The 1,103,779-nt window shown below is 40.6% G+C and overlaps 10 protein-coding genes, 3 long non-coding RNA genes, 1 pseudogene and 1 gene segment (V, D, J or C); 6 read left to right on the top strand and 9 right to left on the bottom strand.

Annotated features, from left to right (window-relative positions):
- Positions 1 to 6,942: 6,942 nt before the first annotated feature.
- LOC114669265 (zinc finger protein 721-like) lies at positions 6,943 to 242,824 on the bottom strand. Its single transcript, XM_051932216.1, is given in 9 exon segments — positions 6,943 to 7,267; positions 137,305 to 137,607; positions 137,610 to 139,301; positions 150,030 to 150,433; positions 150,663 to 150,676; positions 185,043 to 186,058; positions 196,021 to 196,447; positions 240,214 to 241,067; positions 242,230 to 242,824. Coding segments are annotated over 8 exon segments (5,136 nt in total). The 5' UTR covers positions 242,657 to 242,824; the 3' UTR covers positions 6,943 to 7,267; position 137,305.
- On the bottom strand, positions 7,266 to 38,373 carry LOC114668771 (gastrula zinc finger protein XlCGF26.1-like). Of its 2 annotated transcripts, none has more exons than XM_028824706.2 (3): positions 38,241 to 38,373; positions 22,827 to 23,284; positions 7,266 to 8,606 (listed from the first exon to the last, which is right to left on the bottom strand). In XM_028824706.2, exons 2-3 carry the CDS (start codon positions 23,245 to 23,247, stop codon positions 7,489 to 7,491), a joined length of 1,539 nt encoding a protein of 512 aa, XP_028680539.2. In that variant the 5' UTR covers positions 23,248 to 23,284; positions 38,241 to 38,373; the 3' UTR covers positions 7,266 to 7,488. The 2 variants fall into 2 exon arrangements, with proteins under 2 accessions (XP_028680539.2, XP_051782086.1); XM_051926126.1 differs by lacking the exon at positions 38,241 to 38,373 and adding an exon at positions 36,848 to 36,961.
- On the top strand, positions 57,929 to 307,150 carry LOC114668567 (zinc finger protein 883-like). Its single transcript, XM_051925295.1, is given in 6 exon segments — positions 57,929 to 58,158; positions 67,244 to 67,758; positions 91,057 to 91,135; positions 101,308 to 101,765; positions 304,471 to 305,574; positions 305,577 to 307,150. Coding segments are annotated over 5 exon segments (2,196 nt in total). The 5' UTR covers positions 57,929 to 58,158; positions 67,244 to 67,277; the 3' UTR covers positions 305,651 to 307,150.
- On the bottom strand, positions 248,004 to 266,160 carry LOC114642345 (uncharacterized). Its single transcript, XR_003714498.2, has 3 exons — positions 265,959 to 266,160; positions 249,926 to 250,034; positions 248,004 to 248,426 (listed from the first exon to the last, which is right to left on the bottom strand). It is a non-coding gene; the product is annotated as an uncharacterized LOC114642345 (long non-coding RNA).
- On the top strand, positions 277,391 to 279,859 carry LOC114669356 (uncharacterized). Its single transcript, XR_007935085.1, has 3 exons — positions 277,391 to 277,918; positions 278,590 to 278,678; positions 279,380 to 279,859. It is a non-coding gene; the product is annotated as an uncharacterized LOC114669356 (long non-coding RNA).
- Positions 307,151 to 322,624: 15,474 nt separating the features above from the next.
- LOC114669261 (gastrula zinc finger protein XlCGF26.1-like) lies at positions 322,625 to 338,799 on the top strand. The gene is made up of 3 exons (XM_051926398.1): positions 322,625 to 322,750; positions 328,247 to 328,605; positions 337,676 to 338,799. Exons 2-3 carry the CDS (start codon positions 328,284 to 328,286, stop codon positions 338,707 to 338,709), a joined length of 1,356 nt encoding a protein of 451 aa, XP_051782358.1. The 5' UTR covers positions 322,625 to 322,750; positions 328,247 to 328,283; the 3' UTR covers positions 338,710 to 338,799.
- A 20,479-nt stretch (positions 338,800 to 359,278) lies between these two features.
- On the top strand, positions 359,279 to 368,151 carry LOC114669048 (E3 ubiquitin/ISG15 ligase TRIM25-like). Its single transcript, XM_028825161.2, has 5 exons — positions 359,279 to 360,121; positions 365,203 to 365,298; positions 366,127 to 366,360; positions 366,456 to 366,615; positions 367,927 to 368,151. The coding sequence occupies exons 1-5, from the start codon at positions 359,531 to 359,533 to the stop codon at positions 368,037 to 368,039; spliced, it is 1,194 nt and encodes a 397-aa protein (XP_028680994.1). The 5' UTR covers positions 359,279 to 359,530; the 3' UTR covers positions 368,040 to 368,151.
- A 305-nt stretch (positions 368,152 to 368,456) lies between these two features.
- Positions 368,457 to 383,254, top strand: LOC114669116 (immunoglobulin epsilon heavy chain-like). The segment is given in 3 exon segments: positions 368,457 to 373,634; positions 373,864 to 374,214; positions 375,437 to 383,254. Coding segments are annotated over 3 exon segments (1,011 nt in total).
- Positions 383,255 to 398,979: 15,725 nt separating this feature from the next.
- On the bottom strand, positions 398,980 to 954,424 carry LOC114668277 (uncharacterized). The gene is made up of 23 exons (XM_051935131.1): positions 954,092 to 954,424; positions 937,935 to 938,094; positions 920,759 to 920,925; positions 604,115 to 604,289; positions 595,123 to 595,188; positions 593,309 to 595,034; positions 570,170 to 570,343; positions 559,154 to 559,327; positions 540,690 to 540,863; positions 473,233 to 473,406; positions 468,136 to 468,309; positions 463,039 to 463,215; positions 446,734 to 446,759; positions 434,496 to 434,600; positions 425,845 to 426,011; positions 425,446 to 425,620; positions 423,257 to 423,322; positions 421,440 to 423,168; positions 416,620 to 416,796; positions 411,211 to 411,387; positions 405,509 to 405,682; positions 399,707 to 399,880; positions 398,980 to 399,205 (listed from the first exon to the last, which is right to left on the bottom strand). Exons 2-23 carry the CDS (start codon positions 938,017 to 938,019, stop codon positions 399,076 to 399,078), a joined length of 6,366 nt encoding a protein of 2,121 aa, XP_051791091.1. The 5' UTR covers positions 938,020 to 938,094; positions 954,092 to 954,424; the 3' UTR covers positions 398,980 to 399,075.
- LOC127527914 (uncharacterized) lies at positions 446,524 to 450,150 on the bottom strand. The gene is made up of 2 exons (XR_007935091.1): positions 449,981 to 450,150; positions 446,524 to 446,759 (listed from the first exon to the last, which is right to left on the bottom strand). It is a non-coding gene; the product is annotated as an uncharacterized LOC127527914 (long non-coding RNA).
- Positions 524,666 to 524,799, bottom strand: LOC114669457 (uncharacterized; annotated as a pseudogene).
- LOC114668715 (tripartite motif-containing protein 16-like) lies at positions 686,122 to 797,649 on the bottom strand. 6 transcript variants are annotated; one of them, XM_051925771.1, is made up of 7 exons: positions 797,389 to 797,649; positions 705,206 to 705,733; positions 695,512 to 695,607; positions 694,955 to 695,185; positions 694,704 to 694,863; positions 694,547 to 694,606; positions 686,122 to 688,810 (listed from the first exon to the last, which is right to left on the bottom strand). In XM_051925771.1, exons 1-7 carry the CDS (start codon positions 797,449 to 797,451, stop codon positions 688,269 to 688,271), a joined length of 1,680 nt encoding a protein of 559 aa, XP_051781731.1. In that variant the 5' UTR covers positions 797,452 to 797,649; the 3' UTR covers positions 686,122 to 688,268. The 6 variants fall into 6 exon arrangements, with proteins under 6 accessions (XP_051781731.1, XP_051781729.1, XP_028680441.2 ...); XM_051925769.1 differs by having other exon boundaries at positions 705,206 to 705,531; positions 797,187 to 797,644; XM_051925797.1 differs by lacking the exons at positions 686,122 to 688,810; positions 694,547 to 694,606; positions 694,704 to 694,863; ... (1 more) ...; positions 695,512 to 695,607; positions 705,206 to 705,733 and adding exons at positions 771,309 to 772,883; positions 785,387 to 785,446; positions 785,554 to 785,716; ... (1 more) ...; positions 790,056 to 790,151; positions 796,861 to 797,173 and having other exon boundaries at positions 797,204 to 797,532.
- LOC114668779 (gastrula zinc finger protein XlCGF57.1-like) lies at positions 729,920 to 760,538 on the bottom strand. Its single transcript, XM_028824718.2, has 3 exons — positions 760,448 to 760,538; positions 754,840 to 755,298; positions 729,920 to 733,455 (listed from the first exon to the last, which is right to left on the bottom strand). Exons 2-3 carry the CDS (start codon positions 755,261 to 755,263, stop codon positions 732,341 to 732,343), a joined length of 1,539 nt encoding a protein of 512 aa, XP_028680551.2. The 5' UTR covers positions 755,264 to 755,298; positions 760,448 to 760,538; the 3' UTR covers positions 729,920 to 732,340.
- LOC114668509 (gastrula zinc finger protein XlCGF26.1-like) lies at positions 824,459 to 850,624 on the bottom strand. Its single transcript, XM_028824298.2, has 3 exons — positions 850,227 to 850,624; positions 840,638 to 841,090; positions 824,459 to 828,339 (listed from the first exon to the last, which is right to left on the bottom strand). Exons 1-3 carry the CDS (start codon positions 850,297 to 850,299, stop codon positions 826,895 to 826,897), a joined length of 1,971 nt encoding a protein of 656 aa, XP_028680131.2. The 5' UTR covers positions 850,300 to 850,624; the 3' UTR covers positions 824,459 to 826,894.
- A 48,236-nt stretch (positions 954,425 to 1,002,660) lies between the features above and the next one.
- Positions 1,002,661 to 1,091,279, top strand: LOC114641320 (NACHT, LRR and PYD domains-containing protein 3-like). 4 transcript variants are annotated; one of them, XM_051924976.1, is made up of 13 exons: positions 1,002,661 to 1,002,733; positions 1,024,995 to 1,025,175; positions 1,026,736 to 1,026,902; positions 1,028,291 to 1,028,465; positions 1,033,637 to 1,033,702; positions 1,033,791 to 1,035,552; positions 1,052,230 to 1,052,406; positions 1,062,277 to 1,062,450; positions 1,072,169 to 1,072,342; positions 1,082,151 to 1,082,324; positions 1,086,443 to 1,086,616; positions 1,089,708 to 1,089,881; positions 1,091,051 to 1,091,279. In XM_051924976.1, the coding sequence occupies exons 2-13, from the start codon at positions 1,025,085 to 1,025,087 to the stop codon at positions 1,091,148 to 1,091,150; spliced, it is 3,408 nt and encodes a 1,135-aa protein (XP_051780936.1). In that variant the 5' UTR covers positions 1,002,661 to 1,002,733; positions 1,024,995 to 1,025,084; the 3' UTR covers positions 1,091,151 to 1,091,279. The 4 variants fall into 4 exon arrangements, with proteins under 4 accessions (XP_051780936.1, XP_051780938.1, XP_051780941.1 ...); XM_051924978.1 differs by lacking the exon at positions 1,082,151 to 1,082,324; XM_051924981.1 differs by lacking the exon at positions 1,086,443 to 1,086,616.
- The last annotated feature ends 12,500 nt before the right edge of the window (positions 1,091,280 to 1,103,779 follow it).

The following is a 1,103,779-nucleotide window of genomic DNA, read 5'->3' as shown; positions in this document are numbered from 1 at the left end:
ACCTTTACTCTGTTCACATTTTTCTTCATTAAGTTTCATCGATTTACATTTTTCATTCCATCTTAGGTATCAATGCAACTTTCTCTCCTGTTATTTTTCTCCTGACGTGATGTGCGGCTGTCAGTGAGTCTTCCCATCATACCTGTCGGTAGATGTCATTTATTGAACGACAAGAAAGCCTGGTGATAATCAATGATGGGGCTTAGCTGGCTACAAACAGACAGGTAATGTTCACACTCCCCAAATATACCGAGGATGAACTTGCAGCTTGGCAGGCCCTTAGTGGCTTTGATGGCCCTCTGCTTCTGCGGAGTCTGCATAGAGCAAGAAACAGCTCTGTATATTGTGCACATTTTTTATGATTTACATCATTTGTAATGGTTGCAAATTATACATTTGCATGAGGGCAGCTGTTTGATTAAATAATTCAATTGCAATTAATCGCACAGTTCAAGTTTGTAATCAAAGGTCACTTTGTATTAATGGCAATTTATCATATTTTCTTCAAGGAAATTAATATTGTTTTGTATAAAGCAGAAATAACTCAGCGATTACTTTCTAATACAAAACAGTTTTAATAATCAGTTGCTTTAATGTTAAATTATTTCAGTTAGTTTATTGAACATTTTTGTGTAACAGAAAAAAAATGAACAAACGGTGAAGTACAAGTAAGTCAATGTCTCAAAGTAAGAGATTTTATTTATGTATGTATGTATGTATGTGTTTATTTATTTTTGTAGCTTTTAGTTATGAATTTCCCCAAAAGCAATTCTTTCTGTGTACTTAGTATCATACCAGTTGTATTTTGTAGTACGGATGCTAATTAATGTTACACCCCACAAACTGCATGAACCCCCAGACGCTTTGTACATGCTGTAGGGGTAAGTCGTATTTTTAGCTCTCCCTAAGCCCCAATTTCTACGCTTATTCTATTTATTTGACATGTATATTATTTGGTAATACTCAAGTGTTAAATACCTTATGTGAACCCCGCCCCCCCTCGCAATGACTTGTTATATACAGTTTTGTATGTTTTAGTAACAAAAAAAAAAACAAAAAAAAAAAAAAAAAAAGGGAAAAAATAGCATTTCTTCTTTTAGTGTATTACCACAGCATTCTAACATAATTCAGCATGACATACAACATGGCAATGTGTACATTTTAGATTTTAATTTTTTATTTTACATTTGATTATATTTTGTATTAATAGTTTGTGTTTATAATTATTAAATAATAAATCACTAATAAACATTGGCGAGAAGCTATTTGTATGACATCCTGTTCCACTCTGTCATTTATTTATTTTTTTGGGAAAGGTATGTTATTTAATTTTATGTTAATTAAAATAAAATATATATTACTAGCAAAATACCCGCGCTTTGCAGCGGCGAAGTACTGTTTTAAAATTTTAAATATTAAACTGAGGGAAAATGCACCAATAATTATTTGTTAAGGATCTCTTTGTATACCACGTTGTCAGTTCGCCCCTCCGGTTGTAATATGACCAAGCTGTGCGCTGAGCTTACACTTGAGCATGCAACATATAGTTGGCCATGTGAAAAGCAATCTTGCCTCAAATCAATGCCAACCTTTTGTAGGGTCTGTCCCTGAGACTTATTAATTGTCATTGTGAAGCAGAGCCTTACTGGAAATTGGAGGTGTTTGAATTGAAATGGGAGATCAGAGGGTATAACGGGGATGAAAGGAATAAATTAGGTTCTTTTGCAGGCATGTGACCTGAAGTCTCGTGCCATTACAAAGTTTCAGTGGCTGTAAGTTTCTCAGTGACATTATTGGTGCCCCAACCTTCAAAATTAGATTATGCTCAGGAGTGCCTGGAGGATTCAGAGTGTGGACCGAGCTGCAGGCTATGGACGTATATATGTACGTAAGTAGGATTCAGTTAGCGCAGAGGAGCCGCCTACCAAATTTCGTGAAGATGGGGCCATAAATAAGAAAGTTTAACATGGCGGACGTTGTCAAACGTTATGACCGTTATGTGTAGAATATCGAAATGCAACCTGCTTAACACTTGCAAGTATGCTGTAAGGAATGAGCCTGCCAAATTTCAGCCTTCTACCTACACGGGAAGTTGGAGAGTTAGTGATGAGTGAGTCAGTGAGGGCTTTGCCTTTTATTAGTATAGATGTATATGTATATGTGTATGTATACTGTATACGTATGTGTGTGTGTACATATATATATATAGATATACAGTATATGTGTGTATGTATATAAAGATATATGGAAGAGAAGGTCTGTGATACGGTTTGTATATTTGCAGCTGGAGATCCACAAAGGGAGAAAAAAATGAATCACGTATCATAAAGTAGTTTTTATTCCTGAGCTTTCAACCCCTACCAGGGGTCTTCATCAGAGGATAATGCTTAGACTTACTAGAATCAAAGGCAAAATATAGCAACACATTTAGTGTGTGTGTGTGTGGGGGGGGGGGGGTGGAGGAGGTGGGGGAGGTGACTAAGTCAGTATGATCGGGGGGGGGGGGGGGGGGTTTGTATAGTTTATTTATTATGTACATGTTCTTCTTAAGTTAGCATATGCTGGATTTATGTCCAAGTGTCTGTTGATGGCGTTTTCATTTGATAGCCAAGACTCGGCCAACTCTCTGCCATTTTTAGTACTGGCCTAAAAGTAAAATTGCAGAATAGATAGATAGATAGATAGATAGATACTTTATTAATCCCAAATGTTAGACTGAATAATATTGTTAAGTTCGTAGACGTCTTTGTTTGTGTCCGCAAGAATAGCTCGTTCACTCAGCCAATCGTGATTCTTATAATTGGTTTCAATATTGGGAAATACTTCTTCAACCAATTCTTCTTTTGACGTCACTAAATTGCAGAAGTTATGAGGCAATGAAATTCGTCCTGAGGTCAGATCAACCAGCACCTTTCCATTCCCAATTTCCAGATTTCTCTAACCCCGTTATTGACAGTTTGCATTATTTGATCGTAAATGCCTTTTTGCTGAAGTGTTAGCTTAGGAATATTTGATTGCACATACCACAAAAGATCACCCGTGTTGTAATTTTGTTCACGACGCAATTCTACATCGAACGAAGCAGCAGCAGATCGATTCAGTGATGGCATTCCCAATTGATTCAGAACATTGTTCGCGATTTCTAAGCACAAATCTTCAATCATTATCAACGCTCAGTTGTAGAAGTCTGCTGTGAAATCCATGTTTATATTTGAATTTTACTTGCGTATTCAATGGAAAATATCTTCAGCCATGTGCGATTTATATTTCTCCTATAACTGTGTTGGAGATGAAGGAGAGCAGGAAGTCGATATGATTGCAAACAATGCACAAATTTGATTTGGATGTGACGTGTTGCATGCGTCATTAATGTATATATCCCAGAGTCTGTCATTCTCCAATAAATTCAGAGCTTGACATGTACTTCGGAAAGTGACATGTGTAATACCGTTGACAATTCTCAACTGCTGGAAAGACGTTGGACCGGACACATTTACCAACAGCATGTGAACAAAGAAGCATTCATCTTGATTGGGATGCACGGTGTACAGTCTGCCCATTGTAGTTTCTTTGAATATGCTAGGTTGTCCGTTGACTCGCTCTCCTCGTTTGCGTTGTTCAAATGATTTTCTACTCGCATTCCATGTGTGACACGTAGGCACTTCCGAATACAGCAGTGTTTTCACAAACACGTCATTTTGACATAACGTAAAGAAAGCACTTAACGTTGTAGCCGGTGGATTCAGGGCTATTTGTTGCACATTTGCAGCTGTGAAATAAATGCGTTGTCCATTTTCTAGATGTACTGCTAAGTGAACAACCTCTGGACTTCGTTCATGTATGGGAAATGAAAGAATTCGCCATACAGCTTCATTGCTGCTTATGTATCTTCCAGCCTAATACTGTGCGATTTCATCGATATGTATGACCACATTCCTATCACTTCTTTCTGGTTGCACGCCAAAAACTGCCATGTCGCTGCCTTTATTCACGTACAGTAATCCCTCCTCCATCGCAGGGGATGCGTTCCAGAGCCACCCGCGAAATAAGAAAATCCGCGAAGTAGAAACCATATGTTTATATGGTTATTTTTATATTGTCATGCTTGGGTCACAGATTTGCGCAGAAGCACAGGAGGTTGTAGAGAGGCAGGAACGTTATTCAAACACTGCAAACAAACATTTGTCTCTTTTTCAAAAGTTTAAACTGTGCTCCATGACAAGACAGAGATGACAGTTCTGTCTCACAATTAAAAGAATGCAAACATATCTTCCTCTTCAAAGGAGTGCGTGTCAGGAGCACAGAATGTCACATAGATAGAGAAAACAATCTCTAGCAAACATATCAATAAGGCTGTTTGGCTTTTAAGTATGCGAAGCACCGCGGCACAAAGCTGTTGAAGGCGGCAGCTCACACTCCCTCCGTCAGGAGCAGGGAGGGAGGGAGAGAGAGAGAGAGAGAGAGACAGAGTTTGTTTTTCAGTCAAAAATCAATATGTGCCCTTCGAGCTTTTAAGTATGCGAAGCACCGTGCAGCATGTCCCTTAAGGAAGCAGCTTGCACAGAAGGTAGCAACGTGAAGATAATCTTTCAGCATTTTTAGACGAGCGTCCGTATTGTCTAGGTGTGCGAACAGCCCCCCTGCTCAATCCCCATACGTCAGGATCAGAGAAAGTCAGCGCAAGAGAGAGAGAAGAGTAAGCAATCTAGCTTCTCAGCCATCTGCCAATAGCGTCCCTTGTATGAAATCAACTGGGCAAACCAACTGAGGAAGCATGTGCCAGAAATTAAAAGACCCATTGTCCGCAGAAATCCGCGAACCAGCAAAAAATCCGCGATATATATTTAAACATGCTTACATATAAAATCCGCGATGGAGTGAAGCCGCGAAAGGCGAAGCGCGATATAGCGAGGGATCACTGTACTTACAAATGTATTTGATCGAAACATTGAAACAGAATCGTAAAATATTTAGTATAGCGTGTGTTGCTTTTACGTTCAACAGATGACGCTGTGTTTTAAAAAAAAGCATGTTTTTACCTGTCACATGTGTGACATCTATATAATATCTATATAAAAACACGAGCGTATTCGAATACAACGTTGTGTCAAAATTTCAAAGCAATCGGTGAAGAACTTTCGGAGATTTAAGGTTTAGAACAAACGAACATTTACATTTTTATTTATACAGATGTATATATATGATTTTGGCAGCCAAGCGCCATTTTTCCAACCTAGAAGACGTCTCTTGAGATCCGTTTAATCGCCTCGTTGATTGCACGTCTTCCAAGGTAGTTTCAATACCCATTTCCTGCACCGAGTCATCTCCCCTTTTATGAGTGACTGTGTTAGTGGCCGTACTTCGTACAGGTCTTTGAACGCACTGAATACTTGTAACTGGTGTCGCCCGTCGGCTACTTTCGACAGGGAATGGAAGCAATTGTCGAGTAACAAAAATTATTTGTAAGTGATTTCGCATTGAAGAAATAGTAAAAACTTGATCACTTGGGTCAATACCTAAAGAAATACACACAGCAAATGCAATTGAGAATACACCAGAATCTGTATGATTTAATTGTTGCTGTGCGTCTTCATAAACTATGGGAGGTTGGTAAGGAAACAAAGCATGAAGGAAACGAAGCTGCTCTTCGGTGAGGTTGAATTTTTTATCAGCGTTTAAACTGTCATAGACATGAATTACTGCACCATCATAATAGGTACACATCCAGTGAGTCACTCGTTCAGTAGCTGCAGAAGGTAATATTTGAATATGTTTTGCATTTTGTGGAATGGGCATTATAGGTATGTCAGGAGTCCACATTAGGAAAACCTCGAGGTTGGAAAATTGTATGCGCAGCTAAAATTTCGTTGAATTTGCTCATGTGATCTGTTGATAAATAATCATTATTTACCAAATCATTCACTGCAAAATCTGACAGTGGTAAGATCACTCCTTCCATAACACTAAACACAAACACTAAGTAGACACTAACACTAAAAAACAGCAACACCGCTGGGAAGAACACTAAATGAGATAAAGTAAAAGTCTACTAAACTTCTTTATTATAAATGGTTTATTATAGCAGGTGAGGGGACGCTGGCGCATGCTTGTTGTTGCCGCTCCTCCCTGTTAACAACACTTTTCGCAAAATTCGCCTCAATTCTGCACTTTCTTACGCTTGTTTTATTTCGTTTATTGTACGTATAGTTCGTGGATACAGCTGACTCGAATTGCATGGATTTGGCTGAATATTTACAGATTTTATGGACTCCACTTTACTGGGAACAGCCGAGTCTGTGGATCACGGGATGATTTTTCTTTGTACCTGGTGATCTAGCACCTCGGGATGATCTGTCTCCGTGATAATATTCGCTATGCTTATCTGCTCCCGTTTCATCTTACAGTACCCTATGACCGGGAACTGATCTGATGTTCATACTAACCTGGTTTATGGCTTATGGCTCCGGGGCGATCACGCCTGAAATTACCAAGCGTTACTGTTTATGGCTGTGTATTGGAACATCCAAATCCTGCTTCCTCCTCCTGCTGTGCTTAGTGCTGCTTGCTATCGCCGCTCACCTACGCTACCACACCTGCCTGTCCTACTGACTCCGTTGTGCTGTGCTGCTTCTACACTGCTATCAGCTAAGTATCACTCACTATTTTAGCGCTTTGAGAACTGAGAAAAGCGCTATATAAATGTAATAAATTATTATTATTTATTATTAAACACTAAAGTACAAAAACGAAGTAGAAAGTAACCGCATCAGCTGCGGAGCTCAGCTCGGAGCGAAATGAAGTGAATGAAATCAGGTGAATGGGAGGGGAGATGATCACGTGACTCCCCCACCTGCCTTAACTCTCCGTCCCTCCACAAACACAGTCACACAGATCCCAACTCTCCTTTATATATATATATATATATATATATATATATATATATATATATAAAGCTGAACTATTATTTATTGTGTGAGGCTGTGTATATTGTAGAGTTTTTTTTTTTCTGATGAAATATGTATAATATATTGTAATAGTTCTATATGTAATATGTTTGTTATGAAAACAGAGCTAGACGCATGGTGGAGGCTGTAAAGCCTTTGGTGAGAAGCGGTTTGCATGATGCTCTGTTCTTTATTTTGTTTCTGGAAAGGGAAAACGGATATAAACTTCTTATTCTCCTCTGTGTTGATTTGTTTTTGACACAACACCAATTAGGATGGATTCCAGTCAGTTAAATGTGCTTACTATCCAGAAAGGAGAGAACCTCACTCTTTAGTCAGGACATTTCAGTTGAGCTTCCCTCTGGTGTGAATTCCGGTGCTTCTCTGAAGAGAACTCCTCTGACATTGCCGTTTGGAATTTGGCAAACAATTCTATGGCTTCTCTCTGAGATTAATTTCTCAACAATAGTTTAGTTTGCTTACTTTCAGGAGAGGACTGAACCTCACTCTTGATTCCTGAAGGGTTCTAGTTTTTCTGCACTGATTATTGAACTACTACTGTTTTTATTCTGCTGTGAACTCTAGTGTGTCTATTAAGGTGGCCTATATGTGAAAACAGTTTACCACATTCATTGCAGCAATATGGCTTCTCTCCAGTGTGAACTCTAGTGTGGTACTTCAGATTGCTCATTTGTGAAAACTGTTTACCACATTCATTACAGCAATACGGCCTCTCTCCAGTGTGAATTCTAGTGTGTCTCTGAAGACTGCCTGTATGTGAAAACTGTTTACCACATTCATTACAGCAATATGGCTTTTCTCCTGTGTGAATTCTAGTGTGGCTGTGAAGACTGCCTATATGTGAAAACTGTTTACCACATTCATTACAGCAATGAGGCTTTTCTCCTGTGTGAATTCTAGTGTGGCTCTGAAGAGTGCCTATATGTGAAAACTGTTTACCACATTCATTACAGCAATATGGCTTCTCTCCTGTGTGAATTCTAGTGTGGCTCTGAAGGTTGCCCATCTCTGAAAACTGTTTACCACATTCATTACAGCAATATGGCTTCTCTCCTGTGTGAATTCTAGTGTGTTTCTGAAGATTGCTCATTTGTGAAAATTGTTTACCACATTCATTACAGCAATATGGCTTCTCTCCAGTGTGAATTCTTGTGTGGTTCTGAAGATCGTCCATTTGTGAAAACTGTTTACCACATTCATTACAGCAATATGGCTTCTCTCCAGTGTGAATTCTAGTGTGCTTCTGAAGGTTGCTCATTTGTGTAAACTGTTTACCACATTTATTGCAGCAATATGGCTTCTCTCCTGTGTGAATTCTAGTGTGTTCCTTAAGGTTGCTCATTTGTGTAAACTGTTTACCACATTTATTGCAGCAATATGGCTTCTCTCCTGTGTGAATTTCTGTGTGGTTCTGAAGGTTGCTCTTTTGTGTAAACTGTTTACCACATTCATTGCAGCAATATGGCTTCTCTCCTGTGTGAATTCTTGTGTGGTTCTGAAGATGGCCCATTTGTGAAAACTTTTTACCACATTCATTACAGCAATACGGCTTCTCTCCAATGTGAACTCTAGTGTGCTTCTGAAGAGCACTCCTGCCAGAGAATTCTCTGCCACATTCCACATTGCAGTGATCTTTGTTTCCTGTATAAAGTTTAAAAGGAAAAAGAAAAAAGCGCTTATTTTCAATCCACTGCCTTACTTCAACATTAACTCACATATAAATACATGATGGCTGAAATTAGGAAAAACCTTTGATCAGCATAAGCAATTATAAAACTTTAGTTGTACATGGAAAGACACCTAATTTTTTAATGTTACATTCTCTATTACAACTACTCACCAGGTGCACATGTATAAAATTTACTTATCCTCGGAAGCCATGCGTGTAAGCCATTTCTTATGCGCAAGTCAGGATTTATAAAACCAGAACTTGCCGTGAAAATTGGCTTAAAGTTATTGCAAGATTTGAGCATTCATAAGTCCTGTGCAGACATGTTTGGTATTGGCATTTTAGCAACTCCAGGTGGCAAAACGAAGAACTGAATACAAAAATCTCATTTCTTTGCACATTTCACATTCTGATGTTTGACAGGTTACACAAGGAGTGATTTGTGATATATCACAATGACATTTTGGCTCATGATGATGACTGAATTCCAAGCTGATTTAGACTCCCTACTGTCATCCTCTTTGAATTGTGTGCTGAACTGGAGACTTCATTACAGAGACCATCACGCAGAAGTCACACAATCCCAGTTCTCTTACTGGTCTTAACAGCTGTGGGTTATTCGGTGATGGCGGCTTTTCAGTGTGAACTGCCTAACCAGTGAGGAATCTCTCAGTCACCTTGAAGTACGTCATGCCATCTGTATGGGGTACTCTATATAATATGGTAGAGATACATACAATATCGTTACCATTGGGGTATGTAAGCTGTGATCAAAATGCAACCTGCAATCTGCAGCAACTTCTGCAGGCATTAGCAGTGGTGGTCTTCTTTGGCCTACCAGTCCCTTTAGAATTACTAAACTCACCAGTGCGTTCTTTTTTCTTAATGATATTCCACACAGTTGATTTGGATCATCCAAAGGTTTTACTTATGTCTTGAATGGTCTTATTACTGTTTTTCAGTCTCTCAACATTAATTTGACATTCATTTGCACAACTCTCGCCCGCATGTTGAATAATGGCAACTACAGAGTCCAAAGGTAGTAAGCCAGCTGAGGTGTCTTATTGCTACTTGACTACGGCAATGAAACACACCTGAGGAATCACAAACACCTCTGACACCAATTGTCCCAAATGTTATGGTGCCCTGAAATGAGGGGAAGCAATACAGAAAAAAAGTGCCGTCATTTCTGCAAGGTGTAACTGAAATGTTTGCAAATCCCCTTAAATGAAAATCAGTAATGTGTAATTTAATCACATCCAAATTATTTAATTTGTAATTTTAAATTGTGGGGAAAAGGGGTAAATGAAAGAAAAATGTTTTTGTCTTAGCCATAATGGAGGTTCCTGTATAAAAACAAAATGCCATGCCAAGCATGAAAAAATGCACTTTCAATAATCAGAATGTGTCCGGACATTCGTCCTCAATTAAACTAAAACCACTTGACACAAAAACAAACCTCAAGATGGCTTCTTTAAATCACCAAAGCAAAAGAGAGCAATGGATGAGGGATGCCTCAGTGCGAGGGCCTACAGATGCTGCTGTGACCTTGGAGAAAAATTAGATGAGAAAACCGAGGAAGAGCGCAGCTGTTGGTGTTTTAGCTCTAAAGGGGAGTGGCAGGTGACACAAGGACTGGTCACCTTTGTGACATGCTGGTGACATTTAATAATGATTATGGGTATCTACTTTCAGAGCTTATTTATGTTGAGTAAACTAAAATTTTCCAGGTTTTGTTGTCTATTTGATCCAATGTGTGTGCTCATGTATGGAATTATTATCTCTGTTATGGCTACAAACAACAGTCCAAGCCTGCACTCAGTGAAGAGCACTATATAGAAGAAATACAACTAACCTAAACAGTAGTGTTACACAAATTAATCAGTCTTGAATTAAAATTGTTCAGTTTTTGCTGTTTATTGTGAAATCGGCTTGCATTTGGTTGACTGGTCTACAGAATTTATGACATGGAATATGTTAAGCGGATGGCACGCGCAACACTGACAAAAATAAAATGAGTATTTCTCATAAAATAATTGCAATTTATCATTTTAGATAGCCAGCCATTTTCTAAAGTAGAAAAATAAGGATTCAATCATTTAATTCATAATTTGGATGCATGATATACTCTGCTAAGTAGACAATTCTTTCCAGACGTAGCATTACTTGAGGTGTACACTTTCATGACATCTCATTTAAAGGGGCATGTAAAAGTTTAGGGATCCCCCGATCAAAATAACTTACTGTGAATAGTTTAGTCAATAGAAGATAAATTGATCTACAAAAACAATAGATTTAAAGATGAAACACTCCTTTCAGCAGATTTGTGTATTATCTTTGTTTTGTAGAGTGAAAAAAGGAAGGAGTAACCCGCCAATGTTTGGGAACCCCAAGTGATTAGAGGTCTCAGATAACCTTTCCTAAGATCTCAGACATTAATTACTTCTTTAGGGCTTTGGCTTGCTCACAATCATCATTTGGAATGGCCAGGTGTTGCAAATTGCAAAGCTGAATGTATTCTCAGACTCCTCAAACCTTGTTCCAAAATGTAGCAGTCATGGACTCCTCTAAGCAGCTTCCAAGCACTCTGAGAAATCAAAATAAATGACACAGGAAAAGGCTACAAGAAGATAGCAAAGAGTTTTCAAGTAGCCATTCCCTCAGTTTGCAATAGAACTAAGAAATGGCAGTTAGCAGCAACAGTGGACACCAAGTTAAAGACTGGAAAACCAAGAAAATTTTCTGAGAGAACTCCTCATAGGATTGTTAGAAATGCAATTCAAAGCCCCTCTTTGCTAAAACTTCCAGGAGGTCTTTTGTAGTCAGACTCTGGAGTGCTGGAGTGGTGATGCACCATTCTACTATGCAGCGACGACACCACCACAAATATGACCTTCAAGAAAGAGCCGCCAGAAGAAAAATTAAATTATTTAAAAGTAAGGTCTGCTGGCCAGGGAGGATATAAAAAAAAAAAAAAAAAAAAAAAAAAAAAAACTAAATCAGCAGGAGTTCCAAGTCCACAAGACCACCCAGCCCCAACTGGGCATTCTACCCAACATAAATGATCTCAATCACTCATTATTGTTTTCAGGCTTTAAGAGTAGCTAGAGACCCCCTCTTCATACACAGAAAGTAAAAGGTAAAAAAGTGAGAGGTTTATGCAATGATTTTCTTTTCATTAAATAGAAACTGGAAATATTGCAAAAAAAAAAAAAAAAAAAAAAAAAATTGATGAGAAAAGGACATTCAGCCAAATCTTGCCAATCTGATCCACCTAATTTCTCCAAAGCTACATCAGTTTAAGTTTTGAAGGTCCCTAAAGTGCTACATTCCACCACACTACCTGGTAATTTATTCCATGTGTCTGTGGTTCTCTGTGTGAAGTAAACTTCTCTAATGTTTATGCAGAATTTCCCTTTAACAAGTTTCCAGCTGTGTCCTCGTGTTCTTGTTGAACTCTTTTTAAGGTAACAGCCAAGTAGAGCTCTGCTGCTACAATTCCCTTGACGATTTTAAATATTTCAGTCATGCCTCCTCTTAATCTCCATTAGCTTAAAATGAAAAAGTTGAACTCTTTTCTGATAATTCATACCTCTCCCTAGAATTAGCCTAGTCGCTCTTTACTAGACTTTTTCCTAGCACTGCTTTGTGTTTTTCATAGCTTGGAGACAAAAGCTGCACACAGTAGTTCAAGTGAGACCTTACCAGTGCTTTATAAAGCTCCAGCATAAACTCCTGTAACTTGTACTCTACACATCAGGGCGCTATATAACCTGACATTCTGTTTGCCTTCTTAATGGCTTCTCATCAAGTGTACTTTTCATTTTCAGACCAAACATGTATTCGAACAGTGCAGTTTTACCTCCAACATGTAAATAAATGTAAAGTATTACATTAAGTTTAATCTTCCACAAATTTGCCCAAGTATGTATGCTGTCTAAGTCCCTCTGTAATGATTCAACAGATTCTAGATTATCTGCCAATCCACCTATCTTGGTATTAGGGGTGGGCGGTATGAGCAAAATTCTATATCACGTTATTTTTCTAAATTATCCCGGTTTCACGGTATTCGACGGTATTTTTTTCCCCATGCATGAGTGTATGTTAATCACATTTTCCACTGCAATTACTGTAGTAGACTGGCTAACAACCTATTCCACTGTCATAAGCATTGCACATCGTACAAAAAAAACATTGTAAATGTGCACACAAGTATTAATACAGGTTTGCATGGCCCCATAAAGTGAGTTTTCAAGGGGGTGGCACTAATGAAGAGAAGGAATCACATTAAACGACAGTTGCAGTCAAAATATAGAACCATTTATTGAACAAATTTTGCAAACAACTTAAACTATAATTTTGACAACATATTTTCAACCATCTAAAGAGGCAATAAGACTTAGTAAAATATCCAGAGGTGCTTGTCAAAAGTTCTACTGCACTGAACATGTCTTAGAAAATGAATAAATAGTAAATTTTTTTTGTAAACCAACTACACTTTCTGTTAATGTTAACCATCTGTGTAAACTGACATGTTAAAGTGACTTTTAAACAGCTTTACCATCATTAAACTGCATAATATTTAAACTAATGAATAATAACAGTAAAATAAACAATAGTATTATTACTGATAGTTGCACTATTACTTCAAGACTTCAAGCCCAGGTGCATTACACAGTATTCACCAAATTAAAATAAAATAAAACAAGTGCAACTTGGTGATGACATCTTTACCAACTGAACCATTATTTAGGCAAACTGCATTAATATGGACCTCACTTCAAGCTAAGCTACAGTGGGGCAAAAAAGTATTTAGTCAGCCACCAATTGTGCAAGTTCTCCCACTTAAAAAGATGAGAGACACCTGTAACTTTCATCATAGGTATACCTCAACTATGAGAGGCAAAATGAGAAAAAAAATCCAGAAAATCACATTGTCAGATTTTTAAATAATTTATTTGCTAATTGTGGTGGAAAATAAGTATTTGGTCACCTACAAACAAGCAAGATTTCTGGCTCTCACAGACCTGTAACTTCTTCTGTAAGAGGCTCCTCTGTCCTCCACGTTACCTGTATTAATGGCACCTGTTTGAACTCGATATCAATATAAAAGACACCTGTCCACAACCTCAAACAGTCACACTCCAAACTCCACTATGGCCAAGACCAAAGAGCTGTCAAAGGACACCAGAAACAAAATTGTAGACCTGCACCAGGCAGGGAAGACTGAATCTGCAATAGGTAAGCAGCTTGGTGTGAAGAAATCAACTGTGGGAGCAATTATTAGAAAATGGAAGACATACAAGACCACTGATAATCTCCCTCGATCTGGGGCTCCATGCAAGATCTCACCCCGTGGGGTGAAAATGATCACAAGAATGGTGAGCAAAAATCCAAGAACCACACGGGGGGACCTAGTGAATGACCTGCAGAGAGCTGGGACCAAAGTAACAAAGGCTGCCATCAGTAACACACTACGCCGCCAGGGACTCAAATCCTGTTTAAACCAGTACATGTGCAGGCCCATCTGAAGTTTGCTAGAGAGCATTTGGATGATCCAGAAGAGGACTGGGAGAATGTCATATGGTCAGATGAAACCAAAATAGAACTTTTTGGTAAAAACTCTACTCATCGTGTTTGGAGAAAGAATGCTGAGTTGCATCCAAAGAACACCATACCTACTGTAAAGCATGGGGGTGGAAACATCATACTTTGGGGCTGTTTTTCTGCAAAGGGACCAGGACGACTGATCCGTGTAAAGGAAAGAATGAATGGGGCCATGTATCGTCAGATTTTGAGTGAAAACCTCCTTCCATCAGCAAGGGCATTGAAGATGAAACGTGGCTGGGTCTTTCAGCATGACAATGATCCCAAACACACCGCCCGGGTAACGAAGGAGTGGCTTCGTAAGAAGCATTTCAAGGTCCTGAAGTGGCCTAGCCAGTCTCCAGATCTCAACCCCATAGAAAATCTTTGGAGGGAGTTGAAAGTCCGTGTTGCCCAGCGACAGCCCCAAAACATCACTGCTCTAGAGGAGATCTGCATGGAGGAATGGGCCAAAATACAAGCAACAGTGTGTGAAAACCTTGTGAAGACTTACAGAAAATGTTTGACCTCTGTCATTGCCAACAAAGAGTATATAACAAAGTATTGAGATGAACTTTTGTTTTTGACCAAATACTTATTTTCCACCATAATTTGCAAATAAATTCTTCAAAAATCAGACAATGTGATTTTCTGGATTTTTGTTTCTCATTTTGTCTCTCATAGTTGAGGTATACCTATGATGAAAATTACAGGTCTCTCTCATCTTTTTAAGTGGGAGAACTTGCACAATTGGTGGCTGACTAAATACTTTTTTGCCCCACTGTATACACATAAATAATAAAACTGCAACTTGCATTTATGATGCTATTTGTGGTATAGCCCTACGGAATCGTATTAGGGCCGCGGTGAGGAAGAAAAAATACGGACAAAGGGAAGAAAAAAAAAAAAAAAAACCTATTTTGAGAATAAAGTCGACATGTTGACTTTATTCTCAACATTTCCACTTTAATTTTGACCCTTATTTTGAGATTAAAGTCGACATTTCCACTTTATTCTCATAGTTTATTTTATAATTAAAGTAGAATGTCGTAAACTAAACTTCATCCTAAAATCAATGTTTAATTTACTACATTTTCTCAAACCCGTCATAAGTTAATGCAGCACATTAAATGCTTTTGAGTGGTGTTCCCCGACCCAGTAGTTCATCACTACGCTTCTTTAACTGACGTCCTCCGCACTAAGAGGAGGCGCCGGCAGCGATCACTGCACAGAATCCATTCACTTCATGATATTCCTGCTCTCTGAAAATTTAGAATGCTAAGATAAATACTCGATAGCATTTTCATGATGAAATGCATTAACACTAGAATTACCAGAGCCTACGAAAAAACTCGTAGATCCGGCCCACCTTAAATCGCTTCTTAAAACCCTTCTCACCTCTCCACCAGCGTCTTTTGTCATCTAAATGTACTGATAAAGACAAGCTGCCAGCAGCCGGCTATTCCATCCCCGCAACGACTTAGAACGTAAACAAGCTTTTCCCAGCTCATACCTTGATTGATTATCTGGGAGTGAAGTGGAGTTTTAGAGTAGAAATAATAGATTGTTATTTGCAACACAAGTATTTCATATGTGTTGCATTTCTACAGTAATCTGTGTAAACACATTGTTAAAACAGAAACGGTTTACAATATTCTAGTAGCAAATGACAAAATGTAGGCATAAACTATATAATGTATGAAGCCTGAAGTCCAAATATCAAAGAAACACTTTCGCAAAAGGTACAAAAAAAAAAAGCCACCGCCAAAAAAAGCCACCTTAGTGTGCGACTTTGACACGCGTTAGCTGTCACTGCTTCCGTGGCGCAACAGTATCAGTTGCAGACTGGGAATCCAAAGGTTGTGAGTTCGATCCTGCACAACTCCATTTTGAGAAGTGTTCTTATTTTCACTATTTTAGAATAAAAAGATACATTTGATTTCAGTCTGTAACAGCCAGTGTAATTTATGATATTTGTAAAAGTTAGCTTTATTTTTTTTTTAAATTCACTTTTCATTGTCTCAGTCGCGTTCAGGATACTTCCCTACCGCCCCCCACCTGACAATGCTGTTTTCACATAAAGACGCTCTATAGTTCTGCAGTGTATCACGATACATACGACCACGTGTTTTTTTCCCCCAATATTGCCAGTCCCCACGTGCTGCTGTATGCTGTTTCTTTTGTACTCCCGGACATGCAGAGGAAAGCCTAGTAAAGAGCAGTAACTTCAGCGCTATATGCAATCCTCAGACACTCCCCATGTGATACTGCTGTTTTCACATAAAGACGCGCTAAAGCTCTGCAGTGTACTGAAGTGTCTGCATGCACTTTTCGTGGCATTATACGTGTATTTTTTGAGCATGCCCATGTAGCTCAAACACAGGAACATATGTTGATGTAAAAGTATAACAAAACAGGTGCACTTTTATTCAAGACTATAACCGAAGAAAAAAGAAAGCAAGTTACAGTAGGCGGTTGATATGACAGCTTGTGTGGTGCAATGCTAAGAACTGCTGATTTCCATTCTGTGCTATATAACTGTTAACATTTGAATCTGATGATTGCATATAGCACGGTCTTATTCAGTGTGCGCAAGAACATGCAGGTGGCCAGTTGCTGCGTGCTACAACGCACATTTTAAATAAAGAAAAGAGACAAATATATGTGACGTTTTGAAGAAATCATTTTATGACGCGAATAGTACCAATCAGAAAACATCGTCGAAGTAATGCAATATTATTTGAAAACGAACAGCGTCAGATCGGGTGTGAAGTTATACTGGCGCTGTTTGAGTCAGATCAGAAGCTGAATAAGCAGAAAAAGCTCCTGTTCTGACTCTAAGTTAAAAAGCATGAATTAATCAACAGAAATAACCGCGACTGACATTTTAAAGATAACGATTTACAGTGCATACCAATTTATAAATTCAATGTCCGTTTGAGGGAAAAAAAAAACAAAACACTTTCTTCAAAGCTGGGAATCGAACTCACGTCTCTGTAGCACGACAGGGCTGTTGTGCCCCAAGTCAGCAAACCGTAGCGTCAAGCCACGGAAGCTGTTGCAGCATCCTTGAACTTTTTGTGAAAATGTTTATTTGATGTTTGGACTTCAAGCTTCACAGATTCTAAAGTTTATGCCTACATTTTGTAACATTTATTACTAAAATATGAAAAAGTTTCTGTTTTAACAATGTGTTTACACAGATTACTGTAGAAACGGAACACGCATGAAATGCATTTATTCCAAATAGCGATCTATTATTTTCATTCTAAAATTCCAGCAGTTCAGTCACTCCCAGATAATCAAACAAGCCATGAGCTGGGAAAACTTAGTGAACGTTCTGCGATGGTGGGGGATGGAATAGCCGGCTGCTCGCTGCTCCTCTTAATTGGCACATTTAGAAGACAAAAGAGAGGTGAGAACGGTTTTAAGGAGGGCCGGATCTACGAGTTTTTTCGTAGACTCTGGTAATTCTAGTGTTAAAGCAGGTATTAAACATGCACGGTAGTGAGGCGGTAGTGCTGCTCCCTTGCAGTAAGAGGTCCCCAGGTGTATGTTCAGTGTAAAGAACTTTATGGTAGGTGTGACGAGGCTCGAAAAAACTGGATGTATGAATGGGTATCGCAAAGGTTTAACTTAAATATTGTTTAAATGTTGGGTTTGTGATCTGGTGGTCGGAGACACGAACACTGAATTCAATGGATGTTCTTCTGAGCGGGCTTTCTTTATTGCACGCGTGCTGTCTGTCTGATGTACCAAAACCCCAGTTCCTATCCTTCCTTTTTCTTTCTCCACATAACCAAAAACCACACGATAAACGTCTTTGTGAAATTAAAACTAGTTATAAACTTAGCCCACGCAGTGTTCAGAACTTTAAAAATATCTTGGTTATACATGTTTAATTATGCCATCCATTCAGGGTTGCGCCCATCCCAGTAAGCATTGTGTGTGAGGCAGGAGCAAATCCTGAAAGAGTCACCAGCACATTGCAGGGTGAATACGAGCAAAACATACACTAGCAGGGTATCCTACATGACTTTGAAAGGAAACTGAAGCACACCGAGTAAACCCACCAGAAAAACATGCAAATTCAAGGCAGGGTAAACCCAAGACACCTTTGCTGCAAGGCAGCAGTGCTCCCACATGATTAATACATGCTTTAATGCATTTCATCATGAAAATGATATCAAGTATTTATCTTAGCATTCTAAATGTTCAGAGAGCAGGAATATCATGAAGTGAATGTATTCTGTGTGGCGATCGCTGCGGCGCCTCCTCAGTACAAGAGGAAGTCAGTTTAAGAAGCACGTACCAATTTAACATGGCTCGGGGAACACTTAATACAAAGCATTTAATGTGCTATATAACTTATGATGGGGTTTGAGAAAATCTAGTAAAATAAATTTTCATTTTACAATGAAGTTTAGTTTACGATGTTCTACTTTAATGACAAATTACGAGAATAAAGTCAACATGTCGACTTTAAGCTTGACATAAACGGTGAGAATAAAGCAGAAATGTCGAGAATAAAGTCAACATGTCGACTTTATTCTCGTCATAAACGTTGATATTAAAGTCAACATGTCGTCACACTATTACACAGTACCCAGGTACATTACACTGTATTGAAAACAAATAAAACAAGTATAACTTGGCTTGCAGTATTATCCAGTAGTATAGAAACAGTATTTACACATTTGAAAATAATGGTCCACATCCGACCTTTTAAAACCAAAGTATCTCCAGGTAACAGACTTGACTCCTTTTCTTTGGCAAAAGCTCTTCTGTATCATCATGTTCAACTTTATTGTCAGCTACAGCTTCAGTATCGGAATGTTCTCTGTCCATTTTCACAGCACAATACCTATACTACCTATTTAACGGTGTAGCAGTGAAAAGAGCGCCCGCGCAACACATCTGTGATTAGCGGTATAGCAGTGAAAAAGGTCCCCACTTAAACAGTTTCCCACTGTGCCACGTTCCGAATGTTGTTTAGGCAATTTAAACCGGTGTTGCGGTAAAAGAAAAATCTATATCATAACAAAAATAAAAAACTGATTTCGGTATGAACCGGTATACCGCCCAGCACTACTTGGTATCATCTGAAAACTTAACCAGCTTGTTATTCATATTCCTATCATTTATATGTATTAAAAATAGCAGCTGCCCCAGCAGTGATCCCTGCGGGACACCACTCTTAACATCAGCTAATTCTGATGAGGCTCCTTGCACCATCACCCTCTCCTTCCTGTGTCTGAGCCAATTCTGTATCCATCTAAAAACATCACCCTGAACTCCCACTTCTTTTAATTTGATGCCCAACCTCTCATGTGGCACCTTATCAAATGATTTCAGAAAGTGAATAATATAATCTGCTCCACTTTGATCGTATCCTGTTGTTACATCCTCACAGAATTTCAGCACGTTAGTAAAACATGTCAGCATGGACTCAAACGCGGGAGTTCTGTTAAGGAAAACTGTTCTCGCCTTGCTCAATCTTTTCCTTAACAGTTCCTTCCATTGATTTATCTGTGATGCATGTTACGCAGACTGGCCTATAATTGATTGGATCAAACCAGTCACCTTTTTTATATAATGGGATAATATTTTTCATTTTCCAGTCAATATAAATTTACACAGTGTGTGATGACTTCCTGAAAATATGTGTCAAAGGTTTATATATGTATTCACTAACACCCTTAAGCACTTGAGGATAAATATTATCTGGTCCTAGTGATTTGTCTGATTTCAGCCTATTTAATCTCAGCAGCACTTCTCTCTCTACAATTTCCAAATCTCTCAGTACCTCCTTAGTAGTCCCAGTGACCACTGGGAGGTTATCCACTTCCTCACATTTGAAAACTTCAGAAGAAAAAAAAAAAAGCAAGTTTAGAGCATTTCATATTTCACTGTATGTGTATTATAATCCCCCTTTACTGTTCCTGATCTGCTTCACCTTCTTGGCTGTTGTTTTACTAAAATACTGAAAAAACCTCTTGATCTATCTTTTGCTTTATCTGCAATATTAGTCTGTAACTTCCTTTTAGCTTCCCAGATACCTCTCTTAATGGTTGCCCTCTTGCCCTAAATGCCCTACTGTTAGCATTGGGATACTTAGACTTGTATGACTTATTCAGCTGTATTATTTGCTTTGCAGTTTCTATTTTATCTCCTTATTTACCCCCCCCCCCACACAGTTCTCATTCATTTCTTTGAATCCATCCTATATCATATGTAAAATGTTTCACTTCTTCCTAGTAAGGAATCCCAGTTACTCTGGACCGTTTGCTGCTATGCCACCAGTTAATTACTGACTTGCCCACTACTGCAAAAGCTTTCTCTTCAAACTGCCCTGCAGACATAAAAGGTTTGAACACAAGTACCTTTTCTAAATATTCAAATAGCTCTTGTGTAGAATAGAGAAAATATAAACACCACCTCTGCTTCTTAACAGTAACCAAAACAAAGTTATTTAATTCACTCTCACACAGAAGTACCACATACACAGAGTCTCTCACTTTACAAAGCAAGAATGATGTTAGTGTGTCACTTCAAGGTGTTGCTCCAATTGAATGCTTGAATATTTCATCAAGATACTTTTTAAAACTTGCCACTGGGACCCTAGAAGAACTGAAGAGCTGTGTAAAGCTGGGAAATAAAAAAACAAAACATTTTGTAAGGCCTGGGTGTCCATCAATCCATAGGAAACCAAACTGTCTACAAAAATAGAGGAAATTCAGAACTGGAGTGGGCATCCTGCAAAGATCACAGTGTGAAAGCAGAGGGGAAGAGCAAATGGCCTGCAAAAATCTCGGGGATATGATTAAGTCTTTGTGCATGTGTCCATGAGAGAAAAAAAAACAAAACATGAATGGTGTTTATGGAATGACAACACCAAGGAAATCGGTGCTATCTAACAAAAGCATCACTGTACATCTCAAAACTTGTAAAAGATCTCCTTGATGTTCCAGAACAGACAATGATCTGTAGACAAATGAGGAAAAAGTTGAACTCTTTTGTCAAAACAGGTGACACCATGTTTGGAAGTAAGAGAGAACTGAATATCGATACTAAAACCTCAAGGTGAAGGGAGCATCATGGTTTGGGCCTGGAGAGCATGATAAAAATATTATAATATAATAATTAATAAAACAATACACAATGGGTGGTCAGAAAATCGAGAGTTCACCTTATGAGAAGGATAGAGGAGTCATAGTGGACTCTAAGGTATCGACTTCCCAACAGTGTTCAGAAGCCATTAAGAAGGCTAACAGAATGTTAGGTTATATAGCGCCTTGATGTGTGGAGTACAAGTCACAGGAGGTTCTACTCAAGCTTTATAACACACTGGTGAGGCCTCATCTGGAGTTCCGTGTGCAGTTTTGATCTCCAGGCTACAAAAAGGACATAGCAGCACTAGAAAAAGTCCAGAGAAGAGCGACTAGGCTGATTCCAGGGCTACAGGGGATGAATTATGAGGAAAGATTCAAAGAGCTGAGCCTTTACAGTTTAAGCAAAAGAAGATTCAGAGGTGACATGATTGAAGTGTTTAAAATTATGAAGGGATTTAGTCCAGTGGATCGAGACTGTTATTTTAAAATGAGTTCATCAAGAACACGGGGACACAGTTGGAAACTTATTAAGGGTAAATTTCGCACAAACATTAGAAACTTTTTCTTTACACAAAGAACGATAGACAAGTGAAATAAACTACCAAGTAGTGTGGTAGACAGTAAGACTTTAGGGACTTTCAAAACTTGACTTGATGTTTTCTGGAAGAAATAAATGTATAGGACTGGCGAGCATTGTCGGGCTGAATGGCCTGTTGTCATCTAGAGTGTTCTAATGTTCTAATATTATCATTCAAAATAATGTAAGAAATCTGACAGAAAAATATCAGGATAGCAGACGCTTAACAAAAGCAAAGGGATGACACAGGACAATGAGCCCAAACACAGGAAGACATTAAAAAAATGAAAGGCTTATACATATGGAAATGGGTGTTCTGGAATGGCCGATAAGAGAACTGATCAAAAAAGATCTCTCAGGAATGAAGGAACTGAAAAGGTTTGTAAAGTAGGAATGGGCTAAAATTGAAGGCTAATTTACAGATACACAAAAGGTTTGTTGGAGGCCATTACTGCTAAAGAAGGGTCAACCAGTACGTAAAGAAAGGAGGGCCACGGAATGGACTGTGAATATTTAATGATGTGTTCAGGACTGACAAGAAGTTGTCCAATTGTCTGTCTGTTATTACTTTAGGACGACTGTGGTTGCCTGTAATTGCAGTATAGCTAAATATTGGACCGCATTGTTCAGAGTAATTCATGCAGATACGTATTCATGGAATTCCAAAGGGTTCACAACTTTTCTTGCAGCTGTACATTTGTATATCACTTTACCAAGGACCTGTTTAGGACTTCAGCGTAAAATCACTACAATGGAAGAATAGCAAATTGCTAAACCTTACATTAACACAGATGAAATCTGAAACTACATTTAAACACATAATAAAACACAGTATTTCTCATAAAAACCACAAGACCCAACATTTCAGGCCCATAAACCCCAATCCTAAAACTTGCACATTTTTATTTTACACTTACTTTTTACAGACTTCCTTGTAGGTGGTGGCTGATTTTCCAGAGTTCTAACAGATGTTGTTTCCGCAGCCCTCTTTGTATCAGACTCTAATGATTCAGACTTCACATTGACAGAAGGATCTGGAGATGAACATTGTCTGCTTTGAGAAGAGTCTAACCCTGTCACGACTCCATCTTGAAACCCATGATGAAGGTCATCTTCTTTTACACTCTTCAAATTTGTATGGTCATGCGTCTCAATACTGACAGACTTCTCTTCAGGTTCTTCTTTAATGCCCACTGACTGCAGTTCACTGTCTTCCTCCTTAATGCTCAGACTTTCCTGTTTAGTGTAGATGGACTTCCATTCACAGTCCTCCTCCTTAATATTTAACGCTACCTCCATATTTGTGTCAACATCACAGGTCTCCTGTTTCACATCCATCAAGATGTTATAGCGGACAGCAGCTTTTTCTTTTTCTCTGTAAAAAGAACAGGAATCAACTTCATTAAAAGCTCATCACTTATGTATAAAGACACTTGAATATCATTTTAGAACATGCTGTATGTTATGGTTTATGTAAAGTTAGACAGTTCATAGCAAGCTGACAGTAACTCATTGCTCTTTATTTCAAATTATCAGATGTGAAACAATCTTGCGAGTGGAGTGAAGGTCTAACAGGGTGAAACAAGAAGCTCTATCTACTGTGGGTAACCCTAAGAACAAACAAGTAACAACCAATTACTAACTTTCATGTATATTCTGTTCAAAGGGAATCTTGATAAGAGGAGAGGTCAGGTGGTATGTAGGGATGACCGTTATTTACTGATTTGGTACCAGTACTGCGGTCTGAAAGCTGGTATCGATACCAAAGTCAAAAACTTAGTACCGATCTAACAGCACCTCGTAAAGCAAAGTTAGATTTGTCAGTGCATCTTTAGCATATGGGGGAAGAAAAAAAGAAAACAGCAGCAGGACACACTTGAAAACTGCACATGTGAAGTACACACTACTGGAGCTGTGCGGCAGTAACACGGACTTCATATTGTTAATAACTTCTTTAATACTCATTAACAGGCCTTACCATTTGTACTTTATGATATTGCAGCATGAGTGGATAGTAGTAAGGAGAGGAAAAAAAAATCAATGTAATCTTCCTCCCAGTCAATGTATGAAAATGTATGCTGTTTAAATTGGATTAAGCAGTTTGCAGAAACAGTAGGATGTCATCCAAAAGTATTCAGAGCCTTTCTGCACAATTTACTGTGTTGCAGGTTTCATTTTAAATGGATACATTTGAGATTTTTGCCCATCAATGTACACAGAATGACAATATGAAATTAAATTTTCAGAAAAGTTTACAAATTATTTAAAAACTGAAATCCCTCATTTGTACAGTGTTAAGTATTCAAATATCTTGCTGTGGCACTTCAGATTGTGTTCAGGTGCATCCTGTTTGCTTTCATTCTTCCTGAGATGTTTTTAGAACTTGACTGGAGTCCAACTTTGGCAATTTGACTCAGTTGGACATTGTTTAGAAAGGCCCATATGTATCTGTGTAACTTCAAACTAAGCCAAGACATCCAAGAAACTCTGTAGACCTCTGCAGCCAAATTGTGGTTAGGCATAGATAAGGGGATAAAAATACAGTTCTAAAGCTGTGGGCATTTCCATGAAGACATTGGCCGTGATAATTGTGAAATGGAAGAAGTTTGGCACCACCAGTATTTCACCTAAAATGTGGAGTCCAGCCAAACAGAATAACTAGCGTTGGTCATGAAGGAGACCAAAGACCTAATCTTTGCTGTAACAGAGCTTTAGAAGTTATGAGAACTGGTTAGAAGAACAACCATCTTGGCAACACTCCATCAATCTGGAATTTATGATAGAGTAGCTAGATGGACGTCACTCTCGAGTAAATGGCATGTAACAGACCACTTAAAGTTTACCAACTGACATGTAAAGGACTGCGAGAGCCTAAGGAAAAAGATTATCTTGTCAAATGAGACAAAATTTGAACTCTTGGCAAAAATCAGGCACTGTTCTTCAGCTGCCTAATATCTCTTCAGTCAAGCATGGTGGTGGCAGCATCATGCTGTGGTGTGCCCCTCAGCAGCAGGGACAGAGAAAGTGGTCAAAACTGGGGAGAGGATGAATACAATCAAATACAGAGAGGACCTTGAGGAAAACCTGCTCCAAAGTACACACAGCCTCAAACTAGGCTGATGGCTTTCCTTTCAGTATTATAATGACTCAAAGTAAACCACCACGACAATGATGTGCTGGCTTTGTGGCAAACTTCTAAGAGTCCAAGAGTTGTCCAACCAAAGACCATACTTAAACCCCATAGAACAGCAGTTGAGAGACCTGAAAGATTTACAGATACTTCCTATACAATCCAATAGAGCTTAAGGTCAGGTTGTGGAGCATGCACTGCTACGGTGATGAAAGAGCTTAAGATCTAGTCTAAAATCAAACAGATATTATTATCTTTATGGAAACCTGACTGAAATTTGTCAATAAGCTCATTTATCCTTCATTTCAGTCTTTTAGCGATTATGGAGTATAGTATCTTGTAATCATTGTTAAAGAATGTTACAGGATGCCAATTATCCAAAAATAGAACATCTTAATTAGGCTAAGGAATTAAGGTGATGACGCCTTGTCTAAATGAATTAGGTCATTCAGTCATTTCAATACTTTCGAAAGTTACATTTAAAAAACATGAAATGGGTCTATAAACTTTTATAAAATTCTGATGTTACGCCATCATTCCCAGGGGATTTATTATCCTTTAATTTTGATGGCCTCTTTTATTTCATTCATGCTTACATTCTGGGACACAAATAATACATTTTATTTATATAGTGCCTTTCCCATGCTCAAGGCACTTATCCAGATTAGTATCTGAAGTATAAAGTTCTTTGTAAAAATTGGTTGTAAATTTTTCAGTTAATTTAGGATTCTCACAAAGGACACCATCAATTATGATCTTTTGAAGCATGTTGTTTTCAGCCCTTTTTTTTCCAAGACAGAAAAAAACATTTGCTATTCTTTTCTCCTTTTTCCAACCACTGTCTTCTTGATCTCACAAAAGCCCCCCTTTGCCTGATAAATTTTATCTAACTTGTTTTGCAGGACATTTAATTTAGTTTTGTCTTCAATGATGTTACTTTCATTGTTAGTTAATTTTGAAATACCTTGTGTTAGTTGAAGTACTAGAGATTTTGTTCTAAACTCTTTACCTTGCCAAAAGTGACAATTGGGCAACGGCTATTATATTTTAGACGCTCACAATATTTTGCCAATTCTCATCATTATTAGCCAATTTCCAGCACTTTATGGTATGCTTATAAATCATGTTCTTTAGATCTTCATGGTGTAACAGGCTGTTATTTAGCTTCCAATAACCGGTCACACACAAGCAATTAGGGGGCAGCTAAAGGACCCAACAAGCTTAGAGAAACCGCAAGACAGGGAACTAAGGCAGTGCATTAACGCTTCTGTCTTCATTTTGCTAGTAAAGACGAGGAACAAAAAGCTACAGCAACTTGAGTTCATTCCGAAATCACCATCCTGTCAACCGAGGTATTTTTGCATTACTCCCGACTCACCCGGATTACTTCACCTCCGGTCGCTCATGGATGATGTCACCTCTGTCAAAAAATCATCCACGTCACCCTTCCTTCTTCCTTCAGTTTTACTTCCGTTCCTAATCCCATAAATTGCTCCGTGTATGCACCATTCAATGTCAATCGTTTATTGGAAACCTGACCATTGTAGTGAACAACAAAGTTTTTCTCTTAAACCCACAGTATACGGGGACGGATTCCCCAACCTTTAATCTGTGCTTTCTGTGTTTTTTTCACACCACACATTCTTTTATTTTTTCCTTTGGTATCTAAGTTTAATTTAATAGTAATCATTTTGTGGTCTCTGGACATAGCTGGTAACAGAGGATGTGTGGCCAGTAGAGGTGGGCTGCAGGCGCTTGTAGCCAGTTCCACTACAAGGCTGCTGAAGGAAGTGGGCATCAGAGGAAGGCAATTAAGGAACTCAACATTGTTGCTGAAAGAAGCATTGACCGGGTGAGTCTGAAGTGAAATGAGATAATATGGGCTGCCAAACGACCACTTAGTAACCATTCAACACACACCCAGGTCTGATCAGCCTGTGGTGGGCCTGCTTTGGCTGAGGGTGTCTTGTGGTATAAGGCTGAAAGACCCTAGGAGGCCGGGGTGCACAATTGATATGTCGTATTGGTGGAAACATCACTCAGTGGTCATTATTAATGTCATGCCAACAAAGATGACATCACCAACCCTATTCAAGGGAAGTGCTGTGCTGAATTATTAGGAACTATAATGTCTAGTCCTTTTAAACAAACTGAAACAAGAATTGCATTTGGTAAGAAGTCAACTACAAAAATATGGGATTTCTGGTCGACTAGGTTGTACTTTTATTTTATACATCAGACTAAGGTGAAAGGCCAGGAGAATTTGGGAAAGCTTGGTTTTCTCTGAATTGTCCAACCTGCAGCTCCAAGTGCATAGGGTCTTTATGTTGAATGTACAAGTCAGAAAGGCATATTTATCATCTGTTAGATTACACACAGCAGCAGACTTTAGGAAGCAATGTTCCATATTTTTAACCCAAAAAACCTTTGAACAAATACAAAAAAATGACTTAGTGAGTGAGTTATGTTCAGCAATTGAGAAACTTCACTGACAATTTGGCAAAAATCATTTTCAAGTCCAAACATTTCCCATTTTATTTGCCACAACACAGACCTGAGAAGAATTTTTGATGACCCCTCATTTAAAATGTGATACCTTACACGACTTCATTACCAGAAAGTGAAATTAATGGCAGTACTCTCATACTTTGTACACCATTACTGTCGGCTCTGATCACCTACGTTATCTAGCAAATATTTTTCACACAGCTTAATGCCCCCAACAAGACCCCACTCACGGTGCCGCTATGCCCAATGTTAGTATGGAAGCAAAGTAAAGGTGACAAATTCGGCCACCATAAATGAATTGTTCAGTAGACAACCTCTCCCTGACATATCCGGATAAAAAAAAGACACATATGTCAGGATGCTATTCATAGACTTTAGCTCCGCCTTCAAAACAATCATCCTTCAAAAGCTGGTTGTAACACTGAGCAGGTTGGGCCTGAACACCACCTTCTGCAATTGGATCCTGGACTTCTTGACAGAGAGGCCCCAGTCAGTTTGGATGGGCTGCAACACTTCCAGCATCATCACACTGAGTACTGGAGCACTGAAGGGCTGCGTGCTTAGTCCACTGCACTTCAACCCGCTGACTGCACAGCCACGCACAACTCCAATCACATCATCAAGTTTGCAGATGATACGACAGTGCCGGGACTGATAAGCAGGGATGAAGAAACAGCATATAGAGATGAGGTGAAACGGCTGTCCACATAGTGTGAAGACAACAATCTAACTCTCAATGTCCACAAGACAAAACAGATCCTTTTGGACTTTAGAAAATCACATCCTGCCCACATCCCACTCCGCATCAACGGTTTAGATGTGGAGACTGCTAGGAGTACCAAGTTCCTCGGTGTGCACATAAACTGAGGAACTTACGTGGATGCATAACACCTCATCAATAATCAAGAAAGCCCAGCAGAGACTACACTTCCTGAGGCGGCTGAAGCGAGCAAGTCTTCCCCCTTCCATTCTCACTATGCTCTACAGAGGCACCATTGAGTGATCTGATCAGCTGCATCACTGTCTGGTATGGCAACTGTAAGAGCCATTTTCCTAGTTATATAAGATCCATAAATAGTTTACTAGATGAAAAAGCATAATATATGGGAGGTTCCTATAATCCCCATAAATTGAGTGAAATTGGTATATTCTAGCTATTTCTATCTGCTCTGACTAAATAATATTCTCAGTTAGTGATGAGCCTTGCCATGTGTAAGGTGTAGAAGGCATATGGTTTTAAACCGTGCCTGTGCACTTGTCTACGGGCCTTTTGAGTGTGTAAAGCAACTCGTAAAACAGAACTTAAGTGTTGAGCCGTACGTCTAAAGCGTACAGAAGAAGAAACTAAGAATCTAAGTAAAGAAGAAATAAAGAACTTTAAAGTACAGAAATAGCTTTTCTTGAGAAATTTTAGCCAAGTCTAGAGAAGATACATTTTTCCCTTTTTTTGCCTTTAATTCTATGTGTGTAACTACTTTTTTTCTTTATTCTTGTGTGAGTTATTTGCTTTTAACTTTCACTAAATATTTTTAAAATGAACTTTTGGACTAAGATTTCTTTAGGCACGCGTTTTACCCGTGCTTGATCTCGCCTTATACTTCAGCGACTACAGCAACTGCAATATATCCGACCACAAGCGCCTGTAAAGGATAGTGAAGACAGCAGAGAACATTATTGGTGTGCATCTCCCTTCACTACAGAACATTTTTTTTTACAAACGCAGTCTCCGCAAGGCCTGCGGCATCGTGCAGGATCCCTTACACACCTCACATGGACTTTTCACACTTCTGCAATCCAAGAGAAGATACTGCAGCATCAGAGCCAGATCTGCCAGGCTGCAGGATAGTTTTTACCCCCAAGCTGTCAGACTCCTTAACACCATGCTGCCCCCTGGGATCTTCCACAAGGCCTCAACCACCTCTAAAAACAGAACTTTTATACATGCAAGCCACTGTCCTGTAAAGACGGGTGTGCATGTAGAAAAGAACTGAAAATCTCATACTGACCTTTAAGGATTTTGTACACTGCACTTTGATATTCTTTGATATCCTTCTGCTGTGAAACGTTCTGCCTGTCATTGTTTACACGTCTTAAACTGCTATTATCATACACTGATAATTTCTGTATTATCTATATCTTTTATTATATTACATATTTATTGACTATATTTATGTATCTAGATTGCATAATACCATACATTGCATCAATCTTGTCTTTGTACAATATCTTGTCTTGTTTGTGTTTTAATTTAAATTTTAAAATTTAATTTTAATTACACTTTTAATTTAAATTTTTTATTTGCACTTCATGTTGTTACACTGTGGACCCCGAGCTTCGCAATTTCATCTATCTGTATACTTGTATATGGTTGAGATGACAAAGTTCTGGGGGCAGGGGGGGAGATGCAAAACTGGACTACACTGTTTTGAGAAGGTTGATCAAGCACATGGAAAAAGAAACAGAAAGAAACAAAGAGAAACAGAAAAACAGAAAAATAAACAGAAAAGGAAAAACAGAAAAGGAAACAAAAAAAAAGCAGAAACAAAAAGAAACAAACAGAAAAAACAGAAACAGCCTGCTTATCAGGACAAAACCCAAGCCTTGATCAAACTGTGGTCAGGCCTAGACCAGAGCAAGAAGGTCAAACCATTTCTAAAGCTTTGAGTGCTCCCAGGAACACAGTGCGCCTCTGATATTGTGAAATGGATAGTTTGGAACCACCAGGAGTTTAAGAGTTGGCCATGTGGCAAAATTGAGCAAGTGGGCAAGAAGGTCCTTGGTCAGGGAGGTGACCAAGAATCCAGTGGTTACTCTACTAGATCACTTCTGAAATGGGAGAACTTGTCAGAAGGTTGGCCACCTCATCAGAAGGTGTTTATGGCAGAGTAGCTAGATGGAAGTTGTTTTGAATAAAAGTCTTTTGAAGGACTTGGAGGGCATAAGGAGAAAGACTATTTGGTCTGCTGAAATAAAAGAAGGGTTTGGATGGAACTTCAAGCACTATATCTGGTTGAGACCGGGCACTGCTGATCACTTGCCTGATCTCATTGCTAGGCTGAATCCTAGTGGTAGTGGCAGCAGCACACTATAGGGACAGGGCGACTGGTTAGAATTGAGGGAAAGAGGAATGCATTCAAATACAGATAAATCCTTGAAAGAAAACCTGTTCCAGAATGCATGCCACCTGAGACTGGTGTGACGGTTCAATGACCTGAAGCATACAGCAAGACCATAAGTCTCTGATCATCCTTGAGTGCGGCAGCCAAAGCCCAGACTTAGACATGCATTGAGATGGCAACCTACAGAGACCAACCTAATGGAGCTTGAGAGGATCTGCCAGGAAGAATGGGATCAACTTCCCAAATCCAAGTGTGCAAAGCTTGTAGAATTGAATTAAGGGTATGAAAACTTCTATGAAGGAAAGATTTCAGGTTTTTTGGACTTTTAGTAACTCTGTAAACCTGTCTAAACAAACTTGTTTTCAACTTTGTCATTATGAATGTGGACTGATGGGTAAAAAATGACAAAAAATTACATCTGCAGGACACAGTTGTGCAGATAGCGTAGTGGTCTCCATACATTCAGAATGCACTGTATAGTAGAATAGCAAAATTATATAAAAGTTAAAGAGAGGCCACAGTCATTGCCGTGAACTGGTTTTAATGGTTTGTCTGTCCATCCATTAAACATCCTTGTAGAGTCTTTGGAAATCGAGTGATGGTCACTTAGTCCATGCGCCTGCTGCAAGAGCCAAACCTTTTACATGAATGTTAATGGTAAATCTCAATATATTTTTACTAAATTTGAACAGAAAGTGGAAGAGAACATAATGAAAGATTGTTTTATTCATGTAAGCTAAAACGTTAATGAAATGTCCATAATGCTCTGTTATATTCCTGTATTTACACAACAGAGGACTGCAGTCAGACAGTTAGACAGACACACCAATTGTTAGAGAGGCACAGAACATTTTGACCGTTATGTTATTACGTTAGAAGTGTACAGTGTGTGCAATCACATATTGAAACTTTAAGAAATGTAACCAAAAATCAAAAATGAAATATTGTAGACAAAACGATTTGTGTGTGTGTGTGTGTATCTGTGTGTGTTAAAAACTTTATTTTTTTGTGTCAACTGTTTGCTTGGAGTTTCACTAAAGCCTTTAAAAAGAAGACACTCGGACCATTGAGTAATTTTATATTTGAGTCATACTAACTGCTAGAGCCTTTCTCGTACCTACATTTTGAATTATTTGGAAACTCTCAAACACATACAGCTATGCCCATGGTTGCTTAGAATAAAGAAAGTTTCTGAAGTGTGTGTGAAATCCACCATTGACAAGTCTCCAGCAGTCTCTCCAGTAGTCTGGATGAAGAATTTCCTGTACAATAATGGCTGGCATCTGCTGTTCTCATTCCAAAGCAGGAAACATGCGCCCACTGCCAGATGGAGTGACCCCCAGATGATGATGCTTCTGTCCATCCTTTAGTCGAGGTTTAGGCCGCCGAGGTCGCTCCACTCCTGGCAGCCTGCGTGACCCTGATGCGAAAGGGTGAGTATGGGGGCATGTCCTTTGCTATCTGCACAACTGCAAGTAGTGAAGTGACTGCATGGTAAGAACTAAGCGATGCTAACATTTTCTGAAGAAGGATTTTTTTTCTGAAACACTTTTTACAAGTTATACTGCAGTCTTTTGCCAAAAATCAACATAAAACCTTTTAACACTAGAATTACCACAGCCTACGAAAAAACTTGTAGATCCGTCCCACCTTAAATCGCTTCACACTTCTCCATCAACGTCTTTTGTCCTGTAAATGTGTCGATAAGCAGCAAACAGCAATCAGCCTGCTATCACATCCCCCACTGGTGCACAGTTTTCTCAGCTCAACTCTGTTTACCTGCTTGTCAGTAGCTTGAGTTGTATAGAGTGAGAAGTCAAGCAAAATGACTCCTTTTATAAATACTATATCGTTATTTGGAACACATGCATTTCATGTGTGTTTCGTGTCTACAAAGATCTATGTAAACACATAGTTAAAACAGAAGCGTTTTTCATGTTTTAGTAATAATTGACAAAATGTAGACATGAAGTATATAATTTGTGAAGCCTGAATTCCAAATATCAAAGAAACACTTTTACAACAGGTACAAATATAACAGAATAAATGAGCTTTTATTCAAAAATATAACTGCAAAAAAAAAAACAACCCGCGTTTACCTGCGACATTGACAAACGATTTGAACGACAGATTCGGTGGCGTAACAGTATCGGCTGCTGACTTGTAATCAAAACTTCCCGGGTTCGATCCTGGGCAAGTCCATTTTGAGAACTGAGCTGCTCGTGTTCTTACTATTTTAGAATAAAAACATACATTTGATTCCAGTCTGTAACAGCCGGTGTGATTTATGATACTTGTAAAGGTTAGCTTTGTTTTTTTCTATTCTGTTATTCTCTCAGCCGAGTTCACGTTCCCAACTCACCCACCCCCCGCATTTGACGCTGCTGTTTTCACATAGACGCGCTATAACAGAGGTATACACAACTCATGCCGACGATTCTACATCGGATCAAGAATGCACTTTTGTCATCGCTGCACTATGTATATGTACATGGGAAGCTCTGCACTCGTGACTTTACGCTGTAGATCTGGCTCTTACATACAAAGGACGGTGCATGTGCCCAAAACATTAACATTTATATGTTACTTACATAAAAGCCAGATCCGATGTAGAACCGTCATCATGTATGTAAATAACTCAAGGTAAATAACATTCGATTTATCTATTTACAATTATTTATTTACTTACTTCCTACAGCATAAAGTCTCGAGTGCAGAGCTTCCCAAGTACATATACAAAGTACAGCGATGGCAAAAGTACATTCTTGATCCGATGTAGAACCCTCGTCATGTAAGTACATAACTCAAGGTAAATAACATTAGCTCTGGCTTTTATGGAAGTAACATATAAATGTTAATGTTTTGGGCACATGCACCGTCCTTTGTATGTAAGAGCCAGATCTACAGCATAAAGTCACAAGTGAACTGCAAAGCTTCCTCTGTTTGATCGTCAAAGGCACGCTCACAAATTACACTTGTAATGTCACGAAAAATACCTGCTGACACTTTAGTACGTGAGCAATGGTACGAGAATGCAGTTAGACTTTTTTTGGGCACTTACACCACGCTAGTGTTTAGATCTGGAAGGTGTAGCGTTGGTGAAATAAATAACATGCGAGCTATAGCACGTCTTTATGTGATCCAAATAAATAACACTTGAGCTATAGCGAGCTATAGCGCGTCTTTATGTGATCCAAATAAAAACATTTGAGCTATTGCGAGCTGTAGCGCGACTTTATGTGATCCAAATAAAAACATTTGAGCTATAGTGAGCTGTAGCGTGACTTTATGTGATCCAAATAAAAACATATGAGCTATAGCGCGTCTTTATGTGATCCAAATAAAAATACTTGAGCTATAGCGAGCTACAGCGCGTCTTTATGTGATCCAAATAAATAGCAATTGAGCTATAGCGTGTCTTTACTGTATGTGATCCAAATAAATAACATTTGAGCTATAGTGAGCTATAGCGTGACTTTATGTGATCCAAATAAAAACATTTGAGCTATAGCGAGCTATAGGGCGTCTTTATGTGATCCAAATAAAAACACTTGAGCTATAGTGCGTCTTTATGTGATCCAAATAAATAACATGTAAGCTATAGCGAGCTATAGCACGTCTTTATGTGAAAACAGCAGTGTCAGATGGGGAGGGGGGGTAGGGTAGAATCGTGAATGCGACAGAGAATGAAACTGAATAAAAAAAAACAAAAAAAAAACAAAGCTAACCTTTACAAGTATCACACATTTACAGCGGCTGTTAGACTGACTGAGTGCATTTGTTCTCTTATATTTGTACCTGTTGTGAAAGTATTTCTTTGATATTTGGACTTTATGCTTCACACATTATAAACTTCATGTCTACATTTTGTCAATTATTACTAAAACATGAAAAACGTTTCTGTTTTAACGATGTGTTTACATAGATCATTGTAGACACGGAACACACACGAAATGCATGTGTTCCAAATAACGATATAATATTTATAAAAGGTGTCATTTTGCTTGACTTCTCACTCTATACAACTCCAAGTGACTGACACGCAGGTAAACAGATTTGAGCTGAGAACTGTGCGGCAGTGGGGGATGTGATAGTAGACTACTTGCTGCTTATCAAACATTTACAGTACAAAAGAGGCTGATGGAGAAGTGTAAAGCGATTTAAGGTGGGACGGATCTACGAGTTTTTTCGTAGGCTCTGCTAATTCTAGTGTTAAAGGCCGCAACGCACACAGTTAATTCCGAGTGCGTCCGCCTAACGTAGTTGAAGAGTTTGTAAAAAACAATGCCACCTGAATGACTGAGTGTGACATGACGCTGGCTTTCACCTCAGCCAATAATTTAAAATAATAAAAAAAAAAATCGGGAGTGGTCGCCCCTCGACTTTCTCGTATACTCAAATATGGGGATGGATATTTGAGGAGTAAACCACAAGACAATGATTATATTTTTCTATTATGTACATTAAAGAACCATCAACAACAAATCAACTTAATAATATATTGAACAATTATTATAAAAGTAAAGTTGATCAAATTGGACTCTGCAGCTGCATTAATAAAAGGTAAAGTTACCACTTCCAGTTAACAGAACTAGCCTAAAAGTTGAAAGAAATCCAACATTTTGTACCCAATACTTGAATGCATAATTTCGTTGACCTAAGTGAAAGTACACAAGTTATCGTGTTTACATACACGCACACACACAGACAGACACACGGACATAATTCCAAAAATGGTATTTTCGGACTCAGGGAGGTCTGAAACGTCGAGATTAATGAAAATCTTGAAATAGAATTTTTTTGGACGATTCCAATACATTACCTGTACTTCATATATGAGAAAGTGAGAAGGCTAGAAATGCAGTTACATTACTAAAAATGTCCGAAATTGCACACACAGGATTTAGCATTAGCAAAGAGGAAACTAATGTTAGCTTGTCCAGATCTGAGGGGGAGGAGGCTAACGTTGTGGTAATAAGGAGAAAAAAAACACAGAGGCAAGAGGCTAACGTTACCAATGATGATGATGATGGAGCCCTACCCTATCTGATGATTGGCAGCAGAAACCTTACAGTATTTCTGTAGACTCTGAATTATGGGTACACTCTTAAAAACCCTGGTTCTTTAATAGCAGTTTATGGTTCTTGCTAAATGTATTGTGTGTATTTCTCTCTCTTTTTTTGGCTAAGGCTTCAAGAAAATTCTTCAAAAGCCAACGGTGACCATTTGAAATGAAGTAAAGAATTTTTCCTGTGGTTTGCCTCTCTTTCTAAATATTATGTACGTTGGAAACAACAACAAAACTGTGGTTCACAAATCATTAACAATTAACACTTGATTGCACAGATTCCAATAGCAACTCACTTTTATGGACCTTCATTTGGAATTTGGAAGAATACATACGGGTCACAGGTGTCTGCGACTCCTTGTTACAGTATATTTCATTTGATTTGTCTCCGTGTGTGTGTGTGTGTGTGTGTGTTTGTGTAAGAGATGCTGATGCCCAGGGCCACCGGAGAATCTTAAATTGTCTGACTTGGAGCAGCAGTCATGATGTTTCAATGGCACAATCTGCAGGTCAGTAGGTGACAACAAATAAAAAAAAATTAAAGTGATTCCGGTCTTCTGGACTGGAGGGTTGTGGGGCTTTGGGCGGTTATTTTGACAGAGGTGGTATCAACATCCTAAAATTCAGTTCCGCTACAGTTGAGTAATATTGCCTAACGCAAATTGCAGTAGCACACACACTATAAACAAGTGTGATCATACAGTATGATCGGTGTAGGCTCTCCTAAAAGGACAGAATCAGTATCTCTTGTATGTTTACCTTAAAGATAAAACAATACGTTTATTGTATTTTGTGTTTGGCTGGATGACGCACGTAGCAGGAGGTCTTGGTCTGGGGGGCGATGATGGTGTGAATTCATAAAAACACCCGGCCCTGTGTGTCGGAGCTTTGAAATACAACCGAGTCTCGATAACGTGAAGTGAACCTGAGGAAAAGATACCAATGAACAACAACGACACTCCGGCCACAGGGAGACTCGCGCGAGCAAAGCACGCTGGTGGTCTGAATGACGTGAACGCGCAGTCCACCTCCGATTCAGGTCGCGCGCAGTAACCGAGTGGAGCGAACGAAATTTAACGTCTTCACAAAATGTAGCCCCCGAACCGCAAGTACATACCCTTTCTCTCTGTCGCTCGGTGATGCGATTCTAAACTCGTTCGACTCCTGCTTGAGATGGTTCTAGCTGCAGACGACACTCTTGTCCAGCTTCGTACCACTTCTTTCTTCCTAGAAACAGTTTAACATCTGTGGCAGAGCGAAGGGCGCTCAGCAGGCTCCTATCAATTATGGATAATCCACTGCATCCACTTAATAGTATCATCTCCAGACAGAAGAGCAGCTTCAGCGACAGACTGCTGTCACTGTCCTGCTCCACTGACAGATTGAGGAGATCGTTCCTCCCCCAAACTATGCGACTCTTTAATTCCATCTGGGGGGGGGTAAACGTTAACATTTAACATTATACATAGTTATTGTCTGTTTTTCACCTGCATTATTATCATTCTTTAATTTAATATTATTTATTGTATCAGTATGCTGCTGCTTAAGACTGTGAATTTCCCATTGGGATTAATAAAGTATCTATCTATCTATCTATCACGGTATTGCGGATGACCGGAGATTTCTAGCCGTCGCTTTTTATGACGTCACGAAACACGTCACCATAAGACTTTCTCGTAACAGTTGAATAGGAGATTAATAAAAGGTAAAGTACAACCTCCAGTTAACGAAAATAGCACAAAAGTTAATAGAAAACAACGTTTTGTACCTAATATATGTACGCAAAATTTCGTTGACCTAACTGAAAGTGTGCCCAAGTTATCGTGTTTACATACACGCACACACAGACAGATACACAGACATAATTCTACAAATGGCGTTTTCGGACTGGGGAGGTCTAAAACGTGGAGATCCAATAAAATAACGAAATGGACTTTTTGTAGGATTCCCATACTTTCCCCATACGTCGTATACGAGAAATTCATCAAAATCACAACATCGAATCTTCGGACGATTACAATACTGTCCCTATACATCGTATACGAGAAATTAATAAAAATAACTCGGTTAACGAGAAATTCTATTGTTTTGCTCGAACTGTATTTGGAGTGACGCGATCCCCTTTGAACGTGTTTAGGTTGCACTTATATGCATAGTAAATGTATTGTGTTAGCCACTTATGGATGCATCAGGACACAATTGGCCGAGTAGATTACAGTATGCAGAATTTCGAGGCAGCTCTTCGAGTATGTTCAATTTCTTTTCGTGGGTATTAAATAGAAAACCAACAGTCAATTCGTTGGGGGGCATACTCAGCGGTACAACATCAGAAAGAAACCCCGTGCTCCGGTTCACTTTCTATTTAAGAAACCGCCACCAAGCCGCGGATGTGCAGCCATCAGCCTGACACTTACGTTGAAGGAATGAGCAGCGTGCGGACTTTCAAACAAAAGCTGGAATGTCGTCTTCACAAGTTACCGAACTCGTATATGGCGCAACTACGTACCTTGCTCGTCCCGTGTCTTCCACCTGAATGACCAGTCAATAGTGACAGTCCGCTCGATACTGAGATGTCGACACTATGTCGAGTTTTCGAAGCGCCGCTTCAAGGCATGTTGAAAATACGCCCGTCGCGTGATTTTGAGGCGCACACGCGTAATGACGTCATTGATACCCACGCATCAACGAACTTCTTTGGCTCTTGTCGAGAAGGGTATTTCTGCAGACCGGAGACATTATGGGCAGATCTGAAGGCGGGATAACTGTAAATGGAAGTGGATAGTATTGGCTAATTCAGAATTTCAACGAATGAGATTGTTGTTAAAGTGTGACAATCAAAAACTCACTCAACGTTTGAAGTTGTCTATCAAGTGTAACTTCCACCAATCTTTTCACAGTTAGTGATCCCTACCGCTTTGAGGTTCCGCCTCATAGAGTTTCTTTTGAAATAGCAGCAGCGAAGAAACTCTATTAGACCAAAGAAGAAGCGACGAAACGAATTGTTTGTTATTTCTGACAATGGAAGTAAGTTTGCTTCTAAATTAAAACGTATGAAATTTGCAATTGCTAAGTTTTCTTCGTGTTTTTCAAATAACTTTTTGTTTCTTTGTTGTGATTGTACGTTTGTATAAATATCAATATATGTTGTATTCACGTTTGTATTAATAATCATTTTCGCTGTAGTAATTGATGCATATTCAGTGCTTGAAGTGGTCCGGCACTCAGCGGTGCTGGCAAATCTTCAAACGCCGCAAAGCAAGTTTCACGGGGAACATCCACCCACACCCACCCCCTCTCTGGTGCTCAGTGGAATGCTAGTAGATCACCGCCAGTAGTTTGGTTCCCAATTAACTCTGTGCTTGGATACTCATATAGGATTATGTCCAGCTCAAATATCTGTCATCTCTATCTTGTTACCAGTCGTGATGCTGATGCCCATCAGTGCCTGCTGTACAGTTGGACTCCTGACCTCCTCCAGTCTCAGAGACCCTAAAGACAGGCTGATGTGTTCAGCACACCACTAGGACCTGATGGAGTCAAATGGAGGCTCAATGAGATATGAACAAACATCTGTCATGTTTTAATCTCTAAATGTAACTTTAGCATAAGTAATATGTATTATAATAAACACATATTTGACGATCTTAAAGAGGTATTTAAAATCCCAAAAGTAATAAAGGTCCAATTAAGTCAAATAATTGAATACCCTGATTAACAGGTGCACAGTCACAAAAACTGCAAAATTATTAGTCTTTTGAAGGCATAATATTTGCTCTTCACAGATCGTTTAACATAGTAAACTTCATTGTAAAAATAATAATTGAAAGGTGACTATTAGCACTATGACAACTGTGTTTCTTACATTTAACATTGATAACATAGAGACAGCCAATGGATTCTTTAAAGTCACAATTTTATTGCCAGCTTTCTTAACGTTTTATATTCCCTGATACCTGAACGTGAGAGTGTCAAGTATGTGATTTGTAATAATCTGTAATCATAATACAGCTAAAAAATAAACTTAAATACGTGATTCATAGGCAAGAAACTCACTGGAGCTGCTGGTATATTGAGAACAGACATGAAGACCGAAGAATATTTGACTGACATCAGCAAACAAAGAACAGATTGTGATCTGCAGGCAAGAAGGGGCTACAATGGAATATTAGAAACTCTGACAGTTTATTCAACGTTTAAAATTGTAATACGTTCATAGCCTTTAAGGTCTTTAAGGTGACCCGTTAAATGTAGGCGGCTATTTCATTTGGACATTCGAGTAAACACCAACAGTCAAACATTTGTTTTAATCTGACTGACTTAATCAAGTAGAGCCCACACTTAAATCCACGTCAATCCATTAAAATTATGCGGACACAAATTTGTATTGTTATGTTCATTTAAATTTTCTTCAGACGTTGTTCAGTAACGATAAATATCTCATATGCAAACTTTTATTATTATTTTTTCAGAACCGCTACTTCATAAATGACTGTGGTAAAAATACACTGCAGTCTTAATAATGCACTCGACAAAGTGCTATAGTGTAAGATATTGACACTAGTAGACTATCGTCGGAGAGGTATTTTATGAATACAGTAATCCCTCCTCCATCGCGGGGGTTGCGTTCCAGAGCCACCCGCGAAATAAGAAAATCCGCGAAGTAGAAACCATATGTTTATATGGTTATTTTTATATTGTCATGCTTGGGTCACAGATTTGCGCAGAAACACAGGAGGTTGTAGAGAGACAGGAACGTTATTCAAACACTGCAAACAAACATTTGTCTCTTTTTCAAAAGTTTAAACTGTGCTTCATGACAAGACAGAGATGACAGTTCTGTCTCACAATTAAAAGAATGCAAACATATCTTCCTTTTCAAAGGAGTGCAAAGCAAGCAGTCAAAAAAAAAATCAATAGGGCTTTTTGGCTTTTAAGTATGCGAAGCACCGCCGGTACAAAGCTGTTGAAGGCGGCAGCTCACACCCCCTCTATCAGGAGCAGGAAGAGAGAGAGAGAGACACAGAAAAACAAATAAAGTCAAAAATCAATACGTGCCCTTTGAGCTTTTAATTATGCGAAGCACTGTGCAGCATGTCGTTTCACGAAGCAGCTGCACACAGCCCCCCTGCTCACACCCCCCTACGTCAGCGCAAGAGAGAGAGAGAGAGAGAGAGAAAGTAAGTTGGGTAGCTTCTCAGCCATCTGCCAATAGCGTCCCTTGTATGAAATCAACTGGGCAAACCAACTGAGGAAGCATGTACCAGAAATTAAAAGACCTATTGTCCGCAGAAACCCACGAAGCAGCGAAAAATCCGCGATATATATTTAAATATGCTTACATATAAAATCCGCGATGGAGTGAAGCCGCGAAAGGCGAAGCGCGATATAGCGAGGGATCACTGTATACACTCCGTCTCTTACAGTCACTTTATCTCGACCGTCCACCTTTAGAAATTATCTTACACGTCCACCTTTAGAAATTACACCCACCTTTCTTTTTACGTTTCCAAAAGGCAATTGGTTAAAGTGGCCGATGAATGACAAATAACACCGCTTAGCGATTTGTTGAATAAAACGGTAATTGACCGCGACGTTTAAATTTGCGATTGGCTGATCAGTGACTGACGTGCGCAAATTTAATATATGATTGGCTGAAGTCGAAAATGATATTAACGCCCATTTTACTCCGGTCTGCAGCAATATCTACTTGCTCTTGTCCGCTACCCGATCTGTGGTGTCTACCAGATATGTGCGCGCATACGCATAGCTTGCACGATCTGCTTTTTTTTGTTTACTTTGCGACACGAGTCCCCCATCCGATTTGTCTCGCGCACGCGCTCTCTGCTTGTCGCTACCCGATCTGCGTGTCGCTACCCGATATGCGCACGCATGCGCAGAGCTTAACTATTATGACCCTGCACGATCTGCTTTTTTTTTTTACTTTGCGACACGAGTCCCCATCCGATTTGTCTCGAGCACGCGCTCTCTGCTTAATTAAAATTCATTTCACGACGCTGCCCGATTTGTTCTGCGCATGTCGAATGTTTTACGACACACGAGAAAAAAAGTTACCGAGGGATTTTAATTTCTCGGTCTACATTAGATTAGATAGATAGATAGATAGATAGATAGATAGATAGATAGATAGATAGATAGATAGATAGATAGATAGATAGATAGATAGATAGATAGATAGATAGATAGATAGATAGATAGATAGATAGATAGATAGATAGATAGATCCATATTACTAACCGAGAATGCTAAACCGGATGATGGACGCAGGCACATCCGGCAATGGGCCGTAGCTGCAAAAAGACGTACTGCGCAGGCGCAAAAAGAGTCCGCGAGGGTCGGCTGAGGAGCCGAGAAAGGCGGATAGAAGAGGGCGAGAGAGGCGGACAAGACCACAGAAAAAAGGAGTGAGCACAGGAAAAATTGAGAAATGAGGCGCAAAGAGCACCGAAAAAAGGAAACGGCACATAAAAAAGTATTCAAACGCAAGCAAAGAACGAAACACATTGCACACGAAACTAGACCCAAAAAAACAAAAAAAAAAAAAAAAGAGGCTCGCGCACAACAGCAAGGCACCCCCCCCCCTACAGGCACCGGACGGGACACACACCAAGAGGGGGATTCAACAAGCCCATGGAACACAAAAAAAAGAACACAAAACCCCCCCCACAGACCCTACAAGCAAGGGACGGGACACACACAAAGAGGGGGATTCAACAAGACACAGGAACACAAAAAGAAAGAAGACGCTCGCGCGACAACAATCCTCAACCCCCCCCCCCCCCCCACACACACACACACACATCCATAAGAAGTGACACCCAAAGCCACATATTCTAAAGTGAACATCAACACCTTCACACTAGACAGCATAGGTATCAGCATTGGTGGATCTCCTTACAATAAAGCACTATTAACCATTCAACTGCAGAAAAGGAAACATATTAACAGTGACTGCGATCCTTCTTATTACTTATCCATATTTCGCATGCTGAGAAAGAAACAAGTCATGAATACACGGTCACGGGTACAAAACGAAAAGGAAAGGATAACAGGAACAAACACACGAAAACGAAAGAAACAACAAAATAGACGGCTATGCAGCATAGGTGGATCTCATTACAATAAGGCACTATTAACCGTTCAACCGCAGAAAGGCTCCATATTAACAGTGAGTGCAATACTCCTTATTACTTATCCATATTTCTAAAAGAAAAAATGTCTCGACTCCAAAAACGCAAAGCTCAACTAAAGCTTCTAACTAACGATGTACCTAAAAGTAAAAACTTTATGAACTGCATTAGATCCTACAATAGTTCATTTGCTTTTGCATATACCGGAGTAAATATCAGGCCACCAAAAGGCAATGGCCCATACTGCTTTCGCATATGTGCACAAATACTGCATCACATTGGAACAGTGCACCCTGAAACAAATCAACAACGCAAATATGCACAAATCTACATCCTAGATCCACATGACGCAAACTATCAATCAAAGTGCTGCATCGCAACAGGCACGGATTCAAAACGAAACACCTCCCGTCTCAGACATACGTTAATGGCAGCGAAGGCTACAACGGGCTTCTCACACAGCACAGGCAAATCGATTACAGCTCCAAAACAACACGTCCCAAATACTACACATGCAACAACGCGCCTCTCAAACGGCACAAGAAAAACATACACCAGTAAAATTCATTCGGATTAATGAATGTCATTTGCAATCATTGTCATTCAGTTCACTTCCCTGAAGAAACAACTGGAAATACAAGTTATACATTTACACGTTGTTGTCAAAAGGGTCAAATTAGACTGCCTTCTTTACATTCATATACTGAATATCTACAGAGGCTTATAACTGACGATGTACCTGAAAGTGAAATCTTTATCAACTACATTAGATCCTACAAATCGGTATCCACTATGAACATTAACGGTGGCACTGCACGTGACATCCGTCTTGAAAAAATGTTGTTTATTGATGAATGTTCAATGGCATGAAGTCACTTACTCAACACCATTCATAAACTTCTACAAACGTTTATGAATAATAATATTCGCTTTGGAGGAAAGGTACTTTTATGAGGAGGAGATTTTAGACAGTGATTAGCTATTCTTCCAGATGCCATGCGCTCAGCTATTGTTCAGTGCACCTTAAAATACGCAGACAATTGGCATTGCTTTCAAAAGATACAGTTAGTAAAAAAGATACGATGTCCAGAACCAGATCATAACAATTGCTTATTACAACTGAGAGATGGTACACTCACCAATACAGCTGGACTTCAGGCACATATTATTACAATTCCTCAAGCCTTAATCTGCGACGACTTAGTTACAGAGACATTTCGAACAGCAATCTCATTAGACCAAATGCCCCTTTTAACACAACGCACTATATTATGTCCAAAAAATATTAATATGGAAAACATAAATACCCAAGTCATTCCATTACTTCCTGGAGAGACACAACTCTTTCTAAGCTCTGACAAACTTGACTCTGATCACAACAATAACCATCTTAAATGACCTTACAAGTTCTGAGCTGGAATTACCTTTTACACTTAAACGGCGTGTACAAAGAAATTTTCAAATAAACCTTTACACTGTGCCACACACTTTATTGTTTGCTTTCTATTTGCATCATCTACACCGTCACACTATTCTATATCTCATTCATACATCACGCTCTTTGTCATTCCCAACACCAGGGGTTGGCGAGCGAAGCGAGCAGGGGGCGGAGCCCCCTAGTAGATAGATAGATAGATAGATACTTTATTAATCCCAAGGGGAAATTCACATACTCCAGCTGCAAAAAAATATTAAATTAAAGAGTAATAAAAATGCAGGTAAAAAAAAAAACAGACAATAACTTGAATAATGTTCAACGTTTACCCCCACTGGTGGAATTGAAGAGTCGCATAGTTTGGGGGAGGAATGATCTTCTCAGTCTGTCAGTGGAGCAGGACAGTGACAGCAGTCTGTCGCTGAAGCTGCTCCTCTGTCTGGAGATGACACTGTTTAATGGATGTAGTGGATTCTCCATAATTGATAGGAGCCTGCTGAGTGCCCGTTGCTCTGCTACGGATGTCAAACCGTCCAGCTCTATGCCAACAATAGAGCCTGCCTTCCTCACCAGTTTGTCCAGGCGTGAGGCATCCTTCTTCTTAATGCTGCCTCCCCAGCACACCACTGCGTAGAAGAGGGCACTCACCACAACCATCTGATAGAACATCTGCAGCATCTTATTGCAGATGTTAAAGGATGCCGGTCTTCTAAGGAAGTATAGTCGGCTCTGTCCTTTCTTGCACAGAGCATCAGTATTTGCAGTCCAGTCCAATTTATTGTCCAGCTGCACTCCCAGGTATTTATAGGTCTGTACCCTCTGCACACAGTCACCTCTGATGATCACGGGGTCCATGAGGGGCCTGGGTCTCCTAAAATCCACCACCAGTTCCTTGGTTTTGCTGGTGTTCAGTTGTAGGTGGTTTAAGTCGCACCATTTAACAAAGTCCTTGATGAGGTTTCTATACTCCTCCTCCTGCCCACTCCTGATGCAGCCCACGATAGCAGTGTAGTCAGCAAACTTTTGCACGTGGCAGGACTCCGAGTTGTATTGGAAGTCCGATGTATATAGGCTGAACAGGACCGGAGAAAGTACAGTCCTCTGCAGCACTCCTGTGTTGCTGACCACAATGTCAGATCCGCAATTCCCGAGACGCACATACTGAGGTCTGTTTGTAAGACAGTCCACGATCCATGCCACCAGGTATGAATCTACTCCCATCTCTGTCAGCTTGTCCCTAAGGAGCAGAGGTTGGATGGTGTTGAAGGCGCTAGAGAAGTCTAGAAACATAACTCTTACAGTGCCACTGCCTCTGTCCAAGTGAGAGAGGGATCGGTGTAGCATGTAGATGATGGCATCCTCTGCTCCCACCTTCTCCTGGTATGCGAACTGCAGAGGGTCGAGGGCGTGTTGAACCTGTGGCCTCAGGTGGTGAAGCAGCAGCCGCTCCATGGTCTTCATCACATGTGATGTTAGAGCGACAGGCCGGAAGTCACTCAGCTCACCAGGACGTGATACCTCTGGGACTGGGGTGATGCAAGATGTTTTCCAAAACCTCGGGACTCTCCCCTGTTCCAGGCTCAGGTTGAAGATGCGCTGTAGAGGACCCCCCAGCTCTGATGCACAGACCTTCAGCAGGCATGGCGATACTCCATCTGGAGCTGCTGCTTTGCTGGAACGAAGTTTCCTCAGCTCTCTGCTCACTTGCGCTGCTGTAATTGTGGGTGGGGATGTCTCTCCTATGCTGGTATCAGCAGTACTCCGAGGTGAGAGTGAGAGTGGGTTAGGGTGGTCAAACCTGTTAAAGAAGTTGTTCATTTGGTTTGCTCTCTTCACGTCTCTCTCGATGGTGGCACCCCACTTCGAGCTGCAACCAGTGATGATCTTCATCCCATCCCACACTTCCTTCATGTTGTTGTTCTGCAACTTCTGCTCCAGCTTTCTCCTGTACTGCTCCTTCGCCGCCCTGAGCTGGACTCGGAGTTTCTTCTGCACACGCTTAAGCTCATGCTGATCACCGTCTTTAAAAGCCCTTTTCTTCTGGTTCAAAAGGCCCTTGATGTCACTTGTAATCCATGGGTTGTTGTTAGCATAGCAGCGTACTGTTCTTACTGGAACTACAGTGTCCATACAGAAGTTGATGTAGTCAGTAGTGCAGTCAACAACCTCCTCAATGTTCTCACTATGTGATCCCTGCAGGATATCCCAGTCTGTAGTTCCAAAACATTGTCTCAGAGCATTCTCAGCCTCTGGGGTCCACTTCCTGAATGATCGTGTGGTTGCAGGTAGGACCCTCACTTTTGGTTTGTAGTGAGGCTGAAGCAGAACCAGGTTATGATCTGCTTTCCCAAGCACTGGCAGCAGGGTGGCGCTGTATGCGTCTTTAACTTTTGCATACAGTAAATCAATAGTCTTATTTCCCCGGGTGTTACAGTCCACATACTGAGAGAAGGCAGGTAATGTTTTGTCCAGCGTCACATGGTTAAAGTCTCCAGCGATTAGCACAAGCGCCTCAGGGTGCTGCGTTTGTAACTTAGCAACAGCAGAATGGATGATGTCACTTGCTATCTCCACGTCCACCCGAGGAGGAATGTATACAATAACAACAATGACGTGTCCAAACTCTCTGGGCAAGTAATAGGGACGCAGACTTACGGCCAACAGTTCGATGTCCCTGCAGCAAGTGGAGATTTTGACGTTAACATGTCCAGAGTTACACCACCGTGTATTAACATAGAGAGCGAGTCCTCCTCCTTTGTGCTTCACACAAGTACTTGCATCTCTGTCTGCTCAAACTGTGCTAAACCCAGGTAGCTCCACATTAGTATCTGGGATGGTGTTAGTTAGCCATGTTTCGCAAAAACACAAACTGCATTCTCTGTAGGTTCTGACATTTTTCACCAGCACAGCCAGTTCGTCGATCTTATTTGAGATTGACTTCACATTCCCCAGAATAACAGAAGGCACCGAAGGCTACTTTAACTTTTTTTACTTTTACATTAACAAATACAACTTCCGCCATTCGAGTGAGAAGGAGAAAGAAGAATGCCATAAAGAATAGGAGCATATTGAATTTTTCTCCGGGAAGAAGAATATTTTTCACTTCTTGAAAAAATGAAGACTTTTCAATTTTACAACGACTTGAAAGAATATCTTTTGCGGGAAGAATTTAGCAACAATTTAACGGTCAGAGAGCGACGTGAAATACGACGTGTGTCCGTGAATTTTATGATTAAAGGTACTGTATGTAATGTTTATTGAATGCTTTTAATTTTTTGAGAATACAGTATATACTGTAATATAATCTAGATATATTTAGGATTATCTGACGTTTTGTTTAATAATTGGAATATTACAAAATTTACCGTTTTAAATAGGCTGGTGATTTCAATGAACGCGCATGAATATTTTGAAATATGCAAAACTTTTAATAAATTGTGTTATTAAAAAAACTGCTCAGGTGGACTTTCCTGTTATTTACTGATTTATACTTGATTAATGGATTATTAGGTTTTCTCTTTTTGGGAATCTGAAAATCTGAACTGCCTAGATGTATCTCAGATCAGGTGTTTAAATTTTACAGTTCTTTTAAACGGAGAAGTAAATTGGTATCCACTAACAAATGTTAAAATGTGTTTTTTCTTATGCAACTATGCAATTTTTTTTTCTCCCCAACATTAGACCACAATATTTTAGTCTGTGTGTGAATCCTCGCAATCCCAGTAACTGTTGTTTTTCTCGTTGTATGAGTTTCAATAGAAACAAAACCAGGCTGTTTCATTTGCAAAATAAAGCACACATTCTAAAGGGTATTATGCTTTGTTACTGGGTAATTGGTGTATGCCTTCACTTATAATGTGATGTGGTCATATTTCAGTTACATGCAAGCAACTTTTGTATTCTGTTCTTTCTTAATTTTGGATAGTCCATCATCCATGCCCTGGCTGCTCTGCAGGGTGTATCAGGACAGGAGGCAGAAGACTTATTTCTTGGTGGCCCAGAATACAGTATCAGGTAAAAGTCAAGTCTATGAATGTTTGAAGTAAGCGTTTAAATATTTCTTGTTTATTATTTTTATATTTTACTTGCCTTAGTGAAATGGAAGAATTTAACCGAAAGATAGGGCAGCAATTAAAGAAGGAGGGAATGCTGTGATATCTGTTGGAATAGAAGATGGTGCTACTGCCCAGTGCTTCCAGAATCCTTCATTTGAGTCTTGGGTCTGAATCTATTGCGTCATTGCCAAGTATTCTGGGGTAATGGATCTTGTTTTGTTTACATTTTGTTTTTCTTCATATTCCAAGCTCATTTGCTTGACCTTAGCTTTAATAATCTGGATGGCTGTCTCCTTCACAATTGATTTAACGTACTATACTATTCATTACATAAAAAACTCTGAAGAATTTAGTCCCATCCTGTATTTGGTACTGTCTCTCCCCCATCACTCCTCAGTGTAATCTTTAATCCACAACCACTAATTTGCTTATGAAAGAACTGGTGAAGCAGCTTGCACATGTATACCAAAGATATAGAATGCCGGCTATAAATGAAAAACCTTTCAAAATACTTTTAAATCTTAATTCCCACTTCTATCAGTTTATGGTTTACTTCTGGTTTATGAATGGAACTGCATACACTTTGAAAGATTTACACCAGATAATAACCATTGTTTTTTTTTTTTTTACTGTTTTTTTTTTTTTTGTCCAGTGATGCCCTTTGCCCTGCACCCTGGTCAAGTCTTGTGCAACTGACTGTGGTGCTGAAGAGAGAAGATTTCTGAAGACCCTCTTGAAGTGGAGCTGCAATTGCATTAACACCACAACAGTGTGGTTGCTGAGAATGTCCACAGGGGCCTGGGGGGGCTGTGACCTTGTGACCCTGAGACGTTGTTTTGTCAATCATCCTGACCAACTTGACCTTTTTGTGTTCTTCAACAGGGCCATCTGACCATCAGATATATTTAAGGAGTAGGACCTTTCAGTTTTCCTCTTGTGTACTTTTTAATTGTATATATATTTTTTCGTTTTCTTAAAGTTATATATATTTGTTAAGCAGTTTAGCAGTTTGGGCTTTATTAGTATTAAAATATGTTAAAGAAGTTATTTGTGGAATAATTTTAATGATCAAAATAGCAAAACAATGTAACTTTAAATTTTCTATGCTCTGGGTAAAATATGTTAAAGCTATGTGGTGATTTTTTACATTTTTTTTTTTTTTTGTACATTTGACATGGTTTTTTTAGGTGCATTGTTCTCACATTGTTCACTTTTGTTGTTCTCATAACATTTATTCAATAAAATTTGCATGAAAAGTGTATTTCCTTTTTCATTATTCAGTTATTAACTCACATTTAAGACACTATATGGGTGAATAAAAGCCATTTAAATTTGAGTACAAGACGAGCAATAGTATCACAGAAGATGGTGCTGGGGTTGTGCTTTATGTGGGTTAGACATGAAATGAATGATTTCTTTTTCTTGAAAAAGACTGTTTATGCAATCCACTAGTATCACCGTAACAAAATTTTGTAAACCATGATGCCCTATGACGTGTGTATTTCATTAATAATAATATGTAAAGTTATTTTTAAAGAGTTTTTCCAGGGATGAAAAGTGCATCAACAGTTCATTTTTACATATATACACACTTATTTTGACTAACTGCATGAAAGCCTGGTACAACAGCTGCACCAAACCTGCCAAAAAAAGCCCTGCAGTGGATCATAAAAACATCACAAGACGTTCAATGGAACTGAACTGCCATCACTTGATCATCGATACAAGATTCCCTGTGTAAGAAGGGCTAAAAACATCATCAAGGAGAACACTCATCTTGGACCGAACTTGTTTGAGCTTCTCCCATCTGGCAGGCATTTCAGATATATAAATGCAAAGAATTATTATTATTATCAATCTGTATGCTACAAATAGGCAAAAAAAACAAACTTTTTTCCAACTGCTATAAACTTATTGAACTCGTATATCTCCTCAATCTGAAATCGTTTTCATTGATCATGTACAATTAATGTAGGTAATGTGTAATCTATACTGCTGTGCATTTATGCAATAATAATCCATCCTGGTTACTTTAACATTATATATGGCATCTTGCCAATATTTTGAACATATTTTGTATGATTACTCAGTTTTTAGTTCATACTTTATTTATTTATTGTATTGTTATATATCTGAACTATTTCACATTGGAATTTAAATGCAATGTGAAGTTGACACGAGTAATTTCGTTGCGTCATTTCACGACGCTGCCCGATTTGTTCTGAGCATGTCTAATGTTTTACAACACACGTCATTCATCAGGTTTGAATTGTATTTGCGAATCATTTTTGTGTTGACGTTTTATCTTCGTCTGTAAGTGGACTTCTTACTGGAAAAGATGATAACTTTTGAATTTTTTAACGTCTTGGAAGAATGTGTCGCTTGAAAATTTTAACTCCATTCGAATGAAGAGGAAGTGAAATGAAATGCGACGTATGTCTGTGAACTTTATAATAAATACGTATAGCTTTTTGTAAGTACATCGTATTGCTGAAAAAGGCAATAAGGATTTTTCTTTTTAGTTGCAATATGACATTTGTAATCTCGTGGTTTAAATGTGAAAGTCGCAGCACTTTCTGTATTTAGGTTAATGGATGCATTTCATTTATTTCGTAACACCCTTTTAGCATTTGGTGGTGTGTTTCTTTTAACATTTGTTCACATTTTTCATCTTAAAGAGTGAACGGCATGCAAATAATTAAGCAAAACAATGTAATCGAGGTGTCGATTTAGGAATAGAATTAGGAGAGCACAACTGACACTCGACCGGTGTAAAGTGTGCCCTCCAAAGCCATCAGTATTTTTTATTATGCTGATATCAGATTACATCAATACAAGAGTATATCCATAATAAAGTTAACAAAATATAATGATGAAGGCAAAATTACATACAAGAGTAGCTACAGCTAAGTTATTACAAGAAAGCGAGATGCAGATAATAGCATTACACATTGTTAATGAAGCAGAACAGAATCTTACACGTTTTAATTATTTTAGTGTGTTTTCCGTTTTTAAAAGCTATTTCTAGCTTATTAATGTCCATACAGAAAGATGTAACAGAGGGTCTAACGTTCTGAAATTTACACTTATGAATATGAAATTTATGAAGCAAGGAAACCACAGTTACTGCATTTTCTAACATTTAGTCTTCAAAATTGTATACAGTATAAGAACAACAATACATAAACAGTGAGATATTGGTTTGTCATTCAAGAATGTAACAGAAATAAATCTTTATAAAACATTTTGGAATAGGAGCAGAAGTAAAAGAAATGTGAGAGGGGATTTGTCTTCATTTTTACATAAACTACATTCTGGCGATATATTAATGTCATACTTATGAATTAATTTGTTAATTGGATACTATTTATTCATAATTTTGAAATGGATTTCTTTATCCTTGTTTGGTAGAAAAATATTCTATGGCAAAAAACAGACAATTTCAAAATTTATGATGTCCAAAGCCATCAGAGAAGTGTGGTGTGCGTCTGATGTGGCACAATGACAGGCTGGGTACCTGCTGTTGCCACGTGTCATTGGCTTATCATTTAAGCTGTTGGTTTAGGAGGAGTACACACACAAACATTTAACTGAATATAATGGAGAAGGCTTGGTCCTTAGAAGTAACTTCTTTCTTATTGCTGCAGTTAGAAGTAGATAGATAGATAGATAGTAGATAGATAGATAGATAGATAGATAGATAGATAGATAGATAGATAGATAGATAGATAGATAGATAGATAGATAGATAGATAGATAGATAGATAGATACTTTATTAATCCCAATGGGAAATTCACATAGAATGCCCCTTCATTGTATTTTTTTTCTTGACCCTACAGGATGCCCAGTGGTAACCAGCCTTCCATGTGGCTGAACAGATGCCAGTGTATCCGAATTCTGAGACACAACTGGATGTCCTTTTCTTCTGCTTTTAAGATTCCCAATTTGAGATGATGTGTAGTTCATGTTGGATTTGCTATTTCTACAGGTAAGACTACTGAGGCTTTCAGTTTCAAAAGCAATTCCTGCAAAGCTTCCCCATATTTATTACTTGATCGGTAATATTTTGCTGCCTTGAATACTGTACTGTATGTCTGCTCACTGTGTCCAGTAACTAACACGGCTTTTTAATTTTAGACAGGAGAGCCTCAAGAGTGTGAATCCTCACAAACACAGAGACTGAAGAGCATCAGTCCCAGCAGTCACTATACAGTGATGTTGTTCTGTTTTGCAAAATAACATTTATTTACTTAAGTTACTGTGCTTTTGTTGTTGGATTTTAAAAGAACTGAAACTTAATTTTAACTTAAAACAAAACTAAGGTAGGAGAAAAAAACAAAGATGTTTTCATGTAAGTACCGACACCTGAGCACATCACATTAGAAGTTCAGATATACAGAGATTGTAACACAATATCTACTGTATCCGTAATGTAAAAGGAAAAAAATGATGCTAAATATAATGACAATTAAGTTGGGGTTCTTTCAACATCCAACAAAAAACCACAGTAATTTAAAAAAAATATTATTAGTCAGACTTTACTCTAAGCAGAACTTTATCTATTGTGATGGTTTACTTTGGTAATAATTGATCTACAGGAGTACCAAGGAAGGAGGCAGAACAAGAAGTAAGGGTACACTTTGTTAATGTTTGAACTCCGTGAGTGAATGTCTACTGTGTTTATGTTTTTAACAGTTACAGTGAAGTAGAAGAGTCTGGCCGTGTTATGGGGCAGCAGTTAAAGAAGGAATGAGAGATGTGTGCCATGTTGAAGTAGCAGCTGGCCCTCCTGCCCGGCACTTCTAGAATCCTCCATCTCAATCTCTGCTCTGATTTGCTGTGTCTTTGCCAAGTGATCACGAGGTATTGGCCTTTTTAGTTTTTTTTTTCTTCTGAAAACTGTCTCGGTCTCATTACACTGGCTGCCTGTCTCACGTAGAATTGATTTGAAGGTTCTATTAAATAATTAGAAGGCTTTGAGTATTTTAGACCCTGCCTGTATTTTGGAGTGTCTGCTACCAACATTTCTTTTCTCAAATGTTAGTTTGCTTTTTGTTCCAAGATCAATCATAAAAACTGACAGCTGTCTGTACTCTGGAATGCTTTGCCAATAGAGAAGTGCCAGGCTACAAATGTCGAGCATTTTGAAAAACTTCAAAAAGTCCACTTTTCTAATTTGGCTTTTTCTTAATTCCTTGCATCGGTTGTAGTAGATTAGAAATGGTACTGTGTACACTTTGTAAGCTCTGCACTGGGCACTAACCTCTGCTGATTTTCTCTGTTGTTTTTTTTTTCCAGTTTATTGCAATGGTGCCCCCCTGCATCTCCGTCGTGTGTTAAATCAACTCCAACTGCCTGTGACAGAAGAAAAGTTCACAAGACGTCCTGAAGTGGAATTGTGATTAAAGTGAGACGGCCACAATTATGTATGCTGGGATGTGCAGAGGGGGCTGTATGAGCTTTGGCTTGGGACCCCCAGAGGTTTATTATCTCTGGCAACCTTGAAAGCTGCAAGTTTGTCTTTGTCCCCGGCCATTTGACCATTTATTACAATTGTATTTATTACAATGGACAAGGACCCCTCCATTTGCTTCTTATTTACTTTTATAATACCTTCAATTTTCTTTGCAACTGTATATTTTTGTAGAGCAATTTGAACAACACTTGTAAGCAAAGGTGATATAAAAATATTATTAGTGAACAAATGTTAAGGGACAGGTCAGGAAAAATGTCTACATTTTTAGTTTAAATAGGACAATGTTTTATGAAATATTGCTGGATAACAACTCTTTGATTCTGAGTAGCATCTTGTTCATAAAGCTAAAATAGCATTTTTCCTTTTTAGACAAATTTAATGATTAACTTTTATTGTGTTCAAAACCTTGACTAACATTTTTTTTAAATACTAAGGTAAACATCTGTAAATATATTTGTGTTCTCCTTCCCTAATAGTTTTTAACACCTCCCCTTGTTGTAGTTGTGTTCTAGTTAAATGCATTTACCATTTATACATCTTTATGATTAATGAATTTTCTACTCATAATATACATACAGTATATATACATATAAATATGGGTGTGTGTATTTTTTTTTGAGAAACATTGTTCACAGATCTTTCACTTTTGTTTTTAAATATACCATTTATTTCTTCAATAAAGAAATGTATGAATAAGTGTATTGTATTTCGTTTTTTTAAGTTATAAAAATGAACTGGCTCTGTATCAATATGGGTGAATAAAACCATTGACATGAGATGAGGAGTCTGCACACAAACAGCGGTGTGTGTTATGTTGATTAAACTTGTAAGAAGATCACTGCCCTCTGTCCACCTGGTGTTCTTCATAAACTGAACTATTTCATGCTGTTTAAATTCTGCTCAGTTAGTGGAGAATATTTTATTTTACAGCTGTTAAATTCAGTTCAGTTTTATTATATTAATAGGTAAGTTGGTTTCTCAGCGGGTTTTACAGAGACACCTTGAAATAACATTAAAAACATATCACTAAGAACAAATGTATTGCAAATATAACCTATAGCTGCAAGCACTTACTGTAAAAAATAGATCAAATAGATTGATTCAAGTGATAATAGCTCACTTCCTTAATTTAAGTCTGTGGATATAAAGTTAAACTTCTTTGTAAGATTAATAGCCATTGGAATAAATGAGGATTTGAACCAGTGGCTTTATACTCTCGATTTCTTCAGCATCTGACCTGATTGCACAACTGAGAACGAATTAAAGAATTTTAACAAGTGGACAGTCACAGTTAACACTAAGGGGGACAGTCAGCACAATGCAATACAACACAGTGTTAATTCTTTTCTTTTTTTGAAAAAGGACCATATATTTCTATAAAACTGGTTGGATACATTAGGTTTTGTAAACCTGATGCCTTAAGACAAATAGCAATTTTATTAATAATAATTGATGTCTAAAGATATTTTTAAACAAACAATTTGCTCATAAGAGGGAAATTGCAACAATAGATCGAAACGGAAAGGAAACGTTATATGATTTATTACGTAAGTGGGAAAATAAAAACACTACATACTTTATATAACATATGTATATATATATATATATATAGTACCTGCCAAATAATGCAAAGAGTACACACCGTGTGTTTCGCCCTAATTGGGGCTTATCAGGTGTGCACACCTAAGCTTCCTCTTACGGCGATTGAACATTGGACATCAACGTTACGCCACAAAGGCTGCTTCGTTTATTTTGCAGGATGAATATTTTCATTATGGTCAACTAATGTGGAACTAAAATTAATAAACCGTAATGTCAAGTTGTACTGCATGCACAGTTCCGATCGGGCCGTGCCGTAAAGTGATTTTTTTTGTTTTTAATGTTTTTTTCATTAAGCGCATGCGATGTATCGGGTGTGCTTATTGATAATGTTCTTGACATAGTAAATTTGTCATTAGATACGGGGGTCTTCCCAGACTGTCTTAAGACTGCGGTAATTAAACCCCTACTTAAGAAAAATAATCTCGACCCCTCTGCTCTTGAAAATTATAGACCCATCTCTAACCTGCCTTTCTTAAGTAAAATTCTAGAGAAGGCAGTCATTATGCAGTTAAATGAGCACCTTAATAAACATGCTATTCTTGATAAATTTCAGTCAGGTTTTAGAACAAATCACAGCACAGAAACTGCACTCGTTAAAGTAGTAAATGACTTGCGGGTAAATGCAGACAGAGGCCATTTATCTGTTCTCATCCTCTTAGATTTGAGTGCCGCATTTGACACTATTGATCATAATATTCTTAAGAATCGCCTTAGTCAATGGGTGGGCCTCTCTGGCAGTGTCTTAAACTGGTTTGAATCCTACCTGGCAGGGAGAAAATTCTTTGTTAGTTGTGGTAATTATAACTCAAAGACACATGATATTCTATATGGTGTTCCACAAGGCTCTATCCTGGGTCCGCTGCTCTTCTCAATCTACATGCTTCCATTAGGTCAGATTATCTCGGGACATAACGTGAGCTACCACAGCTATGCTGATGACACACAGCTGTATTTATCAATAGCACCTGATGACCCCAAATCTCTTGATTCGCTAACACAATGTCTAACCTGTATCTCAGAATGGATGAATAGTAACTTTCTCAAATTAAATAAAGAAAAAACCGAAATCTTAGTGATTGGCAATAATGGATACAATGAGGCTATTAGAAATAAACTGGATGCATTAGGATTAAAAGTCAAATCGGAGGTAAAAAGCTTAGGGGTAACCGTTGATTGTAATCTGAATTTTAAATCGCATATTAATAAAATCACTAGGACAGCATTTTTTCACCTAAGGAACATAGCAAAAGTTAGACCTCTTATATCATCGAAAGATGCAGAGAAATTAGTTCATGCGTTTGTCTTTAGTCGGCTAGATTACTGTAATGCACTCCTCTCAGGACTACCCAAAAAAGACATCAATCGTTTGCAGTTAGTGCAGAATGCAGCTGCTAGAATCCTTACCAGGAAAAGAAAATCCGAACACATTTCTCCAGTTTTGATGTCACTACACTGGTTACCTGTGTCATTCAGAATTGACTTTAAAATTCTGCTTATGGTTTATAAAGCTTTAAATAATCTCGCCCCGTCTTATATATCGGAATGTCTGACACCTTATATTCCAAATCGCAACCTCAGATCCTCAACTGAGTGTCTCCTTAGAATTCCAAGATCAAAACTTAAAAGAAGTGGTGAGGCGGCCTTCTGCTGTTATGCACCTAAAATCTGGAATAGCCTGCCAGTAGGAATTCGCCAGGCTAATACAGTGGAGCACTTTAAAAAACTACTGAAAACACATTACTTTAACATGGCCTTCTCATAACTTCACTGTAATTTAATCCTGACACTCTGTATATCCAATTCATTATAATAACTATTCATTCAAAATTTGTACTAACCCCTACTCTCTCTTCTGTTTCCTTTTCCGGTGTCCTATTGGTGGTGGCTTGTGCCACCACCATCTACCCAAAGCACCATGATGTTCCAACAATGATGGATGGATTAAAAGCCAGAAGTCTGTATAACCATCAGCATAAAGTGACTCCGTGAGAACCCTAACTACAAAGAGGACTATTTCATTTATGTTAGGTAGAATGCCCAAAGGGGACTGGGCGGTCTCGTGGCCTGGAACCCCTACAGATTTTATTTTTTTCTCCAGCCTTCTGGAGTTTTTTTTTGTTTTTTCTGTCCACCCTGGCCATCGGACCTTACTCCTTTTTATGTTAACTAAGGTTGTCTTATTTTAATTTCTTATTTGTCTTTTATTCTTCTTTTCTTCATTATGTAAAGCACTTTGAGCTACTTTTTGTATGAAAATGTGCTATATAAATAAATGTTGTTGTTGTTGTTGTTGATGTGTGCTACGTGGATCCCGTTGCCAGCCCGATCTGCGTGCGCGTGCTTATTGAAAGGCTACGTCATCACACACTTTACGGTGCTACCCAATCTGTTTAACGCATGCGTGAACACTTTACGGCATGTTAAGATTTCAATACGACAGACAGGCACGCAGATCGGGTAATGACACGCAGACAGGCAAGCAGATCGGGTAATGACAGAGCCTAATCGACTGCTGACTGCGCCGATATCAATGACGTCATTATGCTAGCGTGCCTCAAAATCACGTGACGGGCGCATTTGAAACAAGCCTCGAAGCGGCGCTTTGAGCTCCAGTGTTTCGAAAGCTCGACACAGTGTCGAAACCTCAGAATTGAGCGGACCATCACTATTGACTGGTCATTCAGGTGGAAGACACGGGACGAGAAAGGTACGTAGTTGCGACATATACGAGTTCGGTAACTTGAGAAGACGATGTTCCTGCTTTTGTTTGAAAGTCCGCACACTGCTCATTTCTTCTCCTTAAGTGTCCGACTGATGGCTGCACAACGGCGGCTTGGTTGCGGTTTTGTTAAATAGAAAGTGCACCGGAGCTCGGGGTTTCTTTCTGTTGTTGTACCGCTGAGTACGCCTCTCAGCCAACTGACTGTTGGTTTTCTATTCAATACCCACGAAAAGAAATTGAAGATGCTCGAAGAGCTGCCTCTAAATTCTGCATACTGTAATCTACTCGGCCAATTGTGTCCTGATGCATCCATAAGTGGCTAACACAATACATTTACTATGCATAGAAGTGCAACCTAAATACGTTCAAAGGGGATCGCGTCACTCCAAATACAGTTCGAGCAAAACAATAGAATTTCTCGTTAACCGAGTTATTTTTTTTTATTTCTCGTATACGATGTATAGGGACAGTATTGTAATCGTCCGAAGATTCGATGTCGAGATTTTGATTAATCTCGACGTTTTAGATCTCCCTGACTTTCTCGTATACGAAGTATGGGCAAAGTATGGGAATCCTCCAAACAGTCCATTTCGATATTTTATTGGATCTCCACGCTGTAGACCTCCCCAGTCCGAAAACACCATTTGTGGAATTGTGTCTGTGTATGTAAACGCGATAACATGAGTACGCTTTCAGTTAGGACAATGAAATTTTGCGTACATGTATTAGGTACAAAACGTAGTTTTGTATTAACTTTTGTGCTATTTTCGTTAACTCGAAGTGGTACTTTACCTTTTATTAATCTCCTATTCATCTATTACTAGGAAGTCTTATGGTGACTGTTTCGTGACGTCATAAAAAGCGACGGCTAGAGATCTCCGGTCAGCCGCAATACAGTTCTAGGAAGAAATAAGTGGTACGAAGCTGGACAAGAGTGTCGTCTACAGCTAGACCCATCTCGAGCAGGAGTCGAACGAGTTTAGAATCGCATCACCGAGCGACAGAGAGAAAGGGTATGTGCTTGGGGGTTCGGGGGCTACATTTTGTGAACACGTTAGATTTCGTTCGCTCCACTCGGTTACTTGCACTCGACCTGAATCGGAGGTGGACTGCGCGTTCATGTCATTCAGACCACCAGCGTGCTTTGCTCTAGTGAGTCTCCCTGTGGCCGGTGTGTCGTCGTTGTTCATTGGTGTCTTTTTCCTCGGGTTCACTTCACGTTATCGAGACTCAATTGTATTTCAAAGCACCGACACACAGGGCCGGGTGTTTTTATGAATTCACACCATCCTCGCCCCCCAGACCAAGACCTCCTGCTACGTGCGTCATCCAGCCAAACAACAAATACAATAAACGTATTGTTTTCTTTGTTAAGGTAAACATACAAGAGATACTGATTCTGTCCTTTTAGGAGAGCCTACACCGATCATAAGATCACACTTGTTTATAGTGTGCGTGCTACTGCAATTTGCGTTATGCAATATTACTCAACTGTAGCGGAACTGAATTTTAGGATGTTGATACCACCTCTGTCAAAATAACCGCCCAAAGCCCCACAACCCTCCAGTCTAGAAGATCAGCATCACTTTTTTTTTATTTGTTGTCACCTACTGACCTGCAGATTGTGCCATTGAAACATCATGACTGCTGCTCCAAGTCAGACAATTTAAGATTCTCTGGTGGCCTCGAGCATCAGCATCTCTTACACAAACACACACACACACACACAGGCAAATCAAATGAAGTATACTGTAACAAGGAGTCGCAGACACCTGTGACCCGTATGCATTCTTCTAAATTCCAAATGAAGGTCCATAAAAGTGAGTTGCTATTGGAATCTGTGCAATCAAGCGTCAATTGTTAATGATTTGTGAACCACAGTTTTGTTGTTGTTTCCAACGTACATAATATCCATATTACTAACCGAGAATGCTAAACCGGATGATGGACGCAGGCACATCCGGCAATGGGCCGTAGCTGCAAAAAGACGTACTGCGCAGACGCAAAAAGAGTCCGCGAGAGTCGGCTGAGGAGCCGAGAAAGGCGGACAAAAGAGGGCGAGAGAGGCGGATGAGGGGTCGCGAGAGGCGGACAAGACCACAGAAAAAAGGAGTGAGCACAGGAAAAATGGAGAAATGAGGCGCAAAGAGCACCGAAAAAAGGAAAAGGCACATAAAGTATTCAAACGCAAGCAAAGCACGAAACACATTGCACACGAAACTAGACCCCAAAAAAAAAAAAAAAAATAGAGGCTCGCGCACAACAGCAAGGCACCCCCCCCCCCCCCCTACAGGCACCGGACGGGACACACACCAAGAGGGGGATTCAACAAGCCCATGGAACACAAAAAAAAGAACAAAAAACCACCCCACAGACCCTACAAGCGAGGGACGGGAGACACACAAAGAGGGGGATTCAACAAGACACAGGAACACAAAAAGAAAGAAGACGCTCGCGCGACAACAATCCTCAACCCCCCCCCCCCCCCCCACACCCACACACACACACACATCCATAAAAAGTGACACCCAAAGCCACATATTCTAAAGTGAACGTCAACACCTTCACACTAGACAGCATAGGTGTCAGCATAGGTGGATCTCCTTACAATAAAGCACTATTAACCGTTCAACTGCAGAAAAGGAAACATATTAACAGTGACTGCGATCCTCCTTATTACTTATCCGTATTTCGCATGCTGAGAAAGAAACAAGTCATGAATACATGGTCACGGGTACAAAACGAAAAGGAAATGATAACAGGAACAAACACACGAACACGAAAGAAACAACAAAATAGACGGCTATGCAGCATAGGTGGATCTCATTACAATAAGGCACTATTAACTGTTCAACCGCAGAAAAGGCTCCATATTAACAGTGAGTGCAATACTCCTTATTACTTATCCATATTTCTAAAAGAAAAAATGTCTCGACTCCAAAAACGCAAAGCTCAACTAAAGCTTCTAACTAACGATGTACCTAAAAGTAAAAACTTTATGAACTGCATTAGATCCTACAATAGTTCATTTGCTTTTGCATATACCGGAGTAAATATCAGGCCACCAAAAGGCAATGGCCCATACTGCTTTCGCATATGTGCACAAATACTGCATCGCATTGGAACAGTGCACCCTGAAACAAATCAACAACGCAAATATGCACAAATCTACATCCTAGATCCACATGACGCAATCTATCAATCAAAGTGCTGCATCGCAACAGGCACGGATTCAAAACGAAACACCTCCCGTCTCAGACATACGTTAATGGCAGCGAAGGCTACAACGGGCTTCTCACACAGCACAGGCAAATCGATTACAGCTCCAAAACAACACGTCCCAAATACTACACATGCAACAACGCGCCTCTCAAACGGCACAAGGAAAACATACACCAGGAAAATTCATTCGGATTAATGAATGTCATTTGCAATCATTGTCATTCAGTTCACTTCCCTGAAGAAACAACTGGCAATACAAGTTATACATTTACACGTTGTTGTCAAAAGGGTCAAATTAGACTGCTTCCTTTACATTCATATACTGAATATCTACAGAAGCTTATAACTGACGATGTACCTGAAAGTGAAATCTTTATCAACTACATTAGATCCTACAAATCGGTATCCACTATGAACATTAACGGTGGCACTGCACGTGACATCCGTCTTGAAATAATGTTGTTTATTGATGAATGTTCAATGGCATGAAGTCACTTACTCAACACCATTCAGAAACTTCTACAAACGTTTATGAATAATAATATTCGATTTGGAGGAAAGGTACTTTTATGAGGAGGAGACTTTAGACAGTGATTAGCTATTCTTCCAGATGCCATGCACTCAGCTATTGTTCAGTGCACCTTAAAATACGCAGACAATTGGCTTTACTTTCAAAAGATACAGTTAGTAAAAAAGATACGATGTCCAGAACCAGATCATAACAATTGCTTATTACAACTGAGAGATGGTACACTCACCAATACAGATGGACTTCAGCCACATATTATTACAATTCCTCAAGCCTTTATCTGCGACAACTTAGTTACAGAGACATTTGGAACAGCAATCTCATTAGACCAAATGCCCCTTTTAACACAACGCACTATATTATGTCCAAAAAATATTAATGTGGAAAACATAAATACCCAAGTCATTCCATTACTTCCTGGAGAGACACAACTCTTTCTAAGCTCTGACAAACTTGACTCTGATCACAACAATAACCATCTTAAATGACCTTACATGTTCTGAGCTGGAATTACCTTTTACACTTAAACGGCGTGTACAAAGAAATTTTCAAATAAACCTTTACACTGTGCCACACACTTTATTGTTTGCTTTCTATTTGCATCATCTACACCGTCACACTATTCTATATCTCATTCATACATCACGCTCTTTCTCATTCCCAACACCAGGGGTTGGCGAGCGAAGCGAGCAGGGGGCGGAGCCCCCTAGTTTAGAAAGAGGGGCAAACCACAGGAAAAATTCTTTACTTCATTTCAAATTGTCACCGTTGGCTTTTGAAGAATTTTCTTGAAGCCTTAGCCAAAAAAAGAGAGAGAAATACACACAATACATTTAGCAAGAACCATAAACTGCTATTAAAGAACCAGGGTTTTTAAGAGTGTACCCATATATCAAAGTCTACAGAAATACTGTAAGGTTTCTGCCGCCAATCATCAGATAGGGTAGGGCTCCATCATCATCATCATTGGTAATGTTAGCCTCTTGCCTCTGTGTTTTTGTTTTCCTCCTGCTCCTTATTACCACAACGTTAGCCCTACCAAGACCTGGAAATGGTAACATTAGTTTCCTCTTTGCTAATGCTAAATCCTGTGTGAGCAATTCCAGACATTTTTAGTAATGTAACTGCATTTCTACCCTTTTTATGAAGTATGTGAATTTCCCATTGGGATTAATAAAGTATCTATCTATAAGAAATGTATTAGAATCGTCCAAAAAATTCCATTTCGAGATTTTGATTAATCTCGACGTTTCAGGCCTCCCTGAGTCTGACAGTACCATTTTTGGAATTATGTCCGTGTGTCTGTCTCTGTGTGTGCGTGTATGTAAACACAATAACTTGAGTACGCTTTCACTTGGGTCAACGAAATTATGCATTCAAGTATTGGGTACAAAACGTTGATTTCTTTCAACTTTTGGGCTATTTCTGTTACCTGGAAGTGGTACTTTACCTTTTATTTATGCAGCTGCAGAGTCCTAATTAATCAACTTTACTTTTACAATAATTGTTCAATATATTAAGTTGATTTGTTGTTGATGGTTTTTTAATGTACATAATAGAAAAATATAATCATTGTCTTGCGGTTTACTCCTCAAATATCCATCCACATATCTGAGTATATGAGAAAGTCGAGGGGCGACCACTCCCGATTTTTTTTTTTTTGTTTTTTTTTTTATTTTTTATCATTGGCTGAGGTGAAAAGCCAGCATCATGTCACACTCGGTCATTCGGGTGGCATTGTTTTATGTAAACTCTTCAACTACGTTAGGCGTTCACGTGAACCTTCCTAAAAAGGAAAACTCCATATTTTCCGTCTGTCCCAATGACAAATGAACGCGGACGCACTCGTAATTAACTATGCGCGCAGCCTCACCTTCACTTTATGTACTTGCCCGAGTCTGGCAATGTGTACGCGCACCCCCCTCGCTCTGCTCGTGCATTCGGTCTTCACTCTGAGTTTATCGTTGTGGCCTTTAAAAGGTTTTATGTTGATTTTTGGTAAAAGACTGCAGTATAACTTGTAAAAAGTGTTTCAGAAAAAAATTCCTTCTTCAGAAAAGGTTAGCATTACTTAGTTTTTAGCATGCAGTCACTTCACTACTACAGATAACAAAGGACATGCCCCTGTAGTCACCCTTCCGCAAGAGGGTCGCGCAGGCTGGCAAGAGTGGAGTGACCTCGACGGGCTAAACCTCGACTGAAGGATGGACAGAAGCATCATCATCTGGGGGTCATCATGAGGGTCACTTCATCTGGCAGTGGGCGCACGTTTCCTGCTTTGGAATGAGAACAGCGGATGCCAGCCATTATTGTACAGGAAATTCTTCATCAAAACATCTTCATCAAAACCCCTGGGGCAACTGCTGGAGACTTGTCAAGGGTGGATTTCACACACACTTCAGAAACTTTTTCTTTTTACCAAGCAACCACGGGCATAGCTGTATAGGGTTTCCAAATAATTGAAAATGTAGCTACCAGAAAGGCTCTAGCAGTTGGTATGACTCAAATATAAAATTACTCAATGGTCCAAGTGTCTTCTTTTTAAAGGCTTTAATGAAACTCCAAGCAAACCGTACACAAAAAAATAAAGTAAGAAAGTTTAACACACACACACATCGTTTTGTCTATAATATATCATTTTTGATTTCTTGTTACATGTCTTAAAGTTTTAATATGTTATTGCACACACTATACACTTGTAACGTAACAGTCAAAATTTTCTGTGCCTCTCTAACAATTGGTGTTTCTTTCTAACTGTCTGACTGCAGTCCTCTGTTGTGTAAATACAGGAATATAGCAAAGCATTATGGACATTCCATTAACGTTTTAGCTTACATGAATAAAACGGAATCTTTCATTATGTTCTCTTCCACATTCTGTTCAGATTTAGCAAAAACAAATTGAGATTTACCATTAACATTCACGCAAAAGGTTTGACTCTTACAGCAGGCACATGGACTAAGTGACCATCACTCGATTTCCAAAGACTCTACAAGGATGTTTAATAGACGGACATACAAACCATTAAAACCAGTTGATGGCAGTGACTGTGGCCTCTCTTTAACTTTACATAATTTTGCTATTCTACTATACGGTGCATTCTGAATGTATGGAGACCACTACACTATCTGCACAACTTTGTCTTGCAGATGTAATGTTTTGTCATTTTCTACCCATCAGTCCACATTCATAATGACAAAGTTGAAAACAAGTTTGTTTAAATAAGTTTACAGAGTTACTAAAAGTCCAAAAAACCTGACATCTTTCCTTCATAGAAGTTTTCATACCCTTAATTCAATACTTTGTAGAAGCCCCTTACAGCTCCTTGCTGTCGTAGTCTCTACAAGCTTTGCACACTTGGATTTGGGCAGTTGATCCCATTCTTCCTGGCAGATCCTCTCAAGCTCCATTAGGTTGGCCTCTGTACCATCTCAATGCATGTCTAAGTCTGTGCTTTGGTTGCCTCACTCAAGGATGATCAGAGACTTGTGGTCTTGCTGTATGCTTCAGGTCATTGAACCGTCACCCCAGTCTGAGGTGGCATGTATTCTGGAACAGGTTTTCTTTCAAGGATGTATCTGTATTTGAATGCGTTCCTCTTTCCCTCAATTCTAACCAGTCACCCTGTCCCCATAGTGTGCTGCTGCCACTACCACTAGGGTTCAGCCTAGCAATGATATCAGGCAAGTGATCAGCAGTGCCCGGTCTTCACCAGATATAGTACTTGAAGTTCCATCCAAACCCTTCAATTTTTATTTCAGCACCAATTTCAGACCAAATTATGTTTCTCCTTATGCCCACTGAGTCCATCAAAAGCCTTTTATTCAAAAACAACTTCCATCTAGCTACTGTGCCATAAACACCTGCTGGTGAGATGGCCAACCTTCTGACAAGTTCTCCCATTTCAGAAGAGATCTATTAGAGTAACCATTGGATACTTGGTCACCTCCCTGACCAAGGACCTGCTTGCCCACTTGCTCAATTTTGACACATGGCCAACTCTTAGAGTCCTGGTGGTTCCAAACTATCCATTTCACAATTCCAGAGGCCCGCTGTGTTCCTGGGAACACTCAAAGCTTTAGAAATGGTTTGACCTTCTTGCTCTTATCTAAGCCTGACCACAGTTTGATCAAGGTTTGGGTTTTGTCCTGATAAGCAGGCCGTTTGGTTTTTTCTGTTAGTTTTCTTTTTCTTTTTTTTTTTTTTTTTTTTTTTTTTTCTTTTTCCGTTTCATTTTCTGTTTCTTGTTTCTTCTTTAAGTTTTTCATTTTTTTTTCTTTTTCTGTTTTTTCTTTTCCATTTTTTCTGTTTCCTACTTTCTTTTTTCTGTTTCTCTTTGTTTTTTTCCATGTGCTTGATCAACCTTCTCCAAACAGTTTAGTCCAGTTTTGCACACCCCCCGACAGTCAAGCCCTTCCTTTAGCTGAGCCCACCCTTCTCCTGGTAGCCCTCGCTCACTTCTAGTCGAGTCAAGTCAGTTTTATTTAAGGAGCACATCTAAATCGGCAGATGTTGACCAAAGTGCTGTACAGTTTCTTTAAATATAAATCAATGCATATATAGATGACAATGGCAATTCTATGCATGTTTGGTCTCTTAGCAAAACAGCCAAAATGCAGCTGTGAGAAAAATAAATTTAAAAAGTTGAGTTTTTACGAGTTCTTTCAAATGATCCTCCGTGTCAGTTTGCTAATTAAAGTAGTCAGTGACTTGTGGGTTAAGACAGAAGTAGGCCACCGATCTGTTCTTGTTCCACCAGACCAGAGTGCATCATTTAACAGCATGGACCACTGTATCTTTAAATTGCCTTAGTCGGTGGGTGCCCCTCTTGGGCTGTGTCTTAAGTTCGTTTCAGTCTTATTTAACCGGTAGAAAACTTGTTGTTAGTTGTGAAGACTGTAGTTTGGAGCTCCATGATATTGTACAGTATATGGTGTACCATAAGCAGCTCTTCTGGGCCCAGTTATTTTCAATCCCCATGCTCCTCTTTGGTCAGATTATCTCAAAACACAAGGTGAACTACCACAGTCGTGCAGATGTTCATATATTCTGAATTTTATGTTCATCCTTCTCCTCTCTCACACAATCACACACACTGACTAGCCTCTCAGAATGACTTTCTTGCTGTCCTCGTCCTCCTTTCCTTGTGAGTCCACATAGACCTGGGTGGGGGACACAGTGAGAATTGTCCTGCTGAAACAGCCATTTAAAAGGGGTCTCGCTGTAATGAGCTGCAAGGGGTGTGTGAAGGAGTCTCCTCCAAAGTGTTCAGTGTGTTTTTGGTGCTCTTTTTATTTCTACTCTCCTCTCTATCTACAGATAACAAGGAGGCCACAGTCACTAGTTTTCCAGTATGGAGAAGATGAGTCCAACTGTCCAGGGACCTCGACATGAGACACACAAATATGAAGAGGGGGTCTCAGAAGTTCAGAGGGACAAGGAGGAGACAAATCCCACACTACCCTGGGGCCTTCTTTTGATGAATGGAATTGAAGTTAATGCAGAGCACTGTATATGGAGGTCTGGACATCTAGAACAGAAGTGTGTCTGCATAAAAGTGGAGGAGGAGGAGGAGGACTATGATAGTGGACCTTTAGACTTTACAGTAGACTCTGAGCTGATGTCTTATATTGCTAAGCTGAAAAAAGAAACTGTTGACAGTTTGAAGGAAGAAGACCTCAAGCAGGGGTCTGACAGGAAGTGTGTTAATCCAGATGAAGAGGGTCCTGGTTTAGGATGCACACTGCGTGGACACTGCTCCATACCGCATCATTCTGTCAATGCGACACCAGAATCTGACATGAATCTGACAGGCTCAAGTCCTTCTGGAGAAGGTAGGTGCACAAATATAAGAATTAACCTGAGACTGTTGGCTGATGGGATTGACCCAACATGCTTGGCCTTTTCTTTATCACTCCGAAAATGTAGACTTGTTTTGGCTTGTGTTTTTTTTTTTGTTCTAACAAGTTAAGCCAGTCATTTCACCTTGTCAAATGTCAAATCAAACTTTATTGTCATCTCAACCATATACAGTACAGTAATCCCTCCTCCATTGCGGGGGTTGCGTTCCAGAGCCATCCGCGAAGTAGAAACCATATGTTTATATGGTTATTTTTATATTGTCATGCTTGGGTCACAGATTTGCGCAGAAACACAGGAGGTTGTAGAGAGACAGGAACGTTATTCAAACACTGCAAACAAACATTTGTCTCTTTTTCAAAAGTTTAAACTGTGCTCCATGACAAGACAGAGATGACAGTTCTGTCTCACAATTAAAAGAATGCAAACATATCTTCCTCTTCAAAGGAGTGCGTGTCAGGAGCACAGAATGTCACATAGATAGAGAAAACAATCTCTAGCAAACAAATCAATAGGGCTGTTTGGCTTTTAAGTATGCGAAGCACCGCGGCACAAAGCTGTTGAAGGCGGCAGCTCACACCCCCTCCGTCAGGAGCAGGGAGAGAGAGAGAGAGAAAGAGACAGAGAAAAACAAACATGCAAAAATCAATACGTGCCCTTCGAGCTTTTAAGTATGCGAAGCACCGTGCAGCATGTCACTTCACTAAGCAGCTGCACACAGAAGGTAGCAACGTGAAGATAATCTTTCAGCATTTTTAGATGAGCGTCCGTAGCGTCTAGGTGTGCGAACAGCCCCCCTGCTCACACCCCCTACGTCAGGATCAGAGAAAGTTAGCGGAAGAGAGAGAGAAGTAAGTTGGGTAGCTTCTCAGCCATCTGCCAATAGCGTCCCTTGTATGAAATCAACTGGGCAAACCAACTGAGGAAGCATGTACCAGAAATTAAAAGACCCATTGTCCTCAGAAATCCGCGAACCAGCAAAAAATCTGCGATATATATTTAAATATTCTTACATATAAAATCCGCGATAGAGTGAAGCCGCGAAAGGCGAAGCGCGATATAGCGAGGGATCACTGTATACATACAGATAGACAAAATTGTGAAGCTCTGGGTCCACCGTATAACAACATGAAATGCAAGTAAAAAATTACAATTAAATTAAAAATATAATTAAAATTTAAATTAAAACACAAACATGATGCAGTGTATGGTATTATGCACTCTAGATACATAGTCAATAAATATGTAATATAATAATTTCTGTATTATCTATATCTATCAGTTTATGATAATAATTGTTTAAGACATGTGTAAACAATGACAGGTCAGAATGTTTCACAACAGAAGGATTTCAAGAGTGTCAAAATACTTAAAGGTCAGTATGAGATTTTCAGTTCTTTTCTGCATGCACACTCATCTTTACAGGACAGTGGCTTGCATGCATAAAAGTTTTGTTTTTAGAGGTGGTTGAGGCAGTTTGGAAGATCCCTAGGGGGGGCAGCATGGTGTTAAGGAGTCGACAGCTTGGGGGTAAAAACTATCCTGCAGCCTGGCAGATCTGGCTCTGATGCTGCAGTATCTTCTCTTGGATTGCAGAAGTGTGAGAAGTCCATGTGAGGTGTGTAAGGGGTCCTGCACGATGCTGCAGGCCTTGCGGACACTGCGTTTGTAAAAAATGCCCTGTAGTGAAGGGAAATGCACGCCAATAATGTTCTCTGCTGTCTTCACTATCTTTTGCAGGCGCTTGCGGTCGGATATATTGCAGTTGCTGTAGCCGCCGAAGTATAAGGCGAGATCAAGCACGGGTAAAATGCGTGCCGAAAGAAATCTCTCAGTCCAAAAGTTCGTTTTAAATATATTTAGTGAAAGTTAAAAGCAAATAATCCACACAAGAATAAAGAAAAAAGTAGTTACACACGTAGAATAAAAGGCAAAAAAAAAAAAGGGATACTTAGTTTTTCTTGAGAAATTTGTTATTTCTGTACTTAAAAGTTCTTTACTTATTCTTCTGTACTTAAAGATTCTTAGTTTCTTCATCTGTACACTTTAGATATACAGCTCAACACTTAAATATGTGCTGTTTTATGAGTTACTTTACACACTCGTAAGGCCTGTGGGCACGTACATAGGCACGGTTTAAAACCATAAGTAGAACATCATAAACATCATCTTAAAATCGTTTATTTTACTAGTTTCTCAAGTAGCACGTTAAATGCTTTGTTCTGTGTTTGATCTTCTATGTGCTCTGTGTGTGAATCACTACGTGCTTCCGTTCTTTCTCTTTCTCCGACAGGACACAGAATGCATTACATTCGAGATATTACAGCTCTCTGAATAATTAAAATACTGAGATGTATACGTGATATTATTTTCATGATGATAGGAATGAAAGCATGTTATTAAACATGGGAACACGGTGGTGCAGTGATTGTTCATATCTCACGCAAGAGGCTTGCTGCGCCATGTGCGACCTTCGATTAAATAATTAATTACAGAAGTACTGTCTCTGTCAAACGTACTAACCCCCAATTCCTGTCCATACTTTTCTTTCTCCAATTGCCACACAATCAGCTCTGTAATAGACGTTAAGCCATTTGTAAGCTTAGAACGCCGATTCTTCAAAACTTTTAAGGAACATTGAAATATCTTCGTAGTACATGTTTAATTATTCTATTCGTCTATCCTTCCAGTGTCGCGTCAGCACCAGCAAGAATACAGCGCAAGGCAGGAGCTATCCTTGAACTAGCTATACGCTGCGGCACCGTGTCCTCACATGTTTAATTATTAACAATACAGATTATTTAAATGAAGTTAGTTTTATCTGTATACTATAAGCAACATATTTTGCTGCATTTCATCTTAAAAATGATATCATCATCATACGCGCTTTATAAAGTAGCGCAGGTTGTGCAATATTATAACTGTAGTGTAAGTTTACAATGAGGTGATTGTACTAATAAGTACAAACAGTTCTACAAGGAGCACTTGATGGACTGATTGAGTGCATTTATAGTTCTTGGGATGAAACTGTTTCTGAAACGCGAGGTCCGTAAAGGAAAGGCTTTGACGCTTTTTGCCGTGGTTGAGGTAGTGTGTACTTGAAACTGTATAACGATAATTCTCTTTCCGATCGTCTGCTGCTGTGATTCACACTCAGATACAGTGATATAAATACTCCGAGTGGTGCAGTGAGAGTAATATGGAAAAAGAAGATCCGCAGTGGCAACCCTTAACGGGAACAGCAAAAAGAAGAACAAGATGCAGTGAGCGTAACAACGCTAAAGCAGTTATGGTATTTGGAATACTATGGCTATTCCCTGGCCCATTATATTGCTACAGGTTAATTACAATCAGATGCATTACACTAATAAACAATATGCAGTTAATTTCAGTGTATTTATAAAGCCGCGTCAGGAATGTGGAGCTAAGAAAGAAAGGATGAGCACACAGGAACAGTAGTTTGACCATTCTGTGGACCATTATATTGTTACAGGTTAATTACAATCAGATGCATTAAATTTATGAACGATATGAGGTTAATTTCAGTGTATTTGATAAAGCCGCCGCCGTGGATGTGGATCTAAGAAAGAAAGGGTGATCACACAGGAACAGTAGCACTGCTTTGACGCTGGGTGCCGCCAGTCTGCAAAACCGAGCGGAGAAATTGCGTACACCAAGGTATGAGTTACCGTGGAAATGTGCGTGGCTTTACGCCAAGTTTAGGTTTTATACATCGCGATTTGAGCGTGGAAAGGTTCGTACGCAACATTTCTGTGCGTACGCACCGTTTATACATGAGGCCCCTGGTCTTGGTCTGCACACAAACTCTTGTTTGCCCCTTTTGCATCTGGCATTGTCTTGATGACTTGACCCTTTACCCAGGAATTACAGGGTGTAGCATCTTATAATTATGCCCACAATGTCCAATTTCTTTATGAACTTGTTACATAATGAAAATAGCAATATGTGAATTCTTCTGAATAATTGCAGGGTGTTTTGCCTCTTCTGGTATTGCAGATATGCTGAGTCTTCCTCTGACTCTCAATATTCCTTCTTGCAGAACTGGGTCCTGTTTGATGATTTTACTGCCTTTCTTTACAAACTGATTTTTATGTAAGGCTTTAACCTCCTCTGGATAAGCTTGTAGTTGACTAAGGTGAATAAGTTCGTCTTCTGCTTTAGACAAGTCATGTAGAGACAGTGGCTTTAGTCTCATTGTCGATTTTGTATTCCTTCATATGTTCTGTGCTTAGTGTTTTTTGTCTTTCTGAGCTGTGTCCTGATTTACTGGCTGTATATTGAATTGCCTTTCTTTCTTCTTTCAGACGCAGAAGCACTTCTTTAAACCTAAGGAACCAAGCTATTGCTTTCTTTAAATAGTACCATTTTGAGTAGTACTCAAGTCCTCTTAACTGGTTCGATTTTTTTTTTTCTTCCATGCTTGCAAAATTCACTACACACCTATTGATTTCCAGATCGTCGCTAGTAGACCGGTCCACTTCATCCGGTCTCTTAGGCCATTCATGCTCTGGCTGTAGCAGGAAGTTTGGGCTTTGTATCCAAGTCTTACTTTTGATGAAGCTTTCTATTGTCTATCCTCTTTATGCCTGATCCACAGGATTTTGTGTAAATGCGACTTAACTCCATTGTGAAGGTTGTGAGTGCTCTCTTATTTCTGCGATTCTGTTGGCAACAAAATTTTTGTAGCGTGCACTTTCATTTGCAATGTACCTTAGTACTGTGGTGCTGTCTGTCCAAAAGATTGACTCTTGGAGGCGTATCTGTAGTTCTTGTTTTAACATTTTGACTGCTACCACTGCTGCTGTAGTATGTTCTAACCTTGGTATAGTGACAGGTTTTAGTGGTGCCACTCTTGATTTCCCCATTTATAAATGAACAATGTCTCTTATTTTCTTTATTAGTCAGGAGGAGGTAGGAAACCGTGCTATACCTGTTTTCTGAAGCATCTCCAAAATGATGCATTTGTGCAGAAATTATTTGACCAAATCCCAGGCGGTTTTATGCACCTGTTTACACTGTAATCCATAAGTAGCATTTTTTCCATTGCCGGACATACTTAACCTCCACTTCTTGATCCCATGCATATTTCTCTTTACACAGTTCTCTTAAAATAAGCTTAACAGGCAGTGTGACTGGTGCTAAGAATCCAAGTGGATCATATATTGAACTGACCACTGACAGAATACCACATCTTGTAACAGGCTTATCTTTCAGCTTTACCTGGAACTTGAAACTGTCAGTCTGTGTGCACCATTGAACACCTAAGGCTCTTTCAACTGGTAACAAATCATGGCTTAAGTCCAAGTCCTTTTGATCTATTGCCCTGTCTTTTTCAGGAATGGACAACAAGACTGCTCTGCTATTACTTATTCATTTTGTAAGATAAAATCCTTCCTGTAAACACAGGGATTGAAGATCTTTGGCCAATTTTATGGCTTGTTCTTCTGTAGCAACTGGCTTTAAGCAGTCATCAAGACAGACGTTGTGCAGCACAGTGTTAACTGCTTCCTCTGGAGCTGTGCCTCTTGCATCCTCTGCTGTTCTTCTTAAGGCATAAGAGGCACAACTTGGTGATGAAGTAGCACCAAAAAGATGCACTGTCATTTTGTATTCCTCAAGTCCATTGTTTAGATTACCTTCAGGCCACCAATAGAAACAAAGAAGATCTGTGTCTTCTTCTGGAACTTTCACTTAATAAAACATTGATTTAATGTCTGCCATGAGAGCAATTGGCTCTTCTCTGAATCTTGTAAGAACTCCAATGAGTCTATTAGTTAAATTGGGACCTTTCAGCAACTGTTCATTTAGGGAAAAGCCTTGGCAAGTGGCTGTACAGTCAAAAACCACTCTGATCTTATTTTTGTTTGGGTGATATACTCCATGGTGAAGTATGTACCACATACTCTCTTTTTCAAGGGTCATCTGTTCTGTGGGTACCTTGATGGCATATCCTTTATCTAAAACGTCTTTCATGAAAATTTTGTAATCCTCATGGAATGTTGGAAACTTTGTAAGTTTCCTTTTAAGTCCAATAGCACGTTGTTCTGCAACACATCTATTGTTTGGCACTTTGTGTCTCATCTTTAAAAGGCAGATTAATACAATTGTGTCCATCCACTAGCCTTGCAGTATCCGAAGCTGTGCGCATGACATTAATGTCCTCCTGTTACATTTCATCCTTCTCGTCACAACTGCGCTCTGGAAAGTCTATATTATATTCCTGGAGTAACATTTGTTCTGCCTCCATTATTGTCACATGATTGACTGAACATCTTTGCAGTCTTTCTTTGTCTGAGTCCTTTATCAATCCATTAACAATCCACCCACGGAATGTTTTCACAGCATGAAGTCTTTCATCTTCATTATGTATGATTTGCCATGGCTCCATGACTTTACGGCATTTGTACCTAATAACAATAATATTAATAATAGAAGTGTAATTACAATATTATTGCTTTGGTCAGCATTTATCTGGGGTAGATGCACGTCTTTTAGATAAGACAATTTCTTGAAATCTTCTTGTGTAGGGATGCTCTCCCTTTTCACTGGTACAGAGTTCAGTGTGAACACTTCTGGTAAATCAAAAAATGTATTTTCCTCTATCCCACAGACTTGTAACTCTGTTAAGACTGTACACTTCACTAATTTCTGTCTTATCTACTTTGACTCTTTCTACAGTGCTGATGTAGATGTGAGACTTTCTTCCAGAAAGATTTAAATGCTCTTGCAAACTTTTTGTGCAAAATGTAGCTGAGCTGCCAGTCTTTTAGAGCATATATTTCTCCAGTTTTCACTCATTTCAGTCTTAACTTCGACTGGAGTCACAGCTAAGATGCACTGTTTACCGGCCCCGGTATCAGTACAAGTCTTTTGTGGTTCCACAGAAATATGGGCTGAAGAAATGTTCTTCTCTTCCGACTTGGCATTCTCCTCTTTAGGAGGTGTGGCTTTATCGTTGGTTGCTTTTTCCTTATTCATTTTCATTGCAAAAAAGACAGAGCTTACTACTTGTACGTCAAGCCGTCTCTGCCTTTTTTACTGAGGTGTCTGTATCCCTTTTTTCATCAGCTGCAGAAAAATTTGTAGCAAAACTGCTTTCTCTCCGGACGCCTTTCAATGGATACTCCTCTTGATCAGTCTTGTCCTTTTCTTTCTTGAAAGTATGGGTTTGTAGAGATGAACTGTACACAGGATTCAAAGCTGATGTTGTTTGTTCATCCAGAAAGTTCACTGGATCAGCGAGAAGGGCTCGCCTGCTCTCCTTACTTTCAATACTCCGAACCTTGTATTGCCACGGTGCTAGTAGGTCTTGAAGAAGTTTGGAGACTTTAGTACGAATATTATCATTACTTTCAAATTTTTGTCCACTTTGTAAGTTGGGCATAATGTTTGTACATCCGCCAAGAAGGTTCACATAATCGCTCAGACCTTCTCCATCGTTCAACTTTATTTGCGGCCATCCTTTAGCTTTTCTCATATATGCATCTGCTTTCCGTAGCTGGTTTCCATAAAGACTTTTGAGCTTCATTCTGGCTTTTTGGTAGTCTTCTAACGGTGACAAATATTTACAATTTTTAATAAAATCCTGAGGTGAACCTTTAGTAAACTGTGCCAATAAGTCCAATTTATCTCGTGGATTCCCTATTGCCTCATCTGTAGCTTGGTCAAATGCTCCAATAAAATCCACATATTTCAAGGGATTGCCAGCAAATAAATGGGGTCTTTCTGTATGGCACATAAGGCACTTGAGTCTTATAATGCTGTTCTTTCTGTTGATCGTAACGCTGATCATAAAGCGGTTGTTGAAGAGATTTTGGTGCTTTATTTTGCTGATTATAAAGCGATTTGCTGAGGATTGTTTTTACTTTCATTGTTACGTGGAAAGTCACAAATACTTGCTTCTTGTGGTTTTGCTCTTCTCACATCTGGTTTCCGAGAACATTATTAGAATTTGGTTTATCTGAACTTCGATTGCGTCCTTTAAAAGCTCTCAGTTTTGCATCAGATTCTGCGATAGCTGCTTCCAATGCCAATTGATCTCTTTTAGCCTTTAACTGTATTTCTTCAGCTTCCCGCTGTGCTTTTTTTGTAACTAGAGCCTGTTGCCTTCTTTGGTTCTCTGCTTTAGGCAACAGCACAGCATGTGCTGCCTCTTAGGATCTGATGGCACTAATTGAAGTAGCCGCTGAACTTGTGCGACTTTTAGCTTTTGCAGAGACTGCAGGGGAAATGTCATCTCTCGTTCTGTAATCCTTGAATTGTTTACCTGAAAAGTCAAGTTGCTGGTTGTGGCTTTTATTTTTGCATTCTTCCAAAACCCATTGTACATCCCGATAATGTATTATGGTTTCCATTTGTAACATTTTCTGTGTATCTTCGTTGCTCTAGATGGATAAAAGTTTGTCGCTTAACCTTTTATATATTCCATTCTCGGATTGAGGAACTGATTTTTGATAATTAGGTCTACATTTTCGCAGTTAAATTCATTTTGTTATAAATCCTTTGTTAGTCATTGTTATTCATTGTATCGGATAATTGTTTGTATTTGTAATCCATTTCTGACTGAAGTTTAGTTGTCAATGAATTGAACGGCTTCTGTCATCTTGGAGATGGTCCTTTGTTGATGTCATAATCGTCGCGATTTCTGCTAAAACCATGCAGATGTTCATTTGCCGTTTAATATTTCCTTTGGCTTCCATGTTCAGACGCCATGATGATCCCACAAGGTACAGTACTTAAGCTACTTTATAATTTATACAGTCTCGCGAGGAGCGCTAGCAATTCTCAAATGTCCTCCTGCGATCAAAGACAAAGATTAAAAGTACCTGTCAGGTCTTTTCAAGTTGTCTTTGCTTTCTTTCGTCGAAGTCCGGTTTCAGGCTTAGAACACACAGGTTACTTTCTTTTTAATCAAAGGCAATTTTCAAGTTTTCAGTCTTCGGTGGCTGCACTAAAGTTTAAAACCTGCCTAAGTATAAGTCCATATGCCTTCTACACCTTACACATGGCAAGGCTGGTCACTAACTGAGAATATTATTTAGTCAGAGCAGATAGAAATAGCTAGAATATATCAATTTCACTCAACTTATGGGGGTTATAGGAACGTCCCATAGATTACGCATTGTCATCTAGTAAAATATTTATGGATCTTATATAACTAGAAAAATGGCTCTTACAGTTGCCATACCAGACAGTGATGCAGCTGGTCAGAACACTGTCAACGGTGCCTCTGTAGAACATAGTGAGGATGGAAGGGGGAAGACTTGCTCGTTTCAGCCGCTTCAGGAAGTGTAGTCTCTGCTGGGCTTTCTTGATTAGTGATGAGGTGTTATGCATCCACGTCAGTTCCTCAGTTTATGTGCACACCGAGGAACTTGGTACTCCTAACAGTCCCCACATCTAATCCGTTGATGCTGAGTAGGATGTGGGCAGGATGTGATTTTCTGACGTCCACAATTATCTGTTTTGTCTTGTGGACATTGAGAGATTGTTGTCTTTACACCATGCGGACAGCCGTTTCACCTCATTTGTGTATGCTGTTTCATCATCCCAGCTTATCAGTCCCGGCACTGTCGTATCATCCGCAGACTTGATGATGTGGTTGGTGTTGTGCGTGGCTGTGCAGTCGTGAGTTAGCAGGATGAAGAGCAGTGGACTAAGCACGCAGCCCTGCGGCTCTCCAGTGCTCAGTGTGATGATGCTGGAAGTGTTGCAGCCCATCCAAACTGACTGGGGCCTCTCTGTCAAGAAGTCCAGGATCCAATTGCAGAGGGTGGTGTTCCAGCCCAACCTGCTCAGTTTTACAACCAGCTTTTGAAGGATTATTGTGTTGAAGGCGGAGCTAAAGTCTATGAATAGCATCCTGACATATGTGTCTTTTTTTTATCCAGATATGTCAGGGAGAGGTTGTCTACTGAACAATTCATTTATGGTGGCCTAATTTGTCACCTTTACTCTGCTTCCATACATAACACCTCATCACTAATATTGGGCATAGCGGCATCGTGAGTGGGGTCTTGTGGGGGGCATTAAGCTGTGTGAAAAATATTTGCTAGTTAACGTAGGTGATCAGAGCCGACAGTAATGGTGTACAAAGTATGAGAGTACTGCCATTAATTTCACTTTCTGGTAATGAAGTCGTGTAAGGTATCACATTTTAAATGAGGGGTCATCAAAAATTCATATCAGGTCTGTGTTGTGGCAAACAAAATGGGAAATGTTTGGACTTGAAAATGATTTTTGCCAAATTGACAGTGAAGTTTCTCAATTGCTGAACATGTAACTCACTCACTAAATCACTTTTTTTTTGTATTTGTTCAAAAGTTTTTTGGGTTAAAAATGTGGAACATTTCTTCCTAAAGTCTCCTGCTGTGTTTAATCTAACAGATGATAAATATGCCTTTCTGACTTGTACATTCAACATAAAGACCCTATGCACTTGGAGCTGCAGGTTGGACAATTCAGAGAAAACCAAGCTTTCCCAAATTCTCCTGGCCTTTCATCTTAGTCAGATGTATAAAATAAAAATACGACCTAGTTGGCCAGAAATGTCTTTTTTTTCTTTGTAGTTGACTTCTTACCAAATGCAGTTCTTGTTTCAGTTTGTTTAAAAGGATTTGACATTACAGTTCCTAATAATTCAGCACAGCACTTGCCTTGAATAGGGTTGGCGATGTCGTCTTTGTTGGCATGACATTAATAATGACCACTGAGTGATGTTTCCACCAATACAACATATCAATTGTGCACCCCGGCCTCCTAGGGTCTTTCAGCCTTCTACCACAAGACACCCTCAGCACAGAGGGAATGTCAACTTCCATCCATCCATCCATTATCCAACCCACTATATCCTAACTACAGGCTCGCGGGGGGGTCTTGTAGAGCCAATCCCAGCCAACACAGGGAGCAAGGCAGGAAACAAACCCCGGGCAGGGCGCCAGCCCACCACAGGGCACACTCACACACCAAGCACACACTAGGGACAATTTAGGATCGCCAATGCACCTAACCTGCATGTCTTTGGACTGTGGGACGAAACCGGAGTACCCGGAGGAAACCCATGCAGACACGGGGAGAATATGCAATCTCCACATAAGGAGGACCCGGGAAGCAAACCCTGGCCTCCTAACTGCGAGGCAGCAGCGCTACCCACTGCGCCACCGTGCCACCTGAAATGTCAACTTTAATCTCTAAATTTCCACTTTAATCAGTTTTATTTTGTCATTAAAGTAGAACATCATAAATTTAATCTTAAAATCGTTTAATTTAGTAGTTTCTCAGTCCCATTGTAACTAAAGTAGCACGTTAAATGCTTTGTTTTGTATTTGATCTTCTATGTGCTCTGTGTGTGAATCATTACGTTCTTCCAGGCTTTCTCTTCCTCTGACAGGACACAGAATCCGTTAAATATGTGATATTACAGCTCTCTGAATAATTAAAATACTGAGATGTATACAGTCCGTGATACCATTTTCATGATGATAGGAGTTTATGCATGTTATTAAACATGGGAACACGGTGGCGCAGTGATTATTCATGTCTCACGTAAGATGCTTGCTGCGCCGTGTGCTACCTTCGATGAAATACTTTATTGTAACAGTACTGTCTCTTTCAAATGTACTAATCCTCCAATTCCTGTCCTTCCTTTTCTTTCTCCAAATACCCAATCGTCACACAATCAGCTCTGTAATAGACGTTAAGCCATCTGTAAGCTTAGAATGCAGATTCTTCAAAACTTTTAAGGAACATCGAAATATCTTTGTAGTACATGTTTAATTATTCTATCCATCTATCCTTCCAGTGTCGCATCAGCACCAGCAAGAATACAGCGCAAGGCAGGAACAATCTGTGAACGGAGCGCCAGCGGCTCATTAGCGCTGCGGCACTGTGTAGTTAAAGTTAAGTCTGTATAATAAACATATTTTGCTGCATTTCATCTCAAAAATGATATCGTCATCATATGTAAATACGTGCTTTATAAAGTGGCTCAGGTTGTGCAATATTGTAACTGTAGTGCAAGTTTACAGTGAGGTGATTGTACTAATAAGTACAAACAATTCTACAAGGAGTACTTGATGGACTGATTGAGTGTGTTTATAGTTCTTGGGATGAAACTGTTTCTGAACCGTGAGGTCAATACAGGAAAGGCTCTGAAGCGTTTGTCATATGAGAGCAGTTCAATAGACAGCATGGCCGAGGCAGCATGTGCTTGATGTTGTACCGATAATTCTCTTTCCGATCACCTGCTGTACAGCTGTGATTCACACTCAGATACAGTGATGTAAATAACAACGCTAAAGCAGTTAAGGTATTTGGAATAGTTTGACCATTCTGTGGACCGTTATATTGTTACAGGTTAATTATAATCAGATGCATTAAACTAATAAACAATATGTGGTTAATTTCAGTGTACAGTAATCCCTCCTCCATCACGGGGGTTGCGTTCCAGAACCCCCTGCGAAAGGTGAAAATCCGCGAAGTAGAAACCATATGTTCGTATGGTTCTTTTTATATATTTTAAGCCCTTATAAACTCTCCCACACTATTATAAACATTTCCCGCACAATTATACAGCATAAACCCTTTGTATTCTCTTAGATATTAGGTAAGATTCGTTGAAATTATGTATGTAAACACAGTTTATATACAGTAAAAACTAAATATTATTTTAAACATATCGAGCGTCTCCGATATCACATATGTTCCAGCCATTACGACAGACAGGCCACCAGCAATAAATACGTACAATGCAAGAATAATTGTATACAGTAAAATGTGTGTACAGTGACACTAAACTATGTACATGTAATAAGTACTGTACGTAGATAATTATGGTTACTCGCCAACAATGATACGACGACTTGTCCGATAACGATGAGTTTAATTTTACTGCACAACAAAGGATAGCGTTACAGCTCTTATAAAGGAGCCTCTTCAGGCAACTGTGTAGCACCGCCATTGTTCTTCTTCCAGCACTCTTCAATCCAAATCCCTAAAGCAGATTCCATCCAGACTACTGCCTTATCACGTCCACTTGCAACTTGTTTTGCAGGAGCACGTTAATGCTGAATAAGTGAGATGAGACTTCCTGGTTAATGCAGCACTCTGTCGCTGAGCCAATCAGCACACAGGAACTTAACTGTGTGCTCTGATTAGGTAGCTTCTCAGTCATCCGCCAATAGCGTCCCTTGTATGAAATCAACTGGGCAAACCAACTGAGGAAGCATGTACCAGAAGTAAAAAGACCAATTGTCCGCAGAAACCCGCGAAGCAGTGAAAAATCCGCGTTATATATTTAGATATGCTTACATATAAAATCCTCGATAGAGTGAAGCCGCGAAAGTCGAAGCGCAATATAGCAAGGGATTAATGTATTTATAAAGCCGCGTCAGGGATGTGGATCTGAAAAAGAAAGGATAACCACACAGGAACAGTAGCACTGCTTTGACGCTGGATGCCGCCAGTCTGCAAAACCGAGCAGAGAACTTGCATATGACAGGGTATGAGCTACCGTGGAAATGTGCGTGGCTTTACTCCAAGTTTAGATTTTATACATCACGATTTGAATGTGGAAATATTCTTAAGCAAAATTTTTGTGTGTACGCACCGTTTATACATGAGGCCCCAGGAGTGTAAAGCTGAACACTGCCACTTAGCGCTCATAATGTTCCTGAATTCTGGTTATAAATTAATTCCATATGCTAATTATTGTTAAACATTTCCTAAACCATTCATTGAAAATGCGAAGAATTAGTATTATACATTTATAAGATGTTATTTGTCAGTAACAAGATTTTTTTTTAATTATATGTAATACTGCATTATAGCTATGCTGTCTTTTAAAATTGGTGAGAGTTAGTAAAATATGAAATGTAAATTATTACCTCATTTGTCCCTTTTGGTCTTTGTCAGTGAGAGGCAAAAAGAAAGGATACAATATTAAAAAGAATGTTTAAGTGATGTGTTCCTTGAAGTTAAAATCTTTCTAGAGGGGTCTTGATGTGATGATCAGGTAGTCCTGCTTGGTGGGGCAGTCTTGGGTAAATAGCATGTGCTGACTGTGATGACACTCTTTAGACATCTTCACTTTCTCCTGCCTGCACCTTTGTAGAAAATGGGTGGTCACCTGAGATGCGTGAAGGACTCCTCAGCATGACGTCCTGTTGTGCCGCAGGTGATGTTTCCATTTCTTTGTGTATAGGTGAGTTAGGCTGAGAGGTGTCAGTGTCAAGAGTTACATACTCTGCCGTCCTTCCCTTAGCTTGAGATGAGCTTCGGCTGCTGCGGATCTTATGATTTAGTAGATCTGTCGCAGCTGCTAATATTTCAGCTTCAGCTACTGCGGCAGCAGCTTCTTTTTTGGACTGAAGAGCCTCTAGTGCTGCCTCCAGTGCAAGTCTCTCTGCCTCCATTCTTCCTTGTTCTTTTTTAATGGGAAGCTCTTTCATTGCAAAGGATGCACGTTAAGCTTCAGCCAACGACCGAGCTTTGGTTACGGAACTTTTTGCTGAGGCGTCGGAATAGCGCATGTTTCTTGAATTGGCCACAGAAGCAGCATCGGTTTTGTATGCCCTCTCCATGTCTGCAACAGTGGAGTTTGGGCTGTATAAGTTGAACCGAGTGCTTGTGTAGCTCGCTACACCAAAAGACTGCAGATTTCAGGCGATTCAGGAGAGGCAAAGTGAATAAAGCTGAAATGCTTAAGACAATCGGATCCCAATTCGGTCCTGTGTGAACTGATTTTCTCGTTGTTTACGGCCACAAGAAATGCCAGTCTATATTGGAAAGCAGAGCAAGAATGGCCCTTACTGTGCTTCAACCTGTCAGTAGACGGAGTTGATTTAAAAGATGCCATGGAGATGCTGCACTCGGATTTGCGCTGTGAATACTGTCTTTCAGCCAAGTCGCCCCAAGATCCTCCCTTTGATCCCTGGCATGAACGTCCCTTTACTTAGCAGATGTGGAGCAATGTGCTGCGGTCCGTCCCACGCCGTGGAATTGCCCTTTTACTAAGTTGCTGTAGGATCCTTCTTTGATCCGTGTGGCCAGAATGTTCCTTAACTTAGCTGTCTTAACGATTCTCTTGCAGTCCGTCCTGCAACGTGGATATTGGTTTCATGCGCATCTTATACTGGTTTCACGTGGGTAACATATCGGTTTTGCGCTTGAACTCTATTGGTTGTATGTGTGTACCATGTCGTTTTCTCGTACGAAACATACTGGTTATGCGTTCGCACCCTTTCGCAACTTTGTGTATGAAATATAGCGGTTCTGCGCTATATAGACATATATAGATAAACTCTGCATTCACTGTGTTGCCCAGTCGACATGATACGTCAGCACATCCGCCATATTGTAAGTGGCCAAAGTGCCACTTAAACTAATACAGGTAGACGTGGAAACCGTTTTTTCTAATGAAAATACCAACAACATTTAAAACAGTATCGTTTACATATAACAGATTTTGCCAAACCATTTAAATGCAATTGTTTATATCCATTTATACACTAATAATGGCAATTATTAAATAATAATAATAATTATTATTATGAAATCCTCCCATATAAGTAACATTTCTCGGACTGCCGCCTTCCATCTCTGAAACATTTCTAGACTTTGTCCTGTTCTTACGCAGCACAGTACTGAAGTATTGGTTAATGCCCTAGTCACCTCATGTATAGATTACTGTAATGCTATTCTATGTGGCATCCCATAAAAACATATCCATCGCTTACAACTTCTTCAGAATTCTGCTGCCAGGATAATAACCTTCTGTTCTAAATCCACTGACCATATTACACCTATTCTCTCTCAACTTCACTGGCTCCTTGTTCACTACTGAATACAAAACTAAATACTGCTCTTAACATTTACTCATCAGTCTTGCTCCCCCCTACCTTACTGATCTCCTCCAGACTTACACTCCCTCTTGCTTGCCCAGATCCTGTAATTTGAGAGTATTCAGTCTGGCAATATGGTGCAGCCTTAGTTTGTGGAAGACAGACACAACTAAAGACATGAGCATAAAATGATGGTTGTCAATTTCAAACTGTTTCCTCAATGTGCTCCTTGAGAAAAAAAACACATTATCTAAACCAATCTCAGCCCGAACAAATTAATTGATCAAAGATCCACTGACAACTTGCTCTAATGTCGACTGTCAGATAACACACTCAGCTACTTTGGCCACATTGACTGTACCCTCAGAAGGAATCATCAAACCTCCTTTGTTTTTTAATGTGAGCAAGTGGTAGCTTTGAACATATGATGCTGGTACAGCATCTGTTACCAAACTAGCACGGCACACATCATAGGACAGCTTTCTCAAAATCCTGTCCTAAGGCCTAACTTCCAATGCTTCCTGAGGTGGATTTCTTTGGGGAAACCTTCAGAGTTTGAGAAATGTTAACAGCTAACAACAATCTACATAGTTAGTGACTAAATACTTTTAGCCAAAACGTTTTTTGGAGGCTCACTTGAGCACATAAATGCATAGCTTTGCAATCTTAGCCTGGCGTAGCTAAAGTTAAAATTATAAAAAGGGATTTTCTAATGGCCAAATATAACCAAAACAATTGTTCAGCCTTACCTATGAAATGTAATCCCCAAGCAGGGGTGGCCTTAGGCATGTGTAAACTCTGCACCTGCACAGGGCTATCAAATCTCAGGGGCCGCCACGCCAACATATATTGAATATAAAACAAAGAGAAAATAACGACACAGCTGATGGCAATGTGGCCGGAAAACATTGTGTTTCTTGTTAATTAGTACACTGTATTTACTAATGTCGCTAGAGTCGGAGCAGTAAGCTATATGTAGTATTATAACTTTCTGCCATAATGAGAATATCATGGGCCGCCACTTGGTTTTGAAGTTACGGACACGCGCATATAGAAGCGTGTCATGAGCATGAGGCGGCTATGCAGTGTCCGCAACAGACGTGGCCATCTGCTGTGCATAAGATACCATATTGACATTGGCGGGCGAAGGGGCCACCAATTCTTTCTCTGCCCAGGATCTGGTTTGGAGCGTACAGAGGTTTGTACAATCCCAAGCAGCACATGCATGAGGCATCTTTATCCATTACTTCACTTCACAGCAGTTCCACTTGCAATATACAATACAATACAATACAGTTTATTTTTGTATAGCCCAAAATCACACAGGAAGTGCCGCAATGGGCTTTAACAGGCCCTGCCTCTTGACAGCCCCCCAGCCTTGACTCTCTAAGAAGACAAGGAAAAACTCCCAAAAAAAACCTAGTAGGGAAAAATGGAAGAAACCTCAGGAAAGGCAGTTCAAAGAGAGACCCCTTTCCAGGTAGGTTGGGCGTGCAGTGGGTGTCAAAAGAAGGGGGTCAATACAATACAGTACAGTACAGTACACAGAACAGAACAATTTCTCAATATAGTAAGAAATAAAAAAAAAAATATATATAAATTTTAGAAGTACAGAGCAGAATTTAACAGTAGATGATATATCCCATAATAAGATTTGGATTTGTATAGAGTCCTGGAGACCTCATCCTTCAAGCTGCCTCCCCCATTTGGCCATTCCACGGCTGAAACAGTGCTGGGCCAGCCAATCCGATGAAAGGACCCCTCTTTCCCCCGATTCCCGCGATCCTCCATCTGGGATGACTTTTCCTTAGGCAGGCAAAACAACTTGGCAGGTGGGCCATGGCACCAAGTGCCACATTTGAGTACCGAGAAGAAAAACAGAATAAGTGAGGGTTAGTATACAATGACTAACAACAGAGATGCAGTCTGTACAGTTAATCAGCAGCTCTAGTCAGGATATGCTAAACTGAAGTAGTGAGTCTTCAGCCGGGATTTAAAAGCTGAGACCGAGGGGGCATCTCTTATAGTAGCAGGCAGACCATTCCACAGTTTAGGGGCCCTGTAACTAAAAGCTCGACCTCCCACTGTTATTTTATTAATCCTTGGAATCATAAGCAGACCGGCATCTTGAGATCTTAATGTGCGCTCTGGTTTGTAAGTCATGATAAGTTCAGACAAGTAAGCCGGACCTCGACCATTTAATGCTTTATATGTTAAAAGGAGGATTTTGAAATCTGCCCTAAACTTAACCGGGAGCCAGTGTAAGGATTTAAGAACTGGAGTTATGTGTTCGTATTTTCTTGTTCTTGTAATAATTCTCGCAGCCGCATTTTGGATTAACTAGAGGCTGTATAAAGAACAGTTAGAACATCCAGTGAACACCGCATTGCAGTAGTCAATCCTACTAGAGATAAATGCATGAATTAGTTTCTCAGAATCCTGTTTATTTAAAAAACGCCTTAATTTCCTAACATTTTTAAGATGGAAGAAACATGTTTTGGACAACTTTGTAATATGTGCTTTAAATGACATGCTAGAGTCAAAGATAACTCCTAGATTGCGGGCTGATTCAGTAAAATTGACTGGGATTCCCACTGAGTTAAATGATGACAAAATATTGTTGTGATCAGCATCATTCCCTCCAACAATTAACATCTGTTTTATCTGTATTTAAAGACAAGTAGTTCTTATTCATCCACTCCTTTAATTCACTAACACAACTAATTAAAGACAACATTGGAGAAACTTCATTTGATTTAAATGAAAGGTATAACTGGGTGTCATCTGCATACGAGTGAAAATTAACATTATGTTTCCTAATGATAGATCCCAGTGGAAGCATGTAAAGTGAAAACAGTAAAGGTCCCAGTACTGAGCCCTGCGGGACACCATATTGAACTTCTGTGTATAATGATGGAGTACTGTCAGCACATTTCTGTACATATTGGAATCGATTTGATAAGTAAGAACTAAACCAAGCGAGCACAGTGCCTGTAAGCCCAACATCATTTTCTAACCTGTGCAGTAAAATAGAATGGTCGATGGTGTCAAATGCTGCACTTAAGTCCAACAACATAATTACAGTGGAGTTTCCTTCATCAGAGGATATCAGAATGTCATTTACAACCCGTGTTAGTGCCGTTTCTGTACTATGACCAGTGCGAAAACCAGACTGGAATTTCTCAAATAAACTGTAATGCATAAGGTGTGTCTGAAGCTGACTGGCAACTACTTTTTCTAGTATTTTAGAGAGAAACGGTAAATTTGAAATAGGCCTATAATTATTTAGTATATGTGGGTCAAGGTCTGACTTTTTAAGTAATGGTTTAATGACTGACACTTTTAGTGCATCAGGTACTGTGCCATGCAATAATACAATACAATACAATACAGTTTATTTTTGTATAGCCCAAAATCACACAGGAAGTGCCGCAATGGGCTTTAACAAGCCCTGCCTCTTGACAGCCCCCCAGCCTTGACTCTCTAAGAAGACAGGAAAAACTCCCAAAAAAACCTAGTAGGGAAAAATGGAAGAAACCTTGGGAAAGGCCGTTCAAAGAGAGACCCCTTTCCAGGTAGATTGGGCGTGCAGTGGGTGTCAAAAGAAGGGGGTCAATACAATACAATACAGTACAGTACACAGAACAATTTCTCAATATAGTAAGAAATAAAAAATATAAATTTTAGAAGTACAGAGCAGAATTGAACAGTAGATGATATATCCCATAATAAGATTTGTATTTGTATAGAGTCCTGGAGACCTCATCCTTCAAGCTGCCTCCTGAACTATTGATAATGTTTAGGATATGTGCTGCAAGAACATCCATTGCACTTTTTACTAGTTTTGTTGGCACTGGATCTAGGGAAGAAGTAGTGGGCTTCATTTTAGAAATTAAAGTTAAGACTTCCTGCTCAGTTACAGGATTAAAATTACTAAAGTGCTGAGTGCAATGTGAGACAGGGTCTGCTAAGCTAGTATTTGGTTTGTACTGTGATGCAGAGATCTGGGATCTTATATTTTTAATTTTCTCATTGAAGAAGTTAATAAAGTCTGTACTGCTAATGTCTGTTGGTATTTTGCACTGTTGATCTGAATTTCCATTTGTTAATTTAGCCACTGTTCTAAACAGTGCCCGAGAATTTTTATTATTGCTGTCTATTAATGTAGAATAATATTCTGACCGAGCTTTAAAGAGGGCTTTTTTATATTTATTAACACTCTCTGTCCATGCAATTTGAAAGACATGTAGCTTTGTTGTTCTCCATCTGCGCTCCAGTTTTCGACACTCTAATTTAAGAGCTCAAGTGTTTTCATTAAACCAGGGAGAGTTTCTATGTGCTTTGATCACTTTTGTTTTAAGGGGAGCCACTGTGTCCAGAGCATCTCTCAAGGTCACATTATAATGTGATGTTAGCTCATCTAAATTGTTTTCCGTGTTTACATTTGATATTAACTGATCTAAATGGTTTTCCACAATTACACTCGACTTACTCAAAGTATCTATAAATTTTGAAGCAGAATTACAATCTAGATGTCGCACTGTCTTTGTTTTAATCTGGGAGTGTGTTGGCAAGGGCAGGACTAAATCAAATGTAATTAAGTAGTGATCGGAAATAACTTCATTTAATGGAGTAATAATTAAATTTTGAATTTCAACTTTGTAAGTTATAATTAAATCTAATGTGTGGTTATGATTATGAGTTGGACCTTTGACATTCTGACAAAATCCTACTGAATTTAACAAATAAGTAAAACATTTGCTAAAAGTGTCAGTTTCCACATCAATGTGTACATTAAAATCTCCCATCAGTACTACGTGATCATAATTTATAGCCAAGTCAGATAAAAGGTTGTTAAATTCAGACATGAACAATGAATACGGCCCTGGTGGTCTATAGATTAGCACTATAATTGTGTTGGAATCTGTTTTAATATTTAAAATGAATGCTTCAAAGGATGTAAAGTCACCTAAATTTTTAGAAGTGATTTGCATTTTGTTACAATGAATTATTCCAAGGCCCCCTCCTCGACCTGAATCTCTAGACTTATGAAGGAACGAGTAGCCATCTGGTGATGCCTCAGCTAGGGGGACAGTGTCACATTTACTAAGCCAGGTTTCGGTGAGAAGACACAGATCAGATTTTGTACTTAATATAATATCATTTACCAAAACAGCTTTAGTGCCAAGAGAGCGAATGTTCAATAAGCAGCATTTAAAACTGTATGCTTCTTTCTGAATTGGTGATATACTTTTTGTTTTAACTTGTAATAAATTTCTATTATTTTATCCCTTGGTCTAATTATACACCTTATTTTTTGGTTATCAATTAATTTAAGGTTTGTATCAAGACTAAATTTACTGGATGCCCCAAGACAAGGATTATGGGTAACAGCTTCAGGAAAGTAACAGGTGGGATAAACAACAGCCTGTGATTTAAGATCACATGACTGCGGCCTGGATGGTGCTCTAATCAGTCAACCAGGCAGTTTTGCTGCCATATTTTGGGATAATACATAAGATCCCCTCCAGTTAGGATGAAGACCATCTCTTCTGAAAAATCCAGGCCTTTCCCAAAAATCATCCCAATTGTTCACAAACACTATGCTTTTGTTTGCACACCAGGTGGTGACATTAACATACGATGCTGCTGGTCATGCCCTGTCTAGTAATTCTATGTCTGTGGTTCTGCGTGTGAACTATATTGGTTGTTCATGTGATTTTCAGCGGAAATGGGAGGGGCAAGAAACAGGAACTCAGGGGCTTGTACAGTCATGGAGCGTGAAGAGAAGCTGACAGGAGACGGATCTGGGTTTAAACAGAGTAGTATTTTTTTCCACACAATAGGTTTGCGAAAGGACTTGCTGGTAATTATTACTATTTTACAGAATCTGCCATTGAGTCTGTGATGAACGCAAGGCTGAAGTTAAGTACGTATTTGGTCGTTAATTTATTCGCTTCCAACTACATGCTTGCTTGCAACCCGCGACAAAAGGCAAAATATTCTACATTTACGACTGACGCCTTTATCCAGCACAACAATTAGTTACTACTGGTTACATTACTTATGTCCAGCAATCCCAAAACCAAGCCGCACAGACAGGTGAAGTGACATGCTCATAGTCACACAGTGTCACTATCAGGACTTGAATCGACAAATGCAGGGTTTAGAGGACAAAGCCCTAACCACAAATGTCTCAATGCTTGCACATCTACAAGAAGTATATTATGTGACATAATATAAACTTGTCCAGGACAGATTCGTTTGTTAAAGTTGAGTTTAATATTTTCAACCCGTTCAAGTCCTAAATCTGGAATGTTGATTATTTGAAATAATGTATCAGTTTGCCGATTAATGTACACGTTGTAGACATTCTTTTCAAATGTTTATTATGGGACCTACATGCTTTATGTGAGTTTCATAGACTTTTATAGCACCACTGTGAGTGTGGAACGTGACTGACTGGTGTGTTATTAAATGACAAGATGAAGGGGGAGCCCAGCTCAACAAATAACAGAATGTGGGGCAGAACAATCAACGCTACTTGTTTTGCAACGAAACCAAGGAGACAGAAGACAGACGCTGAATGCTGGGGGCATGAAAGGCAGAGTGTTCAACCTGCTGACGGATAAATTGGGAGAAAACTAGAGAATTGAGGAACATTATGACCGCTAGGTGGCAGAGTTTAGCTTTACACTCCAGAGGTCCCACATTTGATGGAACTCCTGCAATTCTTTAGGGTGGAAACTTTTTATCAAACCGAAAGTTTCTTTCAGAAGAAAATCACGTCTTTCATTTATTGCAGTCTCTTTGGCAAACGGATTTATGAAGTTTCCTTACTTCTTCGTCGTCTTCTTTTTTTATTTTATTGTTGCCATTTGGATATCCCATGGCGTCTCCTGCAGCCTGTTGAATATTCGGCCACTCGAGGTAAAAGACTTTTTTCTTTGTCGACGTTGTGGGGTGCGGACCCGTTATGAAAGGCCTTAAAGTGGATTCTTACTGATGGGCCGGAGAGTCCGTGTATTGCTTCGGTCCGTTTATTGTTCTACATTTCCATTTCGTTACTTGTCTGACACCTTTATTAGATTAGATATGGGTTATTTCTCCAATGGGGGAATTCAAAGGCAGCTTATAACATTTGAGATATAATATGTTACGCTTCGTGGTTTTTTTTTTTTTTTTTAATAAACCCCTTTTGGAGCATAGGCAGGTTAAGCGATTCGCCCAAGGTCCCCCATTGTCAGTAGATACATTTGTACCCACAGCCTCAGGGTTTTTAGTCCCAAGCCATTGCACCTCTGCCACGCTACCTGTCTGCTCCTCTGTTTGGGGCTCCACAGTTGTGCCCTGTGAAGTGTTACTCTGTGCTGTACATGTCGACATAGCCGTTGTCCCTTCTTTTTTTTTCAGGTGAGACTCGTCAAACTTGGCACACTGACAGGTACTCCACCCTGCACTGGACCAACTGTGGTGGTCACGTGAACCAGAGGTGAGTAAATCCTACCATGTCACCTTTTATGTATATGAAGTGCATGTCTATTAAAGTAAAAAATTAGCATTACTTAAGCAAAAGGTATTTTTACAGATGAAAACAAGACAGATGTTTCTTTGTAGTTCATCGGAGTCCATCATGTCCTAATTTGCCTCATATATAATGCCAGAAATCAAGTCAGTTTCTGGGCACTGGTGTTAACAGCCTGGATATCCTTGATATTTCATGGTTTCTTCACACATTGACAGAAAGCCTATTACTTTAAAAGAAAATAAACAAAAAGCCCAATAAAAAGACCAATTAAGAGCCCATTGACATTACAGTGTAACTGACCATCATGCGAACTGCAAAGGGTCGAGGGCGTAGCATACCTGTGGCCTCAGGTGGTGAAGCAGCAGCCACTCCATGGTCTTCATCACATGTGACGTCAGAGCGACAGGCCGGAAGTCGTTCAGCTCACTAGGACGTGATACCTTTGGGACTGGGGTGATACAAGATGTTTTCCAAAGCCTCGGGATTCTCCCCTGTTCCAGGCTCAGGTTGAAGATGCGCTGTAGAGGACTACCCAGCTTCAGCGCACAGACCTTCAGCAGTCGTGGCAATACTCCATCTGGACCCGCTGCTTTGCTGGCACGAAGTCTCATCAGCTCTCTGCTCACCTGGGCTGCTGTAATTGTGGGTTGGGGGAAACTCTCTCCTATGCTGGTATCAACAGAAGGATGGGTGGAGGGTGCAGTATTCAGAGGTGAGTGGGTTAGGATGGTCAAACCTGTTAAAGAAGTTGTTCATTTGGTTTGCTCTCTTCATGTCTCTCTCGATGGTGGACCCTGTTTCGAGCTGTAGCCAGTGATGATCTTCATCCCATCCCACACTTCCTTCATGCTTATATTCTGCAACTTCTGTTCCAGCTTTCTTCTGTACTGCTCCTACGCCGGCCTGAGCTGGACTCTGAGTTCCTTCTGCACGCGCTTGAGCTCATGCTGATCACTGCCTTTAAAAGCCTTTTTCTTCTGGTTCAAAAGGTCCTTGATGTCACATGTAATCCATGGCTTGTTGTTAGCATAGCAGCGTACTGTTCTTACTGGAACTTCAATGTCCATACAGAAATTGATGTAGTCAGTAGTGCAGTCAACAACCTCCTCAATGTTCTCACTATGTGATCCCTGCAGGATATCCCAGTCCGTAGTTCCAAAGCAGTCTCTCAGAGCCTGCTCTGCCTCAAGGGACCACTTCCTGAATGAGTGTGTGGTTGTAGGGAGCTCCCTCACTCTTGGTTTGTAGTGAGGTATTTGTTGTCAGCTATCAAGAAGTACCTGATTCGAAACCAATGTCCCCAGAACTGTTTTCAAAGGAAGCAGGCAGTTCTGTATCACCACATTTTTTGTGGATGAGATACTAATCAAAACAGTATGATTAATCAAAGAAGGTGACTCTTTTGTAAATATTTATGTCCTGTAGATAGTCATCAACAACAACTTAGCAGAATTTTCCAGGAATTTTGCCTTTATTTTAAAACACTGGTTTAGAGCCCATTACACTAAGCAACACACAGAAATGTCATTTTCTGTAAAACACTGAATTATAGCCCATTATAGATACGTAGACATTACGTCTCTCGTCTCCCAAGATTTTTTCTATTATAATAGAGACTTTTTTTTCCTGCGACAAGACGTGACTTTTTCAGAGATACACTTCCACGTTCTGCAAGACGAGACATTGTGCCAAGAAATTTAACCACGCCCGGGGCCGGAAATAGAAGACAAAGAGTAGATGACAAAGTAGAACCTCATAAAGAATTCAAAAATGTTGGCATGATACACATGCAGAGCAGGTTAGAGATAAATAATGGAAGTACCAAAATTCAAAAGTCTCAAAAAAAATATATATATGATAGTAAAGATTGCATTAGCGCAAACAAATGGAAATTATTACTCAGTGAAATAATGGAACAGCGAAAAGAGAGAGAATATATTTTTTGGAGATCGTATAATTTGTGTTTGTTTCTTGCCAATGAAGAGGCATATCCCCAAGAATTAAAAGATTGGTGGTTTGGTGAAAGTGAAATCCTGCGAGAGAAAATTTCAAGCCCCACTAAGAAATTTGCCCCTATGCAAAGAGATTTGAAAAAGTCCTGCCCACATCTAAAACATTTACAACGAATCACATGGTTCAATCATTTCTGATTTCTGTGAATGCTATTGTCACACAGTTCGTATAGAGAGGAAAAAAACGATATTCACTCACGGGCAGTTATATGTTGCGTTGTCACGATGTAATTCCAAACACGGAATCAAAATTCAATGCAATATTGACTTAAAGGAAATAGTGAAAAGAGATGGAAAATATGGAAATAGGTGACATGACAGATGTAGATATTGTGCGGCTTTTGAACTTTAAGTCAGAGATTTGTAGGTTGTCTAATTCGTGTTAGCATCAGGGAAATGTAATGTTTCTTCCCAATGAAGAGGCCTATGCATGAGAATTAAAAGTTTTGTTTGTGAGCAGCAGAGATGTGAATTAGTTGGCTTAGCACAGGCAGGGGGGTTGGCGAGTGAAGCAAGCAGGGGGCAATGCCCCCTAGTATACACAAAAAAAAAAAAAAATCACATTAATAAGAGATCACAGAATTGATCAATGATCAAAATCCTTTTGAGTGGGCACCGCTATCAAAATAAATGATAGTTTCATCTTCCTTTTGCAAAATGAACAATAAATGAGACGCATCATTACAGAATTTACTTAGTCATCCGTTACAAGTATAATAAGAGTAAAGGATTTTGACCTGAATTTCCTTGACTTTATTGGGGAGAAGATTCCTCATACTACTCAAGTTTGATTTTGGGGTATAAACGTTCCATTTAAGAATTTGAGATGCTATGATCCAAATTTTTTTTTTTTTTCCCCCTGATAAAGTAATTATTACATTTCTTGTCCACAATATTAACATCACTGATTTAAAGTCATGGAGTTTAATAAGACAAAGTGCCATAACTCAAGTGGGCTTTGAACAGCTCTCTGTCTGGCAGGAATGCTTCTGGTCACCTTTTATGTAATCTTTTAAAGAAACATTTGACCCTATTAAAACTACAAAATCATCAAAAATGTAAAGATTTTCCTGCTCATTTAGAAGATAAGAAACATAGACTGTTCTGGTCAGCCCACTCTTTTATAAATTAAGATTTGTTGCCTGCAATTATGTTCTCATTATTCCAGATTATGCCAGTGTGGGGAGAGAAAAATATGTGTACATGCAATTTTCCAAGAATCAGTTGCTTGTTTGTGAAAGTTGGAAAGTTTGATTGGGAGTTGGCTACATTTGAAATTACAAGACAGCAAAAATTTTAAGCCACCACAATGTTCAAATAGCAAAAGTGTGGGATCCAATACCAAAGAACATCTCCCAGACAGGAACTTTTTAATCCAGTTTAATTTGAAAACCTGATTGTTTGAAATTCCAAGGTATTAAGGCTCCCATCACTATAACGTTTTAACAATGTATTCCTCTTAATATATTCAGTCTTGTTCTTCCAATTTAACAAACAATAAGGAGTCAATGGAATTGCACTTTCTCTTATCAACATACAGTGACAGTGCAGGGGACACAAAATGTGATATGTGGGCCCTCAGCCTTTGTCAATAAGACCTTTCAATAAATTGTAAGATCTCTGTGGCTGAGAATTAAATGTGTTTTTCATTTGGTCTAATTTTGGATCAAAGTTTGTAGACATTCAGAGTTATTTTTGCACTTATCAACACCAAGATACCAAACACATTGTTTCAAAGCAATTCCATTAGTAGTCCTCTTATCTGAATGATGGACATACGTGATTTTACCTATCCCTGCATTCACAGATAAGCCAGATGCCCTTGAAAAGAGACTGAGACCATTTAATATAACTGAGCCCTGTGACTCCTCCATCAGAAAAAGACAAGTCCCAACTGCTAACTGACTGATTTTTAGGGTTTTGTCACCAATTCTAATGCCCTCAATTCTGGAACAATGAGTAACATACAGATGAAGGAGTTCTGTTGCCACAAGGAAAAGAAACGGGGAGATAGGACAGTCCTGATGGATGCCCCTTCCAATAACAAATGAGAAGTACCAGAAGACAGAGACACACAACTACCGTGTTTCCCTGAAAATAAGACCGTGTCTTATATTAATTTTAGGTCCAAAAAATGCACTAGGGCTTATTTTCGGGTAGGTCTTATTTTTATTGAAGTTCAAAATGTAAAAAGTATTATTCCTGTTCAACAATTATACGGTGCAAACTTCTGGTACGTTAACGCCTGTTCAACAATCAAATCAACATGTATGGTATTCATGTTCTACAAACTACTTTACGAGGGGGTACCCAAAAGAATCCGCAATAGCGCCTCGCTGGACGGAGCCCCCAGAGCACACACCTCCCCCGCCACGGCAGGCAAGCACAGAACTTACTCAGAGGTAGTGCCCTAAGATTCAACCCCATCTCCTGCCGTTCTCGACCCCTGCGGCCAGGGCGCAGCTGCAAACCCCTGAAAAACGCTGCACCTCACCCCTTCCCAAACGAGAAAAGATTTTTTTCGCCTAAAAAAAAGGTGAAATGCCACACTCCTCCCCAGCAGGAAACAAAAGCCCACAGCTGCACGCCGACCACAAAGAATGAGAGAAGCAAAAAACGAGGTTGAAAGCTGTTCCACACTCACCCAGGAAAAACGTACACCCCAAAAGCCCCGGCCAGCGCAGCGCTACTGGTATCACGGACTCCCTTGGGCACCCCCTCCTATGTTAACTCTGGTTTAACAATCAACATGTTTTCATGTTAGACAAACTACCATATGTTAACTGCTTCTACATTTATTCAAATACAATCATGTCATCTTCTTCTAGAATATCATCATAACTCTCCATATCTGAACCTGCAATTCCTTCCTGGATTTCTTTTGACTCTAATTCCTTTAGAGTTTATGGCCCCAATCTCTCATGTGCAGCAATGCTGCTCTCCTTAAATGAACACTTCTTGTCCAGGTAACCCGCTCGTAGTGCATTGGCAACACAGCTTTCAGTGATTTTTATCCCATGAGTTCTTCACCCAAGTCACCAACTCTTGCAACTTAGGTTTCACAAAGTTCCCCCGCTGATTTCTATCCATTTTGTTTTCATTTCTGTTTCCATTCGCAAATATTCCTTGAATGGCTTGTTTATTGCAGTGTCTAGAGATAGGCTGTCATTCCTGCAGGAATCATTATCTGATCTATTCTTCTCTCTTTAAGGAAGTTCTTCATGTTTTTAGCGCGGTGAGTGCTAGCAGAATCCCAGACTAGCAGACCTCTTTGGGCACCTCGCAAAACACATGGAAACATTAAAGCTACCCACTTTCTTGTAACGGCTTGAGTGCACCATGCCTTCTCGGTTTCAAGAACATAAATACCTGAAACATAGTCAGTCTTCTCTTTCTTGCCCTTAGTGATAAGAGGTGGGACCTTCTTTCCATCCAGATGAATTGCCAAAATACAGGACACCCATGCACTTTCGTAACCAGTGGAGGGAATGTAGATTGATGAGGCGCCCCTCAGATCAGTTGTCATTTGAGATCCTTGACCCATATACACTGCAGTTTCATCCATAGCAATCATGTTGGAGAGTTGGTATTTAGTAAAGTCTATGTTGTCAACAAAAGACTTAAATGCTAATGCACGTTTAATAATTTCAGTGTCATCCAGCTTGAACAGTGTTGTTGATCTTCTTAGAAACAGATCATATCGGCGAAGGAAGCCTTCCAACCAGTGTTGTGATGCTTTGAAACTGGCTGGGCCTAATTCTACCGGTATGTGAGGTGCCATTGCAAGAGCAAATGCTTGAATATCAGCCCTACGCACAACCAAAGCCTTTGCTCTCCTGTCAGTAATCCATTCACAGATGATGTCTTCCAGCTCAGTAAATAATGGTTGCCGACCTGATCCACACTTGCGCTTCTTAGCATGCCTCTCATCCATCTTGTGACTGAGGTTGTCATACTCTGCACGCCATTTTCGTACCATGCGGAGATCCAGCTTATGCTCCTTGCAAAAAGCTGTTAGATTCTTTCCCTGGGAGTTTTCCACGATCCCTTTTTTGTACTCAACGGAGTAGCTTTTACTTTTTGCACTCATCTTGTGTGGGGGTAAAAATATTTATCCGATGTTATGCTGGACAAAACACAACGTTTACTCTTTTAACTACTTGTAAAAGCGCCTTACCTTATAACCAGGGCAGCTTCTAGGCTAAATACTGCAGCTCTCGGGACAGATGCAAAAATGGCGGATTAGTGGTAGGTCTTCGTTTCGGGGGGAGGGCTTATATTAGTGTTACGTCAGAAATTACTGCTAGGTCTTATTTCAGGGTATGTCTTACTTTCAGGTAGACACAGTACTTATACCATTTTTATATATATATATAACATAATATAAAAGCCAGACTGGGTATTAGAAATAAATTCTTCCAAACAAGGTTTAAGTCCATTTGAATACAGAGAAGCTAGTAACTTGTAATCTGAAATTTAAAAGTGTAATGGGATGCCAATTACCCAAATGGCAGTGGTCTTTATTTGGTTTGGGTATTAGTGATATACACTAATACCCATATATTTTGGGAAGGTAAAGGGTTTAGAACAAAATCTCTGGTACTTCAACTAACACAAAGTATTTCAAAATTAACTAACAATGAAAGTAACATCATTGAAGACAAAACTAAATTAAATGTCCTGCAAAACAAGTTAGATAAAATTTATGAGGCAAAGGAGGGCTTTTGTGAGATCAAGAAGACAGTGGTTGGAAAAAGGAGAAAAGAATAGCAAATGTTTTTTTTTTCTGTCTCAAAAAAGTGGGGTAAAAAACAACATGCTTCAAAAGATCATAATTGATGGTGTCCTTTGTGAGAATCCTAAATTAACTGAAGAATTTACAAGCAATTTTTACAAAAAACTTTAGCTACTAATCTTAATGAGGCCATTGACATATTTGTGTCCCAGAATATAAGCATGAATGAAATAAGAGGCCATCAAAATTAAAGGATAATAAATCCCCTTGGAATGATGGCGTAACATCAGAATTTTATAAAAGTTTATAGACCCATTTCATGTTTTTTAAATGTAACTTTCGAAGGTATTGAAATGACTGAATGACCTAATTCATTTAGACAAGGCGTCATCACCTTAATTCCTTAGCCTAATTAAGATGTTCTATTTTTGGATAATTGGTGCCCTGTAACGCTCTTGAACAATGATTACAAGATACTATCCTCCATAATCACCAGAAGACTGAAATGAGGGATAAATGAGCTTATTGACAAATTTCAGTCCGGTTTCCATAAAGACAATAATATCTGGTTGGTTCATTTTAGACTAGACTAAATATAATGAATTTCTTTCTGGATACCCAGTGATTCTATTTCTGTATTTTCAAAAGGCATTTGACCGTATAACAGCAACAATAACATTTATTTATATAGCACATTTTCATACAAAAAGTAGCTCAAAGTGCTTTACATAATGAAGAAAAGAAAAACAATAGACAAAATACAAAATTAAAATAAGATAAAATTAGTTATCATGTATAAGACATGAATTTATCTGGGAAACCTTAAAAAAATTAAAAATTTATACTTTTTGTGTAAGTACGGTTATGACACATTATAAGTGATGTAATAGCCTAATTAAACTTTCTTATGTAACAATGTACACTTAATAACCTGTAATGACAAAGTGAAACACATTTTCAGAAAAGTTTGCAAATTTAATGCAAATCAAAAAACTAAAAGCTCTCATTTATGTAAGTATTCAGGCTGTTACTTCTGTGCTTTTCAGAAGCCCCCTTGGCAGCAGTTCCAGCTTTGAGTCATCCGAAGTAAGTCTCCATAAGCAGGGCACACGTGGATTTGGGCAGTTTATCAAATTCTTCTTGGCAGATCATCTCAGAGCCGAGTGAAATTATTTTAAGGTGGCTGGAATGCCAATCCTGCCACCAACCCCCAACTTTTCCCTGCAAATTAGAGGATGACTTGCAGGGCTGGATGCAGTTTAACATCATACCCAAGAATGAACCTAAGGATCCCAAGCTGTTTCATCACTGTAGAAGTGCATTTTCCACAACCTGACCTGACCTGAGATCTTCTCAACCTCTGTTGGATTGTATAGGAAGCATCTAGATAGATAGATAGATAGATAGATACTTTATTAATCCCAAGGGGAAATTCACAATGTAAATCTATCAGGTCTCTCAACTGCTGTTCTATGGGGTTTAAGTAAGGTCTTTGGCTGGACTACTCTTGGACTCTTAGAAATTTGCCACAAAGCTAGCACATCATTGTTGTTGTGGTGGTTTATTTTGAGTCATTATAATACTGAAAGGAAAGCCAACAGCCCAGTTTGAGGCTGTGTGTACTCTGGAGCAGGTTTTCCTCAAGGTCCTCTCTGTATTTGACTGTATTCATCCTCTCCTCAATTTTGACCACTTTCTGTGTCCCCGCTGCTGAGGAGCACCCCACAGCATGATGCTGCCACCACCATGCTTCACTGAAGAGATATTAGGCAGATGAAGAACAGTGCCAGATTTTTGGCAAGAGTTCACATTTTGTTTCATTTGACCAGAGAATCTTTTTCCTTAGGCTCTCACAGTCCTTTAAATGTCAATTGGTAAACTTTAAGTGGTCTGTTATATGCCATTTACTCAAGAGTGACATCCATCTAGCTACTCTATCATAAATTCCTGATTGATGGAGTGTTGCCAAGATGGTTGTTGTTCTTCTAAGCAGTTCTCCTAACTTCTGAAGCTCTGTTACAGCAACCATTACGTCTTTGGTCTCCTTCATGACCAGCACTAGTTACTCTGTTTGGCTGGACTCCACATTTTAGGTGAAATCCTGGTGGTGCCAAACTTCTTCCATTTCACAATTATTGAGGCCAATGTCTTCATGGAAATGCCCACAGCTTTAGAACTGTATTTTTATCCCCTTATCTATGCCTAACCACAATTTGACTGCAGAGGTCTACAGAGAGTTTCTTTGATGTCTTGGCGTAGTTTTCATCCTGACATGCAGTTTGAATCATAGGGCCTTACATACAGGTACAGATACACATGGGCCTTTCTAAACAATGTCCAATTCAGTCAAATTGCCAAAGGTGGACTCCAATCAAGTTCTAAAAACTTCTCGGGAAGAATGAAAGCAAACAGGATGCACCTGAACACAATCTGAAGTGCCACAGCGAGATATCTGAATACTTACATTGTACAAATGAGAGATTTCAGTTTTTATATAATTTTTTTTAACTTTACTGAAAATGTAATTTCATCTTGTTATTCAGTGTACATTGATGGGCAAAAATCTCAAATGTATCCATTTAAAATGAAACCTGCAACACAGTAAAGTGTGCAGAAAGGCTCTGAATACTTTATGATGCCATCGTGGTGTTTATACAAACTGCTTAATCCAATTTAAACAGCATACATTTTCATACATTGACTGGGAGGAAGATTACATGGATTTTTTTTTCTCTCCCTACTACTATCCACTCATGCTGCAATATCATAAAGTACAAATGGTAAGGCCTGTTAATGAGTATTAAAGAAGTTATTAACAATATGAAGTCCGTGTTACTGCCGCACAGCTCCAGTAGTGTGTACTTCACATGTGCAGTTTTCATGTTTGTCCTGCTACTGTTTTGTTTTTTGTTTTTTTAATCCCCCATATGCTAAAGATGCACTGACAAATCTAACTTTGCTTTACGAGGTGCTGTTAGATCGGTACTAAGTTTTTGACTTTGGTATCAATACCAGCTTTCAGACAGCAGTACTGGTACCAAATCAGTAAATAATGGTCATCCCTAAATACCACCTGACCTCTCTCCTCTTATCAAGATTCCCTTTGATTAGAATATACATGAAAGTTAGTAATTGGTTGTTACTTGTCTGGTTTTAGAGTTACCCACAGCAGATTGAGCTTCTTGTTTCAGCCTGTTAGACCTTCACTCCACTCCAGAATTATTTCACATCTGATAATTTGAAATAAAGAGTAATGAGTTACTGTCATCTTGCTATGAACTGTCTAATGTTACATAATCCATAACAGAGCATGTTCTAAAATGATACTCAAGTGTCTTTAGACACAAGTGATGAAGTTTTAATGAAGTTGATTCCTCTTCTTTTTACAGAGAAAAAGAAAAAGCTGCTGTACGCTATAACATCTCGATGGATGTGAAACAGGAGACCTGTGATGTTGACACAAATATCATGGAGGTAGCTTTAAATATTAAGGAGGAGGACTGTGAATGGGAGTCCATCTACACTAAACGGGAAAGTCTGAGCATCAAGGATGAGGACAGTGAACTGCAGTCAGTGGGCATTAAAGAAGAACCTGAAGAGAAGTCTGTCAGTATTGAGATGCATAACCATGAAAATATGAGTGTTGAGGAAGACCTTCTTCATGATGAGTTTCAAGATGGAGTGGTGACAGGGTCAGACTCTTCTCAAAGCAGACAATGTTCATCTCCAGAGCCTTCTGTCAATGTGAAGTCTGAATCATTAGAGTCTGATGCAAAGAGGGCTGAGGAATCTACATCTGTTAGAACTCGGGAAAATCAGCCACCACCTACAAGGAAGTCTGGAAAAAGTAAGTGTAAAATAAAAATGTGCAAGTTTTAGGATTGGTGTTTATGGGCCTGAAAGGTTGGGTCTTGTGGTTTTTATGATAAATACTGTTTTATTATGTAAGGTTTAGCAATTTGCTATTCTTTCCTTTGTAGTGATTTTACTCTGAAGTCCTAAATAGGTCCTTGGTAAAGAGTGATATACAAATGTACAACTGCAAGAAAAGTTGTGAACCCCTTGGAATTCCATGAATATGTATCTGCATGAATTACTCTGAACAATGCGGTCCAATATTTAGCTATGCTGCAATTACGGGCAACCACAGTCGTCCTAAAGTAATAACACACAAACAATTGGACAACTTCTTGTCAGTCCTGAACACATCATTAAATATTCAGTCCATTCCGTGGCCCTCCTTTCTTTATGTCCTGGTTGACCCTTCTTTAGCAGTAATGGCCTCCAACAAAACATCAAGTCAAGTTTTGAAAGCCTGTAAAGTCTTACTGTCTACCACACTACTTGATCACTTATTCCAAGTGTCTATCGTTCTTTGTGTAAAGAAAAACTTCCTAATGTGTTTGTGAAATTTACCCTTAACAAGTTTCCAACTGGGTCCCCATGTTCTTGATGAACTCATTTTAAAATAACAGTCTCAATCCACTGGACTAATTCCCTTCATAATTTTAAACACTTCAATCATGTCACCTCTGAATCTTCTTTTGCTTAAACTGTAAAGGCTCAGCTCTTTTAATCTTTCCTCATAATTCATCCCCTGTAGCCCTGGAATCAGCCTAGTTGCTCTTCTCTGGACCTTTTCTAGTGCTTCTGTCCTTTCTGTAGCCTGGAGATCAAAACTGCACACAGAACTCCAGATGAGGCCTCACCAGTGTGTTATAAAGGTTGAGCAGAACCTCCTGTGACTTGTACTCCACACATCAAGGCGCTATATAACTTGACATTTTGTTAGCCTTCTTAATGGCTTCTGAACACTCTGGGGAAGTTGATAGCTTAGAGTCCAAAATGACTCCTCTATCCTTCTCATAAGGTGGACTCTCAATTTTTCCGACCGCCCATTGTGTATTGTTTTATTAATTATTATAATATTTTGATCGTGCTTAAGCTCTCCAGGCCTAAACCATGATGCTCCCTTCACCTTGAGGTTTTAATATCAATATTCAGTTCTCTCTTACTTCCAAACATGGTGTCACCTGTTTTGACAAAAGAGTTTCACTTTTCCCTCATTTGTCTGCAGATCATTGTCTGTTCTGGAACATCAAGGAGATCTTTTACAAGTTTTGAGATGTACAGTGATGCTTTTGTTAGATTGCACTGATTTCCTTGGTGTTGTCATTCCATAAACACCATTCATGGTTTTTTTTTTTTTTTTTTCTCGCATGGACAGATGCACAAAGACTTAATTTCTGCAGGCTCTTTGCTCTTCCCCTCTGCTTTCACACTGAGATCTTTGAAGGTTGCCCACTCCAGTTCTGAATTTCCTCCATTTTTGTAGACTGTTTGGTTTCCTATGGATTGATGGACACCCAGGCCTTACAAAATGTTTTTTTTTTTTTTTTTTTTTTTAAATTTTCCAGCTTTATACACCTCTTCAGTTCTTCTGGGGTCCCTGTGACAAGTTTTAAATACTATCTTGATAAAATATTGAAGCATTGAATTGGAGTAACACCTTGAAGTGACACGCTTACATCATTCTTGCTTTGTAAAGTGAGAAAGGCTGTGTGTATGTGTTACTTCTGTGTGAGAGTGAATTGAATAACTTTATTTTGGTTACTGTTAAGAAGCAGAGGTGGTGTTTACCTTTTCTCTATTTACAAGGGTGTTTTGCTATTTTTTGTCATCTACACAAGAACTAGTTGAATATTTAGAAAAAGTACTTGTGTGCAAATCTTTGTGTGCAGGGCAGTGTGACGAGAAAGCTTTTGCAGTAGTGGGCAAGTCAGTAATTAACTGGTGGTATAGCAGCAAACAGTCCAGAGTAACTGGGATTCCTTACTAGGAAGAAGTTAAACATTTTACATATGATATAGGATGGATTCAAAGAAATGAATGAGAACTGTGTGGGGGGGGGGGGGTAAATAAGGAGATAAAATAGAAACTGCAAAGCAAATAATACAGCTGAATAAGTCATACAAGTCTAAGTATCCCAATGCTAACAGTAGGGCATTTAGGGCAAGAGGGCAATCATTAAGAAAGATATCTGGGAAGATAAAAGGAAGTTACAGAGGAATATTGCAGATAAAGCAAAAGATAGATCAAGATGTTTTTTTCAGTATTCTAGTAGTAAAACAGCCTCGAAGGTGAAGCAGATCAGGAACACTAAAGGGAAATTATAATACATAGACAATGAAATATGAAATGCTCTAACCTTGTTTTTTTTTTTTCTTTTCACCGAAGTTTTCAAATGTGAGGAAGTGGATAATCTCCCAGTGGTAACAGGGACTACTAAGGAGGTACTGAGAGATGTGGAAATTGTAGAGAGAGAAGTGCTGCTGAGATTAAATAGGCTGAAATCAGACAAATCACTAGGGCCAGATAATATTTATCCTCAAGTGCTTAAGGGTGTTAGTGAGTACATATATAAACCTTTGACACATATTTTCAGGAAGTCCTCACACACTGTGGAAATTTCTATTGACTGGAAAATGGAAAATATTATCCCGTTATATAAAAAAGGTGACTGGGATGATCCAATCAATTATAGGTCAGTCTGCTTAACATGCAGCACAGATAAATCAATGGAAGGAATTGTTAAGTAAAAGATTGAGTAAGGCGAGAACAGTTTTTCTTAACAGAACTCCCTCGTTTGAACCCATGCTGACGTGTTTTTCTAACATGCTGAAATTCTATGAGGATGTAAAAACAGGATACGATCAAAGTGGAGCAGATGATATTATTTATCTTCATTTTCTGAAATCATTTGATAAGGTGCCACATCAGAGGTTGGGCATCAAATTAAAAGAAGTAGGAGTTTGGGGTTATATTTTTAGATACAGAATTGGCTCAGACACAGGAAGGAGAGGGTGATGGTGCAAGGAGCCTCATCAGAATTAGCTGATGTTAAGAGTGGTGTCCCACAGGGGTCAGTGCTGCTATTTTTAATATATGTAAATGATTTAGATAGAAATATGAATAACAAGCTGGTTAAGTTTTCAGATGATACCAAGATAGGTGGATTGGCAGATAATCTAGAATCTGATTCCTTACAGAGAGACAGCATACATACTTGGGCAGATTTATGGAAGATGAAATTTAATGTAAGTAAATGAACAGTATTACATGTCGGAGGTAAAAGTGCATGATTTGAATACGTTTGGTCTGATAATTGAAAGTTCACTTAATGAGAAGCCATTAAGAAGGCAAACAGATTGTCCGGTTATATAGCACCCTGATGTGTAGAGTACAAGTCACAGGAGGTTATGCTGAAGCTTTATAAAGCACTGGCAAGGTCTCACTTGAACTACTGTGTGCAAGTTTTGTCTCCAAGCTATGAAAAACACAAAGCAGTGCTAGAAAACGTCCAGTGGAGAGTGAATAGGCTAATTCTAGGCATGAGATATGAATTTTCAGAAAAGAGTTCAACTTTTTCAGTTTAAGCAAATGGAGATTAATAGGAGGCATGACTGAAATATTTAAAATCATCAAGGGAATTACTTGGCTGTTACCTTAAAAAGAGAACATGAGGACACAGCTGGAAACTTGTTAAAGGGAAATTTTGCATAAACATTAGAGAAGTTTACTTCACACAGAGAACCACAGACAAACATGGAATAAATTACCAGGTAGTGTGGTGGAATGTAGGGACCTTCAAAACTTGAACTGATGTTGTTTTAGAGAAATTAAGTGGATCGGATTGGCGAGATTTATTGGGCTGAATGTCCTGTTCTCAATGTTTTTGTAATATTTCCAGTTTCTATTTAATCAAAGGAAAATCATTTTATAAAACTCACTTTGTTTACTTTTACTTTCTCTGTATGAAGAGGGGGTCTCTGGCTACTCCTTGAAGCCTGAAAACAACGACTGATTGAGATCATTTATGTTAGGTAGAATGCCCAGTTGGGGCTGGGTGGTCTCGTGGCCTTGGAACTCCTGCAGATTTTTTTTTTTTTTCCTGTCATCTGGAGTTTTTGTTTGTCTTCCTTGGCCAGCAGACCTTACTTTTATTCTATGTTAATTAGTATTGCCTAACTTCATTCTTATCATTTATTTTATTTATTTATTTTTATTTTTTCTTTCTTTCTTGTAAAGCAGTTTGAGCTACATTATTTGTATGGAAACATGCTATTGAAATAAATGTTGTTGTTTTTACAGACTGATATCAGTGTAACTCATCCACACTCAATTTAAAAAACCGAATAATACCCCTGGACTGCTGGCTTCAACATAAGCCTGAGACATGATTGATCTTCTCCCATGCTTAACAGTCAGTCAGATGTTTTCTTGTCATGGAATTCTGTGCCCTTTCTTCTCCAAACACACCTTTGCATATTGTGGACAAAAAGTTCTGCTTTGACTTCATCAATCCACAGGACATGTTTCCAAAATACATCAGGCTTCTTTAGATGTTCATCTGCAAACTTCTGATGCTGAATTTTGTGGTGAGGACACAGGAGTTTTTTTTCTTCTGGCGGCTCTTTCTTGAAGGTCATATTTGTGGTGTCGTCGCTGCACAGTAGAATGGTGCATCACCACTCCAGAGTCTGACTACAAAAGACCTCCAGGAAGCTTTAGCAAAGAGGGGCTTTGACTTGCATTTCTAACAATCCTATGAGGAGTTCTCTTAGAAAATTTTCTTGGTTTTCCAGACTTTAACTTGGTCTCCACTGTTGCTGCTAACTGCCATTTCTTAGTTCTATTGCAAACTGAGGGAATGGCTACTTGAAAACTCTTTGCTATCTTCTTGACACCCACAACGCAGGAAAAGGCTACATTTATTTTGATTTCTCAGAGTGATTAGAAGCTGCTTAGAGGAGTCCATGACTCCTACATTTTAGAACAAGGTTTGAGGAGTCTGAGAATACATTCAGCTTTGCAATTTGCATCAACTGGCCATTCCAGATGATGATTGTCAGCAAGCCAAAGCCCTAAAGAAGTAATTAATGTCTGAGATCTTAGGAAAAGTTATCTGAGACCTCTAATCAGTTGGGGTGCCCAAACATTTGCGGGTTACTCCTTCCTTTTTTAACTCTACAAAACAAAGATAATACACAAATCTGCTGAAAGGAATGCTTCATCTTTAAATCTATTGTTTTTGGAGATCAATTTATCTTCTATTGACTTCACTATTCACAGTAAGTTATTTTGATCGGGGGGTCATCAAACTTTTACATGCCCCTTTAAATGAGATGTCATGAAAGTGTACACCTCAAGTAATGCTACGTCTGGAAAGAATTATCTACTTAGCAGAGTATATCATGCATCCAATTTATGAATTAAATGATTGAATCCTTATCTTTCTCCTTTAGAAAATGGTTGGCTATCTAAAATGATAAATTGCAATTATTTTATAAGAATTACTCAGATTTTATTTTTGTCAGTGTTGCGCGTGCCATCAGCTTAACATATTCCTTGTCATGAATTCGGTAGACCAGTCAACCAAATACAAGCCGATTTCACAATAAATAGGAAAAACTGAACAATTTTAATTCAGGACTGATTAATTTGTGTAACACTACTGTTTCGTTCAGTTGTATTTCTTCTATATAGTGCTCTTCACTGAGTGCAGGCTTAGACTGCTTGATGTTTGCAGCCAGAACAGAGATAATAATTCCATACATGAGCACACACATTGGATCAAATAGACAACAAAACCTGGAAAATTTTAGTTTACTCAACATAAATAAGCTCTGAAAGTAGATACCCGTAAACACTATAATGGTGAGTATAAATGTCACAAAGCTCACCAGTTCTGGTGTCACCTGCCACTCTCCTATAGAGCTGAAACACCAACAGCTGCGCTCTTCCTCAGTTTTCTCATCTTCTAATTTTTCTCCGAGGTCACTGCAGCTTCTGTTGGCCTCTGCACTGAGGCGTCACTCATCCATTGCTCTCTTTTGCTTTGGTGATTTAAAGAAGCCATCTTGAGGTTTGTTTTTGTGTCAAGTGGTTTTAGTTTAATTGAGGACAAATGTCAGAACACATTCTGATTATTGAAAGTGCATTTTTCATGTTTGGCATGGCATTGTTTTATACAGGACCCTCCATTATGGCTAAGACAAAGAAACATTTTTCTTTCATTTACACCTTTGCCCCACAGTTTAAAATTACAAATTAAATAATTCGGATGTGATTAAAGTACACATTACTGATTTTCATTTAAGGGTATTTGCAAACATTTCAGTTACACCTTGTAGAAATGACGGCACTTTTTCTGTATTGCTTCCCCTCATTTCAGGGCACCATAACGTTTGGGACAATTGGTGTCAGAGGTGTTTGTGATTCCTCAGGTGTGTTTCATTGCCGTAGTCAAGTAGCAATAAGACACCTTAGCTGGCTTACTACCTTTGGACTCTGTAGTTGCCATTATTCAACATGCGGGCGAGAGTTGTGCAAATGAATGTCAAATTAATATTATGTGACTGAAAAACAATAAGACCATTCAAGACATCAGTAAAACCTTTGGATGATCCAAATCAACTGTGTGGAATATCATTAAGAAAAAAGAACGCACTGGTGAGCTTAGTAATTCTAAAGGGACTGGTAGGCCAAAGAAGACCACCACTGCTAATGACAGAAGAAGTTGCTGCAGATTGCAGGTTGCATTTTGATCACAGCTTACATACCCCAATGGTAACGATATTGTATGTATCTCTACCATCTTATATATACTATCCCATACAGATGGCATGACGTACTTCAAGGTGACTGAGAGATTCCTCACTGGTCAGGCAGTTCACACTGAAAAGCCGCCATCACCGAATAACCCACAGCTGTTAAGACCAGTAAAAGAACTGGGATTGTGTGACTTCTGCGTGAAGGTCTCTGTAATGAATGCTCCAGTTCAGCACACAATTCAAAGAGAATGACAGTAGGGAGTCTAAATCAGCTTAGAATTCAGTCATCATCATGAGCCAAAATGTCATTGTGATACATCAAAACTCACTCCTTGTGTAACCTGTCAAACATCAGAATGTGAAATGTGCAAAGAAATGAGATTTTCTATTCAGTTCTTCATTTTGCCACCTGGAGTTGCTAAAATGCCAACACCAAAGATGTCTGCACAGGACTTCTGAATGCTTAAACCTTGCAATAGGTTGTTCCTAATTTCAGCCATCATGTATTTTATATGTGAGTTAATGTTGAATTAAGGCAGTGGATTGAAAATAAGTGCTTTTTTCTTTTCTTTTAAACTTTATACAGGAAACAAAGATCACTGCAATGTGGAATGTGGCAGAGAATTTTCTGGCAGGAGTGCTCTTCAGAACCACACTAGAGTTCACATTGGACAGAAGCCATATTGCTGCAATGAATGTGGTAAACAGTTTTCACATATGGGCCATCTTCAGAACCACACAAGAATTCACACAGGAGAGAAGCCGTATTGCTGCAATGAATGTGGTAAACAGTTTTCACGAATAGACCATCTTCAGACACACACAAGAATTCACACCGGAGAGAAGCCGTATTGCTGCAATGAATGTGGTAAACGGTTTTCAAATATAAGCAGTCTGAAGAAGCACACTAGAGTTCACACTGGAGAGAAGCCGTATTGCTGTAATGAATGTGGTAAACAGTTTTCAGAGATGGGCCATCTTCAGAACCACACAAGAATTCACACAGGAGAGAAGCCATATTGCTGCAGTGAATGTGGGAAAAAGTTTTCAGAAATGGGCAACCTTCAGAGACACACTAGAGTTCACACCGGAGAGAAGCCATATTGCTGCAATGAATGTGGTAGACAGTTTTCACATATGGGCAGTCTTCAGAGCCACACTAGAGTTCACACCGGAGAGAAGCCGTATTACTGTAGTGAATGTGGTAAACAGTTTACACAAATAAGCCATCTTCATAGACACACTAGAGTCCACACTGAAGAGAAGCCATATTGCTGTAATGAATGTGGTAAACAGTTTTCAGAAATGAGCGACCTTCAGAAACACGCTAGAATTCACACTGGAGAGAAGCCGTATTTCTGTAATGAATGTGGTAAACAGTTTTCACAAATAAGCAACCTTCTGACACACACGAGAGTTCACAACAGCATAACAACCGTAGTAGTTCAATAATCAGTCCAGCAAATCTAGAACCCTTTGGGAATCAAGAGTGAGGTTCACTCCTGCCTGGACAATAAGCACATGTAACTGACTGAATCCATCCTAATTGGTGTTGTGTCAAAAACAAATCAACACAGAGGAGAATCAGAAGTTTATATCCTTTTTTCCTTTCCAGAAACAAAATAAAGAACAGGGTGTCATACAAACCACTTCTCACCAAAGGCTCTACAGCCTCCACCATGCGTCTAGCTCTGTTTTCATAACATACGTATTACATATAGAACTATTACAATATATTCATCAGAAAAAAATAAAAAAAATAAACTCTATACACAGCCTCACACAATAAATAGTTCAGTTTTATAATATTACATATTTTATTTTTATATAACAAAAAATAAAATAACATACCTTTCCCAAGATTACATCTCGCCTGAAGAAGGGGCCTGAGTTGTCTCGAAAGCTTGCATATTGTAATCTTTTTAGTTAGCCAATAAAAGGTGTCATTTTGCTTGGCTTTTCTATACCTTTCCCATAAAAGTAAATGAATAACAGGGTGGAACAGTGTGTCATACAAATAGCTTCTTCACAATGTTTATTAAATAATAAATCAAATCAATTACTAATAATCATTAACACCAACTATTAATACAAAATACTAGCTGACGCCCGCAGTAGCATACGGCGGTGTAAGAATAGGAATGGAAAACGGTGAGAAAGGAATTTAGAAATCAAGAAGAAATAAATACTTCTTGAAAGACGCAGTGTGCATATAGAATTTCCTGCCAAGCAGGATTACATGTGAAAGTAATAAATAAATCAGGCTTTCCGAATTTACATACTATGGCCATGGCATCCTGATAGTTTTGTTGCATGTATCTTGGACTTCCTGGAAATGTGGACGGTAATCTGATCATTTTGCCTACACGTACGTTATTTTCAGCATTTGCTTGAGGTGTGTCTGATAGTTTGATGCACAGATCTTGTTGATGTAATCTGAGATAGTTGAGATGCGCGCCCTCTGTTTTAACATGCGCATCTACGACGTACTGTTGCAATAGTTTGCCACTGGAGTGCAAAATACTAAATGTATTCCTCATTGCTAATCTGTACGCGTAAAATTGGCATTGAGTAAGCCTTATTCACTTGGCGTTTCTTTTATCGGGAACATGTCGTAAATCTTGTGCCAGCCAATGTCTCCGTAAGGGAATTAAAGTGGGTAAACCATAGGATTGCAATTCATATTGAGCGTGGAAATCTGTTTACAGGAGTTACCTATGGGATAGATGCAAATGTCCTTTTCGGCAGGCGGTTCGCCATCTTCTCCGACGAAAATCGCTGCAACATCGGTGTAACATGTCGGGGCATTGTATCATCGTAAATCCTGCCCAGGGTTTTCCTTGAAAACCATTCGTACAGATGCTGTTGGATTGGACTGAGCGATTTCATGCATGTTTGTATGATTTAGTGAAGGGTTTGATGGTTCTGAGCATGGAATCGAGCTGGAGAAGTACATTTTTGCTGCATGCAGAGTTTGCTTTATTTTGTAAGCGTACTTCAGTAGCTTGCGCTGTCAAAAAAAAAATACAACTGTCCATATCTTGGAGAGGTAGAAGTGTTAGCATATAGTGAGGAGATTTGGTGATAAATTTGCCCGTGTATTTTAAAACAGTATGGTCCGTGGCCAGGAGGTTGAGTTATCTGTGCACCCATGAAAAGCAAACGCTAGAGAAGAGTTGTATTCTCGAATGTGTTCACGATAATTTTTATCTTCTGATGTTTGCTGTGTAAAAAGCTGTTGTAAAGACACAGGTGGCTCCCGCAAAGGTGGTAAAGCCACTTTACCGTTGTGGCAGCATCTCGATTACTTGTTGGATGTATTACGTTCAGCAGGCCAGTATAGTGCATGACATGGAAGACGACGAATAGGAATTGAGAAATGCCGTGTGGGCGGGACCGGTTTTGAAGTGGAAGCAGGACGAACCAGAAGAGAAATATATGAGATGATCAAATGTAAAATAAAAAATTAAAATCTAAAATGTACACACATCAGTTATTTAACATTTGAATTACTAAATAATATACATGTCAAATAAATAGAATAAGAGTAGAAATTGGGGCTTGGGGAGAGCTGAAAATACGACTTACCCCTACAGCAGCGGTGGGCAAAGTCATTCCTGGAGGGCCGCAGTGGCTGCAGGTTTTTGTTCCAACCCAATTGCTTAATAAGAAACACTTATTTGCTCTAGAAACACTTCTGCTTCATTTTAGTTATCTCCCTCATTAAGATTTTGAACCCTTATTGCTTATTAAGTCTTAAACAGCTGTATTCTCAGTTTTTAATTGCTCCTTATTAGCAATAAGATGCAAATAACAAAAGAAACCAGCAGTTATCCATTTTGCTTTGTACCCTTTACACGTGTATTTATCGTGCACTATTTGGTTTAATTAAATACTTCAAAGGAAAAAGAAGAGAAAAAAGTGAAGGACTGAGAATTACCCATCTGTTTTTACACTTCAAAGTATTTGGATGATATCCTTAGAATGGAAAAAAAAATCCAGGATATGAGAATGACTTGACATAGCAGAGTTAAAGCGCTAACAAGCCATGAAATGTAATTATTGGCAAGGATTGTTTTCTAATTAAGCAACTGGGTTGGAACAAAAACCCACAGCCACTGTGGCCCTCCAGGAATGACTTTGCCCACCCCTGCCCTACAGCATTCACCTAGTGTCTGGGGGTTCATGCAGTTTGTGGGGTGTAACATTAATTAGCATCCATACTACAAAATACAACTGGTATGATACTAACTACAACAGGGAGAATTGCTTTTGGGGAAATTCATAACTAAAAGCTACAAAAATAAATAAACACACATACATACATAAATAAAACATCTTACTTGGAGACATTGACTGATTTATTCTTCACCATTTGTTCAATTGTTTCTGTTACACAAAAATGTTCAATAAACTAAAATTATTTCACATTCAAGCAACTAATTATTAAAACTGTTCTGTATTAGAAAGTAATCACTGAGTTATTTCTGCTTTATATCAAAAAAATATTAATTTCCTTGAAGGAAATATGATAAATTCCCATTAATACAAAGTGACCTTCGATTACAAACTTGAACTGTGCGATTAATTGCAATTGAATTTTTTAATCAAACAGCCGCCCTCATGCAAATACATAATTTGTAGCCATTACAAATGATGTAAATCATGAAAAATGTGTACAATATACAGAGCCGTTTCTTGCTCTATGCAGACTCCGCAGAAGCAGAGGGCCATCAAAGCCACTAAGGGCCTGCCAAGCTGCAAGTTCATCCTCGGTATATTTGGGGAGTATGAATATTACCTGTCTGTTTGTAGCCAGCTAAGCCCCATCATTGATTATCACCAGGCTTTCTTGTCGTGCAATAAATGACATCTACCGACAGTATGATGGGAAGACTCACTGACAGCCGCACATCACGTCAGGAGAAAAATAACAGGAGAGAAAGTTGCATTGATACCTAAGATGGAATGAAAAACGTAAATCGATGAAACTTCATGAAGAAAAATGTGAACAGAGTAAAGGTAAAGCATTTGTTAACAATGTTGCAATGGATCAGTGGAGGGAAGAAATGAAGTAAAACAAATGTTATTGTTCTTAAGTAAAATTTTCATGTAGCCGACCTGTATATTTACTCGAATTTGTATTTGTCTGAGACTTTCTTTCACTTACTGCATTTCAAAGGAAAAAAATCGGTGCTCCCTACAATTAAGAAGTAAGTAAAATATCCATAACTTACTATGTTGCTGACAAGTTTTTGCATCCGAAAAATAGGGCAGTATACAGTAGGTCATATAATTTTACTGAATTATTCACATGTATATACGAAGTTGAGGGACCAGCCTGTTATTTATTTGCACATTTTATCTCTTTGATTTCTGTGTATACAAAACATTAAGTACATGGGTGAGAAGCTCAGGCAACAACTGTGATGATTTAAACAGCGAAGATATCGTCAAACCAACGGATGGCTTATTAATGATATCGAAGATACAAGGAGGTCAGAAAATACAAGTGTCTGGCACAAAATCGAGCCTTGGTGAATGAGTCGCCTTTTGTCCCAGCTATAAAAACGAGGTGATGGCATACAAAATTCACTCTCCGATCTTAAAAACACGCAGAGGTAAGCGCGCTCACACGAACTGCTGTTTGACTTGTCATTTGGATATATTGATTATTAAAACGATAACTAAAAATTGATTGAAATAAACTATGAATAAGCTACTGTTCATCAAAATATGGTAAGCTCATAAATGTGCAAAACAGACTTTTATTTACATTGAGAAACTTCTCAAAAAAATGAAAGGAACACTTTTTAATCCGAGTATAGCATCAAGTCAATGATCTCTTCAGTTAAGTAGCAGAGTGGGTTGTTAATCAGTTTCAGCTGCTTTGGTGCACTAGAGGGGCAACAATGAGACGACCCCCAAAACAGGAATGAATGGTTCAACAGATGGAGGCCACTGACATTTTTTCCTCCTCATCTGTTTTTTCACTCATTTTGCATTTGGCTACGGTCAGTGTCACTACTGGTAGCATGAGGCCATACCTGGACCCTACACAGCAGGCACAGGTAGTCCAACTTCTCCAAGATGGCACATCAATACGTGCCTCACATTGCCAGAAGGTTTGCTGTGTCTCCCAGCACAGTCTCAAGGGCATGAAGGAGATTGCAGGAGACAGGCAGTTACTGTAGGAGAGCTGGACAAGGCCCCTCGTAGAAGGTCCTTAACCCATCAACAGGACTGACTGGTATCTGCTCCTTTGGGCAAAGAGGAACAGGATGAGCACTGCCATAGCCTACAAAATGACCTCCAGCAGGCAGGCCACTGGTGTGAATGTGTCTGACCAAACAATCAGAAACCGACTTCATGAGGGTGGCCTGAGGACCCACTGTCCTTTGCTGGGCCTTGTGCTCACTGCCTGGCACCATGAAGCTCGATTGCCATTTGCCACAGAATATCAGAATTGGCGTGTCTACCACTGGCGCCCTGTGCTTTTCACAGATGAGAGCAGGTTCACTATGAGCACATGTGAAAGACATGAAAGGGACTGGAGAAGCCATGGAGAACGTTATGCTGCCTGTAACATCGTTCAGCATGACTGGTTTGGTGCTGGGACAATGATGGTCTGGGGAGGTATATCCATGGAGGGACGCACAGACCCCTACAGGCTAGACAATGGCACCTTGACTGCTATTTGGTATCGAGATGAAATCCTTGGACCCATTGTTGGATCCTATGCAGTGCTTCCTGGGTTCCTCCTGGTGCATGACAATGCCTGGCCTCATGTGTTTATGAACGTATGCAGGTAGCTCCTGGATGATGAAGGACTTGATACCATTGACTGGTAGGGCTGCAATGATTAGTCAACGTCATTGACGATGTTGACTACAAAATATCGTTGATGCAGATTTTTTATTGTCGGTGCGTCATAAAGAGAACCTTCAATAGAGGCTCCAGTCACAAAGAACCACATTAGTTTTTGTAACTGCAATGCACTGCATGAACGTCTGGGTGTCAAGACTGCACATGGTCCTACCAACGCAAGCATCCTGGAGCTGTGATGCCGCCGCCGTCTCTTGAGAGGTAAGTTTTATCGAGTAAAGTTAATGTCGCGTGTTAACGTTGATGTTTGTACTATATTGTGTATATGAAGGTTTCGACAATGATAGTTAACCCTTAAATTGACACATACTTGGAGTTTAATGCACCCCTGGACTCCAAATACTTTTTAGGTGCACATTTTAAGTAAACATCACAATTCACAAAGAAAATGTGAAATTTTAATGGAACGTATTTTTTTTTTCATGCAAAGGGCATCACAATTACTGCAACACTGATCATTTTACACACTGCAAATGAACTGTAAAAACTATTAAAAAAAAAAAACCTACTGCAACAATCTATTATTAAATGTGCAAGGTGCAACTGACACCGTTGAAAATTCAGTAAATCACCGAACCAGCTGCTCTTGAAGTGTCTGCTTGCAAACACACAGAGGTAAACGCTGATGATTGCAGGTTCATTTAGTGCAGCGGATGAATCCCAGAGACAGTGGTACTGTCCTGTGGTGGGTTGGCACCCTGCCCAGGATTGGTTCCTGCCTTGTGCCCTGTGTTGGCTGGGATTGGCTCCAGCAGACCCCCGTGACCCTGTAGTTAGGAATATAGCGGGTTGGAAAATGGATGGATGGACAGTGGTACTGCAGTTCTGCCGGGGCTGGCACTGGTCATGAGCTGGCTGCTCAACTAACATACGGCACTGACTGATCAGCCGGCATGCTGGCAAATTGCTCTGTGAAGCAAATATAGCATGTTACGGGGTTCAATGAATGTACTTTTCCGAATATATTTGCCTCCGGCGTTCTGGCAGTAATTAGCTAGTTACATATTTTAGTCCATTATTTTTTTATTTTGGCATAATATAGTACATGATGTGATAAACTACAACACTTTTCCTTCAGAGTGTGATGATTAAAACATCTTTCTATGTCTGCAAAATCATTCTTGTGTATTCCTTCTTCCTCTACTCCCTCTGAGCGTCTCTTCTCAGCAGCTGGGAACATTCTCAAAGAAGAGAGCCAGCCTCACACCAGAGCATGTTGAACTGCTCACGTTCCTGCACTGCAATCTGGAATATATGAACTGAATCTTTTATAAACTGTACATTATTGTTTGATTTTATTTGAATTAAAGCTTTATTTAAACACTTGGACTTTAAGACACACCAGTGGCCATTTTTGGTTAAGTTTTAATGCACTTTTTTGTTTAAAGACTATGTGCACTTGAGTTTGTATTGTTTAATGTATTTTTTTTTTATTGTGATGGTCACACTAATATAAAACTTCTGATTATTTTCAAATTCATGTGTTTCACTGGTTTTTATTTTCATTTGATTATTATTTATTTTAATCGTGTTAATGCAGAGACATCAGGGTGACATTCACAGGAGGACAGACGTGAGCAGATGAGGTAAGACATGCACTGGAGCCCAGAACAAGATGTGCAACCACAGGTCGCAGGCATGAAATAATCATGACTAATCGGGGGGGAAAAAATTGAATGATTAGTCGACTACCAAAATATCATTAGTTGCAGCCCTATTGACTGGCCCCCATGCTCACTCGCCTCAATCCAATAGAACACCTCTGGGTGGGACATTATGTTTCGGTCCATCTGTCACCGCCAGGTTGTACCTCAGACTGCCCAGCAGCTCAGTGATGCCCTGGTCCAGATCTGGGAGGAGATCCCCAGGACACCATCTGTCGTCTCATTAGGAGCATGCCCCCCCACGATGTTGTCAGGCATACAAGCACATGGGGGCCATACAAACAACTGTGTATGATTTCGAGTTGCTGTGATGAAATTTTATCAAAATGGACTCGCCTGCCTGCCAGATCATTTCTTCCCTTTGATTTTCAGGGTGTCTTTGAATTCTGCCCTCTGTAGGTTGATAATTTTCATTTCCATCAAACGATGTGGTATCCTTTAGTTCCTAACACAGTACAATGTCAGTCCATAGCAGTAGAGATCTGATGTGTTTTCAAAGTGTTCCTTTAATTTTTGAGCAGTTAACAAATATGTTGTTTTTATCAGTAATATACAGTGGTGTGAAAAACTATTTGCCCCCTTCCTGATTTCTTATTCTTTTGCATGTTTGTCACACAAAATGTTTCTGATCATCAAACACATTTAACCATTAGTCAAATATAACACAAGTAAACACAAAATGCAGTTTGTAAATGGTGGTTTTTATTATTTAGGGAGAAAAAAAAATCCAAACCTACATGGCCCTGTGTGAAAAAGTAATTGCCCCCTGAACCTAATAACTGGTTGGGCCACCCTTAGCAGCAATAACTGCAATCAAGCGTTTGCGATAACTTGCAATGAGTCTTTTACAGCGCTCTGGAGGAATTTTGGCCCACTCATCTTTGCAAAATTGTTGTAATTCAGCTTTATTTGAGGGGTTTCTAGCATGAACCGCCTTTTTAAGGTCATGCCATAGCATCTCAATTGGATTCAGGTCAGGACTTTGACTAGGCCACTCCAAAGTCTTCATTTTGTTTTTCTTCAGCCATTCAGAGGTGGATTTGCTGGTGTGTTTTGGGTCATTGTCCTGTTGCAGCACCCAAGATCGCTTCAGCTTGAGTTGACGAACAGATGGCCGGACATTCTCCTTCAGGATTTTTTGGTAGACAGTAGAATTCATGGTTCCATCTATCACAGCAAGCCTTCCAGGTCCTGAAGCAGCAAAACAACCCCAGACCATCACACTACCACCACCATATTTTACTGTTGGTATGATGTTCTTTTTCTGAAATGCTGTGTTCCTTTTACGCCAGATGTAACGGGACATTTGCCTTCCAAAAAGTTCAACTTTTGACTCATCAGTCCACAAGGTATTTTCCCAAAAGTCTTGGCAATCATTGAGATGTTTCTTAGCAAAATTGAGACGAGCCCTAATGTTCTTTTTGCTTAACAGTGGTTTGCGTCTTGGAAATCTGCCATGCAGGCCGTTTTTGCCCAGTCTCTTTCTTATGGTGGAGTCGTGAACACTGACCTTAATTGAGGCAAGTGAGGCCTGCAGTTCTTTAGACGTTGTCCTGGGGTCTTTTGTGACCTCTCGGATGAGTCGTCTCTGCGCTCTTGGGGTAATTTTGGTCGGCCGGCCACTCCTGGGAAGGTTCACCACTGTTCCATGTTTTTGCCATTTGTGGATAATGGCTCTCACTGTGGTTCGCTGGAGTCCCAAAGCTTTAGAAATGGCTTTATAACCTTTACCAGACTGATAGATCTCAATTACTTCTGTTCTCATTTGTTCCTGAATTTCTTTGGATCTTGGCATGATGTCTAGCTTTTGAGGTGCTTTTGGTCTACTTCTCTGTGTCAGGCAGCTCCTATTTACGTGATTTCTTGATCGAAACAGGTGTGGCAGTAATCAGGCCTGGGGGTGGCTACGGAAATTGAACTCAGGTGTGATACACCACAGTTAGGTTATTTTTTAACAAGGGGGCAATTACTTTTTCACACAGGGCCATGTAGGTTTGGATTTTTTTTCTCCCTAAATAATAAACACCATCATTTAAAAACTGCATTTTGTGTTTACTTGTGTTATATTTGACTAATGGTTAAATGTGTTTGATGATCAGAAACATTTTGTGTGACAAACATGCAAAAGAATAAGAAATCAGGAAGGGGGCAAATAGTTTTTCACACCACTGTATATAGATATATATAGATAGATAGATATCTATATATATCTATCTATATAGATACAGTATATATATAGATAGCTTTGCTGTGGCTCAATCTGGTTAAATGGAAAAGAAAGAAAAGAGAAAACGCACGTTTCTAATATGTTTAATTTCACAGTGCTTGTAGGTATACAATATTTTTTGTTGTTCCATTGTCTGTGCAGAATGTTAGACTGAATAATATTGTTAAGTTCGTAGATGTCTTTGTTTTTGGCCGCAAGAATAGCTCGTTCACTCAGCCAATCGTGATTCTTATAATTGGTTTGAATATTGGGAAATACTTTTTCAACCAATTCTTCTTTTGATGTCACTAAATTGCAGAAGTTATGAGGCAATAATATTCGTCCTGAGGTCAGATCAACCGGCACCTTTCCGTTCCCAATTTCTAGATTTCTCCAACCCCGTTATTGACAGTTTGCATTATTTGATCGTAAATGCCTTTTTGCTGAAGCGTTAGCTTAGGAATATTTGATTGTACATACGACAAAAGATCACCCGTGTTGTAATTTTGTTCACAACGCAATTCTACATCGAACGAAGCAGCAGCAGATCGATTCAGTGATGGCATTCCCAATTGATTGAGAACTTTGTTCGCGATTTCTAAGCACAAATCTTCAATCATTATCAACGCTTATTTGTAGATTTCTGCTGTGAAATCCATGTTTATATTTGAATTTTACTTGCGTATTCGACGGAAAATATCTTCAGCCATGTGCAATTTATATTTCTCCCATAACTGTGTTGGAGATGAAGGAGAGCAGGCAGTCAATATGATTGCAAACAATACACGAATTTGATTTGGATGTGACGTGTTCCACGTGTCATTAATGTATACATCCCAGTGTCGGTCGTTCTCCAATAAATTCAGAGCTTGACATTTACTTCAGAAAGTGGCATGTGTAACGCCGTTGACAATTCTCAATTGCTGGAAAGACGTTGGACCGGGCACGTTTACCAACAGCATGTGAACAAAGAAGCATTCATCTTGATTGGGATGCACGGTGTACAGTCTGCCTATCGTAGTTTCTTTGAATATGCCAGGTTGTCCGTTGACTCGCTCTCCTCGCTTGCGATGTTCAAATGATTTTCTACTCGCATTCCATGTGTAATACGTAGGCACTTCCGAATACAGCAGTGTTTTCGCAAACGCGTCATTTTGACATAACGTAAAGAAAGCAGTTAACGTTGTAGCCGGTGGATTCAGGGCTATTTGTTGCACATTTGCAGCTGTGAAATAAACGCGTTGTCCATTTTCTAGATGTACTGCTAAGTGAACAACATCTGGACTTCGTTCATGTATGGGAAATGAAAGACTTCGCCATACAGCTTCATTGCTGCTTATGTATCTTCCAGCCTAATACTGTGCGATTTCATCGATATGTATGACCGCATTCCTATCACTTCTTTCTGGTTGCACGCCAAAAACTGCCATGTCGCTGCCTTTATTCACGTACTTACAAATGTATTTGATCGAAACATTGAAATAGAATCGTAAAATATTTAGTATAGCGTGTGTTGCTTTTACGTCCAACAGATGGTGCTGTGCTTTCAAAAAAAGCATGTTTTTACCTGTCACAGGTGTGACATCTATATAATATGTATATAAAAACACGCGCGTATTCGAATGCAACGTTGTGTCAAAATTTCAAAGTAATCGGTGAAGAACTTTCGGAGATTTAAGGTTTTGAACAAAAGAACATTTACATTTTTTATATATATCACTTGGGTCAATACCTAAAGAAATACACACAGCAAATGCAATTGAGAATACACCAGAATCTGTAGGATTTAATTGTTGCTGTGCGTCTTCATAAACTATGGGAGGTTTGTAAGGAAACAAAGCATGAAGGAAACGAAGCTGCTCTTCGGTGAGGTTAAATTTTCTATCAGCGTTTAAACTGTCATAGACATGAATTACAGCACCATCATAATAGGTACACACCCAGTGAGTCACTCGTTCAGTAGCTGCAGAAGGTAATATTTGAATATGTTTTGCATTTTGTGGAATGGGCATTATAGGTATGTCAGGGGTCCACATTAGCAAAACCTTTTGAGGTTGGAAATTGTATGCGCAGCTAAAATTTCGTTGAATTTGCTCATGTGATCTGTTGATAAATAATCATTATTTACCAACTCATTCATTGCAAAATCTGACAGTGGTAAGATCACTCCTTCCATAACACTAAACACAAATACTAAGTAGACACTAACACTAAAAACGGCAACACCACTGGGAAGAACACTAAATGAGATAAAGTAAAAGTCTACTAAACTTCTTTATTATAACTGCTTATTGTAGCAGGTGAGGGGACGCTGGCACACGCTTGTTGTCGCCGCTCCTCCCTGTTAACAACACGTTTCGCAAAATTCGTCTTAATTCTACACTTTCTTATGCTTGTTTTATTTTGTTTATTGTACGTATAGTTCGTGGATACAGCTGACTCGAATTGCTTGGATTTGGCTTAATATTTACAGATTTTATGGACTCCACTTTACTGGGAACAGCCGAGTCTGTGGATCACGGGACGAGAACTACGAACATTTCTTTGTACCAGGGGCCTCATGTATAACGCCGTGCGTAGAACTCACACTATAACATGGCGTAAGCACAAAAGCGGGATTGTGCGTACGCACAAAAATCCAGATGCAGGAATCTGTGCGCACGCATACTTTCACGTTCTTCTACTACATAAATCCAGATCAGCGTGAAAAGTAACGCACGTGCACGCGCCTTCTGTCCCGCCCCAACTCCTCCCAGAATTACGCCTCTTTGAATATGCAAATCAATATAAATAGCCTTCTGTGAAAAGACAATGGGAAAAGCACGGGGGGAAATATAAGAATTTCAGCGAATACCAAGTGGAGGCAAAGGAAAAACGTACTACTTGTTGGTTTAAACAGTGGTATAATCAACAAAAGGAAGTTGATTGAGTGACAGAGTGTCGGAGAAACTCGAAGGCTCAAGTTCACAAAGTCGCACAGTGCCCGAAATAAAAAAGAAATCACATATCAAAGTCGGTGTGAAAAGGCGAGTCGTAGCCCACCGTCTGAGTGTCATATGAAAGCTTATTAGGGTACAGACAAAAAAAAGGCACACAGCGGGGAAAAAAGCACGAAATGTCAACTTTAATCTCGAAATTTCCACTTTAATCACGTAGTTTATTTTGCCATTAAAGTAGAACATCATAAACTTCATTTTAAAATCGTTTTAATTTACTAGTTTCTCAAATCCCATTCTAACTAAAGTGGCATGTTAAGTGCTTTGTTCTGTATTTGATCTTCTATGTGCTCTGTGTATGAATCACTACCTGCTTTTTAAACGGGCTTTCTCTTTCTCCGACAGGACACATAATCCATTACATTCTTGATATTACAGCTCTCTGAATAATTAAAATACTGAGATGTATACGTGATATCTTTTTCATGATGATAGGAATGAAAGCATGTTATTAAACATGGGAACACGGTGGCACAGTGCTTGTTCATGTCTCACGCAAGAGGCTTGCTGCGCCATGCGCGACCTTCAGTTAAATAATTTATCACAGCAGTACTGTCTCTTTCAAACGTACTAACCTCCAATTCCTGTCCTTACTTTTCTTTCTCCAAAAACTCAATCGCCACACAATAAGCTATGTAATAGACGTGAAGCCATCTGTAAGCTTAGAACTTCGATTCTTCAAAACTTTTAAGGAACATTGAAATATCTTAGTAGTACGTGTTTAATTATTATATCCGTCTATCTTTCCAGTGTCGCGTCAGCACCAGCAAGAATACAGCGCAAGGCAGGAACAATTACTGAACTAGCTAGCTCTGCGGCACCGTGTCCTCACATGTTTAATTATTAACAATACAGATTATTTAAATGAAGTTAAAGTTTTATCTGTATAATATAATCAACATGTTTTGCTGCATTTCGTCTTAGAAATGAATACCGTCATCACATGTAAATACGCGCTTTATAAAGTGGCGCAGGTTGTGCAATATTATAACTGTAGTGCAAGTTTACAGTGAGGTGATTGTACTTATAAGTCCAAATATTTCTACAAGGAGCACTTGATGGACTGATTGAGTGCGTTTAGAGTTCTTGGGATGAAACTGTTTCTAAACCGCGAAGTCCATACAGGGACTAAAGCGTTTGCTGTGGCTCAGGCAGCATCTGCTTCATGCTTTATACCGATATTTCTCTTTCCAATCAGCTGCTGGTGTGATTCCCCACTCAGATACAGTGATATAAATACTCCGAGTGGTGCAGTGAGAGTAATATGGAAAAAGATGATCTGCTGTGGCAACCCTTAACAGGAGCAGCTGAAAGAAGAAGAAAATGCAGTGAGAGTTACAACGCTAAAGCAGTTATGGTATTTGGAATACTATGGCTATTCCCTGGACCATTATATTGCTACAGGTTAATTACAATCAGATGCATTACACTAATAAACAATATGCAGTTAATTTCAGTGTATTTATAAAGCCGCGCCAGGAATGTGGATTTAAGAAAGAAAGGATGACCACACAGGAACAGTAGCACTGCTTTGATGCTGGGTGCCGCCAGTCTGCAAAACCGGGCGGATAAATTGCGTACGCCAAGGAATGAGTTACCGTGGAAATGTGCGTGGCTTTACGCCAAGTTTAGGTTTTATACATCGCGATTTGAGCGTGGAAAGGTTCGTACGCAACATTTCTGTGCGTACGCACCGTTTATACATGAGGCCCCTGGTGATCTAGCACCTCGGGATGATCTGTCTCCGTGATTATATTCGCTATGCTGATCTGCTCCCGTTTCATCTTACAGTACTCTACGACCGGGAACTGAACTGATGTTCATACTAACCTGGTTTATGGCTTCGGGGCGATCACGCCTGAAATTACCAAGCGTTGCTGTTTATGCCTGTGTATTGGAACATCCAAATCCTGCTTCCTCCTGCTGCTGCTTGCTATCGCCGCTCACCTACGCTACCACACGCGCCTGTCCTACCGGCTGCGTTGTGCTGTGCTGCTTCTACACTGCTATCAGCTAAGTATCACTCACTATTTTAGCACTTTGAGTACTGAGAAAAGCGCTATGTAAATGAAATGAATTATTATTTACTGTATTATTAAACACTAAAGTACAAAAGCGAAGTAGAAAGTAACACTAAACCGCAACACCGCCGGGAACACCGGCACACCGCGTCTACTAAACACTAAGAAACACTAAAGGAACAAATACTAATCAGTAAGTACCGCGTCTACTAAACAGTAAATCAGTAAAGGAGAAAGGACTAACCGCGTCAATTGCGGAGCTCAGCTCGGAGCGAAATGAGGTGAATGGGAGGGGAGATGATCACGTGACTCCAACACCCGCCTTAACTCTCCGTCCCTCCACAAACACACAAACACAGATCCCAACTCTCCTTTATATGTATAGATAAAATATAAAATGGTAAAGTATGCTGCAGCATACAAGGGCAATAGGGGTGGGCAAAAGCAGGCTTACAATTGTTCATATGGAAAAAAGACACACAGGTTATGATTATACTAATAGGGCATTGTGCCATTCTTTTGAGTTAATAAAGCTATGGTGTCAATAAAGCTAAGATACAATCTCATAAGTGCTTAAAAATTGTCAGCCTTCATTGTTAACACATTCTTGTAGTCTACTTGCTACATTCAAGCACACTTTGGCACAGAGTTCTTTATTGTCATCAGTTTCTTGACATTCTTCTCTTATGTAGTCAATCATATCATCCACAGTATGTGGTTGTGATGAGACATTATCTTTGACAACATCCCAGAAGAAGTCCATTGGAGTGAGGTTTGGTGATTGTGTTGGCCATTCCACTGGCCCTCGTCCATCTATCCACCGGTTGGGTAATTGTTCATTAAGAAAATCATACACTTTAACGGCATAGCGTGGAGGAGCACCATCTTGTTCATTACCAATCTGTATCTGTAATTGTGTTAGAAAGTGTCCCTCAGCCTGTTAAGATACAGGTCATGTGTAAGAGTTGTATGGAAAACAACAGGACCAAGTACCTCTTTACATGAAAGACCCACCCAAACTGTAACCCCCGGCTGATTCAACTGTTCTTCTATCGTTACATGGGGATTTTCTGTGCAATAGTAGACATGGTTATGTCAATTTACAGCACCTTGAAAGTTTTTAAATTGTACTTCGTCAGACCATGTAATTTTATCAATGATGCCACTGACTTGTCTATCTTCATTCATAACTACTTTGCAGAATTGTAAATGGCGATCCGGATCATCCTATAATAACCCATGAATCAATCTTGGCCGATACATTTTCAAATATAAACGTTGCATTAGACAAACCAAAGATCTATGGGGAATGCCCTGCTCCAAAGAAGCTCTCTTTTTGATTTTCTGGGGCACATAGGAAATATCTGAATCACTAACAGGTCATTTTCCTGGTTGTTAACACTCACCCGTTGACAGATTTTTTGAGCATTTCATATCGACCCAGTTTTCTGGGATTTAATTGTTTTTCTACTTGGTGTAGGTGGATCAAATTGTTCAGCCCATTTCTGTCAAACCTTTTTAGCATTCTCTCTCTTCCAGTATCATTTAAGTATCCATTTCTGTTGGTCGTTGGTTAAATTACCAGCCATCATCACCTAAAAGAAAAACCATAAGTAAATATATGAAATAATAACAAGAAGAAGGAGAAGAAATATTCACCTCATAGAACCAGGCATGAGGAAGCTTGTCATCTCTTTTTATTTCTGTTTGCAATAAGAGAGATCCCTGCAGCTACCGGATTAGCAGAAGGCAAACTCACTGCAGAAAAAGTTTGCAGCCCTTATTTATACACTTGGCTGTCGTAACTGATTTGCATTCAAGGCACCGTGCTTACGCAGTACAAGTCTTCACTGATTGGTTAAACCACAAATGATGACAAGCTTCCTCATGCCTGGTTCTTTGAGGTGAGCATTTCTTCTTCTTCTTCTTGTTATTTTGTATCCTTACTTATGATTGTTTTTCACATTTATGTTTGATATATCTTTACTAGGGATGAGTACCCCCTGACCACCTATGGCGACCCAATACACCTTCCATTGTGCTGAGGGTCTATCTAACATCTGACACTTAACCCTGTAGCTGTAATTTGCATTTACATTACACACTTCAGTTAATGTAGTTCAGTGACAAAATGAGATGACAGTTCAGGTAGTTGCTGACAATTCATTATTGTTATTGTGGCCTGCTGTGATTTCCATTGTCTGATACCGACTAGCGTGGTTGCTTTTCAAGTTCTGCATGTAGTGCAAACCCGAGTTCAATCTGAATTAAAGAGTCATCAAAATTAATAAAAAAAAAAATGATCAGGTGTGAAATGTTTATAACCAATCTGAACTAAATAATTTTGGGAGATACTGTGGAAGGATCGCATAAGAGATCTGTTCGGGAATCATACCCACTTAGAATCGCCATCAAAATGCGATGACTAATTGCGTAAGGCAGCTCACGTATTTACATTAATTCATCTTCTATTCATCGCCATTTGACGTCCATGAACCCCTCCATTGAATAAGGTGATAACAAACCCACTGTGGTAGATCAGGTTGAATTTGCTCTGCTGCACCAAACATTCAAAGGTGTCAATCCGGAGCACATCAGAGAGGCTGAGAGACACGGCGCAGATCAGTCACCGCAGATCAGTCAGATCACCTCCCTCGTGAACACTGACACACAGACACACACGGGACACTCCGAGGTGAGCAGTGCATGCATTACGTGACCGACACTCTGTAGCTGAAATCTACTGTACTGTATATTTAAAGAGTAATGTGAATATAATATGTGCCGCACAATTACAATTGTCTTTCAAACAGAAACAGCAGCCACTTTAGATGCCTTTGTTGTAAAATGAGAACCCGACAAATTTTACGTGGGTCAGTATTAAAAATCCTCGAGTGCTGAGGCAACACATCTGGACCTGCTGTTGAAAAAAGCATCTGCCTTTACCAGCAGCCTCCCTCCCTCCCTCATGAGCACATCGTTCAAGGTCCGGACAGGCGATCAGTAAAAAGCTGTCTTAGTCACAGCACAGTGGAATAATAAAACATTTCCTTAAACACATATGATGGTTGTCCAGTCTGTATCATTCCTAACCAATCTTCCAGTTACAGAGGCGCAATCCCAGTCACCAACACATTTACCGTATAGCCCCCCAACACTCAAAGTAAGAACACATTCCACCTTATTAATTTAATATTAAAAAATTTAAATCCCTAAACCCACAATCAACAACCATAATAACAGTTGAAATCATCACTCAAATGATTTGTTTTGTTATACACATGAAACCAGATGTACATTTACGTTTGATATATCGTTACTGGGGGTGTGTGCCCCATGGCCATCTATGACGATCCAACCCCACTTAGATAGCGAGCTATTGGTCCACGGTGGAATTTTCTGTTAAATGAAAAAGAAAAACAGACTCTTTGGGGTAACAATTCACACTGGGTGGACGTGGGACCCGAACCCACACATGCCTTGTTATAAGGTGGCAATGCTACCGCTGCACCACTACTTTTTTTTAGGTGAGTTGATTTACATAATATACTGTATGTTTTTAATGTATGTATGTTAAATTGGTGGTACTGGCATGAGAGTGTCATTGTATTCTCCTAACGAAGACAAAAAAAAAAATTATATATAGATGTATACTATATGGGCGGCACAGTGGTGCAGTGGTAGCGCCGCTGCCTCGCAGTTAGGAGACCCGGGATCGTTTCCCGGGTCCTCCCTGCGTGGAGTTTGCATGTTCTCCCTGTGTCTGCATGGATTTCCTCCGGGCGCTCCGGTTTCCTCCCACAGTCCAAAGACATGCAGGTTAGATGGATTGGCGATTCTAAATTGGCCCTAGTGTGTGCTTGGTGTGTTTGTGTGTGTCCTGTGGTGGGTTGGCACCCTGCCCGGAATTGGTTCCTGCCTTGTGCCCTGTGTTGGCTGGGATTGGCTCCAGCAGACCCCCGTGACCCTGTGTTCGGATTCAGCGGGTTGGAAAATGGATGGATGGATGGATGTATACTATATGACATATGTTGAGCATTGCATGAAAATGTTGCATGATTGTGGAACGAGCCCCAGACACAGACAGGCAGACACATTCAAAGTCACCACCACATGTTTATTAACACTAATATATACAATGTTCAGTGCACCACAAACCCCAATCTTCCCCAAAGTCGAGGCCAACCACACTATGCCTTCTTCAGACCGCCTCCTTCTCTCTCTTCACTGACCTTGTCTGTCTTCCACCCGACTCCAGCCTCTCTGTGAGGGGAGGCGGCCCCTTTTATAAGCACCCAGGTGTGTTCCGGCAATCTCCCGCCTACACGCCCCAGTGTGGCGGAAGTGCCGGCTGTGTACCCGGAAGCACTCTGGGTGTCCCCACTCATCTTCCCCCCAGCACTTCCGGGTGTGGCAGAAGCGCTGGGGTCCAGGGTTCACCAGGCATGGAGGCACCCCCTGGCGGTGACCACAGGCCCCCACAGGGTTGAGCTTCCCAGCTCTGTACCTGTGGCCCCCAAAGGAACAAGGGCGGTCGCCCTCTTGTGGTCTGAAGGAGGCATAAGCCCTCCTCCTGTCTTTCTGGGCATCCCGGCTGGGTGCCACCCCCAGCCGCGTGCCACAGGATATTTATGAGAAGAGTGTATTATGATGAGAGCGGAGTCGTCCCCCATATTACTAAAGCTCTTCTTTGCAGTATTACACATTCTACCAGTCAGAATTTGTACAATGTATAATTTATAGTATTGTTTCTTGTCACTAAGTACTATAGGGCACAATCATTTAAAATGTATTGATCATCCAGCAGCAGACATGTGCACTATTAATGAAACGTGTAACACGGTTCAAAGCACTGAGCAGGCATGCGCACTGGTTAATGAAGTTTGGAACATGGTTAGAAATGCTGAGGAGGTATGCACACTGGTTAATGAACCATCTGGCACAGTTCAAAATGCCGAGCATACATGTACAGTGATTAATTAACAATCTAGCGCGGTTCAATATACTGAGTAGACATGAGCACTGGTAAATGAAGCGTGGAACGTGGCTTGAAGCACTGAGCAGACATGCGCACTGTTAGTGAACTGTTGTGTGTGGTTCGAAATACCAAGCAGACATGCACACTGGGATTGAATTGTGAAGCAAACACCCCAGAGATATTACTATCATTAGATGCAGAATAAGCATTTGATATGATTGAATGGAACTACCTTTTCACTGCATTGGAGAAATTTGGGTTTGGCCCGAATATTTGTGCATGGATCAAACTACTGTATACCAGTCCAGAAGCTTCAGTTTGTATTAATAAAATTTGCTCAGACTACTTTAAACTAGAACGTGGCACCAGACAAGGATGTCCCTTGTCGCCACTGCTGTTTGCAATCGCTATTGAACCACTGGCGGTTCACTGCCGAAATTCCTATCAGATAAAGGGGATTGTCAGAGAAGGACTGGAAAAGAAAATTTCTTTATATGCAGATGATATGGTCTTATATATATTGGACCCAGAAAACACTGTCCCTGCTGTTCTAACAGCACTAACAGAATTTCAAAAGATATCTGGTCATAGAATTAATCTGAATAAAAGTATACTCTTTCCAGTGAATTCACAAGCATATAATATTAGATTGGACACCCTACCTTTTACCATAGCAGATCAGTTTAAATACCTAGGGGTAAATATCACAAGTAAACATAAAGCTCTTTATCAACAAAATTTTGGCGTCTGTATGGAAAAAATTAAGCAAGACTTGCATAAATGGTCAACCCTTCATCTCACTCTAGCCGGAAGAATTAACATTGTTAAGATGAATATCCTTCCTAAACTTCTCTTTTTATTTCAAAACATTCCAATATATATCAATAAATCGTTTTTTAAACAGTTAGATTCAACAATAACCTCATTCATTTGGAACTCAAAACACCCACGTATCCGAAGAGCGACCCTACAAAGACCTCAGGCAGAAGGTGGCATGGCTTTACCTAATTTTCAGTTTTATTACTGGGCAGCAAACATACAAGCCATAAAAACTTGGACACAAATAAATGAACATACACAGGCTTGGTCCGCAATAGAAGTAAAATCCTGTAGTACTTCTTTATATTCCCTGCTCTGCTCTCCAATAAATGAAAGTTATCGCAAATATACTAATAACCCAATTGTGCTTTACTCACTCAGAATATGGAACCAAATTAGAAAACATTTTAAGATGGAAAATCTTTTATCGGTGGCACCTCTGCAAGAGAACCACCTCTTTCAACCTTCGCAAACATATCCAGTTTTTAATACCTGGAAAAGTTTTGGGATTAAAATGCTCAGAGATCTTTATATAGACAACATATTTACATCTTTTGAACAATTACCTTCAAAATTCAACCTCCCAGCTACACATTTCTTTCACTATCTTCAAATTAGAAATTTTGTTAAACAGAAATTGCCCGATTTCCACCACCTCGCACCCTCCACAATGCTGGAAAAAATACTGCTCAATTTCGAGGAATTAAACACCATTTCCGCATTATATAAAATCTTATTAGAGTCCCTACCTTTCAAAGATCCAAGAGGACATTGGGAAGAAGATCTCTTAATCAATATACCAGAAAAGGAGTGGAAGGTAGCAAAGCAGAGAATTCACTCGAGTTCTATATGCGCAAAGCATAGAATTATTCAACTACAAATTATATATTGAGCTCATCTGTCTCGCTTAAAACTGTCCAAAATGTTTCCAGGGCAAGATCCAACCTGCGAGCGCTGCAACCAAGCTCCTGTCTCACTGGGTCACATGTTCTGGGCCTGCACTAAACTAACATCACTTTGGACAAAAATTTTTAAGTGCCTTTCAGACAGCCTTGGTGTCACAATTCCTCCTATCCCATTAACAGCTGTGTTCGGTGTTCTTCCAGATGGACTTGAATTGGAGAAGGACAAGCAAACGGTGATTGCATTCACTACACTTTTGGCACGCAGACTTATTCTGTTAAATTGGAAGAATCCTAATTCTCCTCTGATAAGTCAGTGGGAAACTGATGTTTTATATTACTTGAAATTGGAAAAAATCAAATTCTCAGTTAGAGGATCTGTACAAAATTTTTTCAAAACCTGGCAGGATCTAATCAATATTATTTTAGAATAAGAGAAATAACTATTACCGCATTTAATCCCCTTCTCCATCTCTTATTTACCTCTATATTTATTTCTCCCTTTCTTTTGTTTATTGTTGCCTTATTAAAAAGCCCTAAGCAATTCTCCTTTGGCTTAGCACTCCTTCTCAGGGGTGGGGTTTGATTTGTCTTCAATTTTGTTTGGTTATAAATTGATCTATTTGTATTGAATGATTACAATAAAAATTAATAAATAAAAAAATAAATAAAATAAAAATGAATTGTGAAGCATGGTTTGAGCAGACATGCACATTGGTTAATGAACCATGAAGGCTGTTGAAACGTTGAGCAGACATGAGCAGTTAAAGGAGGCGTTGTGAAGCCTCGACACACTCGAAGGCATTAACCTCTATATTTTTGAGAGTCTATCTGACACTTAACTCTATAATTGTATTTTGTAATTTGTATTGACACTACACACACACACACACTTCAGTTGATATAGTTCAGTGACGGACTGAAAACAGAATTCAGGTAGTTGCTGACAATTCATTATTGTTATTGTGGATTGCTGTCACTTCCTTAGTCTGATACGTAGTGTCCAAGACATATTGTCATATCAACTTTATATATATAAAAATATTAGCTAAATAGTGTGACCTCTTTATGCAACGCTCAATTTTCTTCAAAACCATATGTCATATAGTATACATCTGTTGTGATGTGGAATTTTGCATACAAGTTGATAAATATTTTGTAGGTCTTTATTTGTAACTTAGGCAAAGCAATGTAATTAATATTAGTGTTACATTAGTGAGAAGCATTCATGTTTGACCCTGCCTTATAGGAATGGGTCTCTTTGAATATTACGACAGAGTGGGGGGGGGAGTGCCTTAAACAAGTTTGGCTGATGTTTCTATGAAGGCTCTCAGTCAACCCCCATAGGAAAGTCAGGCTGCCTAATTGTCCAACTTTAGCTCAACAAATGGTTTTGGGGGGTGGCAGGTGTGAAGATGTTCTATCGCCCCATTGGTCTGAAGTATGGCTGTATGGAACTGGCTTGTATCAGAAGCCTTTAAGTACCACGACATCCTATTGGCTCTAGGGGTTGGACAGATAATGTATAAATCTGCTCACTCCCGCACACTCGCTCTCTTACCAAACTGATTCATGAACTGAAAAGGGCAACACAATGAAGAACACAGCTCAGCAGCCATATTGAGACAGGCATGCGGCCTGTTCTGAAGAAAGATGACCACAAAATGATGCCTTGAGACATTTTAAGTAACTAACAAGTCTGTGTGCCACCTGAAACTACACATCAACATTTATCAGGTTGTATGGTTGTCAATATTCAAATGTTCTTTGCATAGTTATTATTTATGAATATTACCAATAATACTTTGTTTAAATTGTAACTTAACTCCTGCTTGTCTTTTACTACACCTAATTTCCTGAGGTTATAGATGTAGGAGGGAAGGTGGGGAGAAGTTATATACTATAAAACCTTATAAACAGTGGTAAGTCTGTGAGATTTGAGGCATTCTGACAAAGGCTACATATTAATAATACAATAGGGGAGAGTACAGCAATATATTACTCTACCAAGACAAAACAACATCTATGTAAACTGCTCAAAAAATTAAAGGAACACATCAGATCTCAATTGGAACTAAAATCCTGCTGGCTCTCTCTACTGATATGGACCGACATTGTACTATGTTAGGAACTAAAGGATACCACATCGTTTGACGGAAATGAAAATTATCAACCTACAGAGGGCAGAATTCAAAGACACCCTGAAAATCAAAGGGAAGAAATGATCCGGCAGGCAGGCGAGTCCATTTTGATAAAATTTCATCACAGCAACTCCAAATCATACTCAGTAGTTTGTATGGCCCCCATGTGCTTGTATGCATGCCTGACAACATCGCAGTGGGCATGCTCCCAATGAGATGACGGATGGTGTCCAGCAGATCTCCTCCCAAATCTGGACCAGGGCATCACTGAGATTCTCGGCAGTTTGAGGTGCAACCTGGCGGTATCAGATGGACAGAAACATAATGTCCCACCCAGAGGTGTTCTATTAGATTGAGGCGAGTAAGCCTGGGGTATACAGTAATCCCTCCTCCATCGCGGGGGTTGCGTTCCAGAGCCACCCGCGAAATAAGAAAATCCGCGAAGTAGAAACCATATGTTTATATGGTTATTTTTATATTGTCATGCTTGGGTCACAGATTTGCGCAGAAACACAGGAGGTTGTAGAGAGACAGGAACGTTATTCAAACACTGCAAACAAACATTTGTCTCTTTTTCAAAAGTTTAAACTGTGCTCCATGACAAGACAGAGATGACAGTTCCGTCTCACCATTAAAAGAATGCAAACATATCTTCGTCTTCAAAGGAGTGTGTCAGGAGCAGATCATGTCACAGAGACAGAGAAAAGCAAACAAATCAATGTTTGGCTTTTAAGTATGTGAAGCACCGCGGCACAAAGCTGTTGAAGGCGGCAGCTCACACCCCCTCCGTCAGGAGCAGACAAAGAGAGAGAGAGAGAGACAGAGAGAGAGAGATATAGAGAGACACAGAGTTTGTTTTTCAGTCAAAAATCAATACGTGCCCTTCGAGCTTTTAAGTATGCGAAGCACCGTGCAGTTTCAGGAAGCAGCTGCACAAAAGATAGCAACGTGAAGATAATCTTTCAGCATTTTTAGACGAGCGTCCGTATCGTCTAGGTGTGCGAACAGCCCCCCTGCTCACACCCCCTACGTCAGAATCAGAGAAAGCGCAAGAGACAGAGAAAAGTAAGCTGGGTAGCTTCTCAGCCATCTGCCAATAGCGTCCCTTGTATGAAATCAACTGGGCAAACCAACCGAGGAAGCATGTACCAGAAATTAAAAGACCCATTGTCTGCAGAAACCCACGAAGCAGCGAAAAATCCGCGATATATATTTAAATATGCTTACATATAAAATCCACGATGGAGTGAAGCCGCACAAGGCGAAGCACGATATAGCGAGGGATTACTGTAGTCAATGGTATCAATTCCTTCATCATCCAGGAGCTGCCTGCATACTCTCATAAACACACGAGGCCAGGTACTGTCGTGCACCAGGAGGAACCCAGGAAGCACTGCACTAGCATAGGGTCTGACAATGGGTCCAAGGATTTCATCTCGATACCTAATGGCAGTCAAGGTGCTGTTGTCTAGCCTGTAGAGGTCTTTGCGTCCCTCCATGGATATACATCCCCAGACCATCACTGTCCCACTACCAAACCTGTCATGGTGAACGATGTTACAGGCAGAATAACATTCTCCATGGCTTCTCCAGACCCTTTCACGTCTGTCACATGTGCTCAGGGTGAACCTGCTCTCATCTGTGAAAAGCACAGGGTACCAGTGGTAGACATGCCGATTCTGGTATTCTGTGGCAAATGCCAATCGAACTTTATGGTGCCAGGCAGTGAGCACAGGGCCCACCAGAAGACGTTGGGCCCTCAGGCCACCCTCATGAACTCTGTTTCTGATTGTTTGGTCAGACACATTCACACCAGTGCCCAGTCTGCTGGAGGTCATTTTGAAGACTCTGGCAATGCTCATCCTGTTCCTCTTTGCCCAAAAGAGCAGATACCAGTCAGTCCTGTTAATGGGTTAAGGACCTTCTACGAGGGTCCCTGTCCAGCTATCCTACAGTAACTGTCTGTCTCCTGCAATCTCCTCCATGTCCTTGAGACTGTGCTGGGAGACACAGCAAACCTTCTGGCAATGGGAGGCACGTATTGAGGTGCCATCCTGGAGCAGTTGGACTACCTGTGCCTGTTCTGTAGGGTCCAGGTATGGCCTCATGCTACCAGTAGTGACACTGACCGTAGCCAAATGCAGAACTAGTGACAAAACAGATGAGGAGGAAAAAATGTCAGTGGCCTCCTCCTGTTAAACCATTCATTCCTGTTTTGGGGGTCGTCTCATTGTTGCCCCTCTAGTGCACCAAAGCAGCTGAAACTGATGAACAACCCACTCTGCTACTTAACTCACCAGATCATTGACTTGATGCTATACTCGGATTAAAAAGTGTTCCCTTAATTTTTTTGAGAAGTTTCTCAATGTAAATAAAAATCTGTTTTGCACATTGACAAGCTTACCATATTTTGATAAACAGTAGCTTATTCATAGTTTATTTCAATCAATTTTTAGTTATCGTTTTAATAATCAATATATCCAAATGACAAGTCAAACAGCAGTTCGTGTGAGCGCGCTTACCTCTGCGTGTTTTTAAGATCGGAGAGTGAATTTTGAACGCCATCACCTCGTTTTTTTACGGCTGGGACAAAAGGCGACTCATTCACCAAGGCTCGATTTTGTGCCAGACACTTGCAAGGGGCGTATTTTCTCAACTACTTTTATCTTCGATATCATTAATAAGCCCTCCGTTGCTTCATATTGGTTTGACGATCCCTTTGCTGTTTAAATCATCACAGTTGTTGCCTGTGCTGTTCCTTTAGCTTCTCACCTGTGTACTTAATGTTTTGTATACACAGAAATCAAAGAGATAAAATGTGCAAATAAATAACAGGCTGGTCCCTCAACTTCGTATATACATGTGAATAATTCAGTAAAATTATATGACCTATATTGCCTATTTTTCGGATGCAGAAACTTATCGGCAAAATAGTAAGTTACGGATATTTTATTTTTTAAATGAAGGGAGCACAGATTTTTTTCCTTTGAAATGTAGTGGGTTAAAGTAAGTCTCAGACAAATAAAATTTCGAGTAAATATACAGGTAGACTACATGAAAATTCTATTTAAGAACAATAACATATTTGTTTTACTTCATTTCTTCCCACTACTGATCCATTGCAACATTGTTAACAAATGCTTTACCCTTATTCTGTGCACATTTTTCATGCCATCTTAGGTATCAATGTAACTTTCTCCCGTTATTTTCCTTCTGACGTGATGTGCGGCTATCAGTGAGACTTCCCATCATACCTGTTGGTAGAGGGCATTTATTGCACGACAAGAAAGCCTGGTGATAATCAATGATGGGGTTTAGCTGGCTACAAACAAACAGACAGGTAATGTTCACACTCCCCAAATATACCGAGGATGAACTTCTAGCTCGGGAGGCCCTTAGTGGCTTCGATGGCCCTCTGCTTCTGCCGAGTCACATTGTTTATGATTTACATCATTTGTAATAGTTACAAATTATGCATTTGGATGAGGGCAGCTGATTAAAAAATTCAATTGCAATTAATCACACAGTTCAAGTTTGTAATCGAAGGTCACTTTGTATTAATTGCACTTTATCATATTTCCATATTTTCAAGGAAATTTATATTTTTGATATAAAGCAGAAATAACTCAGGGATTACTTTCTAATACAAAATAGTTTTAATAATCAGTTGCTTGAATGTTAAATTATTTCAGTTACTTTATTGAACATTTTTGTGTAACAATTGAACAAACGGTGAAGCACAAATCAGTCAATGTCTCAACGTGCCAAGCAAGAAGCGGTTTGTATGATGCCCTGTTCTTTACTTTGTTTCTGGAAAGGGAAAAATTATTTAATTTTTTAATTTTTTAATAATTAAAAATTAGAAAGGGAAAAAGGATATAAACTTCTCATCCTCCTCTGTGTTGATTTGCTCTTGCCACACCACCACTTAGGATGGATTCAGTCAGTTACATGTGCTTACTGTCCAGGCAGGACAGAACCTCACTCTTTAGACAGGACACTTCAGTTGTGCTTCCCTCCGGCGTGAATTCTGGTGCGTCTCTGAAGAGAACTCCTCTGACAGAATTGTTTGCCACATTCCAAACAGCAATATGGCTTCTCTCAGAGAGAAGTTTCGAAAACAATAGTTTAGTTTGCTTACTTTTCAGGACAGGACTGAACCTCACTCTAGATTCCTGAAGGGTTCTAGTTTTTCTGGACTGATTATTGAACTGCTACTGTTTTTATTCTGTTGTGAACTCGTGTGGTCCTTCAGATTGCCTATTTGTGAAAACAGTTTACCACATTCATTACAGAAACACGGCTTCTCTCCTGTGTGAATTCTAGCGTGTTTCTGAAGGTGGATTATTTGTGAAAACTGTTTACCACATTCATTACAGCAATACAGCTTCTCTCCTGTGTGAATTCTAGCGTGTTTCTGAAGACTGATCAATTGTGAAAACTGTTTACCACATTCATTACAGAATACGGCTTCTCTCCAGTGTGAACTCTAGTGTGGCTCTGAAGACTGATCATTTGTGAAAACTGTTTACCACATTCACTACAGTAATACGGCTTCTCTCCTGTGTGAATTCTAGCGTGTTTCTGAAGGTGGATTATTTGTGAAAACTGTTTACCACATTCATTACAGCAATACGGCTTCTCTCCAGTGTGAACTCTAGTGTGTCTCTGAAGACTGCCTATATGTGAAAACTGTTTACCACATTCATTGCAGCAATACGGCTTCTCTCCAGTGTGAACTCTAGTGTGGTCCTTCAGATTGCCTATATTTGAAAACCGTTTACCACATTCATTACAACAATACGGCTTCTCTCCTGTATGAATTCTAGCATGTGTTTGAAGGTTGCCTATTTGTGAAAACTGTTTACCACATTCATTACAGCAATACAGCTTCTCTCCAGTGTGAACTCTAGTGTGTCTCTGAAGATTGCCTATATGTGAAAACTGTTTACCACATTCACTACAGTAATACGGCTTCTCTCCTGTGTGAATGCTAGCGTGTTTCTGAAGACTGCCTATTTGTGAAAACTGTTTACCACATTCATTACAGCAATATGGCTTCTCTCCAGTGTGAACTCTAGTGTGTCTCTGAAGACTGCCTATATGTGAAAACTGTTTACCACATTCATTGCAGCAATACGGCTTCTCTCCAGTGTGAACTCTAGTGTGGTCCTTCAGATTGCTTATATTTGAAAACCGTTTACCACATTCATTACAGCAATATGGCTTCTCTCCAGTGTGAACTCTAGTGTGGTCCTTCAGATTGCTTACATTTGAAAACTGTTTACCACATTCACTACAGTAATACGGCTTCTCTCCTGTGTGAATTCTAGCGTGTTTCTGAAGGTAGCTTATTTGTGAAAACTGTTTACCACATTCATTACAGCAATACGGCTTCTCTCCAGTGTGAACTCTAGTGTGTCTCTGAAGACTGCCTATATGTGAAAACTGTTTACCACATTCATTGCAGCAATATGGCTTCTCTCCAGTGTGAACTCTAGTGTGGTCCTTCAGATTGCTTATATTTGAAAACTGTTTACCACATTCATTACAGCAATATGGCTTCTCTCCAGTGTGAACTCTAGTGTGGTCCTTCAGATTGCTTATATTTGAAAACTGTTTACCACATTCACTACAGTAATACGGCTTCTCTCCTGTGTGAATTCTAGCGTGTTTCTGAAGGTAGCTTATTTGTGAAAACTGTTTACCACATTCATTACAGCAATACGGCTTCTCTCCAGTGTGAACTCTAGTGTGTCTCTGAAGACTGCCTATATGTGAAAACTGTTTATCACATTCATTACAGCAATACGGCTTCTCTCCAGTGTGAACTCTAGTGTGGTCCTTCAGATTGCTTTTATTTGAAAACTGTTTACCACATTCATTACAGCAATGCGGCTTCTCTCCAGTGTGAACTCTAGTGTGGTCCTTCAGATTGCTTTTATTTGAAAACTGTTTACCACATTCATTACAGCAATGCGGCTTCTCTCCAGTGTGAACTCTAGTGTGGTCCTTCAGATTGCTTATATTTGAAAACTGTTTACCACATTCATTACAGCAATACAGCTTCTGTCCAATGTGAACTCTAGTTTGGTTCTGAAGAGCACTCCTGCCAGAGAATTCTCTGCCACATTCCACATTGCAGTGATCTTTGTTTCCTGTATAAAGTTTAAAAGAAAAAAGCACTTATTTTCAATCCACTGCCTTACTTCAACATTAACTCACATATAAATACATGATGGCTGAAATTAGGAACAACCTTTGATTAGCATAAGCAATTATAAAACTTTAGTTGTATATGGAAAGACACTTCATTTTTTAATGTAACATTCTCTATTAGAACTGCTCACCAGGTGCACATGTATAAAAATTTACTTATCCTTGGAAGCCATGCGTGTAAGCCATTTCTTATGCAAAAGTCAAGATATATAAAACCAGAACTTGCCATGAAAATTGGCTTAAAGTTATTGCAAGGTTTAAGCATTCATAAGTCCTGTGTGTACAGGTTTGGTGTTGGCATTTTAGCAACTCCAGGTGGCAAAACAAAGAACTGAATAGAAAATCTCATTTCATTGCACATTTCACATTCTGATGTTTGACAGGTTACACAAGGAGTGAGTTTTGATGTGTTACAATGACATTTTGGCTCATGATGGTGACTGAATTCTAAGCTGATTTAGACTCCCTACAGTCATTCTCTTTGAATTGTGTGCTGAAATGGAGCATTCATTACAGAGGCCATCATGCAGAAATCACACAATCCCAGTTCTCTTACAAGTCTTAACAGCTGTGGGTTATTCGGTGATGGCGGCTTTTCAGTGTGAACTGCCTGACTGGTGAGGAATCTCTCAGTGACCCTGAGGCACATCATGCCATCTGTATGGGATAGTATATATAAGATGGTAGAGAGATACATGCAATATCGTTACCATTGGGCTATGTAAGCTGTGATTAAAATGCAGCCTGCAACCTGCAGCAACTTCTGTCATTAGCAGTGGTGGTCTTCCTTGGCCTACGAGTCCCTTTGGAAATACTAAGCTCACCAGTGCGTTCTTTTTTCTTAATGATATTCCACACAGTTGATTTGGGTCATCCAAAGGTTTTACTGATGTCTTGAATGGTCTTATTGTTTTTCAGTCTCATAACATTAATTTGACATTCATTTGCACAACTCTTGCCCTCATGTTGAACAATGGCAACTACAGAGTCCAATGGTACTAAGCCAGCTAAGGTGTCTTATTGCTACTTGACTATGGCAATGAAACACACCTGAGGAATCACAAACACCTCTGACACCAATTGTCCCAAACGTTATGGTTTCCTGAAATGGGCGGCAGCAATACAGAAAAAGTTCTGTCATTTGTACAAGATGTAACTGAAATGTTTGCAAATCCCCTTAAATGAAAATCAGTAATGTGTACTTTAATCACATCTGAATTATTAAATTTGTAATTTAAAACTCTGGAGCAAAAGTGAAAAGAAAAATGTTTCTTTGTCTTGGCCATAATGGAGGGTCCTGTATAAAACAGAATGACATGCCAAGCATGAAAAATGCACTTTCAATACTCAGAATGTGTCCTGACATTTGTTCTCAATTAACCTAAAACCACTTGACACAAAAACAAATATCAAAATGGCTTCTTTAAATCACCAAAGCAAAAGAGAGCAATGGATGAGTGACGCCTCAGTGCAGAGGCCAACAGAAGCTGCAGTGACCTCGGAGAAAAATTAGAAGATGAGAAAACTGAGGAAGAGCGCAGCTGTTGGTGTTTCAGCTCTATAGGAGAGTGGCAGGTGACACCAGAACTGGTGAGCTTTGTGACATTTATATTCACCATTATAATATGTTTACGGGTATCTACTTTCAGGACTTATTTATGTTGAGTAAACAAAAATTTGCCAGGTTTTGCTGTCTATTTGATCCAATGTGTGTGCTCATGTATGGAATTCTCTGTTATGGCTGCAAACATCAAGCAGTCCAAGCCTGCACTGTGAAGAGCACTATATAGAAGAAATACAACTGAACTAAACAGTAGTGTTAACACAAATTAATCAGTCCTGAATTAAAATTGTTCGGTTTTTGCTTGTTATTGTGAAATTGGCTTGTAGCTAGTTGACTGGTCTACCGATTTCATGACATGGAATATGTTAAGCTGATAATTCTATGCATTTATATAGCGCTTTTCACACTACTCAAATCGCTCAGTAATTGCAGGTTAAGGGCCTTACTCAACAGGGCCCAAAAGAGCAGAGTCCCTATTGGCATTTACAGGATTCGAACCGGCAACCTTCCGATTGCCAGCGCAGATCCCTAGCCTCAGAGCCACCACTGATGGTACGTGCAGCACTGACAGAAATAAACTGAGTATTTCTCATAAAATTGCAATTTATCATTTTAGATAGCCAACCATTTTCTATAGTAGAAAGATAAGGATTTAGTCATTTAATTCATAATTTGGATGCACAATATACTCTGCCAAGTAGATAATTCTTTCCAGATGTAGCATTACCTGAGGTGTATACTTTCATGACATCTCATTTACAGGGGCATGTAAACGTTTTGGGACCCCCTGATCAAAATAAGTGCTACTGTAAATTAGGGCTGCACGATTAATCTTTTTTTTCTCATAACGATATTTATGACCCACGATCAGTTAATAAATATCGTCGCGATTTTACAGTATAAAGACCAAACTGTTTTTTATGGGCTGAGTTTACAGATTAGACTGCATCACTATGACGTTACTGCGTCTAGATTGCAAGCGCTTTCTGAAGCAGTAGAAAGCGCTTAGCAGCAATAACAGTCAGTCAGAATAAACATATGATGGCGGAGCAATGTGAGGAAGGTGCACAAGTGCTATCGTTAGTTCCTAAAAAGGGGTCATACTCAGTTGTCTGGAACTATTTCGATTTCGAGGAATGTGATGTTGATCAGGTACGAGTCTTGTGCAAACTTTGCTCCTGTTCCGTCCAAACGTCCCAAGGTAACACAACAAACCTCATCAACCACCTTAAAAGCCACCACAATGTACACTATCAAGAATTTCAACGACTGAAGGAACAAACAGCAACAACAAAAAATTACCAGCCATCCATAACACAGACAACAATATCAGGGACATTGTTCAACGCAATACCATATCTGCCTAGCTCGCAAAGACACCGGGAAATAACAGAGGCGATCACGTACCATATAGCCAAGGATATGTGTCCAATAACCACCGTAAGCAGTGAGGGGTTTAACAAAATGATCGCAACACTTGATAAAAGATATAGCATTCCCTCACGCAACCATTTTTCCAATGTTGCGCTGCCCTCGCTGTATGCGAAATGCTGAAAAGAAATAGAAAGAGAAATTCTCAGGCTCAGCCTTGAATATTTTGCTACCACGACCGACTTATGGTCAAGCAGAACTGCGGAACTGTATTTGAGCTTGACAGTTCATTTTATTGACAGCGAGTTTGAGATGAAAAGCAAGCTTTTGCAAACTTCGTTTTTCCCACAAGACCATACAGCAGAGTTTATTGCAGTGGGCCTCAAAGAAGCGATGTCCGCTTGGGGCTTGGTGGAAGAAAGACTTGTGTGCATCACAACGGACAACGCAGCTAATATGATTAGGGCAGCATCTGTGAATAACTGGCCGAGGCTACACTGCGTTGGTCACAGACTTCATTTACCAAAGGAATAATAGTCATTATTAATCGTGATAAAAATTTTGAGCAAAATAATCGTGATAATCATTTTTTCTGTTATCGTGCAGCCCTAATGTAAACAGTTAAATCAATAGAAGATAAATTAATCTCCAAAAACAGATTCAAAAATGAAACGTTCCTTTCAGCAGATTTGTGTATTCTCTTTGTTTTGTAGAGTGAAAAAAGGAAGGAGTAACCCGCAAATGTTTGGGCACCCCAAGTGATTAGAGGTCTCAGATAACCTTTCCTAAGATCTCCAACATTAATTACTTCCTTAGGGCTTTGGCTTGCTGACAATCATCATTTATAATGGCCAGTTGATGCAAATTGCAAAGCTGAATGTATTCTCAGACTCCTCAAACCTTGTTCCAAAATGTAGCAGTCATGGACTCCTAAGCAGCTTCCTAGCACTCTGAGAAATCAAAATAAATGTCACAGGAAAAGGCTACAAGAAGATAGCAAAGAGTTTCAAGTAGCCATTCCCTCAGTTTGCAATAGAACTAAGAAATGGCAGTTAGCAGCAACAGTGGAGACCAAGTTAAAGTCTGGAAAACCAAGAAAATTTTCTAAGAGAACTCCTCATAGGATTGTTAGAAATGCAATTCAAAGCCCCTCTTTGCTAAAACTTCCTGGAGGTCTTTTGTAGTCAGACTCTGGAGTGGTGATGCACCATTCTACTGTGCAGCGATACCACCAAAAATATGACCTTCAAGAAAGAGCCGCCAGAAGAAAAATTTCCTGTGTCCTCACCACAAAATTCAGCATCAGAAGTTTGCAGATGAACATCTAAAGAAGCCTGATGCATTTTGGAAACACGTCCTGTGGACTGATGAAGAATGTGCAAATGTGTGTATGGAGAAGAAAGGGCACAGAATTCCATGACAAGAAAACATCCGACTGTTAAGCATGGGAGAAAATCAATCAAGTCTCAGGCTTACGCTGAAGCCAGCAGTCCAGGGGTATTATTCGGTTTCTTAAATTGAGTGTGGATGAGTTACACTGATATCAGTCTATAACAACAACATTTATTTCAATAGCACGTTTCCGTAAAAATAATGTAGCTCAAAACTGCTTTACAAGAATAAAGTTAGGCAATACTAATTAACAAAGAATAAAAGCAAGGTCTGCTGGCCAGGGAGGACATAAAAAACAAACTTCAGACGGCTGGAAAAAAATAAATAAATTAAAAAATCTGCAGGCGTTCCAAGGCCACGAGACCACCCAGCCCCAACTGGGCATTCTACCTAACATAAATGATCTCAATCAGTCATTGTTTTCAGGCTTCAAGAGTAGCCAGAGACCCCCTCTTCATACAGAGAAAGTAAAGGTAAACAAAGGGAGTTTATAAAATGATTTTCCTTTGATTAAATAGGAACTGGAAATATTACAAAAACATTGATGAGAACAGGACATTCAGCCCAACAAATCTCGCCAATCTGATCCACCTAATTTCTCTAAAACAACATCAGTTTAAGTTTTAAAGGTCCCTAAAGTGCTACAGTCCACCACACTACCTGGTAATTTATTCCATGAAATAAACCTCTCTAATGTTTATGCAAATTTCCCTTTAAGTTTCCAGCTGTGTACTCATTTTCTTGAACTTTTTTTAAGGCAACATCCAAGTAGAGCTCCACTGCTGTAAGTCCCTTGACGATTTTAAATATTTCAGTCATGCCTCCTCTTAATCTCCATTTGCTTAAACTGAAAAAGTTGAACTTTTCTGATAATTCATACCTCTCATCCCTAGAATTAGCCTAGTTGCTCTTCACTAGACTTTTTCTAGCACTGCTTTGTGTTTTTCATAGCTTGGAAACAAAAGCTGCACACAGTAGTTCAAGTGAGACCTTACCAGTGCTTTGTAAAGCTTCAGCATAACCTCCTGTAACTTGTACTCTACACATCAGGGTGCTATATAACCGGACAATCTGTTTGCTTTCTTAATGGCTTCTCATTAAGTGAACTTTTAATTATCAGACCAAACATGTATTCAAATCATGCACTTTTACCTCCGACATGTAATACTTTACATTTACTTACATTAAATTTCATCTTCCACAAATCTGCCCAAGTCTGTATGCTGTCTAAGTCTCTCTGTAATTATTCAACAGATTCTAGATTATCTGCCAATCCACCTATCTTGGTATCATCAGAAAACTTAACCAGCTTTCTATTCATATTCCTTTCTAAATCATTTATATATATTTAAAGATAGCAGCGGCCCCAGCACTGACCCCTGTGGGACACCACTCTTAACATCAGCTAATTCTGATGAGGCTCCTTGCACCATCACCCTCTGCTTCCTGTTTCTGAGACAATTCTGTATCTAACATCATCACCCTGAACTCCCACTTCTTTTAATTTGATGCCCAACCTCTCATGTGACACCTTATCAAATAATTTCAGAAAGTGAAGATAAATAATAATATCTGCTCCACTTTGATCGTATCCTGTTACATCCTCATACAATTTCAGCATGTTAGTATAACACGCCAGCATGGGTTCAAACAAGGGAGTCCTGTTAAGTAAAACTGTTCTCACCTTAATCTTTTCTTTAACAATTCCTTCCATTGATTTATCTGTGATGCATGTTAAGCATACTGGCCTATAATTGATTTTTTATATAATGGGATAATATTTTCCATTTTCCAGTCAATACAAATTTCCACAGTGTGTGAGGACTTCCTAAAAATGTGTATCAAAGGTTTACATATGTATTCACTAACCCCCTTAAGCACTGGAGGATAAATATTATTTGGTCCTAGTGCTTTGTCTGATTTCAGCCTATTTAATCTCAGCAACACTTCTCTACAATTTCCAAATCTCTCAGTACCTCCTTAGTAGTCCCCGTTACCACTGGGAGGTTATCCAATTGCTCACTTGTGAAAAAATCAGTGAAAAAAAAAGCAAGTTTAGAGCATTTCATATTTCATTGTCTATGTATTATAATTCCCCTTTACTGTACCTGATCTGCTTCACCTTCGAGGCTGTTCTACTACTAAAATACTGAAAAAAACCTCTTGATCTACTGTACCTTTTGCTTTATCTGCAATATTCCTCTAACTTCCTTTTAGCTTCCCAGATATCTTTCTTAATGGTTGCCCTACTGTTAGCATTGGGATACTTCGTCTTCTATGACTTATTTGCCTGTATTATTTGCTTTGTAGTTTCCATTTTATCTCCTTATTTACCCCCAACACAGTTCTCATTCATTTCTTTGAATCCATCCTATATAATACAGTGGGGCAAAAAGTATTTAGTCAGCCACCAATTGTGCAAGTTCTCCCACTTAAAAATATGAGAGAGGCCTGTAATTTTCATCATAGGTATACCTCAACTATGAGAGACAAAATGAGAAAAAAAAATCCAGAAAAATCACATTGTCTGATTTTAAAGAATTTGCAAATTATGGTGGAAAGTATTTGGTCACCTACAAACGCAGACCTGTAACTTCTTCTGTAAGAGGCTCCTCTGTCCTCCACTCGTTACCTGTATTAATGGCACCTGTTTGAACTCGTTATCAATATAAAAGACACCTGTCCACAACCTCAAACAGTCACACTCCAAACTCCACTATGGCCAAGACCAAAGAGCTGTCAAAAGACACCAGAAACAAAATTGTAGACCTGCACCAGGATGGGAAGGCTGAATCTGCAATAGGTAAGCAGCTTGGTGTGAAGAAATCAACTGTGGAAGCAATTATTAGAAAATGGAAGACATATAAGACCACTGATAATCTCCCTCGATCTGGGGCTCCACGCAAGATCTCACCCCGTGGGTTCAAAATGATCACAAGAACGGTGAGCAAAAATCCCAGAACCACACGGGGGGACCTAGTGAATAACCTGCAGAGAGCTGGGACCAAAGTAACAAAGGCTACAATCAGTAACACACTATGCCGCCAGGGACTCAAATCCTGCAGTGCCAGATGTGTCCCCCTGCTTAAGCCAGTACATATGCAGGCCCATCTGAAGTTTGCTAGAGAGCATTTGGATGATCCAGAAGAGGATTGGGAGAATGTCATATGGTCAGATGAAAAAAAAACTCTACTCGTCGTGTTTGGAGGAGAAAGAATGCTGAGTTGCATCCAAAGAACCTTACCCATACCTACTGTAAAGCCTGGGGGTGGAAACATCATGGTTTGGGGCTGTTTTTCTGCAAAGGGACCAGGACAACTGATCCGTGTAAAGGACAGAATGAATGGGGCCATGTATCTTCAGATTTTGAGTGAAAACCTCCTTCCATCAGCAAGGGCATTGAAGATGAAACGTGGCTGGGTCTTTCAGCATGACAATGATCCCAAACACACCACCCGGGTAACGTAGGAGTGGCTTCATAAGAAGCATTTCAAGGTCCTGGAGTGGCCTAGCCAGTCTCCAGATCTCAACCCCATAGAAAATCTTTGGAGGGAGTTGAAAGAACGTGTTGCCCAGCGACAGCCCCAAAACATCACTGCTCTAGAGGAGATCTGCATGGAGGAATGGGCCAAAATACCAGCAACAGTGTGTGAAAACCTTGTGAAGACTTACAGAAAACGTTTGTTATATACTCTGTTGCCAATGGCAGAGGTCAAAGTATTGAGATGAACTTTTGTTATTGACCAAATACTTTTTTTCCACCATAATTTGCAAATAAATTCTTCAAAAATCTGACAATGTGATTTTCTGGATTTTTTTTTTTCTCATTTTGTCTCTCATAGTTGAGGTATACCTATGATGAAAATTACAGGCCTCATCTTTTTAAGTGGGAGAACTTGCACAATTGGTGGCTGACTAAATACTTTTGCCCCACTGTACGTAAAATGTTTCACTTCTTCCTAGTAAGGAATCCCAGTTACTCTGGACTGTTTGCTGCTATGTCAATAGTTAATTACTGACTTGCCTGCTACTGCAAAAGCTTTCTCTTCACACTGCCCTGCAGATATAAAGATATGAACACAATTCCCTTTTCTAAATATTAACTAGCTCTTGTGTAGATGATAAAGAATAGCAAGAGAAAAGGTATTTAAACGCCACCTCTGCTTCTTAACAGTAACCAAAACAAAAGTTATATTTAATTCACTCTCACACAGAACACATACACACAGCCTTTTTCACTTTATAAAGCAAGAATGATGTCAGCGTGTCACTTCAAGGAGTTACTCCAATTCAATGCTTCAATATTTTTATCAAGATACTTTGTAAAGCTTGCCACAGGGACCCTAGAAGAACTGAAGAGCTATATAAAGCTGGAAAATTATAAAAAACACATTTTGTAAGGCCTGGGTGTCCATCAATCCATAGGAAACCAAACTGTCTACAAAAATGGAGGAAATTCACAACTGGAGCGGGCATCCTGCAAAGATCACAGTGTGAAAGCAGAGGGGAAGAGCAAAGGGCCTGCAGAAATCTCTGGGATATGATTAAGTCTTTGTGCATGTGCCCATCCATCCATCCATCCATTTTCCAACCCGCTGAATCCGAACACAGGGTCACGGGGGTCTGCTGGAGCCAATCCCAGCCAACACAGGGCACAAGGCAGGGAACCAATCCTGGGCAGGGCGCCAACCCACTGCAGGAAACACACAAACACACCCACACACCAAGCACACACTAGGGCCAATTTAGAATCGCCAATCCACCTAATCTGCATGTCTTTGGACTGTGGGAGGAAACCGGAGCGCCCGGAGGAAACCCACGCAGACACGGGGAGAACATGCAAACTCCACGCAGGGCAGACCCGGGAAGCGAACCCGGGTCCCCAGATCTCCCAACTGCGAGGCAGCAGCGCTACCCACTGCACCACCGTGCCGCCCCGCATGTGTCCATGTGAGAAAAAAAAAAAACCCATGAATGGTGTTTATGGAATGACAACACCAAGGAAATCAGTGCAATCTAACAAAAGCATCACTGTACATCTCAAAACTTGTAAAAGATCTCCTTGATGTTCCAGAACAGACAATGATCTGCAGACAAATGAGGAAAAAGTTAAACTCTTGTCAAAACAGGTGACACCATGTTTGGAAGTAAGAGAGAACTGAATATTGAAACTAAAACCTCAAGGTGAAGGGAGCTTCACTGTTTGGGCATGGAGAGCTTAACACGATCAAAATAATATAATTAGTAAAACAATACACAATGGGCGGTCAGAAAACTGACAGTCCACCTTATGAGAAGGATATAGGAGTCATAGTGGACTCTAAGCTATCGAAGAACACGGGGACACAGTTGGGAACTTGTTAAGAGTAAATGTCGCACAAATATTTGGAAGTTTTTGTTTACACAAAGAACGATAGACACTTGGAATAAACTACCAAGTAGTGTGGTAGACAGTAAGACATTAGGGACTTTCAAAACTTGATGTTTTTTTGAAGAAATAAATGTATAGGACTGGCGTGCTGTGTCGGGCTGAATGGCCTGTTGTCATCTAGAGTGTTCTAATGCTCTAATAATATCATTCAAAATAAAAGAAAAATATCAGATATTTTGATATCAGGATAGCAGAAGCTTAACAAAAGCTGAGGGATGACACAGGACAATAAGCCCAACACAGGAAGACATTAAAAAATGAAAGGCTTATACATACGGAAATGGGTGTCCTGGAATGGCCAATAAGAGACACGAGATGCTGTGGCCTGACTTAAAGAGAACTGATCAGAAAAGATCTTTCAGGGATGAAGGAACTGAAAAGTAAGAATGGGCTAAAATTCAAGGCTAATTTGCAGCTACACAAGGTTTGTAGGAGGCCATTACTGCTAAAGAAAGGTCAACCAGTACGTAAACAAAGGAGGGCCACAGAATGGACTGTGAATATTTAATGATGTGTTCAGGACTGACAAGAAGTTGTCCAATTGTCTGTCTGTTATTACTTTAGGACGACTGTGGTTGCCTGTAATTGCAACATAGCTAAATATCACACCACATTGTTCAGTGTAATTCATGCAGATACGTACCCAGGGAACTCCAAAGGGTTAACAACTTTTCTTGCAATTGTACATTTGTATATCACTCTTTACCAAGGACCTGTTTAGGACTTCAGTGTAAAATCACTACAATGGAAGAATGGCAAATTGCTAAACCTTACATTAACACAGATGAAATCTGAAACTACATTTAAACACATAATAAAACAGTATTTCTCATAAAAACCACAAGACTCAACCTTTCAGGCCCATAAACCCCAATCCTAAAAACTTACACATTTTCATTTTACACTTACTTTCTCCAGACTTCCTTGTAGGTGGTTGTTGATTTTCCTGAGTTCTAACAGATGTAGTTTCCTCATCCCTCTTTGGTTCAGACTCTAATGATTCAGACTTCACAATGACAGAAATCTCTGGAGATGAACAGTGACGGCTTTGAGAAGAGTCTAACCCTGTCACCACTCCATCTTGATACCCATCATGAAGGTCATCTTCTTTTACACTCTTCAAATTTGGATGGTTATGCGTCTCAATACTGACAGACTTCTCTTCAGGTTGTTCTTTAATGCCCACTGACTCCCATTCTCTGTCCTCCTCCTTAATATGTAAAGCTATCTCCATGATATCTGTGTCAACATCACAGGTCTCCTGTTTCACATCCATCGAGATGTTATAGCGTATAGCAGCTTTTTCTTTTTCTCTGTAAAAAGAACAGGAATCAACTTCATTAAAACTTCATCACTTATGTCTAAAGACACTTGAATATCATTTTAGAACATGCTCTATGTTATGGATTATGTAAAGTTAGACAGTTCATAGCAAGCGGACATTAACTCACTGCTCTTTATTTCAAATTATCAGATGTGAAATAATCTTGGAGTGGAATGAAGGCCTAACAGGCTGAAATACCAAAGTCAAAAACTTAGTACCGATCTAGCAGCACCTCGCAAAAAAAAAAAAAAAAAAGTTAGATTTGTCAGTGCATCCTAAGAATATGGGGGGGCTGGGGGGCGGGGGGGTTGGGTTAGAACAAAACAGTACACAAAACTGGAGCTGTGCGGCAGTAACACGGACTTCATATTGTTAATAACTTCTTTAATACTCATTGACAGGCCTTACCATTTGTACTTTATGAAATTGCAGCATGAGCGGATAGTAGTAGGGAGAGGAAATAAAAAATCCATGTAATCTTCCACCCAGTCAATGTATGAAAATGTATGTGGTTTAAATTGGATTAAGCAGCTTGTAGAAACACCACAATGACATCATAATGTATTCAGAGCCTTTCTGCACACTTTACTGTGTTGCAGGTTTCATTTTAAATGGATACATTTGAGATTTTTGCCCATCAATGTACACTGAATGACAAGCTGAAATTACATTTTTGGAAAAGTTTAAAAATTATTTAAAAACTGAAATCTCTCATTTGTACAGTATAAGTATTCATATCTTGCTGTGGCACTTCAGATTGTGTTCAGGTGCATCCTGTTTGCTTTCATTCATCCCGAGATGTTTTTAGAATTGATTGGAATCCACCTTTGGCAATTTGACCGAATTGGACATTGTTTAGAAATGCCTGTGTGTATCTGTGTATGTAAGGCACTACGATTCACAATGCATGTCAGGATGAAAACTATGCCAAGACATCAAAGACACTCTCTATAGACATCTGCAATCAAATTTTTGTTAGGCATAGATAAGGAGATAAAAATACATTTCTAAAGCTGTGGGCATTTCCATGAAGACATTGGCCTTAATTGTGAAATGGAAATTTAGCACCACCAGGATTTAACCTAAAATGTGGATTACAGCCAAACAGAGTAACTAGCGTTGGTCATGAAGGTGACCAAAGACCTAATGGTTGCTGTAACAGAGCTTCAGAAGTTATGAGAACTGGTTAGAAGAACAACAATCTTAGCAACACTCCATCAATCAGGAATTTATGATAGAGTAGCTAGATGGACGTTACTCTTGAGTAAAAGGCATATAACAGACCACTTAAAATTTACCAACTGACATTTAAAGGACTGTGAGCCTGACGAAAAAGATTCTCTGGTCAAATGAGACAAAATTTGAACTCTTGGCAACAATCTGGCACTGTTCTTCATCTGTCTAATATCTCTTCAGTGAAGCATGGTGGTGGCAGCATCATGCTGTGGCTTGCTATTCAGCAGTGGGGACAAAGAAAGAGGTTAAAATTGAGGAGAGGATGAATACAGTCAAATACAGAGAGGACCTTGAGGAAAACCTGCTCCAGACTACACACAGCCTCAGACTGGGCTGATGGCTTTCCTTTCAGTATTATAATGATGCAAAATAAACCACCACAACAATGATGTGCTGGCTTTGTGGCAAATTTCTAACAGTCCAAGAGTGGTCCAGCCAAAGACCTTACTTAAACCCCATAGAACAGCAGTCGAGAGACCTGAAAGATTTACAGATGATTCCTATACAATCCAACAGAGCTTGAGAAGATCTCAGGTCAGGTCAGGTCAGGTTGTGGAACATGCACTGCTATGGTGATGAAACAGCTTGGGATCCCTGTTGTTCATTCTTGGGTATGATGTTAAACTGCATCCAGCCCTGCAAGTGGTCCTCTAACTTGCAGGGAAAACTTGGGGGTTGGTGGCAGGATTGGCACTTCAGCCATCTTAAAATAACTTCACTCGGCTTTGAAATGGCAGACAGGACTGAGATGATCTGCCAAGAAGAATTTGATAAACTGCCCAAATCCACATGTGCTCTGCTTATGGGGACTTACTGAGGATGACTCAAAGCTGGAACTGCTGCCAAGGGGGCTTCTGAAAAGCACAGAAGTAACAGCCTGAATGCTTACATAAATGAGAGCTTTTAGTTTTTTGATTTGCATTAAATTTGCAAACATTTCTGAAAACTTGTTTCACTTTGTCATTACAAGTTATTGAGTGTACATTGTTACACAAGAAAGTTTAGTTGAGTTATTATATTATTATTATTATCAACTGTACTTACACAAAAAGTATACAATTTTAAGTTTTTTAGGGTTTCCCAGATAAATTCATGTCTTATACGGTCAAATGCCTTTTGAAAATCCAGAAATAGAATCACTGGGTATCCAGAAAGGATTTCATTATATTCAGTCTAGTCTAAAATGAACCAACCAGATGATATTGTCTTTATGGAAACCTGACTGAAATTTGTCAATAAGCTCATTTATCCCTCATTTCAGTCTTTTAGCGATTATGGAGGATAGTATCTTGTAATCATTGTTCAAGACCGTTACAGGGCACCAATTATCCAAAAACAGAACATAACATCTTGTCTAAATGAATTAGGTCATTTGCCCATTTCAATACCTTCGACATTTAAAAACATGAATTCTGATGTTACGCTATCATTCCCAGGGGATTTATAATCCTTTAATTTTGATGGCCTCTTTCATTCATGCTTATATTCTGGGACCCAAATATCTCAATGGCCGCATCAAGATTAGTATCTAATGTGTAAAGTTCTTTGTAAAAATTGGTTGCAAATTCTTCAGTTAATTTAAGATTCTCACAAAGGACACCATCAATTATGATCTTTTGAAGCATGTTGTTTTCACCCCACTTTTTGAGACGAGAAAAGAATAGCAATTTTTTTTTTCTCTTTTTCCAACCACTGTCTTCTTGTTCTCACAAAAGCCCCCTTTGCCTCAAATTTTATCTAAGTGGTTTTGCAGGACATTTAATTTAGTTTTGTCTTCAATGATTTTACTTTCATTGTTAGTTAATTTTGAAATTCCCTGTGTTAGTTGAAGTACTGGAGATTTTTGTTCTAAAGCATTTACCTTCCCAAAAGTGACAATTGAGCAATGGCTATTATATTTGAGACGCTCACAATTTTTTGCAAATTCTCCTCATTAAGGTAAGAAGGCGGTATCGTTGCAGCAGAGCCGGCACTAAGCTAAAAATGAAGCGGCTTGCGAGAAAGTGGCGTTTCAAGCCTTCAGTGCCTTCTGTGATTCTGGGGAATGTAAACTCAATCTCAAATAAGATCGACGAACTGGCTGCGCTGGTGAAAAATGTAAGGACCTACAGAGAATGCAGTTTGTTGTGTTCCTGCGAAACGTGGCTAAATAACACCATCCCAGATGCCAACGTGGAGCTACCCGGGTTTAGCACCGTTAGAGCGGACAGAGATGCAAGTACCTGTGGTAAGCACAAAGGAGGAGGACTCGCTCTCTATGTTAATACACGGTGGTGTCACTCTGGACATGTTAACGTCAAAATCTCCACTTGCTGCAGGAATATCGAACTGTTTGCCGTAAGTTTACGTCCCTACTATTTGCCCAGAGAGTTTGGACATGTCATTGTTGTTATTGTATACATTCCTCCTCGGGCAGACGTGGAGTCAGCGAGTGACATCATCCATTCCGCTGTTGCTAAGTTACAAACGCAGCACCCTGAGGCGCTTGTGCTAATCGCTGGAGACTTTAACCATGTGACGCTGGACAAAACATTGCCTGCATTCTCCCAGTATGTGGACTGTAACACCCGGGGAAATAAGACTATTGATTTACTGTATGCAAACGTTAAAGACGCATACAGCGCCACCCGCTGCCTGCGCTTGGGAAAGGAGATCATAACCTGGTTCAGCTTCAGCCTCACTATAAACCAAAAGTTAGAGTCCTACCTGTAACCACACGATCATTCAGGAAGTGGACCCCGGAGGCTGAGAATACTCTGAGAGAACTTTTTGGAACTACAGACTGGGATATCCTGCAGGGATCTCATAATGAGAACATTGAGGAAGTTGTTGACTGCACTACTGACTACATCAACTTCTGTATGGACATTGTAGTTCCAGTAAGAACAGTACGCTGCTATGCTAACAACAAGCCATGGATTACAAGTGACATCAAGGGCCTTTTGAATCAGAAGAAAAGGGCCTTTAAAGACGGTGATCAGCATGAGCTCAAGCGCGTGCAGAAGGAACTCCGAGTCCAACTCAGGGCGGCGAAGGAGCAGTACAGGAGAAAGCTGGAGCAGAAGTTGCAGAATAACAGCATGAAGGAAGTGTGGGATGGGATGAAGATCATCACTGGCTGCAGCTCGAAGTGGGGTACAACCATTGAGAGAGACGTGAAGAGAGCAAACCAAATGAACAACTTTTTTAACAGGTTTGACCACCCTAACCCACTCTCACTCTCACCTCGGAGTACTGCACCCTCCACACATCCTTCTGCTGATACCAGCATAGGAAAAACATCCCCACCCATAATAACAACAGCGCAAGTGAGCAGAGAGCTGAGGAGACTTCGTGCCAGCAAAGCAGCGGGTCCAGATGGAGTATCGCCACGACTGCTGAAGGTCTGTGCATCGGAGCTGGGGGGGTCCTCTACAGCGCATCTTCAACCTGAGCCTGGAACAGGGGAGAGTCCCGAGGCTTTGGAAAACATCTTGTATCACCCCAGTCCCAAAGGTATCACGTCCTAGTGAGCTGAATGACTTTCGGCCTGTTGCTCTGACATCACATGTGATGAAGACCATGGAGAGGCTGCTGCTTCACCACCTTAGGCCACAGGTTCAACATGCCCTTGACCCTCTGCAGTTTGCATATCAGGAGAAGGTGGGAGCGGAAGATGCCGTCATCTATATGCTACACCGATCCCTCTCTCACTTGGACAGAGGCAGTGGTGCTGTAAGAATTATGTTTCTAGACTTCTCTAGCGCCTTCAACACAATCCAACCTCTGCTCCTTAGGGACAAGCTGACAGAGATGGGATTAGATTCATACCTAGTGGCATGGATCGTGGACTATCTTAAAGACAGACCTCAGTATGTGCGTCTTGGGAACTGCACGTCTGACATTGTGGTCAGCAACACAGGAGCGCCACAAGGGACTGTACTTTCTCCGGTCCTGTTCAGCCTATATACATCGGACTTCCAATACAACTCGGAGTCCTGCCATGTGCAAAAGTTCGCTGATGACACTGCTATCGTGGGCTGTATCAGGAATGGGCTGGAGGAGGAGTATAGGGACCTAATCAATGACTTTGTTAAATGGTCCGACTCAAACCACCTACACCTGAACACCAGCAAAACCAAGGAGCTGGTGGTGGATTTTAGGAGGCCCAGACCCCTCATAGACCCAGTGATCATCAAAGGTGACTGTGTGCAGATGGTGCAGACCTATAAATATCTGGGAGTGCAGCTGGATGATAAATTAGACTGGACTGCCAATACTGATGCGCTGTGCAAGAAAGGACAAAGCCGGTTATACTTCCTTAGAAGGCTGGCTTCCTTCAACATCTGCAATAAGATGCTGCAGATGTTCTATCAAACAGTTGTGGCGAGCGCCCTCTTCTACGCAGTGGTGTGCTGGGGAGGCAGCATTAAGAGGAAAGACGCCTCACGCCTGGACAAACTGGTGAGGAAGGCAGGCTCTATTGTTGGCATGGAGCTGGACAGTTTAACATCTGTGGCAGAGCGAAGGGCGCTCAGCAGGCTCCTATCAATTATGGAGAATCCACTGCATCCACTTAATAGTATCATCTCCAGACAGAAGAGCAGCTTCAGCGACAGACTGCTGTCACTGTCCTGCTCCACAGACAGATTGAGGAGATCGTTCCTCCCCCAAACTATGCGACTCTTTAATTCCACCAGGGGGGGTAAACGTTAATATTTAACATTATACATAGTTATTGTCTGTTTTTTTCACCTGTATTATCATTCTTTAATTTAATATTATTTATTGTATCAGTATGCTGCTGCTGAAGAATGTGAATTTCCCATTGGGATTAATAAAGTATCTATCTATCTATCATTATTAGCCAATTTCCAACACTTTATGGTATGCTTATAAATCATGTCCTTTAGATCTTCATAGTGTAACAGGCTGTTATTTAGCTTCCAATAACCGCTGCCACACATGAGCGATTAGAGGGCAGCTGTAGGACCCAACGAGCCGTAAGAAACCGCCAGACGGAGAACTAAGGCAGCGCATTAACCCTTCTCTCTTTATTTTGCCAGGAAAGATGAGGAACAAAAAGCTACAGCAACTTGGAAGCTCATTCCGAAATCACCATGGTCGCTCATGGATGATGTCACCCTTCCTTCATTTTACTTCTGATCCTGATCCCATAAATTGCTCAGTGTATCCGCCATTCAATGTCAATCGTTTACTGAAAACCTTACCATTGTAGTGAAAAACAAAGTTTTTCCCTTAAGGTTGGATTCCCCAACCTTAAATCTTTTCAGCCTCCCTAGTAAGAGACATCAAGTCCTATGAGATTATCCAGTGGTCAATTCTTGAGTGAAAGGAGAAATTTTGTTTTCTACTCTTAGTTTCTGGGTTGCAATCTCTCCAAATGTCAGTTAGCTCAAGATTTTGACAATGAGTCTGAAGTCAGCAACTGATAACTTGATGTCTTGGTGGATAACTGCCTATAGTCAGCTGTCCAAGTGCAGAGAAGATGAATCTCCAACTGTTTTTGAAGGAGCTGAAAAAAATGATCGCAGTTTTCAGAGTAGCAAAGAGTGCTTAAAACGGCTTTTTCTACTACCAGAATGGCCGAGTGGTTAAGGTGTTGGACTTAAGTGTAGTATTGTTTTTTTAAGCGTGCCTGCTCACTGTGTGTCTGGGTACAGCTCTCACCTTTAGAAAGTTAAGCGAAATGATTCCGCAATGTGGATCCTTAGCTCAACTGAAAATACACACATAAATATACTTGACTATTTAAAATGGGGTGTATTTGATAGATTTTTTAAACATATTATATTAATTAATTATAATTACAAATTATAAAGCAAAGGATAGATTTTTTTATATGTGTTTTAAAAGGGAATTGCTGTATACTATTTACCTCTGTGTGATTTTTAAAAGGCTTATATCGAACTAGTTATCTCGTGCTTTAAACGTAATACCTAAAATCCTATACCTTCAAAGTTAAAAACCACAAAATGTGCACCTCATGGAAGGAGGTGCTGCACATGCTCGTCCGCTCCTGCACGCAGAGCCCGTCAGTTTTCCTTTCTGTGAGATGGGGAAAGGCTATTTCATTCGAACTGCAGCTTACAGAGGGCAATTAAGAGCAGTTTAGATAAAAAAGGTTTTCCTTTTTGTACAAATTATAAAGCAATGGTTAGATAGACATTGTAATCTTATGATAATATTAAAATAATAGATCGATGCAGGGGCATACTATCAGGGAGACCAGGCTGGCTGGGTATGGGCAGGAACGTGTTTGGACAGGCCGATCAGGCCTTGGGTTCATGGCAAGGTCGTTCTTTTTATGTAAAGGGCCTCGGGAGAAGGGGCAGGGAGGGGGAGTGGTGCCAGCCAACAAACAGGTGTTGGCAGACCGTGGGGGCAATGCAGAGGCAGCATCCATCAAACTGCTCTTGACAGAAACCCTGAACCAATCAGGTGGGTGGGGGTGAATTAAGGTGGGATCAAATCATAGACATATATAGGTAGACGCCGCATTCACTGTGTTGCCCAGTCGACATGACACGTCAGCGCGTCCGCTCTATTGCGAGCGGCAAAAGTGCCATTTAAACTGATACAGGTAGATGTGGAAACTGCGTTTTCTGATGAAAAAACGATAACGTTTAAAAGAGTATCGTTTACATACAACAGATTTTGGCGAATCGTTTACATGCAATTATTTAAATCCATTTATACACTAATAATGGCAATTATTAAATAATTCCTCCCATATAAGTAACATTTCTCAGACAGCCTTCTTCCATCTCTGAAACATTTCTAGACTTTGTCCTGTTCTTATGCAACACAGTACTGAAGTATCGGTTAATGCCCGAGTCACCTCACGTATAGATTACTGTAATGCTATTCCATCTGGCATCCCACAAAAACTTATCCATCGCTTACAAATTCTTCAAAATTCAGCTCCCAGGATAATAACCTGCTGTTCTAAATCCACTGCACATATTACACCTCTTCTCTCTCTCTCTCTCTCTCAACTTCACTGGCTCCCTGTTAACTACAGAATACTAAATACTGCTCTGAACATTTGAAGCTCTCCACAACCTACAGACTTACACTCCTCTCACTCACTCAGATCCTCATCTGCATCTCAACTTTCTGTACCACACATCAAACTGTTCTATGGGAGCTCGAGCATCTCTCATTGTGCTCCTCAACTCTGGAATTCTCTTCCCTCTCATATACGTCAGCTCGATTCAATAACACATTTTAAAACTACCCTCAAAACTTATCTTTTCAAACTGGCATACCAATTGTGAATTTTGCACTTTTACTGTCAGTTATCTTTGTTTGTTTGTTAGCTAATTATTGCTCTTTGATTTATCGTTCTCTTGTTTTAATTTTACTAATGTTGTTCAATTTTATTGTATGGTGACGTTGAGTGCTAAGAAAGGCACCTATTAAATAAAATATTATTACTAATTATTGAGACGAAAACTTGAAGTCTGAAAGTCAAAATAGTAAGACTGCAACTGGCAGTCTGGTCTTTCTTTTAACAGTGAAATGATACACTCAATGACAAAAATAAACAATTTTATTGTATACAAATTGATTTAATTTCTGAAAACATTTCACTCATTCCTCTCTCAATCTCTCTCTTGCACACAATGTGGTTACTTAAGTATATACAAGATAGTTCTGTTTCAAGGATTTTAGATCCTGTCTTACATAGCTTTTTCCGTGTGTTGCCACTCTGTAATTTGAGAGTATTCAGTCTGGCAATATGGTGCAGCCTTAGTTTGTGGAAGACAGACACAACTAAAGACTTGAGCATAAAATGATGGTTGTCAATTTCAAACTGTGTTTCCTCAATGTGCTCCTTGAGAAAAAACACATCTGAACCAATTTCAGCCTGAACAAACTGATCCAGGATACACTGACAGCTTGCTCTAATGTTGACTGTCTGATAACACGCTCAGCTACTTTGACCACCTTGACTGTACCCTCAGAAGGAATCATCAAACCTCCTTTGTTTTTTAATGTGAGCACGTGATAACTGTGATCATATGATGCCAGTACAGCATCTGTTACCAAACTAGCTCTGCACACATCACAGGACAGCTTTCTCAAAATCCCGTCTAAGGGCTACCTCCCACTGCTTCATGAGGTAAATTTCTTTGGGAAACTCTCAAAGTTTGAAAAATGTTAACAGCTGACAATCTACATAGTTAGTGACTAAATACTTTTAGCAAAACGTTGAGCACATAAATGCATAGCTTTACTATCTTATCCTGGCATAGCTAAAGTTAAGATTATAAAACGGACTTTCTAATGGCCAAATATAACCAAAACAATTGTTCAGCCTTACCTATGAAATGTAATCCCCCGGGATCTAGTTTGGAGCACACAGCGGTTTGAACAATCCCAAGCAGCACATGCATGAGGCATCTTTATCCATTACTTCATTCCACAGCAGTGCCACTTGCAATATGGCGGCAACAATGACATACGATGCTGCTGGTCATGTGGTGTCTAGTAATTCTATGTCTATGGGATCAATACCCATCAAAATGCTCTTAACACAAACCCTGAACAAATCAGGTGGGTGGGTTAGATTAAGGCAGGGTCTGGGCGGGACCTACACCCATCAAACTTTTTTTTACTAGATCACTGTGGCTACACCCTGTAGCACCCTGATCGTGTTCAGCTCTGACTGGAGAGCATCCCCCACATGGGGTGAAGAGCACGTGGTTGTGATTTCCCTGCCAATGAGCAGTTACCTTCTGAAACACATGTAACTGTGATCTCCCTCTCTCAAAAAATGCCAAACGTTACTCGTTAACAATCTCTAGATGATAATGTCTGCGGAACAAACAGGTCATTACACAGGTGAGGGGACGCTGGCGCATGCATGTTGTTGCCGCTCCTCCCTGTAAACACTTTTCGCAAAATTCGCCTAATTCTACACTTTCTTACGTTTGTTTTATTTCTTTTATTGTACGTATAGTTCGTGGATACAGCGGACTCGAATTGTATGGATTTGGCTTATATTTACAGATTTTATGGACTCTACTTTGACTGGGAACAGCTGAGTCTGTGGATCACGGGACGAGAACCTTCAAGCATTTCTTTGTGCCTGGCAATCTAGGACCTCGGGATGATCTGTCTCCGTGATTATATTAAATTCGCTTTGCTGATCTGCTCCCGTTTCATCTTACAGTACTCTACGACTGGGAACTGATCTGATGTTCATATTAACCTGGCTTGGCTCCGGGGCGATCACGCCTGAAATTACCAAGCGTTACTGTTTGTGGCTGTGTATTGGAACCTCCAACTCCTGCTACCTCCTCTTGCTATGCTTTCTGCTGATTGTTATGGCTGCTCACCTAAGCTACCACACCCGCCTGTCCTACCGGTTCCACTGTGCTGTGCTGCTTCTCCAGTGCTATTCAGATAAGTATTACTCCGCATCATGCTAAAATACTCTCATGACAAACTCCTTCTTATTAAACAGTTTGTCCAGAGCAAATGGTCTGACTGCAACATCCTAAAGGACGCCGGTATTTTGCAGCGCCCGAAATATATACATCGCGGGTCAGGTCGCCGCCACCGCCGGGCTGCGAATGAAAAGATCACTGGCAGAATTTGCTCAGGAATACGCCGTCCTTCTCATGACCCTGGAAATAGAAGTGTCAGTGTGCCAAATTTGCATTATGTGGAAATAAACCCTGATTGCGGCTCTGTGCAGAAAGAAGCCTCATTATGTAATGTTGCACTGTTAAACTCGAGGTTGCTTAATGGCAAAGCATTGATGTTGTCAGAACTCATCACTGACACCAAACTTGATATTCTGTGTCTAACGGAGACTTGGCAAAAACCAAACGAATTTGCGTGTCTCACAGAGGCGACTCCAATTGGTTTCACTTTCCACTCAGAGCCTCGCAGCTCAGGACAAGGCGGCGGGCTTGCAGTAATTATCAGAGAAGACTTAAACATTAAAAGAATCCCAATTGACTGCCCATTGTCTTTTGAGTGCCTGGCTCTTAAACTAATAACAGAATCAGGTCCTGTCTCACTCATTGTTCTTTATCATCCCCCAAAATACAATGCATCCTTCTTATCCGATCTGATTGAACTTTTGACCCACCTAAGCTCTTACTCTCAGAGAATTATCCTTCTTGGTGATTTCAACATCCATATTGACACCCCCACATCTAAACTGAGAAATGAATTCCTGTCCTTACTGGACTGTTTTGACTTGACACAACATGTTGATTTTCCCACCCACTCTGGTGGTCATATACTGGACCTGATCTGCACTTCTGGGCTATCTGTTGCCAACATTTACAGCACTGATTTGGGACACTCTGACAATAAAGCAGTATTTTTCACTGTCTCATTACCTCTCCCACCTCTTACCTGTAAATGACAAATTTCTTACAGAAACCTTAAAAATATCTGTCCCTCTATCCTTTCTGGATCCATTTCTGATCTTTTACTGTCTGCACCTATTCCACCAACACTAGATAGTCTTGTTCACCACTATAACTCAGCCCTTCACTCAGCATTAGATAAAACAGCTCCTTTAAAACATAAGGAGGTTTCCTTTAAACGCTCAGCTCCTTGGTATAACTCAGAACTGCGATCTATAAAAGCAGCTGGCCGACGCCTTGAGAGAATGTCACGTAAGACTGGCCTCACCGTGCACATCCAGGCTTTCTCTGACCACCAAAGAGCTTACAGAGAAGCACTAACTTCTGCCAAGAACACCCATTATGGCAGAATAATAGAAAGTGGCCATGATAACCCAAGGGTTTTGTTCTCTGTAGTTAATAAACTACTCGAACCCGCATCTGGTCCAACTACCTCTTCTACTCAAGTCTGTGAGGAATTCCTCCACTTTTTCCTTAACAAAATTAAAGATCTAAATAATTCAACTAACATAAATACATCATCTGTTTATATCTCTCCCTGTTTTCCCACTCCATCCAGCTCCTTCTCTAAGTTCTCACCAGTCACCTCTGCGTTTGTTAATAACCTGCTTTGTAAGATGAGGCCGACTACTTGTGTACTGGACCCCATCCCCACCACACTACTTAAATCCTGCCTTCATGCCATAATCCCGACTGTTACAACAATAATAAACTCATCCCTTGACACTGGCTCCATGCCGCTCACTTTTAAAATTGCTTCTGTAACCCCAATGTTAAAAAAGTCTGGCCTTGATGCTGACAATCTTAACAATTTCCGGCCTATTTCCCACTTACCTTTCCTGTCAAAAGTTCTTGAGCGTGTTGTAGCTTCCCAACTCACCAATTACCTAACCTCTAATAATTTGATGGAACCCTTTCAGTCTGGTTTCAGGGCGCGGCACAGCTGTGAAACTGCTCTGCTACGGGTAACCAATGATTTGCTTATGGCAGCAGACTCTGGACAAACTAGCATATTAATTCTGTTAGACCTCAGTGCAGCATTTGACACAGTCAGACAGGACATCCTGCTGTCCAGAATGGAGAACATGCTGGGTATCTCTGGCACTGCCCTCCAGTGGTTCAAGTCCTATCTGACTGATAGGCAAGAGTTTGTTAGTCTTGGCAACAGCAGATCCAGCTCAGCACCAGTCACACAAGGAGTCCCTGAAGGCTCTGTCCTCGGTCCTCTGCTTTTCTGTATTTATATGCTTCCCTTTGGCCATATTATCTGTAGCTATGGACTGGGTTATCATTTTTATGCAGATGATACTCAGCTCTACTTCAATGTTAAAAGTGGAACTTCATCAGAGCTTTCTCAGCTCACAACCTGCCTTAGTGAAATTAAAACCTGGATGGAGCAGAACTCTTTAAAATTAAATTGCAATAAAACTGAACTCCTGCAAATTGGGACTAAAATGCAACTTAATAAAATGAGCTCCTTCCCAGTCCATCTTGGCAGTGATCTCATCAGACCTGCCTCTACTGTAAAAAAATCTTGGTGTCATTTTTGATTCCTCCCTCACTTATTCCACCCACATAAATCACATTAAGAAACTTTCTTACTTTCACCTCCGTAACATATCCCGTGTTCGCTCCTTCCTCTCCTTCTCTAATGCTGAGAAACTTGTCCATGCTTTTATCACATCCTGCATCGATTATTGTAATTCCCTACTGGCAGGTGCCCCTTCTAATCTTATATCACAGCTCCAGCTTATTCAAAACTCAGCTGCAAGAGTCCTTACTCGAACCAGCAGCAGCGAGCACATCACACCCATCCTGCTCCATCTTCACTGGCTCCGTGTCCTACAGAATCAAATATAAAATCCTACTAATAACCTACAAAGCTTTAAATAACCTCGCACCAAACTACATCAGTGACCTTCTCCATCACTATGTGCCTGCCCGCCCACTAAGGTCCTCTGATTCTGGTAATCTTTTTGTGCCCCTCACTAATCTACACTCCATGGGTGACAGGGCCTTCAGCTGTATAGCACCCAGACTCTGGAATGACCTACCAAAATTAATCAGGTCAGCTGACTCCATGAATTCTTTTAAAAAACAACTCAAAACTCATCTGTTCAGTTTGTCTTTTAGCTCTACTTGACTTTATTACCCTTCTCTGTTTACCTCTCTGTCAAGTTGCCAATGTAACCTGTATGTGTGTGCTAGACCATCAATTATGTTGTCTGTTTTTTTCTCAGAATTTACTGTCTTAATCTTCTTTATTTATTTATCTGGTTTGTACAATGCTATATACTGTATATTCTGCCGTTCTTTATTTATTCTGTAAGTGCCTTGAGCATGGGAAAGGCGCTATATAAATAAAATGTATTATTATTATTATTGCTAGCTAAGCAGAGGCAAGTTACCCTCCAACACATGGCGACAGGTAGTCCCACTCGTTCAGAGGCTGGCGTGTGAGTGAGGATGGGGGCCTACTCTAACTGGCAGAAAGTATGACTGTTTCTCCTATTTTAGCTTCTTTACACTGGCTGCCTGTTTTTGATGTATTTTATTTTACACTCATATTATTTCTATTTATGTTTTATATTAATTGTTTTGTTTTTCTTTTATTCTATTATTGTAAAGCACTTCGGCCACAGCATTACTGTTTTTTTAAATGTGCTATATAAATAGACTCCCTACTTCTGTGGTCCCGCCTCTTCTCTCTAGGATTAGCGCCAATTATTCGCTGCCGCTAGCTAACTATAAAACGTTGCGCAATAAGAAGTCGCAAAATCAACCGGAATGTTCAAGCAAATTATTGAAAAAACGATCTAAATCCATTAAGTAGTTCTATCGTTCGCTAGCTTAGCGTAAGTAAGGAACGCCCCGAGCCTGGCTTGTGAGTGGGGATGGCCCTGCCCCCCTCCTCACGGGACGCTCCGTCTCTCTCGGATAAGCAAATAAATCGATACCACTAGCAAACTATGATACTTAGCGCGATGACGGATATCACAAAAACATCCGGAATTTTCAAGCAAATTATAGATAAAAAACCTGATCTAAACCTGTTACAGTAAGTATTAGTGAAAACAGTTGAGGAGTCCACCCAGAATCTCACCTGAATAAAAAAAAAAAAGAAGCACATGCCTATGTCGACATGTACGCACAGAATAAACACTTTACAGGGCACAACTATGGAGCCCGAAACAGAGGAGCAAACAGGAAGAATGGCGGAGGGGCGACTGCTTAGGAATAAAAACCCTAAGGCTGTGGGTTCAAACGCATCTACGGACACTGGGGGACCTTGAGCGGGTCGCTTCACCTAACTATGTTCCAAAAGGTGTTAATACAAACACGAAACGTAACCTATTATATCTCAAATGTTGTAAGCTACCTTTGAATTTCCCCATGGGAGAAATAACCCATATCTAAACTAAACTAACAAAGGTGTCAGACAAGTAACGAAATGAAGAACGATAAACAGACCGAAACAAAACACGGACACTCCGGCCCGTTGGTAAGAATCCCCACCCCACAACGTCGACAAAAAAAAAAAGTCTTTTTACCTCGAGTGGCATAATATTCAACAGGCTGCAGAGACACCGTAGGATCTCCAAATGACAAAAAATAACATAGAAAAAGTACGGAAACTTCATAAAACCGATAGCCAAAAAGACTACGACAAATGAAAGACACTTTCGATTTCATAGAAAGTTTCCTAGTGATAGGCCGCTCGATATTGAGGTTTCGACTGCTTCGAGGCTTGTTTCAAATGTGCCCGTCACGTGATTTTGAGGCACGCTAGCGTAATGACGCAATTGATATCTGCGCAGTCAGCAGTCGATTTGGCGCCTCCGAGCAAGTAGATATTGATGCAGACCGGAGTAAAATGGGCGTGAATATCATTTTCGACTTCAGCCAATCATCTATATATATATATATAATTCACTAAGCCGGAAGACAAGTAGCCACCCATGGAAAGCACGCCGGAAGGGGCGTGGATTCACTAAGCCGCCGACAAGTAAGACACCCAAGACCATTGGATACGACGACAACTCGGACGCGACAAGTCTGAAAAAACGACATCATTTATGTTCGGCAGGGCTACAGTACACTAGTGATGGGAAGTTCGGATCATTTTACCGACTCGGACCTTTGAGTATCGTTCAGCAAAATGAACGAATCTTTTTTCGATTCATTTCGTTCATTTTAGCAAAATATAATTAAAATGTTACCTGTTACCTCCCTAACACATCTACTGCTTACACAAATGTTGATCACACTACAAACAAGACAAAACTATAATGCTATAAGAAACAGAAAATATTAATTCATTGTTTACCTGGGTCTTTAGTCTATGATTCGCTACTACTGAGCCGGTAAGTGGTCACGTGAAAAAAGAACGAACGACTCGAAAGACTCGAGGAATGAACTAATCAATTCTCTTTCCGGCTCAGACTGCATAGGTTAAGCTTATGGGGCTGGCACGTGATGAACGAACGACTCAAACCCGAAGACTCGAGAGATGAACTAATCAGTTCTCTTTCCGGGTCAGACTGAGTTGGTTAAGCTTATGGGGCTGTCACGAGACGACTCGTTATTCTCGAGTCACATTAAAGATTCGTTCAAAATGAACGAATCATTCAAGAACGACCCATCACTACAGTACACATGCACCTCTAAGCCACGTTGAATTTTCGTTTACGAGGCACGACCGCGTGCACCATACCAAACTGTTTTACATGCTACATACAGCAATTCGCATCCGCGACAAACATGCGTCTTCTTAGATGGTCCTGCAGGAACACGGAAGACGTTTCCCCGCTCACCAACACTCCTTTTTTCCCGGCCCGCGTCTACCCTCGCTCTCTAGGCATTCACACTGCCTGCTCATGTGCCCGAACGCAAAAATTCACCGACCACCCAGTTAGTCTCTTTCGTCTGTGCTATGAGTCCACATACACCTCTGAGCTACGTTGACTTTTCATTATTATTTTCGGTTACGACACCCGACCGCGTCCCCCATCGATAACCTGCGTATCACTCAGGTTTTTTTGGAAAAATGTCATTGACGAAACTGTTGCTCTCAAACTTCGCAACATGGCTGTTGGCTTTGTTTGCCAGCATTGGAATAACTTCGGCGACGTGGTCACAAACTGCAACAACTCACCACACAAGAACGCCCTGTCTGTCAAGATTTCATATGCACAATCGGTAACACTGCAAAAATGTTGCTCTCTCCAGAGTTCCATCTTTTCATTCACTTTCTGTTGTATCCTCAACCCCCCACCCCCTTTTAAAACAAATGTGTCTTTCCAGAAGTGTTCAACCATCAATAAATAATTATGCGGCGTTTGTTATGCCGCGGGTTCAATATTGTGTTGTGTTTTGCTCTCTTCAGAGTTCCATCTTTTCATTCACTTACTGTTATATTCTCAGACCAACCCGTTTTAGACAACTGTGTCTTTCCGGAAGTGTTTAGCATTCAATAAATAATTATGCATGAGATTGAGCATTAACAGGTCTCTGATGTCCCGTACTGCACGCGCACTACACTGAATGGATCAACCGGGGCTTGCATTTGTTCCCCACGAACGAGGAATTCCCAGAAACTCCGGCTCATACGCTCGCACTGATTACGTCCCTCCCCACGCTACTACCGTTGTCGGCTAACTTGGTGGATTATATATAGAAAAGCGAGGTGCATGTAGACTCTGCCCCAGCGCCGTCCACCCCTATCCCTCGATCTGGGAGGAGAAGTTTCGATTTTCAAATGTTAATTTTCTCCCTGTGCTTAAAATTCATTAAAAAAAAGGCCTGATTATGCGGCGTATGGTACGCCGCGGGTTGGCTAGTATATTAAATTTGTGAACGTTAGGCACTGATCAGCCAATCGAAAATTTAAATATCGCAGTCAATTACCTTTTTATTTAACAAATCGCCAATCGGTGTTATTTGTCATTCATGCTCCACTTTAGCCAATTGCCTTATGGATACGTAAAAAGAAAGGTGGGAGTAATTTCTAAAGGTGGACGGTTAAGATAAAGTGACTGCAAGAGACGGAGTGTATATTCGTACAATACATCTGCGACGGTAGTCTACTAGTGCCAATATCTTACATTATAGCACTCTGTTAAGACTGCAGTGTATTTTTACCACCGTCATTTAGGATTAGCGGCTCTGAAAAATAATGATAATAAAAGTTTGGATATGAGATATTTGTCGTTACTAAACAACGTCTGAAGAAAATTTAAATGAACATAACAATACAAATTTGTGTCCGCCTAATTTTAATGGATTGAAGTGGATTTAACTGTGGGCTCTACTTGATTGAGTCAGTCAGATTAAAACAAATGTTTGACTGTTGTTGTTTACTCGAATGTCCAAATGAAATAGTCGCCTACATTTAAAAAGTCACCTTAAAGACGGGCTATAAACGTATTACAATTTTAAACGTTGAATAAACTGTAAGAGCTAAATCTTCCATCCATCCATCCATTTTCCAACCCGCTGAATCCGAAGACAGGGTCACGGGGGTCTGCTGGAGCCAATCCCAGCCAACACAGGGCACAAGGCAGGAACCAATCCCGAGCAGGGTGCCAACCCACCGCAGGACACACACAAACACACCCATACACCAAGCACACACTAGGGCCAATGTAGAATCACCAATCCACCTAACCTGCATGTCTTTGGACTGTGGGAGGAAACCGGAGCGCCCGGAGGAAACCCACACAGACACGGGGAGAACATGCAAACTCCACGCAGGGAGGACCCGGGAAGCGAACCCGGGTCTCCTAACTGCGAGGCAGCAGCGCTACCACTGTATTCCTAATATTCCATTGTCCCCCGTCTGCCCACAGATCAGCCTCTGTTCTTTGTTTGCTGATGTCTGTTAAATATTCTGCGGTCTTCATGTCTGTTCTCATCATACCAGCAGCTCTAGTGAGTTTCTTGCCTGTGGATCTCGTAGTCAAGTTTGTTTTTTTAACTGTTTTATGATCACAGAATATTACAAATCACATACTTGACACTCTCACGTTCAGGTATCAGGGAATAGACAACGTTAAGAAAGCTGGTAATAAAATTGTGACTTTAAAGAATCCATTGGCTGTCTCTACATGTTATCAATGTTAAATGTAAGAAACACAGTTATCATAGTGCTAATAGTAAACTTTCAATTATTATTTTTATAATGAAGTTTACTATGTTAAACGATCTGTGAAGAGCAAATACTATGCCTTTAAAAGAGTAATCATTTTGCAGTTTTTGTGACTCTGCACCTGTTAATCAAGGTATTCAATTATTTGACTTAATTGAATCTTTATTACTATTTGGATTTTAAATACCTCTTTAAGATCATCAAATATATGTTTATTATAATACATATTACTTATAGAAAAGGGAGGCACGGTGGCGCAGTGGGTAGCGCTGCTGCCACGCAGTTGGGAGACCTGGGGTCCTGGGTTTGCTTCCCGGGTCCTCCCTGCGTGGAGTTTGCATGTTCTCCCTGTGTCTGCGTGGGTTTCCTCCGGGCGCTCCAGTTTCCTCCCACAGTCCAAAGACATGCAGGTTAGGTGGATTGGCGATTCTAAATTGGCCCTAGTGTGTGCTTGGTGTGTGGGTGTGTTTGTGTGTGTCCTGCGGTGGGTTGACACTGTGCCCGGGATTGGTTCCTGCCTTGTGCCCTGTGTTGGCTGGGATTGTCTCCAGCAGACCCCCGTGGCCCTGTGTTTGGATTCATCGGGTTGGAAAATGGACGGATGGACTTATGCAAAAGTGACATTTAGAGATTAAAACTTGACAGATGTTTGTTTGTAGTTCATATCTCATTTATCCTCCATTTGACTCCATCAGGTCCTAGTGGTGTGCTGAACACGTCAGCCTGTATTTAGTGTCTCTGAGACTGGAGGAGGTCAGAAGTCCAACTGTACAGCAGGCACTGAGGTGCTTCAGCATCACGACTGGTAAAAAGATAGAGATGGCAGATAGTTCAGCTGGACATCATCCTATATGACTACCCAAGCAAACAGCATATTAAGAGCACACAGAGTCTGTTTACTCCAGTATGGCCCTGACATAACAACCTGTACAGCTGTAAACGACTCCATTTTACTGGTCATTTTAGCACACACTACACTGAGTCTGTCTAATCTTAACCATTAAATAATTAAATCTGAAAAGCTGGAAATTAATTTTAATAGTAATAATAATAATTCATTAAATTTTGGCAATGATATTTCTGGTAAGGCGTTTTTTTTTCTTGTTTGTCATAGGTTTATACTGAAAAACTGGTTTACATCAATGTAGTTTTATATATACAGTATATACTGCTCAAAAAAAGTAAAGGAGCCCTTTTTAATGAGAGTATAGTAGCAAGTCAATGAAACGTCTGGACTATTGATCTGGTCAGTTAAGTAGCAGAGGGGCTTGTGCATCACTTTCAGCTGCTTTGGTGCACTAGAGGGGCAACACTGAGATGACCCCCACAACAGAAATGAATGGTTTAACAGGTGGAGGGAAGCCACTGACATTTTTCAGTCCTCATCTGTTTTGTCACTCGTTTTGCATTTGGCTACGGTCAGTGTCAGTACTGGTGGCATGAGCTCATACCTGGACCCTACAGAGCTGGCACAGGTAGTCCAACTTTTCCAGGATGGCACATCAATACCATGTGCCATTGTCAGAAGTTTGCTGCGTCTCCCAGCACAGTCTCAAGGGCATGGAGGAGATTCCGCAGGTAGTTCATCTAGGAGAGCTGGACAGGGCCCCTCATAGAAGGTCCTTAACCCATCAGCAGGACCCACCAGTATCTGCTCATTTGGGCAAGGAGGACCAGGTTGAGCACTGCCAGAGCCTACAAAATGACCTCCAGCAGGTAGACCACTGGTGTGAATGTCTCTGACCAAATAATCAGATACAGACTTCATGAGGGTGGCCTGAGGGCCGAATGTCCTCTAATGTGCACCGTGCAGCTCGATTGGCATTTGCCATAGAGTACCAGAATTGGCAGGTCCACCACTGGCGCCCTGTACTTTTCACAGATGAGAAAAGGTTCACCCTGAGCACATGTGACAGACGTGAAAGGGTGGGGGGAATGGCAGCATACAAACTACTGAGTACAATTTGGAGTTGCTGCAATGAAATTTTGGCAAAATAGAGTCGCCTGCCTGCCTGCTGCATCATTTTTTGTCTTTGATTTTCAGGTTGTCTTTGAATTCAGCCCTCTCTCTGTCGGTTGATCATTTTCATTTCTATCCTTTCGTTCCTAACACATCACCATATCAGTTCAAAGCAGTAGACATAGCCAGCAGGATTTTTTTTCCCAATGAGATCTGATGTGTTTTCAAAGTGTTCCATTAATTTTTTTGAGCAGTTCATATATATATATATATATATATATATATATATATATATATATATATATATACAGACACATAAACACTGACACACACTTAATGTCAAGACGTTAGAATAACGAAGTTCTAGCTCTAGCAAAGGTTTTGACTCTCCGTTTATCAGGAGTATTCAATCCTTTTCCTTTAATTTTGTTCCTTTATATACAAGCTGCATTTTCAGTTAAAGACATTGCAAGTTTTATTGAAAAGTAGCAATATACCCGCGCTTCGCAGCGGTGAACTACTACTTTAAAATTTTAAATAATAAACTGAGGGAAAATATACCAATAATTATTTGTTAAGGATCTCTTTGTACACCACGTTGTCAGTTCGTCTCTCCGGTTGTAATATGACCAAGCTGTGCGCTGAGCTTACTCTTGAGCATGCAACGTATAGTTGGCCATGTGAAAAGCAATCTTGCCTCAAATCAATGCCAACCTTTTGTAGGGTCTGTCCCTGAGACTTATTAATTGTCATTGTGAAGCAGAGCCTTACTGGAAATTGGAGGCATTTGAATTGAAATGGGAGATCAGAGGGTATAACGGGGATGCGAGGAATAAAAACTCTCTCCCCTGAGCCACCGCCAGTAAAAATATTTGCCTCAATTAGGTTCTTTTGCAGGCATGTGACCTGAAGTCTAGTGCCATTACAAAGTTTCGGTGGCTGTAAGTTTCTCAGTAACATTATTGGTGCCCCAACCTTCAAAATTAAATTATGCTCAGGAGTGCCTGGAGGATTCAGAGTGTGGACCGAGCTGCAGGCTATGAACGTATATATGTACGTAAGTAGGATTCAGTTAGCGTTGGGAACCCGCGTACCAAATTTCTTAAAGATGGGCCCATTAAGTAACAAAGACCGTTGGAAAGTTCAATATGGCGGCTGACAGTGGTGTCATACCACCGAAATAAGTATGTACATCAGTTTCGGTTAGCGCAGGGAAGCCGTCTACCAAATTTCGTGAAGATGGGGCAATAAATAAGAAAGTTTAACATGGCGGACGTTATCGACCGTTATGACTGTTATGTGTAGTATTTCGAAATGAAACCTGCTTAACTTTTGCAAGTAAGCTGTAAGGAATGAGCCTGCCACATTTCACCCTTCACGGGAAGTTGGAGAGTTAGTGATGAGTGAGTCAGTGAGGGCTTTGCCTTTTATTAGTATAAACTAGCAAAATACCCGCGCTTCGCAGCGGAGAAGTAGTGTGTTAAAGAGGTTATGTAAACATATGTGTCTGGAGTGGTACCTGAGGGTGTTAGAGGTGGCTCCACACCTCTACTGCTACAATATCTATATCTTATATCTATATCTATATCTATATCTAAATCCCCGCGAAGTACTGCTTTTAAATTTTTATCAGGAAGAAAAGAAAACCTTTTTAAATGGAGGGAAAATATCCCAATAACAATTTGTTAAGGATCTGTTTTTTTGTGAAGCAGCCTTAACACAGCTTTTCCGCTGTTTTATAAAATCCACGGGTTTTTCGTTTTTTTTTTCTTTTTTTACGATTGTTATAGTTCTGTTTGTATACCACGTTGTCAGTTCAGCACTCCGGTTGTAATATGACCAAGCTGTGCAAGCTTACTGTTAAGAATACAACGTATAGTTGTACAGGAGAAAAGCAATCTTGCCTGAAATCAATGGCAGCCTTTTGTAGGTCTATGAACTTAATTTAAACTTTAGGTTTACACGGTGCTTTCTTTCCGAAGTACCTGCACTCATGAATATGTCTGTATGCGTCAGTCGCTCAAATCCCCGCGCTTCGCACCGGTGAAGTACTGCTTTTAAATTTTTATTAAGAAGACAAGAAAACCTTTTTAAATTGAGGGAAAATATACCAATAAAAATTTGTTAAGGATCTGTTTTTTTTGTGAAGCTGCCTTCACACGAGTGATCACTTCAAGCTGACTTGCTGGCCAACCATAAGCGTTACCTGGTAGGTAACCACCCATACAATCAGATTGTGATTCAGACTACGAACGCCGTGAATGTAATTACCCTGATCTACATGCTGTCAAATAAACGAACCACACGCCGTGGCGCAATTTTAGGGGCTTCGCCTCTAGCGCTGACGTCCGAGGTTCGATTCCTGTAAGGGAGTGTAGTGAGTGGGTGGTTACCTACCAGGTAACGCTTATGGTTGGCCAGTAAGTCAGCTAACATCAGCCACGGTGCCTTCAGTTGTGAGAAGCAGATCATAGAATGGTTGAAAATAGTTTACTGTCAAATAATGCAAAGAGTATGCGACACGTGTTTCCCCCTAATTCTTGGCTCATCAGGCGTATATATCTAAATCCCCGCGAAGTACTGCTTTTAAATTTTTATTAAGAAGAAAAGAAAACCTTTTTAAATTGAGGGAAAATATACCACTAACAATTTGTTAAGGATCTGTTTTTTTGTGAAGCAGCCTTAACACAGCTTTTCCGCTGTTTTATAAATTAACGCCATATAAGGTCTTCTTTTTTCCTTGCCTCGCCAAGGAAGGAGTGTTTTTATTTAATACACGAGTTCTTTGCTTTTTTTTTTTTGCTTTTTTTACGATTTTTATAGTTCTGTTTGTATACCACGTTGTCAGTTCAGCACTCCGGTTGTAATATGACCAAGCCGTGCAAGCTTACTGTTAAGAATGCAACGTATAGTTGTACAGGAGAAAAGCAATCTTGCCTCAAATCAATGGCAACTTTTTGTAGGTCTATGAACTTAATTTAAACTTTAGGTTTACATGGTGCTTTCTTTCCGAAGTCCCTGCACTCATGAATATGTCTGTATGCGTCAGTCGCTCAAATCCCCGCGATTCGCACCGGTGAAGTACTGCTTTTGAATTTTTATTAAGAAGAAAAGAAAACCTTTTTAAATTGAGGGAAAATATGGCAATAATAATTTGTTAAGGATCTGTTTTTTTGTGAAGCTGCTTTCACACAGCCTCTCCGCTGTTTAATAAACGAACGCCATATAAGGTCTTCCTTTTTCGTTGCTTCGCCAACGGAAGCAGCCTTTTTATTTAATCCACGGGTTGTCCGCTGTTTTTCTTGTTAGTTTATTACGATTGTTATAGTTATGTTTGTATACCACGTTGTCAGTTCAGCACTCCGGTTGTAATATGACCAAGCCATGCAAGCACACTCTTGAGAATGCAACGTATAGTTGTACAGGAGAAAAGCAATCTTGCCTCAAATCAATGGCAACCTTTTGTAGGTCTATGAACTTAATTTAAACTTTAGGTTTACACGGTGCGCTGCGTTCTATCTCATTAAACTTGATCTCGCGAATATGGTATTGCAAACGGCAGAGGTAGCGTTTCTATAAACTTACGTTTTACACCGTGCTTTGTTTCCGCAGTATCGAAGTGATCACTCGTACTGCATTCAGTCAGTTCACGTGAGCAGCTCTCTTGTGCCTTCTCAATTGTGTAATGAATGTTTTCTTCAGCGCTCATTGGGGCTCTTCCTTGTTTTCAGTTCATGTGATTACGTAGGAGGCGTGATGACGCGATACGCGACTCCGCCTCCTTCATTACAGTATATGGACAAAAAAGAGGTTCAAGTTATGACCATTACGTGTACAATTTCGAAATGAAACCTGCCTAACTTTTGTAAGTAAGCTGTAAGGAATGAGCCAGCCAAATTTCAGCCTTCCACCTACATGGGAAGTTTGAGAATTAGTGATGAGTGAGTGAGTGAGGGCTTTGCCTTTTATTAGTACAGATATATACATATATATATATATATATATATATATACACATATGCACATCCACATATATATAAATATATATATATATATATATATACACATATCAACATATATATAAACATACATATACACATGCATACATACATACACATACATATATATATATATATATATATATATATATATACACATATATATACATATCTATATATATAAAGGAGAGTTGGGATCCGAGTGGCTGTGTTTGTGTGTTTGTGGAGGGACGGAGAGTTAAGGTGGGTGTTGGAGTCACGTGATCATCTCCCCCTCCCATTCACCTCATTTCATTCACTTCATTTCGCTCCGAGCTGAGCTCCGCAGCTGATGCGGTCTCGCCGTCCTTTCTCCTTTACTGATTTACTGTTTAGTAAACGCGGTGCTTACCGAATAGTATTTTTTCCTTTAGTGTTTCTTAGTATTTAGTAGACGCGGTGTGCGAAAGGAGAGTTGGGATCTGAGAGACTGTTTGTGGAGGGATGGAGAGTTAAGGCAGGTGGGGGAGTCACATGATCATCTCCCCTCCTATTCACCTCATTTCATTCACTTCATTTCGCTCCGAGCTGAGCTCTGCAGCTGACGCTGTGTTGCCGTCCTTTCTCCTTTACTGATTTACTGTTTAGTAGACGCGGTGCTTACTGAATAGTATTTTTTCCTTTAGTGTTTCTACTTAGTGTTTCTTAGTGTTTAGTACACGCGGTGTGCTGGTGTTCCCGGCGGTGTTGCGGTTTAGTGTTATTTTCTACTTCGTTTTTGTACTTTAGTGTTTAATAATAAATAATAATAATTCATTACATTTATATAGTGCTTTTCTCAGTACTCAAAGCGCTAAAATAGTGAGTGATACTTAGCTGATAGCAGTGTACAAGCAGCACAGCACAACGGAGCTGGTAGGACAGGCGGGTGTGGTAGCGTAGGTTAGCGGCGATAGCAAGCAGCAGAAAGCACAGCAGGAGGAGGAAGCAGGATTTGGATGTTCCAATACACAGCCATAAACAGTAACGCTTGGTAATTTCAGGCGTGATTGCCCCGGAGCCATAAGCCAGGTTAGTATGAACATCAGATCAGTTCCCGGTCGTAGGGTACTGTAAGATGAAACGGGAGCAGATCAGCATAGCGAATATAATCACGGAGACAGATCATCCCGAGGTGCTAGATCGCCAGGTACAAAGAAATGTTCGCAGGTCTCGTCCTGTGATCCACAGACTCAGCTGTTCAGTAAAGTGGAGTATGACAGTTTAAACGCTGATAAAAAATTCAACCTCATCGAAGAGCAGCTTTGTTTCCTTCATGCTATGTTTCCTTACAAACCTCCCATAGTTTATGAAGACGCACAGCAACAATTAAATTATACAGATTCTGGTGTATTCTCAATTGCATTTGCTGTGTGTATTTCTTTAGGTATTGACCCAAGTGATCAAGTTTTTACTATTTCTTCAATGCGAAATTACTTACAAATAATTTTTGTTACTCGACAATTGCTTCCATTCCCTGTCGAAAGTAGCCGACGAGCGACACCAGTTACAAGTATTCAGTGGGTTCAAAGACCTGTACGAAATACGGCCACTAACACAGTCACTCATAAAAGGGGAGATGACTCGGTGCAGGAAATGGGCATTGAAACTACCTTGGAAGACATGCAATCAACGAGGCGATTAAACGGATCTCAAGGTTGGAAAAAAAAGCGCTTGGCTGCCAAAACCATATATACATCTATATAAATAAAAATGTAAATGTTCGTTTGTGGGTGGCACGGTGGCGCAGTGGGTAGCGCTGCTGCCTCGCAGTTGGGAGATCTGGGGACCTGGGTTCGCTTCCCGGGTCCTCCCTGCGTGGAGTTTGCATGTTCTCCCCGTGTCTGCGTGGGTTTCCTCCGGGCGCTCCGGTTTCCTCCCACAGTCCAAAGACATGCAGGTTAGGTGGATTGGCGATTCTAAATTGGCCCTAGTGTGTGCTTGGTGTGTGGGTGTGTTTGTGTGTGTGTCCTGCGGTGGGTTGGCACCCTGCCCAGGATTGTTTCCTGCCTTGTGCCCTGTGTTGGCTGGGATTGGCTCCAGCAGACCCCCGTGACCCTGTGTTCGGATTCAGCGGGTTGGAAAATGGATGGATGTTCGTTTGTTCAAAACCTTAAATCTCCGAAAGTTCTTCACCGATTGATTTGAAATTTTGACACAACGTTGCATTCGAATACGTGCGTGTTTTTATATATATAATTTATATAGATGTCACACCTGTGACCGGTAAAAACATGCTTTTTTTGAAAACACAGCACCATCTGTTGGATGTAAAAGCAACACACACTATACTAAATATTTTACGATTCTATTTCAATGTTTCGATCAAATACATTTGTAAGTACGTGAATAAAGGCAGCGACATGGCAGTTTTTGGCGTGCAACAAGAAAGAAGTGATAGGAAGGCGGTCATAGATATCGATGAAATCGCACAATATTAGGCTGGAAGATACATAAGCAGCAATGAAGCAGTATGGCGAAGTCTTTCATTTCCCATACATGAACGAAGTCCAGACGTTGTTCACTTAGCAGTACATCTAGAAAATGGACAACGCATTTACTGGTTCTATTCAATAAGGGCGCGCACAAAAAGGCGACCTTCAAAAGGGCGACCTCAATTGGGCGCGGAGTATAAAAGCGCACATAAATAAAAGCAATCTTCAAAGGGGCGACCTCAATTGAGCGCCGAATAAAGGCGAGCGCAAATAAAGGAGTTCTTCAAAAGGATATCCTTCGGAGCAAATTAAATTAATTGTCCTTGATTATGCTAATAGACCGCATCTCGAATATCTACGTGGCATTGCACATAATCTACAGCTTCAAGTGTAACTTGCTTTCACCTTTTTATACATTCAGTCATTGCCTTAATCTAATTTTCTGTAATTTTGAAAACAAGGAAATATAGAGAGCTTTAGAAATAGTTCGTTAGAAGTTCATGCATTAATTAACTGGATGTTTTAATATTCTTGCTTTCACCTTTTTATACGTTCAATCATTGCCTTTATCTAATAAATTTTCTGTCATTTTGTTGCATTTGCCTTTATTCGCTGCGCCCAATCGACGTCACCCTTTTGAAGCACTCCTTTATTTACGCGCGCCTTTATTCGGCGCTCAATTGAGGTCGCCCCTTTGAAGATCACTTTTATTTATGTGCGGTCTTACTCACCGCGCCCAATTGAGGTCGCCCTTTTGAAGGTCGCTTTTATGTGCGCGCCCTTATTGACGGATACCGCATTTATTTCACAGCTGCAAATAGCCCTGAATCCACCGACTACAACGTTAACTGCTTTCTTTACGTTATGTCAAAATGACGCGTTTGTGAAAACACTGCTGTATTCGGAAGTGCCTACGTATTACACATGGAATGCGAGTAAAAATCATTTGGACAACGCAAGCGAGGAGAGCGAGTCAACGGACAACCTGGCATATTCAAAGAAACTACGATAGGCAGACTGTACACCGTGCATCCCAATCAAGATGAATGCTTCTTTGTTCACATGCTGTTGGTAAGCGTGCCCGGTCCAACGTCTTTCCAGCAATTGAGAATTGTCAACGGCGTTACACATGTCACTTTCCGAAGTACATGTCAAGCTCTGAATTTATTGGAGAACGACCGACACTGGGATGTATACATTAATGACGCGTGAAACACGTCACATCCAGATCAAATTCGTGCATTGTTTGCAATCATATTGACCGCCTGCTCTCCTTCATCTCCAACACAGTTATGGGAGAAATATAAATCGCACATGGCTGAAGATATTTTCCGTCGAATACGCAAGTAAAATTTAAATATAAACATGGATTTCACAGCAGAAAACTACAAATAAGCGTTGATAATGATTGAAGATTTGTGCTTAGAAATCGTGAACAAAGTTGTCAATCAATTGGGAATGCCATCACCGAATCGATCTGCTGCTGCTTCGTTTGATGTAGAATTGCGTCGTGAACAAAATTACAACACGGGTGATCTTTGTCGTATGTGTAATCAAATATTCCTAAGGTAACGCTTCAGCAAAAAGGCATTTACGATCAAATAACGGGGTTGGAGAAATCTGGAAATTGGGAACGGAAAGGTGCCGGTTGATCTGACCTTCAGGACGAATTTCATTGCCTCATAACTTCTGCAATTTAGTGACATCAAAAGAAGAATTGGTTGAAAACGTATTTCCCAATATTCAAACCAATCATAAGAATCACGATTGGCTGAGTGAACGAGCTATTCTTGTGGCCAAAAACAAAGACGTCTACGAACTTAACGATATTATTCAGTCTAACATTCTGCACAGACAATGGAACAACAAAACATATTGTATACCCACAAGCATTGTGAAATTAAACATATTAGAAACATGCGCTCTCTCTTTTCTTTCTTTTCCATTTAACCAGACTGAGCCACAGCAAAGCTATCTACATGTATCTCTCTATATATATCTATCTCTCTCTCTCTCTCTCTCTCTCTCTCTCTCTCTCTCTATATATATATATATATATATATATATATATACACAGTGGGTACAGAAAGTATTCAGACCCCCTTCAATTTTTCATTCTTTGTCATATTGCAGCCATTTGCTAAATTCATTTAAATTAATTTTTTCCCTTATTAATGTACACACAGCACCCCATATTGACAGACAAAAAAAGAATTTTTGAAATTGTTGCAGATTTATTAAAAAAGAAAAACTGAAATATCACATGATCCTAAGTATTCAGACTCTTTGCTCAGTATTTAGTAGAAGCACCCTTTTGAGCTAATACAGCCATGAGTCTTCTTGGGAAAGATGCAACAAGTTTTTCACACCTGGATTTGGGGATCCTCTGCCATTCCTCCTTGCAGATCCTCTCCAGTTCTGTCAGGTTGGATGGTAAACATTGGTGGACAGCCATTTTTAGGTCTCTCCAGAGAAGCTCAATTGGGTTTAAGTCAGGGCTCTGGCTGGGCCATTCAAGAACAGTCACAGAGTTGTTGTGAAGCCACTCCTTCGTTATTTTAGCCGTGTGCTTAGGGTCATTGTCTTGTTGGAAGGTAAACCTTCGGCCCAGTCTGAGGTCCTTAGCACTCTGGAGAAGGTTTTTGTCCAGGATATCCCTGTACTTGGCCGCATTCATCTTTCCCTCGATTGCAACCAGTCGTCCTGTCCCTGCAGCTGAAAAACACCCCCACAGCATGATGCTGCCACCGCCATGCTTCACTGTGGGGACTGTATTGGAAAAGTGATGAGCAGTGCCTGGTTGTCTCCACACATACCTCAGTGCAAGACACATGACAGCCCGCATGGAGTTTGCTAAAAGACACCTGAAGGACTCTGAGATGGTGAGAAATAAGATTCTCTGGTCTGATGAGACCAAGATAGAACTTTTTGGCCTTAATTCTAAGCGGTATGTGTGGAGACAACCAGGCACTGCTCATCACTTGTCCAATACAGTCCCCACAGTGAAGCATGGCGGTGGCGGCATCATGCTGTGGGGGTGTTTTTCAGCTGCAGGGATAGGACAACTGGTTGCAATCGAGGGAAAGATGAATGCGGCCAAGTACAGAGATATCCTGGACAAAAACCTTCTCCAGAGTGCTAAGGACCTCAGACTGGGCCGAAGGTTTACCTTCCAACAAGACAATGACCCTAAGCACACGGCTAAAATAACGAAGGAGTGGCTTCACAACAACTCTGTGAGTGTTCTTGAATGCCCCAGCCAGAGCCCTGACTTAAACCCAATTGAGCATCTCTGGAGAGACCTAAATATGGCTGTCCACCAACGTTTACCATCCAACCTGACAGAACTGGAGAGGATCTGCAAGGAGGAATGGCAGAGGATCCCCAAATCCAGGTGTGAAAAACTTGTTGCATCTTTCCCAAGAAGACTCCTGGCTGTATTAGCTCAAAAGGGTGCTTCGACTAAATACTGAGCAAAGGGTCTGAATACTTAGGACCATGTGATATTTCAGTTTTTCTTTTTTAATAAATCTGCAACAATTTCAAAAATTATTTTTTTGTCTGTCAATATAGGGTGCTGTGTGTACATTAATGAGGGAAAAAAAAATAATTTAAATGATTTTAGCAAATGGCTGCAATATGACAAAGAGTGAAAAATTGAAGGGGGTCTGAATAATTTCCGTATTCAGATTAAAAACAAAACGGTATTGTTTAGATTGGCAGTATTTTGCCTTAGTTGGCCATATTCTACAATATTGAAATCAAAGTTCTTTTGTATTCACTCATGTCTTTACACCTGCTAACATAAAAATGATAGCCTACCAAATTACGCAGAATCAGAGCTAGGACTGGCTACACCAGCACCAAGATAGAAACGTCCACTAATTCATGTCACTGATGAGACATTCTCCCGTGTTGTTGATCATCTAAACAGCATTCAAGGAACCAACAAAAGAGTTTGGTGAGAAATCTATTAAGAAGAGTGTGAGTAAAACTTTCACTGCCCATTATCAAGAAACAGGCCCAGGGTCTTGGGTGGTTGAACAGAACTACTGGAGTGCCAAACCATACATTGGAAAGGCAGGCCATGGGGAGATTGGTTAGTTCAGATTTTTCATAAACGTATCTTGATACAGAGAGGTTAGGTGTTTAAGCAAAAGTGAGGTACAGCATCTGGACCAGGTGTCTTCCCATAAGCACTAGCTTGATATGAGTTTGGTTTCTAGTTCATAGGCTGCTACCTCACACCATTCAGTTCCTTTCATCTGCTGTTTTCTGCTCATGCCTGTAGTTTGTTTCTCCAAGTTACTTTGTTATTTTTGAGCATCTTCATGTATTTTCCTCCCAAGTTTTTGTGTCTTAGCTTATCATGTGGTGAGCTTACATTCACATCATCCCCAATTTACATTCTTTAGAACTTTTTCAGATCATCTTATACTAGTCTGTTCTGTATGTTTTCTTTGTGTTTATTTATATCCTAACTTTTGGCATTTGGCAGCATTTTGAGGGGTTGTTTGACATTGTAAGTGCTCATGCATTAATATCCAATTCTCTCATTTCCCACATTTCATACATGCTGTGATTAAGGCCACCAAACAACATAAAATCTTTGTTCTGTTCAACAATTCATTTGTTGAGGATTCCTTGCTTTTATTTTCTTCAGTGATGTAACTTTAGAAGAGATACATTTTACTGAACAACAGCAGACCCTATGTCAGGTTGTAAAGACCATCATACTGTATACGACTGGCTTTGCTTTCACTCAGTTACAACCTTTTCCAACTTACTTGTAGTATTCAGTCCAGCAAAGTTTATTGTTATTGTTGAGGACTTCTTTCTTTTTATCACTTTATAAATTTTTGTCCATTGATTGATTCTAATATCTCTTCACAAATATATTGGGTGACTTTGTCCTTTCATGAATGTGTCATGTCTGTTTTGATGTGTTCTCTCATGTTGGTTTACACTTTTTTCTATCTGAATGAGTCTCATTTTTTTTCTTGAAACACTGGGGTGATCCTTGTTTGTGATTCTCAGCAATTTCAGTTGAATGTAAACTTTGTTGTTACTTTCGATCTGTATTGCTGTAATGAAAATTGATCTGATTAGTCTTTGGCAAAATATTTTTCTATCTTCTTCCTACTATTTCTTCCTACCTATTTTTGCTACTTTAATTGTGTTAACATCTTGTTTAAACCTCAGATTAGTCAACTAAACAATCTTCCTATACAGTTTTCAAATAACAAGCATAAACACATGTACATGTAGGCATCATGAATACTCAATCTGGCACGCTCACATGCATATTTCACAAGTAGTAGCATTTTGTTTTGAGAAAATTTGTCTCCTTTGTACTTTATGTCCATTAAAAGCAACATTATCTCACAAAGCCTGGCCAGAACCCTGAGAAAAGATAATGTACACCAGGAGTAGGATATCAATCCTGGGGGGACTCAGGTTTTCATTCCAACCCAATTGCTTAATTAGAAACCAATCCATGCCAATCTCAAACCTTATATAATTTTATGGTCTGTTAGTCTGTAAAGTTAGGTTCTTATATCGTAGATTTTTTTTTTCCTTTCCAAGGATTTCACCTAAATGATTAGAAGCCTAAAACAGATCATTTTCAGTCTGTCACATTTTTCTGTTAAATGTTTTATTTAACCAAATAGTGCATTATGAATCCACACAGGTGTAAATGGAAACAAGTTTGACAGAGAACTGCTGGCTGCTTTGTCATTTACATCTGAAGGTACTGCATGTTTCTTCGTGATGTTTCTAGGTCTTTTGGCTGGTGGTGCAGTTTCCTCCACTGTGTCCATGCCTAAAATTCTATAAAACCCTTTTGAGTTGTTCCTGATTAATCCATTTTGTATCTTCTTTTTTGTTTTGGTTTGTACATTTTCAGCTTTTGAGCTTCTGCCAGAATTTTAAGATTATTACTTGCCATGCTGAAGTTCTAAACATCATACATAAATATAAAATACTACATTTTCAGTAGTTGTGTTTCAGTTAGGACTTTGTGATCTCACAGTTGTGAATTCTTGTGTGTCTTTTAAAATTGCTCACTTGCAAAAACTTGCAGAACAACAATACAGTTTCTCTACTATGTGAACTGTAGAATATTTCTTAATACTCCTCATATGAGAAAACTATTTGCTACATTCAGAAAACCAATATGAATTTTTAAATTAATTTCATTGATTCATTTACTGCTGTTAAGTTGCATTTCTGACAGAGTTTTGAGTGAATGGGCTTGGAAACACTATTGTGTCTTTCATTGTCTAATTCTTCATCCATCAGTACCTTGCACCCAGCAACCAGAAGAACGACAGTCTAGCTCTGTTTGGCTGAAACGACACTTATTGGTTAGGATTTTTTTTTCCTTTGATGCCCTGAACCACCTTGTGTGCAAGATGCAATTTTGTGCAGCCATGATCAGGCATTCATCTTTTGGCCATATTTCACCCCTTATGAGCCATGTATCAGTAGGCTCAGGGTCCACATGGGGCTGTTAGAGGAGGGCAGCACATTGACATTTTTTTCTGCTATTTTTTAATTCCTTCTCCTGCTTTTAAGTGTGTAGTACTGTGTCCATTATTGCAAAAGGTGGGAGAGTTGAATTCATTTCTTTGTCAGAATTTGCCCAACTAGTTTGATTACTGATGTTGTTCTTGGGGTATATTCATGGTTGAATATTCTTTGTACATTTGGAGGTCATCAGGTAAGCTTGTAGTCCAGTTATTGTAGTGTAGTCAGGGTCAATTGGAAATTTGGCCAATACCATCTTCCTACTTTGGGATAAAGACCATTGGAATAAGATGATTTTTGTCAATAATTTGGCACGCATGTGGGACACACTGGGATTTCCAGTCTATGAAAATCATTTTGTGGCCAAATGCTTATAGTGAAACTGTAGGATCATAAACTGATTAATAGCTTAGAATTTGTTATGTGATGGTGAGGGAGGTCTTGTTTTGCTGGTGTTGGTCTTAATAGTTCCTGGTTTATGTACGCTCCATTAATGTTCAGATATTTAGTTGTTAGGTTCAAGTTTATAAAAGCACATCGTCTTAAAACATTTTTACAAATTGCAACTGCTCCTCCATTAGTTGTGGGAGCTGAACTGTTTCAAGCAGTCAATAAACAGGAGGTGAGTTTCAAATCATCGATAAACAGAAGATGAGTGGCTATTTGAGGGTGTGATTCTTTGTGAAAGCTAATATTAAACCCATGGCAGAGGTCATTTAGAAGGGTGCTTAATGGGTTTAATGCAAGCAGAGTTGATATGAAGTCTCCCTGAAATAATCCTCATTTTTTATGATGTTCAGAATTGTGATCCGTCCTTTGTTATGATGAAGTTGAACGATTGTTTGCCAGTGAGGCATGATGATTGAGATGAAACGTATCAGAGCGGCTGTCTGTGACATCTTGTGTGGCGCTGAAGAATGCTACTTCGTGAAAATGTTTTGCCACAGTCAGAACAGATATATGGCCTCTCTCCTGTGTGAATTCTTTTGTGGATCATAAGATTACTCCTGTGGCAGAATTGTCTGCCACATTCAGAACAACAATATGGTTTCTCACCTGTGTGTATACGTTTATGGGACTGAAGCGTGCTGTTTCTTAGGAATTGTTTGCCACACTCAAAACAACAATACGGCTTCTCTCCATTGTGAATTCTTGTATGGCTCAAAAGATTACTCCGGCTAGAAAATTGCTTGCCACATTCCACACAGCAAAATGGCTTCTCTCCACTGTGAATTTTTGCATGCCTCAGGAGATCACTAATACTACGAAATTGTTTGCCACACTCAGAACAGCAATATGGCTTCTCTATTGTGTGAATGCGTTTGTGCCACCGAAGAGTGCCTATTCGTGAGAATAGTTTGCCACACTCCGAACAACAATATGGCTTCTCTCCACTGTGAATTAGTTTGTGGTACTGAAGAGAGTCAGCTCGTGAGAATTGTTTGCCACATTCTAAACAGCAATATGGTTTCTCTCCAGTGTGAATTAGTTTGTGGCACCGAAGATGGTTCTTTTCCGAGAATCTTCTGCCACACTCAGAACAGCAATATGGCTTCTCTCCAGTGTGAATTCTTTTATGGCACTGAAGATTGTTGTTGCTTGAGAATCGTCTGCCACATTGAGAACAGCAATATGGCTTCTCTCCAGTGTGAATTCTTTTGTGGCGTTGAAGATTGTTGTTGCATGAGAATTGTCTGCCACATTCGGAACAGCAATATGGCTTCTCTCCAGTGTGAATTCTTTTGTGGATCCGAAGATTGCTTCGGTGTGTAAATTTTTTGCCACATTCAGGACAGCAATATGGCTTCTCTCCGGTGTGAATTCTTTTGTGGATCTGAAGATTTCTTCTTTGTGAAAACTCTTTACCACACTCAGAACAGCAAAAAGGTTTGTTACCTGTATGAAGTATAAGAAAAAATAAAACCTCATTTTTCAAACTCAGACATATACAGATATATATATATATATATATATATATATATATATATATATATATATACAGATATATATCACACATACACACCAAAATACAAACATAATTTATACATACATGTACCAGAATAAAAGTAAAACAGTTTAAACAATACAAATAGAAAGATTAAAATGCTCAAGCTCGTGAGCTAAAAAAACAAGTGAATAAGTGTTTTTTTGGAAAAAACTATGAAGAGTGGGAACTGACCTTATTTCATGGGGCAAGCCACTCCACAGTTTAGGAGCAGCCACCACAAAGGTACAATTGCCCCTCAGCTTCAAACGTGCATGAGAGAGAGTAACCCATAGCTGATTTAAACAACACAGCTGCTTGGCTGATGATTATGGATCAATCAGTTAAGTAAGGTGGAGCTGACCCATGTACAGCTTTAAAAACAAAAATCTTAAAATTCATGATGTAACTAATAGGGAGCCAATGAAGAAAGGCCAGCACCGAAACAAGGTGATCCTTTTTTTTTTTTTTTTTAATATGCGGTTATTTTATTTGATTAATGGAGCTAAAATGTGATAATCTATAGCAAGGGTTCCCAAAGTGGTCGATATTGACCCCCTGGGGTCGATTTGAACTTTCTAGGGGTCGATAGTTTCAATGAAAAAATTTGGGGGTCAACGACAGCAAAAATAGACCCCCTTACTACTGCTATTTGTTTGTTACTTCAAAATATCTATGATTCCAATAGGTACCTAATTAAGAAGTAAAATCATTGAAAAAAAACACATTACATACCAAATTTGCGAACGAAAAGGTAAAATGTGTCATTAAGAGTCACACGTAAGAATGCATGAAAATACATGTAGCACAAACATGTCTGTTCATTGTCTTATCGAACAAATCAAAGCAAGTGCGGATATGAAAAACCATTGCATGTAATTAGGGGGTCGACGGTTTTAAAAGTTTTTGGTAAAGGGGTCTGCGGCTGAAAAAAGTTTGGGAACCCTTGATCTATAGTTACCAAAAACAACCAATGCCATTATCATCAACTTCAGCCCATTCAACAGCAGCAGTGGCATTTTCCACAATTTGTGAGAGCCATAGTACTTCTGTGTTAATGAGACACCAAAAGTTCACAGTCTTTTTCCACCACGAAGGGGAAAAAAATACCTTACTGATTCCCAAACAGGTTGACATAAAGATCCACTTGAGCCCTGGAAACAAGGGGTAACTGGATACACATATCTGAAGCCAAACCTTCAACAAAGCAACCGACTGTCCCAGTAACATCTGTTCTTCATAAATGCATCTTTTCAAATGTCGTGGGAAGGAAGGATCAGTAAGCAAGAGTCATCCTCATTGCAGCACAGTAGAATATTTCTCATTAATTATATTTATGCAAATTATATAAAAACGGCATGGTTCTTCCTTTCTGTACTATTCATAATCCACCTTGCAGTTACATCATCACAATCCCTGTCACTAACACATTTAGCGTTGCCCATGCCCCTTACAATTTATGGTGCCCAAAGCAAGCACCTGCTGTGACTTGTACCAAAAGTAACCACAGTAACTTCATTCAATACTTTACTGTCCCTGCCATCAAATATATTGAACAAGACAAACATTTTCTTTTCACCCGTGTGCATTAATTTTAATAATAAAGTGAATGCAGTGACTGACAATAAAAAAAGATGGAAATATTTATGAGAAGAGACTGTGCATCAAGCTGAGAGAGGTTTCTTGTCTCAAATTGACAGAGCTCTTGTTTGCCACCTTTAACTTTCCCCCACTGAAATCAGTAATGTGCTGTGTTAAGAGTTGCGTTTCAAAATGCCCCCAGTGCTTTGTAGTCAAATACTATGCTGTTTCGTTGTGTCAAAATGCAATTGATGGAGAGTTATGACAAGGCACATTTTTACAAGTGTAGTTCCTGGGTGGTGCCGAGGTGTCACCCGCTGCATTCAGGTCCGAATCCAGGTAGTTCGTCATGTGGTGGGTGCGGCAATGTGCTCTCAGCGCATGTTCCTAATAAACCTGCTATAAAAGGAAGCATTTCATTGTCAAAACTAAATCTACAAGCATAACATTTGTGAAAAACAATGATTTTTGTTGTTTTTGGGCAAAACACTCCGCACTGTTTTAAGGCCCAAATATCTACATGAGCAAGAAACATGGGTAATATATTTTAAAATAATATGAATTAAGATTAAAATAACATGAAAATGTAGCAGTGAAGAAACTGAGAAGCCCATGAGGTGCCACTTAGGATGTAATGCATTGTTAATGGCATACATTCTCTTTACAGTCCACCCAGATTTACAACCTCCTTGACTTTTGACCTGTTAGTTGATTTCCAGTAACAGGAAAATGAAGGAATTTTAATCAAAAGCCAAGTCTGCTACAGTCAGTCCAATAAAATTTCCGTATTAAACTTCTACACATACAGAGCATAAGACAAAACTTCAGTGATGCACCACACTAACTTTTAAAAGTGGTTGCCAGGCGTGACTTTCCAGTTTCCATTTTTAACAGTCTATTTTTAGAGTGTTTAAGATGCTATGCAATCATACAGTACTATTTCAGCTTGCTTTACGTGACTGAGACACTTGAAAGTTCAAGATCAGAAAGTTGCACAGTGCCGGAAATAAAAAGGAAGTGGTCAGATATCAAAGTCGAGGGAAAAGGCGAGTTGTAGCCCACCGTCTGATTGTCATACAGAAGTGTATTAGGGTACAGAGAAAAGAAAAAAAATATGGACACAGTGAAGAGAAAAAAAAAAAAAGGTCAAAATGTCAACTTTATTCTCATAATTTCCACTTTAATCATGTAGTATATTTTGTCATTAAAGAAAAAGTCATAAACTTAATCTTAAAATCATTTAATTTACTAGTTTCTCAAATCCCATTGTAACTAAAGTAGCACGTTAAATGCTTTGTATTCTATGTGTTCTTTTATGAGCTGTGTGTGCGTGTGTGTGTGTGAGAATCACTATGTGCTTCTTAAATGGGCTTTCTCTTACGCCGATAGGGCACAGAATACATTACAGTAATGATATTACAGTCCCCTGAACAATTTAAATACTAAGATGTAAACCTTAAATCATTGTCGTTATCAAATGAATTAAAGCATGTATTAAACACGGGGACACGGTGGTGCAGTGGTAGTGATGAGCTGGCGCCCCGTCCAGAGATTGTTCCTGCCTCCTGCAAGATCACTGCTGAGATGTTACGTGACCTTCGATGAAAGAATTTATTGCAGCAGTACTACCACTTCATAGGTACTAACCACCAATTTCTGTCCTTCCTTTTCTTTCTTCAAGCAACCAATCGCCACACAATAAGCTCTGTAAGAAATGTCAGGCCATCTGTAAGCTTTAGGACGCCGATTCTTCAAAACTTTAAAGGAACATTGAAATATCTTCGTAGTACATGTTTTAAGTATTCCATCCATCTATCCACCCAGGGTCGCGCAAGTACCTGGAAGCATACAGCGCAAAGCAGGAACAATCATAGCTCATTGCTACCGCTGCACAACTGTGGCCACACATTTTATTATTAACAGTATACATTATTTACATGAAATTAAAAATTTCTGTATAATATACATACTTTACTGCATTTCACCTTTAAAATGATATCAAGACCTCCAAGATGATAGTGCCAGGAAAACTAAATCTAGAAGCCAATCATCATCATCTATAAATATGCACTCTGATCTATTGAACTGAATTCCTTTATTATTATTGTATGGTACGATGAGATTCAATATGTAAATCCTCCATAAACATTTTCCTATAAAATGATAAAATAATAATAAGGTAAAAAAACAATGAAAGATATGCATTTGTACTTTCATATTGTATATGTACATATAGAGCAGATAGTGCAAATGGTTCATAAAGTGGCTCAAGTTGTGCAGCTTATAAGTACAAACAGTTCTACCAGGAGCACTTAATGGACTGATTGAGTGCGTTTACAGCTCTTGGGATAAAACTGTTTCTGAATCACGAGGTAACTACAGGAAAGGCTCTGAAGCATCTGCCGAACAGGAGCAGTACATGACTGAGGCAGCATGTGCTTGAAGCTGTATCCCGATAATCCTCTTTCTGAAAAGCTACTGTACAGCCTCCCATGGGCTCACCACCTACGGGAAGGGCCAAGGAGGTTGGGTGCAGTGTGAGTTGGGTGGTGGCCGAAGGTGGGGACCTTGGCGGTCCGATCCTCGGCTACAGAAGCTGGCTCTTGGGACGTGGAATGTCACCTCTCTGAAGGGGAAAGAGCCTGAGCTAGTGCACAAGGTCGAGAGGTTCCAGCTAGATATAGTCAGGCTCACCTCAACGCACAGCTTGGACTCTGGAACCAATCTCCTTGAGAGGGGCTGGACTCTCTACCACTCTGGAGCTGCCCCCAGTGAGAGGCGCCGAGCGGGTGTGGGCATACTTATTGCCCCCTGACTTGGAGCCTGTACATTGGGGTTTACCCCGGTGGACGAGAGGGTAGCCTCCCTCCGCCTTCGGGTGGGGGGACGGGTCCTAACTGTTGTTTGTGCTTATGCACCGAACAGCAATCCGGAGTACCCACCCTTTTTGGAGTCCCTGGAGGGGGTGCTGGAGGGCATACCTTCTGGGGACTCCCTCGTTCTGCTGGGAGACTTCAATGCTCACGTGGGCAATGACAGTGAGACCTGGAAGGGCGTGATTGAGAGGAATGGCCCCCCCAATCTGAACCCGAGTGGTGTTTTGTTATTGGACTTCTGTGCTCATCACGGATTGTCCATAACGAACACCATGTTCAAGCATAGGGGTGTTCATATGTGCACTTGGCACCAGGACACCCTAGGCCTCAGTTCAATGATCGAATTTGTGGTCGTGTCGTCGGACTTGCGGCCACATGTCTTAGACACTCGGGTGAAGAGAGGGGCGGAGCTATCAACTGATCACCACCTAGTGGTGAGTTGGCTCCGATGGTGGGGGAGGATGCCAGTCAGGCCTAATAGGCCCAAACGTGTTGTGAGGGTCTGCTGGGAACATCTGGCAGAGCCCCCTGTCAGAAGTAGCTTCAACTCCCACCTCCAGCAGAACTTCGACCATGTCCCGAGGGAGGTGGGGGACATTGAGTCTGAATGGGCCATGTTCCGTGCCTCTATTGTTGAGGCGGCTGACCGGAGCTGTGGCCGTAAGGTAGTCGGTGCCTGTCGTGGCGGCAATCCCCGTACCTGTTGGTGGACACCGGCGGTGAGGGATGCTGTCAAACTGAAGAAGGAGTCCTACCGGTCCCTTTTGTCCCGTGGGACTCTGGAGGCAGGTACCGGCAGGCCAAGCGGAATGCAGCTTCGGTGGTTGCTGAGGCAAAAACTCGGGCATGGGAGGAGTTTGGGGAGGCCATGGAGAACGACTTTCGGACAGCTTCGAGGAGATTCTGATCCACCGTCCGGCGTCTCAGGAGGGGGAAGCAGTGCAGTGTCAACACTGTGTATGGTGGGGATGGTGCGCTGCTGACCTCGACTCGGGACATTGTGGGTCGGTGGGGGGGAGTGCTTCGAAGACCTCCTCAATCCCACTAACATGCCTTCCAATGAGGAAGCAGAGCCTGGGGACTCAGATGTGGGCTCCCCCATCTCTGGGACTGAGGTCACCGAGGTGGTCAAAAAACTCCTTGGTGGCAGGGCCCCGGGGGTGGATGAGGTACGCCCGGAGTTCAAGGCTCTGGATGTTGTAGGACTGTCTTGGTTGACACGTCTCTGCAACATCGCATGGACATCAGGGACAGTGCCTCTGGATTGGCAGACCGGGGTTGTGGTCCCCCTCTTTAAGAAGGGGTACCGGAGGGTGTGTTCCAACTACAGAGGGATCACACACCTCAGCCTCCCTAGAAAAGTCTATTCGGGGTTCTGGAGAGGAGGGTCCGTCGGATAGTCGAACCTCGGATTCAGGAGGAACAGTGTGGTTTTCATCTTGGTTGCGGAACAGTGGACCAACTCTACACCCTTAGCAGGGTTCTGGAGGGTGCATGGGGGTTCGCCCAACCAGTCTACATGTGTTTTGTGGACTTGGAAAAGGAGTACGACCATGTCCCTCGGGGAATCCTGTGGGGGGTGCTCCGAGAGTATGGGGTACCAGACCCCCTGATAAGAGCTGTTCAGTCCCTGTACGATCGGTGTCAGAGCTTGGTCCGCATTGCCGGCAGTAAGTCGAATCCGTTTCCAGTGAGAGTTGGACTCCGCAAGGGCTGCCCTTTGTCACCGATTCTGTTCATAACTTTAATGGACAGAATTTCTAGGCGCAACCAGGGTGTTGAGGGGGTCCGGCTTGGTGGACTAAGGATTGGGTCACTGCTTTTTGCAGATGATGTTGTCCTGTTTGCTTCATCAGGCCGTGATCTTCAGCTCTCTCTGGATCGGTTCGCAGCTGAGTGTGAAGCGGCTGGGATGGGAATCAGCACCTCCAAATCCGAGACCATGGTCCTCAGCCGGAAAAGGGTGGAGTGCCCTCTCAGGGTTGGGAGCGAGATCCTGCCCCAAGTGGAGGAGTTTAAGTATCTCTGGGTCTTGTTCACGAGTGAGGGAAGAATGGAGCGTGAGATCAACAGGCGGATCGGTGCGGCATCCGCAGTGATGCGGGCTCTGCATTCGTCTGTCGTGGTGAAAAGGGAGCTGAGTCGTAAGGCAAAGCTCTCAATTTACCAGTCGATCTATGTTCCTACCCTCACCTATGGTCATGAGCTATGGGTTGTGACCGAAAGAACGAGATTGCGAATACAAGCGGCTGAAATGAGCTTTCTCCGCAGGGTGTCTGGGCTCTCCCTTAAAGATAGGGTGAGAAGCCAGTCATCTGGGAGGGGCTCAGAGTAGAGCCGCTGCTCCTCCGCATCGAGAGGAGTCAGATGAGGTGGCTCGGGCATCTGATCAGGATGCCTCCTGGACACCTCCCTGGTGAAGTGTTCCGGGCACGTCCAACCGGGAGGAGGCCCCGGGGAAGACCCAGAACACACTGGAGGGACTTTGTCTCCCAGCTGTCCTGGGAACGCCTCGGGATTCTCCCGGAAGAGCTAGAAGAAGTGGCCGGGGAGAGGGATGTCTGGGCATCTCTGCTCAAGCTGCTGCCCCCGCGACTCGACCTCAGATAAGCGGAAGAAGATGGATGGATGGATGCTGTAGAGCTGTGATTCCACACTCAGATACAGTGAGTTAAAATACTCTGAGTGGTGCACTGAGAGTAACAATGCTAAAGCAGCTATGGTATTTGGAATAGTTTAGCCATTTTGTGGACCATTATATTATTACAGATTAATTATAATCAGATGTTTTAAACTAATGAACAATATGCAGTTAATTTCAGTGTAGTTGATAAAGCCGCGTCAGAGATGTGAACCTAAAAGAGAAAGGGAAACCACACAAGCACAATAGCATTGCTTTGACGCTGGGTTTGCAAAACTGAGCAGAAAACTTGTGCATGCAATGGATTGAGCTGGCATGAAAGTGTGCATGGCTTTATGTGCCAAGTTTCGTTTTTATACATCGCAATGTTAGTGTGGAAACGGAAATACACAACATTTTTGTACGTACGCACTGTTTATTCATGAAGCCCCAGGTCTCCCCTTCCTCACTGAGATCACAGATGAGCTGGGTGACAACCCCAGTGTTTTATAGGCAGTCTGGTACTCCTGGATACATCCCCCCAAACCCAAGTATGGATGTATCAATGTAGTTGTTTCAAAACAGAAACTCTATTAGGCACCAGAACAAGATGTTAGAGGATCTTGCATTCTACACTAACAACTGAGATGGTACAAAACTGCTCAATGCTCTCAGTTCTCTTTCTCGAGGATCCATACACCCTCCACTGATTAGCCACTCTCCCTCTCCACCAGATCACTCTCAGATCTTCCGGAGATTTTAGAGGAGTTCTGGACATCTCTTGTAGAGCAGATATGGCACACCACTGGTTCCAGGAGCTAAGGCTGATCTAGCTTCCTTCACTACTTCCTGGACTTCTTTTAAACTAGGCTATCTTAGGTTGAAGTCCGTATTAGGGGGTGATGGATTAATGAGAGCCTTCTGGGGTTCAAGTGCCACATTTCTCAAAGGATTACTTAAGGTGTTTTTAAGGAAATTACTGACATCTTCCTATGAGCATAATAGGAGTCCACTGCTCTTTTCCCTACGAGTTGTTTTACAAAGCCTAAGAGACTGGATAGGAAGACAGCCTGTTTCTGAGCTTTCTCACTTCTCCATCTCCTGTGCTGCTCTATCCTATGTAGCGTTACCAATTTCTTCCATAGGACGTTCTAAAATTCTATGACGTTCTTTAATTCATAGTATGGCAAGCAAAAACCCCAGTCAGTCGAGCTAAAGGACAGAAGGATTAGAGTTTGTGACAAGTCAACCTTCAAACTTTGAACAAATATTTTCTTTCTAGTGAGCTTGTTAATTTTGAACTCCACGAAATAAAAACCATAAAAGAAATTAATAACTGCAATATTTCATTACCTGATATAAATATACCCTACATTAACAAACCCTTAAAATGATCCTTTATCAGATATGCACACCTCTTCTGTGGCAAAATGAAGGGCTTCATTTTCCCTGTAATGGATTTTAATCCATTCAGGAGAAAGTTTTTTTTTTTCCCCTGACAATTACAAGGCCGGCATTATATTATGCATACATAACTTGGGATGTGGGATTCAAAACTTATGAGAGAGTGAAGATGACCAAGACAACAGGAGGATTATTAAAAATATTAATTACAGGAGTTAATGGTTTAGGCCAGTAAGACTCACATGCATCGGAAGGAATTATTAAGACAAAGATTGAGAAACACATGACAAGAACATGAGATTTACTGAAGAGGGAGGTCCTGTTTTACTAACATGCTGGAATTCTACGAAGAAGCAACAAAAGGATATCAAAGTGGAGCATATGATATCATTTATCTTGACCCTGATGCACATGAGAGGTTGGGCATCAAAATAAAAGTGGGAGTTCAGGGTGTTGTGTGTAGATGGGTGCAGAATTGGCTCAGACACAGGAAGCAGAATAACCATTGGCTGATTTTATTGGCTGATTTTAAGAGTGGTGTTCTATACGGGTCAGTGCTGGGGTCAATGCCATCTTTAATACATATAAATGATTTGGATAGGAATATGAAAAAAATTTGGAGATGGTACCAAGCTCGGAAGGTTTAAAGGTAATATCTAATCCACTGAATTATTATAGAGGGACTTGGACAGCATATAGGCTTGGGCAGAATTGATGCAGATGAAATTTAATGCATCTAAAGTATTACATGGAGGAAAAAAAATGTTAGGTTTATATACACAGTGAGAGATCTGAAATTTGAGAGTACACCTGATGATAAGGATTTAGGAGCAATAGTGGACTTGAAAGTATCAACTTCCAGACAGTGTTCAGAAACCTTAAGAAGGCCAACAGAATGTCAGGTTATATAGCACCCTGACATGTTGAATACAAGTACAATGAGGTTCTGCTCAAACTTTATAACACACTGGTGAGGCTTCATCGGAGTACTGTGTGCAATTTTGGTCTCCAAGATACAAAAAGGATATAGCAGTGCTTGCAAAAAACCCAGAAAACTGACTAGGCTGATTCCAGGACTACAGGGGATGAATTATGCAGAAAGATTAAAAGAGCTGAGCCTTTTCAGTTTAAGCAAAAACAAGAATAAGAGGAGACATAAATTGTTTAAAATTAAGAAAGGAATTAGCACACTGGACTGAGACTGTTACTTTAAAATGAGTTCAAGAAGAACAAGGGGACAGAGTTGGAAGGTCTTTAAGGGTAAATTTTGAACAAACATTAGGAAGGTTTTCTTCACACTGACGGACACACACACATGGAATAAGTGAACAAGACATGTAGTAGACACATGACAGACAACCCTAAAAATTACAGAATTTTATTTTATACTTACTTTCTTCAGAATTATTTGTAGGTGCGGGTTGACGTTTTTGTGTTCTGACTGGTGAAATTTTCTCTGGCTTCTTTGATTTTGGCTGTAATGATTCAGACTTCACATCTACAGAAGACTCTGGGGATGAACAGCATCTGCTTTGAGAAGAGACCAACCCACTCACCACTCCACCTTGACACCCATAATTAAGGTCTTCTTCCTTGACTCTCTCTACACTTCCATGTTTGGGTGGCTCAATGCTGACAGACGTCTCTTCAGCCTCTTCTTTAATGCCCATTGACCCCAGTTCACTGTCCTCCTCTTTAAGGCCTGAACTCTCCTTTTTAGGGTGGATATGATGACATTCAAAGTCCTCATCCTTAACATTTATAGTCTTTTTCTCCATAATATTTCTGTTAGCCCCAGACACTTTCCCTTTCACATCCATCTAGACATTACAGGAAATGGCAGCTGTGGAAAGAAAGATTTAATTTAATCAAAATTGCACTGTCCAGATCTAAAGACATTTGAACTTCATGTTAGGATATTCTGTTTATGTCAAGTCAGACAATTCATGCATATTAACAGTAACTAATTAATCTTTATATCAAATTATTAGGAGTCAGATAAATTTGAAAATGGAGTGAAGGTCCAACAAGCTGGAAGAAGACCACCACCTCGCACAGTTGAAAGTTGGAAACATTCACTACTTGTGTTAAACTTACTGCATTTCTAGGACCTCAGTATCACTGTATCAGTTAAGAAAAGGAATGTTTACACAAGTAGGAAATCAGGGATATGTTGAGAAATGGATGTATGTCAGGAAGGGGATGATGAAAGGGGGAACTTAATACTGTTCAAATGTACAGATTGAAGCAGCAGAAGACAAAAAGCTGGTGAAACAATGGGCTTACTAGCTTAGGTCAAAATGCTTCATTTATGATGCTAACATTCAGTTTTTGGTGGTAGGTTTACGCAAAGACCTTGGCATGGTAAGTGGATAAAATCAATCTATAAAAATATCTACTGCCCTATGAGCCACTCATAATGTTGGATTGTAGCAAGCAATTAAAAAAAAAAAAGTCATACCATTAGAAGTTTCAAAATACTTTGTTTTATTTAACTGTCAACTCCTCATCTACAGAAGTAAATAGCTCACCACTATGAATTATTTCAGTGTTTAAAAGTAAAAACAGATCTGTTTATTGCATTAATACATTAATTTAATTTATAATATACTTTATACTTTTAATATACTTTATTATTACAAAATAAGCTGGTCAAAAAAACACCCCTTAACAAATTCTCATATCAAAGAAGCCACCCATTGGCTTAACATCCAGTAGAACAATCCACTGAGGATTTCTGCATAAAATAAATACTGTGTTTGTGTACAGTTCACAATTAAACGCAACAATACTCTAAGGTACTAGATAACAATTACACTTTCTTCTAAACCGGACTGAACATGTGCTGTAATTTAAATAGACAAGGAAGTGCTTAAAGCATGCAAATAAACAGCAAATCAAAATACAGTAATAGTGAAAAAGCAAAAAGATGCCACCCACAATCACAGGGCGCTCTTCATTTTTTCCCTTGACTGGAGGATGCTTAGACATGTTAGTGGGTTTTCAGTTTGGATAATAATTTGGGCTACAAATTGTCAAGTTGTAGACATGAATTTCTGGACAGAGAGAATAGGAATAGTGAATGACAGCTGTAGAAGTATGGCATATAAAGACCAGTTTGGGATGTGACAATCAAGCATGTTTTTTTTTTTTTTTTTGGATGGCCTCATTAACAGAAGGTGCCATTGTGAGGTGTTTCGCAGAAAAAGATGAAAAATTGAACAGATCAGTATAATACAATCAACACAGCAAATGGAAAAGATGTGATGATCACAAACATCAGGAAAATTAGGAGTTCCGTTTCACAGAATTAAACCACAAGCATCAGTGTTACAAATCAAATAAGCATAGGACTGTCTCCAGTAGTTGAAGCTTGATCCATGGGATTGTGTTCTTTATTGAAATGCAGGACATACTTTAACTCGTATACAGTGGCATGCAAAAGCTGGAGCCCCCTTCCTTAAAGTGTCTTGTTACTATGAACAGTTAAGTGAGCAGAAAATGAACTGATCACCAAAAGGCACAAAGTTAAAGATGTCGCATTTCTCTAATATTTTAAGCAAGATTACATTTGTATTTCCATCATCCACAGGTACAAAATACCAAAAAAGAATGAAAAGGGCCTGAACCAAAAGTTTGGGCACCCAATATGGTTAGTACTTAGCAAGACCCCCTCTGTCAAGTATCACAGCTTGTAAACGCTTTTTGTAGCCAGCTAAGAGTCTTTCAGTTCTAACTGGGGATATTTTTGCCCCTTCATCCTTGCAAAAGGCTTCTAATTCTTCAAGACTCTTGGGCCGTCTTGCATGCCCTGCTCTTTTGAGATTTCTCCATAGATTTTCAATGATATTTAGGGCCTGGGAGCTGTGAGGGCCGTAGCAAAACCATTAGCTTGCACCTCTTGAGGTATACCTTTGTAGATTTTAAGGTGTGTTTTGGATCATTATCTTATTGTTGGACTCATCCCCTTTATAACTTCAGCTTTTTTAGAGATGGCGTGATATCTGCATCCAGAATTTGCTGGTATTTATTTGACTCTTTTCTTCCCTCTACCAATAACATGTTCCCTGTTCCACTGGCTACAACACAAGCACAAAGCTTGATCGATCGACTGCTTAACTGCTCAATAGTTGGAGACCTGTTATTTTCCTGGAATTTGGCCCCCTTTTTTCTCCAAACATACCTTTGCACATTGTGGCCACAAAGTCCTATTTTGATTTCATCAGTCCACTGGACTCGTTTCCAAAATCCATCAGGTTTGTTTAGATGTTCATTTTCAAACTTCAGGCACAGAATTTTGGGGCTAGGATGCAGGAACCGTTTTCTTCTGCCGACTCTACAATAAAGGTCATATTTGTTCAGATGTCACTTCACAGTAGAACAGTGCATCACCACTCCAGAGTCTGCAGTGAAACGGCAATGAGCAGTCCTTTCAGAAACTTTTATTGGTCTTCCAGACCTCATCTTGACCTCCACTATTCCTATTAACTGCCATTTCTTAATAACATTAAGAACTGCGGAAACAGCTACCTGAAAATGCTTTGCTGTCTTCTTCTCACCTTCTCCTCCTTTGTCAGCATCAATTCTTCTATTTTTCAGAGTGTTAGGCAGCTGCTTAGAGGAACCCATCTCTGCAGATTGTTGGGACAAGGTTTGAGGGGTCAGAATTTATAAAGCTTTAAAACTTTGCATCACCTGGGGTTTCCTAACGATGACTGAACAAACCATAGTCCTAACAAGCTAATGAAGGTCTGAAACCACCTTGGGAAAAGTTCTGACACCTCAAATATCTTGGGTGCCCAAACTTTTGCATAGTGTTCCTTTCCTTTTTTCATTGTACAATTGTACAAAACAAAAACAATACACTAACCTTGTATAAAATGCTGAAAAGAAATGTGTGTCATCTTTAACTTTATGCCTGTTAGTTCATCTTCTGATTACTTAACTGGTCACAGTAACAGACATTTTAGGCAAGGGGGCCCAAACTTTTACATGACACTGTACATAACCAGAAACTACACTTTATGAGCTCAAAAGTTCTGCCATAACTTTTGGTATTCATAACAGGTTTGCACTGTTTCCATTGCTTTGTATGGTAACAGACTTCAATTACATTTCGATAGGATTCCCTTTATTGGAATACCATAGGTCCTTGGTGTACTTTCTAAATGTATTACTGTCATGACTAGTCTCATTATTGTATGACTTGTGCACTTGTTACTCACTTAAAACACCAGTATGTGTCTTCCTTCTGTTGTCTCTTCAGCTGTTCTTCAGGTTTTTGTTTTAGTTTCTTTGCCTTTGTTCTGCTCTGTGGGCAGGTCTGTAAAATGGAAGGTGACAAAGCAGTTTCGGTCCCTCTCATCTTCTTGGGTGTCAGTCTGGTGCCAACATTAAAACTCTGCTTCTGCAGCACCCACAGGAACAGCTTGGGTACTAGTAGGGAATCCATTCCCAGACGGGTTTATCTATTCCCGGGAATTCAGGAATCTCGCATGTCATTCCTAGGAATGACAGTGCACAGGCATCTCACATGGGAACAGTTTTAGAATGAGCGACACTTATCTATACTAATAAAAGGCAAAGCCCTCACTGACTGACTCACTGACTGACTGACTGACTGACTCACTCGTCACTAAATGTCCAACTTCCCGTGTAAGTAGAAGGCTGAAATTTGGCAGGCTCAATCCTTACAGCTTACTTGCAAAAGTTAGGCAGGTTTCATTTCGAAATTCTACGCGTAATGGTCATAACTGGAACCTGTTTTTTGTCCATATACTCTAATGGAGGAGGCGGAGTCACGTATCGCGTCATCACGCCTCCTACGTAAACACGTGAACTAAAAACAAGGAAGAGATTTACAGCACGAGTCAAACACGGGAACGAAGGTAAATGACGTTAATTTTTGAGTGTCTTTTAATACTGTGTAAGCATACATATTAACACATGTGCAATTAAACGTGTGCATTTACGGGGTGATTTCTCAGGCTTAAAAGCTCGCCTTTTATTAAAAAGGTAAATGCTAACTGTTTTCATTCTGAAGGGCACAAACTACGTTAGATTTCAGCTGTTAAACGCGCAAAAATGTCGGTACACCAGATAAATAAGGGCAACATATTATCAGTTGTATTGTATGCTTACAATACATATAGAAATGTGTTAATCGTTAACTAATAGTATGGGATGGTGTTTTTTCGACTCGCGCCTTGATTTAAACGATTCCATGTCTTTGTGGGTTTGCATAGCTTATTGTAAATATTTTTAGAGCTTTTTTTAAGACTTAATTTAAAAAGGTTTCCATTTCTTCTTAATAAAAATTTAAAAGCAGTACTTCGCCAGTGCGAAGCGCTCACTTACGGGAATCGAACCTCGGATGTCAGCGCTAGAGGCGAAGCCCCTAAAATTGCGCCACGGCGTGTGGTTCGTTTATTTGACAGCATGTAGATCGGGGTAATTACATTGACGGCATTCGTAGTCTGATTCACAATCTGATTGTATGGGTGGTTACCCACCAGGTAAAGCTTATGGTTAGCCAGCAAGTCAGCTCGAAGTGATCACTCGAGTAAAGGCAGCTTCACAAAAAAACAGATCCTTAACAAACTGTTATTAGTATATTTTCTCTCAATTTAAAAAGGTTTTATTTTCTTCTTAATAAAAATTTAAAAGCAGTACTTCGCTGGTGCGAAGCGCGGGGATTTGAGCGACTGATGCATACAGACATATTCATGAGTGCAGGTACTTCGGAAAGAAAGCACCGTGTAAACCTAAAGTTTAAATTAAGTTCATAGACCTACAAAAGGTTGCCATTGACTTCAGGCAAGATTGCTTTTCTTCTGTACAACTATACGTTGCATTCTCAAGAGTGTGCTTGCACAGCTTGGTCATATTACAACCGGAGTGCTGAACTGACAACGTGGTATACAAACAGAACTATAACAATCTTAAAAAAGAAAAAAAAAAAGCGAAGAACCCTTGCATTTAATAAAAAGGCTCCTTCCTTGGCGTTCGTTTATAAAACAGCGGAAAAGCTGTGTTAAAGCTGCTTCACAAAAAAACTGATCCTTAATATAGATAGATAGACATACATACATACATATATACATATACACATATATATATATATATATATATACATACATATACATATATATATATACATATATATATATATATATATATATATATACATATATATACATACATATATATATACATATACATACATATACATATACATATACATATACATATACATATACATATAAGCTTATAAGCACTGCCTTACTTCTCTTTAAGAAAGGAAGACGTAATGATACTTGATTTAAACGATTCCATGTCTTGATATTGTCAATATCTTTACACCTGTTTTTAAGATTTCTTGACTGAAATGGGCTTTCACGAAAAAAGTTAGGGCTTTGCTAAAGGATACACCCTCCACAAGTTAAGGAAGTAAAAATAAAGGTATATAATTCTGTTTAATTTAAACCTTTTAAGTTCGTATGCATAGCCCCATTTGGCTGTTTTATTTTTTTTTTTCTTTCTTCAGTAATATTTAATCTCCTTAAAGAAAAAGAACATATGCATTTTACTTTTTTTGTATCTCTTTAGTAATATTTTAGTGTAAAAGGATAACCAGTATTTAAACCTTTTATGTTACTTTATAAAGTTATTTTACTCAATGTTGAAAAATTAATAAGAAACCTACATATTTTGGCAGCTGCTGCTTTAATTTTCAATGAAATGAAAAAAGCTCTCCAAGAGAAAACCTCAATGAAGAAGAAACAGTTTGCACTATCTAAAAAGGAGAAACCCTCATTTATAAAGGTTTGATGCAGATGACTTAACTGAAAATAAATGAATAATATATAATACATATTTATCTATTTGACTTATGCCTTTATTCCAGCAACTTGCAACATCTGAGGTACAATTTGTTACATTACTTTTGTTTTTTGCAGCACAGGCAGGTGAAGTGACTCACTCACTCATCACTAATTGTCCAACTTCCCATGTAGGTGGAAGGCTGAAATTTGGCAGGTTCATTCCTTACAGCTTACTTACAAAAGTTAGGCAGGTTTCATTTCGAAATTCTATGCGTAACGGTCATAACTGGAACCTCTTTTTTGTCCATATACAGTAATGGACTGCAGCTCGCTAGCCGTGGGAGGCGGGGTTGCGTATCGCGTCATCACGCCTCCCACGTAATCACGTGAACTGACTGTGAAGGAGAAAGGGAGAGGCTGTGTGAAGTCAGCTTCACAAAAAAACAGATCCTTAACAATTTGTTATTGGTATATTTTCCCTCAATTTGAAAAGGTTTTCTTTTCTTCTTAATAAAAATTTAAAAGCAGTACTTCACTGGTGTGAAGCGCGGGGATTTGAGCGACTGACGCATACAGACATATTCATGAGTGCAGGTACTTCGGAAAGAAAGCACCGTGTAAACCTAAAGTTTAAATTAAGTTCATAGACCTACAAAAGGTTGCCATTGATTTCAGGCAAGATTGCTTTTCTCCTGTACAACTATACATTGCATTCTTAACAGTAAGCTTGCACTGCTTGGTCATATTACAACCGGAGTGCTGAACTGACAACGTGGTATACAAACAGAACTATAACAATCGTAAAAAAAGAAAAAAAGAAAAAAGCGAAAAACCTGTGGATTACAGTGATCCCTCGCTATATCGCGCTTCACCTTTCGCGGCTTCACTCTTTCGCGGATTTTATATGTAAGCATATTTAAATATATATCGCAGATTTTTTGCTGGTTCGCGGATTTCTGAGGACAATGGGTCTTTTAATTTCTGGTACATGCTTCCTCAGTTGGTTTGCCCAGTTGATTTCATACAAGGGACGCTATTGGCAGATGGTTGAGAAGCTACCCAACTTACTTTTCTCTCTCTCTTGCGCTGACTTTCTCTGATCCTGACGTAGGGGGTGTGAGCAGGGGGGCTGTTTGCACACCTAGACGATACGGACGCTCGTCTAAAAATGCTGAAAGATTATCTTCACGTTGCTATCTTCTGTGCAGCTGCTTCCTGAAGCGACATGCTACACGGTGCTTCGCATACTTAAAAGCTCAAAGGCCCGTATTGATTTTTGACTGTTTGTTTTTCTCTGGCTCTCTCTCTCTCTCTTTGTCTGCTCCTGATGGAGGGGGGTGTGAGCTGCCACCTTCAACAGCTTTGTACCGGAGGTGCTTTGCATACTTAAAAGCCAAACAGCCCTATTGATTTGTTTGCTTTCCTCTGTCTTTCTGACAGACTCTGCTCCTGATGTGCACTCCTTTGAAGAGGAAGATATGTTTGCATTCTTTTAATTGTGAGACAGTCATCTCTGTCTTGTCATTGAGCACAGTTTAAACTTTTGAAAAAGAGACAAATGTTTGTTTGCAGTGTTTGAATAACGCTCCTGTCTCTCTACAACCTCCTGTGTTTCTGCGCAAATCTGTGACCCAAGCATGACAATATAAAAATAACCATATAAACATATGGTTTCTACTTCGCGGATTTTACTGTAAATAAAAAGGCTCCTTCCTTGGCGAAGCAAGGAAAAAGGAAGACCTTATATGGCGTTCGTTTATAAAACAGCGGAAAAGCTGTGTTAAGGCTGCTTCACAAAAAAACAGATCCTTAACAAATTGTTATTGGTATATTTTCCCTCAATTTAAAAAGGTTTTCTTTTCTTCTTAATAAAAATTTAAAAGCAGTACTTCGCGGGGATTTAGATATATATATATATGTGTGTGTGTGTATATATAATATGTATATATGTGTATATGTAGATATGTATATATGTTTATGTATATATATGTTTACATAACCTCTTTATAACACACTACTTCTCCGCTGCGAAGTGCGGGTATTTTGCTAGTTTTTAATAAAACTACTGCAATATGTTGACACCAATAAAAGACTAACCTTAACTACAAGCAGTTCATGCTGTCATACAAGTACAGTGGAACCTCGGTTCACGACCATAATTCGTTCCAAAACTCTGGTCGTAAACCGAGTTGGTCGTGAACCGAAGCAATTTCTCCCATAGGATTGTATGTAAATACAATTAATCCGTTCCAGACCCGTACGAACTGTATGTGTATATATATATATATATATATATATATTAGTTTTTAAGCACAAATATAGTTAATTATACCACAGAATGCACAGCGTAATGGTAAACTAAATGTAAAAACATTGAATAACACTGAGAAAACCTTGAACAACAGAGAAAACTAACACTGTAATAGTTCGTGCTATAGTGCTAGGAACTGCTCACTAAAAACACTTTTTTAAATGAGTATTAAGCACAGGGGAAAAAAATAAACATTTGACAAATCCGTAATTTAATAAACCACCAAGAAAAGTAACATTGCAACAATGCAGGCTACGAACCGATCACTATAAATAGAACTGAAAACAAAAACAAGCCTTCTCTACCTTATGCGTCCTTTGCTCGCTCGCTCCCTCTCGCGCCTGTGTTTGTGTGCGTGCGTCTCTCTTTTGCGAGCCTGGAGCGCCTGTGTGTGTGTGTCTCTCTAGCGTGCTCCTGTGTGTGTGCACGCGCCTGTCTCTCCCACGCCTGTGTGTGTGTGCGTGAGTCTCTCTTTTGCGAGCCTGGAGCGCCTGTGTGTGTGTCTCTCTAGCGCGCTCCTGTGTGTGTGCCCGCCTGTCTCTCCCACGCCTGTGTGTGTGTGCGTGCGTGCGTCTCTCTTTTGCGAGCCTGGAGCGCCTGTGTGTGTGTGTCTCTCTAGAGCGCTCCTGTGTGTGTGTGCGCGGCTCTCTCTGTCTCTTGCGCTGCCTCTGTGTGTGTGTGTGTGTGTGTGTGTGTGTGTGAGTGTGTGTGTGCCGCACTCTCTCGCTCTCTCTCTTGCTCGCTGCACAGAAAATGCACAGGGAGAGACTGAACATGTACAAACTGAAAGGGAACCTGGCTTGTTCATATACCGAGTGTGTGGTCGTGAAACGAGGCAAAAGTTTGGCGAACTTTTTGGTCGTAAACCGAGTTGTACGTGAACCGAGGTTTCACTGTACATGTATCTAGTCAATTGCGGTATTAAGAGCATAGAAAGCACAACGTGTCGAGTGTGCGGTCTTCCAGGTGAGAGTGCACCTTCGTGCAGACTAGTACACCAGCCACTGAGAAAGCACGCTCTGCCTCCACTGAAGTAAGCGGCAGAGTCATCAGATACTGATACGCTTGTTCTAAACAATGCCAGATTCAGCGGGTTGGAAAATGGATGGATGGATGTTTACCTTTCCCAGTGTGCTTTATTGTCTCTGTTGTGAGTGTGTGTGGGTCGATTCAAGGCTGGGGACGTTCCTGGGATCTCTTTTATTAAAATAAATAAATCACCGTCATCTTTGATGGTGTGAATCTTAGCGGCCCCTGACCACTACAGTATGCATAGCCCCATTTGGCTGTTTTAGTTTTTTTTTTTTTTCCTTTCTTCAGTAATATTTAATCTCCTTAAAGAAAAACAACATATGCATTTTACTTTTTTGTATCTCTTTAGTAATATTTTAGTGTAAAAGGATAACCAGTATTTAAACCTTTTATGTTACTTTATAAAGTTATTTTACTCAATGTTGAAAAATTAATAAGAAACCTACATATTTTGGCAGCTGCTGCTTTAATTTTCAATGAAATGAAAAAAGCTCTCCAAGAGAAAACCTCAATGAAGAAGAAACAGTTTGCACTATCTAAAAAGGAGAAACCCTCATTTATAAAGGTTTGCTGCAGATGACTTAACTGAAAATAAATGAATAGTTCCTATGTGTATAATACATATTTATCTATTTGACTTATGCCTTTATTCCAGCAACTTGCAACATCTGAGGTACAATTTGTTACATTACTTTTGTTTTTTGCAGCACAGGCAGGTGAAGTGACTTCCTCTGGTGTCAGTACCAGGATTTGAACTGACAAGCTCCGGGTTTGCTGAAATATTACTGAAGAAAGAAAAAAAACGAAAACGGGCAAATAGGGCTATGCATACAAATGTCCATCCATCCATTATCCAACCCGCTACATCCTAAATACAGGAGCCAATCCCTGCCAACACAGGGCACAAGGCAGGAAACAAACCCCGGGCAAGGTGCCAGCCCACCGCAGGGTGCACACACCCACACACCACAGACAATTTAGAATCGCCAATGCACCTAACCTGCATGTCTTTGGACTGTGGGAGGAAACCAGAGTACCCTGAGGAAACCCAGACAGACACGGGGAGAACATTCAAACTCCACGCAGGGAAGCGAACCCGGGTCTCCTAACTGGCACCTTTCACTGCGCCACCATGCCGCCCGCATACAAACTTAAAAGGTTTAAATAAAACAGAAATATATACCTTTATTTTTACTTCCTTAACTTGTGGAGGGTGTATCCTGTAGCAAAGCCCTAAGTTTTTTCATGAAAGCCCCTTTCAGTCAATAAGCCTTAAAAACAGGTGTAAAGCTAAACTTGCAGCACCGCTATTCAATTACACTTGCCTAACGCCTCTCCTAAGGGGAGATACTGTGGGATCTGGGCATCCGTCAAAGCACCAATCACAGGCCCGATTAGAAAGCGGGAAGCTGTGATTTGTCGTCTCCCTCCCATGTAACAATCACAGCCCGTGTTACAACGCACTATGTATATATGAAGAGGATGGATGGATGTATATGTGTGTGTTTATGTATGTATGTATGTGTATATATATATATATATATATATATATATATATATATGTATGTATATGTAGATATGTGTATATATGTATATATGTATATGTATATATATGTTTACATAACCTCTTTAACACACTACTTCTCCGCTGTGAAGCGCGGGTATTTTGCTATATAGATATATATATATATATATATATATATATATATATATATATATATATATATATATATATATATATGTGTGTGCGTATATATATATATATATATATATATATGTACATATGTATATATATGTAGATGTGTAAATTTGTATTTGTATATATATGTATATGTGGATGTGTATATGTATGTACATATATGTATATGTAGATATGTACTGTATATGTATATATATGTTTACATAACCTCTTTAACACACTACTTCTCCACTGCGAAGCGCGGGTATTTTGCTAATCTATAATAATAAAAGGCAAAGTCCTCACTGACTGACTGACTGACTGACTGACTGACTGACTGACTAACTGACTGACTGACTCATCACTAATTCTCCAATTTCCCGTGTAGGTGGAAGGCTGAAATTTGGCAGGCTCATTCCTTACAGCTTACTTACAAAAGTTAGGCAGGTTTCATTTCGAAATTCAACGCGTAATGGTCATAACTGGAACCTCTTTTTTGACAATATACTGTAATGGACAGCAGCTCGATGGCCGTGGGAGGCGGAGTTGAGTGTCACGTCATCCACGTAATCACATGAAAAGACTGTGAACGCAGTAGGGAGAAATGAAGGAAGAGCCGCAAACAGCGAAGAACAAAAAATTCATTAAACAATTGAGAAGGGAGCGAAACAATAAGAAGCGTGCGACTGAAGCATACAAGCATCTTCATAAGGGAAACAAAGCACAGTGTAAAACGTAAGTTTAAATTAAGTTTATAGAAATGCTCCCGCTGCGGATTGCAATAACATATTCGCGAGATAAAAGTTTAATGAGAAGACACAAGGTATAAACGAACCACACGCCGCAGCGCAACGTTAGGGGCTTCACGTCTGGCGCTGACGTTCAAGATTCGATTCCCGAGAGGGGATGCAATGAGTGTGTACGCACGAAGAGCACAGAATTAGGGTGAAACACGTGTCGCGTACTCTTTGCATAATTTGAAAGTAAACAATTTCAACCATTCTATGATCTGCTTCTCGCAACTGAAAGACGGCACATGGCGGATGTTAGCCGACTTGCTGACCGCAACGTTAGGGGTTTCAACTCTGGCGCTGACGATAGAGATTCGATTCCCAAGAGGGGATGCAGTGAGTGTGTACGCCTGATGAGCCCAGAATTAGGGAGAAACACGTGTCGCGTACTCTTTGCATTATTTGAAAGTAAACTATTAAAACCATTCTATGATCTGCTTCTGGGAACAGAAAGAGGGCACGTGGCGGACGTAAGGCGACTTGCTGACCAACCACAAGCGTAACCTGGCAGGTAACCACCCATACAATCAGATTGTGATTCAGGAAACGAATGCCATGAATGTAATTACCACGATCTACATACTGTCAAATAAACGAAACACACGCCGTAGAGCGACAGCTGTGAAAAGGGAGGTTCACAAAAAATCAGATCCTTAACAAATTGTTATTGGTATATTTTCGATCCGTTTAAAAAGGTTTTCTTTTCTTCTTAATAAAAAATTAAAAGCAGTACTTCGACGCAACGAAGCGCGAGAATTTGGCTATATATATCTGCTTCTCGCAATTAAAAGAGGGCACATGGCGGATGTTAGACGACTTGATGACCAAGCATAAGCGTTACCTGCCAGGTAACCACCCATACAATCAGATTGTGATTCAGACTAGGAATGCAATGAATGTAATTACCCCGATCTACATACAAGGCGAAAGTCTTGCAACATTCAAAGATGATGGTTTGGGATAAGTACACCATGGAACATAAAAGAGCTTATGAAGCCTTGAACCGAAGAAAGCAAGATCTCGGAGATAGAAAAAAAAAAATAGGAGGTAATGTCGTTTTACTCGCTGTAGATTTTAGTCAAACATTACCAGTTATTCCACGAGGGAGACCAGCAGATGAACTCAACGCGTGTTTAAAATCCATGCTTCTCCCACGGTTGGTTATATGTCGCGTGTTCTCGGGTAGGTACACCAAAAAATGTATACATTTAAGCATGTAATGGGCTAACAAAAAATGAGGTATACCCGAAGGCACTGCAGTAGTACTCAATGTAACTTTACTTCTTAAATGTTAATGTTTTACTGTTTAATAATTTATACGCTTCTTATATGTTGTTCAAATTCTTTTATCAAAATACCAGTGACAGCGCAATGCACCATAACATGGAGTGAATACACCATACGCATCCGCCCATGGCCGCCCTGGTGTGCGCAGATAGGAGTTGATTCTACAATAAAATAAAATAAAGATAAAAAGAGTAATACAATCATCACCCATAAAGCGGATAGTAGACGTGACGTACTATATGTGTACCACATTTCAAGTTAATAGGTGAAACGGTTTGCGAGCTACAGGTGATTTAAAATCCTAGACAGACAAACGAATAGCCACGGTAGCAAATTATAGAAGAAGATTTTACTGTTTAATATTTATATGAAATGTGCTTCTTATATATTACTTCATATTCTCATATGATAATGATGTTAATGTTGTTTATATTGATTTCTATGTTATTGTAAGTGCATGTATGTGTGTATATGTATGTGTATATATATATATATATATATATATATATATATAAATATAATATAGGTGTATATGTATGTATATATATATATATATATATATATAAATATAATATAGGTGTATATGTATGTATATATATATATATATATATATATATATATATATATATATAATATGTGTGTATATGTATATATATATGACAGCAACACTCATAACAATGACAACACAATTACATTGACAATCATGTTACGTTATTTTTAAAATGTTTCCTTTACTTTTTCATAACCTCTTTAACACACTACTTCTCCGCTGCGAAGCGCGGGTATTTTGCTAGTCTATACTAATAAAAGGCAAAGCCCTCACTGACTCGCTCACTGACTGACTGACTCACTCATCACTAATTGTCCAACTTCCCGTGTAGGTTGAAGGGTGAAATGTGGCAGGCTCATTCCTTACAGCTTACTTACAAAAGTTAGGCAGGTTTCATTTCAAAATTCAAAGCGTAACGGTCATAAGTGGAACCTGTTTTTTGTCCATATACAGTAATGGACGGCACCTCGCTGGCCGTGGGAGGCGGGGTTGCGTATCGCGTCATCACGCCTCACACGTAATCACGTGAACTGACATTGAAGGAGAAAGGACGGCCTTATATGGCGTTCGTTTATAAAACAGCGGACAGGCTGTGTAAAGGCAGCTTCACAAAAAACAGATCCTTAACAAATTGTTATTGGTATATTTTCCCTCAGTTTAAAAAGGTTTTCTTTTCTTCTTAATAAAAATTTAAAAGCAGAACTTCGCCACTGCAAAGCGCGCCTGACTTTATTGAAAAGAAACTAAACTTGCAGCGCCGCCGCTATTCAATGACACTTGCCTAACGCCTGACTTTATTGAAAAGAAACTAAACTTGCAGCGCCTCTTCAATGACACTTGCCTAACGCCTGACTTTATTGAAAAGAAACTAAACTTGCAGCGCCTCTTCAATGACACTTGCCTAACGCCTGACGCCGTTATTCAATGACACTTGCCTAACATCTGACTTTATTGAAAAGAAACTAAACTTGCAGCGCCGTCGCTATTCTATGACACTTGCCTAACGCCTGACTTTATTGAAAAGAAACTAAACTTGCAGCGCCGCTCTTCAATAACGCACCGCTATTCAATGACACTTGCCTAACGCCTGACTTTATTGAAAAGAAACTAAACTTGCAGTATGCCGTGAATGTAAATACCCCGATCTACATGCTGTCAAAAAAAACGAACTGCACGCCGTGGCGCAATGTTAGGGGCTTTGCCTCTAGCGCTGACGTCCGAGGTTCGATTCCCGTAAGCGAGTGCAGTGAGTGTGTATGCCTGATGAGCCAAGAATTAGGCTGAAACACGTGTCGCGTACTCTTGGCATTATTTGACAGTAAACTATTTTCAACCATTCTATGATATGCTTCTCACAACTGAACGCACCGTGGCTTATGTTAGCTGACTTGATGGCCAACCATAAGCGTTACCTGGTAGGTAACCACCCATACAATCAGATTGTGATTCAGACTGCGAATGCCGTGAATGTAATTACCCCGATCTACATGCTAGAGAAAACCTCAATGAAGAAGAAACAGTGTGTAAGCATACATATTAACACATGTGCAATTAAACGTGTGCATTTACGGGGTGATTTCTCAGGCTTAAAAGCTCGCCTTTTATTAAAAAGGTAAATGCAAACCGTTTTCATTCTGAAGGGCACAAACCACGTTGGATTTCAGCCGTTAAACGCTCAAAAATGTCGGTACACCAGATAAATAAGGGCAACATATTATCAGTTGTATTGTATGCTTACAATACATATAGAAATGTGTTAGTCGTTAACTAATAGTATGGGATGGTGTTTTTCGACTCGCGCCTTGATTTAAAATGATTCCATGTCTTGGTGGGTTTGCGTAGCTTATTGTCAATATCTTTACACCTGTTTTTAAGACTTATTGACTGAAACGGGCTTTCACGAAAAAAGTTAGGGCTTTGCTACAGGATACACCCTCCACAAGTTAAGGAAGTAAAAATAAAGGTATATATTTCTGTTTTATTTAAACCTTTTAAGTTCGTATTGTAGCAGTGCTACTTTATAAAAGCTGCATCTCCCAGCAGTCCTTGCAGGGGCTGATGGGGTCAAAGGTGGTCAAAGGAGGTTTAAAAAGAGGGCAGTGAGCAAAAGGAAAAAAAGTTTGTTTTGTTTGGGTGCGGTGTGTGTTGCGTTTATCTGTTGTTGCTGCCTGCTTTATTGGAACTTTATTTAATCATTGTGTCCTGGACTGTATTCGTTCGTTGGGGTCTGGATCGTCTGTCTACCTGTGCACTGAGAACTGTGTTGGATTCATTGGTTTTTCGGAAGAGTGGATCGCTCTTGAATCAACCATCTGATTTCATCCGCATCATCAGTAACTACCAGTAGGACTGTATTTTTCCTTCACCCTTTCAACATACAGATCGCTGGACTTAACTTTGTCACTTTTCATCTTCATCCGGTTTGGTTTATATGGACTTTGTTGTGTGGTGTTTGTGTTTATATGTTAAATGTAATATCGCCGAAGGGGTCAGGGGTGGTATTACTGTTTTCATTAATTATTTTTGGGTCATTATATTTGTAATTGTTTACCTTTCGGCGGCATGGTGGCGCAGTGGGTGGCGCTGCTGCCTCGCAGTTGGGTGATCTGGGGACCTGGGTTCGCTTCCCAGGTCCTCCCTGCGTGGAGTTTGCATGTTCTCCCCGTGTCTGCGTGGGTTTCCTCCGGGCGCTCCGGTTTCCTCCCACAGTCCAAAGACATGCAGGTTAGGTGGATTGGTGATTCTAAATTGGCCTTAGTGTGTGCTTGGTGTGTGGGTGTGTTTGTGTGTGTCCTGCGGTGGGTTGGCACCCTGCCCAGGATTGGTTCCTGCCTTGTGCCCTGTGTTGGCTGGGATTGGCTCCAGCAGACCCCCGTAACCCTGTGTTCGGATTCAGCGGGTTGGAAAATGGATGGATGGATGTTTACCTTTCCCAGTGTGCTTTATTGTCTCTGTTGTGAGTGTGTGTGGGTCGATTCAAGGCTGAGGACGTTCCTGGGATCTCTTTTATTAAAATAAATAAATCACCGTCATCTTTGATGGTGTGAATCTTAGCGGCCCCTGACCACTACAGTATGCATAGCCCCATTTGGCTGTTTTAGTTTTTTTTTTTTTTCCTTTTTTCAGTAATATTTAATCTCCTTAAAGAAAAACAACATATGCATTTTACTTTTTTGTATCTCTTTAGTAATATTTTAGTGTAAAAGGATAACCAGTATTTAAACCTTTTATGTTACTTTATAAAGTTATTTTACACAATGTTGAAAAAATAATAACAAAGCTACATATTTTGGCAGCTGCTGCTTTAATTTTCAATGAAATGAAAAAAGCTCTCCAAGAGAAAACCTCAATGAAGAAGAAACAGTTTGCACTATCTAAAAAGGAGAAACCCTCATTTATAAAGGTTTGATGCAGATGACTTAACTGAAAATAAATGAATAATATATAATACATATTTATCTATTTGACTTATGCCTTTATTCCAGCAACTTGCAACATCTGAGGTACAATTTGTTACATTACTTTTGTTTTTTGCAGCACAGGCAGGTGAAGTGACTTCCTCAGGGTCACACAGTGGTCTCACTGACTGACTGACTGACTCACTCACTCATCACTAATTGTCCAACTTCCCATGTAGGTGGAAGGCTGAAATTTGGCAGGTTCATTCCTTACAGCTTACTTACAAAAGTTAGGCAGGTTTCATTTCGAAATTCTATGCGTAACGGTCATAACTGGAACCTCTTTTTTGTCCATATACAGTAATGGACTGCAGCTCGCTAGCCGTGGGAGGCGGGGTTGCGTATCGCGTCATCACGCCTCCCACGTAATCACGTGAACTGACTGTGAAGGAGAAAGGGAGAGGCTGTGTGAAGTCAGCTTCACAAAAAAACAGATCCTTAACAAATTGTTATTGGTATATTTTCCCTCAATTTGAAAAGGTTTTCTTTTCTTCTTAATAAAAATTTAAAAGCAGTACTTCACCGGTGTGAAGCGTGGGGATTTGAGCGACTGACGCATACAGACATATTCATGAGTGCAGGTACTTCGGAAAGAAAGCACCGTGTAAACCTAAAGTTTAAATTAAGTTCATAGACCTACAAAAGGTTGCCATTGATTTCAGGCAAGATTGCTTTTCTCCTGTACAACTATACATTGCATTCTTAACAGTAAGCTTGCACTGCTTGGTCATATTACAACCGGAGTGCTGAACTGACAACGTGGTATACAAACAGAACTATAACAATCGTAAAAAAAGAAAAAAAGAAAAAAGCGAAAAACCTGTGGATTACAGTGATCCCTCGCTATATCGCGCTTCACCTTTCGCGGCTTCACTCTTTCGCGGATTTTATATGTAAGCATATTTAAATATATATCGCAGATTTTTTGCTGGTTCGCGGATTTCTGAGGACAATGGGTCTTTTAATTTCTGGTACATGCTTCCTCAGTTGGTTTGCCCAGTTGATTTCATACAAGGGACGCTATTGGCAGATGGTTGAGAAGCTACCCAACTTACTTTTCTCTCTCTCTTGCGCTGACTTTCTCTGATCCTGACGTAGGGGGTGTGAGCAGGGGGGCTGTTTGCACACCTAGACGATACGGACGCTCGTCTAAAAATGCTGAAAGATTATCTTCACGTTGCTATCTTCTGTGCAGCTGCTTCCTGAAGCGACATGCTACACGGTGCTTCGCATACTTAAAAGCTCAAAGGCCCGTATTGATTTTTGACTGTTTGTTTTTCTCTGGCTCTCTCTCTCTCTCTTTGTCTGCTCCTGATGGAGGGGGTGTGAGCTGCCACCTTCAACAGCTTTGTACCGGAGGTGCTTTGCATACTTAAAAGCCAAACAGCCCTATTGATTTGTTTGCTTTCCTCTGTCTTTCTGACAGACTCTGCTCCTGATGTGCACTCCTTTGAAGAGGAAGATATGTTTGCATTCTTTTAATTGTGAGACAGTCATCTCTGTCTTGTCATGGAGCACAGTTTAAACTTTTGAAAAAGAGACAAATGTTTGTTTGCAGTGTTTGAATAACGCTCCTGTCTCTCTACAACCTCCTGTGTTTCTGCGCAAATCTGTGACCCAAGCATGACAATATAAAAATAACCATATAAACATATGGTTTCTACTTCGCGGATTTTACTGTAAATAAAAAGGCTCCTTCCTTGGCGAAGCAAGGAAAAAGGAAGACCTTATATGGCGTTCGTTTATAAAACAGCGGAAAAGCTGTGTTAAGGCTGCTTCACAAAAAAACAGATCCTTAACAAATTGTTATTGGTATATTTTCCCTCAATTTAAAAAGGTTTTCTTTTCTTCTTAATAAAAATTTAAAAGCAGTACTTCGCGGGGATTTAGATATATATATATATGTGTGTGTGTGTATATATAATATGTATATATGTGTATATGTAGATATGTATATATGTTTATGTATATATATGTTTACATAACCTCTTTATAACACACTACTTCTCCGCTGCGAAGTGCGGGTATTTTGCTAGTTTTTAATAAAACTACTGCAATATGTTGACACCAATAAAAGACTAACCTTAACTACAAGCAGTTCATGCTGTCATACAAGTACAGTGGAACCTCGGTTCACGACCATAATTCGTTCCAAAACTCTGGTCGTAAACCGAGTTGGTCGTGAACCGAAGCAATTTCTCCCATAGGATTGTATGTAAATACAATTAATCCGTTCCAGACCCGTACGAACTGTATGTGTATATATATATATATATATATATATATATATATATATATATATATATTAGTTTTTAAGCACAAATATAGTTAATTATACCACAGAATGCACAGCGTAATGGTAAACTAAATGTAAAAACATTGAATAACACTGAGAAAACCTTGAACAACAGAGAAAACTAACACTGCAATAGTTCGTGCTATAGTGCTAGGAACTGCTCACTAAAAACACTTTTTTAAATGAGTATTAAGCACAGGGGAAAAAAATAAACATTTGACAAATCCGTAATTTAATAAACCACCAAGAAAAGTAACATTGCAACAATGCAGGCTACGAACCGATCACTATAAATAGAACTGAAAACAAAAACAAGCCTTCTCTACCTTATGCGTCCTTTGCTCGCTCGCTCCCTCTCGCGCCTGTGTTTGTGTGCGTGCGTCTCTCTTTTGCGAGACTGGAGCGCCTGTGTGTGTGTGTCTCTCTAGCGTGCTCCTGTGTGTGTGCACGCGCCTGTCTCTCCCGCGCCTGTGTGTGTGTGCGTGAGTCTCTCTTTTGCGAGCCTGGAGCGCCTGTGTGTGTGTCTCTCTAGCGCGCTCCTGTGTGTGTGCCCGCCTCTCTCTCCCACGCTTGTGTGTGTGTGCGTGCGTGCATCTCTCTTTTGCGAGCCTGGAGCGCCTGTGTGTGTGTGTCTCTCTAGAGCGCTCCTGTGTGTGTGTGCGCGGCTCTCTCTGTCTCTTGCGCTGCCTCTGTGTGTGTGTGTGTGTGTGTGTGTGTGTGTGTGTGCCGCACTCTCTCGCTCTCTCTCTTGCTCGCTGCACAGAAAATGCACAGGGAGAGACTGAACATGTACAAACTGAAAGGGAACCTGGCTTGTTCATATACCGAGTGTGTGGTCGTGAACCGAGGCAAAAGTTTGGCGAACTTTTTGGTCGTAAACCGAGTTGTACGTGAACCGAGGTTTCACTGTACATGTATCTAGTCAATTGCGGTATTAAGAGCATAGAAAGCACAACGTGTCGAGTGTGCGGTCTTCCAGGTGAGAGTGCACCTTCGTGCAGACTAGTACACCAGCCGCTGAGAAAGCACGCTCTGCCTCCACTGAAGTAAGCGGCAGAGTCATCAGATACCGATACGCTTGTTCTAAACAATGCCCACGCTTGCTGTTGCTCTGAAACACCGCCGTTTCAGCTTTTACTGATGCATCCGGTTTCTTGTCATCATTCTGTGATTGCAAGTTTCTTAGCACAGATAATGCGGATGCAACAGACTGATGCATTGCAATTTCAAGTTGCTGTTCAAAGCTGTCAACAGCACAGACGTCAATGAACTCTGCCCCGTCCAGGCATTCATGAGCTGCAGAGTGCAGACTCCTCTCTGTCCACTGTGCTCAGTCAGCTGGGAGATTGACTTCTGCTGGTCTGTTGTTGACTGAATTAATCGGCAACATACTACACTGTGGGCCAAAAAAACTGTGCCACTTAATTATTTTCAACTGTTATTTCTTGATCGATTTTTACACTTTTACACGCTATATATGCGAGCTTGGCTGTTCCCGTTTTCCTGGGAATTACAGCAGTTTCATTCCCGGGAATGCGGGAATGAAAAATGTCCGGGAATCCCGGTAATCAGGAGCCCGGCAATGGATTCCCTAGCTACTAGTGCCATTCAGCTTTAATGCTTTCATTGTAACCGGTCTCTTGCATGCACTTCATTCTGTCTTCCACACTCACCTTTTCCTGCACCAACTTAAAACCCATAAAAGCCCAAAACAGAAGCAGTGTAGTTGCAAAGGGTCTTGGGGTTGGGGTGGGGTGGGGAGGACTCTTTTGCCTGTTTTCCTCTTGTCCCGTTTCATTCAAACCAAACCCGTCCACTTTTCTTCCAACTCAGTCAATCTTGCACTAGTTTTTTTCAAAACTTTCACACACAATCCACTTGGCTTTTTTTCATTTCCATGGTTTCTTCTTTTAATTCAACATTTTCTTTACTCACTTCCCACACTGCATTATCCAGTTCGTGCCCCGCAGTTAATATTAATATGTCAGCTGCTTTGTCTTCTATTTGATTTCTTTATCCACCATCAAATTTCAGTGCACCCGTTTCTGGCCTAGCAGTGGCGGTTCAGTGGCCGATGTGGCATGTTTCAGAAATAATGAACAGACACTCAGAATTGCAGCGTTGCCGTGGAGAAGAATGGAAGGAAATGCTGTTGGTTCTTATTCCTTGCTTTCATCCCTCTTCCTTTGCTCACACTCATTTTGCCATTGTTTTTATCCAAGCTCTCGTCAGCCTCAGGAAAGACACCCGACCATGTTTAAGGTTTTCAGCCAGATCTCATTGCTACTGCCCTTACTTTTACTGTGGGTGGCTTACAGTCCTTTCTTCCCCAGTTTTCTCTGCTTTCTGTTTAGCAGTGGTTGCTTTAAATTCTAGCACCTCACATATTTAACGCCAACTGTTACATCTGTTCAACACTAACTTTAAACACTCAAACAATACCTCATTTTCACTTTGACACACTTCCTTACTTTCTGCTTCATACTGTTCATCCTTATTTCTAATAATACAAAGCTGTAAACCTTTTACAGCAGCAGCTGTCCTCTTCACACCTGATCTATATTTTCCTACTTTTAATACTTTCAGGCATGCCACAAAATGCCAGATAACTGGATCAGCTTCTACTTCCTCAACCTGCACTACAGGTTTCCATTCCTGGGCTATAACCTGCTTGGCTCTGCCACTCCAGTGAAGATGGCTGCCTTAAATTTGACTTTAGACAATTGAGTGCACAATGTTAATATAATGTTGTTTGCCAGATGGCGGCACGGTGGCGCAGTGGGTAGCGCTGCTGCCTCGCAGTTGGGAGACCTGGGGACCCGGGTTCGCTTCCCGGGTCCTCCCTGTGTGGAGTTTGCATGTTCTCCCCGTGTCTGCGTGGGTTTCCTCCGGGCGCTCCGGTTTCCTCCCACAGTCCAAAGACATGCAGGTTAGGTAGATTGGCGTTTCTAAATTGGCCCTAGTGTGTGCTTGGTGTGTGGGTGTGTTTGTGTGTGTCCTGTGGTGGGTTGGCACCCTGCCCAGGATTGTTTCCTGCCTTGTGCCCTGTGTTGAATGGGATTGGCTCCAGCAGACCGCCGTGACCCTGTGTTCGGATTCAGCGGGTTGGAAAATGGATGGATGGATGTTTGCCAGATTCATTATTGGTTGGCCTACTTTTGCACCTGTAAACTAACTAACACACACACCATTCCTAGCCCCACAAGCACTAATTGTGAGTGATGCCTACACTCTCAGTCATTCATTAGTACTTCAAATAGGTCTCATTAAGATTCTATACATACAGGTACATATGTGTGATGTCTACCACAGTCCATCACCCCACAGTGCTCTACTTACACACATACACAGGGAAATGCTATTCAGACAAAGACTCAAGTGATGTTCACTTTCTAGTCGCCCCATAAAATTCCACATAGGATCCCCTTCTCTGAAGTACAAATAAGAGACTGATGCCAAATGCCACTCACTCTTAGTACTTCTACAGTACATAACATATGCACATGTACACAATCATCAAAACAGTATTTGCAAAAAATGGTGCAAACCCTATGCCAAGTGTTTTGTCGTGTAGGGTTCTATGGTGACCTTGTTTTTCCCTTTATATCATTTGATGTGTAGACTTAACCAATACATCTAAAATTTCAATATACTCGCCAGTCTGTGGTGAGATACACTGCTTCAGTTCAGCAGTCCCCACTGCCTCACTCTTGTTTATGATCATCTCAGACAGACACTTTGACTACACGCCCTACTTACAATTTCAGACAAGTTCACTGACATCTAACCTAGCAGTTGATGGAATGCTTTTGGCGAGAAGCAGAACATGCAGCTTGCCAGCAGCAGCTGCAGAAACCCAGCATATGATCCAAGCACTTCTTAGCGTGTATTCTGCCCCCCACCCCCCTTCAGAACGCACAGAGCGACAAGCAGAACAGGCATTTTGGTAGAAGCAGCACAAAGCCAGTGGCTGATCTGTCCACTTCTGCTTAGCGTGCGTTCAGCTCCCATCGGAGACATCGGCCTGATAACAAAGAAAGGGAAGCAAAAATCAAAGCGCTGTGTGACTGCGGAATCACCGCCTCTTGGAGTTGGGCTATTCGAGGAGGCCACGACTGAGAAAATACACGGGAAACAATGAACAGGAGGAGAGAGGAATATTGTGGGTGATATGAACTAGAAATGGGACTCAATAACGTGAAGTGAACCGCAGACTCGCGGATTCATTCGAGCAAAGTTCGGCGGTGGGCTGATAGCCACGAACGCGCTGCTCGCCTCTCACTCAAATCGAGTGGAGAGAATGAAAACTCACACATCCACAAGCCGGGATACTTACCCTTTCTCCAAGCGACTGGATTTTTTTAAAAAAAACTCGTTTCTCCTCCTGCCTCACTTACATTAACGGTACAGCAGCTTTTTCTCTCGTCGCTCTGGATGACGTCACGTGGCGCGCACCGCAATGACGACATAGTGGGGGCCGTACAAGAGGGCGGCTCGATTGACAGCAGGTATTTCTATAGCACATTTTCATACAAAAGAGCTCAAAGTGATTTACACGATGCCAAAGAGAAAGGTACAAGAAAACAAAAAACAAATAAGATTAGGTTAGAATATTAATGAATTAGTAACAAAGAAAAAACAAATACAACTATACAGTCTGATAAAAAATATATATTGTAGTGTTGGCACTGAGAGCCAGAAGGGTGTTATCAAAGCTTGATGTCGAATTTTATAAGCCTAATATCCAATTTCATTAAAGAAATGCATATATATTGAGAAGGGCATTGCCTTAGACCAGGGGTGTCGAACTCCAGTCCTGGAGGGCCGTAGTGGCTGCAGGTTTTCATTCTAACCATCATCTTCATTAGTGACCAGTTTTTGCTGCTAATTAACTTCTTTTGCCTTTGTTTTAATTAACTTGACTCAAACTCCTTAGTTCTTTCTTTTTCCTTAATGAGGAGCCAAACAATAATGAGACACAAAACAAGCTGCCATATCACCAGCTAACCACATTATCTGAACATAAAGAAAGGTGGAGGTCTCAGTAAGGCTTATCTCTGAGGTCACCAAAACATCTTGACGGTGTTCTTAGAAGAAAATGAAAATCAACAGTTTTGGAAATGTCTGCTGTGGCAAAATGAGAGCAGCAACAAGCCGTGGAATTAAGTAATTGGTTTAATTAACAGCAAGAACTGGCTTCTCATTAAGGAACTGGTTGGTATAAAATTGGTTGGAGTTTGAAGCCCCAGTTTAGCTGGTCATCTGTTGGCTCGTTTCACATCTCATTTCTGTTTGGCTGCCATTTAATGAAGAAGTGAATCAATTCAGAGGACTCAATCCTTAAAAACAGGGCTATTAAAATGAAGGGGAAACAAGTTAATTAGCAGTGAAAAATGGCCACTGATTAGGAAAAGGGTTAGAATGAAAACTTGCAGCCACTGCGGCCCTCCAGGCCCGGAGTTCGACACCCGTGCTTTAGACCGTGGATCTAGAGGCGGGATAACTGTCAATCAAATTCCAGTTCAGCGAATCATATTGTGCTAATTCAGAACTTCAATGAATGAGATTGTTCTCAATGTATGACAATCAAAAACTCACTTGTCCAATTATCAGCATTTGAAGTTGTCTATCAAGTGTAACTTCAACCAGTCTTTTCACAGTTCATGATTCCTACCGCGTTGAGGTTCCGCCTTATAGAGTTTCCTCTTAAATAACCTCCATTGTACCAAGTGACAAAACTCCATTACATGAAAGGAGACAAAAAGAAGCAGCAGCGACGAACCTCGTTGCTTGTTATTTTTGAAAATGGAAGTAAGTGTGCTTCAAAATGAAAACGTTTAAAATTTGCATTTGCAGTTTTCTTCGTATTTGTTTAATAACGTTATGTTGCATGATTATGTATGTACTATTAAGCTTTACATTTGTATTAATAATCATTGTTTGCTGTAACAATTGGTGCATATTCAGTGCTTGAAGTGGACCGGCACTCTGCAGTACTGGCAACTCTTCAAATTCCACAAGGCAAGTTTCACGAGAACTCCTTGACTGTGCATGAAAGACAAAAACAGAAACTTTTACAAGCATCTTGGAAACACTTTGTTTGTCATTCTGTCGTAAACCATGTAATGTGTCTAAATTGTAATATCAAGTAATCTGCCATGTTTTTGTACTGTCAGTTTTAACAAAATTTCATGGTAGTTTTGTGCAGATGATGCCTGCCATTTCTAAACTGTTAACATACTTTCCTGCAATGGGCAGTGCACCACTTAATTGTATGTGACTCAGACTGACAGTCGCGATGTGCAAAGAGCCTTTTCAATTTAATTACAAGTGACATTTATATTTTTTCCTTTCAGCCAACTTACTACAAGAATATCTTCTGGAAATTGGATGTTAATGAAAAATAAGGTAAATGGCAAACAACCATTTCTTAAACTCGTAATTCACTTGTAGTGTTTGACTTTCACGTATATTTTTTTTTCCTTCTTTTCCAAGGACATCCCTACTGGTTCAGTAGACTGTGGAATAGACATGTTGATGGTATGTGAATATGAATTATAGGCTTTATGTAACCTTACATTTCTGTTTAGATTGTATAGGATTTTAGTACTCTTATTCTCTTGCAGTATGCGCTTTATCTGACCAGGAGGAACCCTATGATTTTACTGCTGTCATCCTTTTAAAGATGTGGAAAATATTTTTTTTTTCTTCATGTATGGCATACTTTTAACTGTGGCATTCACTTACAGTGCCCTACACTATTATTGGCACCCCTTGTAAAAATTAGTAAGAAGAGTTACAAATAAAATACACTTTAAAAATCTTGATTTCTTTATGAGGGCTTTGTTTTTCTTAGAATGAACTTATTTTAATTAAAAATCAGATGCTTATAATTTTTTAAGTGCAAGATGATGGTTCTTCAGCAAACACAGATTTTTTTTTCTAATCCTTCTTACTAATTTTTTAAAAGGGGTGCCAATAATAATGGAGGGCACTATATTTATCCTTTTGATCTTAGGATGACATGCCAGCCATTAGAAAGTGGTGCTGCTTGCTTCTTCTGGAGAGCTGCTCGATTGGGTGGTAAACATTTACTATTTCCTTTTTTTATGTAAAAAGTTTTACCCATAATTTTAGGTGGCCAGCTCCTGTCGTCTGATTTAGTGGGTGCCAGATGACCAGTGCCTTTTCAGAATACCTTACAGTTGTTGGTACTTGTTTGGAGTGTACCACTGCTGACTACTGGTGCAGGTAACCTGCTTTTGGAGCTGCTCCTTTTGGAATGCTTGGACAATCTAAAGTGACACCTCACATCCAACTAGGGAAAACGGTCAGTTTAAATAAATTTGGAATTTTGAATACTCTAATGTTTAAATGAGATCAAATAGTGTAACTTTAAATACACCAGTGTGTGTTTTGGTATGTACAGGTAAACTTTTACTGGCACTCTTTATTTTGTGAAATGAATAACGTCAATATTTTAATGTCTAAAAGTCAAGACCAAGACGAACATGGCAGCAGTGAACTCGTTGAGGAATATACAGATACAGCCACACCAAGGTATCAGTGTAAAACTTAGTCTACCACCGTAGTTTCATACTCGGTTCAACTTGAGCAAAAACCTTAAAGTTGAACGTGACATGAAGGATTGTCATCAGCTCTGTCAAGGACCAGTTGTCACCTGGGGAGTGTTACTTTGGTTATTTTATGATTAGAATAAAAGTACGTACAAAGATTTTCTGTGATTTGCATATTACTTTAGCCAGTGTCCAGACTGGTGTATTTGTAATACTCTGAAATAATGGATGTATTCTAAAAAACTATTGAGATCACCTGCAACCGGAGTTTTTGTAGTGAACCACAGTGTAATTCTCACAGTTTGAACTGTGTTGCAATGTGTCCACTTTTCTGAGGAAACAGAAGTGTTCAGACCAAAACCAGATAGTCTGCACAAGACAAATATTACATATGACAGTTTTATGTATTATTTGTGTGTGTCCACAGTGTAGGAGAGCAGGCTGGCTGTGTGGCTGCAGTGGGGCAGCTGACTCAAGAACAATGGGCTCAGGTTTTTGTCACTGCAGAGATCAGCAGGGCCTCCAGGAGGACTCAACATGAAAAACTGTTGGGAGTTCATCATAAGGGACCACTTGCTGCTAACTTAGTTCAGATAACAAGTAAAACTTTGTTATTGTAATCTATCTAGTAGCAGAGAACTATGATGACTTTATAACACTAAACTTTTGTATTTGCTTGTCTAACACACTGTTGTATCTCAAAAGGTGTCATCCAAATGGTATAAATATGATGAAGATCCTAAAGATCACCGGGTAATGACCTCTATACAGTAGAAGATGAGGAGCTGACAGATGGCCTCTACAACTACCTGATGAACTGCTGTGAAGAGGCACAGCTGTGAAACTGCTCTGCTACGGGTAACCAATGATTTGCTTATGGCAGCAGACTCTGGACAAACCAGTATATTAATTCTGTTAGACCTCAGTGCAGCATTTGACACTGTCAGTCATGACATCCTACTGTCCAGAATGGAGAACATGCTGGGTATCTCTGGCACTGCCCTCCAGTGGTTCAAGTCCTATCTGACTGATAGGCAAGAGTTTGTTAGTCTTGGCAAGAGCAGATCCAGCTCAGCGCCAGTCACACAAGGAGTCCCTCAAGGCTCTGTCCTCGGTCCTCTGCTTTTCTGTATTTATATGCTTCCCCTTGGCCATATTATCCATAGCTATGGACTGGGTTATCATTTTTATTCAGATGATACTCAACTCTACTTCAATGTTAAAAGTGGAACTTCATCAGAGCTTTCTCAGCTCACAACCTGCCTTAGTGAAATTAAAGCCTGGATGGAGCAGAACTCTTTAAAATTAAATTGCAATAAAACTGAACTCCTGCAAATCGGGACTAAAATGCAACTTAATAAAATGAGCTCCTTCCCAGTCTATCTTGGCGGTGATCTCATCAGCTGCCTCTACTGCAAAGAATCTTGGTGTCATTTTATATTCCTCCCTTTCTTATTCCGCCCACATAAATCACATTAAGAAGCTTTCTTACTTTCACCTCCGTAACATATCCCGTGTTCGCTCCTTCGTCTCCTTTTCTAATGCTGAGAAGCTTGTCCATGCTTTTATCACATCCCACATCGATTATTGTAATTCCCTACTGGCAGGTGCCCCTTCTAATCTTATATCACAGCTCCAGCTTATTCAAAACTTGGCTGTAAGAGTCCTTACTCGAACCAGCAGCAGCGTGCACATCACACCCATCCTGCTCTGCCTTCACTGGCTCCCTGTGTCTTACAGAACTGAATATAAAATCCTAATAATAACCAACAAAGTCCTAAACGACCTTGCGCCAAACTACATCAGTGACCTTCTCCATCACTATGTGCCTGCCCGACCACTAAGGTCCTCTGATTCTGGCAATCTTGTTGTGCCCCACACTAATCTACACTCCATGGGTGACAGGGCCTTCAGCTGTATAGCGCCCAGGCTCTGGAATGACCTACCGAAATTAGATCAGCTGACTCTATGAATTCTTTTAAAAAACAACTCAAAACTCATCTGTTCAGGAAGGCTTTTAGCTCTACTTGACTTTATTACCCTTCTCTCAGTTTACCTTCATGACAAGATGTTCATGCAACCTGTGTGTGTGCTAGGCCATCAATTATGTTGTCTGTTAGGCTTTTCTCTGAATTTACTATCTTACTCTTCTTTATTTATTTATCTGGTTTAGTACAATGCTATATACTGTATACCCTGCCGTTCTTTCTTAAACTCTGTGAAGTGCGTTGAGCATGGGAAAGGTGCTATATAAACAAAATATATTATTATTATTATAATTATTAACATTTTGTTTTTGGTAGTGACAATACTGAGTGTTCTAATTTATGCTGTCCCAGTCAACTTGTGTATTAACACAACTAGAATTGATAGATTTGAGTAGAGCCTTCACTCGTATCAATATGATCTACATACAGCACACTGGACTTGCCGGTAATCCCACAGGATAAAACAGCTTGGAAACTGAGCATCCTGATCAAGACTTTGCTGTTCACTTACAAATATAGTCTACAACAATAAGGGTCTTACTTATCTTTATTTAGGAGTCACATTTTCAATAAAACTTGTGTTTTTTTAACAGAAAATGCAGCTTTTACATGTAGGAACAAAATTAAAGGAAAAGGATTGTATACTCCTGATAAATGGAGAGCCAAAGCTTTTGAAGCTCAGTATTCTAAAACGATGACTCACAGCTAGAACCTCGTTATTGTAAGGTGTTGACATTAAGTGTGTGTCAGTGTTTATACAGTATATACATACAGTGGTGTGAAAAACTATTTGCCCCCTTCCTGATTTCTTATTCTTTTGCATGTTTCTCACACAAAATGTTTCTGATCATCAAACACATTTAACCATTAGTCAAATATAACACAAGTAAACACAAAATGCAGTTTTTAAATGATGGTGTTTATTATTTAGGGAGAAAAAAAATCCAAACCTACATGGCCCTGTGTGAAAAAGTAATTGCCCCCTTGTTAAAAAATAACCTAACTGTGGTGTATCACACCTGAGTTCAATTTCCGTAGCCACCCCCAGGCCTGATTACTGCCACACCTGTTTCAATCAAGAAATCACTTAAATAGGAGCTGCCTGACACAGAGAAGTAGACCAAAAGCACCTCAAAAGCTAGACATCATGCCAAGATCCAAAGAAATTCAGGAACAAATGAGAACAGAAGTAATTGAGATCTATCAGTCTGGTAAAGGTTATAAAGCCATTTCTAAAGCTTTGGGACTCCAGCGAACCACAGTGAGAGCCATTATCCACAAATGGCAAAAACATGGAACAGTGGTGAACCTTCCCAGGAGTGGCCGGCCGACCAAAATTACCCCAAGAGCGCAGAGACGACTCATCCGAGAGGTCACAAAAGACCCCAGGACAACGTCTAAAGAACTGCAGGCCTCACTTGCCTCAATTAAGGTCAGTGTTCACGACTCCACCATAAGAAAGAGACTGGGCAAAAACGGCCTGCATGGCAGATTTCCAAGACGCAAACCACTGTTAAGCAAAAAGAACATTAGGGCTCGTCTCAATTTTGCTAAGAAACATCTCAATGATTGCCAAGACTTTTGGGAAAATACCTTGTGGACTGATGAGACAAAAGTTGAACTTTTTGGAAGGCAAATGTCCCGTTACATCTGGCGTAAAAGGAACACAGCATTTCAGAAAAAGAACATCATACCAACAGTAAAATATGGTGGTGGTAGTGTGATGGTCTGGGGTTGTTTTGCTGCTTCAGGACCTGGAAGGCTTGCTGTGATAGATGGAACCATGAATTCTACTGTCTACCAAAAAATCCTGAAGGAGAATGTCCGGCCATCTGTTCGTCAACTCAAGCTGAAGCGATCTTGGGTGCTGCAACAGGACAATGACCCAAAACACACCAGCAAATCCACCTCTGAATGGCTGAAGAAAAACAAAATGAACACTTTGGAGTGGCCTAGTCAAAGTCCTGACCTGAATCCAATTGAGATGCTATGGCGTGACCTTAAAAAGGCGTTTCATGCTAGAAAACCCTCAAATAAAGCTGAATTACAACAATTTTGCAAAGATGAGTGGGCCAAAATTCCTCCAGAGCGCTGTAAAAGACTCATTGCAAGTTATCACAAACGCTTGATTGCAGTTATTGCTGCTAAGGGTGGCCCAACCAGTTATTAGGTTCAGGGGGCAATTACTTTTTCACACAGGGCCATGTAGGTTTGGATTTTTTTTTCTCCCTAAATAATAAAAACCACCATTTACAAACTGCATTTTGTGTTTACTTGTGTTATATTTGACTAATGGTTAAATGTGTTTGATGATCAGAAACATTTTGTGTGACAAACATGCAAAAGAATAAGAAATCAGGAAGGGGGCAAATAGTTTTTCACACCACTGTATATATAGTAAAGAATGCACAAAAAACCATGTGTAAGAGTTGGGGAATCCGTCCTCGTATACTGAAGAACTGGTGGTTGCAAATACTGGTCAGACATGAAAGATCAAGTACAGACAATGGTATATTGATCGGCGGACATTTTATGCTGTGGGGATGGAAATGGAAGGGGAATTCTGGGAAAGGATTCGCTGAGGAAGATGGGATGTAGTGATGTCATCATTGGGACACCAGAGGGAAGAAAGGAACCCGGAAGTGGCTTGGCCTGCTGGCTAGAGTTTTCAGGTGTAATCACAGTGGTGATTGCTCATCTTCCCTGTCGAATCAAAGAGAGAGTGGTTAGTATATTGCTGTCATCCCCTGACATGCGATTTTACACTGTACATTGGGTCCTTAAGCTGCTCCCTAAACGCTTGTGTGTGACTATATATATATATAAACTGCTCAAAAAATTAAAGGAACACTTTAAAAAAATCCTGATGGCTATCTCTACTGATATGGTGATGTGTTAAGAATGAAAGGATGGCACATTGTTTGATTAAAATGAAAATGATCAACCTACAGAGGGCTAAATTCAAAGACATCCTGAAAATCAAAGTGAAAAAATGATACGGCAGGCAGGCGGGTACAATTTACCGAAATTTAATTGCAGCAACTCCAAATCATACTCCGTAGTTTGTATGGCCCCCACATGCTTGTATGCATGCCTGACAATGTCCTAATGAGACAACAGATGGTGTCCTGGGGGATCTCCCCCCAGATCTGGACCAGAGCATCACTGAACTCCTGGACAGTCTGAGGCATCGGATGGACCAAAACATAATGTCACAACCAAAGGTGTTCTATTAGATTAAGGTCAGGCAAGTGAGCGTGGGGGCCAGTCAATGGTATCAATTCCTTCATCCTCTTGCTACATAAGGCTGGGAATTGTCGTGCACCAGGAGGAACCCAGAAGCCACTGCACCAGCACAGGGTCTGACAATGGGTCCAAGGATTTCATCCTGATACCTAATGGCCATCAAGGTGTCATTGTCTAGCCTGTAGATGTCTGTGCATTCCTCCATTGACATGCCTCCCCAGGCCATCAGTGACCCACCACCAAACCGGTCATGCTGAACGATGTTACAGGCAGCATAACGTTCTCCACGGCGTCTCCAGACCCTTTTATGTCTGTCACATGTGCTGAGGGTGAAGCTGCTCTCATCTGTGAAAAGCACAGGGCGCCAGTGGTGGAGCTGCCAATTCTAGTATTCTATTGCAAATGCCAATCAAGCTCCACGGTGCCAGGCAGTGAGCGCAGGGCCCACCAGAGGACATTGGGTCCTCAGGTCACCGTCATGAAGTCTGTTTATGATTGTTTGGTTAGAGACCAGTGGCCTGCCTGCTGGAGGTCATTTTGTAGGCTCTGGCAGTGCTCATCCTGTTCCTCCTTGCCCAAAGTCCTGCTGATAGTTTAAGTACCTTCTACGAGGGGCCCTGTCCAGCTCTCCTGGAATCTCCTCCAGGCCCTTGAGACTGTGCTGGAAGACAAAGCAAACCTTCTGGCAATGGCATGTATTGATGTGCCATCCTGGAGAAGCTGGACTACCTGTGCCACCTCTGTAGGGTCCAGGTATCGCCTCATGCTATCAGTAGTGACACTGACCGTAGCCAAATGTAAAACTAGTGGAAAAACAGATGAGGAGGGAAAAATGTTAATGGCCTCAACCTGTTAAATCATTCCTGTTTTGGGGGTCTTCTCATTGGTGCCCTTCTAGTGCACCAAAGCAGCTGAAACTCATTATCAAGCCCCTCTGCTACTTAACTGACCAGATCAATAGCCCACATGTTTCATTGACTTAATGCTATACTCGGATTAATAAGTGGTGCTTTAATTTTTTTTTGAGCAGTGTATATATATATATATATATATATATATATATATATATATATATATATATATATATATATATATATGGTTGAAATAGTTTACTGTCAGATAAATGCAAAGAGTACACGACACGTGTTTCGCCCTCATTCGCCGTGAATGTAATTACCCCGATCTACATGCTGTCAAATAAACGAACCACACGCCGTGGCGCAACGTTAGGGGCATCGCCTCTGACACTGACGTCCGAGGTTCGATTCCCGAGAGGGAGTGCAGTGGAGTGTGTACACCTGATGAGCCCAGAATGAGGGCGAAACACGCGTCGTGTACTCTTTGCATTTATTTGACAGTAAACTATTTCAACCATTCTATGATCTGCTCCTCACAAACTGAGGACACCGTGGCGGATGTTAGCAGATTGCTGGCCAACTACAAGCGTTACCTGGTAGGTAACCACCCATACAATCAGATTGTGACACAGACTACGAATGCCGTGAATATATATATATATATAAGTATATATCCATCCATCCATTATCCAACCAGCTGAATCCGAACACAGGGTCACCTGGAGCCAATCCCAGCCAACACAGGGCACAAGGCAGAAACCAATCCCAGGCAGGGTGCCACCCACCACAGGACACACACAAACACACCCACACACCAAGCACACACTAGGGCCAATTTAGAATAGCCAATCCACCTAACCTGCATGTCTTTGGACTGTGGGAGGAAATCGGAGTGCCCGGAGGAAACCCACGCAGTCACGGGGAGAACATGCAAACTCCACGCAGGGAGGACCCGGGAAGTGAACCCAGGTCCCCAGGTCTCCCAACTGCGAGGCAGCAGTGCTACCCACTGCGCCACCGTGCTGCCCTATACACACATATATATATATATATATATATATATATATATATCCTATAGAAAACTATATTGATGTAAACCTGTGACAAATGAGAATAAAAAAAAAAGCCTTACCAGAAATATCATTGCCAAAATAAATTCCCAGCTGTTCAGATTGAATAATTTAATGGTTAACACTTGACAGACTCAGTATAGTGAGTGCTAAAATGACCAGTAAAGTGGAGTTGTTTACAGCTGTACAGGTTGTTATGTCAGGGCCATACTGGAGTATACAGACTCTGTGCTATTAATATTCTGTTTGCTTGTGTAGTCATAAAGGATGATGCCCAGCTGAACTATCTGCCATCTCTATCTTGTTACCAGTCGTGATGCTGATGCCCATCAGTGCCTGCTGTACAGTTGGACTCCTGACCTCCTCCAGTCTCAGAGACATTAAAGACAGGCTGATGTGTTTAGCACACCACTAGGACCTGATGGAGTCAAATGGAGGATAAATGAGATATGAACTACAAACAAACATCTGTCAAGTTTCAATCTCTAAATGTAACTGATGCATAAGTAATATGTATTATCTATATATATAAAGGAGAGTTGGGATCCGTGTGGCTGCGTTTGTGTGTTTGTGGAAGGATGGAGAGTTAAGGCGGGTGTTGGAGTCACGTGATCATCTCCCCCTCCCATTCACCTCATTTCATTCACTTCATTTCGCTCCGAGCTGACCTCCACAGTTGACGCGGTTAGTCCTTTCTCCTTTACTGATTTACTGTTTAGTAGATGCGGTACTTACTGAATAGTATTTTTTCCTTTAGTGTTTCTTAGTGTTTAGTAGACGCGGTGTGCCGGTGTTCCCGGCGGTGTTGCAGTTTAGTGTTACTTTCTACTTCGTTTTTGTACTTTAGTGTTTAATAATAAATAATGATAATTCATTACATTTATATAGCGCTTTTCTCAGTACTCAAAGTGCTAAAATAGTGAATGATACTTAGCTGATAGCAATGCAGAAGCAGCACAGCACAACGCAGCCGGTAGGACAGGCGGGTGTGGTAGCGTAGGTGAGCGGCGATAGCAATCAGCAGAAAGAGGAGGAAGCAGGATTTGGATGTTCCAATACACAACTATAAACAGCAACGCTTGGTAATTTCAGGCGTGATCGCCCCGGAGCCATAAGCCAGGTTAGTATGAACATCAGATCAGTTACGAATCGTAAAGTACTGTAAGATGAAATGGGAGCAGATCATCATGCTTTGTTTCCTTACAAACCTCCCATAGTTTATGAAAACACACAGCAACAATTAAATCATACAGATTCTGGTGTATTCTCAATTGCATTTGCTGTGTGTATTTCTTTAGGTATTGACCCAAGTGATCAAGTTTTTACTATTTCTTCAATGCAAAATCACTTACAAATAATTTTTGTTACTCGACAATTGCTTCCATTCCCTGTCGAAAGTAGCCGACGGGCGACACCAGTTACAAGTATTCAGTGCGTTCAAAGACCTGTAAGAAGTACGGCCACTAACACAGTCACTCATAAAAGGGGAGACGACTCGGTGCAGGAAATGGGTATTGAAACTACCTTGGAAGACGTGCAATCAACGAGGCGATTAAACGGATCTCAAGAGACATCTTCTAGGTTGGAAAAAAAGCGCTTGGCTGCCAAAACCATATATATATACATATATATTTATATACATCTATATACATCTATATATATATATATATATATATATATATATATATATACATCTAAACTGAGGGCACCGTGGCGGATGTTAGCAGATTGCTGGCCAACCACAAGCGTTACCTGGTAGGTAACCACCCATACAATCACATTGTGACACAGACTACGAATGCCGTGAATGTAATTACCCCGATCTACATGCTGTCAAATAAACGAACCACACGCCGTGGCGCAACGTTAGGGGCATCGCCTCTGACGCTGACGTCCGAAGTTCGATTCCCGAGAGGGAGTGCAGTGGAGTGTGTACACCTGATGAGCCCAGAATGAGGGCGAAACACGCGTCGTGTACTCTTTGCATTTATTTGACAGTAAACTATTTCAACCATTCTATGATCTGCTCCTCACAAACTGAGGGCACAGTGGCGGATGTTAGCAGATTGCTGGCCAACCACAAGCGTTACCTGGTAGGTAACCACCCATACAATCAGATTGTGACACAGACTACGAATGCCGTGAAAAATATAAATAAAAATGTAAATGTTCGTTTGTTCAAAACCTTTAATCTCCGAAAGTTCTTCACCGATTGCTTTGAAATTTTGACACAACGTTGCATTCGAATACGTGTTTTTATATACATATTATATAGATGTCACACCTGTGACAGGTAAAAACATGCTTTTTTTGAAAACATAGCGCCATCTATTGGATGTAAAAGCAACACACGCTATACTAAATATTTTACGATTCTATTTCAATGTTTCGATCAAAAAGAAGTGATAGGAATGCGGTCATACATATCGATGAAATCGCACAGTATTAGCCTGGAAGATACATAAGCAGCAGTGAAGCTGTATGGCGAAGTCTTTCATTTCCCATACATGAACGAAGTCCAGATGTTGTTCACTTAGCAGTACATCTAGAAAATGGACAACGCGTTTATTTCACAGCTGCAAATGTGCAACAGATAGCTCTGAATCCACCGACTACAACGTTAACTGCTTTCTTTACGTTATGTCAAAATGACGCTTTTGCGAAAACACTGCAGTATTCAGAAGTGCCTACGTATTACACATGGAATGAGAGTAGAAAATCATTTGAACAACGCAAACGAGGAGAGCGAGTCAACGGACAACCTGGCATATTCAAAGAAACTACGATAGGCAGACTGTACATCATGTATCCCAATCAAGATGAATGCTTCTTTGTTCACATGCTGTTCGTAAGCGTGCCCGGTCCAACGTCTTTCCAGCAATTGAGAATTGTCAACGGCGTTACACATGGCACTTTCCGAAGTACTTGTCAAGCTCTGAATTTATTGGAGAACGACTGACACTGGGACGTATACATTAATGACGCGTGCAACACGTCACATCCAAATCAAATTCGTGCATTGTTTGCAATCATATTGACCGCCTGCTCTCCATCCTCTCCAACACAGTTATGGGAGAAATATAAATCGCACATGGCTGAAGATATTTTCCGTCGAATACGCGAGTAAAATTCAAATATAAACATGGATTTCACAGCAGACATCTACAACTAAGCGTTGTTAATGATTGAAGATTTGTGCTTAGAAATCACGAACAAAGTTCTCAATCAATTGGGAATGCCATCACCGAATCGATCTGCTGCTGCTTCGTTCGATGTAGAATTGTGTCGTGAACAAAATTACAACACAGGTGATCTTTTGTCGTACGTGCATTCAAATATTCCTAAGCTAACGCTTCAGCAAAAAGGCATTTACGATCAAATAACGCAAACTGTCAATAACGGGGTTGGAGAAATCTGGAAATTGGGAACAGAAAGGTGCCGGTTGATCAGACCTCAGGACGAATTTCATTGCCTCATAACTTCTGCAATTTAGTGACATCAAAAGAAGAATTGGTTCATAAAGTATTTCCCAATATTCAAACCAATTATAAGAATCACAATTGGCTGAGTGAACAAGCTATTCTTGCGGACAAAAACAAAGACGTCTACGAACTTAACAATATTATTCAGTCTAACATTCTGCACAGACAATGGAACAACAAAAAATATTGTATACCCACAAGCATTGTGAAATTAAGTATATTAGAAACGTGCGCTTTCTCTTTTCTTTCTTTTCCATTTAACCAGACTGAGCCACACCAACGTGTGGCCGGGTACAGCTATAATATATTATACACATATATATATATATATATATATATATACATACACATATATATATATACATACATATATATATATATATATATTACACATATATATATATATATATATATATATATATATTACACATATATATATACATATGTATACAGTAATCCCTCACTTATCGCGGGAGATAGATTCCAAGGCCGACCGCGATAACTGAATTTCCGCGAAGTAGGGACACCATATTTATTTAATTAATTAACGTGTATTTGGACGTTTTTAAACAATCCCTGTATTGTTTACAACCCACCCTTTACTCTATTAATAACTGGGACAACTGCTAAGCAATATGAAATAGATAAGTTTACACTTACTGTATAGCGAAGTACACGTAGCTATATATGACGTGATGATGGTGATGAATATGCTGCGCAGTAAAAATGATGACGATTGAAGGTGATAATCCCCTGAATGCAGTAGCAAGAGCACGTTAATGTTGAATGAGTGAGATGAGACTTCCTGGTTAATGCAGCACTCCGTCGCTGAGCCAATCAGCAGCACACAGGAACTTAACTGCGTGCTCTGATTGGGTAGCTTCTCAGCCATCCGCCAATAGCATCTCTTGTATGAAATCAACTGGGCAAACCAACTGAGGAAGCAAATACCAGAAGTAAAAAGACGCATTGTCTGCAGAAACCCGGGAAGCAGCGAAAAATCCACGTTATATATTTAGATATGCTTACATATAAAATCCGCGAAGTCGTGAATCCGCGAAAAGTGAACCGCGAAGTAGCGAGGGATTACTGTATATATATATTACACATTATATACACACACACACACATACTGTATATACATCTATACTAATAAAAGGCAAAGCCCTCACTGACTCACTCATCACTAACTCTCCAACTTCCCGTGTAGGTAGAAGGCTGAAATTTGGCAGGCTCATTCCTTACAGCTTACTTACAAAAGTTAAGCAGGTTACATTTCGAAATTCTACACGTAACGGTCATAACGGTCAACAACATCCGCCATGTTAAACTTTCTTATTTATGGCCCCATCTTCACAAAATTTGGTAGGCGGCTTCACTGCGCTAACCGAAACTGATGTACGCATTTATTTCGGTGGTATGACACCACTGTCAGCCGCCATATTGAACTTTCCAATGGTCTTTGTTACTTAATGGGCCCATCTTCAAGAAATTTGGTACGCGGGTTCCCAACGCTAACTGAATCCTACTTACGTACATATATACGTCCATAGCCTGTAGCTCGGTCCACACTCTGAATCCTCCAGGCACTCCTGAGCATAATCTAATTTTGAAGGTTGTGGCACCAATAATGTTACTGAGAAACTTACAGCCACCAAAACTTTGTAATGGCACGAGACTTCAGGTCACATGCTTGCAAAAGAACCTAATTGAGGCAACTATTTTTATTGGCGGTGGCTCAGGAGAGAGAGTTTTTATTCCTTGCATCCCCGTTATACCCTCTGATCTCCCATTTCAATTCAAACGCCTCCAATTTCCAGTAAGGCTCTGCTTCGCAATGACAATTAATAAGTCTCAGGGACAGACCCTACAAAAGGTTGCCATTGATTTGAGGCAAGATTGCTTTTCACATGGCCAACTATACGTTGCATGCTCAAGAGTAAGCTCAGCGCACAGCTTGGTCATATTACAACCGGAGGGACAATACAAAAGAGATCCTTAACAAATAATTATTGGTACATTTTCCCTCAGTTTATTACTTAAAATTTTAAAGCAGTACTTCGCCGCTGTGAAGTGCGGGTATTTTGCTAGTATATATATATATACACACACACACATACACTTCCTCATAGTTCATGAAGCATGTAATATGATGTGAAGACAGGATTCATCACAAATGAATGAAAGGGTGAGGCAGGTTTTCAATTAAAAGCACACTCCCACTTGAACAGGCTTCACATTGATGAACTACTATGAATTTCTGGAAGTACCTACTTCACTATATTTTAGCAAAACATCCACATGATTGGACGTTAGGAGCATAAAACTGGATACCGGACAGTGACATGTGGAGTATTGTGAGATTTTTTCAGTTCATACTTCAATATTACTTATGGCTCTTCAGCATTGGCCCCTTGCTGCCACCCTTGAAGCACCTTGTCGTAATAAATCTCCATGAACACAACATTACTTGGTTTTCTTAGACAACACTAGAAAATGTACATGGAATAAGCAACAGATAAACTATAACGATAAATAACTATCATTTTTAAAGTGCAGTATATCTTTAAAACCAGATCATAACTCACCTTAGTTTTGTGTGCATTTATCATGAATTCTTGTTTAATATATAAAATAACCCAGTGTGCTCTTTTTTATGAAGGTTCTTTATTTAATAAGAAGTAGACTAAAGTATTGTCTAGGGGTATTTCTTGCCCATCGGCTTCACCCAGTTTTCCACAACTATGGCAGCAGCACAAATGTGCCCCCTTGTGTTCCAGCAGGACTTGGATTGGGCAGGAAAGCAACCCTTAACACATTGCTGACTGGTAATGTCAGTAAACACAAGGTTGTTTCAATAAGATAAGGTAGAAAAAAAAAAAAGTTTGTGATTAAACGGTATATGTTTATTTTGTAGAGAAATCAGACATATGGAACCCAAGGGGTTAAACAAATAAAATGAAACAACCTGTTTTTTTTTTGTTTTGTTTTTAAATTAATGTTCCATACAGCAATGTTTGCTTCAGGTGGTTTACCTTGAGAAGATACAGAACTTGCAGTCTTTTCGTGTGAAGTCTAGAACGCCATTACCAGTGGCAGGCCTAACAATGATGTCAAATTCAGTGCTTTCAAACATTATCTTTTATACAAGACCTCAGTGATGTCATTCTTTTGTAAGATTACTTGTAAACATCACGGCCCAGAGAGTGATGTCAGTTACTAAAAGCAAGTGTTGCATTAGCTAAAATCAGTAAACTTGTCAGTGCTCCTGTTACTTGTCAGTAAGACCACTCTGATCATTCATTAGAACAATCAAGATGAGAAGAGGTCATTCAGCCCAACACAGCTTTCCAGTTCTATCCACAGAATTCTTCTAAAATAAGTTAAGTTTTCGAGGTCCCTAAAGTCCTACTCTTACTCATATGTAGCTAAATGCAGTGACATGTTGGATAAAAGGCCCCAATCACTTCTATACATTCAGATTAAAAATAAATGATAAAAACAAAATTGTATTATATAGGTTGGCAGTATTTTGGCTCAGTTGGCCATATTCTACAATACTGAGATCAAAGTTCTTTTGTATTCACTCATGTCTTTTCACCTGCTAACCTAAAAATGATAGCCTACCAAACTACAAAGAAGCAGAGCTAGGACTGGCTACACCAGCACCACGCTAGAAATGTCCCACTAATTCATGTCACTGATGAGACATTCTCCCGTGTCATTGATCGTCTAAACAGCATTTAAGGAACAAACAAAAAAGTATGGTGAGAATTCTATTAAGAAGAGCAAGAGTAAAACTCTCACCGCCCATTATCAAGAAACAGGCCCATGGTCCTGGTTAGCTGAACAGAAATACTGGAGTGCCAAACCATACAATGGAGAGGCAGGGATGGGGGGATTGGATAGTTCAGATTTTTCATTGACATATCCTGATACAGAGATGTTAGACGCTTTAACCAAAAGTGAGGTAGTGTATCTAGACCAGGTGTCTTCCCATAAGCACCAGTTTGATATGAGTTTGGTTTCTAGTTCATAGGCTGCTACCTCACACCATTCAGTTCCTTTCATCTGCTGTTTTCTGCTCATGTCCGTAGTTCGTTTGTCCACGTTACTTTATTGTTTTTGAGCATCTTCATGTATTTTTCTCACAAATGTTTGTGCCTCAGTTTGTCATGTGGTGAGTTTACATTCAGGGAATCCCTACTTTACATTCTTTAGAAGTTTTCCAGATCGTCTTGTAGTAGTCTGTTCCAGGTTTTCTTTGTGTTTATTTATAAGCTAAATTTTGGCATCTGGCAGCATTATGAGGGGCTGTTTGACATGGTAAGTGCTCATGTATTAATATACCATTCACTCACTTCACACATGCTGTGATTAAGGCCACCAAATAACATAGAATCTTTATTCTGTTCTACAGTTCATTTGTTGAGGATTCCTTGCCTTTATTTTCTTCAGGGTTGTTACTTTAGAAGAGATGAATTTTACTGAACAACAGTGGACCCCATGGCAGGTTGCAAAGACCATCATATTTTATACAACTGGCTTGGCTTTCACTAATTTGCAACCTTTTCCAACTTACTTGTAGTATTCAGTCCAGCACAGTTTATTGTTATTGATAATCATTTCTCTCTTCTTATCAATTTCTGAATATTTTTCCATTGATTCATTCTGGGATCTCTTCGCAAATTTATTGGGTGACTTTGTCCTTTTATGAATGTGTCATTTCTGCTTTGATGTGTTCTCTCATGTTGGTTTACACTTTTTCCTATCTGAATGAGTCTCATTTTTTTCCTTCTTGAAACACTGGGGTGATCCTTCCTTGTGATTCTGGGCAATTTCTGTTGAATGTAAACTTTGTTGTTACTTTCAATCTGCTGTTCCTCTGTCCCTTCCTTTACTTCTCACTTTACTGTTAGCATTTCAATTATTGAGAATCGGTTGCTTTGAGGACATTTCACATCTGGCTAAAATTTCTCTGGTTGATCCTGTTCATACTTGAGTGTTTATTTCTGATTTTTCAAAATGTACGTTTCATCTTTTTATGTAATGTCACTGCTGATACTTTCACATTAGCATAAATGTTGGATTTCTTTCCTTTATTATTTCTTCTTTTGCTGTTTGATGCAACTATATAATTTCTCTTCATTAATTGGTTTTCTTTCCTGAAGTATTCCACTGAAACATAAATTTGCATCAGCTTTCTTATCTAATTTGGACATTTAAATTATATTTCGGTACTGCATTTGGCACAAGCCTTCCAGGATACTTCTCAGTTGAGAACCCGGGACCGGATGTGTAGAATTTGCAGTTCATGGTCTTTTCTTTATCTTCAGTTGATCACTTGACTCTGTTTAGTACACTTGTGTGGTTTTGTCTGTTCTTTTGTGGTGGGTCAATTGTGATTTCTATTATGGCTCTAAATATTGGACTTTTTTGAATATGGCTTCTCTCTGGGTTAATTTCTCCAAATTGCCTTGGTGTGCTTACTATCAAAACAGGAACGAACCCCACCCTTTAGTCAAGGTAGTCTAAGCTTTTTTTAATTTCCTTAATTTTGCAACAAGGACTCAGCATCACACCTGTATTGTTCTTAACAACATGTATTTTCTGCAACTCATATGGAGTTACGGTAAATGGTAGGGTGTCAAGATGGGACTGAAGGTTTCTGTTTATTAGCCCTATTGATCCCAGCAGAACAACTTCATTTTTGGCATATCTCAGATTGCATTTCCTGATACTTCATTATTATTTTTAGCCTCTTTGTTATCAGAGCTGAGTGATCATTAGGCACTGATACCTCTATGATCCACGCCTTATATGTCTGTTTCTCCTTAACAACCAATGTTGTTCTACGCTGCAGTCTGCTAAGGAAGCAGCTTGAGCTCAAAAGAAGCAGAATACCTGAAGAAACATATCAGGAAAGCCTGCTCCATAGTCCCAGTGTCTCTCTCTTCCTGTTAAATTGTATTTGTTTTACAGAGTTTCCAGTGAATTAGGCTGGCCGATTTGTTGTGTCTTGAAGCGTATAATTTTTCAGCCTTCAGTACCTCACCCCCAGCAACAAGATGCATGACTATTTTTAGCACTTATCAGTTATGCAATTTTTCTGTTGATGTCTTGAAACGCCTATTTCCTCAATCTGCTGTCTCTCTTGTGTGAATTCGTTGGTGCCGCCGAAGAGTGCTTTGATGCGAAAACTGCTTGCCGCATTCAGAACAGCAATAAGGCTTTTCTCCCGTGTGAACTCTTTCATGGCTCTGAAGATGGTTCTTTTTCGAAAACCACTTCCCACATTCAGAACAGCAATAAGGCTTTTCTCCCTTATGAATTCTTTGGTGGATCCGAAGATATCTCTTTCTTGAAAACTGCTTGCCACATTCAGAACAGCAAAAAGGCTTTTCTCCCGTGTGAATTCTTTGGTGGCTATGCAGATTCTTCTTTTCTGAAAACCACTTGCCACATTCAGAACAGCAATAAGGCTTCTCTCCTGTGTGAATTCTTTGGTGGTGCAGAAGATGGTTCTTTTTTAAAAACTGCTTGCCACATTCAAAACAGCAATAAGGCTTTTCTCCCGTGTGAATTCCTTGGTGGCTCTGAAGATAGAACTCTTGTGAAAACTGCTTGCCACATTCAAAACAGCAATAAGGTTTCTCTCCTGTGTGAATTGTTTGGTGTCTCTGAAGATTGCTCCTTTTTGAAAACTGCTTGCCACATTCAGGACAGCAATAAGGCTTTTCTCCTGTGTGAATTCTTTCGTGGCTCTGAAGATACCTCTTTTGCGAAAACCACTTACCACATTCAGGACAGCAATGAGGCTTCTCTTCCGTGTGAATGGTTCGGTGGCCCTGAAGCCTGCGCTTTTCTGAAAACCACTTACCACATTCAGGACAGCAATAAGGTTTCTCTCCCATGTGAATTCTTTTGTGCCTCGAAAGGTTACTCTTGCTTGATAATTGTTTGCCACATTCAGAACAGCAGTGAGGTTTGTCTCCTGTATGAAGTTTAAAAGAAGAAAAATAAATAAATGAAAACCAGATTCTTAATCCACTTCCATATTATCCGCATTAAGTCACACAACATTAAATAAATACTGGATGAAATTATGAACAACCTTTTTATAAGTATAAGCAACTTTAAAACTTAAGTTGCAACAGAAAAGCCATTTAACTTGATAATTTTCCCCTTCTGTAGTACGACTCAGCACACAAGCACAACCACTGGACACAAGAAGAAGAAATAAGTAAATACTCAGGATGCGGTTGATGGTAGACATCTTGGGTGTAAAACTAGACTGCTCCAGTCGCTGGTAGGTGACCAAGTGATCACAGATCCTATTGAGTACAACCCTAGCAAGGACCTTACCCGGCACCGAAAGTAGTTTTATCCCCCTGTAGTTGCCGCAATCCATGCAATCACCCTTCCCTTTCCAGATTGGGAAGACAAGTCCTGTTTCCAGTCAGCTGGGATAATGCCCGTCTCCCAAATGGAAACAAAGAGAATAGCCTTACCACCAGCCTGCAGAAGTTCACCCCATATACCACGGATCTCTGCAGCTGTCCCTCCCCTCAACTGGTTCAACACCTGTGCAATATCAGCGAGACTGGGTGGTTCACAGCTAATTGGAGGATCAGCCTCAAGAACCATGGATCCAGAGATATTGAACATCCTAGCCTGAGGATCAGCTCTGAACAGCTGCTCAAAGCAGCCAGCCCAGCAGGTCACAACTGGTGTGTCATCCGTGAGTCCCACAAACTACTTCCAAAGAATAGACAGCAGTTTGTGGGACTCAAATACTGTGTCTGTGATATGGATGTGAGATATGTCCTCTTTGTAGCCTGGAGACGAAAACTACACCCAGTACTCCAGATGAGGCCTCACCAGTGTCTAATAAAGCTCAAGCATAAATGCCATGCACTGCCGTCCTATTTTTGTACAGCACTCTTTATCAAGTTCAGGATTACAGTGAGTGCACAAATGTACAACTGCAATGCCAGAAAATTACTAAACTTTGCAACATAGAAGTACATTAAACATACTGTAAACCATATCAATTTCAATCCATTTCTAAGTTTCTCACAAAAAGCTCAAGACCACCCTTTTAGGCTCATAACTCTCGTCCCTGAAGCTTACACATGCTTTTACTTCTCACTTACTCTGCATAAATGTCTTTGTAGATGATGGCCCATCTTCCTGAATTATAACAGATGAAACTTCCTCAGTCCTCTTTGTGTCAGAATGTAACGTTTCAGAGCTCACATTGATAAGCAGCTCTGGTGATGAACAACGTCTGCTCTGAGAAGAGTCAAAGTCAGTCTTCACTCCATCTTGACACCCATAATGAAGTCTGTCTTCCTTGACACTCTCCATTCTTTTATTTTTGTGCATCTCTGTGCTGGCAGACTTCTCTTCACCCTGTTCTTTAATGCCCACTGACCCCAGTTCACTGTCCTCATCCTTAATGCCCAGACACTCCTGTTTAGGGTGGACACACTCCCATTCACAGTCCTCCTCCTTAATATGTGGAGTCCTTTTCTCCATGATATTGTAGTCAGCCTTACATTCCTTCTTTCTCACGTCCATCAAGGCGTTACAGTAAAAGGCAGCTTTTTCACTCTCTCTGTGGAAAGAAGAATTGATTCTAACAAAACTGCAGCCTTTAGATCTAAAGACATTTATATAAAATTTTACAACATCCTTTCAGATAAGGTTTATATAAACTAAGACAGTAGATAAAATGTTCACTGTAAGTCATTATTCTTTATATAAAATTAGCAGGTGTGAAACAAACTTAGTAGGGATGCACCGATACCACTTTTTTGGAAAACGAGTACGAGTACGAGTACTTGCATTTCAGTACTCGCCGATACCGAGTACTTGCCGATACCGAGTACTTAATAAAAACATGATTTAAATTTACAGGTAACAGCTTTAGTCATATAATTTAACAAAAAAAACAAGAAACTCTCGTCTATCCACTGGGAGGTTAGGCTAATTAGCGACACAGGGCTAACACTGCTTGTCCAAATATCCGTGGTGAAACTAAACGCAGAGGAGGCTTGCAGTAGGCTATGGATATGTTTTTTCACGGAGTCGTGTAGTTTAGGCAGCTCCGTGTCAGTCATGTAGCGGCGGCTTGGGATATCATATCTGGGCTCCAGAACATGGAGGAGACGCAGGAATCCCACATTTTCTACCTCCGAGAGTGGCTGGTCACTCAATGCAATGTACTCGATAACTGCCTGTGTTATTTTCACAGCACGTGGATTGTCTCTGGACATTTTCTCTCGTCTTGCAAGAGTTTGCTGCAGTGTGGGTTGTGTTGGTTTAGAAGCGTGGGTAAACTCTTTGTACTCGTTGTCGTGTTGGGATTTTAGGTGCTTGATTAAATTACTTGTGTTAAATGCGCTACCTTTTGAGCCTCCTCTGGACAATTTCGCTGAGCACAATTTGCAGTCCGCCTTTGTTTTGTCGTCTTCATTCACTTTGAAATAGTTCCACACGGCTGACATGTCTTGCCTCACCTTGCCTTCTCCCCGCTCTGAGCTGCAGCCGGGGCCTGGGGGCGGGCACTCGGTGCCTGTGATTAACCCCTTACACGCCGCTCAAACATAGACATTTCTCAGACCGTGGTATCGGTCCCTGGTATCGGGGGACTTTTAACGAGTACGAGTACTTTAGAAAATGTGGTATCGAGGCCGATACCAGATACCCGTTTCGGTATCGGTGCATCCCTAAAACTTAGGAGTGGACTGAAGGTTCAAACTGGAAGAAGACAACCATCTCCCACAGTTTGGGCTCAGCAGTTTTTATTACTTGGATCAGACAGGTTTGCTAGCTTTGGCTGATGTGTAATTTATGTTGCTTGCCTTAGATTTTCAGTTGTAAGTTAGACAAAAACCTTTGCCTACTAACTGTCTAACACAAATTACTAAAAAAAAAAAAAAAAAGTCAATATTTAATACGCTTTGTTTTGTTGAATGGTGGACTTCACCTTTGACAAGTAAACAGCCCTTTGACCCGACATCCCTGGATATCCATCAATCCTGGAAATGGCACTAATAGTATTTAAAGGAAAAGCACATAATGTACTTTAAGTTAAACTAATACACCGATTTTCAGTAGCAACTTACTGGAAGTAAAGCACAGCTATCCTTTGTTATGTCAATATAAGCTGTTAAAGAAAACATCTGATAGCAAACTTTCAGATAGAGGAAACTTCCATTATAGTATTTTCTATCCTATAACAATATAAGAAGGAGAAGAATGCATTCCCAGCACATCCAAACTCCCCCAAACTCAATAAAACTGTTTTAGTCACTTATAGAACAGTCCACCAGTGATTTCTTCCCAATTCGATTATTTAACACTCATTAACGTGTCTGCCTGTGTGCAGTACACAAGGAAATTGAACAATGCTATATGGTACTGGATAACAATTAATGTTTTCCTTCTACATGGGAAGAAAATGCACTTCAAATAAACAATTTACAAACTTCATGCATGCAAGTGACAATACCAATCAATACACAGCTTTATGCACTTTGTGGCATTTCATGTGCACACATGATAAAAAGAGGCAAAGTATACACTACAGTCAACTCAAGATCAAACATGAAGTAGGATTTTTTTTTCCTTTTAAAAGAGTTTCTTCCCAATATGGCGAAGGGATTTGTCGCAATTTTAAATGAACTTGAAATTAATCTCCCTTGAATCATCGTAATAACTTTACCAAATATTGATACTTGTGCTGAGCTGTAAGACAACAAAGCTATTGAGCTCAAAAACCCATGCCACACCACCATGATGATTTCAAATGATGATATGACCATTTAAGACATCGAACAGCCCTAATTTCTACCTTTTTCACATGTAAACAGTAAGCATCAAAGGACTTTAACAAATCAAATGGGTAGAGGACATTTTGAACAAATTAAAATGTGTACTTCTTTAAGCCAATAGGTTACTTGCACTGCTTCTCACATACAACTACATAAGGGTTTAACACCACTGATAGAGCCTGCCAGATGTATCCCATGAGTAATCAGGTATGTAGTTAATGAACTGAGCAGCAGGCATTTGACTGAGCTGTTCAACACAAACATTAAGGGTCTGGGGGATCCGGACTCACTGAACAGTCTTACTGCAGTCATTTATTTTTTTAAATGACTTCATAATAATAAAACAAATCTGTTTCTGAATATTTCCTCCATAAAACAGAAAAAACTAAAATATACACTCACCAGTCACTTTATGAGGTAAACCTGTTCAACTGCTTAACAACGTAAATATCTAATCAGCCAATCACCTGTCAGCAACTCAATGCATTCAGGTAGGTAGACATTGTGAAGACGACCTGCTGAAGTTCAAACCGGGCATCAGAATGCGGACAAAAGGGGATTTAAGTCAATTTGAATGTGGCATGTTTGCTGGTGCCAGACATGCTGGTCTGACTATTTCAGAAACTGCTGATCAACTGGGATTTTCATGCATAATCATCTCTAGTTTTTACAGAGAATGGAGAAAAAAAAAAAAAGGGAAAATATCCACTAAGGAGCAGTTCTCTAGGCGAAAATGCCTGGTTGATGCCAGAGGTCACAGAAGAATGGCCAGACTTGTTTGATCTGATAAAAAGGCAACAGTAAGTAAAATAAGCACTCGTTACAACCGAGAAATGCAGAAGAGCATCTCTGAATGTACAACACGTCAAACCTTGAAGCAGATGGGCAACAGCAGCAGGAGAGCACACTGGGTGCCACTCCTGTCACCTAAGAACATGCAACAGAGTCTACAGTTCACACAGGCTCACCAAAATTGGACAATAGAGGACTACAAAAAACAACGCTTGGTCTGAGGAGTCTCGATTACTGCTGCAACATTCTGATGACAGATTCAGAATTTGGCTTCAACAGCAACAGCATTTATTTATATAGCACATTTTCATACAAATAATGTAGCCCAAAGTGCTTTACATAATGAAGAAAAGAGAAAAATAAGTAAAAATTAAAATAAGACAACACTAATTAACATAGAATTAGAGTAAGGTCCGATGGCCAGGGAGGACTGAAAAAACAAAAAAACTGCAGACGGCTGGAGAGAAAAAATAAAATCTGCAGGGGTTCCAGACCATGAGACTCCCCAGCCCCATCTGGGCATTCTACCTAACATAAATGAACAGTCCTCTTTGTATTTAGGGTTCTCATGGAAGGACTTTATGATGATGGTCATGTAGACTTCTGGCTTTTAATCCATCAATGTAGGAACATCATGGTGCTATGATTAGGTGGTGGTGTAATGGATCCATCATTCCTTGTATTAACAGTTCAGGCTGGTGGTAGTGGTGGTGTAATGGTGTGGTGGATATTTTCTTGTCACACTTTGGCTTCCATAGTACCAATTGAGCATTGTTTAAATGCCACAGCCTACCCGAGTATTGTTGCTGACCATGTCCATCCCTTTATGACCGCAATGTACCCATCTTCTGATGGCTACTTCCAGCAGAATAACGCGTCATGTCACAAAGCTCACATCATCTCAAACTGGTTTCTTGAACATGACAATGTGTTCACTGTATTAAAATGGCTTACACAGTCACCAGATCTCAATCCAATAGAGCACCTTTGGGATGTGGTGGAACAGGAGACTCGCATCATGGATGCACAGCCAACAAATCTGCAGCAGTTGTGTGAAGCCATCATGTCAATATGGACCAAAATCCCTGAGGAATGCTTCCAGCACCGTGTTGAATCTATGCCACAAAGAATTATGGCAGTGCTGAAGGCAGAAAAGGGTCCAACCCAGTACTAGCAAGAAGAACCTAATAAAGTGACCAATGAGTGTACAATCTCAGTGAATGTGTGTAGCAAAGCACCCAGTAAACCAGTGTCATTGTGTACAAGAACTGTGAAATTAGCCAAAACATAAGGTTTAAATATCAAAATTAAAAATAGCTACACATTTGAACATATGTAAACCAGAGTTAATGACTCTCAATGTTACGCTTATGCTTGTATTTTTTTTTATGTTTTACTATTATTGTAACGGTCCCAGCAATACTCAGGCAAATTTTATTTAATTACTAGGGAGTTCGCCCCCTGCTCACTTCGCTTGCCAACTCCCCAGGCCTGTGCTATGCGCCAGCCACTTCGCATCTCTGCCACTTGTGTTGTAAAGAGGGGGGCTGAACGTACCCCAAGGAGATGCAGTCGTTCCTCCGAAACCCCCTCTTAAATGGTGATACAATGGGAAACAAATAGTTTTTTTTACCTCCTCTTTGCGGGATTAGCCGCTGCTGCAGCCTCCACATCTCGCAGGATGCGAGTTCTTGATATTTTAGTTGATAATTTAAAAACGGAATAAGAATCTGAAAATCTAAGAACATCACATTAAAGTTCAATAAATTCTGCAAAGAATGATACCAAACATATATATATGTAGGTTTTAAAATAAGCTCGATTTAAAGCATGACAAAAAAAGTGACATTAAAACGTCACACTTTTAGGCTTAGGATTTTATATATATGTAGAGTAGATAAGAGCTATCCAAATTCTGAGCAGATGCACCCTACAAAAGAGAAGTGTCAGCAACACACTCCTGTCTGATCATCAGGTGCACAAGTCCTTATTTCGACAGCAAGCCATACAATCAGCCACAGAAAAGGGTTCAACTCCTTACAAGCTACTCTACACTTATTATTTCTACTTATTTTAATCACAGCTCGTCTGCAGTGCATAAAGTGCTTATGACAATGTTGTTAGGAACCCGTTTATAGCACTTTGCCGGTATCCTGTGCTACAAATAGATTGTGACATGTCTTGCTGCTGCATGGACAGCTATGGCGGGATGGAAAGCAGAGAAAAGCTCTTTTTGTGAGGGCACCTTTACTAGAGAGTTGACTGACAGTGGATGAGGCATAATTAGCAGTGCTTTCATAGCAAAGAAGCAAAGTGTTTGAGCTCAGGAGGAAAGGGGTTAATTACTAAGACATTGACAGGGTGAGAATAGCGAGAGAAATAAAAGAGCAGGCAGGAGGGAAGCAGGTCGACAGCATATTTGTTTTATTATTAAGGAGGTGTCCAACAGGCAACATCACGGTACCATTTATACTGCAGCACTGAGAATACAAAAGTCAGTCGGCACCCATGGACTCACCCAGAAAACTGGCTCCTGTGCAGTTAAGTGGGATCATCAAAGTATCAAATCATGGCCTGTTTTGTCATGTAGGGTCCTCTGGTGACCCTGTTTTCCCCTTTATATTCTTTACTATGTAGACCTTCATAAGATGCCTAAAATCCCATACACTCACCACTCCATGGTCAGGTCGTATAGCACTCCTCCCCATTCCTTTCTACGTCTGTAAACTCAGGCAAATAAACAGAGTAAATGAACAGGTAGAAGTTACATCACATATTTAATTATGTATTAATGATAATACACTGGCAAGCAAAAGTTTGAGCCCCCCCTTGCTTAACACATCTGTTACTGTGAATACTTAAGTTAGTAGAAGATCTGAGACCTTGGGAAAAGTTATCTGAGCCCTCAGATATCTTGGGGTGCCCAAACTTTTGCATGATGCTCCGTTCTTTTCTTCACTGTACAATTGTAAAAAACAAAAACAATAATCGTGCATAAAATGCTAATGCAAAATGTGCAATCTTGAACTTTATTCCTTTTGGTGATCAATTCATCTTCTGCTTGCTTAACTATTCATAGTAAAAGCCATTTTAAGCAAGGCAGGCCAAACATTTTTATGCCACTGTACATAATTAAAATCCATACTTTATGGGCTCGAAAATTTGCCCTAACTTTTTGCATACCTAAGAGGTTTGCACAGTTTTCATCGGACTTCCAATACAACTCGGAGTCCTGCCATGTGCAAAAGTTCGCTGATGACACTGCTATCGTGGGCTGCATCAGGAATGGGCTGGAGGAGGAGTATAGGGACCTAATCAATGACTTTGTTAAATGGTGCGACTCAAACCACCTACAACTGAACACCAGCAAAACCAAGGAGCTGGTGGTGGATTTTAGGAGGCCCAGACCCCTCATGGACCCCATGATCATCAGAGGTGACTGTGTGCAGATGGTGCACACCTATAAATACCTGGGAGTGCAGCTGGATAATAAATTAGACTGGACTGCCAATACTGATGCTCTGTGCAAGAAAGGACAGAGGCGACTATACTTCCTTAGAAGGCTGGCGTCCTTCAACATCTGCAATAAGATGCTGCAGATGTTCTATCAGACAGTTGTGGCGAGCGCCCTCTTCTACACGGTGGTGTGCTGGGGAGGCAGCATTAAGAAGAAAGACGCCTCACGCCTGGACAAACTGGTGAGGAAGGCAGGCTCTATTGTTGGCATGGAGCTGGACAGTTTAACATCTGTGGCAGAGCGAAGGGCGCTCAGCAGGCTCCTATCAATTATGGAGAATCCACTGCATCCACTAAATAGTATCATCTCCAGACAGAAGAGCAGCTTCAGCGACAGACTGCTGTCACTGTCCTGCTCCACTGACAGATTGAGGAGATCGTTCCTCCCCCAAACTATGTGACTCTTCAATTCCACCCGGGGGGGTAAACGTTAACATTTAACATTATACAAAGTTATTGTCCGTTTTTCACCTGCATTATTATCAATCTTTAATTTAATATTATTTATTGTGTCAGTATGCTGCTGCTGGAGAATGTGAATTTCCCATTGGGATTAATAAAGTATCTATCTATCTATCTATCTATCTTAATATGTTAATTGACATCAATTTATTGGAATGCCCTAGGTCTAAAGTGTTCTTTCTAAATCTGTTACTATCATGACTAGTCTCATTATTGTATGACTAGTGGACTTGTTACTCACTTAAACAACAGTATGTGTCGTCTTCTTCTGTTGTCTCTTCAGTTCTTCTTCAGGACTTTTTGTCTTGATCCTTTGTTTTCATTGCCTTTGTTATGCTCTGTGGGCAGGTCTGCAAAAGTGGAAGGTGACAAAGCAGTTTCAGTACCTCTCCTTCTTCTTAGGTGTCAGCCTGGTGCCAACACTCAAACTTTGTTTCTGGGCATCCATAGGAACAGCTTGGCTACTAGTGCCACTTCATTCCAATGCTTTAGTTGTAACCAGTCTCGTGCATGTACTTCACTCTATCTTATGCACTCACTTCTTCCTGCACCAAATCAAAACCCATAAAAACCCAAAAAAGAAGTAGTGTAGTTGCAGAGGTACTTGGGGATGATGGGGGGGGGGGGGGGGGGGGGGGGGGTACTGTTAGGCGGGCTATGGGGGATTAGGTTTAAAAAGAAAAAACACCTTTTCTCCGCTTGTCCTGTTTAATTCAAACCAAACCAGTGCACTTTCCTTCCAATGTGATCATTCTTGCACTCATTTTTTCAAAACTTATACACCCAAGCCACTTGCATTTCTTTCTTTTCCCCAGTCTCATTTTAACTCCACATTTCCTTTACTCACTTCGCGTTATGCCCTGCAGCAAACACATTAGCTGCTTTGTCTTCTATTTGATTTCATTTTCATTTTAGAAATACTGAATAGACATCAGAATTGCACAGAGAATGTGGTGCAGTGGAGAAGAAAGGAAGGAAATGCCGTTGGCTCTTATTCTTTCCAGTCGTCCCTCTTCTTTTGTTCAAACTCACTCTGCCACTGTTTTAATCCGAGCTCTCATCAGCCTCAGGCATGTCTCCTGACCATGTTTATGGGTTCCAGTCAGATCTCACTACTGCTGCCCTAACTTTTGCTGTGGGTGGCTTACAGTCCTTTCTACCCCTGCTTTCTCTGCTTTCTGTTTAGCAGTGGTTGCTCTACATGCTAGCACCTATGAATGATGATATGGGAAACAATTTTATCACAATAATTTTCTTTCATATCAGTCAATATCGATATATATCACAATATAAAATACATCACTATTTCTATCAAGCGAATATGTTCCTTTTTACTCCTAACAGAGATGTGAAGATATCACAAGGTTAATGTTGGTTTAAATATTATTTTCTGTCAGAAGTTGAACATGCCAAATGTACTGTAGAACATTATACAACTGTATTTCAAATAAAATACTTGTATAATAAAATAAAACCTTAATTGTGGCCAATGAAAAGCGTCAAGTGTTACAGGAGAACAGAAACAAAATTCACAAATAAATTCTTTGGTCAATTCCAGATAAACAGAAAAGGTAAAACAAAATAAAAAGTTTCAATTCTGACCAGCCAAAAGCTTTCAAGGTTTACAGGACAGCACACTAAATTTGTTAGACAACTCCAAATAAATAAAATAAAATCATAAAACTAAAACCTTAAAGCTTTCAAGTTTTACAGGAGAACACAACGTAAATTCTTTAATCAGTTCCAAATAAATAAAGTAGGTATTAATGCAAAATAAAATCTCAGAAAAACTACCTCTATACTGTATCATTTCCTTTGCATAGATTCAAACTGTTTGAAATGTTTGGAAAACACTCCCCACAAATAGACAAAAAAAAAAACATTCTGTATACATCCTCAGTAGACATTCAAGCAGCTTTCAAGAAACCCCCATTAGTGCAGCACTTACTGGGGCCTGGGACTGTAAAGTCGTGCATTGTGTCTGCTCCAAAGGACAGCACTGTACAAATAATTAGTCGTAATAGCTGTCTTTGTGGGAACATGCTTTCGACACAATTTGCAGTGCATGCTTCTTGTCTGACTTTAAATAGTCAATATCTCTCCATACTTTACAGTTCCTCTGACCTTATTTCAACAATATCCTCATCTTTTGAGCCTTGGACGGTGTCCGTTGGGGCATCTTCTTCAGTAATGCAGATTTTTTTTTTTTTGAGATTTCATTCACTTTTTCTGTCATCATTTTCTCTTTTATCTAACTCATCACTCCTGACATATGCACGGTTTCTGCAGTCCAAGCATTAGCATGTGTCCAGTTGCCAGCTGCTACTCTACATGTTGTGTGCTTCAACCTAACCTGACATGGCTGTAACTCTATTCTAGCCACATGATTGGATTAACTCAGTGCTATTCTCATTATCATTGGCTTTTCATGTTGTTGTTCAAAACATGGACGGGGCTAGTACTATCACCTTCTATATATATATATATATATAAAGGAGAGTTTGGATCCGTGTGGCTGTGTTTGTGGAGGGACGGAGAGTTAAGGCGGGTGTTGGAGTCACGTGATCATCTCCCCTCCCATTCACCTCATTTCATTCACTTCATTTCGCTCCGAGATGAGCTCCGCAGCTGACGCCGTCTTGCCGTCCTTTCTACTTTACTGATTTACTGTTTAGTAGACGCGGTACTTACTGAATAGAATTTTTGCCTTTAGTGTTTCTACTTAGTGTTTCTTAGTGTTTAGTAGATGCGGTGTGCTGGTGTTCCCAGCGGTGTTGCGGTTTAGTGTTACTTTCTACTTTGTTTTTGTACTTTAGTGTTTAATAATAAATAATAATAATTCATTACATTTATATAGCGCTTTTCTCAGTACTCAAAGCGCTAAAATAGTGAGTGATACTTAGCTGACAGCAGTGTAGAAGCAGCACAGCACAACGGAGCCGGTAGGACAGGTGGGTGTGGTAGCATAGGTGAGCGACGATAGCAAGCAGCAGAAAGCACAGCAGGAGGAGGAAGCAGGATTTGGATGTTCCAATACACAGCCATAAACAATAACGCTTGGTAATTTCAGGCGTGATAGCCCCGAAGCCATAAGCCAGGTTAGAATGAACATCAGATCAGTTCCCGGTCGTAGGGTACTGTAAGATGAAACGGGAGCAGATCAGCATTGCGTATATAATCACGGAGACAGATCATCCCGAGGTGCTAGATCGCCAGGTACAAAGAAATGTTCGTAGGTCTCGTCCCATGATCCACAGACTCGGCTCTTCCCAGTAAAGTGGAGTCCATAAAATCTGTAAATATCAAGCCAAATCCAAGCAATTCGAGTCAGCTGTATCCACGAACTATACGTACAATAAACTAAATAAAACAAGCATAAGAAAGTGCAGAATTAAGGCGAATTTTGCGAAACGTGTTGTTAACAGGGAGGAGCGGAGACAACAAGCGTGCGCCAGCGTCCCCTCACCTGCTACAATAAAGCAGTTATAATAAAGAAGTTGAGTAGACTTTTACTTTATCTCATTTAGTGTTCTTCCCGGCGGTGTTGCCGTTTTTTTAGTGTTAGTGTCTACTTAGTGTTTGTGTTTAGTGTTATGGAAGGAGTGATCTTACCACTGTCAGATTTTGCAATGAATGAGTTGGTAAATAATGATTATTTATCAACAGATCACATGAGCAAATTCAACGAAATTTTAGCTGCGCATACAATTTCCAACCTCAAAAGGTTTTGCTAATGTGGACTCCTGACATACCTATAATGCCCATTCCACAAAATGCAAAACATATTCAAATATTACCTTCTGCAGCTACTGAACAAGTGACTCACTGGGTGTGTACCTATTATGATGGTGCTGTAATTCATGTCTATGACAGTTTAAACGCTGATAAAAAATTCAACCTCACCGAAGAGCAGCTTCGTTTCCTTCATGCTTTGTTTCCTTACAAACCTCCCATAGTTTATGAAGACACACAGCAACAATTAAATCATACAGATTCTGGTGTATTCTCCCTGGTGAAATTTTGACACAACGTTGCATTTGAATACGTGCGTGTTTTTATATACATATTATATAGATGTCACACCTGTGACAGGTAAAAACATGTTTTTTTTTGAAAGCACAGCACCATCTGTTGGATGTAAAAGCAACACACGCTATACTAAATATTTTACGATTCTATTTCAATGTTTCGATCAAATACATTTGTAAGTACGTGAATAAAGGCAGCGACATGGCAGTTTTTGGCGTGCAACCAGGAAGAAGTGATAGGAATGCAGTCATACATATCGATGAAATCGCACAGTATTAGGCTGGAAGATACATAAGCAGCAATGAAGCTGTATGGCAAATTCTTTCATTTCCCATACATGAACGAAGTCCAGATGTTGTTCACTTAGCAGTACATCTAGAAAATGGACAATGCCTTTATTTCACAGCTGCAAATGTGCAACAAATAGCCCTGAATCCACCGGCTACAACGTTAACTGCTTTCTTTACGTTATGTCAAAATGACGTGTTTTGCGAAAACACTGCTGTATTCAGAAGTGCCTACGTATTACATATGGAATGCGAGTAGAAAATCATTTGAACAACGCAAACGAGGAGAGCGAGTCAACGGACAACCTGGCATATTCAAAGAAACTACGATAGGCAGACTGTACACCGTGCATCCCAATCAAGATGAATGCTTCTTTGTTCACATGCTGTTGGTAAATGTGCCCGGTCCAACGTCTTTCCAGCAATTGAGAATTGTCAACGGCGTTACACATGCCACTTTCCGAAGTACATGTCAAGCTCTGAATTTATTGGAGAACGACCGACACTGGGATGTATACATTAATGACGCGTGCAACACGTCACATTCAAATCAAATTCGTGCATTGTTTGCAATCATATTGACCGTCTGCTCTCCTTCATCTCCAACACAGTTATGGGAGAAATATAAATTGCACATGGCTGAAGATATTTTCCGACGAATACGCAAGTAAAATTCAAATATAAACATGGATTTCACAGCAGAAATCTACAACCAAGCGGTGATAATGATTGAAGATTTGTGCTTAGAAATCGCGAACAAAGTTCTCAATCAATTGGGAATGCCATCACCGAATCAATCTGCTGCTGCTTTGTTCGATGTAGAATTGCATCGTGAACAAAATTACAACACGGGTGATCTTTTGTCGTATGTGCAATCAAATATTCCTAAGCTAACGCTTCAGCAAAAAGGCATTTACGATCAAATAATGCAAACTGTCAATAACGGGGTTGGAGAAATCTGGAAATTGGGAATGGAAAGGTGCTGGTTGATCTGACCTCAGGACGAATTTCATTGCCTCATAACTTCTGCAATTTAGTGACGTCAAAAGAAGAATTGGTTGAAAAAGTATTTCCCAATATTCAAACCAATTAAAAGAATAACGATTGGCTGAGTGAACGAGCTATTCTTGCGGCCAAAAACAAAGACGTTTATGAACTTAACAATATTATTCAGTCTAACATTCTGCGCAGACAATGGAACAACAAAAAATATTGTATACCCACAAGCATTGTGAAATTAAGCATATTAGAAACGTGCGCTTTCTCTTTTCTTTCTTTTCAATTTAACCAGACTGAGCCACAGCAACGTGTGGCCGGGTACAGCTATATATATATATATATATATAAATACATACACATATATGTACACACACACACATACAGTATACATACACACATACATCTATACTAATAAAAGGCAAAGCCCTCACTGACTCACTCATCACTAACTCTCCAACTTCCCGTGTAGGTAGAAGGCTGAAATTTGGCAGGCTCATTCCTTACAGCTTATTTACAAAAGTTAAGCAGGTTGCATTTCGAAATTCTACACGCAACAGTCATAATGGTTGACAACGTGCGCCATGTTAAACTTTCTTATTTATGGCCCCACCGTCACGAAATTTGGTAGGCAGCTTAACCTGCGCTAACCGAAACCGATGTACGTACTTATTTCGGTGGTATGACACCACTGTCGGCTGCCAAATTGAACTTTCCAACAGTCTTTGTTACTTAATGGGTCCATCTTCAAGACATTTGGTACGCGGGTTCCCAACGCTAACTGAATCCTACTTACAGTGGTGTGAAAAACTATTTGCCCCCTTCCTGATTTCTTATTCTTTTGCATGTTTGTCACACAAAATGTTTCTGATCATCAAACACATTTAACCATTAGTCAAATATAACACAAGTAAACACAAAATGCAGTTTTTAAATGATGGTTTTTATTATTTAGGGAGAAAAAAAATCAAAACCTACATGGCCCTGTGTGAAAAAGTAATTGCCCCCTTGTTAAAAAATAACCTAACTGTGGTGTATCACACCTGAGTTCAATTTCCGTAGCCACCCCCAGGCCTGATTACTGCCACACCTGTTTCAATCAAGAAACCACTTAAATAGGAGCTGCCTGACACAGAGAAGTAGACCAAAAGCACCTCAAAAGCTAGACATCATGCCAAGATCCAAAGAAATTCAGGAACAAATGAGAACAGAAGTAATTGAGATCCATCAGTCTGGTAAAGGTTATAAAGCCATTTCTAAAGCTTTGGGACTCCAGCGAACCACAGTGAGAGCCATTATCCACAAATGGCAAAAACATGGAACAGTGGTGAACCTTCTCAGGAGTGGCAGGCCGACCAAAATTACCCCAAGAGCACAGAGACGACTCATCCGAGAGGTCACAAAAGACCCCAGGACAACGTCTAAAGAACTGCAGGCCTCACTTGCCTCAATTAAGGTCAGTGTTCACGACTCCACCATAAGAAAGAGACTGGGCAAAAATGGCCTGCATGGCAGATGTCCAAGACGCAAACCACTGTTAAGCAAAAAGAACATTAGGGCTCGTCTCAATTTTGTTAAGAAACATCTCTATTATTGCCAAGACTTTTGGGAAAATACCTTGTGGACTGATGAGACAAAAGTTGAACTTTTTGGAAGGCAAATGTCCCGTTACATCTGGCGTAAAAGGAACACAGCATTTCAGAAAAAGAACATCATACCAACAGTAAAATATGGTGGTGGTAGTGTGATGGTCTGGGGTTGTTTTGCTGCTTCAGGACCTGGAAGGCTTGCTGTGATAGATGGAACCATGAATTCTACTGTCTACCAAAAAATCCTGAAGGAGAATGTCCGGCCATCTGTTCGTCAACTCAAGCTGAAGCGATCTTGGGTGCTGCAACAGGACAATGACCCAAAACACACCAGCAAATCCACCTCTGAATGGCTGAAGAAAAACAAAATGAAGACTTTGGAGTGGCCTAGTCAAAGTCCTGACCTGAATCCAATTGAGATGCTATGGCATGACCTTAAAAAGGCGGTTCATGCTAGAAAACCCTCAAATAAAGCTGAATTACAACAATTTTGCAAAGATGAGTGGGCCAAAATTCCTCCAGAGCGCTGTAAAAGACTCATTGCAAGTTATCGCAAACGCTTGATTGCAGTTATTGCTGCTAAGGGTGGCCCAACCAGTTATTAGGTTCAGGGGGCAATTACTTTTTCACACAGGGCCATGTAGGTTTGGATTTTTTTTTCTCCCTAAATAATAAAAAACACCATTTACAAACTGCATTTTGTGTTTACTTGTGTTATATTTGACTAATGGTTAAATGTGTTTGATGATCAGAAACATTTTGTGTGACAAACATGCAAAAGAATAAGAAATCAGGAAGGGGGCAAATAGTTTTTCACACCACTGTACGTACATATATACGTCCATAGCCTGCAGCTCGGTCCACACTCTGAATCCTCCAGGCACTCCTGAGCATAATTTAATTTTGAAGGTTGGGGCACCAATAATCTTACTGAGAAACTTACAGCCACCGAAACTTTGTAATGGCACGAGACTTCAGGTCACATGCCTGCAAAAGAACTTAATTGAGGCAACTATTTTTACTGGCGGTGGCTCAGGGAAGAGAGTTTTTATTCCTCGCATCCCTTCTGATTTCCCATTTCAATTCAAACGCTTCCAATTTCCAGTAAGGCTCTGCTTTGCAATAACAATTAATAAGTCTCAGGGACAGACCCTACAAAAGGTTGGCATTGATTTGAGACAAGATTGCTTTTCACATGGCCAACTATACGTTGCATGCTCAAGAGTAAGCTCAGCGCACAGCTTGGTCATATTACAACCGGAGGGGCGAACTGACAACGTGGTATACAAAGAGATCCTTAACAAATAATTATTGGTACATTTTCCCCCAGTTTATTATTTAAAATTTTAAAGCAGTACTTCACTGCTGCGAAGCGCGGGTATTTTGCAATAATAATTGTTATCGTTTTATTGCCAAGCCCTACTAGCACCTCATGTTTTTTCTTGCCAATTGTTACATCTCTTCAACACCAATTTTAAACATTCACACAGCACCTCATTTTCACTTTCTGCCACTTTCCTTTTTGCTGCCTCATACTTTATTACCAATAACACAAACCAGTAAACATCTAACAGCAGAGGTCTTCTTCACACCTAATCTTACTTTTAATACTTTCATTTACCTTCCACTTTATGGCACACCTGAATCAGCTTCTACTTCCTCTATCTGCACTACAGGTTTCCATTTATTAGCTTTAGCCTGCTTGCCTCTGCCATTCTAGTGGAAGATGGCTGCCTTAAATATGTATTTAAATATCTGAGTGCAGAATGCTAATATAATACTTTTTACGAAATTCACTATGGGTTGGCCTAATTCTTCACCTGAAAACTAAAACCCACAGAAACCGTTCCTATCTAAACAAGCACTAATTATGAGCGATGCCTACACTGTCAGTCATTCATTAGTACTTATACAATAGGACTCATTAAGATTCCACATATACAGGTACACATGTGTGATGCCTACCACGGTCCATCACCCCACAGCGCTGCACTTACACACATACATAGGGAGATCCTATTCAGATAAAGACTCAAGTGATGCCCAACTGCTAGTAATCCCACAATATTCCCCATAAGATCCCCTACTCTTAAGTACAAGTAAGAGTGATGCCGGTCACTCTTAGTACTTCTACTGCACATAACATATGCACATGTACACACACTCATCAAAACAGTATTTGAAAACAGACTCTTCTATAGGAGGACAGCAAAATAAGTTCAGAAAAAAACCAAACAACTCAACCGGAGATACAAGTTGCCTTTGTGCACAAACTTCCTGAACTGTACAGAAAATGCAAAGACGAAGATGAATCTGAAATAGCAAAACTACAATATTATTAAAACAACAGACCTGTGGTCAACAGGGGACAACCAATCTTTACATCCGCTTAACAGTGCACTACATAATTGACGAATTTGAAGTGAAAAGTCACTGCTTCCTAAAAATGTATTCTCCAGCAGATAACACAAGTGAAACCATTGCTCTCGACTCAAAAGAAGCCTTGGGTGTGTGCGGACTGCGTGAGTAGCATCTAGTCATCAGACCCACAGACAACAGATCGAACAGTCAGAGCACTGAAAGAGAATCGGTGGACCAGCCACGGACTTTACCATCCAATCAGAAAGTTTAGGCAAAATGTGATCTACCTTAGTAGTTAGAATGCAATATAAATTCTAATATTGTTTTTATTAAATAGCATCCAGAACATCTGTGAACATATACACTATTCTTGAAGAAGTTATGTCTGAGCGGTAGTAGTAGTAGTAGTTTATTTATATAGCGCCCTTCACAGACAAAAGGTTACAGTGTGCTGAACAGCAACACAATACAAATACAACAGTTAAAACAAAACATAAACAAAACCAATAAAAATAATAAATAAACAGGAACTACTCAGCACTGATTAAAGCCTGTTTAAAAAGAAAAGTTTTCAGTTATTTTTTAAAAGAATCGACAGACTTGGCTGCACGCAGACTATAAGGCAGGCTATTCCATAGTCTTGGTGCCACAGACTGAAAGGCACAATCTTCACGGGTTTTTAGCCAAGTGCGTGGGACAACGAGAAGGCCCTCTTGCCCCGATCTAAGAGCCAGACAAGCTGTATAGCGTTGGAGCAGTCTGGTTAAGTACTCAGGAGCCTGTCCATGCAAAGCTCTCAAAGTAAGTACCAAACTTTAAAATCCATATTACTAACCGAGAATGCTAAACCGGATGGACGCAGGGACATCCGGCCATGGGCCGTAGCCGCAAAAAGACGTACTGCGCAGGCGCAAAAAGAGTCCGCGAGAGGCGGATGAGGAGCCGCGAGAGGGGGACAAAAGAGGCCGCGAGAGGCGGATGAGGGGCCGCGAGAGGCGGACAAGACCACAGAAAAAAGGAGTGATCACAGAAAAAAGAGAAAAAAGGAGTCAAACAAATGAAGCGCAACGAGCACCGAAAAAAGGAAAAGGCACATAAAAAAGTAGTCAAACGCAGGCAAAGCACGAAACACATTGCACACGAAACTAGACCCAAAAAAAAAAAAAGAGGCTCGTGCACAACAGCAAGGCCACCCCCCCCCCCACCCCCCACCCCCCTACAGGGACCGGACAGGACACACACCAAGAGGGGGATTCAACAAGACACAGGAACACAAAAAGAAAGAAGACGCTCGCGCAACAACAATCCTCACCCCCCCCCCCCCCCACACACACACATCCATAAGAAGTGACACCCAAAGCCACATATTCTAAAGTGAACGTCAACACCTTCACACTAGACAGCATAGGTGTCAGCATAGGTGGATCTCCTTACAATAAAGCACTATTAACCGTTCAACTGCAGTAAAGGAAACATATTAACAGTGAGTGCGATCCTCCTTATTACTTATCCATATTTCGCATGCTGAGAAAGAAACAAGTCATGAATACATGGTCACGGGTACAAAACGAAAAGGAAAGGATAACAGGAACAAACACACGAACACGAAAGAAACAACAAAATAGACGGCTATGCAGCATAGGTGGATCTCATTACAATAAGGCACTATTAACCGTTCAACCGCAGAAAAGGCTCCATATTAACAGTGAGTGCAATACTCCTTATTACTTATCCATATTTCTAAAAGAAAAAATGTCTCGACTCCAAAAACGCAAAGCTCAACTAAAGCTTCTAACTAACAATGTACCTAAAAGTAAAAACTTTATGAACTGCATTAGATCCTACAATAGTTCATTTGCTTTTGCATCTACCGGAGTAAATATCAGGCCACCAAAAGGCAATGGCCCATACTGCTTTCCCATATGTGCACAAATACTGCATCGCATTGGAACAGTGCACCCTGAAACAAATCAACAACGCAAATATGCACAAATCTACATCCTAGATCCAGATGACGCAATCTATCAATCAAAGTGCTGCATCGCAACAGGCACGGATTCAAAACGAAACACCTCCCGTCTCAGACATACGTTAACGGCAAGGAAGGCTACAACGGGCTTCTCACACAGCACAGGCAAATCGATTACAGCTCCAAAACAACACGTCCCAAATACTACACATGCAACAACGCGCCTCTCAAACGGCACAAGCAAAACATAAAATCTTTATCAACTGCATTAGATCCTACAAATCGGTATCCACTATGAACATTAACGGTGGCACTACACGTGACATCCGTCTTGAAAAAATGTTAATTATTGATGAATGTACAATGGCATGAAGTCACTTACTCAACACCATTCATAAACTTCTACAAACGTTTATGAATAATAATATTCGCTTTGGAGGAAAGGTACTTTTATGAGGAGGAGATTTAAGACAGTGATTAGCTATTCTTCCAGATGCCATGCGCTCAGCTATTGTTCAGTGCACCTTAAAATACGCAGACAATTGGCATTGCTTTCAAAAGATACAGTTAGTAAAAAAGATACGATGTCCAGAACCAGATCATAACAATTGCTTATTACAACTGAGAGATTGTACACTCACCAATACAGATGGACTTCAGCCACATATTATTACAATTCCTCAAGCCTTTATCTGCGACGACTTAGTTACAGAGAGATTTGGAACAGCAATCTCATTACACCAAATGCCCCTTTTAACACAACGCACTATATTATGTCCAAAAAATATTAATGTGGAAAACATAAATACCCAAGTCATTCCATTACTTCCTGGAGAGACACAACTCTTTCTAAGCTCTGACAAACTTGACTCTGATCACAACAATAACCATCTTCATTGACCTTACAAGTTCTGACCTGGAATTACCTTTTACACTTAAACGGCGTGTACAAAGAAATTTTCAAATAAACCTTTACACTGTGCCACACACTTTATTGTTTGCTTTCTATTTGCATCATCTACACCGTCACACTCTTCTATATCTCATTCCTACATCACGCTCTTTGTCATTCCCAACACCAGGGGTTGGTGAGCGAAGCGAGCAGGGGGCGGAGCCCCCTAGTGAATTCTATAAAACACTGGGAGCCAGTGCAGTGTGTACAAAATGGGAGTGATATGATCATTCCAGATGGTGCGGGTTAGGAGCCTGGCAGACTGAAGACGTGAGAGAGAGAGAGAGAGAGAGGACTTGCTCAGACCCGTATAGAGAGCATTACAGTAATCAAGTCATGAGGAAATAAAAGAATGAACAAGCATCTCCAATTCTGACTTGGAAACGGCATTTCTTAGTTTAGAAAGATTACTTAAATGAAAGAAACATGAGTAGTTGACTGATATTATATATGCATCAAGCGTCAGGGACTGGTCAAAAATAACCCCAAGGTTACGTAGACTTGACCTAATAACAGGAGAGACAGAAGATAATTTGAAGCTAATTTCAGAATGAAGAACAGGAGGAGCAACAATTAGTACCTCAGTCTTTCTTGAATTTGTATCGAATGAGCCTCTGCTTTATACGCATACCAGTTGTGTGTATAGAATTCAACAATTTTTGATACTTAGACATTTTATGTAATTGAACAGATTGTTTCAAAATGCTACATATTTAAAGAAATTTTGTCAATTAAGGATTTTTTTTTTTTTTTTTACTGATTAGCCACCCCAGAGAAATAATTAAATTCTTCAAATGTACTTAAACAGTCATCTTCAGGATACAAATTTGTGAAAATCTACTGCTAAAACATGTAGTTTCAAAAGAGAATTTATCTATCTGTCTTTTATATAAGAGAGAATTGAGATATAATCCATTGAATGAATTTTTAATAGTGAGAATATGGAATATTAAAATAATGAACTGGGATATAAAATGTGACATTTTTTTTAAATAAATACAAAAATAGGACTGCTCCAGTAAAATAATCAATTTGAACGCACAGTCGTTAGTATTGATGCACACACAAACACCAATAAAATGAACATGTAAGTTTTATGTTCAGTGCTTGCTTGCAGTGTTAATGTAAATAACAAAACTCTGTGCCAATAATGCTTCACATTATCAAACAATGATGAAGCGATGCACCGCACAGATTTCTATTCCGTCACATTCTGTCAGAAAACACGTGCATCGGATATTGTGTTTTCCAAAGAAGCACACTTTTCATGCCTATAAAGAATACATTTACTTGAAATATGATCCACCAAAATTAATATGCAAGTTAAGTGACCCTTCGGCGTTTCATTTAATTGATTAAAGCAAAAAGTGACAACTGGGTGTTTATCATGTCCAAAACAAACTCTTCAAATACAGAAATCATAGAAGGCAACAAAATGTTTCCAAGTTAATCAAATATGTGACAATATGTAGCATGGTTTAAATCGTGAAATTCATCAGTTTTCTAATTTTAAGTAAGTCATCTTAGCATTTTATTGTTTAGCTTCCTCATTAAAAATTGAGTATGTGACCTACAGTAGAAAAATCAAACAGTGGCAGGCCCACAAGTACTTCTTTTAAGTGAAGTGCATCACATGGCCTATTAAATGGGGATACTTTGAATCGAGTAGAGTGGCAATCCTGAAAATCCTTTTAGCTGGAGCGCTGTAAAGCAGAATACTTAAATGCCCAACTATTTTATGCCTGACTGTCACATAAGCTGCAACACTTCACTGTGCAAAAAAACACGCCCTGCTACTATCAGCTGCTGTGTATAAGCAACAAAGGAAAAGCTTGGGACTCCAGTATCAACAATACCCTTTATCATATTTTTGGCATTGTTGTGGAGCACAACATCCACATAACACTTCCCGACATTCATCTGCTATTGCGTGACCTGTACGGCAGCCTCAAAACTGCTTTGCATGCAACATAACACACTAGAAAGTGAATTTCTCGGCTCTTGTTCAGAAAGCGGACGCCACTTGGTTCTTTCACAATAATTAAGATTAGGTATATAAGTAGGTTTCACATTTCTGTTATCATTTTAGCCCTAAAATAGTGACTTAACATCAGGGACCTATTTATTGACCTTAAGGTTAGTGTTTGGGCAAGGGGAAGGCCGTCTCAAGCGGCGTCCACTTTCTGAACAAGACTCGAATTTCTCATCTATCCACTCTGCAGTTAAGGTGATGATAGAAATTAGACAAACATCGGTGCTCCAAATGTTAGTGGTGAAGCGGACAGCTGTTATGTCATGCAATAACTTGCCGACATGTCTTTTTACAAACTTGTACATCCTTGGTAAGATGATCTCTGTGATGTGGGCTCGATTTGGGTTCTAATACATTCAGGAGGCACCGAAATCTCACGTTATCAACAATCAACAGTAGTTTATAATCAAGAACAATATAGTGAGCAAGCTCTTGTATTATTTTAACAACCTTCGGGTTATTGTTTAACGTTTCTTTTTTTCTCCTTGCTAGAGTCTGCTGTAACGTTGGCGGATACTGTGCACTGCCAGAGACAATTTCACTGTGCTCATTTTTACTTTCACAGTTTACAGTCTGCTAGGCTTTGGTTTTTGTGACTAATTGTTAAAAAAAAAAAAAAAAAACTTCCACATTGCAGATATTTTGTGTTCTCTCTTTTTTTTTTTTTTGCTCCATAAGGTTCACACAATCATGCATGCGTGTTAATGGAATCAGTTAAAGGCATCAGAGAATTTTTACAAGTACAAAGTACATGAGCACTGCACCAGACTAAAGTCAGAAACCTAATATCCCTAATTTTAATTAAATCAAAGAGCACTTTACCCAGAAGAGGAATGCTACCCAAGAGTCCCTAGTGGTACATGGGGGTGACCCATAGTGCCTGGTAGGGTTCATCTGCATCTGTACAGGGCAGGAACCAACTATGGAAAACTGCATTGACCATAAACAGGCCAAAGGTTCAAATTTAGTCTGATGGAGCTGTAAGGCAGTAACACTAACCACAGATCTCTATTCAAATCTATTATACTCCTTAACATTCATTACTGGTTTGGGCTTTAGCAACAAACATGTAATAGTCTTGAAGTTTCAAGTTTTGTGATTTTGTTCTATTTGATACTGTTTAAATTGAAAAAATTAGAAAGTTCATAACTTACTTACAAATAAACAATGAATGTAAATGTATTTGTGGTCTACTTTAGATTAAGCAGGTTTCAGAATATTAAGGCAAGTTCATAAATAAACATACCGATATCAGTGGCCAGACTTTGCCAGTTATTAGCATTCAATTTAGAGTACACTTCTACAGACACTAACTGAGAATTAACAGCACGGCAGCACTCCAATGTCTCCCAGTGTACATTATGTATTCGTTCTCAGCTCGTACCAAATCAGACTGTTCTCCATTGTCACGCACTCCTGTTTGTTCAGTTCACTTTTATTTTACTATCTAGATACGTAGAGAAAAGCCAAGCAAAATGACACCTTTTATTGGCTAACTAGAAAGATTACAATATGCAAGCTTTCGAGGCAACTCAGGCCCCTTCTTCAGGCAAGATGTAATGCAATATCTAGATACAATATCTAGATACGTAAAGCCCTGCGGTGGGTTGGCACCCTGCCCAGGATTGGTTCCCTGCCTTGTGCCCTGTGTTGGCTGGGATTGGCTCCAGCAGACCCCCGTGACCCTGTGTTCGGATTCAGCGGGTTGGAAAATGGATGGATGGATGGATACGTAAAGCCCGGCCTGATAAAAAAGAAAGGGAAGCAAAAAATCAAAGCGCTGTGTGACTGCGGAATTACCGTCTCTTTGAGATCGTCTATTCGAGAAGGAAACGACTGAAGGGAATAAACGGAAAGGAGTGAATACGAGCAAGCGGTGAATAGTCTGGGTGATATGAAGTAGAAATGGGACGCGATACGTGAAGTGGACCGCAGACACGGGCAAAAGTGAACAGAAAAGACCGGCGGATTCACTCAAGCAAAAGTCAGTGTGGAACTGATGGACACGAACGCGCTGCTCGCCTCTCAATCAAATTGAGTGGAAAGAATGAAAACTCACAATCCACAAGGCGTCGTCCTCAAAGCCAGGGCACGTGCACTCTCTCCAAGCGACTGGATTCTTTTTAAAGCCGTTTTTCCTCCTGTCTCACTTACAAACAACTGCATACTAGGCTCTTCTCTCGCACAGAGCCCAGCACATTGCAGTAGCGTGGCTTCAGATTCCGTCGCCCTGGATGACGTCACTCGGCGCGCACCACAACAATAACAGAGTGGGGCCGTAAAAGAGGGGAGCTCGATTGACAGCATGTGTTTTTATAGTACATTTTCATACAAACAAAGGCAGGTAGATATTGCTCCAGCAGTCCCCCGTGACCCTCTTTTAGGATATAGCGGGTTGGACAATGACTGACTGACCGGAGTAAAATGGGCGTGACAAATCATTTTCGACTTCTGCCAATCATATATTAAATTTGTGTACGTCAGGCATTTATCGGCCAATCGCAAATTTAAACGTCGCGGTCAATCACCTTTTTATTCAGCAAATCGCTAATCGGTGTTATTTGTCATTCAGGTTCCACTTTAGCCAGTTGAATTATGGATATGTAAAAAGAAAGGTGGGAGTAATTTCTAAAGGTGGACGGTCAAGATAAAGTGACTGTAGGAGACGGAGTGTATATTCGTAAAATACATCTGCGACGGTAGTCTACTAATGTCAATATCTTACAATATAGCACTCTGTCGGGTGCATTATTAAGACTGCAGTGTTTTTTTACTGTCATTTATGATTTTGAAAAATAATGACCATAAAAGTTTGGATATGAGATATTTATTGTTACTAAACAACAGTCAGTCATTTTCCAACCCATATATACTAACACAGGGTCATGGGGGTCTGCTGGAGCCAATCCAAGCCAGCACAGGGCACAAGGCAGGAACAAACCCCAGGCAGGGCACCAGCCCACTGCAGGGCACACACACACACACACACACACACACACACTCACTAGGAACAATTTAGGATCGCTAATGCACCTAACCTGCATGTCTTTGGACTGTGGGAGGAAAACCACACAGACACGGGGAGAACATGCAAACTCCACACAGGGAGGACCGGGAAGCAAACCCAGGTCTCCTAACTGCGAGGCAGCAGCGCTACCACTGCACCGCCTACTAAACAACATCTGAAGAAAATATCAATGAACATATGAATACAAATTTGTGTCCACCTAATTTTAATGGATTGACATAGACTTAAGTGTGGGCTCTACTTGATTAAGTTAGTTATTGTTTACTCGAATGATCAATTGAAATAGTCGCCTACATAAACAGCAACGCTTGGTAATTTCAGGCGTGATCGCCCCGGAGCCATAAGCCAGGTTAGTATGAACATCAGATCAGTTCCGGATCGTAGAGTACTGTAAGATGAAATGGGAGCAGATCAGCATGCTTTGTTTCCTTACAAACCTCCCATAGTTTATGAAGACACACAGCAACAATTAAATCATACAGATTCTGGTGTATTCTCAATTGCATTTGCTGTGTGTATTTCTTTAGGTATTGACCCAAGTGATCAAGTTTTTACTATTTCTTCAATGCGAAATCACTTACAAATAATTTTTGTTACTCGACAATTGCTTCCATTCCCTGTCGAAAATAGCCGACGGGCGACACCAGTTACAAGTATTCAGTGGGTTCAAAGACCTGTACGAAGTATGGCCACTAACACAGTCACTCATAAAAGGGGAGATGAATCGGTGCAGGAAATGGGTATTGAAACTACCTTGGGAGACATGCAATCAACGAGGCGATTAAACGGATCTCAAGAGACATCTTCTAGGTTGGAAAAAAAGCGCCTGGCTGCCAAAACCATATATATATACATATAAATATACATCTATATAAATAAAAATGTAAATGTTCATTTGTTCAAAACCTTAAATCTCCGAAAGTTCTTCACCGATTGCTTTGAAATTTTGACACAACGTTGCATTTGAATACGTGCGTGTTTTAATATACATATTATATAGATGTCACACCTGTGACAGGTAAAAACATGCTTTTTTTGAAAACACAGCGCCATCTGTTGGACGTAAAAGCAACACACACTATACCAGGGATGTGCAAAGTCATTCCTGGAGGGCCGCAGTGGCTGCAGGCTTTTGTTCCAACCCAATTGCTTAATAAGAAGCACTAATTGCTCTAGAAACACTTCTGCTTCATTTTAGTTATCTCCCTCGTTAAGATTTTGAACCCTTATTGCTTATTTAAGTCTTAAACAGCTGCATTCTTGGTTTTTAATTGCTCCTTATTAGCAATAAGATGCAAATGACAAAAGGAACCAGCAGTTATCCATTTTGCTTGTTACCCTTTACACCTGTGTGTATTTATCATGCACTATTTGGTTTAATTAAATACTTGGAAGGAAAGAGAAGACAAAAAAGTCAAGGATTGAGAATTACCCATCCGTTTTACACTTCAAAATATTTGGATATCTTTAGAATGGAAAAAAAAATCTAGGATTTGAGAATGACTTGACATAGCAGAGTTAAAGCACTAAAAAGCCATGAAATGTAATTATTGGCAAGGATTGTTTTCTAATTAAACAACTGGGTTGGAATAAAAACCCGCGGCCACTGCGGCCCTCCAGGAATGGCTTTGCACACCCCTGCACTATACCAAATATTTTACGATTCTATTTCAATGTTTCGATCAAATACATCTGTAAGTATGTGAATAAAGGCAGAGACATGGCAGTTTTTGGCGTGCAACCAGAAAGAAGTAATAGGAATGTGGTCATACATATCGATGAAATCGCACAGTATTAGGCTGGAAGATACATAAGCAGCAATGAAGTCCAGATGTTCACTTAGCATTTCATCTAGAAAATGGACAATGCCTTTATTTCACAGCTGCAAATGTGCACCAAATAGCCCTGAATCCACCGGCTACAACGTTAACTGCTTTCTTTACGTTATGTCAAAATGACGCGTTTGCGAAAACACTGCTGTATTTAGAAGTGCCTACGTATTACACATGGAATGCGAGTAGAAAATCATTTGAACAACGCAAACGAGGAGAGCGAGTCAACGGACAACCTGGCATATTCAAAGAAACTACGATAGGCAGACTGTACACCGTGCAATCCCAATCAAGATGAATGCTTCTTTGTTCACATGCTGTTGGTAAATGTGCCCAGTCCAACGTCTTTTCAGCAATTGAGAATTGTCAAAGGCATTACACATGCCACTTTCTGAAGTACATGTCAAGCTCTGAATTTATTGGAGAACGACCGACACTGGTATGTATACATTAATGATGCGTGGAACACGTCACATCCAAATCAAATTCGTCCATTGTTTGCAATCATATTGACCGCCTGCTCTCCTTCATCTCCAACACAGTTATGGGAGAAATATAAATCGCACATGGCTGAAGATATTTTCCGACGAATACGCAAGTAAAATTCAAATATAAACATGGATTTCACAGCAGAAATCTACAACCAAGTTGTGATAATGATTGAAGATTTGTGCTTAGAAATCGCGAACAAAGTTCTCAATCAATTGGGAATGCCATCACCGAATCGATCTGCTTGCTGCTGCTTCGTTCGATGTACAATTGCGTTGTGAACAAAATTACAACACAGGTGATCTTTTGTCGTATGTACAATCAAATATTCCTAAGCTAACGCTTCAGCAAAAAGGCATTTACGATCAAATAATGCAAACTGTCAATAACGGGGTTGGAGAAATCTGGAAATTGGGAACGGAGAGGTGCCGGTTGATCCGACCTCAGGACGAATTTCATTGCCTCATAACTTATGCAATTTAGTGACGTCAAAAGATTGGTTGAAAAAGTATTTCCCAATATTCAAACCAATTATAAGAATCATGATTGGCTGAGTGAACGAGCTATTCTTGCTGCCAAAAACAAAGACGTCTACGAACTTAACAATATTATTCAGTCTAACATTCTGCACAGACAATGGAACAACAAAAAATATTGTATACCCACAAGCATTGTGAAATTAAACATATTAGAAATGTGCGATTTCTCTTTTCTTTCTTTTCCATTTAACCAGACTGAGCCACAACAACGCGTGGCCGGGTACAGCTATATATAGCTGTATATATATATATACATACATACACACACACATATACAGTATACATACACATCTATACTAATTAAAGGCAAAGCCCTCACTGACTCACTCATCACTAACTCTCCAACTTCCCGTGTAGGTAGAAGGCTGAAATTTGGCAGGCTCATTCCTTACAGCTTACTTACAAAAGTTAAGCAGGTTGCATTTCGAAATTCTACACGTAACGGTCATAACAGTCGACAACGTCCACCATGTTAACCTTTCTAATTTATGGACCCATCTTCACGAAATTTGGTAGGCGGCTTCCCAACGCTAACTGAATCCTACTTACGTACATATATACGTCCATAGCCTGCAGCTCGGTCCACACTCTGAATCCTCCAGGCACTCCTGAGCATAATCTAATTTTGAAGGTTGGGGCACCAATAATGTTACTGAGAAACTTACAGCCACCGAAACTTTGTAATGGCACGAGACTTCAGGTCACATGTCTGCAAAAGAACCTAATTGAGGCGAGTATTTTTACTGGCGGTGGCTCAGAGGAGAGAGTTTTTATTCCTCGCATCCCCGTTATACCCTCTGATCTCACATTTCAATTCAAATGCCTCCAATTTCCAGTAAGGCTCTGCTTCGCAATGTCAATTGATAAGTCTCATGGACAGACCCTACAAAAGGTTGGCATTGATTTGAGGCAAGATTGCTTTTCACATGGCCAACTATACGTTGCATGCTCAAGAGTAAGCTCAGCGCACAGCTTGGTCATATTACAACCAGAGGGGCGAACTGACAATGTGGTATACAAAGAGATCCTTAACAAATAGTTATTGGTACATTTTCCCTCAGTTTATTATTTAAAATTTTAAAGCAGTACTTCGCCGCTGCGAAGTGCGGGTATTTTGCTACTTTTCAATAAAACCTGCAATGTCTTTAACTGAAAATGCAGCTTGTATATAAAGGAACACAATTAAAGGAAAAGGATTGAATACTCCTGATAAACGGAAAGTCAAAACCTTTGCTAGAGCCAGAACCTCGTTATTCTAAGGTCTTGACATTAAGTGTGTGTCAGTGTTTATGTGTATATATATATATATATATATATATATATATATATATTATATATATATATATATATATATATATATATATATATATGAACTGCTCAAAAGAATTAATGGAACATCAGATCTCATTAGGAAAAACATCCTGCTGGCTATCTCTACTGCTTTGAACTGATATGGTGATGTGTTAGGAACGAAAGGATAGAAATGAAAATGATCAACCAACAGAGAGAGGGCTGAATTCAAAGACAACCTGAAAATCAAAGACAAAGAATGATGCAGCAGGCAGGCAGGCGACTCCATTTTGCCAAAATTTCATTGCAGCAACTCCAAATTGTACTCAGTAGTTTGTATGTTGCCATCCCCCCCCCCCCCCCCCCCCCCCGCCCTTCCCCCCGCCTGGCAACATCCTAATGAGACAACGGATGGTGTCCTGGGGGATCTCCTCCAGACATGGACCAGGGCATCACTGAGCTCCTGGACGGGCATTGTCGTGCACCAGGAGGAACTAGCATAGGGTCTGACAATGGGTTCAAGGATTTTATCCCGATATGTAACAGTAGTCAAGGTTCCATTGTCTAGCCTGTAGAGGTCTGTGCGCCCCTCCGTGGATATGCTCCCCCAGATATACCATCACTGACCCACCACCAAACCAGTCATGCTGAACGATGTCACAGGCAGCATAACGTTCTCCAGACCCTTTCACGTCTGTCACATGTGCTCAGGGTGAACCTTTTCTCATCTGTGAAAAGCACAGGGTGCCAGTGGTGGACCTGCCAATTCTGGTACTCTATGGCAAATGCCAATCGAGCTGCACGGTGCACATTAGAGGACATTGGGCCCTCAGGCCACCCTCATGAAGTCTGTATCTGATTATTTGGTCAAAGACATTCACACTAGTGGTCTACCTGCTGGAGGTCATTTTGTAGTCTCTGGCAGTGCTCATCCTGGTCCTCCTTGCCCAGATGAGCAGATACTGGTGGGTCCTGCTGATGGGTTAAGGACCTTCTATGAGGGGCCCTGTCCAGCTCTCCTAAATGAACTGCCTGCGGAATCTCCTCCATGCCCTTGAGACTGTGCTGGGAGACGCAGCAAACCTTCTGACAATGGCACATGGTATTGATGTACCATCCTGGAGAAGTTGGACTACCTGTGCCAGCTCTGTAGGGTCCAGGTATGACCTCTTGCCACCAGTACTGACACTGACCATAGCCAAATGCAAAACGAGTGACAAAACAGATGAGGATTGAAAAATGTCAGTGGCTTCCCTCCACCTGTTAAACCATTCATTTCTGTTTTGGGGGTCATCTCAGTGTTGCCCCTCTAGTGCACCAAAGCAGCTGAAACTGATGCACAAGCCCCTCTGCTACTTAACTGACCAGATCAATAGTCCAGAAGTTTCATTGACTTGCTACTATACTCTCATTAAAAAGGGCTCCTTTACTTTTTTTGAGCAGTATATACTGTATATATAAAACTACATTGATGTAAACCAGTTTTTCAGTATAAACCTATGACAAAACAAGAAAAAAAAATGCCTTACCAGAAATATCATTGCCAAAATTTAATGAATTATTATTATTACTATTAAAATTAATTTCCAGCTTTTCAGATTTAATTATTTAATGGTTAAGATTAGACAGACTCAGTGTATTGTGTGCTAATATGACCAGTAAAATGGAGTCATTTACAGCTGTACAGGTTGTTATGTCAGGGCCATACTGGAGTAAACAGACTCTGTGTGCTCTTAATATGCTGTTTGCTTGGGTAGTCATATAGGATGATGTCCAGCTGAACTATCTGCCATCTCTATCTTGTTACCAGTCGTGATGCTGAAGCACATCAGTGCCTGCTGTACAGTTGGACTTCTGACCTCCTCCAGTCTCAGAGACACTAAATACAGGCTGATGTGTTCAGCACACCACTAGGACCTGATGGAGTCAAATGGAGGATAAATGAGATATGAACTACAAACAAACATCTGTCAAGTTTTAATCTCTAAATGTCACTTTTGCATAAGTCCATCCATCCATTTTCCAACCCGCTGAATCCAAACACAGGGTCACGGGGGTCTGCTGGAGACAATCCCAGCCAACACAGGGCACAAGGCAGGAACCAATCCCGGGCACAGTGTCAACCCACCGCAGGACACACACAAACACACCCACACACCAAGCACACACTAGGGCCAATTTAGAATCGCCAATCCACCTAACCTGCATGTCTTTGGACTGTGGGAGGAAACTGGAGCGCCCGGAGGAAACCCACGCAGACACGGGGAGAACATGCAAACTCCACGCAGGGAGGACCCGGGAAGTGAACCCAGGTCCCCAGGTCTCCCAACTGCGTGGCAGTAGCGCTACCCACTGCGCCACCGTGCCGCTCTTTTGCATAAGTAATATGTACTATAATAAACATATATTTGATCTTAAAGAGGTATTTAAAATCCAAATAGTAATAAAGATTCAATTAAGTCAAATAATTGAATACCCTGATTAACAGGTGCACAGTCACAAAAACTGCAAAATGATTACTCTTTTAAAGGCATAATATTTGCTCTTCACAGATCGTTTAACATAGTAAACTTCATTATAAAAATAATAATTGAAAGTTTACTATTAGCATTATGATAACTGTGTTTCTTACATTTAACATTGATAACATGTAGAGACAGCCAATGGATTCTTTAAAGTCACAATTTTATTACCAGCTTTCTTAACGTTGTCTATTCCCTGATACCTGAACGTGAGAGTGTCAAGTATGTGATTTGTAATATTCTGTAATCATAAAACAGTTAAAAAAACAAACTTGACTACGAGATCCACAAGCAAGAAACTCACTAGAGCTGCTGGTATGATGAGAACAGACCACAGAATATTTAACAGACATCAGCAAACAAAGAACAGAGGCTGATCTGCGGGCAGACGGGGGACAATGGAATATTAGGAATACAAAAATAAATAAACGTGGATAAATAGTAATGAAAGTAATAAAACACATTTTAGGGTTGTATATTATCAGGGCCGGATTAAGAGCTTTGGGGGCCCGTAGCACATTTCAAATTTGGGGGCCCTTTTGGTCTGCATCATCTGAAGTTTAGATTCTGAACAGTTCAAACCGGACTAAATAATTATTTTACTCTCGATTATAATAAGAATCTTATAATATTTATGTGAATTTTATGTGTTGGGCCCCTAAAGTTTTGTTGTGTAAGAAATTTACAGTTTAAAAACGTAAAGATAATATTTTTAAAGACCAGTTTTTCAATGCTACACTTTTTCATTAAATATTGGGTCCACCATTTGGGGGCCCCCGAAATTGCGGGGCCAGTAGCATATGCTACATGTGCCTATTGGTTAATCTGGCACTGTATATTATAGAAGTAAAGGTTTAGCTCTTACAGTTTATTCAACATTTAAAACTGTAATACGTTTATAGCCCATCTTTAAGCTGACTTGTTAAATGTAGGCGACTATTTCATTTGGACATTCGAGTAAACAACAACAGTCAAACATTTGTTTTAATCTGACTGATTCAATCAAGTAGAGCCCACAGTTAAATACACGTCAATCCATTAAAATTAGGCGGACACAAATCTGTATTATGTTCATGTTACAGAGATATCAATTATAAAGAGACACGGATTACATTTAAGGGTGCACCTCCCAGCATGCATGAGAGTGTCTATTATGGGATGTTAAAACAGTGAAGAAGGTGCATGAGTGTCACAATAGTCAATTCCGCATAAAGAAACATTTATTTGTTATAAGTAAGAATCAGCAGTGTACCGAGTTAAGATAAGAGTGCGTTGATGACCAGAGGTGGGTCCATTTGCCTTTTATGTTTTACATTTACATCATTTAGCAGACGCTCTTATCCAGAGCGACTTACAACAGTGTTTGTTAGTTTTTTTCGCATACCCCTTGGGGTCAGAGCGCAGGGTCAGCCATTGTACAGCGCCACCTGGAGCAATTACAGGTTAAGGGCCTTGCTCAAGGGCCCAGCAGAGTAGGATCTCTTTTGGCACTGACGGGGATTCGAACCGGCAACCTTCGGGATACCAGCGCAGATCCTTAGCCTCAGAGCCACCACTCCGCCCTTAAATACCTCTTTAAGATCATCAAATATATGCCGATGTAAAGTCGTTTAAATGTACTGATTACGTTAATGATTTGGATTCTATACTGCCGGTAAGCTAGTGCGTAATTTCAGTAATACTGCCATCTAGTGGACTTTGGGTACTTTATCAATAAGTTTTATGTACAGTAATCCCTCGCTATATCGCGCTTCGCCTTTCGCGGCTTCACTCCATCGCGGATTTTATATGTATATCGCGGATTTTTCGCTGCTTCACGGGTTTTTGCGGACAATGGGTCTTTTAATTTCTGGTACATGCTTCCTCAGTTGGTTTGCCCAGTTGATTTCATACAAGGGACGCTATTGGCAGATGGCTGAGAAGCTACCCAACTTACTTTCTCTCTCTCTCTCTCTCTCTTGCGCTGACGTAGGGGGGTATGAGCAGGGGGGCTGTTCGCACACCTAGACCAGGGGTAGGCAACGTCGGTCCTGGTGAGCCGCAGTATGTGCAGGTTTTTGTTCCAACCCAGTTCCTTAACGAGAACTCAATTATTGCTGATGAAGCACATATTGCTTAAGTGACATTTTAATGCTTCATTTTAGTGGTCTCGCTTGTTAAGGTTCTCCAACCTTAATTGCTTATTTCAATCTTAAACTGCTGCATTCAGTGTTTTAATTGCTCCTTATTAGCAATAAGATGTAAAAGACAAAGCAACCAGCAGTTCTCCAGCTAGCTTTTTTCCAATTACATCTTTGTGTGTTCGTCATGCACTGTTTGATTTAATAAAACACTGACAGACTGAAAATGATCTGTTTTAGGCTTTAAATCATTTGGATGATATCCTTGGAAAGGAAAAAAATCTACAATATAAGAGCCTTACATTGCACAGACTAACAAGCCATAAAATTAAATAAGGTCTGAGATTGGCAATGATTGGTTTCTAATTAAGCAATTGGGTTGGAATGAAAACCTGTAGCCACTGCGGCTCACCAGGACCGACGTTGCCTACCCCTGACCTAGACGATACGGACGCTCGTCTAAAAATGCTGAAAGATTATCTTCACGTTGCTATCTTTTGTGCAGCTGCAGCTGCTTCCTGAAACAACATGCTGCACGGTGCTTCGCATACTTAAAAGCTCGAAGGGCACGTATTGATTTTTGATTGAAAAACAAACTCTGTCTCTCTCTATCTCTCTCTCTCTCTCTCTGCTCCTGACGGAGGGGGTGTGAGCTGCCGCCTTCAACAGCTTTGTGCCGCGGTGCTTCGCATACTTAAAAGCCAAACAGCTCTATTGATTTGTTTGCTCCTTTGAAGAGGAAGATATGTTTGCATTCTTTTAATTGTGAGACTGAACTGTCATCTCTGTCTTGTCATGGAGCACAGTTTAAACTTTTGAAAAAGAGACAAATGTTTGTTTGCAGTGTTTGAATAACGTTCCTGTCTCTCTACAACCTCCTGTGTTTCTGCGCAAATCTGTGACCCAAGCATGACAATATAAAAATAACCATATAAACATATGGTTTCTACTTCGCGGATTTTCTTATTTCGCGGGTGGCTCTGGAACGCAACCCCCGCGATGGAGGAGGGATTACTGTATTCTCTTTTTATTGTAGACCACACATACAAATACACCTATACCTATTCGAATGCAGGTGTATATCTCCAAATAAATAAGTTCAATTTCAAACTAAGCTACTGTGTGGAATACTCTGCATCATTTGCCAGTGTACTGATCGACACTCCGGAGCGAACACTAGAAGTCCTGAACATACTAGAGATACAGTGGTCCTTTGCTACAGTTCATTTAAATTTTCTTCAGACGTTGTTTAGTAACGATAAATATCTCATATCCAAACTTTTATTATCATTATTTTTTCAGAGCCGCTAATCCTAAATGACGGTGGTAAAAATACACTGCAGTCTTAATAATGCACTCGACAGAGTGCTATAATGTAAGATATTGGCACTAGTAGACTACCGTCGCAGATGTATTTTACGAATATACACTCCGTCTCTTACAGTCACTTTATCTTAACTGTCCACCTTTTTTCTTTTTACGTATCCATAAGGCAATTGGCTAAAGTGGAGCATGAATGACAAATAACACCGATTGGCGATTTGTTAAATAAAAAGGTGATTGACTGCGATGTTTAGATTTTCGATTGGCTGATCAGTGCCTAACGTTCACAAATTTAATATATGATTGGCTGAAGTCGAAAATGATATTCACGCCCATTTTACTCCGGTCTGCAGCAATATCTACTTGCTCGGAGGAGCCTGTCGCTACCCGATCTGCGGTGCCTACCAGATTTGCGCGCGCATGCGCACGCATGCGCAGAGCTTAACTTTACGACCTTGCACGATCTGCGTTTTTTTTACTTTGCGACACGAGTCCCCATCCGATTTGTCTCGTGCACGCGCTCTCTGCTTAATTAAAATTCATTTCATGACACTGCCCGATTTGTTCTGCGCATGTCGAATGTTTTACGACACACGAGAAATAAGGTTACCATGGGATTTTAATTTGTCGGTCTGCATTAACAAATAGAACTTCCGCCATTCGAGTGAGAAGGACAAAGAAGAACGCTGTAAAGAATAGGAGCATATTGAATTTTTTTCCTGGCAGAAGAATATTTTTCACTTCTTGAAAAAATGAAGACTTTTCAATTTTACAACGACTTGAAAGAATATCTTTTACGGGAAGAATTTAGCAACAATTTAACGGTCAGAGAGCGAAGTGAAATACGACGTGTGTCCGTGAATTTTATGATTAAAGGTACTGTATGTAATGTTTATTGAATGCTTTTCAATTTTTGAGAATACAGTATATACTGTAATATAATCTAGATATATTTAGGATTATCTGACGTTTTGTTTAATAATTGGAATATTGCAAAATTTACCATTTTAAATAGGCTGTTGATTTCAATGAACGCACATGAATATTTTGAAATATGCAAAACTTTTAATAAATTGTGTTATTAAAAAAACTGCTCAGGTGGACTTTCCTGTTATTTACTGATTTATACTTGATTAATGGATTAGTAGGTTTTCTCTTTTTGGGAATATGAAAAACTGAACTGCCTAGATGTATCTCAGATCAGGTGTCTAAATTTTACAATTCTTTTAAAGAGAGAAGTAAATTGGTATCCACTAACGAATGTTAAAATATGTTTTTTCTTATGCAACTCCCAACATTAGACCACAATCTCTTAGTCTGTGTGTGAATCCTCGCAATCCCAGTAACTGTTGTGTTTTTCTCATTGTATGAGTTTCAATAGAAACAAAACCAGACTGATTCATTTGCAAAATAAAGCACACATTCTTAGGGGTATTATGCTTTGTTACTGGGTAATTAGTGTATGCCTTCACTTATAATGTGATGTGGTCATATTTCAGTTACATGCAAGCAACTTTTGTATTCTGTTCTTTCTTAATTTTGGATAGTCCATCATCCATGCCCTGGCTGCTCAACAGGGTGTATCTGGACAGGAGGCAGAAGACTTATTTCTTGGTGGCCCAGAATACAGTATCAGGTAAAAGTCAAGTCTATGAATGTTTGAAGTAAGCATTTAAATATTTCTTGTTTATTATTTTTATATTTTACTTGCCTTAGTGAAATGGAAGAATTTAACTGAAAGATAGGGCAGCAATTAAAGAAGGAGGGAATGCTGTGATATCTGTTGGAATAGAAGATGGTGCTACTGCCCAGTGCTTCCAGAATCCTTCATTTGAGTCTTGGGTCTGAATCTACTGCGTCATTGCCAAGTATTCTGGGGTAATGTATCTTGCTTTGTTTACATTTTGTTTTTCTCCATATTCCAAGCTCATTTACTTGATCTTAGCTTTAATAAACTGGATGGCTGTCTCCTTCATAATTGATTTTAAAGTACTATACTATTCATTACATAAAAAGCTCTGAACAATTTAGTCCCTTCCTGTATTTGGTACTGTCTCTCCTTAGTGTAATCTTTAATCCACAACCACTAATTTGCTTATGAAAGAACTGGTGAAGCAGCTTGCACATGTATACCAAAAATATAGAATGCCGGCTATAAATGAAAAACCTTTCAAAATACTTTTAAAACTCCATTTTTAAACTTCACCTCTGCTTAATTCCCACTTCTATCAGTTTACGATTTACTTCTGCTTTATGAATGGAACTGCATACACTTTGAAAGATTTACACCAGATAATAACCATTGTTTTTTTTTGCCGTTTTCTTTTTTTTGTCCAGTGATGCCCTTTGCCCTGCACCCTGGTCAAGTCTTGTGCAACTGACTGTGGTGCTGAAGAGAGAAGATTTCTGAAGACCCTCTTGAAATGGAGCTGCAATTGGATTAACACTACAACAGTGTGCTTGGTGAGAATGTCCACAGGGGCCTGGGGAGGCTGTGACCTTGTGACCCTGAGACGTTGTTTTGTCAAACATCCTGACCAACTTGACCTTTTTGTGTTCTTCAACAGGGCCATCTGACCATCAGATATATTTAAGGAGTAGGACCTTTCAATTTTTCTGTTGTGTACTTTTTAATTGTGTATATATATATTTTCGTTTTCACAAAGTTATATATATTTGTTAAGCAGTTTAGCAGTTTGGGCTTTATTAGTATTAAAATATGTTAGAGAAGTTATTTGTGGAATAATTTTAATGATCAAAATAGCAAAAAAATGTAACTTTAAATTTTCTGTGCTCTGGGTAAAATATGTTAAAGCTATGTGGTGATTTTTTTACATTTTTTTTTTTTTTGTACATTTGACATGTTTTTTTTAGGTGCATTGTTCTCACGTTGTTCACTTTTGTTGTTCTCATAACATTCAATAAAATTTGCATGAAAAGTGTATTTCCTTTTTCATTATTTAGTTATTAACTCACATTTAAGACACTATATGGGTGAATAAAAGCCATTTAAATTTGAGTACAAGACGAGCAATAGTATCACAGAAGATGGTGCTGGGGTTGTGCTTTATGTGGGTTAGACATGAAATGAAGATTTCTTTTTCTTGAAAAAGACTGTTTATGCAATCCACTAGTATCACCGTAACAAAGTTTTGTAAACCATGATGCCCTATGACATGTGTATTTCATTAATAATAATATGTAAAGTTATTTTTAAAGAGTTTTTCCAGGGATGAAAAGTGCATCAACAGTTCATTTTTACATATATGCACACTTATTTTGACTAACTGCATGAAAGCCTGGTACAACAGCTGCACCAAACCCACCAAAAAAACCCAGTAGTGGATTATAAAAACATCACAAGACGTTCAATGGAACTGAACTGCCATCACTTGATCATCGATACAAGATTCCCTGTGTAAGAAGGGCTAAAAACATCATCAAGGAGAACACTCATCTTGGACAGAACTTGTCTGAGCTTCTCCAATCTGGCAGGCATTTCAGATATATAAATGCAAAGAATTATTATTATCAATCTGTATGCTACAAATAGACAAAAAAAAACTTTTTTCCAACTGCAATAAACTTATTGAACTCGTATATCTCCTCAATCTGAAATCGTTTTCATTGATCATGTACAATTAATGTAGGTAATGTGTAATCTGTACTGCTGTGCATTTATGCAATAATAAACCATCCTGGTTACTTTTAACATTTTATATGGCATCTTGCCAATATTTTGAACATATTTTGTATGATTACTTAGTTTTTAGTTCATACTTTATTTATTGCATTGTTATATATCTGAACTATTTCACATTGGAATTTAAATGCAACGTGAAGTTGACACGAGTAATTTCGTTGCGTTACTCAATGACAATAAAGTACTTGAATACATCTATTTTTAAAACTGTAATTAATTTTTTATATGTAGACTATAATAACATATGCAATGGTTAAATACTTCTTTGTACAATGGGAACTGAAAAAAGAAATGCTATGTAAACTAAACGAAGCGATCTCAGTGATAAACAATTAACGTTTATAACGAGGAGTACGACACGCTTAATTCAGCCCTGAAAACAGAACGTACAATGAATATTTAATAATATTATCATTATGGTCAACTACTACGGCATTTCAACGAAAATACTGTACTGCCCGTTGTGTATCGACATGCGCAGTTGAGAGCGATCCGTGCCGAAAAGCGAAATGTTTAGTATATATTTTTTTTTATTATTAAGCGCATGCGGAGTGTGTTATTGCATACGTATTGAACGAAAACGTCATCGCTCACTTTACGGTGCTGCCCAATCTGTTTAACGCATGCGTGAACACTTTACGGCATGCTAGGCTTTCAATACGCCTGCGCGCGCAAATCTGGTAGGCACGCAGATCGGGTAGCGACAACGCCTGCGTGCGCAAATCTGGTAGGCACGCAGATCGGGTAGCGACAGAGCCAAATCGACTGCTGACTGCGCGGATATCAATTACGTCATTACGCTAGCGTGCCTCGAAATCACGTGACGGGCGCATTTGAAACAAGCCTCGAAGCAGTCGAAACCTCAATATCGAGCGGCCTATCAGTAGGAAACTTTCTGTGAAATCGAAAGTGTCTTTCAGAACAAAATCACGTCTTTCATTTGTCGTAGTCTCTTTGGCTATCGGTTTTTTAAAGTTTCCATACTTTTTCTATGTTATTTTAGTCATTTGGAGATCCTACAGTGTCTCTGCAGCCTGTTGAATATTCTGCCACTCGAGGTAAAAAGACTTTTTTCTTTGTCGACGTTATGGGGTGGGGATTCTTACCAACGGGCCGGAGAGTCCGTGTTTTGTTTCGGTCTGTTTATCGTTTTTCATTTCGTTACTTGTCTGACACCTTTGTTAGATTATTTTAGATATGGGTTATTTCTCCCATGGGGAAATTCGAAGGCAGCTTACAACATTTGAGATATAATAGGTTACGTTTTGTGTTTTTATTAACACCTTTTGGAACATAGTTAGGTGAAGCGACCCGCTCAAGGTCCCCCAGTGTCCGTAGATGCGTTTGAACCCACAGCCTTAGGGTTTTTATTCCTAATCCGTCGCCCCTCCGCCATTCTTCCTGTTTGCTCCTCTGTTTCGGCTCCATAGTTGTGCCCTGTGAAGTGTTTATTCTGTGCGTACATGTCGACATAGGCATGTGCTCCTTTTTTTTTATTCAGGTGTGATTCTGGGTGGACTCCTCAACTGTCTTCACTAATACTTACTGTAACAGATTTAGATCAGGTTTTTTATCTATAATTTGCTTGAAAATTCTGGATGTTTTTGTGACATCTGTCATTGCGCTAATTATCAGTTTGCTAGTGGTATCGATTTATTTGCTTATCCGAGAGAGACGGAGCGTCCCGTGAGGAGGTGGACAGGGCCATCCCCACTCACAAGGCAGACTCGGGGAGTTCCTTACTTAAGCTAAGCTAGCGAACGATAGAACTACTTAATGGATTTAGATCTTTTTTTTCAATAATTTGCTTGAACATTCCGGTTGATTTTGCAACTTCTTATTGCGCAACGTTTTATAGTTAGCTAGCGGCAGCGAATAATTGGCGCTAATCCTAGAGAGAAGAGGCGGGACCTCAGAAGTAGGGAGTCAATTTATTTATATAGCACATTTAAAAAAACAGTAATGCTGTGGCCAAAGTGCTTTACAATAATAGAATAAAAGAAAAACAAAAAATTAATATAAAACGTAAATAGAAATAAAATGAGTGTAAAATAAAATACATCAAAAATAGAAGTAATGTTATATAATCACAAAGAGGAATACCATCAGTATTACTGAAGGTCACGGAAAGCAAGTGAATAGAAATGAGTCTTGTTTTGAACAGTTCAATTGTAGACTACTCCTTTATATGATGAGGTAAAGAGTTCAACAGGCGAGGCGCAGCAGCTGCAAAAGCCCTGTCCCCCTTGGTTTTACACTTGGTATGAGGGACAACCAGAGACGGCTGCCCAGAAGATCTAAGCATTCTAGATGGCTGATGTAAAACATGCAGTTCAGATGAACAGGCAGGAGCAAGCCCATGTAAAGATTTAAAAACTAGCAGCAAGATTTTAAAATCGATTTGAAAACTGACAGGCAGCCAGTGTAAAGAAGCTATAATAGGAGAAACAGTCATACAAAAAAAAACAATTGTACTAAAATATAAAATGCTCTGGTGAAAATGATTCCCTTTGTGTTGGAAGGGTCAGTTTTGACCCAGTTCTAATTTAAGGTTATAAAACAATAGTTAGGGTCAAAACCAAAATCCTAAACCCACTTTGAGGATCTTCTCTCTTTGCCTGTGTGTCTCCTTACCTGAACAAACAAAACAAACAAACACAGACAGACCTGTTCAGACATGGAAGGCTTGCATAAGACAAATTTAGTTTAGCGTTGGTGACTTGCAGAGTACACATCTCCTGTTTGCAGCAGTCAAAAATGAGAAGAAGATTTACAGTAAGCCAAGCTCTGGATCATATCTTTAATGAAAATGAGGCAGAGGACACAGAACAGCATAGTGATACAGATGAGCAGGTTTCCGAGGAGGAAGACATTGTAGAGTATTGTAGACTGCCCAGAGGGGACTGGGCGGTCTTGTGGCCTGGAACCCCTACAGATTTTATTTTTTTCTCCAGCCTTCTGGAGTTTTTTTTTGTTTTTTCTGTCCACCCTGGCCATCGGACCTTACTCCTTTCTATGTTAACTAATGTTGTCTTATTTTAATTTCTTATTTGTCTTTTATTCTTCTTTTCTTCATTATGTAAAGCACTTTGAGCTACTTTTTGTATGAAAATGTGCTATATAAATAAATGTTGTTGTTGTTTTATAATCTTAACTTTAGCAATGACAGGAAAAGATAGCAAAGCTATGCATTTATGTGCTCAAGTGAGCCTCCAAACAACGTTTTGCTAAAAGTATTTAGTCACTAACTATGTAGATTGTTGTCAGCTGTTAACATTTCTCAAACTTTGAGAGTTTCCCAAAGAAATTCACCTCATAAAGCAGTGGGAGGTAGCCCTTAGACGGGATTTTGAGAAAGCTGTCCTGTGATGTGTGCAGAGCTAGTTTGGTAACAGATGCTGTACCGGCATCATATGATCAAAGCTACTACTTGCTCACATTAAAAAAACAAAGGAGGTTTGATGATTCCTTCTGAGGGTACAGTCAAGGTGGTCAAAGTAGCTGAGCGTGTTATCCGACAGTCGACATTAGAGCAAGCTGTCAGTGTATCCTGGATCAGTTTGTTCAGGCTGAAATTGGTTCTGATGTGTTTTTTCTCAAGGAGCACATTGAGGAAACACAGTTTGAAATTGACAACCATCATTTTATGCTCAAGTCCTTAGTTGTGTCTGTCTTCCACAAACTAAGGCTGCACCATATTGCCAGACTGAATACTTTCAAATTAGAGTGGCAACACACGGAAAAAGCTATGTAAGACAGTTCTGTTTCAAGGATTTTAGATCCTATCCTGTATATATTTAAATAACCACATTGTGTGCGACAGAGAGATTGAGAGAGGAATGAGTGAAACGTTTTCAGAAATTAAATCAATTTGTATACAATAAAATTGTTTATTTTTGTCATTGAGTGCATCATTTCACTGTTAAAAGAAAGACCAGACTGCCAGTTGCAGTCTTTGACTTTCAGACTTCAAGTCAAGTTTTCGTCTCAATAATTAATAATATTTAATATGTGCCTTTCTTAGCACTCAAGGTCACCATACAATAAAATTGAACAACATTAGTAAAATTAAAACGAGAATGATAAATCAAAGAGCAATAATTAGCTAACAAACAAGCAAAGATAACTGACAGTAAAAGTGCAAAATTCACAATTGGTATGCCAGTTTGAAAAGATAAGTTTTGAGGGCAGTTTTAAAATGTGTTATTGAATAGAGCTGACGTATATGAGAGGGAAGAGGATTCCAGAGTTGAGGAGAGACGCTTGAGCTCCCAGAGAACAGTTTGATGTGTGGTACAGAAAGTCGAGCTACAGATGAGGGTCTGAGTGAGCGAGAGGAGTGCAAGTCTGTTAAATGTTCAGAGCAGTATTTAGTTTTCTGTAGTTAACAGGGAGCCAGTGAAGTTGAGAGAGAGAGAAGAGGTGTAATATGTTCAGTGGATTTAGAACAGCAGGTTATTATCCTGGGAGCTGAATTTTGAAGAATTTGTAAGCGATGGATACGTTTTTGTGGGATGCCAGATAGAATAGCATTACAGTAATCTATACTTGAGGTGACTCGGGCATTAACCAATACTTCAGTACTGTGTTGCATAAGAACAGGACAAAGTCTAGAAATGTTTTGGAGATGGAAGAAGGCTGTCTGAGAAATGTTACTTATATGGGAGAAATTATTTAATAATTGCCATTATTAGTGTATAAATGGATATAAATAATTGCATGTAAATGATTCGCCAAAATCTGTTGTATGTAAACGATACTGTTTTAAACGTTATTGTTTTTTCATCAGAAAACCCGGTTTCCATGTCTACCTGTATTAGTTTAAATAGCACTTTTGCCGCTCACAATAGAGTGGACGCGCTGACGTGTCATGTCGACTGGGCAACACCGTGAATGCGGCGTCTACCTCTATATGTCTATGGTTGATCCCACCTTAATTCACCCCCACCCACCTGATTGGTTCAGGGTTTCTGTCGAGCAGTTTGATGGATGCTGCCTCTGCATTGCCCCCACGGTCTGCCAACACCTGTTTGTTGGCTGGCACCACTCCCCCACCCTGCCCCTTCTCCCGAGGCCCTTTATATAAAAAGAACGACCTTGCCATGAACCCAAGGCCTGATCGACCTGTCCAGACACGTTCCTGCCCATACCCAGCCAGCCTGGTCTCCCTGATAGTATGCCCCTGCATCGATCTATTATTTTAATATTATCACAAGATTAAAATGTCTGTCTAACCATTGCTTTATAATTTGTACAAAAAGGAAAACCCTTTTTTATCTAAACCGCTCTTAATTGCCCTCTGTAAGCTGCAGTTCGAATGAAATAGCCTTTCCCCATCTCACAGAAAGGAAAACTGACGGGCTCTGCGTGCAGGAGCGGACGAGCATGTGCAGCACCTCCTTCCATGAGGCGCACATTTTGTGGTTTTTAACTTTGAAGGTATAGGATTTTAGGTATTGCGTTTAAAGCACGAGATAACTAGTTCGATATAAGCCTTTTAAAAATCACACAGAGGTAAACCGTATACAGCAATTCCCTTTTAAAACACATATAAAAAATCTATCCTTTGCTTTATAATTTGTAATTATAATTATTTAATATAATTTTGTTTAAAAATCTATCAAATACACCCCATTTTAAATAGTCAAGTATATTTATGTGTGTATTTTCAGTTGAGCTAAGGATCCACATTACGGAATCATTTCGCTTAATTTTCTAAAGGTGAGAGCTGTACCCAGACACACAGTGAGCAGGCACACTTAAATAACAATAATACACTTAAGTCCAACACCTTAACCACTCGGCCATTCTGGTAGTAGAAAAAGCCGTTTTAAGCACTCTTTGCTACTCTGAAAACTGCGATGATTTTTTTCAGCTCCTTCAAAAACAGTTGGAGATTCATCTTCTCTGCACTTGGACAGCTGACTATAGGCAGTTATCCACGAAGACCTCAAGTTATCAGTTGCTGACTTCAGACTCATTGTCAAAATCTTGAGCTAACTGACATTTGGAGAGATTGCAACCCAGAAACTAAGAGTAGAAAACAAAATTTCTCCTTTCACTCAAGAATTGACCACTGGATAATCTCATGGGACTTGATGTCTCTTACTAGGGAGGCTGAAATGTTACCAGCTATGTTCACAGACCACAGAATTATTACTATTAAACCTAGATACCAAAGGAAAAAATAAAAGAATGTATGGTGTGAAGAAAACACAGATTAAAGGTCGGGGAATCCAACCTTAAGGGAAAAACTTTGTTGTTCACTACAATGGTCAGGTTTTCAATAAACGATTGACATTGCATGGCAGATACACTGAGCAATTTATGGGATCAGGATCAGAAGTAAAATGAAGGAAGGGTGACATCATCCATGAGCGACCATGGTGATTTCAGAATGAGCTTCCAAGTTGCCGTAGCTTTTTGTTCCTCATCTTTCCTGGCAAAATAAAGAGAGAAGGGTTAATGCGCTGCCTTAGTTCTCCGTCTGGCGGTTTCTCAAGGCTCGTTGGGTCCTACAGCTGCCCTCTAATCGCTCGTGTGTGGCAGCGGTTATTGGAAGCTAAATAACAGCCTGTTACACTATGAAGATCTAAAGGACATGATTTATAAGCATACCATAAAGTGCTGGAAATTGGCTAATAATGAGGAGAATTTGCAAAAAATTGTGAGCGTCTAAAATATAATAGCCATTGCTCAATTGTCACTTTTGGGAAGGTAAAGGCATTAGAACAAAAATCTCCAGTACTTCAGCTAACAAAGGGAATTTCAAAATTAACTAACAATGAAAGTAAAATCATTGAAGACAAAACTAAATTAAATGTTCTGCAAAAGCACTTAGATAAAATTTGAGGCAAAGGGGGCTTTTGTGAGAACAAGAAGACAGTGGTTGGAAAAAGGAGAAAAGAATAGCAATTTTATTTTTCTGTCTCAAAGTGGGGTGAAAACAACATGCTTCAAAAGATCATAATTGATGGTGTCCTTTGTGAGAATCTTAAATTAACTGAAGAATTTGCAACCAATTTTTACAAAGAACTTTACACATTAGATACTAATCTTGATGCGGCCATTGAGATATTTGGGTCCCAGAATATAAGCATGAATGAAAGAGGCCATCAGAATTAAAGGATTATAAATCCCCTGGGAATGATAGTGTAACATCAGAATTCATGTTTTTAAATGTCGAAGGTATTGAAATGGGCAAATGACCTAATTCATTTAGACAAGGCGTTCTCATGTTCTATTTTGGATAATTGGTGCCCTGTAACGGTCTTGAACAATGATTACAAGATACTATCCTCCATAATCGCTAAAAGACTGAAATGAGGGATAAATGAGCTTATTGACAAATTTCAGTCCGGTTTCCATAAAGACAATAATATCTGGTTGGTTCATTTTAGACTAGACTGAATATAATGAAATCCTTTCTGGATACCCAGTGATTCTATTTCTGGATTTTCAAAAGGCATTTGACCGTATAAGACATGAATTTATCTGGGAAACCCTAAAAAACTTAAAATTGTATACTTTTTGTGTAAGTGCAGTTGACACATTATAAGTGATGTAATAGCTCAACTAAACTTTCTTGTGTAACAATGTACACTCAATAACCTGTAATGACAAAGTGAAACAAGTTTTCAGAAATGTTTGCAAATTTAATGCAAATCAAAAGACTAAAAGCTCTCATTTATGTAAGTATTCAGGCTGTTACTTCTGTGCTTTTCAGAAGCTCCCTTGGCAGCAGTTCCAGCTTTGAGTCATCCTAAGTAAGTCTTCATAAGCAGAGCACATGTGGATTTGGGCAATTTATCAAATTCTTCTTGGCAGATCATCTCAGTCCTGTCTGCCATTTCAAAGCCGAGTGAAGTTATTTTAAGATGGCTGAAGTGCCAATCCTGCCACCAACCCCCAAGTTTTCCCTGATTCATTCTTTCATGACCAACGCTAGTTACTCTGTTTGGCAGTAATCCACATTTTAGGTTAAATCCTGGTGGTGCTAAATTTCCATTTCACAATTAAGGCCAATGTCTTCATGGAAATGCCCACAGCTTTAGAAATGTATTTTTATCTCCTTATCTATGCCTAACAAAAATTTGACTGCAGATGTCTACAGAGAGTTTCTTTGATGTCTTGGCATAGTTTTCATCCTGACATGCATTGTGAATCGTAGTACCTTACATACACAGGTACACACAGGCATTTCTAAACAATGCCCAATTCGGTCAAATTGCCAAAGATGGATTCCAATCAATTCTAAAAACATCTCGGGATGAATGAAAGCAAACAGGATGCACCTGAACACAATCTGAAGTGCCACAGCAAGATATGAATACTTACACTGTACAAATGAGAGATTTCAGTTTTTAAATAAGTTTTAAATTTTTCCGAAAATGTAATTTCAGCTTGTCATTCAGTGTACATTGATGGGCAAAAATCTCAAATGTGTCCATTTAAAATGAAACCTGCAACACAGTAAAGTGTGCAGAAAGGCTCTGAATACATTATGATGTCATTGTGGTGTTTATACAAACTGCTTAATCCAATTTAAACCACATTTTCATACATTGACTGGGTGGAAGATTACATGGATTTTTTTTTTTTTTTCCCCTCTCCCTACTACTATCCGCTCATGCTGCAATATCATAAAGTACAACTGATAAGGCCTGTCAATGAGTATTAAAGAAGTTATTAACAATATGAAGTCCGTGTTACTGCCGCACAGCTCCAGTTTTGTGTACTGTTTTGTTCTAACCCAACCCCCCCCCCCCCCCCTATTCTTAAGATGCACTGACAAATCTAACTTTTTTTTGCGAGGTGCTGTTAGATCGGTACTAAGTTTTTGACTTTGGTATTTCAGCCTGTTAGGCCTTCATTCCACTCCAAGATTATTTCACATCTGATAATTTGAAATAAAGAGCAATGAGTTAATGTCCGCTTGCTATGAACTGTCTAACTTTACATAATCCATAACATAGAGCATGTTCTAAAATGATATTCAAGTGTCTTTAGACATAAGTGATGAAGTTTTAATGAAGTTGATTCCTGTTCTTTTTACAGAGAAAAAGAAAAAGCTGCTATACGCTATAACATCTCGATGGATGTGAAACAGGAGACCTGTGATGTTGACACAGATATCATGGAGATAGCTTTACATATTAAGGATGAGGACAGAGAATGGGAGTCAGTGGGCATTAAAGAAGAACCTGAAGAGAAGTCTGTCAGTATTGAGACGCATAACCATCCAAATTTGAAGAGTGTAAAAGAAGATGACCTTCATGATGGGTATCAAGATGGAGTGGTGACAGGGTTAGACTCTTCTCAAAGCTGTCACTGTTCATCTCCAGAGATTTCTGTCATTGTGAAGTCTGAATCATTAGAGTCTGAACCAAAGAAGGATGAGGAAACTACATCTGTTAGAACTCCGGAAAATCAACCACCACCTACAAGGAAGTCTGGAGAAAGTAAGTGTAAAATGAAAATGTGTAAGTTTTTAGGATTGGGGTTTATGGGCCTGAAAGGTTGAGTCTTGTGGTTTTTATGAGAAATACTGTTTTATTATGTGTTTAAATGTAGTTTCAGATTTCATCTGTGTTAATGTAAGGTTTAGCAATTTGCCATTCTTCCATTGTAGTGATTTTACACTGAAGTCCTAAACAGGTCCTTGGTAAAGAGTGATATACAAATGTACAATTGCAAGAAAAGTTGTTAACCCTTTGGAGTTCTCTGGGTATGTATCTGCATGAATTACACTGAACAATGTGGTGTGATATTTAGCTATGCTGCAATTACAGGCAACCACAGTCATCCTAAAGTAATAACAGACAGACAATTGGACAACTTCTTGTCAGTCCTGAACACATCATTAAATATTCACAGTCCATTCTGTGGCCCTCCTTTGTTTATGTACTGGTTGAGCTTTCTTTAGCAGTTATGGCCTCCTACAAACCTTGTGTAGCTGCAAATTAGCCTTGAATTTTAGCCCATTCTTACTTTACTAACGTTTTCAGTTCCTTCATCCCTGAAAGATCTTTTCTGATCAGTTCTCTTTAGGTCAGGCCACAGCATCTCGTGTCTCTTATTGGCCATTCCAGGACACCCATTTCCTTATGTATAAGCCTTTCATTTTTTAATGTCTTCCTGTGTTGGGCTCATTGTCCTGTGTCATCCCTCCGCTTTTGTTAAGCTTCTGCTATCCTGATATCAAGAAATCTGATATTTTTCTTTTATTTTGAATGATATTATTAGAGCATTAGAACACTCTAGATGACAACAGGCCATTCAGCCCGACAAAGCACGCCAGTCCTATACATTTATTTCTTCCAAAAAACATCAAGGTTTGAAAGTCCCTAATGTCTTACTGTCTACCACACTACTTGGTAGTTTATTCCAAGTGTCTATCGTTCTTTGTGTAAACAAAAACTTCCAAATGTTTGTGCGAAATTTACTCTTAACAAGTTCCCAACTGTGTCCCCGTGTTCTTCGATAGCTTAGAGTCCACTATGACTCCTATATCCTTCTCATAAGGTGGACTGTCAGTTTTCTGACCGCCCATTGTGTATTGTTTTATTAATTATTATATTATAATATTTTGATCATGCTGTCCAGGCCCAAACCATGATGCTCCCTTCACCTTGAGGTTTTAGTTTCAATATTCAGTTCTCTCTTACTTCCAAACATGGTGTCACCTGTTTTGACAAGAGTTTAACTTTTTCCTCATTTGTCTGCTGATCATTGTCTGTTCTGGAACATCAAGGAGATCTTTTACAAGTTTTGAGATGTACAGTGATGCTTTTGTTAGATTGCACTGATTTCCTTGGTGTTGTCATTCCATAAACACCATTCATGTTTTTTTTTCACATGGACACATGCACAAAGACTTAATCATATCCCAGAGATTTCTGCAGGCTCTTTGCTCTTTCCCTCTGCTTTCACACTATGCTCTTTGCAGGATGCCCACTCCAGTTGTGAATTTCCTCCATTTTTGTAGACAGTTTGGTTTCCTATGGATTGATGGACACCCAGGCTTTACAAAATGTGTTTTTTATAATTTTCCAGCTTTATATAGCTCTTCAGTTCTTCTAGGGTCCCTGTGGCAAGCTTTACAAAGTATCTTGATAAAAATATTGAAGCATTGAATTAGAGGAACTCCTTGAAGTGACACGCTGACATCATTCTTGCTTTATAAAGTGAAAAGGGCTGTGTGTATGTGTTCTGTGTGAGAGTGAATTAAATATAACTTTTGTTCTGGTTACTGTTAAGAAGCAGAGGTGGCGTTTAAATACCTTTTCTCTTGCTATTCTTTGTCATCTACACAAGAGCTAGTTAATATTTAGAAAAGGGAATTGTGTTCATATCTTTATATCTGCAGGGCAGTGTGAAGAGAAAGCTTTTGCAGTAGCAGGCAAGTCAGTAATTAACTATTGACATAGCAGCAAACAGTCCAGAGTAACTGGGATTCCTTACTAGGAAGAAGTGAAACGTTTTACATACAGTGGGGCAAAAGTATTTAGTCAGCCACCAATTGTGCAAGTTCTCCCACTTAAAAAGATGAGAGGCCTGTAATTTTCATCATAGGTATACCTCGACTATGAGAGACAAAATGAGAAAAAAAAAATCCAGAAAATCATTGTCAGATTTTTGAATAATTTATTTGCAAATTATGGTGGGGGGAAAAAAGTATTTGGTCAATAATAAAAGTTCATCTCAATACTTTGACCTCTGTCATTGGCAACAAAGGGTATATAACAAACGTTTTCTGTAAGTCTTCACAAGGTTTTCACACACTGTTGCTGGTATTTTGGCCCATTCCTCCATGCAGATCTCCTCTAGAGCAGTGATGTCTTGGGGCTGTCACTGGGCAACACGGACTTTCAACTCCCTCCAAAGATTTTCTATGGGGTTGAGATCTGGAGACTGGCTAGGCCACTCCAGGACCTTGAAATGCTTCTTACAAAGCTACTCCTTCGTTACCCGGGCGGTGTGTTTGGGATCATTGTCATGCTGAAAGACCCAGCCACGTTTCATCTTCAATGCCCTTGCTGATGGAAGGAGGTTTTCACTCAAAATCTGAAGATATATGGCCCCATTCATTCTTTCCTTTACACGGATCAGTCGTCCTGGTCCCTTTGCAGAAAAACAGCCCCAAAGCATGATGATTCCACCCCCAGGCTTTACAGTAGGTATGGGTAAGGTTCTTTGGATGCAACTCAGCATTCTTTCTCCTCCAAACACGACGAGTAAAGTTTTTTTTTCATCTGACCATATGACATTCTCCCAATCCTCTTCTGGATCATCCAAATGCTCTCTAGCAAACTTCAGACAGGCCTGCACATGTACTGGCTTAAGCAGGGGGACACGTCTGGCACTGCAGGATTTGAGCCCCTGGCGGCGTAGTGTGTTACTGATGGTAGCCTTTGTTACTTTGGTCCCAGCTCTCTGCAGGTCATTCACTAGGTCCCCCCGTGTGGTTCTGGGATTTTTGCTCACCGTTCCTGTGATCATTTTGACCCCACGGGTTGAGATCTTGCATGGAGCACCAGATCGAGGGAGATTGTCAGTGGTCTTGTATGTCTTCCATTTTCTAATAATTGCTCCCACAGTTGATTTCTTCACACCAAGCTGCTTACCTATTGCAGATTCAGTCTTCCCAGCCTGGTGCAGGTCTACAATTTTGTTTCTGGTGTCCTTTTGACAGCTCTTTGGTCTTGGCCATAGTGGAGTTTGGAGTGTGACTGTTTGAGGTTGTGGACAGGTGTCTTTTATATTGATAATGAGTTCAAACAGGTGCCATTAATACAGGTAAGGAGTGGAGGACAGAGAAGCCACTTACACGAGAACTTACAGGTCTGCGAGTGCCATAAATCTTGCTTGTTTGTAGGTGACCAAATACTTATTTTCCACCATAATTTGCAAATAAATTCTTTAAAATCAGACAATGTGATTTTTCTGGATTTTTTTTTCTCATTTTGTCTCTCATAGTTGAGGTATACCTATGATGAAAATTACAGGCCTCTCATCTTTTTAAGTGGGAGAACTTGCACAATTGGTGGCTGACTAAATACTTTTTTGCCCCACTGTATTTTATAGGATGGATTCAAAGAAATGAATGAGAACTGTGTTGGGGGTAAATAAGGAGATAAAATAGAAACTACAAAAATCAAATAATACAGGCGAATTAGTCATAGAAGACGAAGTATCCCGATGCTAACAGTAGGGCAACCATTAAAGATATCTGGGAAGCTAAAAGGAAGTTACAGAGGAATATTGCAGATAAAGCAAAAGGTACAGTAGATCAAGAGTTTTTTTTTCAGTATTTTACTAGTAGAACAGCCTCGAAGGTGAAGCAGATCAGGAACAGTAAAGGGGAATTATAATACATAGACAATGAAATATGAAATGCTGTAAACTTGCTTTTTTTTCCCTGAGGTTTTCACAAGTGAGCAATTGGATAACCTCCCAGTGGTAACAGGGACTACTAAGGAGGTACTGAGAGATTTGGAAATTGTAGAGAAGTGCTGCTGAGATTAAATAGGCTGAAATCAGACAAATCACTAGGACCAAATAATATTTATCCTCCAGTGCTTAAGGGGGTTAGTGAATACATATATAAACCTTGGATACATATTTTCAGGAAGTCCTCACACACTGTGGAAATTGGTATTGACTGGAAAATATTATCCCATTATATAAAAAATCAATTATAGGCCAGTATGCCTATCATGCATCACAGATAAATCAATGGAAGGAACTGTTAAAGAAAAGATTGAGTAAGGCGAGAACAGTTTTACTTAACAGAACTCCCTTGTTTGAACCCATGCTGGCATGTTATACTAACATGCTGAAATTCTATGAGGATGTAACAGGATACGATCAAAGTGGAGCAGATATTATTATTTATCTTCACTTTCTGAAATCATTTGATAAGGTGTCACATGAGAGGTTGGGCATCAAATTAGAAGTGGGAGTTCAGGGTGATGTTGTTAGATACAGAATTGGCTCAGACACCGGAAGCAGAGGGTGATGGTGCAAGGAACCTCATCAGAATTATCTGATGTTAAGAGTGGTGTCCCGCAGGGGTCAGTGCTGGGGCCGCTGCTATTTTTAATATATATAAATGATTTAGAAAGGAATATGAATAACAAGCTGGTTAAGTTTTCACATGATACCAAGATAGGTGGATTGGCAGATAATCTAGAATCTGTTGAATAATTACAGAGAGACTTAGACAGCATAGAGACTTGGGCAGATTTGTGGAAGATGAAATTTTAATGTAAGTAAATGTAAAGTATTACATGTCGGAGGTAAAAGTGCATGATTTGAATACATGTTTGATCTGATAATTAAAAGTTCACTTAATGAGAAGCCATTAAGAAAGCAAACCGAATGTCAGGTTATATAGCACCCTGATGTGTAGAGTACAAGTCACAGGAGGTTATGCTGAAGCTTTATAAAGCACTGGTAAGGTCTCACTTGAACTACTGTGTGCAGCTTTTGTTTCCAAGCTATGAAAAACACAAAGCAGTGCTAGAAAAAGTCTAGTGAAGAGCAACTAGGCTAATTCTAGGGATGAGAGGTATGAATTATCAGAAAAGTTCAACTTTTTCAGTTTAAGCAAATGGAGATTAAGAGGAGGCATGACTTAAATATTTAAAATCGTCAAGGGATTTACAGCAGTGGAGCTGTACTTGGATGTTGCCTTAAAAAAAGTTCAAGAACATGAGTAAACAGCTGGAAACTTAAAGGGAAATTTGCATAAACATTAGAGAGGTTTATTTCATGGAATAAATTAGCAGGTAGTGTGGTGGAATGTAGCACTTTAGGGACCTTCAAAACTTAAACTGATGATGTTTTAGAGAAATTAGGTGGATCAGATTGGCAAGATTTGTTGGGCTGAATGTCCTGTTCTCATCAATGTTTTTGTAATATTTCCAGTTTCTATTTAATCAAAGGAAAATCATTTTATAAAACTCACTTTGTTTACCTTTACTTTCTCTGTATGAAGAGGGGGTCTCTGGCTACTCTTGAAGCCTGAAAACAATGACTGACTGAGATCATTTATGTTAGGTAGAATGCCCAGTTGGGGCTGGGTGGTCTCGTGGCCTTGGAACGCCTGCAGATTTTTTTATTTGTTTATTTTTTTCCAGCCGTCTGAAGTTTGTTTTTTATGTCCTCCCTGGCCAGCAGACCTTGCTTTTATTCTTTGTTAATTAGTATTGCCTAACTTTATTCTTGTAAAGCAGTTTTGAGCTACATTATTTGTATGGAAACGTGCTATTGAAATAAATGTTGTTGTTATAGACTAGTATCAGTGTAACTCATCCACACTCAATTTAAGAAACAGAATAATACCCCTGGACTGCTGGCTTCAACATAAGCCTGGGCCATGATTGATTTTCTCCCATGCTTAACAGTCAGATGTTTTCTTGTCATGGAATTCTGTGCCCTTTCTTCTCCATACACACATTTGCACATTCTTCATCAGTCCACAGGACGTGTTTCCAAAATGCATCAGGCTTCTTTAGATGTTCATCTGCAAACTTCTGATGCTGAATTTTGTGGTGAGGACACAGGAATTTTTTCTTCTGGCGGCTTTCTTGAAGGTCATATTTGTGGTCGTGTCGCTGCACAGTAGAATGGTGCATCACCACTCCAGAGTCTGACTACAAAAGACCTCCAGGAAGTTTTAGCAAAGAGGGGCTTTGAATTGCATTTCTAACAATCCTATGAGGAGTTCTCTTAGAAAATTTTCTTGGTTTTCCAGACTTTAACTTGGTCTCCACTGTTGCTGCTAACTGCCATTTCTTAGTTCTATTGCAAACTGAGGGAATGGCTACTTGAAACTCTTTGCTATCTTCTTGTAGCCTTTTCCTGTGTCATTTATTTTGATTTCTCAGAGTGCTAGGAAGCTGCTTAGGAGTCCATGACTGCTACATTTTGGAACAAGGTTTGAGGAGTCTGAGAATACATTCAGCATTGCAATTTGCATCAACTGGCCATTCCAAATCCCTCGCTATATCGCGCTTCGCCTTTCGCGGCTTCACTCCATCGTGGATTTTATATGTAAGCATATTTAAATATATATCGCGGATTTTTCGCTGCTTCGCAGGTTTCTGTGGGCAATGGGTCTTTTAATTTCTGGTACATGCTTCCTCAGTTGGTTTGCCCAGTTGATTTCATACAAGGGACGCTATTGGCAGATGGCTGAGAAGCTGCCCAGCTTACTTTTCTCTTTCTTTTGCGCTGATTTTCTCTGATCCTGACCTAGGGGGATTGAGCAGGGGGGCTGTTCGCACACCTAGATGATACGGATGCTCGTCTAAAAATGCTGAAAGATTATCTTCACGTTGTGATCTTTTGTGCAGCTGCTTCCTGAAACGACATGCTGCACGGAGCTTCGCATACTTAAAAGCTCGAAGGGCACGTATTGATTTTTGATTGAAAAACAAACTTTGTCTCACTTTGTCTGCTCCTGACGGAGGGGGTGTGAGCTGCCGCCTTCAACAGCTTTGTGCGGTGCTTCACATACTTAAAAGAAAAACAGCCCTATTGATTTGTTTGCTCTTTTCTCTATCTCTGTGACAGTCACTGCTCCTGACAAGCACTCCTTTGAAGAGGAAGATATGTTTGCATTCTTTTAATTGTGAGACGGAACTGTCATCTCTGTCTTGTCATGGAGCACAGTTTAAACTTTTGAAAAAGAGACAAATGTTTGTTTGCAGTGTTTGAATAAAGTTCATGTCTCTCTACAACCTTCTGTGTTTCTGCGCAAATCTGTGACCCAAGCATGACAATATAAAAATATATGGTTTCTACTTCGCAGATTTTCTTATTTCGCGGGTGGCTCTGGAACGCAACCCCCGCGATGGAGGAGGGATTACTGTAATTAATGTTGGAGATCTTAGGAAAAGTTATCTGAGACCTCTAATCACTTGGGCTGCCCAAACAGTTGCGGGTTACTCCTTTTTTCACTCTACAAAACAAAGAGAATACACAAATCTGCTGAAAGGAATGTTTCATCTTTGAATCTGTTTTTGGAGATCAATTTATCTTCTATTGATTTAACTATTCACAGTAGCACTTATTTTGATCAGGGGGTCCCAAAACGTTTACATGCCCCTGTAAATGAGATGTCATGAAAGTATACACCTCAGGTAATGCTACATCTGGAAAGAATTGTCTACTTGGCAGAGTATATATATTGTGCATCCAAATTATGAATTAAACTAGCAAAATACCCACGCTTCGCAGCGGAGAAGTAGTGTGTTAAAGAGGTTATGTAAACATATATACACATCTACATCTATATATATATATATATATATATATATATATATATATATATATATATATATATATATATATACACACACATCCACATATACAAATTTACATATATACACATAAATATATACATATCTACATATATATACAAATGCACACACACATATACAGTATGTATGTGTGTATATATATATATATAATATAATTTCACAGCATTCATAGTCTGAATCACAATCTGATTGTATGGGTGGTTACCTACCAGGTAACGCTTGTGGTTGGCCAGCAAGTCAGCTACGGTGCCCTCAGTTATGTGAAGCAGATCATAGAATGGTTGAAAATAGTTTACTGTCAAATAATGCAAAGAGTACGCGACACGTGTTTCGCCCTAATTCTGGGCTCATCAGGCGTACACACTCACTGCATCTAGCCAAATTCCCGCGCTTCGCAACAGTGAAGTATTGCTTTTAAATTTTAATTAAGAAGAAAAGAAAACCTTTTTAAATTGAGGGAAAATATACCAATAACAGTTTGTTAAGGATCTGTTTTTTTGTTAAGCTGCCTTTACACAGCCTGTCCGCTGTTTTTCAATTGTGTAATGAATGTTTTCTTCAGCGCTCTTTGGGGCTCTTCCTTGTTTTCTACGTACTGCGTTCATAGTCCATTCACGTGATTACGTGGGAGGCGTGATGACACGATACGCAACTCCGCCTCCCACGGCCAGCGAGCTGCAGTCCATTACAGTATATGGACAAAAAAGAGGTTCCAGTTATGACCGTTACGCTTTGAATTTCGAAATGAAACCGGCCTAACTTTTGTAAGTAAGCTGTAAGGAATGAGCCTGCCAAATTTCAGCCTTCCACCTACACGGGAAGTTGGAGAATTAGTGATCAGTCAATCAGTGAGTCAGTGAGGGCTTTGCCTTTTATTAGTATAGACGAGCAAAATACCCGCGCTTCGCAGCGGAGAAGTAGTGTGTTAAAGAGGTTATGAAAAAGAAAAGGAAACATTTTAAAAATAACGTAACATGATTGTCAATGTAATTGTGTTGTCATTGTTATGAGTGTTGCTGATATATAATATACACACACACACAAACATATGTATATATCTACTTATACACATCTACATATCTATAATAATAAAAGGCAAAGCCCTCACTGACTGACTCACTCACTCACTGACTGACTCATCACTAATTCTCCAACTTCCCGTGTAGGTGGAAGGCTGAAATTTGGCAGGCTCATTCCTTACAGCTTACTTACAAAAGTTAGGCAGGTTTCATTTCGAAATTCAAAGCGTAATGGTCATAACTGGAACATATTTTTTGTCCATACACTGTAATGGAGGAGGCGGAGTCACGTATCGCGTCATCACGCCTCCTACGTAATCACGTGAACTAAAAACAAGGAAGAGTTTTACAGCACGAGTCGCACGCGGGAACGAAGGTAAATGACGTTAATTTTTGACTGTCTTTTAATACTGTGTAAGCATACATATTAACACATGTGCAATTAAACGTGTGCATTTACGGGGTGATTTCTCAGGCTTAAAAGCTCACCTTTAATCAAACGCGGGAACAAAGGTAACTGACGTTGTTCACTGTCTTTTAATACTGTGTAACCATACATATTAACACATGTGCAATTAAACGTGTGCATTTACGGGGTGATTTCTCAGGCTTAAAAGCTCGCCTTTTACTAAAAAGGTAAATGCAAAACTATTTTCAATCAGTTTATTGAAACGCTCCCTGTTAAGGATTGCAATAACATATTTGCGAGATAAAAGAACGAAGTAGGGGGAAATGGAGGAACAGCCGCAAACAGCAAAGAGCAAAAAATTAATTAAACAATTGAGAACGGAGCGAGTTAAGCATACAAGCATGTTCATAAGGGAAACAAAGCACGGTGTAAAACGTAAGTTTAAATTAAGTTTATAGAAACGCTCCCGCTGCGGATTGCAATAACATTCGCGAGATAAAAGTTTAATGAGAAGACACGAGGTATAAACGAACCACACGCCGTGGCGCAACGTTAGGGGCAACAGTTTCAACCATTCTATGATCTGCTTCTCGCAACTGAAAGACGGCACATGGCGGATGTTAGCCGACTTGCTGACCGCAACGTTAGGGGCTTCAACTATGGTGCTGACGCCACATCTCAGTGCCAACACTTTGCAGACTCTACTTAAAAGACACGCCCTCCTCAGTGGACAGTTAAAAACACCAATCAAACTAACGATGACATCAAGTATTACCCAATCAAAAGTAGGAAAGGAGGCATCTTCATAAAATGCGTGTGGGATGATTTGCATGAGACGCTGCTTTAAAAAAAAAATGATAAAAAAAATACGGGATAAATCCCGTCCAGTATTGATTCAAAACGGGACGCGCAATTTCATTCTCAAACGCGGCACGATTCCGTATTTTAAAGGACGGCTGGCAACCCTACAGTGCCAGGTAACCACCCATACAATCAGATTGTGATTCAGACTAGGAATGCAATGAATGTAATTACCCCGATCTACATACAAGGCGAAAGTCTTGCAACATTCAAAGATGATGGTTTGGGATAAGTACACCATACAACATAAAAGAGCTTATGAAGCCTTGAACCGAAAAAAGCAAGATCTCAGAGATCGTAAAAAAAAAAAAAAGGAGGTAATGTCGTTTTACTCGCTGTAGATTTTAGTCAAGCATTACCAGTTATTCCACGAGGGAGACCAGCACATGAACTCAACGCGTGTTTAAAATCCATGCTTCTCCCACGCTCGGTTATATGTCGCGTGTTCTCAGGTAGGTGCACCAAAAAATGTATACATTTAAGCATGTAATGGGCAAACAAAAAATGAGGTATACCCGAAGGCACTGCAGTAGTACTTAATGTAACTTTACTTCTTAAATGTTAATGTTTTACTGTTTAATAATTTATACGCTTCTTATATGTTGTTCAAATTCTTTTATCAAAATACCACTGACAGCGCAATGCACGATAACATGGAGTGAATACACCATACGCATCCGCCCACGGCTGCCCTGCTGTGCGCAGATAGGAGTTGATTCTACAATAAAATAAAATAAACATAAAAAGAGTAAAACAATCATCACCCATAAACCGTGTGTGTGTGTATATATGTGTATATATATATGTTGATATGTGGATATATATATATTATATATATATAATATATAAATAATATATATATATATATATATATATATATATATATATATATATATATATATATATATATCAGTCACTTTACGTGAGCCGCTCTCTTGTGTGATGTTGCGATGTCCACGGGTTTATTTAATGTTAGCTAAGACCCGGCAGTTAAAAGTTTCTCGCTACAGCAATTTTATCTCTGTTACAAAGTGATCCAAACTGTCGTTTATACCTCGCGCTTCTCATTATACTTGTATCTCGCGAATATGGCATTGCAAACAGCAGCGGGTCAGTTTATGTGCTTACGTGGGAGGCGTGATGACGCAATATATTTTGATATATATCAAAATACCCGTGCTTCGCAGCGGCGAAGTACTGCTTTAAAATTTTTATTAAGAAGAAAAGTAAACCTTTTTAAACTGAGGGAAAATGAATCAATAATTATTTGTTAAGGATCTCTTTGTATACCACGTTGTCAGTTCGCCCCTCCGGTTGTAATATGACCAAGCTGTGTGCTGAGCTTACTCTTGAGCATGAAATCTAACGTGGTTTGTGCCCTTCAGAATGAAAACAGTTTGCATTTACCTTTTTAATAAAAGGCGAGCTTTTAAGCCTGAGAAATCACCCCGTAAATGCACGTGTTAATATGTATGCTTACACAGTATTAAAAGACAGTCAAAAATTAACGTCATTTACCTTCGTTCCCGCGTTTGACTCGTGCTGTAAATCTCTTCCTTGTTTTCAGTTCACGTGATTACGTAGGAGGTGTGATGACGCGATACGTGACTCCGCCTCCTCCATTAGAGTATATGGACAAAAAACAGGTTCCAGTTATGACCATTATGCGTATAACTTCGAAATGAAACCTGCCTAACTTTTGTAAGTAAGCTATAAGGAATTGTGCCTGCCAAATTTCAGCCTTCTACCTACACGGTGAGTGAGTGAGTGAGTGAGTGAGTGAGTGAGTGAGTGAGTCAGTCAGTCAGTCAGTCAGTCAGTCAGTCAGTCAGTCAGTGAGTCAGTCAGTCAGTCAGTCAGTCAGTCAGTGCTTTGCCTTTTATTAGTATAGATGTCTAAATCCTTATCTTTCTACTATAGAAAATGGTTGGCTATCTAAAATGATAAATTGCAATTTTATGAGAAATACTCAGATTTTATTTCTGTCAGTGCTGCGCGTACCATCAGTGGTGGCTCTGAGGCTAGGGATCTGCGCTGGCAATCGGAAGGTTGCCGGTTCGAATCCTGTAAATGCCAATAGGGACTCTGCTCTTTTGGGCCCTGTTGAGTAAGGCCCTTAACCTGCAATTACTGAGCGATTTGAGTTGTGTGAAAAGCGCTATATAAATGCAAAGAATTATCAGCTTAACATATTCCATGTCATGAAATCGGTAGACCAGTCAACCAGCTACAAGCCAATTTCACAATAACAAGCAAAAACCGAACAATTTTAATTCAGGACTGATTAATTTGTGTTAACACTACTGTTTAGTTCAGTTGTATTTCTTCTATATAGTGCTCTTCACTGAGTGCAGGCTTGGACTGCTTGATGTTTGCAGCCATAACAGAGAATTCCATACATGAGCACACACATTGGATCAAATAGACAGCAAAACCTGGCAAATTTTAGTTGACTCAACATAAATAAGTCCTGAAAGTAGATACCCGTAAACATTATAATGGTGAATATAAATGTCACAAAGCTCACCAGTTCTGGTGTCACCTGACACTCTCATATAGAGCTGAAACACCAACAGCTGCACTCTTCCTCAGTTTTCTCATCTTCTAATTTTTCTCCGAGGTCACTGAGGCGTCACTCATCCACTGCTCTCTTTTGCTTTGGTGATTTACAGAAGCCATTTCGATGTTTGTTTTTGTGTCAAGTGGTTTTAGGTTAATTGAGAACAAATGTCAGGACACATTCTGAGTATTGAAAGTGCATTTTTCATGCTTGGCATGGCATTCTGTTTTATACAGGACCCTCCATTATGGCCAAGACAAAGAAACGTTTTTCTTTTCACTTTTGTGATTAAAGTACACATTACTGATTTTCATTTAAGGGGATTTGCAAACATTTCAGTTACACCTTGTAGAAATGACAGCACTTTTTCTGTATTGCTGCCGCCCATTTCAGGAAACCATAACGTTTGGGACAATTGGTGTCAGAGGTGTTTGTGATTCCTTAGGTGTGTTTCATTGCCATAGTCAAGTAGCAATAAGACACCTTAGCTGGCTTACTACCTTTGGATTCTGTAGTCGCCATTGTTCAACATGAGGGCAAGAGTTGTGCAAATGAATGTCAAATTAATGTTATGAGACTTAAAAACAATAATAAGACCATTCAAGACATCAGTAAAACCTTTGGATGACCAAAATCAACTGTGTGGAATATCATTAAGAAAAAAGAACGCACTGGTGAGCTTAGTATTTCCAAAGGGACTCGTAGGCCAAGAAAGACCACCACTGCTAATGACAGAAGTTGCTGCAGGTTGCATTTTAATCACAGCTTACATAGCCCAATGGTAACGATACTGCATGTATCTCTCTACCATCTTATATATACTATCCCATACAGATTGCATGATGTGCCTCAGGGTCACTGAGAGATTCCTCACCAGTCAGGCAGTTCACACTGAAAAGCCGCCATCACCGAATAACCCACAGCTGTTAAGACCTGTAAGAGAACTGGGATTGTGTGATTTCAGCATGATGGCCTCTGTAATGAATGCTCCAGTTCAGCACACAATTCAGAGGATGACAATAGGGAGTCTAAATCAGCTTATAATTCAGTCACCGTCATGAGCCAAAATGTCATTGTGATACATCAAAACTCACTCCTTGTGTAGCCTGTAAAACATCAGAATGTACAAAGAAATGAGATTTTCTGTTCAGTTCTTTGTTTTGCCACCTGGAGTTGCTAAAATGCCAACACCAAACATGTCCACACAGGACTTATGAAAGCTTAAACCTTGTAATAACTTTAAGCCAATTTTCACGGCAACTTCTGGTTTTATATATCCTGACTTTTGCATAAGAAATGGCTTACACGCATGGCTTCCGAGGATAAGTAAATTTTATACATGTGCACCTGGTGAGCAGTTGTAATAGAGAATGTTACATTAAAAAATGAAGACTTCCTATGTACAACTAAAGTTTTATAATTGCTTATGCTAATCTAAGGTTGTTCCTAATTTCAGCCATCATGTATGTATATGTGAGTTAATGCTGAAGTAAGGCAGTGGATTGAAAATAAGTGCTTTTTTCTTTTTCTGTTAAACTTTATACAGGAAACAAAGATCACTGCAATGTGGAATGTGGCAGAGAATTCTCTGGCAGGAGTGCTCTTCAGAACCAAACTAGAGTTCACATTGGACAGAAGCCGTATTGCTGTAATGAATGTGGTAAACAGTTTTCACATATAGGCAGTCTTCAGAGACACACTAGAGTTCACACCGGAGATAAGCCGTATTGCTGTAATGAATGTGGTAAACAGTTTTCACAAATAAGCCACCTTCAGAAACACGCTAGAATTCACACAGGAGAGAAGCCATATTACTGTAGTGAATGTGGTAAACAGTTTTCAAATATAAGCAATCTGAAGGACCACACTAGAGTTCACACTGGAGAAAAACCGTTTTGCTGTAATGAATGTGGTAAGCAGTTTTCAAATATAAGCAATCTGAAGGACCACACTAGAGTTCACACTGGAGAGAAGCCGTATTGCTGTAATGAATGTGGTAAACAGTTTTCACATATAGGCAGTCTTCAGAGACACACTAGAGTTCACACTGGAGATAAGCCGTATTGCTGTAATGAATGTGGTAAACAGTTTTCACAAATAAGCCACCTTCAGAAACATGCTAGAATTCACACAGGAGAGAAGCCGTATTACTGTAGTGAATGTGGTAAACAGTTTTCACATATAGGCAGTCTTCAGAGACACACTAGAGTTCACACTGGAGAGAAGCTGTATTGCTGTAATGAATGTGGTAAACAGTTTTCACAAATAGGCAACCTTCAAACACATGCTAGAATTCATACAGGAGAGAAGCCGTATTGCTGTAATGAATGTGGTAAACAGTTTTCAAATATAGGCAATCTGAAGGACCACACTAGAGTTCACACTGGAGAGAAGCCGTATTGCTGTAATGAATGTGGTAAACAGTTTTCACATATAGGCAGTCTTCAGAGACACACTAGAGTTCACACTGGAGAGAAGCCATATTGCTGTAATGAATGTGATAAACAGTTTTCACAAATAAGCCACCTTCAGAAACACGCTAGAATTCACACAGGAGAGAAGCCGTATTACTGTAGTGAATGTGGTAAACAGTTTTCACAAATGATCAGTCTTCAGAGCCACACTAGAGTTCACACTGGAGAGAAGCCGTTTTCTGTAATGAATGTGGTAAACAGTTTTCACAAATAAGCCACCTTCAGAAACACGCTAGAATTCACACAGGATAGAAGCCGTATTTCTGTAATGAATGTGGTAAACTGTTTTCACAAATAGGCCACCTTCAGAGACACACAAGAGTTCACAACAGAATAAAAACCGTAGCAGTTCAATAATCAGTCCAGAAAAACTAGAACCCTTCAGGAATCCAGAGTGAGGTTCAGTCCTATCCTGAAAAGTAAGCAAACTATATTATTGTTTTCGAAACTTCTCTCTGAGAGAAGCCATATTGCTGTTTGGAATGTGGCAAACAATTCTGTCAGAGGAGTTCTCTTCAGAGATGCACCAGAATTCATGCCGGAAAAGCATAACTGAAGTGTCCTGACTAAAGAGTGAGATTCTCTCCTGCCTGGACAGTAAGCACATGTAACTGACTGAATCCATCCTAAGTGGTGGTGTGTCAAAAATAAATCAACACAGAGGAGAATCAGAAGTTTATATCCTTTTTCCTTTTCCAGAAACAAAGTAAAGAACAGGGTGTCATACAAACCGCTTCTCGCCAAAGGCTCTACAGCCTCCACCATGCGTCTAGCTCTGTTTTCATAACATACATACTACATATAGACCTATTACAATATATTATACATATTTCATCAGAAAAAAATCTTACAATGTACAAAGACTCGCACAATAATAGTTCAGCTTTATAATATAACCGACCACAGATGGACTACATTCAGATAAAATCAAAGTATGTTATCTTCCCTTACATCTCACTTTTATAACAGTTGTTCACAGCATAGTGTTAAAATGGTATTACAGCCTGGGAAAGGAAGACTGAGCCATGTCTCAGGCTGTTGATTACTTTATGGATTGACATCAGGGACAACAATTTGGTTTACAGCATGGGAAAGGATGACATGAGGCAATATCAAAGAACTTTATTATCTGGGAAGAGTGAGCAAAATTCATCCATCATATTGACAGCCAGCCAATCAGGTGCATGTGTTCTGAAACCACGGCGTGACATTTCATAATAAATATGCCTCATTTGAAAGCAATGTCAGAAGAAGAAAGTGAGGATGTAAGGAAGGAAGGAGGGAGGAAGAAGAACGGACGAAGATGTCACTGGTCGTCAGAAAAGCATCATGAACATCAATTGCTAAATCAAACGCCGCCCTGAGACATTCATCCTTGTCATCTCTACTTTTTTTCGTAAGCTTTTTCTAAAGACATATATATATATATATTCAGACTTTCCTATCAGTACCTATTTTCTATTATTCTTTGTTCCAGTGGTATTATTCTTGTAATAAATACCATGCTGCTTTTAACCCTCTATGCTTTGTCTTAATGTCTAGAGTGATTGAAGTAATAAGTTAGATTTCTTTGAGCACCTGGAGCAGCTGGACATTTGCCATTATTTCTGTGCTGCGGGGTTTTAAGGCTGAGAGTGAGAGCTCCACTCAATAGTAGGGACAGTACGAGAAGAAGGTATTCTTTGCTGATAAATGGCCTATATTCAAGAGTGCTGAGTCTTTGTATGTTTAAATGTATTCTTGTAGACCAGGGGTACCCAATACGTTGATCGCGATCGACCGGTAGATCGCGTTGCATTAAAAAAAAACATTTTTTAAATGTTCGTCTATATATCCTCCCTATGGCATTTGCCACTTGATTGACATACAGGGTGGCCAGCGTGAGATCTCTTTTCTTCTAACACACTGGTCATCCCGCACGCATGATCAAACGGGTGAGCTACTGCAAAACTCTGGCTGTGATCTAGTTAGCCTTCCAATTTATATCGACTAAAGAAGGGATTTAAAAAAAAAAAAAAAAATGTCAGGGGAGGGTATGGGCTGGATGTGGAATTGGAAGAGGATTTTTTTTCTCTCACAATGTCACAATTGAAGTGCTCTTGTCTGATCTGTCTATCTATCATTGCTATTCCAAAAATGTGGAAAGGCACTTTCTAACTGTTCATAAAAACTACGAAACTGACTTCCTTCCGAAAAGTGATCTGAGAAAGAGAAAGAGGGACCTAATATCGCAGTTAATTGGACAGCCATCATTTTTCACTCGGCTGAATTCAAAAGCAAAGGCAGACACACCGAAGCATCGTTCCGGGTGAGTCACTTGATCATTAAGCATAAGAAGTCCTTCCAAGATGGAGAGATGATAAGAGGCCTTCATTGAGACAGATGGCTAGGGAGAAATTCCTGCTGAGATTTCAAGACCCCTGGCCGGAGAAAAAGGAGTTTCTCCTTGTCATTAAACATGCAGAATGCAAGCAACTTAATAACGATCAATGGCCGCTAGTCTTGGCATTTTTTTTTTTTTTTTTTTTTTTTACGATCTGACCAACATGTTGAATGAGCTTTAATTTACAGCTGCAAGAAAAAGAGAACTCCATGGTCAATATGATTAGCTCAGTTAATGCTTTCAAACGAAAAATGCAACATCTGTCCTCAAAGCTGCAGCGCCTTGATTTGGAGAACATCCAAAACCTCGCGTCAGAGCTGGAGACGCAATGGAAGGCGTGTGCGCAACTTGACCGCATACGCTACACAGAGCAGATTGAAAATTGCCTGTTAGACTTTGACAGACGGTTTCAAGACTCCGCTTTACTTGAGCCAATCGCTACATTTAAGTGTTATCCATTTAGGAAAGATGTTGAGGGTGATTCAGCTGCATCAAAAATTGCAACACTGTTTCACCTAAAACTCCTCTACAGTGGAAGATGAGATTTTGACACTACAGGCTGACATTCAGCTGAAGTCTGGGGCTCTTGGACAGTTTTGGAACTTACTCACAGAGGAAAAGTACCCAAACATGAGGAAATGTGCTACCTCCTTGACTGCATTATTCAGCTCTTATTTATACAAGTCAGCCTTTTCCCACATGAAGATTATTAAATCCAAATACTGTAGTGACCATAAATGTATTGAATTGTTATTGTGCCATAAAGGTTATGCAATGTAGGATAACATACATTCTATGTATAAAGTATACACTCTCTCTCTCTCTCTCTCTCTCTGTATATAATATAGCATTTTTAATGTAGTAGATCATTTTGACTTGGTCATTTTAAAAGTAACTCACAAGCCGAAAAAGTGTGGGCACCACTGTTGTAGACCAAGAGTAATATTTAGGTCTGAGATATCATTAAAACATTGTATGTTGTTTGTGCCGATAATAAGTAAGTCTCTTGAAGTGCTGAGTGACAGGCTGTGTTATACCTAAAGCACTTGTGTGGTTTAAAGTGCTAAAGGTTCATCAGTGTGTGTGTGTGTGTGATTCATGGGGCACTGTTGTGGTTAGGGTCTGTGTGTATGCGTATAGCTGTGTATGTGTGTGTTCCTCTTAAAATGCAACAGTAGACCAACACGATAACGAACTTGACTAGAACACTTACCCATGAGGAAACATGTAGAGGGGAATACTACGATAATACACATACCTCTCCCAAAAAATAAATAACTAACAGGGTGGATCAGGGTGTCATACAAACAGCTTTTCACCAATGTTTATTAAATAATAAATCAATTACTAATAATCATAAACACAAACTATTAATGCAACATGTAATCAAGTGTAAAATAAAAACTTAATCTAAAATGTACACATTGCCATGTTGTACATCATGCTGAATTATGTTAGAATGCTGTGGCAATACACTATAAGAAGAAAGGCTTTTTTTTTTTTTTTTTTTTTTTTTTTTTTTTTTTTTTACTAAAACATAAAAAAACTGTATATAAGAACTCATTGGGGGGGCACATAAGCTATTTAACACTTGATAATTACCATATAATATACATGTCAAATAAATAGAATAAGAGTAGAAATTGGGGCTTGGGGAGAGCTGAAAATACGACTTACCCCTACAGCATCCACCAAGCGTCTGGGGGTTCATGCAGTTTGTGGGGTGTAACATTAATTAGCATCCGTACTACAAAATACGATTGGTATGATACTAAGTACACAGGAAGAATTGCTTTTGGGGAAATTCATAACTAAAAGCTACAAAAATAAATACATACATACAGTGCATAAATAAAACATCTTACGTTGAGACATTGACTGATTTGTGCTTCACCGTTTGTTTAATTGTTTGTTACACAAAATGTTCAATAAACTAACTGAAATAATTTAACATTCAAGCAACTGATTATTAAAACTGTTTTGTATTAGAAAGTAATCACTGAGTTATTTCTGCTTTATATCAAAAATATAAATTTCCTTGAAGGAAATATGATAAAGTGCAATTAATACAAAGTAACCTTCGATTACAAACCTGAACTGTGTGATTAATTGCAATTGAATTTTTTAATCAGACAGCTGCCCTCATGCAAATACATAATTTGTAACCATTGCAAATGATGTAAATCAGAAAAAATGTGACTCGGCAGAAGCAGAGGGCCATCGAAGCCACTAAGGGCCTCCCAAGCTTACAAGTTCAGTGACAGTATATTTGGGGAGTGTGAACATTACCTGTCTATTTGTAGCCAGCTAAGCCCCATTATTGATTATCACCAGGCTTTCTTGTCGTGCAGTAAATGACGTCTACCGACAGTATGATGGGAAGTCTCATTGACAGCCGCACATCACGTCAGGAGAAAGTTACATTGATACCTAAGATGGCATGAAAAATGTGCACAGAATAAAGGTAAAGCATTTATTAACAATGTTGCAATGGATCAGTGGTGGGAAGAAATGAAGTAAAACAAATGTTATTGTTCTTAAGTAAAATTTTCATGTAGCCTACCTGTATATTTACTCGAATTTGTATTTGTCTGAGACTTACTTTAACTCACTACATTTCAAAGGAAAAAAATTGGTGCTCCCTACAATTAAGAAGCAAATAAAATATCCATAACTTACTATGTTGCCGACAAGTTTCTGCATCCGAAAAATAGGCAATATATGTCATATAATTTTACTGAATTATTCACATGTATATACGAAGTTGAGGGACCAGCCTGTTATTTATTTGCACATTTTATCTCTTTGATTTCTGTGTATACAAAACATTAAGTACATGGGTGAGAAGCTAAAGGAACAGCACAGGCAACAACTGTGATTTAAACAGCAAAGGGATCGTCAAACCAATGTGAAGCAACGGATGGCTTATTAATGATATCGAAGATACAAGTAGGTGAGAAAATACGCCCCTTACAAGTGTCTGGCACAAAATCGAGCCTTGGTGAATGAGTCACCTTTTGTCCCAGCCATAAAAAAACGTTCAAAATTCACTCTCCGATCTTAAAAACACGCAGAGGTAAGCGCGCTCACACGAACTGTTGTTTGACTTGTCATTTGGATATATTGATTATTAAAACGATAACTAAAAATTGATTGAAATAAACTATGAATAAGCTACTGTTCATCAAAATATGGTAAGCTCGTAAATGTGCAAAACAGATTTTTATTTACATTGAGAAACTTCTCAAAAAAAATGAAAGGAACACTTTTTAATCCGAGTATAGCATCAAGTCAATGATCTGGTGAGTTAAGTAGCAGAGTGGGTTGTTAATCAGTTTCAGCTGCTTTGGTGCACTAGAGGGGCAACAATGAGACGACCCCCAAAACAGGAATGAATGGTTTAACAGGTGGAGGCCACTGACATTTTTTCCTCCTCATCTGTTTTGTCACTAGTTTTGCATTTGGCTACGGTCAGTGTCACTACTGGTAGCATGAGGCAATACCTGGACTCTACAGAGCGGGTACAGGTAGTCCAACTGCTCCAGGATGGCACCTCAATACGTATCTCCCATTGCCAGAAGGTTTGCTGTGTCTCCCAGCACAGTCTCAAGGGCAGGGAGGAGATTGCAGGAGACAGGCAGTTACTGTGGGAGAGCTAGACAGGGCCCTTCGTAGAAGGTCCTTAACCCATTAACAGGACTGACTCGTATCTGCTCTTTTGGCAATGCTCATCCTGTTCCTCTTTGCCCAGAGTCTTCAAAATGACCTCCAGCAGGCTGGCCACTGGTGTGAATGTGTCTGACCAAACAATCAAAAATGTCCTCTGGTGGGCCCTGTGCTCACTGCCTGGCACCATGAAGCTCGATTGGCATTTGCCACAGAATACCAGAATCGGCATGTCTACCACTGGTACCCTGTGCTTTTCACAGATAAGAGCAGGTTCACCCTCAGCACACGTGACAGACGTGAAAGGGTCTGGAGAAGCCATGGAGAACGTTATTCTGCCTTTAACATCGTTCACCATGACCAGTTTTGTGGTGGGACAATGATGGTCTGGGGAGGTATATCCATGGAAGGACACAAAGACCTCTACAGGCTAGACCAGGGGTAGGCAACGTCGGTCCTGGAGTGCCACAGTATGTGCAGGTTTTTGTTCCAACCCAGTTCCTTAACGAGAACTCAATTATTGCTGATGAAGCACATATTGCTTAAGTGACATTTTAATGCTTCATTTTAGTGGTCTCGCTTGTTAAGGTTCTCCAACCTTAATTGCTTATTTCAATCTTAAACTGCTGCATTCAGTGTTTTAATTGCTCCTTATTAGCAATAAGATGTAAAAGACAAAGCAGCCAGCAGTTCTCCAGCTAGCTTTTTTCCAATTACATCTGTGTGTGTTCATCATGCACGGTTTGATTTAATAAAACACTTAATAGAAAAATGTGACAGACTGAAAATGATCTGTTTTAGGCTTCAAATCATTTGGATGATATCCTTGGAAAGGAAAAAAATCTACGATATAAAAGCCTTACATTGCACAGACTAACAAGCCATAAAATTAAATAAGGTCTGAGATTGGCAATGATTGGTTTCTAATTAAGCAATTGGGTTGGAATGAAAACCTGTAGCCACTGCGGCTCACCAGGACCGACATTGCCTACCCCTGTTTTACATCTTATTGCTAATAAGGAGCAATTAAAACACTGAATGCAGCAGTTTAAGATTGAAATAAGCAATTAAGGTTGGAGAACCTTAACAAGCGAGACCACTAAAATGAAGCATTAAAATGTCACTTAAGCAATATGTGCTTCATCAGCAATAATTGAGTTCTCGTTAAGGAACTGGGTTGGAACAAAAACCTGCACATACTGTGGCACTCCAGGACCGACGTTGCCTACCCCTGGGCTAGACAACGGCACCCTGACTGCCATTAGGTATCGAGATGAAATCCTTGGACCCATTGTCAGTCCCTATGCTAGTGCAGTGCTTCCTCAGTTCCTCCTGTTGCACGACAATGCCTGGCCTCGTATGTTTATGAGAGTATGCAGGCAGCTCCTGGAGGATGAAGGAACTGATACCATTGACTATACCCCAGGCTTACTCGCCTCAATCCAATAGAACACCTCTAGGTGGGACATTATGTTTCGGTCCATCTGATACCGCCAGGTTGCACCTCAAACTGCCGAGGATCTCAGTGATGCCCTGGTCCAGATCTGGGAGAAGATCTGCTGGACATCATCTGTCGTCTCATTAGGAGCATGCCCACCGCGATGTTGTCAGGCATGCATACAAGCACATGGTGACCATACAAACTACTGTGTATGATTTGGAGTTGCTGTGATGAAATTTTATCAAAATGGACTCGCCTGCCTGCCAGATCATTTCTTCCCTTTGATTTTCAGGGTGTCTTTGAATTCTGCCCTCTGTAGGTTGATAATTTTCATTTCTGTCAAACGATGTGGTATCCTTTAGTTCCTAACACATTACAATGTCAGTCCATATCAGTAGAGAGAGCCAGCAGGATTTTATTTCCCATCGAGATCTGATGTGTTTTCAAAGTGTTCCTTTAATTTTTTTAGCAGTTTATATAGATGTTGTTTTGGCTTGGTAGAGTAATATATTGCTCTACTTTCCTCTTTTGTATTATTAATATGTAGCCTTTGTCAGAATGCCTCAAATCTCACAGACTTACCACTGTTTATAAGGTTTTATAGATAGATAGATATTTTATTAATCCCAAGGGGAAATTCATACTCCAGCAGCACCTTACTGATACAATAAACAATATGAAAGATTGATAATAATGCAGGTAAAAACAGACAATAACTTTATATAATGTTAATGTTTACCCCCCCCGGGCGGAATTGAAGAGTCGCATAGTTTGGGGGAGGAACAATCTTCTCAGTCTGTCAGTGGAGCAGGACAGTTACAGCAGTCTGTCACTGAAGCTGCTCTTCTGTCTTGAGATGACACTGTTTAGTGGATGCAGTGGATTCTCCATAATTGACAGGATCCTGCTGAGTGCCCTTCGCTCTGCCACAGATGTTAAACTGTCCAGCTCCGCGCCTACAATAGAGCCTGCCTTCCTCACCAGTTTGTCCAGGCGTGAGGCGTCTTTCTTCTTAATGCTGCCTCCCCAGCACACCACCGCGTAGAAGAGGGCACTCGCCACAACTGCCTGATAGAACATCTGCAGCATCTTACTGCAGATGTTGAAGGATGCCAGCCTTCTAAGGAAGTATAGCCGGCTCTGTCCTTTCTTACACAGAGCATCGGTATTGGCAGTCCAGTCTAATTTATCATCCAGCTGCACTCCCAGGTATTTATAGGTCTGCACCCTTTGCATACAGTCACCTCTGATGATCACGGGGTCCATGAGGGGCCTGGGTCTCCTAAAATCCACCACCAGCTCCTTGGTTTTGCTGGTGTTCAGGTGTAGGTGGTTTGAGTTGCACCATTTAACAAAGTCATTGATTAGGTCCCTATACTCCTCCTCCTGCCCACTCCTGATGCAGCCCACGATAGCAGTGTCATCAGCGAACTTTTGCACGTGGCAGGACTCCGAGTTGTATTGGAAGTCCGATGTATACAGGCTGAATAGGACCGGAGAAAGTACTGTCCCCTGCGGCGCTCCTGTGTTGCTGACCACAATGTCAGATCTGCAATTCCCGAGACGCACATACTGAGGTCTGTTTGTAAGATAGTCCACGATCCATGCCACCAGGTATGAATCTACTCCCATCTCTGTCAGCTTGTCCCTAAGGAGCAGAGGTTGGATGGTGTTGAAGGCGCTAGAGAAGTCTAGAAACATAATTCTTACAGCGCCACTGCCTCTGTCCAAGTGGGAGAGGGATCGATGTAGCATATAGATGATGGCATCTTCCGCTCCCACCTTCTCCTGGTATGCGAACTGCAGAGGGTCGAGGGCGTGTTGGACCTGTGGCCTCAGGTGGTGAAGCAGCAGCCGCTCCATGGTCTTCATCACATGTGTATGTGATTGGGGCCTTTTATCCAGCATGTCACTGCATTTAGCTGCATATGAGTAAGAGTAGGACTTTAGGAAACTTAACTTATTTTAGAAGAATTCTGTGGATAGGACTGGCAAGCTGTGTTGGGCTGAATGGCCTCTTCTCATCTTGATTGTTCTAATGAATGATCAGAATGTTCTCACTATCAAGTAACAGGAGCACTGACAAGTTTACTGATTTTAGCTAATGCAACACTTGCTTTTAGTAAGTGAAATAACTCTCTGGGCCATGATGTTTACCAGTAATCTTACAAAAGAATTACATCAATGTGGTCCTGTATAAAAGAAAATGTTTGAAAGCGCTGAACTTGACATCATTGTTAGGCCTGCCACTGGTAATGGCGTTCTAGCCTTCACACAAAAAGACTGCAAATTCTGTATCTTCTCAAGATTAATCACCTGATGCAAACATTGCTGTATGGAACATTAATTTAAAAAAAAAAAAAAAAAACAGGTTGTTTCATTTTATTTGTTTAACCCCGTTGGGTTCCATATGTCTGATTTCTCTACAAAATAAACATACACAGGTTAATTAAAAACTTTTTTTCTACCAAATTTAACTGAAACAACCTTGTGTTTACTGACATTACCAGTCAGCAAGGTGTTAAGGGTTGCTTTCCTGCCTAATCCAAATCCTGCTGGAACACAAGGGGGCACATTTGTGCAGCTTCCATAGTCGTTGAAAACTGGGTGAAGCCGATGGGCAAGAAATACCCCTAGACAATACCACTTATTAAAGAAAGAATATACTGGAATACTTTATATATTTAACAGGAATTCATGATAAATGCACACAAAACTAAAGTGAGTTTTGATCTTGTTTTAAAGATATACTGCACTTCAAAAATTTTAGTTTTTTGTTTTATCTTTGGCTTACTCCATGTACATTTTCTAGTGTTGTCTGAGAAAAACAAATAATGTTGTGTTCATGGAGAACAATGATGACAAGGTGCTTCAAGGGGGGCAGCAAGGGGCCAATGCTGAAGAGCCGTAAGCAATATTGAAGTATGAACTGAAACAGTCTCACAATGCTCCTGTCACATAATCCACATGTCCGGTATCCAGTTTTATGCTCCAATCATGTGGATGTTTTGCTAAAATATTGTGAAATAGGTACTTCCAGAAATTCAGAGTAGTTCATCAATGTGGAGCCTGTTCAAGTGGGACTGTACTTTTAATTGAAAGCCTGCCTCACCCTTTCATTCGTGAAAAATCCTGTCTTCACATCATATTACATGCTTCATGAACTATGGGGAAGTGTATGTGTGTATATATACTTGCTCTTCCAAGTCCTGTTAGGCTCATTGAGCTTTGCCAGAAACCTTAGGATTTATAGTGGGGGGACCAGAAGGAGTGGAGTCAAATGTCCTCACTGGACTTGTTCTCGGTACTAATGGAGGAAACAGAAGAGGCCATAGTGATGTGTTGGCACACATCTCAGATGAGCCCAGAGAATGATCCACTGACACACAAGTTCTGGATGCTATATACTCACTCTAAAGTGGGAAAGGAGCAGGCCAAGTGGAATTTTATAAAAATTTAACTAAGGTAGCTCCGTTATTATTAACAACATTCATTGAAGCTAGAGAAAATACAGTTGTACCCCAAACCTTCATCTAAGCATTCATTACACATTTATTTATTTATTTATTCTAGATGCTGCTGTTAATTTACTAAAATAAAAAATAAGCCCTTGTCTGAATAAGTGCAGGTCTTTAAGACTACATTTGTGCTGCAGCTATGACTGTGTTGTGATTTTTGCCTCTTCACTGGATTTTGATGCTGAGAATTCTTGTAGAGCCTCAGAAGTCAGACTAAGTGCCAGCTGGAGATCATCAGCCAGTTCATTTAGTCCCAGGATACAAAGGTATGGATTGGAGAGGAATGCTAAGTTTCGGGAGGCATGGTGAGAACATGCAAACTACGACGCAAATGTCGTCTCCTTACTTTGAGCCAGCAGCGCTTCCGCCGTGCCACCACCAAGATACCAACAGTTTTAAAAAATACAGAAACATTTAATAATTGTTGGTATTTCAAGTATTAAACACTCACTCAAGTGATATAATTGTAAAGCCATTTACCAAAATACACGTTTATTTGAATGTAATCTATACATATAAAGGAGAGTTGGGATCCGTGTGGCTGTTTGTGGAGAGACGGAGAGTTAAGGTGAGTGTTGGAGTCACGTGATCATCTCCCCTCCCATTCACCTCATTTCATTCAATTCATTTCGCTCCGAGCTGAGCTCCGCAGCTGACGCCGTCTTGCCGTCCTTTCTCCTTTACTGATTTACTGTTTAGTATTTTTTCCTTTAGTGTTTCTACTTAGTGTTTCTTAGTGTTTAGTAGACGCGGTGTGCGAAAGGAGAGTTGGGATCCGAGAGACTATGTTTGTGGAGGGATGGAGAGTTAAGGCAGGTGGGGGAGTCACGTGATCATCTCCCCTCCCATTCACCTCATTTCATTCACTTCATTTCGCTCCGAGCTGAGCTCCACAGTTGACGCGGTTAGTTCTTTCTCCTTTACTGATTTACTGTTTAGTAGACGCGGTATTTACTGATTAGTATTTGTTCCTTTAGTGTTTCTTAGTGTTTAGTAGACGCGGTGTGCCGGTGTTCCCGGCGGTGTTGCGGTTTAGTGTTACTTTCTACTTCGCTTTTGTACTTTAGTTTTTCATAATAAATAATAATAATTCATTTCATTTATATAGCGCTTTTCTCAGTACTCAAAGTGCTAAAACAGTGAGTGATACTTAGCTGATAGCAGTGTAGAAGCAGCACAGCAGAACGGAGCCGGTAGGACAGGCGGGTGTGGTAGCGTAGGTGAGCGGCGATAGCAAGCAGAGGAGGAGGAAGCAGGATTTGGATGTTCCAATACTCAGCCATAAACAGTAACGCTTGGTAATTTCAGGCGTGATCTCCCCGAAGCCATAAGACAGGTTAGTATGAACATCAGATCAGTTCCCGGTCGTAGGGTACTGTAAGATGAAACGGGAGCAGATCAGCATAGCGAATATAATCACGGAGACAGATCATCCCGAGGTGCTAGATCGCCAGGTACAAAGAAATGTTCAGAGGTCTCGTCCCATGATCCACAGACTCGGCTCTTCCCAGTAAAGTGGAGTCCATAAAATCTGTAAATATCAAGCCAAATCCAAGCAATTCGAGTCAGCTGTATCCACAAACTATACGTACAATAAACTAAATTAAACAAGCATAAGAAAGTGCAGAATTAAGGCGAATTTTGCGAAACGTGTTGTTAACAGGGAGGAGCGGCGACAACAAGCGTGCGCCAGCGTCCCCTCACCTGCTACAATAAAGCAGTTATAATAAAAAAGTTGAGTAGACTTTTACTTTATCTCATTTAGTGTTCTTCCCGGCGGTGTTGCCGTTTTTTAGTGTTAGTGTCTACTTAGTATTTGTGTTTAGTGTTATGGAAGGAGTGATCTTACCACTGTCAGATTTTGCAATGAATGAGTTGGTAAATAATGATTATTTATCAACAGATCACATGAGCAAATTCAACGAAATTTTAGCTGCGCATACAATTTCCAACCTCAAAAGGTTTTGCTAATGTGGACTCCTGACATACCTATAATGCCCTTCCACAAAATGCAAAACATATTCAAATATTACCTTCTGCAGCTACTGAACGAGTGACTCACTGGGTGTGTACCTATTATGATGGTGCTGTAATTCATGTCTATGACAGTTTAAACGCTGATAAAAAATTCAACCTCACCGAAGAGCAGCTTCGTTTCCTTCATGCTTTGTTTCCTTACAAACCTCCCATAGTTTATGAAGACGCACAGCAACAATTAAATCATACAGATTCTGGTGTATTCTCAATTGCATTTGCTGTGTGTATTTCTTTAGGTATTGATCCAAGTGATATATATAAAAAATGTAAATGTTCGTTTGTTCAAAACCTTAAATCTCCGAAAGTTCTTCACCGATTGCTTTGAAATTTTGACACAACATTGCATTCGAATACGCTCGTGTTTTTATATACATATTATATAGATGTCACACCTGTGACAGGTAAAAACATGCTTTTTTTTTTAAAACACAGCGCCATCTGTTGGACGTAAAAGCAACACACGCTATACTAAATATTTTACGATTCTGTTTCAATGTTTCGATCAAATACATTTGTAAGTACGTGAATAAAGGCAGCGACATGGCAGTTTTTGGCGTGCAACCAGAAAGAAGTGATAGGAATGCGGTCATACATATCGATGAAATCGCACAGTATTAGGCTGGAAGATACATAAGCAGCAATGAAGCTGTATGGCGAAGTCTTTCATTTCCCATACATGAACGAAGTTCAGATGCTGTTCACTTAGCAGTACATCTAGAAAATGGACAACGCGTTTATTTCACAGCTGCAAATGTGCAACAAATAGCCCTGAATCCACCGACTACAACGTTAACTGCTTTCTTTACGTTATGTCAAAATGACGTGTTTGCGAAAACACTGCTGTATTCGGAAGTGCCAACGTATTACACATGGAATGCGAGTAGAAAATCATTTGAACAACGCAAGCGAGGAGAGGGAGTCAACGGACAACCTGGCATATTCAAAGAAACTACGACAGGCAGACTGTACACCGTGCATTGTTTGCAATCATATTGACCGCCTGCTCTCCTTCATCTCCAACACAGTTATGGGAGAAATATAAATCGCACATGGCTGAAGATATTTTCCGTCGAATACGCAAGTAAAATTCAAATATAAACATGGATTTCACAGCAAATATCTACAAATAAGCGTTGATAATGATTGAAGATTTGTGCTTTGAAATCGCGAACAAAGTTCTCTGTCAATTGGGAATGAATCGATCTGCTGCTGCTTTGTTCGATGTAGAATTGCGTCGTGAACAAAATTACAACACGGATGATCTTTGTCGTATGTGCAATCAAATATTCCTAAGCTAACGCTTCAGCAAAAAGGCATTTACAATCAAATAATGCAAACTGTCAATAACGGGGTTGGAGAAATCTGGAAATTGGGAACGGAAAGGTGCCGGTTGATCTGACCTTAGGACGAATTTCATTGCCTCATAACTTCTGCAATTTAGTGACATCAAAAGAATTTTTGGTTGAAAAAGTATTTCCTAATATTCAAACTAATTATAAGAATCACGATTGGCTGAGTGAACGAGCTATTCTTGCGGCCAAAAACAAAGACGTCTACGAACTTAACAATATTATTCAGTCCAACATTCTGCACAGACAATGGAACAACAAAAAATATTGTATACCCACAAGCATTGTGAAATTAAACATATTAGAAATGTGCGATTTCTCTTTTCTTTCTTTTCCATTTAACCAGACTGAGCCACAGCAACGCGTGGCCGGGTACAGCTATATATATATATATATATATATATATATATATATATATATATATATATATATATATATATATATAGAAGGCTGACATTTGGCAGGCTCATTCCTTACAGCTTACTTACAAAAGTTAAGCAGGTTGCATTTCGAAATTCTACACGCAACGGTCATAACAGTCGACAACGTCCGCCATGTTAAACTTTCTTATTTATGGCCCCATCTTCACGTAATTTGGTAGGCGGCTTCCCTGAGCTAACCGAAACCGATGTACGTACTTATTTCGGTGGTATGACACCACTGTCGGCCGCCATATTGAACTTTCCAACGGTCTTTGTTACTTAATGGGACCATCTTCAAGAAATTTGGTACGCGGGTTCCCAACGATAACTGAATCCTACTTACGTACATATATACGTCCATAGCCTGCAGCTCGGTCCACACTCTGAATCCTCCAGGCACTCCTGAGCATAATCTAATTTTGAAGGTTGGGGCTGAGAAACTTACAGCCACCGAAACTTTGTAGTGGCACGAGACTTCAGGTCACATGCCTGCAAAAGAACCTAATTGAGGCAACTATTTTTACTAGCGGTGGCTCAGGGGAGAGAGTTTTTATTCCTCGCATCCCCGTTATACCCTCAGATCTCCCATTTCAATTCAAACGCCTCCAATTTCCAGTAAGGCTCTGCTTCACAATGACAATTAATAAGTCTCAGGGACAGACCCTACAAAAGGTTGGCATTGATTTGAGGCAAGATTGCTTTTCACATGGCCAACTATACGTTGCATGCTCAAGAGTAAGCTCAGCGCACAGCTTGGTTATATTACAACCGGAGGGGCGATACAAAAGAAATCCTTAACAAATAATTATTGGTACATTTTCCCTCAGTTTATTACTTAAAATTTTAAAGCAGTACTTCGCCGCTGCGAAGCGCGGGTTTTTTGCTAGTCATGAATATTCCCATCTTGTGCTTTTTCTCATTCTTGCCAGTTTACTATTATTATTGGACACGTATATAGAGGAAATGTGTGTTTTATTTTATGTCTATCAAAGGAAGGACGGTATAGCCTTGAATGACACTGAGTGTTGATGCTTTGGGTAACAAGACAGGTAAGAAGCAGGGAACGTTAAATGTGACAGTGACTGCGGGGGATTGTGGAACTGGAAGATTGTTTAAGAATACAAAAACGACAAAAGCTTAGTCTTTCAATAATTCTGTTTACATTAATGATTTATCTGTTGTATTGCAGTTCGGAAGATTACTTATTTACCATGCAACCCCCAGCACAGCCTTTGATAAGATGCATCCAGATGTGCTTATCCAGCTGCTCCTTCTTGTCAGTACTTGAGTGATCTTTATGTTCACCTCTGGATGAATTCGCGAAGTTTCTTTACAACTTTTTTGTCTCATTAACGCAGAAATCCCGAGGCTTTCCTAAAATTGCAGAAGACACTGTTGATGGCGCTGATTCTGTTTTAAAGACAGTTGTGATTAGTTATGCAGCACACACTTTTACTCACATTGCTTTATGGAAATCAAAAATACAAATCAGCTACAGATCTGGGAATCACTGAATAGTTAAAACGTTTAATGAGAGAGTCTTGATCATATACTGGTGTAATGACCACGTCGGCTTTAGTGAAGCGTTTCTTAGCCTCACTGATATGATCGACATGGGGTACAATAGATTCTGAAATGTTAGGCTATAATATGTGCTACCTTACGCAAAATATGCTCATTAATTTGTTACAGATTCTAGGTGGACACGATTCCACACCAAGGAAAAAGGTGCCCCATGTAAATCTTTCATAATGTCTCCAAAATATATTTGTTAACTTACAGACAAGTACTACTTAACTGTTTTTTACGAAATCCTTATTTCAACATATGCGAGCCCCAATTAGGATTTGAACTCGGGTTTGCTCACCTTATCGCTGTAGCAGAGACAACTGCTTTTACGCTTTGAGCCGCCTAGAGAGTGACCAAATCGACTGCTGACTGCGTGGATATTAATGACGTCATTACGCTAGCGTGCCTCAAAATCACGCGACGGGCGCATTTGAAGACTGCTTCGAAAGCTCGACACAGTGTCGAAACCGCAATATCGAGCGGCCCATCACTAGTAGGGATCATGAACTGTAAAGCGATTGGTTAAAGTTATACATGATAGACAACTTCAGACGTTCAGAATTGGACAGGTGAGTTTTTGATTGTCGTACAGTAATAACAATCTCATTCGTTGAAGTTCTGAATTAGCAAAATATGATTTGCTGAAGTTTCATTTGATTGACAGTTATCCTGCCTCTAGATCCACTCATAATGTCTCCAGTCTGCAGCAATACCCTTCTTAACGCAGGCGTGAACTCTTTACGGCATGGTAGGCTTTCGATACGCGTGCGCGCACGCAACTCGGGTAGCGACACATATAATAGGCTGCCTGCAAAACTTACTGTGACGTCATCAAGTGTAACGAAAAGTTCAAATGGCGCGCTATTTGTGACTCTCTAAACTTGAACGATAAACTGGAGGCAGTGAATGAACGGTGGACTTTTGCTATTGAGTGAGTCGGCCTTCGCACATCCCTTAGAGGCAGAAGGTAAGCGATCCTAATTCGGGTTCGACACTTTATGGATGAGATATTTTTTTATTTGATCAGTTTGAGTTGCGCGAAGTCTTAAGGACTCTAATCGAGTTCATTTCGTCGTCTGCGGCTTACTGCCTTTCACGTTGTCGATGCGCATTTCTCCTTCAAAGCTCCCAAACACAGCCCTGCCGATTCATATTCATTCAATGCCGTTTATCAACACTCCCGGCTCCAGACCAGTTTGGTAAAGGGGTGTTAGACAGAAATAGAGTAAAGCAGCAACAGTTAAACAGTTCAGTCACAGTGCAGCCAATGTGTTTTAAAATTAATCCACTAACAAAAAGAAGAAAAAACGCTCATCGGAGAGACATTTTTCCCAATTTAAAGTTTACACTTAATATTCCTATTGAGTCATATGAGGTGTATTTGGATTCTTTTTGTTAAGACATATGAATGTTTGTGCCAGCGATGTCGTGCAGGATACTTTTTTTTTAAATTGCTATACACCTTCAAAGAGCCAAATTAAGCCAAATATCCCCCAGGAAATATATTCTATCTATGAAAGTATAATTTAACGTTGATACAAAGTGCGTGAGTGCAATAAAATAAAACTTGGGGCACTAATAGTTTTTAAAATGCAGTTTTAAAGTAATAAGAGGTTGAAAAGCCCTGAACAAACCAATTGATTTTCATAACTGTTCACTTCAGTGGCATCACAACTTTGTTAATGTAGCTGAATTATTTAATCCATCAGTGTTTACAAACTATATAACTTGTGGTATCATTGTGGGAACGCCTCATTTTACATTTAATATTATAGAGTGCAGGGATTGCCAACTCCAATCCTGGAGAGCTGTAGTGGCTTCAGGTTTTCATTTGAACTATTTTCTTAATGAATGACTAGTTTTTGCTACTAATTAATAACTTCATTTAATTTCTTTGCCATTTAAGAATCGGACCCTTTAAATCAGGACTGAGCAGTGTTGGTCCTGGAGGGCTGCAGTGGCTTCTTGGCCCAATTGCTTCATGAGAAATCATTAATTGGTGATGAAGTCCTTATTACTCCAGTGATATTTTTCTGCTTCATTTTAGCTCTCTTGTTTTTGAGCCCTTAAATGCTTATTTTAGTTTTAAGCAGCTGTATTCGTTGTTTTAACTGCTCCTTATTAGCAATAAGATGCAAATGACGACGGAACCAGCAGTTCTACATCTAGCTTGTCTTCATTTCCACCTGTGTGTGTTCATCATTCACTGTTTAAGTACTCGGAAAGAAAATGAAGAGAAAGTGAAGAACTGAAAATCACTTGGATGATACATGTATCATTACAGAGTAAAAAGAAAATCTATGATTGAAGAATGAACTGACATGTTAGAGTTACAACACTAACATGCCATGAAATTTAATAAGATCTGTTATTGGTGAGGATTGGCTTGTAATTAAGCCACTGGGTTGGAACAAAAACCTGCAGCCACTGTGGCCCCCAGGATCAGAGTTGGCCACCCCTGGTATAGTGTGTACCTAAGGGAACTGATGCAGTATCAAAATGTACCAACTCTGAGGGTTTGTCCTACTAGTTTGTTCTGTCTTTCTTTTGCTCTGTCTTTAGATAGATAGATAGATACTGTATTAATCCCAAGCAGAAATTCACATTTCCCTTTAAAAATCTTTCCAAAAAGAACTCATAAGTACATTCTATTAAAATAGTCAACAGATCCCGCAGCACTTTTATGGAGCACACAAACATTGCTTACATTGAAAAACTTGCTTGTTTTATTAACTGGATTTTATTCGTGCAATGTTTCAACCAGCAATTCTCATTTTATTCTTGATTTAAAAAAAATAAAAATAACAAATTTATAAGAATAAGTTGCAGATTGAGTGGCAGTGTTTCCTTTGTTGAGTTGACAATTGACATATTGCTGGAGGATGAGTTTAATGAGGAAATAAGCACCTTATAACATTATTATACTTCATCTCGATTATGGTAGTACCTTTTTATAGATGATACACTATGTAATGAGAAAAAATATGATGATTTGAATGCCTTTTAATTGAAGAGAGATTTCCAAATTATGAATATAATTCATCAAAACTTGTCTGATTGAATCAGGAACTTGCTAAATGTGCAGGTTCAAAACAGGGGAAACTGTAACCCACCAACTTTACTAAAGTGAAATTAGGTATAGAATCCCATTGACTAGAAGGATTTTTAAGAAAAAAAATGGATCTAGCTAATTTTAATTGCTTGAAGGAGATGGACAAATCCAGGGCAATAATTCTTCTGTCTGAGATTCTGTCTTAAACACAACCCTTATAACCTTGAAGCATGTTGTTTATGAAATTAAAAAAAAGACTCTTGACCACATTTACATATCCTTTTAACCTCATCGAATGTTCTGCTGCTGCTGTTGACATTATTGAACATTCCTGCCATGGTGTGAATTGCTGTCTCTCTACTGCAGATGGCTATCTATACTAATAAAAGGCAAAGCCCTCACTGACTCACTCACTCACTGACTGACTCACTCATCACTAATTGTCCAACTTCCCGTGTAGGTGGAAGGCTGAAATTTGGCAGGCTCATTCCTTACAGCTTACTTACAAAAGTTAGGCAGGTTTCATTTCGAAATTCAAAGCGTAATGGTCATAACTGGAACATATTTTTTGTCCATACACTGTAATGGAGGAGGCGGAGTCACGTATCGCGTCATCACGCCTCCTACATAATCACGTGAACTAAAAACAAGGAAGAGATTTACAGCACGAGTCACACGCGGGAACGAAGGTAAATGACGTTAATTTTTGACTGTCTTTTAATACTGTGTAAGCATACATATTAACACATGTGCAATTAAACGTGTGCATTTACGGGGTGATTTCTCAGGCTTAAAAGCTCGCCTTTTACTAAAAAGGTAAATGCAAAACTATTTTCAATCAGTTTATTGAAACGCTCCCGTTAAGGATTGCAATAACATATTCGCGAGATAAAAGAACGAAGTAGGGGGAAATGGAGGAAGAGCCGCAAACAGCGAAGAGCAAAAAATTAATTAAACAATTGAGAACGGAGCAAGTTAAGCATACAAGCATGTTCATAAGGGAAACAAAGCACGGTGTAAAACGTAAGTTTAAATTAAGTTTATAGAAACGCTCCCGCTGCGGATTGCAATAACATATTCGCGAGATAAAAGTTTAATGAGAAGACACGAGGTATAAACGAACCACACGCCGTGGCGCAACGTTAGGGGCAACAGTTTCAACCATTCTATGATCTGCTTCTCGCAACTGAAAGACGGCACATGGCGGATGTTAGCCGACTTGCTGACCGCAACGTTAGGGGCTTCAACTATGGCGCTGACGCCACATCTCAGTGCCAACACTTTGCAGACTCTACTTAAAAGACACGCCCTCCTCACTGGACAGTTAAAAAGACCAATCAAACTAACGATGACATCAAGTATTACCCAATCAAAAGTAGGAAAGGAGGCATCTTCATAAAATGCGTGTGGGATGATTTGCATGAGACGCTGCTTTAAAAAAAAAATTATAAAAAAAATACGGGATAAATCCCGTCCAGTATTGATTCAAAACGGGACGCGCAATTTCATTCTCAAACGCGGTACGATTCCGTATTTTAAAGGACGGGTGGCAACCCTACAGTGCCAGGTAACCACCCATACAATCACATTGTGATTCAGACTAGGAATGCAATGAATGTAATTACCCCGATCTACATACAAGGCGAAAGTCTTGCAACATTCAAAGATGATGGTTTGGGATAAGTACACCATACAACATAAAAGAGCTTATGAAGCCTTGAACCGAAAAAAGCAAGATCTCAGAGATCGTAAAAAAAAAAAAAAATAGGAGGTAATGTCGTTTGTTTCCTTTTTTTTTCATAACCTGTTTAACACGCTACTTCTCCGCTGCGAAGCGCGGGTATTTTGCTAGTAAAGTAATAATTGTAAAAGTGTCCCACTTGTGATCATTTACAGTGTTTCACAGCACCTAATGAAGACACTAATAGACAATTCTGGAAAACTGCCAGTGCTCCCATTATTTCAAGTAGTTTAAAAAAAGAAAAAGTAATATCAACTCCATTGTAATGACATTATTGTTTTTTCACAGAATTTGGACAATCTGCTTAGCCACTGATAGACAAGGGGAGTACGTCCACAAAATGAAACTGCCGACTCTGCATTTCAATTTTTTATTCTGACAATTTCAATAGTTTCTAGGAGCCCAGGCTTTTTACAACACAGGCTTACACAGCTAATACATTATAAAATGACAACAAAAGATCAGAAGCAATGCCTCTATGACCAAACCGCAAACGTTGTGAGTTGCAATGTCAAAGGTCTTAATCACGAACTAAAGATGAAGAAAGTATTCTCTCACCTAACAGGTCTAAATGCCAATATAATATTTTTACAAGGGAATCGCTTAATCAACAAGGATCAGTTTCGGTTGCAAAGAGACTGGACTGACCAAATATTCCATTCCAGCTATACAAAGAAAACTAGAGGTGTGGGAATCTTAATTCACAGAACAATTTCATTTGTGGAATCAGATGTAGTACCTGATCCTGTAGGGCGATATGTGATGGTTATGGGTAATTTTATTTAATTGTAAACTGACCGGAAGTTACTGGGCATGCCAAAGTCGAGACTTTAACTCTGTGGGGACTGTGCCTTTGCAGTAGCCTGTAAATTTTCGATTAGTCTACCCTTTTATAAGTCGGCACCAGGATTGGTCACCTTTTAAAGCCAGTCTGAAAACCTGCTTTTTTGCCTTAGCTTTTTAAACTTGTTTGAGGGTACGGTTTGTTTTATTTATATATTTTGGTGTTTTTATTTACTGTATCTGTAAGTTTATTTTTGGAAACCATACAGCACTTTGGTCAAATTCTTTTGTTTTAATGGAGCTCTAAAATTAAAAGTGACTTGTTGTTTTTTGAAGTAGAATTCCAGCTCCTCTTCATGTTGGTCTTGTTGAGATGTCTACATAAGTGCTTTGATTTTATTGTACTGGTCAATTTGATTACACCCCATATTGTACAGTTTAATATAAATAAATCTGATAAAAGATGGCACCTGCTGTCATTGTTGCCATCTATTTGCATTCATCTTTTATATGCTATTACTTTGTTTCCACTAATATGTCCTAGACATTCATTAAACACTTAATTTAAAATAATGCATGAAGCAAGTCCATCAGCCAGCCATTCAGTATTTTACTTTTAAAGACCATATGTGTAAGCCAAGCAATGAATACTGGGTGGGTCAGAGCTATGTGAGGTGGTCCTCCTCAAGCCTTTTGAACCTTAAATTCACACTTGCTAATAAGAAATGAACAGTAAGGAGTCACAGTTAATATGCTGCAGTGTGAATGCTCTAATCTGTCTGACCAGACATAATTTTTAACAGAGAGATTTCCGTTCAGACAAACTGAGAGATTTTTGGATTTGATCTGTGAGTTTTTTATGGAATGAAGTCCTGTTCTTTCAACAGCAAGGAAGAAGTAGCTGCCGTTTACTGTAACGCCAAGATGGATGTGAAAGAGCAGATATATGAGGCTGACATAAAGACCATGGAGATACCAGCTGTAAATATTAAGGAAGAGAGCTGTGAATGGCAGTCTGTCCACCTCAAACAGGAGAGTCTCTGCATTAAGAGTGAGGATCATGAACTGGTAATGGTGGGTATTAAAGAAGAAGCAGAGGAGATGTCTGTCAACATTGAGACACACAGGCAAAAATGTATGGCGTTTGTTCACCATAAGGTGAGGTCTGACATAAAGAAGACGGAGGAAATGCCATCTGTTGGAACTCTGGAAAATCGGCCATCACCTATACTGCAGTCTGGAGAAAGTAAGTGTGAAATCAAAATGTGTGATTTATGTAAAACCTTGCAGTGATATGATACTTTATGGTGAAAACTGCAAAACTGCTACAGCAATGTAGCCCAAAATGTTTTACAAGATAATAAAAAAGTTACAAGAAGAGGAAAAAAATTAAAAATAACATCAAAGAATAAATAACACAACAAGTTAAGGTCAGAAGGACAGAAAAAACAAACTCCAGTTAGGTTGGAGGGAAAAAAAATCTGCAAGGGTTTCCTAGGCCGATAGGTAGAATGCCCAATGGGGGCTGGACAGACTAACATAATTATTCTTAAGTCAAACCTTATAGATTTCATGATTCACATGATGGGATTTTATAGAGTGGGCCTCGTGGATAGCTGAGATTCCTGCTTTCATTCTATCATCTTGGGGGGCGGCATGGTGCCTTGATCAGGTGGAAGTGGTGCAGATCACCACCACGGAAGAACCAGAGAATACAACAGAGAATAGCGAATAGTAGTACAGATTGCAGATCTCTGAAGAATATAATTCTATGCCCATATATTCTATTGGGTATGTAGCTATAAATGTAGCCATGAAAAAGCCATATTAAAATAATGAGTTTTTAGCAGTTTTTAAAAATGTTCCACAGAGTTAGCTTGGCAAATTTCTATAGGTAAAGCGTTCCAGATTTTAGGAGCATATTAGCAAAATGCCACTTCACCACTTTTAAGCTTGGCTCTTGGAATAATAAGCAGACCAGCATTTGTCGACCTGAGGTTATGACTTGGAGTGTAAGGTGACATGCATTCCAAAATATAGAATGGAGTGAGATTATTTAAGGCTTCATAAACCATTAGTAGTATTTTAAAGTCCAGTTCTGAACAACACAGGCAACCAATGCAGTAACTCTAAAACTGGTGAGATGTGCTCAGATTTTCTTTTTTAGTTAAGATTCTGGCTGCTGCATTCTACACTAATTGCAACTGATTGATAAAAGTAAGTTACTAATTAAGTAAATTACTGACATAGCAAGCACACCATGAAATGTTTCTGGGCAGTGTGAGAGTGTGTTTGTTAAATTAACATCAGGGATTTTGGGTGCCTTGGATTTAGTTGTGAAAGAATTCAAGTCTCCTATCAGACTGTCCGTGTATTTATGATATTGTAGGATGTCTGGGGGGGCTAAGCTAGGGGATGACTTTGTCTATTACTACTGACTGCATGCAACCCCAGAGTTTACAAATTTAAAAGAGGAAATTAGACTGGAGTTTTTGTTTTCCTCTACTTCAATGCCCACTAGCCATATTTTTTGTTTTACTAGTAAAAGGGATATTGTTCATGCTAACCATTCAGGTTAATTTTGAAAGAAAAAAAAAATTATCTATCTAAACTCCAGAGCATATGAAGAAGGTCTGGTGCCACACATACGTAGTCACATCTCACACTCCTACCTTCCTGGAGCACAAAAATCCTCAATAAAACACACTCTTCATCAATTTCTGAGAAACGTAGCCTATCTCAACTCCAAAGTGGACCTGGCACGTGGGTTTCTAAATGGAGAGTATCCAAAATGCAACAAGAACAATGAAGTCCACCAGTCGTTTTGCTGGGTGATATCATCAGCTTGGACTTTACTGGAGTAAAATCCTGACTTATTTTTGTACCTTAAATGATGGAGGCCCTGCTTATTTATCTGAACTTATTATTACTTAAAAATCAGAGCATGCATTGAGATCTGAAAATGATGGCCTACTTAAGATTCCAAGGAATAATAAAATGACAGTGGAATGTTATGTGGAGTGGTCTGCCTGCTATTATAAGAGATGCCCCTTCAATCTCTGCTTTTAAATCCGGCTGAAGTCTCCCAACTTCAGTATAGTATACCCTGACTAGAGCTGCTGATAGCTGTGCAAATTAAATCTCTGTTGTTAGTCATTAGCACTAAAATAAGTAATAAAATATTTATTAACTATTTACAATTCCAATCTCCTCTGTCAACTGGCCATAGTTGAACAATTAATGGACAGATATTGTTGTTTTCCATTTATGTTAATCAGTTTCTACTTTGTTTTCTGTGCCTTTTAACAAATCTGAATCTTTTTTTTGTTTTAATTCTCTGTATTTAGCAATTAGCATAATCTTTACTTACATTTTACCTGAGAATTTTTTCACAGCACTCTGCACTTACACTGAGCGAAGACACTATACCTGGGGACAAATAGCGTCTATCTATCATATAGTGCCTTTCCTATCCATCTATCCATCCATCCGCAGGTAGTAAATAGTAGTTGTAAATGTGTGTAAGCACTGTGGATCAAGGGATGCTCTGATCAGGTTGTTTTAGGGCTGATGGGGATCATTAGCTTCATTTTACTAGAATTGGCTTATTATTATTTTTTTTTTCTTCAATTTTCTTTTGGCTCTTTCATAACCGGACATCTAGAAGTCTTGTGTTCTCCATTAAAGTATTAACTTTGGTGTTTTACAACTAAACTGCAGACGACAGATGGCACCTGTTCATTTTTTATTAACAAAATAGCATTCTGTATGTTTATTGTTCAGTTACCATAAAAAATTTAAAATGTCCTTAAAATATGTACTTTAACTAATAAGACATGTACAGGAAATATTTATCCATAATACATATGGCATACATAAGAATATAATGCTATTCATAATTTCAAGCAACAGTTCTAAAGTTCAAGCCTATTGTTTACTAAGCAGTGAGGGCAAATTCTTCATGTATTCTTTCTGTAATTTAAAATGTGAGCTGCTGTACTAAACAAACTCACTCCCGTTCCACACTTGGACAAGGAGTGACTGTTTTAATTAAAGAACAAAATGAAAAGGTCTGAACTCATTGAGCTTCACTCTTAATTTCTGCCATAAGCTGCCTGTCTCTTCTTCCATACCAAGTTCAGCTACACAACATACACGTCTACATCTGCTGTTCCTCCCCATACACTAGTTGACTCCTCACATTCCCGTTTTTCCATTTATTCCCCCACTTTCTTTACCATAAAAGCCAATATTTTGATCATCTCTCTTCTAAAATCTGCCTGGCTGCTATCTGTTTACAGGAATTTTCGACAGCTGAACTACACATGCAATTCCTTAAATACTGTAATACTTTGTTTAAAGAAACAATACAAATTACTATAAAGCTTAGGAAAGCAAACGCTGAAAAAATTGGTGTTTGAAATCGGATGATTTATTGACAACTGTTCAAGTTATTTGGGATAAAAATCATCCGATTTAGATCAGTGGCATCACTAGTAAGCACTACGAGTCTGTACTCTGTGAAGAGTGTTTTGTAAAAATAACTTGGCATTTGTTCAGGCCAAAGTGGTGGCTTTGAGGTCTTTTTTTTTTCATTAGTCTCAGTTTGTTAGATTGTATTCTCTAAAGTGTAATTTATAAATTCAGCTACATTTTAAGAGAAATGCTTCTGACGAGTATGGGACTGAAAAAGGGAGTGTGAGGGTAAAAGGAGAGGCTGGACCCTGCCATTTTGTAAAAGTTTTATCTTGTCTAGGAGCCACATCCACTGTCTTGTGCCACAAGTAGTCAAGTACACTACCCCTGTTAACTGTTACACCGAAACTCCGAATGTTTCAAGATAGGAGTTAGTCATGGAGGATCAGGAGTGAAAAGGACAGAAGGCTGTATGAAGTTGAGGGGAGAGAGTAAATTTCAGGGCAGAAACGAAAAGCAGTAAACTCAGTCCTTGGCACACAGGCTTGTCGGGTTGCACAAAGGGCATAACTCCCAAAATGTACCTAATTAAGCATCACTTTCCACCCTATTTACTAGGACTGGGTATTGGCACTGATGTCCCGATTTGATTCCGATTCACAATGCTGAGGCAGTCTCAGCACTTTAGCAAAACCAGCTTTATTCAGCTTGAAACTGGAACAGCATGGTTATTTATTGTAGCGAGATCTACTGCTCTCCTATATAGAGACGCATCAATCAGGCTGGGTCGTGACCAGGTTAGTGGCATGTAATACTGTTCTCTGTATTTATAATGTTCCTTTCATCACCCATTGATGATGGCGATTATAGCACAACCACAATCTTTTAGGAATTTTTTTTTGTGGTGAGCTGCTACAGCGCTGGGAACCTGTGGTTGCCCCGGCGACCAAGAAGCTATCACTGTCTTCCACAGACGCAGCGATTGCGCTTTTGGACGCTGTTCGGCATGTACAATGTGCATAAGCATGGAATGATATTTAAGAAGAAATACTTGAATAGCAACAAACAGTTAACATCAGTATTTGGAAGATGTTGAATAAATATCATTGTTCTTTTTTTTTTTAAATTTTTATTAAAAGAACTTTTTCATTTCACTGCAATCATTTAAAATTCGCCATAATGTAGCAGCTGTATCGCCACATCAGAGTCCACACACATTATGGGATTCCTGTTTTAATACAATGGCATCTAATTTATAAAACGTCTATATCATCTTGTGAATAATATAAAATAATCAAATATTGTTTCTTAATTTTTCTTCAATAACATATTCATGTGGTACTAATCTCCATGTAGACATCCTTCAACTAAACTGTTAGCCAGATTTTTTCCCCTACTACTTTTTCCTACTAGTTGAAATTAAATGTAAAAAGCATTGCATTTTTTTTGGTTAGAAAAACATTTTTATTAAATCTTTCTACTGTAAAACATGCAAAACACTAAAAGTACAAAGTCAGAAGTGTAAAGGGCATAATGATATAAATAATAATGATAAAAATCTAAAATGAATAATGATGCTAATACCGTATACACTGTCAAAGTATGTCTTTTGTGTGGTTTATCTTTGAACAAGCTTAGGTGTACGGTCATTTACCCGACACTGTTCAGAGTAATACTTTGTCTCAACAACAGTTCTTTTTATCACATACTTATCAAGAGAACTTCAATTAAGTAAGTAGATCTTGGCTGTCAATGTTCACTTTTATTCTTGGCTGCCCCATCAAATTAAAGAGAGGTTGTGCTGGTTTATTTGAAGCAGGGTCAACAGAAATCCAAACGTGATGAAGCGTCACTTTCGGATTCATTAGAATCACTTTAGGTTTTATTGCTAGTTTCAATTTTACTGCCTGAAGACGGATCCACTTTGTTGTCACTGTCATGTATGTGCCACATTTGGGCTGCTATAAAAATGTTTCTTACGAGATGCCATTATGAACCTAGGAGAAGATGTGGCTACACTGTTACCTGGGTAACACTCCGGCCTAATGCTTAGGTAAGACACGCCTATAACATTGCCCAATTAACTCTGGGAACTGATGTTGTTAGACCCAAGGATTACTCTGGCTGTAAAATTGCTAACTCTTGCATATGATGTGTCTCTATAGTTGCCGAAGTGACACTCAAGTGATGCTTGGGTCTAACGCTAGGGAGGTTAAAGAGGAGCAATGTTTATTGGACTTGCCAACGCACAAACTTATGATTGATGCGGTCAAACAATGGAACAGTGCATTGGAAATGCTAGAAAGGTTTTTGGAACAATAGCCAGCCATCTCAGCAGCTTTGCATACAGTATATGCAGCAAAATTGCTCCTGGTGTGATTGGCATAGAGCATGCTTGTCTGCAGCACATCCACCAGAGGTGCCCAGTCGTTTTTAATTTAGTGAGATGTGACTGTTGCATCGGAATCTGCTGCCCTGGATGTTCAGCTGTCGCAAGTTAGGGGCTGCTGGAGCTCAGAGGTGCGTGCACATACACGGGTGGGGTAAGGATTTCAGACCCTTCCATGTAACATTATCTTCATTTGCATAGTTGTCTGCTCCTCACCCCATCCAGCAGCAATGGCTACTTGCAGTAAAGTACTTTTTCCGTAGAAATCCTTAACAGGCGCATTAGAGGCATCTACTGGATCAGATGTGAAAAATGAAGATAAGCAATCTCTATATCTAATCTTCATTTGGATCTTGATCTTTGTTTGTCCACGAATGAATTAGAAGATGAAGCACTAGATGGCAGTAGAGAGACAGCTAAAACATAGGCATTGCATTAAGAATCTCCTCCAGGCTTATACTACTGAAGACTGTAGTACTCCAGTCACACCTCAAAACACACATTCAAACTAAACAAATTGTTGTGCTTTAAATTAACTTATCTTTATATATAATCTTCATTTGGATCTTGATCTTTGTTTGTCCGTGAATTCCACGCATGCGTAGACCACCTTCCAGTTTAGTACGTTGTTGTTACTCACGGATGTCAACAATGTGCCGGAATAACGAAAGGGGTGGTGGACAGTGTTACACTGGTTAGCTCCTGAGGCCTGGTTAGAGAATGAGATTGCCGAAGATAAAAGGTACGTGCCTACGTAACATATGACTGAAAGAAAGACAGTGGGTAAAATGAATGACAACGTAACCACACGTTCCGGAAATTATTATTGTTACGTTGTAGCCGGCGAGTGCTGCGCGTCTCACAGTTGTACCGTGGCTTGCTCACATGTCGGTGAAGTGATCCCTATTTATGCTTTAAAGAGCCTGGATACCTATGTGTCCCCCTTTTATAACCATTGCTCCGTGTATATTGCCTTACTCTTTGGATTGCCACAAAGCAACCTGCGAGATTGGAGAAAGGTTGAGAAGAGATCGTGAAAGGAAACGACAGCATTGTGAAAATGAGACAGACTGTGAATGGAGAGAAGCAAAAATGCTCCTACACCACCACATAATTACTATTCGGACAGTGATTCAGAGTAGGCCGTTTCTATCAAATCAATGTCCAAGGGTTTTCTTTTGTAATTTTGTTTCCCTTATAAAAAAAATCATAATGCTGTGCGACGAAAGGCCCAGTTCACGACTGGGAGCCGCATTTAAACAGGGAGCCCTTCACAGACAACTTTAACACGTGCAACGTAGTTGGGCGCACATGGCTAGTAATATACATATAATAATTGAGCAGGATAGAGATTCACAAGGTGGATCTTGAGACTTTAAGGATCGATTATTGAATCATTTAAACGAAAAATGTTTAATCAGAAAATCGATATTTTTACCCAGGCATGTTAATAATACCAGAAAGCTAATACAGGCTGTTGGAGTCCAGCTGCAGACAGGCTCAGTGTGCCACTTTACCATTCCAGCTTCTGAGGTTAAAGATGATGTGGCTGAGATGTCTGTGGACTGACTTTGTGAAAAGAGTTCATTTCATTTTAGCATTCTGCTTTTTATCACCTTCAATGAGGCAGAAGCAGTCTCTTATTTACTTATTTATCTTTGTTCTTGTATTTTCCAAATTAAAAAAAAAAAAAATACCACACAACCTATGCTACAGTTTAACATGAACAGCAGATCACATTTTTTCCTAAGCATGGCCTGCTTATTTTAGAGAGCAGTGGGCTGTTTGTCTGTGGGCCTACAAAATTCCAGAGGAGGTAGGAGTGTCAGTGGATGCAGAATTGATTGAAAACTAGAAATGGGGGGCCGATACTGTGTTCTGAATTCATATAAAAGTTGACACCACGACTAGAAGTAAAAAAATTATTAATTGGAAAAATACCTCCATAGATATCAAACCTGTATGCGTCTTCTACTGGTCTCATTGCAATCTATAAGAAGACACGGAACAGAATCAATTCAGAGGTTTAGTTGGTAGGTGAATTATATAACTTCTGCAGTATGTAGAGTTCAAATTGACAGGACACATCTTGTGACCTGCTGTCTGGCAAAGACATTTGAGAAAGAGTTTTTAAAGAAGAGCAACTTGACCGATCTTTTAATAGCCATCACTGTTAAGGGGTAAGCTCAGGGATCTACAGATGGATGAGCCTATGATGTCCCAGATAGTCCATTATCTGTCAGGCAGACTGCAGTTTGTGAGGCTCAAGGATCAGTGTGATCAACAATGGAGTAAAACGAGGCCCAGTTCTGTCTACTTTACTCTTCACTCTGTACACCTCAGACTATATATAAATTAATATATAACACCAGGTCATACACTTGCAGAAATTCTCAGATGATTCTACACGTATGGGGTGTATTGATAAAAGAGATGAGACAAAGGACAGGAGTCAGCTGGAGAAGTTTGTTTCTTGGTGCAAAGAGAATTGTCTGTCTATTCACTATTCAGGGAGTTGACTACTACATGTACTTGGGGGTCCACATTAATAACTGGTCACAGGCCAAATCAATGACTGGTTTCATAACACAGTGGAGCAATAGAAGAAAGCACAGAACATTTTTTTTTCATTGGAGATGTGGGTAACTCTCTAATGGCCAGTGCAATTTTTTTTTATGCTGTGGTGTGCTGGGCTGGTAACATAACTTCAAGAGAGGCCCACTGAATCAGCAAGCTTATTAAAAGGGCAGGCTCAGTTATGGGACCTGAAATCCCTGAAGGTCACAGCAAAGGAGAGAATTTAAACAAAGTGGAGTTCCATTATGGACAATGCTGCATGTCCTCTCTCTGACACACTAACATTGAGGGCTTTCAACTAGCAAGTTATTCAGCAGAAGTGTGTCAAGAAATGCTTCGTAAGCTCCTGGCAGTATGTCAGCATAGTGTCTTACTGGGACTAGGGCTGTCAAATCAGTTTTCTTTCTTTTTAACATTTTCTTCCTTTTTAGTCATTCTGGTGTGTGTTTGTGTGTGTGTGTGTGTGTTCAGCCCATAATGTGTGTCTATATATATTTATTTGGCTCTAAAGCAAATGGTTCATGCAAAATTGAATTTCACTATATCTACTGTTTATTAGACAGATGAATAGATCTTTTTTTGTCCACTGGAGAAATTTTGCTTTTTACAAAAGCTCTTTAGATAAATATATACTGTACATACACTATAATCTTAAAATACACAAGAGTGACTAAAAAGCAAGAAAATTAAAAAGAAAGAACTTCTGACTTGGCAGTCTCAGTGAGGTGTTCTGCAGCTGTCTTGCTGTTAGTATAAAGGAGCCACCTGTCATGTTTCTTGACACACGTCGTCTGAATAATTTGTTAGCTGAAAGTCCTCAGTATTAGTGTATCATACAGAGGATCAGCAGCATTGTTCATTTATGTTGTGAATTAATGTAAATAATGGGACTGTAGATTGATTTTTTTTTTTTTAATTTTTAAACTTAATACAGGAGACAAACCTCACTGCTGTTCTCAGTGTGGCAAACAATTCAGCTACAGGAGTGCTCTTCAGAGACACATTAGAATTCACACGGGAGAGAAGCCATACTGCTGCTCAGAGTGTGGCAAACAATTTTGTGACATAAGTGCTCATAAGAAACACAGCAGAATTCACACTGGAGAGAAGCCATACTGCTGTAATGAATGTGGAAAACAATTCTCACAAAATGCCCATCTCCAGAGCCACAAAAGAATTCACACAGAAGAAAGGCCACATTGCTGTTCTGAATGTGGCAAACAATTTTGGGAAAGGAGGAGTCTTCAAAGGCACATTAGAACTCACACTGGACAAAAGCCGTATTGCTGTTCTGAATGTGGCAAGCAATTCTCTGACAGGAGCCTTTTTCGGAGCCATGTAAGAATTCACACAGGAGAAAAGCCACATTGCTGTTCTGAATGCGGCAAACAATTTTTTCTCAAAAGTCGTCTTCAGGATCACAAAAGAATTCACACCGGAGAAAAAACCTATTGCTGTAATGAATGTGGCAAACAATTCCATCAGAAGCTTAATTTTCAAAATCATTGCAGAATTCACACCAGAGAGAAGCCATATTGTTGTAATGAATGTGGCAAACAGTTCCGTGAGAAGGTTAGTCTTCAGAAACACAGCAGAATTCACACCGGAGAGAAGCCATATTGTTGTAATGAATGTGGCAAACAGTTCCATGAGAAGGCTAGTCTTCAGAAACACAGCAGAATTCACACCGGAGAGAAGCCATATTGTTGTAATGAATGTGGCAAACAGTTCCATGAGAAGGCTAGTCTTCAGAAACACAGCAGAATTCACACCGGAGAGAAGCCATATTGTTGTAATGAATGTGGCAAACAATTCCTTCAGAAGTGTAATCTTCAGAGGCATAGCAGGATTCACACCGGAGAAAAGCCATATTGCTGTAATGAATGTGGCAAACAATTCTGTGAGAAGAGTAATTTTCAGAGGCACACTAGAATTCATACAGGAGGAACCACACTCCAGACGGAATAACAGAAAATGAGGAGTTATTAGTCATTTGGGACACTTTAATAGCTGGATGGGGATGTTTGTGCAGATGCCTTAACCTTAGCATGGGGTAATAGTGGTTGCTAACATACATTTTTAATTTATGCTATTATTTCTTTTGGTAATGTAATTTTATTGTTGATATAAGTTGACAAATATGTACAATACCACATCACTTAGTTTACTTAGGTTTAATGCACTAAGTACCTATTATTTGGAAATGTGTTTTTTTTGGTATCTCTCTGTTGTTTTAAATAAAAATAAAAAAATAAACCTTCATACATACATTATAAAATACATACAGTCTCATTTTTTTTTTTCTGACACTACAATTTATTCACAGGTCTTCTCTCCTCTCTATCATTGACTAAAACAGGAAACAATTTTACCTCGATTTCACTTCTTTAAAACGTATTTTAAGAAATTTGAATAACAGTTAGTTGTGGAGGGTCTACATCAATTGATGTCATTTTAACATAATTTAAATTGGACTCTGCTGCTTATGAAAACTATCCGAGTCTGTCACAGTAGGACATGTCCTCAAGTCTTGGGGCGTACCTGGATACTCTTCTCTGCACAGCTTCAAGTGCTGCTATGTCTTTCTTTTAGCTTGAATCCTCCTAATTTATGCCCTACATGAGATTGAACATATCTTGAATTATGTTCATCTGTTTTACTGGTCTGCCAAAATGTTTCCTGCAGCTGGGACACAGAGAAATGGATTAACCCACAGAAACTGGCTATACTGGCAAATGTCATTCCTACCTGCAGCACACCAGTAGCCCATTTCCCTTGCTGTTGCTGACATTGAAGAAATTTTGGAATGTACAGCAAATGTGGAATAAAGATTAGACTTGGGGTAATATAGTTATTGCGCATTAAGTGTTTTGGTATGCCTTCCACATTAGAAAATAGCATATATCTTAGAAGTAGTATCGAAAGGGTTAATGTCAGAAACTTGTTCAAGCATATCAAGAAACCACATAAAGGTCAAGAAGATGGCTGACTATCATGTACCCATTAAGACAACAAATGTCAGAGGAACGCGAAGTACTGGAAAGTATTGTAAAGATCAAGAATGTAGTGAAATGAGACGTTTATTTTGGGAAATGTAAGATGGTTATGCTCTCTGCTGTGATCAGAGTAAATGTCAGGTGATATGTAAGCATTAATTTATATGTTTATAAATATGAGCCTGTAACTTTGCTTACTGAGCATTTGCAGAACACCTCTACCCAGGGCACTGTCCTTTAGTAGATTGCTGTAAGAAGATGCTCCCTGAAATTAAAGGCGCAATGGACAAGCTTCCTCCTGCCTGGTTCTTTGGTTTGGTTAACTATGTAAATACTCAATGATGTCCTAGTTTTTCTTTTAAAATATATTTCCAATTTAATTTCTTCCACAAAAACGAACTATAGGTGTGGTCTTTATCTTCCTGTGGCCTTCAGCTTATTACAGGTCAGTTCATCAGACATTGTTTCACCTGGACCTTGCCAGGTAAGCATGAACCTGAGGAACATGGTTGGCATATTTTAAAATTATTGCCTTAAACAAGGTGCACTACCTCATCCCCTGCTCATCCTTTATCTTCTTTATTGAGAAGATATGCTCAATACGCATACAATCGTACAATATATGTTGTCATACAGGATTCATAACACAATATTCTCAGGATAGAGTGTGTCTGTGGAACACCAGACAAAATAATACATACATACAAATATACAAGGGGGGACCCAAAAATAACCGGAATTTTGTTGTCGTTAGGTTGGTACTTGTAGTACGTGGTTGGGCCGCTAGGGCGATCTAGTTAAACTCCTCACAAGTCAGTCTGCTAAGTGCCATCAGTCTGGAAGGTTGTGCTTGTGTTCAGTGAATTTTTTTGTAAAAGTAGTTTTGTGCAAGCGTCATTTTTTTACGATGGGCGATTATCGTGAGCAACGCGCGGCAGTGAAATTTTGTTTTCTTCTTGAAAAAAGTGTTGCAGAAACTATTGTTATTGAAACGGTATGACAACCCTGAACCACCCACCCTACTCACCGGATTTAGCTCTGTGTGATTTCTTCTTGTTCCCTCAGATGAAAAAAGACTTGAAAGGAAGGCGTTTTGCTGACGTCGAAGAGGTAAAACAAGAAACAACCCGAGCATTGATGTGCATTACTTCAGACGAATTTAAAAAATGTTTCGGGAAAATGTACCAATAATCATTTGTTAAGGATCTCTTTTGTATCGCCCCTCCGGTTGTAATATAACCAAACTGTGCGCTGAGCTTACTCTTGAGCATGCAACGTATAGTTGGCCATGTGAAAAGCAATCTTGCCTCAAATCAATGCCAACCTTCTGAAGGGTCTGTCCCTGAGACTTATTAATTGTCATTGCAAAGCAGAGCCTTACTGGAAATTGGAGGCGTTTGAATTGAAATGTGAGATCAGAGGGTATAACGAGGATGCGAGGAATAAAAACTCTCTCCCCTGAGCCACCACCAGTAAAAATAGTTGCCTCAATTAGGTTCTTTTGCAGGCATGTGACCTGAAGTCTCGTGCCATTACAAAGTTTCGGTGGCTGTAAGTTTCTCCGCCCCAACTTTCAAAATTAGATTATGCTCAGGAGTGCCTGGAAGATTCGGAGTGTGGACCGAGCTGCAGGCTATGGACATATATATGTACGTAAGTAGGATTCAGTTATTGTTGGGAACCCGCGTACCAAATTTCTTGAAGATGGGCCCATTAAGTAACAAAGACCGTTGGAAAGTTCAATATGGTGGCCGACAGTGGTGTCATACCACCGAAATAAGTACGTACATCAGTTTCGGTTAGCGCAGGGAAGCCGCCTACCAAATTTCGTGAAGATGGGGCCATAAATAAGAAAGTTTAACATGGCGGATGTTGTCGACCGTTATGACCGTTACGTGTAGAATTTCGAAATGCAACCTGCTTAACTTTTGTAAGTAAGCTGTAAGGAATGAGCCTGCCAAATGTCAGCCTTCTACCTACACGGGAAGTTGGAGAGTTAGTGATGAGTGAGTCAGTGAGGGCTTTGCCTTTTATTAGTATAGATGTATATGTGTGTGTAATATATAGATATAGATATAGATATATTATATATAGATATATTAGATAGCTTTGCTGTGGCTCAATCTGGTTAAATGGAAAAGAAAGAAAAGAGAAAGCGCCCGTTTCTATTGTTTAATTTCACAATGCTTGTGGGTATACAATATTTTTTGTTGTTCCATTGTCTGTGCAGAATGTTATAGACTGAATAATATTGTTAATTTCGTAGACGTCTTTGTTTTTGTCCGCAAGAATAGCTCGTTCACTCAGCCAATCGTGATTCTTATAATTGGTTTGAATATTGGGAAATACTTTTTCAACCAATTCTTCTTTTGATGTCACTAAATTGCAAAAGTTATGAGGCAATGAAATTCGTCCTGAGGTCTGATCAACCGGCACCTTTCCGTTCCCAATTTCCAGATTTCTCCAACCCCGTTATTGACAGTTTGCATTATTTGATTGTAAATGCCTTTTTGCTGAAGCGTTAGCTTAGGGATATTTGATTGCACATACGATAAAAGATCACCCGTGTTGTAATTTTGTTCACGACGTAATTCTACATCGAACGAAGCAGCAGCAGATCGATTCGGTGATGGCATTCCCAATTGATTGAGAACTTTGTTCGCGATTTCTAAGCACAAATCTTCAATCATTGTCAACACTTATTTGTAGATTTCTGCTGTGAAATCCATGTTTATATTTGAATTTTACTTGCGTATTCGACGGAAAATATCTTCAGCCATGTGCGATTTATATTTCTCCCACAACTGTGTTGGAGATGAAGGAGAGCAGGCGGTCAATATGATTGCAAACAATGCACGGTGTACAGTCTGCCTATCGTAGTTTCTTTGAATATGCCAGGTTGTCCGTTGACTCGCTCTCCTCGCTTGCGTTGTTCAAATGATTTTCTGTTCGCATTCCATGTGTAATACGTAGGCACTTCCGAATACAGCAGTGTTTTCGCAAACACGTCATTTTGACATAATGTAAAGAAAGCAGTTAACGTTGTAGTCGGTGGATTCAGGGCTATTTGTTGCACATTTTCAGCTGTGAAATAAACGCGTTGTCCATTTTCTAGATGTAGATGCTGCTGCTGGAGTATGTGAATTTCCCCTTGGGATTAATAAAGTATCTATCTATCTATCTATCTATCTATCTATCTATCTATCTATCTATCTATCTATCTATCTATCTATCTATCTATCTATCTATCTATCTATCTATCTATCTATCTATCTATCTATCTATCTATCTATCGTAAAATACTAACATGACTATTAATTCAGAACAGTTTTCCCTCTAATGTTTAACACTTCTAAATATGTACATAAGACCTTACATTTGGTCAATAAACGCACAAAGTTAAATTTTAACGTTTCCAGTAGTTTCACGTGGCACGTCTCTCAAACTCGCCTGCTCACTGCACACTCTGTGGCTTTCATGTCATGACTGGGCTTCAGCTACAATACAAGTATATGGATGATATGACAATAAAGCCACTAATGTAAATGTGTCTTTTACTAAATTATTTGTAATTATTTCATTATTCTCCTGCTGTAAAGCTCCACACAATAAACAGTGTCATGATTTGCTTTCTTTATGAGTTAAAGTCAGACATGTCTTTTAATGTAAACATTGTTTTAGTGCTATTTTTTTCATTAACTTTAAGAATATTTTTGCATTTTAATTTTTTTTTATTCTTTTATTGCTGGTGTAACCATTTTGTTTGTTTGTCATGGCCATATTTTTTATGGTTGTTTGGGCCAATGCTACTGTGTGACCAGAAGTCATCCTGGATAAATGTTGGTTCTGCCTTTAGATCCAGGTTTAAAAAAACTTTCTTTCATTGCCCTTGGAAATTCTGTTCTAAATTCCTATCTTTTCCTCTTCTTTGCAAAAAGCATGCATATGAAATACTTGCATATACATAAAATGGCCCACTATAATACCACAGTTCAGTGATTTTTCCTAACAGCCTGATAAAACAGCAACCCACATAACCCGATTAGGCTCAGTGAGATGGAGCAATCCTGTGGGTTTTTCTTCTGCAAAACAAGGGGAGAGGGCTGAGTGGGATGCAAGTTTAGTGGTGTGCATAGGTGGGAAAGACCTAGAAGAGTAGACCCAGGCAATAGACTTTGGCTTTGGGAAACTAGAACATCACCTCTCGGAGGATGAGAGGGACACCTCAGTGCACCTATGAGTCACAAGAAAGAAAACTCTGACTGTTGTTTGGGTGTGTGCACCACACTGCTGTTCTAAGTATTTAGCCTACTTAGAGAAGGTAGGTGAGGTGCTGCCCACTGACTTGGTAGTTTTACTGAGTGACTTCAATGCTTATGTTAGGAATAATGGGGCTACGTGCAGGGGTAAAATAGGGAGGAACATCCTGTCAGATTTTAACCAGATTGTTGAGTTGCAATTGGATTTCTGTGCTAGTCATAGATTGTCCATACCAAGCACCAGGAGGCTCAGAAGTGCACCTGATACCAGAGCACCTTGAGACAAAAATTGATCATCGACTTTGCAGTTGTGTCATCTGACATGAGGTCATATTTTGTGGACACTCAGGTGAAGAGAGGGGCACATCTGTCAGCTGATCACCACTTGGTAGGGAGTTGGATTCACCGCCAGTGGAAAGAACAGGGAAACCCAGATGAACAATTGGATTTCCTGGAAAAATCTGGTTGAAGCTTTTATTTGTGATTAGTTTGTGATTCTACCTCCAACAGAACATCTCTCATATGCAGAGTGAGGTTGGAGAAATTGAGTCCAAATGGACCTTAGTTAAGACCTCAATTGTGTAAGCGGCTGCTAAAAAATGTTATTTTAAGGCAGTCAGGATCTCAAGTTGGCAACCCCAGGACCCAATGGTGGACACTAGAGGCAAGGGAATCTTCAGAGAAATGTTGGATCTCCTGACTTACTTGAGGGGACTATTGCAAATGTGATTGTGGAAACAAAAGCTTAAGCGTGGGAAGAGTTTGAATAGGCCATGGAGAACGACTATCAAATGACCTTATGGCTGTTCTGACAAATTGTTCAACAACTAAGAAGTGGAAGGCATGACCTTGACCAGACTGTGTTAAGCAGGGATGGAGAGGTGCTGACCTCTTCTAGGGAAATTGTTGAGGGGTGGAAGGAACACTTTAAAGGATTCCTCAACCCGATGCCATCCTACCAGGAAGCAGCATTGGACACATCTGGTGGTCAGCATCCCATCACTGTTTGAGAAGTCACTATTTTCACCCAAGCATTAATTTCAAACCAGTAACAGTGCACTGCACGTTATTGAGCATTCCTGGATTTCATACTCTTTCTCTGTACGTTTAGCATTCGTTTGCTGAAAGGTTCATGCGCTTGCTGCTTCCTGAGCAGCTCTTCTTTTCTCCATCCTAGTGGCATGCTTCTTCTCTTCTTTCGTCTACATCTTTTTGCGTTAAAACTGATTAAGTCAGTGTTTGTGTTGCAATTACTTAGTATGTTTTCTTTCATTTTTCACTTAAACTGGCACTTAAGTGTTCAATCTTCCTCAAAAATGTCTAAAGATATGAAGACGTAGAGGAAGTGACGGTGAAGGTGGTAGGGATGAGAATGGTGCCCGTACACATGTGCCTAACAGCCACCCTGCTGGCCGCTAGCAAGATTTGATTCTATAATAAAATAAAAAATAAAAAGAGTAATTATCTTGGAGGTCAATCATCATGCTGGAAGCGAATAGTAGATGTCACGTAGTATATGTGTACCAAATTTCAGGTCAATAGGTCAAACGATTTGCAAGCTTCAGGTGATTTAAAATCCTGGACAGACAAACAAACAGCCATGGTAGCATATTATATATAAAGACATGCCTGCCACTCCACTGGAGTTAGAAACTACTTAAATAAACATTTTTTCTGAGACCAAATAAAATCTAAATTGTTGTAAATCAAGATAAAATGGCAGATGGGTGGTGGGATAATGTAGTGGTCATCAGATTGCCTTGAAGGTGGGTGGGGGTGGATGCCTGATTGACAGCAACCTATTACACTGGCACACAGGATGTTGGATTCCCCACTATACAATTATAGAAGATTTTCTCTCCATTCAGCAAACCTGGAAAGGTTTAAGAATGTAGGTGGAGAATTTCAGAGGAGAGAATAAATAGCATCCCATGCAAAAGATATTGACTGGAATTTGATGGATCTCAGAGAGACCAAGATAGTAGGAAGGACAATCAGACATAATGGCCTTACTATATGATGGGGAAAGAGTGTAAGAGTAGTCATGTCAAGTGTGAGTTTTTTTTATTTTATGAGCCATTTCATAGTCCTCAGTGAGTGCTAAGGATCTGCTCTGGTGATGCTCTTCCAAGCCTGTATGATACCATCTTCAGCTCCTGCTTGTTTCGGGGGGCTTGTCCTCTTACGTTTTCTCTTCAGCATATGGAAGGCCTGCTCAATTGGATTTAATTCGGGTGATTAGCTTGACGAGTCAAGAATTTTCCATTGTTTTTAGCTTAAAAACGTCTCTGTTGCTTCAGCAGTATGTTTGGATCATTATCAAGCAACAGGATGAAGCACCATCCAATGAGTTTCAAGGCATTTACTCAAACGAGGAGATTTAATGTTTCTATACACTTCAGAATTCATTGTGAGACTACCATCAGCAGCTCCATCATCAATGAAGTTAAGTGTGCCAGGACCTGTGGCAGCCATAAACGCCTAAGACATAACACCCCCAGCACTGCCATGTTTAACAGATGAGGTAGCTGCATTCCAGTGTGTGTTCACAGTAAAAGGGAAAACAGCTTTTCAACATTAATTGCAATGACGGCAGGTAGACGATCAGTACAATAACTGACAATGTACTGATAGCAAAGTCAAAATTATATTCAGTAACAAAGTTATGAAAAGCTAAATTAAGAATACTAGGAATGCACATGCATGGATTCCTGAGGATAGAATCCTTACCTCTAAACTAAAATTGGTCAGAAATCAAAGTTCACCTAATGGGACAATTTGCTGCCAAGAAAGACAAACAGAGGAGGAAACAGGCTGACATTTCAAATGTCATTGTCATAGACCAGAAGTCCCAAAAGCACATTCGTCCCATAAATACTTTCAAAAATTGACATCTATTCCAAGTAGAAACAAAAGGAGCCTTCCAGAAGCTTTATAAAATAAAAGATTAATTTTTATCAAAAACACAAAACACTCTGTTGTACAAGAAGATCAACTGAGTTAAAAATAATTTTCCCGAGAAGGCAAGGCAATCCACAGCAAACACAGTTCCTATACCAAATCCTAAGGTGAAGTCAAAAACAGACCACCAGTTCAAAAATCCAGAAGATCACAATAAGTAAAAAGGCACAGCAAAACACAAGTAAACAGTTCACTCTCTAGTACATTTGAAATGAACCACCAAGAAGTATGGGAGACCCTCTGGATTTATAGGGTGGAAGGCAGTTCCTAGTGGAGTTAAGCCTCTTGAGAAACCATTCAAAAAACACATTGGATATAACTGAGGCATTTTCTAGTCACATATAAAAGCAAAGAAAAATGGAAAGTGAGAGGATGCCTGAGGAGTGGAGAAGAAGTGTACTGGTGCTGATATTTAAGAATAAGGGGGATGTGCAGAGCTGTAGTAACTACAGGGGGATAAAATTGATGAGCCACAGCATGAAGTTATGTAGTGGAAGCTTGGTTAAGAAGTGAGGTGATGACTAGTGCGCAGCAGTATGGTTTCATCCCAGGAAAGAGCACCATGGATGTGATGTTTGCTCTGAGGATGTTGATGGAGAAGTTTAGAGAAGGCCAGAAGGAGTTACATTGTGTCTTTGTGGACCTGGAGAAAGCATATGACAGGGTGCCTCGAGAGGAGTTGTGATATTGTATGAGGAAGTCGGGAGTGGCAGGGAAAGTATGTAAGAGTTGTACGGGATATGTATGAGGGAAGTGTGACCATGGTGAGGTTTGCATTTAGGGTGGAGGTGGGATTACATCAGGGATCGGCTCTGAGCCCTTTCTTGTTTGCAATGGTGATGGACAGGTTGACAGATGGGATTAGACAGGAGTCCCCATGGACTATGATGTTTGCTGATGACATTGTGATCTGTAGCGATAGTAGGGAGCAGGTTGAGGAGGCCCTGGAGAGGTGGAAATATGCTCTGGAGAGGAGAGGAATTAAGGTCAGTAGGAACAAGACAGAATACATGTGTGTGAATGAGAGGGAGGTCAGTGGAATGGTGAGGATCCAGGGAGTAGAGTTGGCGAAGGTGGATGAGTTTAAATACCTGGCATCAAAAGTACAGAGTAATGGGGATTGTGGAAGAGAGATGAAAAAGAGAGTGCAGGCAGGGTGGAATGGGTGGAGAAGAGTGTCAGGAGTAATTTGTGACAGACGGGTATCAGCAAGAGTGAAAGGGAAGGTCTACAGGACGGTAGTGAGACCAGCTATGTTATATGGGTTGGAGACGGTGGCACGGACCAGAAAGCAGGAGACAGAGCTGGGGGTAGCAGGGTTAAAGATGCTAAGATTTGCACTGAGTGTGATGAGGATGGACAGGGTCAGCTCAAGTTGGACGGTTGGGAAACAAAGTCAGAGAGGGGAGATTGTGTTGGTTTGGACATGTGCAGAGGAGAGATGCTGGGTATATAGGGAGAAGGATTTTAGGGATAGAGCTGCAAGGAAAAAGGAAAAAAGGAAGGCCTAAGAGAAGGTTTATGGATGTGGTGAGAGAGGACATGCAGGTGATGGGGGTGACAGAGCAAGATGGAGAGGACAGGAAGATATGGAAGAAGATGATCTGCTGTGGCAACCCCTAACGGGAGCCAGCAAAAGTAGAAGAAGAACACAAAAGCAAAGAAAAATCCACATAATAAACAAAGGAAATGTTAACATAAATAAATGGCATAAAAATGGAAAAGACAGAAAAGAAACAAGACTTTGAACCCCATTCCAGGGAAATATGCTGGCTGAAGCATGACAGTCATAAAACCCACAGATTTACACCTAGGAAAGCTCACCTCAGGTTTGCTTCATTTACATTTATATTTCTAGAAAGATTTTTTCAGAGGTACTATGACAGAAACAAACCTTACTGAAAATAACCCCAGTAGATTCGCCATAATGTTTGGTCTATTTCCGTTAACCGGAAGTGGTATTTTACCTTTTATTCATGCAGCTGCAGAGTCTGATTTATTCAACTTTACTTTTATAATAATTGTTCAGTATATTATTAATTTGATTTGATTTGTTGTTGATGGTTCTTTAGTGTACATAATACACAGTTTACTCTTCAAATATCCATTTCCATATTTGAGATTATGAAAAAGTCGAGGGGAGACATCTTCTGATTTCTGTTTTAAGCACCAGTCAGACTAAAAAAGTTTTGTATTTATTTTTGGTATTGACAAAAATATATATTTATGTTTATTTTACATTTTATATATGTAACATTTTAATCTTCTCTGATCTTTTTTTCTCTTTTTGCCTTTAACTTGGATATATTTTATGTTTGAATCATTATATTTAATTTATGCTCTGCGGTGGGTTGGCACCCTGCCCGGGATTGGTTCCTGCCTTGCACCCTGTGTTGGCTGGGATTGGCTCCAGCAGACCCCCGTGACCCTGTGTTCGGATTCAGCGGGTTGGAAAATGGATGGATGGATTAATTTATGCTTAAATGTGTTTATTTCTAAGAAAATCAGTTGTTCAATTTTGGAAATCTTTCTATCAGTGTCTTTTGTTTTTGTTTGTTTGGATGTAGCTTCTAATCAATGGACTTAACTTTGCATGATTTTGGTTTTAGGTATCCAATTGTTATTAAAGTATTGCTTATCATTTGATTCTCTTTGTACTGAAGACTGCCCAGGGTGGGGCCACATTCAGAATAAAGCACAGCATATGGTGTCCCCCTATACTAACGAAGAATTCTTACAGAATTTGGAAGACACAGGTTCAGCAGTGTGGATATGCAAACTGGGCAAACACAAGTAGGAATACCCAACTAAACTTTGGAACAAAACACAGTCGTGCCCTGTCCAAATATGTGCAAATTTTGGTGGACATACTGTAAGTTCAATGGAGTGGAATTGTGTACTGGTATAACACACACGTTCAGCTTTAGGTATCTAAGTGTTGTTGGCATCACATTTACTTTCCTGCTTATTTCTCCTTTTTGATTGTAAAAAACATTTCAAATGACACAGTTGCTCCAGGCACCATTCTTTATCCCCAACTCTCTCTGTAGCCAGGACATTATGTTAAGTTCTTGGTTATATAGGAGATCTTACGCCCAACCCTTGGATCTGTCTGGCTCTCTACATTGAACCTTGTCTTACACCGCAAGATATGTCTAATCAAATATTTTGTAAGGGTATAAAAATTCAAGCTAAACCCTGCATAGGCTGGCGTGGAGTCATAGAAATCACTGGGAGAAGTACATCTTGTGTAGAGTATGGCACAAGTGTCCAAGAAGAACTCCAGACAGAGAAAACACAAAATATCTGCATATCTTTCCTTTATATTGTTAAAGTCCATTCTACCCTTTGTTATGTTTTCTGTTCTGAGCAATTTTCTAATACTAGAATTTATTTCAAACTGGACCTTCAGAAGGTTCATTGACTACACCACTTTACTTCCAAGCAGAGGCATGATTGTACTGTCACCAATGCCCATCAATTCCTAACATTACTTCTCACATTTTTCTAAGAGCCTTAAAGTACCTTTGTAATGCATAACCAAAATCTGCTTAGTCTGCTCCAACTGAGTGTCAGCATTCAGCAGGTGGATGAGAAGAACATTGCAACTAACGACACAATCCAGCTGGCACACAACTGTTGTGCAGCCCACTGGTTGTCATATTGCATTTACTGGTTGTGTTATGATAGTTAAAATGTCCTACCAGTCCGAGGTAGCATCTGTATTTATATTGAACACTTTCTTCTGTGTCATTCTTGATCAGTATTTTACTGCATCGATGATTTTCTTTCCATATATTCTGCACACTTTTCCCATTTTCTTTTTTGTGGTGTTTAGTCAAAGTACTTGCATAGTACTTACCTACCCTGCTTAGTCTGCTTTTTGCACAGTTTTAAAGTTTGTATTTCCACCACATCAGCCCACTCTACAGTTTTCATATTCCATCATGAGAGTTCTGCATATCTGTACACACAAAGTGAGATTTTCTTCTGGTAGTAATCATATTCACTTTTAAATGTGAATCATTAGTGCCACCGAGAACCCTGCCTCATACTAATGAGGCTTTTACCATTACACAGTCATTTGTGCCTGCATGTCCCCATATGTGTTTCTTCACCATACATATAAATTGGTTTGTTTGCTTCTTGGTTTCATGTGAAGAAATGGCAACATTTCACTGTCTCATTTATTTTTCAATTGTGATTTGCATCCAGAGCTTCCATTAACACATTCAATATGGCATTAGTGGTTGCGTACAACGTCTCACAAAAATCTCTGCTTGTTTCCCCAATCTCTATATACAATCTTCATTTGGATCTTGATCTTTGTTTGTCCGTGAATGAATTAGAAGAAGAAGCACTAGATGGCAGTAGAGAGACATCTAAAACATAGGCATTGCATTAAGAATCTCCTCCAGGCTTATACTACTGAAGACTGTAGTACTCCAGTCACACCTCAAAACACAGACATTCAAACTAAACAAATTGCTGTGCTTTAAATTAACTAATCTCTATATATAATCTTCATTTGGATCTTGATCTTTGTTTGTCCGTGACTTCCATGCATGCGTAGACCACCTTCCAGTTTAGTACGTTGTTGTTACTCACGGATGTCAACAATGTGCCGGAATAACGAAAGGGGTGGTGGACAGTGTTACGCTGGTTAGCTCCTGAGGACTGGTTAGAGAATGAGATTGCCGAAGATAAAAGGTACGTGCCTACAGAACATATGAATGAAAGAAAGACAGTGGGTAAAATGAATGACAATGTAACAGCACGTTCCGGAAATTATTATTGTTACGTTGTAGCCGGCGAGTGCTGCGTATCTTACAGTTGTATCCTGGCTTGCTCACATGTCAGTGAAGTGATCCCTATTTATGCTTTAAAGAGCCTGGACACCTATGTGTCCCCCTTTTGTAAACATTGCTCCGTGTATATTGCCTTACTCTTTGGATTGCCACAAAGCAACTTGTGAGATTGGAGAAAGGTTGAGAAGAGATCGTGAGAGGAAACGACAGCGTCATAAAAACGAGACAGACTGTGAACGGAGAGAAGCAGAAATGCTCCTACACCACCACATAATTACTGTTCAGTGATTCAGAGTAGGCCGTTCCTATCGAATCAATGTCCAAGGGTTTTGTTTTGTAATTTTGTTTCCCTTATAAAAAATCATAATGCTGTGCGACGAAGGGCCCAGTTCACGACTGGGAGCCGCGTTTAAACAGGGAGCCCTTCACAGACAACTTTAACATGCGCAATGTAGTTGGGCTTACATGGCTAGTCAAGTAAAAAAAGAGTTCAACCTTTCTTCTTTGTTTGTTGTAATGTCCATGGTGAGGTCTGTGTAGAGGCTGAACTCCACTTTCCATCTCCTTCAACTCTTCACCAAATTCTTTGCTTCTAATCGTTCCTTTGATAGTGACTGTAAACTTAAAGCAGCAACCATTTTGATTATATTGGTGTTAGTTTTTTCAGCTTCAATTAAAACTAAACTTTTCCTCTGTAACTCTAAAATATACTCTGGAATGGTAATCCAACTTGGATGTACAATCTCTTGCCTGGGCCCCATTCCACTGCCACCATGTTTCACGCGCACCTCCTTTATCTCTCTATTATAAAAAAAAATATCTTGGGAAATCTTGGGAGGGAGACGAGATGTGATCTTTTCGGAAGACAATTTGACGTCCCGCGAGAGACACTTTAATGTTATGCAAGACAAGGCAGTGAGACAAAAGGACAGCTGCTGTACAGGCTTTTAAATGATTGACGCGCAAAGCCACAAGCAGAACACGCAGCTCGGTAGCAGCAGCACAAAGCCAGCAACTGATCCGTCCGCATCTCTTTAGCGAGTGTTCAGCTCCCCCCCTTCACAACGTGAGCGGGAGAGACACGAAGTAGCAGGAGCATAACGCGACTCCGGGGAGGGTGAGCGAAGCAATCGAGACGTGATCATCTTGGAGAGACACTTTGATGTCATGCGAGACTAGAAATTACAACCTTAGGAAGCAAAACCCGTGAGATGGTGATATTTGTACGTCATGCCCTACTTACAAACAATTTAAAACAAGTTCATGGACATCTAACATAGCAGCTGTTGGAATGCTTTTGGCAGACACACTTCATGTCCTCCCAGCTCTTAAAACATCGACAAGCAGAACATGCAGCTCACCAACAGCAGCAGCAGCAAGCCAGCGGATGAACTGACCGCTTCTCCTTAGCATGCATTGAGACCACCCCCCACCCCCAAACAACGCGAGCGGCAGAGACATGGAGTGGCAAAAGGACAGCTGCTGTACAGGCTTTGAAATGATCGACGCGCAGTGCGACAAGCAGTGCGACAAGCAGAGCACCCAGCTCGCCAGCAGCAAGACAGCAGCTGTTCCGACCGCATCTCCTTAGTGTGCGTTCAGCCCCCCCTTCACAACGCGAGCAGCATTATACGTCCCACGAGAAAGAGATTTAACTATGCCAGGGGCTGGATATAAAGGACACATATTGTTTTTACAAAGTTTTAAAGTAAAAGTGAAAATAATGCATATGTAACAATTCCCATGAAAATAACAATCTCTTTAAATTGTATATCTGGTAAACCAAACCCGGTGGGTGGGCGAGCACAGCGAGAAGGGTCAGAGCCCCCTAGTAACTCAAATGGAAAACACGGACTCTCATGTTATTGTTAACACTGACATCAATTTTAAATGACTGACTTCGGATCCTATTAGAAGAGGGTCTGTAGATTACAGTCCACCCCATTTCTCTGTTCACATAAACCTTAACTTCTGAGAAATTCAAATTAGAAGAGGGGATATGCAGGCCTTTATGCCTACTGTATGTGGAGAATGGGAGTATTTGGGTTATAATTGCTGGCACAGTAATATTAATCTTAAATGAATGGCACCAATTCCTGTCAGAGGAGGGTCTGTGGATTATATTCCACCTCATTTTTATTCAGCTACAAGCTTCTGAGATATTCAAATGAGAAGAGTGGCTATGTAGGGAACTGGCATGTTGTTGGCACAGTGACATCAAACTTAAATGTCTGACCCCAGTTCTTACTAGTGGGGGATTTGCAGATTACAGCCCACCCTAATATATTGTTAACACAGTCCTTAGGCCCTCTTCTCATGTGGATATCTTAAAAGCTATTTTAAGCCCCTATGCCTCTGCAGAATGGGCATGTTGGGGTTAGTGGTGCTGGCCCAGTAGGCTAAAATCTATTTGTCTGACAGCTGTTCTTTTTCCGTGGACTGTAAAAAAAAAAAAAAAATACTATATTACTAAATACGAATTTCATCTAATTGTCGAATACATTGCACACAAATTCTTACCACATCACACTATACAGATAAAGCCATAAAACGTGTATGTGTTTACTTATTGGGTGATTAAAAGATTACTTACTTATTGCGCTATTTAAATTTGAAACATTTTAAAAATGTTAGTCTTTACCGGTATTTAAGGAAAAATATAAAGTAAATTAAACTACTGGGGGTGGATTGTAAATGACTTAATTCAGTTCTTGGTTACTAGATTTGCAGGTGCTGGGTGTCACAGAGCAAGATGTAGAGGACAGGAAGGTATGAAACAAGATGATCCGCTGTGGTAACCCCTAACGGGAGCAGCTGAAAGAAGAACTGTATATTATAGTTTGTAGATGCACAAAACGTTGTCAATCGGAAAGATTACTATTTTTATTAAATTATTTAATATAATAAAACAATCCACGTATTGCATATTTAACAACTACAATTATTTTAAACTATTTCTACCAGGACTAATTTTAAAAAGTCAACCCTCCTAACATTTCAGGGTTTACATTTTGTTTGAAAACACGCAACACAATCGGATTTGAACAAAATGTAATATGCTTCAAACAACGAAGTAGATAATCGAAAATGAATGAATGGAGTTTATAAATTCATTGCTTTACTTGTTAAGTTTCGTATCCATAATACACCTGAAAATACCCACGGGGACTATTGATTTAAACGCGTTGTTTCCAATGACTGCGGTTGGGTAGGCACCTTGCCCGGGATTGGGTCCTGCCTTGTGCCCTGTGTTGGCTGGGATTGGCTCCAGCAGACCCCCGTGACCCTCTGTTCGGATTCAGCGGGTTGGAAAATGGAGCTGCCGCCTGGCTTGTCCCTGTCGCTACCCGATCTGCGTGCCTACCAGATTTGCGCGCGCAGGCGTATTGAAAGCCTAGCATGCCGTAAAGTGTTCACGCATGCGTTAAACAGATTGGGCAGCACCGTAAAGTGAGCGATGACGTTTTCGTTCAATACGTATGCAATAACACACTCCGCATGCGCTTAATAATAAAAAAAAAATATATACTAAACATTTCGCTTTTCGGCACGGATCGCTCTCAACTGCGCATGTCGATACACAACGGGCAGTACAGTATTTTCGTTGAAATGCCGTAGTAGTTGACCATAATGATAATATTATTAAATATTCATTGTACGTTCTGTTTTCACGGCTGAATTAAGCTTGTCATACTCCTCGTTATACACGTTGTTTATCACTGAGATCGCTTCGTTTAGTTTACATAGCACTTCTTTTTTCAGTTCCCATTGTACAAAGTATTTAACCATTGTATGTTATTATAGTCTACATATAAAAAATAAATGACAGTTTTAAAAACAGATGTATTCAAGTACTTTATTGACATTGAGTAACGCAACGAAATTACTCGTGTCAACTTCACGTTGCATTTAAATTCCACTGTCAAATAGTTACGATATATAATAATACAATAAATAAATAATGAACTAAAAACTGAGTAATCATACAAAATATGTTCAAAATATTGGCAAGATGCCATATATAATGTTAAAGTAACCAGGATGGATTATTATTGCATAAATGCACAGCAGTATAGATTACCAATACTACATTAATTGTACATGATCAATGAAAACGATTTCAGATTGAGGAGATATACGAGTTCAGTAAGTTTATTGCAGCTGGAAAAAAGTTTTTTTTTTTGTCCATTTGTAGCATACAGATTGATAATAATAATAATTCTTTGCATTTATATATCTGAAATGCCTGCCAGATGGGGGAAGCTTAAACAGGTTCTGTCCAAGATGAGTGTTCTCCTTGATGATGTGTTCAGCTCTTCTTACACAGGGAATCTTGTATCGATGATCAAGTGATGGCAGTTCAGTTCCATTGAACGTCTTGTGATGTTTTTATGATCCACTACAGGGCTTTTTTGGCAGGTTTGGTGCAGCTGTTGTACCAGGCTTTCATGCAGTTAGTCAAAATAAGTGTGTATATATGTAAAAATGAACTGTTGATGCACTTTTCATCCCTGGAAAAACTCTTTAAAAATAACTTTACATATTATTATTAATGAAATACACACGTCATAGGGCAGCATGGTTTACAAAACTTTGTTGCGGTGATACTAGTGGATTGCATAAACAGTCTTTTTAAAGAAAAAGAAATCTTCATTTCATGTCTAACCCACATAAAGCACAACCCCAGCACCATCTTCTGTGATACTATTGCTCGTCTTGTACTCAAATTTAAATGGCTTTTATTCACCCATATAGTGTCTTAAATGTGAGTTAATAACTGAATAATGAAAAAGGAAACACTTTTCATGCAAATTTTATTGAATAAATGTTATGAGAACAACAAAAGTGAACAATGTGAGAACAATGCACCTAAAAAAAAACATTTGTCAAATGTACAAAAAAAACCCAAAGAAGTAAAAAAAAATCACATAGCTTTAACATATTTTACCCAGAGCACAGAAAATTTAAAGTTACATTGTTTTGCTATTTTGATTATTAAAATTATTCCACAGATAACTTCTAACATATTTTAATACTAATAAAGCCCAAACTGCTAAACTGCTTAACAAATATATATAACTTTATCAAAACGAAAAAATATATATACAATTTAAAAGTACACAAGAGGAAAATTGAAAGGTCCTTCTCCTTAACTATATCTGGATGATCAGATGGCCCTGTTGAAGAACACATAAAGGTCCAGTTGGTCAGGATGATTGACAAAACAACGTCTCAGGTCACAAGGTCACAGCCTCCCCAGGCCCCTGTGGACATTCTCACCAAGCACACTGTTGTGGTGTTAATCCAATTGCAGCTCCATTTCAAGAGGGTCTTCAGAAATCTTCTCTCTTCAGCACCACAGTCAGTTGCACAAGACTTGACCAGGATGCATGGCAAAGGGCATCACTGGACAAAAAAAAGAAAAACAGCAAAAAAAAACAAAAAAACAATGGTTATTATCTGGTGTAAATCTTTCAGTGTATGCAGTTCCATTCATAAACCAGAAGTAAATCATAAACTGATAGAAATGGGAATTAAGCAGAGGTGAAGTTTAAAAATGGAGTTTTAAAAGTATTTGAAAGGTTTTTCATTTATAGCCGGCATTCTATATTTTTGGTGTACATGTGCAAGCTGCTTCACCAGTTCTTTCATAAGCAAATTAGTGGTTGTGGATTAAAGATTACACTGAGGAGTGTAGGGGGAGAGACAGTACCAAATACAGGAAGGGACTAAACTGTTCAGAGCTTTTTATGTAATGAATAGTATAGTACTTTAAAATCAATTGTGAAGGAGACAGCCATCCAGTTTATTAAAGCTAAGGTCAAGTAAATGAGCTTGGAATATGGAGAAAAAAAAATGTAAACAAAACAAGATACATTACCCCAGAATATTTGGTAATGACGCAGTAGATTCAGACCCAAGACTCAAATGAAGGATTCTGGAAGCACTGGGCAGTAGCATCATCTTCTATTCCAACAGATATCACAGCATTCTCTCCTTCTTTAATTGCTGCCCTATCTTTCAGTTAAATTCTTCCACTTCACTAAGGCAAGTAAAATATAAAAATAATAAACAAGAAATATTTAAACACTTACTTCAAACATTCATAGACTTGACTTTTACCTGATACTGTATTCTGGGCCACCAAGAAATAAGTCTTCTGCCTCCTGTCCTGATACACCCTGTTGAGCAGCCAGGGCATGGATGATGGACTATCCAAAATTAAGAAAGAACAGAATTCAAAAGTTGCTTGCATGTAACTGAAATCTGACCACATCACATTATAAGTGAAGGCATACACCAATTACCGAGTAACAAAGCATAATACCCCTAAGAATGTGTGCTTTATTTTGCAAATGAAACAGCCTGGTTTTGTTTCTATTGAAACTCATACAATGAGAAAAACACAACAGTTACTGGGATTGCGAGGATTCACACACACACACTAAAATATTGTGGTCTAATGTTGGGGAGTTGCATAAGAAAAAACACATTTTAACATTCGTTAGTGGATACCAATTTACTTCTTTCTTTAAAAGAATTGTAAAATTTAAACACCTGATCTGAGATACATCTAGGCAGTTCAGATTTTCATATTCCCAAAAAGAGAAAACCTACTAATCCATTAATCAAGTATAAATCAGTAAACAGGAAAGTCCACCTGAGCAGTTTTTTTAATAACACAATTTATTAAAAGTTTTGCATATTTCAAAACATTCATGCGCGTTCATTGAAATCACCAGCCTATTTAAAACGGTAAATTTTGTAATATTCCAATTATTAAACAAAACGTCAGATAATCCTAAATATATCTAGATTATATTACAGTATATACTGTATTCTCAAAAATTGAAAAGCATTCAATAAACATTACATACAGTACCTTTAATCATAAAATTCACGGACACACGTCGTATTTCAATTCGCTCTCTGACCGTTAAATTGTTGCTAAATTCTTCCCGTAAAAGATATTCTTTCAAGTCGTTGTAAAATTGAAAAGTCTTCATTTTTTCAAGAAGTGAAAATTATTCTTTTGCCAGGAGAAAAATTCAATATGCTCCTATTCTCTACAGCGTTCTTCTTTCTCCTTCTCACTCGAATGGCGAAAGTTCTATTTGTTAATGCAGACCGAGAAATTAAAATCCCGTGGTAACTTTTTTTCTCGTGTGTCGTAAAACATTGGACATGCGCAGAACAAATCGGACAGCGTCGTGAAATGAATTTTAATTAAGCAGAGAGCGCGTGCGCGAGACAAATCGGATGGGGACTCCTGTCGCAAAGTAAAAGAAACGCAGATCGTGCAGGGTCGTAATAGTTAAGCTATGCGCCTGCGCGCGCAAATCTGGTAGGCACGCAGATCGGGTAGCGACAGTCCCTCAAATGAGCTGCTAAACTGTCGCGCTATGCGAGACTTTTTAAGTCGATGAATTTCCGGCTGAACGGAAGTGGGCGTGTCGATTCACTACTACTTACTGCTGCCCGCTTCACAACTCCACTCATAGAGCTTCAGTATGTTTTGTTGGATAGACAGACAGTCTAAATTGGGTATCGACACCTTGTCTTTTATCATTACTTCCATTTTGCCTCTGGGCAGAACATTGTAAAACAACTTTTTGTTGTAACAGCAAAAAAAAATTCTTGAATTGTAATCAATTGCAAACGGATTAACAGCGCTTTTGTGCCTGAATTTCGTTAAGTGCAGTTACTTTTAACTTTTGTTCTGTGAAAGTCGTGGCCTGCGTGTCAGATTGCTTCGCCTCTCACGATGGCAGCAGCAGTTAAACCCTCTCTGTCCACTGATAAATACTCGTGCCCAGTATGTCTGGAGCTCCTGAAGGAGCCGGTCAGTCTTACGTGTGGGCACAACTATTGTCTTGACTGCATCAACGACTACTGGGACAAGGCAGACAAAGAGGAGATTTACAACTGTCCTCAGTGCCTAAGAACTTTTAACATGAGGCCAGAGATTAACAGAAATGTAATGTTAAAAGATATAATCGAGAAACTACAAGACATGGAAGTCGCGGTCTCTCCATCCCAGCATTACGCCGGACCTGACGATGTGCCCTGTGATGCGTGTACAGGGAAACAACTGAGAGCAGTAAAGACCTGCCTGACGTGCATGGCCTCCTACTGTGAGACACACCTGCGGCCTCACCGGGAATCAGAAGCCTTCAAAAGACACAAACTGGAGGAGCTGATTGGAAACATCGAAGAGAAACTCTGCACGAAACATCAGAAAGTTCTGGAAATATACTGTAGGACCGATGAGAGCTGCGTCTGTTTACTGTGTGCGGCGACTGAACATAAGAGCCATGACACGGTGACACCTGAAGAAGAGAGAGCTGAGAGACAAGTGAGTACAGGATTCAAGATAAGAAGGGTTAACTGGGAATAGTGAGGGAAAGAAGTCAAAGACAGCTAGCTCGCAGCTCTTAAAGGTTCAGGGCCGCTGCTGGCCAAATGGGTGCCCTAAGCAGAAATTTACTTTTGTGCCCCCTCCCCCAAATATTACGGAAGTAAAAATAAAATAATAAAAAAACACCTACTATAGGGGCCAAAATAGAACTTTATTCAAATAAAAGTAAATACATAAATAAATTGTATCATTTATAAATTACAATTGTAGCTCTACAGAAAAAAATACAAACTAAAATTACACTTTAAATAAAACATTTATAATAAAATAAACAATAATAAACTAAAATAAAATCAACACTGTCATCTGCTGGAGCTTTCCAAAGTTCAAAATTTACAAAGGCACACTTCTGCTTTTTCGTAAATGAGCTCTTCATATGATAAAGCCTTTGCTAATTCAGAGTTGATGCTGACAATTGCCAGACCACTCATGCGCTCTTGTGCCATAGATGAGCGCAAGTACGTTTTGATGAGCTTCATTTTAGAAAAACTTCGCTCAGCAGAGGCAACAGTTACAGGGAGCGTCACTGCGCTCTGTGTTTTAATATAATGCATTTTAAGTCATTTTGTTTATTTAGATCTGCTTGTATTCATATTAAGAAAGATCCGTTAGTCGTGAAATTATTACCGACATTAAAACACATTATTAACGTCGACAGAATAAAATAAAGTTTCACAGGATTATGAACGTACCTGAAAGTGATGCACGGGCTTCATCTTGGGCTTTTTTTTTCTTTCGTTTCTCGGCGCCGGACTGTTGATGTCTCTTTCCAGGACCAGGCATATTGTTCAATTATTATCATTTTTGGCCAAATAGGCAGCCGTAACAGAGGTGAGGGCGCGCGCGTCATCACGTGTGCTTAGCCTACTCTGCGTTCACCGTAAAATGCAATATATACGTTTATATTTTTGTTTATTTGTATATGTATATTATTAATATTAATTTATTATTATAATATATAAACGATTTTTTTGAGCAGCTGGGATGATGCCACTCTGGGAGTTGGTGCCCTACGCAGACTGCGTACTATAGGGAGCGGCGGTACTGTAAAGGTTTATGAGTAATTTAACTTGTACAATTTCCTATTTAGCTACATTATAATTAGTGATTTAGATGCTATTTTTTTATGAATTGAATAAAGCAAAATAAAGTAGGAGTCACGGTGGTGCTGTGGTTAGGGCTTATGTCTTCCAGCTGACAGAAAATCAGTGAGTTTTTCTTAACGAATAGATGGCTTCTTTCACACAGCACTATCACCATCATGACAGCAGTCATTCAGTCCAAGCTGATTAAACTCCCTGTTACTGAAATTAAAGTCATTTTTAACTGGCAGCGTTTTATGCAATGTGCATGTATGACGTCGGTAGTGAACATTAGCTGTCCGGCTCTCATGGTAAAGTCCATCTTAAATAACAGGTAGCATCTAAATGTCTAAGAATTGGGGTGGAAGCTTTTTTTTTTTTTTTTTTTTTTTAAAAAATCATTTCATGTGTTTTGTAAGTGTTTTTAATGGAGATATTTACAGAGGTTTTATGACAAAGTCAGAATAATTGGTGAATTCCTCAGATCTAAGTAAACCACAGGAACTCGCCTTAGCAGGCTTCTGAAACCGTTATTGATAAAGGACTGACATAGAGCAGAGGCATTTGTTATTCCAAAGTGCATAATCAAATATTTGTAGTCAATGTGTTATCATTAATAGATATGTTCTAAATATTATATTCAGATTTTAATCACTTTGTAAATATAGATAAGGTAGTGTTGTGGAGAAATCTAAGAAAAAACAAGCAGAGTCTTCAGAAAGGTAGTCAGAATTTAAGACTTTATTGCACAGCATAGAAAACAATTGCAGAGTACATAAAGCCTGTCTCGATTCATGAAGTGAGACACAAATATATTACAATTCTGATTTCAAAATGCCCCTCTTCCAGACTTCGTTTCCCAACATCTACAGTATAGGGTTTCCCATGATGTTGTACCCACTCAGCACCTCTGCCCATAACAATCACCTGATGTTCCAGACCTTCTCATAACAATATTCTTGCCCCTGAAGACATCCCCATAACAGTCTTCTTCTCATAACAATATTTTTGCTTGCAGGACATATTTGCCATCTGGAGATAAGCATCACCTGATTACCCCTTCCTTTCATTCTTACGGCCTAAGATCGATGGCCTTTCAGTTGTTAATCAATTCTTAAATATTCAATTCTTAACAATTAAGTTGGGATCAGAAGAACCCAAATATGAAAACTGGACTGCCCAATTAATAGTTCAATAAATGGCTCTGAGGTTAGGGATTTGCACTGGTAATCGGAAGGTTGCCGGTTCGAATCTCGTAAATGCCAAAAAGGGACTCGGCTCGTTTGGGCTATTAACCTGCAATTGGTCTGTCCTGGGTATGATGTTAATCTGCATCCAGCTCTGCATGTAGGCCCTCCAACCTGCAGGGAAAAACATGGGGGTTGGTGGCAGAATTGGCACTCCAGCATGCATAAAAAAACCTCACACTGTTCCACTCCATCTGACCTAGTGTGCTGCTGAGGTGTCACCTGTTGTATGGCTGCACTCGGGTCCTAATTTGGATCCTGAGTTGGTTTGTCATGTGGTGGGTGCAGCAATGCACTGTATCAGTGAGTGCTCCTGACCTCTATGCCAGTGAATGGCAGCTCACAGCTTCACTGTTAAGGGCCAAGCTGCAGATGGCCTTGACACAGTACAGCTTCAGGCTTGAAAGAAAGAAGGATAAAGACAAGCCTTTAACAATTGCTTCTTTAAGCTCTCATATGTGCTACTGTATCTTATTATCCCTAAGCTGTATAAAGAAACATTGCTATATAAACTTAAATGCTACTGTAAAACATATATGTGCATGTTAATATAAAAGCCCATGAACACAAACAGCCACGCTTTTAAGTCATGGCACACAGCTGCATGCTGGTCTGACAGAGGCCAGGCTACTGCTTACGTCACGGCACATGTCCATGAATAAGTCCCCTAGCTTTCAATAATCAACTCTTAAGCCCCTGTTGTGTTCAAACTAACTAATATCATAATACATTGTGTTTTAATTTTATTTCGTAAGGTATTGATGAGCTCTAATGCTTCTAAATGCCATTTAATCGCTTATGTTTTATATGCTAGCTTGAGAGCTTGCCCTTTACTCACACAGGTAAAGGTCTTGGATGCAGTTTGTTTATTCTTCTGTCAGTAAGGTGCTCCTCACCTTCATTTCTCAAAACAAAGTTTGCCTGGTTGCTTCCTCAGGAAGCATGATGACCTTGTCTCACAGCTTGCCTTGCAGAAACTCAAAAACAAGGCAAGTAAGAAGGCCTCTCTAACAAAATGAATGGTGTCCTTTTAAAGTTGTTTCAGGCCTAGACTTTTCATGGCTAAGAATACAAAAACTAATAATGCTGCTCCTTGATCAAAGTTCTCAACAGTAGGTAGGTAGAACAATCTTGATTTGTCCCCTGGGGGATATTTGGCTTTACAGCTAAGTCACACGTCTAATTTAATAAGGTTGAGAGCAGGTAAGACGCGAGCAGTTGTGTTTAAACTATTAGTGATCCCAAACAGGCATGTCCGTTTTCTACAAAAGAAAGAAAAATAAAGCTTGGTTTCTTTCTTTCTTACCAACCAACCAACTTCTTCTTGACAGGATTAAACCATTAGCCCAAGTCTGCTTATTGTAGATCTTCTATGGCTTTCAACTAAAAGCACCAATCTCCCTTGAGTAAAGGAATGGCCAGAAGCAGCTCTGTTACAGAGTCATAGGCCTCATATTCTTATGACAGACCTTGTGCTTAGGAAGTCATATTTGATCTTAAGTATAAAGTAATTCCATATTCATAGTTTCTTTTTTATATATTTGTAAAGGTCATAGATAAATTCTGTTCATTCAGAGAAATTATTTTTAGTATAAAATTCTTTTTTGTCTGCATTTATTGTTATTTATTATTTGCTAACTTCATTTATTTGAATAATGATTGCAAGAAATAGTTTTCAAAAAATTAATGTTTTCTAAAACAATATTAAAATAATTGCTCAGTTTCTGCTTTTGTAATTACATTTTTTTTATTTAAAATTGTCAAAACTGTTAAGCAATCGATTAAAATACACATATAAAATTAACCCACAAAAATGTAATTTTACTAAGGTGGACCCCACCCAGCCTATACGGCTAGAAACGATTTCCGAGGGAAACGCCACATACTCATAAATATCTTTTTTTTTTAGTATTTTATTTTCACACAGATCTTTTAATGTATTTTGTTAAGTTTGTTGATTGTGTATTGCATAGAAGTGGGTAACAATTTCTGTTCTCCTTATTGTGTGCCTCCTTGTGAACTGAAGCCACAGTTTTAACATTTTTGTCATTGTGTTCTTCTCTAATATGAAGAGATTGCTGAAATATCCATCCATCCATTTTCTAACCCACTGAATCCGAACACAGGGTCTCGGGGGTCTGCTGGAGCCAATCCCAGCCAACACAGGGCACAAGGCAGGAACCAATCTCGGGCAGGGTGCCAACCCACCGCAGGACACACACAAACACACCCACAAACCAAGCACACACTAGGGCCAATGTAGACTCTCTAATCCACCTAACCTGCATGTCTTTGGACTGTGGGAGGAAACCGGAGTACCCAGAAGAAATCCATGCAGACACGGGGAGAACATGCAAACTCCACACAGGGAGGACCCGGGAAGCGAACCCAGGTCTCCTAACTGCGAGGCAGCAGCGCTACCACTGCGCCACCGTGCCGCCCATTGCTGAAATATTTTTTTTACCAATCTTTTACAAAATAACACTTTTCATCTCCTTCAGTCATACTAGTGAAATCCTATCAGGATTAATAGTCTTTAATGTATTAAGGACCTAAAGCACATCTGACACCCAATTTTCAAATCTTCAGAAACAAATCTCATTTGTACTTCAACTAATGGCAGGACATTTGGAAGATTTCTTTTCTGCACACTTGACTGACATCTCCCTGCTATTTTCTTACCACTTAGGGCCATTTAGTGAACAGCATATCAACACTGAAAAAGAGAATTCAAGAGAAAGAGAAGGAACTGGAGGAAGTGAAGGAGGTCATAGTGAGGATTCAGGTGAGTCGTGTGTCCTATTTAGTCACCACAGTGAAGATGAATACGTAATAAGAACTGAATTAGTGTCATATAATTAATAACAAATAAAAACAGCTTTTTTTGTTTCAAATAACAGTCGAAAATAAATGTGTCACTTGTCCAGTGTAAAACAGATGCAGAATAACAAACTTGAGCACACGGTGAATATCTGAACTCCAAAAATTCACCACATAGCCATTAAAAACTGAAGAGTGCTTTGTGCCTTTTTCTTTTCTGAGCCTCTCAACTCTTTCCTTGTATTTGTTTACACCTCTCCTTCTCCCAAGCAATAATTTAATACAGCTCCCCACAACAGGGTATGAAGCAGAAGGAGCTTTAAGAAGAATGCATTGATAAAACAATGAAATCAGCCACATGATGTGGTCTTTATTTTTCCCCATTTTTCTGTTTGAAAATGGTATGGTATGTTTCAGCTGATGATTTAACAAAGCCTGCTTAATCCTGAGCAGGGACTCTGGGGGCTGGAGCCTATCCCAGCAAGCATAGGTCGCTAGGCAGGAACAATTCCTGGACAGTGCTCCAATCACACACTCTCTCACATACACACACACGCCATGGCCAAATTATTGTCACCAAATCACATACCCTACTTGAGGAAACCAAGCAAAGACATGGAGAGAACATGCAAACTCCACATAGGGATGGCCTAGGATTCCATTCCTGGTCTCCTTACTGCTGCACAGCAGTGCTATTACTGTAGCACAGTACCACCCCAGTTGGAAACAGTGCCTCCATTTTTTTTTCTTTCAAACATATTACTGAATTGAATTTCCATGTTCTTCTGTTTAGTGCTCCGTAGTGATAGAAATACTGGAACATGAAAAGACCTCAACATCTCTACTACAGTCCATAGAAAGGCTTGGGTCAGAGGTCACTGGAGTGATTAAAGATCAAGAGAAGATGGAAGTGACAAAGGCTCAAGAGTTTATTGTTCAACTGGAAAAGGAGATAAAGGACCTGAGGAGTAGAGATGCTGAGCTGGCCCAACTTTCACAGATTGATGACCACATCCACTTCCTAAAGGTGAGCAGGCCGATCTGAAGGACACCTTCAGGCTTGTTTGATACACAAGGCTCTTGCGTTCTCTTATGTTCTTTCTTTATGCTGTCCTCATGCAGAAGTTTTCGCTTTCCTCTTTCACCCCCGGAGATGGTGATTCACCCAACATCACTTTTAATGGAGATTTTCTTCCTGAGACCCTGAAAAAGGACCTGAGTGATCTGAAGGAGAGTTTGGAGAAACTCAGTAGTTTGGAACTTCTGAAAACCAGTGAAACTAGTGAGTTGTGCATCCTGATGTGACCTCCTTAGTGCAGTGCCTATAAAAATATTCACCCTTTTGAGTTTTCACATTTTATTGTAATAAAACATTGAATCACAGTGGATTTAATTTGACACTTGTAAAAAGAAAATGCTCAGTCAAAGTGAAAATAGACCTCTACAAAGTTGTCTAAATTAATTACAGAAAAAGCACAAAATAGTTTATTGCATAAGTATTTACCTAGTATTTGGTAGATGCCTCTTTGGCAGCCACGACAATCTTTTTCAAGTCCAGCCATAAGTTTCTCAGTTAGTTTGAGTCTTGGACCTCATGTATAAAACGTACTTACACTCTGAAACATTCATAAGCCACTTCTTGTACAAAAGTTGGAATTTATAAAACACAAAATCGGTGTGAAAATTGGTTTGAAGTTAGGGAACGTTTCCACCATCTGTAAATCCTATGAAGACTGTTTTTGTGTTGTCATTTTAGCAGCTTCAGGCGACAAGACAAAGAAGCATACAGAAAATTTCACTTCATTGCACATTTCAACGACATGTCAGTCACATTCCAACGTGTTGAACCCATTACGTCACAGTTAAATGTCCTCTTTGCTCAATGCATCCGTCTTCAACATTGGTACTAAGGCTTAATGTATGCACTTAGGCTTCACACTAAGGCAATGAATATTATCTATTTTGTCTATAAAAAGGGGGTGCTGTGTGTTGTACGACATAAATGGCATTGGCCGTGTTACCAAGAAGTTAACCATCACACATATTATGACCCCGGTGTCTGCTTCTTACGCTACTATTTGATAAAATAATCATGAGTTTCAGCCACACCACCTTGCAACAATATTAGTCAGATACATTTGAGCATCACATATTAGTTGTATATTAATTGAATGAAAGTGCTTTCTATTTGCAAAATAATATTCTTTTGTGATGGGGCACTTGTGTGTGCAGTCAATTGTACCGATTTACATTGCGAAAATCGGCAATCAGTGCAAACTACCTTTTAAACTCGGCCTGCTTGTATGGTTTTATTAAGCCAATTTTTTAATTATTTTTTTATATTTGTCATTAATTTATACCACCTTGCAGAGATCTGTTTTCACGTTGGTATTAAAGTGTCTTTTCTGTTGATCAATGTCCAGAAAATTCAAGTTTAATCCATTATGATTCAATGTAATATAATGATGAAATGGAGGTGAATACTTCTTATAGGTACTGAACATCCAGGGACAACATGTGGTGGAAAAAGAGACTGTTTTGCTTATCATGGGCACTCAAGGCAGACCTAATATGTTTCTTTTTCTCACCTTAGTGGTCAGTTCTCCAGACCATGCCATGAAGTATCTGAGAATTGGAGATCAAGCTTTCAAATGCAAGTCTGCTTCTGTTCGAAAGTTTTATAATGTACTTTCATATTTAAGATGAAAGGCTTTCACGAGTGCTTTCAGAAGTTTCTTTAATCTTTAATGCCTTAAACAAGAATTAGACCTGTAATAGCAAATGTATATTCTCTTTTCCTTTTAAAAGTTTGATTAGAGGTGACCACTTGGCACTGCTCCTTTATAACCCCAGCAGTGTGCCATTAATGTATTCAGACCCCTTTACTTTTTACACATTTTGTTGCCTGGCTGCACTTGGGTCCCGTTCTAAGTAGTTTATGTGGTGGGTACGGCCAACGTGCTGTATTAGTGCATGCGCCCAACTCCTCTTCTCCTTGTGCTAAAAAAAATTTAAATTCATACCCCAAACATAAGAAAATACTCCGTACTTCAGAATGACAAAGCAAAAACAGGATTTTAGGTTTTTTGCAAATTTAATAAAAACAAAAAGCTGAATTGTCAGAATGACACAAGTATTCAGTACTTTGTTGAATCCAGCCAGGATTCATTTTTGGTTAGACATGACATGTTTCAAACACCTGGATTTGGGGATTTTCTGCCATTGTATTCTGCAGATCCTCTCAAGCTCTGTAGGTGGAGAACATTGATAGACTGTTTTCAGGTCTTATCACAGATTTCTGGCCATTTGAGGCAGAAACGAACAGGTTCACTAATGGACCAATCTCAATGGCATTTAGGCCTTGTAGCTGTTCTCTGTTCAGATGTGTCTGACACCAGCAAGGGCACTCTTAATGTCAGTCTGGATTTGTTGCAGGACAACAAAAAATGTTGTGAGTTTGACTGGAGTTCAGCAGCTTCCCAGTTTGAGTCCTGCCTCTGTGTGTGTGTGTGTACCTGTTCATTTTCCGTCCTGCATCCTTATTAGTTCATGTCCGACTTGCTCCTGCACAGTTATTTAGCTGTTAGTTTAAAATAATCACTGTAGTTCATAATTACGCCATTAGTATTTTATAAATTTCTCTATTCCTGTGCAATCATGGTGAATGTATTATCCATTCTATAAGAAAAAAGGTGAGCAAGGAAGATTTGTCTTTGTGCAAAGATAAAGAGAAATCTCAATGAGTAGGTCTCCTTTTTAAATCTGTTTTTAATCCTACTTGTCTTCCCTGCCCTGAGATTCAGACTTTTTGCAGGCTGGTCAGCAGAGATACATAATCCTTTGAAATATGTCAAATAAAATATCTTTTAGCATTACTCGCGAGAAACGTGAAGCTTTGTTCAATTTAAGGCATGGCCTTACTGTTAGAATACAGCCAGGGGAGAAAGATAACAGTATTGTGGTTATGGACATGTCGTCACATTTAGAGAAAGGCTTTTAGACAAGTGATGTATTTTACTATAAGATGTTAAAAATGGATCCAATGCCTGATATTTTCGTGATCAGTTCTACAATAGATGCTGCTTGGTCTTCAGAATTATTTAATGCGGATTTAGCTTGACGGTAATGCGATCAACACTTCATTTTTCTCACAGGTTACAGGTACAGTAGGTACACCAGAAGAATTATTTTGGTAATCCTCCTGATCAGCCTTTCATCTTGGCCAGCAGTTCCATTTTACAACTATTGATCAAGCTGCTTCCCTTCCTGGCTCTCATGTTAGGTCTCCGCACATTTTGTGTGCCTTTTTAATGAAATTATTCATCTTGAAGATTACATTATGGCCAGTATAGATATAGGACCTGTATATTCCTACATTGCTTTAACAGCTGTTCATCTTGAAGATTAAAGTTCAGTGTTGTCATTGTATACTTATCAGTTAGATTTAAGTTCTCTTATTCATCAACATACACATGTGACTCTTAATTGGAATTTTTTATTTAACAATATATTTTTTTTTTTGATGATAAATAGGCGTTGCGATGATTGATGCCTTTAGTCCAAGCATCGCCAGTCTGTTTTTGTTTCTAATTTTGTGCAACATTATTTTATTTTCTTCCAGTAATCCGTTTATATTGAGATTTTTTTTTTTTATTCTTTTTATTTGACTTTGATGAAATTGAAGATGTTTCTCTGAACGGAACCCTCATATATCCTTTTACACTTTAAGTCATTTTTTTTTTTAGATATTGTCATTAGTGTTAATAAATTCTTTCAGTCCTTATTGTATAGAAAACTGACTGACTCAATTACTTTACTTGGTGCCACCAGCTTTCATTCCAGATCACACATCAACATTCCTGTTTCTCAGGTTTCTTGTATATGATGAAACTGTTGAGACCATCAGGATTTCATCTGCCAATAATTTGAAAATATTGTTTTTTTCTGAATGGGCTATTTAAAATATGTATTTAAATATGCAGTTTATATTGACAGCAACCATTTACTCGTGTATAACAACAGAAGCCATCATTGAATAAAGTATATAGTCTTGCATATTCAAACTGTGCTAATTGTATTTGCTGTATTTTAAAACATGAGCACATGTGTAGCTTACCATCTGTTTCCTCTACATCTCCCCTCTTTGCGGTCTCCATTAGATAGATAGATACTTTATTAATCCCAATGGGAAATTCACAAATTATCATTATTCATAATATTAAGGACTAGTCATTTAGCCCGTTACAATAACGGGCGCTAGAACAGTAGTGCATAAACATTAGTAGGAACAGTCTATATTAAATGGCAAGGGACTTTGACCTCATTCTTTTTGTTGGTCGTATTTTTCTTTCTTTCAGCCTTTCTTTTGTTGATGTTTACTTGCTGAGCTGACCGTTCTTCGTGGGCTGCCGCCGTGTATTGTGTGTCTTTAATTTTCTGTGACAGTAATACTGTCTTGTACGGCTCTATTCAATAAGGGCGTGTAGATAATTTAGTTCAAATGGCTCTGGAATATGTGAAGAGCAACAGGTGCAGATCTTTATTTACGCGCGCCTTTATTCGCTGCGCCCAATTGAGGTCGTCCTTTTGAGGCTCGCCTTTTTGTGCGCGCCCTTATTGAAGGATACCGTCTTGTACGTCCGCTGGCTTGTACGTCCGTAATATACGTCCGTACGTCTTTAATATACCTTTAATTTTCTCTGGCGGTAATACAGGCATGCGCGTCGGTAATATGCCTTTAATCTCCTCTGACAGTAATACTGGCTTGTATGTGGCTGTAATATGCGTCACTGTATTGTGTATCTTTAATTTCCTCTCGCAGTAATACTGGTTTGTATTTCCGTAAAACGCCTCTAACTTTCTCTGACAGTAATATCGCGCGCCACACCGTGCCCCGCGCATGCGCACTTCACCAGAAGACACCCACACATGGACACCTGGACGCACATAGGGATTTTATATATATATAGATTATGTAGTTAATCACCTCCTTACCTACTATAACTCACTCCACATTATTCTGCGGCATTCTCTTCTGTCTTCAAATTTCATTAGAAACAAGTTGCATGAGGTATTTCAGTTGTTAGTGTGTGGTTTACGTATAGCATGTTAGCATCACTGTATTGATTATATTACCTTGATGCTTCATATACAGCAGGGAAAGTAAGTATTGAACGTGCCAACGTTTTTCTCAGTAAATCTATTTCTAATGGGGCTATTGACATGAAATTTACACCAGATGTCGGAATCAACTCAAGTAATCTGCACATAGAAAGGAACCAAAGCAAATAAGTCCATAAATTATGCGTAATAAAGTGGAATGACACAGGGAATAAGTATTGAACACGCTTAATTAAATTTATTTAATACTTAGTAGAAAAGCCTTTATTGGTAATGAGAACTTCAAATCGCCTCCTGTATGGAGAAAATAGTTGCATGCATTGCTCAGGTGTGGTTTTGGCCCATTCTTCCACACAAACTGCCTTCAAATCTTGAAGGTTCCAGGGGCCTCTTCTATGAACTCTGATCTTCAGTTCTTGCCATAGATTTTCAGTTGGATTCCAGTCGGGTGATTGACTTGGCCGTTCTAGCAGCTTTATTTTCTTTCTCTGAAACCAATTGAGTGTTTCTTTGTCTGTGTGTTTTGAGATCCTTGTTTTGCTGAAATATCCACCCTCATTTTATCTTCATCCTGGGAGATGGCAGCAGATTCTTATTAAGAATGTCCCGGTACATTTCTCCATTCACCCTTCCTTCAATGCCAGTACCATATGCTGAAAAACAGCCCCACACCATGATGTTCCCACCTCCAAACTTCACTGTTGATATGGTGTTTATGGGGTCCAGTGCCATTTCTCCTCCAAACATGCTGTGTACAATGACATCCAAAGAGTTCCATTTTGCTCTCATCTGACCAGACTGTATTCTCCCAGTATTTCATTGGCTTGTCCAAATGTTGTGCAGAAAACTTAAACAAGCTTCAACGTGCTTTTTCTTCAGCAGTGGAGTCTTGCGCGGTGAGCGTGCATAGAGGCAATAGCGGTTGAGTGCGTTTCTTATTGTTTTCTTTGAAACAACTCTACTTGCTAATTCCTGGTCTTTCTGAAGCTCTCCATGAGTCATCCTTGGCTCTTGGGTAACTCTTCTGATTCTGATTCTTTTGACTCCTCTGTCAGAAATCTTGTGAGGAGCACCTGGTCGTGGCCGGTTTATGGTGAAATTCCGGATTATGGCCCCAACAGTGCCCACCTTTTAGAATCAGAAGTTTAGAATTTAGTCTGTAACCAATGCCATCAGCATGTTTTGCAACAATAAGGTTGTGAAAGTCTTGAGAGAGCTCTTTGTTTTTACCCATCATGAGATGCTTCTTATGTAACACCTTGGTAATGAGGAACCTTTTTTATAGGCCATCAGTTAGGACTAAACCAGCTGATATTCATTTGCACTGATAGGAGGCTATCGGGATTGCTTTCTAAATACTGACCGATGTCTGCGAGTTCTTGGCTTTCCATGCCCTTTTGACCTCCTTTTCTTCATGTGTTCAATATTTTTTTTCCCTCTTTCATTCCACTTTTTTACACATAATTTATGGATTTATTTGATTTCATTTCTTTGTGTGTGAGGATTACTTGGGTTGTTACCGACATCTGGCGTAAAATTCATGTCAATAGCCCCATTAGAAATAATGTTTACTGAGAAAAACGTTGACACGTTCAGTACTGATTTTCCCTGCTGTATGCCCTCTAAGAGCTGCAACCCCCACGTAATGGCTGTAGGCATTCATTTGAGTTGCTGTGACAAAGCAGAAGTGTTAATGCAGCGAGATACAGTGACCATTGAGCCACTCCAATCAATTTTTATCACATACTGGGGATCTTTTTTGAAATACAGTCCATACTTTATTAGCTCTGTCACTGAATAATTCTGTCTGTGTTTCAGTTATCAGTGAGTGCCCCCTGCTATCTGACATTGAAATGGTTGAGGGTTCAAAGGTGGGTGAGCCCTGCACTCTCAGGTGCACCATTTCCAGGTTTTTCCCAAGTGATCTCACAGTGACCTGGCTGAGGGTCAGAGCAGAGGAGGGACATCAACCTGTTACTGCAGGGATGGCTGAATGGAGAGCAATAATAAACACAACTAGGCCGGAGAGAAGAAATAACACCTATGAGGTGACCACTGAAGTCCAGTTCACTCCTAGCAGTCTAGGCGAAGTGGAGGAGATGACATACATCTGCAGGGTGGAGCATGTGGCCCTTGTGGGAGAGGCCATTGAGAAGAAGTCCGGCAAACTGGAGTTGGCTGGTGAGACTGGTTTACCTAATGGCTGATTATTTCTCTTCTAATGTGACTATCAGGCTGCATTGGGGGTCTTTTGTGTCAAATTTAACCTTTTTTAGCTATTTTAAAAATTCTAATTTTTTTATAGCGGAAACATGAATTTGTATATCTATAACCAAAAAAAAAAATTTTTTTTTCAGCAAAACCTTTATAATGCCATTCCTCACTAAGTTCTCATGTTGTTCTCTCTCAGCTGATGACAGACCTCCCCAGCTCTCTAATGTGCAGATTTACTTCACTGAATTTAATCAGCCCTGCACCCTGACCTGCATCATTTCAGACTTCTACCCCAAAGACATCAATGTCACCTGGATGAGGAGACACAAAGAAACACAGAGGACTGACATGGCTGAGTCAGAGAACTGGAAGGCCACGGTGTGTCATTATGGACCAACCTTAAAAAATAATGAATACTCGCTGGTGTCTAAGTCTGAATTCACCCCACAGACCCTGAATGACCTGGAGGAGATGGAGTTCATCTGCAGAGTGGAACACAAGACCCTGAATGATATGCCCATTGAGAAGAGCTCCTCAGTGATTCCTGGTAAGATATTTGTAATGAGAGCCGACATCATGGAGCCCATTAATGCACATAGACGCATGACCACTGCCTTCGCCCTTTTTGTTTTACTTATTCCAGATCTATGTACTACAAAAGATAATTTATTACAGAGCAATGTATTATAGTAAAACAGAACTACAGACTTTAAAAAAGTAATGCAGTTGATTCCATATGTCAGAAAACAAATAAGATTTGTATAATAGTGTGATAAGCTACACTATAATCCCCAATGTCACAGAGAAAAGAGCCAATAATTAATTGGTAATTTAAAAAGAGACCCATTTTCTTACACAACCTCTTATTATTTAAACCATTGGAGTTTACCAGGTACATAGGCAGGAGCCCAGCAGGCTTATTTCAGAATAATTTAAATGAAATTGAGAGATTCTTAACAAGCTCTGCACAATTCCACACAAGGGTGGAAGTTTGATTTTTTTTTTTTTTTTTTCCCCACTTTCAAATGAATGTAAGATGATATTTTACTTTGCGTTAATTTCTTCTGACAGCAGAATTATTCTGCACGTTAACAATATAGTTTAGGAAATAATGGTCATTTTCTCACCAAGTAGTCTAAGCTCATCTGAAGTAACTCCAAAAATTAGTTGAAGAGGAGTGTCAATGATTGTGAATTTTTCAGATTTTTTTCTTACGTAAGTGATTTTAATTTTGGATGATCCCAGAACAGATTCCCAAGCGAGGCCAAAGCTACTTGGCATTGTTCACAGTTACAGGTTAATCCATGGTATATTTTAGAGAACCATGTCTGGTATATGAATTTATAAATGGATTACAGCATGTTTTGCACAAGTTTAGAAGTGAATGAATTATTGACTTCCTCTTCTTGCATGCGATATTGATGAAGACATCACTTTCCCAGCAGTGCTGAAGTTGTCTAGCACTGAGCAGTGTCACAATATTTGATAAAGTCTAGAACTGCTGCTAAAACTCTCTTCATTACTGTTTTTAATATTTTCCAATAGGAGTGCTGCCAGTTGATTAGGTTCCTAACTAATGAAATATAAAAATGTGTTGAAGGAATTCCATATTTACAGCAGAACTGATCAGAAGGTGCAAACATTTTATCAAAATAAAGATAGCTGAAGGCTGAGATACCTGATGTCAGGATTTCACACCTGTATAGCTGAGGGAGAGCTTGACTGCCAAGTTATCCTGCCTTAACCATTTGTGTTTGTCTGCTCCCCAGGTTTGCAGAAGCGGCCCATTGTGTCAGCTATACAGGTGACTGATTGTGGTGTGTTTAACCAGCAATACAACCTGAGCTGCTCCATCCAGGATTTCTTCCCCAAAGACATCAAAGTTACCTGGCGTTCAGAAACAACAGGTTATGGCTTTGGTGGCAACATCAGTGCTTTACCTTATGCTCCTCAGAGAGGAAGAAGAAGCTATCGTGTGGTTTCTAATGCCACCGTCTTCCCCCAGCATATGAATTCCATAGAAAATGTGATCTGTACAGTGGAGCATGAGAGTCTGAATGGGAAATCTATTGAGCTACGGATTGGGAAGTTGCCCAGGTGAATGCATCTGTCTGCAAGTCATGAAGTACAGGAAAACATCTTCTAATTTCCCAGTCTGAATGGCAGTTGTGGGTCCTGAATCCACAGACTAGCTGTTGTATACTGTAGTGTTTTTTCATTGATTTTAATTAGAAGTAGATAACATTCCATACAATCAACAAAGAAAACCAAAATTCAACCCCCACCCAAGAAAAAGAGAGGAGAACCAGCAAATGAAGCTACTGTATAAAAATAAGAAAGGAAGGGAATCATCTTCCCTTGAAATGGAAGGTTATTTTAAAATGTTATTTATTACATCCTGCCATATTTTTAACATGTTTTGAACAGATCCTCTAAGAGAGAATTAGATTTTTTCCCATTCCAAATAGTATTAAACATCAGTAACCCACTGACTTAAGAGTGGTGGGGTGGGATTCGAGCAAATTAGGTTTACGTGCCAATAGTGTAGTAAAAGCAACTTTACTTTAAGACTATCTGGGAGTCCACCAAATACAGCTGTTAGTGGATTAGGAGGGATTTCAACACCAAGGCTGTCTGAAAGGCATGTGAAAATTTTCGTCTAAAATGATGGTAATTTGCTGCACACCCAAAACATATGGCCCAATGTGTCTGGAACTCGATTTTAATGTTCACAGATTGAATCTAGTCCTGGAAACATTTTGGACAATTTTAAATGAGATAGACGCGCTCGATTAAAAGATTTTCAGTTGAATAATTGAGTGCTTTGCACATAGGAAGCTAGAGTGTATGCTGTGCATGGCTGCCTTCCACTCCTTTTCTGAAATATTAAGTGACAGATCCTTTCCCCAATGTACTCTGGAGTCTTTGAAAGGAAGGGATTTAAAATATTTTTTATAAAATGTAGAGATGCTATCTGTGTCTTCAAGACTGATCAGTATTTCTTCTGGAATACAAGAAGGTGGGAGGTGAGGAAAGTCAGGCAGGTTCTGTTTAGCAAACTTTCTAGCTTGAAAGCAGTGGAAGAATTGTGACATGATGAGAAATTGAATTTGAAGCATAATTGTTCATAGGACGTGAAGATATTATCTATGTTCATGTCTCTTAAGTGTTTTAATCCCAAAAATTAATTAGTGTATATGTTGGACAGGGTGAAAAAGGTGGTTGTCATGTAGAGGTGCAACAGATAAAAGCTGCTCCATCTTAAAGTGTTTTCTACATTGATTCTATATTCTAAAAGAATAAAGAGCAATTGGATTATTAGTATATTGACGGTAATTTGTATTAACTGAGGTTCATAGCAGGGAATATAAAGAAGTACAGATTTTATTTCTGTTGCAGACCAGCCTTATGTATATTCATCGATTTGTGTTGATGTCCGGGGGCCTCATGCATAACGGCGTGCGTAGTATTCACCCTTAATTATGGCGTACGGACAAAGCAGAAATGTGCGTATGCACAAAAAAATCCAGATGCATAAATCTGTGCGTACGCCAACTTCCACGTTCTTCCGCTACATAAATCCCGGTCAGCGTGAAAAGTAACGCACATGCACGTGTTTGCTGTCCTGCTCCGTCTCCTCTCAGAATTACGCCTCTTTGAATATGCAAGTCAATATAAATATCCCTTAAGCTCGGTGTTCTATGAGAAGAAAATGGAAGAATTTCAGCGAATACCAAGTGGAGGCAAGGAAAAACGTACTATTTGTTGGTTTAAACAGTGATATAAACAACAAAAGGAAGTTGTTTGAGTGACAGAGTGTTGAAGAAACTCAAAAGTTTAAATTCACAAAGTCGCGCTGTGCCTGAAATAAAAAAAAGTTGTCGCATATCAAAGTCACTGTGAAAAGGTGAGTCGTAGCCCACCGTCTGAGTGTCATATGGAAGCTTATTAGGGTACAGAGAAAAAAAAAAAAATAATAATTCATTACATTTATATAGCGCTTTTCTCAGTACTCAAAGCGCTGTCCACACAGGGAGGAACCAAATAGGCACACAGTGTCAAAAAAAGCTCAAAATGTCAACTTTAATCTCAAAATTTCCACTTTAATCATGTAGCTCATTTTTTCATTAAAGTAGAACGTCATAAACTTCATCTTAAAATTGTTTAAATTACTAGTTTCTCAAATCCCATCATAACTAAAGTAGCACGTTAAATGCTTTGTTTTGTATGTGTTCTTCTATGTGCTCTGTGTGTGAATCGCTACTTGCTTCTTAAACGGGCTTTCTCTTCCTCCGACAGGACACAGAATCCATTACATTCGTGATATTACAGCTCTCTGAATAATTTTAAATACTGAGATGTATACATGAAATCATTTTCATGATGGTAGGAATTAAAGCACATTATTAAACATGAGAACACGGTGGTGCAGGGGTAGTGATGAGCTGGCGCCTTGTCCAGTGATTGTTCCTGCCTCCCACAAGATACTTGCTGTGCTGTGCGTGACCTTCAATTAGATAGATAGATAGATAGATAGATACTTTATTAATCCCAATGGGAAATTCACATTAAATAAGTTATTGCAGCAGTACTGTCTCTCTCAAACATACTAACCTCCAATTCATGTCCTTCCTTTTCTTTCTCCAAGTACCCATTCACCACACAATCAGCTCTGTAATAGATGTTAAGCCATCTGTAAGCTTAGAGCACCAATTCTTCAAAACTTTTAAGGAACATTGAAATAACTTCGTAGTACATGTTTAATTACTCTATCCATCTGTCCATCCAGTATCTTGCCAGTCCCAGCAAGAATACAGCGCGAGGCAGGAACAATCCCTGAACGGGGGCGCCAGCTTATCGCTACCACTGTGTCCTCACATATTAAATTATTAACAATATAGATTATTTAAATGTTAAAATTTTATCTGTACAATGTAATAAACATTTTGCTGCATTTCATCTTTAAAATGATATCGTCATCATATGTAAATACACACTTTATAAAGTGGCTCAGGTTGTGCAATATTATAACTGTATCGCAAGTTTACAGTGAGGTAATTGTACTTGTAAGTACAAACACTTCTACCAGGAACACTTGATGGACTGATTGAGTGTGTTTATAGTTCTTGGGATGAAACTGTTTCTGAACCGCGATGTCCCTACAGGAAAGGCCCTGAAGCGTTTGTCGTATGAGAGCAGTTCAATAGACAGCATGGCTGAGGCAGCGTGTGCTTGATGCTGTATACTGATAATTCTCTTTCCGATCAGCTGCTGTAGAGCTGTGATTCCAAACTCAGATACAGTGGGATAAATACTTGAGAGTAACAATGCTGAAACAGCTATGGTATTTGGAATATTTTGGTCATTCCGTGGACCATTATATTGTTGCAGGTTAATTACAATCAGATGCCTTAAACTAATAAACAATATGCGGTTAATTTCAGTGTATATGATAAAGCTGCCTCAGGGATGTGGATCTAAAACAGAAAGGGAAACCACACTGGAACAAAAACACTGCTTTGACGCTGGGTGCCGCCAGTTTGCAAAACTGAGCGGAAAACTTGCGTATGCCAAGGACTGAGTTGGCATGAAAATGTGCGTGGCTTTACGCCAAATTTAGTTTTTATGCATTGCAATGTGAGCGTGCAAACAGGCGTATGCAACATTTTTGTGTGTACTCACCATTTATACATGAGGCCCCAGGTCTGTGTAGCTTGTATATTTTCCACCCATTAATAAAATTGAAAGTGAGGTAGTGCCATGCCCCCCTTCTGCTTTAGGTCGTTGCAAAGTCGCTCTTTGGATGCATGAATGTTTCAGGTTGCAATAAATGAAGTTATAAGAGTCTGTTTTCTGATTTTATTTTTTAATATATGGGGATGCTTTGAAATAGGAAGAGAAGCTTGGAAAGAAGGAAAGAATGGCCATCTTAACAATGTTGATTCTCCCTGCTAATATAAGATGGAGGGTAGCTATTCATGTCTTTTTTTTTTTTTTTTTTTTTAATATAAATTTTGCTGTAAAAGAGCTTTATATTTACTTGAGATATTTTACCCCCTAAATATTTAAAGTGATCTGCTAAGGTAAATAGGATGGTGTCCAGTCCAATATTGTGCTACAGAGTTCACTGGAAAAAATACTTTTATTCAAATTAATTTTAAGTTCAGATATCTTAAAAGCATTTGCAAATTTTCAAAAGACTGCTGGCACAGAATTTTGTGGGTTAGATATATACAGTATCGTGTCATCTGAATTTAGTGCTATATTTTCATCAAGTCCTCCTCTGAGTATCCGCTTTATCTCTGATGTCTATGGCCACAACAGTATGATGTCCCCGATTTTGGAAGCTCAACACACTTGGGTTTGGGCAGTACTGGATGGAATACTGTAGTGTTGTACACATATGGTGGCGAAGAGTGGAAGGACCTTTACTCCTTAACCACTGGCTGCCTGGGCCCTTCAACAACAGTGGCTCCCTCACTAGCAAGTAGTCACTTCATCATGACTTGGTCATTGTGGTCACTGTCAGCTTAACCAACCATAGTATGATTGCTTGACAGCCTCAATGGTGTAGGTATGCTGATTTGTCCTGTTACTCCTGTTCACTTACAGCTCATAAATATGACTGTTGGATCAGCTAGACTGAAAGTGACAGCAGTCCAGGCAGTGGCACCAATAAAATATGGCCAATTTACATGCAATTTGAGCTTTCTCTTACCTACTCTCACTTGTCATGTGATAACAAACCTTAAATCTGACTTCTTGAATTTATCATATGTCACCTCCAGTCCAAGAACCCTGTTGATTCTGGAGTCAGGACTTTTCAGTGTCCTTGTCTTCAGACCTCATGAAGTATGTCCACACTGTTAATAGTGGCTCCTTTTTGTCACTATTATTTAGTAGAGGCCTATATATTAAAGTAATATTTCACACTACTTTTCCACTTCTAGTCTTTGAGACACTATCACTGTTTTAGTTGACACAGCATCAGATATGGCAGTGTTAACTTTTGAAAGTCAAAGAGAGTGTATAGAACAAGGAGATTAAAAAAAGAAATGAATGAATGTGTGTACTGTGAGTGAGCCTTGACAGTGAGACGTAACTGGTGGAGGATTAATGGGATAAAATGTGACAGTCTGCTGGTATCCATTGAAGTGCCATAAGGACGATTTACTTTGTCTCTTTCAGTGTCAGGACTCCACTTGTGTCTGTTAGTTTTCTGTAGCTCACGTTGGACTTGGCTACAGTCATCTGTCTGCTGCACTGTGTCACAATGGCCACTGGATAGCCATAGCAGTTTAGAGAGCATCTTTTTTTTGATGCTTTTTTTTAGGCTAGCACATTATATAGAACTAGCCAACCCGCAGCGTAGCATACGCTGCATTGTGTTAAAACAAATGCTTTAGGTTGCCTCACATTTTTATGCAATCGTTTTGTTCACCCCACTGAATTAAAGCTGAAAGTCTGCACTTCAACTGCATCTGAGTTGTTTCATTTAAAATTCATTGTGGTAATGTACAGAACCAAAAAGTTGTCTCTGTCCAAATATTTATGGACCTAACTGTATGTCTGAGTGATGGGCTATACAATAGTACAAGATTAGTTGTATTCAAAATTGGTTGAACAATTCTGATGTAAAATTTTAACAGGGGATAAGAAAGGTAATGTAGTACATCTTCCGCATATAACATTAGACACCAAAGGAGATCTTGATATTCCATTCGTATTAAAACGTTTACAGTTTTCCGTTCAATTAACAAATCACAGGGACAAACATTTGAAAACGTCGGCTTATTTTTTTTAGAGAAAAACGAAATTCACTCATGGCCAGTTATACGTTGCATTGTCACGATGTAAGTCCAAACACAGAATCAAAATTCAATGCGATGTTGACAAAATTAATTCCAAATATTGTTTTTACTGAAGTTTTACTGTGAAAGTGTACATTTAAAAAGTATTTGCGTGTTAATTTCAAAGTCAAACAGAATGAAAATGTATAACAACAAATACCTCTAACACAACATGAAACATAATTTTCTTTCAATTTATTGCGTTTTACTATTTTTTACTATGGTTAATTACTCGCTGTAATGTAAAATAGCTCTATTATGCATATGTAAGAATTCCCATGAAAATAAAAATTTGTTTAAATTGTACATTTGCTTCCCCATATGCGAGCAACAGAGCTGCAAAGTGGCTAGTGCGTAGCACCCGCCTGGGGGTTGGCGAGCAGGGGGCCGAGCCCTGTAGTTTTCCATAAATTTAAAACTGTGTACGTTTGAGAGGGTGGAAAAAGGTAGTTCTCGTGCAGAGGTGCCACAGATAAAAACTTCTCTATCATGAAGTACTTCCTACATTGGTTCCATATTCTGAGTGAGTGAAGCACAATTGAGTTGTTAGTATATTGTCGATAATTTGCACTTGTACATAACTTGTACATCTGGACTGGATTTCAAGAAAATTTTATGTTGTGCGCTTCTGCAGGACCTGCACTGTCTGAACTATGCACAGTACAATCTGTGTGCGGTGTGTTGCATACCCTAGTGCAGGCAGCGTTCCAGGCATTTCTTGTGATAGGCGGCCTTCTTGCTACCTGTGCACATGACCATGAGGCAAAGCCACTTCAATTTCAACAGTTAGCTGCTGCCAGGACCAGGCCTCATGACTCACGACGGGCATACAGCTGAGTCCCAGTCCCCTCCTCCTCCTCTTCAAGCGTGGTGCCGCAGAGAGAGTGATAGCCTACCTGGGTACAGTAAGCGACTCAGTTAGTGACTCAGTGAGCGACTGAGCCCAGGCAGCCTCCTCCTCTCCTTGCTACCATCCACATGACTTTTTCCTCAGGTCAGCACAAGTTCAGGTGAGCTAGTGAGCCTGAGGAGAGGAGGTCTTGGAGGCAGGAGCAAAGGCACTGCAGCAGGGACACTATACCAACAGGGAATTTTAACCAATACATACATTCCAGGGCGACATTAGGCAGAGACACATTTAGCACTACAGTACACAAGTACATCGCCAGTTGTCACTCCCCACAAAACGGCCCTGGTGGTGACGCTACAATGACCAGTCACATCTTGATGGGAAAACACTTGACACAAGAAATAGGAAGTTTTTCTGGATTTTCCTAAAGTTGACATGGCCACACTGGAACTGTTATCTTCTTGCAAGAAACTCGTTTAAATGAAATGCATCCAAATATATGGATAGCCCTCGGAATTGCAACCACTACTCTTCACTTCTGCAAAGAGCTTTTTCAAAACTGAAGCTCATAGAAAATGACTTGAAGTCTACAAAGTCACAAGGCCTTGCAATGATAAGCACAAACAGATGTGTCTACGAAGATATCGTTGGACGATATTATCAAAGATTTTGCTACAAGAAAGTCAAGTCAGTCCCAATTTTAAAAAGACTGTTATTTGAAATGTTAAAGCCCTCCATTTACCAGCAACGTGTTTCTATTATTATTCATTTGTTGTTGTTCTTTTTCCTATAAAGTTTGTAGAGTCTGTTAAATAAGTTGGTTACGTAGAAAGTGGTTCTGTTTTGTTATATAGAACAATAAAATAAGTTTTGGAAGTTTTGGTACAAACACAATTTGCTTGTAAAAGAGTATTATTATTATTTCATTCTATTTAAATGTATTTATTTTTAATTAAATAAGTGATACATCTGTGTTAATAGCATATTGTGTATGTGTCTTCTGTGTATGGAGTTGTGAAGATTTTGGTGATGCGCAGATTTTCTTATCTGGGGTATCAATGAGGTCAGAAACGGCCCTGATTAATAATATAATATATACATTACCTGTTAAAATATAAACACATAAATTAAAATTACTAACCTAGACCATTTGTTGTCAATCTAGCCAGATGGTGGTGGTGTAGGGACAAAGTCTTTATCATGTTCTTTTGTAACAGAAATAACTTTGAATTCCAAATATTGCCTCTAACCTGCTCTTTTTATTTTCTGCTTATAAAATACAGTGGTTGATTATATTTCACAGATTATTTTTAAACTAATACATCACATTTTACATTACAATATAATTTTTTTTGTATAGCCCAAAATCACACAAGAAGTGCCGCAATGAACTTTAACAGGCCCTGCCTCTTGACAGCCCCCCAGCCTTGACTCTCTAGGAAGACAAGGAAAAACTCCCCAAAAAACCCTTGTAGGGAATAAAATGGAAGAAACCTTGGGAAAGGCAGTTCAAAAAGAGACCCCTTTCCAGGTAGGTTGGGCGTGCAGTGGGTGTCAAAAAGAAGGGGGTCAATACAAATTTTAAATTCATTTTAGTTAGCATGGACTTATTATAATTACAATACCCTCTTTCTTTCTTTATGTGATGTAGTGAGTCATTCTGCACCACGGTTTACTTATTCATCAGCTGCTCTTCTGTGAATCGGCTCCGCAGCTGAACATCTTTGAAGTGAGGCTCGAGTTTCACGGACAAACACGGCCGCTTCACAATCTGCAGCCGAATTCTGTCCTTCCTGTCTCTGCACCAAGTTCTGGGCCAAAGCCCGCTAACATCTCAACTCTGTCTTGACGTGAGAACTGCAGAAGGAATGCTAAACAGTAAAGACACACGCACACATGTATCTAAGCATCATCTGTGTAGGAAAGATGCATGATAGACATGTCAAAATTACCGTTTCTATTAAATTAACTAAACAACCAACAAAGCTGACAACTTATGCACAGAAAACATACACGCCTCAAACAATCGCTGGCATATTTCATATTCTACACGGTAACACACATGGAACAAAAGCAATATGGAAAAAAATCCAGCAACGCCAGGCCAAAAGGTAAAATATCGAGGAGTCAGACAGGAATCGACCGCCTTTACTGGAACTAACAGAAACCAAAACATGCTAGCTAAGTGCGATAACTGCCATTGATAGTGTAACGACTTCACCGTAACAGGTTCAAAAAGGAAGACAGAGCAGGACAAAGAAGTGATTACAGAACAACTGACTTGTGACCGTCTAAGGAGAAAAAACGAATGTAAAACAAACTAGCAAAATTGAACTAGAAACATTTACAACTGTTGTCATGGCCCTGAGAAACACCATTAAACAAACTCAGTCGTTCACCCCCAAAACATTTCTCCATACTGGTTTGCTCATCCTTTGTCCTTATATCCCACATCTTCCAGTCATCGCCCGAATTGTATCCCTTCAGTGGCGTAGCAATGGATTGTGCAGATTGTGCAAAGCACAAGGGCCTATGAGCTTGGGGGGGGGCCCACTTGGGGCTGTATAGGTTTATTTTTTTAAAATTTTTAATTCCTTAAAAAAAAAAAAAACGGTTTCACAGTCTTAACAGGGATATGCGGTCAAGGGAGGCACACTCACCTGTCATCATGAAAAGTAAAAAAAAAAAAAAATAATGGTAACATAAAATAAATTTGTCCACTGGTCTGTGCTATAAATTTGTTTTCTGTATGATTTCGATAATTTTGATAATTTCTATAGTAAAAATCGCTAAATTGGCCCATTCCCTCTCCTCGGACTGCGCTCTCCCTCACACACTGCAGGGTTGATGCATGCGATTGTCGCGTGCCTGTTGCTGTCTCTCCAATATAAGGTTTGCACACGTGTTTATTATACACCCATAGTGAGACTTTGAGATGATTTGAAGAATGCCATCCAAAAATTTCTGACAGACATGCTTTTCACTACTTGACATCAAAGAGCTTGACACTTGATTGATGGTCATGACAGATGCTTTCAATGTTGGATTGATTAGATGAAGAGGACACTTTGTTTATTATGACACCTCCAAAGATAAAAACAGGACCTGACTTGGGAGTTAATGACATAATGGACAGGGAGGACAATATTAAAATATGACACCACTGTCCACAGCCAATTAGACCTCACATACTGACCAGTACCATTAACCGGATGACCTCTGTTCACACTGTGGCCAGTGGGGAGGCGTTGCAATATCCCAAACCCCGGAAACAAACCTCACAGACACAAGTCCCAATAAAATAAAAGGTTTATTTTTTCAAATACCTTACAAAAAGGTTTCTTTAATGAGCATAATCACAATTCTTCTCTCTCTCTTTTTTCTTTCTTCTTCTACACTCCACCCAGGCAACTCTACTAGATGAGGTTGAGCGGCTCTTTTTATCTTAGACCCTGGGAGTACATCTGGTCCTGAGGCACAATCCATTGGAAGCACTGCTGACTCAAATGGCAATTCCACAAAGTAGGGATCATGTACCCTTGCAGCACCCCTTGGGGTTACCCAAAGAAATTGGACAAGGCTGTCCTATGGGACTCCAGTTCCCAGGATTCCTTGTGGGTGTCCGCACAGTTAGCATCTCCCAGGGAGGCTGCCACCTAATGTGTCATGGGATTAAGTAGCCATGCCAAGTTATCTCCTCCCTATCCTTCCATCCTACTGCCCCTTGGTTGGGTAAGGGTCTACAGTTCAACTTTCCAGGAAAACCAACTTGCCCACCTGCAAACTGACATGTTTTACCATTTTTCTGGTAAGGGCAGGAAACATTTTTTTGTGCCCATTCAGTGCGTTGGCCTCCCACCTAGATAAGGGATAGAATCCCATCCCATCAGGGATGCCAGTGCATGCCTGTCATCTGTCACACCACTTAAAGCTTCAGTTGAGCTCAGTTTTCTTATTTTATCTACTAATCTCTCTATTATAAAAAACAAATCTTGGGAGGGAGACTATGGATACGAGACATGAACTTCTCGGAAAACGATTTGACATCCAGCGAGAGATACTTTAACGTCACTCTAGACAAAACAGTGAGACAACATTTAAAACAAGTTCATGGACATCTAACCAAGCAGTTGTTGGAAAGCTTTTGGCAGACAGACATCATGTGCTCCCAGCTCTTAAAACAATGACAAGTGACAAGCAGAACATGCAGCTCGCCAGCAGCAGCAGCAAGACAGCAGATGATCCGACCGCTTCTCCTTAGCGTGCGTTCAGCCCCACATTCGCCCAACCCCATCCCCATTCACAACACGCGATGCAGATATGTGAAGTGGCAAAAGGACAGCTGCTGTACAGGCTGTGAAATAATTGAAGCATAGCGCGACAAACAGAGCACGCAGCTCGCCAGCAGCAGCTGATCCGACGGCATCTCTTTAGTGTGCATTCAGCCGGCCACCCTTCACAACACGAGCAGCGTTATGCGTCCTGCGAGAAAGATTTAACCACGCCTGTGGATGTAAATAAAGGACAAGTATTGTTTTTACAAAAGTTTTAAAGTAAAAGTGAAAATAATGCATATGTAACAATTCCCATGAAAATAACAATCTCTTTAAATTGTATATCCAGTAAACCGAACCCGGGGGTGGGTGAGTGAAGCGAGCAGGGGGTGGAGCCCCTTAGTTTATAATGAAACAGGATGAACTTCAAATGGACTGTTAGCATCCCAAAGTCCAGTATGGACACAGCGGTGGTCTGAGTGGACTGTGAAGTGACCCCCTTTACTGCTGACCACTTCTGTCCATTCTTAGCTCATGTTTAACTCTTGACATGCTCATTTAGTTCAAGAGATTTGTTCAAATTAATGGAGGAACAAATGGGCATGGTGATGTGCTGACATTACCATCTACTGAGACGTATTTGGAAATGCTCGGGATGTTTGGGGGTCAAATGAGTGCTGTCTTTTTGTTCCAACAGTTTGAATCCTTTCTTTGTGATTGATGTTTCTGTATTTACTGTCTTTTTTTTCCTGATATCTGTTTTTGAATTAATCAGTAGACAGTAAGAGGGTGGACTAAAGATGGCAGCAGCTTTACAAGCTTTTCAATCCTTTACTCCCCAATATAATTAACATAAGTCAACCCTTTTATTGTCTGAAAGCCTGCATAATACTTCAGGCAGTATGGCTCAGTGACTCAGGTAGACCTGACCACTACAATCATACCAGTTCAAATCCAACTTCTTGAATGAGCCCCGTGGATAAAGTCACAATATGGATGACACAGTGCTAATTGTGAAATACAGAGTGGAGTGACAATAAAGTGAACTGAACTGAAACAAATATTACAATAAGAGACAATAAAATGGGGACGAAGTTAGTGTGACAGAGTATATTATAAATAGTCGCACAATGTGTTGGACAGGAGTTCATATTATGGCTATGCCAAAACCCATTAGTGATTCCAATTTTATACATTTGGTTGAAATTAACTCATAAAACAAGGGTGAAAAATGAGGACCCCACAAGCTGGACATTTTGCTTCTGTTGATTATTACATCAATCAGTGCTTGAACCAAATTCCTATTCTGGCAGAAACTGCCCAGCAACTCCCTAATACAGCTGCCTAATAATCCCCTCAGATGATCACCAGCAGGAGCTCAATTCTACCATTTCTTTTCTCATCAGGAGAAAGGAATCTCCTCCCAATGCTAACCACCTCATTGTTAAAAACCCACAGATATCTCAATTCCACCTTCTTCCCAAAATCCACAAACTGGACAATCTTAGACACCCCATTGTTTCTACATGCAATTGTCCCACTACTAACTCGATGGAAGAGCATTTCTTTTCCTCCTGCCTAGACCTGTAGAAAAGATACTGTATATTGACAATTATGTTGGTGTTGCCTCTTGCTCCTGAGGCCAACTGCGGGTATTTATTAAAAATTTTAGTTTCCACCACAATTTTTAGATACTAGACTTTTATCAGCTTTCCAGAATTTAAAACTTCTGTCTGTTACAAGCCAACTGACTCACAGTTGCCTTCTCTACAGCTCCTTCCATCCCTGTCATTCTAAAACCTTTACCTCTTTCACAGTTCCTTAGACTCCATCACCTCGGCAGTGATGAATGTGACTTTTGTAATGAGGTACTCAGAATGAGGAGTTTCTCTATTGATAGAGGATATCCCTCTCATATTGTGGACAGGGCCCTCAATCAAGCCACAAGTAGACCACTAAACATCCACTCTGACAGAAACTTCAGTAATGAAACCTGCATCCTGCTGGTCCTCCCATTCCATCCCTACACTCTTTATCTCCCACAGGTTATTAAACAAAATTTCTCAGTTTTTCAAACTGATCTTTTCACAGGAACATCTTTATTTAACTCTCCTCTGATCTCCTTATGTCAACAACCGAACCTACGCAAACCTACTGTCCATAGCTCAATTCACACGGGAAAGCCACATTCCCCACCAGGCACTTAGAGCTGTAACAGTAGCCGCTGTGTCACTTGTAAATATCTCACCAACAATACCCTTGAATCTGCTGGTCCCTCTGGTAAATTCAATATTTAAAAATGGGCCTCTTGCCAGTCTAAAATATTATTTACTACATTTCTTGTAGGACGTGTGCACCCATCTACAGAGAAGAACAGGGAGAGGAATATTTCAGAAAGCATGTTTGACCCGTTAAGATCAAAATTCTTATAAAGCCTATTGTAGAACGCCTCACATCCGCTGACCACAGCCACACTGACCTCTAAGTATATGTTCTTTCATAGGGTTTCAAAGCAACTTTTCAAATGAAATCAGAAGAAGTGTAGTTCATTCTCACTCTCGGATCACACATTTCTCAAGGTATTAATAATCAACTAACTTTTTAATCTCTTCCTTCGTTTCCTCTAATGGCATCTTTTTCTCACCTACTCTCACCTTCTCCTTTCATTTGCCCTGTCTTTGTTCCCTCAGTCTCATCCTATAAATGTTTCCTGCTCTTTACTTTCCATTTGCATACCTGATGAAGGCTATATAGCCAAAACATTGTATTTTTTATCTTCTTTCCTTTTCAGCATAGAAATAATGTTTAACCTTTTATCTTCTTCTTCTTCTTCTTCTTCTTCTTCTTCTTCTTCTTCTTCATTATTATTATTATTATTATTATTATTATTATTATTATTATTATTAACCCTATGGGGAAGAAAGTTATTTTGATGATAACAGATCTTTCAGTCCCTTACGTGCAGAACCCATTATAAGATATCAGAGTGCCTGATGACACCTCTTGGTGTGTTTCTACTGACAAATCAGTCATTTATTGATTCAGTTTACTGAAGTTTACAATGTCTGTTCATCTCAGATCGCTGACTGGTTAATACAGCATAGTCAACCTTTTGTATGCAAGCAATTTATTTTGCAAACTATACAAAAATAAATTGTATTGCATTGTAAGCAGTGATTTTGCGCACTGCCTTACTTTGACTGCAGAACGTGGAGACATGTCTTCAATATTCTTTACAGCTGATTGATTTTTGCATTTTTCTATCCAATGGACTTGAAAGTTCATTGCTGATAAAGTTATATCACTAAGGAGATAACCTAAAGGGTCCACCTTAGTCAGTCATCTGGTCAGGACACGTGTCTTGTGCACTCAACAACAACAACAACATTTATTTCTAGAGCACGTTTTCATGCAAGTGATGTAGCTCAAAGTGCTTTACAGGATGAAGAAAGAAAAAAAATATAAAAAAATATAGAAATAAATATAATATAGAAATAAAATTAGGCAATACGAATTAACAAAGAATAAAGTAAGGTCTGATGGCCAGGGAGGACAGAAAACACAAAAAAAACTCCAGACGGCTGTAGCAAAAAAAAAAAAAATCTGCAGGGGTTTCAATGCCACGAGACCACCCAGCCCCCACTGGGCATTCTACCTAACATACAGTAAATGATCTCAATCAGTCATTATGGTTTTCAGGCTTCACGTGGAAGAATTAGATGATTATGGTCATGTGGACCTCTGGCCTTCAATCCATCAATGTAGGGGCAGCTTGGCGCTTTGATTGGGTGGTGGTGGCACAGATCACCACCAAAGAAAACTGAAAAAAGAACAGCAGAGAAAATAGGGGTTAGTGTGGATCAGAGCCATGATAAAAATGATAATTCAATGCATATACAGAATATCAGGGTTACACTAAAATGTAGCTAAGAGAAATCCATTTTAAAATAACATGCTTTTAGCAGTTTTTTAAGGTGCTTCACTGTATCAGCCTGGAGAATTTCTTTCGGTAAGCTATTACTGATTGTAGGTGCCGCCTCACCACTTCTTTAAAGTTTAGCTCTTGGAATTATTATAAGCAGACACTCATTTGAAGATCTAAGGTTACGATTTGTAAGTGTAAGGTGTAAGACATTCTGAAATTTAGGATGGAGCAGATTATTTAAAGCTTTGTAAACCATTAGCAGTATTTTAAAGTCAATTCTAAATGGCACAGGTAACCAGTGTAGTGACATCAAAACTGGGGTGATGTGATTGGATTTTCTTTTCCTAGTTAAGATTCTAGCAGCTGCATTCTGTCTTGATTGATGTCTTTTGTGGGTGGTCCTGAGAGGAGTGCGTTGCAGTAATCTAGCCGACTGAAAACAAAAGCGTGAACTAATTTCTCAGAATCTTGCAATGTTATAATGGGTCTAATTTTTGCTACATTTCTTAGGTCAGCATTTCTCAACCTTTAAGTATTTGCGACCCAAGTTTTCATAACAGTTTTAATCGCGCCCCCCTAACGTTTTTTTGAAAGGAGCCCACTAATACCAATTTGTTCTTTTTTAATTAACGATATATCATAGATGCATATTTTATTATACCTACTTAACTTTTATCGACATTTATCTAACTCTATATTTATTTTTCTAGTATCAGAATGTAGTTTAAGTTAATTTGTTTTGGTTTCAATAGATGTATTTTTCATATTTTCAATTCTTGTTTTCTATTTTTCACATCTTCACGCCCCCTTTTTTGTTACTAGGGGGGCGCACCCCACAGTTTGAGAACCGCTGTCTTAGGTGAAAAAATGCTGTCCTAGTAATCTCATTAATATGCAATTTAAAATTTAGGTCAAAGTCAATAATTACTCCGACTTTTAAGCCTGATGGATCAAGTTTATTTCTAATACCCACATTATATCCATTTTTTGTTAACCACTTAGTTTTCCGATTTCTCCTTATTTAGTTTGAGAACATTACTACTCAGGCAGACATTGTGTCAGTGAATCAAGAGAGTCGGGGTCGTCAGGCGCTATTGATAAGTACAGTTGTGTGTCGTCAGCATAGCTATGGTAGCTCACGTTATGCCTTGAAATATTCTGACCTAATGGAAGCATGTAGATTAAAAAGAGCAGCGGACCCAGGATAGAGCCTTGTGGAACACCATATAGAATATCTTGTGTCTTCAAAGTATAATTACCACAAATAACACTTGGCCTGATGTCACTATCTGCACTATCTTAGCCTGCTACGTTCAAACCTTACTGACACTGGAAAACTTTACGATGAGAAAGGAAAAACAGTATCATCATTTAAGATTTAGTAAAGAACAAATAAATACAGACAGCACAGTGTTGTAGCAGGCAGCACTGAACCTGGGTTTAACTCTAGTCTTCTATGTGTACGCTGTATTTTATCCTTCTGTTTCAGTAGTTTTTTCTTCACATAATTCCCTTTACACTCCCTGTGGGCAGATGCTCCATGATGGACAGTCCATACTGCTTGTGTCTAATTTCTGGTTGTACCCTACTACTGCTGGAAGAACACCTATCAGAGACTGATCCCGACCGGAGTGACTAGGAGAAAGACTTTACTGAGCAGGTACACTACTGTTATGTTTAATCCAAGGATGTTCAAACATTATATAAAATTTTGTGTATCGTATTATTGATTTTGTTTTTGGTTTGGTTCTTTCTGTGTTTTATTTATTTGACTTCACATTGTTTATTAATTCCAAGTTTCCATATCTTAGCTTTGTTTATCTACCCTGACTCCTTTATGTTGAGCCACAGGAGGCAGGACAACCTGATTCTGCAGCTGGAGTACTGGCTCCGGTTCTTATTTAAAGCAAATCTCTGCATTGAGTTTTTTGTTATAGATTCCTGCCTTCTCATTTAAGGTACTGTTTTTTTTGTTTTTACAAATTGGATTTGGATGCAGATAAAACCTATTTTTGTGCCTTTTTACTGCCTTGCCTTTTTTTATCTTTCTTTCAATAAATTCTTCAAATATTAAGAAACAGCTTTTATTGTCCTTTGGGTCCTGGGGTTTATGGCTTCCTTCCTTATAATAGATATTTTTGTGAACACTTTTAAATTTTAAATGTCTTTGGCCCACTTTTAAACCATTGCAAGACTGAAGGCTACCAATACAATGGCATCATACATGAAATAAGGGCATGTCTGACTTTTTGTGATTTTTTAATTTTTTTAACACTTGATCCTCATTTTTGTGCTCGCTGGGTCAGAAACTCACAAAACCCTCTTGAAGTATTAAGTATTGTTGGTAACATGGAGTACAAACTGGGAATATAAAGAAGAAGAGATTAAAATAAAAAATTAAAAATAGGACTAATAAATATAACTAGCTGACCCACTATGCCACATAATTCTGTATTGATTGGTGAACACTTCCTGAAAGACACAGTTTTCCAAATGGGGTGGGTTTGAGGATACGACTGTGAGTGAACGAAAACATGGAACTCTGGAGAGAGCAACATACAATTGTCCGTGCCTGAAAACTGATTTTGGCAGATACAGGCATATCTTTTTGAACGTTTGGCCCTGTGCCTTATTAATTGTCGTTGCAAAGGCCAATCTAACAGGAAATTGTCTGCGTGTAAAAGTAAAAGGCAAATTTGAATCTGATGGGGTCAGGGATATCCGGGGAATAAGGACAGTTTGTGAGGTCAGTGGCATAGCTAGGGGCGGGTGGAGGGGGCGGTCTGCCCCGGGCTGCACATTTTTAGGGGCAGCATTATTGGCCAAAAGGCTCAGAACACTTCACGTGTAAGCAGCAGGGTTCGGAAAAATATCACTCATGAATGAAAAAAAGTAAAATTCTCTGATTTTCATCCACAAATGCTTCAAAAATCATTTTCAGAAAGTCCTTCTGTGACGGCATCAGACATGGCAGTTGAAATTTATGAGGCAATAACAAAAATAAACAGAAACATTACACCGATAATAATTTCTAGGAAAATAAACAACTAATTTACAATTTATAATTTCGTTTCGTTATCAATCCTAATGTGTTCTTACTCTGCGTAGAAAACATCCCCACCTATCGCTTGTACACCACACCAGTTCTGGTTTTCAAGGCGTAATTATATTAAACTAATAATCAGAACACGGCTTATCAGTGCGTCTGTACTATATTCTTGTCTACTTGATGCTTATAAATAATTATATGTGAAAAAATATTGCTGTTTCTCTATATATAAATAAATCTATGCAAAATGTATCTTAATTTTTCTCAATACGTCATTTTAATTTTCTATTTAAATAAGTTAACATATTCAGATACGTTGGAGGGCGGTAAATTGAAGCCACGCCCCGCCCCGAGTTGCACGAACTCGAGTTACGCCACTGTGTGAGGTAGCAGCAGCGATGGTTTTAGACTCCAGTATATTGCGGTGAATGCTGGTAACAGTCAGTCTAGTGCCATTACAGAGACTTCTTGCTGGCATGAGGTTTCTGAGAAGCATGACGAATGAACCAGTTTTAATTTTGAGTTTATGCGGAGGCTTGCAGTGGGAGTAAGACTGCTAAGAAATTCTTCGGGGAATGAAGGACATTCTCGGAAGTGAATGGTGATAGTAGCTGGAAGTATTTGGGACATCGCCACAATTTCTGCCTTGCCACCATAAACTGTGGAAGTATTCATGTAGTCAGCGTATTGTTGAGCAGTCTGTATGACTATGCTTCTGTGACTAAGAACAATGGACAGCATGTCGCTGAAGTTATCCGAATGTTGGCAAACAAAGGTTACAGCCATGTTGCGAAGTTCGAGAGCAACAGTTTCGTCGATGACATTTTTCCAGAAATATCCAACTGATAGAAACAAACAGTTACTTGATGCAGGAATTTGTATAACATTGAAAGAAGAGTTGTTTCCATGAAATACATGTGAAGCGGTGGCCATGTTAGGAAAATGAACAGTCAACGTGGCTCAGAGGTGCATGTGGACTGTAGCACAGACCAAAGCGACTCAGGATGTGTTTGGAAAATGAACAGTCAATGTGGCTCAGAGATGCATGTGGACTGTAGCACAGACCAAAGCGACTCAGGATGTGTTTGGAAAATGAACAGTCAATGTGGCTCAGAGATGCATGTGGACTGTAGCACAGACCAAAGCGACTCAGGATGTGTTTGGTGAGGAGTTGGGGGCGGGCACATGAGCAGGCAGTGCGCAGGAGGAGGGTTAGAATTGGCGGGCGGAGCTCTGTCGTGCGTACCCCATGGTCTTAGAGTTGGCGGGCGGGGCTCTGTCGTGCGTACGCCATGCGCACTGCCTGCTCATGCCTCGAGAGCGAGGGTGGACACAGGAGGAAGGTTAGAGTTAGCGGGTGGGGCTCTGTCGTGCGTGCGTGTGTACCCCATGGTCGGGCGACTTGGTCTTTTATATATAGAGTTGTAATAACAGCATTAGTAAGGGGTCTGTATGAGGTGGAGGTTGTTGGAGTACATAATAGAACAGAGCATTAAACCAAAGGACATGTGTATCCAGCAGGGGGAGCACACTCCCTGGGAATTTGTTCATTAGCAATTGCATCTTTTTACTTAACCAGAATCTATATAGCTATAAAACAAAATGCTGTATCCCTCCCTAATGATACAGTGGTAATTCTATGATAAAGAAAGGAAATAAGCACTGTCTATTTAATGTCAGCTTACGCTTCAGATAAAAACCCGAAGGAATACTGATACTGGAGTTTGGTCCCTGGAAGCAGGGTTGGTACCACAGGTGCAGTAAATAATGCTGATGGACAAGCTTTTCTCCAACCTGATTACTGACGCAAAGGTTTATTCAGACTTGTCCTGTTAGAGGATGAGTTTCTTTCTTTAGTTAAGAAACTGCCCCTCAAACCTCTGGATATCCCTGTTCTGCTTTAATAGCCTGCCTGAGGTGTCTCCACTTATCTCACCCCATCTTCCTGTCAGATTGCTTACATGGCAGTATTGATCTTTCTCTGTCACCTGGTTTGCATAGTTTGAATAGATCAGTTAATTCATGGTTTTAGTTTTTTAGGTGAAAACATCATGTACTGTGGAATAAACTTCACAGATCACAGTGACACACTTCAAATTTTAGACTATGACATGTAGAGTGATAAAAATGGAGGACAAACCTACTGATCAGGATATGAGAGACATTAAGGAAAAAGAGAAACAAGGGGAGATGTACAAACATATACAATAAAGACAGACATTACAAAAACAGATATGATAAACACACATGTGCAGGTACAGCTTTAGAAAGTCCTATAGCAGTAGAGGACTGAGTGTTAATGAAAATCATAATGTGTTCAAAAGGACATGTCGATTCTAAAGTTTAATTGTTTAATAAAATCTTCCATAAAGTGCACAACATAAATAGTGTAATAACCAATCTCAATGCACGTAGAAAATCTAGGCAATACGGCGTAAACACCAATAATTAAATTAAAGTTACTACTTTAGATGAACAATGAATTAAAACTATACAAAACAGATTATAGATTAAACAAAAAATACACACAGAGCGGCGCTGTTCCAAATATCAATAACGCACATAGTATTCATCTCTGCTCCTCTGAAACATTAAATATTGCACTATTAAATGTTAGAGCTTTAAGTAACAAGACGTTTTTTTATCAATGATCTTATTAGTGATAAAAAATAGATTTTATTGCACTAAGTGAAACGTGGCTTAGCTCAGATGGCGCAGCTGTTTTAATCAAATCTGTGCCTCTGGATTACAGTTTTACTTGTGCAGATCGCCAAGGAAAGAAAGGCGGTGGCTTGGCAAACGTTTACTCAAACCGGTTAAAATGTAAAGATGTCAGTTTTGGTAAATTCAAGTCCTTTGAGTATCTCGCCGTTGTTGTCCATGGAGATTCTTATGTTCTAATATTATCCGTTTACAGACCTCCTAAATTTAACCCGTCTTTCTCTGACTTAATGTCAATTTTAATTACGAACTATGACACACTCTTAATAGTCGGCGTCTTTAATTTTCATATCAATAATCAGTGTGACCAAAAAGTAAAAATTTATGAACCTCCTGGACTCTTTTGATTTGAGACAGCTCGTTAATCAGCCTACACATAAAGCAGGTCATACGTTAGACTTAGTGATTACTAAAGGACTAAAAGTTGATATAAAGCAGGTCATTGATATGGGTCTATCAGACTATTTTCTTCTACTTTTTAATATAGAAATAATGATAGAAAACACTCATGAGAAGCATTTTGTTAAAAAATGCTTCTTTGACTCATCAGCAACTTTAAAACTTACAAACATTCTAAGCAATCAGTCCGTTTATAGTGCCAACTATAATAGTGAGGAGAATGTAAATAGTAAGGTGGAAAGATTTAATACTAAAGTGAGAGCTGCTGTTGACATAGTTGCACCTGAAAAGACAGTTAAAACATTTTCTAGCATTGTTATACCATGGAAGACCTAAAGAGTGTCTGATTTAAAGAGAACATGCAGAAGACTAAACTAATTATCCACTATGAAATATTAAAAGTTAAAATAACAGAATACAATAACACAGTCCGTCTTGAGAGGCGCTGCTATTTCTCTAAGATTATAAATGACAATGCTAGTAATCCCAGAGTCTTATTTTCGACGATTAATCGTCTGTTAAACCCAAGTAACTCAAAGGAATGCCTCCTAAGTACTTCCAGTAAAACCTGTGAGGCTTTTGCTGTATTTTTCAATCAAAAAATTTATGATATTAGAAATAACATAGTATATCTCCCCAACACTAAGGATCCTCCTAAACCCCAGTATTCCATTATAAACAAATTAAACTCTTTCACTAGGATAGATTTACCTGATTTACATAAAATAATTTCTCAAATGAAACCCTCCACCTGTGTCCTTGACCCAATACCAACAAATTTTTTCAAAGAAGTATCGGGCGTGCTAATTGATGGTATTCTTGATATAGTAAATTCGTCATTAGATACGGGGGTCTTCCCAGACTGTCTTAAGACTGCTGTAGTTAAACCCCTACTTAAGAAAAATAATCTCAACCCCTCTGCTCTTGAAAATTATAGACCCATCTCTAGCCTGCCTTTCTTAAGTAAAATTCTAGAGAAGGCAGTCATTATACAGTTAAATGAGCACCTCAATAAACATGCTATTCTTCATAAGTTTCAGTCGGGTTTCAGAACAAATCACAGCACAGAAACTGCACTCGTTAAAGTAGTAAATGACTTGCGGGTAAATGCAGACAGAGGCCATTTATCTGTTCTCATCCTCTTAGATCTGAGTGCCGCATTTGACACCATTGATCATAATATTCTTAAAAATCGCCTTAGTCAATGGGTGAGCCTCTCTGGCAGTGTCTTAAATTGGTTTGAATCCTACCTGGTAATGAGAAAATTCTTTGTTAGTTGTGGTAATTACAACTCAAAGACACATGATATCCTATATGGTGTTCCACAAGGCTCTATCCTGGGTCCGCTGCTCTTCTCAATCTACATGCTTCCATTAGGTCAGATTATCTCAGGGCACAACATGCCACCACTTTTCAGTCTTTAGTCTCCTTCAGATTGACTCTTTTGCACAGGATATAATTACCTGTGTGCATTTTCCTCCTCTCTTGTATGTCACCCTGTGTTCCTCCCTCTTCTTAAAATATGTATTCACCACAGCTATGTCCATCCTTTTCACAAAATCCACTATCATCTGGTCTTCTTCATTCCCCTCCTTGACACCATACCTACCCATCACCTTCTCATCTCCTCTGTTCTCTTCACCAACATGTCCATTGAAATTCTGAGCTCTCTTTGTCTTTTCATTTTGCTACCATTTCTTTTTTAAATGGTTCAATTATTCAGTCTGCTACTCTGTAAAGAGGACATGAGTGGTGATAACAATGAAATGGAGATGAGGGAAAGAAATTGAAAAAGAACAGAAGAGCCTTCTGTGTGCTAATGTGTCATCAAAGTACAAATCACACATAGAGAGCTCTGTTCAGTCAGAAACAGAAGATAACATGAACACAATGAACAGTTAAGGGTTTAAGGGACCACTAAACATCTTGAGGAGCAACAGCTTTTGTGGCGTGTCTGCTCAGATGACTGTTAGCTTTTCCTGTGATGGACAGGTGCCCCATCCAAGGTTTGTGCCCAATGTCAGGACAGGCCTCAACCCCCCATCACCCAACAACTAAACTGTCCATACATCTGCTGCTCCCCTCAGTGGGTCTAGTTAATCCAGGGAGTTTTGAGGATAATCTCCACTGTTGTCCTCTGGTGGGTGAACCTCAGGGGTCTCTGATCTGAACTTGTTGAATTTTGTCACCATTTAAGTTATGAAGTGAACAAACACAAGCGAGTTAATGGAGAAGCACACAAGCTGAAAAGCAGACATGAAGACTTTATTACTGAGCAGAGATGACAATATTATAAAAGAATTAAGGGAGGAATTTAGAGGGAGTGGACAGGGACTGCCCTCACTCAGATGATCCCCATATCTTCTCTTCTTTTATGATGATATCCACCTGCCGTCCAGACCTGCTCAGCTCCTCCTGCAGTGACGTAAGGTTCTTCTTCTTAGTTGCACTGATATCATTCCCAAATAGCCTGTGAAAAGAAACACATGTGAGTTACAAACACAAGAGGGTGCCACATCACACACTTTAGTGACACTGACATCCCTTTCCCAGAATTCCAACTGAGTGCCTATAGTCACATACGTTACATGATGTGAGTGTTGGCCAGTCAGTCACTAAGCCTATTGAACAATTAGGTCAACATCCTCTGAAGGCTGGTTGGTTACATGTTGTTTAACCTGCTATTCCAGAGAGAAGGTGGCCTGTCCAACTCACATGACACTGCCCCCTTTGTCCACCTGTGGTCACTTCCAGCATCCTCATCTTTTCTCTTCTTTCCGATGTTCTTCTTCCATCACCTCACATTATCTAGGTAGGCCTCCCTGTCTGTCACCAATATCCCACTCCACTTGTCTACCGTTTTCAATGTCTGCTTCCTTCAGTCATGTCATGATATGTCCTTTGAACAATCTGTCCATCAAACTGTTAGGTGTACATGACAGGTCAGGTACATGTCAGGTGTAAAACTCACCATAGTGTTTGTAATTTGCAGTTTTCACTCCTCAGCCCCTCACACAGCTGATCCACTGCCAGATCCTCAAGGCTGTTCTCACTCAGGTTCAGTTCAGTCACTTGTGAGTTTGGAGAAGAAAGAACTGAGGAGAGAGCTGAGCAACATTCTGAGGTGAGGTCACAGTAGGATAGGCTGTGGAAAAGAAAAGAGAGAAAATTGAGGACAAACAGAAGGTTACAAGGCACCAGCATTTAGTGACAGAGGCATTTTGAGGTTTAAATGAAATGTAGTCTGAACCGAAGACCACTGCTATCCTTATAAAGCAAGGTGCGATGTATCTGGGAGTGTCTCTTGCCTTTGCGCTCTACTGACTGCTGAGAAATTATTCAAACTGATTTGTGCTCATGAACACTGGACAAGACCATTAAAGAAACAAGGCTCATGGCCTCCTGCACTTGAGTGTCCAGATGGTCATGTCACAGTTGAGAATAGCGAACTGACAAATTTGGATCTCTGTCTGTCATTCAGGGCAGGAAGACACTTTATCTGATTTGCAGGATGTCATCCAAAGATTCCTATTGCTGGTCACCGCTGGGCATGGGAAAGCTTGATGGACTTTCCTGATATCAAACTAATCAGATATTGAGGACACTTTATCTGATTTCAAGGTTTGTTTAGTCCTGTGTACACAAGAAAACATGAAAGCTCCATCTCAGTTGTTTCCAATAACAAACAGAAATAAAACATAGCAAACAAATTGAGACAAGGCAGGTTAAAACCTACACAGAAATTCTAAAATATTTACATCATTTGGAAAAATAGATTCTTTGCTTACTATTACTAACAGTTTGGTCAAATGGTTAAACCTAAAATATTTACATGTTACAAATGAAAACTTCTATACTTCCTGAAATTGTTATTATACCTTTTTAAAAAAATGTATGGCACTGGAGAGAAAGGAGTTTCTGAAGCAGAATTTGGGGGTCTTTATAGCGTCTCTCCTCCCTGATTTACTGAAGTTAAGTTCACTTTAATAATGACTGTCTGTCATCAGTTGAGAGGATTTTTGCTTTCTTCACCATCTCCCACTGACTCACACAAACAGCACTAAATTCTCTACATCAGCCCTAATAGCGTTAGCTGCATGTTTGGTCATCTGCCGGAACTTTTAAAGTTTTGATTTATATATATATATATATATATATATAATTATAAATATATAAATTGTGACGTGTGAATCCCTGTCTTGCACCCCAAAACATGAGGGTGAGTCTCAGTACTTTAGCAAAACTAGCTTTATTCAACTTGAAACAGGAACAGCATGGTTATTTATTGTAGTAGGATCTGCGACACTCCTATACACCGACACAGCAATCAGGCAGGATCATGAGGTTAATGGCCAAGTAATACTGTTCCTTGAATTTATAATATTCCTTGCATCACCCATTGATGGCAGGCACTCATAGTGCGACCGCAATCTTTTAGGATTTGTTTTCGTGGTGAGCTTCTACAGTACTGGGAGCCAGCGGTTGTCCCGATGACCAATATGCTGTCTTCCACAGATGCGGCAATTGCGCTTCGGGATACTCTTCAGCGTGTCGTACCTTTGGGGGGAACATTAGAACATTAGAACAATCTAGATGAGAACAGGCCATTCAGCCCAACAACGCTTGCCAGTTCTCCCAAAAAAGTATCAAGTCGAGTTTTGAAAGTCCCTAAAGTCTTACTGTCCACCACACTGCTTGGTAGCTTGGTATTCCAAGTGTCTATCATTCTTGGTGTAAAGAAAAACGTCCTAACGTTTGTGTGAAATTTACCCTTAACAAGAACCCCAAAAGAGTTTAGAAACCTTACATCTCCCCCACAGCTTTGTCCACACTGGTGTGGGCAAAGCGACCATCCAAGCTGGGCTCAGCCAGGCAGGAGAGAATGTTTGCATTGGTGTGTGTAGCCCCGGGACAGTGGCGAACATCAAAAGCAAATGCTTGCAAACTAATAGACCTCTGAGTGAGCCGGGTGTTCGTATTCTTCTACTTGTACAGCCATTGTAGTGGGGCATGGTCAGTCACCAGGGTAAACTGTCACCCCCAGAGATAGTGCCCACTGCACTACTTAATCGCCAAGAGCTCGTTTTCAAAAGTGGAATAATTACACTCCATGGGTAGCAGTTTTCTGCTGAGAAACGTAATGGGGTGCTCTTCCCCGTCAAAACATTGTGAGAGCACCGCTCCCAAACCAAACTCACTAGCATCCATTTGCAGAATAAATTCCTTCAAAAACGTAGGATTGTGCAGAACTGGGAATGATGATAAAGTGGGTTTTATGTCCATGAAAGCTCTCTCACAGGCGTCAGTCCAGACAACACTACGATTCTTTGTGCCCTTTGACAAGTCAGTGAAGGGGGCGGTCTGATGTGCAAAATTAGGAATTAACCGCCTGTAATACCCCCTGAGCCCGAGGAAGTCACAAACCTGTCCATATGTTTAAGGACAGGGATGTGCAAGCACCTCCCCCACCTTGTTCATCTGAAACTTGAGCAAACCCTTCCCCATGGAATATCCAAGATAGTGGGTTTCTGACATACCCAGCTTGCACTTTTTAGGGTTGGCCATCCGCCCCGCCAGCTGTAAACTGTCAAGCACCGCCTGAAGGCGGACGCAATGAGATTCCTAGTCATTACTGAAAATTACCACATCGTCAAGTTAGGCACCCACGTATGCAGAATGGGGACGCAGGATCTGGTCAATCATTCCCTGAAAGGTCAGCAGTGCGCCATGGAGACCAAAAGGGAGTGCCGTAAACTCAAACAACCCCGAATGCGGTCTTTTCACAGCTAGTCTCCTCCAAGGAGACCTGACAATAACCCTTTGTGAGATCAAGGGTGGAGATAGATAGATAGATAGATAGATAGATAGATAGATAGATAGATAGATAGATAGATAGATAGATAGATAGATAGATAGATAGATAGATAGATAGATAGATAGATAGATAGATAGATAGATACTTTATTAATCCCAATATATGAAGCCTGCCCAAGCTTTTCTAGCAGCTCGTCCACACGTGATATCAGGTATACATCAAACTTGGAAATCATATTCAAACGCCTAAAATCAATACAGAACCGAACTGAACCATCTGACTTTGAAACAAGTACGATTGGACTTCGCCATTCACTTTTGCTTGGCCGAATAATGCCTAATTGGAGCATCTGTTGGACTTCCTCGTGTATCACCTTCCCTGTTGCCTCTGGTAGGCAATACGGGGGCACCTGTATAGTAACACCGGGTGGAGTGACAATGTTGTGTTCTGAAATTGTCTTCCGGCCAGGCATTGCTGAGAATGTTTGGGACAAAGAAACATTTTTCCTTGATTTCCCCCTCTGCTCCACAGTTTAAAATTTCAAATTAAACAATTCTGATGTGATTAAAGTGCAGACTTTTATTAAAGTGGATTTGCAGACATTTCAGTCACACAGTTTTTCTACACAGTCTCTCCATTTCAGGACACCATAACGTTTGGGACACAGCAATGGCAGGTCTATTCATTTCATCATATTTCGTTCTTTATCACATATCCCTGGGATGGAATGACTGCTTTAAGTCTGTGATTCATAGAAATCACCAGGGTTTGAGGATCATCTCTGGTGATGCTCTGCCAAGCATCTAATGTAGCCATCTTCTGCTTTTGCTTCTTCTTTGGGCTTGTACCCTTAAGTTTTCTCCTCAGTATATGGAAGGCCTGCTCAACTGGATTTACATTAGATAACTGGCTTGGCCATTAAATAATTTTCCATTTTGTAGCTTTGAAAAACTCCTGTGTTGCCTCAGCAGCATGTTTAGATCATTACTTTGTTGTAGGATGAAGCACCGTCCAATGAGTTTGGAGGCATTTACTGGAACCTGAGCAGGTCATATGTTTCTACACACCTCAGAATTCATGGTGCCACTGCCGTCAGCAGTTCCATCATCAATGAAGAGAAGTGTGCCAGGACCTGTGGCAACCATACATGCTTAAGCCACAACACTCCCAACACCATGTTTAACAGATGAGGTGGTCTGCTTTGGATCTTGGGCAGTTCCTTTTCATCTTCACACTTTTCTTTTGCCATCACTCTGATGAGGTTCATCTTTGTCTAATTTATCCAAAAAGACCTTTCTCCAGAATTGCGCAGGCTCTTTGAAGTCGTTTTTCACAAACTGTAATCTGGCCATTCTGTTTTTTTGTGGCTAACTAGTAGTTTTCATCTTGCAGTGAGGTTTCCATGTTTCTGTTCATGACGTCTTCTGCTGGTTGTCATCTCTGACATGCACACATCTGCCCCCTGAAGACTGTTCATGATATATCAGACAGACATTTTTGGCTTTTTCTCTACCATAGTGAGGATTCTTTGGCCATCAGCAGTGGAGGTCTTCCTTGGCCTACCAGTCCCTTTGCGATTACTAAGCCCACCAGGGTGTTCTTTCATGATATTTAAGACAGTTGAATAAGGTCATCCTAAGGTTTTACTGATGTCTGTAATAGATTTATTTTTGTTTTTCAGCCTCATGATGACTTCTTTGACTTTCATTAACACAGCTGTTGTCCTCATGTTGAACAGTGGCAACTACAGATTCCAAAGGGTAGAAGCAAGTCGAGGTATCTTATGACACAATGAAACACACCTGAGGAATCACAAACACCTGGGACAACAATAGTCACAAACATTATGGTGCCATGAAATGGCAGAGACTGTTTAGAAAAAGTGTGGTGTGACAGAAAGGTATACAAATCCCCTTAAATGAAAGTCTGCAGTGTGCACTGTAGTTTTAAAGAGAGTAGCTGGTCTTGATTCCAAACCATAAACCATATTTTGCCAGTCCAGTGGCTAAGTTCAAGACAAGTACAAGTACAACTATCCAAGAAGTCAGAGGAAAATGTTTCCAGCTCGGACTCAGGTTCAAAGCTCTGTTCTGTAAAGTCCTAAGGTCCACTACACTGCTTGGTCACTTATTCCATGTGTCTGTTGTTCTCTGTGTAAAGAAAAACGTCTTCATGTTTGTGTGAAATTTACTCTTAACAAGTTTCTGACTGTGTCCCCGTGTTCTTCATTAACTCATTAAGTCCCCATGCTACCACCTCTCGTCCTTATGACCTTCTGGCAGGTCATTTCTACTGTTACTGTCCACCTTCTCTCCAGTTCATCTATATGTCCATCACTCACTCCTTCACCTTGTTGTTGTTTCACGTCTCTTTTTTCTTCTGATATATCTTCTTTTGGTTTCTCTTTCCTCTCCCATCTCTTTTTATCTTTGCTGTTCTACTCTATTTATTCCTGCTTGTCCCCTCAGTCCAACTCCAGTTGTTCACTGTTCTTTGTCCATAATTGTTTTCGTCATTACTTCTGCCCTCACTGCTCGTGTCTCTCCTTCTTATTTTTTATTGGTATTTAACAGACTTTAGAGAGTAGTATAATGGATGAAAGTTGCAATGGAGGACAGGGACAAGTACAAGGTTGAAATAAAGAATGGACGGTGTGGGATTGCAGGACCAAAATTCTGAGAACAGACTGGACAAAGAGGATAACAAGTGGAGGAGAGTGAGCACTGTAATGGAGGTGCTCAGTGTCATAATGCTGTCTTTATAAACTCCTAAATTATTAAAGAGAAATCTGTGTCCACCTCAGTCTGTCTGTCTGTCTACATGGAACACCATACTCTGTCACGGTTAAACACAACGTTTGCATTGTGGGTGTTGAACAGTCACATTAGTAAAGTGATAAGAAATACAAATTTATCAAACGCACACACACCCACACACACATACTTGTTGTTCACTTACTTCAGTTTCTCTAATTTGCAATTTTCACTCCTCAGCCCCTCACACAGCTGATCCACTCCTGAATCCTCCATGTTGTTGTCACTCAGGTCCAGTTCAGTCAGTCGTGAGTGTGGAGAAGAAAGGGCTGAGGAAAGACCAGAGCAACATGTGGAGGTGAGATCACATAAGGACAGGCTGTGGAGAAAAAGAAGAGAGAGAAGAAGTGAGGACATGATAAGGAACAAATAATCAGAAAAAAGTAATCCAAACAAACTTCAAGCCTGTTGTGACAAAGATTAAGTTCTTACTGACTGTGCTGACCATGACGTCCATTCATAGTGAAACACTGACCACAGCAGAACAAGGAGCATCTTCCAAATTAAATAAAAAGTCAAGGAGCAGCAAGAAGAGCAGAAAAACAAAATGAGTAATAAGACAGAACTGAGATTGAATGGAGAAGAAGACGAGAAGGACATGAAGGGACAAACATCATGTTGTGCTTTTTCACTGTCTGTATCTTTTAATTCCCCTTTACTATTCCTGATGCTCTTCCCCTCCTCCTTGACCGTCCTTTTACTAATAAAATACTGAAGGAAACTCTTTGGGTCATCTTTCATGTTATCTGCTATTCTTCTATTTCATTTCCTCCTTGACCCCTTTCCCATTATCCATGAGATAACTCATCCACCACTAGTAGTGCATGTGCTTTCATCTCCAAGTTTATTCAGCTTTAGTGAACAGCGGTGATTGGCAGAGAGGATAAAGAGCTGAGTAGGGGCTGTCAGGGCATAGAGCACATGAAACAGAAAGAGACCAATCATGTGGTATTGGGGACAGTTCTTCAGAAGTGACCTGTGACCGCATGACAGATTGTAAGTCTAATGATAGTGATGCCTGGAGAGGTTTTGATGTTGCTCAAACAGTAAATCGTAACATCACTTCTGAATGTATGTGGTGTTACAGCAGCATTGGAGAACTTCCAAAGCTGCCATTCACTGATTTCCAGAGCAGAAGGCAGATGTACCAGACACTGGTGATCCCTTTCAGGATTTCAGTCTGTTCATAAGTGATGTCATGTCAGGTGTGATTGTGATTGAGCCAAACAATCGTGCACTGAAACTGATCCATCATCGCCTAGTAAAACTCAATTCCAATCTGAACATGTTCTCTAATGTTAGTCATGATGTGCTTCTGATTTTCATTACACTTCTTGTAAATCAAAGTGTAATTCAATAGCCTGAAGTTGAAATGTACTGATCAACAAAACCTGACATGGCTGATGTATAGCAGACCAGTAGAGGAAGCTGTTCAACTTACTGCTCAGACACTAGAATTTTATAAAAAATGTTCAATTAAGTTAGCTCCTCTTTTACTAATGTTTATAGAACCAAGAGACAACAAAATACTACCTCAAACATTTTGCCAAGCATTAATTACCATTTATCTTATGAAAATAAAGGACTTACTAGAATGTGCATCATACTGACCAATTTCACTTCTGAATAATGATGTTAAGATACTCTCCAAAGTTTTAGCTAGAAGGATTGATAAAGTGCTTCCTTCGGTAATACCACAAGACCAAACTGGATTTATTAAAGGCAGACACTCAAGCCTTAGTCTGTATTAACAACACAAACTCAGACTACTTCAAACTATAAAGTGATATCGGACAAGGATGCCCACTATAGCCATTGCTTTTTAAAAAAGCAATTGAGCCCCTAATCATTCACTTTTGAAATGCTTATGAGAAAGGAGATTAACAGAGAAGGATTTGAACAGAAAGTATCACTACAGTGCATCCGGAAAGTATTCACAGCGCATCACTTTTTCCACATTTTGTTATGTTACAGCCTTATTCCAAAATGGATTAAATTCATTTTTTTCCTCAAAATTCTACACACAACACCCCATAATGACAACGTGAAAAAAGTTTACTTGAGGTTTTTGCAAATTTATTAAAAAGAAAAAAATTGAGAAAGTACATGTACATAAGTATTCACAGCCTTTGCCGTGAAGCTCGAAATTGAGCTCAGGTGCATCCTGTTTCCCCTGATCATCCTTGAGATGTTTCTGCAGCTTAACTGGAGTCCACCTGTGGTAAATTCAGTTGACTGGACATGATTTGGAAAGGCACACACCTGTCTATATAAGGTCCCACAGTTGACAGTTCATGTCAGAGCACAAACCAAGCATGAAGTCAAAGGAATTGTCTGTAGACCTCCGAGACAGGATTGTCTCGAGGCACATATCTGGGGAAGGTTACAGAAAAATTTCTGCTGTTTTGAAGGTCCCAATGAGCACAGTGGCCTCCATCATCCATAAGTGGAAGAAGTTTGAAACCACCAGGACTCTTCCTAGAGCTGGCCGGCCATCTAAACTGCGTGATCAGGGGAGAAGGGCCTTAGTCAGGGAGGTGACCAAGAACCTGATGATCACTCTGTCAGAGCTCCAGAGGTCCTCTGTGGAGAGAGGAGAACCTTCCAGAAGGACAACCATCTCTGCAGCAATCCACCAATCAGGCCTGTATGGTAGAGTGGCCAGACGGAAGCCACTCCTTAGTAAAAGGCACATGGCAGCCCACCTGGAGTTTGCCAAAAGGCACCTGAAGGACTCTCAGACCATGAGAAAGAAAATTCTCTGGTCTGATGAGACAAAGATTGAACTCTTTGGTATGAATGCCAGGCGTCACGTTTGGAGGAAACCTGGCACCATCCCTACAGTGAAGCATGGTGGTGACAGCATCATGCTGTTGGGATGTTTTTCAGCAGCAGGGACTGGGAGACTAGTCAGGATAAAGGGAAAGATGACTGCAGCAATGTACAGAGACATCCTGGATGAAAACCTGCTCCAGAGCGTTCTTGACCTCAGACTGGGGTGATGGTTCATCTTTCAGCAGTACAACGACCCTAAGCACACAGCCAAGATATCAAAGGAGTGGCTTCAGGACAACTCTGTGAATGTCCTTGAGTGGCCCAGCCAGAGCCCAGACTTGAATCCGATTGAACATCTCTGGAGGGATCTTAAAATGGCTGTGCGCCGTTGCTTTCCATCCAACCTGATGGAGCTTGAGAGGTGCTGCAAAGAGGAATGGGCGAAACTGGCCAAGGATAGGTGTGCCAAGCTTGTGGCATCATATTCAACAAGACTTGAGGCTGTAATTGCTGCCAAAGGTGCATCGACAAAGTATTGAGCAAAGGCTGTGAATACTTATGTACATGGGATTTCTCAGTTTTTTTATTTTTAATAAATTTGCAAAAACCTCAAGTAACCTTTTTTCACGTTGTAATTATGGGGTGTTGTGTGCAGAATTCTGAGGAAAAAAATGAATTTAATCCATTTTGGAATAAGGCTGTAACATAACAAAATGTGGAAAAAGTGATGCGCTGTGAATACTTTCTGGATGCACTGTATATGCAGATGATATGATATCTAACCCACAAACATCCTTACCAGCAGTTCTTAATGCACTAGCAGAATTTCAAAAGATATCTCGACTCAAAATCAGTTTGAATAAAAGTGTGCTTTTTCCAGTAAACTCTCTAGCACACGATACTAGACTGGACATCTATCCGTTCATTTTATCAGGACAGTTTGAAATATCTAGGGGTAAACATCACAAGTAAATATAAAGATCTTTTTCAACACATGTTTGCTTTCAGTATGGAAAAAATCAAACAAGATGTGAAAAGATGTTCTACTCTCAATCTCACATTATCAGGGAGAATCAATACTGTCAAGATGAACATCCTTCACAGGCTTCTTTTTCTATTTAAGAGCATCCTTATAAATACATTTCTGAGTATGGAGACAAACAGTCCAAACCTTTGTGATTATTTCTTGTACCCTTCTCCTAATTCATAACAATGAATTATCTTAGTTTTTAGGTCAGTAGAGAGTTCTTTAGAGGTCACCATGTTGCCACTCTCTAAGAGAGAACCAAGGACAAGCACAACTAGCAATTACTTCTGTTAAATAACCTTTTTCGTGATTGGTTGCTTCTGTCTTTGTAGTTTAAGGTCTAATGAGCTAATCAAAGCAATTTTCTGCTGCAACCTGTCAGCATTAAATGACTACAGATCTTCAAATTTTTGCAATTAAAAGGGTGCCCAAGCTTTTGCACATCCAATTTTTTACATTTTATTTTATTTCATGCAACTCAATAATGCTACACTGAGAATTTTGGTCTGATAAACATCCCCTTGTCTACATTTCCCTAGTAAAAAATGGCATATTGCTATGATCTTCTCTTATGAATACAGAGCAAATTATGATGCAACCTCAGAGGTGTGCCCAAACTTTTAAATAGCACTTGTCACACACGTGCGCATGGGAGGCAGCTAAAGGACCTGAATGAGAGTAATTCCATGCCAGACCAGGGGGTGGCAGAGTGTACTACCTCTTTATCTCACTTTTCTGCAGACCAGTTATGGGATATGCTACCTGGCCTGATGACGTCACTTCTAGTTCCAGCCCCACTCATGACATCACTCCTGGTTCCGCCCCATACCCCCCCCCTTCCCCCCCCCCCCCCCCCCCCCCCCCCCCCCCACTGATGAGGTCACTTCCAGTTCCAGGCCAGATAATGCCACTTCCGGTTCCGCATGCATTGATGACGTCATTTCATCTGCTAGTATTTAAAGCCACCATCTTTTGGCTATGAAGTCAGTTCTGTTCTGGACTCCGATCTGTACGCATCTGTGCAACAATTATTCTTATTTTGCAGCTGGGAAACAATATACGGGTGGCTGCCCCAAACCTTTTTTATGTCTCCGGTCCATTCTTGTGACACACTGTATCTTGCTCTTGTTTGCTTGTGATGTGCAGCTTATGATGTCCAAACTCTCAAGTGGGACTGGCACACATATGCAGTTTATATCTTCTTTTACCTTCTGTTTTAGAGAGGAGGTGACTTTTTAGTCCACTCGGCTATAATGATGGGCACCTTCTGAGCCCTCTGTCCACTTAAGGCCAGCACCTGAATCTCACACTGTCCACATATCCTTCAGTCCTAATCCTGTCACCTCTCCTTACTGTGACCATCTCCTTCTGTCTATTGCAAACTGACCATTTCTACTTCTGCTTTCCATTTTCTCTCCTGTTCCTCTCTCTGACCCCTTATCACTTTTTTCCTTTTCTTTTCTCTTATCACTGTTTATATTTTACTTCTGTCCATCACATTTTCCTTTCTACCTCCATGTTCCCGTCTATCACCTCAGTTTAGTTCCATTTATCCATTACTCTTTGTCAATGGTCACTCTGGTCATCTTTTCTGAATTGGCTTTTAACACACTTTAGTGAGAAGATCAGAGGAGTGTGAGAAAGAGAAGTGATAAAGGAAGATGGGGACAAGGATGTGATTGAATAGAGAAAGGACAGTATGGGATTGTAGAGATGAAAAAAACAACAACAGACTAGACAGAGAGGATGATGAGCAGATGAGAGTGACCACAATGTGGGTGAGGAGCCAATTCTGTCTTTATGAATTTAATTGTTAAAGGGAAATATCCATCTGCGTCCTCCTCATCATCCTCCATCTATCTGTCCACTTGAGACACTGCAGTCTGTCCTAATTCCACACCGCATTTATATTAGGGGTGTGCAACAGTCAGAGGCATAAAGTGACAAGAAATAACATTCAAGAAATACACACACACATACACACACACACTCACTAATTCTGAATAATGCACTCCCACTCACTCTCTCACTTGTTGTTGACTCACCTCAGTTTCTCTAATTTGCAGTTTTCACTCCTCAGCCCCTCACACAGCTGAGCCACTCCTGAATCCTCCAGGTTTTTGTTTCTGCTCAGGTCCAGTTCAGTCAGTTTTGAGTGTGCACAAGAGAGGACTGAGGAGAGAGCTGAGCAACATCTGGAGGTGAGAAGACAATCAGACAGCCTGTAGGAAAGAAAAGAGAGAACTGAGGACATTAGGAGGAACAGACAGACAGGCAGGAAGCAGGCAGGCAGACCACGGAAGGCAAAAGCAAACCAAGCAGACTTCCTGCAAATTATAACAGGGTCCTCATTAACTGTGCTCACAATGACATCCATCCATAATGAAGCAGTGTTCAAAGCAGGAAAGAAAACATCTAGTGAATGGAAAAAAAATGTCAAGTAAGAAGAGCAGAGCAGCAAAATGGATGTGGTAGAGTTCCTCTATAGTGAGATACAGTTAGTGAAGAAATCTAATAAGACAACACTGGAATTCTATGGTGAAGAAGGCATGGAGAACAGGAAGGGGACAAAACATCATATGGTGTATCTGACAAGTATAGGAACACCAAGGAGAAAGGGACCTGGGTGAAAATAACACCTTGGTAAGCCCACCAGCACTAAACTCCAAGTGTGACACCAGTGATCTCAGTTGGTAGGAGGTTCAGAAGATTATAAGATCAACAAGAGACAATTCAGCCCAGGATTGGTCACACAGATGTTCAGAAAAAAAAGGAAAGGGAAACTTAGCTGTGACCCCCACATACCCTCGTCACACATGTGCGTGTCAGAGGCAGCTACAGGGCTTGAGTAATTGCAATACCATATCTGCCTAGGGTGAGGCGGGGTGCACTGACTGTCTTTCTCAGTTCCTTGCAGACCCTTTCTGGGAAATCCCGCCAAGTTCTGGTGCCTTTGATAATGTTACTTCTGGTCCCGATGACGTCACATTCCATGGGGGTTTTTCAGACACCTTTGATGACATCACTTCCGGTCCCAATGACAACTACTTTCCATTTTCCCGGCACCATGGATGGCGTCACGTCTGGTTCAGATGACAGCCGTTCCGGTTCCGGTCCTTTGGTGATGTCACTTCCGGGCATGATCAACATCACTTCCTGTCCGGCCCCTTTCATGACGTCACTTCCTCTACGGGCCTTTAAAGCCACCAACTTGCTTCCAGTTAATCAGTTCTGTTTTGGACTCAGTCTTGTGAACAACTCTGTTCTTATCTAAACCTTTTGCAGCCAGGGATATTATACGGGTGGCTGCCCCAAACCTTTATGATGTCTGGTGTCAGTTATTATCACACCCCATAAATGAGTAGAGATTGTCCTCATTTGCAACCATGTACCAAACAAGGTCAGGGACCTCATTCTTCATTACTCTGGCAACTTCAGTCTTAGAGCCACCTCTGAACATAAGAACATAAAAAAGTGACAAACAAGAAGCGACCATTCAGTCTATCAATCCCGTTTGTCCCAATATCTCAGCCAGATTCTTCTTAAAGGTTGTCAAGGTTTCTGCTTCAGCTACACATGTCTGGGGAAAATACAACAGAGTGGCACCATTTGGAGAAGGGGATCATAACTGGGTGTACCATATTGGTGAGCCTTTTTGTGCTGGCTATGAACATGATAGCCAGACTGGCAGAAGTTGAGTGCAGAGACCTCTTGTTGAAATCTGGAGTTCTTTGGCCTCCAATAAGAGAATTTATAGATGACCTTACCTTAACAATAACATCTGGTCCAATGGGTACATATGGAACCTGCAGGGTCTGGAGAAGCTCGTCACATGGGCATGGAGGAGATTCAAATCAGCCAAGTCTAGATCTTTAGTGCTCAGAAAAGAGAAAGTGGCTGAGAAGGTCCATTTTTTTTCCTGGCAGGCAATCTGATTCCATCAATTACAGAAATCTTGGTTGAGGAGCCTCACTAAGGTGTTTAACAGGTCACTGAGTGATACAGAATCCATCCAGGTCACAGAAAGAGAATTGGAGAATCATCTGGCTGTGGAAGACAAGCCAGGGCTTCCAGGCAAGTTTAAGGTGTGGATCTGTCACCAGGATTCTGTGGTTCTTGCTGGTTTATGAGGTTCCACTGTCAATGGTTAAGGGCTTTGATTGGCAAGTCAGCCAGTACCTGCACAGGTGGTTGGTTCTACCCAGGTGTTCAAGACAGCATTGCCTTATACAGGAAGAGTAATAAACTTAAACTCCCAATCAGTAGCACAACTGAGGAGTTCATGGTTAACTGTGCAAGGGAGGTATTGCAATGTAAGGAGTCCAGTGACCATAACATTTTTCTGGCCGGGATTAAGGTGTGAACAGGTTACAAGTGGTGGGCACAGATGGCTTCAGAGCAGGCTGAGTGATGGCTATATCACAAGGAGCTAATGGGACAAATGGCAACTGGACAAGCCGGGTTGGGGAGCTTCCCCTCTGTTCACTGCAAAAGAGCCCAAGGTAGGGTAAGATGGAGGTTAGTTCAGCCAGAGGTGAGAATAGGGGTGGAAGTGCAACTGCAAGAAGCATGAACAAGGTGAGATCAGGCATTGGACTGCCAAATGTCTTGGACAGAGCTATGGAAGGCTGAACCCTATTTCATAAAATACCTGGTCCAGTCAGAGTCTGAAATGCTCCTCAATTCACCTAACCTCAGCAGGTGGGGCAAAGCTGAAATGCTGGCATGCACTTTATGCTTGTGGACAGGGACACTGGGGCGTATCTTTAGCAGGTGCCCAAAAGCCATGGGAGAGAAGTGTTATCGGTGTCATCATAATCAAGTGCTAAAGACAGAAGTGTATACCATCAGCTCAGCCAACATTCAGCACAAGCACCACCAGACAGTACAGCAGATGATTCTCTTTGTTAAAGTGGGAGAAGGGACTGGGGCACAACTAAGGGCACAGTCAGGGCTTCTTGCAAATGCCCAGGATTGAAGGTTGACCTGGGAAAACCATTTCAGTTTCCAGAGTCCGTCACTGTGGCCACACTTAGGCCAGATATAATGCTGCTGTCATAGTCTGTTGGAGCTCATAGTCCACTGGGAAGATAGGATGGAAGAGGCCGCTGAGAGGAAGCAGGAGTGCAGACAGGATGCAGGACACAATGTTTGCCTATAGTGAGTTTGCTGGCCAGATCTTCTGCAAACAATTCCATTTTTGAATTTTTTTTGGGGGGGGGGGGGGGGTATTGCAAAGAACGCAGTCCATAAGGAAAAGCACAGAGACAGCAGAGAGGGTCTCAAGATGGCTATGGTTGAAGAGAGGTAAGCCATGGACCAACACTAGCTCAGATACAAGCAGGGGTCAAATCAGCCTCTGCTGGGTCTCCAAGGTGAGGGTTGTAAGAGACCTAACCTGGCCGGGACACCCCGGATATAAAAAGGATGGGGGAAGGCAGCTTTTTTAGGGAACTGTCAACCCCAAGACGCAAGAAGGCAGCTCCCCTGGTTTATAGCGGCGCTCCGGATTCCCACAGGGCATCCTGGGACTTGGAGTTCTGTATCTCAGCCCTGTTGGGTGCCACCAGAGGGTGCTGTGAATATACAGGAGACAAGGTTTTCACCCAACCCAGAAGAGCTTGCAGCCCATGTGAGTGGAACCCCAGAAGTACTTCCGGGTTGGCCAATATAAAAGGACTTTGACAGACCTCACAGAAGCAAGCCAGAGTTGGGTGGAAGATGGAAAACGCTTGCTGGGAGGTGTGAAGGAGAAAAGGAAGAAGGAGAAAGAAAAATTGTGTATTGTGCATTTATTTGTGACTGTGGTAGTGGAGAGCACTATGAAGGAAGGAAAACGAATAAAAAAGAAATTCTTGGTGCTTTTAACTTGTGTCCTCAGTGTCTGGTTGTCTGGCTTGAGGAGCAACAGTGCTCTCTGGTGTCCACAGGGTGTATGATGTTGAACGTCCCAAAATATCCAACGAACCTGGGCTTTGTCACTGATGATGCATCTGAGTGCATTTATACACAAATACAAGAAAATAAATCCTGCCAAAAAGCAAACACATTAACTCTCCATGTTTGTTCTCCCTTTACTCACACATGTCGCCCTTTACCCAAAGTTGCAGGCCTGTGCTCAAATTGAAATCCAAAATATTAATACAAATCATTGTTAAATTAGCAATACTATGCATAAAATTATATGATAAAACATGTGATAAATATATGATAATAACTGAATAAATAACTAAATATAAAGGAGTTTACAATAGGGCATCATGTGGCCTGAGAGAGAGAAGGGGTGTCGTTCTTCACAGATTAGTGCTCAGAAGCCATTAAGAAGGCTAACAGAATGTTAGCTTTTATAGCACCTTGATGTGTGGAGTACAAGTCACAGGAGGTTCTGCTCAAGCTTTATAACACACTGGTGAGGCCTCATCTGGAGTCCTGTGTGCAGTTTTGATATTCAGGCTACAAAAAGGACATAGCAGCACTAGAAAATGTCCAGAGAAGAGCGACTAGGCTGATTCCAGGATTACAGGGGATGAATTATGAAGAAAGATTACAAGAACTGAGCCTTCACAGTTTAAGCAAAAGAAGATTAAGAGGTGACATGATTGAAGTGTTTAAAATTATGAAGGGAATTAGTGCAGTGGATCGAGACTGTTATTTTAAAATGAGTTCATCAAGAACACGGGGACACAGTTGGAAACTTGTTAAGGGTAAATTTCGCACAAACATTAGGAAGTTTTTCTTTACACAAAGAACCAAAGACACTTGGAATAAGCGACCAAGTAGTGTGGTAGACAGTAAGATGTTGGGGACTTTCAAAACTCGACTTGATGTTTTTTTGGAAGAAATAAGTGGATAGGACTGGCGAGCTTTGTTGGGCTGAATGGCCTGTTCTTGTTGAGATTGTTCTAATGTTCTAATGAGAAAAAGCTTGTGAGTTGATTTAATCAAGTAACTGTGTGACTGATTATAAGAGAACTAATCCCTGTAAAGCCAGAATTATAAATCCTGGCTGGGTGGAGTATTTAATCATTTTTGGTAGCTTGGACTCGTTATTGGTGTCCTTACCATATTATTTTTGTGTTTATTTTTTGTGTTTAATATTTCCTTTTTATGTTTTTTTACCATAATTTTTCTAAAATTCTGTCTTGTTGACTTTTAAAAAATTTTAGTGAGGAGATCTGAAGAGTGTGAGGGAGAAAACTGACAGGGACAAATGTGACATTGAAATAAAGAATGGACAGAACTGAATTGTGGGACAACAAATTAGACTGGACAGCGAGGGTGATGAGAGGACAAGAGTGACCACTATGAGGGATGCCTTGATGAATTTAATTATAGAGAGGAAATGTCCATCTGTGGCCACCTCACTTCCATCCATATGTGCAGAAGTAGCTCTCCATAAAGTAACAAGAATTTAAACACACACACACACTTGCCCTCACTTGTTGTTCACTCACCTCAGTTTTTTTAATTTGCAGTTTCCACTTCTCAGCCCCTCACACAGTTGATTCAGGCCTGAATCCTCCATTTTCTTGTTGTCACTCAGGTCCAGTTCAGTTAGTTGTGATTTTGAGGAAGAAAGGACAGAGGAGAGAGTTGGACAACACTTGGAACTGAGATGACATGCCCACAGGCTGTGAAGATAAACAGAGAGAAACAAGGACATGAGAAGGGACAGACGGGCCAGAGGGCACAAAAAGTCACCCAAACAAATTTCATGGTTAGTGAAACATACAGACTAAGCCCTCATTTACTGTGCTGAAGATGACGTTCATCCATAGTGAGGCACTGACCATAGCAGAAGTAGGAGCATCTCCTGAATGAAATACTGTAAAAAAAGCATGAAAAGCAGAAAGACAAAATGGATTCCAGCTGCCAGTGTCTCCCTGAGTCTTTTTCAAATTTTCCTATTTTTTATCCATGCAGTTTCAAGTGATGGGGCCATAAAAACAGAAGTGAGGAGGAGGTCTACTTAGCAGATTTGTGCCATTAACTCCATTAAATGACCTTCTCTGTTTTAGGCCATTCCTGTTTATCACGTCCACATTTGGCCTGTTGGTCAGACATGTCAGTAAGGACCGGACTGGACTATCAACCAGGACAACATGAGGAGTGACTGTCATGTGCGTGAGGATAATAAGTTACCAGATAGGCCCCTTTAATAAAGGCAGGACACTCAATGTCACACACAGAACTAGTCACCACAGTCCTTATTCATTTTCATCATTGCCCACTTTATATTTGTCTTTGTTAGCTCATTAAAGTTCCAATTCTGTCCCTTGTCACTTTAGTCCCAGGTCTGTGTCATCAGTTTATTATGTTTTGTCTGTTTATCTTTCAGTAGTTTCAGTTCATAGTGGCATAACAATATAATGCCACCCTGCATCACCCAACCCTTTTTGTCAACTAGAAGCAACTGGCTGGCACATGTACCAGTGTACTAGTAACGGCAGACTGCACGATAACGTGCAGTGAATACACTTGACTTGAGTATTCCTAGTTTTCATCCTCTTTCTCTGTACATTTAGCATTCATTTGCTCAGAAGTTGATGCCCTTGCTGCTTCCTGAGCAGCTCTTCTTTTCTCCACCCTAGCGGCCCGCTTCTTCTCTCCTTCCGTCTGCATTTTGCGTTAAAACTGATTAAGTCAGTGTTTGTGTTGCAATTACTTAGCATGTTTTTCTTAATTTTTCACTTAAGCTGGCACTCAAGTGTTCAATCTGCCTCAAGAATAATATAAGATATGAAGAGGTAGGGGAAGTGACGACAAAGGTGGTAGGGATAAGAATGGCGCCTGGATGCATCCACTGCACGGCCGCTGCTGAGAGTTGATTCTACAATAAAATAAAATAAAAAGAGTAAAAAAAAATCATCACCCCGAAAGTGGACAGTAGAGGTCACGTTGCATATGTGTACAAAATTTCAGGTCAATAGTTCAAACGGTTTGCGAGCTACAGGTGATTTAAATCCTGGACAGACAAACGGACAGCCACGGTAGCGTATTATACAGTGGGGCAAAAAAGTTTTTAGTCAGCCACCAATTGTGCAAGTTCTCCCACTTAAAAAGATGAGAGAGGCCTGTAATTTTCATCATAGGTATACCTCAACTATGAGAGACAAAATGAGAAAAAAAATCCAGAAAATCACATTGTCTGATTTTTGAAGAATTTATTTGCAAATTATGGTGGAAAATAAGTATTTGGTCACCTACAAACAAGGAAGATTTCTGGCTCTCACAGACCTGTAACTTCTTCTGTAAGAGGCTCCTCTGTCCTCCACTCGTTACCTGTATTAATGGCACCTGTTTGAAGTCGTTATCAATATAAAAGACACCTGTCCACAACCTCAAACAGTCACACTCCAAACTCCACTATGGCCAAGACCAAAGAGCTGTCAAAGGGCACCAGAAACAAAATTGTAGACCTGCACCAGGCTGGGAAGACTGAATCTGCAATAGGTAAGCAGCTACGCCGCCAGGGGCTCAAATCCTGCAGTGCCAGACGTGTCCCCCTGCTTAAACCAGTACATGTTCAGGCTCATCTGAAGTGTGCTAGAGAGCATTTGGATGATCCAGAAGAGGATTGGGAGAATGTCATATGGTCAGATGAAAAAACTCTACTCGTCGTGTTTGGAGGAGAAAGAATGCCGAGTTGCATCCAAAGAACACCATACCTACTGTAAAGCATGGGGGTGGAAACATCAGGCTTTGGGGCTGTTTTTCTGCAAAGGGACCAGGATGACTGATCCGTGTAAAGGAAAGAATGAATGGGGCCATGTATCGTCAGATTTTGAGTGAAAACCTCCTTCCATCAGCAAGGGCATTGAAGATGAAACGTGGCTGGGTCTTTCAGCATGACAATGATCCCAAACACACCGCCCGGGTAACGAAGGAGTGGCTTGGTAAGAAGCATTTCAAGGTCCTGGAGTGGCCTAGCCAGTCTCCAGATCTCAACCCCATTGAAAATCTTTGGAGGGAGTTGAAAGTCCGTGTTGCCCAGCGACAGCCCCAAAACATCACTGCTCTAGAGGAGATCTGCATGGAGGAATGGGCCAAAATACAAGCAACAGTGTGTGAAAACCTTATGAAGACTTACAGAAAACGTTTGACCTCTGTCATTGCCAACAAAGAGTATATAACAAAGTATTGAGATGAACTTTTGTTATTGACCAAATCCTTTTTTTCCACCATAATTTGCAAATAAATTCTTCAAAAATCAGACAATGTGATTTTCTGGATTTTTGTTTCTCATTTTGTCTCTCATAGTTGAGGTATACCTATGATGAAAATTACAGGCCTCTCTCATCTTTTTAAGTGGGAGAACTTGCACAATTGGTGGCTGACTAAAAACTTTTTTGCCCCACTGTATAATACGCTACCGTGGCTGTCCGTTTGTCTGTCCAGGATTTAAATCACCTGTAGCTCGCAAACCGTTTGAACTATTGACCTGAAATTGGTGGCTGACTAAATACTTTTTTGCCCCACTGTATTTAACTCAATTCCTTAGACAAAGGCAAGCAACATATGGAAGTATTTAAATGGCATAATATAAGAAATAGAATCACATGGATCAACATACATTCAACGAATAACCTTCAGTAAAAAGATGCACAGGCAGTGTCCCTAATTAAGAAATCACCTTCATATCAATGTGGCAAGTGATGGCAACTGCTGTCTATGTAATTGCCTTTCTGGCTCCCACTTTCATCCGTGTGATTTTTATATGTGCTATGCTGCGTGGCCACCAACTTGGAAAGTTTTCCAGTTTCTTCCATGTTGTATTTATATGGAATGCCATGGAAGCATCTTTGCAGTTGTCCTCCAGATCTGTCATGAGATCTCTTACAACACTGTATGAATTCTATAGTACGTGTGCTTTATTGAGGGTGGCACAGTGGCGCAACAGTGTAGTGGTAGCACTACTGCATCGCAGTAAGGAGACTTGGGTTAGCTTCCCGAGTCCTCCCTGCGTGGACTTTGCATGTTCTCCCCGTGTCTGCGTGGGTTTCCTCCAGGTACTCCGGTTTCCTCCCACGGTCCAAAGACATGCAGGTTAGGTGCATTGGTGATCCTAAATTGTCCCTAGTGTGTGTTTGGTGTGTGTGTGCGCCTTTCGGTGGGCTAGCGCCCTGTCCGGGATTTGTTGCTGCCTTGTGCCCTGTATTGGCTGGGATTGGCTCCAGCAGACCCCCGTGACCCTATGTTAGGATATAGCGGGTTAGACAATGACTGACTGTGCTTTATTGTGAAGTTTGTGCTGCGATGCGACATTCTTTAAATATCATCTCACCACTGACTATTTTATATGCTTTGGTGACTATTGGATTAACTCGGTTATTAGGAAAAGCTGGGCACACGATGAATGACTGTTATCACCTCTTCTGCATTTATCTATGTAATGGGGAAATGAGTTACTGAGAGACAAATATGCTTACATATGGCTTGTCTGTATGATTCTATTAACTTATACTTCTTGCCATCATTACTTTGCACTAAAACTAAATAATGTGTACAATAATGACAGCAACACTCATTTCAAACTAACATAGCTAAACGATTGAAATCTTTGATTAGGTATACATGAGGATGTGTATTTTCCATGTGCGCTGTCCTTTTAAATTGAGAGTAATACACAGCCTTACATCATTAATTGAGAGAAGACAAGACGTTAATTGTCTACAGTTAATGGGCAATCAGAAGGACAAAACATGGCTAACCACAAATTATTTCAACTTGGGAACTTATCCTGTCCCAATGTTCATTGAGACCTGAGGACCATCTCCTCTTCTGCATAGTCTGGTCTTGATTCATTGCTAGCACAGTACTATCTCAGGTGCACTGCAACTGGCCCATTGGGCTTACAATTTCAAATAAAACTGCTGAGTTTAGAAACCACTATCCATCTATCTTCTAAAACAGCTCATCCAGGGCAGGGTTGTAGGATAGCTAGAGCATCCCAGCAATGAAATGAGGCAGGCAGGAACAACCCCTGGACAGGATTTCAACTCATTAAAGGGAGAAAATCAATACCTACACATCAGAACCAGTTTGGCATTGCCAATCCACCTAATCTGCATGTCCATGGACTGTGCGAGAAAACCAGAGCACCGGGAGGAAACACAACATGGACATGGGGAGAATATGAAAACTCCACACAAGGAGGACCTGGGACATGAACCCAGGTCTTCTTGCTTCAAGGCACACAGTGCTACCACTGTACCGCCAATGCCGCCCAGTTTACAAACAATCAAATGAAACCCATGAAGGTTTTATTACTCACTTCACATGTCTACAGCAGATGAGCCCTGGCTCCAGTCTCCTGATGCACTCATAGGTGAGCTCTGTGTTTGACAGGTTGAGCTCCCCAAGTTCTCCACAGCAGCTGATGACAGAGCCCAGCACAGCACAGTCCAGAGGAGATAAAGTTGATCCACTAAAGTGTATCTTTAAGTCCTTCCCAATGGCGTCTCTAATTAATTTCTTATTCTGAGTCTCATAGAGCCACTGACACACTCGTAGAGCATCATTTTTACCTTCACCCCGTAGCGCCTGTTCAGCTTTTTTCTTCACCCACTCCAGTATCTGGTTTGCCGTCTTCCTCTCAAACTCTCCCAGGACTGCCCCCAGTGTTTTAAATACAGAAGACCTGGCCAGTCCTGCCAGGAATCGAGTGAGAATCTCAAACCGGCCATCTTTACATGAGTCCAGCTTCTTTAGCAGCTCCTCGATGTCCCCTGATGGATCAAGATAGAAGGAGCAGGCGGCCATGAACTCCTGAAGGGTGAGGTGGAAAAATGTGTATGTTGTGTGCTCCAGAGTGCTTTCTCTCTGAAGGATTTCTTTGAGGAAACCTGAAAGGAATGGAGTAGATAAGATAACTTTCTGGAGACCAAAGGTGGACATCTCCATCTTGTCATAAAACACAAGAGTCCTGTTGTCCACTCCATAATAAGCCATCTTTCCCAGTTTGACCAGAATTCCCCGTTGACCTTCAGCTTCTCGTTTGTGATTAGTAAGGATATTGTGAAGGAACATCACAAAGAGCTCAGTGACAGTTCTAGGGGCAGCTTCTCGCCCTTCTTCATGTTTTATGAAGTGGCTTTTCAGCACAGAGCAGATAATCCAGCAGTACGAGGGATTGAAACACATGGTGTACAGGATGGCATTTTCCTCCACATACTGAAACGCCTCAATACCTTGATCAGTGTCACCAAAGAACTTCATAAAGTACATCAGCCTTTCCTCAGGGAAGAACCCCAGGATCTCTGCAAACCGATCAATTTTCTCCATCTCCAGGGACTCCAGGGCGGTTGGTCTTGTTGTGATCAAAACTGAACAGCCTTTCAGTAATGTCCTTCTGATCAGGCTGGTGACCAGGATGTGGACAGGAAAGAAGTCATCTGGGTCTGAGCAGAGCTGTTCCTCTGTGAAGTCCACTTTGTGTTTGTACTCATCAAGACCATCAAGAATAAAGAGCAGAGATTCAGGTTTCTTCAGGATTTGTCTTAGTTTTGGTTCATTGAGATATTTGTAGTGCCTCACAATCAGCCTGGTCAGAAACATCTGGGGCTCTGTCTCTGTGTCTAGGAGGTTGAGCTCCCTGAATTTGAACAGAAACACAAATGCAAACCTCTGGTACTGAGTGCCTCTGGCCCAGTCAAACATGATCTTCTGCACCATGGTGGTCTTCCCAATTCCAGCCACCCCACTGACCACCACAACATTGGGGGAAGTCTCACTTCCTGGATTCCTTCTAAAAAGCTGCTCAGTCCAGATTCGCTCGCATTTCACTTTTGTCCGTTCCTCTAGCAGCTCTGCATGCATCCTTCCAGTCTTCTCAAGTTCATGATGAGTCTCGTTGTAGGTTCTTCTGTACTGGTCAATGACCATCAGCTCTGTATATCGTGTCTCAAAGCCCACAGCTCTGGTGTGTTCACCTGCAGGAGAAGCCTGATCATCCAGAGTTCCTGTGGATTCAAACACACCACATCTGTGTGTTTCATGGAGGCCTGAAAGTCACAATGAGGGCAAGTAAGCACACTGAGGACCCGAAGAATGGATAATATAGTAACAACAGAAAGAAGATCGGTGGGTTACCTTTAATATGATCATTAATGGGATAGGGCTGGAGACTCGCTTGAATGTCCAGCAAGATGTCCGTTCCTGAGAGGGAGGAAGAGATAAGCATTAGGAATTATAACTTGTTCAAAAATACAGCATTTAGACATTTTATAAAATACTAGCCGTGTAAGCCCGTGCTGTAAAAAGCACAGGGTCATAGAAACTATTGAAATTGTCAGAAAAAAAATTGAAATGTAGAGATGTCAGCTAATTGAAAGGAACTACTCTGGGTGTCTCTCACTCCTAGAGAGGATTCGTTTTGCCGATGTGCTCACATTGCTTGTACAGTAGTGGTGGGAGGAAAAGTAAAAGGGATACCGTTTTGCCGATGTTAGCAGCTAAACGACTTTGTCTTTCTTTGGAGCTTTCGTTTTGCAGATGTGCTAGCCTTGCTTGTGTATTAGTGGCGGGAAGGAAAGTAAAAGGGATACCGTTTTACCGATGTTAGCAGCTAAGCGAGTTTTCTGTTTCCTCAGATGTGGTGCCCTTACCTCAACTCCACCTCTCACTTCCGGGCCAGACAGACACACACACACTTTCATGCGTAGACATTTATATATAAGATAGCTACAAATTCATTCCTTATTTAAATGTGACAAGTAAAGACTAACATGTTGATCCCTGTGGCCAAAATGTGAAAGAAGAAGGTAAGTCGTGTGCTTGTTTAAATGGCAAAGTTCCCGGAAGTCAAGGGATTCAGAGAACCTTACATAGTGAGCATGCTGAGCAACAAGGAAGAACTTGTCTAACAAGGGAAGGGCAGTAAAATTCCTTACATTAGTTCAGCTGAACATCAAGTCACAGTGGGACATCATGATATCCAGCAAGTCCTCACAGTAGGTTTCATGGACCGACTCGATAAAAGAACATGGGACAGCGGATCATGGAAGTGGTAGTGAAATGGGTGATAGTGGGAAATGGACACAGCCAAAGAAGAATGCTCCTTTGAATTTGAAAGTGAAGGTTTGAAAAGAAAGAAGAAAGTTTGTGAGAAAAAATAATTTGTATTAAGCCAATCGAATAAAATGTAACCCAATACAGACTAAGCTGTAAGAGTGTATTCTTGTAAGACAAACGTACTAAACTAACTTTTAAAGTAGCTTTTGATATTGTATAATCAATCATTATGCGTGATGATCATTATGTGTGAATTGTAAGCTATAATAAGAATGTGCTGTGCATTAACTGACAGTATAACATTAATCCTTTGATAAGCTGAGAAAAGATTCTTAAAATTGTAACTGCCACATAGCCATTGAAGTGTTGTAACCCTGATGGTGCAGAAGAATAGGGAAGTACATGTTTTACAAAGTGATGTCTCTGTAAAACTAGCCATAGCTGAATTATGTAGCCTAATTTGGATGGGGAACCTGGGACTTTGGACATGCTGACTACCATGTACTTCTGCACGTGCTGATTTAATGTGTCATCTTAAGCTACTTGCAAACTCTGTGTGACCTCAAATTGAACTGACATACTTCCTCTTTTTGTTTAGTAAACAAACTGGTATAAAACTGACCTAACTTCCTTTTTTGAGTAGGCTGCCTGTAACAAACTGAGCTGTCAGGTGCTGCAGTCTCTTCTCACCAAGAATAAAAGAAATTGCTTTTTACTTTTTATTGTTGTCCACCTTCTGTTGTTCTCGACTTCAGTGACCACATTTGCAATATAAAACCCTGTACTGGTATGTTTGACCGATTTGGAAAAAAACAAAAAAAAAGATGGACATGTGCTGGCTATAGCTAAAGAAGCAAGTGAGGTCGGGGAATGAGGACAATGGAGGGAGAGTCTCAACTTGATACTGAAGAATAACACACTCTACAGGCGTGAGGGTGCACCGTAGGCTAGGAGTCTGAAAGGAGTTTTGAGCAACATGACAAAAAACAAAAAGTGTGAAATCTAACTGGGACCACCAAACAGCAGCAACATGTCACTCAGTGAGCAGTGAACAGTGAGACTATTGACAAAAGAAGAAAACTGAAGGGAGAACTGGATTTCTGGCACTAAGGTTAGCATCCTGGTTTTAGGGTGGGGCTCCATCATCATTTAGTAGAGAAGCCCCCACACAGGTACACCGTGGGTTTGTTGTTTTGTATCGTGTCCCTGTGTCAACCCTCTGTTTCTGTCTGGAGATTCAAGAGTTCTTTGTGACACCATTAACTCACCTGGCTCTGACACCTCCTTCAATATTCTTGGCAGGTTTGGTGATGGAAATCTCACAAGTTCTTCAGCCAGGGCCTCCCACAAGCCGACCAGCACCACTCTGCCTTTGTTCATTATGTCACTGATGAAGGACTCCACACCTGCTCGCTCCTTTTGCTCTTCTTTGGCTTTGAATTTCTTAAATATAAAAAAACAGAAGTTTGGTTTAGAGATGAGCACTGATTGAGGTGGGCATTATCTCTGACACATTGAGAGAGCTTTTGCAAACACTGATTTCTGTTAAAGTCGGTCAGTCTGTCTCCTCCAAATCTGGCACAGAATTTCCCTTAGTTCACTCTCTCCACTCTGTTCCTCATTTCTGCTGCTCCTTCTCCTCCTCAATAACACAGAAAGTCTCCTACCTTGGCCTCATCATTGGTGAGCAGGTTCCTGGTGACCAGGTTCTGCAGGATACTAGTGATGTCATATTCAATCACATAGGCCAGGTAGGGTTTGTAGTACTTGGTGACCATGAGGAGGTCCTCATGAGAGAATTCTTTAATGACTTTAGAAAACTTCTGTGTCAAACCTACAGGGAGAGAGGAAAAGATGGTAAAGGAGTGATGAAAGAAATCAGGAGACACAAGGTTGATAGATCAGTCTGACATGGCTGATTACACACAAATGAACACAATGCAATTCTCACTACATAGTGACTTCAACTGCTGCTGGAGTGAGTTGGGTATCCTTCCAATAGTCTAATCAAGTCCTGCTGCAAGAATCTTGATTATGGAGCAAGTAAAGGCACCTACCTAACGCTATCATCTAATTTGTTTATAATATGTGGTGACTTCAACCATGTAATGTTAGAAGGAATGATGACCAATTTCAATCAGTTTATGACTAGTTCCACTGGAAGAAATAACATGTTAGACCTGCTATATATTCAAATGTTAAAGATGCCTATAAGTGTAATCTACTGGGTCCTTTTGGCAAATCTGACCACAACCTGATTCGCCTTATTCCCAGGTACAAGCCTGTTATGAGACGGCAACCTGTTACTACCTGAATAGTAAGGTAATTGGGCCTGGAGGCTGAAATAGCTCTGAATTATTACTTCCAAATGACAAACTGAGAAAGTCCATGTCACATGGCGATGATATTGAAAGATTCTGTCACTGCATCTCAGACTATAACTATATTAACTTTGTGTCAAGTCTGTGGTGCCCTCAGAGACAGTTGGTTGCTTTCCCAAGCACAAGCCCTGGATTACTAAGGAGTTAAAAGATCTTCTGTATGACAAAAATGAAGATCATTCAAATCCAGTGACAAAGAGCCTCTGAAGGACATGCGGTGAATGCTGAAGAAAAACCTGAGTGAAGGAAATTAACCTTACAAAGCTAAAATAGAAAACAAACTTACTAAGAATAACATGAAGGATGTCTGGAATGAACTGGGCATAATTGATAATAATCAATAATCAATATATAATCAATATATTACCAATATACAGTATATATAATATAATCAATATATAACCAATAATAATCAATAATCATAATCCTCCAGACAGAGGAGCAGCTTCAGCGACAGACTGCTGTCAATGTCCTGCTCCACTGACAGACTGAGGAGATCGTTTCCTCCCCCACACTATGCAACTCTACTACTTTGGGGGGGGGGGGGGGGGGGGGGGGTGGAGGAGGGGGTGGTAAACGTTAACATTATACAAAGTTATTGTCTGTTACATCTGAATTTTTATCACTTTATTACTTTAATATTGTTTTTTATCAATATGCTGCTGCTGGAGTATGTGAATTTCCCCTTGGGATTAATAAAGTATCTATCTATCTATCTATCTATCTATCTATCTATCTATCTATCTATCTATCTATCTATCTATCTATCTATCTATCTATCTATCTATCTATCTATCTATCTATCTATCTATCTAATTACGGACTCAAGCAACTCAGCTGGTAGAACAGGATGTGGACAATTCTAATTTCCTGACCCTTTTTTAAATTAATTTTCCCTCCTACTGCCACCTTCTTCCAATGACCAGTCTCCCATCCCTACTGCATCAACAAGTCTTATCAGTTCAACTGAAATGACTAGTGACAAGTCCACCTCTGAACATCAATGTGGACAGTCCATAACTCAAACCAAGTAAGGAGACAACTAAGAAAGCTAGACACACGAAGCGCTGTGGGACCATATAGTGTCAGTCCTTGAGTTCTTAAGGTCTGTGCTGTCCAACTTTATGATACCCTGTGTCACCTGTTCAGTCAGTCCCCAAGGCTTCAGAAAGTGTCACTGCTGTGGAAAACATCCTGCATTGTTCCTGTTCCAAAGAAGGCAGACACCTCTTCACTTCATGACTACAGACCAGTGGCATTGATGTCTTACATTATACAGACCTTTGACAGACTAGTCCTGAATTATACGAGTACTTTTATGGTAGACCACCTTGACCAACTGCAGTTTGCCTATTGGACAAAGATTGGAGTGGAGGATGCAATTATCTATCTGCTCCACAAGGCTTACTCTCACCTTGACAAAGCTAGCAGCACTGTGAGGACGATGGTTTTTGGTTTCTCCAGTGAATTCAGTACCATCCATCCATCCATCCCTGTTAAGGTGTAAACTCAGAGATATGCAGGTGAATGAGGATGTGTTGTCCTGGTAATGGTCAGGCAGACCACAGTTTGTGACACTCAAGGACTGTGTGAGCAACACTGGAGAACTACACGAACAGTCCTGTCTCGTTTTCTCTTCACTCTGGTCACCTTAGACCAGGGGTAGGCAAAGTCGGGTCCTTGAGAGCCACAGTGGCTGCAGGTTTTTGTTCCAACCCAATTGCTTCATTAGAAACCAATGATTGCCAATCTCAGACCTTATTTAATTTTATGGCTTGTTAGTCTACAATGATAGGTTCTTATTTTGTAGATTTTTTCCTTTCCAAGGGTATCATCCAAATGATTTGAAGCCTGAAACTGATCAGTTTCAGTCTGTCACATTTTTCTATTAAGTGTTTTATTAAATCAAATCAAAAAGTGCATGATGAACACACATGGAAACAAGCTAGATGTAGAACTGCTGGCCGCTTTGTCATTTACATCTTTTTGCTAATAAGGAGTCATTAACATTCTGAATGTAGCTGTTTAAGATTGAAATAAGCAATTAAGGGAGGGGAAACTTAATAAGCGAGACCACTAAAATGAAGTATCAAACTATCACTAAAGCAATAATTGACTGCTCATTAAGAAACTGGGTTGGAACAAAAACCTGCACCCACTGCAGCTCTCCAGGACTGACATTGCCTACCCCTGCCTCAGACAATAAAAATAACACTAGGTCATGTCATGTTGATTTACCTGACCACCTTATCCACTGGCAAAGCCTGGATTGGGCCAGATATGGACTGCATACATTTAGACACTAAATTTAAGAAACTGGCTTGTAAAACTGTGGCTAACACTTTAGAGCAATAGCACATTGCATAAGTGGCTGGACGTGGGAATGATAGTGGCACAATTCTGGTCACTTTTCTGTATGGCAATCTCAACTTTTGAACCTTGATGGTTTATGAAATTCTCATATTAAGACCTGACCTGCCAAGAAATTAGAATATCATTGAAAAGTTAATTTATTTCAGTAATTCAATTCAAAAAGTGAAACTCATATACTATAGAAATTCATTACACACAGAGTGATATATTTCAAGAGTTTATTTCTTTTCATTTTGCAGATTATGGCTTATAGCTAATGAAAACCCAAAATTGAGTATCTCAGAAAATTAGAATATTGTGGAAAAAACGCAACATTGTAGACTCCTGGCGTCCCACTCCACTCAGCTAATTAAGCCAGAACACCTGCAAAGGGATCCTGAGCCTTTAAATGGTCTCTCAGTCTGGTTCAGTAGGCCACACAATCAGACTGCTGACTTGACAGTTGTCCAGAAGAGAGTCATTGAAACCCTCACTCCACAAGGCCACCAAAGGTCACTGCTAAAGAAGATGGCTGTTCATAGAGTGCTGTATCCAAGCATATTAATGGAAAGTTGAATGTAAGGAAAAAAAATGTGACAGAAAAAGGTACACAAGCAACAGGGATAACGGTAGCCTTGAGAGGATTGTGAAGCGCAGCCCATTCAAGAATTTGGGGGAGATTCCCAAGGAGGGGACTGCGGCTCGAGTCAGTACTTCAAGAGCCAACACACACAGACGTATCCAGGATGGGGTCTACAACAGTCACAGCATTCCTTGTGTCAAGCCACTCCTGAACTAGAGACCACGTCAGAAGCGTCTTACCTGTGCTAAGGAGAAAACGGACTGGACTGTTAACAGCTCAGTGGTCCAAAGTCCTCTTTTCAGATGACAGTAAATTTTGCACTTCATTTGGAAATCAGAGTCTGGAGGAAGAGTGGAGAGGCACAGAATCCAAGTGGCTTGAGGTCCAGTGTGACGTTTCCACAGTTAGTGATGATTTGGGGAACCATGTCATCTGCTGATGTTGGTTCACTGTGTTTTATCAAGTCCAAAGTCATCACACATTTTAGAGTGTGATGACTTTGGAGATGCTGATTTCATTTTCCAGCAGGACTTGGCATCTGCCCACACTGCCAAAATTGCCAATACTTGGTTTAATGACCGTGACCATGGTATCACTGCGGTTGATTGACCAGCAAACTCACCTGACCTAAACCCCATAGAAATTCTATCAAGAAGAAGATGAGAGACAGCAGAGCCAACAATGCAGATGAGCTTGAAATCCACTATCAAAGCATCCTGGGCTTCCATAACACCTCAGCAGTGCCACAGGCCGATCGCCTCCATGCCACGGCGCATTGATGCAGTCATTCATACAAAAGGAGCCCCGACCAAGTATTGGGTGCATACATGGACAGACTTTTCAGTAAGCCAACTGTAAAGGACAGCCGGGTCCCATGCCCGGCAGGGACACCTCTGCTGCATCTGTTCCGGGGGAGCAGCCATGGACTGTTCAATACCTCCCCCGGGATGCTTGGTGGCAGCCTCCCTGGCAGCCAATGATTCCCCAACCCGGCGCATGGCTCCATGGGAGATGGAGTCCTCCACAGCCTGTTTGGGGGCTCGGATGGCCGCCAGGGGGAGCTGCATGGAGTCAGCAGCCTGGCTGGTCATATTTTCAGCCCCACCCGGAAGGGCAATTAGCTTTTTAATGTCGATGTAGGATCTGCGTTTTGCAGCTGTTGATGGTGAGAAGTCGGGAAAAATACGAATAAGATTATTTTCGAATATAATCTCTTGCTTGGTTCAGGTGTGGAGGGGCGGAGTATCACATTAGGGATTTCATTGAAGGGCTTAGCAATGTTAGGGACATTAAGTAAAATGTCTGTAAGACAATGGCCTGCGACAGCAAACCAAACTTGTGAAAGCCTCAACACCAAGGGATAGGACCAGAGATCTGGAGCTGCAGGGTAAACCTTAAGGGCCCTATGGTCACCACTGTCTCCACAATTCTCACTCCTTAGCCTATGAAAGATAGCTGGATAACCTGGGTATCCCTACAGGCCCAGATCCAGACAGTCTCATGAAGAAATTCTCAGATAATTCTACAGTTATGGAGGGTATTGATAAGCGGGACGAGACAGAGGAGAGAAGTCAGGTAGAGAATTTTGGTTCTTGGTGCAAAGAGAATTGTCTGCATCTTAACATCAGCAAAATCATGGAACTGCTTATTGACTTTCACCTCACAAAAGAGCCTCTGTGTCCAGTCAGTATTCAAGGAGTCAATGTAGATGTGGTCCACTACTATAAGTACTTGGGGGTCCACATTAATGACAGGCTGTACTGGTCTTGGAACACAGAGGAATGGAAGAAGAAAAGGCAGAGCAGGCTCTGTTTTCTTAGGAGACTGCATTCCTTTAATGTGGGAAGGATTTAGAACTCACCAAATACCATAACTGACACAAACATTTGAGAGGTCAGAAATAAGTTGAAAGCTGGGAAAACTGTGCATGAACAAAGATTCAGAGCCAGACGGAATCAACACCAGGGTGTAGAAAACATGTGCTAGCCCGCTCCATAGGGTCCTTCAGCACCTGTTCTCTCTTTCCCTGAATTTGCAGAAGTTTCCCCAGTAGTGGAAAGCATCCTGTGTGGTCCCAGTGCCAAAGAAAGGATATTCCAGTGACCCTAAGGACTTCAGACCAGTTGCTCTTACTTTCTATATTATGAAGATCTTTGAGAGGCCTAAAACAGTTATGATGCCTGGTATCAGAACATCTGGATCCTCTGCAGTTTGCCTATCAGACACATATAGGTGTGGAGGATGCTCTCATCTACATGCACCAAAGAGACTACTCCCACTTGGACTAAGCCAATGCTTTTAACACCATTCTGTCTCATCAACTGGGGAAAAAAACTCAAGACCTTGAACCTTGATGCCCCCAAAAACTCCAGGATCACGGACTACCTTACCAACAGACAGCAGTTTGTGAGGCTGAGGGACTAGTGGTGTGTAATACTGGAGCACCTCAGAGAACTGTCCTGTCTCCTTTTCCTGTTTACTCACCACACAACAGACTTCCAGCACAATACCAGCGCTTGCCATCTACTGAAATTTTCAGATGACTCCTCAACATAGTCTGCATTAATGTAATCAGAATATAAGTTTAATGTCACTGTGCTCTGTGCAAATATTTTAAATCTGTTTTTCTTTTCTTTCTACATACACAGCTGAGCCAGATGTAGTACAAAGGGGCTCAGCATTTAGAACTGCTAGGCCAAGTATAGGACAAGATAGACAAAGACAAATGGGTAACTTGCACTATTTGTGTTTGTTAAAGTCAGCATGAAATTGAATCCTCTCTTTTCCTTGTTTGGAATGGCATGATTTACCTAAGTGGGGCCTGCACATGGAGAAAGAGTATAAAGCCTTGGAACATTGCCCGGCATACATTTGAAGCCGACGGGCGGATGGAAGATAACATCATCTGATCCTGAAAATCCTTCCAGCGCAGCGACGAAAATGGCAGACTCTATCACATGGGCTTGTCATGGCTTACTCGTCTGTTATGCCGCATAAATTGTCATTAAAGAAAGCTAAGTTATTTTCTCTTATGTGATTTCTTACCGCTGTATCACTATGGGAGGGATATCGCCTCATTATAATATATCTATTTAGGTTTAGGTTACTTAAAACGCCGCAATTAAAAAGAACCTATTCCAACCAGGGAGCTAGCACCCCCTATCGGAAAACAATTAATAATGGAGATGAGTAAGAGTACAGAAAGGTTCTGGAGAACTTTGTCTTGTGGTGTAGGGACAACAACCTGCATCTCAACATCAGCAAGACAAAAGAGCTGGCAGTGGACTTCAGGTATGCCAAGAAGCCCCTGAGACCAGTTACCATCCAGGGGAGGATGTGGAAGTAGTGCAGAGCTACAAGTACCTGGATGTCCACATAAACAATACACTGGACTGGTCTGACAACACAGAGGTGCTGGACAACAAGGACCAGAGCAGACTGGACTTCATAAGGAGACTCAGGTCCTTTGATGGATGCAGCAAGTTGCTATAAATGTTCTACCAGTTCATGGTAGCGAGTGTAAGGTTCTACACTGCAGTCTTCTGGGGAAGCACAATGCCTGAACAAACTTATCAGGAAAGCCTGTGCCATCACGGGTAGAACCCTGGACACACTGGAAGCTGTTATGGATGCCATCATGAAAAACTTTCTCCATCTTCTCCAGGAGGCGCTGTCTTGGAGCACTTTCAGCCACAGGGTCATTCCACCACAGTGTGCTGAGAAGCACCTCTGGGGGTCTTTCTGCCCACTGCCATCAGGCAAACCAGTGCTTCCACCCAATGTACTTGTTATGTTTGTTGTTTTTTACTGATTGACTGATTGATTTGATGTATTAGCTGTCTTGTGAGTCTGTATTCTTGTTTTCTATGTTTCTACTGCTGTATGCATTTGAATTTCCCCACAGGATTAAGAAAGTGTTTTTAATTCTAACTGAAACACCTTGGGAAGACCCAGAGCAAATGGCGAGAACGTGGAAAATCCACCATAGCACACAGGTAGCCCTCTTTTTATAATTTCATAAAGGCTCTTATTTTTAATTAACTGGCATCGATTAAAGTGACATGTCAGCTCCTATAAATCTGCTTACTTAGCCATATGTCTTCAGACTCTCTCTTTGTTAGTTTATCAAAGTGACTGAATATTCATAAATCTATTTTCTGGTTTTGTTAGACCACCTCTCTAAATAAGTAAATGATGTCTCAGAATTGTTCTTACCAGAAAGAGCCGCGACATCTTCATCAGATCTTCTCATCTTAAAGTACGCCTGTCCAGACTTCTGTTGGGTCTTAGTGCTGTAGAAAGCCATTTGAAGGAGTCAAGATGATCACAGTGGCACTTGATTTCCTTCTCAACAAAGCTCAGCTGACATCTAGATGGTTAACAGCTGTGGAAATAAGATGACATTGATATGAACAGTTCATCACAGTAAGACAATAAAAGGAACTGAGTGGATGGTCAGTGGCTAAGAGAAGCCCACATTTGGACTCAGTTACCTATCCATCTGAGGACCTGAAGGGAGATGGTTTTCTTGTGATTGTCTAAATTTAAACTCATAACCACACAGCAGGAGTCACTGGAGTAAAATCTCAGTAGTCAGTATGGTCCTGGTGTGGTGGTGATAGACAACCTCACCCAGTTCAGAGACTTGTTTACAAGTGCAGCTGTAAGGAGATACAACTTTATAAATGATGTCCAGTCCAAATATGGATGTGAATATTTACTGAACGTGTAAATGTGTGATGAGTTGCAGTCATTGTTAGAGTGACCATACTTTCTGATTGTTTTGACACCCTAAAAATAAAGAAGGATAGATGAGTGAAAAGTACAAGAGGTGAAAGAATTATGGAGAAGACCAAAGACAGAAAATTTGCCTACCCATTGAAAAACCTTAATTTTTAAAGATTACAGAACAAATATTAGACCAACAGCATTGTACTCTGGTATTGCTAGAGTTTATTGAATATCGTTTATTTCTTCAATTCAAGTTTGAATTTCTACCAACGTTGTATCTGACAAAAACATTCAATAGGGTTCATGCTTTCTAGATCCAGAATATGTTCTACCTTGTCAGACTGCATCGGCCTTTGCATTTTTTTCCCAGGATGAACTGAAAAGATAAAATGATAGCAATTGTTGAGCTTAAGTTGTACTAGGGTGTTGTACCATGTTATCCATTATAGATGTGGTGAGAAGTTAAGCAAAATGACACCTTTTATTGGCTAACTAGAAAGATTACAATATGCAAGCTTTTGTAAGATATAATATAGTTAGCCAATAAAAGGTGTCATTTTGTTGAGCTTAAGTGAAATTCAATCCGCACATACAGGTGCTGGTCATAAAATTAGAATATCATGAAAAAGTTTATTTATTTATTTATTCCATTCAAAAAGTGAAACTTGTATATTAGATTTATTCATTACACACAGACTGATGTATTTCAAATGTTTATTTCTTTTAATGTTGATGATTATAACTGACAACTAATGAAAGTCCCAAATTCAGTATCTCGGAAAATTAGAATATTGTGAAAAGGTTCAATATTGAAGACACCTGGTGCCACACTCTAATCAGCTAATTAACTCAAAACACCTGCAAAAGCCTTTAAATGGTCTCTCAGTCTAGTTCTGTAGGCTACACAATCATGGGGAAGACTGCTGACTTGACAGTTGTCCAAAAGACGACCATTGACACCTTGCACAAGGAGGGCAAGACACAAAAGGTCATTGCTAAAGAGGCTGGCTGTTCACAGAGCTCTGTGTCCAAGCACATTAATAGAGAGGCGAAAGGAAGGACAAGATGTGGTAGAAAAAAGTGTACAAGCAATAGGGATAACCGCACCCTGGAGAGGATTGTGAAACAAAACCCATTCAAAAATGTGGGGGAGATTCACAAAGAGTGGACTGCAGCTGGAGTCAGTGCTTCAAGAACCACCACGCACAGACGTATGCAAGACATGGGTTTCAGCTGTCGCATTCCTTGTGTCAAGCCACTCTTGAACAAGAGACAGCGTCAGAAGCGTCTCGCCTTTGGACTGCTGCTGAGTGGTCCAAAGTTATGTTCTCTGATGAAAGTCAATTTTGCATTTCCTTTGGAAATCAAGGTCCCAGAGTCTGGAGGAAGAGAGGAGAGGCACAGAATCCACGTTGCGTGATGTCCAGTGTAATGTTTCCACAGTCAGTGATGGTTTGGGGTGCCATGTCATCTGCTGGTGTTGGTGTTGTGTTTTCTGAGGTCCAAGGTCAACGCAGCCGTCTACCAGGAAGTTTTAGAGCACTTCATGCTTCCTGCTGCTGACGAACTTTATGGAGATGCAGATTTCATTTTCCAACAGGACCTGGCACCTGCACACAGTGCCAAAGCTACTAGTACCTGGTTTAAGGACCATGGTATCCCTGTTCTTGATTGGCCAGCAAACTCGTCTGACCTTAACCCCACAGAAAATCTATGGGGTATTGTGAAGAGGAAGATGCAATACGCCAGACCCAACAATTCAGAAGAGCTGAAGGCCACTATCAGAGCAACATGGGCTCTCATAACACCTGAGCAGTGCCACAGACTGATCGACTTCATGCCACGCCGCATTGCTGCAGTAATCCAGGCCAAAGGAGCCCCAACTAAATATTGAGTGCTGTACATGCTCATACTTTTCATGTTCATACCTTTCAGTTGGCCAACATTTCTAAAAATCCTTTTTTTGCATTGGTCTTAATTGATATTCTAATTTTCCGAGATACTGAATTTGGGACTTTCATTAGTTGTCAGTTATAATCATCAACATTAAAAGAAATAAACATTTGAAATACATCAGTCTGTGTGTAATGAATGAATCTAATATACAAGTTTCACTTTTTGAATGGAATTACTAAAATAAATCAACTTTGTCATGATATTCTAATTTTATGACCAGCACCTGTATGTGCCGTCCATTGACTACAGCAGTGGTTCTCAACCTGTGGGGCAGGCCCCCCTAGTAACAAAAAGGGGGACACGAAGATGTGAAAAAAAGAAAACAAGAATCAAAAATATGAAAAATACATCTATTGAAAACAGAACAAATTAGCTTAAACTACATTCTGATACTAGAAAAATAAATATAAAGTTCGATAAATGTTGATAAAAGTTAAGTAGGTATAATAAAATATGCATCTATGATATATCATTAATTAAAAAAGAACAAATTGATATTAGTGGGCTCCTTTCAAAAAAACGTTAGGGGGCGTGATTAAAACTGCTATGAAAACTTGGGTTGCAAATACTTAAAGGTTGAGAAACGCTGGAGTACAGCAATAGAAATGATAGAAATGCTACTTTGGGCTTAGTCAGCACATTACCCAAAAGTGTGGCCATATGTGATTTAGTCACAGCGAAGAGATTTCACATTGATGTAACACAGATCTTGAACATTGGCATTTCAGATCACTACTCCGTTCTCTTTGACATAACAATATCTTTAATTAAAACCAAAGGGAGGAAGGTGTTTTTAAGTGATATTATTATACAGCGGCTGCCTCCACATTCTCTAACTAACAGTCAGCCAGAATTCTCTAATACTGTAGAATTGCTATTGTTAAAAATGAAAATTAATACTGCATATTTTCTTAATCTAAACTTAATATTTTTTCAAAGTGACAAGCATGGCTTTTTTCACAGAATGTAATGATTAGACAGTGTCACACACGTGCACATGGGAGACAACTAGAAGGCTTAAATAATAGTAATACCATGCCAGAACAGAGGGTGGAGAGCTGCACTAACTTTCCCTCTCCATCCTCTGCAGATTATCCTGAGGAAATCCCACTAGGTTCCGGTGTCATTGATGATGTCACTTCCAGTACCGGCACCATTGATGATGTCACTGCCGGTCTGAAGACACCACCCCCGGTACCGCCACTCTGGCTGATGTCACTTCTGGTCTCATCAACATCACTTCTGGTTCCGGTCCAGATGACTTCACTTCAGGTCATGGCCTCTAAAGCTGCCATTTTACAAAGCTCAAATCAGTTCTGTTTTGGAAATTGTAATAATCACAACTCAAGAAAAAAATACCCATTTTGCAGCCAGGGATATTATATGGGTGGCTACCTCAAACCTTTGATGTTTCCTGTGTTTTATTGGTATAACGGTCATAAATCTAAATACTCAGTCATTCATTATTTCCTGTTTAGTTAAAAAGCAGTAATTTGGTAAGATGGTACACCTGGATCAGTAATAATCATCATCATAATAATAATAATAATACATTTTATTTAATGTATGTTCAAAGGTGCTTATGTGTCCACTAAGAAAGGAGATTTTGAATTATTGAATTAATATTATTATTATTGTAAAATCAACCTCTATAATAGAAAAACTAAATATCCCAAAATCTAAAAAATGCATTTACTGATTTGATTGAAATTTGGTGATGTTACAGATAACAAAGAAATTAGCTGACCTGTTTGCTGTTAGTTGATGATAATACTGTAGCGAGCAGGTTATCCTAAAGCAACTCATACATTGATGGCACAGCACTGAAACTGTGAGAGAAATGCAGCAATCTGGTGTCTGGGGTTTTCCATTTTATTCAAATAAAGGCCACCAGCAGGAGGGGTGGGAGTGGCCTGCAAAGCAGCACAGTCCAATAAGGTGGGTGTTTAAGTGAAGAAGGGGAGGTGTCCTGGACAAAAAAATAGAGACAGGATGATATATGGCATGGAAAGTGAGCTGTGAGCTTTGGTGAAGCTCAAGTAAAATATGGTTAGCAAAGGTACCATAGAGCTTGGGACCAGATGCCAAGTGCTGTGGTTGTTAATGTAGGTGTTGCTTTGCTAGAAGCAAAAAGAGAAAGAGGAAGAAGTACATGAGGAAGTAGGTCCTTTAGTCCAAGTCAAGGTGGAACTGACTGAGTCTCTTGGTCAGATTAAACACTAGTGCTGCTCAGTTAAGGGGTCCCCCATGGTCACAACAGGGAGGGGGTTGATTCTTTACATAGTTCGTAACAATTTATTCCTTTTCACCTGTTCGTTCTGTACAGTCCTAACATCTCTCCTGTTTTGAGTCTCACTCCTTCATAAAAAAGTTCTTCACTTGGTTCTTTACATTAGCCACTCAGGTATCTTCTTCCCTTTACCCATGAAAAGGTCACTACAATACATTTACATGGTGTCATGCACAAGCATCAGAGGATCACGTTCTGGGCTCGCCTAAGGTATGTGGTACCACTCTGGGAAGACAGGGGGTACTGTCACTAACAGTCTTTTCTCCTTTTTTTCCCTCACAGTCTTAAATAAAAACTGCCAGTTGAGGAAAACGGAGCTAAAGAAACCCCGTCCCTTCTAGTTTGGCAGATATAAAGGAGGAACGCATGTTGGAGATGGCATCCCAATTCAGACCCTACAAACCACGAGATAGGTCCCACGAACGTCTCAGAGATATTAACCTGACGGCAACTTGCCAATCCTTGCAGTACCACCGTGTGTTGCTTTCAGTTAGGAATTTCATTTATTTTTTGTGGCTTACCACTAAATGGGATTTTTCCCAGTTGGCATATCAATTATTTTTGGTCTCACCCTGCTACAACAGATTAAACTATCCCAAAAATAAAAATGTTCAGCTCATTGTTTGCATGGGCCACATAAATGTACAGCCTGTAAACATAATTGCTGTTAGCAATAAGTTAAATTAAAACATCCCAAATGTTTTAAAAGGATCTCTCACTCAACATCTCAGAATTGGAGTGGAAGGCAGCAATGCAGAGAATTCACTCGAACTCCATATGTGCAAAACATACAATTATTCAACTCAAAATTATATATCAAACACATCTGTCTCATTTAAAATTGTCCAAAATGCTTCCAGGGCAAGATCCAACTTGCAAACTTTGCAGTCAAGTTCCTGCCTCACTGGGTCACATGTTTTGGGCCTTGTTGTGATGTGAGATTTTGAATATAAGTTGACAAATATTTTGTGTGTCTTTATTTGTAACTTAGGCAAAGCAATGTAATATTAGTGTTACATTATTGATAATAACAGCAATGGTTTGATGGTTTAAGAACCCCTTCCCCCCTTTTACGACTGAGTCTCTTTGTAATATTACGATAGGGTTGGGGGGGAAGTGCCTAAAACCAGTTTGGCAAGTGTTTCTCTGCTAAAGTCTTTCAACCCCCGTAGGAAATCCAGGCTGCCTAACTGCCAAGCTTTACTTTAACATATGGTTTTGGGGGGTGGCAGGTGTGAAGATGTTCTATTCCCCCATTGGTCTGAAGTATGGCTGTTTGGAACTGGCTTGTATCAGAAGCCTTTAAGTACCACAATGTCCTATTGGCTCTTGGGGTTGGACAGAACATCTATAAATTTGCTCACTCCCTCACTCACCTTCTCTCTCTTACCAAACTGATGAACTGAAAAGGGCAACACAATGAAAAGCACAGCTCGGCAGCCATATTGAGACAGGCATGTGGCCTGTTCTGAAGAAAGCTGACCACAAAATGATGCCTTAACTAGAGAGATTTTAAGTAACTAACAAGTCTGTATGCCGCCTGAAACTACACATTACCATTTAATCAGGTTGTATGGTTGCCAATATTCAAATGTACTTTGCATATTTTTCTTATTTATGAATATTATCAATAATACATTATTTTATGTGTAGCTTAGCTTCTGCTTGTCTTTTACTATGCCTAATTGCCTGAGGTTATAGATGTAGGAGGAAAGGTGGGGAGAAGTTATATACTATAATACCTTATAAACAGTGGTAAGTCTGGGAGATTTCAGGCATTCTGACAGAGGCTACATATTAATAATACAATAGGGAAAAGTAAAGTAATATAATACTCTACCCAGACAAAACAGGCCTCCACCAATTTAATATCATTTTGGACCAAAATCTTTAAATGCCTTTCAGACAGCCTCAGTGTCACAATCCCTATTAATCCACTAACAACAGTGTTTGGTGGGCTCACAGAGGGGCTTAAAGTGGAGAAGGACAAACAAACTGTCATTTTCTTCACTATACTATTGGCACGTAGACTTATCTTGCTCAACATGGAAGAATCCTAACTCTCTTCTCTTAAGTCAGTGAGTAACTGATGTTATATATTATCTGAAACTGGAAAAAAATCAAATTTTCACTTAGAGGATCTGTGAAAAACCTCTTCAAAACCTGACAGGATCTAATCAATAACATTTTAGAATAAGCTTTTAAAATGAGGAAGTGAATTCTCGTGCCTTGTTTATTCTATTTATTTTTCCTACTATGAAAGCTTTACTCTGTTGGCCTAGATCTCTTTCTCAGGGGTGAGGGTTGATTTGTTTCTAAGCTAGTTTTGTGAAACTTGACTTACCTGTATGGAATGTCAAAAGCAACAAACAAAAAAGAATATCATGAGCTACTCTGACGGGTATTTAAGCCCCTTTCAGTTCTAGTCTAGCTCTAGTTAACTTTTTATTTCCCGGTCACTTCATGCTGACGTGAAGTTACAGTGTGTGATTGTGGCTGCCCATGTTCTATTGCCACACTTAATCGAACATTAGCTGCGTATCCTCATTACACAACTCATTTTAAACCAGTGTTGACTATTTTTAAATACTTTCTATATAATAGGGTCATTCCCATGCTCAAAGTGTTTCACAAATATCCAAAAGGGCACAAGAGGAAAAAAAGGAAAGAATAAGATCACATAAATAAAACAGGAGTGAAATGGATACCAAACATTAAACACCAAATAATAATAATAATAATTCATTACATGTATATAGCGCTTTTCTCAGTACACAAAGCGCAATCCACATAGGGAGGAACCGGGAAGCGAACCCACAATCTTCCACAGTCTCGTTACTGCAAAGCAGCAGCACTACCAAATAGTAGACAAATTCATGAAAGAGAATGTTATGAATTAGAAAAAGAAACAATAAATAGGGGGAAAAATACAAAAAATACAAATGCTAGAATAAAACATTGAAGAAATAACACAATTTGTCTCCTCTCCATGTAGGGACTGCCACACGCATGTGCGCCTAAGGAACAGCTTAAGGGCTAAAGTGATTGCAATTATTGCTGCTCCAGAGGTTGGCACCGTGTGCTCTGTGTGCCTTTTCTCATCCTCCCTCTATAGACTGGGGATGACTGACAGCTGTAACACCCCTGCCGTCACTTCTGGTGTCCATCTGCCTGGACCTGCCTCTTCATGCCGGAAAGTTTATGACCGGAAGTTCAGCCATTTTGAAAACAGGTCAATTTGGAACTCACGTCTGAAGACATTTTTCACCATTATTGCTTTTCTTTTTTCTTTTGCATTGCCGCATTCTGATTATATGGGGTCACCCAACTCTTTTTCGTGGTCTATCTGCTCTCTTACAGGATATGTATGTGAATGTTAAAGTTACTTGTGATACAAGTCTTCATTTTTATCTTGAAGGACAACGGCCACTCCATGGCTCTTCTTTTGACACTTTGACAAGATCTAACAAATCCAAGCTGGCGACTGCTCTGCCCTGACCTGAACTAAGTAAACACACCTGAGTGGAGTCGGCTACTTCAGGTATGCAAAAACTGCTGAAATGTATAAAGATTTCAGACACTTGCTACCAGACGGTTGTAGTGCATTACCACCATTGATCTTTGTGCTAAGTGATGTTAGCAACAGATACTTAATAAAGCAGTGAGCTGCGTCACTTGTCACATTATGTAAAACAGAGCTGAGACAACATAGCATACTCGACCCAAAGTCTCTATTTCACACATTTGCTTACATCCCTTGCAGCAGAGACCTCATTTCAAATTCTACCAGCACATCTGCGCACATAAGTGCCACTAAGGAAGCACCCACAACTCAAAGGAATTCCAGAAAAAGAATTGAAAGACTGGACTTACAGTAGTGAAGCAGCAGCAGAAGACCCTTTGACTCCAACAGGGGTTGTCAGTTGTGAGGCCGCACCTGAAATTCCGTCAGGACTCGGCTTGTCAGTTGGCTCTCAGGCTGCTCTTCTACATTCCAACAAATTGAATGCAGGAAGTGCAGTTTTGGGTTTAAAAAAATAATCCGGAATGTTGTCTGGTGAGTCCTCTTCAGTCCCTAAAGGTGCCATTTTTACCACCCACTGCTCCTTTTTCACAGTCCTAGTAGAGATACAGTTATAGGAGGGAAATTTATAAGTCTCTTTGGATCGACAGTGACAATAGAGTGAAGAGTCATTCAATTAAGATTCACCAAATTAAATAAAACAGTGCTGCATTATTATTTTTATTTTTGTATGGCTGAGTGTTGGCCAAAACTAATAAAAATAAAGTTCTTTTCCCCTGCTCTCCAGGAACTTGCTTCAAAGATATCAAAGATGACGGCCATCATTATTTTTACTACTTAAGAAGCCTTTGAAAGATGTCTAGAACTTCTTGAACCAATGAAGATATCTTCAAGTTTTTTTCTCAGCAAAAGAGCAAGGGTTCTTTTTTACTTAACAGTCATACATTTTTTCTATATAGCCCTTTAAAAATTGATGATCAGGTATCGATTTTCACATATCATTCTGATTTTGTATCTGATGAATAACACAAAGTTGTTACTCATACCGTAGATGCCTTGTTACCTTTAAAACAATAACAAATATGAAATCCTGATAATGGTTACTTCTTCCTGGGTTCCCAACCCTCCAAATTTGACCAGGAGGATTGTAAAAGTTTATGTATGATTCCATATCTGTTGTCCAGCCGAAGGTTAAGAACATAAGAAATTTGACAAATGAGACGAGAATATTCAGTCCATCAAGCCCATGTCATTATCTAATAGCTAAGCTGTCACAATACCTCATACAGATTTTTCTTTAAGGTTCTCAAGGTTTTTTGCTACACTTACTGTACATGTCTTGGTAATTTATTCCAGGGTTCCACAACTCTTTGTGCAAAGAAGTTCTTCTTGGCTTCAGTTTACTTTGGTATTGGAAGCTGTGCAGAGGTGAGGCACTAGGACCAGGACCAGGACTCAAGGACATGTTCTACTGTGACAGGTTCAGGGAATTAAATCTCTTTAGTCTCAGGCTAAGGAGGCTACATGGAGACTTAATGAAGGTCTTCAAAATCTGCAAAGGCATTGAAGATACCAATGGAAATTAAGGGGAAGTATAGGTAATCTGAATACCAGGAAGTTCTTTTTGAGGAAAAAAAAGTTGCAAAAATCTGGAGAAAAACCAGAGAGCCATGTAGTTGAAGCAGAAAGCTTGCCAACCTTCAACCCTTATGATGTCTTCAGGTCAAATCTGACCCAGTTTTGTCTTTGAAATTAATAGAAGCACCGTAAATTTAATTTGTTCAGCATAAAGCTTTGTGACTTTTTTACATTTTCCCTAATTAACAAACAGTAAAAACAATACAAACTAATAAATTGTCATTAATCATTCCTTCCATTAATTTACACGTGGTGCACATTCAGCTCACTGGCCTACACTTACTAGTGCAGGGCACCTTCAAACTGAGCATCATCACAAGGCAATCTACAAATCAAGCAGGGCTACAATGCCAGTCATATGACTGATTGACTTTCATTCCACCTACCCCTTCCACAGAATGCTCTACCACAATGCCACATGATCACAAGTCTTCACTCAACCAGCCAATACAGACACTGCTCACTTCACGACTGAGTTGCGTTAATACAACTAGGTTGTTAAAGTGAATTGGTCAATAAGTGAAGAGCCACCCCTTACCAATATTGCCTCTTTCACTTTATCTTTATCTTTCAAGATCATCAAAATGGTTGAATGTGCCAGCACCAAGTCATGTGTTATCACTTCAGCTTTCTTACCAGCTTCATAGTCGTTCATGACTGTTAACGTTGATATGATAATAACAACATAATGCAAGATCAATGGATTAGTTGGCCAGCTAAAACTAACTGTAGAGTTTAGGAACGTGAAAGTGGTCAACTAGTATCTGCATTAGAGTTTATGATGCTTGACGCTGAGACACTGCCCTGCTGTTTCCACAACCAAAGTTCTCGTACAACATACAATACCGACTGGTCGGAGTGCCCCCATGTTTAATACATGCTTTAATTCATTTCATCATGAAAATGATATCAAGTATACATATTCTGTGTCCTGTTGGCGTAACAGAAAGCCCGTTTAAGAAGCACATAGTGATTCACACACATAGACTACATAGAGGAACACATAGAATATGAAGCATTTAATGTGCTACTTTAGTCACGTTTTGAGAAGCTCTAGTGTAATTAAACTTTGATTTTAAGATGACGTTTATGACATTCTTCTTTAATAACAAAATAAACTATGAGATTAAAGTGGACATTTAGACCTTTTTTCCTCTGTGTCCCGATTTTTTTTTCTTTCCTCTGTACCCTAATACACTTCCATAAGACACTCAAACGGTGGGCTGTGACTCGCCTTTTCACAGCCACTTTGATATCTGACCACTTCTTTTTTTACTTGAACTTTTGAGTTTCTCCGCCACTTTGTATCACTCGATCAACTTCCTTTTGTTGCTTAAATCACTGCTTAAGCCAACAAATAGAACGTTTTTCCTTGCCTCCACTTCACATTCACTAAAATTCTTTTTTTCACATGCTTTTGCCATTGTCTTTTAACCAAACACTGAACAAAAGATGATATTTATATTGATTTGCATATTAAAATATGCAAAATTATGGGATGAGTTGGGGTGGGATGGCAGACACGTGCACATGCATTACTTTTCCCGTTGACCAGGATTTATGGAGCTGAAGTGTGTGGAAGTTGGCTTGTGCACGGTTTTGTGCATCTGAATTTTTTTGTCCGTACGCACATTTCCACTTTTGTCCGTATGTTTCTTTGTGAATTCTTCTATGCATGAGGCCCCTGGTCTTTTTGTCCATAAAGATGTTCAGCTTTCTTAACACAGATGAAGGTGTAGATGGCCATCATGTCTCATTCAAGGCTGCTGACCTTTGAAACCCAACTCTTTTCTCAGTTCTAATGTGTCTCAGCTTTTCCTCTGCTTCACTATAAGACACTTGCTTTCTCCATTAATCAACTCCCTATGTTCTAGCTTGACTCTCCTCTTCTGTCCCCATTTCTTCTTGTCCTCTGTCACTCTCATCTCTCTGACCATATTTCTAACTGTTGCTCTTCTTCTTGCATCCATCTTTGTTTCTTCTCCTCTCTCACACTCTCAGTCCATCTGTTCACACTCTTTCTCTTGTCCAAGTGTCCTGAAGAAACCCACCCTTAAGCTGGGGTCATGTACGTCATCCTGCAGGACCTCATAAATTTGACTGTTATCCCAGCTCCACTCCATTTTATTTCCCATTTATTTGCCAGTTCTGAGTTGTGTTTCTTCTCCTCTATCCCTCCATTTTCTAAAACCATTCAGCTCAGTGTCAATCAACATTGAGTTCAAGTTAGAACACCCATCCCTAAACGGGTCACCAGTCCCTCACACTTTCTACACCTCTAGACATGAGTTCTCCTCATCTTGACCTTTTGCTATCATTTCCTTTTAAATGTCTCACTTGTTCAGGTCACTGCTCACTAAAGAGGACATGAGTGGAGGTGACAATGAAGTGAAGACAAGGGAGTGTGTTAAAGTGTCATAGAAGTCCAAATCAGCACACAACAGAGTCTGGGCAGCCATATTGAAGTTAGGAGTTGTGTGAAGATAAGACAGTGAACATGGAGTGAAGCAGACACAACTTCAGACAACATCAAATGATGAAGATGAGCAGCAGTTTTGTGATGTTTCTGCTCAGACAACCATCAGCTTGTTCTATGATGGACTGACAACCCATCCAAGGTTTGTACCCAAAGCCAGGATAGGCCTCACCACCCATCACCCTACAATGGGATGGTCACCCCTATCTGCTACTCTCTTCAGGGGTCCTTGTGACCCCAGCTGGTTTTAGAGAACACTCCCCATTGTGGTCCTCTTCTGTTTGAACTTGTGCAGTGTGGTGACCAATTCAGAATCCATCCATCCATTATCCAACCTGCTGTATCTTAACACAGGGTCACAGGGCCAATTCAGAATGGACAAAAAAAAAGTGTGTTTAAAGGAGAAGAACACAGGCTGAGAAGAAGACATGGAGAATTTATTAAAAGTGAAGGATAGCTGAGGAGATTATGAAAGAATTAAGAGAAGAATATACAATGAGTGGACTGGGGTGCGCCATCACTGGGGTCCGTTGATCACCATGTCCAGTCTTCTTATATGTCAATATCCACCTGCTGTCCAGTCCTTTGCAACTCTTGCTGTAGTGACCTCAGGTTGTTCTTCTCACTCTCACTGATATCATTATCATACAGCCTGTGAAGAGACACACATGTGAGTTACAAACACCAATGGGCGCACCCTCACACAGTGGAGCATCTCAGTGGCACTCCCACTCACATCACCATCCCAGAAGTCCTCTCAGTGTCTCTTAGTCACATGATGTGCATGTTAGCCTGCCAGTAGCTCAGTCCACTGTCTAGCGCAGGGGTGGGCAGATTCAGTCCTGGAGGGCCGCAGTGGTTGCAGGTTTTTGTTCCAACCCAGTTGCTTAATTAAAAACCAATCCTTGTCAATTATTTAATTGCATGGCTTGCTAGTGCTTTAACTCTGCCATGTCAGGTCATTCTCATATCCTAGATTTATTTTCCTTTCTAAGGATATCATCCAAATGATTTGAAGTCTAAAACAGATGAGTAATTCTCAGAGCTTCACTTTTTTCTCTTCACTTTCCTTCCAAGTATTTAATTAAACCAAATAGTGCATGAGAAATACACACAGGTGTAAATGAAAACAAGCTAAATGGAGAAATGCTGGTCTCTTTTGTCATTTGCATGGTATTGCTAATAAGGAGCAATTAAAAACCAAGAATACAGCTGTTTAAGACTAAAATAAGCAATAAGAGTTCAAAATCTTAACGAGCGAGACAACTAAAGTGAAGCTGAAGTGTTACTTGAGCAATAAGGGCTTCTTATTAAGCAATTGGGTTGGAGCAAAAACCTGCAGCCACTGCGGCCCTCCAGGACTGAATCTGCCCACCCCTGGTCTAGTGTGGTCACCTTCTTCTGAAGCCTTGTTGGTTTCATCTTATTTTACTGCTCATTTCATACAGAAGATGTTCTGGTTAGGCCAGGGTTCCTTCCCAGCTCCTGTTTAAAGTTCTTTTTATTTTCTTTGTTCTTTTTATTATCATTCACTGTTTTCAATTGTTTATTATAATATTGTTCTGTTCATTTATTACTATGTATTATCATATTTTTATTTCATTTCATTCATCTCAGACTGGCCGTCCTGTATGTCAATCAAGTGGCAAATGCCATAGGGATGATATATAGACTAACGTTTGAAAAAATTTTTTTTGAATGCAACGCGATCTACCTGCACTACCTTTCAGATCTGCCGGTCGATCGCGATCGACATATTGGGCACCCCGATTTAGTTTTTATTTAGTATTTATGTGTGTGTTGTGCAATTCTCTGTTGAATTTTTTTGGTGGATCCCAAAGAGGCAGGGCCACCTGTCCAACACTGTTAAAAGGCTAAAGGCCAGATCATTTGACTGCACTGTGGTATTTGGTAGTCTTTGTGAGTATTTTACCATTTTCTTAAACGTTGATTATTGTCTTTGAATCTTCTGCTTTTGAATTTGGATTCTCTTACAGATTGTGCTTTTTGGAATGTTGCTAGCTATTGACTGCCTTTGGCAGCCCCTTTGGCTCTTTTGTTAATAAATCTTGTCTTTTATAAAGACTAGGGGGCTTCACCCCCTGCTTGCTTCTCTCGCCAAACTTACTGCCTGTGCTCCACGCCAGCAACTTTGCATCTCTGCCACTTGCATATAACAAAGCTTTTAATTCTCGCGGATAGGCCTCTTCATTGGGAAGAAACACTACTTTTCCCTGATGGCAACACGAATTAGACGATCTACAAGTCTCCGACTTAAAGTTTAAAGCCAAACAATATCTACATAGTTCTGCCATGTCACCTATGTCCATATATTCAATCTCTTTTTGCTTTTACCTTTTCATCAATATCACATTGAATTTTGATTCCATGTTTGGAATTATATCGTGACAATGCAATGTATAACTGCCCGTGAGTGAATATCGTTTCTTTCTCTCTACTCGAACTGTGCCTGACAATAGCATTCACACGAATGAGAAATGATTGAACCGTGTGCATGGTTGTAAATGTTTTAGATGTGGGCAGGACTTTTACAAATCTTGTTGCCTAAAGTCTTGTCTTGCGAGGCTTGAAATTTTCTCACGCGGGATTTAACTTTCAACAAACAACCAATCTTTTAATTCTCATGGAAATGCCTCTTCATTGGGAAGAAACACTACTTTTTCTTGATGGCAACACAAATTAGACAATCTACAAGTCTCTGACTTAAAGTTTAAATCCAAACAATATATTTGATCTCTTTTCACTGTTCTGTTATTTCACAGAGTAATTATTTACATTTGTTTGCGCTAATGCGATCGTTACTATCATTTTTTGAGACTTTCGAATTTTTGTACTTCCATTATCTCTAACCTACTCTGCATGTGTATCGCACCAACGTTTTTGAATTCTTTACGATGTTCTACTTTGTCATCTACTCTTTGTCTTTTATTTCCAGCCCTGGCGTGGTTAAATCTCTTGGCACAAAGTCTCGTCTTGCGGGACATGAAAGTGTCTCTCTGAAAAAGTCACGTCTCGTCGCAGGATAAAAAGTCTTGTCTCCCAAGATTTTTTTATTATAATAGAGAGACTAGTTGTGGACTTAATCTCAAGATGGAGTTTTCACGCTTCTCCCTCTGGTCAGACACACTTCACACTTTTGAGGCTTTTTTTTGCCTTTGTTTTGAATTTAAAAGTCTGACCTCCTCCCTGAAGTCTAGTTGAGCCTGAAGCCTCCAGTTTTCCTGGGCTTCGAGCAGCCTTGGGATGGCATTTGTTTTGTTGGCCTATTTTAGAGGCCTCACCACTTACAGCAGAAGGTGGTCTTTCCAAGTGACATGATGTTAATCACTACGTCCACCTCTGGTCACCTCCTGTGTCCTGTTCTACTAATTAATGCTCTGTCTCTTTCTATTATTTTCTTTCCCACTCCTCTTCACTCTTATTTCTTCTTGTGGTCCATTCACCACCCTGTCCACTGACATTGGCTCTTCTCTTTCTTGTGTGTTCCAAATGAAACCCCATAAGCCTGTCCACATTCTCTTTATGTCCACACTGCCTGCTTTCCTGACCCTGTCACCTCTGCTTCATGAGTCCTTGTTCCCACGTCTGTTATTTCTACAGCTTCTGTCTACCTTTTCTGCTGTTTCTTTTCTCAGTCCATCTCACACTTGTCCTCTTTTTGCTGTTAATCTCCTTCTGTTGTCTCCATATCTATCACCTCCTTCCAGCTCATCATGTCCACTCTCTTTTTCCCCATCACCTGTCTTTCTCTTTCTGTCAATCAGGTCATCATGTAGTGTCCTGTGATCTGTCTGTCCATTGAGCTATGAGATCTGACTTCATAACCCTAAACAGCTCACCCTGTTTACTCACCACAGTATCTGTAATTTACAGTTTGGGCTCCGCAACCCCTCATACAGCAGACAAGCTCCTGAGTCTCCCAATTTGTTGTAATTCAGCTTCAATTCAATAAGTTGTGAGTGTGGAGAAGAGAGGAATGAGGAGACAGCTGAGTAGCATGTGGAGGTGAGGCAACATGAGACCAGCCTGTGGAGAAGAAGGGAGAGAAGTGAGGGCATGAAGAGAGAAAGACAGAAAGGAAGATGGGAACTCAACACAAACTGATGGCATCCTGTAATTAGATGACCAGATGGGTTGTCACAAATGGGGGAGAGTGGAATTTCTGTCTGTCATTCACCACTCAGTACGTGCAGACATTTTATGTAATTTGTAGGACACAATCTAAAGATAACTGTTAGACATGTCGGTCACTACAGAGCTCAATATTCAACTGTTTGTTATGCTGGATGCTTCTGATGTCACAGTAATCAGATGATGAGGACACTCTGTTGGTTTAAAAGGACAAAGACAGGACCTGACTTTGGAATCAATGATGTAATGGACAGGGAGGACAAGACTGACACATAACACTTCTACCTCAACCATTCAGACCTCACATACTGACCACTGCCACTAACCAGCTGACCTCCATCCACTAAAGGCCTCAGTGTTGCTGAACTCAGTTTTCTTATTTTTTCTATTAACTTGTAACAAAGCAGGAGGACAAGTTTCAAATGGATGAACACCATTCCAAAACCCAGTCCACTGGACATAGAGGTGGTCTATGGTCTTCTGTGTTGGAGTGGACTATGCAGTGACCCTCATGTCCACTGCTGACCACTGCTGTCCATTTCCAGCTCCTGCCTGTCTTCTTGTCTGCACATTCAGCTCAAGTGATTTGATGAAATGAATAGTTAATGTGCTGATATCGCCATCTGTTGGGAGGAACTGGAAATGCAAAGCACTTCATCAACTGACGAGAAAGGACATTTGGGGTCACATCAGGAGTGATATCTTTGTGTCCTCAAAGTCTGAATTTCTCACAGCAGCTCATTTCTTCATGGTTGGATGTTCTGTTTATCATCTTTCTTCCTGAAGTCTCTCTTTTAATAAATCAATCTAGAGAAGTTGATGGACAGTAAGTGGGTAGACTAAAGATGGAGAGACATTAATAAAATTTTACAAATAATACCATAAATATTCCGACAAATGTTAGAAGTATGAAATCTTTGACATGGGTTCAAATTACGAGTGTACAACAATGGCCATCAGTCACACAGACTTCAGATATTTGAATGGCAGGATCTCATCTGACAAGGAGATGAATGAAGAACGAGAGCAACAAGGAGCAGCACAGACACAATGTCAACTACCAGTCATGTCAGGAATCATTAATTACAACAATAATATTAATACTCTTATTACTGGTGGCCTTGTGATGGTGGAAGTTCTATTCATGTTGATATAGCAAACACCTTCATCTTCCTGTCACTTTTGTTCAGGACGTCTTATAAGACCTCTGAGTGTTATGGAAGAATAAGCTCAGCATATGATTGAAGCGCATGATAATCACTTAAGCTAAGCATATATCTGAGTGAGCTGAGCACATATCTGACTGTGTACTGTTAAGATGAGCACTGGACGTTCTGACCACAACTGGAGATATGGGAGACTTAACCACCTGATTAAATACACTTGCATGTATTTTTTTTATTTAATGCATACATTTTCATTTGTATACAGTAATCCCTCCTCCATCGCGGGGGTTGCGTTCCAGAGCCACCCGCAAAATAAGAAAATCCGCGAAGTAGAAACCATATGTGTATATGGTTATTTTTATATTGTCATGCTTGGGTCACAGATTTGCGCAGAAACACAGGAGGTTGTAGAGAGACAGGAACGTTATTCAAACACTGCAAACAAACATTTGTCTCTTTATCAAAAGTTTAAACTGTGCTCCATGACAAGACAGAGATGACAGTTCTGTCTCACAATTAAAAGAATGCAAACATATCTTCCTCTTCTAAGGAGTGCGCGTCAGGAGCACAGGCTGTCAGAAACAGAGAGGAAAGCAAACAAATCAATAGGGCTGTTTGGCTTTTAAGTATGCGAAGCACCGCCGGTACAAAGCTGTTGAAGGTGTCACAGCCCCTCCGTCAGGAGCAGAGAGAGAGAGAGAGAGAGAGAGAGAGAGACAGAGAAAAACAAACAGTCAGAAATCAATACGTGCTCTTTGAGCTTTTAAGTATGCGAAGCACCGTGCAGCATGTCGCTTCACAAAGCAGCTGCACACAGAAGGTAGCAACGTGAAGATAATCTTTCAGCATTTTTAGACGAGCGTCCGTATCGTCTAGGTGTGCGAACAGCCCCCCTGCTCACACCCCCTACGTCAGGATCAGAGAAAGTCAGCGCAAGAGAGACAGAGAAAAGTAAGTTGGGTAGCTTCTCAGCCATCTGCCAATAGCGTCCCTTGTATGAAATCAACTGGGCAAACCAACTGAGGAAGCATGTACCAGAAATTAAAAGACCCATTGTCCTCAGAAATCCACGAACCAGCAAAAAATCCGCGATATATATTTAAATATGCTTACATATAAAATCCGCGATAGAGTGAAGCACGATATAGCGAGGGATCACTGTATGTATATTTTTGTATGAATACTTTGATCACTTAATTTTATATGATACTATTGATGCCACTTTTATGCACTTCATTTTACAATCTTGAGCACTTGTTATATTTTTTAAAAAGGGAGCTACTGGATTTAGCCACCACTATAGTGAGGCCCTTAGAGACTGGCAGCACTGGAGTTAACATCCTGAAATATCATCCCAGTGGACTGGCTGGAGGAATAACAATAGCGGGGCATGGTGAAAAGGACAGGAGGCAAAGGAGGTGAAATGCCAAAAGGAGTTGACCATTAGCATATGAAGGGGTGTGCAGAATATGATAAAATTTTGCTCTATGTTTTTGTGGACTCAGTATGGCTTTACTTACTATTTAATAAAGAGTCACTGAAACCCTTGGCTTCTGCCTCTGCATCTGTTTCTGGCTATTCTATGACACTGTCTGACTAGATGCCATCAACCAAATCTGCAGGTACCCAAGTCCTCGGCTCTGTTCAGCACTGCCCTCTAGTGGTGAATCCTGTTCGCTGCTCTCCTTCGTTTTATTTCCATTTCTCAGTATTTTTCCCTTTTCTTCTCCTCTTTTTCTGACTCCACATTCCCATCTCCTTTTGCCTCTCTCACTCCTCCTGTCCCATAATATGCCATATTAACTCCTCCATTCCCAGCGTCCTTTTCATTCTCCTGCTACTCCTGTTTCCCATAATGCTGTGTGTTTCTGCTGACCATCCAATCATTTTGTTCATTCAGTTTATTGAAGTTTGTAATATTTAAAAACTCAAATCATTGACTGGAAACTCATGTTCAACATCATTTGCCACCTGTCCATTTTCTACACCTGTTTATTCCCAGCAGGGTCACGTAGCTGCTAAAGGGCACCCCAGTAAGCAAGGAACACCAAATCAAACACCATGTCAGCCTCTCTTTATGAGCTTCACAGTCTAATTTACAGATTTTGCTCACTTATTTGTTTTATCTTATTTGAATAATCCAATACTAACTAGGGATGGGAATCGAAAACCGGTTCTTGTTGAGAACCGGTTCCCACTGTTTCAATTCCATGGAATTGTTTGCCATTTTTGCAAACGATTCCCCTATCGATTCCAGTCGCCTCGAATGACGTCACCACGTTGCGTAGCGTCATTTACCCAGCAGGAAACATGGCGCCTAAGCGGCACAAACACTCAAAAGTTTGGTTATACTTTACGAGAAAGGATGACAACAGGGCAACTTGCAATACTTGCAAAGTAGATATTTCATCAAAGGGAGGAAACACTACGAATATGCAAAAGCATTTGCTCACGCGATAACCTTAAATGAATGTCGTGTTTTTGATCCACTCCGGACTAATGAATCTCAACCCAGCAGCAGCGGTAACATTTGCACGTCCTCTCCCGTTAATATGGCAGGTAACTAATCAACTAACATTGCATATTATGTTAGCGCGATTTGCCTTATTGCAAAACCTGCTATTACTGTGCATTGCATTTAGATGACCATGACGAGAGAGACAGACCAAGTCTGCCTGGCTTAGATGCTGGCAGTTCTCACTGCAGTCTACCGGTAGCTTCTCCTTTCACAGAGGCGGGGAAAAGTAAAAATTCCTTCCTGAAAAAGCAGATATGCTTATATTTCTGCAAAAGAATTGTTAATTCTCCATAGTTGGTGGTTGCAGAATTGCACAGTGCACAGTTCCATTGGACTTGAGTTGATTGTATTTGTTGCTGGCTGTAGTTTTATTTTTGAGTGCTCAGCTCATATATACTTTTAAAAAGGAGAGTGTAAATGTTACTGGACATTCTTGTGTAATTGCCACAGAATAATTTATGTTATACTTTGTTGTTGCTACAGAAGAATATTTATTTTATTATTATTTTACATTTACAAATTTTTTTCTGGGGACCCCGTGGCACCCCATCGAGGAGCTGTAGGCTGTGAATCTCTTAAGATCTCACTGTTGGGTTTGTAAGGTCATGCTACTCCTAAATTTCTGTCTTGTTCAAAGATAAGATATAAAACAAAGTTCTAAGCTAATCGACCTGTGTGTTCTCCTTTTTTAAAAATAAGAATCGATAGGAGAATCGATAAAGAATCGAATTGTTAAACAGAATCGAAAATGGAATCGGAATCGTGAAAATCTTATCAGTTCCCATCCCTAATACTAACACAGCACACCAACTTAGATATTACAAGTCTTATTACCACATGCTATAAAAAGCATTATGTTAACAGGGGGACAGGTGGGCACAGAGGGTGAGAGGTCTGTGGGGTACAGCAGTGAGTGATACTGCACAGCACAATGAGTGTGAATGGACATGGCCGCCGTGAATTGGACAAAGCAGTGTAAATTTGATCAGCAGGAGTGCAACATCAGTGCAAAGTCTTCAAAGACCCTCAATGGCCACTTTATTTGGTAAGGTGTGGACTCAGCAGGATGTCTACATGACTCCTTATGGATTTTGGTCTCCCTGTTGACTCAGTGGCTTCATGCACTCCTGCAGATTTTTCATCCCACACTTGTGCTTCTACTTTACAGCTCAAAAGTGTTTAACTAGACTGAAATCTGAGGACTCTGCAGGCAGCATTGGAGTCGCTGTCTTGTATGTTGATTCAGTTGGAGATTACGCCTGCTTTGTGACATGTCACTTTATCCTGCTGACATTCTCCATTGCTAAAGTGTATACTGGGCCCATTAAAGAATGCCAGTGGTCATCACTGAGGTGGATGAACACTTTGGCATTCAAATGAAGTTTGGCTGTTATTAGGATGCCTGAAATTTGCCAAAAGAATCTTCATCACAGCATGACGCTGCAGACATCACAGTGAGATGGATGGTTCAGTCAGGTAACTCACTTTGAGGAACCTTTGTGGAAAGTGACTGTCTCAGCTGTCCACGAGACCAACTTCATCAAATCCTGTCATATGAAGCTTGGAGACAAAGAGGAATGCATTAAGGACATTTATGTTTAGTAGGATGCCCAGTGGGAAGGCTGGGCTGTCTTCTGGCCTTGGAACTCCTGCAAATTTTTTTTTGGGGGATTTTTCATTTTTATTTCTGTCCTCCCAGTCATCCAACTGTATGACCAGACTAGATGATATTGTATACTAGGGGGTGTGGCACACGGCTGGGGGTGGCACCCAGCCGGGACGCCCAGGAGGACAGGAGGAGGACTCACGCCTCCTCTGGACCACGAGGGGGAGACTGCTCTGGTTGTGTTGGGGACCACAGGTGCAGGGCTTGGAAGCCCAACCCTGTAGGGGCCCGTGGTCACCGCCAGGGGGCGCCCCAGTGCCTAGAGAGCCCTGGACCTCAGCACTTCTGCCACACCTGGAAGTGCTGGGGGGAAGAAGACTGGGGACACCCGGAGGGCTTCCGGGAGTGCAGCTGGCACTTCCGCCACACAGGGGAGTGTCCGCGGAGGAGTATCGGGAACCACCTGGAGCCCATCTGGGCTTGTATAAAAGGGGCAGCCTCCCTTCATTCGATGACTGGAGTCGGGCGGAGGTGGACGTAAGTCTTGGAGGCGAGGAGTGGAGGTGGCCTGAAGGAAGCAGGCACTGAGAAGGGAGGCCTGGACTTTGGGGGATTGGTGCTGGAGGCACTGGGTTGTGCACATAGAACTGTAAATATTGTAAATAAACGTGTGTAGGGTGAAAACATGATGTCTGTCTGTCTGTGTCCGGGCTGCTTCTCACAGGGCCTTTGCCCCCTGATCGCTTCACTTGCCAACCCCCTGGCCAACGCTATGCACTAGCCTCTTTGCAGTTCTGCCACTCGCGTATAGGGATGTGAATGTACAATTTAAACAGATTTTAATTTTCATGTGAAGTGTTCCATTTGCATCCACGCAACATATAACTGCTTATGATTGCATTTCGCTTCTTTCTCTTTATTAAATAAAATAACTTTTTCGAAGGGCGGCACGGTGGCGCAGTGGGTAGCGCTGCTGCCTTGCAGTTGGGACACCTGGGGACCTGGGTTCGATTCCCAGGTCCTCCCTGCGTGGAGTTTGCATGTTCTCCCCGTGTCTGCGTGGGTTTCCTCCGGGCGCTCCGGTTTCCTCCCACAGTCCAAAGACATGCAGGTTAGGTGGATTGGCGATTCTAAATTGGCCCTAGTGTGTGCTTGGTGTGTTTGTGTGTGTCCTGCGGTGGGTTGGCACCCTGCCCAGGATTGGTTCCTGCCTTGTGCCCTGTGTTGGCTGGGATTGGCTCCAGCAGACCCCCGTGACCCTGTGTTCGGATTCAGCGGGTTGGAAAATGGATGGATGGAACTTTTTCGAATGTTTAGCTCTGAGATTTGTTAAATATCTTTGCAAGAGCTATTTTAATGGGAAACTGTCAACATTTTAATACGAATGGCATATCACGATCTCCTTTGTTGTCTAATATTATCTGCAGAAGATGTACTACATTACCTTTCTTGGATACATCCTTCTTTCTACAGTAATTCGCGTGGTGGAAGACCGGATGGTGTTAATGGTTGTAGATATTCTTCGTGATATTGTAAGTTGATGTTTTCATCTGCCACATGATCACCACCAAATGTTTTCGCATAGTCTATTGATACACATTTAACCAATTTGCTGTGTGACTAATCAACATTTTTTTGTTTAACTTCCTCGTTTCTCGGTGCTAGGATTGCCCGTGTACTCATTTTTTTCTGTTGATAACCCTTCGTGATGAAATTCTTCAATAAGATTTGGACCTAATATTTCTTCTTTTATTGGGAGGAAAGCAGTAAGGAGACTGTGGAAGATTGTGGGTTCGCTTCCCGGTTCCTCCCTGTGTGGATAGCGCTTTGAGTACTGAGTAAAGCGCTATATAAGTGTAATGAATTATTATTATTATTAAAACGTTAAAATTTATAAGAGCTGATTGAGCAGGAACTGTGTCTGTCGAAAGCATTCACACAAATGAGAGGTGAGAGGGCTGTGGGCATGGTTGAAAATGGTTGTAAGTAGGGTGTGACTTGAAAGAATCTAATGGCAAAAGTCACCATCTCGCAGGACTTCCTTCCAAAGTTTGTAAATATGATATCTGATTTGAAAGAATTTCATGTTAAAAGGCTCCGTCTCGTGGGACTTCATTCCAAAAAGTCTCTTCAAAAGATCACATCCCATTGTAGCATAAAAAGTCTCGTCTCCCAAGATTTTTTTATTATAATAGAGAGAAACAGACGCTGCTTCTCTACTTGATATTTATGTTTTTAAAGATTGTATTCATTTGTTTGCTTTTTCTTTTGTTACTCATTCTTTAATATTTTTGTCTAATCTTATTTGTTTTTACTGTCTTTTAGGTTTCTCTTTGACATCTTGTAAAGACCGTTGAGCTACATTGTTTGTATGAAAAGATGCTATAGAAATAAATGTTGTTGTTGCTGGTGCACAGAGAGAGAGAGAGAGAGGGGGAGAAAATTGAAGTTGTTAAACAATTTAGGGGGACGAAAGTGAACACAAATCCCAAACAGGCACTATCGGATAGAAAGTGTCAAGGACGCAAAGATCCTTCTTGGGAGAGAAGGAGAACTGGAGCAGGAACATGCGGGAAATAAATGAGGAGAAAGTTGGTAGAATCTGGTGAGTTTTTCTGATACAAGACAGGGGTGAGATGAAAAGGCCAAGGAGGGACACAAGGAGGAAGAGTTCATCCACCCAAGGTCTATGTGTGTTTTTTTTAATTATCTCTAAAAGGGTATAGGTACTAACGGTGAGCTCACCAGTAGTGTTTAAATGACACTATATAGCTTTGTAAATAGCTTATCATTCTTGTTTTTTTATTATTTCAAGCTCTACATAGTTATAATATGCAAATGTTAGGTTGTCTGTTTTTGGTTTCAAGTAGAGAGAAAGTTTTCTTTTCTTTAACCTGAGTGAAAGGAGCAATTTGTTATGAGCTAAATGGTTGGAGGTGACTGATTTTGAAAATTTAACTATTAGGTGGCAACACCATACAAAGAACTCAGGGCTTTGCACACTGCTTAAGAAGTAAAGGCCGTGCAAGGGGGTTACACTCATTTTACTTTTACACTTAAACTTTAGGTTAGAATTTACATTACTATGCATTTTTATTTCTATACCGTTGTTTGTTCCTCCATGTACAGTTCTAAACCCAGCCTGTCCTAAACTCCCTGCCCGCCCCTCCCACTGCCTAGTTTTAAACTATTCTTGACTATCCTACTCATACGCCTCACCAACACATCAGTGCCCTTCTGACTCAGATTTAACCCATCATAGCAGGACAGGTCCCATTAGTTCCAAAAGGAGTCCCATAAACCTATACCCTTTAACCCTATATCAAGATTTGAGTCACATGTTAAGTCTTCTAATCTCTTCAGTCTTACTTGGACAGGTAGGTGGCACAGGCAGAACTTGAGAGAAGACTACCTTGTCAGTTCTGCTCCTTAGCCTTGCACCTAACTCTTTGAATTTGGATTGCAGAACTGACAGAATATCCTTATGAATGTCTTTGTTCCAACATGGGCAATGAAAACTGGATCCACCCCTGCTCTGGCCAAGAGACTATTAACCCTTACATGGAGTTCTCCCATCCCTGCACATAGAAGGTGGCACACAATGCAAGACTCTGTACTTCAATCCCGTTAATGATTGATCCTCTATCTATCTCTAACTCTCTCTTTCTGGGACTGGTTTTGAGGTGGTCGCTTGGGGGCTCCTTATGTCTGCCCACCACCTAAGAATCTTCAGAGACACTGTCCAGCTCCACATGGACTGAAAACGGTTTGACACTTCCAATTCTGGGGTTGATGATGCCAGAAAAAAAAAAAGCAAAAGCAAAACACAAAGTTTTTTAGGAGTACAACTTGTCTTTTAATTAGCTCTCACGCCTCAGAACTCAAAACTGTTCTACTTACACTCACAAGAATTTAGTCAGCACGTCTCAGTGTGTCTCCTCAGGACGTCTCTTCTCAATATGTCTAATCAGGTTCCCAATTTTTTTAAACTAAATGTTCACAGCACCATGGCCCCTTTAAATAGATAGATAGATAGATAGATAGATAGATAGATAGATAGATAGATAGATAGATAGATAGATAGATAGATAGATAGATAGATAGATAGATAGATAGATAGATAGATAGATAGATAGATAGATAGATACTTTATTAATCCCAAGGGGAAATTCACATGCTCCAACAGCAGCATATTGATAAAAAAAATATTAAATTAAACAGTGATAAAAATGCAGGTAAAACAGACAAGTATAATGTTAATGTGTACCCCCCAGAGTGGAATTGAAGAGTTGCATAGTGTGGGGGAGGAACAATCTCCTCAGTCTGTCAGTGGAGCAGTGGATGCAGTGGATTCTCCATTATTGATAGGATCCTGCTCAGTGCCCTTCGCTCTGCCACGGATGTCAAACTGCCCAGCTCCGTGCCTACAATAGAGCCTGCCTTCCTCACCAGTTAGTTCAAGCGTGAGGCGTTCCTCTTCTTTATGCTGCCTCCCCAGCACACCACCACATAGAAATATGCTTTACCACAGTGAACAGAAGAAGGGGGGCACACCCTTAAAATCAGGAAAGAGACTTCATTTATAAAGTGAATAAATCAGATCCCAATGCAGGCTTTACTGTTTGATCAATGATGATGAAGAATATTCTGGGTCCCCAACATTGTTCAGGTTGAGAACCGCATGAGGCTCACAGTGTCTTGTTTTCAATTCAAATTTGTTGTTTTCTGTGGCCTGTCAAAATGAGTAACTGAAGTCCTCAGTTTCCTTAGGCTTTTAGAGTACGGTGTTGCTGTTTATTTTGATGAGCCTATGGCCGTGCTAATGAGAGGATGTCAATTTCCTGCATGTTGCGAGAGTGTGCAGGGGCTGATGGGAGGCGGCCTTGATTGGTGCGCATTTGAAAGGGATCAGAGTTTAGAGGGAATAGATTAGAGAAGAGCTACAGCATTCTCAGTGTGTATGAATCGAGAAAAGCATATCCTGACTGAGATTGCTTTGCATAGCTGATATATTGAAAATTCACAGTACACACTAAAGTCACCAGTGTCACATTAGCACTTTAAGTTACAGATGGTCCACTCTTATAAACTGTAAGAGCCAATTCCTTTAAGTTAATGTTAAAGGTAAATTTACCTTTGTTTACTTAGTTTTGAGCTTGAATATAACGTACTGTAGATAACATATCATAAATAGTGGAAGATTCAGTTTAACCTCCTGTAAGTTAAAGATAACGGAAAATGTTAGAAAAATAGCCCTTAGATTGAAGTCAGGCAGCTAGACACAAACATGAACTATTAGACAGGCATTTAAAGCACAGAGTTTTCTGACCATTATGTTCATAATGTATGTAGCACAGTAAATTAGATAACATATAGAAACCTATTTTAAAGAGGTAGGACATGCCCAAGTGGTGAACGTAGGACATGTGATCAGTGGAGCTTGAATGGGTCATGTGATTCTGTGAGACCAGTGTTAATTAGCCTCTCTTGATGTAAATGCCTTGGGGTGATGGTCACTAAGGCAGGAGACAGTTGATGTGGCTGGCACAGGTATGATGGTGGTGGCTTTCAAGCGCTTGGAGACAATTGCCTGGTTTAGGAAAAACTAAAATCTCATTATGTGAGACATCCGTAACTGCAATGTGATGACAACAATTTTAACTGTGATGCATTACGTGACTTCATGAATAGGAAATATCATGAAAGCACGGTCGCATTGTGACACTTTCTATTAAGTCACTCAAACTGTGGTATACTAGAGGTAACCAGCAGCTTCATGAATGTCTGGTTGTCTTTCTCATCAGCCACTGAACTGGTCCAGCTGGGTTGAACTGCTGGATATTTTCTTCTTGTCTTCAGTTACTTGTTGGTCACTTTTTGACACAGCCCTGTGCACACGATTGTCTCTCAAGCTTGACTCAGCTCTTCCTCTTGTCCTCTCTCCAGGATGTGCTCAGCCTTCTTCTAATCTGCCCTTTTTGTTCTCTGTGCTCATTTGAACCCGTGTTTCTACTTGTTGTACTTAGCAGTTGTTTTTATGCTAATGGCTACTTGTCCACACGCACTAACACATGAAGTGACCCTATCTGTGTACTTGTGGGTGTTTCTCTGTCAGTTTTAAAGATTTTGGAAACCATTGAGTCAAAGCTATTGTGTAGCTTCTCTGCTGCCTCTGTGGTCCACCTGCTCTTGACCAGCTTTGTATTTATAAATAAAGAGAATCATTAAGTGACCAGAGTGACCAAGGGAGCACAGAGGTAGTGTGACAGGATACGCAATGGCCATGTAGTGAAAGTTTGAATATTCACATCTCTAGGCAGCCATTTGATGGTCTACTGGCATTAATGAAGATCCTGAACGAAATGTGTGGGTTTGAGACAAAAGAAGGATTTGTTAGATCAGATGTTTGGACCTCTAATCACATCAGTGATGTTTGTATAAAAACATTAAACAGGCACTATATACCAGATTGATTTGAAAGTCACATTGTAGCCTACACTTTCTATTGTGGTTATATTTTTATTTTTAATGTCCCACAATAGACACAAGTGTGAGTCACAAACACCAGATGGCGCCACTTCACACACTGGAGATCTCCAGGACACGCCCACTGAGGTCACCTTCCCAGAATTCCTCTCAATGTCTCTGGTCATCTTAATTACACATGTGTTGGCATGTCGGTCACTGACTGATATGTGTTGATGTCCAGTGTGGACCTGTGGTTTTCATCTTCTTGTGATGTCCTGTAAGACAGAAGTGGGCCTGTGGAGTCCACTTGGTTGTAATGATGGCCACTTCCTGCGTCTCACACCTTACTTTCTACACTACCTTCAGCCCTATTCTTCATATCACTGTGACCTTCTCCTTCAGTCTATGGTTGGCTGGTCATTTCTACTGCTGCTGTCCACCTTTTGTCCTCTTCTTTCGTCTATTCAACCCCCCATCCTTATCTTCTGTCCTGTTGTTTCATTTCTCCTTTTCTTCTCTTTGTTCATTTTCTTCTCTTGTCTCCCTTGTTCCAATCCTGTCATCTCATTCCAGCTCCAGTTGTCCACACCTCTTTGTCCACTGTCACTGTGGTCAGCTCTTCTACTCCTATTGACTGTGTTTCTCTTGCCTTATTCTGTTTTGGTGACATTTAACAAACTTTAGTGCGGAGATTAGAGGAGTGTGAAGGAGGAAACTGACAATGGAGGACAGGATAAGGATGTGACTGAAATAAAGAGTGAACAGCATAGGATTGTAGGATAAAAAAATAAAACAACAGACTGGACAGAGAGGATGACGAGAGCGACTGCTGTGGAGGAGGTTCTAAGGGTCACAACACTGTGTTTATGAATTTAATTATTAAAGGGAATTCTGCAGTCTGTTCACATTGGACTCTTGACTAAACACAGTGTTTGTATTGAGGGTGTGGAACAGTCAGAGCAATAAAGTGATAAGAAAGAAAATTCAGCAAAACACACACACACATTCATTACTGACTCACCTTAGTTTCTTTAATTTGCAGTTTTCACTCTTTAGCCCCTCACACAGCCGATTCACTCCTGAATCCCCCATGTTGTTGTTCCAGCTCAGGTCCAGTTCAGTCAGTCGTGAGTGTGGAGAAGAAAGAGCAGAGGAGAGAGCTGAGCAGTTTCCAGAGGTGAGATGACAACCAGACAGGCTGTGGAGATAAAGAGAGAGAAATGAGGACAAAAGGAGGAACAGACAGACAGACAGATGACAGACAACACAAATGTTCAATCACTTCTGGCATTTTGACTTTCATTGAAATGCAGTTTGAACTTCAAACTTCTGCAAGTCTTATACAGTAAGGTGCTATATACCTGACTATGTCACCTGCCTTCTTCTTGTACTGACTGGTGAGAAGTCATTCAAAAAAATGCAGAGTTTAACACTGGATAAGAACATCAGAGAAATGAGACTGACATTGTCCTGCACTTGAGTAACAAGATCGATTTGTGAAAGGTGACAATGTGGAATTTGTGCAAGTCATTCAGGACTCAGGAGCTGTGGACACTTTGTGTGATTTTAAGATGATATGCAACATGTGAGTCACTGCTCGACATCAGAGAGTTAGATACTCAACTGTTTAGCATGCTGGACTCTTTTGATGTTGGTCTAACCAGACGATGAGGACACTTTGTGGGTTTATCATGATATCTTCAAGGACAAGGACTGGATCTGACTTTGGCATCAATGACATTATGGACATGGAAGACAAGACTGACATGTGACAATTCTGTTCTCATCCATTCAGACCTCACATACTGACCGGTGCCATTGACCAGGTGACCTCCACCCACTGAAGATCTCAGTGGTGTTGAGCTCATTTTTCTTATTTATTCTACTAATTTGTAGCACATTGCAAGAACAGGAGTTTTACTGAACAGTCAGCATGGGTTCAGAAGAGGGAGGCCATGTTTTACTAACATGCTAGAATTCTATGAGGAGGCAACAAAAGGATACGATCAAAGTGGAGCAGATGATATTATTTATCTGGACTTTCAGAAAGCATTTGCTAAGGTACCACATGAGAGGTTGGGCATCAAACTAAAAGAAGTGGGAGTTTAGGTAATGTTTGTAGATGGGTGCAGAATTGGCTCAGACACAGGAAGCAGAGGGTGATGGTGCGAGGAACCTCATCAGAACTGGCCGATGTTAAGAGTGGTGTTCCACAGGGGTAAGTGCTAGGGCCGCTACTATTTTTAATATACAGTATATATAAATGATTTAGATAGGAATATACGTAACAAGCTGGTTAAGTTTCCACATGATACCAAGATAGATGCATTAGTAAATAATCTAAAATCTGTTGAATCATCACAGAGGGACTTGTACAGCATACAGGTTAGGGCAGATTTATGGCAGTAAATGTAAAGTATTACACATGGGAAGTAAAAATGTTAGGTTTGAATACACAATGGGCGGTCTTAAAATCGAGAATACACCTTATGAGAAGGATTTAGGAGACACAGTGGACTCTAAGCTATCAACTTCCAGACAGTGTTCAGAAGCCATTAAGAAGGCTAACAGAATGTCAGGTTATATAGTGCCTTGACGTGTGGAGTACAAGTCACAGGAGGTTCTGCTCAAGCTTTATAACACACTGGTGAGTCCTCATCTGGAGTCCTGTGTGCAGTTTTGGTCACCAGTCTACAAAAAGGACAAAGTTTTCTTCATCGTGTTTTTTCCTTAGCTGGTGATGGAGCAGGGTTTCACTGAAGCATTAAGCAGGGTTAGTGATATTAAACACAGGACAGTGAGACAATGGCCTGGCAAAGGTAATCAAACCTGATAAAGACTCAACACCAGATGGTAGGATCAGAGATCTGGAACAGCAGAGTGGATCTTAAGGGCCCTAAGGTCAAGTTTGCCTCCACATCTCACAATCGCTTCGCCTGGGAAAGAGAGATGAATAACTTGGGTATCCCTCCAAGCCAAGCTGCTTACACATGGAGGACAAACATCAAGTGCTGTGAAGACAAGAGACACACTGGGATCTCATGACCTACTGTCTTTCTCTCTTCATAATTCTGCGTGTCTCTGTTTATTAATTCAGTTTTGTGTTGTTTGTTCAACTCAAATCACTTACTCGTTGGACTTGTTGCATGCAAGCTGTGAAGCAGTACCCTATCTTAGTTATTTCCTGTCCATGCAGACAAGGATTCAAAACATGACCTGCTCCAGCTCAGCCTGCTGTGTTAAATGTCAGTCACACTGGACACCATGAGGATGGGAAGTAAAACTAAGCTCTGGGTATTTTAAGATGGAATTAATTTAACAAAAGAACACATACAGGTGGCAAACTGCACTAGCAGACAGCACTGGACCTGGGTTCATCTCCAGGCCTTCAGTGTTCATCTTATATTTTCTCATTTTGTCTTAGTAGTTTTTTTCATTCTTTATCCATTGTTTGTGAATGTTCAGTCAGGTGAAGCACAGCAGCTCAGTGACCAGCAATGACCAGAATCAGAAAGACTTTACTGGGCAAGTGGACTACTTGGACTAGGAGTTGTGTTGGAAGAATGGAAGACATACTGGGAGAACAAATTGGCAGAAGATTAAAATATGAAGAGTAAAAAGAGAAAGAAAAACATAAAAGACATCTGCACAAATCTGAGCAAAGGTTTGAGTGTGTGAGTGTGAGGCATAGGCAGGTGGACTGAATTAGAGAACAGAACATGAATGGAGGAGAAACCTGCTAGGCAGACATGAGAGACAACAAGGAGAGGTGAGCAGAAATCTACAAGAAGAAGAGACCAAGAGACACAATAAGGAGAGACGAGTGTGTGCAATGGTGAGAAATCTGTGGGTGCAGGAGTGAGTGTTAGTGCACAACATCATGAGTGTGGAGGGACATAGACAAAAGAGTGAGCAAAGTGACCAGAGGAGTGAGTGTGTAGTCAAACAGGATTAATCAGCAACACTGTATGTGGACACACTGATGTAGTGTGTGCTTCCCACTAGCGGTGGAGACCAGGTGGTGATGCCCACCAGAGCTCTCTTACTTCTCTGGACTGACAAGTCTCGCATGGCTGGTCTATTCCCATTACAAATGCTGGTCTTCGGATACCAGTGGGCTCCATTCTTCTATATGATCATAACCTGATTTTGTTCTTTATATCAGTTAGAACTTGTACTAAAATGCCTGCATGTGTGACATCAGCACCAGTGCCTCAGATTTTATGACATATTTAACAAAGAAAAACTTTAAACTGATTAATAAAATGTCAGTATGGCTAGAATGGACATTACAACACAAAAAATTTAAACTAAAGTCCAAACCTCAGGTCTGCCTAAACTTCAACCCTTGGGGGTCCAGGTGGGAGAGTACTGCATCCTAGTGGCTGGGCGGGGGTCGACTGTGGGAAGTCAGGGGGGATGCGACACCATCTCCACTCATGTGGCCCAGCTCAAGGCTGGGTCAGTGGGACAGAGAGGGTCGGAAACCAACAGAATAGAGCCATGCTCAGAGAGGGACATACAGGAGGCTTATTATGGTCTTCAAGAGGAAGAGACTGCCCACTTGAACACCACAGAGGCAGAGTCAAGAGAATTTTATCTATCTATCCGATGCCTCGAGTGGACGACCTCCTCGAGAGGCTAAGACAGGCCAAATTTTTGACTACACTTGACATGATGAAGGGGTACTGGCAGGTTCCTTTAACGACTCCGCAAAAGCTAACTGCGTTTAGTACCCCTAGTGGTCACTGGCAGTATCTGGTCCTTCCATTTGGGTTACATGGGGCACCTGCAACCTTCCAGCGTCTGGTGGATAAAGTGCTCTGCCCCCATAACTCCCATAGTGCTTCCTATCTGGATGACGTGGTCATCTATTCTTTAACCTGGAAGGACCACCTACAGCAGGTCCAAGCCATACTGTAGACATTAGCAAAAGCTGGGCTCTGGATTAATCCTAAGAAGTGCTTCTTTGGGTGAAACAAAGCCAACTATTTAGGCTGCCTGGTGGGCCATGGTTCTGTTCGGCCACAGTGTTCCAAAATAGATGCCATATTAAATTGGCCCTTTCTGAAGACCAAGAGGCAAGTTCAAGCCTTTCTTGGTTTAGTGGGCTACTATCACCAGTTTGTTCCCCAATGTTCCTAGATTGTGACACCCTTGACTAATTTTACAAAGAAGAGGGCACTGAATAGTGTGGTATGGGATGATAAAGTAGAAACTGCATTTTGTGACCTAAACAAGCCCTTACTTCGGCACCAGTCTTAATGGATCCTAAGTTTTCTTTGCCTTTATTCTTCCTAACGGATGATATGGACACAGGTGTAGGCGCCGTCCTGAGACAAAGTGTTGATGGTATCGAGCACCCTGTTATGTTCCTGAGATAGAAACTGTTGGACCGGGAAACCAGGTATGCAGCAATGGGATGGGAAGCGTTGGCGATTAAATGGGCGATGACTCAGCTGAGGTACTACCTCTTGGGCTGCGAGTTCACCCTGGTTACGGATCATGCATCTTTACAGTGGATGGCACTAGACAAGGAGTCGAACCTGTGGGTCACGAGGTGGTTTTTAGACCTACAGCCGTATAAGGTTTTTGGTCGTTAATCATCGGGGATCTCTCCAAGCCAATGCCAATGCTCTTTCTCGAGCTCACAACCTCTCGGTCAGACCAAACAGGTCTGGGCTTTGGGCTTTTAGGCAGCTAAAAGGCTTGAAAGCAGGTAATTCCAGGTTGGACTTTCTCTTTTTTCCCAACAGACCAAATGTGAAAAATTCCACCTGGGCCCTTGAACGTCACTTTCGGTTCCATTCCTGAAGACGTCACTTCCGGTTCCACCCTTGAAGAAGATACTTCCTCCCTCCATTTTTAAAGCCCACCACGTCTGTACCAAACCTCAGTTGTGGTATGGACATTTTCTTGCAAACTTTTCACTTTAACTGCCATTTATCAAGTATAAAGATGGCTCCCCCAAACCTTTTTTTGGGTCAAGGCTCAATTATTTCTCATAACCTTAAGTGACTTTAAACACGGTGGAACAGTCAAAGCCATATAGTGACAGGAAATAAAATTCAACAAATACACACATACACACTCATTTACTTAGTTGTTGTGCACTTACTTCAGTTTCTTTAATTTGCAGTGTTCACTCCTCAGCCCCTCACACAGCTGAGCCACTCCTAAATCCCCCATGTTGTTTTTGCTCAGGTCCAGCTCTTTCAACCGTAAGTGTGGAGAAGAAAGAGCTGAGGAGAGAGCTGAGCAACATCTGGACGAGAGATCACATGAGGACAGGCTGTAGAAATAGAGAGAGACGTGAGGGCATGAGGAGGGACAGGACAGTCAGTCAGTCAGTCAGTCAGTCAGTCAGTCAGTCAGTCAGTCAGTCAGTCAGACAGACAGACAGACAGACAGACAGACAGAGGGCCTGGGCTCTTTATTAGTGACATGATGGAAACAATTAGAGCTGTATACTCTTGTGTGTCAATGAAAAACAGACAGCTAGCGCTTCAATTCAAACCCAACTTGAAGCCAACACCAATGTTGCCCTTAAATGTATAATATACCTGTGAGTGTCTTCTGTCTGTCATGTCATTCTGACTGATAAGAGGAAGTCAGCATGCCCACTAGACAGGAATGTCACATAGTAGCATTAACCTTGTCCTCCACTTGAGTGCCCAGATTAAATGGTTATTGTGGGGTGACAAACTCAGATATCTGTCTGTCATTGTGATGTGACAGGACACAGAACAACATGGCAGTCCAGTCCAGGAAGGACAGACAAAGGATCACTAGCCACTTAGAGTGATGATCCACTCTGTCCAGTCATCCTCTGTCAGGCCTGTCAGGACAAACTCCACTCAGCCAGATGATGACACGGGTTCAATCTTTTGGTTTTGTTGTGTCATAGTGAGTATGTCTCTTAGTGTCACCACACACACTAGCGGTCACAAACATGGTTGACTGTAGAGCCTTGGCTGTCAGTAGAGAGTTTGGACACAGGACAGGCCTTTGCTCTTCATGACCAGCACAATTAAGATTTTGGATTATAGAAATTAAATTTAAAAATGAGAATAATAAATGAGACAGATGATACAATAATAAAAAATAGGAAAATACAAAATCACATGAAGGATAAAACTGTTATAAATAAGAGAGAAAATATAAGAAATAAAAAATCAAAATCAATTGAAGGATAAAGATGTATTTGATTGTCTGTATGACAAAGTGGACAAATAGCAGCAGTTTACAATTCAAATATTTATGAAGACATTCTGAATTAAAAATATGGAAAGAGACGAAGGAATCAACTCTGTTTTATATAGCGCCTTTCATTGCCAAGGCACTTTACAAGTCCCAGCTCTTTCATTGTATTTTCACGCTGAACACAAATGTCAAGTCTGGTACCTCAATCACTGGGCCACAATACTGGAAATTAGGATTGGACAAAATGACGGAGGAGGCGGGACATGAGCTGTCAGTCAGACTGAGAGGGTGGGAAGAGAAGGCGGCCATCTCAGTGAATTTGATGCTTTCATGACTTTGGATGCAAAAAATGGACTTAAAAATGTCTGCTGTGATTTTGACTAAAGCGATTGATTATTGTGTTGTTAAACATTTGGTCCGAGTGTAAAGGCTAAGGAGGGCTGAATGTCTTAAACTGGTACACAGACACTAAAACATAAATGTATAAACGCTGCAGCTTGCTGCTTCCTGAAAGGTTTTTTGTTTCTGTTTGTGTTGTTTTTTCTGTTACTGTTTTTCTATTACTGTTACTATTGAGGCGGCACGGTGGCGCAGTGGGTAGCGCTGCTGCCTCGCAGTTGGGAGATCTGGAGACCTGGGTTCGATTCCCAGGTCTTCCCTGCTTGGAGTTTGCATGTTCTCCCCGTGTCTGCGTGGGTTTCCTCCGGGCGCTCTGGTTTCCTCCCACAGTCCAAAGACATGCAGGTTAGGTGGATTGGCGATTCTAAATTGGCCCTAGTGTGTGCTTGGTGTGTTTGTGTGTGTCCTGCGGTGGGTTGGCACCCTGCCCAGGATTGTTTCCTGCCTTGTGCCCTGTGTTGGCTGGGATTGGCTCCAGCAGACCCCCGTGACCCTGTGTTCGGATTCAGCGGGTTGGAAAATGGATGGATGGATGGATGTTACTATTGATATTTAGTAAACAGTTGTAATGATATTGCTTCATATACTAACGTTGAATTCGTGTGCAATCAAATACCATCCAAGTTTGCCATAGCACCAGGCTCTTTTTGGATCACAACCTCAGCAGGAAGAAGTTACATGCAAAGGAGAGAGAAGAGGCAGATGCAGGTAAAAGAGCAGGGCTGCAAACTAAGTTAGAGTCTACACCATACAAACTACCACCCTGGCTGTCTTCTTCTGAAATATGCACACTCTTTCATACAAGACTGATGAACTATGACTGAAGAATATACCACAGTGAGATACAAAGAACTGCTGTGTCCTGATTATGATGGAAACATGGCTGAACCTTAACATCCCTAAGGTCGCAGTGGAGCTAGCTGGCCGCACTTGATACCGTGGCAAGTAAAGTGGAGGTGGACTTTACATACACATAAAAAATTGTGTGGTTCCTGAGAGCCGTCCTCTTGGACAGACTCTGCACACCTGAGGCATCATGTACAATGCCGTGTGTAGAATTTACACTAAAACATGGCATACGGGCAAAAGCGGAAATGTGTGTACGCATAAAAAAATTCAGATGCACAAATCTGTGCGAACACCAACTTCCACTTTCTTCCACTACATAAATCCCGATCAGCATGAAAAGTAACGCATGTGCACGTGCCTGCTGTCTCCTCCCAGAATTATGCCCCTTTGAATATGCAAATAAATATAAATAGCCCTTAAGCTCAACATTCTGTGAAAAGACAATGGCAAAAGCATGGGGGAAAATAGAAGAATTTCAGCAAATACCAAGTGGAGGCAAAGAAAAATTAACTATTTGTAGGTTTAAACAGTGGTATAAACAACAAAAGGAAGTTGATCGAGTGACATAGAGTGTCGGAGAAACTCGAAAGCTCAAGTTCACAAAGTCGTACAGTGCCCAAAATAAAAAAGAAGTTGTCAGATATCAAAGTCACCATAAAAAGGCAAGTCATAGCCCACCGTCTGAGTGTAATATGAAAGCTTATTAGGGTACAGAGAAAAGAAAAAAAAATAGGCACACAGTGGGAAAAAAAGCTCGAAATGTCAACTTTAATCTTGAAATTTCCACTTAATCATGTAGTTTATTTTGACATTAAAGTAGAACATCATAAACTTCATCTTAAAATCATTTAATTTACTAGTTTCTAAAATACCATCGTAACTAAAATAGCCCTTTAAATGTTGTCCTTATGTGTTCTATGTGCTCCATGTGTGAATCACTACGTGCTTCTTAAACGGGCTAACTCTTCCTCTGACAGGACACAGAATCCATTACATTCATGATATTACAGCTCTCTGAATAATTAAATACTGAGATGTATACTTGATATCATTTTCATGATGATAGGAATTAAAGCATGTATTAAACATGGGAACACAGTGGCGCATTGATAGTGACGAGCTGGTGCCCGGTTCAGAGATTGTTCCTGCCTTCATCAAGATGCTTGCTGTGCCATGAGCGACCTTCAGTGAAATAATTTATTGCAGCAGTACTGTCTCTTTGAAACATACTAAACTCCTATTCCTGTCCTTCCTTTTCTTTCTTCAAGTAACCAATCGCCACACAATCATGTCTGTAACAGATGTTAAGCCATCTGTAAGCTTAGAACGCAGATTCTTCAAAACTTTTAAAGAACATTAAAATATCTTCTTAGTATGTTTAATTATTCTATCAATCTATCCATCCAGGGTTGTCCAATCCCATCAAGCATACAGCGTGAAGCAGGAACAATCCCTGAACGGGGCACCAACTCGTCGCTAGTGCTGTCACACCGTGTCCTCACATGTTTAATTATTAACAATATAGATTATTTAAATGATGTTAAAATTTTATCTGTATAATGTAATAAACATACATTGCTGCATTTCATCTTAAAAAGAATATCAAGAGCTCCAAGAAGATAGAGCTTGGAAATCTAAATCGACTTAGAAGCCAGTCGTCTTCATATGTAAATACGCGCTTTATGAAGTGTCTCACGTTGTGCAATATTATAACTGTAGTGCAAGTTTACATTAAGGTGATTACTTATAAGTATAAACAGTTCTACAAGAAGCACTTGATGGACTTATTGAGTGTGTTTATAGTTCTTGGGATGAAACTGTTTCTGAACCATGAGGTCTGTACAGGAAATGCTCTGAAGCGTTTGTCATATGAGAGCAGTTCAAATAGACAGCATGGCTGAGGCAGCGTGTGTTTGATGCTGTATACTGATAATTCTCTTTCCGATCAGCTGCTGTAGAGCAGTGATTCCACACTCAGATATAGTGATATAAATACTTTGAGTGGTTCAGTGAGAATAACAGCGCTTAGCAGCTATGGTATTTGGAATAGTTTGGCCATTCTGTGGACCATTATATTGCTACATGTTAGTTACAATCACATGCCTTAAACTAATAAACAATATGCGGTTAATTTCAGTGTATTTATAAAGCCACGTCAGGGATGTGGATATAAAAAAGAAAGGGTAACCACACAGGAACAGTAGCACTGCTTTGACGCTGGGTGCTGCCAGTTTTCTAAACTGAACAGAGAACTTGGATTGAGCTGGCATGAAAATATGCATGGCTTTACGGCAAGTTTAGGTTTTATACATCGCGATGTGAGCGTGGAAATGGGCTTACGCAACATTTTTGTGTGTACGCACCGTTTATACATGAGGCCCCAGGGAAGCACAGGGGTAGTGTGAAGTGTGTCCTTAATGGCCATATAGTGATAGCTGTACATCTCTACCTGGATATTTGATTATCTGCCGGCATTTAGGAAGACCCTGTCTGAGATGTGTGGGATTGAAAAGACAAAATAAGGAGTTCTTATTTTTGTTCTTTGTTCAATTTCAAGTATTTTCTAGATGTTTATTTTAATTATTTTTTGTAATGTGTTTTGTAATGTTTCCTTCTTGTGTAGTTATGTGTGTGCAGTCTATTCTGATTAAACATGGTGTTTGGATTGTGGGGTTGGAAAAGTCAGAGTCATAATATGACAAGAAATAAAATTGAATAAACACTCACATACACACACACATTCACACACTTGATGGTCTCTCACCTCAGTTTTTCTAATTTGCAGTTTTCACTCCTCAGTCTTCCGCACAGCTCATCCACTCCTGAATCCTCCATGTTGTTGTTGCTCAGGTCCAGTTCAGTCAGTTGTGAGTGTGGAGAAGAAAGAGCTGAGGAGAGGGCTGAGCAACATCTGGAGGTGAGATGACATAAGGACAGGCTGTGGAGATAAAGAGAGAGAAGTGAGGACAATAGGTGAGGAGAAGACAGACAGACTGATTGACCGACTGACTGACTGACTGACTGACTGACTGACTGACTGACTGACTGACTGACAAAAGCAACCCAAACAAACTTCAGGGCTGCTGTGACAAAGACTGAGTCTTCATTGACTATGCTGACTGTGATGTCCATCCACACTGAAGCAATTGTGAATAAAATAAAACATTAAAGAGAAGCAAGAGGAGCATTAAAACAATATTGATGGGTTCCCTCCAGAGTGAGACATATCTCTATTATAAAAAGAAATCCTGTCCTGGAAAGCAAAAGCAAGGCTACAATACGTGATATTCACGGAAGACATTTAAAAGACCCGCGAGACCAAAGAGACTTGCCAAGGCGCGTCTTGTGGGGACTGTAAACATGAGACATTGTGCCAAGAGATTGACCCAGGACCGTCTCGCGATGACGTAGAACATGAGATTCTTGCAAGACACGCCCTACTTACAATCTGTTAAATAGGACAACGGGGCAGCAAAACATTCAGTCTTGTGAAGGATTTGAGCACATACAGATCCAGGGTCTCAGCGCATATAAAGCGTATAAGGACATACGTTATAAATGAAACGTCAACGAATAAGCGAAGAAGAAATCAGCGCGGAGAAAAGAGACTCAAAAGCGTTGGAAAGGAAAAAGAAAAAATAATCTAGGTCTAAATTCAAGAAAATAAGGCAAGTAATTATCAGCCCATAACAAGTGGAAATGAAACAAAGCACGTCCAATCGGGCTCAGAATTAAAAGACAGAGTAAAAGACAAAGTAGAACTTCATAAAGTCGTTCAAAAACGTTAGCGCTATACACATGCAGAGCAGATTATGAAAGCAGAGCATTCGAAAGGCTCAAAAAAAAAAGAAAATGTATGCGCGAATGTGGAGAAAGTTAAAGAATATGAAAGTAGGAAAATTAGAAAGTATAAAAAAAGAAACTAAAGATCGCAGTAGCGCAAACAAATGGAAATTAATACTCGAAAAAGGGAAAATAATCACGACAGACCAGGTGTCATTGAAAAAAAAGCAGGACAAAGCGAGGTAAGAGATAAAAGACAGAGTAGAAAACAAAGTGAAAAGTCATAAAGAGGTTACAAAACAAAAGGGCCAAACACCAGCAGAGCAGGTTAGAGATAATTCAGGATAGGTTTCTCTGTTTGGAATTTCAGCACAGACAAAACGATCGACATCATCATCAGTTAATAATTTTTTTTGCAAAGTAACCAATAAATGCATGTGAGGTAAAACACGTTTTTGAAATTCTCTGACTTAAACTTCAAAGCCTTACAATATTTACATACTTCTGACACATCACCTATTTCCATATATTCGATCTCTATTCGCCTTTTAGTTTTTTCTCCAAGTAATAATTTCTCTTTTTTTGCGCTAATGCGAAGTTTAGGTTTTTTTTTTGACACTTTCGTTTTTTTGCTGCTTTCATATTCTGTATCTTGCTCTGCATGTGTTTCGCGCCAATGTTTTTTTGGGATCTTTTGAATTCCAGTTTTCATTATCTCTAACCTGACAAAGTCATTAAACACATGTCTCACTGACCTCATTTAAAAGATTCAGCATATTTGGACTCGAAAGATTCCAAATATTGTTTTTACAGAAGTTCTGAAATAAAAGTGAAACTAATGAAATAGCAATAATTCAAAGAAAAAAAAATCTTAAAAGTGTGTCTGGAAAACCAAACATGGGGCTTGGCGAGTGAAGCGAGCAGAGGGCGAAGCCCCCTAGTATTTAGAGAAGAAATTTATTAGTATGACATTGGAAATGAATAGACAAGAATACGAGAAAAACATGGAGGACAAACATCATGTCTTATGAAGACAAGACACACATGGGCATCTCATGGCTGTCTGTCATTCTTTATTTTTTTAACTCTTCTTCATCCATCCATCCATTTTCCAACCCACTGAATCCAAACACAGGGTCACGGGGGTCTACTGGAGCCAATCCCAGCCAACACAGGGCACAAGGCAGGAACCAATCCCGGGCAGGGTGCCAACCCACCGCAGTAATGATATATCATAGATGCATATTTTATTATACCTACTTAACTTTTATTGACATTTATCTAACTCTATATTTTTCTAGCATCAGAATGTAGTTTAAGTTAATTTGTTTTGTTTTCAATAGATGTATTTTTCATATTTTTGATTCTTGTTTTCTTCTTTTCACATCTTTGCGCCCCCCTTTTTGTTACTTAGTGCCCCCCTAGGGGGGCCCTTCGCCCGACAGTTTGAGAACCACTGACTTAATGTGTCACCTCAGCTCTCAGTGGAGATGTCACCATCAGATGAAGAGCACACAGCCAAAGTCACGCAGCCATCACTGATCACAAACACAATTGGGCCTCTCATCTCTGAAGACTGAAGTATCAATTTACATAAACAAGGTGGGACTAAAGAGACATTCATCCTGCTCCATCAACCAGTCCTCAAAAATGGAAACCTGCTGGGCCTTATTCTGGTCTCTCTGAATTTCCTTACTTGTTATTTGCTCTGTTGATCTTCATTCTTTTCAGTCCCTTGTCTTTCCTACTGACTCCTCACAATGTTTTTCATTCTTTTGTTTCCTCATTGTCCCTCAGTGATGTGCTGTCACCCCTCAGATTACTTTCAGTTTTCTCACTTCTCATTTTCACTGCTGTCTCTATGATCTCTTCTATTTCCATTTTACCCATCTCTGTCATTCTACATTATCAGTGAGGTGATGTGAGAAGAAGAAGAAGAAGAAGAAGAAGAAGAAGAAGAAGAAGAAGAAGAAGAAGAAGAAGAAGAAGAAGAAGAAGAAGAAGAAGAAGAAGAAGAAGAGCTGGGATAGCACAAGATGTACAACAAGATCAAAGGCTATCTCAGCTGTAGGGTTCATGATGTCCTTAATCACATCACCTGGCTGATGACAGGAAGTATGTAAAAAGCTAAACCAGGACAAAATTACCCTTTGACCTGTGAGGAGATAGCCAGACAGACACTGACATGTCAGTTTGAGTGGATTAAAATAATCACAGGTGTAAAACTAAATGATCACTGCTGAGCCCAAAAATGCCGGCGATATAAAACAGTCCAGAGGTGGCTCAGAATTGTCAGCTAGCGTGTGTGTGTGTGTGTGTGTGTGTGTGAGTGTGTCCTGACAGCTAGGGCTGGATCACAACTTGTGCTCACTATGAGACTGGTCTTAAGTCAGCAGAGGAAGTGGATGGATGAACATTTTATTGGTGAACCAGACTTTGTTAATCTGTTATGAAGATGCAAAAACTCCATGCACTCTGAAAGGTCTCTCCATGTTTGTATATCTATTGCATCAGCACATTGAAAATTCTAAATCAGTCCAGTAAAAATGAGTGTGTATGTGAGGTGACACTGGTGTGACACCAAGATTGGCTCCTATCTCAAACCAGAAACTGGCAAGACAGGCTTTGACAAACAGAATCTCAGAATAGAAAAACTGAAACAGAAAGAAATGTGAGAAATAAAGACAGTCAGAAAAAGTCAGGAAAAAGAATATAAGATGAGACAAGAAGAGAAGAACACAAGATTTAAGTAGAGATTTGGGTCAGAGAGAAGACACAAAATGGACCAGAAACTGGGAACAGGCTAAAAGAACCAGCAATAAGCCAGCATCCTGTGATAGTGGATTTGATTTACAAAATTCAAGAGTTCAGGAGGTTTAGAGAACATCAGATAACAGGACACACAGAGACAAATTACAATCCTCACTGGTGTTACCAGGTTTAACTTCTGTTTTTGTCTTTTGTTTTATTGTGTTACTATGTATATTTTTTTCTTTGTTTTCTGGTTTCGTCTGGTTTCTTCCTTATAAGGCATGCAGGGGTGTGGCTTTATGCTAATGATGTAAACAGAGAGGAGTTTGAGCTTTAGAGGCTTTTCAGATTTTCTTCTGGTCCACATAAATGTGATCAGATTGCACTTACATGTGTCTGATGTCATTTGTATATTGGACAGAATTATAAACACACAAATATCTGTAAATGTTGGATCAGCAAGACCCTTAGGGATTACTCACTCAGTGTTTCAAATTTACAGTTTTCATTTCTCAACCCCACACACAGCTGGTCCACTCCTCAGGCCTCCATGTTATTATCATTCAGCCACAGACCAGTTAGGGGGGATTGTAGAGCAGAGAGGGTAGTGGAGATAGCTCAACAAAATCCAGAGGAAACAAGACAGGAGTATAGATTGTGAAAATGAAGAGAGATAAGAAAGGACAAAAGGATGGACAGACAGACAGGCAGAGGAAGCTCCTCCATGTAAACCATTAGTGTCTCCAGGTCTAAACCTCATCAAATAGTCTCAATTATGGAGAAGAAACTCAAACCTCATCCATTAGGGGCTCCTCAGTAAATGGCTTTGTATTCAATTATCTGCTGAATGAATGCAAATGTACAGGCACTACATTCCAATAAATCAGTCCAAGAAAATGTTTTGTTTTGTCTTGATAACCGAAAGCCTCAGTAAAGTGGTCATTCATCTCTGTGAGCTGTGGCATATTAAACAGCCCTAGTGTCATTGTTAGGGATCTCTTAGGAACCTAAGCTTGCAAAAACCCCATGGGAACAATCCCCCTCCCCTAGTCTTTGATTTTTATTTTTGATAAGGACTGCATGCGAAAATCAGAGAGAGACGGAGACCATGATCTCATCAAATCCTAATGATGTCCCTGAAAGTGCTCTGATACGCTGGTCAAATGACTTTACTTTGAATTTGAGGGATTGACAGGTCTGATATTGAAGTATGCGATATCCAGAGAAAGCCACCTCTGACCATTCCAAAGAGAAGTTTGCAGATGATAGATTCATGGATTACCGGATAATTTGGAATCCGTTATATCATTACAGAAGGACTTGGACAGCATTCAGGCTTGGGCAGATTTGTGGCAGATGAAATTTAATGTCAGCAAATGTAAAATATTACACATAGGAAGTAAGTGACCTCACAGAGAGGTGCTTATGGTATCAGGCAAAGAATCACTCAGTTTTTATCATCTTTAATTGTTTCTTTAAGAGGTGTTTGTGAATTTTATTTTGGTAAAGAAGGCATTACTGACTGTGCTGTTATTAATTGCCCTAAATGTTTATTATGTTGTGCTGTTTTAATGGATGCTTTTGTTATTTAATGGCCTCTGACTACTAAGCTATTTTCATTGGTCTGATTATATGGATGATTACAAGTTACATTATATTAAACCTTTTTACCCATTACTGTTTTTTATTGCTTTGATTTAATAGCATTCACTTCTGTTTGTCCACCATGACCCTGACCGGAGTTCACTTTATCGCTAGACTTATCTACTCATCATTTATTTTAGGTAGAATGCCCATAGGGGACTGGGTGGTCTCGTGGCCTGGAACCCCTACAGATTTTATTTTTTCTTCAGCTTTCTGGAGTTTTTTTTTGTTTTTTCTGTCCACCCTGGCCATCGGACAGCTAATGTTGTCTTATTTTAATTTCTTATTATGTAAAGCACTTTGAGCTACTTTTTGTATGAAAATGTGCTATATAAATAAATGTTGTTGTTGTTATCATATTATGCCTGACAGGAGTGCTGACCTCTCAGCAGAACTGTTTATTTCTTTATTAAATCCTCTCTTTGCTCAATCAGATCACACAAATTGCCATCTAAGTCAGTACAAAAGCCACAGTCCTTGTGGTCACACCCTGATCCTCTACACTGACCACTAGGATCACCCTTAAGAATAATTATTCAAACTCTGCTTCAGTCTTTCTGAAGAACTCTATATATTTGTAAATTTTAAAGAGTGGGGCAAGCAATTACTGTAGGACTCAATTCAGACAGACCCTGAGCTCAGACTGAGTGAAGTCTTACTGTGCCACTGTGATTTGAGGAATATCTGATAGCAGAGTGACACACTTACTGTATGTGACACATCATGGCTGTGACATTATTTTCTGTTTGGTGGGAGGGGGCTTACAAGAACTAATGAGTTCAGGACCCAGTGGATTTAAGGACTTGAATGAAACTCCTACAAACGATCAAACTAAACTCATAAAGGTTTATTTACTCACTCAACACGTCTACAGCAGATGAGCCCTGGTGCCAGTCTCCTGATGCACTCTGGAGTGAGCTCTGTGTCTGACAGGTCGAGCTCCTCAAGTTCTCCACAGCAGCTGATGACAGAGCCCAGCACAGCACACTCCAAAGGAGATAAAGTTGTCCTACTAAAGTCCATCTTTAAATCCTTCCCAATGGCGTCTCTGATTAGCCTCTTATTCCGAGTCTCATAGAGCCACTGACACACTTGCAGAGCTTCACTTTTATCTTCACTATGTAGCACCTGTTCAGCTTTCTGTTTCACCCACTGTAGTATCTGCTTTCCTGTCTTCCTCTCAAACTCCCCCAAGACTCCTTTCATTGTTTCAAACACAGAAGGCCTGGCCAGTCCTGCCAGAAATAGAGTGAGAATCTCAAACCGGCCATCTTTACATGAGTCCAGCTTCACAAGCATGTCCTCCACACCCTCTGATGGACTGAGGTAGAAGGAGCATGCAGCCATGAACTCCTGTATGGTGAGGTGGAAGAATGTATATGTTGTGTGCTCCAGAGTGCTTTCTCTCTGAAGGATTTCTTTGAGGAACCCTGAAAGGAACGGAGTGGATAAGACGACTGTCTGGAGACCAAAGGTGGACATCTCAAACTTGTCATAAAACACAAGACTCTTGTTGGCCACCCCATAATAAGCCATCTTTCCCAATTTGACCAGAATTCCATGGTGGTCTTTGGCTTCTCGCCTATGATTGGTTAGGATGTTGTGAAGAAACATCACAAAAAGGTCGGTGACAGTTTTAGGGACAGCTCCTCGCTCTTCATCATATGTTGTGAAGTGACTCTTCAGCACAGAACAGATAATCCAGCAGTACGATGGGTTGAAGCACATGGTGTACAGGATGGCGTTCTCCTCAACATACTGAAAAGCGTCAGTGCCCCGATCAGCATCACCGAAGAACTTTTTAAAGTACATCAGCCTTTGCTCAGGGAAAAACCCCAGGACCTCTGCAAATCGATCAACTCTTTCCATGTCCAGGGTCTTCAAGGCTGTTGGTCTGCTTGTGATTAAAACTGTACAGCCCTTCAGCAATGACCTTCTGGCCAGGTTGGAGACCAAGATGTGGACAGGAAAGCTCTCATCTGGGCCTGAGGGGAGCTTCCTGGGTGTTAGGTCCAGTCTGTGTTTGTACTCATCTAGTCCATCAAATATAAAGAGGAGAGATTCAGGTTTCTGCAGGATTTTCCTTAGTCTTGGATCATTGAGGTATTTATAGTGCCTTATAATCATTCTGGTCAGAGTCATCTGTGGCTCTGTCTCTGTGCCTAGGAGGTTGAGCTCCCTGAATTTAAACAAGAATACAAATGCAAACCTCTGGTACTGAGTGCCTCTGGCCCATTCAAACATGATCTTCTGGACCATGGTGGTCTTCCCAATTCCAGCCACTCCACTGACCACTACTATGTGTGGAGCAGTCTCACTGCCTGGACTCCTCCTAAAAAGCTATTCATTCCAGATTCGCTCACATTTCTCCTTTGTCCGATCCTCCACCAGCTCTGCATGAGTCTTCCCCATCTTCACAAGTTCATGGTGAGTCTCATTGTAGGTCCTTTTGTACTGACCAATGACCATCAGCTCTGTGTATCGAGTCTCAAATACAACACTGGTGCGTGGACCACAAGGAGAAGCCTGATCCTCCAGAATTCTTGTGGATTTATACACATCTGCTCTGTGTGTATCATGGAGGTCTGAAAGTCAAAATGAGAACAAGTGAGGAACCTGAAGAGTAGAAGAATGGACAAGCTAATGACTAGAAACAGGAGACCAGTGGGTTACCTTTAGTATGAGTATCAATGGGAAATGGCTGGAGACAGGCCTGAATGACCTTCAAGAGTTCTGCTCCTGCAGAGGCAACAAGAGACAGAAGAGACAATTACAGCAGTGAGGGGGCAGATTAACACACAAGTGTATGTAATTGTACTGTGAGGTATACCACCAGAAAAACAACATTAAAAAACTAAAAGACTGTTGCTAATGTGGACCTTGTTTGGGGAAGATCAGCAATGTGTTTACATTTTGTAAGGCCTGAAGTTAATTCTCCAGGAAGGAAGACCTGTGAGATGACTGACTAGACAATATTAGGCACAGCAGACATATTGTGTGTCTAGCATGTTGAATAGAACTCTAGGTGTGATTTTGGAAAAACAGGAATTGTCTACTGAGGCCTCACGGGAACAATAAGATGGTAACAGTTGTGAAAAAAAACAAGATGGCTGAAAACCAGAGAGGAAAAGTTAATCCCTAAATGATTTAGGAAAGTGAAAATGAAGGCACAATACAAATGTATACACACATGGTCCTGAAGGGGATGGTAAGATCAAAATGGCGGAAACAATGGAATCTTGGACTTCCTGGTAAAGAAGGACAAAAATTTTATTTCTGAACATCCAGGTAAGCTGTTGGTTTATGAAATGCAGAAGGAGCGGTAGCCATGTCAAATGGGCGATCATGATAGGTGTCACTCAGATGACAGTGCATTCCCAGGTTCTATATAAGTATGGTGTGGCCACCTACCCCTTTAAATACTTTTAATAGATTTAACAAATCTACATAGTTCAAAGGGCATTGTTTTTAATATTCTTTCTCTGCACCACTTGCTGTTTAGGCTACTAGTGGTCTGAGAGGTTTTATGTACATATGCTGCAAGACTGAACTCCATCCTCATTGGCATGTCAAGGCCTCTGTAGAGGAAGTTGTGATTGGTAAATGCGTTTAAGAAGGAACAATGTTATACAGTGAGGTGGAAGACAAGAGAATGAAGGCATTCTGTGCAACAAGCAACCCAAACTGTTTTAATCGGATGGCCATGTGTCAATAGCCATAAAAAAAATATTAGGAACCAACTAATTGGACTGATTGTACTGGTGGATGGTCAAACAAATACATATCTGTGGCAAAGCATTTGGAGCCTTATTGATATCATGGATCAAAATGATCTGCCAGCAGGAGTTAAACTGAATGGTCGGTGAGCTCACTTTTATTTGTACCTTTATCTGTTTATATATTCCTTTTACAGGACCTGGATGACATTGTTCATTTTTTCCCCATCATTTGGATTCATTTGGCATTGGATCGTACATTTATAATCTGGACGTCTTTTCTGATTGTTATTCTTGTTTGATCCGCTGCACATTCTGGAACTGGATTTTGATGTAATACAGAGGGTTGTTGAGGTTCAGGGTTTGTGTTACGTGTTGTGTTTTGTGTAAGTGATGTTCCATGAAGTATAAAGACACATGTTGTCTGGAATCATTGTTAGAGGCTGGTGTTTTTGGAAGACATGCTGTTGTGGTTTGTGCATAAGCATATCATAGTGTTATTGAATCTGTGTATGAATTTTTAGAAACATATTTGTGTAAAAGTTTATCATAACGAGTGATCTCAGGATTGTGAGACCTGATTATGCATTCATTATCTGTGGTATATGTGGATCAGGTTTAGGAACGTATGTGTAAATGAATAAGATACAGTATATATATATTTTGGTGTTTAAATGAATTGGTGTAGCTTTGAAAAATCTGGATTTTTTTTATTTATTTATGTTGGATGGTATGCTTTTTAAGTTCTGCTGTGGGGTGTTTTTTTTTCCCCGCATTCATTGTAAAGCACTGGGGAAGAAACAAATTCACATAGATACATTAAAGTTAAATTTCAGAGGAACTGAAGGATGTATTAATGTTCACAGGCATGAAATAGGCATCTCCATGTCAGTGGTGCATCTCACACCAGTGTGTTGAAAGGCCCACAGACAGTAACACTGCATTTTGTGTTCCTTTATCTCTCCCTCCATTTCCCTTTCTTGTGTCCACACATTCACCAGTTCTCTGTCAGGTGAGACTCCATTAACTCACCGGCCTCTGTCACCTCCTTTAGTATATTTGTCATGTTTGGTGATGGAAATCTCACAAGTTCTTCAGCCAGTGCCTCCCACAGGCTCACCAGTATTGCTTTGTCCATCTTCATTATGTCACTGATGAAGGATTCCACATCTGTTCGCCCCTCACATTTTTCTTTGGCTTTGAATCTCTGAAAGACAAGGGAGTGACTAGAGAGTCAGTTTGGAGATGACCACTGGAGGAGAAGAGTAGTCCGGTCAGTCTGATTTGATGACCTCATAATAACAGGAAGTTCTGTTATGGATGGACAGGCAGTTTCAAACATTTCTCTTGAGCTCGCCATCTCTGCTCAGTTTCCAGTATCACATATTAAGAGGGAGAACCACCTACCTTGGCTTCATCATTGGTGAGGATGTTCTTGGTGACCAGGTTCTGCAGGATACTTGTGATGTCGTATTCAATCACATAGGTCAGGTAGGGCTTGTAATATTCTGTGATCTTGAGGAGATCCTCACGAGAAAATATTTTTACCACTTTATGAAACTTCTTTGTCAAACCTGAATTGGAAATAGAAAAGTGAAAAATAAAGAGTTGCAGGAACAATGGAGGCTCAGAGGTCACATGTCAGTCTGACCTGACTGCTAGCTGGCCTCATCTATTTACCCAGTAAGCCATCAGCCATCAAACTTTATTGTGATCAACCATTTGTTAATTGGACAAGATCTAATGCTTTATATATTTTTCATAAAGCTCTACAGTAAGAGACAGCATTTCTTCTTGCTTTCTGACTCTTTCTCTGTTGTGATACCACCTTCTGTCTTTAAGTAGAACAACAGTCTGCAAATCCTTCTTTACACACAGCAGTGATGGGGCATGTTAACTAAAACTTCATCACCATACCCGGTTCTTCCAGCGTATCCAATCAGATCTTATCCAAACCTGTGACCCTGTCACTATGAACTAATGATCAACTGTGACCAGCCCTGACTAATGCTATCCATTGACACTCAGAGCTTGTCAAAGTGCTTTTTCACCTCTCCATGATATCCCTACTTGAGGTTAATGTTTCAGTTTGACTGACATTCCAACTAAACGTAACGAAATATCGAATGACAGGACATCTTTATACATTGAACTAGCAAAATACCCGCGCTTCGCAGCGGAGAAGTAGTGTGTTAAAGAGGTTATGAAAAAGAAAAGGAAACATTTTAAAAATAACGTAACATGATTGTCAATGTAATTGTGTTGTCATTGTTATGAGTGTTGCTGTCTTTTATATATATAATATACACACACAGACACATAAACATATATATACATATACATATATATACATATCTACATATACACATATCTACATATATATATACATATACACATCCACATATATATACATATCTACATATACACATATCAACATATATATACACACATACATACACACACACATATACATATACACACATACATACATACATACACACACACATATATATATTATATATATATATATATATATATATATATATATATATATATATATATATATATATATATATATATATATATATATACACACAGACACATATATAAACATATATATTTACATATATACACATATCTACATATATATACACATCTACATATATATATATACACATATATATATATATCTACATATATATATATATATGTAATTGTGTTGTCATTGTTATGAGTGTTGCTGTCATATATATATATATATATATATATATATATATATAATATACACACACACACACAAACATATATATACATATACATATATACATATATATACATATCTACATATACACATATATACATATATATATATATATACATATACACATCCACATATATATACATATATATATATATATACACATACATATACACACATACATACACACACACATATACATATATACATATACACATACATACATACATACACACATATATATATACATATATATATATTTACATATCTACATATATATACACATATATATACATATCTACATATATCTAGACATACATATATACATACACACATTGACATATATATATATAAATCAAAATACCTGCGCTTTGCAGCGGCAAAGTACTGCTTTAAAATTTTTATTAAGAAGAAAAGTAAACCTTTTTAAACTGAGGGAAAATGAATCAATAATTATTTGTTAAGGATCTCTCTGTATACCACGTTGTCAGTTCGCCCCTCCGGTTGTAATATGACCAAGCTGTGTGGTAGCTTACTGTTGAGCATGCAACATATAGTTGGCCATGTGAAAAGCAGTCCTGCCTCAAATCAATGCCAACATTTTGTAGGGTCTGTCCCTGAGACTTATTAATTGTCATTGCGAAGCAGAGCCTTAGTGGAAATTGGAGGCGTTTGAATTGAAATGGGAGATCAGATGGTATAACGGGGATGCGAAGAATAAAAACTCTCTCCCCTGAGCCACCACCAATAAAAATAGTTGCCTCAATGAGGTTCTTTTGCAGACACGTGACCTGAAGTCTTGTGCCGTCACAAAGTTTAAGTGGCTGTACACAAATCCACAATCGGTTTCATATTGTTTTCGTACCTTATCAATTGTGTAATGTGTTTTTTGAACAGGTTTGATTTATCGAAGTGATCACTCCTGCTGCGTTCAGTCACTTCACGTGAGCCGCTGTCTTGTGTGATGTTGCGATGTCTACGGGTTTATTTAATGTTAGCTAAGACCCGGCAGTTAAAAGTTTCTCGCTACAGCAATTTTAACTCTGTTACAAAGTGATCCAAACTGTCATTTATACCTTGTGTCTTCTCATTAAACTTGTATCTCGCGAATATGGCATTGCAAACGGCAGCGGGTCAGTTCACGTGCTTACATGGGAGGCGTGATGATGCGATATATTTTGATATATATCAAAATACCCGCGCTTCACAGCGGCGAAGTACTGCTTTAAAATTTTTATTAAGAAGAAAAGTAAACCTTTTTAAACTGAGGGAAAATGAATCAATAATTATTTGTTAAGGATCTCTTTGTATACCACGTTGTCAGTTCGCCCCTCCGGTTGTAATATGACCAAGCTGTGTGCTGAGCTTACTCTTGAGCATGAAATCTAACGTGGTTTGTGCCCTTCAGAATGAAAACAGTTTGCATTTACCTTTTTAATAAAAGGCGAGCTTTTAAGCCTGAGAAATCACCCCGTAAATGCACACGTTTAATTGCACATGTGTTAATATGTATGCTTACACAGTATTAAAAGACACTCAACAGTTAACGTCATTTACCTTCGTTCCCGCGTTTGACTCGTGCTGTAAATCTCTTCCTTGTTTTCAGTTCACGTGATTAAGTAGGAGGCGTGATGACGCGATACGTGACTCCGCCTCCTCCATTAGAGTATATGGACAAAAAACAGGTTCCAGTTATGACCATTACGCGTAGAATTTCGAAATGAAACCTGCCTAACTTTTGTAAGTAAGCTGTAAGGAATGAGCCTGCCAAATTTCAGCCTTCTACCTACACGGGAAGTTGGAGAATTAGTGATGAGTGAGTGAGTGAATGAGTGAGTGAATGAGTGAGTGAGTGAGTGAGTGAGTGAGTGAGTGAGTGAGTGAGTGAGTGAGTGAGTGAGTGAGTGAGTGAGTGAGTCAGTCAGTCAGTCAGTGAGGGCTTTGCCTTTTATTAGTATAGATTATTATTATTATTACTATTATTATTATTATTATTATATGTTCTGCTGTTGTTTGCCCAATTGCAACATTAAATACAACCCTAGTCAAGGTGGGAAGACTTCTAGGAGGATCGGGCAAATTGAAATTCAAATTACTCTCTTGGCCATGACTTCGAAAAACATCATGGAGCTCCTTGCCTGCATTCACCAACTCCATTATGTAATCTCATGCAAAAATCTTCAATCATATGTATCTTAAACTTCTCCCACAGCTTCTCTGGTTCAGTTGGTGTTCCAAACAGACAAATATATGCAAACAAATCTCTGATCTGTCTTGGCATATTAAACACAATTGCATTGGTTAGTGTGTTTTCCCACACTGTGTCATTGATGAGAAGCCCATGTTGCTTTGCAGCTTCCCGGAAACTGGAACTTATAGCTTCATTAAATGACTTCAGATAATCGTAACTTGTCGCGCCTTTAACGTGCAATAACAAAAGACGCAAACAATATCTTTCAGCTTCTCTTATGCTTACTGTATACATTCTTCCAATTACTTTATGTGCACCTTTGTGCCTTTTCTGCCACTTACAGTTTTTTCAGTTCCACGTATAATGTTTTGGAATATCAATGTAGTTAATTTTTCGTGCTGACGGATCCTCTCTATTGAGTTTAATCCAAGCCATGAGTTTATTGTTTTTGGCGTCAGATCATTTAACAGCAATGTCCAAATTCTTGGCATCGTCTGGATTAAAGTAAACAGGTTGCTTATTAGGCAAATGAACTGGAAGTCAGTCTATAATATGAGATTGATCATGCATTTTCATACCAAGTAGTCTCCAGCTAGCTTCTGGGGCACTCACGTAGCGTGAGCCAACAAAGGCCTGTGTCTCCTCATGCGTTAAGATATTTGTGGATGCCTCCTTTAGTTCCACACTTGAACAGTAGTGGCCTTTATAAACGTACTTAAAGAGATATTTGACACTAGCAATCGAGGAGCATATTTCTATGTTTATATGACAATTATACTTTAAACTTAAAAATGGGTTATAAGGCACGATTCATGAGTTTTCGATTACTTTGCCATTTATTAAAGCCGATGTGCCTTCTCGTCCTCTATATATAGGATATCCATCAATATTTCCCAAAATGCATTCCTGAAATGATTCAGGAAATCCTTTGCTGCATTTTACATCTAACATACATGGACTATTCAGATTTTCTTTTCCACACGGTCGATGTACCATGCAGCTTGAAACAACTTTCCCCAGTCGTGGGTTTTTTGAGATTCACCCAGTTCAGCTTACTCCAAACTGCAGCTCCAGCCTAGCTAAAAAATAACAGTAATAACAATAACAATAACAGTTCACCAATAAACATAATGTTTAATAATGTCTCAGAACAGGGGGAGAAATCATTTATAAAGTCCAGCTTGTGACTAAAAGGCAAACAATTAACCTTGTAGCAGTTAAGGCTTTTGTCCACCTCTTGAACCCTCAGGTACCACTCTGAACACGAGGTAAAAGTACAACAATATTTTATTTTATAATTATACTGTGCACCAAGCACTCTCCACACTACACTCATATAAACACTACACTATTCAATAAACCAACAATCCTCCTCGCCCAGACACGTCGCCACCCTACCTCCCAGCTCAGCTCAGTGTTCTGGGCTTCCCATAATCCTTTTATAGTCCCTGACCCGGAAGTGGTTCCTGGCCAAACCCACAAGTCTGTTTTCCTTCCGGGTCAGGGCAAACCGTCCTTTTATAGCTCCTGACCCAGAAGTGGTTCCAAGCACAAATCTACAAGTCCGTTTTCCTTCCGGGTCAGGGCAAACAGTCCTCTTCTTCATCCCGGGAGCACGTCGCTTCCTCCAGTCACGTGACTGTGACGCACTCCCGGGTTATAGGGCACGCAAGAGCCCACTAGCCCCCCTACAGCGACTCCCGGTGGCCCCCAAGGTATCCAGCAGGGCTGTGTGTATAAACTACAGAGTCCATGAGGCCCTGCTGGAAGTCGGGGCACCATCATGCTGTCCGGAGGGCTCCTCCTAGCGGCCTGGGGGTGGCGACCGGAGTCCATAGCCGGTCGTCCATCACAACCTTTAGAAAATGAAAATATTTATTGAAAGAATATAGAAATAAAAAGAAAAATAATAATAATAATAATAATTCATTACATTTATATAGTGCTTTTCTTAGTACTCAAAGCGCTATCCACACAGGGAGGAACCGGGAAGCGAACCCACAATCTTCCACAGTCTCTTACTGCAAAGCAGCAGCACTACCACTGTGCCACCTGTGAGGAAAAGAAAAGCTCCAAGAAATAAAAAGAAAGAGTTTCCAAAAGAAAAAAACAAATCTCAAAACACAAATCTGAGAGCAGAATCCAAATAAAAACTAGCAAAACAATAAAAAAAAAAAAACAGTAAATCCAAGAGAAACAATACTGTCAATATCCTCCTACCAAACTAAATGCACTGTTCCATTCCACAGTGAAACAGCCAGAGGGAAGTCTCAGGAGTGACAATGTCAGGGTGACACATGGAATGGATGCCACTTTAAAGTGAAAGTACAGAATTACAGACATATTAGAAAATAAAAAATGGCAAATAATACACCCAAAATGAATATTGTTCACAAAATGAACAATAAAACACGTAAGTTCAAGTTGGGACACTAGGAATGCAGTTTTTGTTTTATTAACATTTACTGAAAAGTATTCCATCCAGCAATCTACAGCACTTCAGAAACACATTTCCCTAGTTACAAACTATAGAAATGATCCCTAAAAGTATTGTATACACCAAGGGGTCGCCCATGTAACACCTGGCTGCGGCAGATAGAGGGTCATTTCCGGAGGGTGGGACTGGACCATGTGTCTGCCTGAAGGGTTGCAAACCGGGATCCCAAGTTGTTTCGTCATGTAGTGGGTGCGGCAACGCACTGTACCAGTGCATGCTCCCCAACTTGACTTGACTTGAATCTACAGCAGTCTCAGTCACCTCTGAGATTCAAGGTTCAACCATGATAAACTCCTTTATGGCATTCAGTACTGGTGTTAGCTTTGTCAGGGTTCATTTCACACTGCATTCCCTTACTTTATACTATACAGGGACTGCTTACCTGTAAACCCAAAACTACATTGGGCAGAAGTCTGTTGTGATTTGAAATTTTACATACAAGTTGATAAATATTTTGTATGTCTTTATTTGTAATTTAGGCAAAGCAATATAATATTAGTGTTACATTAGTGAGAAGCATTCATGTTTACCAAATGACTAAGTCTGGATAGTGAATTTTCCGACAGGGTTGGGGGAAGTACTTCAAACAAGTTTGGAAAGTGATTCTATGCAGGACTTTCTCAGTCAACCCCCGCTGGAAAGCCAGACTGCCTAGCTGGCAAGCTTCACCTTAACATATGGTTTTGGGGGCAGGTGTAAAGATATTCTGTGCCCCATTGGTCTGAAGTATAGCTGTTTGGAATTGGCTTGTATCAGAAGCCTTTATGTACCACAATGCCCTATTGGCTGTAGGGTTTGGACAGAGAATCTATAAATTTGCTTGCTTTAGCTCTCACCCTCTCTCTCTTACCAAACTGATGAAAGATAATCACACACTAAGAACTGAAAAGGACAACACAATGAAGAGCACAGCTTGGCAGCCATATTGAAACAGACATGCGGCCTATTTTGAAGAAAGCTGACCACAAAATGATGACTTAACTAGAGACATTTTAAGTAACTAACAAGTCTGTGTGCCTCCTAAAACTACGCAGCATCATTTATCAGGTTGTATGGTTGCCAATATTCAAATGTACTTTGCATATTGTTATTATTTATGAATATTATCAATAACACATTATTTAAAGTGTAACTTAACTCCTGCTTGTCTTTTACTACACCTAATTGCCTGAGGTTATAAATGTAGAAGGGAAGGTGGGGAGAAGTTATAAAGTACAATACCTTATAAACAGTGGTAAGTCTGTGAGATCTGAGGCATTCTGACAAAGGCTACATATTAATAATACAAAAGGGGAAAGGAGAGCAATATATTACTCTACCAAGACAAAACAAGTCCTATTCCCAGATGTCATAAATACTTGACTACTTCATTAACTCTTTTAGGGCTAATTTTTGTTTTGTTTCTTTTTTCCCAGGGCTGAATATTTTTCCAAAAACTAACATTTTTTAAAAAAGAACACAAAGCAATTGTTTAACATATCAAATCAACAAAAAATATTTACTTTTGACAAATGTTACTGTCTTGCATGTTGTATGAGCCTGCATACTCTATGATTTCACATACATATCACATACATTTTACACAGCAAAGTCTGATCTCGCTCAAAGCAGCCAATTTCAGTCATTGCCACATTGCACTCCTTACAATGTGTGTTGCTTTGGTGCCTATTTTTCAATTGTCTGTTGCTGCACTTTCTCACATAAATTGTTAGTGTGTACTGTAGAGAGACAAGTCACCCATTTGCCATCGTGCCATGCCACTGCCACCAAGTTTTCTGCCTGCATGAAAACCGTATTGTCACCTCTTTTCATCTTCTGAAACTTTATGAACTTTATGTATGGCATTATAGCCTGGCTCACCCCATGGGATTTGCTTCTGTTTATTACAGAAGTGAATAAAACTTTGCAGCAGCACGTACCTAAGCCACCAGGAGACAAAACACGTTTGGACCAATGCTCCCTGAAGTTATATCACTAGTTCTGTCCCATCTCTATTTGTAATGCCACAGCGCGCTTCATCTCGTCTTTCGTTGTGGGTTTCCACTTTGAAAAACGAGAATGCGATGGAAACGCAGCCCGCGATTCAAAAAAAAATCTCTGCCTACCTGTTTGTCTCGTCTGACAGTAGCTGAAAAGCAGCATCAGGAGAGAGCAGCCTGAAGTACAGCAGCTGGTGATCTGTCGTGTCCAACAGCAAGCCATGCTGTCTTGTAAACTCTGGTAGCCAGATCGGCTCTGAACGGATCAATGTCTGTGTATTTATTCCATGCGAACCTTGCCGTAGATGCATCGGCTGCGCGAAGGCACTCAACTGGCAGCAGATCCGCTGGAGCGGCATCGGCTGGTGTCTGATCAGCTGATGCCTGCTTCTCACTCTCTTGCTCGATCTCCTGATCACTGCCAATAAAATCCGATTCTGAAAAATCAAGAGTCCGAATCCGCGATAATGCGCAAAACATTGTCTGCCGAGTGTTTTCTTTTCTGCACTTGCTTCGCTGCCTTTTCACATGTCGGTGCCATCTTGCCTTTGTTCAACTCACGCACACACAAGGTTTAGTTGCCGAGTCAACGGAGTCTAGCATTCCTCCAAGCACAGAGGGAATGCCTGTGACGTGACAGTGAGATTTGTCGCCATTAACAGCTGATTGTCGCCCCCTATCCCTGGATGTCGACTTTTGTCGACATTAGCCTTCAACCCCTCCTGTCGACAAAAGTCGACATCCGCCCTAAAAGAGTTAAGTGGTCCTCTCACTTGTGCTCTCAATCCCCTTTGTTGCAGGCTCCAAGGTATTAAAAAACAACTGTAGTGTTTTCACTGGTTGAAGTAACTCCTCCAATTTACGCAGGTTTCTCCTGCTGTCAGACAGGACTTCAGATGTTTCTGACCACCTGTCATGTCCGACCACCTTTCTGTGTATGTTCCATTGGATACACTGAGGCATGGTAGGTCTTGGAGTCCGGGTGGTACTGTTCCTGACCAGTCTGTTCCATCTCATCCCATTTACTGACAGTTTTCAGACACTTTTCCAGGAATTTGCTTACCCCTTATGGACTCTGCAGTGGTGCCCTCACTGTTGTGGTCTTCTAGGGCATTATTGCCTTATTTTGCTAGGGAGCTGGAAATGAAGATGGGCAGTACACAGCAGTCTTGCAATTTTCAGAGTTACTTTCTGCTATGTTTACTATGGCACTATCCAATGGTTTTAGTTCTTTGAGGGTATCTACCTTGATCTGGACCACATTAAAACAAACATCATCACAGAGACCATAAAACACATCTCTGATGAAATGTTCCATCTGTCCCTTCTGATCAACATTCAGTGCATGGAGCAGTGTCCATTTGATCTCATGGATTTCCAACGGACACCTGCCACCTTCCATTTCACTGGCTTTCTTGAATGATTTTTTCTTTTGCCTATCTTGGTCAGGTATGCTGGTACTGGTGGTGTGTAGGCACAATGGTTGGGATTTTGGTAACAAAATTTTATATATACATGACTATACTAACTCTGACCACAAGAGTGGACAACTGAGCTCCAAACCCCAGATACAATTTACTCAAAACAGTTCAGGGTTCATACACAGTCACATTATTTGACACACAGATTGCACAATCAAAGATATTCACAGTTTTTTTCCATTCCTTCCACTCCTGCCATTAAGCTTCATCCTCTGCCTCCCAACTCTGTGGCATGGGGGTTCCTTTTACGTCTGACCCAGGTGTACTTCCAATGCCATGACAAAGAATGGCTAAAGCATTTCTGGGTCTTGCAGAAGATCCCCAAAGTAGGGAGAACTTCTTTTGGCATCACCCGCTCACAGCACCCAGGGACACAGACAGGGTTGCTCTTCCAGACTTCAGGCACCATGGAACCCTGCAGGTGTCCAAACAGGGACCATACCAGAGTAACTCTGCCGCCTTTTTGACAATGTTGATGTATGCCGGCATCTGAATGTCTCTTTATTACAATAAAAAGAGCACCACCAGTAATTTGTTTCTACTTCAAGCATTGGGAAGATTAAAGAGTTGGAATGCAGGGCTGCAAATACCTGGGGTTTCACATAAACAGCCAACTAAATAGTCTGACAACACAATGGTGCTGCACAAGAAGCTCCAGAGCACACTGAGCTTCCTGAGGAGACTCAGGACTTTTGGTGTATACAGAAAGCTTCTGGAAATGTTCTACCAGTCCATAGTAGTCACTTTGTTGTTGTACACCACAGTCTCCCGGGGTTAGCAACTTGAGCTGAAAAGAAGCACAATGACTGAAAAAACAGGCAAATCAGGAAAGCCTGCGCCATCACTGGGTGAACCCTGGACACACTGGAAGCTGTTGTTGAAAAGAGGATAATGTTAAAATTGCATCCCATTATGAAAAATCCTCTCCATCCCTTCCAGGATGAGCTCTCTTGGAGTACTTTATGCCACAGGCTCTTTCCACGGTATGCTCTTTCCTTAGCGCGGTATGTTATGAAGTGCCTCTGGGGTCTTTATTGCCCGCTGCTATAAGGCATTTCAGTGCTTCCTTCCAATTCACCAAACTACATGCTAATACTCTAAGTTCAGTTTTCAATTTTAATTTCATTTTGCTATTTGTGCACAATATGCATGTATATTTTTATTTACTTATCTATTTTTTGATTGGCTGTATTAGTTTTCTTGTGAATCTGTTTCTTTGTTTTTATATTTCTGTCAGAGTATGCATCTAAGATGTAAAACATGTGCCCACATCTATGATACAGACCGTATAGTTATACCACACTGCCGACTTGAACATCACATAAAGGGATCATTTTCCTGCAGATCATCTAATGTAGTCTACCTAATTTTCTGCATGAAATGTCCTGACACTGCACTCTATGTGGGAGAAACTGGACAAACACTCCGCCAGAGAATGAACTTACACAGGTTCCACATTAAACATGGCAACACAGATGTTCCTGTGGCGGCCCACTTCAACAGCCATGGACACTGTGAGAAGGACTTTAAGGTCACAGTGCTTATGGGCAACTTCAAAACACAGCAAGAGAGAAAAGAATGGGAAGTTAAACTCATGCTAAAATTTAATACTTTAGAACATGGATTGAATAAAGACAAGAGTTTTATGGCCAGATATGAGGATTGTTTACATCTCTCAGAATGACAGACAACCTGTCTACAGACCCACATTGTTTTGAAAAACTCATTACAAACTTGAAAAGACTTTGTTGGACAGTTATCTTATCCTGAGATCCTGACCATACATTGTTCTTCTCTCTCTTGTTAGATTAACCCTAGCCTGAATGAATCTATTAATTTTTTACATTTAAAATTTCTCATTTAAATATTTACCAATGTTGTTTCTTGTCCTAGAGTGTGTATATAAACATAGGGAACTCCAGTTTCTGTATGACATCTTGCCTGAAGAAGGGGCCTGAGTTGCCTCGAAAGCTTGCATATTGTAATCTTTTTAGTTGTCAATAAAAGGTGTCATTTTGCTTGGCTTTTCTCAACATGGCTTGAATAAAGACAAGAGTTTTATGGCCAGATATGAGGATTGTTTACGTCTCTCAGAATGACAGACAACCTGACTACAGATCCACATTGCTTTGAAAAACTCATTAGTACTAGGGTGTTGTACCGTGTTAGCCATTATGAATGTAGAGAAAAGCCAAGCAAAATGACACCTTTTATTGGCTAACTAAAAAGATTACATCTTGCCTGAAGAAGGGGCCTGAGTTGCCTCGAAAGCTTGCATATTGTAATCTTTTTAGTTAGCCAATAAAAGGTGTCATTTTGCTTGGCTTTTCTCGAAAATCTCATGACAAACTTTGTTGGACAGTTATCTTATCCAAAGATCTTGACCATAAATTGTTCTTCTCTCTCTTGTTAAGTTAACCCTAGCCTGAATGAATCAATTAATTTTTTACATTTAAAATTTCTCATTTAAAGATTTACCAATGTTGTTTCTTGTCCTAGAGTGTGTATATAAACACACTCAGCACTCCAGTTTCTGTATTAGGAGTCTGAGTTGCCTCGAAAGCTTGCATATTGCAATCTTTTTAGTTAGCTAATAAAAGCTGTCATTTTGCTTGGCTTTTCTCTACCCTTGGGGTTAATAAAGTTTATCTAATTTTATCTAACAAAAGGAAATATTCAAAGGTGACACTTTCTTGTATAACCTATTATCTTTTAATTTTATCCATCCATCCATCCATCCATTTTCCAACCCACTGAATCTGAACACAGGGTCACGGGGGTCTGCTGGAGCCAATCCCAGCCAACACAGGACACAAGGCAGGAAACAATCCCGGGCAGGGTGCCAACCCACCGCAGGACACACACAAACACACCCACACACCAAGCACACACTAGGGCCAATTTAGAATCGCCAATCCACCTAACCTGCATGTCTTTGGACTGTGGGAGGAAACCAGAGCGCTCGGAGGAAACCCACGCAGACACGGGGAGAACATGCAAACTCCACGCAGGGAGGACCCGGGAAGCGAACCCATTTTAGTTTTAAATTTGCTTTACTGTCAGACACAGAGACCAACAAGTGCAGTCAGAATGTGCAGATCTTACATTTTTTGATCCCCAAATTATCAAACCAGTTAGCAATTGGTCTGTTATATGTTGACTTTCAAGTTTTACATTTTCAGCAAAAAACAACTTGTTCTGATCTGCTACATCACCATCATTTTTGTTCAGTATGTGTTTTTTTTGGATCCACTGTCACTCTGGATATGAGTGTACCCAGTTTTTGAGGATGGTCTCCCACCTGGGCACTGGGCATATGTGTGTCACACTGATAAAGGGGCTTTTCAGTTCTGCCCAGTGCCTCAGAGAGGACATCTAGCTGTGCGAGGTGCTCTGACCTACCAGACATTGACAATTCTGCTGTTGATGCTGCTGGACAGTTCTTTTTTTTAATATTTTTATTTTATTAATTTTCATTGTAATCATTCCATACAAACAGATCAATTTATAACCCAACAAATTTGAAGACTAATCAAACCCCACCCCTGAGAAGGAGAGCTTAGCTAAAGGAAAATTGCTTTAGGCTTTTTAATAAGACAACATTAAACAAAAGAAAGGGAGAAGTGAATATCTATGTAAATAAGAGATGGAGAAGGGAGTTAAATGCAATAATAGTTATTTCTCTTATTCTAAAATAATATTGATTAAATCCTGCCATGTTTTGAAAAAATGTTGTACAGATCCTCTAACTGAAAATTTGATTTTTTCCAATTTCAAATAATATAAAACATCGGTTTCCCACTGACTTATAAGAGGAGAATTAGGATTCTTCCAATTTAACAGAATAAGTCTGCGTGCCAAAAGCGTAGTGAATGCAATCACCGTTTGTTTGTCCTTCTCTACTTCAAGTCCATCTGGAAGGACACCGAACACATCTGTTAGTGGGTTAGGAGGGATTGTGACCCCAAGGCTGTCTGAGAGGCACTTAAAACTTTTTGTCCAAAATGATGTTAGTTTGGTGCAGGCCCAAAACATGTGACCCAGTGAGGCAGGAGCTTGGTTGCAGCGTTCGCAGGTTGGATCTCGCCCTGGAAACATTTTGGACAGTTTTAAGCGAGACAGATGAGCTCGATATATAATTTTTAGTTCAATAATTCTATGCTTTGCGCATATAGAACTCGAGTGAATTCTCTGATTTGCTACCTTCCACTCCTTTTCTGATATATTGATTAAGAGATCTTCTTCCCAATGTCCTCTTGGATCTTTGAAAGGTAGGGACTCTAATAAGATTTTATATATTGCGGAAATAGTGTTTGTTTCCTCAGCATTGAGCAGTATTTTTTCCAGCATTGTGGAGGGTGCAAGGTGGGGGAAATCGGGCAATTTCTGTTTAACAAAATTTCTAATTTGAAGATAGTAAAAGAAATGTGTAGCTGGGAGGTTGAATTTTGAAGGTAATTGTTCAAAAGATGTAAATATGTTGTCTATATAAAGATCTCTGAGCATTTTAATCCCAAAACTTTTCCAGGTATTAAAAACTGGATATGTTTGCGAAGGTTGAAAGAGGTGGTTCCCTTGCAGAGGTGCCACTGATAAAAGATTTTCCATCTTAAAATGCTTTCTATTTTGGTTCCATATTCTGAGTGAGTAAAGCACAATTGGGTTATTAGTATACTTGCGATAACTTTCATTTATTGGAGAGCAGAGCAGGGAATATAAAGAAGTACTACAGGATTTTACTTCTATTGCGGACCAAGCCTGTGTATGTTCATTTATTTGTGTCCAGGTTTTTATGGCTTGTATGTTTGCTGCCCAGTAATAAAACTGAAAATTAGGTAAAGCCATGCCACCTTCTGCCTGAGGTCTTTGTAGGATCGCTCTTCGGATACGTGGGTGTTTTGAGTTCCAAATGAATGAGGTTATTATTGAATCTAACTGTTTAAAAAACGATTTATTGATATATATTGAAATGTTTTGAAATAAAAAGAGAAGTTTAGGAAGGATATTCATCTTAACAATGTTAATTCTTCCGGCTAGAGTGAGATGAAGGGTTGACCATTTATGCAAGTCTTGCTTAATTTTTTCCATACAGACGGCAAAATTTTTTGATAAAGAGCTTTATGTTTACTTGTGATATTTACCCCTAGGTATTTAAACTGATCTGCTATGGTAAAAGGTAGGGTGTCCAATCTAATATTATATGCTTGTGAATTCACTGGAAAGAGTATACTTTTATTCAGATTAATTCTAAGACCAGATATCTTTTGAAATTCTGTTAGTGCTGTTAAAACAGCGGGGACAGTGTTTTCTGGGTCCGATATATATAAGACCATATCATCTGCATATAGAGAAATTTTCTGTTCCAGTCCTTCTCTGCTGGACAGTTCTGACTGCTTGCTCACCTTGCACTTCTGCCTGACCATAACCCACTGGGGTTCACCTCAACACTCTTGATGTTAGCCAGCTGCTGACTGCTGAGAGTTTACCACTGACTTTGTGTCCATTTATCAGTCTGACTGACTGTTTCTGTAGTCTTCCACTTCCTGTGCTGTCTCTCTGCACCACTCCTGTCTAAGCACTTTATTTTATTTTTTTACTTCTCCCGTTTGAACTTGAATGGATACAGTAATTTTAATTGAACAAATATGAATAATTAATTTCTCCGGTCAATGTCCACACTAACTCCTCTAAGTCAGCACTCACAGATCAGCTTATATGAGTACCACTTGAGCAACCACACACACACTTCATTGTCATAGGAATTTATTGGTGGAGCAGATGAGGAAAAACACAACTTTCTAATAGATAAAGGCTATAAAAAGTGGCAATGAAAATCCAAATTCTAGAAGCAAATGTGAATTCACAAAGAGCAAATCACAGATGCAAGACTCCAGTAAAGTGAATGCTATGAGCAAGCAATTCATCCACTGGACATCCACAAAGCCAATCATCTAAAAATGTTTTTTTATGTGAAGTGTGTGGCTTTAGAGCAGTTTTGAAAAAAAGGTTTTTAAATTCAAAAAAGAAAATTTACAGGTTTTTCTCACCAGACAGAGCGGCAACATCTTCATCAGGTCTTCTTCTCCAGGAGATCAGTTTAACAAATGTCTTACTCAAGCTGTGGTCACTCATTTTTAGATTTTCTGAGATGAATATCAGGCTGTCTCCTTTGAAGGCTGCTTCTCACCAAAGTTAATATGAACTCTCAGTGGACAGAGACTGTGGAAACAGCACAGAATGGACATTATTAAATAAGTAAATCCATCCATCCATCCATTTTCCAACCCGCTGAATCCGAACACAGGGTCATGGGGGTCTGCTGGAGCCAATCCCAGCCAACACAGGGCACAAGGCAGGAACCAATCCCGGGCAGGGTGCCAACCCACCGCAGTAAATAAATAAATAAATAAATAAATAAAAGAACTGATGGGTGGCATGGTGGCGCAGTGGTAGCGCTGCTGCCTTGCAGTTAGGAGACCTGGGTTCGCCTCCCAGGTCCTCCCTGCATGGAGTTTGCATGTTCTCCCCGTGTCTGCGTGGGTTTCCTCCCACAGTCCAAAGACATGCAGGTTAGGTGCATTGACGATCCTAAATTGTCCCTAGTGTGTGCTTGGTGTTTGTGTGTGTGCCCTGCGGTGGGCTGATGCCCTGCCCAGGGTTTGTTTCCTGCCTTGCGCCCTGTACTGGCTGGGCTTGGCTCCAGCAGACCCCCGTGATGCTGTAGTTAGGATATAGCGGGTTGGATAATGGATGGGTGGATGGATAAAAGAACTGAGCAGGGGAATAGAAGATGCAAGTCTTTCATTGATTTAAACACAACGCACTGAAGGTCCTGATCTTCCTGTAAGTCCACACACTGCCGGACTTCTAGAGACTTAACAACAGTCTCAGTAACTTAACTCCAGTAATCAATGTGAACGTGTGAAGGGGTTAACCTCCATTGGACCAAAGCCCCAGAATTAATCGTGGAGATGAGGCATCTTTAGGACATGTGAATTCAATGACCATGTCCTCTGTTGATAACCTTCAGGGCTCTTGAGACGTATGGTGTTGTACATATACTGTATATGGTAAATTGTGCACATGGAATAACAGGAGGTTGTCTTTGCATAATATCATATATATCATAACCCCTGACCCACTAAATAATGGAGCTATGCAGTTTGGTGTTGCCATATTTCTGGTCTCTGGCACATTAATATGAGGCTAACAATAGCATCTTTAAAAGCAGACTTTTAAGTAACTAATAGAGTTTTCAGTATTATCAAATGTTTAGCAGGCCACCAATGTAGCCCAGCCAGTACAAAGTGCTCCTGATAGTTGGTCCATATCACAAACCTACTAGTAGCATTTACAGTAAATCTTGTTGTCATCTGCTGGTATTTTATACAAAGAGACTACTGAAACATGAGCTGAAGTAATCTTAGTCATCACTAAGGGTGGGCTTAGCAAGAGTCTTGACAATAGATACACCTTCATGAAGTGGATGAAACAATTCAAGGGAATGAGACAGCAACAGAAGCCTCTTGGGGAACTGGGGTCACACTGGTCAGTTTGAATGGATGAAGCAGGAAATATTAAAAGCATATTGTTAGACTAGCGGACAATGGTGACATAATGAAGGGGCCAAGAGGTTGTGTTAAAATACCAGACAGACCTCTGAGGAGTGAAAGGAGCTCAACAACCTGGTGGATTTGATTTCCTCAGAGGAAGCCGTCCTCCATTTTTTGAGGTTGGTTAAGGCAAGAAAAGGTAAAAAAAGGTTGAAAGTGGTGGTGCTGTCTTGGACAGATTAGGTATTAACTAAGCCGATAAGGTTAATGGACTGAATGGTCTTCTCTCGTTTGTCAGATTTCTTGTGTTTTGATAGGTGGGGACAGTGCCTCGATACTGGCAGGCTGGTGTGATGCTCCCGTTACAAAACAGGACGACAAGAGGGTGTGCACCGATTACTCTTGATCCTGAAGGAAAGTCTGTATTTTAATGATAATGCATTAATTAGACGTATTTATTTAGCTCTTGTTAAAAAGCATTGACACATTTAGGAAACACACATCTACCTAAAGATCACTGACAGCAAAGAGAAGTTATCTGAGTAGTGGTGTTTTGGCATTTCTTTTAGTTTTGGAGTATTATAATATTTGTTTTGAATTGTTTTTTGCATTAGGTGTGACATTTAAAACTGTATTTATATTTTTTATTATTTTTGTTGCATTTCCTTAATGCTTATTTTTGAATTACAAATGAAGACAACGGCCCCACTGCTCTTCCGCTATGGTTGGAAATCACACAAGGTGGCATCAGTATACCGGTACAATTTGAATCGATGGTGTGCTGCATTATGTGTCCAAATTTCTGGAGACATTAAAAACAGTTTTGTGTGTTAATGAGTTTTCTGATGACTTAGGTTACAAGTATTTTTGTGTTTTCTCATTTATTTTGCTAATCAGTGTCTTTTTCCATTCTGTCTCATTTTTGATTTTTAAATTTAAGTTTCTTCTCCTGGTCTACCTCATATTTAAAATAAGCCATTTTCAGTTCTGGCAAAAGGCTGTGGCTGTGTCATTACTGTCAGTTTGTTCAAATCACAATGCTACACAGAGATGAGGATGACAAACAGAGCTAAGAAAAAAAATGTGCACTTAAATTAACATTTTACATTTTTGAGTTTGACACAAAAACTTGGCTGCACACAGATATTTAATGTCTGCAAGTTTGAAGACGTCTGTTTCTATAAACACATTAGGGGCTGCTTTTCTGTTTAATTTGTATAACACTCTGAGCTTGTGATATAAAATAAATAATTAAACAAATTGAACATGGAGGAGCCGGGACATCTGATACATCTGGGGGGGTCAAATTAAAAGGCTGAACTGCCTTTTACCAGTTTCGATTCATGTAGAACATCTGTAGTGTGTATACCCAATATTCTGAATGACACACACCCATCACTGATGGTCATTCCATAACAGACCTTAAACAGTAAGAGCACATTCATTGTACAGTAAATCACATGATAAGGAATCCCACACAAACTGGGACTGCATTATTTTTTTTGTCTTGGGTTGCCTTTCCAATCAATCATCCCTGCTTTCTGGCAGCAAGGCTGGGGAGTTTGCAGGGACCCAGGTCCCTTTGTCCTCCTAAGACCAGACCCATGGGAGCTGGAGCAGGTGACTTTCCCACCACTCTCCAGGTAAAGATGGGTCAGTCGATGGTTAGCAAAAGTGCATCGCATTGGTGCTTCCACCACTACACACTCCCGTAGAAGAGGGATGTCCACCCCGAACACCAGTCGGTCTGCAGGTAACCCACTACCTGCATTCAGGTGAGACAATGTCCGGAGGGTGCCCAGCTTACCTCCCATCCAGCACAGAATGTCATGCTTGGGTCACAGAATTACAGAGAAACACAGGAGATTGTAGAGACAGGAACTTTATTCAAACACTTCAAACAACATGTCTCTTTCAGAAGTAAAACAAGCTCAGTATGCAGTTAGTTCTCGATTAAAGAATAGACAAACATCATAGGGGAGTACAACAGGAGTGGGACCTCCAACAGGAGCAGAGGATGTCTGGGGGAGGAGAGAGAAACAAAGCAATCAGCCAAAAAGAACAGGTTCTGTTCAGGCTTTTAAGTATGCGTTGTATTGCGCGAGAAGCATATCACGCAACAGAGCAGCCGCAAGTAAGACTGGCAAGTAAGGGAGCAATGTGAAGGTAGTCTATCAGCGTTTTATAAGAGAGGTTTTTTGAGGAGCATCCGTATCTTCTAGGGGCGCATTCAGCCCCCCTGCTCACAAGATATAACAACCTACCGAATTTATGCATATTCCTATGTAGAGGAAAAGAAACTAACCAGGATTCCCTTAGTAATGGCAAATGAAGAGGGATGAGCCCACAGCTGAATCCTCTCCCACCTCTATCCGGGCATGGGAAATGTGGAGTACAAAAGACATCCTTCCTGTATGCCCAAGTGCTTCTGATCTGGATGGTGTGAGGCCGGTGGCAGCCCTCATTGTTCTAGAATCAGATCTGCTTGGGAATGCAACCCTAAGTGGGTGGTAAATTCCATCCAAGGCTAAATATCAGCACTAGGCAACAAATACAGGGAAAGATGATAAGAACTTTGAAGAGAGAGTTCAAAAGGGTGTGAACCCATCGAGAGGTAAACAGGTGGGGTCTGCAGAGTCTGCCTGGAGGATTCACCCCAGTGGGCCACCTGGGTCAAATGTCCCAGTGTCAGCAGAGTTCTTCACCCCCTCCTTCCCCATCTCCCTGGGGACAGGTGTGCAGAGCAGGGTGCAGGATGGCCACCTAGTCGGGCTTGGCCCCCACAGGGCGCAGTTCCTCCATGGTGGTACGCTATGACTATGGAACTTTTAGTTAATATATGTATACATATATAATCTTTTACAAATTATTACATTAAATAAAGTTATAACAATGAATTATTAAAACAAAGAAAAGTAGTGAAGGTAACTCAAGGGTTAACTAAATGTAGCTTAAAGCTTGAGCACATGAGGCCTGCCTTATATAAAGAGAACCAGCAGCTTTATTTTCCAAGGTTAGAATGAGGTAAATGAATAATGAACACCCCTCTTGAAAGCGAGGACACACTAATGGGAAAGCTCAAACACCCGTCCTATGAAGCGATGCTAAGATGGCTGCAGACTCCCGTGTGGGTAGGAAACCCTTGAGTAGGGCAGATCATGCAGATGTCTTAACCACCTACATGCCCAGAAGACTTGGTTACATGCCAACCTAGTAGGTACATGACTAGATGTCCATTTGGCCGTGGTCTGGAACTGTGAGGATCCTGAACTCTGCCAGGTGGGTAGTGGCGTGTAAGGTTTTTTTAGTGCAAAAGACAGGTCATGTAGTTTACAAGATATTAGGGGGTGTAATAGTGAATAAGACAGAGGGTCATGTATCTTAAAAAGAGGCAGGAGCAGTATCGGGCCTAACAGAATAACAGAGGGGTAGTGTGGTGGGGTGGGAGGAAAGGGGACAGCTGAAAGAAGCAAGGTGAGGGTTAGGGATAGATGTCGGTGCTGGGACAAGAAGGTCTAGTTGGGGAAGGCAGCAGAGGGGTAGGCAGGGCTGGCATCAGATGGTCTTATAGGCTGGGAGGCAGAGAGTCAGGTAGTTTGCCAGCCAGAATGGCCAGATAAAGTTCTAAGTCCCCCCTATGGGAAGAGAGTCACGTGGGCTCGTTGGGCAGAGGGTTATGCAGTGTGTGACACAGAGGGTCATGTAACCCTTGAAACTGGACCAGCCTGTCTCCCAAGCCCTAGAACCCACAGCCGACCCCCAGGTAACTTTACTTAAACTAAACACGTTTTCAGGACTTTAAAAACATTTTGGAAATATTTGGCATTTTTAACTGAAAATGAGGACATATCTGCTCCTAATACAATTGACATTCTGTTATTTTCTTGGACAACATCATAAATAGGTTCATTTATGTTTAAGAAAAAGCAAACAAATCTCATTATCATAAAATTGCAATTCAATTAGAATGCCACATAACCAAAGGGAACAGATTCCCATAATCAGATGATTTTTTTTCTTTTTTTCTCAATGGGAAAAAGGAGCTTGACGTGGGGAGCTATTTTTTGGATATTTTCCAGAATGTTTGCACATTTTTTTAATCTTTTAGCATAAATTAGTTAATTTGCATTAAGGGGGCCCTCTTTTGGTAAAGATATTGCAAAGACTTTTGTTGATCTCCAAGCATTTATACAGCATCAGGGAAAGACAATGATTGTACCTAATGGTATTTTTAAGTGGCAAGGACAGGAGTGCTTATAAACCTGGCCTTGGTCTTGTCCAAAGACTGCTGAACTGGCCCGCGTATGTGTGTTCACCCCGCGATGGGCCAGGGGTTGTACCTGCCTTGCATCTGGTAATTGCTGGTATAGGCACCTGTAGCCCAGCGACCCTGTCCTTAATAAGTGGGTTTGGACAACGGCTGGATCTATGGAAATGAAGTTTCTAAAAACTAAACTTTGTTTTAAGTTTACTTAATAGATAGGAGGTTACTGCTTAATGTGAGATTATGCAATCAACACAACTAAATGTTGTTCATTTCACATTAATACAATACAATACAATTTATTTTTGCATAGCCCAAAATCACACAAGAAGTGCCGCAATGGGCTTTAACAGGCCCTGCCTCTTGACAGCCCCCCAGCCTTGACTCTCTAAGACAAGAAAAAACTCCCAAAAAAACCCTTGTAGGGAAAATTTGGAAGAAACCTTGGGAAAGGCAGTTCAAAGAAAGACCCCTTTCCAGGTAGATTGGGCATGCAGTGGGTGTCAAAAAAAAGGGGGTCAATACAATACAATACTGTGAGCTGGAGGGTTGATCGCACCCCTACAGGTTAAAAAATGCTGAATGACTATCTTCACATTGCTCCCTTGCTTGCAGCTGATCTATTGTGTTATCTGCATGGTACTTCGCATACTTAAAAGTCCGAACAGCACCTGTCAGATTTTGATTGTTTGCTTTTCTCTCTCTGACATTCTCTGCTCCTGATGCGCACTCCTTTGAAGAGGAAGATATGTTTGCATTCTTTTGATTGTGAGACGGAACTGTCATCTCCGTCTTGTCAAGGATCACATTTAAACTTTTGAAAAAGAGACAAGTGTTTGTTTGCAGTGTTTAAATAAAGTTCCTGTCTCTGCAACCTCCTGCGTTTCTGTGCAAATCTGTAACCCAAGCGTGACAATACACAGAACAGAACAAATCCTCAATACTGTATAAAAATAAAAAAATTACAAGTATGGAGCAAAATTTAACAGTGGATGATATCACATAATATGATTTGGATTAATACATAAAGTATTGTGGTTTAACAAATCTGCCTGTTTAGTAGGTTTCAATTAAAATAAGTTTAGAAAACTCAAATAAGGTACGCTACAATAAACTGTTTGAATTATTTGATTTGTTCATCTGGATTTTTTACATGAAATTGAATGAAGTTTGTCCAATTAATTATTTTTAAGCACTCTTTGAGTACTACTCAATATTGCAATGGCATTGTTATACTGTGTTACTCTGTGAGGCACATTGTGATGAACATTTCATGTAAGAAGCACTATGGGAAGTAGAGATTGATTTATTGAGAACAGAATTCATGTCTTATATGTGAAATGCAAATGGATTCCTATTAAAGATGATGTTAAGTCCCTAAGCACCATGAGACAATACAGCGAACTTGACTGCCATTTTAACACACATTCAAATGTTATTTTATTTTCATATTCTCATCAATGTTTATGTTTCATATTTTAACACTTTCACAACATGCTATAAGTGTACTAATGCCTTCCACTTATTGTCTCCCCTTCCGCTAAAACAAAGCCTTCCTTTTGTTCAGCTAGGTAAGCGCTTGTCTTCCTTGTACATAAACGGCATGTGCTAAGGGAGACCCAAGAACTGAAAACTCCAGCAAAACTAAACTCAAAGGCGGACGCAGTCCTGACTTGAATCTCAGGTGGAGTTGAACAGAGTTGCAAGGATTTGTTATTCCGCTAGTCAATCAATCGTTATTGGGGTGGGATCTGAACTAATCTTCATGTTCGATTGGGTGAGCTTCTGGCCACTTGTTTCTGAAGAGTCGGGTTAGTGCTGCGGCTTGTCGAACTGCGAGTACATAACACATAGCAAAAGTTAGACCTCTTATATCATCGAAAGATGCAGAGAAATTAATTCACGCGTTTGTTTTCAGTCGGCTAGATTACTGTAACACACTCCTCTCAGGATTACCCAAAAAAGACATCAATCGTTTGCAACTAGTGCAGAATGCAGCTGCTAGAATCCTTACCAGGAAAAGAAAATCCGAACACATTTCTCCAGTTTTGATGTCACTACACTGGTTACCTGTGTCATTCAGAATTGACTTTAAAATTCTGCTTATGGTTTATAAAGCTTTAAATAATCTCGCCCCAGCTTATATATCGGAATGTCTGACACCTTATATTCCAAATCGTAACCTCAAATCCTCAACTGAGTGTCTCCTTAGAATTCCAAGAGCAAAACTTAAAAGAAGTGGTGAGGCGGCCTTCTGCTGTTATGCACCTAAAATCTGGAATAGCCTGCCAGTAGGAATTCGCCAGGCTAATACAGTGGAGCACTTTAAAAAACTACTGAAAACACATTATTTTAACATGGCCTTCTCATAAGTTCACTGTAATTTAATCCTGATACTCTGTATATCCAATTCATTATAATAACTATTCATTCAAAATCTGTACTAACCCCTACTCTCTCTTCTGTTTCCTTTTCCGGTGTCCTGTTGGTGGTGGCGTGCGCCACCACCATCTACCCAAAGCACCATGATGTTCCAACAATGATGGATGGATTAAAAGCCAGAAGTCTGTATGACCATCAGCATCAAGTGACTCCGTGACAAACCCGAACTACAAAGAGGACTATTTCATTTATGTTAGGTAGAATGCCCAGAGGGGACTGGGTGGTCTCGTGGCCTGGAACCCCTACAGATTTTATTTTTTTCTCCAGCCTTCTGGAGTTTTTTTTTTTTTTCTGTCCACCCTGGCCATCGGACCTTACTCCTTTTTATGTTAATTAATGTTGTCTTATTTTAATTTCTTATTTTGTCTTTTATTTTTCTTCTCTTCATTATGTAAAGCACTTTGAGCTACTTTTTGTATGAAAATGTGCTATATAAATAAATGTTGTTGTTGTTGTTGTTGTGTCCTGGCACTTGAACTGGAGCTAAATAACAAGATATACTCGAACACAGAAAAAAAATGCTTTGGGTACACCTGGGAGACCAGACTGGTATGTATTCCCAGCTACCCTCAACTTCCCAAGACAAACTCAACCCAACAAGATTGGGGTGGGGTGTCCCTCCTTTTCCCCCTCCTTAGGAATGCCCCTGAAGGCAGGAGTAGGAACATAATAATTACTTATCCAATTTATGTGAACAATAAGTTAAAGGTCTTCCAGACAGTGAGAAGTGGGATATCAGGAGTTGTCACAATAAAACATTAAGAGCGCTGTGTGACACTCGCTGTCAAGGACTTCTGTCATCATGTCAAAGGGTATGACATTTAATGAACATACAAACTTTTATTAGGGATATTAGGAAAACAAATCTAGAGCTAATAAAGAGCTTCAAAACAGAATAAAGTTGAGCTTGTAACACTTATAGTTTTGAAAAGAATGAGCCATTCCCTAGTCATTATATTATTGATAATAAGACAAATCTGTCATGTCAATGTGATGCCCCAGCACTAACAACCATGAAAGGTTCATTGATGAAAGAAAGAGAAAGAGACACAGACAGCAAAAGTGAAAACACGGTGAGTCTTTATTTACAGTAATTAAAATATGTTTTTTCTCCTCCTCTCTAACACAAAATTCAATAAGTAAAAGGGTTTTAAGAAGAAATAATATATATATTTATATATAGGGAAGGACCTGGGGCCTCATGTATAACGCCGTGCGTAGAACTCACACTATAACATGGCGTAAGCACAAAAGCGGGAATGTGCGTATGCACAGAAAAATCCAGATTCAGGAATCTGTATGTACGCAAACTTTCATGTTCTTCCACTACATAAATCCCGATCAGCGTGAAAAATAACGTACGTGCACGCGCCTTCTGTCCCGCCCCAACTCCTCCCAGAATTATGCATCTTTGAATATGCAAATCATTATATAAATAGCCTTCTGTGAAAAGACAATGGGAAAAGGACGGGGGGAGATACAAAAATTTCAGCGAATACCAAGTGGAGGCAAAGGAAAAACATACTATTTGTTGGTTTAAACAGTGGTATAATCAACAAAAGGAAGTTGATCGAGTGACAGAGTGTCAGAGAAACTCAAAGGCTCAAGATCACAAAGTCGCACAGTGCTCGAAATAAAAAAGAAGTTGTTACATATCAAAGTCACCATGAAAAGGCGAGTCGTAGCCCACCGTCTGAGTGTCATATGAAAGCTTATTAGGGTACAGACAAAATAATAGGCACACAGTGGGAAAAAAGCACGAAATGTCAACTTTAATCTCGAAATTTCCACTTTAATCACGTAGTTTATTTTGCCATTAAAGTAGAACATCATAAACTTCATCTTAAAATCGTTTAATTTACTAGTTTCTCAAATCCCATTGTAACTAAAGTGGCACATTAAATGCTTTGTTCTGTATTTGATCTTCTATGTGCTCTACATGTGTGAATCACTACCTGCTTCTTAAATGGGCTTTCTCTTTCTCCGACAGGACACATAATCCATTACATTTGTGATATTACAGCTCTCTGAATAATTAAAATACTGAGATGTATACGTGATATCTTGTTCATGATGATAGGAATGAAAGCATGTTATTAAACATGGGAACACGGTGGCGCAGTACTTGTTCATGTCTCACGCAAGAGGCTTGCGGCGCCATGCGCGACCTTCGATGAAATAATTTATTACAGAAGTACTGTCTCTTTCAAACGTACTAACCTCCAATTCCTGTCCTTACTTTTCTTTCTCCAAAAACCCAATCGCCACACAATCAGCTATATAGACGTGAAGCCATTTGTAAGCTTAAAACGCATATTCTTCAAAACTTTTAAGGAACATTGAAATATCTTCGTAGTACATGTTTAATTATTATATCCGTCTATCCTTCCAGTGTCGCGTCAGCACCAGCAAGAATACAACGCAATGCAGGAACAATCCCTGAACTAGCTAGCGCTGCAGCACCGTGTCCTCACATGTTTAATTATTAGCAATAAAGATTATTTAAATGAAGTTAAAGTTTTATCTGTATAATATAATCAACATATTTTGCTGCATTTCATCTTAAAAATGATATCGTCATCATATGTAAATACGCGCTTCATAAAGTGGCGCAGGTTGTGCAATATTATAACTGTAGTGCAAGTTTACAGTGAGGTGATTGTACTTATAAGTACAAACAGTTCTACAAGGAGCACTTGATGGACTGATTGAGTGCGTTTAGAGTTCTTGGGATGAAACTTTTTCTAAACCTTGAAGTCCGTACAGGGAAGTCTCTGAAGCATTTGCCGTGGCTCAGGAAGCGTCTGCTTCATGCTGTGTACCGATAATTCTCTTTCTGATCAGCTGCTGCTGTGATTCCCCACTCAGATACAGTGATATAAATACTCCGAGTGGTGCAGTGAGAGTAATGTGGAAAAAGATGATCTGCTGTGGCAACCCTTAACGGGAGCAGCTGAAAGAAGAAGAAGATGCAGTGAGAGTTACAACGCTAAAGCAGTTATGGTATTTGGAATACTATGGCTATTCCCTGGACCATTATATTGCTGCAGGTTAATTACAATCAGATGCATTACACTAATAAACAATATGCAGTTACTTTCAGTGTATTTATAAAGCCGCGTCAGGAATGTGGAGCTAAGAAAGAAAGGGCGACCACACAGGAACAGTAGCACTGCTTTGACGCTGGGTGACGCCAGTCTGCAAAACTGACCGGAGAAATTGCGTACCCCAAGGTATGAGGTACCGTGGAAATGTGCGTGGCTTTATGCCAAGTTTAGGTTTTATACATATCGATTTGAGCGTGGAAACGTTCGTACGCAACATTTCTGTGCGTACGCACCGTTTATACATGAGGACCCTGGAGATGGGCAATATCTTCCCCGGGGCATAACAGGGTAGCCCCCCTGGATTACATCAGGGTCAAAGATGGAGAGCTTGGAAGTTCAATCCTGTTGGGGAATGTGGCCACCGCCAGGGGGTGTCTGGATGATCCCGGAGCCCTGGATTTCCGACACATGAGGAAGTGCTGCTGGAAGAGGAACCAAGTACACCTGGAGTGCTTCTGGGTGCTCATGCAGCATTTCCGCCAGACCAGGAAGTGCTACAGGAGGTTCATCAGGGTGCAGCTGGAGCACATCCGGGTCCAACACAAAAGGGGCAGCCTCACTCCATTCGAGGAGCCAGAGTCGGGTAAAAGAAGACAGAGCTTGCGAGAGAGGAGTGGAGGTGGCAGAATAAAAGAAAGGAAAAGAAATGAAAGGACTAAGCTAAACTGGGGTGTGTGCACTGTGTGCTGTGCAGAAGAATAAACGTGCATGTTTTGGACATCTGGCTGTCTCAGTGTCTGTCTGTTGCTGGGCTGATCTTCTACTATATAAATATATATATCCTCTTTAATAAAACCCCTGTGTGCGTCCAGGGTGTCCGTGTGTGTGTGTCTTCTGGTGAAGTGCACATGCACGGGGTCGCACCGCACATCGCACTGTGCCCCGCGCATGCACACGGCACCGTGGACGCGCACACGCATAAGAAACAGAATGAGATCAAGGTCCCTTGACCATTTAATATAGATTGTTCCTACTAATGTTTATGCACTACTGTCCTAGCACCCGTTATTGTAACAGGCTTAATGTCTAGTATATATATAAACATATAAACAACTAGCTAAGGTCCAACTGATTACATTATAAAGTACAGTCTGACATAAGAAAGCATATTCTGTTTTTGAACACACTTATAGGAAAGACTATTTTGGAGATGGGTTGGCACCCTGCCCTGGATTGTTTCCTGCCTTGTGCCCTGTGTTGGCTGGGATTGGCTCCGGCAGACCCCCGTGACTCTGTGTTCGGATTCAGCGGGTTGGAAAATGGATGGATGGATGGACTATTTTGGAGAATATTTTTTAAATGATAGACTGTTTCTTTCAGGACAATGATCGAGATTAGAAAGTCTGCAATCACGTATATAGTGATGGAGCAACAGTATTAAGAGGGTGGGTGCATGGGCTCCTTGGGCTTGCCAGGAAGTTAAACCCAGGTGTAAACTGGATGCACTGCATTGTTCACTGGGAGGCAGTAGCCATTAAATGAATGATATTGTGAATGATGCTGTTAAATTGATAAACTTCATCTAGTCAAGGCTCATAAATCAGAGAGTGTCTCAAGAGAGTGAATCAATACATCGACAACTTTGACTTTAAAATTCTGCTTATGGTTTATAAAGCTTTAAATAATCTCGCCCCGTCTTATATATCGGAATGTCTGACACCTTATATTCCAAATCGTAACCTCAGATCCTCAACTGAGTGTCTCCTTAGAATTCCAAGAGCAAAACTTAAAAGAAGTGGTGAGGCAGCCTTCTGCTGTTATGCACCTAAAATCTGGAATAGCCTGCCAGTAGGAATTCTCCAGGCTAATACAGTGGAGCACTTTAAAAAAACTGCTGAAAACACATTACTTTAACATGGCCTTCTCATAACTTCAATGTAATTTAATCCTGATACTCTGTATATCCAATTCATTATAATAACTATTCATTCAAAATCTGTACTAACCCCATCTCTCTCTTCTGTTTCCTTTTCCGGTGTCCTGTTGGTGGTGGCGTGCGCCACTACCATCTACCCAAAGCACCATGATGTTCCAACAATGATGGATGGATTAAAAGCCAGAAGTCTGTATGACCATCAGCATCAAGTGACTCCGTGAAAAACCTGAACTACAAAGAGGACTATTTCATTTATGTTAGGTAGAATGCCCAGAGGGGACTGGGTGGTCTCGTGGCCTGGAACCCCTACAGATTTTATTTTTTTTCTCCAGCCTTCTGGAATTTTTTTTTTGTTTTTTCTGTCCACCCTGGCCATCGGACCTTACTCCTTTCTATGTTAAATAATGTTGTCTTATTTTAATTTCTTATTTTGTCTTTTATTTTTCTTATCTTCATTATGTAAAGCACTTTGAGCTACTTTTTGTATGAAAATGTGCTCTATAAATAAATGTTGTTGTTGTTGTTGTTGTACTACTTCATACTGACATCTGATGGCTATCATGTGGCAAAACACTGGTCAGATTGTTTGAACTTGGTGCAGAGGTGTGTGCTTTCATGAAGAAATACCTGCACCCCCTCTCTACACTGTTTAAAGACACACAATGGGTGGCATGTCCAGCATATCTTGCTGAAGTGGTTATCAAGCTGAATGAATTCAGCGTATCACTGCAAGGTAGAGACACACACATCCTTAATATGTACGACAAGCTGACCGAGTCATAAGGAAGGTTAAATTGGTGAAGATGTGAACTGCTTCCAGTTTCTTAAAGCCCACCACTGGCACAGACAGAGCTTTAGTAGTGAGAATGGTGCAAGCACATGTGTCCAGGCTCAACAGTGAGCTGAATTTATACTTCAGTGACATTGAAGCCGGGTTCACTAAATGGGACTTGTTGAGGAATCCTTTCAGTGTGACTGAGAACAGCAGCAATGGCCTTCCTATTAGACTGCATGAAACAGCTGATGGATGTGACCTCAGATTGTGGCCTGAAGATGAAACATGCAGACAAGACACTGGCACAGGTCTGGTGTGATGTGGAAAAGGAATATCCTGAGCTTGGCAATTATTCAGTTAATGAAAATTTACCTTTTGGATCTACTTATTTATGTGAAATGACTTTCTCAGCTTTGACACAAATCAAAACCAAGCAACGGAATAGGCTGAGTGTAGGGAATAGCCTTATTACTGCTGTGGTCACAATGCCCCCTGAACTGTCAACATTCGTGAAAAACAAGTAATGGCGAGTGTCTCACTAAAAATGAGATGAATCGGCTTGGTGAGTCCAACTCTGTTTTTACATCCACAAAAAGTTAATGAATGTCTATTGGTTAAGAGTAAACCTTTGTAATAATATTGAGTTTAATAACATTATGCATCATATTTTGTAATGTCCAGTTTAAAAGCAATTTAAATAGACAAATTTAAAAAAATGCCAGTTTGGTATGTGTGCGTGTGTGTGTGTGTTTGGGGGGTATTTTGGTATATCTTGAAAGGCTGTATGGAGACATAAGGCCAAAAGGGCAGTGAAACACTGGAATAGAGGAAGCTTATCATTTTTTGTTGTTTTTATGTTCCAGAATTTCACATGACATTCCGAGTAATTAATAATAATTTTCTCTTGTGACCTTCATTTACATATTGTTAAGAAAATCAAAGCAAATTTAAGACAGTCGCAGCATGCACCCCTCACTGCTAGTTGTGTGGTGTGGCACTTCTAGCAACTCAGTCATTGGGCTCTGCAACTCACTACAACAAAATCAAACTACTGTAGTGTTGTTGTCTCTTAGGGAGCTGGAAGAGTTTAAATACTTGGGATCAACAGTACAGAGTAATAGGGATTGTGGTAGAGAGGTGAAGAAGAGAGTGTAGGCAGGGTGGAATGGGTGGAGAAGAGTGCCAGGAGTGATTTGTGACAGACGGATATCAGCAAGAGTGAAAGGGAAGGTCTACAGGACGGTAGTGAGACCAGCTAAGTTATATGGGTTGGAGACGGTGGCACTGACCAGAAAGCAGGAGACAGAGCTGGAGGTGGCAGAGTTAAAGATGTTAAGATTTAAATTGGGTGTGATGAGGATGGATAGGATTAGAAATGAGGATATTAGAGGGTCAGTTCAAGTTGGGAAACAAAGTCAGAGAGGCGAGTTTACGGTGGTTTGGACATGTGAAGTGGAGAGATGCTGGGTATACTGGGAGAAGGATGTTAAGGATAGAGCTGCCAGGAAAAAGATGATCTGCTGTGGTGACCCCTGATGGGAGTGGCCAAAAGAAGAAAGAAAGAAAGAAAGAAAGAAAGAAAGAAAGAAAGAAAGAAAGAAAGAAAGAAAGAAAGAAAGAAAGAAAGAAAGAAAGAAAGAAAGAAAGGGAGCTGCTAGCTCTAGTAGTGGGCTGTTGTGTCTCAGAGTTAAATGGCCAAAAAGCACACAACTGGATGTACCATACGTTATGAACTTGAAATACAACAAAATATATCCAATAATTTCAGACAATGGGAGCTATAAGGAGAAAAAGAAACATGAGAAGAGGCACATCAAACTTTAATGTATGTTGTGATATGACAAAATGTAAAAAATTAAAAGACAAACCAAGCTGGCAGTTTATTCCACCATTCCCTGTATAGATAGGCTACCTATATGAGGCAAGATTAATAATATTATTATTATTATTATTATTATTATTATTATTACTACAGTATTATTCAAAACACTTTACACAGTGAGTAGGGAGCCATCTCAACCATTACTAATGTTCAGCATCCACATTCATGAAGCAATGGCAGCCATTTTGCACCATTACGTTCATAACACATTAGCTGTTAGGTGGTGAGAGTGGGTGAGGGACATTCAGCCAATTAGGCGCAGGGGATGATTAAGGGGCCAGAATGACCAAGCCATGGTGTGCAATTTAGCCAGGACATCAGTATGCATCCTACTGTTTAGAAAGGATTCTGTTACTTTTTATTGACCACAGAGAGTCAAGATCTTGATTTTATATCTCATCCAAAAAACGATGCCAGTTTTACAATGCAGTGTCTCCATCACCATATTGGGGAATTGGGATCCACATTCAATCTTCAGGGTAAGCATCCCCTGCTGACCTCACCAATACTTTTTCCAGCAGCAGCCCAAGGTTTTCCTGGTTGGTCTCCCATTCAAGTACTGGCCAGGGCCGAACATGCTTAGCTTCAGGTGGATAACCTGTTCTGAAGATTACAGTATGTTTGTAGTGTAATAGTAGTTATTTTGTCAAGCTCCGTAAGACCAATAAATGCTGGAAACTGTCTGCCTTGAAATACAATGAAAGGAGAACTGTGCAGGGTCTGTAACAGCTATGCAGATTTCAGGTGAAATTACGTAAACTGTTGGAGTTGCATGCAAATGAGAACAGAAAAACTGGATTTACAGGAAAGGCATGATTATTGTAAAAAGATGGCTGCGTCTCAAGTTACAAAGAGGAATTCATCGTCTACCATACTTTTTTTTTGAGCCACCTCAACAATCTGTGAAACAGTTTAACTCTTTGATGTTAGAAAATTGTCTGTTAGGATATCAATTGAAAGAGTCTCTCCCTCTCCCTCTCCCTCTCCCTCTCCCTGTCTCTCACAAATTCAAGAGTAGGAAAGCAAAAATCTGATTTACAAATCTGAAGAACAACCGGCTTATCTTGTCAAAATGCTTGTCTTGGTTATAAATACTCTTATTATTTGAAATTCTGTTTTGAGTCTAGCATGATGGTGGACTAGAGCACTGTACTCACTGCTCCCAGAACATTCTGATTAAAATGATTTCTTGATACAAGTGCACGAGTAAATCTCTTTTTTAAAGAATCTGAATGAATCCTTATTTACTTTTATTCTACAGTTAACATTGATAGGTAGTACCCTCAACTGATGACTAGAGGGACCCTGAATCTCTGTCCACAACAAAATAACCATCCTACATAAAATGAGGTTAGGGAGCCTACTTTTTAATATTTTCCTATTTTTCTCCTCTTGACAGAGTGCTGTAAAGTGGTCCACTAGGTAGTTTGTGGCATGATTGGAAAAGGTGGAATCTTTAATTCATTAAATTAGGGAATTCATTGGTGTAGAATACTTGAGATGGTTAGGTTTAGGGTAGGGGATATAAGCATTACTGCTGGCCCTGGCTCACTACGCTCTCATTTATATCATCATTTATTTTAGTTTCTAATCAATTACCTGGAAAAACTAATCTAAAAAAAATAATGAACAAAATGAATAAATAAGCAACAAATGAAAGATTTCTATGTAGTTAATAAATATGTATCCTAGTACCTAATCCAATTAAATCGTAAAATTGTTAAAAAATTAAAAAACCCTATACCCAAACTGGATCATTTTTCATTTAGTCCATCTGGGTCATAGGTACCTAAAGTGTTAGGGTCATTTTAATATTTCTAATCTATAAAGTTTACAGAATGGCAAATAGACAAAGGTTTTCAGACGGGCACCCCTATTAATGGCGAGTGCAGCTCGCAAGGGGGTTTGCCTGCTCCCTTGTAATTGACAGATAACCTCACAGGAGTGCAGCGTTAAACATCTTCTCTTTACTGCATGACAAAGCTGAACTCAAGAGTCTGGCTAATTACTCTCTGCATAACCTTGGCAGAATACGCAACACTAATCTTGGCGGTAGAGAGCAGGAATTAGGCATGAAGGATAGAATTTCACTGTACTCACCACATATGGCAATTAACACAAACTAATGTAACTAGGGATAGGAATACTGCCATTTTATAATTTTAATTTTTATTTTACTTTGAGCTCCCCATGTGTGAGAATGTGGTAGAGAAAGAAATGTTTTTTTAAGATCTCCTAAGCAGTAAATCTGTTCTGCTCTGTCGGCTCTTTATAATTTAGCTTTTTTTGTTCTGAACAGCTTAATAAATTTTGAAAATTCTGAAAGTTAAAAGCACAGCATGTCCAGAAATATTACAAAGTTGCTCTGGCCAAGTTCTTCAGCCCCATTCTCTTTATACAGTATTGCCCCGTGAATCCGAACACCCCAGAACTCGAACAACTTTGAATCCAAACGAAAAATTTGAGTAAATTTTTGCCCCAGAATCTGAACGCTGCTTTGGAATCTGAACGGCCAGCACGTTGTTCGTGTGTGTTTGTGTGTACGTTTACCCAGTGCTCGGGCCACCCATACGCTTTGTCATTCAGTTCGTTGCCAGAAGCTGTAGTGAAAGCTTCTTGAGTGATTTTCGCTGCTATTTATGTGGCTAATTTTATGCTTTTGTGCCTGTTTTGTTTTATTTTTTTTTTATATAATAACAACAGTGTATTCGCCATGGGTCCTAAAAAGTGTAGTGAGAGGTAAGAGTAAGAGGAAAGCCTTCCAAGCAATAATCTCTCTCCTCCTCCTCCTCCTCCAGCTTCCAAATGCGTCATCCTCATACCTTTTTAAGGTAAATACAGGTTTTTATATTTTTAATTTTATTAATTTACATTTTTATTAAAATATTAGTATTATTTGTTAATATTTTACCTTAAAATTAAGTGTAGTCAGTCATTGTCCAACCCGTTATATCCTAACACAGGGTCAAGGGGGTCAGCTTAAGCCAATCCCAGCCAGCACAGGGCGCAAGGCAGGAACAAATCCCGGGCATGGTAATAGCCCATCGCAGGGCACACACACACACACCAAGCTAAGCACACACTAGGGACAGTTTAGGATCGCCAATGCACCTAACCTGCATGTCTTTGAACTGTGGGAAGAAACCCACGCAGACACGGGGAGAACATGCAAACTCCACACAGGGAGGACCCGGGAAGCAAACCCAGGTCTCTTTACTGCAAGGCAGCAGCGCTACCACTGCGCCACCGTGCCACCCAAAATCCAATGTATTTACTGTTAAAATCATTTTTAAAATTCAAGTTTGTGGAACCCAGGAACGGATTAATCCAGTTTCTATTAATTTAAAGGAGAAAAATTGTCTTGGAACTTGAACGATTTGGAACTCGAATTGGGTTCTGGAACAGATTAAGTTTGGATTCCAAGGTATCACTGTATTTGGTACTTTATCTTCAGGTCACCATGATGATGATTCTACTGTAGGGTTGAGTGTCCATACTTTAATGTCACATTTAATCCCTCATTTCAACCTCAGCCTTGGTTTGTGAATTTGCTTCACATTCTCATTACACAATTTGTTTTAAAGCAGAGTGAGGTGAAGATCCATGACTGGCTACTTATAAATAAAGCCATGAGCCATGAAATGTGTCACTTTACATGTAATGGAGCCTGACACAATAGGGTGTGCTCAGCCCAAAGTCTCTTTTTTCTAACATTTGCTTACATCCCCTTCAGCACAGACCTCATCCCCAGTCCCACTGGCCTATCTGTGCAACCCTCACTGTTATTAAGAAACATTCAGCTTCTCAAACCCAAGAGAAAGATTTGAAGGACTTGACTTACGGCAGTGGAAGAGCAAGCAGGCACCTCCGCTCCAGCAGGTGTTTCCAGCTGTGAAGCAGAACCTGAGACCCCTGGCAGGACTTGGTCAGTCTGTCACCTCTCTGGCAGCTCATCTACATTACAAAAAAAAAAAAAAACGGAAGAAGGGAAGTTCAGCTTTGTGTTAATAAAAAAAAAAAAAAAAATGAACAAGATTAATGTCCGGTGAGTCTTTGTTAATCCCCCAGGGGCCACTTTACCACCCGGTGTTCCTCTTTTACAGGCATACAGTTATAACTGTGGTATTTGTAAATTTCTTTGGATCAGACTATAAATATAAGAGACACTCTTTTCAGTAAGAGCAGCTTTTTGGTTGCCTTATGTTCTGAGAGTTAAAACCGACGTCGATGTAAAGGTCCTGCACAGAGGAAGGAAAAAAGTGACTACTAGGTACACCTTTCTAAGACAGTTGTGGAAGAAATAACCATCACCCCCAATGGGTGACCCCCTTTCCCTTTGTATAATTTGAAGGTAATGAACACAGGCAGGAGGAAATGTCAAACAATCTTCTTTTATTTTTCTAAGACTTGCATGCAAGACGTAGCACTCACAGAAACACGCGTACTAAGCTGAGAGTGTTACGAAGTGTTATAAAGAGGAACTACTGCCGTGATGCTATATACACTTTATCAATTACACAACAGTTCTATAAATTAATTGTATCCTCAAAGACCTTTATCATGATTGGTTACATTTTGTTGTTAACAGAATTACCTAGTATGGTCCTAATTGACCAAGTCCACTAAGTTTACTGGCAGACCATCAGCTCCACTGACCCACGTACACGTGACCTAAAGCTTATACTAAGCACTTGTGTTACAAACTGGCTTACTGTATTTGTGGAGAGCGCAGTTAACCACAGGTTCCCTGTCAGGCAAGCAGGGGCTGTCAGCAGGAAACTTTGCTAAACCACAAGTGACACAGCAAGAGTGTTAAAAAAAATGATTTTATACTCTAATTGTTATATATTTTGAAGGCATGCTTACTCCTACCAAAATGTTAAACACTTCTACTACATTTTAAATCCTTAAAGCACAACAGTTGTACATATTTCCTGCAGCCAAATTAAATGTTCTTTTGCTAATCTTAGCCAAACATTTTCTTTAATGCTTAAGCTCAATTATAATACTATATCTCTCTGTTATATAAAAAAATCTTGCGATGAGACACTTCCAGCAACGAGACGTGATCTATTGCAGAGAGATCTTTTGAAGAGAGACAGAGAGACACTTTCATTCCCACGAGACGGACAAGTCACATCATTCTTACAACCTTTGGAAGCAAGTCCCGTGATGCACATGCAGAGCAGGTTAGAGATAATGAAAGTAGGAAAATGTATCACCGTTTAAGAGGGGTTTTGGAAGAGTGACCATATCTCCTTAGTGTGCGTTCAGCCTTCCTCTTTACAACATACCGTAACGCTGGTGGGGGGTTATGCAAGCAAAGTTCAGATCACACAGCATGGGAACAGCAGCAATGCCAGCAGCTGATCGAGCAAAGAGGAGTTAAACAAAAAAGTATTTGTTTCCCATGGTATCACCGTTTAAGAGGGGTTTCGGAGGAACGGCCGTGTCTCCTTGAGGTACGTTGAGCCCCACACTTCACAACGGCGCGTAGTGCTGGTGGGTTGGCGAGCGAAGTGAGAAGGGGATAAAGCCCCCTAGTTCTTATATAATATGAAAGATTATATTTCATATTTATTCATTACTATATGCTTAGAAGGACAAAGGACTCAGCACTAACCCAGGAAGAAAAACTGCTCGATCTTTAGGCTTTGCACCTTCATCTCTTCCTAGGTGCACACCAAACCAGGATTCCATTTTTTTCTCTTACACAGTACATGACCAGAATCACAGGGAGCCATGTACCATTGAATTCAGTGCGATTGTCAGCATCTTTTGAAGAACTGTGCATCCCTGAGCTGAGTAGCTTTTGTACCATCCATCCATCCATCCATTTTCCAACCCGCTGAATCCGAACACAGGGTCACGGGGGTCTGCTGGAGCCAATCCCAGCCAACACAGGGCACAAGGCAGGAACCAATCCCGGGCAGGGTGCCAACCCACCGCAGGCTTTGGTATCATGATGTTCTTTAATACAGTTAGTCCCAATGGACTCCTCTGTAGGTTTTAAAAGCTGAGCACAAAAAGAAACATATAGGCTTCTGTCACACACGTGTGCTTAGGAGGCAGTCAACAAGCCCGGAGGTGAGTGAAACATCGCGAGATGAAGGGGTGATTTAGGGTACTAGCGCCTCTCTTTCCTTTTCATCAGACCAAAAGAAGAGAAATAATCCAAAATACTCACCACATAAACTTCTGGATTCCCAAGATCACTGCCCAACGTCACTTCCACATCCGAATCCAGATTAAAACATCACTTCTGGTCTCCCGAAGATGATGACACTTCCGTTCACCCATTACAACGTCACCTCCTGCCACATCATTTCCACCAGCCATCTTTTTTCTCTATAAAAACGCCATATCACTGTTTCACTGTTTTTCTTTTGATAATTTTTTCCAAATATTTTCTTTCCTTTGTCCGCTAAACAATATACGGACACATTCCGCAACTTTTTGTTCGTTGTGGAAATCGTTTTATTTCATGACAGCTACCCTTTGACATGCTTTGTGATTATAGATGAAATCAGTGGAATGTTCCCACATCAGTGAAGGGGACTTTAAAGACATTTAATCTTCTTTTTAGCCAGCAAGTAGACCTTGTCTCTGTGATCCGTTTATGATGGTGGTGTCACCCATGAAAAGTTCTTATATTAATCCATGACAGCTTTTATTCTTAATGGTTACATTTGTCAACTTTGTTTGTTTGAGAACTGCTAGAACACATTTTTATGTAAATACTTTACCTTTTTTTCAAAGAGCTAAACACAAACCTAAAAACTCTTAACTCTGTTCTCCAAAATGCATCTCTATCTGTCAAAACCCAACATTCATCACAAAAAACAATGTTAACTCTGTTCAAATTGAATCTTGTGATCCAAATGCACACATGTGCATCAGATATACAGACACCACTTCTGTCACTTTGACGGGAGTGCAATTCAATTGAAAACACCGTGGCCAAATGGACTCCTCTGTATTCCAAAGCAAAGATGTGGATGAATTAATAAAAAGTGCATAAGGGAAAGTCCATATGTGGAAGTAAAATGCGGATGTAGAAGGAGCACAATGATGATAAACATCAATAGTTTCATTTTTATTCAGTAGATGTAAATGTGCTTTTAGAGTAGAAACCTCTCTTTTTTGCAAAAATAAAACAAACAAGCAAACAAAAAGCAATAGATTATGATAAAACTGTGTTATAAAATAAACATTAAAACATACAAAAATAAAAGTAAATACAGCAATATTGCATAAAAAATTAGTCCTTTTTGCATCATGTCTTCACTCCTGGTCAGGCCAAAATGCCTCATTGACCTCCATGCTATTTTTTTCTTAGCAAGACAGCATGCGAAATGCCCCCTGCTGTGGTGAATCCACCCCTACAAGGAGTCTAAGGATACGTCTTTGCAAACCACTGCAATTGTCTAGAGTCGTTAGGCTTACATTAGACTATCGTATATACTCGCGTTTAAGTTCTCCCTTGGATAAGTCGGTGTTTGATTTTACCGTATAATTTCTGATATTTCATATTATCGGTCGTATAAGTCGAATGTGGAAACTCACACTATTGGTCCAAGAAATTATGATACTCTAATGCCCACCTGAGAGAGTAACCATGGAGCACACAGCCTTTTTATTTCTATGTATTGTGCCTACGTGACCACACGGTAATACCCAAACTAGTCCGAAGTGACATTTGCACTGTTTTGTGTTTTTTGTATCTAACAACCTCATACACCTTATCCCTTATCTATGATGGAGCGTTTGATCAGAAGGAAATATGAAGCTGGTTTTAAATTAAAAGTCATTGAAGTAGCGAAAGAAATTGGTAACTGTGCTGCTGCAACAAAATTTGATGTGTCTGAGAAACTGATGAGAGATTGGAGGAGGCAAGAAGATGTAAAAAAAATCAATTGTTGCATTTTTGAATGGGTGTATAAGTCAGGGTCTGATTTTATGACCGATTTTTCAGGTTTCAAGACCCAACTTATACATGAGTATATACGGTAGTTTGTTTATTTGTTGTGTTCACATCTTGACATGTAGACTTTATCTGTGAGGGCGCTGTGTACATTTTCTGTTGGTAAACTCACTTTGATCATTGAGCGAAAAACCAATAAGGACCTCGCAAAAACCAATAATATAAAAACTGTTCTTTCCCACTGATCACATAGAAGCTACAATTACAGGGTTGTGGGGGAGATCTCTTGTGTGAATAGGTTATAAATTATTAATTTAAAGCTTTATATATTGGATTATGCCTTACTGAAAACTGACTTTCAATAGATTGTAGTGAGGGAGCTGCTCTGCTAAGTACAACATTCCGACTCAGAATCAGGTTGTCTATGAATGATTTCGCACTGGCTTCCCCACGAACATGCGGTGCAGAAAAGGACCCCATCATCTGGGTTGTTCCTCGGCCCAATCTCAAAACTAATTAGTATTTTACTCTGGTTTATTGTCCTTTATTCTATTTAATGCCTTGTTATCTGTTTCATTGTTCTATTCTGGAAAACATTTGTATCCAATGTTATATATACCCTGCTGTTTTTTTTTTTCTAAGACTCTGTGAAGCGCCTTGAGCATGGGAAAGGCGCTATATAAATAAAATGTATTATTATTATTAAACCCAGCTCACATTCTCTATTAGTGGACAGCGGTCCCGTGCCCCACCTTGTGCATCCCCCGCCCCCGGAGGGATCCACTAACACCAGGACGGCTGACCCAGGTGTCCTGCCAGGTTGAGTTGGATGGCACGGATCCCACCCATTTACCTCTTGGTGGGTTTACACCCACTTGAACTCTCTCTTCAAAGTTCTTTTCAACTTTCCCTTACGATACTAGATGGCTATCAGTCTCGTGCCCATATTTAGCCTTGGATGGAGTTTACCACCCACTTTGAGCTGCATTCCCAAACAACCTGACTTTGAGGAGACGTGATCCCAGCGTGAAAAGGGTCACTACTGGCCCATGGGTTTAGTCTTGATCAGAACAGCCCATGCTCAATGCTGGGAAGACGGCCTCCTGCACAGCACATTTCCTGTGCCTGGGTAGGGGTGGGCCGGGATTTGGCGCTGGGCTTTTCCCTCTTCACTTGACCATACTGAGGGAATCCTGGTTAGTTTAATTTTCTTTGGTTTGCAATATGCTTTTATTAGCCATTTCATTACGTCTGAGCTGAGGTCTGAGTCAGAAGGTGGGAGGTTGGATCCCCCACTCCAGACATGGTGGGGAAACCGCGCCGGGTCTCTCCTTGGGCAGATGGTGGCGTGCCCCACTTGCAGATTTCCACGCTGCCTCTGGGAGCACATTGAGTTCATGGGGATTACCAGTGCGATGCCCTTCTCATTGACCAGCCCCCTTCTCTGCCCGGGGAGGCGAGGGGGAATGTCACAGCGCCACAAGTCTGCTCTTGGGGGACAGAAGGGCCTGGGTCCCTGCTAACTCCCTAGCTGTGCCAACAGCAGAGAGAGGTGCAGTGGTTGATCAGAAAGGTGACCCTCAGACAGGCGTGTCACAAGGTGCGTTCGAAGTGTCGATGATCAATGTGTCCTGCAATTAACATTAGTTCCCATAGCTAGCTGCGTCGTTCATTGATGCATGAGCCGAGTGATCCACCGCCAAAAGTAGACTCTCTCTATCCATGTCTGTCAAAGGCCCAATGAAGAGGAACAAGAGGCACTGTGGTGGGGTGGCTTAGGGGCCCATGCGACCGGAGTTGGCCTTCCCCCCACACCAGGCAGGGGGTGGTGGCACACCAGGTCATTGAACTGTGTCTCCGAAGCATACAGGTAGGCGCCCGGTATAATCCTGCCAGCCGACAAGGGTGGTTAAGGCAACTCGGTGACCATCCCAACTAATGTGGGAAGAGAGGTCCGGGTGGATGCCAGGGAGGGTAGTGCCTGCCACCCGGGCCACTCCAGGCCATGCCTCCGGCTGCACCTCGGGGAGGACCCCCTTACCCAGAGGGACAGGGGTGTTGGGCACTGAAACTCAACTGGGAGGGTAGGGCACCCTCAGCGGAAAACCTGCCTGCCCCGCTAGCCCGCCACCCTCTTGAGAGAGGGGGAGGCGGGCCCAAGGTGGGTCCAGTGTTTTGGGAGATACAGGGCTGGGGCCGAGATCTCCACAGACAGGAAGCATCGGTAATGATCCTTCCGCAGGTTCACTTACAGAAACCTTGTTATGACTTTTACTTCCTCTAGATAGTGAAATCGATTGTTTTCTCAATGCTCCACCAGAGGCTGCGAGTGAGCACCACAGGGTCAATCCGAAGACCTCACAAAACCATCCATCAGTGGTAGCGACGGGCGGTGTGTACAAAGGGCAGGGTCTAAATCAGTGTGAGCTTATGACCCACACTTACTGGGAAATCCTCGTTCATGGGGAACAATTGCAAGCCCTGGTCTACATCAACCAATGGGGTTCAACGGATTACGCAGCCTCTCAGTGCCGGGTAGACACACATTGATCGATTCATGTAGCACGCATGCAGCCCTGAACATTTAAGGGCATCACAGACCTGTTATTGCTCAAACTCATGTGGCTGATAGCCACTTGTCCCTTTAAAAAGTTGGACGCTGACTGCTCTGGGGTCGGGTAACTATTTACCAGGAGGGAGTCTCCTTCATTATCGGAATTAACCAGACAAATCGCTCCATCAACTAAGAACGGCCATGCACCACCACCCACAGAATTGAGAAAAGAGCTATCAATCTGTCAATCCTCTCCGTGTCCACGCCGAGTGAGGTTTCCCAAATTGAGTCAAATTAAGCCGCAGGCTCCACTGCTGATGGTGCCCTACCGCCAATTCCTTTAAGTTTCAGCTTTGCAACCTTACTCCCCCCGTAACCTAAAGACTTTGGTTTCCAGGTTGGCTGCCTGGTGGGTCTTTGGGAATATTGGCTAACCACGTGAATTCTTGACAGGAAGTTGTAGTAGAGTGATTATTTTGTGTATAAGTTGATTATAAGCTAGACATACCAATTGTAATATTAGTGTTTCATTAGGCTTGGTGTACTTTCATGTCTAACCTAACCAACCTATGAGCATTAAGGACTGAATCAGGATGTGAAATTTATTGCAATGTTGTGGGGATCAGACCAATTTGGCAGTGGTATCCACTACTTGAGGGTAGGTGTAAAAAGACAGTGTGTGCACTCATTGGTCTGAAGTATGGCTGTTTGGTTTTAAATCAGAGATCATTCTGTACCACAACGTTCTATTGACCTAAGGATTTGGACAGGAATGTATATAGTTGGCTGCTTTAGCCCTCCCTCTCTCTCACACACAATAGCCATGAAGAGAGGACAATTAGAAGCACAACTCAGCAGCCATATTGAAACAGACATGCAGCCTGTCCTTAAGAATGCTGACTAGAAATGACGACTTGATCAAAAACATTTGAGTAACTACAACTACAACTAAGTCTGTGAACTACATATTTAGCATTTATCAGGTTGTTTGGTTGCCAATATTCACATATACTTTTCTTCATTATTATTATTATTATTATTATTTTATGAATATTATCAATAACCCATTATTAAATTGTGTAACTTAACTCCTGCCTGATTCTGTACTCTGTCTATTTGCCTGAGATTACGTAAAAGGGAAGGTGGGGAGAAGTGCTAAAGTATGTTACCTTATAAACAGAGATAAGCCCATGGGATTTGAGGCATTCTGATAAAGTCTACTCAATAAAGAATAGAAAAGGGGAAAGTACAGCCATATAGGACACTAGAAAGACAAAACAGAAGTGAAATAGTGTGATTGAGGATTCTGCACCCTTACTACCACCAACATCAACAGTTCCTTTATGTAGACTCTTTCTTCCATCTGTCTTCCTCATCCTTTCTCCTATGGCAATGAGCAACAGATGAAGAAAAATACCATTAGTAGGGATGGCCATTTAGAGGCACACACGTGACAAGGGCCTTGTCCATGACTAGGCAGACTTTTTCAAGAACAGCACTGCTTAGCCCTGATGGGGAGAGGACAAGAAAAGGTGCCCTAAACAAAGTTTGTCCCATCTGTACTCAGCCAGAAAACTGCACCTAGTAAGTCATCCCTATACATGCAGCTGAAAACCTTCAAAATCTTTCATTCTGGTTTCTTGTAATGTCCGCACATTTATTTTGAAAACTATTCACTGACCACCTCAGAGATCAGTCCTCATAGCCTCAGAGCTCCAGCGTTACAAAGGTGGACATATGTGCCCTCATTGTGACTCATCTCGCTAATGAAGGATCCATCACTGAAACCACAGCCTGATATAAATTCTTCTGGAAAGGCCGACCACAGTCAGAGATGTGGACCTACGGAATCGGCTTTGCTGTCAAAAATTAACTCCTCATGAAATCTCTGACCTATTTCCCCGTAATGTTAGATTTCTCATAATGATGGAATGGTGCCTCTGAATTGTTCTCACCAGACAGAGCAGTGACTTCTTCATCAGGTCTTCCTATCTTAGAGTATGCCTGCCCAGACTTCTCTTTGGTCTTAGAGCTGTGGTGACTCATTTGAAGATGTCAAAGTGACTGAAAATCTGATCAGAGTGGCACTCAGTGTCCTTTTAGCCAAACCTCAGCTGCCCTATAGAAGTTTAAAGACTGTGGAAATAAGACAGAGATGACATTGAGGTGGGCAATATCGGACAGAGAGAATTAGGGTAAATGATTGGGCGGCCAGTGGCTAAGAGGAGGTCACATCTGGGCCCTCATGTATAAACAGTCCATACCGTATGTTTCCACGCTCAAATTGAGATATATTAAAAACTAAACTTGATGTAAAGCCCACATATGTTCAGGGTAGCCTCAGACCATATGTAAATGAGTGGCACTCAGCATCAAAGCAGTTTTTTAGATTTGCATCCATGACATGGACTTTATCAAATACTCTGAAATTAATTGCATATTGTTTACAAATTTAAGGCACTTGAATGTAATCAATGTAATTGTGCACAGAATGGCCAAACTACCAGAGCTGCTTTAGAGATGTTAGAAGATATTGCAAATGGAAGAATTAGAAGAGAGTGCGTATTTAGAGAACACACTGATTTTTTGTCCCATGATGATGACTGGCTTCTAAGTCGATTGCAGTTTCCAAGAGCTCTCCTCTTGGAGCTTTATGCTGAACTGGCACCGGCTTTACAAAGACAGACTTTGAAGAATAAGTGTTCTACCTGCTCCTTTTCAAGTTCTATCCACTCTCAGGTTTTTAGCCACAGGAGCTTGCTGACCGATCAGGTATTTCTCTGTCATCACTGACTCACGCCATGTCAGCTGTATAGGATGATATTATCCACTTGTCATTCAGATATATAAGATTTCCTTACATTGTGGTTGAACTGGGAAACATCACAGAACAATTCGCAACAATGTCTGGATTTCCCAATGTAATCAAAGCAGTCGACTACATGCACATTGCTATAAAGCCACCTTCACAGAATAAATTTACTTATGTAAATAGAAAGCATTTCTACTCTATTAATGCACTGCTCTATAGTGCACAGAGAGTGTGTTGCATTGTGCAACCATGTAGCGTACTGCATAATGTGGCACACAGTTGTGCTCACCCATGCCTGAAGAGATGCGCTATATGATGAACCTGACTCTGACCCACCAAATGATCAGCTAAATTGGATAGTGTTACAACTTCATTTGAATGTAATTAGCAGAATGTAAAAACAGGTAATCAGATTCAGCATTTCTTTTTTAGCTAATTCATTTAATTTGTGGACAATATCACATAGTACAGCCCTCATATTCCTTAGCTCATTGGCCACATCTCCTACAGCTCCACTTTTGCATTTTGTGTCTCATAATGACGTCGGTCAGCACACGACCAGATGGTCACCCAGCCGTTTCCGAGGCAGAGGTGTGTGAGCAGCACAAGCCCTAAGATGTGCTGAGCACCATCATCACCTGACCATCACCCAGGGGTCAGTTTTTGTAATATTGTCTGAAACAGAATAAACAAACTGCAGGCTGTGACTCTCTTTGTCCCATCAACTGTGATATTTGAGCACTTCTTTTTGATTTCAGGCACTGTGCGGCTTTCTGAACTTGAACTTTTAAGTGTCTCTGCCATGTTTTTGTTCTTTATACCACTGCATAAGCCAATAAATAGTACATTTTACTGCGTAAGCCAACAAATAGTTCATTTTTCCTTGCCTCCACTTCATATCTATGAAATTCTTTTCTTTTTAATGTGCCTTTTCCATTGTCTTTTAGCCAAACACTGAACGGAAGGTGCTATTTATATTAATTTGAATATGCATAATTATGGGAGGAGTCAGAGTGGGGCCATAGGTGCATGCACGTGCATTAAATTTCACGTTCATTGGGATTCATAAAGCTGAAGTGTGTGGAACTTGGCACATGCACAGATATATCCATCTGAATTTTTTGTGTGTGCGCACATTTCCACTTTAGTCCGTACACCATGCTTCTACGCAGAGCGTTAAATTCGAGGCCTCTGGTGTATTCTTGATCTATTCTGGTAATTTTGCTGATTAACTGTGATTCCTTCTTGGTTTCCAATATTTTTTTTTTTTTTTGTGGAAAGACATGAAATAATCTGTCCACTCAAAAAACCCTACAGGGTTACCCAGAGTATTTCTGCAGAGACCATTGAGGGCACAGATTGCTTGGAGCTGAGTTCCATAAAGTTTCAATTTGCTAATGACAGGGGGTTAAGATGCCATCTCTGAGATAAGTGTGTAGGGCACAGTGATTTAAGCTCCATGATCAGAGAGACATGGTTGGAGATAACAATAGCATCATACTTGTAAGGTTTGATTGTGAGCAATAAATTATTATCTACAAATAAATAATCAATTCTTGATTAACTATGTTGCACTGATGAAAGGAAGGAATATACTCTTGAGTCTGAATTTAAAAATTTCAATGGATCAGATAAATTATGATCCATTGCATACTGTGTGATTATTTTTGCAGTATTAGATGTTATTGGCACTATAGTTGAAGACCTATCCAGGTCTGGATTTAAAGCACAATTAAAGTCCCCAGCCATTATACTTAAATATACTGTTCATATTGGGAATAGATGCCAATACATTTTGGATGAAATCTCCATCATCAGGATCAAGTACTACATCTGATGCCACAAATGAGATTGTTTCATTTATTAAGATTCCCACACCTCTAATTTTCTTTGTATAGCAGGAGTGAAATGTTGGGCCAATCTAATCTGTTTACAACCAAAACTGGTCCTTACTTATTGTGTTTCCTCTAGAAATACTTGGCATTTAGACTTGTTAGATAAAAAAATACTTTTTTTCCCTTTAGATTATGGTTAAGACCTTTGACATTCCAGCTCACAAAGTTCATGGTTTAATCAGAGAGAGATACTGCTTCAAAACTTTTGATCACGCCCCTCTGATCATGGAGCTCAAATCATTATGTGCGACATACTCATCTCACAGCTGGCGTCTTAACACCCCTGTTATTAGCTGATGAGAACTTCACATAATTTAAATCCAAGCAATTTTTTTTTTCTACAGACATATACATTCTCAGAGGTCCCTGCAGGAATACTCTGAGGATCTGTGAAGCCATTTCTAAGAAGACAGATTATTGTATATCACTTCCACATAAATAAATCAGTAACCTAGAAGGCATCAGTGTTAATCAATTAAATTACCAAAATACTGTAGATCAAGAACACACCAGATTCCCTAATGAGGCTCTTTACAGGAAAAGACCGTCCTTGTAATCAGAACTGAAACTCCTGACAACAAAAGAAATGGAACAACTCATTTTTAAATCACGACATCAGTACCATGAACACGGAGAGATAGCTAATAAGATTTTAGCTTAACAAATCCACAAACAGGAAGTTTGCAATGCAATTCCAGTAATTACAAAGACAGATGGAGACAGAATCATTGACTATTGAATATAATTCAAACATTTAGAGACTACTATAAGTCCTTATAGTCTAATCAGTTTAAAGAAGACAAGATACAATCTAATGTGTTTTTGATGCATTACAGATACCACAACTAGATACACTCAGTGCAGAGGAATTGGATAAACCTCTGACACTCTCAGAATTACTAGACGCTATATATCACGTCAGAGTGGAAAAGCAGCGGACAGAGACGCAAGTACCTGTGGGAAGCACAAAGGAGGAGGACTCGCTCTCTATGTTAATACACGGTGGTGTAACTCTGGACATGTTAAAGTCAAAATCTCCACTTGCTGCAGGGACATCGAACTGTTGGCCATAAGTCTGCGTCCCTATTACTTGCCCAGAGAGTTTGGACATGTCATTGTTGTCATCGTGTATATTCCTCCTTGGGCGGACGTGGAGCTAGCGAGTGACATCATCCATTCTGCTGTTGCTAAGTTACAAACGCAGCACCCCGAGGCACTTGTGATAATCGCTGGAGACTTTAACCATGTGACGCTGGACAAAACATTACCTGCATTCTCCCAGTATGTGGACTGCAACACCCGGGGAAATAAGACTATTGATTTACTGTATGCAAACGTTAAAAACGCATACAGTGTCACCCCGCTGCCTGCGCTTGGGAAAGGAGATCATAACCTGGTTCTGCTTCAGCCTCACTACAAACCAAAAGTGAGAGTCCTACCTGTAACCACACGATCATTCAGGAAGTGGACCCCGGAGGCTGAGAATGCTCTGAGACAATGTTTTGGAACTACAGACTGGGATATCCTGCAGGGATCACATAGTGAGAACATTGAGGAGGTTGTTGACTGCACTACTGACTACATCAACTTCTGTATGGACATTGTAGTTCCAGTAAGAACTATACGCTGCTATGCTAACAACAAGCCATGGATTACAAGTGACATCAAGGGCCTTTTGAACCAGAAGAAAAGAGCCTTTAAAGACGGTGATCAGCATGAGCTCAAGTGCATGCAGAAGGAACTCCGAGTCCAGCTCAGGGAGGCGAAGGAGTAGTACAGGAGAAAGCTGGAGCAGAAGTTGCAGAACAACAGCATGAAGGAAGTGTGGGATGGGATGAAGATCATCACTGGCTGCAGCTCGAAGCGGGGTACCACCATCGAGAGAGACGTGAAGAGAGCAAACCAAATGAACATCTTCTTTAACAGGTTTGACCACCCTAACCCACTCTCACCTCGGAGTACTGCACTCTCTACACATCCTTCTGCTGAAACCAACATAGAAGAGACATCCCCACCCACAATTACAGCAGCGCAAGTGAGCAGAGAGCTGAGTAAACTTCGTGCCAGCAAAGCAGCAGGTCCAGATGGAGTATCGCCACGACTGCTGAAGGTCTGTGCATCAGAGCTAGGGCGTCCTCTACAGCGCATATTCAACCTGAGCCTGGAACAGGGGAGAGTCCCGAGGCTTTGGAAAACATCTTGCATCACCCCAGTCCCAGAGGTATCATGTCCTGGTGAGCTGAATGACTTCCGGCCTGTCGCTCTAACATCACATGTGATGAAGACCATGGAGCGGCTGCTGCTTCACCACCTGAGGCCACAGGTCCAACACGCCCTCGACCCTCTGCAGTTCGCATACCAGGAGAAGGTGGGAGCGGAAGATGCCATCATCTATATGCTACATCGATCCCTCTCCCACTTGGACAGAGGCAGTGGCGCTGTAAGAATTATGTTTCTAGACTTCTCTAGTGCCTTCAACACCATCCAACCTCTGCTCCTTAGGGACAAGCTGACAGAGATGGGAGTAGATTCATACCTGGTGGCATGGATCGTGGACTATCTTACAAACAGACCTCAGTATGTGCATCTCGGGAATTGCAGATCTGACATTGTGGTCAGCAACACAGGAGCACCACAGGGGACTGTACTTTCTCCGGTCCTATTCAGCCTATATACATCGGACTTCCAATATAACTCGGAGTCCTGCCACATGCAAAAGTTTGCTGACAAAACTGCTATCGTGGGCTGCATCAGGAGTGGGCAGGAGGAGGAGTATAGAAACCTCATCAAGGACTTTGTTAAATGGTGCGACTTAAACCACCTACAACTGAACACCAGCAAAACCAAGGAACTGGTGGTGGATTTTAGGAGACCCAGGCCCCTCATGGACCCCGTGATCATCAGAGGTGACTGTGTGCAGAGGGTGCAGACCTATAAATACCTGGGAGTGCAGCTGGACGATAAATTGGACTGGACTGCCAATACTGATTATCTGTGCAAGAAAGGACAGAGCCGCCTGTACTTCCTTAGAAGACTGGCATCCTTCAACATCTGCAGTAAGATGCTGCAGATGTTCTATCAGATGGTTGTGGCGAGTGCCCTCTTCTACGCAGTGGTGTGCTGGGGAGGCAGCATTAAGAAGAAGGATGCCTCACACCTGGACAAACTGGTGAGGAAGGCAGGCTCTATTGTTGGCATAGAGCTGGACAGTTTGACATCCGTAGCAGAGCAACGGGCACTCAGCAGGCTCCTATCAATTATGGAGAATCCACTACATCCATTAAACAGTGTCATCTCCAGACAGAGGAGCAGTTTCAGCGACAGACTGCTGTCACTGTCCTGCTCCACTGACAGACTGAGAAGATCATTCCTCCCCCAAACTATGCGACTCTTCAATTCCACCAGAGGGGGTAAACGTTGAACATTATTCAAGTTATTGTCTGTTTTTTACCTGCATTTTTTATTACTCTTTAATTTAATATTTTTTGCTGCTGGAGTATGTGAATTTCCCCCTGGGATTAATAAAGTATCTATCTATCTATCTATCTATCTATCTATCTATCTATCTATCTATCTATCTATCTATCTATCTATCTATCTATCTATCTATCTATCTATCTATCTATCTATCTATCTATCTATCTATCTATCTATCTATCTACCCTGATAGCTACCCTGCTGAATGCATGAAAAAAAATCAATTAAGTTAGCTCCATTTTTAATAGCAACATTTATAGAAGCCAGAGACAATAAAATTCTACCTCAAAGTTTTTACCAAGGATTAATTACCGTCTTTCCTAAGAAAAAATAATAACTTATTACAATGTGCATCATACAGACCAATTTCACTTCTGAATAATGATGTTAAGATACTTTCCAAAGTTCTAGCTAGAAGGATTGAGAAAGTGATTTGTTTGGTAATAACACAAGACAAAATCGGATTAATTAAAGACAGACACAGCTTTCAATCTTCAACATGTTTAATGTAATATATTCACGCATAAATTCCAACACCCTGGAGATCTATCTATCTATCTTATTATCTCTGGATACAGAAAAAGCATTTAATATGGTTGAATGGGAGGACCTATTCACTACATTGCAAAAACAAGCAGTGCTTTTTCCAGCAAACTCTCTAGCACACAACATTAGATTGGAAACCTTCCCTTTTATCATTGTAAATCAGTTAAAATACATAGGGGTAAGCATCACAAGTAAATATAAAGCTCTTTTTCAACAAAATTTTTGCTGTCTGGATGGAAAAACTTAAACAAGACTTGCATAGATGGTCACTTTAGCAGGGAGAATTAACAAGTCAAGATGAATATCGTTCCTAAACTTCTTTACCCATTTACATTAACAAATCATTTTTTAAGAAATTACATTCAATCATAACTTTGTTAATATGGAATTCAAAACCATCACACATCCAAAGGGCGACCCTGCAATGACCTAAAGCAGAAGGTGGCATGGCTCTTACCTAACTTTCAATTTTATTATTGGGCAGCAAATATACAAGCTATGAAAACCTGAACATTGATACAAATAAATTAACATACACAGGCTTTGTCCACAATAGAAATAAAATCCCACAGTACTTCTTTTTACATATCTCTTGCTTTGTACCCCAGTAAATGTAAGTTATCGTCAATATAATAACAACCCAATTGTGCTTCACTCACTCACTCACTCAGAATATAGAACCAATGTAGGAAGTATAAGTTAAAGAATATTTTATCTGTGGTACATCTACATGATAACCACCTTTTTCCACCCTCTCAAACTTACACATTTTTTAATGTTTGGAAACTGTACTGGATAAAATCACTTAGAGATTTGTACATATATAATGTCTTTGCATCCTATGATCAATTGCACTCCAAACTTAGCTTCTCAATCAACACAATTTTCCAACTATCTCCAAATTAGAAACTTTATTAAACAAACTCTGCCCAATTTTCCTCACCTCCCACCTATTTCTATTCCAGAAGACATATTGATCAGTCTTGAGGACTCAGACAGCACCTCTATAATATATGTCCCTTCCTTTTTAAAGAACCCAGAGTGAAGTGGGAATAGGATCTCTCACTCAACATTTTAGAAAAGGAGTTGAAGGCAGCAATGCACAGAATTCACTTGAGATCCATATGTGCAAAGCATACAATTATTCAACTTAAAATCTTTTAAAATTGTTCAAAATGTTTCCAGGGAAAGATCCAACCTGCGAATGCTGCAATCAAGTTCCAGCCTCACTGGGTCACATGTTTAGAAACTGCACCAAATTAACATCTGGACCAAAATTTTTAGATGCCTTTCAGACAGCCTTGGTGTCACAATCCCTCTTAATCCACTAACAGCTGTGTTTGGTGGGCTCACAGAGGGGCTTAAAGTGGAGAAGGACAAACAAACTATGATTGCCTTTACTTCACTACTGGCACGTAGACTCATCTTGCTCAGCTGGAAAAATCCTAACTCTCCTATTCTAAGTCAGTGGGTAACTGATGTTAAATACTATTTGAAATTTTCCCCTAGAGGATCTGCTGTAAACTGTTTAAAAACCTGGCAGGACCTACACAATAACATTTTAGAATAAACATTTATATTAGGGGAAAAGACTAATTTTTCTTTTTACTGTTTTACTCTTCTGCGGTGGGTTGGCACCCTGCCCAGGATTGTTTTCTGCCTTGTGCCCTGTGTTGGCTGGGATTGGCTCCAGCAGACCCCCGTGACCCTGTGTTCGGATTCAGCGGGTTGGACAATGGATGGATGGATGGATGTTTTACTCTTAACAGTTTTGCTCTGGTTGTTGGCCTTCCTCTCTTTCTCATGGATGGGGGTTGATTTGATTTTATTTTAGTTTTGTGAAGTTTGACTTGATTGTATGGAATGTTATATGGTTTTAACAAATTCAATAAAAGTTAAAAAAAAGGAGAAGAACACTAGCTGAGAAGACCTGGAGAGTTTATTAAATATGGAGGAGAGCAGAAGAGAATATAAAAGAATAAAGAGAAGAATTTAGAGGGAAAGGTCTGGGCTGCATTGCACTGGAGATAGCTGATTACAATGTTCTGCCTTTTCGTGTGTAGATATTCACCTGCCGTCCAGTCTGATTTAACTCTTGCTCTAGTGACCACAGGTTGTTCTTCTCAATCTCTATGATCATATTATGAATTAGCCTGTGAAGAGACACACATGTGAGTTACAAACACCAGAAAGCACCACCTCACACACTGGAGTATCTCAATGACACACCCATTGATATCATCTTCCCAGAATTCCTCTCAGTGACTCTAAGTCACATAATGTGTGTGTCGCCCTACCACTTGCCCAGTCCACCGTCCAACGAGGTCACCATTTTCTGAAGGACTGATGGCTTTGTTGATTTTAATTGAAGTTCAGTGTTGTTCATTTGACCTCACTCTACTGTTTGGTGGTCTTGGTGAGTATTTTACCCTTTTCAATTCTGATTATTGGCTTTGAACCTTTTGCTCTCAGATTCAGATTCTGTTAACAGATTTTGCTTTTTACAATACTGATAGCTTTGGATTGCTTTCGGCAGCCCCTGTGGTTCTTTTGTTAATAAACCTCATCTTTTGTGTAAATTACTTGTGGACTTTTCTCTGCCAAGCTGGAGTTTTCATGGTTCTCCCTCTGGTCAGACACACCTGTTTTGCTTATATTTTGAATTCAAAAGCGTGTCCTTCTCTCTGAAGCCTAGTCAGGCCTGAAGCCTCCTGTTTTCCTGGGGTTCGACCTACCTTGAGATGACATTTGTTTAGTAGGCTATTTTAGAGGCCTTGCCCCTTTATTATTTTGTGCTGCAAGAGCAATCACAACAGAAGGTGGTCTTTTCAGTTGACATAATGTTGACCCCTCTGTCCACCTGTGGTCACTTCCTGTGTCCTGCGCTATTAATTAATGATCAGTCTCTCTCTATTATTTTCTTTCCCACTCCTGCTCACTCTCATGTCTTCTCTCATTTTCTGTCCTCTCATTGTCCTCTTGTTGTCCCCTCATCACCCTGTCCACTGAAATTGGCTCTTCTCTCCCTTGTGTGTTTGATATGATCCCTATAACCCTGTCAGCCTTCTCCTCCCTGTGTCCTTGTCCCTCTGTCTGTTAATTCTACATGCTCCTGTTCACCTTTTCTGCTGTTCCTTTTCTCAGCCCACCTCACACTCCTCCTCTTTTCTCCGTTGTTCTCATTCTGTCATCCTTCTTTATCTTTGTTGTCATCCCTGTCTGTAACCTCCGTCCAGCTCTGCCCAGCTTCTCCATCTTGCCCAGTGCGCTTTGTCCTTCTCATCCCATTGACCGTCCTTCTCCTTCTTCTAGTCAGGTCATCATGGAGTGTCCTGCTATCAGTCTGTCCATCAAGCCATCAGCCCTGACTTCATAACCTCACACACCTCACCTTGTTTACTCACCTCAGTATCTTTAATTTACAGTTTGGGCTCTGCAACCCCTCACACAGCTGATGAGCTCCTAAGTCTTTCAGTTTGTTATTGTCTAGGTCCAGATCAGTCAGCTGTGAGTGTGGAGAAGAGAGTACTGAGGAAAGAGATGAGGAACAGCTGGAGGTGAGACCACAATCAGACAGGCTGTGGAGATAAAGAGAGAGAAGTTGGGACATGAAGAGCAATAGACAGACAGACGGACACACAACACAGTGCCTGCTGGCAAGTTGACTTTTCACTAAAATGCAGTTTGAACCCAAAACCACTGCTAGTCTTATAAAGTAAGATGCTATACCTGCCAATTTCTCCTGCCTTCATGCTGTATGCCCTGGTGAGAGATCATTCAGACTGAGATGTGGACATTAAGATTGATCAAGAACTGCAAACAAATGATGCTGACAGCTTCCTGCACTTGAGTGACCAGATGGACTTGTCAGAATGGGGGGAGAGTGACAAACTGAGATTTTTGCCCATCATTTCCTACTTAGACAGTGTAGATGTTTAATGTAATTTGTAGGACACCATCTAAAGACAAGTGTTAGAAATGTTGGTCGCTACAGAATTCAACACCCAGCTGTTTCTCATGCTGGACTCTCCTGATGTCACAATAATTAAAGGATGAGGACACTCTGTTTGTTTGAAAGGACAAAGACTGGACCTGACTTTGGAATCAAATGACATAATGAACATGGAGGACCAGCCTGACACATACTATTTCTGTCCTCAGCCATTCAGATCTCACATACTGTCTGGTGCCACTGACCAGTTGACTTCCATCTACAAAGGCCTCAGTGATGCTGAGCTCAGTTTTTTTATTCTTTCTACTAATTTGTAACAAAGCAGGTGGACAAGCTTCAAATGGTTGGTCAGCATCCCAAAGTCCAGTCCTCTGGACACAGAGGGGGTCTAAAATCCTCTTTCTCAGAGTGGACCGTGCAATAACCCTCATCACTGCTGACCACTGCTGTCCATTTCCAGCTCCTGTCCATCTTCTTGTTTGACCATTTAGTCCAAATGATTTGATAACATGAATGGACAACATGCTGATACCGCCATCTTCCTGGAGGGATTGGAAATGCACAGTACTTCATCACCTGACTACACAGGACATTTGTGGTCACATCAGGAGTGACATCTTTGAGTCCTCAAACTCTGAATTTTTCACAGCAGCTCATGTATTCATGGTTGGCATTTCTGTTTATTGTTTTTCTCGCTGATGTCTCTCTTTTAATAAATCACTCTGGAAAGTGGGTAGAGTAAAGATGGGGGAACATTAACAAGACTTTACAAATAATAACATAAATATTCAGACAAATGTTTAAAGTATTAAATTATTGACATGGGTTCAAATGATGCATGTACAACAAAGGCCATCACACACCGACTTTACACATTTGAATGGCAGGATCTCATCTGACAAGCACAGAAGACGAATGAAGAACGAGAGCAACAAGGAGCAGCGCAGACACAATGTCAGCTACCAGTCACGTCAAGAATTACTAATTACAATAATAATATTAATTACTGGTGCCTTGTGATAGAGGAAGTTTTATCCAAGATGAAAGATCAAACACCTTCATCTCCCTGTCACTTGTGTTCAGTACGTCTTATAAGACCTCTGAGTGTTATGGAAGAATAAGCTCAGCATATGTTTGAAGTGCATGATAAGCACTTAAGCTATGCGTATATCTGAGTGAGCTAAGCACATATCTGACTGTGTACTATTAAGACGAGCACTGATTAGAAGTGACGAGATGAGCACTGCACATTCTGACCACAACTGGAAAATGGCACTGGAGATATGGGAGACTTAGCCATCTGATTATATACACTTGCGTGTATTTTTTAAACTTAATACATATATTTTCATACTTATACAGTATCTATATTTTTATCACTTAATTTTATATAATACTATTAATGTACCTTTTGAGCCCTTCACTTTACACACTTGTTATATTTTTTTAAAAGGGAGTGACCAATAAAGTGAAGCCCTTCTAGACTGGCAGCACTGGAGTTAACATCTTGAAATATCATCCCTGAGGACTGGCTGGAGGATGAGCAATGAGGAGGCACAATGAAAAGGATAGGGGGCAAAGGAGGAGAAATGCTGAAAGGTGTTGGCCATTGGCATATGAAGGGATGGCCAGAATATGAAATGTGAAGTCAATTCCTTATAAAATGCTGCTCCGTGTTTTGGTGCTGGTTGTTTTTGTAAACTCAGAATGACTTTACTTACAATGAAATAAACTGTCACTGAAATCCAAGGCTTCTGACTCTGCATCTGTTTCTGGCTAAGAATATTCTGTGACAGTGTTTGATGAGATGCCATCAGCCAAACCTTCATGCCACTTAGTCGTCTGGTCTGCTCAGCCCTCTGCCCTCTAGTAATTAAGACATTCCACTGATCTTCACTTCATTTCCAGCTCTCAGTTCTTTCCCCTTTACTTCTGCTCTTTTCCTGATTCCTCCTTTCCCATCTCCTTTTCTTTTGCCACTCCTCCTGATTCCCATAATGCTGTATGTCTCTGCTGACCAGTCAGTCATTTGTTCATTTAGTTTACTGAAGTTTCTGATGTTTCCTCAACTCAAATCACTGACTGAACACCCCGGTTCAATATCATTCACCCTCCATCCATCCATTTCTACACTTGCTTATCCTGATCAGGTCTCAGGGCAGCTGGAGTCTCTCCCAGCAAGCATCAGGAACAAAGCAGGAACAACAGCAGGACAGGTGCCAGTTCCTCGCAGGGTCAACATGGACCAGTCACTCTCTCTCTCTCTCTCTCTCTCTCTCTCTCTCTCTCTCTCTCTCTCTCTCTCTCTCTCTCTCTCTCTCTCTCTCGCACACACACACACACACACTTGTTGTTCACTTACTTCAGTTTCTCTAATTTGCAGTTTTCACTTCTCAGCCCCTCACACAGCTTATTCACTCCTGAATCCTCCATGTTGTTGTTGCTCAGGTTCAGTTCAGTCAGTTGTGAGTGTGGAGAAGAAAGAGCTGAGGAGAGACCTGAGCAACATCTAGAGTCGAGACCACAATGAGACAGGCTGTGGAGATAAAAAGAGAGAAGTGAGGACATGAGGACAGACAGAAGGACAGACAACACAAAGGTTCAACAACTTCTGGCAATTTGACTTTTCACAGAAATGCAGTTTGAACCTATAACCACTGCAAGTCTTTTAAAGTAAGTCGCTATATAACTGGCCATGTCTCCTGCCTTCCTGGTATTCAGACTGACATGTGGACGTTAATATTGGAGAAGAACATCAAAGAAATGAGACTCACAGCATTCTGTACTCAAGTGTCCAAATAGACTTGTCAAAGGTGACAATGGAGGGAGGTGACAAATTTGGATTTCCGTTTGTTAATTAAAACTCTGAACAAATCGACAATTTGTCATTTGTAGGACAACATCCAAAGAAGCCTGTTAGATTTGTGGGTCACTACTGGTCACCACAGAGCTCGGTTCTCAACTGTTTGTCCTGATGGACTCTTCTGATGTCAGACTAATGAGATGATGAGGAGACTCTGTCAGGTTCCCTGTGACATCTCTAAGCAGGAAAATGAGTTTGTGATAAATGGTCGGCATCTCAAAGTCTAGTCCAGTGACTTTTTATCTAAGAGGACTGTGAAGACCCCCTAGACTGCTGGCCATTGCTGTCCACTAGCAGCTCCTGTTGGACTTCTTGTCTGCTCATTCAGTTCAAGTGATTTGATTAAATTAACAGGTGACATGCTGACATTGCCATCTGCTGGGTTTTACAGGAAATGCACAGCATTAAACCAGCTCACTGCACAGGACGTTTGGGGGGTCACATGACTGACAACTTTGTGTCCTCACAGTTTGAATTTCTCAAAACAGTTGCTCATTACTTCATGATGGACCGTTCTGTGTCTTTTAGGATAAATTAGGCAGGAGAGGCCAGTGGACACTAATTAAAGATGGTGGGACCTTTACAAGATTTAAATAAAACATACCATAAATACTCAGACATGTTATAAATATTAAATCATTTGACATGGGTTCAAATTACAAGTGTACAATGAAGGCCACCAGTCACACAGACATGACACATTTGAATGACACGATCTAATTTGACAAAGAACACAAATGAGGAACTAGAGCAACACAGACACAATGTCAGGTGCCAGTCATGTCAGGAATCATTATTAATAACAATAACAATATTAATAGTATTATTAATGCTTGCTTGTAATGGTGAAAGTTCTTTCCAAGATAACAGATCAAACATCTTCATCTCACAGTCACTTTTGTTCAGGACGTCTTATAAGATATCGGAGTGTCTGACGAGATGCCATCTGCCAAACCTGCAGGTCCCCACGTCCTCTACTTTGCCCTCTAGTGGTGAAGCCCTGTCACTGCTCTCCTTGTATTTATTTTCAGATTTCAATTCTTATCATTTGTCCTTCTTCTCTTTTCCTGACTCCACCATTCCAATCTTCTTTTTGTTCTCCCACTCCTATTGTTTCCCATAATGCTGTGTGTCATTTATTCATTCAGTTTACTGAAGTTTCTGATGTTTACCCCTAGGTATTTAAACTGATCTGCGATGGTTAAAGGGAAGGTGTCCAATCTAATATTGTATACTTGAGAATTCACTGGGAAGAGTACACTTTTATTAAAATTGATTCTGAGACCAGAAATCTTTTAAAAGTCTGTCTGACAATTGGGCTGTCAGTATATTGGCAATAACTTGTATTTACTGGTGTACAAAGCAATTAATATAAAGAATCACTGCAGGATTTTATTTCTATTGCAGACTAAGCTAGTGTGTTAATTTCCAGGTTTCTATAGCTTTTATGTTTGCTACCCAGTAATAAAACTGAAAATTAGGTAGAGCCATGTTGCCTTCTGATTTAGGTCATTGTAGGGTCACCGTTTTGAATACGTGGGTTTTTCGAATTCCAAATAAATGAGGTTATGATTGAATCTAATTTCTTAAAAAAGATTTGTTAATGTATATGGGGATGTTTTGAAATATGGACAGAAGCTTAGAGAGGATATTCATCTTGACAATGTTAATTCTCCCTGCTAAAGTAAGATGGAAGGTAGACCATCAATGCACCTGTTTTTTAATTTTGTCCATGCAGACAGCAAAAGTCTGTTGAAAAAAGCTTTATACTTACGTATGATGTTGACCCCTAGGCATTTAAACTGATCAGCAATGATAAAAGGGAAGACATCCAATGTAATGCTATTTGCTAGAGAATTCACTGTAAAAAGCACACTTTTGTTCAAATTCATTTTGAGTCCAGGTGTCTTTTAAAATTCTCCTAGTACATTTAGGGCAGTAGGCACAGTATTTTGTGGGTCTGATATATTCAGTACCATATCATCTGCATATAGAGAAACTTTCTGTTCCAGTCCTTCTCTGATAATCCCCTTTATCTCAATAACATTTTGACAGTGAATTGCCAGTGGCTCAATGGCGATTGCAAAAAGCATTGGTGACAAGGGGCATCCTTGTCTGGTACCACATTCTAGTTTAAAGTAGTCTCAATTAATGTTGTTAATACAAACTGAAGCTTCTGGATTGGTATACAGTAATTTGATCCATGCACAAATGTTCAGGCCAAACCGAAATTTCTCCAATGTTGTAAAAAGGCAGTTCCATTCAACCATGTGAAATGCTTTTTCTGCAACGATAATATCATCTCTGGGGTGTTTGACTTTGTTGGTGAATATATTACATTAAACAGGCATCGAAGATTGGAAGCTAAGTGTCTGCCTTTAATAAATCCAATTTGGTCTTGTGTTATTACTCAAGGCAGCACTTTCTCCATCCTTCTAGCTAGGACTTTGGAGAGTGTCTTAACATCATTATTCAGAAGTGAGATTGGTCTGCACAAAGCACATTTTAATAAGTTCTTATTTTGTTTAAGAAAGATGGTAAATAATGCTTGGCAAAAAGTTTGAGGTAGAATTTTATTTTCTCTAGCTTCTGTAAATGTTGCTAATAGAAGTGGAGCTAGCTGAGTCATCAAGGCCTGCTGCTTTACCACTCTAAAGTGAGTTTATAGAATCTAGTAATTATGATAGTGCCAGAGGTTTATCCGATTCCTCTGCACTAAGAGTATCTATTTGTGGTATCTGTAATGTGTCCAGATTGTGTATTGTCTTCTTTAGTCTCAGTAGAATATAAGGATTTATAGTAATCTCTAAATGTGTGCATTATATTTTTATGGTTAATGATTTCGTCTCCATTTGTGTTGGTGATTGCTGGGATTGCATTGCAAACTTCTTGCTTGTGGATATGTTAAGCTAAGATATTACTAGCTTTCTCTCCATGTTCATAATAATGTTTTTTTTATTTAAGTAAGAGTTGTTCAGTTTCTTTAGTTGTTAAGAGGTTGAGCTCTGAATGCTCTGATGTGGCACAGGTTTTATGCTGGATGCCTTTCCTGACACAATCCTCCCCAATTTACCTGGGCTTCGGACTGGCACTAAGAACACACTGGCTTGTGCAACCCCGGTGGCTGGGTTGGATTACATGCTTTATCATGCCAAAATGTTATTAAATGTGCAGTAACAGTTGGGCATCCTCATGCATTGTCACAAACTTCATAATAAACCAAGTTACAGACCCTTAGTCATTCATAGCAGCATGCGGTCAAAGTGATAAAGTTAGTAATAGATAGATAGATAGATAGATAGATAGATAGATAGATAGATAGATAGATAGATAGATAGATAGATAGATAGATAGATAGATAGATAGATACTTTATTAATCCCCAAGGGGAAATTCAAATACTCCAGCAGCAGCATACTGATAAAAACAATATTAATTAAAGAGTGATAAAAACACAGTGCAAGTTAAAAAGTGCAAGGGGGAGAGTCCGAGGCAGGTATAACAGTTAATAACTCCGCCACAGATGTCAAACTGTCCAGCTCCGTGCCTACAATAGAGCCTGCCTTCCTCACTAGTTTGCCCAGGCATGAGGCATCTCTCTTCTTTATGCTGCCTCCCCAGCACACAAGCGGCACATGCCGGTGGGGGTAAGCACAGACCTGGTGGTATAACCATCACTATGTTCATTCGAAGAATACAAATTTGATATAAACCCACAACAGATTTTTATTTCACTTTAATTAATTTGTTTCATTAATGCACACATTCACTCACTTGTTTAACTTGTCCACATCTTTTAATTGTCAGATGAGGACACAGAACATGATGTTTGTGGTCACCTCAGTTTATCCTTCATACTCAGCTGACTAGTTAGGTTGTTAACTAGTCAGATAATTCATCAGTTAGTTAGTCAGACAATATCATCATACCCACACAAGTACACAGTGCCATGAAATAATGTGCCTCCAGACCAGAGATCAACATGACAAGAAGATTTTACAAAAATTTATAAATATATTAACAATCTGGCCTGGTGGTCTTGAACTTAAATTGAAGTGCTGAAGAGTCAGCATAACTTCTAGCAACACAAAGGGAGCTTCTTGAATTGTAGCTGCCAGATAGACAGACATTGTCTTATATGATATCAGTGTTGTAATGGTGTTAGCTAGGATGATGTCAGTGCTGATTCAACAGCAGGATAAGCTGTACCAGTCGATGGGGGATCTGATAAAAAGGGCGACTCTCCCACAGTGGCATGATCTCCATTCTACTGTGGCTAAAGCATCTAAGGATACTGAGATACCAAAAACAGCAAAGGAATGAGCAAAAATCCATTGGGCCTGCACAAGTGAACACCACACAGCACCACAGCATACAAACATGGAGCTACATATCAAGAACAAACTGCACAACAATACAACAAATGTAACAAACAAAGAAGTCATGTTAGAGCAAACTGAACAATTCGATGCAGAGAAGAATGACAGAAGATGTCACACAGTCAGCCAGAACTGACCTACAGTATCTGCTCTGGTACTGTCTATTAGAAGACAGGTGAACAAAGTGTCCACAAGATTGAAGAGAGAGGTCCTGCTCCATCTCAGAAGACCTGCAGTTGCAGCTTTTCTAGAAATTGTTCTGAATAGAGTGGACGCAAAGGTCTTGCTGCAGGGTCTTGTGGACTATGATGTTGCAATTTCCATAGCAGAGGGTGATGCAGCTGGTCAAGACCCTCTGTGTGGTACTCTGTAAAATATACTCACAATGATGGGATGAGTGGACTTGCTGTCCTCAATTACCACAGAAAGTGTAACTGCTGTGTCTCCTCACAATGGAGGTAATGTGGGCAGTCCAGGTGAGGTTATTTTCTACTGAATATTTGAAAACTACTAACGGCCTTCACCGCAGAGCCCTTGATGTGCAGTGGAGAGTGGGCAGTGTTGGCCTTCCTCAGGTCTTTTATCTTTTCTGTACTGACAGATAGATTGTTGTTCCTGCCCCAGTCCGCTTGCTGCTCCATTTTCAGTCTTCTCACTGTCTTTTCACAGTTTCTGATGAGACCCCTCACTATTGTGTCCTCAGCACACTCCATACTGCCATTTGAGTTGTCAGTTGTGAATCAACAAGGTGAACAGCAGTGGGCCGAGCATAGAGCTCTGGGGTGTAACAGTACTCAGTGTGGACAGTCTGGAGTCACAATCCAATTACAAAGAGACATGCTAAAGACCCAGCAGGTTCAACTTCTCCACCAGCTTCTGAGGGATGACAGTTGTGAATGCAGAACTGAAATCAGTGAACAGTATCCTGACTTACAGTGACATGCAAACGTCTGGGCACCAATGGTCAAGATTTCACTTACTGTAAATTGCTAAGCGAGTAAAAGATGACCTGATTTACAAAATGCATAACATTAAACAGGGGCGGCACGGTGGCGCAGTGGGTAGCGCTGCTGCCTCACAGTTGGGAGATCTGGGTACCTGGGTTCGATTCCCGGGTCCTCCCTGCGTGGAGTTTGCATGTTCTCCCCGTGTCTGCATGGGTTTCCTCCAGGCGCTCCGGTTTCCTCCCACATTCCAAAGACATGCAGGTTAGGTGGATTGGCGATTCTAAATTGGCCCTAGTGTGTGCTTGGTGTGTGGGTGTGTTTGTGTGTGTCCTGTGGTGGGTTGGCACCCTGCCCGGGATTGGTTCCTGCCTTGTGCCCTGTGTTGGCTGGGTTTGGCTCCAGCAGACCCCCGTGACCCTGTGTTCGGATTTAGCGGGTTGGAAAATGGATGGATGGATGGATAGTTTCTCAAATCCCATCATAACTAAAGCAGCACGTTAAATGCTTTGTTTTGTATTTGTTCTTCTATGTGTGTGAATCACTACGTGCTTCTTAAACCGGCTTTCTCTTCCTCCGACTGGACACAGAATCCATTACATTCGTGATATTACAGCTCTCTAAATAATTAAAATACTGAGATGTATACTTGATATCATTTTCATGATGATAGGAGTTAAAGCATGTTATTAAACATGGGAACACAATGGCGCAGTGATAGTGACGAGCTGGCGCCCTGTCCAGAGATTGTTCCTGCCCCCCACAAGATGCTTGCTGCGCCGTGCACGACCTTTGATGAAATACTTTATTGCAGCAGTACTGTCTCTTTCAAACGTACTTACCCCCAATTCCTGTCCTTCCTTTCTTTCTCCAAGTAAGTAATCGCCACACAATTAGCTCAGTAATAGATGTTAAGCCATCTGTAAGCTGAGAACACTGATTCTTCAAAACTTTTAAGGAACATTGAAATTTCTTTTGTAGTAATTGCTTAATTATTCTATCCATCTATCCTTCAAGAATACAGTGCAAGGCAGGAACAATCCGCGAACGGCGCGCCAGCTCCTCTCTAGCGCTGCGACACCATGTCCTCACATGTTTAATTATTGACAATATAGATTATTTAAATGAAGTTAAAGTTTTATCTGTATAATATAATAAACATATTTTGCTGCATTTCATCTTAAAAATGATATTGTCATCATATGTAAATACATGCTTTACAAAGTGGCTAAGGTTGTGCAATATTATAACTGTAGTGCAAGTTTACAGTGAGGTAGTTGTACTTACAAGTACAAACAGTTCTACAAGGAGCACTTGATGAACTGATTGAGTGCATTTATAGTTCTTGGGATGAAACTGATTGTGAACCGTGAGGTCAATACAGGAAAGGCTTTGAATCATTTGCCGTGTGAGAGCAGTTCAATAGACAGCATGGCTGAGGCAGCATGCGCTTGATGTTGTATACCGATAATTCTCTTTCCGATCACCTGCTGTAGAGATGTGATTCCACAATCAGATATAGTGGTATAAATACTCCATGTAGTGCAGTGAGAGTAATATGGAAAAAGATGATCCACTGAGGCAACCCCTAATGGGAGCAGCTGAAAGAAGAGGGAGAAGGTTCAGTGAGAGTAACAACGCTAAAGCAGCTATGGTATTTGGAATAGTTTGGCCATTTTGTGGACCATTATATTGTTACTGGTTAATTACAATCAGATGCCTTAAACTAATAAACAATATATTTCAGTGTATATGATAAAGCCATATTAGGGATGTAGATCTAAAAAAGAAAGGAAAACCACACTGAAAAAAAGCACTACTTTGATGCTGGGTGCCACCAGTTTGCAAAACCGAGCGGAGAACTTGCGTATGCCAGGGAAAGAGCTAGCGTGAAAATGTGCGTGGCTTTACACCAAGTTTAGGTTTTATACATCACAATTTGAGCGTGGAAATGGGAGCACGTAACATTTTTGTGGGTACACACTGTTTATACATGTTTGCACAATTGTACAAAACAAAAATAACACACTAGTCTTGCTTACAATACTACAATTCTACATACTCACAACTATTCACAGTAACAGCAGTAATAGAAATTTTGCCCAGGAGTGCCCAGACTTTTGCATGTCACTATAAGAGTCTTTTAATTGAGGTGGGACATGTCCAGGTGGTGAGTGTAGGACATGGGATCAGTGGATATCGAATGGGACATGTGAGGCTGTGAGACCAGTGGTTATGGGAGCAGCGAGCTGAAGCACAGAGCAGAGCAGCGAACGGAAGCACAGAGCGGAGCAGTGAGCGAAAGCACAGAGCAGCGGCATCTCCCACAGGCACGTAGCCCTTCGCAAACACCCGAGCAAGTTCAACTGAAGTAAAGCCGGCAGCTGACAGGAGAAATAAGGAGAGAAATAACCAGCAGTGAGAAATTAAAGTCGATCGCTTAGCGGGTGGTGGAAACTTAAAGCCGATGGTCTCTTAGTGATTCAGCTGAATGCGGAAAGCGCCAAAGCACCGAAGTTACTACAAAAAACGGAGAAGATGACATCAACACTAAACATAAGTTCTATCTGCTCTCTGCCTGTTGAGGGCATGTTTATATGTTGTATGTCCTGCAGGATGTACAGTTCAGGTTTTCCGGCCAACAGTGTAGACAGCTTCACCTGCCAAAAGTGTTTAGTTAATTTAGAGTTGGTCAGGAAAATACGCGAATTGGAGGACCGCATTAGGAATCTGATAGCAATTAGGCAAACCGAAAATTGGATAAACTCAGTTTGTTTAGACAATTCGGCTACTTCTGATTCGGATTCAGTCTCTCCAGGTCCCACTGTAGTCAGTGCGCGACCAAAGCCAGCAGCACCAATTCAGCCACAGGGCGAGTGGGTAACAGTAAGACAGGGGTCTAAGAAGCCAAAATTTAGTCCCCCGGCACCCAGGTCACTAATTCGGACCCAGAACAAATTCTCAGCACTCCGCAGTGTGCCTGTGGAAACTGAGAATAAGAAAGTGCTCATAATTGGCGATTCCATAGTGCGGAATGTTAGAATTCCAAACTACGTTAAACCAGCAGTTAATGTTAAATGCCTTGCAGGGGCCAAGATTTCTGGCATAGAGGCCGCATTGGACCGTGTCGCCGACAATGAAATATCTACCTTATTGCAGCATGTGAAATTTATTTACAGCACTCTGAGGTATTAAAGAGGAACTTCATCTCTTTATGCATCAAAGCTTAAAGAAAATGTCGGAATTTAGTTGTATCTGGCCCCTTACCAAGATTATATAGAGGGGATGTGATTTATAGCAGATTGCATTCCCTTCACTGCTGGCTAGAAACCTGGTGTGCAAATAAAAGCATAGCGTTTGTGAACAATTAGGATGATTTTTGGGAAAGGCCTGGATTTTTCAAAAGAGATGGTCTTCATCCTAACTGGAGGGGATCTTATGTATTATCCCAAAATATGGCAGCAAAACTGCCTGGTTGACTGATTAGAGCACCATCCAGGCCGCAGTCATGTGATCTTAAATCAAAGGCTGTTGTTTATCCCACCTGTTATTATCTTGAAGCTGTTACCCAAAATCCCTGTCATGGGGCATCCAGTAAATTTAGTCTTGATACAAATTTTAAATTAATTGATAACCAAAAAATAAGGTGTATAATTAGACCAAGAGATAATACCAGACCCTCCTCCAGAGGCATCTGTAATAGAAATTTACTTCAAATTAAAACAAAAAATATATCACCAGTTCAGAAAGAACCATGCATTTTTAAATGCTGCTTATTGAACATTCGCCCTCTTGGCACTAAAGCTGTTTTGGTAAATGATATTATATTAAGTACAAAATCTGATCTGTGTCTTCTCACTGAAACCTGGCTTAGTAAATGAGACACTGTCCCCCTAGCTGAGGCGTCACCAGATAGCTACTCGTTCCTTCATAAGTCTAGAGATTTTGGTCAAGGAGGAGGACTTGGAATAATTCACTGTAACAAAAAGCAAATCACTTCTAAAAATTTAGGCAACTTTACATCCTTTGAGGCATTCATTTTAAATATTACAACAGATTCCTCCAATACAATTATAGTGCTAGTCTACAGACCACCAGGGCCATATTCATTGTTCATGACTGAATTTAGCAACCTTCTATCTGATTTGGCTATAAATTATGATCATGTAGTACTGATGGGGGATTTCAATGTACACATTGATATGGAAACTGACACTTTTAGCAAATGTTTTACTTATTTGTTAAATTCAGTAGGATTTTGTCAGATTGTCAAAGGTCCAACTCATAATCATAACCACATATTAGATTTAATTATAACTTACAAAGTTGAAATTCAAAATTTAAGTATTACTCCATTAAATGAAGTTATTTCCGATCACTACTTAATTACATTTGATTTAGTCCTGCCCTTGCCAACACACTCCCAGATTAAAACAAAGACAGTGCGACATCTAGATTGTAATTCTGCTTCAAAATTTATAGATACTTTGAATAAGTCGAGTGTAATTGTGGAAAACCATTTAGATCAGCTAACATCACATTATAATGTGACTTTGAGAGATGCTCTGGACACAGTGGCACCCATTAAAACAAAACTGATCAAAGCACATAGAAACTCTCCCTGGTTTAATGAAAACACTCGAGCTCTTAAATTAGAGTGTCGAAAGCTGAAGCGCAGATGGAGAACAACAAAGCTACATGTCTTTCAAATTGCATGGACAGAGAGTGTTAATAAATATAAAAAAGCTCTCTTTAAAGCTCGCTCAGAATACTATTCAACAATAATAGATAGCAATAATAAAAATCCTGTACTCTTTAGAGCAGTGGCTAAATTAACAAATGGAAATTCAGATCAACAGTGCAAAATACCAACAGATATTAGCAGTACAGACTTTATGAACTTCTTCAATGAGAAAATTAAAAATATAAGACCCCAGATCACTGCATCACAGTACAAACCAAATACTAGCTTAGCAGACCCTGTCTTACATTGCATTCAGCACTTTAGTCATTTTAATCCTGTAACTGAGCAGGAAGTCTTAACTTTAATTTCTAAAATGAAGCCCACTACTTGTTCTCTATATCCAGTGCCAACAAAACTAGTAAAAAGTGCAATGAATGTTCTTGCAGCGAATATTCTAAACATTATCAATAATTCATTATTGCATGGCACAGTACCTGAAGCACTAAAAGTGTCAGTCATTAAACCATTACTTAAAAAGTCAGACCTAGACCCACACATACTTAATAATTATAGGCCTATTTCAAATTTACAGTTTCTCTCTAAAATACTAGAGAAGTAGTTGCCAGTCAGCTTCAGTCACACCTTACGCATTACAATTTATTTGAGAAATTCCAGTCTGGTTTTCGCACTGGTCATAGTACAGAAACGGCACTAACGTGGGTTGTAAACAACATTCTGATATCCTCTGATGAAGGAAACTCCTCTGTAATTATGTTGTTGGTCTTAAGTGTAGCATTTGACACCATCGACCATTCTATTTTACTGCACAGGCTAGAAAATTACAGTGCATCCGGAAAGTATTCACAGTGCATCACTTTTTCCACATTTTGTTATGTTACAGCCTTATTCCAAAATGGATTAAATTCATTTTTTTTCCTCAGAATTCTACACACACGCTGTGAATACTTTCTGGATGCACTGTATGTTGGGTTTACAGGCACCGTGCATGCTTGGTTTAGTTCTTATTTATCAAATTGATTCCATTATGTACAGAAATGTGCTCACAGTACTTCATCATTGTACACAGAAGTTCAATATGGTGTCCCGCAGGGCTCAGTACTGGGACCTTTACTGTTTTCACTTTACATGCTTCCACTGGGATCTCTCATTAGGAAACATAATGTTAATTTTCACTCGTATGACAGATGACACTCAGTTATACCTTTCATTTAGATCAAATGAAGTTTCTCCGATGTTGTCTTTAATTAGTTGTGTTAGTGAATTAAAGGAGTGGATGTATAAGAACTACTTGTCTTTAAATACAGATAAAACAGAAATGTTAATTGTTGGAGATAATGACGCTGATCACAACAATATTTTGTCATCATTTAACTCAGTTGAAATCCCCATTAATTTTACTGAATCAGCCCGCAATCTAGGAGTTATCTTTGACTCTAGCATCTTATTTAAAGTGCATATTACAAAGTTGTCCAAAACATGTTTCTTCCATCTTAAAAATGTTAGGAAATTAAGGTGTTTTCTTAATAAACAGGATTCTGAGAAATTAATTCACGCATTTATTTCTAGTAGGATTGACTACTGCAATGTGGTGTTCACTGGATGTTCAAACTGTTCTCTATGCAACCTCCAGTTAATCCAAAATGCGGCTGCAAGAATTATTACAAGAACAAGAAAATACGAACACATAACGCCAGTTCTTAAATCCTTACACTTGCTCCCGGTTAAGTTTAGGGCAGATTTCAAAATCCTCCTTTTAACATATAAAGCATTAAATGGCCAAGGTCCGGCTTACTTGTCTGAACTTATCATGATTTACAAACCAGAGCACACGTTAAGATCTCAAGATGCCGGTCTGCTTATGATTCCAAGGATTAATAAAATAACAATGGGTGGTTGAGCTTTTAGTTACAGGGCCCCTAAACTGTGGAATGGTCTGCCTGCTACTATAAGAGATGCCCCTTCGGTCTCAGCTTTTAAATCTCGCCTGAAGACTCACTACTTCAGTTTAGCATATCCTGACTAGAGCTGCTGATTAACTGTACAGACTGCAGCTCTGTTGTTAGTCATTAGCACAAAAACATAAGTAACATGATAGTTATAATTGGATACTAACCCTCACCTATTCTGTTTCTCTTTTTGGTACTCAAATGTGCAGGGCTGAAGTGAGAAAAGAAGGTTTTGTCAGGTCAGGGACTTGGACCTCTAATCACATCAGTGAGAAACATACTGTATGTGTATCAAAACATTAAAAAGGTGCTATGCACTGGATTGATTTGAAAGTCACTTGGAGCCTATACTTTCTAAATGGTCTGGTTTTAACGTTAAATGTTCCACCATTGACACAACGTGAGAATCACAACAGGCTGCCACTTCATAAACTGGAGTATTTCACTGACATGCCCTTAAGCTCAGCGTTCTGTGCGCATGTCACATTCCCAGAATTCCTCTGTGTCTCTGGTCATCTTAGTTACATGACGTCTGTGGGAATTCAGGGTGATGTTTTCAGATGGGTGCAAAATTGGCTCAGACACAGGAAACAGAGGGTGATGGCACGAAGAACCTTATCAGAATTGGCTGACGTTAAGAGTGGTGTTCATTTGGAGTCAGTGTTGGGGGCTGCTGCTATTTTTAATACATATAAATGATTTAGACAGGAATATAAGTAACAAGCTGGTCAAGTTTGCAGATGACACCATGTGGATTAACAGATAATTTGGAATTCGTTATATCATCATAGAATGACTTGGACAGCATACAGGCTTGGGCAGATTTTTGGAAGATGAAATTTAATATCAGTAAATGTAAAGTATTACACATAGGAAGTAAAAATGTTAGGTTTGAATACACAATGGATGGTTGGAAAATCGAGAGTACATTTTATGAGAAAGATTTAGGAGTCATAGTGGACTCTAAGCTATCGACTGCCAGACAGTGTTCAGAAGTCACTGCTACAGGGGATGAATTATGAGAAAAGATTAAAAGAGCTGAGCCTTTACAGTTTAAGCAAAAGAAGATTCAGAGGTGACATGATTGAAGTGTTTAAAATTCTGAAGGGAATTAGTCCAGTGGACTGAGACAGTGACTTTAATATGAGTACATCAAGAACACGGGGACACAGTTCGAAACTTGTTAAGGGGAAATTTCACACAAACATTAATAATACATTTTTATTAATATAGCGCCTTTCCCATGCTCAAGGCACTTACAGAATATAATAAAGAATGGCAGAATATACAGTATATAGCATTGTACAAACCAGATAAATAAAGAAGATTAAGACAGTAAATTCTGAAAAAAAAAACAGACAACATAATTGATGGTCTAGCACACACATACAGGTTACATGAGCATCTTGACAGAGAAGTAAACTGAGAGAAGGGTAATAAAGTCAAGTAGAGCTAAAAGCCTTCCTGAACTGATGAGTTTTAAGTTGTTTTTTAAAAGAATTCATGGAGTCGGCTGACCTGATTATTTTTGGTAGGTCATTCCAGAGTCTGGGCGCTATACAGCTGAAGGCCCTGCTGTCACCCATGGAGTGTAGATTAGTGAGGGGCACAACAAGATTACCAGAATCAGAGGACCTTAGTGGGCGGACAGGCACATAGTGATGGAGAAGGTCACTGATGTAGTTTGGTGCGAGGTTATTTAAGGCTTTGTATGTTATTAGTAGGATTTTATATTCGATTCTGTAGGACACAGGGAGCCAGTGGAGACGGAGCAGGATGGGTGTGATGTGCTCGCTGCTGCTGGTTCGAGTAAGGACTCTTGCAGCTGAGTTTTGAATAAGCTGGAGCTGTGATATAAGATTAGAAGGGGCACCTGCCAGTAGGGAATTACAATAATCGATGCGGGATGTGATAAAAGCATGGACAAGGTTCTCAGCATTAGAGAAGGAGAGGAAGGAGCGAACACGGGATATGTTACGGAGGTGAAAGTAAGAAAGTTTCTTAATGTGATTTATGTTGGCGGAATAAGAGAGGGAGGAATCAAAAATGACACCAAGATTTTTTACAGTAGAGGCAGGTCTGATGAGATCACTGCCAAGATGGACTGGGAAGGAGCTCATTTTATTAAGTTGCATTTTAGTCCCAATTTGCAGGAGTTCAGTTTTATTGCAATTTAATTTTAAAGAGTTCTGCTCCATCCAGGTTTTAATTTCACTAAGGCAGGTTGTGAGCTGAGAAAGCTCTGATGAAGTTCCACTTTTAACATTGAAGTAGAGTTGAGTATCATCTGCATAAAAATGATAACCCAATCCATAACTACGGATAATATGGTCAAGGGGAAGCATATAAATACAGAAAAGCAGAGGACCGAGGACAGAGCCCTGAGGGACTTCTTGTGTGACTGGCACTGAGCTGGATCTGCTGTTGCCAAGACTAACAAACTCAGATAGGACTTGAACCACTGGAGGGCAGTGCCAGAGATACCCAGCATGTTCTCCATTCTGAACAGTAGGATGTCATGTCTAACAGTGTCAAATGCTGCACTGAGGTCTAACAGAATTAATATGCTGGTTTGTCCAGAGTCTGCTGCCATAAGCAAATCATTGGTTACCCGTAGCAGAGCAGTTTCACAGCTGTGCCGCGCCCTGAAACCCGACTGAAAGGGTTCCATCAAATTATTAGAGGTTAGGTAATTGGTGAGTTGGGAAGCTACAACACGCTCAAGAACTTTTGACAGGAAAGGTAAGTGGGAAATAGGCCGGAAATTGTTAAGATTGTCAGCATCAAGGCCAGACTTTTTTAACATTGGGGTTACAGAAGCAATTTTAAAAGTGAGCGGCACAGAGCCAGTGTCAAGGGACGAGTTTATTATTGTTGTAACAGTCGGGATTATGGCATGAAGGCAGGATTTAAGTAGTGTGGTGGGGATGGGGTCCAGTACACAAGTAGTCGGCCTCATCTTACAAAGCAGGTTATTAACAAACGCAGATGTGACTGGTGAGAACTTAGAGAAGGAGCTGGATGGAGTGGGAAAACAGGGAGAGATATAAACAGATGATGTATTTATGTTAGTTGAATTATTTAGATCTTTAATTTTGTTACGGAAAAAGTGGAGGAATTCCTCACAGACTTCAGTAGAAGAGGTAGTTGGACCAGATGCGGGTTCGAGTAGTTTATTAACTACAGAGAACAAAACCCTTGGGTTATCATGGCCACTTTCTATTATTCTGCCATAATGGGTGTTCTTGGCAGAAGTTAGTGTTTCTCTGTAAGCTCTTTGGTGGTCAGAGAAAGCCTGGATGTGCACGGTGAGGCCAGTCTTACGTGACATTCTCTCAAGGCGTCGGCCAGCTGCTTTCATAGATCGCAATTCTGAGTTATACCAAGGAGCTGAGCGCTTAAAGGAAACCTCCTTATGTTTTAAAGGAGCTGTTTTATCTAATGCTGAGTGAAGGGCTGTGTTATAGTGGTGAACAAAACTATCTAGTGTTGATGGAATAGGTGAAGACAGTAAAAGATCAGAAATGGATCCAGAAAGGATAGAGGGACAGATATTTTTAAGGTTTCTGTAAAAAATTTGTCGTTTACAGGTAAGAGGAGGGAGAGGTAATGAGACAGTGAAAAATACTGCTTTATGGTCAGAGAGTCCCAAATCAGTGCTGTAAATGTTGGCAACAGATAGTCCAGAAGTGCAGATCAGGTCCAGTATATGACCACCAGAGTGGGTGGGAAAATCAACATGTTGTGTCAAGTCAAAGCAGTCCAGTACGGACAGGAATTCATTTCTCAGTTTAGACGTGGGGGTGTCAATATGGATGTTGAAATCACCAAGAAGGATAATTCTCTGAGAGTAAGAGCTTAGGTGGGTCAAAAGTTCAGTCAGATTGGATAAGAAGGATGCATTTTATTTTGGGGGACGATAAAGAACAATTAGTGAGACAGGACCTGATTCCGTTATTAGTTTAAGAGCCAGGCACTCAAAAGACAATGGAGAGTCAATTGGGATTCTTTTAATGTTTAAGTCTTCTCTGATAATTACTGCAAGCCCACCGCCTTGTCCTGAGCTGCGAGGCTCTGAGTGGAAAGTGAAACCAATTGGAGTCGCCTCTGTGAGAGACGCAAATTCGTTTGGTTTTTGCCAAGTCTCCGTTAAACACAGAATATCAAGTTTGGTGTCAGTGATGAGTTCTGACAGCACCAATGCTTTGCCATTAAGCAACCTCGAGTTTAACAGTGCAACATTACATAATGAGGCTTCTTTCTGCACAGAGCCGCAATCAGGGTTTATTTCCACATAATGCAAATTTGGTACACTGACACTTCTATTTCCAGGGTCATGAGAAGGACGGCGTATTCCTGAGCAAATGCTGCCGGTGGTCTTTTCATTCACAGCCCGGCGGTGGTGGCGACCTGACCCGCGATGTATATATTTCGGGCGCTGCAAAATACCGGCGTCCTTTAGGATGTTGCAGTCAGACCATTTGCTCTGGACAAACTGTTTAATAAGAAGGAGTTTGTCATGAGAGTATTTTAGCATGATGCGGAGTAATACTTATCTGAATAGCACTGGAGAAGCAGCACAGCACAGTGGAACCGGTAGGACAGGCGGGTGTGGTAGCGTAGGTGAGCAGCCATAGCAAGCAGCAGAAAGCATAGCAGGAGGAGGTAGCAGGAGTTGGATGTTCCAATACACAGCCACAAACAGTAACGCTTGGTAATTTCAGGCGTGATCGCCCCGGAGCCAAAAGCCAGATTAGTATGAACATCAGATCAGTTCCCAGTCGTAGAGTACTGTAAGATGAAACGGGAGCAGATCAGCAAAGCGAATTTAATATAATCACGGAAACAGATCATCCCGAGGTCCTAGATTGCCAGGTACAAAGAAATGTTTGTAGGTTCTCGTCCCGTGATCCACAGACTCAGCTGTTCCCAGTCAAAGTAGAGTCCATAAAATCTTTAAATATAAGCCAAATCCATACAATTCGAAGTTTTTCTTTGCACAAAAAATGATAGACACTTGGAATAAGCGACCAAGTAATGTGGTAGACAGTAGGATTTTAGGGATTTTCAAAACTCAAGTTGATGTTTTTTATAAGAAATATGTGGATAGGACTGGTGAGCTTTGTTGGGCTGAATGGCGTGTTCTCGTCTAGATTGTTCTAATGTTTCAGCATGCTGGTCACTGACTGATATGTGTGGATGTCCTGTGTATACCTGTGGGTTTCGTCTTCTTGTGATGTCCTGTTATAGACATGTTGGCCTGTTCAGTCCACTTGGCTGTAATGATGGTCACTTCCTGTGTATTACATTATGTCCACACTGCCTTCAGTCCTAGTCCACTTATTACTGTGACCTTCAGTCTATGGTTGGCTGGTCATTTGTACTGCTGTTGTCCATCTTTTGTGTTCTTCTTTTCTCTGTCCCCCTTCTCTTTACCTTCTGACCTGTCCTCTTGTTTTACTTCTTACTTCTCTTTATTCGTCTTCTTTTCTTTCATCTCCTTATCTGTTCTGTCTATCTCTGCTCCCGCTCTTTGTCCATGGTCACTCTGGTCAGCTCCTCTACTCCCATTGACCATGTTTTTCTTTCTTTTTCTGTTTTGGTGACTTTTAGCAACATTTAGTGAGGAGAATAGGGGATTGTGAGTGAAGAAAGTGACAATGGAGCGAAGAGACAAGGATGTGACTAAATAAGGAATGGACAGCATGGTATTGTGGGACAAGAAATAAAACAACAGACAGAACAAAGAGGACAATGAGAGTGATCACTGTGAAGGAGGGGCTCAGGGTCACAATGCTGTCTTTATGACTTTAATTATTAAAGGAAAATCTGCATCTGTGTGCGCCTCACATCCATGTTTCTGTCCACATTGGACACTGCAGTCTGTTGTGATTAAACACGGCGTTAGTATTGACGGTGTGGAATAGTCAGAGCGATAATGTGACAAGAAAAAAATTCAACACACACACACACACTTGTTGTTGACTCACCTCAGTTTATTTAATTGGCAGTTTTCACTTCTCAGTCCCTCACACAGCTGAGCCACTCCTGAGTCCTCCATGTTGTTGTCGCTCAGGTCCAGTTCAAGCAGTTGTGAGTGTGAAGAAGAAAGAGCTGAGGAGAGAGCTGAGCAGCATGTGGAGGGGAGATGACATGCGGACAGCCTGTGGAGATGAAGAGAGAGAAGTGAGGACATCTGGAGGGTCAGACAGAGAGACAGATGGACACACACCACGAAGGTTCAACGTCTGCTGGCATTTTGATTTTTCACTGAAATGCAGTTTGAACCTGAAACCACAGTAAGTCTTATACAGTAAGGCACTATATGCCTGACTATGTCTCCTGCCTTCATGCTGTGCTGTCATTCAAATTGACATGTGGACAAGTGACCAGATGGCTTTGTGGGGAGTGTGAAAAATTGGAATTTGTGCCTGTCATTCAGGATTCAGAACATGTGGACACTTTGTGTGATTTCAGAATACCATGCAGCAAATAGGTCTTTTCTGAACATCGACTGTTTATCCTGACAAACTATTCTGATGTTGGATTAACCAAATGATGAGGACACTTTTTGTGTTTATTATGACAACTTCAAGGACAAAGACTTGACCTGACTTTGGGATCAATCACATTGAAGGACAAGACTGACATATGGCACTTCTGTCCTCATTCATTCAGATCTCACATACTGACCGGTGTCATTGAACAACTGACATCTGTCCACTAAATGCCTCACTGGTGTTCAGCTCAGTTTTCTTATTCCTTCTACTAATTTGTAAGAGAACTGGACAAGGTTCAAATGGATGATCAGCATCCCAAAGTCCAGTCCACTGGGCACAGAGGTGGTTTTTGAGCTTATTTAAATAATTTTTATTTAAAATCAGGTAGGACAGGCTTGTGGAAAGTAAGCTTATCAATGTTAAGGCCAGTGGGCTGTATTGACAAGTGAAAAACAGAATCCAACAAATGAAAATGAAGAGAAATTAAGCTGAGAGAAAACATTTATGGGTTTGATGTGCTCAGCTGTATCTGCTGTAACCCAAGAGACATCTGTCTGTAGAAATTTTTGGGCTGCCAGAAAACTACAAGCTTATCTGGTGTTACTGGGACAATAATGACTTGTCTAAAGATGACTGGTGAGTGTGGTTTGTCCAGAGAAAGGCTTGTCACCTCTTCTCCATATGTAAGTGAAGTCAGCAGTGTGAAGGTTGGCCACTTTCAGGTCAACACACTTGCACTGACTGATGGCTTTTCTTTTCTCCTTTCCCAGCATGTGTGACTCTGCTTCTTCATGTTTAAGCGAGGGTCATCCAAGAGTTCACATCCATCCACAGGCTTTTGAGAGATTATTCAAGGTTTTTTGATCCATTGTTATCCACCCACCAACACTACACTTGCCACTATAGAGGATACCATAGAGCAGCTGCTTCGACAGGTCACCAATTAGTTTGTGTACATCATGTCCAGTCAGTCCAGTGGACTTGCACCTTCTTTGTTTTATTAAAATGAAATAGCATTCCATATGAGCAAGTCGAGTTTTACAAAACTAGGTTTAAAAAACAAATTAATTGCCACCCACAAGAAAGAGAGCTAGACCAGCAGAGTAAATCTTTAAAAATAGTAAAAATATGTAAATAAATAAATGAATAAAAATAAATAGAATAAAAAAGATGGGAGACAATCTGCTTCCTCGGTTTAAATGCTTGTAAGAGACATTTCCTAGTTACATAGGATTCATAAATGTTTTACTAAATGACCAAGCATAATCTATGGGAGGTTCCTACAACCCCCATAAGTTGAGTAGAATTGGTATATTCTAGTTATTTCTATCTGCTCTGAGTAAACATTATTCTCAGTTAGTGACCGGCCTTTCATATGTACTGTAAGGTGTAGAGGGCACATGGATTTAAACCGTGCCTACGTGCCTACTGGCCTACTGGCCTTTTGAGTGTGTGAAGTAACTTGTAAGACAACGCGCTTATTTAAATGCAGAGCCGTATGCTTAAGGCGTACAGAAGAAGAAATTAAGAACTTTTAAGTATAGAATTAACTAAAGTTTCTCAAGAAAAGCTAAATTTAGAGAAGATACATTTTTCCTTTTTTTGCCTTTTATTCTATGTGTGTAACTACTTTTTTCTTTGTTCTTGTATGGATTATTTGCTTTTCATTTTCAATAAATATTTTTAAAACAAACTTTTGGACTAAGAGATTTCTTTTGGCACGCGTTTTACCCGTGCTTGATCTTGCCTTATACTTTGGCGGCTACAATGCTAATTCTAAAATGTTATTGATTAGATCCTGTCAAGTTTTGAAAACGTTTTGTACAGATCCTGTAAGTGAGAATTTGATTTTTACCAATTTCAAATAGTATATAACATCAGTTCCCCACTGACTTAAAAGAGGTGGATTAGGATTCTTCCAGGTGATCAAGATGAGTCTACATGCCATTAGTGAAGTAAAGGCAATTACAGTTTATTTCTCCTTCTCCACTTTATGCCCCTCTGTGAGTACTGTACATCAAACACAGCTGTTAGTGGATTAGGAGAGATTGTGACACAGAGGCTGTCTGAAAGGCATTTAAAGATTTTGGACCAGAATGATGTTAATTTGGCACACACCTAAAACACGTGGCCCAGTGAGGCTGGAGATTGATTGCAACGTTTGCAGGTTGGACGTTGACCTGGAAACATTTTGGAGAACTTTAAATGTGACAAATGTGCTTGACATATAATTTTAAGTTGAATAATTATATGCTTTGCACATATGGAGCTCGAGTGAATTTTGTGCATTGCTACCTTCCACTCCTTTTCTGAGATGTTAAGGGAAAGATCCTTTTCCCACTGTACTCCTGGATCTTGAAAATGTTTATATATATTACGGAAATGCTATCTGAGTCCTCAAGAGTAATCAATATTTTTTTCCAGAATAAAAATAGGTAGGAGGTGAGGGAAATTTGATAGGTTTTGTTTAACAAAGTTTTTAATTTGAAGGTAGTGAAAAAATGTGTTGCTGGAAAGTTAAATTTGGAGTGTATTTGTTTGTAGGAAGTGAAGACATTGTCTATGTACAGATCTCTATGTCCAGAATGTTTTCCAAACATTAAAAACTGCGTATGTTTGAGAGGGTGGAAAAAGGTGGTTATCGTGCAGTGGTGCCACAGATAAAAGCTTCTCTATCTTAAAATACTTCCTACATTGGTTCCAGATTCTGAGTGAGTGAAGCACAATTTGGTTAGTATATTGGTGATGACTTGTACTTATTGGGTTACAAAGCAAGAAACATAACTATAGTACTGCAGCCTGTGTGTGTTCATCAATTTGTGTCCAAGTCTAGGTTTTTATAGCTTTTATGTTTGCCGCCCAGTAAAAAAAAAAGAAAAGTTAGGTAGAGCCATGCCACCTTCTATCTTAGGTCTTTGTAGGGTTGCTCTTTGGATACGTGGATGTTTTCAGTTCCAAATAAATGAGGTTAAGATTGAATCTAACTTCTTAAAAATTATTTATTGATGTATGTTGGAATGTTTTGAAATAGAAGAAGAAGCTTAGGAAGGATATTCATCTTGAGAATGTTAATTCTTCCCGCTAAAGTGAGATGGAGGTTAGACCATCTATGCAAGTCTTGCTTAATTTTTTCCATGCAGACAGCAAAATTTTGTTGATAAAGAGCTTTATGTTTACTTGTGATATTTACCCCTAGATATTTAAACTGATCTGCAATGATAAAAGGGAAGGTGTCCAATCTAATATTGTGTGCTTGAAAATTCACTGGAAAGAGCACACTTTTATTCAAATTAATTCTGAGATCAGAAATCTTTTGAAATTCTGTTAATGCTGTTAGGACTGCAGGCACAGTATTTTGTGGATCTGATATATACAGTACCATACCATCTGCATATACAGTAGAGAATCTTTCTGTTCAAGTCCTTCTCTGATAATCCCCTTTATCTCATAAGCATTTCGACAGTAAGCTTCCAGTGGCTCAATGGTGATTGCAAAAAGCAGTGGTGACAAGGGGCATCCTTGTCTATTACCATGTTCTAGTTTGAAGTAGAATTAATGTTGTTAATACATACTGAAGCTTCTGGACTTGTATACAGTAGTCTGATCCATACACAAATGTTCGGTCCAAACACAAATTTCTCCAATATGGTGAAAAGGTAGTTCCATTTAACCATATCAAATGCTTTTTCTGCATCCAACGATAATAATATCTCTGGGGTGTTTGACTTTGTTGGTGAGTATATCACATTAAACAGGCATTGAAGATTGGAAGCTAAGTGTCTGCCTTTAATAAATCCAGTTTGGTCTTGTGATATTACCAAAAGAAGCACTTTCTCAATCCTTCTAGCTAGGACTTTGGAAAGTATCTTAACATCACTATTCAAAAGTGAGATGGGTCTGTATGATGCACATTGTAACAAGTCCTTGTTTTGCTTAGTAAAGACAGTAATAAAAGCTTGACGAAAAGTTTGAGGTAAAATGTTATTGTCTCTGGCTTCTATAAACATTGCTAATAAAAGAAGAGCTAGCTTAATTGAGAATTTTTTATAAAATTTGTCAGGGTTACCATCAGGGTCTACTGCTTTCCCACTCTGAAGTGAGTTTATATCATCTAGTAATTCTGAGAGTGCCAGAGGTTTATCTAATTCTTCTGCACTGAGAGTATCTAGTTATGGTATCTATAATGCATCCAGAAATGCATGAAATTGTGTCTTGCCTTCTTTAAACTCAGTAGAATATAAGGACTTAGGTGCAATGTTTAAAAGTGTGCATTATATTTTTATGGTCAATGATTTTGTCTCAGTTTGTGCTGGTAATTGCTGGGATTGTATTGTGAACTTTTTGTTTGTGGATTTGTTGAGCTAAAATCTTATTAGCTTTCTCTCCGTGTTCATAGTATTGATGTCTTGATTTGAGTTGTTCTGTTTCTTTAGTTGTCAAGAGGTTAAGTTCTGAATGCACAGCCTGTCTTTTCCTATGAAGTGCTTCATTTGGACACCTGGCGTGTTCTTGATCTATTCTGGTAATTTCACAGATTAGCTCTAATACCTTCTTGGTTTCCAGTTTGTTTTTGTGGGAAATATATGACATAATCTGTCCTCTTAAGAAACCCTTCAGAGCTTCCCAGAGTATTCCTACAGAAACCTCGGAGGATGTATTTGTCTCAGAAAAAAAATGTATTTTCTTGGATATAAATTCTGAACATTTCTCATCTGCTAATTAATGTGGGTTAAGAAGCAGGCTGCGAGATGAGTATATGGGGCATAATGATTTTAGCTCCAAGATCAAACGGGCATGATTAGAGATAACAATAGAGTTTTACTTACAAGATTAATTGTAGGCAAGAAATTGTTATCGATAATAAAATAATCAATTCTTGAGTATCAGTGATGCACTGGTGAGTAGAAGGAATATGCTCTTAAATTTGGCTACAGAAATCTCCAGGGGTCTGATAAGTTGTGATCAGTTACAAATTGTGTAATTGTTTCTGCAGCTGAGTGTAGATGCTTGGTAGCTCTGCTCATGTCAAGATTTCAGCCCACATTTTACAGGTATAACTAAGGGTGGTCAGTCACACAAGCCAGTCCAATTGGTGTTCACACTGATTCCTCCGCAATCCCACACAGTCCTTGAATGGAAATGCTGGCTTTGGCCATTCTGTTGTTGACCTCAGGATCACTTTGGATTGATCTGGACAAAGGGCTACTCAGAGGTGTGAGGGTTTTTCAAGAGGGCTTATTATGAATGTGCCTTAAGCCTACAGCATTGATTGTGTAAAGTTGAGGCTGGTGATCTTCTCACAGATCTAATGGTGGGCTGCAGTTGGGCCTTAGCCTGAGCAGAAACTGCTCTGACCACACAGTTATTAAAGTTTCACTGGACTTCATGAGGGCCTTGTAGAATTGATCCAGAATTTTCAGTGAGAGTTGGAATTGAGGGACCCCTCCCTTTTAACTCAATGGCCCATATGAAAACCAGATGGTAAAAATGGTGGTGCACATTGAAAATTAATTGTAAAAACATATCACAGTGTTGTAAATCATTCAAGGCCTATAGCTGGATTTGTGAGAAAATATTATAGTGGTCAGCAGACAATCACTCCACAGGCTGGATGGAAAAGCCTGGTGGTCAGAGAGTAGTTCATGGGCTTGACATGTTGAGAGGCTTGAGGGCCAGCTGTCCAAGTGATCATGAAGGAGAGAAAGAACATCCTTTAAATGTGGAGAAAGATGGTGGAGACTTTCATATGAAACAAATAAATGTGAGCTTTACGCAGGATTAGTGCTCACCTGTGTGAGGCATCACTTCTGCTAATCCTGTGACACTGACATTGTTCAGGCCAAAAACAACATTAGGCTCACTCACTGTGTTTCATTATGAATTTAAGTTTGGTGTTTTCACCGTCCATAAAACCATTTAGGTGAAGTTATTAGAGCCCTTAGCCTCTTATGGTATGATGGTATGGTGTTACTGTTTATTGCTGCTCAATGCACAAGCCCATTATCACATTGAACCTGTGGCCATGCTGCTGAGAGGACTTCAATTCCCAGCAGTCAGCAGGAGTGTGCAGAAGCTGACAGGAAGAAACCTTGATGGCCAAGCACTTTAAAGGGAGCTGCTATGGTCTGTTACACACAGTGTCTAAGAGTGCACACGTCACAAAAAGTGACCAGTCTATGTGATGTTGATCTGAAGCACAAGGTGGTGTAGCTCTGGGTTTGCAGAGTGCATATCACTGTATCAAGAGATTTATCAACTTAATTGTCACATATCATACAAGATCTCCTCATCCATTGACCATTGCACAGTGCCAGAGCATGATTTTTTGTTCAGTTAACTGGATCCTCTGATTATCTTTGGGTATTTCATACACTTTAAGAGAGCATACCACCTTGTGGTGTACCAATGCTGATGGTCAGGGGATCAGATGTGTTTTTATCCAGTTTCTCATCACTTTTTCCTGAGCTTCTAAAATGTTGACGCAGTAATTTAAGCTCAATGATCAGAGGGGCATGGTCAGAGATAACGATAGCATCGTACTAACAAGATTTGATAGTGGACAAAAAATTATTGTCTGTGAGGGAATAATTAATCAAGCGTCTGTTCTCATCATAGTTGTTTTAATGTCCTAACATAACAGATGCCAAAGCAATTGCAAAACAAAATTAACTCTCAGGTACTGCCCTAAAACAGCACAAATCTTTAATACACACTAAAGCAGACGGCGTTGTGAAATTCAATGATATCTATGGCAGTGCACATGTGACACTAAAGGACCCTCCAGCTCTTTCCATCGAGTCCTTTGACTCACAATCAACAATCAGCTCTTTTGGCTCCCAGGCAGTGCTTTATTCACAATGAATACAGTATTTAAATTTCAGAAACATTTTGCAAAATTTTGACCTTTGATTGGTGTCAAATATCATTCATTTTTAGCATCCTATTTGTTCCAATCTATATATATATATATGAAAGCCAAATACCCCTGACTCACGAAATCCCCCGAACCACGAGGACTTGGGACTTGAAATTTGGAATGTAGGTTACCCTTGGACCATAGGTGTTCGCTTTGAAATGGTTTTAAAAATTACATGGTCAAAGTGAGGAATTTCTTATAGTTTTTTAAACCCGTGTGTATGTCTGTCTGCTTTTCATGAGAGAACTACTTAAAGGGTTTAGATTGGGTTTTTTTCTATAATTTGCTTGAACATTTCGTTGATTTTGCAACTTTCTCATCATGCTAAGTATCATAGTTTGCTTGCGGTACCAATTTATTAGCACAAATCCGAGAGAGACTCATCGGGTTGTGGGGTCCTCCTCCCTCACATGTCTGCCTCGGGGTGTAACCTTAACTCCGCTTAGTTAGCAAACGAGAGAATTACTTAACGGATTTACATCTTTTTTTTTCTATAATCTGCTTGAACATTCCGGTTGATTTTGCGACTTCTCTCATTGCGCTAAGAATCATAGTTCGCTTGCAGGAGCGATATATTCGTGCTAATCTGAGACAGGGGCTGCAGGCCAAGGAGAGGGGGATGAGTGACGTCAGGAGTAGAGAGCTGGGCCGGGCCCTGCTCACTGTCCTGTTTCACTAATACACGGGCGAAGCCACAGGGGATAGCTAGTATTTATATATGTTGGAAACCTAAACTCAGCAAAGTACTATGAAATGTGTACTGAAATTTGTGTGTGTTTTTGAAATAAACTTCACTGATGAGCACAGTAATGTTTCAAATAAAGACACTACCGTCTACCTGCCTATCTAACAATTCATGAACACATTCAATCATCAAGCATTGTAACACTTAAATTATGATTAGTATGATTATACTTTTTTCAGTTTCTCAAACAGTCGACAGTACTGTCACACATTAAGCCTGATTGGTGGGTGAATCCTCCTCCTATAACGTGATTAGACCAGAGTTTCCCAGCTGCTGTGTGGGGACTTGTCACTGATATAGCAGTCTCAGCAGAGCATGGTGACTGATCATATGAAGTTTGCCCACTAACAGTGGATGTGCTTTTGTTGCTGGGTTCTGGTGGCTTGTCACTTGCAGGAATCAGTATATTTGAACACACAGACTCTCCCACATCACTCAGATCCACTCAACTCCACCTGAACAACACACCAGCCACCTCCACGAGATATGAACCTCATTTCCAAATTCCAGTGTGATCTCCCAGAGGGGTTCATTCAGACAGATTAGCTAACATTGCATTCAGGCCATTTCTTCACAGTAACGTGGTGGTCTCACTTTGACAGCCTAGTTCTTCTACCTTAGGAGTTCAGGGATACCATTAATCACACTTGGCTGTAACAGGCTGGGCTAGAAGGAAGGAAAGTTTTAAGCTGAACTAACTAGAAGACAGTCCTTGATGAAAATGAAATTTGTCATTTAATGATATTGCTTTTTAGTGCTTTCATTCATCCAAGAGGCAATTTAATTACATTGTAGAATTTCCTGTTCTGAGCACTTTATCCATTTGTTTAGTTGACCTGAACAGATTTACATTTCACAAAATTACCATTTTTTCTTTCATTTATTTCTAAACATTTTATTCTCACATACTTGATCATGCACATTCACCATTTTAAATAGAACCAGGTGTGACAGACGGCAGGGGTGTCTGCGTAGCCGGGATGCCTACAAGGTGGAAGGACTGGGAGAGGACCGATACCTCCCCTGGGACACAAGATGGCAACCGCCCTGGTTCGCATGTGTGCCACACATTCGGAGCTGGGAAGCTCCTCCCGGCTGGGGCACATGGCCACCACCAGGGTCTGCCCAGACATTCCAGGAGACGTGGTCTGCAGCACTTCCTCCACAACAGGGAGTGCTGCTAGACCAGGAGGCAAATGCACCACACCCGGGAGTGCTGCTGGAAGATTGTCAAAGAGCACCTGGAGCGATTCCGGGTACTGTATAAAAAGGGCTGCCTCAATCCAGTCGAGGAGCCGGAGTTGGGAGGGAGAGTGACGAAGCTTACAAGAGAGAGGAGTGGAGGAGGCCAAAAAAGAATAAGAGAAAGAAGGACTGTGAGTGACTAGTGCACTGTAGTTGATAATTAAAAATAAACGTGTGTGTTTTGGACATAAGCTGTCTTGGTGTCTGTCCGTGTCGAGGCTGATTCCCACACAGGTTAACAGGAGAAGTGGCAGTTTCTTTGTTATCTGCATTTCACTATTAACTTTGGCTAGTTAAGAAAACAATTATAATCTTGAGTGCAGCTGATTAAAACTAGAATAGGCAGTTAAGGGTGTAATAGTAATAAATTGTGAATTTCCCCTTTGGATTAATAAAGTATCTATCTATCTATCTATCTATCTATCTATCTATCTATCTATCTATCTATCTATCTATCTATCTATCTATCTATCTATCTATCTATCTATCTATCTAAATTAGTTAGCTAAAATTATGACTAAAAACATATTGCTTTAACAGCAAATAAATGGTTTTTAATCTAGTTGTCCACTCACTTATTGTGTGCTCTCACTCTCTCCTCAGTGTGACTTCTTGTTGTTCTTTAGCAACTATTCAAGCCTTGGTGACTCAGAATCTCTGACATTACACATTAGTTACTGTAATCAGAATATAAGTTTAATATGTCACTATGCTCTGTGGAAATATTTTAAATCTACTTTTCTTTCTCCTCACATGTACAGCTAACACAAAGCCAGATTTAGCACACAGGGGTTCACCATATAAGAACTGCTATGCAAAGCTTTTTAAGACAAGACAAGTTAAGGACAACTGTGAAATGTGCAACGTGCACTATTTCTGTGTGTGAAACTCAGCATGAAATTGTATCCTCTCTTTGCCTTGTTTGGAATGGTTATTCCTACTCCTGTTGTGCACTTTTTCTCCTCTTCCTCTTTTTGTCTGTCCACATTTTACTGTTTGTTCTCTCATTAGTGTCTGCTTTTTCTTTTTTTCTCTTCTCTTTTCTCTCCTTATTTTGTTTCTCCTTAAGTTTGCTTTCCTACTCTTCTTATTCCTGTCTGTCATGTCAGTCCAGCTACAGTTGTCTACTCCTCTTTACATCTGGTCATCTTTTCTACTGTGACTGACCATGTCTCTCCTTCTTTTTCACCTTAAGTGACTTTAAACCCAATTTAGTGAGGAGATCAGAGGAGTGTGAGGGAGAGAAGAGACAATGGAGGACAAGGACAGAAATATGATTGAAATAAAAAATGGACAGTGTGGGATTATTGCTCAAGAAATAAAACAAAAGACTGGACAGACAGGATGATGAGAATGACCAATGTGGGGTATGGGCTCAGGATCAAAATGCTGTCTTTAAGATTTTAACTATTAAAGAGCAATCTGCAGCTGTGTCCACCTTACACCCATCTGTCTACCCACATGTGACACTGCAGTCTGTCCTGAGGAAACACAGCATTTGTACTGTGGATGTGGAACAGTCAGAGTCATAAAGTGACAAGAAATAAAATTCAATAATCACACACACACACTCACACTCACTAGCTTGTTGTTCACTTACTTCAGTGTCTGTAATTTGCAGTTCTCATTTATAATTCCTTCACACAGCTGATCCACTCTTGAATCCTCCATATTGTTGTTGCTCAGGTTCAATTCAGTCAATTGTGAGTGTGGAGAAGAAAGAGCTGAGGAGAGAGCTGAGCAACATCTGGAGGTGAGACGACAATGAGACAGGCTGTGGAGATTAAAAGAGAGAAGTGAGTGCATGAAGGGTACAGACAGACCATACAAAGGTTCAACAACTTCATACATTTTGACTTTTCACTGAAATGCAGTTTGAATCTAAAACCACTGCAAGTCTTTTGAATTAAGGTGCTACATACCTGACTATTTCTCCTGCATGCATTCTATACTGAGTAGTAAGATATAGTTCAAACTGACATGTGGATGTTAATATTGGACAAGAACGTCAAAGAAACGAAAATCACAGCATCCTGCACTCGAGTGTCCAAATAGACTTGTCAAAGATGATAATGGAGAGAAGGTGACAAATTTGAATTTCTGTTTGTCATTCAGGACTCAGAATGTACTGACACTTTGTGTGATTTGTAGGACAACATTCTAAGACACCTATTAGACATGCGGGTCACTACTGGTCACAATACTCAACTTCTTGTCCTGATGGACTCTCCTGATGTCAGACTAATGAGATGATGAGGACACTCTGTCAGGTTCACTGTGACATCTCTATGCAGGTGAATGAGCTTGTAATGAATGGTCACCATCCCAAAGTCATGTCCATTGGACACAGAGGTGGTCTGAAGTCATTTTGTTTGATTGGACTGTACAGTGACCCCATGACTGCTGACCACTGCTGTGCATTCCCATCTCCTGTTGGATTTTTTGTCTACCCGTTCAATTCAAATGATTTGATCAAATTGATGGGTGACATGCTGAGAGTGTCATATGCTGGGAGGGACTGAAAATGCAGAGCTCTACAGGATATGGACAATACCAGTAGACATGGGCAGTTATCCATATGCCCAGTCCCAGATGATTCCTACAGTCATGTGAAAAAGTGTACACCCCATGGAAACTGTTGAATTGTTCAACATATCTGTACGGACAAACAGTAGACATAGCAGCACTTGAAGCTGTGAAGTAGAGAGCAACCAGTGAGGCATCACCTCAGTGTGATGAGGAGTGTGACAGTGATTGCTGATCCTGTGACACTGACATTGTTCAGCTTAGGAACAGTGGGAGGCTAGCTGCCTTTTGTTTTGAGTTTATATTTTTTGCGTTTAGTGGTCTGCAAAAACAGGAAGGTGAAATTATCAGCCCCCTTAGGCTCTTATGATTTTACTGTATATTGCACTTGCCCATCATCAAGTTGAGCCTATGGCTGTGCTACAGACAGGACTTCAATTCCCAGCAGTCAGAAGGAGTAGGAAGAAGCTGAAAGAAAGAACCCTTGATTATTGAGTACTTTAGAGGGATTTGCTATGGTCTGGCACGCACAGTGTCTAAGTGTGTACGTGTCATGACAAGTGTCCATCTGTGTGATTCTGATTAGAAGTACAAGGTGGTGTGGCTTTGGGTTTTCAGTGTGCATATCCGTGTGCCAACTTGTTTGTCTACTTAATATACATATCAGACAAGATCTCTTCCTCAATTGTTCATTCCTTATCTACTCCACAGTGTAATTCAGTATTCAGCTAATGGAAACCCCTGATTACTTGTTGGCATTTCACACATGTAGAGAGCTTAAGGCCTTGTGGTGCACCAGTGCTGAGGGTCAGGGACCAGACATGTGTTTGTCCAGATGCTCACATTTTTTTCTGACCTTCATAAAGTCTGAGATCCATTCCCTTTCTGAGTGGGACAGATGAAGCTGGTCACTTTCTGGTTTGATGGCATTAAGGGCTGAGCTGAAACCTCCACACCTCCATGAATGTCCAGGGAGGTCACGATGTCAATCTGTAAAGTCCCAGTCCAAATCCACTATATCATTCAGAGACATAGTATCTCAATAGTCAAGGACATCTTGTGCGACATGTTTGTAAGTCAGACAGGCTGAGGTGCTCAAAAGGTCCTCATTACTATAGGCATCTAGTCTACCGGTCTGTGCTTATTAAGATCTGGGAATTTTGAAAGTTGGTAGAGATTTTGAAGCAGGCAGGAACAGAGCTGGTCCAGAGACTGATTAAAAATGTCCAAAAATACAGGAGACAATTGGCTGCACAGAGGAGATGAGCTCTGGACTTTACGGCCTTTTAGGATTTTGTGCCTGAAAATGCGGCAGACTACCTTAGTAGTGATGGACACTTGAACCTGAGCAGATGAAGGTGGGTATGAAGTAGCAGAATTCAAATGAGCAGCTTCATGACTGCAATGCTATCCTGCTCCATGGCAACTGAACTGGTTTAAATGGTCTGTCAGGCCATGGCTCCCTGAACAAGTGAACATTTTGTCTTTTATTTGGTAAGTTGAAGGTCACTTGTCCACAAAGCCATTTCCACAAACTTATTCCTCAAGTTTGTCTCAGCTCTTCCTCTTATCCTCATTTCCTTCTTTTCTCCAGGCTGTGATCAGCCTTCCTGTATTCACTTCCAGTTCTTTGTCTTGGCCCAGCTGTGTAAGTTTAGGTTTTAAACCAAGTTTGTCTTTGTGCTAATGCCTGCTTGACCACACATTAATATACAAAGTGACCATGTATGGGTGTCACTGTGTCAGTTTTTAAAGACATTCAAAGCCCTCATGTAGCTCCTCTGGTTAACCTTCTCTTGATCAACTTTACAGATTTCAGTTGATATTTGTATTTAAAAACAAAAGAGAAGTGAGGAGTGACCAGAGTGACCAGGGGAGCACAGGGGTAGTGCGGCAGGTTTCCTTAATGGTCGTATAGTGTATGTCACAATATTCACATCTCTGCTTGAATATTTGATTGTATGCTGGCAGTTAGGAAGATCCTGACTGAGACGTGTGGGGTTGAAATGACAAAAGAAGGATTTGTGAGGCCTGGGATTTGGACCTCTAATCACATCTGTCATCTGTTGAGGAACACGTGTCATGGTTTGGCTTGTTTATGTTCTGTATTCTTTGTTCAAGTTCCTTTTTTATGTCTTCTTTATTCAATTTCAAGTATTTTCTATATGATTATTGTACTTATTTTGTAATGTGTGTAATTTTTCATTCTTTTGTAGTTAAGTTTCTATGTGTTCAGTCTGTTCTGATTAAACACAGTGTTTGTATTGTGGGTGTGGAACAGAAATAAAATTCAACAAATACACACTCACACTCACTCCTTCACACACACTCTCTCTCTCTCTCTCTCTCACACACACACACACACACACACACACACACATTCATACATTTGTTGTTGACTCACTTCAGTTTCTCTAATTTGCAGTTTTCACTCCTCAGATCCACACACAGCTGATCCACTCCTGAATCCTCCATGTTGTTGCTACTCAGGTTTAGTTCAGTCAGTCGTGAATATGGAGAAGAAAGAGCTGAGGAGAGAGCTGAGCAACATTTGGAGGTGAGACCACAACCAGATATCCTGTGGAGATGAAGAGAGAGAAGTGAGGGCATGTGAACAGACAGACAGACAAAAAATAAACCAAAAAAACTTCAAGCCTGCTGTGACAAAGACTAAAACCTCACTGACTCTGCTGACCATGGCGTCCATCCATACTGAAGCACTTGTGAATGAAATAAATCATCAAAGAGAAGCAAGAAGAGAATAAAAACAAAATGGATATGAGCTACTGGTATTCCTCCCAGAGTGAGACATACAGTATTTAGAGAAGAATTTTAATAAGAGAACACTGGGATTAAATGGAGAAGATCGCAGGACACAGGGAGCATCGGACTTTTCATTCCTTCACAGTGGTGTGAACTAACGAATGACATTTACTGTCGTTACTGTGCTTGAGGAGATTATGATGGGTATTGTATTTTTAAAGGATTTTTAAATGCTAATACTTTTAGTCTTTATAAAGTATATTATTTAGTAATGATTGTACTTTGTAGCATTTAATTGCAGGTTGTTTTAAACTACAATTGATTGTCTGTGTTCTCAATCCAGTGTTCAGAGATGCCATTTAAATACAACTATAATATTTTGGGGGGCTGCAGGTCAAGGTCTTTAGTAAATGTGCTTTAGTAAATGACACAATGGCCATGCAGATCACTCCACCTCTGTAACTGGTGTAAGTGTCCAGTGTACTGGCCAAGGACTGAGCGGGCACTGTGAAAGTTATCATCTTTTTTCTCGTCTTCTGTGACATTATGTTTGTGCTGAATGTTGAGATGTCTATGCAATGGTAGACTCAGTGACACACTTTATAACAAAGACATCATACTGTGTGTCACTGTCACATTTAGAAGAGCCAGTCAGCCTCAGGGACATTAGGTAAAGCACCTTTATAATATGATGGAAAGTTGACATGCCAAAAAACGGGAAGTCACCAGCACACAAGTCCCTCAAATTTGTCTCAGCTCTTCCTCTTCCTTACTTCCTTCTTTTCTTCAGGCCGTGCTCAGTGTTGTTCTTTTCACTTCCAGTTCTCTGTCTTGACCCAGTTGTGAAAGTTTAGGTTTGAACCCGGGCTTGCCCTTGTGCTAATTCCTGCTTGACCACACACTAATATATGAAGTGACCATCTTGGTGTGCGTGTGTGTATTACTGTGTCAGTTTTAAAGACGTTCAAAGGCATCCTGTAGCTCCTCTGGTCCACCTTCTCTTGATCAACTTTGCAGATTTCAGTTGATGTTTGTATTTAAAAACAAAAAAGAATCATGGTGTGACTTGAATGAGCAGGGGAGCACAGGGGCAGTGTGGCAGGTTTCCTAAATGGCCATATAGTGTATGTCAGAATATTCACATATCTGCTTGGATATTTGATTGTCAGCTGGCATATTTGAATGGTTTATTAGATGAATTGACTACAGGACAGCATCAGTCCAGTTCATGTTCTAATTCTGGATTTGTACACAGGCTAAACAATAACAACGTCTGATCACTCATCTATGGTAAGATATTCTGAAAAGAGCACAAGAAAGCCTGACTGACAGGAGTTCTTGAATAATGGAGTCGTGGAAAACTAACAGGTCTGATGTCATACAGGAAGTCTTGAAGTTTGGACAAATGTGAAAAACTGAGAAAGAGATTTGAAAAAATAAAGCACCAGGAGTCTGTGACATTTTAAATTTGAATTTATTGGCATTGTTTGATAATAGTTACTCCTGCATAATTTTTTAACTAGCAAATAATGCAAATATAAAACATACAACTGGAAATGTTACAAATCTAACTGAGGGATTCTATTGAAAAATTGCTATATTTACCTATGGGGACATCTATCTATCAAACCAGATTTTAAAGGCATATGCTTTAAAGAGTTTTTAAATGAAAAAATTCAAAATTATTTTGGCATTAACTGATTCAACAGTTCAGAAATAATAATGTTTGAATTTTTATTGATTTTGTATTAGTATTGCTTTTAAGCAGTAGTCTTCACATACTGTAGAGAAAATATCAGACTAAACATAAAAGGGCACATATGTCAAGATAACTCCTGCTGACATCATTCTTTATAAACCCGGTTCTGAAATCCTTTCAGATTATAACATGCACATGGCCGATTCCTCATGGAAGCACACAGTAATGTTCAAGAACTGTGTTGTATTTTTATATTAACAAACTCCAATACTAATTTACTGAAAGGATATACCAGTATTGTAACACTGTTGTTATAGTTTGTATTTATATATTTTATATTCTAATACAGAAAAAGGAACAATATTTTTCACTTGAATAATGGAAGTACTTTTAATAAAAAGAAAATACTGTGGTATTGAGCAGGTATCGAGTATTGTAAAATATTGTGACATCCCCAGATGAAGTACAATGTGCACGACCATTGATGAATGGCTCCTTGTTCTAGAAGTGTGCAGTCAGAATTACATGTTGAAGTCACTGAGGCTGACGTGCCTTTGTTTAGATTTTCATACAAATAATTTTGAATTTCACAGATGTGAATCTGCATGAAACTACATTGTCTCACACAGTCTGTGTTTCTATATGGATGTCACTAATATGCCTTTTAACAAATAAACTCACATTTATTGCTATGGATATTCTGATGGTGCAGACTTAACACCTCAAGAATCTGATAAACTGAATAATGGAGGAAAAGCAAAAGATGTTCACTCACTGAGGTTTGGCTGACCATGAATATTAAGGAAATTTGGTGGTGGTTGTAATCAAACAGAAGTGCTTTAGCCAATGCCAGCTCAATGGCCTACTGGACACATCAAACAAAATAAAAATGTGAGTGGAGAAGGGAAACTTTATAAGGAGAAAAGGGTCTGAGGGACAGAAGAGCAGTGGGGGAGAATGTAGGACAGTAGGAGAAGAGCTCAAGGATCACAAAAGTGGCCAGAGGTCAGAAAGGTGTCAGAGTGTCTAGAAAGATCTGGTAAGGTGCAATCTGTGGACAGTTTGGAGATGAGTGTATTGACTGCTTTGTTTTTGAAGGGTAATTTAACACAATACAAGATAATCTAGAATCACAATGGAGGAGAAATCAATGCAATAAAATATGAAAAATGTGAAGAGACTGATAAGGAAATGTGAAGGAGAGAATGAGGAGAAGAAAGAGAGAGAAGGGGGATGAAGATGTCAGAGGAGAAATGAAGAAGATGCCACATAATTTAAAGGCAGAATGGATTTGAAAGTGGAAATAAAAGGAGGTAATGTGAAAAATCTTAGAATAAACTCAGTCCAGACAGATCAAAGATGTCAACAGGGTTTGTATTTTTCTATCAGACCAAGAAGGGAAAAGAAACCTCACAGCAAGGTATAATAATTAAAGATGAAACGATTGTTTGGGCCTTTAAGAGAAAGAATGAAGCAGCATCCTTAAATCCCACCATGTTGTGACATTGCAGGGTGTTTTAGAGACTTCTGCTTAAACTTTTAAAGAAGCAGGACTGTTAGTATGTGAGGGGGAGAGACACATACAAGCAGGCTACCAAGATGGTGGAGTAGAGAGGTCTGGTCACAAGCAGATTGAATGGAGGACAAATGACCAAAGATACAAGTTTAGGTCTGTTAGAAAGAACAGCTTTGTCAATTTCAAAAATAAGCACTTTATCTTCCATATTGGGTCTACTGGGACAATATTAATGAAGTTATTTGTGCCTTTGGAACAAAACGTAATTAGTCTAAGAAAACAGTGACTTTGTCACCTTGTCAAGAAGATGGCAGAATATCTGAGCAAGTGAGCAAAAATGTATGAATCACAAAGGCCTGTTACTTAAGGCCTTCTATAAATGCCTGCCTGATAAAGTCTGTCCTGGCTGTAAAGGCAAGATGATCAGATGTGGAGGTGAGAGTGGATTCCACACCACTGACAAGAAGGTGCTCTAATTCATTGGAGGAAATACAAGGCCAGATAAAGCCAGTTTGGCAAGTATGTCTCCATTTACGGTATGTTCCACTGCTGGCATTCAGAATTTCTGGTAGCGGTTTTGTGTCAGAAATCATGTTGGGAGCTGGGGGTTTGGGGGAGAAAAGAAAGAGAGCAAGTAATTTCTGATCTATCCTTTTCATCCCCACAAGTGTAAGTGCCAACACAACAATAGGCTTTTTAGCCATAACTCCATGCAGTATTGGAAATTAAGGTTAAAGCTATCATATCTAATAATGTACAACCTTAATTTAAGACTTTAAAAATGACAAAAAAAGATCAGAAGCAATGCCTCTATGACCAAACATTAAACTTTGTGAGCTGGAATGTCAAAGGTCTTAATCACGAACTAAAGAGGAAGAAAGTATTCTCTCACCTAAAAGGTCTAAATGCCAAGATAGTATTTTTACAGGAGACTCACTTAATCTCTTGTACTCGTTTTGATTTGAGCCAGCACGTTAGTCAGCCAACACACAAAGCAGGGCACACGTTGGACTTAGTGATTACTAAAGGACTAAAAGTTGATGTGAGATAGATCGTAGATATTGATTTATCAGACCATTTTCTCTTATTATTTAATATAGAAATAATGACAGAAAAAAATAATGAGAAGCATATTGTTAAAAAATGCTTCTTTGATTCATCTGCAGCCTCAAAGTTTACAAACATTTTACGCAACCAGTCTGTTTGTAGTGCTTACTACAATACTGATGATAATGTAAATAGTAAGGTGGAAAATTTTAATACTAAAGTGAGAGCTGCCGCTGATATAGTCGCTCCTGAAAAGAAAGTTAAAAAAAATTTCCAGCACTGTTACACCATGGAAGACCTAAAGAGTGTGTGATCTAAAGAAAACATGCTGGAGAGCTGAGTGTAAATGGAGAAAAACTAAACTGATTGTCCACTATGAGATGTTGAAGTATAAAATAACAGAATACAGCAACATAGTTCATCTTGAGAAGCGGTGCTATTTCTCTAAAATTATGAATAACAATGCTAGTAATCCCAGAGGTTTATTCTCCACAATTGATTATCTGCTAAATCCAGGTCATTCAATGGAATGCCTCCAAAAAACTTCCAGTGAAACTTGTGAGGCTTTTTCTATATTTTTTAATCACAAAATTAATTATATTAGAAATAATATAGTACATCTCCCCAATACTGAACCTATTAAACACCGGTACTCTATTTTAACACTAGAATTACCAAAGCCTATGAAAAAACTTGAAAACCCAGCCCACCTTAAATCCCTTTGCACTCTCTGTCAGCGTCTTCTGTCTTGTAAAAGTGTCAATAAGCACAAGCAGCAAGCAGCCTGCTATACCATCCCCCTCACCACCGCAGCAAGGACAAGAAGTTCTCCCAGTTCCAGCCTTGATTATCTGGGAGTGAGCTACCTAGAGTTGTATAGGGTAAATAATTTCATGTGTGTTCCGGGTCTACAACAATCTATGTATACACATCATTAAAACAGAACCTTTTTCATGTTTTAGTAATAAATGGCAAAATGTTGTCATGAACTGTATAATGTGTGAAGGCTGAAATTTAAATATCCATTAAACACTTTCACAAAAAGTGCAAGGACAGTTTCCGCGGTGCAACTGTAAGAACTGCTGACTTATAATCCAGAGATTGTGAGTTCGAAACCATCTCCTTCGCAAATTTACCGTTTTGAGTAGTGAGCTGCTCTTATTGATATTATACAATAAAAACATACATTTGATTTGTGTCTGTAACAGCTGGTCTAAATTTGGAGTACTTGTAAAAGTTAGCTTTTTTTTTCACTTTTATTCTCTCAGTCACGATCACGATACAACCCCCACTCCAGATCTGACGCTGTTAGTTTTTATCTGAAACTGGGAATAACTATAGATGTGAGTGGTGTTTTCAGATAATGGAACTGGACATTCTCTCATCTGGAGGGATAAAAGCTGACACACAAACGCTGGTAAATCTGCTTTCTTCGTATCTCATTGTCATTTGAATTTTTTTATTCAGTTTTATTGAGTGTTCCTGCTCACACTGAATTAGTATGCACCTTATGGTCCATTATGTCAAAGCCACACTGACAAAAAACAAAGACATAGGTATATATGCTATTTGGAATGATTCATTTTATGACTTGTATAGTACAGTTCGGAAAACATTGTGGCACTAATGCAACATTATTCATATTATTCATATTCATTCACATGCCTTCTTGTGCTTGTAATCAGTGACTGCGTTTTTTTTTTTTCTGATCTTGCCCAATCTCCACATTTTGGTGCATGGTGGTGTTTCTTTTGTACTCCAGGACATGCAGAAGAAAGAATAGTACAGAGAGATCAGTTCTGCACTACATACAATCATCAAATTCAAATATTAACAGTTCCCACACACCTAAGGACTGTCCTTCCTACATTTACAATATGTGCACTTGTTCCAATGTACACACTTCTCTCTGTGCTTTGGTTCCTATTACATTGAAGGGGCGCCGTACACTGGCTGAGTTTTTGGGGGAAGCGGTGGTCTTGGAACAGAAGCTTTTTGATGTTGCATCCTCTTTTTCTTTTTCCATTGTCTTTTCTTGTAAGAAGTGACAATGAAGTTCCTCTGCAAGATGAGCAAAGAACACTCTTCTTTTCTCAGTAGACCTGTGCATGCCTTGTACAGAACATGTGCGTTGATCGCCGGCAGGTCAGGCATGTTGCAACACACAGCAACAGGCCACTTGCTCGCGAGCGTGCATTGAATAAGCTCACGTCTTCTGGTGCATGATGTCAATGCAGCACCGGGGAAAAAAAGAAAGTGACAAATATATGTGACATTTTGAAGAAATTATTGTATGACCTGAATAGTACCAATCAGAAAACATCATCGCACTAATGCAATATTATGTGAAAATGAACAGCGTCAGATCGGCTAGAACTATTGTAACACACACCTCTCAGGACAACCCAAAAAAGAGATCAATCGATTGCAGCTAGTACAGAATGGAGCTGCTAGAATCTTAACTAGGAAAAGAAAATCCAATCACATCTCTCAAGTTTTGATGTCACTACATTGGTTACCTGTGCCATTTAGAATTGTCTTTAAAATACCGCTTATAGTCTACAAAGCCTTAAAAAATCTGCTCCATCCTATATTTCAGAATGCCTTTCACCATACACTCCAAATCATAACCTTGGATCTTCTAATGAGTGTCTGCTTATAATTCCAAGAGCTAAACTTAAAAGAAGTGGTGAGGCAGCCTTCTGCTATTACGCACCTAAAATCTAGAAAAGCTGACCGATAGAAATTTGCCAGACTAATATGGTACAGAACTTTAAAAAATTGCTAAAAACTCATTACTTCAACCTGGCTTTCTCATAGCGTCATTTTAGTTTAACCCTGATATTCTATATATGCATTTAATTATTATTTTTTTCATGGCTCCGTAATCCATACTAATCCCAATTTTCTCTGCTGTTCTCTTTCTATTTTTCTGTGGTGGCGATCTGCACCATCACCACCTGATCAAAGCACCATGCTGTCCCTACATTGATGGATTGAAGGCTGAGGTCCACATGACCATCATCATCAAATTCTTCTACGTGAAGCCCGAAAACCATGAGAACTGATTGAGACAATTTATGTTAGGAAGAATGCCTAGGGGGTCTGGGCGGTCTCGTGGCCTCGGAACCCCTGTAGATTTTTTTTTTCTCCAGCCATCTGGACTTTTTTTTTCTGTCCTCCTTGACCATTGGCCTTACTTTAATTCTATCTTAATTAGTATTGCCTAATTTTATTCTTATATTTTGTCTTTTTCTATTTCTTCATCCTGTAAAGCACTTTGAGCTACATCATTTGTATGAAAATGTGCTATATAAATAAATGTTGTTGTTGTTAATCAACAAGGATCAGTTTCAGTTTCAAAGAGACTGGACAGGCCAAATATTCCACTCCAGCAATACAAAGAAAACTAGAGGTGTGGGAATCTTAATTCACAAAACAATTTCATTTGTGGTATCAGATGTAGTATCAGATCCTGAAGGGTGATATGTGATGGTTATGGGTAATTTGTTTAATTGCAAAGTGATTTTGATAAATAGCTATGCATCCAATGTGGGTGAAAGATATTTCATCCAAAACGTATTTGCATCCATTCCTAACTTGAACACTCATAAAATTATAATGCCCGGAGACTTTAATTGTATGTTAAATCCAGACTTGGGGCCTCATGCATAACGCTGTGCGTACAATTCACACTAAAACATGTATGGACAGAAGTCGAAATGTGCGTATGCACAAAAAAATTCAGATGCAGAAAACCATGCATAAGCCAATTTCCACACACTTATGCTACATAAATCCCAGCCAGTGTGAAATGTAACGCTCGTGCATGCACCTGCCTTCCCTCCCCGACTCCGCCCAGAATTATGCATCTTTGAATATGCAATTCAATATACAGTAAATATTCCGTTTAGTTCAGCATTCTGTGAAAAGACAATGGCAAAAGCACGGAAAAAGAAGAATATCAGCGAATGTCAAGTGGATGCAAAGAAAAATGTACTATTTGTTGGTTTAAGCAGTTGTATAAACAACAAAAGGAAGTAAATCGAAAGTTCAAGTTCAGAAAGTCACACAATGCCTGAAATAAAGAAGAAGTGGTAAGATATCAAAGTCGCCATGAAATGTGAGTCATAGCCCACCGTCTGAGTGTCATATGGAAGCTTATTAGGGTAGAGAGAAAAGAAAAAAAAATAGAAACACAGTGGAAAAAAAGGTTAAACTGTCAACTTTAATCTCAAAATTTCCACTTTCATCACATAGTTTATTTTGTCATTAAAGTAGAATGTCATAAACTTCATCTTAAAATCTTTTAATTTACTAGTTTCTCAAATCCCATCGTAACTAAAGTAGCATGTTAAATGCTTCGTATTCTATGTGTTCTTCTAGGTACTCTATGTGTTGCTTCTTAAATGAGCTTTCTCTTACACAAACATTACACAGATTACATTACAATCATGATATTACAGCTCTCTGAACAAATCAAATACTAAGATGTATACTTGATATAATTTTCATGATGAAATTAATTAAAGCATGTATTAAACATAGGGCCACAATGGCGCAATGGTAGCAAGGAGCTGGTGCCCCATCCAGAGGTTCTTCCTGCCTCCTGCAAGAAGCTTTCTGTGTGGTGCGTGACCTTCGATGAAATAATTTATTGCAGCAGTACTGTCTCCTTCAAACGTACTAACACCCAATTCCTGTCCAGCCACACAATCAGCTCTTTAATAAATGACAAGCAATCCGTAAGCTTAGAATGCTGATTCTTCAAAACTTTTAAGGAACATTGAAATATCTTCACAGTGCATGTTTAATTATTCCAGCATCTATCCATCCAGGGTCGCACCAGTCCCAGGAATCATACAGCGCGAGGCAGGAACAATCCCTGAACGGGGTGCCAGTTCATCGTTACCACTGTCCACCATATCCACATTTAATAACAGTATACATTATTTAAGTGAAGTTAAAAAATTATCTGTATAGTGTGATATATATACTTCACTGAATTTCATCTGAAAAATATCAAAAGCTCCAAGAAGATAGTGCCTGGAAATCTAAATCAACTTAGAAGCCAGTCGTCATCATCTGTAAATATGCACTCTCTTCTACTGAATTGAATTGAATTCCTTTATTGTTATTGTATGGTACAATGAGATTCCATATGCAAATCCTCCATAAACTTATTTTCCTATAAAATGGTAAAATAACAAAAACAAAAACATTTTTAATAATAATAATAATACAATTAAAAAAACAATGAAAAATATAAATTATGAAAGCATAAGTGGCTCAGGTTGTGAAATATTATAACTGTGATGCAAGTTTACAGTGAGGTAATTAGAACAACATTAGAACACTCTAGACAAGAACAGGCCATTCAGCCCAACAAAGCTCGCCAGTCCTATCCTCTTATTTCTACTAAAAAAACATCAAGTCGAGTTTTGAAAGTCCCCAACGTCTTACTGTCTACCACACTACTTGGTATTTCAAGTGCTTATCATTCTTTGTGTATGAAAAACTTCCTAAAGTTTGTGTGAAATTTACCTTAACAAGTTTCCAACTGTGTCCTCATGTTCTTGATGAACTCATTTTAAAATAACAGTCTCGATCCACTGTACTAATTCTCTTCATAATTTTAAACACTTCAATCATTTCACCTCTTAATCTTCTTTTGCTTAAACTGTGAAGGCTAAGCTCTTTAAATCTTTCCTCATAATTCAATCCCTGTAGCGCTGGAATCAGCCTAGTTGCTCATCTCTGGACCTTTTCTAGTGCTGCTATGTCCTTTTTGTAGCCTGGAGACCAAAACTGCACACAGAATTCCAGATGAGGCCTCACCAGTGCATTATAAAGGTTGAGCATAACCTCCTTGGACTTGTACTCCACACATCAGGGTGCTATATAACATAACATTCTGTTAGCCTTCTTAATGGCTTCTGAACACTGTCGGGAAGTCGATTGCTTAGAGTCCACTATGACTCCTCAATCCTTCTCATAAGGTGTAAACTCAATTTTCAGACCGCCCATTGTGTATTCAAACCTAACATTTTTACTTCCTATGTGTAATACTTTACATTTACTGACAAATTTCATCTGCCACAAATCTGCCCAAGCCTGTATGCTATCCAAGACCTTCTGTAAATGATATAACAGATTCCAAATTATCTGCTAATCCACCTATCTTGCTATCATCTGCAAACTTAACCAGCTTGTTACTTATATTCCTATCTAAATCATTTATATATTAAAAATAGCAGCGGCCCTAGCACTGAACTCTGTGGAACACCACTCTTAACATCGGCCAATTTTGATGAGGTTCCTCGCACCATCACCCTCTGCTTCCTGTGTCTGAGCCAATTCTGCACCCATCTAAAAACATCACCCTGAACTCCCACTTCTTTTAATTTGATACCCAACCTGTCATGTGGCACCTTATCAAATGCTTTCTGAAAGTCCAAATAAATAATATCATAAGCTTCACTTTGATCGTGTCCTTTTGTTGCCTCCTCTTAAAATTCCAGCATGCTAGTAAAACATGACCTCCATCTTCTGAACCCATACTGACTGTTCAGAATAACTCCTGTCCTTGTGTGTTGCTCAATCTTATCCTTAATAATTCCTTCCATTAATTTTCCTGTGATGCATGTTAAGCTTACTGGCATATAGTTGCTTGGATCTGCCCTGTCACCCTTTTTATATAATGGGATGATATTTGCCATTTTCCAGTCCTTTGGAATCTCTCCAGTGCACAATGACTTCCTAAAAATATGTATCAAGAGTTTATATCTGTACTCGCTAGACTGCTTAAAAACTCGAGGGTAAATATTATCTGGTCCTGGTGATTTGTTTGATTTCACCTTATTTAATCTGAGCAGCACTTCTCCCTCTACAATTTCCAAATCCCTCAGTACCTCCTTATTAGTCCCTGTTACCTCTGGGAGGTTATCCATTTGCTCAATTGTAAACACTTCAGAAAAATGTAAGTTTAGGGCATCCGCTATTTCACTGTCTGTATCTTTTAATTCCCCTTTACTATCTCTGATGCACTTGACCTCCTCCTTGACTTTTCTTTTACTGCTAAAATACTGAAAGAATCTCTTAGGGTCTTCTTTCACCTTATCAGCTATATTCCTCTCCAACTGTCTTTTAGCCTCTCTGATATCCTTCTTAATGGTTGCCCTCATGTTCTCATACGCTCTACGATTCACTTTGTAGTCATTAGTCTTATATGCCTTATAAAGCAGTTTTTTCCTTTGCAACTTCTTTTTAAAATCTTTATTAATCCACCGTAGAGTTTTTTTAGTTTCCTATTAATTCCAAATTTAGATATGTATCTGTCCTGCATTACGTTACACATTTTTAAACCTGTTCCACTGCTCCTCGACTGTCTCCACACTTAAAAGCTTATCCCAGTGTATCCTACTTAGACATTATCACATCTGCTCAAAATTAGCCCTACCAAAGTTCAATTTAACAATTTTAGTCTTTGCATCTGTACTCTTACAAAATACTGAGAATTGTATTACATTATGGTCACTTGCCCCTAGTGGTTCAATCACCTCTACACCCTCAATTCTATCCTGATTATTACAGAATACTAAATCCAGATAAGCTTCACCCCGTGTTGGTGCTTTAACATGCTGTGTTAGAAAACAGTCACTGATTACTTCTAAAAACTCCTGCTCTTGTGCTCCTCCATTAGCAAGGTTATCCGAGAATAATTTGATAATTAAAGTCTCCCATGACTATAATATCTCCCAGTAAACTTGCCTTTTTCTTATTACTAAAAAGATGTGTGTTGAAATTACTGTCTAAGTTGGGTGGTGTGACAGATAGGGGGCGCTCTCGCTTCCTTGAACCCTTGGACAATACATCAGACACCAGATAAAAATCCAGATATATTTATTATAATAATACAGTGCACAATGCACCCTCCACTCCCCAATTCTCAATAATAAACAATAAACGAATTACAATCCTCCACTCCCAGACCCTTAGTCACCCTGCCTCCCAACTCAGCTCGCTGCTGGGCTCTCCCACAATCCTTTTATAGTCCATGACCTGGAAGTGTTTCTGTCCCTCAGTCCATGTGACTTTCTATCACTTCCGGGTCAGGTAAAAACTTCTCTTTTTCTTCATCCCGGAAGTATGTCATTGCCTCTGTCACTGTGACTACGACGCACTTCCGGGTTATAGGGAACATACAAGTCCTTCTGCCTCCCTGCAGCGACTCCTGGCGGACCCCATGGTAGCCAGCAGGGTTGTGCATAAAAACTCTGTTGTCCATAATTCCCTGCTGACATTAGGGGCACCTCCATACTGCAAGGATGGCACCATCTAGCGGCCTGGGGTTATTGGCCGGGATGAATGGCCAGCCATATCTCACAGTGGTCTATAACACACTTCTAAAATAAGACCTCTTTCCCTAATATTTTCCATGCGAAGCCACATGTCCTCACTAAGATGGGGCTCATCATCCAACTGAAGAGAACTTACATTTAAATCCTGTTTGGCATAAGCAGCAACCCCATCTCCTTTTCTGTTCTGTCTATCCTTCCTAAAAAATGTGTATCCCTCTATGTTACACTCATCCCCATCTTTGTTATTTAGCCAGGTTTCCGTTATTGCTATAATATCATAATTATGCTCTGCTACATACAACTCCAAGTCACTTACCTCATTTTTGATACTTCTAGCATTAAGGCAAGCTATTTTTAATGTGTTACTCCTTTTACATTTAAATGTTTGCTTAGAATTTACATTACTATGCATTTTTATTTCTACACCATTGTTTGTTCTTCCATGTATAGACTTATATGTACAAACATTCTACCAGGAGCACTTGATGGACTGATTGAGTGTGTTTATAGCTCTTGGGATGAAACTGTTTCTGAACCGCGAGGTTTGTGCAGGAAAGACTCTGAAGCATTTGCCGAATGGGAGAGTTCAAATAGACTGTGCCAATGGCTGAGGCAGCATATGCTTGATGCTGTATCCCGATAATTCTCTTTCCTATCAGCTGCCGTAGAGCTGTGTTTCCACACTCAGATACAGTGGATTAAAATACTCAGTGCTGCACTGAGAGTAACAACGCTAAAGCAGCTATTTGGACTAGTCTGGCCATTCCATGCACCATTATAGGGTTACAGGTTGATTACAATCAGATGCCTTAAACTAAAAAAATAATATGCGGTTAATGTCAGTGTATTTGATAAAGCCGCGTAAGGGATGTGAATCTAAAAAATAAAGGGAAGCCACCCAGTAAATACAAAGTATCGTCAGTATACTAACAACCCAATTGTACTTCATCCACTCAGAATATGGAACCGATGTAGGAAGAACTTTAAGTTAGAGCAGTGTTTCTCAACCTTTAAGTATTTGCGACCCGAGTTTTCATAACAGTTTTAATCGTGCCCCCCTAACGTTTTTTTGGAACCCTAATAAAATTTATTCCTATATTTTTTGCTGCCGATATACTGCTACAAGTTTAAAATTTCCCTGCGAATAACGAAATTACACCACATATGGCAACATTTGCACACCCTTTTTTGTTACACCCCACAGTTTGAGAACCGCTGAGTTAGAGAATATTTTATCTGTGGCACCTCTACATGATAACCACCTTTTTCCACCCTTTCAAACTTACAGTCTTTAATTTTTGTAAATAAATAATGTCTTTGCATCCTATGAACAATTAAAGTCCAAATTTGGTCTCCCATCAACACAATTTTTCTGAACTGAATAGTTCAGTTTTCTTTGTTGTTGTTTTATATTTGTGTATTCTTCTTACACTGTTTGAGTAAATTGTTCCACAATCACTTCTTTGTCCCGCATACTTTTTTCTGAACCTGTTTTGAAGGAGCTGCTACATATATTAGCAAGGATATAGCAAACAGGAATCAAGGGTAAATGTTTAAAGATAATCATTATACATCAATTTCACTGAATTTTGTGATTACATTAGGCTAGTCAGTTTCATTCATGGACCTCAATCTAATTTATACATTTACTTTTTATGAGAATATGTGATACAATTACAATTGTGCTGTTCCCGTCAATGACCATAACATAGTAAGCTGGAAGATTAAATAAAGAGCTACTGTAATAAAACTGTATACTTACTGCAATACAATGATCACTTTTTTAATGTATTTGATGCACATTCATCTTTTCAGAGCAATGTGAAATGCCTACCAATTTGCTAATTGTTTTCTGTGATGTCACACCTCAAGTGTGTATTTTTATGAGAGTCTTGCAGACAGATTCACTGGTGATGACTCCAATCACCTGCCATCATAAGCTGATGAATTCAGAGACATCCGGCATTGTAAACAATTTGAAGTCACCATGTCAGCAGTTTGCATGTAGCTGGGTTTGTGGCTGACTATTTGGATACATCTGTCTAATGAATTAATTGATATTAATTTTGAAGATTCAGGGTAGATATTGGTACACAGTTATATCAGATTCGACCTGCTTCCAAAATTAATTTGAACCATCAAACAAAGTAATAAGTTATGATTCTCTGTTTAAATGAAAGAATCTGCTGAATCATCTTTATCTATGCCTTTGAGAACTCTGAAGATTTTAGTGTGGTTCCTATGCAGTCTTCTCTGCTGAAGACTAAAATCGTTTCCAACCATTCCAACCGTTTCCCACCAACGCACAGTACAAAAAACACTAAGCACAAATAAAGCACACAGCTCTTTCTTTGCCTTTTCTTCTCCATGTCTCTCTCTTGCTCTCAGTCTCCTTCTGCTTTCTCTCCTCCTCCAGCAAGCTTTGTCCCTCTTCCTTCTGACTCTGGCTCTCTGAGTGAAGTGAGGCGGTCCCTTTTATCTCGCACCTGAGAGCACTTCAGGTGGCCCATCAGAATGATCCAGAAGTGCTCCAACGTGTTGTGGAAGCCTGATATAGTTGGTGGCACCAAAGGCCAACAGTGACATACCACATCTACCATGGAGACCTGTGTAAATCCAAGGCACTGCTGCAACCCAGGGGGGCTGCCACCTAACGATCTGGGGGAACTTCCGGTCCTTCTGTTATGGAGATGAAAGGGCCCTGGCCATCCATCACAACACCTAATTGGTGTTACCAGGTTTAACTTCTGTTTCTGTCCTTTTTCATTATTTTGCTATTTATATTTGTTTCCTTGTTTTCTGGTTTGTTGTGGTTCTGTCCTTAAAAGGTATGTGGGGTGTGGCTGAATGCTAATTATGTAAACTGGGAGAAGCTTGAGCATTAGAGGCTTTTGAGATTTTCTTCTTGTCCACACAAATGTGATCAGATTGCACTTACATAGTCCACCTGTGTCTGATATAAGTTGAGTATTGGATAGAACTGTAGAAGTAAAAACATACAAATATCTGTGAATGTTTGATCACTGAGAACCTCAGAGATTCCTCACGTCAAGTGTCTCAAATTGATAATTTTCACTTCACAGCCCCTCACACAGTTGATCCACTCCTCAGTCCTCCATGTTATCTTCACTCAGCCACAGACCAGTTTGGTGGGACTGTAGATAGATAGATAGATAGATAGATAGATAGATAGATAGATAGATAGATAGATAGATAGATAGATAGATAGATAGATAGATAGATAGATAGATAGATAGATACTTTATTAATCCCAATGGGAAATTCACATTCTTCAGCAGCAGCATACTGATGCAATAAATAATATTAAATTAAAGAATGATAATAATACAGGTGAAAAAAAACAGACAATAACTATGTATAATGTTAAATATTAACGTTTACCCCCCCTGGTGGAATTAAAGAGTCGCATAGTTTGGGGGAGGAACGATCTCCTCAATCTGTCTGTGGAGCAGGACAGTGACAGCAGTCTGTCGCTAAAGCTGCTCTTCTGTCTGGAGATGACATTATTTAGTGGATGCAGTGGATTCTCCATAATTGATAGGAGCCTGCTGAGTGCCCTTCGCTCTGCCACAGATGTTAAACTGTCCAGCTCCATGCCAACAATAGAGCCTGCCTTCCTCACCAGTTTGTCCAGGCGTGAGGCGTCTTTCCTCTTAATGCTGCCTCCCCAGCACACCACTGCGTAGAAGAGGGCGCTCGCCACAACTGTTTGATAGAACATCTGCAGCATCTTATTGCAGATGTTGAAGGAAGCCAGCCTTCTAAGGAAGTATAACCGGCTTTGTCCTTTCTTGCACAGCGCATCAGTATTGGCAGTCCAGTCTAATTTATCATCCAGCTGCACTCCCAGATATTTATAGGTCTGCACCATCTGCACACAGTCACCTTTGATGATCACTGGGTCTATGAGGGGTCTGGGCCTCCTAAAATCCACCACCAGCTCCTTGGTTTTGCTGGTGTTCAGGTGTAGGTGGTTTGAGTCGGACCATTTAACAAAGTCATTGATTAGGTCCCTATACTCCTCCTCCAGCCCATTCCTGATACAGCCCACGATAGCAGTGTCGTCAGCGAACTTTTGCACATGGCAGGACTCCGAGTTGTATTGGAAGTCCGATGTATATAGGCTGAACAGGACCGGAGAAAGTACAGTCCCTTGTGGCGCTCCTGTGTTGCTGACCACAATGTCAGACGTGCAGTTCCCAATACGCACATACTGAGGTCTGTCTTTAAGATAGTCCACGATCCATGCCACTAGGTATGAATCTAATCCCATCTCTGTCATCTTGTCCCTAAGGAGCAGAGGTTGGATTGTGTTGAAGAGAGAAGTCTAGAAACATAATTCTTACAGCACCACTGCCTCTGTCCAAGTGAGAGAGGGATCGGTGTAGCATATAGATGATGGCATCTTCCGCTCCCACCTTCTCCTGATATGCAAACTGCAGAGGGTCAAGGGCGTGTTGAACCTGTGGCCTAAGGTGGTGAAGCAGCAGCCTCTCCATGGTCTTCATCACATGTGATGTCAGAGCAACAGGCCGAAAGTCATTCAGCTCACTAGGACGTGATACCTTTGGGACTGGGGTGATACAAGATGTTTTCCAAAGCCTCGGGACTCTCCCCTGTTCCAGGCTCAGGTTGAAGATGCGCTGTAGAGGACCCCCCAGCTCCGATGCACAGACCTTCAGCAGTCGTGGCGATACTCCATCTGGACCCGCTGCTTTGCTGGCACGAAGTCTCCTCAGCTCTCTGCTCACTTGCGCTGTTGTTATTATGGGTGGGGATGTTTTTCCTATGCTGGTATCAGCAGAAGGATGTGTGGAGGGTGCAGTACTCCGAGGTGAGAGTGAGAGTGGGTTAGGGTGGTCAAACCTGTTAAAAAAGGTGTTCATTTGGTTTGCTCTCTTCACGTCTCTCTCAATGGTGGTACCCCGCTTCGAGCTGCAGCCAGTGATGATCTTCATCCCATCCCACACTTCCTTCATGCTGTTATTCTGCAACTTCTGCTCCAGCTTTCTCCTGTACTGCTCCTTCGCCGCCCTGAGTTGGACTCGGAGTTCCTTCTGCACGCGCTTGAGCTCATGCTGATCACCGTCTTTAAAAGCCCTTTTCTTCTGATTCAAAAGGCCCTTGATGTTACTTGTAATCCATGGCTTGTTGTTAGCATAGCAGCGTACTGTTCTTACTGGAACTACAATGTCCATAGAGAAGTTGATGTAGTCAGTAGTGCAGTCAACAACTTCCTCAATGTTCTCATTATGAGATCCCTGCAGGATATCCCAGTCTGTAGTTCCAAAAAGTTCTCTCAGAGTATTCTCAGCCTCCGGGGTCCACTTCCTGAATGATCGTGTGGTTACAGGTAGGACTCTAACTTTTGGTTTATAGTGAGGCTGAAGCTGAACCAGGTTATGATCTCCTTTCCCAAGCGCAGGCAGCGGGGTGGCGCTGTATGCGTCTTTAACGTTTGCATACAGTAAATCAATAGTCTTATTTCCCCGGGTGTTACAGTCCACATACTGGGAGAATGCAGGCAATGTTTTGTCCAGCGTCACATGGTAGAGCAGAGATCTGAGGACACAGCTGAGTAAAATCCAGAGGTGACAAGACAGGAGTATAGATTGTAAACGTGAAGAGAGATAAGTAAGGACATAAGGATTGACAGATAGAAAGACAGGCAGAGGGCTCCTCCATGTAAACCATTAGTGTCTCCAGGTCTCAGTCTCTTCAAACAGTCTCGGTTATGGAGAGGTCACTCGGAGTTTAGGTGCTGCATCAATGAGTATACACTGTCATGAGGGCAGAGAGCCATTGCGTCAGTCATGTAAATATAGGGGGATCTAGAGAGGCCACTCTGCCCATGAAGAAGGACCAGCTGTAGTCTGGAGCACCGGTGACTTGTCCAGCTCTGATGTTCCATTCTGATGAACACGCAGGTGACATGCTGAGGCTGCTCTGTGACCTCACTGAGAGGTCCTGTGCTTATAAGACATGGCGTCATTCTGCTTTTCATCATCTTTAATATCTTCTTTAAGAGGTGTTTGTGAATTTTATTGTGTTAAGGCATCACTGACTGTGCAGTTGTTAATTGCTCTAAATATTTAGCATGTGTTCTTTTAATTAAGGATTTTCTTATTTCACAGCCTCTGACTGCTAAAGTGTTTTCATTGGTCTGATTATATGGCTGATTAAAAGTTAAGTTGTTTTAACCGTATTTACCCAATAATGTTGTTTTATTGCTTTGTTTTTAATAGCATTAATGTCTGTTTGTCCACCATGACCCTGACCGGTGTCCATTTTATTGTTTGACTTCTCTTCTAATCACATTACGGTTAGTAGCGGTGCTGACCTCTCAGCAGAACAATTTATTTCTTTATTAAATCTTCTCTTTGCTCAAGAAGATCATACAAAGTGTCATCTAAGGCATCACAAAGTCCAAAGTCCTCATGGTCACACCCTGATCCTGACAATAACCACTAGGATCACCCTTAAGAAAAATTAAACTTTGTATCAATCTTTCTGAAGAACTCTACACATTTGTAAATTTTAAAGAATGATGCAAGCAATTACTGTAGGACTCAGACTAAGACAAACCCTGGGCTCAGACTGAGTGAAGTCTTACTGTGCTACTGTGAAGTGTAGAACAGCTGATAGAGCGACACGTCCATGTGACACATCACAGCAGTGACATCACTTCCTGTTAGGTGGGAGCAGGGCTTAGAAGATCTAATGAGTTCAGAGCAAGGCAGATTTAAAGACTTGAATTAAACTCTGCTCTGTTTACAAACAATAAAACTAAATTAATTTATTACTCACATGATATGCCTACAGCAGATGAGTCCTGGTGTCAGTCTACTGATACACTCTGGGGTGAGCTCTGTGTCTGACAGGACAAGCTCCTCAAGTTCTCCACAGCAGCTGATGACAGAGCCCAGCACAGCACAGTCCAGAGGAGATAAAGTCATGTCACTGAAGTCCATTTTTAAATCCTTCCCAATGGAGTCTCTAATTAATCTGTTATTCTGAGTCTCAAAGAGCCACTGACACACTCGCAGAGCTTCACTTTTATCTTTACCCTGTAGCACCAATTCAGCCTTCTGGTTAACCCACTGCAGTATCCACTTTGCCGTCTTTCTCTCAAACTCTCCCAGGATTCCCCCCAATATTTTAAACACAGAAGACCTGGCCAGTCCTGCCAGGAATCGAGTAAGAATCTCAAACCGGCCATCTTTACATGAGTCCAGCTTCACAAGCAGCTCCCCGATGCCCCCTGATGGATCAAGGTAGAAGGAGCAGGCGGCTATGAACTCCTGCAGGGTGAGGTGGTAGAATGTGTATGTCGTGTGCTCCAGAGTGCTCTCTCTTTGCAGGATTTCTTTGAGGAACCCTGAGAGGAACTGAGAAGATGAGACTGGTTGTAGACCAAAGGTGGACATTTCAAGCTTGTCATAAAACACAAGAGTCTTGTTGGACACCCCATAATAAGCCATCTTTCCTAGTTTGATCAGAATCCCCCGCTGGTCTTTGGCTTCTCGCCTGTGATTGGTGAGGATGTTGTGTAGGAACATCACAAAAAGATCAGTGACAGTTCTGGGGGCAGCTCCTCGCTCTTCTTCAGGTGTCATAAAGTGGTTTTTCAGTACAGAACAGATAATCCAGCAGTACGAGGGGTTGAAGCACATGGTGTACAGGATGGCGTTCTCCTCAACATACTGAAAAGCTTCAGAGCCCTGATCAGTATCACCAAAGAACTTCTTAAAGTACATCAGCCTTTGTTCAGGGAAGAACCCCAGGATCTCTGCAAACCGATCAATTTTCTCTATCTCCAGGGCCTCCAAGGCTGTTGGTCTGGTCGTTATAAGGACTGAACAGCCCTTCAGTAATGTTCTTTTGACAAGGCTTGTGACTAGGATGTGGACAGGAAAGTAGTCATCTGGGTTTGAGCAGACCCGCCTCTGTGTGAAGTCCAATTTGTGTTTGTACTCATCAAGACCATCAAGAATAAAGAGGAGAGACTCGGGTTTCTGCAGGATTTCTCTTAGTCTCGGGTCACTGAGATATTTATAGTGCCTTACAATCAGCCTGGTCAGAGGCATCTGGGGCTCTGTCTCTGTGTCTAAGAGGTTGAGCTCCCTGAATTTAAACAAGAATACAAATGAAAACCTCTGGTACTGAGTGCCTCTGGCCCAATCAAACATGATCTTCTGCACCATAGTTGTCTTCCCAATTCCAGCCACTCCACTGACCACTACAATATGTGGGGCAGTTTCACTTCCTGGACTCCTCCTAAAAATTTGCTCAGTCCAGATTCGCTCACATTTCTCCTTTGTCCTCCCTTCCACCAGCTCTGCATGAGTCTTCCCCATCTTCACAAGTTCATGGTGAGTCTCACTGTAGGTCTTTTTGTACTGACCAATGACTATCAGCTCTGTGTATCGAGTCTCAAAGACCACAGCCCTGGTCCGTGGATCTCCAAGAGAAACCTGATCCTCCAGAGTTCTTGTGGATTCATACACACCATCTCTGTGTGTATCATTGAGGCCTGAAAGTTAAAATGAGAACAAGTGAGGAAATTGAAGAGTAGAACAATAGACAAGCTAATGACTAGAAATAGGAGACCAGTGAGTTACCTTTAATATGAGTATGAATGGGAAAAGGCTGGAGACTGGCCTGAATGACCTTCAAGAGGTCTGGTCCTGAAGAGACAACAAGAGACAAAGGAGACAATCACAGCATTTGATGGAGTAGATTAACACAAAACAAGTATAAGTAATTGTACTGTGAGGTATCCACCAAAAAAACAACATAAAAAACTAAAGGACTGCTGCTAATGTGGACTTTGTTTGGAGCAGACCAGTAATGTGTTTCCATGTTGTAAGGCCTGAAATTAATTGTTCAAGAAAGAAGGCCCGGGAGGTGATTGACTAGACAGCATTAGGCACAGCAGACATATTGTGTTTCTATTGTGCTGAAGAAAGCACAAGGTGTGATATTAGAGAACACAGGAACTATCTACTGAGGCCTCATGGGAATGATAAGCTTCATGTGAATTTGATGGTGAAACTTCTAAAAACACAAGATGGCTGAAAACCAGAGGGGGAAATAAACATGTTAATCCCAGAAAGATTTAGGAAAGTGAAAATGAAGATGCAATCCTAGTGTTTACACTAGGACCTGAAGGGAGTGCTAAGATCAGATATGGCGGAAACAATGGAATCGGTGACTTCCTGCTAAAGAAGAACAAATATATTATTACTGAACATCCATGTAAGCTGTCAGTTTATGAAGTGAATAAGGGAGGAGCGATAGCCATGTCAAAGGGGCAAACATGATAGGTGACAATTAGGTGCCAGTGGCATCCCAGTTTATATACAAGTATGGTGGATCAACTTATCAACCCTTTAAAGTTTTTTAATAGATTTAACAAATCTAAATCGTCCATAGTGTATTGTGTTTACTTTTCTTTATCTGTTCCACTTGCTGCAATACATGTTTAGACTACAAGCGCCCTGAGAGGTTCAATGTATGTATGCTGCAAGACTACACTCCGTCCTTATGGCACCTCTGAACCTTGGTAGAGGATGTTGTGATTAGATATTGTGTTTAAAAAAGAACACTGCTACACAGCGAGGAGGAAGACAAGAGATGGAAGGCTTCCTGCACAACAAGTAAGCCAAGTTGTGTGTCAATAGCCATAACGGAATATTAGGAACTGACTAAGTGGAGTGAATATACCAGTAGTTGGTCAAAGGAATACACATCTGTGGGAAAGTGTTTGGAGCCTTATTGACCTCACGGATCAAAATGATCTGCCAGCGGGAGCTCTCAGGAATGGTCAGTGAGAGCTCGTCTGGATGGCATTTTTTTTTTCCTCATTTGAATTCATCTGCCATTGGATTGTGCTTTTAGCATTTGGATGTCTTTGCTGATTGTTCTTCTTGTTTGATCCACTGCACATTCTGGAACTGGAGTTTGATGTAATACAGAAGGTTGTTGTGGTACGAGTTTGTGTTACGTGTTATGTTTTGTGTAAGTGATGTTCCATGAAGTATAAAGAGTTGTTTGTATTGTAGCACATGTTGTTTGGAGTCGCTGTTAGAGGCTGCTGCTTTTATAATGTTGTTGCAGTTTGTGCATAAGAAAATCATAATAAGCATTTTTGAATTTGTGTACAAGTTATTTGGGATGTGTTTGTGTAAAAGTGTGTTTCTGAGATTTGACTGTGTATACATTATCTGTGGTGTATGTGGATCAGGTTTAGGAGCATTTTATATATATATATATATATATACGCCTGGAAGGACCGAGAGGCGGACTATACATACCCCGGGCCACAAGGGGACAACCGCCCTATCTGGGTGAATATAAAAGGGGCCACCTTCCTACAGTCAAGAAGCCAGAGTCGGGTGGAAGAGGACAAAGCTCAAGAGTGAGGAAGAAAGGCGGCCCAGGGACATATAAAGGCCCATGTAATGGTGATTGGTGCAGGGGCACTGTGTGTGTGGGGTGACTTTGTTGTAAATAAACTTTGTGTTTTGTAGAGCTGCTGGTGTCTGTCTCACTATATATATATTGTGGACTAAGCCCTGGACACAGACAGGCAGACATGTTGTTACTCACCACCACACATTTATTTTACAATTAATATTTACAGTCTTAAAGTGCCACACAACCCCAAACTCCTCCAAAGTCCAGGCCTCACACTCTTGCCTTGTGTCTCTTCAGGCTGCCTCCACTCCTCGCCTTCCAGCTTCGTCCTTCTTCCACCCGACTCAAGCCCTGAATGAAGGGAGGCGGCCCCTTTTATAATCACCCAGATGTGCTCCAGGTGATTCTTGGCAATCTTCCACTGACACGCCCCAGTGTGGCGGAAGTGCCGGCTGCATCCCTGGAAGCACTCCGGGTGTCCCTGCTCTTCTTCTCCCCAGCACTTCCTGGTGTGGCGGAAGTGCTGAGGTCCAGGGCTCTCCAGGCATCCGGGCGCCCCCTGGCGGTGACCACGGGCCCCTACAGGGATGAGCTTCCATGCTCTGTACACGTGCCCCCCAAAGAAACCAGGGCAGTTGCCCCCATGTGGTCTGATATATATATATAAATATATTGTGGTGGACAGCTGAGGTCCATGACCGGCCGGGACGCCCCTTCGTTATATGCTCAGCGGGAGCAGTCATGGGCAGTGCAATACCTCCCCCTGAACGCTAGATGGCTGTACCCATGGGTTGGAGCGGTGCCTCGGTTTCCCACAGGGCTCCATGGGAATTGGAGTTGGGTGCAGCCCTGTTGGGTCCTGTAGGCACCGCCAGGGGGTGCTGCAGCTGGAACTCCTGAGCCCTTATGGGCAGTGTTTAGACCACACCCAGAAGTGCAGCCGGAACTTGGCAATTAAGCAACTGGAGCACTTCCGGGTGAACTATAAAAAATGCCATCAGCCACCACTCTGGGAGCCAGAATCGAAAGGAGGAGGATGAGGTTACCTGGGAGGAGTGGTGGAGGAAGAAAAGAGTGCTTTGTTGTGTGTTTTATTTGGTATATTTGTGCTTGGGACTGTGTTGTGCCTGTGGGGATTATGGTGAAGACGTGCCCCACAGGTGAAGAAAAATAAATAGTGTATTTATTTTACGTGTGCCTCCGTGTCCAGTCTGTGTTGGGTCGGTTGCCTATATAGCACCTTTTCACTGTATATATATATGTGACCACAAGGAGGTCATGGGGTATGTTTGGTTGGGAAAAATGTTCGTGATGAAGTGCAGGGCACCTTTTCACTAACAACATTCAGCACACGTCCCCGTACTTATCATCGACAAGATGGCCGCATGTTGCAACAGATGTTAATGGCGGCGCCATCTAGCAGCACGTTTGGTCCCTGTGAATCATCTGAAGAAAGGGAAACCAGGCTGTCTGCCAACAGGAGAAAGGCTGCTGATGCAAGAGCGGATAAAAAATCTCAAGTAAGGGAAACCAAGCTGTCTGCCAAAAAAGAAGGGCTGCTGATGCAAGAGCAGATGAAACATCTGAAGAAAGGGAAGGCAGGCTGTCTGCCAACACAGTACGATTTCAGTGTTGGTCTTTCTGACTGACTGGTGCTATTTGTTCACTTTCCGACGTATTGAAAATAAGGTAAATTCATCTCACTGTGGTGCTTATTCCATACGTTATACCATGTAACACATTATAATTGTCCTGCTTTTCGCTAATATACCCATGCCACCGAAAAAAAGACGTTGAATTGGAAGGGAAGGCAGGCTGTCTTCCAACAGGCGAAGGGCTGCTGATGCAACACGTAGACAAATGCAGCACGATTTAAAAAATATGGCTTTCACATATAACTGACAGGTTGCATATCATGAACATCCTGTTGCTGTTATTGGCTGAATGGATCATATCTGTGTTCATTGTGGAGCTCTAAAATGGAAAGGAGAGTCACTGGGATTGTGTTGCTCAAATGGGAAGGTGAAACTGCCATCTCTACTTCGTCCACCTGCACCTCTACACTCTTTGATGTCCGGATCAACACCAATTTCAAAGCATTTCTTGAACAACATCAGTAAGTACAATTCCTGTTTTCAAATGACTTCTTTTGGTGAAACTAAACAAATACGAGAGGATGGGTTCATGCCCACATTCAAAGTGTAAGGTCAAGTTTACCATACAATAAGATCATTACTTCCATTAACTGAATGGAAGTAATTGAGTTCCTTCAGATCTACTTCATGGGAGATATTTCCACAACAGTGCATCATAGACACTGCAGAATACCGAACGTGAGACTGGACATTGTGATGGATTTAGAACGATTCCTTCATGAGAACAACGCATATGTCACCCTTTTCAAGACTGCACTTGAATGTATGCCAACAGATGATTATAAAGTTGTCAAAAGAGCTGACAAAATGCCACAGGGATAGCATCACCGATGATTCAATGCTCCAACACTTGATGAGGTTGCCATTGTAATGGTAGGCAATGACTTTGGGACACGGGACATTATCTTTGAGAAAAGGAACAGAAGTCTTCAGCATGTGGCAGACACAAACAGGTTGTATGATGCCCTTCAGTATCCACTAATCTTTTGGCAAGGCAAAGATGGGTATTACTTTGGAATTCCAGAAACAGATCCATCTACCGGAAACTCTGGTGCTGGCAAGAAAGTCAGTGCAATGGACTTTTATGCTTACCGACTAATGAGTAGAGTTTCTGAAGAGAATCACATCTTGAAATGCCGGCAACTTTTCCATCAATACATTGTGGACATGTACGCCAAAATCAAAGCGAACGTTTGCTTTACATTAGAATGAATCAAAAGAAGCTGCGAGTGGAAGAGTACATTCACCTTCGAGATGCTGTTTCAAATGATGCTGATCAGAACCAGTTGGGGACAATGGTGATACTGCCTTCAACTGTCACTGGAAGTCCACGACACATGCATGAATATTCTCAAGACGCAATGACATATGTGAGGAAATATGGACGACCAGATTTGTTTATCACATTCACGTGCAATCTAGCCTGGCAGGAAATCAATATACACTTGCATGAAGGTCAATCATGTATTGATCACCATGATCTTCTTGCTCGCATCTTCAAGCAGAAGCTTTCAAAGATGATCAACATGATTACCAAATCACATATCTTTGGAGAAAGACAGTGTTGGATATACTCTATAGAATGGCAAAAGCGTGGACTCCCTCATTCGCATGTGTTGATATGGCTAAAACAGAAAATACGGCCCATTGATATTAACAATGTGATTAGTGCTGAGCTACCAAATCAAGAACTGGATCTTCTCCTATTTGAAATAGTTCGTAAAAACATGATCCACGGCCCATGTGGAAACCTCAACAAACATTCTTCTTGCATGTTTGATGGAAAATGTTTGAAGAAGTATCCCCGAGATCTGCTTCAAGAAACACAGACTGGCCAAGATGGATATTCGCTATACAGATGACAAAAACCAGGTGATGGAGGTTTTACTACTACTATAAAAATGCGCATTGGTGGTGGTTACCAGGAGATTGAGGTGGACAACAGGTGGATTGTTCCCTACAACCCACTTCTATCAAAGATGTTCCAAGCTCATATAAACGTGGAGTGGTGCCATTCTGTGCAATCCATCAAATACATTTGCAAATACGTGAACAAAGGAAGTGATCAAGCAGTATTTGAACTTAAGAAAAATGGTCCTATAGTTGATGAGGTGCAAGCATTTCAACTTGGAAGATACATTAGCAGCAGTGAAGCTGTGTGGAGGACACTTGGTTTTCCTATCCATGAAAGGTTTCCGACAGTTGTGCATCTTAGCATCCATTTGTAAAATGGACAAAGGATGTACTTTCAGCCCGGAAACTCGCAACAGCAGGTACAGGTCCCACCAAAAACAACACTTACAGCATTTTTTGATTTATGCCAACATGATGCATTTACGCAGTCACTTCTCTACTGTGATGTGCCAAAGTATTATACATGGAATGTTCCCAACAAAACATTCCAAAGGCGAAAGCAAGGAAGCAAAGTAGACGGGTATCCAAGAGTGTGGGCTACTGAAGCTTTGGGTCATGTTTACACTGTTCATCCTTCAAATACTGAGTGCTTTTATCTGCGCATGCTGGTCCATGTCGTCAAGGGGCCAACATCTTTTGCATACTTACGGACTGTCAATGGAGTCATGTGTGAAACTTTCAGGGAAGCTTGCGAAAGACGAGGATTGTTGGAAAATGACCAACACTGGGACATGACAATGGCAATGAAGCCACTGCAACACAGTCATCATATAGACTAAGACACATTTTTGCCATATTGCTGACTACCTGCGCACTTGCTAGCCTATTTAAATTATGGGAAAAATACAAAACAGGTCTTAGTGAAGACATTTTAATACAGCTTAGAAGAGAGAATCCTGCTGTGACAGTTGACTTCTATGAAGAGATCTATAACACAGCTCTGACGCTTTTAGAAGACCTGTGCCACTCAATGGCAGGGAAATCCTTACAAGTCCTTGAGTTGCCATCTCCTATCTGAGACTCGGGTGACAACCAACTGTCTTCTGAAATCTTACGCGAAACAAACTATAGATTCGAAGATCTTGAAAAATACATCTCTGAAAATGAGCCACGGGTGGTAAAACATCAGAGAGTTGCTTACAATATCATATTGAATCTCATATATACAAACATAGGATATATTGTTTTCCTTAATGCACATGGTGGAACTGGAAAAAAATTCCCCATCAATCTGATTTTGGCCAAGATTCGTCAGCAAAGGAAGATTGCATTGGCAGTGGCACCTTCAGGTATTGCTTCCACACTCCTTCAAGGAGGGTGAACAGCACATTCAGCGTTGAAGCTGCCACTAAACTTGGCTCATAGTGACAGTCCTGTATGCAATATTAGCAAAGGATCAGGACAAGCCAAAGTGCTTCAAAACTGCAGCATGATCATTTGGGATGAGTGCACAATGGCTCATAGAAAAGCTCTAGAGGCTCTTGACCAAACACTACAAGACCTACGTTCAAACAACTCTTTGATGGGAGGAACTGTTGTTGTTTTAGCTGGTGACTTCCGGCAGACACTTCCTGTTAGTCGAAGATCAACACCTGCTGATGAGCTGAATGCATGTCTTAAAGCATCGCACCTGTGGAAAAACGTCAGAAACATTATGCTCACAACAAAGAGTTCATTTGTGTCGTGACACCTTTTCTGAATTGTTCTCTAAACAATTGCTTATGCTTGGAGATGGGAAGGTTCCTATAGATAGTAACACCGGTCTGATTGAATTTGAAAGATCCTTTTGCAATATTGTTGCAAGTGTTCAGGAGCTACAAGAAAAAGTTTTCCCCAATATTCAAGTGAATTATAAAACACATGAATGGCTATCTCAAAGAGGTATTTTAGCTCCCAAGAATGACAGTGTGAACAAAATAAATATTCACATCCAGCAGATGATTCCTGGCAGCCCTAAAGATTACAAATCTATCGACACTGCCATAGACCCTGCTCAAGCTGTGCTGTTTCCAACAGAGTTTCTGAATTCTTTGGAACTAGCAGGACTTCCCCCGCACAATTTGTGCCTTAAAACTGGAGCACCTATCATGCTACTTCTTAATCTTGATCCTCCAAAACTGTAATGGGACTCGCCTTTGTGTCAAGACTTTCTATCCAAATATTATTGAAGCAATTATCATAACAGGTTGTGCAAGACGTGAAGATGTTTTCATACTAAGAATACCGCTGATTCCGAAATGATTTACCCTTTGATTTCAAACGGCTACAATTTCCTGTTCGTTTGGCTTTTGCTATGTAAATTAATAAGGCTCAAGGGCAATCACTGCAAGTTGCAGGCATCAATTTGGAAAATGCATGCTTTTCACACGGACAACTCTACGTAGCATGTTCTAGAGTGGGCAATCCTCAGAATTTGTTCATTTTTGCACCACAAGGGAAAACAAAAAAATATAGTGTATCCAAAGGCTCTGGAATGACCACTTATATTACCTATTACAATAAAATGTGAATCAGAAAACTGATATATATATCCTGCTCAAAAAAATTACTTTTTCATCAGAGTATAGCATCAAGTCAATGAAATGTCTGGGCTATTGATCTGGTCAGTTAAGTAGCAGAGGGGGTTGTTTATCGGTTTCAGCTGCTTTGGTGTTAATGAAATTAAGAACAGGTGCACTAGAGGGGCAACAATGAGACAACCCCCAAAACAGGAATGAATGGTTTAACAGGTTGAGGCCACTGACATTTTTCCCTCCTCATCTGTTGTCACTTGTTTGCATTTAGCTGTGGTCAGTGTCACTACTGGTAGCATGAGGCCATACCTGGACCCTACAGAGCTGACACAGGTAGTCCAACTTCTCCAGGATGGTACATTACTACGTGCCATTGCCAGAAGGTTTGCTGCGTCTACAGGCACAGTCTCAAGGGCATGGAGGACAATCCAGGAGACAGGCAGTTACTCTAGGAGAGCTGGACAGGGCCGTAAAAGGTCCTTATCCCATCAGCAGGACCAGCAAGGAGGAACAGGATGAGCACTGCTAGAGCATACAAAATGACCTCCAGCAGGCCACTGGTGTGAATATCTCTGACCAAACAATTAGAAACAGACTTCATGAGGGTGGCCTGAGGGCCCAACGTCCTCTAGTCAGCACGACTGGCATTTGCCATAGAATGCCAGAATTATCAGGTCCACCACTGGCATCCTGTGGTTTTCACATATGAAAGCAGGTTCACCAAGTGCACATGTGACAGATGTGAAAGAGTCTGGAGAAGCCGTGGAGAACATTATGCTGCCTGTAACATTGTTCAGCATGACTGGTTTGGAGGTGGGTCAGTGATGGTCTGGGGAGGCATATCCATAGAGGGACTTACAGACCTCTACAGGTTAAACAATGACACCTTGACTGCCATTAGGTATCGGGATGAAATCCTTGGACCCATTTTCAGACTCTATGCAGCTATCAAGTAGGCATCTCCATGTTAGTGGTGGACCTGACAGCACTGTGTCAATAGGCCCACAGACAGTAACATTGTGTTTTGTGTTTCTGTGACCCTCCCTCCATTTCCCTTCGCTGTGTCCACTACATTCAACGGTTCTCTGTCAGGTAATACTCCATTAACTCACCCCATTCTGTCACCTCCTTCAGTATATTTGTCATGTTTGGTGATGGAAATCTCACAAGTTCTTCAGCCAGTGCCTCCCACAGGCTCACCAGTATTGCTTTTTCCATCTTCATTATGTCACTGATGAAGGACTCCACACCTGCTTGACCCTCACATTTTTCTTTGGCTTTGAATCTCTGAAAGACAAGCAAGTGACTAGAGAGTCAGTTTGGAGATGACCACTAGAGGAGAAGACTCAGTGCAGTCAGTCTGGTTTGATGACCACATGATAACAGTAAGCTCCCTTATGGATAGACAGGCCGTTTTGGACAATCATCTTGAGCTCACCATCTATGCTCAGTTTTGTGCTTCACATCCTAAAAGGGAGACATGCCTACCTTGGCCTCATCATTAGTGAACATGTTCTTGGTGACCAGGTTCTGCAGGATACTTGTGATGTCGTATTCAATCACATAGGTCAGATAGGGCTTGTAATATTCTGTGATCTTGAGGAGATCCTCATGAGAGAATGTTTTTATAACTTTAGGAAAGTTCTGCGTCAAACCTGAATTGGAATTAGAAAAAAAAAAATGAAGAGCTGCAGGAATAGTGGAAGCTCAGGGAGGTCACAGGTCAGTCTGACATGATCGCTATCTGGCCTCTATTCACTTAGTAAGTATGTATGAACAGCAGCCATCAAAGTTTATTGTTATCAACCATTTGTTAATTGTACAAGAACTAATGTTTTATATCTTTTTCATAAAGCTCTGCAGAAAGAGATTGCATTTCTTCTTGTTTTCTGACTCTTTTCTCTGGTGTGACACCACCTTCTGTTAAGTAGAACGTGAGAGAGAGAGGTTAGGGGCACGTGTTGATACAGTGCATTGCCGCACCCACCACATGACAAACCAACTCAGGATCCCAGATTAGGACCCGAGTGCAGCCATGCAATTGGTGACACCTCTGCATCACACTAATTCAGACAGAGAGGAACAGTGTGAGTTTTTTTTTATGGTGGCTGGAGTGCCAATTCTGACACCAACCCCCAGGTTTTTCTCTGCAGGTTGGAGGGCCTACTTGCAGGGCTGGATGCAGATTAACGTTATACCCAAGACAGAGCAGTGACAGGTTAAGAGATCTGCTCAGGGGCCAACAGAGTAGAGTCACTTCTGGAACTCCTGAGTCACTATCCCTTCTTTCCATGCAGTAGTGATGACACATAGTAACTAAAGCACCATCTACATACCTGGTGCTTCTAGCATTTCCAATCAGATTTAATCCAAACTCATGACTCTGTTATTCTAGAAATATTGAGCACCCGTTTGACCTTAGCCACAGACCTGGACCAGCCCTTACTAAAGCTTCTTTCTCTGTCTCCTTCTCAAAGTGCTGTTTCACTTCTCCATGTTAACCCCACTGGAGGTCAGTTTGACTGACATCCATTTTACTAACCGAAGGTTGTATACCGGATGTATGGACGCAGGCTCACAGGCTCATGGACGCATCGAAGCGCACGCGCACTGCGACTCAGCGCCCCAGAGTCACATCGAAGCACACGCGCACTGCGATTCAGTGCCCCAGAGTCAAACCCAGCGGCTTCCCAGACTCAAGGGGTGGCGCCCAAACAACACAACACAACCTGTGAACTACACTTCAGGTTCCATATTACTAACCGAAGGTTGTATACCGGATGTACAGACGCAGGATGTACGTACACAGGCTCACAGGCTCATGGACGCATCGAAGTGCACACGCACTGCGACTCAGCGCCCCAGAGTCACATCGAAGCGCACGCACACTGTGACTCAGCGCCCCAGAGTCAAACCCAGCGGCTTTCCAGACTCAATGGGTGGCGCCCAAACAACACAACACAACCTGTGAACTACACTTCAGGTCACAATACCAGATGTACGGACGCAGGATGTACGGACGCAGGCTCATGGGCTCATGGACGCATCGAAGTGCACGCGCACTGTGACTCAGCGCCCCAGAGTCACATCGAAGCACATGCGCACTGCGACTCAGTACCCCAGAGTCAAACCCAGTGGCTTCCCAGAGTCAGTGAGTGGCGCCCAAACAACACAACACAACCTGTGAACTACACTTCAGGTCACAATACAACCCCCGCCCGAACGCGCACACCACCGCATATAAAACCTTCGTTTAGTGATGTTTACGACGGTTGTATATATACATGGACGCCAGACACAACCCATGCCAAAAGCGCGCGCGCACTTGCACAGCGCCCAACAGTCACACCCAGCGGCTTCCCAAAATACAAGTCTTCCCAAAGTCTGTAAGTGGTGCCCAAACAACACAACACAACCTGTAAACTGAACATGACATAAAGCGTGTACGCCAACAAGTTACTATGGTGACATATTTAAACATTGACATAGAGTACCTAGACACCTCATGACTAGCAGAATCGTACATCAACGTCGCCGCCATATTGTGAGTGGCACTGCTGCGGAGTGAAGTAATGAATAATGTGCTGCTTGGGATTGTACAAACCGCTGTACGCTCCAAACCAAATCCCGGGGGATTACATTTCATAGGTAAGGCTGAACAATTGTTTTGGTTATATATGGCCGTTAGGAAATCCCATTGTTTAATTGTTACTTTAGCTAAGCCAGGCTAAGCTAGCAAAGCTATGCATTTAGGTGCTCAAGTGAGCCTCCAAACAACGTGTTGGCTAAACGTATTTAGTCACTATGTGGATTGTTGTTAGCTAGTAACATGTCTCAAACTTGATGATGTTCTTTCTCAAGGAGAACATTTAGGAAACACAGTTTGAAAGTGACAACCATCATTGTATGCTCATGTCTTTAGTTGTGTCTGTCTTCCATAAGCTAAGGCTGCACCATATTGCCAAACTGAATACTCTCATATTACAAGATCTGAGTGAGCGAGAGAGGTATGAACGCAGTCCCCAAAATGTTACGTATATGGGAGGAATGGTTAATAATAATAATTATAATTATTATTATTTAATACTTGCCAGTATTGGTGTATACATGGATATTAATAATTGAATTTAAACGATTCGCCGAAATCTGTTGTATGTGAACGATACTGTCCACCCATCCAAATCCAAACACAGGGTCACGGGGGTCTGCTGGAGCCAATCCCAGCCAACGCAGGGCACAAGGCAGGAACCAATCCCGGGCAGGGTGCCAACCCAGAACGATACTGTTTTATACGTTATTGATATTTCATCAGAATACACGGTTTACACATGTAAATGTATTAGTTTAGATGGCACTTTTGCCACTCACAATAAGGCTCACGTATCGTGTCTACTGGGAAACACAGTGAATGCGGCATCTATCCATATATGCGTATGTATTTAGAACGAGTCATGGTTCCAAACGGAAACAGCTTTACTACAAATGTATTTCTTTCATTAAATGAGAACTTTCCCAGGACACTCCCACCCTCCATGATCTTACATCCCTACATAGATTAGAAGGAACAGAAAGTAATTGCCATTCTTAGATTTGCGATTCTTTAGAGAATCGGGGCTTACTGGTTTTAACTAAAATGAATGAAACATAAAATGATTTGACGGAACATCTTTATACATGGGTTGAAAGCCATTGTCAACGACCCCACCAAACTCTACCCACATATGACCCTTCATTTTACTGTCTCCTTCTACTGGTTCAGCAAGGGTTTCATCTCCTGACCTGGAGAAACAAAATCACCATTTTGAGACTGCAGAAGTTTTACTTAAAAACTACTGTAGACTGCTGTATGTTGCATGTTTTGCTCAGGCAACTAATGATAGAAGAAAAGAAGAAGAAATTGAATTTATATAGCACTTTTCAAGTCACTCAAAGAGCTTTACATGGGGGTAACATTAACCAACACCAGTGTACAGCATTCACCTGGATGATGCAACAGCAGCCATTTTGCAGAGCAAAATATATACTTACAACACATTACCTTCTTTATTTATTCTGCCTTATACAATTTCTTGTATTAGGAATTTGTTAGTTTTCGTATACCCCTTGGGGTCAGAGCGCAGGGTCAGCCATTGTATAGCACCCCTGGAGCAATTACAGGTTAAGGGTCTTGCTCAAGGGCCCAGCAGAGTAGGATCTTTTTTGGCAGTGACTCGAACCGGCAACCTTCTGCATACCAGTGCAGATCCTTAGCCTCAGAGCCACCACTCCACCCTAACCTTTTATGTTATCTTAGTGTATAACTGGGATTATAATCTCTGGTTACAATGACAAGTTTATAAATCAAATGGCAGAAGGGAGTACCTACTACCAAAGTTACTGGATGTGGTATACATGGACACCTTTGACAAGATCAAGTGTCTTCTTTGATCAAAGTCTCTGGAACAAGCTGTCCATCATCAGATTAGTTAGACAATCCTCTGTGTGTAACTTCATGAGGTCTGGAACCCTACATGGGCCATTTGGCATGAAGAACAGACTGTCTAAGGGTGTGTGAGAACAAGAAGATAAGCTACCTGGAACACAAGCTCCCTCTTTTCTTCTCTTGCTGTCCTGCTCAGATGTTTTCTTTGGTGCTCCTCCTATTCACCTTCCCTGTCTTTTTTGAAAAGTATTGCTTAAGCTTTCTGACTTTGAAACAAGACATTTTACTGTTATTAGTATGTTTTAATAAATTTTGCTTTGCTTTTAAATGTATAAACTTTGTACATTTGAAGTGGCTAAAGTAGATAGAGGGCATCTGGTGCAGGAAGACAGACACTTCTTTTTCACCAAGTCAACAGCTGAGGAGAGACCTCTCCAAGACTGAACAGACCAGAAAAGAGTAACACATCATTTGGGTAAGTGAAAATAACCAGTTCCCAAGCACAAAATCGCAAAAAAGTAAAAAGCTCACTAGAAGGGGAAACTGTCAAAGACTGGCTAGTAAAAAAGACAAAAACAGTGGATCTTTATAACCAAAGGGATTTATTTACACACACACAGATAGAACGAATGAACGAACGAAGTAACTAACTAACTAACTAACTAACTAACTAACTAACTAACTAACTAACTAACTAACTAACTAACTAACTAACTAACTAACTAACTAACTAACTAACTTTATCCCCAAGGAGAAATTTGGCTTTTTACATAATTTCTTTTAAATAAATGCATAAATAGGTAGGTAAGTAAGTAAGTAAACAAATAAATATACACACACACTTTTGTCTGAACACACACTGGAATGACTATAAAGCAAGACAATTAAAAAGAAAGAAGTTCTGACTTGGCTGTCACAGTCACAGTGAGGCATTACACAGACATATTGCTGTTGGTATAAAGTACCCCCGTAGTGTTTGTTGACACACTTGTTTTGTTGGCTTAAAGTCCTCAGTGTTGGTGTGTCAGAAAGAGGATATACAGCTTTGTTCATAATAACACTCCATTTAGTTTTAATTTTCTTCTTTGCTATGACCTCCAGGGGGTCTTGAGTGTGTACTTTAACTGAGCTTGGCCTTTTAATTAGCTCCTTGATTCAGTGAGCCTCTCTTGAAGTGATGTTGCCAATCCAGCATACCACACTGGTCATCAAGAGATGTAGAAGATGTGAAGGATGTCACTTCCCACATTAAAGGAATGTGGTCTCCTAAGGAAAAGAGCCTGCTCTGCCCTTTCTTATAAAGTTCCTCTGAGTTCCGAGACCAGTCCAACCTTTCATTAATGTGTGCCCCCAAGTACTTGTAGGAGTGGACCACCTCTGAATCCACTGTAAAGTTCTGAATCTGACTCCCCTACTCTATCTCTTCCCTTGTATCAATACATCCCATTAGTGGAGAATCATCTAAAAATTTGTGCAAGTGATATGACCTGGTGGTATATTTATAGTAAGAAGTGTACAGAGTGAAGAGAGTAGGAGACAGGACTGTTCACTGTGGTGCTCCTGCTCACATCCACATCAGAGACACAGTTCTTGAGTCTCACAAACTGTGGTTTGCCTAACAGATAGTCCACTATCCAGGACACCATAGGCTCTTCCATCTGAATATCTTTGATCTTACGTGTTAATTAGGATGGCTGGGTGCTATTGAAGGAGCTGGAAAAATCAAAAATTCCAATCCTCACAGTGCTGCCAGCAGTGTCCAGGTGAGAATAAGTCTTATGGAGCTGATAGATAATTGTATTTTCCACTCCAGTCTTTGTCTGATAGGCAACATGCAATAAGTCCAGGTGGTCTACCATAAGATAACTCAAATAGCCCAGAACCAGCCTCTCAAAGTTCTTCATGATGTGCGACGTAAGTGCCACTGGTCTGTATTCATTACGTGAAGAGCTGCCTGCCTTCTTTGGAACAATGCAGGATGTTTTCCACAGCAGTGGGACTTTTAAAACCTTAGGGACAGACTGAACAGGTGACCAGAAATTATGGCCAGTCCATTCCAGACATCCTTCATGTTATTCTGAGTGATATTGTTTTCTATTTTACCTTTGTAAGCTTCCTTTCCTTCACTCTGCTTTTTCTTTAGCACACTCTGTACATCCTTCAGAGTCACTCTGTCACCTGATTTGAATGCTGTGCCCACTGTCTTTGTGGGTACCACTGTGTTGACACAGAAGTTAATATAGTCTGTGATGCAGAGGCAGAGTGCCTCAATATTGTCTCCATGTGGCTCACACATCATTTCCCAGTCTGTCATTTGAAATCAGTCATTCATTTCAATTTCAGCTCCACTTCCTCACTATTCTGGTGGTAACAGGTTCCTGTCTAATAACAGGATTGTAGCTGGTGTAGCAGTTGAGGCTTTTATCAACCTCTTGAACCCTCAGGTACCACACCAAACACCGGGTAAAACTCCAATTATTATTTATTTTATGATAATACTGTGCACAAAGCACCCTCCACTCCACACTACACATATAAATCAATAATCAATACAATAAACCAATCCTCCTCTCCCAGATGCGTTGCCACCCTTCCACCCAGCTCAGCTCAACGTCTGGGATTTCCCATAGTCCTTTTATAGTCCTTGACCTGGAAGTGTTTCGCCCTCTCTGTCCACATGACTGGGAACACTTCCAGGTCATATAACAACTCCATTTCTTCACCCCGGAAGCACGCCGTTCCTTCCGGTCATGTGTTCATGACGGACTTCCGGGTTATAGGGCACATAGCAGTCTGAGAGCCTCCCCACAGTGGCTCCCGGTGGCCCCCATGGTATCCTGCAGGGCTGCGCATACCAAACTACAAGGTTCATAAGGCCCTGCTTGAATTTGTGGAGCCTCCATGCTGTTGGGAGAGCTCCACCTGGTGGCCTGGAGGTGTTGGCCGGAATATATGGCCGGCAATCCCTCACACTGGGAATAAGATGACTCAGATTGTGGTCAGATTTGCCTAAGGGAGTCAGTAGATTACATTTAAAGGCATCTTTAACATTTGAATACAGCAGGTCCAGCTGATTTCTTCAAGTGGAACAGGTCACAAACTGATAGAAATTTCTTATCATTCGTTCCAAAGTCACATGGCTGAAGTCATCACATATTATAGTTGCAGAGTCAGAGTGACTCATCACTCATTGGCGACAGAATGAATCATTTCTGGTGCTAGGTGTCCATTTTAAGAGGGTGGAATATAAACATTACCAAGGATGATGTCATTTATCTCCCTGAGCAAATAATGTGGATGAATTCCGACGACCAGAATATCTATGTCTGAATTACAAACTGTAGTTTTAACTGTAATCTGCTCCCTTTTACACCATTCCTCATTCACACAGATGACCAGTCCCTCTCCTGTCTTTTATAACACACCACAATGAGTCTCTGTTTGCTTGAAGAGGATGAAATCCATTTAGCATTTAAACAGTGTCAGGTGTACCAGGTGTAAGCCAGCTCTCTGTAAAGCACAAAATGCCTCTGTACTTGTATCCTCCATGACCCATTATAAGCTCAGACAGTTCATCCATCTTATTTGACAGCAATCAAACATTTCCCATTACAATAGATGGTTGACCAGCTCTAATATGTTTCTGCCTTGTTTTTACTCACACACCATCACATCGCCCTCTGTCTGTGGACAAGCAGCTCCTGTGGTTAACTGTAACTGAGCTGCTTAGACACTCACAATCGCAGTGCAAGTACATGATTTTGGTAGTATTTAATATACCCCATTTTTATTTCCTTAGTGTCTCTTATGTTTCAAGGTGCTGTAGGTATAAGGCAGCCTTCAAGTCCTGTTCGCAACTACATCCAAGTTCTCAGCCCATTTGAAGTGCAGGCTTGATAAGCTGCATTTGCATGCATTGCAGTTTGTGGGTAAATTTAAAATCCATTTAAAATCCATTTACAATGACAAGCCAGATCAATTCTAATTTTATATAAGACTAGTAACTTATAATTAAGTTCAGAACTAGTAAAGAAGTTAATAAAAATGTAAATAAAGGTAAATAAACTATCAAATAAGTTCAGAAAGAAGAAAAACAGTGAGAAATATGGAACTTTTGTAAAAAGGCCGCTGCTTGTACAGTGCACAGAGCAGTGGCCAGCTAAAAGCTATCCCTGTCGTGGCGAAAAATTGTCACCAGAAGGCTTTTTACCTGAAATGAAGGCTATTAGGAGTCTCGGGATAGGCAAACAGAATCTATAGTTTATTGCAATAAAATAACCATAATAATAACACGGACTCAACCCAATACGGCCAAATTGAGCTGAGCCCCGAACAGTTCAGGACTCCAAACTTATATAGTCATTTCTTATCACTCCGACCTCGCTCAGATTTGCTCATTTGCTGTTTTCTCTGACTCCCCTCTGCACCTACCCAGCCAATACCTCGAGTTCCCATGGGAACCATTATTATCTCCTGACTTCCCTGCAGCTGCACCCCGGTATTTCTACTGTCTGTTGTTAATTTCACTTTCTGTTTTGCTCATTTCTATTGGTTCTCGGCCAGGCAGAAGTTCCTTCTTCCATGTTTGGGCTTTTCTTATCACTTCCCCTTCCTTGGCTCGCATGCTAGTTTATACTTGGCATCTTAAAGCTAAGCTTTAATTAAAAAGAAATATGGTATGTGCTCTTATTTAATCATTGTGTGGCAGTCCTGACTTGATTTACATTAAATATCTGCACTAAGGTTAAATGCTAGTATAATTTTCTAAACTTATTTATGCTAGAATATATTTTGTTATTTTCCATACATTACATCATCTCTGACCTTGGCAGCAATGCCTTTTGCTATTTCTGCTGACTCACTATTCCAGCTGGTTTCTCACGTGCCTACCAGGACCATTTTTCTATATTTTGTTACTTGTATTGCTCCTTGTTTTCTGGCCTCCACGAGAACAGGTGTTCTCACCTCCTTATCCTGTCCTTGGTTAGTTTCTGTACGTCATTCTTGTCCTGTTCTGTTCTTCCTTTCCCACACTAGCAATTCTGCTTCAAGCTTAAAAAATAATGCAATATGACTGATTTTTTAGTTAACCATTTGCTTGACCTATCATATTTGCTTAACATGCTAATTTATGCTTAATCTAATATTTTAGAAGCTGTTAATTACTTTTATGTCTATTTATGCTAATACTGCTAATACATAAATTTTTTATCTTCCATATTCCTCCCTTTGAGGCTTATTTAAGCCTCACCACCTAATCTGAAATTCCAAAAGAAAGGTAGGGGATGTCGGTTCAAATCTTCATCAGAGCCTAATACAGACACCTTACAGTTCTTCTCAATCATCAACACCAGTACCTCTCCTCTGGTGGCACAGGAGCCAAACATCTCCCCCATCAATCAACAGAGAGGAGTAAAAGACTTCCTGGCCCTATCCTTACAGTCAATATGTGCCTAATCAATCATAAGTGCAGATAAAATGGAATAACAAGGGAATATAACATAATCCATGATGGTTACAAGAAAATAATACAGAAGGCTTAAAATAATAAAACAATTGTCCATAATAAGGGCTTTTCCTTCGCTTGGAGAAATATACAGTGAAATAGCATTTATCTTCAACCCAGGTACTTTGCGTACTGTAAAGGGTCACCTCCCTGTGAAGCGGTTACCAGCACTTCACTCAGGGAGCCTTTTGGTTTAGTATTTCATTATCCACATTGTCATCAAGAAGAGAATCAAAATCTGTAGCTGAAGATGTCCATGGTTCAAGAACTTGAATGTACACTTGTTTGACAGTAATTATGATAACAATTATTTAGAAAACTGTCAATAAGCAGAAAAATACCATTCAAGGACACAATAATGCAATCAAGAGAGTAATTCCTGCTTTGACAAACATGGGTCCCCATGTCCCTAGGTTCAAATGAAGCCAATACTAAGTATACTAGTCTTACCTTTTGTTTCTAAGATGAGTTTACACTAAACACATAATGTCAGAATTGTCCCAATTCCTACATATGGTGAAATAACTATTTAATATACCTTGTTCTGTATGTTCATCTACAATCAGACCTGTCAATAACACTGTTGGTGGCGGCACAGATAGCATAAACATTTATCTTAAAAAACTCTAAATTTCCCAGTTTTATTTTGCCACTGATGTGCTCAATAATGATCAGAGATAAAGTCCTTACACACCTCACCATGTTCACATCCTAACACATTCATTCATAAAGATACCCAAATATACACCCAGTTGTGGTCTCAATCTTGAACCACCTTTATAATATTAATGCAGTTATTCTGTGGACAGTAGGTGTCAATCCTCCTTTTGGAAGATGTCAGCACTACTTTCCAAAATGCAAGTCACTGGGTCATCTCTGAGGTCACATTCAAATTTCAAGGGATATACCCAAGCTTCTCATTGAGGGTTCAAATCTTCTGTTACCAGTAGAGCGTTTCAAGCTTTTATCTGGACTTTTATTTCACAGACCACACATTTACCACCATATGTATAAGACACTCCATCTCCTATGGGCCAAATTATTACTTCATTATCCCCCACGCTGCTTGCACTTTTTAAATTCCTCTATTATATCTGATTTTAATACCATTTTCTCTAGTCTTTATGTGCATGGCCAAAATAATGGTATCGATGATTCTGTCATAAAATTTAATTCTTCCTGTAAAACGGTTTTAGACTCAATTGCTCCACCCAAGATATGCAGTAAGAAGGGAAGACCTGCTCCCTGGCTAAATGAAAATACACGATCACTGCGCGGTGCCTGTCGAACTGCTGAACGATGTTGGAAAAAAGATGGACTAAATGTCTCTAAACAGATTTTTAGGACATCTCTTTTCAATTTCCAGGCTGAAGTTAAGAAAACGAAACAAGGCTTCTTTGCTGATTTAGTATCCCGTCATTCAAAGAATCCTAGGGTCTTATTTAATTCAATTAATGCGGCCATTCATCCTCACTCTGCGATGGGATTAAATAGCATTGTTCATTCATGTGAGTAGTTTCTATCATTCTTTGTTAGCAAAATCGATACTATCCGCCATGGCATTGTTAAAACCGGGTTATGAACTTTCTACTGTTAATCATGACATTGTCTTAGAATCCTTTGATCTAGTCTCACTTTCACAGCTAAAAAGAACTATTGACACCCTTAAACCAGCTCTCAGTCCTCTCGATATTGTACCACCACGTCTCTTAGTGGAAGCCTTTGATGTGTTGGGCCCATCCTTATTAGCCATCATCAATGATTCTATTAGTTCGGGAGTTGTGCCCTCATTTTTTTAAACATGCTGCAGTCCGTCCCCATCTAAAAAAGGAAGAATTAGATCCTGGAGTTTTAGCCAATTTTCATCCAATTTTCCAACTGCCGTTTCTGGCTAAAATTCTAGAAAGAATTATTTATAATTAATTGGTTGATCACCTTAACTCCAATAATTTATTTGAGATCTACCAATCTGGCTTTAGACGTTATCATAGTGTTGAAACGGCACTCCTGAAAGTGTTCAATGACATCTCTCTTATTACTGACTCAGGTGATGCGGCAGTCCTTCTCCTCCTTGACCTGACTGCTGCCTTTGACACCATTGACCATGAAATATTGCTGATGCTGCTTAAACATCTTGTTGGGCTTAAAGGGGCTGCTCTTAACTGGTTCAGGTCATATTTAATTGGTAGACACTTTTCAGTGACTTTTAATTCCTCTTTTTCATCTACTGCTCCTCTTAAATATGGTGTTCCTCAGGGATCCATTTTGGGCATTTTATTCTCCATATACCTTCATCCTATTAGAGCTATTTTTAGGAAATTTAACATTTCTTTTCACTGCTATGCTGATGATACTCAGATTTATATTCCTGTCTGAAACTCTGCAACAAATCAACTCCACAACTGTCTGTCTGAACTAAGATCCTGGATGGCTAATAATTTTCTTGGATCTGAATCAAAATAAAACGGAGGTGCTTATAGTGGGTCCATCAGCTAAAGCCCAAATTGGTCTTGGACTTCTCAGCTTTTTCTCTGTCTTTTCCCAACCTCAAGTCTTAATCTTTGACAGTAACCTCTCTTTTGAGAAACAAGTAAATTCTGTAGTCAAGAGTTGCTTTTTTCAACTTCGTCTATTAGATAAGATAAAGCCTTTTTTATCTTCTAGGGATCTTGAGATAGCTACTCATGCTTTTATTTTTTCTCGCCTCAATTACTGCAACTCGCTGTATTCTGGGATTAACAAATCTCTGATACGCAGGTTACAGTTGGTCCAAAATGCTGCCACTTGCTTTCTGGTTGGGGCAAGAAAGTACGACTCTGTTTCTCCTGTTTTAGCTTCTTTACACTGGCTGCCTGTCAGTTTTCGAATTGATTTTAAAATCTTGCTGCTAGTTTTTAAATCTTTACATGGGTTCACTCCTGCCTATTTATCTGAATTGTGTGTTTTACACCAGCCATCCAGAGTGCTTAGATCTCCTGATCAGTTGTCTCTCATTGTCCCTCGTACCAAGTGTATAACCAAGGGGGACAGACAGGGCTTTTACAGTTGCTGCTCCTCGCCTGTGGAACTCTTTACCTCATCATATAAAGGAGTCGTCTACAATTCAAAACAAGATTAAAGACTCATTTCTATTCACTTGCATTCCGTGACCTTCAGTAATACTGATGGTTTTCTCTTTGTGATTATATAACATTACTTCTATTTATTATGTATCTAATTTTATGTTCATATATTTTATTTCTATTTATGTTTTTATGTTAATTTGTTTTATTTTTCTTTTATTCTATAATTGTAAAACACTTTGGCCACAGCATTACTATGTTGTTTTAAATGTGCTATATAAATAAATTGACATTGACATTGACATTGAATTGCCCCCTGGCTACCCCATGTTCAATGGACACTTGCAGTCTTCCATTTTAATGGCTTTTTTGACTGATTTTTTTCCCATGCTGCCAGTACTGGTGGTGAATAGGCATGATGGTTAGGGTTTTGGTCACAAAATTTTATATATGTAGCTTCCTGCCTGCCTAATGCCAGGAATCCTGCCGACAATGCCAATTGTGACCACAAGGAAGCACAGCTAAGCCCCAAACCCCAGATACTATCAAATAGAGTCACTTTATTTGACACAAAATACCTTATATATAGACATAACCACAGATTGCACAGTCAAAGAAATTCACAGTTTCTTTCCTCTCTTTCCACTTTTCTCATTAAGCTTAATCTTCTGCCTCCCAGCTCTGTGGCATCCAGGCTCCTTTTATTTCAGACCAGGGTACTTCTGATGCTATGACATAGAATGGCTGAAGCATTTCTGGGCTATGCAGAAGCTCATCAAAGAAGGGAGAATTTCTCTTGGCAGCACCCATGGACACCAACAGGGTTGTTATTCCAGATTACAGGTATCATGGAACCCTGCATATGTCCAAACTGGGACCATATCAGAATGGTACTGCCACCTCTTTTGCTGGGGAATATTGTCACAATCTATTGGTTATGATACTGCCTCAACTAGGATAGGATGAGTTAATCAGGTTGCATCTCCAATGATGTGGCCCATCCATTATGACCTCCTGGCTGGGTAAGGCATCATTTTCCATCTAAGTCGGGATGCCAGTCCATCCATTCAGGCACTTATTATATAAATGGAAAGAATTACAAGGGAGAACCACCTGCAGCTCAACATCAGCAAGACTCAATGCTTGAAGTGGGCACTGAGTCTGGTACTCTGTGTTGAAAATGGAAGTACTTTTTTCCATTTTCAACACACGGTACCTACACCTCTACAAGAATCTTTGAGCCCTTCTCCACTCCCTTGTTTCTACAGTGTTGATGTATCTCAGCATTTGAATGTCTCCTTATCGCAATAAATAGATTATCACCAGTAATTTGCTTCTACTTCAAGCACTGACAAGACTAAAGAGTTGGAATGTTATGCGTACAGTAGAACCTCTGGTCACAACGTTTCCGAACACGTACAAATCGGGTTACGATCAAAAAGTTTGCCAAAATTTCACATCTGTTTACAACCACACACTCTGGTGGTGAACAAAAACACTTGCGGCCAGTTTCCCTTTCGGTTCGTAAGCGCCAATGATTTTCCATTCTCTGTTTCCCGTTTCCTCCACTAGAACTTGACTCATGCAAGGTTATTTTTCTTGGTTGTTTGGGGTTAGTTTTTTGTATAAATTAAGGATTTTTCAAACTTTAATTTGTTTCCCTGTGCTTAAAATTCATAAAAAAAGTGTTTACAGCAAGCGGTTCGTAAAGGTCTTGTACGAACAGTTCGTAAGGGTCTAGCATGAACTCTTGCAATGTTAGTTTTCTCTGTTGTTCATGGTTTTCTCAGTGTTATTCAATGTTTTACATTTAGTTTACTATTACATTGTGCATTCTATGGTATAATTAATTATTTCTGTGCTTAAAAATCTTAACAAAAAACATTTACATACAGTTCGTATCATTTTCTGAGAACACTTAACAATTCAAAGTATTTTCACCTCCTGCTATGTGTTTATTTCACTTATTAGCTGAGTTTATTTCACCTTCAGTTTTTAGATGGTTTTAGAGTTCTGAGTTTGCCAGCATAAACAGAAACATTTACATCACCTCAAACACTCTTGACGTTAGTCAGCTGCTGACTGCTGAGTGTTAACCACTTACTTTGTATTCATTTATCAGTTTTGCTGATTGCTTCTGCAGTCTCCCACTTCCTGTGTTGTCTCTCTGCACCACTCCTGCCAAAGCACTTTATTTTATTTATTACTTCTCCCCTTTAAACACGAATAATTAATTTCACCAATCAATGTCCACACTAATTCATCTAAGTCAGCGCTCACTGATCAGCTGATATGAGGACCACTTGAGCCCACACACACTTTAATGTCATAGGAGCTTATTGGTGGAGCAGATCAGGAGAAAGCACTACCTTCTAACAGGAAGCAACTGTGAAAAGTGGCAATCAAAATCCACATTCTAGGAGCAAATATGAAGTCACAAAAATTAAATAATAGAAATAAGATTCATATATAGTGTGTGATATGAGCAAGCAGTCCATCCACTGGACATCCACAAAGCAAATCATACAAAAAACAAACAAAATCAGACAAGATGTTGTTTTTATTTGTTAAGTGTGTGGCTTTAGAGCAGTTTTGAAAAAAAGGTTTTTAAATTCAAAAAAGAAAATTTACAGGTTTTTCTCACCAGACAGAGCAGCAATGTCTTGATCAGATCTTCTTTTCCTGGAGAACAGTTTCACAAATTTCTTACTCAAGCCGTGGTCACTCATTTTTAGATTTTCTGAGATGAATGTCAGGTTGTCTCCTTTGAAGGCTGCTTCTCACCAAAGTTAATATGATCTGTCAGTGTACAGAGACTCTGGAAACAATACAGAATGGACATCATAAATATAAATTAAAATAAATAAATAAATAAATCAGCAGAGCAGGAGAACAGTAGACAAGTCTTCATTCATTTGGACACAACACACTGAATGTCCTGATCTTCCTGCAAGAGTCCACAAACCACCAGACCTCTAAACACTTAACAATAGTCTCAGTACCTTAACTCAAGTAATCAATGTGAACCTCTGAGGGGGTTAACCTCCACTGGACCAAAGCCCCAGAATTAAACGTGGAGATGAGGCACCTTTGGGACATGTGAACTCAATGACTGTGTCCTCTGTTGATAACCTTCAGGGGACTCCAGATGAATGTTGTATATTTGGTAACATGCAAGCATGGAGTACTAGGACATTGTCCTTACATAATACAACATTCATAAGTCACCGATTAATTAATGTGGCTATGCAGTGTGGTGTTGCCAGATCTCCAGTCTCTGGCACATTAATATGAGTCTTATAGCAGCATCTTTAAAAATAGATTTGTAAGTAAGTGATAGAGCTTTCAGCATCATTAAGTGTTGAGTAGGCAGCCAGTTGAAATACAAAGTGCTCCTGAAATTTGGTCCATGTCAGAAATCTGCTAGTAGCATTAAAATCTTCTTGTCATCTGCTGATAACGTAAAACAAGGAGACCACTGAGACATGAACTGCTGAAATCTTAGTAATCAGTAAAAGTGGGCTCAGCAAATGTCCTGAAGTGGATGAAACAATTCAAGGAGCTTCATTAATTTAAAAAAATCCATTGCAGATGAGACAGCAGCAAAAGCCTCTGGGGGATTGGGATCACACTGGTCAGTTTGAATGTTTGAAAGAAATCAAGTAGGAAATGTTTAAAGCACTTCATATTGTTAGATAGACAGACAGACTTTGGTGATGTAAAGAAGGGGTCAAGATGTTGTGTTAAAATACCAGACAGAGCTTCGAGGAGTAGAAGTTGCAAATTCAAGAGCTCCACAACCTGGTGGATTTGACTTCTTTGGTTGAGACCGTGCATCATTGTTTGAGGTTGGCTAAGGAAAGAGTCCTGGTTGAAATCCGTTTGGAAAGTTGAAATCAGTGGTGTTGTCTAGGAGATACTTGGACAGATTAGCTCTGAGCTAAACAGATGAGCGTATGGGCCGAGTGGTCTCCTCTCATTTGTCAATTGTTTTATGTTCTTACTTTCAGGATGGCATGAAAGGTGGGCACAGTGCTTCAACACTGGCAGGCTGGTGTGGTGCTCCCATTACAAAACAGGTTTGACAAGAGGGTGTGCACCAGTTACTCTTGATCCTGAAGGAAAGTCTGCATCTTAATAATAATACATTAATGACGCATGTTGATTTAGCTCTAAAAATTCTTGTAAAACTGCATTGACACATTTGGGAGACACACGTCTACCAAAATACCACTGACTGCAATGAGAAGTCAGCTGAGTTCTGCTGTGTTAGCATTTGTTGTTACTTTTGGAGTATTATCATTTTTATTTTGTATTGCTTTCTGCATTAGGCATGACATGTAAAGCTGTATTTATAATTTTTATTATTTTTGTTGCATCTCCCCAGTGCTGATATTTAAATTACATACAAAGACAATGGCCCCACTTGCTTATTGCCGCCTGGCTGGAAATCTTGCCAGGTGGCATTAGTATACCAACACTATTTGAATCGGTGCTGCACTGAGTCATCTGTCCAAATTTTTGGACACATTAAAACAGTATTGTGTATTGGTAGAGTTTTCTGCTGGCTTAGGTTAAAAGTATTTTTGTGTGTTTCTTGTTCATTTTGCTAGTCAGTGTCTATAGCCGCAGGAGTGTAAGGAGAGTTCAAGCACTGGTAAAACGCGTGCTGAAAGAAATCTCTCAGTCCAAAAGTTTGTTTTAGTGAAAATTCAAAGCAAACAATCCACACAAGAATAAAGAAGAAAGTTTGTTACACACGTAGAATAAAATGCAAAACATTAGAAAAATGTATCTTCTCTAAACTTAGCTTTTCTTGTAAAACATTAGTTGTTTCTATACTTAAAGATGGTTTACTTCTTCTTCTGTATGCTTTAAACGTTTGGCACAGCACTTAAAATTAAGTGCTTTGTCTTTCATGTTACTTGGCACACAAAACACGCATGCAAGGCACGCTGAGCTCAGTTTAAAACCATGTGGCCTCTACACCTTACACATGGCAAAGCTGATCACTAACTGAGAATAATGTTTAGTCAGAGAAGCTAGAAATAGTTAGAATATACCAATTCAATTCAACTGATAGGGGTTATAGGAACCTCCCATAGATTATGCACTAATATTTAGTAAAACATTTATATAACTTAAGTAACTAGCAAATGGCTCTTACAGTGTCTTTTGCCTTTCTGGCTTGTTTTGAAGTTCAAGTTTCATCTTCTGGTCTACCTCATATTTTCAAAATCAGTCATTTTCAATCTTGGCAAAATATGGCAGTGTCATTACTGTCAGTTTGTTTAAATCATGACATTACAGTAAATGGAAAACATAGCGGTGAGGATGACAAACAGAACTAAGAATAGAAACTGCAGAACTGCAGTGTTGACATCGGTACACTGGCGTGCGCTTAACTGTATACTTTACACTCCTGACTTTGATGCATAAAACTTTACTTACACAGAGTAATAATTTCTGCAAGTTTAAAGAAGTCTATCTCTATAAGCACATTAGAGGCTGCTTTTCTGTTTTATTTGTACCACACTATGAGCTTGCAATATAAAATAAATAATAAATGAAACTGAAGTTGTGAATTAAACATGAAGGTGCAGGGACATCTGATACATCTGGGAAGTCACATTGAAATGTCTAATCAATTTCAGGTTGAACTGACTTCTAACAGCTTATATTTAACCAAAACTATACAACTGTATAAAACAGACTTGCAAACTTTACCTATAAAATTACTTGTACACCTCTGAAGATAAAGAAATCTAAAGATGACAAATACAACTATTTGATCCCATTTTCACATTTCATTCTTCCAGTTGCCATTGTTCTTGAGTGAACATTGCCGAGTTGGCCAAAATCACAGAGTTGTTTGTGATATTTTCTGAACTTGGCAAACTGCATTAAAGTCAATGGGGAAGGACTAAATTAACTTGATTTGACAGGATTATAATGGCGCAGTCGTCTTTAAAGTGTCCCTGAGGGCGAGGTCTCCTGTAATTTGGGGGATATACGTCAGGTTGATTCAAGGTTTGTTTTTTATCTGCACGTGGATAATTATTATGCATTCATAGGGCACGTGCCTCCTTCTCTTATACTGACTTGGCACTAGAAGATCGACCTGCATATTGTTGAAAAACCTTGAACAAACTTTCTGGTTAATGACTCCTAGCATTCCATTTATCAACTTGAGTTACGGTTTTAGCATTTTGGTTCTGGTAACAACTTGTATCTGTGTAATGGCATTTAACTGTTTTACTGTCTAGTATTTGATAATGTCTGGCCCATTTAAAACCATCTTCACTGCTGCTCACAAACTCTGTTGATGGCTGGCAATTCAAAGATGTCAGCTGAAACTAAAAAAAAGTAGGTGGACCAACTTTATGAAGTGGTCTAGCCAATCACTTGTGGGTTTTGGACAGGAACCACTTCCGGGTCAGGGGATATAAAAGGACTCTGGGAAAGCCCAGACATTGAGCTGAGCTGGGAGGTAGGGTGGCAAGTGGCTGGGTGAGGAGGAGAGAGTATTATTGTTGTTATTGAGTATATGAGTAGTGTGGAGTGGAGGGTGCTTTGTGCACTGTATAAGAAGACAAATAAAGAAGTCTGGTACTTTTATCCGGTGTCTAGAGTGGTACCTGAGGGTTCAAGAGGTGGATCCACGCCTCTACTGCTACAATAGGTTTCATTATTGTGCCCAAAAAGGCGACCTGTGCTGGGCGGCGGCAGTGCCAACTACTGCACCACCATGCCTCCATGAAATTGAAAAAGAAAGAACACAGTCAGAGACACGCAATCATATAAATTTAAAAACAATGCAGAAATGCCAAAATCGTGGTCAAAACTCAGAAACAATATATGTAGGTATTTTAAAGGCAGAAAATTCAGAGTGGCGTGTCATGATTGAAGCCAATGGCTCATTCTATTTTTGAAGTAGAGCTGAAAGTTCTCTAAACTGTCTGTGCTGATGCTTTTCACTTCATATTCTTTCAAAAAGATAGAAATGGCTTGCAAATAGTAATACATCTTTTGTTATTATTATTATCATTTAATAGATTCTCCTGTATTTGTTGGGGGTCTGGCTCCTTCAAGGTTTGTTTTCATTCTCACCACATCATGCACGTGGCTAATTATTATGCATGCATAGGGTACAAGCGTCCTTCTCTTATATTGAAGTGGAACTCGAAGATTGACCTGCACATTTAGCTGCAAGTACAGTGTGGAACTTGGCCTGGACACAGATAGGCGGACACGTTTAAATCACCCAACACACGTTTATTCTCCATCTTTACAAACCCCAAGTCCCCAAAAGTCCAGGCCAACAGTCCAATGCCTCTCTTTTTTCAGGCCGCCTCCTAGCCTCCTCCAAGACCTTGTCCTTCCTACACTCCCGACTCCAGCCCCCGAATGGAGGGAGGCAGTCCCTTTGATAATTACCTGGATGTGGTCCAGGTGCCTCCCGACAATCTTCCGCCGGCACTCCCGGAAGCACTCCAGGTGTCCCTGATCCTCTTCCCCCCAGCACTTCCGAGTGTGGCGGAAGTGCTGAAGTCCAGGGATCCCAAGGCATTGGGGCGCCCCCTGGAAGTGACCACGGGTCCCCCCCACGTGGTCTGGAGGAGGTGTAAGCCCTCCTCCGGTCATCCGGGGCATCCCGGCCAGGTCGCCCCCCCCAGCTACCTGTGACAACAGATAACTCATCCCACAGAGTCTGTAATGCAAATGATCAGCATTATATACCTGGGGGACGATCACATCAATGCTGGCTGTTACAGCTCTGTATTATATATGTATATATAATATTTTTAAAGAGATTTAAAGAGATTGTTATTTTCATGGGAATTGTTACACATGCATTATTTTCACTTTTACTTTAAAACTTTTGTAAAAACAATATTTGGAATTTCTTCAAGATCGCATAGAATTTTGATTCCGTGCTTGGACTTACATCATGACAACGACAACATATAACTGCCTGTGAGTGAAAATCATTTTCTTTCTCACTAATAAATAAAACGACTTTCTCGAATGTTTGTCCATGCTCTTTCTTCTTCGCTTTGTCGTTGACATGTCATTTACAACGTATAAAATTATTGTCCTGATAAAATTTATAAGAGCTGAGAGTGCAGGAAGTGTGTCTGACAAAAGCATTCACGTGACTGAGGTTAGATGACCATGGTCTTGTTTGAAAATAGTTGTAAGTAGTGCGTGACTTGACAGAATCTCATGTTAAAAGTCTCCATCTCACGGGACTTCATACCACAACAGCGTTTTTGGCAATACGAATTAGATAATCCACAAGTCTCCAACTTAAAGTTTAAATCTGAACAATATATTCAATCTCTTTTCACTGTCTTACTTCAGAGTAATAATTTTCGTTTGTTAGCGCTAATGCAATCTTTCCTATCCTTTTTTTTGAGTCTTTCAAATTTTAGTACTTTCATTATCTCTAACCTGCTGTGCATGTGTATCTCGCCAACATTTTTTAATTCTTGACGGTGTTCTACTTTGTCATCTACTCTTTGTCCTTCATTTCCGGCCACAGGCATGGTTAAATCTCTTTCTTGCAGGATGTATAACGCTGTTTGCATTGTGAAAGGGGGGGCGGTTGTTTGTGCTGAACGCACGCTAAGGAGATGCGGTCGGATCAAATGCTGGCTTGCTGCTGTTGGTGAGCTGTGTGTTCTGCTTGCCGCGCTGCACATCAATCATTTAAAAGCTTGTACAGCAGCTGTCCTTTTGTCTCAATGCCTTGTCTCATGTGACGTCAAAGTGTCTTGAGAAGATCACGTCTCGTCTCCCTCCCAAGATTTATGACAACCCCTTTGATTTTAAATATGTGTTTTTAGAGAATAAATTAGAATCCCTTAACTAATACCTGTTCCCCCAGTAATAAGCTGCCAGCTATTTCACGATTAGTAACTTGTAGTAAGAGAAACTAGTAATTAATAAAACAAATCACAATACAAATATATCACCAAAATATAACAAAATTTATTAACTAAATTGTAAAATAACAAATAAATAAATAAAACTATTTGTTATTAAGTCAAATCAAAATCCCCACAAATTAAACATTACAGAAATTAGAAAATTCACCAAAATTACAGTAAATTCACCATTCACTACAAATATATACAGTCTGAGAGGGCCGCAGTGGCTGCAGGTTTTTGTTCTAACCCAGTTGCTTAATTAGAAAGCAATTATTGCTGATAATTTAATTTCATGGTTTGTTAGTGCTTTAACTCTGCTGTGTCAGGTAATTCTCATCCTGGAAAATCCTGGATTTTCTTTCCCTTTCTAAGGATGTCATCCAAATGATTTGAAGGCTAAAATGGAGGAGTAATTCTCAGTCCTTCACTTTTTTCTATTCACTTTCCTTCCAAGTATTTAATTAAACCCAACAGTGCATGATACATACACACAGGTGGAAATGGTAACACGCAAAACGGAGAAATGCTGGTAATTTTCATGTTATTGCTAATTAGGAGCAATTAAAAACCAAGAATACAACTGTTTAAGACTAAAATAAACAATAAGGGTTCCAAATTTTATCAAGCGAGACAACTAAAGTGAAGCAGAAGTGTTACTTGAGCAATACGTAAGTGCTTCTTATTAAGCAATTGTTTTGGAGCAAAAACCTGCAGCCACTGCGGCTCTCCAGCACTGTGATTGAGGTCCCCTGACATACAGGTTCAGGCTTAAACCTTACATACACAGTTTTAACTCTTTGCTTTTCCCAGCACTTCATCCCACTGTTAAAGAAAACACAATAACAAGTCTATCATATGAGCAGAATTAATTACTATAACCTCACCTTAACTCAACAACTTTATGGGCCCACACACACATATGAGCCGGCGACCACACAATAAAAATAATATGAATACAACAACCCCCCCGCCCCCTATGTTGCAAGCTTGGTCGACGCTCAAGAACATGGTGGCCAAAAACTTTGAGGCCCGCTCACTCTAATGAGCCAAAATAAAAGGTCACATGTTTTCTCGCCCAACTTTTTTTATTGCCTCCCTCCCAGCCAATCACATTACAGAAACACTGACATGACACTTCAGCTCCCAATAACTTCAAACAAAGTTAAACAACATTGGTTGTATTTAACACAAGCACATGATTCACAATACATTACAACCAAACTACAGAATGTATTAACCTTAATGTGAATCATTTCTATTAACCAAACACAACAACTGAACTGAATACATCTTTAACACTTAACATGTCTAAATAATAATAATTATCCTTTTCCAAGGAACCAGCAAACACTATTGAGGGGAATATTATATGGGCCTAGGGGCTACATCTATATATATATATATATAAGCCAAATACCGCTGACTCACTCATCATGAAGTCTTCCGAACCATGAGGACTTGGGACTTAAAATTTGGAATTTAGGTTACCCTTGGCCCATAGGTGCTCTATAAGAAACGGTTTTAAAAATTTTGTGGCCCAAGCGCGTTCTGTCTGTATGTCTGCCCGCTTTTTACGAGAGAATTACTTAACGGTTTTAGGTCTGGTTATTTTCTATAATCTTCTTCAGCTTTCCTGTTGATTTTGTGACTTCTCTCATCGTGCTAAGTACCAGAGTTCGCTTGCGGTACCGATGTATTTATGCAAATCCAGCAGAGTGGCTGTGGGCCGAGAGCAGGGGGGCGAGGTATTCCTCATTCACTCACCAACCTCTGTTCGAGTTGGTCTATGTCTCGTCACGTGTTGGAGTGCACCTCGCCTCCGCTTAGCTAGCGATACCTGTTTATTCAACAGACGTTATAATCTACAGATTGTTAAGGAGTAACGTTTCATGTTTTTGAGAGAGAGAGAGATCCATGGGTTTTAGAAGGTAGCTGCTGATTGCCAGAGATATCATGGCCATGTGCTTTTTTCCTCACGCGGGGAACGCTTTCCCGTCAGAGCTGAACACGATCAGATATAGTGCCAATGTCTATTGATTTTTAAAGTTTGTGCCACGGATTACAGCTATCTTATATATATAAAGCAGAATGTAACTGTATATGTTATCACCCAGTTGACGCTTAGTAACCACAAGGGGGCGACAGAGAGCCCCAGACACAGCAATACAGTATATAAATACAGTTAACAGATTTTATTCCACAAAGCACCTTACAATAAACACATCTCCAACAATTAGCCGCAATCTTATATATAAAGCAGACTGTAACAATCTTGCGGTCTTGTATGTATGTTATCATCCAGTTGACGCTAGGAGTTTTATCATGGAAAATCCGTAGCATCATCCATCCTATCCAACCCGCTATATCCTAACTGCAGGGTCACGGGGGTCTGCTGGAAGACAATCCCAGCCAACACAGGGTGCAAGGCAGGAAACAAACCCCGGGCAGGGCACCAGCCCACCGCAGGGAGCTGTAGTATCATTTGTCGGTTAATATTTGTTTTTGTTAATTATATTTTCATCTTGCATTATTCTTATTGTAACAATGTTGTAGTCGTAATAGAATTAAATCAACCTAATACAAATACTAATTTTATTGACTTTTTTTTCGTCGTCAAAAATTCTACATGTAAAAACATTTTACTATACCACAAAACAAAAATGAATCTGTCACGTTGTATTTTTTTTATTATATTTTTTATCATCCATTTGATGCTCAGAACGTTTCCGTAATTACATTTTTCTCAAACAATTAAAAAAAATATGTATTTTTGGAGTATTTCAGTTAAATATATATATATATAGTAACAGTGTGGAAAAGATATTGCCACTGAGGCAATGTGTCCTAAAAAGCCATAAAAAAAGTGGGGCTGCTTGGAGTGCTGTGTTGAGGGGCAGGCAGAGGAGACACAACTGCCACTCTTAAATAAAGCAGCTGTGACAAAACGAGACTCCAGACATAATAAAGGTTTGGGGCAGCCATGTTCCTGGCTGCAAAAATAAGGAGTTGTAAAACCAGAGTAGTTTACAAGACTGAGTCCAAAACAGAACTGAAATCCAGAGGAGGGGAGAGATGTTTTATAGGGAGTCTGGGGGAAGTGATGTCGTCCTCAGGGCATGGAGTGACGTGCTCTGAGCTGAGGCACTGTCTCCTGGTGGGATTTCCCGGGAAAGGTCTGCAAGAGACTTAGAAAGAGAGTCAGTGCACCCCACCGCTCCCTGGGCAGACGTGTTAACATCATTCTCTAAGCCCTTCAGTTGCCTCTTATTTGCACGTGTGTGACACAGCCTCTGAGAAGTTGGGGTGTGGGACAATGTAAGGAAGTTCTGTTTTTTTTTTTATATATATCAAGTTGTTAGAGAGTGTGTTTTTTGTCTCGTGGGCTGTTCTAGACCTTTTTTTTTCCTGCCTATGTTTGCTTTTGGCTAGTTAAGGTGGAGGAGAAATAAAACCTTTGATTTTTTGGACAATTACCACCACTTGTCTGTGGGTTATTTTCCCGTCTGGAAAGGGATATTACAATATATAGGTTTTATTCTACACTGGCCGACAGATCAGAAAATAATTCAAAGAACAAGGGCAGACACCGCAAATTTGCTTTGGCGAATCACTATTGATCAAAACTATTCTTAATCACTGTTTTCCACTAATGGATTAAGGGGGCCAAAGTAATGCACGCCATCATGGACAGGGCAAACTCACAAACACACACACACACATTTAAAAAAACACAGGCTAAAACAACACCAAATTAGCATTTTGGATTTAAAATCATGTAACACTGGTGAATGTTGCAATTGTCACTAATTATTTAAAATATAAGATGAAGAATGTATTAGTAGTGTTTGCACCCAATTTTCTGAATCACACACGCCCATCACTGATAATAGTTCCATAACAGACCTTAAACAGTCAGAGCACATTCATTGTATAACAGAACAAATAAAAAACTGTGACTGCATTGATTTTTTTTTCCTTTATGCTTCATTTTTTCCTACAATATTCATTTTAGATGAAATGGTGACCCTCCAGTGGTCTTGTATGGCTGAATGTGAGCTGGTGCACTGGCCACAATGGCTCCCTCATGAACCCAGCATACAAGGTCTGAATCCTGCATTATAGTCACTGCCTGTGTGGTGTTTGCACCTTCTAACCACGTCGCTGTCTAGATGTGCATGTTACATGATTTGATCGTCTTCAATTGGCCCTTTGGTACTGGGGGTTGTGGGTGTGTGTAATGGTGTCCTAACATTCTATCCAATTCAGTTCCTGAATTATAAAGGACAGGTGGTAGTATCTATGAAAATGCCACAAGTCATTAAACTCAGTCAGGATGTGATGTCTGTTATTATACAAAAACACAGAAATGATAAAAGTTGTGAGGCCTACAAAACGCAGGACAGAATCCTAACCAGTTTTCCTAGAAGGGGTGCACTCCATGGCAGTCTGGAGGTCTAGTTCACTGGCTGGCTTCACTCTATACAAGGCCAAATGATGCTTTGGTTTCAAAAGTGCAAAAATAATCACAAGGGGCCACATGTATAAACGGTGCGTATGCACAAAAATGTTGCGTACAAACGTTTCCATGCTCAAATCGCAATGTATAAAACCTAAACTTGCCGTAAAGCCACGCAAATTTTCACGCTAGCTCAAACCCTGGTGTACACAAATTCTCCGCTCGGTTTTGCAAAGTGGCGGCACCCATTGTCAAAGCAATACTTTTGTTCCAGTGTGGTTTCCCTTTCTTTTTTAGATCCACATCCCTGGCATGCCTTTATAAATACAGTGAAATTAACTGCATATTGTTTATTAGTTTAAGGCATCTGATTGTAATTAACCTGTAAAAATATAATGGTCCATGGAATGGCCAAACTATGCCAAATACCATAGCTGCTTTAGCGTTTTTACTCTCACTGCACCTTTTTCTTCTTCTTCTTCTTTCAGCAGCTCCCGGGTTGCCACAGCGGATCATCTTTTTCCATATTACTCTCACTGCACCACTCAAAGTATTTATATCACTGTATGTGAGTGGGGAATTACAGCTCTACAGCAGCTGATCGGAAAGAGAATTATTGGTATACAGCATCAAGCACACACTACCTCAGCCATGTGCACAGTCTATTGAACTGCTCTCATATGGCAAATGCTTCAGAGCCTTTCCTCTACTTACCTCGTGATTCAGAAACAGTTTCATCCCAAGAGCTAAAATGTAATCAATCAGTCCATCAAGTGCTCCTTATAGAACTGTTTGTACATTTACCTCAATTACCTCAATTGCCTAAAAAAAATTGCCTAAAAAGTACAATTACCTCACTGTAAACTTGTGATAGTTATAATATTGCACAACCTGCGCCACTTTATAAAGCGCATATTTACATATGATGATGATATCATTTTTAAGATGAAATGCAACAAGATATGTTTAATATATTATACAGATAAAATGTTAACATCATTTAAATAATCTATTTTTAATAATTATACATGTGAGGACACGGTGTCACAGTGCTAGCAAGGAGCTGGCTCTATGTTCACGGATTGTTCCTGCCTTGTATTCTTGCTGGGGCTGGCGCGACACTGGAAGGATAGATGGATAGAATAATTAAACATGTACTACGAAGATATTTCAATATTCCTTAAAAGTTTTGAAGAATCGGCGTTCTAAGCTTACAAATGGCTTCACGTCTATTACAGAGCTGATTGTGTGGCGATTGGGTATTTGGAGAAAGAAAAGTAAGGACAGGAATTGGGGGTTAGTACGTTTGAAAGAGAGAGTACTGCTGCAATTAATTATTTTATTGACGGTCGCACACAGCGCAGCAAGCATCTTGCGGGAGGCAGGAATAATCTCTGGATGGGACGCCAGCTCGTCACTATCACTGCGCCACTGTGTTCCCATGTTTAATACATGCTTTAATTGATATAATATGAATACTGAAATTATATCAAGTATACATCTCAGTATTTAAATTATTCAGAGAACTGTGATATCATGAATGTAATGGATTCTGTGTCCCATCAGAGGAAGAGAACGCTCGTTTAAGAAGCACGTAGTGATTCACACAATTAGAACACATAGAAGAACACAGACAAAACAAAGCATTTAACATGCTACTTTAGTTACGATGGGATTTGAGAAACTAGTAAATTAAACAATTTTAAGATGGAGTTTATGATGTTCAACTTTAATGACAAAATAAACTATGTGATTAAAGTGGAAATTTCGAGATTAAAGTTCACATTTCAAGCTTTTTTCCCCACTGTGTGCCTATTTTTTTTTTCTCTGTACCCTAATAATCTTTCATATGACACTCAGGCGGTGGGCTACGACTCGCCTTTTCACAGCGACTTTGATATCTGACAACTTCTTTTTTATTTCGGGCACTGTGCGACTTTGTGAACTTGAGCTTTCAAGTTTCTCCGACACTCTATGTCACTCGATCAACTTCCTTTTGTTGTTTATACCACTGTTTAAACCAACAAATAGATTGTTTTTCCTTGCCTCCACTTGGTATTTGCTGAAATTCTTCCATTTTCCCCCGTGATTTTGCCATTGCCTTTTCACAGAACACTGAACTTAAGGGCTATTTATATTGATTTGCATATTCAAAGAGGCGTAATTCTGAGAGGAGTTGGGGACATGGCAGCAGGCGTGCGCACGTGCGTTACTTTTCACGCTGACTGGGATTTATGTAGCAGAAGAAAGTGGAAGTTGACGTTCGCACAGATTTATGCATCTGGATTTTTTTGTGCGTACGAACATTTCCACTTTTGTCCGTACACCATGTTTTAGTGTGAATTCTACGCAAAGGCATTATGCATGAGGCGGAAGGTCTCAAAAATAGTCAAAATGTTCCAAAAAGGGAGAGAAATTACCATCAACCCCTGGGGTGGTATAGTAAAAAGCAAAAAAATATATATATATATAAGAAAAATTATATTATGAAAAAGAAGAAAAAATATCCATATCCATCCATCCATTTTCCAACCCACTGAATCCGAACACAGGGTCACGGGGGTCTGCCGGAGCCAATCCCAGCCAACACAGGGCACAAGGCAGGAACCAATCCCGGACAGGGTGCCAACCCACCGCAGAGAAAAAATATTAAAAAGGCAAACCACAGTAATAGGTTTAATAAGTGAAATACAAAAACAGGATAATTGTTAAGAAAACTATGAAAATTAAATGAAGGGCAATCCTCGCACTAACTAATCTCAACTCCTTCAAAGTGCATTTAAACAATGTGGAGCTCCTTTCTTAAAAGGAGTTAAATCCTCAGGCTGTTGAGAAAATGCCCTTCTGTAACAGTAAAAATGTCTGTTTGCTGACATCTGAGAAATATGCACAAGGGTGAAGTAATACAGCATCTGGATATATTGGCACCCACCCTGACACTGAAAGCATCAACTTCTAAAATGAAAAGTAATTCTGATTGAAAATGGTGTGTTAAATGAAGCCTTCCACTCATCACCCTTTCATATATAGATGTGATTAGAATGCTTCATAGATATCATTCTGTGAATTCCGAAGACCCTTGACTTGGTTAAGATTAGCAGAAATGAGAGGAAGAGGATAGTCGATTTTAGCAGTTACTTTGTTTAGGTCCTTATAATCAACAGAGGGATGCAGCCCACAATCTTTTTTTTTCACCACACAAAAGGACCATTGGTAAGTGCTATCAAACCATTTTGGAAATGTTCTTGTATAAACTGTCCCATAGCCACTTGCTCAGGTAAAGATGAGGTGTTAATTTTCTCTTTGGGCAAAGTTGTTTCAGATAACAACTCAATGGTACAATCACAGTATACTTTTGTTGATATTACAGGCAAACAAAAATAAATGTTGAGTTAAGGTTTTAAGACAAACACCCACTCTACCCACTAACCCTAAAATAAATATGTGTTCTAGTTTTCCTGGAGTGCAGTGCAGGTGGACACAATACAGTGCATCCGGAAAGTATTCACAGCGCATCACTTTTTCCACATTTTGTTATGTTACAGCCTTATTCTGAAGTGGATTAAATTCATTTTTTTCCTCAGAATTCTACACACAACACCCCATAATGACAACGTGAAAAAAGTTTACTTGAGGTTTTTGCAAATTTATTAAAAATAAAAAACTGAGCAATCCCATGTACATAAGTATTCACAGCCTTTGCCATGAAGCTCGGAATTGAGCTCAGGTGCATCCTGTTTCCCCTGATCATCCTTGAGATGTTTCTGCAGCTTAATTGGAGTCCACCTGTGGTAAATTCAGTTGATTGGACATGATTTGGAAAGGCACACACCTGTCTATATAAGGTCCCACAGTTGACAGTTCATGTCAGAGCACAAACCAAGCAAGAAGTCAAAGGAATTGTCTGTAGACCTCCGAGACAGGATTGTCTCAAGGCACAAATCTGGGGAAGGTTACAGAAAAATTTCTGCTGCTTTGAAGGTCCCAATGAGCACAGTGGCCTTCATCATCCATAAGTGGAAGAAGTTCGAAACCACCAGGACTCTTCCTAGAGCTGGCCGGCCATCTAAACTGAGCAATCGGTGGAGAAGGGCCTTAGTCAGGAAGGTGACCAAGAAACCAATGGTCACTCTGTCAGAGCTCCAGATGTCCTCTGTGGAGAGAGGAATACCTTCCAGAAGGACAACCATCTCTGCAGCAATCCACCAATCAGGCCTGTATGGTAGAGTGGCCAGACGGAAGCCACTCCTTAATAAAAGGCACATGGCAGCCCGCCTGGAGTTTGTCAAAAGGTACCTGAAGGACTCTCAGACCATGAGAAAGAAAATTCTCTGGTCTGATGAGACAAAGATTGAACTCTTTGGTGTGAAGGACAGGCATCACATTTGGGGGAAACCAGGCACCATCCCAACAGTGAAGCATGGTGGTGGCAGCATCATGCTGTGGGGATGTTTTTCAGCGGCAGGGACTGGGAGACTAGTCAGGATAAAGGGAAAGATGACTGCAGCAATGTACAGAGACATCCTGGATGAAAACCTGCTCCAGAGCGCTCTTGACCTCTGACTGGGGCGTCGGTTCATCTTTCAGCAGGACAACGACCCTAAGCACACAGCCAAGATATCAAAGGAGTGGCTTCAGGACAACTCTGTGAATGTCCTTGAGTGGCCCAGCCAGAGCCCAGACTTGAATCCGATTGAACATCTCTGGAGAGATCTTAAAATGGCTGTGCACCGACGCTTCCCATCCAACCTGATGGAGCTTGAGAGGTGCTGCAAAGAGGAATGGGCGAAACTGGCCAAGGATAGGTGTGCCAAGCTTGTGGCATCATATTCAAAAAGACTTGAGGCTGGAATTGCTGCCAAAGGTGCATCGACAAAGTATTGAGAAAAGGCTGTGAATACTTATGTACATGGGATTTCTCAGTTTTTTTATTTTTAATAAATTTGCAAAAATCTCAGGTAAACTTTTTTCATGTTGTCATTATGTGGTGTTGTGTGCAGAATTCTGAAGGAAAAAATGAATTTAATCAATTTTGGAATAAGGCTGTAACATAACAAATGGTGGAAAAAGTGAATACTTTCCAGATGCACTGTATGTCCAGGATTCCCCCCAATAGAAACACACAGATTTTTTTTACTCTACACTGAGATTCCATCAAACCTACTGATGGAAAGCTCAGGGGGTCATTTTTGACTCTGCTGGTCAGCTTACAGCCTCCGTCTCCCACCTTCATTTAATTTTTTTCTTGTAACTTTCCAAAGTTCCTCTGATATATTGCCTTACCAATTTGATTGTCAGGGTATGTTGTGGGTTGCGTTTCAAAAACCATGCAACATTGGTCCAAAAATAATTTACATCCATTAGGGTCACACAAAAAACTCTGATCAAATGATGAATGGTGGGCTCTTCACTATGGCTGCAATGGGCTACAAGCTGAATGTGGGAGGCTGAATCTGTTTTATCAGGAAGAGAATCACCAAGTTGCTGGGGAGACATTTGAACATTTGTCATTTTCTTGTTTAGTTATTTATTTTAAACTATCTTTGCATAGATTGCATGAAGTAATCAATATGCTTTGCTCAAGGTACCTTATAGTAGTGATCCAAATTTCTGTAATGCTAGCCAACCAGAAACAACAACAACAACAAAAGATTTTAGAGAGAACCAGGAGACAAGGAGTAGTCTAACAGCAAAGCTCAAAAAGAAGATCAACTGCACCAACACCACAGCCTAAACAACAATCAGAAATAGAGGTTAAAAAAATACAAATGTTAAACCAGAAAAAGACTTAATTTAATTGGAATTCTTTAAGAAAAGGGCTTGTGATAAAGAGTTTTATATGCACAAACTTAACTGAGGAAGTGTTTCCCAGGACCACTAGTGTTATTACCCTAAGGGGCACAACATCGGAGGACAGGCCCCTAGCAATGCAGGGCCAGAATATCAAAATGGAGACTAAAATGTCCCAAAATAATTTACAAAAACAAAAGTAAATACAGTATTATTTAAAAACAAAAGACTCATAATATATGGCTCAGAAAACAACCAAAATGCGCGTTAGATCATGGAAAACGTACAAAAACATTCATCAATAACCCTCCTCATAAGCAGTGATGGCCAGGAGTGCAAAACTGAGCGTGAACACCTCAGGTACAAATGATGCCTTAAGTGAAGGATTTAGTGCAACATTTAGCGTAAACTCCTTCTCTTTAATTTTCATTTTAAAACTTGAGAACAAGCAGAACAGAGCACACAAGTGAAAGTGACCCCCACTATCTCCTAATGGACCCCTAGTGTATGTGTGTGTGTGTGTGTGTGGCGAGTATTCACTTGGTGCTCAGCCACATAAAACCTCTAGCAGTGTCAGCTGTCCTGCCGTCCAGCCAGCTGCGCTGTTAGGTTTGCTCTGTGCTCAGTGTCACCTACCCAAGGCTGGATTGAATTAAACATTCACACACTTTTCCACACTCCTGAACTTGACTGTTTTAACTCTACATGATTTGTGCATCTCCTGCCTTCTCTTCTAACAGGTTGTCTATTTTTTATTGCTCTGACATTTTGCCTCCTGCATTCCTTTTGCTCTCTTCATTCACAATTTTAGATGACAAAGTTAAACACGATTCTGACTTACCTGCTCTTAGTTTGCCTTAATATCGTGAAGTCTGAGATTTTTCTTTGTCCTCGTTTTTCAAAGCCCTGGAAAGGCATCAGTGTTGTGTGTCAAAGGCAAGCAGGTGCATGGAAACTGAGTCTCCAAAGCTCACAAACTGAAATAATAGCACTCTGTTATCTTTACTTTCTGTTTCACTTTGATACAGCGGTTTAACAAAAGAAAGAAATCTGGGCTTATAAAAACAGAACGCACCAAAATAAATGGAGATGTACTCGGTGATACTGCTGGAGTTAATTAGTAACATCCATCCATCCATTTTCCAACCCGCTGAATCCGAACACAGGGTCACGGGGGGTCTGCTGGAGCCAACACAGGGCACAAGGCAGGAACCAATCCCGGGCAGGGTGCCAACCCACCGCAGGACACACACAAACACACCCACCAAGCACACACTAGGGCCAATTTAGAATCGCCAATCCACTGAACTTGCATGTCTTTGGACTGTGGGAGGAAACCGGAGCGCCCAGAGGAAACCCACGCAGACATGGGGAGAACATGCAAACTCCACGCAGGGAGGACCCAGAAAGCGAACCCAGGTCTCCCAACTGCGAGGCAGCAGCGCTACCCACTGCACCACCGTGCCGCCTTAATTAGTAACAGTCATATCTAAATATTTTACACCCACACATGTACAAATTAACATTTACATTTATTTGCTTGGCAGACACTTTTATCCAAAGTGACTTACAAAAGAGGTAAACATAATCGAGTAACATTAAGCTAGGGCCTGTTTGTTCAGCAAGTGTAGTAGAACACATAACAAAAGCTGATTGTCAGAGCTGAAAAGATGTAATAACTAATACATTTACAATCAGATTACAATCCTGAAGAATGTGAATTTCCCATTGGGATTAATAAAGTATCTATCTATCTATCTATCTATCAATCAATAAAGCAATTGAACTTAAACAAATTAAGCAACATTATAAAATATCTCAGAGCAAAGCTTTGTTTTTCTCTCTCTCTCTTTTCAGTACAACAGACATTCACAGAACAGATGGGTCTTGAATTTCTTCTTAACTGCATTGAAGGAGTCAACACTATGGCTGGAGGTGGGCAGCCCGTTCCACCAACTGGGAACTACACAGGAAAAGAGTTTGCATTGAGACTTGATACCACGTAGAGGAAGCATCACCAGACCCTGTTCACTGGCGAACCTGAGTGGGCGAGAAGAAGCAGAGCACCTCACCAGTGTCTCAATAACAACAACAACAACAACAACATTCATTTTTATAGCACATTTTCATACAAATGATGTAGCTCAAACTGCTTTACAAAGTAAAGAAAGAAAAAAATAAAAATAAGATTAGGCAATACTAAGTACCAAAGAATAAAGTAAAGGCCAATGTTCCAGAAGGACAGAAAAATCAACATAAAAAAAACTCTAGAGGGCTGGATTAAAAAAAAAAATCTGCAGGGGTCCTAAGGCCACGAGACACCGCCCATCTCCCACTGGACATTCTACCCAACATCCATCCATCCATTATCCAACCAGTTATATCCTAACTACAGGGTCACCGGGGTCTGCTGGAGCCAATCCCAGCCAACACAGGGCGCAAGGCAGGAAACAAACCCCAGGCAGGGTGCCAGCCCACCGCAGGGCGCGCACACACACAATTTTAGAATCGCCAATGCACCTAACCTGCATGTCTTTGGACTATGGGAGGAAACCGGAGTACCCGGAGGAAACCCACGCAGACACGGGGAGAACATGCAAACTCCACGCAGGGAGGACCCTGGAAGCGAACCCGGGTCTCCTACCTGCAAGGCAGCAGCGCTACCCACTGCACCACCGTGCCGCCCTTTCTACCCAACATAAATGATCTAAATCAGTCCTCATGGTTTTCAAGCTTCATGTGAAACAATCTGATGATAATGGTCATGTGGACATCTGGACTTCAATCCATCAAGGTAGGAACTGCATGGTACCTTGATTAGGTGGTGGTGGTGGTGGTGCAGATCCTGTGGGACTTCCTGATAGTCAAAAAGGACGAGGGGAAGGAGCTGATCCCAGTTCCTCCCATCCTCGCTGACCACCTTGCAAAGCATTTACTAGAGAGTCTGATTAAACCTCTCTACTAGACCATCGGTTTGAGGATGATACACCGCGGTCTTTAAATGTTGCATCTTAAGTAACTTGGCCGTTTCCCTGAACGTCTCCAAGGTAAAAGGCATCCCTTGGTCTGTCAGGACTTCTACTGGGTAGCATAATCGATGAGGACTAAGATATATTTGTGTCCTCTAGCTGAGGGTTCTAAGGGTCCTACTAGATATTCCCTGATTCTTTCAAATGGGAAATCAATTAGGGGAATGGGAATTAGAGGACCATGTTCCCTCCTAGCAATTTGACACAATTGACACTCCGGACAGGATGTGCAAAAGGGACAAACCTCTTCATTTATTCCTGGCCAATAAAATCGGTGCGTATGGCCTCCTAGGAGATGGACATGTGCTAATTCGCAGATCTTCTGCCGGAAAGTCCACGGGATTAACAGCATCTTCCGCACCCCTCCCTCATTTTCCGCTATCCAATGCAACAGGTCATTTTGTAACACAAAGTGAGGGTCCTGAGACATGGGATGATGTGTGTGTTGCCAATTAACAAGAACAACCGCATTTTATATAAATTTAGGGTAATCAGCATTCCAGTGTTCCCTTTTTAAAGACATGGGGTTTTGTTTAAATTGGAAGTGTATTTGGGAGAGAGGGTCAGGGCCTACCTCAATGGGCATGGTTTTGTCCCACGCTGGCGCTATGACTGGAGATGATATTTCATCACGCAACAATGTGGGATCCACCATGTTATACTGAGTGGCCACATCTTCTCTCTCCGCTGGCTGTATACACAGCGTGGAGGCAGCTGGGGGATATATTTTCTCTGTCCATTGCTAGACCCAAAATAGGTTTTGGAGCTTTTACTTTTAGACCAGTCTGACCCCATGATCACCAGATATGGAGGATTGGGAAGGACTGCTACTGTCAAATAATTTAGCGATCCTTCATAACTGATGAAGCATGAGTTGGACCTATACCAGCGGGTGTCTCCGTGAATACAGGTCAGGCTCATCTCACCCTTGATCCACTGTTGCGGCAACACAAATCAGTGGGCACAATGGAAATGTTGCTGCCAGAAACAAACAAAGCGGTGATTTTTTGGCCATTGATAATTACCACTTCTTTATATGGTAAAGCCAGAGGGTTAATAAGTGCACACCACCCTTCCTTCCTGATCTTCCTGCATTTCCCCTTCCTGCCAAGAAGCAGACCACGAATCCCATGACTCAGGTGCTCCCTCCAGGTTTTGACAGGAAGGCTAAAAAGTCAGGACGTGTAGTCTCTGGGTTTGACAAAGAGATGGTTCTGTCCTCTCAGTTTGCGAGGCTGCCCTAACTGTCTCGAAAAGCTCCATAAGCTCGAGCATGTTGGAATAGTATTGTCCCCAGTTCGGCTGAGCGAGATGTTCAGGAAGGCTGTTTATAAAGAGGTAACAGGTGACCTGACTCCACAATTTGGCAGGAGTTGTTTTCTTCTGGCCTTAGGCAGCCATAGTGAAAAAGCCTGTGTGTGGATTGGCTGCTCTGGTTCAAATTTCCACTGTTTTATTACTTTCCCTGCTGGTCTGGGGCACCCCTACATTTAGCCAAGGGCTCTCTGCCTTGGTGGGGAGAGTAGCACTCTCCTCGAAGAGGCCATAATAAGTCTTCTGGATCTCCCCTGTCTGGACCAGCCCAATTCTCTTAGGATTAATGTTTTAAAGGAGATGTGAATGGAGCTTGCACCTGGTCTTTCTGAAGTGGAACACACCTCTCACTCCTGACAACTCAGGTCCGGTACGCTCCCACCTAGTTATTTAGTCATTCCTTGCCATTTTTCTGGTCCTGCTCCTGGGACATCTGGGAGCCAACATCTTGCCTACTATGCCACTGTCACAACAATAACATGAAGGAGTCACAAAAAGATTTGGGGTAGTCGTAGACAAAGTAAAGCAACTGGTTTCATGGAGTTCAAAACAGAACTGATGGATAGTCCTAGAAATTTGATTCTGTTCATCTGGACAAAGTTTTTAAGTGGGAGAAATATTTCGAGACTTATCCAAGTCTCTTCCTCAGTCTCAATTGACTGCAGGTTTCCCCAACCTTATAAACAGTACCTTTGCTTAATCACAGAGACTAGCACCATTGACAAAGGGCCAGTTGATCAGTGATGTGCAAATTGTCCACTGATTAGTAGACGTGTGAACCATTCATAGAGGGTTGAGGAATGGCTGCAATCACAGCATTGTAAGATGGCGACAGATGTACCCTTAGGCCCCCTCCTCTGTTCAGAGATGGTCGTTCCTTTTTCACGTAAATGGCCTCCTTGATTCCTCTCTCAAACCAGCACTCCTCCCTGTCCAGGATGTGCACCTCTTCATCTTTAAAGGAGTGACCACTATCCTGTAGATGTAAATAGACTGCGCAGTCCTGGCCTGACGAGGAAGCTCTTCTGTGTTGTGACATGCGCTTAGCCAGTGGCTGCTTGGTTTCCCCGATGTACAATTCACGGCACTCCTCCTGGCACTTAACTGCGTAAACTATGTTACTCTGTTTGTGCCGTGGGACCCAATCCTTGGGATGGGTACTTTGCAGCCATTCCTCGACCCTCTATGAATGGTTCACACGTCTACTAATCAGTGGACAATTTGCATATCACTGATCAACTGGCCCTTTGTCAATGGTGCTAGTCTCTGTGATTAAGCAAAGGTACTGTTTATAAGGTTGGGGAAACCTGCAGTCAATTGAGACTAAGGAAGAGACTTGGATAAGTCTCGAAATATTTCTCCCACTTAAAAACTTTGTCCAGATGAACAGAATCAAATTTCTAGGATTTCCTTACCTGGATTATTGAGCATGCATCGAGACAACTGATGGATAGGTGGAAAATGGTGGTACTTAAGGAGAGGCAGAGGAAGTGACGTCATTGGGGTCGGAAGTGGAAGTGACGTAATCAGGGCCAGGCAGAATTTCCCGAGAATAGTCTGCAGAAGAAGAAGAGTTAATGCACTCCACTCCCACCCCAGTCTGGCACGGGATTTCCCTCACTGGAGCCCTTTAGCTGCCTCCCATGCGCACGTGTGTCAATGTACATACTGCATACCATTTTATGCTGATTAGAGACAAGTGTCCCCAGAACTTGTTAATTTTCAAAAGAAGTAATTACAAACATGAACTATTTTTTTTTTTACATTTTTCTATTTTGTTTTATTTTATGATCTCCCATTGAACAGTGTTGTACATTGATTGCAATGTGTTGGTTTTCTGTATATGTGCTGGTGGCATGTGTTTGATCAACACAATCTGGTTTTTTCTTATTATTATGTGAACATGCGGAATTGTATTCTGTATAACAAAAGTCTGTTTGCACCCATCTCTGTTGCTTATACACTCTCACATTCCTGTGAATCAAAAATACTCTGGGCTTTATTTGTACCGTAATCATCTATTGACCCTATGTTACATTTATTTGGGTGCCGACCCTGTAATAAACAAAAGGCCTGAGTTGCCTTGAAAGCTTGCATATTGTAATCTTTTTAGTTAGCCAATAAAAGGTGTAATTTTGCTTGGCTTTTCACTACTTTGCCAATAAGATAAACATACAGGTGCTGGTCATAAAATTAGAATGTCATGACAAAGCTGATTTATTTCAGTGATTCCATTCAAAAAGTGAAACTTGCATATTAGATTCATTCATTACACACAGACTGATGTTTAATCAAATGTTTATTTCTTTTTTTTTTTTTTTATTTAATTTTTTTAATATTTTTATTTTATTAATTTTCATTGTAATCATTCCATACAAACAGATCAATTTATAACCCAACAAATTTGAAAACAAATCCAACCCCACCCCTGAGAAGGAGAGCTTAGCTAAAGGAAAATTTCTTTAAGCTTTTTAATAAGGCAACATTAGACAAAAGAAGGGGAGAAGTAAATATCTATATAAATAAGAGATGGAGAAGGGAGTTAAATGCAATAATAGTTATTTCTCTTATTCTAAAATAATATTGATTAAATCCTGCCATGTTTTGAAAACATTTTGTACAGATCCTCTAACTGAAAATTTGATTTTTTCCAATTTCAAATAATATAAAACATCGGTTTCCCACTGACTTATAAGAGGAGAATTAGGATTCTTCCAATTTAACAAAATAAGTCTGCGTGCCAAGAGTGTAGTGAATGCAATCACCGTTTGCTTGTCCTTCTCCAATTCCAGTCCATCTGGAAGGACACCGAACACAGCTGTTAATGGGTTAGGAGGGATTGTGACCCCAAGGCTGTCTGAGAGGCACTTAAAAATTTTTGTCCAAAATGATGTTAGTTTGGTGCAGGCCCAGAACATGTGACCCAGTGAGGCAGGAGCTTGGTTGCAGCGCTCGCAGGTTGGATCCTGGCCTGGAAACATTTTGGACAGTTTTAAGCGAGACAGATGAGCTCGATATATAATTTTTAGTTGAATAATTCTATGCTTTGCGCATATAGAACTCGAGTGAATTCTCTGCTTTGCTACCTTCCACTCCTTTTCTGATATATTGATTAAGAGATCTTCTTCCCAATGTCCTCTTGGGTCTTTGAAAGGTAGGGACTCTAATAAGATTTTATATATTGCGGAAATAGTGTTTGTTTCCTCGGAATTGAGCAGTATTTTTTCCAGCATTGTGGAGGGTGCAAGGTGGGGGAAATCGGGCAATTTCTGTTTAACAAAATTTCTAATTTGAAGATAGTAAAAGAAATGTGTAGCTGGGAGGTTAAATTTTGAACGTAATTGTTCAAAAGATGTAAATATGTTGTCTATATAAAGATCTCTGAGCATTTTAATCACAAAACTTTTCCAGGTATTAAAAACTGGATATGTTTGCGAGGGTTGAAAGAGGTGGTTCCCTTGCAGAGGTGCCACTGATAAAAGATTTTCCATCTTAAAATGCTTCCTAATTTGGTTCCATATTCTGAGTGAGTAAAGCACAATTGGGTTATTAGTATATTTGCGATAACTTTCATTTATTGGAGAGCAGAGCAGGGAATATAAAGAAGTACTACAGGATTTTACTTCTATTGCAGACCAAGCCTGGGTATGTGCATTTATTTGTGTCCAGGTTTTTATGGCTTGTATGTTTGCTGCCCAGTAATAAAACTGAAAATTAGGTAAAGCCATGCCACCTTCTGCCTGAGGTCTTTGTAGGGTCGCTCTTCGGATATGTGGGTGTTTTGAATTCCAAATGAATGAGGTTATTATTGAATCTAACTGTTTAAAAAACGATTTATTGATATATATTGAAATGTTTTGAAATAAAAAGAGAAGTTTAGGAAGGATATTCATCTTAACAATGTTAATTCTTCCGGCTAGAGTGAGATGAAGGGTTGACCATCTATGCAAGTCTTGCTTAATTTTTTCCATACAGACGCCAAAATTTTGTTGATAAAGAGCTTTATGTTTACTTGTGATATTTACCCCTAGGTATTTAAACTGATCTGCTATGGTAAAAGGTAGGGTGTCTAATTTAATATTATATGCTTGTGAGTTCACTGGAAAGAGTATACTTTTATTCAGATTAATTCTAAGACCAGATATCTTTTGAAATTCTGTTAGTGCTGTTAAAACAGCAGGGACAGTGTTTTCTGGGTCCGATATATATAAGACCATATCATCTGCATATAGAGAAATTTTCTGTTCCAGTCCTTCTCTGACAATCCCCTTTATCTGATAAGAATTTCGGCAGTGAACCGCCAGTGGTTCAATAGCGATTGCAAACAACAGTGGCGACAAGGGACATCCTTGTCTGGTACCACGTTCTAGTTTAAAGTAGTCTGAGCAAATGTTATTAATACAAACTGAAGCTTCTGGACTGGTATACAGTAGTTTGATCCAAGCACGAATATTCGGACCAAACCCAAATTTCTCCAATGCAGTGAAAAGGTAATTCCATTCGATCATGTCAAATGCCTTTTCTGCGTCTAATGATAGTAATATCTCTGGGGTGTTTGATTTTGCTGGTGAATATATAACATTAAACAAGCGTCGGAGATTTGAAGATAGATGTCGGCCTTTAATAAATCCAGTTTGATCTTGTGATATTACCGAGGGCAGCACTTTCTCCATCCTTCTAGCTAGGATTTTTGAGAGTATCTTAACATCATTATTCAGGAGTGAAATTGGTCTATATGATGCACATTGTAACAAGTCCTTATTTTGTTTAGGAAAGACGGTGATTAATGCTTGTTGAAATGTTTGAGGTAGTGTCATTTTGTTGAGCTTAAGTGAAATTCAATCCGCACATACAGGTGCTGGTCATAAAATTAGAATATCATGAAAAAGTTTATTTATTTATTTATTCCATTCAAAAAGTGAAACTTGTATATTAGATTTATTCATTACACACAGACTGATGTATTTCAAATGTTTATTTCTTTTAATGTTGATGATTAGAACTGACAACTAATGAAAGTCCCAAATTCAGTATCTCGGAAAATTAGAATATTGTGAAAAGGTTCAATATTGAAGACACCTGGTGCCACACTCTAATTAGCTAATTAACTCAAAACACCTGCAAAAGTCTTTAAATGGTCTCTCAGTCCAGTTCTGTAGGCTACACAATCATGGGGAAGACTGCCAACTTGACAGTTGTCCAAAAGACGACCATTGACACCTTGCACAAGGAGGGCAAGACACAAAAGGTCATTGCTAAAGAGGCTGGCTGTTCACAGAGCTCTGTGTCCAAGCACATTAATAGAGAGGCGAAGGGAAGGACAAGATGTGGTAGAGAAAAGTGTACAAGCAATAGGGATAACCGCACCCTGGAGAGGATTGTGAAACAAAACCCATTCAAAAATGTGGGTGAGATTCACAAAGAGTGGACTGCAGCAGGAGTCAGTGCTTCAAGAACCACCACGCACAGACGTATGCAAGACATGGGTTTCAGCTGTCGCATTCCTTGTGTCAAGCCACTCTTGAACAAGAGACAGTGTCAGAAGCGTCTCGCCTTTGGACTGCTGCTGAGTGGTCCAAAGTTATGTTCTCTGATGAAAGTAAATTTTGCATTTCCTTTGGAAATCAAGGTCCCAGAGTCTGGAGGAAGAGAGGAGAGGCAAAGAATCCACGTTGCGTGAGGTCCAGTGTAAAGTTTCCGCAGTCAGTGATGGTTTGGGGTGCCATGTCATCTGCTGGTGTTGGTCCATTGTGTTTTCTGAGGTCCAAGGTCAATGCAGCCATCTACCAGGAAGTTTTAGAGCACTTCATGCTTCCTGCCGCTAACGAACTTTATGGAGATGCAGATTTCATTTTCCAACAGGACCTGGCACCTGCACACAGTGCCAAAGCTACCAGTACCTGGTTTAAGGACCATGGTATCCCTGTTCTTGATTGGCCAGCAAACTCGCCTGACCTTAACCCCATAGAAAATCTATGGGGTATTGTGAAGAGGAAGATGCAATACGCCTGACCCAACATTTCAGAAGAGCTGAAGGCCACTATCAGAGCAACATGGGCTCTCATAACACCTGAGCAGTGCCACCGACTGATCGACTCCATGCCACGCCGCATTGCTGCAGTAATCCAGGCCAAAGGAGCCCCAACTAAATATTGAGTGCTGTTCATGCTCATACTTTTCATGTTCATACCTTTCAGTTGGCCAACATTTCTAAAAATCCTTTTTTTGCATTGGTCTTAATTGATATTATAATTTTCCGAGATACTGAATTTGGGACTTTCATTAGTTGTCAGTTATAATCATCAACATTAAAAGAAATAAACATTTGAAATACATCAGTCTGTGTGTAATGAATGAACCTAATATACAAGTTTCACTTTTTGAATGAAATTACTGAAATAAATCAACTTTGTCATGATATTCTAATTTTATGACCAGCACCTGTATACAGGTTTAAATGAGCTATATTTTGTCATTATGTCACCAACACATCCTTGTTATTTACTGACACTAGAAATCACTGAGGTTACAGGTGTTCTTGTCTAACTCAGGTGCTGTGGGGAAATCAGTAGACATCCTTGTTTATTCCTCTCAGTATCAAAAAACTGGGAATAGAGGTCATCTGGGGTCCTAGCCTGTCCTTATGGGTGAGTATTGCAGAGTGCATATGTAAAACAACTTTTAAGGTACAGTTTTGAGGCATTTCGTCTCACTCACCACTAAAAATAGTATAGCGCAGCTTGTAAAAAAGTAAAACACACCTATAGAGTTAGAGTTTCTTTGCAATATGGCAGATTTCAGGATAAAACATGGACTCTGTAGAAATTAGTGTAATAAGACTGGACCAGTTATTAACTGTATCTGTTTTACATGATGTTAAAAGTATACATTAGATTTTGTTGCTTCTGATTTGTGGTGTTACAAACTGATAATCTTATGCTTTTGGGTTGTTACTTATTGATATGATCTTCTGTCAGTTATATTTTTCTGAATTTCCTTTACATTGTGAAACTGAGGCTGAAGTGTGGCATATTAGGAAAGTTCTCTCCTAAGCCCTGACCTGCATTAATGTGACTCCTGAATTGGAGGTCTAATACTTGAAAGTACCCCTTAGGAGAAGGTCCAAGGAGTCATAGTGGACTTGTCATGATCAACATCCATCCAATGTTCAGAAATCATTAAGAAGGTTAACAGAATGTCAGGTTATATAGCGCCCTGATGTGTACAGGTTCAAGGAGGTTCTGCTCAACCTTTATAACACATTGGTGAGGCCTCATCTGGAGTGCTGGGTGCAGTTTTGTTCTCTGGGCTACAAAACAGACACAGCAGAGCAAGAAAAGGTACAGAGAAGAGCAACTAGGTTGACACCAGGACTGAGAGGTCTGAGCTCTGAGGAGCAAACAGAGATGAAAGGCGTTTTCACATCTAGTTCATTTTTTTTTTGAACTCTGGTGTGATTTCCCTTAAAATCCAGCTCTTTCAGGCAGATATTAACACATCAGACTCTAGTAGATACTAAAACATCCAGACCGAAACCTTTTTTGGAAATGGTGGTCTCCCAGTGGTTCACTTATGATACGAATGTGATATGACATTGAATCAATCTATATACATAAATTACTATGCATTATGGGTGAAATTGTGCATGCCACTGTAGTCACACGAAACATCTGCCGTTTCTAAATTAGGGAATTTATTTCATTGCATCTTGAATCGAGGAATAATATGGAGCTTTAAAAATGATAAAAATAAATATGCACATAGGAACAAATGGAACACAATTCAAATAAAACTAACACAACTGCCAGTCAATCAGAGCAAGCCTGATTCAGGCCTAGAAGCTCTCCCATGACCGATCAGAATGTAGGCAGAAAGGAATAAAAAAATAAAAGAAGGTGAAACATGAATTCACTTGTGACCAGGTGGCAAGAAGCAAACAGAAGTACCCCGTTAGACTGATGATCAAACCCAACGATCAAAAATCTTACACCATGAAAGTGATGTGTACAGCTGGGGCATCCTCTCAATGTGACTGCTTTTCTGGTGCAATGAGGATACAGAAACATCTCAATTTTGACATATGTAGTAAATTTTAATCAAGCATTCTAAAAGGAATAACATTAACAAAATATTTATGTGGGGGCGGCACAGTGAGTAGCGCTGCTGCCTCGCAGTTAGGAGACCCGGGTTCGCTTCCCAGGTCCTCCCTGCGTGGAGTTTGCATGTTCTCCCCGTGTCTGCGTGGGTTTCCTCCGGGTACTCTGGTTTCCTCCCACAGTGCAAAGACATGCAGGTTAGGTGGATTGGCGATCCTAAATTGTCCCTAGTGTGTGCTCTGTGTGTGTGCGCGCCCTGCTGTGGGCTGGCGCCCTGCCCAGGGTTTAATTCCTGCCTTGCGCCCTGTGTTGGCTGGGATTGGCTCCTGCAGATCCCCGTGACCCTATAGTTAGGATATAGTGAGTTGTAAAATGGATGGATGGATGGAAATATTTATGTGAGTTACAACAGTGGATGTGTTATTTGAGATAAACTAAATTGAGATTGTTCATATTTGGCTACTGGAGAGTGAATGTAAAACGTGGCTCTGAGGCTAGAGATCTGAACTGGCAATCAGAAGGTTGCCAGTTCGAATCACGAAAATGCCAAAAGAGACTCTGCTCTGTTGGGCCCTTGAGCAAGGCCCTTAACCTGCAATTGCTGAGCGCTTTGAGTAGTGAGAAAAGCATTATATAAATGCAAAGAATTATTATCATACAGCAAAATGAAACTCCCCTGATATGTCTACTGTCATAAAACTGACGCCCATCAGTGGATGCCATCAGCAGACTTTTGCATACTCACCTACTTGAAACATGTCTTTTTTATACAATGCATATTAACGTATAATTTTTAAATATAAGTTGTTCAATGAAAGGTGTTTTTGTCACAGATCTGTGTTTGAAAAATAAACCAAATAAAAATTGTGTCAGCATTCAAATACATCTGATATTTTTCCCAGGGCAAAAAATGTTTCTTTCTAATGAGAGAAGTTCACAACATGGCCATGGGGTATCTATTATGTGTTTATTTTGCTTGAATGTTTTCAGTGTGAAATACAATAACTAAATGACTTAGAATATTAGAACACTGAATTTCAAACACAGGACAATTAACTGCATTGTGATCTGTTGGTGTAGAGAAATTCTTGTTTCTTCTCTGCTGGTTTTAGCATCTGAACAGATTACAGATAAACAGAACAGTCACTTCAGTAACCAGAACGGACACAAATGACAAACTGCAGAAAACACAGAAACAAAAAGGGAATGTGAACAGCTAGAAATGTTCATGTCATCCTAATGTAGCCGATATCCGATGGAACCAGAGAGAACAATTATACAGCTAATTAGCAGAACTGTGTCTCTTCTGCAACACCTCAGAAAACCCAAACCAGAAAATGTCTGAACAAAAAGAAGCTGAAACAGGAACTAAAGAAATGTTTAAAGTACTCCGAATCGTAACACTCACGATACTGTAGAAGACGGCAGATTGAGTCAGAGGAGGGTACTGAGGTGGGAATTTGTTTTGTTAAATAAGGAGTTTGAAGGCAGGCAGATTTCAAAATGTTGCTAGCTGTTGATAGGAGCATGTCAGTCATTGTCTTATTGAAAAAGTAAACGACTAACAGAGCTGTGAGTAAATGTGCTTTGGGTGATGCAAAGATGTTAATCTGAAATGTTCTAATATTTTTTAGTGGCAATGTTAATAAATGGAATACATTAAATGTAATTTAAAGCAGTACTTTTCCTTTTATAATGTTCCTATTGGCATTGTCACCATAGCATCTGTGTGTTTGTACATTTGCAGATTGAATATTCTATACTGAAATCTGTTTATACTGTAAAGCAGGGGTGCCCAACTCCAGTCCTGGTGGGCCGCAGTAACCCTTTTCTTAATGAGTGACTGGTTTTTGCTGCTAATTAATTTCTTTTGAATTCATTTTCTTTGACTTACTCTTGGAGACTCAGACCCCTTAATTGTTTCTTTTTCCTTAATTAGCAGCCAAACAATAACGAGACACAAAATGAGCCAAAACAGGCCCAGCAAACTGTGACCATCATACAATATCTGAAAATAAAGAAAGGTAAAGGTCTCAGGAATGCTGATCTGCTCTTAGAAAAGAGAAAATCCTTAATTTTGGAAATGTCTGCTATTGCACAATGAGAGCAGCAACAAGCCATGGAATTAAAGAACGGGTTTAATTAACGACAAGACTCAGCGCCTCATTAAGTAGCTGGTTAGAGTGAAATTGGTTGGAGTTTCAGGCCCTGACTTAGCTGGCCTTATGTTGGCTCACTCACTTCACATATCACTTCTGCATTGGTGCCATTTAAGGAAAGAAATGAAGCAATTCAGAGGAATGACGAAGAAATTCAGGGAAACATTTCTTAAAAACCAAGTCAATTAAACTTAATTAAAAAGAAGTTAATTAGCAGCAAAAACAGGTCACTAATTAAGAAAAGGGCTAGAATGAAAACCTGCAGCCACTGCGGCCCTCCAGGACTGGAGTTGGGCACCCCTGCTGTAAACTATAGTACTAGGGTGTTGTACCGTGTTAGCCATTATGAATGTAGAGAAAAGCCAAGCAAAATGACACCTTTAATTGGCTAGCTAAAAAGATTACAATATGCAAGCTTTCGAAAGCTTGCATATTGTAATCTTTTTAGTTAGCCAATAAAAGGTGTCATTTTGCTTGGCTTTTCTCTACTGTAAACTAATAAGCCATTTTATACTGAAACCACAACAAACTGCAGTCTGTTAAATAAGCACATAGGAAATCTGTGAAACAAGATCAGACCGTTCAGTCCTTTTGTCGCTCGTTTGTTTAGCTAATCGCTAAGCTGCCCCAATGTCTGCTCCAGATGTGTCTTTCAGGTTTCTCCTTCAGCTCCAAGTGTTAGTTGTTTGTTTGCAGATTCTCACAAATCTTTGCCTTTAAAAATACTTTGTGTTCACTAGAAATTATCATGTGCTGTTATTAGAAAAAAAGGAGAGTACATTTATTTTGTGTGTGTTTGTTTGTTTGTTTTTTTGTGTCATTTAGAGCTTCACTCCATTCACTCCATGAATTCTTTTAAAAAACAACTCAAAACTCATCTCTTCAGGAAGGCGTTTAGCTCTACTTGACTTTATTACCCATCTCTCAGTTTACTTCTCTGTTAAGATGCTCATGTAACCTGTGTGTGTGTGTGTGCGAGACCATCAATTATGTTGTCTGTTTTTTTTCTCTGAATTCACTGTCGTAATCTTCTTTATTTATTTACAGTATCTGGTTTGTATAATGCTATATACTGTATACCCTGTTGTTCTTTCTTATAGTCTGTAAGTGCCTTGAGCATGGGAAAGGCGCTATATAAATAAAATGTATTATTATTATTATTATGTACATAGTAATTTAGTTTCTCTGCTTTTGTCTCTACTGTGTTTTTATGCCAAAGATTGTTACTTTAATTATAATATGTACAGTTACTGTATGAGCCATTTGTAAAGGCCACTCCTTATGTTTAACTTTGGTTAATGTTCACCCATCTGAGATCACTCCATACTGCCAGCCTCATTGCTTATCTCTTCTGTGTGTTTTCAGAGATTATCTCAGTTCCTGAATCTGAAACTGCAGAGTCTTGTTTCTTTAAATGGTTTTATGTTCCTGAACTCTGTACCACCAGTAAACCCTGATTCTCTAAAGAATCACACATCTAAGAATGGCAATAACTTTCTGTTCCTTCCAATCTATGTAGGGATGTAAGATCATGGAGGGTGGGAGCGTCCTGGGAAAGGTCTCATTTAATGAGATATATTTGTAGTAAAGCTGTTTTCATTTGGAGCTATGACTCGTTGTAAATACATACATATATATAGATAGACGCCGCGTTCACTGTGTTTCCCAGTAGACACGATACGTGAGCCTTATTGCGAGTGGCAAAAGTGGCATCTAAACTAATACAGTTAGACATGTAAACCGTGTTTTCTGATTATCCATTTAAATACGGTTAGCCAAAACGTTGTTTGGAGGCTCACTTGAGCACCTAAATGCATAGCTTTGCTAGCTTAGTCTGGCTTAGCTAAAGTAACGATTATAAAACGGGATTTTCTAACGGTCAAATATAACCAAAACCATTGGGATTAATAAAGTATCTATCTATCTATCTATCTATCTATCTATCTATCTATCTATCTATCTATCTATCTATCTATCTATCTATCTATCTATCTATCTATCTATCTATCTATCTATCTATCTATCTATCTATCTATCTATCTAACAATTGTTCAGCCTTACCTATGAAATGTAATCCCCCAGGATTTTGGTTTGGAGCGTACAGCAGTTTGTACAATCCCAAGCAGTACATTATTTATTATTTCACTCCACAGCAGTGCCACTCACAATATGGCGGCGACGTTGACGTACGATTCTGCTAGTCATGAGGTGTCTAGTTATTCTATGTCAGTGTTTAAATATGTCACCATGGCATCTTGTTGGCACACGCTTTACGTAATGTTTAGTTTACAGGTTGTGTTGTGTTGTTTGGGTGCCACTTACTGACTTTGGGAAGCCGCTAGGTGTGACTGTTGGGCGCTGTGCGAGTGCACGTGCGTGTTTTGCACGGGTTGCGTCTGGCGTCCGTGTATATATACAACCTTCGTAAACATTACTAAACGAAGGCTTTATATGCGGTGGTGTGCGCGTTCGGGCGGCGGTTGTATTGTGACCTGAAGTTTAGTTTACAGGTTATGTTGTGTTGTTTTGGCGCTACCTACTGAGTCTGGGAGGTCGCTGGGTTTGACTCTGGGGCGCTGAGTCGCAGTGCGTGTGCACTTCGATGCTGAGTTTGACTCTGGGGCGCTGAGTCGCATTGTGCGTGCGCTTCGAGTGAGCCTGAGTCGCAGTGCGCGTGCGCCTCGATGCGCCCTGCGTCCGTGAGCAGCCTGCTTCCATGAGCCCGTGAGCCTGCGTCCGTAACCTTCGGTTAGTAATATGGATGAGCCCATTGTAAATTCTTGTTATTAGAATGGTAAAGATGGTTTCACCTTTGCTGCTTTACTTTCACTGACAAATAAATGTGCATTTACCATTCTAACCATATGACAATAAATATGCTGAAGATTAAATTTACTTTTCCTGTATTTTTTTGTTTGCAGCAGGAAGGTACAAACATAAGATATCTTTATACAGATACAAGAAAATAAGTCCAGAGACACCAAATGACAGCCATCATTATTATCTGCACATACAACTATAAGAATAATGGACTGCAACATCACAGCATATAGTAATTATGTAGGAATGTACATTTACTAGAATTCAAAATGCTTACAGGCTCTGGGGATAAAAGAGTCCTTAAGTATGTTGCTGTTTATCTTTGAGTGGTGAACTCTGAATCCTGATGGCAACAAAGGAAACTTAGGAACAGAGAACAGTGTTTGTGCGACAGAATCAAATCAGCTCTCTTCTGTGTTGTACAGCTCAGTGATAGCAGGCAGCTGCAAATAAGTCCATTGGCTACTCATTGTGGTAATCGTTTTAGGTAGATTGATTCTGAATATTAAGGATCCACAAGGAAGAAATAAAGCAATAGTCATTTCTTTCCCTTCTAACAGATTTCTTCTGTTTGGAGATCAAAGGTCAGCCTGTTATTAAGCAATGGACTCTAGATACCCTAGTCCAGGGGTAGGCAACATCGGTCCTGGAGTGCCACAGTATGTGCAGGTTTTTGTTCCAACCCAGTTCCTTAACGAGAACTCAATTATTGCTGATGAAGCACATATTGCTTAAGTGACATTTTAATGCTTCATTTTAGTGGTCTCGCTTGTTAAGGTTCTCCAACCTTAATTGCTTATTTCAATCTTAAACTGCTGCATTCAGTGTTTTAATTGCTCCTTATTAGCAATAAGATGTAAAAGACAAAGCAGCCAGCAGTTCTCCAGCTAGCTTTTTTCCAATTACATCTGTGTGTGTTCATCATGCACGGTTTGATTTAATAAAACACTTAATAGAAAAATGTGACAGACTGAAAATGATCTGTTTTAGGCTTCAAATCATTTGGATGATAATCTTGGAAAGGAAAAAAATCTACGATATAAAAGCCTTACATTGCACAGACTAACAAGCCATAAAATTAAATAAGGTCTGAGACTGGCAATGATTGGTTTCTAATTAAGCAATTGGGTTGGAATGAAAACCTGTAGCCACTGCGGCTCACCAGGACCGACATTGCCTACCCCTGTTTTACATCTTATTGCTAATAAGGAGCAATTAAAACACTGAATGCAGCAGTTTAAGATTGAAATAAGCAATTAAGGTTGGAGAACCTTAACAAGCGAGACCACTAAAATGAAGCATTAAAATGTCACTTAAGCAATATGTGCTTCATCAGCAATAATTGAGTTCTCGTTAAGGAACTGGGTTGGAACAAAAACCTGCACATACTGTGGCACTCCAGGACCGACGTTGCCTACCCCTGCCCTAGAGGGTAGGACATGGGAGGAACATTTAAAATTATAGTCGCTTGTTACTCCCTTGTAACATCTGTTTTTCACAAACCGACAGACAGACAGACCTACCTAAGAAATGATAGCTTCCACTTCAAGCATATAAGGCACTCCATTATTTTCAGCCAAGCAATACGTTACAACCCTATTTACTCAGACCCGACAGACCGGGATAAATCACTGCATGAGCTTAGACAAGATTTCATCAGACAAAGTTACACCCCCAAAACAACTGACACTCAAATAAGAAGAGCTACTGCCATATCCAGCAACCTTCTGGAATATAAAAACAAAGACAACAAGAACCGCATTCCCCTTGTTGTCACCTACAACCCACATCTAGAAGCACTTCCGTAAAATTATAAAAAAACTTCAGCCAATACTAAACAATTACAAAATGCTGAAAAATGTATTTCCAGAACCTTCCCTCCTAGCTTACAGACAACCACCAAACCTGCAGCAACTAATTGTCCGAAACTCCACGCCTACAGAAAAGATGTAAAACGTGTGCTCACATTTATAACACAGACTGTGTAATTATACCACACTGCCGACTTGAACATCACATAAAGGGATCATTTTCCTGCAGATCATCTAATGTAGTCTACGCCATTCTCCGTATGAAATGTCCTGACACTGCACTCTATGTGGGAGAAACTGGACAAACACTCCGCCAGAGAATGAATTTCCACAGGTTCCACGTCAAGCATGGCAACAAACATGTTCCTGTGGCGGCCCACTTCAACAGCCATGGACACTGTGAGTTGAGAGTTTAAAGTCACAGTGCTTATGGGTAACTTCAAAACACAGCAAGAGAGAAAAGAATGAGAAGTTAAATTCATGCTAAAAATTAACACATTACAACATGGCTTGAATAGAGACTAGAGTTTTATGGCCAGTGTAATAAAGGCGCTATATAGCGCCAAACCCGGCACAGACAGACACAGAGGCACGTGTAAAATCTAAACAAGACTTGTATTTTCTTCAGCTGGAGGGCACGTCTTCCCTGTGAACCCACCAGCCACAGCACAGTCCCAAAAGCACTTACTATAACATACAATCCTCCACCTTGGCACCACCACTCCTCCCAGGCAACCTCATCCTCTTCCTCCCGATTCTGGCTGCTGAGTGGTGGTTGTTGGCCCCCTTTTATCAGGCACCCAGTAGAGCTCCAGGTGGTTGATTGCTGACATCCAGTTGCACTTCCGGATTAGGTGAAACCAGTGCCCAAAAGGGGCCAGACACTCCTGCTGCAGCACCCCCTGGCGGCACCTGCGGAACCCCACAGAGCTGCACAGAACTCCAACCCCCATGATTCCCTGGGGGAGTCCGAGGCACCGCTGCAACCCAGGGATGCTGCCATCTAGCGTCCAGGAGGAGATACTGGGTTTCCCACCCTTGTCCCCCTGGCAGATGTGGTGAAGGGGCGTCCCGGCCAGGCATGGGTCCCGGCCATCTGTCACACCAGATATGAGGATTGTTTGCATCTCTTGGACTGACACAGACAACCTGACTACAGACGCCACATTGTATTGAAAAACTCATCAGAAACTTCCAAAGACTTTGTTGGACAGTTATCTTATTCAAAGATCTTGACCAAACATTGTTCTCCTCTCTTGCTAAATGAATCTTAGCCTGAAGAGATCTATTAATTTTTTACATTTAAGATGTCTCATTTAAAGGTTTTTCAATGTTGTTATTTGTCCTAGTGTGTATATAAACATCTGTATTACATCTTGTCTGAAGAAGGTGCCTGAGTTGCCTCGAAAGCTTGCATAATGTAATCTTTTTAGTTAGCCAATAAAAGGTGTCATTTGATAACTTCTCACTAAATTAAAGTCGTAAAGTTGTAGAAATATTTAGCTGCAAAAAGCAAAGGACTCCACCATTGAACAAACTCATCAAAAGAAGGACTGTCTTCCTTTTCTAGTAAAAGACACTGTGATGGATGGCCGGCATTTCAGTCTGGCCGGGATGTCCCTCAACCAAGAGAAAGAGCCTTTTTAGGGCAATATATCCCCCGGGATGCTAGATGGCAGCTCCCCTGGACAGAAATGGTTCCCAGGATTCCCGCAGGGCAGCATGGGACATGGAGTCCAGTTCTTCAGCCCTGTTGGGTGCCGTGGGTGCCGCCAGGGGGAGCTCACCAAGAACTTGGGAACTATTATGGTGACGTTTACCCGGAAGTACTTAGGAGTCATGAGGACGGAAACCCGCAGTACTTCCGGGATACCTGAAGAAGGAGTTTGACCCGGAGATGGAATACTTCCGGGTCAGAGACTTTAAAAGGACTATGGGAAACCCCAGAAGATCGAGCTGGAGTTGGGTGGGAGTGTGATGGAGCTGCTGGGAGTTGGAGAGGTGTATTTATTGTTATTGATTATTGTATTGATTTATTATTGGAGAATTGTGGAGTGTGCCGTGCTTTGTGCACTTTATTGAAGAAAATATTAAAAGAATCTTCTTGTGCTTTTACACGTGTGTCTGGGACGTCTGTCTGGTGGGTTCAACGGGGCGCTATAGAGCGTTTTATTCCACAACACACAGTGCCAGATTTTAAGATTTAGCTGTCCTTGTGTAAAATTCTGCAGTCATAAATAATAATAATAAATAGATCAAAAGGAGACAAATACCAGATTCAAGGAAACAAGTGGATGAAATAAGGTTATCTGAGAAACAGCAGTCAACACTCACTGTTTGACTTATCCAGACCTACCAACTAAATTAATAAAATTCACAGTGGAGTAAAGAATATTTAAAGCCACATGTTCTACGCACACTGGGATTTACTGTCTCACCATGTAACTCTCTAAGGACGTGAATGAGTTATGTCTTTTCTAATGCTATTTGTATTTTAGTTGATGTTTTTCTATAGAGCAGGGTTTTTTTAAACTTTTTAATCTGAAGATGCAAATATAAATATTACTCTTATGCTGAGACTGTAATGACAGTAAAGCCATCCATTCATCCATTGTCCAACCCGCTGAATCCAAACACAGGGTCACGGGGGTCTGCTGGAGCCAATCCCAGCCAACACAGGGCACAAGGCAGGAAATAATCCCGGGCAGGGTGCCAACCCACCGCAGGACACACACAAACACACCCACACACCAAGCACACACTAGGGCAAATTTAGAATCGCCAATCCACCTAACCTGCATGTCTTTGGACTGTGGGAGAAAACCGGAGCACCCGGAGGAAACCCACACAGACACGGAGAGAACGTGCAAACTCCACACAGGGAGGACCCGGGAAGCGAACCCAGGTCCCCAGGTCTCCCAACTGCGAGGCACCAGCGCTACCCACTGCGCCACTGTGCCACCCCAGTAAAGCCAGCCATACACAGACAAATAACTATGGCCTTAAAAATAAAGTAAATATTTTTATTTCCATGGAAACATATTTCTTACAGGAATAAAAGATAAAAGAGCAAATCAAACGTACTGATAATCAAACAATAATTGATTCAAAGCAAGGCTGCCTTCCACTCCTTTTCTGAGATATTAATTGAAAGGTCCTTTCCCCCACCATACCCTAGGATCTTTTAAGGGAACATTCTTTGAGATGTTTTTATATATTGTTGAGATGCTGTCTGAGTCTTCAAGACTGATCAGTATTTCTTCTGGAATAGAAGAATTTAGGAGGAATGTAGGAGGAAATTTAGGTAGGCGTCTTTTAGCAAAATTTCTAATATCAAAGTAGTGGAAAAACTATGTTGCTGGGAAGATAAATCTGATGCATAATTGTTCATAAGAGGTAAAACCATTATCTATATACAGTTCTCTAAGTGCTTTAATTCTCGACGTTTTCTAAAGATTAAATACTGTCTAGGTTTTAGAGGGTAAAAAAAGTGAATATCATGGAGCAGAGCAACCAATAAAATGTCTGTGCCTTGAAGAACATCCTGCATTGGTTCTATGTTATGAGTGATTTGTGGACAACTGGATTATGGATATATTGATGGTAATTATTGTTTACTGGAGCACAAAGCACAGCATGTGAAGAGATACAGCAAGATTTTGTTTCCATTGCTGACCAGGTTTGTGTAACTTCAGCAATTTGTGAAGATTTCCAGGTCTTTATAGCTTGTATATTTGCCGCACAGTAATAAAATTGAAAGTTAGGTAGTGCCATGCCACCTTCTGCTTTAGGTTTTTATAGAGTCTACTTTTGAATGTGTGGATGTCTTGAATTCCAAATACATAAGGTTATAATTGAGTCTAGTTTCTTAATGAGTGATTTGTTAATGTATACAGGGATGCTCTGAAATAGAAAAAGAAGCTTGGGGAGGATATTCATCTTGAGAGTATTGATTCCCCCTGCTAATGTGAGATGGAGGGTAGACTATCATATCTTGTTTGATATTTCCATGCTAATAGCAAAAATGTGTTGAAAAAGATCTTTATATTTACTTTTGATGTTTACCCCTAGATATTTAAACTGTTCTAATAACATGAATGGATAGATGTCCAGTCTAGTATGGTGTGCTTGAGAGTTCACTGGAATAAACACACTTTTATTCAAATTGATTTTGAGTCTAGACAATAACAATATGTTTTAGTTATATAGCACCTTTCTGCTGTAGAGGATACTTCCTTCTCCCCAGTAAAGTTCCTCTCATTCTCTTTGTGTCATGAACTTGGTGATTGTGGACGCTGAAGTCGATAACAACGAGAGACAAAAACACCAATTTAAAATAAAAAGTAATTTCTTTATTCTTTATTCTTGGTGAGTTAAAAAAAAAACTTAGAGACTACCCTCCCCCCCCAGAAAGCTCAGAGCAACTGATTTGGGATCAGGCAGACTGCCCTAAAGGAGAAAAAAATTCTCTCTCTTATCAGCAAGCTTGTTCGTTAGCCAAGGAGAGAAGAGAAAAAACATAGCAGTTCATTTTGAGATCATACATAGATTGCTGTAAGTAACGGTTACATCCTGATTTATGACATACAGGAGTATACCAAAACAAAAAGCCACCAGGCACTCGCATTCCTAAGGAATATGCCCTTCTCAGTATACACACACAAGACCAATTTAACCAGTTTCTTATAGTTCATTACATTAGTTATAAAGAGATTACATTCTTATAGCTTTAATATCTTCATTAGATTACATTTGTTTGGTTAGATTAATAATCCTTATTTATTAATTCATAAATGACATGTTTTCTTATATTTTTAAACAGGAGTAAAGAAAGCGATCACATTGATTTATAATATCACAGGATGTTCTGTTAGTTTTAAGAGGTCAGCATTTTCTCATTAAAGAATGTAAGTTAATCACATAATTCTGTGCACAAGCTTAGTTCTTTTTCTACCTAAATGAAGAACAAATTCATACAGAAGTAATAAATCATATAGCTCTCTGCCGCATGATTAATACAAAATACAGTCCTTGGTATTTGTGAGTTAAATACTTATAATCATTATAGTTAATAATGTTTTTTCTTCTTTCTCATGTTCATTAGCTAAGAGAATCCCATTATATATCTCAAAATTCCCACTAGATGGGGGAAGTAATCATCAAACCCTGGTTAGGAATGAAAGGGGCAAACATAAAATCTTTATAAAAACAAAGATTTGTTTTTACAATAATGCTATGTGGCACAAAATAAGCTCCAATGATCAAGAGAGGCCAAAAACCTGCCTGAAACAACAAAGTCAATCCAAGACAAAAAATGTTCCAATACACTAATCCAGAGAATATTTGAAAAAAAGAGCACAGAGGTCAAAAATCTAGTAATTCACAAATGCACAGAAAAATCACAAAGACACTCATCTGAATAGATAAATTACAATGAAATCAAATAATAGAAAAAAGAACGCACAATATAACAAAAACCATGTACACAAAGGCCCTTCTCAGCTCCCCGATGGTGATAATAAATAACAACACAACACAGCAAACAATAAATACTAATGACAATGTCCAAAACAGTCCAGTATAATAGGCAGCTGATGATGAAAGAGTGAAAGAAATACCCTGTGAACAGCTCTATGAAACCAATGTAAAGTTTTGCCCAACCTGCTCCTGATGTGGCACGAGGTGATTGGGAATGCTCCCAGGACAAAGATGTATCCAATTAGTACAAACTCACATGGACAAGCAGGCACAGGAAAGCACATACATCCAGACAGAAACTGTAAACCAAGATAGTTGAGTTATAATCCCATTATAGGCAGAACAGCTTTCTTTCTTTTTTTTTTCTTTTTTTTGTTTTCTGGCCATAGCATATCAGGAATTGCCTTGATTTTGGCACTGTCTGTTTCTGTACCTGTTTCTGAGAGTTTGTTACATAAAAAGTAATTTCTTTCATACCAGATTGGCACTTGTCACAGTTTAATTTAAGCCAGTGTTTCTTTATTCTCTGCCTTTAATTATATTGTACTGACTTTCCAAAGATGATTTTATCTTCCTCAAATGCTCTAACACCATCAAGCCCTTCTATTATATGAGCCATGATGAGATGAAAGATTTCTGTTGCTGACACATTACCAAAAGGTAAATTTATAAAGGCGTACCTCACACATGGTGTGTTAAAGGTGCAGTGTTGTGTGCTTTTTTTTATCCAACTACCAGAAATCCTGAGATGCTTCAGATTTGCGGCTCCTACCATTGCACTAGTTATTTCTAGTCGTTTATGAATCTGATAATACTATCTCAGGATGCTCTCATTAAGGTTCTTAGGATCCACGCAGATTCTTAGCTCATTGTTCTTTTTACTAGCAATGACCATTGAATTTCCCATTCAGTAGGTTCCTCTGCCTTCTGAATAAGTCCTATATTTGTCATTTTGTATAGTTCCTATTTAGCTTTTCATGCACTGGTGCTGGAACCTATCTAGAAGCATGTCCTACATTTTGCAAATTATACTTTAACCTTTGTGAAAGGGTACAGCCCAGACACAGACAGGAGGACACGTTCTTAAGCATCACCACACGTTTATTCCTACAACTATTATATACAATGTCCTATGTGCACCGCCACCAAACACCCCCCACAGTCTCTCACTCTTCAGGCTTCTCTTCTAATCCTCTTCCTCTCTCTTCACACACTCGGGCCTCTCTTCGCCCACCTCCTTCTCCGACCTCGTCCACCTCCTCACCCGACTCCAGCCTTGATTGTCGGGAGGCGGACCCTTTTATAGGCAGCCGAATGCCGACCACACCCAGCCACCTGTGACAGGACTCCCCCGCTAGCTGAGACCTCCAGAGGACTGGCCTTCCTCGGTGGCAAGCCGACACTCCGTAGCCTAGGGTCTGATCCTGTAATCCAAAAAGAAAAACAAGGGCGGAGGCGTTGCCCTGACGCAGCCCCTCGGCTCGTCCTCTGTTGGGCCAACGCTCTCGGCCCCGATCGGCACCCCGATGCTCCCTTTTTCGGCTTCCCAGCCCGACAAGTCCGCGGTCCTCGCCACGGGACCACCAGCTGGAGTACACGTGCTCGTCTTCTCCCAGCCAGCGGGTAATTCCTCTGCCTCCGCAGAGGACGGCCCTTCGAGGGACACGCGCACCCAGCTGCACGTCCTCCCGTATCGGAGCAACTGTCTTTCTCAAGCTGTTTCCTCCTTTCATTTTGGGATGCCGTGACGGTTCGAATCTGCCCATTGCAAGAGGGCAGACCCAGCCCTGCTGGCGTCCGGAGCTTCACGGGGTCGGTCTCGCTTACCTTCCTCGCTGTGTCTCTCTGGTCAGAAGCTCCTGCAGCACACCGATCCTCCTTCGCCTGCGGCTCCTGATCGCACGTCACTGCCATCCCTCCTGACTCCTGCATCTCTGCCCGGAGGGCACATCGCTCGGCCTGCAGCGATAGCACAAGCTGAAGCTCTTCCTGCAGCTCCTGCAAAACCACTGCCAAGGAGAGAGAAACAGCCGGCGGTGAGCTTACCTTTTGAGCAGCGCCACTCGCCGACTGCTCTCCATGGGCCCTTCCCTCCGGCCCACTCGGGTTTCTTCCAGGCACGAGACGGACATTCCCTGCTCCCGCCAACGATTGGTCGGGACGCTGTCCAATCCCGTGCTTGTCACGAAGAGGGACTTCTGGTCGGCGGCCATCTCGTCTTCCCTCCACACATGGAGACGAGATTCCGGGCAGCTCCACAGCTGTTGCGGCTGTCGAAGCTGCAGCCCTTCCTTCTCAGCAGCTCCTCCTGCTGCCGCCGCGTCTTTGAGCCGCCCCTGAAACATAAAGTCCAACGGCGGACTGCTAATGGTCCGCGACTCTACATTTCCCTGTGGGGTTGGGAGCACGCCGCCCCTGCGGCACGTGGGTGAGCTTCCCTGCTGTGCCGGGCCTTCCACAGACAATTTAAACAATACAGGTCCCCACCTTGACCCAGGTGGAGCATCCTGCCGACTACGCCACTGTGAAATGGCCGTCACCACACGTTTATTCACACTACTATTATTTACAGTCACTATGTGCACCGCCACCAAACACCCCCACAGTCTCTCAACAGTCCAGGCTTCTCTCTAAGACACCTCTCTTTCCTTCTCACACTCTTCAGGCCTCTCCTCGCCGTCTCCTCTCCGACCTCGTCCTTCTCCTCACCCGACTCCAGCCTTGATTGTCGGGAGGCGGACCCTTTTATAGGCAGCCAAATGCCGACCACACCCAGCCACCTGTGACACCTTGTATTAAAAGCAATAGTCCTCAACTTTTCCAAACATCTGGGAATTGCTGCACTATGTGTGTAATAAATTTAAAATATAAATGATTCCATTTACAGCATTCATTTACTTTAAATAGTCTTCAATTAATCTCAGCTTTGTTTCATCACCATGTGGAATAAAATGGGAGCCACATTAGAGAATTGTCAAGTAGGGGGTCTTTTATTATTTTATATCAATGGATTCAAGGTTTTGTCAATCATAAATCTTGAATAAACTGGTATACTTCAAGTTATCAAAGCATTCCCCTCATGTCATACATGACTGTATTTGAAACAAGGCAGAATACACTTCCATAATATTTGTTGACCAGAAAAAAGATCCTTATCTCAAGACTACCTGTAAGAAGGGAGTGTTTCATGTGGCTTCAGTTCAATGAGACCTCAAAACAAGTGAATGAATCGTTTATCTATAAAATAACAGAGTTAACCTTATTTCTTTAGAATAAATGGTTGTCTTAATCTGTAAACTCTAGCAAAAGCAAAGCTGGAGATAACAGTCATAGCAGTTTCAAGAGGAATTCAACACTGCAAGTAGACAGCAGATTAAAAGCTAATAAGTTACAATTCATATAGGATTTATATGGATAAGGATAATAAAATTAAAATATTTCCCACTTCTGATTAACAAAAGTTACATCAAACAATATCCAATCTATGTATTAAGTTAGAAAAATCAGAATGTGAAGGGAACATAGAAACATCTGGCCCTGGTGATGTTTGTAGAATAAATGTAGTTTTAACATTGACACAACACACATTAAAAAAAAAAATAAAACATATGTATCAACAGTCCAATAAACATAATAATGATTAATATATACAGTAGCCCTCCCAAAAATAGAAGTAAACCAGTCTGTTAATTCTGCTCCACATGCTGTATTTCACACATAAGACGTCTGTAATATTAAGAAAAGCATCTGGATTGTGTGCACAACACTGGGAACAAATAACAACATGTGTCCCTCTGTGGGAGGACAGTATCATGTCCAATGCCATGGCCACTTGCTCAGATGTAGAATGTGCAGTTAAATTGGCTACTGCTTCTAGTGCATAAAAAAAGATCAGTGATTGCAGTGTGAAGGGCAAAAACACCAAACTGTGGAAAATCAAAGCAGAAACAGTCTCTCCTTTGGTTAGGGTACTCCTGGACCATGAAGGCCATTAGAGAAATGTTTGATGAACAGTCACATGAGCAACAACATTAGCAATATAACAGGAGCCACACCATCCAGCAGGCAACCAGGAATATGCATTGTGACCACATGCAAAATAAGTTCCATTGAAGGCCACTAGTTCTTTGGGAAGAAACATTTGCAGAACAGGTTTTGGATTGATGTCCACAATAAAATTTAGCAGGGTAACAAAAAACACTTGCACTATTCAGTGTAAAAAGCTGCCTTAGAGTGGCAAGGAAGCACCACAGTCTTCTTTAGTAACAAACCTTGTAGGGGGCATAGCCATAGCACTGTAACCATCCCATAAACTTAGTGGTATTTTTTACACCAAACAGTCTAGTGTGGTCTCCTGAACTGTTTCTAAAAAGACAAATATCCCCCTTATGTTCAGAAAAATGTGGGATTTCCTCAGCAGGAACATGATGTTGCTTAGTATTGTTATGATTAGGTTTAATAGATGGAATATACATGTGATAAAAGAAAGTAGGGGTAATGTTCCAAAAAGTCAGAAGATATATTGTGCCATTAAGTCCACTGCATCAAATGGAGCAGGTTCAGGTGGGTATGGAAAAAGGCATAAGGGCAGAACAGTCAGAATATGGGGTAAAAAATGCTTTTGAGCTGACAAAGTGTTATAATAATAATAATAATAATAATAATAATAATAATAATAATAATAATACATTTTATTTATATACTGTAGCACCTTTCCCATGCTCAAGGCACTTCAGAGTTTAAGAAAGAACGGGTATACAGTATATAGCGTTGTACTAAACCAGATAAATAAATAAAGAAGATTACGACAGTGAATTCAGGGGAAAAGCCTAACAGACAACATAATTGATGGTCTAGCACACACATACAGGTTACATGAGCATCTTGACAGAGACGTAAACTGAGAGAAAGGTAATAAAGTCAAGTACAGCTAAAAGCCTTCCTGAACAGATGAGTTTTGAGTTGTTTTTTAAAAGAATTCATGGAGTCAGCTGACCTGATTAATTTTGGTAGGTCATTCCAGAGTCTGGGTGCTATACAGCTGAAGGCCCTGTCACCCATGGAGTGTAGATTAGTGAGGGGCACAACTAGATTGCCAGAATCAGTGGACCTTAGTGGGCGGGCAGGCACATAGTGATGGAGAAGGTCACTGATGTAGTTTGGCACAAGGTTATTTAAGGCTTTGTAGGTTATTAGTAGGATTTTATATTCAATTCTGTAAGCCAGTGAAGACGGAGCAGGATGGGTGTGACGTGCTCGCTGCTGCTGGTTCGAGTAAGGACTCTTGCAGCTGAGTTTTGAATAAGCTGGAGCTGTGATATAAGATTAGAAGGGGCACCTGCCAGTAGGGAATTACAATAATCGATGCGGGATGTGACAAAAGCATGGACAAGTTTCTCAGCATTATAAAGAGAGAGGAAGGAGCGAACACGGGATATGTTATGGAGGTGAAAGTAAGAAAGTTTCTTAATGTGATTTATGTGGGCGGAATAAGAAAGGAAGGAATCAAAAATGACACCAAGATTCTTTACAGTAGAGGCAGGTCTGATGAGATCACCGCCAAGATGGACTGGGAAGGAGCTCATTTTATTAAGTTTCACTTTAGTCCCAATTTGCAGGAGTTCAGTTTTGTTGCAGTTTAATTTTAAAGAGTTCTGCTTCATCCAGGTTTTAATTTCACTAAGGCAGGTTGTGAGCTGAGAAAGCTCTGATGAAGTTCCATTTTTAACATTGAAATAGAGTTGAGTATCATCTGCATAAAAATGATAACCCAGTCCATAGCTACGTATAATATGGCCAAGGGGAAGCATGTAAATACAGAAAAGCAGAGGGCCGAGGACAGAGCCCTGAGGGACTCCTTGTGTGACTAGCACGGAGTTGGATCTGCTGTTGCCAAGACTAACAAACTCTTGCCTATCAGTCAGATAGGACTTGAACCACTGGAGGGCAGTGCCAGAGATGCCCAGCATGTTCTCTATTCTGGACAGTAGAATGTCATGTCTGACAGTGTCAAATACTGCACTGAGGTCTAATAGGATCAATATGCTGCTTTGTCCAGAGTCTGCTGCCATAAGTAAATCATTTGTTACCCGTAGCAGAGCAGTTTCACAGCTGTGCCGCACCCTGAAACCAGACTGAAAGGGTTCCATCAAATTATTAGAAGTTAAATAGTTGGTGAGTTGGGAAGCTACAACACGCTCAAGAACTTTTGACAGAAAAGGTAAGTGGGAAATAGACCGGAAATTGTTAAGATTATCAGCATGAAGACCTGACTTTTTTAACATTGGGGTACGGAAACGGTTTTAAAAGTGAGTGGCACAGAGCCAGTGTCAAGGGATGAGTTTATTATTGTTGTAACAGTCGGGATTATGGCATGAAGGCAGGATTTAAATAATGTGGTGGGGATGGGGTCCAGTACACAAGTAATCAGCCTCATCTTACAAAGCAGGATATTAACAGATGCAGATGTGACTGGTGAGAACTTAGAGAAGGAGCTGGATGGAGTGGGAAAACAGGGAGAGATATAAACAGATGATGTATTTATGTTAATTGAATTATTTAGATCTTTAATTTTGCTACGGAAGAAGTGGAGGAATTTCTCACAGACTTCAGTAGAAGAGGTAGTTGGACCAGATGCGGCTTTGAGTAGTTTATTATCTACAGAAAACAAAACCCTTGGGTTATCGTGGCCACTTTCTATTATTCTGCCATAATGGGTGTTCTTGGCAGCAGTTAATGCTTCTCTGCAAGTTCTTTGGTGGTCAGAGAAAGCCTGGATGTGCACGGTGAGGCCAGTCTTACGTGACATTCTCTCAAGGCGTCGGCCAGCTGCTTTCATAGATCGCAGTTCTGAGTTATACCAAGGAGCTGAGCGTTTAAAGGAAACCTCCTTATGTTTTAAAGGAGCTGTTTTATCTAATGCTGAGTGAAGGGCTGAGTTATAGTGGTCAACAAGACTATCTAGTGTTGATGGAATAGGTGAAGACAGTAAAAGATCAGAAATGGATCCAGAAAGGATAGAGGGACAAATATTTTTGAGGTTTCGGAAAGAAATTTGTCATTTACAGGTAAGAGGAGGGAGAGGTAATGAGACAGTGAAAAGTACTGCTTTATAGTCATAAAGTCCCAAATCAGTGCTGTAAATGTTGGTAACAGATAGTCCAGATGTGCAGATCAGATCCAATATCTGACCACTAGAGTGGGTGGGAAAATCAACATATTGTGTCAAGTCAAAACATTTCAATAAGGATAGGAATTCATTTCTCAGTTTAGATGTGGGGGTGTCAATATGGATGTTGAAATCACCAAGAAGAATGACTCTCTGGGAAAGTGAGCTTAAGTGGGTTAATAGTTCCGTCAGATCAACAAACAAAGCAGGGCCAAGTATCGGTTACAGTTCAAGTCTTATAATTTACCCACTTGGTAAGTCCAGTTTAATCATTGTCACAAAATAAACCAAGAGAGATTGGGAAGGTTTGGGGCAGCCACCCGTATAATATTTCCCGGCTGCAAAATCTGTCAAAAGACAAAAACATGGTCACACAACTGAGTCCACAATAGAACTGATTATCATCTTTAAGATGGTGGCTTTTATACCCTCAGGGGCGAAGTGATGTCATCAGGACCGGATCCAGAAGTGGCGTCATTGGCTACCCCAAAACAGGGCGGGATTTCCAGAGAATGGTCTGTAAAGAATTGAGAAAGAGAATTAGCGCACTTTGCCACCCCCTGGTCCGGCGTGGAACTACATTTATTCAGGCCCTTTGGTTGTCCCCTAAACATGCGTGTGTGACATCATTTAACATAAATATAATATAAAATAGTCAGGGCTGGTGGCAAAGCAGATTTAACCTGAGAGTAAGCAGGACTAAGAGAACACATTAAGGCCGTACAGTAAGCATACATGCTCTCAGTCTGAAAATGGATATCCATTTGTTTGTAAGTCAAAGCAGCAGCTGCAGGTTGTTGCATGGGACACTCAGTTAAAATTTTATGAGGAGAAAGTCTTGTTTTACAAGATGGCATCATACTAATAGACATAAGTACTAAAGGTAAAGCATTGGGTCATTTCAAGTTTATTTTTGATAGAGCCATTTGTTAGTTCAACTAGTCCAATTGATTCAGGCTGATAAGAACAATACAGAAGCTGACAAATCCTTAATACTTTCCAAATGTCCTTAATAACTTTATCCACAAAGTGGATCCCCCCATCAAAGACCAGTGGCCACAGTATTCCAAACTGAGGTGTTAAGTACTTTAGTAAATGCTTTTTAACAACTGTCTAATTAGTGTTCCTACAAGGAAAAACGTCTACCCATTTAGAAAGCAAATCATCTATTACTAATATGTATTAAAAACCCTGCACATTTGGTAATTGCAAGAAAATCAATTTGTAAATGTACAAAAGGCCCTAAAGCTGGAGGAACAGCACCAGCTGGGCATAGTTTGACTATCAATGTGGTAGAGTTGGCAGATCATACACTGAGTGCAAGTTTTGCAGGCCTGTGTAACAAAATCAGGGCCAAACCAAATTTGCTTAATTAGGGAATGCATTTGCCCTTTTGACACGTGAGATGAACCATGAGAAATCTGAGCCAACCAGGACTGAAGGAACAATGGGGCTACAAGGCAGCTGTCCTTAGAATGCCACAGACCCTCAGGATCAGGCACACATCTGTTTGCTACCCAGACCTGCCTTTCCTTCTCATTAGCATGTGTTTGCTTATGAAGTGATTGAGTGAGACCCACCTGTGGAGCTTAGAGGGGACATTGGAGCTCTGAAGGGCCTGTCATTGCATACTGCTTTGATGTAAAAGTCAGCTAAAGCATGTCCTCTAGTCACCATGTCATTGCCTTTAGCATGTGTCTGACATTTTATCACAACTCATGCTGATGGCAACTGCAAAGCATCAAGTGAATTTGAAATCAGCATGCTATGTCTAATAAAAGCCAGAGGATATTAAAAATCCACAATGCTTCCAAAGAGCCCCAAAATCACAGACTACTGTAAAGGCATAGCTGAAGTCAGTATAAATGTTAACAATTTGTTTTTTAGCTCATATTCAAGCCTTAGTCAAGACAAATATTTCTGCCCCTTGTGATGAAGAGGTGTTTAGAAATCCAGCCTTTTCTATGCACTCTGTTTCTGGACATATAGCATCACCTGTCTGAATATTACCATCCACAAAATAGGCAAAGGTGTGTTTTGGAGATCTGCATGAGGAATAGAAATGTGAAATATCATTCATTTTACATAATTATCCAGGACCTCGTCACAGGAGCAGTGAGGCCCATACATTTGTTTCCCAAGCAACACCTGCCAACTCATACTGTGGGATCCCAAGGCATTTCCAGGCCTTCTGGGAGATATAACCCTCACAGACGTCCCTGAATATTCTCTAGGGTCTACTCCTAGCTAGTCGTGTCCGTAAAACCTCTGCAGGAAGGCATCCTCGAGGTATTTGTCTCAGATGCCCAAACCACCTTAATTGGCTCCTCTCGCTGCACTGGGTCAGAGGCTCTTCTCCAAGCCTTTCCAAGATTTCTGTGCTTCTAGCCTTATGTCTAAAGAGAATAATCATTTTAGCCACTTGTACTCACAGTCTCATCTCTGCAATTACCCAAATTTCATGACTATAGTTGAGGGTGGGACATAGATTCACTGATATAGTAACCACATATCTGCCCTCACCTGCCATTGATCCGACTTTCACACTCACTTCCCTTTTTCTCTCAATCTTGAACAAGATCCTGAGATATTTAAATTCCTCCACTTGAAGCAGTAACTTACCTCCTACTCGGACAGGACATTCCACCTTTTACCAAACGAGGACCATGTTATCAGATTTGGATGTGCTGAGCCTCATCCCTGAAGCTCCACACTCTGCCACCGATCATCCCAATGCATGCTGTAGTTCACAGCCTAATGAAACAAACAGGACCACGCTGTCAGCAAAAAGCAAAGATGCATTTCTAAGGCCATCAAACTGGACACACTCCATCCAATGGCTATGTCTTGATATCCTGTTCATGAAAATCTCTAACAGGATAGGAGGCAAAGCACAGCCCTGGTGGAGTCCCATATCAACTGGGAATGTTACTGTTGTTTCTTCAAACATGCAGACACAGGTTTTGCTGTGATCATACAGGGGATGAAAAAACCTTATTAAGGGCCCTGGAAACCCTTATTCTCCCAGCACCCTCCACAGAATCCCTCAAGTAATATGGTCACAGGCCGTCTCTTTGTCCACATCTAGATGATTTAGTGTACTCCCATGCCCCACTAGGATACCCAAGAGAGTAAAGAGCTGGGGTGTACACACAAAAATGTTGCATACGCCTGTTTCAATGCTCACATCGCGATATATAAAAAGTAAACTTGGCATTTTCATGCCAGGTCAAACCATACTGTATACATATTTTTGGCTCAGTTTAACAAACTGGAGGCATCCAGCGTCAAAGCAGTGCTACTGTTCCTGTGCGGTTTCCCTTTATTTATGTGATTCACATCACTGACACGGCTTTATCAAATACACTGAAATTAACCGCATATCGTTTTTTTAGTTTAAGGCATCTGATTGTAATCAACCTGTAACAATATAATGATGCACGGAATGGCCAAATTATTACAAATACCATAACTGCTTTAGCGTTGTTACCCTCAGTGAACCAGTATTTTAACCCACTGTATCTGAGTGGGGAATCGCAGCTCTACAGCAGCTATTCAGAAAGCTCTACGGCAGATTGTGTCAAGAGCGGAGAGAATTATAGGGAGATAGCTTCTAGCACACGCTGCCTCAGCCATGCGCACAGTCTATTTGAACTTCTCCTATTCAGCAAATGCTTCAGAGACATTCCTGTAGGGGCCTCGCCGTTCAGAAACAGTTTCACCCCAAGAGATATAAACGCACTCAATCAGTCCATCAAAGTGTCCCATTAAAACTGTTTGTACTTTTAAGTACAATGACCTCACTGTAAGCTTGTGTTTCAGTTGCAATATTGCACAACTTGAGCCACTTATGATTTCATATTGTATATTTTTAATTATTTTTATATCAGATTATTATTATTATTATTATTATATTATTATTGTTGTTGTTGTTGTTATTTTACCATTTTATAGGAAAATACGTTTTTGGAGGATCTGCATATTGAATCTCATTGTACCATATAATAACAATAAAAAAAATTCAATTTAATTCAACAGAATAGAGCGTGTATTTACAGATGATGACGACTGGCTTCTAAGTCGATTTAAATTTCCAAGCGCTATCTTCTTGGAGCTCTTGATATCATTTTTAAGATGAAATGCAGTAAAGTATATATTACATTATACAGACACATTTTTAACTTCATTTAAATAATGTATACTGTTATTAAACATGTGCACACGGTGGACAGCAGTAGCGACAAGCTGGTGCCCTGTTCAGGGACTGATCCTGCCTCACGCTTTATGCTTGCTGGAACTGGCGTGACCCTAGATATTTCAATGTTCCTTAAAGGTTTTGAAGAATCAACATTCTAAGCTTACAGATTGCTTCACTTTTATTCAAGAGCTGATTGTGGGGTGTTTGGTTACTTGGGGAAAGAAAAGGAAGGACAGGTTTTGGGGGTTAGTATGTCTGAAAGAGACAGTACTGCTGCAATAAATTATTGCATCGAGGGTCGCGCCCGGTGCAGTAAGCATCTTGGGGGAGGCAGGAACAATCTCTGGACAGGCCGCCAGCTCATCACTACCCCTGTGCCACTGTGGCCCCATGTTTAATTCATACTTTAATTCATTTCATCATAAAAATGATATCAAGCATACATCTTAGTATTTAAATTGTTCAGAGAGCTGTAAAATCATGAATGTAATATATTCTGTGTCCTGTTGGCATAAGAGAAAGCCCGTTTAAGAAGCACATAGTGATTCACACACATAGAACACATAGAATACAAAACATTTAACGTTCTACTTTAGTTACAATGGGGTTTGAGAAACTAGTAAACAAAAAGATTTTAAAATGAAGTTTATGACGTTCTACTTTAATGAAAAAATAAACTATGTGATTAAAGTGGAAATTTTGAGATTAAAGTTGACATTTCAAGCCTTTTTTTCCACTGTGTCCCTATTTTGTTTGTCTTTTCTCTGTACCCTTATATGCTCAGATGGTGGGCTACGACTCACCTTTACACGGAGACTTTGATATCTGACCACTTCTTTATTATTTCGGGCACTGTGCGACTTTATAAACTCGAACTTTCGATCATTTTCCTTTTTTTGTTTATACAACTGCTTAAACCAACAAATAGTACGTTGTTCCTTGTCTTCACTTGGTATTCACTGATATTCTTCTTTTTTACCTGGCTTTTGCCATTGTCTTTTCACAGAACGCTGAACTTGAGGGAATATTTATATTTATTTGCATATTCAAAGAGGCGTAATTCTGAAAGGTGTCTTAGAAGGGCGGCAGGTGTGTGCACGAATGTTACATTTCACACTGACCGGGATTTATGTAGCGGAAGTGCGTGGAAGTTGGCTTAAGCACAGTTTTCTGCATCTGAATTTTTTTGTGCATACGCACATTTCGACTTTTGTCTGTATGCCATGTTTTACTGTGAATTCTACGCACCGCATTATGCATGAGGCCAATGGTCATCTGTTCCATGGCCTGGAAGGAATCCTCACTGCTTCTCTGGGATCTGAGGTTCGATGACTGGGTGGAGCCTCCTTTCTAGTACCCTGGCATAAGGTTTCCCAGAGAAGCCAAGAAGTTATGAAAGCAGTTAGTACAATATTAATCTAGGCTGTTTTTATATTAAATTTTAAACAAAAACATAGGCACATATTTACAAACTTCTTAAGGTCAGATTTCACACAAATGTTAGATATCTTTTCTTCATCCAAAAAACCATAGGCACATGTAATAACTTTAACATAGTATGGTGCAGGGCAGGACTTTAGAGACCTTAAAATATTGACTTGATGTTTAGATAATTTAAGTGAATAGGAAGCTTTTTGGGCTGAATGACGTGTTCTCATGACAAATCTTCTAATGTTCACTGCAGAATGTTTTGGGAATCCAAGCCTTCCTTTCCTTCTTTGTGGCAGTTTCGTTTTGCCTCAGATTAATTACTGCAGTTTGCTTCCTTCTCCTGTTTATCAAAAGATTAGAAGATTAGTTCAAAGTCCTCCTACCAGAGTTCAGTTTCAGACCAAAGTTTATTAACACATCACCATCCTCTTAGGACTTTTACTGTACCTCATCTGTTTACTTTCTTATTGTCTTTTTTTCCCCACTGCTTTGCTATTGTTTTCTTTATATTTTGCTTATTCCCTTCACCTTCATTGTCTTTGTTAACAGGGATGAGGCCTTTAATGAATTGACTGTCTCCATGTACTTTGGTCATTAGGGCTGCACTTACTTGAGGGCTGTTAAAGACTCCTGCTCCTGTGTTATTGTTGTGGCATTTCTTCACACTGGGTAACTGTTTTCTTCAGCTCCCATTAATTTTTCCATTTTTAACAGGTTTGCAGTCTTAAACATTAAAATTTAAAATTCAAACAATTAAAGAATTTTTCTTGGCAATATTGGTCTTCCTGTTTCACTTCTGCAACAGAACAATTGCATGTCTCAAATACAATAGCTATGTCTATGAAATTGTACTATCACAACTCAGCTACTGACTTAAAATGACTTCCATTCAACACCTTTGATTATTAGTCATCAGCACTCCACCATTTTGACTCCTGAGATTCTCTGATATTCACATTTCCTTACATTCCTTGGACAACCCTTGCTAGATTGCAGCTAGAGTTAAATTTTCCTTTCCTTTTCTTTACGTTTTTTGTTGTTTAATTAAATGTTTTGTAAATATTGTTACTGATTTTGTTTTTGTTTTCTTGCCTGTATATATATTTGTAATGAACATTTTCTTTAAATTATTGTTTTAAGGTATTATATTTTACTTTTTATGTGCCTTGTGCACTACATATGTGCATCACATAATGAGCCCTTGGGGATGGAACCGTCTGCTGTTGCAGCTGCTAACCCCACAGAGCTACTTACAGTTGCTTAAGCACAATTTTGAAAACAGAGGCCATTTTGTCAAAGCACTTCACACAATTAACACAACCACACACCCAAGTAGCAGAACACCTCAGATCCTAGAAATTTGATTCTGTTCATCTGGACAAAGTTTTTTAAGTGGGAGAAATATTTCGAGACTTATCCAAGTCTCTTCCTCAGTCTCAATTGACTGCAGGTTTCCCCAACGTTATAAACAGTACCTTTGCTTAATCACAGAGACTAGCACCATTGACAAAGGGCCAGTTGATCAGTGATATGCAAATTGTCCACTGATTAGTAGACGTGTGAACCATTCATAGAGGGCTGAGGAATTCCAATCTATATATGGAAGAAGTGGAAAAGAGGGCTCTATCATCCTATCCTGGAACACCACCGAGCCATTGGTTCAGATATGTGGATGACACCTGGGTGAAAATCAGATCTCAGGAGGTACCACAGTTCACAGACAACATCAACGGGGTGGACAAACACATCAAGTTCACCAGAGAGGATATGGAAAATAACAAGCTAGCCTTCTTAGACTGTGAAATTTCCATCGTCAACGGGGGACATTTGAAAGTGGATGTGTACCGTAAACCCACACATACGGACCAGTATCTAAGGTTTGACTCTCACCATCCACTAGAGCACAAACTAGGTGTAATCAGTGGACAATTTGCATATCACTGATCAACTGGCCCTTTGTCAATGGTGCTAGTCTCTGTGATTAAGCAAAGGTACTGTTTATAAGGTTGGGGAAACCTGCAGTCAATTGAGACTGAGGAAGAGACTTGGATAAGTCTCGAAATATTTCTCCCACTTAAAAACTTTGTCCAGATGAACAGAATCAAATTTCTAGGATTTCCTTACCTGGATTATTGAGCATGCATCGAGACAACACCTCAGATCTTTCGCAAAATGCAACACTTAAGTCAAAAGTATACAATTTCTTACAAAAACCCTATTTTCTTATCATAATATAAACACATTCATCATATGGTTTGATTCTGTTTGAATCAGTTAAACACTCCTGTGTTCGGCCTAAAACACTTTTAGCATTTACACAAAGAAAGTGTAAAAATAAATTCACCAACACTACATGACACCAATTGTGCAGACAAATGAAAATATTTATTTCTTTTCATGTATTCAAGTAAGTCAATAATGAACATTTCAACAAAACATTCATAAGAAAACATTTTCCAGTTATCATACAGTATTACTGAACATACCATTGTACTGTAAGCTAACAGTAGTAACATAAAGCATCCAGTTCAGAACTGAAAATAGAGAACGCTAAACATCATCTCTCTGCCCAACTGGATTCTGGCCACAGGCCCCGTCAACATCACAGGCTATGTTTTCATTTGCAAGGCAATGTGGGAAGAATCTTCTGGAGTGACAAATCCACCCTTGTATTGATTTTGCATCAATTTGCTCACAGGCTTCCTCCATAGCTTGAATGAGGGGCGTCTGGACATACAGCCAGAATTCATACGCCTTTCACCGCCATGCTGAGAAGAACTCCTCGATGGGGTTTAGGAAGCTGGAGTATGAGGGAAGGTATTGGACTGTAAATTGTGACTGTTGATGAAACCAGTTTTGGACCTCAGCGGAACGATGAAAAGATACATTGTCCCAGAAGACAATAAATCATATCTGGTCCCTTTGCTTTGCCGCTGTGATAATATTGTGTAATCTGTTGAAAAATGTAGATAGATAGATCTTTATTGTCATTGTCACTTTTACAAAGGAACAATGAAATTGAAGGTGCAGTCAACTCAGCATGAGGCATAAGAGTTAAAAACACAAGAAGAGAGGAAATAATAACCAACCGAATAGTAATAAAAATACTTTACAAAATATACAAATTGCACTTGTTATATATACAAATTGCACTGGTTAAATGTACAAATTGCACTGGTTGATTTAAGGTTTATATTGCACTTTGGGAAAATGATATGTAGCAGTTTTATTCTGAATTCAGGGCCATGATTGCTTTTGGATAAAAGCTGTTTTTAAGGCGGTTTGTCCTGGTTTTCATTGCTCTTTATCTCTTGCCCGATGGCAAAAGCTGGAAGAGGCAATGACTGGGATGTGAGGAATCCTGTGAAATGTCTGTGGCTTTTTTGTGACATCAGGAGGTGTAGATTTGTTCCAGAGTGGGGAGGGTACAGCCAATTTTTCTCTCCGCTCTCCTGATGACCCTGTGGAGAGCTTTCCTTTCTGAGGAAGTGCAGCTGCCGTACCACACACACAGTCCATACGTGAGCACACTCTCGATGGAACAGTGATAAAAGGCAAGGAGCACATTTTTGGAGAGATGGTTCTTTCTGAGGATTCTCAGAAAATACAGTCTCTGCTGTGCCTTCTTCAGCAGCTTCTTGGTGTTGACGCTCCAGGTCAGGTCATCCTCCAGCTCAATGCCCAGAAACCTGAACACCCGGGACCCTCTTTACAGACCTCATCAATGATGAGTGGCTGGATGTCAGTTTTGTTTTTTCTAAAGTCAATAACAAGCTCCTTTGTTTTTGTGGTGTGTCTGGTTATTGACTCTGCACCACTCTGACAGCTGTTCCACCTCGTCCCTGTATGCCAGCTCACCATCCTTGCCTGAGATGAGTCCGACTACCGTTGTGTCATTCGCGAACTTTATGATCTTGTTGCTATGGTGAGTGGGGACACAGTCATATGTGTAGAGGGTGTAGAGAAGTGGACTGAGCACACAACCCTGCGGTGTCCCGGTGTTGAGGCTGAGAGCAGTGGAGGTGTGAGAACCCAGCCTGATCCTCTGGGAGTGACCAGACAGGAAGTCCAGTATCCAACTGCAGGTGAGTGATAGAAGTCCCAGATCTGCAAATTTGGACACCAGTCATTTTGGGAGAATGGTGTTAACACTAGAATTACCAGAACCTACGAAAAAACTCATAGATCTGTCCCACCTTAAAATGCTTTGCACCTCTCCGTCAGCGTCTTTTGTCTTCTAAATGTGTGGATAAGCAGCAAACAGCCTACTATCACATCCCCACACCCCGCACAGTTGTCTCAGCTGAAGTCTGTTTACCTGCGTGTCAGTTGCTTAGAGTTGTATAGAGTGAGAAGTCAAGCAAAATAACTATATCGTTATTTGGAACACTGTGTGTTCCGTGTCTACAACAATCTATGTACAGTAAACACATCATTGAAACAGAAACGTTTTTCATGTTTTGGTAATAATTGACAAAATGTAGACATGAAGTATATAATGTGTGAAGCCTGAATTCCAAATATCAAAGAAACACTTTCACAACAGGTACAAATATAACAGAACAAATTAATAACAAATATAACTGCAGCAAAACAACCCACGTTTACCTGTGACATTGACACGCATTTGCTACAACAGCTTCGGTGGCGCAACGGTATCAGCTACTCACTGGTAATCAAAGCTTCACGGGTTTGATCCCGGATGAATCCGTTTTGAGAACTGAGCTGCTCGTATTCTTACTATTTTAGAAAAAAAACTTACATTTAATTCCGACTGTAACAGTCGGTGTGATTTATGATACTTGTAAAGTTTAGCTTTGTCTTTTTTATTCTGTTATTCTCTCAGCCGCGTTCACGATCTCAACTCCCCCCCCCCCCCCCCCCCCCCCCCGCCCCTGCATCTGACACTACTGTTTTCACACAGACGCGCTATAACAGAGGTAAACTCAAATCATGATGACGATTCTACATCGGATCAAGAATGCACTTTTGCCATCGCTGTACTTTGTATATGTACATTGGAAGCTCTGCACTTGTGACTTTATGTTGTAGGAAGTAAGTAAATAACTCAAGGTAAATAGGTAAATAACATTAGATCTGGCTTTTATGTAAGTAACATATAAATGTTAATGTTTTGAGCACATGCACCGTCCTTTGTATGTAAGAGCCAGATCTAATATAAACATACAGTATATATATATATTGTAATGGGCTGCCGGGTCCCCTGCCCGGCCGGGATACCCCTTCTGCTTATGTTCCGGGGGAGCAGCCATGGACTCCTCAGTACCTCCCCTGGGACGCTTGGTGGCAGCCTCCCTGGTTGATGATGATGCCTCAGTTTCCTGCAGGGTTTCATGGGAGATACAGTTCTTCCCAACCCTGTGGGGAGATGGGATGGCTGCCAGGGGGTGAGGCAGAGATTATTAAGACCAGCTGATTTAATCATCGGCCCCACCCGGGAGTGCGATTGGGAACAGGTGAGCAAGCACCAGGAGCACTTCCGGGAGGACCATAAAAGGAGCCAGCAACCACCACTCAGGGCCAGAATCAGGAGGAAGAGGACGAGGTTGCCTGAGAGGAGGAGGAGGAGGAGGAGGAGGAGAAGGAGTGGTGGTGGTGGTGGTGGTGCCAGAGGAAGGATTGCTGTGTTGATAGGTAGGTATTTTGGGACTGTGTTATACCTGTGGGGTTCACGGGGAAGACGTGCCCCACAGGGTAAGAAAAATAAAAGATTTCTGTTCTATTTACACGTGCCTCAGTGTGAATCTGTGCCGGGTCGGACACTTATATAGTGCCTTATTCACTATATATATAATATATATATATATATATATATATATATATATATACACAGTACTGTGCAAAAGTTTTAGACAGGTGTGAAAAAATGCTGTAAACAAAGAATGCTTTCTGTAATATAAATAATGATTGTTTATTGTTATCAATTTACAAAATGCAAAGTGAGTGAACAAAAGAAAAATCTAAATTAAATCAATATTTGGTGTTACTACCTTTTGCCTTCAAACCAGCATCAATTCTTATCGGTACACTTGCACAAAGTCAAGCATTTTGTAGGATTCTAGTCAGGTGTCTGATCAACCAATTCTACCAAACAGGTGCTAATGATCATCAATATCACACGTAAGTTGAAACACAGTCATTAACTGAAACAGAAACAGCTGTGTAGGAGGCTTAAAACTGGGCGAGGAACAGCCAAACTCTGCTACCAAGGTGAGGTTGTGGAAGACAGTTTCATGTCATGCAAGACTGAGCACAGCAACAAGACACAAGGTAGTTCTACTGCATCAGCAAGGTCTCTCCCAGACAAAGATTTCAAAGCAGACTGGGGTTTCAAGATGTGCTGTTCAAGCTCTTTTGAAGAAGCACAAAGAAACGGGCAATGTTGAGGATCATAGACGCAGTGGTCGGCCAAGGAAACTTAGTGCAGCAGATGAAAGACACATCAAGCTTATTACCCTTAGAAATCGGAAGATGTCCAGCAGTGCCATCAGCTCAGAACTGGCAGAAACCAGTGGGACCCAGGTACACCCATCTACTGTCCGGAGAAGTCTGGCCAGAAGTGGTCTTCATGGAAGAGTTGCAGCCAAAAAGCCATACCTCCGACGTGGAAACAAGGCCAAGCGACTCAAGTATGCACGAAAACATAGGAACTGGGGTGCAGAAAACTGGCAGCAGGTGCTCTGGACTGATGAGTCAAAATTTAAAATATTTGGCTGTAGCAGAAGGCAGTTTGTTCATCGAAGGGCTGGAGAGCGGTACAATAATGAGTGTCTGCAGGCAACAGTGAAGCATGGTGGAGGTTCCTTGATCATTTGGGGCTGCATTTCTGCAAATGGAGTTGGAGATTTGGTCAGGATTAATGGTGTTCTCAATGCTGAGAAATACAGGCAGATACTTATCCATCATGCAATACCATCAGGGAGGCGTATGATTGGCCCCAAATTTATTCTGCAGCAGGACAACGACCCCAAACATACAGCCAAAGTCATTAAGAACTATCTTCAGTGTAAAGAAGAACAAGAAGGCCTGGAAGTGATGGTATGGCCCTCACAGAGCCCTGATCTCAACATCATCGAGTGTGTCTGGGATTACATGAAGAGACAGAAGGATGTCAGGAAGCCTACATCCACAGAAGATCTGTGGTTAGTTCTCCAACCTACCAGCCGAGTTCCTTCAAAAACTGTGTGCAAGTGTACCTAGAAGAATTGATGCTGTTTTGAAGGCAAAGGGTGGTCACACCAAATATTGATTTGATTTAGATTTCTCTTTTGTTCATTCACTGCATTTTGTTGATTGATGAAAATAAATGATTAACACTTCCATTTGTGAAAGCTTTCTTTGTTTACAGCATTTTTTCACACCTGCCTAAAACTTTTGCACAGTACTGTGTGTATATATATATATATATATATATATATATATATATATATATATATATATATATATATATATATATATATATAGTGGTAAGTAATCAAGCCTTGACACACAAAGAGGTTTGGAGTAGCATCCCGTATACTTGAGAATTGGCTGCAAAATTTGAGAAAAGGTTGAAAAAATGGTCTTTACGGACAAGAGTGCAAAATAGAACTGCCCAGGTTAGTAAACATGGTGGATATATAGTGAAACGACGGGAAGAGGAGGGATCTTCGGACCAGAACCGGAAATTAGATCATCGGGCTACAACTTCTTGGAAGGTGGAACCGGAAATGACATTTTCTGGGGCGGAAGCGGAAGTGACGTCTTCTGGGGCTGAAACGGAGGTGACAGGTGGAATTTCCTGCATTTGGTCTGTGGGGAGATAAGAGAAAGGATTAATGCACTCTGTCACCCTCTGGTCTGATCAGGAATTACCTTCTTTTGAGCCCTTTAGCTGCCTCCCATGCCCCGCCGCACTACGTGTCCTGCTTCAGTAGCGCCTTTGCGGGCCCACCACACAGTAGAGTGTCCGTCGGCCATAGAAAACTCATCATCACGACAACGAGTTTGCTCACAGCACTCTGCACAGAGCATATGTCGGCCAAGGACTGATATATTTTAATATTTTAATTCAGGCAATGACCTTGTCACTTTGTCTTTGTCCCTTCTCCTTCAGGACAATCCGATCCCAATCTCGGATCCACAGCCTTGGGATCAACCTGAGGAGAAGAATTATCACTACCTGGACTGAATGAGGGAGCCGAGGCAGAATGACTAATGAAATCACTGCTTGCTTGCTGTGCTTGTGGGTTATAGAGTGGTAGCTCCCGGTTCAATAAATATGCTTCCTATCCTTTTTGTTTTCTTTTCTCTACTAAAAACAAAAAAAAAATTAAAAAGATTTGGATTAGAGAGGGGTATAGGATAGATACTAAACTTAAAAGTGTGGGATGTCATATTGACTGTGTCCTTGAGTGGTCTGCATCTTATTCATTGTAATGTGGTTTATACAATTAATACAATTAGTAGTAATAAGAATTTAAAATGAATTAACTGCAATGTACCCTTTTACTAATTTCAGCTCTTTTAATACAATAGAGAGTGTAAATTTGCAGTCAAAAGAGATTGAGGCTGCCACCATGAAAAATTTTGAGACATTTTAACATGAAAGCATTGGTTGGTTTTATTTACCCTAGGTTCTTGTCTATAAGCCAGACTCATGTATAAGCCGGAGACCAAAAATCATACGAATTTTTAAAATAAAATCTTATCATAGATAAGCCGGACTCATGGATAAGCCGAACGTACTATAACCTATAACTAATAGAAGGGAGGGAGGTCAGTGGTCTCACTCGCACCCATTTAATTTCTTTAAGGGGGGAGAGAGTGTGAGATATTGCCGTCTCTCTCACTCCCCGCATGGCGCGGTTGGAGCGGCCGGAGCGCGTTCTTTCTGCTCTGGGCGTCGCCGAGTCAACACGCGCGCGTAGCGGTCATTTAAATTGTGATTTTATATGTAAGCATATTTAAATATATATCGCAGATTTTTTGCTGGTTCGCAGATTTCTGCGGACAATGGGTCTTTTAATTTCTGGTACATGCTTCCTCAGTTGGTTTGCCCAGTTGATTTCATACAAGGGACGCTATTGGCAGATGGCTGAGAGGCTAGATTGCTTACTTTTCTCTCTCTCTTGCGCTGACTATCTGTGATCCTGACGTATGGGGATTGAGCAGGGGGGCTGTTCGCACACCTAGACGATACGGACGCTCGTCTAAAAATGCTGAAAGATTATCTTCACGTTGCTATCTTTTGTGAAGCTGATTCCTGAAACGACATGCTGCACGGTGCTTCACATACTTAAAAGCTCGAAGGGCACGTATTGATTTTTGACTGAAAAACAAACTCTGTCTCTCTCTCTCTCTCTCCCTCCCTGCTCCTGATGGAGGGGGTGTGAGCTGCCGCCTTCAACAGCTTTGTGCCGCGGTGCTTCGCATACCTAAAAGCCAAACAGCACCATTGATTTGTTTGCTAGAGATTGTTTTCTCTATCTATGTGACATTCTGTGCTCCTGATGCGCACTCCTTTGAAGAGGAAGATATGTTTGCATTCTTTTAATTGTGAGACAGAACTGGCATCTCTGTCTTGTCATGGAGCACAGTTTAAACTTTTGAAAAAGAGACAAATGTTTGTTTGCAGTGTTTGAATAACGTTCCTGTCTCTCTACAACCTCCTGTGTTTCTGCGCAAATCTGTGACCCAAGCTTGACAATATAAAAATAACCATATAAACATATGGTTTCTACTTCGCGGATTTTCTTATTTCGTGGGTGGCTCTGGAACGCAACCCCCGCGATGGAGGAGGGATTACTGTAAAAGCCGGATTTATGTATAAGCCGATATTCTATTTTTCATTTTCACAACTTTTTTCCTTAGATAAGCCGCGGCTTATAGACAAGAACTTAGGGTATTTATTCTTAATTATATCATATTTTCTGTTTCATTTGAGCAGGATGAAACAGTTAAACAAGTGCACAGCTTCAATAAATGTCACATTACATGACTTCTAGATTGTGGGTATGTTAGACTTGTTGCCAGTCCATGTCAAACTACATGCCTACTAATTGCTGGGCATGTCAAACTTACCAACTGCATGCCATCTTTCCACCACAGTCAAACTCATTGGAGGGTGAAGAACTATGGGATGTTCAGGCAAAATTGCTGTGCTTTTTTCTTTTTTTTTCCATTCTGTTGTGATACATAAAACACAAGACATCAGAAAGTTGAGCTCCTCTTCCATTTGTGAGATCCAAAACACCCATGTCCCTTATTCATTGTTTCTGTATTTTATGTATGGTACTTCTGGCTGAGAATTCTTTGGTTGTCAGCTCTCATGCACCCTTATGACTAAAGACAAAATCAAGCCTGTTTTATTTGGTTGCAGTGAGTCACAGATTGGTTGACCTGAGTTGTTAGCTTGGTATGTCAGACTACATAGGCGCCTCCATCTCACTATGATTAAGTAAATGAAGGATACAGCTAAAAAAAACGCTATAAAAGTCTTGTATTGCAAAATAGTGTTTAGGGAAAACTTGGGCATGTGAATACTCTAAGAACAAGTGAGGACTTTGGCTGGATAGCTTCACTCATTCCATGGTCTATCTCAGGGGTCTGCAACCTTCACTATCAAAAGAGCCATTTTGCCCCCTCTTCCTCCAAAGAAAAACAGTCTGGAGCCGCAAAACATAACACAGCTTATAAACTTTTAAAAGTTTTAATCTTTTTTTTAGAGTTTACATTGTTGGAATACAACAAACAGAAGTGCAATGTGCATGTGTAGGCCTACTTTGAAATAAATTAAACTGAACTATGCAGGCCTATTTGGGTCCTTCCTATACCTGTGTAAAATTAAAATAAAAACTAGCCCACTTTAATATAAATAAAACATTTAGCTGTAGCTTAGCAGCTTTAAAAAAGTAAACATAAAATTCCATTTCAGTGTGCTGAATCAACTGAAGCACCTGAACATACAAAAAAAACCTACATCAGCTCCGGGTCCGAAATGAACGTGTTTTTTTTTTCTGAAAAATAATAGCCTATTAAATGCTATTGTTGTCACCTGTTTAATGTGACTTCTGTTTCTGAAGTTCGCTGCTGATCATCTCTATGTCGGGGCTGTACAATGTGACTTTGACCTTCACACAGGACTGCAGGCTCTCATGTGTGAGGCGGGAGCGATATTTGGACTTTATTAAGTTCATGCTTGAGAAAACTTGCTCACATAAGTATGTTGAGCCAAAGATGGACAGGACTCCAAATGCATATTTTTTCATGTTCATATACATTTCGGGAATGGCACTCCATGTGTTGAAAACAAATTTGTCGGGTTTGGGGAGGTTTTCAATATCACTCCATTTGTGCTTTTTAGCGAGAGTAGCCTTCTGATGGGTGACTTCTTCAAGATCCGCTGTCAGGCATTTGAAGTTGGACACCCATAAATCTTTATCTGCTATGTCGGCCAGTTCAATTTCTAGATCGGGCTTACTTACTCCTTGTGAATGCGGATGTGTTCAGCAGGGATGGGTCGATGTCCAGGGGTGTGACAGGGAAGGAGAGAGTGTTTTTTTTTCCTTTCTGAACTCACTGAATCTTTCTCTAAATGCAGCTTGCATTTTCTGAACAATTTCCCGTTTGTTTTTAAAGTCGGAAGAATAGATGCTCTGATATTTTTATGAACGATTCTTTCATGTATTCTCCGTCTGTGAACGGCTTACCCCTCCTTACGATCTCTTGAGCTGCCACAAAACTAGCAGCTGTAGTTGACTGTGGAGAAGTGATCCACTTTTTGAAAGTATGTTTGCTCTGTTCAGCTTTCCATTGCAGTTCCGAAATTGCTCTCTTTCACTCATCTTCACCTGGGTATTTTTCAGTGAATGCTGAGTGCTTGTTTCGAAAATGTCTTTCAACGTTACATTTTTTGTTGTTCGATAATTTATCACCATATATTAAGCACACTGGTAAGCCAGCGTCATTGGCGGTAAAAGCAAATGCTTCTGTCCACGCAGAATTAAACTCTCTAAATTAGATGTTAAAATGTATAACAGTAGTAGTAGTAAATATACATATATATATATATATATATATATATATAAATACAACTTAAATTAAGAAATTGACATTATTCATTTTCATGGTTTTATATTATTTTGTCAAGGCCAAAGGGAGCCACTGCAAGGAGGCTGAAGAGCCACATGCAGCTCCAGGGCCGCGGGTTGCCGACCCCTGGTCTATCTTATGTCACAGGTCTTTTCCTGGCTCTGCTCCTCACCCTGCACTCCTCACTCTGTGTGCCAAAGTGACCATTTCTACAGTTAGGACCTGACCGATCACTTCCGAGCAGAAATGCATGCCTCCTTTTATTTGTAAAAACAGAGAAAAAGTAGCAATGAGCAACATACTTGGTTAAAGCTAGGTATGCTACTGTGTACTATCCCATATGAAAATAAATATAAGCATGTTAGACTCATAAATCACAGTATCAGGCAAGTTATGATTCAGCTCTGGTTACAAAATCCAAGTTATAATGTTCTTCCCACATATTTACTGTTAACACAAAAAAAGAATGAGGTCAGCCGAGTTAAGAGTACAGACTTATAGCGCCTTGTATTCATCATATGTTGACATCTTTAATTCCTGAATGATGTACAGCACAAATAGGACTGAAGTGGTTTTATTCTTGAACTGTGCTGTTGCATCCCACAGAAATACAAAAAAAAAACAACTTTTATAAACGTCAAAGTAATTTATTCATTCATTTTCCAAACCTTGTCATTCCCACATAGTCTCTCAGTTCTCCATTACATTTAATTTTTTCTCAAATTTCTCTTCATATTTTTGAACTGCAAGAAATGAAACTCAGTCTGTGCAATATGACTGTGAACTACATGTGCGCCCTCTGCTGGCCATCATTCATATCACTTTTGCTGTAGAGCAGGGGTTCTCAAAATCGGTCCTGGGGGCCTTTCAAACACTGATCTCAGTTAATTAGCATGTATTTATTTCTCTTCTCTTATTCTACATGTAGAAAAGCACAGCAGCATGATTTTTACATTTGTAAGACATTTACAAATATTTCTATTTTTGCTATAGATTTAAATGCTTAACTCTCTTTTGTTCGTTTCATTATAGTTTACCCTTTCTCTGTGCAGTTTTTCCCCTTTGTTGTGTGTTATTAATGATAATTAAAAATGAGCAGAGCAGACATGCTGGCAAACAACATGGAATAATCAAAGGCTGCAACTACTTTAGACCCACTAATTAGTAAATAATGGATTAATTAAACAATTAGAACACCTAGAAAAGTAGAATGAAAATCAAGATGAAAATATTGTTAAACAAAATACAAATCCCCATATAACTGCTCAGTAGAGTTTAATATATATATATATATATATATATATTTTTTTACCAAACTTAGTTTTCTAATTTCTATTTTGTTCCCAAAACACAGAATTTGGGAAATAACAGTTCACTTAATTAGCCCAGGAGTTCAATTAAAAACAGAAGCTGGTTGGAACAAAAACCTGCAGCCACAGGGGTCCCCAGGATCGAGTTTGAGAACCCCTGGTCAAGAGTATTGTCCATTGCTGACTGAAATACATTGCTATCTTCACAGTATGACTCTCCATTTTTTTTCTCGTTATCCATCCTCGTTTCTTTTTTGTTTTCTAATTCTTTTATTTATCAAGTTCCTTATCTTTCAGTGAAAGGCAGTATGTGACATATAGACTGGTTTAGCTTCTTTAGCATGCCATTTACTTTCTACAACTCAAAGCCTTCTCTAAGACACAAACTGTCAACGTTATAAATGCTTCACTTCAAACTCATTAGTTGAGTTCTTTTGTTTTATTTTACATTTGGCCTTTTGGAACTGAGTCATGGTTTAAGTAAGAATGTTCTGCATCCAGTCAGGTCCACATGATGAGGTCAGTATATCAAGCTGATAATGCAGTTATGGTCAACATCTTCATCATGTCAATAGTTCAGTGAAGAAAAATGAAAAAGCAGCAGTGGAAAGATCAAATGAAAAAAACTGGAATGCCCATCCCTTTGACCATTTTAATAATCCACCTAAATTATTGTTAAGGTGACAGGAAACTGGAGCATACCATGACCACAAGGCAAGAAACAAACTTGGACAGAAATGTCACTCCATCACAGGGCACCATTTGACCAAAATCAGGGTAAAACTGGGATTTGGGAAGTAAACTGGGGCATATGGGCACTAGGAGAACATGGAAATTCCACACAGTCAGTGACAGGGCTAGTGTTTGAAAAGTGATTTGGAGCTGTAAGGTAGCATCACTAACCACTGTACCACTGGAATGGAGTAAAATAAAATAAACAGAATTACTTACTAGTTGTTATACATACATACCAAATTAAGATTTCATATTCTGAGAGATGGAGACTTAACTCTCATGTTCCATCTGCCACCATAGATTTGTTTGCTGTTCTACTTCAGGCAGAGATTAAATTTTAAAATATTAAGTAAACTGGGAGTGTTTATCTTCAGGTAGTCTGCATGATTTTTAGTGTAAAAGAACAAGACAGTTTTAGTGATAGAAGACATAAAGTGACCTGCAGACCACAACGGTCACTGGTCAGGTGGGTTCAGAGGGCAGATTGTTACACTGGAGTCCCATACTAACCCAAAACCTGGATAAAGCGGCTCAGTAAAAGAGGTGTTGAACGTGTGCAGGAGGGTCATTGTGTGTGAGATGCTATAAAACGACAGAGATCCAGCAGGCCAGTCCAGGTACACACCAATTCTGTGACTGCAGGGGGCGCTGATTCGCATCGACTTGTTATTGTGCCATGCAGTGTAACCAGAAACAGAGCAGCAGAAATTCCAGGACTTGTCGTTGTGCCCAAGAGCACTCTCATCACTTTCTCCTTTCCTTGCTATTCCTTTATATGTTACTCCAATGTCAATCTCTTTTCCACTCCACTCAACCTCCCAGTAACAGCGAGTCCCACTCAAAGCCTCTCTGCACAGAACTTCAAGCCAACTGTCAAATCTGTCAGGATGTTTAGGATACAGGATCGTTTTCATCTGACTTGTCACCTTCTTGTTCCCTGCCGACAGGTATAGAAAATTGTTTGCCGTGTTGGGGTCCAGTGTGAGTGGACAGAAGTCTGAATGAAGAGAAATTAAAAGAAACCAAGTTGAAGAAATCTGCTGGCATTGTGACATGTGAGACTTGAACCTGAGGGTAGCAAAGCATCTAACAGAAACAATTAAATTTGTGACTTTCGTGATATAACTGACATATGAGTAGATCTGAAATCAAACATCTATTATCATTAATGTGCAAAGAGTCAGAGGTGTGAGTAACAGCTGCAGTGGTCATGTGGTCCAGAAGAGGGCAGCACTCGAGTGCTTACAGTCAGGGAGTTGGTCCTGTCAAGTGAGGTCAGGATGCAGGTCCAAGTTGGGAACAGACAGAATGAACAGAAGCTTTGGACTGAGTGGATGAGTGTCATGAAGGAACATAAAACAGTGAGTCTGAGGTCAAAAGAGGAAAGTGGTGATCAGCAGCACGAGTAGCAGAGTGACAGGAGGAATAAAGAAATGTGGGACCACAGGACAGGTGGATGAGACACAGAGTCAAGGAGGACGTAGAGGGAGAATTGATGTCTGAGAACAAAAATAAGACAAGAAGAACCAGAAATGAAATGGGGAAAAGGTCATGTTTAGAGAACACTGGAAACATTGAATGTCGGGACAATGACTGGGAAAGAAGAAGAGAGCTGGCAGATATGATGGAAAGGAGGAAAGTGGGGGTGTTGTGTGTGCAGAAAACAAGGTGGAAGGGAAATAAGGCAAGAGAATTGGGAAGAGGCTTTAACTCATTTTACAGTGGAGGAAATGAGCATGGAGTAATAGTCTAGGTCTAGTGGTATCCAAAGAACTAAAAGATAGACTTGTCAGTGTGAGTAGAAGGAGTGATAGAGTGAGGAGTGTCAAGCTAGGCCTTGATGAGACTGTAGTTAATGTCATTTGTGTATATGCTCCTCAATCGGGCTGTGAGGAAAAAGAGGAGGATTTCTGGGCACAGATGGATGAAAACCTTAGGGAAGTACAAGAGGGAGTAAAGGTGAATGTTGGTGGTTATTTAAATGGGCCTGTGGGTAAGAGCAGGAAGATGATAGAGAAGGGACATGGAGGGTGGCGAGTAGGGGGATCAAAAAGAAAGGGGAGAGGATAGTAGATTGAGCCATGTCATCTGATTTGGTAAACCTTAACACATTTTTAGGAAAGAAAGTAAATCAGCCTGTGACTTATACCGTGTTTCCCCGAAAAGAAGACCTACTCTGAAAATAAGCCCTAGCATGATTTTCAGGCTGCTCTGTAATATAAGCCCTACTTCAACAGAAAAGTAAGGTTGCCTAAGGCCTGGTTTATACTTCATGTGATGCGACGCATTTGCCCGAAACATCCATTAAATTGTGAGGACACCTTGCCACAATATCTCTGAAAAGGATGTTTAATGATTACATCCATCAATTGGGGGATTCCGGCAGCATCGGCGCAAGACAGAAACAAAATCCCTGGATGTGGCACCAGTTCATCGCAAGGTGAACAAAAGCACTCACACATACACTGAAATGAAGTGCAGTCATCTGAGAGTGCGGAGGGATGGTGGGAGAAGAACAGCAAAGTTGCATTAAGAGCAGATGAAGATGTGTTGGGTAAATCAACATGAAGGAGCCGTCCTAGGCACAAGGCGACATGATGGTGGAACAGAGAGGTACAGGATGTGATAAAAGCTAAGAAGGAGGCAAAGAAGAAATACTGCCAATCAGGGAGGAAGAAAGATAGCAATAACAACTATTTATATATCACATTTTCATACAAATGATTTAGCTCAAAGTGCTTTACAAGATGAAGAAAGAAAACTTTATAAAAAAAATAAAAAGATAAAATATAAAAATAAGATTAGATAGAGAAATGTATAGGCAAACAAACAAAGATGCAAAGGAGGAAGTGGTAAGAGCCAAGGCACATGTTTTGGAGGAGATTTACCAAAAATTGGAGACCAAAGAGGAAGAGAGAATTAATTTTAGAATAGGTTTAGGTTTAGGTTTAGGTTTCTTTATTTAGTCATGTTTACACAGGAAAACATGAAATTTGCCTTCTCAGTTGCATCTAATAACAGGTAACAGACAGAATGAAATAAAACAGACAAATAGAAATAAGAAAGGTTAAGATAAGGAAGTTAGATAAAACATATTTATACCAAAAAAAAGGCTAGAATCTAATCAAAAATGAATTTTAGTCAAATAAGGCAAGTGAAAAATGAGCAAGGTATGGTCTTAAGTGATCGTGGTAGGATAAAAAAAATAGATGGTACTTTGAAAAGCTGTTGAATAAAGAAAATCCAAGAGTGGTAATTTGGGATGGACTCCCAGATGAAGGGCTAGTAAGAAGAATAAGAATAAGGAGGGAGGGAGGGAGTAAGGAACGCACTGAAAAGAATGACTAAAGGAAAGGCAACCGGACTGAAATACCAGCAGAAGAGTGGAAGAGTTTTGGAGAAGACAGAGTAGATGTGGTGTGGCATCTAATGCAGAAAAGCAACGAAAGAGGAGAGAATACCAGTGAAGTTGAGGAACAGTGCGATTGTTCCCATTTATAAGGAGAAGAGCGATACTCGGGAATGTGTAAACTATAGAGAGATAAAGCTGATGTCACACACAATGAAAATCTGTGAAACAATTAAAGTAAAAGGTATCAGGAGTATTGTGTGATTGAAGAATTAAGGCAAAGGTGAAAAGTAAGGTTTTTAAGACAGTGGTAAGATCAGCAATGATGAATGAACGTATGATGTATGAACATGAGGCATGGACAGTAAAGGGAGTGCAGGAGAAGAAGGTAGATGTGACAAAAAGGAGAATGTCAAGATGGGTGTGTGGAGTTACACAAAAGGAGAGAATAAGAAATGACACAATCAGATGAAGAAGAAGAAGTTATAGAGAGAAGGTTTAGGGAAGAGACCACCATAGGGTGGAGTAGTTTGGTTTAATGCCAGGGAGAGGAACAACTGATGCAGACTTTGCATTGAGACAGTTCATAGAGAAGCATTGAGAAAAACAGAAAGGGTTGCATATGGTGTACATTGATTTTGAGAAGGCTTATGATAGAGTGCCATGTGAGGAGGTCTGGAGGTACATGAGGGAGAAAGGAGAACCAGGGAAGTATGTGAGGATAGTCTAGGATATGTATGAGGGAGTGAGAACAGACAAGATCCCAGTCAGAGGAGGTCTGCATCAGGGATCTTCTTGAAGTCCTTACCTCTTTGATCTGATTATGGATGTTTTGACTTGTGGAATAAAAGAGCAATCCCCTTGATACAGGCTTTTTACTGGTGATATTGTGTTGTGTAACACCAGAAATGAGGAAGTGGAGAGAAAGTTGAAAGAATGGTGAAAGGCATTGGAAGATAGAGAATTTAAGATAAATAGAAAAAAGAGGACAAAATATGAGGGTTAATGATGATCAGAATTCAGAAGTTAGCCAGCAGGGTCAACTACTGAAAAGAGTGGATAAATTTAAAAATCTAAGATCAGTGGTCGCCCAAGATGAAGAATTAGATGCAAAGAAAAGCCATAGAGTGCAGTGTGTAAGGAACAATCAGAAGAAGGTATCAGGAGTATTGTGTGACTGAAGAATTAAGGTGAAGATTAAAGGTAAAGTTTTTAAGACAGTGGCAAGACCAGCAATGATACAGTACATGGAGCTGAGACATGGGAAGCAAATGGAGCACAGGAGAAAAAGTTGGACGTGGCAGAAATGAGAAGGTTGAAATGTATATATGGAGTTACAGAAAAGGACAGAATAAGAAATGAGATAATCAGAGGTTCAACAAAGTGGGAGAGATAGCTAAGAAAGTACAGGAAAGTAGGTTAAAGTAGAATGGACATGTGATGAGGAGAAACAAAGATATGTGAGCAAAAGGTTAGATGGATGGATAGAACAAAATAAGATCTGAAGGAAAATGGCTTTATTGGTGAGAAGGTGCAGGGCCAAGCTTTTCAGCGAAGGATGATCAAACACATCGACCCCACAAAGAAGTGGGAAAAGATTAAGAGAAAGCAGTAAAGAAGAAGCCCTCATGTCAAAGAATAAATATATATTTTATAGATTTTATTTGTATGTTCCAGAAAAATTTACAGCAATTAAACAAATTTAACATCTACTTGGTATAGGCAACAGCCTGCTAAAGTGGCGGCAGTGACCTGATGAAGGCCAAGTGCTGACAGGCTTCTATTAGATGGGAATGAGCAGTGGGACTGTCAAGAAGTGCTTGTCCATAAACATTGTGCATTTAATCTGACATCTCAAGTAATCAAAAATAAACAAGTCAGAAAATGTATGCATGGAGTAATGTTCAGGGGTTTTTGGAAACTTACGTAAACGGATTTAAAAATTAGTTCATTTTACATTTTTTAGTTACTTCATCAAAGAGTTAGTTATCACATTTTTGTTTATTAAATATTGATTCAACAATAAGTCATGTCCATAAAATAAAATAGGTGAACTAGTAGACCACATGAAATGCTTTTTAGCAGCACTTATATCATTATAGCACAATATCATGAAGCTAAAAATGTAGCCTAGTGACGCTTGTGACTCAATAGCTTTATAGACAGCAGAGTCCAATTCAAGTGATGTCAAAATGTCATTGATAAATTGATATGCTGTTGTTAGTTGCAGAGTGACTAGAGTTCAAATTTCCTAAACATAACATTTTTAAAAGAAGTTCCAATAGAGAGGTAAAATCTCTGTTAAATTCCACAGGCTGCTTAGATAGAGAACTTTATTTGTTGTCATGGAGAAATGTGGCTTTTTACAAAAGCTAATAACAGACAGACAGACAGACAGACAGACAGACAGACAGACAGACAGACAGACAGACAGACAGACAGAATATGTAGCATGGGATCTAAGTGCAAAATAAGAGAAGATAAAAAGAGGAGTTAATGAAACAAACAGACCACTTAGAGGGGAAAATGGCAGACTGATTGTCTGTGCTGCGGTGGGTTGGCGCCCTGCCCAGGATTGGTTCCTGCCTTGTGCCCTGTGTTGGCTGGGATTGGCTCCAGCAGACCCCCGTGACCCTGTGTTCGGATTCAGCGGGTTGGAAAATGGATGGATGGATGGATGATTGTCTGTGTCCACAGGGTACACCAGGGCTGCGACTGGAAGTCACTACCTTAACCAGTCACCACACTGAAATGAAGGCATCCTGTAGCAGTGAACAGCTGGACCTGTGGTCAGTTAATTGAGATATTGAAGATAATAAAGTGAGACAGATTCAAAATGAGATCAGCAGTCACCTGGATTTGTATAGTGCCTTCCCTTGAAAATATTCTTTGAAAATATTTTGTAGAATTCTCTCATATTTGCAAAATTTGAACACTAGCAGGTGAAGTTATTGACTTAAGGTCACACAGCATGTCACTGGTGAAAACTGTAGTTTAAAGTTTGTTACTTTAGCCAAATGGCCAAGCAACCTGCTGTGAAAACTAACATTCTCTGTTTCTCCTATTTGAAAGCACTGCCCTCCTGCCTCCAGTGAGACCCATCACTTTTCTGTCTGGCATTCTTTTCTCTTAACAATGGGAAACTGGCTTTAAACCAACCCAGTGCAATATCTAACAGTCCTAGTGTGTAATAGCACTACCTGGTGCACTCTAGTCAAAGTCACAAATAGAACATTTACTCCTTCACTGGTCTGAATTGAGCTATTTTCCATAAAACACATTATACTGCTGTACTCCACTTAGCACACAGTACATTATGTTAAAAAAAATCCATTTTTTGATCCATTGTTTGATTAAACTCAACATAACTACAAACAGACTTACATTTTAAAAGTCCATTTCTGGTCCTCAGATTCTGCAGGATGTGACATGAATCATCAGCCCCTTAGAAAAGAAAGACAAGAGCAGAATGTGAACCTTAAACACTTGTGATGAGCGGCACAGATTCATCTACCTGGTCAACTGAAAACACACAACCCACCAGGCTCACTGATCTTCACAATCTCCCAGCTGCTGATCTCCTCCAGACTCTTCTTCAGATCAGACAAACTCATCCTCAGAGTCTCAGGAAGCAAATCTTCACTAACACTTGTGGCTGGTGTGTCTTGATCTCCAAGAGGGAAACAGAGAGATGGAAACTTCTGCAAGAAAAGAAGAGAGAATGAGAACATGAGACACAAAGAGTTGTATGTCACAAAGGCCTGCTGGTCACCTTCAGATTGAATCTCTTACCTTTAGGAAGTGGATGTGGTCTGTTTGTGAGAGCTTGGCCAGCTCAGTGTTTCTCCTCATCAGCTCTTTGATTTCTTTCTCCAGTCTCTCCATGAACTCTTTAGCCTTTCCCACTTTCCTTCTTTCATGATCTCTAATGACCTCAATGACCTCTGACCTCAATCTCTCTATGGACTCGAGTACAGACCTGAAAACCTTCTCGTGTTCCTGCACTTCTCTCTCTGCTGAGCTCTGATCAGAAGAAAACAGAAATTAATTTTAGTGTGAACTGCTTTAGAGAAGTAGAAACTCAAATTAGAAAAAGTGGAAAAGCAAAGTGGTAAACAGTTTCTTCAAAATTAAGAATCAGAAATTTAAATATTGAAAGCAACTATGCCTTTATATATGAAAATTGATCAAAAATTGACAATTAAATTTTAGGTTTAAAAAGGTCAACATCTTTACTCAATAGCTACACATTTTTATGTTCAACATTTAAGTATAATAATGACAAATCTATTTGAATAAAAGCTAATTTTATAACACCCTTGAACACACATACACTATGATGTTCTCACCTGAATCCTCTCTATGGTTTTCCTCAACCCTTTTAGTTTCTTTTCTTTTTTTTCAATTTTCTTTTTCACTTCTTCCTTTCTCTCCTCCAGCTGATTCTGTATGGAGACAAAATAGAGGAGAGGCATCTGGAGAATGAGGAAGGAACAAGGAGCAAGTGGGCATCAGCTGAGCATCATGGAGCTGAATGTGCTATGAGGTTTCTGAACTCTTTTGGGAACCCCCCAACGACACAATGAACCACAATTGCTGCATCCGTGGAGGACTGCTTGACTGTAACCAAGGCAACTGCTGGTTTGAATCGCCGCAGAATAGTGCCACGGAAACAACTACGAGTCGATCTCAGTCGTGCTATAAGCGCCTGTCGTCGATGGGTGGTGCAAAGAATATTATAAATGAAGGTAACAGTATTACTTGGCTATGACTCTGCCTGATTGCTGTGTCTGTGTTTAGAAGAATGGTAGATCCTGCTACAATAAATAACCGTGCTCTTCCTGTTTCTAGCTGAATAAAACTGGTTTTGCTAAAGTACTGAGACTCAGCCTCATTTTTGGGGTACAAGACAGGGACTCGCGCGTCACAGTGCGAGATACCTGAAGGACTCGACTACAGGGAGGATTGAAGACAATGGGAAAAGACGAGTGAAAGGAGAAAGGAAAAGCAAGTCGATGGAGTGATGTCCTCATTGAGCGATCAGGAAGTTAGAAAAAAGATGGAGGAATGAAAGTTAGAAGAATTGAGGAGGATGTCTGGTTTATAATTTGGGATTATATAGCAGAGATTAGGTTTAACTAAAATGCTAGAATTCTATTAGGAAACAATACAAACACGTAATCAAAGGCAAGGAAAATTTGCAGTATTATTAGTTTCAATTTTCAAAATGTTTTAGCACTTCTTAAATATGAAGACACGGTGGTCAAGCTAAAAGAATTGAGAGGTCAAGTTGTGGTGTGCATAAGTGTCAGTTATGTAGAGCAAAGTATTACATCTGGCTAACATCACAGCAGTTTCACTAAGATTTGTTTTTAATGGCTTCCACAAGCTGGATCTTCAGAGTAGCAACAACAGTGGTCAGAATTCATGAACTGAGCACTTCTGTAGACCTTGCAGTTCTATAACAGTGTCTACCCAGAAGGATGTGATCAATCTCCTTAACAGAACCACCAGTATCCACCAGACTACCAAGTCCAACGATGTGGCTAAGGGCACAGGAACCAGGATCCAGTAATCTGCAGCCCATGGCCTTTTGCAAGGTCAAAAAACATGGAGCCACTTTCACCACAGTCACCAGACACATGGGGAGCAACACATTCCTCATAGCCAGCCCTGTCAGTGCCAGTGGTCGCATTGAAGTCACCCATGACCAGAGGAGTGTCACCTCGCGAGCACTCATCAACCACCGAGCAAAGTTGTGAAAAAAAATGTCTCATTCTTCAAGGCATCGTTCACCGCGGTCGGAGCATACACTGAGACAACAGACAAGGCACCCAGAGAGTGCCATAATCCGAGTCTCCTAATACGCTCGTTGAAAGGAGTGACATCGGACACCATGGGAAGGAGCCAATCCACCACAGTAACAGCTACTCCCCGAGTATGACAGCCATCAGAGAGACCAGACCAATAAAAGGTGTACCCACCTACAGAGATTTGGCCAGTCCCAGGTCTGCGCACCTCAGAGAGTACCACTACTGAAATATGGAGTCACGAAGCTCCTCCGACAGCAGAGGAAGCTGATCATCATGCTAGAGAGAAAAGATGTTCCACGTGCCTACTTGGATGGGCTGCCTTAGATTAGGACCAGAGTACTTCTATGCAGCAGGCGACACCTTAGCACTACACCAGTTTCAATCCCCAACAGAGGAGCCCATTGGCTCTCCGGCAGTTTCAATGAGGCTCCCGAGGGCTTCTCCCCATTCCCTTCACAGAGCATACAAATTTTCTGTGGGCGGCTGCAGCAGAGCTACTCCCATGGATAGCAGAAAGAAGTCCTATCTGCTGTTTTGGAGTTGTATGGAGTTTTTAATGGTGTTGGAGTGCCAATCCTGCCACCAACTTCCAAGTTTTTTTGGGGGGTCTCATCTGGGTACTCGGTTTATGCTCTCACTGGCCAGAGTAACTTCTCTGCTACAATAATGATGTAGACAGTACTGCCACATTACCTGCTTGGGGCAACCAAAAGCTAAACAATCTATCGCTCTGCAGTCTCCAAACAGGTAGTCCTTTTCTAAATGTGGACAAAAAGCCCAATGATAGTGATGAGGAAAACAAGCAGGTTTGATTGTTTTGAAAAACTGACACCAAAATAATTTTCATAGGCGATTTCACAATTGCAAAACACAACATGCCCCAAGTTTGGATGATCTAAAAACAACAGTCAGACGAATTAAACATCACAAGTAAACCAGTGTCAACAGAGTTCCTACTGAGATTTTACAAGGTAGTGGAGAGGAACTGATTATACATCTGCACGACTTTATTCTTAAAATCTGCAATATCAGTTTTCAAGAAAGAGGATAAAGACAGTTTGCTTAAAGTATCAAGGGATCTCTTTACTCTCTGAAGCAGGATAAACAACCTGCACATTGACTAAATGCCTATTACTTCATGTGGAAGGGATTTTGATGGAAACCCAATGTGGCTTCAGACCTCTCAAAGAGCAACCTGCATAGTATTTACAGTCCATCAGCTATAATCCAGTCTTAATTTGTTTGTTGCCATCCTTTAAATGCTTTGGCTAAAAATCAACACCCAGAAAATAGTGGTCTTCCACCAAGCACCTCCTGGGTAGAATCACAGAGATACTGCTATAACAGCTCATGAAGCAGATGGCAAGATGTTCATTCCTTTCACTACCTCAGTAGCAATCTTTTCACAAAAGCAGATATCAATAAGAAAAGGCAGACCTGAATAATGTGCTGGAACAACCTGTGCCGTTGATGAGTGACAGAGTATTCGATAATTGTGACCTCTGCTGTGCCACCAAGATTCAAGTGTAAGAATCCATGGTCATACCAGCACTGCTATATGGATGTGAAAGGTGGCCCACATACCATTGTTCCATCAAGGCTTTTGAAAAGTATCATTAGGAAAAATGCTAAGGTCAAAATGGCAAAACAAACTCTCCAATATTGGAATGGTGGAGGAAGCTGTCACTTTAATCAAAGAAATGATGATGGCTAAACATCAGTGGCTCTTGTAGCTTATATGCCCAAACACTGGTTTCCCAAGCAAGTGTTTTATTCTGAACTGGCCAATAACTCTCATAGTAGGCAGAAAAAGCATTATAGAGATGTCCTGATGACCAATATATAAAGAGGTGTTGCACTGATATCAAAAAATTAGAGGACTGTGCCCTTGGCACTCCAACATGACGGCGATCTCTTCACCAAGGTATTGAGCATTTCAGAAACAAGCAATGTAAGATGAGCGATGGGAGAAGGATATGTAGAAAGAAGCACGGCATCGAAAGGACAATGCTGCTCCACTCCATTCAGGAAAGGAACTACAGAATTATGGTTCTGTTTTGTGTGAATTTGACTTAATAGCAGAAGATACACAGGTGATATGCGATGAAGACCATGGAGAGGCTGCTGCTTCACAACCTGAGGCCACAGGTTCAACACGCCCTCGACCCTCTGCAGTTTGCATATCAGGAGAAGGTGGGAGTGGAGGATGCCATCATCTATATGCTACACCGATCCCTCTCCCACTTGGACAGAAGCAGTGGTGCTGTAAGAATTATGTTTCTAGACTTCTCTAGCGCCTTCAACACAATCCAACCTCTGCTCCTTAGGGACAAGCTGACAGAGATGGGAGTTGATTCATACCTAGTGGCATGGATCGTGTACTATCTTAAAGACAGACCTCAGTATGTGCGTCTTGGGAACTGCAGGTCTGACATTGTGGTCAGCAACACAGGAGGGCCGCAGGGGACTGTACTTTCTCCGGTCCTGTTCAGCCTATATACATCGGACTTCCAATACAACTCGGAGTTCTGCCATGTGCAAAAGTTCACTGACTACACTGCTATCATGGGCTGCATCAGGAGTGGGCAGGAGGAGGAGTATAGAAACCTCATCAAGGACTTTGTTAAATGGTGCGACTCAAACCACCTACACCTGAACACCAGCAAAACCAAGGAGCTGGTGGTGGATTTTAGGAGGCTCAGACCTCTCATGGACCCCATGATCATCAGAGGTGACTGTGTGCAGAGGGTGCAGACGTATAAATACCTGGGAGTGCAGCTGGATGATAAATTGGACTGGACTGCCAATACTGATGCTCTGTGTAAGAAAGGACAGAGATGACTATACTTCCTTAGAAGACTGGTGTACTTCAACATCTGCAATAAGATGCTGCAGATGTTCTATCAGACGGTTGTGGCGAGTGCCCTCTTCTACGTGGTGGTGTGCTGGGGAGGCAGCATTAAGAAGAAGGACGCCTCACGCTTGGACAAACCTATGAGGAAGGCAGGCTCTATTGTAGGCACTGAGATGGACAGTTTAATATCTGTGGCAGAGCGATGGGCGCTCAGCAGGCTCCTATCAATTATGGAGAATCCACTGCATCCACTAAACAGTGTCATCTCCAGACAGAAGAGCAGCTTCACTGTCACTGTCCTGCTCCACTGACACACTGAGAAGATCGTTCCTCCCCCACACTATGCGACTCTTCAATTCCACTCTGGGGGGTAAACGTTATCATTATTTAAAGTTATTGTCTGTTTTTACCTGCATTTTTATTACTCTTTAATATTCTTTTTTGTATCAGTATGCTGCTGCTGGAATATGTGAATTTCCCCTTGGGATTAATAAAGTATCTATCTATCTGATTAGAGGAGGACAATCATGTTCATACACGAGTGATAGTCGCTGACTGCGTGGTGGACTTCGACAACCTGTAACCTTAAATAGGATGAGGCAGGTTTGAGAATTAAATGTGAAGAGACAATTAATTCAAAGTAAAGTCTCAAGGGTCATTACTAGAACAAGGAAGTGACAAAAGCTCATCTCTGTTCTTATGTCTCTGCATTGACTTCCAGTTATGATTAGATCTTTGGTCAAAACTGGAGAGACCAAGAAAGAAAGAGCAAGATAAATATCCAACAGTCACAGAGACTAACGGATAAAAGGACAAAAAACAGATGGATGATATGTTAATAAAGAAATATCATATAGTAAAATGTAGACAGCAAAAGACAAAGTATGACAAAACTCAACTTTAGTGGAAGATTCCACCGCAGAGCACTTTTTATTGTCACTTCCTCAATACACTAGAGCAGGCATGTCAAACACACAACCCCCGGGCCACATGTGGCCCGCAACAGAAATCTGTGCGGCCCGCATGACAGATCCTAGTTAGCACTGAACTTGTACAAAATGATTACTATCGTTTGTGATTGAATCATTTTGCATCTTCGGTGTTACTTATTGACTTTTCTTACTTCTGCCTTCTGACAAAAGCGCGTTTTCCCATGTCATTACGGTACCGGAAACGTCATCTGCTAGTATAGCCACGAGCCTTGACCAAAGTTAATGAGCCGCAGCGTCACAATTGAAGTGCTAGGCTGCAGCAGGGGCGGCCTTAGGCATGTGCAAACTGTGCACCTGCACAGTGCCGCCAAATCCCAGGGGCCGCCACTCCAATATATATATTGAATATAAAACAGAAAGAGAAAATAACTACACAGCTAAGACGGCAATGTGGCCGAAAAACATTCTGTTTCTTGTTAATTAGTACGCTGTATTTACAAATGTCGCTAGAGTTGGAGCAGTAAGCTACAGGTGCTGGTCATAAAATTAGACTATCATGACAAAGTTGATTTATTTCAGTAATTCCATTCAAAAAGTGAAACTTGTATATTAGATTCATTCATTACACACAGACTGATGTATTTCAAATGTTTATTTCTTTTAATGTTGATGATTAGAACTGACAACTAATGAAAGTCCCAAATTCAGTATCTCGGAAAATTAGAATATCAATTAAGACCAATGCAAAAAAAGGATTTTTAGAAATGTTGGCCAACTGAAAGGTATGAACATGAAAAGTATGATCATGTACAGCACTCAATATTTAGTTGGGGCTCCTTTGGCCTGGATTACTGCAGCAATGCGGCGTGGCATGGAGTCGATCAGTCTGTGGCACTGCTCAGGTGTTATGAGAGCCCATGTTGCTCTGATAGTGGCCTTCAGCTCTTCTGAATTGTTGGGTCTGGCGTATTGCATCTTCCTCTTCACAATACCACATAGATTTTCTATGGGGTTAAGGTCAGGCGAGTTTGCTGGCCAATCAAGAACAGGGATACCATGGTCCTTAAACCAGCTACTGGTAGCTTTGGCACTATGTGCAGGTGCCAGGTCCTGTTGGAAAATGAAATCTGCATCTCCATAAAGTTTGTCAGCAGCAGGAAGCATGAAGTGCTCTAAAACGTCCTGGTAGACGGCTGCGTTGACCTTGGACCTCAGAAAACACAATGGACCAACACCAGCAGATGACATGGCACCCCAAACCATCACTGACTGTGGAAACTTTACACTGGACCTCACACAACGTGGATTCTGTGCCTCTCCTCTCTTCCTCCAGACTCTGGGACCTTGATTTCCAAAGGAAATGCAAAATTTACTTTCATCAGAGAACATAACTTTGGACCACTCAGCAGCAGTCCAAAGGCGAGACGCTTCTGACGCTGTCTCTTGTTCAAGAGTGGCTTGACACAAGCAATGCGACAGCTGAAACCCATGTCTTGCATACGTCTGTGTGTGGTGGTTCTTGAAGCACTGACTCCAGCTGCAGTCCACTCTTTGTGAATCTCCCTCACATTTTTGAATGGGTTTTGTTTCACAATCCTCTCCAGGGTGCGGTTATCCCTATTGCTTGTACACTTTTTTCTACCACATCTTGTCCTTCCTTTCGCCTCTCTATTAATGTGCTTGGACACAGAGCTCTGTGCACAGCCAGCCTCTTTAGCAATGACCTTTTGTGTCTTGCCCTCCTTGTGCAAGGTGTCAATGGTCGTCTTTTGGACAACTGTCAAGTCAGCAGTCTTCCCCATGATTGTGTAGCCTACAGAACTAGACTGAGAGACCATTTAAAGGCTTTTGCAGGTGTTTGGAGTTAATTAGCTGATTAGAGTGTGGCACCAGGTGTCTTCAATATTGAACCTTTTCACAATATTCTAATTTTCCGAGATACTGAATTTGGGACTTTCATTACTTGTCAGTTCTAATCATCAACATTAAAAGAAATAAACATTTGAAATACATCAGTCTGTGTGTAATGAATGAACCTAATATACAAGTTTCACTTTTTGAATGGAATTACTGAAATAAATCAACTTTGTCATGACATTCTAATTTTATGACCAGCACCTGTATATGTAGTATTATAACGTTCTGCCGTAATGAGAATATCATGGGCCGCCACTTGGTTTTCAAGTTACGGACATGCGTATATAGAAGCGTGTCATGAGCACGAGGCGGCTATGCAGTGTCCGCAACGGACGTGGCCATCCGCCGTGCATAAGATACCGTATTGACATTGCCAGGTGAAGGGGCCACCGATTCTTTCTCTGCCCAGGGCCGCCACGAGCCTAGAGCCGCCCCTGCTAAGGCTACACTACTGACTGGGCTGCTGAGACTGGCCACTGCGCAGAACTGACCATCACGAGTAGTAATAGCCTGCATGTTTTCACGTTTTTTTTGCTCTAGTTTCATGTAATTTTGTGCTAGTATTGTAACGAACAGTTAGTGCAGACTACAGCTGAAGATCTGAAGTGGATGCGAGAAGTTGGTGAGTTGTTTATTAACATATTTTTGTGATTTTGAGTTTGTAAAATTATTGTAGGTCAGGTGGCTTTTTGCATATCGGCTTATTTTACAATATAAACTTTGAAGTAAACTTAGTAAAGTAAAATTTGATTTTTGGAGGATTTGTTTTCCATCTTGAATTACTGAGCAATGAATTCAGTGAGCATTTTCGTGATTTCAGTTCACACAAACAAGGCATTGCGCTGTTCTCTTACAACGTTGAGAATGCGCCCGAGAATATCCAAATGGTATTGATTGAAGTGCAGTCAGATTCTATTCTGAAGGCAAAATACAACGAAGTTGGTGTGCCAGGCTTGTATGCTTACCTGCCACCCTCGTATGTGCAGATCCGTAAGCTGGCATCGAGAGTACTGTCAATGTTCGGAAGGACTTACCTTTGTGAGCAATTGTTTTTGTTAATGAAAGCTATAAAACCCCACATCGCTCAGGACTTACCGTCAAGCACCTTTCATCCCTCATAAAAGTTGCAGCTGCACAAGATTTCAAGCCTGATTTTGACAAACTGGTTACTAAAAAGAGATGCCAAGTGTCGGGACAAAAGAAATAAATCTCACACTGTAAGGCTCCTATATAAGCAATGAATATAATATAATGAATATCAGTCATCAAGACACTATATAAAAGCGGTCGGGATTGTCCTTTCGTCCCGTGAGTGCAAAGCGTAGCGGTATTCCGCTGATCACAGACTTACTACTTGCGGCTTGCGGTACGAAGCGACGCGATGTGAGCAGAGTTCTGGTGCTCCCATCGTTCCCTTGCTTTTGTGTGCGATGCGCTGGAAAAATAGACAAAATTATGTCTCTGGAAATAATTCATGTTGATGGAGTACAAATGCCTCACCGCGTAATAAATATCAGGGGAGATTGTGCTTGCTTATTCTCATCTATAGCTTATTTAGTGCATAAAACTCCGTCTTTAGCGGTACAGATTCGGGCGCTCATTGTACGACATGTTTTAAGTAATTGGTCAAGGTTTCAGCCATTTACAATGATGCCGTCAGGAATCTCTTATACAAATGAGCTTCAGTATCTCACTGAAATGTCAAAGTCTCAAACTTATGGTACCATTTCTGAACTAATGGCAGCGGGAGAGTTGTTCCCCTATGAGTTTCAAGTATATTATTATGGAGTGTCAAGTTTGGACAGGCACTCGAGGGGATAAAAAAAACGTAGGTTTTCGGGAGATGTTATGAATGGGCACTTTGATGTTCTCATTCCCTACACTTACATGCCTGATGTACACATGGAGCCACACAAATTGAGGATAAAAGTCGGTCGCCTTAAAAGGAGGGTGAGCCTAGTAATATAATAAGGACCTAGCTAAGAGGTTAAGACTCTAATTCTACACTGTTGTATGGAGACTGCATGGAAATAAATTGCTTTTCTTTAAACTTTAAATGTTACATTTTTTTTTTAAGTTTTCAGTATTGGAAAGAAAGCTACAGTAACTTTGTATAATAGTATTTGTTACAGTACGGCCCGCTGACGCACGTATGGTAGTGAGTTTGACATGCCTGTACTAGAGGATCGTGGTTAGCCACCGCCTAGCCCTGCAACACTGCACACATTGCAGGAATCAGCCCCGCTGTGATGACATTACGTCACAGGTTGCCACACATTCACTCACACACACACACACACACACACACACACACACGCGCGCGCGCGCGCGCTGTGTCGTTATGGGCTAGCTTAGATGAACCAAACATACAATGGATGTCTTTACACTGTAATAAATAAATAAATTTAGTTGAGAAGAAACACTTCGTGAAAGAAGGGAACTAAACTCCGTTCGATCCTGAAAGGTAACACAGACCCCAGCTCCCTCTCCCACTGTTAACCCTTCCCATCGCCACTCCTCTCCTCACCTGTCTCGCAGCTCGCTCTTCTTCAGGTGTCACCGTGTCGTGATTCTTATGTTCAGTCGCCACACAAAGTAAGCACACACACGTCTGGTCGGTCCTGCAGAAGATTTCCAGAACTTTCTGATGCATCTCACAGAATTTCTCTTCGAGGTTTCCAGTCGGCTCTCCCAGTTTGTGTCTTTTCAGAACTTCAGACCGCAGGTGCGGCTGCAGGTGAGTCTCACAGTAGGAGGCCATGCAGGTCAGGCAGCTTTTCACGGCTCTCAGTTTTCTCCCCGTACAAACATCACAGGACACGTCGTCAGGTCCAGCGTAACTCACAGACGGTCCTCCATCGACTGTCACGTCCTTCAGTTTCTCGATCAGTTCTGCTAATACGGTGTTTTTGTTCAGCTCCGGCCTCTCGTTAAATGACCGTCTGCACTGAGGACACTTGTAACCTCCCTCTGTGTCAGGCTGGTCCCAGCAGTCGTTAATGCAGTCCATACAGTAGCTGTGTCCGCATACGAGAGTGACCGGCTCCTTCAGGACCTCTAGACACACAGGGCAGGAGTACCAATCGGCGGAAAACGCAGGTTTATAATCTACTGCCATCGCGAACGTCTAAACAGTCTGACAAACGGGCGTTAACAGGGTGAAAGTGAAAGACTCTCCGAGGACTTCCGGACATGTGCACTAGCTGATTTAATTTTAATAAGACAGTTCAATTAAAGAACAGGAATGAAGACAAAAATTAACAAACAACAACAAAAAAAAAAAAAAAAAACAGTTAAACGGGACCGATCAGCTGAGTCAACGTTTTCCAGGTTTTGGCTGGCTATTTAACATTTTAGAAATTCAGTTGTTACTTCTTTACTTCACTTCATTGCAATATCATTCATATGCACAAGATGGCGGTGTAGGACACATCACATCACATACTGTGATTTTTCATAATTTACAGTTTCTCTCAATCGCTTTGGTACATTTCTCAGATCAGAATTGAAATTCTCAAAACTACATGTTCAAACTCCATATCTGTTTATTAGTTGTGCACATCAAATTCCCATTGTGGGTACTGTAATGTAAAAATATGTACTGTATATTATAAAGCTTCAAAGTACAGAGTTTGCAGTAACTTTTGTGTATATTTACGTATTTGATGCTGTATCATACACTGGTATATTTACTGTATGTATTTTCTCCATTTTACAATACTGTCCAAATTGGACTGCAAGACTACCTCACAAGATGGTCGAAGGCATCTTTATACTATTCAACAAGAGGAGGCCATTTGTGCCATGGTGGTTGCAAATAATGCTGTTCGAGTACAGGAGATACAGAGAGCTGTGACTGAAGATGACAATGTATTTGAGAACATCCCATTTGTAAATGTCTCAACAATTGACAGAGTGCTGAAAAGACACCAAATGAGCAGGAAAACAAATCTACCGGGTCCCATTTGAAAGAAATGATGACAGAGTAAAGGAGCTGCGTTACTAATATGTTCAGGTAAAATATTTATTTGCATACTGTAATTTACAGTAATCAGTACAACTTTAGTTAAATTTCTACATAGTACAATAAAGAAAGTAAAATCTGAACAGGTTTGCATCAATTTGATGAAATGTGTTGTCCAAAATACCGTAAACAAAATAAAAGTTTACAGTACAGTATGTGCTATAATTATGTTTTTATTTTTTTTGTTGGTCCATAACGTATAATGGATCTGGACTCGAGGGAACCACTTCATAATTTTATATATGTTGATGAGGTGGGCTTCAATCTGGCTAAAGGCAGAAGACGTGGAAGGAATCTCACTGGTCACAAAGCTACTGTTGATAAACCAGGCCAACGGGGAGGGAACATCACCATGTGTGCAGCCATCTCTGACAATGGTGTGCTTACTCATATTCCCCTTGTTAGGCCAGTACAACACGCAACATCTCTTGACTTTTTAGATACCCGATGTTATACCTGAAAATGAGAGGGGTCTAATCCAGAATGATCTCCCAAAATATATGATAATTTGGGATAATGTGAGTTTCCATTGCTCACACACCTTCAGAGAGTGGTTTACTAATCATGACAGGATGATCATGGTATTTCTCCCACCCTATCCCCCCTTTCTTTAATCCAACTAAGGAATTTTTTTCTGCTTGGAGGTGGAAAGTTTATGATCATCAGCCCCATACCCAGTTGAGCTTGTAGGATGCCATGAGTGGAGCATGTGAACAGATAAATATGAACTCCTGCAGAGATTGGATCTATCATTCAAGAAGGTATTTTCCACGTTATATTGCTAGAGACAATATCCACTGTGATGTGGATGAAAATCTTTGGCCTGACAGACAAGAACATCAGGATGTGTAAAAAATGTATGGCTATGCCCACACTGCTGCGTTCTATGGAGTGTTTCCTCTGTTCATTTGCACTTTTTCTTTTATGCAATTTGTTGCTGCAAAAGGCATTCTTCTCTTTATAACTATGTTACTGTAACAAATATCTGTACAATACAGTAAAGAACAGTATAAAAAATACTGTACTGTATAAAACAGTGGTTCTCAATCTGTGGGGCGGGCCCCCCTAGGGGGACGCGAAGTAACAAAAAGGGGGGGCGTGAAGATGTGAAAAAAAGAAAACAAGAATTGAAAATATGAAAAATACATCTATTGAAACCAAAACAAATTAACTTAAATTACATTCTGATACTAGAAAAATAAATATAGAGTTAGAGAAATGTCGATAAAAGTTAAGTAGGTATAATAAAATATGCATCTATGATATATCATTAATTAAAAAAGAACACATTGGTATTAGTGGGCTCCTTTCAAAAAAACATTAGGGGGGCGCGATTAAAACTGTTATGAAAACTCGGGTCGCAAATACTTAAAGGTTGAGAAACGCTGGTATAATATACAGACTCTGGCAATCAATCCCCTCAGTTATTGTTTGTACTTTGTAACTTACCAAATCTACTTCTGCTACGTTTTACTGTAGTATTGAAACTGAAGACTTTGAAAAAAGTTGCAGTCACTTGTGCATTTTCAAACAATATTCCAAAAGTCCTACTTACAGTATATCCAGACCCTTGCAAGCAATCCCTGAACAGTAAACACAGTAATTTGAAACTTTGTAGTATAGAAATTGTTATACCACACAGAAAATTATGTTGCCTTACAGATTTTCAGACAGTATTACCAAAATCCTTGTCAAAATTGTCAATACAGATCAAACCATTATATTGAAAACTTGTTCACGCATTTTTGACCCTCTAGTTCAGGGGTGGGCAGATTCAGTCCTGGAGGGCCGCAGTGGCTGCAGGTTTTTGCTCCAAACCAGTTGCTTAATAAGAAGCCCTTATTGGTCAAGTAACACTTCTGCTTCACTTTAGTTGTCTCGCTCGTTAAGATTTTGAACCCTTATTGCTTATTTTAGTCTTAAACAGCTGTACTCTCGGTTTTTAATTGCTCCTAATTAGCAATAAAAGGCAAATGACAAAAGAGACCAGCATTTCTCCATTTAGCTTGTTACCATTTACACCTGTGTGTATTTATCATGCACTATTGGGTTTAATTAAATACTTGGAAAGTGAAGAGAAAAAAGTGAAGCACTGAGAATAACTCAAATCTTTTGGATGATATCCTTAGAAAGGAAAAAAAATCTAGGATATGAGAATGACTTGACATGGAAGAGTTAAAGCAATAGCAAGCCATGAAATTAAATAATTGACAAGGATTGTTTTTTAATTAAGCAACTGGGTTGGAACAAAAACCTGCAACCACTGCGGCCCTCCAGGACTGAATCTGCCCACCCCTGCTCTAGTTCATAGGCAATAGTGCAAGGATTTGTTATTCTGATGTCCCTGACAGTTCACTGACACAAATATTTGCTTTTGGGGCATAAACTAAGCATTTTCAGCAAGTTACTTGCTCTTGCAGGTAATACACTGTGTTTTGCGGTTTGCACATATTATTCTGAGAAATGGAAATACTCTTGTGCCTAACGTAAATTAAGTTCCAAGAAATGCACCAAAGCGATTGAGAAAAACTGTAATATGGTATTACCTAAAAAGAAACTTGCAGCATGTAGGAAACTCTAGCAAGCAAATCTCTTGTTTTCTTCCTTTCTAGCTTAACCCACATCTATCACTCATGTAGCTATCACTCATCTAACACTCTTAATGCCACAGTTCCAGAGTCTGGGGTTCAGTTTGCATCCCCTCACTGTCTATAAAAGATCTGTAGGGTATATCAAGCATTAGTAAAGTAAAAAAATGATAAATGTCACATAGCAGTCTGGTCTGTTCATATGACAGTAGGCCACTGTAGCAGATTTGTGATAGTCTGTTATAACTACACACTGTTTTGTGGCTCTTTTGGAGTTTTTCCATTTAACTCTCAACTTGTTTTTGAGATTTTCAATAATTTTGATTTTTTTTATTATATTTTGAAGTTATTTTTATTCATTCTGGTATTTATGTAACATAATCAAAACATCACATTACTGCTATCGATTCATCATGTGACTACAATCATCGTCACTGAACTTACAGTATAAATATGACCCAGCTGGAAAGTTTCCACAGTTGGATAAAATAATAAAATCTTTTAGGATAGTTAGTTTTCTTGCTCAAAGAGACCAAGTGCAAGGTTTACAATTTTTGGTTAGCTCCTGCAGTTTAGGCACTCTTGCTTTCTTTTTTGATCTTTCAGTTTTGACCTCTGCCTGATGCTAACTACAAATATTGTTTTTGTATTATTATCTCCTGCTATTTTTGTCTTCTCACAATAATCCCTGTGGACTTTGTCTCATTACCTACCAAGGCATCATGAGTGACCCTGAGATGATTAATATTGTAAATGAAATCAAGTCTTAAATGAAATCATTGTACTGACAGAATCAATTAAAGCTCTGATAACTGCTTTAAATGTGTTAGAACTTATATGTTCCATCCAGAGCATGTTCTCGGTGACTCTAAGAAATTTTGCAGATCCAGTAGCTAATGTGAATTTGTTTTCAGAGTCAAGATCACCTACATGGCTTGAGTATTAACTGATAAGCCCCAGGAATGGATGTCTGCATTGTATACTGATTAAAACCGTTTAACTTTGAATCTAGAAAGCATTTTGAAGGAATTTTCATGTATCTTTGACATTCCTAATAGTATACGCAATGCATGTAGAACCCTCTTAAAACTGAGACAGGGCAATAAGCCATTAGGGGAATTTATTATTTCTTTTAACACACTTGGGCTGGGACTATCCTGTAACAAAAACAAAGATGAAATTGCTAAATACAAGCATGATGAAACACCTGATTAGCTGCTTACTCCAGCACAGAAAATTGAGTTGTGGGAGAAGAGTGTAATGGGAAAAAATAGCATTACAACCTTTGACTTTCCCTATGACAAAGTAAACTATTAATTTACTAAGTACCTCAAAGCAGCCATTTCCCGAATCAATGAAACTGGGGAAAGTGCTAAATCCACGTTAATTTAGGGTGAGTAGAATGAGATCTCTTTCATTGAGACTTTCTTACATTGACTGGAGCGTGGCTCAGTAGTTATAGTGTGGCAGTGTTAAATGAAGCAGCACCTCCAAATTACAGTTTTGTTCTTTTGTGTTCTTTGAGCATCTTGCTGTAGTTACTCAAGGAGTGACTAAGTCTCTCATTTTGATCATTTATAGACCTCCTAAATAAAATGTATCCTTTACTGAGGAATTCTCAACATTTATAACAATAATGAATTGTAGTGGATTTTCATTTTCATTTACATATTCAGTGTGACATCTAAACAAGTGTGTTTATTAACTTGTTGCACTCCTTGATCTTAGCCAGTATGTTAGCCATCCTACCCTAAGGGAGAACACATACTGGAATTATTAATTTCAAAAGGATTAAAAGACAATATGAGGCAGATCATGAATATCAGTATATCTGACTATTTTGGCATATTATCAGTCATAGAACTACTGAAACTACAACTGAAAAGCATTTAACTAGAATTTAGTTCTTTATAACTTCCAGTGATGCCACTAGAAAGGTGGACTATATGAATGCTAAGGTGAGAGCTGCAGCTGACATAGCAGCCCCTGGAGAAATTGTCAAGAAATCCCCCAGCACTAAAATACCCTGGAAAACTTATAGTGTGTTGGAGCTTAAGAAAAAAATGAAGTAGGGCCGAGCATAAATAGAGGAACCCTAAACTAACAGTCAACTAAGAATTATTAAAGGCACATATACTGTAGCTGAATATAACAATACAGTCAGCCTTGAGCCAGCAGTCCTATTTTTCTAAAATTATAAGTGATCATGCAGGACACCCAGTTTTCAATGCTTGATCGATAATCTTCTAAACTCAGCTCATTCGATGGAATGCCTCCTGGAATCTTCTACCAAAACTTGTTTGGCTTTTGACACATTTTTTAAACAAAAAATAAACAATATTAGAAACAGTTTAAAACATCCCTCCAAAAATGAATGTTTTTGAACCTCAGTATGCTCTTTTTTAGAGAGTTAAATTCCTTTACTGAAACAGGTTTTCCTGAACTCTATAGAGTAATTTCTCAACTAAAACCTTCCCATTCTGTCCTTGACCACTCTCAACAAGATTTTTAAAAGAAATCTCAGACATGTACTTGACAACTTCAGACCAATTTGTAACCTGCCATTCTTAAGTGAATGTTTAGAAAACATAGTTTTTCAGCAGTTAAATGACTATGTAAATAAACACTCAGTTCTTGATAAGTTTCACTGAGGTTTGAGATCAAATCAAAGTACAGAAACTGCACTGGCTAAAGTAGTACATGACCTGCAGGTTAATGTGCAGACAGGCCTCATATCTGTTCCTGTTCTCTTAGCACTAGAATCCCGAAGCCTACAAAAAAACTCATAATCCCAGGCCACTTTAAATTGTTTTGCACCTCTCTATTAGCGTCTTTTATTTTGTAAATGTGTCGATCAGCACAAGCAACAAGCAGCCTGCTATCCAATCCTCCCCACCGCCGCAGCTTAACTCAGGCAAAAACTTCTCCCAGCTCAAGTCTGTTTATCTGGGTTTGTGGTGCCTGGAGTTGTATGGGGTAAATAATATATTGTTATTTGGAAAACACATACATTTCATGTGTGTTCCGTGTCTTCAATGATCTGTGTAAATGTAGGATGACAGGAAATACGAGGCAAGAAATGTTGAACACATACCTAAAATGGAAACTTTTTTCATGTTATAGTATTAATGACAAAATTTTAACATGAAGTGTATAATGTGTGAAGACAGAATTCCAAATATCAAATAAATACTTTCACAAAAGGTAAACGTATAACAAAATAAGAATATAACCAAAGAAAAAGAAATTGGGTTAGGGTATGATGCTGACACAACCACTTGGGTGGTTCAGTGGTAAGAACTGCTGACTTACCATACATACATACACCGTCAGCATGGCACTGCCAGATCTAAACACTAGGTTGATGAATTGCTCATGTACTGAAGTGACTTTAGCTGCAGGTGGAAGTCCCATTTTACTTACGGTGCCAAGCAGAGTCATGTTGCGGTGCAGCAGTCTATTAGCCAGTGAAAACACTATGAAGAAGCTGTCTGTTTTTACGGTTCTGCCTTTGTCCAAAACACAGTTCTCAACAAAACATTGGCAGATGTCCGAGATCACAGCACATCTGTCGTTTTTCACACAATCTGCATGAGTGTCTTTGTTCTCAAAGCGCAATTGCCGCATGATACTCTGATAAAGGTCACTGGACATCGTATCTTTGATTGCCGGTACAACAAATAGTTCTGAGCAGGCATCAGCCACAGCTCTGCTCTTGAGAAAAGACTGGAGACAAATGCCATCAACTCAGAGAGGGAGCAGCAAATTCGTTGTACCAAGTGAACGTCACTGAGAGAATAAAACTGAATAATTGTTAACTTTTACAAGTAGCCAAAATTTACACCAGGTGTTACAGACTGATATTAAATGTATGTTTTTTATTATATTATAGTAATAACAATAGCAGCTCAGTACTCAAAACGCAGAGCCCCCAGACACGAACCCAGAACCTTTAGTTTATAAAGCAGCAATTCTTGCCTCTGCATCATCCAAGAATACATATCAAGTTTCTGTTGATTGACATTTGAGCTTGGGCTTTTAACTCATTGGCAGAAACATGTAAATTGAATTTTTTTTAACTTTGGTTATATTCTTGAATTAAAGCACAAATGTTTATTTGATAATTGGACTAAAGTCTTCACACATTATACACTTCACATCATTTTTTGTATAACATGGAAAACGTTTCTGCTTTAGATATGTGTTCAGCATTTCTTGCCTTGCAATTTCTACCATCCCACACTTACACAGATTATTGTAGACATGGAACACACATGAATTGTATGTATTTCAAATAACGATATATTATTTACCCTATACAACTCCAGGCACCTCACACACAGGTAAACACACTTGGTCTTTGAGAATTTTCCGACTGACTCAGCTCTGTCGATGCAGGGGGGGGGGAGTGGAATGTTTTGGGAGGGATGGAATAGCAGGATGCTTGCTGCTTGTGCTGATCGACACATTTGCAAAACAAAAGATGCTGATGAGGAGAGGTGAGAAGGAATTTAAGGTGACCTGGTATTACGTGTTTTTTTATAGGCTTCAGGGATTCTAGTGTTAAAGTGATTTCAGTTTTATTTAACAGGTAGGAAAACTTTCGTTAGTTGTGGTGATTGTAGTTAAAGTATCCATGATATTGTATATGGTATTCTGGGCCCACTGTTATTTTCAATCTTCATGCTTCTATTAGGTCAGATTATCTCAAAGCACAAGGTGGACTACCATAGCTACACAGATGACACGCAGCTTTATTTATCTGTAATGAGTGATGATCCTGACACTCTGGGCTTTCTGACCCAGTGTCTGTCTTGTATTTCTGAATGAATGAGTAGCAATTTCCTCAAGCTAAATAAGGAAAAAAACTGAGAACTGCTAATGTCTCTCTCATATGCCAAACCAGACAATCAACTTTAAAAAAATGTAAGAAAAGTTATTAAAATATATGTAGCAATCTAAGAATTGGTTTCATACATAAAAGACCACTGTTTGTGTCGAAATAAAATGGGGGTGTTTTAATCTATTGCTTAGATGTTACACTTACATACGAGATCATTTGAATGAATATTCTTTACTGCTAGAAAGGGTCACCACCCCGTAGAGGAGGGGCGTCAGCAACTTTTCACCTATGAGATTTCTCCCAAACGTGCAGGGCGTGTCACTCCTTCTTTCAAAGGCCAGGACATCAAGACAGGCTTTATAAAGAGCTCTGCTTTAGTGGGCTATCAATACGTTAACTTTTTTCAACATACAAGTGCCTCGGTGGTCTTTCCAAAAGATAGGCGATTTTGCTTTTTTCTTCCACAATGGAAAATACTTTTGTGTTTGTTGTCACCTGCTACCACTCCCAAAGTTATTAATTAAAAACAGAAAAAATGAAGGTTTCAGAAATAAACATGACTCATTAATTTTTAGGGGTATTCATTGACCTAAAACACATATCAACCAGATTACTAGGACTGCATTTTTCCATTTAAGGAACATTGTAAAAGTTAGAACTCTTATAAAATTACAAGGCATTGAGAAATGAATTCACATTTTTGTTTTTAGTCAATGTAATGCACTTCTAACAGGTCTACCTAAAAAGACAGCAGTCTTTTGCAATTAGCGCAAAATACATCAGCAAGAATCTTAACCAGAAAAAGAAAAATGTGAGCACATCACACAAGTTTAAGCATTCATTACATTGGCTACCTGTGTCTTTTAAAATTTACCTTAAAATCCTACTAATGATACATAAAGGTTTAAATAATCTGTTCCTTCTTATATTTTGGAGTGCCTGTCATAACCTTAGATCTTCTAATGGTGCTCTACTTATATTTCCAAGAGCAAAAATTAAAAGAAGTGGTAAGGAGGCCTTTTGCTGTTATACACCAAAAATATGGAATATGTTACCAATAGAGAAACACCAGGCTGACGCTGAGGATCATTTTTAAAAACTCCTAAAATCCCACTTTTTAATTTGGCCTCTTTGTAATTACGGTTTAGTTCTACCCTTAATAACCTAGAAATGCATAGAATATCATTCTCCTCAGTGAACCAACAAACTGCTGAACGCTTATGACTGGCTGAACTGAACCGGAGCTGAACAGTCTGAAGGACTCAGGAGTGGATCGGCTGTGTGAGGGGGAAAGAGGAATGAATATTGCATATTAGAGACATTGAGGCAAGTGAACCATAAATGAGTGTGTGTGTTGTTTTATATATTTAATTATAGCACCTCCAATGGTTGAAATATTAAAGGTGTGGAATAAAGGCCACGCTTAAACCATATTGGTGACTCTTGGCCAGACTGCAGTGCCATCAAACTTTTCCAATTTGCTGAGTTGAGTTTTAATTTGCTGGTTTTTTTAGATCAAAATTGTTACAAACACTCACTTTCAGTCATTCTCTGTGGTGACATTTTTCTCTCTAACTCTACAGGTTGCCCTCGCATGATCTCACCTCTGGATGTTGCTCATATCTCTCATCTACTCTCTCCAATGAACACTCGTGATTGACTGAGCTGGAGTTGAATGGCATTGACTTGGAGGATTCAGGAGTGAATGAGCTGTGTAAGAGGCAGAGGAGTAAAAACTGTAAACTAAAAACACTGAGGTGAGGCAAGAAGGAGTGTGTGTGAGTATCTTCATGGATTGGAACATTAAAAGTGTGTAATAAAGGTGATGTTTGAACTATATGTGGTAACTTCAAGCCCACTGCACGGTCTCCTGAGTTGTCAGATTTGCTGAGTTATTTTTATTTGGTATTCTTGACATGAATATCTAAGTCAGCATTTCTCAACCTTTAAGTATTTGCAACCCGAGTTTTCGTTACAGTTTTAATCGCACCCCCCTAACGTTTTTTTGAAACCCTAATGGTACTAGGGTGTTGTACCGTGTTAGCCATTATGAATGTAGAGAAAAGCCAAGCAAAATGACACTTTTCACACAAAAAAATGTAATTTTACTTGGCTTTTCTCTTGAAACCCTAATAAAATTTATTCCTATATTTTTTGCTGCAGATACACCGCTACAAGTTTAAAAATTTCCCTACGAATAGCAAAATTACGCCACATATGGCAACATTCGCTCCCCCTTTATTGTTAGGGGGCGCGCCCCACAGTTTGAGAACCACTGATCTAAGTTATTACTTTCACTCTAACTCACTCAGAGTGTATTCCGTTTCACTTCCTGGATCTTTATAGGCTGATCTCATGTCTTCTCACCTCTGGGTTTTGTTCAGCTCTCTCCTCGTCTCTCTCTGCTGAATGTTCAAAACTGACTGAAATGTAGTTGAACAGAAATAACCTGGAGGATCTAATAGTGTCTGAGCTGTGTGTGGGGCTAAGGAGTGAAAACTGTAAAGTAGAGATGCTCAGGTGGGGAGAGAAGCGTGTGTCTCATTTTATTAATTTAATTTCAACAGATACATATTTTGAAAATGAAAGACACATGGAATAAAAGCCCATCTTTAAACTATAAATTATGTGGTGACTCCAGGGACTACTGTGTCATATACTGTAAGTTGTTGGTTTTGCTGGTTTTGTCGGTTTTCATTCAATTTTTTTTACATAGATATCACAATTGTTACTAAGACCTAGTCCTAGACCAGATCCATTTAAAAACACGTCTATTTTATTAATTTTGAGCCTTTTGTACACACTGAAAATACCCTCTAAACTGTGTAAATCTGAAAACAATGGGTGTCATATGCCAGTGTGGATGGGGAAAATGCTGACATGTAATTGTCATTCTATCAGGTAATGAATCTTAAGTCCTGCTGAAGGCTCTTATATCCATCTTGAGATAGATAGATAGATAGATAGATAGATAGATAGATAGATAGATAGATAGATAGATAGATAGATAGATAGATAGATAGATAGATAGATAGATAGATAGATAGATAGATAGATAGATAGATAGATAGATAGATAGATAAAGACCTGTGAATTAGAATTACCGTCTAACTCAAGAATGTGTCTTATTGCTTAAAGGAATTTTCAAGTCGAGGTTATTTGCACACAATTATGGTATATATTAATTTGCCACATAGAATTGAGTTATATAAAATTTAAGAAGACCTTGCCTGCTCTTGCAGCTTACAATGAGGCCGAAGGGTATCAGGGTCCATTTGTGGAAGAAAAGGATAAACTTACCAAATACCTCAATTTTTCAAGCCAAAATTATTATCATATAGTAATCTGCATCTTGGAGTTGCACCAACACTGTTAAACAGAGTACCTAAGTGGCTTTACAGATGAATAAACAAGTAAGCAAACTATTCATGAGTTTTGGTCATTTTAAAAGAAAACCAACTCTCATCTTGTCAGTTGCCTCCACCTACTCAGCATTTTCTGAAAGGTGAGAAATGGGCAACAACTTATCAGAGGAACAACTGACACACCACCAATGCACAATCCATTCACTCTAACCTGAAACTGCCATTTCAAATTACCTTTACGGCTTTGTATATGTGTTAGAGAGGACACTATACTACGTCTGGGAGACTCCACATACAAAACAACCAGGCACACGATTCACTCATGGCACTAGATCTGTAAAGCAGCACCACTAACGATTGTTCTGTCTTGCTACTATAAATAAGAGCTACTCAGCCATTCAGTATTTAGTTAGTATATAAATGTTGTAAGAGAATCACAAGACAATGATAAAGACTTGGAGCAGCACCCTGATCACCCCCATATAACTGGTGAAGACAAAAATGAGAAAATGCACAATGACTGCAGAGACGTCTTTTCAGAAATGAGTTCCAAGTGAACTAGCAAAGATGGTGGAGCTTCAGGCCATTTATGAACTTGAGTCGACACACACAATGCCAGGGACAAGATGGTCATTGGAACAGTCCTAAAGCATCCCCAACTGGAAGGGGCATCCAAGAAATGCAATTTTAATGGAGATAAATATCTCAATAATTTTTACTCTGTAAATAACAGAGATTACAGTAAGTTCAAGGTCTATCCATTTATTTTAAGAGTCTACTTTATTCTGATCAGGTGACACAGTGAATTGTTCAAAAGCATATTGTAAAACTACATCCTGTACACAATGTTAAAGAAAGAAGTGTAAAAAAAAAACATATACAGTGCATCCGGAAAGTATTCACAGCGCATCACTTTTTCCACATTTTGTTATGTTACAGCCTTATTCCAAAATGGATTAAATTCATTTTTTTCCTCAGAATTCTACACACAACACCCCATAATGACAATGTGAAAAAAGTTTACTTGAGGTATTTTCAAATTTATGCATCCAGTTTCCCCTGATCATCCTTGAGATGTTTCTGCAGCTTAATTGGAGTCCACCTGTGGTACATTCAGTTGACTGGACATGATTTGGAAAGGCACACACCTGTCTATATAAGGTCCCACAGTTGACAGTTCATGTCAGAGTACAAACCAAGCATGAAGTCAAAGGAATTGTCTGTAGACCTCCTAGACAGGATTGTCTCAAGGCACAAATCTGGGGAAGGTTACAGAAAAATTTCTGCTGCTTTGAAGGTCCCAATGAGCACAATGGCCTCCATCATCCGTAAGTGGAAGAAGTTCGAAACCACCAGGACTCTTCCTAGAGCTGGCCGGCCATCTAAACTGAGCGATCGGGGGAGAAGGGCCTTAGTCAGGGAGGTGACCAAGAACCCGATGGTCATTCTGTCAGAGCTCCAGAGGTCCTCTGTGGAGAAAGGAGAACCTTCCAGAAGGACAACCATCTCTGCAGCAATCCACCAATCAGGCCTGTATGGTAGAGTGGCCAGACGGAAGCCACTCCTTAGTAAAAGGCACATGGCAGCCCGCCTGGAGTTTGCCAAAAGGCACCTGAAGGACTCTCAGACCATGAGAAACAAAATTCTCTGGTCTGATGAGACAAAGATTGAACTTTTTGGTGTGAATGCCAGGCGTCACGTTTGGAGGAAACCAGGCACCGCTCATCACCAGGCCAAAACCATCCCTACAGTGAAGCATGGTGGTGGCAGCAGCATGCTCTGGGGATGTTTTTCAGCAGCAGGAACTGGGAGACTAGTCAGGATAAAGGGAAAGATGACTGCAGAAATGTACACAGACATCCTGGATGAAAACCTGCTCCAGAGCGCTCTTGACCTCAGACTGGGGCGACAGTTCATCTTTCAGCAGGACAACGACCCTAAGCACACAGCCAAGATATCAAAGGAGTGGCTTCAGGACAACTCTGTGAATGTCCTTGAGTGGCCCAGCCAGAGCCCAGACTTGAATTCGATTGAACATCTCTGGAGAGATCTTAAAATGGCTGTGCACCGACGCTTCCCATCCAACCTGATGGAGCTTGAGAGGTGCTGCAAAGAGGAATGTGCGAAACTGGCCAAGGATAGGTGTGCCAAGCTTGTGGCATCATATTCGAAAAGACTTGAGGCTATAATTGCTGCCAAAGGTGCATCGACAAAGTATTGAGCAAAGGCTGTGAAAACTATTTGCCCCCTTCCTGATTTCTTATTCTTTTGCATGTTTGTCACACAAAATGTTTCTGATCATCAAACACATTTAACCATTAGTCAAATATAACACAAGTAAACACAAAATGCAGTTTTTAAATGATGGTGTTTATTATTTAGGGAGAAAAAAAATCCAAACCTACATGGCCCTGTGTGAAAAAGTAATTGCCCCCTTGTTAAAAAATAACCTAACTGTGGTGTATCACACCTGAGTTCAATTTCCGTAGCCACCCCCAGGCCTGATTACTGCCACACCTGTTTCAATCAAGAAATCACTTAAATAGGAGCTGCCCGACACAGAGAAGTAGACCAAAAGCACCTCAAAAGCTAGACATCATGCCAAGATCCAAAGAAATTCAGGAACAAATGAGAACAGAAGTAATTGAGATCTATCAGTCTGGTAAAGGTTATAAAGCCATTTCTAAAGCTTTGGGACTCCAGCGAACCACAGTGAGAGCCATTATCCACAAATGGCAAAAACATGGAACAGTGGTGAACCTTCCCAGGAGTGGCCGGCCGACCAAAATTACCCCAAAAGCGCAGAGACGACTCATCCGAGAGGTCACAAAAGACCCCAGGACAACGTCTAAAGAACTGCAGGTCTCACTTGCCTCAATTAAGGTCAGTGTTCACGACTCCACCATAAGAAAGAGACTGGGCAAAAACGGCCTGCATGGCAGATTTCCAAGACGCAAACCACTGTTAAGCAAAAAGAACATTAGGGCTCGTCTCAATTTTGCTAAGAAACATCTCAATGATTGCCAAGACTTTTGGGAAAATACCTTGTGGACTGATGAGTCAAAAGTTGAACTTTTTGGAAGGCAAATGTCCCGTTACATCTGGCGTAAAAGGAACACAGCATTTCAGAAAAAGAACATCATACCAACAGTAAAATATGGTGGTGGTAGTGTGATGGTCTGGGGTTGTTTTGCTGCTTCAGGACCTGGAAGGCTTGCTGTGATAGATGGAACCATGAATTCTACTGTCTACCAAAAAATCCTGAAGGAGAATGTCCGGCCATCTGTTCGTCAACTCAAGCTGAAGCGATCTTGGGTGCTGCAACAGGACAATGACCCAAAACACACCAGCAAATCCACCTCTGAATGGCTGAAGAAAAACAAAATAAAGACTTTGGAGTGGCCTAGTCAAAGTCCTGACCTGAATCCAATTGAGATGCTATGGCATGACCTTAAAAAGGCGGTTCATGCTAGAAAACCCTCAAATAAAGCTGAATTACAACAATTTTGCAAAGATGAGTGGGCCAAAATTCCTCCAGAGCGCTGTAACAGACTCATTGCAAGTTATCGCAAACGCTTGATTGCAGTTATTGCTGCTAAGGGTGGCCCAACCAGTTATTAGGTTCAGGGGGCAATTACTTTTTCACACAGGGCCATGTAGGTTTGGATTTTTTTTTCTCCCTAAATAATAAAAACCACCATTTACAAACTGCATTTTGTGTTTACTTGTGTTATATTTGACTAATGGTTAAATGTGTTTGATGATCAGAAACATTTTGTGTGACAAACATGCAAAAGAATAAGAAATCAGGAAGGGGGCAAATAGTTTTTCACACCACTGTATGTACATGGGATTTCTCAGTTTTTTTATTTTTAATAAATTTGCAAAAACCTCAAGTAGACTTTTTTCATGTTGTCATTATGGGGTGTTGTGTGTAGAATTCTGAGGAAAAAAATGAATTTAATCCATTTTGGAATAAGGCTGTAACATAACAAAATGTGGAAAAACTGATGCGCTGTGAATACTTTCTGGATGCACTGTGTGTGTGTGTATATATATAAATATATATATATATATATATATATATATATATATATATATATATATATATACAGTAGCTGTATAAGCCCGTGCTGTATAAAGGCCTGGCTCCTAGAAACCATGGATTCTGGCACTTCAATCAATCGATCTCATTGGTTGTATATTTGCAGCTCCTTGTCAGTTTCGTTTTGCCGACCTACTCACCTCCGTTGTCTGTCGGCGGCTAAGCGAGTTTTTCTCTCCTTTTAGGTTTCATTTTGCCGATGTGGTCTCCTCGTTTGTGTATTAGCGGCTAGTTTCTCTTTTCTTGATGGTTTCAGTTTGGCAACAGAGTTGCTTTCTTCTGATCTTCAAGCTCTAGCCTCGCACTTCTGGGCTGAACAGACAAACAGTTCCACGCGTAGATGTTTATATATAAGATAATATTTGTTTGATAACTAAATGGTAAAATGTATTAATTTCTAGATTTTCAGGACCAGGTGTCATAACTGTAGATTTAGAGGAAAGTCCCATATGTTGCATAGTATTGTGCTCTTTTATTCAGATTAGACATATTATTTTGAAACATTGGCATATATTAAGGTTACACCTTAACTTGTCTAATCCACCTCTCTTTGCCTTCTGTTGTGGTTGGAATCTTCTGAATTATCTTGTGAATTATTTGCATATGGCGATTACTAGTCCTTCTACTACAACTTCTAAGCACATTACTGCGAGACATTATCCCTGTTTAAATTGTTGTGCAAATGTTTTTACATATAGTCCAATTACTACCCCACAGGGTGGCATCAGTCTCACACATAGATCTAATTTCAGTTCAACAGATTTCATATATCTATTGTTCTGTCCCTGTCTCTTGCTATCTGTAGGTAAACCCCTACGCTCTATCAGTTATCGTAGAACATAAAAGCAACATCAGGACCAAATCTATGAAGCATCCCATATCTAGACATTTCATTACGACAAATCACAAAGTCTCAGACCTTAAACTTACTGTTTCTGAAATAGTAAAACCACACCCCCGTTGGGGACATTTTGACGATGTGTTGCTACGCAGGGAAGCACAATGGATCCCCCCTCCCCCCAATGGGTCAGAATGAGTCACTTGACAGGGCGTATTTTCTGTGATTAACCCCTGAGTGTTTATATCCTCCTGCTTTCATTTCCGGTCAGAAAGATGAAAACCTCTGTGTTATGTGGAGTGTGTGAAGTACATAAGTTTTCATTATTTCCACTTTGTAACATATGTCATCTCGCTAGTTCTATTTTATTGATTTTGTATTTTTGTTGGTTTTTCTTCCAGCCAGTTACAAGCCCCTAAGTTGATTTTCTTCTATAATTATTTATGAATAGACTGGTGAAGTGCGCTTTGCCTTTTTCTAAGCAGTTTCTTTCTGAAGTGTTAATACATTTGTGATCATTTATTTATGGTTATTTTTATTTTTCATAGAGAATTTGTTTTTGGTTAATTGATTGATGGATGATTGATAGATCTACTTTTATTAGTCCCTCTCCCTATATCATAGGTATTTCAAATGGGTTGTTTAGTGATGGTTATATGGTATTTTTCACTTTTTCAATACTGTACAATCCCTCTTAACCGGCCACCTCGGGACTGGACACATGGCCAGTTGCCATTTTGGCCGGTTAATTCGATGCATACCTATTTTCATGTAGAAAAATATTCTCTTCACCAGTCGTTTACTGTGCTTTTCCCAACACCAAGTTTGGCACAAATTTTCGCCACGGAATCACCGTTATCCAACCGCTTTAGCGCCTTAAGACGCGTATCCATTGAAACTACGATTCGTTTACGTTTTGTACTCATCGTAAAGGGAAACAGTTCGGTAAAAAAATCAGAAAATACTCAGCCCCCCTTCTCCACTTTAAATTCCGTGAATGTTTGCTTCAGTCATACAAAAGTCACGATCTTTTATTTGTTCCACGTACTCCGACGTACTCTTTTTAACTTCAAATCGTTGTTTTATTACCCCCTCCACTTGTACTTGCCTTATAACTTAAATGTAGCCTGGGTGCGTTCAACAACAATTTGGCACTCCACCCTACTCCTAGAACGAATAAAAGAACTCGGCAATACTCGTTGCAAGCTAGCCAAATTGATTCGTGAAAAATTCATAAAGGAATATGTAAACGGAAATCACTCTGAGCGTAGGAGTGTGACGATGTGGGTTCGGTAATGTCACTGAGATGAGCTGGCAAATGAGGACAATTCTCTAATGAAGCCAGGGGATAGTGCAAAAGTGCCAAAGTGCTTTTATTACTTAAAACTCAAAACAGTGTTCAAACAAAAAGTGCAGTGTGTCATAGTTTCAATAAATAATCCATTAAAACGGGTGAAAGGTGGAGGTTAAAATCCAGTAGAAAAAAAAATCTTTTCAAAACAATGAGGTTAAAACAATGGCTAGAACCAGTCTCTTAAAATCCAAAGCACGGTGCCATCTTCTTTCTACCTGGCGGCTCCCCTGCTTCTCCCATCGGGCTTCGCAACAGGGGAGTCGCCCTACCTGCAGGTAAAGCTGCCTTCCACACTGGTCCAGTAGCCCTCCAATCCCTGGCTATGTTGGGCTTCATCCCGACCGAGACTTGGGTTCTTTCCCCAGCGGCCAGGGCGCTCACGCCCAAAGCTTCCATGGCTGCCACTGTCTTTCGACGGCCAGTCGTCTTCAATACCGGTCATTCCAGCTCCCTGATCACTCAGCTGGAGTGACTGCTTTCTTCAGCCCCACCGAGTGTCGGCCAAACACTGCTCTGCAGGGGCTCACCTTCCAGCTGCCTGCCTTTGCTCCATGAAGCCTGCTCTCGCTCGCTATATCTCTCTCACACCGGCTATCCTATCCCTGCTTCCTGCCGCCTTCTTCCACTAGCCGCCTCGCGCTTCTATATATCATGGGGACGTGGATCAGCTGTGGCAATCAGCAGCTCCTGGGAACAATTACGGATGCGGATGACTCCTCATCTGCGCAATTAAGCGAGGTTCACCCGCATCACGAATTCCCCGGGAACTGATCCGCCACACACACCATACCCTCTTGCTAAGCCACAAGTGCGGAAATTATTTAAAAAGGTGGCCCTGTTAACTTCAGCTGTGGACCCGCAAGTGCATACATAAAATATAAAGAAGAACTAAGGATTAAAAAAAAAATTTTTTATTTTATTTTAACAGGCCTGTTAATCCATCGGCCAGTTAATGCGAGGCTGGTTAAGAGAGATTGTACTGTGTGTGTATATATATATATATATATATATATATATATATATATATATATATATATATATATATATATATAGTCATGGGTGACATGGTGGCGCAGTGGGTAGTGCTGCTGCCTCGCAGTTAGGAGACCCGGGTTTGCTTCCCAGGTCCTCCCTGGGAGGAGTTTGGATGTTCTCCCCATGTCTGCGTGGGTTTCCTCCGGGTACTCCGGTTTCCTCCCACAGTCCAAAGACATGCAGGTTAGGTGCATTGGCGATTCTAAATTGTCCCTAGTGTGTGCTTGGTGTGTGGGTGTGTGTGCCCTGCCCATGGTTTGTTTCCTGCCTTGCGCCCTGTGTTGGCTGGGATTGGCTCCAGCAGACCCCGTGACCCTGTAGATAGGATATAGCAGGTTGGATAATGGATGGATGGATATATAGTCATATGAAAAAGTTTGGGAACCCCTCTCAGCCAGCATAATAATTTACTCTCCTTTCAACAAAAAATATAACAGTGGTCTGTCTTTCACTTCCTAGGAACATCTGAGTAATGGGGTGTTTTCCAAACAAAGATTTTTAGTGAAGCAGTATTTAGTTGTATGAAATTAAATCAAATGTGAAAAACTGGCTGTGCACAAATGTGAGTCCCCTTGTCATTTTGCTGATTTGAACGCCTGTCACTGCTCAATGCTGATTACTTGTAACACTAAATTGGTTGGATGAGCTTGTTAAGCATTGAACTTCATAGACAGGTGTGTCCAATCATGAGATATAAAGGTATTTAAGGTGGTCAATTACAAGTTATGCTTCCCTTTGACTCTCCTCTGAAGAGTGACAGTATGGGATCGTCAAAGCAACTCTCAAAAGATCTGAAAACAAAGATTGTTCAGTCTCGTGGTTTAGGGGAAGGCTACAAAAAGCTATCTCAGAGGTTTAAACTGTCTGTTTCAACTGTAAGGAATGGGATCAGGAAATGAAAGGCCACAGGCACAGTTGCTGTTAAACCCAGCAGGTCTGGCAGGCCAAGAAAAATACAGGAGCAGCATATGAGCAGGATTGTGAGAATGGTTACAGACAACCCACAGATCACCTCCAAAGACCTGCAAGAACATCTTGCTGCAGATGGTGTATCTGTACATCATTCTACAATTCAGCGCAATTTGCACAAAGAACATCTGTATGGCAGAGTGATGAGAAAGAAGCCCTTTCTGAACTCACGCCACAAACAGAGTCGCTTGTTGTATTCAAATGCTCATTTAGACAAGCCAGATTCATTTTGGAACAAAATGCTTTGGACTGATGAGACAAAAATGGAGTTATTTGGTCATAACAAAAAGCGCTTTGCATGGCGGGAGAACAACACCGTATTCCAAGAAAGACACCTGCTACCTACTGTCAAATTTGGCGGAGGTTCCATCATGCTGTGGGGCTGTGTGGCTAGTTCAGGGACTGGGGCCCTTGTTAAAGTCAAGGGTCAGATGAATTCAACCCAGTATCAACAAATTCTGCAGGATAATGTTCAAGCATCAGTCACAAAGTTGAAGGTACACAGGGGTTGCATATTCCAACAAGTCAATGACCCAAAACGCAGTTCGAAATCTACAAAGGCATTCATGCAGAGGGAGAAATAGAATGTTCTGGAATGGCCGTCACAGCCCCCTGACTTGAATATCATTGAAAATCTATGGGGTGAAGCAGGCTGTCCATGCACGGCAGCCATCAAATTGAACTGAACTGGAGAGATTTTGTATGAAGAATGGTCAGAAATACCTCCATCCAGAATCCAGACACTCATCAAAGGCTATAGGAGGACAGCATCTAGAGGCGTCTGTTATATTTGAAAAAGGAGGCTCAACTAAGTATTGATGTCATATCTCTGTTGGGGTGCCCAAATTTATGCACCTGTCTAATTTTGTTATGATGCATATTTTCTGTTACTCCAATGAACTTAATGTCACTGCTGAAATACTACTGTTTCCATAAGGCATGTCATATATTAAAAGGAAGTTTCTACATTGAAAGCTCAGCCAATGATAAACAAAAATCAAAAGAATTAAGAGAGGTTTCCAAACTTTTTCATATGACTCTATATATGAGAACAGCTCTCATTTAGCAAACAGGAGTCACAAAAGAGTCACTGGACCAGTAGGTTCTGTGTAGCTCATGAAAAAGATCACATTCACATTCCCAGTTTAATTTTCCTAATATGTGCAATTTTTTATTTCTGTCTTTAATGTCAGGATATAAAACCTGAGTAATTAATAATATATATATGGGGCTAACAAGTGATTCATGCTAAAGGTATTTTATGTAGCTATGCAGAATTCATATTTTATACGTACTCTTAACTATGTAAACACTCTCAAGGTTTTTTCTTTTTTTATGTTAGTTATTAGGCTACACTAGATTCTTATGTACACACGGTTATTTTATTTCACATTGAAAATAAACATATTTCTCATGATATATAACAAGCATAATAATAAAATCAATTTAACACATTTAACATATTAACCTATTTAACTCTTACAATTTTCAGTCTGTCTGCATGCTCAAACTTTCTGGACAGTCAGTGGGTCACACTAAAATCCGTGGGCTAACAAAACACTAACAGCTAAAAGTTCTGCTCCTTTTAAATGGTACACGATTACTTATATTCCAATTTAAAGGTAAAACAGTCTTATTAATGTTATCAATGTATTTATGCAAGGAAAAAATTGATTTCTTTAACCCATAACTTCCTGTTAAAGCCAATTCATACAAACTAAATTGCTGATGTCTGATATCTTCCACACACTATCAAGGCAGGAGTGTTGAAAATGCTGAACCTGTGGAAAAAGGACAACTTATAGTTCTGTTGTTTCAATCCTCATTCTCTGTTCTCTGCGTTAAGTTCACAAAGGATAACAACAATGAAAATTTACCAGCTCAAGCATGTCTTTAATAAAAACATTTCCAATTCATTTATATGTATATCTATCAAATTTAGAGCTGGAGTCTATTCCACCAAGCATCAAGTCCAAGATGAGAACAATACCCAGACAGGACACTAGCCCATTACTTGGCAGACACACACAATGCAATTTGTTTTCGAAGCAACACTAATTCTCCTAATCTGCATGTCTTTGGACTACGGAAAGAAACCAGAGCATCTGGAGAAACACACAAGGGTATAGGGAGAACATGCTTGCAGGAAGCACTCATGTTGAGAGTGTTGTTTCAAGGCAGAATTACTAAGCACTGTGCCACCATGCCATCCCCATTTGTCATCCACTCAATGCACAAAAAAAATGAAAAGATTTGCTGTAATGAAAATGTATCTGATTAGTCTTTGGCAAAATATTTACTCTATTTTAATCCTACTTATATATTTTTACTACTTTAACTGTGTTAACATCTTGTTTCCAAAATATCATTTATCTCAAATTAGTCAACTTAACAATCTTCGTATGCATAGTTTTCAAATAATATGCATAAACACACATAAATGTAAGCATCATGAATACTCAATCTGACACACATGTACACACACATTTCACAAGTAGCAGCATTTTGTTTGTGTCTCTTTTGTACTTTATACCCATTAAAAGCAAAATTTTCTTACAGAGCCTGACCTGAACCTTGAGAAAAGATACTGCACATAACAAATGTATTCTTTCTGTTTAAAGAAATGAGGAGGCATTTTATATTTTGCTAAATATTATACATATTCAAAATCAATTGTAAATATTTTACCCACATTACTTCAGAGCTCTTTTAATTTGCCTATAGATGTTTCTTATTCTATCAGCACAATAAACTTATTAGTTTTCAGTAATTGCTTTAACAATTTTAATGGTACCAACAACCTTTTAATATTACCATACTTAAAATGAGCATACAATTATACTTCAAACCAGGAGATCTACTGATCTTCACATGGCCCTTGAGATGCACTGATCTTTGTTTGTTTCTTCAGTTGAATACTGTTATGTTATTTTGTAAGATACATTGTTTTTTTGTTTAATTTGTAGTAAACTGTAAATCATCTTTTTTTCCCCTCATCAACACTTAATGCCCCAGAATGGCAAAGCAAAAACAGAATGACAATTACCACTGCAGCAGTCAAATAACCAGGGCTTTATAGAAGAATGGTCAGATGACACAAGAAAACCTGCTCAATTTACACAAAAAGAAGGACACATAGACAAAAAAAATGAGGCTGTGAGCTTGTAAGTGGCAGGTATTGGGAAACTAAACAGAGCTGAGGGAAAGCTGAATGGAGTAAAGTTCAAGAAAATCCTTCATGGAAACCTGCTCCAGAGTAATCTAGACCTCAGAATGTTCCAAAGGTTCGCCTTCCAACACAACAAAGCAAAATACAACACAGGAGTGATTTAGAAACAACTCTGTGAATGCACTGAATTTCAGCAGCCTGAGCCCAGACTTAAACCTAATTAAAAACATCTCTGGAGAGACCTAAAAATAGATGTCCGCTGATAGACACCATCCAACCTTAGAGTTTGAGAGGACCTGTAGAGAAAAATGGCAGAAAATCCCCAAATCCAGGTGTGCAAAGCTTGTCACAGTGAACCCAAAAAGACTCCAGGCTATAATTGCTGCTAAAGTTGGTTCAATTAAATACTGAGTAAAGGATCTGAATATTTGTTGTGGCTGTAATTCTCAGGGGTTTTCAAATTGTTCAACCAGAAATGATTTCCAGAAGTTAAGTATAATTCATTGTACCAAAAAAAAAAAATTCCTACACTCCACAGTCCAAATGTTTTACTGAAAATTCAAAGCAAACAATTCACACACACAAAAAAAGAAGAAAGTTGATAATAAACACACACAAAAAAATAAAAATTGTACAATGCTCCATTTAAGACTTAAGTGTCTAGATTAGGTTTCTATATGTTATCTCCTACACTAGGACCTACATTTGACTAATGTGCACACATTCAGAAAACCATATTTCCTTAAAGCCTTTCTGTGTAACAGTTCATGTTTCTTTACAGCTGTCTAATTTTAACTTGAGGTCATTCTATTGTCACACAAGGGTATAACTGAACATTAAAAAAATTCCATTAACTTGTTAGCTTATGGGGGTAAGACAGCATCTTCCATTTTTTATGTGAAAGCTAAATTCTGTTTAACTCTAGAATTCCTGAAGCCTACTAAAAATCCAGGGTGACCTTAAATTCCTTCGTACCTCTCTGTCAGCATCTTTTGTTTTGCAAATGTGTTGATTAGCACAAGCAGCATGTGGCCTGCTATCCCAACATGGAAAAACTTTCTATTTTAGGTATGTGTTCAGCATTTCTTGCCTCTCATTTTGTGTCATCCTACACTTACACAGATCTTTGTAAACACGGAACACACATGAAATGTATGTATTCCAAATAATGATATATTATTTACCCTATACAACTCCAGGCACCTCACACCAAGATAAACAAAACTTGAGCTGGGAGAAGTTAGCGACTCGCTTCAACTCCATTTTCTGAGGGAATGGGAGAGCAGGCTGCTTGCTGCTTGTGCTAATCGACACATTTGCCAAACAAAAGATGCTGATGAAGAGGTGTGAAGGAATTTAAGGTGGCCTGGGATTACGGGTATTTTTGAAGGCTTCAGGGATTCTAGTATTAAATGAAACAAACATTAAACAATTAGCATTAACTTAAAAGATTTGGTTTTTACACTTCAGTCTTTAATTTCTAATAAATTAGCTAAGATGTTTTAAATCCTGTTTTCACTTTATCAGACTAGGGTATTGAACATTGCCTGATGAGGGAAACAATTAATTTAAATAATCTTAGCATAAGGCCATAACATAACAAAAATATGGAAACAGTGAAGGTGTCTGACTATTTTTGTGAAGGCACTGTATGTTTTTTTCAGAATGTTTCAATTCATCTTTTTTTTGGTGGTGTAGTTGCTTCCACTGTGCCCCCACCTAAAATTGTAAAAAATGTTTTTGTGTTGTTCCTGATTAATCCATTTTTTATCTTTTGTTTTTGATTCTGTTTATACCTTCTCAACTTTTAAGCTTCTACCAGAATTTTAAGATTATTACTTGTAATGTTGAATTTCTAATCATCATGTGTTTATATAAAATATACTACATATTCAGTAGTTGTGTTTTAGTTAGGACTTTGTGATCTCACACCTTGTGAATTCTTGTGTGTCTTTTTAAGATTGCCCATTTGCAAAAACTGTTAGCCAAATCCAGAAGAGCAATACAGTTTCTCTACTGTGTGAACTGTAGAATGTTTCTTAATACTCCTCATATTAGAAAATTATTTGCTACAGATAACCAATATCACTTCTCTTGGGGTTAAATTCCCCAATTCTGTTTTTTATTTTCTTTTTCGTAGATAAGTTGTATTTTTGGAAAAGTTTCCAGTGAATGGGCTTGGAAGCTTTGCTGTGTCTTTCAGTGTTTAATTCTTCATCCATTAGTACCTCATACCCAGCAACCAGAATGATAGTCTAGCTCTATTTGGCAGAAAAGGCATATATCAGTTATGATTTTTCTTTTTTTTTATTGATACCCTGAAACACCTTGTGTGCAAGATGCTGTCTTGTGCAGCTATGGTTAGGCGATCACCTCATGAGCCATGCATGGGTCAATTCTGGGTCCACACGGGGATGTTAGAGGAGGGCAGCATACTGACTACCATACTTGTGGTATTCCAATTATTTTTTACTTTTCTGTTGATCTGCATTTTTTAAAATTCCTCCTTCTGCTGCTAAGTGTATTATACTGTTCCATAAGGTGAGGGAGATCCTGTCATTTCTTTATTTTTCCAGACTAGCACAACTAGTTTGATTGTGGATGTTGTTGTGAGGTTTCTTACATCATGGTTGTATATCTTTGTAAACTTGGATGCTTGGAGTTCATTAGGTAACCTTGCAGTCCAATTATTGCTGATCTGTAAATGTAATCACATTTAATTTGGCCAATACCATCTTCTGATTTTGGGATACAGCGCCATGGAATACAACAATTTCTGTAAATGATTTGGCACACATGCCGGACACATTTTGGTTTGTTTCCAGTTTATAGAGCTAATTTTGTGGCCAATTGATTATACTGAAACTGTAGGATAGCAGAGGGATCACAAATTGACTAACAGCTTGGATTTTGTTGTGTGATGATGAGAGAGTTCTTAAGTATCCCATTTGTTTTGCTGGTATTAGTCTTAATGTTTAATGTTTAATGGTTTATGTCTGCTCTTTCATTACTGTTCAGGAATTTGGTTGTTTTGTCTAGGTTCAAACTTTTAAACGCACATTATCTGAAAACATTTTTATTAAGTGCAACTGCTCCTCCATTAACTGTGGGAGCTGAACTGTTTCACACAGTCGATAAACTAAAGGTGAATGACTATCTGAGGTTCTGGTTCATTGCAAAAGGTGACATTAAACCCATGGAGGAGGTCATTAAGGGGGTGCTTAATGGGTTTAATGCTAGGTAGAATAGCAGGAGTGATAATGAACCTTCTTGAAATATTATTCCTTTTTTCTTATGATATTTAGAATAGTGATCCATTTTTTATTATGGAGACGTTGCAGGGTGGTTGAGACAACATTTATCAGAGCAGGGTCAGTTTTGTTTAGACTTCTCTCCTCTGTGACTTCTTTTGTGGCGCTGAAGAATGCCGCTTTGTGAAAATTTTTTGCCACATTCAGAACAGCTATATGGTCTCTCTCCTGTGTGAATTCTTTTATGGATCAGAAGATTACTCCTGTGACAGAATTGTTTGCCACATTCTGAACAACAATACGGCTTCTCTCCTGTATGGATTATTTTGTGCCTCTGAAGAGTGCTACTTTGGGAAAAGTTTTTGCCACATTCAGAACAACAATATGGCTTCTCTCCTGTGTGTATACGTTTATGGGACTGAAGCGTGCTGTTTCTTAAGAATCGTTTGCCACATTCGAAGCAACAATATGGCTTCTCTCCATTGTGAATTCTTGCATGGCTCAGAAGATTACTCCTGTTAGAGAATTGCTTGCCACATTCAAAACAGCAATATGGTTTCTCTCCATTGTGAATTCTTGCATGCCTCAGAAGATCACTGATGCTATGGAATTGTTTGACACACTCAGAACAACAATGTGGCTTCTCTCTTGTGTGAATTCGTTTGTGCCACTGAAGAGTGCTTGTTCGTGAGAATACTTTGCCACATTCTAAACAGCAATATGGCTTCTCTCCAGTGTGACTACGTTTGTGGCACTGAAGATAGTTGGCTTGTGAGAATTGTTTGCCACATTCTAAACAGCAATATGGCTTCTCTCCAGTGTGAATTAATTTGTGGTTCCGAAGATGGCTTCTGTCAGAGAATCGTCTGCCACATTCAGAACAGCAATATGGCTTCTCTCCAGTGTGAATGTGTTTGTGGCACTGAAGATGGCTAGTTCGTGAGAACCGTCTGCCACATTCAGAACAGCAATATGGCTTCTCTCCAGTGTGAATTTGCTTGTGGCGCTGAAGTTGGTTACTTCGTGAGAACCGTCTACCACATTCAGAACAGCAATATGGTTTCTCTCCAGTATGAATTCTTTTGTGGCTCTGAAGATTGCTTCTTTGTGAAAACTTTTTGCCACATTCAGAACAGCAAAATGGCTTCTCTCCAGTGTGAATTCTTTTGTGAATCTGAAGATTTGTTCTTTGTGTAAACTTTTTACCACATTCAGAACAGCAGTAAAGTTTGTTACCTGTATGAAGTATAAGAGAAAATAAAAGCTTATTTTCAGCCTATGCCCAATTACCGATATTAAGTAACAACATTAAATACATGCTGGTTAAATTTATAAACTAGACTTGATAAGCAATCTTAAAACTTTAATAGGACGTGGATAGATACTCAACTTCATGATTTTGTATTCTGCATTATAACTGCTCACCAAATGAGCACAATCACTGGAGCAAAGATGTTGAAAGAATAAACTAAATTGATCAGGGACAAGATTGCTGGTCACACTTTTTTCACTACATTACAGAACTGCATCAATATGTATCAATTCAAACTCTTGACATATTTATGGATTGATTGATTTATGTATATAGTAACTTTAAAACTACTTAAAGTTGTCCAAAGTGCTTTACAAAGAATAAAAGCTAATATTTATATAAATAGCAAGATCGAGCTAGCTAGCTAGTAATCCACAAATGAGGGGGGTTAGGTGGGTTGTAAGAAAGGTGGATTAGTTTAACTGGGAGAAGGTGCTAGTAAAATTCAGGGCCAATACTAAAAGTGCCAGAGAAATGGCTATCGAATGAAAAACGCCATTAACAAACATTTAAATATAAACCTAGCATATGCAGGCTTAAATAGAAGAAGAGTTAAACAATCAAAAAAGTCTTCATGACCAAAACCCTCCAAACCCCACCTTGTTGTAGCAATATAGCAAAAAACAAACTGAGAAACATCTGCCTTTAGTAAAAAATCAGTTGCCGGTTAAGACGTAATGCACTGTTAATGGCACACACTCTCCTTACAGTTCGCACAGATTCACCCTTGAGTTTTGACCTGTTACTTGATTTCCAGCACTAGGAAAATGAAGTCATTTCAATCAAATGCTAAGTCTGTTACACTCAGTCCAATAAAAGTCTCCTTTTAAATGTCTGCATGTACGGAGCATAAGACAAAACTTCAGACATGCAGCACATGCAGAGCTCAACACTAACTTTTAAAAGTGGCTGTCAGGCATGACTTTTTGGGTGTTGGAACTTTAAATATGGTTTCTATATTTAACTGTAATTAAAATACTAAACAATCATATGTCAACTTGCTTTATTTGCTGCTTTACAGCATTTCACTCTGATGTGTTAACATGTCAGAATTCTAGCTCTGTGCCCACCCAATCTTTGTGTCGTGTGGTTTGATCAAACCTAGCCCATGAAGACTAGGGTGGTATAATCCAGATTACTGAGCAATTCTTCAAAAACGTTTTCACTTCTAAAATCCATCCATCCATCCATTTTCCAACCCGCTGAATCCGAACACAGGGTCACGGGGGTCTGCTGGAGCCAATCCCAGCCAACACAGGGCACAAGGCAGGAACCAATCCCAGGCAGGGTGCCAACCCACCGCAGGACACACACAAACACACCCACACACCAAGCACACACTAGGGCCAATTTAGAATCGCCAATCCACCTAACCTGCATGTCTTTGGATTGTGGGAAGAAACCGGAGCGCCCGGAGGAAACCCACGCAGACACGGGGAGAACATGCAAACTCCATGCAGGGAGGACCCGGGAAGCGAACCCAGGTCCCCAGGTCTCCCAACTGCGAGGCAGCAGCGCTACCCACTGCGCCACCGTGCCGCCACTTCTAAAATCTCACTTCTTAAAATTTTAAGCACAAGATGGTTACTTTGAAAAGACTAATGGCAAGTTGCTACGAAATACAAGCAGCTCGCAAAAGCAGCAGACGTCTCCTGCTGCTGAAAGTAAGTTAACCATAAAAGTACAAAAAAAAATAAAAAATAATAACAATAATAATAATAATGGACGGAGAAAGCAATTATGCAAACATATTTAAGACTCAATTGAACTAATATTATCTGAAGATTATTTTTGTAAAGAACTAATGTACTGAACTTTCCCCTGAAAGTTGTTTAAACTAATGAATTACACAGGAAAGGTGCAGCTGCCCTACTGATATAAAAACAAGATGGGTTTAGAAATGGAACTGCAGTTGACCTGTGGACAGAAGATCAGAGATGCTGGGCAGGCAATAAGGACCACGCTGACCAATAATAGCAAAATTACAGTGTCCACCTTGCTGATAACTTAGTGGTATAACATATCTGTAGAATGGAACTAAACCCTTTAAGATAATTGTCTCCTTGCATATCCCTGTTATACAATAAATCAGATCCTTCCTACATTCTTATTTTTAAATTTATTAAATTACTTTGTTTTAACTAATATTAATTGCTAGATAGGGAATGTATTTCAGTTGCTTTTCTCCTTTCATCGCATAACATTTTTAGTGATTTTATGCTACTGTTGGTTATGTTGTATTAATAGTTATTTTCACATGCTAATTGGGTATTACTCTATTAGGTATACTTTCAAAAATATTATGTTTAAGAAAACTGAACAGTCACAAACCCTCCATCACTAACACACATCAACTGATGCCATTTCAGCATCACTTGAATGAGAATCTTCTGCGTATGAAAGGTATAGAGACACCACACGCCTATTTAGGTGCTGTTAAGAACCACATATTTAATGCAGTCTACTAACACGTTTAACTGCATTCTACTATTACAATTATTTTTTAATATGATACTTCATTACAAAAATATTTAATAAACAAAAATGTGATAAGTGACAAATGGATGAAAGAAATAAAACAATGGGAGATGCTTTTGCTTTCATATCAGTTATTTTAGTTGTTGAACGCATCTGAATTTTATGCCATTCAGACCTTTACTAAGTTCTTGTCCACTCTGTAGGTGACTGGCATTTTGTGTTTTTTTGCAGATAAGACTCTTCTTTATTTTAAAAGGATTTCTGCGGCCTTACAAGTTATTGGCACTTTGTATGTTGGCAGGGAGGTTTTCTTTTTTAATTTAACTTATTACTTAATCTTCAGGTAACCGGCACCTTGCTTTCAAAAATTATGTCAAGAGTTTATATGTGCACTCACTAATTTCCTTAAGCACTCAAGGATGCATATTATCTGGCCCTGGTGATATATTAGATTTCAGTCTGTTAAATCTGTGCAGCACTTCTCCATCTACAATTTTTAAATCATTCAGTGCCTCCTTAGGAGTCCCTGTGATGGCTTGATGGTTTCCACTTCCTCACATGTGAAACGTAAAAAAAAACAAAAAACGTAAGTTTAGAGCATTAGCTATTTCATTGTCTGTATTTCTTAATTCTCCTTTAGTGTTCCTGATACACTTCACCTCCTTATTGACTATTCTTTTACTATTTAATTACTAAAAGAATTTCTTTGGGTCATCTTTCACCTCAGCTGCAATATTTCCCTGTATCTGCCCTTTAGCTTCCCTAATATCTTTTTAGCCTGCTTAGTTTTTCTCAAAAAAAAATGTTAAAACTGTTGCATTTTTTTGGCTTGAAAAATCACATATTTATTAAATCTCATCTTTCTACTGTAAAACATGCAAAACACTAGAAGTTCAAAGTCATAAGTGTAGAAATTATAATAAACTATACTTCCTTAGAAGGCTGGCGTCCTTCAACATCTGCAATAAGATGCTGCAGATGTTCTATCAGACGGTTGTGGCGAGCGCCCTCTTCTACGTGGTGGTGTGCTGGGGAGGCAGCATTAAGAAGAAAGACGCCTCACGCCTGGACAAACTGATGAGGAAGGCAGGCTCTATTGTAGGCACGGAGCTGGACAGTTTGGCATCTGTGGTAGAGCGACGGGCGCTGAGCAGACTCCAGTCAATAATGGAGAATCCACTGCATCCACTGAACAGTATCATCTCCAGACAGGAGAGCAGCTTCAGCGACAGACGTTAACATTATTCAAAGTTATTGTCTGTCTGTTATACCTGCATTGTTATCACTCTTTAATTTAATATTGTTCTTTATCAGTATGCTGCTGCTAGAGTATGTGAATTTCCCCTTGGGATTAATAAAGTATCTATCTATCTAATACAAATAATAATAACAATGAATAATAAAAATAATGATAATACTGTATATACTGTCAAAATATGTCGTTTGTGCGGTGTATCGTGAAGCACGGTGAACTACACAATCCAACGTTATGGTCGGGACAATAGTAGAGTGACTCCTTGAGGATTTCCTATCAAGACTGATCAGCTTTTGAACAGCACACTGCACATATGCGATGGACATGAGTGTCATTTTCAGGGTTCGGAGGCAACTGGGCGACAGTCAACTCGGCAAAAAGACAACTTGGCGAAAGACAACTCGGTGACATCCTTTACCAGTTAGGTAATAGTTAGGTTCAAAGAGACTTTTTTAATTATATTTAAATAACAACGTGATTTAAAATGTTGAAAATAAATTTATATAATTGACAAACAAACTTTATTTTGCAGATGGAACAAACTCTGCAACCAAAATTGCTAATCCTTTATATAAATTGTATTGATTGTAATCGTATGATAACGTTATTTAGAATACAAAAGGTTACCTGCGAGTACGCCTTAAGGAATATCTTTACTCTCAACGTATTGGGACTCTCATAAAGCAGGTGATTCTGTGGATTTTCTGGCGCCCTACGTTGTCATTTAAATATCATTATTGTTGTTTTCGCCGAGTTGTCTTTCGCCAAATTGTCTTTCACCGAGTTGTTCGCCGAGTCATCTATTGCCCAGTTGCACCAAACGCATTTTCGGATTCATCAGAATCACTTTCGATTTCACTGCCTGAAGACAGATTCAGTTTGTCATCACTGCTTGTATCACTGTCAAGAGTGTGCAATGCCTGGGCTGCTGAAAAACATTTCTTATGAGTCGCCATTATGAAGTTGGAAGAAGATGTGCCTGCACCATTTCCCAGGTAACATTCGGCCTGTCGCTTATGCAAGACACGCCTATATCGTTTCCTGAGCAATACTCAGCACTAACACTGTTGGCACTTTTACAGCCCGAGTAATCCTCAGGTTTAACGCTCACACGAGACGTGTCTATGCAGTTGCCCAAGAGAAGCTCGGGACTAACACTTTTAGCACTGCTTTTAAAGCCCAAGTGACACTTGGGTCTAATGCTAAGGAGGTTAAACAGTTAATCTCATACATCCAATGGCTAGCACTGGAGTAATTCTTTTCAGTTTCTTACTAATTCCAAATTTGGGAAAGAACTTCTCCTGCATTATATGTTAAATGTTTTTAAACCTGTTTCACTACTCCTTGATGGGCTCCACTCTTAAGATCTTATCCTAGTTTATCCCTTTTAAACCTTATTGCATCTGTTCCAAATTTGTTCTACTAAAATTAAACTTAATAGTTTTAGACTTTGCATATGTGTTCTGACAAAACACTGAGAACTGTATAATATTCAGCTCACTTGAACCTAGTGGTTCAATCACTTCTACATTCCAAATTCTATCCTAATTATTACAAAACAGTAAACTCAGACAGGCCATCCCTGTCATTAGTACATTAACTTACGGTATTAAAAGCAGTCAATGATTATGAGTAAAATCTCAGGTTCTTATGTTTCACTATTTGTAAGGCTAGTCCAGTTGATATGCAAGTAATTAAAACCCCATGACTATAATATCCACTACTAAACTTGCAATTTTAATGTTATTAAAAAGTGGTACAAGGCTATGGAGAAAACCACCTTGTCAGTTCTCTTCCTTAGCTTGGCATCCACATCTTTAAATTAGGACTGCAGAACTGAGAGCTTGTCCCTACTTATGTCATCTGTTCCAACATGGAGAATGGCTACGGGATCTTTCTCCACTCTGGCCATGGGCCTATTCACTCTTCTGGGGGCAGAGGTGGGATTCCTCCCTGGAAGGGAACACATTCTACTAAACTCATCAAATCTGAGTCTCAATACCCCTAATGATCGAGTCCCCCACTATCACAATCTCTTTATTACTGGAGACTGGCTTTGCGGTGTCCTGCTGGGATTCCTCAAACCTGTTTACCACTTCAGAGTTTTCAAAGTCACCATCCAGTCCTGAAAACACCTTCCAATTCTGGGGTTAATGCCCCTTGATAGTGTGCAACCTTTACCTTGCATCTACGTCCAACTGTGACTCACCTGTCTCTACCTCTCTGGTCTTCCCATGCTACCTTTTGGGTGTACACCATCTCCATACAGGCTGGCCAACTTGTTTTCATTTTCAGCAAACCTGAGATCGAAATGCTGGATCAGATAGCATCTCTTGGATATGTAGCCTTCAAGGTGGTCTGACTAATCCAAGCCATCCACAAAATAGTCCAACATCAGACAGCACTTGCATTGTACTGGCTTCATGTTTAAAATTTGGATTTAGATTATTGAACTGCTCAATCTGTTTTTATTAAATTGTTTAACTTAAATTATCCATATTACTAACCGAGAATGCTAAACCGGATGATGGACGCAGGCACATCCGGCCATGGGCCGTAGCTGCAAAAAGACGTACTGCGCAGGCGCAAAAAGAGTCCGCGAGAGTCGGCTGAGGAGCCGAGAAAGGCGGACAAAAGAGGGCGAGAGAGGCGGATGAGGGGCCGCGAGAGGCGCAGGCGCAAAAAGAGTCCGCGAGAGTCGGAGAAAGGCGGAGAAAAGAGGGCGACAAAGGCGGATGAGGGGCCGCGAGTGGCGGACAAGACCACAGAAAAAAGGAGTGAGCACATACAAAAAGGAGAAATGAGGCGCAAAGTCAAACGCAGGAAAAGCACGAAACACATTGCACACGAAACTAGACCCGAAAAAAAAAAAAAAAAAAAGAAAAAAAAGAGGCTCGCGCACAACAGCAAGGCACCCCCCCCCCCCCCCCCCTACAGGCACCGGACGGGACACACACCAAGAGGGGGATTCAACAAGCCCATGGAACACAAAAAAAAGAACACAAAACCACCCCACAGACCCTACAAGCGAGGGACGGGACACACACAAAGAGGGGGATTCAACAAGACACAGGAACACAAAAAGAAAGAAGACGCTCGCGCAACAACAATCCTCAACAATCCCACCCCCCCCCACCCACATCCATAAGAAGTCACACCCAAAGCCACATATTCTAAAGTGAACGTCAGCACCTTCACACTAGACAGCATAGGTGTCAGCATTGGTGGATCTCCTTACAATAAAGCACTATTAACCGTTCAACTGCAGAAAAGGAAACATATTAACAGTGACTGCGACCCTCCTTATTACTTATCCATATTTCGGATGCTGAGAAAGAAACAAGTCATGAATACACGGTCACGGGTACAAAACGAAAACGAAAGGATAACAGGAACAAACACACGAACACGAAAGAAACAACAAAATAGACGGCTATGCAGCATAGGTGGATCTCATTACAATAAGGCACTATTAACCGTTCAACCGCAGAAAAGTCTCCATATTAACAGTGAGTGCAATACTCCTTATTACTTATCCATATTTCTAAAAGAAAAAATGTCTCGACTCCAAAAACGCAAAGCTCAACTAAAGCTTCTAACTAACGATGTACCTAAAAGTAAAAACTTTATGAACTGCGTTAGATCCTACAATAGTTCATTTGCTTTTAGTAAATATCAGGCCACCAAAAGGCAATGGCCCATACTGCTTTCCCATATGTGCACAAATACTGCATCGCTTTGGAACAGTGCACCCTGAAACAAATCAACAACGCAAATATGCACAAATCTACATCCTGGATCCACATGACGCAAACTATCAATCAAAGTGCTGCATCGCAACAGGCACGGATTCAAAACGAAACACCTCCCATCTCAGACATATGTTAACGGCAAGGAAGGCTACAACGGGCGTCTCACACAGCACAGGCAAATCGATTACAGCTCCAAAACAACACGTCCCAAATACTACACATGCAACAATGCGACTCTCAAACGGCACAAGCAAAACATACACCGGGAAAATTCATTCGGATTAATGAATGTCATTTGCAATCATTGTCATTCAGTTCACTTCCCTGAAGAAACAACTGGCAATACAAGTTATACATTTAGACGTTGTTGTCAAAAGGGTCAAATTAGACTGCCTTCTTTACATTCATATACTGAATATCTACAGAAGATTCTAACTGACGATGTACCTGAAAGTGAAATCTTTATCAACTGCATTAGATCCTACAAATCGGTATCCACTATGAACATTAACGGTGGCACTGCACGTGACATCCGTCTTCAAAAATGTTGTTTATTGATGAATGTACAATGGCATGAAGTCACTTACTCAACACCATTCATAAACTTCTACAAACGTTTATGAATAATAATATTCGATTTGGAGGAAAGGTACTTTTATTAGGAGGAGATTTTAAACAGTGATTAGCTATTCTTCCAGATGCCATGCACTCAGCTATTGTTCAGTGCACCTTAAAATACGCAGACAATTGGCATTGCTTTCAAAAGATACAGTTAGTAAAAAAGATACGATGTCCAGAACCAGATCATAACAATTGCTTATTACAACTGAGAGATGGTACACTCACCAATACAGATGGACTTCAGCCACATATTATTACAATTCCTCAAGCCTTTATATGCGACGACTTAGTTACAGAGAGATTTGGAACAGCAATCTCATTAGACCAAATGCCCCTTTTAACACAACGCACTATATTATGTCCAAAAAATATTAATGTGGAAAACATAAATACCCAAGTCATTCCATTACTTCCTGGAGAGACACAACTCTTTCGAAGCTCTGACAAAGTTGACTCTGATCACGATAATGACCATCTTCATTGACCTTACAAGTTCTGACCTGGAATTACCTTTTACACTTAAACGGCGTGTACAAAGAAATTTTCCAATAAACCTTTACACTGTGCCACACACTTTATTGTTTGCTTTCTATTTGCATCATCTACACCGTCACACTATTCTATATCTCATTCATACATCACGCTCTTTCTCATTCCCAACACCAGGGGTTGGCGAGCGAAGCGAGCAGGGGGCGGAGCCCCCTAGTTACAACTAAGACGTTACTTCCAGATTAAAGAACTAATGCAGTTATTTAACACCTGCTGGCCCCTATAAAGCTTCTGCTATCCTTTCCCTCCTCGACTGCGTACATTATGTCTTTCTATGAATTATCTATGAAGTATCCTAACTCTGCACCCCTCTCAGTACTTCATTACTCTCAAGCTTTCTGCTTACACGGTTTGTGTTCCTTCTTATTTATGAACAATTAGGACCTTGCCATCTTACTAACGCTAATACTACTTGATACAACCACTATGAATGGTTTTAACAGGCAAACCTTTTAACAAACTTCTTCCTTCTCACTAAGAAAATTAATTTGCTGCAGCGTTTCTCAACCTTTTTGCCCTTGCAGAACCCCTGAAATAATATTCATGTTCAAGGGAACTCCTACATAATAATTATATCATTATTACTATTCTTTTATTCATAAATTTAAAGATCATAAGGAAAACATTTATAACATAACAATATATTGTTATATATAATCTTAATATATACGTGCTATATTTAATCGTCCATTTGCAATTTTCAAAAGAATAAGAAAAATCAAAGTAAAATGCATTAATAACAAATGTATGTGCCAAATAAAAGTTATTCTTGAAACATATATGATTAATAAAATGTACTATTTTAGTGTGAAACCTGTGCCACATTTTCACGGTTAGAATTTTCTATTTAATAAAATTTAAAAAATGGAAAGAAGAAGATAGAATAAAACATATACTAATAAAACTAAAGCAGGCCATGTTTTTAAAGTGCACTAGCTATTCAAACGAAATGTACTCAAACAGAATTTCAATATATTCGAACACTTGTTTGAACAATGAAATTTAAAAACTGTGTGCATGACGTGATGTGCGTCTGACTTGGTCAACATAACCTTAAATTAATAAATGAATAACTCATTTAATTATTGTTAATAGTTTAATCATTTTCAAACATTAACATAAAAATGACTACTGATTACTATAGAATAGCTAGAACGGTATCGAAAAAAATGTGAAAAACCACAGTCGGATAATACACTTTTGGCATTATGTTCAGAGAGTAAAGAATTTATAAAGTTAAGTTTCATATGTGCTCTAGCAGCACCACCTCATGATTTGGTTCATGAAAATCACGTGCGAACGCATGGTAATTAGCTCGAATTATATTTAAGAATGGCAATTTTTAAGTTTGAATACTGAAACTGTTGTTCGAGTAATTTAAAAACACGGCCTAAATAAAAGCAAACAAAAAAAAAAAATTGGAAAATGGGGAGGGGAGAGAGGGAAAACATACAAACTTTTCATATTAATGAGTGAACACATACATACACGTTAGAAAACACATAGGATTGATAAGAGACTGACTGAACTTCTCACGTTTCTTGCTTGCACCTGTTTGCACTAACCAGCACCAGTTAACTCATAAGCCACACTCACGCTAGTTGCTGTATGATAAGTGAAGCACAGACAGCGTTGCCGCACATCCTAGTGGCTGTTACTACAACTAACGCAAACTCGAATGTATTCCTTTTAGAAAAGGTTTATTATTTTCTTCCACTGTTCAACTTTATTTATTTGCCGCTGCTATTCATTACCATTTCTCATGGAAGCCCTAATGATGTCTCGCAGAATCCTAAGTTTCCAGGGAACCCCCGGTTAAGAAAAGCTGATTTACTGAATACAATCTGTTTTTACAATACTTGGTTTTTTACTTATGCATTTGCCAGTTTCAGCCATTTCTTGACTTGCTCTGCTCCCCTCACTGGAATGACCGTGTTCCTCCCCTTTAAACTTCATTATTTTCAAGCATGTTTTCTTCTATATGAATGTATACCTACGCCTGCGCTCTCTACTAGTGCTAACACTTTCTGGTATGAGTGCTCCATTCTGCTTTATCCAGCTATTCTTTTAATACTTTAAGTTTCTCCCAACAAGGAATCGTAATTACTCTTTAAGTAACCTTACTCTTTAACCACAACAATGCTGCTTATTTACTCACTTTGTTGCCGGCTTCTACAGTTGCTTTCTCTACTCTAATCTGCGTCCTGCAAACACTACAGGTTTAAACACAACTACCTTCTCACATACTCTGCCACCTTCGCTTCTATGCAGGTGAGAATAAACAGAAAAACAAATCTACGGGGGAAAAAGCAGTAAAAATTCCCACACTGCTCCTTAGTGGCAACCAAATAAAGTTTTTAAGAGCAAAAGTTACATCTTAATTAACTTTCACACAGAATTAATGCACAACAGTCAGTACTTCATCCACTTGAGTATGCAAAGATGATGTCAGCAGGTCAGTCTCAGAAAAGAATCTCAGTTTGCCACTGCACAACTTCTCGCTTACTGTATTACTCAGTCTCTTACCATAAATATTCCGCTTCTACTTCTTATAACTGTGATTGTCATTATTAATAAAGATGTGACAAAAGTAAACGTGCAGGAGGAATTTGTGCTTAGTTAAGGGACGGGGGACACAGTAATTGTGTTAGTGACTTGGATTATCCTTATGTAACTGGATGATTGGTTATGAATAGTACAGCAAGGAAAACCATAATCAATCTTTACTACTAGTTGCTACAATGCTGGCTATTAACTCACTGTCTTATTGGCGTCTGTTGTTGCTTTCTCTGCTCGTCACTGCGTTCTACGTACAACTGAACGTGAACTCAACAACCTTTCCACACACTCTTGTTACCTTTGCTTCTGTGCAGGTGAAAACAATAGCAAAAAATATAATCTACAAGGAAAGAAGCAGTAAATATTTCTACACAGCTCCATAGCAGCTGTGCTAGTGTGGAAACATCTTAAATTTTTCAACTGCAAATAGTTTTAATTATTTTAATTTTAATTATTTTGTTCAAACAAACCAGGATGAACTAAATTTAGAGGACTTTAATTACAGGAATTGCAAACATTCTTTTGTATCATTCTAGTAATTTTTGCGTTTGTTCTAGTCAGTTTCTTTTTCAGTTACGTTATGACCTGGGAACAGGAAATAAGCTCAAAGCGAGAGAACCAGTTTTAATTAATTTAAATCCTGGGAACGGACAGACACCATTGCACTGAGAATTTCCAAATTAGTTTACAGTTTGGGAAAGGAAGGAGTACAGAGGCACTTAAAGGATCAAACACTTTGACCAAAATCAGGACAAGTTAGAAAGTCAAATGTGTGCAATGTCACATGTTCTAAAAACCTGTGTGTGCATTTTAACATAAATATGGCTCATTTGATGGACCAAGAGAAGGATGAAGAAAAAATGAGAGAAGGGTGACTTCAGAGATATGGAGTTGTGAGATTAAGATGTCAGAAAATGTATGAACAACACCAATCACTAAAACCAGAAGAAGCTCAGGACATTAAACCCTTGACACTTCTGATTTTCAGTATGTTTTTCTAAGACTATTTAGACACAAACTTTGCTCTCTATTTTATTATCTATTATATTGTTTTTTTATTTGGTATTAGAACATTAAAACAATCTGGACGAGAACAGGCCATTCAGCCTAACAAAGCTCGCCAGTTCTATCCATTTATTACTTCCAAATAAACATCAAGTTGAGTTTTGAAAGTCCCTAAAGTTTTACTGTCTACCACACTACTTGGTCGCTTATTCCAAGTGTCTATCGTTCTCTGTGTAAAGAAAAACTTCCTTGTTTGTGCAAAATATACCCTTAACAAGTTCCCAACTGTGCCCCCATGTTCTTGAAGAACTAATTGTAAAATAACATTCTCTATTCACTGTATTAATTCCCTTCATAATTTTATACACTTCAATCTGTGATGATGCGGGTTCTGCTCCATGCTCCCATCTTGCTTTTGGGAGCCCTTGAACCCGACACCGTCGGTAATGTCACCGAGATGAGCTCACAAATGAGGGCAATTCTCTAAAGAAGCCAGGGGATATTTCCAAAAAGTGCCAAACTGCTTTTATTCAACATAAATCAAAAGTGTCCTAACAGAAAGTGCAGTGCATCAGTTTCAATAAATATTCCATAAAACAAGTGCAATGTGGGGATAAAAACAATCAATAAATAAATCCATTAAAATCCAAGGTTAAAAATGCAGTCTCTCTTATTACGATCACAGCCCACCTCCGTCTCTTATTCTCCCCGGCTCACCCATTGCTCCCGCTGCCAGCGGAGACCCAACAGCCACGAGCTCCTTTCAGCCGACCTCCGTCTTGGCTCCCATTAAGGACATCACTGTCAGACCGTCCGAGGTCGGCTCTCCTCCCTTCATCCTTCGCGCTCACGCCGTCGCTCCTCAGATCCCTCAGGAGGACACCTGCCTTGCTCATCCCACTCAAACAGAATGCGTTCAGTGGGGCGAACTAGCCCCTAGAGTGCTACAAACAAACACTCCTTCGTGGGGCCCCATCTCGTACTGTCTCCTCCTTACAGGTGGCCATATCGTACTTCCAAAACCGCCATTCATGTCCTTTAACCTCCTGCTTTCTTTCTTGATCCATCTATCCATTCCCTCTTCCTGGTGCCAACCCGTATATATGTGACCACCTGCACCTCTGTGGGTGCACCGCCTTAATCACACGCCGCAGGAAGCCAATGAAGCAATTGAGAATGATCGCACCCACACGTGCAGGTTAGACTCGCTCCAACTACCTCATTGACTCCCCACAGTCGTGCAATCGCGCCTACGGAGAACGACACGACTATACAGAATTAAAACTTAACCACTTTTCTTTTGAAGCCGCGGACCCACTATACCACACAATCATGTCTCCTCCTAATCTTCTTTTGTTTGAACTGAAAAGGCTAAGCTCCTTTAATCTTTCCTTGTAATTCATCCCCTGTAGCCTTGGAACAAGCCTAGTCATTCTTCTCTGGACCTTTTCTAGTGCTGTTATGTCCTTTTTGTATCATGAAGACCAAAACTGCACACAGTACTCCAGACGAGGCCTCACCAGTGTTATGAATCTTGAGCAGAACCTCCTGTGACTTGTACTCCATGCATCGTGTTATATAATCTGACATTCTGTTAGCCTTCTTAATGGCTTCTGAACATTTTGTCTGGCAGCTGATAGTGTTGAGTCCACTGTGACTCCTAAATACTTCTCATAAAGGGTACTTTCAATTTTCAGACCTCACACGGTATATTCAAAACCTAACATTTGTACTTCCTATGTGTAATACTTTACATTTACTGACATTAAATTTCCCCTGCCACAAATCTGCATGCTGTCCAGGTCCCTCTGTAATGATTCAACAAATTCCATACTGTCTGCCCATTCACCTATGTTGGTATCAACTGCAAAGTTAACCAGCATGTCATTTATATTCCTGTACAAATCATTTATATATATACAGTAATCCCTCGCTATATCGCGCTTCGCCTTTCGCGGCTTCACTCCATCGCGGATTTTATATGTAAGCATATTTAAATATATATCGCGGATTTTTTGCTGGTTCGCGGATTTCTGCGGACAATGGGTCTTTTAATTTCTGGTACATGCTTCCTCAGTTGGTTTGCCCAGTTGATTTCATACAAGGGACGCTATTGGCAGACGGCTGAGAAGCTACCCGGCTTACTTTTCTGTCTCTCTTGCGCTGACTTTCTCTGATCCTGACGTAGGGGGATTGAGCAGGGGGGCTGTTCGCACACCTAGACGATAAGGACGCTCGTCTAAAAATGCTGAAAGATTATCTTCACGTTGCTATCTTTTGTGCAGCTGCTTCCTGAAACGACATGCTGCATGGTGCTTCGCATACTTAAAAGCTCGAAGGGCACGTATTGATTTTTGATTGAAAAACAAACTCTGTCTCTCTATCTCTGCTCCTGACGGAGGAGGTGTGAGCTGCCGCCTTCAATAGCTTTGTGCCGCGGTGCTTAGCATACTTAAAAGCAAACAGCCCTATTGATTTGTTTGCTTTCCTCTGTCTTTCTGACAGACTCTGCTCCTGACGCGCACTCCTTTGAAGAGGAAAATATGTTTGCATTCTTTTAATTGTGAGACGGAACTGTCATCTCTGTCTTGTCATGGAGCACAGTTTAAACTTTTGAAAAAGAGACAAATGTTTGTTTGCAGTGTTTGAATAACGTTCCTGTCTCTCTACAACCTCCTGTGTTTCTGCGCAAATCTGTGACCCAAGCATGACAATATAAAAATAACCATATAAACATATGGTTTCTACTTCGCGGATTTTCTTATTTCGCGGGTGGCTCTGGAACGCAACCCCCGCGATGGAAGAGGGATTACTGTATTAAAAACAGCAGCAGCCCCAGCACTGACCCCTGCTGGACACCCCTCTTAACATCAGCCAATTCTAATAAGGTTTCTCTCACTATAACCTTCTGCTTCCTCTGTCTCAGCCAGTTTTGCACCCATCTACAAACATCAAAATGAACTCCCACTTTTACTTCGATGCCCAACCTGGCACCTTATCAACTGCTTTCTAAAAGTCAAGATAAATAATATTGTAGTGACGGATGGCACTAACGTTCCAGGAGGCTCTGTGGTGCTGCAGCTAAAATTAAACCGTTACTTATTATTTAATTTATGTTGTATTTTAAAACAGTTCTTGTGTTTAATATTGGTAAAAGTTTAAAGGGGGGGTTGGAGTTTGCCTACCACCACTAACCAAAGCTGCCTGGTGTATGAGACTGTATCCCAGTGTATCCTCCTTAGACTTTGCCGCATCTGCTCAAAATCTGCCCTATCAAAGTTAAACCTAACAGTTTTAGTCTTTGCATCTGCACTCTTATAAAAATTCTGAGAACTTTTGTTATATTATGGTCATTTGCCCATAGTGGTTCAAACACCTCTACACCCTCAATTCTATTCTGATTATTACAAAATACTAAATCCAGACAGGCCTCACCCCATGTTTGTGCTTTAACATCCTGAGTTAAAAAACAGTCACTGATTACTTCTAAAAACTCCTGCTCTTGTCCTCCGCTATTTGCAAGGTTATCCCAGTTAATATTCAGGTAGTTAAAGTCCCCCATGGCTATAATATCCCCCTGTAAGCTTACCTTTTTAATATTACTAAAAAGGCATGTATTGAAATTATTGTCTGCATTAGGTGGTCTATAACACACTCCTAAAATAAGGCCTCTTTCACTAATGCTTACCAGGTGAAGCCACATGTCCTCACTAAGATGGGGCTCATCATCCTAGCATTAAGGCAACCTGTTGTTAATGTGTTTCTCGTTTTACTTTTACATTTAAATTTTTGGTTAGAATTTACATTACTGTGCATTGTTATTTTTACACTTTTGTCTATTGCACCATGCACAGTTCTAAACCTGGCCTGTCCTAAACTCCCAAACCCCTCCATTCCCTAGTTTAAACAATCCTCGACTAGCCTACTCATACGCCCCCCCCCCCCCCCCCCCCCCTTACATTGGTGCCACTCCATTTCAGCTGTAACCCGTCACGGCGGAACAGGTCCCATCTGTTCCAAAAGAAGTCCCAATGCCCCATAAACCTATACCCTTCTAACCTTCACCAAGATATAAGCCACACATTAAGCATTCTGATCTTCTCAATCATAACTGTACTGGTGCGTGGCACAGGCAGGACTTTACAGAACACTACTCTGTCAATTCTGCTCTTTAGCCTGGCACCTAATTGTTTAAATTTGGATCACAGAACTAATAGACTACCCTTATGTATGTAATTTGTTCCAACATGGACAATGACAAATAGACTCACTCCTGTTCTGGTCAAGAGCCTATCCACCTTTCCAGGGAGGTCTTCCACCTGTGCACCCGGAATGCAATACAACGTGCAAGACTCCCTGTCTCAGAAGCAAACCTGTGCTTCAATCCCCATAATGAATGAGTCCTCAACTGTCACTTCCTCTCTTTTTCTGGGAACTGGTTTTGAATTGGCCCATTGAGGCTCCTCATCCCTGCTTACCATCTCAGAATCTTCAGGGACACCGTCCAGCTCTGGGAGTACCTGAAAACAGTTTGACAACTTCCAATTCTGGGGTTGATGCCACCATACAGTGTGCACCCTTTACCCTGTGCTTTGTGACATGACCCACCTTGCTCTAACTGTCTGGTCTGGAATCTCCTCCCACATCACCTTAGCAGTACTTGCTATCTCTCTAAAGGACACCTGGGCCAGGTGTGCCAACTCTCTACTACAATGTAGGCCAGCCATCTCCTCCTCCAGTTCAGCCAACCTAAGCTCGAGGTGCTGGATCAGCTGGCATCTTCTGCAGATGTAGCCCTCATAAAAGACTGGCTCTTCCAAGCAGTCATCTAAAAAGACCAACATCCAAAAGGACTTGAATTGCACTGGCCTAATTTTTAAAACTGTATTATTTTTTTTATTCTAGTAAAATTAATTGATTTAACTTAAAATGGCAAAACATAAAAAATATTTATGCCAAACAAATGAGATTAAAGAATAATCTTTACCTAGTGTGATTGAAATAATAAATGGGCACCAAATGTGAGTTTGATGGCTACTGTCCTATTCACAGAGTTTAATAAGGGTATTAAAGTCGCTCCTCAGTAACTAGAACTACTTTGGTAAAAGCAAGTTTGGTGAGAAAGTAGCATATAATCAAAAGTGTTGCTCTTTTATGTGTGTTGTGACGATACCAGCATGTTTGTTAGCGCTGGTGATAATGAGTCTCTATATAGAGAATCTTATGCAGAATATTACGGAGTGACTGGAAATTGGCAGCACTCGAGACATTGTCTGGACAGGATTGCTATGTGTACATATGTGTGTGTGTGTATATATATCTGTGTGTGGCCTAATCTTCAAAAGCAAGAGTAAACAAACCCAATAAACGTTCCAAGTAAGTCTCACAAATTTCATAATGATACAGCCGCATCCAAAAAAACAAAGTTTTTAGGAGCAAATGTTACATTTGCATTCACTTACATGCAGAATCAACACAGAACAGTACTTTCCAGCTTCTTTCTCTCTCTACACACACACACACACACACACACACACTGGCTGAGGGATGCCAGAAAATGACAGAGTGAAGACGACCAAGAAAACACAATGATTAATAATAATATTAATAACAGCAGTTAGGTTTAGGCCAGTAAGCTTAACATCCACCACAGGTAAAGTAATGAAAGGAATCACTAAGGAAAAGACTGAGCGAAACATGGCAAGAACAGGAGTGTTACGGAATAACTTGCTTGGGTTAGAAGAGGGAGGTCATGTTTTACTAACATGCTGGAATTCTATGAGGAGGCAACAAAAGGATATGATCAGAGTGGAGCAGATGATATTATTTATCTTGACTTTCAGGAAGTATTTGGTAAGGTGCCAAATGAGAGGTTGTGCATCACACTAAAAGAAGTGGGAGTTCAGGGTGATGTTTGTAGATGGGTGCAGAATTGGCTCAGACAAAGAGAGTTATGGTGCGAGGAACCTCATCAAAATTGGCTGTCATTAAGAATGGTGTCCAGCAGAGGTCAGCTGCTGCTATTTTTAATATATATATATATTATACAGTGCATCCGGAAAGTATTCACAGCGCATCACTTTTTCCACATTTTGTTATGTTACAGCCTTATTCCAAAATGGGTTAAATTCATTTTTTTCCTCAGAATTCTACACACAACACCCCATAATGACAACGTGAAAAAAGTTTACTTGAGGTTTTTGCAAATTTATTAAAAATAAAATAATTGAGAAAGCACATGTACATAAGTATTCACAGCCTTTACCATGAAGCTCAAAATTGAGCTCAGGTGCATCCTGTCTCCCCTGATCATCCTTGAGATGTTTCTGCAACTTCATTGGAGTCCACCTGTGGTAAATTCAGTTGGTTGGACAGGATTTGGAAAGGCACACACCTGTCTATATAAGGTCACACAGTTGACAGTTCATGTCAGAGCACAAACCAAGCATGAAGTCAAAGGAATTGTCTGAAGACCTCTGAGACAGGATTGTCTCGAGGCACAAATCTGGGGAAGGTTACAGAAACATTTCTGCTGCTTTGAAGATCCAAATGAGCACAGTGGCCTCCATCATCCGTAAGTGGAAGAAGTTCGAAACCACCAGGACTCTTCCTAGAGCTGGCCGGCCATCTAAACTGAGCGATTGGGGGAGAAGGGACTTAGTCAGGGAGGTGACCAAGAACCCGATGGTCACTCTGTCAGAGCTCCAGAGGTCCTCTGTGGAGAGAGGTGAAACTACCAGAAGGACAACCATCTCTGCAGCAATCCACCTATCAGGCCTTTATGGTAGAGTGGCCAGACGGAAGCCACTCCTTAGTAAAAGGCACATGGCAGCCCGCCTGGAGTTTGCAAAAGACACCAGAAGGACTCTCAGACCATGAGAAAGAAAATTCTCTGGTCTGATGAGACAAAGATTGAACTCTTTGGTGTGAATGCCAGGCGTCACGTTTGGATGAAACCTGGCACTATCCCTACAGTGAAGCATGGTGGTGGCAGCATCATGCTGTGGGGATGTTTTTCAGCAGCAAGGACTGGGAGACTAGTCAGGATAAAGGGAAAGATGACTGCAGCAATGTACAGAGACATCCTGGATGAAAACCTGCTCCAGAGCTCTCTTGACCTCAGACTGGGGCGATGGTTCATCTTTCAGCAGGACAACGACCCTAAGCACACAGCCAAGGTATCAAAGGAGTGGCTTCAGGACAACTCTGTGAATGTCCTTGAGTGGCTCAGCCAGAGTCCAGACTTGAATCCGATTGATCATCTCTGGAGAGATCTTAAAATGGCTGTGCACCGACGCTTCCCATCCAACCTGATGGAGCTTGAGAGGTGCTGCAAAGAGGAATGGGCGAAACTGGCCAAGGACAGGTGTGCCAAGCTTGTGGTATCATATTCAAAAAGACATGAGGCTGTAATTGCTGCCAAAGGTGCATCGACAAAGTATTGAGCAAAGGCTGTGAATACTTATGTACATGGGATTTCTCAGTTTTTTTATTTTTAATAAATTTGCAAAAATCTCAAGTAAACTTTTTTCACGTTGTCATTATGAGGTGTTGTGTGTAGAATTCTGAGGAAAAAAATGAATTTAATCCATTTTGGAATAAGGCTGTAACATAACAAAATGTGGAAAAAGTGATGCGCTGTGAATACTTTCCGGATGCACTGTATATATATATCTTTATTATAATAAAAAAATCCTGAGACGACACAAGACTTTTTCAGAGAGATACTTTCACATCCCGCAAGACGAGACTTTGTGCCAAGAAATTTAACCACACCTGGGGCTGGAAATAAAAGACAAAGAGTAGATGACAAAGTAGAACGTCGTAAAGAATTCAAAAATGTTGGCGCGATACACATGCTGAGGAGGTTAGAGATAATGAAAGTACTAAAATTCGAAAGTCTCAAAAAAATTACAGTAAAGATAGCATTAGCGCAAACAAATGGAAATTATTACTCGGTGAAATAAAGGAACAGCGAAAAGAGATTGAATATATTGTTCGGATTTAAACTTTAAGTCTGAGACTTGTAGATCGTCTAATTTGTGTTGCCATCAGGGAAAAGTAGTGTTTCTTCCAAATGAAGTGGCCTATACGCGAGAATTAAAAGATTTGTTGTTTGGTGAAAGTGAAATCCACATACGCGAGTGGCAGAGACGCGAAGTGGCTGGCATGAAGCACAGGCCCTGGGGGTTTGGAGCGAAGCATGCAGGGGGTGAAGCCCGCTAGTGTGTGTGTGTGTGTGTGTGTGTGTATGTATATATATATATATATATTATATATATATATATATAAATAAAAATAAATAATTTGGATAGAAATATAAATAACACAAGATGGTTATGATACCAGGCTAGGTGGATTGGCAGATAATCTGGAATCCATTAAATCATTACAGAGGGACTTGGACGGCATACAGGCTTGGGCAGATTTGTGGCAGATGAAATTCAATGTCAGTCAATAAAATAAATAAATAAAAGTATTGCACATGGGAAATATACCTTATGAGAAGGATTTAGGAGTCGTAATGAACTTGGCACTATCATCTACCAGACCGTGTTAAGAAGCCATTAAGAAGGCTAACAGAATGTCAGGTTATATAGCGCCTTGATGTGTGGAGTACAAGTCACACGAGGTTCTGCTCAAGCTTTATAACACACTGGTGGGGCCTCATCTGGAGTTCTGTGTGCAGTTTTGGTCTCCAGGCTACAAAAGGACATAGCTGTGATTGAAAACGTCCAGAGAAGAGCGACTAGGCTGATTCCAGGGCTAAAGGGGACGAGTTATGAGGAAAGATTAAAAGATCCAACTGAGCGTTTTCAGTTTAAGAAAAAGGAGATTAAGAGGAGTCATGTTTGAAGTGTGTAAAATTATGAAGGCAATGAGTACAGTGGATCGAGACTGTTATTTTAAAGTTAGTTCATCAAGGACATGGGGACATAGCTGGAATTTTTAAGGGGAAATTTCACACAGACAATAGGAATATTTCCTTCACACAGCACCATAGACACATGGAATAAGTAACCAAGTAGTGTGGTATACCTTAAAATTGCCAAACCTAAAACATAAACATATTTTTATTTTATACTTACTTTCTCCATTCTTATTTGTAGATGGTGAATGATCTAGTGGTGTCATAACTGATGAAATTTCCTCAGTCCTGTTTGGGTCAGGCTGTAGTAATTCAGACTTCACATCAAGGGAAGACTCCAGGGATGAACAGTGTCGGCTTTGAGAAGAGACCAACCCGCTCACCACTCCACCATGACACCCATCATGAAGGTCTTCTTCCTTGACACTCTCAATACTTTTATGTTTGGGAGTCTCAATGCTGACAATCTTCTCTTCAGCCTTTTCTTTAATGCCCATTGACCGCAGTTTGCTCTCCTCCTTTACTCCCAGTCTCTCATTTCTGGAGTGAACAGACTCCCATTCACATTCCTCCTCCTTAACATTTACAGTCTTTTTCTCCATGATATTCATGTCAGCCTCACAAGTTTCCTCCTTCAAATTCATCTTGATGTTACAGGCAATGGTAACTTTTTGTTTCTCTATGTGGAAAGAATAATTTAATTGAATCAAAATTGCACTTTACAGATCTAAAGACACTTCAATTTCATGTTAAAATATCCTCTCTGTTTAAGTCAGGTCAGACAACCCTTAGCATATTAACAGTAAAAAAAAAAAAAACTCTTTATATCAAGTGGTCTCAACCTCCAGACCCAGAGGGCCACAGTGGCTGCAGGTTTTCCCTTTTCTTAATGAGTGACCTGTTTTGCTACTAATTATGTTCTTTTGAACTAATTTTAATTGACGTGTTTTTGAGGACTCAGACCGCTCAATTGTTTCTTTTTCCTTAATTAGCAGTCAAACAATAATGAGATATAAAATGACCCAAAACATGACCAGCAGACTGCGTTGATCACACAATATCTGAAAATAAAGAAAGATGAAGGTCTCAGGAATACTGATCTGCTCAAGTCCACAAAACAAATTAACGGTGCTGTTAGAAAAGAGAAAAATCAATAATTTTGGAAATGTCTGCTCTTGCACAATTATTAACGACAAGAATCAAGAGTCTAATTAAGCAACCGGTTGGAGTGAAAATGGTTGGAGTTTGCGGCCCTGACTTAGTTGGTCTTCTGCTGGCTCACTCACTACACATTTTATTTCTGTTTGGGTGCCATTTAAGGAAAGAAATTAAGAAATTCAGAGGAACAAGTCTTAAAAAGCAGGTCAATTAAAATGAAAGGAAAAGAGAATAATTAGCAGCAAAAACTGGTCACCAATTAAGAAAAGGGTTAGAATGAAAACCTGCAGCCACTGGGGCCCTCCAGGACCAGAGTCTGAGACCACTGCTTTATAGCTTTATATCAAACTAGGGGGTTCCCCACCCTGCTCACTTCACTCGCCAGCTACTTCGCATCTCTGCTGCTTGCGTTGTGAAGACGGGGGCTGAACGCAACTCAAGGAGACGCGGTTGCTCCTCTGAAACCCCCTCTTAAACGGTGATACAATGGGAAACAAATAGTTTTTCTTTTTACCTCCTCTTTGCTCGATCAGCTGCTGGCTTGCTGCTGCTGCTGTACTTCGTGATCTCGTGTGGCACTTCAAACATTTAAAAGCCTGTATAGCAGCTGCTCTACTCTTTGTCTTTTATTTCTGGCCCCAGGCTGTGGTTAAATCTTTTGGCACAAAGTCTCGTCTCGTCTCGTGAGACATGAGTTCTTGATATTTTTTAGTTTTTAATTTAAAAACGGAATAAGAATCTGAAAATCTAACAACATCACATTAAAGTTTGATAAATTCTGAAAAGAATGATACCAAACATATATATGTAGGTTTTAAAATAAGCCCGATTTAAAGCGTGACAAAAAACAGGACATTAAAAACGTCATTGTTGCACTTCCGTTGAACTTTTAGGCTTAGGATTTTATACATAGAGAGTAGATTAGCTGTGTAAGCCCGTGTTGTAAAAAACCTGGGGTCCTAGAAACTATTGAAATCTTGAGAAAAAAAATTGAAATGTAGAGATGTCAGGTAATTGAAACAAACTACTCTGGGTGCCCTTCTCCAAGAAGGATTTGTTTTGCCAATATGCTCGCATCATTTGTGTATTAGCGGCAGGAGGAAAAGTAAAAGGGATACCGTTTTGCCGATGTACTCACCTCACTTCTGTACTAATGGCTAAGTGAGTGACTCTTTATTCTGAGGTTTCATTTTGCCGACATGCTGGCCCCGCTTGTGTTATTAGCACCTAAGGGAGTTTCTGTTTCCTTGGACGTGGAGACTTTACCCCGACTTCACCTCTCACTTTCGGGATGGTCAGACAGACACACACACTTCCACGCGTAGACGTTTATATATAAGATTATCAGGTGTCAAAGTTGAAAATGGAGTGAAGGTCCAACAAGCTGGAAGACCACCTCACACAGTTGTGGGGAAGCAACATCCACTATTTGAATTAAACCATACAGTGTTGTTGGGGTCCTAGAATCGTGTTATTGGTTATGTTGAGGAATGTTTGCACAAGTAGGACCTCGGGACTGTGTTAAGACACAGATGCGTGTCAGGAAGGGGACAATGAAAGGGAAAACTGAACTTTGTTCAAATGCACGGTCTACAGCAGCAGAAGGTGACAAGCAAGTGAAATAACAGGTTTGCTAGCTTAGGCTAAAATGCGTAATTTATGATTCGGACATTCGATTTTTGGTGATAGGGTCAAGCAGAGACCATTGTGTGTTAAATTAATAAAACTTATAAAAATATCTACTTTCCTATGATCCACTAATAATGTTGGACTGAATTAAGTGATTAAAAACAAAACAAAAAAAAAATACATCATCCAATTAAAAGTTTCAAACTACTTTGAAGTGTTTAACTGTGGATTTCTCATCTACAGAAATAAATAGCTCACCTGAGTTGGAGCTACTATGAATTATTTCAGTGTTTAAAAGTAAAAACAGATTTGTTTCTTGTATTAGTTCAACTTAAAATACATTAACTGGATGTATATGACAGCTGAGGGGAACTAAGTACAGCTTTACTTTGTTATCCTAATAAAGACAGTTAAGAAAACATCTGATAGAAAATTCTCAGATCAAAGAAGCCCCCCCTTAATTATCTTCAGTGGAGAGAAAGGGGTTTCCAGCACATCCTTAGTCCCCAACCAATTTTCCCCAAATATAACTAAAACACTCTTAATGACATATAGAACATTCCACCAAGGATTTCTGCATAAAATAAAGCATTTTAAATACAAATTACCTAAATGTGTCACATTAACAGACTTATTACATTTCTATTTGTGTACAGTACACAAGTAAATTCGACAATACTCTGTGGTATTGGATAACAATTACATTTTCTTCTAAACTTGACAGAACGTGCTGTAATTTAAATAATCAAGGAAATGCTTAATAATGTATTCAAATATCACACAGAAAACCAAAATGCAATAATTATGAGAAAGCAAAAGCACATCATTTTTAAAGAGCTGAAAGCACAAGACGCCACACTGTGAACTGAAGATTTACGACCACAACGCACTGTTCATCCTCTCCCTTCACTGATGGACACTTAATCACGGGTTTTCAATTTGGATAATTAATCTTGGCTACAAATTGTCAAGCTGTAAACATGATTTTTCAAATGGAGAGAATACAAATAGTGAGAGAGAGCAGTATTAGTATGGCACATAAAGGCCAGCTTAGGGTGTGAAAAGGCCTCATTAACAGAAGGTGCCATCATAAGGGATGCTTTACAGAAAAGTACAAAACTGGGAGAAAAATTGAGCAGATCAGTATAATACAATCACAGCAACAAACGGAAAAAATGTGATGATGACAGACATCGGGAGAAGTAGGAATTCTATTCCACAGAATTAAACACCCATCATCAAGGGTGTTTTACAAATTACATAATTATAGGACATTCTGGATAATTGGTGCTCTGAGGCTAAGGATCTGCGCGGGTAATCAAAAGGTTGCCGGTTTGAATACCGTAAACGCCAGAAAGGATTCCACTCCGTCGCAGGGTCCTTGAGCAAGGCCCTTAACCTGCAATTGCTCCGTCGTGGGTATGATGTTAACCTGCATCCAGCCCTGACAGCAGAGAAAACTCACAGGTTGGTGGCAGGATTGGCACTCCAGCCACCGTAAAAAAAACCTCACAGTTTTCCATTCCATCTGAACTAGTGTGGTGCTGAGATGTCACCCGTTGCACGGCTGCCCTCGGGTCCTAATCTGGGATCCTGAGGGGGTTTGTTGTGTGGTGGATGCAGGGTTGCTCTGTATCAGCGCATGCTCCCAACCTCTGAATAATTGATTGGTTGATAATTTATAAGCCAATTATTAAGTTACTTGAATGGATCCTCACGTACAAGGACATGTACAGCGTCCATTTTAGGGCGTGGTATCCGTCAATCATTTTGAAATGGGTGGGAAGGGATTTTAAATACCCAATCACAATGTGTTCTTCTCCTTTAAACTTCTGTTTATTACGTTTACGTTAATTCCCTTGAACTGTACTGTAACAGGGCAGGTATATTTAATGTAGCGTCTTATATATTATGCTGCTGCTGGAGTGAATTTCCCCTTGGGATTAATAAAGCATCTATCTATCTATCTATCTATCTATCTATCTATCTATCTATCTATTAAACATAATCAGAACAGCACCCTTCACAACGTGCTGCAAATTTGTACAGAAGAATGTTAAATGAGTTAAAGACAAATCGATCCGTTCATTGCCTTGTCTATGTATCAAATTCAGGGTATTCAGAAAGTGATAACTGCCACATTTTAAAGGAGCATAAAAACGCACTCCTCACAGTGAACTAGAAAAGTTTACATTTGTACAAGACTATGCAATAAGAATAAAAGTCAATCCATCAGTTTTCTTATCTGCCTGCCTGTCTAACGGTCCTCTACATCATAAATTATACATTGTATGATTTTGGGAACAGACGTTCATTCCAGCTTCCCCAGCATTCTCCCTTAGTTGAGTAAAGCAGTCATGAGAATATTGTGCTCTTTTTGATTCTATTGAGAACGACGGTGGATTCGACGTTACGCTTGTTTTGCACGTACTGCTTACCAGAAGTCTGAAGCGTCACGGTGTGGTCTTTTTACACATCAGGCGTCACGGGTTCAAGTACCATATCCGGACGCTGTCTGCTGCACGATCTCCCAATGTCAGTTTTCTAAGCAGGGCTTTTATTGTTTATAATAATAATTATAATACATTTTATTAATATAGCGCCTTTCTCGTGCTCAGGGCGCTTATAGTTTGAGTGAATGTCGCTGGCAGTGGGGACATTCACGGGGGATCACTCTTCACTGTAATTTGAGCCGCTGCTCTCAGCTTCACGTGGCGACCCCCCAGTCTCTCCCCGCCCCCGATCAAATCAATGAATGACGCCGCGCCACCCCGACGCTCGCAGCTACACATTGGGAAGCCCAACTACCTCCACGCCCCCACAGGCTTCGATCGAATGTCACTTTATCACGTAATTCACGTCTCTATGTCATGAGGATTAGAAGGGGAAAAAGTTGTTTCAGCCTGTTTATTTGTCTCGGTATAATTCCCTACTTCCCTTCCACTAAAGGGAGACAGCGCAGTCCGATATTTTACAACGCGTTTGTAATCGCGCTCGTTTTTGTTTTTGGAGGGTGTTCTCCCCGAAACCCGATTACTTACCTCTGCCTGTCCCTCGGTGATGGCATTCTTTCTAAATTTGCTTGCTCCTCTGTCTCACTACAGAGAAGGATACTGTCGAGGAGAGAAGCGTGCAACAGTAAGCAAGGGAAAAAAGTACTTCCGGTAGAGAACGAACGAAATGTGTCAAAATAAAAGTCGATTTTTTTTTTTTTTTATTGAGCTGAAGTTAAGGATTATTATTATTATTATTATTATTATTAGGAAAATAATACGTGTAATGGAATGCAGGGAAACAACCTTTTACATTATCCAAATAAGTGAGATGTTTGATGCATTTTGTCATATTTGTTAATAGCATAATGTTGCGTCGGAGCCGGGAGCCACAATGGATGGATTATCTGTTGTTTAGCCTACATGGCTCTTTAAGGAGGTCCGCTATTCTTAAACGGACTGCTTGCCTTTTGCCACACTAGTTGGAAAAGCATGCGACTCTGCAGGATTGCCACTAAAACAGGTGCCCCTACCAATGGTAACGTAATGCCAGCTCATACGTGGGTGACTCATCCCTGGCTAATAGATAGATAGATAGATAGATAGATGGATAGATAGATAGATAGATACTATAACTTGTCAGCGCCATTATAATAATGGGTATAATTAATAAATTCATTATATTAGTAATATATATATAAACTGCTCAAAAAATTAAAGGAACACTTTGAAAACACATCAAATCTCAATGGGAAAAAAAATCCTGCAGTATATCTCTATTGTTATGGACTGACATTGTAATGTGTTAGGAACGAAAGGATGCAACCGTTTGATGGAAATGAAAATGATCAACCTACAGAGGGCTGAATTCAAAGACACACGAAAATCAAAATTAAAAACAATGATGCGACAGGCTAGTCCATTTTGCCGAAATTTCATTGCAGCAACTCCAAATCATACTCAGTAGTTTGTATGGCCTCCCACCACGTATGCATGCCTGACAACATCGGGGGTGGCATGCTCCTAATGAGATGACGGATGGTGCCCTGGGGGATCTTCTCCCAGATCTGGACCAGGGCATCACTGAGCTCCAGGACAGGCTGAGGCATCGGATGGAATGAAGCATAATGTCCCAGAGGTGTTATATTGGATTGAGGTCAGGTGAGTGAGCATGGGAGCCAGTCAGGTATCAATTCCTTCATCCTCCAGGAACTGCCTGCATACTCTCGCCACATGAGGCTGGGCATTGTCGTGCACCAGGAGGAACCCAGGACCCACTGCACCAGCATATGGTCTGACAATGGGTCCAAGGATTTCGTCCCAATACCTAATGGCAGTCAAGGTGCCGTTGTCTATCCTATAGAGGTCTGTGCGTCCCTCTATTGATATGCCTCCCCAGAACATCATTGTCCCACCACCAAACCAGTCATGCTGAACGATGTTACAGGCAGCATAATGTTCTCCACAGCTTCTCCAGACCCTTTCATGTCTGTCACATGTGTTCAGGGTGAACCTGCTCTCATCTGTGAAAAGCACAGGGCACCAGCCAGTGGTGGAGCTGCCAATTCTGGTATTGAATGTCAAATGCCAATTGAGCTCCATGGTGCCAGGCAATGAACACATGACCCACTAGAGGATGTCGGATGCTCAGGTCACCTTCCTGAAGTCTGTTTCTGATTGTTTGGTCAGAGACATTCACACCAGTGGAGTGGCCTGCTGGAGGTCATTTTGTAGGCTCTGGCAGTGCTCATCCTGTTCCTCCTTGCCCAAAGGAACAGATACCGGTGGGTCTTGCTGATGGGTTAAGGACCTTCTGCAGCCCTTTCCAGCTCTCCTGTTTCTTGCATCACCCATCAGCGGCATTTGCTTATAGCGCGAACACGATCGGTTCGGACTTGCTTTTGCTGCGAGCCACTACAGCACTGGGAGCACTGCGGTTGCCCCAGCCACTGATAGCCTGTTTTCCACAGACGCGGAGATTGTGGTTCAGGATGCTCTTCAGTGTGTCATCCTGTTGGGGGGAGTCCCAAAAGAGTTTAGAAACCTTACTATATATATATATATATATATATATATATATATATATATATATATATATATAGTAGAAGATCAGCCCGGACATAGACAGACATGGACTCAAAATGTCCAAAATAACACGTTTTAATCTTACAATAAAGTCCCGCACACAACACAGTGCTCCAATAAACACAATATTACATCTTTCTTCTGCCACCTCCAATCCTCACTCGCAAACCCATCCTCCTCCACCTGACTCTGGCTTCTGAATGGAGTGAGGTGGCCTCCTTTATAGTGCACCCGGAAGTGCTCCAGGTGTCTCTTGATTAACCTCCGGCAGCACTTCCGGGTGTGGTGGAAGTGCTGCCAGAAGAGGAGTGGGGTTCCTATGCAGAGGTTAATCAAGAGACACCTGGAGCACTTCCGGGTGCACTATATAGGAGGCCGCCTCACTCCTTTCAGAAGCCAGAGTCAGGTGTAGCAGAAGTGCTGCATGCCCAGACTCTGGAGCTGTCCAGGTGCCTCCTGGTGATGGCCATGGACTTCCAGCAGGTTGAGCTTCTGAGCTCCAAATCCGTGGCCCCAATGTAAACCCAGGGGGTTGCCCTTTCGCGGGTGAGGTACTCCTGATGGTACGCCCATTCTCCCAGTCTTCTCTTATAAAGGGCGTCCCGTCCGGGCAGGATCCCCGGCTGTCCATCACACTGCCCCACCACCAGCTGAGGCTTGTAGGGCGAGGCAACCCGTCCCGCGAGGGTTGACTCTTTCCAAGCTGGAGCGCCGGTATGACCCAGTCCATGGTCCTGCCCTGTGAAACACAAGCAAGTAAAGGGTGGGGAGATGCTGCTCTGATGCTACTCCAAGGTGTCCCTCCTATTGTTATCCGGACAGTGTCGCCACCCATGCCCAAGACTGTGACATCCATAACACCGGTGATCTCCTTGTCTCCGTGCCCTTCAAAAGTGAAAACAGGATGGGAACATTCGCCCCATCTTGTCCCCAGCCGAGTTCAGGATCTCCTTCTGGCAGTGTGGAAAACACCATTTAGTTGTCCGTGAGCATGCCAGCTCACGGATCACCCTGTTGGGAGGCCCGTTCTCATCCTTCCGGGTCCTCCCTTTTTCTGTCTGGGGCACAACGATGGTCGTAGTCCCCTTATGGAATGAATAGAGACCCTGCACCGTCTGCGCCCCTGTAGACCTGTGTGAAACGGTCGCCGGCTTTTCGGGCGGAGCAGTCTGACAGCCGACACTTATCAGCCGGCGTTTTATACATGCCTCTGCCAATTCTGCCCCTACCGCACGATCCGTCATCACTGCCGCGTCCATTGTCCAAATCCCTGCTACTTGAATCTGTTCACTTATATCCCGGTTCTTTTCACTAGGGGTTTCCATTATTTTGTCCAGTACCGGTATCACTCACCTGTACCGCAGCATCAGACTGGCTGGTGAATCCCACGTCGCACTGCCTAAACCACTCCAGTACGGCTCTCAGGGGCACGCCCGCAGTTTCCTCCAGTGTCTTGATCACGCCCTTTAAGTTGCGCATAACCTGCAGAAGAGGCTGTACAGGGCGAAGGACTTTCTCCAATTCCTGTACAGCCAGCAACAAGTCACTTATGTCAGCCGGCGGTGGATTCGTGCTTCTCTCATACCCACCTGCCGGCTGCGAGCCACAAAGTTGCTGTGCTGCTTGCGCAAACTCAGTCTGGCTTCTGACCAATCGACCAATCACCGGCGGGTGATTCGACCAATCCCTGGCCGGCACTCAATACGAGCCGTCCAATCCCTCGATTGCCTTAAGGAGGGCTAGCCAGTTCTCCACCGCCTCTTCCTGCCTTTGCTTAGGCCCAGTGGGGAAGGCGAGCTGCCAGGAACTCTTCACCCGGCACTTTGTTCCTCACCATGCAGCGATCCCTCGTCCTCTTCCGTGGTCGTCTCTTTGTCGCTGCACGGGTCGGCATGCTTCGGCCACGAACGTGGATTCAGGCAGTCCCCTCCTAAAAAGCAAGACCAGGGGACAGACAGGTAAGCTCTGCCAGGCCGATCGCCCCCATGCGCGAGACTTACCTCCAGGATCCTGTCTCCCAGATCGTGCTGCCTCCAGACAGCCTCTTCAGCCACTGCATCAACCCAGGCGTACTCGACAATGACGCGTGCCTGGGGATTCGCCACTCTTAGAGCTAGCCTGCTCTTCTTCCTCCCCATTGGTAGTATGGTGCCTCTGTGGACCTCTGGGCTTTCAGACAGGGTTGTTTGTTGCAGTGTGTGCGTGCTAGAATGTGTGCGTACCTTCGTCTGCTGTGCTGAGCTGTTTTTACAAATTCTTTTATGAGGGGTCCCCACCTTTTAGCAGGTAGAGGGTCCCATCTGGGATGCCATGTAGAAGATCAGCCCGGACACAGACAGACACAGACTTAAAATGTTCAAAATAACACACATTTTAATCTTATAATAAAGTCCCACGCACAACACAGTGCTCCAATAAACACAATATTCCATCTTTCTTCTGCCACCTCCACTCCTCACTTGCAACCTCGTCCTCCTCCACCCGACTCTGGCTTCTGAATGGAGTGAGGTGGCCTCCTTTATAGTGCACCTGGAAGTGCTCCAGGTGTCTCTTGATTAACCTCCGGCAGCACTTCCAGGTGCATAGGAACCCTGCTCCTTTTCTGGCAGCACTTCCGGGTGTGGCAGAAGTGCTGCATGCCCAGACTCTGGAGCTATCCAAGTGCCCCCTGGTGATGGCTATGGACCTCCAGCAGGTTGAGCTTCTGAGCTCCAAATCTGTAAACCCAGGGGGCTGCCCTTTCGTGTCCCTGGGGAGGTACTCCTGGTAGTATGCACATTCCCCCGGTCTTCTCTTATAAAGGGTGTCCCGTCCGGGCAGGATCCCCGGCCATCCATCACAATATATATATTGTGACAGGCCCCAGCCGGGATGCCTCTATGCTGAAGGACCAGGGGAGGGAATGTACCCAGAGCATTATCTCCCCTGGAGCCCTAGGTGACATTCTCCTTGGGTTGCAGTGGTGCCTCAGACTCACACAGTGCTCCATGGGAGTTGGAGTTTGGTGCAGCCCTGTTGGGTTCCGTTGGCACCACTAGGGGGTGGTGTTGTGGATACTGCTGAGCCTTGGGTGCAGCACTTCCGCCACACAAGGAAGTGTTGCCAGAAGAAGGTCAATGAACACCTGGAGCACTTCCAGGTGCCTTATAAAGGGATCCAGTGAGCAGTACTAGAGGAGCCAGAGTCGAAAGGAGCTGGATGAAGCTTGCCTGAAAAGTGGAAGCGGAAGGACAAAGAAAGGAAGAGAAGAAGAAGAAATGTGCTGTGTACTGTGTTGTGAATTGTGCTGTGCCTGTGGGAAATGTGGGAAGGCATTTCTCTGGGGGTAAAGAAAAAATAAAATATGTGTGCTGGATTGAAGCCGCGTTTGAAAAAAAAGGCGAAGAAAGGCTCATGAAGCACTGTACCTGCTCCAGTGAGAGAAGGAAGACCAGGCAAATCCCAAAAGCAGAGGGCCACCAAGTGCCCATTGTCACCAATGTCACCCAAATCAGCGTGTTGAGAAGAGAGGCCACCCTGAAAAGAGATGCACCAGAAGACAGGATCCACAACAAGGTAGGCACCGGGCCCAGGGATGATTTGCCATGGGACTCTTTAAAGTCTGTACTGTGTGCCTACCTCCTGGATGCTGAAAAATCAATTTTTCTGATTTCAAAAATTAAGTATATACTTTTGTGGCTAGCTTTGTGAAAGTCTAATGAGGAGACCCTTTGCGTCTGGAGTACCCACATTTTATCTGTGAGAGCATCCACTACACAACCAGTGCTTACAATATGTGCTGAAAAGTATGAGGTAGAAAGGGAGTGGCATGCAATTCACAATAAAACACAGTCACTCCACAATGGAGAGATTATCATTCATAGTAAATGCAAGAAGAGTGAAATTAAACAATTTTTTTAAAATTATATTTTATTTTATTGATTTTAATTAAAAGCAAGACAATCAATTAGAACAATCAAACCAAACTCAGCAAGATTAGAATTCAAAGAAAAAATAATATCCTTTTCTCTGATATAGAAGCTTATCTCTCTATTATAACAAAAAAATCCTGGGATGAGATGTCACTTTTTCAAAGAGATAGTTTGACATCCCGCGAGACGAGACTTAGTGGCAAGAGATTTAACCACGCCCGGGACCGGAAATAAAAGGCAAAGAGTAGATGACAAAGCAGAACGTCATAAAGAATTCAAAAACGTTGGCATGATACACATGCAGAGCAAGTTAGAGATAATGAAAGTAGAAAAATTCGAAAGTCTCAAAAAAATGATAGCAAAGATCACATTAGTGCAAACAAATGGAAAATATTACTCAGTGAAATAACAGAACAACGAAAAGAGATCGAACTTTAAGTCGGAGATTTGTAGATCGTCTAATTCATGTTGCCATCAGGGAAAAGTAGTGTTTCTTCCTAATGAAGAGGCGTATCCACGTGAATTAAAAGATTTATTGTTTGGTGAAAGTGAAATCCACGTACGCGAGTGGCAGAGACGTGAAGTGGCTGGCTTGTAGCGCTGGGGGGTTGGCGAGCGAAGTGAGCAGGGGGCAGAGCCCCCTAGTTCTAAAATGTTATTGATTAGATCCAGCAATATTTTTTAAAATGTTTTGGAAAAAAAAAATTTTGAATGGATCCTATAAGTAAGACTTAGATTTTTTGCAATTTCAAATAGAATAGAACAGGGGTAGGCAACGTCGGTCCTGGAGTGCCACAGTATGTGCAGGTTTTTGTTCCAACCCAGTTCCTTAACGAGAACTCAATTATTGCTGATGAAGCACATATTGCTTAAGTGACATTTTAATGCTTCATTTTAGTGGTCTCGCTTGTTAAGGTTCTCCAACCTTAATTGCTTATTTCAATCTTAAACTGCTGCATTCAGTGTTTGAATTGCTCCTTATTAGCAATAAGATGTAAAAGACAAAGCAGCCAGCAGTTCTCCAGCTAGCTTTTTTCCAATTACATCTGTGTGTGTTCATCATGCACGGTTTGATTTAATAAAACACTTAATAGAAAAATGTGACAGACTGAAAATGATCTGTTTTAGGCTTCAAATCATTTGGATGATATCCTTGGAAAGGAAAAAAATCTACGATATAAGAGCCTTACATTGCACAGACTAACAAGCCATAAAATTAAATAAGGTCTGAGACTGGCAATGATTGGTTTCTAATTAAGCAATTGGGTTGAATGAAAACCTGTAGCCACTGCGGCTCACCAGGACCGACATTGCCTACCCCTGTTTTACATCTTATTGCTAATAAGGAGCAATTAAAACACTGAATGCAGCAGTTTAAGATTGAAATAAGCAATTAAGGTTGGAGAACCTTAACAAGCGAGACCACTAAAATGAAGCATTAAAATGTCACTTAAGCAATATGTGCTTCATCAGCAATAATTGAGTTCTCGTTAAGGAACTGGGTTGGAACAAAAACCTGCACATACTGTGGCACTCCAGGACCGACATTGCCTACCCCTGGAATAGAACATCAGTTACCCACTGACTTAAAAGTGGTGGGGTGGGATTCTTGCAGTTGAGCAAAATAAGTCTATGTGCTAGTAGTGAGGGAAAGGCAAATACGATTTTTCTGTCTTTCTCCACTTTAAGCCCATCTGGGAGTCCACCAAACACAGCTTTTAATGGGTCAGGAGTGATTGTGACACCAAGGCTATCTGATAGAAATTCATAGTATTTTATAGCTATGAAGCCTATTGTTGTGTCGACACTAACGGTTACGGAGGTAGAAAGGATAAATAGCAAACCTCTCTTCCCCCCACAACACCCCCTCACCCAATGTGCCTCACCAAATGTGCCAGACCACACTTCATGAACTCCCAGTCCTCTGACATGTCAGGAGACAAAGCATGTCCAGAACAAAATGACCCCCCTCTCCACCCACCACCCCAGTAGCAGTGCAGAAAATGTTAAAATTGACGTATCTTTTGAAAGTAATGTCCAAATACAATAAACCTAGGGAATGATGTTAAACAGCTCCCATGGAGACTGAGATAACGTATCACAGTATATTCCCAATACGATATATAAAAAAAAAATCACTGTAAGTAGCTTGTTACTTTATAGTTGCCAAAAAGTGCATATATTCAATTAAATAAATTTCAATATCATATAATAGTTGAAGTTTACAAAACAGATAGATAGATAGATAGATAGATAGATAGATAGATAGATAGATAGATAGATAGATAGATAGATAGATAGATAGATAAAAAAGGAAAGGTGGTTGAAAAGGAAATAAAACATATAGTTATGTTAAATGTTACATAACAAATGGTCCAAGTTGCACGCTGCAAGCAGAATCTTCTTTGCCTTGCCAGAACACGGTATGGCTCATGATTATGTTTCAAAAGAATGTCAGGATAAGTCTTCTTAGCTCTTTTCCTGCTTCATTCGGAGAGCTAAAAATGTAAAACTGACCTTCAATATCCACTTTCAATTTGTCGGGATACAAGAGGCTGTATCTGATTTCGGCTTTGTGCAGGTGCTGTTTGATTCTGTAGTAAGCCGCACATTTAGCAGCTTTTGAAGGGGAGAAATCTTGGAAAATACGAATGTGATTATTTTCAAATATAAACTCCTTTTTCAGTCTAAGATGGGACATGAAGTCTTTAGCCTGTAGTTTGTCGAAACATCCAATAATACTTCTTGGCTTTGGGGCCTTCGATCCACATATACGGTAGACTGCTGAGATCTCAGTGTCTGATTTGAAGTCCTGTCCAGTTATTTTAGAGAACAGTTTCAGCTATAAATTTCACCGGGTTTGGACTTTCCCATTTTTCAGGGAGGCCTTTGATTCTGATGTTGTTCCTTCTACATCTGTCTTCCTGCACAGCTACTGTAGTTTGTCACTGAGCACTTTGAATTCTGATTTTGCAGCCTTTGCTTTTTCATCAGAAGTGAATGTCCATTTTTCAACTACTGTATTTCAATAGGAGTCATAAACGTTGGCTTAACATCTTCAAGCTGTGCAGGAGGTATTCTAATTTTACTCTCTAGCTTACTCATATTTTCCTGTATTTTTTAATTAATTATTTCTAGAATTTCTGTAAAGGCTGTAGTTAACTTAGTACTAAAATGTTTCTCCAGGTCTTTTATATCCTGATACTGATTCTCATTTTTCTTGTTTAGATCCTTTATTTCTTTCTTTATCACCCCTATATCCTTCTTTATATCACTCTTTATCTCATTTATGTCCCCCCTCCCCAAGTGCAGCAATCACTACCTTCAGCTCGGACAGTGTGCTTCAGTCTTCTCTATGCTCTATAGACGCATTTATGAGTCCAAATGGGGTTGTTGCTTCTGACTCACAGCAGATATTAGCTGTAGTTGACAGCAAGGATAAAAGAGGCCATACTCGGTTCCAATAATTCTTCTGTAATTGACAAATTCTTCTTGCCCGCCTCGCTCACAATTTCACTCCCACTTTTGCTTTCGGCTGGAGCCGATGCTGCAGTGTCAGGTCCTGGCAGATCTAACCCTTTGCCTGTCTGTCCCAGGTCAGTCTCTGGTAGGCCATACCATGAACTTGAGGTCAGTTTTGACTTTGGTGAGAGTTTAGCATCCTTATCCTTTTCTTTCTGAACCCTGTATTTGCTACTCCTGCTTATTTATAGGCTGGAGTGGTGGCTCTGTGGCTAAGGATCTGCACTGGCAATCGGAAGGTTGCCGGTTTGAATCCTGTAAATGCCAATAGGGACTCTGCTTTGTTGGGCCCTTGAGCAAGACCTGCAATTGCTGAGCACTTTGAGTAGTGAGAAAAGTGCTATATACATGCAAAGAATTTATTTATTTTATACTCATGTATAATGTAAATACAGGATACCTTGGGATGATAGTAAAAAGAGAAAGGATAAAATAACACCGCTGCTAACGGAGCTCAGCTCTAGCCATCCACCTCACTCAACAAATGTGTTTTTATGGAATTTATAAGTCAGTTCCTTCCTTATGCCTTGACAAGCTGTGCCTCATCCCACACCATGCCTCCTTGAGTGAGAAGACCATAAATTGGACTAAGTGGTTTTCTGAATGGAAATAAAAGGGAGAAAACTGAATATAAGTTTTTTGTTTTATTTTCATAAGACCTGTGTGAAATAGCGATGAACAGATTATGGCATTATGAGGGATATGATATGTGAGCTAAGCAACATCACAACCCAGTGGCAATTGGAGTCACGTCCTCATGCACATCTAGACGCTGCTCTGAAGGGCTACACACAAATTTACAACGTCCTCAGTTTTCTCAACGGTTTCTTAATCGGCAGTACATGGCAAGTTAAGTCAATGTATGTATATCACAAGTCTGTTGCAGTCAACTCCATAAATATTCACTATTAGAAGTATCAGCTTTCAGATTCATTCATTTTTATTTTTCCAGTCCACTCAACTCTCCCACAGCCTATATGACATGAAGATTGATTCCATTTTATTTGGTGCCTTCTCTAAGACTCCGTTTGTCATCATTATAAACACTTCACTTTAGACTCACTGACATAATACTTTATTTTATATTTTTTTCTAAATAAAACAAAGTATTTTGGTATTAGATCACCTCTGTCAGGACTGTGGTGGAAATTCTCTACATCCGCCATGGTCAGTTGATTAACTAGACCCTTCCACTTGGTAGGGTCACCATATTGATCTTATAATGTGATGCTGGCAAACACCTTCATGATATCAACAGTTAAATGAAAAATAAAAAATGGACTTGAGTTTTGATTAATCCCACCATTTTAGGAGTTCACATCATCAAATTAAGGCCACATATTGTGGTGACCCTCATGTTCCACTCTAACCCCACATCTTTGCTCACTCTGATGCTGATTAATATTTAACATTATGATAATTATTTGTAACTTGTTGTTTAAGAATTATTTAGTAACATAAAGAACAGCTTTCTTTAACAAAATCATTGTAAACTCCCCAATGTTTTAAGAATGCTGATGCCAGTTTGTAAAAGTGCTTTGTTACAACTCTGTGAAGGAAATTCGATGAGCCACAAACCCCCCAGGTAGGCCATAAACTGAAAAGGGCAATCAAGCTGGATGAAACTGTGTGGTAATCGGCCATGAGTCTTGTCGACACAAGAACTGGCATGAAGCAAGGACTGGAGGACTGTAGTGTGGCTGATCAGGAGTGGTTGTTGAAACAGGTGGCCTACTCTGTACCACAACACCCCACTGGTGAATCACATGTGACAGGAACTGGTATAATGTTGGTCTCTCTGTTGCCACTTATCCATCTTGAAGAGGACCAACTCCGGCTCAATGGCTATATTAAGACAGGCAGGCTACTTGGCTCTGTTCAGATGATGGGCTTACCAAGAAGAAGAAAAATTGAGTGTAACCACAAGTTATGTGCCACCTGAAGCTACACAGCTACACATCAGATTGTATTATTGTAAACCAACATGCACGCATTTTTACTTTGCTTATGATTTTTGGTCATATTATTTCTAATATATAATTAAATCTGTAACTTTGTTGTGCCTGAGCTTTTACTCTGGGGTTACAGGTATTAACTGGAAAGAAAAGGAAATGCTGAGCTGCAGTAACTGACAGTGTGGTAAGAGTATGGGATTTGTGACATTTTCTTAAATTCTTCATAATAAGGAGTATAAAAAATGAGAACAGGGTCATCTAGGGCCCCACAATGTATTAACATGTGTTTTTTTTATTTAAGGCCAAGTGTAAGTTTTACATTATTAAAAAAGCACCTCTATGTGGACATTGAAGGAACTAAACATTAACTGGTGCTGTTTATGTTCAGTTGGTGTGCAGAATTTTCTCTTCGCTCTAAAACAACAAGAAAGCCTTTTTGGCAGAAGAAATCATGTGAGCTGCAAATGACACTGGACAGAGGAGTTCAGAGAGAGCAGATAGTCACACTGGTGTCCCACTCAAACCCAAACCCAGGATAGAGCGGCTCAGTAAAGGAGGCGTTAAATCTCTGCAGGAGGGTCATTGTGTCTGAGATGCTATAAAATGACAGAGAGCCAGCAGAACAGTCCAAATACACACCTATTCTGTGGCTACAGGGGACACTGATTTTAGTCGTCTCATTATTGTGCCATGCAGTATAACCGGAATCAGAGCAGAACAAACTCCAGGACTTGTCATTTTCTCCAAGAGAACTCTCATCTCCCCCTCCTTTCCTTTCAATTCCTTTATACGTCACTCCAATCGCAGCTCCTTTTCCACTCCACTCGAGCTCCCAGTAACAGCGAGTGCCACTCAGAGCTTCTCTGCAGAGAACCTGGAGCCAATTGTCAAATCTGTCAGGATGATCAGGGTATGAGGCCTCTGCCTCCTCACTAGTCACCTGCTTGTTTTCCTCAGACAGATGGAGATTTCTGTGTGCTGTGTTGGGGTCCAAGGTGAGTGGACAGGAGTCTGAATTGAAAGAAAAGAAAATGAGTGAAGAAATCTGCTGACATTGTAATGATGCCTGAGACTTAAACGTGAGGGTAGCAGAATATTAAACACAAAGAATTTCATTGGACACCTTCATGAACCTTTGAATATCATATGGCTATTGTTATGTCACCAACTTAATTTGAAATAAATCATCTGAGATCAATAAACTGAAAGAATTTATCATCAAAGTGCTGGACATCAGAGGTGTGGCGGTACTGTAGACCAGCAGAGGGCAGCACCCCTCAGACTTTACTGTAGATCAGCCCACTGTCAGGTGGTGAGTCCTTCAGTACTATGTGGTCACTTTGGGGTACAGAAAGAATGGAATGTGGAGACTATAAGCTGAGTGACAGCTGTCATGAAAACAAGCAAGAAAAAACACAACAGTGAGCAAGAGGTGAAAAGAAGAGAATGGTGATTAGCAGACAAAAGATCAGAGGGTCAAAAGAAGTGAAAGAGCCAGAGGAATGAAGAGAAGTGGCAGAGCTGGAGGAGACACATGAGGCCAAAGAGGAACAGGATGTGGATCCGGTGAGTAAGACAGAATAAATAAGGAGAGAAATAGCAAGAAATAAAATTGGAAGGAAAGGAAGAAATGACATGTAGTAACCCAACAAAGCTTGCCAGTCCTATCCATTTAATTCTTCCAAAATAACATCAAGTTGAGTTGTGAAAGTCCCTAAAGATCTAATGTCTACCACACTACTTGGCCACACTACTTGGCCATAATGTACAGCGGCATGCAAAGATTTGGGCCCACTTGCTTAAACTATCAGTTACAGTGAATAGTGAAGTGAGCAGAAGATGAATTGATCACCAAAAAGCATAAAGTTAAAGATGACACACTTTTTTCAGCATTTGTGCAAGTTTAGTGCATTGTTTTTGTTTTGTGCAATTGTACAGCGAAGAAAGAAGACTCTGGAATGGTGGTGTTGTGACTGTTTTACTGGGCAGTGACACCCTCACAAATATGAGTAGAGTCAGAAGAAGAAAACCTTTCATACATCCTAGCCACAAAATTCAGCACTTGAAGTTTGCAAATGAACATCGAAACAAGCCTGATGAATTTTGGAAACAAGTCCAATGTACTGATGAAGTTAAAATAGAACTTTTTGGCCTCGATGTGCAAAGGTTTGTTTGGAGAAAAAAGGGGACAGAATACCAAGAAAAGAGCATGTCTCCAACTATTAAACATGGTAGTGTATCAATCAGGCTTTGGGCTTGTGTTGTTCCTTGCGCCACTGGCAGCATGTCATTGGTAGAGGGAAGAGTTGATTCAAATAAATACGAACAAATTCTGGAAGCAAACATCACACCATCTGTAAAAAATGTTGAAGTGAAAAAGATGAAGTACAACAAAATGATGATCTGAAAAACATACCTTCAAATCTACAATGGAATACCTCAAGAGGCACAATCTGATGGTTTTGCTATGGCCCTCACAGCCTCCTGACCTAAACATCATTGAAAATTTGTGGAGAGAACTCAAAAGAGCAGTATATGGAAGATGGCCTAGGAATCTTGCAGAATTAGAAGCCTTTTGCAATGACAAAGGAGTGAAAATACCCCAAGTAAGAACTGAAAGACTCTTAGCTGGCTACACAAAGTGTTTACAAGTTGTGATACTTGACAAAAGGGGTCTTACTAAGTACTGAATATGTCAGGTGCCCAAACCTTTGGTTCAGGCCCTTCTCATTTTTTTGGTATTTTGTACCTGTGAATGATGGAAATAAAAATGTAACCTTGCTTAAAATATTAAAGAAATGTGTCATCTTTAACTTGATGCCTTTTGTTGATCAGTTCATCTTCTGCTCACTTAACTGTTCACAGTAACAGACATTTTAATCTAAGGGGCCAAAACTTTTTCATGCAACTGTATCTATGCTTCTCTTTGTGAACAAAAGCTTCACATAACTGAGTTCTTAAGGAGGTTAGCAAGTACAGATATAAACCCTTGATGCATATTTTTTGGAAGTCACTGCACACCGGGGGACATTCCAAAGGACTGGAAAATGGAAAATATTACCCTGTTGTATAAAAAGGGTGACAGGGCAGATCCAAGCAACTATAGGCCAGTAAGCTTAAAAAAATTAATGGAAGGAATTATTAAGGATAAGATTGAGCAACACATGGCGATAACAGGAGTTTTATGGAGGTCAAAGTTTCTAATATTCTGGAATTCTATGAAGCAACCAAAGGATATGATCAAAGTGGAGCATATGATATTATTTACCTGGACTTTAAGAAAGCACTTGATAAGGTGCCACATGAGAGGCTGGGCATCAAATTAAAAGAAGTGGGAGTTCAGGGTGACGTTTTTAGATGGGTGGAGAATTGGCTCAGACACAGGAAGCAGAGGGTGATGGTGTGAGGAACCTCAGCAGAACTGGCCGATGTTAAGGGTGGTGTTCCACAGGGGTCAGTACTAGGGCTGATGCTATTTTTAAAATATGAAATGATTTGGATAAGAATATAAGTAACAAGCTGGTTAAGTTTGTACATACCAAACTAGATCCTAGCACTGTTAAATCAGTACAGAAGGACTTGGATAGCATAAAGGCTTGGGCAGATTTATGGCAGATGAAATTTAATGTCAGTAAATGTAAAGTATTACACACAGGAAGTAAAAATGTTAGGTTTGAATACACAATGGGCGGTCAGAAAATTGAGAGTACACCTTATGAGAAGGATTTAGGAGTCATAGTGGACTCTATGCTATCAACTTTCCATAATTGTTCAGAAGCCATAAAGGAGGCTAACAGAATGTGATGTTATATAGCACCTTGATGTGTGGAGTACAAGTCCAAGGAGGTTCTGCTCAAGCTTTATAACACACTGGTGAGGCCTCATCTGGAGTCCTGTTTGGTCTCCAGGCTACAAAAAGGACAAAGCAGAGCTGGAAGAATATCTGCTCAGTTTTAAGTGTCTCTTCAGGGTTTATATTCTGCTCTGTTAACTTTAAATCCTATTGCCAGGAAAATATATGTAGTTGTTTAACAATAAGTAATGAAGTGGGTTTCATATATGTTAAACAGTTTCATACTAGTTATTTTCTTTAAGTGTTGGCCAAATCTGTATCTTTATAGGTACTTATTAAGTATAACATACTATAAAATCTGTCCTCTCTACCCTTCGTGGGCTAAAATGGACATTGATGGGATCCTGGTTGAACGCTCAGCATCAGTCCGTAATCTGGGTGTTATCTTTGATCAGCTCCTTACTTTTCAAACACACATTAGCTCAATAGTACAGACTGCATTTTTTCATCTCTGTAACATTGCTCATCTGCATTCTTTCCTCAGTGTAATGATACTGAAACACTCATTTACGCTTTCATCACTACCTGTCTGGACTATTGCAATGCTTTGTTTTATGGCCTACCGACTAAATATATCAATAGATTACAATGTATTCAGAACTCTGCTGCTCGTTTACTTACACACACTAAAAAATCTGCTCACATCACTCCTGTCCTCTATGATCTACACTGGTTACCAGTTTCTTCAAGAATCAAATATAAAATGATTCTTCTCACCTTTAAAGCCCTTCATGGTTTAGCCCCTCATTATCTGTCTGAGCTGCTGCTTCCTTACACTCCTGCCCGTGCATTATGATCATCAGACGCTAACTTAGTCACTGTAGCTAAACACAGGTTAGTAACTATGGGGGGACAGAGCTTTTAGTGTGGTGGCCCATAAAATTTGGAATTCTCTTCCTCTCAGCCTTCGCGAGGAAAAATCTATCATTCATTTCAAACTCCTGTTAAAAACACATCTCTTCAATGAGTATTATTCATTTTCTTGTATGTAACTTCTACTGTCTTGTTAATGTGTTTATTGAATTGTAAAGTGTCCATGAGTGTATGAAAGGTGCTACATAAATAAAACTTATTATTATTATTATTATTAAAATATGTTCACAGGCAGACATTAGAGTCATGTGAATACAATGCTTTGTGAAATGAATAACTTAGAATCCTGACAGTTACTGATAAGACAATCAATTATCTCAGTAAGCAATAAAACTGATAAATGTTTGCTAACTAACTAACACAAGGCCTAACTCTTGTTTGTATGAACTAAGCAGGTTGACACTGATTGATGGAATGGCAAGAGTGGGAAGATGTTTAAGCTATAAAAGTGCAAACAGCTTTAACAATGGCATCCATATCCATATCCATATTACTATATATACTATTACTAAACGAGAATGGTAAACCGGATGGACGCAGGGACATCCGGCCATGGGCCGTGGACGCAAAAGACGTACTGCGCAGGCGCCCCACAAATCCCCCCCCTCCAAGCAACGGAAACCGGATGGAATGCAACGTAAAATAAGAAATGAGGCACCGCGCCCATAGCACACAGAAAAAAGGAGTCAGACGCCGGCGCCGCACACAGCGCACTGCACACGAAACGGGACACACACAAAGAAGAGGATTGAGACCTATGACACACAAAGCCCCCCTCCAGTAACTGAAATAAGAAATGAGGCGACACGCCCCTAGAACACCAAAAACAAAGGAGTCACACACAAGCGCCACATAGCACACGAAACGGTTCACACACAAAAAAGACGATTCAGACCCACGACACACAAACACCCTCTCCACTAACAGAAATAACAACTCAGGCAACAAGCCCCTGGCACACAAAAAAAAGAAGACGCGAGCGCCACACAAAGCCCATTGGACACGAAACGGGACAGACTACGGACATAGCACACGAAACGTACACAAAAAGGACGATTCAGACCCACGACCACACTAACAAATAAGAAATGACACACAAAGCCCCATTTCTGAACGAACCGTCCGTATTAAACATACGTCATCTCAACACATTAACACTATGCAGCATAGGTGGATCTCATTACAATGAGGCACTATTAACCGTTCAACCGCAGAAAAGGCTCCATATTAACAGTGAGTGCGATCCTCCTTATTACTTATCCATATTTCTAACGCTGAAGAACAAACAAGTCATGAATTCACGATCACGGGTACAAAATGATACGGCTCGGGTAACAGGACCAAACACACGAACCCGCATGAAAAAAAACAATACACGTCGGCGCCTACAACGCGCTTCTGAAACTCCGGAAGAAAAAATGTCTCGGCTCCAAAAACGCAAAGCTCAACTAACACAGTTACAGAAACGAAACCAGATGGACAGACACAATCAACGTAGACGCATGCAGCGCGCGTCTCACAGTACTGCATCGAAACAGGCACGGGTTCAAAACGAAACACCTCCCGTCTCAGACATACAGAAACAGCAGCAAAGGGACAAAATAAATAAACGCAGACGTCTACAACGCGTATCTGAATTGCCGGTAAACAAGCAGGCAAGGCTCCAAAAACAGACAGCTCAACTGACCGACATACAAAAACGGGCAAGGCTCAATACAAACAATGCACGCCGTAAACTACAACGGGCTTCTCACACAGCACAGGCAAATCGATTACAGCTCCAAAACAACACGTCCCAAATACTGGACATACAACGACGCTCCTCTCAAACGGCACAAGCAAAAGATACACGTCACAGACATCAATGCCAGACACCTGCTAAACGCTTGCGCCAGTTAGCTGACAACGCGTTCAATAATAAGTCCACTATTCAGGAAAATTCATTGGGATTAATGAATGTCATTTGCAATCATTGTCATTCACTTAACTACCCTGAAGAAACAACTGGCAATACAAGTAATGAATTTACACGTTGTTGTCAAAAGGGTCAGATTAGACTGCCTCCTTTACATTCATATCCTGAATATCTACAGAAACTTCTAACTAACGATGTACCTGAAAGTAAAAACTTTATGAACTGCATTAGATCCTACAAATCGCTATCCACTATGAACATGAACAGTAGCAATGCACGTGGCATCCGTCTTGCAAAACTGTTAATTATTGATGAATGTACAATGGCATCCAGTCACTTACTCAACACCACTGATAAACTTCTACAAACGTTGATGAATAATAATACAGTGATCCCTCGCTATATCGTGCTTCACCTTTCGCGGCTTCACTCCATCGCGGATTTTATATGTAAGCATATTTAAATATATATCGCGGATTTTTCGCTGCTTCGCGGGTTTCTGCGGACAACGGGTCTTTTAATTTCTGGTACATGCTTCCTCAGTTGGTTTGCCCAGTTGATTTCATACAAGGGACGCTATTGGCAGATGGCTGAGAAGCTACCCAGCTTACTTTCTCTCTCTCTCTCTTGCGCTGACGTAGGGGGGTGTGAGCAGGGGGGCTGTTCGCACACCTAGACGATAGGGACGTTGCTACCTTCTGTGTGCAGCTGCTTCCTGAAGGACATGCTGCACGGTGCTTCGCATACTTAAAAGCAAACAGCCCTATTGATTTGTTTGCTTTCCTATCTCTTTCTGACAGACTCTGCTCCTGACGTGCACTCCTTTGAAGAGGAAAATATGTTTGCTTCCTTTTAATTGTGAGACGGAACTGTCATCTCTGTCTTGTCATGGAGCACAGTTTAAACTTTTGAAAAAGAGACAAATGTTTGTTTGCAGTGTTTGAAGAACGTTCCTGTCTCTCTACAACCTCCTGTGTTTCTGCGCAAATCTGTGACCCAAGCATGACAATATAAAAATAACCATATAAACATATGGTTTCTACTTCGCGGATTTTCTTATTTCGCGGGTGGCTCTGGAACGCAACCCCCACGATGGAGGAGGGATTACTGTATTCCCTTTGAAAGAAAGGTACTTTTATTAGGAGGAGATTTTACGCAGTGCTTAGCTATTGTTCCACATGCCATACGCTCACCTATTGTTCAGTGCACCTTAAAATATGCAGACAATTGGCATCGCTTTCAAAAGATACAGTTAGTACAAAACATGCGATGTCCAGATCCAGATTATAACAATTGTTTATTACAACTGGGAGATGGTACACTCACCAATACAGATGGACTTCACCCACATATTATTACAATTCCTCAAGCCTTTATCTGCGACGACTTAGTTAGAGATATTTGGAACAGCAATCTCATTAGACCAAATACCCCTTTTAACACAACGCACTATATTATATCCAAAAAATATTAATGTGGATCACATAAATAACCAAGTCATTGCATTACTTCCTGAAGAGACACAACTCTTTCTAAACTCTGACAAAGTTGACTCTGACGACGACAATGACCATCTTCATTTCCCCTTAGAATATTTAAACACTATTAACCCAGCCGGATTAACACGACACAATCTTAGCCTTAAAACCAGAACAATAATCATGCTATTAAGAAACCTTAACACTAAACAGGGTTTATGCAATGGCACACGTTTGGTCATCACCACCATGACACACAATGTTATTCAAGCGACAGTTCTTACAGGATCACATGCTAACAACACTGTTCCGATTCCTAGAATTGACCTTACAAGTTCTGACCTGAAATTACCTTTTACAATTAAACGGCGACAATTCCCCATTAAACCTGCATTTGCCATGACCATCAACAAATCACAAGGTCAAACCATGGACAAGGTTGGCATCTACCTCTCTGAACCCGTTTTTGGACATGGACAACTTTATGTGGCCTTCTCACAAGTTCGACGTTCATCTGACGTTAAAGTTAAGGTTATAAGTGCTCCTGAAATTTTCGAATAAACCTTTACACTGTGCCACACACTTTATTGTTTGCTTTCTATATGCATCATCTACACCTTCACACTATGCTATATCTCATTCATACATCACGCTCTTTGTCATTTCCCAACACCAGGGGTTGGCGAGCGAAGCGAGCAGGGGGCAGAACCCCCTAGTTCAGAACTAAGCTCTGGATCAGCATTAATGCTATTAAATATCTCCTTTTGTTAAATAAAAATATTGTGGTTTGTTTTCTTCCACACAGCGCTAGAAATCCAGAGAAGAGCAACTAGGCTCATTCCAAGTCAGCTGGGATTGTGTTATAATGAAAGATTGAAGGCGTTGAACCCTTTCAGTTTAAGCAAAAGGAGATTATTGGATGTGAGTATAAAGTAAATTTAATCAAAGTATTTATAGTGATTTGTCCTAAAAGGTAAGTGCCATATAGTGCTCAGAAATGGAAACACTCATTTAAACATGCTGTACGGTAGTTTATGTTGTGTTTTTCTAAAATATACATTCAATACAATGTATTACATCCTAGCACTCAAACTTGAAGTTTTATACATTTTGCAGAGAAACTCTTAACATCTTAACCTATCTTTTGTGATTTATATTTAACACTTCACTATCAGACAAAGCTAATCACATCACAACCACAATAATGATCATGAATCATCAGTGATTATCTGGGATTTCGTTTCCATCTGTCACTGAACTTTACTGAATGAGTGTGTAATGTCAATGCAAATCACAAAATGTCACTAGAGAGATTGGTGTCAAATTATGTAGCCTCACAACAATTTACAGCACAATGGCTTCAAATATGTTAAAGCTTCACAAAGCTGGGCTGGTAACATCACTTCAAGAGAGGCCCACCACATCAGCATGCTAATTAAAAGGGCAGGCTCAGTTACGGCACACACTCTGGACACCCTAGATGTTGTAGCCTAGGAGAGACTTAAAACTAAACTGAGTCCCCTTATGAATTCAGCCAACAAATCATTCAGTAGAAGTGTGTTAAGAAACATGATTGGGGCTTCTTTATATCAACAGCAATACGCCTGCCTAATGTCAAACTGGGACTGGGACAGCCAGGTCAGCAGTTTTCTTTCTTTTTAGTCTTTGTGGTGTGTGTTCAGAGCAAAGTGTGTGTATGTTTTTGTCTGTTTATTTATTTAAAGAGCTTCCTGGAGCCAAATAATGTATGTACAGTATGTATGTATGTATGTATGTATGTATGTATGTATGTATGTATGTACGAACGAACAATCTATCTATCTTAGTACCTTCCATGTCTACATATCTATATCTTTGCCTTTCTATTTTGGGAGAAATTAGACTCAGTAAGCTTTTTTTTATCTCACAGGAAGAACAGAGCATCACCTCAGTAGATGAGAGGCACTTCTAAATCTGCACATTTTATAGTCTTTTGCTCAAACCCTGCATAACAAGAATTCATTCATCAGGGACAGACTTGTGATTTGGCCTTGCATTAGTCTTCACTTTACTGTACAGCCATTTTATCATTAAGTCTGGGTGTGTAGGCTGACAGGTGAAATTTGTACATACAGTTTAGTTTTTGTGGAAGAGGAGTTTTGGCAAGACGCATGCAGGTAGGTTTGTGTGTTACTTCTTTGTACTGTATCCTGAAGAAAAGTGATTGAGTTATTTAATTATTTTTTCCTCTGACGCTATCTATTAATTACTACATTGTCTTCCATAATGTTTGGGACAAAGACACATTTCTTCTTGATTTCCCCTTCTGCTCCACAGTTTAAAATTACAAATCAGACAATTTAGATGTGATTAAAGTGCACATTGCAGACTTTTATTTAAGGGGATTGGCAGACATTTTGGTCACACCTTGTACAAATGACAACACTTTTTCCACATGGTTCTCCCATTTCAGGGCACTGTAATGTTTGGGACAATTGGTATCCCAGGTGTTTGTGATTCTTCTGGTGTGCTTCATGGCTTCATAAGATACCTCAGCTTGCTTCTACCCTTCGGAGTTCTGTAGCTGCCATTTTTAAACATGAGGGCAAGAGCTGTGCCAGTGAAAGTTAAAGATGCCATTATGAGGCTTCCATTTATATTGGTTTATGTTTATATATTCTATTTAAAATAATTCCAATAATAAATTGTACAAAAAATACATATTATTACATACTATCATAAGTATACTCATTGTTGGTGTTTTATTCGTGTATTGCACTTGCACGTGTGTGATGAACAAGTGAACCATCGGTGAACAAGTTCTTGGTTCTCAGTAATGATTCAGTTTGAACTTAAAAGAATCAGAAGATACATGAAGTAGAATCAGGAGAATTATGAGTCAGACTGATGATATGTGTACATGTACACTGAACACCTATATGTAAAATGAAAAACGCTGACGACATCACGCAAGTGCCATAGCACTGGTACTGCACTCCACTGAATCAATTTGCTTGTGCAAATCTCTTTACTATTACTTAACAAAACTTTTGCAGTTAAAGTGATGAAAAATCATATGACTAAAGTTGTCCACATCTCAGGAACACTGAAAAAATATTGCAGTAAATACAAATTCAGGAAAAATAATATTGCAGGGAAAGATACAGTCTACTAAAGTGCAAAACATTGAAAGTCAGGGCAAAAGGATGCATTGGGCTTAATGACACAGACGTTACACTTACAGTATATAAGTTATTATTGATGTGCATCTATAAAATGAGCAACCCCAACTAATCTAAAACATTGGCGACTATGGTAAACAATGTCCTTCAAATGCAGTGACAGTGACATGGTGAAGCCCAAGTGCTGGCAGGCCACAGAGCGCAGCGGTGACACTGCTGTCAGGTTTATGATCATTTCAGGTACTCGCACATTGTGTTCACTTAATCTGACTTCTCTAAGCGAAGAATCAAAAATAAAAAAGTGGAAAGACTGTCTCTATACATAACATCTATAAGTCAGACACAAATAAAAGCAAACAGAGCTTTTTTGTTTCCCTTTTAAGAAATCAGTGACAGGAGAGACCTAACGCAAAAACACTGTCATTAGTTTGAGCTTCATTTAAAGGCTCTCACAGATTCTGTCTTAAAAATAATTTTTGGACACCATCATCAATGTGACTACATTTGGCATCTCCAGTGTTTCCAACTGTAATTATAAATTCTGAATTTCAAGTTTAATGACAGGAGTACTAGGGTGTTGTACCGTGTTAGCCATTATGAATGTAGAGAAAAGCCAAGCAAAATGACACCTTTTATTGGCTAACTAGAAAGATTACAATATGCAAGCTTTCGAGGCAACTCAGAGTTAGGGTTGCCTCGAAAGCTTGCATATTGTAATCTTTCTAGTTAGCCAATAAAAGGTGTCATTTTGCTTGGCTTTTCTCTAAGTTTAATGACATATTAAGTAATGCAAACTCTATTAGACTATAAAAGGGAAGAGTGACTAAGTTACAAAAAATGAAACATGTTAAATTTTATTTAGAAACTTTCTATAACTTGTTCCATATCAACATTCCCCACGCGAAAAACACAAATTTCACAAGGAGTGCTGTCCAAAGTGCTGAACGGTTGGACTTGTGGTCACTTAATTGATTAGATCAGTATCCTCCTGGATTTGTATAGTGTTTCAATGAAAACGTGAGATGCTGTGTAGATTTTCTAGAATTTACAGCACTTGCACAGAGTACACAAGCAGGTGAAGTGACTCACTCAAAACCACAAGGCACATCAATGGTAAATGTTGTCCACCTGCCACATGATCTTTCTCAGGCCACTGCCCTTCTCCCTCCAGTGAGTCATGTTATGTTCTTCAGTGCTTCTTTGGCTGTCCTGAATGACAAAGTGGGCATTGCCCATTTTGTTAGGCTTCAGGGGAACACCAGGCCTGGTAAGACAGCAGATTTTACAGGGATGCAGACATCCAGCTGCACCAAACCACTTACATTCCAAATAAAATGGCTGAACTCTTAAATACCAGGGCTAGCTTGTACTGAATCTGATAACAAAGGTGAAAATCAGAGCTGAACTGACATCTTTGCATAGGCCTCTCTTCAGACCCCTTTCAGTCCAAACGACACACCCAAGAACAAAGAGATGTTAATTGAACAAATGACGACTGTAATGGACAAAATACTGTGGCTATGAGCAGGCTCTGATTTTGCAGCTAGAGCTGACTTTAATCCAATCACGAGAGGTTACATGTTCTTTATAATCTAGCTGAACCCACATTTCTTGGAGAGGGGCACACTCCTAAGTACACTCTCCAAAATAATAGAAAATCCTTGAGGCAATCTCTGTCTGAAACCAGAAAACTGATGAACGATTTGCTCTTTATGGAGATGAAAACTGACAATCACTTTTCTTTGTAGACCAGTCTGCCAAGCCAAGCAGTGAGCCAAGTCTGAGAGACTAAAGAGCAGCCATTACTTCAAGAAGAGAACTTGAAAATCTAAACTTTTGTGCCACAAAGAGTAATACTTAACTGCATCCTACAACAAAGAAAGCTAAGGTAAATAAAGTGGGTGACCTAGTGAATTCTTTAATTAATTGCCAGCATTGCTGAAGCTAAGACTGATAATTAATTAATTAATCAAGTCAAATGTCTTCTTATCCCCACAGTCCACAATGGGAGTTTGACTTTAAACCAGTCCAGTACATATATGTTAGTGTGTTACAGCGCCACCTACTGCACTCTAGTTAAAGCCACAAAGAAGACATTTACTCTCCTCCTGATGCAAATGGAGCCTCTATTTTCCACAAAATACTGTTATACCGCTGGACTCCATTTAATGCACAGTAAATCATAAAAACCTTCAATTTTTTTTTAAACTTAACATAACTAGAAGTTGACTTACATTTTAAAAGTCCATTTCTGGTCTGCAGATTTTGCAGGATGTGACCTGAAACATCAGGCCCTGAGGAAAAAAGAGGAAAGCATAATGTGAGTCTGCAGCACTTATGACAAACAGGGCAGCTTCATCTCCCACTTTGGGGTCAGCCTAATCATTTGAGGGCACATTACCACCAGGCTCACTGGTCTTCAAAAACTCCCAGCCATTGATCTCCTGCAGATTCTCCTTCAGATCAGACAGACTCATCTTCAGAGTCTCAGGAAGTAAATCTCCATTAACACTGATGTCTCCTGTTTCTTCATCTCCAAGCAGGAAATAGATAGAAGGAAGTGCCTATATGAGGAGAGCAAAGGGAAACAGAACTTGAGAAAATATAACTTGTGTGTCACACAGACCTGGTGGTAGGCCTTCAGATCATCTGTCTCACCTTTAGGAAGTGGATATGGTCATCTGTCTGTGAAAGCTCAGCCAGCTCAGCGTTTCTCCTCTTCAACTCCTTGATGTCCTCCTCCAGCTGCTCAATGAGCTCTTCAGCCTTTGTCACCTCCCTCCTCTCATGACCTCTAATGACTTCAGTGACCTCTGATCTCAGCCTCTCTATTGTCTTAAGTAAAGACTTGAAGGCCTCCTCGAGTTCTTCCACTTCTCTCTCTGCAGAGCTCTGATCAGAAAATAGATAGAAATGAATTACAATTGCATAAGCTTGAGAGACATGGAATTTCAAACTACAACATAATAAAATTAATCTGTAGTCAATCTGTTCAGGTGCAATTAGCATATTGGAAAAATACCTTGTATGTTAAAATTTATCAAAGTGGTAAAAATTCTAATTTCACAATTAAGAGCATTGATATCTTTACTCAGAGGATTTCAAATTTTATGTTCAGACTTTCAGTATGATAAATACAAACCTAACCCAGCCACAGGGGATGCACAAACCAGTGTGTGTTTCTTCATCCCGGTTCCAAGCCTGGATAATTGGGGCGGGTTTCGTCAGGAAGGACATCCAGTGTAAAATTTTGCAAAATCAATATGCGGACAACAATACAAATTTCCATACCGGATTGGTTGAGCCCCGGGTTAACAATGACCACCACCAGTACTCTTAGCCAACAGGGTGCTGGCGGAAATTGGGCTACTGTTTGCTGAAAAAGTAGAAGAAGATGGGGAGACATGTCTGGAGGAAAGAGGAGAGGAGGAAGATAAAGAGAGTGGAACTGAGGATAGGAACATTGAATATTGGCAGTATGACTGGCAAGGGGAGAGAGTTAGCAGATATGATGGAGAGAAGGAAGGTTGATATATTGTGCATGCAAGAGACTAAATGGAAGGGGAGTAGGGACAGGTGGATCAGAGGTGGATTCAAATTGTTCTATCATGGTGTGGATAGGAGGAGAAAAGGAGTAGGGGTTATTCTGAAGATGTCAAGAGTGTTTTGGAGGTGAAAAGAGTGTCCGACAGAGTAATGATTATAAAGCAGGAAATTGGAGGTGTGATGATAAATGTTGTTAGTGCATATGCCCCGCAAGTTGGGTGTGCGATGGATGAGAAAGAAGATTTTTGGAGTGAGTTGGATGAAGTGATGAACAGTGTACCCAAGGAACAGAAAGTGGTGATTGGAGCGATTTCAATGGACATGTTGGTGAAGGGAACACAGGAGACAAGGAGGTGATGGGTAGGTATGGTGTCAAGGAGAGGAATGTAGAAGGTCAGAGGATAGTGGATTTTGCCAAAAGGATGGACATGGCTGTGGTGAATTTAAGAAGAGGGAGGAACATAGGGTTACATACAAGAGAGGAGGAAGATACACACAGGTAGATAACATCCTATGCAGAAAAGTTGATCTGAAGGAGCTTGAAGACTGCAAAGTGGTGGCAGGGGAAAGTGTAGTTAAGCAGCATAGGATGGTGGTCAGTAGGATGACGTTGGAGATAAAGAAGAGGAAGAGTGTGAGGGCAGAGCCAAGGATCAAATGGTGGAATTTGAAAAAGGAAGACTGCAAGGTTGAGTTTAGGGAGAAGGTGAGACAGGCGCTGGGTGGTAGTGAAGAGTTACCAGACAGCTGGGAAACTACAGCAGATGTAGTAAGATTTACAGCAAGAAGGGTGCTTGGCGTGACATCTGGACAGAAGAAGGAGGAAAAGGAAACCTGGTGGTGGAATGGGGAAGTACGGGAAAGTAAACAGAGGAAAAGGATGCCAAAGAAGAAGTGGGAGAGTCAGAGAGATGCAGAAAGTAGACAAGAGTACAAGGAGATAAAGGTGAAGAGAGAGGTGGTGAAGGCTAAAGAAAAGGCATATGATGAGTTGTATGAGAGGTTTGACATTAAGGAGGGAGAAAAGGACCTGTACCGATTGGCTAGTCAGAGGGACCGAGCTGGGAAAGATGTGCAGAAGGTTAGGGTGATAAAGGATAAAGATGGAAACATACTCACAAGCGAGGAGAGTGTGTTGAGCAGATTGAAAGAGTACTTTGAGAGGCTGATGAATGAAGAGAACGAGAGAGAGAAGAGTTTGTTGGATGTGGAGATAGTGAATCAGGAAGTGCAATGGATTAGCAAGGAGTAAGTAAGGATAGCTATGATGAGGATGAAAAATGGAAAGGCCGTTGGTCCAGATGACATACCTGTGGAAGCATGGAGGTGTTTAAGAGAGATGGCAGTGGAGTGTTTAAACCAGATTATTAAATGGAATCTTGGAAAGTGAGAAGATGCATGAGGAGTGGAGAAGAAATGTACTGGTGCAGATACTTAAGAATAAGGGGGATGTGCAGGACTGTAGTAACTACAGGGGGATAAAATTGATGAGCCACAGCATGAAGTAATGGGAAAGAGTAGTGGAAGCTAGGTTAAGAAGTGAGGTGATGGTTAGTGAGCAGCAGTATGGTTTCATGCCAAGAAAGAGCACCACAGATGCGATGTTTGCTCTGAGGATGTTGATGGAGAAGTATAGAGAAGGCCAGAAGGAGTTGCATTGCGTCCTTGTGGACCTGGAGAAAGCATATGACAGGGTGCCTCGAGAGGAGCTGTGGTATTGTGTGAGGAAGTCGGGAGTGGCAGAGAAGTACGTAAGAGTTGTACAGGTTATGTACGAGGGAAGTGTGACAGAGGTGAGGTCTGTGGTAGGAGTGATGGATGCATTCAAGGTGGAGGTGGGATTACATCAGGGATCAGCTCTGAGCCCTTTCTTATTTGCAATGGTGATGGACAGGTTGACAGACGAGGTTAGACAGGAGTCCCCGTGGACTATGATGTTTGCTGCTGACATTGTGATCTGTAGCGATAGTAGGGAGCAGGCTGAGGAGACCCTGGAGAGGTGGAGATATGCTCTAGCGTGGAGAGGAATGAAGGTCAGTAGGAACAAGACAGAATACATGTGTGTAAATGAGAGGGAGATCAGTGGAAATGTGAGGAGGCAAAGAGTAGGGTTGGCGTAGGTGGATGAGTTTAAATACTTGGGATCAACAGTACAGAGTAATGGGGATTGTGGAAGAGAGGTGAAAAAGAGAGTGCAGGCAGGGTGGAATGGGTGGAGAAGAGTGTCAGGAGTGATTTGTGACAGATGGATATCAGCAAGAGTGAAAGGGAAGGTCTACAGGATGGTAGTGAGACCAGCTATGTTATATGGGTTGGAGAAAGTGGCACTGACCAGATAGTAGGAGACAGAGCTGAGCTGAGGAGGTCACAGAGTTACGGATGCTAAGATTTGCATTGGGTGTGACGAGGATGGATAGGATTAGAAATGAGTACATTAGAGGGTCAGGTCAAGTTGGACGTTTGGGAGACAAAGTCAGAGAGGCAAGATTGCGCTGGTTTGGACATGTGCAGAGGAGAGATGATGAGTATATTGGGAGAAGGATGCTAAAGATAGAGCTGCCAGACAAGAGGAAAAGAGGAAGGCCTAAGAGAAGGTTTATGGATGTGGTGAGAGAAGACTTGCAGGTGTTGGGTGTAACAGAACAAGATGAAGAGGACAGAAATATATGGAAGAAGATGATCCGCTGTGGCAACCCTTAACGGGAGCAGCCGAAAGAAGAAGAAGAAGTATGATAAATGCAAACCTGCAATATTTGTTGTAACAGATGGCAGGGATGGACTGGCTTCCCAAATTGGACCCTTGAATTGCCAGAATGGCCCATTTAATGGAAGGACGGGGGAGACCGCCCAAGTGGCAGCGTCTCTTTGTTGGATCACCCATGCACATACCCACAGAGCATCCTGGGAATTGTAGTCCCATTGGGCAGGAGCTTCTGTGAACAAGTATCCTTATGTTTGGAGATTTCTGCCTGAGTAGGAAGTGTTTCCTCAGTACAACGTTATGGCACCAGATGTACACCCAGGTCTGTCATAAAGGGAGCCACCTCACCTCACTCTGGGATTCAAAGTTGGGTGAGGAAGAAGGACAGAACTCACTGGGCCAGACTGTAGATAAAGGTAAAGTCAAATATACGGTTTTGAAGAATAAGAAACCTGTTTGTGGTACATTCTCAATTAAATGGTTATTTGAATCTGGCACTGTGTGTTGTGTCTTGGGTTTGAGGCTTTGATATGCCCGCTACTGACCACAGTGTATAAAGCCTCTCTTTTTTCCTCATTTCACAGCACACTTGATCCTAATTCAGTTATTCTCTCTTTTCTCACTGTGAAATACTAATAGGACAATACAAGACTCACCTGAATCTTTTCTATGGCATCCTTTATCTCCTCCAGTTTTTTCTCTTTCTCCTCAATTTTCTTTTTCGTTTCTTCTTTTCTCTCTTCCACCTGACACTGTGTATAGACAAAATGAGAAGAGACGTGTGAAGAATGGACAGAGTTGGAAAAACGGAGTCCAGTGGGGAAGGAAAAGGACAAAAATAGAATGAGTTAGTGACAAGGAGCAAGTGGACATCCGCTGAGTATCATGGAACTGATTGTGTTGTCGTGGTGAGGGTGCGGCACAAAGTCTTTAAAGTAAGGCACACAGAGTCTCAGGAATGGCAGCAGAATCAGGCTTTATTGCATGATGCACACACAGACTCAAATCAAATGAAATGAGCGTCCAAAGAATGGCAAACCTTACTGTTCTTACAGTTCTTATCTCCCAACACATTTGTCTTCCTCATTCAGCTCCCAAAATTCAGTTCTAGTGCTCAATAAAATATATTTGACTTTTTATGTGCTCATGATTCTTTCTGAATACTCTACATACTAATCATCATTGCTATAAATATATCCCTCTATAGTGCCAGAGACCTGAGGGACTGAACTGGATTGGGGGAAATGAGAGTCTATGAGAAAGCCAGTGAAATGGAGTTTAGTTATACAGAAACAAACAAAGATATTAAAGGAATAAGATAAAAGATGAAGGGAAAACATTTTTTAAAAAGTGAGGTGAACATTGAAGTAGTCAAGTGGATGACTGTTTAGTGCCCACAGTGATGTCATCATGTGAAGACACAGGAATTGAGTGGAGAGTAATGTGAGTTTCAGCAGAGTCCACTGTGATTTGGGTTTGTGATAAAGGTGACTACAAGAGAGGAACTGGAATGGATGTCATCTGAGATATCAGACTGAATCAAAAATTGACAGGGATCTGAAGGAGAAGAAGAGCTCTACTGCACCAAGAGTTTGGAATGACCTCCCTAAATTTATGAGATCGGCTTTTAAAAAGAACAACTTCAAACACATTTTTTGAGGAAGCCATTTGACAAACATGTACAGAGGAGAGATGCTGGATATACAGTATTGGGAGAAGGATGCTAAGGACAGAGCTGCCAGACAAGAGGTAAAGAGGAAGGCCTAAGAGAAGGTTTATAGATGTGGTGAGAGAGGACATGCAGGTGGCGTGTGTAACAGAACAAGATGGAGAGGACAGGAAGAGTTGGAAAAAGATGATCTGCTGTGGCAACCCCATTCAGGAGAGTAGCCGAAAGACAAAGGAAAGTAAAGTATGGGGATATTAGTGAAGAGTCAATGTGGCATTAGCCAGCAGATGTTGTTTGTTACGAATATGGTACAATTTTGTGAGGAATCAACGCAAGCATTTGATCAAAGGGATGCCTGCTGTAGGGCGGCATGGTGGCGCAGTGGTAGTGCTGCTGCCTCACAGTTAGGAGACCTGGGTTCGCTTCCCGGGTCCTCCCTGCGTGGAGTTTGCATGTTCTCCCTGTGTCTGCGTGGGTTTCCTCCCACAGTCCAAAGACATGCAAGTAAGGTGGATTGGCGATTCTAAATTGGCCCTAGTGTGTGCTTGGTGGGTTGGCACCCTGCCTGGGATAGGTTCCCTCCTTGTGCCCTGTGTTGGCTGGGATTGGCTCTAGCAGACCCCTGTGACCCTGTGTTTGGATTCAGCGGTTTGGAAAATGGATGGATGGATGCCTGCTGTATTAATTATATCATTTTTATTTTTTAATCTTCTGACATTGACATATATGAGGAACTGGGGATAAAATTAAAACAAATAATCAAAATCAGTCAAATACATAAAGCAAAGTGTTACAGTAAATGATCCTTAAACTCCATTTTTGGTTAACAGATTTTTTTTCAAGTTTTTCACTTAAGAAAGTTTTTTTTTTTCCAAATACACTGGTGGAAAAGGAAGTGGAAGTTTGTTTGGGGTGTAAACGGACTATAAACTTCAGTTGAAGGTGTTAAATAATTAGCTGTCATTGTAACAGTTATTAGGGTGACTGAGATGTAGTTTTGTTCCAAAGACTTTTGTATGATGTTGCCTTCTGGGTACATTGGTAAGTGACCTGACTGGAAGGGTAGATAGGCTCCTGGCCAAAGCAGGGGTGGTGTTGGAACAAATAACATACATAATGTCAAGAAGTCAATTCTGCAATTCAAATTTAAAGAGGTAGGTGCCAAGCTGTTTGGAAGTCCAGTCTGTGCTATGTGCCAGTCCAGGTAAGACTGAGAAGGTTAGAAGGCTTAACAACTGTCTCAAATCTTAGTGGAGGATAGAAGGGCATAGGTGTATTGGACATTAGGTCTTCTTCTGGAACAGATTGGAACTGAACTGTTGTGATGGGTTACATTTGGAGAGAAGGGATACCAATGTATTGAGGAGGTGTACGAGTGGGTTAGTTATGAACTGGGAAGCAAGGCGTTTAGGACAGGTCAGGTTTAGGACTTCACATAAAGAAACAGGCAGGAGTATAAATACAATTATTCATGATAATTTTGAAATATCTAGTCCAGAGTTAAGCCTAAGGAAACTAAACAATATATTAAACTTGCTTGCTTTAATGCAAGGAGAATTAAGAATAAAATAAATGAGCTAGAATTGTATGTAGCTGCATATAACTTTAATATAACAGAAAAAAAGAAACCTGACTAAATAGTAGAGATGGACAAGAGTAGAATATAAACGGGTACACATTGTTTAAAAAGACAGGCAAAACTGAAAAGATGTGTATGTGGGGTGGCAGCCACCATTTATGTGAAACTGTATTGAAATGCAAAGCTCCTTCAATAAGATATTGACCCTCAGCTCAGTGAGGATGTTTATATTCATCTAGACATCATGAGGGTACGAGGCCTCACATTAGGACTGTCCCCTTTTTTGAGACTTTCGAATTTTAATACAGTGGTACCTCGGTATACGTCCTCTCTGGACAGGAAAAATTTTGCTTGGTATACGACATTTGTTTGGAATACAACTTGCATGCTAGAACACCGCATGCTATCCTTGTTTACCTCCCTCGAGACAAAGCCAAGACTGCCTGCGGTATAGCAGGTCCATGGCTTCAAAAAAAAAGGGCCAGGCTTTAAATCCGTATAGCTGTGTCGTTCTCCGTGGGCGCGATTGCACGACCGCAGGGAGTTAATGAGGTAGTTGGAGTGGAGTTGTCGCACCTGCACGTGTGGCTGCGATCGTTCTCAATTGCTTCATTGGCTTCCTGCGGCATGTGATTAAGGCACTGCGCCCATGGAGGCGCGGGTGGATGTCTATATACAGGTCGGGACCAGGAAGGGGGGGGGGAAAGAGGAAGATAAAGGAGGTTAAAGGACAGGAAAGAGCAGTCTTAGCGGGCACTTGACTCTTCTCAGCAAGGTAAATTGAGGTTAAATTTTCATTTATTTCATCTAATTGCTTTTGCATTTATGTATTTTAGTATTAAGCAGTGTTTAAATTATTTTATACAACCCCATCAATGTATAATATGCTAATAACAACAGGATTTTTTTTAATGGGAACTGATTAATCATTTTCCCTTTATTTCTTATGGGAAAAATTTGTTTGGTTTAAGTCCTGTTTGGTATAAGTCAAAGGATCTGGAATGGATTAAGGACGTATACCGAGGTACCACTGTACGTTCACAATCTCTAACCTGCTCTGCATGTGTATCGCGCCAATGTTTTTGAACCTCTTTACGACGTTCTACTTTGTCTTCTACTCTTTGTCTTTTATTTCCGACCCCGCATGGAGCGGAGAGCACAGGGACTGTGTCTAACAATACCATTCACATGAATGAGAAGTGAGTGGACCGTGGGAGCGCCAGCCACTTTGCGTCTCTGCTGCTCGCATATGTGGATTTCACTTTCTCCCCCAAAAAAATCTTTTAATGCTTGCGGAAGCGCCTCTTCATTCACTGTGGATGCCTAGATTTAGTATTCTGTAATAGTTAAGATAGAATTGAAGAGTTACAGGTGATTAAACCATTAGGATCATGTGACCATAACATAAAGATATGGACAAATTTGTTGGTCTCATTACAGCTCATTGAAAAAGTGCTGTATGCCTCCTGAAAAGTGATGAAACAAAAAGCAATTGCCCCCCCCCCCCTATAAACCTGAATGCCTTTGACATGTCATCGAGTAAAACAAAGATGGTGACAAAAGAGATCAAGTATTGCTTATTCTACAAAGATCTTCTAAAATGGCCTGGACACATTTGTTGAAACCCCTATAAAAGATCAGAAATAACTGGACCAGAGTGAGTTTTCAAACTAGGTGTTCTCATTAATTCGTATCGCACATGTCTCCAATCTTGTAATCAATTGTCTGAGGAGATCAGAAAGAAAATTAAAGATAAGCACATCAAAGACAAAGCCTAAAAGACCATCTCCATGCAGCTTGATGTTCCTGTGAAAATGGTTGCAAATAATATTAAGACATTTACAGTCCATGAGACAACAAGAGGAAAATCGACCCCAGAATTGGCTGAAGAACAGTGAGAAAGGTGGACAAAAAGCCAAGGATAACTTCCAAAGAGATACAAGCAGAACTCCAAGTTCAAGCTCTATCAGTGTCCGATTGCACCATTCATTGCTTTTTGAGTGACAGTGGGCTCAATGGAGGAAGATGAAAGGGCAAATGATGTAAAATCAGCTAAAAGACTTGGACAGCATGCAGGCTTGGGTAGATCTGTGGCAATAAGTAAATGTAAAGCATTACACTTGGGGAGTAAAAATCTCATCTCATCTTCCCATCCACATTTCCTGGGGAGGGACACCGAGTATTACATGTAGGGAGTGAAAATGGTAGATATGAATACACAAGAATGTAGAGCTATGAGAAGGACATTGACAGTGGAAAGAAGTGATCAAGAAGGCAAACAGGATGTTAAGTTATATATTACAAGATGAGGAATACAAGTCAAAGGAGCTTTTATTCAATTTATATAACACAAGGGAGACCTTGCCTGAAATACTGTGTTCAGTTTTGGTCTTCAGGCTACAAAAAAGGCAAAGCAGTGTTAGAAAAAAATCCAGAGAAGAGCAACCAGGCTGATTCTTGGAGTGGGGCATATGAGCTATGAGGAAAGATTGAAGGAGTTCAGCAAACTGAGATTAAGAGTTGAAGTGTTTACAATTATGAATTAGTACAGTAGTGCAACAGTTAGTACAATAGATCTCAGCTGCTACTTTAAAATAAATTCTGCAACAAAAACACAAGAATATGGTTGGAAACAGATTTCACGAAAATGTTGAAAAGTGTTTCTTGATGCAAAGAACCACAGGCACATGGTATAAAATACCAAGGACAATTGTAGACACTCAGGGCCTCATGTATAACGCTGTGCGTAGAACTCACACTAAAACATGGCATACAGAGAAAAGTGGAAATGTGCGTACGCACAAAAAAAATCAGATGCACAAAATTGTGTGCAAACCAACTTCCTCTCACTGCCTCTGTATAATCCTGGTGAGTGTAAAAGGTAACGCTTGTGCATACGCCTGCCATCCCACCCCGATTCCTCCCCTAATTTTGCCTATTTTGCACCATTATATAGTTACAGGTTGATTACAATTAGATGCCTTAAACTAATAGACGATATGTGGTTAATTTCAGTGTATTTGATAAAGCCGCATCAGGGATGTGAATCTAAACAGAGAAAGGCACTCCACACGGGAACAGTAGCACTGCTTTGACGTTGGGTGCTGCCAGTTTGCAAAACTGAGCCGAAAACTTGCGTACGCAATGTTTTGAGCTAGTGTGAGAATGTGCGTGGCTTTACACGAAGGTTAGTTTTTACACATCATGATGTAAGCGTGAAAACGGGCGTATGCAACATTTTTGTGCGTTCGCACCATTCATACATGAGGCCCTAGGAGTTTAGGGGCTTTCAAACGTTGATGTTATTTCGGACAATCGAATTGAAAGCCTGAACACGGAGATGTATTTGATGACCAGGAGACAACATTTCGTTACTCTCAATTCTGGGATGCAACAATGACAACTCAGTTCCCATGACCCCGTTACTTTATTCAGATACCATTCTTACTCAGGGTTGCCAGATTAGAATATTAGAAATATGGGACACTACCTCTCTATATTACTATATATTTATAAATGTATACATGTCCCCTACACACCCAGACCAATATATTATATAAAAGTAGAGACATAAGTTAAAAACATAAAGCAAGGATTTTAATGGGTTATGAAGAAAACAAAAGTAAAATCATTTGAAAATTATTTGCTGATAGTACAATTACATACACCACGGTTTGCGTCAAAACAGCTTCTGCCTTGTTTGATAAATGTCCAGTCGCTGGAATATTCATCACGAAATTTACACTTACGTTTTGGCATGTTGGGATGGATGAATGGAGTAGTTTTTAAGTTAGAAAAAAAGTGGGCCATGGCAAGAAGTAACAACACACTTTGTTGACAGTCACTGTATGTTGCAATGCTGATACAGAACTGCACAGCGACTCTGGAATGCAAAATGGTGACAGTGTTGCTGTCCTCAGCCAACCATAGCAACTTAACAAGTTGCAAACAGGTAGCCAACACTAGTTTCCTCGTTATATTTGGGTTATTTTCATTAAGAGAATCTGAGAAAAGGAAGTGTAACTACTTATAAAGTTACAACTAAGTACCGTAAGAAATTATTAAAAATATATTTTTATTACTAAATTTGAAAATCAACTAAATACGGGACATTTGGGTGTCCCTGAAAGGTCAGGGGACAAAATGATCAAATATGGGACATGTCCCGTATATAAGGCACGTCTGGCAACCCTATTCTTACTCCTCTCCTCACCTGTCTCTCAGCTCTCGCTTCTTCGGGAGTCACCGTGTCATGACTCTTATGTTCAGTCACTGCACACAGTAAGCAGACGCAGGTATCATCGGTCCTACAAAAAATTTTCAGAACTTCTTGGTGTTTTGTACAGAGTTTCTCTTCCAGATTTCCACTTGGATCCTCCAGCTTGTGTCTGTTCAGAACTTCGGACCGCCGGTGAGGCTGCAGGTGAGTCTCACAGTAGGAGGCCATGCAGGTCAGGCAGCTCTTTACGGCTCGCAGTTTTCTCCCCGTACAAACATCACAGGGCACATCCTTAGGTCCAGCATAACTCTCAGAATCACCTCCATCATCTTTAGACTCCTTCAGTTTCTCGATCAGTTCTGTTAATACGGTGTTTTTGTTCAGCTCCGGCCTCTCGTTAAATGTCCGTCTGCACTGAGGACAGCTGTAGGTCTCCTCTTTATCTGACTTGTCCCAGCAGTCATTAATGCAGTCCATGCAGTAGCTGTGTCCGCATACGAGAGTGACCGGCTCCTTCAGGACCTCCAGACACACCGGACAGGAGTACTGATCGGCGGACACCGAAGATTTATTTGTTGCTGCCATTGTGAACGGAGATCCAGCACTGCAGACGGGCGTTAACAGAGAAGAAATGAAAGTGAAAGAATCGCGGAGCACTTCCGGATACGTAACCACGCTGATCTGAATTTAAGGCAGTCCCGTTTAAATAATAATTTGCATTTTTCACACAGGGATCGTAGTAACGTTTGATTTTTTGGGAAATTAAAACTATTTGACGGTCATATTAGCGGCGTTTGACTGGAAGACAAAGAAGCTGCGACTCGAGAAAAATTGACAAGAAAAACAAAACGGGATCGATCATCGGAGTCTACCTTTTTAAAAGGGGTTAAGGGCGGCCGCTCTTTTAGCTCCGTATATGTTCTCGTAATTTCTTTACTTTACTTCGCTTTATTGCAATATTGTTCTTATCCACATAATGCGGTGTGCATTTAAATGGAACAACCACTACCGCAATAATACGAAAGATATAAACAACCAGCTTACTGGGAAAATTACTTACAGATAAAATAGGCAGAACCCGAAACACGTTTCTATATGTACTTTAAATGCATATAAACGATAAAAATGTCAACGTATATAATTCCACTTTGTATTTTAAATAAAAAAAAAATCAGTTATTATAGACTGAAATATTGTAGGCCTTCTGTACGTAAAACATACTTTTACAAAACTTAAACACAATGCAATCAGTATATGGAAAAATAGAATGTTCCCATAAACTAGTTATAAACCCAAATTAAATATCCCACGTGTAGTACAACAAAATTTGCAAACACAACAAAAATAGATGTTCTGCACATGCCAATGAGCCATATAGGAAAATACAAAGTGAATATTTTGAAAATACTGTACAAAAACAAACAAAAAATGTACAATAAAAATCTATATATATAAAAATGGAATGGGTGGGTCGTCGGGTGGGCCTTTTTTTCATTCCGTTGAAAGACACGCCCTACTCACTGGACAGTTAAAAACACCAATCAAACTAACGATGACATCAAGTATTACCCAATCAAAAGTAGGAAAGGAGGCATCTTCATAAAATGCGTGTGGGATGATTTGCATGAGACGCTGCTTTAAAAAAAAAATGATAAAAAAAATACGGGATAAATCCCGTCCAGTATTGATTCAAAACGGGACGCGCAATTTCATTCTCAAACGCGGCACGATTCCGTATTTTAAAGGACGGGTGGCAACCCTACAGTGCCAGGTAACCACCCATACAATCACATTGTGATTCAGACTAGGAATGCAATGAATGTAATTACCCCGATCTACATACAAGGCGAAAGTGTTGCAACATTCAAAGATGATGGTTTGGGATAAGTACACCATACAACATAAAAGAACTTATGAAGCCTTGAACCGAAAAAAGCAACATCTCAGAGATCGTAAAAAAAAAAATAGGAGCTAATGTCGTTTTACTCGCTGTAGATTTTAGTCAAACATTACCAGTTATTTCACGAGGGAGACCAGCACATCAACTCAACGCGTGTTTAAAATCCATGCTTCTACCACGCTCGGTTATATGTCGCGTGTTCTCGGGTAGGTACACCAAAAAATGTATACATTTAAGCATGTAATGGGCAAACAAAAAATGAGGTATACCCGAAGGCACAGCAGTAGTACTTAATGTAACTTTACTTCTTAAATGTTAATGTTTTACTGTTTAATTATTTATACGCTTCTTATATGTTGTTCAAATTCTTTTATCAAAATACCACTGACAGCGCAATGCACGATAACATGGAGTGAATACACCTGCTGTGCGCAGATAGGACTTGATTGTACAATAAAATAAAATAAACATAAAAAGACTAAAACAATCATCACCCATAAAGCGGATAGTAGACGTGACGTACTATATGTGTACCACATTTCAAGTGTATAGGTGCAACGGTTTGCGAGCTACAGGTCATTTAAAATCCTGGACAGACACACAAATTTGCCACGGTAGCAAATTACAGAAGAAGATTTTACTGTTTAATAATTTATATTTATATGAAATGTGCTTCTTATATATTACTTCATATTCTCATATGATAATGATGTTAATGTTTATATTGATTTCTGTGTTATTAAAACTGCATGTATGTGTGTATATGTATATATATATATATATATATATATATATATATATATATATATATATATATATATATATACTGCGGTGGGTTGGCACCCTGCCCAGGATTGGTTCCCTGCCTTGTGCCCTGTGTTGGCTGGGATTGGCTCCTGCAGACCCCCGTGACCCTGTGTTCGGATTCAGCGGGTTGGAAAATGGATGGATGGATGGATATATATATATATATATATATATATATATATATATATATATATATATATATATATATACTAGCAAAATACCCGCGCTTCGCAGCGGAGAAGTAGTGTGTTAAAGAGGTTATGAAAAAAAAAGGAAACATTTTAAAAATAACGTAACATGATTGTCAATGAAAGCCCGTTTCACTCAGTAAGTCTTATGTGTGTTTGGTCTAATGAGATTGCTGTTCCAAATGTCTCTGTAACTAAGTCGTCGCAGATAAAGGCTTGAGGAATTGTAATAATATGTGGTTGAAGTCCATCTGTATTGGTGAGTGTACCATCTCTCAGTTGTAATAAGCAATTGTTATGATCTGGTTCTGGACATCGTATCTTTTTTACTAACTGTATGTTTTGAAAGCAATGCCAATTGTCTGCGTATTTTAAGGTGCACTGAACAATAGCTGAGCGCATGGCATCTGGAAGAATAGCTAATCACTGTCTAAAATCTCCTCCTCATAAAAGTACCTTTCCTCCAAATCGAATATTATTATTCATAAACGTTTGTAGAAGTTTATGAATGGTGTTGAGTAAGTGACTTCATGTCATTGAACATTCATCAATAAACAACATTTTTTCAAGACGGATGTCACGTGCAGTGCCACCGTTAATGTTCATAGTGGATACCGATTTGTAGGATCTAATGTAGTTGATAAAGATTTCACTTTCAGGTACATCGTTAGTTAGAAGCTTTTGTAGATATTCAGTATATGAATGTAAAGAAGGCAGTCTAATTTGACCCTTTTGACAACAACGTGTAAATGTATTACTTGTATTGCCAGTTGTTTCTTCAGGGAAGTGAACTGAATGACAATGATTGCAAATGACATTCATTAATCCGAATGAATTTTCCCGGTGTATGTTTTGCTTGTGCCGTTTGAGAGGCGCATTGTTGCATGTGTAGTATTTGGGACGTGTTGTTTTGGAGCTGTAATCGATTTGCCTGTGCTGTGTGAGAAGCCCGTTGTAGCCTTCGCTGCCATTAACGTATGTCTGAGACGGGAGGTGTTTCGTTTTGAATCCGTGCCTGTTGCGATGCAGCACTTTGATTGATAGTTTGCGTAATGTGGATCTAGGATGTAGATTTGTGCATATTTGCGTTGTTGATTTGTTTCAGGGTGCACTGTTCCAATGCGATGCAGTATTTGTGCACATATGGGAAAGCAGTATGGGCCATTGCCTTTTGGTGGCCTGATATTTACTCCGGTATATGGAAAAGCAAATGAACTATTGTAGGATCTAATGCAGTTCCTAAAGTTTTTACTTTTAGGTACATCGTTAGTTAGAAGCTTTAGTTGAGCTTTGCGTTTTTGGAGTCGAGACATTTTTTCTTTTAGAAATATGGATAAGTAATAAGGAGTATTGCACTCACTGTTAATATGGAGACTTTTCTGCAGTTGAACGGTTAATAGTGCTTTATTGTAATGAGATCCACCTATGCTGACACCTATGCTGTCTAGTGTGAAGGTGTTGACGTTCACTTTAGAATATGTGGCTTTGGGTGTGACTTCTTATGGATGTGTGTGTGTGTGTGTGTGTGTGTGGGGGGGGGGGGGGGGGGGGTTGAGGATTCTTGTTGCGCGAGCGTCTTCTTTCTTTTTGTGTTCCTGTGTCTTGTTTGAATCCCCCTCTTTGTGTGTGTCCCGTCCGGTGCCTGTAGGGGGGGGGGGGGGGGGGGGGGGGGTCGGTGCCTTGCTGTTGTGCGCGAGCCTCTTTTTTTTTTTTTTTTTTTTTTTTTTTTTTTTTATGTCTAGTTTCGTGTGCAATGTGTTTCGTGCTTTGCTTGCGTTTGAATACTTTTTTATGTGCCTTTTCCTTTTTTCGTTGCTCTTTGCGCCTCATTTCTCCATTTTTCCTGTGCTCACTCCTTTTTTCTGTGGTCTTGTCCGCCTCTCTCGCCCTCTTTTGTCCGTCTTTCTCGGCTCCTCAGCCGACTCTCGCGGACTCTTTTTGCGCCTGCGCAGTACGTCTTTTTGCAGCTACGGCCCATTGCCGGGTGTGCCTGCGTCCATCATCCGGTTTAGCATTCTCGGTTAGTAATATGGATAAACAAACCTAATTGGTCAAACAGTTACATAAATACAAAAGCAAACCTAATCGATCAAACAGCTTCATATATACAGAAGCGAACCTAATTGGTCAAACAGTTATGCATGTGCAGAATAATTTTACAAAGATTATGCGTGTTAACAATCATTAAAAAGAAAAGATTGAGGAACTCTTCTTGTATATGTGATGAAGCTGGATGAAGCTGTCTTGACGAAGACGTAGGTGGCATAGATTGGTTTTTCTAAAACAGAAGAAAAAAATGAGTATCTATTATTATTTTAAATTAGAATGAAAATGAGAACCTTGATTAGAGATAGATTATCCGTATTAAAATATGTGCATGAATAAACTTTTGCTAACTCTCTAGCAAAAGTTTATTCATACAAATTGGCATGGGATGGCTTTGTGAAAAAGTAAAAATTAGATAAAAATAAATTGAGAATGCGTACTTCCATTTGACTGAGATTATGTGTAATGATGAAAAAAAAGTTTAGTATGTTTTTTTTTTTCCATACGGGAAGGATGTAAAACCTTACATAGGCACCCTTCAGCCCGTACTGAAGGGTAGTGTCAGATTCTTACTGACTAAAAAACACCCTTTTTATTCCACAGCTACCCCAAAAACCACTATTAGGCATTACTTTGGGGTGGCAGTAGTTTAGTTATGAAACAGCTGGGTCCTGAAAAAAATCTGTCTGTTTAGTGGCTTCATCACATATAGAAGAACAGTTCCTCAATCTTTTCTTTTTAATGATTGTTAACACGCATAATGTTTGTAAAATCATTCTGCACATGCATAACTGTTTGACCAATTAGGTTCGCTTCTGTATATATGAAGCTGTTTGATCGATTAGGTTTGCTTTTGTATTTATGTAACTGTTTGACCAATTAGGTTTGCTTATGTATATAGATTAGCTGTTTGTCCGATTAGGTTCGGTTTTTTTATATATGTAACTGTTTGACCGATTAGGTTTACTTTGGTATATATGTAAGTGTTTGACCGATTAGGTTACTTCTGCCCCGGGCAACGCCGGGTATATACAGCTCGTATATGTATACAAAGAGTATAATCATACAGCTAACAATAGAAAAAATAATAGAAGAAAAAAAACTATGCACCAACTGGAAAAAGAACTACCAGCCCTAATTGTTTACAATAATTATTAAAAATATCCATATTACTAACCGAGAATTGTAAACCGGATATGGACGCAGGTACATGCCCATGGACGCAGGAGACATAGTGCGTAGGCGCCTACAGCGCGATCCACTGAGAACGAAGTGAGATAGTACGAAAGGCGAAGGCGCCTACCACGCATCACGGCTCACAAACAAAGGAGCTCAACTAACGTAAATAAGAAATGAGGCAACGTGCCCATAGGTAACGACACAGCCACACAGAAAAGAGGATTCAGCCCCCCGCCCCAGAGTGAAACGGGAAAAACTATGGAGTCCACAAAGGTCCACAATACACAGCATAATAGTACGGAAGGTGTGAGATAGTACGAAAGGCGAAGGCGCCTACAATGCATAATAAGAATAAACGAAAGCTCCGTATTAAACGTACGTCATCCTCACATGTCCAAACTATACAGCATAGGTGAATCACATTACAGTGATGCATTAGTAACAGTACAACCACAGAAAACGCTCCGTATTAACAGTAAGTGCAATTATTCATATTACTAACGGTAAACAACGGAGAACTAATGGAGTCACGATCATGGCTCCAAAACTATACAGCTTCACTAACGGAGCTACAAAAACGAGCCCGCATGGATAAAAACAATATACGTAGTCACCTACAACACGCGTCAGACACCGCGGAAGCATAACTGTCTCGGCTCCAAAACCAAACAGCTCGACTAACGGAACTACAGAAACGAGCCCGCATGGACAGATACAATGAATGTGGACGCCTACAACGCGCATCACAAACCGCGGAAGCAAAGCAGGCACGGGTTCAAAACGACAGTGCTCGACTGACGGAGATACAAACACGAGCCCGCCTGGATAAGATCAATGAACGCAGGAGCCTACAACACGTGTCTGAAACTGTGGAAGCAAAGCAGGCACGGGTTCAAAACGAACGAGCTCGACTGACGGACATACAAACACAAGCCCGCCTGGATAAAATCAATGAACGCAGGCGCCTACAACGCGTGTCTGAAATGCCGCAAGCAAAGCGGGCACGGCTCCAGAACGAACGAGCTCGACTAATGTATTTCAGGATACCCACCGACACGGGTAGGCGAGCGAAGCGAGCAGGGGGCGGAGCCCCCTTGTATTTATCATAAATCATTAAAAGGCAAAACATAAGAAGTGTCTCTGGGTTCAGAATTTACTGAAATGATACAAGGTGTAGATCTGGCCTAGGTGTTTCAAGAAAGAATCTCTTGTTCAGGACACATCCATCCATCCATCCATCCATCATCTATATCCTAACATAGGGTCACGGGGGTCTGCTGGAGCCAATCCCAGCCAACACAGGGCGCAAGGCAGGAAACAAACCCCGCAGGGCGCACGTGCACACACTAGGGAAAATTTAGAATCACCAATGAGATTCCATCTTTGGACTGTGGGAGGAAACTGAAGTAACCAAAGGAAATCCACGCAGACACGGGAGAACTTACAAACTTCACGCAGGGAGGACCTGGGAAGTGAACCCAGGTCCCCTAACTGTGATGGAACAGCGCTACCCCCTGCACCACCGTGCCGCCCCTTCAGGACACAGCAAACCAATAATGAGCTTAAAAAATTAAAAGAAAAAGAATATATATATATATATATATATACACAGTCAAATTAAAAATTTTGTGAACCCCTCTTAATTCTTTTAATTTTTGTTTATCATTGGCTGAGCTTTCAAAGTAGCAACATCCTTTTAATATATGACATGCCTTATGGACACAGTAGTATTTCAGCAGTGACATTAAGTTTATTGGATTAACAGAAAATATGCAATATGCATCATAACAAAATTAGACTGGTGCATAAATGTGGGCACCACAACAGAGATATTACATCAATACTTAGTTGAGCCTCCTTTTCAAATAGAACAGACACCTCTAGACGCTGTCCTCCTATAGCCTTTGATGAGTGTCTGGATTCTGGATGGAGGTATTTCTGACCATTCTTCCATACAAAATCTCTCCAGTTCAGTTCAATTTGATGGCTGCCGAGCATGGACAGCCTGCTTCAAATCATCCCATAGATTTTCGATGATATTCAAGTCAGGGGGCTGTGATGGCCATTCCAGAACATTGTACTTCTCCCTCTGCATGAATGTCTTTGTAGATTTCAAACTGTGTTTTGGGTCATTGTCTTGTTAGAATATCCAACCCCTGCGTAACTTCAACTTTGTGACTGATGCTTGAACATTATCCTGAAGAATTTGGTGATGTTGGGTTGAATTCATCTGACCCTCGACTTTAACAAGGGCCCCAGTCCCAGAACTAGCCACACAGCCCCACAGCATGATGGAACCTCCGCCAAATTTGACAGTAGGTAGCAGGTGTTTTTCTTGGAATGCGGTGTTCTTCTTCCGCCATGCAAAGCGCTTTTTGTTATGACCAAATAACTCCATTTTTGTCTCATCAGTCCAAAGCACTTTGTTCCAAAATGAATCTGGCTTGTCTAAATGAGCATTTACATACAACAAGCGACTCTGTTTGTGGCGCGAGTGCAGAAAGGGCTTCTTTCTCATCACCCTGCCATACAGATGTTCTTTGTGCAAATTGCGCTGAATTGTAGAATGATGTACAGATACACCATCTGCAGCAAGATGTTCTTGCAGGTCTTTGGAGGTGATCTATAGGTTGTCTGTAACCATTCTCACAATCTTGCACATATGCCGCTCCTGTATTTTTCTTGGCCTGCCAGACCTGCTGGGTTTAACAGCAACTGTGCCTGTGGCCTTCCATTTCCTGATTCCATTCCTTACAGTTGAAACTGACAGTTTAAACCTCTGAGATAGCTTTTTGTAGCCTTCCCCTAAACCACGAGACTGAACAATCTTTGTTTTCAGATCATCTGAGAGTTGCTTTGTGGATCCCATGCTGTCACTCTTCAGAGAAGAGTCAAAGGGAAGCACAACTTGTAATTGACCACCTTAAATACCTTTATATCTCATGATTGGACACACCTGTCTATGAAGTTCAAGGCTTAACGAGCTCATCCAACCAATTTGGTGTTACAAGTAATCAGCATTGAGCAGTGACAGACATTCAAATCAGCACAATTACAAGGGGACCCACATTTGTGCACAGCCAGTTTTTCACATTTGATTTAATTTCATACAACTAAATACTGCTTCACTAAAAATCTTTGTTCGGAAAACACCGCAGTACTCAGATGTTCCTAGGAAGTGAAAGATATAACACTGTTATCTTTTTTGAGAAAAGTAGAATAAATTATGATGCAGGGGCCTTATTGTGGCATGCAGCTGGGGGTGGCACCCAGCCGGGACGCCCAGGAAGACAGGAGGAGGGCTCATGCCTCCTCCAGACCACGAGGGGGCGACTGCCCTGGTTCCTTTGGGGACCACGGGTACAGAGCTGGGAAGCTCAACTCTGTAGGGACCCGTGGTCACTGCCAGGGGGCGCCCCAGTGCCTGGAGAGCCCTAGACCTCAGCACTTCTGCCACACCTGGAAGTGCTGGGGGGAAGAAGACTGGGGACACCTGGAAGGCTTCCGGGAGCACAGCCAGCACTTCTGCCACACAGGGGAGTGTCCACGGAGTAGTGTCAGGAAGCACCTGGAGCCCTTCCGGGCGTTTATAAAAGGGGCCGCCTCCCTGCAAACGATGACTGGAGTCAGGCAAGGAGTGGATGAAGTCTTGGTGGAGAAGAGTGGAGGCAGTCTGAAGGAAGCAGGCACTGTAAGGAGAGGCCTAGACTTTGGGGGATTGGTGCTGGAGGCACTGGGTTTGTGCAAGATAAACTGTAAATATTGTAAATAATAAACGTGTGTTGGGTGATGTAACGATGTCCGTCTGTCTATGTCCGGGCTGCTTCTCACAATATATATATTGTGAGGGAGGGCCGGCCAAATATTCTGGTCCACACCTCCAGGCTGCCAGATAGAGCCCTCCCAGCAGCATGGAAGGTCCCCAAATTCCAGCAGGGCCTTATGGACATTGTAGTTTTTATAAACAACCCTTCTGGATACCATGGGGACCACCAGGAGCCGCTGTAGGTAGGCTTGCAGAGTGCTACATACCCTATAACCCAGAAGTGCGTCCTGATCACATGACCGGAAGGAACAACGTGCTTCTGGGTTGAAGAAAAGGACTTTTAATCTGAACCGGAAGTGATGAGGACTCATTGATTGCAGGGCTGGAACCACTTCCGGGTCAGGGACTATAAAGGACTCTGGGAAACCACAGACAAGTGAGCTGAGCTGGGTGGAAGGGTAGCAATGCATCTGGGAGAGGAGGACTGGTGATTGATTATTGATTATTGTATTATATGAGTAGTGTAGAGTGGAAGGTGCTTTGTGCACGTTATTATTATAAAATAAATAATAATTGTACTTTTACCCATATATATGTGTGACACCCCGTGTAGTGGGAATTTGGGTCACCAGCCTACATTCCAGGTGTCTAGTATGTGGGACCGAGCGTGGTCAGAATGATGGTGTAAGACAGGGGGACATGGACAAAAAAAGGGTTGGGTTATTTAAAAAATAAAGTGAGGTTTTGTTTACAGGTGCACTTAAAGAAAACAAAAATATTCAAAATACAGAAAAAGAGAAAAAGTGTATATAAAAATAAACAGTGCACCATTAATCACAACCCAATAAATACCTCCACCAAAGTTAATCCAGAGATATTTATCAAATTATACATACAAGAAAAAAATATTTACAATAATCAAAGCACAAGCCGTAGTGCTTGGTAAATTCAAGATGGTGTTCTACAAAGTACCTTTCTCTTTGCAAGATCTAGTCAGAATACCCCCTCTAGAGGTCGTAATTCACTTTTTTATTCGGCGCCCTCGCGCCGACCAATTAAACTGTTCTATGTCATCCCTCTGCAGGCACGCGATGACGTGAACGTGTCTGCGAAAAGTGGCGTCTCTTGCCCCTCACAATTACTATAAAAATTCGAGCAGTCGGTGCGCGCACACACGCGTAGCTGTGCCGGCACTTCAGACACAGACTGCGCTACTACCTTAAGTGAAAGTAGCAATTAAATTTTTTTTTTCCTTTCCTGAGCTACAGCCCAGAAAACTGCAAATACGGGATCCCTTTTCTAAACCGCAGCAACCAAATACTAAAGCGCTTTGCACTTTCTTTTGCTCTTCTAGTGTTATGAGGTCGCAGGAAGGATGTGCAGGAGTGGAAGACCAACAATGCCATCCCGGCCAGTCAATGGTCAGCGAAGACATCTCTCTGCACTATATAAAGAAAAGAAAAAGGCAAGTTTAATTTCTTTATACTTTTTTGTTTGTCCTTTATTTCCCAAACCAATGCCTCTCTCTTAACACTACAGAGGACACTAAACTAATTTTATTTAATTGCTGAATCTGCCAGTGAGGCACATTACCACAATATATATATATATATATATATATATATATATATATATATATATATATATATATATATATATAAATATATATATATCTATATCCAAATTTATGCACCTGTCTAATTTTGTTATGATGCATATTGCATATTTTCTGTTAATCCAATAAACTTGATGTCACTGCTGAAATACTACTGTTTCCATAAGGCATGTCATATATTAAAATTAAGTTGCTACTTTGAATGCTCAGCCAATGATAAACAAAAATCTAAAGAATTAAGAGGAGTTCCCAAACTTTTCCATATGACTATATATATATACGTATATGTATATGTATATTGTCACAGGAGGCTGGGGGTCAGACCCAGCCGAGATGCCTGGAAGGACCGGGAGGTGGCTTATACGTCCCCCAGGCCACAAGGGGAAAACTGCCCTGGATGTTGAGGGGACCACGGGGAAGGAGCAAGAAGTCTCAATCCCTCTGGGGCCCGTGGCCATCGCCAGGGGGTGCCCGAGTATCATGGAGCCTGGGACATCGACACTTCTGATCCCTCACTATATCGCGCTTCGTCTTTCGCGGCTTCACTCCATCGCGGATTTTAAATGTAAGCATATGTGAATATATATCGCGGATTTTTCACTGATTCGCGGATGTCTGCGGTCTACAGTACGTGTGCTTCCTCAGTTGATTTGCCCATTTGAATTCAAACAAGGGACGCATTTGAATTGAAACAAGGGACGTTATTGGTGGATGGCTGAGAAGCTACCCAATCAGAGCATGCGGTTAAGTTCCTGTGTGCTGCTGATTGGCTCAGCGACGGAGTGCTGCATTAACCAGGAAGTACTAATCTCATTCATTCAGCTTAACGTGCACAAGCGCCAACAGAAGATGCAAATGATTGCAGAAAAGGTAAAAGTTTTGGATATGTTGAAGGAAGGGAACAGCTACACCGCTGCAGGACATTATTACAGCATCAATGAGTCCGCGATTCTTTTTATTTAAAAAGGAGGAAAAGCATGTAAGATCTACGGCCACAGTGTCTTTTAACCAGGGCACAAAATGAGTTGCAAGTGGACGTGATAAGGCAGTAGACTGGATGGAATCTGCTTTAGGGATTTGGATTGAAGAGTGATGGAAGAAGAACAACGGCGGTGCTAAACAGTCGCCTGAAGAGGCTTCTTTAGAAGAGCTGTAACGCTATCCTTTATTGTGCAGTAAAATTAAACTCATTGTTATCGGACAAGTCGTCGTGTCATTGTTGGTGAGTAACCATAATTAATTATTTACGTACAGTACTTATTACATGTACATAGTTTAGTGTCGCTGTACACACATTTTATTGTATACAATTTTTCTTGCATTGTACGTATTTATTGATGGTGGCCTGTCTGTTGTAATGGCTGTAACATATGTGATATCGGAGACGCTCGATATCTTTAAAATAATATTTAGGTTTTACTGTATGTAAACTGTGTTTACATACATAATTTCAACGAATCTTACTCTAATATCTAAGAGAATACAAAAGGTTTATGCTGTATAATTGTGCGTGAAATGTTTATAATAGTGTGGGAGAGTTTATAAGGGCTTAAAATATATAAAAATAACCACATGAACATATGGTTTCTACTTCGCGGATTTTCTTATTTCGCGGGTGGCTCTGGAACGCAACCCCGCGATGGAGGAGGGATTACTGTATATGGTTGTCATTAATTTGTGTGCATTTTTCTTTTTCATTTGAAACTTTCAGTCAGCACTGTAAATTGTCATAATTTTTGGGCTCTGTTTTGTAACTGTTTTGTGTGTCCTTCGCGGTATTGGACTGCGTATTGATATATATTTTTTGCAGGATGTTATTTTTGTTTATCTTTAAGTGCACCTGTAAATAAAACTCAACCCTATTGTGTCTGTGTCTCCCTCTCATACACAATATGTTCTGATAAGAGGCACTAGCCCTTCGGAAATATGTTCATTTTGCAATTGCGGCGTTTTAAGTAACCGAGGACAAAAGGGGATTTAAGTGACTTTGAATGTGGCCTGGTTGTTGGTGCCAGACAGGCTGCTCTGAGTATTTCAGAAACTGCTGATCTACTGGGATTTTCACACACGGTCATCTCTAGGGTTTACAGAGAATGGTCTGTAAAAGGGAAAATATCCAGTAAGCATCAGTTCTCTGGGCAGAAATGCCTTGTTGATGCTAGAGGTCAGAGGAGAATGGCTAGACTGGCCTTGATAGAAGCAGATAGAAAGGAAGCAGTAACTCAAATAACCACTCGTTACATGGGTGGATTGCAGAAGCATCTCTGAATGCACAACACATCAAACCTTGAAGCAGGTGGGCTACAGCAGCAGGAGACCACACCGGGTGCCACTCCTGTCAGCTAAGAACAGGCTACAATTCACCAAAACTGGATAACAGAACATTAGAAAAACATTTCCTGGTGTAATGAGTCTCAACTTCTGCTGCAACATTCTGATGGTAGGGTCAGAATTTGGCATCAACAACATGAATGCATGGATCCATCCTGCCTTATATGAATGGTTCAGGCTGGTGGTGGTGGTGTAACATTTTTTGTCCCTTAGTACCAACTGAGCATTGTTTAAAGGCCATGGCCTATCTTAGTATTGTTGCTGACCATGTCCGTCCCTTTATGACTGCTGTGTACCCATTTTCTGATGGCTACTTCCGGCAGAATAATGCGCCACATCACAAAGCTCAAATCATCTCAAGACTGGTTTCTTGAACATGACAATGTGTTCATTCTATTCAAATGGCCTCCACAGTCACCAGATCTCAATCCAATAGAGCACCTTTGGGATGTGGTGGAATGGGAGATTTGCATCATGGATGTGCAGCTAACAAATCACATGTGGTGAAGATCTTAATGAAGGCTTGAGTAAAGGAAACAAGTACATTTTACTTCAAAACAAATAAGCCAAGATACAGCCCTAGCAATAATTGGACTATAATGGCCATCTGTTCTACTGCTAGCTCTAAAATAAATCAGTGGTACCCATAACAAAACTACAGCAGGATTCAGGAATACTAAATGCAATTACAGATGACATGCTTTAACATTGTATAATAATGAGCAAAACTCTCAGATATCCTATTAACAGCTTTAAGATTCCCTTCTGAAACCTCAAGCTTCTAACACACATTTTTTCCAGCCATGGTATGAGTGCTTCTCAAAGTCTTCAAGAGAAAACAATGTCTGGCCCAAGATGGGACAGACCATTAATTGTCTTTCTGATTACCACCACAGCATTGAAACTGGAAGGAAGACCAACCTGGGGCCATACCTCACAATGCAGGAAAGTTCCAATGCCTGATGATATCTCCAGAGTAAAGACAAGACTGATGTCACATGCTGTGTAGGGATCTGTGGCTGCCTCCCGCGAAGAGTGGGAACGAAGAAGACGGACCGAACAATTGGTCTGCAGTAAAGGTGCCAGTTCACATATCTTTTTTTTTCAGAAAGAGGGAAGAACTCTCAATCTGAATTTATCCTTTTAAATTTTATTTTACACATAACTATTCTGTTTCACTTTTATAAGTACAAATTAATATTTTAAATTTTGTATTAGTATATACATATTCACATTTGTTACTAATAATTTAACACAGGTAGCCTTTTTTAACATAGCGGATAGTAAAGTACAGACCGGCACAACTTAAAGAGAACAAAATGTACAGAGGGGTCCAAACATTCCTAGAATTGTTTAAAAAAAAACTTCATTAAAACATTTACAGCAATTCCGTTTTAGTTACAGTGCAACCGGAAAGTATTCACAGCACATCACTTTTTCCACATTTTGTTATGTTATAGCCTTATTCCAAAATGAATTAAATTCATTTTTTTCCTCAGAATTTTACACATAACACCCCATAATGACAACATGAAAAAAGTTTACTTGAGGTTTTTGCAAATTTATTAAAAATAAAAAAATTGAGAAAGCACATGTACATAAGTATTCACAGCCTTTGCCGTGATGTTCAAAATTGAGCTCAGGTGCCTCCTGTTTCTCCTGAACATCCTTGAGATGTTTCTGCAGCTTAATTGGAGTCCACCTTGTGGTAAATTCAGTTGACTGGACATGATTTGGAAAGGCACACACCTGTCTATATAAGGTCCTACAGTTGACAGTTCATGTCAGAGCACAAACCAAGCATGAAGTCAAAGGAATTGTCTGTAGACCTCCGAGACAGGATTGTTTCAGGCACAAATCTGGGGAAGGTTACAGAAAAATGTCTGCTGCTTTGAAGGTCCCAATGAGCACAGTGGCCTCCATCATCCATAAGTGGAGGAAGTTCAAAACCACCAGGACTCTTCCTAGAGCTGGCCGGCCATCTAAACTGAGCGATCAGGAGGAGAAGGACCTTAATCAGGGTGGTGACCAAGAACCCAATGGTCACTCTGTCAGAGCTCCAGAGGTCCTCTGTGGAGAGAGAAGAACCTTCGGACAACCATCTCTGCAGCAATCCACCAATCTGGCCTGCGTGGTAGAGTGGCCAGACGGAAGCCACTCCTTAGTAAAAGGCACATGGCAGCTCGCCTGGAGTTTGCCAAAAGGTACCTGAAGGACTCTCAGACCATGAAAAAGAAAATTCTCTGGTCTGATGAGACAAAGATTGCACTCTTTGGTGTGAATGCCAGGCGTCACGTTTGGAGGAAACAAGGCACCGCTCATCACCAGGCCAATACCATCCCTACAGTGAAGCATGGTGGTGGCAGCATCATGCTGTGGGGATGTTTCTCAGCGGCAGGGACTGGGAGACTAGTCAGGATAAAGGGAAAGATGACTGCAGCAATGTACAGAGACATCCTGGATGAAAACCTGCTCCAGAGCGCTCTTGACCTCAGACTGGGGTGATGGTTCATCTTTCATCAGGACAACAACCCTAAGCACACAGCCAAGATATCAAAGGAGTGGCTTCAGGACAACTCTGTGAATGTCCTTGAGTGGCCCAGCCAGAGCCCAGACTTGAATCCGATTGAACATCTCTGGAGAGATCTTAAAATGGCTGTGCACCGACGCTTCCCATTCAACCTGATGGAGCTTGAGAGGTGCTGCAAAGAGGAATGGGTGAAACTGGCCAAGAATAGGTGTGCCAAGCTTGTGGCATCATATTCGAAAAGACTTGAGGCTGTAATTGCTGCCAAAGGTGCATCGACAAAGTATTGAGCAAAGGCTGTGAATACTTATGTACGTGGGATTTCTCAGTTTTTTTATTTTTAATTAATTTGCAAAAACCTCAAGTATACTTTTTTCATGTTGTCATTATGGGGTGTTGTGTGTAGAATTCTGAGGAAAAAAAATGAATTTAATCCATTTTGGAATAAGGCTGTAACATAACAAAATGTGGAAAAAGTGATGCACTGTGAATACTTTCTGGATGCACTGTATATGCAAAATTCTTTCCTTGAGTTGCAATCCACTTGTCTCAGAACTTCTCCCAATCCTGAAAACAGTTCTTATCCTCATCTTTTGTTACTGTGATTAGTACCTCCTTTTTTCCCCTGGATTTCGAACACCGTTGTGAATCTTCTTCCCTTCATTCTCACTTTTTATTTTGGGAACAAAAAAAATGGTTACAGGGAGCGAGATCTGGCAAATTGTTTTTGTGGTTTGGTCAAAAACTCTTAACTGATAAAGTAGTGAGTACACGGCTACTGACATGGTTTAAAATGCAGTTGGGACTTGTGCAGTTGTTAGTACATAGTGCTGTACCGACTGCAAATAGCCTTTTATTTAACTGCATTTAATGCAGGCCCAAAGGTACCCTCCGACCTTCAAGTGAAGCACAATGTATCACTTCATATGACCTAAGACATTGTGGCAGTCCTGGCCGGAATGCCCAAAGAGGAGAAAGATGGGGGAAGGCAGCTACTCTGGGACACTGTAGCCCCCAAGATGCTAGATGGCAATTTCCCTACAGCAGTGGTTCTCAATCTGTGGGGCGGGCCCCCCTAGGGGGGCGCGAAGTAACAAAAAAGGGGACGCGAAGATGTGAAAAAAAGAAAACAAGAATCGAAAATATGAAAAATACATCTATTGAAACCAAAACAAATTAACTTAAACTACATTCTGATACTAGAAAAATAAATATAGAGTTAGATAAATGTCGATAAAAGTTAAGTAGGTATAATAAAATATGCATCTATGATATATCATTAATTTAAAAAGAAAGAACAAATTGGAATTAGTGGGCTCCTTCTGAATGCGTTAGGGGGGCTCGATTAAAACTGTTATGAAAACTCGGTTTGCAAATACTTAAAGGTTGAGAAACGCTGCCCTACAGCATAGCGGTACCCCGGATTCCCACAGGGCACCATGGCATCTGGAGTTTGGCTTCTCAGCCCTGCTTGGTACCGTGGGTGCCACCAGGAGATGCTGCAGGAGGATCTTGGGACTCGTAGGTTTTACATAGCAGGCTGATAGAAAACTTAACTTCTTCATCTGACTTCCGGGTCAGACATTTATATAAAGGACTGTTGGAGACCCAACAAGTGAGCTGGAGTCTGGAGGTGGTGGACAGAGCTTGCTGGGAGGTGTCAAGGAGAGATTTGTGTTGGTTTATTGTGGCAGAGGTGCTTCAGGGCATGATAACCAAAAAAAAAAAAAAATTTTAAACCTTCTTGGTGATTTTACCCTGTGTTCAGTGTGTCTGTCTGTTGGGTTTAAAGGGGCAACAGTGACCCCTAGCGTCTTACAACATAATGATCTTCTGTGGGGTCCCATATATGGACCTGTTTATCTTAAATTTGCATGTTATTAATTATATGCTAAGGATGCTATTGTATATTCATAACTGTAAAGGCTGTGCCTGAACAAAGGATTGTTGGCACATTTGTGATTACAACGCATGAGTGACTTTTTGGATGGTGTGTTCCAGAGGTGTCTTTGTTAAATACGCGTCTTATGCTTATATGTTGTTGGGAGTCTAAAGAACTTTCACTAAAAAAAACCTTTTGAACATTTGCCATTTTCCATGCAAGGCCTATTAGGATGATTATTCCTCTAAATAAAATGTATTATTATTATTATTAAAGGACCCATAAACCATACTTTTTATCACTGTAGCAAATAAACATGGTGACTTTTCCTTGTTAGGATTACCCAATTTATCAATCTAATCAATATGATTCTCAGTTCTAAACTTTAATTCATTATCCAGAATTGGGAGAACATGGGTATGTAGTAAGCCTCATTTCTGAAATTTGATTTAATCAACTACAACATTAACTTCCAAAGAGCTCATTGACTATTGGTCCTCAATAAAGTTTTAAAATTTTGGAGTATAGACTTATGCTACTAAATTTGACCTACTGTCGACCTTTTTGACAAGGCTTTAGATTTTCAGTTTTTCTACCCATGTTGAATTGCATGTCATTGTTAAGCACAAATCTGTTTTCCCATAATTGGTAACTTTTCCCTAGCATCTTGGTACCTTTGTTGCATGCTACCTTCAAACATTGCCAGCAAAATCCCTATTTTTCCAGTGAGACAGCCATCTTGTCAAGACTGGTGCTTTATTAACCATTTTTAATGGTCATCTGGAAGTTTTATTTGGTTTACTTTGATCCAATTAAGTTTGACAGCTTCACCTCAAACATATGAATCAACAGTTAGTCGTTAGTTAGTATAGACCAGGATTAAGCTCATCCAAGATGGAAAGACAGGATCCATGAAACTGCAACCAGGGAACATTTGTGTGGCTTCCACTTCTGATTAGCTTTATATTTGGACCCCAGCCTTGTTCAACAAATGAGAACAACAGTGGGCACATCATCAGCTCTAAAATCATAACAAGTGAATTGATTTGCTTTGTTTTAACATAATTTTGGGTTCTCTGGGTTATGGTAAATAAGCAAAATGTATTGAAATACGGGTTGTCCATCTTCATTTTTGAAGACAAAGACCACTTTATTTACTCTTGAGTCATTATGGTGATGCTGATCGGAGTTCCTGTTCTGCCTAATCAGCACTGCAACTTCAGAAGCTGTGGTTCCTTTATTGCATCACATCAGCCTTTGCATGTTTCTCCACTCCATGCAACGTCTTATGTGCCTCCACAAAGGGATTTATTTGGTACATTAGGGTTCCAGTATTATATATAAACATTTGTGAGCATCCCTTATTTTTTAAGCTATTGACAATCTTTGAATTGTAGCATCTGCTGGATCCATTATGTAAACTTGGGCCAATGTTTGGATTTCATCATCAGATGAGTGTAAGGTGCCACTTCGGTGATTTATCATCCCACATATTTGGAAACAATAGGGCCCATAACCTGAGGATGATGCAACATTAGGTCTCATTTAAGAAAAGCAAAAAATTACCATCGGCATTTTCAATTTTCACGATTTTACAAATATTTCAGATATTCTCATAGAATCTGTAGAACAATTGTCCTTTTTTCACAAGATTGTGTAAGTAACTGTTATCTTGATGGCTTTTCAGTGGGAAAATATTAACGCTTGATACAGTATGCCAAAGATATTACGTTCATTGAATTGCATTGATATTATGTTCATTAGAATGCGCAGTGATTTTTACTTCTTGTTCTTCGGCCACATCTGTAATGTACTACAATGAACCTGCTGCTGGGCATTTTCTGTTCTTGTTTTCTTTTAATAATTAAACATTTATTAATGTTTAATTATCAAATACAGAAATAGATTAAACAACACGATCCAGACCTGGAAAAGAAATAAATCAAGTATATCAGAAATTGAATCAGCTACCCAAAGGAAGGAAAATCATCGGAAAACAGTCTCCATTAGGAGGAAAGAGAAGAAAGAAAACTGAAAATGGAGAAATCATGCTTTAAGAATAAGGTCAGTGCACTCGGTACCCACCATCTGATTTTGAACCAGCTTCACTGCTGACTCCCATCGTGAGATCAGATGATCCATTGACCTGTGGTGCAGAGAGTTCAAGTCCAAGTAAATTATAGATAAAAGATTTCCATAAGATAAAGCAGACAGAGTCAGGGGATTGCCAGAAAGAGGCTAGCATTGCTTTTACACCACTTGTTCTTAAAGAGAATAACCTCTGCTAGATAACAGTAAGAGGAAGAGAAGAGAGGTCTGGAGGAATATTAGAAGAAATAATGGAGGACAGAAAGTTGGAAATAGTAGACCAGAAAGCATGAATCAGTAAGTCATCCCAGAACATGTGTAAAAATGTACCAGGAGTTTTCATTTTACAAAGATGACAGTTGGGGTCCACAGTCAGGCACATGGCATAGCACTTCCATCCATTATCCATTATCCAACCCACTATATCCTCACTACAGGGCCACAGGGGTCTGCTGGAGCCAATCCCAGCCAACATAGGGCACAAGGCAGGAAACAAACCCCTGGCAGGGCGCCAGCCCACCACAGGGCACACACACACACACCAAGGACAATTTAGGATCGCCAATGCACCTAACCTGCATGTCTTTGGACTGTGGGAGGAAACCCATGCAGACACGGGGAGAACATGCAAACTCCATGCAGGGAAGCGAACCCAGGTCTCCTAACTGCAAGGCAGCAGCACTACCACTGCACCACCGTGCCACCCAACATAGCTCTTATGAAGGGTAAATGTAAACAATATACATAACTGAATATTTTAAAAAAACAAAACATTTCCATGAGATGGTGGGACACCAGAAAGGTAACTCCGCCAAAGGACCTGTAGTATTTCTTGCATAAAGGGCAGCCACCAGGTTTGTGGTAGCAAAGAGCAAACGAAATTATACAGATGGGGAGAAGGAAGTGGAGAGAATCATGGTGCACCAGTCACTTTATTGACAGTTGAAAATAGAAGGAAAAAAGAAGAAGAGGGAATATTATAACAGGACCTCAGTGAAGGTCCAGAGCCCAGTGATGTCACAAATATCCATAAGAATAAGAAAACCCTGAAACATCCACTGTGGGAAAGAGATGGGGTTACCACCAATACACAGAACTGCACTGTGGAAAATAAGGGCATGCGAGTGCCATGTAGGCCATGGGCCAAGGAGCTTCCCAACCCTGTGACACATCTTCAAAGTGAAAGGAAACAATGTGTTCAAATTTCAAACCTGACTTTAGTTTAACAGTAAAGAAGGGAAGAGCAGTGAGGGAACCTGGAGCTACAATATTAGATTTAATGGAAAGCCAATGGAGAGGATTTTCTAGCCATGTCCAAATTGTGTGAAGTGTAAATGCTCTGTGATAAAATTTCAAGTCTGGTTAAGATACTCCTCCTTCAGATCTGTTATGAATTACAGATTGGTACTGAACTGAAGATCTTTTTAATTACTCCATGAGAAGTAAGATATTAAGCATCTGACATCAGTCTATTATCTAGTAGGAGAAAGTAATGAACCACAATTCACTTTAACGATTGCTTGTCTGGCATGGGACAATAAAGGGAAAGAGGACCAGGATGTAAGAGACTCCATCACCTTTTCAAAGATTAAATAATAATTTGATGTTATGGTGATCTGTAGTAAGGGATAGATGTCAACAAGACATTTAATGGAGCTGAACAGAGGAACATAAGGAGGAAAATCACCTTGGTGAGTTTGATGTAAGAGACTTAGACCATCTTATTTTATAACCTAGCAGATTTTCGAATGAACTGAATAAGTTCAGCACATGTGGGAGATCAGAGGGGGACTCCACAAAAAAGAACAAAATATCAGCATAAAGAAAAAAATTTTGTTCAAATCCACAGGCTGTACTAGGAGAAATCAAATCTTAAGACCGAAAGGTGATGGATAAGGTTAAAGATCAAGATTATAAAGTAACATAGAAAGTGAAAAGCCCTGCCTAGCACCATTGAATGTATAAAAAAGATGAGATATATTTGACTAAGTGCAGATTACTGATATGGGAAAAGATTTAGCCACATCAATAAATTAATCACAAAACCCTAGCATGTTTATATTCTGCCAGAGGAAATTCCAGTTCATACGATTGGAAGCTCTTTCAGCATTCAGTGAGATAATTACTGTTAACTGAGACAAAGAAGGTGCTATGACAAAAATATGCAGTATCCATGGAGGGACACACAGACCTCTACAGGCTAGACAATGACACCTTGACTGCCATTAGGTATCGAGATGAAATCCTTGGACCCATTGTCAGACCCTATGCTGGTGCAGTGGCTCCTGGGTTCCTCCTGGTGCACTGTCATGTGGCGAGAGTATGCAGGCAGTTCCAGGAGGATGAAGGAATTGATACCATTTACTGGCCCCCATGTTCACTCACCTGACTTCAATCCAACAGAACACCTCTTGGCGTGACATTATGTTTCGGGCCATCCGATGCCACCAGGGTGCACCTCAGACTGTCCAGGAGCTCAGTGATGCCCTGGTCCAGATCTGGGAGGAGATCCCCCAGGACACCATCTGTCATCTCATTAGGAGAATGCCCCCTCCCCTCACCCTCCCACCAACATTGTCAGGCATGCATACAAGCACGTGGGGCCATACAAACTATGGAGTACAATTTGGAGTTGCTGCAATGAAATTTCAGCAAAATGGACTAAAAAGTGCCTGTCTAGGCCTCTTAAAAAAGATGTCAAGGATCTGCTTTTAATAGTTAATTGTTTTAAAACCAATAACAAGGCAGACTGATCCTTAATCAAACCACAACAATCCACAGGGTGGCGCTGTATACATCTTCTCCTCCTTCCTCTGCAGACCAGATAATTGATAGCCTTACTACCTCTTACGTCACTTCTGGTGGCCGTCCACTTGTACCCTCCTCTCCCTGCCTGCTCTATATTTAACTGGAAGTATCCCCTTCTTAGACTAATTTCAGACTCATGTCTTCAGATACATTGCTTTTTCCCGAAAAGAACTATTATTTTTCATTTACAATATATGGAGTTGTGGTTTTGCCCCAAACCTTTAACTGTCTTTGTCCTCTTTTAATAGAATTCATTCAAAGCAGATAATACATGAACGTTCACTTTCAGAGTAGCAGTCTACCCAAGTGTCTTTTTCGTGCATTAATTTAGCAGTCATTGGTGGTAATATGGGTGTCACAGAGGTGCCAGTACTAACCTCACGGTAAGCACTCTGTATGTTCTCCCCGTGACTAAGTGAGTTTCTTCTAGGTGCTCCAGCTTCCTCCAACAGTCCAAATGCATGCAAGATAAGTGGATTGCCAATCCTAAAGTGGCCCTTGTGTTTTTTTGTGTGTTGGATTTTGATTGTGTCTGTGGACTGGCACCCGATGCTTGCTGGGGTAGACCCCAACTTTCCTCATAACCCTGCACACAATAAAGCAGTTAAAGAAAAACATTTTGTTAACATCTTTTAAATTATTTTTTCACTCATGAACAAATTCCCATTGTATACATTTATGAAAAAAAAAAAATCACATTGACAGAACAGTTTAGACTCTTTACTTAGCTGAAGCCCCCTTTGGAGTCTTCCTGGATTTGACACCATCATGGGGAAAGCAATTTTCAGGTCTCTCTTTCAGGTGATGGGAAACTCAAGGACATTCCCAGAGTCATCTCTAAGCCTGTTGTCTTGGATTTGTCCTGTAGCTCGAGAAAAACCCGCACGCTTTCATAATTCCTTTGTGTAAAAAGCAAAGTTTTACATTTCTCGCCTATACAGATTGTGTAATCCTCCTGTCAATGCCCAGTGTTGTTTAAGGAAGCCTCTTCTGCTAAGGTTAACTGGGAGAAAGGGAATTCGGTTTTGGTACGGAACTGGGCAAATCATCCTCCACCAGTCTTACCATCAGGACTGAGGTGGAATAGAAAAACATTTCAATACCTCAGGGCTGTGCTTGGTGGTGAGGGCATTTTAAACAAATTGAGTTGAGGCTAAAGAAATGGCAGCAAATTATGCCTAAACTTTGTTTTTGAGGCAGAGCCTTGGTTATTAACAATCTAGTCATCTCAATGCTGTGCCACAAAGTGAAGAGTGTTGATGTGCCTCCAGGGCTCTTACACTCCATACAAACATTTTAGTTGATCTCTCTTGAAATGGCCAGCACTGGCTCAAAATCAGAGGACAAGGGCTGATTGAGGTCTGCAGTAAAGTGGCAAGTTTTAGATTACACATTTTATGGAACGTTATTTTCTTTTCAGAGCCCCTAATGTGGAAAAAAAATAGTCGTCTCATTTTTTCATCCATCCATTTTCCAACCCACTGAATCCGAACACAGGGTCATGAGGATCTGCTGGAGCCAATCCCAGCCAACACAGGGCACAAGGCAGGAAACCAATCCTGGGCAGGGTGCCAACCCACCGCAGGACACACATAAACATACCCACTAGGGCCAATGTAGAATCGCCAATCCACCTAACCTGCATGTCTTTGGACTGTGGGAGGAAACCGGTGCGCCCGGAGGAAACTCACGCAGACACGGGGAGAACATGCAAACTCCACGCAGGGAGGACCCGGGAAGCGAACCCGGGTCTCCTAACTGCGAGGCAGCAGCGCTACCACTGTGCCACCGTGCCGCCCCTCATTTTTTCATCATGTTGAAAATGTGGGTTTAGACGTACAGTTGTTAGTAATGGATTTAAGCAAGTTAGATATCTCCCCATTACCAACATTTTACAAAGGAAACTTACAGCCTTGTAGCTCCTTTCTATGCCATCCACATCCCCTTAACTACTGAATGAACTGATGATTTACAATTCTTTATTTACATGTCCTCTTCTGTTTAAACCCTGCTCTGTAAAATTCTTTATTAGAAGTGGTATTATGCGCATTTTACAATTACTGGAAGAAGATAACCAGAGTTTTAAAGATGCCACTGTATTAGCCTCAAGGGTAAGCATTAGATTAGTAAGAACTGCAAATTATTTTATATATGAAGAAGTTTGTAAGATTAACTGAAACTTGTGTATATTAAACATCTTTGCAGAAAAAAAGAGAGAGAGATTGAGGCCTTGTTTTCTAACCTGGAGATAGAACCTAAAGAGGATATCAATAGTGTGGGTTCAAAAGAAAAAAACAAGGAAGAGGTGGAAAGGATTCTAGTCAGATAAAGCAGAGAAGAGATGAGCAAAGTGTGGCCTTGAGTGAGTATGACAGGATTAAGAAGAGAGGTATTGGGTACTTGGATTTTCTTCATTCAGCTTTTCAAAGGGTAGTTTTGGGGAATGGAGTCCCAGATAAAGGGCTTGTACCAACAGTAAGGAGAGAGTAAATAAAGGAGGCACTGAAAAAAATAGAAAATGAAAAGGCAACACAACCAGAGAAAATGACAGCAGAAGTTTAGAAGAAGAGGGAGTAGGTGTGTTGTGGGATTAAGAGCAGAAGATCTCTGAACAGAGGAGGGCAGGGACAGTGTGATTGTACCCAAGTACAAGGAGAAGTGTGATATTCAGAATTATAGAAACTATACTGGGATAAAACTGATATCACATACAATGAAAATTTGGGAAAGGGTTATAGAGAGAAGGCTTAGGCAAGGGACCACAATAGGGAGCAGCTTATGGTTTATGCCATTATAATAAACAAAGCAGACAAGCATAAAGGTTTGGGGTTTTTTGGCCCCGTATACTGTAAAGCAAAGCAAATAATTTCGTCAGTGTTTTCTCTCAAGTACAACAGACAGGGAAACAAAGGCAGGTCGGGCAATTTATAGTGGAGGACAGGAAGTGATGAAATGATGGGGAAAGCCGTGATGATTGATGGGTAACTGACGTCATCATGGAGGGACCAGAGGTAAGAAAGGAACACAGAAGTGAGTTGTATCAAGAGTCTTTCGGGAACGGTTATGGCTGCAGTGCTTCATTTTTTCTGAAGGAAGAGGAAAAGAGAGGTTAGTAAACCGCCATTGTCCCCTGGCACGACTTGTCGCGGGGAGCGGCTTCAAGGACCCGACGGTTGCCATGCGCTCGTGCGTGACACCATTTAGAGGAACATCCAATGCAGTGTTTGCACTGAGTCATCCCATAGCGAAGCATCAAGAAATACAGGAAGAATTGCATATGGTGTTTATTGATTTGGAGAAAGTTTATGATAGAGTGTCACGTGAAGAGGTCTGGAAGAGCATGAGAGGAGAGAAGGAGGGGGGATAGAGAAGTATATAAGGATTATCTAGGATATGTATGAAGGAGTGAGGACTCAGGTTAAAAGCAGTGATGGGGCAACAGACAAGATCCCAGTCACCAGGGATCTTCTTTGGGTACTTACCTCCATTGATCTGGTTAAGGATGTGTGGAGTCAAGAGACCAATCCCCCTGGTGCAGGGTTTTCAGTTGTGTAGCACCACAAATGAGGAAGTGGAAAGGAAGCTGGAAGAACAGAGAAGGCTTGGAAGATAGAGGTTTTAAGATAAATAGGAAGAAGACAGAATATATGATGTTTAATGATGATCAGGATGTAGAACTTAGCCTGCAGGGAGAGCTACTGAAGAGTGGATAAAATTAAATATCTAGGATCAGTGGTAGCCTGAGATGGAAAATTTGATGCAGAGGTAACCCACAGAGTGCTCTGTGGATGGAACAATTGGAAGAAGGTACCAGAAGTATTTTGTGTCTGAAGAATTAAGGAGAAGGTAAAGGGCAAGGTTTTCAAGTCTGTAGTAAGACCAGCAATGATGTATGGAGCTGAGACATTGATGGTAAAGGAAAAGTTAGACGTGGCAAAAATGAGAATGTTGAGATGGGAGTGTGGAGTTACAAAAAAAGGACAGAATAGGAAATGAGACAATCAGAGCTACAACAAAAGTGGGTGTTATGCAGTATCTAAGAAAGGACAGGAAAGTAGGTTGAAGGGGTATGGACCAAATTGATCTCAGGAGTATGTACTTATCAGTGGATCTGAAAACTGCTACTAACACATTAACAGCAGCAAGATAGGATTCTGATTTTTTGGGCTTTGTCATATAGGTGTTAAAACTGCACTCACAATAAATTTCTGAACATTTAGAACAGCCATAAAGTTTCTGTACAGGAGATACTTTAACATTGTCAGCTGACAGATTTCAGTTCATAGGCCTTACCCTGAAAGTCTTGTTATAAGCCTAAGACGAGTACTGTGTTTTCTCAGAAACCAGAAAGGCAATGCAGAACTTTGAGTGTTTTTTTCTTTGTTAGAAATTGTGGCTTTTGACTCTCATCAGAAAATAAACCTTGAGCTATTGTTCAACTGGTAAATACTTTCCGAAGAGCCTGGTCTCTGGTAAAAAATCTTTTATTTGAAAATTTTGAAACAAAAGAAAAGAGGCCATCTGCGATTTGTCAACAGGGATTGAATGAATACTGCATGAACCCACCATGGTTTTAATTATTCCTGGTATTGCTTATATTTGTTGCTAGTGATTTTGATGCAAATTAACTACAATTTTAAATAAGAGCTTAAATCAATGTCTCTGTCTGATTGCTACTTGCGTGGCCAAAAATTTAGATTCCTTGTACAGCTGTGTTCCTTAAAGGTGGGAGAGGATGCTCTTGTGAAGTCCCTTATTGGTGGTAATTTAGGTTGAAGTAAAGGAGTAAAAAACTCCCCAGTCAGCACAGGAGCCTGCTGGTAGTTAAGTATGCAGCATACAATATGGACATTACTCATAACAGATGTGTAGATGGTTTTGGCATTTCTTCCTATTCCACTTTGAGAAAGGAACCTAAGGGGTGATATAGTATCCTTCAGGTTCATGTCACTCCAGAACTCTTTTGTTATCCTTCAAAAGTCTGTCTGAACCCATTCTTTGTGTTTCTGTTTGTATTTACTTAACTTGTGCTTCTGACAGAAGCTTGAGATTATTGCATTCTATTGTTTGTGAAGTTTAGGCCTTCATATGTCAGTATGCAAGACTTCAATTTCAACAATTGTATTTCTGCTTAACTTAACGTGAACTCACTCCTTCCATTTAGCTTTAATTAGTCTGTTTTATTGTGGTGGGACCAGCAGCACAGCCCATCTGGACTGCCACCACAGTAGAGGTCTTCTCTACATCTGAAGAAGTTGCACTTCCACTCTTACATGCCCTAACAACATGTTTTTGTCATGATAAGATAAAGTATGGATGTTATACAGTCATGGCCAAAAGTTCTGCGAATGACCCAAGTGTTGGTTTTCACAAAGTTTGCTGCTTCAGTATTTTTAGATCTTCTTGTCAGTTGTTTCTATGGTATAGTGAAGTATAATTATAAGCATTTCATAAGTTTCAAAGGCTTTTATTGACAATTGCATGAAGGTAATTCAAAGAGTAAATATTTGCAGAGTTGGCCCATTTTTCTTTTTCAAGACCTCTCACATTGGCATGCTGTCAATCAACTTCTGGGCCAAATCCTGACTGATGGAAGCACATTCTTGCATAACCAATGCTTGGAGTTAGTCAGAATTGGTGGACTTTTGTTTGTCCACCTGCCTTTTGAGGATAGACCACAAGTTCTCAATGGGATTAAGGTCTGGGGAGTTTCCTGGCCATGGATCCAAAATTTTGAGGTTTTGTTCTCTGAGCCACTTAGTTATCATGTGTCATCTTGGGATGCTTTACTGTTTGCATGACACAGGACTGATGGTAGCACTCACCTTCTCTTTTTTTCCAGATGCCCCAAACAATTCGGAAAGGAGAGTCATTAGAGAAAATGACTTTCCCTCAGGAGTCCAATTCCTGTACCTTTTGCAAAATAGCAGTCTGACCCTAATGTTTTTCTTGGTTTCTTTGCTGCCCTTCTTGACACCAGGCCATTCTCCAGAAGTCTTTGCCTCAGTTTGCGTGCAGATGCACTTATACCTCCCTGCTGCCATCCCTAAGCAAGCTCTGCACTGGTGGTGCCTGCAGCTGAATCAACTTTAGGAGGCAGCCCTGGTGCTTGCTGGACTTTCTTGGGTGCTCTGAAGCCTTCTTCACAATAATTGAATCTATCTCCTTGAAGTTCTTGATGATCCAATAAATGGTTGATTTAGGTGCAATCTTACTAGCAGCAATATATTTGCCTGTGAAGCCCCTTTTGTGCAAAGCAATGATATCTGCACTTGCAGGTAACCATTGTTAATAGAGAAAGAACAATGATTCCAAGCAGCACCCTGCTTTTAAAGCATCTAGTCTGCTATTCTAACTCAATCAGCATGACAGAGTGAACTCCAGCCTTCTGCTCATCAACACTCTCACCTGTGCTAATGAGAGAATCACTGAAATGATGTCAGCAGGTCCTTTTGTGGCAGGCCTGAAATGCAGTGGAAATGGTTTTTTTTTGGGATTAAGTCCATTTTCACAGCAAAGAGGGACTTTCCAATTAATTGCAATTCATCTGATCACTCTTCATAAAATTCTGGAGTATATGCATAAAACCAGAGGCAGCAAATTTTGTGAAAATTAGTATTTGTGTCATTCTCAAAACCTTTGACCTTGGCTGTACAATGAAGCCTACCACAAGGATGTACTCATCAAGATTTAAAGTTAGGTGGGTGAATTTGACTCCTTCTCCCTCTAAGTCACACCTCAGGGTTTCTTTCCAATGTGAATCTTAGTGTGTTTCTTAAGGTAACTCCCATCAGAGTATTGTTTTCCACATTCCAAAGAGGAAGATGTGTGAGCTCTATCGTGGGCCTGAAGATTACACTTGGGACCGAATTTTTAGCTACATTCCAAACATCAATATGGTTTCTCTTTAGTGTGGACTGCAGAGTGGGTCTTAAGTTTGCTGGTATTTGTGAAGTGTTGGCCACATTCAGAACAGCAATATGGCTTCTCTCCGGTGTGAAATCTTTTGTGAATCTGAAGATTTTTCTTGCTATAGAGTTGCCGGCCACATTCTAAACAGCTAAAAAGCTTTTTTCCAGTATGAATTCTTATGTGTCTCTTAAGACTGGTGGAACTTGAGAATCGCACACCACATTCCAGACAGCAAAATGGCTTCTCTCCAGTGTGGACTGCAGTGTGGGTCTTAAGTTTTCTGGCATTTGTGAATTGTTGGCCACATTCAGAACAACAATATGGCTTCTCTCTAGTGTGAATTTTACTATGGCTCTGAAGATTTCTCTTGCTACGGAATTTTTTGCCACATTCCAAACAGCGAAATGGCTTTTCTCCAGTGTGAATGTTACTATGGCTCCGAAGATGACTCTTGCTACTGAATTTTTTGCCACATTCCAAACAGCAATAGGGTTTCTCTCCGGTGTGAACGTTACTATGGCTCTGAAGATGACTCTTGCTACGGAATTTTTTGCCACATTCCAAACAGCAATAGGGTTTCTCTCCAGTGTGTAATGTAGTATGAGTCTTAAGACGGCTGATATTTATGAATCGTCGGCCACATTCAGAGCAGCAATATGGCTTATCTCCGGTGTGAATTCTTTTGTGACTCTGAAGACTCTTCTCATCGTAGAATTTCCGGCCACAATCTAAACAGCTAAATAGCTTTTCTCCAGTGTGAATTCTTTTGTGGCTCTGAAGACTGGTGGAACATGAGAATCGGACACCACATTCCAAACAGCAATAAGGCTTTTCTCCAGTGTGAAATCTTTTGTGGCACTGAAGTTGACTACTACAACGAAACTGTTTCCCACATTCCACACAGCAATATGGCTTCTCTCCAGTGTGAATTCTTTTGTGACGCTGAAGTTGGGAATTGTCACGAAACTGTTTCCCACATTCCAAACAGCAATATGGCTTCTCTCCAGTGTGAATTCTCTCGTGGCGTTGAAGACTACCACTGTGACTAAACTGTTTCCCACAATCCAAACAGGAATATGGCTTCTCACCAGTGTGAATTCTTTCGTGGCACTGAAGACTACCACTGCGACTAAACTGTTTGCCACATTCATTACAGCAATAAGGCTTTTCTCCAGTGTGAAATCTTTTGTGGCACTTAAGTTGACTACTGCAACGAAACTGTTTTCCACATTCCAAACAGTAATATGGCTTCTCTCCAGTATGAATTCTTTCGTGGCGCTGAAGTTGGAAATTGCCACGGAATTGTTTGCCACATTCCAAACAACAATATAGCTTCTTTCCTGTATGAATTATTTTTTTGCTCTGAAGATAGTGCACTTTACAAAATAATTTTCCACACTCAAAACAGCAGTGAGGTTTTTCTCCTGTGTGAATTTTGTAAAGAAAACAAAAACAAAAATGGTTTAATTTTAATCTACTTCCCTGTATTTCACTTTAAATGAAAACATTAAACTCTGATTAAAATGATAAAGCACTTTTTATAAGCATAAACAATTTTAAATTAATTTGCACTTGGAAAGACCCTTACCTTGATAATTTTGCCTTAGCTATTACAACTACTCACCCACATGAACATGAACACAAGAACTGTAGCCAAGAAGCTGAAACAGCAAAACACATTGATCATGTGTCATAGACCCAACGGAAAAGACTGTTGGTCACATTTTGTGATCTATGTTACAGATCTGCATCATAGTTTTGCCATCCTACTCTGAAAATGTTTTTCAATGTTACAGACCCCATTTCCAAAAACGGGACTTTCTAAAATTGCAATAAAAACTAAAATCTGCAATTTAGTACTTCACTTCAATCTTTATTTAACAGGCAAAATGACAAAGAAAAGATTTTCAGTGTTTTCACAAACAAACTTAGAAATTCTATGTGTTAAAGATAAACAAAATTTAGAAATTTGTGCCAGACAGATCTGGACTGCAGGTAGGCCAGTCAAGCACACGGACTCTATGTCTATGAAGCCACGCTTCTGTAATTTGTGCAAAATGAGGCCTGCTAGAGCAGGGGTCCCCAACTCCCGGTCCACGGCCCACTACCGGGCCACGAGAGAACTGCCGGCAACGGAGACTCACTCAGACTTTTCAGAACGCTTGGCGGGCGGGGCTTTGCAGCGGCGCTGAGAGAGGAGAGAGACCGAGGTGAGAGAGTATTACAACAATGTATTTTTATGGTCCTGACAGTTTCCCCATATGACACGAGTCTATAGAAATCGCGTTACTACGAAGTACATTCAGCAGATACTTTCAGTACAACGAAGTGACTTTGAAATGCTTGAAGGAATCATCCACAGAGCAGTTAGTTCTGTGGCGCTGCTCAGTTGTGCAAGTTTGCACAAAGATCCCCAAACAGAAACATTGTAAAAAAAAAAAATCTCTTTGTTTGAACTTTCCTTGTAGTTTTTTTTTTTTTTTTTGCTGTTTTTGTTTTCTGTGATATCTTTTGCTTATTGCTCGTCAACATTTGAAAAACATCCATTGGAATTTAACTCATTGTTACCCTCCTATAGAAACGGCAGACGCGAGAAAAAGATAGCAGTGTTAATGTTTGTGATGTGCAATCTGTTGGAATGGCAAATGCAAAGCATACGTCTTTGTTATATGCAAAAAAAGAAGAAAAATCTCGGGTTGCAAACGTATGCAAACTGCTTAATAACTTAATAATAATAGAAATGTAATGTAAATTGTGTATAAAACTGGAAACCCCCACCCCACACCGGTCCGTGGAAAAATTTGCATTTAATAAAGTGGTCCTTGCTGTCAAAAAGGTTGGGGATCACTGTGCTAGAGTATACACAGAGTTATTGTATTTAATTAATGGAGGTATAAATTGAAAATCTTCATTTATTACAATACAATACTGAAAAGGGATCCATATTACTAACCGAGAATGCTAAACCGGATGGACGCAGGGACATCCGGCCATGGGCCGTAGCCGCAAAAAGACGTACTGCGCAGGCGCAAGAAAGGGCCGCGAGAGGCGGATGAGGGGCCGCGAGAGGCAGACAAGACCACAGAAAAAAGGAGTGAGCAAAGAAAAAAGAGGACAAAGAAATGAGACGCCGCAAGCACAGAAAAAAGGAAAAGGCAAAGAAAAAAGTAGTCAAAGGCAGGCACCGCACGAAACCCATTGCACACGAAACTAGCACACAAAAAAAAAGAAGACGCTCGCGCACAACAGCAGGGCTCCCCCCCCCCTACAGGCACCGGACGGGATACACACCAAGAGGGGGATTTAACAAGCCCCTGGAACACAAAAAAAAAGAACACAAAACCACCCCACACACCCTACAAGCAACGGACGGGACACACACAAAGAGGGGGATTCAACAAGCCCCTGGAACACAAAACGAAAGAAGACGCTCGCGCAACAACAATCCTCACCCACACCCCCCCCACCCCCCCCATATCAATAAGAAGTGACACCCAAAGCCACATATCTAAAGGAAACGTCCATATTAAACATACGTCATCTCAAAACCTTCACACTAGGCAGCATAGGTGGATCTCCTTAAAATAAAGCACTATTAACCGTTCAACTGGAGAAAAGGCTCCATATTAACAGTGAGTGCGATCCTCCTTATTACTTATACATATTTCGCACGCTGAGGAACAAACAAGTCATGCATACACGGTCACGGGTACAAAACGATTCGGATCGGATAACGGGACCAAACACACGAACACGAATGAAACCAAAAAAATACAAGGCGGCGCATACAACGCGCTTCGGAAAATACGTGAGAAAAAATGTCTCGGATCAAAAAACGCAAAGCTCAAGTAACCCCGTTACAGAGACGTGCCCAAATGGACAGACACATTGAACGTAGATGCATACAGCGCGCGTCTCAAAGTGCTGCATCGAAACAAGCACGATTTCAAAAGAAAGAGCTCGCGTCTCAGACATACAAAAAAGGGAGCAAAGCAACGCGCATATGACCAGCCAGAAAACAAGCAAGCAGGACTCCAAAAGCAGAAAGCTCAACTGACCGACATACAAAAACGGACAAGGCACGATACAAACAATGCACGACGTAGAGTGAAATGGACTTTGCGCAAAGCGGAGGCGGATCAATTAAAAATCAAAAATAGCGTGTCACAAATAATGGACATGCAACAACGCGGCACTCAAACACCACAAGCAAAACATGCCCGTCGCAGACATCAACGCCAGACGTCTGCTAAACGCTTACGCCAGTTGGCTGACAACGCTTTCAATAATGAGTCCACTATTGAGGAAAATTCATTGGGATTAATGAATGTCATTTGCAATCATTGTCATTCACTTAACTTCACAGAAGAAACAACTGGCAATACAAATAATGAATTTACACGTTGTTGTCAAAAGGGGCAGATTAGACTGCCTCCTTTACATTCATATCCTGAATATCTACAGAAGCTTCTAACTAACGATGTGCCTGAAAGTAAAAACTTTAGGAACTGCATTAGATCCTACAATAGTTCATTTGCTTTTGCATCTACCGGAGTACATATCAGGCCACCAAAAGGCAATGGCCCATACTGCTTTCGCATATGTGGTTAACACAACGCACTATATTATGTCCAAAAAATATTAATGTTAATCACATTAATAACCAGGTCATTTCATTACTTCCTGGAGAGACACGGCTCTTTCTAAGCTCTGACAAAGTTGACTCTGATGACGACAATGAACATCTGAATTTCCCCTTAGAATATTTGAACACTATTAACCCGGACGGATGACCACAACACAACCTTACCCTTAAAAACGGAACAATAATCATGCTATTAAGAAACCTTAACACTAAACAGGGTTTATGCAATGGCACACGGTTAGTCGTCAACACCATGACACACAATGTTATTCAAGCAACAGTTCTTTCAGATTCACATGCTAACAATACTGTTCTCATTCTTGGAATTGACCTTACGAGTTCTGACCTAGAATTACCTTTTACATTGAAACACCGACAGTTCCCCATTAAACCTGCATTTGCCATGACCATCAACAAATCACAAGGACAAACCATGGACAAGGTTGGCATCTACCTCTCTGAACCCGTTTTTGGACATGGACAACTTTATGTTGCCTTCTCATGTGTTCGACGTTCATCTCACGTTAAAGACAAGACACCATCTTTACTACTAATGTTGTATACAGAGAAATATTCCAATAAAACATTACTCTATGCCAAACACTCTATTTTGTATTTATATAGGCATCATCCAAACCTGCACACTATTCTATATCTAATTCATACATCTCACTCTTTGTCACGCCCCAACGCCAGGGGTTGGCGAGCGAAGCGAGCAGGGGGCGGAGCCCCCTAGTTAATTCATAAAACAGAACATCAAGCCAACATGTGCAATGCACTTTTGATAATCACAAAGTGCCCTGACATTTTTCCATATTTAAACAAAAGCCACTTGACTTCAAAATGTAGATCACAGTAATGTATTTAAATCACCAAAGTAAAGCAGAGGAACAAACAAAGTAATGTACAGTGTGTGTTCATTATAATAGCAGTGTGTTTAAACAAGTGAATAAAGCTCAAAATCCTTATAGTAGCTTTTATTTCCATACACACAAATGCATTGGGACACTGCTCATTCTATCCCAAATCAAAACATGAAGAAAAGTATATCAAATTTGTGTTATTCCTTTACAGAAAGTGAAGGAAAGAGAATATTAGGCTGTTCCAAAAATAGTGTGGAGTTCAATTACTGAGGCCATTCATTTTGTGAAAAAAAACAGGTATCAATTATGGGCCTTATTTAAGAAAGAGAGGCAGCAAATGTTGTACATGCTGGTCATAGTGCATTTCTCTCTGAAAATTTGAGTAAAAAGGTTCACTCTGGACATTGTTCAGAAGAACAGCGTACTTTGGTTAAAAAAGTGATTGGAGAGAGGAAACCGTATAAAGAAGTGCAGGAAATGATAGACTGCTCAGCTAAAATGATCACAAATGCTTTAAAATGGCAACCAAAACCTGAAAGACATGGAAGAAAACAGAAAACTACCATTTGAATGGATCAAATAACAGCCAAAATGACAAAGACACAGCCAATGATCAGCTCCAGAATGATCAAAGAAGGTCTAAAGTTACCTGTGAGTACTGTTACAATTGAATGATGCTTATCTGAAGCCAAGCTATAGGGAAGAGGCCCCCGCAAAGTCCCATTGTTGAAAAAAAAGAAATATGCTGAAGTGGCTACAGTTTGTCAAAGTACACATTGACAGCCTAAAGAGAAATGGCGCAACATTTTGTGGAATGATGAAAGCAAGATTGCTCTTTTTGGGTCTAGGGGCCACAGACAACCTCCAAGCACTGAATTCAAGCCACAGTACACTGAAGACAGTGAAACATGGTGGCGCAAGCACCATGATATCGGGCCTATTTATTGCATACCAGGGATCACGGATCAGTTTGAATACCTTACAATACTTGAGGTGATCATGTTGCCTTATGCCCTTTAAACGAGTGTTTCAACAAGACAACGAACCCAAACACACCAGTAAATGAGCAGCATCTTTTTTTTTTGTTTGTTCTTTATTTCGCCTTATACAATTTCTTGTATTAGGAATTTGTTAGTTTTCGTATACACCTTGGGGTCAGAGCGCAGGGTCAGCCATTGTACAGCACCCCTGGAGCAATTGAAGGTTAAGGGCCTTGTTCAAGGGCCCAGCAGAGTAGGATCTCTTTTGGCAGTGACTGGGATTCGAACCGGCAATCTTCGGGATACCAGCGCAGATCCTTAGCCTCAGAGCCACCACTCCGCCCCAATCTTGGTTCCAGACCAACAAGGTTGACATTATGGAGTGGCCAGCCCAGTCTCCGGATTTTAATCCAACAGAAAACTTGCAGGGCGACATCAAAAATGCTGTGTCTGAGGCAAAACCAAGAAATGCAGAAGAATTGTGGAATGGAGTCCAAACATCCTGGGCTGTTCACTGGTGCCAGACGTTGGTTGGCTCAATGCAACACAGATGTGCAGCAGATCTCAGAAACAGCGGTTGTACAACAAAATATTCGTTCAGTGATTCAAAGGTTTGAGTTTGTAAAGAAGAATGCATACACTGCTATTTTTTGAACAGCCTAATATTCCCTTTCCTTCACTTTCTGTAAAAGAATAACACAAATTTGATAATTTTTTCTTCAGGTTTTGATTTGGAATAGAATGTGCAGTGTTCCCAATACATTTGTGTATGTGGAAATAAAAGCTGTTAAGGATTTTGAGCTTAATATATTGAGAATTTTGATCAAGGATCAATATGCTTGATTATTAGTTTTAGTGCTATTAGCTACGAAAAGTCTAGGCCTGAAATAGCTTTAAAAGAACACCATTTATTGTGTAAGAGAGGCCTTTTGCCTGCACGTCTTTCTCAGTTGCCTTGCTTTGAGTTTCTGCGAGTTAAGCTGCAAGACAAGGTCATCATGCTCTCTGATTAAGCAACCAGACAAATTTTGTCTTGAGAATGCAGGTGCCGAGCTTCCTACTGATACAAGACTAAACAAACTGCGTGTAGGGCCATTGCTTGTGTGAGTAAAGGGCAAGCTCTCAATCTAGCGCTTAAAATATATACACACTTATTTGATACATAGATTTATTAGAACTCTTCAATACCTTAGGCAATAAAATTAAAATACAATATATTACAATATTAGTTAGTGTAAGTACTATAGGGGCTTAAAAGTTGATTGTTGAAAGTTAGGGGACTTTTTCCTGAACATGTGCCCGTGACATAAGCAGTAGCTTGGCCTCTGTCAGACCACTGGATAGCTGTGTGCCATGACTTAACAGCGCTGCTATCTTATATTAGCATGCACATTTGTATTTAATTTAGCTAGCATTTAAGTTTATATGTTAATGCTTGTTTATACAACTTAGTGATAATAACAAAAAGATACAGTAGCACATATTAGTTAGCTTAAAGAAGCAATTGTTAAAGGCTTATCTTTTTATTTTCTTTCTCTCAAGCATGAAGCAGCACTGTGTTAAGGTTGTCTGCATCTTGGCCCTTATCAGTGAAGCTGTCCACTGCGGCTTACTGGCAGAGTCTCCTGTTATGTTAGCCTTTGCCTTACAGGACGCTAGTCCAACAAGCAATCATTTATTGAATTATAATTAGGTAATCTAATTTTCATATATGGGTCCTTCTGATCCCAACTTAATTGCTAAGAATTGAATTGTTAAAAATTGATTAACTGAAAGGCCATCGATCTTAACAGCTCAGGATTAGGCCATGAGAATGAAGGAAGGGGTAGTCCAGCGATGCTCACCTCCGGGTGGCAAATCTATCTTTCAAGCCAAAGTGGTTGTTATAAGGAAATGGATTGGGAGGAAGATTGTTATGGGGATGTCTACGGGGGCATGGGTGTTGTTATGAGAAAGTCTGAAACACTAGGTGATTGGTACTGAAAAAGGTGCTGAATGAGGTCATCATCAAGAGAAACCCTGTACAGCAGATGTTGGGAAACTAATGTGAGAGGGATAAGAACTGTAATATATTTGGGGCTCACTTCGTGAACTGAGACAGGCTTTATGTGCTCTGCAATTGTGTCCTATGCTATAAAGTCTAAATTCTGACTGCCATTCTGAAGACTCTGCTTGTTTTTTCTGAACATTTCTCCACAACATATTCACTTTTTTTATATATTATAAACACACTGCTATTACTCTGAACACAATATTATACAGGACTATATGAGCTGTAGGGGGTCAGGAGAAAAATTAGAAGATGAGAAAACACAGGATCAATGCAGTTATTTATGTCTCCTCTGGAAGGGGTGTGACAGGTAAGACCAGGGCTGGTCAGCTTTGTGACACATGGGAGTCTGCCTGAAGCTCACTCAGGAATGGCTGCACACCAGCTGCTCTCTGTCGCGCACCCCTTGCTTTTCTGCCTCTACTGTAATTTTTTTTGTCCCTGTACCTTTATTAACTAACTTAAAAATGTATCTACATACCTGTCCATAGTTATAACCTCACTTGAGTTTAAGAACTTCTCCCAATTTAGTAACTCTGAGCCCAGCAAAGAAAACCCATCAACATCAGGCATGATAGCACCCCGTTGACGGATTCCAACCAGTTGTAGATAATTACTGAGCTCAAAAATTTTGGGGAAGATCTTATTATCTTTAGACTCAGAAAAAGAACTTGTTATGGTTGAGTGGGACTACCTGTTCACTGCATTTCACAACTTGGTGTTCGGCCCAAACATATGTGCATGGATCAAACTACTTTATACTAGTCCAGAAGCTGTGGTTCATACTAACAACATTATCTCAAAACTACTTTAAACTAGAATGTGGTACTCAACAAGGATGCCCCTTATCACCTTTGCTCTTTACAATTGCCATTGAATCACTGGCTGTGTACTTTCGAAATGCATCAGAGATAAAGGGATTCTCAGAGGAGGACATGAACAGAGAATATCACTCACTATATGCAGATGATATGTTACTGTATAGATCTGACCCACAAAATTCTGTGCCAGCAGTCCTAAAAGCTTTAGCAGATGTTCAAAAGATATCCGGACTTAAAATACATTTTTGAAAAAAGTGTGTTTCTCCAGTGAATTCTCTGGCATGTAATATCAAACTGGACACCTTCCCATTTATCATAGCAGATCAGTTTAAATATCTAGGGGTAAATATTACCAGCAAATATAAAAGCTCTTTTTCAACAAACTTTTGCTGTCTGCAGGTATAAAAATTAAACACGACAAGAATAAATGGGTCTACCCACCACCTTATATTAGCAGGGAGAAACAACATTGTTAAGATGACCATCCTCCCCAAGTTGCTCTTCCTATATCATAGCATCCCCATATACATTAACAATCATTTAAGAAATTAGTCTCAATCATAACTTATTTGGAATTCTGAACATCCACGCATCCAAAGGGCGACTTTGCAACAACCTAAGGCAGATGGGGACATGGCACTATCTAATTTTCAATTGCATTACTGGGCGGCAAATATACAAGATATAAAGACCTGGACATCGATACAAATCGATTAATATCCTCAAGCCTTGTCTGCAATAGATTATAAAATCTTGAAGTACTTTTTTTATTCCCTGCTCTATGCCCCAGTTAATTTAAACTACTGTTATTGTGCTAATCATCCAATTGCCGTTCACTCTCTCAGAATATGGAACCAATGTAGGAAGCACTTTAAGACAGAGAAGCTTTTATCCGTTGCACCACCTTTTTACACCCTCTCAAATATACACACTATTTAAACCTTGGAAAATGTCTAGGATCAAAACACTCAGAGACCTGTACATAAATAATGTCTTTGCATCCTTTGAACAATTATGCTTCAAACACCACTTCTATCAACAGAATTCTTTCAAGCTAGAAACTTTGCTAAACAGAACCTGCCCAATTTTTCTCACCTTCCACCTTGTTCTATTCCAGAAAAAATAATTATCAGTCTTGACGACTCAGCATCTCTACAATTTATAAAAATATTTCAACATCGCTTCCTTTTAAAGACCTCAGAGTACATTGGAGAAAGGATCTTTCACATAATATTTCAGAAAAGGAGTAGAAGGCAGCTACGCACAGAATTCACTCAAGTTCCATACGTGCAAAGCATTCAATCATTCAACTTAAAATCTTTTACGGAGCGCATTTATCTTGTTTAAAATTGTTCACAATGTTTCCAGGGCAAGATTCAACCTGTAAACATTGAAGTCTTGTGCCAGCCTCACTGGGTCACATGATTTGGATGTGCATCAGATTAACATTTAGGACCAAACTCTTTACAAGCCTATATGACAGCCTTGGTGTTACCATCACTGCTAACACATTCACAGCTCTGTTTGGTGAACTCCCAGTTGGGCTTAAAGTGGAGAAGAACAAACTGTAATTGGCTTTACCTCACTACTAGCACATAGACTTATCTTGCTCAACTGGAAGAATCTCACCCTACCACTCTTACGTCAATGGGTTACTGATGTTCTGGATTTCTTGAAATTGGAAAAAATCAAGTTCTCACTTAGAGGATCTATACAAAACTTTTTTTTTTTTTTTTTTAATATGGAAGGATCTAATCAATAACATTTTAGAATAAGTTTCCATCTCAGGAATGAGGATACCCTTCCTTTCGTGTCCCTTTAATAGAGTAGCTTTGTTTGCTGGCTCTTCTCTCTTTCTCTTGGGTGGGGGTTGAATTTTGCTTTGATTTGATTTGTTAAATCTCACCTGACTAAGGAATGTTGTTGGTTTCTAATTAAAATCAATAAAAATACTTCTTGTGGAAGAACGAAATGGCACACTCCAAATGCCATTGACAATAGTTGTTTACAGGAGTCTTTGGATTTAAGAGCCAACTTTAATACCCTGAAAGCTGAGTAAAGCAAACTTTCCAAAGCTTTTCACTTATTTTGCACATTGGCTTAAATGACACGACATGGATATACCTGGGCAGAGTTCATATAACACACGCAGGCTCACACCGTCACTTTACTGATCCCAAGATGACTTTAGAGGCGAGTGATGTCTTTCACTCCACTTGTGCTTGGCTGATCTGACAGTTTGTTTAATGACATTATCACAGAGAAGTTCAAATACCCTTCAGTGTTATTTCTTACTTTTAAGCACTTCTGTATTGAAATAATTTTGGAGTAATTTTCTGAATTATCTTACATTCTGAAGGGAGATGTGGTGGATTAATGGTGATATGGATTTGTTTGTCCCACACTTTCCATGGGTCTGTCTTGGGTCCAAAGTCAATGTTAACTGGTTACTGGGTTTATACTGGGCTTTAACAGGTGGGTTATTCAGACGCGGTTGCTGCTCTGCCTTGCTGTCATCATGTTGCCTTACACTCCTATTCCATTACAGGTTTTCATACTAAACCTTTATTCTTTGTCATTTTCTGTATTCTTCTTTCTCTACTATAATGGCTGATCTTAATTTCATATGGAATGTGAGGTCACAGTCTACATCTCAGAAAAGATTGAGTGATAATGATCTTCTGCAGCACAATAATGCAGAGATAGCACTTTTACAAGAACACATCTCATTTGTACAAATGGAGAGTGTGCTGCTTCCAAGCAAGATCTTGTTGCCTCGTTTTCCACATTTATCCATAGAATGGCGTCTTAATTTTAATTCAGAAATTATTACAGCACAAGGTTCTTGACTCTGGTGGTGATGAGGGAAGGTTCCGCTATGCTCTACCTTTACTAAGTGGCAGAAAACTCTCTCTGCTGACATGACATACAGAAAGTCATTTTTCTGGATTTGGTTAAAACATTTTAGCTTTTGATGACTTTGTTCATATTGATTGGAATTTCTTTATTGACCCATTTTTAGATTAAGCTCCTCCCATGATTAGTCAACATAGTCCGCCTACCTCTTCTGCTCCAGTGAAGTTGGTTTCTGATCTAGCTCTGATTGATTCATTTAAACACTTAAACCCATATGTGAAATAATTCTTTTTATCCTCTCAAACATTATAAATCTCTGTCTATAGTTAATATTTTATTGTTAAATCACTTGGAACAAAATTGTGCTTCAAATTCCTCTGATGGCTGTGCAGTGGCAGCAGCATGTCTGACCTCACAGGATATGCATGGTTGCGTTCCCCACTGTGGTAATGGACAGACTAGTCCACCGCACATGTTGTGTTAGCTATCACTCCACCAATCTGACATGAATGTGATCACTGAATAACACGTGTGGCCTGCAGTGGCCATGATTTAATCCTTTGACACAACAGGCCAGGCCACCAACATGCACTGGGTTACATTACTGACATATCATACTTAATATGCAACTGCAATTTTCATGTGGAACACATGAAATGCATGTGTTCCAAATAATATATTCTTTACACTATACAGATAAGCAAGGCTTGAGCTGGGAAAGGTTTTTGCCCTTCCTGCAGTGGTAGGGGGATGGGATAGCAGGCTGCTTGTGCTTATCGACACATTTACAACACCAAAGACGCCGATGAAGAGGTGCGAACAGATTTAAGGTGGGCCAGGATTAAAAGTTTTTTCGTAGGCTTTGGTAATTCTAGTGTTAAAGAAATATTGGAATTTTGTTAGGTAAAATGCATGCTTAACAGACATGGACACCCAACTGAATTAAGTGTATTTGAGAATGTGATTTTCAAAGTCTTCCGTTTAATTTAATCACTTTACGCTTACCAAAAAAAAAAAGTTTGCGGACATTTTGGAATGTCTTTGATTTCTGCATGAATTCCTCCTGACAATATAGATTGATCTTCATTTATCTTACAATTTCAGACACAAACATAATCAACTTAAACTCATAACACACAAACAGGACTGTCAATGCTGAACACAACATTTAAACATTTACTGTGACCTTCTATGCTAATGAACTCTCTAGAGGTTTACTGGAGTCAGGAGTGAACCAATCACTTGAGACTGAAGGGAGGGATTAGTGGCGGCAAGATGTAATTATGTGATTACATCTTGCCTGAAGAAGGGGCCCGAGCTGCCTCGAAAGCTTGCATATTGTAATCTTTTTAGTTAGCCAATAAAAGGTGTCATTTTGCTTGGCTTTTCTCTACATTCATAATGGCTAACACGGTACAACACCCAAGTACTAAAAAAGCATCAGAATTCCCTTTCAGGCCCATACCTTCAACTCTAAAGCTTACACATATTCTTATTTTAAACTTACCTATATCAGGCTTATTTGTAGGTGGTGGCTGATCTTCGTGAGTTCTAACAGATGCATTTTCCCCAATTCCCTTCATGTCAGACTGTAAGGATTCAGACTTCACGTTGACAGATGAACGGTTTCTGTTTTGAGAAGAGACTAACGCAGTCATCAATCCATCTTGACACCCATAATGTAGTTCTTCTTCCTTGACACTCTCCACAGCTTTGTTTTTGTGAGTCTTAATGTTGACAGACATCTCTTCAGCCTCTTCTTTAATTTCTACTGATCCCAGTTCACACTCCTCATCCTTAATGCCCAGACTATCCCGTTTATGATGGGCCGACTCCCATTCACAGTCCTCCTCTTTAACATTTATGATCCTTTTCTCCAAGATATTTGTGTCAACCTCACACGTCTGCATGTTCACATCCATTCGGATGTTACAGTAAACCACAAGTTTTTTCTTTCTCTCTGTGGAAAGAGCAGGATTTGGTTTAATCAAAATTGCATAATTTACATTAAAAAAAATTTAAATGAATTTTATTTTACAAACCCCTCTTGTTTAAGATGTACATTAAATCTGACCGTTCATAGCAGGGTGACAATAACTAATTACTCGTTATCAAATTGTCAGGTGTAAAGCTTGGAAAGTGTGGAGTGAAGGTCCAACACACTAGAAGAAGGTGACCCACTCCCACAGGTGTGGGTCAGCAGTTCTCAACACTTGGATTGATATGGATCCCACAATCGTGTTATCAGTTGTTATGAGAAATGTTTATACAAGCAGACCCTTAAAATTGTGTTAGGAAACAAGCGCATGTCAGAAATGAAAAGATGAAAGAGGAACATAACTTTGCTGAACTGCAGACGATGACAAGTGAGTGAACTAATGGGTTTTCTAACTTATGCTGACAAGTGTAATTTGAGATGCTTACCTTCAATTTTTGGTGGTAAGATAGACAAAGGACCTTTGAGTAATAACCGTCTAAAGCCAATCTTAAAAAAAGTAATTTGTCACTATTTTACCTGCTCAGTTGATCGTAATGTTGGATCGCAGGAACAAAAAACACCCTTGTTCCCGTTCAAGGTTTCAAAGTGCTTTGTTCTGTCGACTGTGAACTTCACATCTGCAGAAGTAAACTGTGGATTGACGGGACTTGCGCTTCTCTGACATCCTTCACTGCATTACAGTTACAGGGACAGGCACTACTAGTGTTTAAAAGGAAAAACGATGAATAGCAGACCACCAGATTTGCTTAGTTTGTTAGTTTAACGTAAAATACACTCACTGAAACTCCTCTGACAACTTAATGGAAACCAAGTACAACTATCCCTAAACCAACATGAGCTGTTCAAGAAAACATCGGATTGTGAATTTTCAGACAGAATAAGCTGACATTTCATTAGCTTTAATGAGTAAATAATAAGGCATTCCCAGAACATCCCAAGTCTCTTAATCACCTATAAAACAGTACACCAAGTATTTCTACAATAAAATAAAGCACTCAAATCACTAATTACCTAATTATTTAGCACTTCATAGACTAATGTGTGTATGTTTGTGTACAGCACACAAGCTCATGCAACAATACTATGTGGTATCAGATAACAATTCTGTTGTCCTGCAGTACAGGAAGGAATATGCACTATAATTTAAATAAAAAAACATTCAGAAAAATAAATTCATTAACAGTGAAAAACCAAAAGCTTAACACTTTTAAACTGTGAGACCACCACACCCCACAATATGAACAGCTGAGCCACGACTGGGATGCCCTGTCCATCTTCTCATTGGACTGTCAGCTAATTTCAAGGGCTCTGCTGGCGGGCACTTTGGCTTTTAGTAATCTGGACGTTTAAATAAATTAAATGATTTATATATTCATATTCATGTATACATTTTATGAGAAGATTTGTATTTGTTTTAATGAATTTAATACTTCCTAGTCAATGATGCCAAAGAATAGTAGCAGTTTACTACTGATACGAGGTAAATGAATTTAAATCTATTAACTTAGCATTTTAGAACCAAGTATAATTTTAGGACAAACTTGTCCTGCATTATATGCAAAACACATTTAATTCTGCCTTTATCTACTCACATATCTCCGAATTTCAAATCTTATCCTGATTTACCTTACTTTGGATTTGTATCATTGGCTCAAAGTTTGCCGTACTAAAATTTAACTGATTACTTTTCAATATGCACTCATTCAAAATCACTTATATTATGGTTATTAGGATCTCATAGTTCAATCACCTTTACCCCTTCTATTCTATCCTGTGTGATCAACCGGCGATGCCACAGAGCCCAATACATCAAACACAATCTCACAAACAGAGTCACGGGTTCAAACACTAACATTTATTTTATAAAACTACCTTTAACAGGTCTCTCTCTTTCTCCCCGTGTATAACATAACACAATACCACAATGTATCTTTTCTCTTCTCCACTTCTCCCTGGTAAGTGTCATCCAGCTTCTCTCCTGACTCCGATTCCCTTCTACTGAAACAGAGCTACTTCTTTCATACATGACCTGGAAGCACTTTGTGTGCCATGACACTTCCTTGAAAGCACTAATGGATTAGGCACAAGCCCCAGCAAGTAGGGACCTTTGACCTTTCGACCCCTGGCAGCACCCACAGAACCCAACAGGGCTGCACCAAGGGACTACAGCTCCCAACATGCCCTGTGAGTATCCATAAAGGTACTGTAATCCAGGGACGCTGACATCTAGCATTTCAGGCTGAGTAAATAACCCAAGTTAAGTTGCCCCCTCCTGTCACTCCATTGTACTGGCATTCTGGCTGGTTAAGGGTCCTTTATCATTCTTCCAGGATGCCAGTATATACATTCCTGCCCATTTCCAGGCTGTGGCTGGGACGACCTGACCTAATAAGAGTGGGCCAGCCTACCATCAACGCAAGGAATCTTGAACCAGCCCATGCTTGCCATCCATTACACCCGAAAATCAGAGTACTAAATCTAGACAGGCCTCCCCCTTGTTGGTCCTTTAACACAGTGCTCCGCAACCGGTGTGCCACGGCACACTGGTGTGCCTTGAGCCGATACAGGTGTGACGCAGTCAAATAAGACAATTTTCTAACTAAATAATATTTCAATGGTCCTCCTTAGAAACACAATAACGAGAATACGTGCAATGAAATATTCACGTAAATAGCCTTTTAAAGGTTTCATAATTTTATATGTCTTTTCTCTGAAATAATAAATCCCATCGCCTGTCGCCTACGACGTAGGCCCTACGTAGTCGCCAGACAACTCCGTAGTATGCTTTGATAGGCAGAGCGCTCCGTGCCCTCACCTAGATTCAATTCAAGCCGACGTATTAGTCGTGCTACGTCGCATTCACTCGTCTTGCGACAGTAGTTATCATTCATTACTATTAGTTGTGTTGCTGAATTGTGTATGGTTAACGTTCTTCGTGTGATTCATATTTAGTTTTATACCCCTTTAAATATGGATAAATTTTTATGTGGAAAAGATTCGTCTTCACGTACAGATGATGAAGAACCCAGCACAAGTGTTGCAAAAAAAACAAAGAAGATTGTGAAATGGAAGTACAACGAAGACTACATTCGCTATGGATTCTCGTGGTGTGGTGACGAAACAGCTCCAAAGCCACAATGCATCATTTGCGGCGATCAGCTATCAAACGAGGCAATGGCACCCAGTAAACTAAATCGCCATCTAAATTCAAACCATCCCAGTTACGCCAAAAAAGACAAACAACTCTTGTGTTAATTAAAAATGATAAGCGGTCATGCTTAAAAGATCTTGACCAAGAACTTTGGGTTGCGCTGTCAAATATTGAGCCGAATATAAAACTTTTGTGTTCATTGAAACAAGCGCATTAATCAGTCATTATGTTATAATAATTATTAAGATTGCATAAAAGTAAATATAGTATAGTTTTTATGTATGTATACTTATAATAAATGTATACTTATAATAAAAAATGAAAATTTATTGTAAAATTTGTGTATTACATTAATATCTATATATCAGTAGCGTAGCTGGAGATCATGTTGCCCGGGGCGGTGAAAAATTTGATGGCCCAAAGCTGAAAGAAATTTTTTTTGCGCCTCCTCAAGGAACAAAAAAAAAAAAAGGAAACTACCGTAGTTTGGACGCCCCTAAATAGCTGGCGCTCGGAGCGGACCACACCCCCATCCCGCTACGCCACTGCTATATATTTTGGCTTTTGATGTGCCGCGGAATTCTAGGAAGAACTTTGGTGTGTCGTAGGAGAGAAAAGATTGCGGAGCACTGCTTTAACATACTGTAATAATAAAAATAGTAACTATGTTTAAAAACTCCTGTGGGTATTCCACGAAGCACACTTGGCCAGCAAGCCTCACTAAAGGGTGTTCTCACACTTGCAATTGATTCTGTGCCTGTGCACGTTTATCCACATATAACCCCCTGAAGTCAAGTTCGTTTGACCATCTTATTGCTAATAAGGAGCAATTAAAACACTGAATGCAGCAGTTTAAGATTGAAATAAGCAATTAAGGTTGGAGAACCTTAACAAGTGAGACCACTAAAATGAAGCATTAAAATATCACTTAAGCAATATGTGCTTCATCAGCAATAATTGAGTTCTCGTTAAGGAACTGGGTTGGAACAAAAACCTGCACATACTGTGGCACTCCAGGACCGACGTTGCCTACCCCTGGACTAGTGCAATTTCTCCGTGCCATGCCAACTTTACCATGCCGTGCCCTGGCCCACTTGGAAGAGGTGGGACTGAGCACAGTTCAGTAGGATTCTGGAACAGTGTGATCACTAAATGTGCCCGAGCACAGAATATAGACATGACGTCAGTGATGCATAAAGTCAGTTAACAAACAATTCTCATTTCATTTAATACCATTTCACAAAAGCAAGCCCGGGCCCAGAACCTTAAAAGCGGAGTGTGAGGGCAGGGAAACTGGGGACAATCGTGCTCCGGGACGGTGCGAAACAAACGTGCCCAGTGTGAGTAGACCCTAAATTAAGACACCTGGCTTATTTGAGCCGGTTTGGATTCCACCAAAGAGGATTATGGCAAGTCATGCTTGCCACGTCACCTCTTAGGCTGCTCCACACCGGCATGAAGGTGAAGCTTTTTAATGAGGCCATTAAATTCCTGTTCTAGGAGAAACAAAATGTCAGAGAATGCTTCTGATGCTGCTAAAAATACAAAACTATTCTTACATGATTATTACAAAATGATGAAGCATAGCTAAAGTACGTATTAAAAATTTTAAGAATATTACATTTAAAATGAGGGCAGCACGAATGCACAGTAGTAGCACTGCTGCCTCTCAGTAAGGAGACCAAGATTCACGTCCCGGATCCTGCCTGCATGGAGTTTGCTTGTTCTCCCCGTGTCTGTGTGGGTTTCCTCAGGGTGATCTAGTTTCCTCCCATAGTCCAAAGACGTGCAGGTTGGGGTGATGGGTGATACTAAATTGGCCCTGTTGTGTTTGCCCTGTGATGGACCAACAAGCTGTCCAGGGTTTGTTCCTGCCTTGCACCCTATGCCAGCTGGGATAGGCCTCGCCACCCCTGCGACCCTGTTCAGGACTACGTGGGTCAGAAAATGACTGACTGACATTTAAAATTATTATGCCTTTCATCTCCTTTGCTCTTTATTTCAGTGAGATACAAGAGGAAAACTGGACTTTTTTTTAATATATATATAAAAGAGAATGTTCTAAAATGTCTAAATCAATTTAAAAAAATGTGTCAGTAAATCTCTAACACTAAAGTAGTGCAGAGATGCTCACAGTAATGTAAAGCACAAAAAAAGACATTTCAAGACCTTCTAAAATCAAGGTGCCTCTGCCCTCAGGTACTACAAAGAGCTTTTCAAATTCGACCACTTAATTATTTTTATAATACTTCCTTTTCTTACCCCACTAGAAAGATATTAAAAATAGAAACATTTCTGTAATTGTGGATGTCAGTAAAATAGAAACACTCATTATAAAAACTGTCAAGTCTGGGATCTTGTACTCTTGATGAAGATTTTCATCCATGGGGTGTCAATTGCTTGGAAAATCCGATCCATGAAAGAGCTTAGATTGTCTGGAACAAAGAGTTAAAGGACTGCACAGACTCATTGGCATTTTCTGATGACTATGGAATTACAAAAAGCAACTTTATATGAAGTATGAAATTAAATGACATTACAAATCTCACCTCAGCAAATGCATGACAATTGTGCTGCAACTCTCTAAATTATGCATCTCTCCTATACAAGTCAAACTAGATCATGTTATTTAATCATCCCAAGCGTCACAGGCACAATAGACTGTACTTGTGTGTGAATAATGGCATTGACAAGTTACTCAGAAGCTAACAATAAAAGATTAAATGGTACTTGTGTACTAAACGGACAGCATGACAAAGGAAAACAGAAGTGTTTTGACAAAATATATAAAACACCAGTAATGACGCACTGCGAATCCACTTGACTTGAGCATTCTTAGTTTTCATCCTCTTTCTCTTTATGTTTACCATTCATTTGCTCAGAGGTTGACGTGCTTGCCGCTTCCTGAGCAGCTCTTCTTTTCTCCACTCTAGCGGCTCGCTTCTTCTCTTCTTCCTTCGGCATCTTTTCACGTTAAAACTGATTTAAGTCAGTGTTTGTGTTGCAATTACTTAATACGTTTTCCTCAATTTTTCATTTAAGCTGGCACTTAAAGCATTCTTGGGGTAGATTGAAGACTTAAGATATGAAGGGGTAAGGGAAGTGACGGCGATGGTGGTAGGGAGGAGAACGGCGCCCATACACATGCGTCGCACGGTTACCCTGCTGCCGAGAGTTGATTCTACAATAAAATAAAATAAAAAGAGGAATAACCTTAGAGGTCAATCATCACCACGAAAGTGGATAGTAGATATCACATAGTATACGTGTACCAAATTTCAGGTCAATAGCACAAACGGTTTGCAAGCTACAGGTGATTTAAAATCCTGGACAGACAAATGAACAGCCATGGTAGCATATTATATATAAAGATTATCGTAACTATGATATACAAGGAAGACTGAAAAAGGCATTTTTATTACATGAGACGTAAACACAACTCAAACAGGAAAAGCTTTTCATTTTATTTACGACAGAGCATGCAGATATTTAATACTGTCGTAAAGAACACTTACCATTGCTAAGTTACTTTGCGTTGTGGTAAAACCAGACACCAGAAACCTTCTCCCTCCGGGAAAACGAAAAGTCATAACAACATTGTTCAGAAATTTTATGAAGATACATAACGAATAACACCCTGTAATAGCAAGTAAATGTATCCTTTTCTAATGCTTTATTAACTGTAACGCTTTTATTAAATATTCCCTCTTAACTGCTAATTGCTGGTTTGTGTGGATGTGGATTAAAAACCTCGCAAGATCTGAGTAACAACCTATTGATGCGTTTGGGAAATTCAAATTAGTTTATCAGAAGAACGAACCGTGGATATCATGTGAATGTGCAGTTAGTAAGTAAACATGAATTATGATATATCATATACGATCACAGTACAAATTGAAAAAACGTGATATTTATGGTTAATTTAAAGGCTCGTATTAGTAAAACATTGCATTCATTTGGTAATACAACTAGTTCCTTCAGGATATTATGAAAAACACTTTATAAGCCTTCAGAAAGAGGAAAAAAGGTCAGAGTTCACATAACACTACAACATCCTTCTGTAATAAAACACTCCCTTTGTCATGCCATCCGTTTAGTACACAAGTACCAATTAAATTATTCACTGTATCAACACACAGGTCAGTCCCATTAAATAACGCTGACATGTATGGCTGGGAATTCTGATGGGAGCAGACAAATAAGGAGGAGTGACATTTGGGCCTCGTGCCACAGGCAGAAGTTACACCCTTTATTTTTTTTGTTATTCAATGTGCAATTTTTGTGCATATAAATGTCTATTCCAGGAATTCTTAAGTACCAATTGGTGCCAAATGGACTTCATATTGCTGTTAAATACTTCGTTTTAAGTGTGTCAGAGATAACATGCACAGTGCTATCAATTATGCAATGCAGAAAGTCACTGTAATGTACTTAGGCGTTGGTCTGTTATAGATTGTCATGCAGACTCTAGCTTCCTTAATACTAGCTGTCGCATTTCATTTTTGTGCTATGATAAATTATTTCTTGACCAAGTAGTGAAAAGACCGCCACTGTCTCTGATACATGTCTTTCTATGTAGGACAATTAAATAAAACTCAAACTTTTTCAGGCTGTCTCAGAATACATCCCACCGGTTTCGCGCTTAAACTCCCAAGATTCTCAGATATTCTGCAGATTTTGCACCCTGCTCTGTGCTTTTTGAGCCCTTATGTTATCAACAATTGATCCTCAAGTGTAATACTTTAAATCGAGGAATAAAGTTAACAGTAACAAGCAGAGATATGAGATAGTAGAGGACACCCTCGCTAGTAAGTACAAGAGGTAACCGGGGCCGGGTGGTCAAGGAAGAAGTGCTTGGAAAGCGGATGTTTTCTCTGTGCTGCATAATGCTATTCCTGGAGTGTTTCATTAAAGGCATAACCTAAAATGCAACTGTGCGATTCCAATATACAAGGTACTCCACCAGGACGTCTACATCTCACGAGTGTGCGCATAATCGCGGATCGCCTGTATCCAGCAAGTCTCGATTTCATATTCGTGCTTCATGGATTGAATAGATAGATACTTTATTAATCCCCAAGGGGAAATTCACATACTCCAGCAGCAACATACTGATACAAAAACAATATTAAACAGTAATAAAAATGCAGGTATAACAGACAATAACTTTGAATACTGTTAACGTTTACCCCCAACCCCGGGTGGAATTGAAGAGTCACATAGTTAGAGGGATGTACGATCTCCTCAGTCTGTCAGTGGAGCAGGACAGTGACAGCAGTCTGTCGCTGAAGCTGCTCTTCTGTCTGGAGATGACACTGTTCAGTGGATTCTCCATGATTGATAGGAGCCTTTTGAGCGCCCGTCGCTCTGCCACGGATGTCAAACTGTCCAGCTCCGTGCCTACAACAGAGCCTGCTTTCCTCACCAGTTTGTCCAGGCGTGAGGCGTCCTTCTTCTTAATGCTTAATTCTCCCAGTTCTTGTACTCCGCTATTTGAAAGGCTGGTCCAGCTATTATTTGAGTAAATAAAATTCACCATGACTGCACAATCCACCTCTAAACCTGATAAGATACTTCTGTAACTTAATGAAATTAAATCAGAAATACGATATTGTCGACTCTGCTTTTATGGAGCGTCAGCGCATGCACGTTACCCCCTGCAAGCGGACATCAAGGAGCATGCGCAAAATCAAAATGAGAAACAGCGCGTAGAGGTGAGCGAGCACCAAAATATCAAAAACAATCATAACGACTAAAGCACAGCAAGACAAAGAAATAAACAGCGAGGAGTCGTGAGTGCACAAGGAAACGCCATCGAAAATAGAGTTTTTAAACCCCCAGCACCACATAAACCACGAGAAGCCTCCGCTTTCTGCTCAGACTACAATCAGAATACCTGACGATGGTGACGCTCTCTCCCTCTCATAGTCAGATATAACTACGTACCTTTTTTTTCTGCGGGGATTTGTCTCTCCGGCACCAGCAGTCTAACTAACCAGTGAGCGATGCCACAGACCATTCGCTAAGCCAACTGAACCGAAGTTTAATGCTTAACACAGAGCCTGACTCTCGTGTAGCGTCTCTGCAGCGCGGCCTCGGCTTCCGTCGCCTTGGATGACGTCATAGAGCGTGACGTGCCGGTTTGTCTAAAGACTGAATGCAGGGTTAAGAAGTGCATTTGAAAAGTCGGGAATGTGCCACGGGACTTTGAAGGAATCAAAATAAATTAAACAATTCACTAGGGGAAAAAAAAAATCAGCCTTTCGGAATGTCCGACATATTGCGTTACTGTGACATCTGGCAGACAGACGAGTTCTGATGAAAGAAGCTCAGCAGGTGAAACCACATGTAAGGCAAAGGGTCCTGTTGTGGAGAAAAAACAAACAAACAAATTTAAATAACTAAATAAAGAGACACGGATTATTTCACCAATATTCAATAATCGCATATTCTGTTAAGTCTGCTATTTATTTACTTGATACGAACTTTAAATGATATCTCAGAACTCACCTACATCACCTATTTCACTATTTCTTTTGCACATCTGCAGTCACCGTTTCAGTGTGTGCCATGGGGTTTTAATTCAATTTAAGGGTAAGTGTGTTTAATTTATATTGCCTATACACTCATCAGGTAAATTATTAGGAACCCCATACACCTGCTTATTCATGCAGTTATCAAACCAGCCAATCATGTGGCAGCAGTGCAATGCAGAGAATCCTGCAGATTCAGGGATGGAGCTTCAGTTAATGCCCACATCACACACCAGAATGGGGAACAAATATGATCTCGGTGAAATTGACTGTGCCATGACTGTTGGTGTCAAAACTGGCTAGTTTGAGTATTTCTGTAACTGCTGATCTCCGGGGATTTTCACACACAGCACCCTCTACAGTTTAATGAGAATGGTGCAAAAAAACTAAAAACATCCTCGGAGTGTCAGTTCGGTTTACAGAAACGCCTTGTTGATGAGAGAGGTTAGAGGAGAATAGCCATACTGGTTCAAGCTGACCGAAAAGCTACAGTAACTCAGATAATCCCTCTGTACAACAGTGAAGAGGAGAAAAGAATCTCAGAATGCACAACACATTGAAACTTGAGGTGGATGGGCTACAACAGCAATGACCATGTTTGGTTTCAGTCCCATTGGCCAAGAACATAAAGCTGAGGCTGCAGTGGGCACAGGCACACCAAAACTGGACAGATGAAGACTTGATAAACAGCCTGGTCTGATGAATGTCCATTTCTACTTAGGCACAGAAATGTTAAAGTCAGAACGAGGTACTAATAGCATGAATCCAAGCACCCAGCCTTCCTTGTGTCAGCAGTCCAGGCTGCTGGTGGTGGTGTAATGGTGTGGGGAATGTTTTCTTGGTATGCTTTAGGTCTTTTAGTACCAATCAGTCATCACTTCAGTGTCACGGCTTATTTGATTATTATTGCTCACCATGTGTATCTCTACATCATCAAAATGTATCCAGCTTGTAATGGCTAATTTTAGCACAATAATGAACAATGTCACAACTTAGAAGTTGCCTTTAACTTGATGATGAGTTCAGTGTTCTTGACTGGCCTTCTCAGACACCCGATCTGAATCCACCTTTGGGATGTGGCAGATCAGGAGATTTGCAGCATGAATGTGCTGGTAAACCTGCAGAAACTGTGTGATGTAATCAAGCTGTTAATGACCAGACTCTCAAAGCAATGTTTCTAACTTCTTGCTGAATCCATGTCATGAAAAGCTCAGGCTGTTTTGAAAGCAAAAAGAGACTCTGCCCACTAGTGAATTATCAAGTATTTTTATTAAGAAAGATAATCTGTTCAACAGTGCTTCAACTGAGATGATTTCTCCTTTTCCTTAAAGCCTGTTCTGCTTTGAAGAAGACCCTTTCGCAAGGCATCAAGGTTTCTAGAACTGACACATTTATTTTTATAAACTAAAAGAGATAAGAGAAGATGTCTGAAGGCTTGCTCCAGTAATGTAGGGGGGTCATCCCCTTTGGGCAGATATGAGACTGAGAGATAACACTGAACATCCACGGTGGTATTGGCAGAAACACTCTGACCCAGGGTTGTTTCACCTTCTCTGGTGTCAGGTAAACTCCAATGACCATCTTTATGATCTCCACTGTTCTGAACTGAATCATCTCCTGATGTAGATGGTGATCTGACTGCATTGTGTTTCAGAATTTGAATCAATGGCAGCACAGCATTCAGAAGTCAAACACTTCACTCTGTTAGATGCATTTTCTGAACATGCAACAGCTTGAATTTTGAATCTGGGATCCATTGATGTTGCCCAAGCAAGGACCCTCATGAGCCGCAGCTCACATCAATCTCTTAGGTTCTTTTGAAGAATATCACACATCTGCTGTGCAGTTGAGTTTGTTAATCTTTGGCTTTTTCTTGAATTCATAAGGAATCATCCTGACCATTGGAACTATTTCTGAAGCAGAAGCTCTCCTTTCTGCTGACAGTTGAACTTTCACTTGATTGTAGACAGGAAGAATCTGAAGGTACTGGATGACTGTTTCATGTTTCTCACAATTTAATGGAGCTGAGAGAGACCAAGGCTGCCACTCCTGCTTCACACTGGTCAAACAACAGCTGTAACACTAAAACATGAAGCTCCATGAAGTTTCCCTCACCCGGATAAGTTTAGGACTACCTGTGTGCTCCTCAATGTTTGAGAGCTTCTCCTTTCCAAATAGACCTGAATAGGATAATTCTGTGCCACCACTGTACACATCTCATGCCGACCAGAAGTTTATTATGTAGCCCTTCATACCTTCAGATTCATAGGCGTGAATGATACAAGCCATATGACACTCTTGTTAAATTTTCTCACAGGCAATCCTGTTGACAACATTGTCAGCGACTGTTGCAGAAATTCTCTTAAAGAGCAGCCAGGAACAACATAAGTAATAAGTCGGGAATCAAATATGTTTTACTTAACATTGGACCCAATGGTGCCTGTACATTAACAGTATAGTTGTCTACATAGAGTGAAAAATATAGGAGAACATTTAGTTTATAAAGTCAGGATAATTTGTATAACACAGTTAACAAATACATTTGTTTGCACAATCAGCATATACAGTAATGTAGCTAAATAGAATAGAAAGACACTGGGAAAGATGGTATCAATGGGAGAGTTTCAAGATGAAAACCACTACTAAACAAAAGAAACATAAAGGCTCACCTAACAATTGCAAAAAATACCTTGATTACCCCCAAAACATTTGAGATAACGTTCTGTGGACTGATGAGTCAAAAGTGGAACTTTCTGGAAACATCAGTTCCCTTACATCTCGTGAAAAACTAACACAGTTTTCCACAATAGAAACATCATACCCACAGTCAATGATGGTGGTGGGAGTATGATGATGTGGGATGTTTTGCTGTTTCAGCAACGGGGCAACTTCTTTTACTGAGGGAAGCTTGAATTCAGCTCTCTATCAGAAAGTACTAAGGGAAAATATTTGTCTGTCAGTCCAGCTCCACCTCTGAATGGCAAAAAAGCAAATGTAAGTTTTTAAATTTTGAGTGGCCTAGTCAAAGGCTTGACTTGAATCACACTGAGATGTTTTTGTGGGACATTATATTGGCAGTTCATAATAATAAACCCACCAATGTGGCTGAATTTAAATAATTCTGTAGAGAAGAGTGGGCCAAAATTCCTTGGCAGCCATGGTAAAGACTGACCTCCTGCTACTGGAGGTGTTTGATTGCAGTTGTTGTTGCAAAAGATGGCACGACCAATTTTGGTGGATTGGGGGGGGGTGGGGGGGGGGGCAATTATTTTTTTCACATGGGTGATAACAGACATTGGTGATTTTCTTCCTTCAATAAATCAAATGATCCTGTGAAATGTGTATTGTGTTTACTCAGGCTGTCTTTCTGTATTATAGTAAATTTGACTGGAGATCAGTAACAATCGAATGTTATGAATAAGCGAAAATAGAAGAAATAGAAATAGGAAAATACTTTTTTGCATATATAAACAGTACTGTTAATAAAAGTATTAATATCATCTGATCTCATTAGCTCCAGACAAACTCTGAAGCCCTCACATGGTAGGTTTTCCCTAGCAGGGACCAGTCAAGCTGTCCTTTCATTTGCTCTCCATGTGTCTAGAAGAGCACTAAAGGCCTCCCTAGCATGCTCAGCTGTGTGCATCTCAGGGAACTTGAGATGGAGAGCTGGTTCTAGTCATCAATAAAATGACATGTCACTGTTAGGTGGGCCTCAGGCTTCAGATTGAGGTCCACATTTCTGATGGTAGTCTAATGACTGCCTCTTTCTTTCTTTCTTTCTTTCTTTCTTTCTTTCTTTCTTTCTTTCTTTCTTTCTTTCTTTCTTTCTTCTTTCTTTCTTTCTTTTCTTTCTTTCTTCATATTTGGAACTCACCTTCTCCTTAACAGCATTCCATCCATCCATTTTCTAACCCACTGAATCCGAACACAGGGTCACGGGGGGTCTGCTGGAGCCAATCCCAGCCAACACAGGGCACAAGGCAGGAACCAATCCCGGGCAGGGTGCCAACCCACCGCAGCTTAACAGCATTTCATGATAGAAGTACTATGTAATTGTTTTTATTGTATTATTACTATAACTGTCCTGAGGAGACTTCAAAGTACTATGTTCATGCGACAGTTGTCACGCACATGTGCATAGGGGACAGCTGAAGGGATCTAGTGACTGCAATTCTACTGCCACTCCAGGGGTTGGGGCTGTGTCCTAATGCCTTTCTTTTTTCGTCCCTCTGCAGATGGTTAGAACATCTCTGATGTCACTTCACGTGTCCGTCCACCTTTTATGTGACTCTTCCTGTCAGAAGAGCCCAAAAACGGAAGCTCCACCATCTTGGGACAGTTCTATCTTGAACTCACATCTACTAAGATGAATCCACAGTAATTGTGTGTTTTTGTTAATTCTGCTGAATCCAATTATACAGGGTGGCCAGGCTGGCACCCCAACTCTACTTTTACACAGTGAAGTTGGCAGGACTTGAATTTTGCCCACTAGGTGGGCAAAGCATCCCACATTGTCATACTACCACCACCATCATTGACTATGGTTATAAGATTTGTATTGTGGAAAACTGTGTTAGTTTTACTCGAGATATAATGGGACCCATGTTTCCAAAAAGTTCCACTTTTGACTCATCTGTCCACAGAACATTTTCTCACATGTTTTTGGGGTAATCAAGATATTTTTTACAATTGTTAGGTGAGCCCTTATGTTCCTCTTGTTTAGTGGTGGTTTTCATCTTGAAACTCTCCCATTGATACCATCTTTGCCCAGTATTTGGCAAACTGTAGACACTTGAATTTAGTTTTTGATTTTTTGTTTTTTCCCGGCAGCCCCTCCAGACATTGTGATTGTGCAGGTGGTGTCTGGTCATATTTTATGAGACTTTTTGACCCCAAGACCCACCTAATTGTGGAGGCCATTCAAACCATCCTCCTCACTGCTCATGGGATATATATACATTCTTCTTCTTCTTTCAGCTACTCCCGATAGGGGTTGCCACAGCAGATCATCCTCTTCCATATCTTTCTGTCCTTTGCTTCTTGTTCTGTCACACCTATCACCTGCATGTCCTCTCTCACCACATCCATAAACCTTCACTTAGGCCTTCATCTTTTCCTCCTCCCTGCCAGCTCTATCCTTAACATCCTTCTCCCAATATACTCAGCATCTCTCCCCTGCACATGTCCAAACCAACACAATCTCTCTGACTTTGTCTCCCAACCGTCCTACTTGAGCTCCTATCCATCCTCATCACTCCCAGTGCAAATCTTAGCATCTTTAACTCTGCCACCTCTAGCTCTGTCTCCTGCTTTCTGGTCAGTGCCACCGTCTCCAAACCATATAACATAGCTGGTCTCACTACCGTCAAGTGGATCTTCCCTTTCACTCTTGCTGATATCTGTCTGTCACAAATCACTCCTGACTCTCTTCTCCACCCATTACACCCTGCCTGCACTCTCTTTTTCACCTCTCTTCCACAATCCCCATCACTCTGTACTGTTGATCCCAAGTATTTAAACTCATCCACCTTCACCAACTCTACTCCTTGCATCCTCACCATTCCACTGACCTCCCTGTCATTTACACACATGTATTCTTTCTTGTTCCTACTGACCTTCATTCCTCTCCTCTCTAGAGCATATTTCCACCTCTCCAGGGTCTCCTCTACCTGCTCCCTACTATTGCTACAGATCACAATGTCACCAGCAAACACCATAGTCCACAGGGACTCTTGTCTAATCTCGTCTGTCAACCTGTCCATCACCATTGCAAATAAGAAAGGGCTCACAGAGCCGATCCCTGATGTAATCCCACCTCCAACTTGAATGCATCCGACACTCCTAATGCAGACCTCACCACTGTCACACTTCCCTCATACATATCCTGTACAACTTCTATGTACTTCTCTGCCACTTCTGAATTCTTCAATACTACAGCTCCTCTCGAGGCACACTATCATATGGTTTCTTCATGTCCACAAAGACGCAATGCAATTCCTTCTGGCCTTCTCTATACTTCTCCATCAACATCCTCAGAGCAAACATCGCATCTGTGGTGCTCTTTCTTGGCATGAAACCATACTGCTGATCATTAATCATCACCTCACTTCTTAACCTAGCTTCCACTACTCTTTCCCATAACTTCATGCTGTGGCTCATCAATTTTATCCCCCTGTAGTTACTGCAGTCCTGCACATCCCCCTTATTCTTAAATATTGGCACCAGTACACTTCTTCTCCACTCCTCAGGCTTCCTCTGACCTTCCAAGATTCCATTAAACAATCTGGTTAAAAAGTCCACTGCCATCTCTCCTAAACACCTCCATGCTTCCACAGACATGTCATCTGGACCGACAGCCTTTCCATTTTTCATCCTCTTCATAGCTGTCCTTACTTCCTCCTTGCTAATCCGTTGCACTTCCTGATTCACTATCTCCACATCATCCGGCCTTCTTTCTCTCTCTCATTATCTTCATTCATCAGCCTCTCCAAGTACTCTTTCCATCTGCTCAACACACTCTCCTCGCTTGTGAGTACGTTTCCATCTTTATCCTTTATTACCCTAACCTGCTGCACATCTTTCCCAGCTCGGTCCCTCTGTCTATCCAATCGGTACAGGTCCTTTTCTCCCTACTTAGTGTCCAACCTCTCATACAACTTATCATACACTTTTTCTTTAGCCTTCACCACCTCTCTCTTCACCTTGCGCTTTATCTCCTTGTACTCTTGTCTACTTTCTGCATCTCTCTGACTATCCCACTTCTTCTTTGCCATCCTCTTCCTCTGTATACTCTCCCGTACTTCCCCATTCCACCACTAGGTTTCCTCTGTCCAGATGTCACGCCAAGCACCCTTCTTGCTGTCACCCTTACCACATCTGCTGTAGTTTCCCAACTGTCTGGTAATTCTTCACTACCACCCAGTGCCTGTCTCACCTTCACCCTAAACTCAACATTGCAGTCTTCCTTTTTCAAATTCCACCATTTGATCCTTGGCTCTGCCCTCACTCTCTTTCTCTTCTTGATCTCCAACGTCATCCTACAGACCACCATCCTATGCTGCTTAACTACACTTTCCACTGCCACCACTTTGCAGTCTTTAATCTCCTTCAGATTGAGTCTTCTGCATAGGATGTAATCTACCTGTGTGCATCTTCCTCCACTCTTGTACGTAACCCTATATTCATCACTGTTCTTAAAATATGTATTCACCACACCCATGTCCATCCTTTTGGCAAAATCCGCTATCCTCTGACCTTCTTCATTCCTCTCCTTGACTCCATACATACCCATCACCTCCTCGTCTCCTCTGTTCCCTTCACCAACATGTCCATTGAAATCCTCTCCAATCACCACTTTCTGTCCCTTGGGTACACTGTTCATCACTTCATCCAACTCACTCCAAAAATCTTCTTTCTCATCCATCGCACACCCAACTTGCAGTGCATATGCACTAACAACATTCATCATCACACCTCCAATTTCCAGCTTCATAATCATCACTCTGTCGGACTGTTCCTTCAGAATAACTCCTACCCCCATTTTTCCTCCCATCCACACCATGATAGAACAATTTGAATGCACCTGGCCTTACTCTCCTTCCATTTAGTCTCTTGCACACACAATATATCAACCTTCCTTCTCTCCATCATATCTGCTAACTCTCTCCCCTTCCAGTCATACTGCCAACATTCAAAGTTCCTACCCTCAGATCCACTCTCTTTACTTTCCTCCTCTCCTCGTGCCTCTGGACACGTCTCTCCCCTCTTCTTCTCCTTCTTCTTTTTCTTCTTGTATGCCAACAGTAGCCCAATTTCTGCCAGCACCCTGTTGGCTAACAGTACTGGTGGTGGTCGTTGTTAACCCGGGGCTCGACTGATCCAGTATGGAAATTTGTATTGTTGTCCACATATTGATTTCACAAAATTTTTCACTGGATGCCCTTGAGGGGCAAATGAGGTGGCGCATAATTTTGTTAGGGTGGCAAATGCCACCCTATATCCAAACTGTAGGTCCTCCCCTGCACTCCACCCAGTCCAAAGTGTCTAATCCTCCATTTTAAATTTCGAAGGAGGATTGTGGCACCCAGTCAGGGACCCTGCTCACGCTGCATTATTCCCTCCCCATGGAACTCTCACATTAGCTGAGGCAATCATCGGCGCATGCTCCATAAGGTCATGATGGGCAGAGTAAAGCCTCACAAACCACCAAAACATTTTTTTTATTATTTTATAATGCTTTATTTATAATAATTACAATTACAACAAACAAATAAGGCGGCATGGTGGCGCAGTGGTAGCACTGCTGCCTCGCAGTAAGGAGACCTGGGTTCGCTTCCCAGGTCCTCCCTGCGTGGAGTTTGCATGTTCTCCCCGTGTCTGCGTGGGTTTCCTCCGGGCGCTCCGTTTTCCTCCCACAGTCCAAAGACATGCAGGTTAGGTGGATTGGTAATTCTAAATTGGCCCTAGTGTGTGTTTGTGTGTGTCCTGCGGTGGGTTGGCACCCTGCCCAGGATTGGTTCCTGCCTTGTGCCCAGTGTTGGCTGGGATTGGCTCCAGCAGACCCCCGTGACCCTGTGCTCGGATTCAGCGGGTTGGAAAATGGATGGATGGATAAACAAATCATTAACAATAATAAAAATATACTTTATCATATAAGACACATAATATAAAATCTCCCCTCCTTTAACCGCCACCTTATCGTGGTGGAGGGGTTTGCGTGTCCCAGTGATCCTAGGAGCTCTGTTGTCCGGGGCTTTATGCCCCTGGTAGGGCCATCCAAGGCAAACTGGTCCTAGGTGAGGGATGAGACAAAGAGCAGTTAAACAAACCTCCTAGGATGAAAAACAATTTTGGACGGCGTTTTCCCTTGCCCGGAAGCGGGTCACCGGGGCCCCACTCTGGAGCCAGGCCTGAAGGTGGGGCTCAATGGCGAGCGCCTGGTGGCCGGGCCTGCACCCATGGGGCTCGGCCGGGCACAGCCCGAAGAGGCAACATGGGTCCCCCTTCTCATGGGCTCACCACCTATGGGAAGGGCCAAGGAGGTCGGGTGCAGTGTGAGTTGGGTGGTGGCCGAAAGCGGGGACCTTGGCGGTTCGATCCTTGGCTACAGAAGCTGGCTCTTGAGACATGGAATGTCACCTCTCTGAAGGGGAAGGAGCCTGAGCTAGTGCGCGAAGTTGAGAGGTTCCGGCTAGATATAGTCGGACTCACCTCGACGCACAGCTTGGACTCTGGAACCAATCTCCTTGAGAGGGGCTGGACTCTGTACCACTCTGGAGTTGCCCCCGGTGAGAGGCGCCGAGCGGTTGTGGGTATACTTATTGCCCCCCGACTTGGAGCCTGTACATTGGGGTTTACCCCGGTGGACGAGAGGGTAGCCTCCCTTCGCCTTCGGGTGGGGGGATGGGTCCTAACTGTTGTTTGTGCGTATGCACCGAACAGCAGTTCGGAGTACCCACCCTTTTTGGAGTCCCTGGAGGGGGTGCTAGAGGGCATACCTTCTGGGGACTCCCTCGTTCTGCTGGGAGACTTCAATGCTCACGTGGGCAATGACAGTGAGACCTGGAAGGGCGTGATTGGGAGGAATGGCCCCCCCGATCTGAACCCGAGCGGTGTTTTGTTATTGGACTTCTGTGCTCGTCACGGATTGTCCATAACGAACACCATGTTCAAGCATAGGGGTGTTCATATGTGCACTTGGCACCAGGACACCCTAGGCCTCAGTTCGATGATCGACTTTGTGGTCGTGTCGTCGGACTTGCGGCCACATGTCTTGGACACTCGGGTGAAGAGAGGGGCGGAGCTGTCAACTGATCACCACCTGGTGGTGAGTTGGCTTCGATGGTGGGGGAGGATGCCGGTCAGGCGTGGTAGGCCCAAACGTGTTCTGAGGGTCTGCTGGGAACGTCTGGCAGAGCCTCCTGTCAGAAGTAGCTTCAACTCCCACCTCCGGCAGAACTTCGACCACATCCTGAGGGAGGTGGGGGACATTGAGTCCGAATGGGCCATGTTCCGTGCCTCTATTGTTGAGGCAGCTGACCGGAGCTGTGGCCGTAAGGTGGTCGGTGCCTGTCGTGGCGGCAATCCCCGAACCCGTTGGTGGACACCGGCGGTGAAGGATGCCGTCAAGCTGAAGAAGGAGTCCTACAGGACCCTTTTGTCCTGTGGGACCCTGGAGGCAGCTGATAGGTACTGGCAGGCCAAGCGGAATGCAGCTTCGGTGGTTGCTGAGGCAAAAACTCGGGCATGGGAGGAGTTTGGGGAGGCCATGGAGAACGACTTTCGGACGGCTTCTAAGAGATTCTGGTCCACCATCCGGCGTCTCAGGAAGGGGAAGCAGTGCAGTGTCAACACTGTATATGGTGGGGATGGTGCGCTGCTGACCTCGACTCGGGACGTTGTGGGTCAGTGGGGGGAGTACTTCGAAGACCTCCTCAATCCCATTAACATGCCTTCCAATGAGGAAGCAGAGGCTGGGGACTCAGAGGTGGGCTCCCCCATCTCTGGGACTGAGGTCACCGAGGTGGTTAAAAAACTCCTTGGTGGCAGGGCCCCGAGGGTGGATGAGATACGCCCGGAGTTCCTCAAGGCTCTGTCTTGGTTGACACGCCTCTGAAACATCGCATGGACATCAGGGACAGTGCCTCTGGATTGGCAGACCGGGGTGGTGGTCCCCCTCTTTAAGAAGGGGGACCGGAGGGTGTGTTCCAACTTCAGAGGGATCACACTCCTCAGCCTCCCTGGAAAAGTCTATTCAGGGGTCCTGGAGAGGAGGGTCCGTCGGATAGTCGAGCCTCGGATTCAGGAGGAACAGTGTGGTTTTCGTCCTGGTCGTGGAACAGTGGACCAGCTCTATACCCTTAGCAGGGTCCTGGAGGGTGCATGGGAGTTTGCCCAACCAGTCTATATGTGTTTTGTGGACTTGGAAAAGGCATTTGACCGTGTCCCTCGGGGAATCCTGTGGGGGGTACTCCGAGAGTATGGGCTCAGGATTGGGTCACTGCTTTTTGCAGATGATGTTGTCCTGTTTGCTCCATCAGGCCATGATCTTCAGCTCTCTCTGGATCGGTTCGCAGCCGAGTGTGAAGCGGCTGGGATGAGAATCAGCACCTCCAAATCCGAGACCATAGTCCTTAGCCGGAAAAGGGTGGAGTGCCCTCTCAGGGTTGGTAGCGAGATCCTACCCCAAGTGGAGGAGTTCAAGTATCTCGGGGTCTTGTTCACGAGTGAGGGAAGAATGGAGCGTGAGATCGACAGGCGGATCGGTGTGGCATCCGCAGTAATGCGGGCTCTGCATCGGTCTGTTGTCGTGAAAAAGGAGCTGAGCCGCAAGGCGAAGCTCTCAATGTACCAGTCGATCTATGTTCCTACCCTCACCTATGGTCATGAGCTATGGGTAGTGACCGAAAGAACGAGATTGCGAATACAAGCGGCTGAAATGAGTTTCCTCCGCAGGGTGTCTGGGCTCTCCCTTAAAGATAGGGTGAGAAGCTCAGTCATCCGGGAGGGGCTCAGAGTAGAGCCGCTGCTCCTCCGCATTGAGAGGAGTCAGATGAGGTGGCTCGGGCATCTGATCAGGATGCCTCCTGGACGCCTCCCTGGTGAGGTGTTCCGGGCACGTCTAACTGGGAGGAGGCCCCGGGGAAGATCCAGGACACGCTGGATTGACTATGTCTCTCGACTGGCCTGGGAACGCCTTGGGATTCTCCCGGAAGAGCTAGAAGAAGTGGCCGGGGAGAGGGAAGTCTGGGCATCTCTGCTCAAGCTGCTGCCCCCGCGACCCGACCTCGGATAAGCGGGAGACAATGGATGGATGGATGGATGGATGGATGGAATATAAAATCTGAGATGTGTAACTAATTTACATGAACAATTTAATATAATTTAACATTACAATAGTTCTTTTAGCTTTCTTATTTTTAATATTTTGAATGTTTTTTTACATAAAATTCCATTTCTGTTTTAAACAGACTAACATTTTGTGTGGATTCCTCCATTCCATGTTATTGATGTGATACTTTCCCATAATCAATAATAAATTAATTATAAGTTTGAAGCTCTTGTTCACATCTGGGCATGTAAAAATAAAATAATACATCAAAATTGTTGAAAGATATCTGAAGATTGAAAGACATTTTTACGAAATATTCAAGGTCCTTTCCAAAACATCTTGGATTGAATATATTGATAAAATAAATGCATTCTAGTTTCTGTATACATATTACAAAATATACATTTCTCATCTAGGTTGAATTTGAGTCTAGATCAGGGGTCGCCAGTTTCGGTCCTGGAGGAGCACCGAGGCTGCAGGTGTTCATTCTAACCCTTTTTAATTTAGTGCCCTGATTGTGCTGCTAATTAACTTCTTGTGAATTCATTTTAATTGATTTGTTTTTTAAGATTTGTTCCCCTGAATTTCTTAATCGTTCCTCTGAATTGCTTCCTTTCTTTCCTTAAATGGCACCCAAACAGAAATGAAATGTGAAGTGAGGGAGCCAACAGAAGACCAACTCAGTCAAGGCCTCAAACTCCAACCAATTTCACTCCAACCAGCTGCTTAATGAGGTGACGATTCTTGTCGTTAATTAAACCTGTTCTTTAATTCCATGGCTTGTTGCTGCTCTGGTGGTGCATTAGCAGACATTTCTGAAATTGTTGATTTTCTCTTTACTTAGAGCCACTGTTAACATGTTTTGGGGACCTGAGCAGATCGACATTCCTGAGACCTTCATCTTTCTTTATTTTCAGTTATATTGTACGATGGACATCAGTTGTTTTGGCTCATTTTGTATCTCATTATTGTTTGGCTGCTAATTAAGGAAAAAGAAACAATTACAGGGTCTGAGTCTTCAAGTGCAAATCAATTAAAATAAGTTCAAAAGGAGTTAATTAGCAGTGAAAACTGGTCACTCATTCTGAAAGGGTTAGAATGAAAACCTGCAGCTACGGTGGTCCTCCAGTACTGGAGTTGGTGACCCCTGGTCTAGATAACATTTGCTTAACAGGGTAAAAGTAATGAATAATTTGTACTGAGATTCCATAATTTTATTAGTCAGACAATACGTACTTGACATCATCCAAAGATTTTGCCAATTAATATTTTCAAATTTAAAGTTCCAGGCAGTTTTTTCAGGTGGAGTGTAAAATATTCAGCATATTTCTTTACTTATCCAAAATATTAACACCTCCCAATAATATATTGGATGTCATATGACTGGTCGACTGCTTATCTTTTCCATGACTACCCTTCAGCAAAGTCAGAACTTCTCTGAGGTATTCTTTAGGTGTAACTGTAATCTGAAATATTTCCAAAAACTCAGTAGAAGATAATAAAATATCATTCTCATTTAGGAATCGTCTCACCAGTATAATATTGTTAAGTCAACTTTAAAAAAAGATTGATTTATTTTTATATTGTATATTTTTGTTGTTGCTGGAAAGGGGTGTGTGGCGCTCCCGATATCTGTGGAAAAGGACAAAGGTCCAAGTCTTTAAGAGTCCTGGTGCTTCCTGTCTTGCTATATGGTTGCGAGACATGGCCGCTCTCCAGTGACCTGAGATGAAGACTGGACTCCTTTGGTACTGTGTCTCTTCGGAGAATCCTTGGGTACCGTTGGTTTGACTTTGTGTTGCTCATGGAGTCCTTATTGAGGCACATTGCCTGCATTGTGAGGGAGTGTTAGTTATGGTGCTACAGCCATATGACGTGATTCCCCGAGGGTGATCCAGCTCACAGGATCCTCATTGTTAGGGACCCGAGTGGCTGAACCAGGCCAAGGGGTCCCCCACGTAACACCTGGCTGCGGCAGATAGAGGGTCATTTCCAGAGGTGGGACTGGACCACGTGTCTTCCTGGGGGGGTTGCTAACAAGGATCCTGATCTATTTCGTTGTGTGGTGGATGCACAACCTGACCTGACCTAATATCTTTGTTATTCCAAATAATATATAAATGTGGGGAATAATTGTGTTTATAGGCCAGTGTGCAAGTTATGAGTGCTAACTTAACAGTCATTCTATTAGCATCAAAATTAAAAACCAAAGTCCACCCACCTTTTCAAAAGCAAATTTAGAGATGATATTCCACATACTGTCTTTATTTTTAAAAATGTTTTTTTTTTTTCCAAATTAACTTTAAAACCAGTGTTTAACATTGTGATGGACGGCCGGCAGTTCATCCAGACCGACACATCCAGGACACTAGATGGCGTCTTCCCTGCACCATGGAGGTGCCCCTGATTCCCGCAAGGCACCATGGGAGATGAAGTTCGGCTTCAGAGCCCTGCTGGGTGCCGTGGGTGCCATCGTGTGACGCTGCAGGGAGACGCGGGAATTTTTATTTTCCCTATAAGTACTCACAAGTCACGGGGACAGAAGAACAGAAGTACTTCCGGGCTGAAGAAAAATGCTTCATCTGACCTGGAAGTGCTATTAAATCACATGGACAGAAGGACAGGAGCACTTCCAGGTCAAGGACTATATAAAGGACTATGGGAGACCCAGCAAGCAGAGCCAGAGTTGGGAAGGAGTGTGACAGAGCTGCTGGGAGGAGAATTAGAGTGTTGTGATTATTAGTGATTATTGATTTATTGTTCATTGGGGTGATTGTGCTGCATTGTGGCACAATATCAAAGAAAGAAGAAATTAAAACATATCTTAGTGCTTTTACTTGGTGTCTTGGACGTTTGTCTGGTGGGTTTGAGCAGTGATAGCGCCTTCTAGTGTCACAACATTTTATAATCTAAGACATTCAGTCCACCTTATTTCTGTTTATTAATAAGAATGATTTTTTTCAGATAGTGATATTTGTTTTTCCATATGAAATTATAAAAAAAAAATCTCAAGATTATTTTTTAGAGACTGGGGTAACTCTAACGCTAGTGCAGCATAAACTAACCATGATACGCCCTCCACTTTTGAAAGAAGCACACGTCTCTCATCAACCAGGCATTAACCTTTTTTTTTTTAAATTTTTTCCATAATAGGTGTAAAACTTAACTTACTTCTTTCTAACAGATATTTGCATATATCAATTCCTAAATATATTACTTTTTGTTTTACTGGAATGTCACATATAAATTCAATATTACAATCCTTTAATATCAAAGGTTCACATTTTCCGATATTCAGGTTAGTCCTGACACAGATGAGAAGATATTCCTTCTCTCAATTGCATTTACAACCTCCTGTTCATTTCTTTAAAAAGCTGTGGTGTCATCAGCTAACTGACAAATTTCAACTTCTCTTCCAAATACACTAATACCTTGAAAATGATTGGTTTTAATATCAAGGGCCATTGTTTGCATTACTAATAAAAACAGAAGTGGGAAAAGTGGACAGTCTTCCCTAACACCTCTTTTAATATCAAATCTTGGTGATGTTCCACTACAGAGTTTAAATGAACTATTGCAACCACTATATAACATAAATAACTCTTACTCTATAACAAATATAACTCTTAACAGCTCTCTGAAAGACAGTACCTTAAAAATAATCTAGTGTTCATCAGTACATCAAATGAGTATTATTACAGATATGTCTCCCCTTTATCCCCTTCCCTACCCAACTGTGATTCATCAATGATCTAGTTGAGATGTTCTTTCATTCTGCTAGCGAATATTAAAAGCAAATAACTTTACATCATAATTTATCACTTAATAAAGTTATAGGCCTCCGATTATCAAATTTTAAAATTGGGTTTGGTTTAAAGTGATATTAATTGTTGCTTCATTGCAGGAGGCAGTTCCTTTGCTTCAATGGCTTCATTCAATACAAGTAGAAAAAACTCTGCTACCTCATCCTGAAAACATCATTACCAGGGGACTTGTTATCTTTGAGTTTATTTATACCGATTTTGATCTCATCTCTGGTTATTTCTCTGATAATCCACATCTACAGTCATATGAAAAAGTTTGGACCCCCCTCTTAATTCTTTGGATTTTTGTTTCTCATTGGCTGAGCTTTCAATGTAGCAACTTCCTTTTAATAAATGACATGCCTTATGGACACAGTAGTATTTCAGCAGTGACATTAAGTTTATTGGATTAACAGAAAATATGCAATATGCATCATAACAAAATTAGACAGATGCCCAAATTTGGGCACCCCAACAGAGATATGACATCAATACTTAGTTGAGCCTCCTTCTGCAAATATAACAAACTCTAGATGCTGTCCTCCTATAGCCTTTGATGAGTGTTTGGATTCTGGATGGAGGTATTGTTGACCATTCTTCATACAAAATCTCTCCTGTTCAGTTAAATTTGATGGCTGCCGAGCATGGACAGCCTGCTTCAAATCACCCCATTGATTTTCGATGATATTCAAGTCAGGGGACTGTGACGGCCATTCCAGAACATTGTACTTCTCCCTCTATATGGATGCCTTTGTAGATTTTGAACTGTGTTTTGGGTCATTGTCTTGTTGGAATAACCAACCCCTGTGTAACGTCAGCTTTGTGACTGATGCTGGAACATTATTCTGAAGAATTTGTTGATATTGGGTTGAATTCATTCAACTTCGACTTTAATAAGGGCCCCAGTCCCTGAACTAGCCACACAGCCCCACAACATCATGGAACCTCCACCAAATTTGACAGTAGGTAGCAGGTGTTTTTCTTGAAATGCGCTGTTCTTCTTCCGCCATGCAAAGTGCTTTTTGTTATGACCAAATAACTCAATTTTTGTCTCATCAGTCCAAAGCACTTTGTTCCAAAATGAATCTGGCTTGTCTAAATGAGCATTTGCATACAACAAGCGACTCTGTTTGTGGCGTGAGTGCAGAAAGGGCTTCTTTCTCATCACCCTGCTATACAGATGTTCTTTGAGCAAATTGCGCTGAACTGTAGAACGATGTACAGATACACCATCTGCAGCAAGATGTTCTTGCAGGTCTTTGGAGGTGATCTGTGGGTTGTCTGTAACCATTCTCACAATCCTGCGCATATGCTGCTCCTGTATTTTTCTTGACCTGCCAGACCTGCTGGGTTTAACAGCAACTGTGCCTGTGGCCTTCCATTTCCTGATTCCATTCCTTACAGTTGAAACTGACAGTTTTAACCTCTGAGATAGCTTTTTGTAGCCTTCCCCTAAACCACGAGACTGAACAATCTTTGTTTTCAGATCTTTGGAGAGTTGCTTTGAGGATCCCATGCTGTCACTTTTCAGAGGAGAGTCAAAGGGAAGCACAACTTGTAATTGACCACCTTAAATACCATTATATCTCATGATTGGACACAACTGTCTATGAAGTTCAAGGCTTAATGAGCTAATCCAACCAATTTGGTGTTACAAGTAATCAGCATTGAGCAGTGACAGACATTCAAATCAGCAAAATGACAAGTTGGACCCACAATTGTGCACAGCCAGTTTTTCACATTTGATTTAATTTCATACAACTAAATACTGCTTCACTAAAAATCTTTGTTCGGAAAACACCGCAGTACTCAGATGTTCCTAGGAAATGAAAGACATACCACTGTTATATTTTATGTTGAAAGGAGAGTCAATTATTATGCAGGCTGAGAGGGGTTCCCAAACTTTTTCATATAACTGTATACTTCTTGCAATATCTGTAATGCTGTTTAAAAATGAATCGGTATTAGTTTCAAATTGTGAAAAGTTGCATACATTTTGCCCCCCGGCCTGTGCTACGCACCAGACACTTCACATCTCTACCACTCGCGTATGTGGATTTCACTTTCACCAAATCTTTTAATTCTCGCGGATATGCCTCTTCATTGGGAAGAAATACTACTTTTCCCTGATGGCAACACGAATTAGATGATATACAAGTCTCCAACTTAAAGTTTAAATCCGAACAATATATTTGATCTCTTTTTGCTGTTCCGTTATTTCACTGAGTAATAATTTACATTTGTTTGCGCTAATGCGATCTTTATTTTCCTTTTTTGAGACTTTTTCTTTTTCGTACTTTCTTTATCTCTAACCTGCTCTGCATGTGTATTGCGCCAACGTTTTTGAATTCTTTACAACGTTCTACTTTGTCATCTACTCTTTGTCTTTTATTTCCTGCCCCGGGCCTGGTTAAATCTCTTGGCACAAAGTCTTGTCTCGTGTGACTTGAAAGTATCTCTCTGAATAAGGTCACGTCTCGTCCCAGGCTAAAAAGTCTTGTATCGTCCCAGGATTTTTTTATAAAATAGAAAGAAAGCATTTTGTATTTTTTTTTCTCCTTGCTCCATCTGCATTTACCCCTTGACCTCATCAATGCTGCTTTCACCTTATCTTTATATAGTTTGTCCAATTCTAATTGTAACAGCACCATTTTCTCCTTCTCTTTATTACTAATATATTGGGTTTGGCTAATTTCCACAATTTCCTCAATATTTTTATCGTTTCATCTCTTTATATACTGTACATAGACAATTCTTTACCTCTTTCAATATCCAGTTGTCTAATTTTGATTTTCATAAGTTCCCAATATTTCCCAAAAGTTGGCTTGTTCCTTGCAACTCTGGATAATCATTTTTGCACCTTCTATAAATTGTGTGTCCTTGAGGAGTTCTGTATTAAATTTCCAACAGCATCTGTGACATTTCCTTTCATGTCACACATTCAAATTAATTGATAGAAAATATCTTTATGATCAGTCAGAATAGCAGGGTCAGTGGTGTGGTGGGGCATGCTCCTAATGAGATGACGGACAGTGTCCTGGGGGATCTCCTCCCAGATCTGGACCAGGGCATCACTGAACTCCTGGACAGTCTGAGGTGCAACCTGGCAGTGTCAGATGGACTGAAACATAATGTCCCACCCAGAGGTCTTCTATTGGATTTAGGTGAGTGGGGGGGGGGGGGGCAGTCAATGGTATCAATTCCTTCATCCTCCAGGAGCTAACCTGCATACTCTTGCCACATGAGGCCGGGCGTTGTCATGCACCAGGAGGAACCCAGGACCCACTACACCGGCATAGGGTCTGATAATGGGTCCAAAGATTTCAACCCGATACATAATGGCAGTCAAGGTGCCATTGTCTAACCTGTAGAGGTCTGTGTGTCCCTTCATGGATATGCCTCCCCAGATATACCATCACTGACTCACTAACAAACTGGTCATGCTGAACGATGCTACAGGCAGCATAACGTTCTCCGTGGCTTCTCCAGACCCTTTCACGTCTGTCACATGTGCTCAGGGTGAACCTGCTCTCATCTGTGAAAAGCATAGGGTGAAAGTGGTGGACCTGCCAATTCTGGTACTCTATGGCAAATGCCAATTGAGCTCCACGGTGCAGGCGGGCAGTGAGCACAGGGCCCACTAGAGGACATCGGGCTCTCAGGCCACCCTCATGAAGCCAGTGGCCTGCCTGCTGGAGGTCATTATGTAGACTCTGGTAGTGCTCATCCTGTTCGTCCTTTCCCAGAGGAACAGATACCAGTCCTGCTGATGGGTTAAGGACCTTCTACAGCCCTGCCCAGCTTTCCTAGAGTAACTGCCTGTCTGTCTCCTGCAATCTCCTCCATGGCCTTGAGACTGTGCTGGAAGACTCAGCAAACCTTCTAGCCATGACACATATTAATGTGCCTGCCATCCTGGAGAAGTTGGACTACCTGTGCCAGTTCTGTACGGTCCAGGTATGACCTCATGCTACCAGTAGTGACACTGACCGTAGCCAAATGCAAAATGAGTGAAAAAACAGATGAGGAGGGAATAATGTCAGTGGCCTCCCTCCACCTGTTAAACCGTTCCTGTTTTGGGGGTCATCTCATTGTTGCCCCTTTAGTGCACCTGTTGTTCATTTCATTAACACCAAAGCAGCTGAAACTTAATAACCCCCTCTGCTACTTAATTGACAAGATCAATAGCCCAGAGGTTTCATTGACTTGATGCTATACTCTTGTTAAAAAGTGTTCCTTTCATTTTTTGAGCAGTATAGATAGATAGATAGATAGATAGATAGATAGATAGATAGATAGATAGATAGATAGATAGATAGATAGTTCAGGTACAACTTCCCTTCCCTTGTAGTGGTAGGAAATTATTTTATGTTGTATTCCTGGGAACACAAGAGCCTGCTCTTTCAGTGAAGTCCTGGGTGCCACCAGATGCTATGTGAATGCTAGTGTGGTAAGATTTGGCTTTATAACTCTCTGTATTTTTTATTTAATTGGAGTGTTTTTGTAAAATAAAAAAGATCTGACATTAAATATACATACTTATTTATATTTTAATTTTTATGTTGCAAATCATTACCTAAAATTTCAGTATGTGCGACTCTTACTATTCTGTTTAAATACTTCTATTTCAACACTCTGAAAATGTGCATGTGAGAACAGGGAGTAACTGTGTTTCTTTAAGCACGAAACAAGTTAGTTCTGTTTAATTTTGTTCACTTATTGTTCAAAGAAACGTGTAGGTACAGTAAATTTGATTAATTAGCTTGATGTTGAGATATCTTGAATACGGTGCAACTCCCATTTAAAAAGTGTTAGAATATTTAAAAAAATGTCCGTTTTAAAAATAATGTTCTATGTGACACCGATTATGGATTATTGACTTTCAAATATACATTCAGATGGGATATTTCAGTTTGTTTATGGGGTTTAAGTCTGGGCTTTGGTTGTACCACTTCAAGGGCACTCAGAGACTTGTCCTGAAACCACACCAGTGTTATCTTCTCTGTGTGTTTCAGGTCACTGTTATGCTGAAGGGTGAACTTTCCACCCAGTCTGAGGTCCAGAGCAGTCTGACCATGTTTTCATGGAGGATGTTTCTGTACTTTGCCCAATTCAGCTCTTTATCAACCCTGACTTGTTTCACAGATCTTGTTACTTAAAAACAATTCCACAGCTTGATGTTGTCACCACCATACTTCATCATTGGAATGGTGTGACACAGCTGCTGTGCGGTGTCTGGCTTCCTCCAAACATTATGCTGATATTCTTTTCATCAGACCAGAAGTCTGACGTTGTAGATGTTTTTCTCATCCTCACATAGATTCTATGGAGGTCAGTCAGAGTGACCATCAGGTTTTTGGTCACCTCTCTTACCATGTCCCTTCTCCTACGATTGCTTAATTTTGCAGGGTGGCCTGCTCTTTTTTTTTTTTCAAAGTTCTTCTATTTAAGAGTTATAATGGCCTCTGTGCTCTTGGGAACCATCAATTCTGCAGACAATTTTTGTCTCCTTCCCAAGATGTGAGTCTTGGCACAAACCTCTCTCTAAGCTCTGCAGACAAATGCTTGGACCTCATGGCTTGGTTTTTGCTCATCTGTAGGACCTTCTCTAGACAGATGTCTGCCTTTCCTAATCAGTCCATTCAACTAAACTGATCACAGGTGGACTCCAAACATCTCAGGGATGATCAACAGAATGGGATGCACCTGAGCTTAAGGTCACGTGTCATAGTAGAGGGTCTCAATACATGCGCCAGTGGAATATTCCAGTTTGTTATTTTAATTGAATTTGCCAAAATTTCTATAATTCCATTTTTACTTTGTAATTTTAGGGTATTGAGTTTCACTTTATGTAGGAAAAAATACATTGAAATGATTTTAGCACAAGGCTGCAACATCACAAAATTTGAAAAACATGAAGTGTCTGAACACTTTGTGAACTCACTGTTTTAATTATTTTTTTTATTGTTTTCAATGTGGTTCCAGTTTACCACACTGATGTTTTTCTTCAAAGCCCACATCCACATTTGTCTCTTTTTTGGAACTCAGTCCATAATGGTACATCACCAGAAGAAATGTTCAATAGTTTCAAGATTATACCTCACACATATCATGTCTTTACATTTGATAGATGTGAGGACTCCCATTTTATAAAATAAAGAATCACAGGACACTCTAACAGTGAGGATGTGGTCATCTAGCAATAAAGATCTTAAAATATCAGTGATTACATCCACAACCCCAAATGTCCTCTCCCTGTAACTTCATGGCTGCTGTCAATTTTTTGGATGTTTCTACTGGGTAGTCACCACAACTTCTTTAAAGAGTCCACATGTCCAGAGGGATCACTCTTACTACCATCAAATGTGCATCAAGATTAATAAAATATTAGATTTACAAACAACCTCCTCACAATGAAGTACAGTACTGTATATCTGTATGTAGCAACTGTTTGACCCAAATGACTTGTTTACCATGTGTGACCCAATGTTCAGAAAGCAGCTTTTTATTTCTATTTTTTAGGCACCCATTATTCAAAGTAGTAAAGTTTGTGGTCCTCCTTAAACAGATCACCTCAGACTGACCCCGTCATGGATCTGATCTTTATTGGCCTGTGCTGAGGTCCAGTCTGTGAGGTCCAGCTGGGATGGACACCTCATGGTTGTGACTTTTAGTTTATAAAATCTGCCAGGCTTTCTGGACTTACTGAAAATTTTACAATTATAGATTCTTCACTGATTGGACTTTCAATAAGTCCATAGTACAGCAGGAGCCAATGATTGTGAAGAGGTGAACACCAGAGGGCAATGAGACCCAACAAGATAGGTAATGTGCAGTCAATCATAAGGGGAGGATATTAATGGACTTAATACATGGCAGATAATGTCAACCTGTGTGTTGACAACACCATCACTACTGATAGAGTGAAGTGATCTCCTGTTAATAAACTTGGTAACCGATCATTTAAAGGCCAAAGTGAACATCAAAAACAAAACCTTTAGACCTGATGACATGAAAGACTATCATGAGAGGGACAAAAAAGGAAACAGGCCTTGCAGGAGGGCAATGGAGGACAAGCAGCACCACAGAAAAGAGAGAGATGTGTTGAGTTGTGTGCATAGGTAGCCTGATATAAGCAGTTAGGTGCACCACCACTGTGGGCTATGGATAGGTCTATTGAGCCAAACCTGATGGTTGCCTGGTTTGACTCAGGGTCTTCACACCTCCTCATCAGCTCCTCAGTCCTCGCCGGTCTCAGTGTTAAAGCCCCCCCAACTTTTAACCCATTCAGCTCACCCAGCTGCCTCATGATTTCCATTCTCATCACCACCAACCCTTAACATTCAAACTCACGGAAAAGAAGGACTTCACCCAAAGCTGCCCTTCCTGTAAGGGTTAAGAGAATGAACATTATGGTGAAAGTGGTTACCTGTCACTTATAGCCTGGACAAACTAGAATGTGCCTTTTGATGGTGGACATTTAATTTTGTGTCCATTAATGTAATCTTTTGATGGGAAGCTTTAGCTGAAAGCCCCACTCTTTATGGAAGCCCAGCCCTGTCCTCATCCTCATCAGTTACCAGTGAAATATTCAGTCTCAGTCCTGTGGTTCCTCCTCACGTTTTCACTGCCATCACCATCTGTTATATTTACTGTGGTTTCCTTACTTCTCCATTCTCAGATCCTCATCATTTTATTCATTTTGCTCCTCTGTCTTGTGAATAGTGGAGAATGTCGTCCATTTTTCCACTGACACACATCATGATCTGCTTGAACCAGAACTGAGGCAGAGCAGATTGAAGGTCATGTGGTCTTTTTGTCCTTAAAGATCTTCAGCCATCTCAGCACAGATGAGGCTGTAGATGGCCATCTTGTGTCATTCAATGCTGCTGCCCTTGGAAATCCAAATCTGTTCTCTACTCTTAACATATGACTTTTCCTCTGTTTCAGCAGACCCCTGTCACCCTGTAGTTAGGAAATAGCGGGTTGGATAATGGATGGTTGCTTTCTGCTCTTCTCTATTCAGTGACTACCTCTGTTCCAGCTTGACTCTCCTCTTCTGTCCCCATCTGTTATTGTCCCTTGTCTATCCCATCTTTGACCGTCTTTCTCTTCTTCTTCCACCCTTTGTCTCTTCTCCTCTCTGACACTTTCAGTTCATCTGTTCTCTTTTTCTGACTTGTCCAAGTGTCCTGAAGAATCCCATCCACAAACTGGAGTCTCGTACTTTGTCCTCCAGGACCTCAGTCATTTGAATCTCATCCCAGAGCTTACTTTCCAGTTACTTCTCAATTCTGAGTTGTATTAGTTCTCCTCCATCCCTCCATTTTCAAAACTCACTCAGTCCAGTTCATGGTGTCAATCAACATCAGGTTTAAGGCAAGAGACACAACTCTGCACAGGCCGCCAGTCCCTCACACTTTCTACAGCACCCAGACCCATTTTGTCCTTTGGCTCTCATTTCTTTTTAAATGGCATACTTGTTCAGGTCACTGCTCATTAAAGAGGACACAAGTGGAGGTGACAGTGAAGTGGAGACAAAAGAGTAACAAAGAAGACAAAGAGACCTGAGCCTTGTGTGTGTTAAAGTGTCACCGAAGTCCAAATCTGCACATCATAGTATCTGTACAGTCAGAGACTGAAGTCAGGGGTTCTGTGCAGATACGGCAGTGGACAAGGAATAGAGCAGACACAGGATCAGACAACACAAATTGATGCAGATGAGCAGCAGCTTCATGATGTTTCTGCTCAGGTGACTATCAGCTTGTCCTGTGATGAACCAACACCCTGTATAGAGTTTGTACTCATTGCCAGGATAGGCCACACCATCCATCACCCTACAATGGGACTGTCCACCCATCCCCCTCCAGTTGGCCTTGGGATCCCAGCTGGTTTTGGTAGTCTTCCGGTTCGTGAAACTTGGAGGTATCCAGTGTGAAATTATGGAGTCTGATGATTGGTTCAGGGTCACAGGGTGGACAAACAAAAGATGAGTTTAAATGAGAAACACAGAGGCTGAGAAAGGCATGAAGAGTTTATTTAATGTGAAGGACAGATGAGGAGATTCTAAAAGAAAAGACAAGAATTTAAAGAGAGTGGACCAGGAAGCGCCATCACTGGGGTCAGTTGATTACCATGTCCAGTCGTCTCATGTTTAGGTATTCACCTGCCATCCAGTGTTGCCCAGCACCTGCTGTAGTGTCTTCAGATTGTTCTTCTCATACTCGCTGATCTCATTATCCTGTAAGCTGTGAACAGAGACACACATGTGAGTTACAAACACCAGAGGGTTCCACCTCGCACACTGGAGTATCTCAATGACACACACACTGACATCACCTTCCTTGAATTCCTCTCAGTGTCTCTAAGTCACATGATGTGGGTGTCGGCCTGCTGGTCACTCAGTCCACGGTCTCTTCTGTAGGCCTGTTGGTTTCATCTTCTGTTACTGCTCATTTTATACAGAAGACATTCTAGTCAGGCCGGGGTTCCTTCCCAGCTCCTGTTAAAAGTTCTTTTTATCTTCTTTGTTCTTTTTTATCATTGTTCATTGTTTTCCATTGTTTATTATAATGTTCTGTTAATTTATTTTTTGTTTAATTATGTCTTATCTGTTACTTTTATTCTATTTAGTTATTTTATCAATGTGTGCTGTTCACTCCCTGTGTGGATAGCGCTTTGAGTACTGAGAAAAGCACTATATAAATGTAATGAATTATTATTATTATTATTATTTTCTCTTGTATTTTGTGGGTGGATCCCCAAGAGCTGAGGCCACCTGTCCATCATATTTAAAGGACCACCCCCAGCCCTCTAAAGGCTGCTGGGCAATGAAGTCCAGTGCAGCTCATGTGACTGCACTCTGCTGTTTGGTGGTCTTTGTGAGAGACTTTTTTTTTTTTTTTTTAATTCTGATGACTTTGAACCTTTTGCTCAAGTTCAAATTCTTTTATGGGAAAAGGATCTCTCACTCAACGTCTCGAAAAAGGAATGGAAGGTAGCAATGCAGAAAATCCCCTTGAGCTCCATACATGCAAAACATACAATTATTCAACTCAAAATTACACAATTGAGCACATCTGTCTCGTTTAACACTAGAATTACCACAGCTTACAAGAAAACTCTTAAATCTGGCCCATCTTAAATCCACTCGCATGTCTCCATTCAGTGTCTTTTGTCTTGCAAATGTGTCGATAATACCAAGCAGCCTGCTATACCATCCCCCCCACCGCCAGAGAAACTGCAAAAACCTCTCCCAACTTAAGCCTTGTTTATCAGGGTGTCAGGTACCTAGGCTAAAAAAATATATCGTTATTCGGAACACATGCATTTCACGTGTGTTCTGTGTCTACGAAGATCTACGTAAGTGTAGGATGACAGGAAATGTTGAACATATACAGTTAGGTCCATAAATATTTGGACAGAGACAACGTTTTTCTAATTCTGGTTCTGTACATTACCACAATGAATTTTAAATGAAACAACTCAGATGCAGTTGAAGTGCAGACTTTCAGCTTTAATTCAGTGGGGTGGACAAAACGATTGCATAAAAATGTGAGGCAACTAAAGCATTTTTTAACACAATCCCTTCATTTCAGGGGCTCAAAAGTAATTGGACAATTGACTCAAAGGCTATTTCATGGGCAGGTGTGTTCAAGTCCGTCGTTATGTCATTATCAATTAAGCAGATAAAAGGCCTGGAGTTGATTTGAGGTGTGGTGCTTGCATGTGGAAGATTTTGCTGTGAACAGACAACATGCGGTCAAAGGAGCTCTCCATGCAGGTGAAAGAAGCCATCCTTAAGCTGCGAAAACAGAAAAAATCCATCCGAGAAATTGCTACAATATTACGAGTGGCAAAATCTACAGTTTGGTACATCCTGAGAAAGAAAGCAAGCACTGATGAACTCAGCAACGCAAAAAGACCTGGACGTCCATGGAAGACAACAGTGGTGGATGATCGCAGAATCATTTCCATGGTGAAGAGAAACCCCTTCACAACAGCCAACCAAGTGAACAACACTCTCCAGGGGGTAGGCGTATCGATATCCAAGTCTACCATAAAGAGAAGACTGCATGAAAGTAAATACAGAGGGTGCACTGCAAGGTGCAAGCCACTCATAAGCCTCAAGAATAGAAAGGCTAGATTGGAATTTGCTAAAGAACATCTAAAAAAGCCAGCACGGTTCTGGAAAAACATTCTTTGGACAGATGAAACCAAGATCAACCTCTACCAGAATGATGGCAAGAAAAAGTATGGAGAAGGCGTGGAACAGCTCATTATGCAAAGCATACCACATCATCTGTAAAACACGGTGGAGGCAGTGTGATAGCTTGGGCGTGCATGGCTGCCAGTGGCACTGGGACACTAGTGTTTATTGATGATGTGACACAGGACAGAAGCAGCCGAATGAGTTCTGAGGTGTTCAGAGACATACTGTCTGCTCAAATCGAGCTAAATGCAGTCAAATTAATTGGGCGACGTTTCATGATACAGATGGACAATGACCCAAAACATACAGCCAAAGCAACCCAGGAGTTTATTAAAGCAAAGAAGTGGAAAATTCTTGAATGGCCAAGTCAGTCACCTGATCTTAACCCAATTGAGTATGCATTTCACTTGTTGAAGACTAAACTTCGGTCAAAAAGACCCACAAACAAACAGCAACTGAAAGCCGCTGCAGTAAAGCCCTGGCAGAGCATTAAAAAGGAGGAAACCCAGCATCTGGTGATGTCCATGAGTTCAAGACTTCAGGCTGTCATTGCCAGCAAAGGGGTTTCAACCAAGTATTAGAAATTAACATTTTATTTCCAGTTATTTAATTTGTCCAATTACTTTTGAGCCCCTGAGATAAAGGGATTGTGTTAAAAAAATGTTTTAGTTGCCTCACATTTTTATGCAATCGTTTTGTTCACCCCACTGAATTAAAGCTGACAGTCTGTACTTCAACTGCATCGGAGTTGTTTCATTTAAAATTCATTGTGGTAATGTACAGAACCAAACTTAGAAAAAAGTTGCCTCTGTCCAAATATTTATGGACCTAACTGTACCTAAAAGACAAACTTTTTTCATGTTTTAGTACTAATGACAAAATGTAGACATGAAGTGTATAATGTGTGAAGACTGAAGTCCAAATATCAAATAAGCACTTTCACAAAGGATACAAGTATAACAGAACAAATGCGCTTACCCTCCCCACCCCCCATAACCAATGAAAAAAGAAATCAGGTTAGTGTTGCTTGTTCCCCTGACTTCTTGGTTAGTACAGCGGTTAGAGCTGCTGACTCATATTCAGAAGGTCCTGGGTTCAAGTCTTAATGTGTCCCAAAATAAACATTTTGAGTAGTGAGCTGTTCTTATTGTTACTATTATACAATAAAAGCATACATTTGATTTGCGTCTGTAACAGACGGTGTAAATGTATGGTACTTGTAAAGGTTAGGGTTTTTTTAATTCAGTTTTATGCTCTCAGTCGTGTTCACGCTCGCCCCGATCTGACACAGCTGTTTTCAAATAAAGACGCGCTATAACAGAGGTGAACTTGGATCAGAAAAAGAGAACAGAAGCCCTCCCTGCAAGAAACGTCCACTCACATATAAGAAAAACGCAGCTGCACCAGGCATAAAGGTGAAAGATGGCACCGTTTGGATACAGTGCGAGATCTGGCGTCATCCTGCCAGTCAGTCTGCCCCACACCTGTCCTTCAAAGAAACAGCACGACTTACAGAGCTCGCCAATGTATCGCGCAAACTCCTGTTTGTGATTATGTTTTGTGATGGTCTTTACATAACAAGCATTTATATTTTACTTATATAAAAGCCAGATCGAATGTTACTTATCTTGATTTATTTACTTATCTTCCTAAAGCGTAAAGTTGCAAGTAAACTGCAGACACATCAGTGGACAACTGATGTTATAAATTATTTGAAATTGGAAAAAATCTAATTCTCACTTTTTTCAAAACCTGGCAGGATCTATCCTTCCATCCATCCATCCATTTCCCAACCCGCTGAATCCGAACACAGGGTCACGGGGGTCTGCTGGAGCAATCCCAGCCAACACAGGGCACAAGGCAGGAAACAATCCTGGGCAGGGTGCCAACCCACCGCAGTGGCAGGATCTAATCAATAACATTTTAGAATAAGTTTTTAAACCACTGAGGAAGCAGATTCTCTCCCTTTTTTTTTCATTTATCTTTATTCACTTATTAATTCATCTATTTACTTATTTTTACTAGCTTTAAGTTTTACTCTGCTTTAGATGCTATATTTGTAAAAATTGATTTATTTTGTATGGGATGTTCTGTGATTTTAATAAAATCAAAATAAAAAAAAAAAGATTCTTTAATGGATTGTGCTTTTTAGAATCTTTGAATTGTCTTTGGCAGCCCCTTTGGCTCTTCTATTAATAAACCTCATCCTTTATAAAGATCACTTGTCTCTGCTCCAGCTGGAGCTTTTATGGTTCTCCCTATCATCAGACACACTTTACGCCTTCAAGACTCTCTGCTTTTATTTTGAATTTAAAAGCCTGACCTCCTTCAAAGGCCTGGTGGGCTATTTTAGAGGACCTCGCCCCTTTATTATTTTGTGCTGCCAGAGGAATTGAGACAGAAGGTGGTCTTTCCAGTTGACATGATGTTGACCCCTCTGTCCACCTGTTGTCACTTCCTGTGTCCTGCTCTGTTAATTAATGTTAAATCTCTCTGTAATATTTTCTTTTTCACTCCCCCTCACTCATTTTTCTCAGGCCATCTCACACTCCTCCCCTTTTCCCTGTTGTTCTCCTTCTGCCATCTCTCATCATCTTTGTTGTCTTCCCTGTGTGTGACCTCTGTCCAGATCCTCTTGTTCCCTGCTCTTTGTCTTTCTCATTCCATTGCTTGTCCATCTCCTACTTTCAGCAAATAGATAGATAGATAGATAGATAGATAGATAGATAGATAGATAGATAGATAGATAGATAGATAGATAGATAGATAGATAGATAGATAGATAGATAGATAGATAGATAGATAGATAGATAGATAGATAGATAGATAGATAGATAGATAGATACTTTATTAATTCCAGGGGGAAATTCACAAATTCACATAGTGTCCTGTGATCATTCTGTCTATTAAGCCATCCGCTGTGACTTCATAACCCCACACACCTCACCTTGTTCACTCACCTCAGTGTCTCTAATTTACAGTTTGAGTTCCACAGCTCCTCACACAGCTGACAAGCGCCCGAGTCCCTCAGTTGGTTGTGTCTCAGCTCCAGTTCAGTAAGCTGTGAGTATGGGGACGACAGAACCAAAGATAGAGCTGAGCAACATGTGGAGGTGAGACCACATGAGACCAGGCTGTGGAGAAGAAGAGAGAAATGTGAGGATATGAGGAGAGACAGAATGACAAACAGATGGACACACAACACAAAGGGTCAATGCCTGCTGCCATGTTGACTTTTCCATGAAATACAGTTTAAACCCAAAAACATAGCTAGTCTTAAAATGTAAGGTAATATATACCTGACCATGTCTCCTGCATTAATGTTGTATTCACTGGTGAGAAGTCATTCAAGCTAACATGTGGACATTAAGATTGGACAAGAACATCAAAGAAATTAGACTGATGGCATCCTGCATTCGAGTGACCAGAGGGACTTGTCAAAGGTTACAATGTGGGGAGAGTGACAAACTGGGATTTCTGCCCATTGTTACCCACTCAGTATGTGCAGACAGTTTATGTAGTTTGTAGAATGCCATCTAAAGAAACCTGTTAGACATGCTGGTCACTACAGAGTTTAATACTAAACTGTTTGACATGATGGACTCTCCTGATGTCACAGTAGGACACTCTGCTTAAAAGGACAAAGAATGGACCTGACTTTTGGAATCAATGATGTAATGGAAGGGGAAGACGACTGACACGTTAACACTTCAGCCATTGAGACATCACATGCTGACTGGTGCCACTGACCATGTCACCTTCATCAAATAAAGACAGTGGTGTTGAACTCAATTTTCTTATTTCTTCTATTAATATGTAACAAAGCAGGAGGACAAGCTGCAAATGGAAGTTTAGTCCAATGGGCATAGAGGTTGTCTGAGGTCCTCTTTGTCTGAGTGGACTATGTAGTGACCCTCATGACCACTGATGTCCATTTCCTCCTCTGTCTTCTTGTTTGCCCATTCAGTTCAAGAAATTTGATCAAATGAATGGTTCATGTGCTGATAATGGCATCTGCTAGGAAGGACTGGAAATGCACAGCACTTTATTAAATAACTACAAAGGATGTTTGGGGGTCACATCATGAGTGACATCTTTGTTTCCTTAAACTCTGAATGTCTCACAACAGCAGCTCCTTTCTTCATGGTTGGCTTTTCTGTTAATTGTCTTTCTCCCTGACGTCTCTCTTTTAATAAACCACTCTAGAGACGCTGGTGGACAGTAAGTGTGTAAAGACGGGGGACATTAACAAGACTTTACAGATAATATCATAAATATTCAGGAAAATGTTAAAAGTATTAAATCAATGGACATGGGTTTAAATTACAAATGTACAGCAAAGGCCATCAGACAAACCAACTTCAGGTATTTGAATGGCAGGATCTCATCTGACAAGAACAGAAGACGAATGAAGAATGAGAGCAACAAGGAGCAGCACAGTTATAATATCAGCTGCCAGTCACGTCAAGAATCATTATTTAAAACAATAATATTAGTACTCTTATTACTGGTGGCCTTGTGATGGTGGAAGTTCTACCCAAAATGACACATCAAACACCTTCATTTCCCTGTCAATTTTGTTCAGGACATCTTAGATCTCTGAGTGTTATAGAAGAATAAGCTAAGCATATGTTTGAAGCATTTAATAAGTACATAAGCTAAGCGTGTATCTGAGTGAGCTAAGCTCATATCTGGCTGTGTACTGTTAAGACGAGCACGGACTAGTAGCGATGTTCTCATTACAACTGGAGATATGGGAGACTTAAGTACCTGATTATATACACTTGAATGTATTTTTTTTTTTAAACTTAATACATATATTTTCATACTTATATGTATATTTTTATATGAACGCTTAATTTTACATGATACTATTAATGCACATCATTTTACATTCTTGAGCACTTGTTATATTTTTTATAAAGGGAACTACTGGATTTAGTGACCCTTAGAGGGTCTGGCAGCACTGGAGTTAACATCATGAAATATCATCCCTGAGGAATAGCAATAAGGGGGCATAGTGAAAAGAATAGGGGGCAAAGAAGGAGAAATGCCGAAAGGTGTTTTCATTAGCATAAGTAGTGTAAGGTATGCAGTGGGCATGGATGAGCAAGAGGGGGATAACAGTGGTAGAATGCTAAAAGCTGCTGGCCATTGACACATGAAGGGGTGGCCAGAATATGCAATGTTAAGTCAATTCCGTATAAAATGCTGCTCTGTGTTTTTTCAAACTCTGCATTTCTTTTCTTACTATTTAATAAAGTCTCACTGAAACCAATGGCTTCTACCTCTGCATCAACTTCTGGCTAAGAGTGTCTGACGAGATGTCATCATCCAAACCCATAGGTCCCGAAGTTCTTGGTTCTGCTCAGCTCTGTCCTCGTGTGGTGAAGCACATATCACTGCTCTCCCGGTTTGTATTTCCAGCTCTCGTATCTTTTCTCTTGTTCTTCTGACTTCACATTCTCATCTCCCTTTGCTTCTCTCACTTCTCCTGTCCCACACTATACCATAATAACTCCTCCATTCCCAGATCCTTTTCTTCTACCACAGTAAAATCAGAGTACTTGCTGCTCAGGTTGAAGAGGTTAAGCAAAGGTTTATGACTCCTATTGAAATACTTAAACAATCGACATCCACCGCTGATATAAAAGCAACAGCAGCAACATCAGAATGTAAAGTGCTCGCTGACAAGCTGACTGCACTGGAAGATAGATACAGAAGGAACAACATCAGAACTGAAGGTCTTCCTGAGAAATGTGAAAGTCCAAATCCTGTGAAATTCATAGCTGAACTATTCCCTAATAACTGGAGAAAACTTTAAATTGGACATAGGAATCTCAGCAGCGTACCATATACGTGGATCGAATGCCTCAAACCCAAAAGGCCCGATTGTACGTTTTGACAAACTCCAGGCTAAAGATGTTCTCAGGTTGAAAGAGTAAATTATATTTCAAAATGACCATATTCGTATTTTCCCAGATTACTCTCCTGCAACAGCAGCTAAACGCGCCACATTCTACAGCATTAAACAGCGCCTACACAGAGCTGAAATCCGATACAGACTTTAAACTCTCCAGATGAAGCAGAAAAAGAGGTAAGAAAACTAATTCCAGCATTTTTTTGAAAGACGATCATGAGTTATACCGTATTCTGGCAAGGAAAAGAAGATTCTACTTGTAGCTTGCAACTTAGACCATTTGTAATGTAACATTTGCCCTAAATATACATTTTATTTTCTTTTTCCACATCATACCCTTGGTTTACTGCATTGGGACTGTTTATATTAGACTTGCGATGTATTTTGTAATAAAGAGATTCATGGAGTGACCAGGGGGTGCACAGGGGTAGGTGACAGGTGACCATAATGACCATGTAGCGATAGTCAGAATATTCACATCTCTAGTCAGCCCTTTGATTGTCAGCTGGCATTAATGAAAATCCTAGACTGAAATGTGTGGGATTAAAGTGGGAAAAGAAAGATTTGTGAGGTCAGAAGTTTGGACCTATAATCAGATCAGCTGAAGAATATGTGTGTATAAAAAACATTTAAAAGGCACTATATACAGGATTGATTGAAAGTCACAGGGTAGCCTACACTTTTATTGTACTCAGATTATTCTTTTAATTGTCCCACAATAGACACAAGTGTGTGTCACAAACACAAGATGGCACCACTTCACACACTGGAGTATCTCCACGACATGTCCACTGAGGTCACCTTCCCAAATTCCTCTCTGTGTCAGTGGTCATCTTAGTTACATGATGTGTATGTTGACATGTTGGTCACTGACTCGTATGTGTTGATGTCCTGTGTAGACCTGTGGGTTTCATTTTTTTTTGTGGTGTCCTGTCAGACAGATGTTGGCCTGTTCAGTCCACTTGGCTGTAAAGATGGCCACTTCCTGTGTCTCACACCTTACTGCCCACACTGCCCTCCGTCCTAATCCTTTTATCACTGTGACCTGCTCCTTCTTTCTATGGTTGGCTGGTCATTTCTACTGCTGCTGTCCACCTTTAATCCCCTTATTTTGTCTGTCCACCCCTTTCTCCTTATCTTCTGTCCTGTTCTCTTATTTTATTTATCTTTTTCTTCTCTTTGTTCATCTTCTTCTCTTGTCTCTCTTTATTTGTGCTTATTCCAATCTGTCCCCTAAGTCCTGCTCCAGTTCTTTGTCAACTGTCACTGTTCAGCTTTTCTACACCTATTGACCATGTTTCTCTTGCCTTATTCTGTTTCAGTGACTTTTAAAAAACTTTAGTGAAGAGACTAGAGGAGTGTGATGAAGAAAAATAACAATGGAGGACGGGGACAAAGATCTAACTGAAATAAAGAATGGACAACATGTGATTGTGGCACAAGAAATAAAACAACAGACTGGAGAGAGAAGATGTCAAGAGTGACCACTATGGGGGAAAGTCTCAGGATCACAACACTGTGTTTATGAATTTAATTATTAAAAGGAACCTGCACCTCATATCCATCTGTCTGTCCACATAGGACACTGCAGTCTGCCCTGATTAAACACTATACTTGCATTGTTGGTGTAGAACAGTCAGATCTATAAAGCTATAAAAACGAACACACACTCTCACACTCACTCACTTCAGTTTCTGTAATTTGCAGTTTCTACTCTTCAGCCCCTCACACAGCTGATCCACTCCTGAATCCTTCATGTCATTGAAGCTCAGGTCCAATTCAGTTAGTCGTGAACATGGAGAAGAAAGAGCGGAGGAGAGAACTGAGCAGCATCTGGAGGTGAGATGACAATTAGACAGGCTGTGGAGATAAAAAGAGAGAGAAGTGAGGACATTAGAAGGGGCAGGCAGACAGACAGATGGGCACAGAGGTGCTCTGAGGGTCTCTTTGTCTGATTTTTAATAAATCAGGTAGGACAGGCCAGTGGACATTAAGTGGGTGGACTAAAGAAGGTAAGACCTTTACAAGCTTTAACAAGTAATACCAAAAATATTCCGACAAAATGTTACAGGTATTAAATCAATACACGTAGGTTTAAACGATAAGTGTACACCAAAGTCCACCAGTCCACACATTTGTGTGACGACAACTCTACAATGGTAGGAGAAATGAAAAGTGAGAGTGGAGTGAGTGATTGTAAAGAGGCAATTGTGAATATTTTTACCAAAATGACAGATCAAACACATTCATCTTCCAGTCCCCCATAAATCAACCAATGTGCCATAGTGGGGAAAGCTTTAGACTTCACTACAGGACATATTTTACAAAAGCAGTGTCCACAAGGCCTGCAGCATCGTGCAGGACCCCTTACACCCCTCACATGGACTTTTCATACTTCTGCCATCCAAGAGAAGATACTGCAGCATCAAGGCCAGATCTGCCAGGCTGCAGGAGAGTTTTTACCCCCAAGCTGTTAGACTCCTTAACACCAGGCTGCCCCTTGGGATATTCCACAAAGCCTCAACCACCTCTAAAAACAGCACTTTTATACATGTGAGCCACTGTCCTGTAAAGACGAGTGTGCAGGTAGAAAAGAACTGAAAATCTCATACTGACCTTTAAGGATTTTGACACTCTTGATATCCTTCTGCTGTGAAACATTCTGACCTGTCATTGTTTACACGTCTTAAACAACTATTATCATACACTGATAGATATAGATAACACAGAAATTATTTATTATATTACATATCTTACACATCGATATTGCTGCTACTTCTTTGTCTTGTCTTTTCACAATGTCTTGTCTTGTTTGTGTTTTAATTTTAATTTAAATTTTAATTCTATTTTTAAATTATTATTTGCACGTCATGTTGTTACACTGTGGATCCTGAGCTTCACAATTTCGTCTATCTGTATATGGTTGAGATGACAATAAAGTTCACTTTGACTTGAGGTTGTCGGTTCAAGTCCTGTTAGCAACCCTGAGCAAGTCACTTCACCAACCTGTGCTCCAGTTGGGGGGAAAAAACAACAAAATAAATGGATCAAATTATATCTAAAATGTTATATATTGTCTTGGATATAAAGTGTCAGACAAATAAATAATTAAAACAACAATCAGCCAGCTCTGCAGGTCTCCATGTGCTCAGCCCTGCCCTCTAGTGGTGAAGCCCTGTCACTGCTCTCCTTCTGTTTATTCTTCTAACTTTCCCTTCTCCTCTTTTCTTAACTCCTTCATTCCCATCTTTTTTCTTTTTCTCACGCCTCACGTTTCTTATGATGCCACTTGTTAATTCAGTTTGTTGAAATTTGTTAAACTCAAATCACTGACAGCAGACTCAGGGTCCACACCATTTACCATTCATTCATCCATCCATTTTACTGATCTGCTTTTTCAAGGCAGGGATGCAGGGCAGCTGGAGTAACACACAGGAGTACAGATGCTTGGACAGGGGCCAGTCCATCACAGGGTGAACACACATACCAGCACTCACACACAGATTTGTGTTAAGGATACAAGAAGAAACCATTCATTTCAAAGAAAAATGGAAGGATATAAGAATTTATTTCGAAGAGAAACAGAATGCTAACACCATCCCACAATCCTTCACCTTGGAAAGAAAGCTGGATAAGCTGAGTATCCCCCCAGACCTGGCTATAGACACATGGAAGACAAACATCAAGTGCTGTGAAAGCAAGACACACATGGGTATCTCCTGGCTATCTGCCTTTCCCATTTTTCTTTTAAACTCTTCTTCCATTTTTACACCCCATGTGGTTTCAACTGACGGTTTCATAAAAACAGAAGTGAGGAAGGCATCAAATCAGCAGTTTTGTGTTTTCTACTCCATTAAATGAACTTCTCTCTCTTACTCCATTCCTGTTTCTCATGTCCATATGTTGGTCAGACATGTCAGTAAGAATTGGAATGGGACAACGAGTAGTGACTGTCACCAGAGTGTGGACAATGAGTGACCAGAAAGGCCTGTTTAACAAAATCAGGACAGTCAAGGTCACACACTGAACTCAACACCTCCATCCTTGGTCATTTTTGTAACTTTTCTCACTTCATATTCATCAATGTCACATCACTAAACCCCATTCAGCCTCTTGTCACCTCAGTCACAAGTCAGTCTCATCATGTGGGCATTAAGAGGGTACACTAAAGATGGTGGGATCTTTACAAGATTTTAAAAACAATACCAGAAATATTCAGATAAAACATTGAAACAATATGAGATGAGATGAGTTTAGTTTCAAATTACGATTTTGCACCAATGGCAATCAGAGTTCGTGCATTAGGATGATGGGATTTCATGTACCAAAGACAGCAGACAAATGAAGAGCAAGAGCAACAAGGAGCAGCACAGTCACAATGTCAGGAGTTGGCCTTGTCACCAATCATTACTGGTATTATTATTATTAATGTTGTTGTTGTTGACTCCATCTCCTTTTCTTTCTCCACTCCCCGCTTCCCATAATGCTGTGTGTCTCAGTTTATTAGTTCAGTTTTGTGTCGTTTGTTTAACTCGAATCACTGACTGGCTGGGCTCGTTGTATACAAATTGTGACTGGTCTCAGTTTGTTCTTTGTCCATACAGACGCGGGTTCAAAACACGTCCTGCACCAGCTTAGCCTGCTGAGTTAAAAGTCAGTCACACTGGTGTTTTAAGGCGGAATTAAATTAATAAACATACACTAGAAAATCATGCTTGTCAAAATTTTTGCAAGAATAAAAGTTAATGAAATGATGATGAGGGAGAGAAGAACATCACACGTTACAGTAAGAAAGGAGATTATTTTAATAAGTAGTGACTTGTGAGAGGACACAATATTAGAATAGTCACATGATTAGTATGGGATGTTATTATAGTCACTTAGAACAGCATGAATATTTACAATACAAAGTGTAACATGAACAGGTTAACAGAACATATTGGATTAGAAGGGTAATGCAGGGCACATGTAAGTCAGTATGTGTGAAGTGTGGCTGTCATGTAATGTAGTATACCGACTTCTATAATAATTGTTGGAAAATGCAATTTGTTGCAAAATTGTTATTATCAGCAAAAATATTCCCCTGTGTGCCTGTACATTTAACCCAGGTTACCACTCTGGAAAATGTGGTGTGCAACTGGCCATGGGTAAAAACAGGGCCTGGTAAATAATTATCGACGTTATTAAAAGTTTGTCCTTGTGATTTGGCGATAGTCCTACAATATGCTAAACGAACGGGAAATTGTCTACGCTGCAATATAAAGGGAAAATCTTGTTTTGGGTTGTCAGTGTAAATAAAAATAAAAAACAGAATAAAAATAAGTGACCCTTACAAAAAAGACATCTGTACAAGTTTGAACAAAGGTTCAAGTGTGTGAATGTGAGGTGCAAAAAAAAGAACACGAATGGACAACAAACTTGCTGGGCAGACATGTGAGACAACATGGAGAGGGAAGTAGAAATGTACAAGAAGAAGGGACCAAGAGATGCAATAAGGAGAGATGAGTGTGTGCAGCGGGTGAGAGGTCTGTGGGTACAGGAGTGAATGTTAGGGTGCAACACCATGAGTTTGAAGGGACATGGACACAAGAGTGTGAAGGTATGCACAGTGATAAGAGGAGTGAGTGCGGTGTCTAACTGGATTAAATCAGCCCCACTGCATGTAAACGCACTGATATGGTTTGTGCCACCCACTAGTGCTCTTGCCCACCAGAGATATACTTCCTCTCTCGACTCACAAGTCTCACATGGTTGGTCTATTCCCAATACATAGGCTGGTCTCCAATTACCAGTGTGTTCAATGCCTCTAGAGATTCATAACCTGATTTTGTCCTTTATGTCGGTTAGAACTGGTACTAAAATGTCTGCTTGTGTGGCATCAATACCAATGTCCCAGACTTTATGATTTATTTTACAAAGAAACACTTTAAACTGATTGATAAAATGTCAGTATGACTGCAGTGGACATCACAACATAAATAATTTAAACTAAAGTCCAAAGGTACATCCACCTTAAACCCCTAACAGTCTCTGATAACCACACAGCACCTCATGGAGATACAAGGATGGCAGAAAAAGCCACTACTACCTGGTGACTGTCACCCACACTACCCCTTTGTCCACAATCCCTCATACGGTTTGGCGTACCGAGGACCTGTGAATTCCAAGCAGTGGTGTCTACTGCTTAGCTAAACTGTTAGCTGGTGACGGAGAGACTCACAGGTGAAGGAGATTATTTGGGTGGCTGAGCACTTGCTGGCTGTACTGGCATGTATTTAATTTTTTTTTTTTTGTCCACAGAAACAAAAATGAACTTAATCTTACAAGGACAGTTAACAAATCGTATCACATTATAACAAATATTTTGCTCAAATGGACAGGATAAATTTAACACTTAAGGAGAAAGGATATCAAAGCATCCTGTTTTTCTGAATTGTACCGGTATCAGTCACAGTAACATCTGTTTAAACAGAAAAGGAGAAGTCCAGGAGATGCCTCAGACTCTATTGATTACTTTATACCCTGTGAACAGATGGGACACAAATTTGCCAAATTGGTTTACAGCCTGGAAAAGGAAGACATGTTGGATGGTAATAAGCAGAACAAAACCCTGTAAGCAAATTCATGTATTATATTGACAGCCAGCCAATCAAACATGTCTAACATCACATGTTCTACAGTCCCACATGGAATAAATATGCCTCTTCTGAGAGCGACGTCTGGAGAAGAAACAGACATCAGACATACGAAATGCTTCTTCTAATCTTTAGATAAAGCGATAGCTAAATCAATCCCACCCAGGCATACTCCTTGACATTGCTGATTTTCCGTAAGCATTTTCTAAAGACTATATAAATCCAGACTTACCATCAATCTTATTTTCTATTATTTCTTATTCTATTTGGTATTATTATTCATTTAATAAATATCACATTGCTTTTAAATTTCTATACTTTGTGTTTATATCTAGAGTGACGGAAATAATAAACTGAAAATTAAGACACCTGTATGGGGGGCAGCCACATTACCTACACACATGGTTTATCAAAGCCTAAGAGGTCACCCCTCAAAAGAAAAGACAACTGTGGTAAACGCAGGGCAGATTGTTTGGATGGTAAGTGGCATAGCCAACAGAGTCATGCTTTTAATTGTGTCACAATGACACCTGTATGTAAGTAATTTCTTAAGTACAGACTCCTATAGAATACTGTGAGATATATTACGGCTCCATTGTCTGATTAAGGATATTTATGTAAGCAAACACTCCTGTAAAATATTGTTAGACATACAGTATTCTCCATCATCTATTTAAGGATATCTACGTGTGAATGTGAGGGGGTTCTAAGTAGAATAGTGCAGGGTGACTGACAATTATTTACTGAACACTCGCTTGTTTTTTGACAAGATGCATTTAGAAGGGGCAGATGTTGCTTTTTGGAAAGTTTGGCTGCAGCTGTGCTTTTCCAGCAGCTCCTTGTCAGTACTTGACTGATCTTTATCTGCTAAGTTTCTTTACTACTTTTTGTCTCATTAAAGCAGAAGTCCCAAGGCTCCCACAAATTGCAGAAGACACTGTTGATGGCACATTGAAGACAGTTGTAATTAGTTATGCAGCACACACTTTAACTTATATTGCATTTTGGAAATCAATAATACATTTCAGCTACAGATCTGGGAATCATGGACTATTAAAAATGTTTAATGAAAAGTGTCTCATGCATATACTGTTGTAGTATCCACGTTGGCTTTGTAAACTAACATGTGGCATCTCAAATATGTTCATCAATTTACGTAGACAAGACTCCACATCATGAACCGTGTTATCCCATGCTAATATTTCATAATGTCTCTTAAAAGTATTTATTAACATATATAAGTACTACATAACTGTTTTTCAAAAGCATTAATTTTAGCTTTGACGATACTCCATGTGCGAGTCCCACCTATAGGAACTGCAAGGTTCGCACTCATGTCGGACCACAGCACAGATGGACGAGGGCCACTGCTCTTACTTGTTTGAGCCAAACAACACTGGTGGACTGGCTGACCAAATTGGCTTCTGACTGCGCAGATATTATTGATGTCATGACGCTAGTGTGCCTCTATCTCACGTGACTGCCGCATTTGAATCAAGCCACGAAACGGCGCTTTGAACACCAGTGCTTCAAAAGCTCAATACTGTGTTGACTCTTCCATATGGAACAGCCCATCACAAGCGGAGAATGAGCTATGCCGTTTCTCCATTGTAGAAAAAGCGGAGAAGTTTTCCACATTACTATGACAGTCAGACAGATAGAACTTTATTTGTCCCCTGGGGCACAATTTTTATGATTTTTAAATAAATAAACATATACATGCATACATACATACATATATAAACAAACAAACAAACAAACAAACATACATACACACACTTTGGTCTGAACACACATTGGAATTACTAAAGAGCAAGAAAAATTCAAAAGAAGGAAATGTCTGACTTGACTGCCACAGTCCCAGTGAGGAATTATGCAGGCATATTACGGATGGTATAAAGGAGCCCCACTAGTGTTTCGTGACATACTTTAGTTGAATGATTCGTTGACTAAAAGTCCTTCATGTTAGTGTGTCACAGAGAAGATGTGCAGCATTGTTCATAAAGGCACTCAGCTTTGTTTTAATTCTCTCCTTGGCTATGAACTCCAGGGGGATCCATAGTGCATCCCATGACCGAGTCTGGCCTTTTAATTATCCTGTTGCTGCAGTGGGTCTTTCTTAAAGTGATGTTACCAGCACAGCACACCACAACATAGAGTTATTACAGAGTTGTAGAAGATGTGGAAGATGCCACTTCCCAAATTAAAGGAATGCAGTCTCCAAAGGATAAAGAGCCTGCTCTGCCCCATCTTACATAGTTCCTTATATAGTTCCACTGATGAGGACCCCCAAAGTACTTTTACATCCACTCCCAGATAAACTTATGATTACTTAATAGCAATATCAATACCCTTACTTTCCTGAAAAATCAATTACTAACATAAATGTTTAGAGAAGAATCTGTAAAGAAGAAAAATAGAAAAATAGTTCTGAAGCCCATCACCTGCAATATATGTAACATGTGGACTGTTATTCAAGTTCCCACTATGTTGGACTACAAAAATAGCAAACCTCACCACACACATTTCTGCTCTTTAGAAACCGCTCCGGAAACTCACCAATCTACAAAAGTACAAAATGAAAGTTTTGGGTACCTCTGTCCAAATTAAGGAGAGCGGTAAGCAGGTACAGACTACCAGAGATGAAGTATGGACTCAGGTAGTCAAAAGAAGAATAAGGCACCACATCATCTCATCAGAAAATAAGCCTTACTTGAAAAGTCTGGGAAAATTCTGCTTTCAAGCCAAGTTAAAGAGAATGAGGGACAGAACAGGGAAGTATTCGTTGTTGGAGATTCAGTTCTCCAAAATCCTTCCAGCTCGGCATGCAGTAGAGACCAGGGGCCTCATGTATAACGCCGTGCGTAGAACTCACACTATAACATGGTGTAAGCACAAAAGCGGGAATGTGCGTACGCACAGAAAAATCCAGATGCAGGAATCTGTGCGTACGCAAACTTTCACGTTCTTCCACTACATAAATCCTGATCAGCGTGAAAAGTAACGCACGTGCACGCGCCTTCTGTCCTGCCCCAACTCCTCCCAGAATTATGCCTCTTTGAATATGCAAATCGATATAAATAGCCTTCTGTGAAAAGACAATGGGAAAAGCACGGGAGAAAATATAAGAATTTCAGCGAATACCAAGTGGAGGCAAAGGAAAAACGTACTATTTGTTGGTTTAAACAGTGGTATAATCAACAAAAGAAAGTTGATCGAGTGACAGAGTGTCGGAGAAACTCGAAAGCTCAAGTTCACAAAGTTGCACAGTGCCCGAAATAAAAAAAGTTGTCACATATCAAAGCGAGTCATAGCCCACCGTCTGAGTGTCATATGAAAGCGTATTAGGGTACAGTGAAAAAAAAAAAAGGCACACAGAGGGGAAAAAAGCACGAAATGTCAACTTTAATCTCGAAATTTCCACTTTAATCACGTAGTTTATTTTGCCATTAAAGTAGAACATCATAAACTTCATCTTAAAATCATTTATTTTACTAATTTCTCAAGTAGCTCGTTAAATGCTTTGTTCTGTGTTTGATCTTCTATGTGCTCTGTGTGTGTGAATCACTACGTGCTTCTGTTCTTTCTCTTTCTCTGACAGGACACAGAATCTATTACATTCGTGATATTACAGCTCTCTGAATAATTAAAATACTGAGATGTATACGTGATATCTTTTTCATGATGATAGGAATGAAAGTATGTTATTAAATATGGGAACACGGTGGCGCAGTGATTGTTCATATCTCACGCAAGAGGCTTGCTGTGCTATGTGCGACCTTCGATGAAATAATTAATTACAGAAATACTGTCTCTTTCAAACGTACTAACCTCCAATTCCTGCCCTTACTTTTCTTTCTCCAAATACCCAATTGCCACACAATCAGCTCTGTAATAGACGTTAAGACATCTCTAAGCTTAGAACGCCGATTCTTCAAAACTTTTAAGGAACATTGAAATATCTTTGTAGTACCTGTTTAATTATTCTATCCATCTATCCTTCCAGTGTTGCGTCAACACCAGCAATAATACAGCGCAAGGCAGGAGCTACCCGTGAACTAGCTAGCGCTGCGGCACCATGTCCTCACATGTTTAATTATTAACAATACAGATTATTTAAATGAAGTTAAAGTTTTATCTGTATACTATAAGCAACATATTTTGCTGCATTTCATCTTAAAAATGATATCATCATCATACGCGCTTTATAAAGTGGCGCAGGTTGTGCAATATTATAACTGTAGTGCAAGTTTACAGTGAGGTAATTGTACTTATAAGTACAAACAGTTCTACAAGGAGCACTTGATGGACTGATTGAGTGCGTTTATAGTTCTTGGGATGAAACTGTTTCTGAAATGCGAGGTCCGTACAGGAAAGACTTTGACGTGTTTTGCCGTGGCTGAGGTAGTGTGTACTTGAAACTGTATACCGATAATTCTCTTTCCGATCAGCTGCTGCTGTGATTCCCCACTCAGATACAGTGATATAAATACTCCGAGTGTTGCAGTGAGAGTAATATGGAAAAAGATGATCCGCTGTGGCAACCCTTAACGGGAGCAGCTGAAAGAAGAAGAAGATGCAGTGAGCGTAACAATGCTAAAGCAGTTATGGTATTTGGAATACTATGGCTATTCCCTGGACCATTATACTGCTACAGGTTAATTACAATCAGATGCATTACACTAATAAACAATATGCAGTTAATTTCAGTGTATTTATAAAGCCGCGTCAGGAATGTGGGTCTAAGAAAGAAAGGGTGATCACACAGGAACAGTAGCACTGCTTTGACGCTGGGTGCCGCCAGTCGGCAAAAGCGAGCGGAGAAATTGCGTACGCCAGAGTACGAGGTACTATGGAAATGTGCGTGGCTTTACGCCAAGTTTAGGTTTTATACATCGCGATTTGAGCGTGGAAACGTTTATACGCAACATTTCTGTGCGTACGCACCATTTATACATGAGGCCCCAGGAGTCAACCATAGTATGCTGCCTACCAAAAGCGAGAGTTTCCCACATAAGCCAAAGAATGGACCAGTTACTGGTGAAGGCAGATGAAGATCCCATGGTTATATTTCATATTTGAACAAATGGCATTGCAAAAACAAGTGCATATTCTGTGCAGAGCAAATTTAGGGAACTTGCAGACGAGCTAATGACCAAATTAAAATCAGTCATTTTCTCAGAAATCCTTCCAGCACCAAGAAAAAGACTACATCAGCAGAATTATAATATTCATCCAGAAGTATCTGGATGAAATATTGAGACAGCTTAGCTATTAATAAAATAAACAGGCAAATTTATGTTTCTTATGTTAAAACAGCGCACATCTCTAGTTCATATCTGACAGTGTATGACAAATTGATTAGAGATACTAAAGGGCTCTCTGGCTCTTGATCAACAAAAAAAATTACTCTTTTTATATTTCAGAAACATTTTTCAATATTGTGACTTTTGATTGGTGTCAAATATTCATTTTTAACATCCTATTTGTTCCAACATTTATGTATGTTGGAACAATAAACATAGTATGTTGTAAAAGGACTTTGTTAAATGGTGCGACTTAAACCACCTACACCTGAACACCAGCAAAACCAAGGAACTGGTGGTGGATTTTAGGAGACCCAGGCCTCATCAAGGACTTTGTTAAATGGTGCGACTTAAACCACCTACACCTGAACACCAGCAAAACCAAGGAACTGGTGGTGGATTTTAGGAGACCCAGGCCCCTCATGGACCCCGTGATCATCAGAGGTGACTGTGTGCAGAGGGTGCAGACCTATAAATACCTAGGAGTGCAGCTGGACGATAAATTAGACTGGACTGCCAATACTGATTCTCTGTGCAAGAAAGGACAGAGCCGCCTGTACTTCCTTAGAAGACTGGCATCCTTCAACATCTGCAGTAAGATGCTGCAGATGTTCTATCAGATGGTTGTGGTGAGTGCCCTCTTCTACGCAGTGGTGTGCTGGGGAGGCAGCATTAAGAAGAAGGATGCCTCACGCCTGGACAAACTGGTGAGGAAGGCAGGCTCTATTGTTGGCATAGAGCTGGACGGTCTGACATCCGTAGCAGAGCAACGGGCACTCAGCAGGCTCCTATCAATTATGGAGAATCCACTACATCCATTAAACAGTGTCATCTCCAGACAGAGGAGCAGTTTCAGTGACAGACTGCTGTCACTGTCCTGCTCCACTGACAGACTGAGAAGATCATTCCTCCCCCAAACTATGCGACTCTTCAATTCCACCAGAGGGGGTAAATGTTGAACATTATTCAAGTTATTGTCTGTTTTTTTTTATCTGCATTTTTTATTACTCTTTAATTTAATATTTTTGCTGCTGGAATATGTGAATTTCCCCCTGGGATTAATAAAGTATCTATCTAAAACTAAACACAGCAAAGTGCCATTAAATGTGCAATGAAATTTGGGTGTTTTTATGAATTGAAATAAACTTCATGTTGAGCACAGAAATGTTTCAAATTAAGACGCTAACATCTACCTACCTATCAACAAGCATATAGCACTAAAATATATGAGGACTATTATTATGATTACCATTTTTTCCATAGGCTCTCAAACAATCAACAGTACTGTCACACATTAAGTCTGATTGGAGGGAGAATCCTCCTCCTATAACTTGATTGGACGTGGGTTTTCCCAGCTGCTGTGCAGTCTCATCAGGGCATCTGAACACAGTCAATGTCCTATGATCAGTCACCATGTCACTAACAGTAGATGTGCTTTTCTGGCTGGGATCTGGTGGCATGTCATCTGCTGAAGTGGTACTTTTCAATTCAGAGACTCTCCCACAGCACTCAGATCCACATGATGCCACCTGTACAATGCACCAGTTGCCTCCACTAGATATTAGGGTGGTGTAACCTGAACATGCATGAACCTCATCTCCAGATTCTAGTGTGATCTCCCAGAGGGGTTTCATTCCTATCGACTGACCAACGTTTCATTCAGGCTGCTCCTTAGCAGTAACATCATAGTCCATTTTGACAGCCTGGTGCTTCTGTCTGAGCAGCTTAGTGACGCCGCTAATCACACTTGGCTGTAACAGGCTGGGCTGGAAGGCAGAAAGGTTTTAAGTTGCCTAGCCATCAAGTGCTGGGCAGAGCTGCTGCCTAAGACTGTTTTGGGAGTATTGATCCAGTGCAAAACTTCTTTTCATGGGTCTGTGCCATCTCTCTGGGCCCTTTGCAGAAATTCTTTACAATTTTTACAGTTGATTCTGCTTTCTCATTGCCTTGTGGTTGTCGTGGTAATATTACTTTTTCAAAGCTCCATTCTTTAGTAAACTGGAAGAATTGTACACTGTCAAATTGATGTCTGTTGTCTTAGATAAGCATGTAACTGGTGAACTCCAGCATCTGATGGTTGTTGTAGTACTCAGGTCCAGTTGCCACAAATCAGACAAGTGATCCATAATACTTTCAATGGTATTAAGACTGACCAGTAGCTCATGTTGCTTGCACTGGTAGACAGCTGTTACAACTGACACTCCAAATGGACGTTTAAACAACCTCTTCAACCGTCATGATGTTTAGAATGTTGTATAGAGCTGCTCTTCTCTTCCATCTTTCATGCATCACATACCTTTACGGTTTTATGCAAAATGCTCTCTAGCATTGTCATGACAGAGTTTGCCCTGCACAGAGCCTAAGATGTTTAAGTTCAATGCAAATTCTCATTTTGTCAAGTTTAGCAACAATGTTGCTGATCCACTCTCTTGGCTCCATCACAGGGACAAAGTGACCTTGTTGATGGCACATTATGAGTCAGTTCAAATGTACTTCACCTGGGATTGACTGCACAGATACCTTAAAGACATCATACGGATGGGATGCAATATCAGAAAGAGGTCCTTCCTAATATTGCTCAGTTCCATGAAGGTCAGCAAGTATAGTGCATTTTATTAGACCTAGGCAGCTGCAAGTTGACCCAGCATCAGCACTGAAATTGATCACCTCAACACTGCCCTGAACTACACCTGCACCTCTTTCCACGTTTTCCAGTGTATGGACTAAGCTGGTATAGAGCCTTTGCTCAGATGTACACATTTAACAAAGTGATTTAGAATGCCATGTTGTTTACACACCTTTCCATATTCAGGTCTGTACTCTTGACCTCACATGTGGATTTTGCAGACAGGCCATGCTGTCCTGATTGTGGAGGAGCTACAGGATTTCTATGTGCTACTTTCTCTGCAATCTTTATGGAATCACCCTGCTGCTGGTCCAGGATCTTGAAGTAATGCTTTGTCAGTTCTGCATGCACTGCAGATGTCTAAAGGCACTAGAAAGACTGGGGTCATGTGTGCACAGAATATTGTGGTGGGCATGCTCATTAACCATAACTATGTTGTCCTATATTAGTCCGTTTGTTAGGTACTCATAGTCACAGGTCAGTAATTTCTCTCTCAGCTGGGTCACAAAATCATCAGCGCTCTCCCCTTCTTGTTTGCAACAGCCGAAAACAAATTATATATATCACAGTATAAAATCCAACATCTATCTGTCTGTCTGATTTTCATAAGAGAACTACTTAACAGATTTAGATCTGTTTTTTTTTTTTTTCTATAATTTGCTTGAACATTTCGGTTGATTTTGAGACCTCTCCCATCATGCTAAATATCATAGTTCACTTGCGGTACCGATTTATTTGCGTGAATCAGAGAGAGACACAACGGGCCGAGGTGGTTGGGGCCATCCTCACTCACATGTCTGCCTAAGGGCGTGTACCTTACCTCCAATTAGTGATCTTAACGGATTTAGATCAGGGTTTTTCTAGAATTTGCTTGAACATTCTGGCTGATTTTGCGACTTCTCTTATCGTGCTAAGAATCATAGTTCGTTATATTCGTGCTAATCCTAGACAGAGGCTGCGGGCCGAGTGGAGGGGGAAGCGTGACGGTAGGAGTTGGGAGTCGGTCTACCTCTGTGTTTTGGTGCGTAATTTGTGCCTCCACTATGCTACCTATTTGTTTATTGATTTTTAAAGTTTGTCCGGTTTCACTACTACGCGGGCGGAGCCGTGGGGAACGTCTAGTCACTCATAAATTATGTTCTTTACGGACTTAAAGTACATCTTAAGAATTACTGTGATGTCCTTTTTTCTGTCCTCTGTCAGGTTCAGATTATGTTCGTTTGTGGCGACACTCACTGACCATTAGTCTCTGCAGTGCAGCCTCTTGGACTTCAGCCACTTTACTACTGAGAACCAATCCCAGTATGAAATTCTCAAACTCCACTCTGAGGATTTCCCATTTTGTGCTCAGGTTGCCCATCAGCTTTAGAGAAGTGGGATATTTTCTGCATACACCATTCCATTTGCCACTTTATCATCAGATAGTTAAACTAAGGATAAAGTAAACCTTTAAATCACTTCTGACACCATGTTGTAAATAAATATGCGGACAGCAAGATGGGTGTCACTCACCAGTCATGTTGTATATAACGTCCAGAACAGACAGAACTTCTGCGAGAAGTAAACTGGAACTAACCCAAAACCCAGCAACAACTTGATTTAATTAATGCACACATCTATCAGGGTTCATACGTGTGCATTGATTCATTGGAGTCTGGAAGTTCAACTCTGTTGAGGGTACCTGGGTGCCAATAGAGGTTGCTGTTGGGGGAGTACATCCCTACTTTTTATGCGACTCAGACGTGCTTCCAGGAAGACACGGTGTGGCAACGGAAGCATTCCCAGGTCTGATTTGAAAAGAAACTTGCTGCTTCATATCAGAGAGTAAGAGTCGAGACACAGCAAGCAACACTCAACTGGAGAATGGAAGGAGCAAAAAATGTGTTTTGTATTCTGGTCTGCTCATTGATTTTTGCATGGGTGATTGTTAAAAGGTGTCTTGGATAAATAGATATCTTTTATTTTATCCCAGTGTCATATTAGGGTATTTTGTGTGAGGTGGTTCAGTGACACCCCTGGTAGTTACAATAGATGTTTATTTTAAACAGATTCCTGTGGAAGACAGTCATTGCTGATAATGAAACTTGAGATTTAATGATATTGCTTGTTAGTGCTTTCATTTATCCAAGATGTATTTTAATTACAATGTAGAATTTCTTTTTTCTGAGCACATTATAAATTTGTTGTGTGGCCCTGAACAGATTTACACTTCACAAACTTCCCATTTTTTTTCTTTCATTTATTTCTAAACATTTTATTAACACACATACATTGTAAACAGAACCAAGTTAGCGGGAGAGGTTTGTTATTTGCATTTCCTTATTAACCATGGCTAGTTAAGAAAACATAAAACAATTAAAACCCGAGTGCAGCTGACTAAACTAAAATAGGAAATTAAGGGGGTTGAATTGTAATAAAGGTGGCACGGTGGCGCAGTGGGTGGTGCTGCTGCCTCACAGTAAGGAGACCTGAGTTCGCTTCCCGGGTTCTCCCTGTGTCTGTGTGGGTTTCCTCCGGGTGCTCCGGTTTCCTCCCACAGTCCAAAGACTTGCACGTTAGGTGGATTGGAGATTTTAAATTGTCCCTAGTGTGTGCTTGATATGTGGATATACATGCGTGTGTGTGTCCTGCGGTGGGCTGGTGCCCTACTCAGGATTGGTTCCTGCCTTGTGCCCAGTGTTGGCTGGGATTGGCTCCAGCTTACCCCTGTGACCCTGTGTTCGGATTCAGCGGGTTGGACAGATGAATTGTAATAATTAGATTAGCTAAAATGAAGACTAAAAACATTTTGCTTTAGCAGCAAATAAATGGGTGTTAATTAAGTAATTGGCGGAGGTGAAAAGCTGCAGTTAGTGCAGTCCTCCAGGACCATAAGTGAGGACCTCTGCTGTTCTACGCAATTCAAATTTTTTACTGGGTGAATGAAAGAAGAAACAAGCAACAGAGTTAAATAATAACTAATTATTCACAAGGACTGTCTTCTAATTAACTGTCTGGTTGGAACGAAAACCTGCAGTCACTGCGTCCCACCTGGTCCATTAGTGACAATCCTAGTTCTGCAAATTACACTCCTGAACAGGATGTTGCTGTGGCGTTTTGTAAAAGTCACACGAAATCACATAATCCTCATAGTCGGTAGGATCTGAACTGAATAATTGGTAAAGTTAATTAGAAGTTTAATAAAATGGACAAGAATCTGCAACGTGGAATTGACAAAACCGGCTAAGAGGGCTTCATTGATTTATTTGTCAATTTTATTTATTTATTTCTTCTTAGCTTTACATTCACTGCTGAAAATCTCTGATATTGTGAAATTACTAGAATAATGTGTTTAAGAATTTTCTGTTCCCTGTCTTCTACCTACCATTCAACGTCGTGCTGTCTCTGCTGATTGATCACTTGCTGTCCTTGACGCTCGTCACATCTCTTTTTACTCTTTTCCATTGCACACTTTGTCTCTCCTTTTGTTTTATCTTTGTTCTCTGCTTCTTCTGGTTGTCTGCTCACTTAATGTGTGCTCTCACTCTCTGCTCAGCATGACTTGCTGTGCTTGTGTAGTGACAAATAAAGTCTTGGCAACTCCTGCAAGTTCTGACATTACTCACTAGTTACACGTTAGGGCTACCATCTTGACATTTACATATTAGTTTAAAAACCTGTGTGTTACACAAGTGATAAAATTCTAGTGAAGTCAGTAACTGTAACGCGTTTACAAGAAATTAACACTCGAAGCGCCGCTCATGCTCTCAGCCCTATAACCGAACAGGTCGCACCAAGTAGCGTCTGAATCCTTTTCTTCTCACTATTGGCCTATCAGCCCGGCATGCTGGTAATGTATCCCTACTGTGCAACCCCCTAAAGCTTCAGATACCCTAATACAGCCCAAATGAAAGTAAAAATAAATTTCTTGGCATACAGTATATATCGTTTACCTACATTTTTCTTTTAAATATCAGCATATATTCTCAATTAAAAAAATAAAAAAAACTTCCTGTGGTGAGCTGGTGTAAACTGTTTTAGTACTTATTAGCGGAAAGCAACCAATTTCAATCAGATATGCACATAAGTTAATAAATTTAAAATCTATATTTTTCATATAAATAATTTATTTAAAAATTCCCCATACTTACAGATTTTATTAAAAGTGCAGGTGAAGGCCAATTGGCCTGACAAAAATATTCTAAAAGAGTCCATGGTCTGTCGGTGTTCCAGTTATTTCAGTGGGCCCCACAAACAGATCTAACCTTACCTTAAGGCACACCACCAGCATCAAACTAAGCAAAGGAGAACACGAGAGGCAGGACACAGAGGACAAAGCGACCCAAGAGTACAGTGGGAACAGAGCCAGACGAAGGCCCACTAGCATCACCTCTATGGACCCCATGATGCATGCAAATGCAAGAATAAATAGCTAACTTAAATCAGGTATCTTTTGCCTGATTATACTCATGGCTATCACCACACCACAGCAACCCTGCCATTCATCCCCACACATCATTGAGGCTTCAGTGTCAATGGATGTAACAAATGCAAGCTTCCTTATCCTCAGATTGCACCATCCACAACATGCCACCCATAAAATTTTTTGCGTGATTATCTGAAGGAGAGACAGAAGTTCACATTCTGGTAGATTTATCCAATGTGACTTACAAAAGAGTTCAACAAAATCGAATAAACATCATTCTGTGGGACGGTTTGGGAACATCTGTGACAGGATGAGATGACAAAAAATGATCAATACAAGTGACAAGCTCAGAACAAAATGCAAGTTACAATTCCTAGGTGACAAAAACCTAACAGGTCAACTAGAGAGAAATTAACAGAACAAGAGAGAGTCATCAAATGCTTCATAAACAGATGACAGTCACATCGTGTCACTTTGTATTGAGTCACCTCAGCTCTGGTATAGCAGACATCAGGCCAGCAGCTTCATGAATGTCCAGCTGTCTTTCTCATTGACCACTACTTTGGTCCATCTGGTCTGTCAGACTGGGCTTGGCTGACCACTGCAAGTTTTTTCTTTGTAGTCATGACTTGTTGGTTCACTTGGCCATTCTCACGGACTATTCTCCCAGGCTTGTCTCAGATCTTCCTCTTATCCTTTCTCCTCCTTTTCTCCAGGCTGTACTCTGCCATTTTATATTCCTCCCAGTTCTTTGTTTTGGCTCAATTGTTAGAGGTCAGGCTTGAACCCAGGTTTGTCCTTGTCCTTCACGACATGAGGTGACCATTTCAGTCTGACACTGTCAGTTTTAAAGATGTTCAAATCTGTCAACTCAGAGCTGTCCAGTAGCTCCTCTGTCTCCTTTATGGTCCAATTTCTATTGATGTGCTTTGTTGATTTCATGGGTTGTGACCAGGGAAGCACAAGAGCAGTGTGACAGGTACCCTTAATGGCCGTGCAGTGATGGTCAGAATATTCACATCTCTAGTCGGCCATTTGATTCTCAACTGGCATTGAGGAAGATCCTGGCTCACACCAGCAAGCTAATGCTGAACATGTGGGTATGCATATAAAAAGACACAATATACTGGATTGATTAGAATGCCACTTGGCAGCCTATATTTATTTTGGGACCTTTCTATTAAATGTCCCACAAGAAACATGAGTGTGAGTGGCAAACACAATAGGGCGCCACTTCACATACTGCAGTATCTCAGTGACACACCCATTGAGGCCAACATTCCCAGAATTCCTCTCACTGTCCCTGGTCACCTCATTTGCATGCTGTGCATCTGATGGTCACTACACCAGTGCATATCCTCTACAGATGTGTTTATGTCTTGTTTTTCTGTCCATTGTAGAAAGAAGGTGACCTTTTCAGTAGACTTAGTAGTAATGATGGACACCTTCCTCCTGTGCCATCTGTGCAGCTGCGGTCATTTCCCATCTCTCACAAATTACTGCACACACTGTTTTCATTCCTAATCCTGTCCCCTTCCTCACTGTTATTGTTTGACTGGTCATTCCTAATCCTGTTGTCCACTTGTTCTCCTCTTCCTCTTTTTGTCTGTCCATCTCATACTCATCCTCCATTTTCTCTGCTTCATGTCTCCCTCTTTGTTTTCTATTCTCTTTTCTCTCATTTTGTTTTTCCTTATCCTTGCTTTCCTTCTCTCCTTGTTCCTGTCTGTCACCTCAGTCCAGCTCCAGCTGTCAACTCCTTTTTGTCTATGATCTCTCTGATCAGCTATTCTTTTGTCAAAGACCATATCTATCCTTCTTATTCAATTTACATGACTTTAAACTCATTTTAGTGAAGAAATCAGAGCAATGTGAGGGAGAGAAGAGATAATTTAGGATGTGGAAAAGATCTTGAATTAAATAAACAGAATCAACAGTGTGGGAATTTTTGAACAAGAAGTAAAACAACAGGCTGGATGGAGAAGACAATAAGAGGGACCACCGTAGGAGAGGGCTCAGGGACACAATTTATGGATTTAATTATTAAAAAGAAATCTGAAGCTGTGTTCACCTCATGTCCATCTGTCTGTCCACATGTGACACTGCAGTCTGTCCTGATGAAGCACAGCATTATTATTTTGGGGGTGAAACGGTTACAACCATAAAGTGACAGGAAATGTAATTCAACAAATACACACACACACACACACACACACTTGTTGTTCACTTACTTCAGTTTCTCTATTTTGCAGTTTTTACTCCTGAGCGCCTCACACAGCTGATTCACTCCCGAGTCCTCCATGTTGTTGTAACTCAGTTCCAGATCAGTGAGTTGTGAGTGTGGAGAAGAAAGAGCTGAGGAGAGAGCTGAGCAGCATCTGAAGGTGAGATTACAATAAGACAGGCTGTGGAGATAAAAAGAGAGAAGTGAGGACCCGAGGAGGAACAGACAGACATTGTCATGATAACAATGACCAGGCAGAGTCATTGAACAGCAGATTGCTAGCATGTGAACTCTGAACTAATTTGAAGCCAACACCAATGCTGTCCTGAATGGCACTATATGCCTGCAAGAGTCTTCTGTCTGTCATGTCATTCTGACTGATGAGAGGAAGCTGGCATGCCTGCTAGACAGGAATGTCACATAGCAGCACTGACCTTGTACTCCTCTAGATTACCCAGATGTGCATGTTACTGTTGGTGACAGTGGAGTGACAAACTCAGGTTTTTGTTCATCATTCAGAACTCAGGGTGCAAACGCAACTGGACTGATTTGCAGGAGGCCATTTAGAACTCTTGGCCTGCCCAGATGTTCAGTGCAAGTGGGTGTAACAATCAGTCAGCCTTTCACAAACATTAAATGAAAACACGGGGACAGTTAATAAACATTGAGATTAAACAGAGCAAATGGCAAAACAGAGTTGACATAAATAGAAAAGATGTGACAGGACATGGAATGACATGGCAGTCCAGTGCAGAAGGGACAGAGAGAGTGTCACTCTCCTCTCTCAGCCTGGTCAGGACAAACTCCACAGGTTAATTCACGATGAGACTTGACCGAGATGTGAGGTTAAAACGGATTTATGGGTTAGCAGAGCATCGAGTGGGAGAGGAGAAAGCTCCGGGCAGATTGCAGCGCCGATGTAACATTCAGAAATTATGCTTTGTACAACAAATTGCATTAAAAAAACTCTAGAGAAAAGACACCGTCCCTGGCTAGGATTCTATGTGAATATCACAAAATACTGAGGGATTAAAGGACAAATTTTCAAGGAGGTGATTGAATCTGGACTGACTGTCATCATAATCACGATGCCATATAAGTTGTTTTCTCTTCGCCACGCTTGCATGCGCAGGGGATTGAGGTCCAATGAAAAAAAAGCTAACTTTCCTTCTAGCAAAGAAAAATCTAACTAAAAACACACTGGTGAGTTTTTGTTGCAATTTACAGCCAATTACGGTCTTCTAACCCTGAATTTCGACAAAAATTGGCATCCGCCCTTAAGGAGTTAAACAGCCTTGATGATCATTAGAACTCAGCCCTCTATTCTGCACTAAATAAAATACTGTAATTCTTTTAAACACACAGAGAGGTCTCCTTTAAGTAATCAGCTCCATGCTATAATTCAGCATTATGATCTATGAAAGCAGATGGCCAACGCAGTGAGAGAATCACATCAGAGAGAGGACTGGCCTCACTGTGCCACTATGAAATGCCTTATAGAGTCAGGAATACACAATATTGCAGAATATTTGAGTGTCCATGATAACCTAAAGGTTTTTGTTCTCTCTAGTTAATAAACAATACCTTTCTGCACCTGGCCCAACCACCTCTTTACCTGAAGGCTGTGAAAAATTCAGTTTTTCTGTGATAAATGTATAAACCTGAATAATTCAACTAATAAAAGTTCATCCTCCTTTTGTATTTTCCCTGTCTTCCCTCTCCATCCAGCTCCTTTTCCACATTTTCACCAGTTTCATCTCCATTTATTAAAGACCTGCTCTGTAAATGAGGACACCATCCTCACCACACATAGTAATTTCTGCAGTCATAATCTCAGCTGTTATCACAATAACACAAAAGCACCTCTGAAACACCAAACTTATGAAAGGCATACAGGCTTAACAATCGTTGGTCTGTCACTCACATGGTGTTTCTGTCTAAAGTTCTCAAGTGTGTTGTGGCCTTCAAACTCGTCAGTTACTTTACATGTAATAAGAGGATATCACCCCTTCAGTCTGGATTGAGAACTCAGCTCAGCTATGAAACTGTTCTAATTTGGATAACTAATGGGGTGCTTATGGTAGCAGACTCTAGGCAAATTGCATATTAATTCTGTTAGACCTCAATGCAGCATTTGATTCTGTCAATTATGATGGTCTACTGTCCAGAATGGAGAACATCCTGAGTATCTCTGGTACTGCCCTCTAGTGATTTAAGTCATATCTGACTGTCAACCTGTTGGCCACTGCAGGTCCAGCTCAGTGCTGGTCACACAAGAAGCTCTGTTCTCGGCCCTCTCCTCTTCTCTATCTACATGCTTCCCCTTGGCTATATTACTCATAGCTTTAACATGTCTTAATGCAGGCAGGAACAGAGCTGGTCCAGAGACGGACTGCGTTCGTGCTCTCCACTGGAGAGAAAAAAAAAATGTTCACATATACAACCAATAGTTGGACTTCACAGACGAGGTGCGATTTGCTTTAGGATTTTGGGTCTAAAAAGACTGTAGACCTCCAATAAAGTGATGGATGGTATTGAGGAACAATTAAACCTGAGCAGTTGAAGGTGAATGTGAACTAGCAGAAGTCAGACCAGCAGCTTCATGAATTCCCCTTTGTCTTTCTCACTGGCCATTGAACTGGTCCAGCTGGTCTTTCAGTGCTTGTAATCGGTAAGTTGATGATCACATGTCCACGCAGACATTTCCATAGATTTCTCCCTCGAGTTTGTCTCAGCTCTTCCTCTTGTCCTCACCTTCCTTCACCACTGTAGGCTGTCCTCAGCCACCTCTTATTCACTCCCAGTTCTTTGTCTTAGCCCAGCTGTGCAAGTTTATTGTTGACCCCAGGTTTTTCCTTGTGCTAATGCTTTCTTAACCACACCCTACTATGAAGAGACCATTTGTATTTGTATTTAAAAATAGAGAATCATTGAGTGACCAGAGTAGCACAGAGGTAGTGGAACAGGTGACTTTAATGGCGCATAGGGTACAGTAGGTCAGAAAATGCAATTCTACCTGGATATTTGATTGTCTGCTGGCATTTAGGAAGCTCCTGGCTGAGATGGGTGGGATTGAAATGAACAAAACAAAGGTTTGTGAGGCTGGAGATTTGAACCGCTGATCACATCAGCAAGCTGTTGAGGAGCATGTGTGCTGTGGTTCTGTTTGTTTATGTTCTGTATTTCCCGTTTATATTCCTCTATCATGTCATCTTTGTTCAATTTCAAGCATTTCCTATATGTTTATTGCATTTATTTTTGTAATGTGTAGAATTGTTCAGTTTGGTATACTTAAGTTTCTATGTGTGCAGTCTGTTCTGATCAAAGACATTCTTTGTATTGCAGGCATGGTGGAATAGTCCGAGCAATAAAGTGACAAGAAATTAAATTCAACAAAATACACAACACACACACAGTCACACACACTTATTTGTTGTTGGTCACTTACTTAAGTTTCTTTAATTTGCAGTTTTCACTCCTCAGTCCCTCACATAGTTGATCCACTCCTGAATTCTCCAGTTTCTTGTTGCTGCTCAGGGTTAGTTCACTCAGGCGCGAGTGTGGGGAAGAAAGAGCCGAGAAGAGAACTGAGACACATGTGGAGGTGAGATCACATGACCTGAGGCTGTGGAAAAAAGAAAATTGTGGACATGGAGGACAGACACGCACAGTATCCCAAACAAACTTCAAGCCTGCTGGGACAAAGACAGAGTCTTCACCGACTACGCTGAAAGTCCTTACTCCTTGACTTTCTATGGGATCATCTTCTCACTTCAGATTGAGTTCACATTTCCTGTCCTTCATGTTGACATAATGACTACAGATGAATCCTGTAACACCACCAATAGACACTAGGAGGCACTGCTGTCACTGACCATCATGCCCTATGGTGAACGCTGAAGGTGAAGGTCGTTTCTGTAGCTCCACCTGTTTTGTAATTCTGACATAAATCTGCTTTGTCTACCGCTACTTAAGGACCAGGCCCATGAGGCCAGAGGGTTGATCAATCTCAGATTTAACAAATCCTAAATACAGACTAATATTGGTCAACTGTATGGCACATTATTTCATGTGTTTAGTAAACTTTAATTATCTTCACAAGTTAGAATCAGACTGGCTTCAAAATACAGAAATGAAGTGCGGTCATCTCAAGACACCTCACAAATTAGGAGTTCACAGATCAATGACATGCTATTATGACATTACTTTCCAGGAATTCCTCACATTATTACAGAGTGTCCTCCACCAGTTGTGGTTAGAGCCCCTCTTGACTGTGATGACCTAATGTGTCCTTGTGGTACCTCAGCTCTCAGTGTGGATGTCGCCATCAGATGAAGAGCCCACACCCACAGTCAGACAGCCATCACTGGTCACAAACACACTTGGGCCTCTCATCTCGGAAGACTAAAGTCTCAACTTACATAAACAAGGTAACTAAAGAGACATTCATCCTGCTTTATCAACCAATCCTCTACAATGGATGCCTGCCAGGCCTTATTCTGATCTCTCTGAACCTTCCTACTTGATATCTGCTCTGCTGATGTCCAATCTCTTCAGTCCTTCATCCTTCCTACCGACTCTTCACCCTTTTGTTTCCCCGATTGTCCTTCACTGTTTTGCTATCACCCCTCACATTAGTTTGTTTTCTCACTACTCACTTTCACTGCTGTCTGTGTTCTCATCTTTCTCCATTGTATCCTCATCAGGTTATATCCTGTTGTATTTGTCATCCCTGCTACCCTTCTTTCAAAAGTCTATCCTATCCTGTTAACTGTTCACAGATGGACAAATGTTCTCCTGCAGCTGCCAACTGTCTCCCCATCTCTGTTATTCTACATTATCAGTGAGGAGAGAGGGAGCGAGGAGATCACAAGTAGGACAAAAAGATTCAAGGCTATCTCAGCAGTAGGGTTTATAGCATCCTTAATCGCATCACTTTAGTAACGGCTGATAACGGGCAGCACATAAAAAGCTAAAGTGGAACAACATTACATCACAGCCCTATGACCTGTGAAAAGCCTCCCAGACAGACAGTGACATGTCAGCTTGAGTGGATTAAAATAATTGTGTGTGTAAAACTAAATAATCACTGCTGAGCCTGAGGAAGCTGGACATTTAAAAACAGTCCAGAGGTGGCTCAGAACCATCAGCTAGTGGGTGTGTGTATGACCTGACAGCCACCAATGTGCCACACAGGCCTGGATCACAACTTGTGCTCCATATATGACAGGCCTGAAGTCAGCAGAGAAAGGGGATAGATGGACATTATACTGGTGAACCTGACTTTGTTAATCTGCTATGAAGATTAAGGACATACCGGGCATTTTAAAGATTAAACTCCATCCACTCCGAAAGGTCCCTCCAAGTTTGTATGTCTATAGTATCAGCATATTGAAAATTCTAAATTGGTCCTGTAAGAATGAGTGTGTGTGTGTGTGTGTGTGTTTGTGAGGTGACACACCACGATTGGCTTCTGTCTCAGACCAGAAATTGGCAGGAGAAGCTTTGATAAACAGTTTCAGAATGGATAAACAGGATCAGAATAAAAGAGAAATAGACAGTCAGAAAATGTTGGGAAAGAGGACAACAGATAAGAAGAGAACAACACAAGGATTAAGCAGAGACTCGAGTCAGAGAGAAGACTGGGAACAGGCTAAGAAAATCAGCAATGAGCCAGCATCCTGTAATGGGGATTTGATTTACAAAATCAAAGAATTCAGAAGGTTCAGAGAACATCAGATACAAGACACAAAAACACAAATTACACACCTCACTGGCATTACCAGGTTCAACTTCTGTTTGACTTTTTTTTTAATTTACTATCTATATTTTGTTGTTTTCTGGTTTGTTCTGGTTCTTTCCTTATAAAGGCATGAAGGCGTGTGTCTTTATGCTAATGGTGTAAATAGAGAGGAGTTTGAGCTTTAGAGGCTTTTCGGATTTTCTTCTGTTCCAGATACGTATAATCCGATTGCACTTACATAGACGCCATGTTTCTGATGTCATTCGAGTATTGGACGGAATTGTAGAGTACAAACACACAAATATCTATAAATGTTTGATCAGTGAGACCCTAAGGGATTCCTCACCTCAGAGTGTCAATTTATATTTTTTCACTCCTCAGCCTCTCACACACCCGGTCCACTCCTCAATCCTCCAAGTTATCATCACTCAACCACAAACCAGTTAGAGGGTATTGTAGAGTAGAGAGAGCTGAGGAGACAGCTGAACAAACTTCAGAGGTGACAACACAGGAGTATATATTGTAAAAATGAAGAGACAAGGAAGAACAGAAGGAAGGATTGACAGACAAAGGCAGGCAGAGGGGCTCCTCCATGTAAACCATTAGTGTCTCCAGGTCTAAATCTTATCAAACAGTCTCAATTATGGAGAAGAAACTCAAACCTCCACCATTTGTGGTTCCTTACAAATCTGCCTCAGTAAAAGCAATTTTTTAACTCACATTGAATTAAAGTATCTGCTGAATGAACATAAATGTAAACATATTATATTCCAATAAATCAATCCAGTAAAACAGTTTAGGTACTGCATTAATGACTTAAATACTGTCACGTAATAGGATCAAAAAAAAAAAACAAAAAGGCTTCTTTTTGTCTTGGTAACACTTACAATGCCTCAGTAAACTGGTCATTCATCTTTGCAAGGTGTAGTATGTATACTAAAGAGCCCAATGTTGTTGAAGGGAGGCTTAGAGGCCTAAGCATGTAAAAACTCCAGGGGAAAATCCCCCTTCCCAACTCTGATTTTTATTAAGTGAAGATTGCGTGCGAATATCACAGGAGGGACTAAGGCCACAATCTCATCAAATTCTAACAATGCGCCTAAAAGAGCTTTAATACGCTGGTCAAATGACTTTACTTTGAATTTGAGGGATTGACAGGTCTGATATCGAAGCAATGCAATATCCAGGGAAAGCCACTTCTGACTATTCCAAAGAGAAGTTAATTTAATAGGCCGTATTGCAGAGATGAATAACCACTTTATTGATTCTTTGTAATTGACAGTAAGAGAAAGAAGCCTTTGTCAATGTCTTATCACGTAACTAATAAATGCATTTTTGCAGGACTTAAAGTGTTACCATCAATCTCTGACAGCAGAGGGACTACATCAATTGCTATAGTTCCATAATTCTTCATATCACATAATTTCACCCAAAATGACACGAGTAGTAGGACCCTGATATAAAGAATGTGTCAAGTGAATCTCAAAGAACAATCAGAAGTTTTTGTGCCAAATATTTCCATTGCACATAAGATTTACAAGAAGATCTATATTTACTTCACCGTTTTGAATGGCTCTCGCTGATCAATTCTTGATTTTGAGTCCAGTTCTTGGGACATTAAAATACAGCAGTCTGCTGGTCGTCTTGTCCACTTTGACACAGAAGATACAGCAGAAGCTCTACATGATATCGACTGAGGAACCGTCTGAGGGGATACCATGAGGGCAGACCTCCTCTATGGGGAGACAGCCACTGTGTCAGTCAAGGAAATATAGGGGGAGCTAATGAGAGAAGTGTTGAAATGTCACTAAAGACATTTAGTGACATTTGACGGGGTCTAGTAGGTCTTCACAGCCCTAAATGTGTTAAAGAGGCTTCAGAGAAACACTGACCAGTAGAGGGCACCCTAATTTATAGGACCTGCTCTGACTCTTAAGAAAGTGCCTCCATGCTCAGAGGTGCACAGGTAAAAGTAGTGATGTTCCGATGGCATCCATTGCTGGCTCTTTTCAAACAAGAACAAAGCAGCAATGAAACACAGATGGTGACAGAGGGAGAGTTTGTGTCATAAGTTAGTTATGTGGCTGAAATAATCGACATCTAGAAATATCAGAAAGGTGGAGAATCAGAAATATCAAGACAATCAGCCAAATGAGGAATTAAAGCACATCACAAATAAAGGAGGCCACTATGAAGAATGACCAGCTGTTTGGAGCACCAGTGACTTGTTCATCTCTGACTGTCCATTTTAAAAGGACACACACACACAGGTGATGTGCTGAGGCTGCTCTGAGACAACACTGAGAAGTGCTTGTGTTATCAGACATGGCGTCACTTGGCTACCATCTTTAATGGCTTCTTTAAGAGGGGATTGTGAATTTTATTTTGTTAAAGGCGGCATCACTGACTGTGCTGTTGCTGATTGTTCTAAATGTTTATCACGTTATGTTGTTTTAGTGAATGCTATTTTAACAGCTCCTGACTTTCATTTTCATTGAAATATTAAGTTATACTGACCATATTTAGCCACTTATTTTATTGCTTTGTTTTTAATAGCATTCACTTCTGTTTGTCTACCATGACCCCAACTGGTGTCCACTTTATCACTAGACTTCTCTTCTGACCACATTACAGTTTACAGAAGTGCTGACCTTTCAGCCCAACAATTCTTTATTAAATCTTGTCTTTGCTCAAGCAGATCATACCAAGTGTCATCTAAGGTCAGAAGAAAAGCCTCATGGTCACACCATGATCCTAACAATGACCACTAGGATGACGCTTAGGAATAATTAAACAAGCTTTGCTTCAGTGTTACAGTGTTATAAATTTGTAAAAGCATGACTCAAGCAATTACTGTAGGACTCCTACTGAGACAGACCCTGGGAATCAGACTGAGGAAAGTCTTATTGTGCCACTGTGATGAGAGGAACAGCTGATAGAGTGACACACCCATGTGACATATCACAACAGTGACATCACTTCCTCTAGGGCAAAGGGAGGGACTTACAAAGTCTGAGTTCAGTACACAGTGGATTTAAGGACCTGAATGAAACTCCACTGAGTTTACAAACAATCAAATTAAACTCATGAAGGTCTTATTACTCACTTGACATGTCTGCAGCAGAGGAGCCCCGGCGCCAGTCTGCTGACGTACTCTGGGGCGAGATGCGTCTCCGACATGTCAAGCTCCTCAAGTTCTCCACAGCAGCTGATGACAGAGCCCAGCACAGCACAGTCCAGAGGAGACAAAGTTGTCTTAATAAAGTTCATCTTTAAATCCTTCCCAATGGCGTCTCTAATTAATTTCTTATTCTGAGTCTCATAGAGCCATTGACACACTCGTAGAGCTTCACTTTTGTCTTCTCCCCATAGCGCCTGTTCAGCTTTCTGCTTCACCCACTCCAGTATCCGCTTTGCTGTTTTCATCTGAAACTCCCCCATGACTCCCCTCAGGGTTTTAAACACAGAATCTCTGGCAAGTCCTGCCAGGAATTGAGTGAAAATCTCAAATCGCCCATCTTTACACGAATCCAACTTCACAAGCATGTCCTCCACACCCTCTGATGGACTCAGGTAGAAGGAGCAGGCAGCCATGAACTCCTGTATGGTGAGGTGGAAAAATGTGTATGTCGTGTGCTCCAGATTGCTTTCTCCCTGCAAAATTTCTTTGAGAAACCCTGAGAGGAACTTAGAAGATAAGACTGACCGTAGACCAAAGGTGGACATCTCAAACTTGTCATAAAACACAAGAGTCTTGTTGGCCACCCCATAATAAGCCATCTTTCCTAGTTTGATTAGAATCCCCCGCTGGTCTTCAGCTTCTCGCTTGTGATAGGTGAGGATGTTGTTAAGAAACATCATAAAGAGCTCGGTGACAGTTCTAGGGGCGGCTCCGCGCTCTTCTTCAGGTGTCATAAAGAAGTTTTTCAGCACAGAGCAAATAATCAGGCAGTATGAGGGGTTAAAGCACATGGTGTACAGGATGGTATTCTCCTCCATATAGTGAAAAGCCTCAGCGCCTAAATCAGTGTCACCAAAGAAATTCTTAAAATACAGCAGTCTTTGTTCAGGGAAGAACCCCAGGATCTCTGCAAATCGATCAACTCTCTCCATGTCCAGGTCTTCCAGGGCTGTTGGTCTACTTGTGATCAAAACTGAACAGCCCTTCAGTAATGTCCTTCTGACCAGGCTGGTGACCAGGATGTGAACAGGAAAGTAGTCATCTGGGTTTGAGCAGAGCTTCCTCCGTGCAAAGTCCAGTTTGTGTTTGTACTCATCTAGCCCATCGAGTACAAAGAGGAGAGATTCAGGTTTCTGCAGGATTTCTTTTAGTCTGTCACAATAGAAGTATTTATAGTGCCTTGCAATCAGCCTGGTCAGGGGCTGCTGTGGCTCTGTCTCTGTGTCTAGGAGGTTGAGCTCTCTGAATTTAAACAGGAACACAAAGGAAAACCTCTGGTACTGAGTGCCTCTGGCCCAGTCAAACATGATCTTCTGCACCATAGTGGTCTTCCCAATTCCAGCCACTCCACTGACCACTACAATGTGAGGGGCAGTCTCACTTCCTGGACTCCTCCTTAAAAGCTGCTCAGTCCAGATTCGCTCGCATTTCTCTTTTGTCCGCTCTTCCACCAGCTCTGCATGAGTCTTCCCCATCTTCACAAGTTCATGTTGAGTCTCACCGTAGGTCCTTTTGTACTGACCAATGACCATCAGCTCTGTGTATCGAGTCTCAAAGCCAAAAGCCTTGACATGTGGATCACAAAAAGAATCCGGATCTTCCAGAATTCTTGTGGATTTATACACACCATCTCTGTGTGTCCTATGGAGGCCTTGAAGTCAAAATGAGAACAAGTAAGGAAACTGAAGAGTAAAAGAATGGACAAGCTAATGACTAGAAACAGGAGACCAGTGTGTTACCTTTAATACGAGTATGAATGGGAAAAGGCTGGAGACTGGCCTGAATGACCTTCAAGAGGTCTGGTCCTGTAGAGACAACAAGAGACAGAGGAGACAATCACAACATTTGATGGGATGGGCCTGAAGAAGGGGCCCGAGTTGCCTCAAAAGCTTGCATATTGTAATCTTTTTAGTTAGCCAATAAAATGTGTCATTTTGCTCGCCTTCTCACTACACACAAATGTAAGTAATTGTACTGTGAGGCATGTGTAAGAAAAATATAAAAAAACTAAAAGACTGCTGCTAATGTGAACTTTGGTTGGAGTAGATCAGTAATGTGTGTCCATGTTGTAAGGCCTGCAATTAATTGTACAAGAAAAAAGACCCAGGAGATGACTGACTAGACAGCAGCATTAGGCATAGCAGACATATTGTGTTTCAGTGCTGAAGAAAGCACAAGGTGAAATATTAGAGAAAACAGGAATTGTCCACTGAGGCCTCAAGGGAATGATAAGCTTCTTGTGAACTTGATGGTGAAATTTCTGGGGGGTTGGTAAACAACAAGATGGATGTAAACCAAAGGGGAAATAAATCTGCTAATCCCAGAATGATTTATGGCGGCGCACTTAGATGCTACGGCTGTGTGCTCTCTGACTCAGAGTTTGGTTTTTCCACTCTGCCTGGAAAAATACACATATAGCCGGCAGGATATTTTATCTATCGGCTTACAGAGCGAGAGTTGCTCGACATCCGAGTTTCTCTGCGTCCACAACATTACGGACAACATCGCTCAGACACCAGGCTCTCTGTGAATTACAATCCCAGCTTCAAGAAGCCGGCAGTGGCACAAAGAATGTAAACAAAAGAGAGATTGCCGAGGCGGCGTGCTAGCGGGGCTAAGGAAAGAGCCACATAAACCACCGCTTCCAAGCATTTTCTACTCAAATGTGAGGTCTCTGGCGAACAAACTGGATGAGTAGAAGCTGCAGATTGCAACGGAAAAGATCATCAGGGACTGCTGCATCCTGCTGATCACGGAGACGTGGCAGAATCCACTCATACTGGACACGGCTATCGAGACAGCAGGCTACACAGCACACCGGTAAGACAGGACAGAGCTCCAGTAAGAAAAGAGGAGGGGGCTGTGCATTTATCTGAACAATAGCTGGTGCACGAATTCCACCATATAGTCACCAGACACTGCTCTCCAGACGTGGAGTTTATGACAATTAAATGCAGACCCATATACCTCCCCCGTGAATTCAACGCCATACTGCTAACTGCTGTGTATATAGCAGCAGATGGTAATGCTAGCTCGGTTCTGGGGCTTTTGCATGACACCATCAGCAGTAAATAGGCTGTTCACATCATTTCTGGGGACTTTAATCATGCAGATCTGAAAGCAGTTCGCCGCACATTCCATCAAACACAAAGTGTGCAACCAGGGGAGTAAAAACACTGGACAAGCTGTACACAAACAGACAGGCCTATAGGTCTAAACCCCTAGCACACCTTGGCCAGCCTGATCACACGTCCCTGCTTCTGATCCCTGCATATACCCCTCTCAGGAAACAAGCTCCCACTATGACCAGGACTGTTACCATATGACCCAAGCAGGCCTCCCAACAGTTGCAGGACTGCTTCCAGAGAACCGACAGAGGTTTTCGATCACCAAGACTTGGAGAACCACACTACGGCAGTCCTGAATTACATAAGGTTCTGCACGGACAATGTCACCAGGGACAGACGCACAAGGATTTATACCAACAGGAAGCCCTGGATAATGAGGGAGGTCCAGAGTCTGCTGAAAGCCAGGAATACTGCTTTCAGGTCTGGGGATGGGGCTCTATACAGTGTAGCCAGAACGAACCTGAAGCGAGGCATCCGAGTGGCCAAGGCAGCATACAGAAGGAGGATAGAGGACCATCTGAGGAGTAACAACACCAGGGAGGTGTGGCAGGGTGTCCTGCACATCACCGGCCATAAATTTAGCAACTCCTCGGCCATTGAGGGAGATGCTTCTCTGGCAGAGGAGCTGAACATCTTTGCCCGCTTTGAGGTGACACCAACAGCAGCTCCATCACAGCCACCTGTTCACAACAGCAACATACTCACGGTGGAAGAGTGTGAGGTGAGGCGGGTGATAAGGGAGATGAATCCGAGGAAGGCTGCAGGACCCGGCAGTGTGGCTGGATGGGTGCTGAAAGACTGTGCGGATCAACTGGCTGGAATCTTCACTAGGATTTTCAACCAGTCCCTGTCCCAGGCCACTGGTCCCATCCTGCCTCAAGTCCTCCATCATTGTTCAACTGCCGAAAAAATCCATCATGAACAGTCTGAATGATTTCTGGCCAGTGGCACTCACATCTGTCATCATGAAGTGCTCTGAGAAACTGGTGCGGAGTCCCATCATCGTCTGCCTGCCAGCAGACCTGGGCCCATTTCAATTTGCTTACAAAGCAAAGAGGTCCACAGAGGACACTGTGGCCACAGCCCTTCATGCTGCCCGACCCACCTGGAGCAAAAGGGGAGTTACACCAGACTGCTCTTTGTAGACTTCAGCTCGGCATTTAACACCATCCTCCCACAACGACTAGTGTCCAAACTGGTAGATCTGGGACTTCCATCACTCACCTGCAGCTGGATACCGGACTTTTTGTCTGGTAGCTCCCAGAGGGTCAGGCTGGGTCCCCACTGCTTTCAGTCTTACTGGGATGCTGCAGGGTTGTGTGCTCAGCCCGCTCCTCTACACATATGACTGTGTCCCCTCTCGCCATAGCAAAGAGAAAGATAAAGTTCGCGGATGATACGATGGTGGTTGGACTCATCTCAAGCAAGTAGGGTGAGCTGGCATATAGGGACGAAGTGGAGCGGCTGTCAGAGTGGTGAAGAGTCAATAACCTGCTCCTCAACACCACAAAAACGAAGAAGCTTGTTATTGACTTTAGAAAAAACAAACCTGACATCCAACCACTCATCATTGCCGGGGCCTTTGTGGAGAGGGTCCTGGTGTTCAGGTTTCTGGGCATAGAGCTGGAGGATGACCTGATCTGGAGCGCCAACACCAAGGAGCTGCTGAAGAAGGAGCAGCAGAGACTGTATTTTCAGAGAATCCTCAGAAAGACCCATCTCCCCAAAAATCTGCTCCTTGCATTTTATCACTGTTCCATCGAGAGTGTGCTCACGTATGGACTGTGTGTGGTACGGCAGCTGCACTTCCTCAGAAAGGAAAGTGCTCCACAGGGTCATCAGGACAGCGGAGAGAACAATTGGCTGTACCCTTCCCACTCTGGAACAAATCTACACCTCCCGATGCCGCAAAAACAGCAATAGACATTTCACAGGATTCCTCACATCCCGGTCATTGGCTCTTCCACCTTTTGCCATTGGGCAAGAAAGAGAGCAACGAAAACCAGGAGAAACCGCCTTAAGAACAGCTTTTATCCAAAAAGCAATCATGGCCCTGAACTCAGAATAAAACTGCTCCATATCATTCTCCCAAAGTGCAATATAGACCTTAAGTCAACCAGTGCAATTTGTATATACAACAAGTGTAATTTGCATATTTTGTAAAGTAATTACTATTCGGCTTGTTATTTTCTCTCTTCTTGTCGTTTTAACTCTTACGCCTCACACTTAGTCGACTGCACCTTCAATTTCGTCGTTCCTTTGTAAAAGTGACAATGACAATAAAGATCTATCTATTTAGGAAAGTGAAAATAAAGACAATGCTAATGTTTACACACATGTATTGAAGGCAGTTCCAAGATCGAATATGGCAGAAACAAAGGAATCTGTGACTTTACAGATTTACAGAAGGATACAGATATTACTGAAAGTTCAGGTAAGCTGTCAGCTTTTGAAATGCAGAAGGAGTCAAATGGGTGATGATAGGTGGCACAATTTCTTCAGCAATAAGGTGCAACCACTTACCCCTTTACAAACTTAATTTCACATAGAAAAATGAACAGAATACTCTCTGGACTTTCTCTGCTCCATTTGCTGCAACACATTTTTAGGCTACTAGTGTCTTGAACAGTTCTATGTACGTACGTATGCTACAAGATTGAACTCTGTCCTTTTTAGCTTGTCAGGGCCTCTGTAGAGATTTCTGTGATATATTCCTTTTAATGGGACCACTTATCACAGAAGATTTTGTTCATTTCTTTTTTCCTCATTTGGATTCAGCTGGCATTGGAATTGTGCATTTAGCATCTGGATGTCTTTGCTGATTTTCTTGTTCTAGAACTGGCTTTTGATGTAATACAGAAGGTTATTGAGGTTCAGGGTTTGTGTTACGTGTTGTGTTTTGTGTAAGTGACATTCCATGAAGTATAAAGAGCTGTGTATTGTGACACATGTTGTTTGAAGTCATTGTTGGAGGCATGTTGTGGTTTGTACATATGATAATAATGTGTTGTTGAATTCATGTAAAAGATATTGGGAAGTGTTTGTTTAAAAAAGTTTATTAGGAAAAGTGTTCTTGGGACTGTGAGATGTGATTGTGTATTCATTATCTGGTTTATTTGCATCAGGTTTAAGAATATGTGTAAATGTACAAGATATATATATCTGGGGGGGGGGGGGGGTTGTTAAATGAAATGGTATGGGGCTTTGTAAAATATGGAAGTTTTTATTATTATTTTTTTGGATGGTATGCTTTAAGTTCTGCTGTGTTTTTTTTTCCCTTTTTCCTTTTATCCGGCAGTCATTGTAAAGCATAAGGAAACTAACCAATTTGCATAGACACATAAAATATAAAATCAGAGGAACTGAAGGAAGTGTTGGTGTTCACAGCTATCAAATAGGCATCACTGTGTCAGTGGTGGACTGGACAGCAGTGTGTCAATAGACCCACAGACAGTAACATTGTGGTTTGTGTTCCTGTGTCCATCCCTCCATTTTCCTTCCCTATGTCCACACATTCAAATGGCTGTCTGTCAGAGAAGACTCCATTAACTCACCGGCCTCTGTCACCTCCTCCAGTATTCTTGTCATGTTTGGTGATGGAAATCTCACAAGTTCTTCAGCCAGTGCCTCCCACAGGCTCACCAGTACTGCTTTGTCCATCTTCATTATGTCACCGATGAAGGACTCCACACCTGCTCGCCCATCACGTTTTTCTTTGTCTTTAAATCTCTGAAAGAAATGCGAGTGACCAGTGGGTCAGTTTAGAGATGACCACTAGAGGAGAAGAGCAGTTCAGTCAGTCTTGTTGGATGACCTCATAACAACAGGAAGTGCTGCTACAGATGGACAGGCAGTTTAAGACAATTCTCCTGAGCTCACCATCTCTGCTCAGATTCTTGTACCACATACTAACAAAGAGACCCACCTACCTTGGCCTCAGCATTGGTGAGGATGTTCTTGGTTGCCAGGTTCTGAAGGATACTTGTGATGTCGTATTCAATCACGTAGCTCAAGTAGGGCTTGTAGTATTCTGTGACCTTGAGGAGATCCCCATGAGAGAATGTTTTTATAACATTAGGAAATGTCTTTGTCAAACCTGAAATGAAAACAGAAAAGACAAAACTAAACAGCTGCAGGAACAGTGGAGGGGGTCACAGGTCAGTCTCACATGACTGTTTAGTTTGCCTCTATAAATAAGTATGAACAACGGCCATTAAAGTTTATTGTGAGCAACCATTTGTTAATTGTACAAGGTAAAGAATTTAGGGGTAATTATTGACACTGACCTAAACTTTAAATGACATATTAATCAGAATACCAGGACAGCATTTTTTCACTTAAGAAATATAACAAAAAGTTAGACATCAATCGATTGCAACTAGTGAAAAATGCAGCTCCTAAAATCTTAACTAGGAAAAGTAAATGTGAGCACATCTCTCCAGTTTTGATGTCACTAAATTGGTTACCTTTGCCATTTAGAATGGACTTTAAAATACCGCTTATGGTTTACAAAGCCTTAAATAATCTCGCCCCATCCTATATTTCAGAATGCCTTTCACCATACACTCCAAAACATAACCTTAGATTTTCATATTAGTGTCTGGTCAGAATTCTAAGAGCTAAACTTAAGTGTTGGTGAGGCGGCCTTCTATTCCAGATTTTAGGAGCATAACAGCAGCTTACCAATAGAAATTTGCCAGGCTAATATGGTGGAGCACTTTTAAAAAAACACTGCTAAAAACTCATTTTAACATGGCTTGCTCATTTTAGTTTAACCCTGATATTCTGTATATGCATTTAATTTTTTTTTTTTCATGGCTCCAAAATCCGTACTAACCCCTACTTTCTCTGCTGCTCTTTTACCATTATCCGTGTTGGCGATCTGCACCCACACCATCCAATCAAAGCACAGTGCAGTCTCTACATTGATGGATTGAAGGCCAGAAGTCCACATGACTATCATCATCAAGTTCTTCCATGTGAACCCTGAATACAATGAGGACTGGTTGAGGTCATTTATGTTGGGTAGAATGCCAAGAGGGGGCTGGGTGGTCTCATGGCCTGGAACTCCTGCAGATTGTTTTTTTTTTCTCCTGCCATCTGGAGTGTTTTTTTTTCTGTCCTCACTTGCCATCAGACCTTACTTTAATTCTATTTTAATTAGTATTGCCTAATTTTATATTTTTTCTTTCTTCATCCTGTGAAGCACTTTGTGCTACATAGTTTGTACGAAAATGTGCTAATAAATAAATAAAATAAATAAATAAAATAATGTTGTACAAGACCTAATGCTTTGTTTTTTTCCCATAAAGCTCTGTGAAATTGGAAATTGCATTTCTTCTGGCTTTCTGACTCTTTTCTCTGGTGTGACTCCACCTTCTCTCTCTATGTAGCACAACAGTCCACAAATCCTGAGTCACTATCCCTTCTGTCCATGCAGTAGTGATGACACATAGAAACTAAAAACACCATCAACATACCCTGTGCTTCTAGAATTTCCAACCAGATTTAATCCAAACTCGTGACTCTTATTCTAGAACTATTGAGCACCAGTTTGACATCAGCCACATACCTGGACCAGCCCTTACTAATGCTTCTTCTCGGTCTCCTCTTTGGAGGATCTTTCTCTTGACACTCAGCTTCTCAAAGCGTTTCTTCACCTCTCCCTGTTATCTCCACTTGAGGTCAACGTTTCAGTTTGACCGACATTCCAACTAAACTTAATGAAATATCAAATGATTTGACATGACATCTTTATACATGGTATGAAAGCCATTTCCAACAGCTTCACCAAACTCTGCCCATGTATGACCCTTCACTTCACCGTCTACTTCTCTTGGTTCAGAATCGCTACTTTGTGACTTCAGAAATGACTTACTTAAAAACTACTGTAGCCTGCTTTATGTTGCATGTTTTGTTTAGGTGACCAATGATAGAAGAAACAAAGAAGAAGGTATTGCATTTATATAGCGCTTTTCACTGCGGTGGGTTGGCACCCTGCCCGGGATTGGTTCCTGCCTTGTGCCCTGTGTTGGCTGGGATTGGCTCCAGCAGACCCCCGTGACCCTGTGTTCGGATTCAGCGGGTTGGAAAATGGATGGATGGATAGCACTTTTCAAGACACTCAAAGAGCTTTACATGGAGTGGAACCAATTCAACCAACTCCAGTGTGCAGTACTCACCTGAATGATGCGACGGCAGCCATTTCGTGATAATATACTCACAACACATTAGCTATTAGGTGGTAAACGGGTGTGAAAGATGGCAAGCCAAATTGGGACATGGAATGATTAAGGGGCCAGAATAACCAATCCATGGTAGGCAATTGAGGACATTTGGTAACACCCTGCTCTTTACAAAAGATGCCCAGGCATCTTTAATGACTTCACACAGTCAGAATTGGTGATTTTACGTCTCATCCAAAGGATGGTGATAATTTACAGCACAGTGTCCCCATTACTGCACTGGGGCAATGGGATCCGCAAACAGACCACAGGGTAAGTGTTATAATAAGTTTGTTAGAAGATTAATGTCACGGTCTCTGTTCAGACACTTTTAAATGTATTTTTTGTTCCTTTTCTGTGTACATGCATAGCTGAGCCAGATTTAGTACAAGGAGTTTCAGCATTCAGAATTGTTGGGCCAAGCATAGGATAAGATGACACATTCCTCCAGCTGTCCCTGTCTGTCAGCCTGAAGAGAAGTGTATGCTTTGTACCTGCTGTCTGATGTCAGCACAATATCTTTCCTTGTTTGGAACTGGGCTGTGCGCCATCTGTGGGCCTGCACGTGTAGAAAGCAGTATAAAACAGCTTGGAGAATTGCCAAACACTGGGAAACTGACGGACGAACGAAAGACTACGTCAAATTGGTCCTGAAAATACTTCCTGCGCCGCGACGATGACTGCATACTCTACACGCAAGGCCCCACCCTTGGACTGAGTACTGCTGTTCGTTTCCTCAGTCTTATATGCAGCGTAAGCCGGTATTAAAAAAAAGCAAAGATCCTTTTCTTTTATGTGATAATTTCACCGCCGTATCACTAAGGGAGGGATATCACCTCTTTAATTTATAATTATTTAAATTCAGGGAAATTAAGATGCCACAATTGCAAAAAGAACATATTTTCGAACAGCTACGGCCTCTTATCGAAACAGTAAGTGCCCTCTGCTGGCCCCACCAACACCTCCTCCAGCAACAACATAATCTTTTACTAGATGGTCTACCAGCCAAGTACTGGACAGACCTGAACAAGCTTAGCTTCATGTGGGTAGGTGAACTGCATTTGAACTCTGCAGCTTTTACTGTCCCTTGTCACCACTGCTTTTTGCAATAATGAGCCACTGGCAGTTCACTGTCGAAATGCTTGAGATAATCCCCTTTATCACAGAAGGAATTGAACAGAAAATTTCTCTATATGCAAATGATATGGTACTACTTTATGATACGCGATTCATTTTCTCCCTTTGTGGATCTCCAGCTGCAAATATGCAAACCGTATCAGAGACCTTCTCTTCCACACACACACACATTTTTATATTATTTATATATATATTATATAAAATATATACAGTAATCCCTCCTCGATCACGGGGGTTGCGTTCCAGAACCCCCTGCGAAAGTCGAAAATCCGCGAAGTAGAAGCCATATGTTTATATGGTTATTTTTATATTGTCATGCTTGGGTCACAGATTTGCACAGAAACACAGGAGGTTGTAGAGAGACAGGAACATTATTCAAACACTGCAAACAAACATTCGTCTCTTTTTCAAAAGTTTAAACTTTGCTCCATGACAAGACAGAGATGACAGTTCCGTCTCACAATTAAAAGAATGCAAACATATCTTCCTCTTCAAAGGAGTGCGCGTCAGGAACAGAGAATGTCAGAGAGAGAGAGAGAGAGAGAGAGAGAGAGAGAGAGAGAGAGAGAGAGAGAAGCAAACAATCAAAAATCAATAGGGCTGTTTGGCTTTTAAGTATGCGAAGCACCGCCGGACAAAGCAGCTGCAAGAAATGGAGCAATGTAAAGGTAGTCTTTCAGCATTTTTTAGAGGAGCGTCCGTATCCTCTAGGCCAGTGTGCGAACAGCCCCTCTGCTCACACCCCCTCCGTCAGGAGCAGAGAATGTCAGAGCAAGAGAGAGAGAGAGAGAGAGAGAGAGAGAGAGAAAAGCAAACAATCAAAAATAAAAGCTCGAACGGCACGTATTGATTTTTGATTGTTTGCTTTTCTCTCTCTCTCTCTCTCTCTCTCTGACATTCTTTGCTCCTGACGGAGGGGGTGTGAGCAGGGGGGCTGTTCGCACACTGGCCTAGAGGATACGGACGCTCGTCTGAAAGTGCTGAAAGATTATCTTCACATTGCTCCCTTCCGTGCAGCTGCTTTGTCAAGCGACATGCTTCCCGCATGGTGTTTCGCATACTTAAAAGCTCGAACGGCACGTATTGAAGTATGCGAAACACCATGCGGGAAGCATGTCGCTTGACAAAGCAGCTGCACGGAAGGGAGCAATGTGAAGATAATCTTTCAGCACTTTCAGACGAGCGTCCGTATCCTCTAGGCCAGTGTGCGAACAGCCCCCCTGCTCACACCCCCTCCGTCAGGAGCAAAGAATGTCAGAGAGAGAGAGAGAGAGAGAGAGAGAGAGAGAGAGAGAGAGAGAGAGAAAAGCAAACAATCAAAAATCAATACGTGCCGTGCGAGCTTTTAAGTATGCGAAGCACAATGCAGGAAGCACATCGCTTGACAAAGCAGCCACATGTAAGCCCAGCAAGGAAGAGAGCAATGTGAAGGTAATCTTTCAGCGTTTTTTGAGGAGTGCCCATATCCTCCAGGGGTGCGAACAGCCCCTGTGCTCACAATATATTTGAGGAGTTTTATTTAATACGTAATACGCGCTCTGGTTGGGTAGCTTCTCAGCCATCTGCCAATAGCGTCCCTTGTATGAAATCAACTGGGGAAACCAACTGAGGAAGCATGTACCAGAAATTAAAAGACCCATTGTCCGCAGAAATCCGCGAACCAGCAAAAAATCTGCGATATATATTTAAACATGCTTACATATAAAATCCGCGATAGAGTGAAGCCGCGAAAGTTGAAGCGCGATACAGCGAGGGATTACTGTATATTATTTATTATATATATTTTACACATACATACCAGGTAACGCTTGTGGTTGGTCTGCCATTCTATGCAACATTCCATAATCTGCTTCTCACAACTGAAAGAGGGCACCGTGGCAGATGTTTGCCGAACAACGGACCGACCACAAATGTTACCTGGTAGGTAACCACCCACACAATTCAGGTTGTCGAGACTCAGTCTACGAATGCAATAAATGTAATTACTCCAGACCTACAGGCTGTCAAATAAACAAACCACACGCTGTGGCACAGTGTAAAGGGGCTTCGTCTCTGACGCCCAAGGTTAGATTCCCCAAGAGGGGTGCAGTAGAGTGTACGCCCGATGAGCCCAAATGAGGGCGAAACACGTGTCGCGTACGCTTTGGTTTATTTGACAGTAAACATTATACAGTAATCCCTCACTTATCGCGGGAGATAGGTTCCAAGGCTGACCACGATAACTGAATTTCCGCGAAGTAGGGAAACCATATTTATTTAATTATTTAACGTTTTTAAACCCTCCCTGTATTGTTTACAACCCACCCTTTACTCTATTAATAACAGGGACAACTGCTAAGCAATATGAAATTGGCAGATAAGTTTACACTTACTGTATAGCGAAGTACACGTAGCTATATATGACGTGATGATGGTGATGAATATGCTGCGCAGTAAAAATGATGACGATGAAGGTGATGATGACTTTTACTGCGCAGCCGATGACTGTATTTTACGTCTCTTCAGATGGTGGTGCCATTTCCTGGGGCACCTCCTCCACGGTTTCCGAAGTTGTATCCATAGTAGTAGTAGTAGGAACTGGCTCTTTTTTGCGAGGCTGCAAAAACATTGTGATCGGCTGTTGCTGCCGCTGCTTCTTTTTCCGGTCGAAGAGCAGCTTGTAGGCGGTCATGACGTCGTCGACCTTGTTGCAAAGATTCCTAAAGCAGATTCCATCCAGACTACTGCCTTATCACGTCCACTTGCAACTCGTTTTGCGCCCTGGTTAAAGGACACTGCGGCCGTAGATCTTATATGCTTTTCCTCCTTTCTAAATAAAAAGGATCGTGGACTCATTGATGCTGTAATGGTGTAGCTGTTCCCTTCCTTCAACATTTCCAAAACTTTTACCTTTTCTGCAATCATTTGCATCTTCTGTTGGCACTTGGACACGGCCCCTGAAGCAGTAGCACGTTAATGCTGCATGAGTGAGATGACACTTCCTGGTTAATGCAGCACTCCGTCGCTGAGCCAATCAGCAGCACACAGGAACTTAATTGCGTGCTCTGATTGGGTAGCTTCTCAGCCATCCGCCAATAGCATCTCTTGTATGAAATCAACTGGGCAAACCAACTGAGGAAGCAAGTACCAGAAGTAAAAAGACCCATTGTCCGCAGAAACCTGCGAAGCAGCGAAAAATCTGCGTTATATATTTAGATATGCTTATATATATAATCCGCAAAAATTTGAACCGCAAAGTAGAGAGGGATTACTGTATTATATATATATATATATATATATATATATATATATACATACATACATACATACATACAGTGGAACCTCGAGATACGATCACCTCTGTATACGAGAAATTCAAAATACGAGGAAAGTATGAGCGAAAAATTCAGATCTAAATGCGAGCATTGGCTCGCGTAACGAGCCAGGCTGTGGGTATAGCTCGCGGCTTAGCGAGGGGGCGTGGTAGCAGTTGCGAGCCGCGATCTGCGGTGTCTGCGTTTCTCACTTAAGTGCACAGGTGGGAAACTGCCCACATCCATGATTGTTCCTGTGGCTGATGGGCTGCAGCTGCCATGTCCTCCCCGCATATAAAGAGAAGCGCGAGCCGGTTAAGGGGGAGAAGAAGTAAAATAAAAGAGAGGAGAGAGCAGGCGGGCAGGAAGTCGGTGCGAGCGAGCGAAGGCTCGCGTGTAGCTGAACAGTGAGCTGAACAGGCGAGCCAAACAGCTGAAGCAGGACTGTTTAGAGAAGGTCAGCTGCATTAAGAGTGTCTCGCCTGTTGCAGAGCCCGCAAGTGAGACGCTAACAGAGAAGAAGCACCGGGGATTGTCATCTGTTTTTTAAAGACTGCATTCTTTTGACGTTTTAACCTCGTGTTAAAGGATTGTTATTCTTGTGTATTTTAAACCTCCACTTCACAACTGTTTTAAGGATTATTTATTTAAAGATTTATTGAGTGCTCTACTGCACTTTGGACACCTGTTTTGATTCTTTTAATAATCAGTTATATTATTTACCAGTGTTATTTATTAAAGGTAGACTACAGTATATATAATTTATCAGTGTTATTTGTTAGGAAAATTGATTTTTATGTTAATATATTTGGGGTGCGGAACGGATTAACTGGATTTCCATTATTTTCAATGGGGAAGTTTGTTCTAGATACGAGAAATTCGCTATACAAGCTCAGTGCTGGAACGAATTAAACTCGTATCTAGAGGTTCCACTGTATGTATGTATGTATGTATGTATGTATATAATATATATATATATATATATATATATATATATATATATATATATATATATATATATATACATACATACATACACACACACACACACAGTACTGTGCAAAAGTTTTAGGCAGGTGTGAAAAAATGCTGTAAACAAAGAATGCTTTCAAAAATGGAAGTGTTAATCATTTATTTTCATCAATCAACAAAATGCAGTGAATGAACAAAAGAAATCTAAATCAAATCAATATTTGGTGTGACCACCCTTTGCCTTCAAAACAGCATCAATTCTTCTAGGTATACTTGCACACAGTTTTTGAAGGAACTCGGCTGGTAGGTTGTTCCAAACATCTTCGAGAACTAAGCACAGATCTTCTGTGGATGTAGGCTTCCTCACATCCTTCTGTCTCTTCATATAATCCCAGGCACACTCGATGATGTTGAGATCAGGGCTCTGTGGGGGCCATAACATCACTTCCAGGACTTCTTGTTCTTCTTTACACTGAAGATAGTTCTTAATGACTTTGGCTGTATGTTTGGGGTTGTTGTCCTGCTGCAGAATAAATTTGGGGCCAATCATACGCCTCCCTGATGGTATTGCATGATGGATAAGTATCTGCCTGTATTTCTCAGCATTGAGAACACCATTAATCCTGACCAAGTCTCCAACTCCATTTGCAGAAATGCAGCCCCAAACGTTCAAGGAACCTTGCTTCACTGTTGTACAGCTCTCCAGCCCTTTGACGAACAAACTGCCTTCTGCTACAGCCAAATATTTCAAATTTTGACTCATCAGTCCAGAGCACCTGCTGCCATTTTTCTGCACCCCAGTTCCTATGTTTTCGTGCATACTTGAGTCGCTTGGCCTTGTTTCCACGTCGGAGGTATGGCTTTTTGGCTGCAACTCTTCCATGAAGACCACTTCTGGCCAGACTTCTCCAGACAGTAGATGGGTGTACCTGGGTCCCACTGGTTTCTGCCAGTTCTGAGCTGATGGCACTGCTAGACATCTTCCGATTTCAAAGGGTAATGAGCTTGATGTGTCTTTCATCTGCTGCACTAAGTTTCCTTGGCCAACCACTGCATCTACGATCCTCAACGTTGCCCGTTTCTTTGTGCTCTTCAAAACAGCTTGAACAGCACATCTTGAAACCCCAGTCTGCTTTGAAATCTTTGTCTGGGAGAGACCTTGCTGATGCAGTAGAACTACCTTGTGTCTTGTTGCTGTGCTCAATCTTGCCATGACATGAAACTGTCTTCCACAACCTCACCTTGGTAGAGTTTGGCTGTTCCTCACCCAGTTTTAAGCCTCCTACACAGCTGTTTCTGTTTCAGTTAATGACTGTGTTTCAACCTACGTGTGACACTGATGATCATTAGCACCTGTTTGGCACAAAGGAGCTACTGAAGAAGACACAACAGAAACTATTTTCTGATAATCCCCAGAAAGAACCATCTCCCCAAAAATCTGCTCCTTGACTTTTATTACTGTTCCATCGAAAGTGTGCTCACGTATGGACTGTGTATGGTACGGCAGCTACACTTCCTCAGAAAGGAAAGCGCTCCACAGGGTCATCAGGACAGCGGAGAGAACAATTGGCTGTACCCTTCCCACTCTGGAACAAATCTACACCTCCCGATGCCGCAAAACAGCAATAGACATTTCACAGGATTCCTCACATCCCGGTCATTGCCTCTTCCAGCTTTTGCCATCAGGCAAGAGATACAGAGCAATGAAAACCAGGACAAACCGCCTTAAAAACAGCTTTTATCCAAAAGCAATCATGGCCCTGAACTCAGAATAAAACTGCTCCATATCAGAACTGGCTTAAATAAAGTAACCATATTTGTACCTTATAAATAGACACAGTCACAGATTGCACAACCAAAGACATTCACAGTTTCTTTCCTCTCCTTCCACTCCTCCCATTAAACTTCATCTTCTGCCTCCCAACTCTGTGGCATGGAGGCTCCTTTTATGTCAGACCAGGGTGTACTTCTGAAGCCATGACATAGAATGACAGAAGCTCCCCAAAGTAGGAAGAACTTCTCTTGGCAGCACCTTCTGGCCACACCCAGGAACACTGAAAGGGTTGTTTGTACCATGAAACCCTGTGGATGTTCAAACTGGTACCATACCAGAGTGGCACTGCCACCTCTTGCACTGGGGAAAATTGTCACAGTCTGTTGATAATGTGATTGCTCCAACTAGGACAGGACCCACTAGCTATCCCCGGACAGGTTGCTTCTCCAATAATGTGGTCCATCCATTATGAACACCTGGCCAGGTAAGGTGTTCCATTCAGAACCACCAGCAGTTCAACAACATTAGCAAGAGTCAATGCTTGAAGTGAGCACCGAGTCTGGACGTCTACGTTGAAAATGGAAGCACCTATTCAAGTTTCAACACAGAGAACCGGAACCTCTTCAAGAATCTTTAAGGCCACCCCCCAATCGATCAATTCTCACCATCTCAAAATTATATTCTATGTTTTTCCAGCCCCTGTTATAGTGTTGATGTATCTCTGCATTTAAATGTCTGTCTCTTATCACAATTAAAAAAGCGCCACCAGTAATTTGCATCTATTTCAAGCACTGACAAGACTAAAGAGTTGGAATTTTGGGAGCGGTGCAGAGCTACAAGTACCTGGGGGTTCACATAAACATCAAACTGGACTGGTCCTGTACAAGAAGGGCCAGGGCAGATTGGACTTCCTGAGGTGACTCAGGGCTTTTGATGTGTGCAGCAAGCTGCTGGAAATGTTCTACCAATTCATAGTAACCAGTGTTCTTCTATACTGTAATCTCCTGGAGAAGCATATTGAGCTCAAAAGAAGCACAATGTATAAACAAACCTATCAAGAAAGCCTGCTGCATCACAGGACACACCCTGGACATATTGAAAGCTGCTGTGGAAAAGAAGATGGTGGCAAAATTGGATGCCATCATTAAAAATCCCCTCCACCCTCCCAGGAGGCACTCCCTTGGAACACTTTTAGCTACAGGCTCATTCTACCAAGTCAAGTCAAGTTGGGGAGCATGCACTAGTACAGTGCGTTGCCGCACTCACTACACAAAGAAACAACTTGGGATCCCAGTTTGCAACTCCCCAGGCAGACACGCGGTCCAGTCCCACCCTCCGGAAATGACCCTCTATCTGCCGCAGCCAGGTGTTACATGGGCGACCCCCTTGGTCTGGTCCAGTCACTCAGGTCCCCAACAATGAGGAACTTATGAGCCAGATCACCCTCAAGGAAACGTGCCACATGGCCGTAGTGCTGTAACTGACACTCCCTCACAATGCAGGTAATGTGCCTCATTCGGGACTCCATGAGAAACCATTTATTCTACACAAAGTCAAACCAACGGTACCCAAGGATTTTCCGGAGAGACACAGTACCAAAGGAGTCCAGTCTTAGTCTCAGGTCACTGGATAACATCCATGTCTCGCAACCATATAGCAAGACAGGAAGCACCAGGACTCTAAAGACTTGGACCTTCATCCTTTTGCATAGATATCGAGAGCACCACACACCCCTTTCCAGTGACCTCATGACCCTCCCTGTTCTCCCAATCCGTCTACTGACTTCATAGGAAGAGTCACCAGAGACATGAATGTCACTGCCAAGGTAAGTAAACCTCTCAAAAAGGTCAACACTCTCTCCGCAAACAAACACACTGCTGATGGCTGTGCCCAAGAGGTCATTAAAGAACTGGATCTTGGTTTTTATCCAGGACACTCGCAAGCCCAGACATTCAGACTCCTTGCTCAGTCTCTCGAGCGCCCCGATCAGAGCTTCCATTGACACCACAAAAATCACAGCATCATCAGCAAAGTCGAGAACCGTGAACCTTTCTTCACCAACAGATGCCTCACAGCTGCTGGAATCCACGACCTTGCCTAACACCCAGTCCGTACAAACATTGAACAGAGTAGGAGCAAAACACACCCCTGACGAACCCCAGAATCAACTGGGGAAAAATGCAGAGGTCCTGCCTCCACTCTGCACAGCACTCACAGTGCCAGTGTACAGGCTGGCCATGATATCCAGCAAGGGGCCATGATATCTGAGGGGATCCCGTGAATCCGCAGGGCAACTTGATCAACTGAGTCTAACGCTTGCGAAAATCGACAAAGGCTTCAAAGAAACTCTGCCGATATTCATGTTTGCGCTCCATGAGAACCCTCAGTGCCAGGATGAGGTTGAACCAGACTGTTCCGGTTGCCGGTAGGTGAACAAGTGATCACGGATCCTATTGAGGACAACCTTAGCAAGGACCTTACCCAGCACCGAGAGCAGTGTTATCCCCCTGTAGTTACTGCAACCCAGGCGATCACCCTTCATTTTCCAGATAGGGACAAAAAGTCCCGTTTTCCAGTCAGTTGGGTTGATGGCAGTCTCACAAATGGAAACAAAGATTGCTTGTAATGCAAGGAGAACAGCCTTACCACTAGCCTGGAGAAGTTCATCCCGGATACCAAACAGATCCCTGCAGCCTTTTCTCCCCTCAACTGGTTCACCACCTGTGCAATCTCAGTGAGATTGGGTGGTTCACAGCTAATTGGAGGATCAGCCTCAAGAACCGTGGACCCAGAGATATCCAAAATCCTAGCTGGAGGATCAACTTTGAACAACTGCTTAAAGTAGCCAGCCCAGCAGGTCACAACTGCAGTGTCATCCGTAAGGACCATTACATCAGCTGTCCTGACTGCGACTCTCAGAGAAACAGATTCAGATGTGTGTAATGCTTCAATTCCTCTGTAAGCAGGACATGGTTCACTAGACCACAGCTGTTGCGTCACTTGCTCACAGATTCCTCTAACAAATGCCTCTTTATCTTCCCTTAGAGCCCTCGCAGCCGTCCCTCTCAGTTCCCTGTACAGATGAGAGTTGCCGTTGAGCCGTGCGCTGTGACTCCTCTCAATGATATCCAGGGTGCCCTGCAAGATGAAATACCGGTAACACCAACACAACTCTCAGCAACCTTCAGGGTCTTGTCACGGAAGGTCTCCCACATCACATTAGGAATAGTAGTCATACCCAGATCTGAAAGTTCCTCACACAAACTGCATGCAAACACATTAGAAACAGCCTGGTCTTGGAGTCTGGCCAAGTCCAGGCTCATTTTCCTAGTAGGTGGTAACCTATTGGACCTAAGCTGGATTCTAAGAGTAGCAATAAGAAGTCTGTGGTCAGAATTCACAAACTGGGCACTTCTGTAGACCCTGCAGTTTTGCAAGAACCTCCAGCGTATGCCCACGAGGATGTGATCGATCTCCTTCACCGCACCACCAGTATTGGAATGCCAAGTCCAACGATGCAGTTCAGGGCGCTGGAACCAGGATCCAGCTATTCGCAGCCCCCGACCTTTTGCAAAGTCAAGGAACATGGAGCCACTTTCACCACGGTCAGCAGATCCATGGGGACCGAGACAATCCTCATAGCCAGCCCTGTCAGTGCCAGTGGCTGCATTGAAGTCACCCATGACCAGAGGAGTGTCACCTCGTGGGCACCCATCAACCACCGAGCGAAGATGCGAATAAAATGTTTCCCTCACCGAGACATCACTCACTGCGGTCGGAGCATACACTGAGACAACAGACAAAGCGCCCAGAGTGCGCCGTAATCCGAGTCTCATAATACGCTCATTGAAAGGAGTGACATTAGACACCATTGGAAGAAGCCAATCTGCTACAGCAACAGCTACTCCCCTAGTAAGACAGCCATCAGAGCGACCAGACCAATAAAAGGTGTATCCACCTACAGAGATCTGGCCAGTCCCCCAGTCTGCGCACCTCAGAGAGTGTCGCCACTGAAATGCAGAGTTTACGCAGCTCCTCCGACAGCAGAGGAAGATGATCATCTTGCCGGAGAGACAAGATGCTCCATGTGCCCACCCGTATGGGCCACCTCAAATTGGGACCCGAGTGCTGCCGTGCAGCGGGCAATGCCTCAGCACCACACCAGTTCCGATCCCCAGCAGACTTGACCCTATTGGTTCTCCAACATTTTGACTCTTCTGGGGATGGGGCTCCTAAGGGCTTTGCCCCCATCCCCTTCATGATGCATGCAGCCTTCCTATGGGCAGCTGCAGCAGAGCTACTCCCACGGAGAGCAATAAGGAGTCCTTTCTGTAGTCTCGGAGCTTTGTGAAGTTTTTTTTTTTTTTTATCGTGGCTGGAGTGCCAATCCTGTCACCAACCCCCATGATTTCCCTGCAAGTTGGAGGACCGCTTGCAGGGACGGATGCAGTTTAACGTCAGACCCACAGTCTACCACAGGTTGTTTATGCCAGCTGCCATCAGGCAATTCAGTGCTTCTACCTAACACACCAAACTAAACAAGTTAATTCTACAACTTTAAGTTAGTTTTGTTATTTCTGCACAATATACATTTTTTTTAATTACTTGTCTATTAATTGGCTGTGTTATTACTCCTGTGAATTTGTTTCATGGTTTTAATGCTTCTGCTGGCGTATGCATCTAAATTTACCCATAGGATTAATAAAATTTATCTAACAGAAGGAAAAAGAAAGCAGTACTTCTGGATATTATTATTAATTACTTTTATATTGGCAGAGACCAACAAGTGCAGTCAGCATGTGCACACATCTTACATTTTTTTGTTCCCCAAATGATTAAACCAGCTAGAAATCAGCATGTCGTATGTTGACTTACAAGTTTTATATTTTGAGCAAAAAACAATTGGTTCTGATCTGCTACTGTAAGAGGTAATCTTAGAAAGTTTACGTTAATGTTAAATTCACAATCTAATGAAATTAGCAGACACATCAGTTTCTCATAGTTATTTAGGTTATGATGTACGCTTTCATCCCCTGTAAATTAACATTTATATAAGTCCATGGCAAGCAAGACGGACGCAAGACAGAGCCACGCCGGCCAACTCACAGAGCCCCGCCCACCAACAATTCGCACGAGAGCAAAAGCATTTGCCAAGAATGTTTTCATTAATCAAGAACGAAAGTCGGAGGTTCGAAGACGATCACATACCGTCGTAGTACCGACCATAAACGATGATGACTGGAGATCCGGTGGCGTTATTCCCATGACCCGCCGGGTAACCAAAGTCTTTGGGTTCCGGGGGGGGAGTATGGTTGCAAAACTGAAACTTAAAGGAATTGATGGAAGGGCACCACCAGGTGTGGAGCCTTTCACTTCATTTCACTCAACACAGGAAACCTCACCCAGCCCAGACATGGAGAGGATTGACAGACTGATAGCGCTTTCTCCATTCTGTGGGTGGTGGTGCATGGCCGTACTTAGTTGGTGGAGTGATTTGTCTGGTTAATTCCAATAACGAACGAAACTCCCTCCTGCTAAATAGTTATGCGACCCCCGAGCGGTTGGCGTCCAACTTCTTAGAGGGACAAGTGGCGAGGAATTCCCAGTAAGTGCGGGTCATACGCTCGCACTGATTAAGTCCCTGCCCTTTGTACACAACCCCCGTCGCTACTACCATGGTCGGGTGACTTGGTGGATTATACATAGAAAAGCAGCCGGAACCACAAAGAACAATGAAACGTCAACGTGACTCACAGGTGCCTGTACACAGACAAAAGCAACTCCAGTGAAGAGTTGGGGGTGGGCACATGAGCAGGCAGTGCGTACTGAATGATGACTAAGAGATGACTAAGAAATCAGCAGACTAGAATGGCGGAGGGGCCGGGGCGGAGGGGGCATCCTTACCCTCTCCCCTCGTTCCGCCCTCCGCGCCCAAGAGCCGTCCAGCCCCGTCCCTCTCTCTGGGAGGTGGAGGCGTGACGGCGATCCTCCAGTTTTCAGTCACGGACAATTGTATGTTGCCCTCTCCAGAGATCCATCTTTTCATTCACCTACAGTCGTATCCTCAAACCCACCCTGTTTGGACTACTGTATCTTTCAGAAAGTGTTCACCCATCAATACATAATTATGTGGCGTATGCTACACTGTGGGTTGGCTAGTGAAATAAACTTTCTTAGCCATTTCTGTAAAAGCAGAGTGTAAATTAAACCAGTTAGTCCAATCTTCTAGACGTGAGGTGATTTCCTGTTAGATTAGTTTACAAACAGAACATTGGCATACAGTTTTCTGACTATTCTGTCTCTTGATTGTGCTAACATTTTATGAATGTATGAAACTATGACTGTATGACCAAAACTGGAGAGATATGAAACAAGTAAGCCTCAAAAACAACTTTCTTTGATCAAGAACTTTTCTTTTCAATACCAATTTTTTTTTTCTCCCTTTTTGAGTGAACCGTTGTATTTTTCTAAAACTTTTAAAATGAAGATACTTGGATCGTGGAATTATTTGCACAGATGGAACAATTCAGGCAATTGGCATGTGCTATGAAGTAAACTAAAGCTTCAGAACATTAGACATTTTGGGCAAATGCAGATACAGCTACATCACAATCATTTTTGCTCAGTATTTTTTTTTTTTTGCTTTTGTTTTTGTACCCACTTGTCCAGAAAGGCCTCACACCTGAGCACAAGGAAGGTAACATGCTGGGCATGTCTGTCCCACTGATAAAGGGGGGCTCTTCAGTCTACTGCTACCTAAACCTTACACATGCACCTGTAGGAATGACCAAGTGTTCATTTAGAGCAGATTAAAGGTATCAGTGGTCTGGCTAGTGCCCTCCTATGCACTTTTTGTGGTTGTCTTGATTGAATTTAAGGGTGCCAGACAACTACTCACAAACTAATACATTTAATGTTAAAACTATTCAAATGATTGTTGCCTTGTGTGGCTTATTGCTGTCTTACAAGCATTTTCTGAGGAGTTTCAATTCAAAGTATTTTTACCCCCTGCTATGTGTTTATTTCACAAACCTGTTGAGTTTATTTCACTTTTACTTTTTTGCTGGTTTTAGAATTCTCCACGTTTTCCAGCACGAACAGAAACTTTCAGGTCACCTCAAATACTCTTGACATTAGTCAGCTGCTGACTGCTCAGAATTAACCACTAACTGCGTTCATTTAATCGGTCTGACTGTTTCTGCAGTCTCCCACTTCCTGTGTGGTCTCTCTGCACCACTCCTGTCTGAGCATTTAATTTTTATTTATTACTTCTCCCCTTTAAACTAAATGGATACAGTATTAATTTAACAAACATGAATAATTCCACAAGTCAATGTTTGCACTAACTAACTACTAAGTCAGCACTCACTGATCAGCTGATATGAGGACCACTTGAGCCCACATATACACTTCCACGTCATATGAACTTTTCTGTAGAGCAGATCAGAAGACAACATCCTTCTAACAAGAAAAAAGCTGTAAAAATTGGAAATCAAAATCAAGTTCTTGTGGCAAATATGAAATCAGAAAGAGCAAATCACAAAACAAGTTTCCAATATAGTGAGTGATATAAGAAAGCAGTCCATCCACAAAAAATCATAATAATAAATAAAATAAATGAAATGTTTTTATGAGGTGTGGCTTTAAAACAGTTTTGAAAGAATTTTTTTTAAATTCAAAAAGAAAATTTCCAGGTTTTTCTCACCAGACAGATCAGCAATTTCTTTATCAGTTCTTCTCCTCCTGGTGAAAAGTTTAACACATTTCTTACTGAAGTCTTCAAAACTCATTTTTAGATCTTCCAAGTTGGATGACAGGTTGTCTTCTTCTCACTAAACTTAAAATGACCTCTCAGAAGGTAGAGTCTGTGGAAACAGCACAGAGTACTTTAAACAGACAGACAGACAAAGAAATAAATAAATAAAAATCAAGTCCTCATTCATTTGGGCACAACCCCCTGAAATGTCCTGTTCTTCCTGCAAGAGTCCACAAACCAGCAGTCTTCTGGACACTTAAAAACGGTCTCCGTACCTTAACTCTAGCAATCAATGTGAACCCCTGAGGGGTTTAACCTCCATTGGACCAAAGCCCCAAAACTAGATCTTGAGACGAGGTACCTTTGGGACATGTGAATTCAATGACTAAGTCCTTAAGGGTGCTCCAAATGTATGTTGGATATTTGGTAACATGCAGGCATGGAGTAATGGTTGTCTTTAAATAAAATGACAATCATAACTCAGCCATCAAGTAATAGGGCTATGCATTGTGGTGTTGCTATACCTCCAGTATCTGTCACATTAGTAGGAGGTGAACAACAGCATCTTTAAAGACAGATTTGTGAGTAACTAAGAGTTGTCAACATCATTAAGTGTTCAGCAACCAACCAATGTAGCCCAGCTAATTAAAGTACAAATTGCTTGTGACATTTGGCTCAGGTCAGAAATCTCCTAGTAGCATTTAAATCATGTTGTCATCTGCTGGTAGTTTATACAAGGATACCACTGAGACATAACCCGAAATAATCACTAAGGGTGGACTCCACAAGAGTCTTGACAATGGATATCGCTTGATGAAGCGGATGAAAGCATACAAGATCGGAATCCTACATTCTTGACACTGCCTGTGTGACGTTTGTACCTTCTAACCATGTCACTTTCTAGATGGTCTTTAACACTAGAATTACCAGAGCCTACAAAAAAACTCGTAGACTAGTCCCACCTTAAAATCGCTTCTCACCTCTCCGTCACCATCTTTTGTCCTGTAAATGTGTGGATAAGCAGCAAACTGCTATCACATCCCCCCACCACCGCACAGTTTTCTCAGCTCAAGTCTGTTTACCTGCATGTCAGTTGCTTAGAGTTGTATAGAGTGAGAAGTCAAGCAAAATGACACCTTTTATAAATACTAAATCGTTATTTGGAATGCTTGCATTTCATGTGTGTTCCGTGTCTACAACGATCTATGTAAACACAACTCTAAGCAACTGACATACAGGTAAACATACTTGAGCTGAGAAAACTCTGGGGTGGGGGGGATGTGATAGCAGTCTGCTTGCTGTTTGCGGCTTATCCACACATTTACAGGACAAAAGACGCTGACGGAGAGGTGAGAAGCGATTTAAGGTGGGACGGATCTACGAGTTTTTTTCGTAGGCTCTGGTAATTCTAGTGTTAACTGTCACTTTGTTATTGGGAGAGTGTGTGTGTGTGTTGTATCTTGACATTCTATCCACTTCAGCTCCTGAACTATAAAGGAGAGACAAGAGTGTCTATCAAAATATAAGTCATTAGGCTCTGTCAAGATGGGATGACTGTTATACAGAAACAGAAATGGCAAAGGTGTGAACGGTCCAAAACGCAGGCCACAATCCTAACTTGACTGCCCATAAGGGGCACACTTCAAGGATGTCTGGGGTCTAGTTAACTGGATGGCTTCACTCCACACAGGGCCACATCTTGAGTATCCAAAAATTATTCTTGGATTTCAAATGCACGAAAAAAATCAGGTGGTTTCAAAAATATTCAAAATGACACAAAAAGGGAGGAGAATTACCAACACCACCTTAGTGGTGTAATAAAAAAAAAAATCTTTAAGAAAAACTTTACTAACAAAATTAATAAAAATAAAATATTAAAAAGACAAATCACAGTAACTAGGTTTCAATACAATAATGCAATAAATGGCATCCAAAACCAGGACAATTTTCAAGAAAATCATGAAAATTGAAAGAAGGGCAATACCCGTACTAACCAATCCCAACAGCCCAGAAGTGCATTTAAATGAAAAGGAACTTCCTTTACCAACCTGCCTTTATAAGATGGGGGCAGATCCTTAGTAGTGAGGTAATAGTGATGGGTCAAAACACAAAGAACATGACAGAACAAGATTACCCACATAGAAATCAAATAATACAGTGATCCCTCGCTATATCGCGCTTCGCCTTTCGTGGCTTCACTCTATCGCGGATTTTATATGTAAGCATATTTAAATATATATCACGGATTTTTTGCTGGTTCGCGGATTTCTGAGGACAATGGGTCTTTTAATTTCTGGTACATGCTTCCTCAGTTGGTTTGCCCAGTTGATTTCATACAAGGGACGCTATTGGCAGATGGCTGAGAAGCTACCCAAATTACTTTTCTCTAGTCTCTCTTGCGCTGACTTTCTCTGATCCTGACGTAGGGGGTGTGAGCAGGGGGGCTGTTCGCACACCTAGACGATACGGACGCTCGTCTAAAAATGCTGAAAGATTATCTTCACGTTGCTACCTTCTGTGTGCAGCTGCTTCCTGAAGCGACATGCTGCACGGTGCTTCGCATACTTAAAAGCTCAAAGGGCACGTATTGATTTTTTGACTTTGTTTTTCTCTGTGTCTCTCTCTCTCCCTGCTCCTGACGGAGGGGGTGTGAGCTGCCGCCTTCAACAGCTTTGTACCGGCGGTGCTTCGCATACTTAAAAGCCAAACAGCCCTATTGATTTGTTTACTTTACTCTGTCTTTCTGACAGACTCTGCTCCTGACGAGCTCTCCTTTGAAGAGGAAGATATGTTTGCATTCTTTTAATTGTGAGACAGAACTGTCATCTCTGTCTTGTCATGGAGCACAGTTTAAACTTTTGAAAAAGAGACAAATGTTTGTTTGCAGTGTTTGAATAACGTTCCTGTCTCTCTACAACCTCCTGTGTTTCTGCGCAAATCTGTGACCCAAGCATGACAATATAAAAATAACCATATAAACATATGGTTTCTACTTCGCGGATTTTCTTATTTCGCGGGTGGCTCTAGAACGCAACCCCCGCGATGGAGGAGGGATTACTGTAGATCAATTAAAACAACAACAACAATAATATTATTAAGTACAGTAATCCCTCGCTATATCGCGCTTCGACTTTCGCGGCTTCACTCTATCGCGGATTTTATATGTAAGCATATCTAAATATATAACGCGGATTTTTCGCTGCTTCGCGGGTTTCTGCGGACAATGGGTCTTTTTACGGTACATGCTTCCTCAGTTTGTTTGCCCAGTTGATTTCATACAAGGGACGCTATTGGCGGATGACTGAGAAGCTATCTAATCAGAGCACACAGTTAAAGTTTCTGTGTGCCGATTGGCTCAGCGACGGAGTGCTGCATTAACCAGGACGTCTCATCTCACTCATTCAGCATTAACGTGCTCCTGCTACTGCTTCAGGAGCCGTGTCCAAGAGCCAACAGAAGATGCAAATGATTGCAGAAAAGGTAAAAGTTTTGGGTATGTTGAAGGAAGGGAACAGCTACACCGCTGCAGGACACCATTACGGCATCAATGAGTCCACGATTCTTTTTATTTAAAAAGGAGGAAAAGCATATAAGATCTACAGCCGCAGTGTCCTTTAACCAGGGCGCAAAACGAGTTGCAAGTGGACGTGATAAGGAAGTAGTCTGGATGGAATCTGCTTTAGGGATTTGGATTGAAGAGTGCTGGAAGGAGAACAACGGTGGTGCTAAACAGTCGCCTGAAGAGGATCCTTTAAAAGAGCTGTAACGCTCTCCTTTGTTGTGCAGTAAAATTAAACTCATCGTTATCGGACAAGTCGTCGTGTCATTGTTGGTGAGTAACCATAATTAATTATCTACATACATTACTTATTAGATGTACACAGTTTAGTGTCACTGTACACACATTTTACTGTATACAATTTTTCTTGCATTGTACATATTTATTGCTGGTGGCCTATCTGTCGTAATGGCTGTAACATATGTGATATCGGAGACGCTCGATATCTTTAAAATAATATTTAGGTTTTACTGTATATAAACTGTGTTTACATACATAATTTCAACGAATCTTACCTAATATCTAAGAGAATACAAAGGGTTTATGCTGTATAATTGTGCCGGAAATGTTTATAATAGTGTGGGAGAGTTTATAAGGGCTTAAAATATATAAAAAGAACCATACGAACATATGGTTTCTACTTCGCGGATTTTCACCTTTCACGGGGGTTCTGGAACGCAACCCCCGCGATGGAGGAGGGATTACTGTAATAGATTATTAGACAAATAATAAAACAATATAAAAAGAAATTTTAATTTTATAATTAAAAAATTAAGACAATAAAAAAATTAAACAAACCAGGAAAGGAACAGTGGCCTAAACATAACAAATGGGCATCCACTTTATGGAAGCAATACATTAAAAATCTGCCAGACAGTGAGAAGTGGGATGCCAGGAGTTGCCCTTAAATTTTTATTGTGACCTTGTGTGACACTTGCTTTCAGACTTTAATTTCCACATATTTCAAATCATCAGTGTCAAAGGGTATGACATTTAATGAACACACAAACCTTTATTAGCGATATTAGGAAAACAAATCTGGAGCTAACAAAGAATTTCAAAACAGAACATGCGACACTCTAAGCCTTGGATGCTCTCAGTTTCCTATACATCAATGATCATGTAAAGAAATGATCAGTAAAGGAGAGACAGACAAGCAAAAAAAAAAAAATTTAAAAAAAAAAAAGTGAAAACCACAGTGAATCTATTTACAGTGATAAAACTGGGGGAGTGTTATTGGTTAGTGTATGGTTAAGATTAGGTTCCGAGAAGGGTCCTCTGTGTCACGTGAAGTAAATGAATTAACAAAATTGTAGAATCTAATTGGCTGTTGAACAGAGCTGGTGGAGGTTGGAGGCTATTTAGTACTTAACATGTCCATGCTGATGTCATAAAATGGAAATATATCCCTGCCCACAGTTTGAATGCTTTGGGATTTGTGCCACTTGTTGCTCACAGAATTTGTTTTCTAAATACTCAGTTTTGAGGAGAGGCTGATGCAACAGGTCATCAAAGCAAAAGATTGCTTTGAAATATTTGAAGTGCATCCGTTTATTACACAAGCAACCCACTCCCGAGATTATTATATCCACGCTTCCTTGTCAACTTTTGCTCAATATGTCTGACACTCTACCTTCTCCTTTTCTTCTCTTAAAGTCGGTAATAGCTGTCACAACTCTTCATCTATCAGCAGTGTCTCACTTCCTCTGCTGTGACAATATTGGTTATTAATGTGTTTTGGTAGCTGATCACACACTTGCTTTGCGGTCCCCAGAGCCTAACTGTGGAGCTCCAGAGCTCTGCTCTTTTGAGGAAGTTGTTACTTTGGATTATATGTCAATTAAGATTATGGTTGGGGGAGGATTATCTCAATCAAGTGAAGCAACCAAACTGACAAAAAAGTGGAATCTAATTGACTGTTGAACAGAGGTGCTGAACAGTGGTGGTGCAGAGGTCTGTAGCTGGAAACATCTAAACCAGTGTTTCCCAACCTCGGTCCTGAGGACCCCCTGTGGCTACAGGTTTTTGCTCCAACCAGATTCCTAATCAGTGACAACACCTGATAGCACTGAGCTCATTTAATTAGCTGCTATTTTTTTTTTTTATTATACATTCAGAAAAGCACAGCAGCATGATTTTCACATTTATAAAGACATTTAGAAATATTTCTGCAGTTGCTAGATTTAAATGCTTAACTCCCTTTTGCTGATTTCATTATATTTTGCCCTTTCTCTGTGCAGTTTTTCCCCTTCGTCGTATCTTATTAATCCATCCATCCATTTTCCAACCCGCTGAATCCGAAGACAGGGTCATGGGGGGTCTGCTGGAGCCAATCCCAGCCAACACAGGGCACAAGGCAGGAACCAATCCCGGGCAGGGTGCCAACCCACCGCAGGACACACACAAACACATCCACACACCAAGCACACACTAGGGCCAATTTAGAATCGCCAATCCACCTAACCTGCATGTCTTTGGAATGTGGGAGGAAACCGGAGCGCCCGGAGGAAACCCACGCAGACACGGGGAGAACATGCAAACTCCACGCAGGGAGGACCCGGGAAGCGAACCCAGGTCCCCAGGTGTCCCAACTGCGAGGCAGCAGCGCTACCCACTGCGCCACCGTGGCGTAGCGCGTTAAGACTTGCCTCTTAGAGCACAACAGCTTTGCCGTCTCACAGACCTGAGTTCGATTCCCCACTGGGGATGAAGTGTTATCTTATTAATGACAATTAAAAATAACGCTAATTACTAGACGCTATAAAGTCACTACAAAGCGGGAAATCATCAGGCCCTGATGGTTACCCCGTAGAGTTTTATAAGAAATTCTCCACTCAGCTAGCTCCACTCTTATTGGCAACATTTACAGAAGCTAAAGACCACCAAATACTACCTCAAACATTTCGACAAGCATTAATCACCGTCTTTCCTAAACAAAATAAGGACTTGTTACAATGTGCATCATATAGACCAATTTCACTCCTGAATAATGATGTTAAGATACTCTCAAAAATCCTAGCTAGAAGGATGGAGAAAGTGCTGCCCTCGGTAATATCACAAGATCAAACTGGATTTATTAAAGGCCGACATCTATCTTCAAATCTCCGACGCTTGTTTAATGTTATATACAGTGGAACCTCTAGATACGAGTTTAATTCGTTCCAGAACTGAGCTTGTATAGCGAATTTCTCGTATCTAGAACAAACTTCCCCATTGAAAATAATGGAAATCCAGTTAATCCGTTCTGCACCCCAAATATATTAACATAAAAATCAATTTTCCTAACAAATAACACTGATAAATTATATATACTGTAGTCTACCTTTAATAAATAACACTGGTAAATAATATAACTGATTATTAAAAGAATCAAAACAGGTGTCCAAAGTGCAGTAGAGCATTCAATAAATCTTTAAATAAATAATCCTTAAAACAGTTGTGAAGTGGAGGTTTAAAATACACAAGAATAACAATCCTTTAACACGAGGTTAAAACGTCAAAAGGATGCCGTCTTTAAAAAACAGATGACAATCGCCGGTGCTTCTTCTCTGTTAGCGTCTCACCTGGGGGCTCTGCAACAGGCGAGACACTGTTAATGCAGCTGACCTTCTCTACACCGTCCGTCCTGCGCTCTCTCTCTCTCTCTCTCTCCCCCCTTTTACTTTTTCTCCCCCTTAACCGGCTCATGCTTCTCTATATATGCGGGGAGGACATGGCAGCTGCAGCCCATCAGCCACAGGAACAATCATGGATGTGGGCAGTTTCCCACCTGTGCACTTAAGTGAGAAACGCAGACACCGCAGATCGCGGCTCGCAACTGCTACCACGCCCCCCTTGCTAAGCCGCGAGCTATACCCACAGCCTGGCTCGTGGCTCGTTACGCGAACCAATGCTCGTATTTAGAGCTGAATTTTTCGCTCATACTTTCCTCGTATTTTGAATTTCTCGTATACAGAGGTGCTCGTATCTCGAGGTTCCACTGTATTCACCAGCAAAATCAAACACCCCAGAGATATTACTATCATTAGACGCAGAAAAGGCATTTGACATGATCGAATGGAATTACCTTTTCACTGCATTGGAGAAATTTGGGTTTGGCCCGAATATTTGTGCTTGGATCAAACTACTGTATACCAGTCCAGAAGCTTCAGTTTGTATTAATAACATTTGCTCAGACTACTTTAAACTAGAACGTGGTACCAGACAAGGATGTCCCTTGTCGCCACTGTTGTTTGCAATCGCTATTGAACCACTGGCGGTTCACTGCCGAAATTCTTATCAGATAAAGGGGATTGTCAGAGAAGGACTGGAACAGAAAATTTCTCTATATGCAGATGATATGGTCTTATATATATCGGACCCAGAAAACACTGTCCCTGTTGTTTTAACAGCACTAACAGAATTTCAAAAGATATCTGGTCTTAGAATTAATCTGAATAAAAGTATACTCTTTCCAGTGAATTCACAAGCATATAATATTAGATTAGACACCCTACCTTTTACCATAGCAGATCAGTTTAAATACCTAGGGGTAAATATCACAAGTAAACATAAAGCTCTTTATCAACAAAATTTTGGCGTCTGTATGGAAAAAATTAAGCAAGACTTGCATAGATGGTCAACTCTTCATCTCACTCTAGCCGGAAGAATTAACATTGTTAAGATGAATATCCTTCCTAAACTTCTCTTTTTATTTCAAAACATTTCAATATATATCAATAAATCGTTTTTTAAACAGTTAGATTCAATAATAACCTCATTCATTTGGAACTCAAAACACCCACGTATCCGAAGAGCGACCCTACAAAGACCTCAGGCAGAAGGTGGCATGGCTTTACCTAATTTTCAGTTTTATTACTGGGCAGCAAACATACAAGCCATAAAAACCTGGACACAAATAAATGAACATACACAGGCTTGGTCCGCAATAGAAGTAAAATCCTGTAGTACTTCTTTATATTCCCTGCTCTGCTCTCCAATAAATGAAAGTTATCGCAAATATACTAATAACCCAATTGTGCTTTACTCACTCAGAATATGGAACCAAATTAGGAAGCATTTTAAGATGGAAAATCTTTTATCAGTGGCACCTCTGCAAGAGAACCACCTCTTTCAACCTTCGCAAGTATATCCAGTTTTTAATACCTGGAAAAGTTTTGGGATTAAAATGCTCAGAGATCTTTATATAGACAACATATTTACATCTTTTGAACAATTACATTCAAAATTTAACCTCCCAGCTACACATTTCTTTTACTATCTTCAAATTAGAAATTTTGTTAAACAGAAATTGCCCGATTTCCCCCACCTTGCACCCTCCACAATGCTGGAAAAAATACTGCTCAATTCCGAGGAAACAAACACTATTTCCGCAATATATAAAATCTTATTAGAGTCCCTACCTTTCAAAGATCCAAGAGGACATTGGGAAGAAGATCTCTTAATCAATATATCAGAAAAGGAGTGGAAGGTAGCAAAGCAGAGAATTCACTCGAGTTCTATATGCGCAAAGCATAGAATTATTCAACTAAAAATTATATATCGAGCTCATCTGTCTCGCTTAAAACTGTCCAAAATGTTTCCAGGCCAGGATCCAACCTGCGAGCGCTGCAACCAAGCTCCTGCCTCACTGGGTCACATGTTCTGGGCCTGCACCAAACTAACATCATTTTGGACAAAAATTTTTAAGTGCCTCTCAGACAGCCTTAGTATCACAATCCCTCCTAACCCATTAACAGCTGTGTTCGGTGTTCTTCCAGACGAACTTGAAGTGGAGAAGGACAAGCAAACGGTGATTGCATTCACTACACTCTTGGCACGCAGACTTATTTTGTTAAATTGGAAGAATCCTAATTCTCCTCTTATAAGTCAGTGGGAAACCGATGTTTTATATTATTTGAAATTGGAAAAAATCAAATTTTCAGTTAGAGGATCTGTACAAAATTTTTTCAAAACATGGCAGGATTTAATCAATATTATTTTAGAATAAGAGAATTAACTTATTGCATTTAACTCCCTTCTCCATCTCTTATTTATATAGATATTTACTTCTCCCCTTCTTTTGTCTAATGTAGCCTTATTAAAAAGCTTAAAGCAATTTTCCTTTAGCTAAGCTCTCCTTCTCAGGGGTGGGGTTTGATTTGTCTTCAAATTTGTTGGGTTATAAATTGATCTGTTTGTATGGAATGATTACAATGAAAATTAATAAAATAAAAATATTAAAAAAAATAAAAATGAGCAGAGCAGAGACGTAGGCAAACAACATAATAATCAAAGGCTGCAACAACTTTAGCATCAGACCCACTAATTAGTAAATAATGGATTAAACAATTAGAACACCTAGAAAAGTAGAATAAAAATCAAGAAAAAAATTTTTTAAAAAGAAAAAAAAAAAAAAAACATTATTCCCATATAACTGCTTGGTAATTTTTTTTTTTTTTTTTAAAAACCAAAAACTTAGTTTTCTAATTTCTATTTTGTTCCCAAAAACAGAACTTGGGAAATAACACATCACATAATTAGCCCATGAGTCCAATTAAAAACAGAAGCTGGTTGGAACAAAAACCTGCAGCGACTGGGGGACCACAGGACTGAGGTTGGGAAATACTGCTCTAAAGCAGGGGTGGGCAGATTCAGTCCTGGAGGGCCGCAGTGGCTGCAGGTTTTTGCTCCAACCCAATTGCTTAATAAGAAGCCCTTATTGCTCAAGTAACACTTCAGCTTCACTTTAGTTGTCTCGCTCGTTAAGATTTTGAACTCTTATTGCTTATTTTAGTCTTAAACAGCTGTATGCTTGGTTTTTAATTGCTCCTAATTAGCAATAACATGCAAATGACAAAAGAGACCAGCATTTCTCCATTTAGCTTGTTTTCATTTACACCTGTGTGTATTTCTCATGCACTATTTGGTTTAATTAAATACTTGGAAGGAAAGTGAAGAGAAAAAAGTGAAGCACTGAGAATAACTCAAATGTTTTAGACTTCAAATCATTTGGATGATATCCTTAGAAAGGAAAATAAATCTAGGATATGAGAATGACTTGACATAGCAGAGTTAAAGCACTAGCAAGCCATGCAATTAAATAATTGACAAGGATTGTTTTTTAATTAAGCAACTGGGTTGGAACAAAAACCTGCAACCACTGCGGCCCTCCAGGACTGAATCTGCCCACCCCTGCTCTAAAGTATAAACAAACCTTTTATTTGGATTGGTTGCATGGGCCATGGAGCTGAAATGGCATTAGATATGGAGGCACGTCCCTGTGTGCAACTGGCATATGCTGGTTTTTCACCTCTCTCTCTGCAAAGGATGCAACGATGAAGATGCAGCCAAGTTTATCCAAAGTGGTGCATTTCAAGGAGAAGCTGGTCACATGGATGCCAGAATGACGAACAAAGGGCTGAATATCAGGCAACGGGTCATCAAAGTGCATGATGGACATGCAAAAATATCTGAAGTATTTAGAAAAATTTCCATGAGCAGATTGCAAAGACCCTGAGCATGTGTGCCTGGATGTGCGATGTTATATTTGTTGCTCAGCCCTTGCACCCGCAGTGGACGGATCAAGCATAAATCAGCCTTTAGGCTTACCACAACTTCACCCTGGGCTTTCTCCTTTCTAAAAGGTAAGCATCTCACTTTGTAACTATTTACATGGGGTAAATAAAACTAGAAATAGTTACACTACCTAAACTCCTGACATGACTCATCACATCCAAACAAAGCAAGCCATCTTTAAATCTCTCCTTTGAGTATCTTGAGACATACCTGCCGTCATCAAAATGTCATCAGGACACTGAATTGACATTAGAATCTTACTCTATTTTTATAAATGGTTTCAGTATATCAAATTCTTTTCAATCAAATGTTATTGTGCAACTTCAGACCCCTAATTCTTATGAGGCGACATTGTGGTGAACAGTGCTGTTGTCTCACAGCCCCCAGGTTCATCTTCCAGCCTGCTCTGTGCCAGTGTGGATCTCCCAAAGATCTGCTGGTTAGACTGACTGCACACTGTCACCTGTTATGTCCTCTCCAGACCTGTAGTGTCACATAGACAGACACATCGGTCTCATCTGCTAATTAATTTGCCTTCCACACTTTTAAAAATAAAGGTACTTGGTTGGTTCTTCAGAGTGATGCCATAGACAAATCATGGTTCGCAAAAGACCCATTCACATGAACTTTCTAAAGAACCAAAAAGGGGTGTGCAATATTTGCAAAAAGTTACATCTCGATATTTTCTGGGACTTTGATGATAATGAAAAGGTTTTGCATCCTTTAAAAATATCTATGTAAAAGTCTCATTGATTTAGGTTGGTCTTGATAATAGGGCATTAATTGCAGCTTACTAATGAGACTAATGGAAACAATAGTTAAGGAAAACAGGTCTTATTTAATTAAAATGGAAGTAAACAACACAAAAACATTAAAATCACCAGTCAAAGTATTACGGAGATCAAACAGTGCAAGTATGAGGAAACCATTACAAAGTGGCCTACGGGATTTACACAAAAAATACACGAAGACCAACAAAACTACTATAATGAAATCATTTTAAAACAGACACCTACCCTTAATATAAACATTTGATTATTTAACACCTAAAAATCAATGTTATTGGCTCGTAATTTATTTTCTTTTTGGAGCCACTGGCCTTTTGAGGTGAATTTTTGTTTGGAGCGCTGCACACAATCCCAGTGTCTTTTAGGATATTCCAGTCTGACCATTTGCTTTAAACAAATGGTTTAATACGCAGACATTTATCATGAGAGCATTTCAGCATAGTGCAAAGCCAGTAATTAACTGAGAAATAACAAATGGACTTAAAAGTAGAGCAGCACAGTGGGGAAGGTGAGAGGCGACAACAACATAGCAAAAGTCCAAAAGAAACACAAACCATTGTCACTGGAGGTTTGATCCATTAAAAAGTACCACATGCAACCAAACTAAGTACACAAAAAGGCAAACAGATTGGCCAACAGGGTCACCACAACCATGAGACTTACAGGTGAGCGCGGGCATCAACTCATTTCTCCAGCTGAAGCACATAGAGAGAAATCAAACTTTACAGAAATCCTGTAAATCAAAGCACACAGAACATTTCCAAAAGCTATATCTTCATGATGTAAAGAAAATTATCCACAAATCAGACATCAAATAACAGATGGGCAATCAAAAAAAAGTTTCAAACATTGAAGTACACTGTGATTTAAATCAATTAAACCAGAGGCGATAGACCCAACCAAGACCTCATCAATCAAAATAAATCCAAATTAAAGACAAAAAGTAGCTATTTGGATCCATGAAAGGTGCTATATAAATAAAATGCAATATTATTATTACTATTACTAGGGGGCTTCGCTCGCCAGCCACTTCACATCTCTGCCGCTCGCATTGTGAAGAGGGGGGCTTGAACGCAATCCAAAGAGACGCGGTCGCTCCTCCAAAACCCCTTCTTAAACGGTGATACAATGGGAAACAAATAGGTTTTTTTTTACCTCCCCTTTGCTCTATCAGCTGCTGGCTTTCTGCTGCTGCCATGCTGCGTGATCTGCATGTCGTGCGGCACTTCAAACATTTAAAAGTCTGTACAGCGGCTGTCCTACTGCCTGTGTTTTATTTACTGCCACGGGCTTGGTTAAATCTTTTGGCACAAAGTCCCATCTCACAAGATGCGAGTTCCTGATATTTTTTAGTTTATAATTTAAAAAGGAAGAAGAATCTGAAAATCTAACATCATCACATTAAAGTTCGATAAATTCTGAAAAGAATGACACCAAACATATATATGAAGGTTTTTAAAATAATCCCAATTTAAAGTATGACAAAAAACATGAAGCACTTCTGTTGCACATTTAGCCTTAGGATTTTATGCAGTATATAGAGAGTAGATTATTATTACTATTATGAATGAAACACACACACACAGTGAGAAAAAGTTGAAAGTAATAAGTGGAAGGTCTATTGCAAATTTCAATGAAAGTGTTATTCACAGACAGGAGCGGTGGCAAGCGTGTGCCACCATTCCCTTCCTGCTGTGTATACTGTGCCTCATCCAGGATTAGCTACCACCTTGTACCCACAGCTTCCAGGATACAGCTTGATAATTGGGGTCAAAAATTGATGGATTACAGTGAAGGAACATTTTGGGCTCATTAAAGTTATGTTCTGGGCAACATACCAATCAATATTAGAACAACACTATTAAGGGATCTGTAATCAACACAGCTGACAACACAAGAAGTCCTTATATTATTTTGCTTGTGCCCATCCATGCTCAATATAAACAACGGTTGCCACAACTACTTTGCATATCCCTCCACAACAATAGCGAGGAATCCGTGCTCCTGCCAGAGTTTTGGTCTTCGGCTTATCTTCAAGTCTTCAATTCTTAAATGTGAACAGTTATTAACAGTTTATTCGGTGCATACTTTGTTACTGATTGAAACTGCATTATGACACTACCATTTCACAACTCCTTTTTCCTTCACTTCAAGGTAAGCCTCCCAATAAAATGAAAAGGCACATACGGCCTAGCTGCGACCAACACAAACTGTCTCACCGGCATACATACTCAAACCAACGCACAGAAGCAGAAACATTGACATCACGCCAGACCAACCAGCACAGGCAAGATACCTTAGAACAACAAAGACAACGTAAGGGAAACCACACAGCGACATTTTCCGAAGATCAGCGGCGACAAGTCTTGTAACTGGACAGGGTACGAAAAACGGAATCATTGACACAACCTTTCTCAAGATATTGATCCGTCTTGAAGACTCAGATAGCATCTTTATAATTTACAAGAATATTTTAAAATCCCTCCCTTTCAAAAACCCTCGAGCTGATTGGGGAAAATATCTGTGTGGTAATCCACCTATCAGTAGAGCGGCCAACTTTCTTTCTCTGGAAATTATGACATTTGGGTCAAAAAATGAGGACTTTTGAGGATGCCTTTCCCTATGATGCCAGAATACACCTTTAAACTGTTATTTTAATAAAAAAAAACCTTTAGTAGCAGCTCATCACTATAATTATGATATGACGGCCACAGTTAGCCACTGGCAAGCTAATAACCCATTAAATATTTAAAATATTTCAAGCCTCTTAAATTAACAGACTTCATTCCTTCCATTCTTATTTGGAAAGCTTAATTTTCGTAAACCTGTACATAATGATACACGTGGTCAATTCAAGCTCTATTGTAGGAATGGAGCTGGATAGTTTGACATCTGTGGCGGAGCGACGGGCGCTCAGCAGGCTCCTGACAATCATGGAGAATCCACTGCATCCACTGAACAGTATCATCTCCAGACAGAAGAGCAGCTTCAGCGACAGACTGCTGTCACTGTCCTGCTCCAAAGACAGATTGAGGAGATCGTTCGTCCCCCAAACTATGCGACTCTTCAGTTCCACCCGAGGGGGTAAACGTTAACATTATTCAAAGTTATTGTCTGTTTTTACCTGCATTTTTATCACTGTTTAAATTTAATATTGTTTTTTTGTATCAGTATGCTGCTGCTGGAGTATGTGAATGTCCCCTTGGGATTAATAAAGTATCTATCTATCTTTATCTACATTCTTTTATATTTTTCCACTGAAGCTATTTTTCTCAGTAAATCTGGGTTCTTGGATCAATATGAATAGAAATCTTTGCATAGCACACTACTGAAATTGAATCTGTCCTGCCCTGTCAAAAACAAGTGGATTTGTTGATCAAGTAGTCTGTGAGCTTGCACTTTCTTTTCGGCATAATGGATATTCCAGAATTTATGTAAATGAAAGAATTATGAAAATATTATATTACTTGAAGTGACTTATTACTTGATAACTAAAAGGATATTGCATTTATAGGACAGAATAAATGTGTGATTTTTTAAAAATTGATTGAAACATTAATTGTTGACTCGTTCATTTACAGTTATAAATCCATTTTGGTACAACGGGTGGGAATATTTTCCATTTAAATATTACAAAACAGTACTTACACGCACTTAAATATGACGGACTGTACTTGGATGTATGAAATGTCTTGTTTAATCATGATGCTGAAAGAATCGAAAATAGGATATCAAATAGAAAACGTGAAATTTTTATTTTGATTTTGAATAAATTCACTTAGCTACCGTGAATTAGGATTACAAATAATTAAGGAAAGGAAGAGATGACGGGAAAAGCCAAGTTGGACAGACCTCGACTATTCTCGTCAATATCTGCGTTGTTTACTACCTGGAATGGAAGTAAAGATTCGAGGGAAAAAAGTGTGCGCACTACTTCTGCAAATACTGATTGATGTACGGCTTTTAGTTTTTACTAATGATAAGGATATGGAGATTTTCAAATTATAGTAGCCAAAAATCCGAACGTTTTCAACATTTCATAAATTCCTCCCGGACAGTCCATGGCGCGTTAAAAATGAGGACTTGTCCGGGAAAATGAGGACGAATGGCAGCCCTACAGACATTACCACTTTAAAGGGAAGAAAAAGTCCTAAGAGTTGGGTAAAGTTGACTTTAGCGGAATAAAAGGTTAAAGCACTTACCTGTTTAAATCGTTGAAGTGCGATCATTTTTTTTTTACTTTGGCTTCTGCAGGTTCACGCAGCGGGACGCTGGCGACGGGTTGGGCGCGCCTCCAGGTCAGTTCAGGTCTTCCGGAGGACGCGGGGCGTTTCTTTTTATCCCCTGCCGTTAGGAAAGAAAAAGGTGCGGAGCGCTTAGTTAAGTTTACGCATGTCTTAGAGTGAAAAGGGGATCCCCAAGCAAAATAACTTGCTTTAGTAGAACGTAACTGGCTCGTCCGATAAGTGCGCGCCTAACTGCGCTCAAGCTGAAGCTCGTGCTCGAGGCCGCTAGCCTTATTTACTTACACGTATTGCAAGGACTGTGGGGAGCACCTGTGCAGAAGGCACCTGCGTCAGTCGCGATTGGTGAAAGGGAGCAGCGCGTCGCAGGATTGGCCGAAGATTTGTCCCTCGACGCTCTTCCGGTCTCTTGAGGATTATCTTTTTGACTCCGCAGTGTGGTGATATATTTAATTCTTTTGTATACCACACAGCGGAGTGTGCTTTATTTTGTAAATATTTTCTTGTATATAAATAGATATCTCTTAGCTGTAGTAGTATTATTTTGGTGAAGATATTTATATAGATTTTGGATCTATGGTGCACTCTGTTTTTCTTGTATATACACTTTTTTTTTCCTTGTAAATATGTTTGTGGATTTTTTTGTGATTTTTCATTATTTGTAGTTTATTCCTGCTTATTTTCTTTTTTTAGGAAAACTACAATTTTGTGTATATACATTCTTATCTTTATTTTTCATTTTTGCGACTGGAAAATTCACTGTATATATTTTTGATTGGGTCATTTTTTTTGTGTGTGTATGCACCTGTAAATAAAACACACTTTTTGTTTTTGAAAAATACCACCTTTTTGTGCCTGTGTCTCCATATCTGATTTCTCTCAAGTCTGATCCCGAACTAGAAGATGCCCACTGTGTAGTCTGGTGTCAGCCTTGCCATTACATGGAGTGTCACAATCTGCCACTTAATATTTCAGAAAAGGGGTGGAAAGTAGCCATGCACAGGATACACTCTAGCACCATATGTGCAAAGCATGCAATCGTTCCACTTAAAATATTTTATCAAGTGCATTTATTTTGTTTAAAACTGTCCAATATGTTTCCAGGGTAAGATTCAACTTGTGAAAGTTGCAATCTAGCACCGGCCTGACTGGGCCACATGTTCTGGATCTGCACCAAATTAACATCATTTTGGACCAAAATTTTTGCATGCCTATCAGACAGCCTTGGTGTCAAAAACCCTCCTAATCCACTAACAGCTGTGTCTGATGTGGCCACAGATGGTCTTAAAGTGGAGAAGGACAAACTAACGAACTGCCTTTACTACTGTACTAGCACGTGGACTTATCTTGCTCAACAGGAACAATCCCACCCTACCACTTTCAAGTCAGCAGGTAACCGATGTTCTATACTACTTGAAATTAGAAACAATCAAATTCTCACTTAGTGGGTGTGTTCAAAACTTTTTAAAATATGGCAGGGACTAACTAATAACATTTTAGAATAAGCTTCCATTTCAGAGAAAATGATGCTCTTCTTTTCCTGTTCCTTTTATACAGTAGCATTGTGTTGTTGGCTCTCCTCTCTTTCTCTTGTGAAGGGGTTTAATTTTGCTTTGCTTTGTTAAGTTTGACTTGATTGTATGGAATGTTATCTGCTTCTAAATAGAAGCGAAGTGAAGGTCATAGACTGGATAGACCAAGTAAGCCAAGGTGAGTAGTTAGGGTTCCCTAGCAATGTCAGGCTGAAGCTTATGTTTGTCATTGAGTTTAACTCCTACATCTCAAAGAACTACTTGTATGTGCAGAGAGATGCTGAGGACATTGAGTTTGAATGGGCTGTGTTCAAGACCTCAGTTGTGGAAGTGGCTGCTAAAAGCTGAGGTCTTAATGCAGTTGGAGCATCTCATGGCAGCAACCTTAGGACTCAACGGTGGACACCAGAAGTTGGCCTTCCGAGCATTGCTTTCTTTGGGATCTACTGACTAGGTTGTGGAAGAAAAAGCTCGACCGAGGGAGAGGTCATGGAGAAAGACTATTGGATGGCCTCAAGGTTGTTCTAGCAAACTGTTTACTGTCCCAGGAGGGGAAGGTATGACCTTACCAGGACTATTTCAAGCAGGGACAGAGAGGTTCTGATCTTTTCTAGAGAAATTGTCAAGCAGTGAAAGGAAAATTTTAAAGTCAAGTCATTTATTTATATAGCACAGGGGTCGGCAACCTTTCAGCGGTGTCATGCCGAACCTTTGTTACAATGTTATTCCGTGTGCCAACATAATTCTACCAATTTTGTTATATATAGTATCAAAATTGGTCTGGTTATAATGGGCTTCAATAGAATACTTTGAAAGTGTTTATTTGATATTTGGACTTCAGTCTTCACACATTATACACTTCACGTCAACATTTTGTCAATATTATTAAACATGAAAAACGTTTCTGTTTTAGGTATGTGTTCAACATTTCTTGCCTCACATTTCCTGTCATCCTAAATTTACACAGATTGTTTTAGACACGGAACACATATGAAATGTATGTATTCCAAATAATGATAAATATTATTTACCCCATACGATTCCAGACACCTAATTTCCAGATAAAGTGACTTCAGAGAATTTTGTGTCCTACACCTATCAGGAAAGGCAAATGAAAGGGTACGGAATTGAAGAATCCATCCGATGGTTGAGCCAAAGATACAAGCGGAGTTGAGTCTAAAGGTAAAGCTATTGGTTTATCATTGGATCTAAATCCCTGTCCTTACCTATGGTAATGAGCTGTGATTAACAAAAGAATGAGATTTTGAGTACAAGTAGCAGAAATTAAGTGAATGGGCTGACATTCCATGACAGGGTGAAAAGCTCAGAAATTCTGGAGAGCCTCAGTGTAGAGCTGCTGCTCCTCCAGGTTGAGAAAAGCCAACTGAGGTGGTTTGGACGTATCATAAAACTGCCCACTGGGTTGCTCCCCACAGAAGGGAATTTGTCATCTGTCATATATCCCATCTTATTTTGCAGAGACACACACACAGAGTTTATTTTGGGGTCAAAGCATAGGGTCAGCTATTTGTACAGCACCCCTGGAGTAATTTCAGGTTAAGGGTCTTGCTCAAGGGTCTAAATGGAGCAGCATTCCTTCTGTAACTGACAAGATTCAAACCGCCAACCTTCGAGTTACCAACCCAGATCCTTTAGCCAGAGACCCATCCTACTGGGCTGAGGATACCAGGAAAATTGGTTAAGAAAATTATGATGAGATTTGATTTCCCTTTAAGTCCAATGTGTGAAATTTGTTCTGTTAACTAGTATGCCCTGTTGGTGTTCCATTGTTGGCCTAACACTAAAATCTTAATCTGGTGCTGTATATCATACAATAAGTTATCTGTGCAGAATGATGACAGTTAGGATATGAATATTTTTAGTAGACAAATCACATCAGACACAGATATGCAATCTGCAAACAAAGTCTCACCATTTTGTGCTGCTGAGAAGTGTCATGCAGAACCGCCATTTTAAGAGCCTTTGATATTCTTGCAAAATGATGGGTGAATATAAAGGAATCACTGGTCTTATACATTTTTTCATATTGCATACTTGTGTATATCTCATTTAATCCACCCCAGACCATTTCAGAATGGAGTTCATTTATTAGCAGTTTTTCTTAATATTTGGAAAGTGGTGATGTTCATCGATCATCTGTATAGCGGAGAAATAAGGACTGTAATGTTTTATAGTGGGGCTGTTTGAGTCTGTGGACAAGGTGACAATGTCATGATTTTGTAAAGGAAGTTATTTTTTGCTGATGTTCTATCATTTTTACTGATGCATTCTGCATATTATTTTTTGTTCTCTGTTATGATTTATTTATTTTTAGTTAAGACACAGATGTCACTGCATACACATTTTGGAGTTGAGATTTCATTGTTGGATTGTCAATTCATACACAATTTTCAACCATGTGTTGTTGCAGCACATTTTGTCATCGAGCAGACAGTTTTTAAGATGGTGATGTTTTATATCGATGTCCAAGTTTATGCTTAAAATTCTAAATTAAGAAACTCTTTGGCAAAATGAAAGTGTCACAGAGAAGGAAAGGAATGCTTGGATTCCAAAAACATTCCAGAGTGAACATTAGAACAGTTGTGATGAGAACAGGTCATTCGGCTCAAAAAGCTTGTCCATCCTATTCACCTAAATTATCTAAACATCAAGTCAATGTTTTAAGGTCCCTAAAGTCCTGCCCTGCACCATACTATATTTAAAGTTATTTCTTGTGCCTATGGTTCTCTGCATGAGGAAAAGCTTTCTAACATTTGCGTGAAATTTGCCCCTAACAAGTTCTAAACATGTGTTTTTGTTTAACTTTTATTGTAAGAAACAGCCCGGATCCACTGTACTAACTCCTTTCATAATTTTAAACACAACAGTTGTGTCTCTTTTTAATCTGCTGAATTTTAGTCTGGTTGGTGTTCCCCATTTTAAAAGGATGACTGGAGGTTGTGCTCTAATTATCAGGGATCACCCTCCTCGGCCTCCCTGGGAAAGCTTATGCCAGGGTACTGGAAAGGTGGCTCCACCCAGTCATCGAACCTCAGATCCTGCAGGAAGAATGAAGATTTCTTCCACACCATGGAACAAATGACCAGCTCTTTACCCTCTTGAGAATCCTAATGGACATTGGATTAAACTAAATTGTCTACATGTGGACTAAGAGAAGGCCTATGACCGTATTACTTGAGGGATTCTGTGGAGGGTGCTGAGAGAATATGGGTATCCAGGGCCCTTAATAAGGACTATTCATTCCCTGTATAATCACATTGAGACCTGTGTCTGCAGATTTGAAAAACAACAGTACCATTTCCAGTAGGCGTGGGACTCCACCAGGGCTGTGTTTTATCTCCTATCCTGTTAGAGATTTTCATGGACAGGATATCAAGACACAGCCAGTGGTTGGAAGGTGTCTAGTTTGATGACCTTAGAAATGCATCTTTGCTTTTTTCTGACCACGTGGTCCTGTTAGTTTCATCAGGCTACAGCATGCATTGGGACAATTTGTGACAGAGTGTGGAGTGTCAGGACTGAGGCTCAGCACCTCCAAATCTGAGACCTTGGTCCTTGGTTGGAAAAAGGTGGAATGTCCTGTCCGAGTAGGAGGTAAGTTACTGCTTCAAGTAAAGGAGTTTAAATATCCCAGAGTCTTGTTCAAGAGTGAGAGAAAAAGGGGAGATGAGTTTGAAATGGCAGGTGTGTGCAGATATGTGGTTGCTATATCGGATTCTCCAGTCAATCTATGTCCCACCTTCACCTATAGTCATGAGGTTTGGGTAATGACTGCAGAGATGAGACTGTGGGTACAAGTGGCCGAAATTAGCTTTTTCCTTAGGGTGGTTTGGCTCTCCTTTAGACATACAGTGAGAAGCACAGACATCTGGAAGAGGCTTGGAGTAGAGCTGGCGACCCAGTGCAGCAATAAGAGCCAATTAAAGTGGTTCAGATATCTGAGTCAAATGCCTACAGGATACATCCCTGCTGAGGTTTTACAGACATGACCAGTTGGGAGTAGACCCTAGTGAAGATCCAGAGCCTTCTGTGAGGAATATATCTTCCAGATGGCATGGGAATGCCTTGGGATCCCACAGTATGAATTGGCAGGTGTTGCTTGGAAAAGGGATGTATGGGCCCCAATGCTAAGACCATTGTCCCCGTGACCCAGTCCCGGATAAGCTGTAGAAAATGAATGAATTTTCACATTTCTATTCCTCATGCAGATCTCTGAAACACACCTTGCCAAATGCTGAGTTCCACAGGTGGATTTCACTCAATCACTTCATAACCAAACACAAGCTTGTGAGAAGAAAAGGCAGGCCTGGGTAGCAGACAGCTGTGTGCCTGATACTGAGGATATGTGGCATTATAAAGACAGCTGCCTTGTATCCCCACAGTCCCTTCAGCCCTGGTTGGCTTAGATTTTTAATGGTTCATCTCACGTGTCAAAAGGGGGAATGCATTCCCTGGTTTTGTTGCACAGGCCTGAAAAACTTGCACTCAGTGTATGATCTGCCAACTCTACCACATTGTAACTCAAACTGTTTATTTCCTCCAGCTTTAGGGCCTTTTGTACATTTACAAGTTGATTTTTCTTGCAATTACTGAAAGTGCAGGGTTTTTAATATGCATTAGTAATAGTTGATTTGTTTTCTAAATGGGTAGAAGTTTTTCCTTGTAGGAACACTAATTAGACAGTTGTTAAAAAGCATTTACTAAAGTGCTTAATACCTCAGTTTGGAATATTGTGGCCACTGGTCAATGATGGGGGGCCCCACATTGTGGATTAAGTTATTCAGGACATTTGGAAAGCATTAAAGATTTGTCAGCGTTGTTCTTATTGCCCTGAACAAATTGGACTAAATGAACTAACAAATGGCACTATCAAAAATAAATTTTCTAGAATGTGTAGAACCCGACTTGAAATGTCCCAATGCTTTACCTTTAGTACTTATGTCTATTAGGATGATGCCATGTTATAAAACAAGAATTTCTCTTCATGAAATTTTAACCGAGTGTCCCATGCAACAACCTGCAGCTGCTGCTTTGACTTGCAAACAAGTGGAAATCCATTGTCAGACTGAGAGCATGTATGCTTACTGTCCAGCCTTAATGATTCATACCTGGTAGCATGGATCGTGGACTATCTTAAAGACAGACCTCAGTATGTGCGTCTCGGGAACTGCAGGTCTGACATAGTGGTCAGCAACACAGGAGTGCCGCAGGGGACTGTACTTTCTCCAGTCCTGTTCAGCCTATATACATCGGACTTCCAATACAACTCGGAGTCCTGCCACATGCAAAAGTTCGCTGACGACACTGCTATCGTGGGCTGCATCAGGAGTGGGCAGGAGGAGGAGTATAGGGACCTAATCAGGGACTTTGTTAAATGGTGCGACTTAAACCACCTACACCTGAACACCAGCAAAACCAAGGAGCTGGTGGTGGATTTTAGGAGGCCCAGGCCCCTTCTGGACCCCGTGATCATCAGAGGTGACTGTGTGCAGATGGTGCAGACCTATAAATACCTGGGAGTGCAGCTGGATGATAAATTGGACTGGACTGCCAATACTGATGCTCTGTGTAAGAAAGGACAGAACCGACTATACTTCCTTTGAAGGCTGGCGTTCTTCAACATCTGCAATAAGATGCTGCAGATGTTCTATCAGACGGTTGTGGCGAGCGCCCTCTTCTACGTGGTGGTGTGCTGGGGAGGCAGCATAAAGAAGAGGGACGCCTCACGCCTGGACAAACTTGTGAGGAAGGCAGGCCTATGGAAGAATTATGTGGGCTCATTTGGACTCAGATAAAGATTATAGTAGCATAGATATAACACTCAAGTTCCTGAATTTCACAAGTATCCTTCATTTTACAAGTTTATTTAAGGCAGGAATGTCAAACTCACTACCATTGGTGGGCCGCTTCGACTGCCATACGTGCGTCAGTGGGCCACACTGTAACAAATACTATTATACTATTATACAAAGTTACTGTAGCTTTCTTTCCAATACTGAAAACTTTAAAAAATGTAACACTTGAAGTTTAAAGTTTAAAGAAAAGCAATTTATTTCCATACAGTCTCCATACAACAGTGTAGAATTAGAGTCTTAGCCTCTTAGCTAGGTCCTTATTATATTATATTCCTTATATTATATTCATTGCTTATATAGGAGCCTTACAATGTGAGATTTATTTCTTTTGTCCCGACACTTGGGATCTCTTGTTAGTAACCAGTTCGTCAATATCAGGCTTGAAACCTTGTGCAGCTGCAACTTTTATGAGGGATGAAAGGTGCTCAACGGTAAGTCTTGAGCAATGTGGGGTTTTGGTAGCTTTCATTAACGAAAACAATTGCTCACAAAGGTAAGTGCTTCTGAACATTGACAGTACTCTCGATGCCAACTTACGGATCTGCGCCTAGCCTGGCACACCAACTTCGTTGTGTTTTGCCTTCAGAATAGAATCTGACTGCACTTCAGTCAATACCATTTGGATATTCTCAGGTGCATTCTCAACGTTGTAGGAGAACAGCGCAATGCCCTGTTTGTGCGAACTGAAATCACGAAAATGCTCACTGAATTCATTGCTCAGTAATTCAAGTTGGAAAACAAATCCTTCAAAAATCAAATTTTACTTTACTAAGTTTACTTCAAAGTTTATATTGTAAAATAAGCCGATATGCAAAAAGCCACCTAACCTACAATAATTTTACAAACTCAAAATCACAAAAATATGTTAATAAACAACTCACCAACTTCTCGCGTCCACTTCAGATCTTCAGCTGTAGTCTGCACTAACTGTTCATTACAATACTATCACAAAATTACATGAAACTAGAGCAAAAAAACATGAAAATATGTGGGCTATTACTACTCGTATTGGTCAGTTCTGCGCAGTGGCCAGTCTCAGCAGCCCAGTCACTAGTGTAGCCTTAGCAGGGGCGGCTCGTGGCGGCCCTGGGCAGAGAAAGAATCGGTGGCCCCTTCGCCTGGCAATGTCAATACGGTATCTTATGCACGGCGGATGGCCACATCCATTGCAGACACTGCATAGCCGCCTCGTGCTCATGACACGCTTCTATATACGCATGTCCGTAACTTGAAAACCAAGTGGTGGCCCATGATATTTTCATTACGGCAGAACGTTATAATACCACATATAGCTTACTGCTCTGACTCTAGCGACATTTGTAAATACAGCGTACTAATTTACTAATTAACAAGAAATACAATGTTTTTCGGCCACATTGCCGTCAGCTGTGTCGTTATTTTCTCTTTCTGTTTTATATTCAATATCTATTGGCGTGGCGGCCTCTTTGATTTGGCGGCATTGTGCAGGTGCACAGTTTGCACAGGCCTAAGGCTGCCCCTGCTGCCTGCTGCTGCAGCCTAGCACTTCAGTTGTGACGCTGCGGCTCATTAACTTTGGTCAAGGCTCGTGGCTATACTAGCAGATGACATTTCCGGTACCGTAATGCCATGGGAAAACGCGCTTTTGTCAGAAGGCAGAAGTAAGAAAAGTCAATAAGTAACACCGAAGATGCAGAATGATTCAATCACAAACGATAGTAATCATTTTGTACAAGTTCAGTGCTAACTAGGATCTGTCATGCGGGCCGCACAGATTTCTGTTGCAGGCCGCATGCGGCCCGGGGGCCGCGTGTTTGACATGCCTGATTTAAGGCACTTCTCATCACATAGTCACAATTAAAGAAATCTCTCACTTAACCTTTCCCCGATGAGCATCAAAACACCTATGGTATATAAGGTATGGATATTTATTTGGCCTTCTCTTACATTTAGGCCTTTTCAATGCTTAACTATACGTGTTGAGCTTGTACTCCTTTTCCACATTTAGTCAGTGCAGGTATTCCATTCTTCCCCACCACATTTTATATTATATGATTAAATTGGACTTACCAAGTGGGGGAATTATAAGACTTGAACTGTAACCGATACTTGGCCCTCCTTTGTTTGTTATAACACTTTGTCAGCTCAAGAGCATTTCTTTACCCCATATTCTGACTGTTCTGCCCTTATGCCTTTTCCATAGCCACCTGAACCTGCTCTATTTGATGTGGTGGACTTAATGGCACAATATATCTTCTGACTTTTTTGCAAAATTCCCCCTACTTTCTTTTATCACATGTATATTCCACCTATTAAACCTAATCATAACAATACTAAGCAATGTCATGTTGCTCCTGAGGAAATCCCATATTTTTCTATTGTCTCTGAACATAAGGAGGGCATTTGTCTTTTTAGAAAATGTTCAGGGGCCCACACTAGACTGTTTTGTGTAAAAAACACCACTACGTTTATGGGATGGTTACAGTGCTATGGCTATGCCCCCTGCAAGGTTTGTTATTAAAGAAGACTGTGGTACTTCCTTGCTACTCTCAGGCACTTTGCTTTTAAACTGAGTAGTGCAAGTGTTTTGTTATCCTGCTAAATTTTATTGTGGATGAGACATCAGTCCAAAACCTGTTCTCCAAGTGACTCTTCTGATAGCACTAGTGGCCTTCAATGGTACTTATTTTGCATGTAGTCACAATGCATATTCCTGGTTGCCCACTGGATGGTGTGGCTCTTGTTATGTTGCTCATGTTGTTCCTCATGTGACTGTTCATCAAACATTTCCCCAACAGCTTTCATGGTCCAGGAGTACCCTAACCAAAGGAGAGACTGTTTCTGCTTTGTTTTTTTCACAGTTTGGTGTTTTTGCCATTCACACTGCAATCACTGATCTTTTGTATGCACTGAAGGCAGTAGCCAATTTAACTGCACATTCAACTGCTGAATAAGTGGCTATGAAAACTGCTGTACTTCAAAAACATACAGCATTGGACATGATACTATCCTCCAATGGATGAACATGTGCTGTTGTGCACACATCCCCTGCTTCTCATAATATTGCCGACATCTTATATGTGAAGTAGAGCACATGGAGCTGGATCCTCAGGAGATCGGAGATTGACTCAGAGCAGAATTAACAGACTGGTTCACTTCTACTTTTGGGACATGGGGTAATTTATTTTTAAGAGGGTTTCTGTATATATAAATCATTATTATGTTACTTTGACTGTTGATACATATGTTTCATTATTTTTTAATGTTTAACTGTCACTGTTAAAACTACATTTATTCTACCAACATCACCAGAACCAGATTTTTCTATGTTCTCATCACATTCTGATTTTTGTAACTTAATATGTATATTAAATATTGTTTAATGTGAATTTTGTTAATCAGAAGTGGGAAATATTTTTAATTTTATTATGCTTATCAACATGAATCTTATATGAATTGTAATGTATTGGATTTTAATCTGGGAGGCACAGTGGTGCAGTGGTAGCGCTGCTGCCTCGCAGTAAGGAGACCTGTGTTCGCTTCCCGGTCCTCCCTGCGTGGAGTTTGCAAGTTCTCCCCGTGGGTTTCCTCCCACAGTCCAAAAACATTCAGGTTAGGTGCATTGGCGATCCTAAATTGTCCCCGGTGTGTGCCCTGTGGTGGGCTTATGCCCTGCCCGGGGATTTGTTTCCTGCCTTGTGTCCTGTGTTGGCTGGGATTGACTCCAGCAGACCCCCGTGACCCTGTAGTTAGGATATAGTGGGTTGTAAAATGACTGACTGACTGGCTTTTAATCTGCTGTATACTTGCAGTGTTGAATTCCTCTTGAAACTGCCATGACTCACGTCTGCTGTTATCTCCAGTTTTGATTTTGCTGGAGGCTACACGTTAAGACAACCATTTATTGTAAAGAAATAAGGTTAATTCTGTTATTGTATAGATAAACGATTCATGTAAGAAATTAAATAAACTTGTTTTGTGGTCTCATAGAACTGAAGCCACATGAAACACTCCCTTCTTACAGCTGGTCTTGAGATAAGGACTAACTAATCTTTTTTCTGGTCAACAAATATTATGGAAGTTTATTCAGCTTTGTTTCAGATACAGTCTTGTATGATATAAGGGGAATGCTCTGAAAACTTGAAATATACCAGTTTACTTAAGATTTATCATTGACAAGACGTTGAATCCATCAATATGAAATAATAAAAGACCTCCTACTTGACAATTGTCTAATGTGGCTCTCTTTTTATTCCACATGGTGATGAAACAAAACTGAGATTAATCGAAGACTATTTAAGGTAAATGAATGCTTTAAAAGGAATCATTTATATTTTAAACTTATTACAGACATAGTGCAGCAATTCCCAGATGTTTGGAAAAGTTGAGGACTATTGCTTATAAAATAAGGTTAAAGTATAATGTGCAAAATGTAGTACATGCTTCTGATAAGTGCCAGCACCAATACATGAAAAGGTAAAAAAAAAATTTACATTTGTCCTTTTCATTACTAGCCAGGGTTTGTTGGTCCTTTCCCCCCTCTAGTGGGAATTTTGAGGCATATTATGGGATTCTTTTAGCTAAGGAACACCAAGTTCATGACGTAAACAAAATGGAAGAAACCTTTCTGGGGAGAAGGAAGTATTCTCTACAGCAGTGTTTTTTAAATTATGTGTTGTGATCATATTTGTGATGGGTCGCCACATGATACTGTAATAAAAGTAGCTGGGTTTGCCCAAGTATGAATTCTGTTATGAGTGACATGCCGTCCCCTATTTAACATATTGTTTATTGCAGTAGCATGCAATCATGAGATGAGATGTTGCTGATTAACAATGGCATTGATGCTTCACAGAGCACTTTCTTTTCAATGTCATTTTAAAAGATATCTGAACTCAAAATCAGTTTGAATAAAAGTGTGCTTTTTCCAGTGTAGTCTCCAGCACACCATTATAGACTGGATTTCTAGCCGCTCATTTTATCAGGACAGTTTAAATGTCTAGGGGTAAACATCACAAGTAAATACAAAGATCTTTTCTACCACAATTTTGCTATCAGTATAGAAAAAATCAAAGAGACCCGACAAGATGACCATCCTTCCCAATCTTCTTTTTCTATTTCAAGGCATCCCTATATATATCAACAAATCACTCTTTTAAGAAATTAGACTCAATTATAATGTCATTTATTTGGAATATAAGACATCAACACATTCAAAAGGTGACTCTACAAAGACCTAAAGCAGAAGGTGGCATGGGGCTAATTAATGCAGAGGCAACTATACAAGCTGTAAAGACATGGAAATCTTCACAAATTATTGAAATTACACAAATCTGGACAGAAATGGAAATAAAATCTTTATGTACTTATTTACATGCCCTGTTTTGAGCTAGTTACCATCAATCAATATATCAATAATCCAGTTGTCCACCAGTCACTCAGAATATGTAACCAATATGGGATGCTCTTCAAGGTAGAGAAGCTTTTATCAGTTGCTCCATTACTCAATAATCACCTTTCTCCACCCTCTAAAACATAGACAGTATTTAACCTCTGGAAAACATCTGGGATTAAAACATTTTGAGGACTGTATATGATAATGTTTTTGCATCTTATGAGCAATTACACTTAAAATTAAATTTCGCATTAACAAAATTTTTCCACTACTTTTGATATCAGAAATTTTGCTAAAAGAGGCATACCCAGTTTTCCATACCCCCCCCCCCCATCCATTTCTAATCCAGAAGAAATACTGATCAGTCTTGAAGAGTCAGAAAGCATCTCAACAATATACACTTGTATTAAAACATCTGAAAGAATGTTGCTTTAAAAGATTCTAGGGTACGGTGGGGAAAGATCTTTTTAATTAATATCTCAGAAAAGGAGTGGAAGGTAGCCGTATTTTTAATTAATTTTTTATTATCAACTAGGGGGCTTTGCCCCCGGCTCGCTTCGCTCGCCAATCACCCGGCCTTGGCTATGCGCCAGCTACTTTGTGTCTCTGCCTCTCGCGTAAGTGGGTTTCACTTTCCCGATTTTTACTATCAGTTTTTTGAGACTTTCAAATTTTAGTACTTTCATAATCTCTAACCTTCTCTGCATGTGTATCGTGCCAATGTTTTCAAACCTCTTTACGACGTTCTACTTTGTCTTTTACTCTTTGTCTTTTATTTTCAACCCCACCGGAACTGTGTCTGACAATAACATTCACATGAATGAGAAGTGATTGGACCGTGGGCGTGGTTACTCGTTGTCTTTAATTTCTGACCTTGCTTGGAGCTGAGAGCGCAGGAACTGTGTCTGACAATAGCATTCACACAAAGGAGAAGTCAGTGGACCTTGGGCATGCCAGCCACTCCTGCGCTCGGGTATGTGGATTTCACTTTCACCAAACACCAAATCTTTTAATTGTTACGGATAAGCCTCTTAATTACGAAGAAACACTACTTTTGCCAGATGGCAACACGAATTACACGATCTACAAGTCTCCAATTTAAAGTTTAAAGCCGAACAATATCTTAATACTTTTGTCATATCACCTATGTCCATATATTTGATCCCTTTTCACTGTTCTGTTATTTCACTGAGTAATAATTTCCATTTGTTATTGCTAATGCAATCTTTACTATCATTTTTTGAGAATTTAAAATTTTAGTACTTTCATTAACGATGTTCTACTTTGTCTTCTATTCTTTGTCTTTTCTTCTTCTACTGTTTGTCTTTAATTTCCACCCCCACTTAGACCTGTTAGATTTTCACTTCATCTCTTGACACAAAGTCTCCTCTCGCGGGACATGATATTATCTCTCTGAAAATTTCTCGTCTCGTCTCTCTGAAACAGTCTCGTCTCAACCCAAGATTTTTTTATATAATAGAGAGATATGTTTGATTTCTCACAGCTCATTTCTCTTTCATTCATGTGAGAAATATGTTTCCATGGAAACCAAAACACTTATTGTTTTTTTAATATAAGGCTATAATTATTTGTCTATTTATTGCTTTGCTGTCATTATGGTAATCATCCTCTTTTTGGGTCCCAACATGAGAGTAATTTTCATATTTGGGTCTTCAGATTAAAACGTTTAAGAACTTCCTGCTATACAGAAAAACATCAACTAAAATGCAAACTGCATTCACAAAGACATATAAGACTCACATCCTTAGAGAGCTAAATGGTGAGATAGTGAATAGAACACATTGCTTTAAATATTGTTTCCTCTACTTCACTGTTGATCTCATTATTGCATTTGAGAGGTCATTTATCAATTCATTTAGAACCTCAGCTTGGTGGGCTTCAGTAAGACAAAGAGTGAGTGTTGATGGCTGTTTCTCATATAGCTTTATTTCAACCACTGATTTCCTCGAATCTAGCATTCGTCTCCTTTTGATTTGCTCTCTGTACAAATGACTGCAGGAGTTCACACAAGGACAGCTAAATCTTAAACTCTGGCACTGTGTGTCTTTTCCAAGATAAGGAATGCAATCCTACTGATAATGAGTGATGAGTCAATGGTTCAGTCATTTGCTTTTTATGGCTAAATATCTCTTTAGTTGTACATTTTAAGTGTTAGAACATTAGAACACTCTAGACGAGAACAGGCCATTCAGCCCAACAAAGCTCGCCAGTACTATCCACTTATTTCTTCCAAGAAAACATCAAGTCGAGTTTTGAAAGACCCTAACATCTTACTGTCTATCACACTACTTGGTAGCTTATTCCAAGTTTCTATCATTCTTTGTGTAAAGAAAAACTTCCTAATGTTTGTGCGAAATTTACCCTTAACAAGTTTCCAACTGTGTCCCCGTGTTCTTGATGAACTCATTTTAAAATAACAGTCTCGATCCACTGCACTAATTCCCTTCATAATTTTAAACACTTCAATCATGCCACCTCTTAATCTTCTTTTGCTTAAACTGTAAAGGCTCAGCTCTTTAAATCTTTCCTCATAATTCAACCCCTGTAGCCCTGGAATAAGCCTAGTTGCTCTTCTCTGGACCTTTTCTAGTGCTGCTATGTCCTTTTTGTAGCCTGGAGACCAAAACTGCACACAGTACTCAAGATGAGGCCTCACCAGTGCATTATAAAGGTTGAGCAGAACCTCCTGTGACTTGTACTCCACACATCGTGCTACAGTATATATCCTAACATTCTGTTAGCCTTCTTAATGGCTTCTGAACACTGTCGGGAAGTCGATAGCTTAGAGCAGGGGTAGGCAACGTCGGTCCTGGAGTGCCACAGTATATGCAGGTTTTTGTTCCAACCCAGTTCCTTAACAAGAACTCAATTATTGCTGATGAAGCACATATTGCTTAAGTGACATTTTAATCTTTCATTTTAGTGGTCTCGCTTGTTAAGGTTCTCCAACCTTAATTGCTTATTTCAATCTTAAACTGCTGCATTCAGTGTTTTAATTGCTCCTTATTAGCAATAAGATGTAAAACAGGGGTAGGCAATGTCGGTCCTGGTGAGCCGCAGTGGCTACAGGTTTTCATTCAACCCAATTGCTTAATTAGAAACCAATCATTGCCAATCTCAGACCTTATTTAATTTTATGGCTTGTTAGTCTGTGCAATGTAAGGCTTTTATATCGTAGATTTTTTTCCTTTCCAAGGATATCATCCAAATGATTTGAAGCCTAAAACAGATCATTTTCAGTCTGTCACATTTTTCTATTAAGTGTTTTATTAAATCAAACCGTGCATGATGAACACACAGATGTAATTGGAAAAAATCTAGCTGGAGAACTGCTGGCTGCTTTGTCTTTTACATCTTATTGCTAATAAGGAGCAATTAAAACACTGAATGCAGCAGTTTAAGATTGAAATAAGCAATTAAGGTTGGAGAACCTTAACAAGCGAGACCACTAAAATGAAGCATTAAAATGTCACTTAAGCAATATGTGCTTCATCAGCAATAATTGAGTTCTCGTTAAGGAACTGGGTTGGAACAAAAACCTGCACATACTGTGGCACTCCAGGACCGACGTTGCCTACCCCTGGCTTAGAGTCCACTGTGACTCCTAAAATCCTTCTCATAAGGTGTACTCTCGATTTTCCGACCGCCCATTGTGTATTCAAACCTAACATTTTTACTTCCAGTGTGTAATACTTTACATTTACTGACATTAAATTTCATCTGCCACAAATCTGCCCAAGCCTGTATGCTATCCAAGTCCTTCTGTAAAGATATAACGGATTCCAAATTATCTGCTAATCCAACTATCTTGGTATCATCTGCAAACTTAACCAGCTTGTTACTTATATTCCTATCTAAATCATTTATATATATTAAAAATAGCAGCGGCCTTAGCACTGACCCCTGTGGAACACCATCTTAACATCGGCCAGTTCTAATGAGGTTCCTCGCACCATCACCCTCTGCTTCCTTTGTCTGAGCCAATTCTGCACCCATCTACAAACATCACCCTGAACTCCCACCTCTTTTAATTTGATGCCCAACCTCTCATGTGGCACCTTATCAAATGCTTTCTGAAAGTCCAGATAAATAATATCATAAGGTCCACTTTGATTGCTATCATCCCCTACCTTATCTAGAGTTAATGGTTAATAACAGGCTGACCTTTGATGTACAAACAGAACAAAACTGTTAGAAGGTAAAGAAATAACTATTGGTTGTGTTTGTTTCTTTGTGATCCTTAATATCAAGAATCAAAGTACCTTAAAGGATTGATAAAATAAGTAGCCAGTTGATTTGTTTGCTGCTGCCTTCCATCACTGAGCTGTACAACACAGAAGGAAGTTGACTGAATTCCGTCACGCAAACACGTTTCCTTTGTTGCCCTCAGGCTGCAGATTTCAGCTCCCAAGGGTAAACAGCAACAAACTTTAGGACTCTTTTATCCCCAGAGCCTGTAAGCATTTTGAATTCTTATAAATGTACAATCCTACATAATCACTATGGGCCGTGCTGTTACAGTTCATTATTCTTATTTGCAGAACTCTTACAGTTGTGTGTACAGATAATAACAATTGCTGTCATTTGGTGTCTCTGGGCTTCTTTTCTTGTATCTGTATAAAAATGTCTTATGTTTGTATCTTCCTGCTACAGACAAAAACTACAGGAAAAGTAAATTTAATCATCAGCATATTTATTGCCATATAGCTTGAAGAACATATTAGAATGGAAAATGCGCATTTATTTGTAAATGAAAGTAATGCAGCAAAGGTGAAACCGTCTATACCATTCAAATAACAAGAATTTACAGTGAGGTCATGGTACAGAGTGCAAGAACATAAAACAGTTTATAGAAACAACACTCTGCAGTTTCAGATTCGGGAACTGAGATAATCTCTGAAAACACACAGAACAGATAAGCAATGAGGCTGGCAGTATGGAGTGATCTCAGATAAGTGAACATTAACCAAAGTTAAACATAAGGAGTGGCCTTTACAAGTGGCTCATACAGTAACTGTACATATTGTAATTATAGTAACAATCTTCAGTATAAAAAACAGTAAAGCCAAACTAAACTAAATTACTATGTGTATAATGGCTGTGCAGAGAAGCTAGGAAGGAAGGAAACACAACAAAAATGTACTTTCCTTCATTTCTAATATTACCACATAGTAATTTCTAGTGAACCAAAGTACTTTTTAAGGCAAAGATTTATGAGAATCTCAAAACAAACTACCTTAAAATCCTATTAGCTTTCTTGCATCTGTATAAAGATGTTTAATGTTTGTACCTTCCTGCTGTAAACAAGAAATACGGGAAAAGTAAATTTAATCTTCAGGATGGTTATTGCCATATGGTTTGGAGAACAGATTAGAATGGCAAATACGCATTTAATTGTAAATGAAAGTAATGCAGCAAAAATCAAACCATCTGTACCATTCAAATAACATGAATTTACTCATTTGTGAGCACGCAGGTCACTGAGGTGACTGTTCTGTTTATCTGTAATCTGTTCAGACATAAAAATGAGCTGAGAGCAAACAAGAATTTCTCTACACCAGGGGTCGGCAACCTACCGAGCCAAGCATGGCACATGGAACAATTTTCAATGGCACTCTGATTGAATTAAAATATAGTAAAAAAAATATGTTTTAATTACAGCGCACCCGTTTGTGCCCTCACTTACATTTTGCATATGCAACTCACATATAAATGGAAACCATGTGTTCAGTGCAGGCCATGGTACATTAAAACAAACTTCTTGTTATTATATTTTGATTATAGCGCATGTGTTCATGCTCCACATCCCGACCATCTCACATGTAAAGGGAAACCATGTGTTCATTGCAGGCCATGGTGCTTTAAAATGTGTGTGTTATGCTGTTAAAGTGTCGAGTGTCGTACGTCAAGTGTACAAAGACATGATCAAACTAAACATCAGTCCATTTTTAAAAACTTTGTTGAGAAAAGTGAAGTGAAGAAGTGAAGCTATAAAAAGAGCTGTTTCTGGCTTAAAGAAGCAAACTACTTATTTTAGTTAAATAATTGAAACCAAAAATAAAGCCACAGGATATAGTTATAAAAAAATTTGACATTCACATATGATCCTATGTATTTTAAAATACTGAATGACCAACAATATAAGTTTCGGTTATAATGGGCTTCAAAAGTACATAATATAATAATATATACTTTTGAAGACCATTATAACTGGAACAATTTTGATATTATATATAACAAAATTGGTAGAATTGTGTCTGCACGTGGAATAACATTGTAACATAGGGTCGGCACGAGATCTACACTATCAAATCTCAATACAGTTAATGGTAGTGTGTTTGATTTTTTTTATATATACTTTGTTAATCCTCAAGGTGAAATTGTCTTTTCACTCACAGTCTTGAAATTCAGAACACTGGACTCATTTAGAAAAGAACAGACCATATAGTTCAACAAAGCCATCTCATTTCACAAAAAAAGCATCAAATGTAGTTTTGAAAGTCCCTAAAGTCCTACTGTCTACCACATTACTTGGTATTCTTCCTAATGTTTGTGTGAAATTTCCCCTTAACAAGTTTCCAACAGTGTCCCTGTGGTCTTGATGAACTCATTTTAAAATAACAGTCTTGATCTACTGGACTAATTCCCTTCGTAACTTTAAACACTTCAATCGTGTTATCTCTTAAGGCGTTTTCACACTAATAGTCCATTTATGGGGTGGTGCAGTGGTAGCGCTGCTGCCTCACAGTTAGGAGACCCGGGTTCACTTCCCGGGTCCTCCCTGTGTGGAGTTTGCATATACTCCCCATGTCTGCGTGGGTTTCCTCCAGGCGCTCCGGTTTCCTCCCACAGTCCAAAGACATGCAGGTTAGGTGGATTGGCGATTCTAAATTGGCCCTGGTGTGTTTGTGTGTGTCCTGCGGTGGGTTGGCACCCTGCCCGGGATTGGTTCCTGCCCTGTGTTGGCTGGGATTGGCTCCTGTGACCCAGTGGGTTGGAAAATGGATGGATGGATGGATAGTCCATCTATTTTGTTTCAATTTCCAGTTAGTTTAGGGTATTTCACACTGTAAATGTTCAAGCAAACTAAACTTATCAATAAACACCCCGTGGCCATTTTGTGAACTTCTTACATTAGGAAGAAAAACTTTTTTTCCCTGGGAAAAAATATCAATTGTATTTGCACACTGTCAAATGTTTCATAATTATTGAGCTTATTTACCAAACACAGATCTGTGCGCAAAATGTATTTTATTGAATTGACGTTGCATGGTCTGAAAAGGGCATGTTTCAAGTTGGCGAGTATGCAAAAGAAGCCAAGCTCTGTTGTGGGAATCCACTGATTGGTTTCAGATTCATGACAGTAGACTTATCATGGCAGTTTCATTTCACTGTTTGGTGTTCACTCTCCAGTAGACACATATGACCATAATATAGTTTATCTCAGATAACAAGTCTACTGTCTTAACTCTCATAAATATTTTGTTAATACTGTTCATTTTGGAATGTTTGATGAGCATTAGCTAGATATGTCCAAATGAAGATGTCTCTATATCTGATTTGCACTGGAAAAGCAGTCACATTGAGTGGAGGCCCCACCTGTACACATCACTTTCATGGTGTAAGATTTTTGATCATTGGGTTTGGTCATCAGTTTCACAGGGCACTGCCATTTATTTCTCGCCACTTTTTTTTTATTATTTCTTTTTGCCTGCTATCCATTCAGTCATGGAAGTGTTTCTGAGCCTAAATTAGGCTTGCTCTGATTGATTGACTGATTGATTGTTTCTCTTCTCTGTACTCAAATGTGGCACTTGATGCCACTGTCCACCTGCCAAGGTGTTTTGCCTGCCTAAGGTAAAGTGATCTCTGATAGAGGATTGCAGGAATCATCGGATAGAAGGGTTCTTTCATCAAACTGGCTGGCCCAGTGCTGACTCAGCTGTGGAATGACCAAATGGGGGAGGTAGCTTGATGGCTGAGGTCTCCAGGACTCTGAACAAATCCAAATCATATTATGTGATATCATATACAGTGATCCCTCGCTATATCGCGCTTCGCCTTTCGCGGCTTCACTCCATCGCGGATTTTATATGTAAGCATATTTAAATATATATCGCGGATTTTTCGCTGCTTCGCGGGTTTCTGCGGACAATAGGTCTTTTAATTTCTGGTGCATGCTTCCTCAGTTGGTTTGCCCAGTTGATTTCATACAAGGGACGCTATTGGCAGATGGCTGAGAAGCTATCCAGCTTACTTTCTCTCTCTCTCTCTCTCTTGCGCTGACGTAGGGGGGGTGTGAGCAGGGGGGCTGTGTGCAGCTGCTTCCTGAAAGGACATGCTGCACGGAGCTTCGCATACTTAAAAGCTCAAAGGGCACGTATTGATTTTTTTTATCTGTCTCTCTATCTCTCTCTCTCTCTCTCTCTTCCTCTCTCTTCCTGCTCCTGACAGAGGGGGTGTGAGCTGCCGCCTTCAACAGCTTTGTACCGGCGGTGCTTCGCATACTTAAAAGCCAAAAAGCCCTATTGATTTTTTTTTTGACTGCTTGCTTTGCACTCCTTTGAAAAGGAAGATATGTTTGCATTCTTTAATTGTGAGACAGAACTGTCATCTCTGTCTTGTCATGGAGCACAGTTTAAACTTTTGAAAAAGAGACAAATGTTTGTTTGCAGTGTTTGAATAACGTTCCTGTCTCTCTACAACCTCCTGTGTTTCTGCGCAAATCTGTGACCCAAGCATGACATTCTAAAAATAACCATATAAACATATGGTTTCTACTTCGCGGATTTTCCTATTTCGCGGGTGGCTCTGGAACGCAACCCCCGCGATGGAGGAGGGATTACTGTACTGTTAAATTCTGCCCTGTACTTGTGCTATTTCTATTGCACTATTACTGCATTTACTCGTGTACCACGCGCTCTTTTGTAAGACACGCACCCTAATTTTTACAAAGAAAATCACAAAAAAAAATTTCCCTGTGTACGACGCACGTTGTGATTGTATAGGAAGAGTTTAGGGCACGTTTTCCGCGAAATGCCCTTCTGTTTTTCTTGCATGACGAAAGAGCGAGCGAGCAAGAGAGGGAGAGAGCGTGCACGAGCGAGCGAGCAAGAGAGAGAGAGACAGAGAGTGTGCACAAGCGAGTGAGCAAGAGAGAGAGAGAGCGTGCGCGAGCGAACGAGCAAGAGAGACAGAGAACGTGCACGAGTGAACGAGCGAGAGAGAGAGAAAGAGAGAGTGCGTGAGCAAGTGCGAGAGAGAGAGAGAGCATGCACGAACGAGCAAGAGAGAGAGAGAGAGAGCACGCAAGCGAACGAGAGAGCGAGTGAGAGAGCCCAAGCAGAAGAAGTAAACATTACAGAAAAAAATTTCCTCGTGTATGACGTGCACCTGATTTTCTAATGCTAATTGTCGAGAAAAAATGTGCACATGGTACACGGGTAAATACGGTATATTGTATTGAGGATTACTTGTGTTCTGTTCTGTGTATTGTATTGTATTCACCCCCTTCTTTTTGACACCCACTCCATGCCCAACCTACCTAGAAAGGGGTTTCTTTTTGAACTACCTTTCCCAAGGTTTCTTCCATTTTTTCCCTACAAGGGTTTTTTTTGGGGAGTTTTTCCCTTGTCTTATTAGAGAGTCAAGGCTAGGGGGCTGTCAAGAGGCAGGGCCTGTTAAAGCCTATTGTGGCGCTTCCTGTGTGATTTTGGGCTATACAAAAATAAATTGTATTGTATTGTATTGACTGGTAGTTGTGTCAGTTTTATTTGAACTGTGTTCAATTTGTTCCTATGTGCATATTTATTGTTATTGTTTTTTAAAGCTCAATGTTATCCCTCATCTCAAGATGCAACTAAAGAGATTTCCTAATTTACCAACAACACATATTTAGTGTGACTACAACAGCACACACAATTTCACTCATAATGAAACATAATTCATGTATATAGATCATTCCAATGATATTTCACTTTCATACCTTATGCAAATCACTTCAAGACCACCCTTTTCAAAAAGGCCTTGGTCTTGATGTTTTCACATCTACCTAAAACAAACTGGACATCCAGGGAAATCACACTAGTGGAGGAGAGCTGACAAAATTATAGAAAAAAAGAGAATTTAAAAGTAGTGGACTGGGGAAACCATCACTGGGGGTCGGTTAATAATATTTAATTCATGTATTTTATTTATAACATACGTTTCTTAATCCAAACCACTACAAGGCATAACAAAAATAGAATAAATAGTATAACCTAAGAAGTAAATGTCAAAGTGAAAAAAGAATATGTAAACAGTAAAATATACAAACAAAGCAGGATAATGAAACAGAATTAAAGACAACATTGGATGATGTAAATAAAAGTCCAAGAAAAATGAAATGTCAAAATTCTTTAAAGCTATGTAAAATAAACGTGTCTACATATGTTTCATTAAATAGTCAAGTGTCAGGTATATTGTGATGGCTGCTGGCAGAGCATTCCATAAATGGGGAGCTCAACAAGGGAAAGCTCTCTCCCCGATGGATCTAATTTTATAGTGCTTCTGGGTAAAAGATCTAGTAGAATGGAAGGAGTGCAAGGTAATACTGGCTTTAACAAGGTCACAAATGTAATGAGGGGCTGTGCCATGGACTACTTTGTATTTAAGAATAAGAGTTTTAATTGAACAGGGATCCAGTGCAGCAGTGCCAGTACAGGGGTGATGTGGTAGTTCAATGGTGTATGGGTAAGAATCCGAGCAGCACGGTTTAGCACACACTGCAACTTCTCATAAGAATTATCCTGGTACACTAAAGAGAAATGCATTACAATAGCCTAAATGGGAGGCGATGAAAGCAAGAAAGTTAGATATAGAAATGGTCGGAGTCTGGTAATATTACAAAGATAAAGAATGTGAGCTGACTGTCAAAAATAACTTCAAGGTTATGGGAATTAGTGGTAGGTGATACCTGAATATTATAAACAGATAAAAATGATTAATTTTTGTGTATCGATGATGGAGAACCTATTTAAACAACCATAGTCTTTGAACAGTTTAGCTTAAGGACATTGTATTGCATTCATTACACTATTTCTTGGAGACAACTGATAGGGAGAGCAGAGGGGAAAATACATGTAGGTTATACCCCCCACATTCTGATATTCACTTGTCGCCCAGCCCTCTTTATTTCCTCCAGTAGTGAATTCAGATTCCTCTTCTCATCCCAACCATCCGATCTATTACCAGACAGCCTGTGAAGGACACAAGTGTGAGTTACAAACACAACAGGGCACCATCACATACACTAGGTACCACTTACCTTTTCTGTCAGAAGTTCTTGAGCGTGTTGTAGCTTCCCAACTCACCAGCTACTTAACTTCTAATAATTTGTTGAAACCCTTTCAGTCTGGTTTCAGAACATAGCACAGCTGTGAAACTGCTCTGCTATGGGTAACCAATGATCTGCTTATGGCAGCAAACCAGCATATTAATTCTGTTAGACCCCAGTGCAGCATTTGACACTCAGGTCAGACATGACATCCTACTGTCCAGAATGGAGAACATGCTGGGTATTTTTGGCACTGCCCTTCAGTGGTTCAAGTCCTACTTGACTGATAGGCAAGAGTTTGTTAGTCTTGGCAACAGCAGATCCAGCTGAGCGCCAGTCATACAAGGAATTCCTCAGGGCTCTGTCTTCGGCCCTCTTCTCTTCTGTATTTACGTGCTTCCCCTTGGCCATATTATTCATAGCTTTGGACTGGGTTATCATTTTTATGCAGATGCTACTCAACTCTATTTCAATGTTAAAAATGGAACTTCATCAGAGCTTTCTCAGCTCACAACCTGCCTCAGTGGAATTAAAACCTGGATGGAGCAGAACTCTTTAAAATTAAACTGCAACAAAACTGAACTCCTGCAAATTGGGACTAAAGTGCAACTTAATAAAATGAGCTCCTTCCCAGTCCATCTTGGCAGTGATCTCATCAGACCTGCCTCTACTGTAAAAAATCTTGGTGTCATTTTTGATTCCTCCCTTTCTTATTCCGCTCACATAAACCACATCAAGAAACTTTCTTACTTTCACCTCCGTAACATATCCCGTGTTCGCTCCTTCCTCTCCTTCTCTAATGCTGAGAAACTTGTCCATGCTTTTATCACATCCCGCATCGATTATTGTAATTCCCTACTGGCAGGTGCCCCTTCTAATCTTATATCACAGCTCCAGCTTATTCAAAACTCAGCTGAAAGAGTCCTTACTCGAACCAGCAGCAGCGAGCACATCACACCCATCCTGCTCCGTCTTCACTGGCTCCATGTGTCTTACAGAATCAAATATAAAAATCACGCTTACAACCTACAAAGCCTTAAATGACCTTGTGCCAAACTACATCAGTGACCTTCTTCATCACTATGTGCCTGTCCGCCAACTAAGGTCCTCTGATTCTGGTAATTGTGTTGTGCCTCACACTAATCTACACTCCATGAGTGACAGGGCCTTCAGCTGTATAGCGTCCAGACTCTGGAATGACCTACCGAAATTAATCAGGTCAGCTGACTCCATGGATTCTTTTAAAAAACATCTCAAAACTCATCTGTTCAGGAAGGCTTTTAGCTCTACTTGACTTTATTACCCTTCTCTCAGTTTACCTCTATGCCAAGATGTTCATGTAACCTGTGTGTGTCTGCTAGACCAAAAATGTTGTTGTCTGTTAGGCTTTTTCTCTGAATTTACTATTTTTAATCTTCTATGTTTATTTATCTGGTTTAGTAAAATGCTATATACTGTATACCCTGTGTAAAAAGATGCTATATAGCGCCCGACCCGGCACAGACTGACGCAGAGGCATGTATGATAACAGATACACTTTTTATTTTTCTTCACCTGTGGGGCACGTCTTCCCCGTGAACCCCACAGGCAATACACAGTCCCAAAAGCACTCAAACACAACAGCAACAACTCTCCACCTTGCACCACCACTCCTCCCAGGCAACCTCGTCCTCTTCCTCCCGATTCTGGCTCCTCAAGTGGTGGTGGCTGGCCCTTTTTATAGCCCATCTGGAAGTGTTCCAGGTGCTTGACCACCTGGTCCTAATTGCACTTCCGGGTGAGGCTGAAGATTCGTCCAACCGGGCTGTTGAAACCAGACAGCCCCCCCTAGCGGCCACCCTGGGCCCCAACCAGGCTGTGGAGGACTCCATCTCCCATGGAGCCTTGCGGGAGGCCAGGGAAGCTGCCACCAAACGTCCCGGGGGGAGGTATTGGGCTGCCCATGGCTGCTCCCCTGGAACATAAGCAGCAGGGGCATCCCGGGCGGGCATGGGACCCAACCGTTCGTCACACCTGCCATTCTATCTTAAACTCTGTAAAGCGCCTTGAGCATGAGAAAGGCGCTACATAAATAAAATGTATTTTTTTTTATTATTACTAGAATATCTAAATCACACACCCACTGAGTTTGTCTTCCCAGAATACTTTTCAGTGTCTGAGGTCATCTAAGTCACATGATTTTGTTTTTCTGCCTGACAGTCACTAAGTCCACTGACCAGCTAGGTCACCATCTTCTGAAGGCCTGTTGGTTACATCTCATTGTTTTCCAATTCAGAAAGAACGTTGACCCCTCTGTCCCCATGTGGTCACTTCCAGGGCCCCTCTCTGTTAATTAATGCTTTGTAAAGGATGACAAAGGGAACGTAAAAAGGTTTGGGGTTTTCCGGCCCCATATACTGTACAGTCTGCACAATAGTTACACTTAGGTCCAGTGAATTCAAACACATTCAACACAAGACAATAAACAAATGGCAAACTGGGGTATTTATAGAGGAGGGACCGGAAGAGCCAGAGGAATGCTGGGAAATGTTGGTGAACTGGATGCTGGGAGCCATGATGTCATCAGAGGGGAAGGCTGGGTGTAAGTGGCAAGGCGGGGTCAGAGACGAGTTGTGGTCTCATGGTGGCGATGTTTCCTTCTTTCTGGGAAAACAAAGAGAGAGATTAGTGCTCCGCCATTCCCACTTGGCATGAGGTTGCACATTACGTCTTGGGTCCTTCCACGGCTCCCTAAGCGCGAGTGCGTGACATGACCCCCCCCCCCCCCCCCCCCCCCCCCCTCAGCCCAGACCCATCGGGGCAGGCGCACGGGACCGAGAGGACGTGAACCCGGGAGAGGGCATCAGCATTGGCCCGAAGGTTGCCCCGATGATAAGTGACAGTAAACTTATATGGCTGTAGGTCCAAAAACCACCTGGTGTCCCAGGGATTCGACTCCTTATGCTGGGCCATCCATTGGAGAGCAGCATGATCCGTCACCAGGGTGAACTGCCGGTCCAACAGGTAGTACCTCAGATGAGTCACTGCCCACTTAATGGCCAGAGCTTCCCTCTCCACTGCTGCATACCTGGTCTCCCGGTCCAACAGTTTCCGGCTCAGGTAGAAAATGGGGTGACACCGTCGACACTTTGGCTCAGCACGGCCCCCAGGCTTGTGTCCGAAGCGTTGGTCTGGAGCAAAAAGGGAAGAGAAACATCAGGGGTTTTCAATATCGGTGCCGTACCAGGGCCGTCTTTAGGTCACGAAATGCCTGTTCTGTTATATCGTCCCATACCATATACAAAGGAGCCCCTTTCTTTGTGAGGTTAGTCAAGGGTGCTGCTCTTTCAGAGAAGCGAGGTACAAACCGGCGGTAGTACCCGGCTAACCCCAAAAAGGCCTGAACCTGTCTCTTGGTATTCGGACGGGGCCATTCAAGGATGTCTTTGATTTTAGAACATTGTGGCTTCACCTGTCCCTGTCCCACTAGGTAGCCTAAATATTTGGCCTCCTTTAAACCAAAGAAACATTTGCGGGGATTTATTCAGAAACCAGCTTTCGCTAGCGTGGCGAGGACAGCATAGACCTGCAAAATATGTTCCTCCCAGGTGCCGGAATAGATGTCTACGTCATCCAGGTAGGCAGCAGAATAAGACTGGTGGGGCCGGAGCACTCTATCTACCAGACGTTGGAAGGTCGCTGGTGCCCCATGCAGTCCAAATGGGAGGACCTTATATTGCCAATTCTAAGCATGGGATAGGCGTCGAACTTGGAGACCTGATTCAGACGTCTGAAGTCGTTACAGAATCTCCAGGAGCCGTCGGGCTTGGAAACGAGGATGATAGGACTGGACCAGGGGCTATGACTTTCCTCAATAATGTCCAAGTCCAGCATCCGTTGGATTTCGACTTCTACCTCAGCGCACTTTGCCTCCGGAAGACGATATGGACGTTCCCTGACTACCACTCCGGGGTCTGTAACGATATCGTGCTCAATCAGCGAGGTGCGGCCAGGCGTCTCGCTGACTACCTCTGGGATGGCTAGGATAGCTTGTTCCAGCTCCCGCTGCTGGTAAGGGGTCAAATCTGACCCGAGATTAAGTGTTGTTTTCTTCGAAAAGAGGGAGACGGATGCATCGGAGGCTGAGGTGTCATCTCGTTCTCTCCATGGCTTTAACAAATTCACATGATACACCCTCTTCGCTGGGCGTCGATTTGGTTGTCGGACCAAATAGTCGACCAACCCTTTCCTTTCCTTAACCTCGTAAGGTCCCAGCCAATGGGCTAATAGTTTAGAGTGGAAGGAGGGGACGAGCACCATCACCCTGTCCCCGGGCTGGAATTCCCTGAGGATGGAGTTCTTATTATAACACCGCGCCTGCGCTGATTGAGCTCGCATCATGTGTTCTTTTAGAAGTGGTCTGATATGTTTCAGTCTATCACGCAGTTGCGCGATATATTCCAAAACATTAGTGGAAGGAAGAGGTTCCGCCTCCCATCCTTCTTTTAACATATCTAAAAGTCCCCGGGGTTGGCATCCATATAAGAGCTCAAAAGGGGAAAAGCCAGTGGAAGCTTGTGGTACCTCTCGATACGCAAAGAGCACAAGAGGCAAAAGCTGGTCCCAATTCCTACCATCCGCGCTGACTACTTTACGTAGCATTTGTTTAAGCGTCTGATTGAAGCGTTCCACGAACCCGTCAGTTTGCGGGTGATAGACAGACATCTTAAGATGCGAAATACGGAGTAATCTGGCCACTTCCCTGAACGTATACGAGGTGAACGGAGTACCCTGGTCCGTGAGGACTTCTTTGGGTATTCCTACTCTAGGAAAAAGGTTTACCAGTTCCCGTGTGATATTCTTTGCGTTAGCGGAGCGCAATGGAACCGCCTCTGGGTATCGAGTCACGTAATCAACCATGACTAATATATACTTAAAGCCGTGGCTTGAAGGCTCGAGGGGTCCCACTATGTCCACTCCAATTCAATCGAAAGGAATATCGACGAGTGGTATTGGCACGAGAGGAGCGCGGACCCTCCTAGGTATCTGACATATCTGACAGTCGGGGCAGGATTGACAGAAACGTCTGACCTCCACATTTATACTGGGCCAATAAAAGCGGAGTTTTATTCTCTCCAATGTTTTCTCGGCCCCGAGATGGGTGCCTAGGAGGTGGGCATGCGCTAGTTCACACACCTTCTGCCGGTAGGTCCGCGGAACTAACAGCAACTTTCGCACCTCGCCTTCGTGAGTCGCGACCCAATACAACAGATCATTATCTAGGACAAAGTAGGGCTCCGGTGGTAGGGGACTAACTGACAATTGGCCATCCACAGAAGCAATAGCATTTCTAGCGAACTTAAGGGAATCGTTGTTCCACTGTTCACGTTTAAAGGAGGCTGGAGTAGACCGAAACTGTAAGTCCACGCAGCCTAAAGGATCATCTGTTGCCGGGAAGTTATCGGGTGCACGGCTTGGGCCTTCCCCAGGTGTTTCCAGGTTAGGGTCCGTCGCCTGGCTATCTTCCCCCCGGCGACCTATGTCATCAGTGTTCGCCGCATTGCACGGCGTGGGAGCCGCGGGGAGGGCGCCCCGCCCACCCATAGCGAGACCCAAGTTGGCGACAGGAGTGGATTTTATTTTACCGCTTTTAGTTTTAGACCAGTCATGTCTAGGATCACCGGGAAAGGGGGTTCGGGTAACACAGCGACCGACAGTTGACTTATTTCCCCTTTCCAAGTAAAAAAACACTTCGCGGACCGATATGCCCTGGTCTCACTATGTACACAGGTAATTCTCACATGTTGTTTTAACCATTGTCGCGGCAAAACAAAACGGCGAGCAACAATGGTAATGTTACTTCCGGTATCAAATAAAGCAAGGACCGAGTATCCATTCACTTACACCACCCCTACATTCGGGACTGCCAAGGGAGTAGACAAAGCACCGTACCTCTCTGCCACTGTGACGCTGCAATCCATCGCCTCCACGTTGAGCGGGCACGCAGGGAGAATGTGTCCAACCTCGCCACACTTGAAACAGCGCGGCACGGCCGGTTTTTCTCGGGGCTTCACTGTGGCTTCCGCCGCGCGGTGACTGGGCTCGGTGTTGACGGCGCGTCCCTGTTGGGCCCCGCGAGCTGACCACATCGGCCCCCCAACTTGGTGCACCGTGAGCTGACACTCCAAGACCTCCAGGAGGCCTTTCATGTCCTTGTAAGAGTGCCTCCGGACCTGCTGGGCAAGATAATCAGGCATGGCGTTAATTAGGCCCTCGCAGGCAACCTGCTCGACTACCCGGCGTGCCTGCGGCCCTTCTGGCCGTAGCCAGCGGCCCATCTTGCCCCAGAAATCGAATGCCTGCGCTCTGGCAGGTAGCTCCTGGTTAAATCGCCAAAGCCGCCATTCGCTCGCCTGCTGGTCCGAAGTTATGCCGTAGCAGTTAAGGATCTCGTCTTTTAGGAGGTCATAACTCGCGGCCTCCTCCTCAGGGAGGTCGTAATAGGCCCGCTGCGTGACACCCTTCAGGTACGGCGCCAAAATGGATGCCCAGTCCGTTCGCGGCCACTGGTTTCTAGAGGCAGTCCTCTCAAATATGCCCAGGTATGACTCGATGTCGTCCGTTTCTGAGAGAGGTACAATCGGTGGAGGCGGAGGTCAGGTGGGCTCTGGTCTTACCGCTTCTGCGTTGTCTAAGTGGGCCATGGCTTCCTCAAGCTCCCTCTTAGTTGCTGCATGTTCCACCTGGAGGTTCTGGAGCTGGGTAGCAAGGTGGTCAAGACAGCATTCAGGTCCTGTTCTTCCATCATATTCGGACTTCTATCCTGACGGCTACGCCACTGTAAAGGATGACAAAGGAAACGTAAAAAGGTTTGGGGTTTTCTGGCCCCGTATACTGTACAGTCTGCACAATAGATACACTTAGGTCCAGTGAATTCAAACACATTCAACACAAGACAATAAACAATTGGCAAACTGGGGTATTTATAGAGGCGGGACTGGAAGAGCCAGAGGAATGCTGGGAAATGTTGGTGAACTGGATGCTGGGAGCCATGATGTCATCAGAGGGGAAGGCTGGGTGTAAGTGGCAAGGCGGGGTGAGAGATGAGTTGTGGTCTCATGGTGGCGACGTTTCCTTCTTTCTGGGAAAACAAAGAGAGAGATTAGTGCTCCGCCATTCCCGCTTGGCATGAGGTTGCACGTTACGTGTTGGGTCCTTCCACGGCTCCCTAAGCGCGCGTGCGTGACAGCTTAGTCTCTCTATTATTTTTTCTCCCACTGTTCCTCACTCTCATATCTTCACTTGTTTCATCTTGTTGTTCCCTCAGCTCTCCGTTCAGTGACATTGACTGTAATTTTTTTAGTTAATTCAAAATAACCCCCATAACCCTGTTCACCTTCTGCTCTTGTTCGAGCTTCCTGCAATTCTAATCCTGTCACCACTCCCCCTTTGTCCTTTTCCCACTGTCTATGGTTGGACAATCATTTCTATGGCTGTTGTGTTCCCTTTGTACTCTTCCTTTTTTTCTGTCCATCTCACACTCCTCTGCTTTTCCGTTCTTTCTGTTTGTCTTCTTACAGCACCACTCATCATCTTTGTTGTTGCCACTGTCTGTCAGCTCCACATGTCCACATCTCTTTGCCTTTCTCATTCCACTCCCTATACTTCTCTTTCCTTCACTCAGTCCATGTGGTGTCATGTGATTAGTCTGTCTATTAAGCAATCAGGTGTGAACTCATAACCCCACACACCCACTTCACATCTACTCACCTCAATTTCATTAATTTACAGGTTTCATTCCTTAACTCCACCAACAGTACATACAGTGCATCCGGAAAGTATTCACAGCGCATCACTTTTTCCACATTTTGTTATGTTACAGCCTTATTCCAAAATGGATTAAATTCATTTTTTTCCTCAGAATTCTACACACAACACCCCATAATGACAACGTGAAAAAAGTTTACTTAAGATTTTTGCAAATTTATTAAAAATAAAAAAATTGAGAAAGCACATGTACATAAGTATTCACAGCCTTTGCCATGAAGCTCAAAATTGAGCTCAGGTGCATCCTGTTTCCGCTGATCATCCTTGAGATGTTTCTGCAGCTTAACTGGAGTCCACCTGTGGTAAATTCAGTTGACTGGACATGATTTGGAAAGGCACACACCTGTCTATATAAGGTCCCACAGTTGACAGTTCATGTCAGAGCACAAACCAAGTATGAAGTCAAAGGAACTGTCTGTAGACCTCCGAGACAGGATTCTCTCGAGGCACAAATCTGGGGAAGGTTACAGAAAAAGTTCTGCTACTTTGAAGGTCCCAATGAGCACAGTGGCTTCCATCATCCGTAAGTGGAAGAAGTTCAAGACCACCAGGACTCTTCCTATAACTGGCCGGCCATCTAAACTGAGCGATCGGGGGAGAAGGGCCTTAGTCAGGGAGGTGACCAAGAACCCAATGGTCACTCTGACAGAGCTCCAGAGGTCCTCTGTGGAGAGAGGAGAACCTTTCAGAAAGATCACCATCTCTGCAGCAATCCATCAATCAGGCCTATATGGTAGAGTGGCCAGACGGAAGCCACTCCTTAGTAAAAGGCACATGGCAGCCCGCCTGGAGTTTGCCAAAAGGCACCTGAAGGACTCTCAGACCTTGAGAAAGAAAATTCTCTGGTCTGATGAGACAAAGATTGAACTCTTTGGTGTGAATGCCAGGCGTCATGTTTGGAGGAAACCAGGCACCGCTCATCACCAGGCCAATACCCATCCCTACAGTGAAGCATGGTGGTGGCAACATCATGCTGTTGGGATGTTTTTCAGCGGCAGGGACTGATAGAGACTAGTCAGGATAAAGGGAAAGATGACTGCAGCAATGTACAGAGACATCCTGGATGAAAACCTGCTCCAGAGCACTCTTGACCTCAGACTGGGGCGACGGTTCATCTTTCAGCAGGACAACGACCCTAAGCACACAGCCAAGATATCAAAGGAGTGGCTTCAGGACAACTCTGTGAATGTCCTTGAGTAGCCCAGCCAGAGCCCAGACTTGAATCCGATTGAACATCTCTGGAGAGATCTTAAAATGGCCGTGCACCGACACTTCCCATCCAACCTGATGGAGCTTGAGAGGTGCTGCAAAGAGGAATGGGCGAAACTGGCCAAGGATAGGTGTGCCAAGCTTGTGGCATCATATTCAAAAAGACTTGAGGCTGTAATTGCTGCCAAAGGTGCATCGACAAAGTATTGAGCAAAGACTGTGAATACTTATGTACATGTGATTTCTCCGTTTTTTTATTTTTAATAAATTTGCAAAAATCTCAAGTAAACTTTTTTCACGTTGTCATTATGGGGTGTTGCGTGTAGAATTCTGAGGAAAAAAATGAATTTATTCCATTTTGGAATAAGGCTGTAACATAACAAAATGTGGAAAAAGTGATGTGCTGTGAATACTTTCCGGATGCACTGTATTACTCTCAGAAATGTTTCGATTTCTGCCTGCACAAACTTTCATCTTTGCCCAGTGAGCAATTTCACAACATGCATTTATGCAAATTTGGATATTGCTGTATAGAAACACACCAGTGTATGCAGAGTTAAGTTAAAAATGATTATTAGAAGAAAGTACACACACTTAACAAAAACTCCTATATACATATTATCGCGCTGCAGTGTTTCTCACCCCACACAAATCACTGCACAAGACACTCAACCACATATGACACTAATCTATACATATTAATAAAAGGCAAAGCCCTCACTGACTCACTGACTGACTGACTGACTGACTGACTCACTCATTACTAATTCTCGAACTTCCCGTGTAGGTGGAAGGCTGAAATTTGGAGAGGCTCATTCCTTACAGCTTACTTACAAAAGTTAGGCAGGTTTCATTTCGAAATTCTACGCGTAATGGTCATAACTGGAACCTGTTTTTTGTCCATATACTGTAATGGAGGAGGCGGAGTCACGTATCGCGTCATCACGCCTCCTACGTAATCGCGTGAACTAAAAACAAGGAAGAGATTTACAGCACGAGTCAAACGCGGGAACGAAGGTAAATGACGTTAATTTTTGAGTGTCTTTTAATACTGTGTAAGCATACATATTAACACATGTGCAATTAAACGTGTGCATTTACGGGTTGATTTCTCAGGCTTAAAAGCTCGCCTTTTACTAAAAAGGTAAATGCAAACTGTTTTCATTCTGAAGGGCACAAACCACGTTAGATTTCAGACGTTAAACGCGCAAAAATGTCGGTACACCAGATAAATAAGCGCAACATATTATCAGTTGTATTGTATGCTTACAATACATATAGAAATGTGTTAATCGTTAACTAATATTATGGGATGGTGTTTTTCGACTCGCGCCTTGATTTAAACGATTGCATTTCTTGGTGGGTTTGCGTTGCTTATTGTCAATATCTTTACACCTCTTTTTAAGACTTAATTTAAAAAGGTTTTCTTTTCTTCTTAATTAAAATTTAAAAGCAATACTTCACCGCTGCGAAGCCCCTCTAGCGCTGACGTCCGAGGTTCGATTACCGTAAGTGAGTGCAGTGAGTGTGTACGCCTGATGAGCCAAGAATAAGGGGGAAAGACATGTCGCGTACTCTTTGCATTATTTGACAGTAAACTATTTTCAACCATTCTATGATCTGCTTCTCACAACTGAAGGCACCGTGGCTGATGTTACCTGACTTGCTGGCCAACCATAAGCGTTACCTGGTAGGTAACCAGCCACTCACTTCACTCCCTTACGGGAATCGAACCTCGGATGTCAGCGCTACAGGCAAAGCCCCTAAAATTGCGCCACGGCGTGTGGTTCGTTTATTTGACAACACGTAGATCGGGGTAATTACATTCACGGCATTCGTAGTCTGATTCACAATCTGATTGTATGGGTGGTTAGCTACCAGGTAACGCTTATAGTTGGCCACCAAGTCAGCTCGAAGTGATCACTCGAGTGAAGGCAGCTTCACAAAAAAACAGATCCTTAACAAACTGTTATTAGTATATTTTCCCTCAATTTAAAAAGGTTTTCTTTTCTTCTTAATAAAAATTTAAAAGCGGTACTTCGCCGGTGCGAAGCGCGTGAATTTGACCGACTGACACATACAGACATATTCATGAGTGCAGGTACTTTGGAAAGAAAGCACCGTGTAAACCTAAAGTTTAAATTAAGTTCATAGACCTACAAAAGGTTGCCATTCATTTGAGGCAAGATTGCTTTTCTTCTGTACAACTATATGTTGCATTCTCAAGAGTGTGCTTGCACGGCTTCGGATATATATATATATATATGTATGTCTATATATAAATATGTAAGCTTATCAGTACTGCCTTACTTCTCTTTAAGAAAGGAAGATGTAATGATACTTGATTTAAACGATTCCATGTCTTCCTGGGTTTGCTTAGCTTATTGTCAATATCTTTACACCTGTTTTTAAGACTTATTGACTGAAACGGGCTTTCACAAAAAAAGTTAGGGCTTTGCTACAGGATACACCCTCCACAAGTTAAGCAAGTAAAAATAAAATATATATTTCTGTTTTATTTAAACCTTTTAAGTTCGTATGCATAGCCCCATTTGGCTGTTTAATTTTTTTTTTCTTTCTTCAGTAATATTTAATCTCCTTAAAGAAAAAGAACATATCCATTTTACTTTTTTTGTATCTCTTTAGTAATATTTCAGTGTAAAACGATAACCAGTATTTAAACCTTTTATGTTACTTTATAAATTAATTTTACACAATGTTGAAAAATTAATAAGAAAGCTACATATTTTGGCAGCTGCTGCTTTAATTTTCAATGAAATGAAAAAACCTCTCCAAGATGAAACGTCAATGAAGAAGAAACTAAAGAATCTAAAAAGGAGAAACCCTCATTTATAAAAGTTTGCTGCAGATGACTTAACTGAAAATAAATGAATACTTCCTATGTGTATAATACATATTTATCTATTTTACTTATGCCTTTATTCCAGCAACTTGCAACATCTGAGGTACAATTTGTTAAATTACTTTTGTTTTTTGCAGCACAGGCAGGTGAAGTGACTTCCTCAGGGTCACACAGTGGTGTCAGTACCACGATTTGAACTGACAAGCTCCGGGTTTACTGAAATATTACTGAAGAAAGAAAAAAAATGAAAACGGGCAAATAGGGCTATGCATACAGATGTCCATCCATCCATTATCCAACCCGCTATATCTTAAATACAGGAGCCAATAAGTAGATACGTATATATACAGTATATATATAGATATATATATATATATATATATATATATATATATATATATATATATATATATATATATGTGAATGTATGTATGTATATATGTATGTCTATATTTATATATATATATATATGTAGATATGTAAATTTGTATATGTATATATATATGTTTATGTGGATGTGTATATGTGTATATACGTATGTATATGTAGATATGTGTATATGTAGATATGTATATATATGTATATGTTTATGTATATATATAGTTACATAACCTCTTTAACACACTACTTCTCCGCTGCGAAGCGCAGGTATTTTGCTATATATATATATATATATATATATATATATATATATATATATATGACAGCAACACTCATAACAATGACAACACAATTACATATATATATATGTACATATGTATATATATATATGTGTCAATCTATCTATGTATGTATGTCTAGATATATATATATATATGTACATATGTATATATATGTGTATATATATCTAGATGTGTATATGTGTAGATATGTAAATATTTATATATATATATATGTGTCTGTGTGTATATATATATATATATATATATATGTATATATGTATATATCTATATGTGTGTGTGTGTATGTATATGTGTGTGTTTATGTATGTGTGTATATATATGTTGATATGTGTATATATATATATATGTATATATATGTGGATGTGTATATGTATATATATATGTAGATATGTGTATATGTAGATATGTATATATATGTATATGTATATATATGTTTATGTGTGTGTGTGTGTGTGTGTATATTATATATATAAAAGACAGCAACACTCATAACAATGACAACACAATTACATTGACAATCGTGTTACGTTATTTTTAAAATGTTTCCTTTTCTTTTTCATAACCTCTTTAACACACTACTTCTCCACTGCGAAGCGCGGGTATTTTGCTATATATAAATATAAGAAAGAGAAAAAGAAAAAAAATGAATGTATTTGTAGTCCTTTAATATCTGTTAGGGATGACCATTTACAGTCTGTGGTTGTGAATGATGTGCCGAACCATACCTCATGTTCCGGGAAGAGTACAGATCAACAGTCTTTTGTGATGGTCTGTCAGGTCCTCTCCCGAATACCTTCACCATCCATCCATCCATCCATCCATCCATCCATCCATCCATCCATCCATCCATCCATCCATCCATCCATCCATCCATCCATCCATCCATCCATCCAGCCATCCATCCATCCATCCATTCATCCATCCATCCTCTTCCGCTTATCCAAGGTCGGGTCACGGGGCAGCAGCTTGAGCAGAGATACCCAGACTTCCCTCTCTCCGGCCACTTCTTCTAGCTCTTCCAGGAGAATCCCGAGGCGTTCCCAGGCCAGCCGGGAGACATAGTCCCTCCAGCGTGTCCTGGGTCTTCCCCGGGGCCTCCTCCCGGTTGGACATGCCCGGAACACCTCACCAGGGAGGTGTCCAGGAGGCATCCTGATCAGATACCCGAGCCACCTCATCTGACTCCTCTCGATGCGAAGGAGCAGCGGCTCTACTCTGATCCCCTCCCGGATGACTGAGCTTCTCACCCTATCTCTAAGGGAGAGCCCAGACACCCTGCAGAGGAAACTCATTTCAGCCGCTTGTATTCGCGATCTTGTTCTTTCGGTCACTACCCATAGCTCATGACCATAGGTGAGGGTAGGAACATAGATCGACTGATAAATTTCACCACGCCAGACCGATGCAGAGCCCGCATCACTGCGGATGCCACACCGATCCGCCTGTCGATCTCACGCTCCATTCTTCCCTCACTCGTGAACAAGACCCCGAGATACTTGAACTCCTCCACTTGAGGCAGGATCTCGCTCCCAACCCTGAGATGGCACTCCACCCTTTTCCGGCTGAGGACCAGACCATGGTCTCGGATTTGGAGGTGCTGATTCCCATCCCAGCCGCTTCACACTCAGCTGCGAACCGATCCAGAGAGAGCTGAAGATCACGGCCTGATGAAGCAAACAGGACAACATCATCTGCAAAAAGCAGTGACCCAATGCTGAGTCCACCAATCCAGACCCCCTCAACGCCCTGGCTGCGCCTAGAAATTCTGTCCATAAAAGTTATGAACAGAATTGGTGACAAAGGGCAGCCCTGGCGGAGTCCAACTCTCACTGGAAATGAGTTCGACTTACTGCCGGTAATGTGGACCAAGCTCTGACACCGGTTGTGCAGGGACCGGACAGCCCTTATCAAGGGGTCCGGCACCCCATACTCTCGGAGTACCCCCCACAGGATTCCCCGAGGGACACGGTCGAACGCCTTTTCCAAGTCCACAAAACACATTTAGACTGGTTGGGCGAACTCCCATGCACCCTCCAGGACTCTGCTAAGGGTGTAGAGCTGGTCCACTGTTCCGCGACCAGGACGAAAACCACACTGCTCCTCCTGAATCTGAGGTTCGACTATCCAATGGACCCTCCTCTCCAGAACCCCTGAATAGACTTTTCCAAGGAGGCTGAGGAGTGTGATCCCTCTGTAGTTGGAACACACCCTCCGGTCCCCCTTCTTAAAGAGGGGGACCACCACCCCGGTCTGCCAATCCAGAGGCTCTGTCCCTGATGTCCATGCGATGTTGCAGAGACGTGTCAACCAAGACAGCCCTACAACATCCAGAGCCTTGAGGAACTCCAGGCGTATCTCATCCACCTCTGGGGCCCTGCCACCAAGGAGTTTTTTGACCACCTCGGTGACCTCAGTCTCAGAGATGGGGGAGCCCACCTCCGAGTCCCCAGCCTCTGCTTTCTCATTGGAAGGCATGTTAGTGGGATTGAGGAGGTCTTCGAAGTACTCCCCCCACCGACCCACAACATCCCGAGTCGAGGTCAGCAGCACACCATCCCCACCATATACAGTGTTGACACTGCACTGCTTCCCCCTCCTGAGACACCGGATGGTGGACCAGAATCACCTTGAAGCCGTCCGAAAGTCGTTCTCCATGGCCTCCCCAAACTCCTCCCATGCCCGAGTTTTTGCCTCAGCAACCACCAAAGCCGTATTCCACTTGGCCTGCCGGTACCTATCAGCTGTCTCCAGAGTCCCACATGACAAAAGGGACCGGTAGGACTCGTTCTTCAGCTTGACAGCATCCTTCAATGCCGGTGTCCACCAACGTGTTCGGGGATTGCTGCCACGACAGGCACCGACCACCTTACGGCCACAGCTCCGGTCAGCTGCCTCAACAATAGAGGCACGGAACATGGCCCATTCGGACTCGATGTCCCCCACCTCCCTCGGGACATGGTCGAAGTTCTGCCGGAGGTGGGAGTTGAAACTACTTCTGACAGGGGGCTCTGCCAGACGTTCTCAGCAGACCCTCACAACACGTTTGGGCCTAGCAGGCCTGACCGACATCCTCCCCCACCATCGAAGCCAACTCACCACCAGGTGGTGATCAGTTGACAGCTCCGCCCCTCTCTTCACCCGAGTGTCCAAGACATGTGGCCGCAAGTCCGACGACACGACTACAAAGTCGATCATCGAACTGAGGCCTAGGGTGTCCTGGTGCCAAGTGCACATATGAACACCCCTATGCTTGAACATGGTGTTCGTTATAGACAATCCATGACGAGCACAGAAGTCCAATAACAAAACACCACTTGGATTCAGATCGGGGGGGCCATTCCTCTCAATCACGCCCTTCCAGGTCTCACTGTCATTGCCCACGTCAGCATTGAAGTCTCCCAGCAGTACGAGGGAATCCCCAGAAGGTATGCCCTCTAGCACCCCCTCCAGGGACTCCAAAAAGGGTGGGTACTCCGAACTGCTGTTCAGTGCAAATGCACAAACAACAGTTAGGACCCGTCCCCCCACCCGAAGGCGGAGGGAGGCTACCCTCTCATCCACCGGGGTAAACCCCAATGTACAGGCTTCAAGTCGGGGGGCAATAAGTATGCCCACACCCGCTCGGTGCCTCTCACCGGGGGCAACTCCAGAGTGGTACAGAGTCCAGCCCCTCTCAAGGAGATTGGTTCCAGAGTCCAAGCTGTGCGTCGAGGTGAGTCCGACTATATCTAGCCAGAACCTCTCAACCTCGCGCACAATCTCAGGCTCCTTCCCCTTCAGAGAGGTGACATTCCACGTCCCAAGAGCCAGCTTCTGTAGCCGAGGGTTGGACTGCCAAGGTCCCCGCCTTCAGCCACCACCCAACTCACACTGCACCTGACCTCCTTGGCCCCTCCCATAGATGGTGAGCCTATGGAAAGGGGGACCCATGTTACCTCTTTGGGCTGTGCCCGGCCGAGCCCCATGGGTGCAGGCCCGGCCACCAGGCGTTCGCCATTGAGCCCCACCTCCAGGCCTGGCTCCAGAGGGGGCCCCGGTGACCCGTGTCCGGGCGAGGGAAAACGCCGTCCAAATTTTTTATTCAACATAGGAGGTTGTGTTGAACTGCACTTTGTCTCATCCCTAACCTAGGACCAGTTTGCCTTGGGTGGCCCCACCAGGGGCATAAAACCCTGGACAACAGAGCTCCTAGGATCATTGGGACACGCAAACCCCTCCACCACGATAAGGTGGCGGTACGAGGAGGGGGATAACTACACTCAAATAATGAAATGGCTAACCCAGTGTCCAGATCAAAACCTGATTGAGAACCTCTGGAAAATCCTTGGCAACAAAGTTATGTTTAATGTTTAAGAAACCCACTACAGATACAGAGGGTGCAGATCTATAATTACCTGGGAGTGCAGCTAGATGATAAATTGGACTGGACTGCCAATACTGATGCTCTGTGTAAGAAAGGACAGAGCCGACTATACTTCCTTAGAAGGCTGGCGTCCTCCAACATCTGCAATAAGATGTTGCAGATGTTCTATCAGACGGTTGTGGCGTGTGCCCTCTTCTACGCGGTGGTGTGCTAGGGAGGCAGCATAAAGAAGAGGGACGCCTCACACCTGGACAAACTGGTGAGGAAAGAAGGCTCTATTGTAGGCACAGAGCTGGACAGTTTGACATCCGTAGCAGAGCGACGGGCGCTGAGCAGGCTCCTGTCAATTATGGAGAGTCCACTGCATCCACTAAACAGTGTCATCTCCAGACAGAGGAGTAGCTTCAGTGACAGACTGCTGTCACTGTCCTGCTCCACTGACAGACTGAGGAGATCGTTCCTTCCCCACACTATGCGACTCTTCAGTTCCACCAGGGGAGGTAAATGTTAATAGTATATAAAGTTACTGTCTGTTGTACCTGCATTTTTATCACTCTTTAATTTAATATTGTTTTTATCAGTATGCTGCTGCTGGAGTATGTGAGTTTCCCCTTGGGATTAATAAAGTATCTATCTATCTATCTATCTATCTATCTATCTATCTATCTATCTATCTATCTATCTATCTATCTATCTATCTATCTATCTATCTATCTATCTATCTATCTATCTATCTATCTATCTATCTATCTATCTATCTATCTATCTATCTATCTATCTATCTATCTATCTATCTATCTATCTATCTATCTATCTATCTATCTATCTATCTATCTATCTATCTACCTTACAAATTTGTCATCTATCCCAGGACAGGCACCTCACCCACATGACCTCACAACTGGACTGCCCACCTGACATTGCTAATGCTGCTATCCTCAGTGGGTTTTGTGACACAAGGTGTTTTGGAGGACAATTTGCACTGTGAATCTCCAGCTGGTGAAACTCAGAGGTCTTTGGCCTGGACCTGAGGAGTGTTGTCACAAGTTAAGTGACAGGATGGACAAACACACATGAGTCTAATGGAGAAGCACAGATGGTGAGAAGAAGACATGGAGAGTATATTATTTGAGGAGGAGAGCTGAGGAGAATATAAAAAGAAAGATTTTAGGAGACTGAGTGGACGGGGACGCCATCACTGCTTCCAGTTGATCATCATGTCCAGCCTTCTCATGTCATGATCTCCATCTGCTGTCCAGTCCTGTTTAGCTCTGCCTGTAGTGAAGACAGGTTTTTCTTCTCTTTCACACTTATTTTGGTCTACAGTCTGTAAAGAACACAAACACTAAGTTAAAAACACAAGAGGGTGTTTCCTCACAAAATAAATGTTTCTCAATGACAAAGTAACTAAGGTCACCTTCCCAGAATTCCTTTCATTACCTGAAATCATGCAATTCACATGATGTGTGTGTCAGCCTGCCAGTCACAGACCAACTTGGTCAACATCCTATGTCGATTTCCACTCATTTTACTTCCTATTTCAGAGAGAAAGTGGCATTACCAGTTGACATGATGTTGAACTCTCTGTCCACCTGTGGTCCCATTCTTTTGTCCACTCTGTTTATTAATTCTTAATCTTCCTCTAATATTTTCTTTCCCACTCCCCCTAACTCTTATGTCTTCTCTCATTTTCTCTCCTCTTGTTTCTGTTTGTTGTCCCCTCACCTCTCTGTCCACTGAAATTGGTTCTTTTCTTTCTTGTTAATTGTAAATGACCCCCATATAACCCTGTCCACACACTTCTCCTTTCCACTACATCTGCCATCCTAATCCTGTCAGCTCTCCCCCTGTCTATTGTCTCTCCATCTCACAATCCTTCTATTTTCTCTTCTCCCTGTTGGTTTCATACTGTCATCTCTCTTTATCTTGTCCTTATCTGTCACCTATGTCCAGCTCCACATTTATAAAATTGTATAAAATTGTTCATATTCAGTATCTGGTTTTGATTATGCTTGTTTTTATTAGACAAAAACAAAACCAGATAGTGTAGTAAGCTTCCACAAACATTAAACTCATTTCATAACCAAACCCGTTAAGTACATAGTTATGTCTGAATGTGATGGAAAACTAAACTCCACAGTAGCCATTTAATCATGCCATAATCACTAAAACTAAAACTGAAACTAATATACATAATATAAAATAGAAATGTCTTTGTGAAATAAAAGGTAAATTAAAACTAAAAATACATGATGAAGGAAAACTAAAACTAAACTTGATTTCCAAATAAGGGCTTGAGTTGCCTTGAAACCTTGCATATTGTAATCTTTTTAGTTAGCCAAATAAAGGGGTCATTTTGCTTGACTTCTCACTACATTCATAATGGCTAACACGGTGCAACACCCAGGTACTACAAATAAGCTCAGAAAAAATATAGAAATAAAAGCTAATATAAAATGGCAAAACTATAATAACCTTGGTACCAACAGATTTGTCCACTTCTGTATACAGACTTGTTCAAAGAAGGTGGCCAGAGATGGACTGTCAATGGGGGGCCATGTCACATAAGTTTACCAAAAAGTATTTTTTTTACTGATGTCACAGGTGGCTGGGTGTGGTCGGCATTCGGCTGCCTATAAAAGGGTCCGCCTCCCGACAATCAAGGCTGGAGTCGGGTGAGGAGGTAGACGAGGTCGGAGAAGGAGGTGGGCGAAGAGAGGCCCCGTGTGAATAGTGTGCGGTGAAGAGAAGAGAGACGGCTGTTGGTGAAGCCGGGACTGTTGAGAGACTGTGGGGGGTGATTGGTGACGGTGTACTTAGTGACTTGTATATATTAGTGTGAATAAACATGTGGTGATGGCTACGAACGTGTCCTCCTGTCTGTGTCCGGGCTGTACCCTTTCACAGTGGCGTAGCCGACAGGATGCTGCACCTGGCTCAAGGTGCGGACCTGTATTGTGGAAAAAGTCTGTGGAAGGCCCGGCACAGCAGAAAAGCTCACCCATGTGCCACAGGGGCGGCGTGCACCCAATCCCACAGGGAAATGTAGAATCGCGGACCATTTGCGGTCCGCTGCTGGACTTTATGTTTCAGGGGCAGCTCAAAGCAGGAGGAGCTGCCGAGAAGGAAGAGCTGCAGCTTCGACAGCCACAGCAGCCACGGAGCTGCCCGGAATCTCGTCTCCCTGTGAGAGAGCAGGACAAGATGGCCGCCGACCAGAAGTCCCTCCCCGTGACAGGCACGGGATTGGACAGCGTGTCCTGTTTTCTCGCCAATGATTGGTCGGAGGCGGGAGCAGGGAATGTCCGTCTCGTGCCTCGAAGTAACCCGAGTGGGCCTCAGGGAAGGGCCCATAGAGAGCAGTCGGCGAGTGACGCTGCTCAAAAGGTAAGCTCACCACCAGCTGTTTCTCTCTCCTTGGCAGCGGTTTTGCAGGAGCTGCAAGAAGAGCTGCGGCTTGTGCTATCACTGCCGGCCGAGCGATGTGCCCTCCGGGCGGAGACGCAGGATTCAGGAGGGATGGCTGTGGTGTGCGATCAGCAGCCACAGGCGAAGGAGGATCAGCGCGCTGCAGGAGCTTCTAACCGGAGAGGCACAGCGGGGAAGGTAAGAGAGACCGACCCCGTGAAGCTCCAGACGCCAGCGGGGCTGAGTCTGCCCTCTTGCAATGGGCAGATTCGAACCATCACGGCATCTCAAAATGAAAGGTGGAAGCGGCTTGAGGAAGCCAGTTCCTCCGATACAGGAGGACGTGCAGCTGGGTGCGTGCGTCCCTCGAAGGGCCGTCCTCTGTGGAGGCAGAGGAATTACCCGTTGGCTGGGAGGAGACAAGCACGTGTGCTCCCGCTGGTGGTCCCGTGGCGAGGACCGCGGACTTGTCGGGCTGGGAAGCTGAAAATGGGAGCATCGGGGTGCGATCGGGGCCGAGAACATTGGCCCAACAGAGGACGAGTCGAGGGGCTGCGTCAGGGCAACGCCTCCGCCCTTGTTTTTCTGTTTGGATTACAGGATCGGGCCCTAGGCTACGGAGTGTTGGCTTGCCGCTGAGGAAGGCCAGTCCTCGCGGATCGGTCCGCTGGCCCTTGGAGGTCTCAGCTAGCGGGGGAGTACTGTCACAGGTGGCTGGGTGTGGTCGGCATTCGGCTGCCTATAAAAGGGTCCGCCTCCCAACAATCAAAGCTGGAGTCGGTTGAAGAGGTGGACGAGGTCGGAGAAGGAGGTGGGTGAAGAGAGGCCCCGTGTGAATAGTGTGCGGTGAAGAGAAGAAAGATGGCTGTTGGTGAAGCCGGGACTGTTGAGAGACTGTGAGGAGTGTTTGGTGGCGGTGCACTTAGTGACTTGTATATATTAGTGTGAATAAACGTGTGGTGATGGCTACGAACGTGTCCTCCTGTCTGTGTCCAGGCTGTACCCTTTCACACTGACAGTGATATCAATGTTTTATTCATTGTGTGACATTTAATTTCATGCCTTGTCTGCTGCTTGTTTTATACTCCTATCAACAGTCGGTGGGAGACATACAGGTAAAGATGTCTTTACATTCAGTACATATAACAATAAACTTAAAATTTTCCTTGAAATTGAACAAACTTAGTCCTCTCTTTCTGCTAAGACTGACAGAGCAAATATGCAAATGGAGGACACCAAAGCTGCACTTCTGCATTTACTATATGAACACTTGGAAGGACCACAAAAAAAAATCACACAAGATTGCTGTTTATTGATTTATTATCTGCCTTTAATATAATCCAGCCATACATTTCTGTGGGATGGATTTTGAACGTTTTAACTAACAGAACACAAAGAGTGATTGTCAATGGATGTTTTTCTAATAGCCTGACTTACTCACCTCAAGGTTTCTGCCTATCTTCTCTTCGTTTTATCTTACATAAAAATGATTTCAGGAGATCACACAGAGACAGACATATCTTTAAAATTCTGAGTTACTCTGTCATTGTGAGTCCGTTACAAGATGAGAAAGACAGCCGTGGACCTGTTGCTGATGAATTTGCCTAATGGTGTGATCATTCCATTTTACAGTTTGTCACCCATGGGTGCCTGCGGATTACCTTCCAGGCTTAGATAAAGTATGCAGTAACCTGCCAGGACAAGAGGAGGCAGCAATGCTAACAATACCATTTATTTTCTCCTCTGTAGCTCTGAGAAGCCACCCAAGGAAGGTGCCTCAGCCACGCCCCCACTCAACTAAGTGATGTCTCTTATGGTTGGGACAATATAAATCCTGGAAGATGGCGTCTCAGTCAGAAGAACTATGTTCCACATGACAGAAATCCCAGACCATCTCAAGAGAGTGGAGAATTTAGAGGAGCCACTGAGTCTTAACAGGCAGTATTAGCACCTGCTTTCCATTGTGCCACTGCTCACTCATTTTTGTTCCTTATTTTTGATGTAGGCAGTAAATGGGGTGACCCGGTTGGTACCCAAACATTTCTTTGGTTCTCCTCTCTTAATTGCCTTCCACAACTGGTGTAGTCAACAGGATTCAAAACCCCAATGAATTTCAAACTTGCTGCTGTTTGTAACTGGCCCTGGATGCACACTAAAAGTCAAGTTCAAGCCTTCCAGGAGTTAGTGGGATAGTGTAGGTTTGTGCCCTGCTTATCTGAGAGGGCTATGCCAACACAGTGGTATGGGTCCAGATATAGATGCTGAATTCTGTGACTTAAATGTGGTCCTTATAGCAGTTCTTGTACTACTTACCTCAAATTTCTCTTTGACTTTTCTTCTCTAGACTGACATTTCAGACACTGGCCTTGGCGCCATACTGACCCAGGTTGTCAAAGGAGCTGAAACACCCCATCTCAGCTGGAAACTGTTGAATTGGGAGAGATGCTATGCTATAATTGGCAGGAGGCCCTGGCAATTAAATGGATGGTGACGCACCTTTGCTACTGCCTGCTAGGGCGAGAGTTTACTCTTGTGACTCTTGTTCCTTAGCCTTACAAGTTCACCATCCTGAATCCTGCACCCTAACACCAATGCCATCTCCTGAGTCCACAACCTCATGGTGAGGTCCGCCCACCCCACTTAGGCTTAAGAGGCAGATAGTGTGCCTGTTTTCTTTTGCACCACTTTCAGCTCATTTTTGTTCTTTTTCTGGACACTGACAGTAAATGTTCTGACCTGGTTGGCACCACAACTATTCTTTGATTCTCCACACCTTTATTTTCATTCCACAAGCTAAATATCTCCATGGCTAAGATATGGTTATTGATTTTAGGTGCTTACCTCTTCCTATTCTCTCATAATGATAAATGTGGACATGAGAAACTGGATATGGTGCATCACTACAAATATCTAGGAGTAATCATTGATAACATGCTAAACTTTGTTCTCAACACAAAATAAGTTTTTAAGAGGGGGCAGACATGGTAAAACCATAATCACGCTTTTTTATAAATCTTTTATTGAATTGATTATCACATTTTCTTTAATTTGTTGATTTGGCAACTTCACCATTAAGAATATAAACTGTCTCAACAACATTGTCTAAATTTGTAGTAAAATTATTGGTTTGCAACAGACAGTCAGAAAGTCAGAAAGAAGGTCGACTCAGTTGTGTCACACAGTAGCTGTGCTCTTTATTCTTAGCTGTAGTTGTTGCCATCAGGCTACAGAATTAGGATCCTGAGGAAAAAGAGAAACAGATTTAAGAAATTTAAAAACTGTTTTATTCCAAAACCTATAAGAATTTTACATTCTATTAGTTGTTGAGATCCTGCTGTAATCTGAATTGTTACTATGTACGGTTAAAGGTTGTGATATTTGCCCGGACACCACCAGTCGGAGACCACATATTTATCCAAATACCTTTTATTTTCTCTTATTAACACACACAAGTCAGTCCCACAGTGCTTCTAGCCCCAGTCTCCCTTCTCCTGGGCCTTCTCTCTCCTTGTCCCTGGGCCACCTACACTCTCTCTCCAGGAGCTTCGTCCTGCTCCTGCTCCCGATAAAAGATGAGCTCCAGGTGCTCTACCTGACGTCACGTCCTGGTGTGGTGGAAGCATCAGGAGAGCAACAGAAGGATCGTTCTCCATGTGTGTGGCGGAAGTAAATAAGTCCCGGGCTCCATGAGGCTCGGGGCGCCCCCTGGCGGTGACCAGAGGCCCCAACGGTCTTGAGCCTCCCTGCTCCCCTTCCATGGGCCTCTTCTACTTCAGGGTGGTTGCCCCCTCGTGGCCCAGTGGACAAATATGCCAAATATGCCAAATATGCCAAATATGGGTCTGACCCCCAGCCATGTACAAAAAGGTATTTATTCTTATTTGCACAAATCTTGTGGGTATGTGTAGTGATTATAACAGTTACTGTCAGCTATCATGTCTTTGCTTATTTTGTTGTATCTGTTTGACAGTATCTTATGTTTTTGTACTTTCCTGCTGCAGATAAGTTTCCCTCTGGAATAATAAAGACTAAGCCTAATATTAACCTAAAAATCTAGACAAACCAGTCCTGCCCAGTTCTCGGGTTTCACCTCACAACTAACTAACAATGTCTGCTGGAGTTGAGGGGTCTGCTGCTTCTGCTTCACTGCTGTAAGTCAAGTCCTTCAATTCTTTTTCTTGAATTTGTTTGAGTTGCTGTAAGTTCCTTCATGTCTGTCACTAACGGGGTCACATACGTGCCCCTGGGACCGAGGATGATATCTGTGCTGCGGTGATGTGAGGCAATGTCAATAAAAGAGTCTTTAAGGTGAATATACATTTTGTAAGGTTTCAGGGTCTGTGGCTTTATTAACAAACTGTCTTCCTGTAACATTGATTAACACAAAGTTCATCAGCAATAAAGCATTACAGTTGTCTGATTTATTTTAATCTTGATAAAGCTCATGAGCCTGCATCTCTAAATGAGGCGACTCAGTGTGCTTGCTTTACAGCGGCCCATAGCTTAGGTCAGGTTGGTGATCAGGCTGGAATTGTCTGATCTGAACTGAATTTCAAACAAAAAGAGACTGAGAGACATTCACGCATTTGGCTTTAAAGCTCAGCGTAAAACCCATACCTCTTTTACTTATTACTTTTATGGCCATGTGTAGCTTTAATATGCACATGAATATCTCTAAATGAAAGTTACACAAATTGTGTTATTTGGTTAATGTTTTTATTCTATAATTTTGAAATTTTTATTCTATCTTATTTATTGTTTCTTATTCTAATTCAGAACCTTTTCATTGGTCTATTTATCTACTATTTGGTGTTTAATGATTAGCATTAGTTTCTACCCAGTATTACTTATGTTATTTTTTCCTTTGCTTTATTTCCTATTGTATTCATTATAATATTTGCAAAGTTTTTTAGAATGGGAAAGGTGTTATAATAAATAAACTGTATTATTGTTATTATTATTATTATTTAAAAATAACCAGTCATGGGTACTCACCTGAAATAAGCTGAAACTAGCTGGCAGGCAAGGATGAGCTAAAAAGTGTGATTAAATGCAACATTAAAAACTTGGACATCAGATTCCAGAGTATCATCTGTTACTTACCCAGAGTAGCTACAACAGCATGTTGAATGACTTTATGTCATCAGTTCACATCTGCATTGGCTATCATGGTGACCGGAATGAACAGAGTTAACTAGAGCAGAATTGAAAGGTGGAAACTGGTCAGATTAACTTCTCATAAACAGAAAGGTAAGCTTTTAGGATCTTTAGTTAACAAATAAGCTCAAATATAAGGTATGGATGTAGCAGCAGATTTTCATACATACGTGGAGTTCAAAGTGCTTCACAAACAGTAAAAGAAAGGTTAAAGGTATAGAAGAGGTAAAATGGAAAAATCCCCAGTTAGTTTAGTTTTGTTTAAGTTTGTCACATCCACAGAGTACAGCAGAATTCTCACTTGTATGTTTAATTGCGGCGGCACGGTGGCGCAGTGGGTAGCGCTGCTGCCTCGCAGTTGGGTGACCTGGGGACCCAGGTCTGCTTCCCGGGTTCTCCCCGTGTCTGCGTGGGTTTCCTCCCACAGTCCAACGACATGCAGGTTAGGTGGATTGACAATTCTAAATTGGCCCTAGTGTGTGCTTGGTGTTTGTGTGTGTCCTGCGGTGGGTTGGCACCCTGCCCGGGATTGGTTCCTGCCCTGTGTTGACTGGGATTGGCTCCAGCAGACCCCGTGACCCTGTGTTCGGATTCAGCGGGTTGGAAGATGGATGGATGGATGGATGTTTAATTGCCACTCTCAGCCACCATTATCAGTGTTTTATAGATTGCTTTATTTTTACAGGGAATAATATTTGGCATAAATAGCATTTTCAAACTTCTTTATTTAAAGCAGTAAAGAGCTAACAAATAACAAGCTTTTGATGCAGAGATCAAGGTTCAAGGTTTACTTTTTTTAGTTTAGAATTTTTTCTTCTCATTTGCATCCAATAACAAAAAACAAAAATAAAATTAACAAAAAGAGACAAGATAGGTTAAAACTTATATAGAAATTCCAACATATTTACATAATATGAAAACAAAGTCTTTGCTAACTTCTTCCTGCAGGTTACCTAAAATGGTTACATGCTACATATGAAAAACTCTACACTTCTAGAAATGGTTATCTCTGATATTCTTTGTTAAAAAAGATGTATGAGTTTGATGGGTAGACATGAATAAATCTACCTCTTAATGTGAAATAGACATTTTTTAGACTGCGTGTCATCAGGTGAGATGATTTTCAGTTTCGTCTCAATGCTCCCCTAACACACAATTACCAAGTCATCTCCATCAGCCCCAATAACTTCAGCTGCATGTCTGGTAATCTGCTGGAGCTTTTTGAATTTTTCATTTGTCAGACCACTAAACCAGGCAATGATAAAAAAGGAAAACCTGAGGACCGCTGAGTTTACAGGGGAGAAATAAACACTGACTGCATATAGAGAATATTTTTTATTGTATTTGTGTTCATATTAAGATTATTACTTAGGTTGGTTCCAATATTCAGTCACTTTTTCTACTTTCTCCCCCACAGCAACTTAAAGTCCAACTTAAATATCATTTTCCTTTTTTACCTTATTTATGTATTCAGTTTAAGTTACATATTTTATAGGGAATAATGTCCCCCCCCAAGCTACATATACTTCAGGTTTTATTTGATGAAAAGGTTTTCTTTTTTGTTAATACAGTAGACCCCCGCGAAGTCGTGGTTCAGAATTTGCGGTCTCAGTCATTTGAGGATTTTTCCTTAGAACCTAACTAATAATTGTTAGCGGAAACTGCAAACATCCTCTGCAATTTTTTGATGACTTTTTTCGTGGTAATACTGTACTATAGAGAAAACACAAAGCAACCATAGAGAAAAATGCAGCTTGTGATGGTGAAAGTAGCCAATCCGAGAGCGTCATTTATTTATCCTTGCTGCTGATTGGATGCTGCCCTGTGATGCATCTCCTGTGTGGGAATGGCCCCCCCGATCTTAACCCGAGTGGTGTTCTGTTATTGGACTTCTGTGCTCGTCACGGATTGTCCATAACGAACACCATGTTCAAGCATAGGGGTGTTCATATGTGCACTTGGCACCAGGACACCCTAGGCCTCAGTTCGATGATCGACTTTGTGGTCGTGTCGTTAGACTTGTGGCCACATGTCTTGGACACTCGGGTGAAGAGAGGGGCGGAGCTATCAACTGATCACCACCTGGTGGTGAGTTGGCTTCGATGGTGGGGGAGGATGCCGGTCAGGCCTGGTAGGCCCAAACGTGTTGTGAGGGTCTGCTGGGAACGTCTGGCAGAGCCCCCTGTCAGAAGTAGTTTCAACTCCCACCTCCGGCAGAACTTTGACCATGTCCTGAGGGAGGTGGGGAACATTGAGTCCGAATGGGCCATGTTCTGTGCCTCTATTGTTGAGGCAGCTGACCGGAGCTGTGGCCGTAAGGTGGTCGGTGCCTGTCGTGGCGGCAATCCCCGAACCCGTTGGTGGACACCGGCGGTGAGGGATGCCGTTAAGCTGAAGAAGGAGTCCTACCGGTCCCTTTTGTCCTGTGGGACTCTGGAGGCAGCTAATAGGTACCGGCAAGCCAAGTGGAATGCAGGTTCGGTGGTTGCTGAGGCAAAAACTAGGGCGTGGGAGGAGTTTGGGGAGGCCATGGAGAACGACTTTCGGACGGCTTCGAGGAGATTCTGGTCCACCATCCGGCATCTCAGGAGGGGGAAGCAGTGCAGTGTCAACACTGTGTATGGTGGGGATGGTGCGCTGCTGACCTCGACTCGGGACGTTGTGGGTCGGTGGGAGGAGTACTTCGAAGACCTCCTCAATCCCAATAACATGCCTTCCAATGAGGAAGCAGAGCCTGGGGACTCGGAGGTGGGCTCCCCCATCTCTGGGACTGAGGTCACCGAGGTGGTCAAAAAACTCCTTGGTGGCAGGGCCCCGGGGGTGGATGAGATACGCCCGGAGTTCCTAAAGGCTCTGGATGTTGTAGGGCTGTCTTGGTTGACACGTCTCTACAACATCGCATGGACATCAGGGACAGTGCCTCTGGATTGGCAGACCGGGGTGGTGGTCCCCCTCTTTAAGAAGGGGGACTGGAGGGTGTATTCCAACTACAGAGGGATCACACTCCTCAGCCTCCCTGGAAAAGTCTATTCGGGGGTTCTGGAGAGGAGGGTCTGTCGGATAGTCGAACCTCGGATTCAGGATGAACAGTGTGGTTTTCGTCCTGGTCGCGGAACAGTGGACCAGCTCTACACCCTTAGCTGGGTCCTGGAGGGTGCATGGGAGTTCGCCCAACCAGTCTACATGAGTTTTTTGGACTTTTTAAAAGGTGTTCGACCGTGTCCCTCGGAGAATCCTGTGGGGGGTGCTCCGGGAGTATGGAGTACCGGACCCCCTGATAAGGGTGGTTCGGTCCCTGTACAACCGGTGTCAGAGCTTGGTCCGCATTGCCGGCAGTAAGTTGAACCCGTTTCCAGTGAGAGATGAACTCTGCCAGGGCTGCCCATTGTCACCGATTCTGTTCATAACTTTTATGGACAGAATTTCTAGGAGCAGCCAGAGTGTTGAGGGGGTCTGGTTTGGTGGACTCAGGATTGGGTCACTGCTTTTTGCAGATGATGTTGTCCTGTTTGCTTCATCAGGCCGTGATCTTCAGCTCTCTCTGGATCAGTTCGCAGCTGAGTGTGAAGCGGCTGGGATGGGAATCAGCACCTCCAAATCCGAGACCATGGTCCTCAGCCGGAAAAGGGTGGAGTGCCCTCTCAGGGTTGGTAGCGAGATCCTGCCTCAAGTGGAGGAGTTCAAGTATCTTGGGGTCTTGTTCACGAGTGAGGGAAGAATGGAGCGTGAGATCGACAGGCGGATCGGTGCGGCGTCCGCAGTGATTCGGGCTCTGCATCGGTCTGTCATGGTGAAAAAGGAGCTGAGCCATAAGGCAAAGCTCTCAATTTACTGGTCGATCTATGTTCCTACCCTCACCTATGGTCATGAGCTATGGGTAGTGACCGAAAGAACGAGATCGCGAATAAAAGCGGCCGAAATGAGTTTCCTCCGCAGGGTGTCTGGGCTCTCCCTTAAAGATAGGGTGAGAAGCTCAGTCATCCGGGAGGGGCTCAGAGTAGAGCCGCTGCTCCTCCGCATCGAGAGGAGTCAGATGAGGTGGCTCGGGCATCTGATCAGGATGCCTCCTGGACGCCTCCTTGGTGAGGTGTTCCTGGCACGTCCAACCGGGAGGAGGCCCCGGGGAAGACCCAGGACACGCTGGAGGGACTATGTCTCCCGGCTGGCCTGGGAACGCCTCGGGATTCTCTCGGAAGAGCTAGAAGAAGTGGCCGGGGAGAGGGAAGTCTGGGCATCTCTGCTCAAGCTGCTGCCCCCGCGACACGACCTCGGATAAGCGGAAGAGGATGGATGGATGGATGGATGGACAATTAAACACCAGGGATTTTAGGAGTTTGCATAATGTAATAAGAACAGGTCTAAATAATGAAGAACTGATTTTTGTCTAATTTCTAACTCAATAGAAGGACAAGTTTAAAAAGTTTCTATTGAACCATTAGTGCTAACTGATCATAAAACAATTAACCCTTCAATTAATTTGAGTAGAAATGGCTGTATAAAAATCCCTAAAGCCAACTGGAAACTTAATAATAAGATATTAGGAAATGATGACTTGCAATAACTCGGGAAAAGAATGTGAAAAAAAAAGAATGTGAAAAAAATAAAAATATTTTAAGAAGCTGGAAAAAAGGAATGCAGAGTATTTAACTTATTAAGAGTATTTAATGAGTAGTATTTAACTTACTCTAAAAATCTGACATGTATTTTAAAATTACATTAATTAAAAAAAACAAAGCTAACCTTACATGCATCATAAATTTACACCTGCTGTTACAGACTGGAATCAAATGTATGTTTTTATTCTAAAATAGTAAGAATAAGAGCAGCTCACTTCTCAAAACAGACTCATCCGGTGTCGAACCCATGAAGTTTTTGATTATCAGTCAACAGTTGATACCGTTGCACCACCGAAGCGGTCGTAGCAAATGCGTGTCAATGTTGCACCCTAACGCGGGTTCTTTTTCTGCAGTTATATTCTTGAATAGAAGCGCTCTTATTCTGTTATATTTGTACCTTTTGTGAAAGTGTTTATTTGATATTTGGAATTCAGGCTTCACACATTATACACTTCATGTCTACATTTTGTCAATTATTACTAAAACATAAAAAACGTTTCTGTTTTTAACAATGTGTTTACTGTACATAGATTGTTGTAGACACGGAACACACATGAAATGCATGTGTTCCAAATAACGATATAGTATTTATAAAAGGTGTCATTTTGCTTGACTTCTCACTCTATACAACTCTAAGCAACTGACACGCAGGTAAACAGACTTGAGCTGTGAAAATTGTGCGGTGGTGGGGAGATGTGATAGCAGGCTGCTGGCTGCTTGCTGCTTATCGACATATTTACAGGATGAAAGACGCTGATGGAGAGGTACGAAGCGATTTAAGGTGGGACAGATCTACGAGTTTTTTCGTAGGCTCTGGTAATTCTAGTGTTAATAAACTTATCATAAATGATTAGTAATTTTAAAATACATGTCAGATTTTTAGAGTAAGTTAAATACTAGTAATATATGTTCCAAAGAAAAAAATATGTAACTTTAAAATCTTTAAAAAAATAAAAACTTTATATAATAAGTTTAAGGCGGTCTGTGAAAAAGAGAGAGTAATTTTTGAAATTAAATAAATAAGTAAGTAATCTTAAAGCTAAGAAATCTCCTGCAAATGATGGCCTCACAGTTGGATTTTATTAAACCTTTCAAGGTGATTTGGCTGAATTTCTTCTTTTGGTTTTTAAAGAATCAATTGATAAAGCAGTCCTACCAACTGCAATGACTCAAAGTTCAGTAGTTGTAATCCCAAAACCAAATAAAGACCCCTTTTTAACTGACCACTAGCGACTAATCACTTTGATCAATAATGAATGAAAGACCCTTACATCAATTTTTTCAGGAAAATTGAAAACAGTCTTTAACTCAGTTGTTGACATGTCGCTGTCGGGTTTTATAAAAGGAAAACATTTATGCCACAATATTTGACTGGTGTTAGATCTTACAGATTACAGTGAATTTATTGGTCAGGATGGCTTTATTTTACTTTTGGACTTTTATAAAGCTTTTGAGACAGTTGCACATTATTTTATTTCTGAAGTTCTTGATTTTTCTGGCTTAATCAATCTGATTAATTGGGCTCATGGATCGTTCTGTAAATTGAAAAATAGTTTAAGAAGTTGACAGTGATATCCCATTAGCCCAATTGTGATTTTATTAGTTACGTAAGTTGTGGCTACTATTGTTAGCCAAGTTAAGGACTGGACTTGAAAGGAATGTTGGGGTGCCAACCGGGCTACACCATTTATTTGCAAGGCAAAAAGAAACTGAAAATAACAGTAAAGGATTAACAAAAGCAAAGTTTAGCCATTCATTTCAAAGCAATAAAGTCTGCAGAGCGATAACAGGGTCAGAGCTCTGTAATACAGTTAATAACTAATCTCCTGAATGAGACACAGCATTTCGGGAGTGCCTTGCTGTTATAGATCCCAAACACGAAGGAGTGTGGTCAGTTGCCCTCAGCTGGTGTATTCTTCGAACTGCGGGTGATAATAGAGATATGAGAGTTAGTGATCACGTCCCTGGTGTCCTGGAGTGGTAGTGTTTACCTCAGATGAGCCTGGAAGATGACCCTTGGATGCACATGCATGGCACACTAGTCATTTTAAAATACATGCTTCAGGGTATTCAAATAAATATGGATAAATAAATTAAACGTTCACAGCTGAATACACATCACGTTTTAAAAAGAATCAGACAGAAGATGGGAAGACAATTCACTCTTTATAGGTGCTTTCTTCTGTATCTGGTCTCTCTTTAAATATTAATAAGTCTGAACTGATGGCTCTTGGAAAAAAGGATACATTGTTCATTTTCAGTATTCCTGTTAAGCTGGTAATTCATTATCTTGGTATTAAGATTTCCAAAGATTCAAATATTATAAATGATCTAAATTTTCTCCAATTATACAATCATTTGTGAAGTGACATTTTTGGTTGTTAAGAGACCTCTCTTTAAATGACTGAATACTTCTATCAAAATCTGAGGGTTTATTTATGTTTTGGATATACTGTACCAACCTCACTTATCACAAGAATTGACTCCAGACGTTTTACTTTCATTTGGATAAATAAACCCTATTGTCTTAATAAAAGATACAGAATTATTTGTTGTCCACTGGCAGAAGGGGGCTCAAATGATATAGACTTTAAAATTGTTAATTTTAAATAAAAATGATTCAGTTATTTTAATAATAAGCATAATATATAGCATATAATTCCTAATATAGCATTTCAAAAACTCGGTAGTAGAGAATTTTTACTTAAGTGTAATTTTGATGGTGGAAAATGGATAGTTTCCATAAGCAGGTCCTCTGTACATTCTCACTTATGTAGAAGCATATTTTTTCCACTCATAGAGTTTCTGTTTGGAACAATGGATATATCAGAATTAGAATCTGCATTATTGTGACATTTTGAGACTTACCAGGAAAGTTTATTGACTTTATTTACTCCTGCTCTTGAGGATTAACACACACACACACACACATATACATTCACACATGCACAGAGCAATCCTATCCAGACAAAGTCTCAAGTGGGCCAATTGCCAGTCACTCCACAAAATTCCACATGGGATTCTCATTATAGCAATTCACTACCAGCGGCTGTAACAAACATACAAGTGTTGTTCCCACACATATAAAAGCACAACTCTTTTGATTTTATGCCACTTACTAATCAAACACTGTGTTACTTATACTGCAGTTGTAATTACTGAGGAGCAACCTCATTAGCCTTGATAATCCCTGTGACTAGAACGATAGATAGATAGATAGATAGATAGATAGATAGATAGATAGATAGATAGATAGATAGATAGATAGATAGATAGATAGATAGATAGATAGATAGATAGATAGATAGATAGATAGATAGATAGATAGATAGATAGATAGATAGATAGATAGATAGATAGATGTGAAAGGCACTATATAATAGATAGATAGTGTGAGGGATGGCTGGCAGTTTATCCCAGCCAGCACCCCCAGGCCGCTAGAGGGAGTCCTCCCTGCAACATGGAGGTGCCCTGAATTCCCGCAGGGCATTATGGACAATGGAGTTCGGCTGCACAGACCTGCTGGATACCATGGGGGCTGCCAGGGGACTCTGCAGGGAGGCACGAGTGTTTCTGTTATAGCCCGGAAGTACTACCTCGTCATGGGACGGAAGAAATGAAGTACTTCCGGGCTGAAGAAAAAGAAGAATTTTCACCTGACCCGGAAGTGCTATGGAATCACATGGACTGAAGGACAGAAGCACTTCCGGGTCGGCGACTATATAAATGACTGTGGGAAACCCAGCAGATGGAGCCGGAGTTGGGAGGAAGTGCGACAGAGCTGCTGGGTGGAGAGGAGGATTGTTTATTGATTATTGTTTGGATTATTGTTTATTATTGAGTATTGTGGAGGTGGAGGTGCTTTGTGCACATTATTATAATTATTAAAAATAGTACAGGGACTTTTTACCTGGTGTCTGGACGTGTTGTCTGAGGGTTTCACGGGGCAACAGCGACCCCTGCTGTCACAATAGATAGATAGATAGATAGATAGATAGATAGATAGATAGATAGATAGATAGATAGATAGATAGATAGATAGATAGATAGATAGATAGATAGATAGATAGATAGATAGATATTGATGGTAAAAAAACTCACATCACGTAGTTTAGCAAAATGTTCGAAACAGGAAGATACATGCACTGTAAACATTACCAAGGTGATGACAGCTAATCTAAATCCATCCATTAAAGAGGCTGTCGAGGTTTAGGTCTAAGTGGGAGACAGAATATCCAGCAGAATTTCCGAGCGTCAGTTTGTGGTGATGAATACACTTGCCACCAAGTGAGGAAGGGTTTCTGACATGAAACAACACAGTTTAGGTGATTCTCATGTCTGAGCAGATGACACAGAGTTGAATGGCTCGAAATTCCTCATACTTCATTCACATTTACGCAAAGCAGACATGGTGGGTTGTTTAATTGTTTTTTATCCACTGTTGCCTACATTTTATAACCTAGACAGCCTGTATAATACTGGACCTAACAAAAGAAGGCAATACTCAGTGCAAATTGAAGGTTAAGAAAGCTAGATTTATTTTATAATTCATGAATTCATTAAATTGTCATTTGATGACAATATGTAATTAAAAACATATGAATTAGCAATCCTGTCATGCTATCCTGTATAATCCATAACCATGGTACATATTTAAATGTTTTCTTTTTTTTCCCTAGTTTATGTCATCATCTTTTCTCATCTGACATGGGGTAGTAATGAATTTTACAATATTCTGTAATGCATTATATTTTATAATAAAGTAACTATTTAACACTCGTATCTAGTTACTTTTTTGCAAGTAATGAGTAATGTAACTAAGTTAATATTTAAAGTAATGTTTCCCAACACTTGTCTCTTGTGAACATCTGTTTTCTGTATCTGGGATATCATCCGTTTAACAAACAGTGGAAAATAGAAGCTAGTCTGCTTAAGCAACTGGCAGAATAAATAGTTAGAAAATCAATACTATCTTATTTTTTTTCTTCTCTTTTCTTCTTATCTGCTGTGGCGGATGGCAGGGCCCTTACCCGGCTGGGATGCCCCAACCATAGAAGGACTGGGGGAAGGAGCAATTCTGGAGCATTACCTCCCCCAGGGCACTAGAGGGCAGCTCCCCCGGAGTGCAGTGGTACCAGGAGTTTGGAGCATGGAAGCTCAAACCTGTAGGGGCCTTTGTCCACCGCTAGGGGGCAATTGGAGATCAGTTGAGCCCCTTTGTTGAAGGTCTCCCACCACACTCGGAATTGCTGTTGGAAGTATGTCAATGAGCACCTGGAACTCTTCCGGGTGCCTTATAAAAAGAGTCAGTAGCCGCTGTTCTGGTTGCCAGAGTTGGATGGGAGAAGACAACGCTTGCCAGGAAGAGTAGGGTGAAAGAAAGAGAGAAGAAAAGGTTTTGTGCTGGACTGTGCCTTGTGCTTGTAACTGTGCTGTAGCACTGGGAAACAGGTGAAGGTGTTAAAATCTCTCTGTGTGCTTGCACTTGTGTCTAGCGTCTGTCTGTGTCGGGCTGGGGTGGCAGGTGTGCCCCCTGGTGGTCCACACTGCATATCATTTTAAAGGCAGAATTATTGACATAACCAATCAAATTGCCAACTAATTTGTATTGTGATGTGGCTCAAAATAAAATAAATGCATACTTAATTTAAAAAAAATAACTTTCAGCTGTTGACTGTTTGTAATAAGAAGGTTACTTGTGCCAATTTAATTTGTGAAATGTATTTTACAAAGCCATGCAATTCAGCTCAGAGAGAGAAGGCCAGAGTTAGACAAATGACAGCTGGAAGTCATGTTAGGTTGGTAGAGGGTGTATGTGAAGGGTACACAAGCAGGTATAATAAACTTAAAACTGAATTTGAACTTGAAGAAGCTTAGTACTACAGTGTGTCCAGTCTCTAGAGCAGCGTTTCTCAACCTGTAAGTACAGTGGAACCTCGGTTTGCGAGCTTAATTCGTTCTGTAAACGTGCTCGTAGTCCAAAGCACTCGTATATCAAAGTGAATTTCCCCATAAGAAATAATGGAAACTCAGATGATTTGTTCCACAACCCAAAACTATTCATATAAAAATGATTAATACAAAATATAAAGTAAAAATACATAAAACAAATTAACTTGCACTTTACCTTTGAAAAGAATCTTGGCTGGTGTGAGTGAGTTTCTAAACTCTTGTGGGATTGCACCCAACGGGATGACATGTGGAAGAGCGTCCCAAAGCAATCGCAGTCTCTCAGCGCTGTAGCAGTTCTCTGTAAAAGCGAATCCGAAAAGATCGCGGACATGCTATAAGCGCCTGCCATCAATGGGTGATACAAGGAACATTATAAATGTGCAGGGCCCTGCCTGACTGCTGTGTCTGTGTAAAAATAACCGCGCTGTTGCTGTTTCAAGCTGAATAAAGCTTGTGTTGCTAAAGTACTGAGACTCAGCTTTGTGTTTTAGGGTGCAAGACGGGGACTTGCACGTCACAGCACAAACGCGCGCGCGAGCACACACACACACACACACACACGCGAGCGCGCGCACGCACACAGTCACAATGCTAATGCTGTAGTAAACACTATACGCTCGTACGGATGTTGACTATATGAGTGAGGCACGCAGACTCAGATGGAGAATAGGAGACGATTGCCTACAATCCCGCAGTGAGAGAGAGAGAAGAACCATCAGCTCAGTTGTGATCACATGACGCTCAGCAGACAAACTACTCGTACTGCAAGACCTCGCTCGTTTATCAAGTGAAAATTTATTAAAAATTTTTGCTCGTCTTGCAAAACACTCGTAAACCAAGTTACTCACAAACCGAGGTTCCACTGTATTTGTGACCCGAGTTTTCAGTTTTCAGTTTTAATCGCGCCTCCCTAATGTTTTTTTGAAAGGAGCCCACTAATACCAATTTGTTCTTTTTTAATTAATGTTATATCATAGATGCATATTTTATTATGGGCGGCACGGTGGCGCAGTGGGTAGCGCTGCTGCCTCGCAGTTGGGAGACCTGGGAACCTGGGTTCGCTTCCTGGGTCCTCCCTGCGTGGAGTTTGCATGTTCTCCCCGTGTCTGCGTGGGTTTCCTCCGGGCGCTCCGGTTTCCTCCCACAGTCCAAAGACATGCAGGTTAGGTGGATTGGCGATTCTAAATTGGCCCTAGTGTGTGCTTGGTGTGTGGGTGTGTTTGTGTGTGTCCTGCGGTGGGTTGGCACCCTGCCCAGGATTGGTTCCTGCCTTGTGCCCTGTGTTGGCTGGGATTGGCTCCAGCAGACCCCCGTGACCCTGTGTTCGGATTCAGCGGGTTGGAAAATGGATGGATGGATGGATATTTTATTATACCTACTTAACTTTTATTGACATTTATTTAAGTCTATATTTATTTTTCTAGTATCAGAATGTAGTTTAAGTTAATTTGTTTTGGTTTCAATAGATGTATTTATCTTCACACCCCCCTTTTTGATTACTTCGCGCCCCCCTAGGGGGGCCCGCCCCACAGATTGAGAACCACTTGTCTAGAGGAAAACCAGCAGCTTGTTGATGTAGTACTCTATTTATCCAATATGTTTTGTAATTTTAAGCGTCACTTGTTATATTTATGTGAGAGATGTGGGTATCAGTCCCTTCAAAAGACATCAGTGTCTGCTTTTGGGGATAAAGAGATTTGATATGAGTAGTTCACTCTGTCACCACTGCAGAACCAAAGAAACGTAACAAAACACGACTGCAATTGAATATGTATATCTGAGAAAAGCAGAGGAGGATATTAAAGTGGCACTCATCAGAGTCCAAATGAGGCAGACAAGAGAACATTCTGTCTTTCTTGCACTTCAGTCTCTAGCCCATCCCTCAGCACCCCTGCTTTTAAAGTGCTTGGAATGTAGAAGAGCAATTAGTGAGCTGCTTTACTTGAGCCAACACACATGCTGACACTTCACAGCTGCATGTTTTGTTAGCTCTTGATCTTGAATGTGTTGTTATGGGGGCAGCAGCGGGTCTGGTGATGAGGTCTGTACAGTAGGGGACTTAAGCAACTGTCAGACAGAAAACACTCTATTGTATATAAAGTGCCATGTGATGAAACTCACTGCTTTATCAAACAGTAACTGGTTCTAAAAGAATTGTGTAATGACAATACAAGGCAGCTTCTTAATAATGAACATCAGTTTTACAAAGGAGGCCTGGGCTGAATCACAGAATGCCACCATAAAGTCTGTTTACGCTCTCAGTGACTAACTGGCAGCAGAAAATTGAATAACTTCATGTCACCAGTTCATCTCTGCATTGGACAGAAATATATAAATGATTAAGTAGAAAAGATCTGGAAAGGTTTAAAAGCTAGGCCAGGTCTCTTGCAACATTCCTCTCAGATGGCAGGATGGAGAGTTTGCAGGTGAACTTTCAGAATATTTATCTAAGCAGCTGGTTTTAGTAAAAGATGATGAATTATAAAGGAGGACAGATGAAACTGGCCATTAGATCTTCAGGAAGGACTTAATCTTCTACTCACTCCAACTTGCCCCACTCGCTGAGGTGTCTGCTCTCACTTTTATACTGGACTGGTTATGTTCTCCATGTCTGAGCAGGTTTTGTGTTACCTTTGAGGCTAGCTAGGTTAGTCATTTGTTTTTCTATCCATTAGCTTAGCTGTACATGAGGTGGACATTGAAAGGATGCACGCCTAATAGCAGCCATGAATTCATGACTTACTTTGAAATTTGTTATCAGAACAACATAAGATTACAAAGTAAAAACTTATGAGAATCTGACTCCTTCACCAGAAACAATGGCTGATACAGTTTTTCAAGGCCTTACTAGAAACTACCATAAGACATTCAGTTATATGAGACACACACATGAACTGATTCATTGTCCTTGCAAAGTATAAAGAAACACTCAGGAAGAGAACTAGTTATTCACACTTCAAACAACATCCTTTATAAACATTGTGTACTATAATAGAGAAGCCACCATTTGGCTTAAAGGAGTAATTTCCTAATATTATCTTAATAAAATATCAATAAAGCATGTTATCTGCTTTAATATTTTTGGCCTACCCCTATAAGTAGTAAATACATAAATCAAACTAGCAAACAGATTGTGCCTGACTTGTTTTACATGGTTTCCCTCTAAGTGTCAGACTCCACAACTTGACAGAACTTCTAATTCGAGTGCTTGTTGAATTTAACAACTGCAGTTGCTGAATCTCTTTATCTTTAAGTATTTCAAATTATATGAGTAAGAATCATAGTGGGGCACTAATTACAGAGGCCCATCAAGATTTTTCAATATACAGTAATCCCTCACTACTTCGCGGTTCACTTTTCGCGGATTCACAACTTCGCGGGTTTTTAAATACAAGTGATTGCCCGCCTATTGCGGAAGTTATGTTCTAGACCCATCAGCAACAGGAGAAAATCCGCGATATAGAAAGACCATATAAATAAACATTTTTATAGTTTAAGCCTTAAAATACCCATCCCACATGCTTTAAACACATGTAAACTTATAAAACACACTTTATTAACCCTTTAACCGCCAACTCCCTAACTATTCCCCATGCCAGGAGAAATCTGAACAATTTTCGTTTTTTTACTTTACATTTATTCAAGCAGTATTTACCTGCTGAAATACCTGCTGAAATGTTTCAAATAAATGGTCAATCAAAGGACGTAGCTTGAACAAGCGGTCACGGTTTGGATCTTTCTTATCTGGCTCAGATAACGGGCAGCAGTCCAGTTGAGATGCTGGGGATACACCCACTCATCGCCATCATCCGATGCGTCGTCATTCACAGTATCATGCAGCGCACGTTGCTGATCATCATTGTCGCTAAAATCTTCTTCAGAACTGCTACAATCATGATCAGAATTATTGTCCAAAATCGCCTGCAAAACCTCACTTGAAGTCAGTTTACGTTTCGCCATATTCACAGCTTTCACTTTTGAATCACGTCACGTGAGTGGCCAATACAACCGCAGAGTTGTCGAAATACAATGTAGTAATAATACCCACGCCAAACTGCCAGTTATACTACGCGCCAGGCATTCACATAACCATAGGCAAATGTGCTGGATAATTCCTGCAGTAAGGCGTCAGCAATAACGCTACGATGCCGGATATATCCGGCAGAGGGCGGTTAAGGGGTTAACACATATGATATGTGGATGTTGGGCTAAGGATATGAGTAACATCTCATTATTATAAAACATTTTAACTTCACGCAAGACAAGACAGTGAGACAGGAAAATAGGTACTGTACAGGCTTTTAAATTATTGACACGCAGAGCGACAAGCAGCACAAAGCCAGCACAAAGTCCACTTCTCCTTAGCGTTCATTCAGCTCCCCACCCCCTTGACAATGCGAAGTGGCAGGAGCGTACTGCGCCTCCGGGGAGGGGGGTTTGAGCGAACGTGAGTTCAGCCCTCACACACCCCCACTCCTCCTCCTCCTTCCGAACGTGCAGAGCGACAAGCAGGCATTTTGGCAGAAGCAGCACAAAGTCCATTTCTGCTCAGCGTGAGTTCAGCTGCCACCCTTCACAAAGCGAGTGCAGACACATCGACGTCTGATCGCTGCGTGCAGTGTGCAGTGTTGGTCTGCGGTGTTTAAGAATGTAGAAAGTGTTTAAGAGCATAGGAAGTGTTTATAAGAGTGTGGGAAAGGTTAACAAGAGAGTGAGAAAGGTTTATAAGAGTGTGGGAAGGGTTTATAAAGCCTTAAAATATGTATAAATAATAAAAAAAATATAGGTCACTACTTCGCTGATTTTCACCTATCGCGGGGGGCTCTGGAACGTAACCCCCGCGATAGGTGAGGGATGACTGTACTTCTAAATTTATTAATAGACCAGAAAAGTACTTGGACTGTTTCAGGCAGCCATTCTAATAGGTGCACACTGATTTAAGTCTATATCTTGGCCCAGATGTTTTATTTTTCCACTTTATCACGATACAGCAAAAAACAAGGTCCTCTACCCCATTTTTCATCTTCATCTTTTCTTCTAGTCACCATTGTCCCTCACTGATTGTAAGCATTGATTCCTTTGTACTCCTAGCTGAGTGCTCTTTGGCAGCTGATAGATACACCACAACAACTCACAGTTCACTGAAAATAAAACTAAAACTAGCCTGATATTCTCACACCACGTTGTAGATTGCAATGACTGAACCACAACTGACAGTGTGAGCTGCGACTGTCTATAATTTATGATTTTCTTACCATTTTGTAAATATAGGCTAAAATCAAAAAAATTAATAAAAAGATGTGTAGTTTGATGATGGCTTTAGCTGACTTTTAATGTGATGTGTGATAATGGCACATAAAAACACAAAGCGGTAATGAGCTCCCTCTAGTCAATGCTGTCTTTCCTCTACTGTTAATTTTAACATCAATAACTCATGTTTCAATATATAAGTGACAACTTATAAAACAAAACATACACATAAATTATAATGATATGAATTACTTAAACATTATGAAAAAAAGTAATTTAACTCATTTTGTGAAGAATCCAATTCTTAGTTATTGATAAAAGTAAATTCATAGTAATAGATGGTAGTGAGAAGTCAAGCAAAATGACACCTTTTATTGGCAAACTAAAAAGATTACAATATACAAGCTTTCGAGGCAACTCAGGCCCCTTCTTCAGGCCTGATGTTAACACGGTACAACACTCTAGTACTACAGTAATAGATGTTTAAATTCAATTATTAACTCAAGTGATCTAGCAACATTTACAACTAGAATTACCAGAGCCTACGAGAAGACTCATAAATCCGGCCCACCTTAAATCCATTTGCACTTCTCCGTCAGCGTCTTTTGTCCTGTAAATGTGCCGATTAAGAGGAGCAGCAAGTAGCTGGCTATTCCATCCCCCATCGTCGCAGAACGTTCAATAAGTTTTCCCAGCTCATGCCTTGTTTGCTTATCTGGGAGTGAGTGAACTGCTGGAGTTTTAGAGTGGAAATAATAGCTCGTTATTTGGAACACATGCATTTCATGTGTGTTCCGTTTCTACAGTAATCTGTGTAAACACATTGTTAAAACAGAAACTTTTTCATATTTTAGTAATAAATGTTACCAAATGTAGACATAAACTATAGAATGTGTGAAGCCTGAAATCCAAAGATCAAATAAACACTTTCACAAAAGGCTCAAGGATGATAGAACAGCCTACGTGGTGTAACGGTAAGATTTGCTAACTTGTAATCAAGAGTGTCCGGTTTGATCCTGACTGTCTCCTGTATTTGCTATTTTCAGTAGCGTTAGTATTATACAGTACACACATTTGGTTTGCGTCTGTAACAGACCGTGTACATTTATAGTACTGTACTCATAAAAGTTACCTTTTTTTTTCACTTTTATTGTCTCAGTCACAATCACCATACATACATCGCTCTAGGGATCTGACGCTGCTAGTTTTTATTTGAAACTGGGAATAACTGTGGATGTGAGTGGTGTTTTGAGGCAATGGAACTGGACATTCTCTTTCTTTTTTTCTCCGTGCTGCGTCGACATTGTGCACCAGAAGGCGTGAGCTTATTCAGTACAGCAGGATCAACGCATATGTACTGTGCAAGGCATGAACAGCGCCAGCGTATATTCAAACCCGATCTGACACTGTTCGTTTTCAAATAATATTGCATTTGTGCAATGATGTTTTCTGATTAATTTTATACACAATGTCCCATATATTTGTCTCTATCTTTTTTTATCCGTGCTGCTAGAACCATGCATGCCTTGCATAGTACATGTGCGTTGATCCTGCACAGATCCCTGATCCTAACCATATAGAACCCCAATGGGATGAACTGGAACTTCAGTTGTGAGCCAAGTACCTGATCTCATAATTTCTCTTTTGGCTGAATAGGCACAAATTCCCCCATACACACTCTGAAATCTTGTGGATAGAAGAGTGGAGGCTGTTATTGCCACAAAGAAGATGCCAACTCTATATTAATGCCCATGGTTTTCCAATGGGATGTCTAAAAAGCTGAAACTGTTGTGATAGTCACGCGTCCACAATCTTTTTCCTATATAATGCAAGTGGGACACTTTACAGAGTTACTTCTGAACGTATTGTTTACAAAAAATCCACAACAACACCAAAAAGTTCAAAAAGTTATTTAGAACTTGATTAAAATTTGCCAAAAAATGAATTCAGACAAGCTTGATGATTGTTATACTTCAGTCATTTTAACAATGCTATTTCATTTTGTCTTGAAGACAAGAATGAAAAAGCTGATAAAGTTTAATGGGTTAGAGCATCAGAGGCATCAGAGAACAAAATCCCTCAAGTCACAACCTTGGTAGATGTTCCAGATTTTGTTGAAGCGAGGAAATTATATTTGTTCTGTAATCTTTAAGAACTAATGTGTTGCAATGGGGATGTGGTTCTGTTTTTGGTGGTAATCTTGCAAATTTTAAATGATCAGATTTAGATTGAAAGACATGTCTGATGGCCAGCTATGATAGAAGATGTTACAGATTAAGTTCAAGCTTGTGAAATATCTAGTAGAACACCACTGGCTTATTACAGCCTACTCCCCATTAATCCTTTTGACCAGATAATGAGAAATTTTATTTCTGATCTACTGTTCTCGGAAGGTTTTACTGCTGGTCAAGTGATTGTTGAATACTGATTTTTGCTTATTATATGTTTTTAAAGAAATCACCCATTGGCACAGGCTTTTGTAAAAGTATTTATTCATTAAGATTTTTTTAGAGTTAATTGAGTTTCTGAAGGTAGTAATTTCAGATCATAGTCCACAGTTTGTTTTCCAATTCTGGAAATGTTCTGGTAAGACACTGGGAATTCAGATAAATCTTACTTTGGGGTATTCACCTAAAAGCAATGCTCAAAAGTTGCATTATATAAGTGAAAATCTAAAAGTACCTTTACCTCCTGCTGAACTGTTGCTGGTCCAAGCTGTGGATATCGTCTAAAAGATAAAACTTTGGTTAGGACCTTTGTTTTGTAGTTTGGTTTTGACCTTTGTTACATTTTTTGATTACTGATTTTTATGGTGTCACAATAATTATAGGATATGTGGTTACTGTAACACTGAACTGCACCTACCACAACTTACAGGTCCAGTGATAATCCTGAGTGTCACATTCTTATTTTTATTCAACACCATTTTCAACTGATCACCACCTGGTGGTGAGTCGGCTTCGATGGTGGGGGAGGATGCCGGTCAGGCCTGGTAGGCCCAAACATGTTGTGAGGGTCTGCTGGGAACGTCTGGAAGAGCCCCCTGTCAGAAGTAGCTTCAACTCCCACCTCCAGCAGAACTTCGACCGAGGGAGATGGGGGACATTGAGTCCGAATGGGCCATGTTCCATGCCTCTATTGTTGAGGCAGCTGACCGGAGCTGTGGCCATAAGGTGGTCGGTGCCTGTCGTGGCGGCAATCCCTGAACCCGTTGGTGGACACCAACGGTGAGGGATGCCGTCAAGCTGAAGAAGAAGTCCTACAGGACCCTTTTGTCCTGTGGGACTCTGGAGGCAGCTGATGGGTACCGGCAGGCCAAGCGGAATGCGGCTTTCGTGGTTGCTGAGGCAAAAACTCGGGCATGGGAGGAGTTTGGGGAGGCCATAGAGAATGACTTTCGGACGGCTTCGAGGAGATTCTGGTCCACTGTCCGGCGTCTCAGGAGGGGGAAGCAGTGCAGTGTCAACACTGTATATGGTGGTGATGGTGCGCTGCTGACCTCGACTCGGGACATTGTGGGTCGGTGGGGGGAGTACTTCAAAGACCTCCTCAATCCCACTATCATGCCTTCCAATAAGGAAGCAGAGCCTGGGGACTCCCATCTCTGGGACTGAGGTCACCGAGGTGGTCAAAAAACTCCTTGGTGGCAGGGCCCTGGGGGTGGATGAGATACGCCCAGAGTTCCTCAAGGCTCTGGATATTGTAGGACTGTCTTGGTTGACACGCCTCTGGATTGGCAGACCGGGGTGGTGGTCCCCCTCTTTAAGAAAGGGGACCGGAGGTTGTGTTCCAACTACAGAGGGATCACACTCCTCAGCCTCCCTGGAAAAATCTGTTGGATAGTCGAGCCTCGGATTCAGGAAGAACAGTGTGGTTTTCGTCCTGGTCGCGGAACAGTGGACCAGCTCTACACCCTTAGCAGGGTCCTGGAGGGTGCATGGGAGTTTGCCCAACCAATCTACATGTGTTTTGTGGACTTGGAAAAGGCATTCGACCGTGTCCCTCGGGGAATCCTGTGGGGGGTACTCCGAGAGTATGGGGTACCGGACCCCATGATAAAAGCTGTTCGGTCCCTGTACGATTGGTGCCAGAGCTTGGTCCGCATTGCCGGTAGCAAGTCGAACCCGTTTCCAGTGAGAGTTGGACTCCGCCAGGGCTGCCCTTTGTCACCGATTCTGTTCATAACTTTTATGGACAGAATTTCTAGGCGCAGCCAGGGCGTTGAGGGGGTCCGGTTTGGTGGACTCAGGATTGGGTCACTGCTTTTTGCAAATGATGTTGTCCTGTTTGCTTCATCAGGCCGTGATCTTCAGCTCTCTCTGGATCGGTTCACAGCCAAGTGTGAAGTGGCGGGGATGGGAATCAGCACCTCCAAATCCGAGACCATGGTCCTCAGCCGGAAAAGGGTGGAGTGCCCTCTCAGGGTTGGTAGCGAGATCCTGTCCCAAGTGGAGGAGTTCAAGTATCTCGGGGTCTTATTCACGAGTGAGGGAAGAATGGAGCGTGAGATCGACAGGCGGATCGGTGCGGCATCCGCAGTGATGCGGGCTCTAAAAAGGTCTGTCGTGGTGAAAAAGGAGCTGAGCCGCAAGGCAAAGCTCTCAATTTACCAGTCGATCTACGCTCCTACCCTCACCCTTGGTCATGAGCTATGGGTAGTGACCGAAAGAACGAGATCACGAATACAAGCGTCTGAAATGAGTTTCCTCCGCAGGGTGTCTGGGCTTTCCCTTAGAGATAGGGTGAGAAGCTCAGTCATCCGGGAGGGGCTCAGAGTAGAGCCGCTGCTCCTCCGCATCGAGAGGAGTCAGATGAGATGGCTCGGGCATCTGATCAGGATGCCTCCTGGACTCCTCCCTAGTGAGGTGTTCCGGGCACGTCCAACCGGGAGGAGGCCCCGGGGAAGACCCAGGACACGCTGGAGGGACTATGTCTCTCGGCTGGCCTGGGAATGCCTTGGGATTCTCCCGGAAGAGCTAGAAGAAGTGGCCGGGGAGAGGGAAGTCTGGGCATCTCTGCTCAAGCTGCTGCCCCCGCGACCCGACCTCAGATAAGCGGAAGAGGATGGATGGATGGATGGATGGATGGATGGATGGATGGATGGATGGATGGATGGATGGATGGATGGATGGACCATTTTTAAAGTCAGATCTCCCAACAGCTATGCTTAAACATTTCCCAAGTTCCTGAATCATTTCTTTTTGGCCAACAGCATGTTCACCCCGATGTAGATTTTATTCCTGTGACTACTGCTATGTGTTTATAAGTTTATATGTTGAATATTTATAATGAGACCATCTCATCTGAGGCTTTTATGTATAAATACATAGATAATTGAGTCCAGTTGTGAGATCATCTTAGCCACTGCCTACCAACTGAGCTCCTTTAATTTTTTTAAACTGCTAATCTTAGTGTAACATCTTTCTTATGTCCACAGTTTTTGACCATCTAGAAGTCAGATGAGCTTCTGTGAAGATGACACTGGGTTCCACTTTGATCAAATATTCAATCGTCTTGACATCTTCAAATGGCTTTCTACAGCTCTAAGTCCAAAGAGAAGTCTGGACAGGCTTACTCTAAGATAGGAAGAAATAAAGAAGAAGTTGCTAGTCTATCTGGTAAGAACAAATCAGTCACATCATTTAGTCAATAAGAAAGGGTCTACCACAGAGAGGATTAATAAAAACGTAATCACTTTAATTATACTTCGCTGTGTTGTGAATTGCCTGAATCACCCATTAAATTCTGAGGACACCTTGCCACAATATCTCTGAAAAGGATGGATGTTAAATGATTAAATCCATCAATCCAGGGATGTGGCAATTTCAGCTAGCATTGGGCAAGAGGCAGAAACAATCCCTGGACGGGGCATCAACTCATCTCAAGGCGAACACAAGCACACACACACACTAGCCGCATCATTTGAGCATCACTACATCCCCAAACCTGCATATCTTTGGAAGGAAGCCGGAGCACATTGTGGAAACCCAGCAGGAAAACATGCAAACTCCATTCAGGGAACACCATATAAATTTAATGTGTTCTGTGTAGCAATTACTGCTTGCCGCTGCTGTCAATGCAAGAGGAAGCTCCAGAAGCACGTAGCGATTAACAAGTGGGTCAGTTTTTAGATGACATTTACTACGGTCTACTTCAATGATAAAATAAACTACGAGATTTAAGCTGAAATTTCCACTTTAATCACAAAATACACCTTTTCACTGTGTTCCTAACTTTTTTTTCTCTGTGGCTCAAATACGCTGCCGCACATTACGATGCTGTTGTGAAGGTGCAAAAAAAAAAAACAATAAACAAATTTAACAAACAAACAAGACGGCACAGAAGATGGTATGTGAGACCTTTAAAATGTATTGTGTCATTATGATGGGGAACTTGCGAAGCTTGAATATAAAAACATCACGAATGCATTTTGTATGTAGCCATTTTGCTTCACCACATTAAGCCTTCATCAAACATCGAAGCACTCACATCAATCTGGTAGGATCTTCTTCTGTCACAGGCAGATAGTAAACAGAAACTCTGATGTCACATTCTACCTTTTATCACACTGTTCCCCACGACTTTTTGCTGGTACTGCAACTCGGGCATCCATCCCGAGGTATTAATTATTAGGATACATAACTGAAGTGTTTAAAGTTATGAAGGGAGTTAGTACAGTTCGACAAGAACACAGGGACACAGTTAAAAACTTGTTAAGGGTAAATGTCACACAAACTACCATGGATACATGGGATGAACCATAGATACATGGAATAAATTACCAAGTAGTGTGGTGAAGAGTAGGACTTTAGGGACTTTCAAAACTTCCATCCATCCATTTTCCAACCCGCTGAATCCGAACACAGGGTCACGGGGGTCTGCTGGAGCCAATCCCAGCCACCACAGGGCACAAGGCAGGAACCAATCCCGGGCAGGGTGCCAGCCCACCACAGTATTTAAGTATATTAGACTCACAAATCACAGTTTTGCATAACCTTTTTCAACTCGTTTTCATCCACATCATGAATTGAATAAATTAATGGAAGGAAACCAGATTCAGTCCAGCAGCAGTCAAAGTCACTGTTGGCTGTAGGTGGCCATGTCAGAATGATCTGTTACTCATGTGTCTCCAGATTTCCATCATTAATCCTTTGCCATCTTTTCTTCTCTTCCTGTAGATTTGACACAGACGTTTTCTGAAGTTGTTAATACATTTTCTTATGATGACCTCCTCAGAGTTACTGATTACTACAAAACATACCTGGCCTACGTGATTGAATATGACATCAGGAGTGTCCTGCAGAACCTGGTCACCAAGAATATCCTCACTAATGATGAGGCCAAGGTAGGAGAGGGGAAGGAGCAGCAGACATGAGGAAGAGAGCAGAGAGTGTGCTCAGGTTGAATTTCAAGTCCTGGAGGAAACAGGTTGACCGTCAGTAACAGAACTGTGTGTTAACAAAAGTTCCTTGTGTTAGACATAATGCTCGTCTACCTTGGGGTCTCATAAATAAAATATAATATATATAATATAAAATCTACACATGTTATAAAACAGAAAAATGTGTATGGGTAAAGAAAATCAGATTTATATTCACATTACTGTGCAATTTACTGTTTACAACCCAATCACCTTGTAAATGTGCACGCATGAATGTGCCTCAAATGCACCTGGAATACCACTCTGAAACATACATATAATGAACATGTTAATCAACCTCATACATATCATACAGGCATGATGCTGCAGACGTTCATTGGCTGGTAGAGCAGCTTCCCACATGACATGATGAGATCTTGTCACCTGCATTCAAAAATATCTGGCTGTGCTCCTCAAGTGAGAGTGCAAGATTATGCGTGGCATTATAGTGCCTCTCCTCTGCATTCTGGAGGTGTGAGAAATGAGTAAGGCCCCAGCATCTAGTGGGTAGTCACTATTACTTGGCACATGTAATGACATGATTGCTGTTACAATGAATAGTTTAGACAATATGAAATTTTGTCTTGGCATCACAAATGAGTTGTGCATTAATGCATGCGCAAGGTCACAGTTAACAAAAACAGCTTCATTCTTTTTAGGTGCCCTGATTGTAATATGAGTGGAATTAAAGTGCTTTGATTACATTAGGAGGAATGGGCATGACCTGAAATTTTCTTTTCATGTTGTCAAAAACATGTTATGCTTAACTTATGTACACCCACACCATACAAAAATTGGTGGTTAATGGCTTCCAGGACAGCAGGTATGATGGAGTGAAGGTTGGCCAAGATATTCTTCACCTGTTATCCAGTTTCCTGAGAAGTGAAAACAGGCAGCTGATATAAACTGTTCTTCAGTGCAAATATGCAGCGTTGGTCCTCTTAAAGTAGAGTACAATACAGTCTGCACATTATATTCAACACTTTTGAGGTATAATATGTTTGTCACCTCAACACACATTATAATAAAAGCTTGGTGATATAAATTATTATACACAAGTCATCATGTAGCTGTTTTGAATGCATTTCCTGACTTGATCAAGGGTTTTGTCATTTCCAAGTTTCTTCCAAATTTTCCACATACATGGGTCAGTGATATCATAAATATACATATGTTTTCTTTTATAAATCTTGATGTTTATGTGGAAATTTGCGTACACACATTTCCTCAGTGTTTTTTGTGCGTACACAGGCTTTATAAATGAGGCTCCAGGTGCTCATATCTAAATCAGACATCTGTTTCCTGCCTTTTAGATATTTAAAGCTAAAGAAGAGCGTGATGGTGTAGCAGGTGTGGAGTCCTTCATCAGTGACTTGATGAACAAAGATAGTATGGTGCTGGTCAATCTGTGGCAAGCGCTAGCTGAAGAACTTGCAAGATTTCCATCACCAAATCTGACAAGAATACTGAAGGAGGTGACAGAGTGTGGTGAGTTGATGGAGTCATAAAGAAACCATGAATATCCAGTGAAGCAGTAGACAGAAACAGAGGAAGGACACAAGAACACAATACAAAACAATAAACCTTCAGTGTGCCCGAATCTGAGCCTTGCTACACAAAGCAGATAGGTCCCATCACTGACACTGGGATGTCGTCCTTACTCCCAAAAATTCAGCTGTTATTCTAACTTGTATTTCAGGCCCATATCTGGGGTTAGGGGTCACACTATGACTATTTGATAGGTGAGGTGCTGCCGCTGTTTATTGATATCAATGATATTTCACACTTTTATTTTCTGCCTAGTTTGTCATTTCACTCTTTTGGACCACAGAGTCTCCTTGGTGCCTACAGACAGTGTTATAAATCTGTACTGAATATCTCAGGCTCCAATTTTCTCCTCTGTCTTTGACCTATCCTCCTTCTTCAGGTTCATATTGTGTCTTTTTTGCAAACAGTTTTAGGCATGTTCAAATATAGTTCGAGAAGTAGCTCTTTTGATCACCATGTCTGTCTGTCTTCCTGTTTGTATACCCAGGTGTCTGTCCATATGAAACAACACAGTCCCCTGTGAACTGATTTTGTTGAAATTAGGCACGCTTATTCTTCAAAATTTGTCAAGACAGTTCAATTTTCATTGAGATAACTCCGGCAGATTGTGCTGTGCAAAGTTTTGGTAATTTCAAAATCATCCATGTACACAAAATGTAAGACAAAGAATGAGTTTGGGTTACAGTTTATCTGTCTAAAGAGCCACTTTAGTTTTATGTACAGTATCTTGAGACTGAAATTCTTCTTCTTCTTCTTCTTTTGGCTATTCACATTAGAGGTCGCCACAGCGGATCATTTTTCTCCATATCTTCCTGTCCTCTGCATCTTGCTCAGTCACACCCATCACCTGCATGTCCTCTCTCACAACATCCATAAACTTTCTCTTAGGCCTTCCTATTTTCCTCTTGCCTGGCAGCTCCATCCTTAGCATCCTTCTCCCAATATACTCAGCATCTCTCATCTGCACATGTCCAGAAAAACACAGTCTCGCCTCTCTGACTTTGCCTCCAAACCGTCCAACCTGAACCAACCCTCTAATGTACTCATTTCTAATCCTGTCCATCCTCGTCACACCCATCCTCAGTACCACCGTCTCCAACCCATATAACATAGCTGGTCTCATTACTGTCCTGTAAACCTTCCCTTTCACTCTTGCTGATACCCGTCTGTTACAAATCACTCCTGACACTCTTCTCCACCCACTCCATCCTGCATGCACTCTCTTCTTCACCTCTCTTCCACAATCCCCATTACTCTGTAGTGTTGATCCCAAGTATTTAAACTCATCCACTTTCGACAACTCTACTCCCTGCATCCTCACCATTCCTCTGACCTCCCTGTCATTCATACATATGTATTCTGTCTTGTTCCTGTCTTCATTCCTCTACTCTCTAGAGCATATCTCCACCTCTCCATGGTCTCCTTAACCTGATCCCTACTCTCGCTACAGATCACAATGTCATCTGCAAACATCATAGTCCATGGGGACTTCTGTCTAATCTTGTCTGTCAATCTGTCCATGACTATTGCAAATAAAGAGCTCAAAGCCGATCCCTGATGTAATTCCACCTCCACCTTCAACGCATCCGTCACTCCTAGTGCAGACTTATTTCTCTTCCATTTAGTCTCTTGTACACACAATATACCAAACTTCCTTCTCTCCATCATATCTGTAGCCATACTGCCAACATTCAAAGTTGTTTGTGACATTTCTTATGGTCTTATGTTCTTAACACAGTCTTCTAGTACATGTAATTGCATTCTATTAACACAGTTATTTTTGAAAATGACTAATTGTTACAAAAATATGCAATAAATACAAATGCAATAACTAACTCTTTGATGAAGTCTCTAAAAAAACTGAAATATTCTAACTTTCATATCAGTTAACTTAGTTCCTGAATACACCTGAATATTTCTTTCTTTCCAAACCTTTAGCCTTAAATACAAAACATAATATAGGAATTTGAAGATGAATTTTAACTAACCCTCTGAGGGTCAGTCATAATAATGTGGGTAACGAGGAGAATTTTAACACTAGAATTACCAAAGCTTACAAAAAAACTCATAAACCTGGCGCACCTTAAATCTGCTCACACCTCTCCATTCAGCATCTTTTGTCTTGTAAATGTGTCAATAAGCCCAAGCAGCAAGCAGCCTGCTATACCATCCTCCCACCGCCGTAGAAAGTGCAAAAGCCTCTCCCAACTCAAGTCATGTTTATCAGGGAGTCAGGTACCTAGAACTGTATAGGCTAAAAAATATCTTGTTATTTGGAACACATGCATTTCACGTGTGCTCTGTGTCTACAAAGATCTATGTAAGTGTAGGATGACAGAAATGTTGAATACAGTAATCCCTCCTCCATCGCGGGGGTTGCGTTCCAGAGCCACCCGCGAAATAAGAAAATCCGCGAAGTAGAAACCATATGTTTATATGGTTATTTTTATATTGTCATGCTTGGGTCACAGATTTGCGCAGAAACACAGGAGGTTGTAGAGAGACAGGAACGTTATTCAAACACTGCAAACAAACATTTGTCTCTTTTTCAAAAGTTTAAACTGTGCTCCATGACAAGACAGAGATGACAGTTCTGTCTCACAATTAAAAGAATGAAAACATATCTTCCTCTTCAAAGGAAACAGAGAGTAAAGCAAACAAATCAATAGAGCTGTTTGGCTCTTAAGTATGCGAAGCACCGCCGGTACAAAGCTGTTGAAGGCGGCAGCTCACACCCCCTCCGTCAGGAGCAGAGAGAGAGAGAAACAAAGTCAAAAATCAATACGTGCCCTTTGAGCTTTTAAGTATGCGAAGCACCGTGCAGCATACTTAAAAGCTGCACACAGAAGGTAGCACCGTGAAGATAATCTTTCAGCATTTTTAGACGAGCGTCCGTATCGTCTAGGTGTGCGAACAGCCCCCCTGCTCACACCCCCTACGTCAGGATCAGAGAAAGTCAGCGCAAGAGAGAGAGAAAGAAAAGTAAGTTGGGTAGCTTCTCAGCCATCTGCCAATAGCGTCGCTTGTATGAAATCAACTGGGCAAACCAACTGAGGAAGCATGTACCAGAAATTAAAAGACCCATTGTCCGCAGAAATCCGCGAACCAGCAAAAAATCCGCGATATATATTTAAATATGCTTACATATAAAATCCGCGATAGAGTGAAGCCGCGAAAGGGGAAGCGCGATATAGCGAGGGATCACTGTACATACCTAAAAGACAAACTTTTTCCATGTTTTAGTACAAACGACAAAATTTTGACATGAAGTGTATAATGTGTGAAGACTGAAGTCCAAATATCAAATAAGCACTTTCACGAAAGGTACAAATATAACAGAACAAGTATGCTTTTATTCAAGACTATAACTGGAGAAAAAAAAAATCAGGATAGTGTACATTCTTGTAATGATTGCTTTGGTAGTACAGCGGTTAGAGCTGCTGTCTCCTATTCAAAAGGTCCCCGGTTCGAGTCTTCACGTGTCCCTGAAAAAATGTTTTGAGTAGTGAGCTGCTCTTATTGTTACTATTATACAATACAAACATACATTTGATCTGAGTCTGTAACAGCCTGTATAAATGTATGGTACTTGTAAAGGTTAGCATTTTTTTTATTCAGTTTTATTCTCTCAGTCATGTTCATGCTCGCCCCAATCTGACACTGCTGTTTTTCAAATAAAGACGAGCTATAACAGAGGTGAATTCAGATCGGAGAAAGAGAACAGAAGCCCTCCCCACAAGGAACATCCACTCACATATAAGAACAATGCAGCTGCACCAGGCGTAAAGGTAAAAGATGGCACCGTTTCACCACACCTGTCCTTCAATGAAACAGCACGGCTTACAGAGTTCACAAACGTATTGTGCAAACTACTGTTTGTGATGGTCTTTACATAAGAAACATTTATATATTACTTCTAAATAAAAGCCAGATCGAATGTTATTTACCTTGATTTATTTACTTATCTTCCTACAGCGTAAAGTCACAAGTAGACTGCAGAGCTTCCTCTGTTTGATTGACAAGGGCATGCTCACAAATTACACGTGAGATGCCATGGAAAATGCCTGCTGATACTTTAGTATGTGAGCAATGGTATGTGAATACAGTTAGACTTCTTTTTGGGGCACATACACCGTCCAGATCTAAACACTAGAGTGGAGAGTCACTCGTGTACTAAAATGTCTATAGCTGCAGGTGGAAGCTGCTATATAAAAGCCAGATTGAATGTTAATTACCTTGATTTATTTACTTATCTTCCTACAGTGTAAAGTCACAAGTAAACTGAACAGCTTCTTGTGTTTGATCGACACGGGCACGCTGACAAAATACATGTGTTCTTGGATGCTGCCAGTGGGCACTGCAGGGAGAAGGACTCTCTGTTTCAGTGGGTTTCCATTTGACCAGGAAATGCTTCCATCGGGCTATAGCTTGGCACCGGAACTTCTCCCGGGTCCAATATAAATGGAAGCCATCTAACCTCCTTTAGATGAGTCAGAGTCGGGAGGCAGAAGGCAAAGCTCACCTGGAGGAGGAAGTGGAGTATTGTGAAGTGGATTTTGTGTGTGGACTGTAAAAAGGTATCTGCAGAATAAAAAAACATTTGTTTTGCACCCACACCCCCTCTCTTTCACACTTGACTCAGATAAATAATTTTACGATTGGAAAAGTGTCTGTTACTAATGAGTAGTTTGTGATATCCAGTACTGTTAAAATTACACAGTCAATGACTCTTATAAAGAAAGATGCAGGAATGGGATCAAGGACACATGTAGAATTACTTAAACAATTAAATATATTATAGAGCTCAGTTTCATTAATTTTACTTTGCTTTACTGCACAGTCTGATGAGTCACTCTTTCTGGTAAGAGTGCCACTTGACATGCCCACCATAACAGTTTCTCTGAATTTGGTGATTTTCAGGACTTTCTAATGTGAGCAAGCAAATTATTGTCATGCTCTTCTGTTTTTGCCTCACACTTTGGCCATATCGACTGACATGTTGGTGCCCATCTGGTACATTTAGACAAGGAATGCATTCAGAGTTACAAGCTGAATTCTATGTTTTTTAGGAAGTTAGAGTTCCTAATTTTTATCTCTTATTCCCTTTCGAGGACCGGATCTCATGAAAGAAATTCAGGCCAGTCTCCATCCCACTCCCATTAAGGCTCATATTAAAGGTAACTCACTGGTGTCCTGTCTCTGCTCATCAGTTTATCAATTATTCTGCTCTTCAGTTTCCTCACTCGTTCTCATTTTGATTCTCAGGCCTCCATGAGACACACAGAGGTAGTGTGTATGAATCCACAAGAATTCTGGAAGATCAGGCTTCTACTGGAAATCCACACACCAGAGCTGTGGTCTTTGAGACTCGATACACAGAGCTGATGGTCATTGGTCAGTACAAACGGACCTACAATGAGACTCACCATGAACTTGAGAAGATGGGGAAGACTCATGCAGAGCTGGTGGAAGAGAGGACAAAAGTGAAATGTGAGCGAATCTGGACTGAGCAGCTTTTTAGAAGGAGTCCAGGAAGTGAGACACCCCCCCACATTGTAGTGGTCAGTGGGGTGGCTGGCATTGGGAAGACCACCATGGTCCAAAAGATCTTGTTTGACTGGGCCAGGGGCACTCAGTACCAAAGGTTTGCATTTGTGTTCCTATTTAAATTCAGGGAGCTCAACTTATTAGACACAGAGACAGAGCCCCAGATGCCTCTGACCAGGCTGATTGTAAGGCACTATAAATATCTCAATGACCCAAAGTTGAGAGAAATCCTGAAAAAACCTGAATCTCTCCTCTTTATACTTGATGGACTGGACGAGTATAAACACAAATTGGACTTCACACAGAGTAAATTCTGCTCAGGCCCAGATGACTACTTTCCTGTCCACATCCTGGTCACAAGTCTGGTCAAAAGGACATTACTGAAGGGCTGTTCAGTCCTGATCACAAGTAGACCAACAGCACTGGAGTCCCTGGACATGGAGAGAGTTGATCGATTTGTAGAGATCCTGGGGTTCTTCCCTGCACAAAGACAGATGTACTTTAAGAAGTTCTTTGGTGATGCTGATCAGGGCACTGAGGCTTTTCAATATGTGGAGGAAAACGCTATCCTGTACACCATGTGCTTCAACCCCTCGTACTGTTGGATTATCTGCTCTGTGCTGAAGAGCCACTTCATGACGCCTGAAGAAGAGCGAGGGGCTACCCCCAGAACTGTCACAGAGCTCTTTGTAATGTTTCTTCACAATATCCTAACCAATCACAGGCGAGAAGCCAAGGACCAGCGGGGGATTCTGGTCAAACTGGGAAACATGGCTTACTATGGAGTGACTAACAGAACTCTTGTGTTTTATGATAAGTTTCAGATGTCTACCTTTGGTCTCCAGTCAGCCATTTCCTCTCCATTCCTCTCAGGGTTCCTTAAGGAAATCCTGCAAAGAGAAAGCACTCTGGAACACACAACATTCACATTCTACCACCTCACCATACAGGAGTTTATGGCCGCCTGCTCCTTCTACCTCAGTCCATCAGGGAGAGTTGAGGAGCTGGTTAAGAATCTGGACTCATGTAAAGATGGCCGGTTTGAGATTCTAACTCGATTCTTGGCAGGATTGGCCAGGCCTTCTGTGTTTAAAACACTGGGGGGAATCCTGGGGGAGTTTGAGAGGAAGACAGCAAAGCAAATACTGGAGTGGGTGAAGAAGATAGCTGAACAGGTGCTACAGGGTGGAGATAAAATTAACGATGATGATGTGCTATTGGACCAAGATAAAAGTAAAGCTCTGCGAGTGTGTCAGTGGCTCTATGAGACTCAGAATCAGAAATTAATCAGAGACACCATTGGGAAGGATTTAAAGATGAACTTTAGTAGGACAACTTTGTCTCCTCTGGACTGTGCTGTGCTGGGCTCTGTCATCAGCTGCAGTAGAGAACTTGAAGAGCTTGACCTGACAGGAACACAGCTCACCCCAGAGTGCATCAGGAGACTGGCGCCAGGGCTCAGCTGCTGTAGACGAGTCAAGTGAGTAATAAAACCTTTGAGTTTACTTTTACTGTTTGTGAAACGCAGTAGAGTTACATTTGAGTTATTAAATCCACTAGGTTCTGAACTTATTAGATCTTCTAAGGTCTTCTAAGCAGTGATGTGTCATGTGGATGTGTCACTCAGTTATCAGAATGCTCCTCATGGCAGTACAGTAAGACTCTGTTCAGTCTGAGCCCAGTGCCCAATGAGTCCTCCATTACTTGTCCGTCTCATTCTTTTAACACTTAAAAATTAAGAGTTGTCCCAGCAGTCATTTATTAGATCACGTGACTTAGGATCAGGGTGTGACCCCGACAGCTGTGGCCTTTTGTGTTAACCTTGATAGCAGTTGTGTGATCTGCTTGAACAAAGAGAGGATTTATTAAAGAATTTAATTGCTCTGCTGAGAGGTCAGCACTGCTGCTAGACATATTGTGATTAAAAGACCGATCTAAAGAGAAAACGAACAAAGGGCAGGGTCATGGAGGACAGTCAGCAGCCTATACTCTGAAAAACAAAACAGTAAACAAATAATAATAGTTGAGTATGGGTAATAAAACTCAACTTTTAATCAGCCATACAATCAAACCCAATGAATATGCTTAAGCAGTCAAGAGCTGTTAAATTACAAAATCATTAGAGCAGCACAGCATGATAAACATTTAGAGGAATTAATGACAGTATAGTCAACGATGACTTTGCTATATTTTTATTCTTGTACAAATGTTAAAAAAAATCACAAACATCATCTACCCTTAAAGAAGCCATTAAAGATGCCAAACAGTCGAGTGACGCAGTGTCTGATAACACAAGCACTTCTCAGTGTGGTCTGAGAGCAGCCTCAGCACATCACCTGCGTGTGTCCTTCAAAATGGACGGTCACAGCTGGACTGATCACTGGTGTTCCAGTTGATGGCTGGTCCTTGTTTGTAATCAGAGTGGCCTCCTCTATATGCAATGTGATTTAATTCCACATTTTGCTGATAGTCTTGTTTATCTTATCTTATTCCTACTGATACTTGTGTATGTCGATTATTTTGGCCACACTTCTAACTTACTCTATGACAAAAGCTCTCCCTCTGTAATCAGCTGTGTTTCATTGTCATTCCTTCACTTTTTTATAAAGTTTTACTGTTCTTGTTTAAATGAAGTCACCATTGAATGGCGTCTTAACTGCAGCATCAATCTCCTTGTGAAGGGTTGATAAGTCAATTCTTAAAATTGTTGAGACCTTCATAGGGAAACACCAGTAACAGCAATAAGAAAGACAGACAGCACAAGACCAGAAAGTGTGGAGAACCGTCACTCCTGTCTCTACAGCCCTAAGCCTCGAGGGCTTTTTATTAAGGAGTCAGAGGAGAGCCTCTAAAATAAGGTGCCCACTACTGGATGCAGTGCCTCTCGTCTATCCTGTATAGGGCTGTGAAGTCCCTTCTAGACCCCAGAGTATTGCCTTCTTTAGTGATGTGTCAGGGCTTCCACTCTCTACTGCCCTCTAAATATCTCTAGTTGACACAGTGTCTCTTTGGCTCGCACAAAAGCTCATTCCTTGTTTTGTTACCTTTAACAGTTACTCAGACTCTTACTTGTACTGCCTCTATTCCTTTTTCTGTGTCAAACAGGCAGAACAGCAGACTGCTGAAATTGTTTGTCCACAACACTGGACATAAAAGTAAGATAAGATTAGTAAAGAGAAAGACACATTTTAAGCATTGAAGAAGTGTGAGCAGACCTTTACCTAAATTCCCTGCACATTGGACATACTTAATTTAAAAAATCTTGAGAATGATTTACATGGCGTGTCCTTTATCTCAGGGTCTCACTGCTGTCTAATTTTATTTGAGACTGTATAATATAAAGATCTGCAGTAAAGATGAATTGGAATAGAGATAAATGAGATATAAAAAATCCTACTGACCTTAACTCGGGGTTGATTATTGGATTGTAGTGCCTTTACTGAATCTTATTTGTGAGATGTAACTGATGAAAGAGGTTCAAATTTATTTTCTATAATCAATAGTGTTTGATGAAATTTAGACCTGAAGACACTGATGTGTTATCTAGAGGAGCATCCTGTCTGTCTGTCTTTCTGTCTGTCACTCCTTCAATCCTCACCAATTTATCCTCATCTTTTTAACCTCTTTTCCTGTCTTCTCTCCTCTGGATGTTGCAAAACTCTCTCCTTGTCTCTCTGCTCCATAAGCACATCTGACTGGTCTAAGGCTGAGTGACAATAGCAAACAGGACTGAAGAGTGTGTGAGGAGCTGAGAAAAAACTGTAAATTAGAAAAAAAAGGAATGAAGGCCTCATTGATTAAACATTCACAGATTTTTGTGCATTTTTACTCATACACTTCTTTCCAACACACAAATGACATTAGCCACATAACGTATGGAAAAGGTTTCTTGGGTAAATGAACATTGGAATCATTGAATGGAAAGATTTAGTTGGACGAGGTCTCCTGTCACTAATTTCTTCCGTTGTCCCCTCCATATTATAGAAACAGCACTTATCAAAATTACTAATGACCTCCTTATGGCAGCTGACTCTGGTATAATCACTACTCTCATTCTTCTTGATCTGAGTGCAGCCTTTGATACTATTTGTTACACCACTTTTCTCAATAGATTATCTTCAATTGAAATTACCCACACTCCACCAGATTGGTTCAGATCCTATCTCTTAGGCTGCACTCAGTTTGTTCTGCTCAAAACGTTTACATCCAAACCCACTGCTGTTACTTCAGGTGCTCTGGGGCCCCTCCTCTTCATTATTTACCTCCTCCCCCTCGGCAATATCTTTCATAAATATATTAATTTCTACTGTTATACTGATGACACCCAGCTCTAGCTCACTAGCAAACCAACTTTTTCTTTCCCACCGTCCTCACAGATTGACTCAATTGCAGAAATTAAATACTGGTTCTCCTCAAATTTTCTTAAATTAAATAGTGACAAAATTGAGGTTCTCCTTATTGGTACAAAATCAACATTATCCAAAACTGATCATTTTTCATTTGTTATTGATAATTTCTCTGTCTTCACTTCTCCACAGGTCAAGAGTCTGGGTGTCATCCTTGACAGTACTACATTTTTTCAGTCCCACATCAATAACATCTCCCGGTGTGCATATTTCCACCTGCGTAAAATTAATCAAATTCACTCCCCCTCCCTCACTCCCCACACCACTGCTTTCCTTGATCATAGCCTTGTCACTTCTCGCCTGGATTATTGCAATTTCCTCTTCTTTGGTCTTTGTCGCAAATCCCTCTATAAGCTTCAACTGGTCTATTCACTATATCACTCCCATCTTGCAGCAGCTTCACTGGATTCCGATTAAGTTCTGCTCCCGACTCCAGCCCTCAAATGGAAGGAGGCGGCCCCTTTTATACACACTTGGACGTGCTTCAGGTGCCTCCCGATTAACTTCCGCTGGCCCTTCCTGGTGTGGCAGAAGTACCGGCTATGCACCCGGAAGCACACAGGGTGTCCTGGGTCGTCTTCCCCCCAGCACTTCCGGGTGTGGCAGAAGTGCTGAGGACCAGAGCTCTTCAGGCATCGGGGCGTCCCCTGGCGGTGACCACAGGCCCCTATAGGGATGACCTTCTACGCTCTGTTCCCGTGGTCCCCAAAGCCACCAGGACGGTCGCCCCCCATGGCCTCCTCCAGTCCTTCCGGGCATCCTGGCTGGGTGCCACCCCCAGCCGCTTGCCACAGTGCCCCACCGCAAGTGGCCCGTCCCGCAAGGGCAGGTCTCCCACGGTCGAGAAGCTGACACACTCCACGCCAGGGCCCGGTCCTGCAAAACATAAATCAGAACAAGGGGCTGAGACGTTATCTCTTATACAGGCAATGTTCCCCCCTCTGACCGGCACCCTGGCGCTTGCCACTTCGGTCCCCCTTCTGAGACCTCCGTGCCCCCCGTGTTGGGACATTTGAAGGGACTGCATGTGCTCCTGTCACCTCAACCGGCTGTGGAGTTTCTTCTGCCTCAGCAGAGGGCGTCCCTTCTCCGGACTTGAGCAGCCTGCTTTACGTCCTCTTTTACTGGAGGAACCGGCTCTCTTCCCACGATTCCTCCTCTTCCTACAGATGCCATAATGGTTTGGGTCTCCCTATGGGAAAGGCATAGACCCTGTCCCGTCTGCTTCCCTGTGGAGCGGCGTGAGACCGTTGCTGGCTCGGGGCATAGGGCGCTAGGACCAGCGGCACTCATCAGCCGGCGCCCTGGCTATCCTCTCGCTCTTTCCCCCTCACCACATGATCGGCTTTCACCACCGCGACCACTATCTGAGATTCCCCTACTTGAATCCAATCACCTTCATCATGGTTCTTTTCGGTGGGGTATCCCTTATTCTTTACAGGGCCGGTTTCACTTACCTGCCCCACCGCATCCCTCCTGCCGAAGACTCCAGCATCTCACCGATCTGCCCACTGTCACAGCGTCATCACGGACACGACCGCCTTCACCTCCAGCTCCTTCAATCATTTAAGGAGGATGCGTATCACCTGCAAAAGTGTCTCTGTGGGCTGAAGGCACTCCTCCAGCTCGTGCAGATCAGCCGGCAAGCCCAGAAAGTCAGCTGACGGTAGACTTACCTCTCGATCAGTAACACCCGACGGCTGCTTCCTGTAGGGCCCCTACTACGACCCACTCTGGTCCATCCCCAGCTCGGGATGGACATTCCTTGGTCCCGCCTCCATCCAATCATCAGCGGGCAAGCAAGACACACCGTCCAATCCCTTACCTGTCTTGGGGAGGGACTTCCGGTCAGCAGCCATCTTGCTTCCCCTCCTCCTGGTGCGGTGATGAGCCTCCGGGCAGCTCCACAGCTGCCGCGGCTTTTTTAGCTGCAGCTACTCCTCCTCGGCAGCTCTCCCTACTGCCACCGTGTTGACGAAGCCCCGCAGATTGGCACACATCTGCCACTGACATGGATCCGGGCAGCCCCTGCCTGCAACACACAAAACGCGCTTGGCCCCACAGGACCAGATGCCAGTGGGCAAGGAACTTGCCTCCCGGATCCTGTCTGTCCAAGGAAATGTCCTTGGCGTGGCCTCGCTAGACACAATGCCGTCCCAGGCACCTTCAGCAGCAACGCATTCGTAGGAGCCTGCTGCACTCCGGCTAAGCCCATCGTTGTCTTCCCGCACCAGGTGGGAATGGCCCTTCTGCAGTCCAGTGGGAAATTTCTCTCATGGGGTTGCGTGTGTGTGTGTGCTCCCCTCCTGAGCCGGGCCGTCCACAAAATTATTTGTGACAGGTCCCCTGCCTTGTAACAGGCGGAGAGTCCCATCTGGGATGCCATTGTGAGCTTGGGTCCAAACACCATCAGACTAACACCAGCACTTTGTCCAAACACACGTTTATTTACCATAAATAAAGTCCCCCACAGCTCATAGTGCCCCCAGCATCAATCACCCTCTCCACGGGTCTCTCTTCCAAATGTCTGTGGGCCGCCTTACCTCTCCTGCTCCCGCTCCCGACTCTAGTTCCATGATTGGAGTGAGGAGGCCCCTTTTATTCCCACCCGGATGTGCTCCAGGTGCCTGATGACAGTCTTTAGGCAGCACTTCCTGCTGTGGCGGAAGTGCTGCCTTTGCACCCGGAAGCTCTTCAGGTGTTGCTGGAAGGATCTTCCCCCACCTTCCCAGGTTGGATGGAAGTGTCAATTTCCCGGGCTCCACAATGCTTGGGGCTCTCCCTGGCTCCATTGGGCTTGAACCTCCTTGCTCATTCCCCGTGGTCCCCTCACCATCCAGGGCGGTTTCTCCCTCATGGCCTGAGGGATGTATAGACCACCTCCTGGCCCTTCCATGTGTCCCAGCTGGGTCTGACCCACAGCCTCCTGTGACACTGCCCCATCACCAGTGAAGACCCTTTGGATGCTGCGGCCCGTGCTGCAGGCCTCCCATGAAGCGGGTTTAAAATGCGGTCATCCAGGGCCCGGTCCTGCAAAAGACAAAATGGAAACAGGGGCAGAGCCGTTGCCCTGACGCCACTGTCTGGTATCCACCAGTCCGTTAAAGGGCCAACACTCCCCCCTTCGGCACCCGCTCCGCAGCCTTTGTGCCCCCGTCTTCGGGTTGTCTAACGGGACCGCTTGCACTTGCGTCATCCCTGCTGACTTCGGGGCTTCCCGTCACCATACATAAGTTCATGTACTCACGTCTCACTTTGTAGGAAGAGCCGGCTTCACTTCCCCGATATTTTCTTTTCCTCTGGGGTGTGCTAACAGCTTGAGTCTCCCTATGGGAAAGAAAGAGACAACTCGTCATCTGCACCCCTGTGGAGCGGTGTGAGACTGACGCTGGCTCTGGCAGTAGGGCACTAAGACCCGTGGCACTCATCAGCCGGCGTCTTGGCTCCACCCATTCACAAGCGATCAGCTCTCCGCATCGCCTCCAATATTGGAGACGCAGCTACTCGGTCACCGCACGATACAGGGACTCATTCGCTCATTTCTCCATTTCTCTTTACGGTACCGGTCTCACTTTCCCATACTACCACGATCCTTTGGCCAAAGATTCCAGCGCTGCACCGCTCCAACCCCTTACGTATTGTCTGACGTGGCGCGATCGCCTTCCCCTTCAGCTTGACTATGCAGTTTTGAAGGCCGTGTAATACCTGCAGAAACAACTCGCCGAACCGAAGGGAAACCTCCAGGTCGTGCTGAGCTGCAGGCACAAACAGAGCATCAGCCGGCAGGGGACTTACCTGTTGATCGGCCCTACTCACCGGCTGTGCACTGTGGAGCTTTCTTCCCCCAGCTAAGTGTCTGCCTTTAATAAATCCAGTTTGGTCTTGTGATATTACCGAAGGCAGCACTTTCTCCATCCTTCTGGATAGGACTTTGGAGAGTATCTTAACATCTTTATCCAGAAGTGGAATTGGTCTGTATGATGCACATTGTAATAAGTCCTTATTTTGTTTTGGAAAGATGGTAATTAATGCTTGGTGAAAGGTTTGAGGTAGAATTTTATGTTAAAAACTCTTTCTACTAAATCAGGTTGGTGTTCAACTTTTTGGCCGTGTTGAAAGTTTTCCTTTATTTCTGTCCATTTCTGGTTACATGTTATTGTAATAAACAGATCTGACTTTCCATTTTTAGTTACAATGCACATAGCATCTTGGTATCTTTGTGCCATCTGCCTTAAACTACCTTCAAAACTTGAAGGAAGTATATAAGTTTTACCTGGTAATAAGATTTCATTTTCCCTTCTGGTTGCCAGATAATTTTGAAGTACATTATACTGGTCAACGTTTACTTTTGGCTAATTCATTCTGATATAATTCAGGCGATTTGCTTCGGTCTTTACATAACCATCCACTATATATTGTTGTGTCACTTTTCCAGCATTATGAATAGGGTTAAACCTTTCAGCTCTTACAGCAAGCCGGTAACAATAATATTCTCTTTGTGTAATGCGTTGACAGTTGCCCGTAAGGTTTTGCTTCTTTAGCTCTGTTTCCCATCCCTCTTCCCCATTTGGAAATAGTAAAGGGTAGGTCATTGGATCTAAATATCGGTTGAGGATATTTATTCTTTTGGTCGCAGCGTAATCATTTTCGGTTGGTCTTGTATAGATCAGTAAATCCCTTTCAAATGACTGTTCTCCATCTTCATTAGCAAAAATTATGGCAATTTATTTAGCAGTAGCATTGTTATATCTTCAAGGATCTTTCTTTTGATCCTGTCTAATTGACATTACAACATTTGTTAGGGGTTGTCCTGTTCTTTGGAACTCTCTAATGGCTTCTCTTTCAGCCTCACAGAACATTTTATATGCCTCTGCATAGGGATTTTTCAACTTAATCTTAGCCAATTCAATCATCACAGTTTCATCACAGTCCTGGTTTTCAGGCGACAATAACCGTTGTTTTGTTGCTTCCTCTGTGTCCAGTATGTATAATTGTGCATATTTCCTTGGTTCAACCTCAGCAGGAAGCAGGGTTCCAGTTCTGTGATAAATTTGTCTGTGGATTCTAAAGCAGTATGGACCAATTCCTGGTGGTTTTGCAATATTGGCACCCATGGACATAAACGCAAATGAACTATTAATGGATCATATGTTTTCCATAAAACTTTTACAACTTCTTTCTTTTCCTGTCATCAAATCGTACAAATATTTTGAATAGCGTATTTTAGCATGTTCAGTAATACTCAAAATTTCATATACTTTTTACTCATTCATTTCATTAATTGAAAAATCAATGTGTTCTATCAAAATCGTTTCCATTTTGCAACACTTAGAGAACTCCATTCGGGCAGATGCCTCAGCCTGAAAATGTAAGGCGTTGCATTTACTACAAACTTTATTCATTGCACCATAGGAATATTCCAGTATCTTATTTTCGTTGCCTAGTGCAGATTGAGCAGATTGTTGAATTGAGGTCATTCGGTTAATTTTTTCAAGACTTCTTCTACTCTGGCGTCTTTCTTGAGTATCCCTTACTGTCTCATTTTGTCATAAGCTGTGGATACTTGCCGCGTTTTGTCTTAAATGATATACTCTCTGGTCATAGCTCTCGTTCATTCTAGCTATTCTCATGTGATCAGCATCTCTTTGTCTTTGCTGGATGGCATTTTGCTTTGTCTCATTTACAAGTTGTAATAAATGGGCATTTGAAATAGAGCAATTTAGGAAAAGTCAAGGAAGGATAGGAGAGTGATACACACACTGATGAAATAATTAAAGATTGGAAACACAATGGAAATTGGCATTAAGATAGATCGATAGATCGATAGATACTTTATTAATTTCAAGGGGAAATTCACATACTCCAGCAGCAGCATACTGATAAAAAACAATATTAAATTAAAGAGTGATAAAAATGCAGGTATAACAGACAGACAATAACTTTGTATAATGTTAACGTTTACCCCCCCGGGTGGAATTGAAGAGTCGCATAGTGTGGGGGAGGAACGATCTCCTCAGTCTGTCAGTGGAGCAGGACAGTGACAGCAGTACTGTATGTCGCTGAAGCTGCTCCTCTGTCTGGAGATGACACTGTTTAGTGGATGCAGTGGATTCTCCATGATTGACAGGAGCCTGCTCAGCGCCCGTCGCTCTGCCATGGATGTCAAACTGTGCAGCTCCATGCCTACAATAGAGTCTGCCTTCCTCACCAGTTTGTCCAGGCGTGAGGCATCCCTCTTCTTAATGCTGCCTCCCCAGCACACAACCGCGTAGAAGCATCTTATTGCAGATGTTGACGGATGCCTGCCTTCTAAGGAAGTATAGATGTCTCTGTCCTCTCTTGCACAGAGCATCAGTATTGGCGGTCCAGTCCAATTTATCATCCAGCTGCACTCCCAGGTATTTATAGGTCTGCATCCTCTGCACACAGTCACCTCTGATAATTACGGGGTCCATGAGGGGCCTGGGCCTCCTAAAATCCACCACCAGCTCTTTGGTTTTGCTGGTGTTCAGGTATAAGTGGTTTGAGTTGCACCATTTAACAAAATCCTTGATTAAGTTCCTATACTCCTCCTCCTGCCCACTCCTGATGCAGCCCACGATAGCAGTGTCGTCAGCGAACTTTTGCACGTGGCAGGACTCTGAGTTGTATTGGAAGTCTGATGTCCCCTACGGCACTCCTGTGTTGCTGTAAAGTAGGTCTGTATATGCTGTTGTGTGTTTTTATTCTTGAATTTGAAAGAACATCAGAATTTTCTTAAGGCAGACTGCAAATAATCTTCACCCATTTGACTTAATCTCTTCTTGGAAATATAAATAATACACAAATAATGAACAATCAGGATAGAAAACTCAGACATTCAGTGAACCCAGTACACAAAGGCACATGACTCTGCATCTTAACCTATAGCCATCTGCAGATGATCCAGCATGGCTAAGTTGCTAGCTGTCTGATAGTGTGGTTTCTCTGTACTTGAGCCAGCCCTTGAAAATGAAAGCATGCTGCCTGACCCATCACAATGGAATGATATTTGAATGGACTCTAATCTTTATATTTATGTGATGTTATAATGGATCAATTAAGTGTAACTGAAATCTGTTATAGCAACATATACAATTTGTAATGGATCCATATTACTAACCGAGAATGCTAAACCGGATATGGATGCAGGGACATGCCCGTGGATGCAGGAGACATAGTGCGCAGGCGCCACACAAAGCCCCCCTCCCCAGAGTGAAACGGGAGAGACTACGAATGTGCGCACGCGCCACACAAAGCTCCCCCGCCCCAGAGCGAAACGGGAGAGACTACGAACCGTCTAACATGCCGCAAACCAGGAAGGCACGGCTCCAAAAAGAAACAGCTCGACTGACCGAACTACAAAGTGAAACGGGAAACACTACGGAGTCTGCAGTGGTCCACAATGCACTGCGTAATAGTACGGAAGGAGCTCTGTATTAACAGTGGGGGGGCCCCAGAGTGACACGGGCGGACGCTCCGTATTAAACGTACGTCATCCTCACACGTCCAAACTATACAGCATAGGTGGATCACATTACAGTGATGCATTATTAACAGTACAGTAAAGATCACGGTATCGCAAACAAATGGAAATTATTACTCGAAAAAGGGAGAATATAATCACCAAGGACCAGGTGTCATTGAAACAAAAGCAGGATAAAGCAAGGTCAGAAATAAAAGACAGAGTAGAAAACAAAGTACAACGTCATAAAGAGGTTAAAAAACGGGGCCAAACACATGGAGAGCAGGTTAGAGATAATGAAAACTGGAATTCAACAGCTTCAAAAAAAACGTTGGCACGAAACACATGCAGAGTAAGATACAGAATATGAAAGCAGAAAAAAACGACATTTAAACGTCCACACCACACAGCAGAGGCAGACCCGGAAGGTACAGGCGCCTACATCGCGTCGGAAGGCGTGAGAAAGTACGAAAGGCAAAGGCGCCTACACAGCATGGTGAAACCCGACATAATACGGAAGGCCCAGGTGTCACCGCCATATTGTGAGTGGCACTACTGCGTAGTAAAGGCACAGATGTCACCGCCATATTGTGCGTGGTGCTACTGCGGAGTGAAGTTAGGAATAATGTGGTGCTTGGGATCGTACAAAATGCTGAATGCGACCCACCTGGATACGATCAATGAACGCAGGCGCCTACAACGCACGTCTGAAACTGTGGAAGCAAAGCAGGCACGGGTTCAAAACGAACGAGCTCGACTGACGGATATACAAACAAGAGGCCGCCTGGATAAACTCAATGAACGGAGGCGCCTACAACGCGCGTCTGAAATGCCGCGGGCAATGCGGGCATGGCTCCAAAATGAACGAGCAAGACTAATGTATTTCAGGATACCCAACGCCGGGGGTAGGCGAGTGAAGCGAGCAGGAGGCAGAGAGCCCTTGTAATAAAAGATATGAAACTATATTTGTTAAGAAATTACATTCACCAGCTTTAATATATAATAAATATTAAAATGATCACACCAAAGCAGAATAGCTAAAGCGCTGATAAATATGTACAACCCCCGGCAAAAATTATGGAATCACCACATTTAGCGGATGTTTATTCAGGTTTTTTTTTTACTTTGGAGCAAATAAACAATTCGCAGATATAACACAAAACAATTCTTGTTTCATATTTGAACATTCTGGCTTCATGAAACATATCTCAAACAAATTAGATTAAATTCATTTCAATTAATTACATTTATTTTCCCGATCAAGGAGAAGAAAAAATGATAAAACCATTCAATGTTGTGGTAAAAATTATGGAATCACCTTATAATTTGCATTTCTAAAACAAATTCTGGCACAAGTCTAAAACTGCAAATTATAGTCTGCAGTTAAAAAAGAGCGCTTACAGACATTCACAAGCTGTTGGACTTGACTAACTGAAAGGAATCACAGCCCCAACAAGAGAGCTGTCAGTTGAAACAATGAGAAGGATTATAAAACTAAGAGGGAAATCCAACATGGAGTGTGACAACAGATGGGGGCTGTTCCCAGTCAGATGTGACAAAAAATTTGGTACAGGTATAAACAAAATGGAAAAGTTATTAAAAAAACACATATGGGCAGTTCAAGGATGTCGAAGCATCAGGGTATAACACATAAGGCAATATGTCTTGAAAATAGGAAATGCACAGCAAAACAAATGAGAAACAAATGGAGTCAGAGTTTGGAACAGAACGGAAATGGGATTTATATACAGTGGGGCAAAAAAGTATTTAGTCAGCCACCAATTGTGCAAGTTCTCCCACTTAAAAAGATGAGAGGCCTGTAATTTTCATCATAGGTATACCTCAACTATGAGAGACAAAATGAGAAAAAAAAAATCCAGAAAATCACATTGTCTGATTTTTAAAGAATTTATTTGCAAATTATGGTGGAAAATAAGTATTTGGTCACCTACAAACAAGCAAGATTTCTGGCTCTCACAGACCTGTAACTTCTTCTGTAAGAGGCTCCTCTGTCCTCCACTCGTTACCTATATTAATGGCACCTGTTTGAACTCGTTATCAATATAAAAGACACCTGTCCACAACCTCAAACAGTCACACTCCAAACTCCACTATGGCCAAGACCAAAGAGCTGTCAAAGGACACCAGAAACAAAATTGTAGACCTGCACCAGGCTGGGAAGACTGAATCTGCAATAGGTAAGCAGCTTGGTGTGAAGAAATCAACTGTGGGAGCAATTATTAGAAAATGGAAGACATACAAGACCACTGATAATCTCCCTCGATCTGGGGCTCCACGCAAGATCTCACCCTGTGGGGTCAAAATGATCACAGGAATGGTGAGCAAAAATCCCAGAACCACATGGGGGGACCTAGTGAATGACCTGCAGAGAGCTGGGACCAAAGTAACAAAGGCTACCATCAGTAACACACTACACCGACAGGGACTCAAATCCTGCAGTGCCAGACGTGTCCCCCTGCTTAAGCCAGTACATGTGCAGGCCTGTCTGAAGTTTGCTAGAGAGCATTTGGATGATCCAGAAGAGGATTGGGAGAATGTCATATGGTCAGATGAAAAAAAAACTCTACTCGTCGTGTTTGGAGGAGAAAGAATGCTGAGTTGCATCCAAAGAACCTTATCCATACCTACTGTAAAGCCTGGGGGTGGAAACATCATGCTTAGGGGCTGTTTTTCTGCAAAGGGACCAGGACGACTGATCCGTGTAAAGGAAAGAATGAATGGGGCCATGTATCATCAGATTTTGAGTGAAAACCTCCTTCCATCAGCAAGGGCATCGAAGATGAAACGTGGCTGGGTCTTTCAGCATGACAATGATCCCAAACACACCGCCCGGGTAACAAAGGAGTGGCTTCATAAGAAGCATTTCAAGGTCCTGGAGTGGCCTAGCCAGTCTCCAGATCTCAACCCCATAGAAAATCTTTGGAGGGAGTTGAAAGTCCGTGTTGCCCAGCGACAGCCCCAAAACATCACTGCTCTAGAGGAGATCTGCATGGAGGAATGGGCCAAAATACCAGCAACAGTGTGTGAAAACCTTGTGAAGACTTACAGAAAACGTTTGACCTCTGTCATTGGCAACAAAGGGTATATAACAAAGTATTGAGATGAACTTTTGTTATTGACCAAATACTTTTTTTCCACCATAATTTGCAAATAAATTATTTAAAATCAGACAATGTGATTTTCTGGATTTTTTTTCTCATTTTGTCTCTCATAGTTGAGGTATACCTATGATGAAAATTACAGGCCTCTCTCATCTTTTAAGTGGGAGAACTTGCACAATTGGTGGCTGACTAAATACATTTTTGCCCCACTGTATAGAACACCTAAACAGAAGAAAACAAGGTTACAGAGGACTAAAGAGAGACAATTATGAAGTGTGGATGACTGGATGAAGGTGAAATGCAGTGATGAATTACAAATCTGCATCGGCCAAGGAGATGATGTTGGAACGTTTGTCTGGTGCTGCTTTAATGAAACATATAAAGATGACAGCCTGAAGAAAACAAGGAAATTTCCCCACTCATTTACGACATGGGGTTGCATATCAGGTAAAGGACCAGAGGAGCTGGCAGTCATTACCGCAACAGTTAATGCACAGGTGTACACTGAAAGTGTGAAGTGTTTAAACTTTTTATGAGGAAAGCCAAATCAACTCAATCACATGGCCAAACAGCTTAGATACAATATAATACAGTTTATTTTTATATAGCTATAAATCACACAAGGAATGCTGCAATGGGCTTTAACAGGCCCTGTTTTTTGACAGCCCCCCAGTCTTGACTCTCTAAAAAGACAAAAACGCCCCTCAAAAAATAAAAAAAAAAATTAAAGAAACCTTGGGAAAGGCAGTCCAAAGAGAGACCGCTTTCAAGGTAGGAGATCTCAATTAAACTGAAAATTTATGTTGGAAATTTAAAAAATTGATCCATAACAAGGCTCCATTCTGCCAAACTGTCAAATGCTTTAAAAAAATGTGGAACCAGCTCAATGTAGATTTTTGTTTTTTGTTAGTGAAGTTTATACCTCAGATAATTCAGGCCTGCAGAGGAGAAGTACAGTACTAATTAGGATTTTTTTAGTTGATGATTCCATAATTATTCTTCTGCTTGATCTGGAAAAAATTTGCCATTAATCAAAATAAATTAATTTAATTTCTTTAAAGTATGTTTCACAAAGCCAGAATGTTCAGTTCTTAAAGAAAAATTCTACTCTTATATTCTTTAACTAGCTGTGCTACCCAGCTTCTCCCGGGGAAGTTTTGTTAGACAGTGGGTCTCAGTTACAGTGCTGTTGGTTAACTGAGTTTGTCAGCAGTTCAAAGTAACTAATGAGCTGCTTTTCTGTATGCTTTTATTTATTTATTTATATATACAGTAATCCCTCGCTATATCGCGCTTCGCCTTTCGCGGCTTCACTCTATCGCGGATTTTATATGTAAGCATATTTAAATATATATCGCGGATTTTTTGCTGGTTCGCGGATTTCTGAGGACAATGGGTCTTTTAATTTCTGGTACAAGCTTCCTCAGTTGGTTTGCCCAGTTGATTTCATACAAGGGACGCTATTGGCAGATGGCTGAGAAGCTACCCAACTTACTTTTCTCTCTCTCTCTCTTGCGCTGACTTTCTCTGATCCTGACGTAGGGGGTGTGAGCAGGGGGGCTGTTCGCACACCTAGACAATACGGACGCTTGTCTAAAAATGCTGAAAGATTATCTTCACGTTGCTACCTTCTGTGCAGCTGCTTCGTGAAGCGACATACTACACGGTGCTTCGCATACTTAAAAGCTTGAAGGGCACGTATTGATTTTTGCTTGTTTATTTTTCTCTGTCTCTCTCTCTGTCTCTCTCTCTCTTTGTCTGCTCCTGACGAGGGGGTGTGAGCTGCCGCCTTCAACAGCTTTGTGCCGCAGTGCTTCGCATACTTAAAAGCCAAACAGCCCTATTGATTTGTTTGCTTTCCTCTCTCTTTATGACAGTCTCTCTCTCTGATGCGCACTCCTTTGAAGAGGAAGATATGTTTGCATTCTTTTAATTGTGAGACGGAACTGTCATCTCTGTCTTGTCATGGAGCACAGTTTAAACTTTTGAAAAAGAGACAAATGTTTGTTTGCAGTGTTTGAATAACGTTCCTGTCTCTCTACAACCTCCTGTGTTTCTGCGCAAATCTGTGACCCAAGCATGACGATATAAAAATAACCATATAAACATATGGTTTCTACTTCATGGATTTTCTTATTTCACGGGTGGCTCTGGAACGCAACCCCCGTGATGGAGGAGGGATTACTGTATTTATTTATTTTTTTCTTCACCAAGGGCTGACATTATCAGCAGGTAGTATGGTGTAGTTGTTAAGGCTTTGGACTCTGGACTGCAAACTTAGTGGTTGTGGGCTCAGATCCCTCTTCTAACACTGTCTGACCATGAGCAGGTCACTTCACCTGCTTGTGCTCTAATTAGAGAAACAAAAGTAATGAAACAAATTGTAAAAATAAGGAGACAGACATCATGTTACTGTGCTGCTCAGCTCTGCCGGACAGATTATTCTGACCTTCAAATATTAAATCAGAATGTATACATCTGCCTCAAAAAATTATCAGCAACAGTTAAACCATCTTTAAGCAAATGCAGTCAAATAAGTTATTCTTCCTTTATCAATAGTTAAGTTCATTATTTTATTATAAGTCCATGCCAGTAGCACATTCCATTCAAATCTATAATAACAGTAATAAATGTCCAAATAACAATGGCCACTATCAATGAATAGATCCTGTAAATACCACTGTTGTCTGCTTTGAAAAACAAAAACAGAAAACAGCTAAGCCCAGCTTTCATACATCACCCTTACATTGTTTGATATTTTATTGTTTCTGAAAAAAATTGTATAAGTGCACTACATTTTGTAAAAGAAAATAGAAGAGAGAGAAATACACTAATTTTTTTTTATGGCTGCTATGTGCCATTCCTGTCCAATGTGACAGCCAACTTCCTCCCACCAGTCAGGGTGACATGAAGGCAGAAGACACTCCCAGATATATGGTGCCTTTAATGACAGCATTAGAACATTAGAAAAATGTAGACCAGAGCAGGCCATTCAGCTTGAGTTTAGATGCTAGCAATCTCCTCTTCAGTGACATACCTGAGTGTCCAGCTCTGCCAGTAGATAACATGTGACTTATTGGGGCCCAAAGTTGTCTGTTTGTGTGTAACATCCTCATGTCCTCACTTATCTCTCTTCTTCTCTACAGCTTCAGCTTATGTCATCTCACCTCCACTTGTTGCTCAACCCTCTCCTCGGTCCTCTCGTCTCCACACTCACGACTGACTGAAATGAAAATGGACCACAATGGGAACATGAAGGATTCAGGAGTAGATCAGTTATGTGAGGGACTGAGGAGTGAAAGCTGCAAATTAGAGAAACTGAGGTGAGTGAACAACAAGTGAATGAGTGAGAGTGTGAGTGTGTTTGTGTGTTTAATTAGTTATATTCCTTATGAATTTATAGATCTGACTGTTCAACACCCACAAAACTGTTTTAGTATTATGGGCATTAAGGAATCTCTCTTCCTCTTGTCATTCTCTCTGTCCAGTCTGTTGTTTTTATTTCTTGTTCCACAATTCAATGCTGTCCACTCATTATTTCAGTCGTTTTTGTCCTCATCCTCTGTTGTCAACTCCCTCCCTTGCACTCCTCTGATCTCTTCACAAAGATTATTAAAAGTCACTAAAATGGAATAAGACAGAGAAACACGGGCAGTGCAAGCAGAAAATCTGACCAGACTGACCATGTCCATTAGAGCCGATTAACAGTGTCTGGTAATTCCACCTCTGGATGGCATCAAATCTCAGTTTAGACTCTTCAAGTGTAGGTTCAACCTAATAGAATGAGCTGCACACCACCATTTAGAGTGCTGACTCCCTCAGGATGTTTAAAAAGAATTTGAAGCCCATCTTGTTTGGTGAATTTCTGTCTTTTTTACAATGGCTTTAATAGGTTGTTGTCACAGGTGTCTGGTCACACTTATAGGTAATCTAACTTAGACACCATTAAAATATCCGACTACGCCACCCAGTTTTATTAAGAGACTGGGAACTCCTGAAATTTACCAATAATAGCACACAGGTTTCTTTAAATTGGGCTGTGAGTAAACACACAATGAAAGACACAACAGTAATTTTAGAAAAAGCAACAGTAAGTTCTATTACACAAAACAATATAAGGTACATTAAAAAGATAAACGAACATAACAAAAACTAAACATATCAGGAATCAATTTCCCTTTTTTTTTAAAAAGGAAAATACACAGTCCACCCTCTAAAAGTCCATTAAACACAAGAATTGGAGGATACAACCTTTAGTGGTGCAGAGTCCAGTTTGTGCACTGTGTTACCCCAACACTTAATTGTTCAACTGTCCATGGATGCACTCTGTTACCCGGACACTCGTTCCCTTACAGACGTTGTGTCAAATTGTTGAATCCCTGTCAGCGTCTCTTTGTTGTTCCTTGTTCTTCCCCTCTGGACTCCTTGTGTGGCTGGGACCTAGGCCCGCCTCATTCCTTGTCTGTCAGCTTCGCTTGGTCCTTTCATGCGGATTCCCTCTCTCGCTGAACCCACATCCGGCGTCTCTTTGTGGAACTGTCTCTTCCTCCCTGGAAGTGTTGCCGTCCTTGTACCTCACGTCGTGCCAGCCAGGTACCCTTGTCTGCCTGCAAGCCCCAGTGCTCTGTCCGAGTGCCTTGGCAGCATTTTCTGTGGACTGTCCCCCGTTGCCTTCTGCTGCCCAGGAGTTTTAAATCTTTTCCAGTCCCTGCCATTATCAGTTCTGGACAATCAGATTAAACAATGGTACATCTGCATTTCCTGGGTTTAACAATTAATGAAAATGCAAGTTAAAAAAAGGAATTGTTACCAATCATGAATAAGTACAGATATGCTGATTAGAAACCAATATTTCCAAGTCAGGTAAATACAGACATCCTCCAAGGCCAGACTTCAAAGCGGCGACTCCTTTGCAAGATAGCAAATACTTACACAAACAATCCTGACACATCAGTAACTGGATTATCCAGGATCCTCCAAGGAAGCAGCAGTTCTGTTATCACACGTGGTATTGTTTGTCATCTCAACCAGCCATAAACTTCAAAGTGGTGACTCCTTTGCAGTACAGCAAATAAATACATCCTGCAGACAGCCTTTTAACTTCTCACCCCCCAGTCCCAACAATGGGTGCCTAATGGAACCACCCAGTGCACAAAAAAAAATGTCCCCCTCTGACATCGTTATTAACAAAGAACTGTAAGTACTATGAATTTTGTTTGATGATCAATTTTGTAACCTTACCCTCCATTACTTATTCTTAAACAGTCCCCTAGATTGGATTAGGTTGATCGACGACATTGATCATGTTTCTATTGTTAGCCTCTATGACTAAAAGTGTCTTTTGAGTAAATCCATGTAAATGTAAAATAACCAAGACCACTTTCAGGACAGAAGAGACATGTGACACACAAGTGACAGGGCATTTAGGCTGTCACTGACTAGAGCAGTACATAAGACAGCGATGACAGTGATGGCTTCTCCCAGATGAACTAAACAACATTTATTAAGCGGTTTGATGCCTGAGAGGAAGTTGGCATCATGGCCTGAGAATCATATACTGACATAAAAAGAAGTCTATGGAGAGAACATCCACACAAACAATGTTGAACCAAACAATAGTTTCAAGTGAAATTAGTTTTACCAAAGTTGAAATAGCTGACAGTTTTTGTGCCAGGCCAACAGGCCAGCTTGTTTATTTGAAGTGTCTTTTTGTCTTGTTGCACTCTGAGCACACTATATAATGATACTGTGTACTTGTGGCCTGCCAATAAAGCCCGACTGTGTGATTAACTAGACAACTCATTTGTGTTTTACTTGTTTTAAATGCCTCTGAACCGTGCAAATGTTTGTCACTTTCATCTGCACATGCTGGTGTCAAGAACACAAATGTCTGATTGGTGAATTGATGCTTGTAGAGATTATAATCAGGCTATGCTGACTTGAATATGAAGAATAAAGTCACAGACAACAAATGTCATGGTCTGTGCACTCATCTGACAATTATATTATGTGGGATTAATGAATGAATAAACAAATCAGTACGCATGTTTGAGTACTAAGAGATGTGTGCATTAATGAAATCAATTAACTAAACTGAAATAAATTATTCTGCATAATGCTGTGGAATTCTCTAAAATTCTTATATTTTGATGATCATTGTTATTGTTACACAACTAAAATTGTGCTTGCCAGTCATTGACATCTTTGGCTTTATTACCAGTCTTACCAGTTCGACCTTGCTCTTTTATGACCAAATGTCTGCTACTTTTTAACAGGGTTTGGGGTTTATTTTGGTTTACTTTTTGAGCTCTCCCAGATATTCTGTCTATTTTTGGCACCATAAACAACATGACTGGTGAGTGACATACAGTACATCTCATTGTTAGTATCTTTATTTGAAACATTACTGGGTGCAACATAGTGAAAACACCCAACGTTCAGTGCCCATTTTATAGAGCCTTGCTGTGTTTATATCTGTAAGAGCCATTTTCCTAGTAATATAAGAATCATGAATATTTTAATAGATGACAAAGCATAATCTATGGGAGGTTCCTAAAACCCCCACAAGTAGAATTGTATTGGTATATTTCTATCAGCTCTGACTAAACTAGGGGTCTCCGCCCCCTGCTCGCTTCGCTCGCCAAACCCTGGTCTTGGGTAACCCGAAATAGATTTGAAAGAGATTATTGTCTGTCTTGGTAATTGGTACATATGTATCATGTTCACCGTCACGACATCTGTAGGTCTATGTAATATATGTAAATGACAATAGCAGTGTAATTGTTATGTTATGTAAGTATAGAGTGTCTTTGAGTTTGCGCAGATCTATGTATGAGATATATTGGAGTGTAAAGGTGTAGATGATGTACAAAGGATATCTTCATAAACTACATCTGTAGTAAAGATGGCGTGTTGTCCTTGAATGAGTTTTCCTTGGTATGGAGTTATTATAATCTTGACGTTAACGTCACATGCATGCCGAACTCTTGAGAAGGCCACATAAAGTTGTCCATGTCTAAATACAGGCTCAGAGAGATAAAGGCCGACTCTGTCCATGGTCCATCTTTGGGATTTGTTGATTAGGTATACGTTGTTTACTGTTAGTAATATGGATAATTGCACTTACTGTTAAAATTACCTATTTCCGTTAGTTGAACTCTTTCGTTTCTGAGCCGTGGCTCCTTTGCTTGCGGTGCATAGGCGCATGCGCCTTCCGTACTATGTCGTGTTCGACTATGCTGTGTTTTGTGGACGTTTGGGGACTCCGTACTTTCTCTGGTTTGACTGTGGGGTGGGACGCGTGGCTCCTTCGCCTGCTGTGTATAGGCGCATGAGCCCTCCGTACTATCTCTGGTTTGACTATGCTGTGTTTTGTGGACGTTTGGGGACTCCGTACTTTCTCTGGTTTGACTGTGGGGCGGGATGCCGAAGTCTGTTCTGTTTGTGTTTTCTGTGAGTACTTTTAGTATTGTATTACTGTAATGTGATTAACATATGCTGTGGAGTCCGGATCTTTGGGGCTTCTGTACTATCTCGGGTTTTTGCTTGCGGTGCATTTGAAGTGCGTTGTAGGCGCCTGCACCTTCTGTACTATGTCGGGTTTGACTATGCTGTGTAGTGTGGACGTGTAGGGTCCTGTACTCTCTTGAGAGGGCTACATACAGTTGTCCATGTGTAAACTCTGTGTTATTTGAGAACCACGTTGTAGGCGCCTGCGTTCATTTTTTTCATCCAGGCGGGCTTGTGTTTGTATCTCCGTCAGTCGAGCTCTTTCTTTCTGGAGCCGTGCCTGCTTTGCTTGCGGCATTTCAGACGCGCATTGTAGGCGCCTGCGTTCATTGATTCTATCCAGGCGGGCTCGTGGTTTACCATTCTCGGTTAGCCTGTGTTTTCTGTGGTTGTACTGTTAATATTGTATTACTGTAATGTGCTTAATATTGTATTACTGTAATGTGATTCACATATGTTGTAGAGTTCGGATCTGTGGGGTTTCTGTACTATCTCGTGTTTATGCCTGCGGTGTGTTAGAAGCAAGTGGACCATGCTGTGTAGTGTGGACATTTAGTTCAGAAGCGCGTTGTAGGCGCCTGCGCCTTGCGTACTTTCCCGCGCCTTCGGTACTATCTTTGTGGACCTTTGGGGCCACTGTAGCCTCTTCTGTTTGACTCTGGAGTGCAGCACAGAATCCTCTTTTTTGTGTGGCTGTGTTGTTAGTCGATAGCTATGGGCACGTTGTTGCTTCATTTCTTATTTATGTTAGGTGAGCTCTTTCGTTTTTGAGCCATGACTCCTTCGTTCGCGGTGGATCAGACTTCGCTTGCGGTTTATGAGACACGCGCTGTAGGCGCCTGCGCACTATGTCTCCTGCGTCCATCACCGTGTACCTGGGTCCATGCCTTCCAGTTTACCATTCTCGATTAGTAATATGGATATTATTCTTCAGTTAGAGACCAGCCTTGCCGTGTGTAAGGTGTGGAAGGCATATGGTTTTAAACTGTGCCTGCGCACGTGTCTACGTGCCTACTGGCCTACGGGCCTTTTGAGTGTGTGAAGTAATGTAAAACCGCATTTATTTAAGTGCATAGTCGTACGTTTAAAGCATACAGAAGAAGAAGCTAAGAATCTTTAAGTATATAAGAAGTTAAGAATCCTTAAGTATTGAAGAAGTAAAGAACGTTTAAGTGCAGAAATACCTAAAGTTTCTCAAGAAAAGCTAAGTTTAGAGAAGATACATTTTTCCTTTTTTTTGCCTTTTATTCTATGTGTGTAACTATTTTTTCTTTAATTCTTGTGTGGATTATTTGCTTTTAACTTTCAATAAATATTTTTAAAACAAACTTTTGGACTGAGAGATTTCTTTCGGCACGCGTTTTACCCGTGCTTGATCTCGCCTTATATTTCGGCGGCTACAATATCTGTTAACATATATACATGTTGGAACAAATATGATTCAAAATAAGGATATTTTACAACAATCAAAAATTAAAATAGTTCCAAATGTGGCTGAAACTTAAAAACTGTAATCCTCCTGATTGAAGAACTGCCTGGGAGCCAAAAGAGCTGACTGTTGATCGTGAGCCAAATGACTTCACTAGAAAAAGCTATCGTTATCACACATGCACTGTTGTCATGTCACATAGAGGACATTGAATTTCACTGTGGTTGTGAGGTCTGTACTTGAGATGTATATTAATTAAGGACATTACATTACAGTTTATTTTGTTTTAAGGTTGCATTGACATCTACTACAATATGTTAGAACAGTAGATCATTAGAATGGGTGTAAGAAGAACAGGCCATTCATCATAATATCCTCATCAATCCTATTCCCTTAAATTGACCAAAATTACATCATCTCAAGGTCTGAATGTCCCTAATGTCCTTACTTTATAATTTATTAATGTCTTTGGTTGTGTGTGTGAAGAAAAACTTTAATATTGTGTTCTTGTTTTAGAATGTATTCTAAAGTAAGAGCCTGAATCCACTGCACTAATTCCTTTCATAATTGTAAAAACTTGGATCATGTACCCTCTTAATCTCCATTTGCATCTTCAATCTCTTCTCATAGCTTACTTCTCTCAGTCCCAAACTCGGCCAATTCACTCTTCTCTGGACATTCTCTGGCACTGCTATGTTTTTTTTTGTAATAATTGGACCAAACACTACATGCAGTACTGCAGATGAGGCCTCACCAGTGCGTTACAAAGCTTAAGCACAAACTCCCTTGACTTGTACTTTATGTATCAGGGTGCTATATAACTTGACATCCTATTAGCCTTCTTAATGGCTTCTAAATACTGTATGGATGTAAATAATGACCAGTGTGCTGTGACTCTTATGTCCTTCTCATAAGGCAGTGGTTCTCAAACTGTGTGGCGGGCCCCCCTAGGGGGGTGCAAAGTAGCAAAAAGGGGGACGCAAAGATGTGAAAAAAAGAAAACAAGAATTGAAAATATGAAAAATACATCTATTGAAACCAAAACAAATTAATATAAACTACATTCTGATACTAGAAAAATAAAAATAGAGTTAGATAAATGTCAATAAAAGTTACGTAGGTATAATAAAATATTCATCTATGATATGTCCATTGATCCATCCATTTTCCAACCCGCTGAATCCGAAGACAGGGTCACGGGGGTCTGCTGGAGCCAATCCCAGCCAACACAGGGAACAAGGCAGGAACCAATCCTGGGCAGGGTGCCAATCCACTGCAGTACACAGACAAACGCACCCACACACCAAGCACAATTTAGGATTGCCAATCCACCTAACCTGCATGTCTTTGGACTGTGGGAGGAAACCGGAGCGCCCGGAGGAAACCCACGCAGTCACGGGGAGAACATGCAAACTCCACGCAGGGAGGACCCGGGAAGCGAACCCAGGTCTCCTAACTGCGAGGCAGCAGCGCTACCACTGCGCCACTGTACCACCCCTATGATATATCATTAATTAAAAAAGAAACAATTGGTATTAGTGGGCTCCTTTCAAAAAAAAAAAAACATACGGGGGGTGCAATTAAAACTTATGAAAACTCGGGTTGCAAATACTTAAAGGTTGAGAAACGCTGTCATAAGGCATACTTTCAAATTTCAGGCCTCCCATTTTGTATGCACATCTAACATTTCTACCTCCGTCATGTAATAATTTACAATTACTTTACATAAAATTCTGTTGTTCGCACATCTTTTCAAGAGTGTACACAGCCCAAGTTTTTCTGTAATAATTCAATTGATTTTACTTTATCTGGCAATCCTCCTAGTTTGACATTAACTGGAAACTTAACCAAATTATTTTATACATATTATAATCATTGATTATATTCTTGCCTAGATAGTTTATGTGCATTAAAAAGAGTAGCGGTGTCAGCACTGACCCCGCTGCACATAAACTGTCTCTCTCCATAACCCTTTGCTTTCTGTATTTGAGCAAATTTTGTACTAACTTATATGCCTCACTTTGAATTCTCAATTGTTTTAGTTTGATCACTAACCTCAAGTCCAGATAGATAGATAGATAGATAGATAGATAGATAGATAGATAGATAGATAGATAGATAGATAGATAGATAGATAGATAGATAGATAGATAGATAGATAGATAGATAGATAGATACTTTATTAATCCCAAGGGGAAATTCACATACTCCAGCAGCAGCATACTGATAAAAACAATATTAAATTAAAGAGTGATTACAATGCAGGTATACAGACATACAATAACCTTGACAATTTGACCAAATGTTTAACAACACAATTATCCATCCATCCATCCATTATTCAACCCACTGTATCCTAACTACAGGGTCACAGGGGTCTGCTGGAGCCAATCCCAGCCAACACAGGGCACAAGGCAGGAAACAAACCTCGGGTATGGCGCCAGCTCACCGCAGAACACAATAATCAAACACTTTAGTCAGTCAACATTTTTAGGTCCAACTTAAAACACAAAAGTGATTGATCAAAGGCCTGATAAATCAAATTCACTGAGATGGCTGCCTTCTCTTCACATCTTCTCTGTTTGACTGACAGCTCATGTCCCACCTCCTCTGTTATTTTGACCAATCCTGAATCCCAGTCTTGAGGCTCAGTGGCTGAGGTGCCAGACTTAACATCCCAGTGATGAGGGTTCAATTTCAGCCTCTAACATTCAGTGTGACCCTGAGTGAGTCACTTCACCTTTTTACGTTCAATTTAAAAGTACATGGAAAGAGCTGGATTTGTGAAGTGCCCTGGAATTTTAAGACTGTAAGGCACTATATACAATAAAGGTGATTGCTTTGTCTATTTCCAAATTTTAATCCAGAATGTTTTCCTCAATATTTGTACACAAATGTTGAATGGTAAACTGCTGCCATTTGTGCAATTTGTCACAGAGCACAGCCAAACACATTTTTATCATTCACATGATATTTTATTTTTTTTATTTCTTAATCTTTTCTCCTCTTTCTTATTTATTATTTTTAAATCTGATGTCTGAAATCCAAACAATTAACTGTGCTTCAGTGGCCATGAAGAGCAGAGGCCTGTCTAGTGTCCAAACTCTCCCACTGATCACCAAGGCTCTTCAGTCCACTATGTTTGTGACCTTTGGTGTGTGCAGTGATACTGAGAGAGACGCTTGCTATGACTCAAGAAACACATCAGATTGAACCTGTGTCATCAGCCTGCTGAGTGGAGATTGTCCATTGAGCTCAAGTGGCTGACAGGTCCTGGAGAGGATGACTGGACAGAGGGAAGTGTTTCTCTGAGTGGACAGTGAACTTCTGTCTGACCCACCTGGACTGGACTGTCATGTCCTCCCGTGCCCCATCACCTCCTCTCTATTTAGGTTGGCTTTCCCTTGACACTCATTCTGTTTGTTTTTTATTTGTCCTCTTAGATAGACAGACAGACAGACAGACAGACAGACAGACAGACAGACAGACAGACAGACAGACAGACAGACAGACAGATAGATAGATAGATAGATAGATAGATAGATAGATAGATAGATAGATAGATAGATAGATAGATAGATAGATACTTTATTAATCCCAAGTGGAAATTCACATACTCCAGCAGCAGCATACTGATAAAAACAATATTAAATTAAAGAGTGATAACAATGCAGGTATACAGACATACAATAACTTTGATAATGTTAATGTTTACCCCCCCCCCCCCCGGGGGGAATTGAAGAGTCGCATAGTGTGAGGGAGGAACCATCTCCTCAATCTGTCAGTGTCAGTCTTGTTGTCACTGCAAATTTGTGAAGAGCAATATATAAAATAAAGGCTGACTGATTGTTAGACCTGCTTGCTCTGAACTTCTAGATTACGGCAAATCAATCCATCTGTGACCACACTGTAAGTCCTGAATGTCAGACAGAAATCCTACTTTGTCACTCTACTGTCAACAACAGTGACAAATTCCTGTCCAGTGTAAGTGTCAGCTTCCTCTCACCAGTCGGGGTGTCCTGACAGACAGAAGACACTACCAGGAATGTAACACCTTTAAGGGCAGCATTGGTGCTGAGTTGAAATTGTGTTTGAGTTCAAATGCTAGCAGCAGCCTGCTTTTCAGTGTTACCCCTGAGTGTCACACTCTACTTGTAGTCATCATGTCACTTACTGAGATACAGGCTATTTGTCCATCTGTCTGTCTGTCTTCCGCTCCTCATGTCCTCACTTCTCTGTCTCTTTATCTCCACAGCCTCTACTCATGTGGTCTCACCTCCAGATGTTGTCCAGTTCTCTCCTCAGTCCTCTCTTTTCCGCACTCACAGCTGACTGAATTAACTCTGGATAACAGCAAAATGGGAGATACTGGAATGGATCAGCTGTTTGAGGGGCTATGGAGTGAAAACTGTAAATTAGAGAAATTAAGGTGAGTGGACAACAAGTGTGTGTGTGTGTGTGTGTGTGAGAGAGAGAGAGAGAGAGATAGAGAGTGTGTGTGTGTTGAATTTTTTTCTTTCACCTCAGATTTGGAGGTGCTGATCATCATTCCTGCAGCTTCTCACCTGCTTTTAAATGCATGCTGAAGTTCACAGCCTGATAAATCTTCATGGCTTCATTGAGTGATAAACAATAAAATGTTTTGACCTTGTATAGTAGCAGCACCAAAGCCATATTCTGTATAGTGTGACATGCCAGAATTCTTAAAAGAAATACTGATAATAACAAAGTGAACTATCAAGATATTAGCATACATTAAAAAAAATCTGTAAACTTTCTAAAGTTGCCATTAATTGAGAGAAATTTCACTCTCGTCATGTCCACTGGTCACTGACTCCTGTCAGCAAAGCAGTGACATTAAATTTATTAGACACCTGAGATCAGAGCCATTCTTTCTTACTATTTCATTTTGCTGTGCCACATTCTAGATGTTACACTCACCCTACAAGTACAGTGGTATTTTGTGCTTTACGGAGAGCTGGCTTAAACCTGATATACCTGACATGTTGTTAATGCTGTGTGGATTTCATCTTATTCGCGCAGACAGGGACTTAGTGCAGTATGGGAAAAAAACAGGAGGGGGTCTGGTCACCTATGTGAATGAGGAATGGTGTAAAGCGGAGCAGATTACAGTTAACACTACAGTTTGTAACTCGGACATTGAAATTCTGGCTGTCGTAATTCATCCACGTTATTTGCCCAGGGAGATAAATGACATCTGCGGTGGGTTGGCACCCTGCCCAGGATTGTTTCCTGCCTTGTGCCCTGTGTTGGCTGGGATTGGCTCCAGCAGACCCCCGTGACCCTGTGTTCGGATTCAGCGGGTTGGAAAATGGATGGATAAATGACATCATCCTTGTTAATGTTTACAGTATATTCCTCCTTCTTAAAATGGGCACCAAGGAACAGAAATGATTCATTCTGTCACCAACACTTGATGACTCATTCCGACCCTGCACTTATAATATGTGGTGACTTCAGTCATGTGACTTTGGAATAAATGATGACCAATTTCTATCTGTGCCAAGTTCTACTCAAGGAAATAATAACCTGGACCTGCTGTTTTGAAATGTTAAAGATGCCTTTAAGTGTAAACTACTGGCACCTTTTGGTAGATCTGACCACACCCTGATTAATTTTATTCCCACCTATAAGCCCATTAATAGACAACAATCTGTTACCACCAGAATACACTGCTATCGTGGGCTGCATCAGGAGTGGGCAGGAGGAGGAGTATAGGAACCTAATCAAGGACTTTGTAAATGGTGCAACTCCAACCACCTACAACTGAACACCAGAAAAACCAAGAAGATGGTGATAGATTTTAGGAGGCCCAGGCCCCTCATGGACCCCGTGATCATCAGAGGTGACTGTGTGCAGAGCAAGGTTATTATAGTTAACGAAAACTAAAATCAAAACTGAAACACTGAAACTATTTAAAAAAAAACATTTTCATAACTGAATTAAAATAATTAACAAAACTTAAATGAAAAACTAAAACTAAACAAAACTATTAAAGTAGCTGGAAAGACTAACTGAAATAAAATAATAATTTACTAAAATATTTTTAGTTTTCGTTTTTGAATGAATATTCTTGCCGTTAGTCTTTAACCCTTGTAAGTTTTAACTCTAAAACAGAAAGTCATCCACCACAAGCCATCCCCGCACGTTTTCATCCAGTGAATGGCGGCTGGTGACGAAGGGCGGCTGTTCACACAGCATTTGCGGTGACAGAGCGAGCTGAGTGCAGATGCGTAAAGCATGAGAAATAGAAAGCGATTTGTGTGCCACCTTTCTTTGCGCTTGTTGTATATTAAGATGTAATTCAAACGGCTGAAATCAGAATGTGCTGGTCAACAAAAACTTTACCGGATGGACAGAAAAATCACGAGTGAGTAACGTTTCAGTTTATTTCTCAGGTGACTGCTTTTTGTTAACAGCAATTCACCTGCCACTTTGCACAGGAGAAATCGTTTTTACTTTCTCATATACGAAGTATAGAGAAAGTATAGTAATCATGAAAAAATCTTGATGAAAAAAATCTTAGTGTTATAGACCTCCCAGAGTCCAAAAATACTGTTTTTTGGAAGTATGTGTGTGTGCACACGTGCGTGTATGTGTGTGTCTCTGTGTGTGTGTAAACACAATAACTCAAAAACGCAACTATATAGATGGATGATATTCGGCATGTGATTGTTACACCACAGTTGTAGGTCTGTATTAACCTTTGGGCCAAATCCATCACCCGGAAGTGGTACTTTACCTGAACACATATGATTTTTTTTTCTTTATGCAGCTGCAGAGTCCGATTTATTCAACATTGCTTTTATAGTAATTGTTCAATATATTTTTAATTTAATTTGTTGGTGATTGTTCCTTAATGTACATAATATAAAATATAATAATTGTCTTGCGGTTTACTTCTCAAATACTAGGGGGCTCCACCCCCTGCTCGCTTCGCTCGCCAACCCCTGGCGTTGGGGCATGACAAAGAGTGAGATGTATGAATGAGATATAGAATAGTGTGGAGGTGTGGATGATGCATATAGAAAGCAAAAAATACAGTGTTTGGCACAGAGTAATGGTTTATTGGAATATTTCTTTGTACACAACATTAGTAGTAAAGATGGTGTCCTGTCCTTGAATGAGTCTTCCTTGGCATGGAGCATTTATAACTTTAACTTTAACGTCAGGTGAACGTCGAACACGTGAGAAGGCAACATAAAGTTGTCCATGTCCAAAAACGGGCTCAGAGAGGTAGATGCCAACCTTGTCCATGGTTTGTCCTTGTGATTTGTTGATGGTCATGGCAAATGCAGGTTTAATGGGGAACTGTCGGCGTTTCAATGTAAAAGGTAATTCTAGGTCAGAACTTGTAAGGTCAATTCTAGGAATGAGAACAGTATTGTTAGCATGTGATCCTGTAAGAACTGTCGCTTGAATAACATTGTGTGTCATGGTGTTGACGACTAAACGTGTGCCATTGCATAAACCCTGTTTAGTGTTAAGGTTTCTTAATAGCATGATTATTGTTCCGTTTTTAAGGCTAAGATTGTGTTGTGGTAATCCGGCCGGGTTAATAGTGTTCAAATATTCTAAGGGGAAATTCAGATGTTCATTGTCGTCATCAGAGTCAACTTTGTCAGAACTTAGAAAGAGCCGTGCCTCTCCAGGAAGTAATGAAATGACCTGGTTATTAATGTGATACAACATTAATATTTTTTGGACATAACATAGTGCGTTGTGTTAAAAAGGGGTATTTGGTCCAATGAGATTGCTGTTCCAAATATCTCCGTAAGTAAGTCGTCGCAGATAAAGGATTGGGGAATTGTAATAATATCTGGGTGAAGTCCATCTGTATTGGTGAGTGTACCATTTCCCAGTTGTAATAGCCAATTGTTATATTCGGGATCTGGACATCGCATGTTTTGTACTAACTGTATTGTTTGAAAGCAATGCCAATTGTCTGCGTATTTTAAGTTGGACTGAACAATAGCTGAGCGCATGGCATGTGGAACAATAGCAAAGCATTGTCTAAAATCACCTCCTAATAAAAGTACTTTTCCTCCAAAGGGAATATTATTATTCATCAACGTTTGTAGAAGTTTATCAATGGTGTTGAGTAAGTGACTGGATGCCATTGTACATTCATCAATAATTAACAGTTTCGCAAGACGGATGTTATATTTGTCCACATATGCGAAAGCAGTATGGGCCATTGCCTTTTGGTGGCCTGATATGTACTCCGGTAGATGCAAAAGCAAATGAACTATTGTAGGATCTAATGCAGTTCATAAAGTTTTTACTTTCAGGCACATCGTTAGTTAGAAGCTTCTGTAGATATTCAGGATATGAATGTAAAGGAGGCAGTCTAATCTGACCCTTTTAACAACAACGTGTAAATTCATTACTTGTATTGCCAGTTGTTTCTTCAGGGAAGTTAAGTGAATGACAATGATTGCAAATGACATTCATTAATCCCAATGAATTTTCCTCAATAGTGCACTCATTATTGAATGCATTGTCAGCCAAGTGGCGCAAGCGTTTAGCAGGTGTCTGGCGTTGATGTCCGTGACGGGCAGGTTTTGCTTGTGGCGTTTGAGAGGCGCGTTGTTGCATGTCCAGTATTTGGGACGCGCTATTTTGGAGGTGTAATCGATTTGCCTGTGCTGTGCGAAAAGTCCGTTTCAGTCTATGTCGTGCATTGTTTGTATCGAGCCTTGTCCGTTTTTGTATGTCGGTCAGTCGAGCTTTCTGTTTTTGGAGCCTTGCTTGCTTGTTTTCTGGCAGTTCATATGCGCGTTGTAGACGTCTGCATTCATTTATGCTGTCTCTTCACTCCCGTTTTTGTATGTCTGAGACGCGAGGTCTTTCGGTTTGAACTCGTGCCTGTTTCGATGCAGCACTTTGAGACGCGCGCTGTATGCGTCTACGTTCATTGTGTCGGTCCATTTGGGATCGTTTCTGTAACGGGGTTAGTTGAGCTTTGCGTTTTTGGAGCCGAGACATTTTTTCTCCCGGAGTTTCAGAAACGCGTTGTATGCGCCGCCGTGTATTTTGTTGTTTCATGCGGGTTCGTGTGTTTGGTCCCGTTATCCGAGCCGAATTGTTTTGTACGTGTGAGCGTGTATTCATGACTTGTTTGTTCCTCAGCGTGCAAAATATGGATAAGTAATAAGGAGGATCGCACTTACAGTTAATATGGAGCCTTTTCTGCAGTTGAACGGTTAATAGTGGTTTATTGTAAGGAGATCCACCTATGTTGTATAGTGTGAAGGTGTTGAGATGACGTATGTTTAATATGGACGGTTCCTTTAGAAATGGGGCTTTGGGTGTCACTTCTTATTGATGTTAGTGTGTTTGTGGGTCTGATTCGTCGTTGTTGTGAACGTTTCGTGTGCCATGTTTCGTCTCTAATGGGCTTGGCGTGGCGGTCACGGCTTCTTTTTTTTGGTGTGTTAGGAGCTTGTTTCGTGTGCAATGGGATTCGTGCCGCGCTGTGTGCTTTTCCGGCGTCTGAGGAGTGGGGGGGGGAGGATTGGTGGGGCGCGAGCGTCTTCTTTCTTTTTGTGTGCCAGGGGCTTGTTCAATCCTCCTCTTTGTATGTGTCCCGTCCCTTGCTTGTAGGGTCGGCGGGGTAGTTTTGGGTTCTTTTTATTTTGTGTGCCAGGGGCTTGTTGAATCGTCCTCTTTGTGTGTGTCCCGTCCGGTGCTTGTAGGGGGGGGGGGTGGGTGCTTGCAGGTGGGCGCGAGCGGCTTATTTTTTTTTGTGTGCTAGTTTCGTGTGCAATGGGTTTCGTGCGGCGCTGTGTGCGTCGCCTGCGTTTGACTCCTTTTTTCTGTGCTGACTCCTTTTTTCTGTGATCGCGGCACCTCATTTCTTTGACTCCTTTTTTCTGTGCTCACTCCTTTTTTCTGTGGTCGCGGCCGCCTCTCGCGGAGCCTCATTTCTTGGGGCGCCTGCGCAGTACGTCTTTTTGTGGCTACGGCCCATGGCCGGATGTCCCTGCGTCCATCCAGTTTAGCATTCTCGGTTAGTAATATGGATCCATCCCCATATCTGAAAGTCGAAGGGAGACCACTCACGATTTTTGAAAATAAAACGCCGCTGATCGAAAGACTGACAAGGTCATCATACAAGATCAGCATATTGTTGCTGACCAATCACTTTTGCTGCATTACATCCAAACCTGCTGGGGTAGGCTCCAGGTTTCCTGTGATCCTGCTTTGGATAAACAGGTTTAGATAATGTATATATTGTTCTTAATCTCAGATGCTGTCCCTGTTGTTTTGTGCCCATCCGTATCCCTATTACCTACTCATGCCCTGCTCATTATGGGTTACTGTCCTTATGGTGGGCTATTCAAGACTCACCACCTCTAACCTTGACACTACATGCTTGGTGCAGAGGGTGTAGACCTATAAATACCTGGGAGTGCAGCTGGATGGTAAATTGGACTGGACTGCTAATACTGATGCTCTATGCAAGAGAGGACAAAGCCGGCTATACTTCCTTAGAAGGCTGGCGTCCTTCAACATCTGCAATAAGATGCTGCAGATGTTCTATCAGACTGTTGTGGCGAGTGCCCTCTTCTACGCGGTGGTGTGCTGGGGAGGCAGCAAAAAGAGGGACGCCTCACACCTGGACAAACTGGTGAGGAAGGCAGGCTCTATTGTAGACATCCGTCGCAGAGTGATGGGCACTGAGCAGGCTCCTGTCAATCATGGAGAATCCACTGCATCCACTGAACAGTGTCATCTCCAGACAGAGGAGCAGCTTCAGCGACAGACTGCTGTCACTGTCCTGCTCCACTGACAGACTGAGGAGATCGTTCCTCCCCCACACTATGCGACTCTTCAATTCCACCCGGGGGGATAAACGTTAACATTTTTCAAAGTTATTGTCTGTCTGTTGTACCTGCATTTTTATTACTCTTTAATTTAATATTGTTTTGTATCAGCATGCTGCTGCTGGAGTATGCAAATTTCCCCTTGAGATTAAAAAAGTATCTATCGATCTATCTTAACACTAGAAGCACCGTGGATAATGCCAATTGCCAGTGTGTTTCCAACTATTCATTGCGACTCTTCAATTCCACTCGGGGGGGTAAACGTTAACATTATACAATGATATTGTCTGTTAAACCTGCCTTGCAGTCTCCACCCTGCATTTTTTAACTTGCACTGCATTTTTATCACTATTTAATTAATAATGCTTTTATCAGTATGCTGCTGCTGGAGTATGACAATTTCCCCTTGGGGATTAATAAAGTATCTATCTATCTATCTATCTATCTATCTATCTATCTATCTATCTATCTATCTATCTATCTATCTATCTATCTATCTATCTATCTATCTATCTATCTATCTATCTATCTATCTATCTATCTATCTATCTATCTATCGAGTGTATTATCTGTACCTTCCCTTTTTTTCTGACAGTTTATTATCTATCTATTATACAGTGCCTTCCCTGTACAACAATTATACAGTCTCTTATTCATGTTAATTGCAGTCTCAGTTTTTAAAAATTATATTTTAAAAAGAGCATCCCAGAGACTTTTTGAAATTAAAAACTAAAAAATATCTCACATGTAATTTAAATCCAGGCTTAATTTCTTAAAAGAATAAAACATGAAAATAACATGCTTTGATTGACTGACAGTACACACTAATTTTTTCTTTTCTTTTCTTTTTTTTTTTTACTAATTTAACATACTTTTATGATTAGGAAAAAAAGTTTTGATATAGCCTTTTTTCTTATAAAATGTTACATTTTGTCGTTAAAAAAAATGCTTTCTTTCCACTGGGGAATCGAACCTGCATCAAATCAGTCCAGCTGAGTTCTGATTAACTGAGCAGTCTGTGTCTAATATACATAGCTGTCCAGACAGGGAGGACACCGGGTGAGAATCCATGATGTCCTTATTACAAGCCAGCTGCACTACCATTGAGCCACCTGCATAGATATAATGTTGACTTATGCAAACATCTTTATATCGTACCAACTGATATTTGAACTTCACAGTCTTTGACGGCAACATCTCATTTGAACAATTTCTTTTTGTTCGGTTTTATTCTAAAATAAAAGCATACTTTTTTGTTATACCTTTTGTGAAATTGTTTATTTGATATTTGGACTTCAATCTTCACACATTTGACGCTTCACATCAATGCTATGTCGTTATTACTATACCATATTTTAAAAGTTTCTGTTTTAGCTATGTGTTCCACATTTCTTGCCTCAGTTTTTTTATTTCTTTGTACTTTACACAGATCATTGTAGACACGGAACACACATTAAATGTATGTACAGTATTTCAAATAAAGAAGTATCATTACCTATACAATTCCTTACGACTCATCAGTAGAGGAGATCTTCAACATAGATTTGAGCTGAAAGTGAAAATTCTGGCTGTGAATGACAAATAGAGAGGGTCATTGTGTCGGGAAGACTAGTGTGGTGAAAAGCAAAATTCAAATAAAAAAAATTGTTTTACTTTTTTTCTCATTTTCCTTCAGTTCTAGTTTAAAGACATTTTTATTTTTGTTTTAGTTAAATGATTATTTTTTCATTCACAACATATTTAATTTTATTTTAAGCTAAAGAGAATAACAATAATTACAGTGTGGACTACTTTCTCGATTGAAATTCATCAGCTTTTTCATCTGTGCCAGGAATTCTGCTTGCAATACATTTATTTAAGATAATAATAATAATAATAATAATAATAATAATAATAATAATAATAATAATAATAATAATAATAATAATCTGCGGTGGGCTGGCGCCCTGCCCAGGGTTAGTTTCCTGCCTTGCGTCCTGTGTTGGCTGGGATTGGCTACAGCAGACCCCCGTGACCCTGTAGTTAGGATATAGCGGGTTGGATAATGGATGGATGGATAATAATAATAATAATAATAATAATAATAATAATAATAATAATAATAATGGGTCTCTTTATAATGAAGTTCCTGTTAAAGACCAGATTCTATTTTCATATTTGAAATTGTAAACTGTGGCCTGTAAAGCCAATTACTTCTTGCTGCTTTTTCCCAATTTCCTGCAATGAAAAGTAGGGATGCATTCCTAATGGAAGAAATGGACATTTGATTCAACAATGGGAAAGAGGTGGGGGTTTGGGCCACTGCAGCCAACCCTTCTTGTATGTCCCTGGATTGAGGTGACAAGATCAATTTGTGGCATTGATGGTCCTTTCTTTATTGATTGACCATTTCTGGTCCTTCATTGTTCTCACACAGGTGAGAGTCACTCCTCATGTTGTCCCATCAAAAGTTCTATCAAATTCTTATTGACATTTCTGACCAACAGGCTGTGTTCAGACATGATAAACAAGAATGGAATAAAACAGAGAAGCACATTTAATGGAGCACAAAACTCACAACTGCTGAACTAATGTCCTCCTCAATTCTGGTTTTATAAGGCTATCAACTGAAACTATTGTATATGGATAAAAAATAAGAACAGCTGAAGAAGAGTTAAAGAAAGAAAGAAAGAAAGAAAGAAAGAAAGAAAGAAAGAAAGAAAGAAAGAAAGAAAGAAAGAAAGAAAGAAAGAAAGAAAGAAAGAAAGAGAGAGAGCCATGAGATCTCTGTGTGTGTCACGTCTTCAAACCACAAGGTGCCTGTCCCTGTATGATCTTCTCATCTTCTTCTTCATGCAATCCCAGTGTTGTCTTGTTAAAATTCTCCTCTCAATGTGTCTTACTATGGAGAAAACTCCAGCAGCTTAAGTCTGTTTTGTTTTTCTGATCCTTTTTGCTTCTCTTTGAGTTTTTATTCAAATCCCAAGATTCTCTTTCATCTGCTGTGGTCAGTGTTTAACTAGGGATGAACATCATTGACAGAACATTCAAAGAGGACTCAGTCTCTGTGACAATGGGCAGGAATTTTGTTTGGTTTACTTTTTTTTTTGTCTGTGCCCTGTCTGTCTGTCTGTCTGTCTGTCTGTCTGTCTGTCTGTCTGTCTGTGTCTGTCTGTCTGTGTCTGTCTGTCTGTCTGTCTGTCTGTCTGTCTGTCTGTCTGTCTGTCTGTTTGTTTGTTTGTTTGTTTGTTTGTTTGTTTGTTTGTTTATGTGTTTTTTCCTCCACAAGTCCTCATGTCTCTCTGTTTATCTTCACAGTATGTCTCAATGTGGTCTCACCTCCACATGCTGCTCAGCTCTTTCCTCAGTCCTTTCTTCTCCACACTCACGGCTGACTGAACTGGAGCTGCCCAACAATAAACTTGGGAACTCAGGAGTGGCTCTGCTGTGTGAGGGGTTGAAGAGTGAAAACTGCAAAATAGAGAAGCTGGGGTGAGTAAATAAGAAGTGTGTGTGAATGTGTGTGTGTGTGTGCATGTGGGTGTGTGTGTGTGTGTGTTTGTAATTGATGAATTTATTTAACTGTTCTACACCCACAATACAAGCACTACGTTTAATCAGGACAGGCAGTGTCACATGTGGACAGATACACAAGAAAGTTTCACTTTAATAATTAAATTCATAACAACGGTGTATTAACCCCAAGCTCCTTCCCTGACATCCTCATTGTCCAGTGTTTTGTTCAATTTCTTGCCCCACAGTTCCACACTCACTATTCTTTATCTCATTCTTGTCCTTGTCACCCTCCTAAATTATCACTTTTCCCTCTTACACTCCTGTGATCTCCTCATTAACATTTGTTAAAAGTCACTTAAAGAGAAAGAAAATCATAAACATAGTCAGCGGGGGCAGAAGAACAGACCAGAGTGACCATAGATAAATAGTGAACAACCAAGTATGAGTTTGATTGACATTTAAAAAAGGTAGACTGAATTGGATGCAACGCCTGCTACTTACTCTCAGCCCATCTCTCCTGCCATTGGTCCCGGCAGTAGTACAGCAGATTTAACCATGCAGCACATCAATTTTTTCATTGCAGTTCAGGTGTTATTGGGGGACAAAACACGTCTGCTCAGCAGTGCATCAGGACCCATTGCTTCATGATGGTCTCCAATCCCCCAAATCCATCAGTTATTGATTGTGTGTCATTTCCTTGCAGCACTTGATGCTTGGCAGGATACCCCAACCCCCCAGATCATCAATCGAGTGTCTAGGATTATTCTAGGAACACATATTCAAGACAATTAAGATTCATTTAGGTAAATTGTTCAAGTTAAATTTTATGCCCTGAGTTAGAAGATTATTTTTTTAATTTCAATCTATTCACCTGCAGTACTGTATGTGGTTCCATTTGTGGTCCAAAATTCAACTTTTTTATCATCAAATGTGATATTACTTTCATAAGGGGTGCAAAAAGAAATCAAACATTTTCTAGGGATGAGTGATTGTCCGGGTCAACTCCATGCCACCTGTTCCATCCGGGAGCCTCTTGAACCCGGATCGTCGAGTAGTCATAACTGAGATGAACCAGGTAAATGAGGACACACATACACAAACAACAAGGGGTAGGTAGGTGCAAAAGTGAATACAGTAGTGCTTTTATTACAACAATCCAAATAAACAGTGTCAATAAATAGTGCAGTGAATCCAGTTCTTCCAGATATAAATAAATAATTACCTAAAACCAAATGAAAGGTGCGATTTTAACATATTCAATAAATACCCGTTAAAACTGAGGTTAAAATCTAGCAGGCATCTATCCTAATTCCCAAACCTTGGTGCATCCCTTTAAAACCGACATATCCAGGGCTTACCCTACTCGGGTCTTGCAGCATGGAGAGACGTCATCCAACAGGCTCAGACAACCTTCAGTCCTGCCTGTGGCCCTGCCGCCCCATCCAATAGAATTCCACTGGATGCTGCCAAGCCTCCACTCCTTCAACTCTCGTTGTCATCTCCAGCCTTGTGGGGGAGTCCTCCGAAGTATCTGCATATTTGTAGTTGCTCCTACTCCATGGTTGTTCAGCAAGAGCAACCTTCAGCCCCTTCGTGAGCATTGACCACATGCTTCATCCTTGGGCTCCATTCCTGTGCCTCTGCTTCCTCTCATCTTGCACTAGCTCTCTCATTCCTGCCCTTCCTTTTACCCTTTCCTTTAACCTCCACTCTTTCTCTTCTTTTCTTTCATTCCCCTCCCTTTGTCCCATTCAGGCTCCATTTTATCTCTCCTATTTAATCAAGTGCAGGTGTGACACGGCATAATTGAGGCACCCAACCAATCCTCCTGCCTCCGCATGTGTATGTGGAGTGATCGTGTCTGCACACACCCACAACCAATTGGAACCTTGCAACCAATTATTTATTAACAACTCGTCCGATGCCATGGACCATCACAGTGGCATAGAAAATGTTGGGAACTACTGTACAATATTATGAGATATGGTAGGCATGGGCTTTCCTTAGTATGCCACTCAGTTGGCAGTGCTTGTAATGCCCAGATAACAAAATCTGAATGGTGTATAATCATGTTTTACAAACAACATCTTAGTTAATTTAAATAATTTATGCAGTGATTATACTTTTGCAAGCTAATATTTGAATGTTCTTTGTGTTTTAAGATTGTTCCTACATTTGCCTTAACAGTGGTGCTTACTATATTGTGATTAGCTGTGTGAGGAATGCGGAAGAACAGACGAGATGGAAAATAAAATAGATTTTTTTTTGGCTGCAATGTGAATTGAAGGCAAAATTTAGCTTTTGTGAAGACTTCATATTACATCTGTTTTCTGTGTGTTTTACCTGCATCAAATAAATTCAGCTTTATACAGTACTGTATAACATGGCCCTCCATGAAAGGTTTTCCTGTACAGTGAAATAGTGTTAAATAAAAACTTTAAGTGTAAATATGGATCAACTCTTAAAGAGTTACTTTAACAATGTAACAGTTCATTTAACACTGGCAATCTGACTGTGTACAGTTTTTTAGTTTCCAAATATAGTATGTGTTTAGTCTGCTTGAGGACACAAGAATTGACATTAAAGCCCTCACTAATAAACTTCAATTCCATGTTTTTATAAAAGGATTTCCTTACCTGTGAAGGACTGAAATGTTGTTTTTCTTTCACTGGTGAGACATTCCTGCTTCTCACTGATCTTCTTGCAGGTCTTTGAGAAATGGACGAAAGAGCTTGGTAAGAGACTAGTGAGAATTGAACAAGTGAAACTCTGGCCCAATATCTTCTTCCCTTTCTCTAGCAAGTTCAAGCCCATCCTTTGATATTTCTATTCTAGTACTGTCCCTGGTTTGTGAAGATGTCACCCATACTTTACATTCCCCGTCATGCTCACTAGAATTAGACGTGGTTAAAGATACTTCCAGTGTTTCTGAGCTAAAATTGTCAGTTATTAAAAGTACCAATTTTAAGTTAGTGAACGTCTAACACTAGTACCGAGTTATGGAATGTGCAAGAAAATCAGATGCACTTTAAGATCTTCCAGGATTAACCCCTGTGTGTCCCTGTCTTTGTGGAGTTCACCCCGGATACCACAGATCCCTGCAGCCTTTCCCCCCCTCAGCTGGTTCACCACCTGTGCAATCTCAGTGAGATTAGGTGGTTCACAGCTAATTGGAGGATCAGCCTCAAGAACCGTGGATCCAGAAATATCCAACGTCTTAGCCGGAAGATCAGCTTTAAACACCTGCTCAAAGTAGCCAGCCCAGCGGGTCACAACTGCAGTGTCATCCGTTAGGACCATTCCATCAGCTGCCCTGACTGCAACTCTCAGAAGAACAGATTCAGATGTGCTTAATGCTTCAATACCTGTGTATCCAGGACGTGGGTCGCTAGACCACAGATGATATGTCACTTGCTCACAGATTCCTCTAACGATCTTTATCTGCCCTCAGTGCCCTCACAGCCAACCTTCTCCGTTCCCGGTACAGACCAGAGTTGCCATTGAGCCATGCGCTATGACACCTCTTGATGATATCCAGGGTGCCCTGCGAGATGAAACACCTCCATCTGAGAACACCGGTAACACCAACACAACCCTCAGTAACCTTCACTACACTGCACCAAATCAAAAATATTAACACTGACACATTCCAATTCCCTGAATGTTAAATAAAAACACTACTTTAACTTCCTGAAGTGTATACAGCACAAAATTAAATCTCCTCTTATTTATTTATTTATTTTTTTATTACTATACAAGGTATAGTTAAACTTCGGTTTACCCAGTCTGTGATGCGTCAGGTACTACACTACTGTGTTAAGTTGACAGTTTCTTTATTCTGTATTGTTATGCATTATTCAGATAAGTATTACATATAATTCACATACATTATGGAGTGATACATATTCCTCAACTGGGTAATAACTCCCAGTAAAGTACGCTGTAGGTTTGTGATGTTGCTTAAAGCTTATTATTTGTTATGATACAAAAAAAAGAAAAAAATCCTCATGTTAAAGTTGTTAATTTTAAACCAAACAATACATATTGACAAACACAAATTATTCTAATATTTCCAACAATAAGCAATCCCTCAAAAGTTGCAGAGACGATGTGAAAGAAATGACGGACTTCTGCTCAAAGCCTTTCATACATAAATAAGTGGAGATTAACATTGAACTTGACTTCATAACTTAACTCCAGCTTTTAACATCAGGACTGAGAGACATTTTACTCTTTCTGTTGTTAATTTTGCACAGTTATTGTTAAGAAAAAAATAGTTAACATTGATTTTAAAGCTGCTATAATAATATGTCCTGAATTTCTAATTTAATAACTGCATTACCCATGAAGCCTAGGGGGGCGGAGTCCTTTCTTGAATGTATATAATTGGTATTGGAAAAAAAAAATCGAATGAGTCAGTTGAACTTGCATCCGATGTGTGGTGGTATTCTTTTATAAAAACGTAGCTTTACCTGTGAAATGGAAGATATTAAATGGTGTCAGAACTGCTTGAACTCACTGACAAATAAGTAGATGGAATCTATGGGAGTCCAGATGACAGACATGAATTGGGTGTCGCTGAATTTGCCAGAAACATGGAGACGGTTCAACCAACATGCCGAGCTGATGTTCAATGTATTGCTACATGTGAAAATGGAGAAGGAGAAGTGTAGTTACCTTCTTTTATCTGTAGGAGAAAATTCAGGATAATGGAGAGTGCTTTGAATATTTTATAACAGGCCTGAAATTGCTAGAGAAGGACTGTGGTTGCACTAATAGTAACGTGATGGTGAGGGACTGAATTATTTTTGAGACTGTAAGGTTTCTAAACCCTTTTGAGGATCCCCCCAACGGGAAAACACACCGAAGAACATCCCAAAGCGTGATCGCCACGTCTGTGGAAGACAGCTTATCAGTTGCTGGGGCACTTGCAGGCTCACAGCACTGTAGCGGCTCACAGCAAAAGCAATTCCGAGCCAATCACGTTTGCGCTATAAGCGTCTGTCATTGATGGGGTGATGTAAGGAAGATTATAAATGCAGGGAACGTTATTACTTGGCCACTAACCTGGCCACGACCCTGCCTGACTGCTGTGACTGTGTATAAGAGGGTGGTAGATCACACTACAATAAATAACCATTCTGTTCCTGTTTCAAGCTGAATAAAGCTGGTTTAGCAAAAGTACTGAGACTCACCCTCGTGTTTTGCGGTGCAAGACAGGGACTCACGCGTCACAAGACGAATTCTGAAAAAGTTAGAGAAAAACTGTTGCATCAGTGGTGCTGCTCGACATCCCACCAAAACAAGTAAAAGTGATGAAACTATTGTTAAAAAAGAATGTGTGGTCAGTGTGCCCAAGAAGCTAAGGATAAAGGTATGTGCCCTAATAAAGGGTGTCAGTGTGAAAAAGTGTGGAATATTTAACCACTTTGGTAAGGCATGCTGGACTCAGCAACCATATAGGCCAAAAACTGTGCACACTCTCAGAAAACCATAATTTTTAGGAGTCAGAGGAGCTTTTTAAAGATGCCATCATGAAAGGCATACACAGAAAGTGATGTTGGCTCGCTGCCTCATAAAGTCTGATTTAAACTAGACACAGGAGTGCAAGTAAACATAATACCAACAAGAAAATTTAAAAGACTTTTTAGTCATGTCAGGCCGGAAACAACACTTTATAGTGTATAGGATATAGCAGAGAACAGTTAGATGTAGAAGGGACTTGCCAGCTATGTTGCAAATACAACCATGACTGAGTTTTTTGTAGTGAATACACAGGCGCTACTCATTCTTGGACTGAAAGCATGCCTTGACATGGACTTAATCAAGCTTATGCTGTCTATACATACAGATACGAAAGAGCATGCAAACATTATGCACAAATTTGCCTATATCTTTAAACGCATAGAGCAGTTTCCATGTGAATGCAGTATAAGTCTTGATCCTTCTGCTACCATTACCAACACTAGATGACATCACTACTAAACTAGCCGGTGCAAAATACTTCAGAATGCTAGATGCCAGATCCTGTTACTGGGCAATCAAACTTACAGAGCAGTCATCCAGACTCACCACATTCAACACAGAGGTTTGCAGATATAATTTCTTCCATTTACTAACTGGAATTGTTTTGGCACAGGATGAATTCCAAAGAAGGATTGACAAAGCATACAAAGCCATCATTGACAATTTTGGTATATGGTCGAACAAAAAAGGAGCACGATGCTAACCTACAAGCTGTGCTGGAAAGGACTTGCCAGAGGGGTGTACTTCTAAACCCTGACAAAAGCGTTATATGTGTATTGGAAGTCAGTTACTTAGGTGGCATACTAATATGCAATAGCATTGAACCTCACCTAGAAAATGTTAAGGCTGTAAAAGAAATTGAGCCACAACAAAATAAAGCTGAACTAGAAACAATTCTGGATATGGTCAACTATCTCTCCAGATTTGCTCCAAGACTCAGAGGTTAATGCACCCTTGAAAGAACAATTGAAGCAAGACATTGAGTTTGTATGAGATGAAATACATAACACTGCATTCCAGCAGATGAAAGAACTGATTACAAAGGAGCCAAGGCTTAATCTTGTCTACTGTTACCTGAACAAGGAGTAACAATTACAAGTTGATGCTTCAAAGACTGGCCTTGGCACAGTACTTCTGCAATTAGATAAACCAATTGCTTATGCCTCAAAGTCTGTGAACACTATGGAACAGAATTATGCTGAGATTGAGGAGGAGCAGTTTTTGGGTGTAAACGTTTCCACCAGTATGTGTATGGTAGGAACATTATTGTGGAGTCTGACCACAAGCCATTGGAGTCCATACTTATGAAACCCCTTTCTGTAGCTCCACCACATTTGCAATTAACTAACTTATAGTTTCAAAAATATGATTTTGTGATTCGATACCATCCAGGCAAAGAAACTCCAGTAGCCGACACACTTTCTAGGAAGTCAATAACATATGACGATTGTAAGAGCCAATTTTAGAAAGTTAAAAGTTTTGAGTTAAACTCATATTAATGTTTGCTTAATTTGAATAGAATATCATTTCTTCCATAGTCATAGACAATGGTATACTCTTTTCCCCCTATAAATTAGTAAGAGATAGAATCTTTTTGTTATAACTGAGAAACAGTGTGATAATAGATCTAGTTGTGTTTAGAACAGGTCCCAGTAAACAGGGACTTGAAAGACCCATTTTCAACTTAGAAATGAGATAAGCATACAGTTTTCTGACCGTTTTGAAATGGTTCCGAAATTATAAGTGATTAGTAACGATTTAAGATGTAACAAGATTAAGCTTAGAACTGAATTTTTCTTATTATAAATTTTTCCTTTTTTTTTTGCTATTTTAATTTTCTTTTTTGTGTGAACTGTTTTACTTCGAAACTTAACTAAACACTTAAAAAATGAAGATATTTTGTCTGTGGAATCATTTCTGCGTGTCAGGCTTTTGTTGAATCCCATTTTTTGAGTTAGAGCTGCTGAACTTTGGAAACTCTGAGAAAACGCAGCTATAACGATGATTCACTAAGTGTAGGTATGGATACTGAGATACACTTATCCTACCCGTGAATGAAAAGAAATTATCTGAAATAAAAACAGTAACTGAAAAAGACCCACACCTTATGATGCTCAAAACATGGTCCAAACAGGTTGGCGCAAAGTCAGGAAAAGATGCCCAGCACTCATCACTGATTAGTGGAACAATAGAGATGAAATCTCAGAGATTGATGGTATCCTTTTTAAATGGTGCCGGCACACCAAGGTTGACGGGCAATTAGATGGCCAGCAGAGCAAACTGAGGAGAAACATGAAACAACAAGAAGTCTAGACACCTATTTGTTAAACTTATTGATCTTGTTCCACCTTTCACTGCAACAGAACGTAAGCCTGAGGATCGTCTCCTCTTAATACGGTACTATATCTGGTACAGCTTGAACGGTACTGTCTCAGGTACACTGCAACTGGCCCACAGTGTTTGTAGCAGGGTTTAAACCCACAACCTCAGGGTTTGAAGTCCAAAGCCTTTAGCTCTGGTTGATGGCATCTTGTCAGACACTCAGATTCCCCATGCAACATTCTAAACAAAAGAGAGTGGGAGATTTTTGTTCTGTGGAATATGTGAATAGAGTAGCTCCAGTAGTCATAGATACACTGGGAACCATCAAGACTGAATTCTAAGAGCAGCTGGACAAATTCCAACTCCCGTAAAGTCAGTGTGAAAAAAATCTAGAAGATCGCACTCCACGGCACTGTCTGCATTCTTCGACGAGTCCCCAGCTGAACAACAAGGTGAATTCAAAGACTGAGAGGTCTGGTTGATCTCTCGCAAATGAACCAGCATACTGTAAAGCGTTGTTAGGAGGGTATAATTATAATAATAATAGTAATAATTATTGACATGACTGGCACCTGATATTAAGATTGTGCTGCTTCTTCACACTCAGGTCACCCTCGTTTTTCATTTGTCTCCTGTCTGTCAAATGATATCAACTTGTGTAAATGTGTAAAGTCTGTGTGATTGATAGCTTTTGGTGAAGAGTCATAATTTGAACCCATGTCCTTTTCATCTAGTATTTTTTAACATTTTCTCTGAATATTTACAGTAATATTTGTAAAAGCTTGTAAATGTCCTGCGATATTTAATCCACTCACTTAGTGTCCTCTGGACTGTCCAAACTGATGTTTAAAAAAAACATACAAAATGGCCCTGGAAGCACCTCAGTGCTGAGTGGACTGGACTTTAGAATGCCGACAGCCCACTTGAAGCTTGTCCTCCTGCATTATTACAAATTAGTAGAAGAAATAAGAAAACTGAGGCCTTCATCCTGACCAGAGAAGGGGATGGTTCCTTACCCAGAAGATAGATGGGCATCCCGACCAGGAAAAAGGAAGGAGTCAGACCCAGAAGTGAAGGCTGGAGAAGATGGACGGAAAACCCACCAGAAGAAGTTGTCGTTGGGAACTCTTTATTCTACCAAGACGCTAGATCGTAGTGGCCCTGGATATTGGTGCCCGGTAGGGCATGCTGAGAAGCGTAGTCTGGCAACACAGCTCTGCTGGGGACCCTGAGTGCCACAAGGGGGCACTGTCAGGAGATGTGCTCCCTAAAATGGGACTTCTGTATGAACCACAAGTACTTCCTTTGGGCAGTGGCCCTGGCACCGGAAGTAATCCTGGGTCCTTAATAAAAGGGACCGCACTCCCTTGTCGAGGTGAGTCGGAGCTCTGAGGAAGGAAGGAAAACATACTGGAGGAGGGCATTGCGGTGGTGAGAAGAATTGTGAGGAGAATTGAATTGGGGAGAGAAAAGGAAACCTGATCTTGTGCATTTTATTTGGAGGTATTGGTAATAAAACTATCTATTATTTAAATCCAGAACTCAGTGTGTGTTCGTGTTGGTGTCCTAAAAATCAGACAAAATGTCTCCAAATTCTGAATGGTGAATGACGGGCAGAAATCTCTTGTTTGTCACCCTCCACCCATTGTCACCTTTAACAAGTCCATCTGGTCATTGGAGTGCAAGATGCTTTGAAATTCCAGTTTTAATGTCCACATGTCAGTTTGAATGATTTCTCACCAGTCAGTACTGCATGGAGGCTGGAGACACAGTCAAGTAAGTATACGCTTACTGTAAAGGATACCAGTCATCTTTGGTTCAAACAGCATTTCAGTGAAAAGTCAAAAATGCAGCAGTCATTGAATCTTCGTGCCTTGTGTCCTTCTGTCTGTCTGTCCCTCCTCATGTTCTCACTTCTCTCTCTTTATCTCCACAGGCTCAATTCATGTGGTCTCACCTCCAGAGGTTATTCATCTCTCTCCTTAGTCTTCTGTTCTCCAAACTCACGACTGAATGAACTGAACCTGAAAGATAACACCATGGAGGATTCAGGAGTGGATCAGCTGTGTGAGGGGCTGAGGAGTGAAAACTGCAAATTACAGACACTGAGGTGAGTGATCAACAAGTGTGAGTGTGTGTGTTGCGTGTAAGGGTGTGTTTGATATTGTTCACTTTATAGATCTGACTTTTTCCCACCTAATTTCCAACACTGTGTTTAATCAGGATAGACTGCAGTGCCCCATGTAGACAGACAGATGAATGCGAGGTGGACACAGGTTAAGATGTCCCTGTAATAATTTAATTCATAAGGACAATGTTTTAACACTGAGCCCCTCCCCAGAGTGATCCTCTTGTCGTCAACTCTGCCAAATCTGTTGTTTTATTTTTATCCCATAATCCTACCCAGTCCATTCTTTATTTCCGTCTTGTCCTTGTCTATGTCCTTCATTGTCACTTCACTCCCTCACACTCCTCTGATGTCCTTGCTAAAGTTTGTTAAAGTCAGTAAAACAGAATATGAAGGATAAACATGGTCAGTGGGGGAAGAAGAGCTGACCAGAGTAACTGTGGACAACTAGGACTGGGCTGAGATGACAGATGTCACATTGAAAGCTTTTATATGTGCATTTTGAGTTATTTTGTGATTTGGTTAAAGGAGTATTCATTTGAAAGGATTTTTTTAAATCCATGTTGATTTATTTTGACAAAGTTTATCTTTCGCTTCGTTCTTTTTTACAGGATATTCACATTGTATGATGACGCCGAAACAGGAGTATAAATACTCCTTAATTTCTGTTAGGAATTATCCCTTTGGTTGGATTAAGAAAACAATTTTATTGTCAGTTTGTTTTTCTTTTCAAAACTGGCCTACCATTAGGTTTCATTTTTTGTTTTTTGAACTCTCTTTTTAGCTCTCACCTTGCTTTCACTTTTGACTACAATTTTGCCATAAGTTGCCATCTCATGGTCAGTTCAAGTACTTACAATTCCCTTTGACACTCCTGTGTCATAAAACAGACAGGAACATAGAGAGTAGAAAAGCAGAGAAAAGAAGGGGCATAAGAATGAAAGAAAAAACAAGAAAGAAGAGAAAAGAGAGGGGTAAGAGGTAAAGAGACAAAACAGGCAAAATGTGGGCAGCAGCAGTAGAAATGACCATCCAAGCATATACAGAAGGAGAAGGTCACGGGGAGGAAAGGATCAGGAGTGAAGGTGGTGTGGACAGTAAAGTGTGAGACGCAGGTAGTGACCATCATTACAGCCAAATGTACTGGACAGGCTGACATCTGTCTCAAAGGAGTTTACAACTAGATGTAACTCACAAGTCTACACAGGACATCAACACATGCCAGTCAATAGACTCAGTAAATGTTTATATTTATATTTTTTTATTTTATTTATATATATATATATATATATATATATATATATATATATATATATATATATATATATATATATATATATTTTTTTTTTTTTTTTTAAACATTAGATATGTATGTCCTCCCCGTGTCTGTTTGGGTTTCTTACTGGTGCTCCGGTCTCCTCCCTCAGTTCAAAAACATGAGGGTTAGGTGGACTGGCAACGATACATTGGCATGTGTATGTGCATGTGTACATGTGTGTGTTCACCCTGTAATGGGCCGGCGCTCTGTCCAGGGGTTGTTCTTGCCTGCGCTAGTTACTTTTTCCAAATTCGTCTATTAGGTAAGATAAAGCCTTTTTTATCTTCTAGGGATCTTGAGATAGCTACTCATGCGTTAATTTTTTCTTGCCCCGATTACTGCAACTTGCTGTATTCTGGGATTAACAAATCCCTGATACACAGGTTACAGTTGGTCCAGAATGCTGCCGCTCGCTTTCTGGTTGGGCAAGAAAGTATGACTCTGTTTCTCCAATATTAGCTTCTTTACACTGGCTGCCTGTCAGTTTTTGAATTGATTTTAAAATCTTGCTGCTAGTTTTTAAATCTTTACATGGACTTGCTCCTGCCTATTTATCTGAACTGTGTGTTTTACATCAGCCATCTAGAGTGCTTAGATCTTCTGGTCAGCTGTCTCTGGTTGTCCCTCGTACCAAGTGTAAAACTAAGGGGGAACAGGGCTTTTGCAGCTGCTGCGCCTCGCCTGCGGAATTCTTTACCTCATCACATAAAGGAGTCGTCTACAATTGAACTGTTTAAAACAAGACTAAAGACTCATTTCTATTCACTTGCATTCTGTGACCTTCAGTAATATTGATGGTTTCCTCTTTGTGATTATATAACAGTACTTCTATTTTTTATGTATATAACATTACTTCTATTTATTATGTATTTTATTTTATGTTCATATATTTTATTTCTATTTATGTTTTATGTTAATCTGTTTTGTTTTTCTTTTATTCTATTATTGTAAAGCACTTTGGCCACAGCATTACTATGTTGTTTTAAATGTGCTATATAAATAAATTGACATTGACATTACTTTATAGGATAGTCTACAGCTCCTCTTGATCATGCTGAGGATAAGCAGTTGTAGAAAATGGATGGATGGTTAATGTTATTGAACTTTACAGTCAGGGATTGAGTTGAATAAATATCACAAACTTCATAATACATGAATGAGGAATGGTGTAAAAGGGAGCCTATTACAGTTAAAAATACTCTTTGTAGTCCAGGGAGATAAATCATATTATCCTTATGAATGTTTATCTTTCTCCCTCTGCAAATGGGGACCTGATAACAGAAATGATTCATCCTGCCACCAACACCTTCATGATGACTCACTCCACCCCTGCAGTTGTAATATGTGTTGACTTCAATCATGTGACTTTGGAAGGAGCTATGATAAATTCCTATCGGATTGTGTATTGTTTCACTAAAGGAAATAACAACCTGGAGCTGCTGTTTTCAAATAGCAAAGATGCCTTTAAATGTAATCTACTGGCACCTTTAGGCAAATCTGAGCACAACTTGAGTCATCGTATTCCCAGCTCCAAGCCTGTTATTAGACAACAGCCTGTTACCACAAGAATAGTGAGGAAGTGGAGCCTGGAGGCTGAAATGGCCCTGAATGACTGCTTTCAAATGACAGACTGGGAAATGACGTGTGAATCACATGGGGACAATATTGAGGCACTCTCACTGCATCACAGACCATATTAACGTCTCTGTCGACACAGTGGTACCCACAAAGACAGTGAGTTGCTTTCCAAATAACAAATCCTGGATTACTAAAGAGCTAAAAGGTCTCATGAATGAGAAAAAGAAAGCATTAAAAATCCGGTGATAAAGAGGCTCTGAAGGACGCAAACCGAGTGCTGAAGAAAAGGCTGAGTGAAGAAAAGGAAGCTTACAAAACTAAAGTAGAAATCCAAACTCACTCAGAATAACATAAAGGATGTCTGGAATGAACTGCGCATTATTACTGGACTCAAGCAATCCAAGGCTCAGGTGCTAGAATGGAATGAGAACAAAGCTCATGCCCTGAACCAATTTCCAAATGGATTTTCCCTCCCACTGCCACCTTCTTCCAATGACCAGTCTCCCCATACCATCCCTACTACATCAATCACTCTTAGCATTTTTGCTGGAATGGCTAGTACTGAGTCCACCTCTGACCATCAGTGTGGACTGTCCATAACTGAAGACCAAGTAAACAGACAACCGAAGAAGCTACACACAGGAAAACCTGCAGGACCAGACGGAGTCAGTCCTCGAGTTGTTTAGGCCTGTGTTTACCAATTTATGGTGTCCTCTGTCACCTGTTCAGTTTGTCCTTAAGGCTTCAGAAAGTGCCACTGCCATAGAAAAAATCTTGCATTGTTCCTGTTCCAATGAAGACAAGTTCATCTGACCACTCGAGTGAAGGATACTGTCAGTGTTAAAGCCATGTCAAATCATCATATTGTGTTATTTTCTAACCCACTGAATTCACATCAGGGGGTTGTAACCTATCCCAGAAAACATTGGGTGGAACGCAGGAACAGTTCCTGGACTTGGCCCAACCAGTGTCAAAGACCACATGTCAATTTTAATGACTCTCCAACTGTCAGTACAGCATGAAGGCAGGAGATGTTGTCTGGCATATAACGCCTTGCTTTATAAGAATAGCAGGAGTTTCAGATTCAAACTGGATTTCAGTGAAAAGTCAAAGTCCCAGCAGTCATTAAAATCGTTGCATTGCATGTTCTTCTGTGTGACCTTCTGTTCCTCTTCATGTTCTCACTTCTCTCTCTTCTCCACAGCCTCATGAGATGTCATTTTACCTCAACATGTTGCTCAGCTCTCTCCTCAGTCTTCTCTTCTGAAAATTCACAACTCGCTGAACTGAACCTGAGCTACAACAAAATAGAAGATTCAGGCATGGAGCAGCTGTGTGAGGGGCTGATGAGTGAAAAAAGCAAATTAAAGAAACTGAAGTTAGTGAGCAACAGGACTGTATGTATTTTTATATTTGTGTGAGTGTGTGTCCTGAAGTTCATTTCTTCTGACTTCGTAGATGCGACTGTTTAACACCCGATAACAAACACAGTGTTTTATCAGGACAGACTGCAGTGACACATGATGTAGGTCTAGTAGTATCCAGCAAACAAAAAGTGTTTTGTCAGTGTGAATAAGAGTAGTGATATGGTGAGGTGTGTCAAGCTGGGCCTTAGTGAGACTGTAGTTCATGTCATTTGTGCATATGATCCTCAGGTGGGCTGTGAGGAAGAGGAGAAGTATATTTTCTGGGTAAAAATGGATGATGAGCTTAGGGCAGTACAAGAGGGAGAAAAGGTGATTGTTGGTGATTATCTAAATGGGCCTGTGGGAAAGAGTAGAGTGATGAAAGAAGAGGGTAGGGAGTATGGAAGAGAAATTCAGGAGAGAAGAGGATAGCAGATTTTGCCACAGCATCTGATTTAATAATAATTAACACATTTTTTTAAAAAGAATGTTAATCTGCTTGGGACTTGCAGTAGTGGAGGAAGGGAAAGCCAAACAGAATTTCTAATGTGAAGAAAATCTCATTTGAAAATGATAAAGAATTATAAGGTCATAAATGGGGAAAGTGTGCCAGTGCAGCATAAAGTGGTGGGGATAGACTGGAAGGAAGGGCTTAGGAACAGGTTTTGGGAAAAAGTTTTAAATGAAGTGCAGTCATTTGAGAGTGTGAGAGAAGAATAGCAAAGTTGTATTACGTGTAGGTGAAGAGGTGTTGAGTTGGATAACAGGAAGGAGCCCACCTAGGGACAAAGAGACATGGTTGTGGAGCAGAGAGGTGCAGGATGTGTTAAAGGCTAAGAAGACGGCAAGTAAGACATGGTACCAAGCAGGTAGGAAGAAAGATAGAGAAATGTATAGACAGAGAAACAAAAAGGCAAAGAGAGCAGTGGTAAGGCACAAGCATTGGAGGAGGTGTATGAAAAATGTGAGACAAAAGAGGGAGAGAAAAGGATTTTTAGACTAGTGAAGGCTAGGAACAAAGCTAGAAATGAATATAGTTAATTAAGTCAGAGGAAAGATGAGCAAGATGTGGTCTTGAGTGACTATAATAGGATCACGAATAGATGGAAGAGGAAAATCCAAGGGTAGGAATTGGGGATGGAGTCCCAACTGAATGTTGAGGACCAAGAATAAAGAGGGAGGAAGTAAAAAGGCACTGAAAAGAATGGAAAATGGAACAGGACTAGATGAAATACCATTGGAAATTTGGAAGAGTTTAAGGGAAGATGGAGTAGATGTGTTGTGGGATCTAGTGCAGAAGATCTATGAACAGGAGAGAATGTCAGAGGAGTGGAGCAACAATGTGGTTGTACCCATTTATAAGGAGAAGGGTGGGATTGTGAATTGTGGAAACTATAGAGAGATAAAGCATGCAATGAAAATTTGGGAAAGAATTATAGAGAAATTGCTTAGAATAGAAATCATCATAAGGAAGGAGCAATTTGGTTTTATGCCAGGGAGAGGAAAAACTGATGCAGTTTTTGCATTGAGACCTCTCATAGAGAAACATCAAGAAAAGCAGAAAGGATTGCATATGGTGTTTTATGATTTGGAGAAGGCTTATGGTAGAGGTGCATGAGGGAGAAAGGAGGACCAGAAAAGTACAGTATATGAGGATTGTCAAGGATATGTATGAGGGAGTCAGGACAACCCCAGCTAGGTTGCCACCAAGGATCTTCTTTAAGTTCTTACCTCTTTGATCTGATTAAGAATGTGTTGAATCATGGGACAAAAGAACGATGTCCCTGTTGCAGGCTTTGTGTTGTGTAGCACAGAAAAGAGGAATTGGAGAGGACGTTTGAAGATAAACAGGAAGAAGACAGAATAAATGAGGTTTAATGATGATCAGGATTTAGAAGTTAGCCTGCAGTGAGAGCTACTGAAAAGAGTGGATAAATTTAAATATCACTGGTAGCCTTAGATGGCAAACTAGATGCAGAGATAACCTTTAGAGTATAGTGTGGCAGGAACAATTGGAAAAATGTATCAGGAGTATTGTGTGATTGAAGAATTAAGGTGAACGTTAAAGGTAAAAAATATAGGTCCTCTGATTCTGGCAATCTGGTTGTACCTCACACTAACCTGCACTCTATGGGTGACAGGGCCTTCAGCTCCATAGCACCTACTTTGGAATGATATCCCGAAATTAATTAGATCAGCCGACTTCATTCATTCATTTAACAAACAACTTAAAACTCATCTATTTAGGAAGGCTTTTAACTTAACTTAACATTCTGCCCTTTCTTTCAGTTTACCTCTCTGTCCAGGTGCTCAGGATAATTTGTGTGTCTGTTATATCACAAATTAGGTTATTTGTTAGGGTTTTTCTTTTTTAGTATTGAATTTAGTATTTTACTCTGGTTTATTGTCCGTTATTCTATTTAATGCTTTGCTATCTGTTTCATTGTTTTATTCAGGAAAACATTTGTATCCAATGTTACATATACCCTGCTGTTTTCTTTTTTCTTTCTGAGACACTGTGAAGCGCCTTGAGAATGAGAACTACGCTATATAAATAAAATGTATTATTATTATTATTATTGTTATTATGTCAAATAGCTGTTTAGGATTGCATTCTGCAAATCAGACAAAGTGTCCACATGTCCTGAGTCCTTAATGACAGACAGAAATCCCAGTTTGTCACCCTCCCCTCATTGTCACTTTAACAAGTCCATCTAGTCACTCAAGTGGAGGATTCTCTGAATTTTGTTTCTTTCTTTCATTCTTGTTCAGTGTTAATATCTACATGTCTGTCTGAGTGGCTACTTGCTAATCAGTACAGATTGAAGGCAGGAGTCATGGTCAGATATACACTTTATAAGAATAGCAATGGTTTCAGGTTCAGAATACATTTCAGAAAATGTCAAAATTCCAGAAGTCATTGACCCTTTGACCACTGTCTGTCTGTCTGTCTGTCTGTCTGTCTGTCTGTCCGTCCGTCCGTCCGTCCGTCCGTCCGTCCGTCCGTCCGTCCGTCCGTCCGTCCGTCCTCATGTCCTAACTTCTCTTTGTTTATCTCCATAGCCTTTCTAGTTGTTATCTCACCTCCAGATGTTGCTCAGCTCTCTCCTCAGTCCTTTCTTCTCCACACTCACTGCTGACTGAATTGAACTTGGACAACAACAAACTGGGAGATTCAGGAGCTCGACTGCTGTGCGAGGGTCTCAGAAATCCAAACTGTAAATTAAATTCACTGATGTGAGTAAAGAGGTTAAGGTGTGTGGGGTTATGAAGTCACACCTAACATCTTGATGGACGAACTGACCCCAGAATGCCACATGGACTTACTGAAGAAAGGTGGAGGAAAGACAGTGGGACAAGAAGGACAAAGGTGGACAGAGGTGGCAGACAGGAAGGAGAAAAAACATAATGGGAGATGATAGAAGGAAACAGACAGGAAGAAGATAAAGGAGGAGTATGAGATGAAGAGACAAAAATAATAGAGGACAAGGTGGATATTAGCTCCAGAAATGACATGCAGAGGGAAAAGGACAATGTGAGGAGATATGACAGGAACAGTACAGCAGGCAGAGTGAACAGGGGGAGAAGTGGAACAGTTATGGGGGTTATTTGGAACTAACAAGAAAGAGAAGAGTCAATGTCAGTGGACAGGGAGGTGTGGGGACAACAAAAAGAAACAAAATAAGAGAAAATATGAGGAGACGTGAAAGTGAAGGAGTGGGAAAGAAAATAATAAAGAGAGAGGCTGAACTTTAATTAACACAGTGGGATACAGGAAGTGACCACAGATGACAGCATATCAACTGGACAGGCTATTGTTCTGGCAGCACAAAATAGTAAAAGGGTGAAATCTCCAAAATAGCCCAGAAAATTGATCTCTCTCCAAGACACGACAGACCACAGGAAAACAGGAGGCTTAGGGAGTTTTGTTAACAAAATGCAAAAGGGGCTGCCAAAGGCAATCCAAAAATTACATTCCACAAATCACAATTCCTTAGAAAATCCAAATTCCAGAGAAAAGGTTCAAAGACAATAATCAGAACTTTAAAAAAAAAATAATACTCATAAGAATCCACAAAAACCAGATGAAATGCACAAATAACTTTAAATAGGAGCTAGGGAGAAAACTGAGTCTGCCCTGACTAGAACACCTTCTGTATAGAATGGGCAGTAAAATGAGACCAAAGCAACAGGCTTTCAGAGGAAGATGATCCAGCTGGACAGTGGGCTGAGTGACCAGCAGGCCTACCCACGCATGCACACATTCACAAACCATGTGACTTAGATGACTAGAGACAATGAGATAAATTCTGGGAAGAGGACCTCAGAGAGTGTGTCACTGAGATACTGCAGTGTGTGAGGTGGAGTTCTCTTGTGTTTGTAACTCACACTTTTGCCCTTCACAGGCTGTCTAACAATGTGATCAGTGACAGTGAGAAGGAGAACCTGAGGTCACTACAAGAGGAGCTGAAGGGAACTGGACAGCAGGTCGATATCAAGATATGAGAAGACTGGACATGCTGATCAATTGACCCCAGTGATGGCATCCCCTGTCCACTCCCTCAAAATTCTCCTCTTTATTCTTTTATAATTACATCATCTCTGCTCCACATATATTAAAATCTCCAACTCCTCTTCTCAGTCTGTTTGCTTCTCCGTTAAACTTCTTGCATTCGTCCATCCTGTCACTTAACTGGTGTCAAACTACACAAGTTCAGACCATAAAGCCCTCAGTTTCTCCAGCTGGAGGACCACGGTAGTTGTTTCCCTTCAAATCGAGCCTGTTGTATGGTGATGGGTGGTGAGGCCTGTCCTGGCATTGGGGACAAACACAGGGAGGATACTGGGTCATCACAGGACAAGCTTATGGTCATCTGAGAGAAACATCACAAAACTGCTGCTCTTCTACACCGTTTGGTGTTGTCTGAGTCCATGTCTGTTCCATTCCATGTACACTCTCCTATTTCCACACAATTCCTGACTTCTGCATCTGACTTAAAAGACATAATCATGTGCTGATTTGGACATCTGTGATACTTTAAGGCTCAGGTCCCTGTCTTCTTTGTCATTCACTCATCTCCAATTCATTATCACTGCCACTGGTGTTCTCTTTAGTGATCAGTGACCTGAACAAGTGAGTTTTTTTAAAAGAAATGAGAACAAAATAACAAAACAAGGAGAACTCAGGACAAGTAGTGCAGAATAAGTGAAGGAGTGGTGGCCCACCCAGGGTTGAGTTCCTGCCTTGAACCCAAAGACAATTGGCTCCGGTGCCCAGCTACATTAAACTGGACTGAGAGAATTTAGAAAATAGAGGGATGGAGGAGAACAAACACAACTAGTACTTGACAAATGCACTAGGAAATAAAATGGGAACTGGGGTAGAGTTAAACATTTGAGGACCTGGAGGATGAAATGTGAGATGCCACCTTGAGGGTGGGTGGACAGATGGACTAAAAGTATGACAGAGAGAAGATGAGACAGAGAGAGACGAAAAAGGGTGCAAGAAAAGGAGCAATGTTGAGAAAGACATTTAGAGAGAGAGGGGTCAACAGCAGATGGGGACTGAAGGGGTGAGTCAAGGTGGGAGAGAGGCAATCTATTAATGGAGGAGAGCAGAGAGCGGCCATCTTATAGTGAAACAGATGAACAGCCAAGACACATTAGAAGGGAGGAGAAGTTTAATTTCTAATGGCAGTAGCTTTGAATAAGATATGATGACAGTCAACACCCTTATCCATGCTGAGAAGGCTGAAGATCTTTATGGACAAAAAGAATAGAAGACCTTCAGTATTCTCTACCTCAGTTATGATTCAACAACAACAATATTAATTTCTATACAAATTTTCATACATAGAATGTGCTCAAAGGATTTATGAGATATTAAAGGAAAAGGTACAAGAAAAGAAAAAAGCTAAAAGATTAGGTAAGAATATTAATGAATAGGTAACAAAGAAAAAACAATAAAGTAGATTTATATGATCTTATAAAACAAAGATAAACAGTATAACTAAGCAGAAAGGAAGCATCTTTTTATACAATATCATGATGCAAGCATCTAAAGATCAATCCAGTGATAAGGTCAGATGGAAAAGAGGATGGGAAAAAAGAAAGCAGACTCAAAATGATCATAACATGTGTCAGAGTGAAGATGTAAATATGGACAACATCCTTAGTTAACGATGAGGAAGAAGAACAAAGTGAATACAATGATGAGGATATGAGGATGGAGAAGTGAATAGCTGACAGCAAATATGACAGAAAGTGATGGCAGTACAATCATGAGGAACCACAGATTTCTGACCCTTATTATTTCACTAATAACTGGTGAGAATGAGGACAGGGCTTTGCCACCAAGATAAGCAAGGATTTTAGTTAAATATTCCCTTCAAAGGTGACACTGATAGTATGGAAATTAAAACTATGAGTAATGAAAATCTTAATTAAATTAAAAATTGAATCATATATTGGAAAAGGCAGCTTCGGCATGCAAAGAATGTAATAAGCCTCAGGCAGTGTAAGAGTTAAATATTACGAAGGAGGGGACGCTGGCGCATGCATGCTGTTGCTGCTCCTCCCTGTTAACAACACTATTCATAAAATTTGCCTTAATCCTGCACTTTCTTACGCTTGTTTTGTTTTTCTTTATTGTACGTATAGTTCGTGGATGCAGCTGACTTGAATTGTATGGATTTGGATTAATTTTTACAGACTTTATGGACTTTACCTTGACTGGGAACAACTGAATCTGCGGATCACGGGATGAGACCTATGAACATTTCTTTGTACCTGGCGATCTAGAAGCCTTGAATGATCTGTCTCCTTGATTATAGTTGCTATGCTGGTCTTGTCTCGGTTCATTTTATTGTGCTTTATGACTAAGAACTGATCTGATGTTTACACCCACCTGGCTTGTGGCTCTGGGGTGATCATGCCTGTAATACCCGGAGTTACTTGTTTGTGGCTGTATGCTGGAACCTCCAAATCCTGTTACCTCCACCTGCTATGCTTTCTGCTGCTTTGCTATTGCCGCTCATTTGCGCCACCTCACCCGCCTGTCTCACCGGCTCCACTGTGCTGTGCTGCTTCTCCACTGCTATCAGATAAGTATTGCTTAGTATCATGCTAAAATACTCTCATGACAAACTCCTTCATATTAAACAGTTTGTCCAGAGCAAATGGTCTGACTGGAATATCCTAAAAGACACCGGTATTTTGCGGCACCCGAAATATGTACATCACGGGTCACCGCCACCGCCGGGCTGCAAATGAAAAGATAACCAGCAGCAATACACCGTCCTACTCATGGCCCTGGAAATAGAAGTGTCAGTATGCCAAAATTACAGTATGTGAAAATAAACTGCAATCATGGCTCTGTGCAAAAAGAAGTCTCGTTAAATAATATTGCATTGTTTAATTCAAGATCTTTTAATGGCAAAGCATTGGTGCTGTCAGAATTCATCATTGACACCAAACTTGATATGCTGTGCTTATCGGAGACTTGGCAAAAACCAAATGAATTTATGTTTCTCACGGAGGTGACACCACCTGGTTACACTTTCCTCACAGAGCCTCGTACTGTAGCTCAAGACAAGGTGGAGGACATGCAGTAATTGTCAGAGTGGAGTTAAACATCAAAAGAATCCCAATTGACTGTCCATTGTCTTTCGAGTGTCTGGCTCTTAAACTAATAATGGAATCAGGTCCTGTCTTACTCATTGTTCTTTATCGTCCTCCAAAATACAATGCATCCTTCTTATCTGATCTGACTGAACTATTAACCCACTTAAGTTCCTTTTCCCAGAGAGTCATTCTTCTTGGTGATTTCATCATCCATATTGACATCCCCACATCCAAACTAAGAAATGAATTCCTATCCTTACTGGACTGTTTTGACTTAACACAACATGTTGATTTTCCCACCCACTCTGGTGGTCATATATCGGATCTGATCTGTACATCTGGATTATATGTTGCCAACACTTACAGCACTGATTTGGCACTCTCTGTCCATAAAGCAGTATTTTTCACTGTCTCATTACCTCTCCCTCCTCTTACCTGTAAACAACACATTTCTTACAGAAACCTTAAAAATATCTGTCCCTCTATCCTTTCTGGATCCATTTCTGATCTTTTACTGTCTTCACCTGTTCCATCAACACTAGATAGTCTTGTTGACCACTATAACTCAGCCCTTCTTTCAGCATTAGATAAAACAGCTCCTTTAAAACAAGGAGGTTTCCTTTAAGCGTTTAGCTCCTTGGTATAATTCAGAATTGCGATCTATGAAAGCAGCTGGCCGACACCTTGAGAGAATGTCACATAAGACTGGCCTCACCGTGCACATCCAGGCTTTCTCTGACCACCATAGAGCTTACAGAGAAGCACCAACTGCTCCCAAGAACACCCATTATGGCAGAATAATAGAAAGTGGCCACAATAACCCAAGGGTTTTGTTCTCTGTAGTTAATAAACTACTCCAACTCGCATCTGGCCCAACTACCTCTTCTAATGAAGTTTGTGAGAAATTCCTCCACTTTTTCCATAACAAAATTAAAAATCTAAATAATTCAACTAACATAAATATATTATCTGTTTATATCTTTCCCTGTTTTCCCACTCCATCCAGCTCCTTCTCTAAGTTCTCACCAGTCACATCTGCTTTTGTTAATAACCTGCTTTGTAAGATGAGGCTGACTACTTGTGTACTGGACCCCATCCCCACCACACTACTTAAATCCTGCCTTCATGCCATAATCCCGACTGTTACAACAATAATAAACTCATCCCTTGACACTGGCTCTGTGCCACTCACTTTTAAAATCACTTCTGTAACCCCAATGTTAAAAAAGTCTGGTCTTGATGCTGACAATCGTAACAATTTCCGGCCTATTTCCCACTTACCTTTTCTGTCAAAAGTTCTTGAGTGTGTTGTAGCTTCCCAACTCACCAACTACTTAACTTCTAATAATTTAATGGAACCCTTTCAGTCTGGTTTCACAGCTGTGAAACTGCTCTGCTATGGGTAATCAATGATTTCCTTATGGCAGCAGACTCTGGACAAACCAGCATATTAATTCTGTTAGACCTCAGTGCAGTATTTGACACTGTCAGACATGACATTCTACTGTCCAGAACGGAGAACATGCTGGGTACCTCTGGCACTGCCCTCCAGTGGTTCAAGTCCTATCTGACTGATAGGCAAGAGTTTGTTAGTCTTGGCAACAGCAGATCCAGCTCAGTGCCAGTCACACAAGGAGTTCGTCAGGGCTCTGTCCTCGGCCCTCTGCTTTTCTGTATTTATATGCTTCCCCTTGGCCATATTATTCGTAGCTATGGACTGGTTTATCATTTTTATGCAGATGATACTCAACTCTACTTCAATGTTAAAAGTGGAACTTCATCAGAGCTTTTCAGCTCACAACCTGCCTTAGTGAAATTAAAACCTGGATGGAGCAGAACTCTTTAAAATTAAATTGCAACAAAACTGAACTCCTGCAAATTGGCACTAAAGTGCAACCTAATAAAATGAGCTCCTTCCCAGTCCATCTTGGCGGTGATCTCATCAGACCTGCCTCTACTGTAAAGAATCTTGGTGTCATTTTTAATTCCTTCCTCTCTTATTCCGCTCACATAAATCACATTAAGAAACTTTCTTACTTTCACCTCCGTAACATATCCCGTGTTCGCTCCTTCCTCTCCTTTTCTAACGTTGAGAAACTTGTCCATGCTTTTATCACATCCCGCATCGATTATTGTAATTCCCTACTGGCAGGTGCCCCTTCTAATCTTATATCACAGCTCCAGTTTATTCAAAACTCAGCTGCAAGAGTCCTTACACGTACTAGCAGCAGTGAGCTCATAACATCTTCCCTGGCTCCCTGTGTCTTACAGAATCGAATATAAAATCCTACTAATAACCTACAAAGCCTTAAATAACCTCGCACCAAACTACATCAGTGACCTTCTCCATCACTATGTGCCTGCCCGCCCACTAAGGTCATCTGATTCTGGCAATCTTGTTGTGCCCCACACTAATCTACACTCTATGGGCGACAGGGCCTTCAGCTGTATAGCGCCCAGACTCTGGAATGACCTACCGAAATTAATCAGGTCAGTTGACTCCATGAATTCTTTTAAAAAACAACTCAAAACTCATCTGTTCAGGAAGGTTTTTAGCTCTACTTGACTTTATTTCCCTTCTCTCAATTTACTTCTATGTCAAGATGCTCATGTAACCTCTGTGTGTGTGCTAGACCATCAATTATGATGTCTGTTAGGCTTTTCTCTGAATTTACTATCTTACTCTTCTTTATTTATTTATCTGGTTTATTAAAATGCTATATACTGTATACCCTGCATTTCTTTCTTAAACTACGTGAAGTGCCTTGAGCATGGGAAAGGCGCTATATAAATAAAATGAATTATTATTATTATTAAGGCAAAGGCCCATACCTTTTCTCTAAAATAATATGAAAGGCCACCACTATTTACAAAAGTGAGGCCTTAGAATGAGCCAGGTAAATAAGAGATTGACATTCCTGTGGCCAGAAGGCAACAATATATTTCTTGGGTAATAAGATATTGGTGGAAAGGTAATCATGTCCACTAGGAGATTATTTATGCAAATTAAGCACAAGAAAACATTGACAGAATTTACAAATCAGAGGGTAAGAATGCGTCAGGTAAATTAAAGATGGGGTTATTCCTTTGGCCAGGTGGCTGATATGCCTTTTAGGTCAAGGTAATGGTGGCTGATAATAGTGCAAATATATCCATTAGAAATGTTTTTTAGGCATTTTTTTAACATTTTATTGAATTTATGAAGCTCAAATAACATTCCATACAAGCAAGTCAAATTTTACAAAAATAGGTTCAAATCAAATCAACCTCCACAAACTAGAAAGAGAGCTAGGCCAACAAAGTAAAACTTTAATAGTAGGAAAAATAAGTAAATAAATACATAAAAGAAATAGAATGAAAACAGGGGAGAGAATCCACTATCTCAGTTTAAATGCTTATTCAAAAATGTTATTGATTAGATCCTGTCAGGTTGTAAAAAAGTTTTGTACAGATCCTCTAAAAGAGAATTAGATTTTTTCCAATTTCAAATAGCATATAACATCAGTTACCCACTGACTTAACTGTGTTGAGTTAGGATTCGTCCAGTTGAGCAACATAAGTCTACGTGCCAATAGTGAAGTAAAGGCAATACAGTTTGCTTGTCCTTCTCCACTTTAAGCCCATCTGTGAGCCACCAAACACAGTTGTTAGTGGATTTGGAGGTATTGTGACACCAAGGTTGTCTGAAAGGCATTTAAAGATTTTGGTCCAAAATGATGTTAATTTGGTGAAAACCCAAAACATGTGGCTCAGTGAGGCTGGAAATTGATTGCAACATTTGTAGGTTGGATCTTGCCCTGGAAATGTTTTGTACAATTTTAAACAAGACAGATGCGCTCAATGTATAATTCTGAGTAGAATAATTGTATGCTTTGCACATATGGAGCTTGAGTGAATTCTGTTCATTGCTGCCTTCCATTCCTTTTCTGAGATGTTGAGTGAGAGATATTTATCCCACTGTACTCTGGGATCTTTGAAAGGGAGGGACTTTAAAATGTTTTTATATATTACAGAAATGCTGTCTGACTCCTCAAGACCGATCAATATTTTTTCAGGAATAGAAGTAGGTGGGAGGTGAGGAAAATTGAGCAGGTTTTGTTAAGCAATGTTTCTAATTTGAAGGTAGCGAAAGAAATGTGTTGCTGAAAAGTTAAATTTGGAGAGTAATTGTTTGTAGGATGTGAAGACTTTGTCATTGTATAGATCTCTAAGTGATTTAATCCCAAATGTTTTCTAGACATTAAAACTGCATACGTTTCAGAGGGTGGAAACAGGTGGTTATGCAGAGGTGCCACAGATAAAAGCTTCCCTATCTTAAAGTACTTCCTACATTGGTTCCATATTCTAAGTGAATGAAGCACAATTGGGTTGTTAGTGGCTATAACTTGTACCTATTGAGGTACAAAGCAAGGAATATAAAGAAGTACTGCAGGATTTTATTTCTATTGTGTTCCAACCTTTGTATGTTCATCTATCTGTATCAATGTCCAGGTTCTTGTATATTTGCCACCCAGTAATAAAATTGAAAGTTAGGCAGCTCACTTCTGCCATAGGTCTTTGTAGGATGCATGGATGTTTTGAATTCCAAATAAATTAGGTTATGATTGAATCTAACTTCTTAAAAATGACTTATTGATGTATATTGGAATGATTTGAAATAGAAAAAGAAGCTTAGGAAGGATATTCATCTTGACAAAATTAATTCTTCCAGCTAAAGTGAGATAAAGGGTAGACCATCCATGCAAGTTTTGCTTCAGTTTTTCCATGCAGACAGCAACATTTTGTTGATAAAGAGATGTACGTTTATTTGTGATGTTTACCCCTAGGTATTTAAACTGATCTGCGATGATAAAAGGGAAGGTGTCCAATTTGATACTGTGTGCTTGAGAGTTCACTGGAAAGAGCACACTTTTATTCAAATTAATTCTGAGACCAGAATTATTTTGAAATTGTGCTCTTAGGACTGCAGGCACAGGATTTTTTTTTGTGGATCAGATATATACAGTACCATATCATTTGCATATAGAGATATACTCTGTTCAAGTTCTTCTCTGATAATCCCCTTTATCTCATAAGCATTTTGAAAGTAGCGATTGTAAAAAGCAGTGATGACAAGGGGCATCTTTGTCTGGTACCACTTTCTAGTTTGAAGTAGACTGAATTAATGTTGTTAATAGAAACTGAAGCTTCTGAACTGGTACAGTATACAATAGTTTGATCCATGCACATATGCTCGGGCCATACCCAAATTTCTTCAATGTAATAAAGAGGTGGTTGTAATGTATACAAAAAAGTGCATTGGGTTATTTCTTGTCTTCTTTGAACTGAGTAGAATATAAGGACTTATAGTAGTCTCTAAATATGTGCATTTTGTCTCCATCTGTGTTGGTAATTGTGAAACGTGTTGTTAACAGGGAGGAGCGGCGACAACAAGCGTGCGCCAGCATCCCCTCACCTCCTACAATAAAGCAGTTATAATAAAGAAGTTTAGTAGACTTTTACTTTATCTCATTTAGTATTCTTCCCGGCGGTGTTGCCGTTTTTTAGTGTTAGTGTCTACTTAGTGTTTGTGTTTAGTTTTATGGAAGGAGTGATCTTACCACTGTCAGATTTTGCAATTAATGAGTTGGTAAATAATGATTATTTATCAACAGATCACATGAGCAAATTCAACGAAATTTTAGCTGCGGATACAATTTCCAACCTCAAAATGTTTTCCTAATGTGGACTCCTGACATACCTATAATGCCCATTCCACAAAATGCAAAACATATTCAAATATTACCTTCTGCAGCTACTGAACCAGTGACTCACTGGGTGTGTACCTATTATGATGGTGCTGTAATTCATGTCTATGACAGTTTAAACGCTGATAAAAAATTCAACCTCACCGAAGAGCAGCTTCGTTTCCATCAAGCTTTGTTTCCTTACAAACCTCCCATAGTTTATGAAGACGCACAGCAACAATTAAATCATACAGATTCTGGTGTATTCTCAATTGCATTTGCTGTGTGTATTTCTTTAGGTATTGACCCAAGTGATATATATATAAAAAATGTAAATGTTCATTTGTTCAAAACCTTAAATCTCCGAAAGTTCTTCACCGATTGCTTTGAAATTTTGACACAACGTTGCATTCGAATACGCAAGTGTTTTTATATACATATTATATAGATGTCACACCTGTGACAGGTAAAAACATGCTTTTTTTGAAAACACAGCGCCATCTGTTGGATGTAAAAGCAACACACGCTATACTAAATATTTTACGATTCTGTTTCAATGTTTCGATCAAATACATTTGTTAAGTACGTGAATAAAGGCAGCGACATGGCAGTTTTTGGCGTGCAACCAGAAAGAAGTGATAGGAATAGGGTGATAGATATCGATGAAATCGCACAGTATAAGGCTGGAAGATACATAAGCAGCAATGAAACTGTATGGCGAAGTCTTTCATTTCCCATATATGAACAAAGTCCAGATGTTGTTCACTTAGCAGTACATCTAGAAAATGGATAATGCGTTTATTTCACAGCTGCAAATGTGCAACAAATAGCCCTGAATCCACCGACTACAACGTTAACTGCTTTCTTTACGTTATGTCAAAATGACGTGTTTGCGAAAACACTGCTGTATTCAGATATACACATGGAATGCGAGTAGAAAATCATTTGAACAACGCAAACGAGGAGAGCGAGTCAACGGACAACCTGGCATATTCAAAGAAACTACGATAGGCAGACTGTACACCGTGCATCCCAATCAAGATGAATGCTTCTTTGTTCACATGCTGTTGGTAAATGTGCCCGGTCCAACGTCTTTCCAGCAATTGAGAATTGTCAACGGCATTACACATGCCACTTTCCGAAGTACACGTCAAGCTCTGAATTTATTGGAGAACGACCGACACTGGGATGTATACATTAATGACGCGTGCAACACATCACATCCAAATCAAATTCGTGCATTGTTTGCAATCATATTGACAGCCTGCTCTCCTTCAACTCCAACACAGTTATGGGAGAAATATAAATCGCACATGGCTGAAGATATTTTCCGTCAAATACGCAAGTAAATTTCAAATATAAACATGGATTTCACAGCAGAAATCTACAAATAAGCGTTATTTAATGATTGAAGATTTGTGCTTAGAAATCGCGAACAAAGTTCTCAATCAATTGGGAATGCTATCACCGAATCGATCTGCTGCTGCTTCGTTCAATGTAGAATTGCGTCGTGAACAAAATTACAACACGGGTGATCTTTTGTCGTATGTGCAATCAAATATTCCTAAGCTAAAGCTTCAGGAAAAAGGCATTTACGATCAAATAATGCAAACTGCCAATAACGGGGTTGGAGAAATCTGGAAATTGGGAACGGAAAGGTGCCGGTTGATCCGACCTCAGGACGAATTTCATTTCATATTTTCACAACTTCTGCAATTTAGTGACGTCAAAAGAAGAATTGGTTGAAAAAGTATTTCCCAATATTCAAACCAATTATAAGATTCACGATTGGCCAAGTGAACGAGCTATTCTTGCGGCCAAAAACAAAGACGTCTACGAACTTAACAATATTATTCAGTCTAAAATTCTGCACAGACAATGGAACAACAAAAAATATTGTATACCCACAAGCATTGTGAAATTAAGCATATTAGAAATGTGCGCTTTCTCTTTTCTTTCTTTTCCATTTAACCAGACTGAGCCACAGCAACGTGTGGCCGGGTACAGCTTTATATCTATACTAGCAAAATACCCGCGCTTCGCAGCGGAGAAGTAGTGTGTTAAAGAGGTTATGAAAAAGTAAAGGAAACATTTTAAAAATAACGTAACATGATTGTCAATGTAATTGTGTTGTCATTGTTATAAGTGTTGCTGTCATATATATATATATACATACTGTATACACATACACATATATCATATATATATATATATATCTGTAATAATAAAAGGCAAAGCCCTCACTGACTGATTCACTCACTGACTGACTGACTCACTCATCACTAATTGTCCAACTTCCCGTGTAGGTGGAAGGCTGAAATTTGGCAGGCTCATTCCTTACAGCTTACTTACAAAAGTTAGGCAGGTTTCATTTCGAAATTATACGCGTAATGGTCATAACTGGAACCTCTTTTTTGTCCATATACTGTAATGGAAGGCAGCAAGATGGCCGTAGGAGACGGAGTTGCGTGTCGAGTCATCACGCCTCCCACGTAATCACGTGAACTGACTGTGAACTCAGTACGTAGAAAAGAAGGAGGAGCCCCAAAGAGCGCTGAAGAAAACATTCATTACACAATTGACAAGGCAGCGAAACAATAAGAAGCGAGTGAGTGGCGCATACAAGCATCTTCATAAGATACGAGGCATAAAAAAGCACGGTGTAAACCATAACCTTAAATTAACTTTATAGAAATGCTCCCGCTGCCGTTTGCAATGCCATATTCGCGAGATACAAGTTTAATGAGAAGACACGAGGTATAAACGAGAGTTTGCATCACTTTGTAACAGAGTTAAAATTGCTGTAGCGAGAAACTTTTAACTGCCGGGTCTTAGCAAACATTAAATAAACCTGTGGAAAACAAAGCATGGTATAAACCGTAACTTTAAATTAAGTTTATAGAAACGCTGCCGTTTGCAATACCATATTCGCCCCTGCGAAGCGCGGTGATTTTGCTATATACTGTATATTAAACTATTTCAACCATTGTATGATCTGCTTCTCGCAACTGAAAGACGGCACCGTGGCAGAAGTTAGCCGACTTGCTCACCAACCACAAGCGTTACCTGGTAGGTAACCACCCATACAATCAGATTGTGAATCAGACTACAAATGCCTGCAATGTAATTACCCCGATCTACATGCTGTCAAATGAACGAACCACACGCCGTGGCACAACGTTAGGGGCTTCGCCTCTACGTCCGAGGATCGATTCCCGTAAGGGAGTGCAGTGACTGTGTACGCCTGATGAGCCCACAATTATGGCAAAACACGTGTCGCATACTATGCATCTTCAAAGCACGGTGTAAACAGTAAGTTTAAATTGAGTTTATAGAAACTTGACTTTGTAACAGAGTTAAAATTGCTGGAGCGATAAATTTTTAACTGCCGGGTCATGTCGCGTGTTCTTGGATAGGTACACCAAAAAATGTATACATTTATGCATGTAATGGGCAAACAAAAAATGTACTATACCCGAAAGCACTACAGTAGTACTCAATGTATCTTATTAAATGTTAATGTTTTACTGTTTATTAATTTATACGCTTCTTATATGTTGTTCAGATTCTTTTATCAAAATACCAGTAACAGCGAACTGCACGATAACGTGGAGTGAATACACTTGACATGACCATTCATAGTATTTATCCTCTTTCTCTGTACGTTTACCATTCGTTTGCTCAGAGGTTGATCCGCTTGCTGCTTAATGAGCAGCTCTTCACCCTAGCGTCCCGCTGCTTCTCTTCTTTTGTCGGCATCTTTTCCCGTTAAAACTGATTTTTTTT

Source organism: Erpetoichthys calabaricus, chromosome 1 (assembly GCF_900747795.2).
Source record: "Erpetoichthys calabaricus chromosome 1, fErpCal1.3, whole genome shotgun sequence".
Lineage (NCBI taxonomy): Eukaryota > Metazoa > Chordata > Cladistia > Polypteriformes > Polypteridae > Erpetoichthys > Erpetoichthys calabaricus.
Note: the sequence above shows the minus strand (reverse complement) of the source record. Positions and strands in the feature narration are given on the sequence as shown.

What these genes read in the sequence shown, in the direction of transcription:
- LOC114668771 (XM_028824706.2), bottom strand. Translation starts at nt 23,247, where the DNA reads ATGGATGTGAAACAGGAGACCTGTGATGTTGACACAAATATGGAGGTA. An exon ending in TACAAGGAAGTCTGTAAAAA is followed by an intron (nt 8,607 to 22,826) that starts GTAAGTGTAAAA and finishes AACTTTATACAG; the next exon opens with GAAACAAAGATCACTGCAAT.
- LOC114669261 (XM_051926398.1), top strand. Translation starts at nt 328,284, where the DNA reads ATGGATGTGAAAGAGCAGATATATGAGGCTGACATAAAGACCATGGAG. An exon ending in TATACTGCAGTCTGGAGAAA is followed by an intron (nt 328,606 to 337,675) that starts GTAAGTGTGAAA and finishes AACTTAATACAG; the next exon opens with GAGACAAACCTCACTGCTGT.
- LOC114669048 (XM_028825161.2), top strand. Translation starts at nt 359,531, where the DNA reads ATGGCAGCAGCAGTTAAACCCTCTCTGTCCACTGATAAATACTCGTGC. An exon ending in ACCACATCCACTTCCTAAAG is followed by an intron (nt 366,361 to 366,455) that starts GTGAGCAGGCCG and finishes GTCCTCATGCAG; the next exon opens with AAGTTTTCGCTTTCCTCTTT. An exon ending in TCTGAAAACCAGTGAAACTA is followed by an intron (nt 366,616 to 367,926) that starts GTGAGTTGTGCA and finishes TTCTCACCTTAG; the next exon opens with TGGTCAGTTCTCCAGACCAT.
- LOC114668779 (XM_028824718.2), bottom strand. Translation starts at nt 755,263, where the DNA reads ATGAATTTGAAGGAGGAAACTTGTGAGGCTGACATGAATATCATGGAG. An exon ending in TACAAATAAGAATGGAGAAA is followed by an intron (nt 733,456 to 754,839) that starts GTAAGTATAAAA and finishes TACTTCATACAG; the next exon opens with GTAACAAACTTTACTGCTGT.
- LOC114668715 (XM_051925771.1), bottom strand. Translation starts at nt 797,451, where the DNA reads ATGGCAGCAACAAATAAATCTTCGGTGTCCGCCGATCAGTACTCCTGT. An exon ending in CCTGTCCGGTGTGTCTGGAG is followed by an intron (nt 705,734 to 797,388) that starts GTCCTGAAGGAG and finishes GTGTGTCTAGAG; the next exon opens with GTCCTGAAGGAGCCGGTCAC. An exon ending in AAACCATAGAGAGGATTCAG is followed by an intron (nt 695,186 to 695,511) that starts GTGAGAACATCA and finishes TCTTCTGATCAG; the next exon opens with AGCTCAGCAGAGAGAGAAGT.
- LOC114668509 (XM_028824298.2), bottom strand. Translation starts at nt 850,299, where the DNA reads ATGGTCTGTGGCATCGCTCACTGGTTAGTTAGACTGCTGGTGCCGGAG. An exon ending in AATCCCCGCAGAAAAAAAAG is followed by an intron (nt 841,091 to 850,226) that starts GTACGTAGTTAT and finishes CTCTTTCCACAG; the next exon opens with AGAGAAAGAAAAAACTTGTG. An exon ending in TACAAATAAGCCTGATATAG is followed by an intron (nt 828,340 to 840,637) that starts GTAAGTTTAAAA and finishes AAATTCACACAG; the next exon opens with GAGAAAAACCTCACTGCTGT.
- LOC114668277 (XM_051935131.1), bottom strand. Translation starts at nt 938,019, where the DNA reads ATGAGTTTTGAAGACTTCAGTAAGAAATGTGTTAAACTTTTCACCAGG. An exon ending in CATTCATACTCATATTAAAG is followed by an intron (nt 595,035 to 595,122) that starts GTAACTCACTGG and finishes TTTAACTTTCAG; the next exon opens with GCCTCAATGATACACACAGA. An exon ending in TGCAAATTAGAGAAACTGAA is followed by an intron (nt 473,407 to 540,689) that starts GTAAGTGAACAA and finishes TTATCTCCACAG; the next exon opens with CCTGTCCTTATGTCATCTCA.
- LOC114641320 (XM_051924976.1), top strand. Translation starts at nt 1,025,085, where the DNA reads ATGGCTTTCTACAGCTCTAAGTCCAAAGAGAAGTCTGGACAGGCTTAC. An exon ending in TCACTAATGATGAGGCCAAG is followed by an intron (nt 1,026,903 to 1,028,290) that starts GTAGGAGAGGGG and finishes CCTGCCTTTTAG; the next exon opens with ATATTTAAAGCTAAAGAAGA. An exon ending in AGCTGCTGTAGACGAGTCAA is followed by an intron (nt 1,035,553 to 1,052,229) that starts GTGAGTAATAAA and finishes TCTTCTCTACAG; the next exon opens with CTTCAGCTTATGTCATCTCA.